The following is a 1,101,376-nucleotide window of genomic DNA, read 5'->3' on the forward strand; positions in this document are numbered from 1 at the left end:
ATTCCATGTGTGTGTGGATGTGTGTGGAGCAGTGGTTCCTACAAACCCTTCATCCTCTGTGGGCTGCCAAAACTGTGGCCACTTACTTTGTTTCTTCAGCTATAGCTGTGCTGAGAAGGCCCTGACAAAGGAGGAATGATGAGGAGGACTCCATGGATATCAGAAGGCTAATTAATTACTTTATTAGACTATATTATTCTATACGTCTAAAACTGAATCTGCCAAGCACTCAACTCTGCACACACGGCATTGAATCTCACAACTGTCACCCAACACACACACACTCTTGGCCCTGATAGGCCAAGGAAACAAAACATCTTCACTTTGGGTAAACAATCCCCATATTGCATTCTACTTTTGCACAAACACAGGTACAGCAAATCATAAGAATTATGTTTTCTTTCTCTGATGTTCAGAGAATGTGAAACCCAGAAATATTCTTGGGAAGAATTGTGCCTTGCTTTTCTCTGTGAAGAGAAATGTGGCTACACTCAGCAACCTTCCCTATCCTCTCAGGGAGTGTGTGAGATGAGGGTCTGGGCTCTGGTGTCTCTGTGCCACCCCTGTGTCACAGACATCTTTTCTGAAAAATCCTTTCCTTAGGATTTTTTCTCCTGAGAAGCTGAGAGGCCTCAGGAACAAAATGTAAACAATGGTTATCTGCTGCTGTGGAATGCAACAGGTGCATCTGTGATTGGTCTCATGTGGTTGTTTCTAATTAATGGCCAATCACAGTCAGCTGGCTCGGACAGAGAGCCCCGAGCCACAAACCTTTGTTATCATTCTTTCCTTTTCTATTCTTAGCTAGCCTTCTGATGAAATCCTTTCTTCTATTCTTTTAGTACAGTTTTAATATAATATATATCATAAAATAATAAATCAAGCCTTCTGAGACATGGAGTCAGATCCTCATCTCTTCCCTCACCCTCAGACCCCTGTGAACACGGTCACACCCCTGTGGCAGAGCTGGGGTGTCCCCACGTGCCCAAGTGAGCACTGTGCAGGGCTCAGGGTGGATCTGCTGGATTATCACGTCACAGCCCTGCAGTGGCTTTGCTGCCTCAGAGTTAAGCCCCTGAGGGACAGAGCCCTTCTTACTCTCTCTGCCTCCCTGGAGGGAGGTTGTGCTTCCAGTGAGAGAAACCTGCCTGGAAACAGGCTGGGCACATTTAGCCTCTGGAAGTGGCTCTGGAAGCAGCTTGGGCTGAGCAAAGCAGGGAACTCCAGCACCTGGAAAGAGATTCTGAGTGGGATTATGCAAAGGGTGTTTAACATTCACAGCAGTGCTGGCTGCAGGGTGAGCTGCTCCTCCTGCAGGGCTGGGAGTTCAGGGAGGGCCACAAAGGCAGCTCCTGGGGAAGGAATAATATCATTCCTTACAGTAATCCCTTCCCCAGTCCAGGGGGCATCCCAGAGGAGGCAAAATAATTCAGGAGAGGGCTGGGACTTGTTGCTGGTTCTGCCTCTGTAGAGAAATCATCTCCTCACTCACCATTTAGATTTTATTTATTTACCAGCTTTTTAAAATGGGAATCTCGTTGATGGTACTTAGGGGCAGAAAGTGGATGGTGGGGTGGGCAGCTCTAGCTCAGGTTGTACAATCACAGACTGGTTTGGGTTGGAAGGTACCTTAAAAACCATCTCATTCCACCCCCTAGCTCCTCCTGCATGGCTGGGAGCTCGGGGAGGGCCACAAAGGCAGCTCCTGGGGAAGGAATAACATCATTCCCTACAGTAATCCTGCTGGCTTTACCTTCTGCATCCAAAGTGGTGAGATCAGGTGCCATCTAGTGTAAACCCTTCCTCTTAATGCACATCTGACTCCATCCACTTCTTTCTGTTATTTCTTCCTTTCCCTGCTTTCATAAGCAAGCTCTGAAACCCTCAGCTGCTGGAACAAAAGCAATTCAGCATTTTCCCAGGAGATTCTGCAGCAAAAACCTCACCAAGTCCTCCTGGCGCTCTCTGCAGTGCTAAAGGGAAGGTAGGAGAGAGATCCTACAGCAGCACCAATTCCACAGCCCAGCAGGGGAAACCAAGCTGGGATGGGATGGGATGGGATGGGATGGGATGGGATGGGATGGGATGGGATGGGATGGGATGGGATGGGATGGGATGGGATGGGATGGTTCAGTCTGTGGCTGGGCGATGGCACAGCTGCTCTGGGCTGTCCCACGTGTCCCTGGACAGCTCTTCTCCCTCTGTGGCATCTACAAAATGGTTGTGGAAATGGTTTGTTGCAGGGAAGAGTGAATGAGCCTGATGTTCCCTCCCCCTGGACAGGGTGCGTTTGTGGCCATTTCCATGTGCCCTGCCCTGGGTTTCAAGGCACGAGAGCAGATTTCACAGCCCTCCCACCCCTGCTGCTCTCTGCGCTGGCTGTTCCTGGGTATTCCCTGGTCAGGGTCCCTGTGGGAGGAGTTCCAGCCCTTCCAACCCCCCCAACCCCACTGGGCACTGAGGGCAGAAGGCTGAAACCCCCCTTGGAGAGCTGCTATAAATCCAGCTGGCACAGATCAGTGCAGGATGTGTCTGTAAATATTAATTCTTTTCACTCCTGCCAGTTGACTCAAGAATCATCGACTCCTCGTGCTGCCAAGGTGTTTTGTGCTCATTGAACTGGAGTGTGCCTGCTCATCCAGGGATGCACGGCCCCAAACTCCCTCCTCGTGCAAACGTGGCTGGAAAACACTCAGTGTAACTCCAGTCTGAGGTGTAAAATCATGGGGAGAATTAGGGCAGCGTGAGCTGATGCCTTGAATGTCCCCACCAGGGGATTCCCCTTTCCCGAGGACCCGGGGAAGGGCTGGGGCTCACTCTGGCTCTGGGAGCTTTGCTCGGAGCAAATCCCCGGGATCTGGAGCTCCAGGGCAAGGCAGCCCTGCCTCGGGGGAGGAGAATGAATATTTCAAAATGTAATCAGAGTCACTGGGGAAATGTGACAGGATTTAAACGATGACATAACACGCTTGTCTTGTCTTTGCTGCCGGTGCTAATGAGCAAGAATTGAGGGCATTAGCGATCTATCCGCGGGCATTAGCGCGTGTGGGGCAGGGATCGCAGCCCTAATTAGTCTCATCCTCGGCTGCCAGCGCAGCCACTTTGCGTGCCCGCTGCTCTGGAGTTACTCAGGCTTTACCACAGCACTGCCCATCACCTACACCTGGTTGTAGCTGGGTTTTATCACCTTTGTCTCCCTAAAAGAAGCCTGAGCGCTTTTTCCTGCCTTCTGGGTGTGATGACATCTCTGAGAGGGTTTTTTGATCTGTTTTCTCTTGGCCATTTGTCACTTAAGGAGAAGTTAAGGCGTCCAGAACAGATTTTTTTTGTGTGTGTGTTTGTTTATTAAAACTAATATTTGTTCTCCCAAAAGCCTCATCTCTGCAAGAAAACCAGAGGGGTTGGGCTGGAAACAAACAAATAAAAACCTTCAGAGGAAAGACCCAGGATTTAAGCTTGTCCTGCCTATTTTTCCTACCTCTCCAAGCTCCAGTTCCTCACGGTGGGATTTTCAGTGGAACCTCACAGAGCCCTATCAGGAGGTCTGGGCTGGCCACAGTGTGATGGGTGCAGGGAGGGAATGGTGCCAGCTTCTTGGGCAGGAGATTGGGCTCTGGCATCTCCCTGATGGTAGGAAATAAATTTTGAAGAATCGAATGGCCAATATGATGGATTAGATGTCTTTGCCCCACTACATTTAATCGATGGCAGCGGGTATTTATGGCATTATATACTCCAAATCTATAATGATTAGTACCTCATTAACTTTTTCTTTTGATTGTCTTCCTGCAGTGTTGTAATAAGGGAGCCCAGAGCTCTGCATCCCTCTCCAGCCTGGCAGGGATGGGTTTGCAGCCTGGAGGAGATGAGAGCAAAGCTTTGGATGAAGAGTGTGACCCTGCAGCCCCATTATCCTCTGAGTGAGTGGAGGAATCTCAGTGTAAATCATCCCCACCAGGAGAGATGCTCATTGTTCCAGGCGTCCAAGATCTCAGTCCTGTGTTCCTGTGGCAATGGTTGAACAGGGAGCAAAACTCCCAGCAGTGGGAGTGGGAATTGAGGATGAGTTTCCTGGTGCTCTGGCAGCATTCTAGGGCTGTCACAGCAGGAGTGAGCTGCTCCCCGGGGATTTTTGGTGCTGCACTTTCCCCTGGGGCACAGATAGATGCACAGGGAAAGGAACAATCTCAGTGAGGAGCTGTAAGGAGCACCCCCTTTCTGCCCTGGAGTATTTCCCCCCAAATCTGTGCAATCAGACCTCGCAGCTGAGTTCTCTTGCTGGCAGGGCTGAGTTGTGCTCCTGATGCAAACCTGCAGGGCTAGTTTGTACCACTGCAGTCACTTCCACCACTGCAGAAATGCTTGGGAAGCTGGCCCATAAATCCTGCCAGACTGACAGGCTTTCACAACCAGACTGATAAATGCATTTGAATTAGGTAAATGTTTTCAAATGAGATAAATACCTTCCAATTAGATTAGCTCTGTGTGAGTTTGTCAATTCCCAGTGTGAGCGAAGCCCCTGATTTTCCCACCTGCTGGGAGGCTGAACTTGTGCAAATGAGCTCTGCAGTGCTCAGGTCCGACGTGAAATTGTTGGATATTAACAGAGCTCCTCAGAAAGGGACTGTACTTCTCCCAGATTCATTTGGTACTCCCCAGCCAGCCCCTGACATAAGAAGGATGTGGAGCTGCTGAAGTGAGTCCAGAGGACTGTGAAGGTGCTCTGGAGATGGAGAGAGCTGGAGTTGCTCAGCCTGGACAAGAGAAGCTCCAGGGAGAGCTCAGAGCCCCTGCCAGGGCCTACAGGGGCTCCAGGAGAGCTGGAGAGGGACTGGGGACAAGGGATGGAGGGACAGGACACAGGGAATGGCTCCCACTGCCAGAGGGCAGGGCTGGATGGGATATTGGGAATTGGGAATTGTTCCCTGTGAGGGTGGGCAGGCCCTGGCACAGGGTGCCCAGAGCAGCTGGGGCTGCCCCTGGATCCCTGGCAGTGCCCAAGGCCAGGCTGGGCAGGGCTGGGAGCACCTGGGACAGTGGGAGGTGTCCCTGCCATGGCAGGGGATTGAACCAAGATGATCTTTAAGGTCAACCCAACCCATTCCATGGTTCTATCAGTAAAGCATCCCAGCCTGAGTGTGAGGTGCTGCACTCCAAGAGCAGCCAAGACCTCCAGCAGGGTGAAGCCCCTGCCTGAAGGGTGGAGATTGGGCTGGGCAGTGATGGACCCAGCAGGAGGAGAATTCAGAGTCGGAAGCATCAATTTGCACCTTGTGACCCCCTGTGCACAAAGTCAACCCCAATTCATGCAGGAAGGCCCCACTGAGGACAAAGAGTCTGTGCTCCCCCTCCATGCTGCAACTTCCCAGCCAGTCCTCTGCCATCAGCTCATCTGTGGGAATGTTGCACTTGTCTGACAATTCCTACAGAGTGAATAAACCCAGTCCTGTGCCGTAAATTATTCACAGCCCCAAGGCTGCCTCCTTCTGCAGGTGCTCCCTATGGCACAGCTCCCTGTGGTGAGGTGAGAGATGAGAATTTAACTCCATGTTTCTCAGAAGGCTGATTTATTATTACATTACATTACATTACATTACATTACATTACATTACATTACATTACATTACATTATATTATATGAAAATTATATACTAAAACTATACTAAAGAAAGAGAAAGGAGACATCAGAAGGCTGGAAAAGAATGAATAATAAAAACCCGTGACTGACCAGAGAGTCCGACACAGCTGGACTGGGATTGGCCATTAATTAAAAACAATTCACATGCTGGGTAAACAATTCTCCAAATCCCATTCCAAAGCAGCAAAACAGGGAGAAGCTGAAGCTTCCCAGCTTCCCAGGAGAAGAAATCCTGGCAAAGGGATTTTTCATAAAATATCACAGTGACAGCTCCCCAGTCCTAAAATGGCCTCAGAATGGTGGAATCCCAGAATGGGTTGGCTTGGAAGGGACCTTAAAGCTCATCCAGCTTTATGGGCAGGGACACCTCCCACCAACCAGGATCACTGAAGCCCCCTGTCCCATCCAAGGACAGGCAGCCCTCAGGAACAGCCTTAACCATCAAACTGAACAGCCCAGGTGCCCAAATCAGAGTGGCACTGACCTGATCCTGTGCCAGTGGCAGCTCTGCCTGTCCCTGACACCCAGGCCCACATCGTGACTTAGCCATGATTTGTGCTGGGCATTAAAAGAAAAAAAAAGAAGCTGATGACGCAAGTGGCTTTTTCTTTCAGGCATTTCAAGCAGGACTGGAGAGTGCATAAGTGCAAGAAATTGCTGGAGAGGGGAGGAGGATTGCAGCTCTTAAATCATCTGCCTCTGCCATGCAGGGTTACACTCAGTGGTGTTGGCACTGTGGAGAGATCACTGCAGGCAAATCAGGGGGGAGCTTCTGCTCCTTGGAAAGGCTTTTTCATCAGAAAATGGAGCAAATGTAGCTTTGTTTGAATGTGAATTGCTTTGACTTAGGGTTTTAGTAAGTGTTACAGCATTCCAATGCCTTGAAATGAAAATATGGCTGGGAATACAGGTGAAAATATTGCTGTCTGTTTGATTTGATTCAGTTTTTAATCCACACTATCTAAATGACTGATAAACTCTAACCCTGTGCTGTCCACCCCATGGAAACATTAGGGTTTGGTGCTAAAATTCTCATCTTTGATGTTCTCTTGCACAATGGAAACAACCAAATTCCCACTCAAATGAAGCTGTTTGGGGCTGGCTTTGCTTAGGTACAGTCTGTGTGGCACTGAGCTTTAGGAGATTTGTAGATATACAGATACAGAAGGATTTAAGGAGTGTCAGAGTTTCCTACCCCCTCTGCCTGCTTGGACCCAGCTGGGATGGGCTGATGAAGCACAGCAACCTCCATTCATTGGAAACACCCCTGTTGTGAGTGGTTTATGCTCATAATGCAGAGCTCAAAAAATCTCACTTGAAATGATGATTTCTCACTGCTCCTGCAGCTCTCCTTCAAATCTAACCTCTGCCTGTTCTATCTGGAGCTGAGATGGAGCCTGAGCCTGCTCCCTGCACTGTGGGGAACTTGTGAGCCTGCACTGTGCTGGATTCATCTTTGCTGCAGGAGGAATGGTGCTGGAAGCCAAAGCACCCAGGAATTCTGCTGGAAAACCCTCTGGATGCTTCTCCCTCTGCACTGGCTCCTTATGGGAGCACTCAGCTGCAGCACTCAGCTGATTCCTGCACATGTCCAAGCTGTGCAAAGCAGCCTGGCCAGGGACAGAGGATTGGGAGCCAATCTGCTAAACAGGGATTTAGCCAAGAGGCAGCCCCGAGTGCCAGCCCTCTCCTAATACTCCCTTAAGCAGCACAGGCAGCTGCTGCTTCCTCGCTGGCCCTCCTCACAGTTCACCTCAGTCCTCCAACTGCAGCAAGGCATTTCCAACCAGAATTAGGTTTTGTTGGCTTCTTGCTACAGTGCCTTTTAATTAGGAGCACAGCTGCTCTGGAAACACGGAGCTCACTTTTCAAAGAGTGCCTCTGGAAAGTGATTACAGCGGATTAAAGCGGAAAGGTTAGGCAATTTATTCAGGTGGCACTTAGCAAACGCATCGGATTATTTGGTGCTGCAAGGATGATTTAAAAACTCACAAGAATAACATCTCTTGGGCTCCTGCTGGCCTTGAGGGACTCTGCTGGCAAGGCAGGTGGTGGAGCTGAAAGCTGGGAATGAGCAGTGCCTGGCTGCTCTGGAGCTCTCCACTGTGCTGAGGTCCCTTTGCTGGTGTCTGTTGGGTCTCTGCAGTTATCAAAGGTTCAGTTCAGCCAGGAGCTGTCCCAGGAATTACTGTGGACTCAGCGTCCATGAGTCTTGCCTCCAGAGGATGTTAATAGGTGATGCTGTCTGTACCTGCCATTGATCCTCTGCCCTGAGCATTTGCTGCGAGCTCCCCCCTGGCAGAGCTCTCTTTCCAAATCATCACAGAATCGCTGAGGCTGGAAAAGACCTCCAAGATCATCAAGTACAACCTTTGACTGATCCCCACCTTGTCACCAGCCCAGAGCACTGAGAGCCACATCCAGGCCTTCCTTGGACACCTCCAGGGATGGGGCTTCACCACCAATGGTTTGTGTTAGGAGGTCCATAAGGATCACCCTGTCCACCACCCTGCCAGAAGCAGGGACACCTTCCACCATCCCAGGTTGATCAAATCGCTCTCCAAGATGATCTTAAACACTTGCAGGGATGGGACAGCCACAGCTTTTCTGGACACCCTGTGCCAGGGCCTGCCCACCTTCAAAGGGAACAATTTCTTCCTAGGCAGTCCTGAAGGAGCACTTTGATGTGGTGAGACTCTGGCCCTTGGAGCCCTGCAGCCCTGCACAGGAATTGCACCCTGATTAATTCAGCAGCATCCCCTGAGCTGAGGAAGGTTGGAGAGGTTTTGCTCAGGTGTGGGAACACTCCTGAGCCCAAGACCTGCATGAATCCTCTGGTTCTCCATTTGGAAATGATTCTGGTTCTGGAAAGCCTCTCTGGCCCAAGGCCATGTGCTGCTCCCTCTCAACTGCCTGGCTGTAGTGTTTACAGCAGTGGAAAGGATAAAGCCCCCAGAAATCCATCGGATTCACTTCAAAGCTCAGGCTCCATGAGAACACCTCAATCCTTTTCTCTCCAAAGGGAAAGCAGTGGGAGCCCCTGTCTGGATGTATGGAAACGATCCAACTTGCCAATGTGTGAACAATCTAAACATAAAACTTCTCTGAGGAGAAACTAAACCAGGGGTCACATCCAAAGGGAAAGCTCAGGGCTGACCTGTGGCAGCAGCAAGTGGATGGACACCCCAAGGATGAGCAGTGTCTTCTGCCAGGGCTGTAGTGACAGCAAGAAAACAGAATTATTCCCAAATAGCTGCTCTGTCACCCTGCTTTTTTAAGATTTTCTAAGCCTTCTGATGTTTACATACTCATAACAAACTTTCTCACACACTTTCTGTAAATAACTTATTGTTTTGCATTCTTTTATGGAGGAGGAGAAATTTGATGGACTCTTGGTTTGTCCAGTGTCATTGGAGAGGTGGCACTGTCACCCTCCAATCCACTGTCTCTTTTGGAAAACTATAAATGTTGGAGTCAGAAAATAAACTTCCCTTTTCTTCACCTTGAAAGCAGCGGTGTGTGCGCTCGTGTTGTTTCATGTCCTATAGTGACAGCTGCTCCGTGTGTTTCTGCTGGGTAGCACTGGATTGGAGTTGTGCTGGTGTAGCCATGATATTTTCTGAAAAATCCTTTCTTTGGGATTTTTCCTCCTGAGAAGCTGAGATACCTCAGGAACAAAATGTAAACTTTGATTATCTGCTGCTGTGGAATGCAACAGGTGGATCTGTGATTGGTCTCATGTGGTTGTTTCTAATTAATGGCCAATCACAGTCAGCTGGCTCAGACTCTCTGAGCCACAAGCCTTTGTTATTCTTTCCTTCTTTTTCTATTCTTAGCTAGCCTTCTGATGAAATCCTTTCTTCTATTCTTTTAGTATAGTTTTAATATAATATATATAATAAAAAAATAAATCAAGCCTTCTGAAACATGGAGTCAGATCCTCATCTCTTCCCTCATCCTCAGACCCCTGTGAACACGGTCACATGCTGGTACTGGGAAAGTGACTTTGTGATGTTCTGGAGTAAAGTTCAAAAGCTCAGGGACCGAGTGGCACCACAGGGCAGCCCCGGCCATGGAGCAGCCCTGGTGGCTCTGCTCTGGGCACTGCCAGGCTCTGCTGCAGAGGGAAGGGATGGATGTGCTGCTCCAGGCTGGAGCAGGGGCAGCTCTCACTGCATCTGTTCGTGTTCACACATTGGGAGTCTTCGTGTAGGATTTAAAAAGGCTGGAGGAGCTCAGCCACTGCACCGGTGGGAGCAGCAGTGCTTTAAATAGAGTCTGAGCGGGACAGCACTACCACCGTGTCTGGGTGCAATTCAAAGACTTGCAGTACCTTGGTTGCCCTTCTCTCACTTTGTTTGGCTGATGTAGGCGTATTTTTGTTTTTACTCGCTTCTCTGTCCTATATTGTCCCTTTTCTTTCCAGTAATGTTGACTGCTCCATCTGTTTATTTATCAGCCCCAGTTTGAACGCGAATTTCAATTAGCAATCTGCTTTGTTTAGTTTTGTTTTAAACAAGGCATTGAGAGCTCCAACAAAGCTTTAATACATAAAGCTACTTGTAATGCAGCTGTTTAAGCTCTTCCATCATATCCATGAACAAAATGAATTCTACTGCTATCAAGATTCATCTGATGAATTAGGTTTAATCCTCCTCTACTGTAGCAGATGGAAGGCACTTCAACAGACAGAAAGATTTCAAATGACTGAGATGGAAAATGGTCTTTGCTCAGGTGTTCCAGAGACATAGAAGAAACTCAAACCTCACATAGTAAGAAATAATTCATCCAGCAACCAGAAAAGCAGTGCCTGGATCTCTGCGCTGATTCTTGATGCTTCTCTTTTGGGTCTGAGGTCACAAGTTACGTGTGTGGAGGCAGAGAGAGTGGCTACCTGTGCAGGGGCATCCCAGGTGGGAATGTGATTCCCTGAACCCCACCTATCCAGGTTTGCAATACTGTGTGCCTGAGGCCCTGCCAGCTTCTTGACTATCAGATCTGGATCACCAGGATCCTTCACAGGAAGGGCTTCTCTGTCCTGGTTGTGTTTGCTAAATGAGGAATTAATTGCTGGGAGTTTGGGGTGGACTCCAAACCCAACATCACAGAGTGGTTTGGGTTGGAAGGGACCTTACAGATCATCTCATCCCACCCCTTACCAGAGGCAGGGACACCTCCCACTGTCCCAGGCTGCCCTGTGCCAGGGCCTGCCCACCCTCACTCAATTTTTAAGAACAATTTCTTTCTAAGATCTAATCTAAATTTCTCCTTTTTAAAAACTGTTACCCCAATCATAGATTCCTTCAACACCCTGTCAGTAGTAAACGTGTCTGAATTCCGTTTAGGTGTGATTAAAACAAAGCCTGTGCTGAGCTGAACGGGTGCATCCCCAGCACCATAACTCAGCAGTTATCGTACCCAGCACTCTGAGGTAACAACGATCCCACACCTGGCACGCCGGGCAATGGAAAAACATCCCCGCGGCTCAGGTAACGGCTCCGTGCGCCGGGCCAGGCTGTTCTCGGCTGTAAACCGATCCCTGCCCGGTGTCCTCTGCCGTGTGTCCTCCACCCCGAGTGCGCTCGCCATGCTGGGATGGAGAGCAGCTGCGGGAGCTCCGGGATGGACGCGATCCATCGGGGGAGGGCTGAGGACGAGTGTCAGGACTTTGTATCCCGCGCAGCTCCCACCTGCGCGGTGCCCGCGGTGCGCTGAGCGCGGGCAGGGCTCGGTGCGCCGATGAGCGCTGATGAGCGGGCGCGCTAATTGCGGGTCCCGCGGGGGCGGGCGCTGGGGCGGGGCGGGGGGGGTCCGGTCCCGCCGCCGGGGCCGCTCTGTATAACCGGTCTCCCGGCAACGGCGGCCGCGTCACTTCCTGGGGAGCCGCGGGCGAGCGCACGGACAGGTGGAGCGGCGGGGCCGGCCGGCACCGGTGCTGCCCGTGGGGCTGCGCTGCTGCCCCGCCCGGCTGCGCTCCTGCCCGCTTTGGGTGCGCTTCTGCCTGCTTTGGGTGCGCTTCTGCCCGGCGCGCCCCGCTCCGGCCGCTCCATCCCCCGGTGCGCGACCGGTGCCGCGGCGATGAGCGCCGAACTGGACGGCGTGTCCGTGCACTCCTCCTCCTCCTCGTCGGGCTCGCTGGGCTCGGCGGCGGGGCCGGCTCCGCGGCCGCTCTCGGCGAACGTGCGGCGGCTGCACCAGGCGCTCACGGCGCTGCTGAGCGAGGCGGAGCGGGAGCGCTTCATCCTCTGCCTCAACGCCTACCACGGCCGCCGCAACGTCTGCGACCTGGTGCGCTCCCTGCGCGCCCTCCTCGACGGGCCCCGCCGCCGGCAGCTGCTGCCGCTGCTGCGCCTCGTCCTGCCGCGCTCCGACCAGCTCCTCTTCGACCAGTACACGGCCGAGGGGCCCTACCTGCCGCTGCCCGGCCGCCCCCCGCCGCCCCCCGCCCCGCCGCCGGTGCTCCCGGGCGAGCTGCGGCAGGTGACGCTGCGCCGGAGCAAAGCCCACGAGGGTCTGGGCTTCAGCATCCGCGGCGGCGCCGAGCACGGCGTGGGCATCTACGTGTCGCTGGTGGAACCCGGCTCTCTGGCCGAGCGGGAGGGGCTGCGAGTCGGCGATCAGCTCCTAGGGGTCAACGGCAAGTCCCTGGACAGGGTGACCCACGCCGAGGCGGTCAAGGTAAGGCGGATCACAGCGGGTCCGGTGGATGTTTTCTCTCCATTCCGCTTTGTCCGGAGCTCCGCTGCGCGCTCCGTCCCGCTCTGCCTCTCCGGTGCCTGTCCGTGTCCCCCCGCTCCTCCCTTCCCTCCCTGGGTCTTACCCCCGTCCATCCGCGTCCCTCCCCAGCTCCATCCCCATCAGTCGGTGGGTCCGGAGCCCCCGGTGCCGCTCCCCGGGACGCGGCGCTCGGAGCCCGCAGCCCTCGGCGGAGCGGAGCCGCTCCGGGTTTGCATCGCTCCGGCGACATCGTGCGGGACCCGCCGTGCTCGGAGCCCGGCCGGAAAGTTTGCGGTGGCGATAGCGGTGCCACCCACGGCAGGGACCGTGCTGCCGGGGTGGCTCCGGGCACGGCAGGCTCGTCCTGCGCTTTTGTCGCGCCTCTGAAACGCAGCGATGCCTGCTCGCGGCTCGCCTGGAGCCTGGGATGCTCGTGGAAGCTGGAAATCTGCGTGAGACGGGTTTTAAGGGACGCACTCCAGCCGCTCTAATGGGTTTCTCCTCGCAAAGATGGGGAAACTGAGGCACGAAGAAGCAGAACAGACCCCCTCAAAGGCTGCATCGTGCCCGAGGCAGGAGCAGATCCCCGATTCCCCTTTGAATGTTCCATGGGGAGAAGGGGAACGGTTACACAACTGAACTGAGGGCTCCCTCTCTCTCCACATGCCCCGGAGACCTGTTGTAGCCCATAACAGCATGGGAGCTATCAATAAAAGCTTTAATGTGGGGGGAGAACTCCATAAACTGTGGGATTTTCGCCTGTAACGTGGGGTTCTGAGGTCTGAGTGTCCCAAACCGTTCCCAGAGCTGAGCTTGTGGTTGTTGGGCTCTGCTCGGAATGTTCCCGAGGCACAAACCTATCGAGCTGGAGAATCGACTTTTAGAGCTGCAATTTGTAGGCAGCGTATGGAGAGCTGGAATCTGGCGTGACAAGGCTGTTCTCCAGCTGTTTGTGCTTTAATTTTTCCATAATAAACTAAAGTGGTTCTGTTGGGAGCCTGTTCCATGTGGAGCCTTCCTCTGACAGTACATTAATCTTGCACAGCTTTGAACACTTCTTCCCTGCCGACCTGTGTGTTCCCTGCCCCGGTTTTAAATCAGTGCCCTGGGCAAGGGCACGACTTCCAGGCTGGAAATGACTCCCTGGTAATCCTGACAGCAGAGGAAAGGTTTGTAGGAATTACTTTCCTCTTGTTCCTAATGATAGGACAACAGCAGGGTAAGCTTCCAGTTGTTAGTCTGCAATTTTGTGGCTTGGAGATTGCAGCCCCCACATATTTTGGTTATGGCATTGGGATGGAGAGGAACCAGGTGTCAGAAATGCTCTACTCCATGACTTCATCTCCAATTCATCCCACTCTGCTGGGTAATTCACATCACTTTCTGTTTGTTCTCTAATGTAATGTAATTGATGCCTTTTAGACATTATTAATTTTGAGTGAAACTAAGTGCTTCCTGCAGAGAAATAATTCCTGGAGGATGTGGCTTGCCAAGTGCTATATTTTGTTAATATGATCCTGATAGGAAAAAGCAGCTTAGAAATTGTCTCCTTGTGAGCTGAACTTCTTTCAACAACAAATTCATCACTTGCCCTGTGCTGGCACCTTCTTGAGCTCCTGGGTTCTTTTCACATCTGGGAAGGGTTTCTAAGACCCACGTCGTGGTGGTGGAAACATTTTGCTTGTGAAGAATGGCAGAGTGATTCACAGTACAGCTCTAATAAATCCTTGGGAGACTCTAAAATGAACCAAGTGTTAATTTGCCCTCAGATGCTGCATTTGGGAGGAGGGAAATGAAGAGATTGCCTTCAGTGATTCTCAAGGGCAGCATTTGAGGGTTTAAGGTACAAATAGCTCAGCCCGATGTTTTGGGTGTCATTCAGAGTGGCAGAGCTGCAGGGACAAGAGGTGGTGATGGGTGGATTCATTTTGTGCTCTGCTTCCCCTTGAAACCTGAGGTCTGGGGCTCAGGTGGGTGCACTGACAGCTCTGCCAAGGCTCTCCTCAGGCAGAGCCAACCTTGCTGTGTCCTGCCCTCCCCACTGGTGGCTCTTGGTCTGCCCTGCAGTGGGGCAGTGTTGGATGGCCAACATCAGCTCCACTGCTCAGAGCTTGGTGGTCATAACCCCAGGACTGGGGATTTGATCTCTTTCTTGGCTGTTCACTTAAGAGTTGGACTCGATGATCCTTGTGATGCCTTCCAACTCAGAATATTCTGTGACAAACCAGAGCTGGCTTGGTCCTGGCATTCGTGCACGCGCTGTAACGGAGACAGAGAAAGCTGAGGAGAGAGACGTGGTTAACACAAGCCCCTGGCTGTGTGGCTGATCTCTCAGACACTCTGAGCTCCAGAGGAGGGGCTGTGCGAGCTCCCCCGGGCAGACCGTGTCTGATCGGAGCTCAGCTCCGTCCCTGCGATGCTCCGGCTCCTCTTTCCCCCTGTCCTGCAGCCAGCAGCTGTCTGGGCAGCGAGCCCTGCTGTCCATCACAGACACGGCTGCTGGGCTGACAGAAGTTGTCAGAGCTCGTTCCTGGGGCCGGTGCGGGGCTCGGGAAGGCTCCGGGCTGAGCGTGACAAACTCCCCGAGCCGCGGACGCTCGGTGCCCGGCTGGGGCTGTGCCAGCTGCTCGGGCAGAGCAGGGAATAAATGCAATGTCTGAATTTGTTTTTGCAGCCTCGGATGAGCGTTCCCACGGCAGCCACTGCATTCCTTTATCAGGTCGTGGTGGCTCTGTTGCCTTTCCGTGCGTGTCTGGCCGTGCAGGAGCAGCCCCAGCTGCTTTTGTCCCTCCTCTCCAGGAGGAGAGGGGCTCTGGCTGTGGGGTAGTGTTGCTGTCTGTTGGGAAGGATGAAAGTTTGACAAGAAAGTCTCACAGATATGTGTGCTTGGCAGAAAGATTTTTGAATGTAGAATCTGAAGAAGGAGTAGAGATGGAAGCAAGTTTTGATATAGAAGAAAAGAATTGCTGAGCCAGTCTTACTGGATAACCAAGGAGGCAAAGGGTGTGTTAGTTAGAAGGGGTTTTTATGGCTTAGAGCAAAGGATAAACCCACCCCAAACAAGAAGATGTTTTTACCAAGCAGAAAGAGAGCACAGGCAAACAAGTCAGCAAAGTTGCAAGTAGAAAAAAGGTCTCAGAATTTTCCACTGCAAGAAAACTGAAAAACAACTTCTAGCTTAAACTGCAATGTACTAACTTTTAGTGATTGGAGAACAGTAACATGAATATGGTAATTACAGTAGTTATGATAGGCTATAGGTAATAGTTAAGGTATAGATTGGTTCTGCTGTATTAAGATGCTCAGCAAAGAAAAGTCTATAATGCATTGTAACCAAAACCAAAGGGTCTCCAGGCCTGCCTGCAGCTGGAGCTGACAGCTGTGGGCACAGCTCTGTCACCCACGACCCTGGGCTGCTGTAACCTCTTGGATGGAATAAACTGCATTTTGGATACAATAAACTGCATTTTCGAGAGCCCCTGGAGTCCCACATCCCTCATTTCAGCTCTTACAGCTGTCGAGGTGGTCACAACACAAAGCAGAGACCACAAGCAGTCTCAGATGGCAACTCTTTATTATTGAACATGGCTGACTTTTTATACACTTTCTAATTGTTTATACTTCTTCTACCCTAACTATTGGCCACAATAAATCAACATAACACCATTGGTGAAAAGTTACAGGGACTTCAGCTAACTTTCTAAAAATACTTCATCCTGTGGTGGTGTTCACAGGGGTACCAGGAAGAGGGAAGAGATGAGGATCTGACTCCATGGTTCAGAAGGCTAATTTATTGTTTTATGATATATATATATTGCATTAAAACTATATTAAAATAATAGAAGAAAGGATTTCATCAGAAGGCTAGCTAAGAATAGAAAAAGAATAACAAAGGTTTGTGACTGACCAAGACAGTCTGAGCCAGCTGACTGTGATTGGCCATTAATGAGAAACAACCACGAGACCAATCACAGATGCAGCTGTTGCATTCCACAGCAGCAGATAATTACTGTTTACATTTTGTTTCAAGAGGCCTCTTGGCTTCTCAGGAGGAAAAATCCTAAGGAAAGGATTTTTCATAAAACATGTCTGTGACATCGTCCAGCTGCAAAGTTCTCTTCTTATCTTTCTTCAGTTCCTCACTTCTCTTGGACTTCTTGGTTACAGCCTTGGAGAGAGCTCCTTATCAGCTTCTTCTTGCTTCTCAGCTCCTTCTCCCTCCTTTAGCTAACAGGCCTGCTGTTAGCCCCTTCCACAGGGCAGCAGCAATTTCTGTTCACTCCTGGAATTTTCAGGCATCGCTCAGTGATGCACCCAAAGTGAATCATGGCAGATGAGAGCTGCCACAACACCTGGCTAAGTGACCTGTGTGATGTCCCAGCTCAGAACTCCCTGCTGGCCTGTCACCACTGACTGGTGTTTGCAGATGTTTCCAGTGTAAATGAGATAAAAAGTGGCATTCTGCCTTCAACCACAAGATTACCTCAGCATTCCAAATCAATTCCCTTAATGACCAGCTCCTTAACCTTTACGTGAGCACGGGAGTTTTATGCCTTGTCTGCTCTGAGCTCGGCTGTTTCATCCAAATCCAAATTAAATGCCTCCGTTACAATTACAGCTCCATCATTGCAGCATTCATGAGTGCACTTTAGCAAAAGATCACCAGCATTTGAATTATGGGGTAAGTGGAGAAGTTATTGTTGTCTGCCATATTTTTAGAGCTGGCTTGGTTTTTATCAGCCTTGCTATTTAGGACATTATATTATGTCTATAATATATATATTTATTTTACTATTTATGGTGTATATGCTGCTATATTTGAGCACATACTGCTATATTTTAGCAGTAGTGCTGAAAGTTTGTATTGATAAGCTGTCATACTTTATCCAGAGGACTTAAAATCAAGGTGTTTGTGGCTTTAGATCATCAAAATTTAACCTAGGGAAGTGTTTCCCCAATGCTCCGGGGTTGGCACTAAATTCACACTCCTTTCTCCCCCACCCTTTACCTTTCTTGCTTTGCTGTAGGTTTTTATGTCCTTTGAATAAAAAGATATTTAGGGAGGGAGGGGACAAGATAAAGTGAAAAGTGGAAAAAATCCTGTTTTAGAATTTGGCTTAATGAGCTACACTAGCCCCAAAGAGCTGCACTGGTCCCACCATTGGCCCAGCTATTCCTGGCAGATCTGGATCAGCTTGAGCAAAATCCCTAAAATTTCACTAATTTGGATGTGCTGGGCTGGGGGAGTTTGGCAAAGCCATCACAGATTTACACCAACACTAAAGAACCGAAGTCACTGGGCTGGAAATGAGTTTATTCTGGAGGAACTGGAATAGTTCAATTGCCCTGGCTTGGGTTTTCCACCTGTGGAGAGAGGCTGGAGGGGCTGGGGAAGGCTTGGGATGAGGCTGACAAGGCACAGGGGTCTGGGATGTGGCACTGCCAGCCTGTCCTGTGTTCCTGTGACAGCCCTGCCTGGGGAGGGAGGGAGGGGGAACATCCAGGGGCTCTCCTCCTCCCTGACCTGTGAGGGAAGGGGATTGCATCAGGGGGTACCACCCCACACCCCAGCCTGAGATACAGGGGGATCTCATCCCCAGCCACCACCACCCCTGCTCCAGCAGAGCTTTTCACTCCCCCCACACCTTCCATCTCCTGCTCTGATGGAAGAGCCAAGTGGGCATTTAAAAATAATTAAAAGGAGATTGAAATTCCTTTTATGTCGCATTACTGTGGGTTTTCCTGCTGGCAAACAAGGTGATCTCTTCAGAGATTGTAATATTTCACAAAAAGGGACCCGGTGTGACTGCTGAAAGACCTCTGAGAAATGACAGCAGAGAGGTGCAGCCCTGAGCCTCAAACATATTTAGAGCCATTTTTCTTTCCAGCCAGCTTCCAATAAAGCAAATTTCACGTCACTGTTTCTTGTGATGCCAAATTAATTGATCACCATGATCTGACACTGCTTATTTAATCATCCCAGCACTGGGGGCTCAGAGCAGTGACTGCAGCTTGGTTTGGCTGGGTTTTGACCCTTCCAAGTGCTTGGAGCTGTGGCTGATCCCTTCCAGAGTGCTTGGGGGGGGTGGGGTGATTGTCCTGATTCTGTGAAGGTTTCTCTGTTCTGCTGTAGCAGCCCTGTTCTTTTGATGCGCTGAGAGGTTCAGGTCTATTGCATTGATCCCTGATTCTGTGAAGGTTTCATCCTTGTTCCTTTGATTCTGTGAAGGTTTCAGCCCTGTTCTTTTGATCCTGATTCTGTGAAGATTTCAGCCCTGTTCTTTTGATCCTTGATCCCTGATTCTGTGAAGGTTTCAGCCCTGTTCCTTTGATTCCGTGAAGATTTCAGCCCAGTTCTTTAACTGCTGCATGCTTATCGAGGCTCTGTGTTTTTAGAAGGCACTAAAGAAAGAGGCTTGAAACTTCTCCCTTTCCCCAGGGATCTGGAGGAGCTGGAGCCTGGAAAAGGAGGATGTGACTAGCATCCACCCCAATAGTTGGAGTGGTAATCCTTTCCTGCATCTGCTTAGAAACAAAACCCCCAAAACTGCACCAAAAAAAAGCACTCACAGCTTAAAAGGCATGTGCTGTGTGATGCCAGGGGCTCCTGCTGTGCCCTTCTGTCCTGCAAACACTTTCCAGTCAGCTCCTGTGCTCAGCTGGACTCAGAGGGAGAGAGTGGGAAGTGTAAAGGCACCAGGATCTCCCTCTGGGGTAAAGGAGGAGGGAAAATGGTCACTCTGGAGCTTGGAGGTATCTGCATTTAAAATGACTTTTAAAGCTCCTTGAGGGGGAGGGCTGATGGCAGTGGCAGAGCATGGCTGTGGGAGGGCTGCTCTGGTTCCAGGGCAGATCTGGAGCCGTGGTTTGAGCCCTGGAGCTGCTCCCCTATCACTGGGAGCTCCAGATGAATTCCTGGTGTGACTTGGGCTGGGGTGAAGCTGCACACCCAGCCAGGGGCTGTGGAAATGTGGGTTTGGCTGCTCCACCTGCCTTAGGAGTTGGTTGTATTTGCTGCTGTGCCACTGGTTTCCCTCCGTGGGCAAGTTCCTTAATCATCTGTTTCTCTTCATTTCACCAGCAAATCACAATCAGCCCTAATGAAATCAAACGACTTTATACTGATGCAAAAGATTGGAATGAGGGCCTTAATCTCTCCTCTCCTCATAATGCAGGGATGATAGTTCTTGGCACCAGCACTGGCTTGTTCATCAGGGTTAGCATTGTCAGGGCATCCTGGAGTTCTTGCAGCATCTATGTTATTTAGTGGGCTCTTTGTAAATAAACAGTTTTGGCTCAGCAGAGAAATTGATAAGATAACCTGGAGGATAAAAGCTTATTTCCTTCTGGTGGCCTCTGGAAGAAAACAAAAGCGTCAGAACTGGTGAATTAAAATATCCTTTACCCAGCTCCCCTGTCCTCAGGGATGAGGATGGATTTTCTTGACACTTTCCTCAATGCCACGGAGAATTATTCAGCTCTGAATGCCCTCACTTAGAGTGACAAAGCACCTGCTGTGTGATTTACTTGGGTTCTTTGGACTGGATGCTCTGAGTTCTCCCTGCCACGAGCACCAGGTGCTGGGTGAGTACAGGTGAAGCAGAGCCCTGGAGGAGCTCTGCTCCTGCCAGGTGCCCCAGGGATTGCCTCGGAGCCCCTGGGGCTGGGAGAGGCTGGAGGGGGCTCTGCTCTGTGCAGGCTCTGCCTGGATGCCCTCGGTGCTTCATCCAGTGTTGGGAAGATGAAATGGGAAAGCCTTATCAATATGATTGTCTGGCAAAAGATTTTGAGAATATAGAAACTATAAGTGAGATGGAAATGAAGGCAAGCTTTGAGATCCCTCAGTTACTGAACAACTGGAAAACAATGGTGTGGCCAGCTGAAGGCAATCCCCTTTTGATGGAACAACACCCTCTGCTTGCAGACAGGCCCAAGGGTCAGAGCAGACCCTGCCAGCTTGGCAGAAGGGCCCAAAGAGGAGTTTTTAGGGTTTAAAATGTAACACAGTATGGTAATGTAATGATTCTTATAGGCTGTATGGAAATGCTATAGGATTTGTATCTTGTACTAGATTGGTTAGTGAGAATCAGAATATTCAGCACAGAAGAAGATTTATTGTATTGTAATGGGAACTTTGCTCTCTTACCTCTCTTACTCCCTTACCCCTTCTACTCCCTTATGCTTTCACTCTCTTACCCTTTTACTCTCTCACCCTTCTCATCCTCTCTCCCCCTCTCTTCTCTCAGCCTGCTCTGAGCTGTGCCTGACAGCTCCCAGCAGGGCCCTGCACCCAGGCCCTTTGCAATAAACCCCAAGTTCCAGCCCTGGCTGCAGAGATCTCCCATCTCCATCCGTCCCCACCGTCCTACCCCCGATGCTCCTACAGTGCAGCAACTTTCTCACTTCCCCACGATGATTCTTCCAAAGTTTTCCTACCCAGGAATTAACCCTGTTTAGACACTATGGCCTTGTCTGATGGCAGTGTCATTTTTAGCCAATATTGTGCTTCACATCACTCCTTCCAGCATTGCTTGGAGTGGAGCAGAGAGAGAAGACCCGAGGAAGCAGGAGGCAGTGCTTCAATCTGTATTTCCCTTATGCCTCCCCCCTGCCCTGAAAGCACCTAAATAGCTTTGGTTTTGCTTTCTTTCCACAATTATGTGGGATTTTCTGCTGTTTTTAGAACTGTCCTGGGCTTGCCTGAGGGCTGCACTGGGCAGGGACGGCTTGGAGGGGTGGGAGGTTGCAGAGTGGGGATGGGGAGCTTGGGGAGAAGATGCTGGAGCTTAGATTTCACTTGACCTTTGCCGTGAAAGGGACATGGGCTTCCCGATGCCTTGGGGCTAAATGTGTGCAATCACCATAATTATACATCGATTTGCATTGATTTGCATAAGTGCCTCTACTTGAAAGCCCAACTGCTGTCCTTTGCCTTGGGAGAGGGGGAGAGGTTGGACTGTGCCTCCTGAAACTCCTGTTTGTCCTCCTGCAGGGAAGCTGTGTCCACCCCAGGGTCACCCCCCCCTGCATCCCTGTGTCACCCCTGTGTTCCCTGGACCCTGGCACCGTTGCTGTCCCTCCATCTGTGCTTCCCTCAGCCTCCTCCTGTGTCCTGCTGTCCCCTCCTGCCTCTGGGTCACCTCTCCTCGTTGCCCTTCTCCCTGTTCCTCCCAGCTCAGAGCATCCCAGGCTCCCTGTTCCTCTGCTCACATCCAGCTCCCTGTGCTTTGTCAGGCAATATGGGGCTGGGATAGACTTAAAATCATGGAATCCCAGACTGGTTTGGGTTGGAGGGACCTTAAAGCTCATCCAGATCCATGGGCAGGGACACCTTGCACTGTCCCAGGCTGTTCCAAGCTCTGTTCAACCTGGCCTTGGACATTCCAGGGATCCAGGGGCAGCCACAGCTGCTCTGGGCTGCTTGTTCCAAAATCTCTCTCTGCACTCTGGAGCAGGGGACAGTCTCTCCTTGCTTCACCTGGCAAATCTGGCCTTAACCAGATGTGCAGTGGGATCTGCAATAGCCTTTTATCCATCCTTCCTGCAGCTGATCCCTGGAGCAAACATTTTGGGAGCCAAAAATCCTGTGCCTGCTGTCCTGTCTCGGCAGAGGAGCCTTTCAGCTGATGTGGCTCAATCCCTCTCCTGTAAAAGCTCCTGCTCCCCACCCCAGCAGCCCCAGGGAGCTTCTTCATTCCCCCTGGCAGCAGCATTGTTTTGTTCAGTCCATCTGATCCCACAAGCTTAAAAACCCCCCTGAGTCCAGCAGGAACACCCTGGCATGGAGCAGGAAATAGCGGCCGGACAAACTTCTGCCATCGCTCCTGCACGGAGCCGCAACGCGCTGTAAAAGCTCCCCCTGCCTCCCTCCTGTGGAACTGATGCCTTGTGAAAGCTGCCCTAGAACACAGACTGGACAGAGCTAAAGAATAAAGCAGGCATTTATTCAAAGGATCTCTTCAATGGATCCACCTTGGGCAGCACAAGAGCCCAGCCAGGGCTGCACCCAAGATGAACCAAAATGGTCCCAAAATGCACGAGCGGGCACGGGGTCTGTCACTGGGATCAGTTCTGCTCCATTTGCATCTTGCAGTTCATTGTCCCATTCCAGCTTTAGCCCAGGCAGTCCCACCCTGCTTGTTTTTCTCTCTCCAGCCCACGGTGTTTGTGCTCTTGGGGCTGAGATTTGGGTCATTTGTCCTTGGTGCCCAGCTGGAGCAGGAATTGTTTTGTCTCCCTGCTCTGTGCACAGAGCTCACCATCCCCCAGTATGAAGCTCAGACCCACCCACTAAAGCAGCACAGAATGTGAAAAATAGAAAAGCCAAACCTGAGGCATCAGTATCTCAGCATTTCTTTTCCTTTGCAGCTTTATTTCTAAACCTGTGCTTTACTTCTTGGGGTCATGCTGCCAAATTCCTGATGCTCTACTGGCTGATAACCTCTGCACTGACCTCTGGAGCTTGACAGCAGAGCTATGCCCATTATCCCTTGCCCATTATTCCATATCCATTATTCCATGCCCGTTATCCCAGCGCCAAACCAGCTCCTGTGGCATTCACATTCTCTGATAAAATCCCTTCACCCAGGGTTTTTCTCCTGGGAAGCTGAGAAGCCTCAGAGAAAAGGAAAACAATTCTTCTCTCATTTGCTTCTCCTGTGTTGTGCTCATGTGGAATGTGTTTGGAGATTGTTTACCCACAGGTGATTGTTCCATTGGATTCTGCTGTGGAGTTGTTTTCACTCTTTGGCCAATCAGGGCCAAGCTGTGTCAGGGCTCTGGAAAGAGTCAGGAGTTTTCATTGTTATCTTTTTAGCCTTCTGTAAGTATCCTTTCTGTATTCTTTAGTATCGTATAGTATTCTTTAATATAATATAGTATCATAAAGTAATAAATTAGCCTTGTGAGAACATGGAGTCAGATTCATCATTCCGGCCTTTATCAGGACATTCCCAGCAAATACAATAAGCTCCAGCAAGGCTGTTCCTGCTGGAGCAAAAGCAGCTGGAGGCTGTGCTGAGGAGGAAGATGGTTCATGGTTAATGCTCCCAGTATCCAACTGGGATCTTCCCACTCCAGGCTGCTCCTTTACTGGGGAAGGTGAAGGGAGGGGGCTCTCCCTGCCCCAGGCAGCTTGGGGCAGGCTGCCAGGAGCAGCCTGGTGATTCATTGCTGTTCCTTTCTGGCAGCTGTGCTCCTTCTGGGGAGATTTTTGGAGGTGTTTTTACCTCTCAGGGCTGTTGGGAAGTGGGGAATTAGAGGGGGGGAATGGTGAAGATGGGAGAGGAAAGCCCTCAGTGATGTGAGACCTGCAGGGTCTGGAGTCATCTCTATAAAACCTCTTGATATAAAACCTATAAAACCACCTGAAGGGTGGCAGCTGCCCCTCTGGATCCTAGGGAAGAACATGATGTACTGGGAGCTCTTTGGGTTTTATGGGGTTTTTGAAGGTAATTGTGGCACACATGAGATGTGTGCTTCCTATTTTGGTCAGTTTAAACGATCTCCTTCCCTCTCAGAGGGCTTGATAATTAAATGGAGTGTTGTTAGGGGATCAGTGGCCTCATGGAATCAATCTGCCCCTCTCTCTGGCACTTGCTGCTTCTGCTGACATTTCTGGGCAGTTGGTGACTGTTTCTCTGCTGAAGGTTTTGGCACTAATTCCCAGATTCACATCAATGATTTCTGTAAGCTGGGCTGCTGGCAGGTGAGCTTGCACACTGTGCTGCCAGCCCTAAACCTCCCACCCTGTGGTCCTCAAACACATCAGAGATGGGGCAAAGCCAAATCTTATCTGAGGCTGCAAATCCCTGCAGTGAGAGGAGATGGAGATGCAGCCTGCACTGCCTGATTCTGCACAGGGCATTGAGGAGGGTGAATTTCTTATTTTTATTATTTCTTATTTCTTACCACCTTCTGGGTGAGGTTCAGTGTCCCAGAAAAATTCACAGGGTGAGTTCTGCTGTGGCTTTGGGGGTATCTCTGCACTCAGTGCACCAGGACAATTTGTGTGTCTGGGAGGAAAAAGTTTTCCCTTGTAGAATTCCCACCCAGAGTCTGTCCCTTGTGATGTCCCCTTGTGCTGGGCACTGCTGGGGCCACCTCAAAGGAAGAACTGGAGCAATTCCAGGGAAGAGAATGGAGCTGAGGAAGGGGCTGGAGCCCCAGGAGAGGCTGAGGGAGCTGGGAAGGGGCTCAGCCTGGAGCAAAGGAGGCTCAGGGGGCCCTTGTGGCTCTGCACAGCTCCTGACAGGAGGGGACAGCCGGGGGGGTCGGGCTGCGCTCCAGGGAACAGGGACAGGAGGAGAGGGAACGGCCTCAGGCGAGGCTCAGGGTGGGCATCAGCAGGAATTTCCCCATGGAAAGGGTGATTAAACATTGGCAGGGGCTGCCCAGGGAGCCTTGGAGTGCCCATCCCTGGAGGTGTTTAGGGAAGGACTGGACATGGCACAGGGATCCCCTTCCCTCCCTTCCCCAGAGAATCCATCCTGGCAGGGGGGAGAAGGAGCACAGGAAACCTCGGGGTTTGCACCACACAGGAGAGACTGGGCACGAGGGCAGGGACTGGGCACAGGAGGAGGGACTGGGCACAGAAGAGACTGGGAACAGGAGAAAGGACTGGGCACAGGAGGAGCACCAGGCACAGGAGAAGGGACCAGGCACAGGCTGGTTCCACCCTGGGCACCCTGGAGTGTCACAGCTGCCCCAGGGACAGGGCAGGGGTGGCTGCTGGAGCCTGGCAGAGCCATTTAGCCTGAGCCAAATGTCACCCCCCTGGCAGGGCAGGCACAGCAGCAGAGCTGCTCTCTGGAGGCACAGGGAAATTAGCAGGGATGAGAGGCCAGAGATTTACACGGGGATTTTAATGTCCCCCTGCAGATGCCTTGACAGGGCCACCAGGAGCAGGGATGTGGGCTCAGGGAGATGTTTTATGCATGAAGGTGACAGCAGAGAGCCCGAGGGGAGGGGAGCAGCTGCACAGAGCCAGGGCTCCATCCAGGAGGGGGCATGGGAGTGAACAGAGCTGGGAGAGCCAGCAGGACCCTGCTGGTGACAGTGTCTGCCAGAAAGGCAGTGCTGCAGCAGGCTGGGGACACTCTGCAGAATCCTTTGTACATTTACTGAGGTCCTCCCCTCCGGGGACCTCAGGAAGTGTGTAAAGGGATCCCTTGCCCTGGTAGCTCTGGGGTTGGTGAGAAGGGTCCCTGCCACCCCCAGCTCACTGATTTGTGTGGAGTTCAGCCCACCCTGGGCCTGGCTTTGGCTCAGGAAGCTGCTCTGTGCCCTGAAGCCTGGCACAGCCATGGTGCCCATGGGAGAGGGGTCCCTGGAGTGGGCAGAGGGCTCAGAACCTCCTCCACCATCCCAGAGAGAGCTGGGCAGGAGGGAGCATGGGGAGCAGCCCAGCTGGGCTCTGAGTGCCCAGGGAGGGAGGCGATCCCTGCAGGGATGTGTTTGAGGGCCTGGGGAGCTGCAGGGGCTGCAGCTGGGGAGCAGCCAGGAGGGTGACTGCTCTGTGGGTCCCTACTGGTTTTGCAGTCCTTGTGGCAGCCCCCGGGCACATGGTGACCTTGGGAGCATGTGACAGGTCTGCAGCCAGGTTTGCTGTGTGGGATGGAGATGCTGAGCTGGGCTCTGAGCTGGATTCTCTGTGCTCTGGCAGGGAGGAGCAGCAGTGCTGCCAGCTCAGGGCTGGGATGCAGCCAGCCCACTATTCCTGAGCATTTACCCTTTCCTGAGGAGCTGCTGCTTTTAGTCCTTCCCAGGCACAAGCTTTGCTCAGCAGCTTCTCTGCTCAGTGGGGACAGCAGACCTTGCAGGGCAGCTCCTCAAAATGATGTATACATGGGAAAAAACCCCAAACACCTCCTTTCTGAGAGCAGATCTGCAGTGCTGCTGTCCCTGAGGCCTCTGGAGGGATGAGCACTTACAGCTGTCCCCAGGGAGAACTCCTCTGTGTTAATTGAAGTTTCTGTGTCAGCTTCTCACAGTGGAGGGGCAGAGGAGCTAATCACCTCCTCCGGCCCCCAAGGTCATCTCTGTGCGTGCTGGTTTCAGTGTGAGGATGTATTGAGTAATTACTCCTCTCATTAATTGACTGCTTGTGCTGGGGCAGGCAGCTGGTAACTCAGTGGCTGAATTTCTGGGGGTGCTGTGCATGTTCCCTGCAGGCACCAGGAGCTTTCCCAGGCTGGAGCTGTGGGGGCAGAGCTGGGGCTGAGCTGAGCCTTTTCCCACGCTGCTTTTGCCTGCTGCCAGCACAGTCACTGAGAGCTGAGATCCACGTTCCGCCTGGAGGGGAGAGGGCTCCAGGGAGACCTTGGGGCACATTCCAGTGCCTAAAGGGGCTCCTGCATTAGGGGAAGGTGAAGTGAGGGGGCTGGAGAGGACTTGGACCAAGGGTGAGTGCTGCTGTGCTCCAGCACTGCCCCCTGTCCTGCTCTGACTCCTCTCCAGAGCTGCTCAGTCCCGGGTTCAGCCCATCCTGGCCATGGCTCTGCCCACCTGCCCTCCCCACTCTGCTCCACTCTGCTCTTTCCTGGCTGATGGGAAAGCCTTTCTCTGTGTTTTCTCAGCAGCAGATTTGCCTTCACTCTGCTGCAGTCAGGAGAGAACAGAAAAATCCCAGCTTTTTATGCAGGAGAAACATCCTGGCGAAAGGGATTTTTCAGAAAATATCACGGTGACACACTAAGCCCTCATCCTTGGCCTGACACAGCGGGACTGGGATTGGTCATTAATTAAAAACAATTCGCATGAAACCAATCAAAGATGCACCTGTTGGTAAGCAACCTTCTTTCCAAGACCATATTCCAAGCAATCAGATAATTATTGTTTACATTTCTTTTCTGAGGCTTCTCAAGAGAACCATCCTGGGAAAGGGATTTTTCGGAAAATATCATGGTGACACATTAACCCCTTGTCCTTGGCTTGACACGGCCTGGAGAAGGGGTTAATAACACAGCTGGACTGGAATTGGTCATTAAGTAAAAACAATTCACATGAAACCATAGATGCACCTGTTGGTAAGCAACCTCCAGACCACAATCCAAGCAATGAAATAATTATTGTTTGCATTTCTTTTCTGAGGCTTCTCAGGAGAAATAATCCTGGGGAAGAGATTTTTTTAGAAGATATCACGGTGACATATTAACCCCTTGTCCTTGGTTTGACACAGCTGGACTGGGATTGGTCATTAAGTAAAAACAATTCACATTGGTCATTCATTAAAAACAATTCACATGGAACTAATCAAAGATGCCCCTTTTGGTAAGCAACCTCCAGACCACATTCCAAGCAATCAAATAATTATTCTTTACATTTCTTTTCTGAGGCTTCTCAGGAGAAACACCCTGGGGAAGGGATTTTTCAGAAAGTATCCTGGTGACACACTAACCCCTTGTCCTTGGCTTGCCTTGCAGGTGCTGAAGGGCTGCAAGAAGCTGAACCTGTCTGTGCACTCGGTGGGGCGCATCCCCGGGGGTTATGTCACCAACCACATCTACACCTGGGTGGACCCGCAGGGCCGCAGCGTGTCCCCCCCCTCGGGGCTGCCCCACCACCAGAACAGCTCCCTGCGCAGGGACAGCGAGAAGAGGAGCCACCTGCAGCTCCTGCAGGAGGGGGATGAGAAGAAGGTGAGCAAAGGGGGGTCAGACACAGCCCTGGGGGGCTCTTCCCATGCAGGTGCCAGCCCTCTTTGTCCCCCTGTATTGTAAAGCAAAGGGACTCCAGTGAAGGGGTCTCAGGATATTTTTGGGATGCTGTGACCCGGAGATTGTTCAAAGTCTCTTTTCCCAGCCCAGCACTTGAAGAAGGAATCAGGGCTCTTCATTTCTCGGTCTCAAGGTTGTTTATTGTTCCTTATCTATAAAATATTTTCTCCTGCCCAGCTGAGGTCCATCCAGCAGGACAGTTCCAGGCACTCTGCCTGCCCCAGGGCAGTGTTATGTCTTTATACTAAAAACTACGTGTACAATATTTACAGTAACTTCCCAACACCTATCACCTATGTTAGACAGTGAGCTTCTACTCTAAACCAATCCAAAAGTGCCACCATCACAGCAGAAGATGGAGGCCAAGAAGAAGAAGGAGAAAGGCTGGACATGCCCAGATCGCTCCATCTTGCCTCCTGAACCCCCATACCAAAAACCCCAAAATCTACTTTTCCACCCCGTGATAACTTCACTATCATTCTACCTAAACTGTTGTGGCTTGCTGATCTTCATCTAAGGTTGGTAATTTGCTCCACGGGTCATAATCAAACCCACAGGTGTTCTGGGCTCTGTGCCAGGGTCCCTGAGCCCCCTGGCAGGGGTCTTGGCTGTCCTGGACAGCCAGAGGGATGTGCTGGGTTCCCACAAAGTGGAGAGAGAATGATGCATCTGACTCCATGGATATCATAAGGCTAATTAATTACTTTATTATACTGTACTATGTACATTGTAGCTAAACTGAATCTGCCCTGAACTCACCACTGCTCACCCTGCACTCATCATCTCTGATTCTCCCCTGACTGTCCCGTGACAGTCCCACACACACACCTGGCCCTGACAGGCCAAGGGAACAAAACATCCTCACTCTGGGTAAACAATTTCCATATTGCATTCTGCTTTGGCACAACACAGGCACAGCAAGCGAGATAAGAGTTGTGTTTTCCTTCTTCTCTGCTTGTCTCACAGCTTCTCTCTGTTCAGAGGCCATGTGAATACCACACCCCTGGGATTGTCACCTGTGTCATTCTCCACTGGGCTGGCTCTCCTGTATCACAGAATCACAGAATCACAGAATAATGAGGTTGGAAGAGACCTCTAAGATCATCAAATCCAACCTGTGCCCTAACACCTCAACCAGACCATAGCACCAAGTGCCATGTCCAGTCTTTTTTTAAACACATCCAGAGATGGTGATTCTGCCACCTCCCTGGGAAGAGCATTCCAGTACTTTATTATAATTTTGGTGAAAACCTTTTCCTAATATCCAACCTATCCCTTCACTGATGTAGCTGGAGACTGTGTCCTCTTGGACAGCCTGGTTTTCTCCCTTGGGTGCAGCTTTGCCCCCAGGAGCCCTGGAGGATGGGATGGGGTGGCTTTGTTCCTGTTTGGCACAGGGAGAAGCTGGGCTGGAGGGGAGGCATTGCCCGGTCTGGGCTGGCAGAGAAGGTCCTGCCAGGAGCAGCCACCAAAGCACGAGGGGGTTTTAAGGTTTGGGTTTTTCCCAACAGGTTGTTTGGCTGGACATTGAGGGACTGACATCCGTGTCCAGCCTGGAGACAGGAAAGCTCTGGGGAGAGCTCAGAGCCCCTTGCAGGGCCTGCAGGGGCTCCAGGAGAGCTGCAGAGGGACTGGGGACAAGGGATGGAGGGACAGGACACAGGGAATGGCTCCCACTGCCAGAGGGCAGGGCTGGATGGGATATTGGGAATTAGGGAATTGTTCCCTGGCAGGGTGGGCAGGCCCTGGCACAGGGTGCCCAGAGCAGCTGGGGCTGCCCCTGGATCCCTGGCAGTGCCCAAGGCCAGGCTGGACAGGGCTGGGAGCACCTGGGACAGTGGGAGGTGTCCCTGCCCATCACAGAGAGTGGCACTGGATGGGCTTTAAGGTCTCTTCTTATCTGTATCACCTGTGCATGTGGAGGGCTGGAGCTCAGAGTGCATTCCTGCCCTTCCTCCTTCAGTTCAGATCTTTCCTCAGGTGTTCCTGTGAGGCTTTCCTGGCTCTCCTGGCAGTTCTGTCGTAGTGAAAAACAAAATACCCCTCCCCAATTCTTCTCTTCTACAAACACTCTGAAATAAACCAGATTATTTTTCTTTTCTTTTTGGGGAGAGGCAGCCTGAGTGAAAACCCTGGTGAGGGGAAAAGGAGCAGGGAAGGGAATTGTGACAGTGTTCACAGGGGTCTGAGGATGAGGGAGGAGACGAGGATCTGACTCCATGTTTCAGAAGGCTTGATTTATTATTTTATGATATATATTCTATTAAAACTATACTAGAAGAATAGAAGAAAGGATTTCATCAGAAGGCTGGCTAAGAATAGAAAAAGAAAGAATGATAACAAAGGTTTGTGGCTCGGACAGAGAGTCCAAGCCAGCTGACTGTGATTGGCATTTAATTAGAAACAACCACATGAGACCAATCACAGATGCACCTGTTGCATTCCACAGCAGCAGATAATCATTGTTTACATTTTGTTCCTGAGGCCTCTCAGCTTCTCAGGAGGAAAAATCCTAAGGAAAGGATTTTTCATAAAAGATGTCTGTGACAGGGAATGGCTTCTGTAGTGACACCAGGGCAGCGTGGCCAGTGCTGGGCCTCTGACAGAAGGAAACCATCAGCACATCGAATTTCCAGCCCTGCTCCCTGGCTGGGAGCTGCCCTCCTTTAGCAGCCCTTGGTGTAAGGGAAGCCAGCACAGGCTGTTGGAGCTGCAATATTTGATCTCAGGGATTTGATGTCTCCTCTCCCTCACTCTTCCCAGGGCCAGCCAGGCCTGCAGAGGTGTCACTGCAGAGGCACAGTGCTCAGATGCCCACAGAGGGAGGGACAGAGGGACAGGGACCCTCATCCTATCCTATACAAGCAGGACGTGCTGTTTCCACCACATGGAATATGTTTCCAATAATGTTCCCTCATTTCCCCCCATGGAATATCAGAGTACTGCCCTAGGAGTCAGCACTGCCTTTCCAGAGACACAGAATTGCTTGGAGCCTTGGCTATTTCCATCCTTTTATCCTGATATCACTCTGTCTGTGCCCAAAATGTCCTCAAGTCCTGCAAGGGGCTGTGAGCTTCCCATCTCAGCCAGAGGGAGAGAAAAATCTAATACAGGGCGAGGCAGTTTGCTGATGGAATATTCATGTGGGCCACAAGGGAGAGGGGCCTATTATTTTTATTGTAAGGAGAGGAGGAAAGCAGGCTCTGCTGGCTCTGTCCCCACCCCTGGCACCCAGTGTCTGACCTTGGCAGAGCAGCAGCAGCTCTGGGCAGCTGTGGGGAGTTGTTCCTGTGCACATCCCTCCTTCAGTCCTCACTGGGTGTGGTGTGAAAGGCTCAGACACCTGGAGCTGAGTGTTCCCTGTCTGTGGTGGTACCAATTGTGGGTACTGTCCTTGGACAGTCTCTCTCCATCTTTCCTGTCAGGCCCTGCAAGGCCACACTGAGGTCCCCCCAAAGCTTCTCCTGTCCAGGTGAACAATCCCAGCTGTGCCAGCCTCTCCTCCCAGCAGAGCTGCTCCATCCCCTGATCCCCCTGGTGCCTCCTCTGGATCTCTGCAGCAGATATCATCACACTCTGAGCCCAGGACAGGGGGCTGGAGTCCCTCTGTTAACCTGGGACCAATCCATGACAGCTGCAGGAAATCTTTGCAGCTCTCACTGATGGAGAAGTCCTGGAATCTCTGCTGGTCAGAGTGACCCCAAGATGTGTTGGAAAGTCTCTTTTTCCCAGCCCAGCAGCCGAAGAAGGAGTCAGGATTCTTCAGCTGTGGTTTTCAAGGTTGTTTATTTTCTCTTATCTAATACATTCTTTCTCTTGCCTGCTGAGGTCTGTCCAGCAGGTCAGTCAGAGGCACACTGCCCACTCTCGGGCTGGTGTCAACATTTTATACTAAAAACCATGTGTACGTTATTTACAATTACTTTCCAATACCTATCACCTATGTTAGACAGTCTGTTCCTACTCTAAACCAACCCAAAAGTGTCACCATCACCCAGAAGATGGAGGCCAAGAAGAAGGAGAAAGAAGGACAGGGTACACCCAAATTCCTCCATCTTGGGACCCCGAGCCCCCATTCTAAAACCCCAAAATTCTATTTTTCACCCTGTGACACACTAAATATTATTCTACTTAAACTTTTGTGGCTTGTAATTCCTCATATAAGGTTGGTAATTTTTTCCATGGGTTAAAATCAAAGGCACAGGGGTCTTGGGCTCTGTGCCAGGGTCTCTGAGCCCCCTGGCAGGGGCTGGAGCACTCCAGGACAGCCAGAGGGATGTCTTGGGTTCCAACAGAGGAATGTTCAGCCTTCTCCTGGCCCCACTCCCTGGTGACACTCCAGCAGGGACATTGGTCACTGCTTTAAGTGCACAAGGCTTGGCACGGACTTTGCAGCATCTCCACTCCTGATTTCCCGTCTGTAAGAGCAGAAAAAAAAAGAAAATTACTGGCTGCAAGCACTCTGGAATGCTCGAGGCTGCCCAGGCACCTCCTGTCCAGAGGTGCTGGTGCTAGTGCTGGCAGCAATTCCCCCCGAGGCCAGGCCCTGGCTGTGCTGGGCAGGGGTTATTGGTGTGGCATTTTTGGTGTCACACACAGGCTGCAGGGCTTGGATGAGCTGAGCTGCTGTGGCCTGAAGTACTGAGCACCCTGGAGGGGTGGAAATGTGTCCCAGAGCAGGGGAACAGCCTGCCTCCAGTTTTCTCCATTTTTATTTCTATCTGTAGATTTATGGGTAGCAACAGATAAAGAATTAACTGCTGAAAGTGGGGTTATTCTGTTCACAAAAATGCAAATAAGTGCAACACATCCCTGGTTAACTCAGCCCAGTCAGCCAGAACTGACAGGCACTGTTTGATTTGTGGGTGGTTTTACATTCTGAGGGGAGAATTAGTTGGTTATTTTGTTTTATCCCACTCTCTCCTGTTTCCAGTCGTTCTGAATGTCCTGGAATGAATGTGGCAAAGCTTTCACACAGGCTTTGGGGAAGCAGAGCAGCCCCAGCCCTGCAGCAGAGGCTGGAGTGGTGTAACCCCACAGGCAAATCCAGTGCCAGAGCTCAGCACAGCTGGAACATCTCTGGAGTCAGAGGGACATTCCCAGCCTTGCCAGGGTTCAGTTCAGCGCTGCTGGAGGCATCTGGAATTCTTCTGTGGCATTCACATTCTCTGAAAAATCCCTTCACCCAGGGTTTTTCTCCTGGGAAGCTGAGAGAGCCTCAGAGAAAAGGAAAACAATTCTCATCTCATTTGCTTCTCCTGTGTTGTGCTCATGTGGAATGTGTTTGGAGATTGTTTACCCACAGGTGATTGTTCCATTGGATTCTGCTGGGAGTTGTTTTCACTCTTTGGCCAATCAGGGCCAAGCTGTGTCAGGACTCTGGAAAGAGTCAGGAGCTTTCATTATTATCTTTTTAGCCTTCTGTAAGTAACCTTTCTGTATTCTTTAGTATAGTATAGTATTCTTTAATATTATATAGTATAATAAAGTAAAAATTAGCCTTGTGAGAACATGGATTCAGATGCATCATTCTCTCCCCTTGTCAGTGGCCTGAAGAATATTTATATATTCTTTTTATAATTTATACATTGTTATTTATATATTTATAGAATATTCTCTCCCCTTCCAGTGTCTGAAGAATATTTCCAACATTCTTCGGGCACTGGAAAATCCCCTTCTGGCTGCCTCCCTCCAGCCCATCTGCATGCCTGGAGGGAGGGTTTGTCACTGAGGCTGAGGGTTGGTTATCCTGGGGCTGAAGGATTTGTTATGCAAAGGCCTGAAATGGAAAGCAGCACTGTGAGGAGTGTGATGGAACTGAGCCATGCAGGGATCTGTGGAATGAACTCTGTGATGGTGGAACTGAGCCCTGCAGAGATCTGTGGGATCACCCTGGTGGGATGAGGAGTGTGATGGTGACTGAGCCATCCAGGGATTTGTGGGATCATGAGGAGTCTGATGGTGACTGAGCCATGCAAGGATCTGTGGGCTCACCCTGGTGGGATGAGGAATGTGATGGTGTAACTGAGCCATGCAGGGGTCTGTGGGATCATGAGGAGTGTGATGGTGTAACTGAGCCATGCAGGGGTCTGTGGAATCATGAGGAGTGTGAAGGTGACTGAGCCATGCAGGGATCTGTATGATGGTGTGACTGAGCCATGCAGGGATCTGTGTGCTCACCCTGGTGGGCTGAGCTGTGGCACAGGGTGGTTGGGCTCTGCCTCCCTTTGGGCATGGTGCTCCAGCCCCCAGCATTCCCAGCCTGGGGCTTTGGCCATGTTTTCCTGTGGGCACTGGGGTTCCTCCATTCCAGCTGTGGAAGAATCCCTACCAAAGGGATTTGGGGATTGGGATTTGGCAGCTGGCTTGGCTCTCCCCATCCCCTTCCAGGCTGCCCTGAGCTGGGGTCAGGGGCTGTCCTGGGGGAGCAGAGGGGGTGCTGAGATCTGGGCCAGGTTTTTATGTAGACCTGACCTAGCACTGCAGAAGGGAGCTGAGGATGAGGGGAATGTTGGGCTGAAGGAGCTGCTGGCAGCTCCTGTGGTTGCCAAGATGTTAAAGATCCTTGTTTTCCATGGCTGTGCTGTGTGGGGCAGGTGCTGGATTTCCCAAATTTCGCATTTTCCTGTTGTAATTGGTGAATTCATGTCTCATCAGAGCCCTGTGCCCGCAGGGGGAGTCACCAGTGGTCAGGAAGTGTGAAAGGAAGGGTTTGCAATCGTGCAGAGCTCTGGGAAATGCTGCTGGAGCCAGGCCAGACAGAGCAGAGCAGCAGGTGACAGCCCCCAGCCCACCCCAGGATGTCACAGCCTGCTGGAAAGCTGGGACCTGCTTCCCATGCTCACCTTCTGCTCCAGAGCACTTGGATTTGTATTGTCTGCCCAGGCTTGGAGTCCTCTGGATTTGTCACAGCAGCAGCAAGAGCCATTTGTGCTGTGAATTGTCATTGATGGACTCGTGGGATTGACAGCTTATTTCATTAAAAGCACTTTGGAAGCCCTCAGACAGTGAAAACTCAGAGGTGCTGCTGAGCTGGGAGGAAGATGAAGTGCGCAGAGCACTCTGGCAGTGCTGGGAGTTCTCTGAGAAGCACCATTCCATCAGCTCAATTGGTGCCTTAATGTGCTTATTGCCAGGGGAGCTGCTTATTCCTGCAAGCTTTTGGTGCAGCAGAAGAAAGAAAACATAATAAAGGGAGTGTGAACATCTCCTCAGCTCCAGGCACTTCTGGAGCCAAAAGTAGCAGTAATTATTATTTAAAAAAAAATAAAATATCAGTGCTAATATTGCGTGGCTTGAATGTTTGAGACACTGCTGGTGCCTACTTGAGCATGAAGGATAAGAGATGCAGGAGAGGGAAGGAAGGATTTCTCTCTATTAGTCTGTAATGACATTTGCAGTGGGAATGATGCAGCTCCCCACGTCTCTCACTGTTTGCTTGCTCTGACCTTGCTGGGCTTTGGTTTTGTTTACAGCTTGAGGGATATCCAGGCTGGTGGGGGGCTGGTTGAGTTCCCTGTGGGACTGGAATATGGGATGGGAGCCACTGGTGCAGAGAGTGTCCTGGGGATTAAAGGCAGGGAATGGTTTGGGTTGGAAAGGATCTTTAAATCCCATCTAATCCATCCCCCTGCAGTGAGAAGGGGCATCTTCAGCTCCATCAAGTTGTCCTGAGCCACATCCAGCCTGCCCTTCCATGTTTCCAGGAGTCACCCTTCTGCCTCAGGCATTCTGTAGCCCTGTCCCAGCAGATTTACCCAAAAATGTCCTTTGTGTCACACCCCAGCCCAGCCTGAGGGCAGCAATTCCACCTCTTGGTTATTTCAGACACTTGTGATGCCTTGTGCAGGCTGCCCTAGAGCAGAGGCTGGACAGAGCTAAAGAATGCAGCAGGGATTTATTAAAAAGATCTCCTCCATGGATGCACCTTGGGCAGCACAAGAGCCCAGCCAGGGCTGCACCAAAGATGAACCAAAATGGTCACAAAATGCACGAGCGGGCACGGGGTCTGTCACTGGGATCAGTTCTGCTCCATTTGCATCTTGCAGTTCATTGTCCCATTCCAGCTTTAGCCCATGCAGTCCCACCCTGCTTGTTTTTCTCTCTCCAGCCCACGGTGTTTGTGCTCTTGGGCTGAGATTTGGATCATTTGTCCTTGGTGCCCAGCTGGAGCAGGAATTGTTTTGTGTCGCTAATCTGTGCACAGAGCTCACCATCCCCCAGTATGAAGCTCAGACCCACCCACTAAAGCAGCACAGAATGTGAAAAATAGAAAAGCTAAACCTGAGGCATCGCTTTAAGCAGAAGGAGCACCCAGAAGTGGTGTTGGTGTTTGCCAAGCCCTACCCTGTGGGGAGGCAGCACTGGGCTCAGCAGGAGCTGGGATGGGCACAGGACCTGGTCTGGTCACTGCCCCTGTGCTCTGGGTCAGCCCCAGCCCTGAGAGCTGCTCCCTGTTCCCAGTGCTGGACATTGGGTAGCAGCCCAAGTCCTGGTGTGGCCTTAGGGTGTTGTCATTATAGAGCGAGAGTTCCATTGTCATTACATTGGAAAGATTCCATACTGCCAGAGTTTTGTATCTCCTTGATGTTTCTGGTAGGCAGCTCCTCTAGCACTGACTCTTCCTCATCCTCACAGCACCCAATTGACTCCAGTTCCCTCAACCAACCAATCCACTCTTTTATAACACTCTTCTTATTGGCTACAGCTGCGGCGTGTAAACATCAGGCCTGCTGCTAATCCTTAATAATTGGCTCAGCTGCAACTCTTTAGGGGGTTAGATCACTTTCTATACTACCTTTAGTTACTTATGTTCTATCCCCCTACATTAGGGAGCTGCCCTGGGCAGGGGGTGACATTGGCACAGCTCTGGTGGCCCTGGCACCCCCGGGACTCAGGGATCACTCTGAGCACTGTCACAGCTCAAGGCTGTGAGGCAGCCCTGCCTCCCCACACTCGCTGTGTGCAGGATGTCTAGACACAAACTGTGGGGTTTCCTTGGGAAGCAGGAGGAGGATGAGCCCTGCCAGCCTCCCCGGGAGTTTTTTGTGTTGTGTGGCAGCAGCAATGGCCTGGAAATAGCTGCCAGCATGGCTGGAACCTCCTCAGCCACCCAGCTGTGTGCTGAGCCCTATTGGGGCAGGCTAATTCCTGCCTGAAAGGCCTTTTTCTAATAGCAAATTGGAATCTGTCAACAGGTAATTCCATAAAGCCAGACAGCAGCAATCCTGCACAGGAATCAGCTCAGAGCAAGTGCTTCACTGATGATGGCATTTTTATTTTTTTCCCCTTCATTTCCTGCTACAGGAGATGGCAGATGTTTCAGCCTTGAAACAGAAATTAAAAATGTGACCTTGGACTTCCTGATGGTTCTGTGTGATGCACGCAGGAGGTGCCTGGGGCTGGGGATGGCACAGGGAAGGACGTGGGCACTGGGCACTGATCTGCTGTGGAATGCCTGGCATGGTAGGGGGGTGACCTTACCTGGGTGTTACTGTGCCCCCAGGACCTAACGGGGCTCCAGGAGAGCTGGAGAGGGACTGGGGACAAGGACTGACTTGGAATGACAGGACACAGGGAATGGCTTGAAGCTGAAGGATGAGAGAATTAAATGGGATATTGGGGAGAAATCTTTCTCTGTGAGGGTGGGCAGGCCCTGGCACAGGTGCCCAGAGCAGCTGTGGCTGCCCCTGGATCCCTGGCAGTGCCCAAGGCCAGGCTGGGCAGGGCTGGGAGCAGCCTGGGACAGAGGGAGGTGTCCCTGCCATGGCTGGGGTGGGATGGGATGGGATGGGATTTAAGGTCCTTTCCAACCCAAACCATTCTGTTATCTGGGATGTCCTCAGTTTCCCCCGCAGAACAGCTGCCTGTGTTTGCAGCCTGGTTTAGGATGGTGTCAGGACAGCCTGGATTTAGCTCAGGGTGATCCCAGCTCTCCCTGAGGGAGCTTCAACCAGGGGGGAGAGTGGAAGCATGAAGTGGAAATGGCACCAAGGTGCCCTCTCTGGGCCAAGCCTTGGCACTGGAGTGTTAATGACAAGGGTGCCAGCCTGAGGGGAAGAGCCCAAGCAGAGGGGCTTGGCGCAGGGAATGCTGTGTTGAGGCTCCCAGAGGGACCCTGGATCATCACTGGGAACCACTGAGAACATCAGCCTGGTCTCAGGTTCAGCTCCCTCCTTGGGCACCGCTGGGCTTGTGCTTCAATGTCACCCCAGAGCTGTGTGTGGGCTGTGGGGCCAGGCTGGCAGGAGGGTGACAATGGGACAGCCAGCATGGCAGGGCCACCCCTCCTGCCACCACCCCAGCTGTGCCATCACTGCAGACCCTTGAGTGCAAATTGTCCCCTGTGGTCCCTGAGCCCTTGGCATGGGGTGGCCCAGCCTTTGCTTCATCCTGGCAATCTGCCCATCCCTGCATTGCTCCTTTGATCCCCTAGGATTTCAGCTTCTATATTTTCCCTACATTTGTAACCCTGCAGTTCTTTAGTGTGTAACTCCAAACTCCACACTCAGTGTGAACTGCTGCTTTCCCATTTGGGGCAGACACAACAATTCCTCTCCAGGCCTGGCAATCAAGGACACCTCACTGCCTCAGGCCCCAGAGATGGGAACAAAAATGAGTTTGGGGGGAGCAAACTTGGGGTACATGATTTCATTACCTGAAGCTGTAATTGGCAGATTAACCCCCAATAATGGCCCAAACTTATAAAAGTGAAAACCTGTGACCCATCATCCATTTTGGGTGTAGCCCCTGGGGGGCTTAAATGCCCTAAATGTTCCTGAAGGCTTTTCAATAAATAGAAATGCTTTTTATTGCCTTAATTTTGTCTGGCCTCTGGTTTTAGGTAGCCCAAAAGGCCTCACCTTCCCTCCCCAGGCTGAGCCCAGCACTCTCTTCCTTCCCCAGCCATTCCCAAAATCTGCAGTGAGTCTCTGAGCTGGCTGCCCCCTGCTCTCTCCCACGCTGCTCCTGGCAGCTCCTGCTGCAGCTATTAGCTGATTAAGAGATGCAATTAAGCCCTGAGCTGCCCAACTTTCTGGGCTGCCAGCAGGTTTGCGCACACAGCTTGGGTTTGTTGTTTTTTGTGGCTCCAGGATTTCTGTTTGTGGCTCCAGGATTTCTGTATCCATGCCTTTCCTGCCTCTGGAAGTGCAGGTTTGCACACACAGCTTGGATTTGCTGGTTTTTGGGGCTCCAGGATTTCTATATCCATGCCTTCCTTGCCTCTGGAAGTGCACGTTTGCACACACAGCTTGAGTTTGGTGGTTTTTGTGGCTCCAGGATTTCTGGTTTTGGCTCCAGGATTTCTGTTTGCTTGCTTTTCCTGCCTCTGGAAGCACAGGTTTGCACACACAGCTCGGATTTGCTGGTTTTTTGTGGCTCCAGGATTTCTGTATCCGTGCCTTTCCTGCCTCTGGAAGCACAGGTTTGCTCAGTACAGGGCAAACCATCCTCTGACACCCCTTGGAGGTATTTATTTGGATTGGTGAGATCCCCTCTCAGTCCTCTCTTCTCCCACAGGTTCCTCATCAGAAAGTCCCTCTCACCTGATGCCTTCAGGTTTTAACCTTTATATTTTTCAAACCCTGTGCTGCATTAGTGTATAACTCTATAAACTCCATATAAAGTGTTAATTAATTGTCTCCACATTTTGGCCAGGCCAAACAGAGCAGCTCACGTGGCAGCACCTGAGGAGCAGAGGGACAGGGGGTATCTCGTACTCCATCTGATGCTCTCCCCAGCTGGGGGGAGCAGCTTCTCAGCTTACCAGGATAGTGTTAAAGGGAAATGGAAATGTCTGCCTGCAGAGCTGCCCTCCTGGAGCCACCCCCAGCGCACAGAAATGTCATTCAGGGACTTACAGAGGGAATTTTGGCATTCCCAGTCTATCCTGGTGTGCTCTGTGATTCCAGGCACCTCGCTGCATTTCTCCTATTTGTATTTTTTTCCCAAACTGGGGGATTTTTTGAGAGGCACAGCCACGGTGGGGTGAAAAACTTAGAGCAGGGAAATCCTAAATTTCCCTGTAACAGCACTTCAGAAAAGTTGAATCTTTTCCTAATTTTCAAAAACACTCAGCCAACTATTCTGTGGTTCAGAGCAAGGTTTGCCTGTGATGAGAAAACCAAAGTGCCCTTGGATGTGACAGGCAGCTGCTCCTTTGTGTGGGTCCAATGCCCAGCTCGTCTCTCCAGCCTGAAGGTCTCTGTAATTCCTTTATAATCCTTCCATGCTAAAATTGTTTCCAGCACTTTCTGCCCTTTAAAGCAGCAAAAGGAAACCTAGGGAACATCAGGTTTTTCAGAGAAGGATGCTGGTACAGATAGTTGATGTTTTACAATTCTTGTTCCAGCTTTGCATCCATTTCTCTAAATCCAGAATTTGGAGCCTTAGGTGGATTTGTGTCCTGCTGCTGATTTCTGTTTCTGTCACCAAGACAGAAAATGGGTTTTCAATACCAGCCACTCTAAGGCTGGCCTGAATTCCCTCTGTGATGCTGTGTCCTCTAGAAAGATGGATTAATTACTGACTTGAGGCTGGGAATTATTTTTCCATCCAGGTAAATGTTCAAGATTTTGGTTTGACTGCAGTAAAAGGGTTTAAATATAAAAGCCCTTCACAAACAGCTTGTTTCTGGCTGTTTCTATCAGTGTGAAACACATTTTGGCTTTTCTCATTTGTTTTTATTCCTGCTGTCTGCTTTTACCCAGAAGTGACTCAAAACTTGGGAGCAAAGCAAAAAAAAAAAAATAACCCTGGAGTTATTCATTTTAAAAGTGTCATGCAGAGAGTGAACAAAGGCCAATTTAAATGGACAGTCCTCGAGAGGGCTGAGCACAGGATTGCTGTGCTCTCCAAATTCCCACCTGAACACCCAGATATTGTCAGGCCCCGTGAGGAGGAGAGGGTGGATGAAGGCAGGGGGAAGCTGGGTTTGCAATTAGCATTTGGTGGGGAGAACATCTGCCCAGGTGCTGCTGGCAGGTTGTGGGGAGTATGAAATGCCTTCTGCAGGATGTGCTGGATCTATGGAAGGGTCGTCCTGACGTTGTTAATTGAAGATAATCAGGCACGTGATTATCCCAGTGGGGTTTGTCCTGTGGGGAGTGCCTGGAATGGCCCTGCACAGTCAGCTCTGCCCAGGGCAGAGGGCTGGAGCTGGGCTCAAGCCAGGCTGGGTGGAGGGGGATTGTGGCATTCACATTCTCTGGAAAAATCCCTTTGCTCAGGATTCTTCTCCTGGGAAGCTGAGAAGCCTCAGAGAAAGGAAAACAATTCTTCTCTCATTTGCTTCTCCTGTGTTGTGCTCATGTGGAATGTGTTTGGAGATTGTTTACCCACAGGTGATTGTTCCATTGGATTCTGCTGGGAGTTGTTTTCACTCTTTGGCCAATCAGGGCCAAGCTGTGTCAGGGCTCTGGAAAGAGTCAGGAGTTTTCATTGTTATCTTTTTAGCATTCTGTAAGTATCCTTTCTGTATTCTTTAGTATAGTATAGTATTCTTTAATATAATATAGTATAATAAAGTAATAAATGAGCCTTGTGAGAACATGGAGTCAGATTCACCGTTCCTGCCTTTGTTGGGACATTCCCTGCAAATCCAATAGGGGATCATGGCTCTGTTTGCTCAGGCAGCAACACCAGAGGGGCAATTCACAGCCAGTGCTGCCTGGCACCACCCCACTGCTGCTCCTGGGGTTTTGGGGGCTGTTCTCAGGTCTCTGCCCCAGGGGTACACCTGTGTCATGATCCAGCAGGGCAAGTGAGTTCTGATGGTTCCTTTCCAAATCCCAAAAGTGCACAAGACAAACAGCAGGGACTGTCAGTTTTATCACAACAAATGCACCTTTATTGAGGGCGAACAGCAAATGCGATAGAGGGATCAGAAAAGGAAATAAAGGATAGAAAGAAAAAGAGGGGAAGTGGAATATAGCTACCAATGAGCCAGAATCCTCATGGTCCAGCCACACAGATTCACCATCGTCTGTGGGGGTTCACCAAAGCCCTCTCAACTGTTCCAGTTTATATAGTCCCAGTCCAAAGGAGGGGCATCTGGCCAAATGGTGGAGAAGATTCCTGGGCCATTGTGTTGAGACCCTCGGTCTGGGGGGCAGGTGTGAGTGTGCAAGGACAAACCACCGTTTATCAGAGCCTGTTCAAAGCAGTGTTCTGTGAAGGCACAGCGAGCACACCTGCAAACGATCACATCACATCCAGAAAACGTCCAGCTCAGCCAGGCCAGAGCTCCTGTTGGGGTCTTCAGGGTCCTTGTGATGATTGTGATGCAAATGAAGGAAACTACAGAAAACCTGTAAGAGGAGAGAGTGGAAAACTCCTGTGGACCAGCTGATTTGCTGGCCTTTAATAAATACTTTTATTGTCTTTATCTGCTCTAGCCTCTGTTCTAGGTAGCCACTCCAAGACATCACACCTCCCTGGGTTGGGGGGGGAAGAGTTTTCCATTAAAGATCCTGGCTGAAAATCCACCCACACGTGCTTCCCCTGATGTAGCTGAACCTCTCAGCCCCCAGAGCTTTTCCTCCTGGCTCCCACTGCCTCCTCTGCCCCCCAGGAGCTGCTGTCCAGCCCAGCTCTGTGGCTGTGTCCCACCTCTGCTTTGGACACCACATCAATGTCTCTCCCTGTTCCCCTGCAGGTGAACCTGGTCCTGAACGAAGGGAAATCCCTGGGCCTCATGATCCGAGGAGGGGCAGAATATTCCCTGGGCATCTACATCACAGGTGTGGACAAGGGCTCCGAGGCAGAGAGCACTGGCTTGAAGGTGAGAGTGATCCCAGAGAGGGTGGCAGGTGACCAGGAACGTGCCCAGGTGGGGTTGGGATGTCTCCAGAGAGGGAGACTCCACCTCATCCCCTGGGCAGCTGTTCCAGAGCTCTGCCACCTTCAGGGAAGGAATTTCTTCCTCATGTTGATGTGGAACTTGTTGTGTTGTAGTTTATTGCTCCTCATCCTGTCACTGAAAAGGGGAGGGACTCCCTGGAGCTTCTGTGGGTGACATCAGCATTTTTGTCCCCTGTGCCAGGGTCAGGATCCATCCCCTAAACCCCAGAAGCCTGAAAGTTTAAATACAGCATGAGAAAGAAGAAGCTGCATTGTTTTCCTTGGTGTTTTTCCTGCTCCCTGGGTTTGCTGCTCAGGGAAATCTCTGCTTCTATTCCTTTTGCATCCCCCTGGCAGTGAGGAGATGTCACAGGGACAGTCCCAACAGCAGAACTCCTGGCTGGATCCCTCCTGCCTGCTTGGAATGCCAGCAAATAGCCACACTCAGCACCCAGGGCAGTGCCAGTTCCCTGCCCTGTCCCCCCAGGTCCTGCCACTGTTGTTTGCACACCTGAGCCTCTGCTGGTTGATTCTGGAGATCCCTCCCTTGCTGCTGTGCTCTCCAGGCAGTGATTTGTGTGTCCAGCAGGCTCGGGCTGTGCTGGATGCCAGCCTTGGTGTGATTTCAGATGCTCACAGCTGCTTCCCCTCCTGATTTGTGTATGCTACAGGCTGTAAATTCAGTGCTGCCTGGAGGTTTGGAGGTAAAAAAAGGCCTTTTATGTCCTGCTGTTAGACATGGTGGGGTGAATATTGCTGCTCCAGGTGGTGGTGGAAGGGATGTGATGCCACAAGGAAGCAAGAACTGGTGGATAAATGTGGTATTCACAGATAAATGTGATTTCCAGGTAATTTGTTGCTCTCTGAAATGGAAATATTGTGGGATTGCTCAATATGAGCTCAACACAGCCTGGCTGGGTGGATGGGAAGGTTCCTGCTGGCTTCCCAGGAGTGGATCCTTCTGAGGGCTTTGCTGCTTTCACTGAGTTTGTTGCCAGAATTGAGCTGATTCTGAGGTGCTGTTTAGATGAGAGACAAGGCAGAAATCCTTCCCTGGGAGGGTGGGCAGGCCCTGGATCCCTGGCAGTGCCCAAGGCCAGGCTGGACAGGGCTGGGAGCAGCCTGGGACAGTGGGAGGTCTCCTGGTGAGGCTGGATGGGATTTAAGCTCCCTTTTAACCCAAACCAATCTGTAATGTTGTCAGACATTTCATTTTTACCTCTTTGTATCTATGGCACCAAATCAAAATTTCAGACTCTTTAAATAATAACAAAAATAAATAATTAATGTTTTACACTTCCCTTAAATTTTGATGGAAGGATAATCAAAAGCTACTGAAAGCCAGGCAAAGCCAAGGAAGTTTCTCTGAGGCCCAGAAACTTTTTCCAGCTCTAGAAACAAGGACCAAGACCCTGAGATGAGGGTCCCAGAGGAGCTGGTGCTGGTTCAGATGCTGCTGTCCTGCTCCCTCAGCAGGCAGAACTGCAGCCAAAACTCAGGCAATAACTCAATATTCATAGGCTTGCCCTTGGCCTTCTTGATGTTTATTCATTCATGAAACTTCTGGCAACGTGTTCTTGGGGCATGGTTGAAAATCTGCTGCCTACAAGGAAGTTCTGAGAGTGAAGAGGTGGGGGTTGGAGGAGGAGGGGGGTGAGTCAGCCTCGTTTGCTTTCAGCTCCTGTCCTCCCTGCCTCCTTCCTGCTGTCCCCAGTGGTGCTGGCACGAGCTGAGCTCCTGATGCTGTTCCTGGCCCTGCTGGCCCTCATTTCTTCCTTGCTCATTTTTCCTGGTGCTGTGTTTTGTCAGGATTGGGGTTCTTTTTTGTCCTTAAGCCATTTTTGTTTGCTCTCCTTGACCTTTAAATCAGAAATAGCAGATTCCAGGGAGCTTGCTCTGAGCAAACAACTCAATATTGAGTTCCCAGAACGAGGGCTGGGGTGAAAATCATGATCCATATTTATCCAGATATGAGAGGAGAGGGAAAGGGAGACTGTAAATAGGAAGAGCTGAATGATTTTACCTCAGCACTGGCTGTCATAAAACAAAGAGTAATTTAGGCTGAAGATCTCCAAGTTCATTGTGTCCAACCATTTCTCCAGCACTGCAAGGCCAGCACTGCCCCATGTCCCCAGGTGCCACATCCACATGGCTTTTAAATCCTTCAAGGGATGGGGACTTTGGAGTCCTTTCAACCCTTTTGGTGAAGTTTTTTTCTTAAATATCCACCCTGAGCCTGCCCTGGCCCAGCCTGAGCCGTTCCCTCTGCTCCTGTCCCTGTTCCCTGGAGCACAGCCCGACCCCCCCGGCTGTGCCCTCCTGGCAGGAGCTGTGCAGAGCCACAAGGGCCCCTGAGCCTCCTCTGCTCCAGGCTGAGCCCCTTCCCAGCTCCCTCAGCCTCCCCTGGGGCTCCAGACCCTTCCCCAGCTCCATTCCCTTCCCTGGACACATTTGGTGTCATCTGCAAACTCATCCCAAAGCCACCCCTTGAAAGCTGCAGTGAGCTTTGAGGTCTGGACACAGACAAATGTCCTGGAAAAAGACAAGATGGAATAAAAACCTTGTGGCTCCTTCGGAGTTTGGGAATGAGCTGCAAAGGGACAAAGTCACTCAGGAGGTTGTGGTTGTGGTACCCAAGATGTCACATTTCTCCTGGTCCTTCCAGTGGTGTCACCTTGATGGGGACAGAAATTTCCTCTCCTGGGAGGCCACCAAAAACCTCCCCCCACCAGTGCCACAACTATTGGAAAAGCAAGCAACCCCCCCTGGCAGGGAGAAATGATGCATCTGACTCCGTGGATATCAGAAGGCTAATTAATTACTTTATTATACTATATTATTCTATACTATATCACGCTACATCTAAACTGAAACTGCACAAGCACTCAACTCCACCAAATCTTGGACTGTCTGCTGACAGTCCTGACACACACACATGGATGCAATTGGTCACCTCAGGTAAACAATCTCCAGAACACATTCCACGTGAGCACAACAAGAGGAGCAGCAATTGAGATAAAAATTGTTTTTTCTTTCTCTGAGATTCCTCGCTATGATTCCCAGAAAATATCCTTGGGAGGTTGTGCCTTGCTTTTCTTTGTGAAGAGAAATGCGGCCACAGACAAGCACTGCCACCCCAGAGAGCCCCTTCCCTCCCTGGGCTCTCATCTCCTCTCTTTGGGCTGCAGTGTTTGGGGAAAGGACCCCCAGCCATGGCACCCTCATTCCCTGTCCTATGTTGGATTTGCTGGGAATGTCCTGACAAAGGCAGGAATGATGAATCTGACTCCATGTTCTCACAAGGCTAATTTATTACTTTATTATACTATGTCATATTAAAGAATAATAAACTATACTAAAGAATACAGAAAGGATTCATACAGAATGCTAAAAAGGTAATAATGAAAACTCCTGACTCTCTCCAGAGTCCTGACACAGCTTGGCCATGATTGACCAAAGAGTGAAAACAACTCCCAGCAGAATCCAATGGAACAATCACCTGTGGGTAAACAATCTCCAAACACATTCCACATGAGCACAACACAGGAGAAGCAAATGAGAGAAGAATTGTTTTCCTTTTCTCTGAGGCGTCTCAGCTTCCCAGGAGAAGAATCCTGAGCAAAGGGATTTTTTCAGAGAATGTGAATGCCACAGGTCTGTCCTTCCCACATGGGTCATCTGGATCATCTGCCTGGACCCCCTTCCCTCCTGGAGAAGCTGAGCACTCCCTTATTTACTGGGAGCCTTCATTTGGTCAATTCCAAATTGATCCATACATTTTCCTGCCCTTATCTTTAATTTTTTAAGGGCTTTTGGTAATTATTTGTGCTGGAGAGAGGCTCCTTCTACTTTAGTGCTATCTCCAGTGTCATTAACCTCTCTGCTGGCACTTCAGTGGCATTAACAGGACTGGTGCCAGTGCCAACCCATTTGGCATCATCCCCTTGGCCCTGTTCTTCCCAGCTCAGTTTGGTATCTTTTAACCTTAACTCACATTTAAAATCTCTTGCCTATTTTTCTGTATGTGTGATTGAATTTCTCCCAGAGCAAATTCTGATTAAAGAGAAATTTTCAGAGCAAATTCTGATTACTTTTAAGAGAATTTTTCAGAGCAAACTCTGATTATTTTAAAGATAATTTTTCCAAGCAAATTCTGATTATTGCTGCTGCTCAGAACCCTTGTCTGAAGCCCATCACGTTTCTCTTGACTGCACCTCCCCTTGCCCACTGTCTCCAGAAGGAGAAGGAGCCAGGGCTGTCATCAAGGTGTAATTTCCAAACTCTCTTTTTCTCATGGTCTGTCACCTTTTGCGTGTCGTGTTCAGCCCCTGCATTTCAGGCTACAATTTTCCCTGGGAAATGAGAGTAATCCACATTTTCAGAGGTGTTCAAGCATTCAGCACATCCTGGGTATCCACCCACCATTAGCTGAGCACAACTGAAAAGTAGTTCCTGAAATATCCAGGGCAATAATTTTCCTGTGTTTTATTGTAACTTTTTGTGTGTGTGTGTGGGTGTGTGTCTTATTATTATTTCCTTTATTCCGTGCCAGTTTGGAGCTGTGAATACAGCAAATAATTTCTCAGGGTCAGCTTTTGTTTTATTGCATCTCTGCAGATTTTTTGTTACTTTCCCATTTGTCCTTGACTTTAGGGGGAAATATAATTATCTATGTTAATTAGCAAAAAATCCAGGTTCCCTCTGGTCTTCCTGATGCTACAAGAGCGTGCCAGGCTCCTCTTGGTTCACTCTTTAAAGGAGAAATTAAAGATTATTAAACCCGTGTAACTGTCCTGAACCAAAAAATCATGAAAATTTAATCCCTGCTATGGAAAACCATTAAAGATTCATAATTGCAATAAAACTGCCTAATCAAATTTGGATTTTTATTGTTTTGGTGTTGCAGTGAACTCTGTGCTGCTTGTTTGAGCGGCAAAATCCACTCCAGGGAATTTTCTCATGGATCAGAAAGGGCTGGGAGATGATATCTGTGCACCTGAGTGGGGGTTTCTCTTGGCATTTCAGACCCTGGCATAATTCCCCTCCCCTGTTCCATTGGTATCTGTTGGAACCCTGGTTACTGAGAATTTCAGACTTTCTCTGCTGACAGACTGATCCCCAAGAGAACACTGCATTGACCTGAGGCCGTGGAGAAGCTTCCAAAATGGAATGACAGAACTGGGATTGTGGGTGTGGAGTTTGAACAGAAGTTTGTGATATCACAGGGTAGAAAAATCAGAGTTTAAGGGTTTAGAATACAGTAATATATATAAAGCAAGATGGAGGTTTTAGAGAAGGGCGGGTCCTTCTTCTTCTTCTTTTTCACCTTCTTCTCCTTCTCCTTCACCTTCTTCTCCATGGATTTGGGTGGGTTTGTGTAATTTGATAAAAAATCCACATTGCAGGCCATAGGTGGTTGGTTATTGAGTTAAAAGTAAAAATAATTTAGGTGTCACTTCTTAATTGGACAGTTTATCCTTAAAAGGCCTTGTAGAGAGAGATACATGGCTCCATTTTTTAGTTTGTTGAAGTGCTGTGGAACTCATGGTTTGTGAGACTGTAATATAGGTAAGAGCTAATAAACATCTGAGTCCAAACAAGAAATACCATCTTGTGATTTAATCCTGGCCCTGGCAGAAAAGAAGCAAAGAATCCACAGGTAGCCAGCAATTTTCCGACAGTGGATTTAAATCTGACAGAGCTCAAAGGGAACCTGAGATATTTGTGGAGCCCCGTGGTTGGGGTCATTTGTGTCATTTGCCTTCCCCTGGGATCCCTTCCTTCACACTGGTGGGATGTTTTAGGTCACTTCCAACACAAACCATTGAACTTCATGGTGAAGAATGAGGCAAATCCACTCAGGGTCCCTGGATGGAGCTGAACGTGGAGCTGAGCTCTGCTGCATCTGGACTCAATGATCCTAAAGGCCTTTTCCAAATGACTCCATGAGGTTCCTGCTGCAGGTCCTTTTTCCCCTCAGCACCACTCTGAGCATCCTCCCAGCCTCCCTCAGCCTCCTCTGTCCTTTGAGCAGAGGGAAGGGCAAACAGGAGCCCTTCTCTGGCTTCTCATTATTGCCAGCCTTATTTTGTATAGCTCCATCCAGCCTCCCACATGATCTCCTCTCTAAATTTAACAGGCCTAATCTCTTCCATCTGTCCTTTCACAGGCACCTTCATCTGCCACTGATCATTTGTTTCACTTCTCTGCAACTTTTCTCTCCCTGTGTCTCCTTGCTGGCCAGGCAAGGAGAAAATCCCTGCTGTGTTTTGGTAGAGCTGAGCTGAGGCCTGTGGTTAAGCAAAGATAGGAAAGGCCAGTTTCCAAAAATGTGGTTTATCAGGAATAGGGTGAATTGTGATATGGGAGTGAGGAGGAGCAGCCCTGGGAGCACAGAGGAAGAGGACCTGGGATGAAGGGTGAAACACCAGATGGGTGCTGTGTCAAACAAGGCCAGGCTGTCAGGGCAGCTCCTGGTTCCAGCAAAGGCCTTGCCCACAGAATGAAATCTCTTAGGGGAGGAAACAGCAGAGGAGAGATGGAATGCAGCTGTGCCAGATGCTGCAGTTTGCAGGGTGCTGGAGGCTGTGGTGAGACCCTCCCTGCTGCATGCAGAGATCTGAGGGCTGGAGCCTCCACAGATGGTTCCTGGCATCCCAGAGCAGCAGCAGGGACTGGGCTGGAGGCCTTGATATTCTTTGGGGTTGGTCTGGCTGGTGGAGGAGACTGGGCAGAAGATCAGTCTGAGCTGGGATCCTCAACAGGCCCCTCCAGCCTCACTGGCTGCCAGCTTGAGGGATGATCGTGGTGTTTTCAGGGTCCCCCGGATGAAGGGAGGAAATGATGAATCTGACTCCATGTTCTTAGAAGGCTAATTTATTATTTTATGTTCTATATTATATTAAAGAATACTGTACTAAAACTATACTAAAGAATAGAGGAAGGATACAGACAGAAGGGTTAACAAGATAATAATGAAAAACTCGTTAGTCCTTCCAGAGTCCTGACACAGCTTGGACCTGATTGGCCAAAGAGTGAAAACAACTCCCAGCAGAATCCAATGGAACAATCACCTGTGGGTAAACAATCTCCAAACACATTCCACATGAGCACAACACAGGAGAAGCAAATGAGATAAGAATTGTTTTCCTTTTCTCTGAGGCTTCTCAGCTTCCCAGGAGAAGAACCCTGGGTGAAGGGATTTTTTCAGAGAATGTGAACTCCTTCCAGAGTCCTGACACAGCTGGACCATGATTGGTCATTAAGTCAAAACAATTCACATGTTGGATAAACAATCTCCAACCACATTCCAAAGCAGCAAAACACAGGAGAAGCAACTGAGATAATATTGTTTTCCTTTTTCTCTGAGGCATCTCAACTTCTTTTCAGGAGAGAAATTCTGGGCAAAGAGGATTTTTCAGAAAATATGACAGTGACAATGATCTCCATCCAGCAGCATTGTCCCTGGTCCCTCCAGCTGCTGCACCCCACTTTGGAGCTGGCTTAGACTGGGTAGCACCTCCCTGCTGGGACAGGAAAGTGTTATTCCCAACAGGAGAGCTCTAAGAACACACCAGGCTCAGTCCATCCTCGTTCCACAGGTGGGAGACCAGATCTTGGAGGTGAACGGCCGGAGCTTCCTAAGCATCCCCCACGACGAGGCCGTGAAGCTGCTCAAGTCCTCGCGGCACCTGATGATGACGGTGAAGGACATCGGGCGCCTGCCCCACGCCCGCACCACCGTGGATGAGACCCGCTGGATCAGCAGCTCCCAGCTCGGGGAGACCCTGCTCAGCTCTGCAGGGTAAGGGCCTGGGGGGCTGACTGGGATTGTCTGCTAAGGAGGGCAGGAACCTCCTCTGAAATGGAAAATGTAAACCTTCTTCCTCCAAATTATTATAATTTTGAAATTAAGATGCTCTCAGGCAAAGATATGGGAATAGGAATAACAGCTCTTTACTAGAAAAGCTAAAAAATACAAATATAATAGCACAAACAACAACACAAAAAATAACTGCTAGAGTGAGAACAAACCCTGCCCCCCTGTGTGTCAGGGGGTGGCACAGCCCCATCCCATGGGGGCTCAGCCCTCCTGCAGTGCCAGCTGTGCTGCTGCTGGAGCAGGGATCCTGCACATGGGGGGAGTTTTCCTCTGCAGCTCCAGGGCTGCTGCAGATGGGCCTGGGCTCCCTCTGGCAATGCAGGGCAGCAGAAAGCTGCTCCTCTGGCAATGCAGGGGCAAAGGCTGCTGTGCTGCTCCAGGCTCAGATTGGATCCAGGTAGGAATGCTTGGCTCCTCCCCTGGGCGCAGCATCTCCCCATGGGATGCTGGAATTGGATCAGCCCTGCAGGGACACTCAGTGGCCATGGACAGCAGAGATCTCCTGGAGGGAGGATTGGCTGTGGGAGAGATAAAGAAAACTGCCCCATGGACAGCAGAGAACTGCCCCAGCTCTGACAGATAGGAATTGAATATATACCCCCATTTCCAACCTGAGATAGGGGCTTTTATGGGGAGGTCTCTCAGCTCAGAGCCCCTGGGAGGATGGGGACCCCCAGCCTGTCCATGGAGCTCCCCAGAATGGGGTCTGCTCCTGTATCAGGGAACCATCTCTGGCTTGTAGGGTGCAGCAGGTGTGGACAAGGTTGTGCTGTCCAATGTCACTGTTGAGTCAGGAACAGGAATGAAGGTGACACAACTCCGTGCATTTTCAGAAGACATAAAAGCTCCTTTATTACGAAACTTCACAGTTATATAAGCAACATCATTCACCCAGAACCTGACTGGTTCTAATAACACCTGTCACCCAATTGGTTAATTAGGAGCAGCACCATCTTTCCATAAACATCACGTAGAACACGTTCCACATGTTCACAAACACCAGCTGCAGAGACTTAACATAAGAATTGTTTTAATTCTTTTCTCTGAGCTTCTCACAGCTTTTCCCAGAACAATGCCTGGGATAGTTGTCTGTTTCACTCTCTGACCAACTTGTCACATCCACAGTCCCTTCCCCTTGTCCCCTGCCAGAAGCTTGTGGCTCTCCAGAGAGGAAAGCAGGTGCCAGGTGCTGTGCCAGGTGCCAGGTGCCAGGCACTCAGGGCTAACTGATCTTCTCCCTCCTCGCAGGGCAGTGGGTGACCATGCCATGGACGTGGCAGCCAGGGTAAGACATTCCTGATCCTTGTGAAATTATCACTGCTATTGTGGTTTATTTCCATGGGAGGGAGGGCCCGTGCTCCTGGTTACAGCAGGGAAGCTGGTTTGGGATTTTAATGGGCTTTTCTCCTCCCCATGCTGTGTTCTATAGTGACACAGTGGTGTCCCCTCTCCTGTGCCACTTCTAAGCACATCTGGTGCCCTCCAGCCTTCTTGGGCAAGGGGCAATGATCACCCATGGACAAGGACCGTGGGGACCTCTCCACCCTGCAGAGGTGACCATGACTGGCCTCATGTGGCTGTCTGTGAGCCCTGGGAGCTGCAGGGGTGTGTCCCAGCCCGAGGCAGAGCTGAGCCAGCCCTCCCCAGCTCACCAGGCACCGGGACTCACCCTGTGCTGTGCCTGCAGCTCTGTGCCAGCATCTCCTCAACACCTCCTTGCAAAGCACATTGCTTTTAAATGGAAATTAAGCAGGGAGGTTTCACAGGTGGCTCTCACTGATAACAGCTTTGTACTCTTTGCTGGCAAAACATGTTCCCCAGCCTCAAGTCCTCTCTGTCTCTGGGATAGTCAGGGTCTTGTCTGTTTCCATATCCCTGTGCCAGCTCTGCCTCCCCTCAGAAATCCCTCTCAAAGGGAAAAAGTCTTTCATCTGCAGCCAGGCTTGTCTCTCCCTGGGGTTCCTTTGGTTGCCAGTGGCTCTTTCTTCACTAGGGGTCTGCTTCAAGCTGGCAGTGGGGGAAAATGTGCCTTTTCCATAGGATGGGGAGCTGGCCTGTCTCCTGTGGCCCCAGTTCCCCCAGTTCTGGCAGGGAGGAACAGGAACACAGCCTGGGATTAAATCACTGCCTGCTGGGGGACAGGATCTGCACTCGCTGAAAAGGGATGGGAAACTCAACTGGTGCTGCGTGGACTCAGAGAATCAGAGTGTCACAGAATATCCTGAGCTGGAGGGACTGAAGGGATCCCCCAGCCCAGCCCCTGTCCCTGCCCAGCCCCCCACAACCCCACCCTGTCCATCCCTGGCAGCGCTGTCCAAAGGCTCCTGGAGCTCTGGCAGCCTCGGGGCCGTGCCCATTCCCTGGGCAGCCTGGGCAGTGCCAGCACCCTCTGGGGGAAGAACCTTGCCCTGAGCTCAGCCTGAGCTGCCCTGGCCCAGCCCCAGCCGTGCCCTGCTCCTGTCCCTGTCCCAGAGAGCAAAGCTCAGCTCCTCTGATCTTGGCTCTGGACTTACCCAAACAAGGGGTGACACTGAAAAGCTGATGGGGGGGACTTGAGGGTACCTTCCTCCTGTCATCCCCAAAATCCTCCTTGCAGTCTGACTCCCAGCTGCCCCGCAGGCAGTGCTGGCAGGGAGGGCTGGTGGCAGAGCCCAGGGCAGGGGCCCTCCATGGCCCAGCTGGCTCAGCAGAGCTCTGCCCTCCTTCCCACTGCCCCAAGGCTGTCCCCTGTGCCCTGCAGCCCGTGTTCTACCGGGGGCTGGCCGGCTCGCAGGTGACCCTGAGCACCATGGTGAACCAGAGCCGGGTGATGCTGGAGGAGCAGGCCCGGCACCTGCTCAACGAACAGGAGAGGGCCACCATGGGCTACTACCTGGACGAGTACAAGGAGGGCAACATCTCCGTGGATGCTCTGGTCATGGCCCTCTTCGAGCTGCTCAACACACACGCCAAGGTGAGGCCCTCCCCAGGGCAGGGACAGCTGCTGGGGGCTGCTGGGCTGAGCAGAGTCACTGCCACAATGCTGTGGGCATTGTCACCGTGTGGGCCCCGTGCCTCCAAGGTGATCTGCTCAGGAAAAGGGGGAGGAAATGGGAGAGAAATCCACATTATCGTGTGTGACCGTGTTCACAGGGGTCTCAGGATAAGGGAAGAGACGAGGATCTGACTCCATGTCTCAGAAGGCTGATTTATTATTTTATGATATATATTACATTAAAACTGTACTAAAAGAATAGAAGAAAGGATTTCATCAGAAGGCTAGCTAAGAACAGGAAAAGAAGGAATGATAACAAAGGTTTGTGCTCAGACAGAGTCCGAGCCAGCTGACTGTGATTGGCCATTAATTAGAAACAACCACATGAGACCAATCACAGATGCACCTGTTGCATTCCACAGCAGCAGATAATCAATGTTTACATTTTGTTCCTGAGGCCTCTCAGTTTCTCAGGAGGAAACATCCTAAGGAAAGGATTTTCCATAAAAGATGTCTGTGACAATCATGGAACCAGCACAGAATTCCACCCTGGTCTGGGTTGGAAGGGACCATAACAATCACCTTGTTCCACTCCTGCCATGAGCAGGGACACCTTCCACTACCTCAGGGTGCTCCAAGCCCTGGCCTTGGGCACTGCCAGGGATCCAGGGGCAGCCAGAGCTGCTCTGGGCACCCTGTGGGGATGCAGGCTGGTATTCAGTGGCAGAGGAGCTTCTGGTATCGTTTATGACCAAACCTCCTCCATCACCTGCCATTGGCACTGCTGACCGTGGTGGGAGGGAGGCCTCCAGCTCCCCAGGAATGTGACTGTGCTCCCACCTGGCTGTGGCTCTGTGTGCCTGGCCAGTTCTCTCTGCTCTCTGAGGTGAGGGGGGTGATCTCCCCACAAGACCTGGACCGCTTTGACAACCTGGTGCTCAAGAGGGAGATCGAGTCCATGAAGGCCCGGCAGCCTGCGGGGCCCAGCCCCGACTCCTACTCCACGATGTCCTACAGCGACACCGTCTCGTCCTCCAGCAGCCACTTCACTGCCACCACCGTCAGCTCGGCCCGGGTAGGTCCCTCCTGCCCCATCCCTTCCTCCCAGCACCTCCTCCTGGCAGTGCTACAGCAAGCTGCTTTCCCTGGGCTGTGTGGTACCTGAAACAAGAATGTGTCTGGTGGCTGTACTGTCCGAATACCATGCGTTTAGGAGATAATGTTTGGGTTTTTCATGGAAATGCATAGCATGTACTTTGTATTATCCTACATTTCATGGACTGTCTGATGGGGCAGAGAGTGCTGCAAAGCCATTTCACCCCACAGGGAGCCCTGTCCAGCTGCCCCCATGGTTTCCCCAAGGTTGTTATTTTTCTGTGCACTCTGGGTGATGCCATGAGGTGCTGGGTGTCTCTGTGCCCCTGACACTGAAGTGCTGCTGTGCCCTGCTCGAGGGCTGCATGCCCCTTTGATGCCTTGGGAAGGCTGGCCTAGAACAGAGACTGGACAGAGCTAAAGAATAAAGCAGGGATTTATTCAAAGGATCTCCTCCATGGATCCACCTTGGGCAGCACAAGAGCCCAGCCAGGGCTGCACCCAAGATGAACCAAAATGGTCCCAAAATGCACGGCCGGGCATGGGGTCTGTCACTTGGATCAGTTCTGCTCCATTTGCATCTTGCAGTTCATTGTCCCATTCCAGCTTTAGCCCAGGCAGTCCCACCCTGCTTGTTTTTCTCTCTCCAGCCCACGGTGTTTGTGCTCTTGGGGCTGAGATTTGGATCATTTGTCCTTGGTGCCCAGCTGGAGCAGGAATTGTTTTGTCTCCCTGCTCTGTGCACAGAGCTCACCATCCCCTCATATGGAGCTCAGACCCACCCACTAAAGCAGCACAGAATGTGAAAAATAGAAAAGCTAAACCTGAGGCATCACTTGCATCCCAGTGAGGGACAGAGCCTGCCTTGCTCCCAGAAATCCACTGGAGCTGCCGTCCCCACAGAAATCCCAACCCTGCCTGCTGCTGTTCACCAGCTCCTAAATCACCCCCTAAGGATGCTGGCTGCCTGCTCCCCATCCCAGTGGCAGCCCCAGTGGCCAGGCAGCTGCATCCCATTGCCACCCACTCTCAGCTCTCAGCAGCAGCAGCAGCACTCCCACGTCTCTGCCAGGCCCCTGTCGCACGCACCGTCTAATTAAGTTACTGTAATCACCTCAGACTGTGCAGGCACACAGCCCCCAAATTAATTTCCTCGCCATAAAATGCCTTTCATCATAAATGCATTAGTAACCTTGGAAATTAAACCCTTCATGGAGAGAAGGGGGAACAATGGGCTCTGTGCTCAGCAAGGAAAGCAGCCCACGGTGGTGGGATGGGGCTGGGGAGGGTCCACCCAGCACAGCCCATGGGGGAGAGGGGAGGGGGCTTTCCTGGGGCTCTGCCTGCCTGTGAGAGACCTCAGAGAGTGTCAGAGCATCAGAGCTGTGCTTTTGTCCTGTAAATCCACAAGTGCCCACAGGAAAGCCACCTGCTCACGTCAGGAGGGATTTCAGTGAGATCCTTTCTGGATCTGCATAAACAAAGTGGGTTTTGCTCTGTTCTCTAAGGAGCTGCTGGGAAAGTTTTTCTGAGGGCTGGCACAGGTCTGCCAGGGTTGTGTGCTGAGTGTAACACCCTGCTCTCATGCTGTGCCATGCCTGGGGCTGTGCCACGTGCTCCAGGTGTGCCTGGTGCCCCACAACACGTGCCAGACGTGCCTGCCTGGGCCAGTGTGTGACCAGTGGCTCAGCCCCACCTGGCACACGAGCCCAGAGCTCGGGGAGGGACACCAGGGTGCTGCTGTGGCACAGAGAAGGGAGTGGGCACCACTGCTTTAAGAGCTTCCTGCCAGAGCACGTGTCCCCTGTGCCCTGCAGGGCCTCCCTGGCCGTGTGGCACCTGTCCCCAGGGGTGGGAGAGCACACCCTGCTCCAGGGAATGCAGATGATCCATCCAGGGGGGTGGGAATGCTGCCACTGGACACGGCTGTGCCCACTTGCTGCAACAGCTGCCAAAGAGCTTGTGGTGGATGGGTGCTTGGATAGCAGGAGAGATGTGGGCAGGGCTCCCAAAGTGATCCCTCAGGCCCCTGCTGCTGTTCCCTCCCCAGAACCCTGGCAGGAGGGGCTCCCTCCAGCCCCCCCTGGCTGCAGCTGGGGCTGGGTTCTGGCTGTGGGTTCTGGGTGTGGGTTCTGGGGCTGGGTTCTGGCTGTGGGTTCTGGGATGGGTTATGGGGCTGGGTTCTGGGCTGGGTTCTGCCTGTGGGTTCTGGGCTGGGTTCTGGGGTGGGTTCTGGGTGTGGGTTCTGGGCTGGGTTCTGGGCTGGGTTCTGGGGTGGGTTCTGGGTGTGGGTTCTGGGCTGGGTTCTGGGGTGGGTTCTGGGCTGGGTTATGGGCTGGGTTCTGGGATGGGTTATGGGCTGAGTTCTGGGGATGGGTTCTGGGGTGGGTTCAGGGCTGGGTTTGGGGACAGGGGCAGCACTGTGCCAAGGTTTGCTCAGCTCTCTCCTTTGTTCTGCACCCTCCCTGATGGCACATTTTCCCTTCTGTGCTTGTTTTCCTCTGCTCTCCCCGGGCACACCCCAGGAGCGGCTCCTGTGGCTCATAGACCTGATGGAGGTAGGGCTGCAGTGCCTGGGGCAGGGGGTGTGGGCAGGGAGGGATGGGCTGCCCTGGGGTGTGGCAGCTCCTGCAGGGCCACCTCGTGTCACCCAGCCCTGCTGCTCCTCTGCAGCTGGGGGTTTTGGTTTTCCTCTCCACCACCTCCTAGCAAAGCTGCTGCCAGCCAGAGGTGCCTTCTCCTCCCAGGGCTGGAGGGGGGTGGTGGTTCCAGAGGTGCTGCCTTGCTCCAGCTGGTTCCAGAGGTGAGCCAGCTCCAGCTCCCTGGGATGTCTCACATGGAGCATTCCCACGTGCTGGGAATGCTCCTCTCAGAGGATGAGGATAAGGACAGAGTAAAACCACATGTGGAGGTCATTTTGCATGCTTAGAGCCCCTGAAATCTGCAGCAGAGGCTTGTGGCTCCTCCATCCCCGTGGCTGCATTCCAGAGTGGGAGATGGAAAGGAAGCTGAGTTTATCCCCAAGCTTTTGTTTTGGGGCAGTTGTTCAAAGCTGCCACCCTGCAGGACCCAGGCTGAGGAGCTCAGCAAAGCTCTCGTTAGCAGTAACTGGAAATTAGGGGACAGATTTGGAGCTGAGAGGTTAATTAAAGGTCAGGCTGTGTTCCCCGGGGAGGTGGCAGTTTCTCCACTCTTTAATCTGCAAGTGAAAAGTCTCTGCCTATCTGAAAGATGCTCTGCAGCTCCATCACTCCTGCTGGGCACTCTTTTTAGGATAAGAAGGACAAACATTTCCCAGCTGCTCTGAGGAGAGGCTGGAAGGGCCTCACCTGGCCCCAGTTACCCTGAGGAACTGGAAAACAGAAGAGGAGCAGGAGGGAGCAACCGTCTCAACACTCATTTTTCAGGGCAGTGGCTTCCATGAGTCTTTCAAGGGAAATCCAGGGAGGCAGAGCCTCAAAATAGCCAATTCCTGAAAGCAAATGTGCTTAAAAGTCATCATGGTTTATGGCCCAGAGCAATCACTGTTTAATTGCTTTTACCCCCTGAAGGAGTGAGGAAAAGCAAATCTCCTGCAGGCAGAGGTGCAGCATCAGTGTCCCTGGCTGGGGGGACAGGGCTGGCAGTGGCACTGGGGGGCACAGGGACAGTGCTGTGCCCACCCAGCATCTGGGACAGGGTGGTCCTTGCTGCGAGCCCAGAGCTGGGACAGGGCCTGTGATGGGCACAGGGCTGGGGGAGACGGCCCTGGCAGGTTTTAGGGGGCATCATCAGATTATTCCCATTTTAGTAGTGACACAGCTGGGACAGTTTGGCTGCTGCCAGTCAAATTCCCCAGAGCAGCTGTGGCTGCCCTGGATCCCTGGCAGTGCCCAAGGCTGTGACAGTGTTCACAGGGGTCCGAGGATGAGGGAAGAGACGAGGATCTGACTCCATGGTTCAGAAGGCTGATTTATTATTTTATGATATACATTATATTAAAACTATACTAAGAGAATAGAAGAAAGGATTTCATCAGAAGGCTAGCTAAGAATAGAAAAAGAATGGAATGAATAACAAAAGCTTGTGGCTCGGACTCTGTCTGAGCCAGCTGACTGTGACTGGCCATTAATTAGCAACAACCACATGAGACCAATCACAGATGCACCTGTTGCATTCCACAGCAGCAGATAATCATTGTTTGCATTTTGTTCCTGAGGCCTCTCAGCTTCTCAGGAGGAAAAATCCTAAGGAAAGGATATTTCATAAAAGATGTCTGTGACACAAGGCCAGGCTGGCCAGGGCTTGGAGCAGCCTGGGACAGTGGAAGGTGTCCCTCCATGGCGGGGGTGGCACTGGATGGGCTTTAAAGTCCTTTCCAACCCAAATCCTTCTGTGATTCTCTTTTAAAAGCCCCCTGCCCTTATGTTGGAGTAATGGAGGATGGAACCAGCCCGTGGCACAGGAAGGTTTCCCAAGCCAGGCCTTTACCTGTCACTCCCTGAACAAGCTGTTTCTTTGTGTTCTCATTCTCCAGGGCTCCTTCAGAAGCCACAGGGATAAAAGCACTTTACATCAATGTTTTTGCTGCTCCTCTAATGGTCTTAATTGCCTCCCGTGTCTATTTTGGGACTCGAGCATCTCCCAGGCACAGCAGCAGCCTCCAGCAGCTGGGGGGGGATGCAGAAGCACCAGAGTTTCAGCTAATCAGCTGTTTACCCTGCAATAAATAGCAGGCACTTAAAGTGTGCCCTGCCAGCCTGACAGGAGCTGAGCTCAGCCTCCCTGAGAAGCAGATACTGAGGGAGAGGAGGCTGAGGCTGGGTTTGCCACCAGGAGAGCTGGGGATGGTCCCCCCTGGCAGAGGATTCCCTCTGCACCCGCAGCTCCGCTGTGTCCCCACTCTGCCACCCCTGACTTGGCCAGCTTTGCTCTGCTCCACAGCCTCTCCCTGGAGCCATCCCTACTGAGAGATTCCCCCAGGAAATCCCTTCTGGATTCCTGGAGCTGTGATCTCCTCAAAACTGTGGTGGGGCATTTCCTGGTGACATTTTTGGGCTCATCAAGCAGTGGCAGCAGCTTCTCTTTGCATCTGAGACCCACTGCTGTGACCGTGTTCACAGGGGTCTCAGGATGAGGGAAGAGATGAGGATCTGACTCCATGTTTCAGAAGGCTTGATTTATTATTTTATGATATATATTACATTAAAACTATACTAAAAGAATAGAAGAAAGGATTTCATCAGAAGGCTAGCTAAGAATAGAAAAAGAAAGAATGATAACAAAGGCTTGTGACTCGGACTCTCTCTCTGAGCCAGCTGACTGTGATTGGCCATTAATTAGAAACAACCACATGAGACCAATCACAGATGCACCTGTTGCATTCCACAGCAGCAGGTAATCAATGTTTACATGTTGTTCCTGAGGCCTCTCAGCTTCTCAGGAGGAAAAATCCTAAGGAAAGGATTTTCTATAAAAGATGTCTGTGACACACTGCTCTGGGTTGCAGGGGAGGAGAGTTTTAAATTTCTATTGTCCTTCCTCTGGGGATAAAAAAAAAAAAAAAACAGATATTGAACTGCAGCCATCAGGGTTGGTCCCTTCCCTCCTTCCAAATTCAGCAGGAGCAGCTGATTTGGGCCTAGAGGAGCTCACCCCAAGGTGTCAGGTCCACAGCATGCCCTGAGCACATCCCTTAGCTTGGGACAGCCTGTGTCCCAAAAAAGGCACCCCCAAAGAGGCACAAAACCCCTGGGTAAGGCTGGCCCTGCATGGGGAGGGGTTTGGAGCATCCCTCTGCCCATGCCCTGGCACTGTGCTGGTTCTCCTGCTGCTGTGCCATGGCTCTCTGTTCTTCTGTGCCCTCCCAGAACACGTCAGAGCTGGAGGGAGCTGGGGACTGCCACCAGAGCAGCATCAACACCCTGCCAGATGTGTCCCTGGTAAGGCTGCACGCAGCTGGGGGGAGCAGGAGGCAAACTGGGGGTGCTGGGTTGGGCCCCAGGGCAGCAGCTGGGCCAGGGGAGTCACTGAGCACAGCTCCTCAGGTGGGTCAGGACAAGGATTCTGCCTGGCTGGATAGGAGCAGCCTTGTGCAACCAAAGAAAAGCTTGGGGGGAGTGTTCTGTGTTGGATTAGGCCCTTTTCTGACCCAGACATGGGGCAACTGAAAATAAAGTAAAATATATATATTTTATATATATATATATATATATATATACACACACACACACACATATATATGTATATATATACACATATATGTACATATATATACATATATATACTATATATATAATATTTTATTTGTATAAATCTTATTTATAAATCAAAATTTTATTTTTATTTCTATAAATATATGTAATTTTTGAATTTTATTCTTTATATTTATATATATCAATATTATATATGCTTTAGATATGATTTTTATATATTTATATACATTTTTATGGTTTGTTCTGATATAAAATATTATATTTTACATTAATAAAATATACAAATATTTTATTTAAGTATATATTAATAAAATATAAAAGTTTTAAAACTTTTATTGCATTTTCAGTCTCATGAGAAGGGTGAGACAATACAGATGTTATAATTCACGCCATCACAATCAGAAGCCAGCTATTTCCTAATTAGAATATGTTATAAGCGTTTCTTGGCCTATCAGATGTTCTGTAGCTGTGCTCATTTGTGAGTTGTATTTTCATTGTCAGAGGGTCAGGAAGGTGTTTGTGTGACACTGTAGGCTCAGGAAGGTGTTTGTGTAACACTGTTAGGTCAGGAAGGTGTTTGTGTGGCACTGTTAGGTCAGGAAGGTGTTTGTGTGACACTGTAGGCTCAGGAAGGTGTTTGTGTGACACTGTAGGGTCAGGAAGGTGTTTGTGTGACACTGTTAGGTCAGGAAGGTGTTTGTGTGACACTGTCAGAGGCTCAGGAAGGTGTTTGTGTGACACTGTAGGCTCAGGAAGGTGTTTGTGTGACACTATCAGGTCAGGAAGGTGTTTGTGTGACACTGTAGGCTCAGGAAGGTGTTTGTGTAGCACTGTAGGCTCAGGAAGGTGTTTGTGTGACACTGTCAGGCTCAGGAAGGTGTTTGTGTGCGAGCCAGAAAAAACACTGTAGGGTCAGGAAGGTGTTTGTGTGACACTGTAGGGTCAGGAAGGTGTTTGTGTAGCACTGTAGGCTCAGGAAGGTGTTTGTGTAGCACTGTAGGCTCAGGAAGGTGTTTGTGTAACACTGTCAGGTCAGGAAGGTGTTTGTGTGACACTGTAGGCTCAGGAAGGTGTTTGTGTAGCGCCATCAGCTCAGGAAGGTGTTTGTGTAACACTGTAGGGTCAGGAAGGTGTTTGTGTGACACTGTAGGCTCAGGAAGGTGTTTGTGTAGCGCCATCAGCTCAGGACAGTGTTTCTATAACAACCGTCTCTTCAGCCATGGTCAGTGTGAGGAAACGAACCCGCACTGAGCCTGGGCATGGTGTCCAACAATCTGCGCTTGCTTTGGCAGGATGATCTCTCCTCCTTCCCCGAGGAACCACCCAACTTCAAGCCTCCTCCTCCTCCTCCTCCCTCAGCCCCGCAGGCCCTGGAGCCCTGCCCAGCCCAGCCCCGTCTCCAGGGCAAGGACAAGCCCAAGCGCCCCTCCTCCGAGTCCTCCCAGTCCGGCCTTTTCTTCGTGGCCCCCCGGAACCCCTCTCCCCCTCCCAACCCCCCCGAGAAGGACACGCTCAGCGTCACCTCCACGGCCTCCACGGCCACCGAGGATTCCTCCCCCAGCGCCATCTACGCCACCATCTCCCCCGTGTCCCCTCGCAGCCAGCCCAAGGACAGCCCGCTCTCCCTGCTCAGCCAGCGCCCCATCGGGCCCTTCCCCAGGGTGCAGTCCCCCAGCAGGATGAAGAGCCCATCCCCAGAGGGGCCTCAGAGCCCCCCGGCCCCGTCCCCTCCTCCTCCACCCCCTCACCCTGCGCCCCCTCCCCCGGACAAGGGCAGCCCCCCGGCCGTGGGCAACCAGCATTTCATCATGGTGGAGGTGCACCAGCCCAACAGCGAGCCCGACGTCAACGAAGTGAGGCCCCTGCCCCAGGCCAGAGGTGGGTGGCACCACAGCAGCTGGGGAAGCTGTCCCTGGGGTGCTGGGAGGGAGAGAAATGGGGCAGTATTGGAATATTTACTGTGACCGTGTTCACAGGGGTCCCAGGATGAGGGAAGAGACAAGGATCTGACTCCATGGTTCAGAAGGCTGATTTATCATTTTATGATGTATATTACATTAAAACTATACTAAAAGAATAGAAGAAAGGATTTCATCAGAAGGCTAGCTAAGAATAGAAAAAGAAAGAATGATAACAAAGGCTTGTGTGCTGGACTCTCTGTCTGAGCCAGCTGGGTTTGATTGGCCATTAATTAGAAACAACCACATGAGACCAATCACAGATGCACCTGTTGCATTCCACAGCAGCAGATAATCATTGTTTACATTTTGTTCCTGAGGCCTCTCAGCTTCTCAGGAGGAAAAATCCTAAGGAAAGGATTTTTCATAAAAGATGTCTGTGACAAGTTACCAATATAGCAGGATGGGACATGTCTGAGCTTGTCTGGGCCTTGGTGCTGAACCAAATGGGGGCAACTGTGGTGTTTCACCCCACAGACACTTTGGGCTGGCTGGTGTGTGGTGTTTCACCCCACAGACACTTTTGGCTGGCTGGGTGTGTGGTGTTTCACCCCACAGACACTTTTGGCTGCTAGGGTGTGTGGTGTTTCACCCCACAGACACTTTGGGCTCGGTGTGTGGTGTTTCACCCCACAGACACTTTGGGCTGGCTGGGTGTGTGGTGTTTCACCCCACAGACACTTTGGCTGGCTGGGTGTGTGGTGTTTCACCCCACAACACTTTGGGCTGGCTGGGTGTGTGGTGTTTCACCCCAAACTTTGGGCTGGCTGGGTGTGTGGTGTTCCCACATGCTGGCTGGGTGCTGCAGTTGGCCCCATGGGGACAAGTCCAGGCCTGCAGGAGCTCTGGTGGTGCTGGGATGGAGCTTCCCCATAACAGGGGCTGCTCCTCAGGTTTCTTGTGGAGAAGCTTTAAGGCGATGGTGAAGGAAAGGAGTTGGTTCTGATGGAGGGTTTGGATCCAGAGCTTTATTCTGGCCCACAGGCCTCTGAATGGAGCACCAGCTCCAACAGAACTCCCTGAGCCCGTGGCTGCTGCTCCTTTGAACCCCGGGGAGAAGGGGCAGGAAAGGGGCAGGGAGCCACCAAGCAGGGACAGGAGAGGAGGGACAAAGGGACAAAGGACACCTGGATGGCCCAATGCCCCCCAGGGGTAGAGGGCATCCTTTGAATCTGCCAATCACTCGATGCCTTCTGAAATGCCAGGACTGACAGACAGTGCTGGGAGGGGAAAGGAGAGGTGACTGACACACCTGGCAGGGAATTATCAGGGGAGGGACCCGAGGTTCTGGGGTAAAACCTGAAATCACACTGCAACAGGACAGGACACATCTCAAGGCTTCAGGTCTTGTGATGGATCTCCTGATCCAAAGGTTGGAACGTCTCTCCTATGGAGAGTGAGGGTGCTGGGGGTGCTCACCTGGAGAAGGCTCCAGGGAGAGCTCAGAGCCCCTGCCAGGGCCTGAAGGGGCTCCAGGAGAGCTGGAGAGGGACTGGGGACAAGGGATGGAGGGACAGGACACAGGGAATGGCTCCCACTGCCAGAGGGCAGGGCTGGATGGGATATTGGGAATTAGGCATTGTTCCCTGTCAGGGTGGGCAGGCCCTGGCACAGGGTGCCCAGAGCAGCTGGGGCTGCCCCTGGATCCCTGGCAGTGCCCAAGGCCAGGCTGGGCCGGGCTCAGACTAGTGGAAGGTGTCCCCGCCCATGGCAGGGGTGGGATGGGATGATCCCTTCCAACCCAGACCATTCTGTGACTCAGGGACCAGAAGTAATTCTGGTCTTTTCTCATTAACTGTGCATTTTGAGGGGGAAAAAAAATCTAATTGTGGCCACATTCAGCTCGGGAATCACATTTATCCCAGGAAAAAGAAGTGGAGATGAGGGAGCAGTGTGCAGGGCCCCATGGGTCACTCGGAGATGGAGAGGGAGGAGGGGTCCCAGCGGGTCCCAGGAGCTCTCAGAGATAGAAAAGTGGGATTTAGAGGGAGTCTCTGGGACATGGAGAGGGAAGAGGGGCCCCAGGGGAATCCCAGGATCCCATCTCCTCTCGGAGATGGAGAGAAAAGTGGAATTAAGAGGGAGTGTTTTGGAAATTGAGAGGGAAGGGGGATCCAGAGGGGCTCTCGGACATGGAGAGGGACAGGGGGATCCAGGAGATCTCTGGGCGAAGGAGAGGGAAGGGGGACCCAGGAGTGTCGGACGTGGAGAGGGAAGGGGACCCAGGGGTTCTCAGGGATGGAAAGGGAAGGGGGACTCAGGGGTTCTCAGGGATGGAAAGGGAAGGGGGACTCAGGGGTTCTCAGGGATGGAAAGGGAAGGGGGACCCAGGAGGTTCTCAGGGATGGAAAGGGAAGGGGACCCAGGGCAATCCCGGGGGTCCCGGAGCGTTCCCGGCCCACCCGCGCTGCGGCGGCGACACGAGTGGCAATGTCGCCCTCGTGTGGCAGCTCGCCGTCACTGCAGCCGGCCCTTGCCCGCGAGGTGATGCGGGTGCATTCAATGCAGCGCCGCGGGTGCATTCAATGCGGCGCCGCCGCTGCTCCTGACATTTCCAGTCTCCATCTGCACTTGGTCTTCATCCTCAAAGGGCAGAAAGCTCCTACATGGCAGCATCTTTTCACTTAGCTTGGTCCCTGTCTCCTCCCAGCCCCTGTTGTGGAGCATGGGCTGCATAAACTGGCCTCCGGCAGGGTCTCTGAATTCATCACTCTCTCCTTCCATCCCAGTTTGGGATCTGGGTTGGATTCCAGACCAGAGTTTGAGGTCTCTTGTCTCTGGATGTTGCCTGTGTGCAGCTCTGCTCTTCTGACAGGAGGGTGCAGTGGAGTTGGGGTCAGTCTCTTCTCCCAGGAAACAGGGAGAGGACAAGAGGAGATGGCCTCAAGCTGTGCCAGGGGAGCTTCACGTTGGATATTGGGAAAATCCCTTCACTGAAAGAGTAGTCAGGCATTGGGGAGAGGCTGCCCAGAGCAGTGGTGGAGATCCTACCCCGAAAGAATCTAAAAGCCGTGTAGATGTGGCACTTGGGGACATGGTTTTGAAGTGGCCTCGGCAGTGCTGCTCTTGTGGGTGGACTCAATGATCTGAGAGTTCTTTTCTCTCGGATTGCTGTTGATAATTGCTGCCCCGAGCTGTGCAGGGTGTCTCTGTTTTGGCCTGCGCAGCTGAAGAACGAGTCTGGACTCTTCACTTTTCTGTCTTGAGGTTGTTTATTAATTCTTATCTATGAAATTTTCTTTCTGCCCAACCGAGGTCTGTTCAGCAGGGCAGCCACAGGCACTCTGACCGCCCCTGAGGTGGTGTTGTCTTTTTATACTGCAAACTACGTAGAACAGATTTACACTTAATTCCCAATACCTATCACCTATGTTAGACAGTGCACTTCTACTCTAAACCAATCCCAAAGTGCCAGCATCACTGCAGAAAATGGAGAACAAGAAGAAGAAGAAAGGCTGGACACGCCCAAGTTCCTCCATCTTGTCCCCATTACCCCCATACCAAAAATCCTAAAATCTACATTTTCACCCTGTGATCATTTTGTTATTACACTATTCAAACTTCTGTGACTTTCATGTCCTCATACCAAGCTGGTGACTTGCTCCAGGGGTCAAAATCAAATCCCCAGGTGTTCTGGGCTGTGTGCCAGGGTCTCTGAGCCCCCCGGCGGGGTCCTCAGCAACTCTGGACACCCAGAGGGATGCACTGAGTTCCGACACTTTTCTCACCTAAGCAATTCCATGGTTCTGCAGAGCTGTGCTTGGGGACCTTGCTCTGCAGCCCTGCTGTGAATCCCAGGGAGCTGCCCAGCCCTGGGATTGAGAGCTGACCTCTCCCCGCGGCCATGGGCGCCCGGCCCTGGCGCTAACGCTGCATCTCTCCCCAGCCTCCACGCTCTCCCAGCTGTCGGACAGCGGGCAGACCCTCAGCGAGGACAGCGGGGTGGACATCGGGGAGGTGGAGACGAGCGGCAAGGACAGGAGCCGGCAGCCAGGCCCCGGGAAGAGCCGCAGCCCCAAGGAGGCCACCAGGAGCGAGGGGGCGGCAGAAGGGGCCTCCAAGCCGGTGAGGGGGGGCCTGGGGTGCTGCTCTGTGTGGGAGGGGGTACCACTGCTTTGGCCAGCCCGTTCCACTCCCTCTGCCCACAGGCAGCAGCCATTCTCTGTGCTTAGCTGGGCTATTTCTCCTCTCTGCGGCAGGCAGTCAGTTCTCTGGGGAGCTGAGCTGTGGGGGAAGGGGTCAGGAGTGGCTGAGAGGGGCACTGTAGGGCTGATTCACTCCTGGGTAAATCCCATCCCTCCCAGCTCCAGCCAGCAGCTACCTGGTGCATGGGTGAATTCCTGGCTCTAAATGGACATCTACAAGCTGCATGAAGGAAGTCACCTGTCACCCAAAGGGAAGGTGGCAGCGGGTGTCAGACATAACTCAGAGGGTTTCTGGTGGTGGTGAGGCTGAGAGACACAAGCAGGCAAGAAGAGAGCTGCTCTGCTCCTTCCCAAACCCCTCCAGACCTGCCCAGAGTTGGGATTTTAGATCAGGAGTCAGAAAGCAACTGCAGGGCTGTGTCTGTCCCTCTGTGGTGGCAGCCAGAGTGTCCCTGCCTGCTGTGGGGCCCTGGCTGAGGGAGCACGGCTGGCACACAGTGTCCAGGCCCCCTTGGCAGTGCTGCCATCTGTCCCCACAGCCAGGGCTCCTGGAGCCCACGTCGTGTCTGATCCGGGTGTCCAAGAGCGCTCCCACCTTGGGCATCGCCATCGAGGGCGGCGCCAACACGCGGCAGCCACTGCCCCGCATCGTCACCATCCAGGTAGGGCAGCTGGGAGGGGACAGCTCCGTGCACATCCCAGCCCATCCCAGATCCCATCCCAGATCCCATCCTATCCCAGCCCATCCCAGATCTCATCCCATCCCATCCCAGGAAAAAGAAGTGGAGGTGAGGGAGCAGTGTGCAGGGCCCCAAGGGGCCCTCAGAGATGGAGAGGGAGGAGGAGTCCCAAGGGGTCCCAGGATCGCTTGGAGATGGAGAGAAAAGTAGGATTAAGAGGGGGTCCATCCCATCCCATCCCAGCCCTCTCCTCCATGGGCAGGCTGGGGAAAGCCCTGGAGCTGTGGCCAGGGGGATTTTGGGGATTTGGCCAGCCCTGCAGCTCCCCAGGCACCATTCTGCCGTGCTGAGGATGGTGTCTGTGTCCCATGGATGATCCCATCCCAGAACACACCTCCTGGGAGCCAGCTGTGTGCTCCAGACATCTCCGAGGGGATCAGGGCAGCCCTGAAAGCTTGGCTGCTGTCTCCAGATGTCTGGAAACTGCCAGACGGGGGATTGAGGAGGGGGACTGGTGGATGGGAGCCAGGGGACTGAGCCCTCTGGAGCTGTCTCCCTGTTTGCTGTTTACTTGGGGCAAAATTCAAGTTATTTACAGCAAAAAAAAAGCAGAGCCGACTCTGCCTTGGTTATTCTTGGCCATTCCAGCTGGTGTCACGCTCCAGGAGCAAGCAGGGGGGAAGGCAAATCCATCCCCTCTCTCCAAAAAGTGAAATATTTCACATCCATCACGTCAGATATGAAATACCTCCCAGTTTTGGCCATCCCAGCTGGCGTCACACTCCAGGAGCAAGCAGGGGGGAAGGCAAATCCATCCCCTCTCTCCAAAAATGAAATATTTCACATCCATCACATCAGCTATGAAATACCTCCCAATTTTTTCCCCCTGCTTGATGCAGGGAGTGGTGGGAGCGTGATCTGACCCCTCTCTGTCCTGCAGCGGGGGGGCTCGGCACACAACTGCGGGAAGCTGAAGGTGGGACACGTCATCCTGGAGGTGAACGGCACGGGGCTGCGGGGCAAGGAGCACCGCGAGGCCGCCCGCATCATCGCCGAGGCCTTCAAGCTGAAGGAGAAGGACTACATTGATTTCTTGGTCACAGAGTTCAACGTGGCCCTTTAGGGGCAGGGTTTGGGCAGCGCTGCCTCGCCCACGGGGAGCGCTGGCATGGGGATGGAGGATGGCAGCGAGGTGGGACAGCGGCGTCCCACGGCCCCGCACGCGCACGCACCCCCGGCTTGTCCCCAAATGTCCCCGCGCCCGCTGCAGGCTCGCTGCCTGCCTAGGGCAGGCTGAGAACGGGCACATCCCTTCATGTTTCCATCCCTGTCCTCTCTGGGGTAGGGAATGTCCTCTCACCCTCGGCCAGGCTGGGAGCGGGGCAGGAGGGCGGCACGGTCTGGGTGTCCCCGCTGTCATTTGAGTGCCACACACAGAGCAAGGTGGGCCCGTGGCTCAGGCTGCAGGGAGTTTTGGGGGGTTGCTGCTCCTTTGGGTGGTCCCCAAGGTGCCCCAGGTGGGTGGTGCCAGCCACGGGTGGGGATGCAGAGAGAGCAACCGGAGGCCTTGTAAATTGCTGGCAATGTCGTTGTATTTATATATACAGAGCTTGTGCTTTTAATTTTTCAATAAATCTATCAGGGTAGAAAAAAGGCTGCGCTTGGGGGGTGCTTCGGGGCTGGGATGAGGGGATAGGAAGGGGAAGGGGTGGTAGGATATTTTCCTTAATATCCTGGGAGCTTCCCAGGGCTGGCAGGGTGGGTGGGAGTGCAGTGGTGGTGGTGGTGAGGGGATGCTCAATGTCAGCCCCATCCCATCCTATCCTTGACCCATCCAGTCCTTATTCCCATCCTATCCCATGCCCAGTCCTATCTCCGTTTCATTCCATTCCACCTCATTCTTTCCCATTGCAATCGCTCCTCATTCCTACCCCATCCCTTCCCCTGTTCTCATCTCAATCCCTACCAAGTATCTCTGGGATCAGCCATCCCATGATGCCATCCCACCCCATGGATCCCTTCCCTTCCCTTCCCTTCCCTTCCCTTCCCTTCCCTTCCCTTCCCTTCCCTTCCCTTCCCTTCCCTTCCCTTCCCTTCCCTTCCCTTCCCTTCCCTTCCCTTCCCTTCCCTTCCCTTCCCTTCCCTTCCCTTCCCTTCCCATCCCATCCCATCCCATCCCATCCCATCCCATCCCATCCCATGGATCCCATCCCAATCCCAATTCCGGGAATGGGCAGCGCCCCGCCAGGGGGTGCCCGCGCTGCATAAATTATGCCAATGAGATTCCCTCAACCGCGGCTCTGATTGGCCGCCAACGGCGGGATATGCAAATAAAAGATAGGCGGGGTTTATGCTGACGACCTCCCGCTCCGCGCGCGGATTGGCGGAGGGCGATGGGTATGCTAATACGGGAAGGCCACGCCCCCTGGCGCCGCGGGCCGCGCTTTTGTCCGGCGGGGCCGGGCCGGGCTGGATCGGGACCGGGACTGGGAGCCGGACCGGGATCGGGATCAGAACCGGGATCGGAACCGGAGCCGCCCAGCGCCGGCCGAGGAGGCGCCGGCCGGGCCCTCCCTACAGGTGGGCAGCGCGGGGTGAGGGCGCCGCTCCAGCGGTGCCCGCGGGCCAGATGTGCCCCAGCTGTGCCCGAGGGGGCCGGGAATGGCTGGGCTGCTCCCTGCAGCCCCTTCTGCAGCTGGAAGGGAGGAGAGGGCCCCCGGAGCTCCGCCGGAGCCACAGCTGGAGCCACAGCTGGAGGCGCAGCCCGCGGGCCCCATCCCGGGGCCGCATCCAGAGCTCCCGGCTTTGCTGAGCCCGGCTTTGCTGAGCCCGGCTCGGGCAGGGCTGGCTCGCAGCCGGGAGCTGCCGGGGTCCCTGGCCGGAGCGGGGGCACCCCCAGCCCCGGCGGGGTCCCTGCGGCCGAGGCCATGGGACACGGCGGGAGGATGCGGGACTCACCGGGAGGATGCGGGACGCGCCGCTCCTGACCGAGGCGTGTCCTCCCCACGCCATCGCAGCCTCCGTGGCCCCGAGGAAACTTGTCAGAACTTTTCTTCTGACGGTGCCTCCTCCCCGCCGGGGCCGGAGGATTCCGGCAGAGTTTCGTCAGGGGCTGCGGAGGCGGCTCGGAGGCTCGGCCGGGGCTCTCGGAGGCTGCGGGGCCGGGAGCTGCCGCCGGCTCCTCCGGGGAAGTCTCCGGGGCAGCGTTCAGCTTCAGTTCCGTGTTTTATTTAAAGGGCAGCCGTGTTCATGGCAGTGTCGCGGGTGTCCCGTGCTCGGCCGCAGCCGCTCGGTGCCTTCCGGGCAGGGCTGAAATCGCTTCTTAAAGTTCAAGGGCAGGCGGGGAGCGCGGCAGGGCAGGCACTGGGCTGGGAGAGATGCGGATGAAAAAGCTCCAGGGAGAGCTCAGAGCTGCTCCCAGTGCCTAAAGGGGCTCCAGGAGAGCTGGAGAGGGACTTTGGACAAGGGATGGAGGGACAGGACACAGGGAATGGCTTCAAACTGACAAAGAGCAGAGTTGGATGGCACATAGGGGATAAATTCTTTGCTGAGGCCGTGGCACAGGGAAGCTGGGGCTGGGTCAGCCCAGCACAATCTCGCCGGCCGTGTCCCCTCTGCCTCTCTGCCCTGTGCTAAGAAGGGATCTCCGTGGCAGCGGCTGTGGCGGGGACAGCGGCAGCGCTCTCCAGACGGGGATTAAGGCTGTCTGTCCTTCAGGGCATTACGGCTGTCTGTCCTTCAGACCGGGAATTACGGCCATCCGCCCCCGGCCCTGCGGGGGTTCACCCGGCGTGTCCCTAGCCAGGACAGGAGGGTCCGTGTGTCAGGGAGAAGGAAGGAAAGAAAGAGGAGTTCTCTGTCTTGTCGGGCTTTGCTTCAGTGCAAGTGATGGAAAAATGACATTTCCATGGTGTTTTGGTGCCTCTCCAGGGGGGCTGGGGGGGACATCGCCCCTCCAGCCGCTGGAATTGGGGTGACACGTGGGCTTTGCAGTGATGGTGACAGGCGTGTGCTTTCAGAGGACCAGGGAGGTTTGTCAGGCTCTTCCTCGCTGTGATGGTCCCTCCCTTGTTCTAGTAGGAAATAATGCAAACTGAGAACGCAGCGTTTCCGCTTCTCTGCCCTCTTTCATGGCTATTAAAACGGGGCTCTGTGGGCTTTAAAAAAGGGTTTATACACCAGGAATTTCTCCCTCCTGGAGTGCAGACATCCCTTGCCAAGTTTCAGCCCGAGGCCGTTCTGGCCTCCTTCAAACCTCTCTAAAAGAGATGCAAAACATCCATCCCTTGTCTGGGACGAGGGTTAAGCCCCCCCTGCATCCCAGACGGGCACAGATTTGCAGGAGGGGCTTTAACCCATGCCAGGCAAAGGATTTTTGGGACACAGGGCAGGAGGGTAATTCCACATCACTCAGAAAATGTGGGGATGGAGCTGTGGGGTTTAGAGCCCCTCCATCCCCCCTGCTCTGCCCGGGGCTGACAGGGCAGTGAAGGCAGAGTGACAGCAGCCCTGTCCCCCCCTCCCTGTCACCGAGCGAGCCCTGGGGCGGAGGATGCTCCTGTCTCCTCTGCTGTCAGCACTGATAAACCCAGGAGCCACGATGGCTCCGTGCTGGCCTGGATGGCTGCGGCTTCCCTGCCCACAGGGATGAGCTGGGCGGGCTCAGCCTCGCACCTCGGGCTTTGCCCGGGGCAGGGAGTGGGACTGGGATGGGATCAGAGCAGGGAGTGAGACAGGGATGGGATGGGATGGGATGGGATGGGATGGGATGGGATGGGATGGGATGGGATGGGATGGGATGGGATGGGATGGGATGGGATGGGATGGGATGGGATGGGATGGGATGGGGGCAGAGAGTAGGACAGGGATGGGATGGGATGGGATCAGGGCAGGGAGTGGGACAGGGATGGGATGGGATGGGATGGTATGGGATGGGATGGGATGGGATGGGATGGGATGGGATGGGATGGGATGGGATGGGATGGGATGGGATGGGGGCAGAGAGTAGGACAGGGATGGGATGGGATCAGGGCAGGGAGTGGGACAGGGATGGGATCGGGGATGGGATCAGGGCAGGGATGGGATTGCTGCTGGCAGAAAGGATCAGGAGGGACAGACAGAGACCTGGCAGCACCCAGCACTGCTGGCAGCATCCCCCCCTCAGCTGAGCCCCTCTGCCCTGAGCCACAATTTGGGAAAGCCCTGGCTGGGATTTGTAAGGCAGGAGAAGGGTAGAGGGGCTGGAGCAGAGCAGAGTTCAGGGTTTTCTAGCTGAGGCTTTTAAATTTCTTTTTAGCTTTTTTTCCCAGTTGCCTGTGGCAAAAATCCTGGCTTTCAAAGAGGAAAATTAAAATATATGGATATATTTCTACACACACATTTGGGATTGTTTCTGTTTGATTTGTGGCTGCTGAGCACGAAGCCACATCATTTTTCAAGCTTTTCTGTGCTCCCATAACAGGGAGAAAATCACTTAGAGAGGGGAAAAGAATCCGAGATTTTTTGCTCTTGCCACCATGACCATCAGCAGAGGGATTTTCTGGGAAAGCAATAACTGTGGCTAGGTTTGGACTGCAGCTGCTGTGGGCTGTGCATGGGGGAAGCACTGCTCAGAAATGGGGTTAGCCATGGCCTCATTCAAGAGATGCAAAATCCCCATCCCTTGCCTGGGATGGGGTTAAAGAAACACCAGAAGTGGGTTGGGAATGTTTTAACTCCCTTTATCCCAAGAGAACAGGACCCCCTGGTGATGAGGGTTTTTTTGAGTTTGGTCTTATGAGCTCTTTAGAGAATTTATTACACTTGAGATAGCTTAGTTACTTCCAATAGTATAAAATTAGTAGGATGGTTTTTGAGGTAGTGTTGGAAACAGAAAAAGTTTTAATAAAAGGCAAAATAATAAAGCTCTTATGGAGAAAAACTGAGTTAGGGGTACGAGGTTTTTGGTTTTGTTAAGACACTCCACAAAAGCAATTATTTCCTTTGTTCTTTTTTTAGTGAATTACTTAGTTGGGACTTTTTGGCCTTTGTCTAACTGGGCAGCCCCAGCTTTGAAGTGAAGTCCTAAAGGTTTTGTGAGGTGTCTTTTTACCCACTTAAGGAGAGAATTTTTGGGGCTTTTTGCCTTTTTAAGGAGACAAAGAATAATTTGGTCACTCTGTCAACAGAAAACACAATCCTACACCCAGGCTCCTTTCACCCAGCACTCTCCTGTGGGAATCCTGAGTGTGGTTTTTGGGGCTCCTCATGGCTCTGGGATCCTGCAGGGCTCCAGGTGGGATGGGAGGCACTCACTGGGGATCTCTGGGTTGTGTGTAAGGACTGGGGGCTGGAAACATCCCAGCCCAGGGAGGAGCTAAAGCCAAAATCCCTCTTTGGTTTCAGTAGCTCAGAGTCTGAAGAATCCCATCTCCCCTGGTGGCAGGAGAAGCCGTAGAGCATCTCCAGGTGTGGGGAATGGAGTTATCCACTCAGTGTGGGGGGGAAAGCCTCATGCAAACCCCCCAGGAGGTTTGCAGTACCCTAAGGGATGCTTTGGGGTTCTTGAAATGCCCCAAGGATGCTGGCAGGGCTGGGAGCAAGGCTGGTACAAGGATGATGCCCTTGATGCCAAGTTGGGCTGGAAAATAACCTCAAACTTCACAAACACCCAAGGAATTTGCAGAACTGAGGCTTGCGAGGGGGTCAGAGGACTTTTCCCAGAGCATGTGAGTGCTGTGGGTAGGTTTACTCCTCATCACCCCCATCCCCCAGCCAGCAGCACCCCAAAATCACCACAGCACCCTCTGGCTAAGAGCAGCCACCCCAGGGATCGTGCTGTGGTTTCATTAGCTTGTCAAGCTGTCCTCTGCGTGCCACTAATTACACATTAACGAGCTGGCTTAATTGGCTGCCTGTGAATGTGCCAAGACAGGCCACAGTGGCTGGGTGCAGCCACAGCATCCCTGGGAGTGTGAGCAGCATCGCAGGATGGACCCTCCCTTTGGAAATCTGGGGGAATTTCCAAGGATGGCTGAATTTTGGGGCTTTAAAGCTCAATTTTAGATCTCCTGGAAAATCCTCATGCTGATGTTTTATGGACCAACTGAGGATGGTCCCAGGGATCTCCCTCCCCTCTCTTCCTACAGCATTTTGCTCTGAACTGGATTTAAAAAATAAAGGTTTTGATAGAAAATGCTGCGGGAGGAGGGTTCAGCCCCCACTGCGCAGGGCCGGATGGGGTTAAAACTTCTGTGGCCACCTGCAAACTTGCAGGAAACATCATTTCCTCCTTCTGCAAGAGCTGGGCTGCCCCACAGGCACAGGAAGATTTCGGGGGGCTCGGTTTTCATGGGGTCACAGTGATGGGGATGTCCTGAGGCTGCTGGTACAGGGTGAGGGTCCCCTGCACGGGGCTGGAGGTGCCTGGTTTGGCTCCCCCAGGCCAAAATTTGGGCTTATGGGGCTCCAATCCAGCAGAGGGCTTGGAAACCCCGTGGCCTTTCTTGCCACACTCCACATTTGGGGTTTTGGCATCCGGCTGCTGGCGGAAACCCCATATGGGGGTGAGGGGGGAGCTCATGCTTTGGGATCATCAGTGCAATTTGTGTCAGGTCTCTGCTGTGACCCCACATCCAGAGGGGCTCTTTGGGGTGCTCCTGCCTCCCCAGCACTGCTGGTGGTCCCCAGGGTGTGGCTGCCCAGCTGGGGTGACATCCACAGGGTGCCAGCATGTCCTGGGTGTTCCCAGGGTGGGGGACAAACCTTTTGGGGCGGCCCTGAGGGGCTCCTTCCCCACGAGGACCTCACTGCTGGCAGAGATGTGGCAGCTCCAGCTTCAGGGTGGGATGCAGGTCGGTCTGATCCGAGGGTGTCCCCCCCGTCATCGGGGGTTGTTCTTGTCCCCGGGATTTGGGGGACAGGGAAGACACCTCAAACAGAGCCCACCATGTCCCGCTGAGCATCCCTCGCTCTCCCCCGGCCCCCCACCCAGGACGCGGCGGCGATGCTGTGACCTACATTCGCGACAAGGAGGTCCCCAGCCCGCCGCCGCCGCCGCCGCCGGGCCATGAAGCGACACAAGTGAGGGGCCATGGCCAGCCCGGCACCATGGCTGCGCTGGACACAAACAGAGCTGACGCGCTGGCACGGCGAGCAGGAGGAGGAGGAGGAGGAGGAGGAGGAGGAAGAAGACGACTTTGAAAGGCGGATGGACGAGGATGGGGTCATCGGCCTGGGGGAGGGTGCCAGGAGCCCCCCGTGGGGTGAGTCCTGCCCACAAGGGGTGGTCCCAAATGTCGCCGGAGCTGCTGGAGCGGGGGGCCGGGGACACCGGCCGGGCGTGGGTGCCACAGCCCCGCGGTGCCGCTGTTTTGCAGGTGGCAGTGAGGAGCTGGAGGAGGGGTCCCCGGCACAGGAGGGGCGATGGCACCCGCGGCAGGAGCCGGCCGAGGAGGATGAGGAGCGGGGCAGCTCCAGGGGGGACGAGGGGCCCTGGGGGGCAGAGAGCGATGGGGACCCCGAGCTGTCCTCTGGGGGCTGCTGGGGCTCGGGCTCCAGCGGCAGCCCCGAGGCCATGAGGGCCGGCCGGGCTCTGTGCCAGCCCCGGGGCTGCAGCACGGACGGGGGGGACACCTCAGGGCTCTCGGACACCAGTCCTGGCCCCGGCACCCCGTCCCGCCAGCTCCGGGGCTGGGGCACGGCCAGGGACACCATCGGGGGGCACAGGCAGGAGTGGAGCCCGAGACGGAGCCTCCCCCTGCAGCTCTCCCCCGATGGCCCCAGCCCCGAGCGTGTCCCCGAGCCCCAGAGAGCTGGCACAGGGATGGCACCTGCTGGCTCGGCACCCAGCGGGCAGCCCCAGGGCGCCGGCAATGCCGCGGCACCCCAAGGGCACGGCAGATCCCGAGTGCCCAAGAAAGCAGCGCCCGCCGTGGTGCCCCCCAAGGCCGCCCGGCAGTCGCGGTCCCTGAGCCCCCGGCGGCGAACGGGTGCCAAGGGGACAAAGGATCCCTCGGGAACGGGCACCGAGGGCACGCAGTACGGCCGAGGGCGCCTCAACCACCCCCTGCCCGACCTGTCCAAGGTGGAGGCGCGGGTGAAGTTCGACCAGAGCTACCGCCCGCCCCGGGGCCGGGTGCTGCCCGCCCGCCCCCGCGGCCCCATCGGCTTCAAATCCCCGGCCGAGATCGTCCGGGAGGTGCTGCTGAGCAGCGGGGAGGGGGCGTCCCCGCAGCCCCCCAGCACGGCCGGGCTGCCGCAGGAGTTCAGGTCCCCCAGACAAGCCACGGCGCTGGTGCAGCAGCTCCAGGTAACGCCCGGCTCCCCCCGTTCAGCCGTACTGGGAGGGTCTGCAGGGTGGGGGGACATGGGGGTGTCACTGCCTCTGGGACCCCATGGGGGTGTGGTGCTGGTCACGCCTTCCCCGTCCTGCATGGAGCTGGCGAGGTGGGAAGGAGCAGGGCTGTGGGCAGTGCTCAGGCTGGGCACAGGATGCTCGTGTCCCCCCGGTCATCCCCACAGAGCTTGTGACCCTCAGGATATTTGTCCGCCTGGGAGGGGAGGGGCTCTCCCGACGCGGAGAAAAGGGGTCACATCTGCTCAGAGGGGTCGGGTGTTTTGGAGAGGGGGTTCCTGCATCCCACCCATGGGACTCCCCCTCCCTGCTGTCACCGCACAGGGCTGCCTCCCCTCCTTTAGTGCCCACCCCTCGGGCATCCCCCGTGCTGGGTGCTGTCCCCCACTGGTGTCCCCTCCCCACAGGACGACTACCACAAGCTGCTGACCAAGTACGCCGAGGCTGAGAACACCATCGACCAGCTGCGCCTGGGCGCCAGGGTGGGTGGGGGCTCCGGATGCCTGGGGGGCTTCCCCTCTCTGCTCCCCCCTCCCTGAAGTTATGAGTTGTGCTTTCCTCCCCCGGCCCCTTCCTCTTCCTCCTGCCGGGGAGCTGCGGTTGAGCGGTCCCAACCCGGGGAGGGGGGTTGAGGCCGCGGCAGAGCCCACGACAGCCCGGGGAGCACCGTGCCCCCCTCGCCTGGCAGGATCCCCTCCGTGCCAGAGCGGTGGCTCAGCCAGATTGTCCCCGGAATGGCGGGGCACGTCTCTGAGATGGCAGGAAGCGCATCCCCGTGTCACCTCTGCCACCGCGTGGGTGGGGAAACTGAGGCAGGGCTGTGCCAACTGCCCCCCGCACGCGTGTCCCCACCTTCACCGCACCCACTGCTGTGCCCATGAGGTGCTTCGGGGTGCCCCGGGGCACGGTGGGTGGGTCGGGGTGCAAGCTGGCTGCCCAAACCCGCTCTCCCTGCCCAGGTGAGCCTGTTCTCCGACCCGCCACAGCCCAGCCGCAGCCTCGCCGTGGGCACCGTGGCCAGCGGGAGCCGAGTGATGACCCTGAGCATCCCGCAGGCACGGACAGCGGCTCTGGGCATGGCCACAGCCCCGGCCACAGCCCCGGCCTCGCCAGCTGCAGGTGTGTTTATCCACATCCCACAGCCCCACAGCTCACAGGTGTGTCCATCCACATCCCACAGCTCACAGGTGTGCTGATCCCAGCCCCACACCTCACAGGTGTGTTGATCCATATCCCACAGCCCCACAGCTCACAGGTGTGCTGATCCACAGCCCCACACCTCACAGGTGTGTTCATCCGTATCCCATATCCCACAGCCCCACACCTCGCAGGTGTGTAGATCCATGTCCCACAGCCCCACACCTCACAGGTGTGCTGATCCACAGCCCCACACCTCACAGATGTGTTCATCCACATCCCACAGCCCCACACCTCGCAGTTGTGTTGATCTATATCCCACATCCCACATCCCACACCTCACAGGTGTGTTGATCCGTGTCCCCTGCCCCACTCACCGCCCTCACACTCCGGTTCTGGGGGGACTGTCCCCCACAGCCCCTTCCCCACGCAGGTGTCACCGCTGCTGCAGTGTCACTTGTCCTTGTGTTTTCTCGCAGCTGCAGCCCCGGGACTGTCACAGCGGGGGGGTTCACCCCAGCCTCGATCCCCTCCCCTCCCCGGGGGGGCTGCCCCAGCTGCCCCGGGCCGTGCTGCTGCCCCGGCCCGCGGCTCACCCGGGCCCTGGCGGGGCAGAGCCGCCGGCTGCAGGCACAGGTAAGGACCGGGGGGCTGCTGAGGGGCTGGGCGTGGAGAGGTGTGGGAGCGGGGTGCTGGGGGGGCTGCATGGAGAAGGGCTTTTGGGGAGTGCTGGTGGGGGTGCAGGGCAGCAGAAAGGGGATTTGGGGGCAGTTCTGGGGGGGCTATGGGGATAGGCTGGGGAGGCGCTGCAGGGCGCAGCTGCGGAGGGGGTCTGGATCAGAGGGGTTGGGGGAGATGGTGTGGGCAGAGGGAGTGTTGTGGGGTGCTGGGAAGGAAGGAAGGCTGGGGATAGGGCTGCAATGGGGGATTGCACTGGAGCAGTCCCTGGGGATGCTTAATATGGGGGGGTCTAGGGAGTGCGGGGGGGGGCACAGCAGGGCTGGGCTCAGCCCGTCCCACCCCGGCCAGGTGGAATCCTTCGAAAGCTGGGTGCGTGCAGGGACCCCCACAGCCTCGGAACAGCTCCAGGTGCGTCAGCCCCTTCCCCGACCCCAGCCTGGGGGCATGGGACGTGCCCGGGGCCCGTTGGACAGGCTCGCACCCCACACCCTTGTGCCGCAGAGGATGAGGATGCTGAAGGACGCGCAGGATGCGCTGGAGCGGGAATACCTGCGGGGCCGGCAGCAACTCCCGGCGGCTGCGGGGGGGTTTGATCCTGATCGGTACGGGCTCCATCCCACTGCCACCCCCTCCCCAGAGCCCCCGGAGAGTCCCCGGGGGTCGCTGTTCTTCCCACACTGATGGCTGGTGTCTTGCAGGGCAGTGGAAGGGGAGATTTACCGCCTGGGGCTGCGCCTGGAGGGGCTGAAGGAGCGGCTGGAGCCGGGGGGCAGGCGGCAGTCCCTCCCTCAGCCCCCCCCGCAGCCCCCCCCGCAGCCCCGCTGCCCCCCAGCCCCGTCCCCACCGCCGGCCGCCCTCTCCCCACGCCCCGAGGTGAGCTGGGGGTGCAAAGGTTCCCCACCCCTCTGCATTTCTGGGGGGTTGCCCCTCTCACCCCTTTGTGCTGTGCCCACAGAGCCCTGCGCTGGTGGAGGATCCTCGGGGGACAGCAGGGGACAGCGAGGGGGTGGCAGAGGGGCTGTCCTGGCCCCTCTGGCACAAGCAGCGCCAAGTGGAGGAGGATTTTGGGGACCTGCTGGAGCAGTGAGTGCCCTCACAGCGGGGCAGGGGGGCACTGGCACAGGACATGTCCCCAAAGCCACCCGCTCCTGCCCATGGGTCCCCCCAGGTACAAGCACTTCAAGTCCTTGCCGGAGTCTCTGAGCCTGGAGCGGCTGAGCCTGGCAGGGAGCCAGTCCCAGGAGGAGGTGGATGCACCCACGGCAGGGGACAGTGGCCCCAGCAAGGTCCCCTGCAGGACACGGTCACTCGAGGAGGAGCCCAACCTCGAGCCCTTGCCCTTGTAAGTGCTGTGGGAGGCGGGAGTGAGCAGGAGGTTTGACATCAGGTTTTATTTACCTCGGGGTTAACAGCCTCCATGGCAGAGCTGGACTGGACATTTCCCCATGTCTGGGGTTGCTCTGCCCCATCATTCCCGCTCCATCCCCTCCCCACAGGCACTTCCCTCAGAGAAGAGCTGCGACGCTTTCCCCCAGAGGACCCCCAAACCTGGAGGAGACACGGGGCCACCCCTCCCCTGCCCCTGCTGAGGAGTCACCAGCCTCTGCCAAGCCTTCCCTGGGAGTCCCTGGGCCACCACGGGTGTCCCTGTCCCTCACTGGGACAGGCAGCGGTGCCACCCAACCCAGGCCCCGCAAGGTGAGTCCCTGGGGCTGTGGATCCCTGCCTGAGAGCCCCCCCAGAGCCCCCCGGGCTGCTGGGCACCGACCCTGCTGTCCCTCTGCAGGAGCAGCGCATCGTGTCCCCAGAGACCGACAGCGGCTTCGTGGGCTCGGAGGCCAGCAGGGTGTCACCCCCCGTGCACACCCCCGAGCACCATCCCCCCGGCCCCGGGTACGGCCCTGCCCGCGGGAATTCGGCTCTGCCTGTGGGATTTGGGGGGTTGGAGGAGCAGGGAGAGGCCACCGAGGGTGTGGGGAGCAGGGTTGGAGATGTGCAGATGATGTTTCAGTTCCTTCCAAGCCAAGCTGCTATCCTGCAATTCAATGATTCTATCAGCTTTGCTGAGAATCATCTTTTGGAATCAGTTTCCTGATACCTGAGCTAGCAACACTTTCTTCATCTCACACTGCAGTAAGTGTACTCCTTCTCGCAGTGTGTTGCCATGATGATGCTCTTGGGATATAGAAAGAAGACAGTTAAAAAAGAGTAGCTCTTTTAAAAAAGACAAGCTCCAGTGGCCAGGGGGGGCCCTAGGGCTGCCCATATAACCTGTCCCTTTCCCCAGGGCTCCGGGCTCGCTGGGACCTTCTGTCCCCATCCCCAGCAGCCTCCATACCCCACGGGAGAGAGAGACAACCCTGCTTCCCTCCGAGACAGCACTGATGGGCATCTACCCCTTGGGGGGCACAGGGGGGCCCCGGCTGCCCCCCAGCAGCCCCTCTCAGAGCAGCTCCCCCCCTCGCTGGGCTGAGGGCAGCGAGGTGGGACCCGACCCCGACGCTGATGATGGCAGTGAGTACACGGGACTCGGTGAGGGTGAGAGATCTGGGGAGCCCTGGCTCTGTGGCTCTGGTTTTTGGGGTTCCCAGATCTCCTTGTGGTGCTGGTGAGGGAGCTGTGTCCCAGTCTCTGCTCGCTGATCCCACTCACTGTGCTCCCCTTCCTCCCCAGCTCACACGGACTCGGAGGTGGGAGCCAGGAGCTGTGCCAGCACCAGTGGTCACCCCCCAGCCGTGGCCAGGAGCCCAACCAGCCCCCTGCCCTCCCCCGAAACGCCATCCCCCACCCTCCTGTCCCCCGACCTGCCGTCCCTCGACCCGGCTCACTGTGACCTGCTGGGCTCCCGTCTGCACCGCGAGTGAGTGGCTGTGTCCCCAGTGCCCCAAACCAGGCCAGACCCCCTGGGTGACACAGGGACCCCCCAAAGGCACCCACTGGGCACTGGACGCCAGCCCAGGATTGGTTTTGGGGAGGGTCCCAGTTCTGGGTGCCAGTGATGGGGTGGGGGGTCCGGGAGGGGGGTGCTGATGCTCCCCCAGGGCCACCACACTGCTGGGGTCCCTGCTGGCTGCACCCGCCTCACTGGGACATGTGTCGTGGGGCAGCCGGGCCATCCGGGCGCTGCAGGACGAGGTGTGGCGGCTGCAGCGGAGGCTGGAGGCGAGCCTGTGCCACTCCCGCAGCTATCCCGGGGGAAAAGCCGCTCCCCGTGTCACCCCGGCCAGGGGGCAGCCAGTGGCCAGCGCACCATCGGCCCCGCAGGACGCGGCACCCTCGGGGTAGGTGGCAGGGGGGACCCGGGGGGTGTGGGGGCAGCGTGGGGCCACCCCAAACCTCAGCCTGAGGAGGGGGTGACAGCATTTCTGTCCCCTGTGCAGGGAGCCGAGCCCCCCGGTGCGGGGCAGGGCGGCCCCCGGGGTCACACCCGTGCGGAGGGGGAGGTCGGCATCGCTGCCACGGGACAAGCCCGAGCTGGACCTCGGTAAGTGGGATGGGGACAGAGGGGACACGCTCCTCACTGCACACCACTTGCCCTCCCCAGGATGTTGTGGGGCTGCAGGACCGTGGGGTCCTGGCGGTCCCACGGAGCCCGCTGTTCTCAGCCCAGGGTGGGTCCTGCAGGTCTGGAGCTGGGTCCCAGCGGATGCCACCCCCCTTCCCTGTCGTCCACCGCAGCCTCCGAGTCAGAGCCCGGGCCCCGGGCACCCCCTGCCCTGCGGAAGCACCTTGGGAAGCCCCCGGGGGCGGTGACATTCCGGGGACAGCACGCAGGTGGGTGCTGGTGGTGGGGCTGGAGGTGGCCGCCCCACCCTGGGGACCCTGGCCAGGCTCATGTTGGGGTTTGGCAGGGACACGGTACCAGGCGGGGACACCACGTGCCACCCCGGCACCCCGAGAAGAGCCGGGCACCTCGGGGTGTCCCCAATGTCACAGGGGCAGGATGGCATCAGGTGAGTGGTGCCCAGCCCCTTCCAGCCTTCCCTGCCACCCCTAACAGCTGCCAATGACCTTAATTAATTAACTGGAGAGGCTTAGGGAGGGGACAGACAAACCCATTCCTCATGGCCTGAGGCTCTCCCCACTGTCCCTTGGCCAGACCCCACTGTCCCCCAGGGGGATGCCCTGACCTCGTGGGGGTCCTGCACGGGGCAAGCCCCCCTTGGCATCTGTGCCTGTGTGGGCAGAAATACCTGGGACTCCCTGGGATTGCTGGGATTCCCTGGGCTTCCAGGTGTCACTGGCAGCAGTGTCACCTGTCCCCAGCCCTGTCCCAGGTGCCAGTGCTGACCCCACCTTTGCAGACCCCCCTTTCCCTGCAGGGAAATCCTCCCCCTAATCTCATCAGCACCCCCAAACTACTCAGCTCTTCCCAACCGTCCCTGGCTGGCAGTGCAGGGGACATTGCTGATGTCCTCTCTCCACAGCTGCATCTGGGGGAGGTGACACCCCCCGGCAGCCCCAGCACAGCACCCCCAGGAGAATGTCCTGCCCCACCTGCCGGGCGCCCACGGGCAGCAGGGACACAGCCACACACGGTGGGTGACAAGGGTGACACGTGCCTGGCACAGCTCCTCACCCTGTGGGCTCTGGTGGGACAAGGAACAACCTCAGCCCCCTGACAATGCCAGGGGACTGTGCCCACCCAGTGTGGCACAGGGGAGCATGGCACTGGGGCTGCCACTCCATGCTCACCCTTGGGGACACCAAACCCCCATGGGGACATCTAACCCCCTTCCTCCCTCAGCAGAGCGTGTCCCTGGTGGCTCCTGTCCCCCAGGTCCCCACGCTGGAGCTGAGAAGCCGGAGCAACCTGGAATTTGGTACTTGGCAGCCCCCCCTGCTGCCACCGTCTGCCTGGCACCCGTCCCCCTCGTGCCTTATGTGCCCTCCATGCTGTAAGGATGCCCTGGGGCTGGCAGGGGGCTCAGGGGGGTCAGCATTCCCTAGGGGTGGAGGGAGAACCCAGGAGGGGCTGTCCCCAGCCCAGGGATCCACTCTGGGGTGACACTGCCACCAGCTCCTCTGGGGACAAGCTGTGTTCAGAGGGTGGTGCTGTGGGGTGGGCATGGAGGAAATGGGGAAGAGGGATGGAAACAAGGTGGGGTGGTGGCACAGACCCCATCACTGAGCCCGTGTCCCTTCTTGTTCCCAGCTACTGCTCCCCAGCAGTTCCTACCTCAGCCCCAGCCCTGGCCGGGGTCCCCCTCGCTGTCCCTGCGGGTCCCCGGCGGGCAGAGCGTCCCCCGCGGCCCCAGGGCCACCAGCGCTGCCTGAGCCTGGAGCTGGAGGAGCTGGAGGAGCTGAACTGGTGCCTGGGCCGGGCTGTGGAGGCTGCCCAGAGCGCCAGGCTGAGCTCCAGCCGCATCAGCCGGGCCCTGGCCGCCGAGCTGGGCCGGCCGCGGGGCCTGCGCGGCTCCTGCCTCTTCTGAGGGCCCTGCTGGCACCTGCAGGGCCTCTGTGACACCAGGAGAGGGGGATGGACCCCTCAGCATCCCTCACTGTGTGCTCCCTGCCAAACATGGGGGCAGCAGGGATGGAGGTGCCTCCAGAGTCTCTGTGCTACCAAGAGAGGCGGATGGGCCCCTCAGCGTCCCTCACTGTGTGCTCCCTGTCAAACATGGGGGCGGAGGTGCCTCCAGGCCCTCCATGCCACCAGGAGAGGAGGATGGACCCCTCAGCGTCCCTCGCTGCATGCTCCATACCAAACCTGGGGCCAGCAGGGCTGGAGGCACCTTCAGGCCCTCCATGCCACCAGGAGAGGAGGATGGGCCCCTCAGTGTCCCTGCACTGTGTGCTCCCTGTCAAACATGGGGGCAGAGGTGCCTTCAGGCCCTCCATGCCACCAGGAGAGGAGGATGGGCCCCTCGTTGTCCCTCACTGTGTGCTCCCTGCCAAACCTGGGGCAGCAGGATCAGAGGGACTTCAGGGGGTCCTGCCCTGGCTCCCACCCCCTTCCCACCCTCCCTGCAGTCCCTGCATGGCCTGTCCGTCTGTCTGTCCGTCTCCAGGACCCCCAGGCTGCAGGAGGGGGGTGAAGGCATGGGCAGAAGTCTCCAGCATTGCACAGCCCCATCCCCTGGGAGCAGCGGGGTGTCCCCCCAGGGCCGTGGCCACCCCACCCTGAGCACTTCTGGGGGTGCTCTGACCTCGTGTGGGTCGAGCCCCCTTGGCAGCTGTGTTTACCTCTGTGCCTGTGTGGGCAGAATTCCCTGGCATTCCCTGGCATTCCCTATTCCACCCCTTTCCAGGCCTCCTCAAGGGGCTCTGCCCTCTGCCCTTGGACTTGAACCCAGCAGGATCCTCCCTGGGGAAATTTATTTTTATTTTGTTGGTTTTTATGTGAATTTTTTAGCTAGTAAGCAGCTAAATCGCTCTTTGGAGTGTTGATTGATGATCTATAATGTGTGTGTGTGATATATGTGTATCTATAAATGGATATATCTAGATAGGCATATCGATATTTAGTTTTATGTCTATATCTAGAGCGACAGATATAAATAGATCTGTGTATGTCCAGATCTGTATCTGGTTCTATAGATATATCTTTCTACAGATACATATATATATAAATATTCTGGTTTGCATTTCCAGCACAACCCTTAGGGCATTTGTGGGGTTTTTTCCCTGGATGTGGCCACCCACAACATCATCCAGACAGAAAATAAAATGAAGGATTTGAGGTTTTCCCCCTGAGCTCCTCAGGGAAGCTGGGCTGGTGGAGGAGAAGTCACCTGAGACCAAAGTAGATGTGGGGCTGTGGAGCCCCTGGTCCCCCCAGCTGGGTTTCTAAGGAGTTAATTCCTGTTTTTTAGGGAAAAGGATGTGGTTGGGGCAGCTTTTCCAGGGATGGGTCCAGCCAAACCCTCTGCTCCACCCCCAGCACCTCAGCCTGTGTTTATCTGTAGGACCTACCTGAAGTGCCAGTGTCAAATGTATTTATTTTTCTTTTATTTGTTGTACAAATACCCACATTTGGAGGGGGGGGGATCAGTGAGGGACTCGGGTCTGGAGCCTTCCAAGCTCCCCCTGAGCCTGATCCTGACATGAGCCCAGAGGGGTTGGGAATGGGGCTGTCCCTTCCTCCTTTTTTGGGCCAAGAGGGCTGGGTTTGGGGGATTTAAAAGAGGTTTGGGGGATTTGAAAGAGGTTTGGGGAATTTAAAAGAGGTTTTATGTGTCTCTGGTTGCCTCTGCTCATGCTCCTGCCCCAAGCTGGAAGCTGTGACTCCCCCAGCCCAGGCAGGGCGTGATAGAAACATGTGGAAAGTGTGGTTGATTATTCCAAACGTAGTAACCAGGACCAAATGTTGTATTTTTTCCTTTATCCCCTATTTTTTAACGCCCAGCAGAGCCACTGGGGTGGTATTTTGTACGAAGAAATTGCCTATTTTTGAAGGAAATAAATGCAGTTGGATGACTCGTGTGCTGATTTTCCTTCCCAAAGCCACTCCTAGGGGGAGGTTTGGCATCACCACACAGCCCTCCCTTGGGGTTGGAGGGAATATTTTCCCATGCCTTTTCCCTGTTTTCCTGGCCCTGAGGGAGCAGCAGAGCACAGCCCCAGTTGCACTAGGGATGGAGATCGCTTTTATTTAGTCACTCGAGTGCTTTAGTACAGAAGAACAGATATACAGAGATGATACATGTTTGTGCTTCAACACTTTCAAACATTTAGATTCCAGTAATTTCAAGGTAAACAAGTTCCAAGACAGACTAGATTATTTTTTTTTTAAGTTTTCCTTTTTGATAAATTATTTTTTATATAAATAACTGTAACAGAAAAAATAATAATAATAATAATAATGTCCAACATACAAGATCCTGAAGCATTTGCATTGCTAAACCAAAGAGGAACAGAAACGGGCTGGGAGACCAAAGGGGAACCAACAAATATCAGTGCAATGATACAGCCTTTGCCCTAAAAATATATATTTAACTTTATGGGCAAGGAGCAGACGGGAAGGGAAGGGAAAGGAGGGGGCTAACCACCAACGAGGCAAGAAAGAGCAATTTTAGGGTAGGAAAAGGGGGCTCACAGCCTTCAGGGGGAAGAGAACAAAACCATAGACCCCAAAATATTGCAGTGCATCTAAAGGCAAGGGACAGGGGGGCAATCCAGGGGCGTCAAATAAAAACCCAACTAAAATCAGAGGTTTGGGGAAATCACTATACACCAAGCTCGTAAGAACGTCACAAGACACAGTCATTAATATACACAGAGTCCAGAGGGTTTGGGGGGGGGCCTTGGGGGTTTGGGGGGCCCCAGAGGGTTTTTGGGGAGGGCCCAGAGGGGTTTTGGGGGTCTCAAGGTGACGGCACGCTCAGAAACGCTTCACCACGGGACGACACGAGTGGAGCTGGGCATTGGCACCGAGCTCCCGTGGGGATGGATGGATGGATGGATGGAGAGAGGTATCCATGGAGAGATAGCAGAGATGTATACATATATATATAAAATATCTTTTTATTTTTTATATATATGTATTTTTGAGGGAATTCCCAGAGAGGGAGGTGGGGCTGCAGCAGGGCTGTGCAAGCAGACAGGCCCCAGCTCCCAGTTTTGACCGGTTTGGTCCCGTTTCACATGGGAATTACCACCACGGTGTGAAGCGTCCTGGCTGCACTCCCACACCACCCCCATCCCAAAGTCCCACCCAGATGTTGGCGTGCACATCTGGCAGGAGCACACACCGCCCCAAAAGCCATGGGACAGATGGTGGTGCCAGCCTGGCGCCCGCCTGAGCAGCGGCTGGAGCGGTGTGGGGTGTCCATCCATCTGTCCTCCTCATCCACACAAGACCCCAATGAGGAGCATTCCCCCCCCAAAAAAAGTGTTTTTCTGTCATTTTCCCCACCATATTCACTAGCAATGGGCAGATGGTTACTCAGCAATGAGCTCCTGGGCGCTTCCCACAGCTGCAGCTACAAATATATAGATTTTTTTTTTTCCTTTTTCTCTTAAACACAATGCATCCATTTTCTTTATATATATATATATATTATTATTTTTTTGGCTGTTATCCCCTCCCTGTGGATAAAATGAGATGGGGGAGGCGCTGGGAGGGGAGAGGGGGGATCAACACAAGAATAAGAGAGAAGCTGGGGCCCACTGGGTGCAGGGTGGCACCCGGGGCCGGGCGCCCGGCGGGGACGTGGGTCGGCATCGAGTGGTGACAGCGTTTCCTTTTAACTGCTGCTCTCTTCCTCTGTTTTATTGAGTTTCTTCAGCGTGTCCAGCAGTTTCTGTGGGGTGAGGATGTGCGTGGACCCTGTGGGAGCAGAGGAGAAGGGGTGCAAGGGGATCAGTGATGGCTTTGGGAGCCCAGCCCGTCCCCGCTGTCCCGGGTCCCCCTTACCTGGCGGCGCCGGCCCTGCGCCGCTGGAAATGCTTGCGAGGAAATGCAATCTATGGGGAGGGGGTGTGGGCTCTGAGGGCATGGAGAACGGGAAAAGGACCAAGAGGAGGAATGGAGGCGAGGGATGGAGCTGGTGGGATGAGGCAGGGGCTGGGAGGAGCCGGTGCAGGGGGGTTGTGGCACTGGGGTCACTGCAGGAGGCACTGCTGGGTGCAGGGGTGGAGTGCAGGGAACAGCCGGCGTGAAGGGACCTTCCCCAGGCCCCCCAAGCTGCACGGAGCATCCTGGGGACACAGAGGTGGCCAGGAAGGGTGGGACAGGACAAGGAAAACAAGGAAAATCTCCCGTGCTCAGGGGTCCCCCAGCACGGTGCCAGTGGGGGTCCCACCGTGCTGCCCACGCTGGCTCAGCCCCACAGTCACCCTGGCACCGCAGGGACCAGCACACAGGGCATGCTGGGGTGGCACTCACTGGTGAAACCAGCAGGAGCTGAACCCCAGGGCAGGGTTTGGGGGTCTGCAATGCCACGAGGCTCCTGCCTATCCAAGAGCAAACCTGAGCTGAGTGGGACTCCAGCCCCAGGGCACCCCAGAGCTGGGGGGTCCCAGCAGTGCCCAGCCCAGGGGGATGGACCAGGACGAGTGCTGGGGTCTCCACTGCTGCCCCTCTCCCCCAGCCCCGCTCCAGCCACTCCCAGGGCAGAATCTGGGAGCTCTGTCCCCCCCTCCGTGGGGCAGGCAGGACCCTGACCCCTCCAGCCCTGGTGAGGAGGAGCTCATGGCATGAAGGAGCTGGCCAGGGGTCATGGCTGAGGGGTGATGGATGCTTTTCCACCTGGTCGGAGGAACCGCAAGCATTTTCTAATCAGTGAACCCAACAGACCCCAAACCAACAATTAAAAAAAAAAGAGGAATGGAAAAATCAAAGAAAACCCTTCGGGGAGGAAGAGTTTCTTTTTCATTAGTAAGCTGCCTTTACTTGGTTTCTTTGGCTCACTCCATTGCTGGAGCCTGATCCTCAAATGATACCCTAGTGGAGTCCCTGAAGTCGGGGTGCCTCAGGTCCATGAGAAATTTGGTGGGAGTGAGAATGTGAGTAGAACCTGCAGGAGAACAGAGCGGGGCTGACGGCTGCGCCGAGGCTCCCCCACCACCACCACCAGCTGCCTCTGGGGGGAGGAAGAGGAAGGAAGCAGGCGGAGCCCGGAGCTTGGAGGCGCATGCAGGGGATGGACCCTGGAGAGAGGCGGGATGAGATGGTGACAGGCAGGATGGAGCTGGGATGGGCGTCCGGTGACAGGGACACAGCTGGGGCAGCAGGAGGGGATGGAGACTGGGATGCTGTCCCCAAGCAGCAGAAGAGATGCTGGGGATAGGCTCCACCAGGCATCACATCAGACGGTAAAGGACACCTGCCTGTGCCCTACAGGGGGTGTATCCAAGCTGTGCTTCCCTGAGGAATTTTAGGCACCTAAGAGCTCCTTGCTGGTAGAGCATCCACTGTGTCCTGTGTGCCTGACCCACAGCTCCCCTGGGAGCAGAGATGGGAGCTGGCCCTGACCACATCCTGCTGCATGACCCTAAAAAACCTGGCTCCTGTTTGCACCTCTCTTCATTTTGCACTTTTCTTCCTGTAATGACCCCAAAACCGAGGAGCAATCCGAGCTGCCGAACCTCCTCCCCCTCTCCCCCAGCCCTGCTCAGACAACACCAGCCAGGAGATGGAAGCAAAAATGAGGATGTTTGGAGTGACACAACCCAGATGGGGAAGGAGGGGACACACAGGGGGTGACAAGAGATGTCCGGAGAAAACCCTTCCGCAGAGTTGCAGCTCCCGCAGGCTCTGGAGCCGGGGATTTGCGGGATGGAGTGGGATGAGCAGCCAGCAGGAGGGGCCAGCCCCGGGCCAGCACTCACCTATTAGCACCTCCCACTTGCCGCTGGCTTGTGTCACCTCGTAGGCGCAGCGCATCTCGTTCATGCTCACCCCGCCCAGGATGAAGATGATGAGGCGGGGCCCGCTCCGGTACTCGCCGGGGGCCTTGTTCTTGTGCCAGTGGCCGTAGCGGGCACTGAGGAGAGGAAGAGGAGGGTGAAGGACGGGCACCACGTCTCAGTTAAATCACACGGACATTGCTGTCACAGCAGGGCAGGTCCAGTGATCCAGCCAAGAGCGCTGCTCGTTGTTACAGGGAGGGAAACTGAGGCACGAGATGGCTGGAGGGAAGCTGAGGCACATTGTGTCCAAAGGGAAAATGAGGAATGGGATTCCTACAGGGAAACTGAGGCATGGGATTCCTACAAAGGAACAGAAGCACAGGATGTCTGGAGGGAAATTGAGGCACAGGATGGCTGGAGGGAAACTGAGGCATGGGATTCCTACAGGGAAACTGAGGCATGTTGTGTCTGAAGGGAAAACAAGGAATGGGATTCCTAAAGAGAAACTAAGGAATGGGATTCCCATAAAGGAACAGAAGCACGGGATATCTGGAGGGAAACTGAGGCATGTTGTGTTCAAAGGGAAAATGAAGAATGGGATTCCTACAGGGAAACTGAGGCACGGGATGGCTGGAGGGAAACTGAGGCATGTTGTGTCCGAAGGGAAAATAAGGAATGGGATTCCTAAAGGGAAACTGAGGCACAGGATTCCTACAAAGGAACAGAAGCACAGGATGCCTCAAGGGAAAGTGAGGCACAGGATGCCATGGGGGAAATGGAGGCATGGGAGGCATGAAGGGAAGGTGAGGCATAGGGTGCCTAAAGGGAAACTGAGGCATGGGATTCCTAAAGGGAAACTGAGGCACGGGATGTCTGGAGGGAAACTGAGGAATGGGATGCCTGAAGGGAAGTGAAGGCACAGGATTCCCAAAGGGAAACAATGACAGGATATCTGTAGGGAAACTGGAGCACAGAATGCCTAAAGAAAAATGGAGATACAGGGTGCCTGAAGGGAAACTGAGGCACAGGGTGCCTGAAGGGAACCGAGACAAGGGATTCCTAAAGGGATACAGAGGCACAGGCTGTCTGGAGGGACACAGACCCGGGGTGCCTCCAAGGAATGCAGACATGAAGTGCCTGAGGGGAAATGAGGCACGATGCCCTCTGAGCAGCTCCCAGAGCTGCTGCTGGCTGCAGCCCCAGGGGCTGAGTGGGATGGATGCTGACAGTGACCAGGTGGGCACAGACAATGACCCAGGTGGGCACGGACAGGGCAGAGGGGCACCCACCTGACGGCAGTGGTGCTGAAGGAGGCGGAGGAGCGGGTGGAGATGTACGGGTAGTGCTTGGTGTCCAGCTTGTCATCGATGGCATCCTGGGGACAGACAGACACAGGCCTGGGGTCAGCGAGGAGCCAGGCACAGCCCCAGGCCCCACAGCCCCTCTGCAGGCTGTGCCCAGGATTTCCTTCTTGAGAAGCTCAGGAGCAGGTGCTGAGCTGGAGGTTCCAGCCCTGGGATCCCCCTCCAGCATGAGGCACCCACTGCCAGTGCCAGTGTCACCCAGGGTCAGTGTCCCCCAGGGTCACTGTCACCCAGGGTCAGTGTCACCTGGGACACCTTGCTGAGGTGCTGCTGTCCGAGGCAGGCCCCTCTGTCCTGGGGGTGAGGTTGAGGGGTGTCCTGGGTTTGAAGCCACCCTGTGGGGGGGTTGTGACAAAGGAAAACATGAGCTCTGTGCTTTTGGGACCTGAGGGAACTGTGGCTCTGCTGGTCTGAGCCAAGGCTATCCCAGTGCAGAGCTCCTGGGACAGCTCCTGAGGACAGACACAGCTGTACAGAGCCATGCCTGTCCCCTGGCTCTGCTGGGACATGGGCAAGGCTTTGACAAAGCCACCCAACCTTGGTGGCCACGGTGGCACACACACAACCAGCCAAGTTGTTACTGCATTTGTAATCCAGGGATGCTGGGCAAGCCTGGTTTGGGCCATGGAGACTGAGGGGAGACCTCAGTGCAGTCTGAAACTTCCTCAGGAGGGAAAGGGAAGGGGCAGGCACTGATCTCTGCTCTGGGACAGGGACAGGAGCCAGGGCACGGCTGGGGCTGGGCCAGGGCAGCTCAGGCTGAGCTCAGGGCAAGGTTCTTCCCCCAGAGGGTGCTGGCACTGCCCAGGCTGCCCAGGGAATGGGCACGGCCCCGAGGCTGCCAGAGCTCCAGGAGCCTTTGGCCAGCGCTGCCAGGGATGGACAGGGTGGGGTTGTGGGGGGGCTGGGCAGGGACAGGGGCTGGGCTGGGGGATCCCTTCAGTCCCTCCAGCTCAGGATATTCTGTGACACTCTGATTCTCTGAGTCCACGCAGCATCAGTTGAGTTTCCCATCCCTTTTCAGCAAGTGCAGATCCTGTCCCCCCAGCAGGCAGTGATTTAATCCCAGGCTGTGTTCCTGTTCCTCCCTGCCAGAACTGGGGCACCAGGGTGGGGTTGTTGGGGTGTCTGTGCAAGGCCAGGGGCTGGATTTGACATTCCTTGGTATCCCTTCCAACTGATCACATTCTGTGATTCTGTGCCCCATACCTGAAGCCAGGAAAGCCTCCCAAAATATCCCAACTGTGCTGCAGCCCCAGGCAGGAGCAGCCTGGAGGACACGCGTCCAGAGAGGTGGCAGGGTCTGGGCTGGGAGCACCCAGCTCTGTGCTGGTCCTTCCTGGGTGGCTCTGTGACCCCCTGCCCTGCCCCCAGGCCTGTCCTGGCTGCTGGCTCACCTCCATGATGTCCTTGATCACCGGGGTCCACCGGGACAGCTGGTAGGTCTGCTCGCTGATGCGCTCCTTGCGCTCCGGCTTGCTCCGGCGGCGCAGCGTGGACTGGGCACAGAGCACAGGGACACCCTGAGCCACAGCAGCACCAGGGACAGCCCCAGGGGCACCCCCAGGGGACAGAGCACAGGGGCAGGGCCAGGGGAGGAGCACACTCACATCTGTGATGATGGGCACCCCGAGGTGGGCCATGTTGGTGATGATCTCGCTGTCCTCTGCCGGGATCTGAGCGTGCTGGATCAGCTTGTTCAGGTTCTCCTCGGTGATTCCTGGCAATGCAACAGCGGGTGTTCTCTCAGGGATGTCTCACTGAGGGGACACAGCCCCTCTGCTGCCACTTTAGGACACTCAGCCTGGTCAGGGAGGCAGAGCTGGGGTGTCCTGGCCAAACGTGGATGTGCCTGCCCACACGTCCTCACCGTTCTTCAGGAAGATGTAGAGCAAGATGATGCGGATCTTGTCATAGGTGCTGACATTGCCATCCAGCAGGATGGGGACAATGGCCCTCATGGGGTCCTTGATCTTCTCACCTTCAGCATCGGTGCCCATGGCCAGGTCCTGCAGGGAACACGTGCTCAGCACCACTCCATGCTGGGAGGGTGGAGCTGCACCCTCCATGTTCCATGGCAATGTGGGGAGGTGTTTGGTACCTGCTCAACTCGGCACAGCTTGTCCACAGTGCCCTGGTAGTGCTTCATGCAGTCCTCAGCCAGGTGCAGGTGGGTGGAGTACTGGGGACACAAGAGTGGTCACCCCTGCATGGCTGGCAGCAGCTCAGGGTCCCTGTGCCAGCAGCCATGGCCAGGGGACAGCTGCCACCTCCTGCTCCCTCAGCCACTGAACACACAATGTCCCCTCCCTTTACCTTGCTGAGCTCCTTCTGGTACTGTGGCATCTTCTTCAGCATCTGGGACAGGTCCCTCATGGTGGTCTGTGAGGGAAGGGGACATGGTCACTCACCCTCAGGGACCTGGGGGCCACCAGCAAGGAGGACATGACCTTGCCAAGGACTTCTGTCGCCATGTGAGCCCCCTGTGGGGATTTGGTGACACATGATGTGCCACTGCCAGGTCTCCTCCTCTGAAGCTGAGAGGCAGGAGGGGTGTGCAGCTCTGCAAACTGGGCTGTGGTGGGGAGAAACCCCCTGAGGGTCTCCTCCTGGGAGCCTCGTGTGCCTGGCTGGGGCTCAGATGGTCCTTTCAGCTCCTGGCCACCAGGGTCCCCTCACTGCCACCAACTCAGGGAATGGGGACAGAGCAGCTGCTGAGGGAGGTGCACAGACCCTGTGCTGGGGGAAACTGATCCCTAGGTGCAGAGCTCTCCCACAGCACCCCATTTCCCAAACTGATCCCTGGGTGCAGAGCTCCCCCACAGCACCCCATTTCCCAATAAACTGATCCCTGGGTGCAGAGCTCTCCCACAGCACCCCATTTCCCAAACTGATCTCTGGGTGCAGAGCTCCCCCATAGCACCCCATTTCCCAAACTGATCCCTGGGTGCAGAGCCCCCCACAGCACCCCATTTCCCAAACTGATTCTGGGTGCAAGCCCCATAGCACCCCATTTCCCAAAAACTGATCCCTGAGAGCTCCAAGCACCCCATTTCCCAAACTGATCCCTGGGTGCAGAGCTCCCCAACAGCACCCCATTTCCCAAACTGATCCCGGTGCAGAGCTCTCCCATAGCACCCCATTTCCCAGCCCCAGCTGTAGGGCTGGCACCCCACAGCCATCTCCCCCCACCAGGAACCTGACCACCCTTCTTCCTTGGCACAAGGGTCCCCAGGAGACCCCACCACGTGCCAGCCCGTGGCTGAGCCCCTCCCCAGCTGGGTGGCTGCATCAGGTCACCTTGTCACCCGTGTTCATCCTCTTGCTGGAAGAAAACTCCTTCAGGGACCGGGTCACCTCCCTGGAGAGAGGAGGAGGGCAGAGCTGTGAGTGGGGAGGGGACCCTCACAGAGGGGTGGGTGGCAATGCCAGGCCAGTGTCCCAGCCAGGCAGCAAACCAGCCCCAGGGCCACTCACTGGGACACCTCGGCGATGTGTTTGTGGCGCAGGGTGACCCACAGGTCGTCATCCTCGTCCAGGAGAACCTCCTTGATCCGGGCCTCACCAATGCCACTGGTCTCGTACCTGGGGTGAGGGGAGGGGTGTCACAGAGGGGACAGGGCTGAGGGCACACACAGCCCCCTCACTGCTGGGTTTGGGGAGCTGGGGGGACACGAGGGCTCTTCTTGGCTGTGCCAGCAGCAAAGTGATTTCAACTGGGATTGACCTCTTCCCCTCTTGGACCCCTTCAACTCCTAAATGTTGGGAATGGGCTGAGGGCTGAAGGGCGGGAAAGCTCTTTTAGGCCCTGTCCTGCCCACCAGGGCTGCCAGAGTGCAACACTGGTGTCCCCAATGGAGGACTCGTGGAGGATGGCAATGGATGGAGAGACCCAACAGGATGGAGGAACCCAATGGATGGAAGACCCAATGGATGGGGAACCCAATGGATGGGGAACCCAATGGATGGGGGACCCAATGGATGGGGAACCACTGGGGAACCAGATGGGGAACCCAATGGATGGGGAACCCAATGGATGGAGAATCCAATGGATGGAGAATCCAATGGATGGGGAACCCAATGGATGGGGAATCCAATGGATGGAGGACCCAGTGGATGGAGGACCCAATGGATGAGGAACCCAATGGATGAGGACCCAATGGATGAGGAACCCAATGGATGAGGAACCCAATGGATGGAGGACCCAATGGATGGAGGACCCAATGGATGGAGGACCCAGTGGATGCAGGACTCAAGGGATGGAGAATCCAATGGATGCAGGACCCAACAGATGGAGAACCCAGTGGATGGAGAATCCAATGGATGCAGGACTCAAGGGATGGAGAACCCAGTGGATGGAGAATCCAATGGATGCAGGACCCAACAGATGGAGAACCCAATGGATGGAGGACCCAGTGGATGCAGGGATGCTGAGCTCCCAGCTGCTGCTCTGGGACTGCCCTCAGGGGCGTCACAGGAGGCTGGGGTGCCCTGCACTCACTTGTAGACGTCGTTCTCGATGGGCAGCAGGTCGTAGCTCATGGCCTGGAAGGTGAGCTCGTGCAGCACCGGGGACGCGGGGTCAAAGCCACGGTCCAGGATGAGCAGCTGGGAGCGAGCCTTGTCTGGACCCTGCGGGCACAGCAGAGCCGTCAGCACCACCCTGGGGGCTCCCTCAGCCCCACAGCTGCTCTGGGGTGCTCTGGGGTCCCCCCAGGGCAGAGTTTTGAGCAGGACTGCAGGAGGGAAGCATCACCCCAGCACCCTCCCCACTGCCAGCAGTGCTCACCTCACCCATGGTGGGGTCATCAGCCTTGTAGGCATCCAGCTTGTCCTGGATGAGCTGTGCCAGCATGGCATTGTCCTTGTAATCCCTGGGGAGGCAGGGGACAGGTCAGCCCCACAGGGCACGGCACAGGGAGGAGATGTTGGCTGCCCTGTGCAACATCCTTGGCTCATGGAAGAGCAGGACCCGAGCAGGTTTTGTTGTGCACTCCCACCTCTCCTCTACAGCTCTCCTCTGCCTTGGTGCCACTTAGATTTCAGGGTGCCAACCCCCCAGCTCCCCAGAAGTCTGAGCCTGTTTACACTGAGAATGGCTGTCTGTCTGTCTGTGCCACCACACGCTCTGACCAGCACTGGGCACAGCAGCCCCATCCCTGCCCCTGGATGCCCACACTGATCCCATCCCTGCCCCTGGATGCCCACACTGATCCCATCCATCCCTGCCCCCCCTCCCTCCATCCCTGCCCTGTATGCCCAAACTGAATCTCTCCACTCCTGCACATGAGCCCACCCTGGCCCCATCCATGCCCCTGGATGCCCACACTGATCCCATCCCTGCCCCTGGATGCCCACACTGATCCCATCCCTGCCCCTGGATGCCCACCCTGCCTCCATCCCTGCCCCTGGATGCCCAAACTGATCTCATCCACATCCCTGGATGCCCACACTGGCCCCATCCATGCCCCTGGATGCCCACACTGATCCCATCCATGCCCCTGGATGCCCACACTGATCCCATCCCTGCCCCTGGGTGCCCGCCCTGGCCCCATCCTGCCCCTGGGTGCCCACGCTGGCCTCACCCGCGGTACCGCACGGCTGGGTACTCCTTCAGGGTGGCACAGAGCGTGGCAATCTGCTCTGCCAGGCGCTCCAGGATCGGGTTCTTCATCTGGGCCTTGTGTGGGCTGTAAAAGCTCTGGAAGGAGTCAGCTGAATCCAGAGAATAAACCTGGGGGTGCAGAGGCAGGGAGGTCAGAGGGGAGGGATGTCTGCAGGAGAGCTGCCCTACCCCAGCTGGGTTTGGAAACCGGATTCATGCCCAGATGGACCCAACTGAGTCTGGGACCAGGCAGCTGGAGCTCAGAGATGCTCAGGGCATGCCTCAGAATTTCCAGCTCCAGCTCCATGGGAGGATCCCTATCCATGTGTCCCTCCCAGCTGAGCAGAGGAGACAGAAGACCCCTCCCAGGCAAGGAAACAGAGACCTGAGGCCAAGCAGAAACACACTGTTCCCCAGCTGTGCCCCCAGTAACAACCACGTGAAGATGCCAAGGGGTCACTCCCTAGGAATGCTGAGCATTGAAGGGTTAATGGCACCCAGCAGGTCTGGCACCGTCTGGCCCCTGGTCCCTTTGTCCCCAGCAGGGGCAGATGGCCCAGGGCCAGCTCTCTGGTGCCCTTGGCTGGTGGCAGAGCTGGCCAGCACAGCTGTGGGCACGGGGCCAAGGCACAGCACCCGCTAAATCCCTCTGGGATCAGCCTGGGAAGGCATCTGAGGAGACAGGGAGGGAGCAAGGAGCCAGCTGGGGTGTAGGGCGGTTACACAAACCCTGTGGGCTGCAGAGGGACCTGGAGCACCCCCTGGCTGTCCCCCAGCCTGCCCCAGGCTCACCTGGGACTCGGAGGGGAGGAAGGCAATGTTGATCTCAGTCAGGGTTTTGATGACCTTGGCGGCGCGGGATTTCACCAGCTCGTTGAACAGGGCGTCAGGACAGGCTGGGAGGGGAGGAGGAGGAGGAGGGTGGTGCTCAGCATCTCTCCATGCCTCATCCCTCACCCCTCCCCACCCCTCTGGGTACTCACAGTCAGTGAAGAAGACGTGGGCAGCTCTGTACTTGGAGGTGGGGGGATCCTTGAAGTCGTTGATGAGGGAGTGGATGGACTGGAAGAGAGAGGGAGCAGCTGGGCTGGGCAGGATGGCACTGTGAGCCTCCCTCCTGCTCAGGGCAAGCTCTGCACCTCCATGCCATCACCCTGCTGGCACCACTGTGTCAGAACTCAGTGCATCCCTCTGGGTGTCCAGAGCTGCCGAGGACCCCGCCGGGGGGCTCAGAGACCCTGGCACACAGCCCAGAGCACCTGGGGGTTTGATTTTGACCCCTGGAGCAAGTCACCAGCTTTGTATGAGGATGTGAAAGTCACACAGGTTTGAATAGTGTAATAACAAAATGATCACAGGGTGAAAATGTAGATTTTAGGATTTTTGGTATGGGGGTTATGGGGACAAGATGGAGGAATCTGGGCATGTCCAGCCTTTCTTCTTCTTCTTGCTCTCCATTTTCTGCAGTGATGTTGGCACTTTGGGACTGGTTTAGAGTAGAAGTGCACTGTCTAACATAGGTGATAGGTATTGGGAATTAAGTGTAAATATGTTATATGTAGTTTGTAGTATAAAAAGACAACACCGCCTCAGGGGCGGTCAGAGTGCCTGTGGCTGCCCTGCTGAGCAGATCTCAGCTGGGCAGAAAGAAAATTTTATAGATAAGAATTAATAAACAACCTCAAGACAGAAAAGTGAAGAGTCCAGACTCGTTCTTCAGCCGTGCGGGCTGAAGCAGAGACACCCTGCACATCTCAGGGCAGCAATTATCAACAGCAACCCGAGACCACCAGAGCCAGGATGCTCCCCATGGGCACAGCTGCCCATGCCAGGCCTCACCCTGTCCCTGTGCCCTCGTGCACTCACCTTCTCAGAGGGGGTGATGAGATACACGGCCTCCAGGCTGGGCAGCGGCTCCCGGCGCTTGTTGATGTCTTCCACAACTTGGGGGGAGAACAGGGGTCAGGGATCAGGGCAGGGGGCTGTGGGCAGGGCTGCTGGACACCCCGTGGTGGCTGGATAGCCCACAGCCACTGGATTCCCCATGGCAGCCCCTCCACAGCCAAAACACCCCCAGGCACTCGTCCCTGCCCACCCACCCCAGCCCTGCTGGAGCTCTGGGTGTGGGCAGCTGGCCACATCCCAGGGGATCCGTCTGTGCTCCTGTTCCCTTGGTTTATCCTCACATCCCCCTTCACCTGAGCTCTGCTGTCCCAGACAAAACCCCACTAATCCCAAACACCTCCCAGGACCCAGCCTGGCATTTCCTTCTCCTTCCCAGGTGTTGCAGGGAGCCATTTCATTATCAGGCTGCTAAAAACCAACACCTGGTCCCCTCCTCGAACTGAAGGGCTGCCAGGATACAAGGTGTTCTGGCTGCTCCAGCCCCAGCAGGCAAGGAGGCACCTGTGGAACTGCAGCCCGGCACCAGGAGCCATCCCTGGGCCATGGAGGTGGAGTGGCTCCATCCCAAGTGGGATAGGGCTGGGTGGGGGCTGTGCCAACCTCCCTGTGCCAGCCTGGAGATGCCTTTGTGGGTGTCCTGGTGCACAGGGAGATCTGGCCTTTCCCACAGGGAATGTGGAGGCAGGGAGGGGCAACTCACTGGTGATGCCCTCTGTCATGATGTCGGTCATCTTGCAGCAGGACGAGAGCATGCGCATGCTCAGCTGGTCCACCACCAGCACCTGGGGACAGGAGAGCAGCCTGTGAACACCCTGTGAGCACCCCATGAGCACCCTGTGAGCACCCTGTGAGCTGGGGGCACGGCAGGACCTTCCCCACCCTCCCTGCTTCCTCCCTGGGTTCAGCGCTCACCTTCCATTCCCCCTTCTTCTTCACTTTCCGGATCACATCGTGCATAATCTCTGCAAGAAAGGGGATGGGGCAATGGTGAGACCCCAGTGTCCCTCCTACAGCACCCCAGGGGCTGCACTGGGGGCACCAAATCCCCATCTCTGTGCAGGGTCACCCTGTGCCACTCACACTGTGCCTTAACTGGGGATGGAGGAGGGGATGGGGGTGGTTTTGGGGTGCCCAGGGAGGGGTGGTCACCCCCCAGCCCTGTTTTCTCTCGTGCTTGGCACTCACAGACAGACCCCAGGCTGGCTGGGGGGGTCCCTCTGGGGAGCCTGGGGCTGCCCCACGACGTTCAGCCCTAATCCAAAGTGCTGGGAAAACAACAGCAGCTTAAGAGCTCCTTTTAGAAACAAGAATCAAGCGGCCTGAGCCTGTTCCTTGTAATCCCTCACAATCCCATTTCACCTCCCGTGGCTGCTGGGCTTATGCAACCAGGCAGGACAGCAGCACCCCAGGAGCACCCACCCCAAACTCCCCTGCTCCTGCCCCAGGCCCGCCCCCTGGGACAGTTCAGGGACATGGGCAGGTGGCAGTGGGACAACCTTTGGGGCTGGGTGGCAGGAAGGGGGGTTCAAGCCTTGCCCTGCTGCCCAAATATCTGGTTTGGGGGAGAGAGGAGCCCCCCAAACCCTGCAGGTTCCCTCTGACCCTGGTGAGTGAACCTCTGTCCCTCACAGAGCTGAGCCTGAGGAAAGGAGTCAGTGCCAATCCTCACACAGCATTTCCCCTGGATTTCATCCCTGCAGGGTTTGCTCTGAGCCCCTGGTGCCAGGGACAGGGATGGAAATGCCCAATAAAGAGCCAGTTAAGGAACATCTCTGAACTAGAAACCAGAGGTGTGAGGGTGTCACCCTGCCAGCCTCAGCCCTGGGAGCCTTCCCTGTGGGTCACCCCAAGGGTGCTGCTTCCCTGGGTAAAGCCCAGCAGGGTCCAGAGCTGGCACTGGTGCCCACAGGGATAACACAGGAGCCTCTGAGTGCTGCTGTCTGTCTGTCCTGCTGCAAAACCTGGAGCAAACAGCCATTCCTGCCACTGCACATCCATACCAATTCCTACAGCCATTCCTGCCACTGCACATCCATCACCTTTCCTGCCCAAAGGTGCCCTTAATAAATAAATAACTAAATCTGCCTGCAGGGAGCCCCCAGAGGACACTGGCCTTGGCCTTGGTCACATCCTTTGGCCTCCCCACGGGGAGAGGGGACACAGGACAGCTCCAAGCTGGGAAGAGGGGATGGAGGGTACCTGGGTACCTGAACTGGGCAGGCAAAGCTGCTGCCTGTGTCCACGTGTGCTGCCCACCTGCACCCACCAACTGCAGCAGGAATGGTCCTGTGTGGGCAGGAGCTGGCAGTGAGGGCTGCCCGTGCACCCCAGTGCTGCTCCCTGCACCCTGACAGCAGGGCCCAGCTGGCGAGGAGCTGTGCCAGCACATCCCTGCTCCTCCTGCCATTGCTCACTTGGCTCCTGCCCCAGAGTGAGGATCCAGCAACAACAGCACTGTCTGCAGGGCGGCACTGAGGCTCCATCATCATCCCATCCCATCAGCCATGCCATCCTATCCCACAGGCTCCACCATCTCCATCCTCATCCCAGCCCATCAGCTCAATCCTCATCCCATCCCATCAGCTCCATCATCGCCCCATCCCACAGGCTCCATCATTATCCCATCCCATGCCATCCCATCCCACAGGCTCCACCATCTCCATCCTCATCCCATCCCATCCCACAGGCTCCATCTTCATCCCATTCCATCAGCTCCATTGTCACCCCATCCCACAGGCTCAATTATCATCCCATCCCATCAGTTCCATCATCCCATCCCATCCCATCCCACAGGCTCAATTATCATCCCATCCCATCAGTTCCATCATCCCATCCCACGGCCTCCATCCTCATCCCATCCCATCCCATCCCATCCCAGAGGCTCAACCATCCTTCCATCCCATCCTACAGGCTCCATCTTCATCCCATCCCGCAGGCTCCATCATCATCCTATCTGATCAGCTCCATCATGCCATCAGCTCCATCATTCCATCCCAACCCATCAGCTCCATCCTCATCCCATCCCACAGGCTCCACCTTCATGCCATCCCACCCCACAGCTCCACCCCAGTAAAGCCCAGGGGCCCTGCTGGAGCACCATGGAAGGGGTCAGCAGAAAGCAGCAGCCAGGAAGAATTCCTGCCCCTCCCTGCAATGACAATCCAGCTGGGGAAGGAAGGACAGGGAAGGAAGGACAGAAGGAGGCTGGGAGGAGCATCCTGTGGCCCAGGGGATGGTGTTCCCATGAGGGAAGAGGGCCCAAGGGCAGGAGATCCCAAAAAAGGCTCCCAAAGTGCTGCCTCAGCCTCCCCAGCGTGTCCTGGCTGCAGGGACATTGCGGCTCTGTGGGAACACCCTGTCCCTCCTGCACAGGGATGGGCTGGATGGATGGAGGATGTTTGAGGGGGGAGCACCTGCCTGGCTGCAGGAAGTGCTGTCACATCCCCAGCCTGACCCTGGAACCAGGATGGGCCTCAGAGCAGGAGCTGGGCACCTCAAAGGGTAATTTCTCTGAGCTTGGTAGGTTTAGGGTGTCAGTCCATAAATCCCTGGTCCCTGGGCACACTCATTCCCTACACTGATGTCCTCTCCTGCCCTGACCGTGGGTCAGATCTGACTCCAAATTTTGGCTCTCCCACAAAATTTTGGCTTTTCTGAGCTGCCCAGAGCCCAGGCAGGGGCAGGAAGGATCCACAGAGCATCCTCCAAAGAGCTCCAGGGTCCTGCCAAAGGGCACAAAGTCCATCAAAAGCTGGAGGCTGGTGTCACATTTAGGGAGACGTGGCCATGAACTTCCCCTCCTGGTGTCCCTGCAGCAGCCCCTAAACCCCAGCTCAGGGAAGAGTGCTCTGCACTCCCAGGGGAAATGGGAGGTCCTGAGGCCCCAAGGTCCTCAAGCCATGCTCAGTCCCCTCCCAGAAGTGCTGCTCTCTCATTCCACATCAGCAGGCCAGATGTTGCTGTCCATGTCCTCAAACATCTGGCCAGACAGAGATTTTAGGATCTAACATCATTTGGTGATGCTGACAGCCAAGTTTTTCATCTTGGAGATAAAACCAGGTTTTCAGGGGGGAAAAAAAATCCATATGAGCAGCTCACTCAGTGCCTCCAACACTTGGCTTACCTAGACCTAACACAATACATCTGTTTCCTTCAGGCTGAAAGAATTCTAATGACAATTTCTCCCAAGAACAGGGAATACAGACAGCTCTGGATCCTCCTCCAGCACCAGAGGACCAGCTCCATCACCCCATCAGCTCCATCCCAGTAAAGCACAGGGGGCAGCACATCTCTGCTGTGAATGGAGAACCCTTGGAGCAGTATGGCCCTAAAAGAGCCACCAGGCAGGTGACATGCTGGACACCCAGGCTTGTTCTCAGGGTGACACATGGCATGGCCGTGCCCCCTGCAGCATTCCCAAGCAGGTGACACGCTGGCCTAGTAGGACTTGAGCCCATCCATCCCTCCAAGAGGCTCATCCCACATTATTATACCCTGGCCTTCCCCCAGCCCTGCCCTGGGCATGGAAACAGAGCCAGCCTCACGTGTCCCACTGGGGCTGGGCAAGGAGGGAGCATCCTGCCATGTCAACAAAGCTGTGTCCCCAAGAGATGGACCTGTGTTGGGGTTCCCCAAGAAATAGACCCATTTTGGGGTTCCCCAAGAGATGGATCCATTTTGGGGTTCCCCAAGAGATGGACTAATTTTGGGATGCCCCAAGAGATGGATCTATTTGGGATTCCCCAAGAGAAAAACCCTTTTTATGATGCCCCAAGAGATGGACTCATTTTGGGATGCCCCAAGAAATGGACTCATTTTATGATGCCTCAAAAGATGGATCCATTTTGGGGTTCCTCAGAAGATGAACCCTTTTTATAATGCCCCAAGAGATTAACCCATGTTGGGGTTCCCCAAGAGATGGACCCATTTTATGATGCCCCAAGAGATGGACCTATTTGGGGTTCCCCAAGAGAAAAACCCTTTTTATGATGCCCCAACAGATGGACCCATTTTGGAGTTCCCCAAAAGATGGATCCATGTTGGGATTCCCCAAGACATCGACCATTTTTATGAGGCCCCAAGAGATGGACCCATTTTATGATGCCCCAAAAGATGGATCCATTTTGGGGTTCCCCAGAAGATGAACTCTTTTTATGATGCCCCAAGAGATGGACTCATTTTGGGATGCCCCAAGGGATGAACCCATTTTATGATACCCCACGGGCTGAACCCATTTGGGGTTCCCCAAGAGATGGATCCCTTTTGGGGTTCCCCAAGCCCATTTCCTGCTTCAGAACAGGCCTGGAAGCTGATGAGCAGCCCTGACCTCCCCTGGTGGGTGTGCTAAAGCCTAAGGCTCCCCTAAAGCCTTGTCCTGGCTGGGACAGCAGGCTGGGGACGCAGCAGCAGGGCCACCCCAGTGCCGGCAGCCATGGCCAAGCCCTTCCCTCCTGGGAATTCCTGCTGCTCACAAATGCTCCTTCACTGCCACACCCAGGACCTCGTGGTGGCCTGCAGTGGCACAGGAGGATGGAGCTGCTTTATGGATGGGCAGGGATTGAGCTTTTCCCTCTGCTGTGTCTCAGGATCTGTCAGGACCCAGGATATTCCTCTGGCTGTCCTGAGTGACTTGAGACCCTGGCAGGGGGCTCAGGGACCTTGGCATGGAGTCAAAAACACCCGTGCCTTTGGTTTTAACCCATGGAAACAATTACCAACCTTGTGTGAAGAGTTACAAGCCACAAAAGTTTGAGTAGAATGATAGTGAATTTATCACAGGGTGAAAAAGTAAAATTTTAGAGTTTTAGAATGGAAGTTCAAGAAGCAAGATGGAAGAATCTGGGTGTGTCCTGTCCTTCTCCTTCTTGTCCTCCAACTTCTGCTAAGATGGTGACACTTTTTGATTGGTTTAGAGTAAAGACAAGCTAACACCAGTGATAAGTATTAGAAAATTATTGTAAATAAAATACATGTAGTTCATAATATAAAAAGCTAACACCACCCCAAGGGTTGTCACTGTGCCACAACCTGAGCTGTTGGATCTCAGCAGGTCAGAGAAAGAATGGAATAGATAAGAAAAAATAAACAACCTTAAAAAGCAAACCAAACAAATCTCAACTTCTTCAGCTGCAAAACTAAAATAAAACAACTTTCTAATACCTCCAAAGTCATCTCAACCACAGGAACCTGAGAGGGATCCCAAATCCCAGGGCAGCTCTGGAGAGCTGGATCACGGAAACCCATGAATCCATGGGTGAGGTTTGCTGGAGTGCCACTTCTCCTAAAAAGCTGTCAGGCTGCATCTCCAGACAGACACGTTTGGCTTTGGGTTGGCCTGGCAACTGCATTTGTGCTGCTTCATTAACTCATTGCTCAAGCCAGTGTGAACATTGCACTGATCCAAGCACGGAGCAGAGCACGTCCCCAGCTCCACACAGCCCCAGCTGGGGCTCTGCAGGTGCCACCCCAAATAAAACAGGCAGCAGGGAGCTCAGGGTGGCAGGAATGGCCCTGCACAGCCACCAGCACATGGGAATCACTGAGAGGAGACAAAGGCCAGCTGATGTGCCTCAGCACAGCTAAGAACCACCCAGGGATGACCTGAGTCTGGCCACTGCTGTGCCCAAAACCCAAACAAGCCTCAACCACTTCCCCTTCAGCAGCCCAAGTCCTGAACACCTGTTTTTCTCACTGGATTATGCCTGGAAGCCCTCACCCTTCCTGGAGGACACATTTCTCACCCAGGAACCCAGGGATTAGTCCCAGCCATGTGTTTAACTCCTCCTTTTCCTGTTTGCACTGCTCTCATGACGCGTGCCCACGTTTATCCCTGCTGGGCAAAGCCCTGGGAGAGCTGCACAGCCTAGGGAGGAGGAGGAGGATGGAGACCTGGAGCTCTTGAAATCTGCAGAAGTTGAGTAACACAGCCAGAAGTGAAAAAGGGAAATGAAATGCATGATCACACCCAAGAGCCCTCTGAGTGCCCTGCAGAAACAGAGGAAAATCCATGAGGTTTCCACTGCAGGATCAGGCACAGGGGGATGGTTGGGGTGTCCTGCAGGGCAGAAGCTGAACTGTGCTGATCCTTGTGGGTCCCTTCCAGCTCAGGAGACTCTGTGGGAACTCCAGACAATTTCCTTGGGCCTGCACAAGGATCTGGGAGCCGAGCAGTTTCCCAGTTTGGGTACAATCAACAACCCACAGCCCTTCAGGTCCCTGCTGAAGGCACCACCCTTCACCACCACGCGTCCTCTTGCTCCAGATGTTTCCATCCCCAGCAGATGTTGTCCCTGGCTGTGGTGCTTCAGTGCCCAGAGGTGTCACAGTGGCCCTGAGGGGAGGTGACCCCCACATTCCTCCGTGTGGCCACGACTTTCTGAGCTCGTTCTTCTCTCTGCCTTGAGCCAAAACGGAGGAAAACGCCAACAAATTGTGGTTCTTTGGTGGGAATCCAGGCTGGGCTGGTCTCCTGTCCCTCAGGGACAGCAGGACAGGCTGGAGGGCAGCTGGCACGTGGCTGAGTGGTCCTTGCTGCTCCCTGATCCATCTGATGGGCTCCACAAAAGCCCCTCCAGCACAGGTGCCCACAGGTGCGTGCACATCCCCAGTGTTCTCTGCCATCCTGGGCGATGTGGGAGCCCACACATTCCAGCACCTTCAGCCCTGCTCTATTTTTGCAGCCTCCAGAGCCAAGCTCCTTCCCCGCACTGTGAGTTGGAGGGAGCAGCATCTGCTCCTCAGCGTGAGACCAGGAGCCTTGTGATGGCGATGATTCTCCTCTGCAAAGTGTTGATTCTGTGGGAAGAAGGAAGGAATCTCTCCTGGGCCGCTTTCTCCAAGAGGTGCAGAGGAATCAGAGAGAGACCTCACTTCTTCTTCTTTCTAAAAGGAAGGAGTCGAAATCCTCTCCATTGGTGGCTTTTTTAACCTTCCCGCACATGGTGGGTGGATGCAGTCCTGCCAAACTCAGGTTTGTCACTCTTGGTCACCTTCCATGGGCACATATGGGCAGGAGTTTCTCAGCTCCTGGTGCAGACTGGGGACTGAAATTGTTCTGCAATGCTTGAGATGGTGAACGCTGAATTTTACAACGATTTTTTTCAAGCTTTTCCAACTTCGAGCCAACACCAGAGGTGAGACAGAGCCTGGTGACAGAGCCACAGCCCCAGCTTTGCCCATTCCTGTACCCACACACCAGGCTGGCACCACGGGGACTCCTGGAATGTGGGAATTGGGAGGATGGGCTGCTCAGGGAGCCACTGGATTCAGGGTCTGCTCCCACCCGTGGTGGGGACAGGCTGCAGAGACCTCCTGCCCCTCACCCACCCTCTGAGGTCACAGCTGCGCCCTGTGCAGGCAAGAGGATGCCATGGGCACCCCTCCAATGGTCCCTGTGCCCTTCGCTGCCTCCTCTTCCTCTGTGCCTGGCACAGCCCTTGCCAGGCCTGGCATGGGCAGCACACCAGCCATGTCCTGTGGGCACTGAGACAGGCTCAGAACATCCTCCACGAGCAGTATCTGACCCTCCTGGATCCCCTGGGACTGAGAAGGATAGATTACAAGATTCCTGGTCCGACGAGAGCCTAGACAGGCTCAGAACATCCTCCACGAGCAGCATCTGACCCTCCTGGATCCCCTGGGCACTGAGACAGGCTCAGAACATCCTCCACGAGCAGCATCTGACCCTCCAGGGCTCCCTGTGCCCAGCAGGGGCTGGTGGAGCCCTAAGGTGCCCCACACAGCCAGGCTGGGTCAGGCCCCCAGGCTGTGGCCCAGGCTGGCAGCAGCCCCAGCCCTGCCCTTGCAGGTGCAGCACAACCCCAGCCCGAGTCCCTGAGTCACCCCCAGGCAGGGCTGGACCCCGGAGAGGCCCAGCTGGGGACACGCAGTGACACTGGGCAGTGTCAAGGCAGGATGTGCCCGTGGGCATGGCCCTGGCAGGAGGCACAGGGCACAGGTCAGCTCTGGGGGAGGCTGGGCAGGTGAGGCTGCCCCGTGGGAGGATCACCTGGTGCCCTGGGGGAAAGGTGTTTTCTTGCTGCCTCTGCAAAGTGCTTCCTTATCCCAGGGCTCCTCCTGCCCCTGACAGCACCGGGAGCCAAGGGAGCCTCTGGGGAGGCTGAAGGGCTGCAGGGGTTTGGATCCACCATGGAATCACATCCAGCTGCGTGTCCTGGTGTCCTGTGCCAGCCCAGAGCGGTGGCAGGCACTGCACAGGTGTCACCCCTGCAGCAGGGCCCGTCTCTCCTGGCTGCTGACACTCCACTGAAGTAAAACCAGCCTCCTCCTCCTCCTCCTCCTCCTCACTGCAGGCTGCTGCAGGAGAGCCACCACTGGGCTGGGCAGGGGTAGGTGGCCCTGAGAAGATCCAAGGGGCACGAGAGGATGGGAGGGATGTCCCTGCAGTGGGGGGGTCAGGTGAAAATTTGGGGATGATGTCTGAGCAGCTGGGGGTCAGGTGAAGATTTGGGGATGATGTCCCTGCAATGGGAGGGTCAGGTGAAAATTTGGGGATGATGTCCCTGCAGTGGCAGGGTCAGGTGATGATTTGGGGAGGTCTGAGCAGTTGAGGGTCCAATGCAGTTTTAGGGCTGGGTGTCCTCAGAGCTGCCACTCTCAGGTGAGATTTTTCCCAACCAGCACCAGGGCAGAGGGGCCAGCCCTCCCTGGGAGGGGACAGCGACACAGCAGGACCTAGTCCTCAGGCATCACCTCTGGGGACAAACACACTGAGCTCCAAGCCTGTGCAGACAACAGCCAGCGCAGGAGGATGCAGTCACCACGGCTGGATACCTCGGGCAGGTGCAGGGACACCCCCAGCACACACCCACAGCTCTGGCGGTGACATTCTGCATCTGCCCTCCTCCTCCTGCAGCCCTGGGCCACCTCTCCCCCTGCCCGCCGCCTCCAACCTCATCAGAGGCCTCCAAACCCCGTCCTGTTATGGCACCAGCTGGTCAGAGGAATAATCCGGGTCTGGAGGGAAGCCAGGGCAGAATGCAGCTCGGGAGGGGGGGCTGGCGGAGCGAGCCATGGCAACGCGGCAGCATCCTCCCCATCCATCCATCCATCCATCCATCCATCCATCCATCCATCCATCCATCCATCCATCCATCCATCCATCCATCCATCCATCCATCCATCCATCCATCCCTCCATCCCTCCATCCCTCCTCCCCATCCCTTCCTGCTGGAAAAGGAGCCCACAGGAGATGTCCTGCCTCGGGGTCAGCCCCAGGTTTGGCTCTCCTGTTCCTCAGGAGCAAACATCTCCTGCAGGAAATCCTCCGGGGGGTGCCCGGCTGGCGCAGCCCAGGAAACCTCGTGCCAGTGCCCAGGGACAGCGAGCTGGAGACCCGGCTCCAACTCTGCGGGAGCATCTCCAGCATCCAGCCCCCCAAGGCAGGCTGATGCACCGAGCCCAGGAGCTGCCCATGGGGGGCTGAGGAGCACCCAGACCCCCGCGGGGACCCCGGGGTGCCCCCCCGGTGCCACCCTCGCTGCTCTGCAGCATTTCTGATGCACAAGCGCGGCTCCCCCCTCGCAGCCACCCACGCGTCCCCGCCAGCCCGGCCCCGCCGCCGCTGCCCGGCTCCACATTAGCGTCGCCAGCCCGGAATGATGGTTTGCAGGGAAAAGAACGGAGCGGTTTGTCACTAAACCCTGAAGGGGAGGATTAAGTCAGATTTCCCTGATGCTGCCGGGAACCTCTGTGTGTGTGTGTGTGTGGCTGCGCTGTCTCCCAGCGCTGAGACAATGAATGGAAATAGGGGACACGCAGTGGCGCTGGTCTCTGTCCCCTCTCGGGCCCTGCCAGGGCTCTGATCCCCCTTCCCCGGGCTGGGGACAGCCCTGTCCCCTCTTGGGGGACCATTCTCCCCAGATACAGCCCAGCAAACCCCCCCTCCCCAGCGCTGCTCCTGCAGCACAGCCACACCGGGACACTGCCCTGCCTCTCCCGTCCATTTTGGGCTCGCAGCCCCCATCCCCGCGGGCAGGTGACACCGGCAGGTGACACCGGCAGGGGGGCAGGGCCACGCACCCACGGGGATCCCCCCCCGTGTCCCCCCCTGGCCATCGCCACCCACCCGATCACACCACCGGCCCGGCCGCGCCATCTGCAGCGCCCGCGGGAGGGCGGGGGGACGGCCACGGGCACGGCTGGCACGCCAAAACCCCCCAAAACCAGCGAAAAAACCCCAAAAACACCGAAAAACCCCAAAAAACACCCAGATCCGGCCGCGGCCGGCCACGGTGCCACGGAAATAAACCCTGCGAGAGGCGGGGGAGGAGGAGGAGGAGGAGGAGGAAGGCTCATGGCTGCGGGGGGAAGTTCCCACCGGTTCCTGCCCTTTCATTTTCTTCTTTTTTTTTTTTCCCTCTATAATGCGGAGATTTTTCGCCTTAATTTCGCCCCGGGGAAAGGAAGCGCCCCTCCTTCCTGGTCCAGCCTCGGGTGTTTTTGGAGAACAACCTCCCCCCCCCCCACTTCGTTTCCCCCCGGGAAAATATCGCCTTGCACAGCCGGGAAGGAGGAAGCGGAGCCGGGGACGATGGGGCCGTGCCCCCCCCGCGGCTCCCGGCGACATTCCGGCCGGGAAGGGAGCGGGACCCCCGCGGCAAGGGATGCCCGGGGAGGGGGGACACACACAGGGGCGCCCCCGGGTTAGGGGAGCAAAGGCACACCCGGGGAAATAATAATAATAATGATAGGAATGATGATAATAATAATAATAATAATGGAATGAAGGCCAGCGTTTGAGCGGGATTTGCTGCAGACAAAGCGGGAGGGCCCGGCCTGGCACCGCGCTGGGGGAGGGTTTGGGGGGGTCTGCACCTCTCTGTGCCCTCCCTAGGCCCTTTGGGGGACTGGGGAGCGATGGGGGATAAACCGAGTGGGGCATAAAACCATGGGGGGTTCGAGCGTCTCCGGCTTCCTTGTCCCCCCCCCGCTTCTCCACCGCCGCCCCGTCACCAATCCCCCCCCCTCGCCCAGCACTGCAGAAAAACCTCAAACACCCGCAAAAATTCAACAAACACAGCCCGGAAGGTGACAGCACCCCCGGCCCCCCCAGCCCACGACGCCCGCGTGTCCCCACGGGGGTGTCCCGTGTGTCCCCCCCAATCCCCGAGGGTCCGTATTGCGCATCCGCAGCATCCCCCCCACCCCACCCCGGCCGGGGCAGCCCCCCCGCCCCCGCCGCTTCCCCGCGCTGCCCCCCAGCCCCGAACCCCGCGGGGGGGGCGCGGATCTTACTCTCTCCCACCACAGCCTTGAGTCCGATGGGGGCCATGTCTCGGTGCCGGGGCGGTTCGGGGGGCACCCAGGGGCGCGCGCGGCCGGGCGAGGCTGCGGGTGGCGGCGCGGGGATGCGGAGGGCGGAGGGAGGAGGAGGAGGAGGAGGATGGTGGTGGGGGGGTCGGGGGGGCGCGGGGGGGGGCGGTGCGGCGCGCTCAGCTGACCGGGGCGGGGCTTGGGGGCTTGCGTCATCGGCCACGCCCCGGCCACGCCCTGCCGGGGCCACGCCCCGCGCCGCAGCGCAGCGCCCGCCGGCAGCGCCCCCTGGCAGGCGGGAGCGGGTACTGCAGCGGTGGCACCCGCGCGCGGACTGGGGGACACGGACGGACACGGGGACATACATGGACAGAGGCATACAAATGGACACGGCGATACGGACGGAGAGGGGGACAGGAAGGGACAGGGGACACGAATGGACAGGGGGACACGAACGGACAAGGGGACACGAATGGACAGGGGGACACACATGGACAGGGGGACAGACACAGACAGGGGGACACGGACGGACAGGGGGACACAAGCGGACGGGGGACATGAACGGACACGGGGATGAGAACGGACAGGGGGACACACACGGACAGAGGGACACGAACAGACAGCAGGACACACGGACAGGGGCACACACACGAACAGGGGGACACAAACGGACATAGGGATAAGAATGGACGGGGGACATGAACGGACGGGGGAACACACACGGACAGGGGACACGAATGGACACAGGGACACACATGGACAGAGGGACACGAACGGATACGGGGATGAGAACGGAAAAGGGGACACGAACGGACAGGGGGACACAGACGGACAGGGGGACACGGGCGGACCCTCCACAACCAGAGTCACCCACGGACACACACACAGAACCCCTTGTAACAGGAATCACCCACGGACACACACCTGGCACACCCCCACAACCAGAATTAACACAGACACACCCCCAGCATCCCCCCCAGGCACCCACCCGGTGTCCCCCCGCCCCCAGCACCCCCCTGCACCCCGCACTCCCCCCTTTCTGCACCCCAGGGCTCAGCGGTGCCACCAAAGCTGTGCCAAAGCCAAGCATTGCCCCCTCCCCACGGTGGGGCTGGAGGCAACGGGCCCCTCCCGCCCCCGCGGCTGCACTGGGGAGGGGTCCCTGGGCTCAGTCAGGTTTATTTCCCAGTAAAATCTCATCACACACAGAGGGGATCAGTCACCCCTCCAGGCCGGGCACGGCAGGGCTGTAAATCCGGGGGCAAAGGCTGTGTGTTCATCCTGCACCCAGCACAGCAGGATGAGCTTTCCCCCCGGGCTGGCTGCCAGGCTCTGTGTCTGACTGCCAGGCTGTGCCCAGGGGGTTTGGGTGCTTCTGTGCTTCCCCTCCTGAGTGTGAAGGGTGAAAATGGGAGAGGAGGAGGGGAATGGCTCGGTGCTAGCACAGGGCTGGAGCAAGGGCAGCGATGCAGAGCAGGCTGTGCCCGCAGGTGTGTGCTCACATTTACATGTCTGAGTGTGGCCACAGAGAGGTGCACCCTGCCGCCTACTGCCTGGGGACACGGGACAGCAAAGGAGCACCCGCAGGGACAGCAGAGTTGTTGGGGAAGATGAAACAGGAAAGCCTTATAAATATGATTGCCTGGCAAAAGATTTTGAGAATATAGAAACTATAAGTGAGATTGAAATGAAAGCAGCTTTGAGATACCTCAGTTACTGAACAACTGGAAAACAATGGTGTGGCTGGCTGAAGGTGATCCCCTTTTGATGGAACAACACCCTCTGCTTGCAGACAGGCCCAAGGGTCAGAGCAGACCCTGCCAGCTTGGCAGAAGGGCCCAAAGAGGAGTTTTTAGGGTTTAAAATGTAACACAGGATGGTAATGTAATGATTCTTATAGGCTGTATGTAAATGCTATAGGATTTGTATCTTGTACTAGATTGGTTAGTGAGAATCAGAATATTCAACACAGAAGATGATTTATTGTATTGTAACGGGAACCTCGCTCTCTTACCCCTTTTACTCTCTCACCCTCTCATCCTCTCTCCCCCTCTCTTCTCTCAGCCTGCTCTGAGCTGTGCCTGGCAGCTCCCAGCAGGGCCCTGCACCCAGGCCCTTTGCAATAAACCCCAAGTTCCATAACCTGGCTGCAGAGATCTCTCATCTCCATCCATCCGCACCATCCTACCCCCTGACACCCCTGACACAGAGTGACAATGGCCTGGCTCCATCCAGCCCCAGCAGCCCCAGGTCAGGCAGCCCCCAGCCCCAATCCTTCGCTCCAAAACCTGCTATCCTCCCTTATGCTTCCTTAAAAATAATCCCAAGCTGAGTCTGTCAGAGCCTGCACTCGGTGCCAAGGCAGGCTATAAATACCAGAGGCTATTTAAGAGTGAGGTATTTATACTGCTGCTGCATCTCCCTGCCAGGCTGCCCAGGGAGGCTGCAGTGCTGGGCTGCAGGAAAAGCCCCAGGGAGCTGCAGGAGAGCTGGACCCACCCAGAGGGGTCCCCAAAGTCCCCAGGGTGTGTCCCCTTGCCCTTGGGTGTTGTGGTGTTATGAGGGTCCCCAGGACGAGGTGAGAGATGAGAATCTGACTCCAAGTTCTCAGAAGGCTGATATATTATATATTATATAATAATACTATAATAATAGTAAAATGCATCATATTATATTATATTATATTATATTATATTATATTATATTATATTATATTATATTATATTATATTATATTATATTATATTATATTATATTATATTATATTATATTATATTATATTATATTATATTATATATATTATATTCTAAATATAAAAATATACTATATCTAAAATATGCTATTCTATTGTATACTAAAACTATACTAAAGTATAGTTTATATACTTTAGTATATAAACTATATATAGTATATAAACATAGTTTATATACAGAAAGGATACAGACAGAAGGCTGGAAAAGAGTGAATAATAAAAACTCGTAACTGATCAGAATCCCAACACAGCTGGACTGGGATTGGCCGTTAATTAAAAACAATTCACATGGAACCAATCAAAGATGCACCAGTTGGGAAGCAACCTCCAGAACACATTCCAAGCAATCAGATAATTATTGTTTACATTTCTTTTCTGAGGCTTCTCAGCTTCTCAGGAGAAAAATCCTGGCAGAGGGATTTGTCAGAAAATATCACGGTGACCCTTGGGGACAGTCAGCTCCCTGGTAGCTCGGTGGTTCTCTTGCATCCATCACACCTGGTAGAAAACATAAATAAGGAAAGAGTGTGTGGGAAGTCTAGGACATCTGAATAACTGACTAATGTGATTAAGCAGAAGCTCTTTGTTGTTTATATTACACATGCTTTTATAGATTTTACAAACTACTAATTATACACTTCTTGATTGGTGGTGTTGTCTTGCTCTCTTGTTTTCTGTTTCTGTTTCTTAGTATCTGTGGTTGGTTATATTTTAGGTGTTTCACAATCTTTTGTTATTTAGTTCTTGTGATCTTGGTATTTGGCTCCTCAGCTTCTTTATTCTTATTTTAGTACAGTTGATGTTTTAGTAACTTTGGTGAATGTTAGGCTGCTTTGAGAAAATTCTCATAAGAACAGTTGCAAGCAGCGTGGCTGGCGAGTTGTTCAGGTACATTTCTATAAGAGTGGCATTTGTCTCACTGGAAAAACTGGGAACCAAGCTGGGAATCAAGCTACCCCACCCCACAGCTGCCTGGGGAAGGTGTCAGCCTGGGCATGGAGGCTTTGGGGGGACAAAGCCAGGAGGGCAGGGATGGGAACATCCTCCCCATGGTGGTGGGGAATGATGGTTTGGAGACCCTTCCTGCCAACACAGCTCCAGCATGGGCAGGCCCCATCCTGGCACCCAGGACCTGCTGGAGTGCAAAATGCCCCAGAACTCCCTCCAAGCAGGGACTGTGGGCTGGTTTGGGACCCCCAGAAACCTTTCCCTGCTTGGGGGGATGCAGGTGAGGAGCCAGGGCTGGACACCCCCAGAACAGCTGGGAAGGGAAGGGAAGGGAAGGGAAGGGAAGGGAAGGGAAGGGAAGGGAAGGGAAGGGAAGGGAAGGGAAGGGAAGGGAAGGGAAGGGAAGGGAAGGGAAGGGAAGGGAAGGGAAGGGAAGGGAAGGGAAGGGAAGGGAAGGGAAGGGAAGGGAAGGGAAGGGAAGGGAAGGGAAGGGAAGGGGCTTTTCCTCAGCCCCCTTTCCACACAGGGCTGTGAAGGAGCATCAGAGTGGATGGGGAGAGGTGGTGGCTGCTCCCCTCACTCCATCCTGTGCTGGTTTGGTCCAAATCATGGAAATTGGGATGGCCAGGTCTGGCAGCTGGGCCCTGCACTAGAGGCTGTTGGTGTGGGATGGAATTCTGGGAAGTAACAGGGAGCTGGGAGGCCAGAGAAGAGGCTGGCCTTGGGGTCAGAGCTGGCTCAGGGTGGTTTTCCTGACAGACAAGGGTAAGGATGTTTGTGGTACCAAGGGGAAGTTGATGTGAGAGATGCCTCCCCCAGCAGCCTTGGGGCCACATCCTGATCCTTCCTTCCTGGTCCTCTCCAAAGGAGTCTAGGCCAGGAGGCCTCACTCTGGGCTTTTTCACCCCCAAAAATTCAATTGAAACCTGTTAAGATACTGGGCATGTGCTTAACTGGCAGAAATGGGGGTGTCCCACAATCTTCTGAGTCCTGGGGCTGAAAGTGGAAACACTTCAGATCAGCTCCTGCTGATCTGCTGACCATCCTCCCTAGGGGCTCCCCTGGAATATTTGGGATTTTAGGACACTGTGGGAGGGTGTGAGAGTATCCAGCATCCACTGGGGAGTGCATCCTGGGTCTGGGGATGTGGGATGGGGAGGCACTTCCACCCCCTGAGTGCAGGCAGAGGCAATGCTGGCTGTTAAATGCCTGGTCCTGGAGCTGGGAATGTGTCCCAGGGGAAGGGGCTTGTGGGGACAGTGAGGGCACAGCGTTGTGACATTCACATTTTCTCTGAAAAAATCCCTTCACAAAGGGCTTTTCTCCTGGGAAGCTGAGGAGCCTCAGAGAAAAGGAAAACAATTCTTCTCTCATTTGCTTCTCCTGTGTTGTGCTCATGTGGAATGTGTTTGGAGATTGTTTACCCACAGGTGATTGTTCCATTGGATTCTGCTGGGAGTTGTTTTCACTCTTTGGCCAATCAGGGCCAAGCTGTGTCAGGACTCTGGAAAGAGTCAGGAGTTTTCATTGTTATCTTTTTAGCATTCTGTAAGAATCCTTTCTGTATTTTTTAGTACAGTTAGTATAGTATTCTTTAATATAATACAGTAAAGTAATATAAAGTAAAAAAATTATAAATATAATATAAATAAATATATTATAATATATAATATATAATAATAATATATAATATAATATAATATAATATAATATAATATAATATAATATAATAATTATAATATAATATAATATAATATAATATAATATAATATAATATAATATAATATTATATAATAATATATTTATAAATTATTATAAATATAATTTATGAATATGTTTATAATATAATAAATAAATTTTAGATATAATATATAAATATATTTATGAATATATTAACTTTATAAAGTAATGAATTAGCCTTCTGAGAACATGGAGTCAGATGCATCATTCCTGCCTTTGTCAAGGCACTCCCAGCAAATACAATACAGTGTCCCCCTTTGGCTGTGTCCCCATGAGCTGCCTGGGGTGCAGCTGCTCAGGATTAATCATCCCAGGACCTGGTGTTTGTGCTGGGGCAGTGAGGGCTGGGCTGACCCTGCTGAGGTGCAGGCAGGGCCCAGCCTGGTGCTCTGGGTTTTCCCCATTTCCAGCTGTTCAGCGTTGCTCAAACACGGGATTTTTTCCTTTCCCTGGTGCAAATGGCAGAGCTGTGACCCAGCACCAGCCCCTGCACCTGCCCAGGGTTTGGGAGTGGGGCAGAAAACCACTATTCCCAATATCCCACAGCAAGGAGCAGAGCCAGGGCCACACCCATGCTGTGCCAGTGCCCATGCCCATTCCCTGTGCTCATCCCAGTGCCCAGGCTGTCCTGCCTGTGCCTGTCCCATGTCCCATGCCATACCAGTGTATGTCCCATACCCCATGCCCATGCCATGCCAGTGCCTGTCCCGTGCCCCATGTTCCATATCCTGTGTCCCATGCCATGCCAGTGCCTGTCCCATTCCCGTGTCCCATGTCAGTGCCTGTCCCGTGTCCCATGTCCCATGCCCATGCCAGTTCCTGTCCCATATCCCATGTCCTCTGTCAGTGCCTGTCCCATGTCCCGTGTCCCATATCCCGTGTCCCATGTCCCATGTCCCATGTCCATGCCATGTCAGTGCCTGTCCCGTGTCCCATGCCATGCCGGTGCCCGTCCCCGTGCCCGTTCCCTGTGCTCAGCCCGGTGCCCACGCCGGTGCCCGCACCCCGTGCCCTGTGCCACGCCGGTGCCAATGTCGCCAGTCTGTCGCACCCTCGGCAGGCTGCACCGAGCCGGTCCCGGCTCCCTGCCAACGCCTGGCTGGCGGCCACCAGTTATCCCAGTGCCGACCAGCAGAGGGGAATGCTGGTCCGCAGGAGCCTCCCTCCTCCTCCTCCTCCTTCCTCCTTCCTCCTCTTCCTCCTCTTCCTCCTTCCCTCGTCCCCCGGCCCCGCCGGCCGCTCCCTGCCCTGGGGCGCTGGGTGCTCACCCACCGGGGGCGAGGTGCGGTGACATCCCCGCCCTGTGCTGCCTGTCACAGCCCCCTGGCACCCATCTGGGGCTTTGGGGATCCCCAGGTGTCCCTCAGTCAGTGCCACCCCTCTGCTCAGAGCTCCGTACCCGGGATGGAGCTGACGGATCCCGCTCAGAGCTCCGTGTTCAGGCTGGAACTGGGGTTTGGAGCTCACAGATCCCGCTCAGAGCTCCGTGTTCAGGCTGGAACTGGGGTTTGGAGCTCACAGATCCCGCTCAGAGCTCCGTGTTCAGGCTGGAACTGGGGTTTGGAGCTCACAGATCCCGCTCAGAGCTCCGTGCCCGGGCTGGAGCTGATGAATCCCGCTCAGAGCTGTCGGATGCAGCCCTGATTCAGCAGAAGCCGCTGGAGGCAGGCCTGATTCAGCAGTGTTAATGACGCTGTTATCGGAGCGCTGGAGTCAGCAGCGGGACGGAGGGCGCAGCAGCCCGCGGGCACGGCATCACCTCGCGGGGCTGGGCACGGCTGCCCTCGCCTTTATCAGCATTGCAAAGTTTTATTGCCGCAATCACGCTGCTGGTAATTGCACCGAGAGCAGTTCTGGGGAAGGCGAGCAGGAGGGCACCTCCGCCCCCTTCTGTGCCGCTGCTTCTCCCTCCTGCCCAGCTGGGCTGGCTCGGACCCCAGGGCACAGCGGGTCCCTCAACAAGGACTCCTCCGGGGCCTCAGAGGTGAGCCCAGGTGGGTTTCCACCCCCACCCTGTGGATGGGACCTGAGCCCAGCTCTGAGGGGCGCCCCGACCTCCCCTCGGCTGCAGCTCCTGCCCTCAACCCCCGCCCCCCTCCACGGAGATCGGGTTTCCCGGTGATCTGGTGAGGTGGAAACAGATCCCTGTGCCAGGGTCACTGCGAGTGAAAGGAAAACTCCACTGATTGCTCCTGGTGTGGGTGAGAGGGGAATAAACATTTACCGGGCTGGAGATTTATCCTGCAGCGCTCAGCGGCTGCAGGAATCCAGCAGGATTCTGGAGGAGGGGAGAGGTTGGGAACAGCCTGTTCTGGGCTCTCTGCAGGTGCCTCCAGCACCTCTGCTGCCCAGAGCTCGGGTTCTACACCGTGCCCATGGAAAATCCAACGGGAACAAGGTGGGATGATCCCCCCACAGGCACCGAATCCAGAGGGACCAGCTGAGGGGCAGGAGGGCAGGGAGCTGAGCACACAGCCCCTGCCGGGCTTGGTTTGATTGCTGTGAGCAAAAAAATACCCCACATCATCAACTTTAAAAAAAAATGCTTTGTCACAGCCATGGATTGTGGCATCAGAATCATCCAGAAGTCCTGGGAGGGGGAAGGACAGGTATGGAACACTTTGCTCATCATGAGGGACTAATGCACTGAAGGCTTTAATAATGTGGGAGCTACCTCGGCTCGCTGCTGCCATCTCCACCATCCCAGGAGCTGCCTGAAATCACGGGAATGTTTATTCTGCTCGGCTGTATTCACAGGGAAATCCTTCATTTCCAAGCTGGGCTAGATAATTCATCATCTCCAGGCAGATAAGCATTATTTCCATCTCTTCAGTGAGATGTAATTAGCTGGCATGATTACACTTTATCAGCCTGCAATTCTGTACAACTCCAACGCTGCACAGCCTCTGGTGGGAGGGACGTCTGTGCCAGGTCCCTCAGAGCCCCAGCACGTGGGACAGGCCCAGGACAGGGTGTGACAAAGCCATTTGGGCATCACTAGTGCTGCTGGCACTGCTGGTTTTTTCTCCTGGATCCAGGGGCTTTACCTGGAGCCTTTGCAGGGCATGTGGGGAAGCAGAGCAGGGAGCTGAGCCTGCAAAGGGGGATGGATTTAAAGATATCCTTGGGAAGGATGGAGCCAGGAGGGGAGACAGGAGGGCAGTGGGGGGCTGTGTCTGCACCCCTTGTGCTCAGCAGGATGGGCTCAGTGCCTGAGCAGGGCCAGGCTGGACTCCCAGAAACTGCAGCTGGAGAGGAAGGACAAACCATCCCCATCCTCATCCTCCTCGGGCATCCATCAGGGTGGCAGGGATGGAGGTGACCCTGACCAGGACCATGTTGGGGACAATCCCCTCTGCACATAACTATGGGGGAATAAACCAAAATGTGCCAGAGAGGAAGGACAAACCATCCCCATCCCCATCGCCATCCTCATCATCCTCAGACACCCATCAGGGTGGCAGGGATGGAGGAAACCCTGACCAGGAACACACTGGGGACAATGCCCTCTGCATGTGACCATGTGGGAATAAACAAAAATGTTCTGGAGAGGAAGGACAAACCATTCCCATCCCATCCCCATCCTCATCCTCCTGGGCCAGCCACTGGGGCAGTGGGGATGAAGGAAACCCTGACCAGCAGCACATTGGGGACAATCCCCTCTGCACATAACCCTGTAGGAATAAACCAAAATGTGCCATAGAGGAAGGATAAACTATTCCCATCCCTATTTCCATCCTCATCATCCTCAGACACCCATCAGGTCAGGAAATCCTGACCAGGAGCACATTGGGGACAATGCCCTCTGCACATAACCCTGTAGGAATAAACCAGAAAGTGCTCACCTGCTGAGATTTGAGCTCCCAAATGTCTCCAGCCCCAATAAAAACCTTCCAACAACTTCCTTACTTTCCTGGCCCAAGCTTTGGCAGCTGAGCCTCTCTGGCTCCGGTGCCAAAATCTCCCTGCTGTGTCACCACGTGGCACTGTCTGGTGGTGCCAGGACATGGTGCCCATCCTCAGGTGGTTTTTGGAGCCCCAAAAGCAGCCTGTGTCTCCAGGCTCTGCTGACAGGCTATTTTTGTGTTTGCAAAATCAACAATATCAATGCTGTCTATTTTTTACCTCTTCATTCAGGTTTTATTTATTTATTTAAGAAACACACCAGTGGGCAAAAGAGGCAGTGATGACTCAAGTGCTCCTGTGCTTGTGTGGATTAATTTTTCAAAAATAAGGCTTTTTAACCACTTACTTGGTTTATTTAGCAGGATTCTGTGTGCACTGCCTAAATCATATTCCATACATTGCTTTTTTGGAAGGGATGAAGCTTGGTTTCTAATAATGAAGTTATTTACATGGATAGATATTCCCATTTCTTTTCAATTTGAAGTGGGTGGATGCATTTTCATCGCCTGTTAAATACCATCACCCCACTAAGACAGAATTTCAAATTAAGTCACAGCCAGACTCCTCGGGGATCAGCACTGGGGAAAGTGTTTAAAAGCCTCCAGTGGAACAATTTTCTATTGGAAATGAGATTTTGCTGCAGATAAATTTCCCACGAGAATCCCTTGATACCAGCAGCATTCTGGCCTGGCAAACAAACTGCAAACAAGCCCCGTGCTAAGGGTAAAACCTTCTTATGGGGCATCTCAGGGGGGGAAAAGGGATATAAAAGGGTATAAAAAAAGGAAATATTCCAGCTTTGGAGTTATTTCCCCATTGAAATGAGTCGGAGGGGTGAGAACAGTCAGGATGGAAAAGGTTGGTGCACTGTGGGCATCCCTCTGGGGGGAGAGAGAGTTGGGACCAATGCGGGTGGCATCTTTGTGCCACTCGATGTGCTGATGTTTTTTGCCCACGCGGGGAGTGCTCGGCTTGGGCAGAGCTTGGCACGGGCGCACCGTGCCCACAAGGAGGATTTTGGCTGCAGGGTGGCATTCCCCTGGCACGGCGAGGGCTCGCTGGTGTCCCCAGGGGTGGTGGCAGCGCTGCAGGGCAGGGCTGGCGGTGGCAGCGGGCGGGGAGCGAGGGCCGTGCCCATCCTGCCGCCCCCGGCCCAGCCCCGCGGCCAAGGGCAGCTATTTCAGGAGGATAAACAGGATGCCTCGCTCCCAGCCCGGCCACTTCCAACCCTCCCTCCCTCCCACTGCTGCCGGGTAAACAAGGCCAGCCCAGGAAAAGCCTCCTGGAGCCGTTTCCACGCTGGCGGTCCCACACCGAGCCAAGCTGGGCCGAGCTTCCAGAGCTCTGGGAGCATCCAGGGACCCCGAGCGATGCCAAGGCGCGCATCCACCTCGGCAGCGGCTCCCCGGAGCCGCCCCGCAGCTGGGAACAGCCTGAACTTTCTGGGCACGCCAGCAACGTCCTCCTCCTTCCTCCTCCTCCTCTTCCTCCCTCGGTCACACCCCGAGCTGCTGGCGGTGCCCGGGCTCTGGCAATGAGGGCGGCGGGGCCTTTCCTCCCCTCCGCACGGATCGTGCCCGGGCAGCGCCGCGGGATCCTGCGCGCCGTTTCCGCCTGTTGCGCTTGGGGACGGAGCCGCAGCAGCAGCGAGAGGAAGGAGGAGCTTTTCCAGCGCTTCCTCCGGCTCCTTCCTCCCCGGCTGGGGCCGAGGAGGCTTCGCACGATGGCTGGAAAACGCAGACACACAAATTCCCTGTTTCAGTGTCCCGCTCTGAGCGTGCCGCCGGCTCCCCCGGTGATGCCAGCCCCATCCCGGGGCGGGTTCTAAACCACCCCGAGCGCTCCCATCCCCTTCTCCCCCGGGCCGGGGAGGCCGAGGGGCCCCTGCCTGTGCCGCCCCTCTCCAGCTTGGCACCAAGGTCAGGCTCTTGGCCGCGGTGTGGGCGCAGGTAGGACGGAGCCCGGCTGTGGCAATGCCAGCACGCAGCCGGTTCTGCCGGTGGCACTGCGGGGGACACCGGGCACTGCCCCCTCCTCCATCCTGCCCACCCCCCGGGTAATTAGCCGCGCTAATTACCGGCGGGGGGACCCTCGCAGCCTCTCCCCGGGGCCGGGGGCGGTGCGGGAGGAGTGGCCGGGGGGGCCGTGGGGCGCCGTGCTGCCGGGCCGCCCCGAGCTCTGCCTTCTTCCTCCTCCTCCTCCTCCTCCTCCTCCCTCTTCCCTCCTCCTCCAGCCGCTCCTCCCGCCGCCCGGCCCGGCCCGGCTCCGCTCGCCATGGGCGATGTGGTCTCCACGCACCTGGACGAGGGTCGCCGCCAGCACATCGCGGGTGAGCCCCCGGCGCGCCCCGCTCATCCCGGGGGGATCCCCGGCATCTCCCCACCCCTCCTTCAATCCCTTTGGGAACCCCGCCGCTCAGTCTTTCTCGGGACCCCCCACTCTGTTCTTCGCCTCTCTCTCGCTCTTTAAAGTTTTTAATTTTTAGTTTCCCCGCGGTTTTGCCTCGGCACAGCTCGGGGGGTACCCGAGGTGCCTCCCCAATGAAAGGCTGCGTTGTGTGGGGGTGTTTGTGTTGGCGGCGGGGCTCGGGGACCCCTCGGGCTGCGGGGAGGGGAGAGGGGAGCTGGGCTCGGGGGGATGCTGGGAGCGCAGGGACACCGCTGTCATACGGGCACTAATATATATAATATATAATATATAAAATATAATATAATATATAATAATAATTGTATAATATTATATATAATATATATAATTATATAGATATTTATGCAAAAATAATGCTGGCGCTAGCTGGCACATGAGCCTCATCCCCCTTCACAGTGCTGGGAGATCCTTAGGAAAGGGATCTTAGGAAGCCCCCGCAGATGTTCTGGGGCGGAGGGAAGGGCTGCCTGCACCCCAGGCTGGCTCCAGGCAGGGCACAGCAGTGCCCCCGCCCGCTCCGTGCGACGGGCAGGGTGACAATGCGGTCATTGAGAGCCGGGTGTCCGCCGGCTCAGGATGTCTGTCTGTCTGTCTGTCCGGAGCTGCCCGGGAGCCGCGGGATGACGGCTCTGCACAGCATGGATCGTGTGAAGCCGTGCCTGGGGGGCTCAGCGCTGCTAGCCGGGGTCTCTGGTGACACTCCTGACCCCTCTAAGTGGGGTCAGCTCCTGTCGCCCTGCTGGGCTGCCCCCAGCCCCTTTGCGTCACTCGTGATGCTGGCGCTGGGCTCCCCGGGGCTTCTGAGCGGGCAGGACGTGAGCTCCGAGCCCTTTCATGTCCCAGCTTTGGTTTCAGCTCCCCAGGCTGGCAGAAAACCCCCTGGGCTCCAGTGGCTGAAGCCACCCCCGCAGCAGCGGGGCCGCACCTGAGCGGTGTCACAGCCGAGGGTGGCTTCGAGCTGGACCTTGTGCATCTGGGGACCGCCCATGTTTTGGAGGTGGCTCCGCCGTATCGCTCCTCTGTCGCGGCCATAAAGCCACCACGGGAGTGGCTCTGAAGTCCTTTTGTCCCCAAGGGCTCTGGGGGAAGAGCTGCCGTGGGGCTGGCACAGGCACGGCTGTCTCGCCGCGCAGCCCATCCGCCCTGCCAGGCCCCGTCCTGGCAGGAATGCTTACGTGGTATGCGGCTCAGCAGGACGCCAGCAGGTTTCTGAGCTTTGAAGGAGAGCTTGGAACTCGCTCTGGGGTTTTCATCTTGCATTAGTTAAAGCTCCAGCCCGGCAGAGCACCGGCTCGGGGCTGCCTGTGGCATGTTTGGATCCAAAGCACATCCTGAATTTCTCTGGAGCTTGCTGAGATTGTCTGCGCACAGATAGCTCCCCGTGCAAGCCCCTGTGATCCTAATCCTGAAGAATAACAAGGAGAAGGCTGGCTGGGTTTCCTGTGCAGGAATCTGTCCCTGCTGGGGCAGGGATTGGGTGTTTGCAAGGCCAGGCTGGATGGCTGCACCCTGGAAAGGGCTGAGCTGCTACCCCAGCGTGGGATTTAACCCATGCTTGGGGTCTGTAGAGGGCTTTTAATGAGAAAAAAAGATTTCATGAGAGAAAAAAAAGATTCCTGTGCAATAGGATTATGGAGACTGGGCTGGGACATGTCCTGTGCCATGCTGGGGTGAACAGGGGGGGCACACACCTGTACTGGGACACCTCCCTGGGAGACACTGGGACAAACTGGGTTCCTGGAGCACCTCTCTGCTCCTGCCAGGGCTCCTGGCTGGCTGAGGAGCCCCCGGAGCTGGGAGGGGCTGGAGCCCAACAGGCAAGGCACGACTTGCTGTCAGGCATGCAAAGCAACGTGGCGGGGAAAGCTCCGGGTTTTCCTGCCTAGCTCGGCCTGTTCTCCACTGCTGCTGCCCCAGGAGGGATCCTGCCCTTCTCCAAGCAGCTTTTCCCAGTTGTCCTCCCAAATTTGGGGGATTTGGATTTGCTGCCCGGGCCCCCATGAGCCGTGGTTGCTGGAGGGACAGGAGCTCTTTGGGCTTGGCAGTGTTTCCTGAGGTTGCCGCTCCTTAGAGCAGCAGAGCTGCTGGGGAGAGCCTGGCCCGGACCTGTGGCCCTCCTGGGAAGGGGGTAAAGGCAGGAGGGAGGTGGGAGAGGCCCTGCCATGCCCACAGTGCCCAGGCTGTGCAGGTGCCATGCCCTGTCCCAGCCCATTTGATGGTGGCTGAGTGAGGCTCATGTCCCCCAGAAGTCACCAGCCACACAGGTGTCACTTGGGTGGCTCAGGAGCGGGGTCCTTCTTCCCAGCTGGGGCTGGAGGGCTCCAGGCAGTCACAGAGGCAGGTCCCTGCCAGCTGTGGGGTGTCAGGGCAGCCAGGTGTGATGCACAGGTGTGATCCTGCATTCCCTTCTCCAAGGTCTCTCTGACCGGTGCTTCCTCCTGCTCCCCTGCTTTGGACATCTTCCTGCCTGAGTCAGCCAGTTTGTTTGTCAACACCCTTCAGCTGCTCTCCTCCTCCTCCTCTTCCTCCCAGATGTGGGCTGGGAGTTGTCTCCAAGCTGCTCTGTGGGCTGGAGCAGGACCGGTTCACCCTCCTTGTGCAAGGATGCCCAGCGTGGGCACCATCACCAGGGTGGCAGGACTGGGGTGCCCTGGGAAGCCAGGATGTGACTGGGTGGAGTTCTGCACAGTGTCTCTCACGCCCAGGGCTCTCAGCATGGGACAGGATGAGCTCTTCCCTCATGCTGGGATCCTGATGCTTCCCTGGAGCATCCCATGGACCCCTTCTCCTGGGGGCTGAGCTGAAGCGTGGCTGGCAGGAGCTCTGCGTGGAGCTGCTACTCCTGAGCCCAGGGGTGCCAGCACCCAGGGATGCAGCAGGAGCTGCTGGGTGGGTGGCAAAGCCCAGGGTTCAGCAGGAACCCCTGGGTGCCATCCTGGGTGAGTGGCAGAGCCTAGGGATGCACCAGGAGATGCTGAGTGAGTGCCAGCACCCAGGGATGCAGCAGGAGCCCCTGGGTGCCATCCTGGGTGGGAGGCAGAGCCCAGGGATGCAGCAGGAGCCGCTGGATGTCTCCATGCCAGAGGGATGTGGGGGTGGGTGGCAGCACAGGGGGGCCCCTGGGAGCTCACACCTTGCTCTGGCATCTCCGGGGAGTCACCAGCCCGTTAATTACGGAGTGAAGCAGCTGCTAATTTCGGGCTAGGAACTTCCACAGGCAGCAGCCCACGCGGAGGTGGCAGAGGTGACACCGAGCCTCATCCCTGGGGCGGGACCTGCAGCCTCCCTGCCCCAGGGAGCCTTGTGGGGCATCGGTGTGTGCATAATATCCCTGATCCAGCAGGGATGGGACACTGGGATGGGATCTGGGATGGGATGGATGGGATGGGATGGGATGGGATCCATGGGATGGGATGGGATGGGATGGGATGGGATGGGATGGGATGGGATGGGATGGGATGGGATGGGATGGGATGGGATGAGCTGGGATGGGATGGGATGGGATGGGATGGGATGGGATGGGATGGGATGGGATGGGATGGGATGGGATCTGGGATGGGATGGGATGGGATGGGATGGGATGGGATGGGATGGGATGGGATGGGATGGGATGAGCTGGGCTGCAGGGCCGCCTCCAGAGGTGCCTGGCAAACGCCAGAAGGCACCAGGCTGTGGCGTGCCCCGGGGGTGGAGGCTGCTGGCAGCGGGAGGAGGTTCGCTGTGGCTTCCCTGAGCGTGACACTCATTTCCCAGCCTCTGCCCCAGCTCAGCTCCAGCCGGCTCGGGAGGTGGAGGCTGCCGGGCTCTGGGGTTGGTCTGGAGGCTGCAGCCCTCGCCCTGCCCCGGGGGCAGCCGTGCAGGGAGGCTCCGAGGGCGCTGCAGCCGTGCAGTGGTTTCTCCCAACGAAACGTGCGTCTTTCATCGCCAAATAAATAACTCCCCTGGCATGTCAGGGCTCCGTGCCAGCGGCGAGGGCTGGTTCTGGCAAGCCGGGGCTTTACCTGCAGCCGTCGTGTCGGGGCACGGGGCTCGCTCGCAGCCAGCGTGTCGGGGCAGGGGACACGGCTCTGGTGGCCTCCCCGGGTGGCTGGGAGCCCTCCCGGCCGTGCCCCTGCCTCCCCTCGGGGGGGGCTTCCCCTGCCTCCCCCCGGTTTAGCCAGAGGGCTGGGCTGGGCTGAGCTGGGGCACGCAGGGAGGGGATCCCTGCTCTGCCTGGGAGCAGCAGGGCTGGCACGGCACGGACAGAGCCAGGGGGGCAGCTCAGAGCTGTCCTTGGGCCAGCCCGGGGAGAGAAAACACCCCCAGGCAAGGAGACCTCCATAGCAGAGTCAGACACCCCGAAAACCATGGCAGGGATGTTGGATTATGCCCTTTTCTGCCCCAGTTTAAGCCCTTTTCTGCCCCAGTTTAAGCCCTTTTCCTGACCCAGATTATGCCCTTTTCTGCCCCAGATTATGTCCTTTTCTGCCCCAGATTAAACCCTTCTCTGACCCAGATTAAGCCCTTTCCTGACCCACATGATGCCCTTTTCTTACCCAGATTATGCCCTTTTCTACCTCAGATTATGTCCTTTTCTGACCCAGATTAAGCCCTTTTCTGACCCAGAGATGGGGCAGCTGAGAGCTGTTTTAAAAGCTTTTATTCCATTTTCAGTCCCATGTGAAGGGTGAGACAATACAGATGTTATAATTCACGCCATCACAATCAGAAGCCAACTATTTCCTAATTACAATACATTATAAGTGTTTCTTGGCCTATCAGCTTTAGCCACAGCTGTAAATGCCTTAAAGATCTACAAATTCTCCACAAATTCATTTCCCACCCAGGGACACAGCCAGGAGCTGGGATTTCCCAAGCCTGTGCCTCCCCTCCTGCCCAGATCACTGCAGAGGCTGGCTCAGAGCTCAGAGGGGCTCGGTGCCCCTTGGCACAGCCCCTGCCAGCCCCAGCCCACCCTCCTGGCACTGCCAGGCTGCTGTGCCCCCCAGTTTCCCTGCAGGAAGCAGGGCTGGAGGGATGCAGGGACGCTCATCCACGGGCACTTTGTGGGGCAGGGTGTCTCACAGGAGCTGCTCTGCCCCTGCAGGACCCAGCTCTGCTCCCACCACCCACTTTGGGGGGGATGTCACCTCCTCCTGGGGTCCCCAAGCAGGGGCTGTGCCCCTCCCTGTCACTCTCGCACCGAGATTGAGGCAGGATTGTAGGAAAGGCAAAGAAGGCTTTATTGAAGGGAACCACACGGTTTTATAGAGTGATAGGATAGATTCTATTCTATTGGCTAACTAACAGAAACATCTTCCTCACACACTGTCTTTGAGAGGAGCAGAAAGACGAAGTAGAGAAACGCTACCTGCAAATTGTTTATGCTTAACAAGTTGTCACATCTTCCTAACTCTTTAAAATCTCTCACAAGCTGCTGTGAGAAATGCTTGCTGTTTCTCTCTCTCTGTCCCGTGGCTTCTACACCTCCCCAGCCCCTGGCTGGCCTCGGAGCCTTGTCCCCTGCCTGGCCGTGCCTGCAGTGGCTCCGTGGAGAGCCCGGTGCTGGGGCCAGCAGGGGAGGAAGGGGCAGAGCAGAGCAGTCCCTGCTTCCTCCCAGTCTCCTGGACCGGCAGGGGAGGAAGGAATAAAACTCCACCTTTTCCCCCTTTTCAAAGGGAAAGAGCAGCGACATTTGACACAGGTCCCAGCTCTGGTAGAGCACAGTGCCCTTCTCCCTGCCTCCCTGCCCTTTGCCATGCCCTCCTGCCCTTCTGTGTCCCCTTCTGCCCTTCCCTGGCAGGGATTTCTCTGGGGAATTCCTCTTGGGAGCTCGCACCCCAAATGGGACATTCAGGATGGATGGGACACTGCCCTGCAGGTGACAGAGGCCTGGGGCAGGATCTCACCCATCTGCTGTGCTGGTGGCTCCTGGGGACACTTGTCCTGGCTTCCCTTCTCCTCCTGCCAGCTCTGCTCAGCCCCTTTAGAGGTTTTTCTGCCCAAAGCTGGGGTGGGCCAGCTCCCAGACCCCAAAATTGTGGTGGCTCAGCATCCTGTGGGATGGGTATGGAGGAGCTGGGCACAGGACCCTCCCCAGCAGCAGGGAGGGAGCTCCAGGACAGCTCCAGGACAGGTTCAGGTCTGTTTGCTTCAATCCCTTGTGGTTGGGTTGTTTTTTTAGATGTACATAAAAATCTTTGTTCAGTCTCCTCCCCTGGGGCTGGATTGGGTTTCCCGCTGGCACTGTCCAGCTGGGCACAGGGACAGTGTGCCAGGTCCAGCTCCTCTCCTGGGGCTGGGCACGGGGGGACACAAGGGACACAGCTCCTGGGACATCCCTGAGCAAGGACCGCCCGCCCCAGCTGGAGGGGATGGCCAAGTTTGCAGTGTCCCCTTTGCCGTGGGGACCTCAGCTCCCTGTCCCCAGCTGGCAGGGGCTGGCAGGAGGGTGTGGATGCCGGGGCACACCTGGCTCGGCTGGGCTGGGCTGGGCTCGGCTCGGCGGGATTGCGCCATCCCGAGGGACGGATGCAATGCAGCCCAGCCGGTGCTGGGGGATGAGCCGGGCCTTATCTGGGGTGGTGCTGGGTCCCACCCTGCTGTGGGGACAGCCAGAGGGGTGGCAGCTCCTCTCCACCCTGCCCGGGTGCTGGTGGCACCCAGGGGGACAAGGGACACGTGTGGTGATGTGGCTGCAGCCAGGATGAGGGCAGGGCTGCTGCTCTAGCTCAGGGTTTGGTGTTCATCTTGAGCCAAGCCAGGGATGCTCCATCCTCCCACAGCCACCTGCCTGTCCATGGGACACATCCTGGGAGTGCTGTCACCTCTGCTGGTGCCACTCTGGGCTGGCACACCTGAGGGCACCTGTGCCCCACGGCTTTGGAGCACTGCCCCAAAGGCTGCTCCAAGGGCAAAGGGGGCTGCCAGGCTGCGTGGGGACAGGGATCTCCTCCTGGGAACAGGGATCTCCTCCTGCCCCATCCCTTGGATGTGCTTGGGCTGGGAGGCTCAGGGCAGGCCCTCAGTGCAGCCCCGAGAGGCGCTGGGAGCCACACTGCCGTTTGCTATTTATTTGTTATTTATTTCTTATTTCTTATTTCTAATTTCTTATTTCTTATTTCTTATCCACGGGTATATTCCTCTCACACACATTTGAGTACATTTGAGTACTCATGTCATGGAAATAATTGTTTCTGTGGCTTTTATTTCTTAGACATATGCTCAGGTAAATTTTTCCATAGTAGGCGCCTCCTATTAAAATCTACACTTAGGGATTGGATAATTTGATTTTTTTATTACATATAAATGTTTTTATTATTTTACCATTTTAGGAAACTTTTCCCTAATGAGCATCAGTCTCACACTTGAGGAAAAAAAGATGTGTAACTCTAAGCTTTACAATGCTGGCTTCAGGCTTTTAAAGCAGAATACTTTAAGTCCCTTGTGATAGCCCTTTGCTTTTTTCTCCTCTTTTTCTTTAAACCAAGGCAGCCACACGCTGCCTTGTTCCCAGAAGCAGCGGGACACCGGCATCCATGGCACGGGAAAACTCCTGGCCTCTAACCCTGGGTGTGCCCCGAGCCCCGGGAAGGGTTTAGGGACCGGGGCTGAGCCCGGCTCAGGGTTTGGGGACTGGGGAGCAGGAGCAGCGGTGCCCAAAGGAGCAGCAGAAGGTGTGCAAGGCTTGCCCCAGAGAGGTTTTGTCAGTGTTTTTCAGCTGTTTGGAGGTTGGGGAGTTGCTGCGGAATGTGCTGCTTCATTTCCAGCGCCGTGCTTGGCTCGAGAGCCGCGCAGGGCCAGGCAGGGGAGCGCGGTGTGTCCCGGCAGGTGGGGTGGGCTGGGAGGGCAGTGGTGCTGTGCAGGCAGGGAGGGGTGCTGGGGATGGGCTGGGTGTGGGAGTGATGGGGGTAGGACAGTGGGGATGGACAGAGACGAGAGATCTCTGCAGCCAGGTCTGGAACTTGGGGTTTATTGCAAAGGGCCTGGGTGCAGGGCCCTGCTGGGAGCTGCCAGCCACAGCTCAGAGCAGGCTGAGAGAAGAGAGGGGGAGAGAGGATGAGAGGGTGAGAGAGTAAAAGGGCAAGAGAGTAAAAGGCAAGAGAGCGAAGTTCCCATTACAATACAATAAATCTTCTTCTGTGTTGGATATTCTGATTCTCACTAACCAATCTAGTACAAGATACAAATCCTATAGCATTTCCATACAGCCTGTAAGAATCACTACATTACCATCCTGTGTTACATTTTAAACCCTAAAATCTCCTCTTTAGGCCCCTTCTGCCAAGCTGGCAGGGTCTGCTCTGACCCTTGGGCCTGTCTGCAAGCAGAGGGTGTTGTTCCATCAAAAGGGGATCACCTTCAGCTGGCCATGCCATTGTTTTCCAGTTGTTCAGTAACTGAGGGATCTCAAAGCTGCTTTCATTTCAATCTCACTTATAGTTTCCATATTCTCAAAATCTTTTGCCAGGCAATCATATTTATAAGGCTCTCCTGTTTCATCTTCCCCAACACCTGGGCACTGCAGGGTGGGCACAGAGCCCTCTGGGGGTGCCAGCTGGCCGGGGGACACCGCAGGGATGGGGTGGCAGAGCTGTGTCCCCGGCGGGTGCCCCAGCCCTGCGCTGGCACCGCGGGCGCTTCTGACTCATCCGGGGGCAGAGCCCGGCACGGCTCGGGCACGGCCAGAGAGGCTCAACCGGTTCAGGCCCGGCCCCAGCTGGTTTCTCCAGCGAGGCTCCGCTGCCTCATCCCTTCCTGCTGCTCAGCCCACCCTTCCCAGCGCGGCTGAGTCACAGGGCAGCCCCAGCTGCTGCCCGGGGAGGCACCGTGTGCTCCCTTCCCACCCCCACCGCCCTGCTGAGCTGCTCTGGGGCAATGTTCTCAATTCTGAAAAGATTCCCGATGGATTTTGGGGTGCTGCTGCAGCCTGGCAGTGCCCCTGTCCTGCCACATCCCTGGTGCTGAGCAGTGCCTGGCATCAGAGCAGCCTCTGCTCCCCACTTGTGCCAGCCAAGCTCAGTGCCAGTCCTGACAGCAGCACAGAGCAGGAACACCCGGGCTGGGTTTGGGTGGGTTTGGGGTGTGTTTGGGTGGGATTGGCTGAGTTTGGGGTGGGTTTGAGTGGGTTTGGGTGAAGGGTGTATTTGCATCCGAGGAGGTCAGAGGGGAAACTTTCCCAGTTTTTGCTCTCCCTGCTTTGCTTTCCTTATTTCAGCCTCTCCTGATGTGTATGAGAGGGGGAAATACAGAGAGCTGCTGGGTCAGCCCCTGGTTTGGCCATGCTCAGGAACAAAACCTCCAAAACCTCCCCCAGCCCCTGTCCCAGTGCCCCCGGGTGAGGAACTGGTGCCCAACTTCCCCCAGTGCTGGCACCTCCTCGGGATGCTCAGCCGGGCTGAGTCAGGCCCCTGTGAGGGAGTTTGTGCTTCTGGGTGGAAATGAGCTCACATCCAAATTCCCGAAACCCTAAACTGCCGGCTGGGGCTTAACCCTTTGGGTGCCCCGCTGGCTCTGCGGGATCCCTGTGCCCCATCCACAGTGGCACTGTCCCTTGTGCTGCTGCTGGAGCCACCTCCTGCTGTCAGTGTTTGCCATATCCCTGCTGGGATGAGCCAGGACAGCCTCTGGCCATGGGTGCTCCTGTCTGGGTGCTGTTTGTGGGGTGCTCTGGGCACCTCATCCATGTCATCCTGTGCCCCCCATCCTCACCGTGCAGTGCCCTCAGGGGGATGCCCCCCCACCCTGTCTGCATAATGCCAGGATTTGGGACAGGAGGATGGCCAAGGACAGTGGGAACAGCCAGGGTGTGCTGGAGCTGGCAGCAGAGAGAGCCCCACTGAGAGGGGTGACCTGGGGACACGCAGTGGCATCAGCCTCCCTGCAGGGCCTTTGTTTCCCTTGCTGGAAGAGCCACCCAGGCCATTGCTGGCCCTGTCAGTGCCACCGTGGTGCCTGGCCCTGTCAGTGCCACTGCTCTGGAGCCTGTGCTCCCCCCCCAGCAGCCTGCCCCCGCTCACTAATCATTTACGGGCTAAATTAGTAATTAACTCCTCCCCCAGCAGCCTGGGCAAACTGGCCAGGCCAGCACACACTGCCCACGGGTCACCACCACATCACAGGTCACTCCCAGCATGGCACAGAGGGACTGTCCCCAGGGCAGGGAGCCCCAGCACAGGGACAGGAGGCTGTGAGCTCCCCCTGCCCTCAGGCACATCCCTGTCCCCCCCTGGCAGGGGCACAGGGGACACTGAGTGTGGCCAGGGGAGCTGGCCTGAGCCTGGCTGTCCCGCAGGGCTGGGGCCCTGCCCTCCGTGCCCAGGGGTTCTGCTTCAGTGAGCTGCTTTGGCCTTTTTGTTTCTCTTCATTTTTTCTGGACCAAGAGGAAAATTCCCTGCCTGGGGTGAGGCATCCCTGTGGCATCCATCCACAGGGGTTTGGGCACCCTGCTCCAGCCCCTGCTGTCACTCCACTCCTGGGACAGTGGCAGGGCTTGGGATGGGACGAGCTTTGAGCTCCTTTCCAACCTGAACCAATCTGTTATTCCATGATTTTTCATCATCCCAGGGGCCTTTTGCAAGGGCTGGGCTTCCAAAGGCACCTCAGCCCCTGCACAGGTGGGAAGGGCAGGGGACACCTGAGGGATGTGAGTGCTGGCCCATTCCAAGCATATCAGCAGCAACAGTAATTGAAATGTAAAATTCTCTTGGTGTCTCTGGTGGTTGGGCCATGGCACACAGAGAGCTTAGGCTGAGTTGCTCAGTTTAATACAGCAGTGGGAGTAACTCAGTGATTCTAGATGGACTTGACAGGAAAAAAATGGGAATTCAGTTCCAAGCAGCAGCAGGTGGGAATCTTAAGGCAGTGGATTGTTTTACTGCACCATTGGCACAATGGGATGTGGCCTTGGAGGAGGATGCAGAAGTTCCCCTGGGCTTGGCAGCTGCTGCTGCAGCCCCTCTGGGTGGGGGCTGTGTGAGCACACGGGGCTGGCTGGGTGTGGTGGAGAAGAGAAGGGCCTGGGAGGTCTCCACAGCACAAGGGAGACCAGAGAGGGATTTTCATCAGGAATTGTAGGGAGAGGACAAGGGGCAATGGCTGCAAACTGAAAGAAGGGAAATTAGGTGTTATATAGGGCAGAAATCCTTCCCTGTGAGGGGTGGGCAGCCCTGGCACAGGGTGCCCAGAGCAGCTGGGGCTGCCCCTGGATCCCTGGCAGTGCCCAAGGCCAGGCTGGGCAGGGCTGGGCGCACCTGGGACAGTGGGAGGTGTGGCAGGGGATGGCAGGGCTGGCACTGGATGAGCTGTAAGGTCCTTCCAACCCAAACCATCCCCTAATTCCCTGCTGCTGGGTGTGCCTGTGCTGCTGCTGCCCCTCAGCCCCAGAGCTCTGCTCCCACTGCCTTTGGGAGCAGCTGCCCAGCCCTGGGACACACGTGGGCTGAGCCACGTCCCTGTCCCCATCAGGCTCTGTCCTACCACGGACACACAAGCATCCCCTGATACCCCTGTGGGTCCTGGGTGTGCTGAGCTGAGCAAGAATGAGGAGGAGGAGGAAGGACAAGGAAAATTTGGAGCAAACCTGTGCATGACTGACCTCCCCCTGGCTGGATCTGCTGACTGGGCTGCCCAGGCCTGGGCTGTTTCCAGCAGCACTCCCATTTTCACATGATCTCAAGGGCAATGAGGAAAACGAGCTCTGGACACACTCTGGTGCTGGGAGGGCTCGGTGTGAGCCTGGGGCTGTGGGGTGAATTCCTGGAGCTCTGCTCTCCCCACCCTGCTGACACAGCCTGCAGGCAGCAAAGGCAGCAGCAGGAGGGATCAGAGCAAGGTCAGGGCTGGGCTGCAGGAGATCAGGCCTCGGGGTCACACCTGCAGCTCCTGGGTGGCTTTTCCCCAGAGCACAGAGCTGGGGCTGGCTCTGGGGAATGGGAGGTCAGGGTCAGAGCTGGCTGCTGCCTCGGGATGTGTCTGTGCTGGAGAGAGACCAGAGGAGGCCATGGAGCTGCTCTGGAGCCAGCCTGGGAGAGCTGGGGGTGCTCACCTAGAGAGGAGAAGCTCCAGGGAGAGCTCAGAGTCCCTGCCAGGGCCTGCAAGGGGCTCCAGGAGAGCTGGAGAGGGACTGGGGACAAGGGATGGAGGGACAGGACACAGGGAATGGCTCCCACTGCCAGAGGGCAGGGCTGGATGGGATATTGGGAATCAGGAATTGTTCCCTGGCAGGGTGGGCAGGCCCTGGCACAGGGTGCCCAGAGCAGCTGGGGCTGCCCCTGGATCCCTGGCAGTGCCCAAGGCCAGGCTGGGCAGGGCTGGGAGCAGCCTGGGACAGTGGGAGGTGTCCCTGCCATGGCAGGGGTGAAGGGGATGAATCTCCAAGGTCCCTTCCAGCCCAGAGCAGTCTGTGATTCTGTATGTGGGGCTGATTATGGGGCTGGAGATGCTTCCAAGGGCAGGACACAGCCAGTGCAGGCTGCTGGACCAGCCTGGACAGTTTGCCTTTGGAATCCTGAAGGCAGAATCCACCTCCTGCCCTGGCTCAGAGGGAGCAGGAGCCAGCCAGGGCTGCCCTGGCCGTGACCTCTGAGCACGCCAGGGCTGTGCCTGCCCTTGGGGCACCCAGTGCTCCAGGGCTGTGCCCTGCCTGTCACCCTGCCCTGGGAGACAGCTCTGCTGGCACCACTGCTCAGGGGCTGGGCAGAAGAGGAGCCTCCTGTCCTGTTTTCAGCCCCAGGAGCCTCGGGCTGACCTGGGACAATGACACACCTGTGCTGCCCTGCTCTGTGCCCTGCTGTGCCCACAGCACAGCCTGCCTGGGTGATGCCAGCGCGGTGTGGGAGCCCTGGGGAGCTGGCAGGGAGGGCTGGAGTGTGGCTGGGAGCTGCTGTGGCCTGGCTGAGCCCTGTCCTTGCTGCCAGCATCCCACCCAGCCCTGGACCCAGCCCGGTTTGGGGTTTGGGTGCCCAGAGCCCTCTGTGTGTCCTCTGGAGCTGCTGTGGCCTGGCTGAACCCTGTCCTCGCTGTGTCCTTGCCATCCCACCCTGCACCCAGCCTGCTCTGGGGTTTGGGTGCCCTCTGGGTGCCCTCTGGGCTGTGCAGCCCCTTCATGTCCCCCCTGCTGGAGCCACCACGTGTGCCTGAGTCACAGAGAGGCAGGAGGGGAGCTGGGGGCTGGGGACAGAGCAGCTCTGTCACCAGAGGTGCTGACACAGGGATCCTGCCCAGCCAGGCGTTGGTGCTGCTGCTCTTGGAACCCCACAGCGGCTTTCCCCCTGCCAGGAGCCAGCCCAGGGACGTGCCAGGGCCTGTGCCAGCCCAGCCGCCCCTCTGGGTGTGCCAGGGACGGGCTGGTGCCAGGGGGAGGGTGTGGGGCTGGTCCCAAAGCAAACAGGGGCATTGGGAAAGTGCTGGGGTGGGTGGGTGGCTGGGGACACCCTGCCCTGGCAGCTCCCTGTGGGTGCTGCTGTTTGCCAAAGGCTTCGTGGGTGTCTGAGCCCACACCCGGGGTGGTGTTGGCTGCAGGGGTCCCTTCCCTCCTTTGCCATGCCAGGTGACAGTCTAGGGGGCTGTCCCTGTCCCCAGCCCCCTGCAGCTCCTGGCTGGATGTGCAGCCAAAGCTGCTCGTGGAGGGACAGCCACTCGTGGGTGGCTTTGGTCACAGAGCTGGAGCACAGAATGCTCTGTACAGCCCTCAGTGCTCCCTTGTGCTGGCGAGGAATGCTCTGCACAGCCCCCAGCTCTTCGGGGAGGCTTTGCTCAGCCTGATGGAGGAGCCAGGGGGCGGCTGAGGCACTTCCTGAGGGTGACACATCAGCCCTGCCAGATGTGAGGGGTCAGGACACCCTCTGGCACGGGCAGCGTGGGCACCTACCCTCTGCTCAGGCACATCCCTCACTCTTATGTCACCCCCAGAGGTCCCTGTCCCTCTGGCTCCCCTGGGCTTGCCCCCAGGGCAACCAGGCAGGGAGCACCAGTGGCCCCCAGCATCCCCCCAGCACCCTGAGCATCCTGCTGAGCCCGGGCAGATTTAGTCACCTCGGATGTTTGACTGCAAGTCTTGTTCCAACCTCTGCAAATAATTGACTTTTGCTTTTCCATGTGCTTAAACCCTCCTTAATTGGCCCTGCTGTTAATCAGGGAAGAATGAGTGACTAAGCTGTCTCGCCTGCCCGGGGACCAGGGGCTCCTTTTTTCCCATGGACTGAAGGGAAATGAAACCTCAGAATGTCCTTTTCAATCTCAGCTCTCTGCATGGCTGCCCAGAGCCCTGGCCAGAATCACACAGCCTGGGAGACAGGAATTGCAACAGAGGTGCTGTGTGGAGGCCAGGGGGAGAGGCCAAAACCCAGGCTGAGGAATTCTGTGCTGGGATGAGCTGCGGTGTCTCATCCTTTGCTGTGATTTTGTTCAGTTTTGGGGGGTTTTGCCCTGCTCTGTGGTTTGCTCCTGTGGCTGGCAGTGCTGGCATCTCCTCAGGGATGGGTTTATCCCTCCCTGGGCAGCATTTTCCTCTGGAGCTGCTCATCCCGTGGGGATTTGCAGCACCCTGCAGCAAAGCTGCTCCTTGTGCTCCCTTGGCTGCCAGCACAGCTCCGGGCTGGCTCCTGCTGCAGATTTTGGCTCCTGCTGCAGATTTTGGCTCCTGTTACAGATTTTGGCTCCTGTTGGAGGTTTTGGCTGCTGCCAGACTGTGCCAAGCCGGCGTGGGGGCTGTTTTGTCTGGGTCTGTGCCCCCAGCATCGTGCTGGCTCCAGCACTGGGATGCAGAGCCAGGATCCATCCTCCCCGCGCCCATCGCCAGCGCTCCGGCCAAGCCTGAGCTGTCAGAAATTGTTGGAGGAGACTCAAATTCTTCATTTTTCACAGGCTCTGGGGCAAAGTTGACTGGGGAGTTCAAAGTCGAGGCTCTGTGTGCCAAAAGCAGCTCAGGGGGGAGTTGTTTCTGCAGCCTTGGGATGCTTCAGGATGGGGTTTTGGTGTGGGACCCCCGTGTGGGGTTGGGGCAGGGGTGGGGAGGTGCTGGGAGGGTCAGGGTGCCCAAGGGGCTCCTCTGGCCACGTTGGGGCTGGAAAAGCCCCATCCCTGCTGTTTGGGGTGGGTTTGCAGTGTGCCCCCATCCCCTGCATCCAGGGTCTGCATCCAGGGGCTGCCTGTGGGATGGAGGGGATCTCCTCCAGTGTGGGGTGCAGGGGGATACCTGGCAGCTCAGGCTCTCCCAGCACCTTGGACTCATCCCAGGTTGGAGTTTGGGCTGCTGGTGGGGGTCCCTGCCTCATGTGGGTGAGTGTGGGGGGGTCCAGGCTGTCCTTTCCCCTCAGCCCAACCCCAATCCCTGCTGCAGCCCAGGCTGGCAGCCCTCTGTAGGATGTCCCTTGTGGGGGCACAGCGGGGTCTGGGGGTGTCAGTGATGCTTGGGCTGGGGAATGGGGGGCTCACCCCAATCCCAGCCAGCTGAGGTGGCCGGAGCAGGGCCAGGAGCTGCACAAGGCACAGGAAGCCCCGGCAGGGCCGGAATCAGCTCAATGTCAGGAATTTCCTGCTGGGGAGAGGAATCCATGAAATTAATGTGAAAGGCCAAAAAAAGAGATCATCCTGACCCTGAATCAGGCCCTGGGCTGCTCAGGGAGGGCAGGAGGCAGCAGGTTCTGCCGTGGTCCCTGCACCAAAGGCTGTTGCAGCGTTGTGGGTAAACCAGGACTCTTGAATAATTAAATAATACGATTAAATGGAGGTTGTTTATTGTTTATATTACATGCACTTTTATAGATTTTATAAATCTACACTTCTTGATTGGTGTGTTCATTTTGTTCTTTTGTTTTCTGCCTTCATTTTTTAGTGTTTGTGATTGGTTACTGTGTAGGTGTTCTACAGTCTTCTGTTATTTAGTTCTTGTGATTTTGGTATGCAGCCTCTCAGCTCCTTCATTCTTATTTTAGTACAGCTCGTGTTTTAGTAACTTTGGTGAATTTTAGGTGAATTTTAGGTTGCTTTGAGAAGACTTTGGTGAATTTTAGGTTGCTTTGAGAAAATTCTAAGAGCAGTTACAGACAGTAAGGCTGGTGCACACTGAGACTTAAGCTGTTTAGATATATTTTTATATTCCAACAGGCAGGAGGGTGACTGGGGAGGGGTCTGGGTGGGCTCTGAGGGGCTCAGACCCCAAACCCAGCCCGTGCCTGACGTGGCTGTGCTGTCCCATTGCAGATGTGAAAAGTGCATATTACATGGCTCTACGCAGATATTTACTCTATGTATTATGTTGTATTGATCAGTAGTGCTGTATTAACAGTTTAATAGTATGGGAAATGTAATTTTGTAGTTCAAATGGAACTTCTTTAGTTAAAATACAAACTATGTATGTGGGATATTTCTTTAAAGAAAGGAATGAGGTACTCCCACTGAGATAGTAGGCACAGGACACCTAAATCTTTCAGAGAAAGAGAATTTATTGCTCCATTATCAAAGAAATGAACTTCTTCCCACCTTGCTCAGCCCTGAAGAGCCGTCAGGATTCAGCGGAAGAAGTTGACACTGACCAGACAGAATCCTTTGTTTGAATGGAATTTATGCATCATGTATGAGGTGTATGAATATGCAACAGGTTATTGCTTTTAAGGGTTAATCCTCTGTTAACGTTTGTCCTTTTTCAGGCTTATTTTGCCCAGAAAGAGGCACCTGGACTGCCCATAACTCTTTGTTTTTATTGTCTCCTATTGTCCTAATCTCAATTTTTATTACTCTAAATTATTACTCTAATTATTACTCTACTCAAACTTTTATTACTCTAATTATATTACTATTTTTATAACCATTCCATTACTATTAAACTTTTAAAATTTTAAATTTTTTTTTGTCGTTTTTCCCCCCAGAGAGGACGGAGAAGGTGCTGGGCGAGTTCTGCCGCTGCTACAAGGAGCAGTTTGGGGTCGCTCTCTTCAACAGCGTCCGCTATGAGATTGAGGGCGCCGGGGGCCCGCAGGCCCAGCTGCTGCACCGCAAGGTGAGGGCTCGTCCGGCTCCCTGTCCCTGTCCCTGCCCAGCTCCCTGTCCTTACACAGCAGGATGAGGGCTCCATCCCACCTCCCTGTCCTTCCCATAGCAGGGTAAGGGCTCCCTGTGCTTCCCACAGCAAGATGAGGGCTCATCCCAGCTCCCTGTCCCTGTCCCTCCTCAGCTCCCTGTGCTTCCCATTGCAAGGTGAGGGCTCATCCAGCTCCCTGTCCTTCCCACCACAAGGTGAGGGCTCCAGGCCTCCATCTCGAGCTCCCTGTCCTTCCCACAGCAGGGTGAGGGCTCATCCCAGCTCCCTGTCCCTGTCCCTCCCCAGCTCCCTGTCCTTCCCACCACAAGGTAAGGCCTCCATCTCCATCCCAGCTCCCTGTGCTTCCCACAGCAAGGCAAGGCCTCCATCCCCAGCTCCCTGTGCTTCCCCCAGCAAAGTAAGGATTCCCTCCCCAGCTTCTGTCCTTCCCATAGCAGGGTAAGGGCTCCCTGTCCTTCCCACCACGAGGTGAGACCTCCATCTCCATCCCAGCTCCCTGTCCTTCCCATAGCAGGGTAAGGGCTCATCCCAGCTCCCTGTCCCTGTCCCTCCCCATCTCCCTGTGCTTCTCACAGCAGGGTAAGGGCTCCAGGCCTCCATCCCCAGCTCCCTGTCCTTCCACTGCGAGGCAAGGGCTCATCCCAGCTCCCTGTGCTTCCCACAGCAGGGCAAGGCCTTCATCCCCAGCTCCCTGTGCTTCCCACAGCAAAGTAAGAGCTCATCTCAGCTCCCTGTCCTTCCACTGCAAGGCAAGGCCTCCATCCCCAGTTTCCTGTCCTTACACAGCAGGGTGAGGGCTCCATCCCACCTAATTGTCCTTCCCACAGTAGGGTAAGGGCTCCATGTGCTTCCCACAGTAGGGTAAGGGCTCCATGTGCTTCCCACAGCAAGGTGAGGGCTCATCCCCAGCTCCCTGTCCTTCCCACCACAAGGTAAGGCCTCCATCTCCATCCCAGCTCCCTGTCCTTCCCACAGCAAGGCAAGGCCTCCATCCCAGCTCCCTGTCCTTCCCTCCCCAGCTCCCTGTCCTTCCCACAGCCCTGGTAACTGCTTTTGGAGCCACTTCAGGGGGGCTCATTCCCCTTGGCGAGTCACTGCTGGGGGCTGGCGCCTCCTTTCTGTCCCTCTCCCTGCCGGTGGCCCTGGGGCTCGGGTTCTCCTTGCTCCTGGGTGCAATGTGCCCTGTGCTGCTGGCCCAGCCCATCCTGGGGCCTTGTGTACTCCAGGGCTCCCTGGGCTGGGTTTGTCCCACCCCAGGGAAGAGCACACAGCCGGGTCAGCTGTGTGCATGTCTGTGCCCCATGCCAGGGCTGCAGGAGCTCAGGGACCCCTCAGTGCCCCCCTGAGCAGATGTGCCAGGCACTGTCCTCCTGCTCCTGGGTGTGAGTGCTGCTCCCACCTGGGCACATCCCTAGGGAGGAGCAGGAACCCCCTGGCAGGTGACCCCAGAGGTGGCTCTGAGTCTGATCTGCAGCAGGCACCTGAAAGACCAACAAGATAAAACAGCAATGAGAATATGGAATAAACACATCTGCCTCTGGCCTCTCCAACAATCCAGAGCTCCTGAAAAATCCTCCCTGACACCCTGTGCCCCTGGTGCTGTGACAGGGATTTGGGCACCCCAGGGGCTCCCCAGCCCCTCCCTGCCCAGCCCCACAGCCTGGCACACACCTGCCTGTCCCAAATATTTCCTGGGGCTGGGAGGAGCCCTCTGGGTTCCTCTCTGGGGTGGGGAGGGTGTGTGAGGAGGGGACAGCTGTGCTGGGGCTCCCAGGGTGCTGGTGGCTCCCCAGGGTCCCCAGAGCTGTGTCAGGGCTCAGCCTGGGTTTTATTCCATCAGCAGCTGATCTGCCACGTGTCTCCTGCCTGGCTAAAGGGATGGGATTGGTGCTGAGGCTCTGTGGGATCCCTCCTTCCCCTCTTCCCCAAGGCAGATCACCTCAGGTGGGGCTGCTCACAAGCTGACATGGCTTGGGGAGCTCCCTGGGGTGATTTTCTTGGGGTCCTGCCTGGCCAGGTTGGTGGAGCTGCTGTCCTTGAAAGCAGGAAGAGCTGTGATTGCACATGGCCACAGGCTGCTGCTTTTGTCTGGGGCTTAAAGGGGCGGCTCTGCTCAGGAATCTGTGCAATGCCTCCCTGAGCTCAGCCTCCAGCCCTGGGTGCTCACAGAGGCCATGTCCCTGACCTACCCATGGAGGTGACACCTTGCCCAGGCGCCAGGACACGTCCCATCTCCTCAGGGACCTGCCAGGGCCTGGGTGTGTTAGAAAAAACAAAGGAGTGGAGGTTCCTGGTGTCCTCAGCGCCCTTGGGTTCCTCAGATGCCTTCAGCCCCCCCGGGAGGTGCCTCCATCCCCAGGTTGGTTGCTTCATCCAAAAGCTCCAGCAAGCAGCCCAGGAATGTCTGAGGGACAGCAGTGGGGTCAGGAGGTCAGGGACACTGCAAGTCTTGGAAAAACCCCATGTAGAAATAGGAATTCCTTCTGCTCAGTGTCCTGTCTGCTGCCCAGCCCTTCCCAGGGTCCTGGCAGTGCCACTGGGATGTCCCATGTGCTGCCCAGCCCTTCCAAGATCCTGGCAGTGCCACTGGGATGTCCCATGTGCTGCCCAGCCCCTTCCCAGGGTCCTGGCAGTGCCACTGGGATGTCCCATGTGCTGCCCAGCCCGTCCCAGGGTCCTGGCAGTGCCACTGGGATGTCCCATGTGCTGCCCAGCCCCTTCCAGGGTCCTGGCAGTGCCACTGGGATGTCCTGTGCTGCCCAGCCCCTCCCAGGGTCCTGGCAGTGCCACTGGGATGTCCCATGTGCTGCCCAGCCTGTCCCAGGGTCTTGGCAGTGCCACTGGGATGTCCCATGTGCTGCCCATGCCCTTCCAAAGTCCTGGCAGTGCCACTGGGATATCCCATGTGCTGCCCAGCCCTTCCAAGATCCTGGCAGTGCCACTGGGATGTCCCATGTGCTGCCCAGCCCCTCTCAGGGTCCTGGCAGTGCCACTGGGATGTCCCATGTGCTGCCCAGCCCTTCCAAGATCCTGGCAGTGCCACTGGGATGTCCCCTGTGCTGCCCAGCCCTTCCCAGGGTCCTGGCAGTGCCTGCTGGGGCAGGGTGGGATCCAAGCCCTGGCTGGTCCCTGCTGGAGGCCACCATGGTGGAGGCTGGGTGGCCACGGCAGAAGAGGCGGCTGCCACACGCTCCAGCCCTCACGAGAGCTCTCAGCTCTTGTTTATGTTCCTGGGACCATAAAAATTCCTGGGACAAATTGTTGGCTCTCTCAGGCAGGCTGTGTTTGGGATGGTGCAAACACTGCTGGCCAAAAGGTGCTGCAGAGCTGGGGAGGGGCTGCACAGCCTGGGGGGCACGGGATGTCCTTGGCCTGGTCCTGGCATGGAATCCTGGCATGGAGTCATGGAATGGTTGGGTTAAAAGGGACCTTAAAGCCATCCAGTGCCACCCCTGCCATGGCAGGGACACCTCCCACTGTCCCAGGTGCTCCCAGCCCTGCCCAGCCTGGCCTTGGGCACTGCCAGGGATCCAGGGGCAGCCACAGCTGCTCTGGGCACCTGTGCCAGGGCCTGCCCACCCTGCCAGTGGGTCACCCTTCCCAAAATCCACTCAAAATCTCTCCTAGTTTAAAAAAAGCTATCACTGGTCCCAGTGAAGTCCAGAACATCTGAGCATCATCTGTGGGGTGACTTTGTGCTTTTCCTCTGCCCTGTCCCATCAGAAGACCCTGCTGGGCAGGGTTTGGTTCCTGCCACCTGCAGATGCCCCTGGCAGGACCTGCTGGCAGCAGTGGCACACATCCTCCCCCTGCCCCACGGCAGGGCAATTCCAGCTGGGGCTGGGAAGAGCTGCTGGAGAGCTCTGCTCCAACCTTCCACTCAGCATGGGGAGCTGGAGGGCTCAGCTGAGCTTGGTGTGTCCCTGGGGGACATGCCAGGGGCAGAGGTGTCACCACAGGTGTCACCATGTGCTGGATGAGCCACCCTCAGAGCTTTTCTAGGGCTGTGCCCCTCAAAGCATCTCCCAAATGCACCAATTCAGGCACCAAAATTTGTGCTGCCATGGGAGGTGATGCAGTGGAGACCCTCAGCACAGCCCTGGAGAGGAAACACCCACCCAGACCACCATGGATGGACCTCACTGTCCTCCCCAGAGCACAGCTGTCCCCTCCCTGATCCCTTGTTGTCTCAGTTTGCAAAGCCAGGTGTCTGCTAAGGAAGGCAGGAGCCTCCCTTGAAATGGAAAATGTAAACCCTGTCCCTCTAAATTATTATAAATTTGAGATTAAGGCGCTCTCAGGCAAAGGTATGGGAGCAGGAATAACAGTTCTTTATTAAGGAAGAAAATGAAAGTAAAATAAACAATGCAGTAAATCAAAACAACACAGCCAGAGTCAGAGCAGTCCCTGCCCCCCTGTGTGTCAGGGGGTGGCACAGCCCCATCCCATGGGGGCACAGCCCTCCTGCAGTGCCAGCTGTGCTGCTGCTGGAGCAGGGATCCTGCACAAGGGGGGAGTTTTCCTTTGAAAATCCAGTGGAAAAGGCAGCTGTTCCTCTGGGAATCCAGTGGAAAGGCTGTGTATGGTGTCCCAGTCTCAGATTGGATCCAGGTAGGAATGCTTGGCTCCTCCCCTGGGCGCAGCATCTCCCCATGGGGTGCTGGAATTGGATCAGCCCTGCAGGGACACTCAGTGGCCATGGACAGCAGAGATCTCCTGGAGGGAGGGATTGGCTGTGGGAGAGATAAAGAAAAAACTGCCCCATGGACAGCAGAGAACTGCCCCAGCTCTGACAGATGGTGACAGAACACACATTGCTTGGCAGTCTAGGACACCTGTGCTGTCCCCTCCCTGCAGGTTCCTCTGGAGGACCATGTCATCTACTCAGGCAACATCTTCCAGTACATCGAGGAGAACAAGAAGTGGAGGAACCGCTTCTGTGTGGTGCCCCACAACTACGGGCTGGTCCTCTACGAGAACAAACTGGTGAGGACAGCCCCCCTTTCACCCACCTCCAGCAGGGTCCACCCCAGGGTCCACCCCAGGGGACACCCCATCCATGACCATTTCTCCTGCTCAGGCCTATGAGCGGGAGCAGCCGCCCCGGGTGTTGGTCAACAGCGCTGGCTACAAGGTCCTCACCTCCGTGGAGCAGTACCTGGAGCTGGTCAACAACAGCCTGCCTGGTGAGGGGCCTCGTGGGGACCTTTGGGTGGGTTTGGGGGTGTGATCCCTGAGGGACTTCAGAAAAGGGTGATTGTAGGGTGTTGTATCCTTGGGAACCTTCAGAGAAGGGTGATTTTGGGATGGAGGGAGGGAGGGGGGAGGGAAGGAGGGAGGGAGGGAGGGAGGAAGGAAGGAAGGAAGGAAGGAAGGAAGGAAGGAAGGAAGGAAGGAAGGAAGGAAGGAAGGAAGGAAGGAAGGAAGGAAGGAAGGAAAAGAAAGAAAAAGAAAGAAAGAAAGAAAAGAAAGAAAGAAAGAAAAGAAAGAAAGAAAGAAAGAAAAGAAAGAAAGAAAGAAAGAAAGAAAAAGAAAGAAAAGAAAGAAAGAAAGAAAGAAAGAAAGAAAGAAAAAGAAAAGAAAGAAGAAAGAAAGAAAAAAAAAGAAAGAAAGAAAGAAAGAAAGAAAGAAAAGAAAGAAAGAAAGAAAGAAGAAAGAAAGAAAGAAAGAAAGAAAGAAAGAAAGAAAAGAAAGAAAGAAAGAAAGAAAGAAAGAAAGAAAGAAAGAAAAGAAAGAAAGAAAGAAAGAGAAAGAAAGAAAGAAAGAAAGGAGAAAGAAAGAAAGAAAGAAAGAAAGAAAGAAAGAAAGAAAAAAGAAAGAAAGAAAGAAAGAAAGAAAGAAAGAAAGAAAGAAAGAAAAGAAAGAAAGAAAGAAAGAAAGAAAGAAAGAAAGAAAGAAAGAAAGAAAGAAAGAAAGAAAGAAAGAAAGAAAGAAAGAAAGAAAGAAAGAAAGAAAGAAAGAAAGAAAGAAAAGAAAGAAAGGAAGGAAAGAAAAGAAAGAAAGAAAGAAAAGAACAGGAAGGAGAATAGGAAGGAAAATATGTCCAAGACTCTGTGACAACCATATGATGTTTAATTACTTTTAATTTTACCTTTCAATTTTCATTCTGATCTCCTTTTCAAAAAAATGAGGCTCTTTTTGCATTTTTTTAGAACAACTGCCAGCAAAGCCCTGGGAAGGAGCTGCAGTGTCTGTGTGTCCCTGCTGGACACCCCCAGCCCTGCAGCTTCCCCATCCCTGTCCATCCCCCTCTCCCCCTGACACCACCCCCGCTTTTCCGCAGGTGTGACACCGAAATCTGGGCACTCTCCCATCCTGAAGTGCCCCACGGATTTCCCCCTGGTGCTGTGGCACCCCTATGCCCGGCACTACTATTTCTGTGTGATGACGGGCAAGGAGCAGGAGAAGTGGCGGGCGGTGTTCCAGGACTGCGTGAGGCACTGCAACAACGGTGGGTGACACCTGGGGACACTGCGGCCACCTCCTGCTCCACAGGCAGCTGAGGCCAGCCTGGGGCTCTGGGGACAGGGGGTGGTTTGCAGCTCATGAGGAGTTGGGCGGGAGTTGTTGAGGAACTTTGGGGAAGGGAAGTGTAGCCACATTTCTCTTCACAGAGAAGAGCAAGGCACGATTCTCGCCAAGAACATTTCTGGGTTTCACATTCTCTGAACCCCACATTCTCTGGGTTTCCTTCCTCAGAGAAAGGAAAAACCCAGAAATATTCTTGGGGAGAATTGTGCCTTGCTTTTCTCTGTGAAATGTGGCTACAGGGAAGGATCCAGGGAGGTCCTTCCAGTGCCTGGAGGGGCTCCCGGAGAGCTGGAGAGGGATTTTGGACAAGGGGTGGAGGGAGAGGACCCAGGGAATGGCTCCCAGTGCCAGAGGGCAGAGATGGGTGGGATATTGGGAATTAGGAATTGTTCCCTGGCAGGGTGGTGTTCCCTGGCACAGAGAAGCTGTGGCCCCCCTGGATCCCTGGCAGTGCCCAAGGCCAGGCTGGAAGCACCCTGGGATAGTGGGACATGTCCCTGCTCACAGCAGGGGGTGGATCAGGATGATTTTAAGGTTCCTTTTAACCCAAACCAGTCTGGGATTCCATGATTGAGCATCTCATCAATGCCAGCATCACCCCCAGCTCCCTGGAGCATCCCTGTGCCCAGCTCCATCCTCTGCCCATGAGGAAGTATTTCCAGGAGCCAGCACAAAGCCTGGCTCCAGAGCTGCCCTGCTGCCTATTTCCCACCCTGAGGGAGAAAATATTTGTTAATTAAAGTCACCAAACCCCAAAATCTTCCCAAGAGCTGCCAGAGCTCTGGGCAGGAGTGCAGGGCTGAGGGTGCAGGGCTCTGGGCAGGGGTGCAGGGCTGGGTGGAGGCAGGACCTGCCTCCCACATCAGTGATACTCTGGCAGGAAAACACGATTTTCCTGCTTGGCTGTGGCCTGGGCATTCCTGGGCTAAGCCCCAAGTCCTGGCCATGCTTGGGATGGTGAGAAATTTCCTGAGGAAGGCGGTGCCAGAGCTGAAACCTGCTCCAAATCAGGTGTTCTTGTGGGCATTTTAGACTCTGCCCAATTTCTAAATGCTTCTTTCATTCCTGGGAACTCTGGGCAGCCTCAATTTTACCTCAGTTTTGCCAGAGCTGCTGTAATAGGGTGGGATCTGGAGCCTGGGTTTCACTGAGAGTTTCCATCCCTCCACATTGGATTAAATCTCCTGAAAATCTGCTCTTTTCCTTTTTATTTTGTGCTGGGGGTCTCTGGGCTCGTTGGGCTGAATGTGCCCCCTCCTTTGTGTGGGGCTGGGTGCTGTGACCCCTCATCCCCCTGAGGATCATTTCTGGGTGAGCTCAGCACCCCAGAACCCCCCGTGCTGGCTGGAGCAGCAGCTGTGAGCAAAACCAGCTCTGGATAAAAGAGGAATTGATCTCCTGCTAACAAACCCCCAGTTTTCATCTCTAATTCCCCTCCCACCTGCTGGGTGCTGCTGAGGCACACAGGGGAGGTGTGAGCCCCTCCACCACCCCCTCTGCCAGCCAGAAAATCCTCTCCTCCCTCTCTTCCTCCTCAGCATGTGATGGAGAAGCCTTCCCAAGTGGGCAGTGGCCAAGGAGGGCTCGGTGCCGCATTCCTCCAGCCCAGATTTGTCTGTGACATTGTTCTTCCTGCCCCTCTCTGCTCCTGGGAGCTCCAGGATCCTGTTTCATATTCCATGAAGGCTCTTTTGTTGTTGGAGGGCACTTTAGGTTGTTGGGTTTTTTTTCCCCCCCCCTAAATTAGAGGCTCTGTTTCTGCCTCTGGTTCTGATTGCTGTGGGAATTTTCAGCTCCCTGTCTCAGACTGTGTTTGTGTAACAGCAGCTCCTCTGTAAGGACTGGGGATGTGCAGCTCTGTTCCTCACACAGATGAGGTCAGCCTGGTGTCCCTGCAGCCCCTGGCTGCTCCAAAACTGTCCCTTGGCACTCTGGTGGGCTGGGCAGTGCCCACCCCAAGGGCTCCTGCCCCTTGTTCCAGGAGGGTTTGAGTTTAAAGTCACCTTAAATCCCACCCAGTGCCACCCCTGCCATGGCAGGGACACCTCCCACTGTCCCAGGTGCTCCCAGCCCTGTCCAGCCTGGCCTTGGGCACTGCCAGGGATGGAGCAGCCACTGGACATTGAGGTTTTTGCCTGAAGACCAAAGCACAAAGTAAAATGCCACATTAAATTGCTGAAATCAGGCAATCTTGGGTCCCTTTTATTTATTATCCGTAGAGGTATTTTTTGAAAAAGCTTTAGAACACAGAGCTTTTCCTGGGCACTGCCAGGGATCCAGGGGCAGCCACAGCTGCTCTGGGCACCCTGTGCCAGGGCCTGCCCACCCTCACAGGGAACAATTCCCAATTCCCAATATCCCACCCAGCCCTGCCCTCTGGGAGTGGGAGCCATTCCCTGTGTCCTGTCCCTCCAGGTTCTTAACCTCACATTAATGAAGGAAATTTATTAAATTTGCCCTGGGAAGTGGCACAGGGGCTTCTTGCACCAGCCCTGCCTGGACAGGGCACAGGGCTGGGGACAGACCCAGGGATGTCCCCCGGCTCAGCCTGGAGGGAGTGACCTTGGGAAGGCTCTTGGGAGGCAAATCCTGCCCCAGGCCTGGCAGGGACAGGAGGATTGTCCCACCTGGGAGGGGTTCTGAGCTCCATGGATGGAGCAGCTCCAACCCCTGGAAGCTCAGCCCAGCTCTGACTCCCACCAAAGGCTGAGAAAAGAGCAGATTTTACTTTCTCAGTGCTTTTCCCCCCTGATTATTAAGCTGCCCCTTAGCAAAAGCTGCTTAGGCTTGGAGTTAATTGTAATCACCTTAGAAAAGTCTGTATGCACTGGGAGAGATCTGCTCACTGCCCTGGGCTGTCCCTCCTGGACACCTGGCCCTGTCCTCAGCCCTGCCAGGTGCTGTGGAAGGTGTCAGCAGTGTCCCCAGCCCTGCCAGGTGCTGTGGGCAGGTCAGCAGTGCAAGGATGATCCCCTGGAGCCTCCCAGCAGGCTCAGATCCCATCCTGATCCCCTCCTTGGGGCATGGGTAGAGAAGCTGGGCTGGAGGGTTCTCTCCCAGGGCTGTTTCCCTGTCTGGCAGGGACCTGCAGAGCCCTGACAGGCTGGGACAAGGCAGGGGACATGTGGCACAGCTCCTGGGCTGTCCTGCCTGCCCGCTGTCCCCATCTCCTCGCTGTGGAGGTTCCCAGCCCTGCCCCTCCTGCTGCCTGGGGGTGACACCCGAGCCCCCCTCGTGCTGCAGTGACTCACCCGGGGACAGCCTGGCCCTGACTCACTCCTGAGGCCTCTTGGCCACTTTCCTCTTCCTTCCAAGCCTCGCTGCTCCCCACAGGGCCTCTCTTCCTCCAGCTCCCCCAGCTGGGGGCTCACTGGGTGCTGTGTGAGGTTGGGGGTCACTGAACACCCCATCCTGGTGAGCCCCTGCTCCTGCTGTGCCTTCAGAGTTCACTGAGCCCCAGGTCCCTGTGCACCATTTGGGGGTCACTGAGCCCCCATTTCCCCATGCACCATTTTGGCCCAGGTCCCTGTGGACAATTTGGGGGTCACTGAGCCCCCATTTCCCCATGCACCATTTTGGAGTCACTGAGCCCCCAGGTCCCTGTGGACAATTTGGGGGTCACTGAGCCCCCATTTCCCCATGCACCATTTTGGAGTCACTGAGCCCCCAGGTCCCTGTGGACAATTTGGGGGTCACTGAGCCCCCATTTCCCCATGCACCATTTTGGGGTCACTGAGCCTCCAGGTCCCTGTGCACCATTTGGGGTCACTGAGCCCCCATTTCCCCGTGCAACATTTGGGGTCACTGAGCCCCTATTTCCCCATGCACCATTTGGGGTCACTGAGCCCCCATTTCCCCGTGCAACATTTGGGGTCACTGAGCCCCTATTTCCCCATGCACCATTTGGGGTCACTGAGCCCCCATTTCCCCGTGCACCATTTTGGGGTCACTGAGCCCCTATTTCCCCATGCACCATTTGGGGTCACTGAGCCCCCAGGTCCCTGTGCACCATTTGGGGTCACTGAGCCCCCATTTCCCCATGCACCATTTTGGGGTCACTGAGCCCCCAGGTCCCTGTGCACCATTTGGGGTCACTGAGCCCCCATTTCCCCGTGCACCATTTGGGGGTCACTGAGCCCCCATCCTACCCAGCCTCCCTGCCCTCGGGGTGCCTCTGGAGGGGATCACTCTGGAAGTCTCAGGAGCCCCCCAACCCCTGCTGCCCCCCACCCTGTCAGGGGCAGTGCCTTGGGACAGCATCCCCCAATCCCGGTGACAGCCCAGGGGTCTTGCCCGGGTCCCAGCGTGTGGGGGAAGCACACCGAGGTGGGCTGGGGGTGCTGGGCTGCCCCTCACTCCCAGTTCCAGGCTGCTGAGCCGTGTCTCCCCCCGCAGGGATCTCGGAGGACTCCAGGGTGGAGGCTCCCGCCTTCACGGACGCCATCCGCATGTACCGGCAGTCCAAGGAGCAGTACGGCACCTGGGACATGCTCTGCGGCAACGAGACCCAGGTGGGCACCGCACCCCCAAACCGGGCTCAGAGGGCTGGGGGGGGCTCAGCAGGCTCCCCAAAAACCTCCTGCCTCCACAGGTCCTGAGCAACCTGGTGATGGAGGAGCTGCTCCCCGAGCTGAGGAGCACCATCGGCCCCCGGCTGAAGGGCAAAGCCCCGGAGCGCCAGCGGACCTGGATCCAGGTGTGGGGCTGGGACTGCCGGGGGGGATCCCCAGCGTCCCTGCCCTCCCCCTGCCCGCACACCCGGCTTGGGGAGCCTCCCTTCCCCCTGGGCTCCGTGCCCACCTCCCTTCCCCCTGGGTTCGGTGCCCACCTCCCTCCCTTCCCCCTGGGCCCTCCGGCTTCTCTGCCCCCTTCTCCCGGCCCCTTCCAAAGAATCCGGCCTTTCTCCAGAGTGGATTTTTCAAGCTCCTTCAGTGCCCCTGCCCAGCCCTGCCCAGCCCCGCCTGGGGCCAGCCGAGCAAACAGGAGGAAGCCCAGCCCCGGAGCGAAGCCTGTCCCGGCTAAATTTAGCGAGCCATTTTTAGAGCAGCGCGGGCTAAATCCAGCCCAAACCCTTGCGAAAGACTGAGGGCTCTTCAGAGCTGCCTGTTAAAACCTTAAACCCCGATAATTACCACCAGGCTCGTAATGGGCCACTTGAGCGGCCTGAAAACACACAAACGCTGCTTTTCCAAGAGCTGCTGTGGCTGGGAAGGAGGGAGGAGGGGAGGGCTCTGCATCCTGCCAGCCCCAAAATCGCAGCCTTTGGCTCAAAGTGAGCGTGAGGCTTCAGCGAGCGGCTCCATCCTGCTCAGGAGGTCGGCTCTGGGAGCCCAGGGAGGGGGAACAGGGCAGGGAACAGATTTCAGGGTGGGCTGGGGCTCTCCTGCTTGGACCACCACTGTCCCTGGACCACCAATATCCCCAGACCTGCAGCATTTCCAGACCTGTAGCATCCCCAGACCTGCAGCATCCTCAGATCACCAGTATCCCCAAACCTGCAGCATCCCCAGCCCTGCAGCATCCCCAGACCTGCAGCATTTCCACACCTGCAGCATTCCTGGACATGCAGCATCCCCAGCCCTGCAGCATCCCCAGACCTGCAGCATTTCCACACCTGCAGCATTCCTGGACATGCAGCATCCCCAGCCCTGCAGCATTTCCACACCTGCAGCATCCCCAGACCTGCAGCATTCCTGGACATGCAGCATCCCCAGCCCTGCAGCATCCCCAGCCCTGCCTGGGGCAGGTTGCCTGATGGAGGCAGCACTCACCTCTCTGCCCCTCCAGCACCACTTGGAAGCAGTTTCTGCGCTGCAGGAGCTCCATCTCACCCCACTGGGGGGTCCCTGGTGTGGAAACCCCTGGCAGGCTGTGGGGAAGGTCCTGTCAGCGCTCTGGGGATGGCTCAGCTGGAGCTGCAGGCACTGTTTGGGATGCAGCTGAAGGGTTTCTGACCCCTACCTGTGCCCCCAGGTGTCAGATGCTGTCTATAGGATGGTCTATGAGCTGGCCAAGGCGCAGTATGATGCAGCTGTGGCCAGGTGTGAGCAGGAGCGGCCGCAGCTGGAGAGCACCATCCGCACGGACATGGACCAGATCATCACCTCCAAGGAGCACCTGGCCAGCAAGATCCGAGGTACAGGGATGCCCTGGCAGGTGTGGGTGTGCCCATGGCTCCTGGGGGGGCTGTTCCTGGGGTGCAGCACAGCCCCTGGCACCCTTAGGGGATGCATGTCCCCAGGCATTGTCCCAGGGGGTTGGGGACAAGGTGGGCAGTCACCCCTATAGTGAAACAAGGTGACCCCCGAGGCAGGGAATGATTGGCATCTGACTCTATTGATGCAGAATGGTGAACACTTGCTTTATTAAAGCTATATTATAGTATAACTATATTAAAGAGAGATATTATATTGCATTACATTATATTGTATAACATTGTATTGTATAATTATATTATATTATATTATATTATATTATATTATATTATATTATATTATATTATATTATATTATATTATATTATATTATATTATATTAATCATACTTACTACTAACTGAAAGACTCATGACTGTCTGCAGACTGACAGTCCACACAGCTTGGACTTGATATGCTAATTAACATAATCTCCACCAGAATCTAATTACCTAATTCCTTCAGGTAAACAATCTTCCCACCACATTCTGCATGTGCAAAACACTAGGAGCAGCAAGCAGAGATGAAAATTGTTTTCTCTCTGTGCTTCTCCACGAAAAAACCTGAGAGAGAGAATTCTATCTCTGTTCAGAGAATGTGAATGCCACAACCCCCTGGCATGGTAGTGGGGCACGAGTGGGTTCAGGACAGAGCAGGAGCACCCTGCAGGAGTTCCTTGTGTTGTTGTGAAAGGGGGAGACACCTCCTGGAGGGCTTTGGGAGCAGGGGCAGCTCCTCCTCGTTGCTGGGGTGGGTTTGGGATGTGATGTGAAGGGCTGGGAGGACAGAGGAGCCTCACCATCCTCATCCCTGCTCTTTCCCAGCCTTCGTCCTGCCCAAGGCAGAGGTCTGTGTCCGTAACCACGTCCAGCCCTACATCTCCTCCATCCTGGAGGCCCTGATGACCCCCACGAGCCAGGGCTTTGCTGAGGCACGGGAGGTGTTCTTCAAGGAGGTCACTGACATGAACATGAACGTCGTCAACGAGGGCGGCCTGGAGAAGCTGGTGGAGGTGAGACCTGGGGGTGCTCCTTGCCACCTTAGGGGTGACAGGGCCAGTCCTGCTTCCACCCCCGGTGTGGACAGCACTGGGAGAGCCCAGGCTGAGGAGTGTCCACCCATGTGGGGTGGAATGTCCCTGCCCTGAGTACATGGAGAGGCTGAGCTTGGCTTTGTCCCCAGTACATGGAGAAGCTCTCCCACCTGGCCTTCCACCCCATGAAGATGCAGTCGTGCTATGAGAAGATGGACCAGCTGAAACTGGAGGGTCTGCAGCAGCGATTCGATGTCTCCAGCACTTCTGTCTTCAAGCAGAGGGCCCAGATCCACATGAGACAGGTGGGATGGGGACCAGGGCCCTCCCCCATCCCCCTGGGCTGGGAACAGAGGTTTGGGGAGCCCAGGGTGGTCCAGGTTGGGATGTCTGTGCTGTGTCTTTGGTGTGGAACCCATTGCGGGCTTGAGCATCCTGGCACAGCTGCCCCTTTGCCACGGAGCCCACTGGCACCAGCAAGGCCAGTGAGCCAGTTCTGGGGTTGATCCAGCCTAAACTGGCATGGGGTGCAACACCAGCTCTGAGCAACCTCCTCTCCCAACACCCTTGATCCTGGGGTGAGGGCTGCGGATGCCACGCTGGGAGCTCAGGGATTTGTGCAGAGTGAAGGCACTTTGCCTGTTGGGTACTGGAGAGGAATTCTTCCCTGGCACAGGGCGCCCAGAGCAGCTGTGGCTGCCCCTGGATCCCTGGCAGTGCCCAAGGCCAGGTTGGACAGGGCTTGGAGCAGCCTGGGGCAGTGGGAGGTGTCCCTGCCATGGCAGGGGTGGCACTGGATGAATTTAGGGTCCCTTCCACCCCAAACCAGTGTGGGGCTCTGTGCTGTGTCTCATCTTGGTGTGGCATTGCCACAAGAGCCCCCTGCCCACCCTTTGGGTGCCCCCCATGCTGACTACGTGTCTCTGGCCACAGCAAATGGACGATGCTGTGTTCACCTTCGAGACCCTGCTGCACCAGGAGCTGGGCAAGCTGCAGGGCAAGGACGAGCTGTGCAAGTCCATCCAGCGCATCCTCGAGAGGGTGCTCAAGGTGAGCTGAAAGAGGAGCTTTTTTGAGCTGTCTCATAAGCTTTTGGAGGTCCATTTCACACCCGAGATAGCTCAGCTACCTTTGGAAGCATAAAATTAGCAGGATGGCTTCTGTTGCAGTGTTGGAAACAAAAAGGTTTAAATAAAAGGCAAAATAACAAACTCTTAATAAAGAAAAACCAATCTAGGTGCAAGAGGCTCTTGCTCTTGGTAAAACACCTCACAAAAGCCATTAGTTTCTTTGTTCTCTTCTTTTTCTAGTAAATTGCTCAGGTGGGACTTTTTGCCTCCTGTCCATTAGCTATCCTTAAGTTTGAGGTGAAGTCCCCCAGGCCTATGAGAAGCTTTTTAACCTAATCGAGGAGAGAAACTTCTGGGCTTCTTTCCTTTTTAAGGGGACAAAGGATGGTTTTGTCACTGGTCAACAAGGGGCACACTCCTGCAGTGAGCCAGGGGGTCAGGCCTTTGGTGGCCTTTGGTGGCCTTTGGTGGCCTTGTTCCAGGGCCAGGGAAGAGGCTAGCAGTGATGTTATCCATTTCAAGTCTTTTAGAGGTTTCATGGGTTTTGCTGGGGGCAGGCAAGTGGGAAATCACCTGCAGGAGCCAGGTCCCCTCTGAGCACATCTGTAAAAGCCCCTCAGGGTTCAGACTGGCCCCAAACCCTCCTGCAGCCAGCAGTGGAAGAGCTGGCTCCTACCCAGGCTCAGAAACACTGGGAAACAGCTGGAGAGAGGGATGTGAGGCCAGAGGGGTCTGTGTGAATGGGCTGGGGGGGCAAATCCCAGGGGTTTGTGCCTGTGGGCAGGGGGCTGCCAGCCCACAGCCCTGGGTGACCTGGGGCACCCTCTCACCCTGCAGAAATTCGACTATGACAGCAGCACCGTGAGGAAGAAGTTCTTCAGGGAGGCCCTGCTGCAGATCACCATCCCCTTCCTGCTGAAAAAGCTGGCACCCACCTGCAAGGGGGTAAGAGGGGAAAGTTTGGGGTGTGGGGAAGGGCTGTCCACCCCCTTGGAGAGGCTGGAGCATCCATTCCCCCCAACCTGCTGGGCTGAGCTGCCTCTCCCCTGGCAGGAATTAGCCAAGTTTCAGGAGCTGATCTTCGAGGACTTTGCCAGCTTCATCCTGGTGGAGAACACCTACGAGGAGGTGGTGCTGCAGTCAGTGATGAAAGACATCATGCAAGGTAGGGTCCTGTGGCACCTGGAGAGGAGGGGGTGATCCTCTGCAGAGTGCTGGGGGCTCTGTGAGGAGGGGGTGACCCTCTGCAGGATTTTGGGGGCTGTACAGGATTTTGGGGCTCCCCTGTGGCAGGGGCTGGATAAAGAGGAGTGTTGCCATGCAGAACCAGCTGGGGGCTGTATGAGGAGGGGTGACTCCGTGCTGGAGGCTGTGTAAGGAGGGGGTGACCACATGTGGGGTGCTGGGGGCTGTATGGAGAAGGGGTGACCCTCTGCAGGGTGCTGGGGGGTCTCTGAGGAAGGGTGATTCCATTCAGGGGATCAGCTCGGGGCTGTACAAGATGGAGTGACCCCATACAGGGTGCTGGGGACTCCATAAGGAGGGGTGACCCCATACAGGGTGTTGGGGAGTCTATAAGGAGCAGGTACCCCATACAGGGTGCTGGGGACTCTGTAAGGACGACTGACCCCGTACAGGGTGCTGGGGGCTGCCCCAGAAGCAGCTTTCCCACCTGGCTGCCCCCCTGGCAGGGCTGAGCAGTGGGTGGGATGCTGCCCCCCTGCCCAGCTCCAGCCACCTCTCCCGCCACCCCGGGGAGGACTGGCCAAGGTGCCCCAGCCCGGCAGTGCCCGCAGCCCCCCTGAGCTGTCCCTCCCTGTCCCCAGCTGTGAAGGAGGCGGCCGTGCAGCGGAAGCACAACCTGTACAGGGACAGCATGGTGATGCACAACAGCGATCCCAACCTGCACCTGCTGGGAGAGGGCCTGCCCATCGACTGGAGCGAGGAGTACAGCGGGCAGCCCGAGGAGCCGGCGGCCGAGCGGCGCCGCAGGGCCAAGCAGGTGGTGTCGGTCATCCAGGACGACGAGGGGGCCCTGCCCTATGGGGCCGAGGCCCTGCTGCAGCCCGGCTCCCCCGAGGCACGGCAGGCAGAGCAGGCACAGCCCGGGGTGCCCCCGAGCCCCCCGGATGCGGTGCAGGAGATCCGGGATGCGCTGGCGCAGGAGAGCCTGGGGGATGGTGCCAGGCTGGAGGAGCGGCTGATGAACGGCACCGAGGGCAGCGGGGCCAGCGAGGAGGGCGTGCTGCTGGCAGGGGCTGCCCCAGGGGCTGCCACACAACAGGGCCCAGCCCGTGATGGGGACGGGGTGTGCTGTGCCACAGCGGCATCACCAGCACCTGGAGCTGAGGTGTCATCAGGAGCAGGGAGAGAACGTGCCACACCAGCATCCTCACCTGTCCCTGGAGCTGAGGTCCCATCAGGAACAGGGAGAGAACGTGCCACACCAGCATCCTCTCCTGTCCCTGGGGCTGAGGTCCCATCAGGAGCTGGGACACGCCGGGCTGCACCAGCACCACCTGTCCCTGGAGCTGAGGTGTCATCAGGGGGGCAGTGTGCCACACCAGCACTGTCACCTGTCCCGGGAGCTGAGGTCCCATCAGGGACTGGGAAACAGCGTCCTGCACCAGCATCACCTGTGCCCAGAGCTGATGTCCCAGCAGAGGCTGAGGTGCCCCATGCCACACCAAGATCATCCGTGCCAGCTTCCCCCATGTCTGCAGCTGATGTCCTATCAGGGGCTGAAGTGCCACATGTCACACCAAGATCATCCATGCCAGCATCTCCTGTGCCCAGAGCTGATGTCCTATCAGGGGCTGAAGTGCCACATGTCACACCAAGGTCATCCATGCCAGCATCCCCTGTGCCCAGAGCTGACCCATCAGTGCCACTTGGCACAGCAGCCCCAGCCAGTCCCCGAGCCGATGTCCCAGCAGAGGCCGAGGTGCCCCGTGTCCCAGCAGCACCACCCGGAGGGCAGAGCCCATCAGCAGCGTGTCACCAGCGCGGTGACAAGGAGCCAGGCCAGCACGGGGGCACCACAGAGAGCGGTGAGGGGGTGCAGACTGAGTTCTAGCCCCAGCCCCTGCCATGGACTGGCCCCGGTGACACTGGGGCTGGGGGAGGGGGACAGGACCCCCGGGATGGAGAGCAGCACTGTGGGAGAGGGAGGGGATGGGGACACCCAGACCTTACTGCCTAAGGGGGTCCCACTGCCACAGCCCCACTGGGTCCGACTGGGGTGGCCCCAGCCTGGCATGGGGCATCCCCTGCGCTCTGCTCTGTCCTTCTTCTGCCTTATCTTCTTTCCTACTGAGGAGATGCTTTACTGAAGAGCTTTATCTGCCCCCCACACCAGTGCCTGGGGCTGCTGGGGGGGGCTGGCACTAGCCCTGCTGAGGGTGGGTGTGTGGGACACTCCTGACTGTCCCCAGGTTGTCCCTGCCCCAATCTGGGGTCTTTCCTGGGAGCCTGCCCACTGCCATCCCCACCTGGCCAGCTCCAGAAGTGCCAGTGGGAGCAGGAACTGCAGGGGATGATGGCAAACAGGGACATGACAGGGACAGCAATGCTGAGGGGCTTGAGCCACTGCTGAGGGGGAGAGCACTGGGACAGCCATGGGCTGCTGGTACCCAGGCTGGGCTCACAGCACCCAGCACCCACCCCCAGCCACCCTCACCCCTAGGAACTATTTCAGGAGCTATTTTAAGTTCAGAGTTCAGTGTCTGGGGGAAAGTGGCACCCAGGCCGCGTCCCAGCTGTGCCTGGCAGGACTGGGGTAATTCCAGGCTCAGCTTGCTGTGCAGTGGAGAGATCCCAGCCCTTGCCCTCCAGATCTCCTCAGCACCTCCCATGGATGGTTTCTCCAGCTTTGCAGGTTTTGGCATTTGCTGTGCTGGCTGAGCAAAGAGCAGGGGTTTGCTGAATTCCCCCCTATGTGTGATGGGGACAGGAGTGCTGCAGCCCCCACACAGTGATGCCAAAGCCCTGGAGGTGCTGGGGGTCTGCAGGAGCCCTGGGTGGGACACCTGGAGCAGGGACCAGCACCCTGACACCCACCTGTGCCTAGGTGCCAGCATTGCTGCCTCAGAAGGGGGGTGCCCAGTCTAACCCACTCAGGGGGGCCCCCAAAGTGCCTTGGGAGACCCCCCCTCAAAGTGCCTTTCTCTGTGAACTTCAAACCTGTCTCTTCCAGGATATTTTATTAAGAAAAGTTATACAAATGTTTAAAGATATGCTTATAATAATTAATAAAATGGAAAAGCTTTATTTAAAGCCAGAGGAGACTCTCCTTATTCCTGAAACACCTCCCTGGGCAGGGCTGGGGATCCCCAGTCCCACTGTGAGACCCAGGGGTGTCACATCCTGAGCCCACCCAGCAGTGACACAAACCAGGAGTGGAGCTGAGATGATTTTATTCAAAGGGGTGTCCTGAGGAAGCAGCAAGAGGCACCTGGAGCAGCATTTCCCCCCTGGCACAGCCCCACCAGGGGCTCAGGGGCTGCTCCAGCCCCATCCCTGAAGCACAGGAGCGGGCTGGGGGTGGCAGGACCCCCCAGTGTCCCCAAAGGCACTGTGTGAACAGGGTGCAGGGCAGCTCTGGGCAGGAGGGTCCCTGTCCCCAGCAAGTCACCAGGTCATTCCTGTTCCAGCCAGGATGAACCTCCTCAAAAAGCAGGGAGGGGAGGAAATGCCAGCACCCCCCCCATGCTGTCACCACCCGGACAAAGGTCCCTGAGAGCCGGGGGACAGCCACCAGCCAAGGCCAGTGCTGGCCATGGGGCTCCCTGTCCCCAGAGCAGGGCCCCAGCAAGTCCTTGGGGTCTGTGTCCCACAGAGCACGGGGACAGAGACAGAAGTGACAGCAGCTATTCCAGACAAAGGAGCAGGAGATGGGACACGTGTGCCACCCGCTCTAGCCCCGGCCCAGCAGCGGGTACACCATGAAGTAGCCCAGGGTGGAGCCTGCAATGGCCGCCAGGAAGATCCAGGCGTTGTAGGACATGACTGCCAGCATCATCATATAGCCCAGCACCACCTGCAGCACGTGGAACAGAGTCTGGCCCACGTGGAACCAGAACCACCTGGGGAAGGAGAGGGGAAGTGCCATCAATGAGGGGCTGGGACAGCTGGAATCTCATCCCACCAGGAGCCTGGAGAAGCCAGAGGGGGTTTGGGCAGCAGGGAGGGGTTGGGGGCTACAAACAGCAGCTCAGGGGGAAATCCTGCTCCAAAATCAACGAGGCTGGCAGTAAGAGCAGCCTCAGGAATGATCTGGGATTAAATACAAGAGGAAAAACCCAGGGCTTGGCTCCAAAGGAAGGAACTGCCAGGGCCAGGCTTGTGGGGACCGAGTTGCTGCTTGTGCCCATCCCTAAATGAGTAGGACCCTCCTGCACCCTGCACATCGGCTCCTGGAGGGGAACATGAGCCTCTAGCCACCACCCTGGACACCTCCTTGAGGATCTGGAGGGGCTGGGCTGCCCTTGAAACCCCCACCCCAGGTTGTACACATCCCCCTCTTCTCTGGGAGTTCCTCCTCATAGCCCTTCTCCCCTCTGTGCTGGCCATGGCCCCCCAGCTCCATCCCCGAGCCCCCGGGTGGGTGCCAGGGGTCCCTGGGGTACCTGCCCTGCGCGGGGTCGCTGTGTTCCCCCTCCTGGGGCTCGGTCAGGGCCTCGTGGCTGAGGCTGCGGGGCAGGGCCAGCAGCGCCCGCCGCAGCAGCACGGCCTTGCCCATCTTCACAGCCTCATAGAGCACAGAGAGCAGCAGGATCACCAGCACCGAGAGCACCATCCCTGCAGGAGAGACACCCCAACACTGCCAGGCACGGGGAGAGCCTCTGCAGGTGACAGGGACACAGCAGGGCCTGGCATGGGGGGGTTTGGGAATATCCACGGGGGGATGTGGGGGGCTCCTGGCACTGGGCTGGGCAGCAGGGTTGTTAAATGTCAGGAAATTGTGTGTTTAGCTTTATAACTCACAGAATTAGGTTGGAAAAGCTGTTTGAGATCATTGAGTCCAACCTGTGACCTTGTCACCCAGACCACGGCACTGAGTGTCCCATCCAGTCCCTCCTTAAATACCTCCAGGGTCAGTGACTCCTCCCTGGGCAGCCCCTTCCAATGAAGAATTTTTTTCCTAGATTCTTAATTTAGGAGAATGAAGAATAAACTAAGCCTAAACTTCTCCTGGCTCAGCTTAAGGCTGTGCCCTCTTGTCCTAGAGAGCTGCTGTGAAACAAACACACAGCTTTGCATGGACTCCACAACAAACATGGGAGTTAAAATATGATGTTGGGAGAATAAACAAAATCAGAAAGAGTGTGAATGTGGGAAGCTGAGCCATTCCTGAGTGATCTGGGGGATGGCAGGCTGAGGGGGGCCTCACACAGCTCCCTGCCTGCTGCTCTTGGCTTGGGAGGATCAACCCCTGCACAGCTCAGCAGGGAGGGGATGGAGGGATGGACAGGGATTGAGGGACAGGGATAGAGGAGGGATGGATGGATGGATGGATGGATGGATGGATGGATGGAGGGATGGAGGGATGGAGGGATGGAGGGATGGAGGGATGGAGGGATGGAGGGATGGAGGGATAGGGATGGATGGAAGGATGAAGGAACAGGGATGGAAAGATGTATGGAGGGATGGACAGGGATGGATGGATGGATGGATGGATGCATGGATGGATGCATGGATGGATGCATGGATGGATGCATGGATGGAACAGGGATGGAGGGATGGAGGGATAGGGATGGAGAGATGGACAGGGACTGAGGGACAGGGATGGAGGGAGGGAGGGAGGGAGGGAGGGATGGATGGATGGATGGATGGATGGATGGATGGATGGATGGACGGATGGACGGATGGACGGGGTTGGACAGGGATGGACGGAGGGAGGGATGGATTGCTGGATAGGGACGGATGGATGGATGGATGATGGATAGGGTTGGACAGGGATGGATTGATGGATAGGGACGGATGGATGGAAGGATGAAGGAACAGGGATGGAAGGATGGATGGATGATGGATGGATGGGGTTGGACAGGGATGGACAGAGGGAGGGATGGATTGATGGATAGGGATGGATGGATGGAAGGATGAAGGAACAGGGATGGAAGGATGGATGGAGGGATGTCCCAGGGCTGGCAGCCTACCTGTGGGGCTGTGGACATTCCAGAAGTCGAAGAGCAGCACTACTGTGTCCGAGAAGTAGAAGGTCATCTGGAAAAGAGGCCAGGGAAGAGCAGTGCAGGAGCCCCTCGGGGTGATGGGTGCCCACCCTGCCAGCAGGCCCTGCACCCCCACCCTGGCATGCTCATCTGGGGATTCACCAAATGGTGCAAGTTTCTCCCCAGTTCTGAAACGGGAAGAGGAACTTGCACAGACAATCACAGTCACGCTGACTGGGCTGAACTCTCCCCGTGAGCTCCAGCAGGACAATTTCCACCCCCAGCAGCAGCTCCTGTGCGTGTCTGGGCTGTGACAAAAAGCCAGTTTACCCCTGTGACAAGGAGAAATGAATCCAGGACTTCATCCACGTGGATTTGAGGAGGGAAGGTCCCTGGGGACAGGTGGAGGCTGAGGGGAAGCTGGTGGGCAGAGCCTCTGCTCCCCTCTGCTTCTCTCCCAGGGCAGAGAAACCTCCTGCACTGCCAGGACACCCAAAACCTCAACCACCAAGGCACCCAGAGCCACAAGTGTGACCACCCAGCAATGGGGACCAGGTCCAGGGTGCCTCCCTGGCAGAGGGGCATCAATCCCAACACTGCCAGGACCTGCAAAGGCAGCACCCCTCCTCCTTCACCCTGCTGAAACAGGAGGAGCAGGAATTGCTCTTGTGTAACATCAGCTGCAGAGCTCAAACAGTTGCCACATCTTGCTCAAAAGGTGGAATTTTGCTGGGTTTTTCGTGCTCCCTTTGGTGAACCTCCCTAGGAGGTGTTTGTGGAGCTCATAGCTGCTCCTCCCCTGCACAGATCCGTGCTTGGCTGCTCTTTTCTGCCTTTTCCAACACCAGCAGAGGTGACTGACAGGAGCAGGACCAGCCTCAGCCAGAAATACCATCCAACAGCCCGTGGGTGTTCAGGCCACAGCCCGGCTCCAATTACAGCCCTCGGCCCTCCTTACCCACAGCACATTAATACATGTAATTGGCTCACCCTTTTAAGCCTCCTTTGGTCACAGATTAATGATAATTAGCCTTTAAATGAAGCTATTTCTCCTTCACAGGCTTCACCCACAGGTGGTGGAAGGAGCAGGTGAGTGTTTTAGGGATGGGGGATAGAAGTGATGGGCAGAATCAGAGTCATTAACTTTGGAAAAGTCACCTAATATGAAATCCAAACATTACCCCAACATGCCAAGACCTCCACTAAACCCTGTCCCCAAGTGCCACCTTTCTGTGTTTTTTGAACAATTCCAGGCATGGCGATTCCACCCTTTCCCTGGGCAGCCTGTTCCAGAGATCCAGAAGATCCATTTGCTGCCCCAGCCTGGGGTGGAGCCACATGTTTTTGGGGTGCCAAGCATGGGTGTGACACCAAAATAACGCTCCTTGGGCCAACAGCGATGCCACAGAGAGATTTCTTGGTGGGTGAAGGTCAAGAGGCCAAAATCCTAAAAATCCCTGCATTCTTCCCAACAGGGAAGAGCCACCACCACCAGGGAGATGTCCCAGGGTGTTGAGGGATGTTGTTCAGAGGGAGGGGATCCTGTCCTCCCCCACCTGCCCTGCAGCAGGGATTGGACTGAGCAGGCTCCCAGGCGAGGCTGCACCCAGCTCCTCCCCCGCAGGAATTCACACCGGCAACAAAAACTTGTTGGGAAATCTCCTGTGCTCGAGGTGCATTTCGGGCTGGATCTGCTGCACTTTTGGGGTTATTCTAGCAAAACCAGTGGTGCCTGCACAGAGCAGTGCCAGGCTGCATCCCAGCCTGCTGCTCCAGCCTAACTGGGATGTCTGATCCCACACTTTGGGATAAAGCTGCAGCACCCTGATCCAATCTGGACAGTCCCAGCTGCAGCCCCACACTGGGGACACATTGGCCATGGGAGTGTCCCCAAACTGGGATCCTCCTTGGGACTGTGTCACCCTCCAGGCATTGCTGCTTCAGGGGGCTGGGACCCTTAAACATCAAACAGAACCATGGAGTGGTTTGGGTTGGAAGGGATCCTAAAGCTCATTTTGTCCCAGCTCCTGCCATGGGCAGGGACACCTTCCACCATCCCAGGCTGCTCCAAGCCCTGTCCAACCTGACCCTGGACACTTCCAGGGAGATTTAAGGAGTTACAGGGGGATTCACGGGGTTCCAGAGGGGAATTCATGGGGTGCCAGAGATATTTAAGGGGCTGCAGAGTGTATTGTCAGGGCTCCAGAGGGGATTTAAGGGGATCCAGTGCAATTCATGTGGTCCCAGGTGGGGAGTCATGGGCTTCCAGGAATATTTAAAGGGTTCCAGGGAGGGAATCAAGGGACTCCAGGGTGGAATCACGGGGTTCCAGGTGGATTTAAGGGGCTCCAGGGTGGAATCACGAGGTTCCAGGCAGATTTAAAGGGTTCCAGGCTGGAATCACAGGGTTACAGGGGGGATTCACGGGGTTGCAGGCGGATTTAAGGGGTTCCGGGATGGATTCACGGGGTTCCAGGGTGGAATAGGGGAATCCAGGGTGGAATCAGGGGGGATTCACGGGGTTCCAGGGGGATTTCCGAGGTTCCAGGGTGGAATCATGGAGTTACAGAGGGGATTTAAGGAGATCCAAGGGGGAATCACGGGGTTCCAGGGTGGAATAACGGGGTTCCGGGGGGATTTCCGAGGTTCCAGGGTGGAATCATGGGGTTACAGAGGGGATTCACGGGGTTCCAGGGTGGAATAACAGGGTTCCAGGGGGATTTAAGGGGTTCCAAGGGAGATTCACGGGGTTCCGGGTTGGAATCGCGGGGTTCCGGGGGGATTTCCGGGGTTCCAGGAAGGTCTCCCGGTCCCGGCAGTGCCGTGCCCGTCCCGTCCCGGGGCTCACCTGCATGGTGGCGGCGGCAGCGGGCGCGGGGCCCGGCCCGTTCCCCCCGGGGCCGCGGCGCTGTCACACCGATGTCGCGGCGCTGTCACACCGATATCACGGCCTGTCACGGGGATGTGGCGGCCGTGTCGCTGTGCCGTATCTAGCGCGGGGCTCCTCGGGAGCTGTAGTGCGGGGCGGGCCCAGGCCCGTCCCCTCCTCCCCGCGGCCCTGCCGGGCTCCGCGCCCTGGGTACGGCCCGGCCCAGCCCCGGCGGCTCCGCGGCTTCGCTTTCCCTTCGCTCCCGGCTGCATCCCGGCCCCGGGGCTGAGCTAAAGACCCCAAGGGGTTTTCTGCTGGTCCCCCCCGCACCCTGAAAGTGCTGAGAGATTTTTGGGTGTGCTCACCTGGAGAGGAGAAGGCTCCAGGGAGAGCTCAGAGCCCCTAAAGGGGCTCCAGGAGAGCTGGAGAGGGACTGGGGACAAGGGATGGAGAGACAGGACACAGGGAATGGCTCCCACTGCCAGAGGGCAGGGATGGATGGGATATTGGGAATTAGGACTTGTTCCCTGTTAGGGTAGGCAGGCCCTGGCACAGGGTGCCCAGAGCAGCTGGGGCTGCCCCTGGATCCCTGGCAGTGCCCAAGGCCAGGCTGGGCAGGGCTGGGAGCACCTGGGACAGTGGGAGGTGTCCCTGCCATTAGATGGTCTCTAAGTTCTATTCCAACCCAAACCATTTAGGATTCTGTGATTTTATTTTCTCTACAGACAGGCAGGACAAAGGGGAACTTTCCTCCCAGCTGTGAGTAGAAGCACACAGTTTGCTCCATGCTGGGACACTCCATCCATCCCCATTACACCTGGGAACAGAGAGTGCTGAGCTGGCCCTGCCTCAGTTTCCCCAGGTGCCAGCAGGTGCACATTCCCACAAAGGCACCCAGTGCTGCAGTGCCTGGCTCTACACCACTAAAATTCCTCTCAGTGAAGTGGAGACTCAAAACTGAGGCAGGATTTGGGGGGGATTAACATTTTCACGCTTTTGCCTCACTTGGTGCCGGGCTGGGAGGGAGGTGCTGGACCAGCAGCACACTGGGCTCTCCCAGACTCACCAGGGCCACTTCCCATCCCAGTCCTGGGCCATCAATGTTCTAACCATTTGTGCACTTGACCCTGGCAAAAAAGCTCCTTTCCTTCCCCTTTTCCCAAGCTGACACTAGTTTTGTTCCTTGGTTTTTTTGTTTTTCCTTTACAGACAGTTCCCAGCGATTATAATTACACAAACCTCCCCCAAGCAGTCATTAAATCAGCACCTTCTCATATATAATATATACATATATAATATATATATAATTTATAGAGAAATGACTTCTGTAAACAATATTCCTCTACTCCAGAAGGAAATAGAGTCCGGGGCATAACACAGCTCCAAACACAGCAGCTCTGTGGAGCAGCTGGGAGCCCTGTGCCACCTCCAGCCCCACTTGTCCCCACTGGGATGGCTCTTGGGTGGGGACAGAACCGGCTGGCCGGTTTGGGTGGCACCACTTTCAGCTGAAGCAAACTGGTCCGACTGTGAAACCAAACTGGTGCGAGGCGTCGCCGTTGTGGAACACAGCCAGGTCCCGCAGGGGCAGCAGCCACAGCTCCTCCGTGCTGAACTGGAAGATGGTGTCGGCGATGGAGGACTCGTTGTCCAGCTGAAATGACCACCAAGGACAGCTGAGTGCCACCAAACCCCTCAGCTGAGGGCCTGGAGCTCTCTTGGCTCCATCCCCAGCCCCTCTGGCTTTTCCAGGCTGGTTCCTCCCCCTTGCCACATCCCCAGAGCAGGGCCAAAGGAATGGATGTTCTCCATCCCCATCCCACCCTGTGCAGCCTCATCCCCCCTGTCCATCCCAAACTGCTGGCCTTCAAACACTCTCCAAAGGGCTCTCCAAATGTCAGGAGCCTTTTGCAGGTGTGATATATGTTATAAAATAACTCATGCTAAAGGAAATTAAAACCACAGCATTTTGTGTACAAAGCCAATGTGGGGCAACAAGCAGAAATAGGCAAAGTGATAAAAATGAAGATTCAGGTGTCATCAGATGACTGTCTCCAGGGATGGATATTTGAAAGGGTTTTTTCTGTCTGACAAGACCCCAGCAGAAGGCATTTGAAAGGCATCATCAGAGGTTTATCCCATAAAGTTTTCACCTGACAGGATTCCAGCAATTATCCACTGATTCTGAGAAAGGTGGCAGCAAGAAAGAAAAACGACAATAATATGCTAAAATATACTAAAGAAGAGCCCCTTCCAGAGCCCAAAAACTGTATAAAACTGACCCCTTAGAAATGACATTTGGAGAACCACGGGGACTTTGGTGTGATAGAGGCCAAATCCTGAGTCTCCCTGACTCAGAGTCGAAATTGCTTGTGGCTTCTTCCAAATTTTTTTCTTTGATAATTTAATAAATTATTTAATTTAATAAATATTAAATATATATAAATAAAATATATAAAAGTATAAAATTTATATTACATATAAATATATATTATATATAGTATATAGTACATATAATATATATATCTATTACATATACAAATATATATCATAGATATATTATATAAATATATATTTTTATAAATATGTATTATATATTATATTATACATATTATATTATATATATAAAATAATATATTTTATATATTATATAAATATATAATATCTATTACATATATATGAAATATATAATATATAATATATAATATATAATATAACATATATATGTAATATATGTAATATATAACATTATAGATTATATAAATATATAATATATATTACATATATATGTAATATATAATATTACATATATTATAGAAATGTATATTATATAAATTATATATATTTATATAAAAATAATATTATTTCTATATAAAATATATAAATCATTAAAAACTAAATTTAAATTTAAAATTAAATTAAAAATTAAATTTAAATATAAATTAAGAATAATTAAAAATAAAATTAAAAATAATCTAAAACAAATATTAATTATTTATTAGATAATTATTTATTTTTAATAAATTATAATAATTATTATTAAATATTATTATTTAATTAAAATAAATAATGATAAAATATTTATTGATTATAATAATTTATCATTAATATAATCATATTTATAATAAGAATAATTATATTTAATATTTTAATAATATTATTGTATTATAAATGATAATTTATTATTTTAAACAAACAATTATAATTAATAACTATTATTATTTATTATTAGTTATGATTTATGAATTGATTTATATTAATAAACCATTCCTTAATGATGAAATTGGAGTGTCCATTTCTAACGCAGGCGCAAGGGCTGCGCGGGCCAGGCTCACCAGGCAGCCGTGCAGGCTGGCGGTGTAGCTGTGCTCCCGGGAGTCGGCCAGGAAGCGGATTTCCTTGCGGGGCTGGGGCCGGCGGCGCTGCGGGGCCGCTCTGCACGAGTACGAGACCTTCTGGGCGGCGCGGTGGCTGTGCAGGCGCAGGAAGCGGAGCTGCACCGGGCTGGCCCCCGCGTATTCCAGCTGCAGGGAAATCCGGTGGGAAAAATGCTTATTTTAGCATTGGCTTGTCGCAGATATTAAAATGAATATTGTATGTGCTATGTTAGATAGTTATGCTGAATTAGTTTTCTTAAGTAGTGTGTTAAATATAGTTTTGGGTTATAACATAATGTTAAAATAGAAACTATGCTATGTAAGATACTTTTTTTTTAAGAAAGGACTTGCACCGAGATAGCAGCCACGAGACACCTAAATCTTTCAGAGAAAGGGAATTTATTGCTCCATTATCAGAAGAAACAAACTTCTTCCTGCCTTGCTCAGCCATGAAGAGCCGTCAGGATTCAGAGGAAGAAGTTGACACTGACCAGACACAATTCTGTGTTTGAATGGAATTTATCCATCATGTATGAGGTGTATGAATATGCAACAGGCTATTGCTTCTAAGGGTTAATCCTCTGTTAACGTGGGTCCCTTTTCAGGCTTATGCTGCCCAGAAAAGGTACCCGGACTGTCCGTAACTCTTTGTTTTCATTCTCCCATATTGTCCTAATCCAATTTGTCCAAATTATTATTACTCTAATTATATTACTATTTTATAACCATTATATTATTAAACTATTAACATTTTAAAAACTAGTAAACTTTTAACATTTTAAAAACAAGTGATTGGCGTTTTTCACATCCGGCATGTGGGGGCTGCTTCAGGTGGGCTGTGCTCCCCCAAGGCTAAACCCTGGCAGGGTCCAGCTGCCTGTTCAGCGCTGGAGTTCCTCACAGAAGGAATGTCACATCCCTCTGTGCACAGCCAGGGGACCCTGGTGCTGTCCTGTAGCCATGATATTTTCTGAAAAATCCCTTTGCCAGGATTTTTCTCCTGAGAAGCTGAGAGGCCTCAGGAACAAAAGGTAAACAATGGTTATCTGCTGCTGTGGAATGCAACAGGTGCATCTGTGATTGGTGTCATGCGGTTGCTTCTAATTAATGGCCAATGACAGTCCAGCTGTCTCGGACTCTCTGGTCAGTCACAAGATTTTATTATCATTCCATTCTTTTCCTTTCCTTTCAAGCCTTCTGATTTAATCCTTTCTTCTATTCTTTTAGTGTAGTTATAATATATCATTTTCTTTTAATATAATATATATAACATAAAATAATAAATCAGCCTTCTGAAACATGGAGTCAAAAGTCTCATCTCTTCCCTCATCCTGGGAACCCTGCAAATTCCCACACTGTCCCAGCACTGCAGGGACGCTTGGAGACGCCTGCCCCAGCTCTGTGTCCCCGTGGCTGTTCCAGCCGGGCACTCACCAGGAAGCCCCCAGGCAAGGTGCTGAACCACTCGAAGGTGTTCTCAGAGCTGTAGGTGCTCAGCCAAGCCTTGATGGGGACCTGCGGGGAGCAGGGACAATTGTCACGCTGTCCCAGCAGGGGATAGTGGCGCTGACAGGACAAGGAGCCAGCACAGAGCTTCTGTGTGTCCCTGCAGCCTGGCACACATTGTGACCAGGATCCTCACTCCCTGCCAGGGCAGTGGGCACCACAGCGAGGGATTGGTCACCACAGCGAGGGAATGGTCACCACAGCCAGGGAATGGTCACCACAGTGAGGGATTGGTCACCACAGCGAGGGAATGGTCACCACAGCGAGGGATTGGTCACCACAGCGAGGGAATGGTCACCACAGCGAGGGAATGGTCACCACAGCGAGGGATTGGTCACCACAGCGAGGGATTGGTCACCACAGCGAGGGATTGGTCACCACAGCGAGGGATTGGTCACTACAGCGAGGGATTGGTCACTACAGCGAGGGAATGGTCACTACAGCGAGGGATTGGTCACTACAGCGAGGGAATGGTCACTACAGCGAGGGAATGGTCACTACAGCGAGGGAATGGTCACCACAGTGAGGGATTGGTCACCACAGTGAGGGATTGGTCACCACAGCCAGGGAATGGTCACCACAGTGAGGGATTGGTCACCACAGCCAGGGAATGGTCACCACAGTGAGGGATTGGTCACTACAGCGAGGGAATGGTCACCACAGCAAGGGAATGGCCACCACAGCGAGGGACTGTTCACTACAGCAAGGGATTGGTCACCACAGCGAGGGACTGGGCATTACAGCAAGGGACTGTCACCACAGCAAGGGATTGGCCACCACAGCGAGGGACTGGGCACCCTGTCCCTCTCCAGCCCCACCAGCCCTTGTCCCCAGCCATGCTGAGGGGTCCCTCGGGGCTGCAGCTGCCCCATAAAAGCCACCCCCGTACCTGGTTGTGCACGGGAGCAATGCAGGTCTCCCCCCCAGCTGTGAAGTTGCAGAAGGCCCTCAGTGCATCCTGGGGGCTGCCCTGGTTGGGGTCGATGTAGTATTGCCCTGGAGGGAGGAAAGGACAGCCCTGGCACCCAGGTTTGGCACAGGGAGGGTGCCCCACAGTGCCATCCCACCCCAGCTGGTGGCCTGGCTGCCAGCCCCTTTCTCCAGCAATGCCCACAAAGCCCATCTGACCTCATTCCCCAAAATCCTTATTCCCTCTTTATTTCAAAGAGCTGCCTGTCCCTTCCCAGGCTCTGGACACCAGGCCAGGCCCAGGGGGTCCCCCATGCCCCTGGTACCATCGGGCAGGCCAGGGTGAGCCAGCAGCAGCTCCTTGCAGGTGGTGGCTGGGTTGGTTTTGGTGCCATTGGGATGGTCCACAAGGGCTTGGAGCTCCTGGCTCAGGGCGTCCAGCAGAGCCCAGACCAGGGTGTAATTCAAGTGGTTGGAGGAATAAATGAGGTGCTGGAAAAAAAAGGAGGGGATATCACCAAACTGACCACAGATCCCCCCACCAGGAGCATCATCAGGGATGGCACATGCAGGGGACAAGGACAAGCAGCGGGGGAGAGGGAGTAGCTGGATCTTCTCGGTCCTGGTGCACAGGGGGCCTCAGAAGGAGCAGGACATGGGACTGCATCCCTGGCAGCCCCTTCCTGTCACAGACATATTTTCTGAAAAATCTTTTCATTAAGGTCTTTTCTCCTGAGAAGCTGAGAAGCCTCAAAGGAAAAAAAAACAACAATAATTATGTGTTGCTGTGGAATGCAACAGGTGCATCTTTGATTTGTTTTATGTGGTGGTTTTTAATTAATAACTAATTACAGTCTAGCTGTCTCAGACTCTCTGATCAGTCACAAGATTTTATTCTTATTTTGTTCTTTTTCTTTGCTAGCTTTCTGATGAATTTTTTTTTCTATTTTTAGTGTAGTTTTAATATAGTATTTTCTTTTAATATAATATATATCATAAAATAATAAATCAACCTTCTAAAACATAAAGTCAAGATTCTCATCTCTTCCCTCATCCTAAGACCCCTGTGAACACCACCACACTTTCCCTCCTGGGCAAGGGTCACTCACCTGCACCTCCTCCTGGGACAGCATCACTGCAGGCCCGCTGGGACCAGGGGGGCCAGCCAGACCCTGGGGGACAATGACAGTGCTGGTGGCACTGGCTGCTGCCCACGAGCCCCTCAGCAGCTCCTCCACCAGTGCCAGCAGCTGCACATCCCCATGGAGCGACAGCATGGCATGGCAGGGCTTCGCTGCCATGTTTAGGGGAGTGAGGGACCCAGATTTTGGGCTGAGGGGAGTTTGTGGCTCTGCTTACCGGCATTCCTGGTGTGCCCCTGGGGCCTGGCAGGCCTGGGAAGCCTCTCAGCCCCTGCCAGAGGAGGAGGTGCAGAAGGGAAGGAAAGCAATGGGGGAGATGCTGCTGTGCTGAGCTGCACCCCCACCCTGCAGCCCTGGAGTGGGAAGGAGGGGAGGGATCCCATGGCAAGGCTGATCCCACTGATCCCCCTCCAGCTGCTCCCCACCACTTACTTTGGGTCCAGACAAGCCCTGGAAGGAAAAGGACAGGACCAGGATAAGAGGGAGGCAGGTGGGATCAAAGCTGCATCCCTGTGGGGTGAGGAGTGAACCCCAAACCTGCAGGAGGGGGAAGGACTCACCGGTGTCCCGGGAATTCCAGGGTGTCCCTGTGGGCCAGGGGGGCCACTGTCACCCTGCAAGGACAACAGAGAGCTCAGGGCACTGCACAGGACATCCCCCAGCCCCACATCCTTCTACAACCCAGCCCCTTCCCCACGTGGATTTTATATGGAAAAACAAGAAATTCACCCCAAATACTCATTTCAGTCCCTAACATTCCTCTCCACCCTGTCCTTACCTGCCTTCCCTTGGGTCCTGGCCTCCCAGGGACACCATGGGGTCCTGGCTTGCCCTGGAAATGTGGCAGGATGTCACACAGGGTGACAAGGGGCCAGGGGGAAGGAAAAGAGCAAAACCTGTCACACACCTTGAAGCCATCATCCCCTTGCTGGCCCAGGTCACCCTTGCTGCCCTTCTCGCCCTAGGAGAGAGTCAGGGAGAGCTGTGGTGGCAAAGGGAAGGACAGAACCCCAGGACACCAGTGTGGGTGGGGAAATTCCCACTCATGGTTGGCTGCAAAACTTCTGGAGCAAAAACCCCCAAACACCAAAGAATTGTTCCAGAGAATTCACTGCACCCACACTGGGGACAGAGGCAGCAGCAGGGATGAAAGGATCGTCCCAGACTAAAACATCTCTCAGGAAAACCTTGGAAATTGCTAGGAAGCACTTGGAGAGAATAAAGAAGATTCTTGTTGTGCTGAAACCAGAAGCAGGGGAGAAATCCCAGCACAGCCTCCCCTCTGCCTGCTCTCTGGAGCTGCTCACTGAGGTGACAATAAATTTAAAGTCTTAATTATTCCCAAAGTTTCATTTTCCTGAAGGCTCTGAGCAGCTTCCCATCGCCAGGGAGTGGGATGGGATGGGATTAGTGGGATGGGATCCATGGGATGGGATGGGATGGGATGGGATGGGATGGGATGGGATGGGATCCATGGGATAGGATGGGATGGGATCCATGGGATAGGATGGGATGGGATGAAATGGGATGGGATCAATGGGATGGGATGGGATGGGATCCATGGGATAGGATCCATGGGATAGGATGGGATGGGATCCATGGGATGGGATCAGTGAGATGGGATGGGATGGCACCCATGGGATGGGATAGGATGGCATCCATGGGATGGGATTGGGATGGGTCAATGGTTTTCCATGGGAGGGATGGGAGGGAGGGATGGATGGGGGGGTTGGTTAATTGGGATCCATCAGGATGGGATCGTGAGAGGGTGGGTCAGCGATGGGATAAGCATCAATGGTGGGAGGCGGTTTACCAAAGGCTCGGAAAGGAAGGAGGGAGGTTTACTCTTTTTTAAGGTGGGAAAGAAGACACACTGCTGCTTGCAACTCCAGGAGGATGGAAAAGCTGCAAAAGGCCTGGATTTGGGAGAAAATCTAAAAGTTCCATCTCCCAGCACTCAAGAACATGGTGGCCAACCCCAGAGAAAGATGGTGGAGCCATCAGGCCTCAAAAAGAGGGGAATAAAGGATGGCATTCAGCAAATTAAATGCCACCCTGTGCCCAGTGTCCCTGCTGTGCCTGGCACGTGTCCCCTACCTTGTGTCCTTTTGGTCCAGGGTCTCCTTTGATGCCCTTCAGCCCTGGGATGCCCTAAGAGAGAAACATGGAACTGCCTCACCCTGGGCTGAGCTGCTCCTGTCAGCCCCTGGCAAGGAGGGCCCTCCCCACACCGGAGGATCCTGAGGATTTCAGGCAGTTTTAGAAACTTTGAGGCATTTTCTCATTGTTTCTTTGATTTTTGCCTTCAGGAGGATCCTTCAGCAAAGCCCATTAAAAATGCACTGGAGGTGCCTTGGCTGGCTGAGAATTTCCAGCTTGGGTTATTTTTTTTTTTTGTGAAGTTGCAAAGCCCCAAAGTTGGGCTTTTTTTATTTTAAGCAGAGAAAAAAGCAATTTCTAGTAATTAAATGAGTATTTGGGTCCTTTTTGCTGGCTGCAGTTTGTCTCTCCATGCCAGCTCTCTGGGAAGGTGGGCACAGTCCCACCAGTGCTCAGCACTGCCTGGCATCAGACACATACCTAAAAGAAGGATTTGGCTTCCAGAACCACATTTTAGGGATGAAGTGCTTTGTCTGACTACCCAAACCCTCCTGGGATGTTCATTTGGGAGGAGAAGACAGAAGGAGGTGGATGAACCATTTTAAAAACTTCCCTCATCTCATTTTAAACAGGTCTCTGCTTCGGGTCCCTGCTGGGTCACACAGTGGGGTCAAACAGGGAGCAGCCAGCCCCCATAAACCCCACACTGATACTCACATAGAGTCCCTGGGGGCCCTGGGGTCCTGGAAGTCCTTTGTCACCTGGGTAGCCCTGAAATGCAAAGGGAGAAGCCCTGGCTGTGCCCAGGGTGATGCTCCAGGGCAGGGAGAGCAGCCCATGGGGGCTGTGGGTGTGGGAGGTGCCCCTGTTGGGCTGGGAGGCTCTGGGGGGGCAGAGCCCTCAGTTATCCTTGTTTATTCATTTCTAACCCGGGGCTCAGGCAGGTGGGAGCACCCCCAAACTGCCAGGGGGCCAAGGCAGCCTGACAAAGCCACCTACCTTGTGTCCCCAGGGACCCCGTGGGGGCTGCTGGCCCATCTTGCCTCGCTTGCCCTGGGGACCACAGGTGAAAAACTCATAGGTAGTTCCAAACTGATCCAGCCACCCCTCATCCCTCCAGGATCCCCTCTCCAGGGATTCTGAGCCCCCAGAAAACTGGGACCACCCTGCAGAGCCTACACAGGCTCCAAGGAGCAGCTCGTGCCACCCTGGTGGGGACAGCAGTGCCAGTTACCCGTCTGCCAGCTTCTCCTGGGACACCTTTGTCCCCTTCCTGTCCTGCATCGCCCTGGAGGAAGAGGAGAGGGGGGATGTGGGTCTCCAAGAGCTCAGCCACATCCCAGGAGTGGGCAGGAGGACATGGGGACAGAGCCCAGCAGGCACTGGGGGATTCTGGAGATGGGCACCAAGAGCTGGGGAGGCCCCTGTGCCCCCAAGCCAGGCTGGAGGCAGGATCTGCCAGCCCCTCACCCAAAAACCAGCCCAGGAGCATCCTGGGCTTGCCAGGTGGGGATAAACAGATCCTCCTGGGCAATTCCCACTGTTTTCTCTCCATGGTCCCCCCAGCTCAGTCCTGCCCACGCCATGCCCACTGGGCAGACCCCTCAGGTGCCATCCCCAGGGAAGGATTTTGGGGGTACCTTATCTCCTTTGCGGCCCTTCCGTCCTTTAGGACCAGCTTGTCCAGGAGCCCCCTAAAACCCCAAAGGAGAAGGAAAACCTGCTGTGAGGATGCTGTGCCAGGGATGCCCCTCCTGGCTTCCCTCCCTGCCTTGCCCCAGTGTGCTCAGGGAGGGTTCAGCAGGAGCAGGAGTTGGTGCCTGCATTGGACTTCTGCACATCCAGGAGATGCCAGCATCCCCCAGCCTCTTTCAGGGAGAACCACCACTCCCACCATTTGTCCATTCCACTGGCTCCATCCCACTCCTCACCATTTGTCCTGGCTTTCCCGGTTCTCCTGGCTCCCCTTTTGCACCCACCAGGCCCTAAGAAGGAAAACAGAATTCAAGGCAAATCCAAACCTTTGGGTTATTCAGATATTTGGGTTATTCTGTGAGGGACACAGATGTGGGAGGCTGGAAAAGCTGGGGCAGGGAATGGGGCAGAGAGGAGCCTGCTCACCTCAGTGCCACTCAGCCCGGTGGCTCCAGCTTCACCCGGTGGCCCGAGAGTCCCCTGAGTTCATTTGGGGACAAAACATGAGGCTGGCAGCAGGGGAAGGCACAGCTGGGGCTGTTGTCCCCAGGGAGAGCTGTGCCAAGGATGTCCCCCATGGAGCAGAGGTGTTACCTGCCGGCCTGGCTGGCCCTTGGTGCCCACCACTCCTCTGGCTCCTTCATGCCCGGTGTAGCCCTGGAGCCCAGGGGCACCTGCCAGGCCCTGAGCCCCCCGTGAGCCCTGCAGAGCACAGAGAGGGGGACACTGCTCACCCCTGTCCTCAGCAGGGCCTGAGCAGCTGCCTCTCGAGGGATTTTAGCTGCACTGAGCTTTGCAAATCCACCTGCAGTTTATTCCACAGCAAATCCACCTGCAGTTTATTCTACAGCAAATCCACCTGCAGTTTATTCCACAGCACATCCCCCTGCAGTTTATTCCACAGCAAATCTGCCCCAGTTTATTCCACAGCAAATCCACCTGGAATTTATTCCACAGCACATCCCCCTGCGGTTTATTCCACAGCAAACATGCCCAGAGTTTATTCCACACCATATCCCCCCGCAGTTTATCCCACTGCAAATCTCTCTGCAGTTTATTTCACAGCAAATCTGCCCAGAGTTTATTCCACAGCAAATCCACCTGGAATTCATTCCACAGCAAACCCCCTGGAATTTATTCCACAGCAAATCCCTCTGCAGTTTATTCCACAGCAGATCTCCCTCGAGTTTATTCCACAGCAAATCTGCCCCGAAGTTTATTCCACAGCAAATCCCCCTAAGGTTTATTTCACAGCAAATCCACCCAGAGTTTATTCCAGAGCCTGACCTCTCCCAGCAAATCACCCAAGCTAAGGGCTTGGAGCAACCTGTGGAAGGTGTCCCTGCCCATGGCAGGGGATGGAATCCAAAGAGCTTTGAGATCCCTTCCAAGCCAGTTCTGGGATTCTGGGATTCCATAAGGACATATCTAGCCTGGGCAGAGCAGCACTGCAAGGTGGGAAAACTGGGTGCAGGTGGGATTTATCCTGCAGCTGAGCTCAGGGCATCCACAATACATCTGGGGCTCTCTGCCATGCCCAGAATGCCCATCCTGGGGCACTGGGCAGCTCCTGGAGCCACAGGGACACCTGTGGATCTGCTCCAAGGAAATGCAGAGCCCTGGAGCTGCCTCAGGCACATTGCAGCAGCCCAGTGTTACCTGTGCAACAGCCCTGGCACTTTGGCATGGCTTTTAACAGCTCTATTAAAATTCCTTTCTTAACAGCTCTATTAAAATTCCTTTCTGGAGCTTTTGCTGTGGGAAATCCAAGGAAGCAGTGACTCAGTCCCAGAGCTGGGAGCCATGGCCAGGCTGGCAGAGCTCACTTTGCAGCCACCCCCAGGGTGAGACACATCCCAAAATGCCACCAAACCTCTTTCCCAAGGGAATTTCTGGGGGCAGAGCTGGTACTCACCACTGGGCCGGGCTTGCCACCATCTCCCTTCACTCCATCATCTCCAGCCTGTCCCTGTGGGGGCATGGGGGTTCAGAAAAAGCCCCTCAGCACCGTGTCTTTCACCTCTGAGGGGACTTTGAGCATCCTGTCCCACATCCCACGCTCAGCTGGCCAAGCCAGCCCTGGGAACCATGTGGGAGTGAACAGGATTCAGCAGCAGGAACAGGTTTTCCATGAGGCACCACTGGGTGCTGGAAAGGGTCTGATTTTGGGGGTTTAGGTACCGGGAGTTTGGGGGTTTTAGGGTTCTGGGAATAGTGCTGAGTATGAGGTGTTAAACCCCCTCTTCATTTCTGAGCCCCCTGACCTGGCCAGTGAAGGGGCAATAAATCCTTTGGGTTGTACTGGAAATGGAGAAGCCTTTGGCAATTCCCAGCTCTGTAACATTCCAGGCATCAGTACCTCAAATCCTGCAGCCCCAGCAGGTCCATCCACACCTCGTGGCCCTGGATCTCCCTGGGGAAGGAGGGGAAACAGCTCTGTCCATGGAAAACCCTTCCCTGCCTTGCTGGCTCTGGATCTCAGGGTGTCCCATGGCAGGTCCCCCTGTCACCAGCCTGCCCAGGACATCCAGTGCCAGCACATTCCCACTGGGAGAGCTTGGGAAGAGGCCAGAAAAGGGAGTTTCACCCGGAGATGAAGGGTTGGAGCCATCATCTCTCTGTACCTTCTCTCCCTCGGGACCGTCGAGCCCAGGAGGACCTCGGAGTCCTGTCCCGCCCTGTTCAGGGCACAAGCAGAGGAACACGGGTCACCCAGCCCTGCCAGTCACAGACATGTCCCCTCACCAGGTCTGGGACAGAGATGGGCCCTGCCAGTGCTCCCAGTTACACACATGTCCCCTGGCAGGCTTGTGACAGAGATGGGCCCTGCCAGTGCTCCCAGTCACACAAATGTCCCCTCACCAGGTCTGGGACAGAAATGGAGCTCTGTCAGTGCTCCCAGTCACACAAATATCCCCTGCCCAGTGCTCCCAGTCACAGACATGTCCCCTCACCAGGTCTGGGACAGAGGCAGGCCCCTGCCAGTGCTCCTGGTCACACAAATGTCCCCTCACCAGACCCATGACAGAGAAGGCCCCTGTCCAGTGGCTCCAGTCACACAGATGTCACCTGGCAGGTCTGGGACAGAAATGGGGCCCTGCCCAGTGCTCCCAGTCACACAAATGTCCCCTGTCAGGCCTGAGACAGAGATGGGCCTTGCCAATGCTCCCAGTCACACAAATCTCCTCTCACCAGACCCATGACAAAGATGGGCCCCTCCCAGTGCTCCCAGTCACACAAATGTCTCCTCACCAGGTTAGTGACAGAGATGGCCCCTCCCAGTGCTCCCAGTCACACAAATGTCCCCTCACCAGGTTAGTGACAGAGATGGCCCCTCCCAGTGCTCCCAGTCACATAAATGTCCCCTCCCAGTGCTCCCAGTCACACATATGTCCCCTCACCAGGACTGGGACAGGTTGGAAGGGGAGGGGGGACACGATCTGACTTACAAACCATCCTCTGGCTCCAGCAGGTCCTGCAGCTCCGGGGACCCCGCCCTGGCCCTGGCACACAGAGGCAGACATGTTCCCAGCCTGGCAGGGCTGGAGTTTGTCTGGAGGCAGCATTGCCCCAAAATGCCCCACAAACCCAAACCTTCCTTTTGTGCCAGCAACACCCAGTTTTTGTGTCATGCCTGTGAGACATTAATCTCCCTGATTATGGAGATTTGACAGTTCCTAGGGTTTTCTGCAGCTCCCAGAGCCCAGGGTTTCCACTGGAGGGTGAGGGAGCCCAGCCCCAGCTGTACTTGCCAGCAAACCTTCTCGGCCTTTCTCTCCCTTCTGCCCTTTGCCTCCAGTTTCACCTGTGGCAGCTCCTGGACCAGGAATTCCAGGAGGGCCCCTGGGGCCAGCGTTGCCCTGCTCAGGGATGGAGAAAGTGTCACCACACAGAGGGAAAAGGAACAGCAGTAAATGAGCTTCTGCATGGAGGTGAGCTGTGTCACCCTCTGGCCAGCTGCCACAGAGGGCAGGTCACCCTGGGCTGCTCCTCAGCCATGGGGACACCCCTGTCCTGCTCTGTCCCCACCATGGAGCTGCAGAGGTTTGTCACAGGCATCTTTTATGAAATATCCTTTCCTTAGGATTTTTCTCCTGAGAAGCTGAGAGGCCTCAGGAGCAAAATGTAAACAATGATTATCTGCTGCTGTGGAATGCAACAGGTGGATCTGTGATTGGCACATGTTGATTGTTTCTGATTAATGGCCAATCACAGTCAGCTGGCTCAGACAGAGAGGCCAAGCCACAAGCCTTTGTTATCATTCTTTCTTTTTCTATTCTTAACTAGCCTTCTGATGAAATCCTTTCTTCTATTCTTTTAGTATAGTTTTAATATAATATAGATCATAAAATAATAACTTCTGAATATAATCATAACATAAAATAAAACTTCTGAAACATGGAGTCAGATCCTCATCTCTTCCCTCATCCTAAGAGCCCTGTGAACACGGTCACAGAGGTTGAGCAGGCCAAGGGTGTTCCCGAGGTACTGCAAAGAGGGACAGGGTTAGAGACACCCCTCACCTTCCATCCCCGCAGTCCTGGCTCGCCCGGGTCCCCAGTGTCACCAGTGTCACCCTGCCCGGGGGGAAATGCTCACATCAAACACAGCAGCTGCTCCCCAGCCCCATCCCAGGGCAGGTTAAAAGCTGGGCTTTGATTTCCATGGGCTTTTCCACCCTCCCCTGGCTGGGATTTTGATGCTGGATAAGGCATAGCCTCACCTCCTGTGCTGGGAGATCACCCCAGCTGTGACCCTGCTACCCCAAAAGTGAGGAGGGACAAAGCTGAGCACACCTTGCCCAGCATGGGGACCCCAAAACATAAACCCCCAGTTCCATGGGAGCATCCCAGGCTCTGTGGGGCAAAGCCATGGCATGGGCAGGGTCCAGAGGCAGCACCATTCCCATTCCCTGTGGGGACAGCCCCACACGTACCTCCTTGCCTTGCTTCCCGGGCCGTCCTGGTGGCCCCTCTGTCCCCTTGTCCCCCGGCTCCCCAGGGCTCCCTCTGATGCCTGGAGCTCCACGGGTTCCTGCCTCTCCCTGGACAGGATGAAGATGACCAGGATGATTCCTGGCTGTCTTTTCCAGCTGAGCCTGGCTCTGACCACCATCATTTCCCAATACTGGAATGTCACAAACATATTTTCTGAAAAATCCTCTTGCCAGGATCTTTTCTCCTGAAAAGCTGGGAAGCTTCAGCTTCTCCATGTTTTGCTGCTTTGGAATGTGATTTGGAGAATTGTTTACCCAGCATGTGAAATTTGTTTTTACTTGATGACCAATGACAGCCACCTGTGTCGAGGCTGCGAGCAGTCACAAGATTTTATTATGATTCCATTCCCTTCCTTGCTGGCCTTCTGATGTCTCCTTTCTCTTTCTTTAGTATAGTTTTAGTATAGCATATATAATAGAATATAGAATATAGAATATAATATAAAAATATGATAGATGAGATAAAATATGATCGATGAGATATGAGAATATAATATAATATAATATAATATAATATAATATAATATAATATAATATAATATAATATAATATAATATAATATAATATAATATATATTATAATATAATATATAATATATGTAATATATAATATATTATAATCTCATATCTCACTGATCATATTTTATATATCATCTATAATATTTTTATATTATATATTATGTAATATAAAAATATGATATCAGCCTTCTGAAACATGGAGTCAAGATTCTCATCTCTTCCCTCGTCATGGGACCCACAAACACCACCACACTGGGAAAAACCCAGTTTTCTTATGGAACCTCCCCTGCCATGCCCAGCAACGTCAATCCCCAGGCATGAGGATGCTGGGGAGGGGTTTTCAAACACCTGCCATGGATTCAGGTGCCTGTGTGACCCTGCAGGAGTGGGGTGAGCCCAGCAGCACCCCCAGCAGCACCCCCAGCACCCACCTGCTCACCCTTGGGCCCCAGCTGACCCTCTGCTCCTGGCGGTCCTGGTGGTCCCTGTGGAGGAGAGAAAAGCCCAGCCCTAGCACAGCTCACAGCTTTAACCTTCTGGCTTTTTTGAGGATCAGCAGCCTGTTGGAGCAGGGAACTGGGGAGGGGGAGGCTGGAGCAGCCCCACTGGGGTGGGCACACAGGTGCCAGCTGCTGTACCTGCTCCCCATCCAGCCCGCGGACTCCTGCTGCCCCGGGATGTCCCACCTCGCCCTGCAGAGGACACAAAGGCAGGACAAGCAGCCGTGGTGGTTCTGTCTCTGCAGCTCCCCCGAGATGCACATCCCCATCCCACAGCGATGGGGCCAAGCTGGGAGCAGTGCTGCCCCCCGCCAGCCCCGGGGAGGTCAGTGGGGTGAGCCCGAGGCTCTGGGCAGCTCCTAGGGAAACCAAATCCTCTCCTTTATGCTCACCTTGTCTCCTCTCATCCCTGCAGGTCCTTCACGTCCATTTGGACCTTCCTGGCCCTGAGAACAAACAGCCCACATCAGCAGAGGGGCTTGGCCCGAGCTCAGGAGCCTTTGCAGCTCCCGAGGGGGGTCTGGGATGTCCTGACACACCACATGTGGCCATGGGAAGGGAATCCATGCTCCAGCTCCTCATGCCCCTTGCAACACTTCCCTTTTCCTTCCCTTCCTGCAGGTGCTTCAGGAGGCTCCCCAGAGGTGCAGCTGCAGGAAAACCCCCAATCCCTGTCCTGCTGAGAGGCTCAGGGAGGGCTCCCAGCAGCACTCACCGGGTGGCCAGGTGGGCCAGCAGCCCCAGCTGCTCCAGGAGCGCCCCTTTCTCCTCCTGCACCAGCCTTCCCGGGCATGCCATCCAGGCCTCTTGTGCCAGGAACACCCTGCAAGGCCAGAAAGCCCCTTAGGCCCCCCAAAACACAGCTCTGGGAGGCCTAAGCCAGGGAAAGCCCCATGGCTGATGCAGTTGGGTCACCTCAGGGTCCAAAGGTGCCACCTGCCCCATCCCTGCAGGTGCAGGACACTGCTGTCCCCACACCCCACTTGTCACCAGCCACACACACAGGGTTTGGGGTGTTCCCTGCCCCACAACCACCCCAGGGATGAAAATATCCTGGAGTGGGCAACGATGTCTGTTGAGTTGTATTTTTTTTTTTTCTCTAGGGTCAGGGTTAAATGTGTGAGACAATATTTCTTGTTTGGACTCAGATGTTTATTAGTTCTTATCTATATTATAGTCTCACAAACTGTGTCTTCTACAGTACTTCACTCAAACAAATTAAAAATGGAACTGTATTTCTCTTTCTACAAGGTATTTAAGGGTAAACTGTCTAATTAAGAAATGACATTTAATTTATTTTTACTTTTAACCCAATAACCAACCACCTGTGGCCTGCAATGCAGACTTTATCTAATTACACAATACTACTTAAACTATGAAGAAATGTGAAGAAGCAGGCACAGCCTCTGCCCTAAAACCTCCATCATGCTATATATATATATATCACTATATCCTAAAAATTTAATAAGTTTTCCACCCTGTGATATTACACCCTTCTATTCAAACTCCAGACCCACAATCCCAGTTCTGCCATTCTATTTTGGAAGCTTCTCCATAGCCTCAGGCCAAATGCAGTGTTCTCCTGGGGGTCAGTGCCTGGCAGCACAGACAGTCTGAAATTCTCAGCAACCAGGGTTCCAACAGATTCCCACCCTGTGGGACATCCCCCCAGCCCAGCAAGGTTCACTCTGCACTTACAGGCAGCCCTGGGAGCCCTCGAGGACCTGGGTCACCTGTTCTGCCCTGGGAAAAGAAGGATGTTCAGCAGTGTCCAGTCAGTCAGTCCATGGAACTGGGACCAGGGGGAGGCTTTGCTCAGATTGTTTTGGAATTGTAGCATTCACATTCTCTGAAAAAATTCCTTCACCCAGGATTTTTCTCCTGGGAAGCTGAGAAGCCTCAGAGAAAAGCAAAACAATTCTTATCTCATTTGCTTCTCCTGTGTTGTGCTTATGTGGAATGTGTTTGGAGATTTTTTATCCACAGGTGATTGTTCCATTGGATTCTGCTGTGAGTTGTTTTCACTCTTTGGCCAATCAGGGCCAAGCTGTGTCAGGACTCTGGACAGAGTCAGGAGTTTTCATTATTATCTTTTTAGCCTTCTGTAAGTATCCTTTCTGTAATCTTTGGTATAGTTTAGTATAGTATTATAGTATACTAATATATTTATATTAGTATACTATAATACTTACATTTATATATATATATATATCTTTAATATATTATAGTATTATAAAGTAATAAATGAGCCTTCTGAGAACATGGAGTCAGATTCATCATTCCTCCCTGCCACAGGGGTTCCTGCAAATCCAATATGGGACCATCTGAGCGGTGTCTGTGCTGCATCAGGACAGAGCCCAGGCAGCAGGGAGTGGGAGCAGGGTCCTGCCTGCCCCCATCAAGGGCTGTGGGATGGATCCATGCTGCAGGCAGCACAGGGGGTGTGCTGCAGGTCACACACCCATGCAGAGGGATTGCAGCAGCCAGGAATGCAGGGAGCAAGGAGAGCCCTACCTGGGAGCCTGGAGCACCACGAGGACCAGGAGGACCTGGCAGGGCCTGGGGGACAAGAGCACCATGGGTGACACAGCCCTGGCTGAGCACCCTGCCAATTTAACTGCAAGACTGGCAAAAGTTCTCTATTGTAGCAGCCAAAGTAGCTGCCAATAAAGTCCGGGGTAAGGAAGCAAAAAGGGCCTTTGCATGATATCCACAGATGTTTAATTCAGCTGCATGGTGAGATGGTCAGGGTCCAAAGCCAGCACTCAGGAGGGAGCCCAGGGTTTTGTGTCCCCAGAGGCAGGGGCTGAACAGTGGCATGGGGGCATTGCAATGATGAGGGCCAGAGGGGGAATAGGGAAGAAGTGGCTGAGGGACATAGGAGCAAGGGGAAGGAGCCAATGGGGTCAAACAGCTTTTGAGGGAAGCTTCTTGTGTCTCCCTAACCCAGGGAATGCCTCTCAGGGTCTGCACACCCTGAGATGGTCAGGGTCCAAAGCCAGCACTCAGGGGGGAGCCCGGGGTTTTGTGTCCCCAGAGGGAGGGGCTGATCAGTGCAATAGGGCAGTACAAAGATGAGGGCCAGCGGGAGAATAGGGAGGGAGGGGCTCAGGGACAAAGGAACAAGGGGAAGGAGCCAATGGGGTCAAACAGCTTTTGAGGGAAGCTTTTTGTGTCTCCCTAACCCAGGGAATGCCTCTCAGGGTCTCCACACCCTATGGCAAAGTTTTCCCATTTTCCCCATTCCCAGCCCAGACCAGAGAACTTGTCTGGTGCTTTCCAGGGGCTGGAGCTGCCCAGAACAGCAGCAAGCAGTGCTTACCTTTGGACCAGCTTTTCCTGGAAATCCTGGTGGACCTTGAGCTCCCCTTTCTCCCTGTTAGGAGGCAAGAAAGATTTCCTTTCCTCTGTACTTTTTAATGCAAAAAAATATATTTTTTTAAATTTAAAAAGCTCAACAAAACAAATGAAAAGCAGCTCTTAGAACAATCCAGAGGTGTTTGGGCAGAGGAGGTGCTGGAGTGCCAATGGTTCACCTGCTGTGGGAGGCAGATCCAGCTGTTCTCCTCCCACCATGGCTGCTGGAGACTGTGGACACCTCCAGACCCATCCACTGGCTTCAAAACTCATCCCCAACAATGCTTCCAATGCTCCCAGTGCTGGAGGGGGTGTCCCATCCCTACCTTGTCTCCCCTGCGTCCCAACCTCCCACGGTCTCCAGCAGGTCCTGGGTAGCCCTGGGAAGAGCTTGGGGTTAGGAGGCACCTGGGGCTGCCTGGCATTGCTGTGTTTTTGGGAGAAGGTGGCTGAGGGAAAGGCAGGAGCCCTGGGAGGGTGGGGAGTGCCCAGCTGGAGGCTGCTGCAGCCTCCTCCCAGTCCAGCCCCTGCCATGTGCCCTCCATCACTTACATAGGTGCCCACAGGTCCTTGTGGCCCCTCCAAGCCCGGCTTCCCAGGCAGCCCCTGGCAGGCAAAACAAGGGAATCAGCAAACCCCCACTCGTGGGATGCAGTCAGGCCCGCTCCCTTCCTCAGTGATCCCACAGGATCCCCTGGGCTGAGTCCATGGGATCCCCCCAGAGCAGCTCAGAGCCTCTGGGGGCTGTGCAGCGCCATCACTGCCCCAACCAGCCCCCCAAACCCCAGCTCTCACCTTTGGGCCCAAGCAGCCCGGGTCTCCATCAGGTCCAGGCTTTCCTGGAGAGCCCTTTGGGGTTATTGGGGAGGAGGTGTCAGTCAGAGGCTGAGAGGAGCTGAGCCCCCACTGCTGCCCCTGAACTCGTGGGGCCAACAGGGTCACAGGAGGCAAACTGGGCCATTGTGCCTGGTCCTGGTGGCTCCTGCAGGCCAGCACCATGGCTGGCAGGGCTGCCACCAGGGCAGGTGACAATCCTTGCTCTCAACATCACCGCCAAGCCCAGCTGAGTGCAAGCTCTCAAGGAGGAGCTGCTCCAGCTGCAGGAGCTGTTCCAGGTCTCCATCCCAGGTCACTGAGCTGGAAGGGACTGAAGGGATCCCCCAGCCCAGCCCCTGTCCCTGCCCAGGCCCCCCACAACCCCACCCTGTCCATCCCTGGCAGCGCTGTCCAAAGGCTCCTGGAGCTCTGGCAGCCTCGGGGCCGTGCCCATTCCCTGGGCAGCCTGGGCAGTGCCAGCACCCTCCCCCTGAACCTGTGCCACCCTCTGCCACTGAGATCTCCTCCCTGCACCCAGAGCCAGCTCCTGCTCAGCCATGGACGGTTTCCCTGAGCTGCCATTCCCCATGGACACCCTGCCAGGCTCAGGAAGGCAGCACAGTTCCTGGAGCAGGCCGATTCCTTGGGGGAATGATGCTGCTCTTCCCTACCCCCAGTTATTTCCACCACTGAGACTTTTTAATGTCTTTTATCAACCAGCTAAGATCAGGTTCTCCAGATGCCCTGATTCCCAAGTCTCTCATTCCCCACCAGCAGCACCAGCCCCACTGACATCCCACCTAGAAAAACACACAGTTCATGCAGAGGAACATTTCTTTTTTCCTTACTATGGATCCAGAAGTTCCAGCGTGCCCACGGCCCCCTGGCAAACCAGCAAATCCCTGGAGGAAAGGAGCAGAGGAACCATGGAGGGAGATAAATATATGATATCCTGCAGAAGGGAAAACCTGCTGCCAGCCCAAGTCTTGCTGCTGGATATGTTCAGGCTAGCAGTGCCAGGGGTGGGAAATCCCCCTGTCCTGCTCCCAATCCTTCCCCCCTCAGCAGGATTCCAGAGGAGCACCCCCCAGCTGCCCATGGACATGCTTTGGAAGCACATTCCCAAAGGGATAAAGCTCAGCAGAGGGATGGAAGGGCAGAAATCAGCTCTACTCACCAGGGGTCCCCTCCTGCCTGGGCTGCCCACGATCCCTGGGGGGCCCTGCAGGAGAAGGATGAGGATGAGGATGGAGAAGTAGAACAGCATCTCCCAGTCCCCATCATGGCAAAGTCCATGGTATCAGGTGTTGTCCCACATGGTCATGGATGGAAGGTTGGGAGGTGTCCCCATTGATGATATCAGGTCTTGTCCCACAGAGTCACAAGGATGGAGGTTGGGAATTGACCCCATTGATGGTATCAAGGTCTTACGCCCACATGGCCACGGGATGGGAAGTTGGGAAGTGACCCCACTGATGGCATCAAGGTCTTATCCCACATGGCCACGGGCTGGGAAGTTGGGAAGTGACCCCATTGATGGTATCAAGGTCTTATCCCACATGGCCACGGGATGGGAAGTTGGGAAGTGACCCCACTGATGGCATCAAGGTCTTGTCCCACATGGTCACAGGGATGGGAAGTTGGGAATTGACCCCACTGATGGTATCAGGTCTTGTCCCACACAGTCACAAGGATGGAGGTTGGGAATTGACCCCACCGATGGTATCAAGGTCTTGTCCCACATGGCCATGGGATGGGAGGTTGGGAAGTGCTCCCACTGATGGCATCAAGGTCTTCTCCCATTCAGTCACAGGGATGGGAGGTTGAGAAGTGTCCCCATTGAAGGTATCAGGTCTTGTCTCACATGGCCATGGGATGGGAGGTTGGGCAGTGACCCCAGTGATGGTATCAGTTCTTGTCCCACATGACCACAAGGATGGGAGGGTGGGAAGTGTCCCCAGTGATGGTGCCAGGTCTTGTCCCACACAGTCACAGGGATGGGAGGTTGGGGGGTGTCCCCATGGGCTCAGCCGCCCCTGCCCACCCCTGCCAGCCCCCTGTCCCCAGGCAAGTACAGATGTAGGATGGGAACCTGTGTACCAGGCTTTCCTTCTGCGCCCTCCGCTCCCGGCGCGCCCCGCGAGCCCTGCAGGGAGAGTTTGCCTCAGGGTGGCCCCACAAGGGCTCCTGCAGCCCCAGAGCCTCCCCTCAGGGTGACAGTGGGGGACATCAGCTGTGGATTCCTCAGTGCACAGCTCATCCCACAGTTCCAGCAGCTCCTCCCTGCTCCATCCCACCATGGGATGGGAAATAACATCCATGTGGGAGGGGAGCTGTTCCCACCAGCAACACCTCAGCTGGGTTTTCCCTCCTCCTGCCCCAGCTATTTATTCCTGGCTCCTTCACCAGCCTCAGCTCCGAATAACAGAGCTTCCTTATAAAGTTCTTTCCTGGAATTTTCTGTGCTCAGCGTTCTGGAGGAAGTCGGGGTGTTGAGCAGGTGGTTTGTCAAAATGCAGCGTGCCACAGCCTGAGCTGTTCACCCCCAACTTTTCCTGCTCAAATTCCTGACCCTCTGGTCTGGCCCCATCCCAGGATGCTGCTCCCATGTCCCAGAGGTCCCCGTGGCAGCACAGGGATGTGGGATATCCTCTACTTACAGGTGGTCCAGGCACTCCAACCAGCCCACGCTGCCCCACACGGCCCTGCAAAACACCAGGAATCACCAAACCATCCCTCTGCCAGCAGCAAGGCTGCACATTTGGGGGAAAATCTTGTGCCTGAAGGAAGTGCTCTGCCCCAGCACATCCCAAACCAAACAAGGGATGTTTCAATCCAGGCTTGTTTCAATCCCCCACAGCCAAAGCTGCTCCAAGATCCAAATTCCAGCACCCCATCAATTACCCGGGCTCCCCGTGGTCCTGGGGTCCCCTTGGGGCCATCAGGTCCTTGGCATCCCTAAAATCCACACAAAGGAAAACACAGACATTGCAAATTTACAGGGGCAGGGCAGGGGAGGGGGCCAAGAGGCTGGAGCCCCCCCAGGATGGCGCCCCTGGGAGCCTGGCAGGGTGGGCACATCCCTGTTTGCCCTGCAAGGCAGTGGGCAGCCCCTGGGAAAGCAGCAAATCCTGGCACTGACCTTGGGGCCCTCGCTGCTGTTTAGCCCTGCAGGGCCAATCTGACCTTCTTCCCCCTGCCAGGAGAGAGGGGAGGAATCATCCAGGGAAAACACAGCCCCAGGTCCCGGGGGAGTCACCAGCCTGCTGCTGGTGTAGGGAAAAACACTGCCAGTGTGAGCAGAGGTGACATCAATAATGGCACCAGCTGAGCTCTGGTGGGAATGGGGACTTCCCCCATGCCCCAGGGCTAAAAACCAGGCAGAAAGAAAAATCTCAGCAGTTTGGTTGAAGATATCTTTGTTTCCTGGTGGACAAATTAAAGGCAATTCCAAGGAGTGCTGTGCCAAGGCTGCTCCCTGCTCCAGCCCAGCAGCACTGCCTGGGAGGGGGGACAAGGCAGGGGAGGATTCCTGCTCCATCCCCAGCTCCTGGAGAGGTGGGAGGAGCTGTTACTCATCCTGGAGAGCCAAAGAGCAGATCCAGGAAGGTATCCCAAAAGCTCTGGGAGTGGGAGGGCAGCCCCTGCAGACTGGAAAGGTGGCTCGGGAAGTAATCCTCATTTTCCTGAGAAGCTGGGAATCTCTAGGGATCAGCAGCCAGCCTCAAACACGGGGCTGGAGGTGGATTCAGCTCCCTCAGAGCACACACTGCAGGAAGAACATCCCCAAAGCCCTTCAGGCTGCCAGCAGAGGCTCCAGGAGCCTGGCAGGAGTCAGAAAGGGGCACAAAACGAGCAATCCATGAACATTCTTCTCCCAAAAGCTGCAAAGGAGCTGACCCAGAGCGGGGACTCTGGGATCCTGCAGAGCTGCTGGGGAGGGCTGGCAATCCTGTGCCTGAGGCTGCTCTGGCATCAGTGAACCCAGCAGAGAATTTTGGGGTGAAGAGGTGTGGAGCAGGCAGGGCACAGCTCCGTTTGCAGCCCCAAGGTTGGGGCTCTGTGCCAAGCTCCCCAGTGCTGTTAAAGGGATCCCTTAGGAGAGATCCCATAAATCAGCACTGCCTGCCCCCCTCAGGGCTGTCCCCACACTGTGACACAGGTCACACCTGTGCTCCCCCCTATGACACTCCATTCCAGCAGTGGCACTCACGTCTGGTCCCCGTGGCCCTGCAGCCCCTCGGGGGCCAGGGAAGCCCTGCAAGCCCCCCTGGCCCCGGGCTCCTGGAGGGCCTTTTGCTCCTTGTGCTCCTCGTGGGCCCTTGGAGGAACAAAACACAGAATGTCACAAAGCAGGGACAGCAATGTCACACAATCAGGGCTGCCTGATCCACAGGCAGGAATTCCCTGGAGAACCCATCACTGGCATGGGGAGCACCCCAAACCTCCCCCCACAGCATCCTTGGGCCACCAGAATGGGGAAATTCATTGTTGAAACAGCCAAAGTGAGATGGAGCAGAGAAGGATGGATCAGGTGGTGGGATCAGCACAGAATGAGCTGCCTGGCTGTCACAGACCCCAAAACCCAGCAGGGCCCTGTCACAGACATATTTTCTGAAAAATCCTCTTGTTAGGATCCTTTTCTCCTGAGAAGCTGAGAGGTCTCAGGAACAAAATGTAAACAACGATTGTCTGCTGCTGTGGAATGCAACAGGTGCATCTCTGATTGGTCTCATGTGGTTGTTTCTAATTAATGGCCAATCACAGCCCAGCTGGCTTGGACTCTCTGGTCAGTCACAAGATTTTATCATTCCATTCCTTTCCTTTCAAGCCTTCTGATGAAATCTTCTATTCTTTTAGTATAGTTTTAATATAATATATATATAATAAAATAATAAGTCAGCCTTCTAAAACATAGAGTCAAAATTCTCGTCTCTTCTCTTGTCCTGAAACCCCTGTGAACAACACCACAGGTGACACTTCTGGATTGGTTTGGAGTAGAAACAGACTGTCTAACATAGGTGATAGGTATTGGAAAATTATTGTAAATAAAGTACAGGTAGTTCTTAGTATAAAAAGATAACACTGCCCTGCGGGTGGTCAGTGTGCCATGGACCAACATTTTCTATTCCTTTCAAGCCTTCTGATGAAATCCTTGCTTCTATTCTTTGAGTAGAGTTTTAGTATATCATTTTCTTTTAATATAATATATATCATAAAATAACAAATCAGCCTTCTGAAACATGGAGTCAAGATTCTCATCTCTTCCCTTGTCGGGGTTGCCTGCAAATTCAGCAGGGCCCAGGGTCCTTGGGCAGCCACAGCCACGCACAGCTGGGTAAAGCACATCCGAGCAACAGAGGGAGCAGCTCCAGGAGCTGTGCCCATTCCCTGGGCAGCCTGGGCAGTGCCAGCACCCTCTGGGGGAAGAACCTTGCCCTGAGCTCAGCCTGAGCTGCCCTGGCCCAGCCCCAGCCGTGCCCTGGCTCCTGTCCCTGTCCCAGAGTGCAGAGGGGTCTCATTCCAGCACCCAGCCCCTCCATGTCCCCTCCCCAGGGTGAGCAGGGACCTCCAGGTGGCATTTGGAGGCACCACAGCCTTGGGAATCAGTACCTTGCCTCCTTTGGCTCCCAAATCTCCCTTGGCTCCACTGGGACCTCGGCAGCCCTGCAAGAGCAGCAGCAATGGGGTTACAGTGAGAAACCCCTGGTGCAAGCTGTGCCTGATCCTGGCTCCAAATAAAGGGAATTGTGCCCTGCTCCAGTCAGGGCTTTCCTCTGGATGGACCCCTCTGAGCTGGGAGCAGGGACCTGCTGGATCTGCCTCCAGGGCTTTTGGGTTCAATCCCCACCAAACGAAGCCCAGCAGCCCATGCCAGTGCCAGGGCCAGCTCCCAGCACCTCTGGCACCACCCACACAATGCCAAGTGTTTTATCCTCACTGCTGTGTCCCTTAACTCAGGCCAAAGCATTCCCACTTCCCTGAGCTCCCAAAGGCTCAGGGCACTCCCAAGGCTGAAAATTCCAGCAAAAGGAGCCCAAGCTCAGCTCTGCCTCCCCAAACAGCTCCAGCTGGCACCTACTCATACACCAAATCCAGGCACACATAAAGAGCACAGAGCCGCAGCTTTGGGCTGCTCTGCCACAGCTCTCCTGCCTCCAAATCCCATGGATGCCATCACTCACCTGCTCTCCTTGGGTGCCTTTTGCACCTGGCAGGCCAAGAAAACCCTTCAGAGAGAGACAGAGAATGCAAGTTAAAAAAAAAAAACACAAAGGGAAGTATTGCATGTACTGCTGGAGGTGACAATCCACCCAGAGCACAGGGATGGCATGCGGCTGGGAAATGGGGGCACCACTTTGGCACTGCAGGGCTGCTGCTGAGATGCCCCAGTGGGATTTGTTCCCCAAAAAGGGACCAGAAGAGCCACAAACCCTCCCAAGGCTGCCCCTAAGCTGAGGGTGAGGTCCTTGTTCGACCCCCACACCCCACCCCTCATCCCATTCCAAGCTCTTAGCTCCCAGTTCTCAGCTCTGTGGGTTGGGGTCCCAGGACACAGACAGGGACACCTGGGCCAGGCAGGAGGAAGGTCAGGCTGTCCCAAGCCTCTAGAGCACCCAAACCCTTTGGGAAAAGGCTGCCCCAGGTAAGGGATCAGCAGGGCTGGGACATCTCTGCTGATAAATCCGCAGGGAAAGAATAAAAACAGAGGTGCCTGAAAGCAGGAGGGGCAGAGGAGCTTTGGGGATGAGGACAGTGGCATCTCCAGCAGCCCTGTGGGAAGCTGGGGAACCAGGGCATTCCCTGCAGGATTCTGTGGGGCTGCAGGGGAGGATGAGTGTGGCCACAGCTCTTCTCACAAAGAGCAGCAGGCACAACTTCCCAGGGATTTTTCCTTGGGTGAAGGCAGTGAGAAGCACAGAGAGAAGAAGAGAAAGCAATTCTTATCTCTATTCACTGCTCCTGTTTTTGCACATGTGGAAAGTGTTATGGAGATTGTTAACTGAAAATGATTTGGTTAATTGGACACCAATGAAAGTTGTTTTGAGTGATTGGCCAATCACTCAAAGCTGTGTCCTGGCTGTCTCAGACAGCCACAGGTTTTCTGTAGTAAAGTTTTGAATACAGGAATAGAATAGAATAGAATAGAATAGAATAGAATAGAATAGAATAGAATAGAATAGAATAGAATAGAATAGAATAGAATAGAATAGAATAGAATTCGGCCTTCTGAATCGTGGAGTCAGAGCACATGATTCCCTGGCTGGGGGATCTCCTGTTTCTGCTACAGATGAGAGCACCCCACATCCAGGCACCCCCTTCCCATCACTTACCCCAGGGCCTTGCTGTCCCAGCTGTCCCCTCACCCCAGGGGCACCAGCTGTACCCTGCAAGAGGAATCCTGGAATCACAGACTGTCCTGAGCTGGGAGAGACCCAGCAGGATCCCCCAGCCCAGCCTCTGTCCCTGCCCAAACCCCCAGCAACCCCACCCTGTCCATCCCTGGCAGCGCTGTCCAAAGGCTCCTGGAGCTCTGGCAGCCTCGGGGCCGTGCCCATTCCCTGGGCAGCCTGGGCAGTGCCAGCACCCTCTGGGGGAAGAACCTTGCCCTGAGCTCAGCCTGAGCTGCCCTGGCCCAGCCCCAGCCATGCCCTGGCTCCTGTCCCTGTCCCAGAGGGAAGAGGGCTCTCATCAGAGCACCCAGCCCCTCCATGTCCCCTCCCCAGGGTGACCAGGTGGCATTTGGGAGCTCAGCTGGAAGTGCTGCCCCTTCTCCCCTCCAAAAACATGGACAGGGACCCCCTCAACCCCACATGTCAGGTTCTTCCAGGGAAATCCCTCCCACCTGGGCTTCATCCCCATCAAGGTCCCAAAAAATGCTCTTACTGTGTCTCCTTTGGGACCAGAGGATCCCTCCAGCCCTGCTGGACCCTGGGAAAAGCAAAGGCAGGAGGATGTTGGGAGAACAGGGATGTGGCTCCCTGTCCTGCTCTGGGGATGAGACCCCAGCCCGCAGGAAGGTGCCTCACACCTCAGGGACAATGTCCTCACCCAGGGGACACAGCCCTTCCCACCCACCCACTCCCGGGGGCCACAAGGACCCCCAAGGTCAAGGATTTCCCATCCACTGCCCAAATACATGGGGGACAAACCCCAGCAGCTCCTGGAAGAGAACTGGCGGGATGCAGCCAGCCAGGACAGCCCCACTCACCTGAGAGCCCCTGGGGCCGGGGGGGCCACGCCTGCCCTGCAAGCCCTGGGGTCCCTGCACAGGGGGGACAGGGAGCTGCCATTAGGATCAAACCCTCTCCTGGGAATTCCCAGCCTCTGAGGAGCTCCAGAGTTCCCACTTATGGCACACGAAGGGCTACAGAAAGGATTCCTCCCCTGAGCCAGCCCCTGCAGCTTTTGGGGTGGCTTGGGATCACATCCCAGCTGGAGGAGACCACTCCAGGCTGGGTGAGCCTGGAACACCCCACCCCAGGACACCCCATCCCTTGACACCCCACCCTGGGACACCCCATCCTGGGACACACCCCATCCCTTGACACCCATCCCTGGACACCCCATCCCATCCCGGGACATGTATCCCAGGACACCCGCCCTGGGACAGCCCATCCCTGGGACACCACATCCCAGGACACTCCACCCCATCCCACCCTGGGACAGCCCATCCTGGGACACTCACCCTGGGACACCCCATCCCAGGATGCCCATCCTGGAACACCCACCCCTGGACACCCATCCCAGGACATCCACCAGGGACACCCCATCCTGGGATACCACACCCTGGGACACCCCATCCCTGGACACTTCCTCCTGGGACACCCCATGCCAAGACATCCCCCCCGGGACACCCCACCCTGGGACACTCCACGCCATCCCACCCCGAGACACCCATCCCAGGACACCCACCATGGGACACCCCATCCTGGGATATCCCATCCCATCCCATCCCATCCCATTTCATCCTATCCCATGGAACCCATCCCATCCCATGGATCCCATCCCATCTCATGGATCCCATCCCATCTCATCCCATCCCATGCCATCCCATGCCAGGGATCCCCTACCTTGGGGCCGCGGGGCCCAGCCATCCCAGGAGGGCCCAATTCCCCCTGTGGAGAGAGCAGAGCAGGGCAGGGCAGGGGTGGGGTGAGAGCAGCGACCCCAAAACCCCAAACAACAAAGGGTGGGCAGTGGGGCTCACCCACCTGAGAGCCATTGATGCCTCTGCACCCCACGGGTCCCGGCTGGCCGGGCTCTCCCTGCAAGGCAAGACCTGCTCAGCCCCTCAGGGGAGGTGGGACAGGGGCTCCTGAGCATCCTGGGGATGCTGTGGGGGGGTTACTGGTGAGCTTTAACACCACAGCTCCTTTTGGAATCCTCCCCCCACTAGCAGGGATGGTTTTAACCAAATGCAGCATTTTTAGGTGTAAATTAGAAAAAGGGAGGAACAGAGTGTCACTCTGGGCAGCAGCAGCTCCACTGCCTGAAATTCCATCTGTATCAAACCCTGAGACTCACCATGGGACCAGCAGGGCCTGGGGCACCCACTGAGCCACCTTCTCCCTGCAGCAGGAGAGAAAAAAATGCCATTTTTCACTTTGATTCTCTCCTTCAGCCCAAATCCCCCTTTTTCTTCACATCATTTTCACATTCCTTCACATCAGCTGCTTGATGCCCCCTCGGACATTTGCTGACCAACCCCAGCTCCCTTTCCTGCTGGAGAATCCATCCATTCACCACCAAACCACTTCAGTTTTCCTTTCAAATCCTTTTCCAGCCCTTTCCTGGCCAGGATGTCCCCCAGTTATGTGGGAGCCCTGAGCTGTCCATCTGCTGAGAGCAGCCTGGGATTCATCTCATCTGGAGGTGGCCACCTAAAATAAATCGCAGTGTGCTCTGGAAGAGCTCATTTCTCTTCATTTCTCCTCGTTCCCAGCCAGAACAGGGATGGGAAATGCTAGAGGCAATGCCCAACGTGCCTGGATGCAAATCCCTGCTCAGAGCCCTCTTCCCAGAGGAATCCTCAGCTCCTGCAGCCCTTTGGGTGGCCCAGAGAAGGGAAATGCACTCACCTCTGGCCCTGCAGGGCCCTGCAAGCCCATGGCACCCTTCAGCCCCGCCAGCCCCTGGGAGAGAAGCCAGGAATGAGGTGGCAGCACCCTGAGGTGACACTGCCTTTGTCACCTCCCTCGCAGCAGGGGCAGGGACACCACAGAGACCACCAGGGCTTTGTGAAAGGCAGGAGAGCGTGGGGACATCACATAGAGGGACAGGAGCCAGCAAAGGGCATGGAGGGAAGGGTGTGGACACCTCCAGCTCCCCAGGTGACTCACCTGGAGCCCTGCAGGACCTGGCAGCCCATTCTCTCCCTTCACCCCCTGGAAAAGCCAAGAGCAGCCTGAGTGATGGAGGAGAGCAGGACCTGGGGCAGGGAAGGAGAGAGCCCTGCCCACCCTGGCAGGGCTGTGAGGGGCAGGGACAGCCACCCTCACCTTCACTCCCTTCTCTCCTTTGTCCCCAGCTGGTCCAGGGTCCCCCAAGAAACCCTGAAATGGAACAGGGATGAAATGGGAACAAGGATGAGCCTCACCTGGAGCCATACCACGAGGCTGCTGTGCCTCAAAGGGCACAGTTAGGGTGGGACAGGAGGATAGGGACCCTCAAGGTTGTGCTACATGGGGCAAAGCCTGGCTGCTGGTGCCCAGCATGGTGTCACCTCCCTGCAGCTCCTGGTGTCACCCACTGCAGTGACACAGGGCTGGCACAGGGCTCTGCACAGGCAGGAGGGCACAAAGTGTGGCCCAGAACAGGGGTCTGATAGCCCACGTGGGACTGCTGCTGCAAAAAGAAGAAATTAGGTCTTAAACCTGCCAGGATGATCAGACCTTGGATGAGCCCAAAAGGAGCTTTAAAAATGCTGGCCTGAAGAAGACTAAGTGATGGGAAAAATAAAAAAAATTAAAGGGTGACAAACCACCAGCATTCTCTGTTTTATGGACATTTTCCATCCTGGCTGCCAAAGCCCTGGATGAGCCTGGGGAGGAGCAGTGCTGGTCCCAGGGGAACCAGTATGGAAGGAGTTGGGTTTGGCACTGCTGGGGCTGGCACCTCATGGTGCCCATGGCTGTGCAAGCCAGAGCCAACTCACCTCTTCTCCCTTGTCCCCTGCCAGCCCACGGTCACCCTGGAAGCCCTGGAGGCCCTGGGAAGAGGGAGGAAGGAGCAGGGCAGGCACTGAGGGGCTGCCACCCGTGCCCACCCTGCTCCCCACCCTGTAAGTGTGGCATTCACATTCTCTGATAAAATCCCTTCACCCAGGGTTTTTCTCCTGGGAAGCTGAGAAGCCTCAGAGAAAAGGAAAACAATTCTTATCTCATTTGCTTCTCCTGTGTTGTGCTCATGTGGAATGTGTTTGGAGATTGTTTACCCACAGGTGATTGTTCCATTGGATTCTGCTGGGAGTTGTTTTCACTCTTTGGCCAATCAGGGCCAAGCTGTGTCAGGACTCTGGAGAGAGTCACAAGTTTTCATTATTATCTTTTTAGCCTACAGTATCTTTTCTGTATTCTTTAGTATAGTATAGCATTCTTTAATATAATATAGTATGATAAAGTAATAAATTTGCCTTGTGAGAACATGGAGTCAGATTCATCATTCCTTCAGCCTTCTGTAAGTATCATTTCTGTATTCTTTAGTATAATTTTGTTTTGTATTCTTTAATATAATATAGTATCATAAGTAATAAATTAGCCTTCTGAGCACATGGAGTCAGATTCATCATTCCTGCCTTCATCAGGGCATCCCTGCAAGTACAACAGGTGAGAGCCCCAGACTTTGCAGCACCCTGCAGTCCCTGGCCTCTAAATCCCCTGAGCAAGCTGCCAAGCCCAGGGGCACTGCCTGTGTTCCCCAGGGGTCTGAACAAGGGCAGGGACCAAGGAACCAGAATCCTGGATTGGACACTCTCCAGGCATTCTGGAATTAACTCTCATTTCCTGATCACCCTCCCAATTTTGAGCCCTCAAGGCCTCAGAGCACGCTGGTCTAGTGGAAGGTGTCCCTGCCCATGGTATGAGGTGCAATGAGATGATTTTTAATGTCCCTTCTCACCCAAGCCATTCCAGGATGTGCAGTTATTTCCCATGAGGAGCTCCAGGTGCAGCAGCCCAGCCCTGCTGCTCAGACCCACCACACCCAGGAGCTGCAGCTCTGGATATCCCAGCCCTTAATGCCCATGTGGGATGCCCCACAACCCTTTTACTCCTGTCAAACCTAAACCTCGAGGCACTAATCCAGGCCTGCCTGGTTTGGGGGCTGAGGAGAAATATCCTAAAGGAGGCAAGAGAAGGAAGAGCAGCTTTAGGAACTCCCTGTCTCCTTTGAATCCTTTCTTCCCGAGGTGGGACGGTGGGGTAACTCTAAGAAGGGGTTAAGTCTTCAATCTTTGGCTTACAAGAGCAATGTTTTTATAAACTATTAGAGTTTGAGTAGTTTATTCTCTAGGGCGGCCGCAAGGGGGAATCAAACTAGGATGATTGTGAAGCAGAGCCTGGGGTTTGAAGCTCCAGCTCCCCCTGATCCTGAGCCTCCCCTGGCCCTGCCTGCCCACGGCTCACCTGCTCCCCTGGCAGCCCCCAGGGCCCAGGTTTGCCATCCAAGCCAGGGAAACCATCAGAGCCAGGGTATCCCACACGTCCTGGCAAGCCCTGCAGCCCGGGTTCCCCCTGGGGAGAGAAATCCAAGCATGGAAAATGAAAATACCCACATTATGAAAGCAATAAAGGAAACTCTGAGCTCTGCCTGCCTCTGGAGCTCAGGCAGAGCTCTGTGCATCCAGGGGCAGGTGGATCTTTCCAGGTTCTCCACCAAATCCCTGGGATAGCTGGAACCAGGGGTTGTACAGCAGGAGGCAACACGGAGGGCAGGGAGGAAGAAATGCAGTGAGAGAAGGTGGAGTGAAAGCTCCTGTATCAGCTCCTGCCTCAAAGCCATTCCTGCTCCTGTGCCACGGGCAGGGCTCAGAGCAGATCCCCTCAAGGATCCACCACCAGCTAAAGCTTCCCCTTGGCTCCTGAACCATTCCTGGTCCTGTCCTATGTGCAGGGATCCCACAGGGAGCTGAGCTGGGATAGCCCAGGGGAGATGAACCCTCATGGAGGGGCACAGGCAGAGCTCACCCATCCCATGCAGAGCTGGGGGTGGTTCTAGAGGGTGACAAAAGGGCTTTGGGATGGTGTAGGAGCGTTGGGGGGTAGGACGGTGGGGATAGATGGAAATGAGAGATCTCTGAGCCAGGTCAGGAACTTGGGGTTTATTGCAAAGGGCCTGGGTGCAGGGCCCTGCTGGGAGCTGCCAGCCACAGCTCAGAGCAGGCCTGAGAAAAGAGAGGGGGAGAGAGGATGAGAGGGTGAGAGAGTAAGAGGGGTAAGAGAGCGAGGTTCCCATTACAATACCATAAATCTTCTTCTGTGCTGAATATTCTGATTCTCACTAACCAATCTAGTACAAGATACAAATCCTATAGCATTTACATACAGCCTATAAGAATCATTACATTACCACACTGTGTTACATTTTAAACCCTACAAACTCCTCTTTGGGCCCCTTCTGCCAAGCTGTAGGGTCTGCTCTGACCCTTGGGCCTGTCTGCAAGCAGAGGGTGTTGTTCCATCAAAAGGGGATCACCTTCAGTCTGGCCACACCATTGTTTTCCAGTTGTTCAGTAACTGAGGGATCTCAAAGCTGCTTTCATTTCAATCTCACTTATAGTTTCCATATTCTCAAAATCTTTAGCCAGGCAATCATATTTATAAGGCTTTCCTGTTTCATCTTCCCCAACAGGATGGCATCACCTGGAGGTGTGCAGCGCCCAGAGGGGCAGTGCTGAGCTGTGTCTGAGCCATCCCTGGGGCTGCAGCACAAGAGGAGCAGCAGGAGAATGACTCTGAGCAGAGCCATCCCTGCCTGGCACAGCAGGGAGGGGACCAGGACATGGATCCATCACTCCAAACCAGGCACAGCATCCCCAAACTGTCCCCAAGCCCATCACCACCCTCCCTCACCCTGATCCAAGCGGGGCAGGGGTGCAGAGGGTGCCAGGGCAGCCCTGAGGGCACCCTGGGCCTGTCCCAGGTGTCCCCAGAGCCCTCACTCACCGGGTACCCCCGCTGGCCTTTGTCCCCCGGCTCTCCCGGTGCTCCGCAGGGTCCCTGTGCACAAACAGGGACTGGGTCCCCCAGGTGTCCCCCCAGCCTGCCCCGAGCCCTGAGGGGGCTGGCAGGACAGGCAGCAACGCCCAGAGGGGACCTTGGGAAGGGCAGAGTGGGAGAATTCACATCCCTGGCACCCCCACCATGCCCAGGGCAGGTTTGGAGTCAGCAGCAGATCCATTTCTCCACTGCTTTGGCTCCTGATGGGATTTCAGGACAGGGAATTTGGCCCTTTTCTTCTGCCTTACGGCCAGATGTGGGGAGAAGCATCACCCAGCAATGCCAAGACAGTGGGCACGGGGCTGAGACCCCCACACAAATCCCACCCCAGCCCTCCCCTGCCTTGTTTTTGTGCCTCTGGGAGGGACCCACGTGGTCCCTTCCCCAAAAACAAGGGCTGGAACCTGATGCCCCAGGAAAAGCAGCCAGCCCTGCTCAGCTGGCAGAGCTGAGGGCTGCCAGGACAGCCCTGGGAGTTGGATATCAAACATCCTGGGTTTCAGGGGGAAGCAGACATGAAATCCATTAGGCTGCTTTGAAACCCAACCCCAAAGCCCCTAATTACAGCCTGAGTGCTTGGGGACACCCACCCTGAAAGTGTCCCCAGGGCAGCCAGGGTGGCAGCAAGGCCACCAAAGGGACAGCAGGGCTTTTGTACTTACAGGTGCTCCTGTTTTCCCAGGATGTCCTGGGGGCCCAGGAGCTCCAGGTTTTCTCTGGATTTAAAAAACAAAAAACAAACATTGGTAAAACCCATCAAGTGGTTGGAGCAAGGAGAACTCAGCTGCCAACGAGGAAAAATCCAAACTCAAAGTGAGCAAAGCAGCACTCACCGGCCAGCCCGCGTGCAGGAGTTGGTAAAATGATGATTGCTGGAAGAAAAATGAGGGAGAAAAAGCAAAATGTTAAAAAAAAAATCCCAAATCCCTTTTTGTTTGCTTTAAGGATGTTCTCCTTGTCTTGGGAAGATGCAGCAATGAACCACTCCTTTAATTAATTAATTCATTTCAGATCCTGTGCATGCAAGGCATGGGAGGAAGGACAAGCTGAGGATAACTGTAGGAACTACTTCAGTAGAAAATTTGGCAGAGAGCTCAATTCTCCTGGGTGTGGTGAAATTCAGCTCCTCCATGGGTGCCCTGCAGCCCTGGGACACCAGAAATGTTTGGGATATGGAAAGGTCAGAAGCGTGGTGGTGGTGGTGAGCACAGGGAGTGCCAGGTTTTAAATGAAATCAGCTGGTTTGACCCTGCAGGCTACTCCAGGTGGGGAAGCTCCTCCAGCCTCTGGAAAAGCCAGAGGAGCAGATGCCAAGGAGGTTTTCTCCTCTTGCTGCTCCCAGCAGCCAAATCCTGGATGAACTTCCAATTTTTCCAAAGACCAGATGAGGGGAAACACCCACCTGCAAAGGCCCAGAGTGGATTAATCCCATCCCAACCAGGTAATCCCATCCCATTTCCAAAGCAGCAAAAAGACCCTGAGACCACCTGGTGCAGCCTCCTCTCTGCACACTTCCAAGCCAGGTTTTCCCAAATTTTGGGAGGTGTCCAGGAAATAAAATGTCCATCTCCAGCTACCAGCAGCACAGGGAGGCAAACCCCATCTTTCCTCCTCCTCCTCCTCCTCCTCCTTCCCATGGTGACCCCAGACCTGCAGTCCAGGCAGCTCCTCCAAATCCTGGCTCACATCAATGGCTAAAAAACCCCTTTGCTTATCCATCATCCCAATCCCAGGCTGCTGGAGGGGCAGCATTCCTCTGTTCTCCCCAATTTCAACCTCGAGGGCACTGGGAAACCCCTCCTGTCCCCTGCCCCAGGATCTGTCCCCCACTAGCAGTGGGGAGAGAGGGGAAAACCCAAGGAATTTATGAAGGGAAATAAACACAGGGCTTTGAACAGCTGGGAATATTCCTAGCAGTGAGCAGCACCCTGGGGGCAGGTGATGGGGGGCATCCCTGCTCCTTCCAGGCTGATCCCAAATTGATTTCCCTGGGTGAAGGGGTGCAGCCCCTGGCAGCACCGTGTTCCTCCTGTCCTGCCAAGTTCTCATTTCCCTCAAAATCCACTCCTAAAACCTCTCTGGAGGAGGCTGGAGCACGGCCAACGCTTTTGCCTTGTCTCAGGAATCAGTGAACTCAGGACAGGATATTATTTCATCCAGCCTTTGACAAAGAGGGGAGACAAAATCCCACGTGAGACTCGGATTTCAGAGCAGCAGATGCCAGGGAAGGGCAGAGCAGTAAATGGGCTCTGCAATTCCAGCAGGGACTGTCAGAGCTCTGCTGCTGCTGCTGCTGCTGCAGCTCTGCGAGGGGGAAACAGCACAAGGGGAGGGGAGGGAGGGGGAAACAGCCATGGGGAGCTGTGCTCCTGGAGAGCTCCAGCCTGGGAGCAGGGCAGGGGAGCCCTTCAGGGCACAGGGACCCTTCAGGGCACAGGGACCCTTCAGCAGCCCTGGGGGGAGCAGCTCAGGCCTGGCAGAGCAGCTTTGGCTGCCCACCCTGTGCCACCTTCTGCAGTCACCCCACGGCCATCCTCACCCTGTGCCACTCTCTGCAGCCACCCCATGGTGACTGCATGTCACCCTGTGCCACCCCCGCCATGGCAGATGCCAACCCTGCAGCAGCAGCACATCCCTAACAATTCCCTCTTTTTCTCAAGGATCAGTTTTTCCTTTCCCCCTGAGGTTCCCAGGCAGCACTGCCCAGCCTGAGCTCCTGTTTTTGAAGGACACAAGCAAAGCAGTCTGCTGCAGCAGATTGAGCTCTCCAACAACTGTGGGAGCCCCAGCTCTCCTTCCCAGGGCTCTGGGACTTCCCCACTGCTGGAGCCATCTCCACAACAAGCCAGCAGCAGTTCCTGTCCTCCAGAGACAACTTCTTGGCAAAGCCCACATCTGTCAGCACACGGGGAACACAAACACAGCACAGGGGCTGGGACCACGGCGGCCTTGAGCTGCTTTTCCTTCATTCCTGTTCACAAACAAAGGGAAGGGAGAGGCTGGGAGCAGCACAGCAGCCACAGCAGCTCTGGGACAGCCACCACACCCCCAGCCCATCCTCCTGCAGTGTCCCTGAGCCTGAGGGGCGCCTCCCCTGCCCTGCTTTTCCATGGGCTGAGCCAACACAAACCCCAGCATACCCCAAATCCCCCAAACTGCAGGGATCTGCTCTATGGGGGAAACACCACCCCAAACCACAGGGATCTGCTTCTTGGGAACAGAACTGCCCCAAACCACAGGGATCTGCTGCTTGGGAACAGAACTGCCCCAAACCACAGGGATCTGCTTCTTGGGAACAGAACTGCCCCAAACCACAGGGATCTGCTGCTTGGAACAGCATGACCCCAGACCACAGGGATCTTCTCCATGCTCCCCAAACCACAGGGATCTGGTCCAGGGGGCCAAACCACAGGGATCTGCTCCTTGGGAACAGCAATGCCTCAAACCCCAGGGATCTGCTCCTTGGGGCAGCACCCCAAACCAAAGGGATCTGCTCCTTGCTCCCCAAACCACAGGGACTGGATCTTTGGGAGCAGCAGCACCCCAACCACAGGGATCTGCTCCTTGGAACAACACCACCCCAAACCACAGAGCTGTGGGGGCTGCCAGCCCCATCCCCAGAGCAGCCAGTTCCAGCCCAGCCTTATCTCAGCTGAGATTAGCAAATCCCAGCCCAGGGCTCTGCGTTTTCCTGCTGCCGCCGGCGGCACCGCCGGGGTCACAGGGCCACAGACACAATGGGGAACAGACACAATGGGGCACAGACACAATGGGGCACAGACACAATGGGGAACAGATATAATGGGGCACAGACACAATGGGGCACAGACACAATGGGGCACAGACACAATGGGGCACAGACACAATGGGCACAGACACAATGGGCACAGACACAATGGCCTGGGTGGCTTTGGGGTGGCCCAGGGCCCCCCCAGCAGACACTGCCCTTCCCTGAGATGGGCACAGGGCCAGCACTGTGGGGACAGGGCCAGCACAGAGCCCAGGGGACAGGGGACAGCACAGAGCCCAGGGAGAGGGGACAGCACAGATGTCCTGGTGAGTCACAGGGGACAGAAGGACAGGGTACACGCTGATCCCATCCCACCCACAGAGCCACCCCCAGTGAGCTGCACCTCCCTCCTCTGCATGGCGCCTCTGCCTCCACCTCCCACCCAACACTGAGGAATCTCAGTTACAGCAAATACTTCCTGCCATCCCATCCCAGATCCCATCCCCATCCCAGATCCCATCCCATCCTATCCCATCCCAGATCCCATCAGATCCCATCCCCATCCCAGATCCCATCCCATGGATCCTATCCCATGGATCCCATCCCATCCCATCCTATCCCATTGATCCCATCCCATCCTATCCCAGATCCCATCCCAGATCCCATCCCAGATCCCATCCCATCCCATCACAGGTTCCATCCCATCGCAGGTTCCATCCCATCCCAGATCCCACCCCAGGGATGCAGGGAGCTGCAGGGGAGCTGTGAGTGCAGCACTGCCCACCATGGCTGTAACTCACCATGAAGGACTGCCAGTCCTCCCTGGAGTTCCTCCAGAGGACGATGCTGGGGACACCGGGGGTGCCAGCAGGGCCAGGGTCACCTGGAGGGCCCGTCCTGCCCATGGCCCCCGGGTACCCCTGCAGGGACAGGAGACAAGGGCAGCTCCTTAAAACCAGCAGGGATTTGGGCCCCAGCACAGCTGGACACTGAGCCAGGGGCTGGGCAGGGAGGGCAGGGCAGCCTGGGGCTGCAGGACAAATGTCCCTGCAGGGACTCCATGGGTATGAACTGCGCTGGGCTGTGGGACACAGCAGTGCCCCCCTCCAGGTGACCTGAGCTGAAGCTGCTCCATCTCCCACTGAGAGCTCAAAGGGAAGAGAGCAGCTGGTGCAGGCAGCTCAGTCACGGAATCAGAAAATATCCTGAGCTGGAAGGGACCCCAAAGATCATCAAATCCATCCCTGTCCCTGCCCAGACCCCCCAGCAACCCCACCCTGTCCATCCCTGGCAGCGCTGTCCAAAGGCTCCTGGAGCTCTGGCAGCCTCGGGGCCGTGCCCATTCCCTGGGCAGCCTGGGCAGTGCCAGCACCCTCTGGGGGAAGAACCTTGCCCTGAGCTCAGCCTGAGCTGCCCTGGCCCAGCCCCAGCCGTGCCCTGGCTCCTGTCCCTGTCCCAGAGCAGAGATGGGAGCTGTCCCTCGGGAGGAGCTGCAGCCCCGGGGAGCTCTGCCCTCACTCTGCTGCAGCTGAACAACCCCAGAGCCCTCAGCTGCTCCTCACAGCCCCTCCAGACCCTTCCCTTCTTCCTCTGAACCCTCTCTAACAACTCAATGTCATTTTTTATATTGCGGTGCCCAAAACTGCCCCACAACTCAAGCCTGGCTTAATCCTGAGCCTGGGCTTAAAGTACCAACTAAACCAAGCTCCTTCCTCTTCCAAACCCACAGACAGGGCCACCACCCTGCAGCTTCAGGAACTCTCACTGCCCTCTGGATGAAAAACCCCCAAACCAACCCCCCCCAAAAAAACCAAAAACCACACAACAAAAAGCCAACCCAAACCACCAGTGGTGTTTGCCCCAGACCCTCCACCCCACACCCTCCGCTCTTTTTGTGGGTGCTCACTTTGTCTCCTTTGGGTCCCACCAGTCCCCGTTGGCCAGGACAGCCCTGAAAGGCAAAGGAGCAGAGCTGTGATCCCAAAGGGAGATCCCACAGTGACTGAGCTGTGACCCCAAAGGGAAATCCCACAGTGACTGACCCCAAAGGAAATCCCACAGTGACTGAGCTGTGACCCCAAAGGAAGATCCCACAGTGACTGAGCAACTAGGCCCACAGCCCCAGGGAAGCAGGGACTGAAATGGCTGATTCAGAGCAAACCAGCAGCTTCCAGTCCCCAAGAAATACCCCAAAAACCAGTGTGGGGTGGGAAGAGCCCCCTGGCACCAGCAGCTGAACTGTGCCACCCTGAGTAACCACAGAAACACCCCAGAGCAGGCAGAGGAGCAGGAGAACATCTCCTGACACCATGGGGAGGACAGGCAATGTGTTAGGGAAAAAAAAAACCCTAAAGTTGAATCATCTCCACACCCCAGTAGGTGTTTGGACAAGGACAGAAATATCTGCTGCTTTTAACGGGTGGGAGATGTGATCTGGGTAAAAATGGCACATTTTGGTCAAGGGCCGACCCACCTCAGGGCAGAACCAGGCAGGTGGGAGATCCTGGCCTTTTGGGGTGACAGCAATTTCTGCTGCAGCTCTGACAGCTTCAGTTCCAGACACCAGCTCTGTTCTGAGCCTGAAGGTCACCAGGTCTGAGCCCACAGAGCTCCAGGGCTCAGTTCCTCTCCCTGGGCCCCCCAGGAGCAGCAACAGGACAAGGGAAGGCTGCCAGGCTGGGGACACATCTTATGGCTCTCAGTGCCACCACTGAGCTCCAGTCCTACACAGAATTCCAGCCTGGTTTGGGCTGGAGGGGACCTTAAAGCTCATCCAGTGCCACCCCTGCCATGGCAGGGACACCTCCCACTGTCCCAGGCTGCTCCAAAACTGTCCCTTGGCCACTCTGGTGTCACCTGGAACTGGGCAGTGCCCACCCCAAGGGCTCCTGCCCCTTGTTCTAGGATGGTTTGGGTCAAAAGGGACCTTAAATCCCATCCAGTGCCACCCCTGCCATGGCAGGGACACCTCCCACTGTCCCAGGCTGCTCCCAGCCCTGTCCAGCCTGGCCTTGGGCACTGCCAGGGATCCAGGGGCAGCCCCAGCTGCTCTGGGCACCCTGTGCCAGGGCCTGCCCACCCTCAAAGAAAATATTATTTCCTAATATCCCACCTAAACCTGCTCTTTTCCCATGCTGTTTTTCCAAGCTGTTTTTCCTGCTCTTTCCCCACTCCCCTTCTCCTGTCCCTCCATGCCCTCAAGAGCCTTTCCCATCTTTCCTGTCAGCTCCCCAGCTCCCAAAGCTGGGCTGGAGCTCTGGCACCTTTCCTTAGGGTTTTTCCTCCTGAGAAGCTGAGAGGCCTCAGGAACAAAATATAAACAATGATTATCTGCTGCTGTGGAATGCAACAGGTGCATCTGTGATTGGTCTCATGTGGTTGTTTCTAATTAATGGCCAATCACAGTCAGCTGGCTCGGACAGAGAGTCCAAGCCACAAGCTTTTGTTATAATTCTTTCCTATTCTATTCTTAGCTAGCCTGTGACCGTGTTCACAGGGGTCCCAGGATGAGGGAAGAGACGAGGATCTGACTCCATGTTTCAGAAGGCTTGATTTATTATTTTATGATATATATTACATTAAAACTATACTAAAAGAATAGAAGAAAGGATTTAATTAGAAGGCTAGCTAAGAATAGAATAGCAAAGAATTATAACAAAAGCTTGTGGCTTGGACTCTCTGTCCGAGCCAGCTGACTGTGATTGGCCATTAATTAGAAACAACCACATGAGACCAATCACAGATGCACCTGTTGCATTCCACAGCAGCAGATAATCATTGTTTATATTTTGTTCCTGAGGCCTCTCAGCTTCTCAGGAGGAAAAACCCTAAGGAAAGGATTTTTCATAAAACATGTCTGTGACACTAGCCTTCTGATGAAATCCTTTCTTCTATTCTTTTAGTATCATTTTAACGTAATTTATATCATAAAATAATAAATCAAGCCTTCTGAAACATGGAGTCAGATCCTCATCCTCAGACCCCTGTGAACACGGTCACAGCTCCCCTGGCTGGGTCCCTCCTGCAGGCTGACAGCAGGGCTGTCACACCTCGTGACGTTTCCTCTGCTCTTGGGATATTTTTTCAGCCTCCAGCATCTGTTCCTTTTGCCATTTTCTTCTATTTTTGCAGGCAAGAGAGATGGCTTGAGGGGGAAGTTAGCAGGCCTAAATTTAAACCAAGCCTGGCTCAGGGATGACGGGTTTAGTGCCAGGTCCCTCAAGCAGAGCCATGGAATGGGCCCTGCAGGGCCCCCCAGCCCCAGGCAGAGCCCACAGCTTCCACTGGGATGGAAGGAAAGGGGAAGAGAAGGTGCCCAGGGTCACTTGGATGGGGAAATAAAATAAAATTTTCTAAAGAAATTGTTGAGAAAATAAAGCCAAATGAGGGGAATAATTTTGACAGGATAAACAAACATGGAAAAATATTTAAAACCATTTTTCAGCTACTTCTCAATGAAGAGAAGACTCCTCTAAAGCTTTTTCTATTTCAAGTTTACCTTTTTTTTTTTACAATTTTCCTTTTTTCCATCCTCAATGAAGATGTGACTCCTCTAAACATTTCTCTAGTCTAAATTTACCTTTTTTTTTTTTTTCTAGATTTCCCTTTTTTCATCCTCTACAACAACTGAATGACTTGCAAAACAGTCAGAACTTATTACAAGATAAATTCAGTGCTCTGCTTTGATCCTGGCATCAATTTGGGGGTGGAGAAGCCCAAACCAACGCAGCCAGCTGGGTCCATGGGTGGGTGCAGGGGTTTGTGTGGGGACTGGAGGAGATGGCTTGGTACCCTCTGATCCCCTCAGCCTAATTCTGGGCTGGACTAGTGTGAAATAAAACCCCACAGTGAGATTAAATGATTTCAGACCACCTCTAGAGTAAGGAGGACAAGGCAATCACCTTCTCTCCAGTGAAGTTTTTCCAGGAATATTAAAAACCTTTTCAAAAGGTTAATGCACAGCCCCACTGTGCCTGCATGGGGAGGGTTCCCCATCCTGGAGAAGGTTTCCCCACCCTGGAGAAGGTTTCCCACTCTGGAGAATGTTTTCCACCCTGGGGAAGTTTCTCCATCCCAGGGAAGGTTGCCCATCCTGGAGAAGTTTCTCCCCACTGTGGAGAATGTTTCCCACCCTGGAGAAGGTTTCCCATCCTGAGGCAGGTTTCCCACCCTAGGGAAGTTTTCCCACTCTGGAGGAGTTTCTCCATCCTGGAGAAGTTTCATCATCCTGGAGAACATTTCCCCATCCTCGGGAACATTTCCCACCCTGGAGAAGGTTCCCCATCCTGGGGAAGTTTCTCCATCCTGGGGAATATTTCCCAATCCCGGGGAACATTTCCCCACCCTGGAGAAGATTCTCCACCCTGGAGAATGTTTTCCACCCTGGAGAAGGTTCCCCATCCCAAGGAAGGTTTCCCACTCTGGAGAAGTTTCCCACCCTGGAGATGATTTCCCATCCTGGGGAATGTTTCCCACTCTGGAGAAGTTTCTCCAACCTGGAGAAGTTTCCCCACCCTGGAGAAGTCTCCCATCCTAAGGAAGTTTCCCTACCCTGTGGAAGGTTTCCCACCTTGGGGAAGTTTCTCCATCCTGGGGAACATTTCTCATCCCGCAGAAGGTTCCCCACCCTGGAGAAGGTTCCCCACCCTGGAGAAGGTTCCCCACCCTGGAGAAGGTTCCTCATTCTGAAGGTTCCCCACCCTGGGGAACGTTTCCCATGCTGGAAAAAGTTCCTATCCTGTGGAAAGTTCCCCATCCTGGAGAAGGTTTCTCACCCTGTGGAAGGTTCCCCATCCAGGAGAAGGTTTCCCATCCTGGAGAATTCTCCCCACTGTGGAGAATGTTTCCCACCCTGGAGAAGGTTTCCCATCCTGAGGCAGGTTTCCCCCCTAGAAGTTTTCCCACTCTGGAGGGTTTCTCCATCCTGGAGAAGTTTCATCATCCTGGAGAACATTTCCCCATCCTCGGGAACATTTCCCACCTAAAGGTTCCTATCCTGGGGAGTTTCTCCATCCTGGGGAATATTTCCCAATCCCGATCCCCACCCTGGAGAAGATTCTCCACCCTGGAGAATTTTTCCACCCTGATCCCATCCCAAGGAAGGTTCCCACTCTGGAGAAGTCTATCCTGGAGAAGTTTCCCACCCTGGAGATGATTTCCATCTGGGGATGTTTCCCTGGAGATATAATGGAGAAGTTTCCCCACCCTGGAGAAGTCTCCCATCCTAAGGAAGTTTCCCTCCCTCTGTTTTCATGGGGGCCTTGACACGAATTCATGGGTTCCCCACCCTATTCCCCTGAGAGGTTCCTCATTTGGGTACTGGACTTTCCCTTGTTTTTGGTCTCCTCAGGAAAGGTTCCCCCCTGGAGAGTTCCTTGCATTATGGGGGTCCCTTTTCACCCTGCCCTGGAGAAGGTTTCTCACCCTGTGGAAGTTTCCCCATCCTGGGGAAGGTTTCCCATCCTGGAGAATGTTTTCCACCCTGGAGAAGGTTTCCCATCCCACAGAAGGTTCCCCATCCTATAGAAGTTTCCCCACCCTGGAGAAGCCTTCCCTGTGCAGTGTCCCCACCCCAGCAGCCCTTCCCCACCACTCCCCTCCCTCTCCCTGCACTCACCGGCAGCCCCGGTGGTCCTGGCAGCCCTGGTGGCCCTGGCTTCACCACACAGCCCCGCTGTGCCACCCCCAATCCAGGATGTCCTGCTCCAGGAGGAGGTTCTGGGCCACCCAGCCCTGCCCCTGCCCTGAGGGGACCTTTGGGGACGTTTCCTTTGGGAGCAGCCCCCCGATGAGCAGGGGGGGACTCCTTGGGGAAGGGTTTGCCGGGCAGGAGCTGCCGTGCCCGCAGCCCCCGACAGCTTCTCCGTGGTGATGTTCTCCTCCTGGGGCTCTGAGCCATGCTCCTTCTTGGCTGCTCGAGGGGGCTTGATGGAGGCTCCTGGGTGGAGGAAGCACCGTCAGAATCCCAGGAACTGTGATGGAGAAAAGGAGGAAAATCGTGGGCTCACCTGAGGTTCTCCTGAGCGCTGGCCTGCTGGGGCCAGTGATTTTATTGTAGGTGGAGTTCAGCAGCTCAAAGCCTTCATCCTCGATGGAAAGGCTGCCCTCCTCCTCCTCCTCATCCTCAGTTGGTGGCATCTCGTGAGCAGACAGGGAAGCCAGGGCACTCCCATCAGGCTGGAGGTTGAGGATCCCTTTGGTGTCCTCCCATGGCCAAGGTGGCCCCAGGGCCAACTCTGAACTGGTGAGTCTGGAGTCCTGAAAAAGGAGAAGGGAAAAAATGAAGTTTGAAGGGTTCACTTACTTTTTCACTCTTTACTGCCCAGGGAGGTGGTGGAGCCACCATGGAATGACTGGATGTGGCACTGAGTGCTCTGCTCTGGGTAACATGGTGGGGATCGGTCACAGGCTGGACTCGATGGCCTTGGAGGTCATTGCCAACCTTAATGATTCCATAATTCCTCATTTCCCACATGCAGAAATGCTGCTGGGGGAGCAGTGCAGGGCACAGCTTGCGAGCACCAGGCAGGAGCCCTCAAATTCTGGGACGGTTCATTGAGCAGGACACTGCACCCACCTGCAAACCAAAACTCACCTTCCACCAGGGACACCTAGGCACCCTGTGCCAGGGCCTGCACACCTCCCAGTTTTTGGCATCAATTCTCCTCCCACCGAGCCACCTCTGTGCCATGCACAGATCTGATATCTGGGTTATCAAAGTCATCCTTTCCAGGTTGGTTTTTTTGCTTTCCTGTTGCACAAATGCTCATGGTGCTCACAACAGGCACCAGAGCTTTAGGATTTTATCATCAATCTGAGAAATAATAAATTAGGATTGGAAAATCATTTCCCCTGGCCTGTCAGTATTTTCCTAAAAAAGGAAGGGCTGGTACTGAAGGAAGCCTGGGGGTCTGGGCATGGCCAGGCACTGCCACCACTTCCCACAACAGGAGATGGGCCATGCATGCCTGGAGAAAACTGGGAAGAGTGGGAAACAGAGAGAATAAACACCACTGATGAAGAGCTGCCCTCGAAGGCTGTCCCACCATGGGAGACAGCTCTGTTATCCTTTCTTAGGTTGTTTTTATAGAATCCCAGAATGGTTTGGGTTGGAAGAAACCTTAAAGCCCATCCAGTGCCACCCCTGCCATGGCAGGGACACCTCCCACTGTCCCAGGTGCTCCCAGCCCTGCCCAGCCTGGCCTTGGGCACTGCCAGGGATCCAGGGGCAGCCCCAGCTGCTCTGGGCACCCTGTGCCAGGGCCTGCCCACCCTGCCAGGGAACAATTCCCAATTCCCAATATCCCATCCAGCCCTGCCCTCTGGCAGTGGGAGCCATTCCCTGTGTCCTGTCCCTCCATCCCTTGTCCCCAGTCCCTGTCCAGCTCTCCTGGAGCCCCTTCAGGCTCTGCAATGGCTCTGAGCTGTCCCCAGAGCCCACAGCCCAATGACAGAAATCCAATCTGGAGAGCAATCACTGAAGAGTTACAGCAGATGTATAAAGTGACAGCAGGGATCAATGTGTCCCCTCAGCCTCTGGATTCTGCTGTTCCTGCACACCCCAAGGTTCCTGGTGCTCTCCTGGGGGAGTGGCGCCAGCAGGTCAGAGGAGCTCAGAGCCCCCACCACACAAATTCCCACTGGAGCAGCTGCAAACCTCTGAGGGCTGGGAGGGGGAGACAGCACAAGGCCAGGAGGAGACTCCTGGATGCTTGCACCAATTTAATTCAAGGCAGCGACTTGCACAGGGCTCTCTCTGACCTCTGCTGTCACGTTGAATGGTCCCTGCAGGTCTCAAGGGCTCTGTCAGCCCAGCAACCTCCAGCAGAGCCCAGGCACTGCCCTTGGAGAGGGGAAAACTGCAACGCTGGGAGAAATATCCACACTCAACACCCGAACACTGACTGTGGAAAAGGAATGAAACTTCGGAGTTCCTGCATTTCAAAATCCCACCAGCACCACTCAAAGCATCTCAGGCTGGGCTGGTGGGTGTGCAGGTCCTGGAGCTGCTCTCCTGGAGGAGCTGCAGCATTTCCAGCAGCCCCCATGGCCATCAGCTCTGCCTGGAGCCTGCTCTGTGCTCCCACCAGGCTCCACGGGGACATGGCACCGGGAGTTGGTGGCACCAGCCCTGCCTGGAGCTGCTCCATGCTCCCACCAGGCTCCATGGGGACATGGCACTGGGAGTTGGTGGCACCAGCCCTGCCTGGAGCCTGATCCACGGTCCCCTTTGCCTCCATGGGGACATGGGCAGTGTGTGGCACCTGGAGCTGGTGGCACCAGCCCTGCCTGGTGTCTCCTGGTGCAGGAGCTGCTCGAGGAAGCAGCTGAGAGGAGTCACTAGAGGGAGATGCAGCCCCACGCTTGCCTTGCAGGGCTGAAGAGCCCTTCCCATCCTTCTCCCCACATTCCATGGGCTGAGCCCTCACCCGGCTCCCATTCTGGGCAAGAGGTTTTACAGTGAGAGCCAGAGAGAAGTTTGATCGGAGGATCCACATTCACCCCTGGAAGAATTTCCTACCAAGGTCGTTGACACAGAAACCAAGAAAGAAAGAAGGAGAAATAAGAGAAACCTGTTCCAATGAGCACTTTGTTTGTTTCTGTGACCAATGAGTGAAGTGTAAACGGATGAGTTTGTAAGAATGTATAAAAAGCATGCAGGCTAGAATAAAAACAGTTTGAAGCCTTCTGAAAATGGAGTGTGTTGCTTTGTGTCGTCTCCATCTCAACCATGACACCATTCTGCTCCGCGCCATTGCCCTGGGAGCAGCAAGCAGGAAAAACAACAATTTCTCAGCCAGAAGGGATGATCCTTCAGGTGAGAAGCCAATGGGCCAAGCCCCATTTGGGGTGACCCCAGGAGGCAGAGGAGCTCCAAAGGCAGCAGGAGCTGCTGAAGCTTTGACTGCTGCCATCACACTGGAGATTTCCAAGCTCTTCCCATCCTAAATGCAGGAGAAAAGGGAAATTTTCACTTTTAAATGTTCAGCTTTTAGGTTTGAAGAGATTCTTTTGTAAACACCTGAAGTGGGGAGCTGAAAAAAAAATTCGAAATAAAGAATTTTTCTTTCAGAAATTATACCATGAAGCAGCACAGTTTTGATGTTACATTTTTGTGCTTTGGGGAGTTTCTGATTAAAAGCAGGTCTTGAAACACATCTTTAATGATAAAAAAAATAAAAATCAATGTATTTCAGCTTCCCAACTTGATCTGTATTTCTCCCTCCAACCAATTTTTCTCGTTTTGATCCAAAGTGGTAATTTCCTTAAAACACATCTTGCAATCCCCAGGACTGGAAAGTTTCAACTACAGCAACTTGGTGCCTCATTTTGTACACCTTGAAGTGGCAAATGAATGGAAGACAGCAGCACCTCTCTGCTCCACAGGGCTGGCAGATCAACCCCAGGGGCAACAACAGCCAGAAATCAAAAACCCAGCTCCTCAAAGGACAGCTACCTGTGGATAATAGCTGGCACATGGTGTCAGGGAATGGTTTGGGCTGGAAAAGACCTCAAATCCCATCTCACTCCACCCCTGGCAAGGGCAGGGACACTGTCAGGAGCCAGGACATCCCTCTGGCTGTCTGAGCAGCCAAGACCCCTGCCAGATGTCTCAGAGACCCTGGCACAGAGCCCAAAACACCTGTGGGTTTGATTATGACCCGTGGAGCAAATTACCAACCTTAGATGAAGATCTGCAAGCCACAACAGTTTAAGTAGAATGACAGTGAATTTATCACGGGGTGGAAAAGTAGATTTTGGGGTTTTTAGAATTGGGGTTCAGGGGGGCAAGATGGATGGAACTGGGCGTGTCCAGCCTTTCTCCTTGTTCTTCTTGGCCTCCATCTTCTGCTGTGCTGGTGGCACTTCTGGATTGGTTTAGAGTAGAAGCTCACTGTCTAACATGGGTGATAGGTATTGGAAAGTAATTGTAAATATTGTACATGCAGTTTTTAGTATAAAGACATAACACCACCCTGGGGGCGGTCAGTGTGCCTGTGTCTGTCCTGCTGAGCAGACCTTGGCTGGACAGGAGAAAGAATTTTATAGATAAGAAAGAATAAACAACCTTGAGACCGAGAAATGAAGAGCTCTGACTCCTTCTTCAAGCACTGGGCTGGGAAAAGAGTGTCGCAGACATTTCTTTTGTGAAAATCCTTTCTTAGGATTTTTCCTGCTGAAGCTGAGAGGTTTCAGCAATGAGATGTAAACAATGGTTATCTGCTGCTGTGGAATGCAACAAGTCCGTCTGGATTGGCCCATCTTGGATGTTTATATTTAATGGCCAATCAAGAACCGAGCTATCTCGGACAGAGTCTGAGAGAGCTGCTTTTGTTATCATTCTTTTCCTTTCTATTCTTAGCTTAACCTTCTGAGGAAACCTTTCCTTCTTTTCTTTTTAGTATAGTTATAATGTAGTATATATATCATAAAATAATAAGTCAAGCCTTCTGAACATGGAGTCAACGTTCTCGTCTCTTCCCTAACTCAAGAACCCTTGTGACCACTGTCACAAAAGAGACTTTCTAACTTTTCTTGGGGTCACTCTGACCAGCTAGAGATGCCAACAGGACACCTTCCATGGGCCAGGCTGCTCACATTTCCATGCAACTCAACCAGCAGGAGAGGAAAAGCGTGGTGAGAATTCCCAAATCTAATTAACCACGAGCTGAGAGGAGCTGCAGGAGCTGAAGTGCTCAGGTTCCCAAGAGGTGAGGCTGGTGCAGAGCAGCCCCACAGGATGTGCCAGCCTGGGAAGCCCAGTGGGAAGCCACATCCAGGCCTGGCAGCTGGCACTGGGAGCCCAGAATTCCCACGCAGTAAAGAAAAAAGGGGTTTTAATTCAACTTCAACACTTGACATGGGAAAGGTCCACTCTGGAAACTCCCATCTGGCAAGGCTCAGGGGAAAAGGGGCTCTAAGGAAAAATTACTGAGGCACAAGGCTGGATTATGTTGGTTTGTGTAAACACAACTAAAAGCCAAAATCAATAGAATCCATCCTTGCTCCTCCAAAGTGGCCAAATTTAGAGGGGAACCAGCTGAGAGGGACAAATTGGGAACAGCTCTGAAGCTGTCCAAAAGCGTGAGAGTCGAGTGAGGCATGTGGGGCTGAACTCCCAGAAATTCCAGCTGGGAGGTGGGGAAGGAGCCCAGATTGAAAGCAGCCATTAAGGATGACAAAACAGAAGGGAAAAAAGAAGGAATTGGCACGTGGCAAGCAAGGCAGGGTCTGTGATTCCCAGAAAATTGGATTAAAGCAGGAAAATAAAGGCAGGAGGAAGTGTCTGCCCCAGCCACACATTGGGTCCCCATTGTCACCTGCCACGTGGCACTGACACAACCACAGCAACCGCCTGGGAAGAGCTGGAGAACCCCAGCTCTGTCCACGCTTAGAAAATCCAGATGACATAACCAAATGGCAAGGAAATACTTCCCATTCCAGAGGTTTCTCAATCCCAGCCCCAGAAATTCACCCCAAAAGCATGAAAACCTCAGGCTCTCCCCAGGATGAGCACTGAATTCTCAGTTTGGCTCAGAGAGCTGGGGAAGCTCCAGGGGACTGGCTGGGAAAAGGCTTTGTGTTGTGCCAATATGGAATTTAAAAAAAGAAAGGCATAAAAAAGGCAAATGGGAAGCTTTGAGTAATTACAGACCTCTTCCCTCAAGCTGAGCCCAAGCAAAATAACAGAACAACTGATATGGGGCTCATTAATAAAGAAACCACAGATATGCAATTAATGCTATGGTTTTGGAAAGGGTTTCTAACTTGCTATCTTGCCTGAGGAGCCTAGCAGTGTTTTATTGACAAAGATAACGATGCTCCTGCACCTCTGGAGGGCTTTGCAGCTGGAGCCACGCTCCAAAACCTCCTCAGTGGCAAAGGGGTTAAAGCCCGGCTTGGAGCATCCCTGCTTCCAGTAGCCCAGACAACCAGAATAACATTCTGCCCTAATTTTCAGCTGGGTCAGGCTGGGTAAAACAGGGTTCAAAGCTCAGGGTCTTCTCCCAGGAAACAGATTTTTTTAATAGAAGCCTCTTCCATTCAACAGCCAAAGGTACAAGGTGATTCACTCAAGCTCAAGATCAGAGACAGACAATTTTAAACTATTTTTTCCAGCACTTTCTAGCATCAAGCCCCTAGAAGAGGCTACATCATAGAAAAATAAGTCAAAAAATCAAGGTTGGACTGATTTAAAGGAGGGATAAGTGCCAGGAAATGCCATGGGCTGTGGTGGAAGGGGATCCCAGGTCTGTACCTGAGGAGCTGCAGCAGCCACAGCAGGGCTCTGGAGGGGATAAACCCCTCCTGGATAAAACCCTCAGTGCTGGGCAGGGGCTGCAGCCCTGGGCATGGCCCCCTCCTCCTGCAGCTGCTCCAGGCCAGAGGGGCAGGAGCCTTTTATTCCATGGAAACAGGAGCAGCTCAGCACAGGGATCCCCCAGCCCACAGGGGCTGAAATGATTGCTCAGCAGCTTCCCATATCACACCTGGGTGCTGGATTTGGGAAAGGAATACACTAAAATAACAAATAATAAATAAAATAATAATAAAACCAATAAATAATAAAATAATTAGTTAAAATTTTTAGATTATTTTAATAAAATAAATAACCTAAATTATTTCTAGTCCCAGCTCCTAAAGGGGCTACAAGAAGTTTGGAGGGGGGCACATTTTACAAGAGTATGGAGTGATAGGACAAGGAAGAAACTGGAAGAGGTTTAGATGGAATATTGGGAATAAATTCTTGCCTGTGAAGGTGGAGAGAGGCTGGGATGAAATTCCCAGACAAGCTGTGGCTGGCCTAGATCCCAGCAAATGTCCCAGGCCTAGCTGGATGGGCTTGGAGCAGCCTGGGACAGTGGAAGGTGTCCCATGGGAACAGGATGGTTTTTATTTATGGATCCTTGAGAACCCTCAGCAATGCCCCACTTCCCAGGGGGATGTTTGGGACTCCCTGATGTCCTACGCTGTTGGGGAAGATGAAACAGGAAAGCCTTATCAATATGATTGTCTGGCTAAAGATTTTGAGAATATGGAAACTATAAGTGAGATTGAAATGAAAGCAGCTTTGAGATACCTCAGTTACTGAACAACTGGAAAACAATGGTATGGCCAGCTGAAGGCAATCCCCTTTTGATGGAACAACACCCTCTGCTTGCAGACAGGCCCAAGGGTCAGAGCAGACCCTGCTGGCTTGGCAGAAGGGGCCCAAAGAGGAGTTTTTAGGGTTTAAAATGTAACACAGGATGGTAATGTAGTGATTCTTATAGGCTGTATGTAAATGCTATAGGATTTGTATCTTGTACTAGATTGGTTAGTGAGAATTAGAATATTCAGCATTATTAGAATATTCAGAAGAAGATTTATTGTATTGTAACGGGAACCTTGATCTCTTACGCTTTTGCTCTCTTACCCTCTTACTCCCTTACCCTCTCATCCTCTCTCCCCCTCTCTTCTCTCAGCCTGCTCTGAGCTGTGCCTGGCAGCTCCCAGCAGGGCCCTGCACCCAGGCCCTTTGCAATAAACCCCAAGTTCCAGACCTGGCTGCAGAGATCTCTCATCTCCATCCCCACCGTCCTACCCCCCAACGCCCCTACATAGCAGGACACGAGACACTGGTGGGAAGAACAACACCCTGGGAATGTTCTGGAAAAGCTGATGAGCAACCAAGGCCTTGCTGCCACACTTCTGGCACGTGACAAGCCCTAAAAGTCAGCAAGGGCACAAAAGCTGCCCTCAGCTCATAAAATTACTGCCCCCAGCAGTAATTCCCACTAGAGGCTCCTCACAGCACCTCTCTTCCCAAAACAACATTTATTTTTATGTTTGAACAGGACAAACTCAGCAAAAGTTTGGAATTGAGCAGAGGGCTTGGGTTGGGTGGAACAGCACTTGGGTTTGGGATTAAAAACCTCTCGGGTTCAGCTCAATGGGGTCCTGCCATTGCATTTATCCCACAGTGGCTTTGTGGGACAATCAATTATCCAGAGATCTCATCCTACTGGAGAAACTGCATGATGAGTGTGGCCCAGCTCTCCTCACAGAGAGCAGCACAACTTCTCCCAGGATTTTTCCTGGGGAAGGCAGTGAGAAGTACAGAGAGAAGAAGAGAAAACAATTCTTATCTCTATTTGCTGCTCCTGTTGTTTGGCACGTGTGGAAAATGTTGTGGAGATTGTTTACCCAAAGTGATTTGTTTGCTGGACTCCAGTGAAGGTTGTTTGGATTCCTTGGCCAATTGGGTCAAAGCTGTGTCCTCAGTCATGAGTTTTTCTTTTAATGTTTTTTTTTCTTTTTTCATGTTTTTTTCTTTTCTTTTTCTTTAATATTTTTTAGTATAGTATCTTTTTAGTACATAATTTAGTATAGTATTAGTGTAATATAAAATAGCTTAATAAAGCAATTGTTGAACCTTCTGAATCACGGAGTCAGAGCACATTATTCCTCACATTGGGGTCACCCAGCATCATATCTGGGCATATCTGAGCATATCTGAGCTCTGCAGGGGCTGAGATATCAGAGCTATCAGGAACAACACCTCAAGATAAGGCCTGAGAGCAGGGAGACAGAGCTGGGCTCCAGCTGCCAGTCACATCCCCACAGGGATATTTGATGTTATCCCATCTTATCCAAGGAACCAGCAGCCCCAGAATCCAGGGAAACTGAAGGTGGAGGAAGGACAGTTCCCCCATGAGGGCTTGTCTGTGTTAGTGAGGACAGGCCAAGCCTAAGCCTTTTGTGATGGGTTTTAAAGCCCAGCACCAGGAGTATGTGCAAGTCCTGACTCCCACAGGCTCCAGGCTGCTCTGACTGGACAGGAAAGATGGAATTTTAGGACTGAGTGATCCTAAAGGAGTGATTCCCATACCAGCTGCACTCACTGGCAAACCCAAGCACGAGAGAACAGAAGTGCCACAACCCAACCAAGTGTTTCCACAGAGCTTTCACAGCATTTTCAAATCAAGCAGGTATTTCCCAACTAGTCTGCACTGCCCAAGAATTAAACCTGTGAAGTTTTGTCTCTGTGGGATTTCAGCTTTGACTGTTTGGTGAATGGCTTTAGGATCCCAGGTGAAGCTGCCTTGGAAAAGCCATTCAGTTCAGGAACCCTCCTGCTCACGTTTAGGACAGGCAGCCTAAGAGAAAACAAAATGCAGCAGAAGTGGCTCAACACCATCCATGTCCTAAAGATTGCTCAGAAATGGCAATTTATTCCTAAAACAAAACAAAACAAAACAAAACAAAAAACAAACCTGCCAAAAGGATTGGGCTGCAATTCAGGTATCACTGCCAGTGACAAACTCATCTATTGCCTCCCCCCATTACATCTTCCTCTGCCATCACCCTGAGCCTCCAGAATTATTTAGCTCTAATTAACAATTGAGGAATCCACCAATGTACTAATTTACTTCTAAATGAACAAAGGAACTAGAAAGCAGAGCTGTGGCCTGTGCCTGCAGCAGAGCTAGGGCTGCTCCTCATTACTCCCAGACTCCTTTTTTATTCCTAATAAATCTCAACGCCAAAGATTTCAAGGCGTCTCTGCTCCTTATTAAGTGCTTGAAAAATAAACTTGTCCCAAATCCAGAATATTGTTCGTTTTCCCCTGCAGACCCATGAATTTCACCACCTTCCTTGTTATGGCAACGTCTTGCCAGGGTCTGGAAGAACCCACAGGTGGGAATTACATCCCAAAGAGGATCCAGCAGGATGGCAGAGCCTTTCCATAAGTGGAGATGACCTTGATTAGTGCCCAGGAAAAGTGATTTTGCCACTTCATTACAAACCTACAGCACATCCCCCATAGCTGCTGAGCCCAGAGCAGAGGGATGGACCTGGCGGCCAAAGGCCACTTGGCCACTTCCAGTTTGGAATTATCCAGGTGGAGCCAGGCAGGGGAAGCCAGCTGAGAGAAGAGAGACTGTCCCCAAAGAGTTAACAGGCACCAGGAGGGTGAGGGGAATGAAGAACTCCAACTGTTCACACACACACAAATCTCAATCTGCATTTGGGTTTTCCCCTCAGGATGTGTTTGCGTGAACTCGAACAACAAAGCTTGGCTAAAAACCCCAAATAAAGCAGGAACATAAGGCCAGCCTCAGTCAGAGCACTCCCTCATGTCCCCAGCACATGCACAAGAGCTGGGGACACGCTCCAGGCTCCAGCTGGGGGACAGCAGCTCCAGCAAGGAGCTCAGCACCAGGAGCTGCAGTGGGACTGGGGGGCAGCCACCCCTCTCCCAGCCCCAGATCCCAGGAAGCCACACCAAGGAGGGCCCCCAAAGCACAACCACCCCTCCCAGAGAGAGCTCCAGCCCTTCCCAGCTCCCCAGTGACAGCAGGGAGGTGCTGGGGGTGCCTCCCCAGGCAGGCAGCACATCCCACTGTGGGCAGGAGCAGTGGGCATCCTGCTTTATCCCAAATCCTGCTGACCTCACCTCCTTCCCTGCAGGATAATCCAACCTGGCTCAGCTCCCAGGCAGATCCACAAATCCCCTGGGCAGGCATTGGCCTGATCCGCCTCATTCCCTGCCCCACCACCACCCCTCAGGCTCTGTGCAAACGCTCAGGAAGGTGAGCTGAGCACTCACCATGATCTCCACCAGCTCTGGGACATGGCAAGGAACCTTCAAACCATTAAAGAGAGAGCTTGCAGTAAAGAAAATAACACCAACAGCCAGGAAAATCATGATGAGTGGCATTGTCTGGGTATTTTGGCTTTGCCTTGTTGCTTATTAGAGACAGCCTGGGGGTGACAGCACGGGGACACAGGAAGGGCAGGGCAGGAGCCATACCTGAGTAGATGAATCCTGGATTTCATTGGTTTCCTTTGGCACCTGGAGAGTTGGAGAGAGAGAAGAGGGAAAATATCAGTGCCCAAGGACCAGCACTGCCTTCAGCACGTGTTTATTGCTGGCTCCAGGACGGAGGAACTGCCTCTGCTGGCGCAGAAAACATCCAGGGAATGCTCAGTGGGAGCCAATCCTTCCCTGCATCAGCAGGGAATGGCTTCTGATCAAACCCCTCAAGAGTTTGGGTGGGGTTTTTTTGCAGTTTCTGTTGATTTGGAAGCTCCTCGGTCCTGAGGAGGGCCTGTCACTGTTACATTTTTTGAAAAATCTTTTTGCCTGGGATTTTTTTCCTGAGAAGCTGAGAAGCTTTAGAGAAAGATGAAAACAATAATTATTTGATTTGCTTTTCTTGTGTTTTGCTGTTTTGGAATGTGTTTAAACATTGTTTACCAACAGGTGATTGTTTCATTAGTTTCTGGTGTGAATTGTTTTGATTCAATGGCCAATCAGGGCCAAGCTGTGTCAGGACTCTGGAGAGAGTCAGGAGTTTTCATTATTATCTTTTTAGCATTCTGTAAGTATCCTTTCTGTATTCTTTAGTATAGTATAGTATTCTTTAATATAATATAGTAACATAAAATAATAAATTAGCCTTCTGAGAACATGGAGTCAGATTCATCATTCCTTCCAACAATGGGGGGCCCAGAAAACACAACAAGGGCCAGCAAGGGATGGGAACTGGGGGGTCCCACCTGCAGGCAATTTATTGATGCTTAAAGTGAAATTTTCTGCTCCTCTCTGGGATAAGACCCCAGAGCCATTTATGGAAGAGTTCCAGAGCTCAGGACAATTAGAGGTTTCATTTTGGGATGACCAGGGGCTGCACTGGCCACTCCTCTGTCCCCCAGAGCAGGAGGTGACCAGCTCTGTGTCACACTCCGCCAGCTCCACACTCCTCAATCCCTCATCAGCAGGGCTTGCCCACAAACCCTCCTCTTCAAATCACCAACACAACCCAACACAGCCGCTGCAGGGCTGTCCCAGGTGCCAGCACTCCCTGTTCCCTGCCTGGACGTGCTGGCTCCAGCATCCCAAAGGAATCCCTGGGCAGCAGCCAGGCAGGGCAGTGCCCTATGTTCCCTCCCTTGGCACTGCCCTGTCCCAGCAGCTGTCCCAGCTCCTCCCCAGCCCACAGACACGGGTTACACATCACGGGCAGGCTCGTGCCAGGCACTGACATCCAGCACTCGCCTCTCTCCAGCTTTTTCCAGGCTCCTATGAAGCACTTCCATATGAAGGCAGCTGGCCTAAGATGTGAGGAATTTCCCTGGGCCAGCTCCAGCTCCTGAGGAAAGCCTGGGTGCTTCATGTTTTGGGGGATTTATGATGTGATCTGGGATTTTTGACACAGATACGGTTGTTGAAAATTTGTTGAACGCCACAACGAAAGCAAAGTCCCCCAAATTTCCATTTTCCAGCAATGCTGGCAGGACAGAGGGACAGCTTCAGGAAGGATGATGTAGCTAAGGGTGCAATGCTGCTGGGAGTGGGCAGGAATTCCAGAGTGCTGTCCAATTCCCAAGGACAGCTTTACCTCCTCTCAGAAGCACAGCTCCAGCTGCAGCATTACTCAAAGCCACCCACAGGAGCACATCCAGTCACAGCCAGGCTTTCCCTGCATCCCAAACTCTCCCTTTAACTCACTCTCCTTGGCACCAAGCCCATCTGTGACTTGAAGGGATGGAAAAGAACCACCCCACCTCCTCCTATTCCACCCCAAATTGGAGATCCCAACAGTTCCAGACAACACCCTGGGTTGGGCCTTTCCTTGGGATCGTGTGACACCGAGGAAAAGCTTGGCCCAGCAGTCCCTAAATGTGTCAGCTGTCCCCAGGCACACCTGTGGCCAGGCTGCTGGGAGCTCCCATGGGATCCTGTGGAGGCTGAAGGAGCCTGGGCAGGTCGAGTTGTAGCTGTGGCACTGCTCAGCAGCTGCTGCAGGGTCCCCCATCACGAAGGTGAGCTGTTGGAGAGCGCCCTGGAAGAGACAGAAACCAGAGTTTATGCTCCTGCTTCTTCCAGAGGAGAGGGAAAGGTCTGGAAGGGCCTGCAGGGGAGGTCATCTCCAGCTTCTCATAGCCAGGGATTTCTTTCTGGGATGGTTTGGGCAATGAATGTTCCCTCTGCAGCTTCAGGAGTTACATGCAAAATGTCCCAGGCTGCTCCAGCCTGGCCTTGGGCACTGCCAGGGATCCAGGGGCAGCCCCAGCTGCTCTGGGCACCCTGTGCCAGGGCCTGCCCACCCTCACAGGGAACAATTCCCAATTCCCAATATCCCATCCAGCCCGACCCTTTGGAAGTTTGAAGCCATTGGACACACTTCCCCAGCCAGATCTTTCCAAGCTGAGTGCACAGAGACTTCTCCACATGGTCCAAGTCATGGCCAGCACCAGAGGACGAGTGGAAATCAAGCCCAGAGGTGACCTGACTGCTGCCCCTTGTGCTGCCCTGACCCAAACCCAAGCCCTCTGCACAACTCCAAGCCTTTGCTAAGTTCATCCTGCCCAAGCATGGAAATAAATGTTGTTTTGGGAAGAGAAGGCGATGGAAATGGACTCCATCAGAGGGAACTTGCACCTCATTCACGCAGGTAGAGCAGACCCTGCCCAGCTCTCACCTTAAAGGGGATCTCGAAGGACTCGAATGAGGCCTCCAATGATGACCAGCCCCTCAGTGTTCACTCCCATCCCAAAATGGTTGGACCAGCTGACTCTGTCCACCAGCCGACAGTCCACGTGCAGCTCCAGCCTCTCCAGGGAGATGCTGAGAGCCACCCGGTGCCAGTGCCCATCGCCCAGGAAGGACACTGGGAACCTGAGGGGGAGGGAGGAGACACAACAACTTCACCCCACACCTGATCCAGGAGCAGGCTTTACCCCTCAGCAGCTCCCAGGGCCCCTCAGGTGTCCATCCTCAGTGCAGACACAAGGAACAATCCAAGAATTGTTACAACACCCATCACTTGTTTCCCAAGGATTTGGGGATGTCTATAGCCACTTGAGGCATCTGAGAAATGAGTGGGGTTTGGGTTTTGATTTATCCCCAGGGATCTAAACCTTTTTGTTCTTTGCTTTGTCTCCCAGAGCTGCATCATTTTGGCAGAGTGGAGTTTGGCAGTGACAACCCTGCACCAGGTCTGAGGGACATCACCTTCCTTCAGCTGAGGTGAGCTCAGCAGTGCCCAAAGCCCACCAGAGAGGGAAAGCCTGACCCTGGGCCTTGGGAGGAGAAAAGGAAGCAAGGAAAAGAGAAGGAAGGAAAGGAAGGAAAGGAAGGGAAGGAAGGAAGGGAAGGGAAGGAAAGGAATGGAAGGAAGGAAAGGGAAGGAAGGAAAGGGAAGGGAGGAAGGAAGGAAGGAAGGAAGGAAGGAAGGAAGGAAGGAAGGAAGGAAGGAAGGAAGGAAGGAAGGAAGGAAGGAAGGAAGGAAGGAAGGAAGGAAGGAAGGAAGGAAGGAAGGAAGGAAGGAAGGAAGGAAGGAAGGAAGGAAGGAAGGAAGGAAGGAAGGAAGGAAGGAAGGAAGGAAGGAAGGAAGGAAGGAAGGAAGGAAGGAAGGAAGGAAGGAAGGAAGGAAGGAAGGAAGGAAGGAAGGAAGGAAGGAAGGAAGGAAGGAAGGAAGGAAGGAAAACAGCCCCTTGGGCTGGGACTTACTCGTAGTGTCTTCTCCTCGTGGTGACAAAGACCAGGGCGTAGGGGTTAACCCTGATCTGGAAGAGCACGCGGCTGCGGTGGCTGAGGATGGTCACCAGGCTGGTGTCCTCCTTCAGGGAGTACCTGAGCTTCAGCAGCACGCTCAGCTCGTCTGCAAACCTGGTGGGAAGAGGGGACACGTGCCACTGTGCAGCTGCTGCTGCTGTGTCACCATCAACTGAGCCCTTAGGATAAAACAATTCGAGTCACGGCACAGATGAACAAGTGAGAAGGAAAAATAAAGGGAGAAAAGAGCCAGCAATTGTTCCAGTTGAGAGGTTCAAAGAGAAGCAGCCAGGCCTAAATTAGCACTGCCCAGACAACCTCAGCACGGGGTGATGGGGCCATGCCAAGGTGTCCTTCCTGCACCCAGCCAAGAACATCAAAGAACCCCAGAATAATTTGGGTTGTAGGAAACCTTCAAGCTCATCTCATCCCACCCCATGCCATGGCAGGGACACCTTCCACTACCCAGGCTGCTCCAAACTCCATCCAACTTGGCCTGGGGCACTTCTGGGGACAGGACAAACTGTTCCATAATGTAAGAAATGAAGGAAGCCCTGAGCTCAGAACAGAGAATGGCTGAGTTATCTCCATGTCATCATGGAATCAAGCTCATCCCATCCCCTGCCATGGCAGGGACACCTCCCACTGCCTAGGCTGCTCCAAACCCCATCCAACCTGGCCTTGGGGACTTCTGGGGACAGGACAAACTGTTCCAAAATGTAGGACATGAAGGAAGCTCTGAGCTCAGAGCAGAGAATGGCTGAGTTATCTCCATGTCACCATGGAATGGGCTCTCCAAGGAATTCCTCAAACCAACAGCCACACCTTAGATGATTTTTGAGCTGCTCCAAGCCCTATTCAACCTGGCCTGGGGCGCTTCTGGGGACAGGACAAACTGCTCCAAAATGTAAGAAATGAAGGAAGCCCTGAGCTCAGAGCACAGAGGGGCTGAGTTATCTCCATGTCATCATGGAATCAAGCTCATCTTATCCCACCCCCTGCCAGACACAGGGACACCTTCCATGGTCCCAGGCTGCTCCAAACCCTGTTCAACCTGGCCTTGGGCACTTCTGGGGATAGCACAAACTGTTCCAAAATGTTCCAAATGTTCCAAATGTTCCAAAATGTAAGAAATGAAGGAAGCTCTGAGCTCAGAGCACAGAATGGCTGAGTTATCTCCATGTCACCATTTAATGGGCTCTCCAAGGAGCTCCAGGAGAGTTTTCCCCCAAGGAACTCCAACAGCCACACCTTAGATGGTTTTTGAGCCCCAGCACCCCATTCCCACCCCCTGGAGGGAGGTTACCTGTCCCCAAAGGCCTCCCTGGTGGGCATGTTGAGGGTTGCATACTGCCCAATCTCCAGGATCCTGCACTTGCCGTGGTCGTAGCCAAAGGAAACATTGCTGAGGTCCTGGGCATGGAGAGTGATTTTGTCCAGCAGGTTCACCTCATCTGCATTGGGGAGAAGAGAGAGATGCTCAGTAGGCTCAAAAATCAGAAACCTCCACTACAGGGCTCTGCTCTGTTTATTCTCCAGCGAGAGAACAACAGACAAACTGGACAACAGACAAAACCCACAGGAAGAAGAGTGTTAACTTGGGAAAATTAAAATTCAGTGCACAAATTCAGCAGACTCAGACCACAAAAACCATTCAGACAACGTCACAAACAGCCAGGTGAGATTTTTGAATCACAATGTGAGTTTGGAGGCCACTGTCTCAAAGGTAGGAAGGGCCATTCCTTCCCCAGCTGTGGTGGTGCCTTCCCAGCCACAGAGTTGGGATGCTCAGGACTGTAAAGGACACAAATGCCCCAAACCACAAGGCCTGGAGCAGCTGGGTACAGGAATCCTGCTCATCCTTTCCCAAACTTCCCTGTGGATGCTTAAATAAAGGATTGGACTGAGGAGTGGGAGGAAGTCTCTGTGTCCCTCAGCATGTCCTGACCAGAGGGTGGGGACACCCCTCTCTGCCCAAAGTGGGGTTCAGCCCTGTCACAGGGTCAGGAATTTCCCAGGAAGGAAAGGACCCACTCTCAGAATGTGCTGTGAACTTTGGAGATAGTTTGAACAGGGGAGAGCCCCTGCCCTGGCCTGTTTGGCATCACCATGAGAAGCTTGTCACTCCCCTGGTGAACAGACTTTCTCTTCCCAAGTTCACCTTTAACTACAGAATCTTTGAGCTACAGGAATACCTGAGGAAAAATGTGTTTTAAATATCAAAGTTTTTTGTTTCTCTCCATTAGCAAAAAGGCTTGTAGACCTCAGATATCTAAAACCAGATCCCTCCAGTGTGGCAACAACCCTGCCACCAGCAAGGAGTGAGTGTAAGAGTCTGAATGAGGGATGTGGGACTCCAGGGGCTCTCCAAAATGCAGTTTATTGTATCCAAAATGCAGTTTATTGCATCCAAGGTGTCACAGCAGCCCAGGGTCGTGGGTGACAGAGCTGTGCCCACAGCTGTCAGCTCCAGCTGCAGGCAGGCCTGGAGACCCTTTGGTTTTGGTTACAATGCATTCTAGACTTTTCTTTGCTGAGCATCTTAATACAGCAGAACCAATCTATACCTAAACTATTATCTACAGCCTATCATAACTACTGTAATTACCATATTCATGTTACTTTTCTCCAATCACTAGAAGTTAGTACATTACGGTTTAAGCTAGAAGTTGTTTTTCAGTTTTCTTGCAGTGGAAAATTCTGAGACCTTTTTTCTACTTGCAACTTTGCTGACTTGTTTGCCTGTGCTCTCTTTCTGCTTGGTAAAAACATCTTCTTGTTTGGGGTGGGTTTATCCTTTGCTCTACATCATAAAAACCCCTTCTAACTAACACACCCTTTGCCTCCTTGGTTATCCAGTGAGACTGGCTCAGCAATTCTTTTCTTCTATATCAAAACTTGCTTCCATCTCTATTCCTTCTTCAGGCTCTACATTCAAAAATCTTTCTGCTAAGCATACATATCTGAGAGACTTTCTTGTCAAACTTTCATCCCTCCCAACAGATGGGGACAAGGGGCAGGCTCCGATCAACAGCCCTGGTCCAGCCCTGCAGGATCCCTCCAGACCCCACAGTCCCTTTCCTGGGAGGGTCTGGACAATCCCACTCAATGATTTGTCAGTGGGAATTGTGCATGAGCATCTGCCATGGCTTGGGAAGCATCCAGCCCCTTCACTCCCTGGAATTCCCGCTGTGGATGAGGTGTGAGATTGATTTGAGGGCAGACAAACGGCCCCGGGCACGCTGCGACCTGCCAGGAGATATCCACAGCCAGAGAGGCAAAATAACAAATCAATCAAGCAGAAAACAGCTTTGATCTGCTTCAGACACTCGTGTGTCACTCCTGACACCACTTCCTTGGACGATTCTGCATGGGAAAGAGCTCTGTGATGGGAAAGAGGGGAAGGAATGGAGGAGATGGGGCTGTTTGTGGGCAGTTGTGACTTCAGCTGGGATTTCCCCAGCTCCCCACATGGGCACAGCATCCACTGGATTCCAGGCAACTTCTAAAGCCCTGCAAAATGAAGGTGCAGCAGCTTTTGGCAGCAGGAACACCAAAAAACTGGGACCAAGCCAGAGGGTGCAGGGTTGAGCCCCTGGGAGCCCTGACCAGCCAAACCCCCAGAGGCAGAGCCAGCAGAGTTCATCAGCACAGCACGGGAATTAACCCAAGAGCAAAGAGCTCACAGAGGGGGAAACACCAGGAATGTTTGTCCCTCTCAGCCCCAAGCATTTTTGGGAGTGATTCCCTCACTGCTGGCATCATTGGATGTGCCAGGACCTGCACAATTCCATCTCCAGGGTCCTGGAGATCACAGGCACTGAGAGCTCACTGGGTCCTGCCAGGGATGTGATCCCCACATCTGCTGCAGCTGGAACTGATGCCTTGTGCAGGCTGGCCTAGAACAGAGGCTAGACAGAGCTAAAGAATAAAGCAGCTGCTGCCAGGAGCTGCTGTGGGGAGCTGGGGCAGCCCAGGACAGGCACAGATTCCAAGGGGGAGCAGCCCAGGCAGTGCCAGCCCCTGGGGAGATGCTCCACAGGCAGTCAGGGATCAGGTGCAGATCCCTCCTGGAGCACAGTCAGTGGGAAAGGGAAGCACAGGCAGAAGCTGGTGTGGAAACCGGCTGCAGTCAGGTGTGGAGTCCATCCAAGGGCAGAGATGGGACAGAGAGCAAAAGGACAAGGAGAGAAATTCCATCCAGGGAAGGTACATAGCCCATCCAGGAGACAAAGACCCCCACCAGAGCTCAGGCCAGGGCTGAGGGCACAGGGCTGAGCCTAAATGGGGCTGCTGGGATGAGCTGGGGGTCCCAGGTGAGGCTGCTTGGGGTCATTAAGGCCCATTGGTGCTCTCAGGAATCAGATGGGTTTCAATAGTGACTCTCCACCATCCCATCCCATCCCAAGGTGTTCCCTGAGGGGCACCCCCAGCTGCAGACACAGAAAAGTGACCACCCATATTCTCCTTTGGCTCGTTTCAATGTGTGAAACTTCCACCGAGCTTTACTTTCTCCCCAAAAGAGGGAAAATTGTACTAAACAGCCAAAAATTGGGGCCTTGGAGAGCTCCTAGCAGGGTCTGTCAGGCTGAGTCATTTCCCCTGGATGTGGCACTGGCTGGAACCTGAAATAACAGGGCTGGCCAAGCCCTGGGGACAGCCCTGGCTGGGGAATGGAGCCCATGACCTAATGGGCCTTTCCCTCCTCTAACTCCTGAGTGCCTGATGGAAATGGAAATGGAAATGTCCTGCCAGGGCTCTGCTTAGGATCACTCCAAACTCTGCATCAGCAAGGCTGGGACATCACAGCTCCAGATTTAACCAGGAAGGTTCTCTGCATTAGGTGATGGAAAACCAGGGCTCCATGCTGGGCCTGACGCCAGTGCCACCAGCAGCAGGCATCCAAACCAGCACAGCCCTCCTGCTCCACCTCCCCTGACATCCCATGGCCATGGGGAGATGTTGGAGGCTGTGCAGGAATGTGCCACCTGTTGATGGAATGACAAAACTATCCTTTTTCTCCTCAAAAAGGAAAAGAGCCCAGAAGTTTCTCTCCTCAATTGGGTAAAAAGACACCTCACAGGACCTGGGGGACTTCACCTCAAACTTAAGGATAGCTAATTGGAAAGGAGCCGAAAAGTCCCCCATGAACAATTTACTAGAAAAAGAAGAGAACAAAGAAACCAATGGGTTTTGTGAGGTGCTTTACCAGGAGCAAGAACCTCTTGCACCTGGCTCGGTTTTTCTCTGTAAAGAGTTTTGTTCTTTTGCCTTTTATTAAAATATTTTTGTTTCCAACACTACCACAGAAGCCATCCTGCTGATTTTATGCCTTCTACGGTAGCTGAGATATCCTGGGTGTGAAATAGATCTCCAAGAGCTTATGAGACCTGCCTTGAGGAGAGCCCTATTTCAAGGCTGTGCCTGACTTTCTCTGGGAAAAAAATGGCAACTTCCCACTTGTTTGGAACTCCCAGGTGGCTCTGCAGGTTGGCTGGACGAGCTCAAGGACACCTTGACTGTCACTGTTGAGTCATGAATGACACAGACTCCCAAGGCATTCAGAAGGCTAATTAGCACAAGACCCCCTTTATTTCATCCTCTCCTCTTTTATAGCTTAGTTTGCTACAGGTGGACCTGACTGGTCATTTAATCAATACATTTCACCTGATTGGCTAATTAACAAGACACCCCATTTGTAAACACTCATGAGAATAGCAGGAAAACAGCTGTTAGAAAAACACCACCTGCAGGTTGTTTTTAATAATTGGCTAGCATTGTTTATCTCCAGCTCCCTGAAGCTTCCCAGGCTGGTTCTGGCAAAAGAGAATCACAGAATTACCAGGTTGGAAGAGACCTTCAAGATCATCAAGTCCAACCCAGACCCAACACCTCAACTCAACCCTGGCACCCAGTGCCACATCCAGGCTTTGTTAAACACACCCAGGGATGGGGACTCCACCACCTCCCTGGGCAGCCATTCCAGAACTTTATCACTCTTTCTATGAAAAACTTTTTCCTAATATTCAACGTAAATTTCCCCTGATACAGCTTATCTAGCTTTCCTCTCTCTCTGACCAGAGAGCTGCCACCACACTTGACATGAACTTTTTTGAAGGTATTTCTTCCTGCTTCTTCTTCCATCCCAGAACTTCTTGTGACAGTGCCCATGGCAGCCAGCATTGCCTGTGGCATTCGCATTCCCTGAAAAAATCCCTTCACCCAGGATTCTTCGCCTGGGAAGCTGAGATGCCTCAGAGAAAAGGAAAACAATTCTTGTCTCATTTGCTTCTCCTGTGTTGTGCTCACGTGGAATGTGTTTGGAGATTGTTTACCCACAGGTGATTGTTCCATTGCATTCTGCTGGGAGTTGTTTTCACTCTTTGGCCAATCAGGGCCGAAGTTGTGTCAGGACTCTGGAAAGAGTCACGAGTTTTCATTATTATCTTTTTAGCATTCTGTAAGTATCCTTTCTGTAATCTTTGGTATAGTTTAGTCTTCTTTAATATAATATAATAATATATTATAAATATATTATATTTGTTATAATACATTATTATAAAGTATTATATTCTTTAATATAATATAGTTATATTCTTTAATATAATATGGTATCATAAAGTAATAAATCAGCCTTCTGAGCACATGGAGTCAGATTCATCATTCCTGCCTTTGTTGCGACATTTCCAACAAATCCAGTAACTGCCAGTGCCACATCCACTCCCTGCTGCTCCCATTTCCCTCCCCATCCAAGCATCCCTTTCCGAGGGTACTCCAGAAGGCACCTGAGGTGAGCTTTGAGCTGCAGCACTCACAGCTCCCAGGGCTGGTTATGCAACAGGATTTGAACCTCCTCCTCCTCCTCCCTGCTCCGGAGAGCAGGGATAATTTGGGTCTGACCCCGTGGCTGCGAGTCCAGAGGGGCCAGAGCCAAGGCAGGAAGAAAAGGAACAAGGGCATTTCCCACGGAGGACACCAGAGCCATTATGGAAGAGTGAATGCAGGCACCCACCCACGGAGAGGACAGCGAATTCCAGGGGAGAGAAACCTTCTGGGAAGAAAGAGCTCGGCTGCACGCATTGTCTGGGCAGGAAAAGGGGACCACAGGTTCTCCTGGAGCTCATTACCCACAGCTGCAGCTGTGCTGCCCCTCCTTTGTGCCTGCCCAGCATGGGGGCTCTGCGGGGAGGGGATGGGGCTTCTGGGGACAAAGGCTGGGCAGGAGGAAGGGCTGCTGCAAGGAGGGATGACCCCCAGTAAGGATAAGATGGGAAAAGAAGGGCAAGTGGCAGGAAAGGAAGGGAGCTTTGGGAGCAGGGGAGAGTTTCAGAGCTGCTGAAAGCACAGGGTGGGCACAGGAGTGTGGGAGCGTCGAGGGTAGGACAGTGGGGATGGATGGAGACGAGAGAGATCTCTGCAGCCAGGTCGTGGAACTTGGGGTTTATTGCAAAGGGCCTGGGTGCAGAGCCCTGCTGGGAGCTGCCAGCCACAGCTCAGAGCAGGCCTGAGAGAAGAGAGGGGGAGAGAGGATGAGAGGGTAAGGGAGTAAGAGATCGAGGTTCTCGTTACAATACCATAAATCTTCTTCTGTGTTGAATATTCTGATTCTCACTAACCAATCTAGTACAAGATACAAACCCTATAGCATTTCCATACAGCCTATAAGAATCATTACATCACCATCCTGTGTTACATTTTAAACCCTAAAAACTCCTCTTTGGGCCCCTTCTGCCAAGCTGTAGGGTCTGCTCTGACCCTTGGGCCTGTCTGCAAGCAGAGGGTGTTGTTCCATCAAAAGTGGATCACCTTCAGCCAGCCACACCATTGTTTTCCAGTTGTTCAGTAACTGAGGTATCTCAAAGCTGCTTTCATTTCAATCTCACTTATAGTTTCTATATTCTCAAAATCTTTTGCCAGGCAATCATATTTATAAGGCTTTCCTGTTTCATCTTCCCCAACACAGGAGTGTGGAAGGGGCAGCTCAGCCTTCAGCTTCATCCTGCTCAGGGCAAATCCCAGCTCTCCAAGCCATGAGCCAGCATGGAAATCTCATCCCATTAACTGAGGGGAGAGGTCTGGGAGGTTGTCTGCTGCCCTTGTGGGGCCATGGGGAGGGTTTGGGACATGGAGCAAATCGATATCCTGGAAGCTGAGCAAGGAGACCCCTCTGAAGGAGGGAAGGGCTGGGGGGGCCCCACAAGGACCAGCTGCTCTGCAGGGTTTGGTGGCCTCGCTTGATTTGGGGCTTTTTAATAGGAAACCAAAAAAAAAGAACCCATTTTCAACCTTTCCAAGATGTGCTGAGGGATCACAGAATCATGACATAGTTGGGTTGGAAGGGACTTTTAAAGGTCACCTCATCCAACCCCTCAGAGCTCCTCACACATCTCCTTCCTGACAACCCCGAGAGTTAACCCCACCCAGAGCTCCTGGTCCCTGGGGAGGTGCTCTGGTGTCACCCCAGCCTTGCCCAGCCCTCACCCACTCCTGGCCACACTCACACCTTGGTGCATCTTCCATCCCCTGTTCCCATTTCCCCTCCAGATCCTCCTTCCCCTGCCCTGTGCATTCACCTCCTGCCCCTCCTGGAGCACTGACAGCTCCTGGGCTGAGCTCAAACCCTCACTTATCTCAAGCCAAACACCATGGAAATGATGTTTTATCCACATTCAGGACTTAAAAGCTTTAGCTGGAGGGGCATTTTTACATGGTTTTCATTTAAATCCTCACACAACTGCTCCTCAACCTGTTCAAGTTGGCCTCAGAGCAATTAAATTAATTACTGAATTACAGGGAGTCAGCATTGGAATTGGTGCCCAATGCCTATTCCAGCAGATTCTGTGGGATTCCTGTAAAAAAAATAAAAACATCCCAATAAAATCTGTGTGACACTGAGTGGGGACAAGTGCCATAAACATTGGCCCTTGCTGTAGCTCATAAATAAATTTCTCTTTATTGCTCCATTGTCAAAGTAATTAACAGCAAATTCTCCAGTCTCTCCCACTCCAGGGACTTGTTTCCAGCACCAGCTTTCCAAGAGCCTCCCTCTCTGTGGTTTTATAAAACACAACCCCATGTTTTATAGGCTTGGAAGACAAACAGAAATAAACACCAGAGCCATGCAGGGATGATCCCAAAAAGCTGCTCTGGGTGGGTTGGACACCCCAGGCTGGCAAGAACACCCAGCCAGGGATTGTAGCCCTGATTTGCAGCATCCTCTCATTCTGATCACTGAATCCCACAATCATTTAGGTTGGAAAAGACTTCCAAGACATCACTGAGTCTGAGCTGTGCCCAATCCCCACCTTGTCCCCAGCCCAGAGCACTCAGGGATGGGCACTCCAAACCTCCATGGGCAGCCCCTGCTGATGTTTAGCAATGTTTTCCATGGGGAAATCCCTGCTGATGTCCAACCTGAGCCTCCCCTGGTCCAGCCTGAGGCTGTTCCCTCTCCTCCTGGGGAACACGTGGATGTTGGGGTGCAAACACCCCAAAAACTCCCAGGATTTGAAACATTCCAAGGTCAGGGTTGTTGGGGAAGATGAAACAGGAGAGCCTTATAAATATGATTGCCTGGCTAAAGATTTTGAGAATATAGAAACTATAAGTGAGATTGAAATGAAAGCAAGCTTTGAGATCCCTCAGTTACTGAACAACTGGAAAACAATGGCATGGCCAGCTGAAGGTGATCCCCTTTTGATGGAACAACACCCTCTGCTTGCAGACAGGTCCAAGGGTCAGAGCAGACCCTACAGCTTGGCAGAAGGGGCCCAAAGAGGAGTTTTTAGGGTTTAAAATGTAACACAGTGTGGTAATGTAATGATTCCTATAGGCTGTATGTAAATGCTATAGGATTTGTATCTTGTACTAGATTGGTTAGTGAGAATCAGAATATTCAACACAGAAGATGATTTATTGTATTGTAACGGGAACCTCGATCTCTTACCCCTCTTACTCTCTCACCCTCTCATCCTCTCTCCCCCTCTCTTCTCTCAGCCTGCTCTGAGCTGTGCCTGGCAGCTCCCAGCAGGGCCCTGCACCCAGGCCCTTTGCAATAAACCCCAAGTTCCAGACCTGGCTCAGAGATCTCTCATCTCCATCCATCCAGACCGTCCTAACCCCAGCACTCCTACAAGGACCACCAGGAGGTGCTTCCAGCCCCCAGCCTGGCTCTGACAGGAGGAGAGGAGAGGAGAGGAGAGGAGAGGAGAGGAGAGGAGAGGAGAGGAGAGGAGAGGAGAGGAGAGGAGAGGAGAGGAGAGGAGAGGAGAGGAGAGGAGAGGAGAGGAGAGGAGAGGAGGAGAGGAGAGGAGAGGAGAGGAGAGGAGAGGAGAGGAGAGGAGAGGAGAGGAGAGGAGAGGAGAGGAGAGGAGAGGAGAGGAGAGGAGAGGAGAGAGGAGAGGAGAGGAGAGGAGAGGAGCAGGAACAGAGTGTCACTATAGGGCTTGAAATAACACAACGTGGATTTGCAGCTCTCTCAAGGGTAAGAAAAGATTTTTAAATTTCTGACTCTAACATTTATAGATTTCCAAAAGAGACAGTGGATTGGAGGGTGACAGTGCCACCTCTCCAATGACACTGGACAAACCAACAGTCCATCAAATTTTTCCTCCTCCATAAAGGAATGCAAAACAGTAAGTTATTTACAGAAAGTGTATAAAAAAGTTCGTTACAAAAATGTAAATATCAGAAGGCTTAAAAAAACTTTAAAAAGCAGACTGACAACAGAGTGAATCTTTCCTCCTGGTTCCTCCCAGCTCCCCTCAGGCCAAGGACTTGCTGATCCAAAGGCAGAATTTGCATTGTCAGGAAGTGGAGCTCAAAGCCCTCCTGTCCTGGGAAGCTCTGGAGGATATTCCTGCAAGGAATCCCTGGGCACACAGAGCTTCCTTTGAACTTTCTGATGTTTTGTGGAGCCTCAAACTCCTCCTGAGGCAGGCTGGGGTGTGTTTGTACAGCCTGAGCCGTGAGCTGAGGCCAGGCACACGGGAGGAACAGCGATGCTGAGCCAAGGTGTGCCTGTGCTCAGGTGACAGATGGCTCCTGGCACAGGTGCCACCTCCCTGGCTGCCCTCCAGCACTGATTCATACCTGCCTGGCACATCTCCAGGGGTGTCAGGTTTATCTGCAGTCCCTCAGCCTCCTCTGATGTGCCCTGCCAAAGGAACCCACTCAGCACCAGAAGAAAGAGCAGAGCAGGAGGGTTTGGGGTGCAGCCCGTCTGCATTTGCTGAAATGAGAGGAATTCCCAGGATGGGCTCCCTGGATGTATTTATTTGGGCTTTCTCAGGCTGTAATCTCTCCCAGACATGTGTCTGCAGCAGCAGATAACACCAAGGCCGGCATTTCCCTGCTCACTCAGGGCACTTTTAACACTGCTGAAATAACCCAGACTGAGCCTGTGCCAGGCCTTAAAACAACTTCTCTGAGACAATGGAGAAACACTCATGGAGATCAGCTTGGAATGGAGAAGAGCGGGACCAGGCTATCCCAAAAGTCATTTCCCATCAATTTGTAGCTTCATTCCAGAACCCTGACACTGCATTTCCTGCTGGAAGAAATCTTTCTGCCTCACTCACCTCTACCTTTTGTAGTTTCTGGTGTTGCTTTTGCTGATCCTGATGGTTTTTGGTGAACAAAGGGGAGTTGGGGGTTAAATAAAACCCTTCCAACTACTTCCCTTCCCACAGCTGATGGGCAGAGGGGCTACAGCTCCTTGTCCTGATCCTCAGCACACAGCTGAGGCTGTACAAACACACCCCAGCCTGCCTTAGGAGGAGTTTAAGACTCCACAAAACATCAGAAAGCTCAAGAGGAGGAGAATGGAAGCTCTGGGTGCCCAGAGATTCCTTGTAGGAATATCCTCCAGAGCTTCCCAGGACAGGAGGGACTTGAGCTCCAGTTCTTGCTGAGGGCTGTGAACACAAACTTTGCCTTTGGATCAGTATTCTTTAATATAATATATATATACATAATATTATTTAATATAGTAGTATATATTATATTAATCAATATATATAATATATAATATATTATATATATTATATATATAATATATTGTTTAATATATTTCTTATATTAGAGAAAATATAGAATATAGAATAAAGAATATTAAAATATTCTTTAATATAATATATAACACAATAAAGTAATAAATTAACCTTCTGATAAAATAGAGTCAAATACATCATCTCTCTGCCCAGGGGAGGAGCCAAGCATTCCTACCTGGATCCAATCTGAGCCTGGAGCAGCACAGCAGCCTTTGCCCACTGCATTGCCAGAGGAGCAGCTTTCTGCTGCCCTGCATTGCCAGAGGGAGCCCAGGCCCATCTGCAGCAGCCCTGGAGCTGCAGAGGAAAACTCCCCCCTTGTGCAGGATCCCTGCTCCAGCAGCAGCACAGCTGGCACTGCAGGAGGGCTGAGCCCCCATGGGATGGGGCTGTGCCACCCCCTGACACACAGGGGGACAGGGACTGCTCTGTCAGTGTTGTTTTGTTGTTGTTGTTTATACTATTGCATTTCTAATTTTTTTTTAGTTTCCCTAGTAAAGAACTGTTATTCCTACTCCCATATGTTTACCTGAGAGCGCCTTAATCTCAAAATTATAATAATTCGGAGGAAGGGGATTTACATTTTCCATTTCAGGGGAGGCTCCTGCCTTCCTTAGCAGACACCTGTCTGTTCAAACCAGCACACCAGCGCAGCCTGGGGCAGAGCAATGAATAAAAGAAACCAAGACAGAGGCAGAGCAGCAGAGCAGGGCAGCAGCACCAGCCCCGGCCTTCCCCTCCTGCTCCCCTTCAACACAGCTCCCAAGAATAAAAAAATAAATTAAAAATGAGTGTTTCCCAGCCTAACAAGCTGCCATTTCACAGCCAAGCAGAGCTCAGATTTTCACCCCAGGCAAAACATGTGCACATTTGTGATTCACTGCACGCCGGCGGCTGCCAGGTTTCTGTACAAACGATCGAATTGTTGCAGTTTCAACCTTGACTCAACTCCCAAACGCTCCTCCAAGCTCCTCTGACAGAGCTCATCACCTCCCACCTCTCCCCCACCACTGGTATTTTTACACCCAAATTATCTCTGGGTGCCTGGGAGCCTTCAGATCCCCTGAGGAGCTGCTGCTTCCCCGGGTGTGGGAGTCACGGAGAGCCCCAGCCGAAAGATTTCCTCTTGTAAACTCCTTTCACCAGCTCAGGTTGAGCCCACAGTGCTGGAACCAGAGCTCAGGAGCCTGTGGGCAAATAAACAAACATCAAGCAGGGTTTTATTCATGTGCAGAGAAGCTGCCAAACCCCAAAATTGCAGCTGGAGGCACCACTTTGCCAAGCCCCAGGAGGGGCTGAACCCTCTTGAGCTCCTTGGGCCACATCCTGGGCTGGGGAGGCTCCAGAGCTGGAAATTTGGGTGAGGATGAGCATGGATGGGGCTGGAGACGCTTCCAGCAACTTCTGGCATGGATGAGATCCCACAGAGTGTCAGAACCCAGTGCATCCCTCTGGGTGTCCAGAGTTACCAAGGACCCCGCCGGGGGGCTTGGAGACCCTGGCACACAGCCCAGAACACCTGGGGATTTGATTTGGACCCTTGAAGCAAGTCACCAGCTTTATATGAGGACCTGAAAGTCACACAGGTTTGAATAGTGTAATAACAAAATGATCACAGGGTGAAAATGTAGATTTTAGGATTTTTGGTATGGGGGAAATGGGGGCAAGATGGAGGAACTTGGGCATGTCCAGCCTTTCTTCTTCTTCTTGTTCTCCATTTTCTGCAGTGATGTTGGCACTTTGGGATTGGTTTAGAGTAGAAGTGCACTGTCTAACACAGGTGATAGGTATTGGGAATTAAGTGTAAATATGTTATATGTAGTTTGCAGTATAAAAGGACAACACCACCTCAGGGGTGGTCAGAGTGTCTGTGGCTGCCCTGCTGAGCAGATCTCCACTGGGCAGAAAGAAAATTTTATAGATAAGAATTAATAAACAACCTCAAGACCGAAAAGTGAAGAGTCCAGACTCGTTCTTCAGCTGCACGGGCCAAAGCAGAGACATCCTGCACATCTCAGGGCAGCAACTATCAACAGCAACCCGAGAACAGAGGACACGCTCAGCAGGAGGGCGTGCACCTTCATGCAAAATCCCCTTGCTGGATGTGGGCTCCTCCATCCCTTTCTCCTCTCCAGGGTTCAAAATCCTCATGTTGCCCCTGAAAAACTTCCTATCCAAGGCCTGGCTCGTGCCCATTCCTGTATTTTCTGCTTCAAAGGCTGCCTCAGAGCATCCCACCAGCAGTAATGATTTCCCAGCTCAAACCAATCTTCCTTTCTCTCTATCTCTTCACTAACCTAAAGAATTTCCCGGAGGGTTTGTTTATGCAGTAGAACCCATTGGAAAATCTACTTTTCTTCCCCCCAAAACTTCAGTTTTTGAGGATTAATCATCACATGTGAAGCTGAGAAGAGCCCAGGTCAGACACACTCCCCCATCCCACTGCCTCTGCAGGGATTTGGGTGGATTTGGGGAGAGCCCCAGACAAGCCTTGTTTGAACAGCAGAGATATCTCTGCCTTGCAAAAAAAAAAATATATATATAAAATATGCTCTTCATTCCTCCCTCTGCCTTTGAGCAAGGGAAAACATTTGTTAGTGATTCATCACTTCCCTGAGCAGCCCAGACTGAGGAAAGGATGGATTTGGGATGTGGGGGAGCTCTCAGGGTTAAAGGGAATTGCTGGAGAGAAATCATGTGTCAAACAGAAAACTTTCCCTGTATTAGAGTAAAAAAAAAAAGAAAATGAGTCAGTTTGAGTCAGCCCAGAAATGAAAGGTTTCACCTCTATGGATGAGCTCCCTCTTTCTTGTTTTCTTTTATTCATTGCAAGTTCACTTTAATTAACTGAAACTGTTTGAAAGTGAAAATTCAGTGTTATATTTAACCCCTGGAGATGACAGGACATTTCGTCCCTCCCCCAGTAAACCACTTCTGGGGTTTTTAATTCTTTTTTTCTTTCTTTTCACAGACCCCAGGAAACCCAACAGTTCTAACAGGCTAGAGTTTCACTCCCACTTCCTGATTGGAAAATTGGTACCTGATCAGCCCCAGTTTCACCAGCCCTGCTTCAGCTTCCACCAAATCCACTGAGCTCCAGACTCCTGAGCCCACCCTCCCTCAATTCCCTGTTCCTTTAGCTGGAAGGAACCAGCCTGAGGAACATCCCCAAACAGAGGGTTCCTCTATATTCTTCTATGCTCTCTAATTCCTCTATATTCTTCTGTATTCTCTAATTCTTCTAAATTCTTCTATTTTCTCTAATTTCCCTATAATTTTCTATTTTCTCTAATTCTCCTATAGTCTTCTATTCCACATCTTCTGTTCCAGTGCCTCAGAATTCTCTGGATTCTCTCATCTCTGACAATGCAGCCAATATTTTGCTGCACCTCCATTCCACCTCATTTTCAAGCCGCCTCCAGAACAAAAAGCTTTGGAGCACTGAAGAGGACCCCTGGAATTCCCACCTTTATGGACACACATGGGTTGGGAAACACCAGGACATCACCTATAACCCACCCTGGAATGCTTAAAAAGAAGAAAACCTACATCCATGAATTCTGAGTGGAAAAGTAGGATTTCCTAAATGAAAACAATATTTCACATTGTCCCCCCACAGTGCCAGGAATTATTTTTTAAGCTGTATTTTGTATTCAGTATCACAATGAGAGAAATCCTCCTTCTGCTGGAAGGTTTCAAGGTTTCTCTTTCCAAGACATTAAAACATTCCCAGCTGGTGAAAAGCAATCCTGGGCACCTGGCTTTGGCTCTCAGTGCCAGGAAGGGAGAGAGCCATGCCATGGGGAGGTCAGGGGGGTTTTCCATGGATCCTGGGTGTCCCAAAGGCTCTGTGAGCTGCCCAGCCTTGGGTGGGCATCCCTGGGCATCCCTGGCAGCGCTGTCCAAAGGCTCCTGGAGCTCTGGCAGCCTCGGGGCCGTGCCCATTCCCTGGGCAGCCTGGGCAGTGCCAGCACCCTCTGGGGGAAGAACCTTGCCCTGAGCTCAGCCTGAGCTGCCCTGGCCCAGCCCCAGCTGTGCCCTGGCTCCTGTCCCTGTCCCAGAGCAGAGATGGGAGCTGCCCCTCGGGAGGAGCTGCAGCCCCGGGGAGCTCTGCCCTCACTCTGCTCCAGCTGAACAACCCCAGAGCCCTCAGCTGCTCCTCACAGCCCCTCCAGACCCTTCCCTTCTTCCTCTGAACCCTCTCTAACAACTCAATATCATTTTTTATGTTGTGGAGTGTCAGAACTCAGTGCATCCCTCCGGGTGTCCAGAGCTGCCGAGGACCCCGCCGGAGGGCTCAGAGACCCTGGCACACAGCCCAGAACACCTGGGGATTTGATTTTGACCCTTGGAGCAAGTTACCAGCTTTGTATGAGGACCTGAAAGTCACACAGGTTTGAATAGTGTAATAACAAAATGATCACAGGGTGAAAATGTAGATTTTAGGATTTTTGGTATGGGGGTTATGGGGACAAGATGGAAGAACTTGGGCGTGTCCAGCCTTTCTTCTTGTTCTCCATTTTCTGCTGTGGTGTTGGCACTTTGGGATTGGTTTAGAGTAGAAGTGCACTGTCTAACATATGTGATAGGTATTGGGAATTAAGTGTAAATATGTTATATGTAGTTTGTAGTATAAAAGGACAACACCGCCTCAGGGGCGGTCAGAGTGCCTGTGGCTGCCCTGCTGAGCAGATCTCGGCTGGGCAGAAAGAAAATTTTATAGATAAGAATTAATAAACAACCTCAAGACCGAAAAGTGAAGAGTCCAGACTCGTTCTTCAGCCGTCACGGGCCAAAACAGAGACATCCTGCACATCTCAGGGCAGCAATTATCAACAGCAACCCGAGAGTGGTGCTCAAAACTGCCCCAGCTGTTGCCTGGCTCCTGTCCCTGCTCAGGAGGGAAAAGCTGCTGGATCAGGGCTGGGCAGGCTGGAACCATCAGCTCTGGCACAGCCTGGAGGAGCTGCAGGGGAGGTGACACCTCCAGGGCCCCCCAGCATCCCTGTGGGACCAGCAAATGGGACATGCCCCAGGGAGAGCTGGTGTCAATGTGCAGGATCCACAGCTTGGAAAGGCACTCCCTAGTCTCTGTCAGAACCCAGGATATTCCTCTGGCTGCCTTGGAGGACTCGAGACCCTGGCAGGGGGCTCAGAGACCTTGGCACAGAGTCAAAAACACCTGTGCCTTCGATTTTAGCCCATGGAAACAATTACCAGCTTTGTGTGAGGAGTTACAAGCCACAAAAGTTTGAGTAGAATGACAGTGAATTTATCACAGGGTGAAAAAGTAGAATTTTGGGATTTTAGAATGGGGGTTCAGGGAGCAAGATGGAGGGAATCTGGGCCTGTCCTGTCCTTCTCCTTCTTGTCCTCCATCTTCTGCTGTGATGGTGACACTTCTGGATTGGTTTAGAGACAGGCTGTCTAACATAGGTGATATGTATTGGAAAATTATTGTAAATAAAGCACAGGTAGATCTTAGTATAAAAAGCTAACACCACCCCAAGGGCAGTGACTGTGCCACAACCCGACCTGCTGGACAGATCTCAGCAGTCAGAGAAAGAATGGAATAGATAAGGAAAATAAACAATCATGAAAAGCAGAACCGAGGAATCTCTACTTTTTCTTCAGTCATGGAGCTGGGAAAAAGGACTCTTTAATACCTCAGGGGCCATTTCAGCAACACAAAACACGAGACCTAACCTTGGGCTCCACCATTCTCCCCACCACGTGCCAGGGAAGCCCAGCTGTCTCCAGGACAGGTGTGAGGGGCAGGCACAAACACCACAGCAGGTGACAACAGTGAATTCCCAGTGAGTGTGGCCCCATGGAAGGAGAGGGTGGAAGAACTGAGATCCCAGTGGATGTAAATCTCCAAAATCCCTCTGCACATAAATCTCCAAAATCCCTCTGCACATCTCACCTGGGAGCTCTCGGATGTGGACAAGCCCCTGCTGCTGCTCCTCAGAGAAGGTCAGAGCTTCTCTCCTTCTCCTTTTTGAGAAAAACATCCCTAAAATATCCCAAAAACATCCCTAAAAAATGAACCACTCTGCAAAGTAGAGTGCTGCAGACACCACGGGATGGCTGCTCCTGCTCCACACCTGCATTTCCTGAGGGCACCAAGCCTCACTTTCCTGTCCAGCTGCAGCAATTCCTGCAGCATTTATCCAGCCAGCAGCGAGCAGGGCTCCTCCAAAGCCACCGGGCTGCCTTTGTTTTGCAGTCATCAGATTAAATGTCCTGGAGATTGCTGCAGCAGCTCTCCTGCTGGGCTTGGAGCAGCGTTCTAGCCTTCCCAGCACACTCCAGTGCTCCGGGAGCAGCAGGACATGTGAAGGAATTGCTTTGCTGCTTTTTTCCTCGTTTGGAAGTGAAGCAAAGAAAAGTAATGTGAAAAGTGGAGTTGGCGTGAACTGCTGTGCCATTCCCATCAAACCTGCAGTAAAAGAAAGACTCCAAGGGATCAGCTCAGCCCTAAATCTTGAATTGTTTTAATTCACTGACAGAACAAGGTTAAATCACACACCTGCAAAAGCCGTGGGGCTGTTCCCTCTCTGCCACAGCCAGGACACTGCAGCAGGATGTGGGCAGGCTCAAACACCTCTTCTCCATAAAATATTTGATTCCTGCATTTCAAGAGCCTGCCCAGCCCTCCTGAGTCCCACCATGCCCCAGCTCTGCCAAGGCCACCACTGAGCCATGTCCCCAAGTGCCACCTCCAGGGATGGGCACTCCAAAGCTCCCTGGGCAGCCCCTGCCAGTGTTTAATCACACTTTCCATGGGGAAATTCCTGCTGATGCCCACCCTGAGCCTCTCCTGAGGCCGTTCCCTCTGCTCCTGTCCCTGTTCCCTGGGAGCAGAGCAGGGATGGCAGGGATGTGATCAGGATGTCTCTGGCTCATCTGGAGGTTGCTCTGAGCCTCTGTGGCTCAGCTGAGCCAGATCTGCTGGGTTAGGGAATCAGCCAGGTGAGGGAAAACACACTCTGGTTGTGTGGCTGCCGTGAATGAAACAGCAGCCATTTTAGGATCAGGATCATTTAGGTTGGACAAGGTTTCCACAATCATCAAGTCCAACCTGTGCCCAATGCCCACCTTGTCCCCAGCCCAGAGCACTCAGTGCCACCTCCAGCCCTTCCTGGGACACCTCCAGGGATGGGCACTCCAAACCTCCCTGGGCAGCCCCTGCCAATGTTTAATCACCCTTTCCATGGGGAAATTCCTGCTGATGCCCACCCTGAGCCTCTCCTGAGGCCGCTCCCTCTGCTCCTGTCCCTGTTCCCTGGAGCACAGCCCGACCCCCCCGGCTGTCCCCTCCTGTCAGGAGCTGTGCAGAGCCACAAGGGCCCCCTGAGCCTCCTTTGCTCCAGGCTGAGCCCCTTCCCAGCTCCCCCAGCCTCTCCTGGGGCTCCAGCTCCGTTCCCTTCCTTGGGAAGCAGCAATTCCCAGCAGTGGGGCACTCCTGGCTGCCTCCAGCCCCCTTGGAGCAGGAGAAGGGGTGAGGACAGTCCCACACCAGCCAGGCCTGGCTGCTTTATCAGCCCATTCATCTCAGCTACGTCCAGCCCTATTCTGTTTCCAATCAGCATCCCCGACCCGCTCAGGCCTGTGGGAATTCCAGTAAAAGCCTGGACGGAGTAGAAAAATGAAACAAAAACACATTCGGGGAGATTAAATGGGGAAAGGCAACTAACTGCGTGCAGTGGAAAAGAGCAGGGTTCGTGCTCTCACATCTGCTGGGTGCAGAGCTGGGGGGCTGAGCCTGGGGAAGGGGCTCCCCACAGCCAGGATTGGGAATTGGGGACAGGAATTGTTCCCCAGCTCAGGGAATTGTGTGGGCTCCCCACAGCCAGGTTTGGGTGCATGAATTGTTCTCCTGCCCAGAAAGCTCTATATAAGCTCCTCACAGCCAGGTTTGGGAATTAGGGGCGGGCTCCCTTGCTAAGAGAGCTCTGTGTGTGCCCCACAGCCAGGAATTGTTCTCCAGCTCAAAGAGCTCCATGTGGGTTCCCCACAGCCAGATTTGGGAATTGGGGGCAGGAATTGTCCCCCAGCTCAGGGAACACAGTGTGTGCCCCACAGCCAGGTTTGGGAATTGTCCCCCAGCTTAAGGAGCTCTGTGTGGGCTCCCCACAGCCAGGTTTGGGAATTGGGTGCAGGAATTACTCCCGTGCTCAGGGAACACTGTGTAAGATCCCCACAGCCAGGTTTGGGTGCAGAAAAAATGGTTCTCCAGCTCAGGGAGCTCTGTGTGGGCTCCCCACAGCCAGGTTTGGAAATTGTTCTCCTCAGGGAGCTCTGTGTGTGCCCCACAGCCAGGTTTGGGTGCAGGAATTGTTCCTCTGCTCAGGGAGTTCCATGTGGGCTCCTCACAGCCACGTTTGGGAATTGTTCTCCTGCTCAGGGAGCTCTGTGTGGGCCCCACATCCAGGTTTGGGAATTGTTCTTCTCAAGGAGTTCCATGTGGGCTCCAAGGTTTGGGAATTGGGGGCAGGAATTGTTCCCCTGCTCATGCAGCTCCGCCTAAGCTCCCCACAGCCAGGTTTGGGAATTGGGTGCAGGAATTGTTCTCCTGCTCAAGGAGCTCTGTGTGTGCCACAAAGCCAGGTTTGGGAATTGTTCCTCTGCTCAGGGAGCTCCATGTGGGCTCCCCACAGCCAGGTTTGGGTGCAGAAGTTTTTCTCCTGCTCAAGGAGCTCTGAGTAAGCTCCCCATAGCCAAATTTGGGAACTGGGGGCAGGAATTGTTCCCCCGCTCAGGGAGCTCCGTGTGGGCTCCCCACAGCCAGATTTGGGAATTGTTCTCCTCAGGGAGATCTGTGTGAGTTCCCCACAGCCAGGTTTGGGTGCAGGAATTGTTCCCCAGCTTAGGGAGCTCTCTGTGAGTTCCTCACAGCCAGGTTTGGGAATTGTTCCCCTGCTCAAGGAGCTCTGTGTGAGCTCTCCACAGCCAGGGTTGAGTGCAGGAATTATTCCCCAGCTCAGGGAGCTCCGTGTGTGCCCCACAGCCAGGCTTGGAAATCGTTCTCCTCAGGGAGCTCTGTGTGTGCCCCTCGGGTGCTGCCCTGCCCAGGCTCCTCCACAGCAGCTCTGTCCCCACTCCTGAGGCACAGCCACAGCTGGGAGGGAGCCCAGGGCCTTTAAAGGGTGCCAAGTGGGGAGCAGATGATAATTGGGATGGGGAACAGCTCCTTGGGAATCAGCAGGGCACAGGAAAGGCACAGGAGTGAGGGGAGCAGCCCCACGTGTCCCAGTGCCTCCAGAGAGCAGGGCTGGAAGGATAAATAAACCAAAAATCGCCAGCAGAGCAGGCAGAGCAGCAAGGGAGGTGATTGTGCCCCTCTCAGAGACCCCATCTAGTACGGGGGGTCCCCTATGGGGTACCCAGCACAGGGAGGAGCTGGAGCTGCTGGAGAGATCCAGAGGAGCCATGGAGCTGCTGTGGAGCCAGCCTGGGAGAGCTGGGGGTGCTCACCCAGAGAGGAGAAGCCCCAGGGAGAGCTCAGAGCCCCTGGCAGGGCCTGAAGGGGCTCCAGGAGAGCTGGAGAGGGACTGGGGACAAGGGATGGAGGGACAGCACACAGGGAATGGCTCCCACTGCCAGAGGGCAGGGATGGATGGGAGATTGGGAATTGGGAATTGTTCCCTGGCAGGGTGGGCAGGCCCTGGCACAGGGTGCCCAGAGCAGCTGGGGCTGCCCCTGGATCCCTGGCAGTGCCCAAGGCCAGGCTGGATGGGATTTGGAGCAGCCTGGGACAGTGGGAGGTGTCCCTGCCATGGCAGGGGTGGGATGGGATGAGCTTTAAGTTCCCTTCCCACCCAAACCATTCCAGGATTCCATGAAAAAACCTTCCTTGGGTCAACATTGATCCAATCCCTACCAAGCTGCAGCAGAGCCATGTTCACAACCTGCTTCTGCAAGGGGGAAAATAAACACAGCAAATTAAAACCAACAGCACAGGAGTTGTTTTAATTAGCATCAGGAGGTCATTCCAGGGTGAATTCCCAGCCAGGCCCTCTCCCTGTCCTGCTGCTCACACCTTCCTGGGGAGGAGAAACCACAAGTGCTGGGGAGGAGATTTAATTTAGGATTTTCTCCAACATGGGCAGGATCCTCTGGGCTGGAAACCCAAGCCCAGTTCAGGGTAAGAACCAGGGAGCTCTCAGAGTGGCCTTGGAGCTGCTCTGGGAGCACTCCCCACTTGCTGATGCTCATGAAGACTGAATGTTCCAGCTGCTGGACTCATTAACAGCCCTGAACCTCTTGTTAATTAAACCTCCTGAGCCTCACAGCCATGGAGAAAAGCATGGGAAATCTGACTGCTCATGATTCAAGCACAAAAACTGGACATAAAAAGTTCAGAGGCAATTTTTATTTTTTATTCTTTCAAAACTTTTTGTTTTTTTTTTTCTGGGGGGAGTTAGGGGCTTTCGGGTTTTTTGGGAGGGGAGTTGTTTTAGGGGTTATTTGAGTTTTTTGGTTTTTTTTGTTGGGTTTTTTGTTTCAATGTTTTTGGTTGGTTTTTTGTGGGTTTTTGTTTGTTTTTTTTTTTTTGTGGGGGGGTTTTTTGCTTTTTTGTTGTTTTGGTTTGGTTTTGTTTGGGTTTTTGTGTTTTTTTTGGGGGTTTTTTGTTTTTTGTTTTTTTTGTTTTGGTTTGGTTTAGTTTTTTGTTATTGTTGTTCTTTTGATTGGTTGATTGGTTGGTTGGTTGGTTGATTTGGGGGGATTTTTTAGGTTTTTTTAAGCCAGGAGCTTATGATCCCATCTGGAAAACCATCCAGCCCCTCTCCATGCTCAGCAGGATGCCAATGTCCACCCACCACACCCCAGCCTTGATTAAAGCTCCCATCTCCTCATTAATTCTAAGACCACCCTGTGGCTGTGCCTGTCCCACTCCTGCCCAGCCCCAGCCCCCCTCCCTGCCTGCAGCAGCACCTCAGGGATGGCCCCACCGATGCCAGGTGGGGAATTCACCTCTGCAGTGCCCACCCTGGAGAGAAACTCCTCGCCTTCCTCCACAGAGACACCCCCAGAGGGGCTCTGGGCAAGGAACAGCCTCAGGGAGACCCTTCCCAGCTCCCAGGAGCTGCTGAGGTTGTGATCCAACCTCCCCCTGCCCAAAGCCCCCCTGCCCACTGTGCCACCCCTGCCCCTGGCCATGCCAAACATTGTGGCATTCACATTCTCTGGAAAAATCCCTTCACCCAGGGTTTTTCTCCTGGGAAGCTGAGAGGCCTCAGAGAAAAGGAAAACAATTCTTCTCTCATTTGCTTCTCCTGTGTTGTGCTCAGGTGGAATGTGTTTGGAGATTGTTTATCCACAGGTGATTGTTCCATTGGATTCTGCTGGGAGTTGTTTTCACTCTTTGGCCAATCAGGGCCAAGCTGTGTCAGGACTCTGGAGAGAGTCAGGAGTTTTCATTATTATCTTTTTAGCCTTCTGTAAGTATCCTTTCTGTATTCTTCAGTTTAGTATAGTATAGCTTTTTATATATTTATATATTTATAAATATATATTATATACTATATATTATATAATATATATTTATATATTTTATTTTTATATATATATATTATATATAATATATTTATACATATATATTTATATATTTTATATATATAGTCTAGCTTTATTATATATTAGTATAGTATAGCTTTTTTATATATATCTTTAACATAGTATAGTATCATAAAGTAATAAATTAGCCTCCTGAGAACATGGAGTCACATTCATCATTCCTGCCTTTGTCAGGGCACCCCACAAATAAAACAAAACATCTCAGGGACCTCTTGGCTGGCTGGATGGAGGAATCCTCCCTGACACCCAGGGTCACCCATGGAAAAGGAGGAAAAGGTTGTTTTCCCCTTCCTGCATGGTCAGGAGAAGACAAAGCCATGAGGCATGGGGTGTCCTCCTGTTGGTCTGCAGCCCAGCCCAGGGAACATCCCAGCTGCTGCAGGCATCAGGGAGAGATTCACCAGAACCAGAGGGGTTTCCTCTTCAAAATATCCCCTAAAATGCATTCCTGGAAGCCAGGAGTGCACAGCAGCCAAGAGGGGATCAGGCTGGAGCCATCCAGTATCACTCCTCACCCTGTGACACTCAAACTTCCAGCACAGCCCCCAAACCCTTCTGCTGGAGGAACCTTTCCCTGAACAACTGAGAGGAGCAGGGGTGCTGGGGCCACCTCTGTCCTTGGGGGGGTCCCTTTGAGGGCTGTCCCCACAGGGCTGGAGAGGGAGCACATCCCAAAAGGGGCCTGGGAGGGTCTGGGCAGCACGTGCCTGCCAGATGCTCCCTGTTGAGCAGGAGGGGAGGGAGGGGAGCTCGGGGTCACCAGCGATGCCTGCCCGGGTTCCTGGAGCAGGGGCCGTGCAGGGGGGAGGCAGCCAGGAGGAAATACCAGCCCGGGGGAGGAAAAACCATCCCGGGTGGATTCCCGGTCACGTTTGCACATGTCTGGCTCAGGAGAGGCAGGAAGCTGCACGGGATGGGGGTCCCTGGGCTGAAGGGAGGAGGCAGAGCAGCCCCACACGCTGGGACAGCCTGGGATGCTCCTTCCTGCATCCCTGTCATGCCCTGGGGAGCTGCTTTGGGCTCAGCCTCCTTCCCTTCTCTGTCAGGGTGAAATGCTGCACTGGGAGCTGCAATTCCCACAGATTGGACAAATCTGGAGCTGTCTCCGTGCCCTGGGAGCTCCTGGAGTGTGTCAGCCCGGCCTGCTTTGCCCATTTTGGTATCAGTTGGCTCCTTGCCCTTGACAGGAGGAAGCTGCAGCCTCTGATGTAACCCCAGCCCCTGCTCCCCAAGGCTTGAGACCAAGCTAAACAAAACCAGACTCTGCAAATCCAGGGAACAAGAGCCCAGACACAAAGGAACAGTATTGTATTTGTTGGGAACGTCCTGAGGAAGGCAGGAATGGTGAATCTGACTCCATGCTCTCACAAGGCTAATTTATTTCTTTATAATACTACATTATATTAAAGAATGCTACAATATACTAACTAAAGAATACAGAAAGGATATTTACTCAATACTACAAAGATAATAATGAAAACTCTTTCCAGAGTCCTGACACAGCTTGGCCCTGATTGGCCAAAGAGTGAAAACAACTCCCAGCAGAATCCAATGGAACAATCACCTGTGGGTAAACAATCTCCAAACACATTCCACATGAGCACAACACAGGAGAAGCAAATGAGAGAAGAATTGTTTTCCTTTTCTCTGAGGCTTCTCAGCTTCCCAGGAGAAGAACCCTGAGCAAAGGGATTTTTCCAGAAAATGTAAATGTGCCAAGGGACCCATCAGGATCCCCCTGCCCAGCCCCCCACAACCCCACCCTGTCCATCCCTGGCAGCGCTGTCCAAAGGCTCCTGGAGCTCTGGCAGCCTCGGGGCCGTGCCCATTCCCTGGGCAGCCTGGGCAGTGCCAGCACCCTCTGGGGAACTTTTTTCACCCAAACTCCACATGCAGAGTGTGAACCCTCTGGTTTTCTCTCTTTTTCCTTTTCTTTGCGGCTCACTTTAACTCTACACTCCTCAAAATGTCACCAGCAGGCCAAGGGGGACCATGTGGCATGATGGCACCATGTCCTGTCTCATGACAGGAATCCCACCCCATCTTTCATTTGTCATCCACAAAACTGAAACATCCAATTGAAACATCCAAAACCATCCAAAAGCTCCAGGAATGCAAAAAAAAGAAGGAAAAGGAAAAGGAAAAGGAAAAGGAAAAGAAAAAGAAAAGAAAAAGAAAAAAAAAAAGAAAAAGAAAAAAGAAAAAGAAAAAGAAAAAGAAAAAAAAAAAAAAAAAAAAAAAAAAAAAAAAAAAAAAAAAGAAAAAAAAAAAAAAAAAAAAAAAAAAAAAAGAAAAAAAAAAGAAAAAGAAAAAGAAAAAAAAAAAAAAAAAAAAAGAAAAGAAAAAGAAAAAAAGAAAAAGAAAAAGAGTGCAGGAGTTGATTAAAAATCTGCTCACACAAAAATCGCTGCCAGAACCTGAGATCTGACTTCAAAACTCCTCTGCATCTCTTAACGACCTTTTAATAGCTCTCATTACAGAACATCTCCCTCAGCCCTGCCAGAACAGAGCCCAGCATTTGCACAGGCAAAGCCCAGCTGCTTCATTGATCCATTCCAGCACTTCAAACAAGTATTAATAACTCAGCTCTGCCAAATGAAAGGTTCCACTCCTGGCTGCTGTGCCTGCCTGAGATGGCAGCTCGTTTAACCTGCCTCTTTCATCAAGCATTTCCCACTCCCTGCGGGAGCTGCCGTGGAAAATGTGGCTTTGAAATGAAGGTTCAGCAGCAGGGAAGCAGAGAAAGTAATAAATAACATGTATCTCTTGCACTGTGAGCAGAAATTACCTGTGTCATGTACTCCTAATCTTCAGTATAAACACATTTCATTGTTTGGAGAGGAAATCAGAGAATGATGGAATGGTTTGGGTGGGAAGTTAAATCCCATCTCATCCCACCCCTGCCATGGCAGGGACACCTCCCACTGTCCCAGGTGCTCCCAGCCCTGTCCAGCCTGGCCTTGGGCACTGCCAGGGATCCAGGGGCAGCCACAGCTGCTCTGGGCACCCTGTGCCAGGGCCTGCCCACCCTGCCAGGGAACAATTCCTTCCCATGTTCCTCTATACTGCCGTGTTCCTCTGTCCCTCTGTCCTGCCATGTCCCTCCATCCCACTGTGTCCTTCTGTCCTGCTATGTCTCTCTGTCCTGCTGCGTCCCTCCATCTCTTCATGTCCCTCTGTCCTGACGTGTCCCTCTGTCTTACTGTGTCCCTCTGCCCTACCATGTCCCTCTGTCCTGCCATGTCTCTCTGTCCTGCCTTGTCCCTCCATCCCTCCATGTCCCTCTGTCCTGTTGTGTCTGTCTTGTTGTCCCCTCCATGTCCTTCTGTCCCTCCATGTCCTTCTGTCCCTCCACGTCCCTCTGTCCTACCATGTCCCTCTGTTCTGTCATGTCTCTCTGTCCCTCCACGTCCCTCCCTCCTGCTGTGTCCCTCCATGTCCCTCGGTCCTGCCGTGTCCCTCTGTCCCTCCATGTCCCTCTGTCCTGCCGGTCCCTCCATCCTTCCATGTCCCTCTGTCCCTCCATGTCCCTCTGTCCTGCCATGTCCCTCCATCCCTCCATGTCCCTCTGTCCCTCCATGTCCCCTCCGGCACGCGCCGTGTCCCCGTGTCCCCATCAGCCCCGGGATCAGGGCTCCGTGTCCTGAGCTGCCCCCTCACCCCGCGGGGCTGACACTGCCGGCAGCGCCGGCAATTAGCGCTGCACTAATTGCCCTCATTGAGGCACAGGAACGCCCTGTCAGGGTTGAGGTGCGCTAAACAGAAGCTGATTTTTGTCATTTTGTTGCTCTCTCGAGTTCCTGCAGTGGCAAAGGCACGGGAGGAGGATGCTTAAGTGCTGGGGAGGTTTTTTTCCTTTAATTGATGAGCCCAAGAGAGCAAAGCTTTCCAGCCGAGCGTGAAAGCAGCCTGAGCACAATGCAGGAGCAGCGGGACACGGAATCGCTCTGCCCCAGCCAGGAAGCGTTTCCCGGTGCCAGTGTCCCCAGGTGCCCCCGAGCCGTGCATCCCACAGGGCCGGGGTTGCTCACAGAGAACCCTGGGCTATGGCAAGGAAGGGGAATTGTGGGAATCCATAAAATCAGATGGTTTTGGGAAAGCTGCAAAAGGCAGCCTCAGAGACAGCAGAGCTGTGATTGGAGCTAAGCAGCAGCAATGAGATAGGTCAGCAGAAAAATTATATGAGAATTAGAAAGTAAGGACAAATAGAACAATGGTCTGTGCATTAATGCTTGTCTAGAATAACTCCCTAAGCTACAGAAAAGTTTGTCCAGTGAGATATTAGGAAGTTCTAAGGTTAATAATGGAGCTCTGTGCATTGTGTTCTAAGGCTTACAAGCAGGTATTGTATTTGAAATAAGCAAGCATTGTTTTAACCAAAGGTATGGGTGCTTATGGTGCTTGGATAGAACTACTGTCAATGTGCTTTTGCTTTGTGTGATTGGTCAAAAAACTTATAAAGTGAGTTGTAACATTAAGTTCCTTGTCTGTTGCCTGTGATGTGAGCTGCTGGCATCTTCCCATTGTCATAACCATGTAATGAGACTGATGCTGGAAAATAAAACAGCTCAAGGCACCTTCCACAGCAGTCCTGTCCCATTTGTGATTTGTACAGAGACCCCAGGCAGTGATGGGGACACAGCCAGCCTTGGCAGCTGGGTGTCACATTCACATTCTCTGAAAAATCCCTTCACCCAGGATTTTTCTCCTGGGAAGCTGAGAAGCCTTAGAGAAAAGGAAAACAATTCTTATCTCATTTGCTTCTCCTGTGTTGTGCTCATGTGGAATGTGTTTGGAGATTGTTTACCCACAGGTGATTGTTCCATTGGATTCTGCTGGGAGTTGTTTTCACTCTTTGGCCAATCAGGGCTAAGCTGTGTCAGGGCTCTGGAGTCAGGAGTTTTCATTGTTATCTTTTTAGCATTCTGTAAGTATCCTTTCTGTATTCTTTAGTATAGTTAGTATAGTATTCTTTAATATAATCTAGTATCATAAAGTAATAAATTAACCTTCTGAGAACATGGAGTCAGACTCATCATTCATTCCTTCATGAGGGCACCCCACAAATACAATAGCTGGGTTTCTCTAAAAACAGGGAGCAAAGCACCAAGAACCCCACTAACCCTGTAATGGGGTGGTGGGTTGGGTGAGCAACCTTTTTTTAGGGGAAGGAAATGTGGTTTCTGTGCTCAAATCTGTGCTCCTATGTTCTGCCAGGACCAACAGGCACAGGCAGAGCCCCTGTGTCCATCAGCCTGCAAAGAGCTGCAGCACGAGCACAGCCCCTGACACATCCCAGAGCTTCCCAGGGAGGAGGGAGCCACATGGATCCCTTCCAACTCAGCAGGTTCTGTGATTCTGTGACTGAATCTATGACTCTCTGACTGATTCTGTGATTCCATGATTGATTCTGTCACTCTGTAATTGATTCTGTGATTCTATGACTGATTTGGTGATTCTGTGGTTCTGTGATTGGTTCTGTGATTCCATTATTGATTCTGTGACTCTGTGGTTGATTCTGTGATTGATTCCATGATTGATTCTATGATTCTCTGATCAATTCTGTGGTTGATTCTGTGATTGATTCTGTGACTGATCCTGTGATTCTGTGACTGATCCTGTGATTCTGTGATTGACTCTGTGGTTGATTCTGTGATTCTGTGATTGATTCTCTGACTCTGATAGATTTTGTGATTGATTCTGTGGTTCTGTGATTGATTCTGTGGTTCTGTGATTGATTCTGTGACTCTGATAGATTTTGTGATTGATTTTGTGGTTCTCTGGTTCTGTGATTGATTCTGTGGTTCTGTGATTGATTCTGTAGTTCTGTGATTCCCCCCTCACTCCCCGCAGAGGTAAGCCCTGACCCTGCACCCAGCAGGGCCACGAGGACCCATCCCAGCACCCAGGATCCATTGATATCCCCCAGCTTTCCCTCCCAGCCAAGCCCCAGACACCCAAACCCCCTGAGGAGCACCAGACCCCACAACCTGCAGTGTCCAGGGAACGGCCCCTCCTCAGAGCTGATCTCTAAAACCATTCCCAGCTCCTGCCAGGGCACCACAGCCAGAATTCCTGGCCCACACAGGCAGTGCCAGCCCCGGGCTGGCTGTGAGAGCCATGTCATGTGTAAACAAACACAGAAATTCATCTATAGCACATCCTGACTGCACACAAAGAGCCCCAGCTGCCTCAGCCAGGGAGGCACCGACGTTACGTCAGCCCACGGCCAGGACCTCAACCAGGAGCAGATGGCTGCTCCTCCTGCAAGGAATTAGGAGCTTTTTGGGAGCCTGCCCAGAGGAAGGAGGTGTGGGCAGCCACTCTGAGCTGCTTCTCACACCAAACTCCGTGTCTGCCCCTGGGATCTTCCACCTAAGCCTGGCTCAGTTTGGGTTTGACACGGGGAGCTGGAGGGTTTGGACAAGGTTTAGGAGTGACACTGAGCCCAGACTGGATCCATCTTCCCATGGGAATGATGTTTGTATGCTCCAGCTCAGCTCCCGGGAGCTGGTCTGATCCCAAGGCTGCAGGATGGTCCATTCCACTACTCTGGAAAATCTTCCCCTAAGGAACAGCACTTGAATCCCTTCCCCAGAGCCCCAGAGCTTATATGGGATGATATGGAATGATTCCCACCTACTCAGGTGCAGAAAATAGAGGTGAAAGCAGCTCTGGCATCTTCCTGTGCTCTGTGCTGGCACAAGGGACACAGCTGTGAGTGCCAGAGCCAGCTCAGAGCTGGGACTGGATCTGGAGGGAAAGAGGCTTTGGGAAATGAGGCTTGTGGAGAAGTTTTGGGTTTTTAATTTGGTCTAATCCGGAGGGATCTCACAGGAATGCAGCCAAACACCAGCTCTGCACTCCAGCTTCCAGGAACACCAAAGTATCTTGAAGACAGGGATCCTGGGAACAGCTGGGAAGCTTGGGCTGGTAGTTTTCAAATAATCCAGCACAAGACAGACTTAAAACAGAGAGAGACTTTTCAATCCCAGCTTCAGGGAGAGCTCAGAGCCCCTGCCAGGGCCTGAAGGGGCTCCAGGAGAGCTGGACAGGGACTGGGGACAAGGGATGGAGGGACAGGACACAGGGAATGGCTCCCACTGCCAGAGGGCAGGGATGGATGGGAGATTGGGAATTAGGAATTGTTCCCTGGCAGGGTGGGCAGGCCCTGGCACAGGGTGCCCAGAGCAGCTGGGGCTGCCCCTGGATCCCTGGCAGTGCCCAAGGCCAGGCTGGGCAGGGCTGGGAGCACCTGGGACAGTGGGAGGTGTCCCTGCCATGGCAGGGGTGGCACTGGATGGGATTTAAGCTCCTTCCAACCCAATCCAAGGAGCTCCAAAGTTAAACAGAGCCAAAAGCACCATCCCAGCAGCTGGGTCTGGCAGCCCAGGATGGATGTGCACCCACCCTCAGTGTCCCTGCACCCCAAACCCCATCCCCAGGGCTTTGCCATAAGGGTTGTGTCTCCTGTCCCCTTGGGAAGGAGGCAGTGACAGCTGGGACAGCATCCCCCATGTGCCACATCCCGAATGCAGGGCAGGCCCTGGCTCAGCACCTTCTGCTCCAGAGAGGGAAAATCACCCTTTGGGGGTTCCTACATGAGTGCTTTGGATAGCTGGCCACCAATGGCACTGCCACCTGAAACAACAACTGCTCACTTCCAAAAATGCTTGGAAAAACCCACAGTCACCTCCCAAACTCTTCCCACACTACGAGATCCCCATTTTACCCTCAAACTAAAACGAATAAATTATATTCTAGCATTACTTATAAATTATATTATAGCATTATAGAATAAATTATATTATATATTGTATTTCTGTTTGCAACAGGGATTTCAGACTTAACTTCAGGATGACTAGTAGAGCAGTAGCTGTTCTTGTTCCCTGTGCCCAAGGGGCCATTTCCAGGCTGGAATTCCCAAAGCAGCCAAGCCAGAGGCACCTGGGTGTACCAAGGTCAAGGGGGGTACAACCACACAGCCCCAAGAGATCAAGAGAAGGTATTTGAGGGAAGGAGGAATTCACCTCCTCCCTATTCCCAGATAAAAGGATTTTAGGGAAAAGGCTCTTTCATCCAGCAGAAAATGTTGGAAAATGATGCTCAGTAAACGCAGAGCTCGCAGAAGGAAATCCTTCAAATGGATCTGAAGCACAAACCCAGGCAGGTTTTTTCCTCCTCCCTCTGGAGCACAAAGAAGAACCCACAAAGGAGCTCAGGGATAAAAGCTGGGTTGTAAAAATATCCTGGTGGGCTCTGTCTGGGCTTCCCAGCACTCCTGAGAGCCCCCAGGGTTTGGTTTTTCATGCCCTGCCCTCAGGGGAAGGCTCCCAGCTGCTCTCTGTGCTGGGGGCACAGGCAGTGACCCCTGTGTTCATTCCACTTTAAATGCACAATTTAGGGTCTTGTCAAGGGGAAAAAAATTGGTAATTCCATATAATTGCCTAATTAAGGACGTCCTGACACTCCATAGAATGGAGGGTCAAATGGAAACGACACAAAGAGTACAAATCTGGCATTTCTGGAGTTTCAAGAAGTTGGACTTGGAACTAGTTAAGATTATCAGCATCACAAACATTATTTAATATAATAAATAAATAAATAAAATATATAAAACACATGCAACTGTACATAGCACTGATACAACACAACTTATGTATAAATTTCCATATTTTCATCCGGTTCAATGTTTCATTTCCCAAGTCCATGTGCACATTCCCAAAAGACCCCAGATTTGAGCACCTTGCCCAGTGCTGGATCTGACACTTTGGAATCTCAGGCCTCCAGCAGGATAATTTCCTGCAAACCTACTTTCCCCAAAACCTCAAGCAAGAAATGCCATCTGCAGGAGCCCAGCCCTGCATTTTTCGGATGCATCCCTTAATTAAGCAGATTTTAATTGGACGACTCCAACTTTAATTAATGGCAAATTGTTTGTGCGCTTTCCTCTTTGGATCTCATTCCCAGATGGGATTTTCTGGGTTGATTTGGGGGAGTTTTGTGCATTGCAGAGTGGGGTTGCAATTATCATTTATGGCATTTCCTGAGGGAAAAGTGGCTCCCAGGAGCTCGGGGGCTGCTGGGCTCCCACTGAACCAAGGAGCTCCTCACATTCCCCTCCTTGTGAACCAGAGCAGCCAGCAATGGTGGGGGGAGCCCAGCAAACCTTGGAGAGCCCCAGGCTGTGAGGACAGGGGGAGCAGACGGGGCTGATCCCACCCCACACATCCCAAATGCAAAAATCCCTGCCAGGGCCAGCCCCATCCCAACCCACAGCACTGCAGGGAAATTGCTGGGAATTTCAAGAAAAAGAATCAGAGGAGGCCATGGAGCTGCTCTGGAGCCAGCCTGGGAGAGCTGGGGGTGCTCACCTGGAGAGGAGAAGCTCCAGGGAGAGCTCAGAGCCCCTGCCAGGGCCTGAAGGGGCTCCAGGAGAGCTGGAGAGGGACTGGGGACAAGGGATGGAGGGACAGCACACAGGGAATGGCTCCCACTGCCAGAGGGCAGGGATGGATGGGAGATTGGGAATTGGGAATTGTTCCCTGGCAGGGTGGGCAGGCCCTGGCACAGGGTGCCCAGAGCAGCTGTGGCTGCCCCTGCATCCCTGGCAGTGCCCAAGGCCAGGCTGGGCAGGGCTGGGAGCACCTGGGACAGTGGGAGGTGTCCCTGCCATGGCAGGGGAAGGATCAAGCTGAGCTTTAAGGTCCCTTCCACCCCAAACCAGTTTAGGATTCCATGATTCCATGGTGTGAGACATCCAAGAAGGCACACACGAATCCCAGCAATCCCCCTGCTCTGTCCCGCGGGGAGAGGGACCCCTCCAGGCACCCCTGTGACACAGGGACCCCCAAAAAGCTCCGTCCTTGCCCATCCCCAGTGCCACCAGCAGCTCACGGGGGACGCCTCTCACCGTGGGCAGAACCGTTTTGCTCCATAACATTTTTGGCTGCCCCGTGGCCGGGAGGAGCACCTGGGGAGTCTCTTTCACCCGCACCGCCAGGAGCCGCAGCCGCATCCCCGCATCCCCGGGGGCGTCCCAGCCGAGCCCCTCTCCCCATCCCCGCACCCCCGGGGGTCCAGGCCGAGCCCCCCTCCCTTTCCCCGGATCCCCGGGGGGGTCCCGGCCGAGCCCCTCTCCCCATCCCCGCTCCCCCCTCGGCCGTGCCGGGCTCCCAGCGCATCCCACGGGCACCGCCCGCATCCCCCCCGGGATGTCCCCGCCAGCCCCGCTGAGCCCCCCGCACCCCCCCCGGGACCCCCGGCCGCCGGTCCTACCTGAGTGCAGCCCGGAGCCCGGCTCGGGGGCCGCCGGGCACAGGGAGAGGGCGCAGAGCAGCGCCAGCCCCAGCGCCCCGCCGCGCATCGCGCCCGCCGCATCCCGGCCCCGCCGCATCCCGGCCCGGCCCCGCCGCCGGGACAGGCACGGGACAGGCACGGCCCCGGCCCCCGGCCCCCCGGGCCGGCCCCCGCCCTGCCCCCACCGCCCAGGGGCCCACATCGCCCCCTCCCCAAAATCAGCCGCGCCGGGGATGAGGGGTGTGTGTGGGGGGGGGGGCTTCTCCTCCCCCCCGCCCCGTGCGGGGGCTGCGGGTGACAGACGGACAGACAGACACAGCCCAGACACGCACACGCGGGGTCTGCAGGGGTTGCTGACACCCCCTCCTGTGCTGGTTTGCCCTCCGCAGGTAAAGGAGCCATCCCACATCTTCCCTGCCCCAAAAACTCACTGCGAGTGTTCCTCGGGGTGCTTCACCCCTCAGCCGTGCCCGGCTCCCCCTGGGGGCACCGGCCCTGCTCCTGCAGGGGGGAGCCCAGAGCAGCTCCTGCCCGCGCATTTTGGGGTGAGCGAGGCTCCCCAGCTCTCCAGTGAGAGCTGGACTGGGCATAGCCCCTCTGTCCTCAGGGTCTGGGCCAGCCCAGCCCCTCACTGGGGCCGTGGGGGGTAAATCTGAGCCAGGCCAGGTCCTCCCCAGCCACGCCACTCTCCTAAGGGGAGGTGTTTGCAGCTCACCCCAAAAGGGAGCACCCCAGTCCCACTGCAGACCCCCATAGCAGACCCCACGTGCTGAGCTCTCCAGTGTCCCACTGTGCCCCACGTGTGACAGAGCCCTGGGTGCTCACAGATCCTCTGGGGGGTTTTGGCTCAGGCCCGTGGGAGAGGCAGGCTCATTCCCAATCCACGATAACATTTTCCCTGCAGCAATCATGCAGAGACACAAAAGACTTGGGAACCTTCAGCAAGAGACAGGCAGCCAAACTCCAGCTGGACATCCCTGCCGGGGAGCAGGAGATGCTCAGGAGTGACACCCAGCTGTCATTTTGTCATTTTGCTGGTGAGTGCCACACCGTGGCATTGGGAAAGAGATTCAGGAATCCCCACCTGAAATCCTGCTCGGGATATGAGCCAAGCTCAGTGCAAAATGTGCTGTGCCACCTCTCTGTGCCCCTTCCCAGGGGCTTCCCCTGCCACACTGGCTTGGCTTGCTGAGGAAATGAAGATCAGACACACTCCAGGAGCCTTTGCTTTGCCATGGAGAGGATTTTATTTGTTAAGAACACGTGACACGGGTTTGCCTTTCCTTCCACAATCTCACTCATTGATTCCCTTGGGTGTGACCATCTGTCCCAGCAGCACATGTCCCGTCCCTTGGCACCCCACCCCTGCTGGGGGACCCGTGGGACTCTGCCCTCTGCTCCTTGCATGTCCCACCAGGTCTGGTTTTGGTGGATCACCTGCACAACCAGGTCTGGTTTCCATGGATCACCTGCAGAACCAGGTCTGGTTTCTGTGGATCACCTGCAGAACCAGGTCTGGTTTCCATGGATCACCTGCAGAACCAGGTCTGGTTTAGGTGGATCACCTGCAGAACCAGGTCTGGTTTCTGTGGATCACCTGCAGAACCAGGTCTGGGTTTGGTGGATCACCTGCACAACCAGGTCTGGTTTAGGTGGATCACCTGCACAACCAGGTCTGGCTTCTGTGGATCACCTGCAGAACCAGGTCTGGGTTTGGTAGATCACCTGCAGAACCAGATCTTTCCAACACTCTCCAACCCACGAGGAGGAAAATCCCCTTGTCAAATTCCCAGGATTCCTGTGCCACAGTCCTGTCTCTCAGCTCAGCATCCTCTTTTTAACCACCCTCTCATCTGCTGTGACACAACCACATCCACGCCCTCCGCAGCCCTCGGAGAGAAAATTCAAGTTTCCACCCCTCTGGGTGTGCCAGCCTTTTGTGCAGGAGTAGCTGGACAAGGATGACACCCCCTCCTCCTCCTCCTCCTCCCCTCCCTCTGTGTGTGCTGGGCAGAAAAAAAGGCTGCCAGAACCCGAGAAATAATAAAAGCAGACACAGACAAAGCCAGGGCTGGGATATTCTGTTTCAGATCAATGACAGAAAGTGGAGGTGAGGCTAAAAATGAATAAACTCCAGTTATTGATACTGTTATGCTTTGAATTAACAGCTCTGCTCCACCAGCTTGTTCCTGCCTCCCTCCTTGGGTGGAGGGGCTCCATTCTGTATTTCCATCCCTTCTCTCAGGGTTTGGTTTGCTCAGATCTCCGTTCTCCTGCTGACTCACCCACCCCAAACTTCTCCCCCAAATATCTGCACAACCTTCTCAGAACCTCAGTGCCTCAGTTGCTGCCATCCCTCAGTCCCCAAACCTTCCAGCATTTCTCTTACTGCTCTCCCCTTTAAATTCTCCCCGAGTGAATTCCCTCCTAGGGGATGCCAAATTCCCAGTGACCCCTCCCCTCACTGGGATCCTACTAAAAAACTGTGGATATAAAAAAAATCCTGCACACCCCAGTGACTCCAAGCATGAAGGAAGACACAGAACAACCTTAACCTTGTCCTCACTTGCTGGGTGACCCTGGGCAATTTAGTCCCTTTCAAGGGTCTCAAGTGACTTTTTTTTTAAATCACTTAAAAATGCAAAATTTGCCTCTTCTGCAAAATATTTTGGAATGTGCTGAGTGACAGTGTTGAGTGGAGGTTTGTTATCACCATCAGGCACTTTCTGAAAACGGTGTTTTCACATCCTGGAAAATATCAGGAGATCTGCTTAGGCTTGATAAAGAGGGATGAATACACTGAGATGAGTAATCTGTCACCTTGGAGGGGATGTAGGAGTCTGTGGGTGCTGTCTGAAATGTGGCTGGAATGAGGAATCAGCAGATGATCCCAGCTTTTCACGCTCCAGGAAATAAAAAAGCCAAATTCCCTGAGCTCTTTGAACTCAGGTGTGCCTGAATTTTCTGCATCCCAAGACAAATATTCCAGGGAATGACTCTCAAGGCTTTTGAATCGGAGTTTTTTTATTTTTTTCTGTTTCCCTAGAAAGTAGAAAAAGTCTGAAAATGCTACCCCCTAATGGCACAACCGGGTGTGGGGTGCTGGCCTCAGAAAAGCTGATCCAGGTTTTATCCACAGGGAATGAAGGGAATGGAAATTGTCTGATTGTGTGGTCTCTGCTAGAAAGATGTGCCCCTGGGGGGGCAAACACCCTGACAGCAAAATGCTCCACCAGGAATGGGATGAGAAACAAAAATAAAGCCGTTTTTGGGATTCAGCTGAACTCAAACCCAGAGGTTCCAGCTCCAGCATCTCGGGTGTGGGAGATGCTTTGAGTGTGGGATCAGGGATGCTGCCTGTTCCAGCTCCCTCAGCCCAGGGCTCAGGCAGGACCTGGAGAAGCTCATGGGTTCATTGCTGCCTTGGACCCAAAGAGCACAAGTGGAATAAGGAGAAAGGAGAAAAAAAAAAACTTTAAAAGGGCAGAGAGTCACCAAAAGGCTTTTAGGATTTTAAAACTCATATGGGGCTGTAAAGTGGGTTTGGAGGTCTCTGTGATCCAGGTGTGAAGGGGAAAGGTTGTTCAGCTGGTCCCCCAGGCAGATTCCAGCTCCCCAGGTGGTTGTGGTAAGCAAATCCTGCAGGGTACCCTTGGTGGTCAGGGTAGACACTGATCTACACTGATTCCCAAATCCTCCACTTCAAACCTTCCCTTGGAGCCTGCTCAGAAATCTCCATTTCATGTTTATTTGGGATATTTCAGAAAATAAAAATCCTACTCTTCAGTGTCATCCAGCCAAGAACCCCAAAACCTGCACAGACCAGGCTGCAAGCCAAGGAAAGTTCTCCTGCCCCAAACCTTGCTAACCATGAACTGTGTGACCTCAAGCCAAACATCTCCTTCCCAAGCTCCAGCCTGACCTGGAGATCAGGGGCTTGAGGACCTTTTCCTTTCATTCCACACCAAATCTCAGGTGAGACCTTGGGTGGTCTCATCACAGAAAACTCGCAACAAGAGAGAAGAATCAAGACCTTGTGCTCTAAAAAGTGCTCTACAGCATCCAAGAATTTCTGGAGAGTCCTTGGTGTTGTGTGACACCAGAAGACACTGAGAAGAAGGAACACAGTGGATTTCTGTCCCTGGAAAGGCATGAGGGGGATTCTCCAGTTATCCAGAGAAATGAGACGTTCTTTCCTTCTGTCCCAACAGCCCTTGGGTTTTTCTACTCAGTGCAAGCCTTGGAAGCACCAACTCCCAATTAATTCCACAAGGATGATTTCTCCAGGTGTTACAGCAGGGCCTGGGCACGTGACAGACTCTTGACACCAATCCAACCCCTCAGGCTGCTGATTTCTGAGGGAGCCCCAGGAACTCCTGCAGGGAGTGGGGCCAGGGTTCAGTCAGGGTTGGAGCCAAAGGAAGCCACACACCCAGCACATGGAATAGTCTGGGTTGGGTTTAGGGTTAGACCCTTGAAAGGTCCATGAGTCCAACCCTACTGGGATGAGCAGGGGCACCTTCAGCTTGTCCAGAGCCACATCCAACCTGACCTGGAATGTTTCCAGGGATGGGGCATCCACAGCTTCTCTGGGCAACCTGTGCCAGCATGTTACAGAACTCTGTTAAAAACCTGGCAGGAATCAATCGCTGCTGGGGGATTTTAACCCTCAACTTTACAGTTCTGCTGCCTGTTGGACTCCTGGAACTGCCATCTCCATGCTGGATCCACACAACAAATTTCCAAACGGCTCCCTACTCAAACGGAGCATCTGTGAAGCCTCTATGGACAAAAAAACCCCACAGATGTGGCCAATTCCTTGCAAAATGCCAGTTTGGGATGCAGTTTCTCCCGGGCTGTCACTCCTGGAGGTGGGCAGGCCCTCGGAGCCGGCCCTCGGCGCCTCCCGCTCAGCAGGCACACCGCACACACCGTCTGGGAATTGCTCAAGTTGGTTTTTTTTTTGCTAAGTTTTTATTTTAATTCAAGGACTTTGCTTCATACAAAATGGAATTGTAGAAACAACTGCAGAATTCAAAGTTTGGCTGATAAATATTACTCAGGCAGCAAACTAGGCAATCACAGAACCTTTTTTTTTTTTCTCAATTTTTTTCTCCCTTATTTTTTTTTGGGTAAAGTTCCACTTGTGTTGCATGGTTGGAACTTTGATCGTTTTTCACACTGTTTTTTAAATATAAAGTTTTGCAACAAACCCCCAAATTTATATCAAATATAATTAAAAATTAACAACTGATGAATACATTGTATCAAAAAAGTACGAAGATAAACATTTTCCATGCACATACTTTTTATAGATATGTATATATGTATATATATTACATGCAAACATTACTTATTCAAAGTACAGCCACTACGAGACTGGTTCTGGATGCAGAAAACTGATCGGTGCAATTCAAGTTTGGCAACTCACTATGAGGATTCTTGGAAAGATGGAGAGACAGCAGAGAGGCTGTAAAAAAATGTCAGGAAAGGGTTATGGATAATTGTGGTCAGGCTTGTCTGTCACTGTCATCGACCCCTACGAGGCGGGTGGAGGATTTGGACAACTTGAGATTCTTCTTTGTGTTCTGCCTATGAATTGGGGTGACCCAAAGCTGTGTTAGTGCAGGGCTGTGGGGTTGGGGATGGAAAATGGGAGAGGAAAAGGGGGAAAAGACAGAATTATTCCGTACAGAAAGACATCTCTGTTGCTTTCCAGTGTGGGTACAGTGTTTGCATGCACGGGCAGAGAGATGGTGTAGTCCCTTCCCCTCGACTTCCTGCAGTAAAATAGGAACGTTCCCTTGGAAAATTTCAAATAAGGTGTTTGTGCCTTCATTTCAGGAAAATGTATAAAACATTTGGTCACAATCGTGCTGAAGCCTGAAACAGGAAAATCCAGCAGCTAAAGCTACAGATGGATGAAGGTCTTGGAGTGGTGGTGGGGTGGGTGTGTGTCCGGACGTGTCATCTGGTTGCATAGCCCTCCGTTTGGGAATGCCAGGAATGCCAGCCGTGACCTCTGGCTACCACACTGCCTTTATTCCGAGTGCACACGAGTACAGAGACAGAGATACAGACAGGAGTTATCCTTTAGCAGAATCCAGGGATGAGATCGGCCAGAGATTGCTACTGAACAGAACAAAATTAAAACAAAACACCGGAGGGAACAAAACCGGGTTGAGTTTCCTCAAGAGAAGAGCTACAGGAGATGTGAAGAACCACCCTAGAGCAGACTGCTCCTGCCTGAGGCTGACAGACTTTGCTGAGAGCATGAGAGACCTCCTGAGCGTTCTGGTGGCATCTGATCCCCTCCAAGCAACCCAGGGACAGAACAGATCGCCAGGGCCAGTGGGATTTCCACCCACCCTGCGCAACCGCTGCACCTGGAGAAGTTCCACAGGTCTGGGGCTTGGTAGATCCTCTGAAAAAATTCACCTCTCCAACCCTATCCTCTTTCCTAGCGGCGTCTTTAGGGATGTGCCCAGCACCTCCCACCCTTCCTCCTTTCACCTTTTAACCTCTCCATGTCCTCTGGCTGCCCTGTGCCCCAAACCAGCCCTACAAGGGCTCAGCAGAGCCCTGGGCAGGAGGTCCTGGCTGGGCTTTGCCCCCAGCCTCCCTCCCCGCCAGCACAGCGTGTTTGCCCTTTTCCCAGGCTCACAGTGCAGGAATCCACACGGGCACAAAAGAAAGAAACCAGCCAACACAAGAGTCATTGCAAGAACGCAGAAATCTCATCCCTGAGAATCAGAGTTAGAGGTTTGGATTATTATTATTATTATTATCATCACTTTTTTTTTAACCTTCTCCTATCAGGCAATAAAAACAACTCACTCCAACTGCCCTCCACACCAATGATGCACGGCCAGAGCTCTCTCAGCTGGCCTGTGGGAGATGCTGCTTCTCCTGCAGGAACACCCCTGCAGATGCTGCCCTTTCCCACCTGCAATTTCCTCCACTGGGCAATGAGACAAGGCCAGCTTTGTTTGCTGCAATCACTCCCCTCTCACCCATAAAAGTATATCTATATATATATATTTATATTTCTATATTCTAACCAAAAATAAAATAGAATAAAAGGCCAACCAAACCCAAAGCACGTTTGCCTTCCCCGCTGGAAGCTCCCAGCCTGGGGCACAGTGACCCCAGGGCCCCTCCAGGCTCCGGCTGCTCGGCCCCACACCCTCTGCCCTCCCCACGCTCGCCCAAGCTCTGATGCCTCGAAGCAAGAGGTTGCATCGTCACTGTGAAAGATTTCAAAGGTTAGGCACTTAGTAGTGAACAACTGGAGCATTCGGTAGAAACGGTGGGACCTGGAATGACAACTGGACTAATTCTCTACAGAAAGAGGAAATTTTTTTTCTTTTTTTTTTCTTTTTTTTTTTTTACTGTACAATTTACAAAAATGCACACAATGAAAAGTTAAAGTTCTATCTAATAGCTTGATATAAAACCAATAACATTTCTTCTTCTCAACCCTACGCTTTTTTTTTCCTCTTTTTGTTTGGGTTGTTCTTTTTTTTTTTGTGGACTTTTTTTTTTAAGTTGTTTTTTGCTAAATCAAGCTTATATTGTAAACAAGACAAAACAGTGAGGGTGTGTTGCAGTCAACAGGAGAGAGGGATGGATTGAAAAGTCTCAGCAGCAAGGAAACAGTCCTTACAAAGGAGCTCTCTTGTGGCTTTACCGTGTGTCAGTGTGAAGGACCCGATGTGGTAAGTGACATTGGAGACCCCCAGGGCAGTGGTGTCACAGCAGGGTCAGCTTGGGGTGGCACCAGCTCTGCCCTAAAGGATTGCAGTGGCTGAACATCAAGTCCCAAAGGACTGTCCTTTGTTCTGGGCTGTGTTTCTCCTCTCCCAGTTTCTTGGGTGCATCTCTTCCTTCTCAGCGCTCAACGAGACAAAATGGGGGGGGCAAGCATTGTTTGCGCGAGTCCTTTTGCGACCCCCGGCTCCCACCCTGGCAGGGGGGAATTATGATGGTGAATTAATTAAGAAATAGCTCAACAAAACTGCGCCAATCATGAGAAGGACCCACAGTTCTGCTTTTCCACCGTGGAAGGTGAGGATCGCTCTTCTCCCGGCTCCTCGCCTCCGTGGCCGGGTTGGCGCCTGGTGCGTGTCTCGGGACTAGACAAGGCAGTGGGGAGGGGGCAGTGAGGGATGTGCTCCTCCCGCTGCCTTCCCCAGAAGGAGGGAGCCTTCTTCCTCCATCTGTCTAGTGCAAAAAAAAAAACCAAATCAAAAAGGAAAAAACTAAAGAACTACAGAGGAGAGAGAGGCTGCAGGGGCATCTCCAGCCCTGGGCACTGAGCAGTCCTCATCAGGGCTGCCCTGCCGGCCGCCTCTGGCCCCGGGCCCCCACGGGAGCTCCCAGCCCTCCAGATGATAAAACTCATCCTTATTAAGCACGCACACCTCGCAGGGTTCCGCTGAGCCACTAGCACCAGTCATCCTCATCGGCTTCGTGGTAGTAACTGCGTCCTCTGGCGCCGGGGCCTGTGTTGAGCCCCAGCGTGTAGTGGTACCCGTTGGGCACGCGGCGGATTTGGTGCGACTGCGAGGTCAGGGAGGAGACGTAGGAAGTCCTTGAGGAGCGGCCCGAGTTGGTGGCCACGGCCTCCTCGAAGGTGAGCGTGTCCTCGGGCGCGGCGCGCTGCGGGCTGTCGGCGGCATCGTCGCGGTGGCCCAGGTAGGGGTCGGAGCCGATGCGGGCCACGGCGGGCGGGGGCGGCTGCTGCTCTCCCCGCAGCAGCGCGTTGTGCTCGGACAGCCCGCGGCTCAGGCGGCCCGGGGAGAACGTGGGGGTTTGGAAAGTGGTGAAGTGCACGGGCGAGGAGTTAGCGGTCTTGTAAGTGATGCTGGGGCGTGGGGTCAGTGGAGTCTGTGGGAGCTGCCTCCGACCCCGGCAGGGGGTACTAGCACCAGATGTCGACAGCAAGGGGCTCCCATTAACTGAACCACTGCCCTACATCAAAATTGGAACAGAGCAAATCAAAAAATAAAAAAAGGGAAACACCGGACAAACACAAAGGCAGGCAGGTATCAAACAGAAGGAGAAGCAACAGAAGGCGGAGACGAGTCACAAGAGGAAAGAAAAGCAAAAAAAGAGAGAGTTTAGACAAGCACAGTCGGGGCGGGAGGTTCTCGAGAGATAATTCAACATGAGATGTGAAGAGCTGGAGAGTTCAAGTCTGGGAGCAGTAGGAACAGAGAGGGGCAGAGCATCGGTAGGACGCAAACTGGCACACAGCTCCAACAGAGGGGACACTGCCCAGGGGAGGCACCCACAGCATACAGGGCTCAACATGCGCCTTACCTGGCCTGGGAGCAGCTCAAAAACCTGAGTTATTGGGGGTTTTTATGAATTATTGTTGGTTTTTTTACAGTTTTGCTTTGGGGTGGGTTTGTGCAGAACTTCACCCTACAGTTGTGCATGCTGGGTTTGTGGGAGATGACCCTGCCCACAGGAGGGGGTTGGAAAGAGATGAGCTTTAAGGTCCCCTCCAAATCAAACCATTTTAGGACTCCATTCATCTATTTCTGCTGCCAAAACTGGATTATGGGTTGTTATTATTATTATGGATTCTGCATGGAAGGAGGATCTGGGTGACTGTTTTTTGCAGGTTGGGAATGAAATGCCTTTGGATTAAATAGCCAATTTCTGAAAAAATAAACAACCAAAAGCTTTTTGGACAGGCTTTAACAAGTCCCTTTAACAGAAATGCATTCACATTCCCCTCTTTAATATTACACATTTGATTTTGGAGGGGTAGAAGGGTCTGGCAGCTTCCTGGGTTACTAATAATGCCTTGTGAGAGCGAACTAAGCTGCAGTAATTCACACAAATGCCACAAGTGAGAGGAAAGGGGCTGTATTCCCATTTCTGTTTACATTCTCCCAAGGCAGGACATGAGGGCATTGAAAAATCCCTCAAGCCTTTCCCAACCTAACATTTTGAGACCAGACCTTTAATTTTTAAAGAGCACTTTTTCCTTCCTATCAACTCATCAGGCTGTCAGTCACTGCTTGTTCTGCCCTGCCTGGCTCTCCCATTGACCAGGAACATTCCAGCACCCTGGGGAAGCTGCCCAGCTTCTCCCAAGGACCTGAGCACCTCACAAGTACAAAAGGAGAACTAAATTTTAGCCTGGAGAAAAGTAAGCTCAGGGAGGACCCTTTTGGTTTCTCCAGCTCCCTGACAGAAGCATGGAGCCAGGTGGGGGTCAGGCTCTGCTCCCACGTAAGAGGAAACAAACAGCCTCAAGTTGTGCCAGGGGAGGTTCAGGTTGGACATCAGCAGGAATTTCTTCCTGGACAGGCATTGGAAGGGGCTGCCCAGGGAGGTCTGGAGTCCCCATCCCTGGAGATGTCCAAGGAAGACCTGGACATGGCACTGTGGGCTGGTGACAAGGTGGGATTGGGTACAGCTTGGACTTGGAGAGTTTTTCCAACCATGGTGTGAGGCCCCAAGCAGGACCTCAATGGCTTTATCTGCAACTGCCTGACCCTCCTTGTCCTTTCCACCTCCTCTAATTTAAACAAAACATGGAAAAGGTGCACAAACCCCTGGCAGAGCTCAGGGCTGTTTCCCCACCCTGCCTCTCCTCACCTGTCTGTGTGGGCCGTGCTCTGGGCCCCCGTTGGGTGAGGTGGGCCTGCTCTGGTCAGCAGATTTGGGCTGGGCACGGTCCCGGCTGCCGTAGCGGTCGCAGGAGTAGAAGCGCTGCTTTTCGGAGGAGGAGGAGGAGTGCTGCTTCCTCTCCTGGGAGCGGCCACGCTCCTGCTTCTTGTCCTTGGAAGAAGACTCTCCAGACTGGGCTACTGAAAGGAGAACGTTGGGTAGGGGGTCACCAGCGTGTTGAGATATAAATTTTAAGGAATTTAGGGATTTTAGAGGAGCTAAGATTTTAGTCAGAGATAAGCTTTTTTGGAGTTAATTAAAATAAATGGGTAGGCCTTGATGAAGTTAAGAGTTAGCAGTTAACCAATAACTGATTGCTTGTCAACACAATGTTTGGTTAGCTGGGTCTATAATGAAAAATATAGAAACTGATAAATAGCATTTAGGAACATGAGACAATTGTAGGCTTCCTCTGTTCTGAAACCAATTGAAAACAGGGAGTAGGAGTTCTACCAAGGGTTCGTTTGTCATATTTGCATTTAAAAGGTAGAAAGGTCAGATCGAGAAAGACTTCATTTACTTCCTCATTTTGGGACCACTCCCCATGGAAGGGACCACCGACCCATTTCAAGGAACAAACTACTCATGCTTAATGGCTTTTGAACTAATTACCACACGAAGTGGGGAATGAGATGTAGCAGAGTTATGAATATATTGGTATTTGTATTTTGGGTATTCAATGCCTGAATAGATAAAAGGACTCTGTGATCACCTGTAAATTGCAGTGTGTATTTGGGAGCTATCCCACAATAAACACACACTTTCTAACTTTAACCTGTTAGAGAGTTTCTGTCCATCACAGTTGGATATTGGTACTAGATCAATATCTGTATTTTTTTAATAAATCAGTATGTGGGGTGGGGAGGTCCTTCCATGCAATCAGGACCCCAAATCCCACCTGAAAGGAGGGGGACAAGGGACGTACATCTCCTCCCTGACCTCCCAGGGACAAATCCTCGTTGGCAAAGTGTCACTATAAGACACGAAAAAACACAAGCGCACAAACTGCTGCTCTCAAAGTGAAGAAAAGGGAAGTTCATTTTCTGACTCAAACAGTTATAGATTTCCAAAGGAGACAGTGGATTGGAGGGTGACAGTGCCACCTCTCCAATGACACTGGACAAACCAACAGTCCATCAAATTTCTCCTCTTCCATAAAAGAATGCAAAACAATAAGTTATTTACATAAAGTGTGTGAGAAAGTGTAAGAGCCTGAATGAGGGATGCGGAACTCCAGGCAGCTCTCCAAAATGCAGTTTATTCCATCCAAGGCGTCACAGCAGCCCAGGGTGGTGGGTGACAGAGCTGTGCCCACAGCTGTCAGCTCCAGCTGCAGGCAGCCTGGAGACCCTTTGGTTTTGGTTACAATGCATTACAGACTTTTCTTTGCTGAGCATCTTAATACAGCAGAACCAATCTATACCTAAACTATTACCTATAGCCTATCATAACTACTATAGTTACCATATTCATGTTACTGTTCTCCAATCACTAAAAGTTAGTACATTACAGTTTAAGCTAGAAGTTGTTTTTCAGTTTTCTTGCAGTGGAAAATTCTGAGACCTTTTCTCTACTTGCAACTTTGCTGACTTGTTTGCCTGTGCTCTCTTTCTGCTTGGTAAAAACATCTTCTTGTTTGGGGTGGGTTTATCCTTTGCTCTAAGCCACAAAAACCCCTTCTAACTAACACACCCTTTGCCTCCTTGGTTAGCCAGTAAGACTGGCTCAGCAATTCTTTTCTTCTATATCTTGCTTCCATCTCTATTCCTTCATCAGACTCTACATTTAAAAATCTTTCTGCTAAGCATCCATATCTGTGAGACTTTCTTGTCAAACTTTCATCCTTCCCAACAAGAAAGTTTGTGTTGCAGATTGCAATGCAAGATGTTTTCCATTACCATCTGTATGGCAGATTATCTTTTGTCAAGTGGGCAGTTTGCCTTATCTCTCTCTTTGAGTGACCACAATCACTCCTCCCTCGGGAGGGGACATTGCTGATAACATCTATTGAATGTCACTGCATGACTGATAAGAACTGTAACATCCCATTGGGAGATGCTCCGCCCAGAGGGAGGAGCCAAGCATTGCTACCCAGATATAATCCAGAGGTTTTGAGACACCAGGACGGCTTTCTCCATGAGATTCCCCAGAAGAACAGCAGCTGCCTCTTCTTCCACTGGATCTTCAGAGGAAGAATACATCCTTCTCTACAGATCCCCCCTTGCTCCAACAGAACCACCCCTGACACTGCAGGAGGACTGCAGCCACAATTTTCAATGGGACTGCCACCAACAGCCTGACCAACAGGGTGTCAGGTTGGGTTCTGACTCTGTCAGTGTTGCATTGTTTATTTTATCCTTTTATTTTTTTCTTCCCTTATTAAAGAACTGTTATTTCCTGCTCCCATATTTTTGCCTGAGAGCCGCTTAATTTAAAATTTATAGCAATTCGGAGGGGTGGGGAGGGTTTACATTCTCCATTTCAGGGGAGGCTCCTGCCTTCCTTAGCAGACACCTGTCTTTCCAAACCAAGACAGTTTGCTACAAGAATGTAAACATCAGAAGGCTTAGAAAATCTTAAAAAATTTTTAAGCAAAGCACTCACCAGCTTGTCCATCAGCCATGTGATGGGCGGCCCTATCCAAGGACTTCTGCTTCTTCTCTTTGCGCCGGTGGCAGCGGTGGTGGTGGTGGTGGTGGCCCTGCTCCGGAGGCATGCGCTCCAGGGAGTACTCGTAGAGGTGCATGGCGTGAGGGCGCTGCGGGGCCAGCGTGGAGACCGAGGCGCTTCATGGGGCTCGTGTCCGGGATGGGCTGCGGGGAACACGGAGGGACACGGAGCGGGGTGAGGGAAGGAGCCGTGCCCCGCTCGGCTGCCTGCTTCCCAGCATGGAGGGGGTTAAACAGCCAGAGAAAGGGGCAAGGAGGGCAAGGAGAGAAATGGTTAATTGGAGACAAACGGATGATTTTTGGGATGTGGATTGAATGTGAAATTTGGGGAGGGAATGGGAGCTCCGAGTGCCAATCCATGGGGATCACACACAGGCAGCACTTCACAGCACACCCAGCGGGGAGCTCAGCAGGGACACGGGGCAGAGCAGCAGCCAAGCACCTCACAGGGGGAATTCTCCAACACCAGGGGCACCCACAGCTGCTCCAGGGCCTGCATCCCAAAGCAGCTCCAAAGAGGAAAGCAGGTAGCATTGCTGAGCACCACACGGAGGGGGAGAAAAATCAGGAATCAGGGGAGGTACAGGCCAAGCCACCAGGAAATTCCTTCTATCTCCCTGCAGTGAACACAACTCCCATCAAACATTTAAACCTCTCTTGTCCCACCATCACTCCCTGAAGCCCTTTGCCTGGGGCAAGGATAGTATGTACATCCTGCAATCCCATCAGGACATCTCCAGAAAGGAATACCTGGGTTTGCTATTGCTGTTTTTAAAACATTTGTGTCCAACCATCTGGGCACTGAGAGCTGTAACAGCACTGCTGGACCCCTTCCCTGTGCCAGGGACAGCTCCAGACCCTGCTCCCTTCCCTTTAGGTACAAAACCTTACAAAGGTTCTGCAGAGCCTCAGACAAGTGTCCTGCAGGACAGCTCCTCTCACAGCCTCTGCCCTGGGATAAAGCTCAGAAAACAGGGACAATTCCCACATTTCCTTCTCTGCTGGCCTCTGGCTGGCTCTGTGTGGAGACAACAGCTCATCCATCCTCTGGATGCTTCCCTGGGTCTGTCACTGCACCCCAGCCGTGTGCCCGAGGAGAGATCTCAGAACACAGTGCTCCAGCTTGACAGTGAAATTCAGGATGTTCCCCAGTCCCTCAGCCTTACACTTGTTTGAATTCCCAATCCAATAAGTGCCTCCAACACCAGTTCTAAGGGAACATTTACTCTGCTCACTGTAACCTTTCCTAAGAGCTCTGCATTATTTTTCCTGTCTGCTCTCTTTTGTTTGCTTATTCTGAAATCCAGATCTCTGCTTCCCTTGTGATATTTACCCAAGGCAAAGCCAATTGTTTCATAGCTCTGCTCATTATTTTGAGTGGGAAAACCACTCTCCCTCCCCTTGAGGGCAGATTATCCTGGGTGTAAAGGCACCATCTGGGCAGCCACCCACATTTTGGTGCTTCCCACTGAAGGGCAGCTGGGATCCTGGTGCTGGAAGGTTTTTATCAGAGGCACAAGGCTGGGATGAGGGAGCCCAGCACAGCCTGTGGTGTGGCCCTGGAAGCACCAATTCCATCAGCAGGACCATGTTAATGTCACCTCTTGTGGCCCTCATTTGTGTGGACAAGAAATTATACTCAGTAGCTTCCTATCTGTCCTTGTTTAGTGCTGAGCCTGCAGCTGGAGGAAGGCAGGGGGGCTGTAAACTGGACAGTCTGATGGGCAAAAATATGGGAAGTGAAATATTTCCTATTAAAAAACACATCCAGATTTTCAAAATCCATACAGGGGCTGCCATAAAGAAAGCAACAGAAAAAACCCAAACAAACAAACAAAACAAAAAAAAAAAAAAAAAAAAAAAACCTCCAAACAAACAAACAAAAACTAAACAAACAAAAAAAAAACCCACCAAAAATAAAAAAAAAAAAAAAACCCACCACCACCACCAAAAAACCCTACATAGATTGACAAGAAATGAACACTTCTTTTTGGGCTTTGGTCCTGCTTCCACACTTATTCCAGGGACAGAATTCCCAGTGACACGAATCAGTGGCAAAGCAATCAATCCTTTTTCCATAAACTCTGGCAAGGCTCTTGTTAAGGGAGGCACAGGCTCCCAAAAAGCCTCGGGAGACTGCATGCACCCCTGCAGAGAGCTCCTAATTGCTTCTTCATTACCAACCCCAGTGTTTTCACTGCCTAAATTCCTGAGCAACGAGGCATGAAAATAAACAAAGCAAACAAATAAAAGCAACCCACCCAGCCAAGCCCTGCTAGCAGAGCGAGCAGCGTGCAACCAGACAGAGGGAAAAGTGTGGGGGAGAGAGAGAGCGGCTGTGCCTGAGCGACTCCAGATGAGAGGGGAGAAAAGTCAAGGGTTAAAGGAAGGTTAATTAACTCTTAAGGTGAATTTAATAGGATACAATTTAGTGCAAACTACATACTGCCAGGTAACTCCCAGGTGACCGTGCTTTGCTCCTCTGCAAACAATTCGGACAAGGTGAGGGACATTATTGGAAGCAGCCCCACAGTACAGCCAGTGTCAGACATCAGATGTGCGGCAGACACCATGACGACCAGGGAGGGAGGTGATGAGGGCAGGACAGCAAAGAGGGAGGGTGGAAACACAGGAGGAGGGGTTTTGTTAAATAAGTGGAACATAAAAAGAGAGAAGCGAACAGAAAGGGAGGCATCCAGGAACAGAAAGCGTTGCAAAAGAACTCAAAAGTTTGGGGAGGGGCAGAGCAGAATGTGAGAGGGAGGGTGGGGGGCATGGAGGGGGAGACACACACAGAAAGGACATCAGTTATTCACCCAAGCTACAACCACTGAACATTGTATTATAAATGAGGTTAGATCTGAGATTCTGGGCCTGATTCACACCCAGGTGTGGCACGAGGGGCAGTGACACGCTGGGGACACAAGCCATGCTTCTGTCAGGGACACTCCTGCGATATCTGACTGACATGGAGAGGAGCTTCCCAAGGGAAGGCTCTGCCAGCTGCACTGCCAAGGAAGGAGGAGGCTGCCTGTGGTCTAGGATAAAGGACAGTTTCTGGGAAGGGGAAAAGCTTTGCTTCGTGGGCTGTTGCTTTTATTAAGCACGGTGAGGAGTGATAATTCCGACAATCCCAGGGCTCACAAAACGGCCAGGAGCCAGGTTGGAAATCCTCTGGCTGGCAAGGAGCACCTCCAGCATGTTGGCACAATTCCATCTGTTGGAACTATTGCTGTGTGTCCACAACACAGGGTTTTACTTGGGGGTGCAGCAGATCCTTCACATTCTGCTCCCTACAGAGAGCCACAGAAACAGCCCAAGGTGTGGGAATCCACAAAATCAGATGGTTTTGGGAAAGCTGCAAAAGGCAGCCTCAGAGACAGCAGAATTGTGATTAGAGCTAAGCAGTAGCCATGAGATTGGTCAGCAGAAAAATTATTGAAAAAGTAGAAAAGCAAGAATAAACAGAACAATGGTCTGTGTATTAATGCTTGCCTAGAATAACTCCCTAAGCTACAGAAAAGTCTATCTAGCAAGATATTAGGAAGGTTGAAGCTTAATAATGGAGCTCTGTGCATTGTGTTTTAAGGCTTACAAGCAGGTATTGTATTTGAAATAAGCATTGTTTAACCAAAGGTACATGTGCTTATAGTGATTGGATAGAACTACTGTCAATGTGCTTTTGCTTTGTGTGATTTGTCAAAAAACTTTTAAAGTGAGTTGTAACATTAAGTTCTTTTTCTGCTGCCTGGGATGTGAGCTACTGACATCTTCCCATGGTCATAACCATGTAATGAGACTGATGCTGGAAAATAAAACAGCTCAAGACACGTTCCTAGCAGTCCTGTCCCGTTTGTGATTTGTACAGAGACCCCAGGCTGGTGATACAAGGCCAGGCTGCTCCCTCCTGGCTGTGTGAATCAGGCCCTGGGGATGAGGCAGGACACGAGTGGTGAGATGTTGTGACACAGGAGACAGGATGGTGGCTGGGCAGCACTGGGGACAAACAGCAGCAAATGTGTGAAATGGCCAAAAACGACCTGTGACATCATACACGCTAAGCAGTGCCCACAAGCTGCTGTGAAAGTCAGCTCCATGAGGAGATTTCTTTGAAAAAGTCAGCTAAATAAATCAACAAGGGAAATCCTCAACACCAAATTACTGGCCAAGGTCACAGTACAGGAAAAGACAGGGAACACTCAGTGTCCCAGTGCAGCTCCCTGGTAGTCCCTGTGCCTGCTGCATCCACCTGTGTGTGCCACAGCACATTGCAGCTTTTTGGAAGGATAGGGCACAGGAACACAGCTTGGCTGGTTGGATAAACAACACACAACTAAAGGGACACGTGCCCTCCAGGAACACAGCCTGCAAATGGCCTTGTCCCTAAATAGTGACCCAGACACTCTTGGGTGGCCCAGCCAGCAGGATCATCCTGGGCTGCTTTGTGCTGCTAGCAAGGAGGAGTAAACTGGGGACAGTGCTGTGACTGCACAGGATAGCTGCCACATCCTGCAGGGGACACTGGCCACACCCTGCAGGGGACACCCCAGCCACACACTGCAGGGAACACCCCAGCCACACCCTGCAGGGGACACCCCAGCCACACCCTGCAAGGAATCAAGGCCCAATCCCTGCAGGGAATCCCCAGCCACACCCTGCAGGGAATCCTGGCCACACCCTGCAGGGAATCCTGGCCACACCCTTCAGGGAACCCCCCTGCCATCCTAGGACAAGACCTGAATTCCTCTCTCCACATCTTTTCATGCCAATATTCCCAAGCCAGCTCCAGCCTATGACAAGCAGAGAGAAGATGTTGATATCTTGGCCTGCTCCCAGTCTCCCACCATCACATCCCCACCTCTCACCTGGGTTTCAGCAGCCAGGCGTGGCATGGAGGCTGCACGGCCCTGGCTCTCCAGGCCTGGCTGGGGCTCTCCATTGGCAACTGTGGGGCTGATCTCCTTCATTTCTACCACCTGATCAAAACATGGAATGGGTTCAGTAGCAAGAACAGCAGCATCAGATCTGAAACCACCATCAGGTTCCTGAAGTTTGATTTGACCGGGAAGAGATGCTGGTGTGGCAAAGAGAGCAACTGAAGAGCTGTGGAGTGTTGTAGTAAGGTAGAAAAGTTATAAAGAAAAGCCATATAAAATCAGGCTGCTCTGGCTGGCCTGTAATTTCTTCTAAGTCAAGCCAGCACTGTGCAAGTTCCCATGTGAAAGCAATCCTGGTGTGAGCAGTTCATTAGCATGACAATCTGTTCCTGGGTTAAAACTGTTTTCATACAGTTTTATAACAGTTTTTATACAGTTTTATAAGAGTTTTTATACAGTTTTGTAACAGTTTTTACCTGTTAGATAGAGAAATGAAAACTAACTGTACAAAGAACTTTTCCTGCACGTACACACCAAGGGTTGGAGTGACCAATCCATGCAGAAGAACAACTTGTTACTGACCAATAAAGTGATTAACAAGAAAGCTCCTGACCAATGGGAGCCACACATGAGGTCTGTAAAACTGTATAAAAAGGAGTTCTGTGAATAAAGAAGGGGCTTTTTGCACCATGAATAAAACTGAGTCCCATGTGATTTATTCCCATAGTGGGGTGCCCAGGTTACTCTGTCCTCAGCCAGGACATCCCACAAGCAGTGGGATGAACTCTTCCACCAGCCAGGAACCCCAGCTGTGACCTTGGAAACCCCTTAGGTCATTCTAACCAGAAACCCCTCACCTGAGCTGGGACAATGGGATTGGGAAATGGGAAGAGAGAGCCTGAGGTAACCTATGGCAGCAGGACAGAATTCCAGGAAAATCATGTCCAGATTGGCAGTGGGACCTGCCAGGTTTGGGGTTCCTCCACAATGCTCAAGCAAACAAGAGACACAACAATGCTTGCCTCAAGGGACAGATCTGCTAAATTCAGGTCCCTCTGCCTTCACCTGGATTTTCTAAACACTTTCTAACACTTCTGAAAATCCACCAGGGCTCTAAAATCTCCTGCACCTCGCCCTATCTTCATCTGCGTTTTCTAAATATTTTCTAAAATTTCTTAAATTCTACCACAGTTCTAAAATTTCCTGCATCTCATCCCATCTTCACCTAAACATTTTCTTAAATTTCTGGAGTTCTACCACACCTCTAAAATCTCCTGCATCTCACCCCATCTTGACCGGCTTTTTCTAACCATTTTCTAAAATTTCTTAAATTCTACCACACCTCCTAAATCTCCTGCGTCTCACCCTATCTTCACCTGCTTTTTCTAAATATTTTCTTAACTTTCTCAAGTTCTCCCACAGCTCTAAAACCTGCACCTCCCCCTTCCCCCTTCATTTGCTCACCCTCTCAATGGGGATCTCCTCGGAGTGGCCTCGCTCAAAAGCTGGGCTCCTGGTTTCATAAAACACGTCCTGGGTGCGCTGGGTCCCCCAAGAACTGGACTCTTTGATGCCTCCCTCTGGGGGTGGCCTGTCCAAAGAAAAAGAAGGAAAAAGATTCATTCAAAGAGATTTTGACAAACCAAATTCGAGCACCCTTTGAGGTTTCACATGTGCAAATCAGTTGCAGGATGGGCACAGTGGCTGGTGAAGCTCTAAGGTGCTCTGGGTTTTTCTCCTGTAGAGCCTGAAGATCCCATGAGAATGAGGAAATCAAACCAACTATGATTTTTTTTTCAATAATTAAGGAAAACAACTTCTGCCATTTAAATCCTGCTGGACAATGAAGAATTTGGGAGTTCAGGCTGATTTTTTGTGCAGGACCAGCTGGGCACTGGTCAAACACCTCAACCATGCTGAAGTCCCTTCAGCTGTTGAGTCTGGTGTTGGTTTCCCCATCAGGATTATCTGGGATGTTTAAACCTCAGCTGTCTGTCACTAAAAATCCACAGTGCTCATGATTCAGAGGAAAATCACCTGCAGAGCAGGAAATGGAGAAATGATTAGAGATCACTGTCATCAGTGTTTGGAAAGCTCTCCATGAAGGGATCATTTTCCCAAAGAGACAAATTGTGCTGTGGCAACTTGTTGTTGCCCAGTGCAACAAGCTCAAGGGCTGAATTTATTCCCAAGGATCTTTGGCCTCCCAAAACCTCACTGCTGGGGTTTGTTTGGTTGTTTTGCAACAGTCCCAAATTCCTGTGAGCAAACTCACCCTGGGCAGCTCCCAGTGAGGATTCATGAAGGAAACACCAAGATCTCAACACCACCAGCACTGGGATAACCACAGTGGGAGCAGAGCCACCATGGGAATTGTCCCAGCCATGGTGAGAAGGGGCTGTTGGTTTGGTGTCACCAGAGCCACCAATGGTAGATGGGGTGACCCTGAGGTGTGGTGGCTCTGGAGGGGGATCAGGGATGACACAAAGGTGTGGTGGCTCTGGAGGGGGATCAGGGATGACCCTGAGGTGTGGTGGCTCTGGAGGGGCTCAGGGGTGACCCTGAGGTGGGGTGGCTCAGGGGTGACCCCGAGGGTGGCTCTGGGGGGCTCAGGGATACTCACAGGGCTCCCCATTGTTGAGGGAGGCCGAGCTCTTCTGGCGCAGGAAGGCCTTGGCGTTGCTGAAGGCCGCGGGCTGCGTCTGCTCCAGGGTGGCCTTCAAGGGGTGGAACAGGGACACTGGCCCGGGCTGCCAAGCACAAGGGAGGGGTGTCAGAGCTCGGATGGGCTGCAGGGCTTTTCTACTCTGTGAAAAGTCCACTTTGCTGCCCTGGGACAGCAGAAAGGCCACACCAGTCTGGGCACAGCGGGGAGAGGCTCTGAGGGACACCTGGTACAAGTCAAGCCCTGCTGCAATCCCCCCTCCCTCCAAATGCTCTTCCAACTCCTGCTGCAATCCCCCTTCCTTCTGAATGTTCTCCCCAAGCCCTGCTGCAATCCCCTTTCCCCCTCAATGCTCTCCCCAATCCTGCTGCAATCCCTTTCCCTTCAAATGCTTGCCCAAGGCCTGCTGCAATCCCCCCTCCCTCCAAATGTTCTCCCAAACCCTGCTGCAATCCCCCTTCCTTCTGAATATTCTCCCAACTCCTGCTGCAATTCCCTTTCCCTCTGAACGTTCTCCCAAACCCTGCTGCAATCCCCCTTCCTTCTGAATATTCTCCCAACTCCTGCTGCAATTCCCTTTCCCTCTGAACGTTCTCCCAAGCCCTGCTGCAATCCCCCTTCCTTCTGAATATTCTCCCAACTCCTGCTGCAATTCCCTTTCCCTCTGAACGTTCTCCCAAGCCCTGCTGCAATCCCTCTTCCCTCTGAACGTTCTCCCAAGCCCTGCTGCAATCCCCCTTCCCTCTGAATGCTCTCCCCAGTCCTGCTGCAATCCTGTTTCCCCCTAAATGCTCTCAAGCCCTGCTGCAATCCCCTTTCCCTCCAAATGTTCTCCCCAGTCCTTTTGCAACCCCCTTTCCCTCTGAATGCTCTCCCCATCACCAGAGCACAGCAGGGAATTCCCAAATGGATGTGGATGTGGCCAGAGGAGCAGCACAATTCCAGTGGCTCTGGATGGATGTGCTGGAGCCATCCAGGTGTGGGACAGATCTCCACCCTGTGCTGGAGATCAGCTGGGTGCTCATCCTAAAAACAACAGCTGTTTGTTCTACTGGAAGTGATTGGGCTTTCAACGCCAGTTGTGTGAAAATATTTTCTAGAATTTGTAAAATTTAGAGCCAAAACGACTTGGAATAATTCCTATTTTCAAAAATAACTTAAACCTTCTATAGTCAAACTACCAGCAGCTTTCAATAGTTCTCTGGCCTACCAAGGAAATCTTTTGGTGTGCCCTAGGCCACTTTTAAACACGCTTTAGACTTTCAAAGATCAGTTGTTCCTTTTTTTGAGAAGATCTTTCTTTACTGCAAAAGGCAACTGTAACAATTATTTTTTAAAAGTATTTTTTTAGAGAGACTTTTAGGAGAGATTTCCATTTTTGAGCCAGCATTTTGAAACCCTGCCTGGAAGAGTAGCCAGACTTTCTGGATGAATCCTGCTAGTGATTCTTGTTAAAGCTGCCCAAGAGGGAGGATGGAAAAACCCCTTTTTGTACCTGGCACAGGCCCCCAGGGGGCTGGACTTGCTCCCTGCTGTTCTTATTCTGCTTGTAGAAGTCAAATATCATCAGGGCTGCATAGACCTTCCCCACAGTCATTTCGTCAGCTGCCAGATCATGGGCAAAACATAGCAGAGCCATTCCAAGGATGAAGAGAAGACAGGAATAAGAAAAAAAATCAGCAAATGGTGAAAAACGGGGAGAGGAAGGAAGCAACATGAAAATTTTGAGAAAAATAAAATTGTATTAATAAAATAAATAAGAAATTTCTTATTAATAAGAAATTATTTTATTTGATGAATAAGTTAAATAATAATTATTATTATTTATTTTATGAATAAATAAAATTTTATTTTATGAGAATAATGAGGGAAAACAGACACAGAAAAGTAGGGAAAAGAAAAAAAAAAACACAAAGAAAAGGTTACAACAGATTCTTCAACCCTTTGCCTGTTGCTGCCTTGCCTTGGTTTGGAGCTCTCTGTGGCAAACACAGGGATTGTGTACGAAAAACCAGGCAGGAAAACTCAGTGGCATTGTCAGCACTGCTGAGAGAATTCCTAAATTCATCCCAGACTCCCAGCCAGCCTTTATCCACACAGCAACCTCACCCCTGATTCTCTGAATTACAGTGAGTGGGGTATAATGGGCTGATATACATTTAAGGAATATTTCCTTTTTCAGATGGTTTTTTCACCCTCAGAGCCATGGGACAGCCCTTCCCTGCCCAGCACTGATGCACTCACCATGGAAAAGAATGGGAGTAGCAGAGATAGAGGAATCAAGAGAGGAGGGGAGGGAAAGACTTCAGCAGTCACTACCCACTGATCTGCACCTCCTCAGCTCCCTCATTTTTCTTAATTAACAATGCCTTTATTATTCCACACTGCTTCTCATTAATCAGGAATCCAGAGCTAATCAAGAGAACAGAAAACTCCTCATTTTCTCAGCACTTTTGCCCAGGGCATCACCAAGTAACACAAATGCTTTTAAACCCCCAAACACCTCACATCTGATTCCCTAAGTCCTCAGCAAGCTTTAACTTTTCTTCTCCTTGTTTTCTGGAGCTCAAATGGCAGAAATTGCTCTCCCACCCTGCAAGGCACAGGCTGGAGGCTGCCAGAGCTGGGGAGGAGGTCTGGAAGAGGCCACACAGGGCATTGGTCTCTTGTGGGCACTGTTTGGGATTTGGGGTTTTCTGTGCACTGGAAATCTCCTGCAGCACAGTGGGAGCTGAGCTCAGCTCCCCCAGTCCCTGTGTGACACAGCCAGGGCAGCACAGAGGCTGCCAAGGAGCTCAGCTGCCCTTGGTGTCCCTGCTGCATCCTCCAGGTGACCCAGATGGGGCTTGGGACAGAGCAGGCAAGGAGGGAAGAACCTGTTCTGGGGTTGGATAGAGCAGAAGAGGAGGGGAAAACCTAACCTGAGGTTGGATAGAGCTGACAAGGAGAGAGAAACCTAATCTGGGGTTGGATAGAGCAGATGAGGAGGGAAGAACCTGTTCTGGGGTTGGACAGAGAAAATGAGGAGGGAGAAAATTAATCCGGGGTTGGATAGAGCAGATGGGGAGGGAAAAACCTGATTTGGGGTTGGATAGAGCAGACAAGGAGGGAAAAATCTAAACTGGGGTTGGATAGAGCAGGCAAGGAGGGAAAAATCTAAACTGGGGTTGGATAGAGCAGGCAAGGAGGGAGAAACCTAATCTAGGGTTGGATAGAATAAATGAGGAGGGAAAAACCTGTTCTAGGATTGGATAGAGCAGATGAGGAGGGAAAAACCACATCTGGGTTGGATAGAGCAGATGAGGAGGAAAAAACCTGATCTGGGGTTGGATAAGCAGATGGGGAGGGAAAAACCTAATGGGGTTGGATAGAGCAGATGGGGAGGGAAAAACCTAATCTGGGGTTGGATAGAGCAGATGGGGAGGGAAAAACCTAATCTGGGGTTGGATAGAGCAGATGAGGAGGGAAGAACCTATTCTGGGGTTGGACAGAGAAAATGAGGAGGGAGAAAATTAATCCAGGGTTGGATAGAGCAGATGGGGTGGGAAAAACCTGATTTGGGGTTGGATAGAGCAGACAAGGAGGGAAAAATCTAAACTGGGGTTGGATAGAGTGGGCAAGGAGGGAGAAACCTAATGTAGGGTTGGATAGAATAAATGAGGAGGGGAAAATATAATCTGGGGTTGGATAGAGCAAATGAGAAGGGAAAAAATCTAACTTGGGTTTGGACAGAGAAAACGAGGAGGGAGAAACCTAATCTAGGGTTGGATAGAGCAGATGAGGAGGGAAAAACCCAGTCTGGGGTTCTTGGGTGTCTGATGGACCCAATGCTTGAAGCACTTACGTTTGTGAGGAGGCACCAGCAAATCCAGAGTCTTCTGGGACAGGTTGGGCCAGACCAGCGAGATCTCCTTCCTCAGCTCAGCATCACACTGGTGCTGCTTCACACCTCCTGCAGCCAGGGAGGGAGAGGAGAGCACTGAAGCCCTGCCCTGGAGCACATCCCACTGTTTGCACCCCCCTTCCCATTCCTTGGGAAGGGTGAGCCAGCACAGCCCTTCCCTGCCCAGGGAATCTGTGAATTCTCCATGACAGAAGCGCAGGAACCCAGCAGGACCAGCCTTGCCTCGCCCTGGGCACCCTGAGTGTGAAAAATGCACGTATTTTATGATTGGCTTTTTGCAAATATTAAAATGAATGTTATATGTGTTGTGTTAGAAAGTTATGCTGTATTAATTCTCTTAAGTACTGTGTTAAATATTGGTTTAGGTTATAAAAAATGTTAAAATAGAAACGATGCTATGTAGGATACTTTGTTTAAAGAAAGGACTCGCACTGAGATAGCAGCCACAGGACACCTCAGTCTTTCAGAGAGAGAGAATTTATTGCTCAATTATGAGAAGAAACAAACTTCTTCCTGCCTCGAAGGCACTGTTAGGATTCAGAGGAAGAAGTTGACACTGACCAGACAGAATCCTGTGTTTGAATGGAATTTATGCATCATGTATGAGGTGTATGGATATGCAACAGGCTATTGCTTTTAAGGGTTAATCCTTTGTGAATGTGGGTCCTTTTTTGGGCTCGTGCTGCCCAGAAAGAGGTACCTGGACTGTCCGTAACTCTTTATTGTCTCATATTGTCCTAATTCAATTTGTCCAAATTATTATTACTCTAATTGTATTACTATTTTTCTAACCATTTTATTACTATTAAACTTTTAAAATTTTAAAAACAAGTGATTGGTGTTTTTCACACTGAGCAGTGACCTGGGACTTAAATTTGAGCTCAGACTTATTCCATAGAACTGCAGGTGCCTCTTCCTTTGGGGCGTGCCCGAGGAGGCAGCAGCACCTCCCAGGTGGGATGGAAAGGACTCAGACATGAAATCACTGTGACCGTGTTCACAGGGGTCCCAGGATGAGGGAAGAGATGAGGATCTGACTCCATGTTTCAGAAGGCTGATTTATTATTTTATTGTATATATTATATTAAAACTATAGTAAAAGAATAGAAGAAAAGGTTTCATTAGAAGGCTGGCTAAGAATAGAAAAGAATGGAATGATCACAAAAGCTTGTGGCTCGGACTCTCTGTCTGAGCCAGCTGACTGTGATTGGCCATTAATTAGAAACAACCACATGAGACCAATCACAGATGCACCTGTTGCATTCCACAGCAGCAGATAACCATTGTTTACATTTTGTTCCTGAGGCCTCTCAGCTTCTCAGGAGAAAAAATCCTAAGGAAAGGATTTTTCAGAAAATATCATGGCTACAAATCACAAAATCGTATAACCACAGACTGGTTTGGGTTGGAAAAGACCTTAAAGATCCTCTAACCCACCACTCTGCCATGGCCAGGCTCACCCTCCACTGAGCAGTGTCCTGATGGATACAAACCCTCTGCCACCAGCTCTTCCCAAAACCCCTGGCAATGACACAAATTCAGAGTAGAGCAGAGCCAAACCCACAGCTCTGCTCCAAGGGCCAAAGCCAGGCCTAACTGCACACGTGGAAAGTGATTAAAGGCTGGGTGAGCCCCGGGCCAGCTCCCAGCTGAATTCCCCACACAGCAGGTAATTAAAGAGTTCGTCTGAATGACAGAGATTATTTTTCCAAGAGCAGAGTAAGGGAGGAGGCTCTGGGTACTCTGTTACACCACGGTTTGAACTCCCACACGGGAACTCATTAGGGAGTTTATTAAGGGCCGGTTAAGCCCACTACAGACTCAATTAAATGTAGCACATGAAACCTATTCAAAGGGAGCTCATAACAACAAAACAGGTCAGAACCTCACACCCCGGAGCAGAGCTAAACCAGAGAAACAATCCAAGGGATCAGCTGAGTTCTCCTCTCTGGCTCCCTTCCAGTTTTCAATAGGGTAGGGGAGCTTTTCCAGTTGAAAAAGGCTGACAGGTAACCAGAAACTGAAAATTAAACAAACTCTCAGCATCCTTATCTAGGAGTTATTCCTGAAATAAGGTGCTGGCTCTTAAAGTCACAGGAAATCCTAAAAAGCATCTGTAGAAATGAGTGTCTGATCCTTGTCTTGATCCCACTCCTTTGGGGAGCCCCAGGCACCTCAAAATTTTGTCCTCTTCCAGCAATGCCTCCCCAAAGCATCACAGGAGGGAGACTAACTCAGATGTTTGCGCTGGCCTAACACTGCTTAGGAAAGCACAGCAGCCTAAGCCTGCCTTGCCCCTTTTCCCAGGAGCCTGGTTCCCTCCTGTTAACTTTTAAATTAGGTGTGAGAGTGCTTAGGCCAGGCATGGCTCGACTGTGACCCCAGGCAGGCTGATGAGATGGGGTAACGACCCAGAGAAAAGGCCGGTGCATTTTGTTACACTGCCAGGTTTAATTGGGAGCCCAGTAAACGCCTGATTAACCACTTCAATAATTCCATTTTACCTCAAGGTGGAATGTCCTGCAGGGCACTTGCAGTTCCTGCCTTGCTGCCAGCATGGAAGGGCTGGAATAATTCAGAGCTGGTGTGGAAACTCATTTCTGATTCAGAGCAAGGAGGACACGTCCTGGGCTTCCCCTCAGAGGGTTCTCAGCTGGGATGGGCAAAGATTCCCACATTTCACTGCCAACCCAAAGGCACAGGGATGCTCAGGACCCCCTGGCCTCTCCCCAAGCTCCCCTTCGTGGCCACATTTCTCTTCACAGAGAAAAGCAAGGCACAACTTCCCAAAGATATTTTCTGGGATTCACATTCTCTGAACCTCAGAGAAAGGAAAAACAATTCTTATCTCATTTACTGCTCCTGTATTTTGGAACAAGTGGAATGCATTGAGGAAGATTGATTACCTGAAGGAATTTGCTTGATTAGATTCTGGTGTGTTTTGATTCATTGACCAATTGAATCCACGTGTGTGTGTGTGTCGGGACTGTGAGCTGACAGTCACAAAATTCTGGGCAGTTGAGTACTTGTGCAGATTCAGTTTGGATGTAGTGTAATACAAAATAATTTAAAGTAATTAATATATATAATTATATATAAATATATAATATAAAGTAATTAATTAGCCTTCTGATATCAATGGAGTCCTCTCATTTTCTCCCCAGATGTTGGGGCTGCCTTGATTTACTACACCTCTGTCCTCAGCTGTTGGCATGGGAAGATAGGATTCCCACCTGGGGCAGAATTTCCATGGTTTTGGGAGGACACCAAGCCCACAGTTTTCACTGAATACTCTGAACAGGATGGGAACCACAAGGATTAAGTCAAACTCTTCAGTGAATGGCCCATCCAGGGATAAATCTGTGCCCTTGGTGCTTCTGGCACCTTGCTGTGGCCAACCAAGCCCATCTTGTGGTCAGGAGCTGGGCTGTGAGCCACTGTGCTCTCAGAAAACCCCAGTTTTCTCCTGGTTTTCTGGAGCTCAGATGACAAAAAAAGCTCTCCCATCCTACAAGGCACAGGCTGGATGCTGACAAAGCTGGGGGAAAGCTCTGCAAGAGGCCAGGCAGGACACTGGTCTCTTATTGGTGCTGGTTTGGGATTTTTTTCCATGCACTGGAAAGCTGCAGCATAATGAAATCCACACCTAGAGGAGCTTCAGCTTCCCTCATCCCTGTGTGCCATGGCCACAGAGCATTCCAAGGAGCTGAGCTGCCCTTGGTGGCTTTGCTGCATCCTCCAGGTGCCCCAGCCACCCCATCCCTGCCACCTGAGGCCAGTTTGATCTCCAGGTGACCCAGCCACCCTGTCCCTGTCACCTGAGGCCAGTTTGATCTCCAGGTGACCCAGCCACCCCATCCCTGCCACCTGAGGCCAGTTTGATCTCCAGGTGACCCAGCCACCCTGTCCCTGTCACCTGAGGCCAGTTTGATCTCCAGGTGACCCAGCCACCCCATCCCTGTCACCTGAGGCCAGTTTGATCTCCAGGTGACCCAGCCACCCCATCCCTGTCACCTGAGGCCAGTTTGATCTCCAGGTGACCCAGCCACCCCATCCCTGTCACCTGAGGCCAGTTTGATCTCCAGGTGACCCAGCCATCCTGTCCCTCTCACCTGAGGCCAGTTTGATCTCCAGGGCCGTGCGGATCAGGGCCATCAGCGTGGAGGTGAAGTGCACAGTTAAATCCTCAGGGGAGATGGGCATGTTCATCCTCACCAGGCGCTGGGGACAGACAGGACTGGCTGTGAGGAAGGCCAGGAATCCTCCCCCCACCCTCACCTGCCCCTCTCTGAACCCCCAAAATACCCAAAGTACAAACAGGAAGGAACTTTTGGTGTGCTGAGCTGAAATTCTTCTGCACATGGATGGCAGCTCCTATCCAGGAGTGGGTTTGGGGTAGAACCTCAGTGGTTTAATGGGTGATTTGCCAGCACTGCACTGCAATCCTACAGAGCTCTCCCAAAAAGAAGCCAGGTGGGGAGGCTCTCATCCCATTTCCTGACTGTCTCCAGTGGTGTCTGCATCATCCAGATGTTAGAACCCTGGTTGCTGAGAATTTCAGACTGTCTGTGCTGCCAGGCACTGACCCTGAGGAGAACACTGCATTTAACCTGAGGCCGTGGAGAAGCTTCCAAAATGGAATGACAGAACTGGGATTGTGGGTGTGGAGTTTCAATAATTATGAATTCATATTGAATTATGAATAATTATAAATAGATAATAATGGAGTTTGAGAAGCGTGTAATATCACATGGCAGAAAACTTATTAAAGTTTTAGGATTTAGTAATGTATATATATATGCAAGATAGAGGTTTTAGGGCAGAGGCTGGCCCTTCTTCTTCATAGGATTAAGTGGCATTGTGTAATTGGATAAAAAAGTCCAAGAAGTCCCTGGGTGTTGATCTGCCTGAGCACAGCCTCAAAAACAAGTGGCAGCTTGGCCTGGGCCCTTTGCTGGGGAGAGAATTTCATCCCCACCTGAAAGCGGCTTGGGCTGGTATTTACACCCCTCTGTCTGCCCAGAAACCTCCTCTTTGCCTAACAACAACCCCTAAAGGCTGGTGGAGGTGCCAGCTGCACTCCCCCCGTGGCTCTGGGCACAAGCCTGGCACTGTTTGCAGAGATGCAGATTTTGCTGCAGCCTCTTTGCTGCCCTGGGCAAAATCTGCAGCAGAAACTCCGCAGCTGATGAGCATGAATTTTCCTGCTGGGGGAGGGAACATGGTGCAGGTGAGAGCAGGGAGCTGCTGGAGCCTCAGGGAACCCTGATTGCTGCTCCTGTGTTTTCCCAAACCAACTCTTGCTGGGAAATGAAGACTTGGCCAGGTTTTCCATCTTTGGGATAACCTTCCTGCTTTGCCAATCTTCCAACTTGCACTTCCAACTTCTACTTTCAACTTCCACCTTCCATCTGGGATGGACTGAGCTGCCCTAGAATCCCAGACTGGTTTGAGTTGGAAAAGACCTTAAAGATCATCTCATCCCACCCCCTGCCATGGGCAGGGACCTTTCCCTAGCCCAGGCTGCTCCAAGCTCTGTCCAGCCTGGCCCTGGACACTTCCATGCCCTCAGGGAGGACAGACCCCAACCCTGGCACCTTCTGGAGACAATTCCCCGCCAGGGGGACACTTGTTGGTGTTGGCATGAGCAGACAAAGGGCACAAAGTGCTGGTCCAGTGTAAAATGTGCTCAGAGGAGCTGAAATCTCCTTGTTCACCTATTTTCACATTTTCAGCTCTCACTGCATCCTGCAGGGACCAGAGACCACTGTAACAACGTCCCTGTCACCTGAAGTCTGGGACAAACCCTTGTGCTCTCCCTCACAGCATGCCCAGAGGTTATTCTGTGTCTGCCCAGCCCCAGAGACAGGGAAATCAAAGTTCAGCCTCTCAGTCAGTGACAAGTGCTGGCAACACCACGGGGTTGTTCCTGTTCACTCAGGTCAAATGAAACAGGATTTAATTCCAATTCTGCCCTCAGCACACAAAAAGTTATAAAAACGCATCAATGAGAGCCCACAGTTAGCAATCACAGAGTCCCAGAATCCCACTGGAGTGGGAGAGAGGGAAGGGACGCAGACAGAAAGATGCATGCAAGTGAAGAACAGGCAAATGAGGAGCAATTCCCCACAGGAGAGCTCTATCCTCACAGAAATCACCCCCAAAAACCACTTGGGCACATCTCAGGTGTCCCAGCTGACTTCCCAGGTGAATTCCCAAAGGATACAGAGGCACCACACAGGCCACCCACAGCTGCACTGAGCTCTGCTCTCCTCCTCAATTGGAGCCAGGGACAGAGGATTTAGGGGAAGATTTCCAAGGGGATTCCCACTTTTGGAAGTCTAGCTGAGCAAAATCCACATTTCTCTGCAAACAGGCACCTGGAAGAGGCTCCCCCTACCCCACCTCCTTGCCCTCCTCCCTGCATTTCCCTCTGCACTGCCGTTTTCTCCATCCCAGTATCCAAACTGGTCAAACTGGTCACTTAGGCACCTCCAGGCCATTGGAATTCCCAATGTGAGAACCCAGCAGGGAGCAGGAAGGGGAGGTTGGGGTGCTCAGGAGAGGGAAGCTGGGATGGGATGAGTCCCTGTGTCCCCTCAGGTGCCAAACTGGGATTCACCTCCCTTTGGACAGCACTTGAGGAGTTCCTGCCCTGCCAAGGGGAGCTGCAGGTTGCACCTTCCACCTGCCCATTTCTTGGCCAAAAAAACCACCATAAAATAAGAGAAAAATGTCTCAGAACCTGCAGCAGCCAAAGCCAACAGGCCTCAGCTAAAGCCACACAAGATCCTCCCAAAACCAGGGAAAATTCCTGTCTTGGAAACCCCTGGCTTGAGAAAATCTGTTCTTTAAATGAGTATCTGGCATGTCTGAGGGTGGAGCAGCTGGAAGAAAAGAATTTATTCATCTTGGATCCAAAATAGCTTTGTCATCACGGCTGGGGTGGTGAGGGAGGCTTGGGTGGGACATTGCTCACCCCACACCCCAAATCAATGTCCCAAATCCCCGTGGGCACCCAGGGAAGCCAGGAATCAGCCAGACACAGGCACAGCCAGGAGGGATTTGATCCTTGAACATTGTCTGGTGTGTTTTCCCAATGCCAGAAATGCAGCCAAAAGGCTGAAATTGCAAACAAAAGTCATACTAATTTTTTTTCCTTTCAATATTACAAAATAACCTTATACATAAAAATATCTCCTGGTGCAGAGCATCAAATTTCAAGGCTTTCCAGGCTTACTTTCTAATTTTATCTGTATTTAATTCCTCTCCATTTCTAGAAGATCCATTTAAAAGGAATCCAATTGAAATTGGTAACATTTTTCAAACTCAAAATATTCTGCTTGACCCAAAATTTCTCCTTGAAAAATTCAATCCAGAACTTTTGCTTTTCATCCTGCACCAGGCTAATAGAGAAAACCTCAAGTTTTCTCAAAGATTTAGGGACAAGAACATAGGTAAAAAAAATAAATTTAAAAAATTGTTTAGAGTGTACTCAATTAAAACAAAAATTAACTTTCCCTCCATTTTTTCTGTTTCTTCTGCCTGAAGTTGTGCTTCAAGGCTGTGTCAGAGCTGTAGCTCATGGTTTGAAACAGGATGAAAAAATTTGAGAGGGAAAGGGAATGAAGGGAAAAAAAAGGCAACGAGGGAAAAATGGAAAAAGGGGGGAAAGGGAGGGGGGGAAAAGGGAAGGGGGAAGAAAGGAAAAGGGGGGGAAAGAAAAAAGGAAAAGGGGGAAAGAAAAAAGGAAAAGGGAGAACAAAAAAAAAAGTAAAAAACAACGAACCAAAAAAATCCTAACATCGACAAAAATAACTGAACCAAAACAAAGAGAAAAAAATCCCAACTCTAATTTGGATAATTTCCCATATTTCTGGAGCCCAGAAGGAAATTTTAGGAGCCTGCTGCTCCTTCCCTGCACTGATAAAGAACGTGCGTCACTTGGGAATCACCAGCCACAACCCAGGGGCTGGATCAGTGTTTGAACTCGATGATCCTGGAGAACTTCTCCATCCTAAATGGTTCTATAATTCCATCAAATTTAGTCTTTTCTACCCCATCAGATGAAAAGGGGGAAGAAAACCTCTTTGATATCACTCTGCTCTCTTAGGATTTGCTCACTGTCCCTGCCCATGGCAGAGGGCAGAACTCGGATGAGCTTTGAGAGATCCCTTCCAACCCAAACCATGCCGGGATTCTCTGATTTCTGGGATGATCCAAGGGGCGCTCGGGTGAATTAATGATGGGAAACAGGGAAAAAAAAAAAAGGTGGAAATGCTTCCCAGGAGCCCTGACCTGCCAGGAAAGGAATCCGCAGCCCCCGAGGGAGGAGGCGCAGCCGGCAGCAGGTGGAGTCCCCGCTCCGCTTGGGGATCCCTCCCGCAGCCCCCGCGGTTAATCAGGCGGATTTGGAGCTCGTTAAAGCTTCTGCACGACAGGGCCCCAGAGGCAGCAGCACCGCCGATGTCTCCGGAGTCTCGTAATTAACGCTGTGCTGATTACGAGGGGCTGATTAGAGGCGGGGTCGGGAGGCAGCGCTCGGTGCGCGGGGTCCGGGCGCGGTCAGGAGGCGGCCCCGGCGCTGTTTAATTGGTAATTAACAAAGGCAGCGCTAACGGGGAACCAAATCTCTGTGACAGGAATAAATTCACTGTCAGGTTTGCTCAGGAATTGCTGGTACAATGGCCCAAAAGGCAGGGAAAGGGTTGGAGGAATAGGGGGGAAATTCATCCCGGGATCAAAGGTGTATTGCTGGATTCCAGCCTGACCCAGAAAAGTTACTACACCCTAAATCCTCTTCCCGGGCACATTTCCGAAGAGGAGCACACAGTATCTGGAAATCTCCTGGCACCCCAAAAGATTTGAATTATTAAGAGTACCCCATCAGCCTCTGGGACAGGAACTGCTCTGGGAATGATCCCCAGACAGGAATAAATTCGGGACAGTGGAGCGCTGCTGTGGGAAATGAGGTCGGGTTTGGTGAGTAAATTATTTGCTATGAATAATTCACTCTGACCTAGTTGGAATGATTCTATCTGGTTTAATTCTGCTGGCATTGGAGAGGCTCTCCACGGCTTTCATCCCTCTCGGATCATCCCAGAAATCACAAATCCCGGCATGGTTTGGGTTGGAAGGCACCTCAAAGCTCATCCAGCTCCACCCTCTGCCGTGGGCAAATGCAGTGAACAAATCCTAAGAGAGCAGAGTGAAGGCAAAGAGCTTTTCTTCCCCCTTTTCACCTGATGGGACAGGAAAAGACTAAAATTGATGGCATCACAGAACCATTTAGGATGGAGAAGACCTCCAAGACCATTGAGTCCAAACACTGATCCAGCACTGCAAGGCCACCTCTGACCTATGTCCCCAAGTGCCACATCCACATCTGTATGATTTTAAATCCCTCCAGCAGTGGTGATTCCACCACTGCCCTGGGCAGCCTCTTCCAGGGCTTGGAAGCTCTTTGTGTGACAAAATTCCTCCTGATGTCCAATCTAAACCTCTTCTAGCATAGCTTGAGGCCGTTCCCTCTGCTCCTGTCCCTGTTCCCTGGAGCACAGCCTGATTCCCCGGCTGTCCCCTCCTGTCAGGAGCTGTGCAGAGCCACAAGGGCCCCCTGAGCCTCCTCTGCTCCAGGCTCAGCCCCTTCCCAGCTCCCTCAGCCTCCCCTGGGGCTCCAGCCCCTCAATGCCCTTCTCTCTGTGGGTGACCCAGAAGTGAGCACAGGAATTTGGGTTTTTCCAGCCTCCTCCCCCAGCCCAGTGCAGGATAGAGCTCCCTGGTGCACCTCGGGCAAGCAGCAAAGCCACACGGAACTGCAGGGCTGGTCAGGCTGACCAAGGAGAACAGTTGAGAAAAGGGAACCAGAAAACAGCAGAAAGGAAGGACAGCAGCCAAGGAGGCTGCGAAGAAGGGAAAATCCAAACAAAAACCAGTGTGGACGTGCTGAGAAGGCAACAAAGACGTGGGGAAAACACACAAAACCTCTGACAAGGACTGGGGAAAAGTAGACATGGAAAGAAAAAGGGGGATGTGTGGGGCAAAAGAGCTTTTGCTGGACAGAACAGTCAGGGGTTTTAAAAACCAGAGGGAGAGGATGAAAACAGGGCAGAGACAAAGCCCTGGCTGCTGTTGGCACTGACTGAGCTACGCCTGCAGGAGCAGGGTGATGTCCTCTGCAGGCTCTGGGGAGGGATCAGTGCCCAGGGGGATTTCAGTGCCCTCCTGAGTCTCTCATCCACTTGGGAGTGGCTGTCACATGAGTGACACCACGGGGGACACCTGGCAGGAGCAGGGCAGGGGGTGCCACATCCCACCACAGTCATGGGGAAAGCGGCCAGCACCAACCCATGGATGTGCTCATGGAGAAGTGCAGGAGGGATGGAGTAAAACCAGTCCTAACCCATGGAGGGTTAATTTTATCAGCAACAACTGGGTGAGAGATCAGCCCAAAGTGCAGTTTTAATCCACGGGGAAAATCCTTGTCTTACATCTGTATTTTGTAGTTCAGGGCTCTTTGATAAGGGGGAAATGAATGTGATCATCTCCAAACTCAGAGAAATCCCATGTTCACCCAGACTGGAGCTGTTTGAACCCATCTCTGCCTGTGCTTGTGACACAGACACAATCCAGAGGATTCTTCTGAGATGGGGAAAAATTAACGATGTCTTTAAAAAATCAGGAGTCTGGGTTATAAAAAGAAGCCATTCCTGTGTGCCCAGGTTCTGTGGGTTTGTTCTGTAGGGACAGATAAATTAAAGGAGATATCAGAAAATTCTCAGGCTGAAGAAATGCCTCTGGGCACAAAGTCTGCTATGAAAACCAGCCCAAAATCTTATTTAAAATGCCAGTTTTAACACGTGATCTCTTTATCCCGTTTTGTTTTCTTCCTTTTTGAATTCTACAAGATTTAGGACAAAAAGAAAGAGTTTTATCCTTCTGGTACAGCCCCAGAGCAGATCTGGTTGCCCACCTGCAAACATCTCCTTTCAGCAGGACACAGCTCTCCTAAACCAACAGAAGCTCACAGGTGGCAAATCCTTGGATTTCTGTGGATAATTGGTGTCTAAAATAGCTGAGACCTGGAATTTTGCTCTGGAATCAAGCTCAGTTATGGTGGCCAGAAAGAAATCAAATACAGCAAAGCTACCTCACTGGAGAGATTTAAGGTTATGTTTCATTTTCATTTTATTTTAAATCCTGGAAGGATCTTGTAGGAAGATTTATCTGAATTTCTTCGTGCCTGAATAAATCAGCCTCAGGTTTGGGTCTGGCTTGAGCCTCTTCCCAAAAATCTTGGGTTTATTTGGTCTCAGTGAAAAAATGCCTCAGTACAGGAGGGGCTGTTGTGCTGTGGATCCTTTGGATTGAGGTTTGGGGTTTGAGGGTGGCTGGAATGACACCAGCAGCCAAAAAATCCTGCTGGGTTTGATGGATCCTCAACCACACCAGGGATAAATGGCCCTGAGCAACCTCTCCCTCTAAACTGTGAGGTTCAGTGGTGAAACTTCCCAGGAATCACCCTGGAAATGGAAATCTCCAAGCACCCTGAGAGTTTTTGGGAGGCTAGCCTGGTCTTAACTGGGTCTGCTGCATTTCCATCTGAATTTCCAGCCAGGCAGCAGCCTTTGGGATAGAATTCATTCTGGTGGCTCAATTAAAAAGTTTTGCCAAATCAGCAATAAGCTGGAGTGATTTCTCCATCTCCCTGTCCTAAATGTTTTCTGTTAAAGTCATTTCTTCCACGAGGGTGTTTAAGGAGCCCTTCTGGTGTTGTCTCTGTTTAATTGCTTGCTCACTCCTACAGTACTGCCTACTCTAATTACTCCAATCTAATTAAGAGGAGGAAAAACCAACATTCTACTGGAGGATTAGTGAGACAAAGAGCCCCAGGAAGAAAAATGGGGATCTAATGGGGGGTAATTTGCTCATTAGCATGGTCCCTCCCCAAATTAACCTAAATAGGAGGACAATGAGAGAAAAGAGAGAGAAACACTGATAGATAGAGAGCAGAGACATATTTAGAAGGACAAACTGATGTGCCAGAGTTTCAAAGACCAGAAAAAAGTTACCCCAAAAAAATTATATATATAAATATATAAAAATTAAAAAGAAAAAATCAGAAGATCCAAAATCTTGCTTGGAAAGCAGAGAAAGCACCAGAGAAGTCCAGAAGAACAACACCAATGCCACAGAAACCCCACTTGAGCCACGGCACAGAAAGCTGGTGGTTGGGCAGGAGTTCCTGGGAGGGTTTTCTACCTTATAGGCAACACGAGCTGGGCATTTCTTCCCAAGGCCTAGAGGTGGGGACATGTGTCTCAGCATCTCATACATGTCTGTGTAACTGATGCGCCCGCTGGCACCACAGGGATGGAGGCAAAAGCACCAGGACACAGAAATCCCATCAGATTGAGGCAGGGGAAAAACGGGGAAGGGGTGGGGGAAAAGGCAACACAGTGGAGCAAATGAAAAGGGGGAGAGAGAAAAGGGAAAGCAGACAAGAAAACAGAGATCTGGTTAATCAGATTTCTCCGGGAAACAAAACCAAACTCAAGAGGTGGGGCAGGAGAAAGGAGGCTCCGCTTCCGTTGCTGTTTCGGCGCCCAACGTCTCCTCCTCCTGCAGGGGTGGCCCTGGGAATGATTGATGTCCCCTGGGGAATGACTGATGTCCCCTGGGGAATGCTTGATGCCCCTGGGGGAGAAGGGGTGGCAGGGCTGGGTTTGGCTGGCTGTTGGCGGGGTGGGGGATGAAGGTTCCCCCATCACCCCCCAAAGCAGCCAGGTCGCCATGCCAGGGAGAGCTGGGGGCAGAGTTATGGGACAGGGCTGGGGGAACACAGCCCAGCTTTCCTGCCAGGAAGCAGCACTTTGGGTTTGGGTGATGGGACAAGGGAGAAGTCAAACATGGGGGTTTTGCTGAGGGATGCACTGGGACTGCTCCCACTCCCAGCTGAGGCTGGGATTCTGCAAATTCCTTTTGCTCCAGCAAAAGCAGAGCCCAGCCCTGGCAGGAGGTGGGAGGAGAACCTGCTCCTCCCTCACTTTTGCTGGGGCTTGTTTTTCACCAAGCCAACCTCAACTGGGAATTGCAGAGGTTTGGGAAAAGTCCCTCAGAGCAGCCCATTGCTGAGGGCATCTCCCTTCAGCACTCGATGGATAAATCCTGGCCTGAAAAACAAGGGGTGCAAAACAGCAAGAAATTCCTGCTTCACCTTTTTGTGCCTGTTGGAACTGGGAGCAGAACTGTGCCAATCTCCTTTTGTTTTCCCAATGAGCTGCCTGCTTGTACAATGTGCAAATCTCTGCTGCCTGGCATCTGAGGAAACCCAGGGATGTTATTAATTAATAAGTCCAACCCCTGGAAAAGCAGGATAATGTTCTCATCTCTATACCAACAAAGAAAACCTAAGCACCCATTTAAACCCCCCTTTCTGAGCAGGAACCTTCCCAGCAGCCCAGTGCCCTGACACAGATCTCAGTTCCTATGTAAAGCTTTGATGGAGGAGGAGGAGAACTCACCCAGCCCAAAACATCTGTTCCTGCCCCTGGTAACTGCTGCAGATAAAATCCCATCCAGCTCTCCCAGCCCAGAGCTGATTTGGAGGCTTCTGAGAGACACAAAATGGGAACTGGAGCCAATGTCCTCCCCTGGTTCCTTCCTGCTCCTGGGCTGGGGCATGGGGGTCTCCTCTTCCTCTGCAGAACTTCTGAGCTCTTAATCCTCACTCAGGTGTGGGAAACACCTGGGCTGGAGTGGAGAAGAAAAGGAAGCTCTGGGCTGGCTGCTTCCAGCCTTCTCCTTCATCCTCTGTTTTCCAAGAAATTCCCTGCCTGGAACTGGGTCCCCATTGGTGCCCATCCCATGCTGATTTCTCAGCAAGATCTGTCCCAAATCCTCCACCTGGGCTCCCAAGCACAGGGAACTCTCCCTGTGCCATGAGCAGGAGCTTTCCCTGGGTGTCCACCACAGCTTAGAGACATCATTTGACCCCCAGGCCATCTCTGGCTGTGGCACCATGGAAAACTCATCCCTCATCCCTCATCTCTGCCCAGATCCAAGGGTTTTCCAGCTCAGGAAGTTGATCACTCAACAATGCTCCAAAGCCAGACCAAACTTGCTGCTCCCTGGAAACCTTGGGATGCCATTTCTCTCTGGAATATACTGAAGTGCTGGGATAATTTTCCCCAGGACTTCCCAGCTGGAGCTGGCAGGATGGAAGCTGGAGGGTTGCCTGTCCCATAAAACTGCCTGTCCCCAGCCAGCTGGGGTGTGGGAGGAGACAGGGAAGGGATGCATGGAGGAGAAAGGAGGCAGTCAGTCAATCATTCCTTTTTTCAGGCAGGGGATTGGTTACGTTACACTTTCTGTTCTCTACTGGTTGCATTGGCACTCAGGGGGAAGGAAGAAGGGATAAAAAGAAACAGAACCAGGACTAGAGATGCTGGAGGGATCTCTGAAATTCCAAACCTTGTAGGCCACCCTATGAGGGCACTTCTTTCCTAAGCCCAGGGGTGGAGCAATTACACGTAACAAATTGTACATATCCTTATAATGAATGCGGCAACTGGAAAGGAAACACCAGAGGTTATGACAGCAAAATCCAACAGGAATCAGCTTTTCCACAGGCAAACGGGGAAAAATCAGCTTTTCCACAGGGAAATAGGAAAAAAACCCCAGCTTTTCCACAGGGAAACAGGGAAGAATCAGCTTTTCCACAGGCGAACAGGACAAGTTGGAAGGGCAAAACATGCTGAAAAGAAAGATTGGTCTGGAAAGGAAGGAGACACTTTAAAACACAGAGAGAACTTCCAACTGCTCACCCAACCTTTTATCCTTGGATTTTCCTCTGGGAAACCTTCAGTGCTGTGTGGAAGGCTTCCCAAACATTTGGTTTCCTTTCCCACTCATGTTTTAATTCCCTGTCCTGTGCATCAGCCTCCAGACTCTGCTGCCCAACACCCCGAGCCTGCAGGCCACAAAGAGCCTCTTTAACTGATTATTCCTGGGATTTTATTATAGCTCTTCAATGGATTATTGCCGGGATTCAAATTAGCTCCTTTAAAATTTTGGGAACCTTTCCCTGCCACTGTGACCTCCTACATAACCCCAGCAGGGCCATTCCAGGGCAATGAGGAATTTGCTGGGAGAGCAGAAAGTGTCACCTCCAGAGCCTGTTGGGCACTGGCACTGGGAAAATCCCACTTTCAATACCAGGAGGGGAAATCAGACACCTCCTGGAAGCTTTATGGTCACTCTCATTAACTCCCAACAATAATTTCAGCTAATTAAACAGCAGGATTATATTTCTCAATCTTTTTTGTGTAACTCATAGGTGAGACGAGCTGAACTTCAAAATTACCTCTGAAGAAAACCTGAATGCTTTGGTGCCTAAGGTTAGAGATGGAGGTGTGTTCTATTCCTATCTGTCAGAGCTGGGGCAGTTCTCTGCTGTCCATGGGGCAGTTTTTTCTTTATCTCTCCCACAGCCAACCCTCCCTCCAGGAGATCTCTGCTGTCCATGGCCACTGAGTGTCCCTGCAGGGCTGATCCAATTCCAGCATCCCATGGGGAGATGCTGCGCCCAGGGGAGGAGCCAAGCATTCCTACCTGGATCCAATCTGAGCCTGGAGCAGCACAGCAGCCTTTGCCCACTGCATTGCCAGAGGAGCAGCTTTCTGCTGCCCTGCATTGCCAGAGGGAGCCCAGGCCCATCTGCAGCAGCCCTGGAGCTGCAGAGGAAAACTCCCCCCTTGTGCAGGATCCCTGCTCCAGCAGCAGCACAGCTGGCACTGCAGGAGGGCTGAGCCCCCATGGGATGGGGCTGTGCCACCCCCTGACACACAGGGGGGCAGGGACTGCTCTGACTCTGGCTGTGTTTGTTTTGTTTGTTTGTTTTTTTGTTTGCACTATTACATTTGTATATTTTAATTTTCCTAGTAAAGAACTGTTATTCCCGCTCCCATATCTTTACCTGAGAGCCTTTTAATTTCAAATTTATAATAATTCAGAGGGACGGTGTTTACATTTTCCATTTCAGGGGGGGCTCCTGCCCTCCTTAGCAGACCCCTGGCTTTTCAAACCAAGACATTTGGCCTCCCTGTATTTATGTTGGTGCATTCTGTAAAGAAGGCTGGAATGTTTTGGGAGAAGTCCTTCAGTGTTGCTGCTTTTTGGGATGTGAAGAATTAAGGTCTATTCAAAGCCTTCCCCAATCAAGTCCAAACTATGAATCTGAGAGGAAATGGAACCGTGCAAGTCTTGGCTCCAGGCCTAATCGTGGGTCTAAAGAGGTTTGGGTTTAACTGAGGCACCAAGTTTACACTTTCCTTACAATTTTAGAAGGATTCTGGAAAATCAGGGTGTGGAAAACACGGCTGAACACTTCCCTGAGCTCTCCAAGAGTCTGTGGAAGGCTGGAAAACCAACAGATGCTTTGCCTTGGGAGATCATGGCACACAATCAGGACAAACAGGGATCCTTTCCCAGGTTCAGAGAATTCCAGAATGGTTTGGGGTGGAAGGACTTTAAATCCATCTCATCCCATCCCTGCCATAGCAGAGACACCTTCCACCATCCCAGGGTGCTCCAAGCCCCTCCAGTCTGGCCTTGGGCACTGCCAGGGATGGAGCAGCCACAGCCTTGTGTTTAAATCTGATTTTCCTCAGCATCCTGTTATCCCAGAGAGCCCAGAGCTCTCCTGGGAGCACCTGCAGCTCCTCCTGAGTGCTCTGGGACAGCTGATGGCAATGGGATGGCCAGAGCAACATCACCACTATCTCCACGGGGTGGGCACTGGGAGAGGAATAAAACAGATAAAGACTTCACTTTCTATGTATTGAACAAATAAAAGCTCCTAGAAATCCAGTTATGTTTTCTTTCCCTGTTCATCCTTAAATCCTGTTTTCCCTACTTTCTTAATTAACTCCCACCAAACCACTCTGGGCTCCCTATTTCTCTCAGCTCCTCTTTATTTTTTGTGAGCTCAAGGCTTTTTGTCACCCCTAAATCCAGCAGTTTTCCCCAGTAACAGTTTCCCAGTTACTCACCTCTAGGGAAGGTGGCACAGCTGGAATAACAGCTCCTAACTGCCTTTTTTAACTTTAATTTCAATGTTTTTTCCTAGAAAAGTTTCCAGGGAGTTGGATTTTGTAACAAAACCAAAGGTGGTATCAGAAATAGGGGTAAAATACACATTAAGTTGTGTTTCAAATATCTATATAATAAAAATATAACAATTGTGGAGCATCTTCCATTGGGATCTCAAGCTAAGGAAAGTGGACAAACACTGTAATTCCATTTTCCTTGGCATAATCAAGGAAGAGACCTTGGGAGAAGTGATCAGCTAGTGACCCCATTCAGCTTAAATCATGGAATAATCCAATCATAAAATCAGTTGGGTTGGAAAAGACCTCTAAGATCAGAAAGGTCTTAAATCAAAATTATTGAAAGCTCAGTTCTGGCTTAAAGTGTGAAAGGATTTCAGATCTGTGGAGATTTTAGTCCCACTTCTGAAAATGTGATTTCAGTGGAACTATTCACACTCAATAACTTCTCACTAGAGTGGAAAGGGAACAGGGTTAGAGAAAAAAGAAACAACAACGACAAAAAAACAGAATTAGCATCTTAGTATGTGACATTTTCTGCATTAGCAGCTCTGAGAATGGAAAGTTTGGCCCCTGAGTGACTCAGAGTTAATAGAGCGAGAAATCTTCCTGTAAACTCAGTGCTGGTGCCTCTTCTGGGTGGAAAGTTCCTGAATATAAACATTAAAAATCCACATTGATCCCATTTTCCCCCTTGCAGGTGTGTTCCTCCTCCCACAGATGTAGAGCCAAGGCTGTTTTGCTAAGGAACAACCCTGACTTTTCAGCCTCATTGAGATTTTTCTAGTGGGAAGAGACAGGATTGGATTGGAAAAAAAAGGAAAAAGAAAAGCTATTTGTGCCTGCTAAATCCCCACAAAGGAATTGCTGTGTCACAGACCTAGTGGGGATGAAAATCTGCCTGGAGATTACAAGCTGGTAGTAAGTGTGGAGTAAATATTCAGGTTGGTAGTAGGGGTGGCTTGGAGCAGTTCAAATCCCCCACAGTTCAGAGAAATGCAGGTTTTTGGAACAAGTTTCCATTTAAAGTTAGGCTAAATCATTTGAAGTGAGATTTGAAAGCAGTTTAATTGCATCCTAGCAGGGAGTTTGAGATGTTGATTATCCAAACACTCCCTGCCTCTGTCTCTGCTGAAGGGAAACAAAAAAGAGAGGAAAGATTGGAAGAGCTGGAGGCATCACAAATCCAGAGGAGATTCATGGCACAGGAACTCACAGGGAGGAAAAAAGGGATCCAAAATTAGCAGAGCTTTAAATTAACAAAGAGTCTCTCAACAGGCAAATTCCCAAATAGAATATCAAGGGATTATTGGGACCTGGGACAGAGCATCCAGAAATGAGAACAACCCCATCACCAGGGCTGTGGTGCAGCAATACAGAAAAGCAATTTATTACATCAGTCCTGCTCTAGAAGTGGTCATTGGGCAGGGCCGTTCCCTCAATTAAAAAAAAAATCCTTAATTTGGGGTCTGTGCTGCTGCTCCACTGCCTAAGCCCAGTGTGCAGGTCCCCTCTGTCTTGGAAAAAAGTAAAATTTAAAAATAAACATTGTCCACTGTGAGAAAACCATCCCCTCCCTTAACCCACTCATAAATCAGGAATATTTTATCAGAGAATTAAATAAAAGAATTAAAACACTTCCAAACTTTGGCCCATTTCATTTTATCCTCATCATTTTGCACATCTTATAACCTCAACTGCAACTCCAGAGCTAAATAGTACTGAAAAGGCCAAAATTCCCACGTAGAGTTTGATGTCACTACAAGGAGGCTTCCAGGAGGAAAATGTTGTGTTTAATGAGGAAAGGCTGTTTGAAAAAATCCCATTTTTTCGGGAAACCACCCTAAGGCAGAGGAGCATCACATCATTCCCTCTGGGAGTGGGTGGGAGGATGGAGCAGAGCCTGCAGGACCTGACTCAAACGCAGCCTGAGGTGTCTGCACAGCATTTGGGAAACCACCAAGGTGGATCTCAATTAAAACAACGCTGCGCAAATCAGGTGTGAACCTCTCCCACTCCCTCAAGTGCTGCCAACAGCCAGAGATTTGCGGATTTGCATCTCCGGATGGGATGCAGGAACCAAAAGCTCCTTTGGGAAGTGCTAAATCGCTTTTCTCCAGGGCCATTTAGGCGGGCTCAGCGGAACCGAGGCTTTCATCTGTTCATTTTTGGCTGAGCTTTGCTTCCAGGGCTTGGCTGTGGGGGAAGGAAACGCCCTTGCAGTGACACCAGGTCTGTTCCTCTCCAGCGCTCAGGGAATTGCAGCATTTAACAGCGGTGGTACCCAAATCCTGGAGCTGTTAAACGGGCTCTGAGTCTGCTCAGGTGCAGCATTACAGCTGCAGTGTCCCTCTGTCCCTATCCTGGTGTCCTCCTGTCCCTACCACGGTGTACCCCTGTCCCACCCCGCTGTCCCCCTGTCCCCGCACGTACCAGGCTGCCGGGTCGTACTCTGCCCACACCCGCACGAACTCGTCCAGGTGGTGCGGGCCGAGGATGGAGGAGTCCCGTGTCAGGTACTCGAAATTGTCCATGATCACTGCCACGAACAGGTTCAGCATCTGCGGGGACCCGGCCGGGAGGGGAGGGAGAGGGAGGGGGAGAAGGGAAGGGAAAGGAGAAGGGAAAGGAGAAAGGAGAAAGGAGAAAAAGGAAAAGGAAAAGGAAGGAAAAGGGAGAGGGTGGCAGAGAAGGGAAGGGAAAGGAGAAGGGGGAAAACAGGAAAATGGAAAGAAGGGAAACAGGAGCAGAGAAGGGAAGGGAGAAAGGAGAAGGGAAAGGAGAAGGGGGAAGAGAGGAAAAGGGAAAGGAAAAAGGAAAGGAAAGGAGAAGAGGGAGGGGAACAGAGAAGGAAAGGGAGAAAGGATAAGGAAAAGGATAAAGGGGGAAAGGGGAAAAGAGAAAGGAGAAGGGAAAGGAGAAGGGAAAGGAGAAGGGAAAGGAGAAGGGGAAGGAGAAGGGGAAGAGAGGAAAAGGGAAAGAAGGGAGAGGGGAGCAGAGAAGGGAAGGGAGAAAGGAGAAGGGAAGGGAGAAAAAGGGAAAGGAGAAAGGAAGGGAAAGAAGGGAAAGGAGAAGGGGAAGAGAGGAAAAGGGAAAGGAGAAGAGAGAGGGGAACAGAGAAGGAAAGGGAGAAAGGAGAAGAGAGAAGGGAGAAAGAAGGGAAAGGAGACGAGGGAAGGGAGAAAAGGGGAAAGGAGGAGGAAAATGGGAAGGGAAGAAGGGAAGGGAAGGAAAATGGAAAGGGAAGAATGGGAGGTAAAGAGGATGGGAAATGGGAATGAGAAGACAATTTTAAAAATTAAAACCTGGAAGGGAAGCATGCATGATTCCCATAACTGGATGTTTCTACAAGGAGCAGCCTCACCCCAGGGAGAAACTCTTGGGAAAGAGCCCTGGATCCCTGGGAATGCCACTGCTGCCTCCTCCTCTCCTGCCCATTTTTCCACGTCCCCATCACTGGTGCTGCCTCCAGCATGATCCAGCCCAGATCTCATCTCAGCAGATCCTGGGTTCTGTGAAATGAATGTGCTGCTCCCAGGAAGGGCTGCTGAACTCAGACATTGTCCCACTGCCCTTCTCCAAAGGGATGGTATAAATCAAGACAAACCCCATTAATGCTTAATTCCAAATGTTAGACCCCCTGTGAGAAGATAAACCCTTCCCCTTTAATGACTAAATGATCTCTTGGGGGATTTTATCAGCAGGATGATAAATGGGGTTTAGCAAAGCTGGCTTGGTGGTGTCTAAATTATAATTAGGGATGAGGAGGGGGCACAGGGGTGGGGAGGGGAGGGTTTGGGGGATCCACAGCAGCACCCCCACTTTGGGGGCTCAGGACTGACTTACCAGGAAGGAGCAGAGGAAAATGAACGACACAAAGTAGAAATAGGCAAAATCACTGCCACATTCCTTTTTGGTGAGGCCAGAGAGGGGGTCACAGGCTCTGTTGCTCAAGCAGGACAACATGATCTCATGCCAGGCTTCCCCTGTAGCGCTCCTGCAACACCAGAGCAGAGGCTGAGTTTATCCACCCCTCCCCATGACAGCCAATTAACCAAATGAATGAGTTGGAAGGTTGTGCCCAGGAGCAGAGACTGTATTTACACTGAGAGTTGGAACTACTCATGAAAAAGAAAGGAGAAAGAACATTTCCCTCTGTTACAGGGGGGTAAAAGAAACTAGACAGGCTCAGGTAGGCTAAAAGCTTTATTGCTTCTGTGGGGAATAAAACCAAATTGATTTAAACAAATCTGGGTAAACAGAGCTTAGATTGTTGCCTTTTGAACCTAGTGCTGGCTCTAAAGCCAGTGCAGAGGATGGGAAATGAAACCAGGCTTTTCCACTGGAATCTCTTATTTCCTTTATCAGGCAGATAAATTCCTGCATGGGCTGGCTGGAATTGGGTCTCTTTTTCATCACAGTCTCCTGGGTGTTCTTCACCGGTTCCCCCCTCCCTCTCTAACTTCTACTGTTGAGAGAAAAGAGCCAAGAGGAAAAACTCTGGAGTCCCATGAGTTTGTCCTCAAAATAAAGCAGTTCCTGTGAAGTGCACTCTGGTTTGGAAGTCAGGGATTCTCCACATGCACTTACTCTGAATTCCTGCTTCGCTCAATTTTTTGCTTCCCAAAATTCCTTTTTTCCCCTCAACATTGAGGGAAAAAAAGGAATTTTGCCTTTTATTCCCACAGCGATCACACAAACTTTGGGAAAACTCAGTGCTCCATCTAACCTGGAATAATTTTCAGGCTACTCTGAATTACACAGATTTCCCTCCTGGTGCCTGGGTGCTAAAGGCCCATCCCTTTGTGGGGAATTGTGCAGAAACCAACTCCCATCCCAATCCTGCTGCCTCTGCTCCTCACTCCCACTGCTGTGGGGCTGGTGAGGGACCATGGGGCTGAATAATGTCCCAGTTTTATTAAAATTCACAGTTCTGAGCCCAATGATTATTCTCAGCTAGAGAGGACTAATTCCATTTCTGTCTGGCTTCACAGAAACTCCCAGGCAAGGATCCTGTACCAAGCACCACAGAATCCTTGGAGCTGAGCCTTGGCAGGGCTGGAAGGGGCTGCTGGTCACTTGGGGGTCTCCACAGCTGGATCAGGAACATCTCCCCCAAACTGCCCCGAGCTGGAGCAGGGCTTGTTTTGCCAGGTCTTAAAATGAAAATCTGTTCTTTAACTGATTGGTTTTCAACTTGAAAATGCTTCATTTCCAGGCAGGATGAACCCAGAGGGAAACACCTGAATTCTGAAGCAGAGGTGGGGTTGGTGTAGGAGCTGGTGACTTCTGGTTATGCAGAAATTGCCAATGAAAGCAATTCTCACTTAAAAAAGAAAAATTAACCAAGTTTCAGGAGAGGAAACCCATCAATCAGTTACACCAGTGGGGTTCTGATCTATATTCAGCTTCTGCCTGAGTTGCCTTGGGGGATCACAGCTCTGGGTGACACTTTGTGGAGGGGCTGAATCCAATCTGTTGAGGAGGAAGAAGCAGGAATGGATAATTTACACAAACCCCTATTTTAAAGGATGCCCAAGTCTGAGCAGCTCAACTGGCACCTGCACAAAGATGTTTTTGCTGTTCCCACACAAACCAGAGGGTGTTTTATCCTCTCCTCACCTGAACAGGAGCATCAGAGCTTGGAGGAAGGTGCGGAAGTTGTTGTGCCGATTAATGGAGGTCTCATCATCTAAGGCAATATTCCCAAATACCTGCCAGGAGAACAGAAGGGATTCAGCCAGGCACATCAAGTGGAGCTGGAAAATAAGGCAGGGAAAGAATCTGTCCTCGTTTAAAGGCTCTCAGAAGCTGGAATAATTTCTGTGCTGAAAAGGGAAATAAAAATGTGTTGTGGAGATCAAACACAAGATTAATGTGCTTTGTATTCACAAAAGTCCTTTCCAGCAGTTCAGCTCCATCCCAGGCCAAGGAAAGTGTATTATTTCTTCTCAGAAGGTGCAGTGCCTGGGCTGCTCCCTCCTCTCAGCCTCTTGATGTGTCCATAGCCAGGGGAAGGGTCTTTTCCTGTGGGATTCACAGATGTCCAGTGCTGAAATGTGATCCAGGCTCATGCCCACAGCTGGCTTGTCCAGCTCACTGGAGACACTTCAACACAAAAGCTGACAATTAAAGTAGAAAAACAGGCCTTTTTTTCATTTCTAATTTACCTGACACCAGACAGGAAGAGATTTTGCCTCATCCCAAATCAGAGCTGCTCCTGCTGTGAATGCAACAACCATCTGCACCCTGAACAAACCCAGGCTGCTTATGGCCAGAATGAAAGAATGAAATATTTTACCTGCATGCCAATAATGGCATAGATGAAGAAGAGCATTGCAATGAGGAGACACACATAAGGCAAGGCCTGTGGGAAAGGAAAAAGTGGGATTAATGACAGCAAATGCAAACACTGAATTTCCTGGCAGGACTGAGTTTTGTAGCATTTGTCCTTGTCTTGGTTGGAAATGGGGCTGTGTAATCTGTTCCTGTCAGAGCTCGGGCAGTTCTCTGCTGTCCATGGGGCAGTTTTTTCTTTATCTCTCCCACAGCCAATCCTCCCTCCAGGAGATCTCTGCTGTCCACGGCCACTGAGTGTCCCTGCAGGGCTGATCCAATTCCAGCATCCCATGGGGAGATGCTGCGCCCAGGGGAGGAGCCAAGCATTCCTACCTGGATCCAATCTGAGCCTGGAGCAGCACAGCAGCCTTTGCCCACTGCATTGCCAGAGGAGCAGCTTTCTGCTGCCCTGCATTGCCAGAGGGAGCCCAGGCCCATCTGCAGCAGCCCTGGAGCTGCAGAGGAAAACTCCCCCCTTGTGCAGGATCCCTGCTCCAGCAGAAGCACAGTTTCTTTTTTGTTTGCACTATTGCATTTGCATTTTAATTTTCCTAGTAAAGAACTGTCATTCCTATTCCCATATCTTTGCCTGAGAGCCCCTTAATTTCAAACTCATAACAATTTGAAGGGAAGGGGTTTACATTTTCCATTTCAAGGGAGGCTCCAACCCTCCTTAGCAGACACCTGTCTGTTCAAACCAAGACAGTCTTTCAGGCGTAGGGACTGGGAAGAGGATATGAAGAATTCTGGCAGTCCTCAGGAGACAAACCCCTGGAGCCAGGTGTTCATGGATCACACAACAGGCAGAGCTTTCCAAGGGCTCTCTCTGTATCCTTGGATGCAGCAAGCAGGGAAAACACAATCCAAGGCTCAGCAGTGAACACTGGAGCTACCAGCAGGCACTGGCACTTTGTGTGCATAATTGTATGAACATTAATTGTTAATGACCTTGCTGGAAATTCAGTCTGAGCAAAAAAAAAAAAATCTCCATCCCAGAAATGTATTTCTGCTCTGAAACAGGCCCAGTTTGGAATCCCAGGAGGACAAAAAGATTCTGAGTTTTAGCAAGAAATCAGTGAAGGCTGCAATGTAATTATGTCACCCAGGCTGAGAGTGACAGCTATTTTCCACTTGGGCTAAATGAATGGGTAATTAATGCCTCTTAATTAGTAATAGCTCGAAAATTGAGAAGTCTTGCCCTCAGGCCAGCTCCTGTGGTGCCTGGGGCAGGAGTTCTGCAGGCCAAGGGAGCAGGAATTGTAAAATCATGAAATATCCTTAGTTGGAAAAGACACCCAAGGATCATCAAATCCATCCCTGTCCCTGCCCAGCCCCCCCACAACCCCACCCTGTCCATCCCTGGCAGCGCTGTCCAAAGGCTCCTGGAGCTCTGGCAGCCTCGGGGCCGTGCCCATTCCCTGGGCAGCCTGGGCAGTGCCAGCACCCTCTGGGGGAAGAACCTTGCCCTGAGCTCAGCCTGAGCTGCCCTGGCCCAGCCCCAGCCGTGCCCTGGCTCCTGTCCCTGTCCCAGAGCAGAGATGGGAGCTGCCCCTCGGGAGGAGCTGCAGCCCCGGGGAGCTCTGCCCTCACTCTGCTCCAGCTGAACAACCCCAGAGCCCTCAGCTGCTCCTCACAGCCCCTCCAGACCCTTCCCCATCCCCATGCCCCTCCTTTGGACACTCTCTCACAGCTTTTTCTTACAGAGGTGCCCAAAACACCCCAGCACAGGAGGTGAGGCCCAGCCCAGAGCAGATCGGTACAATCCCATCCCTGGCCTGGCCACCATCGCTGGGCCTGAGGCACCCCTGGGACAAAACCTGGAGGAAACCTAGGGCAAAAAGACGGATGAATACCTCTGCTGGACACCTCTGCATGAGGGACATGGCCTGAGAGCTCTGAGCTGTGGGGACAGACAGACAGACAGACAGCTCCTCATGAAGCACAGGAATGTCCTGGCTCTGCGTCAGGGCCAAACTCTGCACACAGGATTTGGCAAGGGCTAGGATTGTGCTGGAAAAGGCTGAGCTCCTTCTCCCAAAATCCATCCACTCTCTCCTGACTGGGAACACCTCACACCTGCAGACCCCACAGGGGGGCTGGGGCTCTGTACCCACAGCTCCCAGCCCATGATTCCTGGTGTGTCAGAGCCCAGGATCACTGACACAAATCCCGGCTGCACATTCTGTGTTCTCCTTCCTGCTCTGCAGAAACTGAGCAAGCCCCAGGGCTCTTTACCAGAGTTAAAGCATCAAACAATGAAAAATGGTGGGCAAACCAGCTGAGAGCTGTAAAAATAACCAGCTTTGGGGCATGTGGGCTTTTCTTTAGATCTACAAAACAGCTAATTCAATGTGCTGAGGATTGGTGGGAGGAAGAGCAGAGGTAAAGGAAACCAGGCAAAGCAACTGCCTCAACTTCACAACAAAACCTCAACAAAATCTAATTATTTTAATCCTCCAGTCATCAAAGAGCCAAAGCCTGTGGCTCTACAGCTTCACAACTTGTGTTACCAAATCTCCAGAGGTTGGGTTTCACCTGTGCCAGATCCCACCACACCCAAATCCTGGGGCAGGTAATTCAACCTTACACTCACTGCAGGTGAAGAACAAGGCACTCATCAGTCAGGCCACTGCTTCTTTATGCAAATTCCTGAGCATCCAGACTTTGCCAGAGGGATTTTGGGGTCATCTCAAGGGTAACCTGAGCGTTGAGCACTTGCTGGAGTCTGCATGAGCAAACAGCCCTTCATCCTCCACAATGCAGCCGTCAGGGGATGGTCAGTGCTAACCTGTTCTCTTTTCTGTACAAAATGAATATTCCTGGGGCTGGGCAGTGCTCACCAGCTCATTTTTAGCAGAATTAATATTCCTAGGAGCGGTCAGTGTGAGCCAGTTCACTTTTAGCAGAATTAATATCCCATGTTATGTGAACCAGCTGAATTAAAATTAATATTCTTGGTGCTAACCAGTTTGATTTTCTGCAGAATTAATATTCCTGGGGCTGAGCAGTGCTCACCAATCCTCTTTTCTGCAGAATTCCTGAATTCTGAATTCCTGTAATCGCTCTGTAGAGGTGCAGAGAGGCGATTCCAAGACCAGGGTAGCTGTTGGATCCTCACTGGAAGATGCTCCACGTGCACCAAGCACGACCCTCTCCCCAGAACCTCTTCCCACATTGCCAAGGCTCACCTTGAAGGACTGCACGAATGTCCAGAGCAGGATGCGGATGGTGTAGCCCTGGCGGAGGAGCTTGATGAGCCTGGCTGCCCGGAAGAGCCGCAGGAAGCTGAGGTTGATGAAGTTGTCCTGTGGAAAGTAAAGGTTTTGTGTCCTTCAGAAACGACCGCGATCCGAAACCACAGCCCGCAAAAAAGAAATTAAAATTACCAGCTTCACGATCTAAGCAGCAAATCGGCCACCAGAAAACCTTCCAAAAGAAACATTCGTCAGTGCAGATCACTCCACATGCAGCAAGAATGAGAAAACCCCTCTCCACAAGAGCCCTCCCCTCTGCTACTGGCTCAATGAGAGAAAAGGAAAAGGCCCTGTCACGCTGTCCTTGGAGGGCTGATTTGCTTAGAGCAAGGCAGATTTTCCCCCCCTCAAGACTCGGGGAGAGGGGGATGGTGCCAGATTTTCATTTTGAAAAGGAATGAGGTTGGTTGAAAGTCTTGGTCAGCTCATTTTCGACAGGGAATTGAACTTAAGCCAAGACACTGGCAAGGGACAAAGAAAGGCACTGTCCAGTGAAGATTCAAACATCCTTGGAAGAATGAGGATGTTTTCCAACCTGGAGGTTTCCAGTGTTTGTACAGTGTGGAACTGGACAAGTTTGCCAAGGAGAAACGGCACCAGAAGATTGTTTGGAAGATGGATCAAGGGCAGCGAGTCAATTGGGGAGGTGGAGCTTTCACCAGCAGGAAGATGCCTTAGGAACCTGCTGGTTTTCCAAATTCTTGTTAAATGTGTCTGCACAAGTGGATCAAAGAACTGCTGGAGGCAGGTTCTGATTTTCATTTGTTTTCTAGGATTTTCCCCACCCCTCACCCCATTTTGTTTTTCTTTCCTTTGGGGAAAAGAGGATTCTTGCCCCAACGAGCTAATCTAGAGAGGGTTCTTTCCAAAACAAAACATGCAAAAGCCAGATCCCTCTTGCCCTCCTATTTTAAGGAGATGAAAAAATATTCCCTGTTTCCATAATTCACTTTTTTGTGGATCTCTGATCACAGCCACTTATTTGACTGAGTGAGCTAAAGAGAGAAAATATCCCACTTTAAACTATTGAGCAGTGAAGCAGCAAATATAATCATAAGGAGCTCTGCTTGGTAAAGATGAGCAAAAATTTCCCTTGGATTATTGTTTTACCAGAAGTCACTTTGAACTGACCCACATTTCTTGCTCATTTGGCTACAGAGCTCATGCTGAAATTGGGGGGCTTGTTGGATCTATGGATTCTTTCAATGCCAGCTCAGTTTTGGGGCCATTAGCATTGCATTCCACCAATCCCATCAAAGAGTTCCAGAACTCAAGTCTCAGGCATGCACTCGGTTTCTCTCAGGTTAAAAACACAAGCAGCTCAGAGTTAGGCACAGACCGAAAATCAGACTCGATCTTCAAATAAAGAGAAAAGAGAAAAGCACAGGAATGTTCAATGAAGGAGCAGACAACACTGAGCTCATTCAAGCCAGCAACAGAAGCCATCTCTGGCAGGCAAAGCACGAGCGAGGATTCCCCTGGGTTGGGCAGTAGAACAGGCACTGAAAATGTCCAGTTTGTCTCAGCATCAGCTGCAGTTTTGTCTTCACAGCGCTTACCTTCCCTTCACAACAGTCCAGCTGCACTCACCTGAGCAGGCAGGGCCAGGGAAGGGCTCTGGGGCAGAGCTGGGGCCCAGCTGGGTAATGGGGACCATCACTAATGGGATTCTTCTTCCCACTGTGAGCCAGGCCCAGGGCAGGGCAGAGGTTTAACCATGAGCCCTTTTAATCAGGAACATCTCCCCAGCAGTGGGAACTGGATCAGCCCTCACGTGTAATGCTGGCAGCACTTGGGCCTGAAAGTCTGATTTTAACTTCAGAGCAATGCTCGAGCCAGATCTTTGCTGTGCACAATCCTTAGGCTCCAAGGAGGAGCAGGGGCACAGGATCCATCTCTGCGGGATCCTGTGGGATCTCCCTCCTCCCACATAACTGCGGCCCAGCAGCAGGAGCATTGTCCTGCTCAGGCTTTGCTAAAACCTCATCAGCACAGCTGCCAGGATGTTTAACACCTCTTTGGGCTGGGCTCCCTGCAAGCTGAGCTACCCCAGTGCTACCATGGAAAAGGGATAGAAATGGGAAAAGGGTTCAATCTGGGATTCAGATGGACAAACAGTCCACAGATTTATTTTTCCCCCCACATTCCCTATTTAACTCTGGCATTGCCACTTCCTAAAGAGCAGTGAAAGCCTCAGCTCCATGTGGAGCCACTCCCAACCCAGGAAAATCCCCTTCCCACCACCCTGGGATGTTGGAAGGGCCGTTCTCAGCACTGCCCGGAGAGAGAGGCCATTTCCCCACACTGCTGGGGGCTGCAGGGGCTCCACGTGTGTGTGTGGCACCCTCAGCACCCCACAGACCAAACCCATCCTCCCACACCTCAACTCTCCAGGCAGCAATTGGGATGGCATGCAGCCAAAGGGGAAACTCCACATTGCTGTATTTCTCAGGTAAAACAGTTTTTGGCATCAATTCTCCTCCCACCGAGCCACCTCTGTGCCATGCACAGATCTGATATCTGGGTTATCAAAGTCATCCTTTCCAGGTTGGTTTTTTTTGCTTTCCTGTTGCACAGATGCTCATGGTGCTCACAACAGGCACCAGAGCTTTAGGATTTTATCATCAATCTGAGAAATAATAAATTAGGATTGGAAAATCATTTCCCCCTGGCCTGTCAGTATTTTCCTGAAAAAGGAAGGGCTGGTACTGAAGGGAGCCTGGGGGTCTGGGCATGGCCAGGCACTGCCACCACTTCCAACAACAGGAGATGGGCCATGCATGCCTGGAGAAAACTGGGAAGAGTGGGAAACAGGGAGAATAAACACCACTGATGAAGAGCTGCCCTCGAAGGCTGTCCCACTATGAGACACTGCCCTGTTATCCTTTCTTAGGTTGCTTTCATAGAATCCCAGAATGTTTTGAGTTGGAAGAGACTTAAAGCCCATCCAGTGCCACCCCTGCCATGGCAGGGACACCTCCCACTGTCCCAGGTGCTCCCAGCCCTGTCCAGCCTGGCCTTGGGCTCTGCCAGGGATCCAGGGGCAGCCCCAGCTGCTCCGGGCACCCTGTGCCAGGGCCTGCCCACCCTGCCAGGGAACAATTCCCAATTCCCAATATCCCATCCATCCCTGCCCTCTGGCAGTGGGAGCCATTCCCTGTGTGCTGTCCCTCCATCCCTTGTCCCCAGTCCCTCTCCAGCTCTCCTGGAGCCCCTTCAGGCCCTGGCAGGGGCTCTGAGCTCTCCCTGGAGCTTCTCCTCTCCAGGTGAGCACCCCCAGCTCTCCCAGCCTGGCTCCAGAGCCCCCTCCAGCCCTTGGAGCAGCTCCATGACCTCCTCTGAACTCCAGGATCTCCATGTCCTGCTTCTTCTGGGGGCTCCAGAGTTTTCCATGCTGAAAATCAGGAAAGCCACAAAGAGCAGGGCACAGGCATGGCCTGGATCTATGTCCCAGTGCCTTCAGCAGCAGAGTGGCTTCCTGCCCAGCACAGGAGCTGCTCCCTCTGTCCAGAGGGACACAGAAGGAGCTGCAGGAAGAGGCATCTGACCAAGCCAAGAATGGGATCACTCAGGAAGCTTTAGGACTTCTCTTCATCTGGCATCAACAAGAATTACCTTATTAATAAATTAGTTAAGGAATTACTGATGAGGAAATAGCTGAGTTCCCATTTAAATGTCCATGGTATTGAAGTATTCCTGAATCTTGCACAGGGTCATGGCTTCGTCTGGAGCTTGGGGAAGCCACTGCTGATTTTAAGAGGCTGAAGATTTTTGCCACCCTTGTCTGTGTCTAGAGGACTCTGCCTTTGGAGGGACTTCCTATCAGTGCTTCCATCCTGAGTCAGGAATGCTGGGAAAATTATTTTGTGTGTGATGCCTCATTCCCTACTTGACAGAACATCCTGAGCTGGGAGGGACCCACAGGGATCCCCCAGCCCAGCCCCTGTCCCTGCCCAGACCCCCCAGCAACCCCACCCTGTCCATCCCTGGCAGCGCTGTCCAAAGGCTCCTGGAGCTCTGGCAGCCTCGGGGCCGTGCCCATTCCCTGGGCAGCCTGGGCAGTGCCAGCACCCTCTGGGGGAAGAACCTTGCCCTGAGCTCAGCCTGAGCTGCCCTGGCCCGGCCCCAGCCGTGCCCTGGCTCCTGTCCCTGTCCCAGAGCAGAGATGGGAGCTCTGCCTTCAGCTCCTCCTCTCCAGGATTCCTCTCAGCTTTGCTGCTCCTGCTGTGTCACTGCAGCAGCTCCAGAGGTGCTCTAAAGTCCTCACCTGGATGCCAGGTGGTTGAAGGAGCCTGGACCTGTCTCTATGGAATAACCCCAATCCTAACAAAGTGCAGAATGAGCTTTTCAATCTTTGACCAGTAACAGGGACAGCAGCCAAAATTTAGCAAACTGATTTTTCCCCAATATGTTTTTATGTTCACAGCTAATGCCAGAGCCCTTTTCTGTGCTGCCTGGGCCAAGTGTGCAGCAAACAAAGTCTCCAAATTTATCCTGAGTGCTCCCACACATCTGGAAGGGATCCAGCACCATGGAGGATTCCCTTCCTGGCTTGCACTGGGCAAGCTTTGAACTTACACATTGTCTTTTTCTCTGCTGCATGCCAGCAGAAGATTCCCCCCAGGACTCTCCATGAACATGCATGGAGCTTCTGTGCAGCCTGGAAATAAAAATTCACCCTGATTTCTTTCTTAACAGCAACTGTGCAACAGGAAACGTGGATGTTCACAGATCCAAGAGCTGGTGTCAGGTGGCTGAGCAAGGATTTTTGAGAAGATTTTGGTCTCATAGCCAAAATTATTAAGAATGGAAATATATATATATTTCTGATTGCATTTTTCTTTATGGATTCTCTTTTGTTCAATTGGTGATTTTCAAAGATAAACTTCAATATTTCTGAAGGTATTTTTGGAGTAAATTTGCATTTTGGCACTGAATTCCCAGTGGGATCTGGTTCCTGGTACTTTTCAGCTCTGGTCATAACATGATTTATTCATTTTACTTGGGGTTTTGGGTTTGCATCCAGTGACTGTGTCCACCGTGGTGGCAACATGGGTTCTTCTTTGGGTTGATGTCACAGAGAATTTTCAAATTTAAGATCCTTCTTTCCCATCAGTTTTGATTTGAGGGAAGCAAGTCTGCCATCACCCCAATATTTTGCCTTACAATACATAGGTTAAAACCCCTGTAAGGCTGTCAGGTGCTTCCTTCAGCAGAAACCTCCATCCTCTCATCCAAAAAGAAGCCAAACCCACTTACAGAGAGCTGAATTTGGTACCACCACCTCCAAACCCCAGCGTTTCCAGGTGCAGAACATCCTTCCCTGGCCATCTCCTCTCAATTCCCATGGAAATAAAGCAAGTGGCAGTGTCCCCTTTGGCACAGGGGTGGCACAGGGAGCAGGGACGGGCTATTGGCAACTGCTCAGGTCACCAGTGAGCCCAGGGAGGGAGGTGCAGGGCAGAAGCCGCTTTGGGGCACGCCGCAGTGAGGCTTTTCCACCAGTGCAATCAGAACTCTCATAAAAAAAAAACAAACCAAAACCAAACCAAAAACGTATCAAATCAAAGAAAAACGAGAGAAAATCAAAGCAGAGAATTTAAAGAATTGTTTAAATTCAATGAAACCAACCGTGTCCTATATGTGATGTTGTCATGGATGGATATTTGCAAGATTATTTACAAAGTTTTATATTTTTTTTTGTGCAGCAGGTGCACAACATACAGACGGAGACATGGTTTTCGCATTGTATGTTGATTGGATGGCGTGATTCAGCAGGTAGATAAGGAAAATAAGGAACAAAAACAGGAAACAAAAGAGAAAATGAGTAATCAGGACAAGCAAAAAGGAAACTCTGAAAAATTTCACTGGAAAAAAACCATTGGGCTATCGGGGGAGGTGTTATTTTTATGGGAACTCCAGAAATAAAAAATGCTTCGAACCAAAAGAGATTCGGAGATCCTTGAGGTAACACAGACAGTGCAGTTGTTATTTGCATTTCAGTTTGTAATGCAAATTTGGAGACAATTCACAAACACTTCTCAGGATGGCTTTTTATATTTCCAGGCATAGAAATAGATGTCAGTTTGCTAAACACCCACTCAGCCTCCCAAGGCCGACTGTGTCCACAAGGACACCTTTTCCTTAATCCCACCTCTCTTCCCTCAATTACTGAGGGTAAAAAAACTGACATTCATGCTTTTGCCTGAGGAAATAAAAAAATAGATATTCCACTACAATCACAAAGTAAATTACACGTGACATGACCAGGGAAATTAAAACAAAGCAATTAATCCACACATTTCTTTTCCTTTTGTCTTTACTTCTCAGAGGGTTAAAGGTACCAAACAAGGCTGGTGGAAGCCAAGTCTCTCATTTGAGGCCACCCAGGATTATTTACCTTTGGAGAATACTTCTAGCTGGAAAATATGGAGGAAAACGGTGCTGTGGCAACAATTTGTGAGCCTGAGCTCAGTGTCCCACCTAGGAAACATCTCCACAGGGACCTGGAGGGTGGTGGGACAAGGGCAGCTGCAGGCTGGCAGTCAGGGTCACCTTGGGGCTGTCACCTGGACTTCCCAGCTGAGGAAACTCCGTGGGAATGGCTCTCAGGAGGGCTGGAGGGACTGAAGGGGCTGCCCCAAGCTCTGCCCAGCTGAGGAGGGCAGGCTGGAGCTGAGGAAGGCACATGGAGAAAGGGCCATTCCCTGCTGGGGACACAGCTGTGGGACTGGTGATCCAAGAGCTCTTCTCCTCTCTGCTCTTTCCCTGCTCCAGGAGAGTGCCCTGAGGTGAGGAAGGTGAGGTGGGGCTGGTTCAGCAGCAGCTGAGTGGATGCTCACCCCCAGCCTTTAATTCCTGCTCTGCCCTACCTGGAATTGCAAAGCATTGGGCAGAGGCCACGCCAGGGCCATGCTCTGTGAGTGAGGCCCCTCCTGCTCCTCATCTCCATCCCTGCACGTTCACATCTCTGCATTGGCTCTTTCAGCCCTTTTTTCCTGCATTTTTCTAAACCTGGTTCTATTTTGGAACTATTGGTTCAAAATTGGATCAAACTGGTTCTATTGGTTCATTTTTCTACATTGGTTCTTGTGGCAGCAGCTCCCTGGCCACAGAGAGCAGACACAACTTTCCCAGGCATCAACCTGGGGAAGGCTGTGAGAAGATCAGAGAAAAGAATGAGAAACAATTCTTATCTTAACCTGCTGCACCTGTTCTTGTGCACATGTGGAATGTGTTATGGGGATTTGTGTTAACCACCAAAGGGTGGTTTCTTAATTAGCCACTGGTGATGGTGTTTGGATTGGAGGAGCAATTGGGTCCACCTGTGTCCTGACTGTCTGTAAGGGTGATGGGTTTCTTAATTATTATAAAAAAGTGATTGATCAGCCTTCTGAGAATCATGGAGTCAATACTAATTATCACCCAGCTGGGGGCCTGCAGCGACATGTTCTCAATGCCAGCAGTATTTAAATCAGGTGAAACTGCAGTTTAATAAATTTTCCCAAAGCTGGCCACATGGGGCAGGAACAGAGGGCTGCATCCTCCTGCTGCTTTTCCATCCTCAGGACTGGAAGGGGAGAATCATAAAATCTTGGAATGGTTTGGGTCAGAAGGGACCTTTAAGCCCATTTTCCTTCCCCCCTGCCATGGGCAAGGACTTCCCACTGTCCCAGGTTGCTCCAAGCCCTGTCCAATCTGGCTTTGAGGGCAGGAAGGTTTTAGTGGCAGTGGAGGGCCTGGTACAAGACCACATCCACCACATTGCACTGGCTGAAGTGGAATGAATTCCACGAGGGGCATCCTTCCAGCTGCCATTACCAATCCTGTTATCAGTCCTGTTATCAATCCCATTATCAGGCCACCACTGCCAACACCCCGTGCCAGAACAAAGCAGGGGTGTTCAGGCCTGGCCATCAGTGTCCCCTGCACACAAACTGAGCTGCTCAGGGCACTGTGCAGATCCCTCTGATCCCTGTCCATTGTCCCTGGGGGAGGCTGGCATGGATGTGTGTGGCTTAGGGAAGCGTGTGCTGGTGGCTGTCCCCTGGGGATGGAGGGCTGCTGGAGTGAGATCAGGCAGGAGCTGCATCAAAGAAGTGTTGAAAACCAAGTTTAGAAAGGAAAGTGGCAGGGGATGATGACCCATGGGCAATCTCTGTCTGAAGGGAAAAGCAGAGAGGGAGATCTGGTGGCTACACAGAAATCAGGGAATTGTTCAAGTTGGAAAAGATCTCTGAGATTGAGTCCAACCATTCCCTCAGCTCTGCCAAGGCCACCATTAAATGCTGTCCCCAAGTGCCACATCCACACAGCTTTCAAATCCCTCCAGGGATGGGGATTCCAGTGCCTGACCACCCCTTCCATGAAGCAATTATTCCTAATATCCACCCTCAACTTCCTCTGGAGCAACCTGAGACTGTTTCCCCTTGCCTTGCTGCTTCTTACTTGGGAGAAGAGATCAACCCTCCTGGGTGCTCCAGAAGGGAGAGGATTTAGAGAGAGCAGAGACACAAAGGACTGAGAGCTCAGGGCTGGAGTGGTCCTGGGGACATGTGCCTTTTATATGAGAGATGTTTGTGATCAGCTCCATGTTGGACACTGCCAGGGGAATCTGGTGACCTCCTTCAGAAAATCCTCTCTTAGTATTGAATATATCCAGTTGCTCATAAACCAAAAAAACTCTTCTTTCCCACCTGGGAGGAGAAGGGAAAGGCACATGGGTCCCTGGGAGCTTAGCCTTATTGGAGTTTTGGGGGTAACTCCCATGACTCTGCAAAGGTTTTGATGCTGAAATGTCTCAGAGCCCAGCCTGATCCAGTTCCCTGGCTGGGCCAGCCTGTGGGAGCTGGAGGGAGAGACAATGTCCCATTAACTGAGCAGGGAAGGGCAGCCCTGTGGCTGCTCCTTGCCTGTGAAATAGCTCCAAAAATGAGGATTTAGCAGCATGTGGGCCTGGTGTTGAGCAGCAGAAACCTTCCTGAAGGAGAAGACACCAGTCTGGGAGCAACCAGAGGCTCCCTTACCCCGTGTGAGCTGTCAGTGCTGCTTCCTCCCAGGAAAAGTGGCCAAAGTGGGGCTGGAAAAGCTTCAGTCTGTTTGTGGCTGACTTGCAAATGTTTTCACAAATCTTCAAACCATGGCAAAGGTTTGGGTGTCCTTGGCAAGAAAACACATCCCATGGCAGAGGGAGTGGGGACAAGCACCCTGAGCCTTCCCACAGCACTCAGAGAGGGTGAGCTGAGTAACTTCAGCCTGGCTGCACTGAAAACAAAATCCAAAGCCTACAACACAGGATTCACCAGCAGATAAATGAACACCATTTGTATGGGGAGGAAAACCTGGGGGTTTGTGCATTATTTTGTACCAAGGAGATTAAATAAAAATGCATTTTGTTAGAAACAGTCACATGGTCTTCACCACCACCTGTAAAGGAACATGGGGAGCACAGTTCTGAGCACACACAAAACAGATCTACAGGCAAACCCCTGGGACTGAAGAAAAAAGTTATGGTCAAGTTCAAATTCATCACACTCTGATACATCATCAGCTACAACATGCACTGGGACAGGAGAGGAGCAAATTATATCAGGTAATATCAGACTGTCAGGGATTGAGACAGACATTGGCTGCCCTTAAGGAAAAATCCTTCAGAATTTAATGATGAGTCTGGCCACTTTGTGAGATGTACAAGGCTTGTTAGCAGGGAGACAGCAGCCCTTGTAGGGCTGGCCAGAAATCCTATGTGAAAGCTGTTTGTTTATTCATAGCCCCACAGAGCTTTTGTGACAGGAACATTCCTCCAGTCCAGACTCTTCACCTCTTCCTTTCCCTGTGTCCCTGTCACTACCCTTCACCCTCACCCTGCCCTGTGACCCACACTGGGCAGGAACCCCAAGGGCCAGACACGTGCCCTGCAAAAAACCTCCCACATTAACACAGCAGAATCCCATTGGTCTTTTCCCTCTCTAAATTCAGCAGGATTTTTCCATGAACAGGCAGAAAAGGCCTGGGGATGGAGTAGTTTGCTGCAGGAGAGAGGGAGCTGCTTCCTGGCAGAGTCACGAGCACTGTGCTTCTCATCAGAGCCTTCCCTCTTTGGGGCAGACAGCTGTGCTCAGCTCCATGGAAAAGCAGAGCTCATGGAACAGGGTCAGCCAAGGCCATCATGACTCCCAGAGGCAGCTCCAGGGAATAAGGCTGGTAAGGGAGAAGGTTCAGTGTCTTGACAGGGCACAGCTTTGTTTATAAATGAAATAAATTGAGCAAACTGTACTTACCGCAATCTCTGTTACTAAAATATCAGTAATACTTCCCAACACTGTTACAAAATCAAAGACATTCCAGGCATCTCGGAAATAATTCTGCCAAATGAGAACACAAGGGGAATAGAGGGATCCAGGGGTTATTTTTTTATTGCCAGCACAGGTCAGGCAGTTTTTTGTTTGTTTGTTTTTAAACGTGCATCACAAAATGTGAGCATTTCAAGAGGGAAAAGAGGTACCTACCAGCACACCAAAGGCAATGATCTTCAGCACACATTCCATGGAAAACATGGATGTAAACACAATATTCAGGCATTTCAGCATTTCTTCGTATGCTTCTGGAGCATCATAGAACTAAAGCAGGATGGAAGAAGGGCTGTTACTGGAAGATCACTGACAGAGTAAAACCTTGCCCAGCTGATTCCTGCTCATTTTAGTCAGGATTCTGTGCTCACTTTGAGCAGGATTTGGGGTTACAACACAATTATTCCTGTCTCTCTTGCTCCATCCTGTACTGAGGGGGCAGCAGGAATATCCCCAGCAGTGGAGACTGCTGCTGAGGGACATCCCCCTGTAAGCACACACGGACCAGGAGGGAGGAAGGGCATTTTCCAACCCAGAGGATAAATGCAGAACTGTTTCTTCCATTAAGAATATATGGAGACCCCTTGACTGTAAAGATAGTCTAAGACAGGCAAGGGATAGGAGGGGACATCATCCACCTGTGTCTCTTCCCCCACTCTGGATCACATCCCAGGAGCCTGATGCTGTTCCAAAATTGAGTAATTTCACAGAATGATAGAATGGCTTGGGTTGGAAGGAACCTTACACATCATCCAGACCACCCCTGCCATGGCAGGGACACCTTCCACTGTCCCAGGTGCTCCCAGCCCTGTGCCACCTGGCCTTGGGCACTGCCAGGGATCCAGGGGCAGCCCCAGCTGCTCTGGGCACCTGTGCCAGGGCCTGCCCACCCTGCCAGGGAACAATTCCTGCCCAATATCCCATCTAACCCTACTCTGTTTCAGTTTGAATTTCCATGGCCTGACTGGACTTTGAGCAGCGCCAAGACCCTGCTCTGCAGGAGAAAGCTCAGGCTGGGCTGGAGATCAGGACCTGCAGATCCCAGTTCCCATCCCATGGTCACACACCAAAGGGGCTGAGCCCAACCACCCCTCTGCAGGGAACCCCATGGTGGGATCTCATCCCAGCGAATCCACCTCCCTCAGGGGCCAAAGGAATCCCATCAGGCACATGGGGAGTGGTGGCTGCTCTGCTGAGACCCCCAGCTCTCAGGGTGAGAGTCTCTCCAGCCAACAGCCCAAAATTCCATGATTCAGGGAGATCCCACTCACCTTCATCATGAGGACGATGGTGTTGAGAGCAATCATGACCATGATAAAGTACTCAAAGGGAGGGGACACCACGAATTTCCACATCTTGTACTGGAAAGATTGCTTGTTCTGAGGCATGTAGCGGGTCAGGGGCTTGGCACTTATGGCAAAGTCTATGCAGGCCCTCTACAAAACAAAAAGGGGATGAAAAGGTGCCACAGAAAGGGCTGGAAGTCTTTATCCATCAGGATGTGGTTGGGAGAGTGAGCAGAGCATTTACACCAAGTGAGTACTGGCTGTTCCTGTAAAATGCAGCACAGGACCCCCAAATCCTGATCCATTTTCCTGGAATATTTACCCTATAACATTCCTATACCCCTTGCAGTCCTACCTCATTCCATTAGAGCCCAGCTCCTCCTAGGTCCTGATCCCTTCACACTTCTAAAAACATTTCCAATTCCTCCTGATGGGTGATTATAGGAACCAGAGGATTGGTAAAGATGTTATTTGTGGTTTTTAAAAAGTATTGTGGAACTCGGGTGTGTCCTCACACACAGCAAGACCCAAACAGCTCGGAATGTTTCATAAAATGAGAACTGAATTTACCAATAAATCATCCACCAAAAGCACTTGGGGGAACTCTCAGAGATCCCCTTCACTGGCTATTTCTGTTCACTTTATTATGAATATAAAACTGTGATAAAAATTGCTTTCTATAAGAGGTTTTGATTCTGGAGCATTTTCTCAACTTGAATTTACATAAGAATTTCAAGTCTGAGATCACTTTCTGCTCAGTTGGAAAATAACATGGGTAAAGCTCTCTAAATATTCTGCTTTATTTTGGACTTTTTGTTCATTTAGACAAACAAGGAACTAATTAAAAATCACTTCAAAATTCATCTCTTTTCATCAAAAATCAGGTTCCAGTTTCAAAATATATGAAAAGAGATGGTTCTTCCCAAAAGAGGTCATTGAGGCTGTGGGACCCTGGAGGAAGGATGCTGCAGATGCTAAAAATCTGCATGGATTGAGAAGGAAACTGGATACACCCATGGCAGGAAGATACACAGATGCCAGTAACTAAAGAAAAACCAGCTCAGGAAGTCCCTGAGTGGAAAACAATGGTATTTTTGTGGGCTTTAAAGAAAAGCCTCACAGCTTCTTCTGCCCTGGTCTTACACTCTTCTCAAGGCATCTCCTTTTGGCTGCTGCTAGCAGGAAAAATCCCAGCCAGGCACAAAACCAGGCTGGAGAGAGGAGTTTTCACAGCAGTTGAACCTCAATTTGGTTTCTGAGGTCTGCCCTCAAGGTTTGCCTCCTTCAACCCCTCCACACTCGAGCAAACATAAAATCATGGAATGGTTTGGGCTGGAAAGGACCTTAAAGCCCATCCAGTGCCACCCCTGCCATGGCAGGGACACCTTCCACCATCCCAGGCTGCTCCAAGCCCTGTCCAGCCTGGCCTTGGGCACTGCCAGGGATGGGGCAGCTTCTGCCAGGGCCTCCCCATCCTCACTGTGGTGTGGTCCAGGGGGATGTGTGACAGTGGTTCCCAACAGGAAGCACCTGAGGGCTCTCCCGGGGTTTGTTTTATGCAGAAGCTGAAACAGCCACTCATTTCTTTGGTCTCTACACCACACCCTCCAATAAGCACTGCTCTCCAGTCCCCCCAGCACAGGGGGAACAGGGAGTGGACTTCCACCAGTACCCAGGGGCTCTGAGCCCCTGGAACACCAATTCTGGAGTTACAAGAGGTGGGTACCTCGTTTTTCTCGAGGCTGCACTCTGACATCACTTTATCTCCTTGCTCCTGGAAGGTGATGATGATTAACGCCACAAAGATGTTGACAAAGAAAAAAGGGAAGACAACAAAATACACCACGTAAAAGATGGACATTTCCATCCTGTAGCCAGGGCTGGGCCCCTGTTCCTCGTAGGTGGCATCCACTGAGTGCTTCAGCACACTGCAAGCAAATGCAAAGAGAGAGGAAAGGTCAACACAATCCCTGGAAAGCACCAAGGACCCCCTGAGAATCACTCCCTGGCCTTCACTCACGTGCAGGGTTTTCCACATATGCTCAGGAAAAGCTTGCTCCCATCCATGAGGCTGGGAAGAAGTTTTCCTTGAGGATATTTTTAAGGAAACCCTTTGTTCTCACCATTCTGCAGAATGGTGGAGATTTGCTGTGCCCAGATCCACTGATCCCCCCTGACCTCCCGAAGGGGAGAGGATCCAGCTGGATCTGGCTTTTCTTCTCTGGTCAACAGGGATGGAGTAAGAGTGGGAAAAGGGAGGTGTTGATGACATCCAAGTAGGGGAACACAGTGAGGGACTGGAAAAGGGAGGCTGATGCTGTTTCAGTCTTTATTTTATGAAAGAGTGGAATGTGGAGGCAGAGAAGCCCTGGCCACACACTGCACTCCACGTGTGCCAAAATAAAGTCATGTGCTGAACAGGAAATGTCAGTTGGGGCCTGTCATGCCCAGCAGACTTTCAGCAGAGCTCACAACATTTTTTCCCCTTAGTTTTCTACCATTTCCATTATCATTTTCACCCCTGAGAAAGGTGTGTGAGTCCAAAAGCCTGAAGCAAGAACTGAAAACTTTCTGAGCATCCCTGTGCAAGCTCAGGAGAGCACCAAGGAAAATGCAGAGCTCTGCCTGCTGGTTCACCGAATAATCACACAAAACTTAGCTGATAAAAGACTTTTCTCATTTCTCAGGTCACCTGCTGTCCCTCAGAGCTCTGGGGACCTGCTTTACCTGCACCATCAGCCCCTGCCAGGGCCATGTACTCACGTTGGCCACCCTTCCCCTGTGGACACGGTGAAGAGCGTGAGCAGAGCCCAGAGCACGTTGTCGTAGTGGAACTCGTATTTTTTCCATTCCCTGGGCTGTGCCTCCACCTCATTTTTTTCATAATCGAGGTACTGACCCCTAGAAAAAAAGAGATTTGGAGCCAATGAGAGAATTAAAGCAGATCAGGCATTCCTTAGCACTCAGGAGTGTTGGAAAGCCCCAGCAGCACAGTCTGGACCGTGCTGTGGGTTAAAGACAAAGGGACTCCCTTAAAGTCCATGACAGAAGTAAAAGCCAATTTTTGAGCCAGTTCTAGCTATGGGAACTGGACCTGAGGCCTGAAAATGAAAGAGATTTTAATCAGGGCATTCATTCATTCATTAGGCAAAGCCAGCCATTAACACCATGCCTGCCCCTCAACTGTCTGACCCCACAGGAAACTTCTGCTTGATGGGGAAACATCTCTGCCTCCTACTCCAGGGTTGGATCTAATTCCTAAATGTATCCCACTTTGAGGGGTCTGGCATGTGGAGAACCCTCTCCAACCTACCCTAGTCTGTAATTTCACATTCCGTTCAGTAATTTATCTGCATTTTTCCAAGGAAGAACTGCACTGACAGCCCCTAGAACCCCAGCAGGGATGAGCCCTGCAGGTGCCAGGCAGCAGGAGAGGGATGGGCAGAGCAGGACAGTGCTGAGGAGGTGCTTTGGGTGCCAAGAAAAAAGCTAATGAGATGCACAACATACCTTGTCAGCCTGCTGGGAAGAACAAAGCATGACAGGGCTTTTAAGATATTCACATCCTGTCCCTGTCCTCGCTAATTAGTAGCTCTTTAACGTCCCACGCTTCTGATTATTTATTCAGTGTGTTTTTCTAATTCATAAGAGCTCTAAGAATGGAGGCAACAGGTAGAAAGAGGAGTCACACTATCACAATCCCTTCTCAAACATCACACTCAGCTTTCCCAGGAAAGAAGCTGCCTCCCCTGTATGCTGAAGATCAGAGCCAGGAATGACAGAGCTGCTAAAGAAAAAGAAGGGAAAATTCACCTCCAGGGTACCTGTGCTGAATTATTGCTCTTATTTACAAAGGACTCTTCCCACTGAGCAAATCCCTGCCTTTGGGCCAGCCTGGGGAGCTGGAGGAAGCTGCTCCCAGCCATTCCCTGCTCCCAGCTGTACCTGCAGTCCTTCTCCAGCTCCTTGGACTCGTCCGTGCAGTAGAAGAAGCGGCCCTTGAAGAGCTGCACGGCAATGACGGCGAAGATGAACATGAAGAGCATGTAAACAATGAGGATGTTGAGGACGTTCTTCAGAGAGTTCACCACGCAGTCAAAGACAGCCTGAGGGGTGCAGGGGGACAAGGTCAAGGGGTGGGAAGAAAGGAAAAGTTCATCCAAAATCTTGGCACCACCATTTAATCACACTCAAGGAATCACAGAAGGGTTTGGGCTGGAAGGGACCTTGAAGATCATATCATTCCCACCTCCCACTGTCCCAGGCTGCTCCAAGCCCATCCAACCTGGTCTTGGGCACTGCCAGGGATCCAGGGGCAGCCACAGCTGCTCTGGGCACCCTGTGCCAGGGCCTCACCTCCCTCCCAGGGAACAATTCCTTCCCAATATCCCACCTAAATCTCTCTTATTTGGGACTCATTAACCATCCCACCACCCATGGATGCTTCAATGGATTTTTGCTTCCCAAACACTTCCCAAAGCTGTGAGAAATAACTCCAGCTTCCTTCGTCTCCTGCTTTATCCACAACTTTGGCTGTGCCACTGAATCTTCTGATACTGCTCATAACATTTATAAAGACAATCACAGCTTGTCAAGACAATATTAGTCCTGAGCAAACATTTCGTTATAAAATGAAAATTGCACTGGTTTTGATTTAATTCCAGTGGTTGGATAAAAAAATGTTGGAATAATTAGGAAAAAATACCAGAAACAAAACAACCAAATGCTTTGAATAAATATTTTTATAAAGAGCTGTCTGTCAAAATGAGGTGTGACTAATGTAGTCAGCATGTGCACTCCCAAATTCCCTGCAAAGAACTCTTCAAATCCATTTCCTACGTGGGTATGAGGCCCTGATTCATTACAAGTAATTTGCAGTTTCATTTTTTTGCAGTTTCATTTTAGTCAGAAGTTTGTCATAATATCAGAAATTGAGCAGTCCCTGCCCGAGCACAGGGTTTGTACAATCCTGCTTCTGTTCCTCTGAATGGAAGTGAATCATTCACAGAATTACTCCTGATGCAACTGTCTTAGGTTGCAAATGTGAGACCTGGAGGTCTCAATTCTATTGTTATTTTCTGCTAATGGGTCAGCCCTTAAAACCAGGTGGGGCACTTTTCTTTATCTCTTCCAGGACCCATTCTCCCTCCAGGAGGGAGGGAAGGAATCTGTTGTTAATGGGCCATTAAATGTCCCTGCATGGCTGATAAAATTCCAGCATCCCATTGGGAGATGCTCTGCCCAGAGGGAGGAGCCAAGCATTCCTACCTGGATATAATCTGAGGACTGGAACAGCACAGCAGCCTTTGCCCACTGCATTGCCAGAGGAGCAGCTTTCTGCTGCCCTGCATTGCCAGAGGGAGCCCAGGCCCATCTGCAGCAGCCCTGGAGCTGCAGAGGAAAACTCCCCCCTTGTGCAGGATCCCTGCTCCAGCAGAACCACAGCTGCTGCCACCACTGAATGGGACTGTGCCACCACCCTGACACACAGCGTGTCACGGCCTGTTCTGGCAGTGGTTTGTTTTGTTGTTGTTTTGAATTACTGCATTTTTATTTTAATTTTCCTACTAAATAACTGTTTATCTTACTCCCGTATTTTTACCTGAGAGCCCCTTAATTTCAAAATTATAACAATTAGGGGGAGGGGGTTTACATTTTCCATTTCAAGAGAGGCTCCTGCTTTCTTCAGCAGACACCTGTCTTTTGAAACCAGGAAAGCCAACCTAGGAATCCTGATGGAAATCCCTCTGATCAACCCAGAAATCCTGATGGAAATCTCTCTGATCTGCCCAGAAGTCCTGATGGAAATCTGTCAGACCAGCCCAGAAATCCTAATGGAAATCCCTCTGATCAGCCCCGAAATCCTGATGGAAATCCCTCTGATGAACCCCGAAATCTTGATGGAAATCCCTCTGATGAACCCCGAAATCCTGATGGAAATCCCTCTGATCAGCCCCGAAATCCTAATGGAAATCCCTCCTATGAACCCAGAAATCCTGATGGAAATATCTGATCAGCCCCGAAATCCTGATGGAAATCCCTCTGATCATCCCAGAAATCTGATGGAAATCTCTGATCAGCCCTGAAATCCTGATGGAAATCCCTCTGATCATCCCAGAAATCCTGATGGAAATCTCTGATCAGCCCTGAAATCCTGATGGAAATCCCTCTGATCAACCCAGAAATCCTGATGGAAATTCCTCTGATTGGCTGTGAAATCCTAATGGAAATCCCTCTGATCAACCCAGAAATCCTGATGGAAATCTCTGATCAGCCCTGAAATCCTGATGGAAATCCCTCTGATCAACCCAGAAATCCTGATGGAAATCCCTCTGATCAACCCAGAAATCCTAATGGAAATCCCTCAGATCAACCCAGAAATCCTGATGGAAATCTCTCTGATTGGCTGTGAAATCCTAATGGAAATCCCTCTGATCAGCCCAGAAATCCTACATGAAATTTCTACATGGTTCAACATTAATGTTCCTTTTTAGATAAATTTAGCGAGCATAAAATTAAAATTATTTAAGCATGAATAGTGGGCTCAGACAAAAGCAAATCTACAGAACAGCTGACCCTTATTTTGATGTGAAAACAGAAATTGTCAAACACATTTTCCCCCTTCCAAATAATTCATTGCTTTTTCCTCAGCTCTCACAGAAAACAGCCCACAAAAGGTATTGAAGAGTCCCTAAACCTCAGAAATTATTGAGTTTTGTTAACTCCTTCCATTCTCTCTTTGCAGGGCCTGGCTGTACCTCAAATTGTTGGTGCTGGATGAGTAATCCCAGGCAATTAAATTTATTTTGTTTTTTAGATCAGTGCCCTAGGGATAAACCCCTGAACTATGTATTCTTTAATAGAAAGATGAATAAATTAAAGCTTCTCCTATAGCAATGACAAATCTCTTTGCACAGCCTGTGGAAAATCTTGCAATATTCATGTTAAATTCTCTAGGGAAAGCCAAACCCTTCCAAACCCATTTTCTCCTTTATCACGTCGAAGACCATCCCGCTTATGAACTGTAATTTAATTTATTTGCTTTTTTTTTTTTCTATTTGTAGAGGTTTTATTTTCATGTGGATTCACAAGAATCTCCAACATTATCCAGGATGTTTGCAAAAGCACCCAAGTGCTTGACATTTGCCCAACATCTGCCCAGCTCTTTGTGCTCATCTGGCAAAAAGATTCATTGCAATGAAATAAAAGCAACAGAAACAACTTGGATTAAGTGGGGTCCACCAGCTTCCACTCAGACCAGCCAGAAACCTCCAGAGAAGGAAAAATAGGGAAGAATTTGGGTTATTTTCTAACCTTTAGTTTTGGCAGCCGTTTTATGGTCTTCAGAGGCCTGAGCACACGCAGGACTCGCAGGGACTTGATGGTGTTGATGTCCTTGCCTTTGGTTCCTCTGCAAGGGAGAAAAAGGCACAAGAACAACAGAGGGAATTGTTTGCTCCCCAGGCCACTCACTGGGATATTTGTGGGTATCCAGGGTGGCTTTGGTGGTGGAACTGGTTGGGTTTGGGGATGTTTTGACAGGTTTTGTGTCCATCCTCACCAGCGCTGCAGGCAGGACGACCCAACCTCACCTGGGATGTCTCCAGCAGCACAGAGGAGAAGGCTGGGGCAGGACAGGGTCCTGGCAGGGCTCAGCCACACGTGCTGGCCAGGCTTTGTCACCTCCCAGCCACTCACCAGGACCTGGGGCCCCTCCTGCCCCACACCTGGACAATGCTCCCAGCCAGGGCAGCAGCACCAGGACAGGAGGCTCAGCTCCTCCATCCCATTCCCAGCAGGAAAAGGGACAAAGCCACATGAGGCTCTTCCCTCCCAGCTGGATGAGGCAGGGGCTGTTTCTGGGTGAGGCCAGGGATGTTTCTGGATGAGGCCGGGGTGTTTCTCCATGCACTTCTCTGGCAAGAACATTGTGCCAAGAGGGTTTGGGAGCCTTCCTGATGAGGGACAGAGCTCTCCTGGGGGTCAGAGCCTGTTCCCTCATCCCTGAGTCTCCCGTGGAGGACATGCCACCAATCCCATGCAGGAACATGTAATATGGCAATATATTACATGCCTGGAACAGTGCTGGGGCAGCTCCCCACTCAGGCATGCAGGTGCTGTCAGTCACTTTTGGGGTTTTAGTTTTGTTAAAACCGAGTGCAAGGTCGAGAACGTTCCTCTTGTTAATATCAAGAGGGGTTTTAGGGCAAGGACAGAGCTCCTTTCCTCGTGCATTTCCAAAATAAAGAAACACAAGGAGACAACAGGAACATCTTCTTCCAACCCCATGGCAAAACAACAACATTCCCTTTGTTTCATATGGAGTGGAAAATGCGATGGAAATCTGGAACAGTTTTATTCATGGCTAGAGATTTGGGTCTGGGACTGTGTTGAGGGAACACAGGTGGGAATGAAGAACATGTGGGACAGATGCTGACACACCTATTCTGGACATTCCTCTTCTCCAAGAGGGAAATAATGGAAGTACGAGAGGCACGAGAGACCCACAGAGGTTTGGGAAGGACTGCAAAGCTTCCCCCTCCTTGGCCCACATCCTGTGCTGAGGGAGGAGCACCAAGAGTGGAGGAAACCACCCAGTTTTGGGGCTCGCTGAGCCTGCTCAGCCCTGGAAAGGGAATTTTTGGAAATCCATCCACTTCCAAAGGATGAAGAACTCACTGCTAACCCCATATTACTCAATAGTAAGGCTGGACCAGAACCTCCAACCCAAACCCACAACCCTGCCTCAGCTCCAGTCCCTTTGCCCCCTTCCCAGGCATTGCAGGTGTCTGGAAATGCAGTAAGAGGGACACACGGGAATTTTTGGAGGGCTGTGGGTTGTATCCCACCATGTATAACTTGAGGAGAAATTTCCTTTCCACAAGATGTGGTAGAAGGGGAAGAGAGGGGGAACAGCAGGAACAGGTCCCTATCTTCTCCCTCTCTCATCCTGCAGGGCTCTTTTAGGGCCATTTTAATCCATCCCAGCTGGACCTTGAGCATTGACATGACTCTAAACCCAGGCATTGGATTTACTCCCAGAGCTACAGGACTGCTTAAAAGCCACAAAATAACTATTAAATATTTTTTAAAAGAATATTTGATTCTCATTAGAGATCTTTGATCTACTCTACGTGAAACAGGCACTGCCAGCAGAGTTTTTTCTGCCTTTCTCGTCAGGTTTTAGCAGAGCTGAAGGTCTGGCCTAAGCTTGGCTTTGCAGATTTGCTTTCAGCTCAGTGTCCCTGCCATGGTCACCTCCATGAGCCACCAGCTGACCTGCAGCTCCCTGGTGTGACTCTCAGCAGTGCCCTGGCTGCAGAAGAGTTTGTTCAGCCTCTCCAGGAGGATGGGAATGGCAGCAGGGAAGCAAAAGGGGAAATGGGGTCATGGCCAAGGAGATGCCCCAGCAGATCCCACCTGTCCCCAGATCCCACCCCATCCCCTGGGCTGTCCCCTCTGCCAGGCCAGGCCAATCCTGCCCTGCTCCTGGGGACAGCCAGGGGAGGTGGGAGCTGAGGAGGGCAGGGCTGAGGGAGGAGTGAAGGGGAGACCCTTTGGGGCCATGTGGCACCTTGGGGCAGCAGGAAGGGAAGGGGTGGGACATGGGGACAGTGAGCCCAGAGCTCTGCTCCATCCCCACCAGGCACAGCCATGCTTCTGCTGTGCCCATCAGCACCTCCAGCCTTCCTAGAGAGAAGAGAAACCCTCTGCTTTCCTAGAGAGAAGAATCAAGTGCCAAATTTCCTGGACCCCATCAAAGGCTTTTCTGGGCATCCTTCTCCTCGCTGTGGAGGATCCCCCAGGAGCTCCTGGAATGTGGGGACAGAGGACACAGCTCTGCACTGACAGCAAAGCTGCCGCTTGCACAGGGTTAAATACAATGTTTGGAACCTCCTTCTCCACAAATCAGCCCTGCAAAAAGCTCCCTGAGCTCTGTTTTCATGGCAGAGACTTTCCCCAGTGTCAGAGCCTGGATCCCAGCTGGGTCACACTGCCCACACTGCAAAGCTCAGCTCTGCTCTCCTGGGCTCACTCAGAACCCCAGAACATTCCCAGGTGGTGCTTTCTCCTGACTCCAGGAGACCCCAATTACCACACTGCTATTGTGCCAATTAACAACTGCACTAACGAGGCCTCGTGCAAATGAGAACAGAGACATTTCCCTGCTCTGCTCTCCCAGAGCAGGCTCCACGCCTGAAGGAAGAATTTCTGTGGGTTTAATATTTCCAGGAAGGTTAAAGAGACGTGGGGCAGAGCAAATCCTGGCTCCTGCTTTTCCCTGGAATGGGAGAGGCACGGATGAGTGAGCTCAGAGGTGGAGGGCAGACAGCTCCAGTCACACAGAATTCCTTCTGCCTCAGCAGAGGACACTAAGAAGGGCTGACTGATTTTTTCCATTCAGGCACTTAAGCAAATAAAGAGCGTGAGCCAATTAAATCTTAATGGGATTTATGCTCTGAGCCATATAGAGAATCCTGAGGAAAAAAAAAATTCCCATTTCTTGTCACAGTAAGGTCCCTGCTATAGGAAAAGCTTTTCCTGGTGCTCTGACCCAGAGTGACACAAATTGTATTTTAATTAAAAGGATCATCTGCAACTCTTCTGTCAACTAAAACCCTCAGGGTTGGGTTTGGGTGTTTTTAAAACCCTCTCTGCCAATATTGGGGTTTTTTCCCTGCTTTCATACAAAGCCAGATGTCCCAAAAAATAAAAGGTCCAGATGGAGCTGGGACTCAGTCAAAAGGTGTATCCAAGCACACATCTGACCTGAATATTCCTCACAACAAAAATAAATTGTCATGGAAGGACGAGGTTTTAATTGACTGCAGAATAACAACTGCAACATTCAGGAGAGCTGAATCTTGAATAAGAGTTAAGAGAAGCATAGGATAAAGGCAGACAGCAAAAAATAAAAAGAAGAAAAAAAAGAGAATACCACCAAAAAAATTGCATTAGATCAATTTTGGGTGCATTAGGCCAGTGCTGTTTTGTTGTTGTTTTCTGTGTCAGTTTGCTGCATGTTTATTTAAAACATTAAGAATTTTTTAAAAGAGCTTTGCAGCGCCTTTTCTCCCTTTAATAAATAAAAGAGCCTTTAAAAATTCAGTGGTCCTTTCAAATGGAAGCTGCTTGTTCCTGTTGCTGCTGCCAGCAGCTCTGATTTCAGGTGACATGGACCCCTCAGAGTCAGGGCATCAAAAATTCAGGGTGAGGTGGAGCCTCTGCCTTCTGTGATTGCCTGGAATCCTCCTGGCAGAGTGAATTCTTCCCTGGAAGAGTAAAGGAGGTCACCCCACCCTGCCCAAGCACAAAGGCACCCTCATTCTGCCCTAAATCCTCTGCTTTCCTAGAGAGAGGAGAGAACCAAGTGCCAAATTTCCTGGACCCCATCGAAGGCTTTTCTTGGCATCCTTCTCCTCACTGTGGAGGATCCTCCTGGAGCTCCTGGAATGTGGGGGCAGAGGACACAGCTCTGCACTGACAGCAAAGGTGCCGCTTGCACAGGGTTAAATACAATGTTTGGAACCTCCTTCTTCACATATCAGCCTTGCAAAAAGCTTCCTGAGCTCTGTTTTCATGGCAGAGACTTTCCCCAATATCAGAGCCTGGATCTCAGCTGGGTCACACTGCACTAAATGAGACCTGGAGCTTCCAGCTTGACTGTTTGGAGGTGAAATCCTCTAAAAGAGACTCAAAATTCTTCTTTAAACCTGGTTATTAAGATTTTCATGAATTGTACCTCACCCCTCAGTGCCCACTGAGTCAGCCCCTCAAATCTTGTTGGTACAGATATATCTCCATGTGGGTTTTTTTGACTCCCTGGCTTGGATTTCTAGTCTGTTCCTATCTCTGCTGAAGGAAAATCAGGATGGATGAGTTAAAATAATACATTTCACTGGATAATGAGCAGTAAAGGGACAGAGGGGTCGATGGGATGGGTGGAACATGGCTGGGTTGTCTCCACAGTGGCAAAGTGTGTGGACACAGGTTGGACAGGCAAAACAGAGCAGCAAGAGACAGGAAGAACATATTACCCCATGAAACTCCTAGAGAGAGATTCCAGCGAGGAGAAGACAAAGAAAGAGCAGAGTCAATGACAAACAGAAACATCAGAGAGATCCCCCAGCCCCTGGCCCACTCCCACCAAGCCCACAGGATAAACCAGTGGGGAAGGGAGGGCTCAGCAAAGAAATCCCACATTTGTCACATTCACATTCTCTGAAAAATCCCTTTGCCCAGGATTTTTCTCCTGGGAAGCTGAGAAGCCTCAGAGAAAAGGAAAACAATTCTTATCTCATTTGCTTCTCCTGTGTTGTGCTCATGTGGAATGTGTTTGGAGATTGTTTACCCACAGGTGATTGTTCCATTGGATTCTGCTGGGAGTTGTTTTCACTCTTTGGCCAATCAGGGCCAAGCTGAGTCATGAGTTTTCATTATTATCTTTTTAGCATTCAGTAAGAATCCTTTCTGTATTCTTTAGTATAGTTCAGTATAGTATTCTTTAATATAATCTAGTATCATAAAATCATAAAATACTAAATTAGCCTTCTGAGAACATGGAGTCAGATTCATCATTCCTCCCTGTCCCTGCAAATACAATACACATTCCCTGCTGGATCAGCCCTTCCACTGGGAAAAACACCTCCACATCTCTTCTCTCCCACTTTGGGAGGGATAACCTCAATTATTTGTTTTTTTCCAAGAGCATCCCAAAATTCTGGGCGTTTCTGTTCCAATTTTTTCCAGGCCAAATCTTTGCTGCTCTCCCTCAGCTGTTCCTCCCAAGTACATTCTGCACCTGGGGCTGAGAGATTTTGGTGACAAGCTTCCATGGGTTTTTTGTTTGCTTCCATTTCCCTAAGGACTCAAACATGTCTGGGTGTTTGTGGCATGTTTATCTCCAGAAAAAGAAAGGGATTTCTCTTTGAAATGCTTTGCTGAATGGAAGACATTAGTTTATTATTATCAGCATCATATTATTGTTCCCAGCATCACTCCGGGGGTGTTGTTTGAAATTTATTTTTTATTTTTCTAACCACAGAGCTGCTTCTAAAGAGCTGCAGGCAGAAAGAAAACCCACAGCTGCTTTGAGAGCGGGATTTTATCAATCTTGTACCAGTGGCTGATACCATCTCAAATGCTTAAATTAACACAGGCTGCTGCAATATTGCAGATGGGAGCGTTCCAGGGAGCTCTGTTATTCCCAGGTTTTTAGGGATGGATTAATTCAGCAAGAAGTTGGTTCACATCACTTTCAGTGGACAGCCAGGAGGTCAAAAAGATGAATTAAATCCCACCTTGCATGTGGCAGTTGTGGGTTCTTGCAAACAAAGTGGTGACAGCCACATTAAATACCATTTTTAGTGACACTGAGGAGGGTGACAGGGCTGTAGGATTTGCTGGAAAAACCCAACTGATCGAACAACAAAGAGACTCCAGGAGCTCCTTTTTGGGATTATCGACATTCAGCTGGCTCTGTGTGTCCATCTGGTTTAACCAGACCAGGAGCTGGGCCCAAGCCCTGGCTCTCCACCCTGTCAGGACTCAGAACTGGAACAGACAGAAGTCCTTTCCTAGGAATGAGTGATTTTCCAGCTTTTGGGCTCCAGCAGGGAGGCTGCAGGCATTCCCTGGATTGGATGCTGCCTACTGGAACAGGGATGAGGAGCAGGGCTTACAGAAAGCAGAAAAATCACAGAAGAAATTCAAATTTTCCTGACTCTCACAAATAAGCTTGTCTGACTTTAATCTGGGAGACAGTAACTAGGCAGGGTTTATGCAGTCCCTGGCTGTAAAACCCTGCTCAAGACTCACTCACAGTGGAAAATAAAAGCAGCTTGGGGCACCTATTATAAAGCACAGGCAGGGGATGTAGAAGTAATTTATTTAGAGGCTGATGAGGTGCTGTTAGATATTCATGGCCCAACATCAGCAACAGAAGAAAACCTGAGCATGAAAAGCCTCGGAAAGATTAAAAATTATTCATTTTAATGCATAACTCGAGCAAGGAAAATCTCCCTCAAAAGAAGATGGTGTTCAAAGAGAAGATGTTTTAAAGGCAGAGCCTGAGATTTGTTCTCACAGCACAGGGAGCTGCTCTGAAGGGCTCCCAAAATGCCCCTTCTCCCATCAGTCTTGGAAGTTTGAATTCCTGATGCAAAAGGGAAAATTCTCATGGACCCCCAGAGTCTGGATTGTGTTGTTTTTTGTGATTATTTTACTTCTCTACCTCTCTTCAACTCAGAGGAGCTTTGTTAAATTCTAATGCTGCTACATGGCTTTTTTAAGTTAAATTTTTGATTAACTCAGGCTGGCTTAAGTCAGTCTAGTTCTGAAAGATGTTCCACAGATATATTTCATGTGCAGGGAAATAAAACCCCACACATGTCTAGTCAAGCTTAAAAAGCAGCTTGGGTTTGGCTATTAAATTTTAGGTGAGCAGGACATTCACCAAGAGAATTTTGCTTAGGACAGAGCAGTCAGCTCCTCCAAAAATCAGATTTTTAATGAGGGACAAAATGTTTAAAGGGAGGAGAGCAGCATCCCTTTGAAAACAGTATGTTGGATATTATTTTCTCCAAGACCTGACTAATTTGGTGAAGGATCAGGCACAGCCCAGCTTTCAATATCCCCAAAAATCACACCTAAAATATCAATCCTGTCCATCCACTTTTTGGCCAATTTAACTTAGAGGGTTTGTTTGTATTTACTTGTATTTGTATATTTATTTGTATTTGCACTGAAGAAAAGCAGATCTAAACCACAAATCTCACAGCCTGGATGCGACAGCAATTTTGACAGCTCAGAAAACAAAAAACTGCTGAGGAATATTTTACCAGAAAGGCAACATTTTGTGCAATTTTTTTTTTTTTTTTGCAGAGCTGAGAGAGGAGCAGGGATTTGGCTCTGCTTTAAAAATTTCTGCCAGTCTAAAGCAGCCCAGGCACGCTCCGCGGCTCCCTGACAAAGGTGGATGCTTTTCTCATTAGCTGCTAATTCTCTTTAGCAAGCGAAACAATTTCCTCTCCTCTAATCATCGTGTGAGTGCGGGGCTGCTGAACATTCCCCTAATTGCTCGGGGCTAATTTAGCAGAAGATTAAAGTGGTCAAGTCCCGCTGCCTGCTTCCAGGTCTCTCCCATTGTTTCTCAGCACAGGATTTGCAAACAACAATCCGAGTGGAAAATTTCTTCCCATTCTCCAGCTCGGCTCCTGAAGGATGGAAGGAGCTGCATTGCTCTTCCTCTGGTTGTTTCCAAGGAAAAAGGCTCGGATGAGAAGTTAATCTTCATTTTTAAGGAGTTATTTCTCTGTGTTTGTTGCTCAAAATCCTCCATGACATGAAAGAAGAACGTAGGGTGTTATTTAAATACAGAGCGGGGTTTGAGGGAGGGAGCACTAAGGGTGAAACTCAGTGGAAGTACAGAGAGAGGAGAGAAAAGGAGAGAAATAGCAAAGGTTTGTGAGCCAGAATAAATATCCACAACCCTGGAAATAAGGGTTTGCCAAGAGTTCACAGAGTTATCAGCTGATTTCTTAAACTGTTTTCTCAAAATAATTCAAGATTCTCACAATCACTGACTGGAGACACTGGACTGCCACAAAGTGTTACAGTGAGTTCCTGAAAAGAACTGGCCAAAGAGTCACAAAAATCTTGGCTTCTGTGTTTGAATGAGCAGTGAATGGACTCAGCCTGAAGCTGGGAGGATTTTTTCCAGATTCCGCAATACAAATTTAGCTGGGTTTATTCTTTTCTTCCCACCCCTTGGAAAAAGGGCAGGAACTGAACATTTCACTGAGAAATGGAGCCACAAACATCACACAGCCACTGTCCCTGTGCCAGCCTCCTGCCCCCTCTGTCACTTATTCTCTGAATTTGGGAATTTGGAGGAAAATGAACTTACGAGAAGGCAAAAGCCACCAGGGCCCCACTGACCACAATGAAGTCCAGGATGTTCCACAGGTCACGGAAGTAGGAGCCAGGGTGGAGCAGCAGCCCCAAGTCAATCATCTGCACAGAAAACCCAGCAAAGGAAGAGTTTTAATAAAACATGGCCCAAATCTACCTTGCCAAAGGGCAGGAGAAGGTTCTGGATCGAAGCACCCTTCACAAATTGCTGAGATACTCAGCCAAGCTGCTCCTCTCTAACGGGCAGGAAAACTCTCCCAAAAATGAAGCTCAAATCAACAAATCACAACCAAAAGCTGTAGAAATGAGAGCTCTCACTGCTCCCTAGGATTTTTTCCACACACATGCATTAATCCTGGTTTTATTCTGCATCTCTTTTGCATCTTGCTCTGACAGGAAAACCCAACTGCTGCCTTACCCCAGCACTGAACCCTGATTTTATGGAATTGTGCTCTCTGGGAAGTTACTGCCCACAGTCCTGGCAAAACCTGTCACCCTACTGAGTAGAAAGAGAAATTCTCAGCTTTTTAAAATATGACAAACCAAGAATCAGTTGTTATTAATATTCCTTCCAAAGGGAAGAATTAGGAGTGTCTCAGCAAGGTCTGTCAGTTCCTGGTTCTTCCCAGTGCTTATCCTCTTACACAGCCACAGCTCCTAAAGATATCCTGATTTTCCTCCATAAAATATGAGATTGAAGCCAGGAGAGCTGCTGCATCTGATTGTGAGAGTTGTTCCCAACTCCATCCTCCCCACCTCTGTCCTGCTCCAGCTTCTCACAAATAAATCTGAAAGAGGAGGTGAATCTTCCTGCTTGGCAAAGTTCTTACCTTGATCACCATCTCAAAGGTGAAGACTCCTGTAAATATATAATCCAGGTATTTCAGAGCCTAAGTGGGAAAGGGAAATGTGTGTTAGGGAAGGCCACACACCGAAATAACCTGCACATGAGCAAGGAGCAAAATACCTCATCCAGCAATGGTCTGTCTGCTGGACAAAAATCATCTGGTGGGAGGGTTGCAGATAATTTAGGCACAAACCTGAATAATCTGATTTAAAGCAGCATTTTCCCAGTCCTTGTCACACTGCACTCAAGGCTGGCTGCAGTGCACCTGCATTTCTGGCAGGTTTACCAAGGCACAAGGGGTATTTCCAAATGAAACGTTTGAACATCCTTTCCTAAGGATGTCCAAGGTCCTTGGGATCCAGCCTTTCCCAGTGTGGAATGGGGTGCCAGCTTTGCCACATCAGCCACACAACCCCTGATTACCAAGCTCTCAAGCTCAGATGTGGCTGAAGCAGCAGAAAGGGACAGGAATTTGAGCATTTTGACAGTGGAAGATAACTGGAGTGTGTTCCCAAAGGCAGCTCTAATTCTGCATGGCCAGCACCTGCAGAGATGGGAACAACTGTGAGCTGGGAGGAGAAAAGCACCTGGATTCTGGGCATTCTGTGAGGAGAAAAGCACCTAAATTCTGTGAATTTTGGAGAGGAGAAAAAGCACCCGGATTCTGGGCATTTTTGGAGGAGGAAAGCACCTGAATTTTGGGCATTTCGGGAGGAGAAAAGCACCTGAATTCTGGGAGGAGAAAAGCACCTGCATTCTGGGCATTTTGGGAGGAGAAAAGCACCTGAATTCTGGGCATTTTGGGAGGAGAAAAGCACCTGAATTCGGTGAATTTTGGGAGGAGAAAAGCACCTGGATTCTGGGCATTTTGGGAGGAGGGATGCGCCTGAATTCTGGGAGGAGAAAATCACCTGAATTCCGGGAATTTTGGGAGGAGAAAAGTAGCTGAATTTTGGGAGTAGAAAAGCACCTGAATTCTGGGAATTTTGGGAGAAGAAAAGTACCTGAATTCTGGGAATTTTGGAAGGAGAAAAGCACCTGGATTCTGGGCATTTTGGGAGGAGAAAAGCACCTGGATTCTGTGAATTTTGAGCGGCACTCACATCATTCCTGGGAGACTCAGCCTGGACAGGGTCCTCTGCAGCCAGGGCGATGCTGCTGAGGGCGATGACGATCAGGATCACCATCTCGAAGTAGCGCAGGTTGACGATGTAGTGGAACAGGCGGCGGATCCTGCGGGGACAGGAGCACACCAGGGGTCACAGAGAGGGGGACAATGCCACAAACCCAGCAGGGGCAGCACCGCTGGGATTGCAGCTGTGATAATGGGGAGAGGAATAGTGGATTTGTCTTTACAAACAAGCTGCGGGTTGTCGCAGACATCTTTTTGTGAAAAATCCTTTCCTTGGGATTTTTCCTCCTGAGAAGCTGAGAGGCCTCAGGAACAAAATGTAAACAATGATTATCTGCTGCTGTGGAATGCAACAGGTGCGTCTGTGATTGGTCTCATGTGGTTGTTTCTAATTAATGGCCAATCACAGTCAGCTGGCTCGGACAGAGAGTCCGAGACAGCTGCCTTTGTTATCATTCCTTCCTGTCCTATTCTTAGCTAGCCTTCTGATGAAACCTTTTCTTCTATTCTTTTAGTATAGTTTTAATATCATATATATCATAAAATAATAAATCAGCCTTCTGAAACATGGAGTCAGATCTCCATCTCTTCCCTCAGCCTGGGACCCCTGTGAGCACCATCACAGTGGGTCTGCTGGTAGATAAAACCAGCACGGGGAGATAAAAGAAACAATAGGAAGGATTCCACTGATTGATGAATGGAAAAAGATATTTGCTTTTACAAATAAACTTTAGGTTTGCTGATAAATGAAATTAGATGTTGAGAGATGAAAGAAACAATGGGGAAGAAAAACCCCTAAATTCCATAAGAATTAAAAATTAAAAGGGAGGGTTGTACATTAGAGGGGAATCTTTGGAATCAGGTGTTTCAGTCTGAACTTCTCAAGTACCTCAGCCAATGGGGAAAGAGAGAAGGGAAATGTGGCTGGGCAATTGGGATAAAAAGGAGGCTGGGTCCTCCAAAAATTAGAGAGATCTCAGGGGAATGCCCCATGGCCTCTCCCTTTATTGGAATAAAGTAAAAGGACTCCTCTGTCTCCTTTTTGGACATAAACCTCTGGTGTTTGTGGATTAATTTTCCTAACAATGGTTAGGAAATTAAAAAACAAGGTTGAAATTCCAGTCTGCAGCAGATCTGTGGTGAGAGATAAAAGAGGGAGTTCAACATCTTTGCACTGATCTCTGCTCCCTCTGCAAGGCAGCAACATCCATTCATCTCCTTATCTCTTTATCTCCCTATCTAGTTATTTCTCTATCTATTTATCTCTCTACCCATCTGTCAAAAAAGCACTGAGACCTTTCAAGCATCCACACTCAATTCTGCAAATTATGTTTATGGCACTCCCCCGTCCTTCTCCCTCTGAACTGCCAGGTTAACGCCCTGTGAGCTCAAAACAAGGTTTGAAATCCTTTTAGTGTCAACTAATCCCTTTAAAATGTTGAGACTCTCAGCTGAATCTGCCTTTGTGGCTCTGAGTGTTCCTCCCACCAATCTCTCTCTGCCTGCACTTTCCTCCAACTCTCACTTTACAGCACAAATACTTTACAGGAATAGATTTGATTACTTCCACCTAATCTTTTTATTCACAAATTGTGTCCAAGGAAAATGGTAAATGCTCCCATTTCTAAGCAATCCAAAAGTCTTCACAAATTGCAGCTAATAATTCCTTCTGACCACAATTCCCAAATCCTTAATTGCACACAGAGCTCTGCATTTGCACCATATTTGTCAGCTGAATAAAGGACTTAGCCTGAGAATCAAATTATAGATTTAACTTGCCAACAACTTTGTTATCTGAGAATGTATTTCAGCTCCTCTATCCCATTTTCTCTAAGCAAATATCTGAGCAGTGAGAATTAAAGTCTATTTCTCACATCTACTTACATACTCCTTTTCTTTGGCTTGCTAATGGATTCAGAGTGGAAAAGAGGTCCAAATACCAGGGAAGCAAATGTGATAGAAAATAACCTGGAGAAAAGTGCTTTTGTGGACCCCTTAACTGTGGTTTTCAATCTGCCAAGAGAAGATGATCATCTCCGTGCCCTGAGAAGCCACAGAAGTGAAAGGCAACATTTCCAATACCACTTGTAGCCATAATTCCTGCATCAAACTCAATTCATCAAAGCAATAACAAGCCCCTATTTTTAGCCCCTCACTGTTCATAACCAGCAGTGAGATGTGGGAGCATTTGTGAACTGCCAGTGGGGCTTGAGAAATCACTTCACAGCCCTGTGTGCTCTAAGAGGGTGGTGCCACTTGGGGAAAAAAGGAATTTATTTCTGCTTCCCTGAGCTGTTTTCCCCTCTGGCAGCACCTGGGTCATGGATCCCAGCAGGGCTTGGAAGGGAGATGGCAGCACTGGAGTGAGGAAAAGCTTCTGACCCCAGAAAGGGCTCTCAGCTCTGTTCTCAGCAGCCAGAACCCCTGGGGGGATGCAGCTGGCTCTGCACCTTGCCCAGAGGACAAACAAGCTGCTGACATTCCTGGAGTTTGGGCTTTGTCTTGGTATTCCCCCTTAGCTTGCTTGTAACACATTTTTTTCTGCCAGTGAACTTTGGTTTTCCAATGGTCTTTCAGCACAGTTTTTTTTTTTTTTTTTTCCTCTGGGTGGAAGTGAAAGCTGGAGGAAGCTGAAACAACAAAGCAACTGAAAGAACCCCCAGATCCTGGACTCTGAGGCTCAGAAGGTCCTAACTGGGATGAGGGCAGAGAAAAGAAGCACCCATAGGATGTAAGGAAATGTTGCTGCTTCTCTGCCTGCCCAGCCCAGCCCTCAGCTCAGAGCCCTGGGCTCAGCACCTCTCACTCCCCACCCAGCCCTGCTGCCTTGGCACATCTTTCCCAGCTCATTTTCGGTGGTCACTTCACAGCAAAAAGACCAAATATAAGGGAAATACCATTTCCTTATCCATCCATACAGGCCAAACTCCATAATCCTAATTTGGCTTCCCAGATGATGGTCCCAGGGCTGCCAGAGCTCCAGGAGCATTTGGACAATGTGGGATGGCCAGGATGGGATTGCTGGGGTGTTTGTGCAGGGCCAGGAGCCAGATCAATGACCCTGGTGGGTCCCTCCCAGCTCAGTCAGGAGATTCTGGGATGCTGTTCAGCCTGCCAGGGTCTGGGGGTACCACAGGTGCTTTTTGGATGTCAAATCTGAAAACTCGGAGCTTGTTTTGTTCCAGGACTGCACAGGATGCACAGCCCTCAAAAGCAGGAGGAGAACTCATCCTTCTCTTCAATCCAGCTGCCAAAGAAGGACCTAAGCTCCCCTTTGGTATCTGGGCAGAGAGAAATTCCAAGTACAAGTTTACCTGAGCCAGAGAGAAGCCTCTGCTCCAAGGGGATCTCCAGAAGTTCCAAACACCCTCCCTTAAAATGCTTATACTGACTCACAGCCCTTCATGCCACAATAATTCCAACCCCACAGCCCTGCAGAGGAACAGATTCAGAATTCCCAGGCTTGGAGTCCAAAGCTCCCCAGGAGGCAGCACTGCCTGAGGGGAAGAAATGCCCCAACCCCAGCAGATCCCACTCCCAGCCCTGGCAAATAAAAAACATCCAGGTTTTCCCAGAACTTCAAAGTTTGCAGTGATGCAAAATCACTTCATGGAAAGAGCAGGAATTCCAGCTGAGGAACCTGCAGGAATTTGCTGGTATCTAAATAGTCCTCAACCTGTTATTCCTGATGAAATCTTTTCCCAACAGTAAGGGAATATTCCTCAACCTGTTGTTCCTGATAAAATTTTTCCCAGCAGTACCTGTGCTCCCACTTTTTGGGATCTAAATCAGCAGGGTCTGCCCAAAGCATTTTCTTTTCCCTGTCTTGATCATTTATCCGCCCAGGAAAACTAACAGAACAGCATCTGACCCACAGAAATAAGCTTTTATTTAATGTCCCAATGTGTTTTCAGAGATGAAAATCCCACTCATGTTACTGCTTTGAAGCACCTGGAGCCCATGATTGGTGTTAAAGGAACTTACGGGTTTGTGGGGCTGAGGATGAACATGGAGCTGTAAGGCAGGATTGGTTTAGGCCCATTTTTGGTCAGGTCATCGACGTCTTTCTTCTCCTCTGTTTTGCTTTCAAACTCCACGTTGTTCACTGGAAATGGGAATTGAATGAGAACACAAAGGAGGGGGTTAAAAATGGATCAGCAGCCTTCCTGCTGCCTGGAACAGCTGGAAATGGCAGCAGTGCAGCTGGGAGAGCAAAAAGCCTTGGGAAGTGCTGATTAAATGGGATGAACAATCATCGCATCGTTATCACTCCCTGCTCCTCCACTGCTGCTGAGCCACCGAGCAGAACAGCCAGGAAATGAAACCATGAGCTGATTTAGCCCAGAGCTGCCAAACTGGGGCTGGAAAACCTATCCCAAGGAGCACAAATTCTCACGGAGAGGAATCAGCTCGGGATCCTTGAAAGAAAATCAAAAGGAAGTCTGACCAGCCTCGTAATTCGGTGTTTTCCTGTGGAGCAGGAGCACAACTGGCTTTGGAACACAAAAAAGGGCAGACTCATGGATGAGGTTTAATAATCTGGGGGCTGGGACTGCTGAACTTCCCAAAAATAGGAAAAGAGACATGGAAAGGACTTCTTGGACCCCCCAGAGCTGTGCTTGCATCGTGCACCTCGGTTTGGTCAGAGTTCCCCACGTGCAAAGGCGAGCAGCTCCATCCTGCAGGAGGTTTTGGGATCTCCATCTCTGAGATTGCTCCCAACCTCCCTCCCACTGGCTGGAAATTCTACAGTTCTCATCCTGACTTCACTTGCAGGGGGTTTATGGGATAGTTTACTGAAGATAATTTCCCATCTATGAGCTGGGTAACTCATAGTAATTTCATGCTGCAAATTCTCTTAGACACATATAGAGGCTCTTCCATTAATTCCCAGGACCTAAAGTCCAACAATCCCACCCTTTGGAATGCATTCAGTGCAGGGCTGTTATTAGTTTTTATTTTACTTTGCAAGAAAATGACATTTCTTTGTGTTTGAGTGACATGTTCAATAAACTCCTTATTGGATCTCCAGTCAGATCCAGAGGAAATGGCCAAGAAAGGGAGAGGCTGATAAATTGCGATTGACAGGAACTCAGCATTGCAATATAGGAAAATTACCATTGAAGAGGGGGTGAAAAAAGGAGAAGAAAGAAGGAAAAATAATAAAAAAAAAAAAAGATAAATCTTGTGGCTGACAATAGAGTGAAAAAGCACAGAGACCCTGCCAGATCTTGGCTGTGTTTCTTGGAAAGCAGAGTCCTGACAGCCAGAATTTTAATGTGGACCTCTTGGATTTCCCTCTGGGATTCTCCTGAGCTCTCCAGACTTCTCCAGGCTGTTCCCACCCTGCCAGGGATCAGCACCAAGGTGGTGGGAACAGGCTGGTGCTGGCTGGGCACGAGGATCTTGGGACCATCTGTAAATCTGTGCAGACAGACCCAAGGCAGAGAGCTCTGGAGAAGGACAGGGAGGGTGGATCTGCTCCATGTGTGATGCAGAGGATTGTAAAATGCTCTGGAATGTCACAGGATCCACAGCAGGGTCACACATGGATGTTGCTCTCCCTGCTCTCTCACCTCTCCCTTACACACACGGTGTGGCCTGGGTGAGCCACCTCCAGGGAATCTCAGGTGTTTTCCAGAGCCACCAGGAACCCTTGCTGAGTTCCTGAGTCCGTGTGGCAATTACAGCTCCTCTATCACCAAGTTCCCTGGCTGCCTCTCTCAAGGATGGCAGTGCCCAGGAGAGCCCCTCTCACTCCTTGGAGATTTGGATTTCCTGGCACTTCCAGAGCAGGGAAAGCAGGGGACAGAGGCACTCACTTGGAATGACAGTGGTTTCCCCTGGAGGGGCAGTGATGGTGACAGGGATGTTCACAGTGGTGGTTTTGTCCAGGGGGGGCTGAATCATCCTGGTCACGTTCTTCTGGTTGTCGGCATCCTCCGGCTGCTCGGGCACCTTCTGCAGGTAAGTGCTGGGCAGGGTGTGCACAGGGACACTGCCAGGGCCACTGCCACTGCCACTGGCCTCCATCTCACACTGGTTCTCCCTAGGAAAAAGCAGGATTTGTTCAATATGGCCCAGGAAAGGTTCAGAGAACACATCCCTGATGCTGCACCTCGTGCTGGGCTTGTTTCCTCCATGGAAATCCTTTGCAGGACTGTGGTGTTCACATTCCCTGAACAGACAGAGACATAATTCTCTGTCCCAGGATTTTTCCTGGGGAAGGCAGTGAGAACCTCTAAGAAAAAAAAACTATTCTTATCTCTAATTGCTGCTCCTGTTGTTTGGCACATGTGGAATGTGTTATGGAGATTGTTTACCCAAAGTGACTTGTTAACTGGACACCAGTGAAGGTTGTTTTGATTCCTTGGCCAATTGGGTCAAAGTTGTGTCCTGGCTCTCTCAGACAGTCACAGGTTTTTCTTTAGTATCTTTGTAGTATCCTTTTAGTATAGTATAGTATAGTATAGTATAGTATAGTATAGTATAGTATAGTATAGTATAGTATAGTATAGTATAGTATCTCTGTTGTATAGTATAGTGTAGTATCTATGTTCAGCCTTCTGAATCATGGAGTCAGAGCACATTATTCCCTGTCTGGGGGCTCCCTGCATCGATACAGGACAACCTTTGACAGCAAAATTTGGGATCTTTTTCCCCAAGACCTCCCAGGCCAAACCCCAACCCCAACATCAGGAGGGGACTGAGGCACTGGACATCCCTGGGGTCACTTTAATGATGCTCCCAGGCCAGGACCATGTAGCAGTGCCACGAGCCACTCCCCAGAGCAGCTGCTGGATGAATCCTCACACACTGCTCCCTAACGCTCTCCCCAGGCCTTATTTAAATGTGCTGATTCTGTTTTCCAGTTTTTGGAACGGTTTTGGAACCGTTCTGGAACGTGGCAATCAGCAGCTAAATGGCTCCTGCTCTCCTCTGCAGCAGCAGCAGCTCTGCTCCAGTGAGGAGGAAAGTGAGCCCATGCACATGAGCATGCTGAATAGCAGGCAGTGTGTTTGGAAATTCAGCTGAAAGGAAGATAATTTAGACAGGAAAATTATTATCTCAGTGCCACTCACAGCTCTCCACGGTGACATGAACTCTATTCTAAAGAATCCCAGTGCAATTTCTTTTCCATCAGACTAATAAAGCTGAAAAGGCAATCTATCCTTCTTTATTAACTACTCCAAATGCTTCACCAGGGCTGCTTTTCTCACTTGACTTATATAAGAATTAAAGCAAATGGGGGCCATCGTTGCTCTTAATGGAAGAGGCCATGTGCTGGAACAACTGGTGGTGCAGCTGAAGGTTCCCCATTAAAAATGAAAATCAAAGGGCTGTAAGCAAGGCTGGCTGAAATTTAAATAGATGTCCCTCAGGAGCTTTCTTCAGAAGGAAGGAAATTTCCCTTCAGAAGCTGGGAATTCTTTGTTCCACTTGGTGTCCTACAGGGTCTGCTGGTGTTTACAGCAAGGATATTTCCTGCCTTAAACCTGAGCTGTTTTATGAACCAAAATCATCTTTGGGAGCCTCTGTCACTGCTGACTGAGGCAAAACAGAACTGCAGTGTTGGGGAAGATGAAACAGGAAAGCCTTATAAATATGATTGTCTGGCAAAAGATTTTGAGAATATAGAAACTATAAGTGAGATTGAAATGAAAGCAAGCTTTGAGATACCTCAGTTACTGAACAACTGGAAAACAATGGCATGGCCAGCTGAAGGTGATCCCCTTTTGATGGAACAACACCCTCTGCTTGCAGACAGGCCCAAGGGTCAGAGCAGTCTCTACTGGCTTGGCAGAAGGGGCCCAAAGAGGAGTTTTTAGGGTTTAAAATGTAACACAGGATGGTAATGTAATGATTCTTATAGGCTGTATGTAAATGCTATAGGATTTGTGTCTTGTACTAGATTGGTTAGTGAGAATCAGAATATTCAACACAGAAGAAGATTTATTGTATTGTAATGGGAACTTCGCTCTCTTACCCTTTTTACTCTCTTACCCCATTTTACTCTCTTACCCTTTTACACTCTTACCCTCTCATCCTCTCTCCCCCTCTCTTCTCTCAGCCTGCTCTGAGCTGTGGCTGGCAGCTCCCAGCAGGGCCCTGCACCCAGGCCCTTTGCAATAAACCCCAAGTTCCACAACCTGGCTGCAGAGATCTCTCATCTCCATCCATCCCCACCGTCCTACCCCCAACGCTCCCACACTGCAGATGTGGGCACAGGGACAGCAGGGACTGCCATGGGGAGGGCCATAAGGGATTTTCTGGAACACATCTGGGGCTTTGTGACCCCTGAACCAACCCAGGCAAGGTCTGGCAGTGCTCACTCACTTGGGCTGGTGATTCCGGTGCTCCTTCTCGGCAGCCTCCCCCTCCTTCTCCCCGCTGTCCTTCTCCACGGACTCGTAGGTGGACAGGGCCCTGTTCCTGAGCCGGTGCCGCCGGTGGGGCTCCTCTCCGCTGTCCCCCTTGGCCCCGGGCTCTCCATCCCTGTTCCCGGAGCGGGACCCTCCGCGGTGCCGGGAGCGCCGCTCGCCGCGGGCACCATTGGCGGTGCCGTTGCCCTCCTTGCCAGGCCGGTCGGAGGAGTGCCGGTGGCTGCGGTGCCTCCGGTGTTCCTTCTCGGCTCCTTCCTCCACCGAGCCCCGCCGGTGGTGCCTCTTGCCCCCTTCCTGCCCCCTGGTACGGTCGCTTTTCCCTTCCTTGCTGCCCCCTTCCACCTCCTTGCTGCGGCTCCGGTGCTGCCGGTGCCGCTCCTCCTTGGTGCCAGCCCCGGCCTCGCCACTCTCCTCCTTGGTGACATCTCCCTTCTCCTGCTCTCCCAGCTTCTCCTTCTCCCGATGCCGGTGGTGCTTCCTTGGCGCTTCTGCCCCATCAGCGGAGGTGGGTTTGGGGTGCTCCACCACCTCCTGGACATCCACGGGGCTCAGCTTGGTGAGGTTGTTCCTGCCTTCGCCACGGGGCTCCACGACCAGCGGCCGGTCCAGGTGGGTTTTCATGTCGGGACGGATGTGCAGGGTGGTGGCGTAGCGGACGCGCTCCTCGGGGTCCAGCTCGTTGTACAGCGCCTCACAGCTGGCTCGGAAGTTGTGCATCCGGATCTGGCTCGTCCTCTGCTCCCAAACCGACTTGGATTTGGAGGAATTCTGCTGCTTGCTAAGGGCGGGAGAAAGGTGAGAAGTCAGCACCTGACTTCGCGCCAATTCCCTAAATGCCAACCAAACAAAAGGGAATTTTTAGCTGAGATGGGGAATTAGAGGGTCAAACCAAAGGAGTAACAGGGATGGAGAGAAAACATAAGCAGGGAAAGCCAGCAGGATCATCCGTGTTAGTTTGCCCACACACTATGAGATCAGCCCTCTGGAAAGGAGTTATTCTGCGTTTCGGAAATGTGGAAGCCTCGGGAATAGTCTGAAGGATTAAAACGTCAGCACACAAAAATCACACACCCCAGCCAGAGCTTTGGAACAGCCCGCCAAGCTTCCCAAAATTAGCAGCACTTTTCTCCCCGCCTGGAAATATCTGGATGAGGAAATTAGTGGTGAGCAAGAGAAGTTAGATCAGCAGGAGGAGGAGGGAAAATCAAACCTGTCCCTGAGGATCCACCAGCCCCTTTCCCTTCCAGCCAGCCCCAGGGCTTGTTTTCCAGCTGTGCTGCCCTGCTGGCTCATGGAGAGGTTTGAAAATGCTCTAAATCCACAGCATCCTCCCAGGTGAGCATGGACCAGCCAGCCCACACATCACTGGAGAATGGAAAAGTACAAGTAGGAAAGGAAAACTGTCCTGTGCACTAGGAAAAGAGCCCAGAGAGTGGGAGAGTCACACACAGATCCATGAAAGATCCTGAGCTGGGTAGGATCCATCAGGATCATTGATTCCAGCCCCTGTCCCTGCCCAGCCCCCCCACAACCCCACCCTGTCCATCCCTGGCAGCGCTGGCCAAAGGCTCCTGGAGCTCTGGCAGCCTCAGGGCCGTGCCCATTCCCTGGGCAGCCTGGGCAGTGCCAGCACCCTCTGGGGGAAGAACCTTGCCCTGAGCTCAGCCTGAGCTGCCCTGGCCCGGCCCCAGCCGTGCCCTGGCTCCTGTCCCTGTCCCAGAGCAGAGATGGGAGCTGTCCCTCGGGAGGAGCTGCAGCCCCGGGGAGCTCTGCCCTCACTCTGCTGCAGCTGAACAACCCCAGAGCCCTCAGCTGCTCCTCACAGCCCCTCCAGACCCTTCCCCATCTCAGTATCCCAAGATGAAGATGAGATGGGACCACCTGGAGACACCTGCTCATCTCTGCCACCTCTTGTGACCAGGACACCTCCTCTGGCACGGCCTGAATGCTTGGATTTTTCAGCACAGCATTTGGGTTCTCACCATCACATTCAAAGTGACCACAAACCCAACCAGGGTTTGAAGTTTGTGAAGGGACAACTTTTTCTTTTTCTCCTAAAAACCTCAAGCCAAACTCTGCTTTTCACTGGCTGCCAGGGTGAATTCTGGATTTGACCTCATGGAGGCTCAGCACCCATTTTTTCCTTAATGAAACTTTTTCTAGCAAAACCAGGAAAGGAATTTTCCTCCTCCCAGCCTGCTCTGACAGCTACGTTCCCATTGAGCTGTGCAGCTGGAGGGAGCAGAGCCCACATGGGAGGCAAACACAACTTCCTTACGCATTTTTGGGCTCCCCTGGCAGTGGAAAAAAGCAGCTTTTGCGTGTTCTGGTGCTGACTGGGACTGTCTGGCTCTGTCACCGTGCACAGACCCCAGGGAGGTGACGTCCAGCCACGCTCATGTGGCACAGTGGGAGCTGTCAGAAGGGTTTTGTGTCTCTGGGCTCTGCTGGGGAATCGTTTCTTTACTGAGGTTGCTGCTGCCTGGTGCTGCTAAAGAGGAAAAAATTCACTAAAAGCCCTCATGAGAGCAGCCAGGCAGATGTGAAAAACCTCATTTAGTCCCAAAATCAGAGCTGATCACCAAAATTAAACATCTACGCCCTGTTGCCAAGTTCTGGACTCATTTTCCAGCAGCTGAGTCCCCCATTTGCACCACGGCAGGAAAACAAGCGATAAAAATCACAGTTCTAAATGTAAATAATACCAGAAGGTCCTGGAGACATGTCTTAGAGCCCTGCTCACCCCAAATCCCACACTCAAGGGGGGTACAGGCTCTTCCTGAGGCAGAGCCCCCTCCAAGCTGGCACAAGGATGAACAGCCCCAGTGGGCACTCACTACTTTCTTTAGTTCAAAACTATGAAAAATTAAAATAATCTCACTCATCTGTAGCTTTCCTTGGTTTGAGAAGGAATGAGGAGCGTGCAGAGCCTCTGATTGCCCAGCCCTGCTGCCCTGTTGAAGGATTTCCCATGGGAAGCCACAGGAAAAGCTCTGCACAGCTCTCACAGGGATGGAGCTGCCTGTGCTGGGCATCCCGGGGTTTTACCTCTGCTAAACCCAACTGGGCTACAAAGCAAGGCTCAGGGAAAGCTCAGGGATTTTCTGTGCCTGGCTGAGCTCCCTGAATGCTGCCACAAACACCTCTGTTCTTAGGGAATATTCCTCACTCCATAGTCAAAGTCCTGGGGTGGGGACCAGCTTCTGTCCTGTGCTTTGGGCAGCACTGAGGTGATAATCAGCCTTAATGATTCGTTAGAAAAGTGACTTTGTGCTGAAACTTCCAGTTTACCTAAAACCCAAGAGCAGAGGGAGGAGCACAAGCACCCCCTGCTCCATTCTGTGCTCCACTGCCATGGGACAGGAACCAGCTGGGCTGGGACACGAATCCTCACTGTCCCTGCAGTGACTCCCAGAGCAAAACAGTGAGAAAATCATCAGGCAGCTCCGATGGACATGGACACAGCCTGCGCTTGCTGCCTGTGCTGAGCCCATCCCAGCTGTTGGAAATGCAAGATGTGTTTGGGTGTGTGTTCCATTCCCATCTGTCAGAGCTGGGGCAGTTCTCTGCTGTCCATGGGGCAGTTTTTTCTTTATCTCTCCCACAGCCAATCCTCCCTCCAGGAGATCTCTGCTGTCCATGGCCACTGAGTGTCCCTGCAGGGCTGATCCAAATCCAGCATCCCATGGGGAGATGCTGCGCCCAGGGGAGAAGCCAAGCATTCCTACCTGGATCCAACCTGAGCCTGGAGCAGCACAGCAGCCTTTGCCCACTGCATTGCCAGAGGAGCAGCTTTCTGCTGCCCTGCATTGCCAGAGGGAGCCCAGGCCCATCTGCAGCAGCCCTGGAGCTGCAGAGGAAAACTCCCCCCTTGTGCAGGATCCCTGCTCCAGCAGCAGCACAGCTGGCACTGCAGGAGGGCTGAGCCCCCATGGGATGGGGCTGTGCCACCCCCTGACACACAGGGGGGCAGGGACTGCTCTGACTCTGGCAGGGGTTTGTTTTCTTTTTTTTATTGCACTATTGCATTTGTATTTTTAGTTTTTCCTAGTAAAGAACTGTAACTGTCTTCCTTTATCTTTGCCTGAGAGCCTCTTAATTTCAAAATCACAATAATTCAGAGGGCAGGGGTTTACATTTTCCATTTCAAGGGAGGCTCCTGCCTTCCTTAGCAGACACCTGGCTTTTCAAACCAACACACCAGCCAAGAAGGAAAGAAAATCCTCTCAATCAGGCTGGAAGTGAGGAGGAGGAAGGTCGGGATTCAGAGCTGATCCTCAGCCCAGCTCTGACATGAGCTGTGCCACTGCAGGAGGGGTTTTGCACATGTGTTTCAGTTCTACCAAGGACATAAATCAGCTTTTAAATGATCTCTGAGCTGTTCCCACTGCTCATCACTCAGGGCTAAGTGAGAGGTGCTGCCAGGGAACTGCACTCCTGAGAACCTGCAGGAAGCAGGCAGTGCACACATCAACCCAGCTCAGATCCCTGGGTAAATCAGGCACTGACATTCCAGGCTGGAATTTCCCAGCACCTGGAAATGAGCTGCATCCTTAACGCTGACACAAGTCATGGGGGTGAGTGCCAAACCCTCCAGCACAAAGCCACCCACTGGCTCTGGGTACCAACAGCTCCAGAGGCAATGCCTGCACAGCCATTCCTCTTTCCACAGGGAAAACACTCCAAAAATATTTTTTAAATGGCAAATCAGGATATTTACAAAGTTTGGTAAAAACCCAATCAGGAAAGCGCAGTGCCTGTGAGCTCAATTCCATCTCCAGAGTGTCACGGACATATTTTATGAAAAATCCTTTTGCTAGGATCTTTTCTCCTGAGAAGCTGAAAGGCCTCAGAAACGAAATGTAAACGATTATCTGCTGCTGTGAAATGCAACAGGTGGATCTATGATTGGTCTCACGTGGTTGTTTCTAATTAATGGCCAATCACAGTCAGCTGTCTCAGACTCTTTGGTCAGTCACAAGATTTTATCATCATTCCTTTCCATTCCTTGCTAGCCTTCTGATGAAATCCTTTCTTCTATTCTTTTAGTATAGTTTTAATGTATCATTTTCTTTTAATATGATATATATCATAAAATAATAAATCAGCCTTCTGAAACATGGAGTCAAGATTCTCATCTCTTCCCTCGTCCTGGGACCTCTGCGAACACCACCACACCAGAGCAGTGAGGAGCATCTCAAATCCTGTCATCAAAACCCTGTCATCCCAAATCCTGTCATCCCAAAAACACCACCCAGGAGCCAGAGCCAGGGCACAAGGGCTGCTGTGGGAATGGGGGCAAAGCACCTGAGCACATGGACCCAGTGGGGACAGTGCTGGGAATTGCAGAGACAGAGCAGCAGCAGGAAGTGGCAGCTGCTTGTCCAGCTGGATTTATCCAGTCCCGGCTGTCTCTGGGTCCCCACAGCCACTGAGCTCAGGATCTGTGGCAGCTCCTCCTCTCCTGGTGCTCCCTGGGCACGGGGACAGCCTGGGAGCTGATTTATGGCACCCCTTAAAGCAAAGCAGGGCTTCAGCCCAGCTGCCTGCCCAGGAGGAGATGCAGCAACAGGAGGGGTTTAGAGGAGATGGAAAAACATCAACAGGGCAAAAATGAATTCCTCTGCTTCCCCCCTCCTTTGGGGCAGTGAATTCTGCACAAATCGGGGCAGGCACAGCCCAGCTACAGCACGAGCAGGGCAGGGCTTGTCTACACTGATCAAAAAGAGGATTTGTGACAACAAATATTTACTTCAGAAAAAAAATCCACAAAAACCCATAAAATTCCACAAAAAAACATAAACCCAACTGCTTATCTGAACCCTGCTCACTGCTGGCTGCTTAAAACGCTCCTGAAGCCATTAAGGAAACTGTAAATCACTTCTGACTTGCCAACATCCCACAAACACTGCTGGTAATTCACTGCTTTACTCCCCATCACTATTTTCAGGAATACTTGGAACTCTTTGAAGGCTCTGCTCCATCCCCAGACCCTCCAGGCTGGAAATGTTGTAGATAACACTGCTGGTACCAGCTCCACTGGTTTTCCTTGGGTTAAAACACCACCAAACAACTCCTGCCTGTGGCTGTAAAGAAAACCCTGCAATTCCTGGAGAATCAAATGAAATTCATATTAATGAATCAATGATTAATATTGGTATAAATAAAACCTGCAAGCACTGTGTGGTTTGTTTAAGAAAGGGAAGTGTATTTTTAGTCAGATTCTAATCTTAGGGTGCTCCTTAATGATTCAAGATTTTGTTCCCATAACCTTTGAAATCACTGCTGCACTTCATGGAAATCCTTAACATTCTGCTGCAGTAAATAATGAATGAAAGCAGCCTATGGAAAGATAATAATTCAATGTTAAAAATAACCACACATTACACACTGGCTGTGAAATTCTGTGTTTCAGATAAAAGGGAATTTGTTGTTAAAATACAACAAAACCTTTCTACTCAAATCCTATTTTCTGTTCATGAACTCAGGGTTCATAAACTCCACATTTCCATTTTCCACTTGGAAAACACGATGGGATGTTTCACTTTGGGGTTGGTGTGCACAAAGCCCAATGTTTTATCTCTCTGGAGGTTTTTGGGGAAACGCTCCTTAATACTCACTGAGAAAAAAAAGCACATTCAGCTCATCCATCTCTGCACCTTTCTGCCTGTCAAAACTCCCAGGAAATACATTGGAAGAAATGATCCAAAAGGTGATTAAATCTAATTTATTCCCCTAATTTTCCCTGTGAGCCATCAGACCTGGGCACAGACAAGTCACACCTACTTTGGGCAGTCACAATAGCTCAGTCTTGGTCACAGCAGTTAAATTCCAGGGTCTCTGTTCTGGTGGGGATTTTACAACAAACCCCAATGAAAAATGCCTCAAAATGTGGCCAGATCCTCCTTCCAAAAGGATTTTGGTACCTGCACTTTGCTTTCACCCTTTTAAAAAAGGCAACTCTGCCTCTGGAAGTTTGGAAAAGAAGACAAAAATCTGTATTTTTTTTAAAAGGCTAGTTGGGAAAACATTGATTGGGAGCAGTTTGGGGTAACTTCTGCTGGGGGAAATTGGAATTTTGGGTTGAAGGCAGCTCCCAGCACCTCTCTTTCTCCACTCTGTCAGGATGGGAGGCATCCTAAGTACAGCTGAGCCCTCTCTGCACCTTTCTGCCTGTTAAAACTCCCAGCAGCCAGGAAATACATTGGAAGAAATGATCCAAAAGATGATTAAATCTCATTTATTCCCCTAATTTTCCCTGTGAGCCATCAGACCTGGGCACAGACAGGTCACACCTACTTCGGGCAGTCACAACAGCCCAGTCTTGGTCACAGAAGTTAAACTCACATAAAGCATCAACATATTTTAAATCCCAACTTGTCCAAGATCCACCAGTGCACAAGGAGCCCCCAAACACCCAGGGGAATATCAGGGAGGAAAAGCTGCTGGAAAAGCTCCTTGGCTTTACAGTACCTTGGTGCCTGCTGTGGGGCCAGGACAAACCCCCAGGCTGGGACTGCACTTACTTGAGTCTCCAAAAGCATTAAAGAAGAAAGACAAGGTCACACAGTTAAAGGATAATCCAAAGGACACTCGTGGGGGTGGGACAGGAGCTGATGAGGAGTTTTTGGGGTTAGTCAGCAGCAGTAATGACGTTTTTACCAACCTGTTGGTGTCAAAGCACACCCTGACCCACAGCACAGCCAGCAGGATTGGATTGGGAGGAAGCACATGGAGTGAGAGAGAGTTTTCCACTGTGTTTGCTCAACTCCAGCTCCAGAGGAGTTGCCAAGAGCCTCATTAGGACAAAATCTGTCGCTTTAAGCTCCACCTCGAGAAGGTCAGAGAGCAAAGACATAACCAGCTTTTCAAGAGTTTTCCAATTTAGTCTCACTTGGACCCCGTTTCCAGAATTCTATTGAAGTCCTCCTCCAGTTTTCCCTCCAAGAGAGCTCTCCTGGTTCTCCCACAGAACCCAGAGTGCAAACACTGGTGGAACATCAAAGCCAACAGCCCAGCACAGAATAAACACAGAACAGAAAGAAGTACAAGTGAGAACAAGACAAACCATCAAACGAGGGGAGAAAGGAGAAGAGAGGAGAATAGTTCAGGAGAAATGATGGAAAGGAATTAAGGGAGAAAAATGGAGGAAGGAAGAGGGGGAAAAGTCACAGTCAATGTATGGAACACAAGAGTTGCTCACAAATCACAAGCATCAAATGACAATGACACCTTCCAGTCCTTTCCCTGGATGTTGGTCTGGAGGCTTTCCACAATGATGGGAATGATTTTTTGGGGAAAAAGAACACAGGGAGAGTGAAGGCACCAGGAGAAGGGGAAGGTTGACAGAGCTCTAAATGAGAAATCCACGTAGTGAATATCGTAACAGAGAGCAACTCACGGTGAATTTACGCTGGAGACTGACGAGCTGCGAGATACAGTACCTCGAGTTTGCTTTACAAAACTGCACATGCAAAAAAACAAAACAAACAAAGAAAACAAAATGTGAGAAAAGAAAAAGCCAAAAAACCAAAAAAAAAAAAAAAAAACCAAAAGAAAAAAATCAAACCAAACCAAACGGGCAGAGAAACCATAAAAGACATCGGGAGGAGACTCGTACAGGCCGCGTCCTGTCGGGTGCAGACGGGGAGGAGACCAGGCAAGCTCCAGGGCTGTAGAAACCATGGACACACCACCCTCTGGAGAATGAGGACACAACCAAAGAGTCCAAAAGGGAGCCAAAAGGAAGAGGTGACCAAGAGGCACACGATGAGCATGGAGCTCCGTAGCTCCCTGGTACTCACGCCGCCAACATCCTGCAGGAGCCTCCTCTGCCACCCTGGGGAGACCTGGCGGCAGCCACGGGGAGATTGTGCTGCAAATCCTCCTTTCCAAGAGGATTCCATTTGCTAATTCCTGCTCCTGGCACCAGGAGGAAGCTTTAGCACGGAGCAAGGGCTGGAGAGAAGACTCCAGGCTCCAAAATCCTCCAGAGCTCCAGCAGCTGGTGCCACACAACTTCTCCTCAGTCCCTGCCTCACATGGGCTCTTTGGAGGCATCTGCCTCTCTCCTCAGACAGGGATTGGGATGGGCCTGGCTCAGACTGCCCAAAATTGGTCACTGGGCCTAAAAACCTCAGCTCTGCTGCAGCTCCAGTGGGCAGGGGCCCAGGGGTGAAAGGAGCTTCCTGCAGCTCAAGGAATTTTGTAGATTCTCCTCCATCTCCTCCACACAATTTCTGTGGGAGTTTCTAGATATGGAAATCACTGATACTGAACCACACAGAAAATACAGGGAATCCACAGAAAACCAGGATTCTAAATATCCTGATTGATCCTGGCTTGAGGCATTAGCTTTTTCCTAGCTCTAATGATCATTTTTATCAATCTACAGCATTCCAAAAACCCTCCTCAAGACTGAAAATAAAATCCCTTCACCTCCTGATTTGGCTTTTCAGTTGCAGAATTTTTCTTCCTGCTCTCACAAGGGTTTAAATCTGTTAACAATCAATTCTAGCCAACCAGAAGGCCCAGTTAAAATCTAATATTCTCTGGGTATCGCAGAAGTAGAGGTTTAAATATACATTTATTAAAATTAATGGATTGTTCTAAACAGAAATGTTGGCTCAGATACTGCATATAACACAAAATCCAGAGGTTCAGAAACCTGGAGTGAATATAAGAAAAATTATGGAAGGCATCATAAAAGTTTTGCTTGAAGCAAATAATCTGCTGAGCAGCCAGGTGAAGTATTTTCCCTAAACCCCAGGATTTCTGTATTTGTCTGGTGCCAAATCAAATGAAACAGGAGCAGAAACAGAGTGGGGGTGGCATGTCCTGCATGCTGGCCAAGGAAATTATAATTTCCAGTTGTTCAAGCTGGGGACCTTTTTACTCTTTGGCAACAAAATCCTGCAGAGAACAAGACCCTGAGTGCAGGGCATAACCAAGGAATTCCTTTGGGAAAACTTGGGATGGAGGAGAGCTGTCCTGATTCACCTGGGAGCCAGCACCATGCGGTCAGTACGTGTGGAGATTTTGGGTTTAATTGTTGAAAATTGTGGAAAGCAGTGATGAACATCCCTCAGTGGGAGCTGGGATGAGCCTCTGTGTGTCTCCCTGCCTTGTTTGGTGCTGGGCAGGATGAAGGTCACGCTCTGTCCTTGTCACCATGCAGGGAATGTGACACAAATCCTGCAGCGCTCCAGGCTCACTGCTCTGCTCCCGTGGCTGGATCTGCCTTTTTCAAACCATAAATCTGCCTGGAACTGCCGTGTGTGAAACCACAGAGCCAGCCCAGCCTCCTTTTCCAGGGCACAATGACAGCAGGAGTTGATTTTCACCAGATGCTACTTACCAGGAAGGAGGGACAGAGCCCAGAGTGGCTGTGGGTGACACCAACGGTGAGGACAGAGAGGAAAACCCACGGGAGGAATCAGAACCTCACACACTGACACACTCCAGGGGAGGAGCAGAGGGAAGGAATCACAACCAGCAAGAGGAAAAGAACACCTCTTCTAATCTACACCCCCCAGTAGAGCACAGGGCACGGGCTGGGTGTTCAGGCAGCTTCTTGCTGGGTCCTGTTGGGTGCCCACAGCCCAACAGAGATGTGGAAACCAGCCACGGTACTCCCGAGACAGAAGGAAAACATGGAACCTCCGAGATGGAAAACCTGGAGAAACAGAGCAGTTCCCCCCTCCCTGCATCCCCAGTCCTGTACAAAAGGGCCAGAATGGTCAGGGTGAAGTGACTGAGGTGCCACCTCTGGTAGCTTTTCTGCCTTGCTCAAACGGACAGGCACTGTCCCCCTGTGGGACTGCAGTTACAGCACCAGTTCTGTGAACAAGCCCAGTGGGACCAGCAGAAACCAGTCCTGGAGACAGCAGGAGGTGCTTGGAGGCTGGGGAGTTATCTGGGAAGCACAGATAACTCTGGAACAGCAGTGGGCAGTGTGACAAACTGAGCTTAGGTCTGGTACTCACGCCCAGGAGCTGTCTCTGCCACTGCCCACCACGTTTCATCCACCACCCAGGTTCTCCTCCCACCCAAAACACACACCTGTGATTAAATGATTCCCTTGGACCTGGCTACAACTCTAATCCATTACCTCACGGAATTAATAAAACTCCAAACCTCATAAATCACAGAGTGCAAGAAGTTCCTCCAAGTGCTGCTGACCACCTGGCAGGCTCCTACAAATTTAGGGGTGCTGAAAAATTGCTATTTTAAGGCTTTTCCCAGGCAAAGGTGAGGGGAGGGCACTGGGGAATGCTGTGGGTGGCAGGTGAGCCCCAGGTGTGCCCTGCCTGGGGCAGGATGAGCTCGTGGCAGCCCCTTTTGTACAGACCATTGGTGCAGCTCTGGCTGGGACACAGGAGGCAGAAGAGGAACCCAAAGATGAGGAGTTCAGGCATCAGGCCAGGCAAAAGCAGGAAAAAACCTCAAAGTTTGCTTTGGGGTCTCTGTGTGACCCACAAAAGGCTCTTCCTTCCACTGGCAGTGGTACCAAAAAGTGCTTTGGACATCCAGTGCCTTGGAATTGTCCCCTTGTCCCTGGTCTGGCTGCCAAGGAAGCTGCACCAATGGTTTGCCCTAAGGACCACTGGCTCTGTGAAGTCCCTCAGGTGCAGAGGCTGAGCAGGGCAAACGACACAGAGGGGCTGAACAAACCCAGAACTCACCTCCAGAAACAACAAAGCAAGGAAAATGCTAAACGGAAAACAAACAAACAAAAAATAATCACAAAAAAAGAAGAGTGAAACAATGGGCTCGAATCAAACAACATCTCCTGTGTTCAGCCAAACGTTGCAAACAGTGACAGAACCAACACCACCCTTGTTTTTCATCCTAAATAAATCCTTCGGGCTAGAGTTCACCAGGTGAAAAAGGAACTGTGGTCAGAAAAAGCTGCTCTCTGGTGGAGCAGAGAAATGCTGGGGGCTGCATGAAGCAGCAGCTCCACACCAGCCTCACTTTTTATCCAGAGAAACCACAAAATAAATCCTTCAGGGTAGAGTTCACCAGGTGAAAAAGGAACTGTGGTCAGAAAAATCTGCTTGGGTCCCTTTGGTGGAGCAGAGAAATGCTGCGGGGTGGATGAAGCAGCAATTCCACACCAGCCTCACTTTTCATCCTAAATAAATCCTTCAGACTAGAGTTCACCAAATGAAAAAGGAACTGTGGCCAGACAAATCTGCTCAGGTCCCTTTGGTGGAGCAGAGAAATGTTGGGGGCTGGATGAAGCAGCAATTCCACACCAGCCTCACTTTTCATCCAGGGAAACCACAAAATCCTGCAGGACAAAGTTCACCGGGTGAAAAAGGAACTGTGGTCAGACAAATTTGCTCAGGTGATTCCCTTTAGTGGAGGAGGACTGTCACTGTCATATTTTCTGGAAAAATCTCTTTGCCCAGGATTTTGCTCATGGGAAGCTGAGAAGCCTCAGAGAAAAAAGAAAACAATATTATCTGATTTGCTTCTCCTCTGTTTTGCTGCTTTGGAATGTGCTTGGAGATTGTTTACCAACTGGTCATTGTTTGATTAGTTTCATGTAAATTGTTTTTGCTTAATGACCAATCATGGTCCAGCTGTGTCAGGACCCTGGAAGCAGTCACAAGTTTGTCATTAGTATCTTTTAACCTTCTGTCAGTATCCTTTCTCTATTCTTTAGTATAGTTTAGTACAGTATTCTTTAATATAATGCAGTATCAAAAAATAATAAATTAGCCTTCTAAGAACATGGAGTCAGATTGATCTTTCCTTGCCTTCGTCGGGGTGCCCTGAATACAAGAGAGGACATTTCTGGGAGCTCCAAAGCAATGCAGGATGTTGTGAGGCAGATGATGAATGATGCTTTCTCAGCACCGCAATGATGAGCCTGTTATTAAAGGAGATCCCTGGTGTCCATCAATCACAAAGCAATTCCCAGCTCCCACAGCATCCAGCTCCAGGTGGGAAGGTGAAGGTGCCTCTTCAGAGCCTGGAGAACACTGGATAACAACCAGTTCCTGATGCTTAGGAAATGATGTTCAGTAAATAGAGCTCAGAGCAGAGGAGGGGGACAAGGGGACAATTCCAAGGCACTGGATGTGCAAATTTGATGGAGCTTGATTCGGAGGGGAGGCTGGGGCAGGTGATGAAATTATTCCCTTGGATCTGGCTGCAATTGTAATCCATTACCTCATGGAATTAAAAAAAACCCCAAACCCTGTAAATCACAGAGTGCTAAAAATTCCTCTTCAGGCACAGCTGACCCTGTAGTGGCAGGGGAAAAATGCCAGAGGTGGAGGATCCAACCCCGTGGGAAGGGCTGGAAGGAGCTTTAGGGGAGCCACAGTCAGTGCTGGGAGCAGGACTGGCAAAGGCTGGGAGGAAAACAGCACCTGAGCCCTGAGACAGCACAGCCAACGTGAGTCCTGAGCAGGCTCAGCCCAGGGACAGCTTTGTCACCTCTGTGGGGACACTGGGAATGTGAACATCGTGATCAAGAAAATCCAAGTCATGGTGTTCTCTGCCACCACCTGCTTGGACTGATGCAGGCAGGGAAAATATCGATATTTTCAGAACATCCATCCATGCCATCGATGCCTGCTGTTACAGAAAACCATTTTCACAGGTTGGGAAAATAATGTTAAACTAGAAAACTAAAAAAAATATTCCTTAAAGTACAAATAGAAATTGATTGGGTAGAGCCACCTTTGCAGGAGCTCAATCCCAGCTTTCCCAGGCCTTACTCACTGAATCCTACAGGGCTTGGATTCTCAATTCTTTGTACCTGAGTTTTGGGCTCTGGTGATATTTCCATTTCCCAAAAATGCCATTTTTAAGAACACCCAGCACTTTTGGCATGTCCAGCTCTGGATCTGACCTGCCAGGACTTGCCATGGTCACATCTGCTCTACCCTCAGAGCACCGTGGGGAATAAGAGCAGGAGAAATGAAGAGTTGGGGTGGATTTGGGTGCCAAAAGGTCCCTAAATCAGCCCTCCTGTGCTGGAGAGGGGTATCCAAGGGATGGTGGCTGCAAACCATCCCCTGTCCAAGATTTAGGAGCTGCAAAGCACCCCCTGTCCAAGATTTAAGGAATGCAAACCATCCCCTATACAATATTTAGGGGCTGCAAAGCACCCCCTGCAAGATTTAGGGGCTGCAAACCACTCCCTGCAATATTTAGGGGCTGCAAAGCACCCCCTGCAAGATTTAGGGGCTGCCAAGCCCCTCTGGAGCTCCCTGAGGATGGACACTCCACCCCTGTATGGGTTCTTCACTTGAGAGCTGGAATTGACCTTTGTGGCTCTCTCCCAACTCAGAATATTCTGGGATTTATGTATAAAATTGCTTTGAGATGGATTTATTAAATCTCATGGGTCACAAGCCACAAATACATCCAACTCCCTCTTCCCATCTCCCAAAAAATGACTCCTCCCTTGCCTGCTCCTCCAGGGCCTCAACCCCTGGACCTAAATTCTGCATTTTGTCCCCAAAGCAAAGCTCTGTGAGTGGCCGTGGAGCAGGGTCAGGAGATGTCACAGGGTGTCACAGGGTCAGGAGATGTGCAGACCATCCCTTCCACTGTGCTTGTGTGAATTTTCACACACTTGGGGCAGGGCAGATTCAATTTGAGGCAAAATAAGCAAAAGTCCACAATTTTGTCCTCACTTTGAACTGTTGTCACAAAAATATCCTCGTGCTTTTGAAAACCTGGTGAAAAATCATGGGAAAAGGTGATTTTTAACAATTTCAACCTTAGGTCCATGGAAGTGAGTTGTGTTTTTTCTCCTAATTTCTAAGAAATCTTCCCATGCAAAACACAGAAGCAAATAAGCACCATCATCATCTTGCATTTTCAAATACCAGAACCAAGAAAATCATCAAAGAGCAGGAGCAATTATCCTCATTTGACTTCTTTTCAAGGCTGGCCAGAAAATAATTGTAAGGAAAAAATGGTATTTAAAACTATCAAACAGCCAGAGCATAAATAGGAACTGATTACAGCAGTAATGACAAAATCAAATGGTAAGAAGAATAAAATAGGCAAATTAATAATATTCTTTTCCTTCACATGTAATAAACTGGCTCCACTTGGCCTTTTGTCTTTGCTAAAGTGGATTAAAGTCCCAGTAAAAAGAGATTTCCACCAAAGGAATCCGGCTGCAGTTCAGGTTTTTTACAATAAATTGAGCAGGAAATTTCTTTTTCTTTTATGCTTGAGCTTCTCCAGCCCTTGGAGGTCTCCCCTGTAAAAGGGGTCTGGAAAACATCAGCAGCTCCCACTAAAATGCAAGACCAAACTTTTTGGTGTTGATGCTGAAATTCCAGAAGAGCTCAAGGAACCTTTTCAGCAAATCCTCGTGAGGAATCCCAGAACAGAGTCATGGAATGGTTTGGCTTGGAAGGACCTTAAATCCCATCCCAACCTCTGCAGGGACACCCTCCACCACCCCAGGCTGCTCCAAGTCCATCCAACACTTGGATATTTCCAGAGATGTCTCAAACACAGGAACCTGGATTAATATTTCCACCTACACCTCATTTTTGCACCTCCAGGATCCAGGAAAAGTTGGGCCCAAGGCAAAGCTCTCCAAGGGTTTTGGTATCACAGAGCCTGTGCTTGTCCTCATCCAGGCATCTGGGAATCCCAAATGGATGTTCCTGCCTCCAAACCAGAGCATTTTATTCCGCCCAGCTCTTTCAAACAGCAAGGAAAGGGAATTCAAGCCCATTTTTCAGCTATTTAAGAGGATGCCTTTGCTCTTCAGTTCTCAAGATTATTAAATAAAATATTGATTTCTCTGCACACACAGAAATAACTCATTAAAAATCATTAAACTCATATCCTCATTAAAAATCCAAAGTGGGATGTTAACACTTCACCTGGTGAAATCTACCTTAAAAAAAAAAAAATCCTCCTAAACTGCAATTATTCAGAGATGAGGCCTTACAAAGAGCACCAAACTGAAAGAAATCCTTCCTTAAACTCCTAATTAAGTGCTCAGCACTGAAGTATTTGGCCAGAGGTGGTGCAGGAGGGCTCCCAGACCAGAGGATGCTCCAGCTGGACAGACAGACAGACAGTGACTCCGCAGAAGGGAAATGCTCCCCCAAGGAATCAAAGGTGCTTACGCAGCTATGGAGATGTTGGCTGCTGACATGGGGCTCACTTCAGCCACCTCCTTGGCCTTCTGCAGGGCCAGCTTCTGGTTGGTGGCTTCCTCCATCTCCTCCTCGTCCTGGGGCACGAAAACAAGAGAAAACAGGGAATAAATCATGGAATAACAACAAGCAGCGCTCCCCTGGGGCATGGTGCTACCACTGGTGGGTGGCAAGGACACAGGAATTTCCATTTAGGGCTGCAAGGACACAGGCATTTCAATCTAGGGCTGCAAGGACACAGGAATTTTAGTTTAGGGCTGCAAGGACAAAGGAATTTCAATCTAGGGCTGCAAAGACAGGAATTTTAGTTTAGGGCTGCAAAGACACAGAAATTTCAACTCAGGGCTGCAAGGACACAGAAATTTCAATTTAGGGCTGCAAAGACACAGAAATTTCAACTCAGGGCTGCAAGAACACAGGAATTTCAATTTAGGGCTGCAAGGACACAGGAATTTTAATTTAGGGCTGCAAAGACACAGGAATTTCAATTTAGGGCTGCAAGGACACAGGAATTTCAATTTAGGGCTGCAAAGACACAGGAATTTCAATTTAGGGCTGCAAGGACACAGGAATTTTAATTTAGGGCTGCAAAGACACAGGAATTTCAATTTAGGGCTGCAAAGACACAGGAATTTCAATTTAGGGCTGCAAGGACACAGGAATTTCAATTTAGGGCTGCAAGGACACAGGAATTTCAACTTAGGGCAGATTTTCTTGCAAGGAGCCCCAGGTTTGGTGCAGGCAAGGTTTGGTCAAGAGGGTTTTTTACCCTCATCCTTGACTCTGCTGGGTCTCCTCTCAGCACACAGCACTGGGGAAGGAGACTCTGAGGGAGCAGGGATGGGACAGTTCCAGGTGGAATTCCCCATTTATCCCAGAGCTGTGTGTGGAACAACCCTCTAAAACCAATGTCCCGCTGGAACACCTGCACAGGCTCCTAAATCCTCCCTGGCAAGGGGAATTTTCTGAAACAATAACAAAAAATGATGGATTTGGGATGGTCCTGCTCCCATCAGTTATTCACACCCACCACAGATCCCTGAGGACTCAGAAAACAAAAAAAAGAAAACATATTAAATGTAGTCTGTAGAGCAAAGCAGGGTTCTGCTCCTGCTTCCTGCATATCCCTGGATCACGAGGATTTTTAACCTCTGAAGATTGTACCTGGGATTTCTCTCTTCCTACCCAACATGAAAAGCATCACTAAAACTCAAAATTAAGGATCTTAGTTTAAAAAAAAAAAGTAATTTCAAAAATTCAAAATTTAAGAATCTTAAACATTGAGGCAACAGCAAAACCCAAGGAAACAACCTGGTTCCCCTTCAGTGGGCACCGAGGGCAACTTGGCTGGAATTTTCTAACCAAAATAAAGTCAAAGCATGGCAGGATCAGCACAGAGCTCTGGTAGCAACACCAGCATCTCACAAATCCAGGGAAAAGCACACTGAGAGCAGTCCCAGGCTCTTGGGTCAAAATTCATGGAATGCACAGGTCTGCCTCTGCTCTCCCAGGCTGCTGCTGCTGCAAGGAGTCAGGATTAAAATAATGAGAGCAGACAGATCTCCAGCTTTGGAAAAGGAAATTATAGAGATTTATCCACCCTGAATTCCATCTGCATAAACAGCTCCTCGCTCTGCCTTTGGTGCTATTTGCTTCCACTGAACTCATTTGGAAACTGTTTTATTTTTCGCCTTCAGAAGGGAAAAAAATGTGGAAAATTGATTTTAAAAATCGTTACCATATAAATTTCTTCTTTTCTTTTTCCTTTTTTTTCCCTTTGCAAATATTTGCAAGTCTATAACCAGGCCTGAATAAAAGACCTGCTGAGCAATTATACAAAGTCAGTATTTCTCAGCTGCCAGATTCCAGCATTTTATGGATTTTTCTCCGTAATTTCCAGTATTTTATTTTTATTTTATGCCAAATTCCAATTTATCAAAGCTTTGGGAGCTCATTGCAAACCAAGGGTGTTTGGTTTAACCCTGGCCCCCAGCTCAGAACCTGTCCTTTCACCCTGCTGGGGTGGGAAAGCAGCAAAGCACCCATGGATTGGGATAAATTCAGAGTATTGGAGGAAGAAAAAGAGAAAGGAATGAATTCCACATTTCCCACCCCGGGTTTTGCCATCCCCAGCACAGCAGAGCTCCCTGCATGGAGCAGGACTGGGACAGACAGATGTTGTCACTCTGTCTGGAATGTCCCTGGGCTCAGCTGTCCCCAGGTCCCTGTGCCCCCCAATCTCCCCCCTGGACTCTGTGGGGTCGCTGCTCAGCAAGAACAAAACATCCCAGAGTGGTTCCAACACAAATTCTCTTTCCCACACAAATCCCACAGCAGCTCCTGGTTTATTTTTTTAATTTAAAAAAAATTAACTGTGCCCATCCCAATGCAGCAGAAATATCCTCAGGACACAAGTTTTAAAAGGAATAAAACCCCAATTAAAAAAATCTTTCCGGTTTTCCTTTCATTCTCCAGGTAAATTCAAATTATTTCTTCCTTTGAGGGATCTCCAGCAGCCTTAAAAAGCAAAGGCTGATGATTTTTCTTTGCCCCTAAAGCACCAGGTGCAGGTTTTAAAATCTCTTTTAAATTTGTGGTTTCTGCTCCATTCTCTCGGGTGCCTCTGTAATTCTGCTGGATTTCCATCCTGGAGGAGCAGCAAACACAGCTGTTCCTCCCTCACAACGAGCTCAGCCCTCAGCAGATGTTTGCTTTGTAATATCTCTGTGGCTCCTTCCATGCAGATATTGCAAATGACTCCAAAAGTTCATTAATTTTTTACCTGATATTTAAAATTCCAGCTCAAACTGTCACCCCCATTTCAGAGATAAAGCTCTTGCCCATAAGCACATCCTTGGTTCATGTCCCTTTCTGTTTCCTAGAGTTCTAAATCTTCATTTAAATCAATTTCTCACGGGGTAAAACCCCGTTTTTGGTGCTCCCCATCATGATGTACATCATTAACACTGAATTTTCTTGAATACATTCAGCCAGTTAAAGCCTTTTCTATAGGAAAGAGGGAGATTTATGGATGCTCAACTCTGGGTTTGGCCACTCCCTTCAGTCCAGAATTTCTGGGCATTCCTCAAGAATTTTATACAAATTTATATCCAATTCCCACATCCCTCATACATGTTTTTATCCTGCTTTTTCAGGAATCACTGGCAGTGGCAGAGATGAGAAAACACTTCCTGCTTGAAGATATTTAGGAAAATAAAGCCTCAGTTGTAGTGAGGATGAAGCAGGAGTTGCTGGATGTCACCAGAGACATTCTGCATGACCAGCAGAGAGACTTGAAAAGCAAAATTTGGGGGCAATTGTAAAATCTGCTCTGAGTAAGTGAACAGGAAGAAAAAACTGTCAATATATTGAAAAAAACCTAAAGGTGAGGGAACCCAAAGGGATTGAGGAGAGTTCTCAGGAATCACTAAAAATTGGGTGGCAGAGTTTGAATCAGTGCAAGAGCAGAACAGCAAGAGCAGGAGAGCGAGCTGGGAGCAGATTTTTTTATAGATTGAAAGCAAAGGTGGTGATTCTTTGTTTTTTCCCCCCAAAAATGAGTCATGCCTAAGCACTGGTGAGTTCTGTAACAGCCACAGGGTGATCAAGCTGCAGTTAAATATAGTCCCAGCCCTGAGAGCTCCTCTTACAGGTCACAGAGCCCAGAAATGGCCCAAATGCCACATAAAAAAAAATCCAAATTAGCATCCAGAAGTGGGGGAACTTGAGATGTTCCAATCCTGAGGCAGCAAAGTTTTCTGCCTTCCCTAAACAGAGGCAATTTCAATTGCTCCTGGTTCTCCCACATTAAATTCAGCACTGATCTCAATTAATTTCACAGAATAAATGTCAGGAGAGTCTCCTGGGACCAACTGACTCCTGAGTAACTTCCCTGTATCTCTGGGCCATTTTTGGGGCTTGCATGCTCATATTTACTCAGCAGGAAATCCCTCATTCTCCAGGTATGTGTCTAATTGAATTTTAGCTTTTTTCTCTTCTTTTGAAAGCCCCAGTGATTTGGGGGGTCATAAATAAAATTAAACTAAAAAAAAAATTCCCAAGAGAGTTTTTGGAGAAGTTTTATGATTTGGCAATGCTGTTGAATCCATCAATATTTAATTAGACTTTATAAACATCCCCAAAGTCAGGTTTCCAACCATCCCTGTCAGCTGCTGAAATATTCACAAGAAAGCACTTAAAGGATTAAGAAAGAAGGAGGATGAGCTTCATTATCCAAGAATTGTGCTGGGCCTCATCTCCCCTCTTAGCACATAGAAGGGATGCCCATAAATCTGGGAGGATCTTTGCCTCCAGGCTGGAGATTTCTGTGAGCACAGAAACAGCTGAGCTGCTGAAAGATGAAAAAAATTCCCATTATAAAAAAAAAATAAATAAAAGGAAAAACTCCCAAAACAACAGAGAGCCATTAAAGACAGCCATGAGCAGCATTTTAAGGGAGGAGGGATGCAGAACACAGTATTGGAACAAAAAAAACAATAACAAAAATAACAAAAATTTATTTATATTAAAAATTACTTATAATATAATTATTTATAATAACAAAATATTTATAATACATTTATTTATAATAATAAATTTATTTATAATAATAAATTTATTTATAAAATACTTATAATAATAAATTTATACTAATGAAAATATTTATAATAAAAATATTTATTATAGTAATAAGATATTTATTAAAATTATTTATAATAAAATATTTGTAATAAAAACATTTATAATAATTAAAAAATTTTTCACCCAGGAGCCACCAAGCTGTTTGGAGGGTTTGTTGGGAGAAAGCTCCAGAAAAGCTGGAGCCAGTCCTGCAGGAAAAGGGGAGATGAGAGAGCAGCTCAGCCACAGCAGGGATGTGGTTTTTGATGGGAACCTTTGGCTGGTTTGGTCTGCAGCAGCTGGGAGAGGGTGGGAACCGTGGGGAAATCTCCGTGTCCCTGAAGTGTGGAGCTGCACTGGGGACCCAAAGAGCCAAAAATGTTGGGAAGGCTCGAGTGCAGCAGTGCCAGATGCACCCCCAGAGCTCAGCACCAACCCTGAGCAGCACATCTCCGTGGCTTTGAACAATTCCATGGGATGGTTTGGGGTGGAAGGACCTCAAAGCCCACCCAGGACACCTCCCACTGTCCCAGGCTGCTCCAGCTCATCCAGCCTGGCCTTGGGATCCAGGGCATGAACTGCTGCACCTTTCCCTAAAAATAAAAACCACCTGTGCCTGCTGCTGCCTCAGCACGTGGGCAGAGAGCTCTGCCACTGGCAGGAGGAAAGAAATTAAAGTTTTAAAACACAACCACCCCAATGGGGACACTGCTGCCTGTGCCCCCAGCAGGTCACTGTGACTGATGGCAGCAGCACAGGAATGGGTGAGAAAAACTAAAAATGTGCAAAAATCCCTTTAATTCTACTCATTAATCCACCAGAGTGCACCAAGAAATCAAAACTGTGCAATAGCCCAAACACCAAGGGCAACAGTCACAATCCTCCTGCACAACCCTGGGCTGAGCTGTTCTCAGTGTAAACATTCGCCAACAGAAATCTGTGTCTACATCCAGAAAAGCCACACCAGTGTCACTGCCATCCCCTGCCAGGACCTGGCTTTGTGCCTCTGACTTCTCTTACACCTGGGGAGAGGCAGGAATATCCCAACATCTCCCCTGGGTGCTCACAACAGCCTCTGCAAATTGTTTTGCCTGGAGCTGCTTGGAAAATTTTAATTCTTTCATGCATCACCAACCTTGGTGAGGTAAGGAACACAAAGTGTGAGACCAAACTAAACACAAAATATTCCCTGCAAGCTGAAATAAAGAAACCTGCAGGGGAATGAACCTCTCTGCAGTGCAAAGTGGTCACCAGAGGGGCAGCAGGTGATGCCTCAGGTTTAGCTTTTCTATTTTTCACATTCTGTGCTGCTTAAAAAAAAAAATAAAATTCCTTAAAAAAAAATAAAAATATTAGCAGTGAAAAAAAAAAAAAAAGGTGCGTCTCCGGGCTTCATATGAGGGGGGCATGGTGATGCCTCGGTTTTTTTTTTTTTTTTGTGCTTTTTATGAGGTTGAGCTCTGTGCACAGAGCAGGGAGACAAAACAATTCCTGCTCCAGCTGGGCACCAAGGACAAATGATCCAAATCTCAGCCCAGGAGCACAAACACCGTGGGCTGGAGAGAGAAAAACAAGCAGGGTGGGACTGCCTGGGCTAAAGCTGGAATGGGACAATGAACTGCAAGATGCAAACGGAGCAGAACTGATAAAAATGTGAGATCTCATGACCAAGCTCTCTTTTGCTGGGTGCTGCCAGGGTGTGGCCTTGAAAGCCCTTCAGTCAATCTCTTTATTTCCCTTAACACCATCTAGTCTCTGTCCCAGCTCCTTCAGGCACCCCAGGGTTTCAGGGGACAGCTCAGGGTGTCCCCCTTGCTTTGGAATTTATAATAAAATGTAATGTTCCACCTACCTTGGTCAGCTCCTGGGCATTGGCCAGGTTGTCCACAGCGATGGCCAAGAAGACGTTCAGGAGAGTATCTGAGGGAGCAGCTGAGGAAAAGCTCTTCACACAGCACAGGAGCAATCATTCCCTCCCTGCTGCCCCTATTCCCCCCTTTTGTGTTTCATGGATTGATCTTTGGAAGCTTTGCCACCATTCCCAGCTCACCCACCCTGCCCAGAGCTGGCCCAGCAGGGCTGGACACACATTTGTGTCCCCAGGACCTGTCTGCAGAGGGGACAGGACCTGAGGGGTGCCACCCCATTAGAGGGACAGGGTGGGACCTCCTGCTGCCCCCAGAGGCACCACAACCCCTGGTTTTCCACCCCTCCAGCCCAAAAATGCAGATTTCACACACAGATTTCAGCCTCATTTCCCCCTCACTCAGACTTCAGCCTCATTTTCCCCTCACACAGATTTCAGCCTCATTTCCCCCTCTTGTTTTAAAGGACAACCACTGGAGCTGCAGGAAATGGGTCACTTTAAGCCAACGTTTACATTTTTATACACACAGAGCTGTATAAAGTCGTGGGGAGCGTGGAAAAATGGATCTCAGGTCATTGCTGCTGGGAGGAAACCATCCTGGCTTACCTCACCTGGAGTCAGGGTGGCAATGGGGCACCCAGCCATGCTGAGCCCCACACAGAGCTCAGCTGCCCCAGAGCAGCACCCCCAGCCCCATTCATGAGCTCTGCTGATAAAACAGCCCCTAAGCCCAGCCCAGAGCCCAGCTAAGCCAGGGCAGTGCCCACGCCAGGCCAGGCCTCTCAGCAGAGCTCTGCATCGCATCCCTGAGACAGAACACTGGCCTGGAATTCTTTATTCCTCTTTTACTTTCATTTTTCCACTTAATGATTTCAGCTTTTGCTGAGTTTATTGTTGTTATTCCAACCTTGTGGCTGCAAAACAGCCCCAGAGCAGCCATAAATCAGCTGCCCTAGCACAGGGAAGGAGGGCAAGCAGAGCAAAACAAGCACAAGCACTCTCCCAAGGAGAAAATGTGTTTGGCTCTTGCACATCACCTGGGGACAGGAGAGTCACTCACTGCAGAGCTCTGTTTGCTCCTCCAGGTAGGAATGTGCAGGGGAATGGTTCATAAACCCACTGAAAGGGCTGCAGGAGAATTAGGAAATTAATGCAGGTGTTTGCAGGAGGCTCCAGGAGAGCTGGGGAGGGACTGGGGACAAGGGATGGAGGGACAGGTCACAGGGAATGGCTCCCACGGCCAAGGGGGGTAAAGTTTTATGGGATTTTGGGAAGGAATTCCAACAGGCTAGAAACACTTCCAAGCCTCCTATCAGGGAATAAACGTCTCAGCAGGACAACTGCCTCCCTCCCCCTGCCTCCCACACCCTCTGGAAGTGGCTCATGTAACACAGGCAACCCCTGGAAATTGAATTAATTTCTTTTTATCAGATCAGCCTGGCCTGATCCATTTCCAAGCAGACCCAGTCTGGCAGACTTGGGTGTTTCTGCCCCAAAAAAGGTCCCTCAGTCCTCTCTGCAGTGCTGGGGGATTCCCAAATTTCTCCCAAACTGCAGGCTCTGCCTCAGGCTGTGTAACTTGGAATCATCTCCTGCCTGGCACCCGAGGGCCAGGTAAGGGCAGCATCCTCCAGGCAGCTCCTGCTTTTTTTTCAGGCTCTTCTTGGAGTTTTTTTCCCTTTTTTTTTATTGTCTCAACAGATGCCTCCATTTATCAATTAAGTGGATAACAGTGAACCCAGGCATGGTGTAATTTCCTGGAAAATGGGCCAAATCCTGTTGTTACTGTAATCATAAAACTTTCATTAAACCATTTCTGGTTCCACACAGACTCTCTGGAAATGGAAACGTAACATGAGACACTTCCCACTTAGAAAAACAAACTTTTCCTTGCCATGATTCATTGAAAAAGCAAATTCCTCCCCGTCTCTCTGTGCTCACAGAGCCTCACCTGCAGCAAACTCATCCCACCCTGCAGGACTCAGGGAGGATCAAGGATCCCACCTAGCACATCCCTCTTCATTCCTCAATGCCCCAGTGATGTCCCAAGGAGCTCAAGGAGCCACTAGCACGGGGCTGTGGGCAAAGGGCATGGCAGAGGCACTGGAGATGTCGGGAGGAACTCAGGAAGAACAGCCCTGGATCCCCTCAGCAGCAGAAGGGAAAACAAGAGAGCTGCACCTGATGAGATTTAGGGAGAAGGTGGGTGAGGTTCCCACTCTCCAAATCCCAAATCCATGGCAGGGGCAGCAGATCCCCTCCTCTTGAATGTGCCCTGCTCTTTGCCTGGCACTGGAAGCCAAAGGAGCAGGGAGAGGTCCCCTCTGAATTAAAGGTGAGAAGGGAATTCATGCCCCGCTGGGGCTCAGCAGCTCGGAGGTGAAACGTCCCTCCCTCAGCTGTGCTGTCAAGCCTGGTTACAGCTTAATCTCATTTCCAAATGCCATGCCCAGAGGATTTAGAGCTCTCCCTCCCTCCCTGCTCTTCTCTGACCCAATTTTGCAGAGCCTGGTGTTTCTGGAAGGGCTGTGCTGGCTGCTGTGAAGATATTCTGAGCATCGCTGCCACGGCTCCTCCAGGAATGGGATAAATCCTTGGGGACACTCGTGTGACAGGCACAGCTCCCACTGCCTGCTCTGCTCTTCCCTGTCCCTGCTCCTCATCCTGAAGGACAGAATTCCAGCCAAGCCAAAGGGCTGGAGCCCTGCTGTGCCACCCATGGGCACCAATGTCATCGATGGCACCTTCTGTCTCCTCCACCCCAGCTGCAGCAGCCCATTTCTGCAGGAATTCTGTCTTTAGCCCCAGCATTTCTCCCAATTCACCCCTCCTCTTCTCCTGCATCTCCAGCCCAAACAAGACTCCCAGGAAAAGAGGAATGCTGGGACTGTAACCAGGGAGAAGGTCAGGAAATCCTCGTGGGAGCTCCTGGGTGGAGCAGCAGCACTGCGAGCTCTCATCCCACTTTTGGGGTGTTCTCATCCCACTTTGGGGGTTCTTATCCCACTCTGGGACTTTCTCATCCCACTTTGGGGGGTTCCCATCCCACTCTAGGACTTTCTCATCCCACTTTTGGGTGTTCCCATAGCACTTTGGGGCGTTCTCATCTCACTTGGGATGTTCTCATCCCACTCTGCAGAGCAAACAAAGCAGCCAGGGCTGCCTCAGCTCAGCCACAATTCCTGGGTTTCCTGTTTTAGGGATGCTCCCACTGGATCCACACAGCTTGTGGCTGCAGCCACAGAATCACAGAATCAATCACAGGATTACAGGATCAATCACAGAATCACAGAATTGCAGGATCAATCACAGAATCAATCACAGAATTACAGGATCAATCACAGAATCAATCATAGAATCACAGAATCAGTCATGGAATCACAGAATCAATCACAGAATCAGTCACAGAATCAGAGAATCACAGGGTTACAGGATCAGTTGGTAGTTATATTCCCCTTCCCCTCTTTTTCCTTCTATCCTTTATTTCCTTTTCTGATCCCTCTACTGCATTTGCTGTTGGCCCTTGTAGGAATCCATAAAGTTAGAGGGTTTCAGGTTTGTGGGAAAACAGACAGGCCTCAGTTATGACAGAATTATTAATATTGTTGATGCATCTTGTTAGCTGCACAAAGACGTGAGGAATAGAACAATAGACTTGTGTCTAGCGTTTCGGAATAGTTTTCTAAGTTGCAAAAAGTTTCTAGAAGCAAAGTTGCATTTCATTAATAAAGCTTTATGTATTGTATTCTTATAAATAAACAAGCAAGCATTGTTTTAACTCAAGCTACGTGTGTTTATGTTGATTAGTTAAAGTGTCTGTCAGTATGTGTAATTGGCTAAGACGAGTATTTAGTAGATTGTAACAGCAAATTTCTTTAGCTTGCTGGCTGGAGTGTGAGCTGCTCACATCCTGCATGTAAAAAATCATGTATGAGGCTGATGCTGAGGAATAAACGGCTCTAGATGCATTCCAAAGCAGTCCTGTCCCGTTTGTGTCTGTATATAGCTAGCCAGCACAGCCCTCAGTAAAGGTGCATTTGTTGTGATTAAACTGACAGGCCCTGCTGTTTGTCTTTTGCACTTTTGGGATCTGAAAGGAACCATCACAAGTCACTTGCCCTAGCAGATGGTGACAGTGGGCAGCACTGTGGCACGAGGATGGAAGGATACAGTTACCAAACAGGGTGAGCACGATGAAGTAGATGGAGGAGAACATTCCGGAATGGACGCCGCCCTGTGACTCTATCCCATGGTACATCACAGCGTTCCAGTCCTCGCCCGTCAGGATCTGCACAGAGCAGGAGGGACACAGAGGGTCACTCACAGGAAAGATCACTCACAGGAAAGGGTCACTCACAGGAAGGGTCACTCACAGGAAAAGTCACTCACAGGAAGGGTCACTCACAGGAAAGGTCACTCACAGGAAGGGTCACTCACAGGAAAAGGTCACTCACAGGAAAAGGTCACTCACAGGAAGGGTCACCTCATCCCTCTCCACAGCTCCTGAAAGGTGGCACCCACAGGCAGGGAGCTCTGACACTGACCCACAGCCACACATTGGCACTGGTGAGGCCAAACCCTGAGGGCTGTGTCCAGCTCTGGCCCCTCAGCTTGGGAAGGACATTGAGGACCTGGAGCACTTCCAGAGGGGACAACGAGGCTGGAGAGGGGCTGGGAACACAAACCCTGAGAGGAACCCCTGAGGGAGCTGGGGGTGCTCAGCCTGGAGAAAAGGAGACTCAGGGCTGCCCCCATCACTCTGCACAGCTCCTGAAAGGTGCCTGTGCTCAGCTGGGGCTGGGCTCTTTCTGCAGCAGCACTGACACAACCAGAGCACACAGCCTCAAGCTGCACCAAGGGAAATTCAGGCTGGATATCAGGAAAAAGATTTTTACAGGAAGAGTGATAAAGTTCTGGAATGGCTGCCCAGGGAGGTGGTGGAGTCCCCATCCCTGGGTGTGTTTAACAAAGCCTGGATGTGGCACTGGGTGCCAGGGTTTAGCAAGCTGTTGGAGCTGGGTTGGACTCGATGATCTTGAAGGTCTCTTCCAGCCCAGTGATTCTGTGAATTCTGTGAAAAGCAGCTCTGGGGGAGCCAGGCAGAGCAAAGCCACCAGGGAATGTCCCTGGGAAATGAGGAGCATGTGGGGGACACCAGATGGGGGAGGGAAGGAGGAAGGGAGGGATTGTCCCACTCTGCTCTGGGCTGGAGCAGCCTCACCCCCAGTGCTGGGGAGTTTGGGGTGTCTCAATACCAGAAAAAGATGTAAAGCTGTGAGAGAGTATCCAAAGGAGGGACACAGGGATGGGGAAGGGTCTGGAGGGGCTGTGAGGAGCAGCTGAGGGCTCTGGGGTTGTTCAGCTGCAGCAGAGTGAGGGCAGAGCTCCCCGGGGCTGCAGCTCCTCCCGAGGGGCAGCTCCCATCTCTGCTCTGGGACAGGGACAGGAGCCAGGGCACGGCTGGGGCTGGGCCAGGGCAGCTCAGGCTGAGCTCAGGGCAAGGTTCTTCCCCCAGAGGGTGCTGGCACTGCCCAGGCTGCCCAGGGAATGGGCACGGCCCCGAGGCTGCCAGAGCTCCAGGAGCCTTTGGACAGCGCTGCCAGGGATGGACAGGGTGGGGTTGCTGGGGGGGCTGGGCAGGGACAGGGGTGGATTTGATGATCTTTGGGGTCCCTTCCAGCTCAGGATATTTTCTGATTCCGTGACTGAGCTGCCTGCACCAGCTGCTCTCTTCCCTTTGAGATCTCAGTGGGAGATGGAGCAGCTTCAGCTCAGGTCACCTGGAGGGGGGCACTGCTGTGTCCCACAGCCCAGCGCAGTTCATACCCATGGAGTCCCTGCAGGGACATTTGTCCTGCAGCCCTGCAGCCCCAGGCTGCCCTCCATGCCCAGCCTGTGCTGGGGCCCAAATCCCCGCTGGTTTTAAGGAGCTGCCCTTGTCTCCTGCCCACTGCCCACCTCGACCAGGGGCTCTCACACAAGCAGAGAAAACAAAATCCACATTCTGACACTTCCTTCTCCCCCTCTCCCTCTCTGAGCCATGCAGGGACCCCAGGTTTCACCAGTTCCGTGCAGGGCACTGCCCACAGCCCCAGGAAAGGCCTGAGCTCCCAGAGCAGTGCCCTGAATGGGAGCTGTGCCAGTGCCAGCCTCTCTTGTGCCCTTCCTGCAGGCAGGGTAGGGTTTGCTCAGCTCCCCCAGCCCTCACTCATTGTCCCCAGCTCTGTCACCTCCTGCCACCCCTCCTGTGCCCCTCGGGGCTGGCAGAGCCTTCCTGCAGCTGGAATGTGCCTGGGCATCACTCTGGGTCTGCACACCACGAGTTCCTCTTCAGCTTCCCCAGGTTTGACCCAGAGGGCCACAAAGCCCCAAAAAATCCCTAAAGAGAAGCAACAACCTCTGTGTATGAGCAAGGACAGAGCAGGGGACAGCCTGAAGGGGACTCTGATCCTGCTCATCCTTGGGCAGGGACAAGCACAGAGCTGCACCTCTGATTACTGACCCAGGGCTAATTAACAATACAGGAATAATAGGAAAACTAATCAGTGTGCAAGACTCCAACCAGCCTTGCCATGCTAAATACTCATTTTGCACCAGTCTGAATTGTCTGGTGTTCATTTCTTCACCAAAATCTGGAATTCTGGGCACATCAGCACATCCTCTGCCTGCCCAGGCAGAGCTAAACAATGACCACTTTTAGTGCATTAAACATCAGGATGTGAAAATCCAATTCCTAAACAGGAAGTTGTCTTTGGGTTTAGTAGGTGAAAGAGAAAAAAAACTGCAGGTTTTTTTTTTTACAAAAGCAAGGGAAAAAGTGTCAAAGTTTAAATAGGACTTGCAAAAGGTAAATACTTCATAACACAGGATACAAACAAGTAAAAAAAAATTTAAAACTATTGAAAAAGGAACAAATTATTTAAATGTGTCCAATTTTGATAACTGCTGGGTAAATAATTCAAAACAGAGTTTCTAGGTAACTGATTACAAAAGAAAACTAATTGAAATTTTTCCTAAACTTAAAGCTGCTTGGGGGGGGTCAATTATTCTTACAGCTAACTTAAAAAAATTGGCTCTGAACAGTCTAAAAGCAATAAACTTAAAAGGACTTAATCTTTCATAGTATCCAGGAGTTAAATGTATAAAACAAATAAATTCATTTCATAATAAACAGTTCCTAATTTTCTTTTAATTTTGACTTGAATTTATAATTTAAAACCAAAACATGTAGTATTAAACTGACTACAAATAACTGGCTCCTGGTTACTATTCTTTTAACGACTTAACTTTTCTATTTGTTAATACAACTAGAAAACACCCAAAACCAAGACACAAAAAACAAAACAAAACAAAATAAAAAAGACAAAAAAACCCAAAATAAAACTCAAAAAAACCACCAAACCCCACCAAAAAAAACCCAAACAAAAACACAACAACAACAAAAAAAAAAGAAGATAAAAAGTGCTAAGCCATAAGTATGCATGGAGTTCCATGTGCACACAGGATGCTTGGAATGACTGGAAATTCCAGCCTGCAAACTCCATCCTGGCTGTCAGCTGCTGAGAGAGAGGAAATTTCTGGCTGCAGGGATGGTGCTGATGACAGCACCAGGCAAGAGTGAGTCTAGACACAAGGACACCCAGTGCAGACACCAATTCCTCTCCCAAATGCACAATTCAGCCTCAAATAATTCCAAAATCAGGATTCAGACCCAACAGTACTGGAGCTACTCTGGATTTGCACCACAGAATATGAAACAGAGCTTTGGGCTTTCAAATCTGCCACTCAATTATGCAGAGTATTGTCCACAAATGTGCATTCACAGAATTTCTATGAATTCACAGCTGCTCCTGCTTTCTGGGAATAGCCATAAAGTGATTTCTGATGACACAAATATTCATGGAAAGGGCAACCACTGGGAACCTTTCTATTTCCAAGCAGAAGACCAGGATTTGCAGGTATGACAAAGTCCAGCAAGGTCTGGGTTCAAAATCCAACTTTTGGATTATTTAGGAGTGGAACAAAAAGTCCAAGGAAAATAAAAGAGATGTTTTATGGGGCTTTTGCAGAGAGATAAATAATGTGAACTGAGCAGCCTGCCTGGAGAAGCTGAGGGTGCGCCCTGAGGCCCTGGAAGGAGGAGCTGGTGTCCTTCCCACCATCACCCATCAGCTGCAGGAATTACTTAAGTGATTAGGGAGCAGCCTGAAGGATCCAGGATCTGCTGGCTCTGTCCTCAAGCAGTTAATAGAATTCCTTCTGCTCTCTCAAGTCTCTTTAGGGATGCTGCAAGGAATTTTTGCTGAGGAAAGGGAAGGACAGCACTGCAGAGGGAGAGGCACAGGCAATGAGGGACCAAGGGCACAGGTACCTAACACAGAGTTCTGCTTTCCAGAGGCTCTGTGCTCAGGGATGATGTTTGTGTGTGTATCTTGATTGTTTTGTTATTCCTCGGGCTCCAAACTGACCTCAGGTGCCCCAAATGACCATTTGGAGTGCAGCTCACTGTTTAATACTGAGGGGCCAGCAGGTGATGGAATACAGCAGCTGTCAAGAGCTGCTGTGAAATGGTAATGGAATAATGAGCAGGTTAAGGGTGGGACAGGGACAGGAACAGGATTGTGCTGCTTCCAGGGGCTGCAGTTAAAGGGAGGTGCCTGAGGGAAGGATGAACACCATCAGCTCCAGGTCATACCCCACAGGCAGGGAGCTCTGACACTGACCCACAGCCACACATTGGCACTGGTGAGGCCAAACCCTGAGTGCTGTGTCCAGCTCTGGCCCCTCAGCTTGGGAAGGACATTGAGGACCTGGAGCACTTCCAGGGGGGCAATGAGGCTGGAGGGGCTGGGAACACAAACCCTGTGAGGAACCCCTGAGGGAGCTGGGCGTGCTCAGCCTGGAGAAAAGGAGACTCAGGGCTGCCCCCATCACTCTGCACAGCTCCTGAAAGGTGCCTGTGCTCAGCTGGGGCTGGGCTCTTTCTGCAGCAGCACTGACACAGCCAGAGCACACAGCCTCAAACTGCACCAAGGGAAATTCAGGGTGGATATCAGGAAGAAGTTTTTCACAGAAAGAGTGATAAAGTTCTGGAATGGCTGCCCAGGCAGGTGGTGGAGTCCCCATCCCTGGGTGTGTTTAACAAAGCCTGGATGTGGCACTGGGTGCCAGGGTTGAGTTGAGGGGTTGGGGCTGGGTTGGACTCGATCACCTTGAAGGTCTCTTCCAACCCAACCCAGTGATTCTGTGATTCTGTGTGTCAGGGGCAGGCAGAGCTCTGTCCCCATCCTGCCACTGCCACCCCTCATTTCCAGCTGCTCTCCTCTGCCTCAGCAGCCTGTGAGGATTTCCAGAGGAAATCAGGGAGCAGGGCACAGGGACCTAACACAGAACTCTGCTTTCCAGAGGCTTTGTGCTCATGGATGATATTGTGTGTGTATTTTATGTGATTATTCACAGCTGGGCATTCAGCTCACAGGGACTTCCTCAGGAGCTGGAACTGAAGGTTGATGCTCCTCTGAGGGAATTTAGGCTGAGCTCAGCCAGCTGCCAGGTGGATAAAACCCATCCTGGGTGTCCAGTGACAGGACCATGACCCAGCCATGGCTGCTGGGATAAAAATGGGCTAAAGCAGAAGGCAGAAGGGCTTGTTTGAGAAGCTTCTTACACAGAGGATCTCCAAAGGTACAGGGGTAGGCAGGGTGTATCTAACTTTATCTATTCAGCACACTGAATGCTGTCTCTGACTGATACTGCTCTGCTCAGCCTGGCTGAAGTTATAAAAGAAAAGTTTGGAAAGGGATCCCAACCCCAGAGTGAAGAAAACTGAGCTGGAGTTTGCAGTTCAGGGAAGGAGTGGGAGGAAGGAGAGCAGGGGGTATCAAAGAGCCTCTGGGAGACCACAGTGAATCCAGGGCTGATGGCTTTTGCTGGGTTCAGCTCCTACCCCTGACATTCCAGGCAAGTATCTTAAACCCACATGCTTTCCTTCCCCCCACACTGCAGGACTAACAGGAAATATTCCAGCTGAGGATTCCACAGGCAGCCCCAGTCCCAAAGCAAAGCAAAACCAACATTCCCATGGCTCATATCCGGAGCTGCTCCCTGGCAATACCTGTCTCTGAGCCCTTCCTTTGATGAGCAGGGAAGTCTTATGCAAATCTTATGCAAATCTTATTCCCCCATGATGGGCAATATCCTGTGAGGTGAGCACTGAACCTGCCTCACATCTGGGCAGTGGCTCCTGCAGAGCTCTCAGGACATGCTTCCCTTGAGATTCTTTTTCTGTCTTAATCCAGAAATTATCATCACCCCCCTTCCCTTCCTTTTTATCTCCTTTTGGGGTTGTGACAGTGAGATACATGAGCCAGGCCTTGCTGAGATCTGGGGAATTCTGGCTCAGGGGGAGCCCACGCTGTGCATGACAAGGCTGGAAATGAAATCTGTGAGGGTCACCTGCAGCTGGAGCAGCCCCAACTCTCCTGAGTTGGGAAACACCTGAAAACATTCATTTTTAATGATTTTAAATTATTTTAAACCATTTTTAATATTTTGTTTTTTTAAAAGACAGGTAGAAAACAGCTGCAAAATTCAGCTTTCAATCCAAGCATTGCATCTGCCAGAGCTGCAACTGTGGGCAGGGGCTGGAGAACACAAAGGGCACGTCCAGATGTGGCACAGCCTGGGCACACACAGATTTTAATTCAGCACAGAAATATCTGTTTTTTCAGCATTTTCCCCCCTAGCAATAAATCTTTTGTTCTAGTTTTCCTTAATACCACAGCACTGATTTTTAATTTGATTTTTAGTGATGCATGTATTGGTCAGCAAAGTAAAACACGTGAGAAGGAAGGACTTCCCCTTTCCTAAATTCCACAGGTTTTTGGGGGCTTGTTTGCCCTCCCTAAGCAGGAAGAAAGCACCCAGGAATTTCAATTCTTGCACTGCCCCAGGACAAGGAATGGCTTTACCTGGAAGACTGTGAGGATGGCAGCAGGGAAGGTATCGAAATTCGTGGTTGGAGTTTCATCTTGGAAATTGAACCTGGAGAGAAGGGAGAAATAAAAACCAGAGTGGGGAGGGACAGGGACCTCCAGGCAGCCTGGAACACCCTTTAATACCCCATAAACCAAGTCAGGGAGCAACATTTGTTCCACCTGGCTGGAACACCCCAGGCAAGCTCAGTGGGGAACATCTCAGAAGGTGCTTAACAGAACCATCAGCAAAAACTCAATTTCATTCCCAGAGAAAATTCCAATGCTCTGAAATTCATTTTCATCCCCAATTAAAATGAACAATCAAAATCTCCAATGATTTTGCAGAATGAGCCATTCCAAGAAGTTTTCATTCCTCAAGTGTAAAAGCCCAAATTGAAACGACTCTCTTAGCAGATAATTTCTTCTTACCATTTTAAAGAGAAAATAGGTATGGACTGGGAAAATAAAAGACCAAACAAAACCATTTCATTATTTCAGTTCAGAAGTGAGGCTGGAGTTAAATGGTAACACTGTGATGGTTCTTACTGCAAAATTCACCATTGCTGGCATTTCTAATGAGAATAATCAGATCCAACCAAACTGTGTTTTCCAGCAGGAAAATATTCCAGATTGCTATTATGTTTTATATTTGGATATTATATTTTATAGTGGATAAATACAATGGCACTCTGGTTACCAGGGAAGAAACAGTACAGAAAGTTCTGCCCCCAGTCCTGTTTCAGCTCTGGGTGTCCTTGGCACCATGGGATGATGGGGGAGCTTTAAACTGGAGACATTCTTCCTTAGGAAGGAATCCAGCTCCATGGAAAACACCAGAACAGGAATTATTCCCCTAACCCGAGCCCTGAAATCAGGGATGTGAACCCTTGCAGGCAAAGATTCCTCAGACTCACTGTTAGAACCCTAGTAACTAAAAACTTTTAATTTTCTGTGCTAACTGACACTAACCTCCAGGAGAACGCTACATTTGACCTAAAGCCATAGAAAAAACTTCCAAAATTAAATAATAAAACTAAGATTATGAGTGTGTAGTTTAAATAAAAGTGGGTAATATCACAAAGTAAAAAACTTAGAGTTTAAAGTTTTAGAATATATATATAATATAAACCAAATTTATATATATATTATATAAAACAAAATAAAAGTTTTAAGACAGAAGCTAGTCCTCCTTCTTTACCCTCTTCATAAGTTTAAGTAGCATTGTGTCATTAAATAAAAAATCCCCATTACAAAGCACAAATAGTTAGTTATTGAGTTAAAAATAAAAATAATTTAAGCATCATTTTTTAATTAGACAGTTTATCCTTAAAAGACCTTGTAAAAAAAGAGATACAACTCCATTTTGTAGTATGTTTAACAAAAGTACTGTAGAACTCACAACTTACAGAAGTATAACCTAAATAAAAAGCAATAAACATCTATATACAAACAAAAAATACAGTCTCACAATTTAGTCCTGAATTTAAGGAAAAAAAAAGAAAAAAAAAATCAACAACTTACTGCCCTCCGAAGAGCTGCATCCCCAGCAGAGCAAAGACCACGATGAACAGGAACAGCAGGAAAAGCAAACTGATGATGGACTTCATGGAGTTCAGCAAGGAGACCACCAGATTCCTCAGGGAATTCCAGTACCTGCGTTGGATCAGAGCAGCCAGGGGAGAACATGAGTGGGGAAGAGCCTTTGGGGAGAAATTTATTCATAGGAATTTATTTCCCATGTGTCTCAGGTGTACCTGAGTGTGCACTCTATCCCCATCATGACACAAACTTGGATGTCTCTGAAAAATCCATCACTGCTGAAGTGTCCTGCAACACACACTGTGCCCTGAGCTTCCAGAAAATACAGAGGGAAAGGGAAATTGACAATGGTTGATAATTCCTCTATCTCCCATCTGAAGAAGGAACTGAAACTTCTCTCCCACCATTGGAATCCCTCATTGTCTCAGGTGCAGCTGGGTGTGTGTTCTACCCCCATCTGTCAGAGCTGGGGCAGTTCTCTGCTGTCCATGGGGCAGTTTTTTCTTTATCTCTCCCAAAGCCAACCCTCCCTCCAGGAGATCTCTGCTGTCCATGGCCACTGAGTGTCCCTGCAGGGCTGATCCAATTCCAGCATCCCATGGGGAGATGCTGCGCCCAGGGGAGGAGCCAAGCATTCCTACCTGGATCCAATCTGAGCCTGGAGCAGCACAGCAGCCTTTGCCCACTGCATTGCCAGAGGAGCAGCTTTCTGCTGCCCTGCATTGCCAGAGGGAGCCCAGGCCCATCTGCAGCAGCCCCGGAGCTGCAGAGGAAAACTCCCCCCTTGTGCAGGATCCCTGCTCCAGCAGCAGCACAGCTGGCACTGCAGGAGGGCTGAGCCCCCATGGGATGGGGCTGTGCCACCCCCTGACACACAGGGGGGCAGGGACTGCTCTGACTCTGGCAGTGGTTTGTTTTCTTTTTTGTATTACTACATTTGTATTTTAAATTTTCCTAGTAAAGAACTGTTATTCCTACTCCCATAACTTTGCCTGAGAGCCCCTTAATTTCAAATTTATAATTATTCAGAGGGAGTGGATTTACATTTTCCTTCCCAAGGGAGGCTCCTGCCTTCCTTAGCAGACACCTGGCTTTTCACTCAGGCACTGGGATAAGGCAGGATTCCCCCTGGGAGCTGCAGGGCCCTGGCTCTGGTCACACAATGAACTCAATTCTGTCTTGTGGCATGAAAAATCCACTTCATTAAGGCAGGGGAACTTCAGCATCAGTGGCTTGAGAGTGTCACTTGCTGTCCTGAGAAGGGGCAGAGCCCTCAGCTTGATTTGTGAAGTTAAATCTCTTCTCCCAAGGAATGAGCAATAACAAGAGGGAATGGTCTCAAATGGTCCCAGACAGGTTTAGGTATTGGGTATTTGGGTACTGGGAAAAATTTCTTCATGAAAATGTTTTTCAAGCCCTGGCCAGGCTGCCCAGAGAGTGGTGGGGTCATTATCCCTGCAGATGTGGCACTTGGGGACATGGGTGAGTGGTGGCCTTGGAAAGACTGGTTGGACACGATGGCCTTGAAGGCTTTTTCCAACCTAAATAATTCTATGATTCATCCCTTTATCATGCTGACTGCAATCAGTGGTCAGAACCCACACAAAAATTAAACTGTAACTTGCAAAAACATCCAAAATATTTACAAAGTACTGCACCCAATCAGCAAGAGCAGATCTCAGCGGCTCTGGGTAAAATGAACTGCTGAAAATTGCTCTGAATTTGCTGTAAATCCAGAAGTTTCCCACACATAAATCAATGCAAAGGTAAAGCACAGTGACATTTTTGGTGCAGGTGCCCACCTTTCTTGCTGAACATTTACAGAACTTAAAAGTTTCCACCCTGTTTTTCCCAGAGGACAACAAATGACCCAGTACCACACACAAACCTGAGTAATAATAATTAGCAATAAACAATGAGCAGGTACAAATCAGCCCCAGAGAGCTACAAAACTCATTCCTGCTTACTTCAAATGACTGTTTTGCTCAGATTTTCTTTATCCATTTAAGGTGGTTGGGGTATTTTTGGAGGGAGGGGCTGTCCCTCCTCCTGTTACTTCAAGCTACGAAGAATTCAAGGAGTGATGGAAACAAGGGAGCACTGAAGAGTAATGGTGTAAAAAATAAGGTGGAAAACAACAGCAGGAGCACCTAAATTTGTCATCAATTTCCACAGCAATCCTGCAGAAACGGCTCTGCATGGGTTTGGAGATGGCACAGGAGCTGTTTGCTGAAGCCAGCACACATTAACTCAAGGCAGGAGCACAAAAACAACAGAAAAGCTGTGGAAACCTGAGTGAAAATTCCACCTCAGAGTCTCCAGGCTGAAAAACTCCAACATTCCCAGCCCAGGCAGCAGGAACACATTTCAGATTTGTGTCAGCACAGCAGCTCAGCCCCAGGATTAGCACCCAGCAATCCCCAGGGAAGCTGCTTTTCCACAGCCTGGATACTTAAGGAATTGTCATCAGATCAGTGGGAAGTTGATAGGACTCAGAAAGAAAATAAAAGTTGGGGGTTTTTACCACAAAATACAAGTGATAACACAATATTCTTTTTTAAACAAGCCTAAAGATAAAGCAAAGAAAGACATTCTAAGTTTATGGGACTCAGAAAGGAAAAAAAAACCTCACAAAATAAAAGTGATAAACTGAGATTTTTGTTTTAAACAAGCTTAAAAATAAAGCAAAAAAGGACATTCTCCTGTCAGCCCACTGTCATTCCCACTTAAGGAACTGTCATTGGATCAGTGGGAAGTTGATAGGATTTAAAAAGAAAATAAAACTTGGGATTTTTACCAATTGTGATTTTTATAAAAATATTAAAAAACTTGGGATTTTTATAAAATACAAGTGATAACACAATATTTGTGTTTTAAAGAAGCCTAAAGGTAAAGCAAAGAAAGACATTCTACTGTCAGCCCACTGAGGAACCAAGGGCAGACAAACTTGGATGAGAGGCTGAGGAGAGAAAGGGCTCTTAGAATCCCTTGTGGGTGTAAATCCAGGCTCAGGAATTCCCAAAATTTCCAACTGCCCAGCCAAGGAAAGGGGAATTCTGCATCTGCAGATTCAGTCTGCTCCTGTCCCCAGTGCAGACCTTGGAGGTTGGGGCAGGCAGGGATTTTGTGCCAGCTGCTCCAGGGGGTTGGGGCATTGGTTTGTTTGGATAATTTTTAACTTTTTAGCGATTTAATTATTATTTTATTGTTGATAAATGTGGAAAGCACTCCTCCTGGCCCTGGGGCTGGGCACAGGGATCTCCTGGGGTGCTCAGAGCCCGCTGTGGGTGCCGAGGGAGCTGCACTTACTTGGTCACTTTGAAGATCCTCAGCAGCCGCAGGGCGCGCAGGACGCTGATGCCAAAGGAGGTGCCCGGCTTCACTGCAGCCCAAATCACCTCAAAGATGCTGCCCACGATCACCTGCAGGGAGAGACCACCTCAGAGAGGGCATCTCGGGTTTTTGTGGTTGGGATGACCCCTGAGGTGTTAGAAAGTCTCTTTTTCCCAGCCCCGTGACCAAAGAAGTTGAGATTCATCAGTTTTGCTTCTCAAGGTTGTTTATTTTTCCTTATCTATTACATTTGACCTGCTGAGATCTGTCCAGCATGTTGGGTTGTGGCACAGTCCCTGCCCTTGGCGTGGTGTTGGCTTTTTATACCAAGAACTACCTGTTTTTACAATAATTTTCCAATACCTATAACCTGTGTTAGACAGTCTGTCTCTAAACCAATCCAGAAGTGCCACCATCACAGCAGAAGATGGAGGACAAGAACAAGAAGAAGAAGGACAGGACATGTCCAGATTCGTCCATCTTGCCTCTTGAGCCCCCATTCTAAATCCCCAAAATTCTACTTTTTCACCCTGTGATAAATTCACAATCATTCTACTCAAACTCTTGTGGCTTGTAACTCTTCACACAAAGTTGGTAATTGTTTCCATGGGCTAAAATCGAAGGCACGGGTGTTTTTGATTCCTTGCCAAGATCTCTGAGCCCCTTGCCAGGGTCTCGAATCACCCAGGGCAGCCAGAGGAATGTCCTGGGTTCCAACAAGGGCACAGCTGCTGCTGAGCTCCCTGGGTGCTCAGGAACCAGAGTTCAGGAGGTTCAGGAGAACCCTAAATTAGCCAGGAGAACTGGAAAACCTCACCCCAGCTTTCTCCATAGCCAGGAGGAGAACACTCTGTGATTATACACAGAGAGGAGCTTGTTGCTTTCTTCTCTTGCAATCAAATTACTTTAAAATACCTTTTTTTTTTTTTTTTGAAGGACGCTGTAATTTTTAATTACTTTTTTTTAATGCTGGCTCAACTGCAAATGCCAACAGTCGATGGGACTCAGAAAGAAAATAAAACTTGGGGTTTTTACCACAAAATACAAGTGATAACCTGAGATTTTTGCTTTAAACAAGCTTAGAACCAAAACAAACAAGGACATTCTCCTGTCAGCCCACTGTCATTCCTTTTCCCACCCCACACAACCTGCAGAGGTGCAGGAGGGCACTGCCCCATCTTCCCCTTCCCATCAGAAAGACTGAAATTCCTCATCTGCAGCAGAACAGCAGCTCTGGGTAACATCTACCAGAAACTTCTGGCAGCTGAGAGTCTTTAGGAGAGCAATTAAAGCAATAATTATTATGAGATCCTGCAAAGCCTCTGGCACAGACATCCCATCATCTGCCTGGCCCTCAGCCTGGGGGTGCTGAAAAAATTTTCCCAAATCAAGGTGGGCTTTTCAAATTTTGTTTTTCTGGTTGGTTTAAAGATGGCAGAGAATTCACCTCAAGCAAGGGGAAAATCTTCACAGAAATCCTTCGTTAGGAAAAGGACAAACAGTGATGGGTTCAGCACAGCTGGGAAGGACAATTAAACCCACACAGGTTTCTGCAGAGTTAATAGGATCAAACAGGCATTTCCCTGCCAATTGCTGGTGTAATTCACATTAACCCAACATTTCTGAGCTGCCACTGCCCGTGGGCCCTAGCTGGGCAGAGCAAACCATAAACACCAGTTCAGAACTGGTTCTCAGCAGAGCCCAGCTGGTTTGTGCTGTGGGAGGGAAGATTAATGGGGGCAGCAGCACTGGGAACCCCTTTGTTACAAAAAGTTCTGGAGAACCCTAAATTAGCCAGGAGAACTGGAAAACCTCACCCCAGCTTTCTCCATAGCCAGGAGAACGCTCTGTGATTTACACACTGAGAGGAGCTTGTTGCTTTCTTCTCTAGCAATCAAACTACCTTAAAACATCTTTTTTTTGAAGGACATTAAATTTTAATTAGAATTTTTAATGCTGGCTCAACTGCAAATGCCAACAGTTCCTTCGCCCACCCTTTCATGACAAAAACTTGGATGTCTCTGAAAAATCCATCACTGCTGAAGTGTCCTGCAACACACACTGTGCTCTGAGCTTCCAGAAAATACAGAGGGAAAGGGAATCCCACGACAGTTGATAATTCCAGTGTCTGCCATCTGAAGAAGAAGGAACTAAAACTTCTCTCCCACCATTGGGATCCCTCATTGTCTCAGGTGCAGCTGGGTGTGTGTTCTATCCCCATCTGCCAGAGCTGGGGCAGTTCTCTGCTGTCCATGGGACAGTTTTTTCTTTATCTCTCCCACAGCCAATGCTCCCTCCAGGAGATCTCTGCTGTCCATGGCCACTGAGTGTCCCTGCAGGGCTGATCCAATTCCAGCATGCCATGGGGAGATGCTGCGCCCAGGGGAGGAGCCAAGCATTCCTACCTGGATCCAATCTGAGCCTGGAGCAGCACAGCAGCCTTTGCCCACTGCATTGCCAGAGGAGCAGCTTTCTGCTGCCCTGCATTGCCAGAGGGAGCCCAGGCCCATCTGCAGCAGCCCTGGAGCTGCAGAGGAAAACTCCCCCCTTGTGCAGGATCCCTGCTCCAGCAGCAGCACAGCTGGCACTGCAGGAGGGCTGAGCCCCCATGGGATGGGGCTGTGCCACCCCCTGACACACAGGGGGGCAGGTCCTGCTCTCACTCTGGCAGTGGTTTGGGTTTTGTTTTGTACTATTGCATTTGTATTTTAATTTTCCTAGTAAAGAACTGTTATTCCTATTCCCATATCTTTGCCTGAGAGCTTCTTAGTTTCAAAATCATAATAATTTGGAATAAAATGTAAATAATTACATTTTTCATTTTCCATTTTACAGGAGGCTCCTGCATTCCTCACCAGACACCTGTCTTTCCAAACCCAGGCACTCATGAATCAGAAAAACCTTTCCTCAGCCCCTGTACATGGCACTGATAATTAATTTTCCTCAGCAGCCCCTCCTGGGAGCCTGGTTCCCACTGGACTGCTGCTCCCCAGGCAGATGTTGCTCTGGTTTGTTTTGTCACCCTTGGAGCTCACACGGTTCCATCTTGGTGGTTTGTCAGACAAAACTGGGTACAGAGCTCTGTGATGTTCCAGTGCTGAACTCGTTCTGGGGGCTGGAAGGTGGGTGAGGAAGGGAAAAACACAGACAGAAGGAGGATCCCTATGGATTCTCTGAAGGAGGAAGAATTAGCAACAGATCAACAGCTTTTCCTCTTGGGAAACCCTCGGCGGAGCTCCCTGCCAGGGCTGCACAGCCCACAAAGCTCAGACACCTCCTAAGTGCAGCTTTTGCCTTGTGCAAGCTCCTAAATCACCTGTCCCTGAGAAGCTCTCATTGTGGAAGGAGCATCCTGCATTTAGGGATCCAAGGAAATTGGCAGCCAGCCTGGGGGGCAGCTCAGAGCCAACCCAGTGCAGAACCTTGACCCTTGTGTTGCCCATGGCGGATCCATTGAGGCTTTTAATAAATCCCTGCTTTATTCTTTAGCTCTGTCTAGTCTCTGTTCTAGGGCAACCTTCACAAGGCATCAGTGACACCCCTAAAGGACAATTTATGGACAGTCTGGGTCTGGGCACTGTCCCTTGGGCTGTGCAGGACAGCCTGTCATATCTTCTGGAAAAATCCCTTGCCCAGGATTCTTCTCCTGGGAAGCGGAGAAGCCTCAGAGAAAAAGGAAAACAATTCTTATCTCATTTGCTTCTCCTGTGTTTTGCTGCTTTGGAATGTGGTTGGAGATTGTTTATCCAACATGTGAATTGTTTTTACTTTATGACCAATCACAGTCCAGCTGTGTCAGGACTCTGGAAGGAGTCACAAGTTTTCATTAGTATCTTGTTAAGCCTCCTGTCTGTATCCTTTCTCTATTCTTTAGTATAGTTTTAGTAGAGCATTCTCTAATATAATATAGAACATAAAATAATAAATTAGCCTTCTAAGAACATGGAGTCAGATTCATCATTTCCTCCCAATGACAGGGGACCCTGAAAATACCACAGATCATCTCAACCCTCTGAGCCACCATGATAGTATAGGGATAAAATGTTTCTAAAATGATGGGATATTCAGGGGCAGTTGGAAAGAAAGGTCGGGCCTGGTATGCCCTGGGAAAATGTTAGGCTTACTGGATCATGCAAAACAGCACCTGTATAATCATTGAATGGCTATGATAAATGATCTGATTGTTAAATGGGATGATTGTCTGGTGATTGGATATAATTATTGTTTAATCGTAACAAGAATCATGAGGAACAATGTTTGGGTGGTTTGATGGAAATTACAAAATCCATGCTTGGATGAAATCAATGTGTAGGCCTGGAATTGTCCCAAGCACCCAGCTGCAGCACCCAGCCAGCCCAAAGTGTCTGTGGGGTGAAACACCACACACCAGCCAGCCAAAAGTGTCTGTGGGGTGAAACACCACACACCCAGCCAGCCCAAAGTGTCTGTGGGGTGAAACACCACACACCAGCCAGCCCAAAGTGTCTGTGGGGTGAAACACCACACACCCATAGAGCCAAAAGTGTCTGTGGGGTGAAACACCACACACCCATAGAGCCAAAAGTGTCTGTGGGGTGAAACACCACACACCAGCCAGCCCAAAGTGTCTGTGGGGTGAAACACCACTGTTGCCGCTATTTGGTTCAGCACCAAGGACCAGACAAGCCAAGGCATGTCCTGGCCAGCTCTATTGGTAATACCAATACTGAGCCCCTCTCCCTGTGCCCGTGGCTGGATCTAAAGCTCCGTATCTGGGTTGTTACAACAGCCCGAGTCCTGCTCAGCCCACTGCAGATAAGAGAGGGAAGATCTCCTCTGAGCACAGATTACAGCTAATAGCTTTTAATGAATAAATTAACATCCACACGCCGCCAGGCTCTCTGTTAGGTGGAGCCAAACCCAGCCCTGCTATTCACACCAGAGCTGCACTGAAAGAATTTGAATTACTGCCCTGCTGTCACCTCATCAGGTGTTTATCCTGCTGCTCCTGGTGATACCTGCAAAGCTCTGCCCGTGTGACTCCGGGTGAAGGCTGCTCAGTGGGTGACACGAGCAGGAAGATGCGTGGGGTTTTTTTTTGTTTTTTTTTGTCTTTCAATCAGCTCATTGCAATGGCAGGGACAGAATCTGCAATCAGAGCACTCCGGGGGGGTGATGCTGCCAAGAGCCCGGGGCTGGAGGAAATGAAATCCCCCGGCTGTCAGTTCCCTTCCAAAAGGAGGATAACGAGGGAAGCTGAATGCATTTCACTGCTAATTTATACAGGGACTGCTCCCCCCAGGAGCACTTCCCGTGGATTTCCATACTCACCCTCAAACGCCCAGCACCTGAATGGCAGGAGAGACACCTGCTCGTCACAGGGAGGGCTTTCAAGGACATGGAGTGGCAGGGTTGGGTGGGATATTGGGAAAGAATTCTTCCCTGTGAGGGTGGGGAGGGGTTGGAATGGAATTCCCAGAGCAGCTGGGGCTGCCCCTGGATCCCTGGCAGTGCCCAAGGCCAGGCTGGACAGGGCTGGGAGCAGCCTGGGACAGTGGGAGGTGTCCTGCCATGGCAGGGAGTTGGAATTAGATGATTTTCAGGCCCCTCCCACCCCAAACCATTCCATGATTTATCCACCCTGTGTCACAGACATATTTTATGAAAAATCCTTTCATTAGGATCTTTTCTCCTGAGAAGCTGAGAAGCCTCAGAAACAAAATGTAAACAATGATTATCTGCTGCTGTGGAATGCAACAGGTGGATCCGTGATTGGTCTCATGTGGTTGTTTTTAATTAATGGCAAATCACAGTCAGCTGGCTCGGACTCTCTGGTCAGTCACAAGATTTTATTATCATTCCATTCCTTTCCTTTCAAGCTTTATGATTAAATCCTTTCTTCTATTTTTTAGTATAGTTTTAATGTATCATTTTCTTTTAATATAATATATATCATAAAATAATAAATCAAGCCTTCTGAAACATGGAGTCAAGATTCTCATCTCTTCCCTCATCCTGGGACCCCTGTGAACACCACCACAACCCTGCTGGGCATTACTCACCCCAAAGTCAAAGCAGTTGAATGAAGAGTGGAAGTAATTCCTTGGCCCCAGCCCATACATCTTCAGAGACATCTCAGTGAGGAACAGCCCCAGGAAAACAAACTCTGCGAAATCTGGGAATGGGAGAAGAGATTAAATTAATCCATGAGCCCTTGGTGGGCAGAGCTCTTCATGCAGGGAATTTTTGTTCCTTTTTTCACAGCACCAAGAGCCTGCTGGCAGAAGGAAATCCCTGAGCAATGACAAACAGGAGCCAGGCACAGTTTGGCACAATTTTCTCTGTGTGTCCATGAGCTGTGTGAAAGCAATGCTCACCTGTACCCTTGGGTGAGAAAAGGAGCATTAAATCATACCCTCACTGTCTCTGTAAAGGAATTTCAAAGGAAAGCCCTGGATCTAATATTTTTAAAGGTCAAATTTAATTGCAGAGATGTTTTGGGACTTCTGTACTTGCAAGAGATGGAAACTTTTGGGTGTGGGGTGTAAGTTTCTGTACCATCCTCTGATGATAAAAATACCTTTCTACCCAACAGAAGTGCTGACTCTGAGGGCTCACATTCAGAGGTGTTGTGTCTCCTGTTACCACATTTATTTTTATTATGCCTTTATAGCCCTGTAATTATGGAAGAGCCCCTTCTGTTTCCTTTTCCTTCACATATCACAGGCTGGGAAGCTTTTGATAGGAAAATTTATCACCTATGATGAAACAAAGGGCAGAAGGAACAGAGCTGGAGGCTTCAATTTCCACATCAAGTTTTGAGAACTTGAAGCTACAGCAAACACTGCCTTTGGCATTTTAAGTTTGGATCTGGAGGCCAATAAGCAACAGCAAGAGTGAAATGTTAAAAACAAAAAATAAAAAACCAAAAAAAGGCAAAAACCACCTACACTACCAAGAAAAACCAAACAGCAGAAGGCAAAGCTCTCTCTCTGGAGAAAATATGAGAAAAAGAATCAAACCTCAAAAGGTGGGGGATTAATCACCTTGTTTAGTGCAGCACAGGAGGTTCTCAGAGGCTGCAACAGAACAGATGCTACAAGAAAGTTGCCTGTAATTTCAATTCTATGATTCCAGGAATGATAAAAAGGAGATGGTGCCAAACTTTATGCAGAGGTACACAGAGACAGAAGAGGGGCAACAGATACAAGGAAAATTTCAGCAGGATGAGCCTGGATTCCAGGTGCTTTGCACTCTGGGACAGCTCCCATCTCTGCTCTGGGACAGGGAAAGGAGCCAGGGAAAGGCTGGAGCTGGGCCAGGGCAGCTCAGGCTGGAGAATGAGAGGACACAGCCTCAAGTTGCATCAAAGGAAATTCAGGTTGGAGACTGGGAAAAAGTTTTTTATGGAAAGAGTGATAAAGTTCTGGAATGGCTGCCCAGGGAGGTGGTGGAGTCCCCATCCCTGGGTGTGTTTAACAAAGCCTGGATGCGGCACTGGGTGCCAGGGTTTAGTGAGGGGTTGGGGCTGGGTTGGACTTGAAGATCTTGAAGGTCTCTCCCAGCCCAGTAATTCTGTGATTCTGTGAGCTCAGAGCAAGGTTCTTCCCCCAGAGGGTGCTGGCACTGCCCAGGCTGCCCAGGGAATGGGCACGGCCCCGAGGCTGCCAGAGCTCCAGGAGCCTTTGGACAGCGCTGCCAGGGATGGACAGGGTGGGGTTGTGGGGGGCTGGGCAGGGACAGGGATGGATTTGATGATCCTGGTGGGTCCCTCCAGCTCAGGAGATTCCATGATTCCACCATCCTCTGACCTCCTGCAATCTGCAGCTTCAGCTGAGTGTGGGGAAAAATTCCCATTCTGCCTTGGATTTCCATTCCCAGCCTTGCACATCCATAGGAGTGAGCAGAGCTGGCCCAGGCCCATCCTGGGTGTCTTTGGAAATGACTTGAAAAATGCAGCTTCAATTACTCAAAATAAAAAAGGGGTTTTAAATTTTAAATTTTAAATGAAAGCCAGTCATGGAACACCATGGGCATAAAGTTCCCTGAAATCCAGGAAGCAATAACGAGATGAGAGGAGCTTTATTAACACCTTAGTGAGGAGCCTGCAAGGACACCTGTGCCAACATTTGCAAAAGGGGAGGAAATTTCAGGAGTATTAATTATCCCACATGACCTGCTCTCCTTGAAAACAGCAGCAAGATCATCAAAGGACACTCCAAGGGCAACGTGTTCCCATCTGAGGAATGAGATGACAAAATCTGAGTCCTACAGCCTTTTTCCCAGGAAGAGGCAGATCCTCCCTCTGGATCTCAGGGCACAGGAGCAGCACAGCTCCCTCTGACCTTGAGCTTGGAGCTTTTGAGGAGAAGCCTCTTCACACCTGACCAAGCTGCAATTTTTCTCTCCTTTCTCACAGGAGGTGCAAGGACTCAGTGAGGAAACTCCAGCACCAAGGATCCCACAGTAAGGAGATATCCAAAATTGTGCTGGGAATCCATCTGACCTACCATCTCTCTGGTGAGGCCCCACCTGCAGAGCTGCCTCCAGTTCTGGGACCAGCAGGAGGACCTGGAGCTGATGGAATGAGTCATGAATTCCCAGAATTACTGGGTTGGAAGAGACCTTCAAGATCACAGAGTCCAACCCAGCCCCAACCCCTCAACTCAACCCTGGCACCCAGTGCCACATCCAGGCTTTGTTAAACACACCCAGGGATGGGGACTCCACCACCTCCCTGGGCAGCCATTCCAGAACTTTATCACTCTTTCTGTGAAAAACTTCTTCCTGATATCCAACCTGAATTTCCCTTGGTGCAGTTTGAGGCTGTGTGCTCTGGCTGTGTCAGTGCTGCTGGAGAAAGAGCCCAGCCCCAGGTGAGCACAGGCACCTTTCAGGAGCTGTGCAGAGTGATGGGGGCAGCCCTGAGTCCAGAGCAAACCTGGAGCTGCTCCAGGGCTCTGGAGCATCTCTTGGAGAGCTGGGGGTGCTCACCTGGACAGGAGAAGCTCCAGGGAGAGCTCAGAGCCCCTTGCAGGGCCTGAAGGGGCTCCAGGAGAGCTGGAGAGGGACTCTGGTGTCACACTCAGCTGGTGGTGCTGACTGGCATGACTTCCAGGTCCCTATCCCAAGGGTTGATATCCAGCCAATGCTGTGAAACCTTGTAAAATCAGCTGATAAAATCACAGGGAGGGGTTGTGGATCCTCCAGGAAGCAGTGCACAGCCTCCACATGTGTCATGTCTCTGGCAGGGAGATTCTCATCCCCTCATCCCCTCATCTCTGCCCCAGCCCCACCTGTGTGAGTCACAGCTCAGGTGCCCCCCAGATTCTTCTACAGAACGACAAAAATCCTCGGCAGTGTTTTTTAACTGCAAATTTGCACCAACAGACCTCAGGACACTTTGCCAAGACAATTCCCATCATCCCAAAGGAGCACAAAAGGAGGAAGGACCAAGGATTAATGTTCAGTCACTGCTCCAGCAGAGGCTGAACACACCCTGGGTTATCACAAGTGCAAAGCGTCACCATCAGGCTGACACATCCTGCAAATCCACAATATCACCCAAAAAAAAAAGCTAGAAAGTGGCAAAAGAGAATCAAGAAATGTTTGATTATATATTTAAATATATATATATAAAAAGACAGGAAATATTTAAAACTCAGAGCATCTAAAAACCAACTTCCTTCTGCTGCTCTTGCAGGAGCCACCCTTGGCCTTTCCCAGCTGATGAATTCCAGGGCAGAGCCCAGACCTGGCAGCGAGAGCTGTGTCCCAGCAGGTACCAGATGCTACAAATCAGAGCCCAGGGAGGCTGGGATGCAGGGAAGTGGAATTCAGACCCTGAACTCCTCAGGCAGAAGGAATTGGCTCCATGGAGAGGCTGCTGCATCAAACACACAATTTCATCTGAGAAGGCCCTGCCTAAATAATTGAAAATGCAATTTTGTTGTTTGGGCCTCCTGGTATTCAAACCTCACCTCATTTCATTTGCCTTACTCAAAAGCATTTTGTGATGTGATTTAAGGAGGAAAGGTTTGATACAAACATTCTTATTTCATTTCCAAGCTGTGCTGTTGGCAAAGGCCATGCAAGCATCCCTTCACCCCACACCTTTGAATTAGGTTCCTGATTAGAGTTACTAGCTCCTTTTTGTCAATCATTTACAGATTAATTCAATTTCTGCCCCATCTCCAAGTCCAGTGGCATCAGAAGCAGGTGCTGAGCCTGATACTTCCCTCTCCTCACTCTCCTCTCACATTAAAAGAACCTTAGCAGGGCAAAACTTCACCCTTTTTGCCCAAGCAGATGTGAAATGCTCAGCAGACAGACATAAACATGCTCCAGAAAGCCTTTTCCTTGCAAATGCTGCACATCCAGAGGGAGCTGGGTCTCAGCTTCAAAGGCAGCAACAGCACCAAAAAAAGGCCAAATTTGCCCCAAACATAAGGTTCAGCAGTGGGCACGGAACAGGCCATAATGGCTCAAATGCTGTGTTCAAACATTTATCAAAAAGAGGCATTGTGGATTTGGGGCTCAGACCTACACAGATAAAGGAGCCAGGAAGGATCCCTGCAGGATGTGCTGGAGAAAGAAGAGAGCTTTGGGAAGGGCAGCCCCTGAGTGAAACTTGAGTGACCCAGTGATGAGACCTCCCCCCCAGAGTCCCAAAAACCCATCCCACAATCCCAAAAACCCAACCTACAGTCACTAAAACCATCCTACAGTCCCTACACCCATCCCACAGTCCCAAAACCTCATCCCACAATCCCAAAACCTCATCCCACAATCCCAAAAACCCATCCCACAATCCCAAAAACCCATCCCACAGTGCCAAAAACCCATCCCACAGTCCCAAAAACCCATCCCACAATCCCAAAAACCCATCCCACAGTCCCTAAAATCCATCCTACAGTCCCGAAAACCCATCCCATAGACCCAGAGAGCTCTGGTCCCAACCTCACCCCACAGCTTTAGGCAGAGGAAGAGGAGCCCACCCCCAGCCCCATCCCTGGGGCCTCCTGCCCTGCAGCAATGCCTGCAGCTGCTCCCACAGGAGGGGGTTTGGGAATGTAGGATGGGTTTTTGGCACTGTGGGATGGGTTTTTGGCACTGTGGGATGGGTTTTACATACTTGGGATGGGTTTTATTTTTTGTTGGCACTGTGGATTTTGGCACTGTGGGATGGGTTTCAGGCTGTGGGATGGGTTTTGCACTGTGGGATGAGTTTTTGGCACTGTGGGATGGGTTTCAGGGACTGTGGGATGGAGTTTGGCACTGTGGGATGGTTTTGGCACTGTGGGATGGGTTTTCGGACTGTGGGATGGGTTTTTGGCACTGTGGGATGGGTTTCAGGGACTGTGGGATGGGTTTTTGGCACTGTGGGATGGGTTTCAGGGACTGTAGGTTGGGTTTTAGGCACTGTGGGATAGAGTTTGGCACTGTGGGATGGGTTTCAGGGACTGTGGGATGGAGTTTTGGCACTGTGGGATGAGTTTTTGGCACTGTGGGATGGAGTTTTGGCACTGTGGGATGAGTTTCTGGCACTGTGGGATGGGTTTTAGGCACTGTGGGATGGCGTTTTGGCACTGTGGGATGGGTTTTAGGCACTCTGGGATGGAGTTTTGGCACTGTGGGATGGGTTTTAGGCACTGTGGGATGGAGTTTTGGCACTGTGGGATGGGTTTTAGGCACTGTGGGATGGGTTTTAGGCACTGTGGGATGGGTTTTTGGCACTGTGGGATGGAGTTTTGGCACTGTGGGATGGATTTTTGGCACTGTGGGATGGAGGTTTCAGCACTGGGTCACTGCAATTTCACTCAGGGGCTGCCCTTCCCAAAGGCACAGCCCTGGTCACTCCTGGTGTCCCCAGCATGGATTTTGAGGGGCCCTCAGTTGAAAATTCATCTTTGCTGCTACCAGACCTCATTGCTGCCATTGCAGAGCTGGTTTCTGACAGAAATCTCCTCTTTCTCAGAATACTGGCAGTGGTGGAAAGGAGCGTGAAGAGATGATAATAAAATCATTAAATAGATGCATGAAATATATTCTTTTATAGGCAACTGCAGCTTATTTAACCAAAGTTCTGTGCTTCAGTGAGCAGTGTCCATCTGCAGCATGAGAGAAATCCTATTTGGCCCTGGAGTCCTTTCCACACAGAGAAGGAGAATCTCTGATTGAATTTGAGGATAATTACAGGGGCATGAAGTATGGCCTGTTATTAATCATATCACAAGAATTCAAAGAATTCCTCATCAGTGCTTTCAATAAGGCTAAAGAAATCCCAAGCCTCTCTCCAAAGCTCCTGCAGTCCTTTTTCCAAAGCAGTTGTAGAGACATGGAGCATCAAGCAGAGAAAGCTAATCAGAACAATTCAAAACAGAAAAGTTAAAAGAAAAGACCAAGGGAAGAATAAATCAATGCAGAGCCGTAGGCTTTTACCAACTGTTCTTTAAGTAAAATTAATTTGTAATGTAATTAAACTTCTCCCCAGAGGGACAGGTATAATTGAATTAGAGGTGCCTGGGTAGAGTTGCAGGGTTTAGCAGCTCCTTTTCCGTGCTCCTCTCCTGCTGCTGCAGTTCACAAAAAGCCTCCTCAGACCATTCCTGAGCACCTTCCCTGAAACAGCATCTTTGGAATTTTTGATTTCTCTCTTGCTCTGCATCCCACCAGCCAGGCCCTGCTCCTCTGCAGCGATGTTCCCTCATCATGGATTAACTTTTAAGCAATTTTTGAACTCTGTCACTCTCACAGTTAAAGGATTTTGCCAATATTTCCAGGAGCTATTTCAAATCCCCTCATTCTGCCTCTACCTAATGGATTTGTGCGCAAATCTTGGGCAGAATGGGGCTTTCCAGGAGCATTCCTGGGGGGCTCAGACCCAGCTGATAAATGCTGCAGAATTATCCAGGCAGGAGTGAGGGGACACATCCAGTCTGGCTGTCACCATGATATTTTCTGAAAAATCCCTTCACCAGGATTTTTCTCCTGAGAAGCCTCAGAAAAGAAACGTAAACAATAATTATCTGATTGCTTGGAAGGTGGTCTGGAGGTTGCTTCCCAACAGGTGCATCTTTGATTGGTTCCATGTGAATTGTTTTTAATTAATGGCCAATCCCAGTCCAGCTGTGTCAGACTCTCAGGTCAGTCACGGGTTTTTATTATTCATTCTTGTCTGGCCTTCTGATGTCTCCTTTGCCTTTCTTTAGTATAGTTTTAGAAGATGATATGATATGATATGATATGATATGATATGATATGATATGATATGATATGATATGATATGATATGATATGATATGATATGATATGATATGATATGATATGATATGATATAATATAATATAATATAATATAATATAATATAATATAATATAATATAATATAATATAATATAATATAATATAATATAATATAATATAATATATCAGCCTTCTGAGAACTTGGAGTCAAAACCTCATCTCTCACCTCATCCTGGGGACCCTCACAACACCACAACAGTCTGACCATCACTGTGACACCAAAACAACCAGCAAAGTCCTTAAGGCACCAAATATTCCCTGCACTCACTATTCAATTAGGGATTTGTAGAAATCTGAGCCTATGGAAACTCAGCCATCCCCCAGGAAAGGGGTGGGAAGGTTTAGGTCATCCCCAGTGCACAGCCAGGTGTGAATGCCATCCCACAGCTCCTCAGCCTGGAATTCAGGAGGGTTTGGAGGTATGGGAGACTTGGAATTTAAGAGGTTGAACTTGTAGAGCTTTTCAGGACAGTTCTGCAAAGTTCTTGGTTCAAAAATCACACTAAAGTGGGTTTCTGCCTGGAGCAGAGACAAAAATGAGCCCACAGAGCCTCTGCTTCTTCTCATGGAGAAAACCATCTTAAAAATTAAAACAAACAAATAAAACCCCCCAAAATTGGCTGCTGTACTTCAGAATTTCCATGATGACCATTCATGGAGAGATTTAGGTGGGGTATTGGGCAGGAATTGTTCCCTGTGAGGGTGGGCAGGCCCTGGCACAGGGTGCCCAGAGCAGCTGGGGCTGCCCCTGGATCCCTGGCAGTGCCCAAGGCCAGGCTGGGCAGGGCTGGGAGCACCTGGGACAGTGGGAGGTGTCCCTGCCATGGCATGGGGTGGGATGGGATGGGATTTAAGGTCCCTTGTAACCCAAACCAAGCTGGGATCTCTGGTTTTTATTCTCATTGTCACAGTGACCAACCTTGTACCACCCTGTCTAAAAACCCAGTGTGAGCATCCACAAAACCTTTCCCTGCTTTTGGATAATCTGGTTTTTTCTGTGACCCACACTGGGCTGCCCCTTCCCAATGCCAGGGGAGTTTCCAGCAGGGTTTAATATCCCAGAAATACTCAGAGCTCCTGGATGAAGGAGCTGAAACCTCCTCCTCTTGTGAGGAGAGCACCTCTCTTGTGAGGACAAGGCTGAGACAGCTGGGGTTGCTCAGCCTCCGAAAGAGATAATTGAGAGCAATCTCATCAAAACACCTGCAGGGAGGGCTCAGAGCTCTCCAGGCTCTGCTCCAGCAATGGGACAACAGGAGAGGCAGGAACTGATCCCACAAGTTCCACCTGAACATCAGGAAGAACTTCTTCCCTGTGAGGTGAACAAGCAGCTCAGGAGGCTGTGGAGTCTCCTCCCTGGGATATTCCAGAGACGATGCTGTGCCCTGTGCCCTGGGATGGCCCTGCTGGAGCAGGGAGCTCCAGGTGACCCTCTCAGGTCCCTTCCCTGCCCCATTCTGGGATTTCTTTCAGGGATGGTTTGTGGAGGCCCTGCCCAGGTGTTCCCCCAGTGACAAAGGGCCCTCAGGGCTCCCATCAAAGGGCAGTGGGATGTGCAAAGGTTGGGAGGATGCTGAGAATTTCATCCCCAATTTCTGGTGGTTTTCTGCCTCTTCCATTAAATGTCAGGCAGGGGGATCCCCACTCCCAGCTCACTGGGACTCTTCACCAAGAAATCCAAATTGCTGCCCACGTGCTCCTGACACTAATTGACATTACTGGGTGTTCTGGACAAATGCAGAGTTCCTCAAACATGGATCCATCCCTAATTCCAACCTATTCCCTATTTTTGTCTTCAGCTGGGATAGACTGGAAGCCTAATTTGTGGCCTCTGTCTCAGGTAAATTTCCCAGCTGGAGGTGAATAATTCCCAGAGACAGAACCAGCCCTTCCAGCCCTCACTGCAACATTGAGGAGTTTCTGGCTCGTGGATTTCTTTGTGTTCCCTTGGAACTGCATAAGGTGCTCCCAAAACTGAGTTTTGTAAATCTGCGACCTTTTTTTGAGTTTAAAGACTCCAAGTGCGGGGTTTGTTTCCTAAACATTTAGTCCTAATTCCAGAGGAAATCCTAATCCTCAAACTTTTAATTACTCTGCCAATCTAGCTTATTATTTCCTCTGGTAAATTGAGGTAATGAATAAGCAAGAGTGACTTCTCTGTATGGTCTGTCTCTCTTTTCAGTTGAAATCTTGCCAAAAAAAAGACTTGAAAGAAATTTCTGTCCTTATTATACATCTCTCATTAGAGCTCCATTACCAGGTGGCATTAAATATTTCAACAAATCTTAATAAGGAGCTTTTGATGTCAGAGCAGTCAGTATTCCTGACCTCTTAGGTCTGGTAAAAAAAAAACTTCAAAAGTTTGCCTTCCTTGTAATAAGGTAAGACCTGAGGATCTGAGGCAAGAAATATTTAAGTATCTCATTTAGAGAGAAATCAAGGCAAATTAGGTAGATAAGGATCTTTAAAGATCTAAGACAACATTGTTAGGCTGTTGGAAATATTTAAGGTTTTTTTCCAGTCTTATGTTCGGGTTTTTCAGAAGTTTTATTTAAATTTTCATCTGGTCAAGTGCTGAATAACAGATTTGCTCCTGGCCATTTTATAGGGTCATGAATGGCTTTGTCTTCCAGGAACAAACCTCATCCCATCCCTTGAGAGGGAAAAAATTGCATTATCAGCATGAGGAATTTCTAGGAGTTTTCCAGCTCTAGGAGTCCCAGCCTCCAAACTTCATTAAAATAAACAAAAAAAGCTCCATCCCTCACCTTCCATATTTTTTTAAACCAAGCTTTGTCAGCAAGTCTGTGACCTCAGGGAGACACCATTTCTCACTCATCAGAGCAATTTAAAAACCCAAAACTCATACTTCAAAAGCACTTCTAGACTCTCTGAGCTAAACCAGGTGACCACAGGAACCAGCTAAAATAAAATCTTTGCACAGATACGGGATAATCTTCCCTCTGGGAGTATTTCCGTCACTTAATGTCACAGGAGGGCACGGTGACACCCGTCCCATGTCATCACACCCCATCAGGGAGGGCATGGAACCAAAAAAGAGCTGTGAAGTTGGAACCTTTTAAAGGAATCACAGCACGTTTGGGGGCTTAGTGCCTGATTCCATAAGCACTGGCAGGATTTTTATCTCCCAGCCCATTCCAGCTGCTGGTACCTCGGGAATGGCAGAGCTGGCAGAGCTCTGAGTGTGTCCCCAACAGGAATCACCCACGGGTGCAGATCAGCTGCAAAGTGACACAAATTTAAATTCTCTCGACACAGGCTAGCCAGAGAATCCTGCTTTTCCCAGGCATCATTCCCCTTCCTTTTGTGCATCCTGCTCCAGGATAATTCCTCCTCCTGCCTTGTTCCAGAGCAATTCCTCCTGTCCTGTTCCAGGACAATTCCTCCTCCTTCCCCATTCCAGGACAATTCCTCCTGCCCCATTCCAGAGCAATTCCTCCTGTCCTGTTCCAGGACAATTCCTCCTCCTGCCCCATTCCAGGACCATTCCTCCTGCCCTGTTCCAGGCTTTACACCTGATTGAATCTCAACTTGACAATAACCTTTAGGATAACATTCCTCTCTCAAACTAACACCCTGGTGGATTTTTTTATGAATTATGTGATTGAATAATTTGAAATATGATTTGAAAGAGAATTGAGATTGTTCAGTCAGGAGAAGGGAAGCTTTGAGATGACCTAGATGTGGCCTTCCAGGACCTGAAGAGGCTGACAGAAAAGGTAAAGAGACGCAACTTATAAGGGCCTGGGGTGCTAGGACAAGGGGAATGGTTTCCCACTGCCAGAGGTCAGAGTTAGATGGGATATTGGTAAGGAACTCTTCCCTGTGAGGATAGGGATTGGGATGGAATTCCCAGAGAAGCTGTGGCTGCCCCTGGATCCATGGAAGAGTCCAAGGCCAGGTTGGACAGCATCTAGTGGAAGGTATCCCTGCACAGGGGATAGAATAGGCTGAGCTTTAAGCTCCCTTCCCACCCAAACCATTCAGTGATTCCATGAGTGGTGAGTGAGAAGAACCAAGCCTTGAGGGATAATGAGAGCTGGGACGTGACCGTGGCACTGCGGGATCAGAAACACCAGAGCTGCTGAGGGAACAGGAGTGGCCAGTACTCACAGAATTCACAGAATTCACAGAATGACCAGGTTGGAAGAGACCTTCAAGATCATCGAGTCCAACACAGCCCCTGTGACCCTGATTTTCTAAGATTTTCTAAGATGTTTACATTCTTGTAACAAACTTTCTCACACACTTTCAGTAAATAGCTTATTGGTTTGCATTCTTTTATGGAGGAGGAGAAATTTGATGGACTGTTGGTTTGTCCAGTGTCATTGGAGAGGTGGCACTTTCACCCTCCAATCCACTGTCACTTTTGGAAAACTATAAATGTTGGAGTCAGAAAATAAACTTCCCTTTTTTCACCTTGAGAACAGCGGTGTGTGCACTTGTGTTGTTTTGTGTCCTATAGTGACAAGCCCCAACCCCTCCACTCAACCCTGGCACCCAGTGCCACATCCAGGCTTTGTTAAACACACCCAGGGATGGGGACTCCACCACCTCCCTGGGCAGCCATTCCAGAACTTTATCACTCTTCCTGTAAAAAACTTCTTCCTGATATCCAACCTGAATTTCCCTTGGTGCAGCTGGAGGCTGTGTGCTCTGGTTGTGTCAGTGCTGCTGCAGAAAGAGCCCAGCCCCAGCTGAGCACAGGCACCTTTCAGGAGCTGTGCAGAGTGATGGGGGCAGCCCTGAGTCTCCTTTTCTCCAGGCTGAGCACCCCCAGCTCCCTCAGGGGTTCCTCTCAGGGTTTGTGTTCCCAGCCCCTCTCCAGCCTCGCTGCCCGCTCTGGACACACTGCAGTGCCCCAAAGCCCTTCCTTGTTGGTAGAATGCTGTAGAACTCACCACTTGTAGTATAGATAAGAAATAGTAAACACCTAAGTGTCACAGACATATTTCATGAAAAATCCTTTTGTTAGCTTCTGAGAAGCTGAGAAGCCTCAGAAATGAAATGTAAACATTGATTATCTGCTGCTGTGGAATGCAACAGGTGCATCTGTGATTGGTCTCATGTGCTTGTTTCTAATTAATGGCCAATCACAGTCCAGCTGTCTCAGACTCTCTGGTCAGTCACAAGATTTTAGTATCATTCCATTCCTTTCCTTTCCTTGCTAGCCTTCTGATGAAATCCTGTCTTCTATTCTTTAGCATAGTTTTAATATATCATTTTCTTTTAATATAATATATATCATAAAATAATAAATCAGCCTTCTCAAACATGGAGTCAAGATTCTCATATTTTCTCTCGTCCTGGGACCCCTCCAAACACCACCACACCTAAGCCTGAACAGGAAATATTGTCTCGAGGGTTTCAATCCCTCTTGAGAGAAGTAGAAAAAAGGAGTCAAAACCCAGCAGTGAGGGCAGCTGTAGAGAGTGATAAGGTCACCCCTGAGTCTCCTTTTCTCCAGGCTGAGCACCCCCAGCTCCCTGCAGTACTCACAGAGAGCAGTGGTCAGCTTCTCGGGCTGGTCATAGTGCACCATGGCCACACAGAGGGTGTTGAGGGCCACCACGCAGAGCACGACCCAGTAGAAGCTCTGAGCCTTCACCATGCGGCGGATGAAGAAGCGGAACATCTTCTCCTTCCTCCTGAAGTAGGACGAGCTCTCGTTCTTCCCACTCTTCAAACTGGCACGGGCAAAGGGAGACCCTGGGACAGAGAGAAGAGTCACCACAGCCCATCCCAGCAGGGAAAAGGCTGCAGGGGGTTTCTGGGCACACAGAGCTTCTCCAAGCACCACCAGAACAGCTCAGCAGGAAGCTGGGGATGTTGAGAATGGGCTGAGCAAGGGCATCTCGCTTGTAATGGGGGATGAAGGCTGGGCTTTTAAAACTTCATGGCTCAATGCCTGGCTCCACCATCTAAACTGGGCTTCCAAACCTTTCCAGCAATCCTGATTGTCCCAGTTAATCATCACTTTTTCCTGGTTGACAGGGACAGAGCAGCAGGCACAGTGTATTTCTGCCCACGGTGTGGAGCACATCCTCGTGGAGCTGGGTAGGTGCAATAGGAAAGCTGGTCCCTGTTTTTCCTGCTCCAAGGACCAGTTACCAGGGAATTGAGTGAATTCTCCTTAATTTACTCTCCAGCCTCAGCTATTTCTTTAGCAGAGGGCTTAACCTGCTTCTGTGTATCAGATTTTGGGCTCAGCCATTCATTTGTCTCAATTCTGCCTCTATCAGCTCCATTTCCACTCTGGCCTGAAACCCTGGCAAAGAGTCAAGGGTTTCAACAATAGGGAGCTGATGGAAGAAATGATTCCTGATGCCAGCTCTCCCCCTGGGGTAGAGGCACTGCTCAGATGAAAAGCCAATCTCCAGCTGATGCTGAGGCAGGAGAAATCAGGAATAAGGGAAGAAACACATGGACCCCTTGGGGCTCCTCTGCAGCAGCCAGGGAAGCTGCTGCAAGCAGGGGAAATGGTGATGGTGCCAGGCTGGCCACTGCCTGTGCCAGTGGTTTGGGACAAGATATCATTGCTGCCCTTCCCCACCCTGGGATGGAGATCCCAGCAGGATGAGCAGGACATGTCCTCGTCCTGTCCTGGAGCCCTCCTGGGCTCAGTGACATGAACAGAGAGTTCTGGCTTCAGCAGCCAAATCTTGGAGTGCGATCACCTCCATGTCAGCACTTGGAATGGGTGGGAATCTCACCCAGCCCCATCCTGCCACATCAACCACAGCAGCCAGAGAAAGGATGAGGCATCCAGATGTGACAGCAGCAGGTCCTCCAAGCCTCACAGCCCCACACAAGTGTGATGTTCCCCCGTGGAAAGTGAGCTCTCTGCTCCATTTCACATTTCTGGCCATCCACCAGCACTCCAAAAGCAGAGCTGGCCTTGGCCAGGCTTTGAACAAACTCCATGCTGAAAAAAATCAGTGTGTTCTTCTGTTGGTTTGAAATCCTGCCTTTGGCAGTTTGGAAGAGAAGAAATCACAGTGCTCCTCCTCTGCTCCGCTTTAAGACAACAAGAAGAGCCAAAGTTTGGGATTTAGGCTGCTTCATATCACAGCACTCCTTAGCAGGTACAGAGCTCTCGGATAGCCAAGCCCCTCTGTACTGCCAGACTGGCAAAGGAACAGTGCTGCCCTCTCATTCCTGTCTGCTGATCTTCCAGAAATGCAAAGCAATGATATTTAAACTGCTCCAACATGGAAAACATCCCATCTCCAGGCTTTGGTGTCTGGGAATCAAAGCAGTGCCCCGTGCCTGGTACAGCACAGAGGGTGTGAAGCCAGTGGGAGTAGAAAGAAAAGAATAAAAGCTAAGAACAACTGCAGAGAACAGCCTGGGAAGTGTTTACCACTACACAGCTTTATCCTGCAGCTATTATAAAGCTCATCAAGGGGCTTGTGCTTGAATTAAAGTGCAACATTTTCAGCCAATGGCCAGAGAGAGACCTGGCAAAGTCTCCCCCTCCCTGAGCTGCATCTTCACATGGCACTCAGGGATTATTTGTTAGTTCTTCCACACTCCTTCTGCTCCCATCTGAACACATTACAGAAAACCATCCAAAAACCCCTTTTCTCCAAAACAGATCCTTTATGCATAATTGCCCACGTGATCTGATTGTTTATGCTCTGCATTCCAGCCTCTTCACAAGCCTGCAGAAGTAGCTGTTTAATCCATTCCTTCTTTTCTGCCTCGTTCCATGAATCAAAATCAAAGCCACTTTTCCCAAGTGGGTGAAGCTCTCACAGAAGGTGGAAAGCACTGCTGTTATTTTCCCTGCCATATGCTCCAGAGACAGTTCCCAGCTCTGCCTCGGATTATTCCCGAGCCCAGATGCTCCATCATCCATTGCCACCTGAAATCCTGAACTGCAAGATCTGTTGGTGTGGCACTGGCTGCCCAGAGCCTGGAGGGACTTGGATTTGGAGGCAAAGATCTCATAATTATTGCAACTGTGAGCAAATATTCAAAAATGACCATTCCTTGTTTTCCATGCAGGGATCCGAGAAAAAACAACAACAAACCAAACCAAAAATGCACACAGGCTGCTGCATTTTTGCCCTTTTTCAGCACCAAACCTCTCCTGGAAGTGGCAGCAGTTTCACCACAAACCCTGCAGCCCAGGGGACTGTGGCAGCTCAGTGCTGGTGTCAAGAACATGCCAAGCCACGCTCATTTTCTGCAACCAACTCTTCCTTAAAAGGGGGGAAAAATAAATTCCAGCAGCAGCTGTGATCCTTGGAAACATCAACGCCAACTTTCCAAAGGGCAATTGAGGCACTCATGCTGTGCAACAGCCACGGACACGGATTCTCAAATGTGCTGTTTGTGCTGCTCCTCCTGTGCACCCAGGATTTGCTGCTTCGTGGGGACTGGGCTGCCAAGACATTTCTTTGGAAGATAATGAGAACATCTGCTGCTTCAGCAGCAAAACAGCCTCCAACAACAGGCACAGGATGAGACAGAGCGCCCGACTGCAGAGCGGCAGGAGAGGCTCTCCCACAGCTCTGAGGGGTTTGGCTCCAGCAGCTCCCTGAGGTGGGTGCTGGGTGCCCAGAGCCTCCCCTGGCAGCCCAGAGCTGCCTCTGCCTCCCCACCTGGGCAGATCTCAGCAGGGAATCAGCTCTGGGAGCTGCAGAATGGGCAGCACTTCCTTAGCCTGAGGATGCCAGATTCACCCCAGCAACACCCCACGGTGCAGGATGCCCTGCTCTGCACTGCATCTCCAGATCTGGCTTTAAAATCGCTTCAAGAACTTCCTCTAAGACAAGAATGAGAGAATTGAGGCCACTGCCCAGCACCTCCCAGTGACCACTCCCACAGCAAAGGCTGTGACACCTCAGCTGGGCATTAGTGGACCACAGGACTGTGGCCACTTCTCCCTCCAGCAGTGTTGTTTGGCAGATTTGGGGTTCATTAGCATGGATGAGCACGTTCCAAGCAGAATCCCGGGATGGCCAGCCCAGCAGGGACTGTCCCAAGGCTTTGCAGGGCTCTCCCAAGGGTGCAGCATGCAAGAGCTGAGGCAGGCAGCGCAGGGAGAGGGTGAAGCCACAGAGCTTTTTGCTTTGGGAAGTCGAGTGCTGCTGCTGCAGCAGTGGAAATTCATTCTCCTTCAGGAAACTGCAGCTTCTGGAGCAAAGGAGCCTCTCCAGAGGAGGAAACATGGCATGGACAGGTTCAGGTGGAGATCGAAACCTCGGCGGATGCGAAGCCAGTACTCACCAACGGAGCAAATGTCTGTGAAATGGTCCTCACCTTCTTCTGCATGAATCAGGTCATTTTTGCTCTTCTTTATTGCGGCTCTTTTCAACACTGCATGCAAATTAAAGAGAAAATGCCCCGTGAGGATGCAGAGTGGATTCTCTCTCCCCCTCCCTTCACTCTCCAGGGCCAGCATTTCCTTCCCAATGCCGGCTCAAAGCTCTCCCACCAGGGTACCCTGGAGCAAACAGGACAACCCACAACCTTGCAGGGCCTCTGCACGCCTCAGTGCCAGGGTGCTTCACTCCTTTGCCCTTCCAGCTCTTGAAGGTTTGCCAGGCACAGCTCTGCACGTTCCACTTCATGCAGCAGATGCAGGAGGGTGGGGGGGTCACTGCAGCTGCACTTTCAGCACAGCACAAAGGCTGGGCAGGGACACTGGAGCTTCCTGAGCCCCATGGGGCTGGGAGATGAGTGCTGCCACCCCTGGAACCACCAGTGCTGTTTGCAGCAGGCACTGTGAGGGAGTCAGAGTTTACAGAGCTCGGTTTACCACCCAGCCATGCCTCAAGGAGCAGAAATGCTGCGTGGAAAAAGCGGCCACACATCAGTGAGCAGCCTCTCAGCAGCACCCGGTGTGCAATCCCTGCCCTCTGGGGATGTCAGAATTCTTTGAAAACACTTTTTTTTTCCCCTCCAAAAGCAGCTTTTAGTGGGGAGGGCAAACATCACTACATTTACTCCAACAGGGAATGAGAGCTCTGCACTGTCCACCCAGAGCACGGGGGGTGAGGCAGGAGCACTGAGGACGCTGCTCCCAGGACCACCTACCTGCAGAACCTTGAGAAGTGGCAGAAAAAAAAAATCACGTTGGTACAGTTTGGTGACAGCTTCGAGACAGACAGTAACTAAAGCAGCACTTTCTATCAGCAGTAAGACACCCCACGGTGTGGTGATACAGACTGGTCCGTGGGCACACACAGCAAAGCCACTCACGCTGCAGAGACTGCCCCGGGGAGGCTCCTCCACAACATCCCCTCACCCTAATTATCTACAAATTCCTTTCCCACACTGCACGGATTGCCCTGCCCTGACAGAGACGTGGATGCGCTTCCTGCTCCTAAGGGCTGTGCTTGAGTCACTTCAGGGGAACACCCAGAGCAGAGGGGAGGATGCTCTGAACCTGTGGTCTGGATCCATTGTTTGTGCTCCTTGCTGTCCCACCCAGCTCTCCTGAATCCTCAGTCCCAGCAATGCCAGCTCAGGGGTCCCTCAGGCTGGGTCTGTCCCAGTTCATTCCAGCATGTCCAGGGCCATCCTCAGCACTGGAGCACAACCAGCACTGGGATTAAAGATTTCCAACACTCCCTGGCATGAACTGAGCAGCTTTTTATCTTCTGCCCCAGAAAACTCCTCGGTGTGTTTGGCAGTGAGGTTGTGCCATCTCTCCAGGCACGTCCCGGTGTTTTGGGGACTCGGAATTTACCACCACATTCTGTGGGCTACTCCACACCAGTTGCTCCAAGGCTGGGAACATTCTCGGGCTCCTTTCACTTTAGGATAAGAGGAACCTGAGTATCTCTGGGTCTTTACTCCGTGCCTTGCACCCACCTCGAGTTTCTCACAGCACTCAGCCTCTCACACCGCTCCTCAGACACAAACTCCAGTGAAGCCTGGCTGTGCCCAGGTGCCGGCCAGGCTTCCCCAGCTCACACACACCCCCAGCACACACAGCAGGACTGGCACGCACACCTCAGCCCTGACCTGCTCCAGCCCCAGATCCTCCCCAGCGCAGGTCACCGGCCCGGCCGAGGCTGCAGCAGCACCTGCAGCGCTGCACGGCTGGGAGCCAGGCCAAAAAACCACCTGGGCATGTCACCGGTGACCTGGGCACGGGGCTGCGGGGGGAAAGCTGCCCCTGGGTGCCACCTAAGCCCCTGGTGATTTGCAATCCACTCACTGTTGTAGCTGCTGCCGCTGCCAGTCTCTGCCGGCGCCGTGCCTTGAGGAATCGGCCCTTCCGAGGCGGCCCTCCCTGACAGTGAATGGGAGGAGAAAAAAAAAGAGGGGGGGGAGGGAGGGGAGGGGAAAGGAGGAGACATGGGAGGACGAAAGATGGTCAGAAAAGGGAGAGGGAAGAGTCTTTAACTGAGCTTTGAGTGGCTGGCGCATCCTAAGAGCTGTCGGGGCTGGAGGCCCAGGGGGAGCATCCCCGTGGCCTCGCTGCTCGGCTCCTCCGGCCGTCCTGCCACGCCGGGCTCGCACGTCGGAAGGAAGGATCACCACACCCTGTTATGTCTTACTGCTTACAGCTAACAGGGGGCTCAGTCCCTTGGTCAAATCCGTCCGGAGCCCTGCCTTTCTCTCAGGTCAGCGCATTCGCTCTTCTCCATCCTCCTGGCAGCCTCTACCCCCTGCACACACAGCCAGCCACCCTCGGCAGGGCGTGGGCACCGACCCCGAGGGCACATCCCCATCCCGGGCCGGTGTGGGGTGTCCCATGACCGCTCCTCAGCCACCTGCAGCCTGCAGAAGGGGCTCTGTGGCCGGATTTGTGCCGGGTGCATGCGGGAGGATCCTCCTGCTCGGGAGGAAGGCGTGGCAGTGACAGCAGTGGAACCTCTCCCGTGGCGCAGGAGGAAAATGCCCAGCAAAGGCACCTACCGTCCAGAGGGGACTTCTCTTCGGCGTTCTTGTCCTCCTCGGCCAGCATCACCTCCTCTGGAAAAGGAAAAGCGGCCAGGGTCAGCCTCAGGTTCCTCAGAGTCCTGGTGGGGCAGCAGGAGCCTATCCTGGTGCCACCCAGCCCATCCCGGTGCCACCAGCCCATCCCTGACAGAGTCTGCAGAGCGATTAATGCCTCAGGGCTGTGTTTCTCACAGGATTCACAAAATTACCAGGTTGGAAGAGACCTTCAAGATCTTCAAGTCCAACCCAGCCCCAACCCCTCAACTCAACCCTGGCACCCAGTGCCACATCCAGGCTTTGTTAAACACACCCAGGGATGGGGACTCCACCACCTCCCTGGGCAGCCATTCCAGAACTTTATCACTCTTCCTGTAAAAAACTTCTTCCTGATATCCAACCTGAATTTCCCTTGGTGCAGCTTGAGGCTGTGTGCTCTGGCTGTGTCAGTGCTGCTGGAGAAAGAGCCCAGCCCCAGCTGAGCACAGGCACCTTTCAGGAGCTGTGCAGAGTGATGAGGGCAGCCCTGAGTCTCCTTTTCTCCAGGCTGAGCACCCCCAGCTCCCTCAGGGGTTCCTCTCAGGGTTTGTGTTCCCAGCCCCTCTCCAGCCTCGTTGCCCCCTCTGGATGCTCTGATCTCAATGTCCTTCCCAGCCTGAGGGGCCAGAGCTGGGCACAGCACTCCATGTGTGCCCTCACAGTCCCAAGCACAGGGGCACAATGACTCCCTGCTCCTGCTGGCCACACCATTCCTGACCCAGGCCAGGAGCCATTCTCAGCCCATGTCTCTCTCACACAGAGGGAGGATTCCAAACCAAGCACTTCCTCCGTGGGATCACTCCTCAGAACTTCCCACTCCAGGTTCTTCACCAGCTCTCATCCCCAAGGCACCTCTGGAGACCGAGGACCTTCCTCCAGACCAGGCAAGTCCTGCAAACCCCAGGAAGGTCCCTCATGCCCATCCACGCTGGAGACAGTTTGGGGAAGATGCTCCACACCCACCACTGCTCTTTATCTCCGAAAATCAGCATTCAGCCATGGGGAGCAGAGTGGTGGCTCAGGGTGAGAGCAGCAGGGCCACACGGCAGGAGAGTCACTGTCACCACAGAACCCTCACATCAAATCTTTGTCCAAGTAAAATCCACAGCACATTTTCCATGGGGGAGCTCTGTCTGACACAGTGATTGCAACACCTCCCTTCCATTCCTCTGCAACTCATCTCCAAAATACAACCTTGCACTGTCCTAAATTAAAAATTAAAAAAAAAAAAAACCAGAAAACACTAAAAACCAACCTCCCAAAATGGAATAATTTTTATCTGTGTGTAAGACAACCCAGTTTCCTGAGGTTTCCCAGAACACTGCCACCCCCCTGGCCAGTTCTCAGTTCTGTGCCAATACTTGAGACTGCACTCAGAACCCCAGATTTTTGGGTTTGCTGCTGGAAACTGATGTGGGGATCTGCTAAAGGACAACCCAAAGCAAACAAAACATTGAGTTGGCAGCTGGTAAATTCCACACTTCCTTCTATTCTCATAAATGGCAAATTCATATACCTGTAATTCCATCAATATGAGCTCTTGCTAACTCTTACTAAAACATCTGACACCATGTTCCAACCAAATTTTGCTTTAAAGTCCATTTAAGCCAGTCTAGATGGAAGAGCAATTTCAGAAAAACAAATACAAACAAACCAGAGGCCAAACATCAAAGTGTGTAGCTGAGAGCTGTCTAGAAGGATACCAGAGGGATCAGCCTTATATAAGCCTATATAAGCCACACAAGCCTTATATAATCTCTTTATTAATCATCTGGGAGAGAGAGGGAATGATACTTTCATAAGACAGCAAATTGAGAAGGCTGAAAAATAATACCAAGGGCTGAGGAAAGCTGGAAAATTAAGCAGAGGGGAAGGAAATACAGAAGTGCAAAGTAATGCACCAGAGATGTGAAAGAAAGGAGAGCTGAGAGGGGTAAAAATGTCAGGTGAGCTCAAAGCTGCACTTTAAAAGGTGTAAAGTCCTTCCAAAAACCCACAAGTTGTGCCTGCAATCCCTACCTCCAATTCAGGTGGTTTTCAAGTCTTCTTAAGACAGGTCAGAAGAGTGAAATGGGCTTTTTTAGGCAGTTCAAGAGACCTCTCTGACCAGCCAGCACCTCAGACCAAAAGGTTCTTCTGAAGTCCTCCCCAGGGAAAGCTGTGCTGATGTTTGGGGGCTAAAATATGGGAGGACTGAAATGGCAATTCCCAGTCTGACTGCCCTGAAACATGAGGAAGGGATGGGAGATCCTTCCCAAAGGCTGCTGCTATACTGGATTCCTATCTACAAATTACTCTTACAAGACAATTCTGCAAACCTTTGCCCCAAGTTCAGGGTCCTGAACTGGTGCTCAAGCAAATCTCCATCCGTAAACACAGCTGGGCTCAGTTTTGCTGTTCCTTTAAAATTCCCTTTTTCACCTCTGAAATTCCCTCAAGCCTCGCTCTCCTCCTGCAGCGTTCCCAGGTTCTCTCCCTTGATCATTATTCCTGTCTGCCTCGTGTCCTCTGGGAATCCAAAGGACCACAGCTACCCCAGGAGGTTTTTAAGGCTAAAAAGAGAGCTCAGCAGGTCACTGAGCACTGCCAGGAGGGGTTTTTCACCAGCCAGCATCCTGAACAGAGGCTCAGGAGCTGCTCTGCCTTTAGTCATCCCTAACAGAGCCTGGAAGGAGACAATTGGGCACCTGAAAAACCCCCAAAAATGGTGTCCCTGCATGAGGAGAAATGTTCAGCAGAGAGATGGGACCAGAGCAGCAATTCTGAGCCTCCAAACAAAGGCTCAGGGGCTTTGCCAGGGTGTCATAGGCAGGGGTGTCTCGGCAGCAAGAGGAAGTTTTGGTCATTAAGTGCTGGGTGTGACTGGGGTGGAAATAAAGGCAAAGCAGCCTGGTCTGGAGCACCAGGAGTACCTGCTTAAGGCTGTGAAGGGTGCTTCTTGAAGGGAAATAAAAGCAGGATGCAATCCTTGCTCTCTCCTTTTTTTCCCCAAATCATGAATAATGACTGGCGTATAGCAAGAAAAGTGGTGCCCCTTCTCCTCCTCTTTGGTGTGGGGAAAGAGGATATTTGGGGCTCAAATGAGCAGCAGATGACTGGAAATAACAAAGACTAAATGAATTTCATTTCTGGCTGGGTAAATAGAAAAAGTTGATAAAAATGCAGCCCTCAGAAGTGGCTGTCACACCCTCCCAGGGTCTCTGCTTGGTCTCTGTGGGAATCACCCTGCCTTGGCATCTCACAGGTGTGGTATTTTCGGGGTCCCCTGTTGTGGGGAGGAAATGATGAATCTGATTCCATGTTCTTAGAATGCTAATTTATTATTATATTATATTATATTATATTATATTATATTATATTATATTATATTATATTATATTATATTATATTATATTATATTATATTATATTATATTATATTATGCTATACTAAAGAATAAAGAAAGGCTACTTAGAGAAGGCTTAACAAGATACTAATGAAAAACTTGTGACTCTCCAGAGCCTCAACACAGCTGGACCATGATTGATCATTAAGCCAAAACAATTCACATGTTGGATAAACAATCTCCAACCACATTCTAAAGGAGGAAAACACAGGAGAAGCAAATGAGATAATACTGTTTTCATTTTTCTCCGAGGCTTCTCAGCTTCCCAGGAGAAAATTCTGGGCAAGGGGATTTTTCCAGAAAATATGACAGTGACACACACAGGGTTCTTTGCTGGAGGTCTCTGTTCCCATCTCTCCCAGGGGCTCAGGGCTCTGTTCTTCTAAAGAAAGCTGAAACCTGAAGTTCAGAAAGCTCTGCCATGCCAAGGGATAGCCTTGAAATTACAGAGGGCTGGCAGAGAGAGGTGAAACCATTCCCAAAACCTGGCACTCCAGCAGAACAGAAGCACTCCAGTTTGGTGGGAAAAAGGTGGATTTGGAAAGAATTAAAATGCAAAAGATGTGAAATTTGATTAGCCCTGAACAGGAAGATTTTAGAGTCTCTGAGCAAAGTGTTTTCCTAATGATTCATGTCCTTGTAAGATAAGAGAAACATCTTCAAAAGAATATTTGTGGGCTTATAAACTCTTTACTCTATGTGGAGAACTTGTAGTTCCCTGTTCTTCAAAAACCCCAGCCTTGGAGTTCCTGCAGTTCTGAGGAGTTCAGTGGAGAAAACAGCAGGGGCAAAATCATTTGCATGCATTGCATCACTTGGCACTTTTTAATTCCTCTGGAAAGGACAACTGCCTTCAGAGTGAAGGAGGGGAGGTTTAGGTGGGATATTGGGAATTAGGAATTGTTCCCTGTGAGGGTGGGCAGGCCCTGGCACAGGGTGCCCAGAGCAGCTGGGGCTGCCCCTGGATCCCTGGCAGTGCCCAAGGCCAGGCTGGACATTGGGGCTTCCACCCCAAACCAGTCTGGGATGCTGTGAAAATCCAAATTACTGACATTAATGAGAAACATTAAAGACATTTCAGAGTGGTCAATGAGCAATAACAACAATGTTAAATTAAAATTATTGTTGCCTGAGGGGTGGTAGGGCACAGGTAAAGGAGTGATTTTAGTCACTCACACTTTCCTTGGTCCTAAAACAACACTTGAGGCAAAAACCTGAGCACTACAAAGGACAAGGGCACCTCCTGTCCAGCTCCAGCAGCTACACAGAGTATGTAAAAAACTACAGAGCAAAAGCCATCTAAAGATTAAAACATCATTTTGTGAAGCACTGGAATGCAGCTTTCCATGCTTCCTGCCTTGCATCAAAAATAAACGAGGGCGAAAAAAATCGAACAAACCAAATGCTCAGGGAGGTTATTAGAAATATTGGAAACCTGATGAGGCTTCCAGGGGAAGAGAGAGGATTGGGCTGATTGGTTCTGGGTGCTTTAGAGCAGGAAAAAATAAGATGAAACAAGGTAGAGGGAGATTAGAAAAAGAAAAGTAATTAAAAGAACTCCTGAATTCTTCCTCTTGCTGCACAAAGGCAATGGATTGCAAGTGAGGGCAGGACACAGCTCTGTGGGGTTGTTTGGTTTTTAAAATCCAGCTGGGTGTTAACACTTGGCACTCTTTGCTCCAAAAGTCAATGAGGTCAAGGCTGGCAGAAGGATTTAAAACCAATTTGATATTCCCAGGAATAATGACCAAATCCTCCAGAGTTCCATTAGAGCAGAATCCCAGGAGCTTTCGCTCTTCCCTTTGTGCAAACAGCTCCTGCCTGGGGCTGCTGCAGGATTTCTGCCCCCTTCTGCCTGTCCTCCCTGGCTGGATCTCCCCGCTCAGAATCCTGGAGAAGGAATTCCAGATGATTTCAGAGCTGAAATCCCCAAACCAGACCTGGGAAATCCCCGTGGACGGCACAGTCCCAATTTTCAGTGCCTCAGTCCTGAAGCCTAGATTCTCTGCTCTGCTTTGCCTTCACGCTGCATTTTCATTCCAAGATTTTATTAACACTGCTAAGCTGATTTTAATTACTGTTATTATTCAGCTGTACTAGGAGGCTCTTTTATATTCCTATTGTATTCTCAACAATGCCTTTCCAGAGTATTTTTAACATTCCCTGATTCAGCTCTTTTGCATGCACCTCCCTGTTCCACAAAGCCTTCTGGCTCGTGTGTTATTGGGCTGAAAAATGTGCATTTTCCAGCAGTTTCACTTGACATTGGTGTGGCATTTATTCAGCCCTAGCAACATAGAAATGGAAGAGCCAGGAATTCCCACAGGGATGGGAACTGGAGCAGAGGTTGACTGTACATTTTATAATTTCTCCATCCCAAGTTTCTCACAAGTTCAGCTGGTGATGGGCAGAGCAGGCCCCAGAGTGACAAAAAGCCACCCTCAACCCTGCAGGGGAATTCTCAGCTCTGTTTTAGTGAAGGAGATCAGGACTAAGAGACCAAAAATCACCAAGAGCCTTAAAAGAAAGACAGGATGAGAAAGGGAGAAGCCCAGAGAACCCTGCTCCAGCCACTGGGCAAGGCAGGAATTAATCTGAGTTAGAGACTGCACAGAAGCTGTAAACTAATGAGAAGACAAATTCTCAATGGAAAGGAAAGGGAATTCTTTATTTTCTGATTCCTCCAGAAGCACAGAATGAAGGGTGGCTGCCTGAGTTGCTGCTGAACAGTCACAGTGAATAAAAGTCTGACAACACAAGTGGCCCTCAATTGTCACCCAGTGCAGTGCTACAAGAAATAATGGGTTTAAAGCACCACATAAACTGCTGATATTTCTATTTTACATTTCAGCTGTAAAGAGCAAAGATTAAACTCATCTGTCTAAAATGGCACCCAGGAACCCATTTGAGAAACCAGCACTTCTTTTCCTCCCCATCATTGTTTTAAAAGGCCTTTTCAATTGGCTCAGATGTTGAAAAGCAAGCAAGGAGGAAATTAGCCCCCATTTTCTTGGTGCTGCATGAAAGAATTGACTGTGGTTATGTCAATATATAAATATCAGCTCCTCCATAAAGCAGGAAGGTTATTGGTAATCATTGCAGTCTGATAAAAATGCTATTTTCTGTTAAATTAATGTGTCTGGGTCCTGGTTAAAGTTGCTCACGCCTTGCAATAAAGAGCAATGTTCAGTTCCAGTGGTTGTAAATCAATGTTAATATGGGCTGGGGGGAGTTTCATGCAAGTGATCTTTGCAGCTCATAAAATGCCACTTGGGTGGGTTTTACCAGCACAGAAAGAAAGGCTGATAAACCAGCTGGGGCAGGGAGTAAATAAAACAGAAATTACTCATGGTAGGGAACAGTTCCTCCCTGTGCAGGCTTTGGGCACTTGATCACTGTGGATGCAACAGCCTGATCAAAAAGTGAGAAAAGTGAGAAAGCAAAGCTCATTTTCTCACTTTCTGACCAAGCTGTTGCGTCCACAGATCACTTTTTATATCATCCTGTATTAGGACAATTGCTTTGATCTCAGCAATAAAGCTGGCTCAGCTCCTTTAGTTTTGCTCAAACCAAACCAAGATATTTTTGCAATAACTTTGGTGCGAACGCTCAGAAAAAATTCCAACAAAAACAATGAGTGCTGGCCGGGACCTTCCCATGCTTGGCCACAGCAAGGACTCATTCTGGAGCCCATCACTGTCGCCAGCCGGGGTCTCTGCACAAGTCACAAACGGGACGGGGCTGCTGTGGAAGGTGCCTTGAGCTGTTTTATTTTCCACCATCAGTCTCATTACATGGTTATGACAATGGGAAGATGCCAGCAGCTCACATCCCAGGCAGCAGACCAAGAATTTAATGTTACAACTCACTTTAAATTTTTTGACCAATCACACAAAGCAAAAGCACATTGACAGTAGTTCTATCCAATCACTATAAGCACACATACCTTTGGTTAAAACAATGCTTCCTTATTTTGGATACAATACCTGCTTGTGAGCCTTAAAACACAATGCACAGAGCTCCATTATTAAGCTTCAACCTTCCTAATATCTTTCTAGATAAACTTTTCTGTAGCTTAGAGAGTTATTCTAGACAAGCATTAAAACACAGATCATTGTTCTATTTGTCTTTGCTTTTCTACAGTTTAAATAATTTTTCTGCTGACCAATCTCATGGCTACTGCTTAGCTCTAATCACAGTTCTGCTGTCTCTGGGGCTTGCCTTTTGCAGCTTTCCCAAAACCCTCTAATTTTGTGGATTCCCACACATCACCAGAGCTCCCTTGCCCCAAAACACATCCAGGCAAGCCCAGGATATGCCTGCCTTACCTGCTTTGAAGATCCACTCCAGGTAGCCGTTGAGCTCGCGCTCGATCTGCTGCTGCCTGCGGAGCTTCAGGAACGCCCGGCGGTTCTCCACCCGCTCCCGCTCCTTGGCAAATTCACTGCGGGCACACAAGAGAGGGAAAACCCATCACAGGCAGCCAGGGCAGGCACACAGCCCTCCCCCAGCCTTCCAGAGGAGTTCAGGGAGCCTGTGAAGTCCAGGATGGGAGTGGGGAGTGGAAAGCACTCATTGTTGTCCTGATGCCTTGTGTAGGCTGACCTAGAACAGAGACTGGACAGACCTAAAGAACAAAGTAGGGATTTGAGTTTAAATTTGGGATTTTTGGGTATTAAAAGCTTCAGTGGATCCACCTTGGGCAGCACAAGAGCCCAGCCAGGGCTGCACCCAAGATGAACCAAAATGGTCCCAAAATGCACAACTGGGCACAGGGTCTGTCACTGGGATCAGTTCTGCTCCATTTGCACCTTGCAGTTCATTGTCCCATTCCAGCTTTAGCCCAGGCAGTCCCACCCTGCTTGTTTTTCTCTCTCCAGCCCACGGTGTTTGTGCTCCTGGGCTGAGATTTGGGTCATTTGTCCTTGGTGCCCAGCTGGAGCAGGAATTGTTTTGTCTCCCTGCTCTGTGCACAGAGCTCACCATCCCCTCATATGAAGCCCAGACCCACACATTAAAGCAGCACAGAATGTGAAAAATAGAAAAGCTAAAATCTGAGGCATCAGTCCAACAAATTATTCCTCAGCCACCTCTCTCATCTTGAAAAAGACCTGAAAAATTACATGTGCCACACACTACAGCCAGTCATGAAACACAAATTAGCATCCTCAATGCTAAAAACCATCCTCCAGCTCTCTCCACAGCACAATCTCCTCTAGAAGCCAAGATTGTCACAGACATCAGGACTTTTTTAAAGGGATCTGTTCTTCCTTGTCAGTCTTTCTTCAAGCTTTCCCTGGCTTTTGGTGATTTTGACAAGCCCAGGTCAAATGAGAACTGAGTGGGGATGAGTTGAGGTGAAATAGCCCAGATGTCCTGGGCTGAGAGTAAAAATTGTCCTGCTGTTTGCTAAAATCCCATGGAAAGCAAGAGTCTGGATATCATCACTGGATCAGGGCAGGCAGAAAGGAAAGGTCACCCAACCATCACAGAAATCACGTCCAAGTACATCCTGCTGGTCTAGCTTGAAATGAGGGTGAGAAAAAAGTGCAGCCACCAGCCTGACCCACACTGGGGCCTTTCCCAAGGTAATTCCTGACACATCTGGAATATTCTGATTTTCTGGACAAATGAAGGTGTCCAGCTGCCATTTCTGGAGCTCTGACCAGCTCCTGCAATCCCTGTTTAAGCACTCACTGGAGTGTCTCCCATAAGAGCTTTGTGTGGATAAATATGGGATCATGAGGCTTCAGTCCCCCAGCACATCTTAACTCTTCTGTGTCCTTCATACCCTCAGTTAACTATTAATTAATCAGCTAACTAATGATTTTTACTAAAATCCCACCCATATATGCTCATCAAAAGCCAACAAGGAACAGGAGCTGGGAGAAGGGTGGAAGAATAGGGGGAAAAATTGGTAAAAGGAGCTCCAAGTGCTAGGGGCAGCTTTGCATTCCTAATCTGCAGCTGCTCCTTCAAAGGTGCCACTTGTGCTTCGTTTGGCAGGGATGTGACCCACAGGGAAGGGACTGAGGGAGGACCCAGCACTGATGGGAGGGCTGAGCTGGAATCTTCATTTTGAGCACATCCCAGGCTCCTGACTCTCCTCTCCTATCACCACCTGCCAGGACACCCCCTGGCCCCATCCTTGGAGTCCCAATACAGCTCTGAGCCTGTTGCAGTGTGATTTCAGGGTTTACCCCAGAACCTCGGGTCCCTCCCCTGATAATTCCCTTCCAGGTGTGTCAGTCACCTCTCCTTTCCCCTCCCAGCACTGTCTGTCAATCCTGGCATTCCAGAAGGCATCGAGTGATTGGCAGATTCAAAGGATGCCCTCTCCCCCTGGGGTGCATTGGGCCATCCAGGTGTCCTTTGTCCCTTTGTCCCTCCCCTCCTGTCCCTGCTTGGTGGCTCCCTGCCCCTTCCCTGCCCCTCTCCCCGGGGTTCAAAGGAGCAGCAGCCACGGGCTCAGGGAGTTCTGTTGGAGCTGGTGCTGCATTCAGAGGCCTGTGGGCCAGAATAAAGCTCTGGATCCAAACCCTCCATCAGAACTGACTCCTTTCCTTCACCATCGCCTTAAAGCTTCTCTAACAGAGGGAAACCTGAGAAGCAGCCCCTGTTATGGGGGGAAGCTCCATCCCAGCACCACCAGAGCTCCTGCAGGCCTGGACTTGTCCCCATGGGCCAACTGCAGCACCCAGCCAGCCCAAAGTGTCTGTGGGGTGAAACACCACACACCCAGCCAGCCCAAAGTGTCTGTGGGGTGAAACACCACACACCCAGCCAGCCAAAAGTGTCTGTGGGGTGAAACACCACACACCAGCCAGCCAAAGTGTCTGTGGGGTGAAACACCACACACCCAGCCAGCCAAAAGTGTCTGTGGGGTGAAACACCACACACCAGCCAGCCAAAAGTGTCTGTGGGGTGAAACACCACACACCCAGCCAGCCAAAAGTGTCTGTGGAGTGAAACACCACACACCCAGCCAGCCAAAAGTGTCTGTGGGGTGAAACACCACACACCCAGCCAGCCAAAAGTGTCTGTGGAGTGAAACACCACAGTTGCTACTGTTTGGTTCAGCACCAAGGGCCAGACGAGCTCAGGCATGTCCTGTCCTGCTATATTGGTAATTATTCCAATATGAGCCAGCAGCTCCTCCCTGGCACTCAGCATATCCCCAGGGTGATCCCAGATCCTGCAGTGTCAGCTGTGTCACCCTTCCTCCCTTCTCATGCTCTCATTCCTGCTTCATCCCCTGCTGCCCGGGGCCACGGACCTGCCTCAGTCTGGATTTGTGTCTGGAGCAGGAGGAATGAGATCAGCACGAGGTGACAACGAGCATTTCATTTTCCAGGGATGGTGTTGGGCTCTGGCGTCAGCACAGCTTCCCAAAGGAGGAAACAGCAGCAGTGGGAAGTTTCCTGGAGGACCCCCATGGGCAGGAAGGACAGCAGATGAGCAATGGCACTGCTCCCTCACCCCTCAGGAGCAGCAAAGGGAGAGCTCTCCTTGCAGAGCTTTTCATCTTCTGCCAGGTCCTGTCTGGCCTGAGGACAGTAAAAGTTACCCAGGACTTGTCCCTTTTATCACAACTTTATATTGCAGAGTCACAAAACAGAAAGGACCCACAAGGATCAGAGTCCAAAAGCTCAAGTGGAAAGTTTGTACTTTAAAAGTGGAAGAAAATGAGGGAGAAACTGCTGGAAGTTGCAAACCTTCAGCAGCTTCTGTACAGCCCAACACAGATCTCCCAAGGCACCAGTGAGGGACATTGTGAGGTTAAAGCCCCCTGTACCCTCCTGCTCCCTGGAACTGGCAGTTTTGGCCACCAAAGAATCCCAGAATGGTTTGGGTTGGAAGGGACCTCAAATCCCATCCAGTCCCTGCCATGGCAGTGACACCTCCCACTGTCCCAGGCTGCTCCCAGCCCTGCCCAGCCTGGCCTTGGGCACTGCCAGGGATCCAGGGGCAGCCACAGCTGCTCTGGGCACCCTGTGCCAGGGCCTGCCCACCCTGCCAGGGAACAATTCCTGATTCCCAATATCCCATCCAGCCCTGCCCTCTGGCACTGGGAGCCATTCCCTGGGTCCTGGCACTCCAGACCTCTGTAAATTGTCTCTCCATGTTTCTTGCCAGCCCCTCCAGGCCCTGCAAGGCCACACTGAGGTCCCCCCAAGCTTCTCCTGTCCAGGTGAACAATCCCAGCTGTGCCAGCCTCTCCTCCCAGCAGAGCTGCTCCATCCTCTGATCCCCCTGGAGCCTCCTCTGGATCTCTGCAGCAGCTCCAGCTCCTCCCTGTGCTGGGCCAGGGCTGGGGCAGCTCTGCAGGTGGGGTCTCACCTGAGCCCAGGGCACAGGGGCACAATCCCCCTGCCCTGCTGCCCACGCTGGCTCAGCCCAGGGCTCAGGGCTGGGGCAGCTCCAGCTCTCACCCCCAGCACCCCCAGCTCCCTCTCCAGGGCTGCTCCAGCTGCTCGGCCCAGCCTGGGTTGGTCCTGGGGCTTCTCCTGACCCAGGGGCAGCTCCAGCACTGCTGGAACCTCCTGAGGTTCCTGTGGGTCACTGCCTTGTCCAGGCTTTGCTGTAGAATTAGGGAATGTCACTTCCAGGAGAAGGCAATTCCTTGGGTCCCTGCCCATGAAATTCCTCCTGAATGCTCCAGAGCTGCTGCACAATCAGGTTCAAGACTGGAGGGTCTTGATTTAGGATCTTCCTGGTGAAAGAAGCTCCACTTGTTCTTTCTCATTTCAGGATATGGCAGAGAGGTTTGGTGAAGCTGGGACTTGTTAAAAAGAGGGTTTTCTACATGAAATGAAATAATAATGATCTGTGTCTCTTCCACTATGTCCATCACCATTGAGGAACTGAAATATTCCCCATTTGCTGCAACTAGAAAACTCCCAGAATTTCCCTTTGAGAGCTCTTCAACAGATTTCAGAACACATCCAAAGAAAGGAGGGGAATGATATCAAAATGCTGTATTTCATCTAAAAATATTTCAACTGAAGTTTCCCTGCCAGCTCCAAATGAAAATACAGAGAGCCCCATGGGAAGGGTTGGGAGCAGTAAATAGGTTTCCTCTTTTATTCAGCATAATTCCCATTTATGCCATTGACTTGCAAAAATCTCCCAAATCACCAGAAAGGAAAAACCTGAGCAGGAATTTGCTGCTTCCTGCCCAGTTTTACCTCCAGGATTTTTTTTTTCAGAGCTGGTTTTCCACCCTTTGGCCAGTTCTGGAATATGTAATGATGTTTTTTGTGAGGGTGGAGAGGTCTTGGCACAGAGCAGCTGTGGCTGCCCTGGATCCCTGGCAGTGCCAAGGCCAGGATGGGTTGGGAGCAGCCTGGGATGGTGGAAGGTGCCCCTGCCCACCTTGTAGCTGATTGCAGAGACAGCAGGACCAAGCAGGATTCCAAGGCAGTGCATCCATCATGGAAGCCACATCCAGTCAGGCTCCTCGTGTCACATTTTTCTCCTGGAGAGTGGCTGGTGCTTAACGTCACCAGGAAATGGATGGCTGCTGCTTTCCACCTTGGTGGGTGGAGGAGGGAAATCAATCTCGCTGTGAAATATGCACTGAGACAGCCACTCCAGGGCAATTCCAGAGCCCCCCCAGCCACACAAGAGACAGAGGCAGCTCCTCAATAACCGCCAGGGTCAGTAAACTTAATAAACTAATGAAATTCTTGTAACTGCTTCATCCACGTTGGCCTTAAATTAAAAATCCTGTCACACCAAAGAGGGATAAAAATCAACAACCCACAATCTTCATCCCCTGAGTGTGTGATTAACTTTGCTGTGTGACAGCAGAGAGCTGGGATGGAGCATCCTAAATTCTCCTTCTGCTTTGGCTTGCATGGCACACGCCCAGGGCAGTGGCAGGGCAAGACTGATGGCATCCTCAAACCTCTGCAATTCGGGTTTGCTGCTCAGAAATCAGCCAGAAACTCTTCCCACAGGCGGGGAAGAGGCTGAGAGAGATGAGACAGCACCGCTGTCATCCCTGTGCTAATAGTGCTGGTGATTAGCGACTCGTAATTACAGCACAGGTAATTAGCTCCTCATTGAGAAGGATCCCACGTTCAGATCTCAGGAAATCTCAGACTCTACACAGCAGAGCAGCCGCCATCCCCGGAGCTGAAGTGCTGCTGAGAAAGCAGCAGATCTTGGAAAGACTCTGCCAGTCACTCCTGGAAAGCAGCTGAGAAGAACTTTTGGAATGTCAAGTCTTCAAATTAACATTAAAAAAAAAATCCAATGAGTTTTAGGACTGGCTTGGTCTCCAGCCCGAGTACATCCAAGGAATGCATAAAGTTGGGTGTGGGTGGCAAATGACACCTCAGGAGACACGGGGACAGCCAGCCCTGGCTGGAGAAACAAGGATTGATAAAGCATTGAATGGCAGTGACACCTTAGGGGCCATGGGGACAGCCAGTCCTGCCTGGATGTGGGAAATCCAGGACTCCTGGACAACTGACCACTAAATCCAGGACTCCTGAACTTCTGACCAAAAGCAGAAGCCATTTATTGTTTACATTACACACATTTTTATAGATTCTACAAACTACTAAGTACACACTTCTTCATTGGTGCCTTTGTCTTGCTCATTCATTTTCTGCCTCCATTTCTCAGAGTATGTGATTGGTTACAGTCCAGGTGTTTCACAGCCCTCTGTTATCCAGTTCTTGCTGTCTTGGTAGACAGTTTTTCAGCCTCTTCTTTCTTAATTTAGCACAATTTATGTTCCAGCAGCCTTGATGAATTCCTGAGGCTTTGATAACAAACAGAAGCAGGCTGGCTGGTGCCCACTATGGCCCGACCCTTGCAAATACATTGCAACACCTGGAGAAACAAGGATTGATAAAGCAATGGATGGCAGGTGGCACCTCAGGAGCCATGGGGACAGCCAGGTCTGCCTGGAGGAACAAGGATTCCATAAAGCAATGGTTTGCAGGTGGCGCCTCAGGAGCTGTCACCTTGATATTTTCTGAAAAATCCCTTTGCCAAGATTTTTCTCCTGAGAAGCTGAGAAACCTCAGAAAAGAAATGTAAAGAATAATTATCTGATTGCTTGGAATGTGGTCTGGAGGTTGCTTCCCAACAGGTGCATCTTTGATTGGTCTTATGTGGATTGTTTTTACTTAATGACCAATCCCAGTTCAGCTGTGTCAGACTCTGGTCAGTCACAGGTTTTAATTATCATTCTTGTCTGGCCTTCTGATTACTCCTTTCTCTTTCTTTAATATAGTTTTAGTATATAATTTTCATATAATGTAATATAATGTGATATGATATATAATATAATAATCAGCCTTCTGAGAACTGGGAGTCAATTCTCATCTCTCACCTCATCCTGGGGACTCTCACAACACCACAACCATTGGTGACCACAAGGAGCCATGGGGAAGCCTGGAATAACAAGGATTGATAAAGCAATGGATGACAGTGACACCTCAGGAGACACAGGGACAGCCAGTCCAGCCTGGTGGAATGCAGCCCTGGGCATCAGATCAGGGACAAGGCACCCCAAAGGCACCAACCTTTGGAGTTTCTCACTGAAACTCCAGAAGGAGAGGAAGAAAGGCAACCACAGCAGAGGCTGAAGTAGCCGCAGCAGCAGCAGGAGGCAAGGGACAAGGGGAAGGGATGGGGGAGAGGAAGGAGAGATTTATTCCCTGGGGCACACAAAGCTGGGAGGATGTTGGTGAGATAGAAATACACTGTTAGAAGTTAGAAACTTGGCTTGGGGAAGAAAAATCTGAATAGAAAAGCAGTGCAATTTCCAGCTGCCTGGGCATGACCCAGAGCTGGGAAGATGCAAACCCAAGAGGACAAATCTTAGCTGGCACTTTGCACCCACAAGGGCTGCAAAGAGAATGACAGGAGAGCAGTAAAAACATGGATTTCTTCCCCATAACATCAGTTCTTTACCACAGCAAGGATCAGGAAAAGTTCAGGATGAGCTGACTTTGATTATTCTCATCCACAGACAAAATCCTCAGAAATCTGCAGGCAAAACTAAAAATAATTTGATGCCTCTGACTTACTGCTCTGAAAACATGACTAGAGATGAATGTGGTGTATTGTTAAATCACTGGTTTCAAACAGTCCTAAAAATCAGGACCAGGTCACCATTGAATATAGGCAAAGCATCTTGATTGGAAAGGCCCCATGGGACAAGAAGGAAAAGCATGGACATGCACCTCATTTGGGCAGGGAAAAACCTGAGGGAGGTGAAAGGAAACCCATCCATAGGGCACAGGGAGAGCACACCGAAAACTGCTGGAATGAGAGGAAACCAAACAATGGATTCACCTGAAAAGCGAGAATTTTTTTAGAATTCCTTTGTGCTGGTGACAGTTGGCACATCTGAGATAAGTTTTACTGCAGTTTGCTGAAAAGTCAGAGTTCATTAAAGAAGGAAAGCCCAGAGGCCTGAGCTGACAAAGCTCTGTGGCTCCCCACCCACCCCAAGAAACAGATTTTTGTTTCTATTTCACCTGGAGCTGCAGCCAGCCAGGATCCCACTGGGAAAGGTCCAGCCTGAGCCCAAAGAGCTGCCTAACCCATCCCAATGTCCAGTGCTGAGGAATAAGCACTGGATCTATCAATCCTGCACAGGGAGAGCTGCTCCTGCTCCCTCCTCATTGCTCTAAAGAGGGGAAATCTCAGCTCTCCTCCAGCAGCTGATAAGGGATGGGAGTATCTGGAGAGAATGATCTCTGAGCACACAGTCAGGCTTCAGAGTCTCTTTAATCACTGCAACAAGAGCTTCAAAGGCAGGCCAGAGATGGGAAATATTCTGTATTTCTGGGGAGAGAAGGGAACAGCACAGAGGTGAAGCCTTCAATCCATCTTCCTCCCTCCTTTCCTTTGTCTGTCCATTCAGCTTGTGCCAATTTGATTTTGATTCCCCCAAATCTGATTTGAAAACTGCAAGTGCCACAGCTGGGCAAACCTGGCTGGAAGGAGGCACTGACAAAAGGAGAAAAAGGAGTTCAAAAGCCCCATTTATCTCCTCGCCTCAGCCTGCTGCAATTGCAGGATGAACCTCCGGTTCTGTTCAAGTTTCCACTCCCAGGACAAAGCAGAGGCCCCATGAAATTCAAATTTAGGTCTCTTCTATATCATTTTTGTATTCCAGGCTTTGATTTCCATTGTGGCTCAAGAGAAGGGCAAATAAAGGAAGTGCAGCTCTCCTGGACTAACCAAAATCACAGAAGGAGCAAAGGACCCACATTCAGTAGGATCAGTCACTGCTCTCTGTCCCTCCAGCAAGAAACCAGGAAAGAAAAATTTCTCCCTCATTTCATGTTTGCAATGATGGCTTTGTTAAAAAGGGTGATGAGCAAAGAAAAAGGGAAAAAAGAATTCTGCTTTTTTCTTCTCTTTCCCCTCCCTTTTAAGCACAGCCTTGGAACAGACTAAAAGCAAGGAGGAAGCCAGAATCTCATCTCTTTCCATGATGCAGCTCTTCTGCTGCAAATAATTAACACCAGGCAAAGTCAGATCACAGCAGGTACCAATGCTCTGGAACAAATGAAGGATTGTCTCTGTAATGAGGGGAAGGAGGACACAAGAACACTTTGCCATTGTGACAAATTAATCAGCACCACTCTCCTCCAGCCTCTGCACGTCTTGCAGGCAGAGGTTTTATGATCTCAGTCTGGCAAAAGTCCTCAGGATGGGAAAACTTGTCATGAAATTCAGCAGAGCAAGCAGCTGGGGTCAGGGAGGTGGGGATGGGGTTCCCAAGGAGCTGCTCCAACACCACAAAAACCTCAGAGGCCCCGGGACACCAGAGACACAGAGATCCCCCAGGGAGCCTGGAGCACAGCACGCGGAGGGTGTATTGTGGGATCAAGCACCCAGGCTCCAGACTGCTCAGAAAAGGGTGAGAAGAAGAATTAAACCCCTTTTTCCCTGTCCCTTTTTCCCTGCCCATTGTCCCCTTGAGGTGCCACCCCTGCCAGGCTCTCACTTGCACAGAGCTGCTGCACCAATTCCAAACATCTCCCCAGGGTCCCTGTGATCCCCTAGGATTTCAGCTTTTATATTTTCCATTTATTGTAACCCTGCAGTTCTTTAGTGTGTAACTCCAAACTCCACACTCAGTGTGAGCTGCTGCTTTCCCATTTTGGGCAGACACAACAATTCCTCTCCAGGCCTGGCAATCATGGACACCTCACTGCCTCAGGCCCCAGAGATGGGAACAAAAGTGAGTTTGGGGGGAGCAAACTTGGGGTGAATGACTTCATTAGCTGAAGCTGTAATTGGCAGATTAACCCCCAATATGCAAATGGACCAAAATTATAAAAGTGTGAAACCCATGACCCATCATCCATTTTGGGTGTAGGCCCTGGAGGGGTTTGTCTGCCCTAAATCTACCTGAAGGCCCTTCAATAAATATAACTGCTTTTTATTCCCTTTATTTTGTCTGGCCTCTGGTTTAAGTAGCCTGAAAAAGGCATTACCTGCCTGTGACGGTGGTCACAAGGGTTTTTGGGATGAAGGAAGAGACGTAGATCTGACTCCATGATCAGAAGGCTTGATTTATTATTTTATGATATATACATCTATTTAAACTATACTAAAAAGAAAAGGAAAGGAGAGTTTCCAGAACCTGCTAGCTACCTAATCTAAGAACAGAAAAGTAAAGTATGATAATAAACCTTGCTCTCTCGGACACAGTCCGAGAGAGCTCTCAGTTCTGGATTGGCCATTATTTCTAAACATCCAATCTGGGCCAATCCAGACAGACCTGTTGCATTCCCCAGCAGCAGATAATCTATTGTTTATGTCTTGTTGCTGAACTTCTCAGTTTCAGCAGGAAAAATCCTGAGAGAGGATTTTTCATAAAAGAAATGTCTGTGACACCTGCCCCAGGTGATCCCACAAAACAGAGGTGTGGCACACCCAGGACTGAGCAGTTCTGGGGACAGCACAGCCCCAGCCTCACGGAGTGGCTCCAGTTCGGCTCTCACAGCCAGATGAGTAAACCCTGGCAGCAACCATCACTCTGCACTGCCTGGGCTGGAAATACCTCAGGCTTCACCATAAATATTTGAGGACATGACAAGCAGCATTTTTCACACTCCAGAGGCACAGACTCCCAGGATCCCAATGCATCACTCTGGGAGCGTGGCCTCTCTGGCCAGAATTCCGGCTGTCTCGCCACCCTCAGTGCTCCCCCAGCCTGGGTCCGTGCCAAAAAGCACTTAGCCTTGAAATAAGTTCAATCATCTTCCTCCCAGCATCCCAGGATAACGTTTATCCTCTTTGCATTGTGTAATCCAAAGCATCAAAACAGCTCAGCAATGTATTGTGTGGCATCATGCAGCTCATTAGCAGGCAAAATTAATACCCGAGCTGTAGGAAACCCCATAATCCCAGCAGGCTGTGGGAAATGCTGGGAGCTGGGAGGGGAACAGCAGCAAGAGGAGAAAAACAGCATTGAAGGGGCTGCTGAGGGAGGGAACACTGGGAAAACAAAGTGGGAATGGGATGGGACGGTATGGGATGGGAAAGGGTTGGTATGGGGTTGGGGATGGAGTTGGGGATTGAGTTGGGGATTGAGTTGGGGATGGGATGGGGATGAGGTTGGAGTTAGGTTGGGGTTGAGGATGGGGTTGGTGTTGGGGTATGTCAGGGCAGTGGATCCTTGGCCAGGCAACAATTGACATAGTTTTAATGTATTTCAGAATGCTATTAATAATCTTTTTTAAGAAACCCATACTTTTATACCCTTGTTTTTACAGGAGGACTTTAATTGGTCCTTTACTTAAAACACCACCACCACTGGCTAATTAAGAAACCAACCTTTAGTGAACAAATCTCCATAACACATTCCACATGTGCACAACAACAGGTGCAGCAGGTTAAGATAAGAATTGTTTCTCTTTCTTTTTTCTGATCTTCTCACAGCCTTTCCCAGAAAGGTCTGGGAAAGTTGTGCTGCTCTCTGTGGCCAGAGAGCTGCTGCCACAGGGGTTGGGATGGGGATGGGATGGGGAAGGAGTTGGGGTTGAGGTGCCCAGCCGTTGGGGGCACAGGGCAATAAACCAGAATTAAATCAGAAAAATATTCATTGTGGGATAGCACTTCTCAACTGCATGTGGGGGTTTTTCCCTGCTGGCTGCAAACCATGGGCAGAGCTCAATAAAAAATTCATGGGGATCATCCCAGGGCGTTTTGTGGCCAGAAGGGAAGCTGTGACATCCCAAGCAGCAAATGAGCCTGTGTTTGAGGGATGCAGGAGGGCAGCTGAGGTCAGCACCTCCTGCCATGGTTTGCAGTCAGAACAATCTCGTGGTGCCACCAGAGGCAACCAATCTTTTTTGTTTGTTTGTTTGTTTTTGGTTTTGTTTTTTGTTGTATTCCCCTGTATTGCTACCTAGATCACAAACAAAGACTTTACAAATTATTTAATAAAGTTAACCTTCCACTGCAGTCAGCACAGAAAGATGTTCCAAGGGAAATACATTATGGACACAAATTCCTAAATATTTTCACCATTGCAGTTGTTCCACTCTTAGAAAATGCCACCTCAATTTTTGGAAAGTAAGGTACCCCAGCTTTTGAAACAGGGATAGCATCACCCAAGGGCCTGGAGGGATGGGCCAGCAAAACTTGAAGCAGGTGTCAAATCTTCTAATTTCACCTAGTTTTCAATTATTTACTTTTATAATTTATATTTTCTCCTTTCTTGTGTGTGTGTCTGTGACTGGGGAGACACCCCAGCACAATTCCCAGCACATGGATGGGCAGAACACAGCCATGCTCTGAATTCCAGAATTCCACAGGTCACAAGAAGAAGGAAATGAGCTCCTGGATGTTATTGGTATCAAAACGGAGAGGAATTTCTCCTGCTCCTGCTCTCCTGGCCCTGTGCAGTCCTGAGCTCCCAAATCAGCTGTGACACTCAGCAAAAGCTCTGCAGAAGGAAATAATCTGTATTTTTCTGCTCTATTGGGTTCTGCAGGGCTGCTGAGTTTTCTTGCTTCACAGAAGAATCAAGCACCAGGGAAGGAAAATAGAAAGGGGAGGGGGGTTACAAAGTAAGGAGCAGGGAGGAAAATCCCCCATGAGGGACACAAAACCACTGCTCCAGAGGATGCTGAGTCCTGCTGGAGAGCCCCAGATATTCCATAAAATCCAACCAAACTTCCTGGATTTCAGGAGCTGCTTCGATCACAGTTCCCTTGACCACTGCACCACTCCAGGAAATCTCAATCCCCCTGGAAAACAACACAGAATTCCCTGTATTTCCTGCATTCCTGTGATACAAATTCTGTATTTTCCAGTGCAATGCAGCCTGGCAAGGAGGAGCTGATCCCAGTTGCCCCAGTCAGAGCCCCACCTTTGGCACTGGGGTGAGCAGGTCCAGCCCAGCATCCACCAGGAATCAGCTGGGGCCCAACACTTGGGCTCATTTCTGTATTCTGTCTTTTCCAAACTTCCACAATTCCCATCACTTCCCTGCCTTTGCTGCTGCTACAGAATCATGGAATCCTTCAGGTTGGAAAAGGTCTCTAAAATCAGCAAATCCAACCATCAGCCATGGCCCCAAGTGCCATCTCCACATATTTTTTGAACATTTCCAGGAATGCTGACACCCTGGGTAGCCCATTCCAATGTTCCCCAAGCCTTTCCATGAAAAAAACTGTTCTTACATCCAACCCAAGCCTCCCCTGGCACAACTTGAGGCCATTTCCTCTGATCCTGTCCCGTGATTCCACGGGAAGAAGAATCAGCAGAGAGGGAAGGTTGTTTGCTCTTTATTTCAACACAGGTTTCATCTCTTGTTGCATTTTGGGAGCAGGTGATTCTGGGCATCCCAGTGGGGTCAGTTTTCCAAGATTTCCTCAAACAGGCAGACCCAGGAGCCAAACCCATTCATAACTGGTATCTGTTCAGTGTTGATATGGATTCCCAAATTCCAGAAAAGCAGAAAATTCCATCAAGATTTATGGCAAAACTCTGCACAATTTAGAAGGAAGCTCAATAATTTGTTGTCATTTTTTATTTAGGCAAGGTTGGACAGGGCTTGGAGCAGGAGCAGGAGCTGATGCTGTCCCTGGGAAATGATGGCTTCGTGTCCTTGACTGAAGCTCTATCCTATGGAAGTCAACTTCTCCATGGCTTTCTCCATGCAGAAACCCAGGCAAACAATAACTCCAAATTAAATTTCTTTTTTTTTCCCCTTTTTTTTCCATGGTGCTGTCTGGCCTTTTGGCTGCAGAGCACATTGACAACAGTCTCTGCTTTCTGAGGGGCTTTCCTTTTTTTTCATGTCATCTATCACTCCTCCATTTGGATATAGCATCATGGGATGGTCTGGGTTGAAAACGACTTTAAAGCTCATCCCATCCCACCCCTGCCATGGCAGGGACACCTTCACTGTCCCAGGCTGCTCCCAGCCCTGTCCAGCCTGGCCTTGGGCACTGCCAAGGGGCAGCCACAGCTGCTCTGGGCCTCCCCACCCTCACTGGGAAGGATTTTTATACATTTTATACCTTTTTCCTTCCCTGCTCAGCAGCTCCAAGCCCACCAGGAGCCCTGTGCTCCACACCTGTGCTGTGATGTTTATTTCCTCAGCCTCTCCCCAGGAATTATTCCAGGCAAGGACGTCAAACCACTCTGTGAAACAGAAATTAAAGGCTCCCTTCTGTGAGGAAGATTTTCTGTTCCTCACCACTAACAAAGGGAATCCTGCACAGAGCTGTGTTTTTATGAGGAGATACACATTTATATAATATTCATATTTTGCCCCAAGCAACAAGAGGCTTTCAGGAGAGTCAGACAGAGGTCTCCAGCTCCTGCTCACCAAACCCCTTTGATTCCAGCACAAAGGAACAGCAGCCTGCAGGATTTTGAGTTGGTTTAAATCCCACTGTGGAACGAGGGAGATGAGGCACCTAATGAACCACACTCAGCCCTGCTGGGGTAATCCCTGAAAATCAGCCATCAGACAAAGCCTCTGATACACCAGGATGGCCTGTAAATGGATTTGATAAATTATAAATGGCTTTGGTCAGTTATGGATCAGTTACAAATGGATTTGACCAGTTATTGATCAGTTTATAAATGGATTTGATCAGTTATCAATCAGTTATAAATGGATTTGATCAGTTATTGATCATGGTTATTATTCCTGCACTGAAGGGTGTGACACAGCCTCACCCACAGCCCTCTCCCCTCCTCAAACACCACTGCACTGCTGCCCACAGCCTGTGCTTTGAGCAGGAAAATAATAACTAAATAATACAAATCAGCATTGATATGTTCTTTGGAAAACACTTTCCTTTCTCCAGCCACTCAAAAAAAGAAGAAGAAAGGTGCAGCACTGAAGGGCTTTTACCACACAGCAGCAACAACTCATTTTTTCTTCCCTTGCTGCCAAGAGGCAGGAAAAAAATCCAGATTTTAATACATTTCTATGATCTCCATTGCCTGCATGATCTAAGGAGAAACTCAGTGCAGAATGAGGTGCCAAAGTCTGAGAGCTTTATAGTCCTGGGTGTGTTAATTCCAGGTCGCATCTACCCAGATGCTGGGAATGTTCCAGCTTCAGAGTTGGCACCTTGATTCCTGCAAAGGTCCAAACCCAAACCTCAGCTGCAACAAACACCAAATCCCTGGTGAACTCCTGGGGTTTGAACATCAAGGGATCATCAGCATGTCCCCAAAATCCAGATATTGGCTCAAGCAGGCAGAGATCAAACAAACAAAACAAGTCAACAAAAAAAATCAAACACAAGAAAACAAAAAAAAAACACCAAAAAAATCCCAAACCTGAGATCTTTTAATTGCCTTGAGTTTGAGCTTCCCCTTTCCCCAGGCTGCATCAGTAGCATTATCCACATTTCCATGTCCAACTCCAGCATTTTATTGGCACCTGATGGCAGTTCAAGGCAGCACAGAAGTGTTGGCTGCACTGCCCCAAATCAGTCTAATTCCCCACAAAAGTTTATTTCACTCCTGGGTCTGGATTCAGAATCATCGCAGCTCAGGGTTTTTCACCAGCCTGTCCCCCCACCCTAGGGCTGTACAGAAATATCCCCCTGCAAGGAGAGGACAGGGTGGGATATGTGGGAAGGGGACACAGCAGGATGTGTCACCCATCTCCCTCAGTAATATTCCCCTAAAATCAACACATCTTCCCTTTTAATACCCAGGTGGGGACAGAAATTCAGAGTGCCTTACCCTGATAGGACGCCCAGCACCAAGTTGAGCATGAAGAAAGAGCCAATGATGATGAGAGGGATGAAGTAAAGCCAGTTCCAGGTGTTTCCTGCAGCGTCGTTTGTCTGGAAACAAAAGGGGAAAAGGGAGAGACAAACACAAGAGTTATTTCACCTTGGAGAGAAAAAACCACCCAGAACCTGCAGGGCAGAGGAGATTCCCCTTGGAATTCCACAGGAGTGCCCACCACTGATGTCCTGGTCAGTCCTGCTGTGTTCAGCAGCTAAAATTCCAGCCAATGAACTGATTGTCCCAACATCCACACCATGGGTTTTCCTCAGCTCTAGTGGGGAGATCCCTCTGCTATCTCTGTCAATGACCTGATGAGGGGATGGAGTTCACAGGTGACACCAGGCTGGGTGGGACATGCATGTGCTGGAGGGCAGCAGTCCTGCAGAGGGTCACACCATGGGTTGAGGGTCAGCAAGGGTCCTGTCCTTGGGTCACAGCTCCAGGCTGGGGCTGGAAAGCTGGGAAAGGCCCTGGGGTGCTGTAACAGTGGCTGGACATGAGCACAGGTGTGCCCTGGTAGGCAAGAGGCCAATGGCACCTGGGCTGTCCCACCATGGTGTGTCCAGCAGGACCAGAGCAGTGACCACCCCTGTGCTGGGGCACCTCAAATCCTGTCTCCAGTCCTGGGCTCCTCAAGGAGGACCTTGAGGGGCTGGAGGGTGTCCAGGGAAGGGGCTGGAGCCCCAGGAGAGGCTGAGGGAGCTGGGAAGGGGCTCAGCCTGGAGCAAAGGAGGCTCAGGGGGGCCCTTGTGTCTCTGCACAGCCCCTGACAGGAGGGGACAGCCAGGGGGGTTGGGCTGTGCTCCAGGAACAGGGACAGGAGGAGGGGAGATGGCTCAGGTTGGGCCAGGGGAGGTTTAGATTGGACATTAGGGAAAATTCCTTCATGGAAATGCTGCCCAGCCCTGGCACAGCTACCCAGGGCAGTGGTGGAGTCCCATTCCTGAAGGGATTTAAAAGCCGTGTAGGGGACATGCATCAGTGCTGGGGGAATGATGACCCTAAAGGCCTTTTCCAACCTAAACAATTCCTCAGTCCAGGCTGACCATGCTGCAGGACCAAACCCCATTTTTAGGTGGCCTAACCCTGTGCAGGCTCCCTGCTGCAGCCTCCTCCCTCCCCAGCTCAGCTCTAACTCCCAGCATCTCATTTCCACCTGAACAGAGCCACTCCAGCAGGGAACCACAGCCTTCCCTAAAGCCAGGCTGCAGGTCAGCCCAGAATCTGCTCACACCCAGACAAGGAGTCTGCAAGAAACCCAGGATCTCTGGAATGCTGGAATTCCACATCCGCTCACTCAGCACCTCGGGCTGCTGCCAGCCAAACCCACCCTGAGCAGGCAGCAGTGGCAGATGAGGCAGAGGAGGGGAGGGTGGTGCAGTTTATGACAAAGTTTCTGCATTCATCAGCCACGAGAGAGTTCTCTGGGGAAGTGCTGAACAGGAAAATGCCACATGGCCATTGACAGAATCCCAGTGCTGAGGAAAATGCAAATTCCTCTCTTGTGCGGGAAGAATGCAGCAATCTGAGGATCTGATGTTGGGTGGATAGAAAAGGAGAAGGGGAGCAAAAAAGAAAGTAAAGACCTGAAACACATTCTTCTCACCCTTCTCCCTCCTCCTGCAGAGGGTAAAGAAAAAAACTGGAACCCTGAGGTCACCTCCCTGCCCAAAGGCAGAGCCTACAGAGAAGAGCTCAAACACCACCTGGCAAAAACAGCATTAATTCTGATATTGGTGCTTTAACTCATTATCTTTCTGATGCTTTCTGATCACTCTTCCCAGTCATATTCCCAAGAGTAATTTCACTTGCAGGATTCACAGAAGGAAATGCTTTACATGTGCTTTACCTCAGCCATGCATGTACCTGGTGCCACCTGAAAAGTCTCTGTGTAAGAAGTCACCCGATGAACAGGCAAAACCTACATCACAGCATTTCTGACAGGTGATAACACTGATTGCACTGATACGAGGAAATTCTTGCATTCTCCTTGTCCTTCTGCAGAGGGTAAAGAAAACCAGGAACCCTGAGCTCAGCTCCCTCCCCAAAAAACTGCCCTCAAACACCAACTGGCAAAAACTGTGCTCATTCTAACTGATATTGGTGCCTTTAACTTATTATCTGTGCTGCTTTTGGCCAGTGTTCCCAAGCATATTTCCAAGAATAACTTTGCTTGCAGGACTCAGAAAAGGAAGCACCTTAAATGTGTTTTACCTCAGCTGTGCATGTACCTGGTGCCACCTCAAAAGTCTCTGTACGAGAAGTCACCCAATGAACAGCAACGCCCAAACTGTCAGGGTATTTCTCACAGGTGATAACATTTATAATGTTTATAATATTTATATATTGATGCAGGTAGCCCCCAGCCAGGGAATAATGTGCTCTGAATCCATGATTCAGAAGGCTGAACAATTATTTATTAAGTTAGATTATATTACACTACATACTATACCTACTCTATACTATACTACTAAACTGTACTATACTAAAGAAAAACCCCTGACCCTTTCCACACAGTCACAACACAGCTTTGACCCAATTGGCCAATCAGTCCAAACAACCATCAGCAGAGCCCAATTAACAAACTCTCATCACTAAACAATCTCCATAACACATTCCACATGTGCCAAACAACAGGCGCAGCAAATAGAGATAAGAATTGTTTTCTCTCTCTGAGCTTTCTCACTGCCCTGCTCAGGAAAAATCCTGGGAGAGAGAATTATGTCTCTCTCTGTTCAAAGAGTATGTGAATACCACAATTTGTATATAACATTTATAGCTCTGACACAAGTAAATGCCCCCGAGGTTTGTTAATAGGGTGCATGTCTGCACAAATCCTTCCTCCAGGATCAAACACGAGACCAGCATCTCCCCAGATAGCAAACACCTCTCAGGAATGGCTGTGTCAGTTGATCAATGACTCAGAGGAGATGAATGGGCACTCAGCAACCTCACCACAACTTCCCCCGTGCTCAAGGTGAGGGACAAATGGATCTGAGGAGAAACAGCCCAGAGCAGAAATGCAGGGATGGCTCTGAGCTGCCCAATTAGGGTTTTGAAGGCTTTTGGAATAGCTGATATCCCACCCCAATTCTTCATTGCCTGGTTTGGCTTTCCATTCTTCTCTCTCTTTGCTTTCAGCTCTCTCCTTGCCCTGTTCTGCCCTGCACATCTGCAGATGGGCTCAGAGGGAACAGGGAAACTCATCCTCAGTGCTTCCTTCCCAACATGAGGGAAAAAGGAGCCAGTGATGATGAGAGGGATGAAGTAAAGCCAATTCCAGGTGTTGCCTGTGGCATCATTTGTCTGGAAACAGAGAAAAAAGGAGGAGTGGGGAAGTGTCTGGGGCAATTTTATATTTAGGGTTTTATATTTAGGGGCTGTTCTTCAGCTCTCATCTGGTCAATCAAACATCTCTGGTTGCAGCAAGCAGATCCCATCCAGGGAGGGCTCGAGGGTCCCTTCCAGCTCAGGGCATTCCATGGTTCTGTGAGGCTGGGAATGCTGTCAGCAGCCAAGGGGAGGAGGGAACAGATGGGAGAAGGGAAAAGCACAGAAACATGCAAAGGGAGTGCAGCGGGTTCACTGCTGCCAAATGATCGTTTATCATTTATTTCTCCATTTGAAGCCCAAACTTGGCAGCAGATCCACACTTCCATGCCATGATCAAAGCCCTTAAAAATGAAATGTGTTGAAATACAACCAATTACCCACCCTTCCCTGAGCATCTGCTGGGTTACCCCCTGCTCAGGGCAGGGTAGGGCCTGGCTCTGTTTGCTCTGCCTTGCTCATGAGGATCCAGGACAAACTCCCCTTTGGACACGGTGACAAACACCAGGCCAAAGTGGTGACAAAGTGCTCCTGAGAAGGCAGAGCCTCTTTGGATGTGCAACACCTTTCCCAGTGCTCCCAAGTGTGATAGACGAGTAATGTCATGGTTGACTCTCACAATTAAGAGGCAAATATCCTGTATATATGTTAAAAGAAGTTTTATAGATTTAGTGTTATGTTTTATCACAATTAAAAGGCAAATATCGTGTATATATGTTAGGAAGTATTATAGATTTATATTTATGTTGTTTATCACAATTAAAAGGCAAATATCATGTATATATGTTAAGAGAAGTATTATAGATTTATTACTATTGTTTTATAGATTTATAGTTATGTTTTATCACAATTAAAAGGCAAATATCATGTATATATGTTAGGAGAAGTTTTATAGACTTTATAGGTTTTGTTTTATAGATTTGTAGTTATGTTTTATCACAATTAAAAGGCAAATATCATGTATATATGTTAGGAGAAGTATTATAGATTTATAGTTATGTTTTACCCCCCTTGTGTTGTTATCAGGGGTTGCCTGGGTTTGGGACATTTGGGGGGGGTGTTGGCTCATTACTATGGCAACAGCTGACCTCCAAAAAAGATACCAGGAAGTGATTTCCACCACTGAACAGTCAAGAAGGAGTCAATGGACAGAACTTTGGGAGGGTCTAAAGAGTTAAAAGGTGAAACCTCCATTGTGTGGGTGAGCACATGGTGGGAAAAATCCTCTGCTCCTGGTGCTGTAATATTGTCTCTATTCAGTCTTCTGTTGCATTTTTGATAAGGTTTTAATAAACCTTTTAAATGTTCTGGAAGTGACTCTCATTTCTCACACAAGCAAGCTGGAGCCCAAGCACAGGGTACAGCCCTGGCTCTGCCACAGGGAGAGGCTTTAACCACTCAAAACCTGTTTGCTGCCAGGAAAACCAAACTCCTTCCCCAGGAAAAGCCCCCAGAGTCTCACAGACAGCTCTGTCTGCCCTGAGCTCTTCATCCACAGAGCCACTGAGCTCCAGGCTCGCTCATTAAGCAGGAGGAGCCAAGAGATCAATTTTTATGTTCCAGCTACAACATTTCACTGCTGTAACGTCTGGCAGTCTGTCAGTGCCACTTGTGCCCATGGAGATGTAACAGGAGGGCAAGAGAAAATGAAATAATCAACACAACGTGGAGAATTACAGCCAGAAATTCAGGAGGGGCTCACAGGGGGCTCTCACACTGCTCCTGAGCCTTCTGGTTAAAAACAGCCATGGGGCTCTTCACAAGCACCCCTGAGCAGTGCCCACACCCAGCCCCAGGTGTGCCCTGGGCATAGAAAGATCCACATTCCCTAAATGTGACAGCACAAGGCTCCCACAGCTGCACAGAGGGAAACTGAGGCAGCTCAGGGGCACTTTCAGGGCCACAGTGATCTCACCTCAAACATCTACAGCCCACACAAACTCTGCACCCCTGGAGTGCTCTCCCTAAAATTCTGAGCTCTGCTCAGCCCCCAGCTGCTCCCACCCCTGGCACTTGGAGCAGGGCACACCCAGCAGGCTGAAATACCCAAATACCCCTGATGCCCTGTGCAGGCTGCCCTAGAGCAGAGGCTGGAAGCTAAAGAATAAAACAGGGATTTATTAAAAGCCTCCATGGATCCACCTTGGGCAGCACAAGACCCAGCCAGGGCTGCACCCAAGATGAACCAAAATGGTCCCAAAATGCACAACCAGGCACGAGGTCTCTCCCTTGGATCAGTTCTGCTCCATTTGCATCTTGCAGTTCATTGTCCCATTCCAGCTTTAGCCCATGCAGTCCCATCCTGCTTGTTTTTCTCTCCCCAACCCACAGTGTTTGTGCTCTTGGGCTGAGATTTGGATTATTTGTCCTTGGTGCCCAGCTGGAGCAGGAATTGTTTTGTCTCCCTGCTCTGTGCACAGAGCTCACCATTCCCTAATGTGAAGCTCAGACCCACACACTAAAGTAGCACAGAATGTGAAAAATAGAAAAGCTAAACCTGAGGCATCACCCAATTCCTAAATCCCCAAAGCATCTCTCCAGCCTGATCCAGGTGACTCTGCTCCATTGGCCACCCTGGAGCTGCTGTCCCTGTTGGGTGTCACAGGACAGCCTTTCTCTGTTCTCTCCCTATTGATGCCTTTTTGGGATATCTAAAACCAGAGGCCAGACAAAATTAAGGCAATAAAAAGCAGGAATATTTATTAAAGAGCCTTCAGGTACATTTAGGGCAGGCAAAGCCCCCCAGGGGCTACACCCAAAATGGATGATGGGTCACAGGTTTTCACTTTTATAAGTTTGGTCCATTTGCGTATTGGGGGTTAATCTGCCAATTACAGCTTCAGCTAATGAAGTCATTGACCCCAGGTTTGCTCCCCCCAAACTCACTTTTGTTTCCATCTCTGGGGCCTGAGGCAGTGAGGTGTCCTTGATTGCCAGGCCTGGAGAGGAATTGTTGCGTCTGCCCAAAGTGGGAAAGCAGCAGCTCACACTGAGTGTGGAGTTTGGAGTTACACACTAAAGAACTACAGGGTTATAAATATATAAAAGCTCAAATCCTAAGGGATCACTGTACAGGCTCTGAGCACCCAGGGGCTCTGTCCTTTCTCCCTGCACAGTGCTGGTGTCCCCAGGCAGTGACAGCACAGCCACCCCTCAGGGTGCAGGGATCTGGGGGGAATTTTGGCAGCTGTAGCAGACTCAGAAGCCAAAAGCTGCTGTCCTGAAGGGGATTAAAGCCCTGAGCTGCAGAACAGGGCATTCCCCAGCACAGCACACAGCACTTCCCAGCACCAGGCCTTTGTGAGGTGTCCAAGAGCAGAGCAGGGCCGGGGTTAATCCTCACTCTGTGCCTCAGGCACACAGAGCTGCTCAGGCCCCGCTCCCCCTGTTAACACTGTGTCTGGTTATTAATTCATTCCAAATACCCTTTGAAACAATCAGCTTGAAAGCAGCCAACTGCTGCTTGCACGGTGCTGCGGAGCCCAGAAATGCCCTTTTATCACCTCTCATCTCCTGTCCTGCAGCCCTGGCCATTGCCCTCCTTCCCAGGGCTGCTCCAAGGGACATTTCCTCATCCCTGGAAGTGCCCAAAGCCAGCTTGGATGGGGCTTGGAGCAACCTGGGCTAGTGGGAGGTGTCCCTGCCCATGGTGGAGGTGGAATGAGGTGAGCTTTTCCAGCCCAAGCCAATCTGGGATTCTTATTCTTGTTGCTTCTCTCTGCTCCAGCCCCATCCCATCACCAGGAAATGCCAAAAAGCTTGGTCTGCTCCAGCATCCTTCTCCCAGCCCATCCCCATCCCCTCCCTGCCTCCCCAGGGTCTCTGCCTGCTTTTGGCTCTTGTTCCCCATCCCCAGGGAGCCTCGGGGCTCACCAGATCAGCCCCAGCTCCCACTGCTGGCTCCATCAAAGGGAGCAGGAGCTGCTTTGGGAGGGGAAGGAACATCACATAAAATAACCTTTAATGTGAAAGACAAACAATTAAGAGGCTGCCATGAAAATGTTTCCCGAGTGGGGTCAATAACGGGATTTAATTGGACAGGTATAGCCAAACACCACAGACCATTTGCTTTTACCACGTTTCTAATCAAAATACAGAATAGAGCACACCTAAATTTACTCACTGAATCTAATCAATGGCACAGCCTGACTTATCCAGGGCAATTAAAGGCTAATATTCCCTTAGTTAAGTGTTTTTGCATTGAGAACTCTCAGCTGTCTTGGAGAGATGAACTCTCCTCACCCTCTGTCTGATTTTTCACAACTCTCTTCCTCACCATTTCTGGTAATTAGCAAAGCTATTTACGGGTGATTTATTTCTATCTGCTCCTATTCTTACATTTAAATGAACACAGAAATTACTAAGAATAAAACCAAAACTATTTCAAGCATGTACAAGAGCACCTGGAACCTGCCTTACGATGAAAACAGAAGGAGAAAAAAGCCTTTTTTTTTAAAGGCTTTCATCTTTTAAATCTTCTGCAGCCTTTCTGACTCAGAAACACCACCTAGCCCTGCACTGAGGAGGTCTCTGCTGCAATCCCCACCCTGCCAGGAGGTGAAATGGGGTCACAGCCAGGTGAAAGATGAGCTGCTCCCACATTCTCCAGCAGAGCAGTGAGAGAAATCCCAATTCTCGAGTGCTGACCCGTGGATGCTGAAAACTGGTCAGAGACAAAAGTCAGATAAACTTTCCCAGGCATTGCTCTGTGAAGTTTTGTGAAAGTCCAGAGAAGGAATTAAAACAATTCCTGATCTTGGCAGCTGGTGTTGTTTTCTCCTAAGATGTTTACAAGAGGGTGTTGTGCCTAATTAGCCAATGGTGTGAGGGATATTTATCAAGGACCAGTCAGGTCCACCTGTATCATAACTGTCTAGAAAAAGTGTGTGGTTTTTAATAAAATTGCATTTAGCCTTCTGAGACCTTGGAGCCTCTGTGTCACTTTATTCATCCATCCTCAATACAACAGCGACACGACCCCACATGCTGCTCCATACAGAGCACCAGGATCTGCAGAAAGCCTTTCCCCATCCCATTGAAATGCCATTTGGGCTCGAATCCAGCCCAGTTTCTCTGGATTCTGACTCTCAGATGTTCCAGCCCATTTTTGGGAGCATCTGGTGCTCAGCTCTGCAGGGGCTCAGCAGCCGGGGCTGCTGCCTGCTGACCCTCCAGAGCCAAATTCAGCTGGCACAGGAACATCCCCATGGACACCCCGGGGCTGTGCCACCCATGGGAGGGACATGGCAGAGCCTGGGCTGCTCTGTGGGAAGGATAAAACTGGAATGGGCTTGTCTCAGGTGTAGCTGGGTGTGTGTTCTGTCCCCATCTGTCAGAGGCAGTTATCTGCTGTCCATGGGGCAGTTTTTTCTTTATCTCTCCCACAGCCAATCCTCCCTCCAGGAGATCTCTGCTGTCCATGGCCACTGAGTGTCCCTGCAGGGCTGATCCAATTCCAGCATCCCATGGGGAGATGCTGCGCCCAGGGGAGGAGCCAAGCATTCCTACCTGGATCCAATCTGAGCCTGGAGCAGCACAGCAGCCTTTGCCCACTGCATTGCCAGAGGAGCAGCTTTCTGCTGCCCTGCATTGCCAGAGGGAGCCCAGGCCCATCTGCAGCAGCCCTGGAGCTGCAGAGGAAAACTCCCCCCTTGTGCAGGATCCCTGCTCCAGCAGCAGCACAGCTGGCACTGCAGGAGGGCTGAGCCCCCATGGGATGGGGCTGTGCCACCCCTGACACACAGGGGACAGGGACATGGTCTGACTCTGGCAGTGGTTTGTTTTATACTATTACATTTGTATTTTTCATTTTCCTATTAAAGAACTGTTATTCCCATTCCCATATCTTTACCTGAGAGCCTCTTCATTTCAAAATTATAACAGTTCAGAGGGAGGAGGTTTACAGTTTCCATTTCAGGGGAGGCTCCTGCCTTCCTTAGCAGACACCTGGCTTTTCAAACCCAGACAGGCTTTAATGAAATTAGTGGCTGGTCCAAATGCTGCTCTGAGTACAGCAAGATGGGGTTGGGTTGAGGTTCAGAGCTTCCCCCACCTGGGCTCAGTGGGATCAGGTGGGTCAGAGCAGTGCCACTGTTCAGAGAGGCAAGGAATTAAAGTGGAAGAGCCCCCAGCAAGCTGCAGTGGACTGAGAGCCAAACAGCACTTCTTAGGATTTTAACCTGTTTATGTCTTCTGTGAGGAAAACCCCTCAGCTGGAGGTTTCCATGGCTGGAAGCAGGGTGGACAGGATTTTAGGAGCCTCTAAACTTCATGTGAGGTCCAGACAACAATTTGAGACTGGAGACACAGCCTTGAGCTGCACCAGGGGAAGATTAGGCTTGGAATTAGGAAAAAATTCTTCACTGAATGAGGGATTGAGCCCTGGAATGGAGTCGCTGTCCCTGGAGGTGTTTAAAAAACACTGGATGTGACACTCAGGGCCATGGATTCGTTGTCAAGGGGGTGTTAGGTCATAGGTTGAGATCATCCAGTCCAAGGGTGTTTTCCAACCCAGTTCTGGGGTTCTGTGATCTGATCTCCTCTGAGAGTACATCCTAACTGTGTCTTTGTGGGGGGTTGGATACCAAGTAAGATCCCATGGCAGTGGAAGTGTTTCCTGGGAGCCTTTTGGGATCTGATCTCCTTAGAGCACATCGTAAGTGTGTATTTGTGGGGATTTGGACACCAGGAAACATCCCATAGCAGAGGAAGTGTTTCCTGGGAGCCCTTTGGGATGGGTCAGCAGTTGCAGGAAAAGCCCTCAGAGAGTCCCCAGTGGCCTCTGCCCTCCCCTCACACCACAGCCCTGACAAAGCCTGAGCTCTGTGAGGAGACCCCAAACTCCTGCACATTTACACTCAGATCCACGCTCCGGAGAGGATCCTCTCTCTTTGAGGTCTTTGAGCTACTCCACCCCTCCTTTTCACCTTCACACACACCTAGATCACCTCCCCCTTCAGAATTCTCATTTCCCACCTTTTATTTCCTCTGACAGGACCCAGAAAGTGCCAAAGAAGAGTGAAGGGAGATATAATTCCCTCAAATACACCAATCCAGAGCTGGGCTTTCCTCTGAAAGCATCCAAATGCATAAAATCAAGACAAATACGAGAAGACTTTGGGTAAAATCCTCATAGCTGGCAGCATTTTAATTTTGCACAATAGCAGTAGATGTAGGAACACATTTTAACTGTAGTTGTTGCAAGCAATATTAATGTTAATTCAGCCAAGTTTAAATAGAAGCAAATCCTCCCCTTTGTTTCTCCCCTTCTGCAGAGCTGGGGAGGCTGAAAAAGCAAAACCACTGCTTTTTTATGCCTTGATCCAAAGGCTTATGGCACCAATATATCAATACATAAATATGCTAACAGGGTTTCTTGATAAAAAATTCATTCTTTCCCCGGCTAGCTTGAACTCACTCAGCTGCTTTATTCATGAGCCTGCCTGGCACTGGGAAAGCTCTGCCACTGTCAAAAATAACAGGCTGGCCAAGGGACTCTACCTCTTTTTAATGTTTTTATTTTGATTTCATAGCCTCTCCTCCCTTTCTTTTATTTTTAAACAGCTGTGGGTTTGAATTATGGATGGAAACTCGGTGCAGACTGCTCCTGGTGGGGACAGGTGAGGCACGTTCAGGGTGAGGAAGGGCAGGTCTCTGCCTGGGGTTCTCCAGAGGAAGTTTTACCCCAGCAAACACCTGGCCAGCCCCTCTCTGAGCCCCACGGGGCACTTATCTGGAATATAAGGAGAGTTTAAGGGCAGGTTAGATGAGGCTTGGAGCAGCCTGGTCTGGTGGAAGCTGTCCCTGTCCTCAGCAGGGAGGATGGAACCAGATGATCTCTAAGGTCCCTTCCAACCCAAACCATTCTGTGATTCTCTGAGGATGCATTTCACACATTCTACCACAAATCTAAAAGCCACAGAGCTCATGAGACCAAGCAATTCCAGCATTTCACAAAATGGGACTCAAGCTGAGGTGCTGCAGGGGCAGCAGGATCAGCCAGCAAAACTCCAAATATTCTGATTCCCACCAGGAATGCCTCAGCCCCCCATCTGCAGGGTTCCCTGAGCACACAGGGCTGGCATTTCCTGGAAAGGGGCACAAGGAGAGCACAGGAGCTCTTGGGTGCTGCAGTTGGAGGGAGCACCTTGAAAAACAAATTCTGCTGCTGAGCTTGGAGTTCTTATCAAGCACAAACCATTCATTGAGAGAACTCCTGCGTGAGTCAAGCTGCACTTGGAGGAAATTCAGCACTCTCTGGACATGGTGTTCTTATCTGCAAAGGCTTCAGGTGTCTGAAGAGCCAAAGCTGTCCCCAAATGTGCTCTGAAAGCCATGAGAAGGGAGAGATATCCCTGGGTATGAATATATAAACACAGACACAGATTTAGAGCCCTGCTCCCTCTGGCTGCTCAGGGACACAGGAGATTTTCTGTGTCTGCATCCAAACCCACACAGAGATTTGCTGGTCTAGTGAGTAAATGCAGAATAGACTTTCCCTGCCACTCAGCAGTCCCTCGGCCCTGCAGCCCCTTGGTCAGCAGAGACACAGAGCAATTCCCAGAGCAATCCAATACTCCAGCATTTGCTGGCTTTGAGCAGAGGACACTGTGGGGCAAGACCCAAAATCATTGCGAATAACAACAGCCCTAAGGATAATGCACAGGCCTCTTCATCATCCTCATGCAGATCCAGACTCTTCCTGATTTTCCCTCTAAACATCACCAGCAAATATTCCCAAGAAGTTTCCAGTAGCAGAAAATTGGTTGAATGAATTAAAGCCTAGATTCCATGGTATAAAATCATAACTAAGGGCTGTTGCACACCTGCATTCTCCAGGAGAGGACTGGCAATGAGCAGAGTATCGATTTATTTTGGTTAGGCCACCTTCTCATTCTTATCTTCTAATGAGACACCTCCAGCAGTTCAGCTTTTCCTTAATTATGAGCAAAAAATATCCTTGTAAATAAATCTAGAGCTCAGGAGCTGGAGCTGAGAGCTCAGTCCTACAGAACTGAGAGCACAGCAAAGCCCGCAGGCCCAAGAGCCCTTTGTCAATTCAATTCCTACTCAGAACAAGATTCCAAAGGTCTTTTATCCCTCTCATTTCCCTGCTTCAGACAAAACAGAACAAAAAATCAGTTGGGCATTATCCTCCCAGCTCCATCTAAAGACATTTCATAAAGTTTTCTGAAGACATTTTAAATAAAAAGGACTCTCTGCTCTAGGAAAGAAAAGGGTTTTTCCTAACCAAAAGCCTTGCCAAGTTGTTCCAAATTTGAATGAGAACTGCCTGTGAAATTCCAAATTGAAGTGTGAAAATATTTACTACAGTGTACATTCATTAAGCCTACAAAAAATGATGAGCCCAGCTCAAAGCTGCTCCTCCCTGGATTCCAGGAGGAGGAAACAACATGGGAGCAGGGATGAGCAGTGAAGGTTTTGCCACAGACCAGTTAAACAAACCAACCCCAGAAGGGACAGGGACACCCAGGGTTTTTTTGGGATGAGCTGCTTCCCACAGCTCCTGGGTGATTTTCCTCCCCTGCAAGGGCTGGATTTTAGAATCATAGATTATTTTGGGTTGGAAGGGACCTTAAAACCCATCTCATCCCTCTCCCTGCCATGGGCAGAGACACCTTCCACCATCCCAGGCTGCTCCAAACCCCATCCAACCAGGACTTGGACACTCCCAGGGATGGGGCAGCCACCGCCTCTCAGGCAATCTGTTGTTTTTCCTCCAAAAGATAAAGTTCCTGGCACAACAGAGCTTTTAAAAGGAAATTTTAAACACATTTCTTTATTACAGCAACATTTTTATTATTTCTTGTGTTTTCACACACCATCCCTGGCAGTGTCCAAGGTCAGGTTGTGGATGGGGCTTGGAGCCACCTGGGATGGTGGAAGGTGTCCCTGCTCATGGCAGGGAGTCTTAGGTTCAAAGATGTGTTTGGGGCCATCTGTCAGAGCTGGGGCAGTTCTCTGCTGTCCATGGGGCAGTTTTTTCTTTATCTCTGCCACAGCCAACCCTCCCTCCAGGAGATCTCTGCTGTCCATGGCCACTGAGTGTCCCTGCAGGGCTGATCCAATTCCAGCATCCCATGGGGAGATGCTGCGCCCAGGGGAGGAGCCAAGCATTCCTACCTGGATCCAATCTGAGCCTGGAGCAGCACAGCAGCCTTTGCCCACTGCATTGCCAGAGGAGCAGCTTTCTGCTGCCCTGCATTGCCAGAGGGAGCCCAGGCCCATCTGCAGCAGCCCTGGAGCTGCAGAGGAAAACTCCCCCCTTGTGCAGGATCCCTGCTCCAGCAGCAGCACAGCTGGCACTGCAGGAGGGCTGAGCCCCCATGGGATGGGGCTGTGCCACCCCCTGACACACAGGGGGGCAGGGACTGCTCTGACTCTGGTAGTGTTGTTTTGTACTTTTACATTTGTATTTTTAATTTTCCTAGTAAAGAACTGTTACTCCTATTCCCATATCTTTGCCTAAGAGCCCCTTAATTTTAAATTTAAAACAATTCAGAGGGAGGGGGTTTACATTTTCCATTTCATGGGAGGCTCCTGCCTTCCTTAGCAGACACCTGTCTGTTCAAACCAAGACAATACAAAATCAAGTGGAACCTCCACTTGGGGTTTTCTCAGACCCATTCTGTCACTGTGTCACTGCAGCCCCTGATGCAGCAGGGATGGCAGAGCACTGGCACCACCTGAAAGCACCCAGCTGCCTTTTTCATCCTGGGCAGGAAAGCAATTGCCAGGCACGTTCAGGGCTGTTTGTACCCTCACTGCTTTCATGCTGTTGAGCTGCAAGTGGATTTCTTCAGCTGGAGCTTTTTTTCTTGGCAAGCCCCCACGGTTATGCTGCTGTTTAGAGAGGTTTCACTGCTTTTCAGAGAGCAAATGCTGCCTTGAAGAGACTCTTGAAGTTTGTCTGATATATGTCACTCTCCTGCTGTATATCTGAAATGTCTCCTATTAAACCTGGAGGTGGCCACCCCACTGTCATTTGGAATAAATCTTCCCTGAGACATTAAATAAACCCCAGAAGATTCAGGAAGGTGCTTCAGCTCCTGCTCAGCCTCACACATTTGCTCAGGGGCTGTTCTGAGCAGGGTAGTTTGCTGGAGCAGGGCTGAAATGGCTCAATCCTCTCAGGCTTTTATCACTGCCTGGGGTCTCTGTACAAATCACAAAGAGGACAGGACTGCTGGGAACGTGCCTTGAGCTGTTGTATTTTCCACCATCAGTCTCATTGCACGGTTATGACAATGGGAAGATGCCAGCAGCTCACATCCCAGGCAGCAGACCAAGAACTTAATGTTACAACTCACTTTATAAGTTTTTTGACCAATCACACAAAGCAAAAGCACATTGACAGTAGTTCTATCCAACCACTATAAGCACACGTACCTTTGGTTAAAACAATGCTTATTTCAAATACAATACCTGCTTGTGAGCCTTAAAACACAATGCACAGAGCTCCATTATTAAGCTTCAACCTTCCTAATATCTCACTGGATAAACTTTTCTGCAGCTTAGGGAGTTATTCTAGACAAGCATTAATACACAGACTATTGTTCTATTTGTCCTTGCTTTTTCTACATTTTACATAATTTTTCTGCTGACCTATCTCATGGCTACTGCTTAGCTCTAATCACAGTTCTGCTGTCTCTGAGGCTGCCTTTTGCACTTTCCCAAAACCCTCTGATTTTATGGATTCCCAAAGCTTGGAGGGAATGCCCACATGAGCACGGGGTCAGCCAGGCTGTGTTCCCAGATGGATGGAGACCCAGGCATGGGCACAAATGTGCACCACTCTTGGCATTTAAATATCCCAAAGTCATTTCAGCCTTAGGCTTGCTCCACATTTCCTATTCCAGCATCTTTGGGTTTCTGCAAACCTTTCAGAGGAAGCAGGCAAAGTCTGCATCCCTCAGAAGAGCTGGGAATTCAAACAGGGCCTGCAGCCCCCCAGAACCCAGGAGGAAAGCAGCAATAATGGGCAGAACTGGGGCTGGTGTAGGGTTCTCGTGCTGACAGCTCACACAGGATCCATCAGCGGTGCAGATTCCTCCTTTCACCACGTGCTTTCCCCTCACAGAAGCTTGTGCTGCTTGTTCAGTGCTCCACGAGGGATTTTTCCTACAAATCCGTGGATGCTCACACCAATTTATTGCACTCCTGGACTGCTACACCCCACCAGGTCTCATTAGTAGCAAGTTTGCTACTCCAAAGCCTGGAGTGAGGCTTCTCCCTGGGAAAAAGGGAGTTGAGAAATCCACTCCATCTGCTGCTCAGGGGAGTTTGGAGCAGAGCTCCAGGGAGGGGTTTAAGGCACAGAGAAATTTGGATATTTTTACAATATGGGTGGTAGGTGAGTCTGTTTACACAAGAATTTCTGAAATTTGAAATGCTGAGATGTCTGTCACACACCAGTGATCAGCTAAGTGAATGGAGGGTGACCTAAAAGACTGATTTTTCTACATAACAATAAATCTGATACTCAAAATAACCACAGGTTGTAACAACTTAATGGAAGGGAGGAAGCTTGAAACCAGCAGGAAACATGGATGAAATGCACATCTCAACTGACAAAATGTCTGTGTGCCAATAGCAGGGGTGTAAGGGGGTCCTGGGGGACACACAGGCCACGTGTGGGTTCTTGTGTCATTCACATTCTCTGAAAAAATTCCTTCTCCCAGGGTTTTTCTCCTGGGAAGCTGAGAGGCCTCAGAGAAAAGGAAAACAATTCTTCTCTCATTTGCTTCTCCTGTGTTGTGCTCATGTGGAATGTGTTTGGAGATTGTTTACCCACAGGTGATTGTTCCATTGGATTCTGCTGGGAGTTGTTTTCACTCTTTGGCCAATCAGGGCCAAGCTGTGTCAGGACTCTGGAAAGAGTCAGGAGTTTTCATTATTATGTTTTTAGCCTTCTGTAAGTATCCTTTCTGTATTCTTTAGTATAGTTTAGTATTCTTTAATATAGTATCATAAAGTAATAAATTAGCCTTGTGAGAACATGGAGTCAGATTCATCATTCCTGCCTTCACCAGGGCACCCTGCAATACAACAGGCTCTCTCTGTTGGGATGGTTCCACACATCCAGAACTCCCATTGTGGTTTTGTGCTCAAGTCAATAGTTGGGCTGAGCTGGTTTGGGGTTTTTGTGCGAGGGTTTGGTCACCCCTACGTGTGACCCTGCCTTCCAGTACCCCTTCTACAAACCCCCATGCACAGGAGAGATTTTTCCTCCCTCCCCATCAACCCTTCCCTCACAAACCAGCCCTGCACTCAGAGCTGCTGCCAGGCTCTTGGCTCCTGCTTCAAACTCTGCCATCACTGCCCTACTTTCCTGCAGATGATTGGTGATACTGAGCCACAAAATCAACAAAATCAACATTAACCCCACAGCTCCAGGCAGGGAATTATCATTTATGTGCTCACTGAAGGTGGCTGGCTCTTATTAGCAAATTCAAATCACCCTAACTCGATAGCGAGTGTAATTGAGCACTAACAGCATTAGGAGATTTTTCTGTTCTTTATGAAGCTGCAGGGAGAAAGAGGGAGCACAATTACCTCGTGGCACAGCTCAGGAGCTCAGCTCCCGTCTCCATCACAGCTGCACGACACCAGCATGTGACACGTGCCCTGCTGGCTTTGTCCCCAGCAGGGCCCTGGGCATCTCCAGGAGCAAATGCACAGTGACAAGAGAGGTTCAGCACCAGTGAGCATCAAATCCCAAGGGTAACATCTCCCCAGGTCAGGGCTGGAGGGGATTTTACACCAAATCTGTGGCCCAGCTGTGAGGCAGATGCTGTGTGCTCTGGAAAGCTGAGAGATCAGAACAGGCTCTGCTGCAGACAAAGCCATGGTGACATTTCTTCACACACCTGTGGGCATTGCATGTTGCAGCATTCATTTTTCATCTGTTGGCTCCTCCCTTCCCACATGTGTTCTGTTTTAGGATTGCCCTAGAGGGTGCTGGCACTGCCCAGGCTCCCCAGGGAATGGGCACAGCCCTGAGGCTGCCAGAGCATTTGGAAAACACTCCCAGAGATCCCAGGAAGGGATTGTTGGGGTGTCCTGGGCAGTCCTGGTCATCCTTTCAGCTGTGATTCCCAGATCTCCACATTTCAAAGACCCAGCTGAATCCTGAGCTGTGTGCCAGGGGGAGCAGAGCTCCTTTTTTGTTCTCAGCTTGCTCTGGTGCAGCTCTCAATGCCAAGCCTTGCCCAGCCCCTGCTCTGCTTTCCAGTGCTGGTCCCTTCCAGCCCTGGATTCTGACACCCCACATTCACCTGGAGCAAAACTTGATCCTTGGACACAACAGCAACAATAAAGGAGCCATGTCAGAAATGTGCTGTGGGGTTCAGAGTGGCAAAGCAAAGCCTCTCCTTGTGCTTATTCTCCCTGTCCATGAAAGGAAAACCCTTCAGCAGCTTTTCCTTTGGCTGCCTGCTCACACTTCTGCTGGTTAAACAGCTTTGCTTGTCAATATTTATTCACAAGGAGAGCTGATCATGCACAGCGTGCTCATAGGAGCCTGAACCCACCCTGAACCTCCTCACACCCTGCTGCCAGGACACACAGACACCATGGTTGTCACTCCCAGGACACACAGACACACTGCTGCCAGCCCCAGGACACACAGACACCACTGCTGCCAGCCCCAGGACACACAGACACCATTGCAAACACAACATTTCTTCTCTCTCCTCTCAACATTCAGCAATTGTGGGTCTGGGATTCAGTGGGTTGGCTTCAGGTCACTTCTAACAGAGAGCAGAACAACTGCTCATCATTTGTATGAGAGAGAAGAGCAATCCCAGTGCCACCAGTGACACAGGGACACCAGTGACAGAGAGGAACCCCAGTGCCACCAGCGACACAGAGCAATTCCAGTGACACCAGGGACACAGAGCAGTCCCACCAGTGACACTGAGCAGCCCCAGTGCCACCTGCAGAATCCCACAGGCTCTGCTGGAGCAGTCACTGTGCCACCAAATCAGCTGTGACAGTCCCCACGAGCAAAGCCAAGTGCAACCCCCCCGCCCCCAAGAAGCCACACTCTGAGCAAAGGGCCAGCAAAAGGACACTTAAGTCACCTGTGAGCCTTATCTGGCAGGGTTTCAGAGGTGCTTAAAGTGTGGAGGTTCTTGAGCCCTGAGGAATCTCAGCCAAAGAGGAGCCTTCATCCAAGTCTGAGATGAGGGGATGTGCTCTGTGTTATTTATTTCCCTTCTGATTTCTGTAGCACAGCCAAGTTGCACCCTCACACCCCATCCAGGGGGTTTGCTCAGGAAATCACCTCATGGTCCAGGTAACCAGTGCTGGTCACATCCAAACTCCTCCTGAGGAACATCACCTTGGATCCCCCAGCTCACACTTGGGAGTGATGGAGACCAAGAGTCACAGGTTTGATCTTCACAAATAAACCTTTCACTGGCACAGGGTGCCCAGAGCAGCTGTGGCTGCCCCTGCATCCCTGGCAGTGCCCCTGGGCAGGGCTTGGAGCAGCCTGGGACAGTGGGAGATGTCCCTGCCCATGGTGGATGTGGCATGAGATGAGTTTTAAGGTCCCTTCCAACCCAACCATTCCATGATTCTATAAACACCCCAAAAAGACACATGTGAGCTCTTCAAACTGGGACAGCAGAGTCTCTTGTGCCCCTACAGCCCAAACACCATCCCAGCAACAAAACCATCTCTGGGTTTTCCTTTCATTTTTGTATCTTCTTAGGAATAAAGAAATTCAAAGATGTTGAGTTTGTGGGGTCCCCAGAACGAGGGGAAGAGATGAGTCTGACTCCATGTTCTCAGAAGGCTGATTATTATATTATATTATATTATATTATATTATATTATATTATATTATATTATATTATATTATATTATATTATATTATATTATATTATATTATATTATATTATATTATATTATATTTATTATGCTATACTAAAGAATACAGAAAGGATACAGACAGAAGGCTTAACAAGAATGATAATGAAAACCTGGTGACTGACTCCTCAGAGTCTGACACAGCTGGCTGTGATTGGTCATTAAATAAAAACAATTCACATGGAACCAGTCAAACATTCACCTGTTGGTAAACAATGTCCAAGCTGCATTCCAAAGCAGAAAACACAGGAGCAGCAATCAGATAATTATTGTTTTCATTCCTCTCTGAGGCTTCTCAGCTTCCCAGGAGAAAATCCTGGGCAAAGAGGATTTTTCAGAAAATATCATGGTGACACCCCACCAACAAAGCCATCTCTGGGCTGGGCTGCAAATGGAACAACAATTACATCCCAGCCTTTCATTTCTGTATCTTAGGAATAAAGAAATTCAAAGACACAAAAAGGAATGAAAAATACCAAGTGAATCATAAGCTATTTTAATGCAGGGAGGGTAAAGTTCCAGTTGGGATCCAATTTAAAGTAGATTTATATCTTGTTTGAACTGTTCATTCCTACTCACAAGCATATTAGGTTAGGCCCAGTCCACAGTCTTGGAAGACCCACTGGACACTAATATTTGTCAGTAGGAAATGGAAGAAACATGAAAATCTCTTGCCATTAAGATCAAACGAGAGCGAGGGTGCACTTTGACATTTCTCCTCTCCTGCAAGGAGCCCCTGCTTTGCAAAGCAAATTCCACTGTGGAGCTTTGAACTCCTGGAAAGATGAAAGGTGAAAGCCCAGCTCACTGAACGTCAGCACTGAGCTGTCTGACAGCTCCAGATGGAGCACGTTTGACCCACGATTTTCTGGGTCCACAAACACAATTCTCAATCCTTTGGAAGTTCCTGGTGCTCATCAAAGGCACCTCACAGAGGGAACAGAGCACAGCAAACCGTGCTGGCTCTGAAGGACAGCAAGGAGCCCCAACCCCTTCCCAATCCCTGAGGATCCCAGGAAGCTCTGAGCTCCAAACTCACTGCCAGCCCCACAGCAGCTCCCTCAGGCAGGCTCCCAGCTGGCTCCTCTCTGTGAGGAATGCTTAGGTTCAGCCTAGCAAAAGAATTATTTTGATTGAGGAACTCATGGGCAGGCCCTGAAGTTTTCAGGCTTTTCTCACTTTGCAGAACAAGGGGAGCTCCCCATGGCAACCCGTGGAGGGTTTGATGATGGACAGTGAGGCTCTTGTGTAGCCACATTTCTCTTCACAGAGAAAAGCAAGGCACTATTCTTCTCAAGAATATTTCTGGGATTCACATTCTCTGAACCTCAGAGAAAGAAAACACAATTCTTGTCATTTGCTGTGCCTGTGTTTGTGCCAAAGCAGAATGCAATATGGAGATTGTTTACCCAGAGTGATGGTGTTTTGTTTCCTTGGCCTGTCAGGGCCAACTGTGTGTGTGTGTGGGGGGAACTGTTGGGTGACAGTCACAAGATTCTGTGCAGTGTGAGCAGAGTTGAGTGCTTGGCAGATTCAGTTTTAGATGTATAGGATAATATATTATAATAAAGTCATTAATTAGCCTTCTGATATCCATGGAGTCAGATGCATCATTCTCTCGCCTCATTGGGGCCATCAGAGCATTGCAATATTCTTGCATGGGCAAAACTGGGAATTACTGCTCAGAAAAGGAAAGCAGAGTTGTACTATTTCCTCTTGAAAAGGTTTTCCACCTCCACAGAGCCCATATTAGCAATAGATGAATCACTGTCATTCACAAACACCAAGCACGTAAACAAGAGGATCTAAACTGATCCAAAAATTATCTTAATTTGAAAACTAGATCTGGAGGAAAAACAGGGCTCAGGAGGACTCAGATCCCGGGGCAGCACAGCTTCTCTTGCTGGGCAGTGCCATTGTTTCCTCCCACCCCAGCACAGTGATTTCTTCACCCAGACTCTGCCCATGGAGTCCAACACTGGAAATATTCTCCCTCAGCAGCGCCAACTTCCCCCAGCTGCAGCAGCCCCTGGGTACTGTCAGAGCCCTGCTCAAAGCATGATAACAAATGCAGCACATCCAGACACTTCATGGGGATAATGAATAAATTAATGGATAAATTCACATAATGTGGGGGGTGTGTATTCTATTTTGGGGATGTGTATATGTCAGAGCTGGGGCAGTTCTCTGCTGTCCATTGGGCAATTTTCTTTATCTCTCCCACAGCCAATCTCCCTCCAGGAGATCTCTGCTGTCCATGGCCACTGAGTGTCCCTGCAGGGCTGATCCAATTCCAGCATCCCATGGGGAGATGCTGTGCCCAGGGGAGGAGCCAAGCATTCCTACCTGGATCCAATCTGAGCCTGGAGCAGCACAGCAGCCTTTGCCCACTGCATTGCCAGAGGAGCAGCTTTCTGCTGCCCTGCATTGCCAGAGGGAGCCCAGGCCCATCTGCAGCAGCCCCGGAGCTGCAGAGGAAAACTCCCCCCTTGTGCAGGATCCCTGCTCCAGCAGCAGCACAGCTGGCACTGCAGGAGGGCTGAGCCCCCATGGGATGGGGCTGTGCCACCCCCTGACACACAGGGGGGCAGGGCATGGTCTGACTCTGGCAGTGGTTTGTTTTGTACTATTGCATTTGTATTTTTAGTTTTCCTATTAAAGAACTGTTATTCCTGCTCCCATATCCTTACCTGAGAGCCCCTTAATTTAAAATTTAAAACAATTCAGAGGGAGGGGGTTTGCATTTTCCATTTCAGGGGAGGCTCCTGCCTTCCTTAGCACACATCTGTCTTTTCCAACCCAGCCAGCCTCAGCAGCAACCTGTGGTGTCCTGTGTCACCCCAAGGCCAGTGGGATGCTCCAGGTGAACACCACAAGCTCAAAGGGCCACCCAGAAGCAGAGAGCCCAGAGCAGAGACTGCCCCAGCACCAGCACCAGCACACCAGATGCAGAACAGCTGCACCAACCCAATTATTGCTGCATCTACACTGCAGAGAGAGACCCAGCTCCTGCCACCAGCCCAGCCTGGCACTGGGCTGGGCCCAGCTGCACAAAGTCAAGTCTAGGGCATGTGCCCCCTGAGCAGCATTGTCCCCCACAGTGAGCTGCTGCTGGAGCAGATTCTTCCCTAATTTCGTGGTCCAGAAAATGCTCTGCCCATGCTTGAGGGGTCTCTGACCTGTCTGCACTGGGTTGGTCTGAAAGCCTGGCCACAGCACTGGGCTCCCATCCTGAGGAAAACAGTTGGGTTGCTCTATTTTAATACATTCCCAGATGATGCTGAAGCTTGGAGTTAGCAGGAGGTGCTCCACTTGCTGGAAAAAAAATGTTCTTCCCCATCACCAGCTTTCCTAAACCACTTGTTGCTCCTTGGACACTTTGAGCACAAACAAGCCACAGCTGAGACAAACCTGCAGCTCTCAGAGGAGCTTGGTTGGAGTCATTGTTCCAATGCTTTTGTGCTGCTGAGGCAGGAAGTTCTTTTCCCCAGCTTATTATTGAAGTGTTTCACCCTACTGATGATTCAGCCTCTTTGCTTCTAGCATAAATCACCTCCCAGATAAAGCCTTGCTAGAAAGCTTTCATGAGCCCCAATTAAAAGGAAGAGCCTCTGGAAGTATAAATAGTGGATCAGCATGGTAAAAACGGGCTGGGATTTGTGAACTTGCTTTCTTCTTGCTCTCCTAATTCCTCAATTTATCACAGGACAAGGAGTGAATATTTACAAGGTAGGTTTCCAATTGCAAGGCTGTGCTGAAACCTTTGATGCTGTGACTTTCTTAATCTGTAGGAAAGCTGGGTCTGGACCACCTCTAAAGTCACCTCAATCCTTTGGGAATGACTGAATAATCCCTCACAACAAACCCCTCACTTTGACAGACCTGAGCCAAGCCATCAAACCCCAGTCCCTCTCTCCTGAACACCCGTGACACCAAACTCCTGAGTTTGCCTGGTGCCATCACAGCCCAACTTTCTCAGCCTCCAATTTGCTTTCAGGACAGAGCAAACCCTCCCAGATTTCAATGAGTGCTGAACTGGTGAAGCACATCCCACCCAGTGACTGCTCCCTGATGTCACATTCACATTCTCTGGAAAAATCCCTTCTCCCAGGGTTTTTCTCCTGGGAAGCTGAGAAGCCTCAGAGAAAAGCAAAACAATTCTTCTCTCATTTGCTTCTCCTGTGTTGTGCTCATGTGGAATGTGTTTGGAGATTGTTTACCCACAGGTGATTGTTCCATTGGATTCTGCTGGGAGTTGTTTTCACTCTTTGGCCAATCAGGGCCAAGCTGTGTCAGGACTCTGGAAAGAGTCATGAGTTTTCATTGTTATCTTTTTAACATTCAGTATCCTTTCTGAATTCTTTGGTATAGTTAGTATAGTATTCTTTAATATCATATAGCATAATAAAATAATAAATTAGCCTTGTGAGAACATGGAGTCAGATGCATCATTCCTTCCTGCCACAAGGGTCCCTGCAAATACAACACCTGACATCCCAGTAAAGCCCTGGCTGCCCTGAGCACCCCCAGTGCAGCAGGAGGAGAGGAGTGAGAACAGAGCCCTGCTGAGGCAGGACAATCAATCCAGACGTTTTGCAGCAGGAAATGAATGGGCCATTAAGGCAGAAGTTGTAACCTCAGCCTTCCCCTAATGGGTCTCAGTCCCAGACTGCCTGGCAGCACAGGGATTTCAGTCCCAGCAGGGCTGGCTGCTCCAGCAACACCAAGGGAGGGGTTTGTACAAGCAGGGGTACAAATCTACCCCAACCTGAGCCAGCCTGTGCTGGTGGCACTCATGGGAAGGGCTGAAGGAAGAGCTCAGCTAAGCCTGAGGTTTAGCAGGGTTTATAGAATCACAGATTTGGGTTGAAGGGACCTTAAAGCTCATCCCATCCCACCCCTGCCATGGGCAGGGACACCTCCCACTGTCCCAGGTGCTCCCAGCCCTGTCCAGCCTGGCCTTGGGCACTGCCAGGGATCCAGGGGCAGCCCCAGCTGCTCTGGGCACCCTGTGCCAGGGCCTGCCCACCCTGCCAGGGAACAATTCCTGCCCAATATCCCACCTAACCCCATTCTCTGTCAGACTGAAGCCATTCCCTGTGTCCTGTCCCTCCATCCCTTGTCCCCAGTCCCTCTCCAGCTCTCCTGGAGCCCCTTCAGGCCCTGGCAGGAGCTCTGAGGTCTCTCCACAACCGCTTCTGGGTCTTCTTCTGTGTCCATAGGGGAGGTGCTCTATTCCCAACTTCCTGGCCTCCTCTGGACTTGCTCCCACAGTCCCATGTCCTCATTATGTTTGGGGCCCCAGAACTGTGTGTTTTTCCCTGCTTTCATGAGTTAGCAGGAGAAAAAGCTCCTTTATTCTTACTAATGCTTAATCACAGTTTACATAGACCACATCTTGCCTCCCATGGTCCCACAGCCTTTTGCAAATCTTAATTAAGGAAAAGATTAAAAGCAGGTGCACAGCTCAGCTCTGATGAGTACCCTGCAGCAGGGGAATGCTGCTCTCCTTGAGGACACTGGAGCCTGGGGCTGACAGGAAAACTTTTAAAATTTTGCCAACAAAAACCATTTTCCTCAGGAGTGGAGAGCTGGGTTGGTGAATCAGAGTTCCCTGAACAAGGAATAACCTCTGACACTCCTCCTTTGTCAAGGGGTTCACTTACTCTGCCAGCTCTGGATTCAAGGGGAAATATCTTCCAGATTCTTCCCAGTCTGGGTCCAGTAGGGTTCAAGCTGCATCCCTGGGCAGTTTCTGCACTGCCTGGAGCAGGATGGATGGATTCCACCGACAGGAGTGGCCAGGATGAGGGAGGTGATTCCCCCCTCTACTCTGCCCTTGTGGGACCCCGCTTAGGGTTCTGTGTCCAGGTCTGGGGTCCTCAACATCAGGAGGAGCTGGAGCTGCTGGAGCCAGTCCAGAACCACAGAGCTGCTCCAGGGCTGGAGCCCCTCTGCTCTGGAACCAGGCTGGGAGAGCTGGGGATGCTCACCCAGGGAGGAGAAGCTCCAGGGAGAGCTCAGAGCCCCTGGCAGGGCCTGAAGGAACTTATGAAAAGGAGGGAGAGGGACTTTTTATATGGGCAGAGTGACGCGACAAGGGGCAGTGATTTCAAAGTGAGAGAGAACAGAGTTAGATGGGATTTTGGGAATAGGGAATCGTTCCCTGTGAGGGCAGTGAGGCCCTGGCACAGGGTGCCCAGAGCAGCTGTGGCTGCCCCTGGATCCCTGGCAGTGCCCAAGGCCAGGCTGGACAGGGCTGGGAGCAGCCTGGGACAGTGGGAGGTGTCCCTGCCATGGCAGGGGTGGGATGGGATTATCCCTTCCCACCCAGACCATTCCATAATTCTATGGCTTCACTGCTGCTGCCTGTGCACAGCCTGACAATGCATCCACAAACGCCCCATGGAGGATTTCCAGTCCCTGCTGCAGCATAATCTGGGCTTTTGTCTCCTGTTTTCAATTTGATGGACTTGGAGTAGGCACAGAAGACACCAAACCAAGAAACAAGAGGCCAGAAAGCAGCACATGAGTGGAGCTGTGAAAAGGCTGAGGGCTGCACAGAGAGGATCTTCCCCGCCCACAGCTTCTCTGTTTCCAAGCTGCAATAGCACAGCCAGGTCCTCAGCAAGCAGAGCAGCACACGGAGGGGCTGGCAGCCCTTGGGGACAAGGGACAGGCGGCAGGGGTGGCTCCTGGCATCACTGATTTCTGAGTGTCCCATGGCACAGCACAAAGCACTCAGCCTCCCCTCACTGAGGACATCCAGAGCCCCTCAGATCTGCCAGATCCAAGCACCAAACCCTGAGCTGAGGTCTCAGACCAACAAGTCCAACTCTGCAGCAGGACTGTCACAGTCCAAGCACCTGCTCCCAATTCATGGGTATCCAGAATGAAACTACAACAGCTTCAATCAGCCCCCAAAATCAATACCCCCATAGTAAGCTCAGGGTTTTGCATGTGGTACGAGAGGCAGGTTGGGAGAAGATGATCTCATGCACCACATATTGATTAATCAATTCCAGCCAGGATGCTAATGGGCTTTTCTTAAAACGCTTGGCACCAGGAGGAAGGAGCAGAAATGCTGAATGAGAAAGGGAGAAACTGGTGGTGTGGTGAACCTTTAGGGTGAGGGGAGAAATCTTTTAGAGATGGCTTTAAGTGGTCAGAGACTGAGAATAAATGGAGGAACTGAGCAAGGAAGGGAGAAGGGAATAAATCACATTTATTGGCTCCAAACACAGCAGAATTGTACCTGGCAATTCACTGTGGCTGAGGATAATCCTTTCCTGTTGCAACAAAAACCCTCCCAGGAAGGACTGAAGGGGCTAGCAGGGCTCTGGAGTCACAGATGAAGAAAACTGAGCACAGCATCATCCCTGCAGCCAGAGAAATGGGCTGAGGGCATCAGTAATGCCTGACTTAGGGATTTTTCCATATAAACTACACCCTCAAATGAGAGCCTTGCACTGCCTGGAAGCCAGCAGAGGCTGGGGGAAATCATCCTGCTCTTTGTAAAACTGGGGAGAGCAAAACAGAACAGCCAAGAGGCTGTGCCAGTGGTGGTCCTGCCTTGCAGGAGGCAGGAATTCAGCCTGGTGCATCTTCTCTGCAGCCCACAGAGTCATGCCAGGGCTGAAGGTGAGTGATAGGGCTTTGTAAAACTGGACTGGACTAAGCAAAACCAGTCCTGGAGCTCGGTGTAACAAGTTTGATCACCCAGTCAGGAGAGAAAACCTCCAGGTACAAAATATGAAGGGGTTTCTGCTTTTGCCATACAGTTTTGTACAATTTGGAATTTCTTTGGGGCATTGAGAGAACCTGCTCCTACTCACCCAGCAGAGCACAGGAGCACCTTGGGGTGACACCAGCTCCTGCACTGCCACCACTCAGGTTTCAGTTTTCTGACTGAAACCATCCTGAGAAATTTCTGACTGAAACCATCCTGAAGAGTTCTGGATTGGAGCCATCCTGAGAATGTCCTGACTGAAACCATCCTGAAGACTTCCTGTCTGGTGCTGCTGCATCCTCCTTCTCCTATTCATCCCATAGCTGAGCAACTCTGCACCCTCAAAGCACCACAGACTCAACCAGAAACAGACCCTCAGGAAAAAAGGAAAGATCCTCCTCAAAAGCAGGGGTTCAGGAGGTGAAAACCACACAAATAAGACACTTTTTTCTTCCCAGAACCATCTCTTCCCAGCCAACCCCCCCCAGCCCCAGCAGGGCACTCACATTGTAGAGGATGTCGGTCCAGCCCTCCATGGTGATGCACTGGAAGACGGTGAGCACGGCGAAGAGGATGTTGTCAAAGTTGGTGATGCCATAGTTGGGGCCCTGCCAGTACTCCCTGCACGTGGTCCCGCTCTCACACTGCCTGGCAGGAGGCTCCTCTCCACAGGGAAAATCCCCCACCTCCTCACCTGCAGAGAGGGAAGAGAAGTTACTGATTGGAGCTACCCTGAGGAGTTCCTGCTTGTTGGAACCGTCCTGAAAAGTTCCTGCTTGGAATCATCCTGAAAAGTTCCTCCTTGGAACCATCCTGAGATGTTCCTGTTTAGAACCATCCTGAGAAGTTCCTGACTGAAACCATCCTGAAGAGTTCCAGATTGGAACCATCCTGAAAAGTTCCTGCTTGTTGGAACCATCCTGAAAAGTTCCTACTTGGAACTATCCTAAAAAGTTCCTGCTTGAAACCATCCTGAGGAGTTCCTGCTTGTTGGAACCATCCTGAGAAGTTCCTGCTTGTTGGAACCATCCTGAGAAGTTCCTGTTTAGATCCATCCTGAAAAGTTCCTGATTGGAACCATCCTGAGAAGTTCCTGCTTGTTGGAACCACCCTGAGAAGTTCCTGTTTAGAACCATACTGAAAAGTTCTTACTTGCTGGAACCATCCTGAGAAGTTCCTATTTGGAACCATCCTAAAAAGTTCCTGCTTGGAACCATCCTGAGAAGTTCCTGCTTGTTGGAACCATCCTGAGAAGTTCCTGTCTGGTGCTGCTGCATCCTCCTGGCACCACTGCAAGGATTAAATTCACATTTTGGGTTTCTTTGTGCCACTATGGACATGGAAAAGTTGTTGTGCCCCTGTAATCATTTCCACACTGCTGGGCTGTGGGAGGTGGGTCAGTGGGAGTGGAGCAGAGCCATCCCTGAAGTGCCCAAAATTTGTATTTTGCCATCTCACATGGTGGAATTGTTTAGGTTGGAAAAGACCTCTAAGATCACCAAGTGCAAGCATCAACCCAGCACCACTAGCCAGTGTCCCCAAGTGCCACATCCACATGTTTTTGGGCACCTCCAGGGATGGGGACTCCACCCTGGGCAGCCCCTTCCAATGTCTGACCATCCCTCCAGTGAGGAAATTCCCCCTAATCTCCAGTCTAAACCTCTCCTGGAGGCAACTTGAGGCCATTTCCTCTTGTTCTGCCACTTGTTACCTGGCAGAAGAGGCTTCCAAACTGCAAATAATTTCTGGCTTGTGACAGCCCAGTACATCTGAGAGGCCTGGAAATGGTGTAAGAGCAGCATGAAAAAAAACAACAAAAAACCACACAAACCCCCCCCAAAAAAAACCCACACAAAACTCCCCCCAAAACCCCAAAATAAACCAACACCACGAAAAATAAAACCAACAGTGTGGTAAAAGCGGGGCTTTGGGAACAGCGCACACTTCAAACACCCTCAAAGTGCTAAATATTTGCCCTATAGCATTAAAGCAAAAGGGCACCCTTCTGCACTAGTGCCAGTTTGGGGGTGTGGAGTGCCCCAGAATTGCCCTGGTACAGATGTTCGAGCACAGCTGCATGAGGAGCCCCTGGTGTCACCCCAAGGCAGCACTGGAGGACTCCAGCTCCTCCAGAAGCTCCACATTTCTGCTCCAAACAGAGGGAAAGGATCCAAGTGGGAAGGTGCTTCTCTGCTGAGCCTCACTGCAGACACAGAGGAGGCCAAGGTGGACAAATCTGTCAGGAAGGAGCACCAGGAACGGCCAGGACCATCCCAGCACCTTCCAGGCTCAGCTGGGAAGTGCTGCAGGCTGGAAAACTCCAGTGCTGGGTTTTCAGAGTAAGGAAATGTCACTATCATATTTTCTAGAAAAATTCCTTTGCCCAGGATTCTTCTCCCGGGAAGCTGAGAAGCCTCAGAGAAAAGGAAAACAATTCTTCTCTCATTTGCTTCTCCTGTGTTGTGCTCATGTGGAATGTGTTTGGAGATTGTTTACCCACAGGTGATTGTTCCATTGGATTCTGCTGGGAGTTGTTTTCACTCTTTGGCCAATCAGGGCCAAGCTGTGCCAGGACTCTGGAGAGAGTCAGGAGTTTTCATTGTTATCTTTTTAGCTTTCTGTGAGTATCCTTTCTGTATTCTTTAGTATAGTTTAGTATAGAATTCTTTATTATAATATAATATAATATAATATAATATAATATCATAAAATAATAAATTAGCCTTCTGAGAACATGGTGTCAGATTCATCATTCCTTCCTTTGTCTGGGAACCCCACAAATACAATAAGCAAATATCCCAAGCGATGTCCCTGTTTAGAGAGCTGGGATTGGGGGAGGCATTAAAGGGTTTTTAGAGGGACACATTATGGTAATGGAGCAGCAAACGGCACAAAATCCAGTTCACCAGGGGGAAAAGAAGGAGCAGCACTAACAAAAATTAGGAATAATCATTCCACAGAGCAAAGCCTGCAGGAGGAAAGCAAAATTGTCACAGTGGAGCAGAAGTGTGTGTAGATATATAAATATATATGTGACACTTTCCTGTTGACTCAACACCTCAGTGCAGGGCAAACCTCCAGCTCCCAGATGGGTCACCACAGGCTCTCACAAGGGCTTGGTGAGAGGAGAAAATGCCAAATCTGGCTCCTGCTGACCGTTTGTGAGTGTGCATTAAAAGAGGATCCAGTTTCATCTTCGTTTGGCCTTTTGCTGCCAGGGAATTCTCTGAAAATGCACTGCACATCTACCACAAAGGGCTGGGTGGGGGATTTTTTCCTTTTTAAAACTGTGACCAGAACTGGCCCTTACTCCTCACGGCTGGAGAAAACAAAAAAGGGGGAAATTCAAGGAAAAATGGGAAATAAATATGGTGCCCTTCTCTCCTGGAACAGCTTTGGGGCATTTGGGCTGGATCAGGTGCTTAAAAATAATCCTGTGTCAGCAGAGCAGGACAGCAAGGAGGGTGCAGGGAGAGGGAAACAAGACTGGAGCAAAACAGCCACTGAGTTTTCCCCATTTTTCCTTACAATAATGCCATGTTTCCAGCTCAGAACAGTCAGGCTGAAGGGGAAAGGCCTTGGATAACCCTTTGGCCATATTTTGGTGCCCAGCACCACTTTGTGCTGCAGTTCATCACTGACCTCCCCAGGCTATTGGCTCAGCAGAGCAGCGCTCAGTGTTGACACCTCTGCTTGGTCCCCTCATGGTGCACAGTTGGTCCCTCTGGGTCCCGATTCCAGAAAAAATCCCAGGGGTTTGCTCACTTTGGGGATTTGGAACAGAAAGAAGCAGAAGCAGCTTTCCCTCCTCCCATTTTCCACCCCCTACCAGAGGCATCTCTTTAATGAGTTCACATTTCCACCCTCAGGCTGGTTTGGAGCCCGTGGTCTCTGCCCAGGCTCCTTAATGCACCTCTGTGAGATGAGGAGCACTTAGGTTTGCAAAAGCTTTGTGGGTTGTTCTGCTGCTCTGCTCCCAGGGGATGCAGTGCCAGGAAACCTCACCGCCCTCTCCTTTCCAGAAACACCATTTCCTGCCTGGCAGCTGGAAGGGATGCTCAGAACTCACCCAAAGCCAGCTCAGCTCCCCCAGAGCCCCTTCCCCTGCCGGCTGAGGGGCTTTAGTATAGTTTAGTATAGTATTCTTTAACATAATATAGTATTATAAGGTAATAAATTAACCTTCTAATAACATGGTGTCAGATTCATCATTCTTTCCTTTGTCTGGGAACCCCACAAATACAATAAGCAAATATCCCAAGCGATGTCCCTGTTTAGAGAGCTGGGATTGGGGGAGCATTAAAAGGGTTTTTAAAGGGCCACGTTGTTGTTGCCACAGTGCAAGAGGTTTTACAGAGAGAAGTTTGAGCAGAGGATCCACATTTAACCCTGAAAGAATTTTCTACCAAGGTCATTGACACAGAAACCAAGAAAGAAAGAAGGAGAAATAAGAGAAACATGCAACTGCCTGTTCCAATGAGCACTTTGTTTGTCTTTCCTGACCAATGAGCAAAGTGTAAACTGATGTGTTTGTAAGAATGTACAAAAAGCATGCAGGCTAGAATAAAAACAGTTTGAAGCCTTCTGAAAACGGAGTGTGTTGCTTTATATTGTGATCATCTCAACTACAACAAACCACAGCTCACAAGGAGCCAGGAGCTGCTGAAATGCAGCTCAGGCAGCAGAGCTCCAGCCATGCTCCCAGTTCCAGCTGGAATGCACCCAGCCAGCAAGAGGAGCTTGCACATGACATTAGCCACGATAAAAACCTGTCCTGGGTCCCCACACCTGGCCCAGACTCTCTTGGTCAGTGCTGATGGCAGAGATGAGTGTGCAGGGAGCACACATGGCTCTGGGGGGGATGTTGGCCTTTTGCACTGCTCTGGGGAGGGCAGAAAATCCTCCCTCATGAAAATCCTCCCTCATGAAAATCCTCCCTCATCAGGTGTCAGCCGTGAGGGAGAGCCTCGGGCTCTGCCTGCAGCTGCCTCCTGCTCACAAGGGATGCACAAACATCCTCTGCCTTGTTTGCAGTCTAACAGACCCGAAAATGCTCCTGGCAAGCCCCAACCTGCTCAGGATTCACCCTCCCCTCCACCTCAGCATGGATTCTGCTGCTCCCCCCACACCCATCCTGTCACTGCTGTCCCTGTCCCCACTGTCACAGCCCCTCACAGGGGTCACATTACCCACAAAGGGACTTCTCCCTCCAGCAAATCCAGCCCAAAACCTCCTTTCCTGCAGGAATTGCCAGAATTTTCTCACAAGTCACATCTCCTTCACAACCTGCTTTATGTTATTCCAGCATTCCACAGGAACATGAGCAAGAATTCCCTTTGCAAATCTCTGTGTACACTGAGTGTATTAAAGTGCTCCCATCAGAAAGCACCGTGAGGGATGCCCAGAGATTTGGCAGGGTTCTTTTATTACCATTGGATTGCAAGGAAATAAATCAATATTAAGACCTCTTAGTGATAATGACTGAAAATACAAGGCTGTGTTTTAAAGCAAGTCGATTGCACCTTAAAATGCAATGGTTTGGAGATAAGAATAACATTTTAATGTGTGTTATCAGGTAATAAACACATATTAACACTGCTATAAAGGAATGAGGTGGAACACGATGATCTTTAAGGTTCCTCCCAGCCCAAAGCATTCCATGATTCCCTGATTTGACACAGCTGTTCCCAGCCAAGAATCTCTGGGATCGTCCTTCTCCACCTCCATCTTCTGGGCTCTGTCACTCACTCCCAGGCAGACACACCATTTACTCTTCAGTGCCCAGTTTCCCTTCTCTGAAGGTCACTTTTATCCTTTCTCCATCAAAGGACTCCTTGCCTCCCATCTATAGCCCTTTTATTTTTTGGTTGCTCCCAGACTTTTCAGTCTTTTACTATTCCACACCAGAGTTTCCCCAGAAAGCTCCCCAGGAAACTCAATGTGCATGAAGCAAAACCCAAGGAAAATTAGACAGACACCATTAATTAATAAGAAACAACAGGGATTTTGTTCTGTGCTTTGCTATGAGAAAATTCTTTTGGGATAGGAGGCCCTAAGGACTTTCATGTCACTCTTGGGCAGACTGGGAGCAGCACTGTGGCATCAGAGAGAGGAAAATCTTTCCCAGCCCGTGTAGGGTAAGCACAAAATTCTGTGTAATTCTCAGAATATGTGGGTAAGGAGGGGGAGAATGCAGGGAATGAGGCAAAAGGAAAAGCAGCACAGAAGCAGGAGGGGTAGGTCCAAAGGGCAGAGCTCACCTGTCTCGTTGGAAAAGCAGGTTTTGTGGAACTTGCCCATGTAAAACTCCAGCCCGATGATGGCAAACATCACGATGGCGAAGAAGAGGAGCAGCCCAATCTGCAGCAAGGGCACCATGGCCTTCATGATGGACTTGAGGACAACCTGCAGGCCTGTGGGGACACAAAAACACCTCAGGGAGGGGAGGAAAATGGGGCCTTGGGAGTGGAGAGAAGGTGGGAGACAGGGGCTGTCCAACTGAGCATTGGCAATACCAAGCAATGCTGCTCTTCCCAGGGTGCTATGAAACAATTTCCTGCCATGAGAGCAGGAGAGACAGCTGGGGGTTCTCCTTTTGTGGTGTCTTTTCTTCAAGTGACAGATCCAGTGGCTTGTTAAGCTTCAGAGGCACTCACAGGGTTTTTCCTGAAGCTGAGCCCAGTCCTTGGGGCAACTGTGGTGCAGCTTTGAACTCTACCTTAGGGCCAAGCAAGCCAGTCTGGTGTAGAGCAGGGGGACAAAAATTTAGTCCCACTTCTCCACATGCTGGACATGTCAGCTTTGGACAGCTGGAAGTGTCCAGACATGGAAGTTTCCAGACAAGCTGGAAGTGTCAGCTTTATCCCACCAAATTCACACCGTGGCTGGACTCAGTGGTAATTAAGAAATTGGTGCTGAATTGTTATTACTGTTATTGTCTGACTGCACTGAAATGAAAGTGAGACCACAGCAGGAGATTAAACCTCAGCTAATACAATTATTTAGCTGCACCAGGGTCCCCTGCAGATATTTGCCAAAATAAATTCCAATTTGTGTCTATAGACACGAGGCTGAAACATTTCCCTGGAAGGAGGATTATGGTGGTGCTGGGAGAGATCAGGCAGGGTCTGGACTGCAGTGGAAACCTGTGCTGAGGAGCTCAGAGTGAGGGCAAAGAGAGAATGCCCAGCACCTGATCTTGTCACTGAGTTTGGAAGTGGAGGAGGGACGTAAAGCCCCATGAGAGGATGTGATCCCTGTGCCAGGGACTGGGGGCTGCTCAGGAGCTTCTCTCCCCCTGCAAGGGACACTGCTGTCCCTGTCACACCCTGCTCTGCAGAAACACCCAAGGCTGCCCATCCACAGCTTTGTCACCAGCCCTGGCACTCGTTTCAGTTAAAGGCAGGGAGATAAGGAGAGCAGGCTGGAGATGGAGGTGGCTGATAACGTCCTGCTAAAACTAAAACTATACTAAAGAATACAGAAAGGATACAGACAGAAGGCTTAACAAGAATGATAATGAAAAACTCGTGACTGATTGCTCAGAGTCCAACACAGCTGGCTGTGATTGGTCATTCTTTAAAACAATTCACATGGACCAAATCAAACATTCACCTATTGGCAAACAATGTCCAAGCCACATTCCAAAGCAGCAAACAAACACAGGAGCAGCAATCAGATAATTATTGTTTTCATTCACACAAAAACCTGCACACAAAACCCTGCAGCTGCCCTGGTGGCCTGTCCTGAGGGCTGGGGGGTGAAGGATCATCCTTGTCCTGCCACCTTGTACAGCACCAGTGAGATGGAGATGGGCACAGACATTTAAAAAAGCAGCAAAGTCTTTTTGACAGGAAGAACACCGAGGGAATAAAAGGGAAGAATATTCTGTGTTTGTGGGTGGTTGCACATCAAGGTTATGCATTTATTACAGAAAAAAAAAACCCTATAAAATATTCAGCTTTCACCACATCACTAAAAACCTGAGAGCAATTGTTGTGGGGAGGTGTTGTGCTGGTCCAGGACACATCCCCAGGTGGAACACGTGTCCCACAGCAGGACAGGGACAGCTCTGAGGGGCCACCTCACTTCTGTGACAACCTCAGGCTGTCATTGCCACACCTTGCACAGGCAAAAGGTCCAGGGAAAAACATGCAGCACCATCTTCTTGTTGGAGACCTGCTAACAAATGCCACCTTTCCAAGGATCTGTCCTGGCTGGGAATTCAGATTGAAGCCCTGCCCATGAATGGAACATGATTTCAGGAATTGTTGGTGCTGTCTTGCCCCCAGGTGAATCCAGAGAACACCAGAGCATCCCACAGTGCCGCAGCTCCTTCCCGCAGCTCCTGCTGGAGGGTACAAACCTCTCTATTCCACGTCCAGGAATGAAAGAGCTCCTAGGAGTGATCCCTGCTGGGGGCAGAGCAGCTGTGACTGTGACAGAAAAAGGCAGAAAGCCACGATGTGGGCACTGGGATGGTTTCAGGCCATGATGCAGCTCCTCACTCAGCATTCAGACCCCTCAGGTACACACACAAAATGCATAAATCAGTAGGCAAGGCCAGATCCCACCTGCTCTTTCCCTTAATTTTCTCCCTGTCACTGTCATATTTTCTGGAAAAATCCCTTTGCCAGGATTTCTTCTCCTGGGAAGCTGAGAAGCCTCAGAGAAAAAGGAAAACAATTTTACCTCATTTGCTTCTCCTGTGTTTTGCTGCTTTGGAATGTGGTTGGAGATTGTTTATCCAACATATTAATTGTTTTGATTTAATGACCAATCACTGTCCAGCTGTGTCAGGGCTCTGGAGAGTCACAGGTTTTTAATTAGTATCTTGTTTAGCCTTCTGTCTGTATCCTTTCTCTATTCTTTAGTATAGTTTAGTGTAGCATTCTTTTATATAATATAGTAACATAAAATAATAAATTAGCCTTCTAAGAACATGGAGTCAGATTCTCAATTCCTCCTCCATCCAGAGGACCCTGAAAATACCACAAATGGTGACCCCATCTCCGCTTTACTAAAAGGGTCAAATGCCCAGCACAGGATGCTCAGCTGATCAAAACCATCAGGAGATCCAAGCTGAAAAGCCTGAAAGCTGCAAAATTCAGCTCTCAGGTCTGCTCTCCCCAGAGAATTCCTTCACCCCCAAAGACAAAAGGGTCCTTGGACAAATCCCAATCCTCACCTGCAGATTTGGGAGCTGAAATCAGCACAAAATGGGACGAGAAACAACCAGACCCTGCTGAGGGCAGGAGCAACCAACCCCAAAGAGGCAAGGGGAGAAAATATTGCTGAGAAAAGCAATAACACCCCAAACCTACAGAGCCCTTGGGCTGGGACACAACGTGGGCACAACACTCACTTGGGATTCCTGACACGAGTTTCAGGGGCCGCAGCACCCGCACAGCTCGCAGGGTCCGCAGGTCAAAATCAGTCCCAGCAGTGGCCAGAATCCTGCAGGGAAACAGGAAAAACAATCCAGATTAAATGCAAATTCCTCTTTCCAAAGCATGGCTAAGTTTGGTGTAAAATCAGAAAATATTGGAGCTGCTTTAAACGAAATTTCAGATTAAATGCAAATTCCTCTTTCCAAAGCATGGCTGAGTGTGGTGTAGAAGTAGCAAATATTGGAGCTGCTTTAAAAAAAATAAAAGATCCTGATTAAACACAACTTCCTCTTTCCAAAGCATGGCTAAGTTTGGTGTAAAACCAGCAAATATTGGAGCTGCTTTAAAAACAAATCCAGATTAAATGCAAGTTCCTCTTTCCAAAGCATGGCTAAGTGTGGTGTTGTGAGATTCACATCCTCTGAACCTGAGAGAAGCAATTGAGATAAGAATTGGTTTGATCATTCTTTTCTCTGCTTCTCTCAGGTTCAGAGAATATGAATCCCACATGGTGTAAAACCAGCAAATATTGGAGCTGCTTTAAAAAAAAATCCATATTAAATGCAAATTCCTGTTTCCAATGCATGGCTAAGTGTGGTGTAAAACCAGCAGGTTTTGGAGCTGCTTTAAAAAACAAATCCAGATTAAATGCAAATTCCTGTTTCCAAAGCATGGCTAAGTGTGGTGTTGTGAGATTCACATCCTCTGAACCTGAGAGAAGCAAAGAAAAGAATGATCAAAACAATTCTTATCTCAATTGCTTCTCTCACTGCTTCTCTCAGGTTCAGAGAATGTGAATCCCACATGGTGTAAAACCAGCAAATATTGGAGCTGCTTAAAAAAAATAAATCCAGATTAAATGCAAATTCCTCTTTCCAAAGTATGGCTAAGTGTGGTGTACAACCAGCAGGTTTTGGAGCTGCTTTAAACAAAAAAAAATCCAGATTAAATGCAAGTTCCTCTTTCCAAAGCATGGCTGAGTGTGGTGTTGGAAGATTCACATTCTCTGAACCTGAGAGAAGCAGAGAGAGCAGCAATTGAGATAAGAATTGTTTTGATCATTCTTTTCTCTGCTCTCTCAGGTTCAGAGAATATGAATCCCACATGGTGTAAAACCAGCAAATATTGGAGCTGCTTTAAACAAAAAAAAAAAAAAAAATCCAGATTAAATGCAAATTCCTCTTTCCAAAGCATGGCTAATTGTGGTGGCAAATATTGGAGCTGCTTTAAACTCTGTGATCACATTGTGGATTGTGTTCAGTGAAAGGAAGTAATTCCCACAAACTCCAGGGCTGCTGTAGGAAAATCTCCAATTATGAGGCCACTGGACATCATCAGGCACTAAAGAGCTGCACCCTGTGCCCCAGGAAAGCACAAAAAGGAGACAGAGAGAGGGAGCTGAATCCCTCAGTTATGCTGGAAATCACCTTCCAGAACTTCCCATAATAAATCCACAAATCCTTCAATTTGATGTCTGGTGTTTCCCAACACCTGAGGCAGTTTCTGCTCAGAGTTTTTTCTCTGTGTGCAAAATAATTTTTGCTCAGAGGAGAACACTCAGAGAGCAGGGTGTGGGTCTGACACACCGTGAAATCCAGCCCCAAAGCAGAAGGGGTCTTAAAAATGTGATGCTCTGCACAGAAAATGAAATGGATCCCCTGGTTTAGGGCACAGCAAGCGGAGGAATATTGTCCCAGTGGGCACAAGTGACAGTGATGAGAAATCACAAAGCCAGCTCTGCCCCACAGCACGGCCACCTTCACCAATTCCTGCAGCACTTCTGGGATGCTCCAGCAAAAACAAACTCCTTTATTTGGGCCTGTGCTCATCTAAAGGTGGGGTTTCATGATCCTGGGGGGCTTTTCCAGCCTAAACAACTCTGATTGTAACCCAAGCCAAGCCCAAACCCTCCCACCAGCCTCCATCCTCTGCACCACTCCCAGTGACCATGAGAATCTGGCCTTTTTTCCTCACTTTCCTGATAACAGGAGCCCTCTTCCCTCACTTTCCTGATAACAGGAGCCCTTTTCTCCCCATTTTCTTGACATCAGGAGCTCTTTTTTCCCATTTTCTTGCTATCAGGAGCCCTTTTTCCTCAGTTTCTTGACACCAGGAGCCCTTTCTGCTCAGTTTCTCCCTAACAAGAGCCCTTTTTGCCCATTTTTTTTTTGATAACAACAGCCTTTTCCCCTCCATTTCTTAAAAACAGGAGTCCTTTTCCCTCTGTTTCTTGACACCAAGAGCCCTTTTTGCTAAGCTTTTTTATAACAGGAGTCCTTTTTCCTCAATTTCCTGATAACAGGAGCCCTTTTTTCCTCAGTTTCTTGGAACCACGAGCCCTTTCTGCTTAGTTTCTCACTAACAAGAGCCCTTTTGGCTCAATTTTTTGATAACAACAGCGTTTTCCCTTCCGTTTCTTAAAAACAGGAGCCCAGAGCCCTTTTCCCTCAGTTTCTTGACACCACAAGCCCTTTTTGCTCAGTGTTTTTATAACACGAGCCCTTTCTCCTGAGTTTCCTGATAACAGGAGCCCTTTTCCCTCAGTGTCCTGATAACAGGAGTGCCTTTTTCCCCATTTTCTTGACACCAGGAGCTCTTTTTTCCCATTTTCTTGCTAACAAGAGCCCCTTTTCCTCAGTTTCTTGACAAAAGGAGCCCTTTGAGATTAGTTTCTTGCTAACAAGACCCCTTTTTCCTCAGTTTCTTAATAACAAGAGCCCTCTTTACTCAATTTCCTAATAACAGGAGTCCTTTTTCCTGAGTTTCTTGCTAACAGGAGCCCTTTTCCTCAGTTTCTTGACACCAGGAGCCCTTTCTGCTTAGTTTCTTGCTAGCAAGAGCCCTTTTGACTCAGCTTTTTGATATCAGGAGCCCTTTTTCCCTCACTTTCCCAATAACAGGAGTCCCTTTTTCCTGAGTTTCTTGCTAACAGGACCCCTTTTCCTCAGTTTCCTGATAACAGGAGCCATTTTCCTCAGTTTTTTTGATAACAGGAGCCGTTTTTCCTGAGTTTCTTGCTAACAGGAGCCCTTTTTCTGCAGTTTGTTGACAGCAGGCTGCAGAGCATTCAGCAGTGCTCAGCCACCATAAACCAGCCCAAGGAAAAGCAGAGTTTTCTGAAGCAGCTGCACAATTGCACTCAGAGCTGAGCAGGATGTGGCCGTGGCAGTGCAGGGAGCACTCCCAGAATAAATCCCTGCCCTTACCTCAGTGACTGCCCGAGCCTGGCGCAGGGAAGAGCAGGCTCAGCATTGCTGGGCGGAAAGGGCCAGACTCCAGCAGCAGGAGGTGCTGGAGATCAGGAAAAAAACCTGCTGGGATCTTGGATGGCAGGAGGCAGAAGCCAGCCAGGACCTGAGGAGCTGAGTATTTATTCTATAGGACACCTGTTCCCACATTTTCACGACCTTAAAATTCCCATGACATCAGCTCCATGGATGCAGTTGGAGCACGAGCAACAGGAGACGATTTAAACCAAGAACCAGCACATGCAGAGCTTTTAATCCAATCTTCTGCACCCAGGCCACTGATTTCATCCTCTGCTCCCTTCCTCCATCCTCACAGCTTAATTGCTCACTTATGGACCTGTGCAGTGTGGGAATAACCCAGGGTGGAGATAATCCTGAACATCCACCCTGGAGGATGCTCCCAACAGCACAGTCAGTGTGATCTGAGCCAGGATGGATAGATTCTGGGAATAAAAAATGTATAGGATGTATGGTTTCTGGGAATAAGAAATGTATAGGATGTATGGATTCTGGGAATAAGAAATGTATATACATAAGAAATGTATAGGATGTAGAGTTTCTGGGAATAAAAGATGTATAAGATGGATAGTTTCTAGGAGCCCCCAACACGGGAATAATGTGCTCTGACTCCATGATTTAGAAGGCTGAACAATTGCTTTATTAACCTATATTATATTACACTAATACTATAGTATAACTATACTAAAGAGATACTAAAGAAAACCTGTGACTGTCTCAGACAGTCATGACACAGCTTTGACCCAATTGGCCAAGGAATCAAAGCAACCTTCACTGGCATCCAATTAACAAATCACTTTGGGTAAACAATCTCCACAACACATTCCACATGTGCCAAACAAGAGGAGCAGCAAATAGAGATAAGAATTGTTTTCTCTTCTTCTCAGAGGTTCTCACTGCCTTCCCCAGTAAAAATCCTGGGAGAGAGAATTGTATTTGCAGGAAATGCCCGGACAAAGGCCGGAATGATGAGTCTGACTCCATGTTCTCAGAAGGCTAATTTATTACTTTATGATATTATATTATATTATATTAAAAAAGAATATACTATACTACACTAAAGAATACAGAAAGGATTCTTACAGAATGCTAAAAAGATAATAATAAAAACTCCTGACTCTCTCCAGAGTCCCGACACAGCTTGGCCCTGATTGGCCAAAGAGTGAAAACAACTCCCAGCAGAATCCAATGGAACAATCACCTGTGGGTAAACAATCTCCAAACACATTCCACATGAGCAGGAGAATGAGGCAGAGGCTGGGCAAGCCCAGGCTGGGCATCCAGCACTGAGCTGCATCCTGCAGCCCCCTGGCATCCCTTGCCCATCCCCAGCCAGGCTGTGCCAGCACTGGAACCAGGGCACAGGGGGCCCTGAGGCTTTTAAGAAGCCTTGTGGTGTCAGCATCCCTGCCAGGAGCCCTCAGGATGCCGGGAAGGACCCGGGGGCAGCAGCTGGAGCACAACAAAGCAGCTCATGGGGGGGAACTGTGCCAGGGTGGGGATGGTGCCTCTGCCCCTACAGAACCACAGCTCATTTACAGCATTCCTAAAGTGCCTGGGAACACATCTCAGTGAGGGGGAGACCTTAATTAACATCATCTGGGGCATTTGCCAAAGTGCTACCTTTGTTTTACTTTTTCCCTCTGAAAGCTCATAAGAGCCACTGCGAGTTAGGTCAGGAGGAGTGGGAAATCATCCTTACAAAGAAGAGGAATGGAGAGATCAAAGGAGCCAGCTGACAAGCACATCCCAAACTCCTGCTGGAACATCCCTGGCTGCACAGCCAACAGCTGAGAACAAAGCAGAGGTGGTGGGGAACCCAGTGCCAGAAGGGGAAATCGGTTGGGAAAAGCAAAAACAAGAAGGAAAAATCAGATTTTAGGTGATAAATGGCTTGATCTGCTGCCATTTCTGTGGCTCAGTGGGTTTCACAGAAGCACAGAGACTGGATATGTTTGGGATGTTGCCTTGGATTGCAGTTCCAAGGGTTTAAGTGAAAAAAAATCAATTCCTCTGTGGAAGTTGTCTTTTTTGTGATGGCCAAACACCAAACCTTTCTTATTCTTGTGCTGCTGAGGAGAACCTGGGCACCTACCCTGCCATCCCTGGGGGCTCAGGACAGCGGCACTCACTGCCCAATTTCACCATCACTTGGTTAAATGCTGCTTTTCTCTCTCTCTCCTCCAGTAAGGAGCCCTGACTGACAGCTCTTCCCAGAGACAGCCCAGCTGTGGGATAAATGCTTGATAACTTTTTTTCCAGTAACGCCTGGAATAAATTATGAAAGCAGCTTGTTCCTCTGTGTATAAAAGAAAGCAAAGAGTGAAGGGAAAGTTCCTTCCCTGAATGTTCTGATACCATAAATAATTAGCAATCCCTTCCTGTAAGGGGCTGGGAGCTCAGGATTGATTTGTTCTGGTTCAGCAAGACCCTGGCTGCCATGAATATCCTCAGTGAAGCCCTGAGCAAGGAAAATACCTTGGAATTCCTTCAGGTTTAGCCCCAGTGCTCCAAATCCTGAGGATTGGAGTGGGGAAAAGCAAATCCTGTTCCTCAGGATCATCCCCACCTTGTCTGAGAGCCATGAATGCCTCCCATGGGATCTCACCACTGGATAATACTGGTGCCACTGCTGAGGAGGAATCACTGCAATAACTTGGGGGTATTTTAATGTAACCTTGCTAATTTTTATAAATTCTACTCCTGGAAAGAACCCCAAAACCTCAGAGAGAGAAAAAACTCCAGTAGATCATACCCATTCCCTAAACCTGGCTTTGATCTTCCCCATTCCCTAAACCTGACTTGGAGCACCCCCATTCCCTAAACCTCACTGAGCACCAATGGTTAACAAGCCCCAGTGACCCCTGGGAATGGGATCCAGTGGGAAACCCAAAATAACTAACTTCATGCTGATTGGCTGAGTGGTTTAAGGTGTTTCCCCATCTGTGGGTCACCTGCAGGCTGATTGTCACCTCTGTCCTTCCCAATGTCTCCTCTGCTGCCCGCAGGCTGGAGAAGGAATTGGGAACAGAAACATTGCACCATTCTGGCCCTGAATTCCAGCAGACAGGCAGCACCTGGAGGTGCCACAACCTCTGGCCCTTTGTGCCACCAGGGCACCCCAGCCCCGTTTCCCTGAAGGTTCCCAGTGGATCACAAAGGTTTGGAGAGGATGAAGTCCACAGCCAAGGGAGAAACCTCCCAGCTGCACCCACTGAGGGCTGCAGGAGGTGCAGGGAGGGTCCTGGGGGCTCTGTCTGCTCAGACCCCCTCAGCTGCTCATGCCTCAGGGTTTAGCTTTTCTGTTTTTCACATTCCGTGCTGCTTTAGTGGGTGGGTCTGGGCTTCATATCAGGGCATGGTGAGCTCTGTGCACAGAGCAGGGAGACAAAACAATTCCTGCTCCAGCTGGGCACCAAGGACAAATGATCCAAATCTCAGCCCAGGAGCACAAACACCGTGGGCTGCAGAGAGAAAAACAAGCAGGGTGGGACTGCATGGGCTAAGGCTGGAATGGGACAATGAACTGCAAGATGCAAATGGAGCAGAACTGATCCCAGTGACAGACCCCGTGCCTGGTTGTGCATTTTGGGGCCATTTTGGTTCATCTTGGGTGCAGCCCTGGCTGGGCTCTTGTGCTGCCCAAGGTGGATCCATGGAGGCTTTTAATAAATCCCTGCTTTATTCTTTAGCTCTGTCCAGCCTCTGCTCTAGGGCAGCCTGCACAAGGCATCGGTGCAGGGCACAGCAGCACCAGCCGTTGTCACCCTTGCGCCACCCTCACGCAGCCTGGGGACACTGCTCGGTGTCACTGCGGGATGTGGCCTGGCAGATTGCCCCAGCCAGGACCTGAGGGCAGCACGGGCACCCAGCCAAGGTGTGCCTGTAGCCATGCCCAGGGATGTGGCTGTCACTCTGCCCAGCTGGCTGGTGCCAGGCCTGCGGTGGCAGCGCTGGCAGTGCCACAGCTCCGAGCGGGGACACGCGGTGTCAGAGCGGTTGGAAAGGTGCCCTTTTCCACTGAGTTCGATTTCACAGCTGTGAGCTTCATCTTGACTACCAAAGGCACGGAGGGGAGCCCAGGCCTGGGCTGATAAGTCAATGGGAGGTGCTAATTGCGGCATTTAATTTATGGCAGTGCCAGGTTCAGCTGGTGGCTCTGTCACTCAGTGCTGGTGACTCCCCTCCAGCTGTCCTGTCCCTGCCACACAAAGGGCCTGGCTTGGCAGGGCTCTGCCTCTGCTGTAGATCACCAGCACCAGCCCTCAGCATCCCAGCAGAGCCTGCATATTGCATCTGATCCTGCTCCTGACCTCCACATGGACAGCACAAGGGACAGACCCCACCCTTTCCTCCCAGCAGAGCACCTCAGGCTGGTCCCCTGTCCTGGATTGCCAAGCAAATTGTATTCTATTGCCATCTGTATGGCAGCTGTCTCCTATTCAGTGGGCAGTTTTCCTTCTCTCTTCCAAAACCAATCCTCCCTCAGGGGAGACATCTGCTGATAACAGCTATTGAATGTCACTGCATGACTGATAAGAACTATAGCATCCCATTGGGAGAGGCTCTGCCCTGAAGGAGGAGCCAAGCATTGCTACCTGGATAGAATCTTGTGATTTTGGAGCACCAGCACAGCTTCTCCACTGGATTTCCCAGAGGAACAGCAGCTGCCTCTTCCCCTGGATCTTCAGAGGAAGAGACTGCACCTTTCTCCAGAATCTCTGCTCCAACAGAACCACACCTGACACAGCAGGAGGGCTGCAGCCACAATTCCAATGGGACTGCTGCCAGCACCCTGATCCACAGGTTGTCAGGTTGGGTTCTGACTCTGTCAGTGTTGTTCTAGTGTACTGCATTGTTTATTTTATCTTTTTTTTCCCTAATAAAATCTCCCATATTTTCTGCTCCCATATTATTGCCTGAGAGACCATTAATTTAAAATTTATAGCAATTTGGAGGGAGAGGGTTTACATTTTCCATTTCAGGTGAAGCTCCTGCCTTCCTTAGCACACACCTGTCTTTTTAAACTGAGACATCCCCACACTCAGATAAACGTGTTTGCTCCCAAATGGATTCTATCCATCAAGGGATAAACCTCTCCTTAGCTCTAACATGAAGGGAACAGAGGGCAAAGTAAAGTACACCCAATATTTGGCAGCAAAGGGCTTCAGAGGCACAAACAGCCCAACCAGAGGAGGAAATTCAGAGGAGATCCCATCAATCCATAAAATACCTCCAAGGGGTGTCAGAGGATGGTGCCAGATTCTGTTCAGTGACAGAACGAGAAGCAATGGCCATAAACTAAACCACAACATGTTCCACATCAAAATGAGGAAGGAATTCTTTCCCTGGGGGTGGCAGAGCCGTGGAACAGCTGCCCAGGGATGAGGTGGAGTCTCCCTCTCTGGAGACATCCCAACCCCACCTGGGCATGTTCTTATGTCACCTGCTCCAGGTGACCCTGCCTTGGCTTGGCCTGGATGATCCCCAGAGGTCCCTTCCAACCCCAGCTGTTCTGGGATTCTGTGATTCCCTGGTCTCACCCCAAACAGGTGCATTTCTGAGCCAGCATTACATTCACCACCAGCCTCCTGCAGTGCCCAGATGTGAACACAAACTCCCTCCTCCTCTGCATGGTAGAAATGCTCCCAAGTCGTGGGAGGACACAGAGCAAAACAGGAACAAAATCCTCTCCCCAGAGCGCCTGAAACTCACTTTTGGCAGTGTAATTCCTGAGCCAGGCTCCAGGGAGAAGCTGGGGAGGGAGAGTGTCTGGAGCCAGCCCCTCCTCTGCTACAGCCACCCACAGCAGCCAGGCAGGGATGGCCACTCAAATCCACCAAAGGAGGATTTTCAGGGCTTGGGTTGTGCCCAGGATGAAGGAAGATGTTCTGATGCTGAGGCAGCTGCTCGAAGAAGTCCTTGTTGCTGCTAAGCAGGAGAGACAGGGACATGCAGCACTGCAGAGTGGCAAAGGAGGCTCGTTTGCAATCAGCACTGACAGCTGGCAGGAAAATGCACACGGCCAAAACCATCCCAGGGAGCTCACGCTGGGAAAACAGAGTGCAGAGGAGTTAAAAGCACCCTGCACTTCACTGGGAGTCAGAAAGTAGGTCACACCTTGAGCCTCACCCACTACCAGCACAGAGGAGAGGTGCTGCTGGCTGTCCTTGGGAATGGCCATCCCAGAATGTCACTGCAGAGGTCCTGAGGGCAGGAGCTGGGAGCAGAAAGCATTTCCTGGAGAGTTCTGGTGCCACCCAGCCCACGGTCAAGACATGAAGGGTTTTGTCTCAGTAGCAGACAAGATTCTTCAAGGGGAATTTCAGGATCAGCAAAACGTTTCAAGTATTTTTACTTTAGGGGATGTAAATGAGAGAGCAACAGAACAACATTTGGGGACTGTTTCATTTGTCAAGTTCTAAAATGAAGCATTCCCAGCTTTAAATACATTTTCCTTTTTAGTGGAAGCAATTCTTGTCAAGCCTGCAAATAGTTTTGCCTTGATTTAATGCTGCCATTTTCCCAAAAAATACAAACTCCTGAGCCCTGTGTGAGTGAAAAACGTCACCCAAACCAAACCCTGCCCTTCAGAGCTGTGCCAGGAATGCTGGAGGAGCAGAGCTCTGCTCTCCACAAGCTGCAAGCACAAAGCAAAGGGCACAGGCCAGCTGGTGGGTGGATGGGGGATGGATTTTCCTGCCAGGTGGGCTAACAGGGCAGCACAGACTGCAGGAGGAGAGAGCTCTGAGTCACCAGAACACATCCCAACCCTCCTTCCTCCAGGAGCACGGAGGAGAAGCTCCTTGCCAGGCTGCCCTGGGAGCTGTGACGAGGGCTGTGTTATTTGGAGGCACAGCCACCTCACCCTCTGCACCTGGCCAGCCCCCAGGAGGAGCTGCCTCTGAGCTGGGCAGGAAATTCAGCACTATCACATCCCATCAGAGCTGGAAAAGCAAAACAAAACAGGTGGGAAGAGGAGCTCAGCCTTCCCCTTGGTGCCAGGAGAGGGAGGGGAGCAGCAGCCAGAGAGGGGAAGGAAAACCACGGGCCAGTGCTGAGCACATCAGCCAGAGAAGGGAAGGAAAACACCTGGCAGTGCTGGGCACATCAGCCAGGAGGGAAAGGAAAACCATGGGCCAGTGCTGGGCACATCAGCCAGGAGGGGAAGGAAATCTGGCACTGCTGGGCACATCAGCCAGGAGGGGAAGGGACACCTTGTGGTCTGTGACTCTTTTCTGGGCCCTTGCACCATCACAGCAAGCTGCCCTGGCCAGGTAATAATTAGCTTAGACTCCATATATTTCACAGAAGGCTGATTAATAATCTTTATTAAGGAGCCCATTGCTCTTTTATGGACAGTTATGATACAGGTGGACTTGACTGGTCCTCCAATCCAAACACCATCACCAGTGGCCAATTAAGAAACCACCCCTTGGTAAACAAATCTCCATAACACATTCCACATGTGCACAACAACAGGTGCAGTAGGTTAAGACAAGAATTGTTTCTCATTCTTTTCTCTGATCCTTTCACAGCCTTCCCCAGAAAGGCCTGGGAAAGTTGTGTTTCTCTCTGTGGCCAGAGAGCTGTTGTCACACTGCACTGAGGGGTTTTCTCCACCAGCCACAGCTGAAGCAAGCCCTGGACTCTGAAGAGCTGGGGAATGTCCCAGTGCAGCCCCTCCACCCTAAATCCTGCTGGGGTGGGCAGATAATGAGAAAAGATCAACACTCGTGCAGAGTGAGAGCCCAAAACATCCATAAAATAAATGGGAAAGCAGAGGGGGGCCAGGGAAGTGATTCCTGCTGCCACATTTGCGCTGTTTGCTGCTCTCTCCCCAGCCTCAGGGCACAGCCAAAATGGATCATCAGCATCCATCAGCAAGATGGATCATCAGGGCACACCTGTGCCCTTCACCAGTGAGAGCCCCAAACCCACCAGGACTCAGCCAAGGTGGAGAACTTCAGCAGGATGTCAAACATTCCTGGCCTTGCTTTCCTGCATTATCACAAATATCAGCAATCCAGGGGTCCCTGGTGCCATCAGCACCCCAGCACCTCTGCTCCTGCCTGCACTCGGGGTTCTCTCCCTGCACGGGCCTGTGGGGACACATGGGACACCCTGGAGATGTGTGACATCCAAGGGGTGATGTGGGACAAACAAGGAATGACATGGGACATCCAGGGAGAGACACGGGACACCCAGGAGGGACATGGGACGCCCTGGAGATGTGTGACATCCAGGAAGGAACAGACAAGGAATGAGATGGAACACCCAGGGAGGGACATAGGACATCCAGGAAGGGACATGAAACACCCAAGGTGGGACATGTGACACTCAGGAGGGACATGGGACATCCAGGGAGCGATATGGGATACCCAAGGTGGGACGTGAGACCCTCAGAAGATGTGGGACATCCAAGGAGGGATGTGGGACATCCAGGGTGGGACACCAGAAGATGTGGGATACCCAAGAAATGCTGTAGGACACCCAAGGAGTGACACGGGACACCCAGGAAATGTGGGACATCCAAGGAGGGATGTGGAACACCCAAGAAGGGACATGGGACACCCAGGGAGTGATGTGGGACAGACAAGTGACATGGGATACCCAGGAGATGTGGGATACCCAAGGAATGCTGTAGGACACCCAAGGAGTGACATGGGACATCCAGAGAGGGACATGTGACATCCAGGGAGGGATGTGGAACACCCAGGGAGGGATGTGGGACACCCAGGAGATGTGTGACATCCAAGAAGAGATGTAGGACATCCAAGAAGCGATGTGGGACATCCAAGCAATGACATGGGACACCCAGGGAGGGACATGGGACACCCTGGGAGAACATGGGACACCCTGGGAGGACATGGGACATCCAAGGATGACTTCAACCATGCATAGAAACCAACACCAGGCTCAGAGGGGCCGGGGCAGGACCAGGATTTGTTGCTGTCCCCCCTGTGGATGTTGAATGGCTCCAATTGTTCCTCAGGGGCTCTGAGGAACCACCCTGAGGGCATCACCAACACCTCCCTCCAGCTGCCCCCTGGGCCTTCCCAGGACAGCTGGGGGCAAGGGAGGGGAGCTGGAGTGGGGTTCCACTGCACCCATTCCTGGCAGGGTCGCCAAAGGAAACTCCTCTAACAGAGCAGTTCCTGGAGAAAGCAAAGGCTGGGATGGCACCAGGCACCTCTCCACGTTTTCCCCGGGGAGGGAGCTGCTTCTGAGCCAAGGACCCTTTGTCTCCATGGGGAGAGGTCTCTGGGGAGCCTTTCCCAATGAGTGCCCGAGCAGGCACAGGTTTGACATTCCTCTAACACCAGATTTGATATTCCTCCAACACCTCCCATCCCAGCCTGCTGCCCCAGAGATCCCAAATCCCAGCGTTTCTCCACCTGCCCCTCGCTCAGCCATCCCGGGGTGCCAGCACTCACACAGGCCGGCAGCCCTAAAACAACAAGGCTGGACTAAAACTCAGGAAATCCTTAAAAAAAAAAACATTTAAATTGTCTCTTTGCCTTGTGCCTCTTGCCTCTCCTCAGCTTTTGGAGGCAGCTGGGGTCAGGTTTTCAAGCTTTCTCCACAAGCCACAAAAATACAGATTTTCAAGTAAAATCAGAAATTCTCCTCTTGCCACAAGGATTAAAATAAGGCCTCAGATCTCCTAATCTGACTTGCACTGTAATATTTCTTTTTTTAATACACACCTTATTGCCCCTCAAGGGATATAATTATTCCTCTTTCCCTGTTTTGTTGTTTTATTTTTGGCCAGAACTCTCACACCAAACATGCAGTGTTGTTCTAAGGAAAACACAGTTTGCCAAGACATCTAAAATATTGTGTATTCCCTCCATCTGCTTCTCCTAAATAAACCCAGGGCCTTATCTAATATAATGAGTAGCTGTTGGCAATAATTTCATAGCCATCTGTACCGTGCTTTAAACCTGTTGCAAGCTGAGCTGTGGACAGGGAAAAGTCAGAATTTATTCCTTCAGCATCAAAACCAGAAATTGTAACTCCCCCCCTTCTGTTTTTTAGGATAATTTAGCCATGACAGCTCCCATGCTGGGTGCTTGGGGAGCAGTATTTCATGAATGTGGGAAATAAATCCTTTTTTCCCCCTGTTTTTTTGTAGATCAAAGTCAAGTTCTGCAGCTGAGAAGGTCAGGGCAGTTCCAGGTGGGTGCTGCCTCCAGGAGCTGGGTCTGCCACCACCACATGAGATCCTTCACACCCCAGAGGCCCTGCTGGGGATCACCGGCCCAGAAAATTTCATTATTTAATTTTCAAAAAGTCTTTTCTGGCTGCACTCAGCTGCAAGAACCACAGCCTGCAAGGTTGGAAGGGACCTTAAATCCCATCCAGTGCCACCCCTGCCATGGCAGGGACACCTCTCACTGTCCCAGGTGCTCCCAGCCCTGTCCAGCCCGGCCTTGGGCACTGCCAGGGATCCAGGGGCAGCCATTGTATTTGTGAGGAATGCCCCAACAAAGGCATCTGACTCCACAATCCCAGAAGGCTATTATATTATATTATATTATATTATATTATATTATATTATATTATATTATATTATATTATATTATATTATATTATATTATATTATATTATATTATATTATATTATATTATATTATATTATATTATATTATATTATATTATATTATATTATATTACACTATGTATGTTACAGAATGGTATACTATACTAAACTAAAGAATACAGAAAGGATACTTACAGAAGGCTAAAAACATAATAATGAAAACTCGTGACTCTTTTCATAGTCCCGACACAGCTTGGCCCTGATTGGCCAAAGAGCGAAAACAACTCCCAGCAGAATCCAATGGAACAATCACCTGTGGGTAAACAATCTCCAAACACATTCCACATGAGCACAACACAGGAGAAGCAAATGAGAGAAGAATTGTTTTCCTTTTCTCTGAGGCTTCTCAGCTTCCCAGGAGAAAAACCCTGGGAGAAGGGATTTTTTCAGAGAATGTGAATGCCACAGGCAGCCACAGGTACTCTGTGGCTGGGGAGTTCATAGGATCATAAAATCCCAGAATATCCTGAGCTGCAAGGAGGGCACAAGGATCAGCCTGTCCAACTCCTGCTCCTGCACCACCCCACCACGGTCCAGATGGGTGATGAGGTGAATTCTCTCCCCATCCCCACTCAGACGGATCCTGCACCAATTCAACAGCTCAAACAAATTTTATTTTGCTATTTTCAACCCTTGTTCTCACCCGTTTGGAGTGGAGTGAAGCTCCCACAGCCCAACAGAGCCACCACACCACTCCCCACTGGCAAAGCTGGGGAAAAGGGATCCAGCTGTGCTTACAGGCCCAGGCTGCCAGATGTGCAGCAAGAGGAGGGCGTTGGGGTGGATTTATAACCTTTGGGATGTGACAAAGCATCTGTAGGGCAGCAGTAATGCTCCACTACTTTGCACAGGATTCCAAAGCCAGAAAAGGCTTTGGATAAAGAGAATGGGAGGAGAAACCCAGGAAACCAAGGAAACCTAAAGAACTTGATGCACCCAGGTGAACATGGGCCAGAACCCAGATATTCAGAGCTCCCAGCACAGCTTCTTTGTGCCCTAAGGCCACCTGCAATGACCCCAAGGGTCACCTCAGCACCAGCCCAGCACACACCCATGGTCACCCTCTCCCTGGGCGTTGGTTTGCCTCTCCTGCTTTCCTCCTTTTCCAGTCCATTTTTCTCCACCTTCCCCATCCCTTCTCCCCCAGCACAGCAGCATCATCCCCTTCCCAAAGCCAGCAGGGGCTCACAGACCCTCCCTGTGCAGCAACCACAGAATGACAAACTGGCTCAAGCTGGAAGGGACCACTGGAGGTCATCAAACAAAATCTGAAAGAGGGGAAATTTAGAGAGACATAAGAAGGAATTGTTCCCTGGCAGGGTGGGCAGGCCCTGGCACAGGGTGCCCAGAGCAGCTGTGGCTGCCCCTGGATCCCTGGCAGTGCCCAAGGCCAGGCTGGGCAGGGCTGGGAGCACCTGGGACAGTGGGAGGTGTCCCTGCCATGGCAGGGGTGGCACTGGATGAGTTTTAAGGTCCTTTGCAACCTGTAACGTTCCATAATCCAGTCCCACCTCCTGCCCAGCAGGGTCCCTGGAGCTGTCACCCAGCACTGTGTCCGGATGGGGTTTGGATACCTCCAGGGAAGGGGCTCCAAACCTCCCTGAGCTCCTGTTCCAGGGAATGAAAGGGACAATGCAATGGGCAGGTGGCACTTCAGGGGCCAGAGCGATGCCACTGCCACAGGGAAGTGACATTTTATAGCAGGAGAGGGGAATGTGTTCAATTAATTGGCTGTTCAGATAACAGAGGCTCCTGCTCTCCACTGGGCTGTTACCAAGTCTGGAATTGCTGCAGATAAAAGTCTGGCAGCATTTTCATCACAAATTCCACATTTCTGGGCTGTACATCCCAGCCCTTAAAAAAATCCATGCTGTGGGCAGAAATCTGCCATCCCAGCTCCCAGAGCAGCAGCAAATGTTTGTGTTTTCCAAATCTCCAGAGCAGTCCCATGGGGCAGAGATGGAAGCTGCAGTTTTCCAAGGTTTCAAAGCCCAGGCAGGGAGGTTTTTCCAAGTGCTGCAGCCTCCTGAAACACAGGAACACAGCAGGGATAACCCCGGGTGTGGGGCTGCTGCTGATGTGCTGCTGCTGATGTGCTGCAGCCACTCCTCCTCTCATCACAAATTCCAACCTGAATTTATGGAGCAGGAGAGAGAGATCCATGGGGGATTTCTCAGGCAGCTGCAGGAGAGGAGCAGCCCGTGGCCCACAGAGCTTTGTGACGAGGAGAACATCGCACTGAGGGCTTTGGGATGCCGGCCAACAGCATCAGATGCTCGCTGTTGATGCAGCCCATTGCTGTGAAATGGTCCAGAAAACCCCCCCAGCTCTTCTGCAGCCGAGTTAAGTGTTGTGTTCAGAGTCAAAGCAGCTCAAGCTTAGTTCTACAGCCAACAGAGGAGAGCACAGGCAGGGAAAAGAAGCCCAGAGTAGTGCTGGCAGTCCCTGGGGTCCTAAACGTGCAGGCTGGGTTCAGCAAGGAGGGCTGTAAGAACTGATGAGTTTAATTGTCTGTGAGACAAGTCACTGCTCCACTCCACACTGCTGTGTCCTCTCTCAAATACACTGTATTTTCCACTCTAAAATTAAAATACTATTAAAACACACTGCATTTTCCACTCTAAAATTAAAATACTATTCAAATACACTGCATTTTCACTCTAAAATTAAAACACTATTAAAACACACTGCATTTTCTACTCTAAAATTAAAAGACACTGCACTTTCCACTCTAAAATTCAAATACTATTAAAATACACTGCATTTTCCACTCTAAAATTAAAATATCATTAAAATACACTGCATTTTCCACTCTAAAATTAAAATACACTGCATTTTCCACTCTAAAATTCAAATACTATTCAAATACACTGCATTTTCCACTCTAAAATTAAAACACACTGCACTTTCCACTCTAAAATTAAAATACTATTCAAATACACTGCATTTTGCAGTCTAAAATTAAAATGCTACTCAAATACAGTGTGTTTTCTACTCTAAATCACACTGGTTTTGCTTAAACTGGGATTTTTTTGTGAGGAAACACTTCGTGTTTGACTGGGTTTAAATCTTAGTTTAATTGTCTGTGAGACATGTCACTGTTCCATTCCACACTGCTGTTTTCTCTCTAAAATACACTGCATTTTCACTCTAAAATTAAAATACTATTCAAATACACTGCATTTTCAGCTCTAAAATTAAATTACTATTCAAATACAGTGCGCTTTCCACTCTAAAACACACTGGTTTTGCTTAAACTGGGATTTTTAGGGAGGAGACGCTTCGTGTTTGACTGGGTTTAAATCTCAGTTTAATTGTCTGTGAGACAAGTCACTGTTCCACTCCACACTGCTGTTTTCTCTCTCAAATACACTGCATTTTCACTCTAAAATTAAAACACTATTAAAACACACTGCATTTTCTACTCTAAAATTAAAATACACTGCATTTTCCATTCTAAAGCACACTGGTCTTGCTTTAACTGGGATTTTTAGGGGGCAGATCCTTCGTGTTTGACTGGGTTTAAATCCCAGTTTAATTGTCTGTGAGATAAGTCGCTGTTCCACTCTGTGCTGCTGTTTCCTCTCTCAAATGCACCGCATTTTCCACTCTAGAATTAAAACACACTGCACTTTCCACTCTAAAATTAAAATACTATTCAAATACACTGCATTTTCCACTCTAAAATTAAAACACACTGCACTTTCCACTCTAAAATTAAAATACTATTCAAATACACTGCATTTACCACTCTAAAATACTATTCAAGTACACTGCATTCTCCACTCTAAAACACACTGGTTTTGCTTAAACTGGGATTTTTAGCAAGGAGACGCTTGGTGTTTGACTGGGTTTAAATCTCAGGTGCGTGGCAGTGCCCAGCTCCAGCCTGTGCCCCACCAGTCCCTCTCCACAAACCCAGCTGATTCTGCCCTCCGAGCACAAATCTGCCCCAGAGGGGCATCCCTGGGGCCGCAGGGAAGGAGCCGGGAGCGCTTTTCCAGCCGCATTTTCCAGGCATTACGATAATTGGGCTTTGTATGAGCAGCACACCGTCTAGACAGCCGGGAAGGTGCGGGAGGATCAGCGTGCTTCCCAGAGTAAGCGATTCTGACATTTGCAGAGTCATCGCCTTCCCTCCGCCCGTAGCCCTGGAAACAGCGGCGGGAGGATGGAGCAGCTCCAGGTGTGCCCTGCGCCTGCCAGGGACACTGCGGGCACCCGGCTCTGTCCCCCCTGTCCATCGGGGGAAACTGATCTGGGAAATTCTTCATCTGGGGAATTCTTGGGAATGCTGTGTGGGGAAATCCCTGTCGGAACCCAGGATATTCCTCTGGCTGCCCTGGAGGACTTGAGACCCTGGCAAGGGGGCTCAGAGACCTCGGCATGGAGTCAAAAACACCCGTGCCTTTGGTTTTAACCCATGGAAACAATTACCAACTTTGTGTGAAGAGTTACAAGCCACAAGGGTTTGAATAGAATGATAGTGAATTTATCACCAGGTGGAAATGTAGAATTTTGGGGTTTTTAGAATGGGGGTTCAAGAGGCAAGATGGAGGAATCTGGGTGTGTCCTGTCCTTCTTCTCCTTCTTCTCATCCTCCATCTTCCGCTGTGATGGTGACTGTCACAGACACATATTATGAAAAATCTTTTCGTTAGGATCTTTTCTCTTGAGAAGCTGAGAAGCCTCAAGAACAAAATGTAAACAATAATTATCTGCTGCTGTGGAATGCAACAGGTGCATCTGTGATTGGTCTCATGTGGTTGTTTCTAATTAATGGCCAGTCACAGTCCAGTTGTCTCAGACTCTCTGGTCAGTCACAAGATTTTATTATCATTCCATTCCTTTCCTTTCAAGCCTTCTGATGAAATCTTATTTTAGTATAGTTTTAATGTAATCTATGTATCATAAAATAATAAATCAGCCTTCTAAAACATAGAGTCAAAATTCTCGCCTCTTCTCTCGTCCTGAAACCCCTGTGAGCACCACCACAGGTGGCACTTCTGGATTGGTTTGGAGTAGAAACAGACTGTCTAACATAGGTGATAGGTATTGGAAAATTATTGTAAACAAAGTACAGGTAGTTCTTACTATAAAAAGCTAACACTGCCCTGAGGGTGGTCAGTGTGCCACGGACCAACCTGCTGGACAGATCTCAGCAGGTCAGAGGAGGAATGCAACAGATAAGAAAAAATAAACAACCTTGAGAAGCAGCACTGATGCATCCTGACTTCTTCTTCAGTCTCGGGGCTGGGAAAAAGAGACTTTGTAACACCTCGGGGTCATCTCAACACCAGGGACCCCGTCAATGCCTGGGACAGAGGAGGGGTTGGAGAGGGGTTTCTGTGAGCACAGGGGGCTCCCTGAACTGCTGCCTTGCAGAGCAGAATAAAGATATCAGTGCAGGTGGAAGGAACATCAGATTGCACAACTGGTAATTCCTGCATCCAGCTGCAGGGCAGGGGGCTGGGATGAGGAGCGAGAGCTGGGGAGACACCAGCACCTAAAAACAGTCAAGTCCCACAAAAATTCCACTCCTTCCTTCCAGCTGGTTTGGGGGCCTCCACAACTCGTTCTGCTTTGTGCCTGTCTGATTGTTTTGCCCAGATTCCCTGGAGCAGCTCAGAGCTCAGGCCAGGTGCCTCTGCAGCATCCAGTGCCAGCATGGGGACACTGCCATCGTGTCCAGGCTCTGAGGGGAACAGCATCAAGCAGGGACTGAACACTGCAGCCTCCATTCCAGCATGAGGAGCTGCCCTGGCAACATGCAAAAGGAAACACTGAATTCCAGAAGGGTTTGGGTTGGAAGGACTCCCACCCACCTGAGATTTAAACCCAGTCAAACACGAAGCGCTTCCTCCCTAAAAATCCCAGTTTAAGCAAGACCAGTGTGTTTTAGAGTGCAAAATGCAGTGTATTTTAATAGCATTTTAATTTTAGAGTGGAAAATGCAGCTCATTCCATGGGCAGGGACACCTCCCACTGTCCCAGGCTGCTCCCAGCCCTGCCCAGCCTGGCCTTGGGCACTGCCAGGGATCCAGGGGCAGCCCCAGCTGCTCTGGGCACCCTGTGCCAGGGCCTGCCCACCCTGCCAGGGAACAATTCCCAATTCCTAATATCCCACCTAAATTTCCTCTCTTTCATAGATTGTTGTGGGTTGGAAAGGACCTTAAAGCTCATCTCATTCCAACTCCTTCCCAAGGGCAGGAGCACCTTCCAGGTCACTCAGGTAAGTGACATCTCTGTGGCAATAATTCCAGCAAACCAAGAAGTGTTGCTTGTTCTTAGAAGCAGCGCTCAAAAAAAGCTGGAAAAAGCCTTTTTTTCCCTCCACCAAAAATGTTTGTTTTCAGGGAAACATCAATTTCAGTTTTCCAGTGGGAAATAACAAAACACTTTGGTTTCGCTTTAAGTTCAAATATGACTCTAGATTTTATTTTTATTTGGTTGCTTTTAACTGCAGCAATATTGTAAAGCAGGCTGAAAGCAGCATTTCCACTTAAAATCAGGCTGAAATCTCCCAGGGGGAATCTCTACTTTCTAAACCAAAAATTTTTGGAATGAGGATTATTCCTCCACTATTTCTCAGTAAGGAAAAACGTAGATTGCTGAGTGACCATCCTGCAAACTTGGAGGGAAAAACTGTCACCCTCAGCTGTCTCATCACTCCTTCTCATTGGGGTGGGGTTTGAGGTCTGAGAGTTTGGGATGGAGACAGTTTGGTGCTTCCAGCTCACCTTCAGAGCCACAAGGAGAGGTGGGGACAGCAGGACCCTCCTGAGGAGTCCCCAGCCAGCAGTGCCACTCCCTTTCTCCTGGCTCAGGGAATCCCACTCACCTTTCAGCTCTGACAGCTCCATGACTGATGGCACTGTGATATTTACTGCTTGTCACAGCAGCCTCCAGCACATCACACTCTTGGCAGGAGAGGGAACTCCTTCAGCTCCTTGCAGCTCATGCAAAAGTGATGGATTTATGGTGGCCCTTCCCTTGTCACATCCCCCCGGAGCCTGGCAGGGGAGGGAAGGAAATGGGAGAGGATAAGGGAGAGGAGAGGAGAGGAAAGGAGAGGAGAGGAAAGGAAAGGAAAGGAAAGGAAAGGAAAGGAGAGGAAAGGAGAGGAAAGGAGAGGAGAGGAGAGGAGAGGAGAGGAGAGGAGAGGAGAGGAGGAAAGGAGAGGAAAGGAAAGGAAAGGAGAGGAGAGGGAGAGGAGAGGAGAGGAAAGGAGAAGAGGAAAGGAGAGGAAAAGGGGAGAAAAGGGAAAAAGGAGAAGAGAGGAAAGGAGAAAAGGGAAAAGGAGAAAGAGAGGAAAGGGAGGGAAGGGAAAAGGGAAAAGGGAAAAGGGAAAAGGGAAAAGGGAAAAGGGAAAGGAAGGAAGCCTCAGCCAGATACAAACACTGAGAAAGACAAGAGGCTCCAGGGGGATTGGATGAAAGGAAGGTGGGGAATGAATCAATGGGATCAAGACACATCCTTCTCCTGGAGCACAGGTCCTGGGGGTGTGCAGGATGCAGAGCTCCAGCAAAGGAGGAAGGTCAGGCTGTGGGAGGGGGAGGAAGGGAAGGAGCAGAGAGGAGGGAGGTTGGAAGGTGCCAAGCACCATCAATGCCACGGCCTTGCCAAGAGCTGGAGGGACAAAGCTGACACCTGGGGTTTGCAGGTGACAAAAGTTACTGGCTGGGACAGAGCCAGGATTTGGATATTATCTCAGAGATGGCCTTTCTTCAGGGAAAACAAAACAAAAAGAGCATTTTAGCCTGGAAGTTCCCCAAACACGCTCAGATGGAGTGAGCAGGTTTTGGGGGACACATCCCCCCCTTTCCTTTAACCCAGCTGCAGTTTCCTGGCAGTGGGACACCCAGTCAGAGTGTCCCATCACTGCTGTCCCACCCTGCCCATGGCACCCCATCCCCTCTTTCACAAGGGATGCTGAATCCTGGAGTATCCTGGACTTGCTGTCCCAACTCTCAGCACCTCCCCTGAGCCAGCAACTGATCCTCCCATGCCCTTCTTCCAGCTAAAATCCCACAGATGGACCTGCCAGCATGGATGTCTCCCCATCCCCAGCACCTCCTGGATTCTGAGCACAAGCTCTGCCAAAGACAAAGCTGAGGAACCCAAACTGAGGAGAAAACTGAAGGCACCAAGCTCATTAAAGTAATGAGTGCCCTGGGGCAGGATTTGTAACTGCTTTGCACAGAAAGGAGAGGCTGAATCTGCACACGCAGCTACATCAAACCCCTGTAGCCACAGCTGAGTGCAGGAGTTAAACCTGCAGCTTTTCCCTGTCCCAGTTGCAGGAGGGATGACTTTGTTCCCTTTCATTTTCCTCTCTCTCCTCTTGTCTCCCTTGTTACACGAATGAGGCAGCAGAATTTTAACGGCTTTAATGTTCTGCAAAAGCTCAGAGCAAACAGGACTGCTCTGACCTTTGCAGTGCTCTGTAATTCCAGCAGCTGTCCAAACCCCTTCCCTCCCCAGGGAAGGGGGACAGCCAGGAGAAGCACCTTGTTGCTCAGAGGAAATCAGCCATGGGATTTTCCTGGTGGGAGAAGAACGAGGAGATGCCTCCCACGCCATCAGCGTTTGCAGGGATCAGCCAAGAGGGAATACTGGGAATAACCAAGGGCTGGATGCAGGAGGCTCTCAGCAGTCCCTGCCCTGGTGGGACCAGGGTGGGGAAAACGAGGGCACAGCACCCCAGGGAGCTCCCAGGGATGGAGTTTTGTGCTTCCAAGGGGATGAAAGCAATGGGAAACACTTCAGTGCTGCTGAAGGGGAGAGGGCTGTCAGCCCTTCCCACAGCACAGAGAACAGATTCCCTTTGGGAAATGGAGATGCACTGAAGTCCTGAACAGAGCCACCAAGCCCAGCCAAGACCCAATCCCAACCCCAGCTTTCCCCTGAAGCTCTGCCTTCTGTTTTCCTCCTCCTTTGCTGCCCCATTCCCATCGGATGGCACCACTACAAAACCCATCCTGCTCACAGGCTGCTGCACCTCCCTCCCAGCTGCTTAAAATCACAAAGGGCTTCTCCCCCTGCTCCTTCCTCTTGTTCAATCCTCCTCCTTCCCTTTAACCTGAAATCCCCTCCAAGCAAACAGAGAAAACAGCCCTGGCTGCCACAGGCGAGCAATAACCCAGGAAATTTTAATCCCTGCCTGTGATTGTACAGAGGAACACAGAGTGAGATAAAAGGCTCACCAGCCCTGGCATTATTGTATTAGAAAGGTAATTATTTCTTCTGCCACCTGACTTTGGGCTGTCTTCATATAACGAAGTTTGCAGCTCATGTTTGCAGCCCCAGGAGCACCAGAGCCTCGCTAGAAACACGAGAGAGAATCGTCTGCTCTGGGGGCAGAGCCAGCAGAGCCAGGCTGGGAGGGGGAGGAAGGAAGGGGAGAGGAAATGTGAGCTCCTGGCAGCTGCTGGTGCTGTGTGCCACCCCAGGGCCAGGCTCAGGACCCAGCCCAAAGCCCAGCAGCACACACACAAATTCACATCTGTGTCAAGGCACCTGCCCCGTGGGTCCTGATCTTTTGGGCTCTTCCCAAACCATCAGGAGAGCTCAGGGGGTGTTAAAATAAAAAAGTCGTGTTGCCTTTTGATGCTGCTGAATAATGCAGGAAAAAGAGAGTGCCCAGCCCACCAGAGAAGCCTGGAATGGTTTGGATGGAAGGGAATTAAATCCCATCCAGTGCCACCCCTGCCATGGCAGGGACACCTCCCACTGTCCCAGGTGCTCCCAGCCCTGCCCAGCCTGGCCTTGGGCACTGCCAGGGATCCAGGGGCAGCCACAGCTGCTCTGGGCACCCTGTGCCAGGGCTGCCCACCCTCACAGGGAACAATTCCTAATTCCCAATCTCCCATCCAGCCCTGCCCTCTGGCAGTGGGAGCCATTCCCTGTGTGCTGTCCCTCCATCCCTTGTCCCCAGTCCCTCTGCAGCTCTCCTGGAGCCCCTTGAGGCCCTAGCAGGGGCTCTGAGCTCTCCCCGGAGCCCCTTTTCCCCACCTCAACGACAGATTGTCTTCCACCACAATATCCAGCCCCTCCACAGGGCTCAAGGTCAGCAGCTGCTCCTCCCTGGCTCAGCCTGAGCTCTCCTGCAGCCCAGACCATTGACCCATGCGTGGCTTTCATCTCCTCCCTGCACTGGGAAGATGAAGTCGAATTCCGCCTCCCAAATTCCAGTCACCTCCTGCCACCCTTGCCAGTCAATAAATCCCTCCCAGCCTCGCCCTGTGCTGTGCAGCTCTGGGATCAGGCCTGAGCTGTCCTGGCCATGGCCCCCCTCATCTGTCCCACACTGCTCTGAAACACCAGCAGCCTTTCACCTGCTTTTACTTATTTATTCCAACAGGAAAGACAAGAGGAAAACACCCCCCTGTGTCAGCAATTAGGAGCATGAAATATCTGGCAGGAACAGCTTTATAGCCAGAGCTGTGTCCTGCCTTCCCCTGTGTCCCTGGCAGGCAGAAACCCCTGAGGATGAGCCTTGGGGTCAGCCAGGGAGGCAGGGCTGGCTCCAGGGACAGCAACACAGCAGGGACCAGCAGCAATTCTGTCCCATGAGATCTTTTGGATGCCCCAAAGCTTTTCACCCCTCCAAGCTGCTGTTCCAATCCTCAGACCCACAGGCCCCATGGCAGCAGAACCAGCTCTCAATTACTCACAGACCCACTGCCCTCAAACTCTGGCACCAAAAATGCACCAAAAATTCCCCCCCAAAAATCCATCCAAACCCCCTCTGACTCCTGTGCACCATCCCTACACACCATCCCAGCACAGTGATGAACAGGAATTCTGTCCCATGGGATCTTTTGGCTGCCCCAAAACTTTTCACCCCTCCAAGCCGCTGTTGGCAGTAGCACAGACCCACAGGCCCCATGGCAGCAGAACCGGCTCTCAATTACTCACAATCCCCTCAGATCCTGCACCAGGCACCACATTCCTCTCCAAAAAAATGCTCATGGCCACAAAAACCCAACCAAACTCCTTCTCACACCTGCACAGTGACCAGCAGGAAGTCTGTCCCATGAGATCTTTTGGCTGCCCCAAAGCTTTTCACCCCTCCAAGCTGCTGTTCCAATCCTCAGACCTACAGGCCCCATGGCAGCAGAACCAGCTCTAAATTCCAATTCCTGCTGCCCACAGACTCTGGCACAAGGCACCACATTCCCACCCAAAAAAATGCTCATGGCCACAAAAAATCCATCCAAATCTGCACACCATCCCTGCACAGTGACCAGCAGCAATTCTGTCCCAAGGGATCTCTCTTGGCTGCCCCAAAGCTTTTTCACCCCTCCAAGCTGTTGTTCCAATCCTCAGACCCACAGGCCCCATGGCAGCAGAACCAGCTCTAAATTACTCACAGACCCACTGCCCTCAAACTCTGGCACCAAAAATGCACCAAAAATTCCCCCCCAAAAATCCATCCAAACCCCCTCTGACTCCTGCACACTATCCCTGCACAGTGACCAGCAGCAGTTCTGTCCCAAGGGATCTCTTGGCTGGCCCAAAGCCTCTCACCCTCCAAGCTGCTGTTTGAACCCTCAGACCCACAGGCCCTGGCACAGGAAGGAGCTGGAGCTGCTGGAGAGAGCCCAGAGGAGCCCCTTGAGACGGTCTCAGGGCTGGAGCCCCTCTGCTCTGGAGCCAGGCTGGAAGAAGAGATGGAGAAGGGAGAAGAGAGGAAGAGAAGAGAAGAAGAGAGGAGAGGAGAGGAGAGGAGAGGAGAGGAGAGGAGAGGAGAGGAGAGGAGAGGAGAGGAGAGGAGAGGAGAGGAGAGGAGAGGAGAGGAGAGGAGGAGAGGAGAGGAGAGGAGAGGAGAGGAGAGGAGAGGAGAGGAGAGGAGAGGAGAGGAGAGGAGAGGAGAGGAGAGGAGAGGAGAGGAGAGGAGAGGAGAGGAGAGAGAGGAGAGGAGAGGAGAGGAGAGGAGAGGAGAGGAGAGGAGGAGGAGAGGAGAGGAGAGGAGAGGAGAGGAGAGGAGAGGAGAGGAGAGGAGAGGAGAGGAGAGGAGAGGAGAGGAGAGGAGAGGAGAGGAGAGGAGAGGAGAGGAGAGGAGAGGAGAGGAGAGGAGAGGAGAGGAGAGGAGAGGAGAGGAGAGAGAGAGGAGAGGAGAGGAGGAGAGGAGAGGAGAGGAGAGGAGAGGAGAGAGGAGAGGAGAGGAGAGGAGAGAGAGGAGAGGAGAGAGAGAGGAGAGGAGAGGAGAGGAGAGGAGAGGAGAGGAGAGGAGAGGAGAGGAGAGGAGAGGAGAGGAGAGGAGAGGAGAGGAGAGGAGAGGAGAGGAGAGGAGAGGAGAGGAGAGGAGAGGAGAGGAGAGGAGAGGAGAGGAGAGGAGAGGAGAGGAGAGGAGAGGAGAGGAGAGGAGAGGAGAGGAGAGGAGAGGAGAGGAGAGGAGAGGAGAGGAGAGGAGAGGAGAAGAGAAGAGAAGAGAAGAGAAGAGAAGAGAAGAGAAGAGAAGAGAAGAGAAGAGAAGAGAAGAGAAGAGAAGAGAAGAGAAGAGAAGAGAAGAGAAGAGAAGAGAAGAGAAGAGAAGAGAAGAGAAGAGAAGAGAAGAGAAGAGAAGAGAAGGACTCCAGGGAGAGCTCAGAGCCCCTGCCAGGGCCTAAAGGGGCTCCAAGAGAGCTGGAGAGGGACTGGGGACACAGGGAATGGCTCCCACTGCCAGAGGGCAGGGATGGATGGGATATTGGCAATTAGGAATTGTTCCCTGGCAGGGTGGGCAGGCCCTGGCACAGGGTGCCCAGAGCAGCTGGGGCTGCCCCTGGATCCCTGGCAGTGCCCAAGGCCAGGCTGGGCAGGGCTGGGAGCAGCCTGGGACAGTGGGAGGTGTCCCTGCCATGGCTGGGGTGGAACAAGGTGAGTTTTAAGCTCCTTCCAACCCAAACCAGTTGATCAATACAAAACCTGCCCAGTGCAGTAAGTGCAGCATCTTTGGAGATCTGCAGCATTTCTGTGCTGAGTGGATTTCAATTAAAGCCATCACAAAGAGACAGGGCCTCTCTTCCCATGGAAATCACAGCAGCAGGTCAGAAGGAGCAGGAAAATTATTTTTAAACTCTCTGCCTCAGATGGTGGAGAGCCCCATCCTCTTCCACTGAGGGGAAAAACAAATTAATTGATACAGGTCAAACCAGAGCAAGACTCTCAATTATTCCCCAGTAATTATCTCCATTAAAATTTAAACACACATAAAACCAACTCAGTAAGGTTTAGCCTCGAGATTTGCAACACAGGAAACTCATCTTCTGGAGAAAGGAATTTAAGAGTCAGCTCCCAATAACATCCAGATGTCCAGACAGGTCTTATTTATATAAAAAACCATTCAGGGCACTCATAAAAATGAGCTGCCAGCACACACACATGCAAATTCCCAGCTTGTGTGTGAACTTGAGGAAACTAAAATCTCTTTATAATATTTTACAGCATCTTTCCTCCACACACAGAATATCCCTTACAAAAGCACAAGATTCCCATTCAACACCCTGGGAGGATGAGAAATCTGATTTTTATTCTCATTCTAAACACTGGGAATGGAAGAAAGCTGAGCAAACTCCTTTTGGAAAATACTTTCTCAAAGGAAAATGCATGTGGAGTGAAACCAAAAGCACTGGTTAATTTGAGCTGAATGCAGTAAATGGCCTCAGCCAGGAAAAGCGAGGAGCTGAAGGAGTAATCAAACATTTCCTTTCAGTGTTTGCTCAATCAGGTGGTTCAAAATGGTGCTTTAACTTGGCTAATTCTCCATGAGTCAGCACAAATGAGCTTTTAAATTTATATATAAAGGCAAAAAAATGGAACAACAGCTGATTTTTGATTTTTATCAAAAAGTAACGAGAGAAGTACCCGGGTGCACCGAGCATGCTGAGCTGATTTTCCTCAGGTTGTTCAGCAGAAGTGGAAAATATCAGGCCAAACTCTAAAAACCAGGATCAGAGGGATACCTGGAGTGCTCAGCCCAGCCCTGGAGCCTCCCTTGGATGGAAATCCTGGACTGGGGGCCTCCTTCAGGCCCAGGCTGCAACCCCTCCCTGCATCCCCTGTGCCCTGCACCAGGGCTGCCAGCACTGCTCCCATCCCTCCCAAAGCCAGGGCTGCCCCGTGTCCCTCCTGGGGCTTCTGCTCCTCTTTGTCCCACCCCCGCCATGGCAGGGACACCTCCCACTGTCCCAGGCTGCTCCAGCCCTGTCCAGCCTGGCCTGGGACACTGCCAGGGGTCAGGGGCAGCCACAGCTGCTCTGGGCGCCTGTGCCAGGGAACAATTCCTGCCCAAGGAGAGGAGCTGCTCCCCCAGGCTGCAACCCATCCCTGCAGTTCCAGGCTGCCAGCACTGCTCCCATCCCTCCCAAAGCCAGGGCTGCCCCACGTCCCTCCTGCTGCTTCTGCTCTTCCCAGGGAAGCCCTGGGAAGCTCTGGAACAGCTCTGAGAAGTGCAGAGGCGGTTCCAGGAGCTCCCAGGCAGCGCTCACCTCTCTCTTTTCACTGGTTCTCCACAGAGCTGGTTCCTCTCAGTTTTCAGCTCATCAGGAACTTGGTTTGGTGGGAAAATGTGAGTTCAGAGCAAGACTGCAGCTGATGGGGTGATATTGTAAATCAAAGGTGACTCCAACAAAGGGGAGAGAGAATGATCCATCTGACTCCATCATCAGAAGGCTAATTAATCATTTTATTGTACTATACTATGTACATTGTATCTAAACTGAATCTGCCCTGCATTCCCTCCTGCTCACAACTGCTCACCCTGCACTCATCATCTCTGATTCTCCCCTGACTGTCCCGTGACAGTCCCACACACACACCTGGCCCTGACAGGCCAAGGGAACAAAACATCCTCACTCTGGGTAAACAATTTCCATATTGCATTCTGCTTCAGCACAGCACAGGCACAGCAAGCGAGATAAGAGTTGTGTTTTCCTTCTTCTCTGCATGTCTCAGAACTTCTCTCTGTTCAGAGGCCATGTGAATACCACAGGGTGATGCTTTGGAACACCTTTCCTTGCACCAGAACCACAGAATTTCTAGGTTGGAAGAGACCTTTAAGATCATAGAGTCCAACCCATCTTCTAACACCTCAACTACATCATGGCACCGAGTGCCAGATCCAGTCTTTTTTTAAACACATCAAGGGATGGTGACTCCACCACCTCCCTGGGTAGATGATTTCAGTATTTGATCACTCTTTCTGTGAAAAACTTCCTCCTTAATTCTAGCCTGTATCTCCCTTGGCGCAGCTTGAGACTGTGTCCCCTTGTCCTGTCTGTTGTTGCCCGGAGAAAGAGACCGACCCCAGCTCAGCACAGCCACCCTTCAGGAAGTTGAAGAGAGTGATAAGGTCACCTCTGAGTCTCCTTTTCTCCAGGCTGAACAACCCCAGCTCCCTCAGTCGTTCTTCAAACAGCTTGTCTTCCAAGCCCCTCACCAGCCTTTCCCAGAGGAATGCCCCCCTAAGAACCCCCCTGTGTTTGCTGAGCCCAGCTCTGATATTTTGGGTTGGGATGAGAGGGGCTAAATCCAGAGGAGGGCAGAGCACTGATGCCCTCCCTGTTTTCCCAGGATCTCCAGCCTGGCGCTGTGGCACAGGAGGGCACAGCTCCCACCCTGGGAGCACAGCTGGGCTCACTGCTGCCAAAATGGGCTCCTTGTGCTGGGCCAGGGGAGCAGGGAGAAGGGCTCTGCTCCTGAATGGGCTTCAGGGAGTGCAGAGGGAAAGGAATGAGAGGGAGGTGTCTTCACACACAAACTGGGCCTGCTGGTAGATAAATGCAGATACTGAGAGGTGAAAGAAGCGATGGAAGGAACCAGAAATTCCAGAGGAATCCCACTGATTGACACAGACTGTTGCTCACCCAAGGAAACAGGGTGAGGAAAAAAACCCTGTGCTAAATCCCTGGATATGGAGAAAAAAAGAAGAGAGACACAAGTAAAAAGAAAAGTGGGGTACATATTAAAAAGGAGGTCTGTAGTAGGTGATTTGGGAAGTCTGAACTTCTCAAGTACCTCAGGCAGTGGGGAAAGAGAGAGGGAAATGTGGCTGGGAAATGAGGATAAAAAGGAGGCTGCATCCTCTAACAATTTCAGAGACCCCATAGGAAATGCCCCATGGCCTCTTCCTTTATTTAAATAAAGTTACAGGGCTTCTCTGCCTCCTTTTTGGACATAAATCTCCGATGTTTGTGGATGAATTTTCCTGACAAGATGAAACTGTGGAGGAGAGGGAGAGGGAGAGGGAGAGGGAGAGGGAGAGGGAGAGGGAGAGGGAGAGGGAGAGGGAGAGGGAGAGGGAGAGGGAGAGGGAGAGGGAGAGGGAGAGGAGCTGCTCCCCCAAAAAGGGATTCAAAGCTCCTAGCAGCTGATGAGCAGATCCTCTTTAAAAATGCAGCACTGCCCTAAAATCCAGCAGAGCTCAGCTCTGAAGTTTGCTCTCCTGACTCCAAAAGCTCTGAGCACGAGCTGCAGGAAGCTCCTGGGGAAGTTGTGCCCCATCCCCTGGAGCTGTTCCCTCTGACATAAATCCCCTCCAGCCATCAGGGGGTTATCAAAGCAGTTACAGCCTCAGCCCTGCAGCAGGACACCCCCCCTCCTGGCTGGTTAAACACCAAACCAGGGCAGGAAGAGGCTTCAAACAGGACAAGATGTTCTCATCTTGTTCCTGCAAGAAAAATCCCTCAGCTCTCCGATCTGGCCGCCCAAACCAGGAATGAATCTCCCAGACTAGGGAAAGGTTCTTCTGCTCCATCATCAATTTTTGCACTGGGTCAGTGTCTGTAAAACAATTTGAGGGGTTCCCATGTCCCTGTAAGTAATTCCCAGCATTCCCAGTCAGCCCTGGTGTGACTGCACATGGCATTTGGGTGAAGGATGCCCTGCAGCCCCTGCTCATCCTGCAGCTCCCAGACCCAAAACCAGGATTAAGTTTTCCCACTTGGTTCAGTTGTGGAGTTCAGTAGTCCCCAGGGACAGGGCAATGAAACACCTCCATTGTGGCCCACTGACAATGGGAAAAGTGATCCCAAAAATCACACTAAAATCCTCCAGCAGCCTCTGCTGCAGCTACCAACTGGAACCAGCACTAAGATTTACTACAACATTAAAAAAAAAATGCAATGGCTGCTCCAAAAGCAGGAGAAGTTAAAAGAAGGTGGCACAAAACCCACCAGGAGCAGGAGGAAAACCAGAAGGGAACCAGCTGGTTCTTGGTTTGACTCCACTGGGATAATTGGGTAACCCTGAAGACAGTCAGAAGGTGCTGGAGCACACGAGTGGAACACTCCAACACTTCCCAGCTGCAAACTGGTGCCTGAACACCTGCACTGGGATCCCTGTTATCCCAGGGGAATGATGTTAGCTCAGCTGTGATTGTGTGGGTTGGAAGATATGTGTGTATTCAATTAACATCTGTCAGAGCTGGGGCAGTTCTCTGCTGTCCATGGGGCAGTTTTTTCTTTCTCTCTCCCACAGCCAATCCTCCCTCCAGGAGATCTCTGCTGTCCATGGCCACTGAGTGTCCCTGCAGGGCTGATCCAATTCCAGCATCCCATGGGGAGATGCTGCGCCCAGGGGAGGAGCCAAGCATTCCTACCTGGATCCAATCTGAGCCTGGAGCAGCACAGCAGCCTTTGCCCACTGCATTGCCAGAGGAGCAGCTTTCTGCTGCCCTGCATTGCCAGAGGGAGCCCAGGCCCATCTGCAGCAGCCCTGGAGCTGCAGAGGAAAACTCCCCCCTTGTGCAGGATCCCTGCTCCAGCAGCAGCACAGCTGGCACTGCAGGAGGGCTGAGCCCCCATGGGATGGGGCTGTGCCACCCCCTGACACACAGGGGGCAGGGACTGGTCTGACTCTGGCAGTGGTTTGTTTTCTTTATTTGCACTATTGCACTTGTATTTTAGTTTCCCGAGTAAAGAACTGTTATTCCTACTCCCTTATCTTTGCCTGAGAGCCCTTAACTTCCAAATTATAATAATTCAGAGGGATGTGGTTTACATTTTCCATTTCAGGGGAGGCTCCTGCCTTCCTTAGCACACACCTGGCTTCCCAAACCCAGACAATGTGCCCCCCTAGGGGATGGATCTCCACACTGGGGTGCTGCTTTGGGACTGCAGGGTCCTGGGAAAGGCCCTGCCTCTGACTGTGCTGCCCTTGGCACTCCAGTTCCCCTGGTGCATCCACAATTCCCCATGGAGTGTTTTACCCCCCTCAGTGCTTGCACAGGAGTTCAGGCCTCTGATAATGCCACGGTTAAACCATCAAACTCCCATGGTTTTCATGTTGTGGAACAATTCCTGAGTTCCTGGTGGCAATGGGTGGGAGCAGCAGGGCTGCTGGGAGAGGGAATGTTTCCTGTGAGGCCCTCTGGGAAAACAGAGCAGCTTGCAGGAATTCATTTGCCTTTTGGTGATTGCTTGAAGGTAAAGGAAAAAATATTTTAAAAATTAAAAATCCTGTGTGTTTTCTTGCAGTTATATCATTTGTTCTACCCCTCCCAAAGCACTGATTAAACAGCCCCCACTGCTCAGCTCCAGCCTTGGAAATTCCTGCTCTTGGCTCGGAGGTTGCCAGGATTGGGTTTTGTATTTCAGGCAAAACAGGATAGAAAGAAGTATTTCATCCTTAATCAAAACAGGATTATTAAGGATCAAATAAGAATCCCTCAAAGCTCATCCCCTTTCCAGATCACTTTACATCCCATCACCACTTCAGCACTCCAGGGAGGCAGAGAACATTGGGGAGTTATTCCATTGAATCCCTAAGGTTGAAGAAACCCTCTAAGACCAAGTTCTGCTGCTACAGCACTGCCAAGGCCACCACCGCCCATGTCCCCAGGTGCCACATCCACACATTTGTTAAATCCCTCCAGGGATGGGGACTCCACCACTGCCCTGGGCAGCTGTGCCAGGGCTGGATGAGATTTCCCTTTCCCTGGTACCAACCCAAAGCTGCCCTGGTGCAGACTGAGAACATTTCCTCTCACTCTGTCACCTGGGAGAAGAGCCTGATCCCCACCTGGCTCAGGGATTTCCAGAGACATCCAAACATTGCTGGATGCACAGGGGACTTTGTTCCCTGGGGAAGGAGCTGGGATTGGGATGGCTTCAAGGGGAGGGGACAGCCTGCCTGGCCCTGCCACCGGTGGGGCTCCAGCTCATCCAGGACATTCCCCAGGGAGGACAGAGGCAGGGAGGCAGTGCTGTCTGTAAGAGCCTAAATGAGGGATGTGGGACTCCAGGGGCTCTCCAAAATGCAGTTTATTGTATCCAAAATGCAGTTTATTGTATCCAAGGTGTTCCGGCAGTCCAGGGTGGTGGGTGACAGAGCTGTGCCCACAGCTGTCAGCTCCAGCTGCAGGCAGCCTGGAGACCCTTTGGTTTTGGTTACAATGCATTATAGACTTTTCTTTGCTGAGCATCTTCATACAGCAGAACCAATCTATACCTAAACTATTACCTATAGCCTGTCATAACTACTATAGTTACCATATTCATGTTACTTTTCTCCAATCACTAAAAGTTTGTACATTACAGTTTAAGCTAGAAGTTGTTTTTCAGTTTTCTTGCAGTGGAAAATTCTGAGACCTTTTTTCTACTTGCAACTTTGCTGACTTGTTTGCCTGTGCTCTCTTTCTGCTTGGTAAAAACATCTTCTTGTTTGAGGTGGGTTTATCCTTTGCTCTAAGCCATAAAACCCCTTCTAACTAACACACCCTTTGCCTTCTTGGTTATCCAGTGAGACTGGCTCAGCAATTCTTTTCTTCTATATCAAAACTTGCTTCCATCTCTATTCCTTCATCAGACTCTACATTTAAAAATCTTTCTGCCAGGCATCCATATCTGTGAGACCTTCTTGCCAAACTTTCATCCTTCCTAACAGCTGTCACCCCTGGCTCTGCAGCTCCTGCTGGGATGTCCCAGCCTGGCTCCCAGCAGGGCACAGGCAGAGCTGGGCTCCAGCTGGCTGTAACTGGGCCAGGGTGTGCACACAGCCAGGCCAGCAGCAAAAACCCTTCTGCTGTCAGGATCTCTAGCTTGTCAGTGACCCTGAAAAAAGTTCAAAAGTCTCTTTTCCCAGCCCAGTGCTTGAAGAAGGAGTCAGAACTCTTCATTTCTCAGTCTCAAGGTTGTTTATTGTTCTTTATCTATAAAATATTTTCTCCTGCCCTGCCAAGGTCCATCCAGCAGGACAGTTCCAGGCACTCTGCCTGCCCCAGGGCAGTGTTATGTCTTTATACTAAAACTGCATATACAATGTTTACAATTACTTCCCAATACCTGTCACCTGTGTTAGACAGTGAGCTTCTACTCTAAACCAATCCAAAAGTGCCAACAGCACAGCAGAAGATGGAGGCCAAGAAGAAGAAGGAGAAAGGCTGGACACGCCCAGATCCCTCCATCTTGCCCCCTGAACCCCCATTCCAGAAACCCCAAAATCTACTTTTCCACTCCATGATAACTTCACTAATATTCTACCTAAACTGTTGTGGCTTGCAGATCTTCATCTAAGGTTGGTAATTTGCTCCATGGGTCATAATCAAACCCACAGGTGTTCTGGGCTCTGTGCCAGGGTCTCTGAGCCCCCTGGCAGGGGTTCTGGCCATCCTGGACAGCCAGAGGGATGTGCTGGGTTCCCACATCCTGCAATTCAGGATCAAGGACAGGAAGGGAATTCAGCAGGCACAGGAGCTCCCATGGACCCAGCCACTGCTTCCATGTGCAGGGACCCAAACCTGGCTCCCACCTGGATCCTCTGCTCCTGAGCCCAGCTGCAGCTCCTCAGAGCATCCCTGGGCACAGCGAGGATGGAGGGAGCTCTGCTGCTCCCCACAGACCTCCTGCTCCCCTTTCCTCATGTTCCCATCACCTCAGCAGGCAGCACATGGAATCCAGGGATGCTTTGGGCTGGAGGAGATCTTAGAACTCATCCCATCCTGTGGTGTTTGTGAGGGTCCCCAGGACGAGGTGAGAGATGAGAATCTGACTCCAAGTTCTCAGAAGGTGGATATATTATATTATATTATATTATATTATATTATATTATATTATATTATATTATATTATATTATATTATATTATATTATATTATATTATATTATATTATATTATATTATATTATATTATATTATATTATATCATATCATATCATATCATATTATGTTATGTTATGTTATGTTATATTATATCATATTAAAACTATACTATAGAAAGAGAAGGATACAGACAGAAATATTAACAAGAATGAATAATAACTCGTGACTGACTCAGTCTGACACAGCTGATGGTGATTGGTCATTAAATTAAAACAATTCACATGGAACCAATTCACCTGTTGGTAAACAATGTCCAAGCCACATTCCAAAGCAGCAAACACAGGAGCAGCAATCAGATAATTATTGTTTTCATTCCTCTCTGAGGCTTCTCAGCTTCCCAGGAGAAAATCCTGGGCAAAGCGGATTTTTCAGAAAATATCCTGGTGACACCATCCCACCCCAGCCATGGCAGGGACACCTCCCACTGTCCCAAATTGCTCCAGCCTGACCTTGGGCACTGCCAGGGATCCAGGGGCAGCCCCAGCTGCTCTGGGCACCCTGTGAGGTGCCAGGGAACAATTCCCAATTCCCAATATCCCATCCAGCCCTGCCCTCTGGCAGTGGGAGCCATTCCCTGTGTCCTGTCCCTCCATGCCTTGTCCCCAGTCCCTCTCCAGCTCTCCTGGAGCCCCTTCAGGCCCTGGGAAAACATCACCATGAACCACCACAGGACATCCATTCCCAAGGTTGCTCAGAGCACAAGAAAATAAAAGTATTGATTGGAAGTGGCTGCAAATTTTCTGGAAGAACGGTTTTCTGACAGAAAATGACAATTTGATCATATCAAAACCTCCTGCTGGAAGGGGTCAACCTTAGCAAAAGCTCATTTAGGAAAACAGTCACAATCTGTCTGATTGGGTTGAACACACTTGTTCTTGTTTTGAAAACATGTTTATTTTCATTTTGTCAAGATTCATGCCAGAAATAAACTCTAAAAACAAAATTAAAATATTTTTATCCCCACCTAAACAAGCCCTTCTCCTTGGAAAATTCTGACTTCAGCTTTCCAAAGAGGGATTTTGACACTGCAAAATATTTTTGGTGTGGTGGAAACTCCGGGTTCTGCCCTGACTTTGAACCTGTGTGAGTATTTTTTGCCCAAGAAGGTTAATAGGGTGAATAAATTGTATAAAATGTTTGCAATAATTGTTTTAATTTTTATACTGACATCAGTTGTAATCACACCTCTTAATGAGAATGGGGGAGGCTGAGGGAATCTTTGGTGTGCTTTTGTGGAAATAATATTTTGTTTGGTAGTTTTTTGGGTTTTTTGCATTTTGGGGTGGGGTTTTTTTGAAGTTATTGGCTACAAATCAAAGTCCTGCTCCAGGAAAAAATGCCTCCATTGCAGCAGACCCAGCTGGGATGCAGAGTGTGACCTGTCCCCATGGATGGGTGGCAGTGACATCCCTGATTTTTCCAGCCTGGAACCCCCCATGGGAGCACTGGGGGCTCGTTCTGCCTGATCTTGCCAAAACAGAGCAAAAACCTGCAGTGTGGATAACAACCAAAATTAGGCCAAAAAACGTGAGCACCAGATCCACAGGAGTGTTTATGTTCTAACTCCTCCTGATTTCAAAGTATCCAGGAGCCAAACCTTTCATGGATGCAGGCTGCAGAAATTATTCCTCTGTTCTTCTCCCTGGTTTTCTCCTCTCCCCTGTCATCACACACTTGATTTCATTCACCAGCGCCTCTGCCTTGTTCCCTCTGGTACTCCAAAGGCATTTGATTTCATTTCCATTTTTTCAGACATTAAAAGGATTTCTTTTGAATTCTGGTGCCTTCAGCACGTGAAATGAGCCTCAGCTGCACTGAACAAACCCCAGCCTGATCTCGTTACACGCCTGTTCTTCAGAGGCAATGAGGAGAAAGGGGGAAGCAGCTGCCTCTCCAATCCCCCCTGCATTAACCACACTCCGAGTTCAAAGCTGAATGCAGAGGAGCCAGCTCCAGGTGCAACTCCTGCTGCTCCTGCTGCTCCCCAGGATTCTGAGCTGGACACCAGTGCTGGAGCCTGCACTGGATTTTTAACAGTGTGGCATGACTGATACAAAATCATGGAATCACAGATTATCCTGAGCAGGGAGGGACCCCAGGGGTCACCCAGTGCCACCCCTGGCCTTGCACAGACCCCCAACAATCCCACCCTGGTGTCCCAGTTCTGGCAGGGAGGAACAGGAACACAGCCTGGGGTTAAATCACTGCCTGCTGGGGGACAGGATCTGCACTTGCTGAAAAGGGATGGGAAACTCAACTGGTGCTGCGTGGACTCAGAGAATCAGAGTGTCACAGAATATCCTGAGCTGGAGGGACTGAAGGGATCCCCCAGCCCAGCCCCTGTCCCTGCCCAGCCCCCCCACAACCCCACCCTGTCCATCCCTGGCAGCGCTGTCCAAAGGCTCCTGGAGCTCTGGCAGCCTCGGGGCCGTGCCCATTCCCTGGGCAGCCTGGGCAGTGCCAGCACCCTCTGGGGGAAGAACCTTGCCCTGAGCTCAGCCTGAGCTGCCCTGGCCCAGCCCCAGCCGTGCCCTGGCTCCTGTCCCTGTCCCAGAGCAGAGATGGGAGCTGCCCCTCGGGAGGAGCTGCAGCCCCGGGGAGCTCTGCCCTCACTCTGCTCCAGCTGAACAACCCCAGAGCCCTCAGCTGCTCCTCACAGCCCCTACAGACCCTTCACTCTTTTCCTAACTCTCTCAGCTCTAGATTTTTCTTCTAAAGGTGGAGCCAGGGGCATCCAGAGCAGAGGGAACTCTGTGCACCCACACCTCCAGCAGGTGAAGCAGAGCCACCACCTCACCTCCTCAGAACAGACCTCCATTCCTGCAGATCTCTCTGGGACAAGGAAATTCCTGTCCTGGTTGGAGGCACCTTCCCACCTCAGGGTTGTGGTTCCTAATGCAGCTCAGCTCAAGTGACGCTGAGACAGAACTAAGCCAAGCTGCTCCACTTAACGCCTGCAGTGAGCCAGGAGCCTGCTTTAGATCTGGGCTTGGGTGACCTGATTTTACCTTCTCCTATTCCCTGGAGGGTGGGCAGGCCCTGGCACAGGGTGCCCAGAGCAGCTGTGGCTGCCCCTGCATCCCTGGCAGTGCCCAAGGCCAGGCTGGACAAGGCTGGGAGCAGCCTGGGACAGTGGGAGGTGTCCCTGCCATGGCAGGGGTGGGATGGGAAGAGCTTTAAGGTCCTTTTCAACACAAACCATCCTATGTCTCCCCCTTACAGAGGGTGAGCATTTTCCCATGATTTTCTATAACATCACCTCCTGGAGGGAACAGGATCTGCAGCACTTTGCACAGCACAGCCCCCTGCACCCAGGGCAGCCTCAGCATCCCAGCCCTCCTTGCACAATAAACACATCCTGAGCATGGCCTGGAACTGGGCCAGGGCAGCTCAGGCTGAGCTCAGGGCAAGGTTCTTCCCCCAGAGGGTGCTGGCACTGCCCAGGCTGCCCAGGGAATGGGCACGGCCCCGAGGCTGCCAGAGCTCCAGGAGCCTTTGGCCAGCGCTGCCAGGGATGGACAGGGTGGGGTTGTGGGGGGGCTGGGCAGGGACAGGGGCTGGGCTGGGGGATCCCTTCAGTCCCTCCAGCTCAGGATATTCTGTGACACTCTGATTCTCTGAGTCCATGCAGCACCAGTTGAGTTTCCCATCCCTTTTCAGCAAGTGCAGATCCTGTCCCCCAGCAGGCAGTGATTTAACCCCAGGCTGTGTTCCTGTTCCTCCCTGCCAGAACTGGGGCCAGGGATGCCCGGGGTGGGATTGTTGGGGGTCTGTGCAGGGCCACGGGTGGCACTGGGTGATCCTGGTGGGTCCTTGCCAGCTCAGGACATTCTGTGATTCTGTGCCCCAAACACCACAAGCAGTTCATGCTCTGGGCAGTGGCACTGCCCCACCTGGATGCCACAGAGCCCTCCTGGCTTTGTTCCCCATTGCTGAGCAGGAATTCCACAGCGAGGGGAGCAGGGTGTGAGGAGGACCCGGCTTAGCAGGGCTCCAGGGGAGCAGACAGCTCCTGTGTAATCCACACAACAATCCAGGCAGCTTTTCCCGTGGGGATTGCTCAGCACTGGCGTCTCCCCTGTGTGTGCAGTCACACACAGAAACTGCACAGCCCCTCTGGCCCTCTCTTACCCCAGCAGCTTTACAGGTTCTGTGGGATTTAGGGCCTATTTTAGCCTTTATCCTAAAGTGGAAAAGCACCCGACCAAAAGAAAACAACCTACAAAACTATTAGGCTGAGAACTACCAGCAGTGATTAACAGAGAAAAACAACAAAGGAGCTCCCAAAACACACGAGCTGGGAACAATCTGGGGGAGCTCTTTGAAAGGAAAGCTTTTCATCAGGCTCAGCATGGCACTGAGCCATCCCTCTGATCCATCCTTCCCCTCTCTGCCACACCAAACACCCAGTGCAAGGTTTGAGGGCTCAACCACCAACTTTCATCATTAGAAATAAACCAGGATCACCTACTGCTCAAACAGGCTGGGGGAGAGCAGCAGATGCTGCCCAGGCCTGGGGGCAGCCCCCTGTGCCCCCAGTACGAGGTTGGGGTTTCACCAGCAGCTCCCCCAGCACTTGGCATCCCTGCCAATGGATCAGATCAGCTCCTCTCCCCCAGCCAGGCAGACCTGGAGACATGAATTGCCTTGTCCAGGGTTGTGTAAAAAGCCACTGGAACCCTGAGATAAACAGCCCGCTTGTTCCCTTCCATGTGTTTCCCAGCGGATCACAGTGCCACAGGTCCCCCAGGAGGGATTTGGGACAGGAGCTCTGCTCTGCAGAACACTTAAACCTGTGCTCAGAGCTGAGCTTGGGCTCAAGGGTTTAACAGGGAGGTTCTCAAGGTCTTGTCCATGAGCCACAGCTTCCAGAATGAGCAGGTATTCCAGATTGCAATGCAAGATGTATCCATTCCCATCTGTATGGCAGATTATCTCTTGTCAAGTGGGCAGTTTGCCTTATCTTTCTCTCTGAGTGACCACAACCACTCCTCCCTCAGGAGAGCACATCTGCTGATAACATCTATTGAATGTCACTGCATGACTGATAAGAACTGTAACATCCCATTGGGAGATGCTCCGCCCAGAGGGAGGAGCCAAGCATTGCTACCCAGATATAATCCAGACGTTTTGAGACACCAGCATGGCTTTCTCCATGGGATTCCCCAGAGGAACAGCAGCTGCCTCTTCTTCCACTGGATCTTCAGAGGAAGAATACATCCTTCTCTACAGATCCCCCTTGCTCCAACAGAACCACCCCTGATACTGCAGGAGGGCTGCAGCCACATTTTCAATGGGACTGCCACCAACACCCTGACCCACAGGGTGTCAGGTTGGGTTCTGACTCTGTTAGTGTTGTTCTAGTGTACTGCATTGTTTATTTTATCCTTTTTTTTTCTTTTCCCTATTAAAGAACTGTTATTTCCTGCTCCCATATTTTTGCCTGAGAGCCCCTTAATTTAAAATTTATAGCAATTCAGAGGGGTGGGGAGGGTTTACATTCTCCATTTCATGGGAGGCTCCTGCCTTCCTTAGCAGACACCTGTCTTTCCAAACCAAGACAGAAGGAGATGGAGGCCAGTGCTGGCAGGAAGCGCTGGGGAGCCTGGGAGCTCTCACACTCCTGCTCCTGCTCGTTCCAATGCCCCTGCTTGTACAAGGCAGTGTGCCAGGGTGGTAGAAATGCTGCAACCCTCTTCAAAGTGTCTCCTTCAGGAGCTGCTCAGAGCGAGGCCACCAGAGCAGCCACTGCCAGTCCATGCACACACACACACACCATGGATAGCTCAGCAGAGGAGGGACAGGAGGGGTCTTTGCATGATGTATTCCAACAAGGTTTATTCCAAAGCACACCAAAGGGATCAGGGACAATGACAAAACCATGTGGTGTGCACAGGCTTAAGTGTGGGCTCAGTGACCAATGACCTAAGGGCACAGGGTGGGCAAAGGGCAGCAATGAGGGACAAATAATTGGGGTGGGCAGTGTCAGAACCCAGGATATTCCTCAGGCTGCCCTGGAGGACTCGAGACCCTGGCAGAGGGCTCAGAGACCTTGGCACAAAGTCAAAAACACCTGTGCCTTTGGTTTTAACCCATGGAAACAATTACCAGTTGTTTCCAATTGTTAACAATTACCAATTTGTGTGAAGAGTTACAAGCCACAAGGATGATAGAATGATAGTGAATTTATCACAGGGTGGAAAAGTAGAATTTTGGGGATTTAGAATGGGGGTTCAAGAGGCAAGATGGAGGAATCTGGGTGTGTTCTATCCTTCCTCCTGCTTCTTCTTGTCCTCCATCTTCTGCTGTGATGGTGACACATCTGGATTGGTTTAGATTAGAGACAGACTGTCTAACATAGGTGATAGGTACTGGAAAATTATTGTAAATAAAGTACAGGTAGTTCTCAGTATAAAAAGCCAACACCACCCCAAGGCAGTCAGTGTGCCACAACTCAACCTGCTGGACAGACCTCAGCAGGTCAGACAGACAATGTATTAGGTAAGAGCAAATAAACAACCTTGAGAACGAGAGCCAAGGAATTCTGTCTTCTTCTTCAGTCTCGGGGCTGGGGAAAAGAGACTTTCCAACACCTCTGGGTCATCTCAACACCAGAGACCTTGTTAGGCAGTGTCAACAAACCTGTCACTGTGATATTTTATGAAAAATCCCTTCACTAGGATTTCTTCTGTTGGGAAGCTGGGAAGCTTCAGCTTCTCCCTGTTTTGCTGCTTTGGAATGTGATTTTGAGAATTGTTTACCCAGCATGTGAATTGTTTTAATTTAATGACCAATCCCAGTCCAACTGTGTCAGACTCTCTGGTCAGTCACAGGTTTTTATTATTCATTCTTGTCTAGCCTTCAGTCTGTATCCTTTCTCTAAAGTTTAGTACAGTTTTAGTATATCATTTTCCTTTAATATAATACCAAAAAATAATAAATCAGCCTTCTGAGAACATGGCGTCAAATTCTCATCTCTCACCTCGTTCTGAATTCTTCATTATGGATGAATCTCTTCATCTGAGCTGAGAGAAGAATGTATTTATATGTATATGCTGAAAGCAGAGAAATACAGCTAAATATTTTAGTTATGGGCATTTGCAGCATTTATCCTTTTTGAAAGGAAGTTTGCATGTGGGGCCACAGAAAGTTCTGTTCCCTTTTACTGCATCACTTAAGGCCAATTAATTTGCCAATATTTTTCTTCTTAGAAGAAATATTTTGTCATACTTTTAGCAACTTTTTTGTGAAGGAGAGATTATACTTTGACCAGAAAAAAGGCAATAAACACATGAATGGACATTGAATTTAGACCTCACAACACCACAAAAGCCATGTTTCCTTGGAACCTTTGCATCCCCAATGGGCTGCAGCTGTCTCCACATGGGAAGTGGCCCAAAAGGGAGGCACAGGTTCCTGTTACTGAGGAGCCTAAAGACAGCACCAGGCTTCCCCCAGCTCCACCAGCACCGCCTCAACTGGGGAATGATTCATCTCCATCTCCCGAGGATTTTTCTGGTAACTGCTGCAGATCCACCTTGGGATGACAGAGCAAAACTAGCAGCAAACCAATCTTGTCGCTTCTATTTTTTCTCCCCCCACTGAAAAAGCCATAATTTCAGGATTGAGGTATCAGAATCACAGCTAAGGACGAGCTGGCTCCTTACGCAGAGATTTTTTTTTTAATTTTTTTGAAAATCTGTTTTCAGCTGACAACGTTAAAGCTGCCACCCATAAATTTATTGGGGGAATTTATGAGCCAGAGAGGAAAGCCACCAAAAAAGGAGGAAGCAGAATCCATTCCAAATCTGGGGACAAGGAACATGTTTCAGTGGGATTGAAAGGTGTTAAAGTCAGTAAGCCAGAGAGAAAGCAGCACAAAATAAATACAGATACCCTCTAATCCCTAAATACTCTGTCTGGAGGACACGGAGAACTGTGCTGCAAACTCAAAGCAATAACTCCTAAAGGGCAGCCAGACCTGCTTCCCAGACTGATAAGGAATAAGGATGAAAGCAAGGGAGCAGCAGGACAAGTTAAACAAACACAACCACGTGGCATGGTGTTTATAAAGGGGAAAAACAAGAATGGTTTTTTATTTCCAGTTGGTCCAAGTGAGGGAGGCTGCTCTGACAGAGCCTGGGGATTGCTGGATCCACCTCCACGCTCCAGCGTCCAACATCCCCGCACCTGGAGAGGTTCCCTGCCCTAAAAATGCCCACACCAGCATTTGTGGTGCTTTTCTGTGCCCACCCCCAGGGCAGGAATGGTGAGCACATGAAACACCTCATGGCACACGTGAGGGAAAGGCCAGGGGCTGTCACCACCTCTGCCTAAACCTGTCCCCAACAGGGGCAGCCCCCTGCAGGGGTGACAAGGGACACGCTCAGCCCTGTCCTCCCACAGCCACCTGAGGGACAAACCAAGCCTTGGCAGGGCCACAGATCCAAGACAAAGAGAAAAGAGATGAATAATGGGATCCCAGACTGGTTTGGGGTGGAAGGGACCTTAAAGCTCATCTCATTCACCCCTGCCATGGGCAGGGACACCTTCCACTGTCCCAGGCTGCACAGAACCCCATCAGCCCAGGCTTGAGCACTTCCAAGGATGGGAAGGAACAAAATTGTTTTTAAGTTCAAGAGGCACATTTGCAGTTCATCAGATTTTATATGTGTGTGTGCATATATATGTGTATAAATTATATATATATATATATATATATATATAACAGACACACCATTTTTTACATTTTTTTTATTCAGCTCCTGGGCAAACCAGGCAGTTTATTATTTTTATTTCTCTCCCCAGCACACACAGGAAGCTCAGCAAGAACCGAGCTGCACACAGGCAGCATGCAAAGGCATCCCCCTCCCTTAAATCCTTTAAAAAATCCCTAAAGGGAATAATTTACTAAAGAAAACAGAGATCTGAGGTCACAGCATGGTTGTCAGAAAGGCAGGGGAGGTTCTGCTGGGGAAGTGCAGACAGGAGCTGAGCCCCCAGCTCAGCTTTATCAGGGCCAGCAGGGCAGCCTGGCTGGGATAATCCAAACCATCTCCAGGACCATGAGAACACAGCGCTGATGGGAAGAGCTGGCAGGAGGCAGAGCCAGGGCCAAGGGAGAAATAAGAACCAGAACACCTGGCTGCAGAAATGGTCTGAAACATCCCCAAATAATTAGCTCCTCAGCATTATCCCTTTCAGCAGGAATGACTGGAAATGAATTGGTATTTAACCAGAGACTCAGAGGCTTTAACACTGCAATATTTTCAAGCTGGGAAGAGGGAATGGGGGAGTTGCTCTAAATTTCTGCCAAGTTCTCAGGGGCTGGGTTAACAGAGCAGTAAAAATGAAATAAATTAAAAAATAAGAAAGGTTGAACTTGGAACATGCAACCAAGAGAATTTATGGGAACTTATTTAAGGCTCAGCTCAGTTTGGGTTCCAGCAATGGGCAGTGCAGGGGGGCTGTGACACACACCCCACGGGGTCCCAGCAGGGCTGGAGATGGGACAGGGGGCAGTGCCAAGCAAAGGCTGTGCCAAACAAAGGCTGTGCCAGGCTCGCTCAGCACTTGGGGTGTCGGGATCTTTAGCTGCTCAGAGTGACCCTGAAATGTGTCAGAAAGTCTCTTTTCCCAGCCCAGGACTCAAAGAAGGAGTCAGAACTCTTCAGTTCTCGGTCTCAAGGTTGTTTATTGTTCCTTATCTATAAAATATTTTCTCCTGCCCTGCCGAGGTCCATCCAGCAGGACAGTCCAGGCACTCTGCCTGCCCCCAGGGCAGTGTTATGTCTTTATACTAAAAACTACATGTACAATGTTTACAATTACTTCCCAATACCTATCAACTATGTTAGACAGTGAGCTTCTACTTAAACCAATCCAAAAGTGCCACCATCACAGCAGAAGATGGAGGCCAAGAAGAAGAAGAAGGAGAAAGGCTGGACATGCCCAGATCGCTCCATCTTACCCCCTGAATCCCCATTCCAGAAACCCCAAAATCTACTTTTTCACCTTGTGATAAATTCAATATCATTCTACTTAATTTGTCATGGCTTGCAGATCTTCATATAAAGTTGGTAACTTGCTCCACGGGTCATAATCGAAACCACAGGGGCATTTTGGGCTCTGTGCCAGGGTCTCTGAGCCCCCTGGCAGGGTTTTGGCTGCTCAGGACAGCCAGAGGGATGTCCTGGGTCCTGCCATTGGGGGGCAGAGATACCAAACCCCAGAGCCAGAGGGACTGTGACAGTGAGGGACAGCACAGACAAGCAGAGCACAGCCCTCCCCACAGGGCTGCTCCCGTGGGGTTTGCACCTGGCAGCTCAGATTCATTTTGGAAACGCTTCCAGCAGTTCTCCAGCCCAGCCAGGCCTTCAGCCACTCGCCCTTCACGGTGTCTGCCTTTATCAGAAGGAAACCTCCCACAGCTACTCTGCAAAACTGTTCTTTCAGTGAGCCCCAGACTCTCCTCTTTTCTAGGAAACAACCTGTGGAAGTGTCCTCCAATATCCACCATCAAACAAACACTCCAATATCCATCCCACAGCATCCTGAACTTCCCCTGGACAGAGCTGATGGCACAGGAGCACCCCACCTGCTGCTGCCCTCAAAACCCCAAATAAGGGAAGACCAGGGGGCAATTAATAGGGAGGAATTCTTTTCTTTGGCAGCTCTGGCTCCATCAGGCAGGAAAGTTGAGGATGCTCTCGGGGGAGGGAGGATTCTTGTCTCAAGGCAAACTGGCCTACTCACTCTATTTATAGAGGAGAGGCAGCATTTGAGCCCTGCTGCAGCTCAGCAGAGCCCACTGAGATGCTCTGCTCGTTATGCAAGTGGTCCAGGGTGGTATTTGCTGGGTCTCCAGGACAAAGGAGGAATTGAGAATCTGACTCCATGTTCTTAGAAGGCTAGTTTCTTATTTTATGTACTTATATTATATTAAAGAATGCTATACTAAAACTATACTAAAGAATAGAGAAAGGATACAGACAGAAGGTTACAAAGAATGATAATGAAAACTTGTGACTGTTTTCAGAGTCCTGACACAGCTGGACAGTGATTGGTCATTAAGTCAAAATAATTCACATGAAACCAATCAACCAACCACCTGTTGGATAGACAATCTCTAACCACATTCCAAAGCAGCAAAACACAGGAGAAGCAATCAGATAATTGTTATTTTTATTTTTCTCTGAGGCTTCTCAGTTTCCCAGGAGAAGAAATCCTGAGCAAAGGGATTTTTTTAAAAAATATGACAGTGACACTCCAGAGCCAGGTTTGTCCCCTGGCCCAGCCCCACAAGGAGCTGCAGGCGCCACAAGATGTCCCATGCAGGGCAGGGGTCCCCAGCCAGCACATCCATGGGGACAACAGTGGGGGAACTCAAGCACAGGACATCCCTCTGCTCACTGACACAAACTGGGCCTGGGAAAGCAAAATAGAGTATCCAGCCTTCCCTGAACCCCTCAGTGCTGAAGGTTGCATGCAAGATGTTTTCCATTACCATCTGTATGGCAGATTATCTTTGTCAAGTGGGTAGTTTGCCTTATCTCTCTCTTTGAGTGACCACATTCACACCTCCCTCGGGAGGGGACATTGCTGATAACATCTATTGAATGTCACTGCATGGCTGATAAGAACTCTAACATCCCATTGTGAGATGCTCCGCCCAGAGCGAGGAGCCAAGCATTGCTGCCCAGATATACTCTGAGATTCTGGAACACCAGCACAGGTTTTCTCCATGGGATTCCCCAGAAGAACAGCAGCTGCCTCTTCCTCCACTGGATCTTCAGAGGAAGACTACATCCTTCTCTACAGATCCCCCTTGCTCCAACAGAACCACACCTGATACCACAGGAGGGCTGCAGCCACATTTCCAATGGGACTGCCACCAACACCCTGACCCACAGCGTGTCAGGTTGGGTTCTGACTCTGTCAGTGTTGTTCCAGTGGACTGTATTGTTTATTTTATTCTTTTTTTTTCTTCCCTATTAAAGAACTGTTATTTCCTGCTCCTATATTTTTGCCTGAGAGCCCCTTAATTTAAAATTATAGCAATTCGGAAGGGTGGGGAGGGTTTACATTCTCCATTTCAGGGGAGGCTCCTGCCTTCCTTAGCAGACTAATGTCTTTTCCAAACCAAGACACTGAGCTGGGAAGGAGGTGGAATGCAAGGAGAAAAAGGAGGAAGTGGGGTTGTTTGGAGGCTCCTGTGTTGATGGGAATGGCAACACCTTCTCCTCTCTGGTGTCAGTGCCAGGCCTGGGGACACTCCAGTGTCCTCTCATCCATGGTGGGGGGAGCAGGGCAGGGGCTGCTGCTGCAAGCAGGACTTTGGCCCCCAAGCTGCTGTCCCTCAAGGTGTTGTCCCTGCTTTTAGGACAAAAACAGCCACTTTAAGACCAAAAGAGCCTCTTTGGCCACCTCCAGTGTCCACAGGAGGCAGATGTCAGGTGGTGACCATGATGCAGCCAAATTAATGAATATCCCCTTTCTTCTCCTTATCTTCCCCAAGCAAATGTAGCCTCCTAAAGAATGCTTTGCCTGCCTCCCATCTCAGCTGGTAATAACAAAGGAGCCATCAATGGGAATTCAATCCTCATCTTTTAGGATAAGGACACGGGATATTTCAGGAATTCAGAGTTCTCTTCACAGCAAGAGTAAGAAAGGCACATTGAACAGCAAAATCTTATACATCTCATGCTCTTGGGAGCCCTCAAAACTGAAAATCTGTGGTTTTATAACCAAACCCCAAATCTAATACAGCCCTAAACAATGAGCCCTTCCTCACATCCCTCAGTCCAACTCTTGGAGCTTCCCACAGGGATGGGATCAAACTGCAGGGCTGTGAGGGTGAGCAGCAGAATGGGAATGGATTTTCCTTCCCACAGCATCTGCCACCTTGCCCAGCACAAGGGATTCAAGTAAAGCCACCAAAGAAAAATACTTAAATCTCCACAGATAAATTCCCAGTGAGATCTGACCCTACAGAGTCAGGGACACTTAACTATGGAGCAGAACCTGCTAAACACAATGGGCTTTGCTGGTTTTAGGGATAATTCACCAAGACCTGGGATTTTCTGGGCACCTCCATCACCCCAGCAGCCTGCCTTGTTACTTATTCATCATCCTCAATATTAAGCTTTGAGAAACTGCTTAAAACTCCAAATTCAGCTGCCACAGGAGGTCATCCTGTGACAATCACAACGTTTGAGCCAGAGGGGACAATCAAGGCTCATCACTCAGGGATTCTTCAGCACAGAGCAGGGTTTGGAGTTTCACCCAGGAAGGATCCAGTCTTTTCGAGCACAGCTCACACACCTGCAGGGACACTGGGAATTGACCTCCCAGACACGGCCCTGGCTGAATTTCCCCTACAGCACCCTGGAGCATGCAGTGGGATGGGATGGTGAGAGGGCAGCTCTGCCTGCTGGGGCTGAGCACCGCTTCCCTTGGCAGTGCAAGGATCCAACAAATAATCCTGGGCACAGAGGGGCTGCCCCAGGTTGAACTGGAACCAGCAATGAACACTGTTCCTCTTAAATTCCTCACCTACCAGTGGTTACTGGGGCAGGGAGAGCAGCTCCTGGTCCTGCTGGAGGCCAAGGAGTGGTGGAGCCACCTCAGGCTGGGATTTGGGGCTGCCCAGATGAAACAGTGGTCTGGGTTTGCCAGACTGCCTCAGCCCCAGTGTACATCCTCAGAGTAAACCTGTAGTAAACCAGCCCCACACTGTACATCTGTATAGGAAACCTGTAGTAAACCAGTCCCAGTGTACATCCTCTGAGTGAACCAGCCCCAGTGGTATATCCCCAGAGGAAACCTGTAGTAAACCAGCCCCACACTGCACATCTTCTGGGTAAACCTGTAGTAAACCAGCCCCAATGCACATCCTTATAGGAAACCTGTAGTAAACCAGCCCCAATGCACATCCTTATAGGAAACCTGTAGTAAACCAGCCCCAGTGCAAATCCTTATAGGAAACCTGTAGTAAACCAGCCCCAGTGGGATATCCCCAGAGAAAACCTGTACTAAACCAGCCCCACACTGCACATCCATATAGGAAACATTTAGTAAACCAGCCCCACACTGCACATTCTTATAGGAAACCTGTAGTAAACCAGCCCCAATGCACATCTTCTGAGTAAGTCTGTAGTAAATGAGCCCCAGTGGTACATCCTTATAGGAAACCTATAGTAAACCAGCCCCAATGCACACCCATATAGGAAACCTGTAGTAAACCAGCCCCAGTGGTACATCCTCAGAGTAAACCTGCACTCAGGGTGAGGAGTGCAATGGGTTCTAAGAGAACCCTGGGAATTGTCCATATACAAAGTGGGATCCCACTGCAGGGGCCTGGCTGGAACCTGGGTGGTTTTGCCCCAGCCTTGGGGTGGGAGAGTCAAAGAAGACAAAACCAAAGCACAGCTCTGGTGTGGGAAGAGCACAGATGGCTGAGACTGACACTTCAGGGAGGAACACGGGATCTTAGCAAGTTCTTGCAACATTGCTTTTAACAAAAACTGGGTGAGAGCAAAACATTTCTGGAGACAAAGGCTCCTAATGACAATGACAGAGCCAGGAAAGCCTTGATGTACCAGGCAGAGGCTGAAAAGAAAATGAGGATCCTGTAAACACATCCAGGGTCCCAGGTCAGATTTGAATATTTGACAGTTCACTGCCTCAGGTTCCATCATGGCAATGGCATCAGTCCTGAAATGGGGGTTACACCAAGTGACAACCTGGAATTATGGGGAGAAAGGAAAGGGAAGGAAAGGGAAAGGAAAGGAAAGGGAAACTGAGAACATTTCAGCGATTTAGACCCAGGGGCTCCCAGCTCAGGCTCCTGGAGGCTTTCACACAGTGGCTGCCTGATTTCCCCACAGGCACAAACTGAGATTAGCAACAGCAGCCTCCCAACTTCCAGGCATTCATGCACAGCTGAGCTCATTTCTTCAGCTGCTCCATAAGGGAAGTTAAAAGCGCTTGGCACTGTTCAATTACCCCTAGCACACATTTTCCATGTGTCTGCAGTGTCCTAAGGGCTGCTTGTAGGGGACAGAGCTGTCCTTGTCTCTGTCTGTGTCTCCCTGGTGGCAGGAGGGTCACAGTGCCAGTGTCTGTCCTCGCTCCTCCTTCCTACACAAGGACAGCAGCTTTTGATGGGAAAAATTAATAGAACAGTGCTGAATATCAAGGGTAATGCCCAGCCTAAGATATTGGCAGTGCAGCTGCCACCTCAGCAATGCCCTGAGTTGCTCCAAGAAGAAATATTGAGATTGCCACAGCCCCAGAGTCATCCTGCTGTGGATTAAAAACACGTGGAAGGCAAGGAAACCACTTTTGCCACTTCCATCAGGGGAGGCTGGGCACAGGACAGCTGGAAGAGCCAGGAAAGACTTCCTGCATCCATCCATGCATCCGTCCCTCCACCCATCATCCATCCATCCATCCATCCATCCATCCATCCATCCATCCATCCATCCATCCATCCATCCATCCATCCATCCATCCATCCATCCATCCATCCATCCCTTAGCCCCTTCTCCCCAGGCTTGCTCAGGTGTTTCACATCCCACCTGGAGAGGCAGAGCTGGCCCCAACACAGGGGCAGCACAGCCTGGGCAAAGCTCTGCTGAGAGCATGTGGTTATCTCATGGTTAACTGATGGTTAACTCGTGGTGAACTCATTGTAATTTCATGGTTAACTCATGGTTATCTTGTGGTTAACTCATGGTTATCTCGTGGTTTTCTTGTGGTTAACTCATGGTTATCTTGTGTTTAACTCATGGTTTATCTTCTGGTTATCTCATGGTTATCTGGTGGTTAACTCGTGTTTAACTCATGGTTATCTCATGGTTAACTCAGGTTAGCTCATGGTTATCTCATGTTTAACTCATGGTTAACTCAGGTTATCTCATGGTTATCTCATGTTTAACTCATGGTTATCTCATGGTTGACTCACAGATGTCTTGTGATTATCTCGTGGCTAACTCATGGTTATCCTGTGGTTAACTCATGGTTATTTCATGGTTGCAGGGGGAGCACACTGCCAAGGAGCAAGAGAAAAAGCAAAAGAAACCATTTCTCTTTTGTTGTCCTAAAGATCTCCTGCTCTGGGTGAGGTCACAACAGTTCCCCCAATCTCTGAAGCTTTGATTCCTGTTGGATGTTAAAGAGGGACTCCTTCAGAGACCCCCCAAGCCCAGCTTTACTAGGCCAGCCTGGTGGTTTCTGTACAGTCCTGGTGTGTCCTTGGCAGCCCATTCCTGGGGGCTCTGGGGGAACATCTGCCAAGAAACCCGTGCCAATAATTTGGGTGTTTCTTACAGTCCCTCCTGCCTGGGATCTGCCACATGAACCAGCTCCTGGCCAAGACAGCTCCGTTTGGGATTCCTCCCTCCTCATTTAGGGGCTTTGATCCCTTCCTGCCTGCTCCCAGGGACTTTATTCACCATCATTTGCTAAATGGAGCCCATGAGGTCCCCATGATACACAAAAACGCCTCTGAACCTCAGGGCTCCCCCAGCCAGGAGCTCAGGAAAGCTTCAGCTCCAACAGTGAAACTTTCCTTGGTCTCCATGTGCCTTTTAATGTCACCCAATAGAGGAATAAAGATCCTTTAGTGCTTTTTCTGCCATGAATTGCACATGCACAGAGGGTACCACCCTCACCCAGCAGAGCCAGGAGCACTCTGTGTTCCCCAAAGGCTGCAGGACAACATCTGAGGTTACCAAGCAGCATCTCCTGGGAACACAGGTCAGCCCCAGGGCCTGTTCCCTTCCAGAAAACACAATTATTCACCTGATGGGCAATTTGCTGCCATCTGGACACTGAGAGCTTGACCTGTGCTGTGCCAGACGTCCCCATGAGCTCAATGCTTGGCACCAGCAGGGCGCTGCCACTGCCTGGCCCTGCTGGAGACGGATCAAAGGAGCCTCAGAGCTCTCAGATGGATCTGCCTAGCCTGCCCAGCAAGCATTCCAACATGAATCCCTCCTGTGCCTCATGGGTGCTGGGCAGATCCATGTGGGAGAGTGGCTGAAAATCCACTCCTCTCTCTCCAGAGCTGGGAGCAGCTCCTGACCCCCATGGAAAGCCAGTTTATTCTGCCAAATGTCCCTTTGCAATCCTGCAGGCTGAGCAGAGCCCACAGCTCTCAGCGCTGAGCAGCTCCCTGGGAGAGTCAGGCCTTGGCACTCGTGCAGGGATTTCAGCAGCAGAGAACACCTCAAGGTTGTTCCAGCAAAGGCTGCTCCAGCATCAGGTGTGAGTCACGGGACAGCGGGGAAAGGAGAGGCTTGGGAGGCACCGCTGTCAACAAATCCTCTCCTGCTTGAGCTCCACCTGTAGGATCCCAGCCAGGATTTGTTGGGGTCTCTAGCTGCTCAGAGTGACCCCGAAAAAAGTTCAAAAGTCTCTTTTCCTAGTCTGGCACTTAAAGAAGGAGTCAGAACTCTTCAGTTCTCGGTCTCAATATTGTTTATTGTTCCTTATCTATAAAAATTTTTCTCCTGCCCTGCCAAGGTCCGTCCAGCAGGACAGTTCCAGGCACTCTCTGCCTGCCCCCAGGGCAGTGTTATGTCTTTATACCAAAAACTACATGTACAATACTTACAATTACTTTCCAATACCTATCACCTGTGTTACACAGTGAGCTTCTACTCTAAACCAATCCAGAAGTGCCACCATCACAGCAGAAGATGGAGGCCAAGAAGAAGGAGAAAGGCTGGACGCGCCCAGATCCCTCCATATTGCCTCCTCAACCCCCATTCTAAAAACCACAAAATCTACTTTTCCACCCCATGATAACTTCACTATCATTCTACTTAAACTGTTGTGGTTTGCTGATCTTCATATAAAGTTGGTAATTGTTTTCTCCACGGGTCATAATCAAACCCACAGGTGTTCTGGGCTCCGTGCCAGGGCTTCTGAGCCCCCTGGCAGGGGTCCTGGCCATCCTGGACAGCCAGAGGGATGTTCTGGGTTCCCACAAGGATTCACTGCAAAGAACGGGCCCTGAATCCCAATTCCCTGTCCAGGCCTAGCACCCAAAGGTGGAAGCTCTGCTCTAACACAGGAGCACAAAACACGCTGCAGGTTTGGTTTTATTGAGAAGCAGAGCCCCAGGAACCTCTCTCCCTTCCAGCAGCTGACCAGTGACCACAGAGCCCCACAAAGCAGCTCTGACATGAAATGCAGCAGCACAAAAGTTATGGGGATTTAATTCTCCTGCTTTTGGACTCCAAGGGGGAGCTGAGGACTTGGCAAAGGAGGGGAATGAGTGTGTGCACGCAGGCTGGGATGACTGAGCCTGTATCCATGTGGATGAGGAGTACGTCTGAGCAAGTGGGCTGGAGACGTGAGCGCCACGACAGCAGCGCGTCCCCAGCAGCTCCTGCTCAGCCCTCGTCCCAAATCCTGCCTCATTTCCACCTCATGAATTGCAAAGGACCCACAATCACACTCGAGCAGGCAATTAAAAAAAAATAAAAAAAGAGAGGAAAAAGAAGAAATCAGACATGAGAAGGGAGGACCAGGGAACAGGAAGCCAAACACAGAACTATTTCCAGGAGGAATAACAGCCATATGGAAAAAGTTACCAAGATGATGAATTCTGCCTTCAATATGTTCAAGAAAGAAACCGCATCAGACCCAGTCTGGGGGTGGCCAGATCCTTCAAGAGGGGAGGAAAAAAAAAAGCTGCCACCCCAGCTTGAACTTGAACATTTGGTGTTTCATTTGCATCTTGGAATGAGGCAACAGTTATCAGTCAAACTTTGCATTCTTTGCTTGGATTTCTGCCTTGCCAGGTCACATTTGTGGCTCTCACATAACCAGGGATCCCCCCGCTGCAATATGCTGCTTCTGGCTCGGCCCTGCAGCCCAGTTCCAGAGCAGCAGACATGGAAATTTACCATCAAACAACTATTAAAGTTTTACCTCAGGCTGTAAAAGCTGGAGTTGGTGTGCCCTGCATAAGGAGTGGAAACCCGCCCTGGGCTCACATGCTGTGTGGCACCGTGCCATCCTCACATCCCAGAATCCAGGCTGGAGATGTGCAGGGATGGGAAATAGTCCCAGCCCTACAAATCTGCAGCTCTCTGGAGGCTCCTTGGCTGCACTGCAAACTGCAACAGCCACCCGAAGGAGCCAAGGCTGTTTCCAAGGATTCACTCTGCTGGGTTTGTGATCCCATCTCACCCAGGTCTCTCCCTCTATTTTCACATCCAGTTTTATTTCTTCACTTGAAGGGCTGGGGGAAAGAGAAGCACAAAGGGCCACAGAGGGTTTGCACAAGGACACCTCAGGCAGAGCAGCCCAGCAGCTGCCCTTGTGCAAGTTCCCAAATTTCTCCCTCCTCAATTCACAGAGGTGGCCCCTGAGGCAATTCCACTATGTGGAGACACCTCTCTGATTCCTAATCTTCCAATGCAGGTACACCACTCAAGAACTTAAAGATAATTGGGATGAATACAGGCTTTTCTCCAATTAATGGCAATTTCTTTTTCTACTTTACATCCCAACATCATCTTGTGTCTTTCTTTCTGTGCAAATCACCACCCACTTGCCTCCAAGGGTGGACAGCCTTTGCCAATACAAGTATCCAGCAGAGAATTAAAGCTAGAAAGTATTAACCATCACTGGGTTTTTTCCATCACCATCAAGCTCTAAACACTCTTTATTCAAGCTACAAGTGGGCTGCTGTACATCTCCTGCAGATGTCTGTGTTTGAGGGGAGAAAACACAGCAGCACTGAAATCCTCTCGTGGCTCATTAAAAGCAAGGAACTGCAGTTGGGTCTTTGCTGCCAAAGGAGCTGTGGCATTGCCTGAGAGGGGCTGGTTTGTACCTTTAGTTTTACAGCCCCCTCTGAACCCCACCCCAAGCACAGCCACACCTCTCTTGCTCATCCCTTTTGTCCCCAAAACCAGATAATGATGGCAGAGATTGCTGCTCTTCCCCATTGCTCACTACACCACACAACACAGTGACATCAAGCTTATTTTCCCTAATTCCTACCAAAACCAAAGTCCAGTGAGACATTTTCCAGCACAGAATAATCCCCAGACCGTGAGCCCCATGGATGACATGCAAGGCAATTTTTTTGCCCGAGATGCAGAAGTGACTCTGCAGGATTAAGGAGCCCAAAGAGATTTTGCCACCAGCAAGGTTAAACAATTGCTTCTTCCTTCCTCCTCTCCAAAGTGGCTGATTAATTCGGGAGCAAGGTAAACAATAAACAGTGATTATGTGCATGGGGGTGATGATTCAGCCAAAGCAGCAGAGCAGCATTTGAGTAACAGGCTCCAAGCATGGGCTTTATTCTCCCAGTGACGATTCCCCCGTGAGCAATGGAACAAGATGTCTCAAACAGCCATCAGGCAACAGTATGGCCCCAGTGTCCAGAGCTCCCCACACCAGTAACCCAAAGGGCTGTAAACCAAAGTTAAAAAAAAATAATTTCAAAAGGAAACCAGCCCATAGGGTATCACACATGCCAGCAGCAGTTTTTCCCATCCAGGCAGCAGTGAACACAAACCAGCTGGGACATTTCAACTGGCGTGGCAGTGCCTAGGAGAACGTGCTGTGTCAAAAGAGATCTTCTGGAAAAGTGAAAATGTAGCAGGACACCTGCAAAACATCTCCTTTCTGCCTGCATAACCAAGCCCTGAAAAATTTAAATTGGTACTGGAAGAAAAATGTGCTGGGGGAAGTTCTGTGAAGCCATAAAACCCTGAGCCACTGAGGGGATGAAAGAAATCATGAAGGCAAGCATTTGTGCTTCTGCTTTATGCCTCATATTTTTGTTTTGCCTCATCACAAGGCTGATTGGATCCTGTCTGTTCCTTGGATAAAGAGAAGATGGAAATGCTTTCTGTTGCATCAACAAAAAGCAGCATGAAAGAACTGCACGGGCAGCGAGCCAGCTCCGAGCAGTGCTGGGGCAGAGCTGCTCTGCAGCACTGCTCCAACTGCCTGGAGCCAGGGGATTTCACCTCCCTGCACCCCTGCTGGGTGAGCTGTACCTGCAGCAGCTCACTTTGCAAGCCCAACATATCTTCCATTACCTGGATGGGGAAAGAGGGAACAGCCCCTCTCCCTTTGTCCCTTTGAGGGTGGGCAGCTGGGAGTTGTACCAGGACATCACCAAAATCCCAGTAAATTCATCCCCACCTCTGTGGCTCGTTCCCTGTCCCAGCTCATCCAGCAGCACAGCCCCACCCTGGCTGTCTGAACTCACCTGCCAGGGTGGTGGCACCAGCAGCAAGCAAGAGGTTAACACATCCAAGGAATATATCCACTCCACTTAAGCAGAGCAGAGCAGCAAGGGGGCCCCGTGGTGTTGACAACTCTAACAGCAAATTAAGAAGCTGAAATAAAATGCACCATCAAGCAAGCAGTTGGAGCGAGGCCAAAAATCAGAAATAGATGTAAAGAAAACTAGATCGAGAAATCAGCTCCAAGCAGGCTCATTGAGCTCAATTACTAGAAATTAGAAAAGGAAATGGAAAAATTGATATTGGAAGGGCAGAATGGGGTCTGTGGCATCAGTGATGGCTGCTGTGTTTATTGTCTCCCTCCTAATCATGTTTGCCAGCGTGGGATTGGCGATACCAGCTCGGAGTGCCATCGATAGGGGAGGACAGCCTGACACTTCCAGGCAGCAATTCACAGCTTATGTTTGCAACAGCAAACCTGAAGTGAAATTCAGTGGCTGGGCTGTGTCCCTGTGATCCTGGTGACATTGCCATGTGCTCACAGCTCAGCACAGCCTCCTCACTATTGTATTTGCAGGGATGCCCCAAGAAAGGCAGGAATGATGCATCTGACTCCATGTTCTCACAAGGCTAATTTATTACTTTATGATACTATATTATATTAAAGAATACTATACTATACTAAAGAATACAGAAAGGATACTTACAGAATGCTAAAAAGATAATAATGAAAACTCCTGACTCTTTCCAGAGCCCTGACACAGCTTGGCCCTGATTGGCCAAAGAGTGAAAACAACTCCCAGCAGAATCCAATGGACCAATCACCTGTGGGTAAACAATCTCCAATCACATTCCACATGAGCACGACACAGGAGAAGCAAATGAGATAAGAATTGTTTTCCTTTTCTCTGAGGCCTCTCAGCTTCCCAGGAGAAAAACCCTTTGTGAAGGGATTTTTTTCAGAGAATGTGAATGTCACACCCACCAGGCTGCAGCCAGCCTGAGGAGGACAAAGGGGATTTCAGGAGCTCCCATCAAGTTTCTTCTTGTACATTTGAAGCTGGTGCAATCCTGGTTTGAAACTCTGCTGTGCAGCCAAGAGCACCGATAGAGAGGAAACACTTATTTTAAAAGGAAGGAATACCAAAAAAACTCATGGGCAGCATGGAATAAAAAAATACTCTGAGTTCAAGAGACTCATAAACATCATCAAGTCCATCTCTTATGAGAATGGCCCAGAAAAAAACAGCAGAAAACAGCAGGAAGTTTCAGCCCTCATGGTTACAGGAGCTGGCAGTGCTGCAGCAGTGAGCAGAGAGAAGCAGAGCCCACCCTGAAGAGGTTTGGGGTCATTATCCAGAGTCCTCAGACCCCCAGAACAGCTCAGAGCAGCAATCCCTCCCTCCCCACAACTCTCCTTTCTCAGCCCCTCTCCTGAGCCTGCCCAGCCCCTCCCTCTGCCTTTGCACCTGGGAAAATCAGCCAAACCCTGCTCAGTTTTTTGTGACACACAAACCTGTCACTCCAGGTGTCCCAGAGACAGAGAGGTTGTGTTCCCAGCACTGCCACATGTCCCACCCTTCCCCCTGTCCCCTCCTTGCCAAACACCTCACAGGAAGGTCTCTGGTTTATCCCTGGGGGGCTACAAGGGATGCAAACCCCAAGTTCATGGTGGACATTCCAAACTGCACCTCCTGTCTGGGGAGCCAGGATCTCAGAAAGGCTGAAAGCAGCTGCCTTGACCTGGTAACTGCCATAAGTTCAGGTAAAACCACTTGGTTTTGCTCAAGTTCCCCTAAATTTGGGAGGATTGGTCCTCAAATCTTTTGCCCAAAAAACCTTTTTCAGGGCCTTGGTTTGTAACTGCTCAATCAGAGTTTCCCTTCAGCCCTCCTGCCTCAGCTCCACCTCCTCTCCTTGCATCCATTCCCATCCTTATCCCTTGTGCTCAGGGGCTTTTGGTACAGAAATTCATCCCTGCAGGACAAAGGGCTCCTCCTGGAATGGAGCAGGACCACAGAGTGTCCCTGGAAGGGGAGCAGCTCAGACTTGTCCCCAGGTGTGAGCAATCCCATATTGCAGAGCCTGACAGGGCTCAAACCCAGGTATCCCCCATGGCCTGGCACGGGGGCAGCCCCAGAGCCCCCCTGAGCAGGAATCCAGCCTTGCTGTCCCTTTGCCTCCCTGAAGTTCCACTCAGCTTTCCCCTTGATGCCTCAGGTTCAGCTTTTCTATTTTTCACATTCTGTGCTGCTTTAGTGTGTGGGTCTGAGCTTCATATCAGGGGATGGTGAGCTCTGTGCACAAAGCAGGGAGACAAAACAATTCCTGCTCCAGCTGGGCACCAAGGACAAATGATCCAAATCTCAGCCCAGGAGCACAAACACCGTGGGCTGGAGAGAGAAAAACAAGCAGGGTGGGACTGCAGGGGCTAAAGCTGGAATGGGACAATGAACTGCAAGATGCAAATGGAGCAGAACTGATCACAGTGACAGACCCCGTGCCCGGCCGTGCATTTTGGGACCATTTTGGTTCATCTTGGGTGCAGCCCTGGCTGGGCTCTTGTGCTGCCCAAGGTGGATCCATGGAGGCTTTTAATAAATCCCTGCTTTATTCTTTAGCTCTGTCCAGCCTCTGTTCTAGGTCAACCTGCACAAGGCATCACTCTGGTAGGGATGGAAATGGTTTGGGATCTGGAGGAAGCATTCTCTCTCTAGTTCACTGCTTAAATTGACTTAATTTCTTCAAAATGTTTTCTGTTATTAGATTTCAGAAGAGGAAAAAAACTCCTATGAAGTTACACAAGCAAAAGTAAAAAGACTTATCCCTGGATTTGCTGATTTAAAAGGCTTGTGGGTACAAGCAATGAGTTTATTCCTTCAAAGAATTCTGTCCACTGGGGTCAGCTGCATCACTCAAATTTTAAAGTTACCTGGGATGAATCCGGGTTTTTCTCCAATTAATGGCAATTCCTTTTTCTCCTTCGCATCCCAGCTTCACTCCAAAGTGCACTCGTGTGCTCAGCAGGTGTCTAAAACCCAACAAAATAACTCCATCCTTCAAGGATACCTCATCCCACCCTCAGTGAATCTGATGGGATTGACATTCCCTATCCTTGAGGAAGGACAAGGCCAAAAATGCCACAATGCCACGTGGCAGTGGCCGTGCTGGGCAGCCCCACACGCAGCACACGCTGCCCAGCCCGGCCAGCACGTGCCCAGCCCACGAGCTGCTGGTGCCAGGCCAGCCCAGCGCAGCAGGGATGCTCAACCACCATCTGATGGCTGCCTGGGCCTTGTGGGAAGCCAGTGGGATTGATCCAGGCCCTGGCAGGCAGGTATCCGTGTGTCTCAGAGCTGCTGCCTGCCAGGGCCGGCCTGGGAGGGTGCCAGGCACAAGCAGGACGGGGTCCTCTGAGGTCTGCTGGCAGCTCGCGGCACCTGCCCCGTGCTCAGACACGGTGCTCCAAGTCTGGCACCTCAGAAAAAGCTTCTTCTGCCCTTTGGGGGCTGCAGATTTATCCCTTTTCCATGCTCCAGCTCCAAGGGGAGCAGCACAGAGCCCCAAAGTTGTCCCAGTTCTCTTCCCTCGCTTGGCTCGGGGCGGTGCTGGAGGGGCTCTCAAGCAGTGAGATTTCCCTTTTCCTTAAGCAAAGGGAAGTTGCTTTTTTTTCCCAGGAAGGCCTAGAAAAGCATGGAAAAGCAACCAAGAGGGTGGCGTAGGCCTGAGGCTCCCGGGAAGGCATCAGGGTTCATCAGGAACAGCAGAGAAGCTGTCAGGGAGGAGGGGGCGAGGAAGGACTGCAGCGAGCAGGGCTGGGGGCTGGAGATGCTGGGGAAGCTGCTGAAGGGGTGGAGTGATGGGAGGGGGAAAAAAAACAGGCAAAAAGGGATTCTGGGTGTTAAATCTGAGACTTTGGTAAAGCAGCCCTGATTTGCAAAAAGGAAAATGTGGCCAATAAACAGAAAAAATCCTGGTCTGCCCATCTGAGAGCAGCAGAGGAATGGCAAGCACGGAGCAGAGGTGGGGGCCAAAATCCAAATCAGCTCAGCCTGGGTGAGGAGCACAGTCCCATGAGGCACCCAGACAAGCCAGGGCAGTGGGATTTGTCCATGCCCAGCTGAAATCCTCAGCAGCTCCCTGCAGAGCTGCTCCCTGAGGGAGGGATGGGAGCCCTGCTCCTGCAGAGCTCAGGATACGGCACCGCTCCCGAGTGGGCGGCGCAGCCTCATCCTTCATGAATGAAAATTATAAAAAAAATTTAAAAAAAAAAGGCAATACAAGAAAGAATCACACCACCCACCAGCAGGTACTCTATAAATACCATGGCAGGGGGTGTCTGCAGAGGAACTGGAGGCACTGACTTCATGGTGTGCTCAGAGCCACAGATGCAGCTTCATTACCATGTAGAGCTCTTGGCTGAAACCTCAGAGCTGTGATGAGCTGCTCTGAGCTTGGCCTGGATCTTCTGCCCCATAAAGAGCAGGAAACCTATGAACAAGCCCAATTCCTTCCCCTGGAAAACAGGAAAACTGTTGTGTTTATACCACAGTGGTACCTGCAGGCAGCTCAGTCCTGAGAATTTAGCTATAAACTCTGCTTGGAAGATCCTGGATGAAAACACAACACTCAAAGTCCTTCCTCAAATATTCGAGGTCTAAGTTGGGCTGAAGAAAGTTGGTGCTGACCTTCACTTCAGTATAAACGTGCTGAGCTCTGCAACAGCCAGAGCAGGGCAGAATGAAAATATTTGGCAAGCTCCAGCTGAGCTCACCTGCCTGATGTGCTCACTAGGCAGAGAGAAAGGAGGAATCCCAGCAGAACCCTTCACAGGGATCCGTTTAGGGGACAAAGTCATTGCTCTGGGGCTGAAGCAGTGCTGGTCAGGGCCCAAAGCTAGGCTGAGCTGCCCATAAATCACAAAACCACCTCATTTCTTCATCAACACACCCCATATAACAGTGACCAGACCCCAATCCTTTAATTCCTGCGAGACCCCCTAAAAATCTCCTGTAATGCAGATTGCAGTAGCATTCATTTAGGAAGACAAAAAGATATAAAATCACATAATAGCACAGAGACCTGTGTGCTGAGAAAAGTGTTTGAGTTTACTGTTGCAGAGAAAGAACATTGTTACCTGGAGAATGAGCCTAGAGGAAGAGCTGGAATGATGGAAGGGAACACTGGATGGATCACAGAAGGCAAAACAGGCTCAGGCACAGGCAGAAGCTGCTTGTGAGGGGCCCTGGAGTCACTTGTACCCAAACCCTCTGCAAATGAGAGGACCTGCAGGGCTCTGCTGTGCTGCTGACTGTCTCAGCTCTGCCTGCAGCATTAAAGCCAAGGGAGCAGGGAAACCAGGTGCAGGATTCGAGGTGTTCCTCACATTGAGCCTCTGGGTGCCCCAAAAGAAGATCTTTGCTCCTCTGGCACAGGAGATGAAACAACCTCAAGTTGTTACCAAGCAGAACAAGCTCACAGCACAAGAGGCTGAGGAGGGACCACAGAGAACCAGGACTAGCTGAGCCCAAACTGTCACCTGCAGCCAGCAGAGAGTTTTTGTCCCCATCTGGCTCACTGGGAAGAGCTGGCTCTGGGATCCCCATGGATGTTGTCCCCTCAGCAGACAGGGCTGTCCCTTGGCATCACACAACTCACAGCAAGTTCAGGTGCTGAAATGCAAGGCTTCAGCAAGTCCTTGGGCTGATTTTAGGGAAACAATTCCCCAGCTCTAAAGCTACCTGGAGAACCTCTCCTCTGCATTATCCTCAAGATTTAATTCAGTGGGAAGATGTTCACAGATTTCAGCTGGCTGTTAAGAGCTAACAGGGGGGAACTAGGGGTTTAACCCTCTGTGAGCACAACACACCTCAGCAGCACAACACAGCTGTCCTGGGTTGGAAGATATGTGTGTGTTCTATTGCCATCTGTCAGAGCTGGGGCAGTTCTCTGCTGTCCATGGGGCAGTTTTTTCTTTATCTCTCCCACAGCCAATCCTCCCTCCAGATCTCTGCTGTCCATGGCCACTGAGTGTCCCTGCAGGGCTGATCCAATTCCAGCATCCCATGGGGAGATGCTGCGCCCAGGGGAGGAGCCAAGCATTCCTACCTGGATCCAATCTGAGCCTGGAGCAGCACAGCAGCCTTTGCCCACTGCATTGCCAGAGGAGCAGCTTTCTGCTGCCCTGCATTGCCAGAGGGAGCCCAGGCCCATCTGCAGCAGCCCTGGAGCTGCAGAGGAAAACTCCCCCCTTGTGCAGGATCCCTGCTCCAGCAGCAGCACAGCTGGCACTGCAGGAGGGCTGAGCCCCCATGGGATGGGGCTGTGCCACCCCCTGACACACAGGGGGGCAGGGACTGCTCTCACTCTGGCAGTGGTTTGTTCTCTTTATTTGTGCTATTTCATATGTATTTTTAATTTTTCTATTAAAGAACTGTTATTCCTGCTCCCATATCTTTGCCTGAGAGCCCCTTAATTTCCAAATTACAATAATTCAGAGGGAGGGGGTTTGCATTTTCCATTTCCGTCCTCAGCGGATGTGGTAGGAAAGGGAAATCAAGAACCTTGCCACGGCAACAGCAGTGCCAAGGGCCAAAGCCCTTCCCTGGTTCCCTTCCCTGTGGAAGTGTAGAACCAAACACTCAGCTCCTCCAAAAACTGTCTTCCAAGAGAGAGTTGAGCAGGAAAAACTCATTTAAAAAGAGATGTACTCAAAATTTCTCAAGATTAAGTTTATGTGCCTGAACTCTCACTGGAGCTGTATGAGTGGAGATCTTTATTCTGTTCTCTCACCTCTTTTAGCAAAAATGAGATTTCAGGCAGAACCTCTGCCTGCAGATCTAATAAAGATAATGATATTTTGGTGCTCATGGAGGGTGGGTTTTGTACAGTTACTCCTTGGATTATTTCCCACACCAGCTCTCCACACGTCTCATGTCCTGGGACAGGGCACAGTTGATATTTTAACCCAGCACTGGCTGATTCAGAAAGGGACAAATGAACCAGGGAGCAAAACAAGAACTCAGTAATTGCTCTGTAATTCACCTCCCCCATGGACCAGGCCCAAAAAGGAATAAACACAACTGGCCAGTTATCAACAACAACCTTCTGATGATGTCAGACCCACAGCAAAGCATCTCAGCCTCACTCTTCCAACAAAAGTCATTGTCTAAAGAGCAACAAGGTGGGGAATGAGGCTTCTCATGGAGACCAAAACAAACCAACTTCCCTTGTAGTCACAGTCTGGCCCAGCTTGAACTGTCTTTCTAGATCCTCTAGAAAAGGAAAGGAAGGGAAAAAAATTGCTTAGCAAGATGATTAAATAAAATGTTAGCTATTCCAGCTACCCACTGGCTCTGCCTTTGACGTCAGAGCTGAATGCATTAACTAAATTTGTCGCTCAACAGCTAAAAATATCTAAGGCATTAAAAAAAAATAGGGCAGTGCTGGGAGAACTGGAGGTCCTCAAGAGGCACAAAACCCCTCCAGGTGGGGTTGACTGTGCTCTTGGGATGTTGTGGAAGAGCTGTGGCTGGTGAACATCCAAAGGAAGGAATGGGATGCTGCTGCCTGTCTGCTCTTGGAGCTGTTGGATTGCCAAGGGTGCCCAAGGTGTTTGAAGACTTCTCCTCTTCCTCAGCTGCCCAACAGATGACCAGTGGAGCTAGGATGCTGGAATGAATGATCAGTACTTTCACGGGTCACTAGAGGAAAGAAAATTCCCTTTAAATGATAGAACAGAACCATGTGTTGAGTTTAGGAGGAGGTTTTGTTCTTTTCCAGCCCTTTTTCATCTCTGAGGGAGCTCTGCCTGCTCTCCAAGGGTGCTGTGGACACACCAGGTGCCATTTCCAAAAGAGAGCAGCCAAAGCACAGCAAACACTGGGGTAAAGCCTAAAGCAGCCCTTTGCTTTTGTTCCTTGGCAGGGGCAGCTCCCTGAGAATCAAACACCCTTCACCACAGCTTGCTCTCAGCCAGGCTGCTCCTCACATCCTGAATTCCTGAAGGGGTTGTGGCAGGGTGGCAAATACCTGAGCAAGGAAACCAGCTGCACAGGCTGGGCTGTCCTGAACTGCTCCAGTAGTGTGGAAGAGGTTTTACAGCAATTTCTGGGAGCCAGAGAGAAGTTTGATCAGAGGATCCACGTTCACTCCTGGAAGAATTTTCTACCCAGGTTGTTGACACAGAAACCAAGAAAGAAGGAGAAATAAGAGAAACCTGCAACTGCTCCAATGAGCACTTTGTCTTTCCTGACCAATGAGTAAAGTGTAAACGGATGAGTTTTGTAAGAATGTATAAAAAGCATGCATGCTTGTGACGGTTGTCACAAGGGTTCTTGGGTGAAGGAAGAGACGTAGATCTGACTTCATAATCAGAAGGCTTGATTTATTATTTTATGATATATACATCTATTATAACTATACTAAAAGAAAAGAAAGGAAAGGTTTCTAGAAGCTGCTACTTAAGAATAGAAAGTAAAGAATGAAAACAAAGGAGCTCTCTCTGACTTTGTCTGAGAGAATTCAGTCTTAGATTAGCTACTAACTAAAAACATCTGAGCTAATCTAGATAGACTTGTTGCATTCTACAGCAGCAGATAACCTATTGTTTACATCTTGTTGCTGAACTTCTCAGCTTCAGCAGCAAAAATCTTGAGAGAAGATTTTTCATAAAAGAAATGTCTGCGACACATGCTACAATAAAAACAGTTTGGAGCCTGCTGAGCATGGAGTGCTGCTTTGGATTGTGACCATCTCAACTATGACATAGTAGGACAAAGGAAAAGGGTCAGAGAACTTTGGCTACAGGACAGAACTAAGAGGAAATAACTCTTGTTTAAACTCATGGAAAGCAAATTTTACTGTTCATGTTTGTGCAGGGCCTGATCCATGGATCCAAGGCAAGCATGCATTGAACCCCAGGAATAAATCTGGCTTAAGTGTGTCATTAATGTTTCACTGGTAAGGACAGAGTCACGCTGGTGCTTTGGACTTGGAGCACAGGAATTACAATAAAGAGATGCTTGAGTTACCTGAAATCCCTTCCTGCTGCTGCTCCTGTGGCACTGAAGAGGAAGCTTTGCTTCACTAGTATTTTACAACAGGTTTACTTCTTAGTCTGCCAGAATTTGCATGGGAAAAGCAGTGGCAGGAAACAAAAATCAGAGGATTTTGTGCCTACACTTGGAGGGATCATTGTAATTTTGTTGCTGGATTCTAAAAGAACTCACAGAGAGTGATCCTGCAAATTCCCATAGCCAAAATCCTGGCCCTACACATCAGACACGAGTCAGTGAAGGAGCAGAAACAGCATTACAAACGATTAAGTGGCATTAATTGTTGTGAGGGTGGGCAGGCCCTGGCACAGGGTGCCCAGAGCAGCTGTGGCTGCCCCTGGATCCCTGGCAGTGCCCAAGGCCAGGCTGGAGCAGTCTGGGATGGTGGAAGGTGTCCCTGCCCATGGCAGGGGTGGGACTGGGTACATTTTAAGCTCTATTTCTATCCCAACTGCTCTGTGATTCCATCAGGCTGCAGTAGCAGAGCCCAAACACAGCTGGGGTGAAATGCCAGCAGGGACAGTATGGACAGCAAATCGATTTCCACAAAAACACAGGGGACTCAAGGTTGCAGAAACCACCCAGCACAGAAAGCTTTAATGGAAGAACAGATGGGTAAAAGATATTTCTATTACCAGCTGGAATCCTTAATTTTGCTCCAGCCCACAAAGTGCTGACTGCCCTCACCTGAGCCCTGCTAGAGCTGTGTCACCTCCCCTCCTCCTGACTCTGCTCCCTCCCCATTGTGGGACATTAACATATGTCCAATCTGCTGAAGGTTAGGGAAGGAATTTCTCCCCAAGAAAGGTTAATAAACAAAGAAGTCCTGCAGTAACAATACAGCCATTGTGTGAAAATTTAATTGGATCAGCAATGCATCAAATGTGCCAACACAGGGACAAACTTGCAAAGGAGTTGTTTAATCTCAGCCCTAGGTCAGAGTCTAAATGAGTGCCTTGCAACAGAGACTGCTTCTAATTGCACTGAGAAGCTACAATATGCTGGAAATAAAAGCTGTGGGTAGCTGGCTCTTGTTTTTAAAAAAAAAAATTTAGAGATTCTAACAACTCAGACAAATATCAGCTGTAATATTCTTTAAAACAATGCATTTGGGCAAAGAAAGGCTTTTTTAAAAATCAAAAATATTATTTATTCAAGACCAGCCTGTTTGTAATCAGATTGGATTGGTGAGTACAGGACTCACTCACCCAAGTGTCCACCATCTTCCCATGAAACAGGGAGTGCACACTGAACACAAATTCCAACATAAAAAATTTTATACTTTGAAACAGCTGTGAAATTGATGGCATTGATTTTTCTTGGAAATTTCACCGCAAACCAACACACTCCAGGAGAGACGTGAGCCCCAGCCAGTGAAGATCCAATGTTTAACTGGAGAGTAAAACTTCCATCCTCAACTCTCCCTTCATGTGAGCAGCCCCTGGGAACTCAATTTACAACAACCCAACCTCCCTTTGAAGCAGAATGGAGCCTCCTCATCAAAGCAGCTCATTTCAACCAAGGGGAACAAATTGCTAAAAAAGGGTTTCTTTGTTGTAATTGGGAGAAAATTAAAACTAAAAAAGAGCTGACACTGACAGCCTGATGAGTACCATGCTCTGTAGGTGCTATATAAAATATTCTATATATACACACTACTTAATAGATAGTATAAGATGAGTGTTCAGGTAGTAGGTACAATAGATACTATAATATGAGTATTTAGGTAGTAGGTATTATGATATAATCTACTGTTGGCACTCCCAAGGCTGCCAGAGCTGCAGGAGTGTTGTGACAGCACTCTCAGGGATGCACAGGGTGGGATTGCTGGGCTGGGAGTGGGACTGGATGATCCCTGTGGGTCCCTGCCCACTCTGAGCATCCTGTGATTCTGTACTACACAGGATTTACTACAGGGACCAAAATTGTACAGGTATCTCATCCAGAGGATGGCTTCTTAAGCAACCACAGGAACAAAGCAGCAGGAAAATATTCATTTTTCCCATACATATGGAGGATTACACGATTCACAGTGACTAGGAGGGGAGTGTTTCTCTGGCTTGCTGGTTCTCTGGTTTCCTCCATCTCTGGGCAGGAAATCCATTTTGATGCAGGATGAGCAAAAAGGCAGCTCCCCCTGGGAGAAGCCATTCGAAGTTACAAATAGCAGGGCAGTGACATGGCCCATGCAGCCCCTCCTGGGAGGGCTGGGAGCAGGAGCAGGGAGGGGCAGGAGGAGGGAGCTGAACGGGAACAGCTCCCTGGAGCCTTGGGCACATCTGGAATCATCAGCACTGATACTCCAGGGCCAAAAACGTGGGCTGGGCACAACCTCTGGGGGGACACAGCTGTCTTTACAGCACAGCTGGAATGTGTTCTTGATCCCAAAGCACCATAAAACACCAACAGGAACACAGTCCCTAAACTGACACCCCAAGAACCATCCCACAGCCTCAGAGCCTCTGGCTGTCCATCCTCAGATCCTGTAGCATCACCAGTTTGTCTCTCTCCTGCCCCATCCAGAACCCCAGTTTGTTTTCCATGTGCTGGATGGATTTCAGCAATGCACACAGGAATCAAGATGCAGGTTTGCTGAAGCTGCAGAAGTTTGGGTTTTGGAAGCCTGAGGGTGCCCCTGCTTTGGGGCAGGGCTGGGAGCAGACAGACAGATCCCACTGTCCCTGGTGCTCTGTCCCAAAGGGGATGACACCACTGTCCCACAGTGTCCCTCTGCTGTGTGGCTCTGTCATTTAAAGAGCCTTGGGGCTGGGCTCATTCCTGAGCTCTGGTTCAGAGCAAGCCCCACTGGGCATGGAAAGGTCCCACCCTGCACAGCCCACACCAGGCAGCTGCCACTGGCCTGTCCCCACAGAGAGTCCTGGGCTGGAAGGACCCACCAGGGTCACAGTGTCCAACCCCTGGCCCCGCACAGACACCCCAAGGGTCACACCACAAATTGGAGGTGACCCAGAGTGTTGCAGCATCTCACCCGATAACCCCATTCCTGGCCAAACGCTTCCCCCAGGGTTTGCCCAGCACACTCCTCTAAGGAACAGACCCTTAAAGACATTCAGGGCACAAACTCCTCAAGTACAATTGCCTGGTAAGCAACGTGGTGCAACCACAGTCCCCATGGGAAAGAAAAGCCAGAGCAGGAGCAGGGCTTGGGTGCAGAAGGGAAAGTGAGGAGGGAAATGCCTGGTGCTGGCTGGGATTTTAAGTCAGGGAGGACCAGAGCAGAGGAGGATTCTCTCCCACATAGGTGCTGTGTGCCCAAACACTGCTGAGGATCACCAGCCCCTCTCTGCACCACCCATCCTCCTGCTGCAGCACATCCCCTCTGTGGAACCCAGGAAATTCCTCTGGCTGCCCTGGAGGACTGGAGACCCTGTCAGAGGGCTCAGAGACCTTGGCACAGAGCCCAGGACCCCTGTGCCTTTGATTTAGCCCTTGGAAAAAACAATTACCAACCTTTATATGAAGGATTACAAGCCACGACAGTTTAAGTAGAATGACAGTGAGTTTATCATGGGGTGAAAAAGTAGATTTTGGGGTTTTTAGAATGGGGGTTCAGGGGGCAGGATGGAGGAATCTGGGCATGTCCAGCCTTTCTCCTTCTTGGCCTCCATCTTCTCCTGTGATGGTGGCACTTTTGGATTGGTTTAGAGTAGAAGCTCACTGTCTAACATAGGTGATAGGTATTGGGAAGTAATTGTAAATATTGTAAATGTAGTTTTTGGTATAAAGACATAACACCGCCCTGGGGGCAGGCAGAGTGCCTGGAACTGTCCTGCTGGATGGACGTCCCCTGGACAGGAGAAAATATTTTATAGATAAGGAACAATAAACAACCTTGAGACCAAGAAATGAAGAGCTCTGACTCCTTCTTCGACTGCTGGGCTGGGAAAAAAGACTTTCCAATTTATCTCGGGGTCACTGTGAGCAGCAGAGATTCTGAGGCCCCTCCATCCTCAGGGGGAGGAGAGAGTTCCAGGGGACAAACCCCAAAACTCACACCAGAGCCTGATCCTGCCCATGTACAACAGGGTTGTCACCACTCCCCTGCTCCCAGCCCTGAGAGCACTCATCCTCCCCCTTCCATCTTCCAGCCTGAATTATTCATGGGTGGCAGCAGTGGTGCAGAAGTACAGCCAGGGAGGAACTCAGAGACACTTTGGGGAGCTGTCACCCCGTTCCCAGCTGCAGATCCCCCAGGGCCGGGCTCCAGCCACTGTAATGAGCTCTGGAAGCACCTCAGCACTCTGTCCCCAGCCCCAGGGGCAGGAAAACCAGCACAAGAGCAGCTCTAATGGTGCAGCACACAGGCAGGGATCCAAAACTCCTGCTGAATATGGAGGAGAGGAGATATATGCTCGCACATAAAACATAAATGCTCTCACCCATCAATATTGATGTTTCCCTGTTCCCATAGAACCAGACCAGGGATAATTACATGCAATTTTTATGCTGCCTCTAACATACTTCAGTCTCTGCACATCAAAGCCTGGGTAGGTAATGCTACAAGTGCCAGGAGTGCCCTGGATCAAAATGGAGCTGGTGGAGAGAAGCAATGGGTGGTGGGGTGGGGAAGGCGGCAGCCTCTGCACGCTGACTGCTGCCTGTGGTGACAAAGGGAATAATAACAGAGGTGATCACAGTCTAGGCCCAATTATCCCATGTCCAAGGCCAGTGTTGGAGCCTGGAAGGGCAGGGGGAGCTGGCTGGGAGCCTGGTGGGGTATCAAAGCCATGAGATATCAAAGGCATGCACAGAAACACCTTCAGCAAACTCTGGGTGCCAGGGAGCAGGAGCAGAATTCCTGGCCTGGCACAGAGCAGGGAGCAGCTAGAGGCAGATCCTTCCCAGCCTCCCATCCCCAGCTCGGAGCGAGGGCTGCTGCAGTGCCTCGGGGGAGCCCTGAAAGCTTTTACAGAGCTGGCACATCTCCACCCCACCTCCATCCTGGAGACAGGCTCACCCCCAGCCTCAGACCATAAGTGCCTCTAAACCAGAGGCTGGGAAGCTTTCCCACAGCTTTGGGAGGCAGATGCAGGCTCTCCTTGCAGATGCAGCTGATAAACAAGGCCTTGCTTTCCTTAGGCCACGCGAGCACCTTCACTAGGGCTGGATAAAAGCAAGGATCACACAAAACCCAGCCACACCTCAGCTTTCCAGGGAGCACCAGGGATGGAAACAAACACAACTTGGACCCCAGGCCCATCTCTGATGCCGGCAGAGGGCTATTTACAAATCACAAATGGGACGGGACTGCTGTGGAACTGCCTTGAGCTGTTTTAATTTTCAGCATCAGTCTCATTACATGGTTATGACAATGGGAAGATGCCATCAGCTCACACCCCAGGCAGCAGACCAAGAATTTAATGTTACAACTTATAAAGGAAGTTTTTTGACCAATCACACAAAGCAAAAGCACATTGACAGTAGTTCTATCCAATCACTATAAGCACATGTACCTTTGGTTAGACCAATTCTTATTTCAAATACAATACCTACTTGTAAGCCTTAAAACACAATGCACAGAGCTCCATTATTAAGCTTCAACCTTCCTAATATCTTGCTAGATAAACTTTTCTGTAGCTTAGGGAGTTATTCTAGACAAGCATTAATACACAGACCATTGTTCTATTTGCCCTTGCTTTTCTACTGTTTAAATAATTTTTCTGCTGACCTATCTCATGGCTGCTGCTTAGCTCTAATCACAGTTCTACTGCCTCTAGAGCCTGCCTTTTGCACTTTCCCAAAACCCTCTAATTTTGTGGATTCCCACAATATCTTTCTCTCAAGACAAAGCAAATTGCCGAGCAGCAGCACCCAGATGTCCCCACCCTGTGGGTGGGAGCAGCGCATGGAGTTGTAGCGCAAGCGTGTGATTGAACCTTCACCTGGGGCTGGATAAAAGCGAGGATCACACAAAACCCAGCCACAACTCAGCTTCCCAGGGAGCACCAGGGATGGAATCAAACACAGCTTGGACCCCAGGCCCATCTCTTTCTCCCAAGACAAAGCAAATTGCCAGGCAGCAGCACCCAGATATCCCCACCCCAGCACGGAGTTGTAGCGCGAGCGCACGATTGAACGTTTTCCCTTGAATGACAGTTTAATGAAAGACATCTCAGCGCTTGGAAAATCAGCATAAATGATCAGTTGCTAATCTTGTATCTCCCAGTAACTCTGGGAAGGCAAAAATAGAGCAGGCAGAATAAACTGGGGGCTGCGAGCGGGGGTGGGGAGGGAAGTGGGGGTATGTTTTGCTCCTCTTTCTGAGAGCTCACACAGCAATTGCCACTGATTAAAAAAAACCCACTTTTCTTACAAAAGGCACGATTTGCTGAGCACCACTGTTGAACAATAGTAGGGGGCTGTCTCCAGGCTCAGCAGAGGGAGCTGGATCAGTCACTTTTCATGCAGTCTTTAACCTCCTACACCCAGCACGTCCCTGCCATTACTCGGGGGTGCTTTATCCCAACCTGAGGAGCCACAGGTTGGGAACTCCCTGGCCCAGAAACTTTGCAGGATGGGAACACACAGGAACAGCAAAAGAGGAGTGGGTGATGCAGATTTTCTGCCTCTAAATAAGCACAAAGCCACACGGTCCCAGTTGAAGACAAACACTAAGAGGATCACTCCATATTCACTGGACAGGTTTTTGTGTGCACGGAATCACAGAACAGTTTGGGTTGGAAGGGACATTAAAACTCCTCTCCTTCCACCCCCTTTCATGGGCAGGGACACCTTCCATTCTCCCAGGTTGCTCTGGTCATTAAAACTCCAGGCTAAAGCCCAGGGGGAACCAATTCCCCTCCTGTCCCCCAGGCCCTGCTCTGATCCAGGCTGGCATTCTCCACTTCCCAAGGCCAACAAAGCATCTTCTGCTTTGCCTTCAACTTTTCCATCTCTTCTGTTCTCCTCCAAGTCTAACCCTGGCCCTGTCACCATGGTACCTGAGTTCCCAGTGGCGAATTATTAATCTTTACAACATAAGGAGGGACAATTTTGACATCAATATATGACTTGTAATAGCTGCTGTCTGTATGATAGCACCATTTTAGTACTTCTTCTCATTTCTGTGCTTTTTTATGAGGCTATTTTCTTTATTAGTGCATTTTTATAGCTTGTGCAACACCTTAAGTGCCTCCAAGAAGGTACTTTATAAATAAAATTTTAATAAGATTAAGGATTTAACTCCAAGAAAAAAAAAAACACTTGGCCAAGTTTTATGAATCACATGGTCCCTGCTCCATACCCTTCTTGTTTGTGCATGTCCTCATATAGCCCACAGGTTTTTAGTTTTGCTGCCATACTTCTGGCAAAACAGTTGGAATCTCAGCACATCTCCATATTTCACATGGAGAGCTAACAGGACTTTTGGAGAGGTTATATTTCTTATTTTCTGTGCATTTCAGAGCTGAGTTCCAAAACTGTAACAGTTTCTATCACTTTGTTCAAGGCTTTTTAAAATTTTAATGGCAACAGAGCCACCAATTACCTGCAGCCAACAGGATAGAGCCCAGCAGGCCAGAGGGGTTACATAAACCTGCTCTTGTGGCAATTTGATTTTCACTTGCACCGCACAAACAGGAAAATTAGAGCTGGCTCACTAAATTATCATTAAAGATGCAGCTACAGAGCAAGGCAAGAAGGGCTTGATGTGGGGTTGAGTCTCTCAAAGACACACTCCTAAATTATGAGTAAAACTCTGGCTCTCCAAGGAAATAAAGCTCTTGTTTGGTTTAACTCAGGAGGGAAGGTCTTTAAAAGTCTCAAACTCAGCAGAAAGACCTGGCTGCCTTCCTAGATTCTGGAGCACATGGATTTCACAGCCCACCTTTAAGGATAACAGCAGAGCCTTTTCTCCCTCTTTCCAAAGAAGCCTAAGCAGCTTTCCCTGTCAATCCAGCAATCCCACCTGTGGGAAAACAAGAGCCACTCTCAAAGGGGTGCTACAGCATCACTTGAGTTAAAAACCGGGCACTTCCCACAGCACACCCTGGGACACCACAGCAGCCCCACAAACTCCCCATGGCCCACACCCTGCCTCACCTCACCCAAACAGACTTTTCAATGCAAAGGACATATAAAAAACCCCAAAAACCTCCATTCTTAATAGACACAAGAGTGAAAGACTTCAAGCAGACACCTGCTGGTCCGTGCTTTTCTCAGAGAGGAGAATCCAGGAGCAAACACACCTTCAGCCTCAGAGGTGATGCCAGGTCTCAGCCTTTGTGCCCAGCTCAGCCAACATCAGGTCTGTCTTTGGAATCAGGGCAGAAGCTGCTCCTCCTCGGCCTTTTTCAACCTTCCCCTCCCTCCCCTGGTGTTGTCATTTTATTACAAAAGTTCCATACCTTCTTGGTGAGTTCTCACAGGCATCTCCTCACAGCACAACCAACAAACTGCAACTCCCTCCTCACCCAGCTACCCCACACTTTTGTAGCACTCATCGTTATTGGACACAGCTGTGGCCTATTAAGGGCAGGCCTGTTCCTAATCTTTGGGGATTAGTACAGCTGCAACTCCTCAGGTGTGAGATTACCTTCTGCACTATCTTTATTTTCTTACATTCTATTCCCCCACACCCTGGTCCCAGGATTCCAGGGGAGTTTGAGCCACCTGGAGAAGATCAGCTCCAGGCCATTCCTCACCTGATAGCTGAGCCAAAGGTGTCTCAAGGCTTTCAAACACAACCCCTCCTGCTGAACTCAGTGTCTCTCACTTCTCCATCAGCGCTCCCCACACTCTCAGACATTTTCTTAACAAGTGGAATCTTTCACCAGGATCCCTGAGGAAACGGGCAGGTGCTGCATTGACAAAATAAATTCTGCCCTGATTCGGAGTCTGCTTGTTGAGCTGAAGGAAGGGCTGTCAAAGCACCACAGGGGAAAGATTTGAGGACAAAGACATGCCTTGGGTCTCACAGGTGGCCAGGCAGGACGTGTGACCAGGAAGCAGCATCCCATGAGTGGTGGCACCCTGGGAATGGCTCAGCTCCTGGGTGGAGGCAGCACTTTCCTTCTCCATAGACACTCTGAGCTCCTCCTTTCCTTCTCCACACACACTTTGTACCACCTGCTGCCAAGTCCTCCTTCAGCTCTGAATCCAAAAGCCTCCCAGAGCCTAAAGTTCCTTTATTTCTCCAAATCCACCTTCCAAGCCCCCTGAAACGAGCCTTCAGTGTATCAGCAGCAAAGACCTTTGGTGTCACAGACATCTTTTATGAAAAATCCTTTCCTTAGGGTTTTTCCTCCTGAGAAGCTGAGAGGCCTCAGGAACAAAATGTAAACATTGATTATCTGCTGCTGTGGAATGCAACAGGTGGATCTGTGATTGGTCTCATGTGGTTGTTTCTAATTAATGGCCAATCACAGTCAGCTGGCTCGGACTCTGTCTGAGCTACAAGCCTTTGTTATCATTCTTCTTTTTCTATTCTTAGCTAGCCTTCTGAGGAAATCCTTTCTTCTATTCTTTTAGTATAGTTTTAATGTAATATATATCATAAAATAATAAATCAATCCTTCTGAAACGTGGAGTCAGATCCTTGTCTCTTCCCTAACCTGGGACCCCTGTGAACACGGTCACACTTTGGCACACAGAGTCCATTTCCACTGATGGCCCATAACTGCTTGTCAGAAATACCCTCATCAGCCCACTTTGTATTAATCAGAGCTATTCACAAAAGAAAAACAATTTCTCCCTGCTCCCTTCAGGTAATTATATTTTGCCCTGCAGCATGAGATTTTATTATGTTTAGTCCCATTTTATTTCCAGCCTGAAGAGAGACCACAAAGTCTCAGATAGGAGCAATAAAGGGAGATGATGCTCAAGCCCAGTCTTTTGCAAGTCAGCATCTGACCTGAGTTAAAATCATTCAAGCACAATAGTGGGGGGGAAAAAAGTCCTTGAGATTTGTATCTATTTGAAGAGGGCAGGAATGCTGGCTGAATCATGAACTCTGGGGAATACAAATGCCTCCCGAAGGAGAGAGGCCTTCATTGTCAATGTGCTTTAAAAAGAAAAGAATGTTTCATGTGGGTGTGTGCTGTTGTTTTTTTTTCCTTTCCACTGTAGAGCAAGTGTCCCATCTTATTTCTCAAATGGTCTTTGCTTTGTTGAAGCCTCATCTATTAATAATCCTTCACTGGAAGGGGAAAGGAAAAAGCAAGCTTCTGTCAGACATACAAGCTGTTAGTCTGGGGTGGACAAAAATAAACCAAAGCTGCACAATTAGCTGCAGCACAGGTCACTTGTCTGGAGTTCTTACTGGCTATAACCATAACCCTGCTGAACTTTCCTCTGGGAATGTGGAGTTGGGCAGTGCTCGGGGTCCAGGAGTGTCCTGGAGACCTGCAGTAAAGTGAGGAGGTTTCCTGAACTGGCCAACAGCCCCCGCTACATCAATATCCTCAGCTTGGCTCCAAGACAGTGTTTTGGTCTTGAAAACATAGAGGAACAAGATCAATGGAATCACTGAATGGTTTGGGGTGGGAGAGACCTGAAAGCCCATTCAGTGCCACCCCTGCCATGGCAGGGACACCTCCCACTGTCCCAAATTGCTTCAAACCCCAATGTCCAGCCTGGCCTTGGGCACTGCCAGGGATCCAGGGGCAGCCCCAGCTGCTCTGGGCACCCTGTGCCAGGGCCTGCCCATCCTCACCCTCCCCATTCTCCTTATGGAAGCCAGACATTCAGGGAGCTGCCCTGGCTTCAGGAGCTTCCTCAAGATGTGCTGTGCTTTCTCCTTAATATTCATTCCAAGATGGCTCTGAGGGGTGGTTTTCCCTCAATTCCTTCTCCAGCCTGAGGCCTGGAGGACCAGGGACCTTTCAATCCCAAATGTTGGGGCTGAGTGTGCCCTGGGAACCCTGCAGTCCCAAATGCTGGGGCTGTGTGTGCCCTGGGGACCCTGCAGTCCCAAATGCTGGTGCTCTGCAGTGCCTGGTGGAGCTGGCAGTGCAGAAGTGCCAACAGCTCCTGAGCCTCCCCACCCCGGTGATTCTTGTGCTCCCAGCTCAGTCTGTGTCACTGTCACCTCGCTGGCACCAGGTCCCCAAGGAGCTGAGGGTTGATCACAGGTGGCTGAGCCCTTGCTTTGCAGATGATGCTCCACCCTCAGAGTGTGGGATGTGGGCAGCAGCTCCAGGAGGGCTCTGGGATGAGCTTAAATTTGCAACTTCCCAAGTGAAACCCTGCCTTGTTTTCACAGGTCTGCTCCAACTCGCGGCCCTTTGCAAGGGAATGGAATGTGCTGGAAGCGTCAGCCCGGAGCTGTGGCAGTGCTGGGGATGTTCAAATGCCACTGCTGAGCTCAGCCGTGCCTGGGAGAGGTGTGAAGTGAGGCAGGGAGGCAGCCAAGGACCTGCGTCACCGTGCGGGAGCCTGCCGGAGCCACCCGCTGCCTGCGCAGGCACAGGGGCTGTGGGAGCCTCAGAGGAGCCTCTTCCTCACACACAGCACCCTCCTCTTCCTCACAGACAGCGCCCTCCTCTTCCTCACACACAGCACCCTCCTCTTCCTCACACACAGCACCCTCCTCTTCCTCAGACAGGCAGCACCCTCCTCTTCCTCACACACAGCACCCTCCTCTTCCTCACAGACAGCGCCCTCCTCTTCCTCACACACAGCACCCTCCTCTTCCTCAGACAGGCAGCACCCTCCTCTTCCTCACAGACAGCGCCCTCCTCTTCCTCACAGACAGCACCCTCCTCTTCCTCACAGACAGCGCCCTCCTCTTCCTCAGACAGGCAGCACCTACCTCTTCCTCACACACACAGCACCTTCCTCTTCCTCACACACAGCACCCTCCTCTTCCTCACACAGCACCCTCCTCTTCCTCACACAGACAGCGCCCTCCTCTTCCTCACACACAGCACCCTCCTCTTCCTCACACACAGCACCCTCCTCTTCCTCACACAGACAGCGCCCTCCTCTTCCTCAGACAGGCAGCACCCTCCTCTTCCTCACACACAGCACCCTCCTCTTCCTCACAGACAGCGCCCTCCTCTTCCTCACACACAGCACCCTCCTCTTCCTCAGACAGGCAGCACCCTCCTCTTCCTCACAGACAGCGCCCTCCTCTTCCTCACAGACAGCACCCTCCTCTTCCTCACAGACAGCGCCCTCCTCTTCCCTCAGACAGGCAGCACCTACCTCTTCCTCACACACACACAGCACCTTCCTCTTCCTCACACACAGCACCCTCCTCTTCCTCACACAGCACCCTCCTCTTCCTCACACAGACAGCGCCCTCCTCTTCCTCACACACAGCACCCTCCTCTTCCTCACACACAGCACCCTCCTCTTCCTCACACAGACAGCGCCCTCCTCTTCCTCACAGACAGCGCCCTCCTCTTCCTCACACACAGCACTCTCCTCTTCCTCACATGGGCAGCACCCTCAGGGTCCCAGAGCCTGCCCGGGATGGGAACCCAGCCCTGGAGCACAGGGGGAAGAGGTGACAGTGACACAGACTGAGATGGGAGCCTGAGAATCACCAGGGGCTGTTGGCACTGCCAGCTCCACCAGGCACTGCAGGGCCCCAGCATTTGGGACTGCAGGGTCCCTGATGCCCAGGGCACACACAGCCCCAGCATTTGGGGTTGTAGGGTCCCCAAGACACAGCCTCAGCATTTGGGACTGCCTGCCCCCTTTCTCCTGCTCACAACAGCAGCATCACTCTTTGTAATGAGTTCTGCTGCAATATTCCCAGTCTTTCTCTTCCCCCCACGTCCCCCAGCTGCAGAAAAATATGCTAAATCATTAAGATAATTCATTTTTCAGGTCCTTTCAAAGGCCACAGCCTGGTTTGCTGGGTTGGGGGGGTTCCCATTTTCTCCCCAGGTTTATTTCTTTTCCCTCTGCAGCAAATACACCAGCACGACTCAGGTGGGAGAACCTCAGCAAACACATCTTGGAGTGTGGCAGGATCAAAGCTCTGCACACAGCAAAAGGAAGAGACCCCTCCTGTCACAGCAAAGGGCAGGTTTGGAACCTTGTTTTCTTTGGAAAAGAAACATCTCTGTTTCCAAATAACACCCCAGCCAAAGCAGAGCTGCTGCACAAACCAGCAGTGGGACTGAGCCTTGCTCTCTGGGGCCTGAGTGATGGACAGGATCCTCAGGGATGTCCCTGGCAGCTCCTGGGGAGGGATGAGCTGTAGCCATGTGAGCCAACAGAGGGGAAGGTGTCCAGTGCCAGGAGCAGCAAGACGTGACTCCACATCCCCCATGCACATGAGGAGCCATCCATCACCTGCATCCCCTTCCCTCAGCAGCACCCAGAGCCTTCAGGCCTTGGAGGAAGGAGGAGAACTCAGCTGGGGCTGCTTCCAGAGACCCCCGAGGTGTAGTGGGGATGGGAACTGCAGCAGCTCCTTCGTGGAGGGAAAGGCTGTGAATTACTCACCTGGAGTGCACACAGCTCCAGCCTGCACACCCCCAGCACAGCCCCTTTCCCACTGCTTCCAGCACCTTCTCTCACACGTTTTCCCTCCCACACCAGGCACTGCATCCCAGCCAAGCCCGAGCTGGCTGTCCCTGAGCTTTCTGCACCAGGGAGCCTGGAGGAGGAGCAGGAGAATTCACATTTCCATGTGCACCCCAGCCTTCCAGCCTCAGGGCAGCAAACAGCCCCAACCAACAATCCAAACATTATTTTATCAGCTAATCCCACCCATTGCCAAATCTAGCATGAAAAACCTTCCACCCAGGACCCTTCCAGCTCAGTGGCACCAAGGCTGACTTGTTGCCAGGCCCCAGAGCCCAGGGATTGCAGTGTATCAGCACAGGCTGTTTTATCTGCAGGGAAATAAACCCAGACCTGCTGAGCACAGCTGAGTGCAACATCACCATAGAAACCAGGCAGGGAACTGGGGGAAGCGGCTCTCCCAGTTCCTTCCAACGTGACAGCGAGCAGAGCCCAGCCCCTCTGGGCCAGGTGGGAGAGGGGCGCTCCCAGAGCAGCTCTGTCCCGCTGGGGACATCCCCCACTGCCCCTGGGCTGTGTTTGTAGCCTCAGGCTGGTTTCCTCCCCAGCCCTCTCTGGAAGCATCCCCGGGATGCTGCCGTGGTGCTGCCCGGCCCTGCACAGCCCCAGCAGGCACCCACAGGCTCTGAGTTGTGGTGTTGGGAGGGTCCTCAGGATGAGGTGAGAGATGAGAGTCGACTCCAAGTTCTCAGAAGGCTAATTTGTTATTTTATGATATTATATTAAAAGAAAATGCTATACTAAAACTATACTATAAAGAAAGAGAAAGGAGGCATCAGAATATTGTAAATCAAAGGCGACTCCGATGTTGGTGAGGGAGAGAGAATGATGTATCTGACTCCATCATCAGAAGGCTAATTAATCACTTTATTAATCACTTTATTATACTATACTATATACATTTTCTCTAAACTCACTCTGCACACACCTGCTCACACTGCACTGAATCTCCCAACACACACACAGTTGGTCCTGATAAGCTAAGGAAACAAAACATCCTCACTTTGGATAAACAATCTCCATATTACATTCTACTTTGGCACAACACAGGCACAGCAAGTGATAAGAATTGTGTCTTCACTTTCTCTGAGGTTCAGAGAATGTGAATCTCAGAAATCCTTGGAAAGAATTGTGCCTTGCTTTTCTCTGTGGAGAGAAATGTGGCAACACCAGAAGGCCAGACAGGAATGATAATAAAAACCCATGACTGACCAGAGAGTCTGACACAGCTGGACTGGGATTGGTCATTAATTAAAAACAATTCACATGGAAGCAATCAGAGATGCACCTGTTGGTAAGCAACCTCCAGACCACATTCCAAACAATCAGATAATTATTGTTTACTTTTCTTTTCTGAGGCTTCTCAGCTTCTCAGGAGAGAAATCCTGGTTAAAGGATTTTTCAGAAAATATCATGGTGACAGCACTAAACACCTTTTCCTTCTCATTCCTTCAGAGGAGGAAGAGAATAACCAGTCTGGGATAAGACCACAGAGCCCCTGTGGATGAGACCTTGCACCTCCAGCACAAATTGAAACCCATCCCCACTCTGGAGTCAATTTTGTGTGTGACAAGGCATTTTCTGGAGAGTGAGATGTCTGAGGAAATCCATCCTCAGCTGTGGTCTTCCCAGATTCCTTGGGGTAAAGGCAGGAAATCCCAGGGAGTGTCCCATTCACCTCCTCCCCTCCCTTCCAGGCCTGCAGGTGCCATGGAACACAGCCAGGGCAACATCAGTGACGCTGGGCTGAGGAGACATCACAGGCACAGCTCTGTCGCAGACCTCCTTTTCACTAAAAATCCTTTTTTAGGATTTTTTCTTTCCTGAGGAGCTGAAGCCTCAGAGACAAGATGTAAACAGTGATTGTTTGCTGCTGTGGAATGTAACAAGAAGATCCGTGATTGGTCTCGTGTAGATGTTTTGATTTATTGACCAGTCACGGCAGAGCTGGCTCTCTCTCTCAGTCTGAGCCAGCTGCTTTTGTTATCATTCTTTCTTTTCTATTCTTAGCTTAACTAGCTTCTAGAAACTTTTCTTTCTATTTCTTTTTAGTATAGTTATAATGTAATATATATATATAATAAAATAATAAATCAAGCCTTCTGAACATAGAGTCAACGTTCTCATCTCTTCCCTCTATCAAGAACCCCTGTGACCACTGTCACACAGCTCCTCAGCCCTGATGGGACCGTGAGACAGAGATCCTGCGTTGTGCCTCTGCCATGGAACCCTGGAACCATGGAATGTTCTGGGATAGAAGGGACCTTAAAGTCACCTCATTCCACCCCCTGCCATGGGAAGGGACCTTCCCACCATCCCAGGCTGCTCCCAGCCCTGCCCAGCCTGGCCTTGGGCACTGCCAGGGATCCAGGGGCAGCCCCAGCTGCTCTGGGCACCCTGTGCCAGGGCCTGCCCACCCTCACAGGGAACAATTCCCAATTCCCAATATCCCATCCAGCCCTGCCCTCTGGCAGTGGGAGCCATTCCCTGTGTCCTGTCCCTCCATCCCTTGTTGGCTCTCTCCACCTTTCCTGTTGGCTCCTTCAGGCCCTGGAAGGCCACAGTTGGGTCTCCATGAAGTTTCTCTTCTCCAGGCCGAAGAACCCCAGTTCTCCCAGCCTTTCCTCACAGGAAGGGTGCTCCACTCTCCCATCGCCCTCAGGACTCAGGAGAAGTCCTCGGCTCCTCTTTGTGAGTACAAACATTCCCCTTCCTCCCATGTGGAGTTACTTTCTCATTCCTTTTTTCAAGAATTATCTGCAATTTCTCCTTGTGCTTCACAAGAAAGAAAAGGAGCTGCTGATCCACTGGCCCATTGTCTCTTATTTTTTACATCTCTCATGTTCCCTTCTAGGCATCTTTTACATTAACTGACCCTCAATTTTTCATTAACATTGCTCCAGTGCTGCTGGTTCTCATCCTGACAACTTCCATTGCTCTTCCATGAACTCCATTAGATCCAGGGATCAGTGAGTAGCTCAGGAAAGGATCTTTTGTTGATATATTGACTTTTTTTTATCCCAATGTAATGTAATTTTCACTTATTTTATTACTATTTTCACTATTGCCAGGCATTGAGGAGATTTCCGACTTGCTCTCCACAGCTTCTCCTGGATCTCTCACCCTTTCCCCACAGTTACCACTCCCTTAGGGTGCATTTATCATCCAGAAACTTGAATTATCCCCTCCATGGCATGAGCTGTCTTTCCATGGCTGTCAGCACTGATTCCTCCTGTTCCCATCCTGTCTGCTTGGTCCCCACCTCCCGAAATTCTTGGCTAAGCTCATTCATTCCATGGGATTTTGACCCTTGCATCTTCACAGCCATTTTTCCAGGCCATTAACACATTGTCCATCAGTGCTAATCAATGTTTCCTGCCAGAGGAGATGCAACAATTACAGCCTTACATGAAAGCTTTGTTTCTTCTGAATCCCATTCCCAAAATCTAGATGTGAGGTCATTGTGCTGGAGAAAGGAGTTAGATTGTCTGGCAAACCAGAGATTAATAACTGTCCCACAGGTTGAAATTGAGCCTCTAATTGGTTTCAGATCCAATTCCTGTTTGTATAGGACTGAGTAAAATTCAGGCCTGGATCATCTGAGGGCTCTTTACAAATGGGTATAAATAGGTTCATAAAATGAAATGTTAGGTAATAATTTCTTAAAATATTGTGGATGTGATGATGGAAGGTGAGATTACCCAGGGCAGAGCCCTGCTTCTGCTCAAGAACTATAACAAGAAATTCACTTCAATTCAAAGCCCTTTTCAGATGCTTTGAATTTAGGAACACTGGAAGAAAGGACTCAAAGGCAGGGGGGTGTGCAGGGGGATTGTGTGTGCCCAGAGCAGCTGTGGCTGCCCCTGGATCCCTGGCAGTGCCCAAGGCCAGGCTGGACAGGGCTGGGAGCAGCCTGGGACAGTGGGAGGTGTCCCTGCCATGGCAGGAGGGGTGGAACAAATCCAACCCAAAGCATCTATGATTCTCTGTATAAAAAAATACTTCACCATCTTAACAGCTCTAGAAATTGCTCCTCTTTGGAATAACCAATGTGAAACGGAAGAAACTCTTGGTTGTGGATGGGGAATGCAACTGTTTAAACCCTGGGGGAGAAAAAACCAAAAAAAACCATGGGAAAAATCTCCAATTTCTAACAATATTCAATTCACTGAATTCACAGAGTCACCAGGTTGGAAGAGAGCTTCAAGATCATCGAGTCCAACCCAGCCCCAACCCCTCAACTCAACCCTGGCACCCAGTGCCACATCCAGGCTTTGTTAAACACACCCAGGGATGGGGACTCCACCACCTCCCTGGGCAGCCATTCCAGAACTTTATCACTCTTTCTGTAAAAAACTTTTTCCTGATATCCAACCTGAATTTCCCTTGGTGCAGTTTGAGGCTGTGTGCTCTGGCTGTGTCAGTGCTGCTGGAGAAAGAGCCCAGCCCCAGGTGAGCACAGGCACCTTTCAGGAGCTGTGCAGAGTGATGGGGGCAGCCCTGAGTCTCCTTTTCTCCAGGCTGAGCACCCCCAGCTCCCTCAGGGGTTCCTCTCAGGGTTTGTGTTCCCAGCCCCTGTCCAGCCTCATTGCCCCCCCCTGGACGTCGTCAAGCACCTCAATGTCCTTCCCAACCTGTATTTTAGGTTTCTCCTCCTAAATCAGATTAAACCTGTCCTGGTCTGTCCTGGGTGAAATTTGTGGGACAAACACCTGGAAAGAAGAGACCCTGAGAAATGAGAGGATGAACATATCAAACCTTTCAGCTCAAAACAACAACAAAATCTGTAAATACTGACTGAGCACACATTGAGGGCAGAGGAAATCCCAGGTAGAGACATGTTGGAAAAGGAAGGACAGCCCAGCTGCTCCTCTCCTGCCTCAGGGCTTCCAGGACTGGCCTACAACTGCTCCAGGGCCACCTTGGGCAGATTGTTCTGTAGAGATATAGGGAAGGATGAAAGTTTGACAAGAAAGTCTCACAGCTGTGTGTGCTTGGCAGAAAGATCTCTGAATGTAGAACCTGAGAGCAGAATAGAGATGGCAGCAAATTTTTATATAGAAGAACAATAGATGTGTAAATTGAGGATTGCTGAGCCAGTCTTACAGGACAGCTAAAAAAGCAAAGGTTAAGTCGGTTGGAAAGAGATTTTATGACTCAGAGCAAAGGATAAGCTGACCACAAACAAAAGGATGTGTTTACCAAGCAGAAGGATACCACAGGCAAATAAGACGTTGATATGGCAGGGAGAAAAAAGGTCTAAGAATTTTCCACTGCAAGAAAACTGAAAAACAACTTTAAGCTTAAACTGTACCATAGTAACTCATGTGGTTGGATATTATTGATTTTATAAAATGGTGATGATAGTAGTTATGATAGGCTATAGGTAATAGTATAGATTGGTTGTCATGTATTAAGATGCTCAGCAAAGAAAAATATTCAATGCAATGTAACCAAAATTAAAGTGTCTTTAGGCTTCTCTATAGATACAGCTGAGAGCTGTGTGTGTGGCTCTGTCAGTCACGACCCAAGACTGCTGTAAAATCTTCTATACAATAAACAGCATTTTGTATACAATAAACAGCATTTTGTATACAATAAACAGCATTTTGAAGAGCCACCTAGAGTCCTGCATCTCTTGTCTCCGGCTCTTACTTAGAGGAGTTACAAAGAGTCTCTAAGGGAATCCTGCACAGCTCAGAGCCCAAAAAACACCAGAGCAAAGGAGAGGGGAATATGGTGCTCAGGGCAGTGATTGGCAGCTGCCACGCTCACTCCGGCCAGGAATTTGTTTGGAAAACTCTGCTCATTCTTCACTCAGATCCTTTTCCCCCTCAGGGAGAGGCAGAGGGGACCTGTGAATCCTTGGTTTGGCAGAGGGGGTGGTTATTGAAGGGGTTTTTTTGCCTCCAGTTTTGTTCCTCCCCTTCCTCACCAAAGCCCCATTTTATGAGCCACAGCTTCTGAAAGAGCATTAAAGCTTCAGAGCATTTGTGAAGGACAAAATGAAGAGAAGGCAACTTCCTTACAACTACACTGAAATCCAAGGAAAACTGGGGGAACTTCCATGCCCCTCCAGATCATCACAGAGGCTGAGAAAGTTGAAGAAAAATCAAAATGGAATTAAATCTTCAAGTGCCTCTCCAGCAATTCATCTATCCCAGGAGGGACAGGGAGGCCTGAGGATAGAAACCATCCTTTTTCTAAACATCTTAAACTTGAGATATCATCAGTGTAGAGCCAGGGGTTTTTCACACATTTTCCTGAGGAACAAGAGAAAATAAAAGGTCTCTGTGAGGCAAGAGCCACCTGGGCTTCTATGCCCGGGGAATTTTGCTTAGAGATGCATCTTCCTGCCTCTTGTCTGCCTTGGGTTCACCATCCCCCTTGGCTGCAGCCCTTTGTGATTTCCTGTGTTTGAAGCTGCTCAAGCTTGTCTTTGTTGCACAAAACCTGCCTGCAAAGCTCTGTGTTTCCAGGAAAATGCTGGCAGGAGGTCCATAACCTTCCAGCATCCCTTTCTTGTTCCCTTCTAAGGCCTGAACTCTTTCCGTGGCCCCTTCAGATGTTTTCAGCTGAATTTAACAGCCAGGACCTGCCACCAGCAATGCCCAAATGCTGCACTGAGGAATTGGGTTTATTCCAGGTATTTCTGCTGGAATTACAGGCCACAGACACAACAAAGCTTTGCATAAAACAATATCCTTCCTATCAATATCCTTCCCAAAAAAAAGTTTCGAAACAGCCCAGATAAGCAGAATAAAACCTTCTTCTTTTTTACATCATGCTTTTCTTTTCCCCAGAATCCATTTCAGGGCTTGGTGCAAGGGAGACAAATCATCTCAGTTACAAATAATCTCAATTTCCTGTTTCTCTGTTTACTTTGCTGTGTTTCCCTGTCGGGTCTAAGGTCTTCCCAAGGCAGATCCCTTCTAATCCAAGAGGAATGAGTTTCAGAGGAGACTGGCAAAGGAAAATCCCAATTTCTGACATTTTCCTGAGGGGGAAACCATATCTCTGAGTGCAGAAACAACAGGAAAAAAATAATCATTGCCACCTGCAGCTGGAGAAGGGAACTTTTCATTTGAATGATGCAAAAAACCTTTTTAGTTGGATGATTCAAATGGACTGGAAAAAATAATTTTATAGAATCACAGAATGGTTTGGGTTGGGAGGGACCTTAAAACCCATTTTATTTCAACCCCATGTGCAGGGACATCAGTGAAAGCCCATTTGCAGACATTGTGCATCCGAGAAAAGCCACCTCAGGCCAACCAAATATTTCATTTGACCTGAAGGTAACAGATTTATGGTGTCTGAGTCACTTAATTAATTTTTATTTACAGTTTAGATCAGTGCTATTTCCAAGCATAAAGTCAAAAGAAGCCTTTCAAGTACATAAAAGCAATATATTTCAAAATGAAACACTTTCAATTTTCTTCCTTCTCCATTTTTGGCTTGAAACATCCATATTTCGCTAAATGGATTAAGAGATTCAAAAAGAAATCTCACGTTTTCTTCATGGTGTTACTTTTTCCTTGTGTATGCTCTTAATGGGCTCTTTGGCCTTCAGGAGAGCCCTTTGCTCAGCAGAAAGGGCTGGAACTAGTTGCAAACAGCTCCTAATGAGCACATCAGAGTTTAGAAAATGAGGATGAAGGAGACCTGGGGTGGCCCAGCCCCTGGAGAAGGTCACAGCCCAGCTGAGAAAGCTTTGCTGCCTCTGCCTGGCAAGAGCCAACAGCCTTAGAGCAACCTCATGTCAAAATCCCAAACCTGTGAAACACCATCACCTGCAAATCCAGCTGGTTTCAAGTTAAATTTTCATTAAGTTGGCAAAGACAATATTATCTTTCCCCAGATGAGCCCTGTCTTTGGAAGATGCCTGATCTGAGGAAGCTCAGCCTTGCCTGGCACCACAGGACTCAACTGCCCACAACCAGAGCTCCTGTCACTTCTCACTTGGGACATCTCCAGCCACCAGGCCCAGCTGAATAATCTGACATCAAAGACAATCCCAAGATCCACTGTCCAGCCCCTCTGGATGATCCAGATTCCACAGCATTGAGGAAATCACCTGGGCCAAACCATTTTGAGCCCTTCAGAGCAGCTGGGATTGTTTACCTGGAGAGGAGAAGCTTTGGGGTGACCTCAGTGTGGCCTTGCAGAGCCTGAAGGGAGCCCAGAAGATGGAGAGGAACTGTTTCCAAAATCCTGGAGTGACAGGACAAGAGGGAATGACTCCACACTGACAGAGAGTGGATTAAAATGGGATATTGGGGAGAAGTTTTTTATTATAAGGGGGATAAAACACTGGCACAGGGTGCCCAGAGCAGCTGTGGCTGCCCCTGGATCCCTGGCAGTGCCCAAGGCCAGGCTGGGCAGGGCTGGGAGCAGCCTGGGACAGTGGGAGGTGTCACTGCCATGGCAGGGGTAGAACCAGATGGTTTTAAGGCTTCTTCCGACCCATGATCCCTTGATTACTTGGGCAGGAGCTGTGAACAGAAAGGTGCTCTCTGCTCTCCAGAGCAAGAAGGTTTCCAAGACACAACTTCACCCTGAACTCATGACGCAATAAATTTCCATTTTTACAGATGGGGAAATGGAGGAAATTTGGCCTGGGGTCAGCTGTGATAATGGAGGAGTTCTTGCCTGCAGCACCTCATTCATCCCATTTCATCAGGCACTTAATCATCATCTAATCCAAGGATCCTCATTCATCCTGGTCCTCAGAGCCCTGCGGGGAGTCTTTCAGTGTCACCCGAGATATTTCAAGCTGGGGGCTGGCAAGGACAGCTCTGAGGATGACATCAATTTTCTGCATCCTGTTCCTTGACCCTTTCCTTTGAAGGGCTCCCTTGCTCCAGCAGAAAAAGCAGAAGGGTGTTAAATGGCCCTTATGAAGATGAAATAAACCAACAGCAGCACATTTATTTATTTAGATGGCCAGGGACATCTTGCTTGTGAGAGAAAGAGTTAAACCTTTTTGAAATCTTCTGTTCAAAGAACTAAGGCAGATTTGCAGCCTCCAGAGACTCATGAGGAGACAGACACCCGAGAGATTATATTTAAATTTTAAATAGCTCTGCTTGATTGGGTCAGGGCCCATTTAATGACACAGACTGATGGTCCTTCAGGTTGGGGTGGATTTTTCTTGAGGATTCTGGCACCAAGTAGTCATTACAACATGAGGTAATGATGGAGAAGATTCATTAGCCCACAAACAGGTTCAGGTCACCCCACAGAACTTGTCCATCCCTCTGCATCCTCAGATGCCCTGGTGGGATAAAGGGAACTTGTCTGTGTGACTTTCTCCTCATGATCTTTCTGTATCAAACCATAAGAAGGTGTAAAAAGCCCCATCACAGAGCTCAGATTTGTAAAGAACAGGTTGACTAGCACTGTAAAAATTAACAAATTGAAAATCTAATGGTGAGAACCACAAAAGGAGGAACAGGGAAAAGTCTGATTGTTAGACAGAGTGAGCATCCTAGAAACTGGGGAGATACTCATGTTTGTTAGGCTACTTTTAGACACCAGAGTTAGATCCTCATCTATGGCCGGGAGAGCAATTTCAGAGTTCAGCAAGATCAAGCACAAAGCACTGGTGAAGTGGGAGAAAAGGCTTTTCTGGAAGAGAGCAGACTGAAAAATCCCCGATGCTCAGCGCCTCCAGTTGTTTCTCCCATGAAACTCGTGGGGTCAGATTTTCCATCCTTGTGCCCAGGGCACTGAGAAAAAGAACCTGGCAGGCAGAGTTCCATTAACCCAGAGCTGGAGTTCTTCCTCTCCCTCCAGCAGCAAAATTCCTGTCCTGAGAGGTTCCTGAAGCACCCACTCCCAGCCGTAACGACAAGGTAGAACATTTGCAAAAAAAGATGACCACAACAATCTGGTTTTTACTCCAGGAGGGTCAAGAATGAGCTGATTTTGCCAGGCTGAGCCTTAAAAAGCAACAGGGCTTTTGCTAATCACTCTGGTGTCCAGGGCAAAGTCATCCAGAGATGTGCTCCTGCCACTCCCAGCCTCCAACAGTTCTACAAAACCAATTAAAAGACTAAAAACTTATCAGGGACCCAGAGTCCTTGTATATTTTTGGTTCAGACCAGCTTGAAAGGGACAGTTTAAAGGACTTTGGGGCATGAGGGACTAAAAAGCCTCATCCAGAGGTACAAAGGATTCCTTTACGGGACAGTAATTACTTGGCAGGAAAGGACATTAATTTGAAGTTAGTAGGGTTCAAGATATTCCATTATTCATCGTGCACCCCATCTGCAATGAAATCATTTCAAAGTGATGGATTCAAATTTAGGCAAGTGATGCTGGAATGGGACAGAGGATAGACTTGCTATGTTTTATGGGCATAAAGAGATCCATAAATTTTGAATGTTAAAAAGTCATTACAAAGAGAAAAAATATTTTAGCTGTCAATCTGGCTGTCTTTATTGCTGAGGGAGTAATTCTATGGGATACAGAAGCTCTGAGCTGGGAAATCTGTCCTGCAACATGGCCAAAGAACCTTTGGATCTGATCTGAGACCCACTGAAATCAGCAATAAGAGGGTTCAGGATCTGCCACCCCACAGCAAACTGCTAAAATATAAACCCTAAACCTCTGCCCTTCCCACTGGCAAAAGGAAAAGCTCTTTCCCAAATGTGGGGAACCTGAAAAAGCAGCTGAGCAGGGGTTTGGCCTGATTATCATCCCAGAGACTGCAGGATAGAGGGATGTGTCAGAAAACTTCCCTTGCACACCAGGACATTATTGAGATGGGAAGGAGGAGGAGCCCTGGGAGCTCCCTCACCTTCCCATCACACTCTCCATGCAGAATTTGACACACCAAAATCCTTGGAGCTGTGGGTGCCAGAACCCACCCAGAGCCTGCAGGAGCTGCAGCTCCACACCACTGCAGGGCCCAAACCACTCCAACAGCCCCAGAGGGGAGGGATAAAGAGAAGGAAGAATAAACCCCCTGTGTAGATTTGTGCCAGAATTTAATTCCCCTGTCAGTCCCACAAGTCAGCCCAAATCAGGTGGGATTTGCATCTCCCCCTTGGAGCAATCCAAGTACTACCCCAAAACAACTGCAGATTGCAGGATCACATGGCTGAGAATGTGCTGCCTCTCCAAAAAAGAGTCTCAAAAGTAGCATTAGACTTGCTATTAAACAATGTAGAGAACATGATCCTACCTCAGCAAGAATAGAAAAAGAGGAGCTATTTCCTCCTAATGATCTCGTTCCAAGAAAACTTGGAATATATGCTTAACGTTGCAGACAGCTTTTCCTATGCCTGCTAAGCACTTCTGCTTGAAACAAATATAAACCTCATTTCATTTTATATATACCAACAAAATGCAAATTACAAGAGCAAGAGTCTGGAGTCTTCATCCTTTAGCTCATCTGTATCCCAGGCTCCCTACTTGCAAACGATGAATGTCTGCTCATGGATTTTCTATTTTTTTTAACCAAATATCTTCTGCCACATTGTGTTTCTCTCCTGCAATATAAATAATGTTCACTTAACAGTGAATGCATTAGAGAACTATGTTTCCATTGAGTTGTCATTTCCAGAAATATTCTTCTTTTGGGTAGAAATTTTCCATTCTCAGTCTCAGCTGAAGAACAGTTTTTCACCCCACTTATTTCTATTTTTTCAGTATATCTTGCTCTTATTTTTAATTTTAAAGTAACAGCAATATCTCCCAGTAAGAAATGCACTGCAAACACAGATCTTTCCCCAGCCTGTCACTTGAGATTTATCTGGGGGCTGTTTAAACCCAGCTGAGTTTCTGAGAGCAGGTCAGTAGTTAGGGTGAATTTTCACTGGAACCAGTACAAGGTATCAGGAATGGCACAGGGAAGAGGAGGGAAAGAGGAAGAGCCCTCAAAACTCCCAAGATTTCCATATTGTGGCAGCTGGGAAAACCAAAACTGGAATAACTCCTGAGCAAGTTATAACCCCATTGTTGAGTGGGGGAAGAGGTGGAGACGGGGACAAAGCCTTCCCTTCTTTATTGACTTTCATCCTTTTCAACTATTTAGACAATTCTCAGTTTGGACAACTGAAATAAAACCAGAGAGGGAAGAGGTTTCATTCAAAGTTCTCATGATCCCTTTTTTACTTTTTCCCTCCACAACTCAAACAACTCAACATGAAAACCAACTGCTTTTGGTCAGCTCAAATAAACACAAGAAATCCTGCCCAACACACAAAGCCTGGCTCAGTTTATGGTTGTTTTTTGCCTTGCTGCTCCTGGAAGGAGTTCAGGATCTAGGCCAGCAGCTCCATCCACTCCCCAGGCCTAAAAATAGACAGCGTTTGTTCCTTGCCCCTTTTGCTTCACAAGATCTAAGATGTTAAATATTCAAAAAAGCCACATATAGAAACCTGATTCATCTCAATTATTCTTGGACATTTTCCTCCTAAAGCACAGATATACCAAGGGAAGAAATAATGCCACAAAGTTTGTTCCTCCCCAGCACAGCTCCACCAGCAGCAACTTCAGAAACCACTTTGGACATGGCAAAGAGGGCTCAGTGATGGGAGGGGTGAGGAAGGTTTCACATTCAGTACAAGTTGCATAAACTGCACAGCTTTAAGCTAAAATGTCCACTAGGATGTTCTTTGCCACCATCACCTGCAGGATTTTTATTTTCTGTGTGCATCATGAGACAAGAAACACATGAAGTTACCAACAAGCTTAAAGCCACACACTCCCACCTCTTTGTATTGTTTAGAGCTTTCTACCTTCAGGTGGAGTTTTCTTGGTGCTGTCTGAGCCCTAAATTAAGGAAAATCATAAGAAAACTCTGTTTTGATTTCATGAGAAGCCCTAGAAATCTTTCCATTTGGATTGGTGCCCTAAAACTTGTCAGGGAATGAGCCCATGCAGGAGAAACGAGCCCATTGCTGTTCCTCAAAACAGGTTTTGAGGGTATTAAGTGAAAATTAATGGCTACTTTTGTCTTTGATATTCCTATACCTCCCTGTGCACCGTAAAATGGGAAACATCAAAGTCTGTCTCACAGGGGTGTTGTGAAATTGAGTTAACGCTGGTGTGAAGCTCTCAGGCTGTGGCAATGAGGTCCATAAAAAAGAGGCCTGGAAGGAAATGAAGATTCCCATGTTCAGCCCACGGTTTGAATAAGCCTGTAAATAAGAATTAGGGCTGCACACTGAACAATAAAGATGGAAAATGAGATTAGAACAATCCCTTCTGCCACCTCAAACAAAGCTGGAACCCAGTGGAGAATGTGGAGGTGACCAAAGGAAGCCACACAGGTTAATTCCAACCTTGCCCCACTGCCAACAAACTGCTGAGCAGAAAATGGGTTTGCACCTGGAAAAAACACTCTGGGGATGGAGCAGGTGCCTGGTGGGGTGTCCCTGCTCCAGGATTATCCCCACTGAGCATTTTGGTGCTCTCAGTAAGGTCATCTCCTCCCATCCATGCTCAGGATGAGACAGACCTGGAGCCTTCCTCCTCATGTGCTGTACCCTACAGGAGCTGAGCCCTGAGAGCAAACAGAGCTGGGACAGAACCCATCAGGTGTGTGCTGCATGCACAGGTGGTGAAAGCTCAGGGACAGCTGTGTGTGGAGGGGCAGGTTAATGTTTGACAGCGTGAGGAGACCACGAGCACCCCGGGAGCACAGGATGAACCAGACCCATCCCACCTGAGCTGACCTCAGCTGCTCCCTGTGCTCCATCACCAGCCTCTCACCCACCCCACAATGAGCACAACCAAGGGCTTTCCATCAGGGATGGGCAGGGCAGAGCAGCCCAGGTCCTCAGCAGGTGGAAGCCCATAAAAATCCCCCTGAGTCAGCACTCGGGTGTTGTGTCCTGTTTTGGGTTCCTCACTGCAAGAAGGACCTTGAGGATGAGCAGGCCCAGGGTAGGGTCTGGAGCCCCAGGAGAGGCTGAGGGAGCTGGAAAGGAGCTCAGCCTGGAGAAAAGGAGGGGGAGACCTTGTGGCTCTGCACAGCTCCTAACAGGAGGGGACAGCCAGGGGGTCGGGCTCTGCTCCCAGGAACAGGGACAGGAGGAGAGGGAACGGCCTCAGGTTGGACATCAGGAGGAATTTCTTCTCATAAACAATGATTAAACATTGGACAGAGCTGTCCAGGGAGGTGGTGGGGTCCCCATCCCTGGAGGTGTCCAAGGAACACCTGGAGGTGGCACTCACTGGGTGACAAGCAGGTGGAGATCAGTCACAGGTTGGATTCTATGATCTCGCAGGTGTTTTCCAACCTAAATAATTCTGTGATAGAGCAAAAAATCTCCAGTGACCACAACCTTGGGATGCAACCCTAAAATTAACATAGGTAAATTCAATTTCAGTTTCTGCAGGCTGGGCCATCCCTCCACATGGGTAAACACAGAGCAATCAGGAAGAGCTATTAAGAGAGAGAACATTTAATCTAAAAAGTGCATTTTTAAGGATGCTCTGAATCTCAGCTGGCTCTATCTGCCCAGAGACTGAGCAGCACAGCAGCAGGAGAGAAACTTTTTGCTGGATAGTTTTTATTGAATTCCCCCACACACATTCCCCCTGGATTTTGGTCAACCACAACACTTCAGTAACTCAAGCCAAGTTTGCCAAAACCTTTCCTTGAAGAAAAGCAGCATGGAGAACGTTTTGTGTGCCAACATTGTTAAATCAAAACCTTTAGAGTCTGGTCTTTTCTACTTAAAAGGATGTCACAGTTTAATTTCCCAAATAAAATTGAAGTTAAAAAATTAAAATTGAGAACATTAAAAGCTCGAAATCATCATAATCCAGATTAGACAAAAACATTACTCCTCATTTTCCCCAATTTTCTTGCCTTTTAAAACTGCTTTTCCTATGAAACTCAGTTCTTTCAGTGCTTCTGCATGGCATGAAACAATTCCCTTGATTTTTCACGGAAGCTGAAATCAGGATTATTTGCACAGAGGAAGCAGTTGCACCACATGCATTTCCATACCTCTCAGACAGCTAAATTTAACGAGTTAATTACGTGAGGAGGAGAGGGGAAGTGGAAGAAAGGCTGCACCTGGCAGCAGCCAACCATCTCTGCTTCCTCCAGGAGCAGCTCTGGAGCCTTAAAGGGAGGAGCCTCCTCATCCTCTCATTCACCTGCTCCACGCTGGAACAGGCTGGCAGATCTCAGCCTGAACATTTTGTCCCCATCTTAAAGCCACGTTTGTAAAACTACAATAAATAAAAAAAAAAAAGAGAAAGCTGAGAGGTTTAATTACTTTTATCCCTGTCTGAGAGGCGCTTTCAAGTATAGCCAGGGTTCCTGGAATTGCAGTCCCAGTGCCAGGGAGAAAATGAACAGCAAGAGACAGGCTAAAAAAATCCCCAGCTCCCGGATATTTGCCTGAAACACAGCTTGTTTCCAAGAACAAGGCACTGCAAAGTCTGGCTGGGGCTGGTCTCCAGCAACACCCTTCCCATCACTCTGCTCCAAGGTTACTCCAAGCCTGAGCTCAGGGATTTACAGATCCTCCCCACACGCACAGCTGGGGCTGGGTGAGGTGGGAAGTGGAAAGAGCTGGGTTTGTGTGGTGTTTGTGAGGGTCCCCAGGATGAGAGATGAGAATTTGAGTCCATGTTCTCAGAAGGTTGATTTATTATTTTTTTATATTATATTAAAAATGCTGTACTAAAACTATACTGTAGGAGCATCGAGGGGTAGGACGGTGGGGATGGACGGAGACGAGAGATCTCTGCAGCCAGGTCTGGAACTTGGAGTTTATTGCAAAGGGCCTGGGTGCAGGGCCCTGCTGGGAGCTGCCAGGCCCCAAAGAGAAGTAAAGAGAGTGGTACAGAGGATGAGAGAGAGAGAGAGAGGATGAGAGGGTAAGAGAGCATGGTTCCCATTACAATACAATAAATCTTCTTCTTGTTGAATATTCTAATTCTCACTAACCAATCTAGTACAAGATACAAATCCTATAGCATTTACATACAGCCTATAAGAATCATTACATTACCACACTGTGTTACATTTTAAACCCTACAAACTCCACTTTGGGCCCTTCTGCCAAGCCAGCAGGGTCTGCTCTGATCCTTGGGCCTGTCTGCAAGCAGAGGGTGTTGTTCCATCAAAAGGGGATCACCTTCAGCCAGCCACACCATTGTTTTCCAGTTGTTCAGTAACTGAGGGATCTCAAAGCTTGCTTTCATTTCAATCTCACTTATAGTTTCTATATTCTCAAAATCTTTAGCCAGGCAATCATATTTATAAGGCTTTCCTGTTTGATCTTCCCCAACACTACACTAAAGAAAAAGAAAGGATACATCAGAAGGCTTAACAAAAATGAATAATAAAAACCCTTGACTGCCTCAGAGAGTCCAACACATCTGGCTGTGATTGGCCATTAAGTAAAAACAATTCACATGGTGGATAAACAATCTCCAAATCACATTCCAAAGCAGCAAAACAGGGAGAAGCTGAGGCTTCCCAGGAGAAGAAATCTTGGCAAAGGGATTTTTCAGAAAATATCACAGCAACAGGTTTGGTTCTGCTGGGTTTAATGAGAGCTCAGAGGGACAGGCTCTGCATTGGGCGCAGATTGCACAAAGGAGCTGGTTCCCTAATGGATGAGCTCTGGGAAAGGCACAGCTCTGCAGCCTCCAACTCCAAACACACCCAAGCATCCCAAGAGTCATTTCCGTGGAGTCACCTTGGCAGGGTCTGCAGCTCCAGCTGTGTGCCCAGCCCCGGCTGCTCGGCAGGGCGGGCAGCCCCAGGAGCTGCAGTGCCAGCTGAGATGCCAGCCCTGGGGGGCTCAGGGTGATCAGACACCGAGTGGAGCCCTTGCCTGGGGTGCAGCTCTGCTGGAGGGTACCAGCTCAGCACTTTTGTACCTGCCACCTGCGTCAGTGCCATGGCTCTGGCAGAGGGGATTCCTCAGCTGCTGCTCGAGTCCTTCAGCCACGGCATCCAGGGGAACCAGGGGGATGCTCACCCCACTTCTACTTTAAATCTTCTAAAGATGTTGTTTGTTTTGGTTTTACTTGGACCCCTTGTTTGTAAAGAGGAAAACAAACCTAGGTATGAGCTCACTAGTCTGCGGATGATGAGTATTGTGGGAAATCCAGGATTCCTGGACAACTGACCAATATGGTCAAGCAGAAGCCATTTATTGTTTACCTTACACACATATTTATAGATTCTACAAACTACTAAGTACAGACTTCTTGACTGGTGCCTTTGTCTTGTTCACTCATTTTCTGCCTGCATTTCTCAGAGTATGTGATTGGTTACAGTCCAGGTGTTTCACAGCCCTCTGTTATCCAGGTCTTACTGTCTTGGTAGACAGTTTTTCAGCCTCTTCTTTCTTAATTCAGCACAATTTATGTTCCAGCAGCCTTGATGAATTCCTGAGGCTTTGATAACAAACTTAGAAGCAGGCTGGCTGGTGCCCACTATGGCCTTGCAAATACATTGCAACGGATGAGCTCTTGTAAATCCCAAATTTCTCATGGACAAGAGGCAGCACCCAACACTTGTGGCTTTCCCTGCACCTCACAGACACCCATGCACTGCCTGGCACATGGATGCAAACACCACAGGGCTCTGCCTCACAGCTCAGTCCCTCAGGCCACTCACCTGCAGCTGAGCAGCCCACACAGCACCTGGATTCCACAGATCCCTTTATACAAGCATTCCTACAAAAAAAACATGATCCAAGATGCTCAAAAGACGATGGAAAGTACACAACAGACAACACCAAGGCCTTGTCTCTGTCCGTCTCTTGAGCTTTCTTCACCCAGAGTCACTGTGGGCACCACAGGCTCCTTTCCACCTGAATCCCTCATCCCAATCCACAAGGGTTCAGCAGGAGCTTCCCCAGCATATTCACTGCAACCCCAGCTCCAGTCAGGCCTCCTACACCAGCAGCAGGACCAAAGCTGTGCCACCACTGCCCAACACCAGCTGTGAGCAGTGGGGCACTCATTAAATCCCACCCCATGGAAGGGGCAGTGGACAGTGGCCTCTCACTGGACAGGGACTTCTCAGTCCCACCTGGATTCACCTTTCCATGCACCTCTCCTGCAAGGACAGGCAGCTTCTCTCTGTCACCAACTTCTTTCCATGGATAAGGATCCTCTTTCACAGCCCACGTTATAATCAGTTTAACAACCCAGCAGCCACAGACAGAAAGTCCTTTCTCTCCATCCTCTCATATCTCCAGGCCCTCTGTCACATGATAAGCTCGTGGACACTCTGCAGTGTCAGCAGCACAGTCCCTGACACCTCTAAGGTGTCAGATCAGGCTCTGCAGTTGGATGAACAAGGCCTGGAGGGTCTCCTGGTGCTGCCAGGTGGTTTTAACTGAGCAGTCCAACACCATCTCCACCAGGGTGAGGGAATTACTCCCTCCTAACCCCCCTGGCAGTGGCTTTACACCACAGTTCAGAACACTGAGCCCTCGTCCCTGAACAAGCTCAGCTCCTGCAGAACTGACAACATCCAAGAGCAGGTTTGGTCCACACAGAAACCTGGGGAGATCAAGAGGAATAAATGGCTGCAGCACCAAGGACCCTGTTTTGCAAAGTCACTTTCCTTGATCCCATCCATATTTCAGCACAGCTCCAACTGAGCCCCATTAATGTAATTGATTCTTAATGGCATTCTCCAAGAAACCATGTGAAGATTTTAACAGGCTATTAGATGGAAATTAAACCTCACCCAAACCTTCCTCCTGTGGAACAAAGGTTTCCAAAGATGCAGGGGGGCTATTCCATTCCTGCTAATGGATAAGAAGGTTGTTTTGAGGAAAAGGAACACTAATTCTGCATTTTCCAGCCCTCACAGAGGGACACCAGAGGTTTGTTGTTACAAGGAAAGGGTTTCTCATCATTTCCACACAAGCCAGATCAGAGGGCAGCCCTAGAGGGATCAGAAGCAGAAGTGGTGTTTGATGAGCTGGAGGGCTGCCAGGTTTCAAAAAGGAAAAATAAATACAAATTTTGTTTGCTTTTGTCCCCTGGGCACCCTCGTGCCAAGCAGGCCTCAGCTCATTGCTCAGATGTGGCTTTGAAACCCAAAGAGCTGAACCTGGCCCAGGTCACAGCTGTGGCTTCAGCACTGCTGGAACCCTGGGGAGGCTCCTGCTGCAGGAAACCTTTGCAGCCCCGTCCTTCTGTGGAAAGAAGCCCCAGGAAAACACTCCCAGATTCTCCCTGGCATTCATGAACCACACCTTTTGAAAATCAACCCATGATTCCAGCATTTCAAAGCCAGGACACCATCCTGAGCAGTGGCTTTGCCACAGAGGACATTCCCCTCTCTCCATCCAAGGTGGAGCCCTTCGTTTTCACACAGGTTGGTGACAACACTCGTGGACATTTTGACTCAGAGCACACCACCTCCCCCAGAGGTCCAACCCTGCCTGGGGCTGAGCTCTGCCAGACACCCACAGCTGCAGCTCTGTGTGTGCCACGCCGTGGATTTAACACATTCCCCGTGGAACACGAGCGCTGAGCTCCCTGCAAGAGTCTCCCACTCACTGTGACTGAGCAGCTAGAAGAGTTCTAGCTGATGATTTCTACAAGATGATGCCGTTACCATCTCTTTTACTTCTGATTCAAGTTCCCCACACTTCATTTCAACATTTTTAAAGGCTTATTTTTACTTCTTTTGAGACATTTGAAACTCACTACTTTTCAGTGCTGACAGGCAGCCTCCTTCCCAGTACGTTACAGAGTCAGGAACTAGCACTGCCTTCATTTTTAAAGAGGGGGGAATGTGGAAACAAAGGGAAAAGAAACAGCCTAAAGTCCCTCATTAGCCAAACACATGAGCAGAAGAGAAAAACAGAACCCTCAAAATCCCACCCACTGCCCAGTGTGCTCCAGAAGAGAACCAGAGCTGCATTATCCTGGATCTGCCTCAGACAGCATTAACTGCTCCCATACTCTCCTGTTCTTTCATGTTCCAAATTAAAACAAGAAATTGGATCATGCCAAGCTTCCTTTTTACCCTTTGTGAAAGGCAGGAGTTGCCATCATTTTGTATCTGTTATAACTGGCTTTAAAGTTGTAACCAGAGAGTGAAAAAAATTAAGTGCTTTTTAAAAATAGACTTGGGGTGATTCTGTCTATACAACTAGTAACCAAGTCAAACATTTCTAAATCCTCCTGTATTCTACCTATCCAATTTTATTACTTTATTGATTTTTACAGAGCAAGAAATTTAAAGAAGCTCAGGATTCATCCAGGAGGTAATTTGGGCCACAGAACTTCAGGAATCTGGAATGCTTCTGCCCAGGAAGTGGCTAAATAAGGCTGAGATTTGGCATCAGAAGACAAGAAAGGTAAAATTTTTCATTTCAGCACATTTCTCAGAGCAGAGATAAGCTGCAGAGATCTGTGATGAGGTTATTCATGTTATCAGCTAAATGGTTTTGAACAGATGCAGCATCACTTACTTGGAGCACATGGATATGAACTTCTGAAAATAATAGGATTAAAAAGAAATGTGAGGAGTTTTCTGGAGTTCAGTCTTCATCCTGCAGCCAGGATCCAGCAGTCCATGTCTTTATCAAGCCGAGTCCTCACCTCATCTTTTCTCCAGGCCTGTTTCTAATCACCCTCAGGAAAGGTCTTACCCACCTCCCAGCAGCCAAGAGTGCAGATCCCTTCCCAGTGTGGAAATAACTCCCTGCAACCTCCCACAGCCTTTGGCTGCCACCCCTCTCCCAGCGCTGGAGGCCAGAAAAGCAGCAGAGATTTGTCTTTGGCACTGGGAGGGAGGTTTGCTAATGCTCCTCCCCAGCAGGAGAGCTTTCATGCCTGACTGGTGGCAGCTGGACGAGCTCTCAGCTCTGACTGAAGCCTCATTGAGGACAGGGCCACCCCCTGATCAGATAATTTCACCTGCCAGAATCTTCTCCTGTGTTCCAGATCCTGCGAAGTCAGGAGGCCACGGCTGAGATGCTCCCAAAGCAAGGTCAAGGGGATGTTCCACCATGGGAAGGGAGCAGCGAGACCCCTGCAGCACCAGGTCTGAGCCTGCCAGGCCTCCCTCCTCACCAAAACCAAACCCCCTTTATCACAGTGATATCCACATTACCAGAAACCACCTGGGATTCATTTTAAATGAGTGCCAATTTTCAACCCCAGATCTTTTCCCACAGCTGAGGCTCACGGGGTTGGAGGGCACACTCAGCTCTGGAGCATTGAAGTTTCTCTCTGAGCTGCAGCAGGAAGACGTTTGATCTTTAAATCAGACATGAAGGGATGAAACAGCAGCACTCCTATTGATACTGTGTCATGTCTAAACTGACAAATTCGTATTCCCAGGTCAGGCTGGAACAGGCTGGATCCTGGTCCCGAGCCGTGGCTCCACAGGATTCAGAAGAAATTGCAAGATAAAGGAAAGGACAATTATGAAACAGCCTGTTCACATTTCCACCTAACTTATTCCAGGGAGCACCAGGGAAAGGCCTAATCATCCCCCTTCAAAAAAACCATTTCCCTTCTGGTGGATCTGAAGATGATCTCAAGGCTACTTTGGTCTCAAGACCCAAACCAGCAAATTCTTGTGATGATTTCCATGAGTTAATTACATTTCCATTAGTGAAGATGTTCTAAAACTTCATTTTTGTCACTGATGTTTTTTGAGTCCTACCAAAATAGATAGGGAAACATGATTTTCTCTCTGCTTTTCTTTATCTATCTCACCCTTATGAGACTTTGCTCTTAATTTTAACACTCAGCCTTTTCACTTCTCCTTAAAGGGACATTTCTTCAACACTTTAATCATTTTCACAGCCTTCATCCTAAGCTCCAATGCCCAAACTTTATTTAAGGACGCTGGTTCAGGGTGTTTGAGAAGGGGGAAACTGAGCCAAAAGGCTGAAAGACTGAATTGCCTTCCTTTTTTAGTTCTTTTTAATTGGAAAATAAGCTGAGAGCCCCAATTCAAGTTCTATTAAGTCCTTTTTGAACCAGAATCAAGCTACATCCAACCAAGTATTTCTGATTATCAGAGTTCTTCAGCACAGGAACATTTCATAGCTGAAAAAGTCTCAGTCTTCTCCAAGCAGCTCATTTTTGTCCTTCACTTCTATACTTCTACATCATCCCATGGACCATGAACGTGCTCCTAAAGCCTCAGTCTGACTCTGGGACCTTCCAGTTGTGCAGAGCCCTACAGGGAATTCGTGTAATGAGGCAAAGGAGGAGAGTCAGCTTTAACCCCTCTTCAGAGACTTCCCTAAGGAACAGCCCTCTGCTCACAGATTCCTGGCTGAGAGCAGCCCTCCCCTCTTTGGGGAGCCCCAGGAACAATTTCTATTCCCAGAAAAGCCCAGCACTGCTCCAATCTCTACTCCTGATCCTTTCTTTGCTTAAATCTCATCCAGCCCAGCCTGAACTGACTTGAACTGAGCCAAGAGCTAAACCCATTATTGTCTAAAATTGGGTTTAACTCCGGAGTGACCTGAACTTCTTGCTCCAGAGGGAGGCTTTTAAAATGCTGCAGCTGATCACGAGAATCACCTACACAAACACACCCAGCCCTGCAGCCAGCTCGGAAACCAAGACAACTCCAGCACTGACAGAATAAGAATATCCACCAGAAGAGCCTGACCTGTTTCCTGAATGCTCCACCCTGACATCACTGAGCACTGAATTTTGTTTCATTTATCAATCCAAAACCCATGACAGGTGACTTTTCTGGCCACCAAAATATGGGGAGATGGAGGAGGGAGGATACACAAGTGTGTCAGACATGGATTCAGTGGATGCTGACCATGCCAGGAGGGAAAGGTTTCTCCTGTGTATTGTTTAGGTGGCCTTTGTGAGGATCAGGGAACTTTTCAAAGCCTCTAAGCTCACCCCACAGGTTTGGTGTGTGCCACAGGAGGCAGGGCTTTCTCAGCCTGGGCTGCTGGGCATGCCCACAGTCAGGAGCTCATCCAGAGGAGTCATCCTGCAGCCTGACCTCACTCATGGGGGATCCCTTCCTCTGTCCCAACCCCACCTGACCCTTCAGCACAGAGAAGATGCAAGAGAGCTGAAGTTAAGCAAAAAAATCTTGTGGAATTGTGTGGAAAAGCATCTCCAGGTGCTGATCCTGGACTTGGCTTGACCTGGAATTCACACATCCTCTGGCTCCAGCTTTCAGCGTGGAAGCCTGGCCCTGGCCAGAGCATCCTACACACCTCTTGGGTCCTTCAGCAAGAAAAGAATGGAAAATCAGTTTTCCAAATCCAAGTTTTCTTGATGTTTTCAGGGAGCCCCAAGGAAGAGAATGGTCTGAGAGCCCCCAAAGCCTTTGGGGTGAGATGTGGATCCAAGGACACGTGTGCAGACTCACTGTTGGCACTCAGGCTTAGATCACAACTAAAACCAGGCTGATTTACCGAATCCTCACCCTTTTCCACAGTCGCAGGCAGGTTCTTCTCCCCTGAGATGAGCAGGCACTTTGCCATCCAAAGCTGTTCCCTTGGAACTGGGACACAGCAGCAGAAGCACCATTTGAGAAGCAGGAGTCTGAGGCAACCTGCACCCTCCTCCTCATCTAATTATGGGACAGCACTCAACACCACACACAGCACTTGGGTATTTTGGGCTTGGCGATTTTTTTTGCTTCTTTGTTTTTAAACTAGGAAGCATCAAAAATAAGAAATTAAAGCCCTTTGGAGCTGCAGTTTGATTCGCTGGTTTGGAGTTGAATTCCCAGTATCCACACCCAGTTCCAAGAGCAGCTACCAATGTTTTCCATCTCTAGGTGCCCACAGGACATGGTTGCCAGGGCAGGATCACACTTTAGGAGCAGATCCCAAGGTCCAGAGTCCTCTTCCCACCTGCAGGCTCCACAATTGCCTGTGCAGCTGCTTCCCTCACAAGAGACAATATTTCCCTGCCACCCACCTGCCTTTGAGAGCCATAAAAAGCTAAAAATACTGTCTGGACTCTGGACCAATGATCCTGCATGCCTTTGATAAAGCCCTGGCTGCCATGAGGAGCAACCCTTGCTTTCATTTGGGATGATCACTTCCACTTGACAGCTGCCCAGCTTCAGAGAGAGGTAAACACCCATAAATATTGTCTGGCAGCCCCTCTTTGTGAGCACAAAGCTTCCAGGAAGCACAAACAGGCACAAAATGTGGAAATGAATACAAGATGGAAACTTGGATGGTTTTGTTTCCTCTCTCTGTAATAGAAAGGGGGTTTGTGCCTCAACTTCCAGGCTCCTTGTGCTGTTCCATCATTATCACTTCTCATCCCAGGTATTCGATACCTCGCAGTCCCTTTTAATAAAGTAAGAGAGCAGCACATCAATCTCATTATCTGTTTGCCCTTGAGAGGTTCTCTGACCTGAAACGTTTGGTTTGTCACCACCAGAGCAGAGCCAGAGCAGGATAATTTCTGCCAGGGAAGGGCTGTCCCCACCTGCAGGTCCTCTGAGGGGCTGGGACCATCTGCAGCCTTCCTCTCAGCACAGCCCAGAGTCCTCCTCTGCCCAGGAAAGTCTCTTGATTTAGCAGCCAGCCACACAATTACTCACCCACCTGCTTCTCTCAACCTGCCTCCAGCCACCCCCACCAAAATCAATGCAGAAAAGCCACTACAAGCAACAAAAAAAGACACGAGCCCTAATTAACACAGCAAGAGGCTCAGCACGGCCTGGGCCCCCCTTTGCTCAGAGAAACAAGCCCGGAGAGAAAACAAGCTCCAGTCCCAAGGAAGCTGCTGCCCACTGGGCAAAAAAGGAAATGGGGACATTTGCCAGATGGGTTTAGAGCCCTCAAACCCTTCTTCCCTGCCCAGTCTTCTCTGAAGGGAATGGCTTCTGCAGCTCCTCAGGAGTCCAGACAGCCAAGGGGCAGAGGATAGAACAATTTCTGTTCAACCTGAGACCTCACACACCCTCCTCCCTCCCAGTTACAAATTCTCTCTGCTTCAAAAATGAAAATTTGGTGTCTTGGCTTCCTCCCTTTCTGCCCTCACCTACCAGCCAGAGCACCAGCTAACACCTGACAGGTAAATCCCTGTGTCTTGTCCACCTTTATCTGATTCAATTTCAGAAGGGGGCCTTTGCTCTTCTGAGCCAGCAAGTGTCCATCCATCACTGGAGCATAAAAGAAATTGAACACAAGGATCAGCTGCATTAAATCCATAAAATTTTTCTCCTTTCATGACTCATGCACGGTGCTGACAGCACTCGCCCCGAGTCCATCACCACCCCAAGCAAACAGCTCCTTTTCCTTGTGACAGCCAACCAGGACTGAGCTTGTTCCTCCTCAAAGTGTCCCTTTTCCCAACTCCTGTTGTTGCTCTGCTTTGCTTTCTAGCACAAAAATTTCCACACTGGGAGAGCAGAGGGCAATCTGCACTTCCCTGCTCCAACCCCTTCCTTCCCTACATCTCCAGTCCCCGAGCTGATAAACAAAGCACTGAGCAACCACCTAGAGGGGTGCTGCAGGGCAGCCAAGGGGGCTGATTTCATTTGAATTTTATTTCTCTAATTAGTTCTGTGGTTATTTGCAGGTGGAATACAGAATCAAAGGATCACAGAAAGGTTTGAGTTGGGAGGGACCTTGAAGCTCATCCAGTGCCACCCCTGCCGTGGCAGGGACACCTCCCACTGTCCCAGGCTGCTCCATCCCCATCCAGCCTGGCCTTGGGCACTGCCAGGGATCCAGGGGCAGCCACAGCTGCTCTGGGCAGCCTCTGACAAGGCCTGCTCACCATCACAGGGAAGGATTTTTTCTCTTAACATCTCATCTAAACCTCCCTTCTGTTTGAAGCCATTTCGTCTCGTCACCCTTGTACACAAAATACATCAGAGCCAGTCCCAGAGCTCAGATATCCTCATTTAAGGGCTTCTGAAGTACAGGAACATGCACATGGAGAGAAAGAAATGCTGGAGCCAAAGCCTCTATGAGTATTTGACAGCTTTAAGAATCCCAGCCCTCCCCAAGACATTTCCTTCTCCAACACTTCCCTGGTCACATCTCCCCCCACACCCTGTCTGGGAGGTACATCCACCTGAAAGGAGCAGATCCAAGGTCCAAACCTGCTGCACAGCCCAGGCTGGGTGGTTCCTGTGCCTCCCACTCTGTCACTCATCCCTGCACCCAAGGCTGCTGCTCCTCAAACACAGCACCAGGAATAGCAGCTCCCACTGCCCACATAGCAGGATGATCCTGGTAACCAGCAACGCTCACATCGAGCATGAGCAGGCCTTTATGCTGTTACTAAATGAGTTGCCTTCCAAATTATTAGCAGCATCAGGAGCAAGGAGCACATTTCTCAGACAATCAAGATAATTCTGGCTTTTGTAATTTGTTCCAGACAGGCTGAGACATCCGTACCCGCGCAGAGACTTTGTGCACATTGTTTGGCAGCTCCGGGGCTGGCACACTCTGTCTCTGCCAGTCCCACCCAGAGATGCAGGCAGCTGATCCAACTGGCTCAAGAAGCCACCAGGACTCTTCGAGAGTGTTTAATCCAGGCTGATTGGAAGCCAAAAGAAATTAATTCTGCTCATAAAGGGCAGAGCACGATCCTGTCAAGCGCTCCATTATTTCATAGCAGCCTTTAGCCACTCTTGGTGTTGGTCAAACACCATGTGGCTATGGTCACTCCATGAGGATGTGGCAGAACTGGGGAAGGACCAGAGCAGCAGCAAAAGCCTGTGGTGCACAGAAAAGCCCTTAGGTCAAGGGAGGTTGGGCAGCATAAATCTCTGACTGGGGAAAAGCTGGCATTTCATAAAACCATAGGCATGCAGAAAAAGGAATTCTTCTTCAAGCCTTACTAGAAGGCACCAAGGGGAATCTCAGGTAGCTGGTGGTGAAAAAGGGACAAGCAGCTCTTTTCTTGGGGTATGGAGTTAAACCCTACAGCCCACTATCCATGATATGGGAAACCAGAAGTACAAACAAGCTCCAAAACACAACTGAGGGCAGACCGCTTGGACATCACAGTTTAAAAGCCCTTTTTTCCCCCTGAAAAACCCCTAGACATCTGAATTTTGGGAATCAAAGATCAATATCATTCTGTCCATGCCATTCTTCCCCTCAGCACACAGCCCTTGACACCAGGTCCACACAAACCCAGCAATTCTTCAGGCTTTGCATCCAAAACCCAGGAGAAAATCTCCCATGAACTCCAAGAGGAAAAGATCTGAGCCCTCCAGGGCCTGAATCAGAGCTCGTGGCTCCAGCTGAGGAATTTGGGGACAGGACAAATTTGTTCCCAAAACAACTGTGAATTTCTAAAATTTTCAACCCAAAACAAGTAGCAGCAACAGAATTAAAAAATCCCTTTGCCTCCAGCTTGGAAAAAGTGCATTAAGATCATCCAGTCCCAGGCCAATTGAGAAACTGCATTTTTGTGTGATTTAGAGCTGCTAATGGGTGATGTCACCACTGGAGCCAGTGCAATCCCACAGAAACGTGGAAATAAAATGAGCAGGAGCTATAAAACGTGTTTTTCTCCCCAACAGCAACAGGCCCATCCCAGCAGGAGCAGCTTTCATTGAGACTCATCTACAACTGGTGGAGATCACAAGAAATCACTAAATAAATCACAGAGGTAACAATATCTTTCAAGGAGAGCAACCTGTTCTTTTCCCAGGCCTTTGTTAACAGCAGATCCACAGGTTTCCTTGGAAGCAAATGAGAAATAGGCACCACAGCATTGCTGGGAAAAGAAAGCGAGGGAGTGTTTTCTGGAACAACAAACCAAAGCCATTTTGGGCCACTATCTGTTAGACTCGAGTTTAGCTCAATAAGATATTGATCCTGGCTGCATGGAACACAGCCCTGATGTATTTCCTGATTAACAAGTTCTGCTGTCTGCTTTTGACAAACAAAATCTCTCTCATTGCAGGTAGATAAAAAATATATTTATCAATAATTCCAGGGTGCAGACATTGAGTAACCAAAAAAAAAAACCTAAAAAATGGTTGGAAAAAACAGGTGGGAAGGATTGCTGCATGATCACTGGAATATTTACACAAGGCTAAGTTCAATCAATGCAGAGCCTTCCCCCACAGCCTCCTCCAAAGCACACCCAGACTCTGGCTGGCCTTTTTCCTATGGAAACAGAGAGAATGAGAGCAGAGCTGCTCTTTGCTTTTCTGGTGCTTAGCTAAAAGCTGAAAATGAGATCAGGTTTTCTGGCATTCACCGTTTACCTTAATAAAAACAAGCACTCAGAGGATTAGCAGGTACACAACTCTGTGTGGGGTATCATGGAATATTTTCATGATCTTTCATGTTTACACAGAAAAAAAAAAGTAAAGGAAGAGGACTCAAAATCTCTCCATAATATTGAAGATCAATGTAAAACTGAGCTTGGGAGCAGAGCACTGCCTGGGAAACATGAAGTAACATTTTCAAGTAGAAATCTTGCACATATGGCAAAGGAAAGCTTTTGATAGAGTAGCAAAATGATATTTCAAAAACTGATGTCCTACCTATCTATATTCATAAGAACACATTAAGTACTGGCTTAGCACTGTCCTTTTTTATTATTCCCTAATAAATTACAGCTTGGTCATTCTTTGAAACACACAGATCCAAGTCTGCCTTCCACAGAAATGAGAATGAAGGTCCCACTTGTGTCACCACCTCACAGCCACCCCTGGAGGTTCTGTCAGCAGGAAATTTCTCACTCATCAAGCTGACTTTGAAGTCTTGATGCAGAAACAAGGAGGATTTTGTCTCAAATAAACAGCCCTGCACAGGTTTCCCCTCTCACCTGCGCTCGTGCAGGCAGTGGGCACATGAAATGGTTCTGGCCACTGAAGGAAACCCAAGGAAGAGGAACTCCAGATTTCCAGCACAGCCCCATGGCAACACAGGAGTGAGCTGAGAACTTAATCATGATCTGGGCAGTGCAGAGCAAAACACACCAGGCTACAGAGAAAACACTAATTCAACTCCCTGTGTGAAGCTGCAGTGCTTTCAGTGCTCCCTCCACCTGGACTAGAAATATTCAGGAAAGCATCAAACCAAGCATGAGTAACTCTGTTATTTTCAGTACCTTCCCCCTAATGCCAAAAATCAGGCACGAGCTCAAGTGCCTTGTTAAATGCAGCCCTCGAATTACAAGGATTAGAGGTCTGGATTTCCTCAGTGGAGATGACTCTTGGGCTTGAAGCTGATGAGTTGAGCCTTTGCCACCCCTGCACTGCTGCCTGGTGGGAAGCCCTTGTACGAGACAATTTCAGCAGGGCCCAGTTGGTGTCACCATTGGAAACAGCAGCGGTGACGTTAACAGGATGGCACTTCAAAGGAACCCGCGGGGCTGCAGATGGCACCGGGGGTCCTTGTTCCAGCTGTCTCATCAAGCTGATATCCCACAATTATTTTCCAGGATCAAACAGTGCTGCAAGAAGCAGCTCCCACAGCACCAGGGAGACGCCGCTCGTTGCGGGGGGATCCCGTGGCCGCTTGGGCTGCGACGCTCGGAATGTGTCAGTTGTAAAATAAAACCAACAAACTCTGGAGTCTTGTGTTTATGGAGGAAAAAAATAATAATAATAAAAGGTATTCAAGCCATGCCTAAACAATATGGCTGGGATTCAGAAAAGCTTTTCTGTGGAGCCTGGACTTTAGGTAGAGAATCGCTGGAGTCAGCTGAATTCTAGCATATAGTGGAATGCTTTGCTGTAGGATAAATTCAGCCAATGCCAAAGTTCTTTCCAGAATCAGGGCCTTGATTTTATATTTTTTTTAACACAAACAATGATGTGGAGCTAACTAGGAATCAGAACAGAGCGTCAGTGAGAATAATTGCAGCATCTGTGCTAATTCTCTTTTCATCCTGGTACCCCCTGCTTCTAAGTATGGAAATCTGATTCTCCTTGTGCCTCCACTGAAGTTTCTATTGATTAAATACCCAGCCCCAGCAGCAGGAGAATCAAGCCCTGAATATTTATTCTCTTCCTCTTAATACATCAAGAATTCCCTTTGGCCTCTCAAGTGCTGTATCACAGGGTGCCATGAATGCAAATGGAATTACAGTGATCATGTAGCTAATGAATATATTTGTATATGTATGCAAGCACTTCCCTACTCCACACCACCACCAGGAGCAGGGAATATCCACACACACGGGCAGGCAAGGTGTGGGAAAGGATGGATATGGGAAGCATATCAATAGCAGGAGCCAGGCTGCAGTTTCTGGGGAGAAATGAACTGAAATCCTTCCAAGGATTTCAGATGAAGGCTGCAAGCTCAGGACCTCACGCAGACCTTTGGATCGTTTCCTCTGAAGCTTTAAAGCCCAATTTGTAGACTAGAAGTGTTCATGTTTATGTTTTCATTATCCACCAGCATCACCCTCTATTTATATAAATAGACAGAAACTGCTGCAATGCATAATGTAAAATATTGTCAGCATTTCCAAGGGAGAGATCAGTGATATCATCTCAAAGCAGGGTACAAAATGCACACGTAACCTTTTCACCTCCATCCTTAATAAGACATTTTGAATTCTTTTCAAACACCTTCGAATTCTTTTGAGAAAAGTTATTTTATAAGGGAATAAATTCATTCCTGCAGAAACTTGGCTGATTTCAGAGTTGTAACAGCTTAAAACCAGGATGCATTTAATTTGTTAGCACTCTCCATGTTGACTTCTAAAGTCATCCTGTAACGTCCGAAAATAAATTGATTTAAATCAGGTTCAAGTACCAGTGGCAATTAGAACCTGCAAAGTCACAGAAATGTCAGGAGGTCTCTGGATCAGATACACACTGGAATATCTACAAAGAAATATCCTCAAAACCACTTTTGAGTTGGTTCAAATGCTTGGCAAGTGACTCATTCTGCACAAGAGCCATTCCTTGGATTTACTACAGCCAGAAATGCAGGATTTTAGTGCTACTCCACTCCAGTAAATCCCAGCCCAACCCAGAGCAAACAAACACCACAAATAAGGGTGAGAGCCCCGTTAGGCTCAGGGGGAGAGGAGGTCACCTACCCTGTGAGGACCACGACAAAATCCATCACGTTCCAGCCATTGCGCAGGTAAGAGCCTTTGTGAAAAACAAAGCCCAGAGCGATGATTTTGATACCAGCTTCAAAACAAAATATTCCAATAAAGTACGGCTCAGTGTCATCCTGGAAAAGAAGGGAAATGAAAGGAGTCAAGGAGATATCCATGTTCCTGCTGTGATAAGCAGTCCCCTAAACAGCTACAGGCAGCAACTTCACACCTTTTCCATTCTTTGAACAGAGCTGAAATTAAAGGTTTAAGTTTGTTGGGAGTAAGATCACAGAGGAATTTCATTATTGTTTCTCTGAAATGAATTTTCTTTACAAATTGGCAATCCTATTGGCCTTCATCCTGATGGTTTCACGCCACACTTTCCACCTTTACAGAATGTTCTGGAGGGAATTTTGATGTGGAGACTTTGCTCTAAGGGTATATTGAAATCAGAGATGACAGGTTTCTGGAGTTATTGGCGTGGAAAATGTTCCACAACTCATCCAGGAGCCTGAAACAAGAGGATGTCTTGGGGAGCAACAGTCAGCCACAGCAAGCCTGACTGCACTGACAGGAAATTATTTATTTATCATTTATTCCATCAGTTCTTTCTTTGCTGCTTCTCCTCCATTTTATCAATTTTCACAGCTGCAGCCTCATTTGTTTTCCTTTCACTGGGGATGTGGTTCAGGGAGAAATCCCCAACCCCTCCCATGAACAGCAGGAGCAGCAAGATTTGTGTCTGGGGTCCATAGTGCAGACTAACACTTCCCTTGGGACTGCAGATTCGTGTCCTTGCTCACTACACTGAAAATCAAGCTCGGTCTCTACAGTTTTACTAAACCTTTCATTCCATCTCTGCACCAGATCTCTCAGGATTAGGCTTTATTGACTGGAGTTTCAACACAAATTCAGTGCCAAATGGAAGCATTCACATTTAGAAGGAAGATTTGGGCAAGAAACAAGAACAAAGCAAGATGTAAAAGCAATGGGCATCAGTTTCAAGAACTTGTTTACCAGCTTTGGCACCAGTAACCAATTTCCAAATGTGCCTTAGATCCTGGTTTGCATTTGAATTCAGTGGAAGTAAAGCAGCCCTACCCAAATAAGAAGAAAGAGAGATTAGAAATCTCTTTTCCAGTGGCTTTGGCATTTCTGGCCACCAGAACCGAAGAGCTGAGGTGTAGTTGTTTCTATTTTGCAATTCTCCCAATGACAATAGGGGATTGTTTGTTCTCTGATGGAAAAAGAGCAGGAATGTTGAGGCTTGTGGTCCCAGAACCAGGGAAGAAGCAGGTTTGACAAAGGCACAGCAACTCCTGCTCAGCTCTGGCACAGACCCACACTTCAGGACAGCACTTGCTCCAGAAATTGAGATTTTTCACCCCTAAAAGTTGGGCCTGTTCAGCCTTGAGAGGTGATCCTGAGAGGGGGCCTCAGCCCTGGGTGTCCCTCTGTGTGTCTGGGTGTCCCTGTCTGTCTGTCCCAGGCTGTCCCTGTCTGTCCCTGGGTGTCCCTGGGGTCCCAGTCTGTCCCTGTCCATCCCTGTCCATCCCTGTCTGTCTGTCCCTGTGTCTGTCCCTGTGTGCAGAGGGCAGAGCAGGCCCAGCCTCTGCTCCAGGCCCAGCAATGGCCCCAGAGCCACAGGCAGGGCCTGAGCCCAGCAATTCCCCTGCCCAGGAGGCAGAACTGCTGCCCTGGGCAGTGCCAGCCCTGAGCAGAGCCCATGGAGGCTCTGGGGTCTCCCTGACTGGGAACATTCCAGAACCATCAGCCCTGCACCCTGGGGTGGCCCTGCTGGAGCAGGGAGGTGGCACCATGACCCCACTGTGGTCCCCTCCAGCCTGACCCACCCTGGGGTCTGTAATGTGGCAGCACAGCCCTCCCAGGGAGGCTTGGCTGGACATGACCCAGCTCAGCAAGTCCAGCAGAGAGCTCCAGTCTCTGAGGATGCCTCCAAGCTGCTGGAAAACACAACCCTGGAGAGGTTTTCCATCAGCTGCTGTTTGAGTTCTGTTCCCCATGTCCCTACACACCTCAGTGGGAACAGCTCTTGCACCATTCCACCTTTCACCCCCTGTTACCTCTGTTCCCCTGCACCTTTCACAGCCCCAGCAGCTCCACCTGCCCTGTCCCTGTGGTGGGGTGACAGTCACCTGCAGAGACACCCACAGGTGCTGCCTGGCCAGGCACCAAAACAGAGCAGGGGCCTGTTAAGGGGCACTGGGCCTCTGGCTGAAATGGAGAGCAGAAAATGAAAACCCAGCCCCAAACTGGCTTCCCCTCCAGCCAAGGAGGGCTTTGCACAAGCAGCAGCACCTCCAAGCCCTCTGTCCCTCCCTGATGCTGCTCAGAGGACACAGGAGCCGCCCCTGCCCGACCTCCAGCTGCCCATCTCAGAGCTGTTTACCCACAGAGAATCAGGAACAAAGGCCACCAGACCTTTTATGACCTTCAACAGAAATCCTACAAATACACATCTTCTTCCAGCAGCTGCTCCACAGTGAGAGCTGGAGGCATCCCAGCACAGAAAAGAGGGAACAAGGGAGAAGGGGTCAGAAAGGGGTCAGAAATCATCCTGATTCCAGGAGAAGTTCCTAACAACTCCTCATGGCCACAGGAGCCCTCGGACAGCCCAATCCACCTGTTCCTCAGGTAATGTCTGCACACAAAGGCCTCCCAGCCCATCCCAAATCCCCATCCCACAACTACTCGTGTGCCTCTAAAAATAGCTCTTCTAAGACACACAGAAAAAGCTACCTTTACCCACATCCACTCCTCCACGTTACTCCCTCACTTCCTTGAAGCCTGGTATCTACTTCAGGCTCTGCTCAATCTAGGTCAGGTGCCTGGTGATTACAGCTCCCAGAGCCAGGGAGCTCCAGGTACTCCAGGGTTTGATGGGATGTGCTCTTCCCAAAGCTAGGGCTGCACAGAGCTCTTAGGAAGTGGGTCAGGAGTCTTTGTCAGCTTCTAGGGAAGCAGGAAGGCTCGCAGATGGATTTGGGTATTTATTACAAAGAAAAACTCTCATCTGTAGGGTTGGCAGGGAGTAGCTGGGGAAATAAGAGGCAAAAGAAAGAAGGTCTTTTCTAAAGCCTGCCTAAATTTATACTGATTCAGCCCAAGAATCAGGGCAGTGACAACAAGATGAAAAATAAAATTTATGCCCCACTGGGGAGAGGTCCTGCAGCTGACAAAACAAAAGGATTTGTCTGACTGTGTGTGATGGAAGGAGGGAAGGACGTGGCTGAGTGCCCTGTGCAGCACTGAAATGGCCTTGCCTCAGCTCAGGGTCCCTGCTGGGACACCCTAAAGCCCCTTCAGACCAAAGGCTGTGGCCCTGCTCGGGTTCCAGAGGGGCAGAGCAGGTGATGATGAGAATCCCTGTGCGTACTTGGAAGGAGGGCAGAGAATCTGGGCAGCAGCCAGAGCTGTGCCAGCAAGTTGTTTGCTGTGGACACAGCAGAGCTTGAGGCTGGGCCAAACACACATTTAATCAATATGTTTCTGATCAGAAACAACTTCTGAGTCTGGAAAGTCATTACCATTCCTACTTCACGTCCTAGTGTCTTTCCTTGGCCTTCAGATGTGACAGCCTGGAGAGGTTTGGGTGTGAAAGGCTTTGTTCATGCAAAGGTTAATATGAGCAGCTCACACATTACTGCTCTAAGTGCCTGTGGATGGGAGAAAGCATTCAATCCATTAGTAAATTGCCAGAGCTGTCACAGAGTTGAAAATGTTGGAAAAGTGATGTTCTGTCCTCACATCCAAAACACCCAGGGGAGCCAAACACCCCGAGCCTGCAGCGAATATCCCACAGCCCCTCTGGTGTGGAACAGGTTTTACAGCAACTTCTGAGAGCCAGAGAGAAGTTTGATAAGAGGATCCACATTTACCCCTGAAATAATTTTCTACCAAGGTCGTTGACACAAAAACCAAGAAAGAAAGCAGGAGAAATAAGAGAAACCTGCAACTGCCTGTTCCAATGAGCACTATGTTTGTCTTTCCTGACCAGTGAGTGAAGTGTAAACTGATGAGTTTGTATAAAAAGCATGCAGGCTAGAATAAAAGCAGTTTGAAGCCTTCTGAAAATGGAGTGTGTTGCTTTGCCTTGTCTCCATCTCAACTATGACACTGGTGCCTTCCAACAGGGCCTGCCCCAGGGCAGGGCAGGGCAGGGCAGAAAAGAGATTTCCTGTCCTGCAAGTTCTGGAATCATCTCTGTCCTTCTGGGAGAGGTCTCCTGGAGCTCCTCATGGGAAACTGAGCAATCAGGAAGGAGACAGGGAGGGAAGGAGGTCTTGGTGTGGACAGCCCAGAGCCTCGAGAGCAAGGTACCCACGAGGCCATTGGGGACTGGGATGGGAAGTTCTCATTCCCACATTTGGAGCTCTCACCACCAGCAAGGCTCTGGGCTGCTCACAACAGCTCCCTCAGCATCTCTAGAGCTGCATCACCCCAGTGTGTACAAACAATGCAAGATTCTTTGGGGCAGAGGGAGGCTGACTGGGTGGAGATGGATAGGGGCAAAGCTGCTCCACTGGACAATTCCTGGTGGAGATGGACAGGGGCAAAGCTGCTCCACTGGACAATTCCTGGTGGAGATGGACGGGGCAGAGCTGCTCCACTGGACAATTCCTGGTGGGAGGGAAACATTCCCAGCATCCAGAGCATGTGAGACTTCCAGCTCAGAGCAGGAAAGAGCCTCAGGGTAGGTCAGTCTGCTGCTGGTAGGAGAATGAGTTTGTTCCTCGTTTGATGATGGAGGACCTGAGCCAGTCCCCCAGTTCACCACTAAATGCTCTGATCACCAGGCTGGGGCTTTCTCAGAGCCCTGATTTTGACCAGAATTTCCAGCCCAGAGCCAAATAATGCTTTTCTGTGCATTCAAAGAGTTCTCCTAAGCCAGACACTCCAAATCTTGGAGTACTGCATGTACTGTACATGTGCTCAGTTAACCTGTCTGACAATAACAGGAGCACAGAAAACAGCCTGGTGAGATTGCACTGCAGGATCATATCCTGGGTCTTGGGGAGATAAATAGAGGAAAATTTTGATTAAAAAACAAACATAATTAAAATGTTTGAATTGTCTCCTCCCGTTTTTCCTCAGCTTTAACAGACAGGCAATCTTTTTTTTTCTTTGTTTCTGTGGAACAAATTATCTGGGCAGTTTTCCTTCAACAACTCTGACAATATCTCCCAGTCACAAAAGGCTTGTGATGTGTTCCTCATACCCTTAATATCTGATTAACTCTTCACTGATGATCTCCAATTTGGAGATTCTAATGAATCCAGGAGAAAAAAAAAGCCATATCCATTAACCATTGCCCAAAAAAAGACCAATTCCATTCCTGCTAAAGACATCAATAAAGTACCTGCTGTTCTGCATGGACTTAGAATTTGCCTGAATGGACCTGAAAATGGGAAATGTATGGGAATGTTTCCCTACTGTGGTTTAACACAGATTTGTAACATTTTTGATGAAACAACTTCCAGTTTATAGAAGTAACAGGAGAATTCTAAAGAGGATGCAGTTTGAAAACTAGAAGACAGTTTTTCTTGCTCACAATGCTTATTCTTTCCAGCTTATGTTGAAAATAAAAAGTATTCCATGACTTGTAAAGATTCTCAGTGCTACTCTATAAAAAACCACTTTGTACTTCAGAGTTCCAAATGTGCTGTAGTTAAAATGGCTTCAGGATATCTGGACCATACATAACAGTGCTTGGGACAAAAATGAGGGGTTAATTCTTCCTTCCTCTCTGAGGCAGAGCCAACAGGGCAGAGATTGTGCATTTAACTCGCTCAGCTCTCTCACACTGCTTGGTGGCAATGCCAGGGCCCCCCTTTGGAATGATTTAGGCACGATCTGAAGGTGTGTGTGCTGTAAAATGGAATTAATACACTGGGAAAAGGACAAAAAATGCCTCTAGGATGCCCTTATAAATCGAGGGATGCAGAGAAACATAAAACCAACATGAACCAAAGGATTGCCAAGCCAGAACGTCCCTGAAACTGCTTTTCCTTATGTTTATATCCATGGAAGGCACTTCCCCAGCTCAGTCCTGGCTCTGAACCTGTGCTTTGCTCACACCCCCAGGCTGGCCTTGCCAACCAACCCCAAAGCACACAAAGACAAGTTTAATGGCAGAAAGATCTACATACAATCATTGATTTATTTTATCTTCATGTCTTCTTAATTAAAAATAATTCCAACAGAGAGAGAAAGCAAGCCCCGTGCAGGAGGGCAGCCAGCAGGAGTGGATCCATTTCCAAACCAGCACCAAACTCTGACCCTGACTCTCCAGATTCCTCACTAACACACTTTTTCCTGCTTCTGGAGAGTGAGATTCTGAGAGTTGCCCACTGGCATGGGCCATCCTTGGGAACTGCAGCAAGCACTATTCAGAGGCTCTCGTTTCTGGCAGCAAGCCTAATGTTATCTTTGTTTGCATAATATAGCATCTACATGGAAAACACATATGGATCCCTATTTCCCCATCCTTTGAACATGCAGGATGAATGCATTTAGGCATGCAAGACGTTCCAGATCATTAAAAGTAGAGGAGAGTAAAAGGAGAAAAATCAAACCAAGAATTACAGTTTTCCTACAGTGATGATAAATGGGAGAATTATTTTGAAGCTATTCTTCCATTTTCTTTTGAAATAAGGTAATTGGACTCATTACCATAAAGCCTGCGGGTAAATTATTTTTCTCTGTAAGCTGGTTGCATTTTTTTTTTGGAAAGGAAGTGTAATCATCTGAACACAAAGTTTTCTTTGAAGGATCTGTGCTGTGGCAGGAAGAGACACACAAATCCTAAAAGGTTACTCTGTTCTACCACTCCCTGGGAAAATTAAAATTTTAACTTAACTTAAAAGAAGTTCATTTGATTCCAAAGATAATTCTAAGCATTCCTCAGCTCCTTCCTGTCCTGGTTTAGAGGCAACCTAAGTTTGAAGCCCTTCTGATCATAAGACAAGGTCCAGCTCTCTCCGTGGCTGGGCAGGGCTGGCTGGAGTGATGAAGCATTCTTGTGCAGATGGGATTGGGAGGGGACAGTTATCCTTGCTGTGACAGATTTGTTCTGATTGTCAGATCAGTGCCTGTCTGTTTACGTGTGGATCTTTAAAACACATCCAAACACAACAGCCAGTGGCTGACTGCTTTTTGTATTAGACTAGGGAAATAAAAAAAGAAAATGAATGAATGCGACTCACCAATCTCTCTGACATCGGTGTCTTGTCTCCATCCGGCAAATGTTGTTCCAGAGCCAGCACAATACAATTGGCTATGATTGTAGCTAAAATCATGTATTCAAATGGAGTGGGGACCAGAAGTTAAAGAAGACACTGGACAACACGAGAAGAACCCCATCCAAATCCTGTTTCTACCCACAGAGTTGCATTAATTGAGCATTCTAAGGTTTCTCATATTTTTTTAAGACATTTGTCTCCTTGACTTCCTCAGTTCTTTCTGGGGTGTGTTTGGAAGACAAGTAGGAAATTGGCACTTCTCTTCTGTAAGAGAGTTAGAGACTCACACAAGCTGAGCTGCTCAAGGAATCTGGGAGCAAGAAAGCAAAAGGTCCAAAGGAAATAAAAAACTATTAATACATATTGATTTTCAATGAGATTGATAAGCTAAATTGCCTCCAAATAGATTATACAACTAAACACCATCTGCTGAATTTTTCTTCAGAAACATTTAACTTCAGCACATGGTGCAAATAAGGGATGGGCACAAAAAGTTCAATTTAGAGTACCTATCCAGCTCTAAAACATGAATTACAGCTCGATTGCAATGCCTGCTCTCACTGAGAATAAAACCATCAGCACCCTTTGGGGATGTAGGAGGGAAGTGGGGAGAGAAAAGAATCCAAATCCAGCCCCAGGTCCCCCCTTGATTTTGTCACCATCTCCCACCCTGAGTTGTGCTGAGCCCCAGCTCTCCCAGGGTGGAGCCGTGCCAGGGGCAGCAGCGGGGCCGAGGGCAGGAGATGGCTCTGCTCAGCACCACAGGGAGATGGACCCAGAGCATGGAGAGATGGACCCAGAGCATGGAGAGATGGAACCAGCACCACGGGGAGATGGAACCAGAGCATGGAGAGATGGAACCAGCACCATGGGGAGATGGACCCAGAGCATGGAGAGATGGAACCAGAGCATGGAGAGATGGAACCAGAGCATGGAGAGATGGAACCAGCACCACGAGGAGATGGAATGCACCACGGGGAGATGGACCCAGCACTATGGGGAGATGGAACCAGAGCATGGAGAGATGGACCCAGAGCATGGAGAGAGAGATGGAACCAGCACTGTGGGGAGATGGACCCAGAGCATGGAGAGATGGAGCCGTCACCACAGAGAAAATGGAACCAGCACCATGGAGAGCTGGACTCAGCACCATGGGGAGATGGACCGAGGACCACAGAGAGATGGGATCAGCACCATGGAGAGATGGACCCAACACAGTGGGGAGATGGAACCAGCACCGCGGAGAGCTCAGCTCAACACCGTGGGGAGCTCCTCTGAGCGCAGCAGAGAGCTCGGCTCAGCACCAGGGACAGCGCCGAGCCGCACCGCAGACACAACACCCTGGAGGGCTCCGCTCAGCGCCCGAAGAGCTCGATTTGGCAGCGTGGAGAGATTGGTTCGGCATCGCGGGGAGCTCAGCTCAGCACCGTGGTCAGCTCAGCTCTGCACTGTGGTCAGCCTGGCTTCAGAACCGTGGTCAGCACAGCTCAACACCGTGATAAGCTCATCCTAGCACCATGGTCAGCTCAGCTCAGCTCAGCGCTGTGGCCAGCCTGGCTTCAGAACCATGGTCAGCGTAGCTCGACGCCACGGTCAGCTCAGCTTAGCACCATGGTCAGCCCGGCTTCAGCGCCGTGCTCAGCTCAGCTCAACGCCTTGATAAGCTCATCCCAGCGCTGTGCTCAGCTCAGCTCAGTACCACCATCACCTCAGCTCAAGCACTATGGTCAGCCCGGATACAGCACCGTGGTCAGCTCGGCTCAGCACCACGGTCACCTGGTTTCAGCACCGTGCCCAGTCTGGTTTCAGCACCGTGGCCAGCCTGGTTTCAGCCTGGTTTCAGCACTGTGCCCAGCCTGGTTTCAGCACCGTGGCCAGCTCAATCCAACCCCGCGGACAGCGCCCGGCCCCGCCCGCCCGCCGGCCCCGCCGCTCGGGCGCGGGGAAGCGCCGGTGGCTCCGCCGGTCCCGCCGGCCCCGCAGCAATGGGGGTCCCCTCCCCACATCCCCCGGAAAATGCAGCCGAATCGCCCAAGAGGCAGGGGAGTGAAAGCCTGAGCCTACCCTCGCAGTCAGGGCGATGCTCTGCCTGCCGCCGGGGGTTTGGGGCTTGTTTATCCAGACTTAAATGCAGGGCAGGAGAAATGGATGAGGAAATGCAGCAATCGCTGGGATTGTATAATATGGACAGAAAGATCAATACGTGTTTGTGTGTGTTCGGAGAGAAGGGAAGTGCATTGACTCCACTGGTGTATTTTTCCTGTTAGCCTCTCAGGAAGTGAAAACTGGGGAAGTCTAAGCAGGAGCTGGCCTGTGTGGCAACTGAAAGTGTTGCTAGGAGGCTGGGAGGAGGCCGTGCTGCTGTTAGCTGAGGATTAATAGGGGTGTGATATGAAATGAAAAGAAAACAACCGGCTCCCCTGAGACCCCCAGTGTAAAGCACTCCTGTACACACACACAAAATCCGCTCCCTGGGAGCCTCAGCCTGCTCCCCTCTGCTCCCGGCTTACAACCATCATTCCGAGCAAAGCCCCCTTCTCACTGCAGCTCACTTGGCCTGGGAGCTGGGTCTCAGACAGAAAGCATCTGCCCCTTTCACAATACAGCAGATGATCCCTCTCCCCACTTACTGCCTCCTTCTGCCACAAGGCTTTGCTAATTTTAATTTTTTTTTTTTTCGTGCAGCCTAAGCTTAGGCTATGCACCTAATCGAAGTGCCATGATTCATGTTGATTCAAATGGATTCCGGAGGGGATGTGCTAAAACCGAGCTGCAATGATTGCATTCCTGGGCTTTACCTGGGCTCTCAACATCCCCTACTATCAATGCAGCTTCACTGCTAAGGTGTCACCATTTTTATCCCACATTCCTTCTTCTATTCACAGGAAGACAGAAGAGTTGAAAGGCTCCAAGATGGAAATAAAAATCAGGATTCACGGGCACGAATCTCACAGAACCTGACTTGAATTGTCGGAAATGTCAATCCATGCACCTGTACCTCTCACCCCTAAAGACACCCTGACACGGCTTACACACACTCCTGGCATCAAGCACACCAAAAGGACCCTCGGTGCTCCCACAGAAGCAATTCCCTGATTCCCTGATTATTCCCAGATTCCCACTGCCACGGCCGTGCATCATGTCGGGCACAGGGCTCCCGGCACACACACCCACGGCACAGCCCAATCCCACCGTCTGCAGCAGCAGCAGACACTCGCCCTGCGCTGCCTGGAGGGGTCTCTGCCCCTCAGCCTCCCTCTCCCCCTCCCCACCTTCCCCCCATGCCCACACAGCCTCCCTGAAAGGATATGGCCACTCTGTTATTCGCTTGGCGTATTTCCGTATAACATTATCTTCACTGAAGATGAAGAGGGATCTGTTGACTGTGAAGCAGTTCTGTTTGACAGGGATGGGATTGTAGAGAGCCATAGTCCTGGCTCTCTGAGCCATCGACTGTTTATACATCCTTTGGCCGGCTTGGGGGCCACCTTGCCGGCTGCTCCCTCTTCCAGCCCCGGCCGGCCCTCCACCTCCATAGCGGGTTGGCAGATCATCCCCAAACCGAGCCATCCTCGCAGTGCACGGAGCCGGGCGCTACAATCCAAACTGGCAGCCGAGGCGAGAGGAAGACGCATCACAGCGCGCAGCACTTCTCCCTCCGGGGGCTTCAGTTGCGGGATCGGGATCGATCGCGGCAAAAATAGATCGATATATAATAAAACAAAAAATATCCCTTTTCCTTCCTCCACCCCCTGCGCTTCCCCGCCGCTGTGGCTGCCCGGGGGTAGGAGGAAGGCTCCGGGGCTCCGCTCACCTCCCCGCACAGGTGGCGTCTCTCCGGCCCGACCTCATGGCCGGGGCGGCGCGGGGTGGCCGCGGTCCCTTCGGCCACGGGGCGCTGGGCTGGGAAGGGGCTGCACTGCTGCCGTGCCCGCCGCGGGAGCGCTCCGCCGTGCCCAGCCCAGCCCGGCACGGCTCCGGCACGGCCCGGCCCCGCCGCATGTGATGCCCGGAGCCAATCGGCCGCCGCGGCTCCGCCCGCTCCAGTCACCGGCACCGGAGGGCGGGCGGGGAGAGAGGAGGGAGGATGGAACCGGCCCGGCCCGGCCGCCGCCGCCCACCCCGGTAAATACGGCGGAGCCGCGGCCACTCCCCGGGGAAGGAGGGCTCGATCCCCCCCCTCCCGCCCCTGCGCAGCGCTCCGCGGGCGCGCAGAGCCCCGGCCGGGGGTGCTGCCGCTCCGATGGGTGGGGGGCACCGGCGAGGCAGCCCCCGCGCCTGCGCGCCGCCGCCCAGATGTGCGCTGCCCAGATGTGCGCTGCCCAGATGTGCGCTGCCCAGCTGCTGCCCCCACGGGTGCCCCGAGGCGCGGCGCGGGCAGCGCAGCTCCCGAGCTCCCGTCACCCCATATTCCTCCTGCCACGGGCGGGGAAGTCACAGTAAAAATGGGGTTCGGGGCTCGGGGGGTGCCCAGCTGGCAGCCCCCGGGGGCTCGGGGCGGGCACGGGCGGGTGCGGGGCGGGGGATGCGGTGCCCGCAGCGCTCACGGCGCCGGGCACGGGCGGGGATGTGCGGCACGGGCTGGCTGCGAGCAGAGCTGCGCCCTTGTGCACAACTTACTTTGTTTCTCCTTGGTTTGAATGACTCCTGCGGAGCGCTGGATACCTTTAATCCCGTATTTATGGATGAAATCCTTTAATCCTGTTTATTCCAACACCCTCTGTTGCTCCCCTCCAGCACAAGTCAGAGAGATAACTCCTCCTTGTTCCTGGAGCGCCGCACGGCAACAGACACTGCAGTACCTGGCGAGGAAATGCTTTTGCATTTTAGGCTAAATTTGGGGTAGAAACTATTAACTTTGAGAAGAGACCCCTCGGAGAAGTCAGGGCTGTCAACGGGGGGACATTTTCACTTCCTCCCCAGCAAGGAAAGCCTGGACTCTGCCGCTAATGTGTTTTTTGCCTTAGTCATCCAAGCTCGGTGCAAAACCAGCCCACCGACCAGGCAAGCCTGGAGCAATAACATCTGCTGGCTTCAGGAGCCAGTCAGAGGGCTGGCAGCAGCCACAAGTGACACAAATAAGGTCTGGCAAGACGCAAAGGGTGACTCTCCGGAAGGAACTGGCTCCTTGCGCCGGGGCTCGGTGTCTGAAGGGCTCTCGCACACTGCAGCACAGGCAGGAGACGCTCCCGGAGGCGGCACCGGCAGCCGAGGGGAGCCAGGAGCGGCTCTGAGGCACGGAAAGCAGCGAGGGAAGGAGGTGAATCACATCCTGCTGCCTCCAGGGTCGCACGCAGCAGGAACCGGCAGCCCCCGACACCGACAGGGGTCTGCGAGCCCTGCGGAGCAGGGCAGAGAGAGCAGCTCCGGTCTGGAGGTTGCCTTCCCCTGCACTTGCTGGCAATGCAATAAAAGACCTTTTCCCCTCCCCAGGTTTGGATAATTTGCAGATGAGGCTGAGTGCTGGAGTCTTTGGGAAAAACTTTGCCCGGAGACAGATGCTGGAGTGGCTCAGCATCCCTGTTCCACTCAGACAGACCCTGGGCAGAGATTCGAACAAGAGTTTCCTCCGAGGATCTCCACCCCTGAGCACTGCTGAGCTGATCCACACAAATGGGAAAGTTCCCCTATTTTGTGGATGGAGAAGGAGGGTGCAGGGAGCTCTTCTTTCTTTAAAATTTTCCCTAAAAATCACTTTTATCCTCACTGCATTGTATCCTATGATGGATTTTTCTTTCATCTGAAAGTCAAGGTTCCCCCAGCTGACTTATTTACTCGTTTCATTTTTATTAAACTAACTAACTTACTTAGTGGTTTAATATTTCACTTTTGTGCTTCTGGCCACTACATCTCCTATATCCTTTTTCAGTGGAAAAGCCTGACTTTTTCTCAGTGACTCCTAGAAGATGAAATGCCATTTTCAATAACCCCTCACCTCTCCAGATGGAAATCAGTACATGGAGAAAAAAAAATACATTGGTTTCCAAAATCTTCATCCTCCTGTGCTTACAGAATCAGGGGGATGGATGACACAACGGCTCTGAAAAGAAAAAAAAAAAAAAAAAAGAAAATAAAAATAAAAGCTGTCTTTTGCATCAGGTCTTATTGAGAATCAGGGAAAATCCTGACCTCCACATCCCCTTCTCTCCTCCTACAGCCACCAAACCACTCTGCCTCTCCCAGAACAAGCTCCCCACCACAGCACTGCAGTGAAATCAGCAGCCAGGGCAGTGGGGGTGTTCGTGACAGTGAGAAAATGATGTGAGCATGTCGTGAGGATGCTCTGTTAAACCACTTTGCCCTTTCCTCAATCTGCATGCTCAGGGCTTTTTTCCTGGATTGTTTTTTTTCACACCCTAAGGAAGATCACACAGACCTTAAGCATTGAAAGCCCTAAAGAAGAGAAGGAGATTGCAATTGCAAGGATTATTTGGCTTTGAGAGGGGAAGCGCCAGGATTTAGTTGGGCTTTTTAAGATTTGGAGAAAAGCAGGGGAGTTAAGAGAAAGCAAAAAATTCGGAGCACTGAAACAGGTCAGACATCCATAATCTCCCATTACGGGAGGACAAAGAGCATTCCATGGAAAATTCTAAAAGTGGACTCGGTCATGAGTGACTCCTCCTCACGAGCCCTGAAGACAGAGGTGAGTAAATCACTCTGCTCTCCAGCACAGCTTAACAAGGAGCCTTCCTCCTCCCTGAGCAGCTTTGCCAGGCAACCAAGCGCTCCCCTGGACTTCCACTTCCAGCCCAAGCCTGAGGCAGGTGACTGAGATTAATGGAGCAGCACTTCCATCTGCCAAGGCACAGTCAGGGCAGAGAAAAAGGCCCAGAGTGGCAGCAGGGCTCCTGCCAGGTGCCTGGGACACTGGGGCCATGGAGAGCAGCCCTGGTCTGTTTGTTTGCCCCATCAGGGCAGCTCCCAGGAGCTGCTGGGACCGTCTGGATCCATCTCTGCCTCCATCTCTGGAGGGGTTTCTGGGGAAATCACAAAGTGGATTTTCAGCTTGCTGTGCTCCAGTTGCTTCCAGCATGAGGCTAAAATTTAGGGACACAGCCCAAACATCCCCCTTTGAGCAGGACAGAGGGGGGACATTTGCAAAAACATCAGCAGGAAAGAAGATTTCTTCCTTCAAGAGAGGAAAGGATTCCCACCACACCCTGACTTCCCTGGATCCTGCCCTACACCCGGAGTATCTTGGAGGGAAGGTCAAAGCTCCCCAGCACAGCTTTTGTCCAGGTGAGCTCAGGGAATTACAGATAGGCTGGTTTTACTCAGAATTTACAAGGCTGAGGAACAGAGGAGACTTTTCAATCCCATCTTGAGGCTCTGGATCCAGGGCATTGCCAAGCAGAGCAGCTCCCAGGAGCACATTTCCTTTAAAAATAAACAAACAACACAGACTGCACATCTCCTTCCAGCCCACGGGAAGGTTCAGAGCTTCAGGCCAAGAAAAGCAGCTTCCCAAGGTGCTCCTGGCCAGGGATTCCTGCTCTCCTCACTCCCATTTTGCACCAGCTGTGCTGGAGGAGAATCCTGCTGCCATGCAGGCAGAGGAAATTGTTAAAGCTGGCACTCAGGTCTGCCAGAGGACGTAGAATGGCTTTTCCATGAGGAAGATGCTCTGATACCTTTTCTCCAGAATAAGAGAGTGAACAAAGGGAAAAGAGGCCTTTTGAAGACACAGTTCCTCCTAGACAAGTCCTGATCATGCCATTGTTTAGTGTCCCAAACCCCCAGGGCCAATTTGTGGCATTCACATTCTCTGAAAAAATCCCTTTGCCCAGGGATTTTGTCCTGGGAAGCTGAGAGGCCTCAGAGAAAAGGAAAACAATTCTTCTCTCATTTGCTTCTCCTGTGTTGTGCTCATGTGGAATGTGTTTGGAGATTGTTTACCCACAGGTGATTGTTCCATTGCATTCTGCTGTGAGTTGTTTTCACTCTTTGGCCAATCAGGGCCAAGCTGTGTCAGGACTCTGGAGAGAGTCAGGAGTTTTCATTATTATCTTTTTAGCATTCTGTAAGTATCCTTTCTGTATAGTACAGTGTTTTTTAATGTAATATAGTATCATAAAATAATAAATTAGCCTTGTGAGAACATGGAGTCAGGTTCATCAATCCTCCCTTTATTGGGGCACCCCACAAATTCAACACCAATTACCCCCAGCTGCTGCAAAAATGTGGAGCATGAGAGACCCTGAGCTCATTGCTTGGGGTGCTGGCACAGCAATCCCACCTCAGCATGAGGGGCTGCACAGGCTCCCCAGGCTGGAACCATCCCCATCCCGCAGCTCCACACAGCTCTGCCAGCCCACCACAGAGCAAGGGCAGCGTTTAAAGGATCAGCTGAAATGCATTTGAGGGAAGGGAGGTAGCCCAGAGTAGGGCAGGGAGAGAAAGCAGGAGCTGGCAGTCCCTGCTCAGCACCTTCCCCACCCTGTGAGCCCCAGGGGAGCAGGAGCTGCTCCTCTTGAGCTGAATTCTTTCGTAGGTGGATCACGACTCCAAGCCCAGCTGCTGGCAGTGGCAGGAGCCAGCGGAGTTCAGTCCCAGGTAGCTCATAAATGAGGTTTTCAGCTCAGAAAATACTTATGCAAGCAGGACCAATGTCTGAACAGCACCACGCAGGAAAATTCACAGGAAATAAGCAGGAAATCACAGGACAGAGGGACACAAAGCTGCCCATGGGTTGAAGAGGGACAAGACACCTCAGTGGTGCTCAGAGCTCCCTTCTGAGCTCCAGCACCAGCAGAACAGGGTTTGCTCTGTGTGGAAACAATGTGTTTGCTCACAGACAGCGCCTGTGGCAGGGAACTGTGAGAAGATGAGAGATAAAAGGGACTTAAAAGTATAACAGCCTTCATATTTTTATTTTTCCACAGCATTTCTAAGATCATTTCTACCCCATTGGTCTCCAAGACCGGCCAGCAGGGAAAGACAATTTCACACCCTCTCTTCCATTATTTGGACCTCAATCAAACTGAGGGCTTCACCAGGAGAGGGAGATTTGGGGAGTCTTTGCCTGTCTCTCCGTACATATCTGTCTGTGGTAAATGATTAGACATCTAATCCTCCTTAAGATTCAGGTCTCTCCTCTCCTTAGGCTCTTCTGAACGTTTGCCTGGATGCTTCTCAGCATCTCGATGTCAAAACAGCTTTTCAAATCCGACTTTATCTGAGCTTGAGTCGTGCACAGGCTCAGCTCTGCATGAGCTTCACTCTGGGAATCCAAGGGGCAGAAGCATCCTAAGAACTGACAGAGCACCAGGTCCAGTTCTGTGGCATTCACATTCCCTGAAGATGACTCCTTCACCCAGGGTTTTCTCCTGGAAGCTGAAAGGCAGCGAGAGAGGCCTCAAAGAAAAGGAAAACAATTCTTATCTCATTTGCTTCTCCTGTGTGCTGCTCATGTGGAATGTGTTTGGAGATTGTTTACCCACAGGTGATTGTTCCATTGGATTCTGCTGTGAGTTGTTTTCACTCTTTGGTCAATCAGGGCCAAGCTGTGTCAGGACTCTGGAAAGAGTCAGAGTTTTCATTATTATCTTTTTAACATCCGGTAAATATTCTTTCTGTATTCTTTAGTTTAGTATTCTTTAATATAATATAGTATCATAAAATAATAAATTCGCCTTGTGAGAACATGGAGTCAGATGCATCATTCTTCCCTGCCACGGGGCTCACCATGGATTTACAATACAGATCTGGAGCCAGATGGGCAAAAAAGCCAGAGAAATTTGGGAATTTCACCAGTCACTTGTTAATGCAAGCTGAAGACAAAATCCAAGCCCCTCTGTGTTTGTCCCCCACAGGAGTTTGCTGGACATTACTCAAAGCTCCCAGTGCATGAGGTGTCAAATCCCACTGCAGCAGGAGTCACACCCTGCCTGGGTTATTTTCAGCGTTGTCATTGATTAAAGACTGAGAGATTTTCGTCCTCTCAGTGATGGGCAAGAGAAATTTTCAGGCATAGAAGAGAAATGAACAGCCAGGGAAACGGCTCCATGCTCACAGCTGCCACGTTTTGGGATGAAATGCCCAAAGACCAAGTGCAGGAGAGCCCAGATTCCCAAAGTTGTCAGAAAGTTTGAAGGACCTAGGGACTGAAGACCACACAAGGAGAGCCCCATGTTTCAAAACCTTCTCCTACCTCAGCTGGAGGACAGCTGTTGCTGTGGAATTGAGGGAGAAAATAGAGCCCTGCAGCTGCCATGCAGGTTTCTGCATCCAACAGCTGCAAAAATTTGGCCAAAATGTGTTTGCAGCATCAGTTATCAGGCTCTGGCTTATGCCACACAGCTGAGCAAGGGCGTGGAGGGGAACAGAGAACATCTATGGTGTTTTCTTGTACTAGAAAAAGAGCCTTTGCACTGGAGCAGCTGAAACCAGCTGGATGGGCAAGCCCAGCTCAGAAGGCATCACCATGGAGCAGGAACAACCTGGAGCAGTGACAGCACTGATTTCTGCAGCTGCAGTCACTGGGAGTTCACCTTCATCCTTTGGAAATCCTGGTGCAGCTCGAGCCAGGAACCCACCTCACACAGCACCCCCTCTGCAGGAAAACACCACAGGGAAATGTTCCCAGGACTAGCTTTGAAACCATCCCAAATATTCCCATTTTCAAGTTGGTTTGGACCTTTTTAACCAGGAAAGGGAATGGGGTTTAGTGCCACCTGGTCAGATGGCAGAAAACAAGATCAGTTTCCCATATGGGGTCCTCAGTTCATTATGGCACAACCAAAATGGATCATGTATGCAAAAATGTGGGCAAGATGCCTTCAAAATTGGGTATTTAATGAACTTTTCCTGGATGAGGTTGCAGATACCTTCAGTCACATGTGACATACACAGAAGCAAAGCCAGGGCAGTGGTAACTTCTGCCCTTTTTGCAGGAGCAGGAGTTGTTGTGGCCGGTGTGTTGCTGTTTGTGCTCTTACAGAGCTGAGGTTTGCTGAAACCAGGGCCAGGGCACCTGGGCATCCCCAAAGCTTTGTGATGAGCATTTTAAGACCCCTGGGCACACAGCCACACCTCCAGCCTTTAAATCACCATTTCCCCCATCTCAAAACTGGCACCAAGAATCCTTTGCTCGTGCTTTCCCCGTTCCAGCTGCTCCATGATCCTGCGATGTTCTCTCCTCCTCTGCAGAGTGCTCTGCTCAGCGAGGCTTCAAACCCTCCCGGGACCTCCAGTCCACCTAAGACACCAATTCAAGGTCTGATGAAGTGCTCAATGAGCTGCAGTTAATGGGGGAATGCTGTCACTTTGTCTGGGACTGGCTCAGGAGCCATGCAGCACGCACAGATAATAGGAATCTTTTTTTAAAAAAAGCAATGCCCACTGCACAGCCTTCTAAATCTGAAAGGTTAATGCACACGGAAAGGGAGAAACACAATAAAAAGCTCTGCAGCTACAGATTAACCCTCACTTCCTAGAATCTGTTATTGTTATAAAGACACTGAGAGGCAGGGATTGGAGCTGGCTGCCCTACTTCCACCGCCTTGCACTGGGAGTTGGGGTTTGGGTTTGCTTTTACGCCTTTCAGTCTCTCCCCCACTTGTTTTTTCCAAACCTGCAGTGAAATGCAAACGACAACGACTTTGAGGAGCAGCCTGAAATCTGAATAACATTGACAGGCAGGGAATCCCTTGGGGCAGGTTCGCGCTTTAGAAAGCGGCTCCCCTTACCCCAAACCAGGCAGAGGGAGGCGGAGGGAGCCCAAGGCTGCTCCGGTGGAAGCCCCACATCCATCAGGCTCCGTTTGGCTCGGGTGCTCCTTGTTTGTTCAGCTAATGGTGAAAGTTATGTCCACACTCCCGTCTAAATTAAGTATTCAGCTATTTTACAGACACAGTAAGTCGGTCAGCCTTAGCCTCAGTAATTAGGGCTTACTGTTTAATTAATCTCTTGTGGTCACACAGAGTCTCTATCGCTCTCTCTGCTGGCTCACACGGCACCGGGAGGAGAGGCTGAGGAGCAGGAGGAGTTCATCCCTTAAGCTGATCCCCGCTGCACAGGCGGGAAGGAGACGGGGAAGGGGAGCTGCTGTCTCTCGCTGATGGCAGAAGATCGGGATCAGAGGCTGTGAAACCGCTCAGGGTGCCCGGGAGCCGTGTCACAGCCGGCCGGGCACAGGGCACAGGTCACAGCGCACAGGGCACAGGGCACAGGCACAGCTCACAGGGCACAGGGCACAGGGCACAGGGCACAGCGCACAGGGCACAGGACACAGGGCACAGCGCACAGGGCACAGCGCACAGGGCACAGGGCACAGCGCACAGCGCACACACAGCGCACAGCGCACAGGGCACAGGGCACAGGGCACAGGGCACAGGGCACAGGGCACAGCGCACAGGCCGCACAGGGCACAGGACACAGCGCACAGCGCACAGGGCACAGGGCACAGGGCACAGGGCACAGGGCACAGGGCACAGGGCACAGGGCACAGGGCACAGCGCACAGCGCACAGGGCACAGGGCACAGGACACAGCGCACAGGGCACAGCGCACAGGGCACAGGGCACAGGGCACAGGGCACAGGGCACAGCGCACAGGGGCACAGCGCACAGGGCACAGGGCACAGGGCACAGGACACAGCGCACAGCGCACAGGGCACAGGGCACAGGGCACAGGGCACAGGGCACAGGGCACAGCGCAGGGCACAGGGCACAGGGCACAGCGCACAGGGCACAGGGCACAGGGCACAGGGCACAGTGCACAGCGCACAGGGCACAGCGCACAGGGCACAGGGCACAGCTCACAGGGCACAGGGCACGGGGCACAGGGCACAGGGCACAGCTCACAGGGCACAGTGCACAGCGACAGGCGCACAGGGCACAGGGCACAGCGCACAGGGCACAGGGCACAGCGCACAGGGCACAGGGCACAGCGCACAGGGCGCCACAGGGCACAGGACACAGGGCACAGCGCACAGGGCACAGGGCACAGCTCACAGGGCACAGGACACAGGGCACAGCGCACAGGGCACAGCGCACAGGGCACAGGGCACAGGGCACAGCGCACAGGGCACAGGGCACAGGGCACAGCTCACAGCGCACAGAGCACAGGGCACAGCGCACAGGGCACAGGACACAGCGCACAGCGCACAGGGCACAGGGCACAGGGCACAGCTCACAGGGCACAGCGCACAGGGCACAGGGCACAGGGCACAGGGCACAGCGCACAGGGCACAGGGCACAGCTCACAGGGCACAGCGCACAGGACACAGCGCACAGGGCACAGGGCACAGGGCACAGGGCACAGCGCACAGGGCACAGGGCACAGGGCACAGGGCACAGCGCACAGGGCACAGGGCACAGCTCACAGCGCCACAGGGCACAGGGCACAGGGCACAGCGCACAGGGCACAGGGCACAGCTCACAGGGCACAGCGCACAGGGCACAGGCACAGCGCACAGGGCACAGGGCGGGCACAGGGCCCGCCCCGGGCACCGGAAGACCTGCCCCGCCTTGGCTGAACTCGGGGAGCTGCTCTTCCCCCTGCCTGCAGCCCCGCAGCCTGCCAGGCTCTGTCTGCCAGCTGCAGCCCCAGGGACACCTGAGGAGTGCCAGCCCTGGCAGTGCCATGGAACCAGCGCCAGCTGCAGCCCGAGGCTCAGGCGGGAGCCACGATTTCACTCGATACCAACGGGAGCGTGTGGAGGAGTCAGAGCTCCTCAGGAAATAGAATCGCAGAAATTTTAGGTTGGAAAATGCCTCTAAAGTCACCGAGTCCACCCAGGACTGCCAAGGCCACCATGTCCCCAAGTGCCACATCCACAGGATTTTAAATCCCTGCGGGGATTGTGCCTTCACTACCTCCCTGGGCAGCCTATTCCAGACCTTGACACCCTTCCAGAGAAGCAATTTTCCCTCATATCCAACCTGAACTTCCCCTGGAGCAACTTGAGACCATTTCCTACTGTCTTACCAAGGTACCGGGGGGAAGCAGAGCACAACCAAACGCAGACATGGGAAAGCCCCAAAATCAGCTCCCAGGATGCCGGAACTGGGGGGGAAATTGTCAATGGACCAAGATCACCGCAGTGAAGTGCTAAATGAACAATGTGAGGAATTTATACGAGTTAGAGAGCCAGCAAGGAAGGGCTAAGAGGGTACTAATTAGTGTCCATCCCAAATACACAAGCAAGTGATCACCCGCATTTTAAGGGGCTTTTCCCTTTCAGGATGCCAAGGAAAAGATTCTGGGAGCCCAAGAGGTCCCGTGGAGGGCCGGGAGCCCACGCTGCCCTGAGCTGGTGGCCGAGGGAGAGAAACCCAGCGAGGCTCCGGACTCCTCGGGCTGCGCGGAGCTGCCGGGAGAGGACGGGGAAATACCTCGGAGGAAAATCATCATGCCCAACCTCCGAGATGGGCACCCCTGGGACAGGGACCGCCCTGAGAGCCAGCCCTGGCCAGGGGGGAGCGCTGCCCATCCCGGCCCAAGCTCAAGGAGCGCCTGCATCCCGCAGCATCCTCCCCGCAGCCCTGGGAGCGGCGGGAGCCGCTGGCTCTGGAGCCGCTCTGGAGCCGCATCCTCGGGAGTTTTCTGGGGCTCCAGCGCCCTCTGCTCCGGCACGGGCAGAACTGAAACTCCGCTCACCCCACTCGGGGCGGTGGGGCAGGGGCAGGGGGTGCCACCCTGCCACATCCCCGGCCGGGGGTGGCTTCCCTCGGTGCCACCCTGAATGTCACCCGCGGCTCTGCCCGCGCTCACCCGGGCACACAGCAGGGCAGCCTCGACGAGGAGGCAGCTTTCTGTCTCAGACTTTGAAAGTGCAATTACTTGCAAGGGAAATCGCCACTGGAGGTGTCCCCCCAGGCGGGGGACAGCGGCTCTTGGGGGCACCGGGGGCATCCGCGCTGCCAGCGCGGCTCTGGCTCCATCGGGAGCGGGACACGGCCCGGGAGTGGCGCTGGAGCGAGGAGCTGCCAGCTCTGCCGCCCTGGGCACGGCCACACGCGGCCCCTCCGGGTGTCCATAGCGGGATTTGCTGCCTTTCTGCCCATTCCCCCCGGCCCCGGGTCAGGCAGGAGCAGGAGCAGGGGCAGGGGCAGGAGCAGGAGTAGGAGCAGGAGCAGGAGCAGGAGCAGGAGCAGGAGCAGGGCACCCACTGCTCACCCTGAGCTCCTCCTCCAGGAGGGAAATTTCTGGTGGAAACTTCGTGCCTTCAAGTCTTGAGAGAACCCCAAATTTAGGCAGCAGCTGGGCAGGGAGGGCATGTGAACATCCCCACCCAAATCTGTACACCAAGTTTCCAGCAAAAATTTTTCCTCCATTGTTAAACCCCCTCCTCTGTTGATGCCTGGACCCCCCAAACCTTCCCCAGCCCAGGAGAATCCATCACAGGGACACTCAGGGATGAGGCATTTCCCTTCCTCCACCATGCGCCCTGCCAGGAGCTCCTGATGCTCTGAAGCAGAGGCACCATCACCTCCTCTGACCCAGAAAACCTGAGAACAACCTCAAGCAGAGAGCAAATAAATTAAGATTCAATAAATTAGCACTATAAGAACAGTTCAGAATGCACAGCCATGCCCTGCTGGGTGGTAAAGTTGCACCTTTCTTCATATTTCCCTCAGTTTTCCCCAGATAATCTTTTTTTTAGGCACTTATCTCTTCCCTTATACAAAGTACATGCTCAGACTTGGCTCCCAAAGCTCAAACAATAACAAAATTAAAGAAAAAAACTGAAATGTTGCTATTTACACACACACATACATAAAATATATAATATTATATATATTAATATATAAAAATAAATATTATTTATATTATATTATATTATATTATATTATATTATATTATATTATATTATATTATATTATATTATATTATATTATATTATATTATATTATATATAATAATATATAATATATATTATAATATTATTATAATATATAATAATTATATATTATATATAATTATATATAATATATACTATTATATATTATTATAATATATATTATAATAACATATATAATATATAATAATATAAATAATATATATTATTATATATTATATATGTTTGTATATTATATATAATATATAATATAAATATATACTTATCTATATAATATCTATTTTTATATATTACAAATATTATATATTATACGTCTATAGTATCTTTACTATATATTATACAACTATAGTATATATATTACATATATACATTATATATATGTAAATGTGTATTTATGTGTTCATTACCTGGATTCTGCCAGGCCAGGCCAGGTTTCCCCTCAGAGCTGACAGAGGGCTGGCAGCACTCCCCATGGCAGGGCTGTTTGGAGGAGGGACAGCCCCAAATCCCCCTGAACATCTTCCATCAACCCCTGCTGGGTGCCAAGCAGGCCCTGGGGACACTGGGGCACCAGCAGAGCCTCAGGCAGGGCCACCACAGGTGGCACTGGGGGCCAGCAGGTGAGCAGAGCCTGCTGCCACCCCCAGCACGGGGACACGGGGAGGTGGCACCTCAGGAGCTGCTGATTTATGGTGCACTCGGGGCTCTCCGAAGGCATTATTTATCTGCATTACTGAGAGGGCTTAATTATTCCTCCTCGCATCAGAGGAGACACCGAGAGCTTCTGTTGCTGAGAAAATCATTTTAATCAGCAAGCAGAGCACACGCCACCATCAAACATTTATTTCTTCAGATGGATGAAGAGTTGGTGTTTCCAGCCTCGCTGGGTACAGCTGCCTGTGCCCCAGCTGCACAGGCTGGCCCCAAAAGGAGGGAAAAACTGCCCAAAAGCAGCAGAGCTGAGCAAGATTTTTGCAGGGAGTGCGGCAGGAGAGGTCCAGCAATGCCAGAAAATGGGAAATTAGAGGAAGAAACCACAGCTGACAATTTCACAGCACAAGAACTGGGGTTAAAAACAATAAATAAAGTGAAGGAAAGCAGATTTAGGACCAGGAGAGCCATTTTCTTGTCTCAGCTTTGGCAGCAAGTGGAGCCCAGTGGTCAGAGAGGGGCCTTGAAGGGATCTGGGAGCCTTTCACTAATATTCACCCTGAAACGCTTCACCCTGAAGCATTTCCATCTTTAAAATCTGAGGCAAAGCTTTAGGAAGTGTTTGCAGCCCTGGGGGATTCCCACAAGCACCTCAGCAAGAGGCACCCAAGTCCTGGAGCTGCAAGGTTTCTTACATCTGACTGCAGGTTTTGCAAGACAAAAATGAATGTAATCCAGAAAACCTGTGGGATTCCAAAGGGAGGTCACATGCATTTTTAAAAGTTCAATTCAAGTCCATGCTTGCATTATTATTTTCATTGCAAAGCAAATTCCATTCGATTATTTCTCCTGTGCCATCTCTTGGTTTTCTGCAATTGCAGAAATTCTCCACGGTCGTAAAATAACAAAAAACTCTATTATGGTCTGAATAAAAAAAAATTTCCAAACCCCACATATTGAAAAACAAGGTGACCCCAACATCTGGGAAATGATTGCCTCTGATTGTATTGATTTAGAATATTGAACACTTGTTTTATTAAAACAATACTATATTACATTATAACTATATTAAAGAGAGATATTATATTATATTATATTATATTATATTATATTATATTATATTATATTATATTATATTATATTATATTATATTATATTATATTATATTATATTATATTATATTATATTATATTATATTAATTATATTTACTACTAACTGAAAAACTTGTGACTGTAGACTGAAAACCTACACCGTTTGGACTTGATAGGTTAATTAACATAAGTAATTTCTACTAGAATTTAATAACTAAATTTTTTTAGGTAAATAATTTTTTTAACACATTTTACATGTGTAAAACACTAGGAGCAGCAAGCAGAGATAAAAATTGTTTTCTCTCTGTGCTTCTCTAGGAAAAAACTTAAGAGAGAGAATTGATCTCTGTTCAGAGAATGTGAATGCTGCACCCACAGCCTCTGCCTCTCTCCTTGGCAGTTTCCCCATCTCAATCTGCTGGACTTGGACTTTTCCTGGAGGAAGAAACCTGGAAAATGCAGGGAGAGCTGGTGCTGCTGGCCCAGCTGGGCAGGAGCCCATCCAGCACGGGCACTTTCTCTCTGCCTTTCATGCCCAGTCTGATGTTTTCTTGAAGATCCAAGAAACCTCTGTGATCCTCAGATCAAATATTCCTCCAGTGAGCTTTGGTTGCAGGCAGGGCTGCTCCTCTCCCCAGGTTGGAATTTTGCCTGTCCCTCCTGTCGAGGGATGGTGTTTGCTGTTCCTTGGAGAAATCCAGATGTACAGCCAGGATCTGCAGCCCTGGCATCTCTGGCAGTTAAACACACTAATTACAGCTCCCAGTTCTTCAGGGGAGGGACAGCTTCCCTGCCAGGGGATTTCAGAAGGCACTCGACATCCTCTCCTGGAATGGGAGCATTAGAGGGATGGAATGGAAATGAGAATTGCTCAGCTCCCAGCACTGCCACCACCCCGTGGGCCATTTATCCAGAGAGGAATGAAGGCCAAAACCACCAGGAGCAGGGGTCAGTCAATCACCAGAAGGGTTTGGTGGGAGCAGAGTGAGTTCTTTACAACTTAGAGCAGCAAGGACAGAGTTCAGAGCCACGGCAGCTCCTGCAGGAGCAATCTCCTGCTCAGATCTGGGGAGCTGAGCACAGCTGCTGGCACCTCCTGCACGGGCAGCAAGGTCGTGGCACTGTCCTCAACCACCCCTGACAAGTCCCCGTTGGTTTTGGGGGCTGAGCTGAGAGGGGACAAAGGGGAAGGGACCATCCTGGTGCTCCCAAAGCTGCCAGGATCACTCCCTGCTCCCAAAGAGCCCCTCAGGCAGGGTTTGGGGGGCACAGCCCAGGTGAGCCCAATGAGCACAGCACAAGCAGGGCAGGAAAAGGGAGCACAGCATGGAACAGGCAGCCAGAGCCACACAGGCTGATTGTGCTGGCCAGGGAGCAGCTCACCTTGCAGGAAAGGCGGCTCCCAAAAGCAGGCAGAGCCGGGAGCAGCGTGAATTGAATCCCAGCAGCAGCAAAGGGCTCCAAGTGGGGCAGTCACCAATGAAACCAATCCCATACAAACCAGCAAACACCCCTGAGACTGATCTACCCTGCATGGGAAGAGGAAATCTGAAAGGAATTGACCATTTTGCCCACACTGAGGTGTCACCCCCCTGCTGGCATGGGGGACAGCCCTGTGGGATATTTGTGAACAGTTCTGCTCTTCCATTTACTGCCAGCTCCAGCAGCCTCCCCTGCAAACAGCCGGTCCAGCCCATGCTCACACTGCCTGTGGTCCTCATCCCTCCAGTTCTGAACATTTCCAAGTGCCTTGTTCATTTTATAGGTGACCAGAACAGCAATAACAACAGCAACACATCAGTGTTGTAATCAGAAATTGGTTGCTTGCTGTAGTCCTGAGGCATTCAGTAACACCCAATATCTGAGCAGCCCAGTCACTGCTTAGAATATTTCTCTTTAGTGGGTCTGTACTGTTCCTATTTCAGAAGTTTATGAGAGGATTAGTTCTTGGGAACAGCTGCATTTCTCACTTCACTGAGAAATAAACACATCAGGCTGGCTCTGCAAGAGGCACGAAAGCAAAAGAGCTCAGTCCTTCCCAGGGGTTGCTCCCTCTCATCCCACCTTGGCTGTACAAGGCCCTGCTCAGGAAGTGATTGGGGTTTGGGACTGATCCCAAATATCATGGGATCATGGAATGACAAAATGGGATGGAAGGGACCTAAAAATTCATCCCACACCACCCCTGCAATGGCAGGGACACCTCCCACTGTCCCAGGCTGCTCCAGCCTTGCCCAGCCTGGCCTTGGGCACTGCCAGGGATCCAGGGGCAGCCACAGCTGCTCTGGGCACCCTGTGCCAGGGCCTGCCCACCCTCCCAGAAGGATTTTTCCTCATATCCAGCTGAATTTACTCTCTCTCAGTTTGAAGCCATTGGGCTGCATCTTTGTTTCTTCCCTTGTTGCCTTCTCCTCTTGTTATTTCCAGAAGGAACAGCCAGAAATAACCTCTGCCAAGCCCCTTGTGCTGTCAGGGACCTGCAGGACACAGCCCATGCGAGGCTGCAATCCAGCAAGTGTTTGGCACCTCTGATCTGGGGAGTGGGGGGGATTTTTCCTGGGCTGTGAATAAAAACAGCTTCTTAATTAAGCCCTGGATATTGATTTCATTTTCATCCTATTAACTGCCTTGCCCTACATGGGTTTGCAACACTCTGTAGGATTCCCCTTGCCCCACTCTGTGTAGACACAAATTGCCGAGATAAAAAAGCTTCATTAGTCCCATCTACTCTTCAAGCACCCATTTCTTTATGGTTTTTTTTTTTTGCTTTCAAGTGCTCATAAAAGAGGCTCCTTGACAGCTTCCAGACCTGCATCTCTCCAGCAGAGCGAAGATTCATGAACCAACATCAAGAGCTCAGCTACTTTGCAAAGAGAAGGAGGGGAAAAAGCCTCTGCAGAACCCCTAAAGAAACCAAATTCTGGGTTCCCCCATATGTGGGGAGCTGGAGGTCCCAAAACAGCAAAACCCCCCAGCTAATGGCACTCTTGATGATCTTTTCTTGCTGTTAAACAGCAGCAACAAAGACAAAATTATTTGTTTTTAAGCCCTGAGCCCCAGCAGAGCCTGAGCAGCTCCAGGCTGGGTCGCCCTGGGTGGGAGCTGCCTTTGCTGCTCAGAGAAAATCCAAGATTTTTGTGTTTCTCCCCAGAGACCCAGAGAGGGGAGAAGCCTCAGGAGGGAGAGGGGAGAGAAAAATAGCAAATTAGAGAATAAAAACACAGAAGAATGGCAAAGAGGAGAAGATGATAAATCAAGCAGAAAAACAGTGTTTTCCATGATCCTGAAAACCAGAGGGCACCAAAAGATTTGGGATTTTACCTTCAGAGGTTTTTGAATCAGTGACCATAAACCTCATGAACTTACACAGACACAGGGGCTGTGACCCAAAGATTTCATAATGAAAATTAAGATTTTTCAACCAGGAAGAAAACAACCAGACAGAAGATGTTTTCACACAAGAGGCATGAGGAGTTACTAAAACATTTGGGGGAGAGGAAAAAAACCAAACCCACAACAACTTTTGAGTCTTTATTGTCACTTTTTTGGGCTGTCACAGGAGGGGACTGAAGGAATGAGAATGGTTTAGAAGCTCAGGGAAGATGTTCCCTGCAGGAACAGGGAGGGATTTGTGGGGCTGCTCTGTGCAGGGCCAGGAGCTGGACTTTGGTGATCCCTGTGGGGCCCTTCCAGCTCAGGACATTCTGTGATTCTGGCAGAGATTTGGGGAGGGTGAAACCCACACAGGCTGGTCAGAGCTGCAAAGCATTTCCCAAACCTCCACGTGCTTGAGCTTCCTTTGATTTTGAGCTGAAATCTCAGGAATTTTTAGCTCTCAGTGATGAGTAAATATTCCTGTGATCCAAATCGGGGCATGGCCCTGAGAAGCAGCTGGAGAAAGCAAAGAGCCTGGCACTTGGTCTCAATACCAGGGGCAGCTACTTAGAAAGTCAAAGAAAAATAATCAAGAACCTGAAGGGTGAAATTAAGTTTCTCCACCACAAATGTCTGGCTTTGAAGCACAGGGCTGATCTCCAGCCTTCTGGTAAAGCTTCACTTTGGGATCTGGGTTGTTTTTCCACAGCAGAGCTGAGCTGGATCATTTGCCCCATTCCAGGCTCTGCTTTGATGTTTACACTGATTTAGGAATTAGCCTGGAAATCATTTTATGTGCCAAGAGAAGTGGCTGCAGGAGAGGTACCCGAGCTCTGCTTCACAGTCCAGACTCTTCCTTCTCTGTTCTGTTTCAAGAAGTAAAGCTCAATCACATCAAACCAGGCTCTCGTCAGGTCCAGCCCAGCCCTCAGCATCCCAGACATTCCCTGGAGCTGTGGGAGGATCTCAGCCCTGCAGATCCCTACACCAGGCAACACTTACTCCAACTGAATTAGCCAGAAAGGTCTGGAATGGTTAATTGGAATTATTTAGCCATAATGTTTTGCCCTTCTCCTCCTCCTCTGCCTGGTGTGGCGTTCTCCAAATTGAATTCCTTTAACAGAATCCAATATGCAGCAAAACTGTTGGTCCAGAGAAATGTTTTAGTTGGGGTGTGGCAGGGGGGGCTCTCAGGGACCCCTTTGTGTCCCCCTGCTCTGCCCAGCACCAGCAGGAGCCAGGAATGGCAGGGGGAGATTCCTTCAGTGCTGTGGGGTGAGATGGGATCAGCCAGGGAACCCAGCTGGGGGAGGATCAGCACAGGAGCTCCTGGGCAGCTGCAGTGTCAGAGCATCGGGGGGTGACAGAGATGAGAGATCTCTGCAGCCAGGGCTGGAACTTGGGGTTTATTGCAAAGGGCCTGGGTGCAGGGCCCTGCTGGGAGCTGCCAGCCACAGCTCAGAGCAGGCTGAGAGAAGAGAGGGGGAGAGAGGATGAGAGAGGATGAGAGGGTGAGAGAGTAAGAGATCAAGGTTCCCGTTACAATACAATAAATCTTCTTCTGAGTTGAATATTCTGATTCTCACTAACCAATCTAGTACAAGATACAAATCCTACAGCATTTACATACAGCCCATAAGAATCATTACATTACCATACTGTGCTACATTTTAAACCCTAAAAACTCCTCTTTGGGCCCCTTCTGCCAAGCTGGCAGGGTCTGCTCTGACCCTTGGGCCTGTCTGCAAGCAGAGGGTGTTGTTCCATCAAAAGGGGATTACCTTCAGCCAGCCACACCATTGTTTTCCAGTTGTTCAGTAACTGAGGTATCTCAAAGCTGCTTTCATTTCAATGTCTCTTATAGTTTCTATATTCTCAAAATCTTTTGCCAGACAATCATATTTATAAGGCTTTCCTGTTTCATCTTCCCCAACACTGCACCTCCCTTCCCACTGCACATCCAGGAACACCTGATCTGGCAGAACCACAGAATACCCTCAGCTGGGAGGGACCCACCAGGATGTAGCCACATTTCTCTTCACAGAGAAAAGCAAGGCTTGCCAAGAATATTTCTGAGACTCACATTCTCTGAAATATTCTTGGGAAGTCGTGCCTTGCTTTTCTCTATGAAGAGAAATGTGGCTACACCAGGATCATCAAATCCACCCCTGTCCCTGCCCAGCCCCCCCACAACCCCACCCTGTCCATCCCTGGCAGCGCTGTCCAAAGGCTCCTGGAGCTCTGGCAGCCTCGGGGCCGTGCCCATTCCCTGGGCAGCCTGGGCAGTGCCAGCACCCTCTGGGGGAAGAACCTTGCCCTGAGCTCCAGCCCGAGCCTCCCAAAGCTTAACCAACCCACACAGCCCTTGTGTGGCTTTTTTTGTGCCCATAATTTGTGTAGAATTATGGAAGCCTTGCAAATAACTGGGAAAAGCTGATTTTGCTTAGGCCAGTAGACCTTGAGCTCCAGACACCACCCAAACCACGGCAGATTTTCCCCTCAGGGGATGTTTCCACTCAAAGGACAAACACAGAGACAGCAAACAGCCCCTTCCTGCAACAGCACAGGGTTGGCAAAGAGCAGAGGTGCAATGCCAGCCACAGGGGCTGTCACCTGCCAGGGCTGTGGACACAACAACCCTCATTGTGAGGCGCTCCAGATTATTAAAGGCAAAGCTTTGCACAGAGAAACGCTGAAAACATCAGGCCCCAAGGCAGAGGATGCTGTTTGAGGAGATGGCTCAGCTCTGATGGCACTTCAGGGAGCCCTGTGGTGCAGGAGGGCCCAGCACAGCGGCTGGGAGGGCATTGAGCATCCCAGGTACACCCAGGTACACCCAGGTCTATCCCAGGTCCATCCCAGGTACACCCCGGTCCATCCCAGGTCCATCCCAAGTACACCCAGGTCCACCCAGGTACACCCAGGTCCATCCTAGGTACACCCAGGTACACCCAGGTCCATCCCAGGTCCATCCCAGGTACACCCAGGTACACCCAGATCTATCCCAGGTCTATCCCAGGTACACCCAGGTCCATCCCAGGTCTATCCCAGGTACACCCAGGTCTATCCCAGGTACACCCGGGTCTATCCCAGGTACACCCAGGTCTATCCCAGGTACACCCAGGTCTATCCCAGGTACACCCGGGTCTATCCCAGGTACACCCAGGTCTATCCCAGGTACACCCAGGTCTATCCCAGGTACACCCAGGTACACCCAGGTACACCCAGGTCCATCCCAGGGGCAGGGCAGGACAGAGCAGGGCAGGGCACACCCGTGTCTCCCTGTGAGCAATTGAACACCAATTGAGTCCAGGCCGACCATTTACACCCAAATGAAGGGCGGGGAGAGCTCAGGCACAGGCTGCATCAGCGCCAAGCTGCCTGAATTCGCTTTTGCCTCCCACTGAAATCCATCATCCTGGCCTTTCCCCCCGGCCCCTGGGCACACTCTGGGTGCCGGCGCTGAGCATCAAATCCCTGCGGGTTTCTGAGCCCTCCTGCTCCCCACAGAGCTCCAGGGGTTTGCACTGTCAGGAAAATGAATCCACAAACACCAGAGGTTTATGTCCAAAAAGGAGACAGAGGAGTCCTTTTACTTTGTTCCAATAAAGGCAGAGGCCATGGGGCATTCCCCTGGGGTCTCTCACATTTTTGGAGGATGCAGCCTCCTTTTTATCCCAATTTCCCAGACACATTTCCCTTCTCTCTTTCCCCATTGGCTGAGGGACTTGAGAGGTTCAGACTTCCCAAAACACCTGATCCCAAAGATTTCCCTCTAATGTATAACCCTCCCTTTTAATTTTTAATTCTTATGGAATTTAGGGGTTTTTCTTCCCCATTGTTTCTTTCATCTTTCAATGTCCAATTTCATTTATCAGCAAACCTAAAGTTTATTTGTAAAAGCAAATATCTTTTTCCATTCATCAATCAGCGGAATCCTTCCCATTGTTTCTTTTATCTCCCAGTGCTGGTTTTGTCTCCCAGCAGCCCCACAGCTGGTTTGGAAAGACAAATCCCCCATTCCTCTCAACCCCAGGGCAGAAAAGCAGCTCCCTGCAGCAGGAGGGAAGTTCAGGCATCAGGAGAACAAAATGCCACAGAAATTCCCCAACTTCTTCCAGCTCAAGCCTGTGTCAAAGGGATTTTCATGATCTAGATGAGAATATTCTCCCCATTCCCCTTTTATTCATTTATAAAGTCACTTTGCTAATGGTGCAGGCCGTGTTTGCTGCTCACAAACTCCCAAGCAATTTATTCCAGCTATTTTCCCCCAACAGCTGCACAACCAGAGAGAAATTCTCTTCCCAGCAGAGGTAGGAGAAAAGGATATTTGTCTTATTATGTCTGGGTAAAGCTTATCTGCTTATTTGCTGCTCAGAATTGTATTTACAGAGCACAACAAAGGCAAAGCCAAGTGCACTAATTGCTGCTGCTCAGGTAGAATATTTTCTGCTCACCCTGAGCCCTGCATCAGTGGGGTTTTATACTTTATCTAGCACCAGTGAGCTCCACAGAGGGGTTTTATTATTCACCCATCACTGCTGTTTCATTGCCTCTGTATCTTCTGAAAGGAGGGAGAAAAACCTCAATGATTTCTTGCTTTTCAAACCAGGATTGCTGAGGGGTTTTTTTTCCTGAGCTTATTGCACGTTGCAGACAAATAAATCACCATTTAAATCAGCCTCATTCCGAGCACACAGATGGAGGCTCCTCCAGAGGGGAAGCTCTCCATATCCAGGTGCTTTCCATCCTCCTCTCAGTGGGCTCCACATTCCCAGGCTCCCAAGGGATGAGCGCAGAGCAAAAAGCAAACCCGCAGAAGGGAAAAAATCCAGCCCCAAAATGGTTTTGTTTGCTATCTGATCAACACCAAAAATCCTCATTTTACCTCTGCTCCAGCTTATTTGGTTACAGAGCATCTCCCAAAGCCTTTGTGCACACGGCAGAGCCCAGGTCAGGCCCAGCCCCCAGCACTGGGGGGTTATGGCCTGGAAGGGGGGCTGGAAATGGGGTAAATTGTCACTGTAGGACACAAAATAACACAAATGGACATGCTGCTCTTTCAAGGTAAAAAGAGACTTTTTAATTTCTGACTCTAACATTTATAGATTTCCAGAAGTGACAGTGGATTGGAGGGTGACAGTGCCACCTCTCCAATGACACTGGACAAACTAACAGTCCATCAAATTTCTCCTCCTCCATAAAAGAATGCAAACCAATAAGTTATTTACAGAAAGTGTGTGAGAAAGTTCGTTACAAGAATGTAAACATCAGAAGGCTTAGAAAATCTTAAAAAATCAAGGTGACAGTAAATTGGCCTGAAAAGAGGATCAGGGGGTGACACTTCCCCTATGCCCCCTTCCCTTGGGGAAGGAAAAACATCCCAAATGCAGAATGCAACCTTTGCCATGCCCACAGCTCCCTGGACCTTAACTCATCCCAAAGGCTCTGCTGGGCTCTCAGGAATTCTGTGGCTTTTGCCAACCCCCGTGGGAGGCCCAGGGAGGATCCACGTGTGCAGCACTGTCTGTTCCTGCAGTCACAGACCTGCAGCAGCAAATGGCAAATGGCTCCCTGCTCAACACCAGCCCTTCCTAACGTCATCTCCTGTCATCCTTGGCAGAGTGCAGAGCTCCAGGGGCTTAAACAAAGCCTGGCCTTGCCAAGGGCCTGCTCCCAGGGTCAGTTGGGACACTTTGTAGTGGGGAATTTAACCCCAGCTCAACGCCAGGCTCGGGTGGCTTCACTGGTGTAAGAGCCTGAATGAGAGATCTGGGACTCCAGGGGCTCTTCAAAATGCAGGTCATTGTATCCAAAATGCAGTTCATTGTATCCAAAATGCAGTTTATTGTATCCAAAATGCAGTTTATTGTATCCAAGGTGTCACAGCAGCCCAGGGTGGTGGGTGACAGAGCTGTGCCCACAGCTGTCAGCTCCAGCTGCAGGCAGCCTGGAGACCCTTTGGCTTTGGTTACAATGCATTATAGACTTTTCTTTGCTGAGCATCTTAATACAGCAGAACCAAACTATACCTTAACTATTACCTATAGCCTATCATAACTACTGTAATTATCATATTCATGTTACTGTTCTCCAATCACTAGAAGTCAGTACGTTACAGTTTAAGCTAGAAGTTGTTTTTCAGTTTTCTTGCAGTGGAAAATTCTGAGACCTTTTCTCTACTTGCAACTTTGCTGATTGTTTGCCTGTGCTCTCTTTCTGCTTGGTAAAAACATCTTCTTGTTTGGGGTGGGTTTATCCTTTGCTCTAAGCCACAAAAACCCCTTCTAACTAACACACCCTTTGCCTCCTTGGTTAGCCAGTGAGACTGGCTCAGCAATTCTTTTCTTCTATATCAAAACTCGCTTCCATCTCTATTCCTTTATCAGACTCAACATTTAAAAATCTTTCTGCCAAGCACACATATCTGTGAGACCTTCTTGTCAAACTTTCATCCTTCCCAACACACTGGCAACCCCCAGGGCAGGTCTGGGACCTTGAGCCCCCAGGAGCAAGGAGGGAGAGGAGCAGCTCCACAAACCCCACCTTTGCTGGGGCTGAGCAGGGTGCTGGGGACTCTCCTCATGCCTGAACTTCCTTCCTTCCACTCCCCCACCCATCCCAGAGGGCTGGAGGGCACTTTTGGATTAAAAACCTCCTGGGCATGGGGGCATTTCCGTGCTGTGGGGGCTGCTGGGTCCTGTCACAGACATGTTTTATGAAAAATCCTTTCCTGAGGATTTTTCCTCCTGAGAAGCTGAGAGGCCTCAGGAACAAAATGTAAACAATGGTTATCTGCTGCTGTGGAATGCCACAGGTGCATCTGTGATTGGTCTCGTGTGGTTGTTTCTAATTAATGGCCAATCACAGTCCAGCTGGCTCGGACTGTCTGGTCAGTCACAAGCCTTTGTTATCATTCCATTCCTTTCTATTCCTTGCATGCCTTCTGATGAAATCCTTTCTTCTATTCTTTTAGTAGAGTTTTAATGTATCGTTCTCTTTTAATATAATATATATAATAAAATAATAAATCAGCCTTCTGAAACATGGAGTCACATTCTCATCTCTTCCCTCATCCTGGGACCCCTGTGAACACCACAGGGTCCCTGTGATGCTCAGAGGTGACGCAGGTGTCCCTCCCTGGCCGGGTGCTGTCCCCCCTGTGGCACACAGGGACCGCCAGCAAGACCTCGTGTGTGTCACCAGTGCCACCAGCAAAGAGGGAGCCCCAGCAGATCCTGAACCCAGTCCCGAGGGGCTGAGCCCTCTGTAATGACTCTCACACTGCTTAAACAGAGATTAAAAGGAGAAAGGAGCAAAAACTCAAGTGTGGGGCTGAGCTTGTCCAACCTCCCCTTCCCAGGTGAAGCACACTTTTCCCACAGGCAGCACCCAGCAATATTTGATTTTTCTGGGCATTGAGGCCATTTCTGGGCTGAGGAAGGGACAGGGAGGCTGAGCCTGACCTCCCCTGGCACCAGCTCCTGTCCCCTCATCACTGCCATCCCTCCTGCAGCCTTAAACGTGAACCCCAGGCTGGTTCTCTCTCTCACAGCCAGGACATGGAGGCCTTGCCCTTCCTGCAGTGGCAGCAGCAGAGGCTTTTCATCCTGCTTGGAGCAGCAGAAAGGAAATTAAAAGGGTGATAAGGGAGCTCCTTCAGCAGACAAGGGAATATTCTGTGCCAGCAGGGAGATAAAGTAATATTTCTTCCAGTTCTGGCAAAGGCTCAGAAATGAGACGTGGGGTGAAATTCCACATTTAGAGGGATTTTATAACTCTTACCTGGGCTGCAGGATAACCATCAGCCTCGCTCACATTTCCTCCTCAGAGGAGGTCACAGCAGCACAAAGAGAGGGAAGGAGTCTATAAAGAGAAGCCAGATCAGCTCCAGTATCCAGGGTAATTGTGTGGTTTGCTCACCCAGGACAGCCCAGGTGCTGCCTTTGGGTGCTTTTCCAACACCCCCTGTGCAGCATGAGCCAGGACAGCTCCTCAGCTCGGTGTGCAGAGGGTTTGCAGTGCCCTGTGACCCCCAGAGCTGGGTCTGAGCCCTCCCTGTCCCCTCCCTGGGAGCCCTGGAGCAGGAGAGCCTCGGGAGCAGGGACAGCCCCGTGTGCTGCTCCCCTGGCCTGACCCCAGCAGGGCCCCCCAAACCATCAGCTGCCTCTCCTGCAGTGAGGGACCCCATCCCCCAGTGCCCCCCTAGCTGTGAGCGAGGGCAGAGCCCCAAAAAGGGCCCTCACACCCCATCCTGCAGCTCAGAGCAGACCCACGGGGGCTCCACATGGGCCTGAGGGTCCCTGACCTTCACTGGGGGCTTGGAGGGAGAAGGAAAGGAGCAGGGGAAGGAAGGGGAGAAGGAGAAGGAAAGGAGCAGGGGAAGGAAGGGGAGAAGGGATGTCCCATGAGGAAAAGGAGCAGGGACATCCCATGGGGAAGGAAAGGAGCAGGAATGTTTCATGGGGAAGGAAGGGGAGCAGGGATGTCCCATGGAGAAGGAAAGGAGCAGGGATGTCCTATGGGGAAGGAAAGGGAGCAGGGATGTGATTTGGAGAAGGAAGAGGAACAGGGATGCTCCATGCATGGAAAGAGAGCAGAGATGTCCCACAGAGAAGGGAGCAGGGATGTTTCATGGAGAAGGAAAGGAGCAGAGGAAGGAAGGGGAAAAGGGATGTCTCATGAGGAAAAGGAGCAGGGACATCCCACGGGGAAGGAAAGGAGCAGGGATGTCCCATGGAGAAGGAAAGGAGAAGGGATGTCCAATGGAGAAGGAAGAGGAGCAGGGATGTTTCATGGAGAAGGAAGGAGAGAAGGGATGTTTCATGGAGAAGAAAGGAGCAGGGATGTTTCATGGAGAAGGAAGGAGCAGGGATGCTCCATGCATGGAAGGAGAGTGGCTTCTCCTCCAGCCCTCTGGAATGAGGGCTTTGCCCTGGAACCCTCCCTGCAGCCACAGGGAGGAGTGGGAAATGCTGTGGGATTCCTCCACACCTCACCCAGATCCAGCATCCAACCATGGTGCCACTCCCTGGGACAGCCCCAGGACCATGGGGACGCCCCAGAGATGCCAAAATCCCTGGGAAAAAGCCAAGGAGGGATGGAAGGATCTTTGCATCTTCAGCAGAGCCCAGGGGAGGAGGCTCCAAAGGAAAAGCAAAGTCTGGAGCCAGGAGCAAAGGGAGCCCTGCTGCCCCAGAGCTGCAGCAGGTGCTGCCAATGAGTTAAAAGGGAAAAAATCTCCTTCAAGCAAAAGTAAAACTGGGGCTGCAGCCAGGCTGAGCACGGAGCAGTCAGGGCAAAATATTCACATCAAATTAATTTTGCTTCAGGGTAAAAAAATCTACATTAAAATTGGTGCATCCTTCAAATGAGGTGTCCCAACAAGCCACGGCCACCAGTGATGGGGTCAGCAGAGTGGCTGAGGTGGCTTTGCCCACATTTCCTGGCTCCTGACCCCTCAAATCCACAGCAGATTTTTGGGAGGGGCCTTTTGGCCTCCCCTGTCCCTGAGCTGGCATTGCAAAAATGCCTGTTAAAATAAACACCCCCTTGCCAGCTCCTCCTTAATGCTGGAAAAGTGCTGGGATACAAACTGTGCTTATTTAATTTGCAATTATTTGCACAGAAAAGCAAAGGAATCCCCCAGAAGTGCTGGGGGTCACTGGGGCTGTGTGTGACTTCTACCAGGGCCCCTCTCCTGCGACCCCAAAACCTTCCCCCGCTCCCACCTCAGGGAAACGCTGATTTTGGGGAAATCAGGCCCAGAAATCAGATTTCCCTGGGGTTTTTCCACTTGTCCCCTTCAATTAAAGCGCATTCTTTTAATGACAATGTTTAATTACGCAATATTGAGCTGTGTTATTGTAATTAACCCGTGGTTAAACGGGCTGGAGCTGCGAGGGGCCGGGGGTGCCTTTGGGGGCCCTCGGGTGCCTTTGGGGACCCTCATGTCCCCACAGCTCTGGGGGGGGGAATCTTCCACAATTCCAGCAGCAAAATCCATCATTTCTCACCCAACAAACCCAACCCAACCCAACCCAACCCACAGACACCACCACTGATTCACCACCTGCCCAGTTTGGAGGGGGACAAGGTCCCTCCGCGTCCCCCAATCCCAGCTGGCACCGGGCCCGGCCTTTGGGAATATTTTAACCCTTTAGGAATATTTAAAACCCTTCAGGAATATCTTAGCTCTTTAGGAATATTTTAACCCTTCAGGAATATTTGAAAACCTTCAGGAATATTTTAAAAACTTCAGGAATATTTTAACCCTTTAGGAATATTTTAACCCTTTAGGAATATTTAAAACCCTTCAGGAATATCTTAGCTCTTTAGGAATATTTTAACCCTTCAGGAATATTTAAAAACCTTCAGAATATTTTAAAAACTTTAGAAATATTTTAACCCTTTAGGAATATTTAAAAACCTTCAGAATATTTTAAAAACTTTAGAAATATTTTAACCCTTTAGGAATATTTGAAACTCTTTAGGAATATTTTAAAAACTTTAGAAATATTTTAACCCTTTAGGAATATCTTAATCCTTCAGGAATATTTCAAACCCTTCAGGAATATCTTGACTCTCTAGGAATATTTTAGCCCTTCAGGAATATTTAAAAACCTTTAGGAATATTTTAAAACCTTTAGGAATATTTTAACCCTTCAGAATATTTTAAAAACTTTAGAAATATTTTAACCCTTTAGGAATATCTAAAACCCTTCAGGAATATCTTAACTCTCTAGGAATATTTAAAATCCTTTAGGAATATTTTAACTCTTTAGGAATATTTTAACCCTTTAGGAATATCTTAATCCTTTAGAAATATTTTAACCCTTTAGGAATATTTAAACCCCTTAGGAATACTTAAAACCCTCTAGGAATATTTTAATCCTTCAGGAATATTCAAAACCCTTCAGAAATATCTTAACCCTTTAGGAATATTTTAAAACCTTTAGGAATATTTTAACCCTTTAGGAATATCTTAACCCTTTAGGAATATTTAAAACCCTTCAGGAATATTTTAGTCTTTTAGGAATATTTTAACCCTTTAGGAATATTTTAACCCTTCAGGTTTAAAAACTCTTAGTAATATTTAAAAACCTTTAGGAATATTTAAAATCCTTTAGGAATATTTTAACCCTTTAGGAATATCTTAACCCTTAGGAATATTTAAAACCCTTTAGGAATATTTTCACCCTTTAGGAATGTTTTTATGGGATTTTGGCTGGCAGTGCCTCAGAGCTGGTCTCTACCTGGTGCCAGGGAGGGCTCTGCTCAGCCACAGCACCCCCAAACCCAGCCCTGGCAGAGCCAACCCCCCCAGAGCTCCATGCTGGGAACATCCCCAGAGATTCTCCCCCTCACCTCCTTCCTTGGTATAAATAAAATCCTACTGGTTTTATTTTATTTATTTTATTTTATTTTATTTTATTTTATTTTATTTTATTTTATTTTTTATTTTATTTTATTTTATTTTATTTTATTTTATGATATTTTTATTTTATTTATTTTATTTTATTTTATTTTATTATTTTATTTTATTTCCCCCCTAGCATGGAGGTGGGGAGACATCCCAGGATCCCCAAATCTCAGTGCTGCCCATCTAGGACTGGAATTCAAGCTCCCAAACTTTTAATGACAAAACTTAAAAACCGACCCCAAACCCTCAGAATAAACAGCAAACAGTCACTCAGGCTTTTCTCTGCAGGAATGGGGTTTTTTTTTGTTGTTGCTTTCTTCATTTTCAAGCCCACCAAGGAGCAGCTCAGCCCCACTGTGGGCCATCCCTCCCCTAAAGCACACAAAAAAAAGCCAAACTCTTTTTAAAGCACTTTTTTTTCCTTTTTTTTATTGATTTCATTGAAAACAGAACAAGAAAATGATCAGAGCCAAAAGGCTGCCCCTTTAAAACTGTCAAAAACATTAACAGAAAAAAATAATAATAATAAACATGATGGCATTATGAATGTTCTAGAAGAGATGAACAAAAAAAAAAAAACTTGTTACTGCACTAATTACAGTATTTAAAGATATATGCAAAAAAAAAAAAGATAATGACCTGCCCAGCCACCACACAAAAGGTGATGGCAAATTTATTCACACTACAATACTAACAATTTAAAAAAAGTTTTGTTTTTTTCCTGCATTTTTATACTAAAATCACTTTGTTCTTTTTATACAATTGATAAGTTTATATTCACGTGGTGAGCAAAAATCACACCAGAATCAGCACCGTTTTGTTTTGTGGTTTCTTTTTGTTGTCATTTTGGTTTTTTTGGTTTTTTTGTGGGTTTTGTTGTTTTTTGTGGGTTTTTTTTTAAGCTTTTTTTTTCCTTTTTTTTTCTTCCATGTTTGTCCCCGATGTTTCAATAATGGTAAAAAATAAATCAGTTTATTGAAACCTCATAGCGTGTGGCTTAAAAATCAATCCAAGGTGCCCAGCGTGGAGCAAAGGGATGGGAACAGACGAGCTGGTGGCAGCTGGGATCTTCTCACCCTGACACGTCTGTGCACCCCAGCCAGTCCAGGTCCTCTATAATATATATATCATTCACTTTATCTTTTAAAAAAGGGGAGGGAAAACTGGTTTTCTTTAGGAATTAGTGTCTTGTAAAATCCTCTTCAGCCTTCTCTCTCTAAAACCACTGGTGGGATGGGGTGAGGGGAATTCCTTCACGGAGGAACCCAACACTGAGACAGGAGCAGGGCGTGGAGCAGAGCTGGTCTGAACGGAGAAAATCCAGCAGGGAGAGAGCCAGGGGTCACAGGGAAAGATTCTGGGATTCTTCTCATCAGATGAGAAAAAAGCCGTGGGGTTTGGAGAGAATTGAGGGTATTTTGTAGGGCCCCACCACAACGTCCTGCGAGATGGGGGAGGAATTATTCATTCACATATTAAAAAAAAAAACAAACAAAAAAAAAACAACCAACCAACCAACCAAAAAACCAACCAAACCAACAAAAAAGCAACCAGCACAACCTGCCCCGGGGCTGTGCCAAGCAAACCCAGAGCCGGCTCCCTGCCAAAACCAAGTCCCATCAAGTATCCAGAGTTTGCTGTGGCTGAGCTGGAGGTGAGGGGCGGGAGGGCTCCAGGACACAGCGACATTCCGAGGACGGGCGGCGCCCCTGCCTCTGACAGCACTCGGTTCACAGGGGAGGCCAGGACAGCTCGGGTGGCAAAAAAAAATGCAACAGCCACCCCTGCACACAGAGCCGTGAAACCCAGCAGCTTTCCAGGAGCAGGGAGGGGAGAACAACATCACGGAGGTGGGATTTGCTTTCACTCCTTCCTCAAGTAACAGTCGGTGGCACAGCCCTAAGTGTCACAACCCCTCGGCTTTCCTTGAGCAGGGTTTATTCTTTTTTTTTTTTTTTTTTTTTTTTTTTTTTTTTTTTTTTAATTTTCCGTGTCGTTTTGTGTCTTTTTTTTTTCTCTCTCTCTTCTTTCTCTTGAAATGGAAATGGCGACAGGATGTGAGTGTCAGGGGGTGGGAGGGGTCGGTGTCAGAAGGGGCCGGCGGCGCTGGCGGCGGAGCTGGTGTCGGGCAGCCCGTTCTCCTGCGTGTCCTGGGCAGAGGTGCTCGCCTGCCGCTGCGCCAGCGCCGAGCTCGAGTGTTTGCACTTGGGTGAACCGCACTGACAGCTGAAGAATTTGCCTTTGATGTCCCAGAACCGGTCCCCGTAGTCGAAGCTGCAAGAGAGAGAGAGAGAGAGACAGGAGGGGTCAGTGAGCTAAAGAGAACCTGGGGTGGTTTGGGTTGGAGCAGCCTCAAAGATCATCCTGCTCCATGGGCAGGGACAGCTTCCATTAGAGCTGCATCCAGCCTGGCCTCGGACAGCTCCAGGGGCAGCCACAGCTTCTCTGGGCACCCTGTGCCAGGGCCTCTCTGCCCTCATTGTGGAAGACTTCTGTAGCAGCGTGTGGCTACAGTGACCAGGGAGGCCACAACCCGACAGACTTCTTCCTTTATGTAATACAATCCAGCCCTGCCCTCTGGCAGTGGGAGCCATTCCCTGTGTGCTGTCCCTCCATCCCTTGTCCCCAGTCCCTCTCCAGCTCTCCTGGAGCCCCTTCAGCCCCTGAAAGGGCTCTGAGCTCTCCCTGGAGCTTCTCCTCTCCAGGTGAGCACCCCCAGCTGTGCCAGGCTGGCTCCAGCCCTTGGAGCATCTCTGGAGCCTCCTCTGGATCTCAGCAGCAGCTCCAGCTCCTCCCTGTGCTGGGGCAGCTCTGCAGGTGGGGTGTCACCTGGGCACAGGGGCACAATCCCCCCTGCCCTGCTGCCCACGCTGGGCTCAGGGCTATGAGCGGACACGGCCAGGTCGATCCTGGAGCTTTGCAAACTTCAGGGGGATCCCAAACCCCTGGAGCACAGGGATGGAGTGAGGCAGCTGGGGAGCAGCAGAGCTCGGTGTCCCAGCAGGGGCAGGGGGGGCACGTACCCGATCTCCTCTCCAGCCTCTATGTGCCGGGTGCTGAAGAAGGCGATGCGGGGGAAGCGCAGGTCCTGGTGGGACATGAACACCCGCACGGGGATGAGGTTGGGCTCGCACAGGTGGTTGATGAAGCGGCTGATGTTGCCATAGAAACGGGCGTCGATGCAGTAAACCTCTCCATCCTGGGGAGAAACGGGGCAGGGCTCGTCAGGGCACGCTGGGCAGGGGTTTATTGGCTTAAATAAACGAGCAGGCTCGGCATTAATGCTGCACAGAGCTCCAGGAGCAGCCAGGCAGGGCACTCGTGTGGGTTTGAATGGACTGGAAACACACACACAGTCTTTTATATGCAATTTATACTCAACAGTACCCTGAAACCAGAGTTTACTGCACAGCACTCTGACCCCATACACCCCAAGAGCTGGTTTTTAACACCCTGGCACACCAGTTCTCCCAGTCCAAGCACCAGTTTGGCACAATGGGATTGATGTTCAGTGCAGACACCTTACGGGTAGCAGCCCCTGGACAGGGGAACAGGCATCTGCTCTGTTCTCTAATTGAACATGACAGCTTGGAAACACAAAGCCAGAGCCTTGAGAAAACACAGGGTTGTGCAGATAAGAGTGAAAGTGAGAACACAAAAATTCCCTTTCCAGAGAGCCCAGAGAGCTGTAATATTTTGTTTTCCTTGAAAATAAAAGAACCCCCCTCAGGGCTTTTTATTCCAGCAGAGAATGACTGTGCAAAGCAGAGGCTTTAATTACAGAAGCTAATTTCAGTTGCAAAGAGGCCAAAAGCAAAAGGATCCATTAGTGGTGCTCCAAGTCCCTTTTGGACAAGCACCTCGGATCGTTAATGGATGAGCTGTGCCACGTCACACTGGGGGTGCAGGAGCCCAGGAAAACATCCCCAGAACTGGGGGAGGCATCACCCCAGCAGGCCTGGAGCACACCCAGTGCCACCAGCTCTGATTTCATCAATCAGAGATTTCACTCCCTCAGCTTCATCCACAGAAATGCCATGGTGGGGCAGGATGACACATCCACATCCACAGCAGGAGCTGGGACACTCCAGGATCACCTCACACGGGGCTGTGAGCAACAGCTCAAGGGACAGGGACAACAGAAAACAAAACCCAGACAAGAGAAATGACAGCGCAGGTAACAGAAATGACAATAAGAGAAATGACAGCGCAGGTAACAGAAATGACAATCCAGATAAGAGAAATGACAGCGCAGGTAACAGAAATGACAATCCAGATAACAGCAATGACAGCCCAAGCGCTCTCACCACAGCACAAATCCGTTCCAGCCCTTTGATTCACACCAGGACCTCGAGGCCCCCCAGGGCTGGGATTCACACCCTTGCAATGCCCCATCACTCTGGAGGACACAAAACCTGCTGCCTCTGCCCTGCCCTTCTCTGCCCAGCCCGATGGGCAGCTTTAGCCACCCCCCAATGATTTGGTGCCTGCTTTTCTCCAGATGTTCCACCTTGGTGTCCCTTCCTGCATTCCTGAAGGATTCCCAGGAGCCAGCACAGAGGTTCTCCCTCAGGGGTAAGCAAGGGGCAGGGCAGGGCCTGCTGGGCTCTTAAACCAGGCTAAAGTCCTTTTCAACTTCTTAATTACAGTCTGACTCCCTGTGTGCACACCAGACTCATTATTTATTTTTTCTCAGCTTCTGAAATGTGTGTTGCTTTAAAGAAATGAGGAAAAAAAGTAAAGCAAAGCTTCTTTGTCACAAGCTGATGACAGAAACAAGGCACAGTGTGTTTTACAGCCTTCCTTGGAAGCCACCCCACCCCTGTGAGTCCCCAGCTCACCTTTTCTCACTTCTCATTTCCCAGGGGGAGTCTGAAGTCATGGCCTTGCTTATAACTTTAAGATTGTACTTTGCAAATCAACATTTCTGCCCTGAGAGCCCTCACAGAGCAGTGCAGGGGAACAAACAGCAGCACAAGCCCCTGCCAGGGTGCCTGATGGATCCTTTCTGAGTGAACAGGGTTTGTGCTTGTTTTTTTTTCATCTTTCAGCTCATCATCACTTCATGAAGAACTCACAGAGCTGCCAATCACACAGGTGCCAGGCTGGGAGTACCAAAACCTGGACAATTGAGCTCAGGAGGCTCCAAGGGGTTTGACAGAAGAGCATCTTGCTCAAAAGTGGTGTGGGCAGCACACATTGGTTCTGCTGCCCTTTTAACCAGCCCTAACCCTCACCTCAACCACCCTTCCCCTAAAGCACAGCAATTTTGCTCTCTGCAGGATTTCACTGCACATCAAGATGGAGACAATGATTCTCTGGGCTCTTTTGAGGAGTCAGCACCTGGGGTTTGTGTGGTGGGACCCTGCAGACACAGTACCTTGTTGTCCAGGTCGAAGAGGTAGGAGTCCTCCTCACGGACATCGGCCTCGGAGTCAGAGATCAGCTCCCCAACGTACCTGTGGGCACAGGGACAGGCAGGAATGAGAGCACAGGCTCAAACCCCTCCTTTTGGGAGAGAGAAACACCCCAAACAGCAGCCCAGCCACAGATGGGCAAGCACAGCACAGTGCTGGCCAGCTCCAAGTCACCCAACTCTGTTAACTTCCAGCAGGGAAAATCTGGCTCCAAACTCCACCTCTGCAGAGCAACACTTAAATAACATTAAAAATTCCATTCATTATATTAAAACCACTTTAATATAAAAATAAATATATTTTTTCCTGAGGACTAAGTTTCCTTTTGCAAATCTCTCTGTTGGCCAAGATCCACACATGAATCCTGAAGTCTCCTGAAGTTCCTGGTCAGACTCAGGCTGTCCCACAACCTCTGCAGTGCTCGTGCTGCTCACACCCCAAAACAAAACATTTCTGTCTGCCCCTCATGTATTTGCCAGGATATTTTGAGCAATTACAGGCTACACAACTTCAAAAGTTTTGGTTTAAAAATCTAACCTAACTTGGCAGGACCCCTGGATCCCTCCTCAATCCCTCCTGAACCAGAATAAATGTGAGCTGTGGTCCCAGCTACAGCCACCCTGCTGCAAAACCAGGTGACAGGCAGGTCCTCCAAGGAGATTGAAGCAGGACCTGGGCTTGCTGAGAAGGACCACACAGTCAGAGAGGTCTGGGTTTGATGCAAACCCCCTTGTTGCAGGAGTCCCCACAGCACTGGTGTTCCCACCTCTGTGTCCCCATGTCCATTTTAAACAGCTTTGGACTGTCAAGGTTCAACATTTCCTGCCCTGAGCTGCTTCAGTCAAAGTAAGAGACACAGAGAGGAGGGACTGAGGGAGGGTGTGAGGAAGAGGCAGCAGCACAGCAGCTTTTCAAGTGTCCAAGGTCAGAGTTTGGAGCAATCTGGGGTAGTGGAAGTGTCCCTGCCCATGACAGAAATGGCATTGAGGTCCCTCCCAACCACCCCAGTCTGTGTTTCTGTGATTTTGGTGTGTGTTTCCAGCCTGCAATGAAACAAGGATTATTTCAAGCAAAGGATTCATCACATGAATAAATATTCTTTGCAGCATCAACAGAACTTCCATGGCCATGCTCTCACAGCATTCCTGCAGGCCTCAGGCACATTCCAAGTGTTAAACAAGTGCCTCCAATCCCCCAGGGCTCAAGGCAGCATTCAACTCCCAGGCTGGGGAGGAGGAGAGCCAGGAAACATGAACCTGGAGAGGATCCCTGAGCTCTGTGACCAGGGATTTCTGGCTGTAGTTCCCAACTGGGAGCCTCCTGTTTGCCCTCACTGCTCCACTACTGGCACTCACCCACTCCTCGGAGGCCTGAAGCATAAAAAGCTGGCCAGAGAGGGAGAGAAATTGCTGTGGAAAGGCCCAGCAGGCAGCAGCAGCTGAGAACAGCTGAATAATTCTGCTCAGAGAGGCCCTGTGCCCAGGGACAGCCAGTGCAGGTTTATAATTCCATGAAATAAAACACCACAACCAAATTAAAGATGGTTGGTTTAATGCTCCTTTAAAGCCCATTCCTGTAACTCATTTCCTTTCCAGGGCTGTTCAAAGATATTAACAGGTCCCTGATTTTCCAGGCCCTAAGTTAGGGAAGGATGTGCCAGGGGTGCATGTTCCTCCCAAAAACCCCAAAAACCAGCAGGAGCCCCTTCATTTAAGAACTCATGTGGCCAAGGCAGAGTCTTTCTCCCCAGCGGATGTTCAGCACACTGATGGCAAATATCTCCATCCCAGAGCTTCCCAGGGCCTCTCATCACTGCTCTAACAGCCTGGGCTCGAGTGAGCTTGGAACAGGTGATCTTGGGGGTCTTTTCCAACATCAATGATTCTGTGATCAGAGGGGTCTCCATGCAAAAACCAAGAGCAATGAGCAGTCCCTAGCACAGGCTCCAGGGTTTTCCACAGGATGTGGGAGACAGGAGGCCTGGCTGGAGCTTCTCTGCCTGGAGGTGTGGCTGAAACACCTGGCTTGATGCAGCTGGAACCTTCCTAAAGCACCACTGGAACAGAAAGCAAATATTCAAACCCCATAAATGGATGCAAAAGGAACAGACCAGATCCTCTGGTTTCTGCATCCCACTAACTCCCAGCCTCTCCAACAAAAGGCAGCAGCAGCTGTGCTGTTTCCAGAAGGAGCAGCTCCACCACCTACCAACCAAGCATGAACAGAACAGATCCAACCCAACCCACAGCAGCAGCAGCAGCACAGGGTGAGCAACAACAGCTTCTGAACAGCAGCAGATTCCAAGGCCAGGGAGAAAGCTGCCCATGAGCAGAGCCCTGAGGGGCTGCAGAGCCTGCAGGCTCCATGGAGCCCTGTGGGACAGGAGGGTGACACTGCCACACCTCCCCTTGATCCCTTGGTGCCTTGTGCAGGCTGCCCTAGAACACAGACTGGACAGAGCTAAAGAATAAAGCAGGGATTTATTCAAAGCCTCCATGGATCCACCTTGGGCAGCACAAGAGCCCAGCCAGGGCTGCACCCAAGATGAACCAAAATGGCCCCAAAATGCACGGCCGGGCACAGGGTCTGTCACTGGGATCAGTTCTGCTCCATTTGCATCTTGCAGTTCATTGTCCCATTCCAGCTTTAGCCCCTGCAGTCCCACCCTGCTTGTTTTTCTCTCTCCAGCCCACGGGGTTTGTGCTCCTGGGCTGAGATTTGGGTCATTTGTCCTTGGTGCCCAGCTGGAGCAGGAATTGTTTTGTCTCCCTGCTCTGTGCACAGAGCTCACCATCCCCTGATATGAAGCCCAGACCCACACACTAAAGCAGCACAGAATGTGAAACATAGAAAAGTTAAACCTGAGGCATCACCCTCACCAAGCTGCTGCTCCCAGGGCTGTGCAGAAGGGACAGGAGGCAGTCACAGAATCATCAAGGTTGGGAGAGTCCAGTCATGGACCCACCACCAGCACCATCAGCCCAGACCACATCCCCAGCTGCCACACCCAGATGCCTTTTGAACACTTCCAGAGGTGCTGACTCCAACACCTCCCTGGGCGACTCATTCCAATGCCTGACCACTCCTTCAGCAAAAAGCCATTTCCATAGCTCTGATCTGAAGCTCCCCTGGTGCAACTTGAGGCCATTTTTCCTTTCACTGATTCCCTGGGATCAGAGCCTGACCCCCACCCTGGCTGTCCCCTCCTGGCAGGAGCTGTGCAGAGCCACAAGGGCCCCCTGAGCCTCCTTTGCTCCAGGCTGAGCCCCTTCCCCACTCCCTCAGCCTCTCCTGGTGCCTGTGAAGAGTTCCAGGATAAAGGTCACACCAATAAAGGTCACACCAATAAAGGTCACACCAATAAAGGTCACACCAGTACAGTGATCCTTCCAAAGCTGAGCAATAACCACTGGACAGAGCAACTGCCCACCCAGGGCTCTAATGCAGATGTTTAACACAAAATGCTCTTCCAGAGGAGCTGCTCCTGGGATCTGCTGTGTCCTGGCAGCCCTGAGCACTGCCAGCACTGGGGCTGCTTTGCAGAGAGGAGGAAAAGCAGGAACCAGGTCTATGGGATGCTCATAGAGAATCACAGGAAGGACTCATGGAGCCAAGGGCTTGGATTTGGTGAGTGAGAAAATGAGTGTGTGCCACAGGAGGAATGTGCATGGGCACGACATTAATTAGCTCAGCTGTTCAGTAAGCAGCTCATTTAGCTAATGAAGATAGTACCCAGCAGTGGAACAGTGCCAGCAGCTCCTGGCAAGGCTGGGGGCAGTCAGGCTGTGGGATCTGCACCCCATCAGCCCCAGTGCTCTGCAATGTGTGTGTTCATCACCCCCCTTCCCTGGGCTGTCCCCTCGCTCCTGCTCCTCCTGTGTGCTGCCATTCCAGCAGGGTTTGCTGAAGTCTCTGCCTTTTGTCCTTGCAGCAGTTTCCTCACAGGCTCTGGCCTGTTCTGGGCACTGCACCACGACCCTGGGACTTTTGGTATTTATGGACAGCCCTGCACAAGGACAGGCCTGAGACACCCCACAAACAGCAGCTTTTGGCTTTATCTCTAAAAAAATATCTTAGCAGCTGGTAGCTCCTGACACAGAAGAAATACTTGGCCAATTCACTGCAGAATTATCTTTTCCTTTATTTTTTCTTTTAAATACTGCAATAATCTTCCTCAATCCCTCACCTAATTCCATAACACATCAATAACTACTTCTAAAAACAACCAGCAACTATTTCCACAATGGACATGAGCCTTATTTAGAAGATCCTCAGTCACTGTAGCATTGCAATGAAGAAAACACTTTCTAAACTATAAACTATAAAGTGGTGTATGTACTTTATTAATAAAGTACATATACCACTTGAAAGCCTCAAGCTGTGGGGTCTGATGACAGGTTTTCCACTTGACATAAATCTGAACATTTCTGTGCCTAAGTACTTTATTGAGTCAGGGCCAAAACATGCGCTTAACCCCAAGTGCTTCCTTGTTTTGCTGAATCAGACTAAAGCCAGAGCTGTGACACTGGAAAACCTCTGGAGAAGTCAGGATTGAAGCAGAGAAAATTGTTCCCCACTGCCCTGGCCTGCAGTGCCCCATATCTGTGGCAAACACAGGAGGTGAGCACATCTTGCCGCACAACCCAAATGTGTTTTTCCCCCATAATTTGTGTTTCAAAGGGGGAAGAGCTGAGCACAGAACCCAGCAAGACACAGGGAAGTAGAGAAAGCTCCACACTATGAGAAGAAGGACAGACAGAGCAGGGAATGGAGTCAGGAAACCTCTGGCTGAGGGCAGGCAGCTGGGCTCAATGCCAGCTTGATCTGCATGAAAACCTCTCCCTGAAGGGGAGCAAACCATGTGTGCCCTGGGGAACTGCTGGGCTGATGGAAGCTGCACAACTCACTCCTGGATTTGGGAACTGCTGGGGTTTTTGGGATGGTGAAAGCTGCACAACTCACACAGCGCTGCATTTGGGAAGCGCTGCATTGCTTGACTGGTGAAAGCTGCACAACTTACTCCTGGATTTGGGAGTGGATGATGGAAGCTGCACAAGTCACTCAGTGCTGGATTGGGCAGTGCTGGGGTTTTGGGGCTAGTGAAAGCTGCACAACTCACTCAGTGTTGGTTTTAGGAAGTGCTGGGGTTTTGGGATGGTGAAAGCTGCACAACTTACTCCTGGATTTGGGAATGGATGATGGAAGCTGCACAAGTCACTCAGTGCTGGGTTGGGCAGTGCTGGGGTTTTGGGGATGCTGAAAGTTGCACAACTTACTCCTGGATTTGGGAATGGATGGGATTTGCTAGGCTGCATAACTCAGTGCTGGATTTGGGAACAGCTGGGGCTGCTGGGCTGGTGAAAGCTGCACAACTCACTCAGTGCTGGATTTGGGAAGCGCTGGGGTTTTGGGATGGTGAAAGCTGCACAGCTTACTCCTAGATTTGGGAATGGATGGGATTTGCTGGGTTGATGGAAGCTGCACAACTCACTCAGTGGTGGATTTGGGCAGGGCTGGGGGTTTGGGGATGGTGAAAGCTGCACAACTCACTCGCACACGAAGGTTCCCAGAGGAATGTCCTGCATCGTCCGCACTCCCCAGCCCATCTTTTGTGTCCGGTAAAGCTGCAACCGAGTCCTGGAAAAGAGGAAAGGAGGAAATGAAGCCACACTGACGGCAGCACTCCATGGAAAGGATGAATTTTCATGGAGAGATGAGCAAAAAGCCAGCACCTTCCATCAGCACACACTCCCAGAGGATTTTAATATTCACCCTCCCGTTCTCACCCTGCAGGGAAGCTCCACTCCCACAGCTCCCAGCTGTGGGCAGATGCTGGCATGGAAACAGCCCAGGGACAAGGGACTGGTGCCAGTCAGCCCCCTCTGCCTGCCCAGGTGCACACCAAGGGGCTGGGGAAGAGGGGACAGGGCTGGATGCTCCGTGTGATGATGATTTACAGAGGATATCAGAACCCCACCAGCAGCATTTCCTTCCCCTCCATGCAGCCCTGGGGGATGCAGGGAAGGTGGAAGCGGATTTACAGCAGTGGGGTGGTGCTGAGGGGGAAGGCAGGGATCTCCCAGGGACTAAAGAACACCTTGAGCTAAGTGCTCTGACCCCTCTGCCCTCTGCCAAAGCCAGGGCATTCAGCAATTCCATCACATCCAGCTGCCTGGCTGAAAGACAAGAAAGAAAAGCTGCAACTTGAGACTTCTTGGTGTAATAGCTGCTCTGTGGAATTTTACTGATGGGGTTTATAGGCAGAGAAACAATCCTGTAAGTCATTTTGCCTCCTGCTCAGCCAGAACCTGAGTTAAGTGCAGGATGAACAGTCTCCAGGGCTAGGAAAAGCTTGCTCTATCCCTGAGGGAACTAAAACCCACTCTCAGTAATGCTGTTATCGGAATTAAGTGAAATCTGATGCTCACCTTAACTTCCCCCTGTTGCTTTTCCCAGTACTTCTCTTCCCCCCATCCACTCCCTCCTGCACTGTCAGCTCAAACCAGGGGATGTGAACTTCAGCCTGTCTGCCCACAGCTGCCCCAGGACAAACCATGACCTCAGGGGAGTGATTGCTCTCACAGAAGCAGGGCCTAACATTGGCTTTGGGGCTTGGGGAAGCTCCCCCAGCTTTTGGCTTGTCCATCAGAGCAGAGCAGAGCAGAGCCAGATCTGGGCACTGATGGCAGCAGGGCCGTGGCTCTGAGCTGAGCCTGCCAGCTGAGCTGGGCCAGGCTGCCAGCTGGATACGTGTGCTCTGCCAGGCAGAGCTAATTTGGAGCCAATCTGATAAAGGAAGCACTGAAAACAGAGCAGCAGCACCCCTGGGTCAGCTGCAGCCCCAAGGCCGGAGCCTTCCCCACTGCCTCTCCAGGGACTGTGAGCTCTGCCCAGCACCTGACCCTCCTTCCCAGCAGAGCTGCTCTCCCTGGCTTGTGCTGGGTTCCCAACCCTTCCCATCTTTCAGAAAAAACACTTCAGCAAGGCAAAAAAAATGCAAAAGCAACAGCTCTAGCTGTACAGCTCCTGAAGAAACACCCACGGAGGCACCGGAGCTTGGCAGGGAAAACCAGAGAGAGGTAAAGTTCTGAGGAAACACATCGAGTTCCTTCCTTGCTTATTTTTAACAGTGCAAAATGTCATTGAAACTACAAAGCTTGCAAAAAGAGTGTTCTCAGCACTACAAAGAAATTCTAAAAAGTTGGGGTTTTTTTGCAGTGGGATGCCTTTGAACTTAGTGCAGTGGCAAACTCCTCCATAGCAGAGGTCCACACCAAAACCTTGACATTTTTAGCCAGGCACCAAAATCCCAGCAGTCTAACCTGGAGCAGAGAGGCCAGCAGGCATTCAGGTATCCAATTCATGGGGAATCATGCCAAGAACTTGTAAATTTTAAGCAGCCAAGTCTGGGCATGCTGGCCTGTATTTCTAATCTAGACTGCTGGCTTACAAGATCTTCTGAATTCAGACTCTGCAGCTCTGTTGCTGTCATGTCCTTCTCAGCTCTCCTGCTGAGACACCACACTTGGGCTGTGCATGCAAACCCACAAGCCATTTCTGTGTTTTATGGTCAGCTGATGAAAGAACACTGCAGTTCCCACCTGATGGTGCCAAGAGCAGGGTGCAAACATTAACTGAGATGTTAATTGAGCTCATCAACCCACTGCTGCTCCACTCCCACTGGCGGCACGCAGGATTCCACTTCCATCCCACCAGCCCCAGCTTCCCTGCTGGGTTTTGTGGGATTATGGGTGAGCTGAGAGCCACAAGGCTGATGGGTTTGGGGCTGGTCCTGCCCAGAGCAGCTGTGTTTGCCCCTCCTGCCCACCTGAGGCCGTTCTGCACCACCCGGTTCCTGCAGGTTCTCCAGCACGAGCACGCGTGGTTGCACTCGAAGATCAGGGGGGGCTCAGCCATGTTGAACTCAGGCAGGAGTCGGCCATCCTGAAGGAGAGAACCATCCCAGACTGGGTTATTTGTCCCCAAAACCACAGGCAGAGATTCCCCCCAGGGTAAAAACAGGCCAGAGAACCCCGTGGTGAAGCTGCACCCCAACCTCCCCAAAGCCAGCGTCAGAGCTCAGGTTCTGCAGTGGTTTTGCTCTACCCTGACAGCAGCACAGTCACCACTGTCACCCACAGCTGACAAACAGTCAGAGAATTTAGATTTTTGCTGCCTGCTATCACCCTACACAGCATTAAAAAAAAACCCTCCCAGTGCTGTGCAGAAAACTGGTGTGCATCATCATCATTATTGCCATTTGCTGTGCTGGAGGGGAGAAATGGATGCTTAGTCTGCCTCTGGAATAAAGCCTGAACTTGCAGAGTCCAAGGCCAGTACACCCAAGTTCTGTGAATCACACTACATTCCCAAATAACACTCTCAAAAAAACCTACAATTCAATTATTTACCAACATTCAGGATTAAGGAAGTGATGGATGTAATTTATCATATTTAACAAATTTGGCTTTTAAGGCTTGAGAGGTGTAATCACCTATTAATGTGTAAATAAAATGGCTACAAAGCCAAGAAAGATGCCAACACTCCCCCTGGGAGAAACCTGCAGAGATTCACAGAACTTCTGATCTTTGTAGCACCTGCCCAAAGATGAATCTCAAAACCTCCCTGGAGGGTTGAAGCGTTTACCCAAAACAAACCTGACTTCTGGCAATGTGGCAGTGAAAACACCTTTACTCTGCCTTCATCCAGAAGAATCACAATAAATAAAAGCAGACTTTAAAAAATTCTCTTTCTACTCCCCTCCCTTTGTTTACATCTTAGAGTACTTTCCACGTTGCTCTGAACTGGAAGGTGATTTCACACTTGGATTGTTAAATGCTCCCTATCACATGGGTGTAATGAATGGCTCAGTTGGCACGAGAGGAACACAATAAATAACACAAGGAAAGCTGCCCTGAGCAGGCAGTTTGGATTATCACATGTCTCAGAGCTGAGACTGTAACTTGAGGCATTTTAAGTCAAGAAGAAAGGAGTTGGAATTACAGAAGCAGAAATGGTTTGGGGTGGAAGGGGCCTCAAAGCCCAACTCATCCCAACCCCTTCCACGGGCATGGACATCTCCCACTAGACCAGGGTTGCTCCAAGCCCTGTCCAACCTGGCTTTGAGTTGTGCAAGGAACTGAATTAAGCACAATTCATCTCCCAGGCCCTGGTGTGAGCCAGGAGGGGCTGTGTGTCCTCACCTTGTCGTACCAGCAGCGCATGCTGAGCTGGCCACACATGCAGTTACTGGAGGAGCAGTCGTCTATACAGACACAATACTGCAAGAGAAGCAAAGGGTTAATTCCACACCACTCACACCACTGAGGCTGCAACTGGTGGCTGGGTCAGGAAACCACATCTCCTCCTCTTGCTGCAGCTCCTCACCAGAGGGATCACCAGCTTCACCAGGGGCAGTTCCACTCCACTGTTTATTTCTGTGTGCAATGAGCACCAAAGGACTCTGCCTTGCAAAGAAGGATCTCATTCTGAGCCAGCCTCGCTGCCCAGGAGAGGATGTTCCCCTGTTGTAACCCTCCCCATGCCCTGTGAGCTGTTCTCCACACCTGAGGACAAGGAAAGCTCCAAGGAGGGACCAGAGCTGGGAGATGATGCAGCTGTGCTGTCTCAGTCCTCCCCTGCTGCTTCCCCAGCAGCCCCAAGCCAGCACAGCCCTGCCACCAGGCTGCTGCACAACAGGGACTGGCCCTGGGAAGGTCACTTCAGCCACCTCAGAGCTGTGCCCAGCGAGGTCTCACCCTCACCTGAACCTCCCCATCTCTGCTTTCCCACCCAGCCCTTCCAAGGCTGCAGCACCACAGCCAAGACCTCAGCCTGGCTGCTGCAGTCCCTGGGAAGGCAGCATGGGGAAGGTCTCCCAACAAATCCCTGACTCTGCAGCCTCAGAAGAGAGGACAAGGATAAATGGGAGCCACATCAGCCAGCACCAGATGGTCAATGCTACAGCTGAACACAGAGCTCAGCTTAAACCTCAAAACTGAAGAAAATCAAAATCCCATCTCCTACAACAAAATCCTATCTCCTAAAGCTCCAATGCTACAGCTGAACACAGAGCTCAGCTTAAACCTCAAAACCGAAGAAAATCAAAATCCCATCTCCTACAACAAGAGCTGCAGGTGAGGCACTCAGCCTTAGCTGGAATTTGATGGCAATATCAGGACAACATTCCCATGTGGAATGCCAAATCTGTTCTGAGGAGCACTGCAGAGCCCAGAACAGGAACAAAGCAGGATCCCTCACCTGTAAATGAGTGATGTTCCTGTCAATGTCCATCGGGGAGGTGACACAGTTCTGTGACACGTATTTGTAGTTGCTGGGGCAGGGCTCACTGTCCACGGAATTGACACAGGGGATGGGGATCCGCTCGTAGCCCCGGGCAATGTCTCTGTCATGGAGAAAGAACTGTCACAGAGGAAAGTCCCCCAGACAAGGGCCCATTCAAATGCCATCCTGGGGCAGAATCACTGGCCACTCAAAGCCATTCAGACTAGAGCAGAGCTCATGTTTTCCCACCCTGCCTTACAGATGGTTCTTTGTGCTTGTATTTCCATTTGGAGGATGAATTTGCAAACCACTCACTGAATCAGCATGGGCTTAGTTCTTGCTAAGCTCACACTGACCTTCACACCAGCTTAAGAAGGCACACAATTCTTTCTTAAACCAGGCCCCGGCCTTCCCTGTGCAAGGGCTCAATTTCATGACCCACAAGCAAAGCCAGCCCTATTCTCACCTGCTCACCACCTTCTCTATCTGGGCAGGCTTCTCAGAAGATGATTCTTTGAGAGTCTTGTTCATCTGTAGGGCCACCCAGACCTGAGAGTTAAGGCTGGAGCACTGGAGCGGGGTCTCACCCTCCTTGTTCTTTAAAGTGACATCCGAGCCACGGGAAAGAAAGAGACTGCAAAACAGCAAGGAAGGATAAGGATTCCCCAGGAGAAACTAGGCAAGGGAAAACAAGCTGAATCACATCCTCCAGCCAGCCCTTAAGGGACTGTAGTAGTGAATAATCACCTGAGTTTTCTTTATTAAGCATGGTTCAGTGAATCCTTCTGACAGAAGCTCTGGGCACCCATGAGAGCTCTGGGCAAACCATGCCTTGCTTCAGGTACCTTGCTGGTACCAGCCTAACTTCAGACAGGCTTGAAACTCTCTCTGGCAGGGAAAGATATGGGGTGGGAAGAGTAGGCTGGAAATGGAAGAGCTCCACAGGAAACTGGTGGTGGACTTGGCCCTTGTTTATACTCACCAGCTTTTGGTGAGAACATGATGGCTTTATTCAGAGCAGGGATGAAGCAAAGGAACAAAGGTAACAGGGCACCTTTTTACCATGCTAGTGGTGGGGAAAAAAAGCTTTAATCAAGGAAGCCTGACACCTTCCTGCTGGGAAGCCCAGGCTGAGCACAGCCCCTCAGACTCCAAAACACGCCACGTTATCTGAGCAGCTCTGGCAGCAGCTGGTAGCTCATACACCCCATCCCAGGAGAAAAACAAGCCCTCCATCACAATCCTGGGCTGTGTGTAAAGACCAAAGGCATCACAGAGGCTCTCCTGAGGCTGGCAGGCAGCAGCAGGGGGGCAGGGAGGGATGAGCAGGGCACTTACACCACACACTGGTGGCAGTTCAGGGGCAGGGAGGGATGAGCAGGGCACTTACACCACACACTCAGAGCAGTTCATTCAGGGGGCAGGGAGGGATGAGCAGAACACTTACACCACACACTCAGAGGGGTTCATTCAGGGGCAGGGAGGGATGAGCAGGGCACTTACACCACACACTCGTGGCAGTTCAGGGGGCAGGGAGGGATGAGCAGGGCACTTACACCACACACTCAGAGGGGTTCATTCAGGGGCAGGGAGGGATGGGCAGTGCACTTACACCACACACTCGTGGCAGCAGCAGGGGGCAGGGAGGGATGGGCAGTGCACTCACACCACACACTCATGGCAGTTCAGGGGGCAGGGAGGGATGAGCAGGGCACTTACACCACACACTCGTAGCGGTTCTCTCGCGCCGCGATGTGCAGGGGCGAGTCCCCGTGGATGTTCACGGCGTGCAGGTCACACTTTGCTGCCAGCAGGATCTCAGCTATGTCAACACAGCCAGAAAAAGCAGCCCAGTGCAAACAAATGTTTTCCTCCTGGAGGGAAAGAGAACAGAGAGGAGGTTGTTTAAAACTCCGTGGCTTTGGGGGTTCCTTCCTCAGCTCTGCACCTGCAGCGTTCAGCGTGTGGCTGCCATCCCCACCCTGCTCTGGCTGAATGGGGATGCCAGGGTGGACAGGGAAACCTCAGAGCAGCCAAACAGGGAGCTCTCACTCCATCCACCTCTGCGCACCAAGGATGGGGAGGCTGCACACAAGGCAATCCATCACCTTCCCTACACATACACAGACAGCTCGTCAGTCTCCGAGCCACAAACCAATCTAGATCAATCCAGGAAAGAGGTGACAGACATGAACAAACATGCTGGAAAAGGCTGGATGCTGAGTTTCCCCAGCTAGGAAAGCTACTGTGCCTCCTAGGGTTGCAAAATTAAGGAGAAAAAGAGCACAGCACGAAATTGAGGAGAAAAAGAGCACATAGGGTACGTGAAGGTGCCAAAAAGAGAACCAGGAGCCATGGGGTAAGCAATCAATCTGACTCCAGGCATCTCTTAAATACTGTATGTACTCATCTCTCACTAGCAGCACTGGAAATAGCTGAACACTCATCTTTCTGATGGAGATATTTTAAGGGATGATCCTGTTTTCTGTTACACTGCAATTTGCAGCACACGTCGATCCCTTCCCCATGACAGGCTCTAAAGACATTGATGACAACAGTGAAATGATAGTAATGATCACCCAGCTATTCCCCTTTTTTCCTTCTTTTTAAAGCAAAAACAAAGCTGCTGCTGGAGTGTTTGAGCTGTTACTATGTAACTTAAGGTCCTGCCTTAAATAGGGAGCTATTGCCACACATCAGGGAGAGGGAGACACTTTCCTATCCAGCTCCTGCTTCCCTTTACAGTGTCATCTAGAAAAAGCCATACAACCTACAGAAAACATCCATCCTGTGGGCTGCAGCTCAGACAGGTAACAGACCCCTGGACTGGTGCTCTGCCTTGCACTGCTCCTGCCTGAAAAGCAGCACCATCACAAGCAAAGCCTTTCTCCCAAAGCAGGAGATTTCCCAGCATGAGGGACATTTGTCCTGAGCCACATCCAGCAGGACACCCCAGCTGCAGGTCCAGGATAGATGTGACACACACACAGCTGTTAAGAGCACGGTTTTCTTTCAAGTAAATTGTAGACTGAGTTGATTTGATGTTCATCATTAATGTGTGATTTTGAAGCTGTGGTAGATCAAAGAGTCTGTTTTGTTCAGAGTCAGCAAACAGATGTAACAGCCCAAAAAGCTCCCTCTCACCTTGACTTTTGTTTTTAGGAACAGGATTGGATCCAGACCTGCCTGGGAACTGGGAACCATCGAAGTGTGCTGTGTTTGGCTGGGATAGGGTTAATGCTTCTCCCAGTGGCTGGTGCTGAACACAGGGCTGGGGACACAGAGATGTCACCTGCTGAGCAGGGCTGACACAGAGCCTGCTCTGTCCTGTGCTGCCTCACTGGGGAGGAGACCAGGGGACATGGAAAGCTGGGAGGACACAGCAGGACAGTTGACCCTGACCAAAGGGACATTCCAGACCATCTGACATCAGTTCAGGATATAAAGTGGGGAAAGAAGGAGGAAAGGGGATGTTTGGAGCAATGGTTTTTGTCTTCCCAGGTCACTGTTCCATGGGTGGGGCTCTCCTGCAGGTGCTGAACACCTGTCCAACCATGGAAGCAGGGAATGAATTCCCTGCTCTGTTCTGCTTGTGTGCATGCCTTTGGCTTTCCTTGTTAAACTGTATCTCACTAAACTGTCCCTATTAAACTGCCCACGAGTCTTTTTCTACCTTCTACCCTTCTGATTCTCTCCCCACTGGTGGGGGAGTGAGCAAGGGGCTGTGAGGGGCTTGGTGCCTGCCTGGGGTTAAGCCACACAATCACAGAAACACAGAGGGGTTTGCTTTGGTTTGCTTTGCTTTGGAAGAGACCTCAAAGCTCATCCACTGCCACCCCCTGACATGGACAGGGACACCTCCCACTATTCCCAGGTGGCTCCAATCCTTGTCCAACCTGGTCCTGGACACTTCCAGGAACAGGGTGAGACACCACACTTCAACATCCTTAGAGAGTCCAAGAAAAGAATGAGAAACATAGTATAAGGAAAACAGTGCTGATACAATGACTCTCCTGAAGAAGGCTGGGAAAAAGCAGACAGTATCTCTGACAGTATCTCTTTGTATCTTCTCTATTTCCCTGGAAATCCCTGGGAAAGCAGCTGGCACAGCCCCACAGGCGGAGCTGGGGGTCCCACAGAGCTGCCAGGGACTCAAGCACTGAGTGCATCTCACTGGAGCAGGATTTAGAGAGGTGAAGGGCAGCTCCAGCTCTGGACACATCAGAGCTTTGTGCCAGGGATGCCCAGGCATGGCCAGGCTTTGACAGCTGCTGGCAGAGTGCCCAGCCCACCCAGAAACACAAAGAGGAGCTGGTTCCCCTCAGAAGGCACACAGGGTGCCCCAAACCACACCCAGAGTCCCTGGCCTGGGACAAACTTGCAGATGGTAAGTCTGGGCTGAAGGGGATCTGCCTGGTGCAGTGTCCAGAGGGATGGGAACCAGCAAGGCTCAGAGCTGAGGATTCCACACAGCATCCTGACAGAGCAGCTGCAGGGACAGCACATCCCACCAGCTGCCAAACTTCTGCCCAGAACGCAGGAAAACTCTCACCAGACACTTCTCACTCACACTGAGTGGGACTGAGCCCAAAATCTGTCCCCAGGGGTGTGTCTGGGGTTTAAGCAGAGGCTGCAGTTTCTGCAGGAGGTGCCAGGGGAGCCTTACATTGTCACGGATGTTGATGTCCGAGCCCTTGGCCAGCAGCAGCTTCACCAGCTCGATGTGTTTGTACTCCGTGGCCCAGATCATCGGTGTCCAGCCACCATCGTCCTGGGAGGAGACAGCAGGGTGACACACAGCTCTCCCACAGCCTCCTGCTGGCCCCACACAGCCCTGCCCTCCCCCTGCACTGCTGCAGCTCCCGCAGGTGAGCGTGGCACTGCTGGAGTTTGTTCCAGCTCAGCAGGCTGGCACTGCACCTCAGCTTGGCCAAAAGGCACAAGGAGCACCCAGAGTGTTCAAAAGATCTTACAGAAACTCCCTGAGAAGCCTGGAGGACCTGTCCTTGCCCCAGGTTAATTACCTCTGTCCCTACCCCACCTAATTACCTCTGTCTCACCCCACAGCAATGGATAAACCCCAAGGGCAATGGACAAACCCCACAGTGACCAGTGCCAGGCTCAGCCCATCCCACACCATTGTCCATGATCCCCTCACTAGGAAAAGCTCAGGAACACCTTGGAGCAGCAGGATCCACAGCAAATTGAAGGAGAAACTGCAAATCAAGGGGAGCTCCCTGAGGTCAGTGAGGGATCACCCTCCCTGGCAGACTGGAGAGGCACACAATTGTCACCCTGTGGTGACCTGGAGGTGTCCCCCAGCAGCAGGACTGTACCTGAGTGAGCACTCAGGTGCTGAGGGAGTCCCTGAGCTGGGCAAAGCAGCTCCTGCCCCGGGGAAGCCTCACCTGGCAGTTGACATCCATGTTCCCATTGGAGAGCAGGTACTGCACCACGTCATAGTGCCCCTTCTTGGCTGCCAGGTGCAGACACGTGGAGCCCTCAGCATCCTGCACACAAGCACAGAACACACCCTCAGCCATGCTCAGGACAGCAGAGGAGTTCCCCGATGGAAAAAGGAATTCCAGAAGTCTCCACCCCACTGCCAGGAGAGCAGAGAGAAGAAACCAGAGCCCTAAGCAGAGCTGGGGAGCTTTACAGCAAAGAGGTGCCACCCTGCAGAGAAGGAAAGGGCTTTGCAAGGCCTGGGGAAGGCACCAGCCCCAAACCCTGGCAGTGATGCCCCCGTTTTCCAAGAGCTCCTTTCCCACTCTTCTCCATGTGCTGGAGAGCCAAAGGGAAGCAAAAATCCCTCACATAGTGCAAATTTGCACTTTACATCAGAAAAATCGCTGTCTCAAGTTGAAATGCTCCATTTCTCCAGGTTTTTTAGTGGGTTTTGTAAGCCCAAGGTCTTATCCCAGCACCTGGCAGCAGGTCCAGAGCTGTGGTGTCTCTCTCCAGTGAGACCAGGTCCCCAGCCTGCCCACAGCCCTCTGCACAGACTGGAGATAAAAAACAACCCCGAAGGTTGAAAGGGAAGATGCCTTTGGGAGCTGGGAATGCAAGGCCTGGAGGAGATGGACAGGCTGTGAGTCATGATGGAGATGCTCCCACCTCCCACCAAAGATCTCTCTGGCAGCAGCCTGACTTTTATCAGGCATTTATATCCCAAGAGCTTAGCACAGAGCAAGGCCCAGAGAGCAGGAAATCAGGAGGAGGAAATGAAAGACTGAAAAAAACCAAATGACTCCTTCCAGCTAAATCCCTGGGAGCAACGCTGGAGGTGAGAGCTTTGGGATGGAGCTGATGTGATGCAGGCTGAGGGAACAACTCTCTGAGCAAGGAGGGGACATCTCAGGTCAGGGATTGCACCAGGAGGGCTCCTTGGGACACAGAAAGAGTTTCTACACCCCCACATGTGCCTGCTCCAGCTGAATAATTCCACAGCTTTCCCCTTGGATGGGCGAGAACCACGTGCAGCTCCCCAGCCCTGGGAGAGCAGGCAGATTTTATTGTAGAGTTTCTTCAGGTTTTGAGTGGGGCTTTTCCATGCTGGAAACAGGACCAACAGCTTCACCCTGGGGGCTGGGGAGCCCCCACCCAGCTCCCTGCAGTCCCACCTGCCCCAGGCAGGGGCTGGAGCTGCTTCCAAACCAATGCTGCTGCTTTCAAACAGAGCCTGAGCTAATTAAGAAACTAATTAACATCATCAACTAGCCTAGACCTCAGATGTGATCTGAGACTTCTAATTTGCTTTTGCAAGCTCAGAATTTATCTCCTTCCGTTGACCTTCAGAAACACAAACTCCCCATTTTTCTCTTCCACAGGAATGAACCAGGTGAGAGATGTCTGGGCTGCTTCAGGGTACTTGGGACAGTGGCCAGCACAAACCCACAGGTGCCTGTCCTGTCCTTTCCCCCTCCCAAGGATCCATTTAGGGCCTGGATTGGGCAGCACCTGATACCTTGTGCCAACACTGCCTTCCCAAACCCAGCCAAGAGCAGCAGGTTGTGACAATAAGTTTGCATGGGGAGGGTTCCTGTGCTCCAAACAGCATCTGATTTATGGGACTAATAATTGGTCTGTGTATTTTCCAAGATTGCAAAGCATCCAGAGCATGCTAAAGGCAAAGAGACAGCTGCATTATATTGTTTTGGTTTAAATTAAGGGGTAGAGTTTAAAGATGGGGTTCAATTTTGCCACTGCAGCATGAGTGCAAGAATCCACACATGAGTTCTTTGGAAAGGAAAGCTTCCTCTGTCATTTTTCCTGGCTTGGCAAGCACCTAATTACCAGCCTATTTTAAAGCATCACCCCAAAACTCTCATTATTAGAGCCTACAGAGAAGGGAACTCTGAAATCCAACTCCACTGCAGTGGATTTGTGACACTAAAACCTATGAAATCAAACCCCCCTGACATTTGGTGCCACAAATTAAAGGGACAAGTGGCAACACTTGCCCCAAACATCTCATGGCCAGCAGAAAAATGAGATTATGACACCCCCAGCCTCCACTCCAAGTCAAACCAGTCCATTTCTCCTCAGCCTGGGCACTTCCACCCAAAACTTCAAGGAAGAAATGTTGGACAGAGGCTTCCTCAGGAGAAAAAGGCAAGGAACAAACTGCTACCTTGGGATCTACTAGTGCTCCAGCCTTGATCAGGTATTTCACAGTTTCCAGGTGGTTGTTTTCTGCTGCTTCCATCAGGGGGGTCCTCTGGTCCTCAGAGCAGGTGTCAATGTTAGCACCAGCCTGTTGGGAGGCAGGGCAAGGACGAGCACAGTTAGCAGGGGAAGGATGTGGGAGTAGAGATTTAATAACAAGATTTTCTCCTGAAATGTAGCCATATTAAGCAAGGGGAAAAAAAGGAATAAAAAAGAAGAAATAGAATGAGGAAAGAAGGCAGTGCAAGTCCACCTGCTCTGGAAACAGCACACACTGCCTGCCCCCTCTCCTGCCTTCCCAGCCACGAAGGAGCTGTAAGGAAGCCAACAGCTGGTTATTAAATAATTCCTGTTATTACCAGATTTTGTACTCCTACTTTCTAGATATTGTTTCTGTAACAATTTGGAAAAGTCAGCCTCCTCCTCCTTCCAGCAGCTTTGTTTTCCCTGGTCTATGACTTAGCCTCCAACAACCAGCTCTTCTCAATGTCACAAGCAGCAGGAACAACTTGCTGATGGCAACAGAGGCAGGAGCTGTAAAAAATATCCTGGGGAGTGGCTAAATATTCCTGTGGAAGTCAATGGCACTTCCACAGAGGTCTCTGAGCATCTGTTCAGCTCAGCCCAGAGTGCCTCCAACAACACCTCACTCCTTCCAAACCACGGCTCTGTCAGGTTATCCTGCCTGCTTTACCCCTTGGGCTGGGCTCAGGAACCACCCAAAACTCAAACCCAAAAGGTCTCAGACACACCACACAGCTCTTGGCAGGTGTGTCTGTGTGAGGCTCAGACCTGTTCACAGCAGCTGACTCAGGCTCACCGGGCACAGGGAGCTGTTTTCAGGTGCCTCCCACTGAATTCCTTTGTTTTGACTCTTTTCCTCAGCCAGAGCTATTTAAACCAGGGCAGAGGAGAAGCATTTCAAGTGGAACAAGCTGGGGCCATTCCCAGCCAAACACTGGGCTGCTGCAGAGGCCAGACCTCAGGGAGAGACAAGATGAAGCACTTTGGATACAAACCAACTCTACTGATAATTAAATTGTTTGTGATATCTCACAAGTTTTCCTCATTCTACTGTCTTCACATGCATAATTTCAGTCAGAGCAGCCAGGGAGGTCCAGTGCTGCCTTCAAACAGTACCTGAAAGCCTCCAATTCCAGGTGCTGAAGTGCACCAGCCCAGCAGGATCATTTCCAAGAGCTCTTTAAGGTTTCCCAATCCCAGAGGGTAAACAAAACACACTTCCAGTCACTCCAGACCAGGTACACCAGTCCAAAAAGAAAATCTATAACTTTTTAAATCCTTCTTTTTCTTCTTCACATTGTTTTGGAGCAGGCTCAACAACATCCCTACAGCTTTGACCATCTTCCCTCAGTTAGAATCCAAATCTCAGCCAACAAACCAAACTTGCATCTTCCCTTCACTCCTTTCCACATGTGAGACATTTATGCTGCAGAGGAAAATCCAGCTGGAGCTCCTCAGGTTTTGACAGAAGGGAAGGCAGGGCCTGGCAGCTCCCAGGCCCTCATCACCCACAGCAACCTTTCTTGGAGATCAAAACCAAGAGCTTGGAGATCTCCTGCAGCGTGGCAGCACATCTGGCAGTGCACCAGGCTGTGCTGGCACATCTGGCAGTGCACCAGGTTGTGCTGGCACATCTGGCAGCTCAGTCAGGCTGTGCTGGCACATCTGGCAGTGCCCAGCTCTGGCTGTGCTTAGGCACAGATCCCCAGCTGCCCCCTGCACCGTATCTTCCCCTGCTCCTTGCCTGGAGAACAGGACAATTCCAGCTGTGCCTTTCCATTACTCTGCCCCACTCCTCCCGCACAGCAAACCCTGGGATTGAGGAGGTTTTTTACAGGAGGGATTTTCCCCTGCTGATTTCCATGTGGGGCAGACCAAGCCCACAGAAATGGTTTGTGCAGAGGGCTGGAAGTGCAGACAGACCTGAATGAGCATGTGGCAGATGTCCACGTGGCCAGACTCGGCAGCAGCATGGAGAGGGGTTCTCTTACTCTGATGCTCCATTTTAAAATTAGGGTCAATCCCATCCACTGCAAAACAGAGCAGAGACACTTTCAAGCACAGTTCAGTGTAGCAGGGGAATCATGTCTCAGCTGAAGGCTGTTAAAGGATGGATTCCCAGCCCATCCTCAGCCCTGCTCACGTCTCACTGCACATCTCACCAGAAAGCTCTCAGGGCAGTCCCCTGCACATTCAATATGCAACAGCCCTCAAACCCAGAGCTTAGAAACACCATGGAATTCAATACCTTTTTAAGGCATTGCTATCTCTCCAAAGGCCTCATCTCAAAACCAACAAACACCACGTAAGGATAAAAAAAAGAAAAAACACTGCTTGGTTTAAAGCAACGCAGAAATTGGGAACAGCAAAGAGTTGGTACCACCTGGGCTCTGTCTCACCATTATTAACTGGGACTAATATTAGTGATCCTTTTTGCACCCCTGCAAATACAGAGCTGCAACATGGATGGAATTTGTCCACACAGGCTCAGGATCTGGCCAGAGATTCTCACAGCTGTGCAGAGACTGACAGATGATGCTGACAGCCAGACAAAGATGTCTGGGCATGATAACATGTTGTGTATGATGAGGCTGCAGTTAAACATCAATGAATAACATTTCTGTGCTATTGAAAACAGGAACAATGGAGCAAACACTTGCTAGACAAAAAAAAAAAGGAACTGATAAAGGGCAAGAACAGAAAGCATCCAAAAATGTACAGCAAAGTACTGGAGTGGAAAGGAAGCATCCTTGTGAAACATTGTGTCCCTCAGAGGGGGAAATTCCTGGGGAATATTGGATGCTAAAAACAAGTTCAGCAGCTCAAAGGCATCTGGTGATAGGCACCTCTGTACCCCAAAACAAAGCCCATGGATTGAAGGCTCTTCCTTTTTGCTTTCTTGCTGATGGGTCTTGGTTTAAACTGACTCCATCCATTCCCTCTCTACTGGATGCAAATATGTATCCCAGGCATGGAGAGGGGGTGGGAAAAACCACATGGAGGCCATTGTGGGGACACAACCAGCTGGTCTGGATAAACCATGCTCAAAGCAGACACCAGTGGGGATCAGTGCCCATTTCCCAGACAGATGAAGCCTTCCCAATGACACATCACCCACAGGAGTCTCTGCTCCCCGGGGCACTGGGGAGATGACGTGGTGCCCTGCTGGGAAGTGGCTGCTGGCACTGCCTGGCAGGAGCTGGGAGTGCTGCCAGCCAGGCCCTGGCCTGGGCAGGAGGCACCTACCCAACATCAGCAGCACCTTCTGCAGCTCCCCTTGCCTGGCAGAGAAGTAGAGCTGCTTCGGGTGGAACCGCAGCTTCTTGGGCCTGCAGGAGAGGGAGAGAGGAGGAGTTAGTGCCCAGGGAAGGACAGGAATGTCACCCCTCACTCACTGCCAGCCCTCACTGCCACCCCTGGGCCTGACCAAGTTCTGGGCTCGTCCCCCAGCGTGGGCAGTAGGGCAGGGGGGGCTCTGCCCCTCTGCCCCCCTGCTCAGGTGAGACCCCAACAGCAGAGCTGCCTCCAAATCTGGGATCCCCAACACAAGGAGGACCTGGAGCTCTGGAGTGAATCCAGAGGAGGTCCCTGAGATGCTCCAAGGGCTGGAGCCTCTCTGCTCTGGAGCCAGGCTGGGAGAGCTGGGGGTGCTCACCCAGAGGAAAGAAGGCTCCAGGGAGAGCTCAGAGCCCCTTGCAGAGCCTGAAGGGGCTCCAGGAGAGCTGCAGAGGGACTGGGGACAAGGGATGGAGGGACAGGACACAGGGAATGGCTTCACACTGAAAGAGAGGAAATTTAGGATTAAATATATTAAATAAATCCTACCCTGTGAGGGTGGGCAGGCCCTGGCACAGGGTGCCCAGAGCAGCTGGGGCTGCCCCTGGATCCCTGGCAGTGCCCAAGGCCAGGCTGGGCAGGGCTGGGAGCACCTGGGACAGTGAGAGGTGTCCCTGCCATGGCAGGGGTGGGGCAGAATAAACTTTAAGGTCAATTCCAACCCAAACCTTTCTATGATTCTCTGATACAGAAAAACAAGTCTCCAGAAGGAAGCTTTAAAACTTCCAGCTCCAGCCCCAGGCAGTCCTGTTCCAGTGAGGGCTGGATCTGTTCAGGGCTGCTCAGCAACAGATTTTGGGTCTCACTACTGTGAACAGGAGCTCCCAGAAGTTACAGCTGCAGCTGAAGAGCCAGTGAAGAACTAAATCCTCCAGAGAAATCAATAAGACATTTAGAGCTGTTACAGTTCTCCCAAATCTGTTGGGGATGACTAATGAGTGAAGTGAACAAAAAAAGCTCTGAGCTGGAACAAAATCCAGAAAAGCTAAATCTCCTTTTCTCTAGGCTAAGCAACTTTGCTGGGAACTGGAGTGACCCAATGGTCTTTTTCTTACTTTTCAGAGTCCAGGGCAATCAGGGCACTTTCCAGAGTTTCTTTCACTGGTCCCTGGGTCAAGCTAGTAGTAGGCTTTGGAAAAACTGAAGACCCAGGGATGTCAAACCCTTCAGCAGCCGAACTTTCTGGCTTGTCTTCCTCTGACAACCTCGTCCCAGTGCCACTGAAGAGGAAAAATGAGAGACAGCCAAAGCACAGCCATTAAAAATACACAACAATGTTTCTCTTATGCCAAAAAAGAAAAGCAAATGCATTTTAAATACAGATAAGTGTAACTGAAATTGAAACCCAAACCAATAAATTTTACAGCTTTTTCAGTAAGGACTTGCCCCAGAAAGGAATTGCACTGCTCTCTGACTACATCTTGATGTACTCTGTGCTACAGGAGACCCAGGCACATGGGACAAGTCTTAAAGCCACCTAAACATGGCCAGATGGGATGGGAAGTCAGAGCAGAGTTCAACACAGGGCTGGTTTGATTTGTATTTTCCTCCTCTCGTGGGTGCAAGTCAGGAGCTGCAGATTGGAATGGCTGTCACTGACCAAACCTGACAACATCAACTAATTCCACTATTATTCCATTCCTAACAGTAACAGGAAGGAATGGTTTAACTCCTGAACCCTCCAACCTCCAGAGCCTCTGCCTCAGCTCTGGGGCAGCTCAGATTCCTGCAGCTGAGGCAGCCTCCAGCTCATCAGGAGGAGCCCAACCACTCCAACCAAAGCCTGGCCTGGCAGGAGCTTTGAGATCCCCCCATGCCCCAGCGCTCACCTCCCCGTGGTGGTGTCGGCCCTGCCCTCCACAGCTGCAGGTTTCTGCTGCTCGTAGCTCAGGGACACTGTGGAGGTGGTGTCAGCCTTGGCTATTGTCACCTCCTTGGCCTTGGAGGCCTCCTCCCCGCAGTGAGGGCAGTAGCTGGTGTCGTTCACCTGCGAGGCACAGCTCTTGTGGAAGCGGTGGGAGATGCTGCTCTCGGGCTGACACTCCATGAAAGTGCCCTTAAAAAACCACAAAGAAGGAAATTCAGCCCCTGCTGGGCCTGTGCCTCGCCCCTTCACATGCTCCATGCCACTCCTCACCACCTCTCTCGGCCCTGCTGCGTCCAGTACAGTAAAGCAAGCACTGCCACTTCTTTAGAAGAGAACAAAACCAAGGTAAAGGGGGAAAAACTCACTTGGTTAAGGACTGCAAAGCAAGATTTTGAATTGTGTTTGGGAAACAGAACAAAGAAGTCCCAATTTCCAGCTCTTCCCTCTAACGCTTGAAGTTCTCGCTTGTGTCTCTAGAAGTGCCAGTGCCCTGTAAGGACGCCCCCAAAACTGCAAAAGAAACCTTCAGACCTGTGCTGAGCCAGCATTAAAACTACCTGAAACACAGCTGTACACAAACCATGCAAGAACCTGCATCAATCTGTCATTGACCCCACTGTAACCCAAATGATGTCACTCTTCTGCCTGGACCAGCCTAATTAACCCAAACAAGCTCACTGCCCATGCAACAAACTGGGCAATTCCTGTTAAAATTATCTTCCCTTTCTAACAAAGTCCCTGCAACTGCTGTGCAGGAGCCAGAGCTCCCTCCTTGTGCTGTCAGTGCTGCCTGAAGCCCTGCTGTGCTCTGGCTTGGTGATGGTGGCACAGACAAACACTCCAGGTTCACCTCTGTGCACCAGCACACAGCACTGAGAGATGGAAGAGAGTGCAAGGAAAGGCCAGCCAAACCCCCTCTTCTCCTGAATCCAGTCCTCCCAAGCAATCTAATTAACTCTATTTCAGCTTTGCAAATGCCTTGAAGGGTTTTGAGGGTTTTATCTTTTAAATGATCTTTGACTCAGCAAGAAAACCCAGGATGGCTCCACTTACTACAATAATGCTTGAGACAACTGCAGCATCTTTCCTTGAGTCATCTTGAAGAATACCAGCATCACACAATTAAGCCTCATCATCACTCCATGAGCCTCAGTTGGTGCCTTTCAGCTTTATCCACAGGGAAAGCAGAACATGGCCACCAAAGGACTGCAGCAAGTCCCTTAAAAGCCTCGGTGGCACAGGTGGAAGAAGCAGCAGGAGATCACAGAGTGGTTTGAGCTGGAAGGAACCTTGAATCTCATCTGGTTCCACCCCCTGCCATGGGCAGGGACACCTCCCACTGTCCCAGGCTGCTCCCAGCCCTGTCCAGCCTGGCCTTGGGCACTGCCAGGGATCCAGGGGCAGCCCCAGCTGCTCTGGGCACCCTGTGCCAGGGCCTGCCCACCCTCACAGGGGAGAATTCCTTCCTAGTATTTAATCTTCCTAATATCTAACCTAATTGAGATCTCCAACACTGCCTTGGTCCAGTGCCATCACTCAGGTTCCCCATCCTGAGGGAACACAGAGGTGGGAGCACAGCTTCATTTGCAAACCAAGCTAAGACTTTTTTTGGATGTGACTGATCTGTACACGAAGAAAAACAACAAACCCTTGTTCCAAAGAAATTCCAAAGGCAAGACTTCCAGCATGTGAAATCCCTTTGGTAACACCCCTTGGGGGTCCTCCAGGAAGATCAAGGTGATGATTTCAGCTGCCCTCACACACATTCCTATTGAAAACACCTCCTGACGTGCTGTGGAACGAGGTGGGGCTGATGCCAGGAAGTCAGGACACCCCTTTAGGGACCATCTCCACCTTCAGCTTCCAGCTGTTGCAACAGGTACCCCCTTCCCTAGATTGAGAGCACGAACTTACTGCAGTGCAAAAGTATCCACAGCCAGGGCAACACTGGTGTTTCACCATCCTCCCTCTATGGTCCTCACACAGCACCAAAAGCTGGACTTTGTTAGACGGGCGCATCAGTTCATACTTAACCACACTGTTTGTGCATCGGCCCAGCTGGAACAGGAGAAATTAAAGGCAATGAAATTACTGCAGACCACACCACTCCCTGTGCTTGTGCAGAGGAAGACTTTGCACACTGCCTCAAGGAGCCCTGGCTTTTTCACAGGAATTCAGCTGTGTGCCAGAGAGCATTAGCAGTGCAGCAGGAAGCTGTGAAAGCTGCTCTCAGGAAGGAATGCATCATTTACTAACTAACATGCATGTGCACCCCGAGTCATTTGTTCCTTGCAACAACAACAACAACAACAAAATGATAACTGGAAATAGGCAACAGCCAAGCAGCAGAAGGGGCAGTCCCAGGGGCCTGACTCACACAACACACACTCTCCTCTTGCCAGGAAGAGCGGGTGTCAGTGACCAAGAGAAGGAGACCATACACACTAAATCTTGTTACTGCTCAAAACTCCCAGGCACAGGAAGATAGAGGGGAAAATAATTGCTCCTCATTGCCAGCGAAGTTATCGTCTATACTGGTTCCAGCACTGGCCCCTGCCCAGACCACAGGGATGAAGAGCCAGGCTTTCATGAGAGCTCAGCTAAAGTCATGTTTGGAACGGGTTTTCCAAAGGATTTCACCAATCTACAGCTCTGGGCTTAAAAATCAGAGGATCACAGAACCGTGGAATGGTTTGGGTTGGAGGAGACCTTAAAGCCCATCCAGTGCCACCCCTGCCATGGCAGGGACACCTCCCACTGTCCCAGGTGCTCCCAGCCCTGTCCAACCTGGCCTTGGGCACTGCCAGGGATCCAGGGGCAGCCCCAGCTGCTCTGGGCACCCTGTGCCAGGGCCTCAGCATCCTCACAATTCCTTCCCAGTCTTCACCTGCCCTCCTTCAGCTTGAAGCCATCCCCCTTTTCCTATCCCTCCACGCTTTCTCCTGCCCCACCTTGTCTGTTACTGGCAGCAGGTTCCAGAACGGGGTTCCCCGTCCCCAGCCAGTGTTCCTTGCTCTGCTGCACCAAGAGGGAGCAGCACCTCCTACAGCCACCACTGTCCCAGCATGACAGGACACTCTTTGTGTCTGTTTCAAGCTCCTCTTGATAATAATCTTGCTTTCCCCAAATACCTGGCAAAGGAGATTTATAAACTAGGAATAGCAGGTGAAATGCTGTTCCAAGGAAGGGTTCCTTGGAGGGAAGGTGGAGAATTTATTCAGCTCATGACAGAGTCAGTCAGGAACTCAGTGCCACAGACTGTCCCTCTGCTCCAGCCAAGGATTTGCTGCTTTTTCTCAACAAAACTAAACTTTCTAATTTTTTAAAATTTCACTCCTGCAGACACACACTCTTTTCCCTGTGGGAAAAGAGAATGGATTTTAACCTAGGCTCATCATTCATCCCAGCATCTCCAGTTCAGCTTTCCTAAATTCCAGCTGCAAAGACTTCTGTGGCTGGGACACCTTGGCCAGACTGATCCCTGTCCCACCCCGAGCCCAGGGGCTGCAGGGTGGCACAAGGGGACCGTGGATCCTTCCCTGAGGAGGAATTTTACTGAGCTGAGGAAATTCCACTGACAGGTGGAAAGCTGCACTACCCATGTGAGGAAGACCCTGAGCTGTTATGCCACACTTTATTATTTGTTAGAAACTCTAGAACAAGTTCAACATGATTAATTGCTATTTTCCAACCATTAGAGAGTGCAGCAGGGTGCTCATAACTATTTATAACACTCTCCAAGGACATGACAGTCTGGAGAAGCCACTATTCACACATATAATATTCCTTTAACATCTCTGAGTCACTTATCCCATTATCAAAAAGAATCTAACATAAAGCATGGCCTTTGCTATTCCTCCCTGTGATTTATCCAGGGACAGGACAACTCACCATAGCCAGGAGCAGCAATTCTTTCACACACCTTGTGTTTGTTTAGAAACCCTGGGGTCCCCCCTCTCTCTGATGAGTCTCCCAGGACATTTTCTCTTTAATGAATCAATTTTGTCATTCTTTGGAAATTCCTCTCTCTGCAGGTACCAGCACATACTAACAGAAGCAGAGCTGGTCTACAAACATGATTATCCCTTTGTCCCTCCATCCACCCTTCTCCTGGGATCCTAGAGGAGAACTAGGGATATTCTCACTCCTTGTGCTACCACTGGTGAGTGTGAGCGTGCTGCAGTGAGGCTGAAGCTGAAAAGAAACCCAGTAAAAGGAGAATCCATCAAGAGCATTCCTGTCCTGCAGTGCTCCCTTTCCAGATTGTGGAATGGAGTCACTTCTGCCACTTCCTTCCACACTTCTGGAACCAGCAGAGCCCAAGCAGCCTGGCTGTGACCCAAAGGCACCGAGTGCAATCCCTGTCAGAGCTGGGGCTGCACAGCTGCCAGGACATGGAAGCTTTGGGACAGAAAGAGAGGAGGACAGAGAAAGGCTGGGGCAGCAGAGGCCATGCCAAGCTCCTGAACTCAACACCTGCCCACAGAAAGGTTTGCAGCAGTTCCTTCACAGTCAAGGGAAAGCAGCTCCAATCCTTGAGTGGATTTTCTCCCTCTGCTGCAGGTCCCTGTGTCTGAGCCCATTTGGCCTGAGGTGTGAATGTTACATCAACCACATCCAGCCTCACAGGCCAGGACAAGCCTGAGAGAGGCACCCAGAGCCTCTCCCAGTGCAGCCACAGAGCTGCTCCCTCCCCAGTGGCCTCACCCAGTGCTGGGACAGGCACAGAGTGCTGGGGCCCTCAGCTGAGGGGGGGACACGGGCCCTGCCACTCCTCACCAGTGGGTCCCAGGCTAGCAGGCCCAGAGCCCCTGAGTGACCCCCACGTGCTCCTGGCCCAGCCTGTCACTCTTTCTGGCCTTGTCCTCAGCAGGAAAGGCTGTGGGGAGCTAAAGGACAGGCTCCTACCTCGTTGTCCACGCTCTCTGTGGCCATGCACTGGTTGTTGGCTAAGGTGGTGATCTCTCTGCTTTTAGGGGTTTCCATTCGACAGCTACACAGGGGCACCTCCTGCAGACCATCCACTTCCATGGCTTCAGGGCCATTGGAGAGACCTGGGGCACAGAAAACCAATGAATGAGCTCCAGTTCTCTGCCAGGAGAAAGGATTCAGTCCATCAACAGCAGCCATGCCCTGTGACATCTTCCCATTCCATGTCCTGAAATGCTCTCCAGGCTTTAGCAGCACCCTGTAAAAGATCCCTTCACACCAGCTGGAGTTTGCAAAAGCCTCCTGCACTTTTCCAAGTCCAGCCACACTCAGCTGACTGTGCTGAAATCGAGAGTGATAAGTTAAGATCAGTTTATTCTGAGAAAACCTCAAAAAGGCCAAGCAATGAGGTGCAGGTTTTTATCAGCCTCTCTCCCCTCCCCACAGCTCTGGGCTCTGGCACCAGGAAATTTGCAGGAAACCACCCAGAGCTGGAAATTTGAATAGGCAGTGGAGTGATAAATAGAGATGATCAGGAAAGCACAAACACCTATTTGCAAAGGCTTATTACACAGATGGGAAAACAAAATTCCTGGGACTGTTTGGTGTCAGCCAACCACAAATTATTTATTTTGGAAAGAGAACAAACCAGGGAAAAGAAAGCAGCAAGATGCTCCAATGTTCTTGCCTTTCCCTCATCTCCTCTCAGATGCTGAACATTTACAAACCTGTGGAAAAGTGGATGAGGGCTTTTGAGGGGGGTCACTGTGGGAATATTCCTGTTCCTCTGGATTGAAATCAATCACTGAGCCACGCAGGATTGTCAAACTGGCCTAGTGACAAGGGGGCTGATTGCAGTCCCACCCTCCTCTTCCAGGCCTGCAGTAAACCATCTCTGCAATGTTTGCAGCACAGAACCCTTTGGCCTTGGGGCTGGTTCACCCTGAAGCTTTCATCCCAAGCTTTCATCCCAAGCTTTCCCTGCCCACTGCTTTGGGATTGACTCACACTGAGAAGGAAGCTTGCTGCTATTTTTCAAGCTTTTGAATGGAGAATGGAGAGCTCTCTTGCTGTGAGGTTTTGCAGATTTAACTTCATCCCTGGGGGGGATTCCTCCTCAGCTGCCCTGGCAGTGGCAGCCCTGCCCCAGAGCACCCTGCCCGTGCCTCTGACCCTGCCAGCTGAGCACGAGCTCCTTTCATCCCATCAGGAATTCCTTGAGCCAACAAGTTAAGTTGCAAGCCCAAGCCTAGCAAAGGGATATTTCAAGACATTCAAGGCCAGGGAAAGTCCTTGCTGTTTTCATGTAAAATCCTGTCAAGATCTTAAAGGTTTAAGAGTTTTCTCTGGGAGCACAAATCACAAAGCTCCTTCCTCGCCTTCTGAGCTGTCACTTCCCTAATCTGTTTGACATCCAGAGGCTGTGGTGAAAGCATCCCTCATCCCTCCTGACCCTCCCTTGGTGGGGAAGGCTCCCACCCTCTCTTTGAAGTGCCTCTATCAAAGGAGCCAGACAAGCTTTGAGGGAGCAGTGGGGACAGAAAGGCAGATCCAGACAGGGGATGCCAGATCTGAGGAGAGTTCAGCACTGGGAGCAGCAGCTGGGGCTCAGCACCCAGGGCCCAGCACCAACCCCTTCCCTTCCCTTCCCTTCCCTTCCCTTCCCTTCCCTTCCCTTCCCTTCCCTTCCCTTCCCTTCCCTTCCCTTCCCTTTCCCTTCCCAGGGCTGAACGAGCCACTCCTGAGGGAACCCAGTGGCAGCAATTCTGGGGGGATGCTGAATCAGCATATTCCAGGGAATGGAGGGAGCTGCTGAGTGGGACAGGAGGGCTGGGGCAGTACCTTGGACCATTGGTGAGAGTATTCCTGAGCTAACGTGCCTCACTGGAACTGGGATCCCATCTACAGCCTCATTCCATCCCAGCACCCTTCCTATCCTCACCCACACCCCCAGCCTCACCCCCATTCCAAATCCATCCCTACTTCTATCCCAGCCCCATCCCTATCCTCCTGCTCATCCCCAGCCCAGCCCCATTCCCATCTCCTCCTCATTCTCATCCCAGCTGCATTCCTACCTCAGCCCCATCCCTGCCCTCATCCTCACCCCCAACACAGCCCCATATCTATCCTCATCCTCATCCCCAACTCAGCTCCATATCCATCCTCATCCCTACCCTAATCCTCATCCCCAACCCAGCCCCACATCCATCCTCGTCCCTATCCTCATCCCCATCCCTATCCCAACACTCATCCCCGCTCCAGCCCTATCCTCCCCCTCATCTCGATCCCTAATGCCCAATCCCTAATCCCCATCCCACCCCGATCCCTAATTCCCACCCTGATCCCTAATTCCCATCCCGATCTCCAACCCCCATCCTATGCTGATCCCTAACTCCCACTCCTTTCCATCCCGATCCCTAATGCCCCATCCCTAACCTCCACCCCATCCCGATCCCTAATGCCCAATCCCTAACCTCCATCCCCATCCCGATCCCTAATGCTCCATCCCTAACCTCCACCCCATCCCGATCCCTAATGCTCCATCCCTAACCTCCACCCCATCCCGATCCCTAATGCTCCATCCCTAACCTCCATCCCCACCCCGAGCCCACCCCGCTCCCGCCCCACGCCGGTTGCTCTGCGCGCTCTGTGGCCGCCAGGGGGCAGCCGGGGCCCCGCACGGCGCCACCCAAGGAACAAAGGGACCCCAAACCCGACCCCAAATCCAACCCCGACGCCAAACCTGACCCCAAATCCAAAACCGACCCCAAATCCAACCCCGACCCCAAGCCTGACTCCAAACACAGTTCCAACTCCAAACCTGGTCCCACATTCAAATCCAAACCCAAACCCAGCCCCAATCCCAATCCTAAACCCAACCTCGACCCCAGTCCAATCCCACCTCCAACCCATCCCCAACCCCAAGCCCAGCCCAGCCCAGCCCCAGCACTCACCTCCCGCTGGCGAGGAGAGGATCCCCTTCACCCGGAGGTCCAGGGAATCCAGGGACACCTCCATGTACTCCATGCTGTTCTCCTGGCTGGGGCCCTCCCTGCTGCCCAGCGAGGCTTTATAGGCTTCAGCACCTGGATGGGAACAGGGCATTCCCACAGACCCCACAGGAACAGCCACCCCATGGCTGGGAGGCTGTGCCCAAGCCCAGGTTGTGCAGGGTCCCTGTGGGAGCCATGAGGGCAGAGCACAGGGAATGTGCCACCAACATCTGGGCATGGCTGGGCACTGCTCTGCTCACACTGAGTGCCACCTCACCCAGGCAGGGAACAAGCAAAGGGGATAAATGAGATGGGTTCAGCCTCTGCAGGGCACAAGGAAGGGATGACCCACGGCTGGAGCACCCTCCTGCCCCCAGCCTGGTACACACTGGCCAGGCACAGCCAACTGCACCTCAGGAGGAGGATGAGACAGGTGACATCCAGCTGAGTGGGAGGGGAAACACAAAAAAAGCAAGTTCTGCCTCCAAGTGAGCAGAGCTCTGCTGGGAAGGGATTGTGGGAGAGGGAACTGAGTGTCTCTGCACTCCCTTGGCTTCACTTTCTCTCCTGCTTTGCTTCTGCCAGTCCAGCTTGGCCAAGAGGGTTTGGGTACCCTTCCAGACCAGCTCCCACCTTGACTGAAGGGGCAGAAAACCAGCCTGCATGTGAAATGCACAATTAGGCATTTGCTGTGACAGGGATCAAGGGCCCCTATGGCCTCCTGGGAGGAAGAGGAGGGAGCCAGGTGAGTGACAGAGCCCAGGCACAGAGCAGGGGCTGAAAAATGGTCAATTCACTCACAAGTACCAAAAAGCTGCTGATACAAAAATGACCTTTTTGCCCTGAACTAGCAAACCCAGAAGAATAAAATAAACCCTTTGGTGGCAGTGGATGTACGACACCTCAGAATGAGGCTGAAGGCACAGCTGCACTTCCACTTTATCTCTCCCATGTTGTTACCTTTCCCAAGGAAGAATCATCACATCCTGCCTCTCCTCACCTCTCACCTCTCAACAGAGCTCACTGAAACCTTTCTGGTGCTCAGTGACTCAGGACAAACAAGAGGGACCTTGAACAACACCCACGCTTGGGATGGGCCCCAGGCAGCTCCTTCCAAACATTGTGGTTCTTCCACAAGGAGCAGAGCCAAGCTGCACATTCCATTCAGCTGCACAAGCACCACACAAAAGCAATGCAGCACCACTCCAGGGTGGTTCTTTCTTTCCTTCTGCATCTAAACATCCTCCCTGGAGCTCATGGGACAGGAGTCCACGTGGACACATGACACAATCCCAGACTGCTTTGGGTGGGAAGGGACCTTAAAGCCCATTCCATTCCAAACTCTGCCATGGCAGGGACACCTTCCACTGTCCCAATGTCCAGCCTGGCCTTGGGCACTGCCAGGGATCCAGGGACAGCCACAGCTGCTCTGGGCACCCTGTGCAAGGGCCTCAGCACCCTCCCAGGGAACAATTTCTCCTGTATAGATAACATCAATTTTCTGTCTTTCAGTCTGAAGCCATTCCCCCTTGTCCTCTCACTATCTCCCCATATAAAATTCCCCTTCCTCCTTTTTGTAAGCCCCACGAGGCCTTTTTTTGGATACTCCAAAGTAAAGGGATTGGTGAACAAAATAAAATTCCTCCAGCATTCCAAGGACAAAGCCACAAGTTCTGCTGTGACAGTGACACCAGCAGCTCCTGACAGTGAGGGACAACTCCACAGCCTGGTTCATCACACAGCCCAGCCTTGGGAAGGAAGGGTGAGCCCAGGCCTCAGGTCCTTCCCCCAGCACCTGAAAGGCTCCCTGGGATGGAATTTAGGAACAAACCCCCATTCATTACCTAGCACACCTCCTTGTTTCTTTTTATTCCTCCGCCTCCTCTTGCGGGTGGGTTTCAGCCATGGACTGTCTGTCTTCCCTTTCCTCTTCAGCAGCTTCTTCTTGACACTGGACTCGGAGCTCTGGGGAAGCAGAGAGGCCACGTGCACGTCAGGCATGGTGGCACCAGGGTCCCTTTGTGGAACAGCCCTCACCCAGCTCGAGCAGGGCTCTGAAACCAAGGGCTGCTAAGGTGCCTTTATAGCACTGAAAAGGAAACCCAGGCACACGTGGGGGTGGATTTCCTGTCAGTTCAGCAGGCCAGGCTGCACTTTCTCTTCCATGGAGGCCCTGACACCACGCTCACGAGCAGCACTGCAGGTGGGCAGGCACGTGCACACTTCCAGCTTCTCCCAAAAAATAATTGTAGAATCACAGAATATCCTGAGCAGTACGGGAGCCACAAAGAGCACCAAGTCCAGCTCCTGGTCCTGCACAAACACCTCACCCTGTCCCTCACAGGGTTGTCCCAACGCTTCTTGAGCTCTGGCAGTTGGGTTTTCAAACTCAAATGTTCATGTTTCTCCACAAAAAAACACACTTTGCACTTGAAGGGCCACCTGGCAGCGCTGGAGTGGACCCAGGGGAAATGAGCTCCACAGCAGCAGAGCAGCCCCCTCCCTGAGCCAGGCACAGCACAGACCAGTCATGCAGCAAATACTCAGCCACACGCATGAATCTCAACAGACTTTGGGTTTTGGTTTCAAAAAATTCAGTTGTCTGGGGTGGGGTTTCAAAGTCAACATCAGAACAGGAATCAGGCACCCCAACCCTGCCAGGGTTTAATGCATCAATTACAAAATTCATGTTCAGACTGAAACTGTCAGCTCCTGATGCTTATCCAGCTGCCAGCAAAGCCTTGGAAAGCCTCCTGGTACCACTACCAGCAGCTGGATCAGGCTCTGCCTCCACAGGCAGCTGTGCCAGGCCCTGCTGTCCCAGTGAGGGAACACATGGAGCTGAGCCCTGGCTCTCCAGGGTGTCTGTGCTGCCCCAAAATCCCTGAGTGTGGGCCCAGCACGTGGCTTTACCCCAACTGCATCACTCTGCTCGTGGGAGAGAGGTTTGTGTGAGAGCCAGTCCTGCCTGGGAGCTGAGTGACTCAGCAGAGCTCCAACCTCTGCCCAGGATGTGGAGATCCCACCTGGGAGTGTGGATGTGAATCCCAGCCCAAGCCTTGGACAACAGACTGGCCTGAGCCATCCAAACCAGAGCCAGGCTGCCCAGCCAGCCCCTGCTCCTCCTGGGCTGCTGCAGTGTAAGAATATGGGGAACAAGACCCTGAAGAGCTTCAGGGATTCACCTGATGTGTTTTGTGAGCATGATTCCACCTTCAGCTCAACACATCAAGGATTTCTTCAACTCTTTCTGAAGAGTTGGGTGTCTGAAATCCTGGCTCCTCAGCCTGAGAGGCTGTGGAAGGACAGTTTTCAAGGAAAGGGGAAGGAGGCAGGCAGAGACATTCAACGAACAACCTAAATTTAAAAATCACCAGGTTCTCTTCACCAACCGTCTAAAAATAAAAAGTAGAAATCCCCAGCAGCTGCTGAAAGTCCTGACCTGGTGCTGTACGACCAAGGTCCCAGGGAGAGTGTCTGTCTGTCTGTCTGTCTGTCTGTCTGAGTGCTGTTTGTCTCCCTGCTAAGAGCTGCTCACCAGAACAGTGAATTTAGGCTGTGGGCTGGGCCAGTGGATCTGGGAACAACCCCGCCCCAGCAGAAACTGGGTTGGTGAGAGCTGTGCTGGCTCCTACCAGGTGCTAACAGTGCATCTGAGGAACTCAGGCACCCTTAAACACCTCTGCTAACATTCAAATGATTAAAAGCAGTCAACACCTCGTTGAAAACAACAAAAGCCCATTAGTTAGCATCAGAATGTAATTAATTGTGCCACGGATCAGGGTTAAGCACCTTGTGGAAAACAATACTCTGTGTGTGGGTGGTTTCAGAGAATGAGTTTTGTCAAGGAGACTTGAAACTACACCGCTTTGGCTTTGCTCTCTCTCTCTCTTTCTGGCAGCAGTGCAAAGGGGAAAAATTATTATCAACAGGCCACGGGCTGAAAAACACATTTAGCAGCCCAGCTTACCAAGTCAGACTCGTCTCCATCCTCCTCCTCCTCCCCTGATTCTACAGACTCTTGCTCTTCCTCAGACTCGCCATCATCGATCTGCAGCCACCATTTGCCCAGGAACAGAATGGGTCAGTCAGGTCGGGTCTCCCAAACAGAGCATCCCCCACACCCCTGGTGATCCCAGCAGAGCATCCCCCACCATCCTGCTGTGCCCACACATATCAGAGCAACCCCAGCCCCAGCCTGCACATGCACTGAGCCCAGTGAGCTCCAACCACATCATGGAACATCCATGGAGACGGTAGAGGGAGCAAAAAAAAAAAAATTCCACTCCAGAATAAAGTTTTCCAACTAAATTTCAACTTCTTCCATAATCCCAAACCAGCCTCATGCCTGTACTGTGTATCAAAATTTGGGGGGAAAAAAACAATTAGATTGTTTTAGTGCTTTGCCAAGTAAGATTGGGAAGATGTCTCCTATTGGTTCAGGGAATCCCAGAACTACACATGGTGGGGGTTCTACAGAGTGGATCCCAGAACTGTGTAGGGCTGGAACTGGGGGGGAGGTGGGGAGACCCTCAGGTGCAATGGGAAGCAGGGAATGCTCACAAAGGGCCTCTCTACCATTGCTGTCATCTTGCAGGTGAAAAAACCCTAGAAATGGCTTCAAACCATGCCCCTCCTGTCCCTGCTAGCCCATGCTGCTCCTCAGCCCCACTCAGGGCACAGGAATCACCTTCCTGGCGTTGTCCGCGTCGGACGCGCTGTCCTTGGAGGTCCTGTTGTCATCCCCAGGGAACATGGCTGCCTGATCTGCTCCATGATCATCTTCCTCTTCCAACTCATCCGAGTCCTCCTCCTCAGAGTCCACATCTATGCTTTCCCCGTTCACGTGGGGGCTGCCATCCCCCAGCTCCTTGTCACTCTGGAGGTCACCCAAGCACACGAGACACAAAGACAACATCAATTCCTGGGACAGAGCAGCTGCATCCATCCCAGATTCTCCTCTGTGCTTGGAGCTCTAAAGCTGGCTCTGTGTCCCTCCAGAGCTCCTGCCATTGTCACCTCACCCTGTTGGACCTGGCGACCATGAGGAGTCATTGCAGACTCATGGTTAGGGGAGGAGAACCCCATTCCAGCATGGAGGGATGCAGGAAGGTTTCTAGGGAATGGAAAGGGAAGTTACATCACACTGGGATTTTCATATCACTCCTTGAAATCCCAGCACTGTTCTCCTTGAATTCTAAGCCCAAAATTTCAGGGTATAGCAAAAGCAGGATTTCATCAGGAGTGAGTCCATGGCTAAACTTTTATAAATAACCAAGTGCTTTTCTGTACAGCCTCAGGCAGCAACACGAGACCTTGAGGACCAAAACAAAAAGGGGCATGCTTGAAATCTCTCCAGTTGCCCAGGATTCACAGGATGGAAGGGGAACATTCATTGGAAAAGGTTTGTTTAGCAGCTGGCACCTGAACAGCCCCTCTGGAAAAGTCATTCCCAAAGCAGCAAGGCTGCTCTGGGCAGGAAGCTGCTGCCAGAGGGAAGAGGAGACTCAGAAGGGAAGAAGTTGATCCCAACAAGCCAGGACACCCCTGCACCTCCACATGGGTTTGGTGTCCAAAAAAAGGGACATGTAAGTGACAACAAACACGTGCAGTGGGCTCAGTGCTGCCCTTACCTTGGCACCCACAGAGGAATGAGTTATGCTCTTGAACATCTCTATCATTGTTCTCTGTTTTAACACTTTGGTCTTTTTCTTGGGAACCAGGCTATAGGTTCCCATTCTCCGTTTTTTCTTCCGAGATACTGCAGCAGCTGCAAGAGAGGAGCAGAAGGAACCCAAAGTTTGCTCAGGAATGAAAAGAAGGGACAGAGAGCAGGGGCTGCACTGGAGAGGGACTTTGGACAAAGGCCTGGAGGGACAGCACACAGGGAATGGCTCCCACTGCCAGAGGGCAGGGATGGATGGGAGATTGGGAATGAGGAATTGTTCCCTGTGAGGGTGGGCAGGCCCTGGCACAGGGTGCCCAGAGCAGCTGTGGCTGCCCCTGGATCCCTGGCAGTGCCCAAGGCCAGAAATAAATTTAAAATCTTCAACAGGCTTCAAAACAACTGCTAAATGTGAGTTTTTCATGTTAATTCTGCTAAAAGTTTTTTTAAATCAAATTAAGTCTCGTGCAGTAACAATTTATTTAGAGGCATATGCAGCAATGGTAAAAAAACAAGAATTCCCAGAAAGGGGCAAAAAGATCTCTCATGTGTATAAAAATATTACATCTAAGGATTGTAATAAAAAGGATCAGCACAAATTTTTAAGTCAGTTTTCTCACCACCTTTCCTGGTTCTCAGCTACATAAAACAGTCACATCTTTGCTATTCTCATTAAACAGGTTTCACCCACAGCTTGAGAGAAGCACTGAGAGCAGAATGCCATGCAAAGGAAACTCCAGGATGCAGTTTGAGCTCCCTGTGCTCACATGTTGTGGGCCACTGGCTGGACAGGGCTGGGAGTACCTGGGACAGTGGGAGGTGTCCCTGCCATGGCAGGGATGGCACTGGAGGGGCTTTAAGGTCCCTTCCAGCCCAAACCTTCTGTGATTCCATGAAATCACACCTGAGGGCACGACCTGGGAAAACCTCCCAGTCCAACAGATTTATTTACAAGTCAAGCAGAAGATGACACACGGATGTGCAGACACACAGACATCTTCCTGCCAGGGCTGCAGAGCTGCCCAAACTCTGAGTGCCCTCTGCACACTCCTTCTGGCCCCTCCATCAGCACACACAGCACCAAATCCTTAAATTATCCTGCGTTTGGCAGTGCTGATGGTGTTGTAGGAGGCTGAATGGAATCCAATTGCTCAAATTGAGACTGCAAGGCCAACAATACCGACTGACAATGGAAGCAATCTGACAGTAACTGAAGAACACACAGGGAGAAGGCACCTTACATAAAGAGCTGTTTGCCATTTAACCTCATTTCACACCTACTATGGAAGTCTGTTTGATTCCTTTCACTCCTTTGATTGGGTCTTAATTTGTTAAGTCTCCTCTTGGCCTTCTAATCAAACCAGACATCGCAGCTCCCTGCCTGCTGCTGACTTAGGTGAGTGCACAGCACAAGGATGCTTGGTGCAGGCTCTTTTAGGAACTGCCAGCTTCAGCACCACTGTTATTGTTTGCACTTGCACAGCCTGTTCCTTGGAAGCATTTTTTCATCTTCCATGGTAATGGAATTTCACCAGAATTTATGAAGAGACCGCTAAAAAATTCTGTGAACCCAATTAATTTTATTTATAAGGCTGTAATTCTTGGTAAGCAGCTGTGGAGATATTCAAAGCCCTACAGAACTGATAGAAACCTCTTCAGAACATCCCAGAGGAAAAGGGATCAAAGTGTCTCCTCTAAGAAAAGCTTTTAGTAGAAAAAAGGGAAGGGAACCCTGGAGGAGACTGAGTGGCAAAAAGGCTTTTAACCTCCTCATCTCCCTCTCAGCCCCACAGACAGGTCTGGGAGGTGGGAGCAGCTCAGGATTCCAACATTCCAGCCCTTCCCTTTTACCTGTCTGTGACTTGGTGGTGGCCACATAGCTCTGGTTCTGAGGTAGTGACTGGTGAAGGCCCGGGAGAGAGGGCAACGCCAACGGCTTCACAAAGTCCAGCATGTTCTCAAACTCCTTCTCCTTGGATTCCTTCTGATCTCTGCTGTCTCTCCCATCTTTGGGGTCTTTACTTGCATGCTGGAAAACAAAAGGCAGTTAAATTGAGTTTTTGCATTGAAGAAGTAATTTTAAAAAATTAGGAAATTAATTGAATTCCTTTCTCTCGAGCAAAATCTCTTTTATCTGAAGGCAGGAGCACATTCCCAGCAGGAGCACACAGATCAGGGGGCTTTGCCCAAGCACTGCCAGCCTGGCTGAGCTGTGCAGGTGACAGGTAATGACAGAGGTAGTGACAAGGAGCAGGCTCTGCTTACACAGCTCTGGGTGCCTCTGGAGAAGAGGAACCAACTCAACCACAGCACTTATTCCCTGTGACACCAAACATGCTCAGCAACACTCCTGCAGAGCTGTTCTAGAGCAGCAGGCAGCAAAGGAAAGGGATTTTCCTTTTGGACAGCACCTGGCACCACTGAGACTCAGCAAAGGTTCCCCCTTAGCCCAGCACACAGCAACCACAGCCAAAGCAGTGTTTGTGACACTGAGGTGCATCCACAGAGGGCTGTCCAAGCTTCCCTTAACCCCCTATTCCCACTCCAGCTGCTGCTATTCCAGGCCCCAGGCAGGCTCCAGGCTCCTGCTGCAAACCAAGGGGATTTTATAGTTGTTCCTGCAGCTCCTCCCAGGCACCACAGCCACTCACACCCGCTCTGGTTTGAGCCTGTACCCAACACAAGTCAAATCCTGCACTTCTGGTTATGAAAGAAGGGTTCCTACAGCTCCACAGAGAATCATTTAGGTTGGACAAGACCTTTAAGGTCACCAAGTCCAACCATTAACCCAGCAGGGCCAAGTCCACCACTCAGCCACGTCCCTGAGTGCCATTTCTCAGCTTTTGATGTTACTTCAATGTTTTCCTCCTCTAATTTAGGAAACAATCCCCTTCCTGTGTGTCTAAATCCATTTTATGTACCCTAAAAGCCTCAGACAGAGAGGTCCAGACTGTGTTTGTGTTTCCTTTTTCCATCTGTGTTTATTCTTTAAACAGCCATGGCTTGGTTTGATGGTGCTTTAATTCCTGTGCCTTTTGGTCAAGTGTGCCAAAGGGAAGCCAAGGTCAGGGCAAGGCCCCTCAGTGCAGTTCACTGGAACATTTTCCTGTCCCAGCCCAGCAAGGAGGTACCTGGTGAGACAAGGAAACACATGGAGGAACATGAAACAAAGTCCCTGCTGGTCCTTCTCTGCCACAGGGTCAGCAGACATTGGGGTGGAAGCTGCCTCTGCTGGGCCATTTTACACTGGATTTGCCCTCTGGTTTATCCCACTGCATCCAGTTGGGCAGCAGGCAGGTCTGGCAGAGCTGCTCCAGCAAAACAAGAGAAAAAGCAGCAGAACATAAGGAAAGACTGAGAGAATTGGGATTGCTCAGCCTGGAAAAGAGAAGGCTCTGAGGAGACCCCATTGTGGCCTTCCAGTAGCTGCAGGAGCTACAAGAAAGAGAGAAACTCTTCAGAAGGGCACAGAGTGCCAGGACAAGGGGAAGGGCTTCACACTGAAAAAGAGCAGGGATGGATGGGATATTGGGAATTGGGAATTGTTCCCTGGGAGGGTGGGCAGAGCAGCTGGGGCTGCCCCTGGATCCCTGGCAGTGCCCAAGGCCAGGCTGGGCAGGGCTGGGAGCACCTGGGACAGTGGGAGGTATCCCTGCCATGGCAGGGGTGGCACTGGATGGGATTTAAGGTCCTTTCCAACCCAAATATTCCATGACTGTAAGGTTTCAGTGCTGCCCCACTTGCAGAGAACTCTTCTTTACAGGACTTGTGAAGCAAGAGCTGAAAAACCCAAGCAGAGAGAGGAATGCAGGCAGAAGCAAGGCTGGAATAAAAAGAGGAAGCAATAAAAGCACTCAGGTTCAGCCAGGCAGCCCCAGCCACTGCTCTCCAGCAATGTGACCTTGGGAACAAACAGGGAAGAGGCTGATTCCCCTAATTAGGCTGTGCCACGTGTGTGGTGCTGGCAGAGGCAGGCCCAGCAAAGCCCTAATGATAATCAGAAATGACCCACAGCAAAAGGCCATCAAAGTGCCAATGATTCCTGCATCAAGCCCATAACTTATGGCTCAATTGCCACAGCTTTTCTAAAAGGGCAGCAAGTCTTGGATTAAGGATTTCAAAGATGACAAATCCACCCCAGCCTTTGATACGTTGTTCCAATGCTTAATTGCTCTCACTGTCAAATAATTAAATGCATTATGTTTTTGCAACTAAATTAAAAAGCCCTGTCTCATCAGAACCTCTCACTCCCAGGAGACACTTATGGAGTATGACCAACTTCTTTTTTTTCTTTTTAAACTTTCTCTTCAATGATTTTAATAGAATGAGCAAATTAAGTGGCCATAGGATCATTTTCTGGATCACTCCTGAGTCTGCTCCCAGTTGTTCTACCCCTTAAAAAATGCACGTCAGGAGTGCAGGGCACAGGATGCCAAGAATAGTCTCAACAATACTATTTATACCTCTTAAAAGTCCTGAGTTTATAGATCTAAAGGTTAACAGTAACTCTTGGCTACACAATTATTCTGAGACTTCCCAAGTCCCCTGATATATCCAATGCTTTCCATTTCTAACTTAAAATTAGAAAAATGAGCTTGGGACAGGCAGATCTGACACAAGTGTGAACAAGGGCTGCATTTTGTGTCCTTTACAGTGCAGGTTTTTGCAACTGGTCTCTAACAAAAGGTGCTGTTACTCCCAATCACCAGGAATTCACACTCAGGCCATGCCAGGCTGCTTGGAAGAATACAATCCAACTTTTAAATTTAAAAGTATTATGTTATTAGCTTGGGGTTTTTTCTCTGCCTCTGTAATTACAACATAGAAATAAATTTAAAATCTTCAACAGGCTGCATAACAAGTGCTAAATGCAACTTTTTCATGGCAATTCTGCTAGAAAGTTTTTTTTTAACTCAAATTAAGTCTCATGGAAGAGAGATACTTGAAGATACTTAAAGATTTACTTGGAGGCACATGCAGCAATGGTAAAAAAACCAAGAATTCCCAGAAAGGAGTGAAGAGGTTTCTTGTGTTTATAAAAACAATATTATATCTAAGGATTGTAATAAAAAGGATCAGCACAAATTTTTAAGTCAGATTTCTCACCACCCTTCCTGGTTCTCAGCTACATAAACCAGTCACACCTTTACTATTCTCATTAAACAGGTTTCATCCACAGTTTGAGCAGAATGCCATGCAAAGGAAACTCCAGGATGCAGTTTGAGCTCCCTATGCTCACATGTTGTGGGCCACTGGAGGCCAAGAAAGGACCATAAATGAGACAGAAAAAGAAACTGCAACACCAACATCTTCACTTCTTGCAGTTTCTCATGTGGTATCAGCTCATTCTATGCAAAGGACTGGGAAGTCACAACTTTGTGTAGGGAATAGTGAAGAAGGTGGGCAGATATTCCAACATTTCCAGCAATGGTTGTGCCTGGAAACAGCAAAAATGGGACCACGGCTATGTCTAACTCCACTGTGAGAAATACAGCCAAGACAATGGGCTAGACTGGGGCAAGAACAGGATATTTGATGTGTTCAAAAAAATGCTGTCTACATTTTAATGGGATCAACCACATCTCTATGATTGGCACAGAAGTCCCTGACAGCAGCAGGGGGAAGTTATTAAAATGGCAAAAGACAGAATACCCTCAGTTGTTTTGGGTTTTTCCCTGAAAGCAAAACTACAGAACAAATCATCCTCAGTAATGGACCCTCGTGTTGGCTCCATAAACTCCACATGACATTTTTCCCACTGCCCAGCATTTAAAGGGTCTTTCCATCACTAAAACCAGCAAGCTGGGAGAAAAACCAGAGTGTTGGTGGAAGGACACAGGCACAGGTCCTGCCTGGGAGCAGGACAGCTCTAAGCACTGCAGAAAGGCTCTTGATGCCTGAAACCACCTCAGGCTGAGATTATGGGCTCCCTTAGCTCTGTGTTCTGCAGAACTCTCATTTCCAGCACACAAACCAGAGCCAACAGGGCAGGAGGAGTGAGCTGGGCAGCACTGCCACAGGGCAGCTGCCAGGGAGCAGCTCTGCCTCCCCATCCATCAGGAACAGGGTCAGGAGATTTGTACCAAGGCACTGCCTTTGAAGAGCACAAAGCAGCAGCTCCCAGGGAGATCTGCCTCTAACAACTCGTGAGTGGTGGTTAAGCAAGAAATATCAGTCTGCTATAAAAAATTGATCACAAGCAGATGATAGTGCCTGTAGGAGCTGTAGTGGTGCTGCTCTGCCTTTGCTGCTGCAGGATTGTGGTTTTCACTGCTGAATTTCAGCAGCCTGATCAAGCCTCACCTTGGAGCAACAAGCCGGCAAGGCTTTGCTCTTAGTCTAGATCAGATTAATGATCTGCTGATTAATAAGAGCCCATTAGAGGGGGGATTCCATGGTGACTCGATTACAACTGCACTTATCTGAGTGCAGTCACATTCCTACATAAAAACATGATTTAGGCAGCCAGGTAGACTGAGCTGAAGGGAAGATGTGGCCCCAAACCTGCACTGAATGTGTTTCTAAACAGAGCACTCAGGGGTGTGGATCTCATCCCTGTCCCCTCCTGCACCAAACTGCCCCAAGGCAAGGGAGTGTCACACATCAGCCAAAACGAAACAGGGGAATCCAGGGCAGATGTGCCACCAGGGCTCCTGACCCTACCAAACCCCTCTGCTGGGCCAGGGCCGTTATTTCTGTGGGCTGTGGTCAGAGCTGGGGCAGCACCTCCAGCACCAGCAGCAGCAGTTGAATATCAGGTTCAAGTGCTGCACAACAGCCTTCACTCTCACTTCCCTCTGCAGCAGCCCCTCTGTTTAAGGAGCCCAATGGCAGCTCTGTCACTCCTGAAGGAGGTTTCCCATCAGGGAAGATGGGAAAGGGTCTGGAGGGGCTGTGAGGAGCAGCTGAGGGCTCTGGGGTTGTTCAGCTGGAGCAGAGTGAGGGCAGAGCTCCCCGGGGCTGCAGCTCCTCCCGAGGGACAGCTCCCATCTCTGCTCTGGGACAGGGACAGGAGCCAGGGCACGGCTGGGGCCGGGCCAGGGCAGCTCAGGCTGAGCTCAGGGCAAGGTTCTTCCCCCAGAGGGTGCTGGCACTGCCCAGGCTGCCCAGGGAATGGGCACGGCCCCGAGGCTGCCAGAGCTCCAGGAGCCTTTGGACAGCGCTGCCAGGGATGGACAGGGTGGGGTTGCTGGGGGGGCTGGGCAGGGACAGGGGCTGGGCTGGGGGATCCCTGTGGGTCCCTCCCAGCTCAGGATATTCTGTGATTCCATGATATTTATCTCTGCCCAAGCTCACACACACAGACTTCAGTCTTTCAGTCCAGTGGAGCACACCTGGACACCCCTCTGGAGAGGGTCCTGGATGGACCTTCTGAGTCCTCCCCAAGGACACAATATCCCCACTATCACCACCCCCACTAGGCCCTGCCCTTTTGCTTTATGTTTCCTGCACATGGCAGGGTCAGAGCTGCTGAGCAATCCCAGACCCCTGCGATCCCCTGGCTGCCACCTGCCTGCCCCAAGAGATGGCCACAGGGTGTTCTCCAGGCCAGAGGCTCCTGCAGAGCAGCCCCAGCCCAGGCCAGCACAGCAGCACCACAAAGGAGGAAGTTTAAAAGCTCTGGGACCAGGTATTTAATGGCAATGCTACTTAAGGGAATAGTTTGATGAATATTGGTAGAAAGACCTACATAAGCAAAGCATCTCCAGCTCCATGCTCTTCCTCCCTGCCCACATTGTCTCCCCCAGTTAAACTGGCACCTGGCATTTTGGGGACACACTGTGAATCTGGTCAAAACACTCATTTAAAGGATTTTTGCACTATTTCCTGACCCAGTCCTCTGCATAGCATAAAAAACTATCACCAGAGACACAAACCCCAAACTCCAGCCTTGTGGTCACCAAGGAAAGGAAACACAACTTGGGGTTCCCAATTCATCCATCTGCTCCTCCTGTCTCCAAGGTAACTTGGGATGCTCTCACTACCTTTCTCATCCTTTACCCCTTATGTTTTACTGAAGTTCAGCTCAGCAGCTGGTTCCCAAGCAGGAGGAGCCTTCTCCAAGCACAGCACACACACACAGACACACACTGGCCTTTCAGTCTGCTGCCTGGCCCTGCAAGCTTTTGGGTTCTTAACAGGGCTGTAAAATGGATTAGCAGTGAAAGATTCTTCCAAAAGGGCAGTCCTTGTGTTACTGCTCTGTTCAGAAGGGGAGCAGAAATGATGCCCTCTGCTCAAAAACCACCTTAACATGCCACAACATCAATTAAAATTGTCACCTGTTTCAGATTCAGCTTCGATCCCAATTCAGGAAGCAACTCCTAAACAGAGAAAAAGCTGGTTAAATTGGTGAGAAAATTCTCTTCTTCCTTTCAGAGACCAATTCACATGTGCAGGAAAAGCTTACCAAGGTCCCCTGACACCTATTGGATTACACAAAACAATTTCTTGGCCCCAGTGGGTTTCTGCAGGAGCCAAGGGGAACAAATGTTCACACTTTGCAGGCAGCAAAACACCTTCCTCCCCTCCTCCTCCCAGGCAGAACAGTTCTGCAAGAACAGTTTCACCAAAACAACAATGCCCTAAAAAATACTAACCAAGCAAACTACTGTGGTCTGTAATATCAGTTCCTGGGTGAATTCCACAATTTATTTCCTGATACAGCACCTGATTTCATGGAGGTTTTGAAGGGGAGAAGGTGTGAAGGTTGGTACAGGAAAAGCTCCTGAGCTGAGGAGCCTCCTCTAAGCAGCTCAACAAAGAAATAATTGGGACAGAAAAATGACAGCTTAGCAAGGACTCTGCTGCTCCAAAGAAAATAGCATGTAAATTCCAGAGACAATGGAGGAAAATGAGGTAGTAATTATCAGGAAGGCTGAACACACAGATGTTTTATTGTCTTGCAGAACTGAGATCAGATCTTGGGTTCCCATTCAGCTGCAGGGGCTTGAGCAGAGAACATGGGAACAGCCTCTTCTCACCACCCTTTCTGGGAATGTTGCTTCTCTCCCTATTTTAAGCCCAATGCCCAGAGGAGCTGAGGACAGGCTATGCACTTTCTAGAGCAGCCCAACAAGTGCAGGCTTTGGTTTTTTGAAGCTGCTTTTGTTGTGTGAGCAAAAAAGGACCAGCAGCCCCATCCCAGTGAGCTGTCCCAGCACCCCCAGAGCTCCCCAACACCCCATGCCACATCCCAGAAACAAACCTCGAAGCCCAAGGGATTGAATGTAAATATTCTTCTGATGTATCATAAAATATGAATGAGGGAAACACTCCCTCCCAACCCAGCAGTCACCTTTAGGAGGGAATTGCCTCTCTCAATTGCTCAGCCCCACAGGATCTCTCTCTGCTAAATTCCATCAGGGTCTGGGGGTTTGACTGGCCTAATTCCAGTGCACAACCGGGGGCTGGAGGCTGCAAAGCCTTCCCTGGGTAGGAGACACTCAGATGGGAGCTGGATGGCAGCTGGGCTTCCCTGTGCAAGCCAGGAAACACAGGCAGGGTGAGAGCAGAGAATTCAACCACAGCCAGGGCAAGGCAGAGAGAAATGAGGGCTCAGGGGGGCTGGCTGGGAACCCTGGCAGGCAGCTGTGGCTTCTGCCCCTCTCCTGAGCCTGGTGCCCACAGGTTTGTGATCCTGCTGTGCCCTTTGGACTCCCAGCTGCTCCCAGAGGCACAGGTGGTGCCACAGCCACGGGACCTTTCCCCATCTGGGGCTGGCAAGGTGCCACTCTCCCTTTTCCCTTTTTTCTCTCTCTTTCCCTTCTCCAGACCACAGGGACTCCCAGCTTTGAGCCTTTCACACCTCACACTGCTGTGCTGAGCTGAGGGGACATCTGAGAGCCCCTGTGGATCTGCAGGATCACAGCACCAATGCACTGCACAGACCTTGACAAGGCTGCAGCAGGTTCCATGCACTCCTGGGAATGATCCCATGGCTCACCCTTCCCTTGACTCCCCTGGCTCACCCTTCCCTGACCTAAAGGCCAGTCTCTCTCCACCCTCAGACACAGCACAGGATGAGGAGGATCCAGCTCACTGTAGTCATATTAAGCATGACAGGGGTGAAAACCAGCTGCTTATAGTGCAGATCTGCCTGTTGCAGGATCTGTTCCCTACCTCTGGCAAAGAACCAAAACAATAACCAAACTTGTCAATAACCATGACAAAGAGAGGTCCATTTCTGTCCTCCCCACTATGACATGAATGCACCAAATGACATTTCCTTATGCCTCCAAAAAACAAAAGCAGGGCTCTGCTTTATTAAGTGATGGTAAATCCACCCCTAAGGATTCTGGAGAGAACATTTCCCAATGGCATGGAGAGAGAACATCATCTGTTGTAGCCCCATAATGATTCCTACAGCAAAGCAATCAAGCTGCCTCACAGATCAGCTCCTTGACAGCTTCTGAGCTTGGGAGGAGCCTCAAGTTTTCATGCTAAGCTTAATTTCCTTTGGGTTGACCTCAGAAAAAATCTCATTTGTTTCACAAGCAGCTCTGGATGTCAGCAGAGGCTGATGAGCAATAGAGCCATGAGAGAAAGGCCATTTAGTGTCTCACACAGATCTGTTGGAGGAGGCAATTGATCAATCATATATTTAGAAATGCATTGGGGACAGGAGCTGGTGGTGGCCGTGTGACCAACTACTTTAACATTTGTCTGGAGGAAGAGAAAAAAATAAAATAAAAATAACTAACTAACTAACTAACTAACTAACTATAGATATAGATATAAAAATATCTATATAAAAATATAGATAAAATATCAATATAAATATAGATTTATATATCTATATAAAATACATAAAAATTGTATCTATTCATATAAATTTAAAAGTATATATTTTATATATATTATATAAAATCGCATGTATTAATATATTATATTTTTATTTCATAAAATATTATATAAAATATGTAAATTAAAATATTATATGAATAAGAAATATCTATATAGATATATATTTTTATATAGATATATAAAAATATAGATAAAATATCTTTACAAAAATAAAAATAAATTAAAAAAAAAAAAAAAAATAAAAATAAAAATAAAAATAAAAATAAAAATAAAAATAAAAATAAAAAATAAAAATTAAAATAAAATAAAAATAAAAATAAAAATAAAAAAAAAATAAAATAAAAATAAAATAAAAATAAAATTAAAAATAAAAATAAAAATAAAAATAAAAATAAAAATAAAAATAAAAATAAAAATAAAAATAAAAATAAAAATAAAAATAAAAATAAAAATAAAACAAACCCAAAAATAATAAAACCACCAATCCACTCAGCAGGCAAGCTCTGAACACCACGTGCTGCCATGCAGCCAGGTATCCCCCAGACCCCCAGAGAAAGCCAAGAGCAAGCCCAGCAGCAGCAGCAGCAGCAGCAGCTCTGTGCTGGGCAGGTACATTACCAGGCTGGGGGTGGGTTTAGGCATTGTCTTCCGTGCTCTGTGCACCTTGACTTCAGCATTAGCAGCAGGGCCTTTTTTAGCATCCATGTCCTTGCTGCCCTCCCCGAGCTTGCTTGGCATCGTGGCTTGGAGCTGGGCAAAGGACCCCACAGTCCTGCCTTTGCCTGCTCCTCCAGGCAGGGTTTTTGCAGCATGGCCAGTGAGAGAAGCAAAGCTGGTAGTCCTTAGAGGCTGCTCCTGTGCCATCTGCTTGGTTAGGATATATCCATTGCTCCCTGTGACAGAAGTCTGTGTGAAGTCATTTGCTTTCAGATGGTTTTGCTTCCCAGGCTCGCTGTCCGAAATGCCATTTTCTGCTATCCTATTTAATTTAGTAGAAGAGTCCTGCTGGCTCACTTTCGTGTTGTCCTGAGTGTTTTTCGCTGGGTTTGGGTGGCCCCCACCCTCGCTGTGCTCACAGGAACCGTTGGTTTCACCATCTACTGCCATTTTTGGTTCCCCCACTTGCTTTTCTGTAGCGCTTTCATCTGCAGCCATGGCATTAAACCCTGGAGGGAGAGGGAGGAAGAGAGGAGAGAAGGGTCACAAGTGGTGTTGAAACTCCCAAGCTGTACTCCAAGCACAGCTACTCACAGTGGAAGAGCCACCCTGTCCTCCAGCGCCCTGCCTGATGTAAATCACAGAATCCCAGAATATTTAGGGTTGGGAAAGACCTCCAAGACCGTCCAACCATGGATCAACCACCACCACATCAACTAAAGCACAGTTTTAGTTGTCAGGCTGTTCTTTCACCCACCTGCCCAGCCCTCCTGGCTCCTCACACGGTGACATTTGGGGTGGGTGGCCCAGGTGACAGCAGTGCACTTAGTCCCACTTGCCTCAGCTGCAGATGTGGCCATTTATTCCCAACAATGGATTTTTCAAGGTAAATATTATCTCTGGCTTTTCCAATAACTGCATTTATTGCACCATATGTCAACACCTCACCTGGCAAACAAAACTCTGCCCCATCTTGCATCCGGATCTCTGGCAAAGCCCTTCCCAAAGCCAGTCTGACATGGAAAAACCTTGCTGGGCTGTCCCAGGGAGCTTTTATGGCTCTTACACAGCCCAGCAGCCAAATGTGCACATCAGGGCTCTGCTGCTACAGGAACATCCCAAGGAATAACTCCCTGGCTATCCCAGCTCTCCTGGGAATGTTCTTCAGTGGGAACTGGCTCTTTCAGCACAACAAAGCACAACAGGACCAGGATTCATGGTGGTATTTCAGAGGGAACAGCAGGAGTAAACACAGGAGTGAAGCGTGGTAAATGCATTTTTAGACTAAAATCATTCTATGATTCAAATGCAGCAAGGTTTTTGCAGCCTGACAAAGCTCAAGCACAGCAATGCCCACATAAAACAAACATTTCAAACATTTCCCTGCTCCTCCATCAATGACTTTGTCCCACCAAATATTTCAAATCCAAGCTGAAAAATCCAACTATGAATGTCATGTACTTGCAGAAAAAGTTTCTGACATGAAAACCCAGCAAATCCCCAGGCAACCAGGAGTGATAACAATTCACTGGCACACTCAGAGCAATGATTACATCAACCTGCTGTTAGGGATTCCTTGGCTTGTTTTCCTTCCAGAGAGCAGACAGTTATGAAAAGCAACATGAGAAGTACAGGGAGAGCTCTGTCAGAGCAGGGGGGATTGGTTCAAACCAGCTCCCATCAAAGCAATTTTCACCTACAGCATCCAAAGGGTCTGGAGTCACGCTGGAGGAACAGCCAGACCACTGGGTACCAGCACCTCGTTTCACACTGCCCTCAGAGCACAAACAGGCAAGGAGAAGAACATTCTGAACACCATTCTGAACAACATTCTGAATCCCAGAATCAAGGCTGGAAAAAAAACCCCCAAGACCATCGAGTTCAACCTGTGCCTGATCCCCACCCCGTTACCGAGCTCAGAGCCCTGAGTGCCACCTCCAGGTGTTCCTTGGACACCTCCAGAGATGGGAACTCCAAACCTCCCTGAGCAGCCCCTGCCAATGAAGAAATTCCAACCTGAGCCTCCCCCTGAGGCCGTTCCCTCTGCTCCTGTCCCTGTTCCCTGGAGCACAGCCCGACACCCCCGACTGTCCCCTCCTGTCAGGAGCTGTGCAGAACCACAAGGGCCCCTGAGCCTCCTTTGCTCCAGGCTGAGCCCCTTCCCAGCTCCCTCAGCTGCCTCACAAAAGTCTCTTCTGAGCTGGCAAGAACCTGGTGCCAGGCTAACTCATGAAGGACCACCAGGACCCTGGGATGACAAGTCCAGTGTGCCTGGAGCAGCTCCAAGCACAGGCAGCTCCCTGCAAAGGCCAGCAGGGAGGAGATCCAGCACCACTCAGCTCACCAGAACAGCTCTTCCCAAAATCCACCCAAATTCTCCTTCCATTTTCATTGGGAAAATAAAAATATCACACTTTTTCTACCCTTTTTTAATGCATTTGTTTAGTCCATCTTAATCATGCAATCACAGAATGTCCTGAGCAGGAAGGGACCACCAGGATCATCAATCCAGGTCCTGTCCCTGCACAGACATCCCAACAATCCCACCCTGGGCATCCCTGGCAGCTCCTGGAGCTCTGGCAGCCTCGGGGCCGTGCCCATTCCCTGGGCAGCCTGGGCAGTGCCAGCACCCTCTGGGGGAAGAAACTTTCCCTGATATTTGATATCTCCTTCCCACTGTCTTGACCTGAAAGATTTAGGTACAACTCCTGCCCAAACAGCACTGGCAGCTCTAGATTCCGAAAGTGATGCATTCCAGTATCTCAAACAACCTCATTATTCCCTAAACTTCCTGGCTTTTGGTGCCCATCTGAGATTTAAAGACATTTCCAGCAAACTGAAAGCCTTCTTAGGCCTGGTCAGTACATGTGAAGCATCCAGTCCAACCCCTGGCTGGACACATGGTCAGTGCTGGACTCACACCAGGCTCTGCCCAGGGGTGTCTCAAAGGCCTCCTGGAGCACCTGACCCCTCCAGCCTCAGACTGCCCATTAATTAAGAGGGGGACAGCCCCTCTGATGTTCCTGATTTCCAGCTGAAAGCCACAGATGTTGGGCACAAAGCATCTTTGCAGATGTATCTCAAAGTCTCCCCAAAGCCTGAGTGGTCTCTCTGCCCTGGGGATGAGCTCTGGCCATTTTTCCTGCTGAGACACTGCACTAAGGGATCCATCCCCCTCATTCCAGGCAACCCAGCCCGGGATTGCCTCCCACGTGGGCTCTGCTGGCTCACAGCCTCCAGAGAGAGCCCCAGAACACCCAAAAATTGCTCCCCAGGGCTCTCTGGAGCACACAGAGACACAAACCTCACCTGCAGGAGCAGTGACTGAGGGCTCCCCAAGCAGGATCCAAAGTTATCACCTCCACCTGCTCCCTCTCACACCACCCAGACCTCCCTGAGCACAGAAAGAGGCACAAGGGTTTGTTTTTAATAGCAAAAACTCTAGGAGAAGATAAAGTGCTCCTTTTTGCACTGTTTTATTTAACTACTTGAAAAGCTGTGGGCAGAGGGAGCCACAACTATGTCTTTATTCCTTCAATTCTTGTTTCTCTTTCTGCATTCAGGGTCTTTAAAAGGCCATTTAAGCAATTATTGCAGCAAAGTCAGTGCCAGGAAAAAAAAATGCAAAGCAACAAAAAATAAGCTCTCTAACCTCAGCTGGAGGTTTCTAGAGCTCAGCTTTAGGCACCTGGCTGAATGAAGCCTCCAAGATTTGTTGATTTAAACACTGTGCTCTCCCACCAGAGCAGTCAAATAACTTCAGTGGCTGCCTATGAGATAAACTGAACAAGCAGAGGGCAAGAATTGCTCTACCTGCCATGAAAGCAACCAAAACAATGTGAATTAGAGCACTGCCCTGGGGAAAAAGTCACTGCATTACTCCAGAAAGCATCACAGGCTTTATGAAAAATCCATGAGGCTGAAATTAAAATCACACACACACACACACACACACACACACACACACACACACACACACACACACACTTATTTCCCTTATTGTGAAATGCAATCTGATTGACTGTGGAAGTGGCACCAGCCTTCCAAACCTGCGTGAGCAGAGGTTTGAAGCAACAGAGATATGGAACTTCACATCAGAGACTGAGAGAAACCACAATTCCCTCCAGCCAGCCTGAGACACTGCAAGCAGGATCCTCCCTTTCTTTGGGGTAAAACCCCTCCATTCTCCCATTCCCTCTTCTGGCAGCAGCAAACCAAAGCCATGAGCAGTTGGGAATGGCATTGTTCCCTCCACACTGAGCTCTGGGCTCCCGCAAGCAGCACCAGCCCATCATCCCCAACCCAATCTGAAAACACAAACCCAAACTGAAGAGCTGCCCTCGGAGGATCAGTTTATATCAAGAGCTGCCTCACAATTTGTCTTGGTTTTCCCAACCAGGACACCTGATCTGGTGACAGGAAAACAGGAATTGCCATCCCAGGTTCACCAAGGGCACCTGCACAGCACTGCTGAACAGGCACAACTCAACAGATTTCACACCTTTGCTGAACTCTGCCACAGACAGGGATGGGAACACAAACCAGAGGCAGCAGGAGCCTCCCAGTGACAATACTGAATCAAGCAGCCCACAGGAGCTCTTCCACAGCTCCAGACACCTGAACAAACACTTCTTCCTGACACGACCCTTTCATCCCCCCTTTTTCATTCCCAAAAAAAAGCTTCACTGAAAACCTGCTAAAATCCTCATTTCAAATGCACCTCGTGGCAGTGAGTTCTCCCCTTGAAAATGCTGTTCAGCAGCTTTTCTGCTCCTGTGCTGCAAGTGCAAGGGAATTATAAACCCAAAGTTATTATTTCTCTAAAACTTGGTGACTTTACAGCATTCATCCCTTCTAAGTAGGCCAAAACAAGGTTTTTTCCACATTCAGTTTTCTCTCCAACTCTCTCACTGATTTTAATCTACAACCATCCTTTCTTTAATTAAAAAGAAATAAAAGGTAGGAAGTTCTACCATGCATCCATAAAGTGTAACCTTATTAATTAGAAGCATTCCAGTTTTTTCAAAGCTTTTTTGGGCATCCCTTATGCCAGATGCAGCAGGAAAAGCTTCTCCCATGGACCCCAGCACTGCCTGAATGCCCATCTGAGCTTGGATTCATTTAAAACCCAGGTCATTTAAAACCCAAGAGATTTACTGGTGATTTTGAAGTTGATACCAAGTAAATACATATTATTTAGGGGCTGGGTACATTTTAGTAACACAAGGAATTTAAGACTCAGGAAGTTGGGCTATTCCACTATCCCTGTGACTCCACGTGGCAAAGAACACCCAATAATAAATTTAAATCCCTGCTCTGATTCAACAACTCCCTGAGAGCACTGCAGAGCTCCCTGCCCTCCCCAGGCTCAGGCAGAAGGGTCAGGCTCAAGTTTTCATGTCAGAACATCACAGTTGTTCAAAATGGAATTAAAATCCCCCCAAAGAAAAAAAACTCTGAGATGAAAATAGGGGAAAACAGACTCTGATGAAAGAAGGAGAAAATCTAAGGCAGGGTGACACCACCTCATCTAATTTCAGGTGTCTAAAAGGCATCTCAGACCCTGGGGGCCCCTAAGCCACTGCTGCAACCTACAGAGAGAACCCACAAAAAAGCAACACACAACCCACAAAAGCAGCACAGGCTGACTTTAAAAAAGTGATCTTAGGACAAACTCACCCCAGCCTGGACCATGTCTGACCTGCCTGCTACCATGTCTAAGCGAAATGAGCTGGATTAATTCAGAATTAGAATGATAACTTTAAAAAAAAACCAAAATTAGGCAAAATTAAAGCCACCTCTGCTCTCCCAGCCCAGACATTGGTTCCTCTTTGCCTGCTGGGTTTTCCAGCCCTTTCAGCAGAGCCAGACCTGGCTCCAGTCCTGCCCTGGAGCTCGCCAGAGCTGGGTCCAGCCTGCCAAAACTTATCTGTGGGCAGAGGCTGTCTAACAGATGTGTTACTGGCCCCAGCAGCCATGCTGGGCTCAGCCTGGGGGGACACAATCACCTCTGTGGGGACCCACAGGAACTCCCCTTGTGAGGGAGGCCAGCTATCAACTCAAAACTCAGTGTTACCCGGACAGTGCTCTGAAAAAAATAAAGGCTTAAATGTATTTTTAAAGTTTGGAGTTCACTGCTCTGTGAAACAAAATAAGAAAAAGATGCAAATGAGCCTTTGTACTCCAGGCCAAAGTGCAGCCACCAGGTCTGAGGGAAAGAGAGTGAGAAAGAAAAGAAATAGAAATAAAAATATATTCTGCAGCAAATGCACGACTATCTTATCTGGAACTTTTACACATTTTTCTGAGCATCTTGGTGCTGAGAAATCTCTGCCTGTGGGATTTTCCGTGCATTTCCAGAGCCCTCAGCACAGCCAAGAGGCTTCAGCTGCTGCAAGAGAAACGTTTAATCAAAGACAGGGCTTAAATGAACTTAGCTTAGATGAACTAAGCAAAGACAGAGCTTAAAGGAAAAGCTCAGGATTTGGAAGTGGAGACCAAGAAGTGCATACAGCTGTATGTATACACACTCACATCTCACAGATGTTCTACCTTAACCATCCTTAAAACACCACAGATCCCACAGCCTTTGATTCAATACCCAACTGTCCTGCTGGATAAAAGTGAGAAAAGCACCTGCTTTTAATCTTTGTGTTACAGCAGTTCCCTCCCCTCTTCCTCCTCTAACTCCAACAAAAAGGAAAAAAGGAAAACTGCCAAGCAGAGAAGAGCCCAAGCATGAAGATGGTGGGGCTGAAACCACACAGATGAGGGAGAGGGGGCAGCTGGAGACCCTGAATCCCTTGGGAAGGGAAGCACCCTCTCCATCAATGGAGGCTGGAAGCAACCTGAGCAACCTGGCCCAGTGGTGGCATCTCTGCCCATGGCACTGGGTTGGAACTGGATCATCTTTAAGGTCCCTTCCAACCCAAACCAGTCTGGGATTCTGGGACTGAAGCCAAAAAGCAGAGCATTTTGAAGCCAAGAAATGCAGACAAATGTGTTTCCAGGTAACAGTTCCTCTCTGGGGTGAGTTATTGATGGTCTCTTCTTGCCCCCCAAGCCCTTGTGAAGATGGATTGGTGTCCAGGTATTTCCAGACTCAGATGTCACTCCTCCCTGGAGCGCTGTGACCCTGCACACCAAGATGCAAAACAGGAAAAGTAAACCAGAACACAGGAGGAATCAACTTCTGCTGGGAGTGCTCAGCACTGAGGTTCCACAGGTTGGGTTGCTGGGATTGGCCAGTGGGCTGGGGATGCTGCTGGGGACCCAGAATCACAGGGGCTGGAAGGGATCTCTGGAGATCATCCAGTCCAAGCCCCTGCCAAGGCAGGGTCACGGGGAACAGGTGACACAGGAACATGTCCAGGTGGGTTTGGAATGTCTCCAGAGAGAGAGACTCCACACCCTCCCAGGCACCTGATCCAGAGCTCTTTTTCCTTTCCTCATGTTGGGGTGGAACTTGTGTTTTAGTTTATGGGCACTGCTCCCTGTCCTGTCACTGGCACCACCGAACAGAGTCTGGCACCATCCTCTGACACCCCCTGGGGATGTTTATGTGCACTCATCAGATCCCCTCTGAAACCACCCTGCTCCAGACTGACCAGACCCAGCTCCTGCAGTCTCTCCTCAGATGAGAGATGCTCCAGACCCCTCATCACCTTTGGACCTCCCCAGTAGCTCCTTGTCCTTCTTGAATGTGCAGACCAGAACTGAACCCCAAACTGCAGATGATGGGCAGAGTAGAAGGGAAGGATCAACCCCCCTGACCTGCTGGCCACACCAAAATGCCCTCCAGCCTTCCCTTGGCCCCCAGGGCACAGCATGAACATTAACAGTTAAACTGGCTCAACAGTTTAACGACTCAGAGCAGGTTAACAGCCTCATGGAACTCCTTCATCCCTCTGCCATGGTTTGGTGTCACAGCCCAGCTCCTGCCCCAGGCACATCCTTCCTGCAGCAAGGCTCCCAAGCCCAGGGAGTGCTTGGTGCACAGCTGGGTGAACATGTAAAATCCTGAAGCATCACTTTGCTCTGCCTGGCCTCCTGCTGGCAGCCTCAGCAGGGATCCCAGTGCCAAGTACCTGAGGAGAGCAGATTAGTCCTTCCCTCCTTTCAAGCTGCCATCCCTGCACCTGGGAATGCAAAGGCTGCAGCTGCTCAGTGGAAAGCAGCACTTCCTGTGCTCACAGCAGCTTCCTACCTGCAATAAGAGAAGAAAAAGGAAAAAAAAGGCCCCTCCAGGAGTTGAAACTCCTGACAGTCTCTCAAAGCAGGCTGAAGTTTATCTGAGAGCAGTGACAGTGCAGGTCTCACCCAGCACTAGGCTCCAGCACTGTGCCTCTTGTACAGCAGCTGCCTTGGGTGAAGGCTCAGAAACACTGGAGCAAATGGAGAATTTCCTTCCCAACACCCATTCCTGCTCCTTTGTGCTGCTGCTTTACTGGAACTTTCCACCCCTGGGCTTGAGGAACCAGAAAAGGAGTGGTTTGCCTTGAAAGGTCAAGGGAGACGCAGAGCTGGGAGTGAAGCACACGAGGAGAGCTGAATTCACTTGCAATCCTTGCAAAGAAACCACTTTTTAATAGTTTCTCTCTGAGTCAGACTAAAGACAATATGGCCTAATAAAAGCTTTTTTCCACTCATCTCCCATCTCCCTGCCCCCTTCCCCACCCTGTCAAAGGGAAGTATGGACCTAAGCTTACACCCACATGTGAAACTGAACTGGAACATTTCCCATGGACCACAAAACAGCCTCATCCACAGCTTTTTTCTATCTGTGTTGAGCAATTTTACACAGACAGGGACACTGAGCCTAGTGAACAACTTCCACAGGCTGGGACTCACCCCAAGAACTGGAAATGAAAGTGCTGGAACGTGCAAAGAGCTTGTTCCTGCAAATATATGTTCCATTTAAAGCTCAATTATTTCTCTTTATCAGGATAAAGGCAGAAGAGGACAGCCCAGGTGGGAACCACAGGGCATTTCTGCAACACCTCCCTGCTGAGGAACAGAGAACAGAACACCACAATTGCCCACACAAGGGCCTCCCACCCACCAACAACCCACCCCCAGCTGCTGAGATGTCCCAAATGAATGCTGAAGACCACCAGGAAAGGTCCACTGCCTCAAAGCAGCACATCAGTGAGGGCCAGGATGGATGGGAGCACCTTGGAGCACCCTGGTCTATGGAAGGTGTCCCTGCCCATGGCATGGGGTGGAATGAGATGAGCTTTGAGGTCTCTTCCAGCCCAGACCAGTCTGTGATTCTGTGATTATCAACTGGGGCAGCTCAGCTACTGCCCCACCAGAGCAGAAGCCTTCCCTGCAAGAGATCTCCATGGAGATCTCCCCCAGGGTGATGTTCTCCACTGCAGCTGACAGGCCTTGCTTGGGGTCAGAGCCCTGAATATCAGCCAAGGCCTCAAGCTACCTGAATTTCCTCTCTGGTCCTGGACCCAGGCAAGGCTGAAGTTTGTGCAGAGGTGGAACTGGTGCAAGGCCATTCAGAGGCAGCAGTGGAGCTATGGGATGTGCTAACACAATTGCAACAGGGGCCTGACCTGCCCTCAGCATCAGCACCTTTCTGAGGCAGGAGGGAGTGAAAAGAGGGGGAAACAGAGCAATCCACCGTAAGCTTTTAGCCCAACCAGCACCTTTAGCCAGCCTTTGGATCTGCAGCTTCAAGTTTTGGAAGTTTAGATGCCAGGTTAATATTGTAGGGCTACCTGCCAAGGGGTTTTCCCAAAGGGAACACGATCCAGAGCAGCTTCAGTCACACACTGCAGCCATGGCTCCCGCCACACCCACCCTCAGCAGCCCAATCCAAGCCAGTCTGTGCCACTGACAAACATATTCAGCAGCATCATCCTCCTCACTGAAGGGAAATGACTGTTCAAGAGAACCTGAAGAGAGGAAGCTGAGACTTCAGGGTGCTTTTCCAGTCCACACATCCCAGCTGAATCCCCGAGGCAGGAACCTGGGCTCACAGGAACTGTTCCATGCCATCCTGCAAGCCTGCTGGAATGATTTCATGTTCACGCAACAGTCAAAAATGTGCATTCTGTGCCAGCACTAAACACTGCTATTAACAGGCTTTTGGGCTGTGAACCAAGGTTCTGGTGGTGATGATCCTCCCAGGATCCCAGCTGGGGAGCCAGGGGCAGCAGGGACAATGTCCCAGCACAGCAGCACACACACCACGGTCTGTGACACTCCTGGTGTGCCTGGGGAGGCAAGGACACCTGCTGAACATTCCACAAGAACTCACATTTAGAAGCCTCCTCTCCCTGGGAATAGAGATTGGAGTGGTTGGAATTTCAGCCCCTTGTGAAGCCTCCAGACTGTCCCTGCACAGGGAGGGATCTCAGCTTCCTTCTGACACAGCATTTGCTCCAAGTCAAAGTCAGCCAAGAGGCACAGAAATGTTTCTTCCCACCCTCCTTTTGGATTTTTTACCTCCACAGATTCTTGACACCTTAACATCAACCAAGAGCTACACAAAAAACCTCTTTAATCCTGAGCTAAGAAAGGCAAGGGATCAAAGTGAGTTTCCCCCAAAGCAGCATAACCTCCCATTAGCACCTCGTGACACCTCAGACTTTGTCTCTGCTCTGCCCCTGTGCCACCACTGTGCCACCACCCCTGTGCAGGATTCCTGTGCTCCCAGTTAATATCCAAGCACCTGACACAGAATTCAGTATTTCTGCCTGTTCTGAGCTTTACTTTCTAACTAGAGCAACTTGACAAAACATTATGCTGGACAGAAAAGAAAGAAAAAGCAATGCTGTACTCACACACAACTGAATTAAGTCCAAAATTTTGCTTCTAGATAAGAGTAGGGATTTGGATGGGGCCAGTTCAGTGCTTTCATAATGCTCTATTATGGAAAGGAGAACAAAAATACACCAAATCCCTGAAGAGCTATGAGAAGTAACTAGCCGAGGAATAATAAAAAAATGGAAAGAAAGGAGGGAGTTGGGGGAAAGATAAAGGGTGGTGGGGTTTTTTTCCCTAATCCCACTGACACATATTTATTAAGCCCTTAGACTTGTGTGCATGTAACTCACAGACAACCCTGCAGGAAAAGACTTGGTCAATTGAACCTGTGCTGCATCCTGCACAGCAAAAGCTGCAGAACCCCCACAGGAGCCACGAGGTGTGGGGTGTCTGACCCCTCCAGCCACCCTGCAGCCACTGGAGGTGCTCTGCAGCAACAGAGAAATCCAGAGCAAAACAGAAAGTCAACATTCCTAGAGGGAGGAAAAGGTCATGGTGGGGAGGGATCAGAGTTCAGCTCAAACCAGTCACACACAGGAAGTTCAAAGTAACTCCTGTGAGCTTCACACCAATGCAGAAATGAAAATTAGATCTCCTTCTTCAGGGGAGCTGTGAGGGATGGACAGAAAAGCAAATTTGCATCTCCAGTGGAAGAGCCTTGCTGAGAACAAACACAGGAGAGGGGAGCCTGTGTTTGTGGGAGCACACCTGAGCTGCTGGGGGCACTGAGCACCTCTCCAAGCCCCCAGTTCTGTCCCCATCAATGCCCACCTCTCCAGCCAGCTCTGACCCTCAGCCAGGGCAGGTGCTCACCTTCCTCTTTGTTGTTGGTGATGTCTTTCAGCAGCTCAGTCTTCATGCAGCCGTCTTTCCTTGGCTCTCCCTTACTCAGCACTGCTCGCTATGGTGGGGGAGAAGAAAAAACAGAAATATCAGGGTTGAGCTCAGTGCTCAGACACACGGTGCATTCAAAAGAAGAGACAATCATGGACACATCCTGTTTACAGCACAGCCAAACCTCCCTCTGCAAAATAAAGGCTGCCAGGAAGCTGCCACCAAGGCACAGGTCACAGATAAAACACGGCAAGGCTGGCCCAGGCTGACAGCCCGAGGGGCACAGGGGCTCCAGGCTGTGCCCAGGGCTGGCACCTCCCAGCTCAGGGTTGGATGCAGCCAGACAGATTTTCCCAGTGCAACGTGCCTGGGAACCCAGCTGGGTCTGTCTGTGTGAAAGGCATCTCGAGGAGGTGACTCTGACTCCCCCAAAACTTTTTAGCCTTTGGGTGGGGGAGGCAGATCTATCAGACTTCTCACTATGACCTCATTTATCAACAGTTCCAGCCCATGTGCTTTTGGTGGCTTGGTTGGGTTTTTTTGCAGCTCATTCAAATGAACATCCAAAATTGCAAACCATCACTCAGCTACAGCTACCTCCTCATTCATAACATCCATGTTTATTAAAGTTAATGAGCTCTATTTTTAATTCTATAGAAAGCAATTTTTCTTTTTCCCCCTCTTTAAAAGAAAAACAAAATTACGTAAAAAAAGGGAACACCTGCCCATCTCCTCTGCCTTTCACACGCCTGGCACCACGTTGTTAGCTCAGGTTTGCAGCCCTCATATCTTCTCATTCTCTATTTTGAAATAGCAAGACCGAATCAAAAAAACAAACCCAAAAAAACCAAAACCAACAACCTATTATCAAAATAAACCAGAAGGAAAATGGTATTTTTTAAAAAATGAACTAGAAGGGGTCTTTGCCACAGCTGTGTTTCAGGAGAGGGCTGGGAGTGCCCTGCAGAGCTGGAGGTCGGAGCCGGGTTCAGCGCGCGCTGCCGGCGCCACGGCACAAGAATAAGCCCAGGTCAAGCCAACTGTTGTAGGCCAGCACGGGGAGCAGATGGTGCCTGCAGCCATGCAAATCACAGGGTTTAAAGCTCACTGGGTGATAAAGAAAGAAAAACAACCTGCCCACCTCCCTTAGAGCAAGTGAGGGGGATGAGACACGCAAGGAGCCCGGTGTGGCAGCTCCCAGCCTTCCCAGCAGCTCTCCCATGGCTGTGTGGGACTGTCCAGAGCTGCCAGGGGAGATTGGCTCTGGTGCTGCTGTCACCAGCTACCCTACCAGGGGAACTCAGAGCAATGCCCTGTGCTGGCAGGTGCTGCAGAGCAGCCCCCAGCCCCATGCAGGGCTCACCCTGCAGGATCACCCTGTCCTGCACCCAAATCCACCATGGCAGAGACACACACCACAGGAAGAAGGGAGACAGATTCCTGGGAAAGCCTCCACCACCTGCCAGGCCCAGAGCTAAGGGCAATTCCAGGATGACTCCTGCAGCACAGGGCAGAGGCTGTGGGTGGCTGCCTGTCCCTGCCTGTCCCCAACCTGCCCCGAGCACAATCAGACACAAACCCAGACACATCCCAGTGCTCTCAGCACCAGGAACTTGTGCTCCAAGCACAGCACCTTCAGATCTCCAGTCACACACCAAAAAGCTGCTGTGAGCACTGGAAAGCTCAGTCAGCCCAGCCTGACACAGAACCTACCTTCAGCAGACACTGGCCAACAGCTTCCATTGAGAAATGACCATAAAACACAGCCCAAGCTCTGAACATAGAGCAGCTGTTTTATTTATTCATTTGCTGAGCCAGTAATTCATATCCTTGCTGCAAACATGAGCTTGTAAACCCTACCTTTCCTCTAGTCAGACGTCTTGTAAACTGGGAACAACCTCGGATTTCTCATGGATTATCCTGCTGCAAGACCTGAGCAAAGAGAGCTCAGAGTGCTCGAGGGCACCCCTGGCTCCCACCACAGCCAGGGGCACCCAGGCCCTGGCCACAGGCACCAGCAGCAAATAAAGAGCCTCAGTCAGTCTAACAGGGACCAGTTTGTTTTCTCAACCTTTGTTGCAACAAGGAGAGGTCTTGATATTCCTGCTCCTCCACTGACTCATACAAGAAGCCCCAGGATTTCCAGGAGCCATTCTTTGCCATCTGAACATGATTTTTTCTGCGTTTCCTAAGCAGCAACCTCATTCCACACATTGCCCACGCTCTCCCTTCCTCAGAGGCGCTGTTGCTGCTCGCCCATGAGGAAAAGCCACTGCAGGAACTCTGGAGTCAATGAGACCTTGACCACCCTCCCTGCTCGCTGCAGTCACCAGCAGCTCAGAGCTGCCTGCCCAGCTCTCAAAGCAGAATTCCCAACTCCAAGAGAGAAACCATCACTTTTGTCCTTACAGAGTACAAAAGCTGGGTGCCAAGGCAAGGCTGGCTGAGGTGGCATCTCCCAGGCTCTCCTTCCTACCTCAGAGACAGCAGAGGCGACAACGTTACAACCTCCCAACAAAAACTCAGCATCAAGGTAGAAAATAAAAGAATCATTAAAAATAAAAATAAAACAAAAAGCCAACTGTGAATTTTGAAGCATTTGGATCAGAAGGAAGCTACAGGAAATCCCTGCAAAGCGCTGGAAGCCTCGTCCCCCCAGGCCAGCGCTCTCCCGTCCTTGTTCCATCAGCACCCAGCACCAAGGGGCACCCATGGGGCACCCATGGGGCACCCAGCACCATTCATCCCACCCAGCTCCACCCAGCCAACTTAGCACCAACTTCACCGCAAGTGTCAATACCTCCAGCTTTTTGTGTGTGTGTGTGTGTGTGTGTGTGTGTGTGTGTGTGTGTTTTTTTGCCCTCCCCTCCCTTAAATCCAGAGCAAACTTCCCTTTCTGCTCACCCTCCCCATGCCCCATCCGTCCGCTCCCGATTGGCAGGGAAATCCTATACCCACCCTCCCCGCCGAGAAATGTCTGCTCTTGCAGCAGTCCCAACAAAGCCAACTGCCAAGCACACGCTGCTTCACAATAAAAGTCTCACTCGCTCCATTTATTTTTTTCCTCCTTTCCCCCTTTCCCGCAGCCGTCTGCCTCCATTCCCTCGCCCACCCCAGACTGATTATTAACCATCCGTGGCTGGAGAACCTCCGTAAAGAGCACACACAACCAGCCACGAAGCGTTCCTGCCCCCCCCCCAACCCCTTAATTTTTAGGTTTCAAAGGGTAGAAAAAATTAGTGCATCTGAAGAAAGACTGATTGGGTCTTTGAAAGGGCTTTAAGAGCCATGAGGAGCCAAGCAGAGGAGCTACTGCTGGTTTAGTTTTTTCCTCTCTGCCTCTGTTTATAACAAAACAAGCTTCCTCTCCTCCATGAGGTCTTTGGAGGGGATGGAAGACAGGTCAGACCGGCCAAGGAAAGGCTCTGCAGCATTTCCAAACAGATGATGACTACAAACTACAGTGGTGCCTTTAAAACAAACAAACAAAAAAAAAACCAACCAAAGACCCAAAAAGCAAAAAAAAATAAAAAAAGCCCATCAAAAAAAAAAAAAAAGGGTAAAGAAAGAAGAGAAAAAGAACAAAGCTGGGAAACACAGAATGAGCTTTCTCAGCCTCCTCTCCTTGGTATTTTCATCAGCCATCCGGGTGCCCTTCGCAAAGGTCCAAACAGGTTTTATAGGCACAGACAACACATGCACAGCAAAACTCCAACGTATTGCAGCTTACCGAGCCCAAGGGAGCAGAGTTACATCATGAGCCCAGCTCTCTGCTCTCCCGGCAGCCCGGGAAGGAGCGCAGGCTGAGGTGCCAAGATGTCTACCTTCACCAGGGTCTTTTTTTTTTTTTTTTTTATGTCTTAAAAATCAACGGTCTGGGAACCCGAGGCTCGCAGCAGCGTTGCTGTGAGCAGAGCTGTGCACACACAGCAGGTCCATCTGGAAGAGGGCTGGGAGCAGGAGACCCCTCAAAGTGCCCGTTCCCATCTGGGGCAGCGCATGCACCGACACCTCTGCGGGATGGACAGCACTGATCCTGCCTGGATCCAGCCTCCAGCTGGTCACCAACCCCTCGAGGGGACACCAGACCCCAGCCAGGACACAGCCCCAGGGAAAGATCCCACCAGCCAGGAAAATGAGGGCTGCAGCAATGCTGGAGCAAGGCAGAGGCAAATCTCTCAACAAATGATGCAACCCCAGCAGCAGCAGATTCTTATTCAGACATTTTTTCCCTCCTTCTCCTAAAAAAAATATAAATTGAAATAACACAACCCAAACCAGCCTGTTCATAATAATCTTTGCCTTGAAGATAAGACAAACATTTTGTAGTTAATTATATAGGAATGATTAAGAGAATGTTTGTAGAAAGAGAGTGTTTCTTTGTAGGCACGGGGAGGCTGCTCATTTCAGATCTCAGCACTGTGCTTGGGCAAGGCCTGGGCTCCAGGCTCGTGGGGACGCCGACCACGGGCCTGTCATTAGAAACAACAGAAGCATTTGATCTGCAGAAGGAAGGAAACACAACCACCAGCATACCTGGCCTACAAAGCAGTCACCAGTCTCAAAGCTCCTTCTTTTCAGACTAAGGCCACTTCCTTATAAGCCTCATACAATCATGTGAACACGGAATTTTATCTGCAGCTCACAACAAGCACTGCCCTCAGCCTGAAGTTTGCTCCCAAATCAAATTCTTTGCAATTCTTTTGTCTCCCGAAATCCTTTCATCCAGACTATTCTCCATAGAAAAGAAACATTTCCTACTCAACCCCCATGTCCTCTCTCCTATTCCAGCACACACTCCCTGAGAAGGGGGGAAGCACAGAAAGAGGTGCAAGTCCCTGCATGCAAGAGCTGGGAACACGGAGACACGTGCATGAAACACAACAGGACTGAAAGTGACTTCTCCCAAGACAAGGCATTCCACGACGGCGTGCAGGCTTCAGGCAAGGGGGGGTCTGCAGAGCCCGTGCCCTCTTGGAAAGGGGAGATCGATTTACACTTCCTCACTGCTTCCAGGCCCATCTAGCTGCATCCCAGTAGAGTTAAAGCCAGTGCAACTTGTGTGTGCAGGCAAATGTAAATCCAGAGCAGACAAAGGCGTCCCCTCCTTCCACAGGCTGAGGGTAGCAAGGAGTCCAGCTGCTGCCTGCCTTCTCCTAGCCCCCGGGAGGGGAGGAGGGGGAAGAAAACCCTAAAATGGAGACCAAGATTCATCACTATCTCTAACAAAAGCAAACCAACCATTTCAGAAACACCCAGTCCCCAAGAACTGGCTGAGCCAGGACAAAACCAGAGCACCAAGAGGAGCCTGGAGCAAGCAGATTCCAGCAGTCCAGGGCAGGGGAGCTGGAGGCAGCTCACCCCCATCAATGGGGCTCAGGTGCCTCTTCAGCCTCCACGCTCCTCTGCCTCCCACCCCAAAGCGCCGCAGCCAGTGGAGCAGGTCCCTGTCCCCCTGCCCATGCCCATGGTGCCCAGCCAAAGGGCACATGGGGCAGCAGAGGAGGGAAAGCCCCTCGTGGGTTCCCCTGGGACCATGAGGGCCTGGCTGAGCTGCCCACAGCACCTCCACCTGGGTCACCTCCGGCCATGGAGCGGCCAAGCAGCGAGACAGCGGTGCCTGTGAGCCAGGAAAGCGGATGGGGAGAAGGGGGGGAAAAAAAAGACAAAATAATAATGAAAATAATCATAATCATAAAACTTGCACCCTCGGGCCTGTCCCTCTAATAACTACAGCAAAACCTCACCAAGGCCTTACTCTGCTGGAGGGCGAGAAAGCGACACAGCGCTGCCCAGCACCCGAAGTCCTGGAGGTGGGAGATCCTCACACCCTCTCCTCCATGGCCTACGGGCTTCGTCCCCGGCGTGGGGCCTGGTTTTTCTGCTCTGTCATTAAGAGTGGAGCCTGGTCTTTTCCTTCAATCCCAAGAATTGCACGGAATTAGATCATCTTTCTGGCTCGCCTCCCCCTACAGGCAGCTCCCGAGCATGCTCAGCGCGGCCGCGCTGCCATTTCATAACCGCATTGTTTACGGACACACGGACCTGCCATCTTTTGACGGGGACACAGGGCCCGTGTCCCTGCCCAGAGCCCCGGCCCCCGCCACAAACACCCCCCTGGGGGCAGGCAAACGGCAAAAGCATGGCAAAGTAGAAGCCTGGGGGGTGATGGTGATGGGTTTGTTGTTTTTTCTGATGGTTTTGGTCCTTTTTTCTCCTTTTTTGCTCCTTGATTTAGGTGAAAATCCACGTGCTTTGGAGGGAGAGGTTAACCCCTGTGGGGGCTGTGGGGAGGAGGAACTCGCAGGGCTGGATGCAAAATGCCAGCCATGATTTTTATCTTCTTCGAATCACAACTGTGCTTCGATGACACCTAAAAATATAATCCCCAGCCCAGTCTGCCATCCTCTGCCGAGCCTTCCTCTGTGAGAGAAGGGCTTGGAAACACGGTATTTCCCTTAAATAAACAAGTTGGCTTAGTCCCAGCACATACAGTTTTCTCCTTTAAATGCAAACCAGAGTATTTTTGCAGGCACACAGGAAAACGAGGAGAGGAGGAGGGGAAATGTTCTTCATTTAACACCAAGAACTCCATGAAAAGCCTTGCAAGGTTGCTCAGAGCTCCGCTCTGTTCCAGCCCTCTCCCTGTCTGTGCTGATCATACTTCACAGGTGAAAGCAGCTCTGACTTATGACAGACAGAAAATGCCAGAAGAGCTGGAGGTTTCCTCATCCTTGGAACAAGGACAAGTTGTGAAAAGCTTCCTTTGCAAGAGGCACTGTGCTGCTCAGGCACAGTATGGCAGTGTTGCAGGGAGGACACTTGCACATCAGACCTTCTTAACCCCCACTGCCTCTTCCCCCTCCTGATGGGGACTGAAGGAAAAACATAAATAAACCACCTGGTTTGGAGGATGCAAGTTGTTGTGTTGGAGTCCAGGATATTTTTTAAAAGCTTGCTCAACATTTTCTCCTCTTCTATATTTTCTTTTTTCTAATGGAGGCTTTCCAATGAGCTTGTACAGTTTGAGAGCTTCGCTCCTGCTGCTTTCCTGACTACTGTAAACCCTGGCAGGCTGCCCTCCTCCTCTGCCCCCCTCCAGGACCAACAGCACCCTACAGCAAAGCCAGACACATATCCTCCACCCAAGAGACCAAGGAGCTCACAGGGGCACAGGAGGGACAAATCCCACAGGAAACATGAGGGGCCATAAGGGTCTGCAAAGAGGGGTTGGTGTCAAAACTCTGAATTCGGAGGGGTCAGAAAAAATAACTGGCTGAAAATGGGAGCTGAGGATTATAAACTCAGGGATTTGTTTCCAAATCACTGACATTCCATGTCACTGCAGGAACATATGGTCCTCCAAGGCTGGCAAGCAGGGAGCACACGCCATCAGTGCCCCGAGCCTTGGGCTGACCCCAACACACGGTCACTCCCCTGCTGCGGCCATTCCTCGACCACTCTCAGCTCCAGGAGCGGGAAGGCAAGAAGGGAAAACTTCAGGGAAAAGCAGCAAAAGGAAAACAAAGAGGAGCAGCAGGAACCAAGCCAGCCCTCCCCCAAACCAGCTGGCCAGGAGAGCTCCTTAAAACTCCTTGTTTACCTGAATACAACAACTCACTGCCATTGCAGGAGATGTACACAATCCTCTTTCCTTAGGAGGTGGCATCACATGGGAGAGCTCCCAGGAGCCAGGCCATGGAGCTGCCTCTGCCCCCTGCCCAGGAGAGGCTGAGCTGCAGGAATATGCCCCATGTGTGCCACAGAGCCTACTTCTACCCAAACATGTTCTGGGACGAGGGCAAGAGCTCATGCTGGCACCGCACAGTCAGGTAAATACATGAAACGGAACAAAACCAAGACCCAAAGGCCCCTCTTTGGGCTCTTAACCCTTGCTGAGAAGCAGTGCCAAGCCCAGACCTCGGCAGCTCTCTTCCCTCCAAAGTAGGTCAGGCTTTTCTGTGTCTCTGCAGATGCTTCCCAAGGGCCGCAGCCGGCAGGGACAGAGCGTTTTGGCCAGTGCCACATCGGTGTCACCACCACACAGGAGCACACCTCCCACACCTCAGAGGGTTTTTGGTTGTCTCCTCAGCCTTCATCAAGCCCAAAGCCCATTTTCTCCCTGGGTGGAGCTGCTCAGGCAGCAGGTCAAGGCCTCAGCTCTTCACTGTTAAAGAGAAATCTCTGCTCCCTCCTCGTGACTTCTGATGCCTTTTCTTCTGAATGATGAACAATGAGCACATTTATAGTCCAGTGGAGACATGATAGATATTTAGATTGGGTATCACAGATTGTCCTGTGTAAGCTCTCTAATCTTTTAAATGCCATCTTCACATCTGGCTCCTTGATTGAAAATTCAATATTGTGTCTGCAGTGCAGCTTTGAGGGTCTCCCCAGAGCACAGCAAGCTCAGGCCAGTGTTCTGCAGGGGTGTCTGTGCCTTCCATGGCCCTGGGACCTTCTGTGTCCATCCCAAGTCTCACGGAGGTCTGTGGCAGCCAACAGAGTCCTTGCATGTAACACGAATCACAGAGAAAAAAATAAATTCCCAAGGGCAGAACCAGGGGGCTGAGTTTTAAAATATGTTGCAGGCATGGACCTCCTGCCACGAAATCAACCAGGGATGTTTCCTTTTACTCAGATGTTTCCTTGGATGGCTACTATGAAAAAAAAAAAAAAGAAGCAGAAGAGAGAGGGGAGGAAGTCGCCCCAAAATAAAAAGGATTGCTTCTTCCTGGTGAAATACTGCTGGCTCTGGCCTCCACCCAAGTGAGCCATAGGCAGAGGCTGTCAAAAGAGACCCAGTGAGGAGGTGCCATGTGGCCACAGGCCCTCTCCTCCCCTTCAGAAGTTCAGTCTTCAAGCAGCTCAGGCACCCCAGGCTTTGTGCCTTTTTCTTCTAAGAGCTACAAGCAGCGAAGGCTCCTTGGAGAATTTTCCAGAAACTTCACACTTAAAAAGCACAAACAAATCCTAAAAACCCCTCCCAAAAAAAACCCCCAAAACCAAACCAACCCCAAGCGAGCCTCCCCACCCCAGGAGCCAAAGGAAAGGCACGAGGGAGGGAACAAAGCCCGAGGTTTGCTGGCGGTGCCCGAGGCCCCTGGGAGCCCATGGAGCAGCCATCCCAGCAGGATGGGCACCCTGGCAGGATGGAGCAGGCACCTCAGCAGGGTGGGCACCCCAGCAGGATGGAGCAGCCATCCCAGTAGGATGGGCACCCTGGCAGGCTGGGCACCCCGGCAGGATGGGCACCCCGGCAGGATGGGCACCCCCGCAGGATGGGTGATGCCAGCCCATCTGCACAGGCCAGCCATGTGCAGGAATATCCAAAGAAATGAACAAACAACCCCGGCCATGCTTCCCCGGCCTCTCTTCTCCTCTCCTGTCCTCTCCAAGGCCTCTCCTTCCCCAGCCTGCCCTGCCAGGGCCTCGCCAGGCACGGGAGGTGGACGGACCCTGCGGTACCTGCGGGCAGCTGTTGTCTTCTTCTGGTGAAGACTCCAAGAGTTGCATATTCCAGATCCTCATGAGCAGTGATTCAGTTTCTGCTCATGTGATAAAGCTCCCTCTACAGAGTGAGCATGCCCAGAAGAGCCCATTTCACTGCTCCCTCCACTGCAGCCATTTCACAGAGAACCTGCCGGCTCCAGGGCGTCCATTGGAGCGCGATTATCCCGGGCATCCCGGGGACGCACCGGTAATGCAGATCATCTGTCAACTTTCTGACAGGGCGCCAGGCCTCAAAACTGATCACTCGCCTGAAAAAAAGAGAAAGCTTTTTAAACCAGAGTGCTGTCTCGTGGCCTTCAAGAGTAGCACTTGCCCGTGGGAAAAGGAGAGGCAGGAGGGACAGGGAGGGATGTGAGTGGCTTGGGGATGTCCTCTGGCTGGTTTTGTTGTGATTAACAAAGTGCCCGACCTCTGAGAGCTGGGATGAAGGCACATGGGTTAAACTGATGCAGTGAGCAGTGTCCAAGACAGTGACTTCGAGATCCGAACTGCTGATCTGCAGGGGAGATCATTTTCACTTTGGAGATTAATAACCTGACCTGGTACAACTGACTTTGAAAGGGCATCATAAACACAGTCATGTAAAAGCAGGGGGGCAATGGAATGAAGGGACATCCTAATGGATCCATCCTCATCCTCACCCTAATGAAGGGATATTCACTACGAGGAGTAGGAGCTCTAAGCTCTGCCTATGTCAAACCCTACAATACTGCTGGCCCCAGCCAGCAAGATAACAGAAGAAATTTTAGCTTCAAAATAAAAGTAGTTTGTCTCTGTTCCACTTCACAATTAAGCATAAACTCTTGGCAACCTTCATATCTGCTCAGGCTCCCAGTAAAACTGCCAGAGCAGCTCGCAGGAACATCTGTAAGCAGAGCTCGGCTGGAAGGGATTCAAGGAAGACTGGCATTTATGGGAGGCAGGAGCAGGAGGCTGCTGGAGCCGGTGTCAGGCTGGAGAACCTCCCCCCGAGCACGCACGGGGAGGGCGGCCAACAACCTCGGGAAGAGGCCAGAAGGAAGAGGAAACTCCGACATGGCCCCGTGGCACCACCCGTGTGCTCCTGGCCAAAGGAAAAACAGCTTTGCAGAGGAGGAGAGCTCCAGAGAGAGTCCTCCTTAAGAGAGAGTTCTCTTTAAGAGTAGAAACTACAGTGAAGATGAGTGGAGTGAAATGTGTGACAGGGAGCTGGGGAGGGCAGGGAGCAGCCTGCACTGTAGGGAGGAACAAGCCATCCAAATCCATGGGGAGCTCTGGAGGAGCCGGGGGATGATGCCAGTCCAGGCCTCAGCACAGCACAGCAGCCATGGCTCTGCCAGGCTGGGAACATCCACAAGCCACATTTCCTCCAGTCCCAGCAGCTCTTTCACCACCGTGGCCAGGCACGTTTGCAGAGCTGCAATAATTAAAGCAGCAAAGAGCTGCTACGGATCTCCCTTGGCTATGAGGACGTTGTTTTCCTCTCCACACTCTGGAGAAGTTTCACTACTAAACAGTTAAAACACACAAGGCTAAACTGAGATGATTGAAATTCATAGGCAAGGAGTATTTGAGGTGACAGTATAAAGAAAGGATCGCTCTTTCACCCACCGGATTTTCATTTGATGTGAATCTTAAGTTCTAATATACACAAAATGAGATTTTCCTGGCCTTTCTCTCAGTCACTGAGAGGTGTAGAAGTAACTCATTTAAAGACAAATTCAAAAATCCCCAAACAAAAGCAACAAACCCCAGCTATATAGACAGAAGTTGCATTATCCACCGCATCAAAAGATTACTGTACTTCAAACCAAAGATGGCTTTAAAACAGTTGATGTGCTGCCCTTCCTTGCAGCATGAAATTACCAAGCTTTCATTAAAAGCCCAAAAATAGAAACGAAGATATTAACAAAGGCAGTGTCAATGATCCACCACAGTCAACATTCCCTTTCTGAGATAAAATAAGGCGGCACAGCCTCAGCCTCCTCACTGCATCTCCACACCAGACATGTTTTCACTGCTGAGGTTAAATATACACTGAGAGCAGATGCTACCAGAGACGCTTTTCACATCTCATGGCCATCCTTGAAAGCACTAAACACTGTTTAGAAACAAAAAGGAGAAAGCAGAGCTCATCAGGGCACTGCAGATGCTTCAACAACCAACTTGAGTAAAGCATCGATCGATCCTAGCAGCATCTCTGCCACGGGGGATGCCTGGGTGTCACTCAGTGAAACCTGACATTTCTGCCATCCAAAAGGAGCAGGAAGCTTCCAGGGCACAGCCACTGGCAGTGGGAGAGGTGTCTCCTGCCTGGGACCCCCCCTTGGCAGGGGTTTGCACACCAGCAGTCACAGTCCTCTTGCAGGCTGGCTGTGGAAGAGGTTTTGCTGATGATGGAGAAGGAGAACAGGCCCCAGCCCCGAGAAGCTGTGCCCTTTATTTAACCCAAGTATCCTCCAACAGCCTTCCCACCACAGCCAACATCCCCCTTTCCAAACATTCCTGCCAGGGCCCACAGATTACAGGGTATTTTCACTCCACGGCTCTCCTTCCTTCACAAACACCTTCCTTCACAAAGGACACCAGGTTCCTCAGGGCTCTTGCTTAATGACACCATTAAGTCCAGCATTTTCACAGCTCCCTTGCAGGGGAAGCCCAAGTGGGAGGCAAAGAGAGGTTTTTCTTTTTATAGGAAGAACAATATTTAGCTCTGCAAAATACAGAGGGTTTTCCTTATTTCCTTTCTTCCATCAGGATCCTCTTCTTGCAGACCCTCCAGCTGATCAAATCTGTTGCTCCCTTTCAGCCCCCTCAGAAGCAATCCCAAAAGCTGAAGGGTCTTTAGGTATGAGATGGGCATTTCTGCTGGGATCCTGATTGTTTCTGCACTGCTATAAACCATTCTGCAGCTCCACCACAAGCTATTCAAACACTCCTTCTGCTCTTCAACTCTTATATACAACATTTCTCAATCAGAATGTCCCACGAGACACTGGGTATCCACCCCCAGCACCCTCCAATGTCCACCTCCAGGCTCAGGTAACAGCTTTGAAAGAACAGGCAGTCATCAATGCATCTTTTGGAAACAGAGCTTTCCCCATCTTTCAAAACCTGGTTTATGTCCCTAAAGCTTTCAAGCCATCTCCCTTCCTCCCCCCTTTTCCCCAGCAGAGTTGAAAACTGTTTTTACTTAACAGGAAACAATAAATGTTCCCTGGGATGCTGCATTGAGTAAATCATACATGCTAAAAAGGAAAAAAAAAAAGGAAAAGAAAAAAGATCCTCTTGGACAGCAATTGAGATGTGAGCTCTCTGGGAGATGGTGCTGTTTTGATAAGAATATGCGTTGAGTATTTCATTTACAGGGCAATCCTAGAACTTTATTTAGCAGCATATTGGCCAGACAGCTGTAATTTAGAACATACTGTATTCCTAACAGCTCCCAATTATAAATTCCTTCAGCTTTAACTTACAGTAACCACAGCTCCTTCTATTTTGGAGCTCTAAATCCACCATTTCTCCCCTTCATTCAGCTATGGCATGTCAAGAGCTCCTACAGTACAAACACAGTCTTGCTAGAGAAGGGTCCTAAATCCAGCATTCTCTACCCCCAGCACAGCGAGCAGGCTTCCAGCACACTCACTGCTCCACAGAGCAATGTTTTATTGGTTTATTTGGGGACAGTGGCCCCATTTGTCAGTGCAAAGCCATCCTGCAGTGCCCTGCCAGCAGCAGGCTGGGAAAATGGCTGTGCACATTCCATCCTCCTCCTGCTGCAATAAGAGCTGGAGATCCTGCCAGCAAGCCTCACGTGTTCAGCGTGGCCCTGTTCTTTGACCTCACACCTATTTTTTTTAAGGATTAAGGCACTGAGATGAAAATAAGCAAGCTCTTCACTGGAGGAGAATCAGTGCTCCACGAAGCCTTTGTGTCTCTCCCCAGATCATGAGCTCCTGTGGAACAGCGCCTGTTGACGGCTCTCCCAGCCATCCTGCTGACTTTATCAAATTTCTGCAAGGAACAGAAGGAGCAGATGAACTCTGTAAAAACAAAGCTCCTGCCTCCATGCAAATATCCCTGGTTAAGAGGAGCGGAGAAACAGAGCGAGCATGATGTGTGTACGGAATTGGCTCCACAGACGCTGCTTCTCAGCAGCTGCCATAAGGTGGCAGTGGGTCTTTAAGGCTACCTTACACCTTCCCACAGCACAATAGGAACGAGCACACCAGTGGGTTTCCAGCAGCTGAAACTGATTAAGTCAAATTTCCTCATCAAGGGAACCAGGCCCTACATGAAAACTTGGGGCTGAGATCACCTCCACTGCCGGAGTCACACAAGGAGGAAAAGCCACGGGGGTGAATTCTGCAAAGCCATCGAGGCAGCCCCCATCTGAGCCAAGGAAAATCAACCCCTTTTCCCTCTCGCTGTACAATCACAATGCTGTTTGTTTTACAGAAACGCTTCTCTTTGTGCATTCATCCAGCCATAAACAAGCCAGTGACCATTAAAGAGTAGGAGAAGTTCTGCCTGGCCAGCAAGCTGGGCTCCAGCAGGATTTTATGCAGGGAACATAAAAGCCAGCCCAGTAAGCAAGCTGGTCACCAGCTCAGCACTGGGCTGATGTAGCAAAACAGGCCCAGAAAGCACCGAGGAAGAGTTGGGTTCACAAGAAAGATGGAACCAGGCAATAAACAGGCAAATTAGGTAATGAAGTGACTCATCATGCAGAATGCCCATCACCTGGGACACAGCAATAAAATCAAATCTATGCCAGCCACCCCCTGAACCGTGCTGTGAAAAGTGGCCAGAGGTGCCCTGAAGGAAGAGCTGATCTACCTTACAGTACAGAGCTGCCATCACAGAGGTTTCTGCTCAGAAAGTCGAACACAATAACCCTGTGCCACCCAAGGATTCCCAGTGCTGACAGAGCAAACCCCTCACCTTACCTGTACCTACAGCCGGGCCGGAACACGGCTGGGTCCCCCCATGTGTGAGGGGACAGGTCAGAGAGAGCTGATGTCCCCCTGCTCCACACCAACCCAGAGCTCCTCTACACCTCTCTAACACAAACATCCAGAGCCAATGTAAATGTTTTATTGGCACCTCACCACGCAGCGTGCTTGTACAACAACTGGAGTCAATCGGCTCATGCAGCACATACCTGCTGGTGCTTACACATTCCTTGTAAAAAGCTGGCAACTACGGGTGAAATCCAAGAGCCCAAGCGAGCACAACTCACACTGCCTTCCCCCAAACCCACTCACCAACACATTAAACCCCTGCAAGAAGCACAGAAAAATCTCTCAGCCGAAGGAATAAACGTGTATATTCCCTCCTCTCCATGCCACTTTGGAGGACCTAATGTGGCAAGGTTTGTTTGCCATCACTGGAATGCAAAATAAGTCTGAAAGAGAGGAGTTGGAGTTTAACATTCTTCCACCCTCCCACAGTCCCAGAGGGATCTGGAGCAGGTCTGAGCCCTGCGAGGCTCCCCATTAATAACAATTAGCGCCCGAGCCCACGATGAGATGAGACGCAATCACGTGCCTGCCAATATGAAGGCTCAGCCCTGGCTGCAGCCCCTGCCTGCTATCACCTCATGTCACCACCCTGACATTGCACAGGTCCCTTCTCCACGCCGGCCAGCAAAGGTCAGGATTGCAAACCCCTCCCCGCGGATCCGCAGGAAGCGTTTGAAGCCATCTCGTGTCAGTGGTTTAACTGCGCTGCTTTTGAATCAATTCCAACAGTTTGCACTCCAGCCGCTCTCCAGGCTGCCCCAGCCCAGGGGCACGGCAAGGAACCCATGGATTTGCCCTACCTCCATCCTGGCTGCGGATCCCTCCTGGTCCTGACTCCAGGCCTATCCCTCCTCCAGCCACAAATCCATCTCACTCCATGGGTGCAGCCTCCACCCCGGAGCATGCTCAGTACGGGCTGATCTTCAGCCATTTCAGAGCTTTAATGAAATGTAAGCATAAGGAAGTGTCATTAGCAAAAAAAAAAAAAAAAAAAAAAAAAAGGTGCAGGATTCATCCTGATCCAGCCAACCTTCCTCTTCCCATCCTCTTGTCAAGGAGGCAAAGCTCTGGCTGCGAGGATCGCAGGCATTTTTAGGCAGCAAGCATCTCGTTTTAGAACAAAAGCAAGGAAAATCCTGTCTCAGGCAAGCCTTGTGCAAAAGGAGCATTTCCCAGTGACATTCAAACCAGCCAATTTGTCACTCTGGGCCTTCCACAAATTACAATATTTTCATGAAATACCATTAATATTATTTTTTCCCTCAACAGGCTTCAAGCAAGGCTTTTAGCTGGCAATGCAAATAGTGCTTCCGAGCCATCTTAAAGCTAAACCTACCCCAGTCTACCCTGAACTCCTTGAAGGTTATTTTAACTCCATTTGCAAGGAAGTTAAACAGCAGGATGAAAGAGAAGGAAAGAGACAGCAGTGTAACACATTTCATGCTACGCTCTCCTAAGGACCTGGATTTTAAGAGAGGTTTGTTTTTCACTTATCAGCCCTGAAATTCCTCTATCATTGCCTTGTCCCCTCAATGCAGAAAGGTTTGTTTCAATGAAGAATTAATAGAGGATTTTTTTTAAATCCTTCCTAGGTTTACAAACAACAAAATATGAAAGACACACATTGTTGGAGCACACTTGGGGAATAAAGCCCTGCATGCTCTGAATGATATGCACATGGAGCTTGATTATTCCTTAAAAACTTGTATTTCCCCACATATTCTTTGCATATCCCCTACAGATCCCTCCCAGCTCACTGAACTACCCCAGAAAGCAAAGACAGTTGGTAAAAGTAAAGCTTTGCCAGGGCAAAAATTGTTCATTCAATCCCAACAAAGCTGGAACATATATATCCTGTTCCTCTTGTTGGGCCCAGGCCAAAACCAACTCTGGATGCTGAAATCCGTGAATTGTGTGTGCTCTGCCGAGCAATGTTCGCTTCCGTGGAACACAAGCACTGTCTGCTCCAGAGCTGGAGCTGGAGGAAAATTCAAAAATAAAACCAGTGACTTTATCAACACAGCATTTCAGGAAACACCAGGGTGGCAGCTGAACACCAAACCAGCTTTTTTCCCGAACAGAACTTCCAAGGGAATCGCAGCAATGCCACAGCCGTTCTGTACAACGCCACAAGCCAAGATTTCCATCAGGCCCCAGCACATCTGTGCCAGATGCACTACACAAACAACTCATGATGTTGTTCCCTCATCCTTTCTCTGATAAATTCAGCCCAGTCCTCAACACCAAGCCACAGCTTTTTAGCAAATTCTTTGGGCCCTCGGGAGCGCCAGGCAGCCTGGCACGCCAAGCGCTGGCGAGCTGCTTTTTACTAAAATATTTTTAGAGCAAAAACATTTGGTAAAGTGACCCAGGATACACCACACTACTTCAGTGTGCTGAGCTCTGCTCAGACCTCTCCTCCTGCTGAAGGATGTCACCAAAGGCCATTTGGCCCCAGGCTGTCCCCTCCATAGGGTCCAGATCAATTCCCTCCACGCCACACTGGGCAATCCCAGACACCGCCCAGTGCCTTCATTAAGCACAGATTGATAAACCCTGCCAACAAATTCTATTCCCATCCTCTGCCTTGCCTGGAAATTGGAGGTAGTTTAAAAATAATTTTCAGACCATAAAATCCCGAGGCATGTCTGCTGAATCGAGCGGTGTTTGCATCTCGCACAGCTCAAGCATGTCAAATTTGTTTCCTTGGAAACAAAGACCAATTTGCAAGCATTGCTTTCTTCCCTTTTTTTTTATTTTATGTAACGAAGACATCCATACCTGCAGCTCTTGCTGCTACAAAGGAATTAAAGCAGATTCACCTACTAACAGGGTTCATAAGAGAATTATTAATGTATTTCACTAATGAACCATTGGTTTGCTGCACTAAGGGAAAACCAGAGCACGTTACTATTTAAAAATCCCATTTCCCCTCAATGGATGCACACTCGAGGCATAACATTGATATTGTTTCCTTGGGGACAGGTAGAGAAAAACAGCAAAACCCAGAGTGATTTCCTTACCCTGGGCTAGGGATGGTGGGCCCAGTGGAGGAGCAGGAAATCCTGTCCTGCTCCTGCCACACCACTCCAAAGCACACACAGCCCAAACACACCTGCCTCCAGCACAGGCTGAAGAGTCAACAGAAGCTTCACAAAAAACAAAAGTGATAACATCTTGTAGATATGTTTTGGCAGTTTTAAGCCCAACTTTTCCCCAAAACACGCAGTAGGGAAGCTGGGAAGCCAGACCTTCTGTGCAGCCATAACTCTTCTCCCAGACTGACTCCCACCTCCCAGGGAAGGCAGTAAATCCTAAAGCAACAACACACAACCTCTCTGTGAGGGCATGAAACAGGAGGGAGGGCAAAAGTGTCACAGCTGGGTTATCCACAGGCTCATTTACAAAGGGAGTCAGAGCCCCCAGCCTCCAGAGCCTCTGTCAGGAGCTCACCACCCTCACAAATCCATCAGACATGGCAAAAAACCGACACATGAGAACAGCAAATAAAATGATGGCTCCTCAAACACGCCCTCCCCGAGGCCTGCTCAGCACAGAGGTCATTCCCAGCACCCAGCTGAGGCTGGGTTACAATCTCTATCTGAGAAGGTCACCTTCACATCCAAGGGAACAGAGCTCCAAACTTCTCCTGCTCCTGTTAGGATCACTGCATAGAGAAAGCCACGGGAGCTGCACAAACAAGAGGTGACAGGAGCAAGAAACCCCTCCTTCCTCCACACAAGGGACAAAGCTTCACCATTCCCTGTCCCTGGAGATTTCCAGAGTTGTTACTGGAGCCAATGGCCAGCACTAAATCTGATATAACTGTGGATGCTTCACACTTCAGGCCTTGGACTCCAACATTCCAGGTATTCCAAAGGGGCACCAAGCTTAGCAAGGCCACTTTCCTGACAGAGCAGCCTTGCTCTGCTCTTCAACAAGCCCACAGTAGCACCAATCACCTGGAGGGCAATCTGTAAACAAAAAGCACCAATAAAAACCCTAAACCCTGCAAATGTCCAGCAGAGCTCCCACAGGGTCTCACCCTGGAGCTTGAAAAATTAATTTTTTTTTTCAGTACATTCACTTGGAGAATTCTCAGCACCACCAGCTTAAGGTTCCAATCTTGCTGCTGTCAAGGAATCCTGGAAACAAATCCCCCAGACTGCCAACAATGTGCACCCTTCCCCAAGTTCTGTAATTGCTAAATTTGATTCCAGCAATGCCACAGTCTGAAGGAGTTTTGGAGACTGTTGAATGAATTCTGGGGGAAGACCATGAAAAACCATCTAGTTCTTCCTGATGAAAAGCAGAGCAAATACTGAAAAAACATCTAAACATCACCAGGTAAAAAAGAACCTGATAGATACATGGTGATTTGCTTTGAGATACTGTAACAATAATTAGGACTTTAAAAAGCAATTTATAATAAAAGATGGAAATAGTAGGCAAATGTATCCACTCTTGCAGATGGGAAAATCAAGGTTTGGAGAATTAACTGCCAAAAATTTCTGGAGCAGCCCTCCACAAATGAATGGAGCAGAGGAACAGGGTACAGGAGAACTCGATGTGAAGTCATGCTCAGCTGCTGATTTACTGAGTCACCTCAACTGAACAAGCTGGGCCAGCAAGGAATGTGTTTGGACAGCCCATAAGAGCTGAGTCAAATTTAAATTCCAGTGAAGTCTGAGCACCTCAAGCTCCCTTCAATAAAACCCTCCATTATTTAAAAGCAACCAGAAAACCCCAAACCACATAATGGACGTAACAAACACATCAGTATTTTCTCCCTGTCTCTGATTTTCCCTTAACCAACATGTTTTTGGAGGGGAGGGGAAATATTTATGCAGAACAGTGACCATGCAATCACTGAGGAGCTCTTTATGCCCATTGCCAAGTTTGAAAGTGGGTGGATGCCATGTGGGTGAATCTGTGACACCAGGACACAGGCCAGACTCATAAAACGAGTCAGACACGTTGGAATCAACCAACAGGAGCAATAAATTCTGAGAAGTTCCTTAGAAATGTTCTGTCAGATAACTGGGCTGCAAGTCAAAGCCCCTGGGGCAAGGGCATGAGCTCTGCTATGGGGTTTTAATGCAGATGCATGAAACACCTGGCAAAGGCTTGGGTGAAAAGATGGGATCACACAAAAGGAAATGTGGAAACAGAGGGAGATGACACCACTTCCTATCAAATTTAACTATTGCAGGTGTGGGAGGGACAATGAGCTGATGGATGCTGAGAGCCCCAGGTGTGTCTGGAGACCTCTGAACTCAGGTTTGAATTTGGGGTGACATTCATGGGATTTATTTTAATATCCAAAGCATTAAACCATCCTATTTGCTTGGGCTCCCAGAGCCATAACACTACAGCCTTGCTGTATTCTGGAGAACAGAGACAAGGACAGCCTGTGGAGCTCCAGGCTAAGACTGACAAGCTCATTGTGATGCTTCCCCACAGGAAAGCTCTGTAGAATAAAAAAATAATTTTAAATCAAGAGTCACATGCGGATTTTGGGTGGCCAGCTCAGGTTAAGTTTTTTCAAATCTGTTTTAGAATCACAGAATATCCTGAGTTGAAGGGACCCACCAGGACCATCAATCCCACTCCTGGCCCATTCCCTGGGCAGCCTGGGCAGTGCCAGCACCCTCTGGGGGAAGAACCTTGCCCTGAGCTCAGCCTGAACCACTCCTGACACAGCTCCACACCATTGTTCTAGAAGAACATCTCCTCCCCATGTACAGACATTACAGCAAGAGGCAAATGCTCAGTACTCTTTAAAATTAGGCAGTGGTTTCACAACAAAAATTAAACCACTATTTCAAAACTAACTTCCCTTCAATTCTCCCCCCTTGCCACCCCCCTCTATAAAACCCATTCATTTGCCTCACAAGGAGGCACAGAGCTTCACTTTGTTAACATTTTAAACTGAAGGACTCAAAATACAGTGAAACACTAGGAAGAAAAAAACCAAATAAACCACAAAATGCTGCAATAACAAGCAGCCCTCAGAGCTGTGAACCAAAGATTGGGAAAGATGAACTTTGCAGAACGTCCGCCCAGCATCCCCTCTCCTCCTCTGCCCACTCTTGGCCACAGGAACCAAAATCTGTTTGGGAAGCAAAGCAAGGGAAGGTAGCATTCCACCAGGGAGAAGTTCTGCCCACTGAGAAAAAGACCATTTGCACTATTTTTGTTATACAAGAAACAGAAAAGGGCTGTACAGGGCCCAGACTCTCCCTCCCAATGCTGATCTACTGAATTCAAATATACATCAAAAGTATGATGGACCTTTGGAAGTTTCTCTTCCACTCTCATACAGCCTCATCCCAAAGGAAAAACAAGCAGAAGTCATTGGTTCTGGTTCAGTGATAATACATAAAATAAAATAAAATAAAATAAAATAAAATAAAATAAAATAAAATAAAATAAAATAAAATAAAATAAAATAAAATAAAATAAAATAAAATAGTGCCTCCCTAAAGGTGTGTTCAGCTCTCAGCACAGACCCCATGGGAGCTGTGCTCTGGACTGGGAGAGCACTGGGAGCCACAGGCATGGACAGGGCTTGCTCAGGCCCCTCCAGAAGAATCCCACCCATGGGAAAGCTTCCTAACAGAAGTGCCCTCATTTAGGCTCAGTGATACAGTGATTCAAAGCAAAAACCCCCTGAGGAACTCAAATCCTTCATGATCCTTTCCCTCCACAGGCACCCTGCCCCTTTCTCCCACCCACAAGGCACTGGCAGCCCCAGGGGGACAGAGAGGGACCCTCCAGCCAGCCCTGGGACAGCTGTCCTGTCCCCTCCTGTCCCCTCCCTCCTGGGTCAGGTCTGCCAGCAGATAAACACAAATGCTTCTGACCCTTGAGCACAGTATTCCCATCCTAGCAGAATTGCTCCATGGCATTTTTCCATTTTTCCTTTAAGGAAGGAGGAGGGAAAGCCCCACTCAGGTCATGATAACGACATCAGCCAGGTGGATATAAAGGGAACATCAGATCCTGCCACCACCACTGCACTATCTCTGATATTCCCCTTTCCTGACCTGTGGAAAACCTGGAAGGCTGGATATATACAGGTCAATATTCTGTGACCTGCCTGGAGCACCAATATTTTTTTTCCTAAGTCCTTTTCAGAAGGAACAGAGTTAAGGATCAACTCTAAAGCAGCCCAGAGTGCCTGTCATTTCAAACTGCATCTCCCCACACAGAAAAAAGCACTGCAGAAGGTCCTGTAAAGCCCTGAATATCCCTCTATGAATCTAAACATGCCCCATTCCCCAGGGGAACGAATGGATATCATAAATCAAAGTTGGGAGGCTGCATCCACTGCAATGCACAAGCAAAAAAACCACAAGTACACACAGATCTTCCTGCAACAGCATCATCTGTACACACCAGCCTAAATAACTGCCAGGTGTTTATACAGCAGGATTAACTCAGCAGGGAGGGAAGAACCCACTCCAGTGATTCAAGGGATTCCTATCCATTTGTTTTTCCCAGGTTCTTACACCTCATTTCAATCCCAGCAATGCTGCTTTGCACTCAGCAGTTGACTTCACCTTCAGTCAGCCTGCTTGGGAAGAAGGAAGGTTGTTGCCATCATTTTGTTTTAAAGAGCTACTTCCCTGAGGATCCAGCTGTGCTGATTTGCACAGCTGCATTGCAACAAGATCTTTCCACAATTAAGGTCAACTCAGCCTGTATCTCATTGAAAAATTCATCAAATATTTTGTCATGTGTTTTTCTAGAGGTGAAAGCCAAATTCTGCAGGAAGAACCAAACTCCACCGAGCTTGGGCCTTCCAGACTTACCATGACACAAAATCTACCCAAGCACAACTCATTTCTTTCTTGCCACATAATTGAGAATTAAATGGAGGCTCTGTCTTCACTGCAAAAGCCACATCTGTGCTGAAAGGGCTTACCTGAAGATGGGTTACAGGAAGGCTGAAATGATATTACTTTGATTTGCTAGGAAGGATCAAATTGGAAATTAACTTAAATTGGCTCTCAAGGTGAAAGCATCCTTTGTTTTGTCTGCACTGGGCTGCAGTGCTGGAATAGCCACCTGAACACAACACTTCTGGCACTGGGCACAGTGCAAGACTGTGACAAAACCATAAAACAAGTGTGGGACACCAACTTACACAGGTTCTTCATCCAGGCAGTTGTGCTCCATTTCCTCTCCTTCAACCATTCAGGGTTTGTGGGACACCTCCAAACCCAGGTTCCTCAGCCTGCTAGAGCCCTGTCCTCCCCAGCCTCTCTGAGATGCTCCCCATGGAGAAAGGAAGGGTCAGTCCTTCCCACCCATCCATCCAGGGCTCAGGGGATCCCTTGGATCACTTTTTAGTCCTGGGCCTTGAGGACAATTAAAGGAGATCTCCTGCAGCCACTGCAGACACAACCAGCAGCAGTTGCCTCCCAGCCCTTTGCTATCCCCACCTGTTTCCCACCTTCCCTCCTCCATCCCCAAGTGCCTCCCTTGAACAGATTTTGGGGAAGTTTTTCCTGTTTGCAGGATTCCTGCTCATTGCACTGATGCCCAGTCCCTCAGAGTTCAAAGTCTCCTCTTATGTTTCAAAACTCCCTTCCCACATTTTTAACTCCTGTATTTTCTCGCACTTCTGTTTCTAATTTATTCTCTCCATCCCACTTCTTTCTCTCTGATTCTTTCATACTCTCCTGTTGGGGCAGGTTTAAAAACGAGGACCCTGCTGCTGCTTACCTCAAGGTACAGGCAGCAACAAGGCTTAAATGCCTTAATTTTAAACTTAAATTTTTTCTACAAGCTTGGCCTAACGTGTCCTGCCCAGCTAATGATGCTTCTCTATCAAGCACATATTGCATCCTGTCAGAAAATGCAGTTTTGAAGCAGTTGCCTCTATCCCACATGGAGAATGAACTGTTAAGCCTTAAGTATTAGTGCAGCAGAACCAGGAACCCAACTTAAAGATGAAGAGAAAGATCCCTTTGCAGCAAACAATAAAAATAAAGCTGGTGGGTAAAACAGGGAGTGGCACTGACACCTCCACTTGCTCCCCACAGCCCAGTGAGTGCCCCAGCTGTCCCCCTTTAAAAAACCCAGGTTTTGCTGCTTCATCAAACCCCCAAAGTTCATAGAATCATTAAGGTCAAAAAACTCCTCCAAGACCATCAAGTCCCAACATTCCCCCAGCCCTGTCAAGGCCACCACTAACCCACATCCCCAAGTTTTTGGGGACAAATGTTTTTGAACACTTCCATGGCAGCCTGTTCCAATGCTTGGCAGCTCTGAAGAAACATTTCCATGAGGAAATTCCAGCTGATGTCCACCCTGAGCCCAGCCTGAGGCCATTCCCTCTGCTCCTGTCCCTGTTCCCTGGAGCACAGCCCGACCCCCCTGGCTGTCCCCTCCTGGCAGGAGCTGTGCAGAGACACAAGGGCCCCCTGAGCCTCCTTTGCTCCAGGCTGAGCCTCTTCCCAGCTCCCTCAGCCTCTCCTGGGGCTCCAGCCCCTTCTCAGCTCCATTCCCTGCCCTGCTCCATCCCTCAGTGTTGGTGGGACCCTCCAGTGGTGCATTCCACAAATCCCAGCCAAAACTGGGATTGCTGCTGGTTGCCTCCCCACTCTGGAGCTCTGCCTGCCCTCCCCAGCGCTCCCATTTGCTTTTGCAGGAGACATTTTCAGCAATGACCCCATTCCACTGTGCCTCCTACTTTCTCTTGCTTTCTTCCATCATGAATCATTAACCATCCCAATTTATCATCAGATAGTTTTTTATATATATAGCTTGACTTTTTTATATACATATATATATAACTTTACATATGCTTGAAATTATAATAAAGAAAATTGCACTGAACTTCAAGGTTTGGAGGGTTTTTAAAAAAAAACAAAGCTGCCAAACTATCCCACAGAACTTTATACTAAAAAGGGAAAGTCAAACCTGGTTGAATTTTGAGCCTACCAACCTCCTACCCTTTTGATGTCTGACAACAAAGAGGTGTGAATGCTATCAAATCACACACAGGTACAGGCAGAACCATCCTGCTCTGGGCTCCTGTTGAAGCAGCACAAGCTGCCATGCAATTCAAAAAGCCCCAAAACCAGAGACTTTAGAAAACCTGCCCATACAGCCCAGTCCTCTCATTTTTAACTTTAAATGAGGGTCACAAAGCACCAGTGTAGAATTGCTTTGGCAATGTGTCAGATTTCCAATCAAACAGCTCCTCCTGCCCCATTAGAAACCCTCCCACAGGGATATTTTCTAGATCCCGTGTATTATGAACGTGTCCCAGGGCACAGGCAGAGTTTCATGGCTCTCCGTGCCACCCACTCCCACGTTCCCAACTGCAAATTCCTTCCTTGGCAGGGCTGCATTAAAGCAGGGAGAAGAACCTGCCTTACCATGGGGCAATTAACAACCTGGGGGGAAAATCAATAGGAAACAGATAGAAAAAAAAAAATTTAAATGTTATATATATATATATATATATATATATATATATATATATAATTTTTAAAATGTTATACATATATATTATTATTTATAATAATAATATATATTATAATTATATATATTATTATAAATAATAATATATCATATATATAAATATAATTATATATATTTAAATTTAATTTTATATATGATTAAATTAAAAAAATTAAAATTTTTAAATTAAAATATAATTAAATTTTTAAAAAATAATAAATAAAATAAATAGGAAATAAATCTTCAGCAAGCCAAAGTGTCCTCGCAATCCATGGCCTTCCCTGCTGGGAAAGAGCCCTCCTGCCACAGCACTTTAAGAGCACAAAGGCTCCATCCTGCCAGAGCCACCAGCACAGGGATAAAATAACCAGGAGCCAGGTAAGTTCAGAGGTGTTTTGTCCTAGGAAATCCTCAGGAAATCCCAACAGAGCAAAGCATCAGCAGGAAAAACCTCTCAGGGCAAGTGTGGGGTGACAAACCCTGTGTCAGGCTGGGTTTTACATTCCCAACAAGGATTTTGGAGGCCTGCAGGGGTGGATCCATAATCTCACAGCCTGGAAGGGGGTGAGGAGGATGCTCAGAGGGAGCAGCACAAACCCATCCCCATGCCATGGTGGGATGGAGGAGCCAGGATGCTCACAGGCCTGGCAGGGGCAAGGAAGCAGCTTGAGAAGAGCAGGGACAGTTTTTAAGCACTCTTGATCATTCCTTGGAATAAAATATATTAAAAAAAAAAATTGTTCATCGAGCGATTAAAATGTGCAAACATTTTGCTTGGTGTTCCGACTGCCACATTTAATATTTCAAACAACATCCAGGCCAATATTGTTGCTTAATTTAACATAACTGGATCCTGAATGCATTTCTAACAGATTAAACCACAGAAATATCCACATGTTTTAATGAGGATTTGGCACTACTCGGAGCCAAACACATTTTAGCAATATTTTTGGACTACAAATTCTTTCATAAGAAAAGAAAGCCCATTGGTAATGGAGCTGCATTCCCTACATTTCAAGCCTCTTTGGATTTATGTAAATTGAAAAACTGAAATATTTAGTGCCATTATAATTCAAGCAACATCTGGACAATTTTCTTTGCCTCGTAAAAGATTTCAGTCAGCTTTGCAGAGGCTCAGGCCATGTTGCTCAGCAGAATGGCTCCTTTTACATTTGCATGCTTCACTTCCATTCTGCAGTTTCTATGCCAACAAGCATTTGTAACTCTTTAAACAGCACATTTGGAACTGGGGGGAGATGGAAGATTGGAAATGTGATAAAGATTTGTTTGTTTTGGGGGGTTTTGTTGATGGTGTTTCCCTAAACCTAAATCATCATTTTTTTTCCCCTTATTTGAGCCCTAGAAACCTCAAAAAGGCCCAATAATCATCACTGCAGCCATGGCAACTCTTTCACCTGCTTCAAAATGCAGCAGTGACTTGGTAAGAGGGGTTTGTTCAGTCAATTTGATGTAGAAAATGTATATATAAATATATATATACACAAAAATATATATTATAATAGATATAAAATGTGTATATATAAATATATAAAAGAAAGACTCAATAGCAAACACCACAAATTTAGGTGTCCATCTCCTGCTGTAGAATCCAGGCCCTGTGGGAGTTGCCAAATCCCAAGGAAAAGTAAACAGAGAGAAGCAGCTATGACTGAACTGTAACTCAAAATCCAGGAGTTTGATTTTTAACCAGATTTTTGGAAGTAACTCCTCCCCTTCCTCTCCACCCCCAGTCCCAGACCTCCCAGATGGCTCAAATTTCATATTTAAAGCTCATGCTCAGCGCTGTGACATTACAGGTGCAAGGAGACAAAGGAAACCACAGCCATGAAGAGGCACAATACAGCATTCAGAGCAAACAACAGTGATGATCTTGCAAAACTTGGAGAAAAAAACTGTATTTTTTAATACAGATTCAGCCTAGATTGTGCATTCCTCTCCTCCTGAAGTTCCCCACAGAGCCAGGATGGAGCTGCCACCCTGGGACACCAGCAAAGGTGCCCAAAAACCCAGTCAGAGTGGGCCATGGCACGGACAGGGGGGAGAAGCTGTTCCCACCCAAAGGCAGGACTGGGAGGGGTTTCCTGAGGGAGCTGCACGAGCAGGGAGCACCCACCAACACCTGGTCCTCAGCATTTTAATTATTTAGTGACAGGACAAGGGGGAATTGCCTCAAAACCAGGGCAGGCCCTGGCACAGGGTGCCCAGAGCAGATGGGGCTGCCCCTGGATCCCTGGCAGTGCCCAAGGCCAGGTGGCACAGGGCTGGGAGCAGCCTGGGACAGTGGGAGGTGTCCCTGCCATGGCACTTTAAGGTCCCTTCCAAGCCAAACCAGTCAGGGATTCTGTGATTTTCTTGTCCATGAGCTGCAGAGGATGGAAAGCAGAACCCACAGTGATCCTGCCAGTGCTGAACATTCATTTCCAGGCTCCTGGGATGGGATTTATCAGCCCCTTCACTCCTCCTCCTGTGCAGATGTGACACTGCCCTGATGTGCTGGGAGGGGACAGGATGATGGAAATGCTGTGCAATAATCAACAGGACCAAGAGAAAATCACAGAATCATTAAGGCTGGGAAACACCTCCAAGATCATCAGGTCCAACCACTCCCACGTTCACCATCAATCTGCGTCCCCAAGTGCCACATCCATGTGGGTTCTGAACACTTACAGGGATGGAGACTCCACCACTGCCCTGGCAGCCCCTTCCAGTGCCCAAATATGATCAACTTCTCTTCCTTCAGCTAGACAGGACACACAGAAAGGCAGCCTGGGTGCCCTTGGCCAATACAAAATGTTTAACATGAACCAGCTCCTCGTGCCCTGCACAGCCACAGACAGTGCAGCACGTCAGACAACTCATTTCAGCACCAGTCCAGGACTTATTTTTGCAAGAAGGGACCAGGATGAGATCCAGAAAAGGCAAAAACCCACTCAGGGAGAAGCAGAAGACAAAAGGACATGATTATCAGTATCGTGGTGGGACTAGAAAAAAGTTATTAATTTTCAAAAGCTGTTTTGTCTCCTGGGAGGGGTAACAGCCCCCAGGTCCCAACCACAGCTCCTGCTGCACAGAGCCATCCAAGAGCAGGAGCAAAGGCTGCTCTGTGAAACTCCTGCCATTGGAAAGAAGCCTACAGGCCACTGCCTGCAGCACAAGGAGGGGCCCCTGCAAGAACAAAGCCATGAGTGCTCACTGCTCCAGGCCTGGCCCTGCTCTAGGAAGGGGCAGCTCCTCCTCTGGCTCAGCTCTCGCCTCTGGTGCTTCCTGCCATGATTTCCCAACCTTTAACATTTCAAAAGTCCTTCTGGCAGCCACAGCAGCGAGCATGGAACTATTTTCCAGGAGTGCATGGAGCTCATTTCCAGGAGTGCATGGAGCTCATTTCACAGAGTGCATGGAGCTATTTTACAGCAGTACATGGAGCTATTTCACAGCAGTGCATGGAGCTATTTTACAGCAGTACATGGAGCTATTTTACAGCAGTACATGGAGCTCATTTCCAGGAGTGCATGGAGCTATTTTACAGCAGTACATGGAGCTCTTTCACAGCAATGCATGGAGCTATTTCACAGCAGTACATGGAGCTATTTTACAGCAGTACATGGAGCTATTTCACAGAGTGCATGGAGCTATTTCACAGCAATGCATGGAGCTATTAACTGTATTAAAAATTAATTATTAATTATTATACTGTATTAAAAAATACAGTTTTTTCTCCATTTCCCAGCAGTGCATGGAGCTATTTCACAGCAGTGCATGGAGCTATTTCACAGCAGTGCATGGAGCTATTAACTGTATTAAAAATTAATTATTAATTATTATACTGTACTAAAAAATACAGTTTTTTCTCCATTTCCCAGCAGTGCATGGAGCTATTTCACAGCAGTGCGTGACTGATCCATCCAGGCTCCCCTCCCCACATCGTGCACAGGGAGCTGCCACTGCCCACGGATCAGGGCCCTGAGTGCTGTAAATTGGAGCATTTTCACCTCCCTCAATGAACTGTATGGGTGTGTACTAGCTGGAAATACAGCTCCATCTGGGATTGAAGAGACTGAGCCTAAAATACTGAAATCAACAGCAGCTTTTGACAGACAGGAGCTGGCCACAGGGGTGTTTCTGTCTGGGATGACGCCTTCCACATCATGCACGAGCCAAAGGCACCAACAGCAAGAAAAAGCAATCCCTATCAGCTACAGAATTAACAAATCTGGGCAGGTTTCTGCTGCAGCCCACTCCTACCCCTTCCCAAGATGTCTGAACAGGGAGAGGAGAGAGATCTCACCTATTAAGAGGAGGGAGAGTGATTTGAAATCAATGTTTGGCAAAATCAAAGTCTGCGGGGACTCATGTTAATGAATTCCCCTGCTGGGTTTAGGATGTTTAAAGGAAAACAGAAGATTGCTGCATGCAGGGCAGAGCAGGTGAGACCTGGGGAGGTTGTTCACACACCTGGTTTTCTATTCCCGAAGCTCCCCCTAAGCAGGAGAGGCTCAGGGATGCTCAGGTGATGAGCCACAGTGCTGGGTGATGTTGAGATGCCCCTGCTGTTCTCCTGCTTGGGATGGCAGCTCAAAACTGGCTGGAAATGCAGCAGATGATCTCATGTGCTCCTCAGCTAATGTCAATGCCCAGGGACCACGGGTCCTTCCTGCCCAGCCTTCCCCCAAGGGTCCCTTATGAGATTAGGCAGCGGCCAAGCACGACAATTCACCATTAGCTGCACTAAGTGCTACAGGGAGATCATGAAAACCAATTAACTCCTGCCCTTCTCCCTCCTGTGATGGATTACACTCTGCTCCTTCAGAGCAGTTTCACATGAGGGGAGAGGGAAACATAGGAGAGACAGGAGGAATTTATTCCCAGGTGGTTTCTTGTGTGGACACACAAGAACTGGAACTGCCTTGTGCCTCAGCCAGGCTGCCAGGTGAGCAAGGAGCCCAGGTGTGGTGGTGCCAGCAGCTCCTCCTGGATCCACAGGGGATGAGCTCCACCTCCCCTGTCCCTGGAAGCCCCACCTGATGTGTCTGTGGGGACATGAGTGACTGGGCAACAAGCCCTGGTCACCGCACCAGGCTCTGGGGTTGCCACATGGGGTTTTCTCCTCACCCACCCTCAGGGTAAACCCCACTGGAAGCACAACCATCCCAGCTCCAGGTTTTTACCTATCTGCCAAAGGTTGCTGGGATAACACAGGAAAGCAAGGAGGAGATCCAGCACTGCCCTGATGCTGACCTGGAGCTGGAGCTCTGTCAGTGCTCCCACACCACCTTCCCCAGAGCAGCCCTGGGATGAAAAATAAATGTGCTGGGTGATAAAACACAGAGCTCCCTTCCCCACCCAACAGACTCATTTAGCTCTGAGATTCATCACTGAATATTGCATCACTTTGGAGCCTTTTAAGGAAATATTCCAGCATTTTCCCACATCAATCAGGTAACTTTTTTTTTTTTTAGCCAGACAGAATTAAAAATAACCAAGATCCAGGTAGGTGTCAGTGAAAAGCTCCAGCAGGGAAAATCCTGTCCCATCACACCTGGAAGGAAGGAAGTCCTTGCCCATCTCCAGGCACTGTCCCTGCAGACAAAGACCACCAAGCCCAATGACAACTCTCCCCATTAATGCTGGATAGTTTTAGGGTCTCAGCTACAGGCAGGCCATCTCTCTAGCAAAATCCTACCTAAGACTTGCACTATCTACCACAGCAGGCTTGACCCCGTTTTCATATGCAGAAGCAAAAAAAAGAGAATAAAAACCTTCCTAATCCTACAGAACCCAGAGCAAATAACACTCTGGGACTGTGTGATACCACCCTATTAAATACAAACATGTTCCTACAGTAGCTCAATGATTTTAAGCATTCACCATCTTTTCATTTCAGTTTTAAGCACTTTGCCTGGCAACTGTCTGAAGGGCAAACCATTATGGAAATAGGAAGACAATTAATTTTCCTTTATTCTGGAAGAGAGGATTATTGGAATAAATAAAATAATCAGCTTAAACAAGAGCATAATTCACAACTTCTGAAAAACAGAGGACAGGCTTCTTTCATTTTCCTTTCCAGAGAAATGATTTCCTGGAATGGAGGTTGCAAGGGAAGTGCAGAATTTTTGGAGTTAACCTTGGACTGCTGACTCACAAATCACTGCCTCCATGCCTTCAGCAGGAGGAAGGCTGGCATTTCACTCTTAGAGCCACTTTATATATTTATTTAATATAGCAAATCAGAACAGCCCCCCAAAAATATACAGAGGCCACTTCCCAATCTCATTTGGACCAGAGGTAAATCTGAAGCAGCCACTATTGGACACAGGCCTTTGGTAGCGCCACAGTTAATGTGGTTAAAAGGGGATCTGACACCCTGTAACATACATATATATGTATGAATTAGACAGATGTATGAATTATTTATATATATATATAAAATATATGTCAACTACATATATGAATTAAGTTAAAGATATTTCACTCCCAAACCCCAGAGGGAGAAGGGAACAATTGGAAGAGAAGAGTTTTCAAGTTCATATTAGCAAGAGGTGAAATTATTTACTGAGAAAAACTTGGAGTGTATCTTGGTAAGAACTGTAGAGTTCTTTCTGCAGGACTCCTCTAATAAGCAGAAGGAGTTATAAAAATAGGATGGAAACTGTGGTTCAAAGTTGCTACAGCCTCAAAAAGAAACAGAGATAATAGATGGAGGCACAGATTCCCAGGAACACTAAGGACTGCAGAAATACTGAGAAATCAAATTGATGATCTGGAAAATAACACAAGATTAAGAATGATCAGGTTAGTGGGGGCTCCTGAAGGAGCAGAAGCAGGAGAAGGCACTTCCAGCTTGCAATGGATTATGAGCAGGTGGGGGATGAATAATCCCCACAGTGCAGGGGTGTGGGTGAGCCATGTCCCCACACAGGACAGTTCTCCAGTGCTCCACATCCCCAAGGGAAGCATCTCCTGCACCCAGGAGCCCATCCAGGAGTGTTTGTGGCAGCTCGCAGATCTGACCTTGGTTCCAGGATCCAGCACTGCCTCCCTCCAGCAGGAATGGCTCAAACTCTTCCTGTCCTTCCTCCAGTCACAAACTCCTGGTGCCCTGGCACAGCCACATCCCAGCAGCTGAAGGAAGAGCTCCTGCACATCCCAGCAGCTTGTGCTTCCCACAGGGAACAGCCATTTCCCATTTCCTCTGCTCCTCCAGCTGCAGAGCACTGTGGCACCAAGTAGGTCACAGACCAGACAGCTCCCAAAGAATCACCTGCAGTTTGTTTCCTCTCCCTTCTTCTGCCTTCTTGAGTTTCTAGGAGCCACCAAATCACTTCACCACCACCTTCAAACCCCATCCATCCATCCATCCATCCATCCATCCATCCATCCATCCATCCATCCATCCATCCATCCATCCATCCATCCATCCATCCCAGACCTTTCCCTACAGCCCTGCCTCCTGCCTTTCTGCTCTCTCCCAGCTGTTCCACTCCACCTCTCCCCTGCAGGTCCTTAAAGCAGGATTTTCCTTCCATCTTCCCCTTCCCACAACCATATTTTTCCCAGCATGAGGTACCCCTTGCACTGCTTCTCTCACTCTCAGATCCCTGGCTGTCCTCTGTGCTGGTCGATGCATTAAACCCCATCCACCATGGGAATGGAGTTCTTCTATAATTCCATATCTGGGTTAAAAATCACAGCTCCTTCCCCTGTGGCTGTAACTTCACTCACTAATCCTCAGGGAAAAGGGGGTAAGGAGTCCCCTTTGCCAGCTGGTGCTTTCAGGCTTCCTCAGGTCCTCTCTCCATGCAGGGCTCCATCAGCTCCAAGGAGCACAGGATGGCCCAAAACCTTTCCCTGCTTCACTCAGGAGCCTTTGGGCAGGGACAGAACTGCCAAAGGACACAAAACAAGGATGCAGCAGCAAGGACAGAGCCCAGGGTGTTAAGGAAGCCAAAATTCAGCCATAAATTGGACTTCAAAATGGCCAGGAAGGCAGGAGAGCAGGAGGTAAAACTCCTCTGAAGGTGGAGAAATGCTGTGCGTGACAGCAAACCCTCCCACACAGCATCACCACAGAGAGGATTCACCACAGCAAATAATTACAGGGCTCCTGCCATAATATCTGCTCTTAAAGGCACTGCCAGTTGAGTCCAGGCTGGCTGAAGCAGTCAGAAGGAAGAGAAGCAAAGCCACCACCAGGCTTTGAAGTGGTCACCATTAGATCATTAAAGACTGGGACCTGCATGCTGTGTGTATCCAGCAGTTACCTGCTCCTCCCTGGGATTGCCAAGGCTGCAGGAGGCTTTTTCAGATACACCTGTAGGATTCAGTTCCATCTTGTTCTTTCTGGTTTGAATACAGTCCTGGCCTGATATGATACCAAAAAGGTGAGCAAGTCCCAAATTCAGGTTTCTGTTCCTCCATTGAACAAAGCTGTGTTGGTGGAGAAAGAGACAAAACTGGCCACACAGGCAGAATTTTCCACACAAATCTAAAGACAGGAATGTGCAAATTCAAGCAATGACTCCTCCTGCAAAGTCCAAGCCACCCCTCTCAAAGAAAGCATCCAGGAGTCCCTGCCCTGCATGCTCTGCAAATCCAACACCCTGCAAGAACCCTGCTCCACGGGATGCAGGATCTCCCTCAGCTCAGCCACACCAGAGTGCTCAGGGTCTGCAAGGGGAGGGAGGTGCCCCCTCCATGGGAATCCCCAGCAGGGACCTGCAGAACCCCTCTGGCAGAGCACAAGAACAAACCCACAAACTGAAATTAGATTTGGTTGTAGCTACTTTTTCCTTCCCAACTGATCAGTTCCAGGGCTTGCTGCAAAGGAGCTGAATGTCTCCCTGGAAGAGAGGAGCCCTGCACAGCAGGGAAGCAGCTCTGGGTGAGAATGTCCCAAAAGCTGCTCTGATCCAGAGGCACCAAGTCCCCAGGCCAGCAAAGGCTTGGTAAAGCTGAAGAACAGTGCCCTGTGCTGGGGACTCTCCTTGGCCATTGAAAATAGCTCATTTCCCCCATTTCACCCTAAAACAAGAAGAGGGGGAGAGCTTTATCCTCTGGCTTGAAGCCAAAACCCATGGGACTAAGGCAAGTGTGACTTTTGTCCCTTTGCTGAGCCTTTCCCCCATCCTGGGACCGGAAACAGGAGGAAAAGGTTTAAAGCTGGTCCAAACCATTTCAGGGATGAAGCTGATTACTCTTCCCAGTGAGGGTGAAATAAAGAATGAGGTGATGGATCTGGGCTCCCTAAAGTCACCCTGTGGAAAAGGGAAGGACAGCAATGACCTGCACTGGGGACAGCCAGGGCCCAGCACCTCATTCCAGACCAAGGACCAGTCCTGGTGGCACAGGACCTTGGGCCCTGTGCTGGTGAAGCAGCCCCCACCTACACACCTCAGCCTGAAGATGAATTTTTGTTACATTCTGATCACAGATTTTTACAGTTTCCTTTAACTTTCTTGCTTTCAACTTGGCTTCTCCAAAGAACTATTTCCCAGTTCTTCCACCAAATGTGCTTTTAAATAGAATTTGATCATTTTTCTCTGACCTAAAACCTCTTGTCACGGTGACAGATACATCGCTGGCATCAGTTAAAAATGTGAAAGAGAAAATCCTCATCCAGCACTGAGAAACAAGCAGCACCACTGAATCCTGACACAACCATGGTCCTCCACAACATGAGTCTTTGTTCTCACAATCATCTCCAAAACAATATTCTGACAACATCCTTCCCTATATAGATTTATATTTCTATATCTCTATCATTTCCCTCATGCCCATCAAAATGAAGTTATAATTAACCCATCATCAATAGAAATTACAATGATTTTGAAACAGCAAGAAACAATCTATTTGCATTTGGTAGCTAATTATTCCCCCTACGCACACAGCCACCAATGTTCCCTAAAACCATCCACAGAACAGACAGTCTGTGCTAGCCAGAGCTTCTGGAAAGGAGGGGAAAAGGAGGGACTAAGCAAAAAAACCTCAACGTTGGGGTGGCAAAATTTTCTTCAAATCCGCAGCATCTCGAGCTCAGCCAAGCCTGTAATAGGACTGCCCTTGTGAACTCATCCAGCAGTGTTAGAATCCACCTGGGCATCACATGGAAGCTGACAGCAACCTCAGGCCGAACCTAGTGGGAGCCACTGACATTTGCTAAATTATTGAATTATTATTCCCTTCTTCACACCACTCCAAGGAAACACGAAGCCATTTTCCAATAAAAGCCGTTGGACATAAATTTCACACCAGGAGTGCTCCCAGAGCCAGGCAATCCCTGGAACTGCAGTTGCACCCGGGATTATCCTCTCCTCAAGGAGGAAGGGTGTGCCCTCCTTGCAGCCACACGAGTCCTGGGGGATGCCCAGGGGTGACCTCCAGCCCCTCCAGCTCCCACTCATCCCAGTCAGGTACAGAACGGAACAATGCCCTGCCCCACCCCCGCCCCCACGGCAGGCAGGTTTTGCTGACACATCACCTCCATTTCCTCACCATCCCCAAGGATTACAGCGATGTTTGTAAGAGGTAAAGACACCAGCCGTGGTCAGGGAGCGCTGACTCGAGCAGCTCCAGCAGCCTGACAAAAATCAAGCCAGCCTGGCATTTCTGCTTCATGTCCTGGGAGCCCCAGGTTGGCCCTTCATGGCTTGTGCTGCATTCAGAGGAAGCTGACAAAAGCTCCAGGGATGGTAAATCACATCCTCCTTCACCCACGCTCCTGGAGGCAAGTAGAGAAAACACTCTTCGCTCATTAGGAACCACCCGAGGTTTCCCTTCCTCTGGGATGCCCCCACAAAGCAGAGATTGGGGAGGAAGGGGCTCAGTTCCACCTTGACACAATCCCTGTGCCTGCAACACTTACCTGGCTGCCAAGGCATCCCTCCTCAACACGCCGAGAGTCATCAGCCTTCAAAGCAAAGCCAAAATAGCTCAAGGATTGTTTTCCTTCCCCCATCTGACACGGGATTGCAGCTCCTCATGCATGGGGAGGAGGGGGAGCAAAATAATAGTAATAATCAAAAGCAAAAGACTGGTCTTCTGTAGGCAAAGCTAATCCTGTCACACATTTTCTTCCCAACAGAAGCATGATAGATCGAGTCCCACTGGGTTCTGCTCACAACTAAACAGGACGAGGTGTTTGCAGCTCCCTTCTGCCAACACAGCTCAACGAGCAGCAAGGCCTCACCTCCTCTAATCATTTCACTCAACACGAAGCCACCCTGGTGCTCTACCCCAGCTCTAGAAAGCCAGCCCGAGCCTCAGGATGGCCTTGCACGGAAATAGGATTACTTTGGCCTGGAGGAAAAAAAGAAACCACAACATGAAGGTCACCCATAAAATCATTACACAGCTCCCTCTTCCCCGGCTCATAGAGAAAAAACCTTTCTCAAACCCTCAACCTGAAAGGAGAAACACAAAAAGATATGTACATTAATGCCATATACCTCCGTCAATTTTTTTCCTCGTGTCTTTAGAGCAGTTGTTTACTGCAGCCAACTGCAGAGAAATTACAGTAGCTTAACTCTCCAACTCCCTCTAAAGGATTAATCTTCCAGTGAGCATGCTCACGCGGGAGCTTTTTCAGCACTTGCATCCATTTCATGAGTGAGGGCTGCTGCACACATGAGGAAATGCCATTTCAGGGCTCCAGGCAGAGCAAGCAGCCCCCAAACCAAGGGCTAAAGCCCTTCCCAGGGCTCCACAAAGGAGCTCTGCCCAAGCCTCCAGCTCCAAGGAGGTTGAAAGATTTCAGGTCCATGGCCCCTTTCAGGAAGGAGGGGGGCGGTGGTTTCCCTGCGACACTGAAATGTCTGACCTTGGCTTTTCTCTCCAGCCTGGTGGACAGTTCATCCACTGAATCTGGAGTCAAAAATAGCTTCTTCTCACTGGCACATTTTTCCTTTTGCATCACTTGTTGGCTCATCTTTGCTTTTCAGAAAAAATCAGGAAGAATTTGGGGTGCAGGGAGGGGGAGGGGAAACATTCAAATAAAAAGGAACAGCTTTAAAAATCTAGTTCTCAACTCTGCATCACAGTTGGTAACAGATCCTGAGACACATTTAACTCCACAGATTAAGGACCCATGCAAATGAGGATTTGCTGGTGGACAACAAATCCAGTATCTAAACAAGGCTGTTCAAGTAATCTTGTCCATTCTCTCCTAGACCACTGCAGATTAAACTGCTCTATTTGAGATATTTCTCCCTCACCTCAAAGGATGACCCTCAATTCAAAGCTTTCCTGGTGAAAATAAAGCTCCAACATTAAGGACAAATACACTGCAGAAATAGTTTCTTCCATTTTCATCTTCTCATTTTCCAGGGTTCTGCCCTTCCCCTTCCCATTTATCTATTTTATGTCCTGTTGCTTAATTGCTCTTTGTAGCTGAAAGAGATCCAAGCCTCCCCCTCCCCCCAAAGGATCTTATTTCAAGTTTTAAACCCAGCTTGAGTCTAGGACATGCAGAAACCAGACTGCAACCTCAGAGCCCAGGGAAAATCACAACCTCTGAGCCCAAGGAGAAAAAACCCAGAGGGGGCTGCAGCCCAAAGTCTGAGCTCACCTCCCAGACCCAGCTCCAGTCTTCACCCCAGCCATTATAACCACCTAAACATGTACTGATTTTTTGATAAGTCTTGAGTGTCTTTGATGCCATGAAGCCCCTTTAACATTTTAAGCCCTACAAGTGAATCCACAAAAAGGCAGGATGCCAGGAGAGTGTTAAAGAAGGGCTATGGCTGCGTTTGACAATGCTCGCTCACCATAGCGACCGTCCCCGCAAGAAATGATAAAACCTATGGTGACACTGGATATTTTGCTCTGTTGCCACCTAAATAGAATCACCCCCAGAAAGGGAATCTCTGTTACCATGCATTAAAATAGAGGCTTTGTTTTATTTATAAAGCATCCAAACTGGTTGGTTTGGATGTGTCAGAGCACAGGCTGCTCAGCCACCCCTCCCTGCTCCATCCTTCAGGGACTTAATGACTGATGGCTGCACTTCATCCTCCCCTCGCCTCCCACAGATCTCAGGTGCTGCTGAGCCTGCCCCAGCTCCTCCAGCGAAGGTCTGGAGCCAGGTGGGATCTGACCCCGAAAACCCCAGCAAAGAAAACCCCAGACTTTGGAGAAGGCAGAGGTGAAAAAGCCTCGATGGAGGAAGATCATGTCCCACTCTTCCTCCTCCACAGCAGGATTACACCCACATGTGAAGGTGGGATAGCAGCTATGGAGTTATCCTGACCTGTCATTCCTCATTTGGAAACCAGTCATACTCCCTGAGAGTTTAGACTTTGAAGATTGACTACTATTGATTCTTCTGCAAGCAAACAGCCCAAGCTGGCAATCAGTCAATAATAAGCAATTACTCGACAGCCTCTTATCTGCAGATGCCAGCCCAGACAGCTCGATTTGTGGAGGCAGCAGGTCAATAAATCAAAGCTGTTCTCAAATTTTAAAATATCATCATTTAAAAACCCACCCAGCCTTCAAACTGGCTGGAAGAGCAGCCAGGTCAGGGGGATTCCTGCAGAACAGTGTGGTGGCTATCACTAATTTACAGCTCAGGAGATAGAAGGTGATGTGCTGAAATCCAGCCCCTGACACTCCTCACCTCTCAGGAGTAGCATGAGTGGCAGCTGGATGAAGATGATGAGAGAGAGGAGGAAGCAAAACCCTTCTCCTTCGAACAATGACTTGTAGGGAAAAAGCAGCCTTCCCAAAACACTCCCCAATCCCTGGGACACACTTTGCTGCTCACCAGGAGCCTCAAACCCCAACAAAAATGTGTTTAACACCCCCAGACAGCAAATTAATGGCACCTCTCTTATCCCCCTGCTGTGACCTCTGTGCCCTGGGTGTACAATTAATCATTTCATCCCAGGAAATGCACTTCCTTGCTTTTTCATGGCCTAAACATGAGACAAGCACAGGAGCCAAAGGCTCCTCATGAGCATTTCAGTGTGACCCAGAGGCAACACTTTCAACCCAGCAGCGCCAGCAGTGCAACAAAGAAAACCAGCTGAAAACTCAGGGAGGCATTTCATGCTCTCAGTGCAGACTCTCTTTACAGGCTCATCTATATGAAAAGAGATAAAAATTGCCCATTTAATTTGCAGAAGACTGAGCATGCAGCTGGAATGCCAGCCCAGTGCAATGACAATATCTATCTATCTATCTATCTATCTATCTATCTATCTACCTATCTATCTATCTATCTATCTATCTATTTATCTACCTATCTATCTATCACTGCAAGGGCAAACAACCTTCTATCTAGTTCTGGAGACGCTAGAAACTTCCCTGTTTGTCCATGGGTTCTTGCACTAGTCATGGCAACAGCCCAAAAGTACCAAAAGAACAGCAACACTTCAATAATCCTGCTGGTGCTGCTGAGGAGGGTGGTGGCCTGCAGGATGCTCTGTCCTCCACATCAGGAGCTCACCAGGGGCACAGGAGGATGTAACCAAGACACCCAAAAGCTGCCCAAGCACTGTAAATCCAAGCCCCTTGGAGCCTGTGAGGCTTTCAGTGCTACAGAAATGTCCCAGATTTGGGGCAGCTCCACCACCACACCACAGTGACCCCACCTAGGCTGGCTGCCAGGGGCCCAAAAAGTGCAAAGTGCCCAAGAGAGGAAAAGGAATGACTTGGGAATATCCTACCATTGGTCCCAGGCAGGGGAGTGTTTGTATAATGATGACCAAATCTTCCAGACTGAGTATCTGCAACCATACCAGCTTGAAAAAACAAGATTTTGAGCCTAAAATCTAAATAAAAAGGGATGACCCACTGGAAACAAGATCAATCCCATAGCTGGTACTCACTCTTCACACTGCACTTGCCACAAAATTCAGGTATCTCAGGATACATTCTAAATATCCACAGTCTTCAACACTTTTCAGTGGTCTGGGGGGGAAGGTTGGGTGAAAGGCATAAGATAATGGATTATTCCAACTGTATTTGGCAGCTGGGACAGACTTCTTGAGGACCTACTGAGGTTTTCACTTCCTCCACACAGGGTGCACTCAGGTCCTTGCAGCAGTGGCTGGGCCAGCAGGAAGCTGTGGGAAGCTGTGCCCAAAATCTCAAAAAGATTTCTTCTCTTCTTACCCACAGAGCACCTACAGGTGGCTTTTACATTGCCAGCCTTGTCTGCAGCACTGTGGCAAAGCATGGGAGAGCACTCAGGAGGAAAAAAAAGGTGTTAAATGCATCTTCCTGTATCACTGTCACCATATATAGAGAAGCTACAAAATGCCAGAGCAGCTGACAGGATCCCACAAACCGCAGTGCAGAGCACCAGAGGCTCCTGAGTTTTGCAGGAAAGGTTTTCACACAATACCTGCAGTTTTCTGATATAAATATGGACCCTTTTCCTTCCCCCTGCAGAAGTGCAGATGACCAGCAGATCAGTGGATCCATGCTGTAAGGACAGTCCAGTGGCAGCCCAGCTCTGGGGAGGAGCCTGCAAAGCTGCTGGAGTTGCTGGGCATGGAAAACATTCTTTATTTGGCCAGGAAGGAGCTGCCTGCCATGGGCCTGGCTCCCACAGCCCCACTCCAACCAGTGCTGACCTACCCCACACAAGGAAAATAATACAGCAACTTTACAAACCACAGCTGTGGCAGCAACACAAAACTATTTCTCACCTTTTATGACAAAAGCAATGCCAGTTGCAAGACAATAAGACATCACAACCTGCCATTCATCCTCCCATCTCAAGGCACAGCCATTCCATACAAAAGCTGGAGATCACCTGTCGTGCTCTGCTTCCTTCTTTCAAATGCAGCATTGTGTTAGCACCAGGATCCCGCTGCTTTGGGGCTGCAAGTGTTGCTAGAGCAACAAAAATGCTGGAAAGTAGAGCAGAGAACAAAAGGACTCCACAGCCCCACGGAGGATGTGATCAAGGAGACAGTAACAATGGAAAATGGGACCAGGAGACCTCCCTCAGAGCAGGGAACTGCCATCTCCCATCCTCTGCTGGGCAGAATGATAATTTAGCAAGTAGATCATCCCAGTAAGGAATTCCAGCAGCTCAGCCCCATGTCTGCTTCTCATCAGGAGCCCCATGACTGACCAGAGCCCTGCTCCCCTCCATGATCCATCCTTTCATGCCCAGAATAAGGCTGCCATTCCCAGCTGACTTTGTAGGAATTAGGGTCATATTTTTCTGTAAAGTCAGAGTAAATTCCTGCTTTCATGTCCAGCAGGTCATCCTTGCAGCAGGAGATGTGGTCAGAATTCCCCTCACTGGACAAAGCCAGGTTAGGTGACATTCCAGCAGCTCACTGAGACCAGGGGATCCCACTGCACCTTGCAGGGCTTAGCAGAGGGGCCCTTGCTGTAAGGAACATGGATGTTTTAGGAAATAATCCTCAAAGCAGACTGATTCAGGGATCCCCTTTGTCCCTTCTGGCATGTTCAGCACAGGGACACTGCCCCCAAGATGTGGGGAGAGTGTCCTGGCTGGAACTGTCCCCCCTGGAGCTGGGCAGGGACAGACAGCAAACACCAGGCTGCTGTGTGATGGGAACCCACTGCTAAAATCCATCCTTGGAGGGCTGTGTGTGCTGTCTGCAGGCCAATCCTAACCCTGGAGAACTTTGCAAGAGCTCAGAAGATCCTCCCCACACACCTTGCACCACACTGGTCACAAGGACCTGGCTAACTCTGATGTGTAGCTCATGATAAAAAACACAGTTTAAAGGCAACCTTTGTTATGTAACACTGTCCCTCTGTGCCTGCTCTTCCTGTCACCTGGCTTTAACCCTGGCTCTGCAACAGCTTCCAGAAGGCTCTGAGAGGAAAGGGAGCCTTGCAGGAGTCACATTTGCTACATGGGATTACAAACCACTCACACAAACTAAGCAGCAGCAGGAGAAGTCCTGGAGGTGTCTGGCTTGACGTGTAAAAGCAAAAAAGAAATTTTTTCAAAGCTTAAGCAAATCCTTCATCAGTGAAGCTGATGAAGACACAAAAGTCCTCAGGGTGGATTATGAAAATGAGCAAAGGCAGGACCAGCTCCAGGGAAGTGAGGCTCAAAGCCTGGCTCAGAGCTGGCCTCAGCTCCTTGTGACCACCTGCACAGGTTACAGACCAAGCAGCAAAGAGGATGAACAGTATTTATTCCCCACTTTGGATTAACATTCAGAGGTGGAGAAGTCCCATGAACTGTGAGGATCCCAGCAGCAGAGCCTGCCTGCTCCTGGGAGCACAGGGCCAAGGTTGCTCAGGGAGACTCCACACCTGAGGAAACCTGAAGGGTTTGCTGCAACCTGACCCAAGGCCCTGCTACCCATGGCTGTGACCTTCCAAACCAGCCCAGTGCCAATGCTCAGGTGCCTCCTCATGCTCACAGTTCTGAGGAATCTCTGTCCCCTCCGAGCTCCGCTCAGCAATGCACCTTGCCCATGGCACACAGAGCAGGGCACTGGGATGTGCTCCAGCCTCAGCTCAACTGGCACCTCCAGCCCAGCTTCCCAATTCCAAAATTGCTTCTTCCCCATTTGACCTGCTACAACAAAAACCACAGAAAAATACAAAAATTCAAACAGACAGAATGACAAATGCTGGAACTGTATAAAAAGTAAAAAAAGAAGTAAATTAATCCAAGGACCTGAAGACTGGTCCAACCACAATTTTGGCATCTTTTTAGCCATTTCTGATAAAGGCACCTCTATACATGACAGTTCTGTTAAGACAGGTCAAAGTTAGACCAACAGAAATGCTCTCCTGCCTGAATGTGCTGACACCAACATGGCTGTGGCCCAAAACTTCCACAAAGAGCTTCAACCTGAGTATCATCATTATACAAACACAATTCATTAACAGTCATTGCTTTCAGCATGCAAAGGAGCTGCCATGATCATCCTGACAATTATTTCTACAAATCCAATGGATAAAACCTGTAACTGAGGGAAAAACACGTCACATCTGCTTCTTCCTGCTCTGCTGAGGAGGGCTGGGAGGAGCCCAGGAGTCCATCCAAAATGATCTTTATGCCATGGAAGCAGCTCACTTCACTCAGGAAGGCTAATTTTGCCAGCAGAAACTGCAGCCATGTTCAAGCCATCCAAGACGCCCACACAGCATTCCTGGATGGAGGCAAGGCTCCCACCTGCCCACACAGCCAGGGCCTGGACCTGCAGCCTGCTCCAGGGTCTGTGCCCCTGTGTCACCACAAACAGCTCTCCCTGCAGGGCTGAATGCTCTGGAACAGTACTACTGGCATAATTAGTAATTAGTGCTCTGATGCATTAATGTTTGCAAGTCCCAAACCCCCCAGTCTGGCCTTGTTGGGTAACTCCAGAGCAGAGCCCTCAGCAGCACTGCCCTGCTCCTCTTCCTCCTGCTTTGGGTCTGCCCTGGACCATGGGCTATTCCCCCATGGAACTGTGTTCATCTAAACAACCCATGCCACAGGGAGATCCTCCATCACACCCCTGGGGGCTGTCAGGACAAGGAAAGGGGTTTTAATCTGATTTTGGGCACCATATCCCTGGAGAGGCTGCTGCAGTCACATCAGCAGCTCAGAGGATGCACTAGCAAAGATAGAGATGTTAACTGCTCCTCGCAGAAGCTGCCCAGCCCAGCAGGCAGGGAGGTGATACAGCCTCCTGTGGGGAGGGACAGATGTGCCCAGTGCCACAGCACAGCTGGGGAGCTCAGGGGAGGGGACACAGCACCCAGATAATGGCAGTGGCTACAGGGGATTAACTCTGAAAGTCAGCTTGGGAAAACTCACTGCTCAACTCACGTGGAGATTAACAATCATTTTGATTCAAGAATTCCCACAGAAAGAAATGGGCCTGATGAGCCACTGTGGTCCTTCCAGCCTGATTGATCCAGTGATTCTGTGGTTGCCCACTTTCCTGGGAATTCCCCTGCAGAGGTGGCCTGTGTCTCTCAGTCCCCAGGCAGCAAGGGAAGAACAATCTGTTGGGACACCCAGGAGCAGGGAATGTCTGGCAGAGGCAGGAAACCTTCTCTTTCCTCCTCCTTTCCTCCCTGGGTGATGTGACACACAGGGATATTTCCAGTTAGCACAACCCTCCATTGGCCAAACCTTCACACAGTTCTGATAATGCAGTGAGAAAACAATCCTGGCTGATTTTCCTTCCATGCAATTTAACTTCTAGTGCTGAATATAACACACTCCTTCCCACTCCTGTGCCCAGAGCCAAACAAAGCTGATCTGCTGGAGAGGGAGGTTTAAGTAGGATTTAAGATCTGCCTTGAACTCCTGGTGGCAGCCCACGATGGAGTGGATCCTACCCAGGCTGAGAAACCACATCAGTTTGTCACATGTGGAATAAAAGAAGGCATTGAGAATTTGTGCCAAAACATTCAGGGCTTTTTCTCATTCAGAAAAAAAAAATTAAAAAGTAAAACAGCTGAACTAACCAAGAGAGCAGAGTTTTCCCCAGGGTTTCTGCAAGGCCAGATGCAGGCTGGGGCTGGGAGGATCCTGCACTGGGACACAGCAGGGCAGGGGATGCTGCTGGGGGGATCCAGCCCTTGGGATCCCCTCCCTGCTCTCCTGCCCTCCCCTGCCCTCTGAAACCAGGCCTGAACCTCCAGCTGCAGCTGCTGTGCTCTCGCAAGACCACGTAAAAACCCAAACACAACAGAACAGAAAGGAAAGGTCACTGAGGTGACTCTTTCAATTTTGCTGTAGAAAAGTCCTTGACAGGTTGTCAAGGTGGATTTGTTTATTAAAAGTGTCTTTTTCCTAGCAAGGAGCACAGAATGTCTGTACAATAGATGTCATAATTGCCCAGGTTTGTTAATAATTGCATCAGTTGGAACAGGATGCATTAGCCTAATTTAAGAACAAAATAAGAACATATGAAAGATCACAGGTCCCATTTTCAAGGTGAATCCAAGGCTGCTATCACAAGTCCAGAGATGGGAGCTGGACCTTCAGAGTCCCACTGGCTTTGATCACAAATAGTTCATACTTTACAAAGTGCTTCTGGAAGTTTTCTATTCCCTTCATCAGGCCTGGCCATGATGTCAAGGAATAAAGCCAAAAACCAGAGCATATAAAATAGTGACTGTTATGTAACTCACCATCTCTTACCTAATGAAGATAATCTCTACATTTAAAAATTAACATTCAGCACTTCTTCAACAATTCCAGTTAAAGGCTTTCAACACCAAGTCAGGCCTTTGAACTCTGAGGGAAAATTACCTCTGTTTTACAGCTGGGAAAAGCACCACAGGCAGCAAAACCTCAACCAGCCTTGCCTGGACACTTCTTGAACTTCTTTTGTTTAAGCTGCTGCCTGCCCCATTGCCTGGGTACACTGCAGGGAGGCTGCTCTCACTGCAGCTGATGGCAAATCCCTCCCTGACTTCTGTAGGTTTGGATCAGGTCCCAAAACTCTTTTTAATATAATACTCCAGTTTGGGTAATCTTCTGTCTTATGGAGGGTCAATGCTGCAAACTCTGCTAGCACTTAAGTCCTATTGTCTGTCTGCACTAATTCTGCACAGACAGCATTTCCTCAGCCCTCTGCTCCAACAGCAGCACACTCACCAGCCCCAGACGTGAAGCCAGGCAGCTGCTAAGGGAGAAAAAAGAAAGCCAAACCCATAGATTTACCTTTCCTTAACACTCAACCACACAGTCCAAGCCTCATTTCACTCATGGGACCATGCTGCAGGAACCCTGGGACACAAACTCTGAGTTTACAAAGCACCCTCCACACTTAGAGGGCAATAAAAATTAGCTTAATTAATAATACATCGGCAAGGAAATGTTAACAAGCACCCAGCAGGGGGGCAGGGAGTGCTGTCTAATCTCCTTGTGAGGACTGCTTGCTTTGGCAGGGATCAGCGACTGCATCAGCATCACCATGGGGCAGGGAGGGCACTGAGTCACCGGGACACGCCAGGAAACATTCACATCTCTCTTCAGAGCAGACACTGTTGCATCAGGAGTTACTCTTGGCAGCCCCACACCAACTTCCACTTGAGGAGTTTTGGTCATTTAAAGAAGAGTTTTGGCTATCCTGGGCATGCAGAATATAAACACACACAGACATGGGGCCTCCTCCTCCTCCTGCAACTCTTTGGCCACGTCTGCAAATTCTGCAGCTCTGCCCACGCTGGCCTGGAGCTGCTGGGTCACGAGCGAGGGGAACCAGCCCAAACCTCCCTGTTCTTGGGGAATATCCAAGCTATGTCCTTAGGGTTTGCCCACCCTAAAGAGGCACAGGGTGCTGGGGCTCATCCCAAGGCAGACAATGGAAATCCCCCTTCCCAGCTGGTTCTCCTCCCTGTCACAGGAGGCAGCTTGGGCACCCTACAAGTGCCAGCCCGGGGCTCCCAGCCCCAAAGCAGCCCTGGGGCTCATCCCCTGCAGGGCTGTGTGGGGAGGAGGTTCCCTGCAGCCAATGGAGCAGCTCTGCCTTCCATGGGAAGCGTGGCTGGGAACAAAGGCCCAGTGAAGAAAGGCAAACAGGCTGGTGAAACTGGCCAAGGCCCAGACCTGACAGATAAGCCTCATTCCTCATCACCTCCTGCCCTTCTCCTCCTCTTGCACAGCCCTGGGGTCACACCGGGTCAGTACCTGAGCCACTGGGGATGGGGATGGGGATGGGGACAATCCGTGTGTCCCATGTCACTGACACAGCCTCAAACCCCAATTCCAGTCCACACACGAGCCACAGTCCCAGCAGCAACAGCCACACAACGTGCACGTCCTCCCTGCACAAAGCACCAGCATCTGCAGGAGGAGGGAGAATTTGGGGCTGCTGTCAGCCAGGGGCAGGAGATAAATGATGTCTATAAAGCAGCCTCTGTGAGGGCAGTCTGGAAGGCTGAGAAAACATCAGACCAGTAAGGTTTTAATAAAAGCCATAAATGATTAATACCAACGTGCTCTTATCAAAGGCAAACTCCTAGAAACACACGAACATAACCAGATCACCAGCACAAAGGGCACATTCTACAGGGAAGGAAACAACAAAACTCACAATAAAAACCCAGAAGAAGTGCAAGATAGGCATGGAGCTCACTGTGTGTGGCAGAAATCTTTTAAAAATCTTGAAAAAAAACCCATGAGAAATACAACTTGCAGCTCCTAGAAACCAGAGTGGAAATAAAAGACAGAATATGATCCCCCCTCGCTGGCCTTTCCCAACGCTGCACGCCGGCAGCTCCTGGCGCTGTGAATTCCCAAATCCAAAGCAGACAGAGCTGCAGTTTGTCTGTCTGCTCACTGGTGGCACCTCCCTGCTGCAGGGGGATGTCATTAAAGGACAGGCAGGACCTTCACCTCACCTCTCCACACATGCTCCCGGAGCTACAGGAGCTGGCACTACAGCAAGAAGAAATATTCCAGCTCATCCAGGGCCATCTTTAAAGGAACAGTCCTTGTTTGTCCTCAGAGTGTGGCAAAAAGGATTAAATATTCCAGATGTCACCTCCAGGCCCGACAGGACACCTTACAAACAGTCACCTTTGCATATTAAGAAGGCATTAAAGCACCAATCTGAATCCAGCCCAGCAAAACTAAAGAACACCCTTCCTAATCCAAAGAACAAAAGGATTTCAAATGTATGGGATTCACAGACCCTTAACACTTAAAACACAGAGCCGACAAAAGCCATTACAAACAAGTTTGCAATTAAAAGCATCTCATGTCTTGGTTACCAGTTCAGCCCTGGTGCTTTCTGCAGAGCCTTCTGGGTGTTGATTTAAGCCATCAAATATTAATAATATTCCTCAATTAATAAAATATTCAGACTCATGTTTTAGATTCTCATAATCTGGAGGTTTATGTGGCAGGATCCTACATGGAACCCAACAAACCAGCTCCCAGCCCATTGTTAATGCTTTCATCTCCCAAATACAAATACTCTCTACTTTACACCACCAAACCCACACTTGACAGGCTGTAAATTTGCTGCCAACCTCAGTGGACGTATGAAATGCACCAAAAAAAAGAAGATAATTTCCCAGGTCCCAAAAATGCAAGTGACTTCAACACCCATCTCCTATTTAGTGCAGGTCCCAGTGACCTCCAGGCTGGAGGTGCTGCCCCAAATCAGATCCCAAACGCTCCTCACAAGGCAGGAGGAGCCAAGAGGAGCCTCCAGCACCCTCCATGTGCCTCAAGCAAAACTCACACACAGGGGATGAACTTCAGTCAAAGCAGCCTAAAAACGTGCCGTGGGTGACACCCCAGGAGCTGAGACAATCAATTGAGGACAAATTAAACTACAGGGAAGACAAAATAAAATATACAGAGGGTTTTTCCACCCAGCTGCTCCCACCTGGGCTGAGCTAACCCGGCATCAAACCTGGAGTCAGTCTGGCAACTGGGCAAGGCTTTGGAATCACAGATTTGGGATATTTGCATTCACTGGATGCTGAGGAACACGACGTTTCAGTACCTCCCTCCCAATTCTGCAACAGGCATACTTTCAATTCCCAAATCAGCAGCTGGATGAAGCATGTAATTTTGAAACCCATTAATCCTTTCTAAGTCTTCTACCATGTGCATGTTTAATTTCCCACTTCTTGAAACAATATTATGATTTTTGAGAGAAGCAGAGCTTCTGAATGCTCTGGGTCAGCAGTATGAAACATCCCCAATTCCCAGTGAAGTTGGATAAAGCATTGGGGTAATTTGCCTTCTGGCTTTGAGCCTGTGGGAGAAATTACCTATTAAAACTTCCTCTGAAACTGCAAGGATTGGAAATGTGCAACTGGAGAGGAAGAAGGTAGCTCAGATTCTCAAGAAAACAGGAGCTGATGCTTAAAAATGAAAAGAAGGAGGGAAATATGTATTTCATTGCTCTCAGGGCTGCACTCAAATGCACCTGCAGGTCATGGCCAAGAGCCTGGGGAGATCAGGGCTCCCTTTTGCAAGACAACATGCTCAAATCCTTCTGTTCACATCTGCACTTGAGCTCCAAATTAATTTAAAGCCTGAAGCAGCACTCTGAACAACTTTTAGCATAATCAAGGCCCCAGCACAGCCTGTGGCAGCTCAGACACCTGGACTGCCATTCCCTCTGCACAGAGGTGCCCTCATGCCCTGCTCCCTTCTCTGGGAATGGCTCAGCCCATCAGGATCCTCCTGGCTGCCCCCAGAAGCCATAAACACCTCATTCCTCTAATTTCCACCAGCAAGGGCAGCAGGGGCAGGCAGTGCTGCTGCAGCATCGCAGGGCTCCTGGACTGGCTCTGCCCCCAGCACAGGGAATGGATCTGTGCCATCTTTGGGCACCTCTGATCCCCACCCAGCTCAGCTCCCCAGTCCTGCTGCTGCTGTGAATGCTGCACTGAGCTCACAGCACCTTCTGGAGCAGGTTCTGGCCCAGCTGACCCCAGGATATACAATCACTGTCATTATTTTTATCCCTGTTTGCAGAAGTTCACATTTCCCTGGAACGCTCAGTCACTTACCTGGCTTTATTTTGGGTTTATCCATGTCAGCCTGGTTATCTTGCTCCATATTTACTTCCTCCCCAGCTGCACCACCTGCAAATTTCCTCCCTGTCCATGTGCTGGCTCTGCAGGATGATCAGCCTTATGCAAACAGAAGTGGACCTGAATTTTCTGCTCTGCCACTCAGCATCTCCCTGTCCTGAACTGACACTGCCTCGGAGAGCTCTCCTGCCAGAAGGAGACACTGAAAAGGATGGATTAATATGGAATAGCCCATCCCCACCCCCAAGCCAGCCCCTGGTACACCCAGACAGCTCAGGTGGGCTCACCTGGCTCAGGATTTGCCTGTGCCATCAGTCAGGCAGCAGCTCTGAACCATCCCAAATAGAAATCCAGGCTGAGACAGGAGCAAATGGCAAAAAAAAATAAAAAATGGTGGGGATTGTGCTGGGCATTAAGGAAACAGGAATCCTCTTGAAGCAACATTTCCTACTTGAAAAGAGGATGTGCTTGATGCTTTCTATGCTACAAAGTTTTACTTAAAAGCAGGAAAGCTTTGAAAAGCTTTTCTATTTTAGACACAGCAATGCCACACCGAGATTTCTTCCAAGCATGGTTTATTCTGAGTTTAGGAACTGCCCAGAGCTAGGAGGGCCACACCAAACCCTTCATTCCCTGTAGGATTCACTTCACCACTTCAAGCAGACTCCAGCCATCAGCAATGGGCTGTCCCTGCCACACAGCCCCACATCAAGGCAGCACAGACTCACAGGACTGCTCCCTGCTCCTCCTGATCCACACACAGCTGGCTGAGCTCTGGTGATCTTTGGCTGCCACAACAGCCAGGAAGAGGGAACTCTCCAAAATGTGTCTCAAAGCACCCAAACAGACTCCTTGAATCCCTCACAAAACACAATCCCCTCTCACCTCCTCCTTCTCTGGGGTGCAGCAGCCCAAACCAGCACTTGGCCAGGGAAAAGCAAGAGGGGAAGTGTGGGAAATGGATTTATAGCAAATTTCAGCATTTCTTAAGGTTTGCCTACTATGTGAGCCCTCTGTCAGGTTTTGAGAATCTTCCATGAATCCATTTCCCCGAGGGAAGAGCACTTCTGGGGTGGAGAGGGGAAGGGACAGAGCCCAGGCAAGCAGGTAAAGAGCAAGGCTCAGACTGGCACTCCAGATCAGCCCCTGACCACCCCAGTACCAGCTGCCCTGGTGCACACTGGAAATGGGACACCCAGGGCCCAGCACCAGCCCAGGGACGCCCGTGCCCTCCTCACTCAGCTGCTCCCAGGGCAGGGATCCAGCTCCAGAGACTCCAACGGGCTCCCCCATGGAGGAGCTGCTTCTTCTCCTCATTGCTGTTGGGCTTTCTGCTGGTAATTGCATCTCTCCCTCTTCTGCTGACACAGCAGTGGGAGAGCAATTCCTTTGTATTCATGGACAGAGAACTATGTGGGCAAAACTCCTCAAATGGAGACCAAGGCTCTGCTTTGAAAAGCAAAAAATAAGCCACCTTGGTCTGGGATCACCTCTAAACTAATAAAGCTGCATCCACAGCAAGGACTTTTATTACAATTTCAGCAAGAAGAAATGAAAAATCATTCTCTCCAGCCAGCACAATTATATTGGAAGAGTTTATTTAAAGTATAACCCAGGCCTTTGATTCTGCCTTGACTGACAAAATGTTCTTCAGATGCTCTCTTCAGTCACATTGGCTCAGTCACATCAGCTTAGCACAGCTGAAGGGCACTTCTAAGGCTTTCTTAAAGCTTCACAAGTCCTATTTGCTCATTCTGCTATTATTTAAAGTTTCTCTAGATGGAAGAAAAGGATGAGTTCCCCACGGGCCTTTGCCAGCCCACAACATGTGAGAATTCATGGAAAAAATAAAAGTTAGCACCTATCTGACATGGGATAAGACTTCACCAGGGTCAGGGCTGTGTGTAATTATAATCTTGTTAACAAAGTAACCTCCCTACTTCAGAAAAGTTCTAAAACCTCCTTAGGAGTATCAGAGAGGAAAAAAAAAAAAAAAAAAAAAAAACAACAAAACAAAAAGAAAAAACAAAAACCAAACTTCTTTTTCTGTCCAAAGACACAGTTAAAATGCATTAACCTGGTGCCCCAGGAGAAATGTAACACAAGTGAACACAGGTGTGCTCTGTGTGTTCAGTGTGGTGTGAACACACCTCAGGGATCCCGGGGAAGCAGCTGCCCTGCAGGACACAGCTCTGAGGAGTGCTGGGGTTTAAAACACACCAGGTCTTCCTGAGATGAGTGACTGAAATGGGATGTGAATTAAAAACCACAGAGGCCTCTCCTGGCTGGCAGGAGGGAATGAGGGAGGGCAGGCTTGGAAGCAGAGCTGGATGGTGCGACACCTGGCAGACAGAGAGTGGGAATCTGCAGCTCTCCCCTCCCTGCTCCAGGGATCCCTCCTGCACTCAGCACCTGCTGCAGGAGCCTCTCTCCAGGCTGAGATGTGGAAATGCTGGCCCTTGATGCCGTGGCCAGGTGACTGAGCTGGCAGGGGGCTCAGGGAGCTCCCAGCGCCGGCTGCAGGGCATGAGGTGAGATCAAAGCCAGGGAGAAGTCTCAGCATCACCCTGACCTGAGAATTGCTCAGCCCAGCCTGGGGAGCTGCTGGGTGCTGAGCCCATCCCAGAATCCCAGATCCAGCCTGGGGAGCTGCTGGGTGCTGAGCCCATCCCAGAATCCCAGATCCAGCCTGGGGAGCTGCTGGGTGCTGAGCCCATCCGAGAATCCCAAATCCAGCCTGGGGAGCTGCTGGGTGCTGAGCCCATCCCAGAATCCCAAATCCAGCCTGGGGAGCTGCTGGGCCCAGATCCAGCCTGGGGCTGCGGTGTGAGCCATCCCAGTCCCAAATCCAGCCTGGGCTGCTGGGTGTAGCCCATCCCAGATCCCAAATCACTGGGAGCTGCTGGAAGAGTCCAGCTGGAGCCGCTGTGCGCCAAGCCCAGGGGGACGCTGGGTGCTGAGCCATCCCAATCCAGCGTTGCTGACCAGCCTGGGGAGCTGCTGGGTGCTGAGCCCATCCCAGAATCCCAAATCCAGCCTGGGGAGCTGCTGGGTGCTGAGCCCATCCCAGATCCCCAGCCAGGAATTCTGCCTGCTCTGCCAGCTCGTCGCTTTAGAGATCAAAGCTGCACCTCCAGAAGAGAGATTTTACAGATCCGAACAGACAGAAGGAAAAAAAAAAGATGAAAAATGCAGTGTGACTTCTAAGGGAACCACTTCACTCAAAGCCACACACACACCTCGCTTCCTGCACCAGCCTCCCCAGGTCACCACGAGCCCCAGGAAAAACAGCACGGCCTGAACTTCAAACTTGCACCAAACAAGTATTTTGGGAAGAACACAAACACAAGGGCAGCTCTCCAGCAAACTGATGCAAACTGGAGGAGCAGCATCAAATCTGATGAACGTGCACCTCATACATGCTGGCTGAGGGAGCTTCAATTCCTCAAATCTCAATTCCTTAAAGTTTAAACTTTAGTGCAGTAGGTCTGAAGCACGTAACAACCCCAAACTGGACTGGATATAAGACTAAAGAAATCCAACAGCAAAATCAGATTTTTCTGCAGCCTCGTGGTTACTGCACCTAAGGACTGCAGCACAGCCATTCCCCAAAACAGAGATCACCTGGGACAGGTAACAGAAGAGAACAACAACTGAAGTTCACAGGACTTAGCAAGAACTTGGTGTTCAAAGAGATCCTCCCTCAGCCATCAGCACTAAGATCTGGCTAGAAGCTGTTCTAGACAGGGAGTTTTTGTCTGGAGTTCAGTGCCTGCCAGCAGAGTTGGCTGGGCACTCACTGCAGACACACAGACATCACCTTCCCAACCTGCCCACTCCCTCCCAGCTCTTTGCTGGGAGCAAGGATCTCCTCCCAAAAACACACCTCTCTTAACCAAGTGAAACAACTCCATCTTGCACTTGGCAGAACACTGTGGATGTGGGATGGTTTTCCTTGCTCTCCCACACCAGCACTGGGGAAGCAAAGAGCTTCTCCTCCCGTCCCCACATTCCAGCCTGACTTACACCAACTTCCTCCCCTCTGGCCTCAGAGGGGTATAAGCAAGATGTGGCCTCAGACAGAACTGAGTTCATGGGGGAGGGGAGGAATTAAACTCCAAATGAGTCACTGTTCCCTCCCCATAATCCACAGCAACATCTGGGGATGCTGTGCCTGACTGAGAGCAGTGGTTCTTAATGCTCTGCTCACAGGGCAGGCCCAGCCAGGGCCCCTGGAGATGCTTCCCAAAATAAAACCTGTGTGTCTGCAGGGTTAGGACTGACCTGTGCAGTAGGAGTTGATGAGCTATGAGCCAGCTCCTGCCCCACTTACAGCCCTGCCACTCTCCTGCTGGACCATGGAGTGACAGAGGCACTCAAGGGCTGATTCCTCTGTCACAGGGAAAAATCAACACTCATCCTCTGCAAAAACATCAGGGAAAGGCAGCAGGATCAGGCCAATTGGGATGGAACCGAAAACATGAAGGAAGTGTTGGACATTCTTCCAACAATGATGGGAATCCTGCCTGAGGAATAAATCCAAGCTGGCTGCAGCAATTCCCAAGCACTGCTGGTGTCACCTGCGTGGCCATGCCACAAACCTCACCCCACACAGGGCAGAGCACAGCCCTGCCAACGAGGCACTGCAGAGAGAGAGCTGGGAAAGGCAGAGCCAGCCTGGCACACCTGGGGGGCCCAGACAGTGACCACACCTGGCTGTGGGCACAAGCTGCAGCGGGTCTGCACACGAGTGGGCACCTGGATCACAGTCTGTGTACGCTGCACACCTGTATGACAGCCTGTACATCTGTGTACACCTGTACTATAGCCTATGTACAACTGTACGCCTGTATTACTGTGTACAGTGCACATCTGTATTATACTCTCTGTGCAAATGCACACTTGTGTTATAACCTGTGCACAATGCACACCTGTATGACAGCCTCTGTACAGCTGTACACCTGTATTACAGTCCATACACAACTGTACATCTGTATGACAGTCTGTACAGTGCACACCTGTACAAGTCTCTGTACAACAGTACACCTGTATTACAGTCCATACATGAATGCACACCTGTACGACAGTCTGACAATGATGCACACCTGTATGACAGCCTCTGTACAACTGTACACCTGTATGACAGTCTGAGAATGATTCACACCTGGATCACAGTCTGTGTACAGTGCACACCTGTATTATAGTCTGTGTACAAATGTACACCAGTGTTATAACCTGTGCACAATGCACACCTGTATGACAGTCTGTGTATGATGCACACCTGAATGACAGTCTCTGTACAGCTGCACACCTGTATTACAATCCATACACCAGCACACACCTGTATTACAGTCTGTGTACAATGCACACCTGTGTGACAGCCTCTGTACAACACTGCACACCTGCGTCACAGCCCGTGTCCGATGCACACCTGTGTCATTACCTGGTGGCTCTCTCAGTGCACGAAGGCTCAGCAGCCAGCCCAGCCCAGCTGCTCTGCAGCGTTCACCTGAGGGCACAGACTGTGACAAGTTTATGCTCTGTGCACAGCCGGGGCTGGCACACTGAGCGGTGCTGCAGCCCCGTGTGCCCTCACATGCCGGGCACGGTCACAGCCCCGGCTGCCGCCACCCACGGCAGTGCCCGCTCTCGGGGATGCGGGGCCGCGTCCCCCCGAGCCCGGCGGGTGACGGGGGCTCTGCGGGCACCCCGGGATCCCTGCAATGCTGCGGCTGCCCCGGGATCCCTGCAGAGTCCCGGGCCAGGCTGGACGGGCTTGGAGCAGCCGGGGGTAGCGGGAGGTGTCCCTGCCATGGCAGGGGTGCCACTGGATCCTTGGGCTCCTTCCAACCCGAACCGTTCCATGGCTGATTGTGCATGCCCGGCGCGGCTCCGGGGAGGCACGGCAGGGCTGTTCTGTCCCCGTGTCACCGCGGCGGCAGCGCCGGCAGCACCAGCTCTCGGCCGGGCTCCCCCGGGACGCGCAGCCCCGGCGCCCTCAGGGGCTCCTCCCGCCCGCGGCCCCGGACCCTGCATGGCTCCCGCCCGCCGTCGCCCCGGACCCTGCATGCCTCATAGCACCGGCCCGCCCGCCGCCGCCGCCGCCGCCGCGCCCGGCCGGGCCCCGGACTCTGGATGGAGCCGCGCCAGCGCCGCCCCGCCGCATGGGGCGGCCCCGGAACATGGATGGCGGCCCCGCCGCTCCCCCCTCCCGCCTCCGCCACACGCACTCGCTCCCATTGGGGGGAGCCCCGGAATCTGTATGGCACATACCACTGACTCACCGTGGAGGGGTGTAACTTATACAGAGTCCCGGGCCCCCCTACACACAATGGCAGCAGCTCCCACATTCTTCCCCTCAGAGGAGTTGGACTGAACCATGGGGCGGCGGGGGCACGGCCCCCCTCCCGGCCTCCGACAGAACCCGCCTGGCCCTGGGCGATACCACTCCACGCTCCCCCATCTTCCTTCCCCCCGCCCGGGTAGATGGACGCCGCCGCTCTCACTCACCTCGGCATCCACTGTGGCCATGGCCGGAGCCCCGGAGCGCAGCCCCGCCCCCCCGGCGGCTCCTCGCGCCTTGGCTCCGCCCCTTGCCCCTCATTCTTCTCAATGGAGACTCTCGGCCGCGCACGGCGCATGCGCGCGGCAGCATGGCGGCCCCCAGGGGCCCCGCTGTCCGTACGGTGTCATGGCGGCGCCCGTCGGGAGGTGCCGTACGGGCGGAGCGGGGATGGCGCTGCGGTGACACGGGGACAGCGCTGGGCTGGGACGGACCCCGCGCTCCCCGCACCGCTCCCACAAACCTCGGCTCCTCACTGATCCTGCCCAGACCCCCGAGTCCCCCGCACACGCCCAGACTGCGGGGAAGAGCGGCCGCGTTCCCGGCTGAGTGCATCGTGAGCGCCCCAAACTTGCAGCAGCACAGCTTGCCCAAAAACCTACATAAAATAAAATCCCTGCAAAAACCCCAGAAAGCGTCAAAAAGTCCCACTGTCATTCCTGCCAAAAGGATGAAAATCACCTCCTTTTTTAGCTTCTGCCACCTTTTGGGTCATTTCAGCCCAGTTTGTGCGAGGTTTTTGGTGTCTGTGTCACCTACAGACAGGGATGGGGTAGAGGGAGCAGCTCGCCCTGGCTCTGCCCCACAGAGGGGTCCCTTCAGCCTCCTCCCTCCCTTTCCCACACCTCAAGCACCTACAACAGCTCCAGCCCTCCCAAACCCCTCAGGGCCCCTCCCAATGCCCAGGCCCTAAACCCATGATTGTAAAACAATTATCCCTTTTACAGCTCTCCAGTAAAGCAGAAAATAGCACAAGGGGGGAGATAAACACCTGCAAGGGTTCCTTGGCCCCACAGCTGCATCAGAAGCCTGAGGAAGTGACACCTGCCCCAGGGAGACACAAGGATGGGCAGGTACTGCTGCACCAGCCTCCTGGACAGGGCAACCCGTGTTTCCTGGGGGAAACAGGAGCCTCTGAGTGCTCTGAAGTCAATTTACAGATTTATTATCCACTCTCTGGAGGGACAGACCCCATCCCTTGGTCCTCAGGCCGCTCTCCTGCAGCCCCAGCTGACACCTCACTCCTCTGAGCAGACAAATGGACATTTCTGTTCCAGCTCCTCCCGAGGGGCAGCTCCCATCTCTGCTCTGGGACAGGGACAGGAGCCAGGGCACGGCTGGGGCTGGGCCAGGGCAGCTCAGGCTGAGCTCAGGGCAAGGTTCTTCCCCCAGAGGGTGCTGGCACTGCCCAGGCTGCCCAGGGAATGGGCACGGCCCCGAGGCTGCCAGAGCTCCAGGAGCCTTTGGCCAGCGCTGCCAGGGATGGACAGGGTGGGGTTGTGGGGGGGCTGGGCAGGGACAGGGGCTGGGCTGGGGGATCCCTGTGGGTCCCTTCTCCCTGCGCTCCACAGGGAATCTCTCGCCCTGCAGCTCCGCGGGGAGCCCTGGCCGGGTGCGGGGCACAGCCGGGGTTATCCCGCTCCCATCCCACAGCCGCAGCCCCCGGGCACTCCTGGCACAGCCATGCCAGCCTCGGGGCTGTCGCTGTCGCCATGCACGGACTGCCCCGGGGGTTGCGCTGCCCCCGCTGCCCTCACACCGCGGTGCCCCGGGCTGGGACAGCGGAGCTCCACCGGAGCGTGCCCAGCGGGGCCCTCCCGAGCTGTGCGTCCCTCCGGCCACCCCGGGCTGTGTGTCCTGGTCTCCTGGTCACCCTGAGTGTCCCTCCGGGCTGTATGTCCCTCCTTGTCACCCTGAGTGTCCCTCCCTGTCACCCCGGGCTGTGTGTCCCTCCCTGTCACCCTGAATGTCCCTCAGGTCACTCCGGGCCGGACCCCGCAGCCCCCGCGGGTGCCGGGGAGCGGAGGCACTCGGGGGTGCGTGAGGGACCCCGAGAGGCTCCCAGGGCCGCTCAGAGCCTCGGGCGAGCCCCAGGACACCGCGAGCAGCCCCGGGGCCGCCGCGGGCGCTGCCGGCCCGGCGGGGGAAGGAGGCGGCGGCCCCGGAGCGCGGCCCGGCAGCGGCGGCAGCGCCCGCCCGGCAGCGCCGCGGTCAAAATAAGAGTCCCCGGGCCCGGGGACCCGCCCCCCGCCCGCTGCATCCCCTCCGAGCAGCCTCTCCCTCGGTTTGGCAGCAGCAGCTCATTAATTAATTAATTAATTAACTAACTAACTAACCAACCCCCCGGAGAACCCCTGCGCCCCGGCAGGGCGGTGGCAGCGTCCCCGCGGAGCCCCCGGCGCGGCCCCTGCGGTGCCTCCGCTCGGTGCGGACACGGAGGGGCCCCGGGGGTCCCAGCGCTCCCGGGGGATGGGATGGGCTGAGGAGGAGGAGGAGGGTGATGGCGGGGCGGGTGTCCTGCCTCTGGGATCCCCCCGGCATGGGGAGACTGCTCCCCGCGCAAAGAGACGCCTCTGGAAAGCTCTGCTCCGGCCGGGGCCGGGGACAGCCTGGACATCGCCCCATCCTGTACTGGGGGTGCCAACATCGCCCACCTAGCACTGGGGGTGCCCAGCATCACCCATCCCGCACTGGGGTTGCCAAAATCGCCCACCTCGCACTGGGGGTGCCCAGCATTGCCCCATTCTGTACTGGGGGTGCCCAGCATCGCCCCATCCTGTATTGGGGATGCCAACATTGCCCCATCTCGCACTGGGGATGCCAACATCGCCCCATTCTGTACTGGGGGTGCCAACATCGCCTCACCCTATATTGGGGTGCTCAGCATCGCCCACCCCGCACTGGGGATGTCCAGCATCGCCCCATCCTGTCCTGGGAGTGCCCAGCATTGCCCACGCCATACCGGGGATGCCCCATGTAAGTTGTTGGGAAACGCCTGCCTTCATCCCCGCTCCTACAAGCCAGAGCCGGCCCGCCGGGGTGGCACCGGGACCGGGATGAGGCCGGACCGCATCAGGACGGGCTCGGGGGGCTCCTCTCCAGCGCTTGCTGCAGCTCTGTCTTCCCCAGATGGACACAGGGACGCAGCGGCCACTGGGACAAACCTCCCCAAGCCATCAGGGAGGGGAGAGGCTCCCAAAAGGAGCCGAAATAACCAGGAACACACAGAGTTTTTGCAGCCCATCACCACCAGCCTCAAACCCATCCTGAGAGAAGGGTAGCGGGGCGAGGCCGGGCTGTGCTGTGCCAGCGCTCCCTGCTTTCCTGGAGCAGCTGCTGGGAGCCGGGGCAGGGCTGGGACAGGGCCGGGCAGCCGGAGCAGCCTCGCCGAGCTCCAGCCGGGCGGACATCGCCCTCTCCCGCCCGAGCCGGGCGAGCGGAGCCGCAGCTGCACATCCTGGGATTCCGGGCAGCAGGAAGAGCTCAGCCCCGGCGCGGCGCTTCCTCCGGCCCCAGCCGCGTCCCTCCAGCGGCACCTGCCCGAGGAGCTGTGGCGGGGGGGATTTGAGGGTGGAGATCAGAGAAAGATTCTTCCCCCAGAGGGTGCTGGCACTGCCCAGGCTGCCCAGGGAATGGGCACGGCCCCGAGGCTGCCAGAGCTCCAGGAGCCTTTGGACAGCGCTGCCAGGGATGGACAGGGTGGGGCTGCTGGGGGGCTGGGCAGGGCAGGGATGGGTGATCTTTGTGGGTCCGTTCCAGCTCAGGTTATTCCATGATTCTGTGATTCACCATGGAGTGAGCAGCAGCTCCTTCAGCTCAGCAGGACCTTCCCACCCCAGCCATTCCCCTGCCGAGCTGCAGGAGCCGTGGCTTTGCTTTAACCTCAGCTCTAAACCAGGCTCCAAGCTCCAGCTCCAGTGGGGATCCTCCACTGACAGCCCTGAACCACTTCTCACCATCGGGTCTCAGCGTCCAGACAGCTGAGGTATCATTTATGATCATCACATACCCAGAGCAAAACACCCTTGGTCTTAAAAAAGATCATCTTTATTTACATTTTTCCAGTTCTTTACATTTGGGGGGTTAAAACCCAGGACAAAAATACTCCCCAGAAGCCGTGGTAAACATGGAAAACTGCAAGTTTACATTTCAAAACCCAGTTATAAATTGCACAGAAGTCTTAGGTTGTACAGAGCCATCACAAATTGTTGTATAAAACCCCAAAATCTGTAAAGAAAACCACAGGAATAAAGAATTACAGCCACGAGTAGTGGTACAAGAAAGGGCACAAGTTTTGTGGGTTTTACCCTGCCAGTCTCTCTTGGGGAGGAGGGATGGGACATTCCTGTTGCAGATAGTTGCAAATATTTTAGAATATAGAATAAAACCCAAATGGAGCCTAGAACACCCTGTATCTCCTGTCTTGTGCTGGCTCAACAGCAAAATGTCCTAGCAGAAAATATTTATTTTTACAAAACTCCTGGAAGTTCAGTGGAAAGCTAAAAAAGAATCATTGTCAAAAAGAAAGAAGAGCCTTTGCATCCCCCAACTCCCCTTTCCCCATCTCCTGCAGGCAGTGGGACAGCAGATGCCAAAGCAGAGTTTAGTTTAGGACACAAACAACACTGACAAAGCCAAAGGTATGGAGGTGGAACACGTGGAGAGCAGGAAAAGAACAAAACCATGAAGGACATAAAAGTAGCAAGGAAAAAAAAAGAGCTGATTATATTTTTGGTGTTTTCAATTGGACACTGAGTTTGGAAACAATTAACTCACAAGCTTCTCTCGTGCCCCACTGCTCCCCCTCCCCATTTCAAACAAACTCAAAAACAATTGCTATAAAAAACTGAGCCAGGAATTAGAATGAATCCCTACATGCTGAAGTTTTTCCCCCAGAGTTGTGATCAGAAAAATGGGCTTTTTTCCTCTTTATTTCAGTGTTCAGCAAGAGGAGGGAAGGATGATCAAGGGCCTAAAGGAGCTCCCCAAGAGGTGGAAGCTGAAGAGGCTGTGGACAGAGAACAGAGGGGCTGATCCTCTCTGGAGAGGGCGAGTCCAAACTCAGCCCCAAATCCAAACCAAACACGGGGTTTGCCCCGCATCCAAAGCCCTCTCCAAGGACCTGCTGACAGTGCCACCCCTGCAGGGGGGTTCAAGGAGAGCTGGACCAACCCCTCCACCCTGCATTTCAAAGGGCTCCACAAAACATGAGCCAGGCTCTTTGGGTCAGGCTTCACTTCCCTGCACAGCCAAGGCAGGGCAGGAGGGGTGCAAAGCACTGATTGTCACTTGTAATGTCAATTCTCCTGCACAACGAGGCTGCTCAGGGACAGCCCTGGCTGATGGCTGCTGCACCCCGACTCACAGGGGCCCCTGCACAGCAGCTGGGCTGGGGAGCAGCCCTGGCCTCCAAAAGGATGGAGACCACCCTGAGGTGTAGCTCCAGCCCATTCCTGCTCCCTCCACAGCAGCTGCTGGTGATGGACACTCCTCACCAGACAAGAGTGTCCCCATTTGCTCCCTGCTTTGCAAAGTGTACAGCAGGAGGTCCCAAAGACCAGTTTGTAGCAAATATAATTTGGGAGAGCAAGCTGAGGTGCACAGGAGCACTGCAGAGACAGGGCACAGCACGGGCTGGGCGGGGGCTCCCTCCTCCACAGCCTCCACCATGGATGGGCCATTCCCAAACAAAGGTGGAACAAGGACATTCCCAAAACAAAGGTGGAACAAGGAGGACAGCTGCTGGCTGGGAGTCTGGCCAAAAACAGCCCAGTGGCTCTGGCCACAGCAACCAAACAGAAATCCCATTTTCCAGCCAAGGAACATGGGCTGAATGTGTCAGCAGCAGCTCAGCCCCAGGGATGGGAAGGAGCTGGGAAACCAGTCCTGTTCCCAGCCTTCTCTGCCTCTCCCAGAGCCCAGCTGGGTCAGGAGCCTGCAGCCCAACCCAGCAGGTCCAGAATCATTGACAGCTCACAGGAATTTTTCCAGGGGTGTGGAAGGGATTTGGGTTCCAGGGTTTGCACAGCCAACAGCAAGGAAGGCCATGGGAGCTGCAGACTGAGCCAGGCAAGACAGGTTCAGCCAAGTGGGAGGAAGAGGAAGAGCACTGGGAAGAGCTGTACCTGCCTTTGGCCCATTGTGATGAAGAATGCTGCTCATGGCAGGCTGGACCACCCAACAAAGGAGAGTCTGAACCATGGAGCTGGGCAGAAGCATAAGCTGAGAAGAGAATGAAGAAGGATCTTTGTGTCTGAGACACAGATCACACCCCAGGCTACCTGCAGTGACAACACTGAGGCAGTGCCTGCATGCTTCAGCCATGGGATGACCAAAGTGGGCTGTGGGGAGGAGCCTTCTTCCACTTTCAACAAGTTTATTCCAAATGGCTCTTTAGGAGCTGGGGCTGGTGGTCTCCAGCCCTTCCAGCCACACCTTGGCTATGCCACCTCCATCCTCCTAAAGGCAGAGTCTGCTCTCCCCCTCCTCCCCTGCCAGCAGTGAGCACTGCCCAGGACTCCTGGGCCACTTGGACAAATCCTGGCTTCAGGACACAGGGCCTGGGAAGCAGCAGGGCAGTGGCTGCTCTCTCCAGAGCCAAGCCCACGTGGTGCCAAATTCCCTCCAGCCATGGGGAATTTTGAGCCTGGCACTGTGGACAGGCCACACCGTGTTTGTTTTCCCCAAGCTGCCTTGGCAGAGTTCACCACCCTTCCTGGTGACAGCAAAAAAACTTCATTTTGTAAGAAATCAGCAAGGTGCATTCCTGATTTGGCATGAACAGGCACATGGATCAGCATCAGAAATGGATGAAAAAGCACAGCATTTCTCATAGAATAATTTATTAAATACAGCATTAAAATTTGTATTTCTGAATTCAATCATTAAAAACAACTTCATCTCATATATATATATATATTTATATATATTCAGGGACAATGACAATCACTCTATCATCATTGGTGCATCTTGTGCCAGCACTGCTCAGAACGGCACCTTTGCTACACTACCCTTAAAGCAGTTCAATGCTTAAAAAAAAATAAAATAAAAAAGCATTTGCAAAGAAAGAGTGCAAAGCAGGGCCTGTCCCAGCTGCCTGAAGGGTGTGCAGAGGTGGCTGAGCAAGGAGGCAGCAGCTGGAAATGCTCCTAAAGGTCTGTCAGGTATTGCCTGCCCAGCCTGGGGCTGTGTGGGGACCAGCTCTGAGGTGCCAAAGGTCTGGGGGCCACAACTCCAGCCTGGCTGGGCACCTGTGGCTCTGAGGGATGAGGCTTGTGGTTTCCTCAGCTTGGGCAGTCAGTGCTAAACAAGCTAAACAAGGTGTGTGGGGGGAAAAAGCACAAAAGAAAAACTTTTTGCAAGAAAACCCAGCTCGTTCCCCTGACTGCCAGGTGCAGCAGAGGCTGCAGCTCCCCACGGGTTGTGTTCATTGTCACATTCTGCTCAGGCCCAGGGGACACACAGCAAACCAGTGCCACCACAGGCCCCTGGCCCGGGCAGGGACAGCCACTCCCAGGGACAGCCCCAAGCAGAGGGACCCAGAGGGAAGGGATCCCAAGGGCAGGGCCCCTGGGCACACTCAGAGGTAGCATCAGACAGACTTTTGTGATTGATGGTCACTTAACTGCAGCCTGGGAGGAGAGGGCACCCTGCAGGGACATGGAGTGTGGTCCCCCTGCTCCAGAGTGACCAGTGCTGCTGTCCTGTGTGCCAGGGCCCAGCACTGAGCAAGGGTGGGCCCTGTGGGGAAAAGGGCACCCCATCCCACACCAGGATCTTCCCCAGAGATCACCAGGGCTTATCAGCAAGTGTCCCCACGAGCCCCCCTGTGCCCATGGCCACTCACACTGCCATCACTTCCCCCACAGCTCAGGTACAGCGAGGGCTTGTGCTTTTGGCTTTTGTAAAGTCCCTGACCTTCCGAACCTGCTTACTCCAAGAAACCTCCTGCTACCCTTAGGACCTCTGAGGACAAAGGAGGAAGGGCTGTCAAAACCATTTGTGGAGAGCACACAGCCCCTAAAAGAGGAGAGCAAGTCCACACAGCCCAGCCTTCCCTTAGAGTGGGGCTGTGCCAAGTCAGGAGCGTTTCAGATAAGGCATCGCAGGTGCTTTGATAGAAAAGCAGTTAGTGTTGACTACAGTACTGGGACAGGCTGCTCCCAGGGCACAGGGCCACATCCAGCTCTCCAGCACTGGCTGCAGCAGCAGGAGACTGTTCAGTTTCCCTGACCTCTCCTACAGGCTGCTCTGGCTGCCCTTTTTGGTTTTTTTACCCCCTCCCTAGAAAGAGACTTCAAAAGCCCAGGCTGGGATGTGGCAGCTCCCCCCCAAAGCAGCCAGAGAGACAAGAAGACGCCTTGTGCTGTACCAGACTGTGCCACAGGCGGGTGCCCCGTGGTGCCAGGGTAGGCAGTGCCAGCGGGGTCGGAGCAGGGGAGGGCTAATTGCCGTTGCTGATGCTGGAGTTGGCACTGCTGCAGCTCTGCTCGTAGGATGGAGGTGCCTCTGTGGGGGAAAGGAAGAATGAGAGAGGTTATGGTGGGTTTGGGAGGTTCCCTTCACCCCAGTCAGTGTAACCCAGTGCAGAGTGCAGCAACCCACCAACACACACTCCCTGCCAGGACCCACAGCCTGCCCAGCTGAGGCACAGGGGCTTTGTAGGATTTGAGCCAGCCAACCCATCCCTGCCCTGATGCCCAGGGAGGTTAAAATCACCACCTCACAGTCCTATTCTGTTCCTCCCTTTCTTTCCCAAGCATCCTCCTGTCTTCCAGCACCTCCAGATCACTCGTGCTCCGTGTGCCCAAACCCAGGGCTGAAGTAACACATGGAGTGTTCTGTTACTCCAGTGCAAAGAGAGGGGCTGGTTTGGGTACAACTGTGCTAACACACCCTGCTGGCCCTGCTACCCCAGCATGGCTGCAAGAACCCAGCACAGCCTGCTGGCCCTGTCACACCTGCACAGCCCCAGGAACCCAGCACTCACTGCTGGCCCTGCCACCCCAGCATGGCTGCAAGAACCCAGCACACCCTGCTGGCCCTGTCACACCTGCACAGCCCCAGGAACCCAGCACACCCTGCTGGCCCTGTCACACGCGCACAGGCCCAGGAACCCAGCACTCACTGCTGGCCCTGCTACCCCAGCATGGCTGCAAGAACCCAGCACACCCTGCTGGCCCTGTCACACCTGCACAGCCCCAGGAACCCAGCACACCCTGCTGGCCCTGTCACACCTGCACAGCCCCAGGAACCCAGCACTCACTGCTGGCCCTGCTACCCCAGCATGGCTGCAAGAACCCAGCACACCCTGCTGGCCCTGTCACACCTGCACAGCCCCAGGAACCCAGCACACCCTGCTGGCCCTGTCACACCTGCACAGCCCCAGGAACCCAGCACACCCTGCTGGCCCTGTCACACCTGCACAGCCCCAGGAACCCAGCACTCACTGCTGGCCCTGCTACCCCAGCATGGCGCAGAACCCAGCACACCCTGCTGGCCCTGTCACACCTGCACAGCCCCAGGAACCCAGCACACCCTGCTGGCCCTGCCACCCCTGCACAGCCCCAGGAACCCAGCACACCCTGCTGGCCCTGCCACCCAGCATGGCTGCAAGAACCCAGCACACCCTGCTGGCCCTGTCACACCTGCACAGCTCCAGAACCCAGCACACCCTGCTGGCCCTGCCACGCCTGCACAGCTCCAGAACCCAGCACACCCTGCTGGCCCTGTCACACCTGCACAGCCCCAGGAACCCAGCACACCCTGCTGGCCCTGTCACACCTGCACAGCCCCAGGAACCCAGCACACCCTGCTGGCCCTGTCACACCTGCACAGCCCCAGGAACCCAGCACACCCTGCTGGCCCTGTCACACCTGCACAGCCCCAGGAACCCAGCACACCCTGCTGGCCCTGCCACCCCAGCATGGCTGCAAGAACCCAGCACACCCTGCTGGCCCTGTCACACCTGCACAGCTCCAGAACCCAGCACACCCTGCTGGCCCTGCCACCCCTGCACAGCTCCAGAACCCAGCACACCCTGCTGGCCCTGTCACACCTGCACAGCCCCAGGAACCCAGCACACCCTGCTGGCCCTGCCACCCCTGCACAGCCCCAGGAACCCAGCACACCCTGCTGGCCCTGCCACCCCTGCACAGCCCCAGGAACCCAGCACTCACTGCTGGCCCTGTCACACCTGCACAGCCCCAGGAACCCAGCACACCCTGCTGGCCCTGCCACCCTGCACAGCCCCAGGAACCCAGCACACCCTGCTGGCCCTGCCACCCCAGCATGGCTGCAGGACTCCAGCACGCTGGGATTTCCCCAAGCTGCTCCACCCTGGACATTTTCTCAGCTCCCACCCCCACAGCTTCAGACCAGCTGCAGGCCCACTCCAAGTCAGACAGAAGATTTCAGTGACATCATTTTCCTGGCTATGCTCCCACCAGCCTCACCACAAGCCAAGAAGTTTTTCTGTCAGTGGGAGGCTGAAAGCTCTTTTAAGAACAGGGAGATCCTCTCACAACAAGCCCAGGGCAGGCCTGGGCGTGGATGTGGGAAGGACAGCTGGCTTTTACAGCTGGAAGAGGGGACTCCTCTAGAGGCTAAAGCAGGCAGAGAGATGTCACAATCCCTCTGACAACAGCCTGCAGCAGGCTGACTGAATCCCCAGATTCCCAGCAGTTCACAGCTAGCAGAGACTGAGGTAGGAGCTGTTTCCCCCCAGCTGCAGATCCCAGGAGTGCTGCTCACCATAGGGGTATCCCCACGTGCTGTACTCTGGGGGCAGGATGAGTGAGCTGGCTGTGGGGACAGGCACCACGTTCCCCTCAGCATAGTAGGGGACAGTGGCCCCCGTGGACAGGCAGAGTGTGGGGTGGTTTGGGGAGCCCGTCTGCTCCGAGTCCGCCCGAATCTCCTGGAAGCTCAGTCCTGGGGCGTAGCTGAAGGGCTGCTGCTGGGAATGGCTTTTGGTGGGGATGGAGACATTGTCCATTGGGTGATAGCCACTGGCAGCCTCCTCTTCCTCTGGGGGGGCACTGGGGACCACCACAGATGGGATGTGCTGGATGGAGCGGGAGGGGCTCAGCGGGACCCTGTTCACAGCAATGTTTCCAATGTAGATGGGGAGAGTGACAGAAACCTCTGGAGACTTGAGGGAAACCTGGAAGAGAAGGGAAAACAGTGGCATCCTCATGATACATGGCAGTGGAAAGGTTCACCTGATGTCTGGAGCCCCCAGAACACACTGCTCAGCCTGGGAGGGGGCACAGAGCCACGGCCCAGCCCAGGGATACTCCAAATAAACTCACCTGGATGTAGTAGTCGATGTGAATGAGGCTGCAGCCCTGCAGAATGGACTGGGGCAGTGCTGGAACCAGGATCTGCTCCTTCCATTCTGCGTGTTTCCAGGCTTTCACCCCTGAGCCTTCCACCTCGGCGATGGTCCTCAGGTCGTAGATCCAGCGCTTGGATTTGTAGGCCACTTTCTGCACAGACAGGAGGAAACACAGCTGGCTCAGAGGCTGCAGGTGGTCTTCTGTCTCCCACAAATGTAAGCCAGGACACAACCCCACCCAACTGCTTTGTCAAATAGGCACAAGCACAGACCTAAGGGGCATATTCCAGAGCAGGAATACCCTTGTGTGACAGTCTGAGCAGGGAAAAGCAAGACAAGTTCTAGGTCCTCTTTCCCCAGGAAGGTAGAGAGGACCAGAGGTGGAGATTTGGCTGCCCCAAAGTTTCACAGAGGCCTCCATGAGGTGGAGAAGCAGCAGCACAGGGCAGAGGATGGCCCCACTGGGCACCCACCTGGAGCAGACTGGCCACCACAGCGCCGGTGTCGCGGCCGGACTTGTTCTCAATGTCCGTGCGGAGCTGGATGGCCTGGCCCACGATGTAGCCCTTCAGATCAGATGTGGCTGTCAGGATGATGTTGCCACTTTTCACAAGCTTGTAGTTGAACTTCTTGGTGATGGACATGGTGTTGGGCTGCTGCAGGACGGCAGAGAAGGAGGTGTTGGGTCAAGAGAGTCAGAGAGCCTCTGGGAAAACACTCAAGAGATTCAAAACAAGCAAGCAGAAATATTTGCTTCTAAGAGGATGCAAAGAACCAGGAACATGGCAATGCCAGAGACAACAGGTCTCTCTTCTCCAGCCCCACAGTTCTACTGTCCTATTAGTTGCTTTCCCCTCCAAAGCAAGTTCCCCAAACCCAAGTGTCTCCAAGCACCTGAAGCTGTTGGCCAACGTGTCTCTCTGCATGCTGAAAATTCAGATAAACCTTTCAAAGCAACACACACAAGGGACAGAAATCACCTGGAGTAGGTACTGACAGCAAGGCAGGAGAGATGAGGAGTCCTTGTCCTGCTCTTGCATTGTCACAGCACGCAGCCAGAGCTGTCCAGCCACTGAGTGACTCCTCAGACAGCAGGACAAGCACAAGTGCTGAAGTGCTGGCATTTCCAGCCATGCCCCAGTTCTTACCTCGATGTCAGGGATGTCGTTCAGGTTGAGAGGGCAGAGAACGTAGAAGATCTTGTTGCATTTGTAGTCCTTGGAGAAGCGAGGTGTGTCTATCACAGCTTTCACCTGATGCAGGACCTTGCCAAAAGGGCCTTCAAATGATGTAGGAGCAGAAGCTGGAGTTGAGAGAGAAAGAAGAGGTCATAAGGCTGAGCCAGGCCAGTTTCTGAACTGGAAGTATATGCAAAATCCAAGGCTTACAGGGAAGGGCCTTCAGCCACTTTTCTGCATCTTACCTGGCAGCAGGAACTGGAAGGGAAAGTTGTGCTCTCCAGCTGTCAGGACCCCTGTGGAAACAAGAGTGAAGTGTACATGGGACAGGACCTTGGAATGTGTGATTAGTGAGAGAGAAGCCACCACCCAGGGAATCACCTGCTCTGCTGCCTACAGCCACTGGACAGCTCCAGATCCCATGGGCAGTGCTTGAGCCAACAGCAGCACCTGCTGCTACCCACCCCTCCTTGGGACAGGAGAGGTTCTGTAGGAAGATATCCTGTAAATAAGGTCATTTAGGGCAGGCTCTAAGGGATCCCAATGCCACAGCAAGTGGTTATCCTAGGCTATTGACACAGGACACAGAGCAGGGCTGCTGTGGGTTTATTTTTCTTCAAGTCTTTCCTCTGTCAGGCAGTCAGGGGGAATGTAGGAAATCACAGGCACTGTCTGAGAATGGTAGGGAGTTCTGGTGGGCATCAATCCACTCCACCCTCAGCCACATGCAAAGCCCTTCACAGACTGCACAGGGTTCAGGAGCTGGAACCACCCACCCTTGGACCCCAGAAGGGACCTGCAATACCTCAGCCTGGCTGCTGAGACAACAGGAGCTCAGAAAAATATTGCCACAACATTAAAACCTTGGCACTCATTTCCTTCAACCACTGCTCTGCAACAGCCTCGAGGGCCCAGGGCAGAGCCAAGATCCAGTGCATGGCTAAAACAACAGATTCCAACTCCCCAACTCCATCCAGATTCCCTCCAGGGCAGTGTGACAGCTGAACTGAACCCACAGTGTGATCCAGCAGCTCCTAAAGTTGCCTTCAGTAAGAAAACCACCGAGGTTTATCCATATTTGTTAAATCCATGTACACATGATTGTTTTTAGAGTGGCAGAGCTGAGAGGGAGACCTGGATGCCCAGGAAATCGAGCTGTGTTTGTTCTGCTTTGTAGAATCATTGCTGGAGGTACCAAAGCCCAGCTCTGGCTGGTGCTTTTGTTGTTGTAAGACAGAGGGAGGCAGCTTGCCCGTTAGCAACGCTGGCTGCACAGAGCTGACAGAAATCGAGTCCTGTCGTCAGGGGATTAAGTGGATTACATGGAAGGGGGAGGTGGGGAGGAGAAGAGTAAATCCCCCCCTGACACAGCAGCACTTGGTGCATCATTCATGCTATGAAAAGCCAGATCTCTGCCTCTCTGCACACTCAGCCACCCCATGGGGACGAGGCACAGTGAGTGTATCCCCACAGTGCAGGGACAGAGGGATGAACAATCCAACACACACACATCATGGGTCCCTGCAAAGGGAGAACACCTCCCTGCAAAGGGACAACAGCAGAGATGGCTATTTGTACTCTTTGGCCTCACAGAGACGAGCAGGATTTGCCCATTGCCATCACCTCCCTGCAGATTGCCCTGCTGTCCCCCAAACAAACCCGAGCTATGTAGGCTAAAATGCAGCACCCGGCGCTGTCACCAGGTGGAGGCACCAAGCCAAGCTGTGCCCTCGCTGCCAGGACCAGTGCTCAGAGCTGGACAGGCCCCGAGGCAGCTGTGGGACAGCCTCTCCTGCTCCCTCCTGGGCAGCACGGCTCAGTAAAGGTGCCAGCTGAGGTGCAGCAGGTGCCTTGGCTGCTTGGGTCCGGGATAAAGCCTGGTTAATGTGAATGAGTCAATGAACCCAGCCCTTGTTTGCTGCCCTGAGGGTTTCTGTCTTTTAACAGGCACCATTCAGCATTGATCTTACACCCATTATCCCTATTTCAGAAAGCAAATGGGTAACTGGAATACATGGACTGTCCTGTGCAGTTTCTGCATTGCAGTACAGGGACTCTGCACCTGAAAAGGAGTGGGAGCAAGGGTTGTTCCTGCCCCGCACAAGGGAGGGAGGTGGGAGCTCCAGAGGACAGTGGTCACTGAGAGAATTCCACTGAGAATTTCCACCAGAATTCCCAGCTGTGTGACATGCAGAGCCCCACATGAAGGTGCAGGCAGTAATTCTGAGTCTGCTACTAGGAGCATGAAAGTTCACAGCCTTTCCAGGACCCTTAGGATGAGCCCACAGACTCCACCAAGTAGAAGTCCCTATTCTACAAGGAATAGGGACTGCCTATAACAGGCAGCACCATCCAAGAAGTAATTTCTGTCCAAGTCCTGCCCAGCTCAGGTGCACCAACAGAAAGCTGGGCTGGAAGTGAACCTGTGAGCACTTTCACAGTTTCTAACTCCCACAGCATCACTGAGCAAGGCCATGAACTCTCCCAGGAACTCGTGTGGGCAGCATCACTTGCAGGGGATGTGGTTTGTGTGGTTCACTGGCACTGAGGCAGTTTCTGCACAGGTAGCCCAAGGTCTGAGCAGGTCCCCAGGTGGGAACTGCCCACAGGTCAGCCTAGACCAGCCTGATGGTCCTGTCCAAGCCCAAGTGCCCTGCTGGCTGTGACCCCCTGAACACCCTGCAAATCCCTCCTGCAGCTCCAAGCTGCTCACGAGGGCTGGAAAAGGCCCTTCCTGCTCTTTGCAGCCAGACAGGAGTTCCCAGACCAGCCAGCCCAGACTGTGGCTGTTCCTGCCACAGTTCACACAGACCAAGGGCATCACAGCAGCGCCTGGCTCATGGCCACAGAGCCCTGACCCAGTCCTGAGCTGAGCAGGGAAGCACAGTGAGCCTGGTCTCCACTCCATGGAGCAGGGAGATGCTGCAGGTGCCAAGAACAACTCTTGTTTTCAGATCTGCTCCTTCCAGCCCACTCTCTCCTTCCCCCAAGAGGGAGAAGCATCTTTAGGCACCCTCAGTATCCTGGAGGGGACATTCCAAGGCACCCACTGGTGCAGAAAGGAGTTCAGTGCCAGGGCTATTTCACAGACAAGGGTTAACAAAATTAAGATGAAGAAAAGCCAGTGGTCCTGACTGAGATAGGAGACTCCTGTGAAAGCACAAGCAAGATCCAGAGTGCCTGGCAGAGTGAAAGGTAGCAGAGCCCACAGGTGAGCTCAGGTCCTGCCTGCCTCCCCCTGCACCAGGAGGAAAGGCAGATATTCAGCAGCAATCTGGGCTCCTTCTTGCTTCTCCTGGCAGAGGCTCCTCCAGCACAGGCACAGCAAAGGCTCCATTTGCAACTTGGAATCACAAAACCATTTCTGTCTTCTGCCTGGTGGAAAGTTGGTAAATCCCAAACCAAGCACCCTTACAATGGGAAGGGAGGTGGCAACTGCTTCTAAACTCTCCAGCTGGCAACTTTGCTCCAAAAGGCTGAGCTTCCATTTCCAAATGCTGACTAATCTTGTTATAATAGGGGAAATCTGCAATTTCCCTTGTCCCAGCTTCCCTGTGAGCATGGGCAGGGCACAGACTGACCTTGAGCCAACACCCAGGTACTTCTGCCATGTAAAACAGGGGCAAACTCAGCTCCCTGCAAGGGACACCTGCAGTGTCAGTCCAGCACAGTGACACAGGGCAATGTGCGTCTCACCAGACCTTGAACAGATCCCCAGATCACAGCAGGGGAGATGCAGCATCAGGCAGAGTGCCCAGAGCCATCCCACAGCTGCATCCACTGTCCAATTCCAGCATCCCAGCAGTGAGGGGAACACACAGCCCATGGGAGCCACTCATCACCCCTGTCCCTCCAGCCCAGGGAGCTTCAACAGTCCAGGACACTTAATGTGCTAATTCCATCTGCAAGTGGACTTTGCCACAGAGCCTGTTGTTGGCAGCAGGCAGAGGTGAGCTGGTTTCCAACCATGGTGGGGGTCATGGCCATCCCCACACCTGGGAAGAGCTGCCCTTTCCATGCTCCTCCAGCACCAGAGGCTTTGCCAAAGCACTCCCCAGCCTGGGCAGGGCACAGCAGGGCAGCAGAGGCTCAGCACTGCCCCAGGGGGCACTGAGACCCCTCAAACAGGGGCAGCTCACAGACCCTGTGAGGGGACAGGGCTGTGCCAGCCGCTGCAGCCACGCCAAGCCAGCACCTCCCCATTCCCAGAAGCCAGAACAAAGGCCACAGTGTCCTCAGATGCAAAAAAGCTTTTCCTGAAGTTTATGTGCAGCTAAAAATACCTTGAGAAAGTCATTAGGCAGCAGAGGCAGCAGGCTTGGCAGGGTTCTGCTGTGGGGCCATACCTGCAGCAGCCTGTCCCCCTGATAGGAGTCAAGCCAGCAGGGATTGGCCACCCCCACACAGCCTTGGGAAACTTCCTCCCAGAGCATTCCTGCAGGGAAAGAAGCTGCTGCCCCTGACAGCCTGGAGAAAAACTCCAGTGCAGATAGCAGGAGCAGTAACAACACACTCATAGTGCAGAAGAAGCTTGGAGATGTCCCTGACTCCAGCAGAGAAAGGTCTGGGTCTCTCCTTCATGGCTCAGCTGCTCCACATTGGGGCTGGGGTTGTTCACTTGTACCACTGGATGTGGAGGAGTCCTGGAACATTTCATTTACAGAACAGAAATGCCTTGATCCAGAGGGCTGGTGCCAAGTCTTCTGGATCCCCTGGAGACACTGGGTTGGCACCCAGAGAGACCCTGCCAGGCTGAAGGGACTGGGCCTGGGGGAGCCTTGGGAAGTTTGACAAGGCCAAGTGCAAGGTCCTGCCCCTGGGTCACCTCTCCCCTTTCTAGAACCTGCTCAGTCCCTTGTCCTGTGATCCCCAGTGGCTTCATCAACAAACATTGTCCAGAGGAGCCATGGAGCTGCTCCAGGACTGGAGCCAGGCAGGGAGAGCTGGGGTGCTCACCTGGAGAGGAGAAGCTCCAGTGAGAGCTCAGAGCCCCTTGCAGGGCCTGAAGGGGCTCCAGGAGAGCTGGAGAGGGACTGGGGACAAGGGATGGAGGGACAGCACACAGGGAATGGCTCCCACTGCCAGAGGGCAGGGCTGGATGGGAACTTGGGAATTGGGAATTGTTCCCTGTGAGGGTGGGCAGGCCCTGGCACAGGGTGCCCAGAGCAGCTGGGGCTGCCCCTGGATCCCTGGCAGTGCCCAAGGCCAGGCTGGGCAGGGCTGGGAGCACCTGGGACAGTGGGAGGTGTCCCTGCCCACAGCATGGAGTGGAATAAGGTGATCTTTAAGGTCCCTTCCCACCCAAAGGTTCCCCTGCACAGCACAGTGCTGCAGCACTGCATGGCAAAGCTGCCACCATCCCACCCAGGGGGGCTGAAATGACCCCATGTCTGTATTTACACTGTGAGACAAATGATCCAAGTCCAGTTCACTCCTCCAGAGCTGCTGAAAGTGTCTGGGCTCTGCTCTGAGCAGTGACCCCTCCCTGGCTGGTGCTGCCAGGCCCCTGCCCAGGCAGAGGTGGCAGCCAGAGAAATCCCCAGCCCTCCAAAGCCATCATCCCTCCAGAACAAGGGGAAGCTCCCTGCCCACACCCTGCCCTGCCTGCAGCTGGCCAAGGGCTGGGAAATGTCCTCCAGCAGCCTCTGCCTGGCACAAGAGCAGGGCTGGGGCTCAGGAGGAGCCAGCCCCACAGGAACAAGGACACAGCCCTACCTGCTGTGTCCCACCCACCTTCCCAGGGCTGTCTGGCAGCTTTCTGTGCAAACAGCCCGGTCTGACAGCACTGGTGGGGCCAGCTCTGCTGGGCTGCACGTTCCAGCCAGTGCCACTGAGGGGACACTTGCCAAATCCTCCTCCCAGCCTGGCTGCCCCAGCCCCAGGGTCCCTGTCTGGAAGTCACAGGTGGTCACAGCCATCTCTGCACAAGGGTCACAGCCACCATGACAAAACAGGAGCTCCAGGCTAGCAGAAGGGAGTTGGGAGGTGCCTCGGTCACACAAGAGACTCAGGTGAGCTCATTCCCCTCCTGTGAAGGCTCACACTGAGGGGGGCTGGGACAGCCAGCCCAGATGTGACACACAGCAGGCTGCAGGCCAGGAACCACACATGTGGCACAGCACACACCTGTGCCTCACCAGGCTTCACCCACAGCTACACACAGCAGAAGAGGTGAATAATCCTGTTTGTCACCCCCTCCAGCCCCCAAAGAGAAGGATGATATCAGCTCTGTAGCCACCACTAGGAGCCTGGAAATGTCCCCACACCCCAGGCACAGGAGACAGGAGTGGCTGAAGTGGGGCTCCTGCCCCAAGCCCTGTCCCTCCCCACCTGTCCCTGCCAGGCTCTGCTTCCTCCTGGATGCTGGAATGGGAACAGGCTGCACCTTTGGAGCACACAGATTTTTTGGTTCCTCTAGCAGAGGAACAGCAGGCCAGACCATATGGCAGTTTTTCCCTGGCTATTTAACAAGTGATGCATTGACTGTGTTGGCCAATTCAAGGAGTACAGAAAGGTACCTGGTGCCTGCTGGCCCCTGTGCCATCACTTGTAGCAATATGGCTCTTTCCTCCTGCTGCCTAAAGTCAGCCCTGGGGAAAGCAAGCTCCTCCAAAGGTGCTGAGTTAGACTGATTCTGGTGTTGCTGCTGCACAGCTTGAGTACTCTCCTCTCCAGGCTCTCCAGGCAGAGAGCAGGAAAGCAGAAGGTTTGTGTTTTCCACTTTGGAGTGGAGAAATGAGCAGCCCTAGCTCTGCACTGTGCCACAGGAGCCCAAGTCCCCAGCTACAGGCAGAGATGTCAGTCAGGCAGAGATGCCAGTCTCACTGCAGTCCCAGCAGCCAGCACCCTGCTCACCCTGTCCTGCCCTCTCTCCTCATCCACTTTTGCAGCCAGAACACTGAATATTACATATAAGCAAGGGGCCAGAGCTCTTTAGCTCTCAGGAGGCTCTATCAGCATTAATTCTGTGCCAGGGCACTTGAGGTGACGCTGAGCCACTGCAGCTTTAGCACAGGACTCAACTCAGCCTCTGGTGAATGCAGTTAATACAGGGGATTACAAACTGCAACAAAGGAGGGGAAATGCACACATTTGCTCGTGCCATCAGCAGGCACAGGTGCCACAGAGGGAACAGCCAAGAGCCAGAGGAGCGACCTGCCAGCAAGCACAGGCAAAGCTGCCAGGAAAGCCTCGGTGTGCAGCTCCAAGGAGAGCTCTCCTGCTGTATGGCAGTGATGGAGCACAGCCCCAGCAGGCTCCACGCTCCCTTTCAAGGCAGCAACTCTCTTACTCCAGCTCTGCAAACACACAAACACACAGCAGGAACAACCTCCCATGCGTAATGGGGCTGAGATCAACCTTTCTGTAACACAGGAGGCGCAGCAAAGCACTCAGCACTGAGGTGAGGGCTCCACTGCTCACAGACCTCTGTGTCAGCAGCTTCCAGAGACATTCTCAGTGAATTAGCAGGATCTGGCAGTGTGGCAATGCTGCAAAAGCCCCAGAGGATTAACTGGTCTACTGAGGCAAGAAATTGGGAAGTGCTGAGGAAGCGGCTGTGACCCAAGGCAACTGCAGAGCCCTCAGTGTGGCTTTCCTGGGCTGAACCTGCAGCTGCTGCTCCTGAGCCCAGCAGCACAGTGTGGCCAGGAGCTGGCACCAGAACATCCTTAGTGGCTCACCACTGCCCATGGACACCCTGCTGCTCTCACCTGGGCAGGGGCTGTCCAGGAGCATCGCCTGCTGCTCTGAGACCTCCTGCTCACACAGAACAAGCTGTACAAGTCTCACAATTCTGTTTAGTCAGGTCACCAAGATTTTAAAATTCAGTTGGGAGCCAGGATAGTTACCCTGTGCCAGCTGCTGGCCATGAAGGTGTTGTGCCAGGCCGGCAGAGAACCACCCCAGGGAAGAGGTGATGCACAGCTGCCCCTTTTTAGCTCTGTGCAAGAAATCTGCCAGCAGAGGAAGCATGTGGAGCTGCCAGGAAATCCCTGCAGTGCCTTCAAGCTAACTAACAAGCTGCCAAAAGAAAGGTCAGCTGGAAATTACAGCCAGCTCCCTGCATGAGTTCAACTCAGGTACAAGGAGGGAATGAAAAAAAAACAAAACTCTGCCTTTGCATGCACAACCCTTCCACAGGGCAAGAGCTGTGTGTGCAGCTGGAGATGCAGGGAAGGAACAGCCCCATGGGGGTACAGGCACGTGATGGACCTGCTCCTCTCTGGCTGAACAAGGGCAGAGCCACAGCAGGGAGGGGGAGAGGAGCAGGAGGCTCTGCAGAGTGAATCACTCCATTATATTGGAGCAAGAGAAGCAGCTCTGTGTCCCAGAGCTGGGTACAAGTGGTGCCATTCTGTGCTCGCTGCCACTTGATCCCCTGCGCTGCTGACACCTACAGAAACCCTGCAGCCCCCACCCCTCTTGCCTTTCTGTGCAAAAGGAAAAATCAACACCAGTGAGCAACCAAAGTCCAAGTGAGAAAAGTAAATACCCTCTTAGCCTCCCCTCCAGGAGGCAAGTAACAACCCCCCCTGGGAGCCCTGGGTGGCTGAGTGACCTCTGTGGCACAGCAGCAAACAGAGCAGCGAGAGGCTCTGCAGCAGCTGGCACACTCCACACTTCCCAGCAGCTTTGATGTAAAGAGCCTGAGTTCATTAAACCGTTGGCCTGTGTGTGATTGCCAAGGCTACAGCACAATCCCCTGCTCCTCACGGCTGCCTGCTGCCTGCAGCTCCTGCCCAGCCCCACCAGAGGCTTTCCCAGGGCACAGAGGATGCCCTGCTTGGGTGGGGACAAGCCCTGAGGGGAGCAGGGTCCTCTGCAGCAGCACTTGTCACCAACCTGCTCCAGTGGCACAGCCGGGTCCTGCACACCCTGTTCCAAGGTGGGGAGAGAAAGGAAAGTGCCTTAAATAAGTGCCAAAGTGGGCATCTGGGTTATTTAAGGGCCTGCCTCCTTTTTCATGCAATGAAAAAAACCCCAAAGCAGTGTGTAATACAAGCAGCAGCTGATGCCAGAGGACGAGCTGCCCCCTCACTTACTTCAATGCAAAGCTGTGTGGGAGGAGAAGTGTGGAGTCACTCTTGGAGGCTTACAGAGCAATCTGAGCCTCGACAGTTTTGCAAACCTCCTCTCCCCTTCCCCCCACGTGTCCTCAAAGAGCACAGATCGGTGTTTTTGAAAGTTACTGCTCGGGATGTGGGAAGGGATAGAGCAAGGCAGGCTGTTTGTCAGGCTGAGCCTGCTCCCTGCACCACCTCCTGTGTGCCAGCACAGCAGTGGCACCACTGGAGCTGAGCCACTCACCAGGGATGGGCAAGACAGAGCCCCATTCTCTGTGTGGCCTTGGGGACACCTGGGATCCTTCCTCAATCCAGGCCAATGCCATCAGACTGGATGAGCCCCTTTCAAGAGAGCTGGGGATGGTGTCAGAGGACAGCCTGAAACCACCCTCTGCCCCAGGGCACAGCCTGGCTGCCAGTTTCCCCCCAGCAGGGACATGCTGCTCCTCCTTACCTTTCTCTAAAATTCACTTGTTCAAAGACAAGGAGTAACAGCATTTCTGTAGTGGGGGCAAGGCAGGAACAGAAGAGTCCTCTGAGGCAGAAGCAAATTCCTCCCTTCCTCAACTCATTTTGAGCAGTGACATCCCCTGTGTGGATAAGGCCTCTGGGGGCATGGCAGGAAGGCAGCTCCTCCACCTGACCCCAGGGCCTCCAGCAGTCCCACCCTCCCTTCTGCTGTTTGCTTTGTGGTGGGAGAAGGTGGGCACAGCCACCCCTTACCTGGAGTAACAGGCACGGATTCACCCTGGGGGTTTTGCATGCTTTTTATTCCCCTGCAGGACCACACCAGATGCCACCAGTAACCTTTGCTTGTGGTGCTCTGTCACGGGTGGCTGCTGGTGCTGGCCAGAGCAGCAGCTGTGTGCTGGCAGTGGGAGCCAGCAGCTCCTTCAGGAGCCCTTGCTTGGAAATGCTTCCAACTCCCCAGACTCACCCTGGGCTCCTGCCATCACCATCAGTGACCTCCCCACCCCACAGCCCAAGAGCCAGCAGGCCAGCCTGCCTCAGTTTCCCCTCCCATCTGGGTGAGCCCTGCAGGGAGGCACCCAGGGAACACCCACATGGGACACTCCATCTGTCTGGAGCTCCTTCATGCTTTTTTCAGGAGAGGCCAGGGCAGCTGAGAGCTATTCCTGGAAAGCCTAAAAATGCCACGGCTGAGTCAGCACCGAGGCTCTGCCTGCACCAGGCCATGGAGGGCTCCCCCAGCACAGCCCTGCAGGACTGAGCTGTGCCAGGACACTGCTGCCAGCAGCCCCTCGGAGGCAGACAGACAGACAGACAGACAGACAGGGAGACACAGAGGTAGGGACATGGAGGGGCAGCCCAGACACGCATCAATGTCACGGGGAGGGCTGTGACAGCAGACAGCTCTCCCTGTCCCTGTGCTGCAGGCTGGAGCAGAGCCAGCCCCCAGGGCTTTTGTTCCACATCCCTGCAAGCCAGCACAGCAAATGCAAGGGTCAGCTTCAAAGCCATCTCTGCTGGAGGACTCGGGTCTAAAGGCACCATTGACACTGTCTCATCTCCATCCCACTGCTCCCCTTCCACCCTCCCAGGGGCCCAGCTGTCCTGTCTGGATGCAGACATGGGACAAACCTGCAAGTCCAGGGCAATAATTCCTGAGCATGAAGGGCAAATCCTCCGTGGCTGCAATCCCCCCCACAGGGACTGCCCACCCTCTCCCCCTCTGCTTCCCTGCAGCTGGGAATCAGGCTGAGAGCTCCCAGCAGCTGGGGGACACAACTTTTTGGACACAAAAAGCAGAAGAGCAGAGGTCAGTGACTGTGAGTACCCAGCACACTGCTCCAGACCAGCTGCTGATACCTGGGCTGGGCTTTCCTCATAATCTCACTGCAGCTCTGTAAGGCAGGACAGGAACAACACCACAGCACACCTCAGCTTCCAATCCCACAACTCCACAGGGACAGATTTTCCCTTCAATTCCCTACACCTAAGGTAAATCATGCACTGCTGTTTCTTGCCTCACCTGCCTGCAGGTGTGGCAGCTCTGGAGACATCAGCTGGTCCCTTCAGTCCCACTCAAGCCCAGGCTCGTGGCTCTGTGAGCAGCTCCAGTGCAGAGCCAGCAGCCCAGCCCTGCTGCCAGCCCCAGGCACCTGCTGAAGGCTGGCAGAGCCTGTGATACCAGTGGGTGACAGGCAGCAGCACTGCCCTGGGAGGTGTACAGGAGTCTGGGTCCCAGAAAACCAACAGCCAAAAGATCAGGGTTTCCCACAAACACTTCAAGAATGGGAATACCAAATTTTGGCCACATTTGGATGTCAGGCCTTCAAAGGGCACACTTCAGCCCTTGGCTTTTCTTTGCATCCTTCCCAATTCACTCTAGTCCTAGTTATCAAGGGGATGGCTTCCAAGGGCAACCTCACAAGAACTGACAGCCAAAGCAGCTATCAAAGTTTTCCAGAGACTGCAAGCCCCACAAACAGCACACCCACCTCTTCCCACTCCACCTTCCTGCCTGGTTTTTGTCACTGTCCAGCTTGCCCAGCACACAGATCTGACCACAAGATCACAGCTCTCCCTCAAATCATTAAATATTAGAAGCAAAAGTTGGAAGGAGCATTTTTCAGTGCACTTGCAGGTTTAAACCTCTCCACAAGTCCACACTCACAGCCTATAACTCCCAACTCATCTAAGCCCAATGGTCTGCAGCACCTTACAGACCCCTGTGACTGTGCCCCCACCCTGGCACCCACAGCTGGGCTCTCTGTGCTCAGCACATCCAGAATCAGGCAGGAATGGTTCCCATTGCCCTCCCAGGCAGTTTATCTCTGACTGCAGCCCCCAGGCTGTGAGCCAAGAGCCAGCCAGCCAACTGTCTCCCCTGGCAGGGACCTGAGAGCAAGCAGCCCTCTCACCAGTTGCTGCAAGAATGAGCTCAGTCTCTCCTCGATGCTTAAAGCTCTGCTGGAAAATTGCTGAGCTAGCAGAAACTGCCATTTCAGTTTTACCCATTTCCTGTTACTTGACAAAACAGTATCAGAGGGCTGAGCTCCTGCTACCCTGGGCTTTTGCCATGTTCCTGTTACAGCCACTGCCTTCAGCAGGTGAATACTGGCACATCTTGATTTCAACAGGAGCCAGGGCACAGCATGAATTATTTGTGGTAAGGCTGACCTATTTATCAGCAGAAAGACAGCATTCATTCAGGCCCAGATCCCCCAGAGGCTCTGGTGTCACTTTACCCACAGGACAATACAAGCCCATCACTATCTCTGTCCATCTCACTGGGAGCAGGGGTAACTGCCCTAGGCTGATCCTGCCACGCTCCCAGAGCTTCACCTGGAGCACAAGTGACACATCCACACCCCCTTTCACAGCAAACCACTGGCTTCTGCTCACCAGCTTTGATCAGTGTTTTGTGAGCATCAAAAACACACGTGGGAAGCAGAGCAGGGTGAATGTCACAGACATCTTTTATGAAAAATCCTTTTTTTAGGATTTTTCCTCCTGAGAAGCTTCAAGAACAAAATGTAAACATTGATTATCTACTGCTGTGGAATGCAACAGGTAGATCTTTGATTGGCCCATGTTGGTTGTTTTAATTAATGGCCAATCACAGTCCAGCTGGCTTGGGCAGAGAGTCCGAAGCACAAGCCTTTGTTATCATTCCTTCCTATTCTATTCTTAGCTGGCCTTCTGATGAAATCCTTTCTTCTATTCTTTTAGTATAGTTTTAATGTAATATATATAATAAAATAATAAATCAAGCCATCTGAAGCATGGAGTCAGATCCTCATCTCTTCCCTCAACCTGAGACCCCTGTGAACACCATCACAGGTGAACCCACAGAGCCTTGAGACAGGGAGCAGAGTCCCTGTGACAGCTCTGCTTCAGGCAGATCAGGCCAGAGGATGCCAGCAGTGTTTGCAGGGTGGCTGCCAAGTTCTGCTCAGGATCCTTCCCTGCACAGCTCCTGCTAAGCTCTTGTAGTGTCTAATCCTGGCTCCCATGCTCTGTGCACAGGCCAAGGGGTTTTTCACATCGAGGGGATGCTGAAGTCTTGGTGAAATGTTTCTGTAAAGCTTCTGTGAACACAGATCTGCACCAGGCCTTTGTGGACCATACCTTTGTCTGCCAGGGACAGCGTGCTGTTGAAGTACTGCTCCTCCACAGTCCAGGCTGTGTCATTGATCTTGTTGGACACTCCACAGGATCCAATGCAGCTCACCTTGATGGCTATGGAGAGACAGGACACACATCAGCACTGGGAGAAAGCAAAAGCTCAGGTTCAGTCCTGCCTCAGGTACTGCACTGTGCAGGAGCAGTGCTCATGTAAACACACACAGAGTGGGAAAATGGAGCAGAGGAATCAGGTCACACTTTCATTCCAAAAGTAGGTTTTCCAGCACTCCCAGCACAACTGAGCACTCCCTGCTACCCCAGTGCTATTCCTAGGTACTATCACCTTTGAAACCCTCAAGCTGGTGTCCTTGCACTGAGGAAGCCCTTACCAGCAGTGACTGCAGCTCCCTGACAGGCAAACCTCTCTCCCAAAGAAGCAGTGTTCCCTCCCAAAACATGCACCAGCCTTGGCACTCTGGCTGAGAGCAGAAGCCTTAGGTGTCACTGTCCAGACAGGGATGAGCAGTCAAGGACTCTGCTGCTCCCACCCCACGAGGAGCCAGGCATCCCACCGAGTGTCTCACCATCCCTGGGAGGAGAGACATGTTTGGCACAAGCCCATTCACCAGCTGAACAAGGAGTTCAAACAGCCTTGTCTGAAGCAGCAGCAGAGAGCTGGACTCCCCAGTGCAGCCTGGACAAGCTCTGCTGCTTGAATTCACAGCCCTGTCACCCTCAGAGGACATTCCCAGCCCCTGCTCATGGGCTCAGTCTCAGCTTTAATGTCTTGCAGGAAAAGCACTTTGCCATTAACACTTGTCCTGCATCAGGATCTCCAAAATGTCCATCCACACATCACTTCCCAGCCAGACAGCAGTTCTAAGGGAGTGGCTTCCTCCTCTGTTAGAGACACAGCGCTCAGCAAAGCCACACAGCAAGGTCTGGAAGCATCAGAGGTGCCATCTGACCCTCCCAAAAGCAAGGACAGTAATTTGACCTATGTTTGTGCCTTGCCTGGAGAAAGTCACCCCAAGAGCTCAGCCTGCAGCCTGGCTTTCGGAGGAGCTCCCCACAGACATCTTCAGTTAGTCTTGGCCAATACTCAGCAGGTTGAAATTAGATTCTGATGTCGACACTGGACCACAGAGACAGACAAACGTGACAGACTGGCCTTGCTGCACAGCAAGAGATGATCTGCACTGCTACCCCCACACAGGGAGGACACAGGCAGACCTATCATGGCACAAACAGAGCCTTCAGGGCTGTCCCAGCCTGAACATCTCCCACCTGAATCCCATCAGGTTTTGCAGGAGCTTAATTGGAGCCCACAGAACTCCCTTACCCCAGTGGCCAGGTGAATAGTTCTGCTGGCAGAAAGGTGACAGGATCCACCAGACAGATTCTTTCCCTGTTTGACCCATCTGCTCCCCTGTATTCCAGCTGCATCCACAGACAGCATCTCCCTGGGAAGCAGGTGGCCAGTTTGCTGTGGCTTAGGAGCTCTCCCCTCCCCAAGTGTCCTCAGCCCTGTTGATATCAACACCTCCCCCCACGCTACCCAAACACCAAGGGCTGCATTTATTGCTGCTTGCAAGCACCTCAAACAGCTCTCCAGAGCACCTGCCTGGCCAAAGTGACTGACTGGATACAGGATGGGAAGAACCCCAAATCCAGCCCTCTCTGCAGGGGCAGAGCTCTTACCCCAGTCACAGCCAGGGGGGTCATGCAGACAGGTGGAATGAGCTCCTCAGGGCTCAAAGTCTGTAATCCCACAAGGAAGAACAGCCTCCCCCTCAGATCTCCTGCCATACCCCCACAGCTGATCATGACCGTGAGATGAAGAGTCCCTTGCAGTCCAAGTGTTGTTCTACACTCAAGGACAAAGGATAAGCAGCTCCAGATGCCAACTCTCATTACCCAAACATCAATAACAGCAGCGAGGCTGACACATCACTGCCTCATGTCTGTGATGTTCTTCAGCATTTGCAAGGCAGGCAAAGATCAGGATAGCATGGCCTGGGATGGGAACTCCCCCACCACAGCACAGAGCACACCTGAGCTGATACAGGTGCCCTCCCGAGGTGAACATCACAATGAACCCTCCCCACACCCCCAGGTGACATCCAATCCTCTCTTTTGACAGGTGGCAGAGCCAAAGCCACAGAGGGGCCTCAGCATCAGGAGCAGGAAAGGTTTCAGCAGGGTGGTATCTACACATGGTGCCAAGCTCGGACACACTGCCACATTTCTGGGCTCACAACAAGCCTGTCCCACTCTGAATTAGCCTACAGAACACAGATGGATCCAGTCAGATCAAGCTCAGACTCACCCACTCCATTCCCTCATTTTCACACAGGAGATGTGAGCAAGAAAAGCCCAACCAAAAGCTGGAGAACATTCCCATCCTTCAGGAGCCACAGCCCCTGAGCAGGCTCCCCCTCAGCCTCCCTGCACAGCAGGAGTTTATAGATCACCACCATCTGTTCAATGCCCAGATAAGGGGCCCACAGGCTCTGACTGCAGCCCGATGCTGCACTGTGGTGAGGAGGCTCTCCTGTTCCAGGGAGGCAGGTGGGTGGGGATGCTCAGGAACACAGGCTGTGGCACAGCAGACAGGCTCAGCAGGCAGAGGCAGTGGGTTTGCAGTCTGACACCCAGAGCCAGCCCTGGCTGGGGCCCTGCTGCCATGGTCAAGCACTAGGGCTAAAGTCAGACCGTGTCCAAAAATCCCTCTCCAGCTTGCTGAGGAGTTTTCCAGCACAGGAGCTGTCAGCTCCAAGGCTTCCTAATTAACCACTGACATCCCAAACTGCATGGTCACAGCCAGCCTGTGCCTAGAGAGGAGGGGCAGTTCCTGAAGGGATTGCTCTGGGGCTCTGAGGGGTTCCAGTCCTTCAGCCCCACCAAGCCCTCTCCAGCCACATTCCCTGACCATCACTCACCCTGGGGTTGCCATTCCAGCCCCAAGCAACAGAAAGCAGCATTTCAGGCTGAAAAGTTTGAAGGAATTTCACTCTCCCCTTCCCTCTGTGCTCCCCAAAGTCCCCAGTGTCCCCTCACCAGGCACACCAAGTCAAGTGGGACAAGCCTTGGAGCAGTGCAGGGGGCAGAGATTTGTTACAGAGCACCTTCTCCAACCTGCTCCAGACACATGAGCACCCCACACCTCATTGGGGAAAAATGGGGTGGACAATAGCTCTGAGCTACTGCCCCACAGCTGACAGTGTGGCTGGACACAGGGATTGCATAACCCACCTCATCCCCCAGGCTCCTGGAGGAGCCAGCAGATCCCCAGGCCCCTGCAGGGTGGGTGATGTTGTCCAGGACAGCCAGAGAGCCCCCCAGTTTCACGCCCAGAGCAGGAAAGTCTGGCAGCTACAGGGCCAGGTTATCTGGGAGGTTTCAGAGGTGCCTGGTTCAACAGATCAAACCATTCATCTCACTCCTAACCAGGTTTTGGAACAGTGGACCATAAAATCAGCCTCTCCATGAGCATCCCATGGGCAGAGGGAGATACTGCGGACTTGCCTGGCTCGCTCTTGTACAGGCTCCTGCCCACAAGCAGGAGGAGGGACATGGATGTGTGACAAGCACAGCTCATGCACACGGCTCTGGGGGCAGCTGGAACCCAAAAATGGCATTATCAGGATGGACCTGGCAAAACCAGCACCATCACAGCTGCTGCAATGGAGCCACCTGAGCACAGAGCTTGTCAGGCTGCCTGTCAGGAAGCAAAATGCACAGTCTGAGCCTTTCCAAGGAAATCTGGGAACTGCCAAGCTGCAGACAGAGGAAATAAGAATAGTTTCTGCATCAGAATAGGCCAGTTCCAGTTATTAGAGACCCATTAAAAATGCCTCTGGAATCCAGGGCTACCAGTGGCCCCAGTCACCTCCCTCCTGCTCCCTGTTTACCCAGGCTGATTTGAATAAATACAGGAAAAAAACAAAGTCCAAAAACTGTAAAGGGAGGGGAAGGGGGAGGCAAAGAGAAGAAAAGAATGATGAAGCCATGCAGAAGGCAAGAGCCCTTCACCCCAGAGTCCCTGAGGGACTCAGGGAAGCGGGCAGCTCCGCATCCAGCCAGACACATCTTTAGCAACACGCTGCAGCACGCGCCAAGTGCTGGAAATAAAAGGAGACAGCTCAGCCATATCCATCTCTGCACAAAGTAAAAATAGAGATGCCAGGAGCTGGGCACGTCTGCCTCCTTCCAAGGTGATTTAAGGAGAGCAGCCATAGATTTCAAACTGCTTTTTCTCCTGACCCAGTGAGTTGCCCTCCTCGGGGGAGCTGGTGTGGCACCTCAGGCATGAGGAAAGGACAGCACACACATCCCCTCCTCTGCCAGGGGCAGGTTGTGTGTGCACATCCCTCCTTCCAAAATCCAGCCATGTGCTGAGCAAGCAGACACTCAATGGTCACCCTGCACTCAGCCCCAGTCCCAAGTGAACTTTCAAGTCCCACCTGTGTCACACACCTGCTACAACAGGTATGGGCAGAGGGGGAGGGAAGAGGCTGTTGCATCTTGGTCAGCTTGGATTTTCTAGGCTGGGCAGGGGAAGCAGCAAAACCAGTTCATAGAATCATTGAATATCCTGAGCTGGAGGGACCCACAGGGATCCCCCAGCCCAGCCCCTGTCCCTGCCCAGACCCTCCACCATCCCCACCCTGTCCATCCCTGGCAGCGCTGTCCAAAGGCTCCTGGAGCTCTGGCAGCCTCGGGGCCGTGCCCATTCCCTGGGCAGCCTGGGCAGTGCCAGCACCCTCTGGGGGAAGAACCTTGCCCTGAGCTCAGCCTGAGCTGCCCTGGCCCCTGACACAACCTGACACAGCTGGAGGTGGCTGTTGCAGTTGGCAGCAGCTCAAGCAGGACAAACAGACCCTCCTGTCATTCCCTTTCCTCCGCAAGGACGGATGAAGAGCTGGCACCTGAGCTCTGAAATGGCACTGGAATGTCCTTACAAACAGCCTGGGGTTTTGCCAGCTGAAGCTTACCCGGGTCACCACGTGGCCTCAGCCATGTCTGCTGCACCCAGAGGCTCCAGCTCTCCCTGCTGCAGGGAAGGAGGAGCCCAGCCCTGCACACGTGGGATGAGATGGATGGCAGAGCCACTGTGCCTGCAGTGACCCCACACAGCACAAGGGACCAGGGCATGCTTTAGTGACAGAATCAGAGGGCACCCAGGGACTCAGATACCCTCTGGAAAACTCCTGCATGCCTGGATCCAGCTAACAAGGGAGCAGAGGAGGAGAAAGTGCTGTGGCAGTTGTGGGAGTCAAGTGAGTGTGCACCAGAGAAATCTTCATTTCATGGAAACCAGGCAGAGGAAGGCAGAGCCCCCTTCCCTCATCCCTCTCCATCAGAGCCATGGCAGACACTGATCACCACATTTTAACCGATTCTCCCAAGCTGCCAGGGACTCTCCAAAGCTGCAGGGACTCAGAGCATCCATGAGCTGGGAATGAGCCATTTTCCATCCCAGAGACCAGGAGCAGCCTTGGGAGAAGGGGGTGAAGGATCCCCCTGAGCCCCAACCCCTCCCCAAAGCATGGCAGTAGGGACCTGGTTTTGGCAGAAGGATGGGCTGTCACAGGAGGGGCAGCAGGAGGTCACCTCAACACAACACCACAGCTCCACCTTCGAGTGACACCTCTGGGTTCAGCAAAGACCACAAATTTGGATTCACCCTGAGATCCTCCAACCTGCATCTGTGTGAAAATGAGGGGTCTGAGGTTCCCACCCTGGGAGCAAAGCAGGACCAGATAGCACTGGAAAAATGGAAAGCCTGGGAGAGAGCAAGACCCATAGGCAGAGGAAGTTACTCTCAGTTTGTAATCTGTACTATCAGGCTGGGTAATTCCTAGAAAAGTTCCATGAGAAGTGGACACCAAGAGAGCAGGATGAGGTTTTTCTACTGATGGCCTTTACACAGAAACACACCCATACAGCTGCAGAAAGGACTGAGCAGGAAGGCTGGAAACTCACGAGACACACAAGTCCCTCGTGCATGAATATATAGAGACACTACTAATTAAACCAACAGCTCCTAATTAAATCTCAGCTGTCCCCATCCTTCTGGGTCCATCCTGTCAGTTCTTGAGACACAAATAGTCTTGAGCATTTCACAAGCCAGTGAGGCAAGAGCAGAGCTCACAACGAGTGCTGGAGGCAGCAATGGGTTTGGCACAAGGTTAAGGATTGTCTGGGGAGGTTTTTATCTTCTTCCTTCACAAGAACCCAGCACAGGGGCAGGAAAGAGGTCTGGCCTCCAACGTGGAAGGAGAGGAGTTGTCTAGAAGAGTAGTCTGTGCTTTCCATCTCGAATCAAATTCAAGCCTGTAGGCAGACCCTGGGAGGTGACTTGTCTGGAGCTGGCACATAGGGAGCAGCATCTCCCACAGCACCAGCAGCTCCTGGAGCACTTGGCTGCTGCTCCCTGTGCCCCAGGGGTTCATCCCACCTCCCACAGCCCTCACAAGCTCACAGCCAGTGCAGCTCTCTGCTCGGAGGCTCAGACAGGCTCCCAGTGAAATTCTGAGTGGTTGCTGTGTCTGACCCCTCTCTGTCCCTGTGCTAATGCTCCTGCCACACACGAGCCCAGCTGCAGCCCCTCTGCAGAGGCACAAACTTTAGCACCATTTAGCCCCCAGAAGCAAGAGCAACCTCTGCTGTTCAGCCATTCCTTCCCCAGGCTGGCACTTGCCCTCTGCACCCACAAGGGGCTGGACCAGCCAAACCCCTCACAGCAATGCAAGGGACAGTCCCTCCCTCCCCAACCTTTCAGTGTGCTGATTTCCAGGGCACCAGAGCCAGCCCTACAAATCCAAGCTCAGTAAATGTAATCCCAAGAGCCAGCAGTGCCTGTTGCCCTGGCAGTGGCCACAGGGCTGTATGTGTCCACTGCCAGGCTGAGGCAGGAGGACCCACCTGGGTGTCCCACCCAACCTGCAGGAAGCCCAGACCCTCCAAAGAACCCCACACTGTAGGAAGGCTGAAGCAGCTCCTCAAGACAGCCTGGAAAAACCCCACCTGTAGCAGCCCCAGGGGAGTGACAGCTCTGCCACAGGGGCAAAGTGACCCACAGTCATTATCTCAGCTATGCATGAATTATTTCAGCCCAGCCTGAGGAGGGGCAGCAGTATGGACACACAAGGATGGCCTCATTCCAGCAGCGCAGAAACCTCCAAAGGGAGGCTGGGCAGGTGTGTACCTGCAGAAAAGCAGGAGAACAAATCTTCTAAGGCCTTTCCCAGGCAGGTCAATCCTTCCCCCCACTGCAAGCATTTTCTTCCATCAGGCTGAGAGCAGCAGGAAAACCTACATTTCCAGCTCCTCCCCAAAACCTAGGGCCAACATAAATCCTAAGACAAAAAAGCCAACCCTTGGGCTCCTGTTTAGAACTCCTGCTCAAACCAAAGGCTTTTCTCCCTTGTGGAGCAGACAGGTTTATTTATAGCATCACAGTGTTTTATCAGCAGGCTGGCTGCCCTCAGAGGAAGGGGGTCATCTCAAACATCTGGAATTAAATCCTCAGCTGAGCACACTTAACAAGCCTGGCTCTGCACACATCGGGCTGCAGGGGGAAAACTCACCAGTGAACAAGGCCACACAGGCTGTGGCAGGGGGATGAACACGTGCCACAAAGTCTGTGCCTTGGATGGGCCAGAGGCAGCTCCTTAGCAACAGGCATGAAACACCACAGCACCTGCACTCAGGGCCTGACTAAGGGGCTTCACCCCATGCAGCCCCTCAGCCCAGCCCCACCATGCTGCTGCTGCTACGACCTCCTCACTGCTCCCCAAGCATGCTCCAGAAGGGGATGCTGGGGCAATCCTTTCTCCAATACTGCCTCTTGCAAAACCAGGACAAGTTTGAGACTTTTCTTAAGCTCCAGAATGATGTGGGCCCCAGTGCTGAGGCACACAGACTGGGAAGAGGAGGGGAGAAGTGGGCTTGTTCTGCTCAAGAGCCCACAGTGGCAGAGGTGGTTGTACCATAACAGCCAGGCAGAGTCTGGACATGTCCTGGCAGTGCCTCAGACCAGTTTTGGGAGCCCAGACTTTCATCCCATCCCAAACAGGTGGCACAGTCCAGCAGAGCTGCTCCACACAGTGCCACGCCCAGGGCAGAGGTCAGCGATGTCATTCCTTGGGTATTCCTGCAAGGAGAGCAACTGTGCCCCACCCCAGCATGCTGAGGGACCATCCTCTTCCTCCCAGGCCAGGCTGGCAGACACAGGCACCCTGACATGCTGGGAACAGCCAGATCAAGCAGCAGTGAGAAGCTACTTGGCACAGAGAGGCAGATCTCACATCTCCCCAGGAATATCTCCATGCCAGCCACCCACCTGAGCCACGCTGCCAGCGCTCACAGCCTCCTCCTCTCCCAGCATCCATCCCTACAAGTATTGGAGGGGAAAAGCAGGGAGGTTGCAGAGGAGCAGAAGGCTGGAGGAGAGATGGAGGCAACGTTTCATGTGGAGCTTCAACTGCTCCAGGGTGTGAAGCCAACTTTTATCTCAAAAGGTTTCTTTCCTTTCTGCTACTCTGGACAGAAATTCAGAGTGGGAAACTGTGACCTGTTTGCAGTGCCTGCCTTCCCCCTAGAACTGCATTTGAAGCTCACTTCTGTTCAGGTCATCCATGAGGAAGCAGCTTCTGTTGCTCTCAGGGATGGACTGGGATGGGACCAAGCTCCAGGCAGCCAGCACAGGAACATCTCATACTTAGGATCTCAAGCAGGGCCCACAAAAGTTTTACTCATGATGCCCTGCACAAGACAGATTTATTTTAATAATTTTAATGTAGATTTAATTTACTCCACCTTTCTCAGGGGACCTAGGTAATAAGCTGGATTTTGTGAGCCCTGAATTTAAGTAAGCTATCCTCTTCAAAGTGAAATAAGGCTCTACATACATAAGCAGTCAGAGCATCTTAATCTTCAGCACTTGGCCCCTAGAGCAGCCCCGTGGGAAGGGAATGCAAGTCCCAGATGCCCCACATGCAGCCAGACAAGTGGAACAGAATCAGCAGCTCACCCTGGCTCACAGGAATGCTGATGGATGCCAGGACCTGCCAGCACTCAGCACTTCAGCCAGACAGGGACCACAGCCACCCTTCCTCAGACTGAGCAGTGCTAAAACAGAAGTGAGGAATGTCATTTTTTTATAGCTTGCCCAAAGTGAAATAGGTTTCCACCCAGCACTTAACACTACTTTAGGCCAGGGGAGTTAAGATATTCTGGTACAATTGACTTGGCTGTCTAAAAAAGGAAGAACTGAGCAAGAAACTCCACCACAACCTACCACAGAGCACTGCAGATCCCAGGGGGATGTGCTGGATGCTGGTGTAAGAAAACGCCCCTTTAAACTCATTAACAAACTCGATTGTTCTTTGCCAGCAAGTGCAAAGCCTGGCACCTTTTCCCACCTCGCTGGCAGAACAACTGTGATTCCCGTGGAAAAGGAGCAGCCAGGGAGGCTGAGCTCTCTGATGTGCTGGGAACACACCTCTGTCCTGGGAACCACCTCTGCCTGTGACCCCCACGGCCCTGCCCCACTCTCCCCACAGCCTGAGCAGGTCTGACAGCTCTTTGCCCAGACAGCCCCTCTGCCCCCGCCGCAGGAGCATCTCCCTCCACGCTGGCTGCAGAAGCCACTGCAGAAGATAAACAGCCGACTGATCAGGTTTCCCTACTCACCACAAAGAGGTTGATTAAACAGCCGACTGATCAGGTTTCCCTACTCACCACAAAGAGGTTGATTCACAAGAGCCTACTCCCTTTTCAGACTCTTTCTAAATAAATGCTTCAAAGACTTCTGGAAATTCATGCTTAACAGGCTTACTGTAATACCAGAGCAGCAGGGCTCCTGTGGGCCAGGCTCTGCAGTGGGACTGAGTCACGCTCATTTTCTTCTGAGACTCTCAGATACCCTTTTCTAAGAGGTAAGGCTACAAATCCTGTGGGCTGATGCTCATTTTGGGAGACCCTCACTGCCACCCACGACACAGCCAGACACAGCTCTCTTGGCCTCAGCAACAGACAGCCCTGCAGATGTAAGGTTCAGGAGAGATGACACTTCTCCATCCCCTCCTGGGGCTCAAGGGATGCTCCTGGGCACAGATTCCCCATCACCCACTCTCCAGATGAGGAGCACATGCAAAGTCAGCCCAGCATCTGGTGGGGCAGGAGGTCTGTCACAGGCTGGACACCCCTGGGGCTGCGAGGACTCAGCACAGGGCACATTGTCACAACCCAGTGTCCTGAGCAAGCCCCTGCCTCCATGGCACAAGAAGGACTAAAGCAGCACACTCAGGACTGCTCAGCCATCCTGGGAACAGGAGTTTTGGTGGGAGGGGTTGGAGCCCACTTACAGGGACAGGAGGCAGAAGCAAGGAGTCAGGCAACCACGTGGAACCACATCAGGGTCCATCCTCCTGCTGCTCCAGGCACTGAACTCACAACTCAGCACACAGAACTGCTGAGACACCTCCAAATGATTTAGAGCTGCTGCAGCTCCCAAGCACGAGCCAGGAGCCAGCTCCCCTCCTCCTAGAAGGGGAGGTTTCAAGGGCTTTTTCTTGAAGAGCTTTATTTACAAGCAGTAAAGCAAGCCTGCATTTAGTGCCTCCTCATCCTGGCCAGGTACCAGCACAGGCAGGTTCTTGTTGGGGAGGCAGGAAGGCACAGCCTGGGATGAGAGATCCCAGCCTCACCTGCTCCCTGCTGAAGATCCCAGCCCAGGATGAGAGATCCCAGCCTCATCTGCTCCCAGCTGAAGATCCCAGCATGGGATGAGAGATCCCAGCCCAGGATGAGAGATCCCAGCCCCGCCTGCTCCCTGCTGAAGATTCCCCACTGAGCTCTCCTGCACGGCCTTTGCATGTCTCAGTTGTCAAGAAATCTCCCAACCCCAGCATCTTCAGAGAAAACAGCCAGAATCCACTTCACTAAGCATAAGAGCTGCTCCTGTGATTTTCTTTGATGCCATTCAACACAAGCAGCTGGATTCTCTATTTATAGCAAGATCATCGGTTTGGAAAGACGACTTATGTTCTTGTTATCACCAGAGCACCAGATACATAACAAATCCTTGCTGTGCTGTTAGTGCTACAGGTTGGTAGGACAGTCCTCATGGTCAGGCTGGGCTCCTCAGAGATCCAAGCGGACAGAAAAGGAACATCTGGGACCTGAGCTGAACCTCTTGCCCTGACAATAATCCCCATCGAGGAGGCTCCAATTTCTACCCATACACTGAGCATTCCTCTCTAGAGTTGTTACCTTCCAAGCCAGTTTTATCCCACTCTTATTGCAGGGAATATTTGGGATTCAGGAGGGTGTTTTTGGGAGGGATGAACAGTGAATTGCTGCAGCATTGTTACCTCTGGTCTGAGCTGCCTGAGCCAGAACAACTGTCAGAGAGCAGAGCGCTGTCAGCAAGAACAAAGGAGTGGAAGTCATAAGCATTAGTGCTCCAGAAATGATTCATGATTCTTGGAAACAGATTTTGCTACAGATATCTGACAAACTCCAGTTTTTAACAAAGGTTAAGGTGCTTAGAGATCAGGGTGTTTTTAAACCAGGTCTCTAAATAATTCCAGGTTGGCACTAGCTTGTCACCCTCATCTTGTCAAGGGAGTCAAAAGCAGCTCAAGACTCACCTTAGGACACCCCATACCCTCTCCACTACCATCATGCAGCATCTCAAGATCCCAATACACCTGTGAGAATTTATTCAAGCCACGCAACTCAAACCCATGGCACTGGCCACCCCTCTGCACAGAGCAATACCCAGCCACAGGTACCCACACTGGGGTGAAAGGCCGCTGCCCACAAACTTAGGGACAGCAAAACACCTCACTCCCAGCTGACTTGTGCACCTCATCACTCACTTTTTATTTGCCAGAGAGAGAGTGAGGAATGGGGATTTGCTGTTTAAAAGCCATCACAAGCAGACAGAAGCCTGAACACCTTTGTGGTATGGATCCATTTCACCTCTGTTTTGGATCCTGAGCACAGCCCAGGGACTCTGAGCACATGCAGGCACAACTGTGCACAAGGCAAAAATATGCTGACTGGCAACAGTCTGGTCCTTTGCTCATTTTCTCCTCTCCTAAGCACTTTGCATTTCTGCACGAGAGATTTGAAGAGTGACAGATTTTAAGAGCAGCACAAAGAGGCAATTAACTTCCACAGCAATTCCTGTTGCCAGACTCCAGAGGTCACAGCAGTAGCCTAAAGGCTGTACATTGGATATCTCAGCAATCAGCCCTCAAGAAAAGAGGCACCAAACCAAAGCCCAGCCCCTGGCATGTTTGCCAGGCCATTTCAGGAGGAGCTGCCCTGAGCAGGAGAAGGAAAAGACCTTCCCCAATGCCTGGCAGAGCACCTTTCTCTCTGCTCTGGCACAGGTCAGGTCTGCAGCAGCCCTGCAGCACAACCCAGCCACCCCATACGCTTCATCTCTTGGAAGGGCCTGAGCATCCCCTCTCTGGATAGCAGAGGATGATCCACATGTCCATCCTCTTCTTACTGGCCATGAGAGCCTCTAGCAAGTCTTCACCAAGCCAAGTGACAGCTCTGTGTCTTCTACACACCTACTTCTTCCCTGGGGATGACTTACAGCACAAAGTATTCCACAACAAGCTCCGAGTGGAGCACGCCCATCCATGCACCTCCGTGGCTGCTCCTCCTCTCCCAACACAGCCAGGGATAGGGAGCTGCCTTGGGATGAGAGGGATGGAAACCCACAGGCTTCTTCCTCCCAGCCAGGGAGCCTCCCTGCCGCCTACCTGACTCCAGCCCAGAAAGACAAGCTGCATCTCTGACAGCTCTGCGCCGCTCCAGGGAAGGGATAAGCACTCACACCCCGTTTGTCACACTTGGAAGCAAATCAGACAGACAGAACTCCACTCCACTTGTCCTCCCATTTTGTTAAACAAGGGATGGGAGGCCGTGGCACGTCTCCTCGCCAAGGAAAGCAGCGAGCAGTTTTTCAGCTGAGCACGAGCGGTGCGCGGGCGGGGGGAGCGGCTCACTGCAGCGACAGAGACACAAACCCATCTCATGATTAGTTATTGACTCCAGAGGAGCTGGAGCTCTAGCAGCAAGCCAGCCAGGAGAGCAAAAATCCCTCTTTTGTTCCCCAGCCTCAGACAGAGTTGGCCACACAGCTCCCTGCTGTCTCGCTTCACACAGTGAGAAAAGAAAGTTAATCCAGCTCCCCTCCAGCAGGAGCCATCCAGCCTGAGGGAGTGATGCTGCAGAGCCATCCCTGAGCATTCCTGAGCCTGGCCTCATCCTGGCACCCACCACTGCTGGTGGATACCAGACAGCTCAAGGACCTCATGGGACATTGCCAGGATCACCAGGGACAGCGCCCTCCAAACTCCCAGGTCTAGCTCAGCTCTGCAGGCAGCACACTCCCTCCCCACAGTGCCCCCAAAGCAGGGAGCAGCCATGGGGTCCCTGCTGCCCCCATGGTGAGTAGGTGACCCAGGGATCCCTGCTGCCAGCACAGGCATTTCCAATCCTCCTTTGCAGACAAACTTCTGACTCAGGAGAGAGCCAGACCACTATGCAGGGACTGAATCCACTTTTTCCCCAGCACTTTCCCAAGCCACAGCCTTCCTGCAGGAACAACGTTTTCCACTGTACCAGAGGTCAAGTGGTAGGAGAATCGTGGCCAACAAAGTCCTTTGGTGTCATCCCTTCCCCTCAGGAAGGGCACAGGTTACACACACGTCAGAACCACCAAACCCAAATTTCTCCCTGCTGCCCTTCTAGGGAACAGAAGTTACCTTTTAGTTTGCACACCTGATCCAGGATTTCAGAGCCCTGCTCTTCATCCCCCTTCCCCACCAGCTTTCTCTGTTCTCCATACGAGAAGTGAGAATATTTACTACATTTAAGATCAGAGAAGAAAATTATGATTCATAGGCTCTCCACTCTGTGGAAATGGGAATTATGTATCTGTATTTCTAGAGCATGAACAAACATGAGTTCTTGTGCCTATAGCTTTGTAGTTCAAGGAGGTGATTTTAAAGTCAACTCATCCCTGCATAAACCTGGCCAGCCAAATAACAGAATGGAGAATAGCAAAGTGCTGAAATCTGTTCCGGAAAGCACTTGCTGTTTCTTTGCTCTTGGTGACCTGGCAGAGAGGGCTGTTATTTTAACATTACGCTTACTGAAGCCTTGCTGAACGGCAGGCGGGACCAAAATAATTCACATGGCCCCTGGAAGCCACAGAGTTGAGAGGAAAGTGCTCCAGCATCTCCAGGCAGCACAAGCCTTTGTTCCCACATGCTCCTGCCGGCAACCAGAACTGCCTGCCCTGCTCCAAATGAACTGGCTTCCCTCCTCCTTCCCCACAAATTAACTCCATCTCCAGCTGTCCCTGTGCAAGCTTCCTGTAAGATTAATTATTCTTTGTACACACATGTTTGATGATTTACCCAGCAAACCAGGCACAATGATCAGGAATTCTCCATTTCCATCAGCGCTCTCCCCTGAGGCTCTGAAGTTTTCTGGGCAGGTCCTTCACCCTGGCACAGGCACAGGAAGAAGTGTGACTCCTCAGAAGGTCCACGTGGGTCACCAGGACCAGTCAGTGTTTGTGATGCTGCTGCAAGGTCAGCTGAAGAAGATGTGCTCCTGAAGAGCCCTCACTGCCAGTCAGCAGGGCTGGCACTGATGCCAGTCTAAGTGGGAACATGAATGATCCCAAAAGGTGTGTCCCCAGCTATGCTGTCCCATGACCCAAGTTTTCTCCTGTGTTTAGCAAGGCACAACGAGCTGTGTTTGTTTGCACTGTCACCTTTCAGAAGGTGTAATTTTCAAGAGCCAGAAGTTACCGTGTGAGGAGTCACCTAGAGGCTGGTTCCGGCTGTGATCTCACACCACAGCACCGAGAAGTCACCGCGCCGGGCTCGCCTGGCTCAGGAAATGGAAAGCAGCAAGTTGTGGGGCTGTGGGCCAGACCTGCCAGGGGTGAGGAGTAAACTCCTGGAAGCAGTTTATTAGCCTGGAAAGTCACAGTTGGCCACAGAAGGTGTGTGGGGGGATATATACAATGTAAGATGAGTTGATGCCACCCAGCTCTCCCCACAGCCCAGCAGGAAGCCAGAGCATGTCACGCTGGCTGATCCCTCCTGTGCTGAGCCCACAGAGCTCAACAGGGCTCACAAGTCCCTTTAAGATCTCTTTCAGCAGGTAGTCACCTGCTGTAACACCAAAAAGGAAGTTTCAGCAGCTACATGAGCCTCTTCCTCTGAGGGTGAGACATTTCCTTCATCCAGAAAGGAGAGGGTGCCCAAGAGATCAAGTGTGGAGGGTTTAAGCACCAGAGACTGTGAGATACACAGCAGGAGGGAGAACACACAACAAAGAGTCACCTTGTGCTTGGCAGAAGTTGGTTTCACATCCAAATGTGACCTAACTGGGTGAGTTCTGACACCAGTAATGGAAAGTTTCTACCCTGGCTCATGAAGCCACTGTACAGGAAACAGCCTAGAAGAGCTGCTCAGTGACCTAAGCACAATAGAAGCATCAACCACATGGAGCCCACCTCAGATTTTGGCTGGATGCTCCTGACAGCTTTTCTAGAACTCAGCTGCCCCAGCTCTTTCCAAAATCCCTGCACTAGCCCCAAACACCAGATCCCACAGCAAAACCCCTCCTGAGTTCAGGACCTGCACTTAACAGCAGACCCCGATGCTTCTCAGAATCAAAGCAATAAGGAAGCAGAAAGAATGTCTAGAACAAAGAGACACCTTTCTCCTTCCCTACAACACCACCAGGAAGCAGAGGAGAGCTGGTGTAGAGCAGAACCTGGCAGGTCCTCCCCAAATGGGAGTTGTAGAGGCAGCAGCAAGTTGCTTTGGCCAGCTGGCAGCACAAGGGGCCAGCACACCAAACCCTCCAAAGCCAAACTCCTGTCCCTCCCAAGGAGCACCTTCAGGAATGGGTGGAAGGCAATGGGATGGGCTGAGGAGGGAAGTCAGCCAGACTTCATTATGAACATCTTTGCTGGAAGTACATCTGGGAGTACTCTCCACTGAGATAAACGCTGGATCTGCAACTGTTTTGCTCTGACAGGAGTTAAACAGGCTACAAGTTTACACTTGTCCTAGATACTTTTTTTTTCCACAAGAAGCTTCCAAAAGCTATTGCAGACAACTGGGAGAGGTGCTCTCAAAAGCAAGGCACAGGCAAGCATAGGCATCATCATCCAGGCTGACAGCTCTTGAACAGAGACTTCGCATTTTACATTACTTGGTCTTTTTTTCCCCCTCCAATAATTTGTTACAAAGGAAGAAGCATGCACACACAAGAAGCAAGCAAGACCTCAGGGAAAACAGCAAATTGGTTCACATTTCCACAGCACTGAGCACAAAGCTGACTTGCAAATGCGAATGACTTCTCTCAGGCGGGGGAGGAAGCTCCCAGTTTGGATGATCCGAGCCCAGCCGCTCATTTCCCTGCAGTCCAGCCCCATCCCTGTGCCCTGACGGACTGCACCAGCCACGAGCATGGCCCGAGCCCTGCGCGGAGCAACAACAACCTGCTAGCCCAACACCTCCTGCTCCAGACCGCTGCTGCCCAGCGGGCACTCACAGCACCTCGTACACACCGCGGACATCTCCCACACCAGCAGAGCCACAACTCAAGCGCCCGAGTTCATTGGAGATGTTACAACACGGCTGCTCGCTGCGGACGGTGCCTGCGAGCCTGGGTGGGTACCGCTCCTGCCAGGACACAGCAGCGCCCATCTCCTCCCTCCTGCCCCGGCAGGGACGGCATCGGCCACCGGGACACGGCATCGCCCACCTCCTCCCATCGCCCTGCCCTAACACATTCGGGCTCCGTCCGACCCAGGGGCACCAGGCTCGGGGTTCGGGCGATGCCGGCAGCTCTGGGAAGCCGCAGGACTCCGGCAAAGCAGAACGAGACGGGCGAGCCCCTCCACCGCCTCCCGCTGCCACCCTGGGCACCCGCCAGCTCCGGAGGCTGCTGAGGCACAGCCCCGAGCTGGGCTGTTTTGGGAAGGGGGTTGGAAGGATGTTTCCTTATTTATGGGATAGGAGTTAAAAGTAAGAGGAGGAAGCGGAGGAGGAAATAATCCAGCAGGTTGCTCCCATCGGCCCCTCCCGGCCGCCGCATGGCAGCGGGGGCAGCAGCGATGGGGCAGCCCCATAGACGCCGGTCCCCAGAGCCGGGGAAGGGAGCCCGGCCGCTCCCCGGCACCATCCCCGGGGCGCCCGGCGGGCCAGGGCAGCTCGGGAACCCCTCCCCGGGATATCCGCCCTGCCGTGTGGCCCCGCGGGCGGCGGGCACGGCAGGGCACGGCAGGCCGCGGGCTCACCTCGGTACTGCAGCGAGCCCGAGAGCCGCACGGTGACGGTGCCGGCCAGCGGCTCGCCGGGGCTGTAGACGACGCGGCTGTCGCCCAGGCGGATCTCGAAGAGCTGCACCTTCCCCATGGCCGCGCCGGCCCGGCCGCTCTCCTCCGCTCCGCTCGTACCTGCGGCCCGCGCTGTGCCTGCCCCGGCGGGCGGGACCGCCCCGCGCCCGCCCCGCCCGCTCTGAGGGAGCGGGGCGGGCCCGAGGCAGCGGCGGCGGCCGGGCCGGGCCGGGGGCTGCGGGTGGGTCCCTGAGTGCCGAGGGAAGGGACAATTGTGCGGCCAGGCTGAGGGAAAGGAGCAGGCTGTGGGGCTGGGCTGTGAGGGAAGGGGTAGCTGGTGGATCCCTCACTGCTATGGGGTCAGGCGATGAAGTAAGGGGTAGCTGATGGATCCCTCACTGCTATAGGGTCAGGATATGAAGTAAGGGAAAGCTGGTGTATCCCTGATTACTATAAGAGAAGGAGCTGTGGAGGAAAGGGCAGCTTCAGGGCTTGGGCTGGGAGGGAAGGGATTGCTTGTGGGATCAGGCTGGGAGGGAAGGAGCAGATTGTGGGGCTGAGCTGTGAGGGAAAGAGAAGCTGGCAGATCCCTGACTGCTTTGAGGGAAGGAGCAGGTTGTAAGGGAAGGAATCACTTATGGAGTCGGGCTGTGAGGGAAGGAGCAGGTTGTAGGGTCAGGCTGTGAGGGAAAGGAGCGGTTGTGGGGTCGGGCTCTGAGGGAAGGAGCTGACTTGCCCAGCATGGGGCCATCTTGCCTCCCGGTGATCCTTGCTCCCTCTAATCTCATTTCCTCCCTGTAATTCTCCAGGCCCAGCTGTCACCTCTCCCCGCTCCTGTTTTTATAACCCCAGTCACTTTAAGTGTCCAGTAAGAGGCAAATACAAGGGACCTGACAGCCACCTGGGACTGAGGAGTCAGTGATGACCGCACGCTCTCTGTGGATCAGTGGGTGAAGGTCAGGGTGTCCCAGGAAGCCAGCAATGACCAGCACACTTCACACATTTGCCATGTTCCTCCCTCATCTCTGCCTGATTGAATAAAAACCATCTGTAAAACCCACACCAAAGGCAGCGCCGGGAAAAGGCACCTCCCGGCCGCTGGCGAGCAGGCTGTGTACACAGGCAGAATGAATAAGTGTAAAAGGAGCTGTTTATCTGCAGAGCACACCCAGCCCGGACCTGGCTGGACAGACAGACATCCTCCCACGGCCCTGCAGTGACACCAGCCTGGGTATGAGGGGCTGTGGGACCCTTCGTGCTCCTTTATGGTGGCTGTGGCAGCCTGAAACCCCTCACAGGGCACCAAAGGAGTTCGTGTGCCCCGGGCACACAGGGCTCCTGCTGGGAAGCCTTTCCAGGCCCTCCCTCCTCCCGTGCTTAAGAGCTACCTTTCGTTTCCAGGCTGCTGCGTGTAGTCACAGGCTACAGACACACAGCAGCCTTGTGCCAAGGCTTTCAGCAGCTCATCTCCTCCCGCAGGGTGTACCCTGGGATCCGTCCGTGCACCGCTCTCCTTGTGCTGCCCTCAGCTTCTGTTTTCCCAGGCTAAGCACGCCAATTTGCTCCAGCCTTTTTATTTTGTAAGACGAGCCTGCAGCCTCTTTCATCAGTCTCCGCAGCCCCTATTTAGCTCTGCCAGCAAAACCAAACAAATTAGGAGAAGGGAGGGGGGGTGAAAACACCCCTGAGCTACAGCAGATTTTACTGAACCCTCTTCCCCCATGGAAAGTGGCCAAAGGCTCATGATTTGAGGCACAATCGGGGCCACCCCATCTCTGAGGCAGCACTGGCACCCTCGCTCCAGAGGGACACCACACATGTGACAACCCTTCACCAAACCCGAGCCATTCATGCCATGCCACAGCTTCTCCTGACACAGAGATTTATGCGCCTTGTTTGCAGAGAAGTTAATTTTAAGCACAGCAAAGTTGCTCGCCCAAGGTCACGACATGAGTAAAAAGGATTCCTGCACCAGGAGCTGAACAAAAGCAGCCAGGCACAGCTACAGTACTGCAAGGGCTTGTGCTGAGATACACAGGGTCCCTTGTCATGTCACGGCCAGCAGTGATCCCACGGCACCGATCCATCCCCTGGATCACAGCTACACTAGGTAAAGCAGTCTATAAAATGCAACTGCACAGATATAATTGAAGCATGGAGAAGAGAAGGCTTCAGGGAGACCCCACTACAGCCTTCTAATACCTTAAGGAGGCTTTAAAAATGGAAAGAGATGGACTTTTTAAACGGGTAGATAGTGACGAGACAAGAGGTAGTGGTTTTAAAACTGACAGAGAGAAGGGTTAGATTGGATGTTAGGAAGAAAAATCTTTATTTAGAGAGAGGTGAGGCCCTGGCACAGAGAAGCTGTGGCTGCCCCTGGCTGAATCCCTGGAAGTGTCCAAGGGCAGGCTGGACAGAGCTTGGAGCATTTTAGGAGATAGTGGAAGGTGTCCCTGCCCATGGCAGGGGGCACAATGAGATGATCTTTAAGTTCCCAAACCAGTCTGTGATTCTATAATTCAATGTATTCAATGCCTGCAGTGCCAGGGCACCCATCATTCCCCTGGTGATGCCACATTCAGGAGGATTTTACTCATTGCAGTCAAAATGTGTATTTACATTCCTGCCTCCCTGCTCACTCCAGAGTCACTACTCTTATCTACTTGTGTGAGGAGTCATTGGAGTTAAAACTCAGAGCGGTTAAAAAAAAAAAAAAGAAAGCTAAGGATGTTTGGTAAACTGTCACAGTTTGCTTTCTGATATTTTTGACTATTGTTTTGGTTTAAAAAAAATGTTTTGAAGAGTTTTGTTGTTGTGATGGGAAATCTCACTTCCTCTGCATTCTGTGTGCTCTCCTTCCTCCTTTTCCCCTATTTAAAAGGGAAATTTAAAAAGAGAGAAGAAAAATGTCAAGACAAGCTTTAGAATAAAATTTTCCTTTCAGATGTCACCACATTCCCCTAACTTCAAGGAACATGAAATTTTCTGACAAAGAGCATAGTAGTTATTAAAAGGAAAAAATTATCAATAAACCCCCCTTCAGGAGCACCTGAGCCGTGCTTTGCCAGCAGCACAGACGAGCTTCAAGCACAGGAGCTGGGAGAGCAGCTGTGAGTGGTGTCACATGTGGGAGAAATGTGCCCACGGAGGGCTCAGCTGTGCCTGCAAGTGCGAGACACACAAGCCTCCATCATTAAGTCAGAGACATTGGCTTGTGACTTGAATTTGTTCCCCTCGTCTTTCCAGGAGTTTCCCGCTGTGCCTGCTGACACGGAGGAGGCACAGCCCCACCTGACCGTGCCTCAGTTTCCCCTGCGCTGGCGCTGCTCAGGGAATGAGCAGCGGAAATGCCAGGGCATAGCTGGGCCGTGACTGATGCTGTGTTAACCACAGGAGCGCGGCGGGGCGAGGCAGCAGCGCGGTACCCGGGGCAGTTCGTGTCTCAGGGTCATCTCCACCTGCCCGAGGCTCCGGTGGCTGCAGAGGAGAGGGGCGAGCCCGGCAGGTGCTGCCCGGCACCTCGGGGATACCCAGAGCCTTTCCTGCTCTCGTTACAAGACCAGTCTATCTCTCCGCCCTCAAATTCTCTTGCTTTTGCCTTTCCAGCCTCTCCCTCGGCTCCTACTGGGTTTGGCGAGGGCGTGACTTGCGGAGCCCACCACACCCCATTAGGGCAGGCACCGGAGCGGCTGTGATGGAGGGGGAAGTAAAGCAGCTGAGCTTTGTGGAAATTCATAGAAATTGTCTTTTAGGTTTCTTATTTCTTTCCCTTGAACTAAAATACACAGATGGGAACTGCCATGGAGGGCTCCCTGTGCTACCTACGCCACTGACAGCCATTCTGTATTCCTGTCTACATAAAATCCATTAACCTAATATATTTATATTACACTTAGGTTTATTGCCTTTCTAAATAATTTCCCTGCTTCACTCATTGCCTCACCGCTTCTCAGCTGACTTGCTGGAGGGTAAACGACGTCATCTGATACCAACAGCAACAACAATTACTCATTTGTCTCAGGCTGACACCTTCCAGCAGTTCAGGCAGAGGTGGTACCGTTCAGCCACACCTCCCTGCGCACCGCCTCTCTCCTCTCAGGAGGCCACAGCCAAAGTCCCCCGTCCCCCTTCTGTGGGTTCATCTGCAAGGCAACTCCCAGGCAGCTTCCCCAAGGGTGGAGTTGGATGTTCCACCAGTGGCGTACAAATCTCTGCGCTCAACGTGTGATAGAATTATAGACTGGTTCGGGTTAGAAGGGCCCTTAAAGACCATCTCATTCCTCTCCCCATTCCACATTTTCCTCCAGACCAGGATGTTCCAAGCCCTGTTCAACCTGGCCTTGGACACTTCCAGGGATGGGACAGCCACAGCTTCTCTGGTCAACTCTGGCACAATGTCCTGGGACCCTGCAGCAGCTCCCCACTGCTGCTGGAACTCCACCAGCCTATTGGTCTCATCCAGCCTCCCAGACACAAGGGCCACCACCCATCACAGCCCAGCCCCTGGGAGGATGAGAGGAGAGCAGGAAGCAACCAGAAACCACCCACAGCACAGAGCCAGGAGGCATCCCTGCTCAGGGGCTCTGCAGGGAGGCCAGGTGGCTGCTTTGGGCTCCATCCCACAGACGCTTCACCAACCTGTGCCCTGAGATGGTGCCCCAGGCCTCACCCAAAGAGTAAGAGACTGACACTTGAGTGACTCTAACAGCATAACAAATAACATTGGCTTACCCTCACAGTGAGAGCCTGATGATGGAGTAACCTGGCTGAGACACCACCAGAGGGACTGCCCTTCACCAGGTGAGAGAAACTGTGCCATGCCATCCCCCAGCAGTTGGTTTCTACTGCTCATCCCCTTTGTGCCAGCATGCATACCTGCTCTCCAGGCCAACTTTGGCAGCTTCATCCCTTGCTTCTTTTTCTGCTGCTCTCTGATGTTAAAGAGTCCTTTGGTGCCACATCCTTTCTCCTTGTGACAGTGTTTACACACTGGAACAAACACGCCTCTCAATGTCTGTGGTAAACAGAGCAATTTGAGCTCTTCAAGCCTCTCTCTGTAGAGCATTTTCTCCAGCCCCCATGTTATTTGCTGGCTTGTGTCTGTGCAAGCCCACAGAGTGGCATTTGTGTGTCGACTGAAACGTGTGTGCAGGAGCAGCCTCCCCCACACAGACACGTGCACAGACAAGAGTCGATGCAGTAGAGCTCGTGTATGTCCCTGCACACAGAGACACACACAGGCCCTTCAGCTCACATCACTGGGGCCAGATGAGCACCCCTGGCTAACACACAGGGTGCTCCTGACCTGGTCTTCTCCCCCATCCATTAACCCTCATCCCTGGGATTCTGAAAGCAGCTCCTCCTAATCTTCCCCTCCAAACCATGCAGAAAGATGAGGGCAGGGAGAGCGAGCCCCCAGCTGAGGCACCCATCCCTGAGGTCCCGAGGCCCAGCTGACACCCATCCCCTTCACGTGGGTGCTGTGGCTTTGATCACTTCATGCCCAGCCAGCACCTGGCAAGCCTCACCAGCAAATCCTTAGAGAGAGACAAGGTATTAATTACTATTATTATAATTCTAATTGCAGTGCCTGGATTTCAGCTCTCCTTTGCTGGAAGAGTTCCCATTGCTCAGCATGAGCCTGGGGAGAAGGATTGGGTGGTGGGATGCTTGTCCTCCCTTCCCTGGGGGGTTCAGCATCTGCAGGGATGGCAGATTGTTTGCACAACTAACAGGGTGTGGGAATATGAGGATTCACTCGACCTCAGCTATCCCAGTGGGACCTTGCCTGAGAAAAAACTGAAACCACAGGCTGAACTCTCATACTCCAGCACCACTCAGGATTTTGAATTTCTCCCTCACTGCAAAATGACATTTCATAAACTCATGGAATATCCTGAATTGGAAGGAATCTACAAGGACTATCAAAGTCCAACCCCTGGCCCTGCACAGGACCACACCAAGAATGACACCAAGTTTATGAGGGCCAAGGAAAGCAGCAGTTGCTTTTCCACACGTAGGAGCAGGCTGAGGTCAAAGGATCATGGGGTTTCCTCCAGGGAAACACTGTGCTGTGGGAGCAGGGCAATCCCATCCCGAGCTGTCTGCAATCCCAAGAGATGTCCTGGGCAGGCAGAAGGTCCAGCAGCATGAGATCACTGACACCACCTGAGGTGCAAGACATTTGGATGCTGTATTTGACCTGGCTCTCATGCCTTCCTCCCCTTCACTGCCCAGTTTTTCTACTTCCCTTTTCTCCTGTAACAATATCTCAGCCTGGCTGCCCAGGGCAGTGATCCACTACAGCCCCAGCCAACAGCTCTTCCCACACTCCTGATGTTTGATCCCTTCCCTCCCAGCGGGGAAGTCACCTCTCCACCACAGACTCATAATCAGGGAAGGGACATCTCAATAGCCACTCCCAGGCAAGGTCCACAATCACACTTCCTGCAGCACTTTCACCTAAATCCACTAAATTCTTCCCAAAAATGGCTGAGGAACACTCCCACATTGTTGGCTGTAGGGAAGAAACCTGTGATAAAGAGCCAATGATGACAGTGGTGACATGAGACCACCACTGCTGCCAGCCAGAGGATTGGATCTCTGTGTGGCTCAGCAGCCCTCTGCTAGGATTAATTCACTCAAGCAGCCCGGCTGTCCCAATTCTAGGTGATAAAAAGCTTTGGCACGGCCCCTAACCCACATGCCAGAGACAAAAGTCACCAAGCAATCCCTCAGAAGTCCCTCAACTCTCCACACAACCCAGGAGGAGGTGTCTGGGGACGGGAGATGGTGCACCAATTGACACAGCTGAGATGTGGGGTCCCCACAAACAACCCTCCTCCTCTCCCACACCTGTTGCCTGTGACAGCTCATAGACAATCCCACTCCTTCTCTCAGCTCACATCTCCTCACCCCACTGCTGAGAAAAACACTTCATTTTCCTGCTCCTCCCCAGTTACTCCATGTGTCCAGAGCAAAATACAGCAATCCCCAGCACACAGAAACGTCCCAGCAGCTGTTCCTGCAGGAATACAGAGTGCAGCCCTCTTGGCACATCCTGGAGCAGGATATCTGAGCCAAACCATGGCTTGGTGCAGGAGCAGATGCACCCAGAGGAGCAAGGCTCAGAATTGTTGTTGTCTTATTGCAAGGGTTCCATACTGTTGTCTCCTTATCACAAAAGTTTCACACCTTCTTGGTGTTTCTCCTGGGCTGCTCCTCAGAGCACTGACTCTTTCTTCTTCACAAAGCAGCCAACTAACTCCAGTTCCCTTCTCAACACCCCCCCACTCTTTTTACAGCACTCTTTTTCTCACTGGTTACAGCTGTGGCCTGTTAAAGTCAGGCCTGCTCCTAATCTTTGATGATTGGTCCAGCTGCAACTCCTTAGAGGTAACATTACTTTCTACACTATCTTTATTTTCTTGTATTCTATCCCCCTACACAGGATGACATTAATCCCCCTCCACCTGCTGATGTGAGTGGCTCCAGTGGTGTGATCAGCCCAACCAACACCTGGTGATACAGCCAGGGGTCTCCTTCCAAACAAAACCACCCTTTTGTGGCATTAGGCTACATGCAGAGCCCTCCCCATCACCCAGAGCCTGGGCAGGGCCAGGATGGCACCCCAGCAGTGCTGACACAAGGGCCAGAAAACCACCCCGAGCCAGGCATGCAGGGGAAGGAGTTAATGCCTCAGCCCAAGCTGCTGCTGAAGCAGCTCTGCCCGAGGGCACTGTCAGCCACAGCACGTTTCTCTTTGTGCAGTAACGCTTTCCAAAGGAGTTTGCTGTCTGGCTGCATCAGGGAGGAACGCTGGGGGAAAAAGCTGGGAGAGCAGAGGTGTTCCCCCCACCATGCCCTGCTGCTCCTACCCCTGCTCATTGGGGCTGCCCGGGGATTGTCCCTCACCAGATATTTCCCCTTCCCAAGCCATTATTTGGGTTTCCATGAGCTAATAGCCAGACTCAAAGGTCACCGCCCCGGGCCAGCCGGAGCCGTCACGCGGCAGGTGAGTCACACCTGGCAAACCCGCCCTGGCCAGGGCAGGAGGCGGCACTGAAACATCTCCAGTGCCAGGACAGGAGCGATGCCTCCCCTTTCCACAGCCTGGCACAGTGCTGCTTGCATGAGGTGAGTCCCTGCCCGTGCCAGAACCCCCAGCCTGTGCCACAGCCAGCTGAGCTGGTGGCAGGTAAAGCAGCTGGGCTCTACAATGTGCTCTCACCCAGTGAGCAGGCAGCAATGACACCTGTGCAGCCACTTGCTCTGTGGCCCTCATACTGGGCCAATTGCCAAAAATCTGTCACAGAGATCTTTTATGAAAAATCCTTTCCTTAGGATTTATCCTCCTGAGAATCTGAGAGGCCTCAGGAACAAAATGTGAACAATGGTTATCTGCTGCTGTGGAATGCAACAGGTGCATCTGTGATTGGCCCATGATGGTTGTTTTTAATTAATGGCCAATCACAGTCAGCTGGCTCAGACTTCCTGCCCGAGACACAAACCTTTGTTATCATTCCTTCCTTTCTATTCTTAGCTAGCCTTCTGATGAAATCCTTTCTTCTATTCTTTTATTATAGCTTTAATATAATATATATCATAAAATAATAAATCAAGCCTTCTGAAACATGGAGTCAGATCCTCATCTCTTCCTTCATCCTAAGACCCCTGTGAACACGGTCACAAAAATCAAACTCACTATCCCCAGAGGATGGAGCAGCACTGACAGGTTCTATCAGCAGCCCCTGGGACACTGCTCCTGCCAGCAAGCCCCAGCTCTCTGCACAGAGGAAAACTGCTCATCCCGCCTCCACAGGTCCATTGGGGCTGCAGGGTGGTGACAATTGAAGTACAGGTGATTTTGGCGTGGCCCAGAGCTGGCTCTGGGGAGGCAGCCAGCACCTGTCACCATGGGCACAGTGATGGAAAGAGCTACCAGAGCATCCTCAGCACTCTGCCAGCTTCCACTCCTCCCACACGGGTGGGAGCAGAGCAGAATGAACTTCTACACGTCCCTGTCCACTCCCCCAACTCTGCCTCTCTGGGGAAACCTGCCAAGGCACCACCACCCAGTTTTCCCATTGGAAAGTGGGAGTTGAAGTCACTGTGCTGCCCCAGGGACCTGTCCTGACACAAAAGGAGCACATCAGGGGCAACAGTGAGAGACTCCAGCACCCAGGGGAGGTACGAGGGTGCAGCCTGGCAGAGAAACACCCAGTGGGTGCAGCCAGGAGGGCAGAGCCTTGCAGACCACATGCAGACCTCTGAGAGGTTCATCCATCAAACTGAAAGCCAAGAGCAGGTCAGCTTGTTCCAACAGCACAAGTCAGAAGGCAAAGGAGGACAGAGCAGCAGAGAGGGATGTACATGACCCAAACAGCTTCTCCCTTCCCCAAAATTTGTGGCAGTGAGAAAACACATGCTGAGCACTAAAAGGCTGGTTAATAAGCCTTGGGACCTTGGTCTGAGGACGAGGAGGGGAAAGAATTTGGTATGCCTGAATGAATACAGCCAGGATCACTGTTAACAGCATGCTTCAGCTCCCTGAGAACACGTGGGTGAGGTGAAAACATCCCAGGCACAGCGTGGGTCCATCTCCATGGAGCTCACTCCAGGACAAGACAATTACCCCAGCTACATCTCCCCAGGCTGATTTTATCCCTCAGGGTTGGAGTTTCCTTATAGATCAGCTGCTGCCAAATCTGTCAGATTTTTACTTTCCCTGAACTAGAGCATCACCGTTCTATTTCCCCACCCTCCCTTTATGCTGGGAGCTGAAGATAGTTTAGAGTTAAACCAGTTCTTTTACTAGCAGCTGTTTCCCAACAGCACCCACCACCTTTGCATACTCCTGCCCTGGGCAAATATCACAATCCCAGCCCTCTTACAGCTATTTTTACAGAGTCCTTCTAAAACCTGCCTTGCATTGACATTGCAGCCCCTGAAAACACCTGTCCTGATGGGAGTCAAGGCCAACAAATGCATTCAATTTCTGTTATTACAGTTAACCAGGCTAGAGCAGCACCAGGAGAAATAGCTTCATCTATAAATACCAGGAGAAAGCTTCATTTGGGTTTGGACCATCTCTCCACTAGACACCTGCCTGGCTGCAGCTACAGCCCAGCTGGTGTGGAGCCTCTCCCTCCTTCTCTTGGGCAGCTCTGCTGGTATAATTTCACTGCTGGCCTCCCTTGCTGCAACCCAAGCACCTGCAGAAGCTGCACAGAGCTTAAAGGAAAAAGAGAAAGGCATTATGGCAATTCTATCTCATCATCCTCTCACATTCCATCGCTGGCATTGCTCCTCAGCAGCTGCAGGAAGTAAGGACTGAGGAAGAAACTTAATTCCCCACACCCAACACTTGATTTTCTCCTGTAGGCCTTTGTACAACCCCCTCTCCCACCCATCAGGGCACAGCATGGGCAGGGGCTCCCAGAGGTCCAGGAAACCAGAAGGGACCCCCTCAGCTCCAGGGCAGAGCTCACCAGCAAAGGCCTGTTCCTCTGTTCCCAAGGAACCCATCCAGGAGGGGAGGACTGTTCATCCAGGAGCCCAGATCATCAGGAAAGTGCCCTACAACAAGGCAGGTCTGAAATGAAGCCAGAAGGATGAGGCCAGGTCAGGGTGAGGCTTGGTGAGGGCAGCCAGAAGGATGAGAGCCAGCCTGGGGATCTTCTGGCAGCTCTGCAGTCCGTGGGTGAAGGTCTGGGGGGCCAACACAGGAGACACACACTCCCCAGTTCAGCTGGAGCAGGGACTGATGGCTCTGGCAGAGCTCGAATGAACATCTCAGGGCCCATGAGCTGGGATCTGGGTGGGACTGGGAGCCAGGTGAGGCCGGGATCCAGGTGAGGTTTGATCCAGGTGGGGCTGGGATCCAGGTGAGGCTGCTCACAGCATCAATGCCTGCTGGTCATGACACCCCGTGCAGCTCTCAGCCTGCACTGGTGGGTGCTTGTGCTGGCTTTCCTAGCCCTGTTCCCCCAGCAGCAGGACTGAGGGCTCAGGAGGGTGCTGGGGTGAGCAGAAGGAGCTGCTGCAGGTCATTAAGGGCTGTAGGAGCAACGCGGGGTAGGACAGTGGGGATAGATGGAAATGAGAGATCTCTGAGCCAGGGCTTGGAACTTGGGGTTTATTGCAAAGGGCCTGGGTGCAGGGCCCTGCTGGGAGCTGCCAGCCACAGCTCACAGCTTCAAGAGAACAGAGGGGTAGAGAAGATGAGAGAGTAAGAGCTAAGAGGGTAAGAGCGCGAGGTTCCCATTACAATACAATAAATGTTCTTCTGTGTTGAATATTCTGATTCTCACTAACCAATCTAGTACAAGATACAAATCCTACAGCATTTACATACAGCCTGTAAGAATCACTACGTTACCATCCTGTGTTACATTTTAAACCCTAAAAACTCCTCTTTGGGCCCCTTCTGCCAAGCTGGCAGGGTCTGCTCTGACCCTTGGGCCTGTCTGCAAGCAGAGGGTGTTGTTCCATCAAAAGGGGATCACCTTCAGCCAGCCACACCATTGTTTTCCAGTTGTTCAGTAACTGAGGTATCTCAAAGCTGCTTTCATTTCAATCTCACTTATAGTTTCTATATTCTCAAAATCTTTTGCCAGGCAATCATATTTATAAGGCTTTCCTGGTTCATCTTCCCCAGCAAAGGGCTCCTTTGATGAGGCTGCTCTAGCAACACCTGGGGCAGCTCTGTTCTTTGCAGAACTTTCTCAAACCAATGACCAAGTTCTGCTGTGACATCATGGGGACTCTGCCCATCCCAGTGTGACTGAGACAAGCAGGGACAGGGCCTGGTCTGCTCTGCACTGTCACAGCCTCTGCTGCCTTCCCTCCCAGGAGCAGGAGGACAGGTCTGGTGGCTCCTCTTACACCCAGGTACAAGCCCCAACTTAACCCAGGCTGCTCACCCTGAGGCCATTTGTGCCACACAAACATCCCCCAGACAGTGAGTGGTGCCCCAGGGCACTGCAGTGCTCAGGATTGCTCAGCTTTGCACTATCTAGATTTATTCTTTTTGCAGCAGCAGCAGCAGCAGCAGCAGCCAGGCCCTGCCATGGTAACGGGCTTTCCTGGAAGGTCTGATTGCTGCATCTTCCCAGCAGTGAGGAAGCAGCAGGTCCCAGGCAGCCTGACCCCTTCCCCAGAGCCCCTGGGACCGAGGATGTGGAGAGGGATTCAGCCCAAGCAACGCCAGAAAAGCCAGTGTGCATTGCCAGGTCACTGCTGCATCTCAGCAAGACACTGCTGTCACACAGGGTGTCCCCAAGGACTCCCCAGACAGCCCACCTGGAGCTCAAGCTGGGCTCAAAAACTCTTTAATCCCACATTTTTGGGGATAAAACCAAGCTGAGAGCAGCTGGCTGCAAACCCAGCACCAGCCTGGGGGCCAGGCTCGGGCCAGGAGAGCCACACGGGTCTAGAGGGGTCTGGGGCCAAGGAGCCCCCAGCCAAAGCTCCCCCTGGCTCTCTCTCCATGGTGTTTCTCCCCCTCCACTCACATTTCAACAGCAACAAATTGCTGGTAATGAGCCGTGTCTCTCTGTGAGCTGAGAGCCTTGGAGATCAAAGATGCTCTTACACAAAACCAAAATATCATCAGTGGCCTTTAAAGGCCAGACGAAGCTTCTGAGGGGAAAAAAAATTCAATTTTCTGTAGATCTAATTTGAAACCATTTTAATGCTCATTAAGATAGAGGGACCCAAGCAGATTGTGTGGGCTGGAAGACAGGGAGAGAAAAAAAGGAGTTATTATTGACATTTTAGTTTAGGTCTTTATTCTATCCAGAGCTCCCTGCTTCTCGGCAGCAGCTTTGAGTAATGCTATTGTTAGCACTGGAACTCTAATTCCAATGTCCTTTTTATAACTGGCTTGGAAAAAAAAAAATAAATCCTGAAGGCTTTCACTAAATTCAAAGTAATGGAATTTATAGTGGTAAAAAGAGACTTGAAAAGGGAGAAATGTACAAACCCCTGTGCTGTTACTCCTATCATGGGGTGGCCACGGTGCTCACCCAGCCTGGGCAGCCTCTCTGCAGCACCTTCTGGGGTGTTTGGTGAAGGAAGGGACCCCAGGGATGCCTGGATGAGGATATGAGGATGTGTCCCAGCTTGGTCACCCACTGGAGCCACATCTCAGAGTCTCTTATCCACCTGCAGGGTCACAGCCCTGGGGACAACCCTTCCTGAGGGGTGAGGGGTCCCTCAGCAGCACCCAGCGCGGTTCCTGCAGCCCAGGGCTGGCATGGAGAATGGAAACAGCCCCAGGAGGAATTTATTTGCCACTGTGTGGAAATAGAAGATTTGTTTCTATTTTCCCCATGAGTCAGGGTAGTCCTGGGGGCAGGTGGGCATGGTCAGAGCCTAAACCAAAGGAGCTTGATGTTTTGGTTTGCTGTGGTGCTTTTCCCCCTAAAAGTACTGCTGACAATTCTGGTTGATGCAGGCAAAGGTTCTGTTGCAATCTCCTCCCATCTGACTAACTTGAATTTTGCTTTACAGCAGCAAGAAATTACTTGGAGTGCATTAAGCAGATTAATCTCCCTTCCCCTCCTCCCCATTGTATTTCTGTAAGGTGTAAGAAAGCCAAATCAAATCTGGGATCAGGTTGTCTTTTAGTCATAGTCACTGCTCTTGGCATTGTGGCAGCTGCTGGATTTCCGGCTATCAAATATCTTTATTAGAGTAAAAAGATGTGAGGCAGAGATCCATGTTTTATACAGCACCTTCTACAGCCTGAGAGGAAGGTGGAGCCATGCAGGGGTCGGGCTCCTCTGCCAGATAACAAGGACGACAGGAGACAGCGTCAAGTCGCGACAGGGGAGATTTAGGTTGGATATTGGGGAAAATTCCCTCACCAAAAGGATTGTCCAGCCATGCTCAGGACAGCGGTGGCGTCACCGTCCCTGGAGGGTTTTAAAGCCGTGTGGATGTGGGGACATGGGACATGGGACATGGGACATGGGACATGGGACATGGGTCAGGGGTGAGGGACGCTGGAACTCGGAGATCCGGGCGGATTTTCCCAGCACAAACCGGGCGCTGCTCCCTGCCATCCCTGTCCGCGTCTGCAGAGGGCACCAGCCCCTCAAATGTCCCTGTCACCCCCGGGCCGGGCGGGGACACCGCCGGGACAGCCGCGATGCTGTGGGCAATGCTCCGGGTGACACCGACCCAGCCACCCAGGGATCCTGTGGGCAATGCTCTGGTGACACTGACCCAGCCACCCAGGGATGATCCTGTGGAATTGTCCGGGTGACAACGACCCATCCATCCAGGGATGTTCCTGGGGAATACTCCGGGTGACACTGCCGGGACAATTACGATGCTCTGGGGAATATACTCTGGTGACAAGGACCCAGCCACCCAGGGATGATCCTGGGGAATTCTCCAGGTGACACTGCCGGGACAGTCGAGTTGCTCCGGGGAATGCTCTGGTGACACCGATCTAGCCACCTTGGGATGTTCCTGGGGAATGCTCCGGGTGACAATGACCTATCCACCTCGGGATGCTGCTTCAGGAGAGCCCTGGTTAGCAGTGACCCATGCACCCAGGACAGCCCTTCAGTGGAGCCCTGGTTCGCAGTGACCCAGCCTCAGCAGCCCCGTTCCAGGCTGGATCCCAGCTGGGATCCCAGCTCTGCTCCCACCATTGCAGTTCAGCATAGAGCACCAGGTGATGCTGGCGGTGTCTCCTCCCAGCATTGTCCAACCCTTGGATGGGGATGGGGACGCTTTAACCTCTGCCACAGCCTCAAGTCTCAGCCCCATGGCTGGCTCCATCCCCAGCACCTCACTGAACCCAAAAATCCACCTCCAACGGTGGCAAACGTAGCAAAACTATTGGAAAAATTCTTGTGGGAATGTGTTGTTGTCCTTGTTTCCCCAGTGCTATGGGCCCTGTGGGTGGGAATCACTTCTGCTTTAGGAAAAAAAACCAAAACCCTGACATGTGTTTTCTGGCCCAGTCTGACCTCAAAAAAGCACCAGTGAGAAGATCTGTGTTTTGGCAGAGGATAGCAGGAATGCCTCCAAGCACACAGTGGCTCCTGGCATGTGGGGACAGGACTGATCCCAGCTCAGAGAAAAGCCCCAGAAGTGGCTTTGGGAGAGCTCCTGGCTAGCCCTGGAGCCTCACCAGCCCACCCTGGAGAGGATGGTGCTTGCTTGCAGGGGAAGCCCAGGGTGAGAGCCAGAGACACAAAAGTTTGGCTGTCCCACAGTGCTGTGTCCAGCCACAGACGTTCCCATGCTGGGAATGTGAACTCACATGATTCCCAAATTTGACAGTGTCTGTACAGCAGCATGATGAAAGCTAAAGTACTTCAGCCACTGGTACAGCCAGGGAAGCAAACAGGAGTCTCCCCACCCCAGATTTATCTCTTTATTGATTTTCCAACTGCATCCATCAGTCATTGTCCCAGTGCTCAAATTACCTATTAGAGATACCATAGAAATGAGAGGAAAACAAGACGGGCTTGTGGTTTTGATGAAAAACGCTAAACATCCCAAACAACAACTTCTGGAAGGAAAATCATTCCTTTTTAGGGTGGGGACTGGGTTGCATTTATTCTTGAACAGCTCAGAGGCACTGAGGGCTGCTGGCTGCTTGTGATCTGGGGCTTGACCATCTCCCATGGCCCTTATTCCCTGTGCCACTGGCAGCACTGTGCCCTGCAGGAGGGACTCAGGGGCCTCCCTCCAGCCCTGCTTGTCACCTGTGTCAGATTCAAGGATAAACATAAATCCAGTTTCAAAATCCACATGACTGCACTGGATGTCTTCTGTCCATGCTGCTGCTTCCTCTCACCTACAGCGAGTCCCTGCTGGTGACTGCAGCTGGGTCACAGCCTGCAGGTGGCCTGACCTGTCTGAGATGTTCCTAGGATTCAGGGGATGGCCCCTGTGCTTGTATCCATCACCCCACAGCTGCATTGCAGAGGGACCCAAGGGTCTGGGACTGGAGGTGCTGTTAACATCACATCTACATGGAAATGCCCTTCCTGGGGGTTTTACTACATGAATTTCATAGGGTGTGGCTGAATGGCTTCAAACTGAAGGCGAGGAGGTTTAGATTACATATTAGGAAGAAATCGTTCCCTGGCAGGGTGGGCAGGCCCTGGCACAGGGTGCCCAGAGCAGCTCGGGCTGCCCCTGGATCCCTGGCAGTGCCCAAGGCCAGGCTGGACAGGGCTGGGAGCAGCCTGGGACAGTGGGAGGTGTCCCTGCCATGGCAGGGAGCGGAACTGGATGGGATTTTAGGTCCCTTCCAATCCAAACCCTTCTGTGATTCTATCAATAAACCTACGGCCTCCACCTTGTGAAGAGACTCCAACCCAAGCAGCTGCACCATGACCCTGTGGCTCACCAAGGCAGCAGGGGGGAAGTCCCCAGGGTCCCCTGCTGCAGGCAGAGGTGTCCCCAGAGGGGAGGGCTGTGCTGGCTGTGCTGACTCAGCAGCACACACCCTGTGTAAATGCCCACCAGCTGCTGCTCTGGCCGCTGTTTGCTCAGCCCGCACTGCTCTATTTGCCTTTGGGATCACGATGGAAGGAGATGGCCTTTGGTCCACAAAATGAGGCAAGGCAGCTCCAGGCACCTGCCTCAAGGATCCTCCAGCATCTCTGCTCCTCCTGCTCCTGTCCAGGAGCTCAGTAGCTGCAACCCACCAGCACCACCCAAATGAAAACCTCCACAAAGCTCTAGGAGCTACAGGAAAATGCACTCACCACAGCATAACCCAGCTGCCATGCAGCCAGGAAAATTATTTATTATCATTTCCTTGCAACAGAGATATGGGGAAAAAAAAAACCACCCACCCTCCACAGGTGCAAACAGCAGCAGCTGCAGCATCCACGTTGGAATCTATGTACATCACAGTGTAAAGTCCAACAGGGAAAAAAAAATTCAATCCAAGTGTTTTTTTTAAAAAAACCTCATGACCTAAAACCAGGAACCAGAACAAACAAAGTAGTTGAGAAAATAGGTTGGGCCCCTCCCTCTTGCTATAAAATACATATTTCTAAGGCGAAGTTTCACAAGACCAGAAGCGAGGTTCCTAAGAAGAGTCTGAGCTTGCAGCTGAAGACACCGCACAGGCACAAATCCCACGTGAGAAGCTACTGCAGGCACGAGAACCTCCACCCACCCCGGTGCCTCAGTGCTCAGCATAGTCCTTGGTCTCCACCCCGGTCTCGTTGAGCACCGTCGTCCTCATGATGGCCTCGGTGACCGCGTAGGGGTCGCAGTTGGCCGCCGGCCGCCGGTCCTCAAAGTAGCCGTAGCCGTCCTGGCCGACCTGGCGCGGGATGCGGATGCTGGCGCCTCGGTTGGCCACGCCAGCAGAGAACTCGAAGATGTTGGAGGTCTCGTGGTGGCCGGTGAGGCGCCGGGAGTTGTCCCTGCCGCCCCGCGGGTCGTACTCACGCAGATGTGGTAATCGTGCCGCTTGCTCAGCTTCTCGATGGCGGCTTCGATGTGCCTGTGGGAGAGCACAGGGGGTTCAGCAGGTGCATTCGGGGGGTGTCACCCCCTCCTCTCCTGTGCAGGGATGAGGACAGCCCAGGGGATCCCTCATGTAATCAGCTGCTCTTAAAATAACGAGCTGGGATAATCCCAACCCTGCCTGATGCAGCCACACAGGTAGGGAGATGCTTCCATATGGCCCAGGACACCCCCAAGCTCCCAGGTGTCGCAGACATCTTTTATGAAAAATCCTTTCCTTAGGATTTTTCCTCCTGAGAAGCTGAGAGGCCTCAGGAACAAAATGTAAACATTGATTATCTGCTGCTGTGGAATGCAACAGGTGCATCTGTGATTGGTCTCACGTGGTTGTTTCTAATTAATGGCCAATCACAGTCAGCTGGCTCAGACTCTGAGTCCGAGCCACAAGCCTTTTGTTATCATTCTTTCTTTTTCTATTCTTAGCTAGCCTTCTGATGAAATCCTTTCTTCTATTCTTTTAGTACAGTTTTAATATAATATATATCATAAAATAATCAATCAGCCTTCTGAAACATGGAGTCAGATCCTCGTCTCTTCCCTCACCCTCAGACCCCTGCGAACACGGTCACACCCAGGTACATCCCAGGGACTCACTTGAGTCCTGAGACTCCCCTTGAGACCCCCCAGGACTCACTTGAGACCCCCCTCTCTGCGCATCTCCTCGGTGCTGTAGTTGGTGTGACACCCAGCACCGTTCCAGTTGCCCGTCATCGGTTTGGGGTCCAGAGTGGCCACAACCCCAAAGTCCTCGCAGACACGGTGCAGGATGAACCGAGCCATCCACAGGTGATCCCCCATCTCAATGCCTTCACAGGGGCCCACCTGGAATTCCCACTGGAAGGGGAAGCAGATGCACAGGTAAGGATGGGCAGGTGGGTGCCTCCCCAGCCACCACATCCCTGCCACCCCCAGCCTGGACTGTTACCCAAACAATCAGCAACAAGGATGGGGAGCATTGAGGCAAGCAACAGGACAACTTTGGCATGCAAAAAAATGGGAAGAAACTGCTCATCACTATGTAGAGCAAATCAGAAGGGCTTTTAATCAAAACAGAGATAAATAAACACCACATCTGACTGAGGCTGGAGCTGTGTGAGCAGGACCCCAGCCCACACTGCAAACAGGGCAGAGGATTAACCAGGAGCCTGTTAGTCCTTCCCAGGGCTGCTCCCTGCCTGGCTGGAGCCAGGGTTGCACCACCCACGGTTACTAAGCACAGGGTGACGTCTTTGTGGCTGCTGGCATGGGAGAGCCTGAGCCCAGGATGTGGAAGGCAGCCAAGAAGGACCCTGAAGAATCTGGGGCAAACAGTGGGGTGGGTAAAAGTCCTGCCTCGGCTCCACTGCTGATAAGCCCCCGCTTATCAGTGCCACATCAGCAGCAAGACAGTCAGTGGCTGCAGGTCCCAGTCAGTCTGGCCACCTGCCTAATGCAATCAGGGGCTCCCTGCTGCTCACTCCCAGATAAACCCAAATCCTCCCAACTGCTCCCCAAGGCCATGTCCCAGCCCAGCTTCCCGGTTCCAGAACAGGGCTCAGACCCCATCACTCCACATGGTGCTCCTGCAGCCCATCCCAGCTCCCATCCCCCCATCCCTGCTCCCACGGGGAGCTCCCAGCTCTGCTCTGGCAGCCAGAGCTCAGGCTGAGCTGTGCCAGGAGCTTGGGGTGAGTTAGGAGAAAACCAAATGCACATTTCCATTCCAGCAGTGCAACTGCTCCCACCTAAGCAAAACCGATGTGAGGAGTGAATGGATTCGGAGTTCCAGAGGAGTTGGGAGGTGCTGGGTTATTCCAGCCTCAATATCTGATCCATCCCTGGGAATGGGCTGCCTGGGGCCATCCACACCTACCTGGGAGGGCATCACCTCGGCATTGGTGCCACAAATCTTCACCCCCGCATAGAGACAAGCCTTGTAGTGGGACTCCACGATATCACGCCCGTACACCTTATCTGCTCCAACCCCGCAGTAATAGGGGCCTGGAAAGAACAAGGAGTCACCACCCCAGGAAAACTTCAGGGAGCCACAACAGCTTTGTAACATAACCCCACTCTCCCAGGTACCCGCTGCCATGGGCAGAGGATTTATGGGAATTAAAATGATATTTCTCTCCACAGGACATCAAGCCACCGACCCCAGTTCCAGGAGTAGCAGCGTGAGCAGTTCATCTGTGCAACCTCAGCCTTATCTGGGCAGTTCAGTAATACTTGTAACACATCAGCCGGGAGGTGGCCTCGAGATAAGCAAAGTTTGGTCTGCCCCGGGGCACCTCCTTCGCCCTCTGAGCACATCAAGCTTCCGAGATTGTTCTGACAACAGCTGGCATTGTTCACAGCTAGAAAATCCAATTCGCTGGGGTTTGAGATCTTCCTCATTCAGGCAGGTAAGGCAAAGATCTTCTCCCCGCCTGGGGGAAGGGAGATGGTGCAAGCAGCCGCTCCACACAAAAATCAGCTTGGGAAACCTCTGGCTCTGTCCCAGGAGGCAGCTGAGGAGCCGGCTCGCTGCTGCAGGAGGGCACAACGCGCCATGCCAAGCCCTTTCCTCAACAGCCAAGGGGAGGAGGTTTTTCCAACCCAGTTCTCCAGCCCTTGCCAAACAAGTCGTGCAGCTGAGCTGTTTGTGCAAGCAGGGTCCGGCGGGAGCGGCTCACGTGAGCCGCGGGGCACCAGGTGCTCTCGGCAAACAGCCCCTACCTGGGGTCATCCCTGACGGCAGAGCTGCACCAGGGCTGGGCATGGGCTCACTGCCACCTCCCAGCACCCCACAGGCAGCAGGCTGGGAGCTGAGGGGGGATTTTGGGCTGGATTTTTGGCTCTTACCCTGCGGGCCGGGGAAGCCGTTGTCGGGCCAGCCGTAGGGGTGGCCGTTGATGCCCAGCAGAGTGTACTCCTGCTCCATCCCGAACCAGGGGTGGCTGTCCTTCACCAGGTCCATGACTTTCTTGCACGTGTGTCTCAGGTTGGTCTCTGGGGGCAGAGAGGTCCAGGTTAGAGCCGTGCTGTGAGCCAGCACTCACCACATTCTGCTCCATCCCACCCTGAGACCGAGGCTGCACCACCGCCGAGTGCTTCCCACAGAAGCCTTAAGGAAATCATGAGTGAATCCCCTTCCTGCTCATCAAATTCCTCCTCACAGTTACTCCATCACAGTAGCATCAGGCCACAGGTCAGAAGGGTTTAATTACCCTTGTTCCCCAAACCACTGCTGATGGTCCATCCTCCTCCTCTTACTCACTGAGGAGCATTACCCCAACCCCATCCTACAGGCATTCAGCAGACCTGGGAACAGGGGCTTCCATCACTCCTTCACCCCCATCCTCTTTCTACCAGCCTCATCCTAATTATCCTTATCTTTCTGCAGCTCCATGGTTTTGGTTAGCATCCAGACTGGCTGGCCCTGCCTCGGCCTTTCGCGGTGCTCAAGGCAACGGGGGCTTTGCCAGGAAAACACAGATAGCAGAGAACTGTCCAGACATGAACGAGCCAGGCAAGGAGAATGAGAGCTTGGACCAAGACATCAGCGAAAAAGGCTGAAAAACTGCTGTGACAGGGATTGGCAGGCTCCAGGCTGCACATTCTGCCCTAACTTGCAATAAAAACCCAGAGCAGCTACAATGAAGCATGGGGCTGGAGGGAAGCAGTGGCAGAGGGGGAGCAAAGCTAAGACAATTTCTTCTCCTGAGCCCACAGAGCCCTAAGGTCCATGGAAACCCACCCCGGGGAGGGCTGGAGGGTGCAGCCCTCTCACCATCAGGGCCCTGGGCTGAGCTCTCTGTGCCCCGGGAGCCCCAGGATCAGGGGCTCTCTTTACAAACTCCTCCAGTGGAGGAGCTGCCGGGCAGGCATCTCAACCAAGGCACTTCCCCCACCCTGTCTGGAGGAGGAATCAGCCCCATCTTTCACCATCCCTGCCCGCCGCTCTCCCGGCAGAGCTGCATCGCCCGCAGATGCCCTCTCCCTCCCCCGCGCACCCAGCGGGGCTCAGCCCTGCTTGAGCGGCAAATATCCGGTTGTTTGCCGGCAAATAACCCCTCCGGGAGCCCCTCGGCGCGTCCCTGCAAACAGGCTGCTTTTCCTGTGTCTGGGGCTTTATCACAGGGACAAGACGGAGCGCAGGCTCCTGCGAGCGCAGCCGCGGCGATAAGAGCGAGAGCCGCGCGTTCTGGGGCTGTTTGCTAAAGGTCACTCCGAGCGAGCACACGCCGTCTCAGCATCTTCTCCTTCCTTTTCTGCAGCCTCCCACCAGCGAGAAGAGCCACCACAACCCCGGCACGTCAGAACCCTGCACTTGCAGCTCCCGCTCCCCCCGGGGCTGGGCGAGCTCGGGCTCACGGGTCGGGAGACGCCTTTGGTGAACTCCACGTCTCGCTGCTCTTCTCCTCGCCCCGTGCCACTAAAACAGGTTCCTGCAAACAACCACCGCCACCAGCGCTTGGATTTCGGAGCCTCGGGCCAAGTGCTCGGCGCTCAGCTGCGCCCCAGGGCCGGCGGTCCCGAGCAGGAGCCCCTGGGGAGGTGACACCCTAAATAATAACGGGGTGACCCTCGGGAGCTGGGGGCGCTCACCTGCGGGTTTCCTGTTGTACTTCAGCACTTCGCAGAGCACCAGCTTGTTGGGGTCCAGGCAAAAAGGGTCCCTGAACATGCAGACAGGCACCAGGAACATGTCACTGTTGGAGCCCTCTGCCTGTGCCGTGCTGGAGCCATCGAAATTCCACTCGGGAACATCTGCGGGGCAGGAGGGGGACGGAGGTGGGAGTGAGGTTGGGAAAAGGCCCGCATAGAGATTGTGCCAAGTGCTGGTGGCTCAGAGCCAGGATGGAGCACCCAAGGGGTGCCGAGTTCCATGGGATGTCAGCCACAAAGGTTTCCTTGCACGTCCCCGGAGTCCCTCGGTGCTCCCTGAGCATCAGCGTGCTCTCCCCACCCCAGCACCATCAGGCACGGGCAGGATCAGCCCCTGCCACTCCACCTCCCTCTGCCAAACCCCATCCAAATGCCGACACGTCTCCATGCTTGTTTGCCTGGAGGAAAGGGGCGAGGAGCTCATCCACCTCTTCCCACCCAGCACTAATAGCAGAGATTAGCGGATTAAGCAAACCGCAGGACGCAGGTTGGATATTTACCCTGCTGCTTGGTACAACCCCACCAGACAGCTGCAACAGCTATCACTGGTGCCACACAACCAGGGAGAGCCCGTCCCGGCTCCCACCGCCCGAAGCACCCCAGAACTTTTCCCAGGCAATGCTCAGGGCCCTCCTCCACACCACCCATCAGCCGAGGGACAAGCAGCCGCGTTACCTTCGACGCTCTTGGGCTCCTTATCGAGGGTCCTGCTCTTGCAGCGCACACCCTCGCCGCTGCCGTCGATCCAGACGTAGGTGACCTGAACCCTCCCATCCTGGGGCAGCCTCATGTACTGCTCCCGCACCAGCTTGTTCAGCCTGGAGCTGTGCGACACCGACATGGCGACGGCCCTGCGGGGGCGCACAGGTGAGTGCCACATCTCCCCCGGCCCATCGTCCCCAGGGGTGTGTTACAAACCAACCTCCCAGCCCACAACGAGCCACCCCGGCTCCCCCCCCTGCCTCCCCCGGCGGGACTCGAACCCGTCACCCCGCGCTCACCGGCCCCAGCGCTGCCCACGCCCGCTCCGCCCGCGCTTTAAAGGCACCCGCGGTCCGGGGGCGGCGCGGAGGCGGCTCCGCCCCCCACCTCCGGGACACCCACTGAGGACGTTTAGTATCGTTTTCTTTTCTTATTAAAATATACTTATTAAAAACGACAGCTATCTGACGGCTAAAGCGTCGCTTTATTTGTTTAAAGTTGTGAGTTACTGGCCAAATAACTTATTGTTTATTTAAAGAAACAGGTGTTACTCATTGAAAATGTTATTCACCACCTCCGGTCCCCTCTCTTCGTGTGTCATCCGCTTTGGCCCCTTGTTTGTGTAGGGTTGCCCTCGTACACGCGTGCAGGTGTTTTTCTCCCAGCGCTGCTAAATTGCTGCCGGGGGGGAGCTGGGGAGGCTGCTGGGTTGTGCTACCCCAGCACCCCAAAACCTGGCTGGAGCCATGTGGATGTGTGATGGAATGGATCTGGGTGCCTGGGTGGTCCTGGGGACATCAGTGGCAACGAGATCCCTGGGACAGGGGCAGCCCAATCCATGGGGACAGGGGCAGCCCAATCCATGGGGACATGGACAGCCAGATTCCCGGGACAGGGACAGCCCAATCCATGGTGACAGGGGCAGCCAGATTCCCCCTACCACTACCTCTCTCCCCCATCCTGCCCTGGCCACCCCAGGAACGACCCCTTCCCCCTTCCCACCCGGCTTCAGCCCCCCCGTGGCTGCAGGGCTGGGTTTGCCCCCAAGGCTTTCCTTGGAAAAGAAGGGAGGAAAGGCTGAGAGCTGTAGGAGGAGCTGCTGGGAAAACACCGCAATCTCCTACTTCAGCCCTTCCCATCTATAAACCGCCGAGTTAAAGCACAATTTTTAAGCACCAAAGAGTAGTAGAGTCTCTTTAAACCCCCAAACTATCCACTCTCAGCACAGGCTCTGCCGTGATTTACAGTCAGCTAAAAATCCTCAGCCAACAGGTGTGAATTTGAGTCGATTATTTCAATATAGCAGCAATTTCCAGCTATTGAGCCGAACGCAGATCCAATTAGGTGAATTAAACGCGTCGCTGCCTTCCCGGTTTTCCATAGATCCTGCGTGAGAGGCTCCCACGTGTCGGGGCAGACAGACCCCAAACGTGCCAGGGCACAACCAGCACGGGCACAGCCGGCAGGGGCACAGCCGGCAGGGGCACAGCCGGCAGGGGCACAGCCAGCACGGGCACAGCCGGCACGGGCACAGCTGGCAGGGGCACAGCCAACATGGGCAGAGCCAGCACGGGCACAGCCAGCACGGGCACAGCCGGCAGGGGCACAGCCAACATGGGCACAGCCAGCACGGGCACAGCCGGCAGGGGCACAGCCGGCAGGGGCACAGCCAGCGTGGTCACAGCCCGTGCCGGCGCCTCCGGGGGTTATCTCAAATCCTCCCGGATTTTTTTCTAGGACGAGGGCAAGATTCCAAACAACCCCCCCAAGCAAACCCAGCAGGGTGAGCGCGCCTCGACTCCCCAGCCTCGGGTTTCAAGCAGTTTTCCGATGTTACAAAAGGAGAACAGGCTTTAAGGCATGATTGGGCTCTAAAGCAGTTGGGTTTTGCTAATTCCCCCGGTTCTTAAGACAGCCTCATGTTTGTGTCTGCCTGACTCACCGCCAGGAATGTTTTTTCTGCAAAACACCAGGGCAGCTAAAAAAAACCTGCTTCACGGCTGATTGCCCCCCACAGGACATCTCCTCCCCGGGCACTGACCCAAGACATCAGCTCTGTTTTTCTTCTGAAGGTGTTTTGGTCCCGCAGGCAGATAAAGAATCGGGAAGAAACCTGAAAGCACTTGGGATTGCACAAGAACCAGGAAATGAGATTGGCAGCGGCAGAAGCAAAACTTAATGAGCAATTGGGGTGACCGGGCGGTGACATCAGTGGCAGCGGGCGGGCCAGACGTCACCCACCCCGCAGCCCGTGGGTGCTGCCCGAGCAGAGCGCCTGGGAAGGAGCTTGGCACACGGGCATGTGCCCAAGGTCCCGGAGCCACGCAGGTCTCCCCCGTGTCCTTGTCGCCGCCCCGGTGACATTCAGGGTCTCCTGCAACTGCAGCTGAGGTGCAGCTCGAAAGCAGCCGCCTCCCTCTGCGGGGTAATTTAGGGACACATCCACGAATGTGGCTGCAGAGCTCAGCATTTCCTCATTCTTGTTTGGAAACCGTCCCAGGGCGGGAGGAAATGCACCCCTGGCTGTGCAGCCCTTTCCCGGAGGCGTTGCAACACCGAGCAGCACCGAGCCCCGGCGCCGTGCCGGGGAGGCGCCAGCGGCTCCGCCGGGTCCTCGGCTCCTGTCCCATCTCCATCATCTCCATCATCTCCATCATCTCCATCATCTCCACCTTCATCTCCATCCCGCTTGGGGAGCTGGAGCCCACGGGACCAGCCTCAGGGCTGGAGAAGCAGCGGCTGGTGCTGAGCAGAAAGCTCAGGGATGGATCTGCATCCCTTGGGAAGGATGGCCAGCCCCACCAAGGAGAGGGGAGCTGCATCCTCCAGGGCCAGCAGGGGCGTGCTCAGTGTGATAGGAGGGTTCTGCCGAGCCCCTGCACCTTCCTGACTCAGCTGGATGGGGGAGAGGCTCATTTTATCCCTCTGCCTTCCCTCCTGGATGTGCCCACCTGTGCAGAAACACCCCGGAGCTTGAGGGGGCTCAAACCCAGGGAGAAATGGAACAAAATCCAGGCTGAGTTAACCCAGTAACCTGGATTGGGAAGCTCCTCTGTGAGCAGCTGGAATCACTGAGCACCAAAACACCCAAAAGGGGAAGACAGAACAAACACCAATAATCCCTCACCTGGTCAGAGCCCCCCTGTCCCAGGAGGGCAAACAGGGTGGGTTTGTGGTGTTTGGGGACAGCAGGGACAGCAGCAGCCTGTGGGGGCACAGGAGTGGAATCACAGAATTCCTAAGGGTGGAAAAGGCCACTGAGCCCAGCTGTTACCCAGCACTGCCAAGGCCACCACTACACCAGGTCCCCAAGTGCCACCCCTGCCCAAACACCACCCCCGAGGCAGCTCCCCAAATACACACAATTATTTCGCACCAAAAAGGATTTTGGTAATCAGGAAAAAGCATTTCTGCCATGTAAGGTTGGGCACCTGCTTGGTCAGTTTTTCCTGGGATCAAGCCTCACCTCCCCAAGTCTAACTCCAGCCATTTCCACAGCAACAACCCTGTTACACCAACTACAGCAGCACCATTCACACCTGGCTCTGAGGCTCTGCAGTAACATTTCCCCCAAACAAGCCCCGGCTCTGCAATCAGCGGGCTCCTGCCTGCTCCCCTCCTCGCCAGGTACAGTAAATATTAACCACCAGCAGCTCCAGAACCAGCCACTGGCCCAAGGTCGGAGCCAGGGCAGCAAAGGGAGCAAGGGTGTCCTTGGAGAAGTAAAAGGCCACAGATTAAACCTCCTGAGGACTTTGTGAAGCCCGTTCAGAGCTGCAGCAGAGGGGTTTCCCCACATGGAGCACAGCAGGGAGAGAAGCTGATTCTGCTGCTGCTCCAGCCCGGACCAACCACCACCTCTGGTGCCAGCTGGGATGTCACCCCGTGCCCACAGGGATGCAGCAGGGCTGCTCCCCTTCCCAGTGTGTTTTTTTGGATCAGTCTGGACACCCAGCCTAGGGAGACCTGGCCAAGCCCGAAATTCTTCTTCCAGTTTTCCTCTCTCTGACTTCGAGAGACACTTACGCTGTATTTATCAAACTGAAAAGAACCTTTCCTCTGGGGTGCATAATCCTTTCTGCTCCTTGCCTTATTAAACTAGATTTATCCCTAACTTTCCCTTCTGTATAGCATTTTGCAGACCTACTACATGTAGGTTTTAAACCAAATTTGCAAAGATACTGCTTTCCAATTTTCTGCAGAAAGCACTCCTAATGCTTTAAGGAAGTCACTTCCTACATTTCCTTCTTGTACAGCTTTATCAGCCTGAGCATTTTCCAGCCTTGCCAAAATGCACCAGAGATATTTCTTGCTTTGATAGGATAGTAATAAATCATTAAGAAATTTCTCAGATTGAAAATCTTCAGTAACACAATATGTTTTACCACAAACGGGTTAAACATGGACTAATTTACTTCCTGGGGTGATTTTTTCACCTTCCCCTGGTGCTGCAGCAGAGGGCTGGACCCAGAGGGCTTGGCCTTGGCTATAAGATCCCTCCATACACTTGCCTTGAAGATCCCTGGGCACAAAGCAGGGATTTTGGGATGGAGAGTTCAGGTTTTACTCTAAATCACCCTCCAGGATTCAGGACGCTGCTCAGAGCTGAGGGAATCCCTCCCTGGTTGTTAAACCCCCACGGCACCTCCCAGAGCCCTGGAGCTCCCGGGGAGAGCATTCCCCCTCCCCAGGGTCGGTGTGACCAACCCGGGCTGGTTTTTGTCCTGCCAAACAGTTCCGAGGGGAGATTAGAGGGAAGGCAAAGAGCAGCATCGGCAGGAGGAGCCCGGCACAAACACCATAAAGGGATTAGAGGGGCTGGGGGGGAATTGCGCTGCCTGCACTGTGCTGGGAGAGAGGGGGTCAGAGCCACTCTGAGGGGTCCAGCAGAGACCACCCTGTGCCAGGGAGGCTGTGCTGGCATCCCCCTGTCCCCAATACACAGCCACTTTCACACTTCCCTGCAAAACTGCTGAACTGACGGTTTTCCTTCACAGTTAAACACATTTAGGCAACAGCAAATCTCCGCAGAGTTGCACCCAACTTGCTTTGCCTTCATTCAAATAGTGCTGCCATACCTTCTTCTGTGCACACACATATAAATACACATATATGTGACATTTAAATACATATATATGGCATATAAATGCATAGATATGGCATATAAATACATATATATGTATGGCATATAAATACATATATATGTATGGCATATAATTACATATATATGAATATAAGTACATACATATATATGACATAAATACATATATACATGACATAGAAATACATATGTGGCATATAAGTACACATAGATATGGCATATAAATACATATACATATGACAAATACATATACATGACATATAAATACATATATATGATGTATAAATACATATATATTATATTTAAATACACATATATATGACAAATACATATATCTATGACATATAAATACATATATGGCATATAAATACACATATACATGACACAAATACATATATATGACATTTAAATCCATATATATGGCATATAAATACATGTACATATGACAAATACATATATAAATATACATATGACATATACATAAAAATATGTATGACAAATACATAAATACATATATATATGTATAAATACATATATATATGACATTTAAATCCATATATATGATGTATAAATACATATTTATGGCATATAAATACACATATATATGACCTATAAATACATATATATATGCACATACACATCATTATTTCTGTTATACTTGAATATGCCTGGGAAAGCCACAGTCCCAACCCAGGCAGCACCCAGCACCAACTCTGTAAAGCTGAAACCCTCCCACCCAGGCAGGATTAGGAGCCCTGCTCCCTGCAGCAATTCCCCTGCAGCCTCACAGGTCTGTGTGAGCTCCAGAGCAGGCCAGGCTCCCTCCAGCACAGAGCTGCATTAGGGCTGTTTGCAGAAAGCTCTAATAAACCATTTTCACAGAATCTCAGAACCAGTGAGGTTGGGAAAGACTCTGAGCCTCCTTTTCTCCAGCCTGAACATTTTGGGGGTTATTTTCAGCTTCAGGGGTGTGTGTACATTTGTAAGGGTGAGGCTTTTCTGCTTCAAGGCAGCAGAAAGGGCTCAGCAGAGCTGCCCTGAGCAGAATAAACCTCAAACAGCTTCCCCCTGACAGGCTTCCCTCTGAATTTACTCTGTAATCCTGTGACAGTCACTTCAGGCTGCAGGAAAAGAAACTGGGGGGAAAGGAGGGGGCACGTGGCACATGCCTGACCCCAGGAAACCAAGGTGCCAGGGAACAACCTCCAGCCAAAGAGCTGATTGCCAGGGCAGGAAAGGCAGCACAGGAACACAAATCCCACTGGGGAGGTGAGCAGCTGGGCTGAGTTTCACCCAAACCCCCCCTGGGATCACCCAGAGCCAGGCAGGACAAGCAGGGCACAAAGCAGGGCACAAAGCAGGGCACAAAGCAGGGCACAAAGCTCCCAGGGGAGCAGGCAGAGGGGCCAGGGCACCCCAGGGCAGCCAAAGGGACCCATTTCCCTGGGATCCCTGCAGAGGAGGCCCCAGCTGGCTCTGACTCACAGCGGGAACTCCCTTCTCATCTCTTCAGAGACAGAAACCATGAGCTGGAGCTCCCCACACTGGAGCAGGAGCCCTGTCCCACCCAGCTCTGGGCTCCAGGGAGAGGACAAGTGACAGAAGGAGAGGAAAGCTGCTCCAGGGAAGATTCAGTTTGGATATTAATAAAAAAAATTAATTTAAAATTTTGTCAAGCACTGGCACAGGCTGCCCCAGGAGCTGATGGAGTCACCTATCCCTGGAAGTGCCCAAAGAAATGAAATCTGCTCTTGAGGCTTAGTGGTGAGCAGTGGTGGTGCTGGGCTCACAGTTGGACTTGATGATCCTAAAGGTCTTTTCCAGCCTGAATGATTCTGTAATTCTGTGATTGCTGCCCTGTGACATCCTTCCCCAGGCTCCAGCCAGAATCCTGGGGTACAAACTTTAACCTGCAGCATTTATTTCAGCAAAACTGAATATCAAAAATCTCAGTGCACCAAAGCTCCCACAGCAGCAGAGGGCTCAGAGCAGAGTCTATAAACAAGCAGTGAGCCACCAAAAAGATCAACTCCTTTTAAAGTAAATACAATTATCAGCACCAGCACCCGGGCAGGCACAGCCTCCTTGCCCAGCTGGTTTCCCAGCCTGTATCCTGTTTGGCAACCCCATTTTGCAGCCTTACACAAATGCAAAGCTTTTTCACTTCCCTCCCTGCCCACACTGAGCCTGGCTGCTGCCAGCAGAGCCTCCAAGCCAGCCCCACTGTGTTTGTCCCCAGTCATGAGGGGATTTTTGTGAAGAAAACAGGAGGAGGCTCCTCGCTGGTGGCTTTTGTTTTCTCAGTGCTTACCCAAATCCTGTGCTTTCCTCAGCAATGTCATCTCCTTGCAATCACATGATTTCAGGAGCTGGGACTTTTAAAGGGTCAAAAAGTGAATTAAGCACTTTTAAGGCAACTTTAGAGCTTGCAGGGTTTGGCCTTTGCTACACAGAACAAGCCTGTCCTGAAGAGGGGCCGTGTCTGAGGCCTCTGGTGCAGCTGGGTGGGTATTTGGGGGGCAAAATGTTTGTTTTCTAGGGAAAACCACCTTACTGCCGGCTTACTGCAGGCTCTTCCCAAAGGGAAGGTAAATTCTGTCAGGTTCCTGCAGAGCAAAGCAGCCAGATGTGCTCCAGCACTCAGGGCTTGAACCTCCAGGGCTGTAACTCAATCCAGATCCTATAGGTAGAACCAGAAGCTCCCCTTGGTGGGGCTTTAATGTGAATTTAAACCAAACCAGAGCCCCAGAAAATCCCTTGCTCTGGGTGAAAACGCTCTCTCTCTGAGCACTTCATTTTGGTCTTGTTTAATTCTTTTTGTGAGTAGATTTGTCCAAAAGGAATTCCTTTTGCTCTCCAGCAGGGCATCCCCATCCATGCTGGCTCCCATCCCTTTCCCAGCTGAGGTTAAGCTGACCCAGGTTTGTTTTGCTGCCACAGCCACTGCAGAGTTATCACCCCCTGGATGCTCACCCTGAGCTCCCAACACAATTCCCTCTGGAAAACACCGAGCCCCAAGTGCAGCTTCTGCCCCTGTCCAAATCCTGGGGTGCCCTCCCAGCACTGACTGGGGTGAGCTGCTGCTGCAGCCTCCCATCCTCATCCTCACCTCATCCTCAGCCTCACCTGCCCCGCCTTTGCTGCCCAGCAAGAGCAGGGACATCACTGACCCTGTGGGTTTTCCCTGGCTCAGCAGCCAAAGCCAGCACATCCAGCTGGTGACGTGGGGCTGATGAGCCCTGAGGGGCAGAGCTGTGACCGCGTTCACAGGGGTCTGAGGGTGAGAGAAGAGACGAGGATCTGACTCCATGTTTCAGAAGGATTGGTTTATTATTTTATGATACATATTACATTAAAACTATACCAAAAGAAGAGAAGAAAGGATTTCGTCAGAAGGCTAGCTAAGAATGGAAAAAGAAGGAATGAATAACAAAGGTTTGTGGCTTGGACTCTCTGTCCGAGCCATCTGGGCTGTGATTGGCCATTAATTAGAAACAACCACATGAGACCAATCACAGATGCACCTGTTGCATTCCACAGCAGCAGATAACCATTGTTTACATTTTGTTCCTGAGGCCTCTCAGCTTCTCAGGAGGAAAAATCCTGAGGAAAGGATTTTCCATAAAAGATGTCTGCAACACACAGCCATGCACAGGAACCCCTCTGCACCCCCAAATCTGAGCCTCCAGCCTGGCCAACACCCCAGCAAGGCTGGAGACACCCCAACACCCCCAGAGCTGGTCCCTGGGAGCCTCTGTGCAGCTGGAGGAGCAGCCCAGCCAATGCCCCCATCCTCTGTCCCCATCCCCTTTACTGTTTTACTCCCTAGGATGGAGCACAGCACCTCCAGCTCCCCCCTCTTCAGCTGCCCAAATTCTGGCAGAGAAATCCCCCTGCAAGGAGCAGCTTTGTCTCTGCTCCCCTCTCACCTGCATCTCCACAGCTGCTGGCTCCTGCACTGCTCCTCACACCTTAAATCAGCCCCTCTCCCACCTCCCCACCCTGCAAAGTCACTAATTACCCCTCGGTAATGAGCACTAAGAGCTCTGGGATGTCCCTGATGGGCTCAGTCTCCTTACAGGTGTCATTTCCACTGTGCCCAGTGTGTGGGAAATGGATTTGTAGGAAATGGATTTGTAGGAAATTCTCAAAACGTGACAGAAGGCTCACACAGGGTGACAAAGGGGCTGACATGATTGACTTGAAGGCATTTACAGCATGGTGTGGCTAAAACTGATAGGTCAGGAAACATTTATAGGAATTGTAATTAAGAAACAGCTTCTGATTGTGATGGTGTGAATTATAACATCTGTATTGTCTCACCCTTCACATGGGACTGAAAATGGAATAAAAGCTTTTAAAACACCTCTCAGCTGCCCCATGTCTGGGTCAGAGCAGAGTGTGATCCACCACCCAAGGTGCTGCTGAAGGCTCTGCTGCCCTCTTGGCTCAAGTGACCACAGGACAGGTCAGGAAAAGTCACAAAGGGAAGTCACAAAGGAGTCACATTTATGTTCTGTGGGACCAGGAGTCTGTTCCAGCTCTGGGCAAACCCTGGGGTGCTTCCCTGTCACAGACAACTTAATGAACAATCCTTTCCTTAGGGTTTTTCCTCCTGAGAAGCTGAGAGGCCTCAGGAACAAAATATAAACAATGATTATCTGCTGCTGTGGAATGCAACAGGTGCATCTGTGATTGGTCTCATGTGGTTGTTTCTAATTAATGGCCAATCACAGCCCAGCTGGCTCAGACAGAGAGTCCAAGCCACAAACCTTTGTTATAATTCTTTCTTTTTCTATTCTTAGCTAGCCTTCTGATTAAATCCTTTCTTCTATTCTTTTAGTATAGTTTTAATGTAATATATATCATAAAATAATAAATCAAGCCTTCTGAACCATGGAGTCAGATCCTCATCTCTTCCCTCATCCTGGGACCCCTGTGAACACGGTCACACTTCCCTGCCCCCCTGAGGAGCCCCACCCCTGTTCCTGTCACAGTGGCCTGTCCAGGGACACAGGTGTCACTGTCACCAGGGCCAGCCCAGGGCACAGGTGTCACTGTCACCAGCCCATGGGCACAGATGTCACTGTCACCTCCGGGCGTGTGGGATCTCCCTGCTGGTCCCCAGCCAGTGGCACTGTGGGGACAGCCCTGCCCTGACACAGCCCCAGCTGGCAGAGCTGTGTCCCTCTTGGCCTGGGGACAGCTCTGGTGGCTCCAGCACCCCTGGCCCCGATCCTGCCCGTGGCAGGGGGAGGAGAAGGACACAGCTCCTCATTTAATCAGTAAAGACATGCTCAGGCTGTCCTGGCTGCAGTGACCAGGCTGGGTGGTGGCAGTGAGGGGACAGAGGGTCCCTGTGCAGGGAACAGCCTCATGTGCAGCCTCATGTGCAGCCTCATGTGCAGCCCCAGGCCCTCCTCATCCTCCCAGGGCCAGGCAGGAGGAAGAGGAGGCTGCCCCAGGGGATGGGTGAGGAGCCAGGGCAGTGAGTGAGGCCAACATCCCCCACACCTCAGAGAGGTGTCATGGGCTCCTTGGGGCCCCAAAACACCACAAACCCAGCCTGGGGGGAGGGGACAGCCCTGGGGACCCCACCCAGAGCCAGGGAGGTTCCTGGGCCCCCCACACCCACCCTGGGGTTTGTGCCCAGCCCGCAGAAACTGCCTGGGCAGTGCCCCGCTCCCAGCAAAATGAGGGAGAGCAGGCAGGGCAGCCCCTGGGAGAGGCCAGGAACAGGGGCCAGAACCCAGGGAATGTGCTGTGCCACCCATGGCAGGAATGGCATCCCTCCATCAGCCCCAGGGACACTGCCCAGGGTGTCCTGATGGGGAGACCCCTCCACCACCTGGCACACAGAGGCTTCCCGGCTCTCCCAGCCCTGTGAGGCCAGGGCACAGCCTGGACAGACCTCCTTGGTCCCTACCCTGCCCCACTCTTTTTTCACATCCTTCAGAGACGACAATTTTCCGGATGTTTCCTGAGAAAGGTAGTGAGAAACTTCAGAGAAGAAAAAAATTTTTATGTTGTTTTCAGGGTTACAGAGATTGTTTTAAGTGATTCGTTATTCTGTGAAGTTGTTGTTTCTTTAGTTAATTAAGTCAAAGTTGTGTTTTAGTGGTCTTAGATAGTCACAAGTTTATCTTTAGTATCTTTAGTATAGTATAGTTTAGTATAGCATAGTATAGTTACAGTATAGTATAGTTATAGTATAGTATCTCTTTAGTATGGTTTTAATATAGTATTAGTGTAATATACTATAGTTTTATTAAAACAACTGTTCAACTTTCTAAATCACAGAGCCAGAGCACATGACTCCCTGCATTGGGGGCCCCTGCAACAATACTGTGAGAGACAACTGCTCACTTTGAAAATTTAAAAAGGTTTATTAAACCTCAACAAAAACATAACAAAGGCCAACACAAGGAAAAAGCTGCAGCACTGGGAGCTGCCCCTCATGGATACCATGAGGCTGGTTCATCTTCAAGGTGGATGCTCAGTTTTTTATACCCCTGGGGTTGCACCACCCAGCCCTGGCCCTTCCCAAAGTCTGTCACTCAGCTCTTCTGTGCCATTTATCAGTGCAGACTGCTCTGTAACTGCATTGGAGCTCAGGTGTGTCCATGCCTCACCCCCTGAGCACCCCCAAGCTTTTCCATTCCCACCTGCCCCATGCAAGGGACACATTGCAGCTTCTTTGTACCTGTCCCAGACAGCCCAGGCTGTGTGATGGCAACAATACAGGGGGAAAGGGAACTGTGGGGAGAACAGAGGACATCTAAACTACAGTAACATAACTGTACATCACTAAATATTCACACAGCAGTTATCTTTTAATTGTGAGAGCTAATCATCTCATTATCCATCTATAACAATACCATTCCTCACCCCTGGTGGCACCACCTGCCTCACCTGGGAGAGGATGTAGAAGAATAACAGGGCAGAGCCAGGGAGCAGTGCCTGTGCTGGGCCTGGGGAGCTCAGCAGCCCCCTGGAGCTGCTGCTGGGACAGTGCCAGTCCCCAGGGACACTGCTGGCTGAGCCCCCTGGGCACCATGTCCCTATCACTCCCTTTAGGTTTTGGGATTTTTAGTATGTAAAAATATAAAAATATATATTTTTAGTATGTAAAAATATAAAAGTATATATTTTTACTATGTAAAAATATAAAAATATCTATTTTTAGTATGTAAAAGTGAATGGAAGCAAGATGGAGAGCACAGGATGTCATCTTGGGCTGCTTCTTCTTCTTTCTACTTCATGGGTTTGGGTGGCATTTTGTAATTGGGTGGAAAAGTCCACATTGCAGGTTTTGGGGATCAGTTATTAAGTTAAAAGGGGAAATAATCTAGGTGTCAGTTCTTAATTGGATAGTTTAGTTTTAAAAGACTTTGTAACAAGAGATTGTTGGCCATTTTTGTGGTGCTTTTCCAGCGCGCTGAGCCTGGTGTGGACAGCGTGCAAAACTCCAGATGAGATACAATAAACAAGAACCTGAAGACTCAAAAGATCCAGTGGGTCTCTCTTTCCTGACACAAAACCACTCCAGGAGGGTCTCCCCCAACAGGGGAGCCCCTGGGAGGGCTTAGTCAAAGTCTTGGAAGTCGGGAAATTGGCAACAGGGGCAGCAGGTACCCCATCACTCCCCTCTGCAGAAGGGCAAAACAACCCCGAGTTTGGCCCAGTGCTCCCAGCAAGGCTCCAGCTGCACCCCGGGGCTGCCAGGGCTGCTCTTCCCCCCTCCAGGGCACCTCCCAGCTCAGCTGGGGTCACCTCTGTGTCAGGGTCCAGCAATGGGATGGGATCAGCACCCCCAGCCCCGGGCAGAGGAGAAACCCCAGCGCAGCTGCCCCTGCTCAGGATGGGGATGAGCTTCAGCAGAGGGCACAGGGAGAGCCAGGGAATGTGCATGAGGAAAAGTCTGCAGCTGTAATTCCCTGCTGGAACCCTGAGCTCTGGCTCTAGGATCTGCTCCTAATTCCCCACCAGCAGTGAGAATCTGGATTAACCAAGGAATGGGCTGGTCATGCTCCTTACAAGCACAAATCCATCTCAGAAAGGCAAAAGGAAATCACCTTAAAATACTGCAAGGTCAAAACCATTTTCCTCTAAGTGAATAGGGACCATATTCCCAAAAGCTCCTTTAAATCAAACATGTCTGGAATGGAAGGATTTTCCTGGAGTTACAGCTCCAGCTGAGGAGAAACAGCAGGGTTTGGAGGGTGCCTGGGGTAGGATTTGGGGGGAAACTGAGGCACAAGGATGGGCCCTTGCCAGTCAGCTGGCGGAGGTGCAGGAGGAGATAAGGAGAGAGAAAGTTCTGGAATGGCTGCCCAGGGAGGTGGTGGAGTCCCCATCTCTGGGTGTGTTTAACAAAGCCTGGATGTGGCACTGGGTGCCAGGGTTGAATTGAGGGGTTGGGGCTGGGTTGGACTCGATGATCTTTAAGGTTTGTTCCAACCCAGTGATTCTGTGAGAAAGCAGGAGCTTCTTTGACATCCCCTGGGTTCCAATCTCACTGATTTTCTGGGCTTGGAAAGGCTGGTGGTACCCCCTTGGGGCAGGGAGGTGCTGGGCCAAATGAACACTGTGACCTTCTGGGGGTAAACTGAAGTGCAAAGCAGCCATTGATCACCCCATTTCCAGCAGAAATGGACTTGGGATGGTTTTTGCTGGTTTTAGGGGGACTGACCCCAGCAGGGGCCACAAGCCAGCTCAGCATTGAGCTGAACACCGCCCAGTGGGGCAGATTTCTATGAATATGGAAGGTTTTAACTGAAACTCATGCCTGGGGCATCCAAAGACACCTTTTCATAGAAATCCATCTGTAAATATTGATCCTGCTCCCAGTTCCATCAGTGAGCTGCCCTGGAGGTGCTGGCAGACTCCAGGGGCCTCTTGCCAGGACAGGAGCTTTAAGAACTGCTTTTGTTTGTGCTCAGAGCAGGAAAAGCCACCAAGGTCCTGGTTGGCAGGTCACAGGGGATGTGGCATTTCAGTTTCCAGCCTCTGCTCCCTGCAGGTCACCCGTGATGATTGACTGACCTGCAGATTTTTCCATGTCAATTTTCCACCTGGTTTGGGTGCAAAATGAACCTGAAAATGCAGCTCATCCCCTCCAACACTGCAGAGCTGATTTGGTGATTTGGAGCCCTGACTTGTGGGGTCTGAGCTCTTGGGGCTGGAGGAGCAGGGAGTGAGGGGATTGAAAACTGGGGAGTGGTTGGGTGGTGATGGTGGCACAAAGTTTAGTTGGCAGTGGTTGATTCTGTATGCCAGGGGTCAATCCTGGGAATCCTGGCTGCAGTCCTGATTAACATTTAGTGATCTTGGTGAGGGGGCAGAATGGCCTTTTGGCAATTTTTGCTGTTGGCACCAAAGTGGGAGGGATTTGCAATGTGCCAGAGGGACCTGGACAGGCTGGGAGGGGGAGGCAGGAATGTTAGAAAGCTCAACAGTGAGGAATTAAAAAATTCTGCTTCAGAGAGGGACCAGGGAAAGGCAGGAAAGAGCCTGGGGGTCCTGGAGGCCACTGCCCTGAACATGAGCCACCAACAAAGGTGATGATGGCGCCCTGAGCTGGCAGGGGCTGCCTGGGGGCTGAGGGAGGGGATTTTCCATCCTTGGAGATGCTCAAAAGCCACCTGGATGTGACAATCCTCTCTGGCTGACCCTGCCTGAGCAGGAGTTTGCACTGGGTGGCCTCACGAGGTCCCTCCCACCTCCACAGCTCTGGGGAGCAGGAATAAATCTTTCCCAAGAGCCCTCCAGGCAGGGCAGCATAATAAATAAATAAATAAATAAATAAATAAATAAATAAATAAATAAATAAATAAATCAATAAATAAATCTTTCCCAAGAGCCCCCAGGCAGGGCAGCATAATAAATAAATAAATAAATAAATAATCTTTCCCAAGAGCCTCCAGGCAGGGCAGCATAACAAAACAAAAAAATAAAAAAATAAAAAATAAACAAAATAAACAAAATAAAAACAACAAAAAATTTTAAAAAATACCAAAAAAAATTAAAATTTTAAAAAAAATTTAAAAATTAAAAAAATTTAAAATTAAAAAAAATAATTTTTTAAAAAATTAAATAAAATGAAATAAAAAATAAAATACAAAAATTTAAAAACTAAAAAAAATAAAATGAAAAAACAAAATTAAATAAATAAAAAAATAATAAAAATATAAAAAATAAAATAAAATTTAAAAAAAAAAAAATTTTTTAAAAATAATAAAATAAATCCTTCCTAAGAGCCCCCAGGCAGAGCAGCAGCCCATGTGTGCAGCCAGCCTGGTGTTATACATACATTTAATAATATATACACTATGCCTTTTTCTGACCTAGAGATGGGGCAACTGAGAGGCATTTCTAAGTCACTATTTCTTATCTCAACGTTGACATATAAATACACACTACATAAACCTCCTGTCAAACTTTTAAAATGTTCTACAGATTCATTTCCCAGAGCCTGGGCTGGGTTTTGGGAGGGCACATCCATCCCTGGTTGAGTTTTTGGCAGGGCACATCCATCCCTGGGTGAGTTTTGGGAGGGCACATCCATCCCTGGGATGAGTTTTGGGAGGGCACATCCATCCCTGGGTGAGTTTTGGCAGGGCACATCCATCCCTGGTTGGGAGGGCACATCCATCCTGAGTTTTGACACATCCATTTGGCCTCGGTGGTGCACATCTCTCTCTGTTGACCGTGAGCTTGTGGTTTTGGAGGCACATCCATCCCTGGTTTTTTCAGGGTTTGGCACATCCTCCTGGGTGGTTTTTAGGCACATCCTCCCTGGTGATCATCCTGGGGTGAGTTTAGCCATCCTCCTGGGTGAGTTTTGGGAGGGCACATCCATCCCTGGGGTGGTTTGGGAGGGCACATCCATCCCTGGGTTTCCATCATCCCTTGTTTCATTTATTTTTGCCATTTTATCCCCTGGGGTGTTTGGAGGGCCATCCTCCCTGGGTGTTTTGGGAGGGCACATCCATCCCTGTTCGCTTTTGGGAGGCCTCCTCCCAGTTCAGCAACACGGTTATTAGCTCCTCTGCAAGTCACCACCTAAAAATGTGGGTAAATGGCCACGGTTCCTGCTGGGCAGGAGTGTCTGGCAGCCCGGGCTGCCCACGCACACCAGGCTGGCACCACTGGCATCCCACAGCCTGGCTGGGACCGGCCCTGAGCATCCCCAGCCCCAGGGCAGCAGCCCAGAGCCTCCTCCCGCAGTGACCGCCCGGCTCTGACATCATGAAAAGCCTCCCAGTGCTCATTATCGGTGCTAATATGCAAATGGCTGGTGTTCCTGGGCAGGAGGGGTTGTGGGAAAGCCAGGGAATGTGCAGGAGGAAGTGTTTGCAGCTGTAATTCCCTGCTGGAACCCTGAGCTCTGGCTCTAGGATCTGCTCCTAATTCCCCACCACACTGAGAATTTGGATTAACCAAGGAATGGGCTGGTCATGCTCCTTACAAGCACAAATCATCTCAGAAAGGCATAAGGAAATCACCTTACAAGCTCAAAACCATTTCCCTCTAAGGAATAGGGACCATATTCCCAAAAACTCCTTTAAATCAAACATGTCTGGAATGGAAGGATTTTCCTGGAGTTACTGCTCCAGCTGAGGAGAAGCAACAGGGTTTGGAGGGTGCTTGGGGTAGGATTTGGGGTTTAAATGGGCTAGCCCTGCTTGCAGGAGTGCAGATTTGTTTTAATGCCTTGTTCTTTGCCATGCCTGGGAACAATTCTGGGTTTCAGAGCTGTCCCAAGGGAATCCCCAAAGAACAGTTGGTTAAGAATCAAAAGGTGACTGCTGGCCTGCAGAAGGGTTTGGTACCAAAATCATTGGAGTTGTGCTCCCTGGTGGAATAAAAAGGGATTATCCTGGTTCAGTTCCTCCCCATCTCTTGCTCAGCTGAATGTTGAAATTTGAGGCTTCATTTGTTTGCTGCCACTTTGGCAAATGTGGGCACAGGGACAGAAGCTTTCCCCACAGATATGTACAAATGTCTTATTTATTCATCAATCACTAATCCAAAAGCATTTCCTCACCTCAGAAAGAGCCCAGACCCAAGGTGCAGCTTGCTGGGGACAGGATTTCTCCAACAGGAGTGTTCTGAAGCAGGGAACAGCACCTCTGAGCCTGCCAGGGGCATCAGAGACACCAATTCAATTCAGCTTCACAGCAACCCCAGTGAGGCAGGCAGGTGGGGTTAATCAAGGAATTAATTAGTACAGAGAAGCCAAGTTAGAAAACAAGTCTGCTCTCAGTCACTTCTGCCCTGCCCTCCATAGCAGGCTCCAGAATAAATCAGGTTATTTGTGGGGTTACATCAGAGCAGACCCCAAACCCAAAACAGGGCACTGGGAACAAAAACCTTGATGAAAATCCCAACAATTGCCCAGCTCCTCTTGGGAGAGGAGGAATTGCTTCCCCCATCCCCTCACAGCAGCATCACAGAATCCCAGAGCAAAGCCAGGGCTCTGTGCCCAGCTCTGCTGATGCAAAAAGCAAATCCCAGCTGCTCTGTTCACTGCAGGTTCTCCATTGAGAGAGGCAAGGTGGGAAGGGGAAGGTTAATTCAGACAGATTTGAGGGGTGGAGAAGCGAAATGTGGATCCTGTGTCATGCTCATGGGTTGAGTTTACAGCAAATCCTAAAATCAACCTCAATTTCCAAGCTGTTGCCTTGCCTGGGGAGCATTTCCTCTCTCTATCTCCTGCTGTAGCCCTCATTTCATGCCCTTCTCTCCCAGTTTGGGTCAGTGCAGCCTCAGCTGCTCTGGGTGGCCCAGGGACAGCCAGGGATCAGAGTCTGGGGGATTCTCCCTTGTGTGGGGTGCTGGGGTCACACCTGCACAGACCCTGATCCTGGGGGAAGAGAAAAGACACAAAATATTCACGGGCAGGAGGTCCATGGGAATTCTTGCTGGACCTTCCCATGATTTATGACTTTAATTGCAAATTCTCCCCCTGCTCACCCCTTGCACCCAACAAGGTCTGGGTCTTCAGCAGTGTAGAATATGGGAGATCCAGCCTCCAGAACAGGCAGGAGAGGTGTCTGGTGAGAGCTCCCCTACAGCCCAGGGAGTCCCTGCCCGCAGGAACAACCCTCAGTGGCACTGGAGGAACAGAGAAACCCCAAAGTGCTGCAGGGCTGCTGCCAGGAGCTCTGGCACAGGGCATGAGGAGGAACCTCAGGGTCTGGATCTCCAATCAGGTGCCCCATGAGGTCTCCCAGGAGTGTCTGGGATTGCTCCTGGGCCTTTCACACAGCCCAGCAGGTGTGAAATGGGACAGCAGAACTGCTCAGAGCTGCCATCAGCAAACACAGAGATCAGGGGAGCAATGCCAGGGCGAGCACCCTGCTCATGGTGAAGGCAATGACTCAGTGCCAGAGGGGCCAGGACATGGCCCAGGACAGCAGGAGGTCACAGCAGGCAGGAGAAAGCACCAGGAATGCATTCAGCATCTTTCCAAAGAGCCCTGATCCCAGGATCTGCGGCCAAGCTGGTCACTCTGCATTCTGCCTGCAGCTGCAGGGGCCAAACCTTGAATTTTGCTTTTCACGTGCAAATACACAGCAGCTGGGAGTCACTGGCAAACCTGCTGTGCTCAGCTTGGCATGACAGAATGTTCTGAGCTGGAGGGACCCACAGGATCATCAAATCCACCCCTGTCCCTGCCCAGCCCCCCCACAACCCCACCCTGTCCATCCCTGGCAGCGCTGCCCAAAGGCTCCTGGAGCTCTGGCAGCCTCGGGGCCGTGCCCATTCCCTGGGCAGCCTGGGCAGTGCCAGCACCCTCTGGGGGAAGAACCTTGCCCTGAGCTCAGCCTGAGCTGCCCTGGTCCAGAGCAGAGATGGGAGCTGCCCCTCCTCTTCCTCTCATGAGGAAATCCCAGCTGTGCTGAGTCTCCCCTCAGTGCTCTCAAGTGCCCTCAGCTGTTCCTCACAGAGTTCCCCTCAATGCCCTTCACCACCTCTTTTTCAACATCTTTCTGGCACCATCATCCACAAAGCTGCAGAATCCCAGCCCACAGCAGAGAGCTGGCAACAAACGGGTCCTTGCTTTTCTACCCGAAACTGTGACAGCAACCAGCTCAGGGTGACAAAAATCCCCAGATAAAGCCCCATGTGCTTTGTTCCCCCCACAGCCATAGCCTGGTTCCAATGCCTACTCTGCAGAAAGCAATCTTTAATAGATGCAACAATTTCTTAATGCAAGAGGCAGAGGATCTGTACTCTGAGTGAGGGGAAGGATTTTGAGTAGTAAGATGAAAACACCAAGGAATTACTACAGAATTTGAAACGGGTTTAACTTAACACGGAAAAGCAGGAAAAAAAGTTACTTTTTGTTTAACTTGGAGGGGAATCCCCAAATCATTAGCCACAAACTTGCCTGGAGAGCAGCAGTAGAAATGCCCCTGGATCCCTGGCAGTGCCCAAGGCCAGGCTGGACAGGGCTGGGAGCACCTGGGACAGTGGGAGGTGTCCCTGCCCATGGAACAGAAGCTTTAAGGTCCCTTCCAACCCAAACCAGTCAGGAATTCTGTGATTTTATAATCAGAGCTGGTCTGAATGTGAAGGGGAGGCATCAGGACCCACATCCAGCCCTCCAGATCTGAGCAGGACAGAGATTTCCCCACCCTTTATGTAAAAACCCCTTCCCCTGCTGCAGCCCTTACAAACCCCAGCAGCGTTGGGGTGACACCATGGAAAGCTTTGCCTTTAGAAATGGTTCCTGCTAAGGCAGAACGTGGATAAAGCACACACAGAGCCCCGGGGGACACTTACCTGTGCTCCAGGAGGGCCAGGCTGAGGCAGAGCAGCTCCTCCGAGTGCCCAGGCAGGAAGGGATGGGCAGGAGGAGGGGATGGCAGAGTTCAGCAGTGAAACCGCAGGCAGCAAAAGCAGCAGCTGGGTTTGCTCAAAACGCCCCAAAAGCAGGAGCCTCTGGGCCTGGAGACACCATGAGCTGGGGATGGAGGTGAAGGGGCTGTTTGGCTCTGCTGAGAGCAGGGTCCAGCCACAGAGGAAACACCTCAGAGGAGGGCAGAGCTCAGCAGGGCTGGGGTGACATCAGGGGTGACATCACTTCCCAAACTGCAGAATTGCTGTCATCTTATCACAGGGGTTCCATGCTATTGTCTCCTTATCACAAAAGTTCCAAACCTGCTTGGTATTTCTCATGGGCTGCTCCTCAGAGCTCTGACTCTTTCTTCTTCACAAAGCAGCCAACTGACTCCAATTCCTTTCTCACCACGACCCCACTCTTTTATAGCACTCTTCTTCTCATTGCTTACAGCTGTGGCCTGTAATCAGTTTTGGGGCATGTGTACCCAATTTTGGGTATTTTGGGGCATGTGTCTTCTTTTGGACCAAATATCCCAAAGTCAGGCCTGCTCCTAATCTTAGCTAATTGTCCCCCCTGCAACTCCTTAGGGTTAAGTTTACTTTCTACACTATTTTATTTTCTTATATTCCATCCCCCTACCCAGAAGCACCCCCAGGTGCTCTCAGGGCTGCCAGGTGCTGCAGACACCAACAAATGTGAGCAGCTGTGCCCTCCAGGGCAGAATTTGACACCCACAGGGGTTTGCCTGGCTTGACCTCAGCTGCAGCACTGAAACCCAGCAGCTGTGGGTGCAGTTTGCCCAGGAGGAGCTGCAGTGGTGGCACCATGAGCTGTGGGTGCAGGGCTGTGTCTCCAGGTGTCACCAAATGCTCCAAACAAGCACCATGCGGTGGGTCAGAAAATGGGAATTTCTGAAAATGCCTTCCCAGGCCAAAGGAAATGCCGAGAGGGCTTTGCTGAGATGTTCAGAGGATGATCTCCAGCGTCTGGACTCCAGCAGATCCAAGCCCAACCTGTGAAACTGCTCCACCTTCACTGAGCCCAGCTCTGCTCTGCAAGGCAGGACATGTCCCCAGCTGAGGGTGAGAGCCCAGAGAGTGAAATCCCAGTGCTCCATGCTGATGGACTCTGATGGAAACAGTCCCTGCAGGAAGGGTAATCCATGGATGGCCCAAATTTGATGATTTAAAGCCTCCCTGAGCAGCTCCAGGGCGAGCAGGACTTTCACTGACTCACTGTGAAAGGGCTGCAAACTGAAATTCAAGCTAAAAAGGAAGTTTCTGACAAAAGTGTGGTTTGGGGTGCAGCCCACAGAGTGTATTTTGAGCAGAGCCAACGGCCCCACAGCCTCGTGCCTCAGCTGAAGCCACAGGAGGAGACTTCCCCCTGCTCCCCTCAGGGCAAGCTGCACACTGCGACCTGCACGTCCATGAAGTGCTGCTTCTTGGGGGTTTGGGGTATTTTGGGGCATGTGTCTTCTTTTGGAGCAAATATCAAGCTCAGTGTAGTTTTCTGTGCTGGTTTGGGGTCAGAGGCACTGCTGGTTACAGCAGTGAGGGGCAGTTTGGGAATTCCTGTCCAGAGGCATTCCTTGTGTGTTGTGACACCACAGCACAGCCTCTCCTTGCAGAGGAGGCTCCTGCAGGGGGAAATGTGTGTCCAGGGGTGCAGAGCCAGAGCCCAGGCCCTCAGGGGGCTGAGGGGACAGACAGGGACCTGGTGGCCAGCCCTGGCTGTGTCCCCTCACCCTGCACCATTGGTCAGCCCAGGTGCCAAGGGGAGGGTGAGTCCTTACAGGGTCTGCAGCAGCTTTGGGTCTCACCCGGGCTGGGTTTCACTGCCCAGGGCTCTGGGGTCCACACCACTGCAGACTGGGGGTCCTGAGCTCTCCACCATCACCTGCTCCTACCCCAGGGTACGTTCCTTGGCCAGGACTTTCTCCAGCAGAGCTGCAGAGTGAGCTGAATATTAAAAATCCCAAAACAAACCCATAACCACCCAAAACCGGGCTCTGGTTGGCAGTCCTGGGTTCCTCTGCATAAAGGATGAGAACATTTGTGCTGTAAATGCAGCTTTTATCCATACACCCCAGATTCCAGCCAACACCTCCCCTGGGTCCCAGCTGGGAAAGGCAAAACCAGAGAGACACAAGGGCTGAGTGGGAACAGAGACAGCCTGAGTCCTGTGTATGCAAAAGAGTTTATTGGCAGTAAACAATCTTATATTTACAGGGATACATCCAGCATGTGATCATCAGGGCAAGGCAGTCCTGGCCCTTCACCCTTCCTAAAGGTCCATCTCTCTGTCCCTGCCCAGTCTGTCTGTCCTGCTGAGGCTGGGAGCCCAGCGTGGTGCCAGCCCTGCCCCACTGCAGGAATCCATTCAAACCCTTTTTCCACAGCCAGAGCTCCCAAACTCACCCAGGCTCTGGCAGAAGAGCGGGGAGAACACCCCCCAGACACACTCAGCTCCAGGGAAGCAAACTCCCCCAGCACACAGGACATTTCCTGATCATTGTCCCTCCTGACATCTCCATCTGCTGCTGTCACTTGTACCTGCATGGGTTAGGACAGGGAACAGTCCCAGTGTCCCAGGGCTGAGGCACAATTTCAGTTTTTATGCTGAATTTCACATTTTTTAATACAATTTCACAGAGTTTATGCTTTGAAATGTGCAGAAACTGTTCACAGCTATTTCTGCCTTCTTTTTCAAAACCATCTCAACACAAGGCATGAACTTCTAAGTTTCTAGGTAGAAACTTAATCTCCTGCAGGTGAAAGCAGAGATTTACATCCGAGTCACTGATCCAGCCTGTCTGGGAGAGAGGATTGGGAACTCCCAGCCCTGGGTGACTGAACAAACACAGCATCAGCCACCAGGAACCATTTGCAAACAACTGAGCAGCAGACAAATGTGCAAATGTATCTGGTGGCTACTTCTGGGTAATGAATGCATAATCCATTCCTATTCCCCTTCCTATCTGCTTCTGGATAATGTGTCTGGGAGCCTGAGTCAGGCTCACAAATGGCTGGCAACGAGGCAAACAGGCTGTGTTTGAGCCAAACATTATGTTCTGCAAATAAGGAGCAGTTTTGCCATGGGCAGCTGCTGTTGGAGCCCAGTGTCAGAATCTCAGAATCCTTCCACGCTCCACGATTCCAGCTCTATGGGCTGCTGACTTTTGCCTCTAAAATCTGAAGAGGCAAAGTCTAAAGAGCATGATTGTATTCCTTCCCCACCTATCTGCTCATTAGAAAGTGGCTCTTACATTTATTTGCCTCAGCTGCTGGGAAGGCTCCAAAAATGCTAATTACAAGGCCATTGCAGTAAATTGCATTTGATGACATAACTCTGAGTCACTGGTTCAGGACATTTTCCCTCCTCTTCCCTGGAGCAACTCATTTAGCAAAGGTGAGGAAAAGCAGAGAATAACTGGCAGGCTCTTAGTGCATGAGACTAACAGGGAGCATTCCCAAAGGGCTGTGACTCCTGGGTGTCCCAGGGGAGGCAGCTCCTCCTGGGAGTGGTGACAACCTGGACACTGAAGGTTTTCCAGCCACTTTGGGAAATGCTGCTGAGTGGCCACACAGTCCTGGAATGAGAGAAGAGGAGCCTGAAACCTTCAACTGGGAGCCTTCCCAGGGCTGCTCATGCAGGAGCAAATCCCATTTTCCCCCTGGGAAATCTGCTCTCCATCCACTCAGCCCTTGTGGAAGAAGAAAGAAAAGTCACTTGGTGGCAATGGGTGGCAGAATCCTTGTCCCAGCTCGGGCCATCCCCTGCTCCTGGTGGTTCTTCCACGGGCAGCGATGATTCCCTGAGGATGGGGCTCCTTCCCTTCAGCAATCCCTGCAGGATGGATGGATGCTCTCCGTGTGGAGGTGCTGCAGCCCCTGGGGGGGCTGTCTGAGGCTCAGCAGCCTCCCCACGGCCCCGGGTCCCGCTCAGGCTTTGCGGATGATCCTGCCCGGCTTCCTCCAGTCGCGGCAGCGCTCCCGGCGCGCAGAGTGCACTAGGGGCCGCGAGAAGCTGCACGGGGCTGTCCTGGGGCTGCTGCTGCTGCTGCTGCTCGGGAACACAGCAACAACACATGGTTACTGCTCAGGAACACAGCAAGAACACACAGTTACTGCTCAGGAGCACAGCAAGAACACACGGTTATTGCCTAGGGCACCGCTGCACCCAGTGTGGCTCCTAAAGGACAGGTGTTTTGAGAATATAGAAACTATAAGTGAGATTGAAATGAAAGCAAGCTTTGAGATCCCTCAGTTACTGAACAACTGGAAAACAATGGCATGGCCAGCTGAAGGTGATCCCCTTTTGATGGAACAACACCCTCTGCTTGCAGACAGGCCCAAGGGTCAGAGCAGACCCTACAGCTTGGCAGAAGGGGCCCAAAGAGGAGTTTTTAGGGTTTAAAATGTAACACAGTGTGGTAATGTAATGATTCTTACAGGCTGTATGTAAATGCTATAGGATTTGTATCTTGTACTAGATTGGTTAGTGAGAATCAGAATATTCAACACAGAAGAAGATTTATTGTATTGTAATGGGAACCTCGCTCTCTTACCCTTTTACTCTCTTACCCTCTCATCCTCTCTCCCCCTCTCTTCTCTCAGCCTGCTCTGAGCTGTGGCTGGCAGCTCCCAGCAGGGCCCTGCACCCAGGCCCTTTGCAATAAACCCCAAGTTCCAGCCCTGGCTGCAGGGCTCTCGTCTCCATCCCCACCGTCCTACCCCCCGATGCTCCTAAAGGACAGGGAATTCTGGTTCAGCACTGCTGCTGCCAAGGGATGCAGAGCTGGATCCTGCCCTGTGCTCAGTGGGGCAGAGTCGGGGCTGAGGCTGTCCCAGGGCTGTGCCCCGGCTGGCTGAGGGGAATCTGCCCTGCCCCAGCTGCTGGAGGGCTTGGAAAGAGCCACTGAGCTACAGGTGCAGCTCAGAACCCCCTAAACAGAACCCCATAAACCCACAAAACTGAACCCCATAAACCACCTAAACAGAATCCCACAAACTCCCTAAACAGAACCCGAAAAACCCCACAAAACAGAACCCCAAAACCCCCTTAAATAGAACTTCATAAACCCCACAATATGAACCCCATAAACCCCCTAAACGGAACCGCATGAATCTCACTAAACAGAACCTCAAAAACTCCCTAAACAGAACCCCATAACCCCCACAAAACAAACCCCATAAACCCCACAAAACAGAACCCCAGTGAAATTAGACATTGAGAGATGAAAGAAACAATGGGGAAGAAAAACCCCTAAGTTCCATAAGAATTAAAAATTAAAAGGGAGGGTTATACATTAGAGGGAAATCTTTGGGATCAGGTGTTTTGGGAAGTCTGAACCTCTCAAGTATCTCAGCCAATGGGGAAAGAGAGAAGGGAAATGTGGCTGGGAAATTGGGATAAAAAGGAGGCTGGGTCCTCCAAAAATGTGAGAGACCCCAGGGGAATGCCCCATGGCCTCTCCCTTTATTGGAATAAAGTAAAAGGACTCCTCTGTCTCCTTTTTGGACATGAACCTCTGGTGTTAGTGGATAATTTTCTTAGCACGAGTGACCCTGTGGGTGGCAGTGAAATTGTCCCCATGGTCCCTCGCAGTCCGGGGTTCGGGGCTGTGAATGGAGCGGGGCGGGAGCCGCCAGCCACGCCGGGAGCGGAGGCAGCCGAGCTGTGGAAAAGCTGTGAATGTGAGAAAAAGCTGCCTCACAACAGAGCCTGTTACTATTCGACAGCCATAGAACGAGGGAGAGCCCTGAAATCTGCCTGGGCTGAGGCTACAGTCGAGAGAGAGCACCCTCCTGTCCTAATTCCTAATTAGCTCGCTGTTTATAACGGAATTTCCTAATTGGTTTGGATATTAATTACCTTTGCCAGGGGCAGGAGATGGAGGCTGAGCTCCCCAGCGCTGGCCCAGCTCCAGGCTGTGCTGGGAAGCAGAGCCTTCACACCCAGCGCATCCAGGGAGCTCTGCCTTGCTCTCACCTCTGGGTTCAGCTCTTACAGGAGGGTTTGGGGTGGCTGCCTTGGCAGTGTCTGCAAATCCTTCCTAAAATCCTGTAACCCTCGAGTCCCAGAGCACACATCTCCCTGGCTGGAGATGGCACCAGCCCTGCTGAGGCCTCACCGCTGTGGGAACCTTTAAAATCAGAGGGTTTTAGGAAAGTTGTAAAAGGTAGGCTTTAGAAATAGTAGAACTGTAATTAAAGTTAAGCAGTAGCTATAAGATTTGTTAAAATTATGTGAGAAAGTAGAAAGTAAGGACAAATAAAATAATGGGTTTTGTATTAACACTTGAGTTAACATTGAATTCTTTGTCTGCTGCCGGGGATGTGAGCTGCTGGCATCTTCCCATTGTCGTGCCCATGTAATGAGACTGATGCTGGAAAATAAAACAGCTCAAGATGCCTTCCCCAGCAGTCCCATCCTGTTGGTGATTTGTTCACAGACCCCCCAACAATGATACACTGCCACTGCCACAGGGCTGGCCTGGCCTGGGTGTCCCAGTCCCTGATCTCTCTCTGGAGCAGGTGCTGTGCTGCTCCTGGCCTGGTGCAAGGCATGAGGAAGCTTTTCCCCACTGCTGAGCCATGGCTTGGACTCCATGGACAGGCTGGAGATGTGGCAGCTGTCTCTGAGTGCCCTCTGAGCCCAGCATCAACTGAAGGATGAACATCTGGTTCCAGCTGTGCTCTCTGGGCACTGGGAACCTCATGGGCTCATCAGTCAAGAGCACCTCACATTATTTCAGCAGGGTGTGTGAGCCCAGGCTACACCAGAACCAGCGAGGACAGCCTGACACGGGACAATCCTAATTCCTCTGAAAGGATCCCAATTCCTCCTGTGACTCTGCAGCTCTCTGGGTCACAGAGCTTCACCTGCTTGTGCTGCAACCTGGGAATTATCCAGGTGATCCACACAGGCCTGGTGGCTCTGCTTTCCAAGCTGGGGGCAGGGCTGTGGCAGCAGGGTGGGCTGCACACCCAGCTGGGATGGAGAGGGCTGGGATGGCTCCAGGATGGCTCCAGGATGTGGAGCCCTGCACAGATCATCCACCTTGGTCCCACACCCCAAAACAAGGCTGGGTGAGGTGGCAGCTCTTGGGGATTTTTGGTTTTGACAGGGTACCTAATTCTCTTTAAAAACCCCGGTCCTGGCACATTATTCTGGCTGCTGGATCCAGGTTGTTTGGTGGCTCTGAGTAACCCAAATAACCCCGTTAGGTTTTCTCTCTGGCATCAGGGTGTCCCTGAGCTCAGTGCAAGTTGTGTCCCAGTTCCTCCCTGCACTCTGCCTTGGAGACAGCGAGGAAATCTGCCTCTGACCTCGATCAGAACCCAGCCAGCCCCGTCCCTTTCAAGCTATTTCTGTGCTGTCTCCACCCATGGCAGTGCTTCCAGGGCTGATCATTTCACTTGCACAAGGTGCAGCTGAGCTCTGCTGGTCTGGAGATCCAGCCAGGGGTGGTGTTCCTGAGCTGTGGATGAGGGGCTGGGAGCTGCTGATTTCCAGCCAGCCACGGGTGCATCCTCTCAGCACTGCTTTCTCTGGGGTTTCATGGATGGAACCACCTCTGGGGGTGTTTGTGCAGCACAGGCACAGCAGGGCTGGAATTGGGGCTGGGAATGATGCACACCACAGGATTAGGATCAGGACTGAGCTGAGCTCTGTGCACTCGAGCTGCAGCAGCCAGACCTGGAGCAAACTGGGTCACAGGCTCATTTTTAGGTCCAAAGCTCTGAGGGGTTGGTGTGCCACGGCCTGAGATCTGGCAGGAGGTGGATTTGGGGTGGGATTCCCTAATCCCAGGGCTGATGGAAGATAAGGGATATCTGATGTCCAGATTTTCTTCCTGATAAGACCCCAACCAAGCTGACTACAACCCCAAACACTGTTACATGTAAATAATGTTTGCAAGGAGCAGACCTGAATTTTAAAAATATGCAGCATTTTTCATTAATTTCCCTTATTTCTCCAGCTCATTTTTGTTGTTGTTGGGCAGAAAACAAGGGATTGGTGTAGTGGGCACAGCCCAGGGAGTGGGAGGAGACAGAGAGATAGTGACAAGCACGGTAGTGGTTTAACATGAAATACTCCGATTGCAATCCCTGGAGCTTTGTGCCTCATTGATGAATATCATGCATGAAGCGTAGCTCCTTGTGCTACCCACATTTTTTCTCTTCCAGATCTGGTGATTTGGAACCTGAGTCACAGCAAATATGCTGAGTTACAGCACATTTCCACTGGGAAAAAAATCCTCAAAAAAACCCCAGGCAAACGACAGGCGTGTTTATCTGCAAGTGTGTCAAATGCACGGGATGCTCAGACAATGCAGGCTCAGAGGATTAACAAACCTTAATCCCCCCCAGTGCATAATGCCCAGCAGATGAGACAGACACAGACAGACACAGACACATCCATCAGGACCGGTGGATGCACACAAAAACAATCTCCCCATGCCAACATCCCCTTTGGGAACAGCACGGGCTCACCTGGAGGACCACACGGGACCCGCCTGCTTCTTGGGCTTGGCCATCTGCTTCTGGTACTCCATCCAGCCGCTCACCAGCTCGTGCAGGATCATCACGTAGAGGAGGAAAATGAGAATCCTGGGATCCATCCGCGGCACCTCGGGGTCTGCTTCATCGGGCACGGGTGGCATCGGCTCGGGGGCAGCCGCCGCTGCTGCGGGCAGCGCTCCGGGAGCCGCGGGGATGCGAGGCAGGCTGCGGGAGCGGGCTGGGCTCTGTGCGGAGCGAGGAAATCCCCGGGGATCAGAGGCCGGTGCCTGGGCTGGGTCACATCCAGCCCCCGGAGCCCCCCTGGCTGCCCGCTGGGTCCGCAGCGCTCCGAGGGAGGAGGAGCAGCAGCAGCAGGAGAGCAGGGGCAGGAGCAGGAGCAGGAGATGGAGCAGGAGATGGAGCAGAGCAGGAGAAGGAGCAGGAGAAGGAGCAGGAGAGGAGAAGGAGCAGGAGATGGAGCAGGAGATGGAGCAGAGCAGGAGAGGAGCAGGAGAAGGAGCAGGAGAGGAGAAGGAGCAGGAGATGGAGCAGGAGCAGAGCAGGAACAGCAGCAGGAGAAGGAGCAGAGCAGAGAAGGAGGATCAGGAGCAGCAGCAGCAGCTGGAGCAGAGCAGGAGAGGAGCAGGAGAAGGAGCAGGAGAAGGAGCAGGAAAAGGAGCAGGAACAGCAGCAGGAGGATCAGGAGCAGCAGCAGGAGCAGAGCAGGAGCAGCCGCCCCTCTGGGGCTGCAGGGGAGCCGGGGCTGCCGTGCCCAGCAGCAGCAGCAGGAGCAGGAGAAGGAGCAGGAGCAGGAGCAGGAGCAGGAGAAGGAGCAGGAGCAGGAGAAGGAGCAGGGGCAGGAGAAGGAGCAGGGGCAGGAGAAGGAGCAGGGGCAGGAGAAGGAGCAGGGGCAGGAGCAGGAGCACTGCCTGCTGCCAGGAATAAATCAAACCCCAGGCAGTGCCTGGGGACCCTCCAAGCTGGCTCTTCCCAGTGCCTCAGGATTTGGGGCTGCACCGAGTCAATGTTGTTTAGGAGTGTCACTGAGTATTTTGCAAATCAGAATTTTTTCTCCTGCTGTTCTCTCACTCTCTTTTTTACTGTTTTCCTTGCTGTTATCCCTTACCTGAACGTTCAGCTGCTGTTTTCCCAGTGTGATGCTCTGACAGGCTCCTGATGTGCAGGAGAGCTGTGGCCACAGCATCCAGGCTCCCCAAAGCACAGCTCCTCTCCCAGCCCCTCAACCTCCTTCCCTCAGAGTGGAGGATCCAGCCGAGATCTGGTTGTGTCACCAGATCAGAGAATCTCAGGCTGGTGTGGATTGGAAGAAACCTTAAAACTCATCTCATCCCACCCCAGCCATGGCAGGGACACCTCCCACTGTCCCAGGCTGCTCCAGCCTGGCCTTGGGCACTGCCAGGGATCCAGGGGCAGCCACAGCTGCTCTGGGCACCCTGTGCCAGGATCTGAACACCCTGAGATGCCCTCAGCCTCTCCCTTTTTTCCTCCATGGACACAATGCAATACTTGTGCCTGGAATTTCTAGCAGGATAAAAGCACAAAGTGTCTTGCTATGACACTTGTATGAACCAAAAAAAAAAAAAAAAAGAAGCCTCCCCAGGAATTGTTTTTAAAATCATCTTAGTCAAAATTCACCTTCTTCCAGTGCAATATGTCCATAAGTGAAACAATAAGCCCTCAATAAGTATTCATGGTTATCCAGAACCAGACCTGTGACTGTGTTCACAGGGGTCCCAGGTTGAGGGAAGAGACGAAGGATCTGACTCCATGGTTCAGAAGGCTGATTTATTATTTTATGATATATATTACATTAAAACTATACTAAAGGAATAGAAGAAAGGATTTCATCAGAAGGCTAGCTAAGAATAGAATAGGAAGGAATGATAGCAAAGGTTTGTGTCTCGGCTCTCTGTCCGAGCCAGCTGACTGTGATTGGCCATTAATTAGAAACAACCACATGAGACCAATCACAGATGCACCTGATGCATTCCACAGCAGCAGATAACCATTGTTTACATTTTGTTCCTGAGGCCTCTCAGCTTCTCAGGAGGAAAAATCCTAAGGAAAGGATTTTCCATAAAAGATGTCTGCAACACCCTCCCACCATAAACTCACCATGGGGAAGCTGCTGCCCACCCAGCCCAGCCCAGCCCAGCCCAGCCCAGCCCCTCACCCTCCTGAGGCCAGAGAAACTTTTACCCTTGGGTGTGTAAGCACAGACAAGTGTGCAGCAGCCAGGGCTCTGATAATTTTCTAATGAGTACCAATTTAACACACATTAGGGAATGCTAATTCCATGCTAGATCTGCACATGAAATCAACCCCAGGGTCCCCAGACAAACCTGCAGGTGCTGTGGGACTTTTCCTCAGGCAGCTCATGAGGAGCCCAGAAGTGCTGAGTAACTCTAAACTGGGAGGAGAGGAGCTCAGGGAGGGAATGAGCAAGTGAATGAAAGCAGCCAGGACTGGAGGTGTTCTAGCAGCTCTGAAAATGGGAATATTTGAGGTTCTCCATGGAGGGATAGTGGAGCTGTTCCCATGGCAACAGAGAGAGTTGCCAGGCTGTGGGTGATGGGTTCCAATGTACAGCAGAGTCAGACAGGGAGAGGTGGGGGGACACCAAGGACAGCACTGATATTTTATACACGTGCCATTTTTGATGAGTAAACCCAACGTGACTCCTTTGTTCCAGGGGAGAGAAGCTTCTCCCACAGGGAGAGACATTACCAGGGCAGGAGCAGCAGAATAACTCCTAACAACTCACTCAGATCTCTAAGAGATGCTCCAACAGCTGAACAAAAATAATACTTAATACTACATAAGGTAGAAAAGCCAACAATTCGTGAGCTGAGAGCGCAGCAGCTGATTCCCAAACTGTGACTAGCCATGAGCTGCACACCATGACCTGCACATCCATGATGTGCTGCTTCTTGGGGTTTTGGGGTATTTTGGGGCATGTGTCTTCTTTTGGAGCAAATATCCCAGCTCAGGGCAGTGGCTGTGCTGGTTTGGGCTCATTTTACTCTGAAATATGAGTAAAAAAATTAGATTTTAGAGAGATTAAAGCCCAGTTTGGCAGGGCAGGGTGCTGCTGAGGGACCCCTGTGGTGGCCACGGGGTACAGGGGGCACAGGACCCCCCTCACAGCAGTGGGGACCCCTGGCATGCTGGTGTTTCCTCTCTGCCCTCAGCCTGAAGGTAAATTTAGATGGGATATTGGGAATTAGGAATTGTTCCCTGTGAGGGGTGAGGCCCTGGCACAGGTGCCCAGAGCAGCTGGGGCTGCCCCTGGATCCCTGGCAGTGCCCAAGGCCAGGCTGGGCAGGGCTGGGAGCACCTGGGACAGTGGGAGGTGTCCCTGCCATGGCAGGGGTGGAATGGGATGGGATTTAAGGTCCCTTTTAACCCAGACCAGGCTGGGATTCTGGGATTCCACAAGTTCAGCCCAAGGGCAGAGCCTCGGTGTTCTCCTGAAGTCTGGTGGGAGCAGAACCTGTGAGGATCCCTCATGTGTCCAAGCAGAGAGCCCAGCAGGTCTCTGCAGGGCTGGCAGCCATGAACAGCCGGGCTCTTGCCCTGTTTGATAACCATCAGTTCCCAGAGATAAGGCAATAAAATGTGTATTTAGCATTATCACACAACCCAGGCACCAAACAGGGCTCACGTGCAGAGCCTGGAGCTGCTCCCCAGCCCTGCAAAGGGCTCTGATGGAGAGGCAGCACTCCTCCCCTGCCCCTGCTGCTCTCACACAGCCCCTCAGCAAGGGCACCTCGGGACACGAGAAAACTTCCCAGCCTGAGGTGAGAGGGAAGCAGGACCTGGGCTGGTGTCAGAGTGAAACAGGAGCCAGGTCTCATAAGCTTTTGGAGGTCTATTTTACACTTAAGATAGTTTAGCTACTTTAGAAGGCATAAAATCAGCAGGATGGCTTCTGTTGCAGCATTGGAAATAAAAATGTTTTAATAAAAGGCAAAATAACAAACTCTTTACAGAGAAAAACTGATTTAGGTGCAAGAGGCCCTCCTGTCTTTGATAAAACACCTCACAAAAGCCATTGGTTTCTTTGTTCTCTTCCATTTCTAGTAAATTGCCCAGGTGGGACTTTTCGGCTCCTGTCCATTAGCTATCCTTGAGTTTGAGGTAAAATCTTCCAGGTCCTATGAGATGCTTTTTCACCTAATCAAGGAGAGAAACTTCTGGGCTTCTTTCCTTTTCAAGGGGACACAGGACGGATTTGTCACTCCCTCAAGAGGGGGCACATTCCTACATCAGAGGGCCTGGAACTGAGGCAGGGAATGAAACCAAACCTGGGGGGACAGAGCATTCTGCCCCAGCTCTGGGGGACACGAAGCCAAGCAGAGGAGCTGGAAGCAGGCACAGAAGGGATGGAGCTGAGCCCTGAGCAATGACAGCACCTCATTCCTAAGCAGCAGCAAGGGCAGGTTGGAAATTCCTTTGTAAAACCAGGCTGGACATGAGGCCAAGCTGCTTTGTCCAAGGCTCAGTCCAGCTGGTTGGACTGGAATTAAAGCCCAGAATAATTCACCAGCCCTTCACCCCTTGCAAGCCCAGCCTGCTGTAGCATTCCCACTGTTTGGGCAGGGCATTGCTGGAGCAAAGCTCCTGGCTGTGTCCCTCTGCTCCCCAGGGCCCATTCCCCTCAGTCTGGGTGTCAATCCGAGCCTCCTTACTGCTCACGAGATTTTAACAACCAGAGGTGGAGGTGCCAGTTAATATTTATATTCACTGCAGCCCCAAGGGCACCTGCAGCACCAACAGTCACATTCCTTCAGGCCCCTGGGAAGCATCCAGCATCCCATTCTTCCTCCTGGAATGTGGTGTGGCTGAGTGACAAAGGGAAAACCCTCCTTCCTGAGGCTCACCATTGCCCCAGACCTCTCACAGCCCCCAAGGTGCATCACAAAAAGGCAGCAACAACTGTTTTGTTACAGTAAATCAGGATTGACCTAAACCTTGCTGCAATTCTTGGCTTTTTAGAAGGAATTCCTGAGTTTCACTGCAAGGACAATGATCTGCGTTTCCCTTTTGGGGCCCAAAGGCTGCAGGATGCCTCCAGCTACCAGGGCAGACAAGATTTGGAAACACCAAACCTCCCACACAGAGGTCAAACTGAAACATCAGGACAAGGAGCTCTTGCAAGAGGAAACCAAGATTCCTGTGGCATCCAAAAGGTCCAGTGACCCGCCCAGGCAGAGCCAGGCCACAAACACCTGCAAGTGCAAGTGCCTCTGCTTAGACACGCACTGGCCAAGGTGCATTGGAGGCCCTGGTGTCCCCTGGTGTCCCCAAACCCCCCAGCAGGGCCCTGTTGGTTGCAGGGTTCTTCCCTGCACCTCCACAGCCAAAGCCCATGGATGTTGTCCTGCTGGGTGTAGGTGAGATGGAAAACTGATTCCCTTCCCTGCCCTTTGGCTGCCCTCCAAGGAACCTGTAAAAATCCCTCTGGAATTCTCTGATTATTCAGTGGACACTGAGCGGAGACCTTGGTGCTGGTTTGGAGAAGGTGGCTGGGAACAAACCTGTGACCCACTGGAGCAGATGTTTTGTTGTTGCTGGCGCCCAGGCTTGCTTTCACAAGTCCCTGGTGACACCTTGACCAAGGTGTGAGCTCAGGGCAATAAAGCACTGCAGCCACAGCCCTGTCTCTGCTCTCTCAGCACACCAGGGCTCCCTTCCTGCCATGAACAGAGAGGACACAAAATCCCAGAGCAGCTCCCAGCCTGCAGAGCAGAGAGGAAAGTGGAGTTAAAAAGAACAAGGGGCTTTGCAGAATGTGTCAGCTCCTTCCACAGGCTCACATGAGTCAATAATTAACAGAAGAAAGAACAGATGCTATGAGACACATTTCTTCTGAGGGTATTTATTTGCTTCTACCTACAAGTGTGCCTGAAAAAGTGGTAATATGAAACTGCATTCCTGATCACTGGGGTGCTTTGGATCAGATTGGTAATGATTCATCACCAGGGTTTTGTACACATTTTTCACCACTTCTTTGTTCTGTTAACCCTCATCAGGCAACTCAGCTTCGGCACAGCAAATTGATGCTGGCCTGAGGGGAAAAAATTAACATTAAAACTACAATAACAATTGTCTCCTGAGTCCTGGACCGGTTTTTGTGACAATAGCACAAGAACCAGCACAGTTTATTCTGGCTCAGGCTGGAGGGCTGGTTACAGGAATTACAAATATCACAGGAATATTTGAGGGTGGGCAGGCCCTGGCACAGGGTGCCCAGAGCAGCTGGGGCTGCCCCTGGATCCCTGGCAGTGCCCAAGGCCAGGCTGGACAGGGCTGGGAGCAGCCTGGGACAGTGGGAGGTGTCCCTGCCATGGCAGGGGTGGGATGGGATGGGATTTAAGGTCCCTTCCAACCCAAACCCTGCTGATTCTTTCTCCTTTTCTTGCCACAGAATGACATTCACAGGAGCTGCTGAAGGACAGACCCCGATTCTCACTCCTGGGCTGCTCTCTCCAGCACAGCAGATGTGAGGCTGTGAGATGTGAGGATCTCCCAGGGATGGTTTTCCCCTTCCCTGGGCCCAGGCCCTGCTGATGAGGAGAAGCAGAGCTCAGACTCACCCCAAGGCAGCTCTGGCAGCCCAGCTGAGACACCTTTGCCCCTTGTGCAACTGTTTTGCTAGGAAAGGAAGCAGGTTTCACTGCCTGCAGTTGTTCAGCCTCGTCCTTCTCCTCAAACTCCCCTGGCAGGTCCAGCAGGCTGAAATCCACCCACTCAGATGGTTCAGCTGCTTTGGTGAATTCTCCTTCCAGCTGCACTGACCTTGTTATCTTTGCTGTGGGCTCCCTGTGCTGCTGGACTCTCCCCAGTTTGCTGATGGTCATTTCTGCACCACAGAGGGCAAGAACAGGGAAGGACTTGGGAAAGAGCAGGGAATGCAGAGGATGCCCATGAACTGGAGCAACCATGTGGCACCAACCCTGTCTGGTGTGTCCTCAGCACTGAGTGGCCTGGGGTGGAGCTCTCAATTCAGGTTTTACACCCACCTGAAGCTCTGAGATGCTGATTTGCCCCTTGTTTTTAATGCTGAGCCTGGCCCTGGTGGAAGGGGAGTACTGGCAAGGACACCCAGAGCATGCCTGGGGTTCAGAGCCATGGGGAAGGAGCTGAGTCCTGGTTAACAAAACAGCCTGGAGGGGAAATTAAGGTGAGAAAGGCAAGTGGAGAGAGCAGAGAGGTCACAGAAGGATCTGCAGAGCTGCAAGGACAGCAAGTGCAGAAATTCTTCATCCTCCTGTAAAGCTGCTCCATCAAGACTCCCATCCAAGGACACATCTGGAGGAACAGTGGCATTTGTGTGCCAGGACAGGCTTCTCCTGCTGTACAAAAGGGAACAGAGAGTTCTGACATCTGTGTGTCACCCATCAAAACTGGAAGAAAGGCTGGAGAGCCCTGTGTGCTCTGCCTCTGCCTCCAGAGAGACTCAGAGCACCCAGGCCCAGGTGTGGCACAGCCCTGCCCCACAGAGCCCTGCTGCTGGGCACCTGCAAACACCTACTGAGACTGCCCCAGCCTGAGGAGAGCTCAAATAGCATTTAGAGCACATAGAAACACCTTTAATGCACCTGCAGGCAAAATCAGGGGTGTTCTCTACCCTCAAATGGCTGAATTATACTGAAAAAGTAATTGAATAGCTAAGAAAAAATTACCTCTCTCCCAGCTGAAACCAGGACAGGAGTTAAGAAGATTTTTCATGTCACTTCATTTTCTGGGCTAGATGCAACTGTTCCAAAGTTGAAGACAGTCATTCATCCCAAGGAGCTGGATAAGGGGAACTTCTCCTCTTTTACAGGGGAAGTCACAAACCAAATTCCCCACCGTGCACAACTCACCAGAATTAACCTGAAGGAGACTGCAAAGCCTGAATCTCACAGCAACTCTGCCAGAAAAGTCCCTTGGAGAGAGATCACTCAGTTTTCTGCTGTGCAGCACCTGCTCCAGCCTTTATCAGCCACTCCTTTCAATGTCCATCTTCCCTCCAGCCACCTGCACCATTCCCATTCATTGTCCCCAAGCATTTCCCAGCGGGTGCAGTGCCCACAGCACCAGGACAGGATGTTCTGCCCAGGAGCAGATGCTCTGGAGCATCCAGGAGTGTGAGGACACCTGACAATGGCTTCAGTTGTTCACCTCTTGTTATCCTGTAAATCACAGCCCAGCTGAGCCTGAAGAGCCTCACTGAGTTCCTCTGATCCCTCGGGAAAGCCCACAGACCTGAATTGTTTGTAAAAATTCTCTCTGCAGTCAGGCTGAGTGCGTTTGGAGAGAATTCAGGGTTAGTTCGTGCCACAGGGATCCCAGCCGTGCTGTAAAGACAAACTGTCCCCTCTAAGTGTGAGCAGGGAGCGATTCCAGCTCCTCGTGTGCCGGGCCGGGAGGATCTCAGGGCAGACAAGGCTGCACCACCCTCTAGTGCACACCCACAGCAGTGCCTGTGCTGAAAGGCTGGGAAATATTCCCGAATCCAGCCCGGCTGAGCCTCCCCCGGGCTGGGCCAGCACCAGCCTGCAACAGCAGCTGGGAGCAAGGGAGAGATCTCTGAGAGGGAACCCCAGGGCAGAACCAAGGGCTGTCCTGGCCTTGGCACAGGGAAAAGCCACTGCCCTGCACCCCAGCACTGTGCAAATCCAGCACCCTGCACCCCAGATCCCTGGAATCCCAAATCCCTGGCAGCCCAGATCCCTGGGACCCCAGACCCCACACCCTCAGATCCCTGGAATCCCAGACCCTGCACATCCAGGACCCTGCACCCATGGGATCCCTGTAACCTGCATCCCTGGCACCCCAGCACCCTGCACCCCACACTCCTGGATCCCTGGCAGCTCAGTTCCCTGGAATCCCAGATCCTGCACCCCATATCCCTGTATCCCCAGAATTTCAGACTTTGCACATCCAGCACCCCACACCCCTGCATCCCTGGCACCCCAGACCCTGCACCCCACACTCCAGGATCCCTGGCAGCCAAGACCCTGGAATCCCAGACCCTGTACCCCATATCCCTGAATCCCTGGAATCCCAGACCCTGCACATCAAGCACCTTGCACCTCATACCCTGCATCCTTGGAATTCCAGACTCTGCACATCCAGCACCCTGCACCCCACACTCCTGGACCCCTGGGACCCCAGACCCTGCACATCCAGCACCCTGCACCCCATACCCCACACTCCTGGATCCCCAGCAGCCCAGATCCCTGGAATCCCAGGTCCTGCACCCCACACCCCTGTACCCCTGGAATCCCAGACCCCACACCCCTGTACCCCTGCAATCCCAGCCCCTGCAGCCCAGTGCAGCCAGCTCAGCTCCTGCCATGCAGGGTTTACCTGCACAACAGGGGTCTCTGTAATTCCTGGCCCAGGAGTGAAACCTTTATCTCAAAACATGGAAGATTTTCACGACCAAAACGTGCAAGCAGGAGGAGATGTTCACTACTAAAATTGTTTTCTGGAAATTGTGTCTCCTTGAGCAGCAGCAGGCCAGGAGAGCAGAGACTGGCAGCCACTCCCTCTCTGCTGCCCAGGTCTCCCCTCCTCAGCCAAACTTGCCACCAGCACTGGGAATGGCCAGTTCATATTCTGGGCTTCAGTTTCTTCATGGATGTAAAAAACTGGGAAAAATCACCATTGTGTGTGACAGTTCTGCAGGTACAGGCCTTTGTACCAAGCAGTAAAAAAATAATCATCCTGGATGACAAATTCCTGATGCAGGAGAGCACCACATCAGCCTTGGGATATGGGGAACCTCAAGTGACCAAGAGAATCCCCAAAACAATCCTAAAATAACCTCAAAGTCTGAGCAGAGCATGGGCCTGAGCAGGTTCATGACCACGGTGGGATGTTATTTGGTCTCAGTTACCAGGGCAGTTTAAACAGTTTGAAACCAAAACCCTGCAGGAAATTGTTACACCCAGGTGCTGTTTCCAACAAATCCAATATCAGAACTGCTGAGAGGCTCCCAAAGGCAGCCCTGACCCCAGGAGCTGCAGTGGAGACAAGAGAACACAGGAAATGTGGGGTACAGGACAGTGCCCCTGTGTCAAACACAAACACCTCCCACCTTTCCTGTTCCCCCACAGGGTATCTCCTTCCTGCACCAAAGGAGAAATAAAGCACCAAGGTGGTGAAGGGAGGGTGTCACTGCCCTCACACAGCATTTCTGAGCTCAGGAGGAAGAAAACCACACAGAGGGGGAGGGAGCAGCACTGGGGAGGGAGTTCCACCCCTTCCACTTAACTACCGTGTTTGTTTGGGTGTTTTGGACACAGCTTCAGGAAACAGAGGAGTCTCCTGAGCATGACTTGGCACTCAGAGAGCTCAAGTCACAGGAAACAAGAGCTGATGGGGGAAAGAATAAAGGAGGTTTAGGTTGGGTATGAGGACAAGGTTCTTTCCTCAGAGGGTGGTTGGGCACTGAACAGGTCCCTGCACACTCCAGCTGAGGCAGAAGCGAACAGAAACAGTGACACAAGTGAGCCATGAAGGACAGGCCTGCCAGCCTGGAGGAGAGAAGCTCTGGGTGACCCAACTGCAACCTTCCAGGGCCTGGAGGGAGCCTTCAAGGAAGGTGGAGAGACTCTGTACAAGGGCCTGGAGTCCAGGACACAGGGAATGGCTTCCCACTGTCAGATTGCAGGGTTAGATAGGATACTGGGGAGGAATTGTTCCCTGTGAGGGTGGGCAGGCCCTGGCACAGGTGCCCAGAGCAGCTGGGGCTGCCCCTGGATCCCTGGCAGTGCCCAAGGCCAGGCTGGGCAGGGCTGGGAGCACCTGGGACAGTGGAAGGTGTCCCTGCCATTGCAGGGGTGGCACTGGATGATCTGAAAGGCCTCTTCCAACCCAGGAAATTTCTATGATTCCATTTTTTCACAAACTGAATCTCACTGCACCTGCACTCAAGCCCTACTATCACTGAGGAACGTTCCAGTCTTGCTCTTTGTAACTGGCTCCAGGACTCACTTCAAGCTACTCCTTTGGAGAAAAGTTGAGAGGAAAGGGGAGAGCTTCTCTCTTTGTGGAAGCCCATCTGAGAAGAGGCTGTTGACTGCTGCCTGGGCTGGGGGCAGCACTGGACACCTCTGATAGTGCAGCACAAGAGCTGGAACCTCAAACAGGAACTGGTTTCAGTGGAGCTCATCTCCTCTGAGTCTTCCTCCTCTTGAGCATCTTGTCCAGAGACCCCAAGGGGCAGACCAAGGCCAAAGGAAGCCATGATCAGCCTCAAGAGCCCACACCACCTGCTCAGCCACACCAGGGCTCCACACTCACTGAGCAGAGGTTAAAAACACAGGATGCTAGGCTTAAAAATATGAATTTTCTTTTTTTCTTTTAAAAATGTACAGTCAGATTTCAAGTGGATCTACAAGAAGACACTCAGCTATCTTTAAGAAAAGTAAACCTTGCAATGCACTGCATACAGTTTTCTAACTAGCCAGAGCCAGTGAGTTGGGTGAACTGCAGCAAATCCTGAAGGAGCTTCAGTGGCTTTGTTTTTGTCTCCACCACGTGGGCAGAGACACTCAGAAGGCAGCAGAGGCTCAGCTCCTCTCCCCTCAGGCCTGCCCTGCAGCCCAGCTCAGCGTGAGGCTGGGGTGGGCACGGTGGGCAGGGGCAGCTCCATGGAAGGAGTCTCAGTCACTTCAGCTGGGCTGGGCTTGCGCAGCTCCAGTTTCTCACTGAGCTGGTTGTAAAGCTCCTTCACAGCTTCTCCACTCTGCAGGAAAGAATCAGGGACAGGGGAACAGCACAGTCACACTCCATTCTAGACAGAGCACCAAGTGTGCTTCACCCTGTGTGTCTAACACAAACCAACAGAGGAGGAGGAAGCCACAAGGTAATTAATTAGGCCACTGCTTGGTGGCCTTGGAAAGCAGAGCTTGTGTTCCATTAAACAGTGTCTGGCAAGGCAGCTGCTTTCACTTGCAATCAGTATTCCCCTTCTCCTGCTTCCCTTCCTACCTGCTTGGTGGGCTCCAAAGCTTTCTGGAGAGACTCCAGTTTGGCTGGGGCCACTTTGTGATGCAGATGCAGCAGCAGCCTGAGCACATGTCTGTGCACGTTCTCCTTCCTGCAAGAGCCAATTGAAAGCACAGTAACCAAGACAAACAAACATCTTGAGAACAAGGAAGCCAGAGCAACAGAATAATTCCCCCCACCACAGACTTTGTTATAATTATCCAAAACCCCTGAGAATTGGAGCTTCTGGAAGGGGCTAACTTAGTGTAAGCACTAACACTGCCTTAGACCTTCAAGGATTCAAGGCACTGTTCAACAGGAGTGGATTACCTGCACAACCATGAGGAGGGAGGGGGAGATTTTAAGCACAGAGTGTGTGGAGGAAGCAGCAGAAGCAGCAGCAGATGCTGCTATGCTCCAGCAGGAATTTCAGCCATTTTTAGGGAAGCTTTCTGGAGGCTGAACTTGTCTGCAGGCCACCAGCTAAACCAGAGTGACTGACCAGAGGTAACAACAGATTTCTGTGTGCTGCTGATATTGCAAAGAGCTGAAGTTAACTCTACACAGCCAGAGCTACTGCAAAGCCTGAAGGATATTATCCTTTGCAACTCCACCTTAGGGATAATGAACAGCAGTTTAGCTAATAATTCACAGTCAAGACATATCCATTTGGCTGATAAAAACTTCATCCCAAAACATACACCTTTCCTTAAAGGAAAACAGCATCAGCCTGATATTTCCACTGCTAGTGAAGAATTTGCTGAATTACTAAACTCTTGTTCAAAGCAGTAAAACTCTGTCAGGTATTCTGTAAACTCCCTCTCTCCAGTGAGAAAAATCTGCTTTACCTGGAGCAGGCAGTGAGGAAGAAGCCATCAAAGAGACTGGTGCAGAACTCCTCGAGTGCAAACTCATCACTGAGCAGGGTGAGGTTACCAGTGAGCAGGTGCAGGAAAATGTCACTGAAGGCCAAGTCACTGAATGTCTCAACTACAAAACATGGAAAGGAAAGAGACACAGACTGACAGGGATGTGCCAACACCTGTCCACACAGCTCCTGTTCCTGCTGAAAACCCTGCAGTGAGGTTTCATCATGGAATGTTGGGGTGGGAAAGGACCTCAAAACTCATCCAGTGCCAACCCCTGGCATCATCAGGGACACCTTCCACTGTCCCAGGCTGCTCCCAGCCCTGCCCAGCCTGGCCTTGGGCACTGCCAGGGATCCAGGGGCAGCCACAGCTGCTCTGGGCACCCTGTGCCAGGGCCTGCCCACCCTGCCAGGGAACAATTCCTCCCCAATATCTAATGTAAGCCTACTTCCTTTCAGTCATTTTTCTCTCATTTCCTTTGCTAACAGGCAGCCCAGGCAGGTGGCTTTGATCCTTCCGACATAAAAGATTAGGAGCAGATTGCTCCAGAGCTCTCCTGCAACTCATCCTAGAGGAGTCAGTGAACAAGACAATACTGGTGAAAAAATTTAGGCTCAGTCCTATTTTGTTACCAGCTTTTCCACCACACAAAGCCAAGTCCCAGCAACTTCTGGGCACCTGCAATCACTTTGGGCAGCAGCAGAATTGGGGCACCTGCTCTGTTATCCTTCAGATTCATTCCAAATGGTTCTCAACTGATCTCATTGTTAATGGAGGCCTTGATGTAAGGAACCACTGCCCTCAGCACCGTCCCCAAACTCTCACATCAGCAGAAAATTGCAGAACCCAAACACTCCTGCAAGGACTCACAACTAAGTCACCAGAAGAGCCAAAGGCAGAAGAACATCATGTTCCTGGTCTGACATCTCTGTCACTCCAGGTTTAGTGGCCTCCTGGGTGTCCAATATAAGGCAAACAGAAGATGAGACAAAAACTTACCTAGTGCTGGCAGGAGCCTCAGAAAAGCATTCTTGTTCCTCTGTTTGGTGATGTGAAGGATGTAATACAGCCCAATCTCACAAGCTATTCTGTTCTCCTGCAAGAACCTGTTATGACACAAGCAAAATTTATTAATCAATAAACATATCATTTTTTTTTAATTTTTAAGAGTTTTAAAGTACTTTTGGGATGGTTATCAAGCAGGCACAGCAGTGGCTAATCTCAAACCCACTGAAGAGCAGCTATTCAGTGAGTGAGCAGACGGATCATCCCTGTGTTCACTACCACACTCCAGAAAAACTGAACATTCTGCAAACAGCTGCATTTAACTGTCAACAGTTATAATGTATTCCTGACAAAAGTGCTGTTCAAAATGGCCTTTAGAAGAAGTCCTAATACTCAAAAATTATACAAAATCCAATAATGTTTTAGTCTCCCAAAAGTCAAACATAACACTGTGATAGAGGAGAGCACAACTACCAGGACTCAGTATCCCAGATTCTGGCACACAGACAAGAATTGTGCTAGAAATCAGTGGAAGATCTGAACACAGCAGAGCACACAGAGGTTTTAATTATCTTTCTGATGTCCCTGGAGTGACAGGTGATCAACAGAGAGAGTGAGGGTGCCAAAAATGGCAACTTTATGATTTCAAATAGTGCTCTTCAACATGGGCACTCATCCAGCTGCACCCAAATATCACCCTTAACTCAGCATTCACTGCCTGGGAAGCTGAACAGAAACACCAAATAGTCTCATATTCAATGAGAGAATGGTCCATTATAGGAAATACTACTTTATGTAGATAAATTTTATTTGAGGGAGCACAAGGGAAACCTGTTTTGTTAAAGTTCAAACTCGATTAATTAGCACTGAATCTCATCCCAGGAAGCCCTGTCTTTCGCACAGGCAGTTTTCCCCTGCCAGGTCCGGCTGGCTCCCTGCTGCTTTGGAGCCAGACCCTGCAGTGGGTGGGGCCAGGCACGTACTTGGTGAAAGCCTCGGGAATGGCGCTGGGGTAGGGGATTGGTCCCTTCTCCTCCGAGGGCAGCTTCTGATCCACTGTGAAGGTGTGGTCATCCACCACAAAGGACATCAGCAGGGGCAGGAACCTGGTGATCAGCTCGGCTTCCTTGGAGGGAGGGAAGGACAAAGGGAAAAGAACAAAGCCATCATCAGTCACTTCATGCCACCTGATGGTCCTGAAGGGCCGTGACAAAAGCAAGGCAGTGTGAGGAGCCTCATCCTACAGTGAGGAAAACCAGCTTACAGACATCCAGTTCCAGTCAAAATTCCTGAATAATTCACTTCCACACAGTTCCATGGTAATTAGGAAAACTCTGCTTCATCTCACTATAGGAACACTCCTGCTCAAACCCTTTCTTTGGACAATTGTGTTGCATTTCTTCTGAGAGGCCCTTCCCAGCCCTGCTGCAGGCATGGGATGTGTTCAGGATGACATCAAACTGCTGATGTCAACAATCAGTGACTCCCAGCATGGCCCAGAGGCTTATTTGTGGTAACACAAGCACAAATAAATCAGATTTTAAAGACTGATTCAGAGACTCCCTTTGGAAAGAAACTGAACATTTTCCCTTATAGGTTCATGAGAGAGCACAAATAACAGCACTACCTTCAGAATTACTGGTCACTCTCACTGCTACAGTCCCAGTGTTATGCACACCCTCCCTGGGTGAATGTAAACATCCTATCAGCCAGGAGTGAATGCATTTTAGAGACTTCAAATGTGTCCCTAGGTGTTTATAAAACATTTACTGCTTTATAGTTCAGAACAGAAACAGCAAATTCCTCCTGAGGAACAGCCCTGCTGTGCAACACCAGAGTTGGCCCTCCTGCCCTCAGCTGAGCTACACCAGGGATTCCTGTAACACTGGGAAAGGATTTCCAAAGCATGGAAAGATTACAGCTCAATGTGGCACTACATTAAACTGCTGTACCAGAGAGCTGGGAGGGAAAAAAAGAACATTTTTTCTTGTCAATGAAAAGTTTCTGAACTGCTACCAGAGTTTGAGACCAGTCCTGGAAATCCTGCTTTCCTCATGCAAAATGTGTTCTACAAACCCATCAGTTGTGTGCAAGACTCCAGGAAAAATGAGAGAGCAATGAGCAACCAGTGGAGCATTTAACAGAGGTACAGGCTGATTTTACAACAGTAAGGACCAGGCACCCATGGAAATAAAAAGGTGGGTAATGGAAGCTCTCAGCATGTCCAGAACAGCTGCTCTGTGACCACTGTTTTTTCCCAAGAAAGCTTTGATGAGACCTTTGGAGAACAAATGTTTAATCAGGAATGCAATAATAAATAAGTCTAAATTTGATTAATTGTGTTAAATTCTTAACATCAAAAGGGCTCACCATTTTTGGTTCCTTGAAGACTTGGCTGTCAATCATGTCCCAGGCCCCCTGTCCCAAAGACAGCATCCTAAGGAGCAGCAGCAGATCCGGGCTTTCCTCCAATTTTAAGGGGAGAAGAAAAACAGCTATTTTAATCTTCACATGAGATATTTATTTGGAAGAAGTGGTTTATATTCAAAGCTGTTCTGGATTAGCAGCTTTGTCCAAGACTGCTAAAGGCATTCAGTTCAAGTTAATTGAAAACTGATCCTCAAATGGGCATCAAATAACTGCCACACCTCAGTGTTTGGGGAGGCTTTGTAAATTTATAATGCACCAGGAAGTTTGCAGCCATCTGAGCACGTTTTTAAAATGTGTCCAGCCCAATTAGTGCATTAGAATATAATGTGTGAGAGTACAAACCAAGTCATCTCAGCAGAAGAAAGGAGAAGAAAGGGTGTGTAAGAACAGATTGTTTGTGTCCTGAAACCCAAACGACTTTCAGTCTTAAACTGTCACAAGGAAGTTGCTCCATGCAAGAACATTTAACAACTCGGGGATAAAACAGAAAGTGGCTCCCATTGTTCAGACACCTGTCAGGGTGCCCTTTTTTAACCCTTCAGCACCTCCTGCAGACTCCACTTGCAGGAACTGTGTTTTATCTCAGCCACCAGACCAGAGCTGTGCAAACAAACCCATGGCATACACCGTGGCAGGAGGAAGGTGCTGCTGTCAGACAAACTGATGGAGGGACAAAGCAGGGAGGCACAGATTCTACACATCATTCTGTATTTGCACAGCTGCCAGGAGAATGAGCCATGCAAAGAATTCATGGTCAGTTTGGAGAGTTCCAAAATGCCCACCATGTCCAAAGAGCTCCCGCAGAGCTCTGCAGCAGGTGCTGCAAATGGACAGGAGTCATGTTTCCCTTGTTCCAACTGCCACATTTGGGAACTTAATGAGCCTTGGATGGTGCCAGTCCTTCCCTGATGGCTGTCAGTCAGCCTAGAGCACAGTCCAGGTCAGCTACACAAGCTGCAATGCTTACCCTGGGTAAGGTGTCCTGCCCAACCAGGTCTTGCAGGTGCCTTATGGTGCTCAAGGCCAAGGTGTTAATGGCAAAGGGATCACACAGGATCATTGATAAGTCCCTGAGAAGAAGTAAAAACCAAACACTTATCATACATACCCAACAACCCCATGGTACAGATCCAAACCCAGCTGTGTGCACCTGATGAACCTTGTCCTGCCTTGTAAAGAACTAACACTCATGGTGGTTTTGATGTGAAAGAGCACAAATAACCATTGTGAAAGTCTTCTGCAGTGAGATCAAGCACAAAATCCCCCACAGCCAGCTGAAGGTCTGTGGGGAGGCAGCCCACAGGAAGTGGGGCTCTGGTGGCCCCAGCTCTTTGAGCTGGCAGGTTTTAACCATCTCCAGAGTGCTGAGGACAGAAAGGTCTCAGAGGCTTTTGAAAAACAACAAGTAAAAGTGAATTCTTAAATAGTTTAAAATACCAATGGACAAAATCTGAAAGTACCAGCTAAATAAAATACTGTGAGGGCAACCTTCCAGACATGTAAGTGTACCAGATCACAGCAGGGCTGTCATTTGAAGCTAATGAAGTACTTCAACTGACAAACATCACCAGCCCACCTTCTCTGGGTTTAAAGCCAGACAAGTCATTCCTAAGTTATTCTGACTCCTTAAGAAAGGCTCCTGAATTTTGTTATGAGGCCACAGGGGAGACTCAAGGGTGGCAAGTGAAGCAGGGCAAGCTTTGCCACCAGGCTGTGCTTGGCTGTGACTCTGTGACTGCACAGAGGTGCTGCTGGAGGTTTGCTGGTTTTAGAGAAGAATTAACACCTGTCAGATGTTGTGAGTGCCAGGAAGCCAATTTCAGTTTCCCAATGAACAGCCCAAGGGCCTTACCCCAACACTTGTTCTTGTCCTTTCTTCACCCCATCCAGGAATCCTTGCAATTCCCGAGCTCTCTTGTTGTCCACGAACTTCTCCCGAATGCAGGCGTCGAGGCACCAGGTGAACTGCCAGCAAATGGAGGGAGCTTTATGAACTCATTAAACCAGCAATAAAACACATGATGTCAGAGAAAACAGACTCAGAAAGACCTCAAAATATCTGCAGTTGAGATGCTTCATTAATGCACCTAGGCATAGCACCACACTGGTGACAAACACAGAGGTCAGAAAGGCCAACACCCCAAAAGCAGGTTAGGAATGCCCAGGGAAGTTAACCTGGGGTCACTTTCTCACTTCCAGGGAAAGCATTTCCTGACAATGAAGGAGCAGGCATTTATTAAAATCCACCACTGCCCTGCACACCTGTGGATTTACACAAGTAGGAGACTGAGAAAGAAGCAGCATCATTTAGAAATAAAAATGTGGTTTAGTTTGGCCATTGCAATAGCACTCCCACTCCCTAAATAAAGGAATATTGACAGTGGAGGTGTTCCTGCTTTAGAGCTGTATTACTGAACTATTTCTTAAGCAGAATACATGTAAAACTTAACTACTTCAGAGAAAAGGCCTTGTTCCAGGTCAGAGTGATCCTACCATGAACAAGGGGTCAGTAACAAGATCCTCCTGTGACATTACCCCATCTGTCACTTCCCAATATTTGAATAGTTTCATGTTTTCATTCATGTTTCATGTTTTCATTCAATATTCAAAGTATTTTCTGTGTTTACTGACAGATGGAGCAAATCCACAACTGGGAGGGAAGCCTGGATTAAGAATCTGGGGCCAGCTGATGTTTTTTATTATTTCTGCAGCATCCACATAGAAGAGAGGTCAGATTAGACATTGCTTGTAACACTACCAAAGCACCCTAAATTTGAATGATGCATGGGTTATGAAATGAAAGCAAACTGCTGGTTAACCAAGATGAAGTTTTCACCTGAAGGTCCGAGGAATATAAGATGATATTTAGGTTCAAGGTCTGAGCTCTCTTTACAGAAAGGACTAATTTTTTCCAGCAAATTCTCCACAAATACCCCCATCTGCCCCACGTGACTGGTACCTTGTGGCAGGGATCAACAGTGCAGATCTCGCTGATCTCCAGGTCATGCAGGGACATGAGGAGCTCAGCCCTGAGCGTGCAGTAGTGGACGTTCCTGGTGCGCAGGAAGAGTGTCCTGAGGAACTGCAGCACCATGTCATAGAGCTTCACGTTCTTCCCGATCATCTGCGTCAGCTTCTGCACCACCTGAGCTCAGGGGGAAACGTGGGCTCAGCACCAAGAGGTGCTCTCATTCTACACACACACACAAATGTAAATTAATTATCTTATGTGATTTACCAAGACTGAAGCATCTGCAGGGACATAAGGTCCTGAAGAGGAACTGTTTACCCCAAGATTTCCAAGAGCATTTGTTCAAGAGAGGTTCACCAAATCTTAACAGCCATAACATTTTTTTGTCTCAACCACTACTTTATTCTACCCTTCTGATTCTCCCCCCACCCCTTTGGGGAGTGACCAAGTGGATGTGTGGTGCTGAGTGTCCTGCTCTGCAGTGCAAACCTGGAGTAAATTGCACCAGAGCACTTACACCAAATGATTCTGAAAGCAAAACAAGCCTAAAGCAACCCCTCATGTAACAGGTGTGCTGCCCTCTCTGAAATTAAAGGTTTATACTGCCTTAATATAATTCAACTTTTCTGGATGCCAATTAAATACAACTTTCTACATCCTTTAAAGAAAAAAAGGCAATTTCAATTAAGCTATGTCCACTAAAAAAGGTCCCAAGAAAGCAAATTTAACATATCAGAATACTCAAACTGATATGAAAAGAGATGTTCAGCCTTAAGAACAGCTGAAGTGAATTAAAACCACACTGACCAACAGAGAAAAAAATCTGCCCTTTCTTTTTTTGAAGTGCATAAACAGCTTAGAACATTCATCATTTATTACACAACAACTAAAATAATTCCTGCTGTTGTCACCAAGATGTGTAGCAGAAAATGGCCTGATGTTTGTTGCAAAGAGTTTGTTCAGCTAAATAACTTCAGCAGTGAAGGTGGGCAGAAGAAAACAGCCCAGGTTATGTGATGGTTGGCTGAAAGCTGATAAATTTCCCTCACCAGCGCATTGTGAGGGTTTCCTTGTCCTTACCTCTCCTTGACGTCTTGTTTTGGGAGATGGACTGAAGAAATTTTGCAAGAAGGAAATATCATTGCTGAAGAGAATGTTCTCCTTCTCCAGGATGTATTGCTTCAGCAGGGGTGACACCTCATCCCCAAAGAGAGCCTGGTTGTCCTGCCAGATCTGTCTCTTCACCTCCACAGCACAGGCCTTGTACAGGTCCTTATCAGCCATCACCAGCTTCAGCTTCTTCTCAGGGACCTGCAATCCCCAGAGCAGTTACACAGTGAGCAGCACCTCACCTGCCTGTCCATGTAACCATCCAAATCATGGAATCACAGACCCTCCTGAGCTGGGAGGGACCCACCAGGATCCCCCAGCCCAGCCCCTGTCCCTGCCCAGCCCCCCCACAACCCCACCCTGTCCATCCCTGGCAGCGCTGTCCAAAGGCTCCTGGAGCTCTGGCAGCCTCGGGGCCGTGCCCATTCCCTGGGGAGCCTGGGCAGTGCCAGCACCCTCTGGGGGAAGAACCTTGCCCTGAGCTCAGCCTGAGCTGCCCTGGCCCAGCCCCAGCCGTGCCCTGGCTCCTGTCCCTGTCCCAGAGCAGAGATGGGAGCTGCCCCTCGGGAGGAGCTGCAGCCCCAGGGAGCTCTGCCCTCACTCTGCTCCAGCTGAACAACCCCAGAGCCCTCAGCTGCTCCCCACAGCCCCTCCAGACCCTTCCCCATCCTTTTAACATTTTCCAACAGCTTTAGATGTTTTTTTTATCTTGTGCCCAAACAGCCCCAGGACTCAAGGTGAGGCTGCCCCAGTGCAGAGCAGAGCAGGACAATCCTCTCCATGCCCTGATCCCCACCTCAGGCAGTCTGGGCATTCACCCACCTGGTGTAGCAGTAGAGCAGCCCCAAGAGACTTCAACAACCAAATCACAAACCATTAATTCTTTCAAGGAAGAAAAAAGATCTACTTTAAATCTCCAGTGCTGAGATTTGAGGTGATATTTCCAAATTCAGTAATTTACTGAGTTCCAGCAGCGTTTTGAGTCCATTACCTTGAGTGCAACATGACGCTTTTAGTAAGGACACTCCTAGAGATTTTTGTTTCACAGATCTGATTCCCTCTCCTGCCTACTTTTAATTGCACTCTTCAAGTCTTACCTTCCCCTTGTCAGAGATTTGTAAAACAGCTGTGGAAAAATTCACCTATCAGCAAACTTGGCTTTTTAGGAAGCTGCATGGATTGAAGGAAACAGGGAACATAGTCTTGTCTGACTATGAAAAAGTGAAATGCTTTTTGAATTAGTCCACTGAGCTGTTAGCAGACACAAGAATGTGTTGGATCCTCAGTCAGTCCCTGACACTGAACAACACACTTGCAGAAGGTGCAGAGGGAGCAGAGCCCACCTGCCAGAGGCACACCAGAGATGTCACACCAGAGATGTCACACCAGTGACACACCATGTCACACCACGTCACACCAGACCAAGCAGTGCAGTGCTCCCACCTTGGGCAAGTGCTTCATGACACACATGACCACGGGCTGTATCGAGGGCATCTTGACCAGGGAAAAGCTCTTCTCTAGGAGATCTTCCAGCTTCTTGTATCTGAAATCATGGAAAAACACCAGACTAGGTACCATGCAGCAGTAAAGGAACAAAGTGGCCACCTCAAAGGCACTGGAGCTCAGTCCCTGAGGAACCTTTAGAGAAGTCACCCATGCACTGCATTCTCACACAGAACTCCCAGCTCACTCCAAGGAACCAAGGACACTGCTGACAAACCTCTCCTCGACCTTCCCCTCCAAAGCGATGGCAGAGACTCTCTCCAGCAGCTTCTCCCGCAGCTCATCGAACACGGACTGGTGGAACTCGAGCCGGGGGGTGCCGTGCAGGTCCAGGAAGGGCAGGGCATACTGCAGCGAGGGCAGCAGCACCCCGTTCTCCGTCTGCACACAACCACAGGGAACTGGCAGCGGCACTCGGGATAACAAATAAAGCCAGGAAAAGCCCAGACAGCACTGGGGGCCGTGCCGTGCTCCCTGTCCCCGCTCGGCCCGGCCCCACACGGCCCCTAACGCACCTGGAACTGCTCGATGGCCTTCAGCGGCTCCGTGCAGTTCGTGAGGGTCTCCTTGAGATCCTCGCCGTTGGCCACTCCCAGCTCCTGCAGCCCCGCGTACATGTCGGCCTGGCCGGGCCCGCGGGGCCGCTCCCGGCTCGGATCCCGGCTCAGATCCCGCTCCCGATCCCGGCTCCGATCCCGCTCCCAGTCCCGGCCCCGATCCCGCCTCAGCTCCCGCCCCGGCTCCGCGCGGTCCGCCCCAGGCCGCCCCCGCCGCGCGCGGGCCCCGCGCCGCAGCACCAAGGTTCCGCCGCACCAAGGTTCCGCGGGCGCTGCCCCGGCTGTCCCCGGGCTCCCCCCGGGCTGCTCGCGGCCACCGCGGCCCGAGGAGCTCGGTGTGGCTGGCTGAGCGCCGGGCAGGGCGGACGGGGCTCAGGGAGCCTTTGGACAGCGCTGTCAGGCACATGGAATCACAGAGTGATGGATTGGTTTGGCTTGGAAGGGACCACAGAGGGTCATCCGGGCCCACCTTCCTTTCCAAGCAGGGCCATCCCAGAATACACGGCACAGGGTCGTGTCCAGTGGTTCTGAGATATCTCCAGCGAGGGACACTCCACACCCTCTCTGGGCTGCCTTTTCAGTGCTTGGTCACCCACATAGGAAAGAAATTCTTCCCCGTGTTTGGGTGGAAGTCCCTGTGTGTCAGTGCTGCCTCTTGTCCAGTGCCGGGCACCAGCAGAGTCTGGTCCATGCTCTGACACCGCCCTTTAGTCACTCATACACATCAATGAGCTCCCCCCTCTGGGCTGTCTCTTCTCCAGGCTGAACAGGCCCAGCTCCCTCAGCCTTTCCTTGCTAGAGAAATATTCCACAGCCTTGACCAACTTAGCAGCTCTCCACAGGACCTGCTCCAGGAGCTCCCACACGGTGGGACTCGTGGGGTGCCCTGTGCAGGGCCAGGGGTTGGACTCGATCCTTGTGGGTCACTTCCAGCTCAGGAGATTCTGTGATTCCATGTTCCTATGCAGCAAAACTCAGGGTTCCTGGGGGTGTCTGAGGCTTCCCTCCTGGCTGATCATGGGCAGACAGCAATGAAAAGAGGAAATGTCACCAAAAACAGAGAAGTGGCCTTTTTCCATTCCTGGTTTGATTTTCAGATCCGTGACCAGTCTGTGGACATGAGCAATCAGCCAATTGCCCCAGTGTGAGCAGCCACGGAGTTTTGTTCACAATTTCCATTTGCAGGGATGAGACTTTGTGGCACTGTCAGGAGAAAGCAGGCGTGTGTTTCATGAAGCCTGAGCCTTGGTTATTTTCCATAGGGAGGCTGTCAGGAAGTGGGGCTCAAGCCCTCAGAAATAAAGTCAATCCAGTGACAAGCAATTTCCCCACCTTCTAATTTGGAAGCTCACGCTGCCAGACGTGGAATACCAAAGGGATGAGTTTTGGCTGCTTTCTGCTCATTACCCAGCTGAGTTAAGCCCACATTTGTGTTTACCTCAGCCCCGCTGCCTGGGGCAGTTTCGAGGTTGCAGTGGTGCCGTTGCACAGCTCGCCCTGGGCCGGGCACGGAGCCCTCCTGTTATTTCTGGGCAGCAGGGATGGAAGGGAAAGCAGAGCAGCCTGACACATCACAGCCAGGCCCACGCTCCCTGCGGTCCCTGTGGCTTGGGGCTGGGCTGAACTCAGAGCCTGGCCCCGGCCACGCCTTTCTGCTCTTTTTAAAGGTTTAGAAGCAGCCGGTTTGCTGCTGCACGGCTTCCTCTGTAGGGAGAGGAGAGCGCTCTTCATGTCTTGGCGAGAGCTGCTGCCCCCCTGGCTGGTGATCGTAGCGGGGCTGACGGGCATCGTGCTGCTCTGTGTCTCCACCAAAGATGTGCCCGTGGCCCCACTCAGGACCAAGGTAAGGGCTCTCCAGGGGGAGACAGGCAGCTAAGCTGGGCTGTTTTATTGCTTTTGACATTGTTTTATTATTGAGCTGCTTACAAATTGAGGAGGGAACTGGGACAAGACTGTCAGGACAGGTTGGCATCTTTCAACATGCTGTAGGTTCTCAAACCAGAAACAAGCTCTCCACTTTGCTTGGTCAGGGAATGCAGGTTGGATGTGGTCCATGGATCAGTGGAGATGCTCAGGGCAGGCTGAGGGGAGGCAGCCCATGGCAGGAGCTGCCCCAGAGCAACAAAGAACCAGTGGTGTCAGTGCAGGGAAGTGCTAGGTCCCTCTCAAAAGTCAGTAGGAATGTGCCCCTGAACTGCTGCTTCTGTCCTAAAAACAAATTGGCTTTCATGCCTTCCTCTCTTTGGTCCCATCTTGATTTCAATCAAAGAGCCAGTGTGCTCCTCACAGCTGGGTCAGGTCTGGGGGGGTTAATGCCCACCTGCTCTGTCTCTTGATGCTCCTGTTGCTGAGGTGAGCTCAGTGACACACCATGGTTTCACCTCAGAAGGAGGCTATCCTGTGTGTTTAGAGATAGCACCCCTCTTCCATGTTCCTCTCAGAAACAAAACTGGATTAAAACCCCCCTTATTGCTCCTTGTTCTGTCCTTTCCTGGTGTTGAACTGGACATAAATGTGGTGATCCCTCCCCTTCTCCCTTGCGCTCCCAGCAGCAGCCTCTAATTTTCTGAAGGAGGAAAAAAAAATCCATATTTCTCCACCAATGCCATTCCTTTCTTCCTCTTCTGCAGCAGCCAACATGTCCCTGCTAGAAACCCGAGCTGTCACTGGTGTGGGAGGGTGCCAGCAGGCTCGGGCAGGCAGCTCCAGCTCCTTCCCCTTCCGCATTGCTGCTCCAGCCCAGCCCCTGGCCTGAGTGCCTGGACTGGTGCAGCTGGGAGCTCCAGGAGGGCAGCAGGCAGCCAGCCTCACTGAGAGCCTGCAGCCAGCTCAGTCTGGTGCTGAAACCCTTCTGGTGGCATTAACATCAACCTCTGAGGAGGTTTCTCCTCCCACTCAGTCCCAGCTCTATTTGTGTGTGAGATCCTGCTTCGACCACGCACTGCCATGCAGCTCATGGGTTTCCTTCCTATCTGTGTAGGAGATATCCCAACCTGGGGTCATATAGTAGGAGCAGAGGAGCCCCAGGCTGGCTCTGGGGCTATTTTGGGTGTGAGGACATCCAGAGGTGTGCTGCAGGGTAGTCCAGTGGCCTCCACTTGCTCATCCTCATATACTGAGAGCAGCAAGGCTGGGTCAGCAGCAAACAGACAAACACTGGGGACAAAGAGACAGAGAGCCCTTGGCTTGGGTAATAGCAGAGCTGCCAGGGGACAAGGGGCTGAGCTGCTCATGTCTCCTGCTGCTGCTCTTCCTGCCAAGACGTCATCTCTGTCTCTGAGGGCTGCTGTGCTGTACAGTGTCTGCTGGTTGCTGCAGCTCCCACAGCTCTGCACACATCAGGGCAAACCTAGCCTGTGTCGCACCATCACTGCAGTGGGACATCAAAGAGACACAGGGCTCCTCAGAACAAGTGAGCTGCAGCCCTCCAATCCCTGCACAAAAGCCTGAGCAAACCAATCAGCAGCAGTTTGAGTCCCAGAATCCGTGGAGAACTCGTACAGTGCCATCTCCCACTGCTTTAGGACCTGTTTTTCCTGAGCTCCAGGTGGCTCAGCTCTCAGGGGAGGCCCTCTGCCTGGTTTCAGGAGCAGCTCCAGCACATGCCACTGTAGGGCTGATGTATTTCTGGGCGTTTCTCCACTCCTGCTGTTCCTCATATATATTCAGAAATGCAGGTGGTTCCCTGCAAATCCTCATCATCTTCTGGCTTCGCCTGCTCTTTGAATGTAACAAGCAAACTCAAACACTGCAGTGCAGGCCCAGGTCACCCAGAATATTTATATATGCTGGGTAACCCTACTATATCAATCAGCATGCATTCAGTAGTGTTTTTCAGTAGAATGTTCTGGGGTTTTTCCAGTATGGCATTGTTCTGGATGCTGGCCCATCCCGCACCATCCTCTTCATCTACCAGTGGACAACCACCAAGGCAAACAAGACCGGGGTGATCAGAGGATGCAGTTCCTGTCCTGTGCAAGGTAAGGTGCCCATTTCCTGCTCAATGGTCTGTGAGACTGCCATGGGATGGATGGAAAACCAGAGACCTGTGCATGAACCAGTGCCATAAATTCCTTGGCTCCTGCACCCAGCTGTGCACGAAAATGGTGAAGCACAAGTTGCTTCTTTTCAGCATGGCTCTTCTCCACCGGGCAGATTTAGCCACACACAGCTGGACATCAGGCACTTGGCAGTAGCAGGGTCAGGATTTGGGGGCTGCTGCAGGCAGGGAAGCATGCAGAGAGGATGTGGCTTGTCCTGATGTCCACATGGATCAGTGGTAGAGCCAAGGTTGCTGGAGCTTTTCACCCAGGAGAGGCAGTGAACAGCAATGGAGACAAATCTGACTGCAGGATGACTCCTGGTGTCTTCTGCCTCCTCCTGACTGTGCCCTGGGCAGTGAGTGGGGTAGCTCCAGGACAACAGAGCTGAAAATACTCCAGTCCCCCATATGGCATTTGACAGCACAAGCGTGAGTTCAGCTTGCCTTCAGGTGTCCCATTTCAGAGAATTTGGGGGTTTTCCTCACAAATTTGAATCAGTTTGGCCCTGCCAATGCCAGCTGAGAGGATTTCATGCATTAATGCATGGGGTTTTCCTTCCCTATCTCCTAATCTTGCTTTGATGTTAAAGCCTGGTTGTAGTGGGATGCTGGGAAGGACTGAGCCCTCAGCAGCAGTGTGCTGTGGGAGGGCAGCTGCACAGCAAGCAGGGAACGGGATTTGTGCCCTTGCAGGCTGTAAACAGCACAAATTACACACACAAGATGCAAGAAGGGCTCCCTGAAACCTTGTTCATGTCCCTCATTCCGGGGCTGGGTTCAGCAGCAGCTCTGTGAGGCAGTTTGCTGCCAGCAGCAGCACAAGAGGCCCAGGCAGGGCTGGAGCCCAGGTGTGAGTGGCCCTGACAGCATGGCAACACAGCCACAGAGAGCAAAGCACCTGCTGAGGGAATCAGGAGGGTGGGGAAGGGACACTCTTCTTCAAAACCAGCATTTAAGACCCCACAGAGTTGCTGGAAAAATGAGTCAAGGCTGGCACACAGCTTCCCTCTGCAGAGCACTGTAGGGCAGGGGTGTCTTGCTTGCCAGCAGGGGCTCGGTGGCTGGAGGACAGAGGTGACACATCAGCCTCTGTGTCCTTTGCTTATTTCTATAGCAACTAAAGCCACACTTCTTCCTCTGTGGGCTGAGACAGCCTCAGATGTTGCAGCAGTCATGTGGCTGGTATAAATGTCTCAGCTGCAGAGCTAGGGTAGCCTTAGTGTAATTTGGGATTTCTATGCACATTTTGGTCCCAGTTCCATATTTTAGCAGGATGGATACCTGGAAGACCTCCTTCATTCTACCTGTGACAGGTTCTATCTTAACCATGTCCTAGGATAGCAATCTCTGGGGTAACAGCTCTCACAGTTGTCCCATAACTTCCCTTAAAATTCTGTTCTGTTCCATGGTCCTCAGGTCCAGGAGTCTCCAGCTACTCAGGTTCTCCTCAGAAAGCTGGGAAGAGCTTGGAGCCATGTTTGAACTGGGCCCAGAACGAGATCCCAGCAGAGCAGCACAGCCAAACCCCCCTGTACCTGGGAGCCACTGCCAGCATGAGGCAGCTGAAGTGAGTGAATGTTGCAAACCCACACCCAGAGACCAGCACACATCACGGGATCATCCTGTAACAGCCATCTCACCCTGGCTGCTCTGCAGGCTGAGCCATCCCTAATGTGCTAGCCAGGTAAACCTTCCTCAGGCCCTGAGGAGAGGAGCATGGCATGGCTGTGTCTCCGTGTGTTGCCCCAGGCAGCCATGAAGATGACAGTCCTGCGACAGCTGCCAGGCTGGCAGTGTCTCCTTCACAATTACACTTTCACAATTAGTGCTTGGGAAAACACCCATCAGTCTGGAAGCTCAAGTGGTTTCAGTTTGTGTGACAGCCCACGTGGGCTTGCAGGAGTGTTTCTCGTCAGCACATTGGAAATGGTGGTGGGAAGGTTCCTCTTATCACACACACTCTTGTGGACCGTCTTCTCAGTCACATTACTGGGACCTTTATCTCCTTTTAGACACTGGGGAAAAGTAAGGTCTGGAGGGGACCAGGCCAGTGGGATAGGGCCAGAGGATTTCCTCAGTGACAGAGGGTACTGAGGTCCTAAATTCTTAAATGTTGGCACAATTGCTCAAACCAGCCCTCTGCTGTTCTTGCTCCCAGTGCCATGTGAGGGGAGGGGGAAGCAGCAGCAGGAGTGGGTTTGTCACTGTGTTTTTGGGCTACTACCCAAAGCAGGGAGCACAGCAGAAGCCCTGCAGTGTGCCCTCACTGCAGGCAGCTCCTGGCAGGATCCTGTAACATCAAATGTGCCTTCTTTTTCTTTTGTGTTTAGCCTCACCCATCCTGTCCTCTCTGACAGCCTCCTTGCAGCTCTGACTGGCACCCTGAAGTCATCCCCCTTCAACTTTCAAGAAGCACAAATCCTGTCCAGCCCAGAGGAAGAAGCATTCAATTGGGTTGCTGCTAACTACGTCCTGGAAAACTTCTTCAAGGTAAAGGATGATTCTCCCTGGGGCACACAGAGCTGGGCTGAGCAGCTCCTCTTAAGAGACAGCCACAGAGACAAGTGGTGGGATGGGTAAACCCCTGTACTTAAAACAATGCTTCAGCACAACTTCCACTGCCTTTCAAAGGAGGCAGCTTAGGTCCAGCACCAGCTGGTTGAGGTGAGGAGGTGAGGCCCTGGCACAGGGTGCTCAGAGCAGCTGTGGCTGCCCCATCCCCCACCCCTGAAAGTGTCCAAGGCCAGGTTGGACGGGGCTTGGAGCAGCCTGGGACAGTGGGAGGTGTCCCTGTCCATGGCAGGGTGTTGGAATGAGGTGAGCTTTAATATTCCTCCCAACCCCAACTATTCTGTGGTTCCATGGTCGTTACTAGGCTGAAGAACCAAATCTCTGCTCTGGCCTTCCATGAACACATCCATGCATAGGATACATCCTTCCATGAACTATCCATGATAGTTGCCCTGTCAGACAGGGAGCTTCCTGGCCAGCACATCCAGGATGTTCACATAGATGACCTCACACAGCCTGGCCATGGGGCATCCCCAAGAGCTCCACTGCAGCTGTAGCTCAGTGCCTCTGTCAAACAGGAGCTGCTGCTGTTTGTGCTGTGGGATTCCCACTGGCCCATGGGGAGTCTTGTGGATGGTAAAGAAGCAGATTCTGTTGCTGCCAAAGCAAAAGCCTCTCTCAGTGAGACACCAGGAAGGCCTGCTCTGTATTTAGAAGGGACTTGCTAAACAAAATCATTTCAGTTTTCTTGTTTCACCCATCACTTCTCAAGCCAAAGAGTCTCAAAAAGAACTCAGAGGGTGAGAGAAAGGTGGGTTAGATGGAGTTATTCCTCATGAGGGATGTGAAAAGCAGCTCTGGTAACCAGCAGCAAGCACTCACTGGTTAGGGAATTGTCAGACCTGTTGACAGCCTCCTCCAGCCAGGCACAGTGTTTACCCCATGTAAACCCTTCTGCCTGTGCTGCAAACTTCAGCATTGCCAAAGTCAGTTCTGCAGGACTGCAGGAGATGATGCCACAGGGTTTCTCTGACAGAAGGATCACTTTAGCATCAAGGCAACACTTGAAACCTGTATCTGCCCTCTTGGAAACATCCCTGCCACTCCCCACCACCCTCTCCACTGTCCCCTTCTCCTGCCTGCTGGGACCACTGCCAGTACAGCCAGCCAGCCTGGGCAGCCCAGTTTGTCCCCACAGCTGTGGGAGGGCTCTGTGCAGGTGGCAGTGCCTGCACACTGGCTCCTCTGTTCCCTCCAAAGCCACTGCTTCAGCATCCTTATGTCCTGTGGGCCAAAAAGAGTTGGGCTGTGGGCACCATCAAGCTGCTTTCCCTCCATGTGCACTAATGGTGGCACTTGGCTGTGACTGAGATGCAGAAGTCTCAAGGATTGACCTCTCTTGTTCTTTTTGGGTCAGTATGACTGGCAAGGACAGTTGGTGCCCTCCAGGAATGGCATGGCAGGAGTCCTGGCCGTGAGAAGAACCTCAGCACAGCTCACTGCCGAGCTGGAAGAGGAGCAGCAGGCTCCAGAGGAGGGAGTGAGGCTGCAGCTCTATGGGCAGACACGGAGGGTGCACACCCAGCAGTGCCCCTGCCACGGCACCGAGCAGCTCCGCAGCAGCCTGCTGTCTGTGCTCCTGCAGGTGAGTGTGAGTGTGAGTGTGTCTGCTGTCTGTGCTCCTGCAGGTGAGTGTGAGTGTGAGTGTCTGCTGTCTGTGCTGTGCTCCTGCAGGTGAGAGGTGTGAGTGTTATTGTGTTTGTGCTTGCAGTGATGTGTGTCTGCTGTCTGTGCTCTGTGCTCCTGCAGGTGAGTGTGAGTGTGAGTGTCTGCTGTCTGTGCTCCTGCAGGTGAGTGTGAGTGTGTCTGCTGTCTGTGCTCCTGCAGGTGAGTGAGTGTGAGTGTGTCTGCTGTCTGTGCTCCTGCAGGTGAGGGTGAGTGTGTGTGTGCTCTCTGTGCTCCTCCAGGTGAGTGTGAGTGTGAGTGTGCTGTGCTCCTCCAGGTGAGGGTGAGTGTGAGTGTGTGCTCTCTGTGCTCATCCAGGTGAGTGTCAGTGTGAGTGTCTGCTCTCTCTGCTCCTCCAAGTGAGCGTGAGTGTCAGCTCAGAGGCTCAACCACGTGACGTCAAAGTGAGTGCAGCTCGCGCGCCTCCAAGGTGATGTGAGTGTCATCAGCCCACCCCCACAAAGGCAGGGGGGGAGATTTGGGCAAAGTGTTGATCACTTTAAAGTCAATCCCTCTTTAGTAGAGGCTGTTTGCATATATTAGAAAAACCCAGTGCATTTGTAAAGCAGATGCACAGGCCCCAGTTCAAGGGTTTCCTACTTACAGGTTCTATTTGGCTCCCACTTAACACACAAGCAAAAAATTGCTCTTCAGAGGTGTCAACATCACCTTCAGGGTGAGGAGAGGCAAGGCTTGCCTTGGCTCCTAGGAACTGATCCTCCATCCTAGAATGGGAGCACCCAGGGACCAACTGGGACCTTCCATTTGGGGTATTTCCTTTGCTGACTTTAACCCTGAAGCATCTTTAAAAGAGCAATATTTCATTTTGAAAACATGCCACTGTTTTGGTTCTTCCAAACTTTATTTCACTTGGGAATGGGGGGAAGGAAAAGAGTGGTATAGGATAATACAAACTCAAGAATCCTCATCAAAACTGTGTTTTTCAGGAATTAACTGCTCCTTGCCCATTCACTTTCCTCCCTATAAACACCACTTGCTCTTATTTAAGACCTGAATGTCACACATTGGACACCAACTTCACCACAGTTAGAGTGCTAAATTGCTAGAGATAAGAACCGCTGATTCTTGTGGGTCTGAACCATCTGGAAGGCAGATCAGAACAGCCTCCTTCTTGCAACTAGAAAGAGCACAGGATGCATGAAATTGTATTTGTGCTCTAAGGGAGGGTGGTAGGGCTGGGACTCATCACCTCTCAGCAGGTCCAGTCACTGGCCCTGAGCTCAGCTGGGACCTGCCTGGGCCTCATGGTTGACTCAAGATTTGCCATAAGATTTGGCAAAGCTTTCACAGCCTCCCTGCTTGATCTCAGCACTGTGGTGCTTGGGGAAAGCTGTTCTTAACCATGTTACATTCTGTCTTCCTGTGTGAAGCCTTGGGATGCCAATGTCCTCTCTTGCTCCTCTTTGTTTTATTCTGCCTCCAGGATCAGAGAAGTGCTAAAACTGTGTCCAATCCCTGCTGGCCCCTCACCTACTCCCAGGAGGTGCAGTGGCAATCAGTGCATACTGGGCCTTGTGCTGCCACTGATGACACACGGGACATCCCTGGCCCCAAGGAGGTCTTCAACATCACGGGCTCCAGCAACCCCAGAGCCTGCATGAACCTCATGCAAAGCCTGCTCAACTCTTCCTCCTCCTCCTCCTGCAGCTTCTTCAAGCCCTCCGTCAGCAGTGGTCTCAAGCCCCCTCAGACCAAGCTTCTGGTGAGTTCTCATTTTCACTGGGGTAAGTAACTGGTATGAGGAACCCATGAAATGGGACCAGTTTGACAATTAATCAATATAGTGGGAACATCCAGACCATGACACTCCTGCCCTCTCCCCCTCATTGCCACACAGCTGTTCAAACATGGACCACTGGCTTCCCACAGGGACTGGGGGAGAGCTTTTTCCATCTATGTCTCCTCAATGTCTGCAGCTGAGACCAACTCTAGGGCTCCATGGAGCCAGCAGGGATGGGACAGTCAGGAGCTGAGTGCTGAGCAGGAGCCAGCAGGGATGGGACAGTCAGGAGCTGAGTGCTGAGCAGCTCTTCTCACACCAGGTCTGTGGTAAAGCTGGAGATCCTCTGCCCCTCTCTTACAAACTTCTGGTCATGCTGCACCACAAGCACCTTTCTGCCTGAGAACCTGGGTTTAGTGGCCAAAGTCATTGGATTGTTAAGCCAGGAGTAGCTCAAGATCCTAGGACAAGCTGAGGGCATTTCCAGGGAGGGTAACTGGAAATTTCCCCAGCTCCCTGCTCCTGAGTCTCCCATGGACATGGTGCTGAGGAGCATTGGGATCATCTCCTAGTTCTCAGCACTGGTGAGGTTACACCATGAATATTGTGCTCAGTTTTGGGCAAGAAGGACACTGAGGGGCTGTAGAATGTCCAGGGAAGGGAACAGAGCTGGGGAAGGGGCTGGAGCCCCAGGAGAGGCTGGGGGAGCTGGAAATTGGCTCAGCCTGGAGAAAAGGAGGCTCAGAGGGGACCTTGTGGCTCTGCACAACTCCTGACAGGAGGGGACAGCCAGGGGGGTCGGCTCTGCTCCCAGGGAACAGGGACAGGAGCAGAGGGAATGGCCTCAGGCTGTGCTAGAAGAAGTTTAGACTGGATATTAGGGAAAATTCCTTCACCAAGAGGGTTGTCGAGCCCTGGCATGGGCTGCCCAGGGCAGCACCATCCTTGGAAGGATTTAAAGGCTGTGTAGGATGTGGCACTTGGGGACATTGTTTAGTGGTGGGCTTGGCAGTGCTGGGTTAATGGTTAAACTTGATTTCAGACATCTTCTGCAACCAATATGATTTTTTGATTCTATGACCAGTCTACTTATCCAGGCAGGACCAGGAAGGCTGCTGGGTGCTGCTGCTGCTGGGAACAGAGCTGTTTCCATCTCCAGACAGCAACAGCTCTGCTCATGTCCCTTGAGCCCTTCCAAGGCACTGGAACCAACCCTGCACACCAAGAGCACCCTGGCAATGCTCAGCCACTGCCCCTCACTTCCCCAGGGGCACTTTCTGGTGTGCAGGGCAAGGACACAAGGCACAGTCCCACCTGATGATTATTTCTGCTGCTCTTGTAGGTGGTTTCTGAGGCCATGGACTTCCTGAGAGGAACTGCACCTTCTCCTGACTTGGGTCAGGCTGTCCAGAGGCTGTGTGGGATGTCTGTCAAAGAGGTAACTGTGGAGTAACTTGGGGTGTGGGGAGGGGGGGAAGCAAGGAACAGTTTGCTGCAAAAGCCCTCAGGGCTCAGACTGACAGAACTGTAACTTACTGGCTCCCTGCAGGGAAAAATTTGGATTTATCTGGATTTTGTGGGTTTGGGTTTTTTTGTGGGGCTTTTCTTTGGGTTTTTGTTTTTTTTGTTTTTTTTACTTTGAGGAAACAGGCTCCACTTATTTTCCTTCCTCTCAAATCCCAGCTGCTGCTGGTAACACCTGGACCTAATTAAATGAAAAGCCACAAATGCTTTTTACAGTCTTTTAAGGAGTAAACAAGAAGGTTGTCTACTCACTCCTGCACATCACCTTGGTCTTTCTGTTATCCTTCTGTCCTTAAGTGCAAGGGACACATCCACTCAGACTCCAGGGTTGCTCCCATTTCACCTGGGCCCATGGAGCCCAAGCCAGAGGGAGTTTGTCACTTCTTTCCCCGAGTTGGTGGTTATGAGGTCACCCTCATTTGCATTTACACTGATGGAGCATCCATAGTGACATTCAAATGGGACAATTTCTCCAGGGTTTGTTAATGAGCCATAAGCAGTCCCCTAAAGCATTCTCTTCTGGAAGGAGGAGAAAGATCCCAATGTTCCAGTTGGGAGAAAGGCTGCAGCATCAGCTCAACCTAATTAGAGAGCAGGGAATCAATCCTACCAAGCAATTCACCAGCAAGGCAACCTGGCTGTCAGTCCTGCTGCTCTTGGATCTGGCTTAGTCAGATGGGAACAAAGTAACAGATGACATGGATTTCTACCCCACAGCCGACTGAGTGCCGGAAATCTGGTTTCAGTCTGCACAGGACACAAACCCCTCCTACAGTCCCAGTCACTTTCAGAACAGGAAAGGAGAGGATGTAGCAGGCCTGAAATTCAGCTGTTGAGTATTTACTTCTTTTCTTTTTCTCCCCCATCTTCTTTTTTTTTTTGTTCTGGAAATGGCACCAGCTGATTAGGGAGTCCCAAGCAAGCCTGGATACACTTGTTGATTACTGCACTGTGTCTGCCTTCATCTTCCATCTCAGCACAAGAGGATACACACTTGACTTTGACCAGCCTGCCTGGACTGCATTCCAGAAGGTCAGTCCCTGCAGCACAGTGCTCCCAGTGACCAGGAGGGCTGGTTCCAGCACAGCCAACCTGCTCCCACACTGACAGGCCCTAACCAGCTGGGCTTCTCCAGCAGGACAGTTTTGTAAAATGGATTCACAGTTGTGACAAACAAGAAAACCAGTGTCAAAGAGCCAGAGGTTAGACTTCTCCTCTCTGAAAAACACATGGGTCAAAAATCTTCTCTGGATCAGCACAATCTTTAGAAATCTGTGTTGACAGGGAAGGAAGTACAGCTTGATCTCCACTTAATGCTAAAGACAAGCTGCTGGTAACATTTCCTGAGCCAAAAGGTGCTTCCCTACCTTTCCGCAATCACCTTCATACTCGTGAAGGTTGGTAAATACCTTTTCATCATAGAATCCTAGACTGGTTTTGGACTGGAAGGAAATGTAAAGCTTTTCTCATTCCACCCCTGCCATGGGCAGGGACACCTTCCACTGTCCCATGTTGCTCCAAGCCCCATCCAGCCTGGCCTTGGGCACTGCCAGGGATGCAGGGGTAGCCACAGCTTCTCTGTGCCAAGGCCCTACCACCCTCCCAGAGAAGAATTTCTTCCTAATGTCTAATAATCTAACCTAATCTCTAATAAAGGTCTGAAATTGCTCCAGGATCTGGAGGCCCTAAGGACAGGGAGATTTGATTCCCTTCACAAAAGAAAAGAAAGCCTGTTCCCAGACCTCTTCACAACTGACAATCACAGCCATGGTCCCACTGAGCAGGGCCAAGTAATGACCATCAGAAAAGGCAAGGTAATGAGGTAGGTTCAGGACACCCAGGGAGCCTGGAAAGACAGAGACAAGCAACCTAAACCATCGGTGTGAGGTTCAGCCAGGGCCAGAGAGACAACTATCTACAATGCAGACTTGAGATCCACCAGAACAACCCATCAGTAAGCAGAGAACAGCACTCCCCTACAGCACAGCTCAGGAGAGAGGGGGCTGCCCAGGCCAGAGCTTACATGGAGCGCCCATGCCCGTGGGCAGAGGTGTGGGTGGAAATGCCATTAAGGCCTGTTGGTGTTCTCAGGGCACTCAGAGTGGGAGAGCTCCTCACTGCAAGCCAAATCCTTGGATCAGTCTCAGATAATGCATACAAAGCCTTGAGCCCATGCACAGAAACACAACTGGGGTCCAGGCCGTCTCCTTCTTTTCTGACCTCTCCTTTTTATTTCAACAGATGGGTGACAGATCATCTGGCTGGACTCTGGGGTACCTGCTGAGCCTGACCAGCAGCATCCCCCAGGACAGCCCAAGCTTCCTCAAGGGCATCGAGCCGGGGGTCTGGTCCTTGCTCCTGATCCTCTTCGTGGTGCTGCTCATGGGCTCCTTCCTGCGCATCTCGTACCGAGTGATGGCCAAGGAGAGCAGCTCCAGCCACAGGAACAGCAGCGTTTTCGATGACTGATGGCTTTCTGTGACTCAAGACTTGTCAGAGCACAGTTAACAGGGTCCAGACAGAAATCACACTGGAGGATGCAAGTGATTTTCCTGCAGGGCTCCCAGCAACTTGCTGGTACTTGCACTGCTGTACGTTGAGACAATGGAGCCTGCTCCACAGGAAGTCTGTGATTCCTGGTGGATGGTAAGCTATTCATTCTCCAAACAAGAACAGCCTGCATGGCTCTTCCTTGGGCTACAGCTGGGATTACTCATGTCAGACATGAAATGATGCCTCTGAGCAGGCAGGCCCTGAGCTGCTGTGAAGCTAATACTGTATAATCCTGTCAAATCAGAAGAGGTGGTGTCTGAAAAATGTGCTCTGTCCTCTTCTGTGGCCTCTTGAGAGATGATACCTGCAGTATTGCCATTAGTAAAGACTGGAGGGGCATTAAAACACTGTCAGAATATAAGAGCCAACTGCTTCCCTGTTCTAGGGAAAATGCAGGTGTTTTCTGCCTGATCTGTCTGTGCTTTCATGTCAGTGATGATGGCCACATGCCCCTTCCAATGAACGCTCCTTGCTGACCAGGAATCCTTCAAAACCAATCCTTCTTAGTCTTGGCCTCTACAAAATGTGCAGAGGATCAAAGGAGAAAGAGAAACAAAGGGCACAGACGCACAGCTGAGTTTTTGTCTCTCAGCTGAGTCACGGCCACACAGGGTTAAAATTGCCAATTTAAACTCTTTAGCAAGGACTCAAATGAACACATTTAATTTCACATTTGCTAAAGCTGGGCTCACACTGGGCTGAGGTTCACCTGTTTGCTCATTTGCACTGACCTGCTTCTCTTGCTGACTCTGGAAGTGTCTCAGCTGACACTGCCCTTTAGACCAGAGCAGACTCAGGAACAGAAGCTTTCTTAATTGTCACTTTCATATTTCACCATGACCAGAGTTACTTTATGATCTAATAATCAGGATTCCCCTGAATGACCTGGCAGTCATTCCAGCTCCTCTGGTCTGTTCTGCACACCTGAAAGATGAGGTGCTGTGCAAATTCTGAGTTACTGTGAAGAAAAGGGATCGATTCACAAGCACTGTCCTTTGACTAAGGCATTTAGAGCTCTCTTCTCAACTGCTTCAGAGACTTAAAACACACAGACTGTTAAGAGCCTCAGGGACAAGTGTCTCTAAGCCTTTTCAGACCACTTTAAACAGAAATGTAAATGCTCACAGATGCAGTGGTGAGCCTTGCAGGATTTTTAAAGCTACCATGGCACCTAAATCCTTTCAAATCTGATTATTCGTCCCTTGTGCTCCCAACTGATAATATAGGACACACACACCCCATAATATTGGGGTATTCATGCATTTTCAGGCCAATTAATGAAGGTTTGGAACCTGCCAGTCAAGTTTAGAGGGCTGTGGAAACAGACTTAAGCTTCATATTCATTTCTTTGAGTTGCACGTTAGATATTTTTAATTGTATCATGTCATTAAAGATGTTTTAATAGACTGTGTTATTCTTGGCAAGAGATCAAAGCAGGGGGGTTATTGTGAACACAGAGTGTTTCAGGGAGCAGGATGGGGGTGCTGCTGCTGCCTCTACTTGAGAGCTGTTTTGCTGTGTCCTTTTGGGGTACACAATGAGAACCCCTGAAGGCACTTTCTTTCCAGTGAAAGAAAAAGATTTCAGATAACCTGACTGCTGGGATTTAGTTGATGAGAGACATGCCTACACCTTTTGATGTGTTCTTTGCTCAAACCATCTGAAGAAGGTAGGAGGCATGCAGGCAAGATGGCATAGAAAAAATAAAGAGGTTATCATGGAGTCAGCAATGTCAGGGAAATTCCTGAGACTTCATTCATCCTGCACCTGGAAATGCAAAATGGAAACAGAGCTCTGGCTCGGTGACCTGACAGCATAGGGGTGAGTTCTGGGATTCCTGGCTCAGATTTGGAACCTGCTGAGGAAGAATCCCACCACTGTCAGAAATGGAAAGAAGGCAGTGAGATGCCAGGAACTCCTGGACTCCAGGTGCTCTGGCCTGTCAGTCACTGCACCTTCTTGAACTGGAATAGATCACAGGGTCCAAGAGAAAAGGATGTCAGCCAGACCTTCCCCAAGCTCTTGTTTAGAAGCTTTGGGACTTCCACACAGATAATAAGTGAGTAATTAGGCAATGAGCTCAGAGTGGCCTCCTGACACTTCACTTTTGCCTTCCACATGCCACTGAATTAAATCCCTGCCCCTTGAGCAACCCTGACAATGAACACTGCTCTGCCATGAAGAAAACCACCACCACTTCTTTTTCTGACAGATAAAAACATTTATACATGTTTTTACTAGATGATAAGATAGATTGGGATTTTTAAACTGGTGTTCTGGTAATAAAAAAAGGCATAAAATAACAAAATGGGGACCCATGAGAAGAAAGGAGACTAATACTGGTAACATATTCCTTCCTCCCAGCTCTCTGTAGAGCAGCTTGTTCATGTCAGCCCCATAATAAGTTTGCAGAATAAATCTCCAGATTGCCTGGACAGCCGAAATCTACTTAAAAGGATATTCTAGATGAACTCACTCACTTTGAAACAAAGATGCTTGCAGGCCTTTAGGTACAATTCAACTGTGGAAATTATAAATAATGAGGATTTTCTAACTGTCTGTAAATTCTTTATGTTTATATACAGGGCCCTCGCTTCTCACTCAGGCTGAACCATGGCAGAGATCTTCTGACAGATAATAAAGTCTGCTCATGTGCAACTGCAGTTCTGCTGCTGTCAGCAGATACCAGTAAGAAAGAAATAAAAGTATTAGATAAAAAAAATTGACACCAGAAAGGACTTTCTCTATTTTGGCTTCAGACACACAACAGGGTGACTGATCTGCTCCTGGCTATTAGGGCTGTCATTTAGGCATCCAAAAGCACCATGGATTCTCAACCAGTACATCCCATCTGAGTTGTCCCAATGAATTCCCATGAATATTGAGGGAAATACTTTGTTGCCTGCACTTCCCCTCTGCAGTACCCACAGGGCCTGAGTTGTTTCTTTCTTCCCATTCTGACATACTCAGGCTCCCTGTGGTAGGAGAGACCCAAGCCTTGGAATCCAGAATCTCCTGTGGAGAAAACCCAGCAGAAGATGAGAGGAATGCCTTTCATGGATGGCTGCATTTAGTATATTTTCGTGTTGTTCTTCTACCCTGCCTCTGATCCTGTATCTGAGTGTCTTTCCAGAGAAGCAAGCAGCCATATGATGTTTATATCCTACCTCCTGGACTGTCACTCCTACTTCAAGAGCTAATTCTGAACACACTGAAGAAAAACAGGCCTGAAGGAATACTGGGATCAGAAAACAAATTTTGCAATTTTTGCAAATTTTGCCACAGCTTTCTTAATATAAAGTCCTCTCACAATGCCATCAAACTCAGGTAAGTCCCAGTGGTTTGGAGTTTTCTAAGTGCAGACATCAGTGTACATGGAGGTGCCCAGGTTCCCCCCATGTGCGATGCTCACAGCCCTCCTGCAGTGGGATGCTGTCAGATCTCTGTTCAGGTCACACAAACACAGAACAGGAACTGCTGCAGCAGTAGTGTGCAATGCCAGGGATCAGGCACGAGAGGGAGGCTGGCAGAGCACCCCTTAAAGCCTGAGGAAATCTCTGACACAGCCAGCAGCTTCTCCCACCACCAATGACATCACTTAGCAAGGAGGCTTCTCCAGGAACACCTCGAGGATGCAGGGAAAAGACACTGCAGTATGGGAACTCTCTGTGTGGAGTGTGAAAGCCACTCTGACCAGGGATTTAAGAAGCCATGGCACTGGAAAAAGTCCCCTATGCAGGGAGACAGGCACTAGCACGGAATATGGATGAAGGCTGTTTTGTAAACAAGAGAGAGAAAGAATAATCTCTACCAGGAAGAGAAATGCCGTGAGAATGAAGAGGAGGTTTGAGAGAGACAGAGGAATGACAAAATCAACTTTTGTGTGAAGGAAAGCTTATTTTTGTTCACAGCAGAGGTATCACCATATGTGCACCTCATGACCAAATTAGTCACCACTTTCTTGGTGGAAAGTCTCAGGAGAAACAGATCCTCCACGTGGAAGAAAGGCAACAGCTATCAGGCTTATCACTGGACAAGGAACAGCAGCAGAGCTGTGGAACCTTCATGGGAACAATGCTCAAAGTCCACAGGTTTCAAACATGAAAGAGATGTAAATGGCCAATTAATGCCAAACATTACACAAAGTAAAAACTGGTTTAGCATTACCTTGTCTCACAGTATCACAGAAAATGTGAAACAGTCCTCGAGTGAAAGCTCTGAAGGGACAGACTCACGGCCCTGTGAATGGAGTTACTCAGTGGGAATCATCAAACCAAATGGAAGGAGCTCTTCTTCTACTCCAATTGTAGTTAAACCACAGGACTCACCAGGATAGGAGGCTGTTTATGCCAAAAGTTTACATAGCTGCAAAAGGTGATTAGATAAACTCATAATAACCCATTGGGGCTATTGAACAAAAAGTTACTTGCTTGTGGCTAAAGAATTGCCCCAACCACCTGCCACATCCATATCTGTTTGCCCTGTTCCTCTTTGGTAACTGCTGCAGAGCATTAGAGACAAGACACTGGCCTAGGTGGGTCTGTGGCTTGATCCCGTTCAGTTATTCTGATTTCCCTTAGGCACAAATCCCACAACTGCACCTCTCACTCACTGGTCTCTGGAAGCAGCCTCTCACCTCCATAACTTCAATAGCACAGCAGCAGTAATTTCTGGAAAACAAGACTGTTTATCCTTAGAAGTAACAACCAGAACAAGAGAACACCTGCACATACCCACGTCTCACTTCAGTGTTACCATGAACCTGGAACAACCCCAACACCAAAAACCCTCTGGTTCTGGAGGCAGCTCCCACCCACACTCATCCTCCAGAGTGCCTCCCTTAACTCAGGGCTTCAGGTTTTTACCTACAGGAACAGGATTAGTTCTGTGATTCCTGTCTGGGCTGCTGCCAGCCCCAGGTAGAGGCTCAGTTCAGATCCTGTTTCAGACACAGGCTGCAATCTCACTGGTTAAGCACCAAGAGAGGAATGACAGTGGCTGTGTGCCTGCCTGCTGAGGGGAGGGATCAGCTCTGTACACACACACACAACACTTGTTCAGTAAAAGGGGAAGGTAATATGCAAAAGTGAAAAGAAAGTCCCTCCCCACTCTGTCCAAACCAGTTGTGTTTACAGTAAAATCTGTTTCCAAGCAAAAGGCAATACAGGTAGTTACAAAACCAAAACAATTGCAATAAAAAGTTTTTAAAAACTCTAGTATCTAATTCAGCAAAACAGAAATGCGATTTCCAACTTGTTTTAACTTCCCTGTGTGTCTCTCTGTGGGTTATACCAAGAGTTTTTAGCCATGGAATACTGCCCTGATGTTTTCTAGGACCCCTCTTACCACATTAATTTATGCAGCACTTACAGATGGGATCTGCCCCTAAACGAGGTGAGACCTCCCTGCTTGTCACTTGCAGCAGAGTTTGAGATCTTTCAAAGTAATCAAATACCAGCTGAGACAGATGTCTGCAATGGAAACACAACGTGGGAGCCACAAACATCCCACCTCAGTGCTGTTCCTTTCTCTGCCCTCCCAGCTTGCAAGCTGCAGCCTCTCCACTAAACCAAGGCACACTAGAAATGCACTTCAGCATTTGGCTCAGGCAGGACCATGGAATGTGCAGCTTTTTGTCCCAGAGTTTGCCTCACACTCAGTATTCCATGCAGAGGCTCACCCTGAGAGGAATGCTCCATGTGAGCCAGGGTTCTGGCACAGACCTGCCATGGCACTTGCCAGCTCACCCCTTGGCACACACTAATTAATGCTGGCCTGCCACAGCCTTAGAAACACCAGGGCTGACATGGTCAGCAGCTCCAGCAGCTCTCCATGGAGATTCCTCACTGTGCTCCTTCTCAGAGAAAAGTACTGGCATTTTACTTCAATTTAAAAATTGAAAAATATTTAAGATAGAATTGTCCTTTTCCATGGATGTGCAGGTAGCTAAGAACAGAAATATTCACTGACTGGGCTAAAATTGGCAAAAATTAACGTTGCACAAATAATTTGAAATGCCTCCTCCTTAGACATTCAGGTGGCTGAATCTCATGGTGAAACTTCTAGAAGCTCAGAGAGCAAAGCTGAGCTGTTCCATAGGGTCCTACCCCTGCCCCACTGGGTTCTGCAGACAGGTATGGGAGCCTTAACCAAGCAGAGCATTTCCACTCTCACACTCCCTCTGGGAATGCTGGGGGTGGCAACAATTGCTCACTGCACACATTACAGAGCAGCTTCCCAAACATGAAAGGCAGTGCAGGCTGGAGTAGAGGCTGTGGGAAGCACAAAGGCTCGGGATTGCTCACACAGTGAGGACATGGATGGCACTAATGCACAGGCCTTTGCTTTCTGGCCCTGGCTGAAAAACCCCCAATTCTGTGCCTGTGTTAAATACAGCAGCACTTGTAGCAGACAACCTCCCCCAAGCCCTGCAGAGGCTCCCCCACTCCATCTCAGAGCAGGTTTTCCAGGGTTTCCCGAGCACACGTGCCTCTGAATGTTGTGCTGAGCACACTTGAAGAGAATCGATGCTGAATGTGCCTCCCCAGACAGCACCACACAGGCAGCACACTCCACATTCCCTGGTTTTAATCAGAAAGAAGCCTGGATTCTTTTTGTACATTACTCTGGAGATGGCATCACATCCTGCAGGAAAAGCTGTCTTGACTGATTAGCACAGCCTTGTGTGAAACCTTGAGCAAGTCTTATCCAGATTCATCCTGGCTGCCTTTAGTACCTAAATGATGCTGCAGTTTTTGGAATTGGTCACCTCAGACACCATCACAGAGAACAGAAAGGTGATGTCAGAGGACTGCTCCGAATGAGCCGAACCATCCCTTTCCACTGATTCCAGTGTGAACACTATTTAATCAATGCCTGTAATTAGCAGGATAAATCTGGACCCTAATGGCTCTGCATTACTCAGCTATCTGAGGCAAAGGGAGCTGCATGAACCTCCTGCATTCCGGCTGTGGATGTGAGGGATGAGCTGTGTGTGTCTCACAGACACCTCAGCAGACACAGGCCTGTCCCAGGACCCTCTCAGTCACTCCTGATGCCCTGGGGCTGCTCCAAGTGTTCCTGGACTCCTTCCAGCACCTCTGCAGGAATATGTTGTTTATATGCCAGATATATCGACCATCATAATCTTTGTATTAATCCGACTACCAGAGGCCATTCAGCCTCCAGCCAAAGCCTTCACAGGGCTTCTATATCCTGCCACCTCCTCCTCACCTGACCCAGGCACAGGATTGGATTATTGTTATCCAGGCACAGATTCCAGGATGTGTACGAGCTGTTTGTGTGTCACACAGAGCTGGCCTGTGTCAGCAGAATTGAGGTCGTGGCTGCATTTGCCTCAGCCCACCCCACGGCAAGGCAGCTCCCTGCCTTGGGAGCTCCATTAGGAGGCTCTTTCAAGTTTTTGGTCCAGTATGAAACAAGAAGAGATGCTGGGACTTGTAGACCGAGCTGGCATCACAATGAATACATACAACCATAAAAAGATTCTGCTGAAACAATAATCAAATATGCTTAATAAAACTGTGACCAATGGATGCACTGTCTGGGCAAGAATGTGCTCACAAAGCTGGGAGGTAGAATAAAGGACAAGGAAAGGCAAGGCTGCTATTTCTCCAACACGGGCTGTCTGGCTGCCTCATGACACAGCTGCAGCACCCACACACAGCCCAGGATGGAGGTGCCCATGTGGGGAAGCCTTCATAAGTAAGGAATGTCTACCTCAAATCCCCTTGCAGGCAGGAGGCCCTCACTGGGGCCTTCCCCTCACCTCACTGGGGCCTCTACAGAGCTGCCATTGTAAGGTGCAGAGCAGCCCTAAGCCCTCACAGCCCCTCACAGCAGCCAGACTCCCCAAACCTCCACACTCCCCTCACAGCTGCCAGGATACCCCTCTGCCCTCAGCTCTCTCACTGCTCCCCATGCCCCCAAACCCCTCAAGCCCTCACAATTCCCTCACAGCCCTTACAGCGCCCCCCAAGCCCTCACAGATCCTCAAGCCCCCACAGTCTTCTCACAGCTGCGAGACCCCCTTGAGCCTTTAGGGTCCCCCGAGCCCTCACAGGAGCCAGGCTCCCTCAGAGCCCCTCTCAGCCTCACCCTGCCCTCACACCGCCCGCCCCAGCCCCTTCCCGCCACCCGCGCGCGCTGTCGCCATGACAACGGCCGCGCGCGGCCCCGCCACCCTCGGGCCGGGGCCGCGCGCCAGAAAGTGCTGGAATGCCGCTGCAGCCCGCGCGTGCGCACGCGGGGTCTTTCCCCCACCCGCCGCGGCGCTGCAGCGGCGGCTGAAGCGGGACGGGGCGACGGGCGGGGAAGGAAGGAGGGAGACCTGGCTGGAGGAACGGGGGCGAGGGGTGAGGGGCAAGCCCTAAGGACCCTCTGGGAACCCGCCCTGTCCCGCAGTGAGGAGGAGCCGCGCCTCCGCTGCGCAAAGCGCGCACTCGGGTCCGTGAATGGGCGGCTGCGGCGGCCACCGCCCATAGCCCGCTGCGGAGTCACTGCGACGGTTACCAGGGCACTTCGTTCTCCGCCAATCAAACGGCGTTAGCTCATCCCCCACTGCCGGCAGCCAATCGGCTTCGACATCAATCATTCAATTGAGCCAATCAGAAACGCCGTGAGCGAGCTGAGGCGGGCACTCGCGGCTCCCGGTTGCCTAACTGTAAAGCCAACAGACAGGGGGGCGGGGCGAATAGGAGCCGTCGGTTTGAGTGACAGCAGCGCAGCCAATTAGATTCTCTCATTTGTAGAGCCTCGCTATAAGCATCCAATCGTTGCTGCGAGTGGCCGCCTGGGCGGGGAGAAGAAGGCTGCGCGCGCATTCCGCTGCTATATAAGGGCTGGCGGTTGCTTCACGCAGCCAGAGTCGGTTGGGGAAAATCTGGGGTTGTAGTGAGCGCTCGGAGCTGCCGCCATCATGAGAGAGATTGTGCACCTGCAGGCCGGGCAATGCGGAAACCAGATCGGAGCCAAGGTCCGGGCGGGGAAAGAGGGCGCGGGGGCGGGAGGGGAGCGTGCCCGGTCCGGCGCGGCCGCCGCTGACGCGCTTCTCTTCGGCAGTTCTGGGAGGTGATCAGCGACGAACATGGTATCGACCCCACCGGTACCTACCACGGGGACAGCGACCTGCAGCTGGAGCGCATCAATGTCTACTACAATGAGGCCACAGGTAGGGCCCGGACCCGCCCCGCCGTGCTCCCCCCCGGCCCCCCCGGCGCGGTAGTCATGGCTCTCCCTGTGTTGCAGGCGGCAAGTACGTGCCCCGCGCCGTGCTGGTGGACCTGGAGCCCGGCACCATGGACTCGGTGCGCTCCGGGCCTTTCGGGCAGATATTCAGGCCAGACAACTTCGTGTTCGGTGAGTGCGCGGGGGCGGGAGGAACCGCGGGGTGGGGCGGGCAGGGCACTGCGGGGCTGCCCCGCCGCACATGCTCCGAGGGACCGGCCCGGACGGGGCTAATCCTGGCGTGAAATACCGGGATTGCGGTTGGGAGCCGCTCCGAGGTGGCACCAGAGGTCGTTGCTTTTCGGTTTTTCGTTACCACCTCCGTGCGTGCCACCGGGAGAAATGGGGTGGCTGCTGTATCATTGATAATTAATGTTTGCCTGTGTCTGTCGAGCCACTGCAGAGGTGCCTGTGCGAAACCACAGCCCTGCGCTCGATAAGATGAAAGCTTTCATGGAGCCTGATGCTCTTAGGCTTTGCTTGCAAGCAATAAGCAGGAAGCAGTGACCGTAATCTAATACGAAAATGGCTCTTTTCCAGGTCAGAGCGGAGCAGGAAACAACTGGGCAAAGGGCCATTATACGGAAGGTGCTGAATTAGTTGATTCGGTGTTAGATGTTGTAAGAAAGGAGGCAGAAAGCTGTGATTGTCTCCAGGGCTTTCAGCTTACTCACTCACTGGGTGGTGGCACAGGCTCTGGCATGGGTACCCTTCTCATCAGCAAAATCCGTGAGGAGTACCCAGACCGAATTATGAATACTTTCAGTGTGGTGCCCTCCCCTAAAGTGTCAGATACTGTAGTAGAGCCCTACAACGCCACGCTCTCGGTGCACCAGCTGGTGGAGAACACGGACGAGACGTACTGTATCGATAACGAGGCGCTGTACGACATTTGCTTCAGAACACTGAAGTTAACGACCCCCACCTACGGTGATCTGAACCACCTCGTGTCAGCCACCATGAGCGGTGTCACCACCTGCCTGCGGTTCCCGGGCCAGCTCAACGCTGACCTGCGGAAGCTGGCAGTGAACATGGTTCCCTTCCCACGTCTGCACTTTTTCATGCCCGGTTTTGCCCCGCTCACCAGCCGTGGGAGCCAGCAGTACCGGGCTCTAACCGTGCCAGAGCTCACCCAGCAGATGTTCGATGCCAAGAACATGATGGCAGCGTGTGACCCTCGTCACGGCCGCTATCTGACGGTGGCCGCTGTCTTTAGGGGCCGCATGTCCATGAAAGAGGTGGATGAGCAGATGCTAAACGTTCAGAACAAAAATAGCAGCTATTTTGTTGAATGGATCCCTAATAACGTTAAGACAGCAGTCTGTGACATTCCACCTCGCGGCCTCAAAATGTCTGCCACCTTCATTGGCAACAGCACGGCCATCCAGGAGCTGTTCAAACGCATTTCTGAGCAGTTCACTGCGATGTTCCGCAGAAAGGCTTTCCTGCACTGGTACACGGGTGAGGGCATGGACGAGATGGAGTTCACAGAGGCTGAGAGCAACATGAACGACCTGGTGTCTGAGTACCAGCAGTACCAGGATGCCACAGCTGAGGAGGAGGGAGAGTTCGAGGAGGAGGCTGAGGAGGAGGCAGAGTAAAGCTATGCAGTTGAACACCTGTAAATTTTGTTTAAAGTTGTATGAACTCTCTCATTCAAAAGTTCTGTTTGTGTTGTGTTATTATTGCTGTTTCCGAGTCACTCCCAATGCTGTACAGGCACCATTAAAGCAGTTTTCACAGTGCAAGTCCCCGTCTCCTCTGTTCCCACCGGTACGATTCCCGCGTGCCGTCCCCATAGGTGAGCCCACAGATGTCCTGCAGATCTGGAACACAAAAACAATAAAACATGGGGCTTAGCACTAGCACTGTCACCCTGTCCATGGTAACCCCCCTTCTGTCCCTGCCCTCAGCCAGGTGCCTCTGCTGTGTCACTGCCACGGTGGCAGTCTGGTGTGGGGACTGAAGACATTCCCTGGTGTTCTCTTACACTCAGGTACTGCTGGAGGGGGGCACATTTAACAGGGAGGGTGGAATTAACTCTGGGCTGTGTCTAAATTTAGGTGCCTGCCTGTGGCCTGGTGCAGCCGGGCCTGGCAGGAGCTGAGCAGGGCTCACAGGAGCTTTGAGCTGCCTGGGCACAAAATGGTGCCACAGAGCTGTGCCCAGCTCTGGGTGTTCCTGCAGCAGCTGAGCTGCTCCCCTGCAGCCCCAGCAGGCAGCCCTGGCCTGGCCCAAGGGTGCTGGGTGCACTGTCACAGGTGACACCAAAGCTGTCCCATGCACACAGCTCTTCTGCAGTGATTTCAGAAATCACAGCAGAGGTCTGGATAATCAGGTGTTTGTGCAGCCTCTGCTCTTTGGGTGAGCTGAACACCTGACAAGTGTCTGGCACTGGTTTCTCTCATGAAAACCCTGTATTAACAGCAGGTTTTTACAATGGAACCAATTCATATGATTGGTGCTGCTTCAAGTGACAAAGCTGTCAACCGAAGAGCTGGACAGGAGGGAGCAGGCTCCTTCCCTGCTGAAAAAAATCTGTTCAGTGTTCTAAATTATAACTGCTCCTGTTTAAAGGTTTTCTGCCTTAATTAATTTTCTCCACCCAGAGCCGGACTGGTTGGAGCAGTTAAAACTGTGCTGACTGGTGGCTCCAGAGGCAGGGAAGTGGGAATGTCTGCAGAGCAGGGCCCAGTGTCAGACCTGCACTCAACATTCTGCTCTCTGGGCTCAGCCTCCCCATCAGCCACAGCCCAGCCCTGCCTGGAGAGTTGTTTTCCCACTCTGCTTTCAGTCCTGCCATATTTCATATCTTCTCCCATTTTCCCCCTCTGCACTGCAGCAAGGATGAGCAGTGAGTCCAGTTCTTCCCAGCTGAGCTCCACGATTTCCCACCTACATGACTGAGCTGTGACCAAACACAGGAAAGCATTAGTTGCTGATTTGTTGAGATTTTTTAACCTGGTACATTAATGCTTTCAGGTGCATGGACACACCTTCCCCTTACATACAAAATTCCTCCAGACCTCTCCTTTTAGGCAGCCCAAGATGGGGCTCAGGCAGGGACCTGTCCTGGTGGCAAATACCATTTCCCTGCACTTTCTGTTCTTTCTCAACCCCTCCACACCATCTACCTTTTCCTTTTTATCAGACTTCAAGCTTTTTAGAGCAAACCCCTTTCCTGGCACGTGACAGGTGGGATGTCACTGAGCCTGGGTGGGGAATGGTGGCTGGAAACGTGAAGCCTGGGAGAGGCTGGCAGTGGGAATGCTGGGCTGTCCTGCAGCCAGGGCATGGCAGAGCTCCAGCACCTCAGCACAGAGCAGAAAAAACCCATGTGGAACACCTCAGTGATTGTTCACTGCTGTGCCACTCCAGCCAGTAGCAGCACTACTTAACCCAGTAATTAGCATTAGTGACTTTCATTTTTGCTCAGCTGATGAACTTACGTGGTACAAAGCCCATGTAGTTGGGGATGAGTCCAGCACGGCTGTAAATTTTGGTGTCTGGCCAGTGTGTCAGGGGGAATCTCCTGCCCAACGTGTAAGGTGGATTTCTCTCCAGAAGCTGGAAAACAAAACAAAAAAAAAACCCACAACAACATGGAATGGTTTATTTTAAAACACACTATTTTTACCAAAGTCATGTGCTTTGACTCTGCATTATATAAAATATTTAGCCAACATAAAGCAATTCTCCTTCCAGTCCTGCTTTTTTCTAATTAGGAGCTACATTGCATTGTCTCTTTTTCCACTCCATAAATTTTTCTCCTGGCAGGTGTTGGCAGCAGTCCCTGCCAGCTCGTCCCCCATGCCCACAGCGTGGCCCAGCCGCTGTCCTTGGGATCCTGACCCAGGCTGCAGAGATTTATTCCCTTGGGGATCATCCCCAAGTCCCAAAGCTCCTGCTCTGCTGTCCCTGGAGCTGGTGTTCCTGTGCTGTGGCTGTGTTTGGGCTTGACCCCTTTTGTGTTTCCATCAGTCCCACCAACAGCAATAGCCTGGAATTCCCCGGCCAGGAGGAACAGGAAGGCTTAGGGGGCATTAAGGAAGAGTGCAAATCATCCCCTGCCCTCTGAGGCTGGGCAGCAGGATGGGTGTCACAGCTGGTGTCACAGCTCTGCAGCCACAGAAGCCTAAAGGTGTCCCTGGAGCTGTTTGGGGTGTGGAGCAGGGATGTGGGTCACGGAGCGCAGCACACCGAGCCCTTTGTGCTGGGCTGGAGCCCAGGCTGTGGCTCCTCGGGGGGTTTCTGCCGTGCCTGCTGCAGGCAGTGAGCAGCGATCCGTGGCACATCTGGAACCGAGGACAGCAAAGATTTAGGGCAGCAGATTAGTGGCTTGAAGTCAGAAGCCATCTTAGCTAGAAATGTGGTGTGATTCTCCCTGCAGCGCGTCTGCCGAGCGCCGCAGCCCGGAGCGCTGAATCCCGCACGGACGGACGGACGGACGGACCGTCCCCGGCTGGACCAGGGCACGGCAGGCGTGTCCGAGGCACCGCGGCAGGAAGGGTGGCACACAGCACATTCAGAGATAAATGCCCGGGTTTTGTTCCGTTTGCTCCATTTCAATTCCTAACCACGGCAGCAGGGAAGGAGACGGGAAATGCAGCTCATGCAAAGCTCGGCGCTGCCCTGCGCTCCCCGCTCGGCGCTGCCCAGATGATTTCCCTGAGCTGGGGACCCTCAGCCCGGGACGCTTTTCCGACATCAGCCCCATGTGCTCGGGGATGGAGGCGCGGCCGTGGGGCCCGGGGAGCAGCAGGGGCTGGGGGTGTCAGCCTGTGCTTAATGCGCTGATCCGCTGGGCCAGGGAGGCTGCTGCACCCCGGGGGTGACACTGCACCCCAGAGATCCCTCTGCACCCTGGGGGTGACACTGCACCCCGGGGATCCCTCTGCATCCTGGGAATGACACCGCATCCCGGGAATGACACTGCACTCCGGGAATCACAGTGCGCCGAGGATCCCTCTGCATCCCGGGGATCCCTCTGCACCCCACGAATGACACTGCACCCCGGGGATCCCACTGGACTCCGGGAATCACACTGCATCACGGGGATCCCTCTGCCTCTCTGCACCCCGGGGATCCCACTGCACCCCGGGGATCTCTCTGCATCCCAGAGATCCCTCTGCACCCCAGGAATATCTCTGCACCCCAGGAATCTCTGCATCCCGGGAATGACACTGCACCCCATAGATCCCGCTGCACCCCAGAGATCCCACTGCACCCCAGAGATCCCGCTGCACCCCATAGATCCCGCTGCACCCCATAGATCCCGCTGCATCCCAGGGATCCCGCTGCATCCCAGGGATCCCGCTGCATCCCAGGATGTCACGCCGTGCTGGGGGCAGGGAGGGATGTGTAGCTCTGGATGCAAACTCTCAGCTGCTGCCGGAGGGATCTCACTTTCCGTGCCCGAGGATTATGTGTCATTGTATGGGAGCTCTTTCAGCAAGGCAACAGCTTTTCAGGAGGGATATTTCTGCATCCTTCCCAAAAGGAGGAGAAAGAAGGTCGAGATCCCTTTAAGACAAATTGTGTTAGGAAAGGAAAAAGCCTTACAACCCAATAAATTATGTATTACAGGAAGTCACCAGCACTGCCAACCAGACAGAGGAGATGTATTCTATAAAGGAAGTGCAGGTAGTTGCATCCTGTATTTCTGCACCCAGAGCAACATTTTTAACAGCTACTCTTGACCCAGCCCTCACTGTATTTCCTTAATCCTTTTATGAACTCATTTACCATCCTTTAATGTCCCAAGGAAACAAGTTATACAATTTAATTGCTGGTGTTTTTTCCAATGTTAACTAACAGCATTTGATTTTGCTTGTGCTTGCACCCCAGTTCTAATCCTACTCCTGAAAATTCAGCACCAGCGTTATGCACATTCTCATTTCAACAATCTATCATTTACCTGGCGACGGTCAAATTCCTCCATGGCTTTCTTCACACCCAACAGGTAGGTCATGCCAACGTTGTCCAGGGAGCAGGGGATGTAGCCAGTGTACCCTTTGGGTGGAGGCAAAAGAGAACATTTTCTGCTTGAGGACATACAGAGATCATTTCAAGACCAACCACTCTGAGAGTAGAGGAGCCTGGGATGAATATAAAACCTTAAAGTATAAGAAGGAAAAATGAATCTGTTTAAATTGTAAAATTAACTCTTACATGTGAGGTATCTTCTCTGAAGGAGATACCTCTCTTTTGCCTTATGATTCCCAAGGAGAACACATGTTGGTCAGCATGTGGTATGGAAGAACCATTTCAGTTTCTTAGTCCTTTTTTTTTTTTACATCTACAGCTCTTTCATGTTTTCTCCCAATTTAATGCACATTCAGGGGCTAACAATGGCATGTTCAACCTTTTTTCCTCATCTCCTCTGCCCATCCAACAAATTCCCACAAGAGAAACCTTATAAAGTCTGAAACTACACAAAACCTAGTGAGGTAGACCCCAAAAGCAGCCCAAACTGCCCCTTTCCAAAGGAATGCTTTGGAGAGGGAAATTTGTCTTCTGCGCCCTAAAGCCTGGCCCCTGTCTCGTTTTAATTGGAATATTGTGATCCCTGTCGTGCAGAGTGAAGGATCCCACCTGCTGCAGTGGGATCCTTGAGGGGGATCAGCCCATCACCCATCACAGCTCTCCTGCTGCACGGGAATGTTCTCCCAGAGCAGGGGGGAAGACGTGGAACACCCTTTGTGGGACACATTTTACACCTTTATGGTGGGGCCATACCCCTGTGTGTGTGGACTTGGTGATTCAGGAAAACATCTGATTTCTAGGAGATGGCAAACCACCCCAGCAGGGTGGGGCACAGCCCAAGGACCAGCTCTCCTCACCACCTGCAGGGAAATGAGGTGGCTCCTGAATCCCTTCCACTGCCCATGGGCACCGGGTGACAGCATCCCCAGCGTGACAGCATCCACAGGGTGACAGCATCCCAAATGGTGACAGAGCAGCCCAAAAGGTGACAGCATCCCTGTCCTAGGGTGACGTTATGATGCTTGTACCCCCATTTGGGTGTTCTGTTTATGCTGGATATCATGTTCTGTGCCTTCAAGACTGGCTCTGAAGAACGAATGGTTTGTTTTGGTTTTGCTCTCAGCTGCTCCCCCACGGCTGGTGGGACACAGAGACAGGGCAGTACATGGTGCTGCTTTTGCTTTTTGCTTTGCTTTTTGCTTTTTCTCTCGCTCTTGCTTCTGCTTTGCTTCTGCTTGCTCTTGCTTCTGCTCATTTGCTAGTTTAGCTAAACAGTCCAAATTTTCCCTGGACTGTTTCTCCTTTCCCTTTTTTGGAATCACTCAAACCTGCTCCGGGCTGGGACCTGGGAACACCGAGAGTTTGCACCTTGTGGCTGCAGCAGCTGCCCCAGCACAGGAGGGACTGAGAACAGAGCGACCACCCCCAAGAGAGACTTTCTGAATTTGTCATCTTTTTCAGAGTGGTGTCATCTGGTATTGTTCCTTTTGTGTGCTGGAGGTGCTGTGCCTGTTAAATAAACAGGTTCTTTCCACTTCTCTCTGAGGAATCCTTCCCAAACTGGTTGTGCGAAGAAGCTGTGTGGGTTTGCTTTCTGGAGGGGCCCCTTTGGAGGTTTTCTCCCAAATTTGCCCTAAACCAGGACAATCCCAAAGGGTGGCAGCATCCCAAGGGGCGACAGCATCCCCAGGGTGACAGCATCCCAAATAAATGCCCTTGCAGGGAGTGCACCAGGGATATTTTCCATCCCAAACAAGCTGGAGCCACTGGGCAGTGCCACTGAGGTTTCCCCTGGGCAGAAGGGTCCCATCAATTCCCCAGAGAGCTGCAGGTGCCCTGGCTGTGCTTTACCTAAGGTGGCTTTCTGTCGGATGGCATTGGGCACTGGCAGCACTGGCAAGGTGTAATCTGCTGCTGCAACCCCTCCTGGCAGTGCCACACCTCCGCTTTCCAGCTGCTCAAAACAAAAAGAGAAATCAAATCAAACACCAGTAAAACCTGCTTTTGCCCTCAGCTGCACTGCTTAAATCACTGCCAGCACTGGGAATGGCAGCTGCCATTTCCAGTTCTTCCCAGCTTCACTCCAAGAGCCTCCCCAGCCGTTTCTGGGAAAGCCAAATTATGAGATGAGCAAGTAGCAGACCTAGAAAGGGTTTGCAAAGTCCTCATGGAGAACAAGGGGAGCTCTGGGCACTGAGCTCCTGTGCAAATCTGTTTCTGAGGGCAAGGAGCAGGAATGCCCCTTCTTGGGATTTACATCCAAGCCAGCTTTTGACTCCATACGTCAAACCTCTAATCTCTGCCTTCAGAGGATTTGCAGAAATCCCGGGATTTCTGCAGGAACGTGACAGAGGCTGTCACTGGCTCCAGAGAAAATACATATTTTATTAAAAAATAATAAACATAATAACAATTTTTTAAAAACACAAAAAAAAAAACCCAAAAGCCAAAACAAACAAAAAGACCCCCCCCAACCCCCCGTCCAAAAAAAAAACCCCAAACAAAAAAAATCCCTAAACGAACAAAAAGAACAGAATGAAACTTGCTGGTCTGGAGGGATATTTGGCTGTGCTCTGCTCAACAGGCAAACCCCAGTACTGGTGTTCAAAGGAGAGGCAATGATGGTGGGAAATTCAGGTGGGGGCAGCTACAGGGTCAGAAACCCAACCAAAGGTGCTGGGACTGCTCTGGTTTGAGGAGGAGGAGGAAGAGGAGGAGGAGGAGGAGGAAGGCAGCATCAGGGCTCCAAGGACACCCTAAGGAAGCACAAGCCTGGCTGCCCAGCACAGCACAACACAACTTTAGGGACTGGGATTGAAGCCAAACCCACCCAAAGGAGAAATGAAGCCTTTTTGATTGGGAAGTGTAATTAATGATCAAAACCATTTCCTGAAGATGGAGTAGATTTGCTGCTGCTGGAAACATTTCTGTGTCTGATGTTTCTCTACACAAACTCCTAACTTTGTGCCCTTACCATTTGCTGGATTAACCCCTTTTCTGACCCAGACATGGGGCAGCTGAGAGGTGTTTTAAAAGCTTTTATTCCATTTTCAATCTTATGTGAAGGGTGAGACAATACAGATGTTATAACTCACACCATCACAATCAGAAGCTTTAAAGCATTTACAGCATAGTGTAAAAAGCTAATTAAAGCTAATATTATTAAAGCTAATAAGCCAAAAAAACACTCATGAGTGTACTGTAATTAAGAAATAGTTAGCTTCTAATTGTAACAGCATCAATTATAACACCTGTATTAACTCACCCTTCACATGAGACTGAAAATAGTATAAAAGTTTTTAAAGGTCTCTCAGTTACCCTATCTCTGGGTCAGAAAAGGGCCTAATGTGGGTCAGAAAAGGGCTTAATCCAAGAGGCACTCCCAGCCGTGTGAAATTCCCCTCTTATTGGGGAAGATGAAACAGGAAAGCCTTATCAATATGATTGTCTGGCAAAAGATTTTGAGAATATAGAAACTATAAGTGAGATTGAAATGAAAGCAGCTTTGAGATCCCTCAGTTACTGAACAACTGGAAAACAATGGTGTGGCTGGCTGAAGGTGATCCCCTTTTGATGGAACAACACCCTCTGCTTGCAGACAGGCCCAAGGGTCAGAGCAGACCCTGCCAGCTTGGCAGAAGGGCCCAAAGAGGAGTTCTTAGGGTTTAAAATGTAACACAGGATGGTAATGTAATGATTCTTATAGGCTGTATGGAAATGCTGTAGGATTTGTATATTGTACTAGATTGGTTAGTGAGAATCAGAATGTTCAACACAGGAGAAGATTTATTGTATTGTAACAGGAACCTTGCTCTCTTACCCTTTTATGCTCTTACCTTTTTTACTCCCTACTCTCTCACCCTCTCCCCCTCTCTCCCCCCTCTCTTCTCTCAGCCTGCTCTGAGCTGTGGCTGGCAGCTCCCAGCAGGGCCCTGCACCCAGGCCCTTTGCAATAAACCCCAAGTTCCTGACCTGGCTGCAGAGATCTCTCCTCTCCATCCATCCCCACTGTCCTACCCCCGATGCTCCCTCACCCCCCAGCCCCACTCACCATTTTTGTCCCTGCACAGTGGCACTGGCAGCTCCCTGTCCCTTTGCCCAGGAGCTGTGCCAGGGGTGCCATGGCCAGCTCCCTGTGCAGCTGCTCAGCCGCAGGGTGTGGGGCCAGCCCCGGGGGCTGCCAGCCCTGCTGGGCACCGGGCACGGCCAGGGGGCTCTGCCAGCCCTGCTGGGCACCGGGTACGGCCGGGGGGCTCTGCCAGCCCTGCTGGGCACCAGGCATGGCCGGGGGGCTCTGCCCAGCCTGGGCATTCAGCGGGGTCTGCACCGGCTCCTCCAGCACCGTGGGCACGGGCTGCGGCCCCAGGGGGATCTCGGGAGGGCTCGTGATGGTCTGGTAGGTGACATAACCTGAGGGACAGACACTGAGTTAGGGCACTGAGGTAGAGGACGAGGCATTCCCGTTATCCCCATGCCATGGGAAGGAGCCCGGAGGTAGAGCCAGAACAGATCAACTTGGAAGAGACCACAAGGATCCACTCCATGCACATCCCAGAATAGCTACAAACTATGAACTCTATTTAAATTAAATGTAAATAACTAAAACCAAAGGGAAGCTGCAATACATAAAGAATGTACTGCAGGAAACAATGAGATATGGAATTTCTGCTTTGTATAGGCTTCCATATTATTCCTACAATGATTTTGGATGCATCATTATTCCTTATAGCCCTCTTGGTTCTTCAATTTCCAAATCCTGGGAACACCATACTTATGCCTGCTGAGTTCTTTTTTCACAAGTTTTGTTTCCATTTTTTTCCTCTGATCCTCATCAGCCCCATCAATAATCCAGCCTGCACAGAAATCCAGCACAAATCCCAGTTAAATAACACTTATTCCAGCTGTCACCAAAACAGTAAAATATCACCAGCCAAGGTAAAAAGTAGTAAAGAGGGGAAAAACCCGCAATCCTTAACTCCACGTGGCTGTGGCAGCCCACCCCAAACAGAGCCCCCTCCAAGGAATTCTTGCTCTGGCACCATTGCTGCTCATCGAGGAAAGGATCTGCTGTAACACTGGCTGGAAAAAAATTATCTCACATCCAGCAAATGCTGAATATCTCCACTGTGAACCAGGGACAGAGCCCTGTCATTTGAGATTCTGCAGGCACAGCTGAGCTGGGTAACTTTGGTCTGATTTCCCCTTAAAAATCGCCCCTGCCATGGCTGCCCAGCCCTGTGTGACCCCCTGGCTCAGGCACTTTCTCTGTGCCAGCAGTGAATCCCATTTTTCCCCTCCTCTGTAGCTCCAGAGGAGATTCACTCCTCCACCCCACAGCCTTCTTGGAAAGCTGTTACTGTGTCAGCCTGGTCTTTTTAAAACAAACCAAATTCCTTCCATTTTTGTGCTCACAGGCCATTTTTTCCCAGGTCATTAGAGCCTTGCTGTGAGCTCCCCTTGGGAGCACATCTGCATCCAGGGCTGAGCCCAGGGCATGAGGAGCTCCCTTCCAGCAGAGGCTCCATCTGCAGACAGCCCATTCCTCTGCAGTGCTGGATTAGTGCTGGACTCACTCTTAGATGTTTTGTCCAAGCTGAATGATTCCATGATTTCTGCAAATCTGCAGAAATCAGAAAAATCTGCCCTTTTCTGCATGACTATAAATTTCTGGTGGGCATTTAGGTGTGTAATCTGCCCATAATTACATAACAATGTGTATATATTCTGTATACAACTTTGGAAATATATATAATATGCTCTATGCAACTGAATTATTAAGTATCCTGGCTGCCACCAAAATAAAGAAAAATTCTTGATTAAAATGATTTTTCAATCCAATGTGCAAATTTTAAAGCAGGTTTATTTTTTTACTTCATTATTAAGAAGAATGTTGAATCTGCTCTCTATCTCCCACAAACCAAAGGAAAGGGAAACTTAGGTTGTTCTGTACTTGAGAAATCCATGTGAGCTCCTTTTTATCACCCTGGGGTTTGCAAACTGATTGATTCTGAAAGGCTGCACAGTGGAGCACGAAATGAAAAGCCAGGAGAGCACAGTGCTTCTGATTTGAGGAAATATCCACATTGTCAGCTCAGGTTCCTGGGGAGTGGCTGCCTGCACAATTGGCCTGTGCCACAGCCAGTTGCAGCCTGGATGATGGATAATTCAGCACATCCCTGGCTGATTTCATGGAATCACAGAATATCCTGAGCTGGGAGGGACCCACAGGGATCCCCCAGCCCAGCCCCTGTCCCTGCCCAGCCCCCCCACAACCCCACCGTGTCCATCCCTGGCAGCGCTGTCCAAAGGCTCCTGGAGCTCTGGCAGCCTCGGGGCCGTGCCCATTCCCTGGGCAGCCTGGGCAGTGCCAGCACCCTCTGGGGGAAGAACCTTGCCCTGAGCTCAGCCTGAGCTGCCCTGGCCCAGCCCCAGCCGTTCTTTGGTCACCAGAGTGAAGAGATCCCCAACAGCAGAGCCTGATTGCACTTCCAGCAAGAAAACAAATGGGATTCAACTGATAGAAACTATCAAAGTACTTGGTGCCCATCAATGAGACTTTATCAAAGCCAGAGCTCGAGAAAAAATCTTGAGACCAAATTTGCTAAAGGAGCCCCAGGCCCCACACTGCCACGAGCTCTTTGATCACCATCACATCGAGCACCCAGGAGGACACCAGGGGCACCTGGGCAGGGTTTGAGGGATTGCTCAGGCCCAGCTGGGCAGCAGGAGCTGCTGTGACCTTGTCAGCACAGCCAGGGCTGGTTCTTCAGGACCTCCCTGAGGAGCAGCAAACATGAGCATCAGCACTGGCAACGATGAGGGAACCAAAATAATGAGAGAGCAACTCGGTCAACTGGTTAGTTGGGTCTGTCCAAGCTGTGTTTTAGACCAAGGAAATGCAAATCCAGATCTCCAGGAATGAAGCCTGTAAACACCACCTGTGTAGCGCAGGCCTGGATCCTGGAGAGCAGGGCCAGGAGCAGCAGAGAGGCCCCAAGAAGCTGCAGGACACAAATTCCCAGTGAGAAATGAGAGAGCAACACTTGGGTGTGGCCATTCCCAGGGAAATAAAGACCCAGATCCCACAGGGGAACATTATCCCTGTGCTCAGCATGCAGGAAACTCACTGCCACTGTCCAGGGCACCCACACAGCCACGGGATGTGGCAAAAGTGTCCCCAAAGGGTGGCACATCCCCAGGGGCTGACCAGGGCAGCCCTGAGTGCCTGCCTGGGGCTGCTCAGCAGGGACACAGCACTCTGCACAAAGGGCTGGGACTTGGAAGGAAATTCCTGCAAATTCCAGGTGCTGGGAATCCACATGAGCCTGTCTGTGCTTGATGGAGGAGATGGGGCCTGTTAGCAAAGTGGAGAGGGGAAAGAGGGGAAAAAAAGAGGGAAAAGAGGGGGAAAGAAGGGAAAAGAGGGGGGAGAAAAGGGAAAAGGGAAAGGAGGGGGAAAAGAGGGAAAAGAGGGAAAAAGAGGGAAAAAGAGGGATAAGGGAAAGCACAGGAGCCCTTCTGCTGAGCTGAGGAGGAGCAGCAAGAAGCAGAATCAAGGCCAAGCTGTCAGAGCTGGAGCAGAGCAAGCTGTGCACCAGGCAGGTGAGCCAGAAAAAAATCTGATTTAGGAGACCAGATCTTCCCCAGAAAGGTGGATTTTAGCCTGTGGAATTGTGCTGGGTTTGAGTGGGATAGAGGTGATTTTCTTTATAGAAGCTAATACAGGCCATGGTTTGGATTTGTGAGCAGGCAGCTGTAGGGGGTTTAGTTGCCAGCCAGGGTTAAACCACAGCAGGAATTCTGGAAGAATTGGGGAGTGAATTGATGATATGCCATAAAATCACTTATCTCCATTGAACTGAAGATAACCTGGGAACTGAAACTCTCCCCAGCACCAGAATCCCCATCCTCATCAGCTGAGGCCAAGAGCTGCAGCACCTCACTCTGCTGCTCTCCAGCTGTCAGAGCTGTGATTGCCCCAGGGAAAAATCCCATTTCATCCCAGGACAGAGCCCACTGGTGGTAATTAACACAGTGCTCATTAGCAGGGTGCATTTGCTCACCTGGGTGGTCGATGTGGTAATGGTACTGGAGGAGGTTTTCCTTGGAGTCCAGTGGTGCCAGCAGGGAGCGAGGGCTCTTCCTGACGTTGGGATCTGTCAGCAGCTCGTGGGTGGTTCTGCCATAGGTGTCCCCAAAGGTGAAGGTGAACTGAGGAACGTAGCCCCCATAGCTGAGGAGGAGAGCAGAAAGGAGCCATCAGCATGATGGCAGTGGTGGGGTTAATTGTGGAATCCCAGAATGGTTTGGGTTGGAAGAAACCTTAAATCCCATCCAGTGCCACCCCAGCCATGGCAGGGACACCTCCCACTGTCCCAGGTGCTCCCAGCCCTGCCCAGCCTGGCCTTGGGCACTGCCAGGGATCCAGGGGCAGCCCCAGCTGCTCTGGGCACCCTGTGCCAGGGCCTGCCCACCCTGCCAGGGAACAATTCCCAATTCCCAATATCCCATCCAGCCCTGCCCTCTGGCAGTGCAGATCTGCTGCAGAGTGTCTGTACCCTGGGCAGGCCCTGTCCAGAGCCCAGGGAAGGGAGGATGGGATGAGCCCAGGGGGAGCAGCAGAACAGGTGGGGGGAGAACTGAGAGCACAGCTGTGGTCACAGGAGCCAGCAGGGAGTGTCTGTGTTTCACATGCAAGTTCTCCTCTGGCAGCATAAACTGCTCATCAGTTGTCAGGCATGCACAGGCACAGGCCCCTGGTCCATGGAGAAACGTGGGAGCAGCACCTGTGGATGGGAAAACTCCCAGCCCAGCCTGGGCTTTGGCAGCACCAACATCCCCAATCCCCCAGTTCAAATACCATTTCCAGTTCAGTGCCCCAGTTTAAACTCTGCAGTGCCTCTCTGCTCTGACACACTCTGAGCAACTGAGAAAATCCCAGTGTCTCTTGTTCATTGAAACTCAAAAATCAGAATGATTCCTCTCTTGCACCCCCTCTCTCTGCTCACAGCGAGGAGGGGGCCCAGGCTGATGAGCCCACCCAGGCACAGGGGGGCACAGGGACGGTGATCAGTCCCAGAACAAACACAGCTCAGATTTTTGGGATCTCTCCAGTGCCCAAGCCCTGGGCTGGGAACTGTGACTTGTTGTGGCCAAGGGCAGGGCAGGTGCTGGAGCTCTGGGACACATCAGACACTCGAGCTGTTCCAGTCTCACATTTCCCAATGCTGATGCTGTTCCAGCACTGAAGGAAGGTAGAGCAGCCAGTTGCAATGGACAGAAATATTCCATCAATGAGCCCAGCGTGGATCCGGGGCTAGAGCCAGATGATGCATGAGGATCATAAGATGATGAGTAAGTCCTTTCCCTTCCAAACAGTTTAAACAGCAGCCAGCAGAGCTGTGCATTCACTCCTGGCAGGTTTCCCCACTCTGCATGCAGGATTCCTCCTGGTGCCTCATCCCCAGGGGTTCTCAATGAGTTCTTGCAACACGGATGATAAACTGAGCAAGGGCACAAATGACACAGCCCAAATAATTACAGGATGGCTGGAGGGATTTTGATCCTGGACAAAATAATGGCTGGGCTGAGAAAGGGCTCTGTTGCCCTGCAATTAAACAGAGATCACCTGAGCCAGGGGGGATCTGCCAGGGAGGGAGGCACAGGTAAATCCTGGGGCAGGGCTGGCTGTGCCCCGTGCTGGGGCTGATGGAGGATCCCCTTTTGGGGAGCCCTGTTTGGGCTCAGGCTGGTGAGCAATGAAACCCCTGTGGCCCGAGGCTGAGCCCTCTCACCCCCCCTTGCTCAGCCCTATCTGCTCCATCACCACTCCCAGGCTGCCACCCAACCTGCTCTGCCTCCCTGCCAAGCAGAGCCTTGGCCCTGCGCCATCCTCGCTTGTCTCCAAACCCTCCCAGCTCTGCAGGGCCAGGCTGTGCCCAGCATTCATGGACTGACCCCTTCTCTGCCCACCCAGACCCTCCCAAGCCATCCCACTCGCTGGGTTTAGGCCTCCCAGTCCCTGGAGCACTGTGGTGGCTTTTCCAAACCCCTGCTGTGGCTTCCCAGTCCCCTTGGGCACTGTGGTGGCTTTCCAGACTCCTGCTGTGACCATTGCCTGCCCTGATGACAATGATGTGCTCTGGTGCTCTCTCTGCAGTGTTTGTAGCTCCTCTGGCACAGGGGGTGCAGCACCTGGGACACTTGGGGACATGTGCACACAAACCCTGCTCCTGTGACAGCCCAGTGCAGGGCTCTGCTGGGGATGCCCTCCAGGCAGCTCCTCCTCACTCTCAGCACCCAAAGCAGATGCAAAGCAGCATCCTCAGCACCCACGGTGGCTCAGGGGGTGCCCCGAGCCTGCACAGCACCAAGAGAAGCAGCAGCAGGGTTTGCCTCCTCCTCCTCCAGCTCCGGAGAGGAGCAGCCCCAGGTGCTGAGCCCATCCCAGGGCTCGGAGCTGCTCCTGAGGGAGCTGCAGCCAGGCAGGGGTGAGCAAGGGAAGGAGTTGGGGCTTTTGGGGCTGCAATTCCAGCCCCAGCTCCCTCCTTGCTGTTCCCTCGTCTGTCCCCCAGCACAGCTCTGATGGCACACAGGGAATGTCACATCAGATGGCCACAGCAATGCAAAAATGAGTAAAAAAACCCCAGGCTCAGAGTTTATGTAAGTGGGAAGGTGGAGAGATCAGTCATGGAAAATCCTGCCTGTCACTGCAAGGGGAAGGGCTGCTTGGGTCACCACCAGGAGCAGCCTAAGGAAATGTTCTCCACCCTCCCCCTGTGCCTGGGCTCTGCCTCCCCACACCTGCCTGGCATTCCCTGTGCCAGGGCTCACCTTGGCCTGGGCTGATCAGGGGTTTCACCTGCTTTTCCCTTGGGGCCAACCCAGCCCTTCCACCCAGCCCAGGTCTCACCAAGGACCCCACACACAAATTCACAGCAAACCCCAAATTCCTCCCATTCACATCTTACCTTCTCCCCCTGCCTCATAGCCAGGCTTTCTTCCTTCCAAGCCTTTAGAGGAGAGTGCCACAAAGAGCTTTGGGAAGAAATCCAGCTACTTATGGAGGAGATGACAGAAGTTCCCAGTCTCTGACCCAGCAGCAGGACAGGGCTCCAGCCCAGTGACCAGAGGGTGTCACATCTCTACAACCCCTTAGTCAAAGGAGACCTCCAAAAATCCTTGATGCAAATATTAAGACAGTTTGGAAGCCAAGCCCTGCACAGTAGCTCTGCTGACATTTGGCAGCTTAAAAGAAATGGGGAAAAAGGGAGGGAAAGAACCATTTTGGCTTTGCTGTCCATGTGCCATGGCATGGTCTGTAGCTGTACCCCTCTCTGTAAGGTGCTGCTTCCCCTGGAGCTCTGTCTCCTTCAGACTATGGATACATGGAATGTTGAATAGTGCCTTTAAAAAACCCCAAAACATCCTGAGTCATAAACACTCCCTGACCCCAAGCAGAGCCATGTGCATTGGAAATGGATGTTTTGGATGAACTCACCCAGGGATGTGGTAGGGGTTTTCAGGGAAGATGCTCTTTCCCCTGGAGCCTGCCATGATGATGTTACAGCTCGTGCTGGGCAGGGGGAGAGGAGACACAGCTCAGTGCAATCACCAGGGGAGCCTCTGTGATGTCAGCCCCAACAGGTTCCACCTGCAGCACAAACCCCTCAGCTCCTCCAGGACACAGCTCTGTCCTTGCCCACCTGGGCGTTTTGAAGGAGCACAGGAATTTTACAGCGTTTGTCAGGTACCCTGAGGGCCCCCAGCCCGGGACCCTGGGAGTGGCCCCAGCACACACACAGGTCCATATTCACAAACACAGCTCCATGTTCACAAACAAACACAGCTCCTTGTTCACACACACTCACAGCTCCATGTTCACACACAGCTCCATGTTCACACTCACAGCTCCATGTTCACACTCACAGCTCCTGGTCACACACACAGCTCCATGTTCACACTCCCAGCTCCATGGTCACATCCCCCCAGGGCCAGGCTGCCTCTCCCCCCAGGCCAGCAGGGACATCGAGGCAGGGGCTCAGGGCTCCCTGGGCTGCTGTGGAGGCTCAGCCACCCCCCCTCTGCCCGCTCCCCTCTGCCCTGGCTGTCTGGGGACTCCCTGTTGGATCCTGCAGGATGAAGGTTGTTCCCAGTCCCAACACCACATGGCCCTGGTGCCTTGCTGGGTCTCTCCCTGCCCAGCTGGAGGCAGGCCCAGAACAGGAGCTCCTGTTTGCTGAACAGCCCAGGGGTGGTTTGGGATGGATGGGACCACAAAAATCACCTTGTTCCACCCCTGCCATGGCAGGGACACCTCCCACTGTCCCAGGTGCTCCCAGCCCTGCCCAGCCTGGCCTTGGGCACTGCCAGGGATCCAGGGGCAGCCACAGCTGCTCTGGGCACCCTGTGCCAGGGCCTGCCCACCCTCACAGGGAACAATTCCCAATTCCCAATATCCCATCCAGCCCTGCCCTCCTTGATCTTGAGGCCATTCCCCCTTGTCCTGTCCCTCCATGCCCTCACACACCCCGTGTACATTGAGTTGATCAGCTCCCAGATTTTTGGGAAAAAAAACATGGAATATTTTCCATGTGATCATAGGACTGGTCACTGGTGCAGCTTAAACTTCTTGCATATGAGATGTTTGAATTAAAAATTCAGTATTTATGAACATGCTTGGCTTTTAGACATCTCACTGAGCTGAGTGTTCTTCAGCCCTTCAAAAAGTATATAGCAACTTCTGAAGTTGAAAATTATTAACTTCTTTCTCCCTAAATTCCCCTCTCATCTGACTGGAATTGCAATTGGAGCTGCTACTTGACGTAGTTGTTGTGTTTGTCATCCCTGGCATAAGGAGATTATCTAATTATCAAGTACTTACCATGTAAGTTTTAAACCTAATTTTTCCATCAATCTTGAGTATTTTTGTAATTTTCTGTGGTAGTTGTTTGCTGCAGAGGTGTGGTTCTTGCAGGACAGCAGCTTTAAAGGATGGAGAACTTGTGTTGGTTCCCTTCCCCAGGTGTGAGCCCAGAGCTGTCACATGCAGGACCTGCAGGTTTTATTTCTTTGGGGTTGTGAGCAGTGTCAGCCTCAGGAGCAGTTGTGAATTCTGCACAGGAATTCAACCCTGCTGTGATTTCACTGTCACAGATGGAGAAACGATTGAGTTAGAGGTTTCCTTGAGGAGATTAGAACCGTCCAAGCCTTCAGTCTGTTTCGAGAGCCCTTTGTCTCCTCTGCGGCTGAGGTGGAGCCTCAAGGCAGCCCTGCCTGGGGAATGAGGGATCCCAGGGTGGTTTAAACCCCAAACCCTGCCCACAGGAGCTGTTCTGGAGGCAGCAAAGTCCCCAGGCTGTGCTCAGGTGTTCTCCCAGCTGCTGCAGGTGGTTTCTGATGTGCTGCTTCTGTTCCAGAACAACTCCAGCCCCACGTGCCTCAGTACAGGTTTCGCAAGAGGGACAAAGTGATGTTCTACGGGAGGAAGATCATGAGGAAGGTGAGGGCACCTGGTGAAATCCAGTGTAAAGTTGAGAGGTGTAAAGTTTGCAACACTTCACTGGCTGAGCCTGGCCCAGGGCCTTCAGCCTGTAAATCTCACTGGGACATTGTGGATGTTTCAGAACTCCTGCAGTACTGACTGCATTGCTGGTGGAGCAGCAGCAGCTTCTCTTTCTGGCCAGACCTTTCCTCTTTGAAAAATATTTGCAGTCAGTGAAGGCAGGAATAAATCAACGAGTATCTAACACCTGTAGGGAGTTAATGGTTGTTTAAATATCCCAGAATCCCAGACTGGTTTGGGTTGGAAGTGACCTTAAAGATCATTCCAGATTGCTCCAAGCCCCATCCAACCTGGCCCTGGGGACACTTCCACGGATGGGGCATCCACAGATTCTCTGGGCCACCTGTTGAATACTTGAGGGTTGCTCTTACCTTTTAAGGTGCCTAATTTCCCTCAAACTTGTGTCTGAGAAGATCAAAATGCTGCTTTGACTCCTGCCCTTGGTGCCTAAACTGAGAGATCTGGGTATTTTCAGCCTAAAATGTATTTGAGTTTGCCCACATACCCGAGCTCTGGCCAGGGGCAGCCGTGCCCAGCAATGCCAGGGCTGCAGGGTGGGTGGCTCAGCTCAGAGGGACAGGGACAGACCCAAAGGCACAGGGTGCAAGGGAAGGGCCCACCAGGCACAAGGAAAAAGTTCTTCATGGGCACAGAGCAGCACTGGGACAGGGTCAGGGATGGCATTTCCAACACTGGAAATTTTCAAAGCCCAGAGCACCCCAAGGGAACTTTGAAATCAGCTCAGCTTTAAGTGGGCAGGTTGATAAGGGACCTACAAAGGCTCCTCCCAGCCTAAAGCATCAGATTTTAACACTGAGATGAAGAAGCTGTTTATTGAAATGCAGCACCAACCAACAACCCCAAGCCCACTGAGGTCCCACCAGCACAAGGGGATTTGGGCCAGCACCTTTCCAGCATTCCCAGAAACTCCCTTCAAAACTCTCTTCTTTTAATGGTCTGTGGCTGCTCCCTCCAAACCCAGGGGTCACATCCTCCCCAGAGAGCTACTGAACAACCCCACCTCAGTGTCAGCTCTCAGGGCAGACACCTGGGTACAAAAAAAAGAAGTGGAAATTCACTTTTGTCAAGGTTATCATTAGAATTTATTGATATGAGACAAACTTTGTATGTCACCATGTCAATGGAGGAACAGCATGTCCAGATGTCACAGAGCCCATCCCTGCCCTGGGAGCACAGGAGACCACACACACCCAGCTGGGTGGCACTGGGGACATTCCTGGGGCAGGAATGCTCCAGAAATACCTTGGATACCTTGGCTGGGTGGTTTGGCAGTCTGCAGCACCCAGCAGGGAAGGGCAGCTCACCCCAAGCCCCTCCAGTCACAGTGGGGAAAAGAAAACCTAAGAGGGGCTGAGATGCCAGGAATCCCTGCAGGGAGATGAGAGCTCCTGGGCCCTGTGGTTGCTCAGAGGAGCAGCTGGGGTGGGGACACATCCCCAGCAGGACAGCCCAGGCATGGCTGGAGCCTTCCCAAGGGGCAGCACAGCCATGCCATGCTCCAGCCTGGCATCTGCCCATGCAGAAGCAGGGTTTTTCTTTTAGCACAACCATCCCTGTGTTGTAACCACTCAGACATTCCCCTCTCACAGCACAGCCAGCCTGTCATCCATGCTTGTGGCTATGATGAAAATTATCTTTATAATCTTTACTGGAAATATATTTTATGCTGGATTCTACTTAAAAAAAAAAAAAGCCAAGTGCTGAGCTTTTGAGCTTTCATCTTCTCCCAGCATATGAAATATTTGGTTTGGTCCTAAGTATCTTGCTAAATGATTAGAGAGGGAATAGCAGAGTATTCCCCAGGCACCTGGTAAATCCACAATGGATTTATTGTAGAAACACACTAAACTCTCTAACTCGCTCCAAATGGATTTCAGAGCCCTCTAAAACCCTCCAGAGAATGAGCTGTTTGTGACAGGACACACAAAAAGCAACCCCAAGTTCAAGGAGTGACTGAGGAAAAGGACAGGGGACGTGCCAGCCCAGCCCCTGTGACAGGGCAGTGCCAGCCTGGCCATGGCACCACCTGCTGCACACCTGGAGAGGAGCCCCTGGCTCCAGGCACACACAGGTGTGAGCTGTGTGCTCCTCCTGGGCCTCCTGGGAGCTGTGACAAGTGACAGCGAGGGCTCTGCTCTCAGCCATCCGCTCCCAGCCCATCTCAGTTCCCTCTCACATGTAACAGCATTGATCTAGAGATCTCATATTGATGGGTAATTATACAGGATTAATTGCACATCAGTCCATTGTGGCTACAAGTTCATTAGGTTAATAACTCTACATAGTGACAGTAGTACAGTATCAGCTACTTCTCAATACAAACTCCCTACCCTAACCTTAATTTGTCGGTCAGAGGAAGACCTTCTAACACAGTGACCTCCCAATAACCCTTAACATTCATTTTAAAATCATTTTTTCTAGAAAACAAAAAAAAAAAATCCAGTGTGGGGAAAACGCACATATATAACCAAAGCAGTGCTTAACAACCACAGGAAAACAGAACATCATCTTGGACTCTTGTTTCAGCATCTTCTGTGGACCCTGGCAGTGTCACTCCCAAAGGGATCCTCAATGCTCCGTCAGTTCCCAAGTCCATTAAACCATTTCCCAGCTCCAGATGTTTCTGGCCTCTCACCATTGTCTGTAGCAAGAGCACACAGAAACACTTGCTCATGTGCACAAGACTTCCATCAGATTCCATGGAAGAGCTCTGGAAGGGTGCAGCCTTTCCTTCCAGAAGCCTGTTCTAGAGTGGCAGCACTCTCACCTTCTCTTCCAGCCAGGAGAGAGCTCCAAGTCCCTCCAAGTTTTACTCATTCCTTCTGCCCAAAGCTGTATGGGTATCCAATAAAACCCCTCTTACAGTATTCCCAGGAAATGATTCAGAAGAGGAGATGATTTTTCAACCAAATGAGATCCTCTGGTCCTGTGTGTCAGACCATGGCCAAGAGAATGAGCAGCTGCCATGGACGTCCCAACTGCAACAGCCAGGGAGGGTGGCCTGACTGTGAGGGACAGGCAAAGAGACCCAAAGTCACTCTGTGCTCGAGCTTGCCTCTTCCCTGGAGTCAAATGTTTGATTCCATTTGTTCTAGCAGGAACTGGTGGATCATGTCAAAAGTGGGACGATCTTTGATATCCCTGCTCCAGCATTTCAGCATCAGGTCGAACACAGGGTTAGGGCACAGAGGAGTCTGGGACAGATAGATCTGAAAGGAAGAGTCACAGTGCTTCAGTGGGCTTCTCACAAAAGAACTGAACCTTAACTCAAGTAACACCAAAAGACAGTTTCATTCCAGGGTTACAAGACACAGCCACCATGCAGTGTTTGGAATCCCTCCAGCTCCAGGCTGGCAGTGGAGTCTGGGCAGAGCCTCTCAAACAGCACCACGGACACTTTGCCAACTTGTCTGATGAGCTGCTCACAAAACAGGCCTTTGTCCCCCAGAAAACATAAATGCTTCTGAGGCATTTGTCCTCCAAGAGACAGCAAAACACAAACCAAAATCAAATTTACCACAATAAAATCCAAGTACTTGCAACTCACCGTAGACAGCCCATGAGGCTTTCTAAGCATCGTGACAGCTTGTTAGCAGAGACAGAAAAAACACCTTTTAGAGCTTATCTACAGCACAGCTTGGCAGAATCATTTTATTTCTCCCTCTCATTTTTTAGGCTCACTTCTTGCAGGCTCTTGGCTAATCATTAGTATTTGGGAGATGGTGAGTAAACCCCATATCATTTCATTTCCCTTAATTCTCTGCTTAATTCTCTTTATTCCCCTTAATTCTTTGGTGCTAAAGGTGAATTTTGGGGAGAACTGTTCTCCACAGCTTTGGGTACTGAGGAGATGGAGTGTCCTGCACCATCACTGGTATCTGTTGAGGGCAGCAGCAGTAGGGTCAAAATGACACAAAAGCCCTTCAGCAGCTGGAGATGACCAAAGGCTTCTTGGAGATACTACAGGGAGAATCAAATCCCTGGGAAACAACAACTGCTCCCTCCCTCGACAAATCCCTCCTGCTCCCTCATCTTCCAGAGGCAATGCTGGTGGGAGAGTGCTGACAGAGGAAAGGAGCAGCAGGACTGTGTGGGAGAGCCTGGAAAAGCTGAAGACAGAGCAGAGTGAAGTGGTTTAGAACAGGAAATAAACAGGACAGGGCCAAGAGGTTCTTCCAGCGGGACTCCAAGAGAGGAAAACTGGTGCAGTGAGCCCAGAAAAAGGAGGAGAGAGGGAAGACAGGTGAGAAGCTGAGCAGGACACAGGTGAGAAGCTGAGCAGGACACAGGTGAGAAGCTGAACAGGACACAGGTGAGAAGCTGAACAGAACACAGGACAGAGGTGAGAAGCTGAGTAGAACACTGGTGAGAAGCTGAATAGAGCACAGGACACAGGTGAGAAGCTGAGTGGAACACAGGGCACAGGTGAGAAGAAGCAGACACTGCTGCAGCTGAGGTGAGGGCAGCAGGGAGGAACATCCAGCAGGAAGGGGGTGGCTGAGGGAAGGAAGGGAAGGAAGAGAAGAGCTGTTTGTTCTGTTTGTTGCTCACCTGCCTGCCCTGGCTGCGGAAGAACTCGCCCGTGTTCTCGATGACCTGCTCATCAGTCAGGAGGCTGTAGGGCTGCTCCTTGCACAGCACAAACATCTCCCACAGGGTCACCCCAAAGGCCCACACGTCACTGGCTGTGGTGAACTTGCCCTGTGGACAGAATCACAGAATAATGAGGTTGGAAGAGACCTCTTAAGATCATCGAGTCCAACCTGTGCCCTAACACCCAACCAGACTATAGCACCAAGTGCCATGTCCAGTGTTTTTTTAAACACATCCAGAGATGGTGATTCTACCACCTCTCTGGGAAGAGCATTCCAGTACTTTATTTATTTTTTCCTAATATCCAACCCATCCCTTCCCAGATGTAGCTTGAGACTGTGTCCTCTAGTTCTGTCAGAGACCAGCCCCACCTGTCTGCAACCTCCCTTCAGGAAGGTGTGGAGAGCAATAAGGTGTCACCTCTGAGCCTCCTTTTCTCCAGGCTGAGCACGCCCAGCTCCCTCAGTGGTTCCTCTCAGGGTTTGTGTTCCCAGCCCCTGTCCAGCCTCGTTGCCCCCTCTGGATCATCTCAATGTCCTTCCCAGCCTGAGGGGCCAGAGCTGGACACAGCACTCAGGGTTTGGCCTCACCAGCACTGAGCACAGGGGAACAATGACCTTCCTGCTCCTGCTGCCAGAGAGGATCTGCTCAGCCCAGCAAAACCCATTTTATAAAACCCTCCCAGCCTGCAGCCTCTGCAGCCCAACACCTGGAGAGATGCTCCAGACAGAGCCAGCACAGCAGCTGAGCTGCCCCCAGCCACACCATGGGCATGCCAGGGCTGTTTGTAGGGCAGCAGCAGCACCTGGGGGCCCCACAAACCCTAAGAAGGTGCAGCTTTCACTGGGGCAAAGCTCTCTAACAGGGAGCAGGTCCCAGAGAAGGACAGACATCTGTCCCTCCTGAGACAGTCTGTTTGCAGCAGGATAAAATAAACTGAGGGAGGGGGGACAGTCACTGCCACCTCCACCCAGAAGAGCAGAGCTCACAGAAAAGCCTTTGAAAGGGAAGCAAAGCCCCCAGGGTGAAAGCAGAGCCAGAGCAGACTCCAGACTCTTAGAGAAAGGCCCAAGATAATTTTAATTTTTGCACATGTAAGGAGCCAGTGACAATCTTCTTGCTGTCCCTGTTTTCTGTCTTCAAAAAATGTGCCCAAACTGGCTGTGTTTGGAACAATGTGTTTCTGGAGAAGTAAAAAGAGGATTGCTCAGCAAATAACACAAAACACTTGAGGGGCTGGAGGGCCTGTTTGGGCAGAAAACATCCCAGGCCCACTTCAGCCAGGCTTATCTGGCAGCCCCTGCAGTCTGTCGAGGTTTGGAGGATGTTCACACCGGGGAGCATGGGAGTGATTTATGGTTTAGATGCAGCCATAAGCAGGAAAAGAGGGTGGATTTCAGAGAGCTTGGGCCTGGCAGCCAGGTAATTACAATTTTGCTGGGTACTTGGAGAGCATGTTGTAAGAAAGTAACTCACCAACTACTGCAAGGAAAAAAAAAAGTTAAATATCTTTCAGACGATGTGTTTGGGATGTGGAACAATCTCCTGAGGGGAGACAGCAAGACCCTTAAATGTGAAAAAAACCCCACATCCTCAAACCAGACACTTGAAACCCAGGAAGTTTTGTCCCTGCCCCTCTCAGCTTCCCAACTGAGGGGATAAACGGAGCAAGGCAACTTCCTTAAAATTCCAGCAGGAGTGCCAGGCACTCATGCCCAGATGAGGCCTGAGGGATGTGATGCCATCCAGAGAGACCTGGACAAGCTCAAGCAGTGACCCACAGGAACCTCAGGAGGTTCCAGCAGTGCTGGAGCTGCCCCTGGGTCAGGAGGAGCCCCAGGACCAACCCAGGCTGGGTTGAGCAGCTGGAGCAGCCCTGGAGAGGGAGCTGGGGGTGCTGGGGGTGAGAGCTGGAGCTGCCCCAGCCCTGAGCCCTGGGCTGAGCCAGCGTGGGCAGCAGGGCAGGGGGATTGTGCCCCTGTGCCCTGGGCTCAGGTGAGACCCCACCTGCAGAGCTGCCCCAGCCCTGGCCCAGCACAGGGAGGAGCTGGAGCTGCTGCAGAGATCCAGAGGAGGCTCCAGGGGGATCAGAGGATGGAGCAGCTCTGCTGGGAGGAGAGGCTGGCACAGCTGGGATTGTTCACCTGGACAGGAGAAGCTTTGGGGGGACCTCAGTGTGGCCTTGCAGGGCCTGGAGGGGCTGGCAAGAAAGCTGCAGAGGGACGTTTACAAGGTCTGGAGGACAGGACACGGGAATGGCTCCCACTGCCAGAGGGCAGGGCTGGATGGGATATTGGGAATTGGGAATTGTTCCCTGTGAGGGTGGGCAGGCCCTGGCACAGGGTGCCCAGAGCAGCTGGGGCTGCCCCTGGATCCCTGGCAGTGCCCAAGGCCAGGCTGGGCAGGGCTGGGAGCAGCCTGGGACAGTGGGAGGTGTCCCTGCCATGGCTGGGGTGGCACTGGATGGGATTTAAGCTCCTTCCAACCCAAAGCATTCCATGACATTCTGTATTTCCAAGGCCAGGCTCCTTTCCCAGGATCTGAGTTATGCCCAACACAACCCCATGGATTTCTCACCAGGTGCAGCACAGATATTGATATTCCCAGATATTGGTGATTGCCTGGCACAGCTGTGCCAGGGAAGGGAAGGGAAGGGAAGGGAAGGGAAGGGAAGGGAAGGGAAGGGAAGGGAAGGGAAGGGAAGGGAAGGGAAGGGAAGGGAAGGGAAGGGAAGGGAAGGGAAGGGAAGGGAAGGGAAGGGAAGGGAAGGGAAGGGAAGGGAAGGGAAGGGAAGGGGTTTGTGCAGTGCCTACCAGCAGGATGCTCTCCCAGGCCATCCAACGGATGGGCAGCACAGCTCTGCCCTGGATCCTGTAGTAATCCCCACTGTAGAGGTTCCTGCTCATGCCAAAGTCTGCAATCTTGATGGTGTGGTTGTTGCCCACCAGGCAGTTGCGAGTGGCCAGGTCCCTGTGCACAAAGTTCAGGGATGCCAGGTACTTCATCCCCGAGGCAATCTGGGTGGCCATGTACAGCAGGTTGGAGTGGCTGCAGCAAAGGGAAACACAACAGAGAAAAATCACTGGAGTTCCCCCACACTCAGGACTTCATTGTATTTGATGTGTTAGTGACCTGTTGTTTTATTTTCTGCCATAACAGCGGAACCAAACTGTCTCATTCCAGCCAAGATCCTGAGCTGAGTAAGCAGGAACAGACAGGCTCTCCCTGAAATTCAGGCCTTCACAACCTGACATCCTTTAGATTTATTTTTTTCAATATCAAACATTAATTTCAAGATTTTCAAAGAGTTTGTGCATCAAAGCACCAACTTTTAGCAGAGAGACATGAAAAATTGAGCTCAGAATCTCATATCTTAAAAACTGCTTAGCCTGGTATTTCAAACACCACCACTCTTGAATGCTTATATTAACATAAGTGTGTCACTTCACATTAAAGAGAGTTGACTTGGCTTTAAATATGCTAAACATTACTGAAAATAGAAACAGATGCATTTTCCATCTAATTTAATTTTAATTCCTCCACTAGCTAAATGAAGATAGGATTAATAAAGCTGCAGGACACACAGACAGAGTTTGGACCATCAGACTCAGCATTCCTCCCACACTGTTGCTCTGTGCTGCTCAGCCTGTTTCCCACTGCTGATGCTCAATTGCTTCACACAACCAAGAACACATCTGATAAACTGCTCACAGTTTGTATTTTTCCAGTAAAGGTCAGAAAAAGAGGCCTTTGCCACCAGAACACAAAGAAGAAGGAGACTATCACAGAATCATGGAATGGTTTCAGTTGGAAGGGACTTTAAAGATCATTTTGTTCCACCCCCTGCTTTGGGCAGGGACACCTTCCACTATCCCAGGTTACTCCAAGACCTTCCCAGCCTGGCTTTGGACACTCTCAGGATTGGGACAGCCACAGCTTCTCTGGGCACCCAGTGCCAGGGCCTCACCATCCTCTGAGTAAAGACTTTCTACCTAAAATCTAATCTAACCCTGTCCTCTGGCAGTGTAAAACCATTCTCCCTACCCTGTCACTATCTGTCTGTATAAAAAATCCTTCTTCCTACTTTTTATAGGTTCCAGAGCAGTAACCACTCCCCTGTGCCCTGATAACCTGGCTGCTGCCCTGTGGCACAGCAATGGCACAGCCTCCAAGGCCCCAGGTTTTCTCTTCCCCAGCTCTGCTGTGGGTCCCTCCCTGCCTGGGGCTGCTCTCCCCATGCTCCCTGTCCCACCTGAGCCCTGGCAGGGTCCCATCAGCAGCTTCCTCCTAGCTCCTGCCCCTGCCCAGGCAGTTCCCAAAGCTCCACACAGACAGCTCCATGAGCAGAGGGCCAGGCTGGGATGGGGCTGGATGGGGCTGGATGTGACAGACCCCTCAGCAGAGTCACTGTGGTGCCTCAGGGCAGCACCCCAAAGGCAGAGGGGCAGAGCTGCCTTTGTAAGAGCAGCAAAGATGATGGAGAAGAAGCTGGGAAAGGGGCTCAGCCTGGGCAAAGGAGGCTCAGGGGGCCCTTGTGGCTCTGCACAGCTCCTGCCAGGAGGGGACAGCTGGGGGGGTTGAGCTGTGCTCCAGGGAACAGGGACAGGAGCAGAGGGAACAGCTCAGGCTAAGCCAGGGGAGGTTTGTGTTGGATATTGGGGAAAATTTCTTCACCCAAATGTTGTCAGGTCTTAGCACAGGCTGCTCAGGGCAGTGCTGGACTCACCATTCACCATTTAGAAGGACATGGTGGCTGGGAGAACATCAATAATCTCAGAGAATATTTCATGATCTTAGAACATCAATGATCTTTCCAACCTAAATGATTCTGTGAGCAGCCAGCCAGAGACAGCAGGGAGATGCATTTCAAGTACCAGAGAGCCACAAGGAGTGAAGAATGTGTGATCCCTGTGCATGAAAGGGCTGCTCCCACCTCTGATGCACCAAACCCTGGATCTGGAGCTGGGTGGGGTGGCTGCACCTTGTCACATCCCTCAGATGCCCTCAGGCACCAGCAGAACCAAGCTCAGAAAGGGGCAGGGGCACTCCTGTCACTGCCAGGACACAACCCCTTCAGAGCTGCCTGTGTGACACTCGCTGCCTGGCAGGGACAAAAGGAGAGGCTGAAGGATCAGGGGGAGACAATGAAAAACTCAAGGCAGAGCCAAGTAATGGAAAGCAAGGAAGAGCAACGTGGGTGACAGTGCTGAAGTCAAATGAGAAGCAAGGAGAAGATAAAGAAAGAACATTTTGAGGCTTTGGCCAGGAAAAAAAGCCACAAATGTAAAGGTGAATGAGGTTTCAGATGGGCAGAAGGGGCAGGAGACTGGAGAGAGCTGGAATCTATTTCTTCTCAGACATAAACCCTCTCTTCTCCTACAGCTCCTGCATGTCTGCCTGCAGGACACCAGGTTAACACTCCTGACAGGACCACTGACAGGTCCTGGCAGCAAAGCTGGTGTTGTCTGGCCAGGGTAAAACCCAGGCACCTCCTGCCCAGCCCATCAGAGCTGGCTCTGCCTGCCTTGTGCCTGAACCACAAATCCCAGTACTCCTTTGGGGAGGAGCACACCAAGGCTCAGCAATGCTGCAGCTCCTGCTCAGTGCAGGGCTCCTTATCAAGCAGAATATATTAGTCTACATGACTCTCCTCTGGGAAAAGCACTTCTGCAACAGCAGAGATGTTTTTATGGCAGATTTAATCCTTCCACTGAGGAGGGAGACAAGTGCCACTGCTGAACAAAAATGGTTTTCTTTGCCAAATATTCTCCTTCTGTTGGCTGGTGAAATCTTCTCCTTACTGAAGCTCCACACTCAGCTCCTCTCATACAATATTTTTTGGACACCAGAGAACATATGAACCTTCTTAAAAGCCTAAGAAAAATTCTTGATTTTTGTCCGAAAATTCTTGTTGTAATGCAACTGGTTTTCATATCAATGAAATATCCACTAACATAAAGAGATGGTCACCTCAAAAAATACATCTAAGATGGTCTCTGTGACCAGAACAGCTCTGCCAGGGGCACTTCAGGGGAACACAGACTCCAGAGGCCTCAGGGACAACCCCACACCATGGCAAGGGCCAGGCTGCAGGAGGGTCCCTGCTGGGAAGGCACAGCAGATAAAACTGATTCATCCCAACAAGCCAAGCAGCTTCTCTTACGTGACACAGGGGATGTTGTTGGAAATGGCAAACTTGCTGTAGATCTCCCTGTGGGACAGGAACTGGTTGAGGTCCCCGTTCTCCATGTACTCTGTGATCATGCACAGCGGGTCCTCCCGCACGCACACGCCCAGCAGCCGGATGATGTTGGGGTTCTTCAGCCTGGACATGATCTTGATCTCCTTCAGGAAATCATTCCTTGTAAAACAGAAAACACCTGTGAATCACCTTGAAAACACCTGAAGCCGTTCCTTTGCCTGAGGACAGCACAAGGGCTGTGTTCTGAGTTCAGAGTAATTTACGCTCTGCACGCACGAGTGTGAAACTGGTTCTGAGCTCCCTCAGCAAACAGAATTAATGCAGCATTTCAGGCTGACATTGCAGCTCCCCCTACCCCCCACTCCCTGCTGTGTCCTGCTCCTTCCAGGAACACATGGAATACACACCCCAGACCCACAGCAGTCCCCAGGGCTGCCCTGTGCTTGGGGGGTGTTTGCTTTCCTCCCCAGCTGTTGGCACTGCAGGTGCACTCACCTGGCTGTTTTGTTGACATCTGATCTCAGCATTTTCACTGCCACAAGAACAGGCTGGTGAGTGAACTCTGAGGATGAGACTCCCAGGAATTCCAGCAGGCCATCAGCTTCACAGAGGTGCACCTGCAGGGCAGAGGCAGCTCTAAGAGCACACACAGGCAGAAATCCAGAGGAAAACAACGTCACAGCCAGGTCACCGCTGGCAGAATGAACCAGGGAATGATCCAGTGAAGGTGACACAACTGTGATCAGGAATGACCCAAGGGCTGGCCCTAGATCCTGACATAACACAGCCCATGGCCTAGGAGCCCCCAGGGACCAAAGCCAGGTGAGTCCCCACACACTGGGTTTACTGCACTGCTGCAGCAGCCTGGACCAGCCCTGCTCACCCAGCACCCACTGGGGATGTCCAGGAAGGCTCCTGAGCCTGGATGTGTCTGCTCTGCACTAAAGCACCTCACACAACCCCAGAACCATCAAACCATGGCCTGGGTCAAGGCATTGCTCAGACTTCACTGAGGAGCATCCAAGAACTACAGCCAGTTATCCAAAATCCTCAAATTCCAGAGGGCAAAAAAACAAAAAAGGAGAGAAGTGTGTGCATATGTGTCCCTGATATGAGCACCTCACCTGTAGGTATACCCAGAGATAAAGAGATAAATACTCCAATGACTACACACAATTCCAAATTCCTTCCAGTAAATTAATGGTTAGTGATATAAAATTACTGCCAGGGTTGTACAAGAAGGGGTGACAAGACACTTTCTTAAGAAGCTACCAGAATGTGCATCCAAATGGAGAACTGGGTGGGGAAAGCAGACAGACCTGAGGGTGTGGATAGGAAAAAGGACTGGGAAAGAGGAGCAGACTGGATGTGTCAGTCAGAGACCTGCAGCAGTGAGGGAATGTAATGGGAGCATGATGAATTTTGTATGAAGAGAGCAGCAAGAACTGATGTCACAAGCATGGTGAGGGGGAAAATGAGACAGCAGAGAAAATGGGACAAACCTGCAGAACAGGAATGAGGGTACAAAGATGCTGCTGCAGTCCCACAGAGAATGAATCTGCTGTGGGAAAGCACAACCATGAGACCTGGGACAGGTCAGAGCCACAGGACTAAGCACAGGTAATTCCAAGGTGATGTGTCACCAGGGAGGGGTGGTGCTGCTTCCCTGGGAGCAGGGAAAACAAAAGACTGGAAGGAAGGAAAAGAAAAGTGGAGACCTGAAAGAAGCAATGATCCCTGTTTGTAGGAGCACACAGAGCCAGAGCAGCAGAGCAGAGCACATGATGGCCACTGGGGAAAGACCAAGGAGAAGTGACAGGAAAATGTGGTGCAGCACATTTGCAAAAGAGCATGGATACATGGAAAGGAACAGGCTCTGAATCCATCCTCAAGGAAAATGGAGATGGGAGAGCCATGTCCATTGAACACAGAGGAGGAGTTATTACAGTTATTAGAAGGACAGTATGAGAGGGAAGGAGAAACCAGAAACAAACCAATGAGAAAATCCTCTCTGTCCCACTTTTGGAGCACAGAGCAGGATGCAGGCAACAGCAGAAAAGGCTGCACTGACAGCCAGGTGAGGAGGATGAAGATGCCAGCACCTCCCCAGAAAGCAGTGAGCCAGGAAGAAGTGAGGGGACAGGAAAGGGACTGGGGTAGGGAAGGTGGGGTGTCAGAATGGAGGAACCACAAAGATGGGCACATCACAGAGCAGGAGGCAGTCAGAGAAGGGCTGTGCTTGCCAAAATGTAATAGAAAAGCAAAATTTAGGGCTGTGAGTGAACAAAAGCTGGGAAGAGAAAAGACAGCGGAAAAGTGAGAGCAGGAGAGGGAAAGACCTGCTCAGGATGGAGCTACAGATGGTGTGAAAATGAAGCAGAGAGAGAAGAAAAAGCAAGGTGAAAACGTTAACAGCTTGAAAGGAGCTCAAGGAGCCAAGGGAAAGTTTGGCAGATGACACATGTGTGCATCATCCTGCCTGAGGCTGCTGACAAACTGGGGCTTGACAAGCAGCAATGCCCGAAAATATGAGGGTGCCACAGTGCTTGGGAAATGTCTGTCTTTGCTTGGGTCAGTGTGCAGAGCACCCCCAGAACCTACACCTGTGACTGGGAGAGCTGTTCTAGCAGCCAGGATCAGTGTTAGCTGACTGTGGAGAGTTTTCAAACCCACGTGTCTAAAGGTGGGTGGCAGCCATCACATCTGAGATGTCCATGGAAGATGTGAAAGTCTGAATTCCCAACTTTAGGTGGGAATTTACAGAGATATGGATAGCAAACAGAAAAAGTTTGCAAGTTCCTCTATTGACGAAGACCCCAGTGGTACCAAGCAGAGCCTCACAGCTGCTCAGTGGCTTGGCCTGGGGGATATCAGCTTTTCCCAAGGGTGACTGTAATTTTAACTAAAAGGGCAAACACACATTTCAATTTTAACTAAAACACTGGAATGCAGAACCCTCAAGTCCCACTGAGCAACATCTCAGAAGACTCCTCTGTGCCAAGCACCTCCTCCCTGCTGGAGGACAAGCAGCAGAGTGGCTGTATGTAGGGGGATAGAATATAAGAATGATAGTGTAGAAAGTAATGTTACCCCTAAGGAGTTGCAGCTGGGACAATTATCAAAGATTAGGAAAAGGCCTGGCTTTAACAGGCCACAGCTGTAAGCAATGAGAAGAAGAGTGCTATAAAAGAGTGGGGTGGCTGGTTGAGAAGGGAGCTGGAGTCAGTTGGCTGCTTTGTGAAGAAGAAAGAGTCTCTGAGGAACTGCCCACAAGAAACACCAAGAAGGTGTGAAACTTTTGCAATAAGGAGACAACAGTACGGAACCCCTGCAATAAGACGACAACAGGCAAACACACATTTTAATTTTAACTAAACACTGGAATGCAGAACCCTCAGTCCCGCTGAGCAACACCTCTGTGCCAGGCACCTCCTCCCTGCAGGAGAACCAGCAGCAGAGTGGCTGTACCTCTCCAAACTGTCCTTCCCCCAGCTTCTCCTTGAGGCGCAGCTGCTGCCGGGGGAACTCCCCCACAGAGATGTCCTTCTTGGTCAGGGAGTCCACGGTCAGCGCGGGCACTGCGTACATGTTGTTGCCAGTGACCCCCTGCAGGTGCACGATGTCGGTCTCAGCATAGTGGGGCACGTTGTTCTGGAAGCCTTGGTGAGGGGTGGACTTGGTCAGGTCGGGCTCAGCGTAGTCCCCGCTGCACACTGAGGGGAGCAGAGACAGGGCAGTCACACCTCACCCCCTCAGAACCAGTGTGGCCCAGTTCCCACTCCTCCCAACCCCACAGCTCTGGGAATTCGCTGCCTTGTGCTGAGGGGCACCTACATGGGACATGTGGGAAATAAATTTGTAGAGAATTCTCAAAGCCTCACATATATATATATATAGTATGCATAGTATCTCACATAGTATGCATCTGTATGCAAACTTTGAAATAAAAAATACTAATTAAAAATGCCATAAAATAAAACAGATATTACTAAAGGAGAAATAGAACTAGAAACAAGTTTCAGAATATATAATAAAGAAATACAGAAATATATAACAAAGAAATAAAAAGAGAAATATAATAAAGAAATATAATATCGAAAAAGAAAAATATGAAGAAATAAAAATAAAAAAGAAATATATAATTAAGAAATAAAACTAGTTACTTTAAAAAAATAAGATACATTGTACTAAGACCTACCAAGAGTAGTTTTAAATGATTAGCTTTAAAGCATTTACAACATAGTATAGCAAAAGCTAATACACAAAATACGCTTAAAATGTATTGTAATTAGGAAATAGTTACCTTCTAATTATAACATTTATATTGTCTCACCCTTCACATAAAACTAAAAATAAAATAAGAGTTTTTAAAACACACCTCAGTTGTCCCATCTCTAGGTCAAAAAAGGGCTTAATCCAACAGGGACACACTGCTCTATTTTACCCAGAACAACACCTGCGAGCTGCCAGCAAATTCCTGCTCAACACAGCCTGCTCTAGCCAGCCATGGCAGCTACAGGTCCTGCCCAGACAGGGAGGCGAGTCTGAAGTGATTTTCTGTTCCTGATTTATCCTAAGTACAATCAGTTCCCATTACCTGGTGCAGGGATGTTGTTTGCAACATCAAACTTGCTCTGGATTCCCTCCTGCAACAAGAACTGATGGAGGTTTCCATTTCCCATGTCCCCTGGTAGCAAACTGCTCTCCCTCTTACAGCTTATTCACATAAATATGGGGTAATGCTTTAGAATTAACTCCCTGCAGGGTCAGTATTACCCAGAACATTTGTTCTGCTTCAAATTCACACCCTGGCTCAATCCAATCAGTCTCCCTGGGTAGAATAATGCTGGATCTTAGCAACTTGTCAGTGTGAGGAATGCAGCACTGCCCTTCCATTCACTGAGTACTAAACACTGTTGGAAACATTCCCTTCTGTGGGGGTCCAAAAGCTCCCCGGGGGCTGGAAGCCAGGACACCACAGACAATTCCCTGCTCTATTTCCTTCTGGTGTTTCTATAGGAATTTCAAAGAGCCCTGGCTGCAGGAAAAGGTGTTAAAGGTCTTCTCCCAAGAGTGCTGCAGGCAGCATCTCCACAAATGATGTGTGATTGCTCTGACTGCCCAAACCAGCTGCTCAAAGATGACCTGGGTAATAAATAAACAGTCTTCAAATAAAACAATAAAAGGCCAGACCCTCTAGTGGGACTGCTGCTCCAGCTGTCACAGCTCCATGCCAAGAAGTGCCAGTGGTCCACAATACTGCCTGAGCTCCCTGGCTTATTGCATTGCACAGGAGCCAAAGATAGCAACTTGGACACTGACAAGGGGCACATTTTACAATCTGACAGAAATAATAAAAGAAGAAACGTGCAGCTTCCGGACACTGATGATGTTACCTGAATCCTCTGCACTTTGGGAGAGCTCTGGAAGCTTCTGGAGCAGTGTAGCTGGCTGGTGGTATTCCAAATCCAGTGGGAAAGCACGTTCATAGGTGGGGTTTGACTGGTGGATCTGGGTCTGGTTGTTGGCAATGGTGTAGCTGTAGAAGGAGAGGCGAACAGTGGCATCCTCCTCCAGGATTCGACGTGGGGCCTGCAGAGGAGAGGGAAAAACCAAACCAAAACACTGAGGCAATGCTCAGCTGTTAAGTAATGCCTTGGCTGCAACCACAGCAACTTCCAGTAATATCTTGGACAGGGCTGGCATCGTCCCCTGCTGTGACAGCAGCTTTAGCTACTCCATGGAGCTGTGCTTTTCACACAGTTCTGAGCTCATTAGGGTTAATGATTAGTTCTGAGCTTGTGTCTACAAAATAGCCCCACTGTATTACCTTTTCCAACCTTTTTTGAACATATTGCTTCCAAAGAATGATGATTATAATCATCAGGAGCAGCAGAATAATAGCCACAAGGCAGCCCACGAGGATGGAGGTGTTGGAGTCATCTGCCTTCTCCCCTATCCAGGTGCTGGTTACAGAAGATGTGGTTCCTGCAATCACAGAGAAGCAGAATCTGGGGTTAAAGCACCAGAGGTTTTCTGTGCCAGGCAACTCCCTACAGCCTGGTAGAGAAAAGATCTTGGGCAGCTCCCTGAACATTAACACCAGCTGTGTTCACATTTTGCTTTTAGCAGAAATTCTCATTTTGGAGGCTCAAAGAGCTATGAACTGTGCAGAGAACTTCTGCAATCAAAGATTGCTGTGAGCAGAAAAGATTCCTGCAGTGGATCCATCCTAGAGCAGTCAGTGCTCAGAGTTTCACTGGCTCCACAAAAGCCCCCAGCCATGTTCTGGTGCAGCTCTGGCCAGCTGAGGCTCAGGGGACTGTCACATGCTGCCCTGTGCACCAGGCACTGATCATGCCATCCCCAGATCTCCAGAAATGGAGAGAAAGACCATGTTAACTAGGATGTTCCTGTGAAATTCCCCAACACCTGAGCCCTTGGCATGGCCAAGGGGCAGAATCCTTACCCCAGGTGCCCTCAGTAGCGTTGTGCTCTGTTTCCAGGAGCTCCGTGGTGCTTGTGGCTGCCGTGACAAAACTGGGATTCACACTCTCCATGTCTGCGGAAGGAAGGGCAGAGTGTCAGCCCAACAAACCCTCCCTGCTCCTGTCAGCGGCCCCTGCAATCCCAGCCCCAGCAGGAGGGGGCTGCTGTTCAGGCAGCAGAGCAGGAACAGGAGGGGCTGCTGTCTGCAAGGTAAGCAACAAGCAGCACCCAGGGAATTCCTCCCTCAGGAATGTCCTCTCACTACAGCTGATTAAAGACGTTGGAGTAGAAAGCTACAGCCACACCTTCCCTGTCAGTCCTGGTGGTTTTCTCCAAAATTTTTGTCCTTTTCCTCCAGAGCCTTTTAAAGCACCTCAGGCATTGACTTCTGCATCACAATTAAGACTTAAGGAAAAAAAAGTCAGCCTCTGTTTTTTAATAATAATTTTTAAAATAATTTTTTAATCTGCTAAACTTGATCTCATAATCTCTACATTTACTTGAATTATTCCTAACAAAATATTTGGTAAAAAGAAGCAAAAATCAATGTCATAGCCAGCAGGCAGCTGGGGAAGTTGAGGCAGGTACTGATCTCTTCACTCTGGTGACCAGGGACAGCACTCAGAGGAATGGCTGGGGCTGGGCCAGGGCAGCTCAGGCTGAGCTCAGGGCAAGGTTCTTCCCCCAGAGGGTGCTGGCACTGCCCAGGCTGCCCAGGGAATGGGCACGGCCCCGAGGCTGCCAGAGCTCCAGGAGCCTTTGGACAGCGCTGCCAGGGATGGACAGGGTGGGGTTGTTGGGGGGCTGGGCAGGGACAGGGGCTGGGCTGGGGGATCCCTGTGGGTCCCTCCCAGCTCAGGATATTCTGTGATTCCATGAAATCAGCCAGGGATGTGCTGAATTATCCATCATCCAGGCTGCAACTGGCTGTGGCACAGGCCAATTGTGCAGGCAGCCACTCCCCAGGAACCTGAGCTGACAATGTGGATATGTCCTCAAATCAGAAGCACTGTGCTCTCCTGGCTTTTCATTTTGTGCTCCACTGTGCAGCCTTTCAGAATCAGTTTGCAAACCTCAGGGTGATAAAAAGGAGCTCACACGGATTTCTCAAGTACAGAACAACTTAAGTTTCCCTTTCCTTTGGTTTGTGGGAGGCAGGGCCTGGACTGGATGATCCTGGTGGGTCCCTTCCAGTTCAGGATACTCTGTGATTCTGTCACAGACATATTTTCTAAAAAATCCTTTCACTAGGATCTTTTCTCCTGAGAATCTGGGAAGCTTCAGCTTCTCCATGTTTTGCTACTTTAGAATGTGATTTAGAGAATTGTTTACCCAGCATGTGAATTGTTTTTACTTGATGACCAATGACAGCCAGCTGTGTTGAGGCTGTGAGCAGTCACAAGATTTTATTATTCCTTCCTTTCTAGCTTTCTGATGTCTACTTTCTCTTTCTTTAGCATAGTTTTAATATATCATTTTCCTTTAATACAATATATATCATAAAATAATAAATCAGCCTTCTGAAACATGGAGTCAAGATTCTCATCTCTTCCCTTGCTGAAGTTACCTGCAAATTCCACATGATTTTATGACCTGTTTCAAAAAAAAACAACTGCTCTACAGTCCAAGTTTTGGTTGCCCTGGTCGTGCTTCTGCTCACATGCACCAACACTGGCTTGGAAAGCACCCACTGCACCTTTCAGCCCCTTCAGTGCCTGTACAACTGTGGGAACCCAGGAAATTCCTCTGGCTGCCCTGGAGGACTGGAGACCCTGTCAGAGGGCTCAGAGACCTTGGCACAGAGCCCAGGACCCCTGTGCCTTTGATTTAGCCCTCGGAAAAAACAATTACCAACCTTTATATGAAGGATTACAAGCCACGACAGTTTAGGTAGAATGACAGTGAGTCTATCACGGGGTGAAAAAGTAGATTTTGGGGTTTTTAGAATGGGGGTTCAGGGGGCAAGATGGAGGAATCTGGGCATGTCCAGCCTTTCTCCTTCTTGGCCTCCATCTTCTGCTGTGATGGTGGCACTTTTGGATTGGTTTAGAGTAGAAGCTCACTGTCTAACATAGGTGATAGGTATTGGGAAGTTACTTGTAAATATTGTACATGTAGTTTTTAGTATAAAGACATAACACCGCCCTGGGGGCAGGCAGAGTGCCTGGAACTGTCCTGCTGGGTGGACCTCAGCTGGACAGAAGAAAATATTTTATAGATAAGGAACAATAAACAACCTTGAGACTGAGAAATTAAGAGTTTTGACTCCTTCTTCAAGTGCCGGGCTGGGAAAAAGAGACTTTTTAACTTTACTTGGGCAGATGCTTTAGTAGGGGTAAGCATCAAGATTCAGGGCCAGGCATAGTGGGGTATCTAATCCCAGTTTGGGCCCTGGCTTTCGTGGAGCTCAATTAATCATTGTTTTTAGATCTTCTTTGATGGGGAGGCCTTATTGGCATCTAGGGCTTGTGACAGCTCAGTTGCTTTTTAATCTTCTCTACTTGGATAACATGTGACCACTCTTTACACTGTTATAAGGTTAATTTGGGTCCCCTGTATGACCGTGGTGGCTGGCACAGGATTTACCAACCCTAGATCTGCTATGGCTAAGTCAAGTTTCCACTCATTGCTTAATATTAACTACTACTGAGTACCCTCCGAGGGTCACTGTGAGCAGCTGGAGACCCCGAGATACACCTTCCTCCTGCCCCCTGTGCAGCCCCTCTCCCATCAACCCCACACATCCTGCACTGCCACAGCAGCTCCTCTGCTCCCTGTGCTCCTGCAGGGCTGCCTGGCTGTGGGAGCCCTCACCTGACTGGAAGGAAATCTCGCTCATCATCATCCAGGTGTCAGCGAAGTAGAAGCGGCACAGGATGGCCTTGCCCACGCGCTGCTGCAGGGGCACGGTGACAAACCTGGCACTGGGGTTTTTGTCATCCAGCACCGTGGCCACCCCCACGGGCTCGGGCTCCCAGTCTGCGATCAGCCTGGGCTTGAACAGACACTCCACCCTCTGGAAGATCTTCACCCCCTTGGAGAACATGTTGTTGCAGTGCACCTGGGAAGAGGAGAAGGGATCCATCAGAGAGGAGATTTACTGGCACCTAAATCAAGCCCCAAGGGTGTTCCACTTAGGAAAACTTTCCATTCCCAGTATCTCCCTGTATGAATGCAGAATGAGTGACTTCCAGTGTGCAATGAGCACTCTGGGGAAAAAGCTGCTCTGAAACAGCTCTGAATTTTACCTGCAAAAGCTACATTAATGGTCAGATCCTGGCAGGCTCTTCAAAAGGCCCATATAAAAATCAATCCAGCAAATCTTTGATTGATTAATCAATGGTCAACTTTAGATTAGTACGATTAATCAATTTTGGGTACCCCTTAATCAAGGGTTACCCAAGGTTGATTAATCATACTAATCTAAAGCCTTGCAGACCAATTCTCTTTGAACATTTAACCTAAGAAGGGAAATGTTCTTAGTGTTAAAATGTAGGTATTATTCAAATTGCTTGACATAAGTTGCTGGAATTGTTAGGCCACAAGCTGAACTTTATCTGAACTACATGGCTCTGTTCTGCAAATCAAAGATGGATTGGAATGAGCCCTGGAGCTAATAATCTGGTCCTTAATAATAGTCAAGATGGATTGTAGTGAAACTTGTATGTAACAATCTGATCATTAATAATAGTTAGAATAACAAAGCTGCAGCTTAAATATTACTCAAAGATCAATAGCTGGGGTGGACAGCCCCACAGATCCTGGTCTGTGAACTGGAACAACCATGTTATAAAAATGAACTACTGAACCCATCAAATCCCCACAGAAACCAGTCTGAGAGGCCAGTGTGGAAACAATGGCACAGCAGCCATTTGGTAATGAAACAGAGAAGAGTAGGGAGAATCCAGACCCTGACACTGCTCTTGGATTCTTCTGTCCCTCCTGGCATGAGGGGTCCCAGGAATTTTTGTCCTTGATCCCTCTTTTGAGGGACCAGCTCGAGCTATGACATATCACAATTGATCTCTGCCATTAGATGAGAATTGTGTCCCAAATTTCTTTGCATTTAGAAACTTTTATCAGCTGCAGCCTAAGTTAATTCCTTCCAAAAGCCACAAACCAGGACAAACCCAAGCAGGTGTTCCCCTGACACACCCCTGCTCTGATTGCACACCTTGAAGACAACTAAGGGTCTGAATTTTAGGGAAACCATCACCTAAGCCTGCATCCATCACATTCTCCTGCTGGCTCAGCATCAGGTTGAATTCTGTTATGCTCAGAACCTGTTATGCCCAGAATCTGCAGTTCTGTTAAGATCAGGACCACAATATCTCAGCACTGTGGCCACTGACCAGCAACCAGAAGAAATAAGGTGATTCAAATCCTTCAGTATCCCTCAGCCTGCTCCATTCCCACAGCCAGAGTGGCCCAACCCTTCCCAGAGACCTCAGGAATGGTTTCCAAGTGACTGTGGAGTATTTGCCACAGTGACAGCAGCAGTTCCCAAATCCCCTACAGCCCTGAACCCCATTAATTGTTTGGCCTCTGCGAGGTCCTGCAGTGAAGCACTAATGAGGACAACAGGCCTGATGAGCAGCAAAAAGACAAAAGGAGGGTATTTGCAGATAATAAGGACCAGATGAAGCTTAGACAACATTATTCAATAAGGAAAAACAGTCATTCATAAGCAGGCAGGAAAGCCTGATGCCTGGAATATACAATTTGTGCCATATTTGGACAGGAGTTGGATCTGTTTCCATCCTGGACTGATACAGAGACATTTTCTATTGCAAACATCTCCTACTAAAGTCCAATTTTACAGCCTGCAAGCCTATGCAATGCAGTTGCAATGTTACTAACATTTATTTTTAATAGTTTCTTGGACACTGGGAAAGCCCAGAGGACTGGAATAAAACTATCAGATAAGAAGATGCAAAAATTATCCACAGACCACTTGGCCTGTACAAAAGAAATGCAAAGCTGAAGGAGGCAACATTCAATAAATAATGAAAATTAATTTATGCTAATCAGAACAGCTTTTTAATTAGATGCTAGATGAAGTAGCTGTTCTTATGATCTTATGTGTTTGGTTTATCAAGATGGTTGTGTTTATGAGACAGATTTTTGGAAAGCATCTGTCCCCAATTAGCATAGTGTGGGCTTGTGTATTATATTAATTTGATTAAACATTATCAACTTGTAAGTCTTACAAATCTTAAGGCACAAATTCTTCTGTTTTTCTAAGAGGAATGCATTCCTAAATCAAAATTATTTGCTGCTTTTTTCAATGACCTGAGGGAGACAGCAGAATCACCAGCAATAAAATTAAATAGGAGGGAGGCAGTTGCCTAAAATAATCTCAAGGACTGACTCATGTCAGGGTAGTGAACTCAGGGACAAAATTTAAGTGATGCTTTCCACACTGGACTTTTATCCTGGACACTAATAACTTGGAACTGATTTTTAGCATGATCCCAAAGCCTTAATGACCACTGGCTCCCTCTCTCTTGGCTTGGAGGATTAATATCATCACAAGATTCACAAACAAAGAGGAATCATCCAAAATCAGGAAATTGGTACCATTCTTTTATGCAATTTGATGGAAAGCCTGCATCCAGATCCAGATTCTGTACCAAAGAGTAATCAGCAAAGAAAGAAAGGATTGGGTGACTGCTCTGAAAATGACCCTTGGTCTCACCAGGAAGGCACTGAGAAATCTGCCAACTTAGTTTACTGAAGCAAAGATTAAAAGAGTGGTTTAATCATGGTTTAGAAGCAGAAGGTTCCTGAGAAGGCAGGGCTCTTTTTTTGCCAGCAAAAGTAGGCAAACAGCCAAGGGTTGCAAGTTAAAAATAGACAAAATAAAACCAGAGTAAGTAACCACCAAAACAATTTACTTAAGGATGTGGTGGGTTCTCCTTCATTTGAAATCTCTACAAGAAAAGCCACCAATCCTTTTTAAAAGATCCTGCTGTTTACTACAGATTCAAAGTTCAACTCGTGCTTTTCCTGTGTGTTTAAATAAATTCCCACAGCACAAGCACAGCCTGAGGCATCCAGAGAAATGTTTGGCCAAAATGGAAGCACAGCCACGTTCCTTTACCTCGAGGGTCAGTAAATCCTACATCCTAAATCCATCTCAGCTGCCTAAAAACTGCTTCAGGTGTCTGCTTTTTATTCCTTCAAGCCAAATACTGGGAGGAGAGCCTAAGCTCTGAAGAAGCAAGTGCTCAGCTGCTTCACCTGTCTACAGTGGAAAATTTGGGATATGTCCTGCTCAGATTCTGGATTCAGGAGGATACAGGAAGAGTTCTCAAGGCCAGGCTGGATGGGGCTTGGAGCAACCTGGTCTAGTGGAAGGTGTCCCTGCCTGTAGAAGACGGTAGAGCTTCAAAGTCCTCTTCTGCTTTGGGAAGAGTTCTCAAGGCCAGGTTGGATGGGGCTTGGAGCAACCTGGTCTAGGGAAAGGTGTCCCTGCCTGTGGAAGAGGGTGGAGCTTCAGGGTCCCTTCCAACCCATTCAGTGCTCCAAAGGGGCAACCTGGGAGCCCCCAGCCCCACAGGCTGTCCCCTGGAGAGGGAGCAGGCTGAGTTACCTTCATGGAGGTGAAGTTCCTTGGGCGGTCAAACTGGAACTCCATTTGCACGGCGCCCGTGCTGAAGCTCTCGTTCCTCCAGCCCACGTAGTCATAGCCCGGCCACACGCGGTACTGGTGGCTCTGGGTGAAGTCATCCAGCCCCAGCACTCCATCTGTGAGCTGGCCCAGCCCTCCATACAGGTGCCTGGCCAGGGAGAACCAACAGTCAGCCAGAGCTCCAGTGGGAAACCACATGCATCTTTCAACTGGTTCCACTGGAATGTCCAAAACTTCCATTTTCCTGCTCTTGACCCATCCTGGGCAAGAACTCGCTCACTGCTCTCATGCAGCACCACCTGGATGTTGTTTGGGCTGGGATTTTAGCATCATTCCCAGCTTGGGGAAAGGCAGAAGTTTTTGAACTGCTGTGAAGGACCAACAGCAAAGCTGAGCTACAGGCAGAGCCTCTGGAGAACAAAAACAGACACTGGAAAATGACACTGTGTGTTCTGCCAACAGAGCTGGAGCTGCAGCATCTCACCATGCATGGCAGGAACACTGCTCCATCCTCTGCTGGGGGAACCTGTGGGGAACATCCTGCAGGCAGGCACAGAAAGGCAGGAAAGTGGGAAGTGAGACCGTGGGCAGCTCATGAGCCTCAGCCAGGCCTAACCAGGATCATTTCTGGCATTGTTCCTAAGAGAAGAGTGTTACTGGCTCTTTCCAAGGCTGACTGGACTCTTTACCAGGACCCTGCCTCACTCCACTCCTGTGTGAGGGTGCAGAGCCCCTCAAAGAGTTTCCCAGCACTGTTCCAGAGTAGAAGATGCCAGACTGGCACAATTCTGACCCCTCTGCAAGTCCTTGGCTCTGCAAGTCCACCCCAGGTGAGCCCTCCTGTCACTAGAGCACAGGTACAGGTGCCTTTGAACTCCAAGCCAGGATTAACAGCTGGAAGAGGCAGATTCCTACCAGTCAGGCACATGAACTAGAGGTTAAGTAGTTTCAAAGAGTCCTGGCTTAGCAGCTTGGGTTTTGTGCCTACATCTGCTGCTCCCTGACAGTCCCAGGGACCAGCTGTCCACCAGACCCAGGTTCCTAAGTCGGTGCTGGACATGCAACACCTATTCTGTACATAAAAACCTTTTTTTAAAAACATCCAAGCTCTACTGTGCCAGCCCAGCTTGAAACCATCAGATATTTATATATCAAGACATTGTTACCCAGCATTTTCCAACATCCTACAAGCATGAAGAAGTGTTTGGGTGTTGCCGTAAGTTGGACAATCATACAGAAAGGCTTCATAAAATCAGACCTGCTCTCCTTGTCAGGCTAGCCCTTTGTAAGTCCCTGTGTGAGAGCAGTTCATTAGCATAACAATCTATTCCTGGGTGAAAAACAACCTACACCTGTATAAACTGTTTTTACACTGTTAGATAGAAAAAAATAAAACTATCTCTCACAAAGAACTTTTCCTGCACATATACACCAAGGGGTTTGAGTGACCAATCAATACAGAATAACAACATGTTACTAACCAATAAAGTAATTGGCAAGAAAGCTGCTAACCAATAGGAGTGACACACGAGGTCTGCAAAACTGTATAAAAAGGAGTTATGTGAGTAAAGAATGGACTTTTTCCACCATGAAAAACTGGAGTCCTGTGGGATTTGTTCCAATATTTGGGATACAAGGTACCAGTGACAGGGTGAGTAGGAAAGAATTTGTCCAGTGACAGAGAGAGAACAGGACAGCTTCTCCCACCTGCGTTCCTGGTAGCCATCGTAGGTCGAGTCATTCAGATAAACGATGGGGAAGCCAGGAGCTGCTATTGTCCCTCCTTCAGGGATGCTGTAGGATGCCAAACCATCTGAAAAAGAAGGCCATGCATCTCAGAAATACAGCAGCAGCATCACCTGTGTCCATGTGACATTTCTATATGTGACACAGACCAACAGCAGCAGTGCCAGGGATCCCCTCTGCACACCTCGGGGGGCAGGGGAGCCCCAGGCAGGGCTGCTGTGCAGTGCCAGGATGGGGAAGTATTGTAAATCAAAGGCAATTCTGACAAAGGGGAGAGAACGATGAGGAGGACTCTATCAGAAGGCTAATTAATTACTTTATTATACTATATTATACACATTTCATCTAAACTGAATCTGCCCTGCACTCACTCTGCACACACCTGCTCACACTGCACCGAATCTCCCGACACACACACACACACACCTGACCCTGATAGGCCAAGGAAATAAAACACCATCACTTTGGATAGACAATTTCCATATTTCATTCTACTTTGGCACAACACAGGCACAGCGAGCGATAAGAATTGTGTTTTCCCTTTCTCCGAGGTTCAGAGAACGTGAATCTCAGAAATCCTCGGGAAGAACTGTGCCTTGCTTTTCTCTGTGGAGAGAAAGGTGGCAGCAGGGAGGGGCTCACCGTGCCAGACGCAGCCGTAGAGCTCCACCCTCATGCACACGGTCATGGGCGCCTTGGTGACGGGGATGAGGCGCACGAAGCGCGCGATGATGGGCGGCCGCAGGTCCTTCAGCACCACGTCGTAGGTGTCCGTGTTCCCTTCGATCACCTGCAGGACACAGAGCCTGAGCTGACACCTCTCTGCTGGAACCCAGGACATCCTTCTGGCCGCCCTATCAGGGGGCTCAGAGACCTTGGCACCAAAGACACCTATGTCTTTGATTTTAACCCATGGAGAAAATCACCAACTTTATGTGAAGATTTACAAGCCACGAGAGTTTAAGTAGAATGATAGTTTGTTGCGGTATGATGTCATGGTTTGCCTCAGATACCCCGGGATCCTCTCTGAAGATTTCTTCCCCAGGTGTGTCAATCACCTCTCCTTCCCACACCCTGAGCCCTCCCAGCACTGTCTGTCAATCCTGGCATTCCAGAAGGGCACTGAGTGATTGGCAGATTCAAAGGATGCCCTCTGCCCCTGGGGGGCATTGGGCCATCCAAGTGTCCTCTGTCCCTTGAGACTTCCCCCCTTGGTTGGTTGTCCCCCGTGTTCCTTCCCTGCCCCTCTCCCCGGGGTTAAAAGGAACAGCAACTACACGGTTCACAGAGTTCTGTTGGAGCTGGTGCTGCATTCAGAGGCCTGTGGGCCAGAATAAAGCTCTGGATCCAAACCCTCCATCAGAACCGACTCCTTTCCTTCACCATCGCCTTAAAGCTTCTCCACAGAGGGAAACCTGAGCTCCTGCATGCCTGGACTTGTCCCCAGGTGCCCAGCAGCAGCCCCCAATCTGAGCCTGGAGCAGCACAGCAGCCTTTGCCCACTGCATTGCCAGAGGAGCAGCTTTCTGCTGCCCTGCATTGCCAGAGGGAGCCCAGGCCCATCTGCAGCAGCCCTGGAGCTGCAGAGGAAAACTCCCCCCTTGTGCAGGATCCCTGCTCCAGCAGCAGCACAGCTGGCACTGCAGGAGGGCTGAGCCCCCATGGGATGGGGCTGTGCCACCCCTGACACACAGGGGGGCAGGGACTGCTCTGACTCTGGCAGTGGGGGTTTTCTGCTGTTTTGTATTACTGCACTGTATTTTAATTTTCCTAGTGAAGAACTGTTATTCCTACTCCCGTATCTTTGCCTGAGAGCTCCTTAATCTCAAAATTATAACAATTCCAAGGGAGGGGGTTTACATTTTCCATTTCAGGGGAGGCTCCTACCTTCCTTAGCACACACCTGTCTGTTCAAACCAGACAATTACCAGGATGAGGAGGCTGTGCCCTGCAGCCCAGGCTCACTCACCCTCCCTCCCTGGCGGTTCCTCCAGGAGATCCAGCGCTCCCCGTTCCGGCTGTAGTCGATGCGGTACGCGCGCGCAAACTCCTTGCCCGTGGCACGGGCGTGCCGGCCCTGGGTGCCCACCAGGGTGATGAAGAACAGCTTGTGCAGGTCAATCTGCAGGAACTGCACATCTTCAGGCTCCAGCAAACCAGCTGGGCACCAGGCTCCATCCCCCTCTTCCCTCTGTAACCTGAGAGGAAAATCACACACGTTAAAAGGAGTCAGACTTCCCACGCAGAACTTTGAGGACTGGGAGGAGGCAACAAAACCAGCAGTGGCTACCAAATACCTCTGCCCTTTGGGATGATGGTCAGCTGAGACTCAAATCCTACAGGTTTGCCCTATACAGAACAGCTCCTCAGTCCCAGATACCTTTCATTTACTACTTGGAGTAATTTCTTCCCCAGACATGAATTTCCACATTGATCAGAAACAACCCTGCTGCTCAGTAGGGAACTGCTGGCTGCTCTGTAGTACCTTGCTGCTCAAGTGCATCCTCACTGCTCCTAAACCCCACATGGTAAGGCCTGAACTTCTGCTTGACTACCTCCTGCAGCTCGACAAAGCTCAAAGATGAGCCATCTTAAAAATACATTTTAGCAAGAAAAGATCTGTTTGAAATTATTCTGGGTCATTCCAATGCATATTTCACATTTCCTGCAGTCATCAGAGCTGCTGGTGGTGCAGGATGCTGCTAGGAGAGTGGGGGGAAGGTCTCTGCTCCTAAGCTGAACATTGCGAGAGCTGTAGTTGTGACAAATTTATCTGCACACCAAAAATGTGTGAATTTTTTAGCACAGGGATTTCTTAGCCAACAGCAAGCCCTTGAAGTGCTCTTGGCTTTCAGAGAGCAACCCCATCTCCAGCTGATGGGATCAGTGAGGGCAGCAGGGAAGGTGGTACCCAGGAGGAGACACTGAAGGTCAAGGCTCAGGCCAGAGAAGATTTTAATCCCTGGCTGGTCAGCTGCTTGTGCAGGACTTTCTTACACTGGAATAACAAGTAAAGCTCCAAAAAAGGCAGGAAGGGTGACTGGAGTGACAGGGACAGCTCTGACCTCTAACCACATGAGGTCAGCTTCATGCCTTCACCCTGTGGACATCCAGCAAGGACAGGATGGTAACAGATGGCAAGTGGTGCCCAAAGTGTTTGCAGCACTGGACATAAGCCACACTCAGAGGAAAAATCTCCCAGCTTTCAGACCCACAGGCCTGCTCAAACACTATTCAAAACACAGCACACAGCATCACTGCCCTACCACGGGCTAAGAAAAAAAATATTTGAGCACTAGGAGAATTTTATTATTTTGGAGTGCCTGAATTCATCACAAAAATGTAAGTATCATAATCAACCTGAAATTTCTATCTGACTTGCACCAAAGCTGTAGGAATGTTTGATATCATCACTACAAACCATTCCAAGGAAACTCACATTGACAACTCTTTTATGAAACATCAGTTAACAGCTTTGAGAGAAAGAAAATTACCAAAAAAAATGAAAAGAAAAGCTTATGAAAAAAACTGTAGGCCTCCTTGACAGTGAAGAAAATAACTGAGCTGCTTGCTTAACAATTCCTTAACTCTGCATTTCCAAGGTTTTGGATGCAGAGTGAGCACAGCCCATTTCCTCAATAGGATGCTGTTGAAAAGTTCATCCTTGTAAAGGATTTCCTATGATTTATTTTAAAGCACTCCACAAGAATCCCAGGGGCCCTGTCCCTGGCTGACCTGTAAGTCACAAATCCTTTGGAGATTTATTCAGAGTGACTGAAAGATGGGCTCAGAGGCAAGCCCTGAGCCTGCAGTCCCATCCCCTGCTCACAGCAGGGCAGCTCCAAGGCTGCCCTGTGTTCCTCAAGGCCTGGTACAGCCAAGTCCCCAAACACTGAGACACCACCACCTCTCTGGGTCCTCCTCCCACCACTTCATCCTCATGGAGAAGGATTTTTTCCCCTTAATATTTAACCAGAATTTCCTGTATCACAGCTGTGACCACTGCCATGGCCTCCTGGCCTTTCACTGTGCACTACCCAGACTGAATACAAAAAGCAGCAAACAAGGTTTTAAGGGTGGGGGATTTTCTTCCTCAACCACATCTTGGGTATCTAGGGGACAAAAAGTAAGAATGTGCTCTTTGTTGACAAAGTGACAAAACTATCTTTTGTTTTCTTAAAAAGGAAAAAAGCTCAAAAGTTTTTCTCTTTAATTATTGAAAAGGACACCTCATAGGACTTAAGGGACTTCACTTTAAACTTCAGGAGGTAAAAAGTTTCGCCTGAGCAATTTCGTAGAGATAAAAAAGACAACAATAAAACTAATCACTTTTGTGAAGTGCTTTACTAGGAGCAAAAACCTCTTGCACCTAGCTCAGTTTTTCTCTGTAAAGAGTTTTGTTATTCTGCCTTTTTAATAAAACCTTTCTGTTTCAAACACCACCAGAAAAGCCATACTGCTAATTTGATGCCTTCTAAAGCAGCTGAGCTATCTTAAGTGTGATATAGTTCTCCAAAAGCTTGTAAGACCTGGCTCAAGGAGACCCTTAAATGAAAAAAGGATGAAATTAGAAGTGAGAGGTGAACCCACCGTGCATACTGGGGCCCTGTGGAGTCGTACCACTGGCTGGAAGCAGTGATGTCCTCGTCCCTGATGGTGCCCTCGTGCATCCCCAGGGGGTAACGACAGATGGCTGCAAAGGGCAACACAGGCAAGCAAACAACAAAGGTCAGCACTCATCCCTTTTCAAATCACCAGGCAAGTTTAATTAAAAGGCTATCACATCTAGAGAATAAATATGGTAATGCTAAAATGCAAAAGAATGCAAAAAAAAAAAGTGAATGCAAAAGAATGCAAAAAAAATTTATTAAATACATAATAATTATCACAAATTGAAATTATAAGTAATGCATTAGACTAACAATATCATTCAGCAGAGCCCAGCAAGGCAAAAACTTTACAAAGAAACATTTTAAGAGCATGAAATCCCAGAAATCCCAAAATTATATTATTGTTACTGTTGAATGGGCCCATTTTACAATGGGAAATTATTCATCAATAATGATGTGACATAAAAAGGAAGGATTTGACCAAGATTTTTCTTCCCCTGGAGAACAAACTGGATGCTTGACTTGTGCTCAAATGGGAACAGTTATTACCCTCACCAGTTCAGATACAGGGGAGAAGTTAAACAGCTATTAGAGATGACAAGTCATGGAAACGTCTGCTTTGTCCTGCCACTGCAGGCTGCAGTTCCCATCTGACCCTGAGCCCCTGTCCATCCATCCTGCCTCATCCCAGCCTGCTCCTGCCCCAACTGGAGCCAGCACTTCACCCAGCCTGGGAATGCTCTCAAACCTGGTGCCTCCATGGAGCACAGACACACCTGGCTCAGGCCATGCATCTCCACAGCTCCCCACACCAGAACCCTGCAGATGCAGCTGACAAATCCCAGCTGGCCTCCAGGTTCCCTCTCCTGACAGTTTTTAAACATGTCCTGGAATATCAGAGATGTTTGGGCAAACTCTAAATCTGAATGTATTCACTGCCAGCCACAGGAGCAGCTCTGGCTGCCTCTCCCTCAGGCAGGGCTGCCCTGGGTGTCCTCCTGGGTTCCCAAAATCCCAGATGGGCTGGGTTGGAAGGGACCTTGGAGACGATCTCCTGCCACCCTCGTACCAAACCTGGACACAGCTCAACAGGAGCTGCACTTCAAGGGTCCTCCTGGGTCCCTTCCAACTCAGGAGATTCTGGCATTCCATGAAATCCATTCAGCAGGCTCAGAAGCTACAAGACAAGACAGAGGCATGAAAACCTGAATGCTGTTATCACTACACAGGATAAAGCACCTCAGGTTGAATCACTGACAGATCTGATGTAGAAATGTTTGCAATCAGAGGGTGGGGCTTCAACAGGGTTTGCCTGCAGCTGTTAGGCACTGGATCAGTGAAATGTGTGATGTGCTAAGCATTCCTAAATCACGGGGTAAAGGAGATAGCTGGTGAGGTGACAACATTCACTAATGATACCAGGTTATTTAATATTAAAATATTCAATATTTTAAAAATTCAATATTTAAATAGTAATAAACATTAACTATTTATTTAATAAATTTAATACTTAATATTGTTAAATGTTAAATATTAAAATTAGTATATTTTAATGCTTTTTTTTTTAATCATGGGAATACCTATAAAACAAACTAGAATTAGCATTACAGCACTGCCTGTATCCATGGCCAGATGCCAGGCAGATAAGGAACAGAGCTCTTGCTCCTCCCTTTCATCATCAAAAGGCAGAGAAGGCAACATAGATGATGAAGGAAAGATCTGCACTCGTCTTTACAAAAGGGATTACTGAAATATTACAAAGATAATTTCTATTGAACAACAGATATCCTTGCTGTCTCAGAACACCAGAACCAGGATGAATCAAAAGGTCAGGTAGGAGAGTTCAAAAATAGAATATAAATCCTTAACCTATTAAACACTCCAATGCCAGTTTCCCATGAGTTCAAAAAAACAGCTGAAGAAACTCTCAGCCACCACAAGCAAATAAATACCCAAGCAGTGGCTCTGGAGGCTGCAGGGAGCTGAGGGCATCCCTGGGGTAAAGCTCTGCTGTGTGCCAGCCCAGCCAGAGCCAGAGGGATGGGGCCAGGCCACTGAGCTGGGGGACCCTGGTACCACCCACGGGGTGATAGCAGTTTCCCCTCAGGTGAATTCAGTGTGGTGTCTGTCTCCCTGGAGTCAATCAACCAGACAGCAGTGGAGAGGCCTCTACATGACACGTGGATGGCACCTGGACAAACCAACATTCAGCCTGGGGTTGGTCAGGGGGCCTGAATTCCCTGGAGGGAACTGGTGTCTGCTGGGATCCAGCCAGGAGCCCCAGGCACTGCTCCCACCCTGCACAACCAGGTTATATGGGAGCCAAACCAGCCCAGGCTGTCTTCATCTCACCTGTCCATGCACACCCTGATCTGCTGCTGAGCTGTGGGTGTGCACAGAGATGTTCCAAAAGGGTGAGGTCAGCATCAGAGAGCAGAAAGTGCTTTTTGTGCTGCTGCAGTGGCAGTCCTGTGTGCTCACACCTTATTTAAAGGTCAGACACACACTGGCCAGCAGTGCCAGATGGAGAGCTGCCCGGGGAGGACTCTGGGGGACTGAGTCTTCGTGCAACGCTGCACAAAACCCATTTGGTCACAACCCCAGGGCTGGCAGCAGAAGCCAGAGTGTCCTTGGCATTGAGGAATGCACTCTGAGCGTGGCCACAGCTCTCACCAAAACCAGCAGCATGAGGCTCTCACCAAATGCACCTATTTGGAGCAAAACCATCCCTGGGTTCTGTTCAGGTGGCACCAGGACACTTTACTGGGCACTCAGGAGAGCCTGGGGCTCAGAGAGGTGGCCCAGCTTGTCTGTCGGGGAAGCAAGACAAGAGACTCAGCAGGACCCTGCTGCACAGGTCTGAAATCAGCCCCAAAGCAGCCCCTGTGGGTTATAAGGCAATGAGGACATACTTCAGGCTGCTCCTGGAGCACATCAGGAGGGCAGGATAAGCCATGGAGCCTGTGGCACCAGAGCCAGGAGCACCAGCTGGGCCAAGGTGCTGGAATCTGTCTGGGAAGAGCAGGGCCAGCCCCAGGCAGAGGCACCGGAGCAGCTCGGGGAGCTGAGGAAGCAAAGCTGCCTGAGGATGGCACAGGCAGAGCTGAGAGGTGTGGGGGTTATTTCTGGATGGAAGATTCCTGCAGGAATCACAGAGCTGTGCTCAGAGCCCAGCCACCTCCCTGGAGCTGGTGTGGAAGAGCTGTTCCTGCACCAACCACCATCCAAAGGAGCCTGCACAGGGCTGGCCCTGCTGCCTTCCCTCTCCTCTGTGAGGTTTGGAGCAGATGGCAGCCCCAGTCCCAGGCTGGGTGTGTGTGTGGTGCAGGGAATGCTGTGCAACAGGGAGCACAGGAATGCTGCTGAGCTCCCACACAACCCTCACTTCACTTCTGGCTGCTTGCAGCACAACCTCAAACCTCTGCAAACATCCACAGGCCAGAGCAGGGTCAGAGCCAGCCACAAAGGGCTCCAGACAAACAGAGGCAGCCCCAGCAGAGCCAGCACAGGCCCTCAGGGTAGCACTGCTGCCTCACTGGAAAAGGATTAAACTCATTTGTTTCACGGACTGTCTCCAGCTCAAAACACCTCATCACAGGAATTTTTGCAACACATTGCAGACCATTATCTTACTCATCTCCATCCTGGCTGTCTCCTGCCAAATGCTGTAGGATAAGAGGTCCTGCCCTCCACAGGGACTCAGGCTCATATCCCTATCTCCACCCTATCTTTGTGCCAGGTAAGGTTTACATCTGTCCTTCCACACTTGTCTCTCCAGAATGCCCCTTGCTGGCTGGACAGCTGGGGCTGATGCTTTGCAAACTGGAAATTTGTTTTCCACAGCGAGCACAGAACCTCTGAGCCACTCTGGAGCGAGGTTTGCTCTGCAGAACACACAGCCAAAGTGCTGGAGGGAAATTCAGAGCCCAAGACAGGCCTGGGTGGGCAGAGAAAGGAGGATGGTCCATGTGCCTGGCCTTCTGGGACTGGCAGGAGTGTCCCACCCCAGCACAGCTGCCCAGGAATATCTCAGTCCAGAGGACATTTGGGAACTACATCAGTGATTATCTCTACGTGCAGCCCTCACACTCAATCCCCAGGAGAGGCAAAGAAAGGAGAGAAGGAGCACACAGGAGGTGGGAGAGGAGTCCCCTCCCAGCCTGGCAGCTCCTACCAGGGTTGACTTCGGCGCCAGAGGGCTCAGGCAGGGAGGCCAGCAGCAACATGCAGAAGATCATGGTAGCAACTGGAGGTGCTGCACAGGGTCAGACGAGTCCTTCAAAGGCAGCAGCTGCCATCTACATCTCTGAAAGACAAAGCAAAGAGAGAGGATGAGTCCTCCAGAGACAGGGCTGCTCTGTGTCATTGCCTCGTGATGGGCTGGGCAATCTTCCCTGCCTTCAGGAGTGCCTTTGACCTCAGCCCTGCTCTGCTCATCACCAGATCAGAGGCTTAGAAAGGAACCAATGATCACTTGACTGTCCACACCACCCCTAAAGCTCCCAGTGCAATCCATCTGCCAGGCCCTCAGCTGCCTGGCTCCTGGGTGGATGGATGCACACGTTTAACTGCAATTAAACAAGTCCAGTGCAAAGCAATCTCTCCCTCATCAATACTTCACTTTCCTTACTAAATTAACCAATAGCTACAAATGAACCCAGGCAGTCCAACCAGGCTCCCCAAGCAGGCTTTATCCACCTAAACCTTGGCACCAAGCAGCCAAGCAGGCACCTTGGAGCTTGCCACACAGCTTTAAGATAAAGGTCCAGAGAAGGGTGAAAATAATCTCGCCCTGCACGTCCACACTGCTGCCAAAAGTGCACGTGCACTCACCCAGGTGAGCACACTTCATTTCCTGTTTGGAAATAAGGAAAATAGCAAAGGCCTAAACACTGGCAATTTCATTGGAAAGCCATGATAACACCTAAAGGAACAGGAGGTCAGATCAGCAGTTTTGTGAATTCTTTGTGCCCACATTCACTACAAAGAGCCTTGGGAGGCTCCATACTGGAGGATAATTTCACACAAGGCAGGTTAGGGGCTCTGTCTCATCATGGAATGCCAGGAGAAAAGAAAACAGAACAAATCAATAAATGTAAAGTTGCCAGGGCCCAAAGCTGTTTGCTCAAGAATCCTCGGAGTTTTAGTAACAAGGCAACACTGAATGTTGAGATTTGCTAGTGAAGGAGGAGAGGCTATAAAAGGTTCCACCATTGTGGCAGTGCATGCATGCATGCAGGAGCATCAGATGCCATTAGCTCAGAGATTGGTAACAAAAGGCTCTTTTTCCTCCCAACATAATTAAACTGTACAAGTCACAGCCCTGAGCTGCCGTGGATACCCAAGGAATACAGCTCCTTAAACCCAAAGGTAAAACCTTTGGCTTGGGAAATCCCCCCAGCTGCAGATTGCTGGACACCCAGAAGCTAAATCGGGGTTAGAATCACTGGAGCTTGCCCTGTTTTTATTCTCTTTCCTAAGGACATGCTACTGGCCATTGTCCCTGCTGGATTCCATCAGAAAAGATGGCTCTGAGCCTGAAAAACAACTGAGGGCCTTCTTGGGAAGGGAGCCAAGCACGCAGGCAGGAGGGGGAGCTAATGCTGGGTAGCTGTGCCCAGCCAGGCAACCAAAAATCCCCTTAAAATCACCAGGCCCCTCCTGCCCCTGGCTCCCCACACGAGCACCCTGGCTGGGAAGGGGCTGTGATCCCATGGCAGCCCCTGTGGTGAGCCTGCAAAAGCAAAGCACACGCCCAGAGCTCAGCAGGAGGGTCTGGTGACCACAGAAGAGGTTTTGACCAAGCACTCTGCAGCTGTCTGTGCATGCCAGGCCATCCTTTCCTCCTGGAATGGAAGGAGGTGAATTAAGTATCCTCAGAAGATGTCCAGGAACAATCAGGAGGAGTGGATGGCATCTCCTAGCATTCCATAAAGGAATTCAATGGGGAAGAAGCAAAGCCAATAATTGAGGCAATATCTGATACTTGAAGAAATAAGAGGCTGGGAAGTGTGATTTCCATTTTTCTGGCTCCAAAACAATGGTAGAGCTTTTCTCTTTGCCTCAGAGTTAATCTGAGAGACCTCAGCCCCAGCAGCCTTCCCCAGGAGGACATGCAGTTCTCGTTTGGACCAAACAGAATTTGGTAATGAAAACACTTAGCAGAAAGAATTGCTGCTGAAAACACATTGATTTCTACTATCCCAGGGCAGACTGCAACTCCCACAGAGAAGAGACTTTGTGTACTCAACTGGAAGGAAACTTTGTAGAGAAGTTTTGGGGCAGTTTGAAGATGGCCTGGTGGGTGTTAATTTATGCAGGTGATTTGCTAAGGTGTGCTGGGAGCTCCTAAAGCAGGACCTGCAAAGGGAACTGCAGAGAATTCAGCACTGGGGGAGACAGTCCTGTGGCAGGACCTGAGAAAGGGACATGTCACCAACACCAAGGCTTTAACTTGAGCCACCTTCCTGCAGGAGGTGATGGGAGCTCAGCAGAGACCTGTGGTGGTGCCCTGGCCATGGCCCAGAGCAGCTGCACCACAGGGCTCAAGTCTGGCATAGATCCTTCCTGTGGGTGCCCAAGCTGAACCAGCCACTTGTTGGATTTGGCATAGAGATGGGGCAACTGAGAGGTGTTTTAAAAACTTTTATTCGATTTTAGCCTCATGTGAAGGATGATACAATACAGATGTTATAAGTCACGCTATAACAATCAGAAGTTAATTATTTTGTAATTATAATATATTATAAACAGTTTTAATCACACTATGCTATAAATACCTTAAAACCAATTATCTGAAATTACCCCTACTAGTGAGTCCTACTACAATACATCTTTCATAATTCTATTTCTCCAAAGCATCTAGTCTTATTTACAAAGCTATCCTTTGAAACTTGTTTCTAGTTCAATTTCTCTCTCAACAGTATCTGCCTTATTCTATAGTATTTTAAAGTTAATATTTCTTATCTCAAAGTCTACATACTATGTAAACTTTCTATCAGGTTTTAAGAATTCTCTACAAATTCATTTCCCACAGCCACTGATCAGAGCTTGTTGAGGAGGCTCTGGAAGGAGAAGAGCAGCTTGGAGATGTGTCCCAGGTGACTTCTGAACTGCATTTAAACCCTCCCAACAAGGAGCCCTCAAATGGCCAACAACACCACACACAGACTGCACACCCCCATCCTCCCTCCAGAGCCGGGCAAACTGTGTGAGCTTCGGGCTGGCTCCACCAAAGCACACAGGGATTTCTCTCCAACTTGTCCAGGAATAAGGGGAAAGATGGCTGGAAAGCACTGAAACAGGCACTGTGGTTAGGCTGAGGGCCCAAGCCCCACTGCTGGAACAAGAAAGAAATGAGAGCAGCCCCAGACAGCAGTAAATGTTCAAATGCCTCTGTTTATCACTTGGTCCAAAAGCCCAGCAAAGAAGGATCAAGAGCAGGGCATCATCATCCACCCTCTGCATGAGCACAGCACTCACAGCCCAGCTGGGATGGGCTGCAGGCACTGAGGGGCTCACCTTGACACTTAACATGAGGACTTTCCTTTGATAACAACAGTTGTGCTGTGCCCCCTTGTCCTCTCAAAATGACAACAGCCACCAGTGTCACAGCAACCGAATAAATGCACCACAAGCACCACCATTATCTCATCTGAACAAGCACCACAAGGGAAATGCCCATTTGTTTTATGACACCTTTTGTACTGCCACAGAGCCAGTCACATCATCATCACATTCAGGTGGTTAAATAAGGATGTAAAATATCAGGAGGAAGGAAGGAATGAGGTGTGGGGACAAAGGAAGTCACACAGAAATGCCCAAGCACCATTTCAGCTCCTGCCACCCAACCAGCACTGGAGAAAAGGTACAAACTGGGGAGCACAGACAGGTATAGGTGCCACCTGAGAACCAGGGGCTTCTCAGGACTTGATGGGCACATGGACCTCTGCAGGTCCACAAAAATAGCGTGGTTTGGGGGAACTGCAAGCCAGAATTAGAAGATGCAGCCATAGAGGCCAGTCTGGCCTCCAGGAGAGGAAAGAAAAGCTCCAGAGCTGATCTAGAGCTCACCTGTCAGCAGCTCTGTGCCTACAAAAGCTGGCTTTGAATTGGGCCCTTGCTTAAAGGGTATCCAAGACAAGCAGGATGAATCCTCTACGGATGTGTCTCCATTGCTGACAGAAGAAAAGGCTGGTCTGGACTAGCCCTGTCTCCCCCGGTTTGGTACCATGAATTCTCACCTTTGTGTGTGGCAGAGGTGAACATTTCCAGCAGTGCAGCCCTGCCCAGGCACCTCAACAGCTGGTTCAGACTCTGCTGGGTTTGTTTTCCCCACCACATTTGGCTCCCAGTGCTAGATCACCAAAGTGCCTGTCAGCGAGTCCTGGGGGAGGTGATGGACAGAGGGAGCAAACATTGCCATTTCTCAGCTGCTGCAGTGCTAAGCAGGGTCAGCAAGAGTGGTTTTCCCCCTCCAGAGGGTGAAATATTTTCAGCCCCACTCAGGAGCTCCAGCTGCAGAAATCACTGTTTGAAGAACTACTGGTGTTGGTTGGTGCTGAGTCTCAATCTCATCCAGGAGCAGATTGGATTCCCAAGTTGTACACTTCCCAGAGCTAGGACACACTGGAATTACTACTCCTCTGGAATTAAACCCCTCTGTACAAACTGCTTGGGAATCATCTTACTAAGGACTTTTCCTGTGTAAATGGCTCAATACTTTTCTTTCAGCTCCATTAGTCCTTTGCTGTACTCATGCCTATCTTCCCACCCCGCCCACACATACACACCAAGTGCCAAAACTACAGCACAAGCCTGAAACCAGTAAAAACAGGATTAGCAACATCCTCTGAGAGGCAAGAAAGTGTTAAACTCTGTTCCCAGGCCCGACTGGATCAAGTTGCTAATTGCTAACAGCTGGCTGCAGGAGAATAAAATCCTGTTACAATCATTGGGAGAGTGGAAAAAAATCTACTTGTTGAAAAACTCACCAAGAAATGCAAAAGAGGGCACTTTTCTCCAATAAACCCAGCAGATAGCATGCCTGAAAAGCCAGTCCATGCCTCCACGGAGGAGCAGCTGGCTGTGACCCAGGGCACAGCAAAGGCCCAGCGAGCACAGGAGGGAGCTGTTCTTCAGTGATGTGCATGAGGAAGGTGGGACTTGGAGCTCCTCCAGGCCCTGCTCTCCCTCCAGAGATCCATTACAGAGGTCTGGCATGTTTGCAAGCCTCTCTAGATCCCAACTGAAACAGGCATTTGTTTTAACTGGTTCCTTTGCAGATCATTATCCCGGAGTGAGACCTGAGGGTTTGCTGCAGGAATCCCATTCCAGATGCCCAGAGCCACACCAAGAAACTCCACAAGACACAGAGTATCACACACAGAGCTCTGTGTACAACAGGAGAGGCTATCCTGAATCACAGCATCCTCAGAAGGGGTCCAGGAACAATCAGGAGGAGTGGATGACATCTCCTAGCATTCCTAAAGGAATTCCATGAGGAAGAAGCAAAGCCAATAATTGAGGCAATATCTGATGCCTGAAGAAATAAGAGGCTGGGAAGCGTGATTTCCATTTTTCTGGCTCCAAAACAATGGTAGAGCTTTTCTCTTTGCCTCAGAGTTAATCTGAGAGACCTCAGCCCCAGCAGCCTTCCCCAGGCTGCACATACAGCTCTGGTTTGGACCAAACAGAATTTGGTAATGAAAATGCTTAGCAGAAAGAATTCTGATCACTTTTTAAAATGTTCTGCTTAGTTTACAATTCAAATACTGGCACAAAATTGACAAAAACAGAGCAGGGCTGCTGGCCAGAGAACATGGCCACCCCCTCCAGCAGAGCTGCTGGAGGGTGAAGGATGGACCAAGCCATGCTGCTTGTGCAGGAGCCCCACGAAAATAGGGCAACAAATTTCCCCTCAGGTGAGCTCTGAGTGTGGTGTCTCTCTCCCTGGATTCAATCAGCCAGGCAGCAGTGGAGAGGTCTCTACGTGACACGTGGATGGCACCTGGACAAACCAAGTGCCAACAGTGACACCAAAATTCATTGTGTCAGAGTGACAGGGCAGCTGGGCAGGGCCAGCAAGATCCTGGCATGAAGTGCAAGGCTGCAACAGGAGATTTGGGATTTAGGCACCAACAGAGGTGGTCAGAAAGAAGAAAAATCCATTGCAATCTTTGGAACACGGTGGGGGACATAGAGGTGCCACTATTTCTGCTCAAAGTGATGTCCAGAGCAGCAACAAGGCTGGACAGATAAAAGCAAACAGATTTTAGGTGAAAGGGTTGGGTTAATCAAAATACATGTGAGAAGTAAGTCACAGGAACAGGGAAATTGAGACAGGAATAGGCTCCAGCATCATCTTTGAGGAGGCATTGAGAAACCTGTCACAAGAAACACAAATGTGGGGCCAAAAGGACAACATTCAGGAGTGGCACTTGGGGTGGGACAGGGACACCACAGAGCTGAGTCTGAGGCAGTGGCAGAGGAATAGGAACACCAAGGACTGGGTGTACTCCGTGGTCACCCTCTTGAGGGGTGGGGATAGGCCGGCCCTGAGGCTGAGGAGGGTTTGAGTCTTGTTTTCCATGTTGTAGCCAAACATCTTAATGGGGTCATGAAGAAAGTGACACCTCACTCCTGCTAGATTTTTGGAGAAAAACAGCATTTCAGTCACCCACACCACAGCATTTAGCACTGGGAGCAGCTTCTGCCCATGGACTCAAACATAAGGCAGTGCCTCACCCACAGCCCAGACAGATGCTGGTGTTTCTGCACAAGACCAATTAATCTTTCAGCTTTTTCCCACTGCCTGTCAGCCAGTCCTACAGGAGTGGGGTGTCCTCAGTTTGTGAAACTGCCCAGAGCACTTCTGTCACAAAACCAGACTTGGAGATAAATGAATGTGCATTAAATGTAATTTAATCCATCCAAGTAACAAGGCCAAAATTATAAACCATTACAAAGATAAAGCCAAAGATAAGGAAATGCAAATTCACTGCACCACAAGGTGGGTTTTAGCTCAGCTAAACCAAAACCAAAGCTTGTCCCCCAACCCAGGGTACAGGAACTCTGTGCTCATCTGAACCAAGGAACCTGGAAGCGCTTCCCATGACCCAGCCAGACCTGCCAGGGCCCTGCTCAGGACAGGGCCATTCCCCAGCAGCAGGGGCAGGGGAGCCTCCAGCACACCCTCCAAAATACACATCCCCTCAGCTGCAGAGGCTCCAGTTCCCAGCTCCAGGCTACAGTACTGATGTTTCTGTAGGACAGAAGTGGCAGGGAAACAAGATTGTGCACAAACCAGCAGTTCCAAGCACCTCCCTTGTCCCTGCCCAAGGAGCAGCGTCCCTTACTGTCCCTTTCCAGAGCTTCCTTCCCACCCTGACAGGCCCAAAGAACACTCAGCACACTGGCATTTTCACTGTTCCTAAACACTGGCATCTCTCTCCAGCTTTTTTCTTTTTTTTTTAACAATCCTTAAAATACATCAACTAAAAGTCAGCAATAGTTCTCTCAAGACCTGCAATCTTCCACTGCAAAGTCTCACATAGCAACCATCCCCTGGACATGTTAACCACAGAGATGACAGATGGGGTATTAAGAGCACTCCATCTAAACCACCTTCCTCCCTCCCTGCTCTCAGGGGGCTCCACTATAACCTTTTACTTAACTATGCTCTAACTTGCACTCAGAAGGAGATCAGGTTGCTGAGCTGCGGAATTATTTGGGCTAGAGGAGATCCCCAGGAGAGCATCTAATCCCAGCTCCTACTCCAAGCAGGGTTAGCACCAGTTTCAGAGCAGCCTGCACGGGGCTTTGTCCAGCTGTGCCGTAAAATCCCCCAAGGATGGAAGGTCCCTCCACCTCTCTGGACAACCTCTCCCACTGCTCAGCTGTCTGAAGAAGGAAAACTTTATCCCTCTTTATCCCAAGGCAGAAACTCCTGTTATCTCATTGACAATCACTGTCAATCCTCCTGCTATGCACCTCCTTGTCAATCTGCTCTTGGGTACTCCAGAGCTGCCTCTTGTCCCAGCTGAACCCCCCTGACTCCACCAGCCTGCTCAGGGAACCAAGACTCAGTATTAATTTACTCAATAGTTTCTCCCAAGCTTCTCCTTGGTGAGACAGAGGCTCCCTCCAGTCAGATTTTGCCATGATTCCCATTGGCTTGTTCACAGGGAAACCAGGGAATAGCTGAGTTTGTCCCACACTGATGTCAGAGCACAGCTCCTCACCCTCTGCTTGCAGAGTGCAGGGATCACATTCCCCCACTGGTGACTATTTTTGAGGGGTATCAAGTGGCACTTTCTAAATCAGCTCCTTGAACACAGCACTGACCAGCAACAGGGACACTGAGACTCTGCCCCCCTGGCACAAGGCAGGGCTGGGATAAGGATCAGAGCCCCCCACAATGCCCAGTGGGTGTTTCTCAGCTCAGAGCCCACCAGCAGCGCTGAGGCAAGCAGGAAAGCACGAAGGACATGCCAGGGATCAGTTCCTGCCCAGGGATCCAACACAGTCCTGCTCCCAAAGCAAAGCCTCCTCTGCCTCCTGGGAGCAGCAGCCTCTGGCCCACAGCAGGGCTGCATCCCTCAGGATCCAGGTTTATGATGCCAACGCAGCTACTCTTGGCAACCAGTGCAGGAATCTCATTAAACCCACAATTTGAGGTGGTTTTTTTGGTTTTTTTTGGACATGATCTGCTTTCCATCAGAGCACAGGGATTGCTGAGCATGCTCCTTCTTTAACATGGCAGAGGTTGGTCTGCACTGGTTACCTGCTCCCTTCTCCATCTTAAAACACTGCTACAACATTTATGTTTTCCCAAACTTCTGGAACTCCTCTGGTCTTCCCAGATTTATTACAAATTGGCAGCCAGGACTCAGAAAGCTGCTTTGGCAATTTGTTTTAAACAAACAGGTTCCAGTGTTGCTCAAGTTTCAAAATACTCTGAAATGTTATCTTGGGTTTAACACCCTCCCTGGTTACCAGTGCAATGGGAGGTATTCTGAGAGAACATCATCCAGCTTCTCCACAAAAACAGAAAAGAAATGTTTTACTTCTCTGCATTGTTATCAGCAATCAGTTGGGTTTAACCTTTCCCAACAATATAAGCACCACCGATTAAATTTCTTTTGTTTTACAGATATTAAAATATTTCTCACTGCCCTGTGATATATTTGCTGTGCTTTTTCAGTCATCTTTCCTTATCAACTGCCTACCTTCAAAAACACCAGTAACAGGTCCTTATCTACAACCTTTGTTTTGCAAATTGCTCATAGTTGAGCCTATTTAAAAGCTAAAACATGATTACTGGGGAAGCTCTTTGCAAAACTAGGAAAAGCAAACCCTTGCATAGAGCTGCACATAGTACCTGAGCACTGCTGATTTTTGCAAAGGTGGAAGCCAAATTCTGAGACAGTTCAGTGAAAATCAAACTAGAAACAGGATTTTGGAACATCTACTAATTGACCTGCCCTTCTAGTCTCCCTCACACCACCACAAATGCTGATATTATCAAAAGCTACATTTTATGAGTTTTGCAATTTCTCTTCATATTTGTAAAAACAAAACTCAGAGCACCTGTAGCTGGCAAAAAGCCCCTGCCCTTTGCCTGAGGAGCACTGTGGGCTCTGCTCCAGTGGCACCAAAAAATGTTAATAAAAATGGAGAGCCATGCCCTACAGCCACAGGAAGATACCAGACTTGAAGAAGCTTTTCCAGTATCAGAAAGAAGCATAGCTTACCATCCTTCACTGCATTCCACAGACTGCAATAACTCCAAATACCAAAATGCAGCGAGTGGGAAGTGCTCCAGCCCTCCCACAGCACCCCAGGAGCCAGAGGGGACAATTCTGGCTGTGACCTCAGTGGGTACCATTTCTCCAGAGGCTGAGCACAACCTCCAGCCAAGGCAGCCCTGTCTGGGTACACACAGCTGTTGCATTTGGCTTCAGCAAACTTTGTTTACGACCCAAAGTGGTTTTAAAGTTTAATTTATGAAGTGCCTGGCAGAGATGGGAGCAGTGAGTGGCAACACTCACACATCACCTGAAACACAGCACCAAGCCTGGAGACTCCAGGGAGGATTTCCAGGCAGCTTCAACCATGTCGCACTGGGCTTGCTATTTACTGGTACAGCTCTCCAAGATACAATTTAACTTCCCATGTACAGAGATGAAGGTACCATTAATTAAATATTCCAGCAAAATATCTGCCATGATTAGAGACAGTTCAGAGAAGATCTTTGCTTACCACAGTGTATTTCAAGCAATCAAAGCAAATGTTCTGCTTATAAACAAAGGAAAAGCCAAGAACACAGAAAAAAATCTTGAGCAGCATTTCACAGCTTTGGCAAGGCAGAATGACCAATTCTGATTAAATTTTCTAGAGACAACAAAAACCAGAAGCCCACAGAGATGTAATAAGATTTAGCAATTATGCATAAGGCAGGTGGCAGTCGGAAAATCATGGTTTGTTTGAGGCAAAGGCAAGAGAAACTGGAGAGATGAGAAGGGAAAAAAGAAACATGTAAAACAATGATGCCTAAACCAAAAAAAAGGACCCCATTTACCTCTTTTCCATATTGAAAATGAACTGAAATTAAAAAACAACAAATTAAAACAGAGGAAATGAAATTCCACAGCATACCATGTGCATTGAGCCTCTGGGACATATTGCCACAGAGCAATGTGGGAGTAATTCAATAAAATATTGGAAGTAGATCTCCATAATAAGAACATCTGCAATTCCATTAACAGAGTGAAAGAGAGCACACTGGAGATGAATTTTGCTCCAGCCAGGCATAAGCAAAGCAGTAACTGTTGTGAGCAGCGGTTATCTCCTGCACGGGCAGGTTATTCCACAGCTGGCTGCACTCAGGCTCTGGGGCTTTCCTGGGCCTGTGATAAGATGGGTGCCTGAGTAGGTGGGCTGTGATCCCAGCCAGTTTGGCAAGCTCTGCCTCTGTGGATAGAGATCACATTTCAGTTTTCAGCAGCTTATTGTGCAGCTTCTCAAAAAGAGAAACAACACTACCCACCTTTTTTTTTTAAAGAGATTATCCTTTGTGACACAAAAAAGAGCAGATGAAATTTCAGCCAAACCTATTAAAGAAATACCTGTGGAGCAGTGAGCAACTCTGAACACTCTTGGTAGAAATACAACTGTTTTGGAAAGTTCTCAGCACCTAAAGAAATGGGTTTACTGAGGAAATAAATAAGATTTTATCTGGAGGGGCTGCTACCAGAGAGCCCTATGGCTAACCCTAACAATGAGGATTTTCAGGAGCACCTTCCTGCATATTCATACTCCCGTGTTTCAGGGTAAATGGGAGCCTGAGAAAGCTTAACAGTGACCAGAACTGCAGTAGGTGCCTCAGGAGGGGACAGGGTCTGCCTCTCTGTGGGAGAAGAGGTGAGAACACAGCAATGCTCCCCCACAGAACCCATGTGGGGCAGGAGCTGCTGGGCTCAGGGCACAGGAACACATTCCCTCACTTTCCCACTGCCCACAAGAACTCCCTGCCAGCTCCAGCTTTGCACATCTGTCCCAGCCTCAGCCCTGGCAGCTCTCAGAGCTGGAACACTGCCCACACCCCCCAGAGCCCACTGCTGCACGGGACCCAGCCAGCAGCACCTCTGTGCCCACAGAACAGCCTGCGTGCCCCAGGGGTGCCCAGGAACACATCCCTAAAGGAATGGCCACGATTTGGGAACTCTCCCGGAACCCTATAAAGCACTGCTGCCCAGAACCCAGCCAGCAGCAGCTTTGTGCTCACAGAACAGCCTGTGTGCCCCAGGGGTGCCCAGGCACATCCCTGAGGGAATGGCCACGATTTGGGAACCCCCCCAGAGCCCACTGCTGCCCAGAACCCAGCCAGCAGCACCTCTGTGCCCACAGAACAGCCTGTGTGCCCCAGGGGTGCCCAGGCACATCCCTGAAGGAATGGCCACGATTTGGGAACCCTCCCGGAGCTGTGGGAGGGAAAACGAGCTGCAAAGAGCCACCCTCTCCCTCGCAGGCAGAAAAGCCTTCACCTCCCAGCACAACCCCCCTCCACCACTCCCAGCAAGCCTCCAAAGGCTTTATCCAAGAACAGAAACAGGAGGGGAGAGAACAGAGAGAGCTGACACCAAGCTGAGAGCCAGGTTAAGCTGCAAGGACCCTACCTGCCTCTGCCAGGGCCTGCTGAGCACGGGGAACAACTGCTATGGCTCTTTGGAGCTCTACAGGTTGAGCCAGGCTGTAGTTTCGACATTCCTTGCAACTTTCCACCAGCACACACATGATATGTTCAAACTTGAGTGACTCCTCCCTCCTCCCTCCCTCTGCACACACAGACAGGCCCAGGAGATGGCCCTGCCTCTATCATCCCAGTTCCTATAGCAACTCCTGACCCAGCAGATGGAAACAGAGCTGTTTTCTAGGCAAATCTGCCTTCTTGGATTCCTCTGCTCTTCCCTGCTGTTGGCCCCTCCTTGCTCCAGTGCTCTCCCTGGGGGCTGCTCCGCTGGCACCTGGCCCAGACTTTGCCTGGAGGAAGGCCAAGCTTTGAATTCATTTAGTAAAACCACAACATAAAGCAGCTCTCCTGCTCAGGAAGCAGGGCCCGTGTAGTCCCAGGGGCAGGCCAGGCTGCAGAGCCAGCCTGCACCTTCTGGTCGAGCACAGCTGCCCATGCTGGGCGGGAGGATCCCGGCAGGAACATCACCTCTGCTCATCCTCATCCTCCCCCAGCCTGTGCCATCCACGAGGAAAGGTAAAAAGAGACAGAACTAGTCATTTATTAGCAAGTCTAGCCAACAGAATTATTATAACCCCAGGCACTTCCCAGACATTTGGACTTTGGCTTCCAAAGCCCGTCCTGGAAGAGGGAGAGCCCAGCTGTGACACCAGGGCTCTGTGTGCTCATCACAACTGCTCACCCCATTGCTGTCCTCAGGTCAGGGCCCCAACTCAGTGGAGGTCACCAATGCAGCTGTCTGAGAATAGCACATCACATTCAGTACCCTTTCTCTAAAAATACAGAAAATGAGGGAAAATAAAGAACTCAAGCCAGGCTGTGGCATTTCAGGGGAGATAATTCCCAAGGGTGACAGTGGGAATGTCATGAACAGGTGGCTCTGTGGTGACATGTGGTGACAGGACAAGCAGGACTGCAGCTGGGAACAGGGCCAGCAGGTCTCTGTGAGATCACCCAGACCCAGCACAGGGGCTACAGAACTGCTCCTGGGCTACAGAGCTGCTCTTGGGTTGCACAGCCCTGCACAGCCCTTCCACTCCCAGCCATCCCTGCCCCGGCCACTGGAGAGCCCCGGGGGCACAGCAGGATGGGGACACACTGACATGGCTGAGAAGGGCACTGGGGCTTGAGAAGAATCTCTGAGGGCACTGGGCTACAAGCCCAGCAGGAAGCACAGCAGCAGAGGGAGAGCAGAGAGCAGCAGGAATGTGCTGACCGTGCCTGCTGGGAAATGCAGGTGCCAGCCTGCCTGCTGAGAGGGAGCTGCTCAGCAAGGGAAGGGCTGCAAGGTCTCTCTCACACACCTGGCAGGGGCAGCAGGGCGGGGCTGGGAAGTGATGCCAGTGTTGTACAGGACTCACAGGGACTCCATAGCAAGAGGGTGAAGAGGGGACAGCAGCCATCCAGCCCGTCCTGCAGAACCCCTACATCAGCTTCCAGCAGGAATACCAGCAAAGCCTCAACAGATCAGCAGGTATTTTGGGTATCCCAAAGGAAGCACACATGAAGCACACTGTGCCCACACTAAGTCCCAACTGCAAGATGCAGTCAGGTGCCACCTTGCTCCCATTTTCCTCCCTACCCCATCCCAGCTACACAACCCACCTCTGGTCTGAGAACAGAAAACTCTTTTTTGGTAATTTTTCCATGCATCAGTGAGTTAATCAGCACAGAGGGATGGGGCAGTCCCTAAGGCTCATAGACAGCTGGGACATGAGCAGCAGTAGGGAGGGTGTGGGAAGACATCAGATCCCGTTCTGCCTGCTCCAAAGGGGTGTTACTCATTCTGATAATGCCCTTCCAAGGCACTCTCCTCCCAAAACAAGGATGGCTGCCTTGGTTCACAGTGGTACATGGGAACCAAGCTGGATACAGGCCCCTGGGGCAAACTGGGACCAGACAATTCCCTTTGCAAGACACAGGGCAGATTGTGGCAGCAGGAAATGCTGGACATCCAGAAACAGGGAGTTCAGGAGTGGCATCAATAAAAGCATCAAAGCAGATGCATATCACACAAACAACATCAAGTGGTTAGAAAAAGCTCCCGATTTCCCTGTGGTGCTGGGAAGAGCAATGGCTCAACTCACAAACAGATCTGAGGAGCTCCTTTCCCTGGGGAAGGACATTGCTGTGGAGGCACAAAGCACTGCTGGAAAACTGCTGAGCTTGCAGTCAGACTCACTTGAGCAGTTCAGCACAGAAAAAGGCTCTCTGCTGGATGCCCTCTGAGATGTAACTTGATCCCACAGTACACATCCACTAATCAATCGAGGGATAAAGCAAAGCAGAAAACAGTCTTTTTTTTTACTGGAATGAGCCCAAATATGCACAATAACAGATCCCACTCAGAGCTATTGCAAATTCAAGTGCTTGGGAGAGTTTTGCATCTCACATCACAGAGGGAGCATACTTCTGCAATAGCATCATTGCTTCTCAAATTGGGTATTTGAGAGACTTCCTAATGACCTCATAGCAGCACATGTGACCACTAAGTCATCTTCTCAAAGGACCAGGAATAACATCAACAGACCCTGTTTTGGTTGTGCACAGGACAGCTTTCCTCAGCACAAGCAGCTTCCTGAACAGCGAGGGAGCAGAAAGGAGCAGGACCCAGCTCGGGCCAGAGCTGGCATCACGATTGTTTCTCCAACAGATTCTGTTTGGCCTTGGAAAAGATCCATCCAATTAACAGATGAAGACCCATCAGCACATACTAAATTCCACATACAAATTTAGACACAAAAGCTTGTTTATCCCAATGCAGGCCAAATTCGTTGGGTTTAAGGCATCTATATGATAATGTAAATCCCAGAAGTATTCCAAACACATTCCAAGAGATAAGAGGTGAACTCACAAAACATGAAATAATGACTTGAAAGGGCTTCAATTTTTTTTTTCTCTCAGTACTTAAAAATAACCCGCTATGCTGAGCAGCAAAGCAGTAATTGGGAATTTGTGGGTGATGAACTGGTGAGCTGGCCACATTGGGATGGGGAAGCTGCCTTTTGCTGACCCCAAGCCACCCCCAGTCAGGTGGCACTGGGAGAAATAAATGAGTGCACACCTGTAATTATGTTAACACTGAAGTGAAGGCAACTACACAAAGAGTTCAAGCCAGACTGATGGCCTTGAACACCAGAGGAGATCCCTCCTCTGTTCCCAGCACAAGGCTCCTGCAGAGGAAAAGTGACAAAATCCCACTGTGGAGATGGCAGGAGACCTGCACCAGACAACTTCCCCAGTTACCAAGAGTGACATAGGAACACACATCCAAGCAAGAATAAGGAACATCATCAAACAGCACCCAAGAGCTGCTTCTGCCAGGTCTCTCGTGCAGCAGCAGCACAACAGGTCCACAAAACCTCCTGTCCCTGCCCAGGGGCTCTGCTCCGTGGGCCTTACATGCGCTGCCTCCCACCCAGCCCAGACCTCCACCTGCCTTCTCCCAGGAGGGCTCCAGCAGGAGCTGGTGATCCTGTGAGCACCAACAGCTCCTGTCACACAGGACCAGGACAGCACCCAAGTGGCCTTGGGCTAAACACAGACACAGCTGAGCAACACAGGACAGCCCCACTACGGAGGCTGGACCTGTGCAATGTTAAAGGTTTTTATTCTTTCAGTGAGAGGTGGTGAAAGCCAACTCCCGCCTTCACCTTTCCAGGAACTTTTGATGGAACACAGAAGCCTGCTGTGAAAGTGCTCTGTTTACACCCTGCAACCCTGTCCTGTCTTTACCCAGAGTGAGTGTGTTCACTCCCACTACCCCATGAAACATCTGCTCAGCCCAGCTCTGCTGGGATCTCCCTCCCACTGCAAAGAAACCCACTTCCAGCCATAACCCTGGGAAAAGAGGGAAGTGGGGCAGAGCTTGCCATGATGAGGTGGGCAAGTCTGAGACATGACATCTTCCAAGAAATACTGACAAACCACCTCCACACACCAGGTGCTGACTAGAGTTGCTCTACAGGGTACTAGAAGGCTCAGAGCTGACAAGATAGAGCATGTGGTGACATTACAGACACCTGATGTGGGACACACCCTTCCCAAGGGGTGCAAAACAAGGGCTCCAAGGGGAGTATCTACCTTCCACTACATTCCACCCACTCCGTGCCAAGGGAGATTTCTTGCTCTGAAGGAAGATGATCAGAGTCCTCAAGAGGGCAAGTACCAGAGCAGAACTTCTTTACCTCTCAGCCACTTCCCAAATCACCAGGACAACCTCTGGCCCAGCCATGGCACAGATACCTTGTCATGTCCCCAGCTGATAAAGTTCTGCAGCTGTGCCAAGCTCTCTCTTTCTGGGCACACAGGCAGCTGCCCAGCAAAGCCCTGTCCTGAAGCAGAGGCCTCATGCCACGACAGCTCCCTCTCCCAGGAGCCAGAATGGCTGGGGAGGTGGCAACAGAGGAACAACAACTCTTCCCCAGCTCCAAAAATCTCTCTCAGAACTTTAATTACCAGGAAAGCTCCAAACAGGAGCAGCCTCCCATCTTCCCTGTTTAAACAACAGGTTCCCCATTGTGTGCTGCCGCAAAGGTGAGGGTGAGGAGGGGTAAGCCCAGGTCAGAAGCAGGGCAGTGAGCTCAGCTCAGCCTCAGTTGCTGCAGTGACAAAGGCCCAGAGCACACGTCACCCAGAGCACGGAGCTGCTGGAACGGAGCAGTGCTCAGCACTTGTAAACACTCCCTGGCCATCACCGCTGATGCAACCACAGGAAAGGGGCAGAGAAAACCATTATGTGCAAACAGACATCCCTCCCTATCCCTGGACACCAGGACCAGCCCAAGCAGGACATCTCCAGCCTTTCTCTTGTCTGCCTGTTGAGCCAAAACCCCTCTGGCGTCCTGCTGCAGATGAGGATCACTGCCACATCAAGGAAGGGTTCAACTCCCATAAACCAGAAAAAAAGCTCTGGGGTTTTGACCCCTAATCCCTGGAAGCAGTTGGTATATTCAGCAGGCACATGGCCTCTTCCAAAGCTGGCTTTTCTTCTTGAAGCACCAGTATCTAACATCCTGAGCATTATCCTTCACATGTTCCTGCCCACCACGGCAGCAGGCAGCTCTTGCTGCCCATCATCCCTGTCAGGAGTTTGGAGCAAGGACATGGTGTAACGTGTTCTGACAAGCAGAGCTACATAGGGACTGCTGAGGACAAAGTCCTGCTGTCTGTCTTACAGTAATACTTCCCCACATCTCTTCCTTTCTTCCAGAAGCTTCCCAGATAAATTTGTGTTGTCATACCACATCTCAAAACTACAAGCTGTGGGGATCTGAGGAGACCAGTGTCTGAGTAGTGATTCCACATCCAGCTCAGAGAAAAGCTAATCAGCATCCTTCGCCAGAGGTTTTATTGCAGACACGTGGAAAACAACAGCAGAAAAACCAAAGCAAACCATAAGCACTGGCTGTAAGCTTCATCAAGGAGGAACAGCACAAGGGAAGGGAGATTCAGCACCAGCCACGTGATTTTCCCAGCAAGGGACACCAACCCAGCTGAACCATGGAATGGGCAGAGCTCAGCTTGTGGCAGCAATGCCACTACAGTTCCTCCCCTGCAGCACACAAAGACCTCTGCAAAAACAAGTGGTGCATGGAAAAACTGGTGGTAACAAAAGAGCTGTCAGCCTGTTGCTGACACCCCTGCAGCCCTTTACAGCTGCTGCTCCCCGACCCTCTGGCCACACAACCCCAAATCTGACCTCTGCACTTTGGACCAGAGTGAGCACATGGAGAGCAGCTGACAACAGTGATCCCCACATTTCTGTGATTCCTCTGCAAGGATCCTCATCTTCAAATAACCAGAGCATGCAGAAGCCCATGCTCTCAGCCCTTCTGGCTGCCCTTTCTGCCATAGAAACAAAAGGCAGGAGCAGTTCAGATGTGCAAGATACCAAAGGGCCCCACAGCAGGTGAGAATTTGTAACCCACCCAAGGACACTGCTGCTTGCTCCACAACACCAGATTCATCCTACACAAGGAGTGGTTTGCACTCCAACAGGAACACAACACAAATCTGCAGAGCAGATGGCAGCGCCAACATCAGGACCAGACCACAGGAGCTCTCCTTTTCAGTGCCCATGCAGCATTCATACAATTCCTGTTGCAAAAGGGGATGCATAGCCCAGGGATCCAGAGCTGAGCCTAGCAAAGAGGCCTTGACTAGGGAAGCTTCCACCTCTTCAGCAGCTCTTTCCATCTCAGCCATTTCCCTTCCAAGCAAGGCTTCCTGGCCCGAGCAAGCACGAGGGGTGTTGCAATCCACAGTTCTGTCTGAAGAAATCCAGCCCAGCCCAGCCACAGCAGCAGGCCTGGTCTGGCCTATGTGCCATCCCTGGACACCCACTGTGTCCAGAAGCTTGTGCCCAGTTGGAAGGCAAGCTTGCTCCTCAGATGTAGATAGCTGCTCTGCTCCCTTTAACATGCAGGACCATGAGGGGTAACTCAGATGTGCACACACTCATCTCATGGGAGTTTTTCTGAAATAAATGCAGCACACTCTGGGGAAAATCCTCTCCCTTCCATGGGGAGGGTGAGGAGGGGTGGATAAAAGGCAACTGTGTGCCTTGTGCATGTGTGGCCTCAGTCTGGGCAGCACTGATCCCACACTCAGTCTTGGGGCAAGGGATGCTCAGGGGCACTCATCCTGTGCCTCCTGACAACCAGAATTCCAATGGGAAAACACCCATGAGCTCACTGCAGCAACAGGACACGTCCTACAGGCACTGTTCCACCTGCAATTCCCCATGCAAACACAGGAAAACCACCTGACAGCATCTCTGCCTTTTCCTCAGAAACAGCACGAGGGTCTGCTCATGTTTCCCATGTTAGCACAGAACAGGATTCAGATCCATTACACATTACATGAACCCTACTGGGACATTTCCCACAGCTCACTCAAATGTTTTCAAACCTGCAGGATGAGGTCATTCCAACCTAAATGCATAACCCATTCTCCAAGGTGGTTCACTAGGTATAACTTCCAAGCAAAAGCAAACAAAAGCTGATCTGGTGTGATACCCTGCTCCATCCCCAACATGTTCAAGACTTGGTCAGACAAAACCATGGCTGAGCTGATCACTCACAGGCTGGAGACAGTCCCACTTCAAGCAGGAGGTCAGGCCAGAGCCCTCCAGATATCCTTTCACCCAGTGCTTCCATCATTCTGTGGCAGCAAATGAAAAGAGGCAGAGTAATTGCTGCCAGCAAGGAAGGCTTGCATCGAGTTTCTCTGGAGTAATCCTTCTAGATAATATTAAAAGCTGGGTTAGCAGAGATGTCAGCACTGACACAATGAGGGCTAATTCTGTCCTGGCAGGAGTACTGAGTGCCAGGATCTGAGCCTTGATGTACTGCATGGGTCTCAAACAGGGTCAGCACACTGCGTCACTGCCCTTGCACAAATTAACACCCACCACAAGAGAGGCCTTTTTGGAAATTTAACTTCAGCCATGCATTCAAACATAATAGTCTGCAATAATCCAAGAGCACAGATTAAAAGCCAGACAGCCAACAGCTCTCAAAACATTAGAAGCAACTAGAAAATTCATTTCCCACTATAAGTCTTTACTCTAGGGAGGTCTCAACAGTTCTGCTGCTATTTGGTGTCCTTCCAGTGCTGGGAGAAGGCCAAAAAATGCCGTAGCAGAGACTGAACCACACTAATGGGTGGGTTCAGTCCTTGGGAAGAAGGCAGAGTCTGGAGGGTGATGGGGAAGCAGCTGCTGGCACTGAGATGAAACAGGGTTGCTGGTCAACAGAGGAACTGCCATCAGTGCTGCTCCTTCCAGATGTCCACCCATGGTATCCACACATGACACTGCCAGCAAAGCTCATTTTCTCAGAGTAAAGCCCTGTCCAGGTTGCCTCAAAACATAACAGAAACATAAAACTGCTGCTAGCCAAGTATGCAGACAGAAGGCATCAAACCAATGGAAAGGAGGAGGACACTTTGTGAAGTTACTGGAATAATATCCATCACAATGCAGAGAAATGCAAAAACATACACTCAAAAACAAGAAGTCCACAGGATGAATTCACAGCATTGGGACCTTCACTCAGGGAAAAGTGAGGGAGCTCTGTATGGCAGCTCTGCTGGTCTGATTTGTTCCCCTCAGCAGCACAGGGGCAGCACCTCAGCCAAACAACAACAGGGCATTGGAGGCACATTCCCAGCACCCCCAGCTCATCTCCACTACAAATGCAGAAATGAAAGATAAACATTCCTGGAAGATCACATTACCCAGTATGAAGAGATGACAGCTTGTCAGGAGCAGCAGAAACAGGCTGAGCTCAGTGGAAGGAGTCATCATAGCCTGACATCTTCCTATTGGAGAATACTGATACTCCAGCTATTTCTGCTACAGTATTTAATTATTTAATTTTTTTTTTACCTTTTGACAGGCAGAAACAAACAAGCACAAGTGAAATAATATAACAGTAATCGAGATGGACAACAAAACCTGACACTTGGCTAGTTTAGCTCTCCATGGGAGGGTAACACAAATGATGGACACCACAACCAAATGATAGATGCAACAAAAACATGCCCAGACTCTCATTCTTCAAGGGAAAACAAGAGCTGCAAAGGCAGCGTGCTCTGCAGGCTCCATCTCTGTATTTGCTTGCTCTTGAGCAGCTCTTCGTTACTGACGGGTGGGACGTTTTAACACCTTAAATGCTATTCCCAGAGAAACTGAACTAACTCCTCATTTGCACAGCACAAATTCATCTGGTTGGAAGAAAATACCCCGCCCTATTCCTCTGGCCTCCAAAGTGCAGCTGGCAGCCTCAGGACACAGGACAGTCCTGGGGAAGGAACACAACTGTTTACTGTGTTTGTCTGTCCCTCCTCCCTCCCCCCGGGCACACAGGAGCTGATCATCCCCGTGCCATCTCCTGACAGGAGCTGACTTGTTCCAGGATCATTTCTCACCACAGTTCTGCACTGCAGAGCTCTGCAGACAGATTTGGGCACAGCACCCAAACATCAAGAAAGAAAAGTCACATCAGGTCAGGAGAGCATCATCCACGCTGGGAGCATTTCCAAGCAAACACCCAAAGCTGCTGCATTAGGAGAAGACAGGCCCCAAATCCAAACTTTGGAATGACTCCACCCAGTTTAATTCTTTGGTCATGCATTCTGCAAGCATTAGCTCTGAGTGGGCTGGGGTTCTAACAGCTCCACGCTTGAAGCTTCATGGACAAAACAAGGTTTAGGCAGCACTTTTCAGAGTACAGATCATCACCTCCCACATGTACCCTGCCAGGTCTGGGATGACCATCAGCCAGGCTCCAGGAGGACAGACCTAGCAGGATCCCATCCAGGAGCAGAGTGAAGGGTGAAATGGTTGAGCTGCTACCAAAAATATACAACCTCACTGCCATCCATCAGAGCAACAAATGTTCTACCAGTCCTTTCCATCAAAAGAAAGCACTATTAGCCAGTAAGGGCATGGAACCAAAGCAACCTGTGTTCACAACTATTTTACCTAAAGAATAAAATAATACCACATAAAAAGCAGATATTTAGTGTATGTAGTACTTGCATTAGCACACACTCTCAAGGAAGCCAGATGACGCTTGATAATCTACATACAGGAGTTTTCCACTTTCACGTGCTTGACTTTCTACCTGTGTGAAATGAAATATTGGAAGAAGCTCCTGATAAACTCCCATAGAACAAACATGCTTAGATGACAGGGAAAAAAATACCATGAAGCCTGTGCTGATCTGTAAATTCTACTTTCAATTATTTGTTTCAAAAAGAAAGCTCACAGGAGTGACTGAGAGGAGAAAACAAGCAGAACATGGCTATGGAGTAGTAAGAGGTTTTAACACATCTTGCCTTATGCATTCCTGTCTTCAAGTTGCATAAAACGCTGATAGATTTAAAGTTTGGGATTTGAAGCTTTCCCCTCCCGGTCTGACTCCATTGTTAATTTTTTTTAGAGATTGGGATCAAGTGGCTCTTTGGCTCCTACTTCTGCAGCCAATAAAAACTCCACCCACCCCAAATCCATTTCTGTTAATGCCTTTGTGATTGGCAAGAAGTGATTTTAGGCACAAAGAGGCACTGGCATCAGAAAGGCACCTTCCTACCTTGCCTGTGAGAACAGGTTGTACTTTAAAAAGCTACTGGCAACAAAAGCTCCCTATGCTGGGAACACCACCCAACATCACCTCAGAACAGCTTTGCTTAATTTTCAACACTCTCAAATGATGGCTGTGATTATTTTGGAAGAGTAACCCAGTTGCCATTAAGAGGAATGGAAACCAGCATCCTTTCTGAGAGTGAGAGAAGAGATTGCTGGGATCCTCTGCAGCAGAACATTACCATCAAATCTTCCCTGTTCAGAATGTTCTCATGCATTAACAGAAAAAACACCATCAATTCTACATAAATTCCTTTGCTGAAGCCAGCAGCAAAACGTCTGTGGAATTAAGGCAGATGAGAGCCTTCCCTGACTTGGGCTTATCCCAACCCCACACACACTAAAGAGAGAAACAGAGCTCAGGAAAGATGAAATACTTCCTTGCCATCATCTCCCGTTGCTGTCCAAGCAGCAAGCCCCAGCACTTGGGAGCATCCCTGGGTATTCTGTGTGCTCAGAAAGCTCCTGTTGGAGCACAAAGCCACCCTGAGCTGGCCCTGTCACAGCCTCTGGGGCTCTGTGTGTGCCATGAGGACACCGGGCATGTGACTCGCGTGTTAAAACTTTCTGGCTCACCAGTCGAAGTTCAGATTCTTTCCCTGCAAAACACACTGCATGATCTCATCTGCAAGCAATCAGCCTGAGAAATCAGCTTGTTAAAGGAAGCTTCTAGGAAAGGAGAGAAATCTCTGGAGGATTTGGGGGCCTATATGTTTTTAACCACTTTGTTAAACCCCAGCTGCTCTTCTCCCCATTGGGGTCACACAACCAAGAAACCATTTCTCCTCCCACACAACTCCAGACAGGACAGTTTGCCAACACCTAACTGCAGCATCCTATCTGCATTGTCCACAGCCTGAAAACACTCACATTTTTAAGCAAAACTCATCTCAAGCAGGCACTGAAAGAGTGCAAGGACAAACGGCAGAGCTGCAAGCTGAGCAGCATCCAGAAAAGCAATTCATTAAACATGCAACAGTGATCATCTCAATGTGTAAACCAGAATATCCTCTGAATTTCTGGATGTGTATTTCAGCATTTCCTCACAGTTTTCACAGGAACCCAAGACATGCACCAGAGGACAGGAATAACCAGTACAGTGTGAGCTCTGCAGAGGAGTAAGGAACAAGCAATAAATTCCCTGGAATGCCAGCTTTGTCCTGAGATTGCCCAAAGTGATGTAACAGAATCTTACCAGAGTGTCTGGAGATGCTGCAGGAGCCCTACATGCCCCCTGTGCTACAACATGCCCAGAAGACAACACCTTTTCCTGCCCAGTGAAAGCCCTGAGGAAGCAGCACTGCAGAGTGTAGGACAAAGCACAGCATTAGATTCCCAGCTGCACTCCCAGTTTGGTTCTCCAGGGCCCTGTGGTGAGCAGAACGAGTCCTGTGCTCACACACTCAGTCACATTTGCATCCCCTGAGCTCCCAGAAGCAGGACCACCACTCTCACACTCAGCAGGGAGGGAGGGAAGATCAGAGCAGCATCCTGCCTTCTTCACTTCCTTCCAGGCTGTCACACCCTGCCTCAGCTGCTCCCAGCAGCATCTCCCAGGCAACCCTGTCCCAGCTGCCCCTCGCTGGTCATTCAAGTGCTTTGAAAGACTTTCTTTAAAATTCTTGCATAGAAATCACTGTTTAATGTTCAGCACGAACACAGGAGGCAGGGGGGAAAGCCAGCCTGTGTCTAACAAAGGAGATCTGCAGGACTGAGCCCTTGGCTCTTTGCAGCTGTGGCTTATTCCAAGTGAAGTGATTATTCTCCACTTCCAGCACCTATTTTCAATTCAACTTGCAGAAGTAGCTGCTCTGAAACAAACAGAAGGCAACAAAGATCAGGCAACACATATTTATTAACATGAGAGCAGAGGGAAAAGTTAATCATACTGGGTTCTCCCTCACTTTGCATCCTTACAAAAGCTACTTTATATACATAAAGTAACTTCTGTAAAGAATTTCATTTATATAAGGATTAGGAACATCTAAGCCCATAGTTGTGGAAGCTGCTGCGCAAATCAGGGTGAGTGAAGTAACCATGGACAATGCAGGATCACAGTGATGCTGCAACTTTTTTGGTCAATGGTGGCACCTTCTAGCTCCAAATGATACTGTGAAGCTCCCAGCAAGTTGAAATAACTGCCTTGAAAAAGCTTTATGCTTTCTGTGTCTTTAAGAAATGCATCACTTTGACTGCAAACATTCAGGCTAAACAAAATGTTATGAGGAAAAAAAGTCTCCTTCAAGCCTTTTACTCCCCAGCCAAATTTCTAATTTTACCAAATTAAGAGCAGACACCTCCCTCACCCCAACCCCAAACTGATGTCCGCTACTAAAACCAAGGTACAGGACAACTGCCCCCAAATTCCTAGAAAACCACAGCTCAGAAAATTCAAAGTATAAAGGGAGGGGGGTAATACTGAAGGGCTCAGCTGCTGGGTCCTCTGGTGCAGCTCCTCAACCAAATCATGAAAGAAGAAGAAAAAGGAGACTTTCCAGCTCAAGTTCCAAGTCCTTTTTAAAAATCAGTTTATAACCACTAAAATAAACACAGTAAGAACAACTGTGCAGTAACTGGGAACCTGCAAAAACAGCTGCAGTTTAAGAACAGTTTAGGCAATGTCTGGCAAACACCAGCAGATACAACAGCCCAGGAGGATGGCAGCACACTGGGGCATGAAACAGGGAATTTCACCCACAAGCTCATCAAGGAACTGCACTAAGTTCACCCACACCGGGCAGAAGCAGCTATTCTGTGCTGTTTACTGCTATGGTGAGCATTTGCTCCCTGTTAGAACTGCCTCTCTCCCAAGTTCCAACCTCCTCCTGGCTTCTCCCCCATGCCCCCACCCACCCTGTGCTGCCTCAGCCCAGCCAGGAGTTTCCCAATGCACCTGACACCTGGGTGGGCACACTGCTCTCCTGTCACCCAAAAACCTTGTGCTGGTCACCCCAAAAACCTTCTGTGGGTCCCTCCAGGTCACAGACCCCCATTGCACCCAACCTCCCCAGGGAACAGCCACCTTGAAGGGAAGGAAGGGCAAGAAACCTGGAACAAGCAGAATATCCAAGCCATGGTGTCTTGGAGAAGTCTAAGTCACTTTAGGACATCTCCAGAACAGCAACCACAGCAGATGGTGCAGAAGGACAGCACCAAGCAGCACCCCTGAAGGAAATCCATCCAGAGCCCTACTGCTGTCTCACCTTTGAGCTCCCCAACAGAATGCCCCAGGATTTGGGCATTCTGACTTTCTTTAGAACTGAAGATCCAATTCTCCACTCGGTGTTATCCGAGGAGCCACATGCTCTGAACATCCTCCTTCACTGCAGAGCTGACAGTTTTCAATTACAGCTAGTTGGAGTTGTTCTTGGCTCTCCATCCCTCACCACAGACCTGTGCTCTCTCCATGGCCGGGCTTCTCAGTGTGCACATAAAGCAATTTCAGGAAAGATGCAGCAAATAAAAGCCTTCCTGGACACTGACTGGAATTGGAAAGGCAAAAACTCCTAGGACAGGCAAGGAGACAGCTCTGGGGAAGGAGGAGATGACCTGGGCCATTTCCAGGGGAGGAAAAGCACAGGGAGCCTCAGGTCTCGCTCTTGGAGGTTTTAAAGTTTTTAAGTTAAGTGACACAAGGGGTAAAGCTTCTAATGTACACTAGATATGAGAAAGCAGGTTTTTTGAAATGAGGGTGGGGAGGCCCTGACACAGGGTGCCCAGAGAAGCTGTGGCTGCCCCACCCCTGGAATTGTCCAAGGCCAGGTTGGACAGGGCTTGGAGCAACCTGGGACTGTTGAATATATTCCTACTCACTGCAGGAGGGTTGGACTAGAAGAGCTTCAAAGATCTTTTCCAACTCAAACTCAGTGGTTCTAAGATGCTGCAAATGTCAGACTGCAGCTTGTGACCATCAGAAGGATAGAGATCATTTGCTCACAGCAAAAGAAAGCTCACACCACCTGATACCTGCCCAGGGGACAAGCACACACCTGGATAATAGATTTAAGGCTTCTTAAAATACAATTACTTTCCTAATTATACACCAGAGGCCAGAACCCACAGGCTGAGCAAGCCACGAGCAGCACAGCACTTAATTCACAGAGAGCTCCTCTTGATTTCCACAGCCCACATTACCCAGACATCAGACTGAATGGACATCGGAGCCTTTCTAATTTTATAGTCCACAGAGACAAGGCAGGGACGGCTGATGGAAGAGCAGCAAGGCCTCTCTGCCCACACACACCATTGCTGCTGGCTCCGCAACTGCAGAGCTGCTTCTACATTTTTTTTTTAAGATTTTTTTTTTTAATGGAGTCAGCTGAAGAGAAAATGAAGAGCTCGGCATTTTAAACCAAAGCATTTCAAAATGCTTGTTTATCTTTCAGCCTCAAAAGAAGAGAAATAAAGTGAAACAAAATCTCAGTCATTCCCTCATAAGTTTTTCCTCTCTGCCTCCAACAAAGCAAAGTGCCCTGAGCTCCACTTGATCACTTTTGCTTTTATTTCCCCTTTGGCTTACAACATTTCGATTAGAGAAGCTGACACAAAACAGTCCCAGATTCTCATATTTTATCTTTTCCCCATCTTACGTCTCCATTAAAGAATACTTAGAAGGCAGAGGAGCCAAAGGAACAGCACATCCAACATAAAAAAAACGGATGGGGAAACACGCCAACGAACAAGCAGTGGCACAAACCAACAAAGGCTACAATAAAATTTTTAAACCAAAGTTTTCACACAGAGGTCTGCTTAAGGAAAAGAAAAATGAAAAGCTCTTTTTTTTCACAGGGCGAAAAACCCGAGGCAAACGAGCCATGAGGCAGCACGAGTGCCCAACTCTCAGAGTTGCGAGGAAGAGCCAGATCGCGGGACCCGAGCCGAGCAAACCCGCCCGCACCGCACCGCGGTTCCATCGCACCGCGCACAGCCCCAGCACCGCCGGCGAGGCACGGAACCGGCCCGGCAGGGACCCGAAAGCACCGGCGGAAAGGGCCGAGCGGGCCGGGGGGACCCGCACCCCGCCGGGAACCCCCGGCTGGGGCAGAAAGGCCGAACAAAGCCCCGCACTCGCTTTTCTTCGCGGGGCTCCCGGGCACATCCCCGCCTGAGCCCCGCGCGGTCCCGGGCAGCGCCCCCACAGCTTCGGGGGCTCCGCGGGGACCGAGCCCGGCGCGGCCGCCCACAGCCGGGGCACCCCGGGGAGCCCGGCCCGGCCCCTCCCGGCCCAGCGGAGACACGGCCCCGGCACCCACCGAGCCCCGCAGCGGCTCCGCGGTACCCTCGGCACACCGGGGCCCCGCGGGCTCCAGCGAGCGGCGCCCCGGGGGCGGCCCCGCGCTCCGACCGCGGCGGGACCGCAGCGGCCGCGCCGCCCCCGCTCCGTCCCGCGGGGAGCCGGGCCGGGAGCCGGGCTGGGAGCCGCGCAGGGCGGGGCGGCCCCGGCGCTTACCTGGGGCAGGGCAGGCCGGGCGGCGGCGGTGCGGGCTCGCGGCCCCTTCCGGCGGGCGGGCGGGCGGGCGGGCGGGGGCGGCCGCGGGCGCCGCGCTCTTAAAGCGGCCGCGCCGGGCCGGGGCCGCCGGGAGGCGTCGCTACGGCAACGGGACAGCGGGGCGGGAGCGCGGCGGGGCCGGGCACTCGCCGGTGCCTTGGGCCTTGGAGCCCTTCCGTGTCCCCTGAGCGCCGGGCTGGGCACCTGCGTGTGTCCTTGTGCATCAGAGTCCTTCCATGTGCCCCTGAGTGCCGGGACTGTGAGCTACCAGCACTGCCACACGTGCCCTGTGCCCCAGAGCCCTTCCATGTGCCCTGTGCTCCAGGGCTGTGCAGCCATGTCCCCTGTGCCCCAGAGTCCTTTCAGGTCCCCCGAGCACTGGGGCTGTGCATCCGTGGCCCTTGTGCATCGCAGTCCCTACACGTGCCCTGTGCATCACAGCTGTGCACTCACGCCCCCCTGCACCCTGTGGGATGGCTGTCCCCCCGTGTGCCTCACTGTCCCCTTGTGTGCCTCACTGTCCCCCCGTGTGCCTCACTGTCCCCCTGTGTGCCTCACGGCTCCTCCATGTCCCCCTCCATGTGCCTCCATGTGCCTCACAGCGCCGCTCTGCATCCCCTGTGTCTCAGGCCTGAGCCGTGTCCCCCTGTGCCTCACGGTGCCTCCCTGTGACCCGGGTGATGTGGTTTAGTGGTCAGGGGTTACACTGGTACAGCTGTGTGCACAGTTGGGCTGGATGTTATTGAGGATCTTTTCCAACCTTGATGATTCCATGTCCCTGTGTGCCTCAGGAGCTGTGCCCCATGAGCCTTGGGGCTGAGCCATGCCCCTGTGTGCCCACAGCCCCTCTGTGTCCCCATCTTTGTCAGGGTCCCTCCGTGTCCCCATGTGCCTCGCTGTCACTCTGTGTCCCCACATTTCCCAGGGCCCTGCTGTGTCCCAGGTGCCTCAGGGCTGAACTGTGCCCCTGTGTGCCTCCATGTTCCCAGGTGACTCCCCTGCCCCAGGGCTGCACTGTGTCCCCTGTCCCCCTCCATGGCCCTGACACATTCCCAGATTATCTCCTGTATTTTCAGCCCTGCCATGTCTCCCTATCCCCCCTTATACCTCAGGTCACTGCCATGTCTCTGAGTCCCCCTTGCTGCCCAGTCCCTGCCACCCAGCCCAGGTGACCACCACATCCACAAGGTTCCCATCACCAAAGCCATGGTGGCACTTGGTGTTGTTGGCCAGCACTGGCACGCGCCGGTGGTGGCCCCTGAGGATGCCCAGGGGTTCCATTAGAGCAGCCTCTCATCAAATTATGGGGTTCCATCCTCTTTCTGTGCTGCTGCCAGTGGAGATGGGTCCTTCCCTGCAGCTGTCCAGACACGTGGCCAAAAACAAACCAAAGAGAGCAGAAGCAGAGATAAACTCTCCCAAGCAGGAGAAAGGGAAGGAAGGAAATTCCATTTACCATGGAATAGGTGTGCTCAGAGGTTTCCAGTACACCAGGTGAAAACAGAGCCAAAACATTAGGCCAGCAACCAGCTGGATGGAGCTACACACCTTCTGGGTGTAGAGTAGGTGGACTTTTTGAAGGTACTGTTTGATAGCAAATAACATTAAAGAACATTGTTTTGCTCCTTGGTGTTCAGGTAAGCTTGTGGTCATAACAACCAAACTTTCTGTCTCCCATAAAGAATTTTAACTCTTTTTTTGCTATATAAGTGTACACAAACCAGTTTTCAATATCATGGTTTTGAAGTCCAAGTCAAGTATCTCTTTGTTGCTATGAGGCAAAGAGAGGCACAGACCCTGCAATGTCTTCACTGGGTTGTTCATTGATTTATTGCATTCTTATCATTTCCCCTGGCTGTTGTCTCCTCTCTAAGCCTTATTTACAGCAGCATTTTCAGCCTCCCCTTTCAGACAGCCAGCTGTGCAATGGAGTAGAGCAGCATGTGATATCTAGGTGAGGCAAAGCAATGAAAAACCACTTTAATATGTTCTCCATGATACTCCTGAGACATCACCAGTGCAGCTGGGAGTGAGCCAGGGGGAGAAACACAGCCCTGAAGAGAGCAGCTGTGTTTATAATTCCTGTGGCACATCCCCACAGGCAGCAGCTCTGGTGCCCTTGTGTGGCAGGAGGGGAAGGGAACAGGCTCCTACGTTTGATGGAGAGTCAAGAAGCTGCCTCAGAGCTTCCTCTGCTAATGAGGGTGTGAAAAATCCTCTCACATCTCCCTGGGAAAAACTACTGAGTAGCTCCAGGTCCAGTCTGGATGGGCATGGGGGCAGTCAGAGGTTCCTGTTGTAGGATTAGGGAAATCTGGAGCAAGGTGACCCTTTAGGAGCATCTCTGGGCTGCTGCACAGAATCACACAATCATTCAGGGTGGAAAACCCTCCAAGATCAACCATTAACCCAGCACCACTGTGTTCACCACTAAACTATGTCCCCAAGTGCCACACCTACACATTTTTTGAACAGGGATGGTGACATCAGCTCTGGGCAGCAAGTTTGAATCCCTGACCATCCTTTCAGAGAAGAAAAAATTTTTCCTGATATCCAATCTAAGCAGATATTAGGATCTCCAGTGTAGGAGATCCTAATCTTAGTACTAAATTAAGCCACTCCTGGGTCACAAAGGTGATCACATGTAATGACAATCTCCTAGAATGTCCCTGGCCTGGCTTTGGGGCATTGTTTCCCTCCCCCTCCCCAGGGGTGGTTCCAGGTGGGAATGTCCCAGGGCTGCTCCCAGCACACGTCTGGACGCTGTTTGCTTGGAGGCCAAGGGATTTTAGCAGCAGGGATGTGTGTGGGTCTCTGTGCCCAGGGCTGGGGGGCTCTGGGGCAGCAGCATGGGTGGAGGGGGGGGTCTGAGATGGCCTAAGGAGACTTGGGTATGGACAGAGGTTGGAAGGAGGGGTTGTGTGAGGAAAGAAGTGGCTGTGGCACCGATTGGAAAGGCTCTGGAGCACAGAACAGGGAACTGGGAGCTCTGGAGAAGAAGGAGGGAGACAAGTTTTGAGCCAATGTGGGAGTGGAGGCCAGTGGGGTACAAGGGGCTTCCCCCACAGAGAAGGGACAGGAGCCACAAGCCTTGAGAAGGGCTGGGAATGCCAGCTCAGGACTGGATCCTGGCATGTCCCCTGCCACAGAGCCTGTCTGGATACAGGGCTTTGCCATCCGGGGTGTAGCACAGACATCTCATCCTTCCAGGGCATCCCATGGCTCCCAAAGCCTCCTGGCTTTGGATGTGCACTCAGCTGGAGCTGGGACACGTCTCTGAAGGGCCTTGATGATGCAGAGGCCTGGGAGAAGCTACAGCAGAGCTGGGCTGGGCTGGGCTGGGCTGGGCAGGGCTGGGCTGGGCTGGGCTGAGCAGGCGGCTGGGCTGGGCTGGGCTGGGCTGGGCTGGGCTGGGCTGGGCTGGGCTGGGCAGGGCTGGGCTGAGCCGGGCTGGGCTGGGCGGGCGGGGCGGACTGGGCGGACTGGGCAGGGCTGGGCGGGCTGGGCCGGACTGGGCTGGGCGGCTGGGCGGGCTGGGCTGGGCTGGGCTGGGCCTGGGCGAGCTGGGCTGGGCTGGGCTGGGCTGGGCTGGGCTGGGCTGGGCTGGGCTGGGCTGGGCAGGGCTGGGCTGGGCTGGGCAGAGCTGGGCTGGGCTGGGCAGAGCTGGGCTGGGCTGGGCTGGGCCGGGCTGGGCCGGACTGGGCAGGGCTGGGCAGAGCTGGGCCGGGCTGGGCTGGGCAGAGCTGGGCTGGGCTGGGCTGGGCCGGGCTGGGCCGGACTGGGCAGGGCTGGGCAGAGCTGGGCCGGGCTGGGCTGGGCAGAGCTGGGCTGGGCTGGGCTGGGCCGGGCTGGGCCGGGCTGGGCTGGGCAGACCTGAGCTGGGCTGGGCCGGGCTGGGCTGGTCTCACTGCCAGCACGGAGCTGTGGACAGGAATGTGAGCTCCAGCAGTTCCTTCACTCCTGCCCTCACCTGAGCTGTCCTGGCCCTGCTGCACCCTGCCAAAGACAAATTTTTTGGCAACACAGGGATGTAACAGACAGGAGGAGGGGCTGGCCATGACAGGAACCACGAGACTTCACGCAATAGACTGACTGTAAAGGTCCCTTTTTAAGCTCATCCAAGTTCCCAGGTCTGGAATGGATTTTTGGAGGTTGTGTTCAGCTCTCAGTGTCTGGCAGCTGGTGAAGGCAGCCTGTGCTTTACCTCAGCTCACTATCTCACGATGTTTGAACAATAAAACCTCCCACCTATAGAACTCAGGGATGGGGGATGTTCTGTTTAAGGGATCTGTGTCTATTCTGCTGAGTTATGCCCCAGCACCCTCATTTATTTTGACAGATTCTGGTGTCCTCTGCAGCATCCTCAGCAATGCTTTGTCCCTGCGCCGTGGCCATTCAGATTCGGTGTCTGGAGCCCTGCAGGCCACTGCCTGCCCGTCCTGCTCAGCTCCTGTCTCTGCTGCCCTCTCGTGATGCCTCTGCATGTGCTGGCCTTGGGGGAACACCTTGCCTCCCCCATCAACTCTGAGATGTCAACACCAGCACCATTGTTAAAAGTTCTTCCTATTTCCAACAGCATTTATATATCCTGAATTTTACAAAACTTCACAATCCTTCCTTGTGTTTGTGTGTGCTCCCCTTGTTACACAAGGGAGATCTTCTGAAGGGCTCACCCTGAGTCACCACTTGCAGAAGTTGTGTACCAGGTGCTCCTTAATCCAGACAGTGCCTTGGCTTTTATTTTTTTCTCAGTAGAATTTTTGGGGGTTTGGTTATTTTTGGTTGTGGGTTGTTGGTTTTTTTGGTGTTTTGGGGTTTTGTTTGTTTGTTTGTTTGGGCTTTTTTGTTTGTTTTGTTTTGGGGGGGTTGTTTGTTTGTTTGTTTTGTTTTATGGTTTGGTTTGGTTTTTTGGTTGTTTTTGGTTTTGTTGTTTTGGTTTTTGGGTTTTGGGTTTTTGGGTTTGGTTTGTGGTTTTTAGGCAGTCAGGTCTCTGTGTTCCCCATGGGTGCAGCAGCTCCCTGCTCTCCTCTGCCTTGGTCTGCACTCAGCTTTGCCACCCCTCCTGTGCAATCACTGCCTGTGCCACCAGCTGCCTCCATCCCTGGCTCACACCTGCCTGCTGTGGGGCACTACAAAACCTCTGAGTCCTGGTTTTATCCAGACCTGAGGAAATAACTGCTTGTTCCCAAGAAAACAGCTGCTCTCTGGGACACTGCTCAGGGAGCAGCTGTGTGAGGCTCACCAGCTCTGTCACCATGTGGCATGGAGTCAATTGGAATTAATTCCCAGGCAAGTGGAAGAGATTGGCCAAGGAGGTGGTGAGATTCCATGCTTGGGGATTTTAAAAGCTGGGCTGGACACAGCTCTGAGCAACCTGGCAGAGGTTTGGAGCTGTTCTGCAGAATGGATGGTTGGGCTGGAGAGCTGGAGGGCAAAGCTTGGGCTGCACAGACATAACCTGGTGTTTTGGGGATGGACTTCATGGGGGAAGCCCTGATACATGAGAGACATGAGTCTGGCATGGCTTGGAGAAGGGGTTTCATGGGCCTTTCCCCAGGCAGCCTCTTCCCAGGAGCCTGGGCTGGGAAAATCCCAGGAGGCCTCACCCAGCCTTTGCTCAGGATGCCTAAACTAAGGCAGCTGAATCCCAGCCCCAGGGGCTGTCTGATGACACAGCCCAGCAAGCTCAGGAAGCTGAAATTACCATCCCCTGGAAATCCTGCACTCTGCATTTCCTGCAAGGAGCCCCGAGGAGCAGCTCCTGAGCCAGATTTCTTCACTCCTGGCTCCCTTTCTTTTCCTTCCCAGATTTCTTCACTCCTGAGGCAGCTGCCCCAGCCTGAGCTGCCCTTGCTGTGCAGCCCCCACACATCATCCCTGTCTCCCAAAAACCCACACCTGCACTGCCCTGGGGCTGGGACAATCCCGTGTTTTGTGCACAGAACCACCCAGAACCCCCTGCCCAGCACAGGAATAAATGGTGGAACTGGGTGAGAAGGGACCACTGGTCATTTCTAGTTCAACCACCCCTCGATCAACCCTTTCTCTCAGCATGTCCCAGGGTTTTAGGGATCTCCCAGGGTTCTCCCAAGAAGATATCCCAGTGTTGGTTCATCTGCTGCCCCATCTCCCCATCTAGAGCCATATCATCCATTCCAGGCTGATGGACCTCTCCCAGTGCCTCAGTCCAGGCCATGCCATGGCTCCCACCCCACTGTCCATGCTGCTTGGACAGATTTATTTCCCTAGGATGGCCAGAAAATCTTAATTGTAAAATCTAGATTGTAAAAAACACTGTGAAAATAAGAAATCAGCATTTTATTCTTAGTGTTACCGAGGCAGAGCATTGCTCAGGAGCTTTGAAAATCTTGATTTTAAAATCGAGATTGTAAAACACACTGTGAAAATCAGAACTCAGCAGTTTATTCTTAGTGTTACTGAGGCAGAGCAGCATGGAGGAGCTTTGCTTTCTGTTTGAGAGCTCAGCTTCTCTGTTTTAACTCCTGAGAGCTGACACTAAATTACAACATGAAAATACAGCACTGAGACAGGTCATGCAGCTGTGACAGGCAGGTCAGCACAGCCCAAACCTGGCCATGAGGGTAACTCTAATTCTGCAGCCTTTTGCTGCAGCTGGTGGCAACCACAGTCTCTAATCACAGTCACCACCAAATCAGCAGGAAAAGCTGCCCAGCTCTTGCTGCTGGGCCTTCATCAACACCTCTGGTGGCCACTGACAGCCCGTGGCACCGAGCAGAGTCACAGTGTCCCCGGGGAGGGCTGCAGGAACCCACAGCTGATGTGCAGGAGCCTGAAACTGATGTGCAGGAGCCTCCAGCCGATGTTCAGGAGCCCCCAGCCGATGTGCAGGGCCAGGGCAGCTCAGAGCAGTGCCCAGGAGGAGCCGGCCTTGCAGGCAGCACTCAGATGGCTCCAGGCTTGCTGTGGCACAGCAGCTGTGCCCTGGAGCTGTGGGGGAGATGGTTCCTGCAGGAGCTGGGTGCTGGGATGGTTCCTGCAGGAGCTCAGTGCTCTGAGATGGTTCCTGCAGGAGCTCAGTGCTCTCTGAGATGGTTCCTGCAGGAGCTCAGTGCTCTCTGAGATGGTTCCTGCAGCAGCTGGGTGCTGAGATGGTTCCTGCAGCAGCTGGGTGTTCTCTGAGATGGTTCCTGCAGGAGCTCAGTGCTCTCTGAGATGGTTCCTGCAGCAGCTGGGTGCTCTCTGAGATGGTTCCTGCAGCAGCTGGGTGCTGAGATGGTTCCTGTAGGAGCTGGGTGCTCTCTGAGATGGTTCCTGCAGGAGCTCAGTGCTCTCTGAGATGGTTCCTGCAGCAGCTGGGTGCTCTCTGAGATGGTTCCTGCAGGAGCTGGGTGCTCTCTGGAGCGGTTCTGTGCCAGCCCAGCAGCTCCTGGGGGTGATGCTGCTGCTGCACAGGGCAGTTTCTCAGCAGGGCTCTGCTCCCCAGCCAGTCCCTGCTGCTCAGGAGCCTCAATTAACACCTGGATGAGGATGATGCCAGCACAGAAGAGCAGCCACCGCTTGACTGGGTCTTTCTTCTGACGTGGCAAGTATTTCCTCACGTGGGCTGGGTACAGCACCTTCCTGGCCTTCCTGCGCTTTGTTGAGAGGCCTGAAGGTCTCCTGACAGCCTGGGCAGCAAAGATCAGCCCAGACAGATTTTCTGAATTGTTTTTCAGCAGATCTGTGCTGGAGAAAATGTTTTCTCTGGTGTAAGGCAGCATGTCCTTAGCAGTCTGCAGGTGTAACTCTGAGAGCTGGGAAAAATCTATGGAAATTCCTCAAAGAGTTTTTAAATGCAAAAAGCAGATTGCTGAAATAATATTAAGAAATATTAATAATAACACCAGGGTTTTTATTCACTCTCATTAAAGCAAAAAACGCAGAGCCCCAGAGCTGAACTCTTGGAGTGATTTATGCGTCTTTCTAGGGAGCTCCTCTTTGACTCTCCCCCTGCTCTACCTGTGCTATAAATACTCACTTTGATGAGTGAAGTGCAGATGGGAGGAGCTCAGCGGGCTCGGAAATCGCTCAGGAATGTCTGTACCCCAGCAGCCCCTATCTGCCCAGCATCTGCCCAGGGGCACTCTGCTCACAGCACGGTAAGGGCACGATCCAAGTTTTCTCCTCCCCAGTTCTGCTCTCCTCTATTACCACTGTCTACCACAAGGCTTTGCCTCAGATGTTTCAGTGCTTTTGGGAGAGTGTCCTTCATTGAAATTCATGTATTTGCTGTAAAGAACAGAATCTGAGGGTGGCTGTGCTGTCCCTGCCTTCCCACCCCACCCACCAGCAACCCTGGCCTTGAGCTGGAGGGATGGAGAGGGGAGACTGCAGCTTCTGTTCTGACCCTGTGCAATCTCAGCACTGTGCCCCAGAAAAATGAGCAACCTCAGCACTTGCTCTGGCAAGCTCCAGCTCAGATATGCCCAGAAAAGGAATAAACCCACACTCATGTTCAGATTCTTTGTGCCTTATAATGACTAAACAGAGTCTGAAAGGGCTGAGTGCCCACAAACCTGCTGGAAAGGGCTACAGCTCTCTCAGGTCTTTGTCATGAGTTTGGAAGATTCAGCTGCAAATTCTTGTGTCTTGGTCATTGTGGGCCACCTTGAGAGGAGGGAATGAAAGATTTCTGTAAAAAGACCCTGGGCAATCATCTCTGGATGGCTACTGCAAAATCAAACAACAGAATCATAAAATCCTAGAATGGTTTGGGTCGGAAGGGGCCTTAAAGATCATCTGGTTCCAACTCTGCTGCTGTGGGCAGAGACACCTTCCACCAGATCAGATAAATAGAACTTGATCACTCCCAAGTCTTTTTAGGCAGCCTTTAGCCACCACAAAGCAGCAAAGGGCAAAAATTCCAATTTTAAAACGATCTTTTGACAATTTAACAGCTATTCTTTGACATCTCCTCTTGCCCTTCGGGCTCCCTAACATTTCTTGCTTTTTGCTTCTGGGGAGACCAAAATGATGCTGGCTTTGAGTCACAAGGCACAAACCCTGTGCTCCCAGCACTGTAAATCACCACTCTGTCACCTGCTGTCACAGCAGCACGACTCTCACTCTTCAGGCTTATTCCATGGCAACTCAGGCCAAAATAAAATAACTGGCACTATCACTGCAGTACATGGGATCCCTCTGGAAGGAATGTGCCACCCAGCACACCCGGTGATGGGACATTAATTCCACGTGGCAGCACTGCTGGTGGCTTTTGCCATCAACCCAATCCCCACTCAAACCTGGAGCTGGAGCCTGGGGCTCCCCTCAAGGCATTTGCTGCTGAAAAATCCTTCCTCAGGGCTCTGCCTTGGGCTGCCCAGGTGAGTGCTCAAACCTGAGCCACAGCCAGGGCTCACAGACAGCTCTCCAGTAGGTTATCTCTTGGGTAATCTCTTTGGGTAATCTCTTTGGGTAATCTCTTCCCCCTCTCCTCTACAAGGGAAAGTCCAGAGGGCTGGGAGAAAACAACTGCTGCTTCCAAAATCCCCCACTCATGGCAAGGCAGCTCCTAAGATGTAAAAAATTGGCCCAGGCAGCCTCAGGGGTCGCAGTCTGCTTGCAGTGGGGTGGAATGGCTCATCCCTCAACCCTGGTGACAAACACTGGTCTCAGTGACCATGGCACTGCCCACCCCTGTCTGGACTGGTGAAGCATTGTCAGGCAGCATCCAGGGCACATTAAAAGAGAGTTTAAAAGGAGCTCACAATGAAGGAATAATTCATGTGGATTGCTGCTGCTTTGCCTGTGGTGTCTGAGCCCTCAGACCCACCCTGGGCCCAGCACTGAGTGAGTCAGGCTGGGGATTGGTCACATCCTCCCACCATGGGGTTTCAGGCCAGGAGAAAGTGCCACAGGCACTGCACCAAATGCTCACCTGGGGGTTGGGTGGATGCTAAAGACAGAACCCAAAGATTTGGTCTTACACTCATCTCTCTTTATTTCAACCAGGATCATATCCAAGGAGGAAGACAGATCAAACCAGCTTCTTGCAGCTGTCCCATCCCCATGGCTGTGTCACCCTGGTGCAGTCACCAGGCAGCTCCTGAAGCACCCAGGGGCTGCCTCCAGCTCTGGCACCAGTGGCATCACCTGCTGTTCAGCACGTAGAGGTTTCCAGTGAAGTTCCACCCCCCTCCCCACTTATCCATCTCCCAGCATTGCCCAACTCCCAGCTGGAGGGAGGCAAGTACAGACCCAACCTCAGAGGGAGCCCCAGGAAGAGGGGGTGCCCTGCAGGGACAAATCCTGTTCCTTTTCCACCCCCTGTTACCCACTCTTGCCATGCCAGTGTAACACAGGAATGTATTTATAACTCCCAGCTGAGCTTGTCCAAGCAGGTCACTGCATCCTCCTCAGGTGAGGAGATGAATCAGCCCTGCAGGCAGCAAATCTGCCCACCAGGAGCAAGGAGAAACAAAAACACCTGTTGAGCTGGATGCAAAGCATTGAATTTCATCCACCCTTTCTCACCCAGAGACCTCAGAGCTTTTCACTGAGCACCAAAGACAAAAACGGAGCTGTGGCTGCATTGGGAGCAGCACTCGGAGCTGGGAGTGCTGGGTGTTTGGCAGAAGGAAGCACCAAGGAGTGCCTTTTGCACCTGGAGGTGACAGAGGCCGTGCACAGATGGAGCTCAGGACACCAGGTCACGTCAGGCCAGGGAGTTCTGCAACGCTCAGCATCGTGTTCTGACCTCGAGCCTCCCAGGAATGCAGAGCTGTTTGTCTGTCTGTGCTGCAGGATCTGCAGGGAGGGGCAGAAATGCTCATTCCATCATCCAGAGCATCTGGAGCACACCCAAGGCACTTCTTGGACAGAGCAGCAACAACCTTGAAGCCAAGGACCAGCTTGTCCTGGAAGGAAAAGCTCAGAGGTGACTTTCCACAGCACCCATGGCACCCAGGAGATTCAGGCCCTCAGAGAAGGCAGAGCAAGGCTCAGGGACCTTGATCCTACATGAAATCATCTCAGGAAGAGCTGGGCAGTTGGTCTGATGTGTGAGGAAAAGCACAGGATAAAAACACCAGGTGGTGCCAGCGGAGAGGGCACAAACTCCTGCAGCCCCAGCCTTGGAGAGCCTGGCAGCTGGGCATGGCTGGGTGGGAGTGCAGCACAGGAGTCCCTGGTTTCAGCCTGGAAACCATGATTTCTGGGAATGTTTTTTTCAGGATTTTGAATTTTTTTTAACTTTTTTTTTTTTCTCAGAACAGGAAAGATACCACATGGGTCTGGTTTGAGTGAGAGCATTTGGACAGTGAGGAACATTTGACAGGAGCAAGAGAGGGGCAAAGGTACAGGTGAAAACAGAAGGTTTGGCTGCAATTAATGCTTTACATTCTTTCACATATCTCTTGCTGCCCACAAAAATGTCCACTCACCTCAGGGGAGGTTTTCCAGGTGGTCTTTTCCCAGGCCTGGGTTCCTGGACAGGTTTTTTGCAGGAGGCAGGGATGGGGAAATCCCAGGCAGACTTACTCAGGCTTCCTCAAGTTACCAAAATTAGAGCAGCTGAATTCCAGCCTGAGGGATCGACTGATAAGACATCACAGGAAGCACAAAACTCAAATTAGCATCCACAGAAGGTCCTGGAGGGTTTGTGTCCTGCAGGGAGCTGTGAGGGGCTCTGCTGTGACTTCCAGAGCTGATGTCACACCCCACACTGCCCAGGGAGAGACCACACCAGCTCCACATCTGCAACTGGAGAGCACAAACTGTGCTGGGCAGGGCTGCTCCTTCTACAGGCACCTCCTGGGGGTGGCTCCAAGCCCCTTGAGGCAGCTCTGGATACAGACCCTAAAATAACACCTAATATATACCAACAAACTGAATTGATGAGGGGAAAGTGTCAAGGGGAAGTAAAGGACTTTCCAGATTAGTTTATGACATCATGAATCTGCACGCTCTGGTTTCAGTGCTGGCTGCTTTCCCTCTCACCCATCCCACCTGGAATCCAACCCATCTGAGCGGGGACTCGCTGACCTCACCACCCTGGCAGCTCTCAGATGCAGCTGCCCGAAACTTTGCACCCAATGCAGATGTTTTAGGAGCTGAGCACATCTCTTACAGAGGAATGATGTTAAATTGGTGCAGCCTGCCAGCTGAGCAGCTCAGGGCTGGGCACGGGGGAGTTCCAGCTGGAGGGGAGACACGGAACAGGCAAAGTGGGAGTTCCTGAGACCCCTGAGCAGAGCCCTGTGTCTCTGCCCAAACCACCCTCAGTCCCAGTGATAAAAATAGGTTAAAAACTGTTGTAAAATAGTTGATAGATTGTTAAGCATGTACTGTTAGTTTGGTTATTATATTGTAAAAGGGGTTAAAAGGGTAGTTGTAAGTGTTAGGAAAATTAATCTACAAACACCAGAGGTTTATGTCCAAAAAGGAGACAGAGGAGTCCTTTTACTTTATTCCAATAAAGGGAGAGGCCATGGGGCATTCCCCTGGGGTCTCTCACATTTTTGGAGGATGCAGCCTCCTTTTTATCCCAATTTCCCAGACACATTTCCCTTCTCTCTTTCCCCATTGGCTGAGGGACTTGAGAGGTTCAGACTTCCCAGAACACCTGATCCCAAAGATTCCCCTCTAATGTATAACCCTCCCTTTTCATTTTTAATTCTTGCTGAATTTAGGGTTTTTTCTTCCCCATTGTTTCTTTCATCTCTCAATGTCTAATTTCGTTTATCAGCAAACCTAAAGTTTATTTGTAAAAGCAAAATATCTTTTTCCATTCATCAATTGGTGGAATCCTTCCCATTGTTTCTTTCATCTCCCAGTGCTGGTTTTATCCACCAGCAGACCCACAGCTTGTTTGGAAAGACAAATCCACTATTCCTCTCATAAGAAATATGTACAAAACATACCATAACACACCTCAGTAAAGTGCAGCACCCCCCAGTGAAACGAGCCAGCCTGGACAGAACTGTAATGGCCAATCAAGTGCCTTAAACCTTCATGCAAATGAATGATTCAAACAGAAACCAATCCAAAGGGACAAAAAACAGGATAAAAAGGGGCATCTGACCCACTGAATGTGTCCAGCTCCACCTGGACCATCGGGGCCATCTCTGCTGAGCAGCCCCAGCGCTGGCGCTGCTCCATCCTCGGCGGGAACGCTGCTGCCCAGCCCGGGCCCCCTTGCTTTAGGCCTTTCTTTTATTATAATAAATGCTGAAATCACTTTAATACCAGGAGCCTGCTCTCGTTTTTATCACCAGGGTCAGCAGCAGGAGCTCTGCAGCCTCTCTCCTCAACCCACTTTGGTGCTTGAGAGGAATAGCAGATTTGTCTTTCCAAACAAGCTGTGGGGCTGCTGGTGGACAAAACCAGCATTGGGAGATAAAAGAAACAATGGGAAGGATTCCACTGATTGATGAATGGAAAAAGATATTTGCTTTTACAAATAAACTTTAGGTTTGCTGATAAACGAAATTAGACATTGAGAGATGAAAGAAACAATGGGGAAGAAAAAACCCTAAATTCCGCAAGAATTAAAAATGAAAAGGGAGGGTTATACATTAGAGGGGAAATCTTTGGGATCAGGTGTTCTGGGAAGTCTGAACCTCTCAAGTCCCTCAGCCAATGGGGAAAGAGAGAAGGAAATACGTCTGGGAAATTGGGATAAAAAGGAGGCTGGGTCCTCCAAAAATGTGAGAGACCCCAGGGGAATGCCCCATGGCCTCTCCCTTTATTGGAACAAAGTAAAAGGACTCCTCTGTCTCCTTTTTGGACATAAACCTCTGGTGTTAGTGGGTTAATTTTCCTAACAGTGCTGCACTTCCACAGCTGCAGCAGTTTCCCCAAAGTTTTACATAAACCTCCCTCTCCAGGGCCAGCTCCACACCCTGCCCAGGGAGGGCTGGGAGAACCAAGCGCCGCTGTCTCCTTTCTGCCCCCGTTTTGCATGTTTGAAAGCTTTTATCGTGCTTCACCTGTGTCCTAGGGTGACGTTATGATGCTTGTACCCCCATTGGTGTGTTCTCTTTATGCTGGATATCATGCTCTGTGCCTTCAAGACTGGCTCTGAAGAGCGAATGGTTTGTTTTGGTTTTGCTCTCAGCCGCTCCCCCAGGGCTGGTGGGACACAGAGACAGGGCAGTACATGGTGCTGCTTTTGCTTTTTGTTTTTCTCTTGCTCTTGCTTCTGCTTTGCTCCTGCTTTGCTCTTGCTTTTTGCTCCTGCTCATTAGCTAGTTTAACTAAACAGTCCAAATTTTCCCTGGACTGTTTTTCCTTTCCCTTTTTGGGACTACTCAAACCTGCTCTGGACTGGGACCTGGGAACACCGAGAGTTTGCACCTTGTGGCTGCAGCAGCTGCCCCAGCACAGGAGGGACTGATAACAGAGTGACCATCCCCAAGAGAGATTTTCTGAATTTGTCATCTTTTTCAGAGTGGTGTCACCCAGTATTGTTCATTTTGTGTGTTAAATAAACAGGTTCTTTCCACTTCTCTCCAAGGAATCCTTCCCGAACCAGTTGGGGGAAGAAGCTGTGTGGGTTTGCTTTCTGGAGGGGCCTCCCTTTGGAGATTTTCTCCCAAATTTGCCCTAAACCAGAACAACCTGGAACTTCTCCCTGGGCTCCACAGCCCATCCTGCACTCCAGGTCCCAGCAGGATGCTGAGGGGCCACAGCACCCAGCTCTCCCTCCTGTGAAATACAAAGCTGTGTTCCGTGTCAGGTACAAACAGGCAATGTGTGTATTTGTGATTGCCATATGTGTGGAGACAGACAATGGGACAGTTGCGAAATCTAATAATAACTGAGGAAAGTAAGGCATGGAAGAAGGCCTTTGAACCCATCTTTTCTTTGCAATTAACCTTAGTTGATTTAGGAGCATTGGAATTAAAGCATTAAGGATGTTGCTTTTTGCTTATAGTTAAGCCTTAAAGAGTTCTGCAAGAATAACCTTTTGAAGTATAATTTTAGAATATTGCTTGTATCCTTGAAACTATAGCTTTGCAATATATATAAAGGAAATATGCTTATCTCATGCCTTAATAAAGCAGAGAAAAACAGCTTGAGAAAGGAAGATTAATAGTTTCAACCAAGGGTAGCTGGACATCACTATTATTAGATTTATAGTCTCTGCAATCAAAAGTTGGACCCACATCTGGGGAGCTGGACTCCACCAGATGGGATTCGTCTTTCTTCTGTCAGAAACTGGCCCACCACCACCTGGGGATACTCCTTTTGGGATACATCCTGAGAACTAAATCACAATAGTGTATAGAATTGTGATGTAAAAATTGGGAATAGAAACTGCTGATGAGTAAAAATTGGAATAGAACCTGCTGAGAAAGCTGATGAGTATCCCTATAAAGCTTCAATTATCGATGTGCAGTTGGAGGGAAAACTTCCCCCGCTGTACCCAGCGCTGTATGGCTCATACTTTACCATATTAATTAATAAATTGATTGCTGCTTGAATATTGGCCTAGTCAAGCTTCTTATTTATAAATAACACTTGCTCCCGGCCCAGGATGCTGGGGGGGCACAGCACCCAGCTCTCCCTCCCTCCCTCCTGCCCGAGAGGTGCCCAAATATGGTGCCACACTGCTCCAGCGTGGCCCGGCATTACTTCACCCCTTGCATATGCAACACACCTATTTATACATTTTAATGGGATGTTTGCCGTTCTGGGCCCCGGGGTGTTATCCCTCCTGTGGAGGGCGAGTGCTGCGATGCCCCCAGGCTTGTTTTCCTTCCAGCCCTTCACCCTCCCCACCCTGGAACGTGCATTTGCTCACTCACACCCTCCTCTGCAGCACTTTCTTTCAGACCTTTCCCCCAGTTTATGATTTCCATCCCAGGCCTGTCTCCTGCAGTGTTTGGGTGCCTCTCAGCTCCCCTTCCCCTCCAAATTCCATGTGCAGACAAACCATGTCTGTCTCTGTCTGACTCTGTTCTCCCACCATTTATGGAATATTTCATTTCCCCAGCTCTTTCCAGTTCATCCCAGTAACTATTAACAGCTACTCTCTGAATATCCTGTGAAAGGAAGAAACTAAATTCTATGGTTACAACTGTTTTTGAAAAACCTTGGATGTAATTTCTCCCATCTCTCCAGGATGCTCACAGGTAGTGAATTCACTCCTGCATTTCCCTGTCCCTCCTCCTCCTTTCCAAGGAGAGGGGTGCTTGCCCTCCCTGCACCTTTCCAGGACTCACCCCAGCACTGCAAGGTCTCAGAAGCCACTGCAGACATTCCCTCTGCACCCTGGCAGGAACTGCAGCCTGACCTACCTGGGCTGTCCTTGCTCTTTTCTCCTCTGCTGCAGCCCTGATCTTCCCTGCCACCCCTGGGATCAAAATCCGCCTTCCTGGTGGCACCTCACCTGTTCACTGACAACCACAGGAGTTGGAAAAGCAACAAATCCCTTCCAGGGAGTGGCAGCAGCTTTTCCTTGCCCTTAGCACAGGGACAAGTCCCTGCTGCACATGGAGATGGGATCCCTCTGCACCCCTCTGTCTGCCTCTCTCTGCAAACACGGTTCAGGTGCCCTGGGCCAACACCAGAGATTCTCAGGGATGGGCAGAGGCCTCAGGAGAGAGGACAAGGTCCTGCTGGGTGGGCACACAGCACTGGCAGCAGCCCCAGCAGCACCCAGGGAGCTCAGGGACAGGCAGGCCCAGCAGGGCTGGGGTGATGCTGTGTCATAGAGCTCTGCTCCTGGGCCATCACACCTTCCCAAGGGGAGGGAAATCCTGCAGGACTCAGGCTGGCAGCCAGGCTGGCCCCACCAGCCAGCACCCACCTCTGGAGGCAGCCTCAGACAGGCTTTGATGAAGGGAGGCTGCTGGGGATCAGGTCCTTTTTAGGAATATTTCAATCCAAAGCTCTTTTCCCTGAGGCAGCTGAAGTTATCCAGAGCTCCTGCAGAACGTGCACCCACCCACCTTCCTGTGGCTGGAGCTGGGCCACGTCCATGGAGAGGCACAGGGCACATCCCATCCCTGGGGCAGGAGTGTCCTGGGAACCCCAGCCCCAGCTCCTGCCTGGGGAGAGCAGTTCATAACCAATGTATGAGATAAAACAAACCCTCCCAACTCACACACCGGGGCAATTGGAGCTCCTGTCCTGTCCTGAACCAGCCCTGGAAAAGCTGCAGCCCAGAGTGGGCAGTGGGTCACAGTCTGAGCTCTCAAAACATGAATTATATCCTATCCCCTCCTGCCCCTCTCCTTCATTCCTGCTCTCCTGGGCAGTGACAGCACCCTCCTCACTACAGAGCTGCTTGGAATCACCCAGCACTTTCCCCAGGGCAAACGCAGAAAGGGAACTTGGCCCAAACCCCAGTGTGGCTCTGGATGCAGCTGCAGGGTGCAGAGTACCTGCAGTGTCCCCAGGCAGCAGTGACAGCCATCCCAGTGCTGCTGAACTGGGATCAGACACAGGGTGTGCAGCAGGGAGGGAGCAGCCTGCCCCAGCCACTGCCCCAGCACCACACAGATGTGCCCTGACTCAGGGAGAGCTTTTGCCAGCTGAGGAAGCCTTTAGGGACAACCTAAAGAGCCATTTGAGCTGGGATTTGAGTCCTGTCCTTCTGGCAGGAAAAGTCCTCTCCACAGTCTGGGGCCTCCTGTGCTGTCTGACCATCCCTCATCTGCAGAGCTGAGGGATGAGGTGGTGCCCAGGCAGCTGAGCCCCAGCTCTGTGCACTGGGAGGAATCTGTGAGACACAAAGGCTCCAGCAGGTCTTCAAGGTGCTCAGAGCACCCAGGAAAACTCAGGCTCAGGGAATGGCCAGGAGCCCTGATTTAGAGGGGTGGAAACAAACTCTGAGGTGCTCAGCTCCACTCGGGTCACCCTCCCCTTCTGCAGAGGGTGATGGTTGGGGTGGAGGCACCCAGGGACCTCTGGCACAACCAAACACCCGTGGGTGGCATTTATAAACAAAACCATTGTTGAGACAATCAGAACCAACATCTGCCCCTCTCCCAGCTGGAGGAGGGGAATCCTGGTCCCTGAGTTGTTTCTCACCCAGGATAAAAGCATCCCAAATGTCTTAGCAGTAAGCTCAGTTTACAGCTTAAGTTAAGCTCTCTGAGCTGTGCAAACCGGCTGGTTTTTGAGGACACATGAATTTAGATGGATTGGATGGAGGAGCTGTGCAGCTCCCAGCTTTGGCACTGCTGCACTCTGTGTGGGGTTGGGATTGGATTTACCAGGGGTACATGGCTACAGAAGGGAAATTTTGGAGGAAATCCAAATTTCAGTCAAATAAAAGAAATGTACTTTCAATTCTTTTATTCAGGATAGTTTGGGTTTATTCCTGACAATAGCTCTGGAAGCTGGAGTACGTGACAGAGTCTTTGGAGATCAACAGTGAGAGAGAGGTGAATCAAAACCCCAGTGCAAACATCCAAAGGGTTTCTTGTCTGGGAATTCACAGCAAGTTGGAGAAATCTTGTACAAAACCACAACCTGAGAAAACAATGTCATAAATACCTGCTCAGTTTTGCTCAAAACATGGCTGTGTGCTCTTCCCAAGCTGCTCCCAGGCCACAGCTCACCTGGGGCTCAATGGCAAAGCCTCTTCTTGGCCTCTCAGGACTGGGAACAAGCCCAGGATTCCCACTCCATCAGCCCAAACTGTCTTTTCCAGCGTGTGTTGCTTAATATCCATCCATTGCTGCTTTGGGCTTTCTAGACAATGCCCACAGTGACAAAAAGGCAAAAAGCAGAAGAGCTCTGAGGATGAGGTGTCACCACCAGACCTGAAACAATCCAGAGTTATTTCTGCACCATCTGGCACAGCTGAGCAGTCTTTGAGGCGAGCCCAAACACACCTGCAGGGCAGAAATCTCACTGCAGGTGCCAAAGGTGAGCTCAGGGATGAGCTCAGAAGAGCAACAGCTCAGGAGCAGGTCCAAAAACTGTTCTGAGGATGTGGTCACGTAGGAGGTGGGGAGGGCAGCCTGCACATCTGGGGGGCAGGAGCCACAAACTGCCCCAGGCCAGGGGTCCAGCCCTGCCCCTGCCCTGCACATGCCAGCCAGGACCAAGGAAAGCAAAGAGCTGTGAGCCTGGAGAGAGTGAGACACAGGAGGTGACATGTTCTGCAGGGGCAGTGACCCAGGGATTCTTCCATCCTATTTATAACCTGCAGCTTTTGATGCCACCTCAAAACTCCTTAATGACAAGAATCCCAAATGAGAATGAGGAACAAAGCATCTTGCACTTATTGGGAGGTGGCTGCAGCTTCCTTGCCCTTCCTTTTCCACAGAACATCAGGAAAAAGCGAAGCCTCTGGAGGAGAACAGGGACCAGGTTGTCCAGGCTGCCCCTGGACCAGGGCAGAGCCAGTGCAGGGCTGAGAAAGGACACCTTGAGCTCAGCCTGGTGGGACACACTCCTCATGAGCACAGAACTTTGCAAACCCCGAGAGCAGGGCTTGGTCCCTGCAGTAAATCCCTACAGGAGGTTGACTTTGGCCACAACCTGCTTGCAGCCCATGCTGGAGTACTGCTTGTCCCCTGTAGTGTAGTAACTGAGCTGATTTGCCAAATTTTCAATGTGTTTCTGGTCAGGGTAGAGCCCCTCCCTCCTCATCTGCTCCTGGAAGCAGTTTATGACGTGAGCCTTCTCCAGGAGGACGAAGGGGATGATGTCTGCAGCCTTCCACAGAGGGTGCACCCTGCCCAGCACTGGCTGGATGATGCTCAGCAGCTCTTCAGCTCCACGCTGCTGATGCAGGAGCTCAGTGGATGCATTCTGGATAACGAACTTTGTGATTTCAGCACCTCCCAGGTTGCTGATTAAAATGTAGATGGCATTGAGGAACTCGTTGGTTTGATTGGGTTCAAAGAATCGGCTGAGAGTGTCCAGCAGGACGGGGGACATGAGCTCAACCTCATCCAGAATAAACAGTGGGGTCTTTTCCTCTATTTCAGCTCTGGTAACCATGTCAGCAATCTTCTTGGACAGATCTATTTCACAGGTGAGCGGAGCCACCCCGCTGGGGCAGTGATGCATCACAAAGTACTGCAGCACAAAGTCATTGTCCATGACAGAGCGGAAGTGCTTGGCCAGCACCCAGCCAACGTGGCTCTTCCCAACCCCTGTGGGGCCGTTCAGAGAGATCACCAGAGGCTTGTTGTGGACGTGGGTAGCCAGATAGTCCTTCAGTAATTCCACAATACTTTCCACAGCAACCTTCTGCCCAAACACTTCCCGGTGCATGGTTTTCTCCAAACCATCCAGGTCGTATTTTTGGAGGTTATCATCCAGGTTCTCTATTGCATTAAGAATCTGGAAGAACATAATGGCAATGAGCAAGAGGAGGCAGCGCTTTGCCTTGCTCTTCTCCTCTGCTGGGAGGTATTTTTTTGTTTTATCTGGGTAGAGAACCATCCTGGATTTCCTCCGGCTCTTTTTCCGCCTGCACTTTTTCACCGAGTAATGTTCCACAGACGTGTCAAAGGTGAAGTACTGGGAGCTCTCAAAGCCAGACTGATTAAAGAAGGCCATGGAAGGGCTGTACAGGGAAGTTCTGTTCAGGGACAGCTGCCTCTGCAGCAGCCTGGTGTGGACAAACTCTGCAGACTTTTCCCGAGGCAGCTCCAAATGCAGCCGGCTTTTCTTCAGCCCCTGGTAGCGCCGGCGCAGGCGGACGATGGCCCGCAGGGGGGAGGAAATGGAAGTGATTTTCTTGGAAGCAGCAGGGATCACAGCATCTGGTACTTCCTCTGCGTCACTCTCAGAGCTAGAGGCCTCTTCTTTTGCATCACAGGGCATTTCCCCTTCCCTGTCACTATCCGTGTGGCAATCTCCTCTTGCCCATCGCTGTCGGTGACGGCAATGTCCCCTTCCCTGTCACTGCCACTGCCAGGAATGTCCTCTTCCCTGTCACTGCCACTGCCAGCAATGTCCCCTTCCCTGCTACTGCCAGGAATGTCCCCTTCCCTGTCACTGCCACTGGCACTGCCAGGAATGCCCCCTTCCCTGCCACTGCCACTGCCCTGTGTCTCTCCTTCCATGCTGCCCTCAGTGAAGACAATTCCTGGGTCAGTTGCAGCCTCTTCTTTTGTGCTGCTCTCAGCACAGGGAACCTCTCCTGCATCCTCCTCTGCTCCAGATGTGTCTCCTGTGGGACTGCTCTCCATGCAGGGCATCTCCACCCCCAGATCCCTAAGGAAACTTTTTCCATCCACCTCAGAGCAGGGCAGCTCTTCCTCCATCTCTTCTGGTTCTTACAGCCCATTCACATCATCTTCTTTCTAAAAAGAAAAGGAATGATGTAAAATCAACCGTCCTAATATCAGGAAGTGACCAATAACACTGGAATTAGACAGATATCCCCCTTTCTAATGGACAGAAACCTGCAGCAATCAGCAATGGCAAGGTGGCAAAGACTTTCAGACTTAAGTTGACTTTCTGGAAGATGGGACAGATGTGCAAAACTACAGATGAAATTCACAGGATTCACAGAATGACTGGGCTGGAAGAGACCTTCAAGATCATCAAGTCCAACCCAGCCCCAACCCCTCAACTCAACCCTGGCACCCAGTGCCACATCCAGGCTTTGTTAAACACACCCAGGGATGGGGACTCCACCACCTCCCTGAGCAGCCATTCCAGAACTTTATCACTCTTTCCATGAAAAATATTTTCCTAATATCCAACCTGAATTTCCCTTGGTGCAGCTTGAGGCTGTGTGCTCTGGTTGTGTCAGTGCTGCTGCAGAAAGAGCCCAGCCCCAGGTGAGCACAGGCACCTTTCAGGAGCTGTGCAGAGTGATGGGGGCAGCCCTGGGTCTCCTTTTCTCCAGGCTGAGCACCCCCAGCTCCCTCAGTGGTTCCTCAGTGTCAATTAATGCAAAATGATATTAAAGCACAAACCCAACCCTGCCTCAGATGCAGAAGGGAAGGTCAGAGCTGGCTGGGGCCAAAGGCTCTGCTGTAAGAAGGAGACAGGACAGCAGGACAGACTGACCCATGCTCTGAACCACAGCTGCCCACAGCTTTCCCTATACCTGCTAAATTCAAGGAAGACACAAAGCCCCAGCTCTGTGCCAGCACATGCACCCAGGCACGTACACACCCTGTGGGAGGTCACTGTCCACCCACAGACACCTCTGGGGCTGTGGGAGTGACTTGCTGTGGTTGCCATCGTGGCTGTGGGGGCACCTCCCAGGGAGGATTTTCCTGGCTGTGCTGGTGGATGTGCCTGGCAGGGAGGTGAGATGAGATGAGAGCTGCCCTGATGGGAAGGCTCAGAGGGGCTGCAGGGAGCCAGTGTGGCTGTGAGCCTGCCAGCAGCACCTGGCTGTGGGGAGAGGAGATGGGGAGCCCCAGAGAACCCCAACCCTGCCACCCCCACAGTCCCTCCATGCCCTCTGTGCCCACACACACCCCTGGGCATGCACACAGGGGCTGCCACATGAGACCCTGGAGCTGCACAGGAGAGCTCAGGCACGTGGTCATCCTGAGATAACCACCTGAATAGACAAACTTCAGCTGGCAAACAAGAAGGAGAGGCCAGGGGGATGTGACAAGAGGCACAGACCCAGCAGGGAACCCCTGGGAGATCACAGCTCTGCAGGGTTGGATGGAGCCCCACGTGCTGCCCTGGCCTTGCCTGGCATGAGGCTGGAGGTGGCAGAAGCTGTGCCATGGTGGGAGGACACTTTTCTGACACCTCTGGGCTGCAGCAGTGCTGACACAGGGGACACTTTGCTGCTGTGGTGTGGGAGCATCGGGGGGTAGGACGGTGGGGATGGACAGGAGACGAGAGATCTCTGCAGCCAGGTCATGGAACTTGGGGTTTATTGCAAAGGGCCTGGGTGCAGGGCCCTGCTGGGAGCTGCCAGGCACAGCTCAGAGCTTCAAGAGAACAGAGGGGTAGAGAGGATGAGAGGGTGAGAGAGTAAGGGAGTAAAAAAGGTAAGAGAGTAAAAGGGGTAAGAGAATGAGGTTCCCGTTACAATACCATAAATCTTTTTTTGTGTTGAATATTCTAATTCTCACTAACAAATCTAGTACAATATACAAATCCTACAGCATTTACATACAGCCTATAAGAATCATTACATTACCATCCTGCGTTACATTTTAAACCCTAAAAACTCCTCTTTGGGCCCCTTCTGCCAAGCTAGCAGGGTCTGCTCTGACCCTTGGGCCTGTCTGCAAGCAGAGGGTGTTGTTCCATCAAAAGGGGATTACCTTCAGTCCAGCCACACCATTGTTTTCCAGTTGTTCAGTAATTAAGGGATCTTAAAGCTGCTTTCATTTCAATCTCGCTTATAGTTTCCATATTCTCAAAATCTTTTGCCAGACAATCATATTTATAAGGCTTTCCTGTTTCATCTTCCCCAACACTGTGGCGCTGCCAGCCCCGAGCACAGAGCCAGCACAGCAGCGTGAGGAAATGCCACTTTCATCAGCCATCCTTAAAACATCAACACCGGGTCTTGCCAAAGGCACCACGACTCTGGAGGGAGCAGGGAGGTCGGGAAGTTTTTTATTAACTCCCTGCAGCTCAGCAGGAAGCACCAACCTGCACAAAGTCACGCTCTGGACCAGGTTTTACTTCCCCTGCGCAAAGCGGCTCCGTCACCCCGAGCCCGAGGGCACCCGGGGGCTGTGGGGGAGCCACGGGCCCTGGAAATGCCCCCTCTGCCCCCTTGCTAAACCCCACACCCGTCCTGGCTGCTCTGAAATGCAAAGCTTCACTCCCATCTGCGCACAAGCTGATTTTGGGGCCGTGTGAGGGCAGCCAGTGAGCCCAGGCATCATCGCTGGAGCTTCCACTGCTGGCAGTAATTAACCCCGAGTGCTAATTGCTGACCCAGTTCCTGACCCTGTGCAGGGCTTGGTGTGCAAAGGCAAAACCAGCCAGACAGGATCTGTCAAGGAGGCCCTGAGGCAGCCCCAGGAAGAAGGGCTGGATGCCACCATCACTGCGATGCCATCCAAAGGATGCCACTGAGAGCCCTGGGCTGTCCCCACACCCCCCTGCAGTCACAGCCTTGCCCCTCTCCATCCTGCACCACCTTGCTCACACAGTGCCTGCAGGAACCCAAAGGGACAGCTGGCCCCAAAGCCACTGGGAGCAGCCCCTGCAGCTCACACCAGCCTGGGCTCAAGGGATCAGGGACACCAAGAGCTCAGCCAGGGATGAGAAAACCCTCCAGGCACTGACAAACATCTCCACAAGCACAGGGTGACATTTTTCGGCCCCAAGCCCTTGCAGGTGAAGAGGAGGGGTTGGTTAAATGCCAGGGCAGAGGCTATGGAAATTTACAGGAGAAGTTTTTGAGAACAGAAGGATCACGGAATCATGGAATAGTTATGGCTGGATGGAACCTTCAAAGACCATCTCATTCCAAACACCTCGCACCAGCCCAGGCTGCTCCAAGCGCCATCCAAGCTGGCCTGCAGTGGGGCAGCCACCCTGGGCACCCCTGCCAGGGCCTCACCACCCTCATTCTCAGAAACTTCCTTATCTCTAATCTAAAGCCACTCTCTTCTAGTTTAAGCCATCACCTCTTGTCCTGTCATAACAGGACCTGCTCTAAATTTTCTCTCTCTTTTTCATGGGCTCCCTTCAAGGCCTGGCAGGCTGCTCGTGGCAGGGAAACACAGGACACCCCAAGCACTGCCCATGGACACTGCCAGGTGCTGCTGCAGCTGAAACAGGGAGTGATGTGGCTGCTCACAGCCCAGAGCCTGCTCTCCCACTGCCATGCCCATGCAGAGAGCCCCAAGCCCTGTGGGGAATGGTGAGGACTGAGTGCCCACCAACTGGGAGGTGTTCAAGATCCTCTTCTCAAAAGCCCACCAGCACATCCATCCCACCAGTGTGGGATGCCCAACCCTCCAGATGAGCCTGAGCAAGGCAGGGTGGAAGGACAAAACCCCATCCTGAGCAAGGAATCTGTCCAGTCATGAATATAATAACCCTGTTAATGCCATGACTCAGTCCCTAATACCTGCTGGTATTTACACAGGACTGGAAGTTTCTAAGAGCAGCCCTTGCACACTCAGTGTCGGGTCGGGGCTGGGCAGGAGGCTGTGTCAGCCAGCAATGGTGCACTTTGACAGCTTAATTTAATATTTAGTGAAAACAACAGGAAAGAGAAGGCAGGAATTCAGAGTGCAGCATCCCAGTGCTCGTGTAAACACTGCTGATCTCTGTCCTGAGCCTGAACACCACAGGAAAACTTGCACTTGGAAGCACTCCTGGGAAGCCTCCAGCTTTCCTGCTGTAGCTCTTGCAGTGTTTGCGTTGGTGCACCCTGCTGCTCCACAACAACGTTTCCACAACACAGGAGCCTGTGTGGGCAGCTGGAGGCAACCAGGAGAGGGGAGCACGATGGGGACAGCCCCGGCAAAGCCCTGGGGGCAGGAGAGGCCAGCGGAGAGCCGCGGTCCGGGTTAAAGCACTCCCGGCTGGGCAGGCTGCACCCAAACTCAGCCTCTGTGGATAAGCAAAGGTGCTGGGAAAAGGGAACGGCTGGGAAATTCTAAAGATTGATATCCCCCATCCCCAGCTGGAGCCAAACCCTCCATCCAAAAGGGTGGATGGATGAGAGCGGGGAAGGCGGCACAAAGCAGCCCCTCGCTGTGGGGGCTGCAGATAAAGGGGTCAGCGGCTGGGAGGAGAAACCCGGAATGTCGGCAGAGGCCAGCACGGCCCCGGCATCCCGAACCGCAGCTGCCCGGGGGCCCCGGCTGCGAACAAGCCGAGCAGGGCGGTTTGAGGCACGGCCACCCTCCCGAGCACGGCACAGGGTGACAGCGGTGACAGCGGTGACAGCCAGCAGCTCCCACCCCGGCAGCCTGTGCACCACCAACCCCACCAGCCCAGCCCCAGGTATTGCCAGGCCCCGAAGCCAAGTCCGAAGGGAAGGGCAGCAAGCAGAGGGGAAGAGCCTGGAGCATCCCAAACCATCCCTGGAAAACCGAGGCGGCTTCTGCTGGAAAGCAGCGACTGGGGACGAGCAGAAAGCGATGGCAGGGATGGAGCTGGAAGGAGCCCTGGGGTGCCTCGGTGGCCCCTGAGGGCTGGGGGCAGGACAGGGAGCGATGGCAGCGCAGTTACCCGCGGTGTCCCCTCGCCGCCGGTCACGGGCTCTCCCCTCCGGCCTCGGACGGGCCGGCAGCTCCTGTGTGGCCGCTCTCATCCGTACAGAAACCAGCCCGGAGAGGAAATGGTGAGGAGGAGTGGCCCTGGGCGGCACTTCCTTCTCGCCTGCCATGGGATGGCCGCTGCCGGCCGGTTCCGTGTCCCCCTCCCGGGCAGGCCCTCCCCGTCACGGCGGCACCGTGCGAGCGAGCACGGGCAGCGGGCTGAGCTCACCGCCCGGACAGCCCCGAGCCCGGCACAGCATCCCCACCCCCGGCACTGGCTGTGCTGAGTCACCAGCCCGGAGCCCTCACCCCAAAGGTCACCGCGGTGACGCTGCCAGCAGGGTTAATTGGGGCTGACGCGGTGTTTGGGTGCTCACCCTGGCCGACAGCAGAAACAGGGAGTCAGACTGCGGGGAAGGAGTGAGTGCATGAAAAATAACGAGTCTGGAAAAAGCAGCAAGTCCAGAGTGGCTGGTTGGATCCTGGGCAGGTCCTGGCTCTGCTGCCCCGGCCCTGCTGCAGCTCTTGGCCCCTTGGCTGCTCTGTCCAAGCAGCTCGGGGACATGGGGACAGCCATGGGACCAGGTTCTGCTGTGGGCACAAAAACCCCACGGGGAAAACCACTTCATGCCTCCAGAGCAGGAAGCAGCGGGGTTTTCCTTGCCCAGCAGTGCCAAAGTTCATCACGGGGCTCCTCCTCATCTGCACTCCCCCTTTCCTTCAGCCCTGATGAATGAACACCCTGGCACGTCCCACCTCTCACCTGCACTCGCACAACCTGGCCAAGGCTTTTCCCCCAAATCAAGCCCATTTGGTAAAGCCAGAGAAGCCCTAAGTGAGCTCTTGCTGGTATTTCAAGCTCCTGTTTTTTTGATGGAACCTGTGCCCTGCAAGCCGAATTGCACAGGACCAAAAATAAGGGGGAAAATCCCCCAAATCTGAGGGGTTTTTGTTCACCACAGTGCAGATCCCACCCTGGCTGTGATGCTCCCTATTCCCCCCACTTCAGGGGAAGGGGATTCTCTGAGCAAATCTCCCCAGCCCCGTGCCAGGCAGCTCCATGTGCCTCTGCCATGGCCAGCAGGATTTGCCTAACAAATCCTTGCAAATGTGGGGATTTCTGTGTCAGGAAGGCACAGGGGCCCAGCTGGAGCTGACACTCGGCAGCTGGGAGCTGCCCTTCGGGGTCGGGAAGTTGGGCAGGGCTGACCTGAAGCAGAAATCCTATTAAGATGAGCTTGGCAGGTGGTTTGGGAGCAGCCGTGAAGGAAGATGTTCTGGCTAATTCAGGTTTTTGGGAAGGAAGAGCTTCCCCCAGGCAATGTGGTTGGGAACCATTAAAAAATCCCCAAACATAGAGCCCCCCCAAGCTCTGAAAGATTCGACATTAGAGAAGCAAGGAGCTGCCACTCCCCTCAAGGGCTGCCAGTGAACATCAACAGCCCAACAAAAACTGTTCTGCTCTAACTGGGAAGGAGCTTGAGCCATTTCAGTGCTCCACAAGCTGGTGGGGGTAATGGGGGGAGACAGAAAACCCCCAGAACAGAGCAGGAAACCCAGGGAGGGTGGAAGATGCACAGCCTGCTCTGGAAAAGGGGGTTCCAAACCCCTCCTGAGCTGAAGATAGAGGGTGACAAGACCCTGGTGGCAGTGGGGATGTGGGACCCACCTGCCTGGGACCCCGTGGTGCTGGTGGGGCTGGATGGCACAGGGGGATGAGGATCTGGGGGGGCCACTGCCAGCTGTGGAGTGACCACACAGGAGACAAGGTGATGCAGGGCTGGGGACACTGTCCTGGTGTTGCTGCCAACTCCAAAATCACAGGTTGGGTCTGAAGTGGCCCTCAAAAAATGCTGGGGAGCACCTGGGGAGGGCAGGGGCATCGATGGCACCAGGAACTGTCTGTCCCCTGAGGGGACAAGGAGGACAGGACAATGGAAAACCTGCTTATGTTCCCAGCCCAAACATCCCCTTGAGCTGCTCCTGGCCCTGGTGTGGGGGCTGTGTCCCCCCTCCCCACGGGGCTTTGGGGACCTCCAGCACCCCAAATTAGAGGAGACAAGCTGCTGTGTCCTGTGGGGAGGGGACACACTTGGGGGACATGCAGGCACAGAGGTAATGTGGTTTTTTTTGGGGGGGGGTATTTTTCATGGGGGGCAGTGCCCTGGGGGGGTCCTGCAGGTGAGGGGTGTGTGGGCTGTGTACATGGGGGAGCTGTGCCTTGGGGGGCACAGGGGGCATCAGGGCAGTGCACTGGGGGACCATGTGGGAGCAAATTGGGGCCACCAGCCCTGTCTCCCAGGCCTTGGGGCCCCCAGCCCTGTTCCCCAGGGATTTAGGGCCACTGCCATGTCCCTCAGGACCTTGGGGCCACCTGCGCTGTCCCCTGGAGCCTTGGGGCCACCTGCCCTGTCCCCCAGGACCTTGGGGCCCTCAGCCCTGTCCCCCAGGGATTTGGGGCCACTGCCATGTCCCTCAGGACCTTGGGGCCCCCAGCCCTGTCCCCGGTGTCCCTGCGGGTGCCGAGGCCGGGCCCCCCCGGCCGGGCCCCGCGGGGAGGAAGCGGCTGCGGGGCCCGGATGGGGCCGAGAGGTGCCACAGCCCCTCCTGCGGCCGCGGATGCAAATCCTGCACAAACACAGCCTCTCCCACACGGAGAGAGGCCAGACAATGTCCCAGGGAGAGGGGTACGTGCCCTGAGCTGAGATTTTGGTGCCAGCCTCTGACTGGTACCAGTGCTTTGGGCACCCCTACGTTTGGTACCCACCAGGAGGCATCGCCGGAGCTCGGGTGGCACCAGCTTATGTGACAATTTTAGGATTTTCCTTCAAGGTTTTGCACATTGCCTGTTTAGTCAGAACATTTCTAGGGCTGAGGAGCAGCAGCTGCATCCCAAATCCCCCCTGTGTGCCCTGGGAAATCAGAATTAGGTGAATGAGGCACGCAGGGTCCCTCTGGGGAAGCTGTGAGGTGCTCAGAGCTCGGAATGGGACCAGAGTGAGACCCAGCAGCTCCGGGATGGAGTGTAACACACTTGCAGCACTGGCCTTGCCCACAGAAACTCTGCAAAAAAAGAGGAAAACTGGTAAAAAAGAAAATGAAAGCAGCTGAAGAGGTCACGGGCTTGGAGGCAGCAGGAAAATGGGGGCAGAGATCAGAAATATGGCCCATGGATGTAAAACTTGCAGTGGGCATGGAGCTCTGGAACTAAAATTGAGAGGCTGCAAGTGGAGAAGGGGAAATGGGGCTGGGGTTGGGACACAGGAGGAGCCCCACGGGCCCTGACCTTGGAGCCAGCCCCTTCTGCAGCCCCAGACAGGGAAGAATAAAAGAATATCATTAAATAATCTGATCCAAGGTGGGCAGGATCCCCACAGGGGGGTTCAGCAGCCCCTGGCAGGGGTGGAGAATCCAGCCCTGGAGGGTCATTCCCAGACCCAAAGATTTTTTTTCCAAGCATGGATTTCATAGATTTGCCCTTTTGCAGTGTGATCCCCCAGCACCATGCCCACCTCAGCTCTGCATTGGGCTGGTGGGTGGATTTTTTCCCTCTTACATCATCTACCTTGTGCTGATCTGCCCTGAATTGCTGCTGCTGATCCCTGGGCTCCCCCTGAAACATCACCCCTCCTAAATCCTAAATCCAGTGTAAATTCCCTGGATGCATTCTTGGGGCCATCAAACCAGACCCCTCACTCTTTTAAATCTCATTCTTAGCAAAACTTTCCAGCCTCTGTGAGCAGCTCTAACACATCCTGAATAACCCAAACAGTTTATCCTGGCCTGGGGAATGTCCCCTGCAGGGACGCCGCATCCTGCCTGGGTTATCATCACCCTTCCAAACAGTTTATAAATAGACCAAGGTAAATGAGGGGAGTGCTCTGGCTCAGGATTTTTATCTCATTTCTTGTTTTCAAGCCATTCAAGGAGTGCTGGGTCAGATGATCACTCCTAAAGCTCAAGTTGAATCTGCTGCTTCTTTCTCCTCCAGTCGAGCTCCATCCCTACCTCACTAAAACAGCAAAAAAGAGGTAAAAACTAAGAAAAATGGGTCTGGCATTGACCAAAGGGAAGGCCATGGCCCTGCCATGAGGCACCATCCAGGCCCAGCACCAGGCAGTGGGAGAGGGCAGGGACCAGCACTGCTGCACCTGGGAAGTTGTGGCTCACACTGCTTTGGAAAACAGAAGGGGTACATCTGGGGAAAAAATGGAAAATTTGGGAAATAATGTGGAAAATATGGAGAGCAGTGAGTGCCTGCAGCGCTCCTCCTGTCACCAACAGCGTCCCACCACCAGCATCCCCCAGGGCCATCGATACCACCTCATGTGGTGGCTGGAGAAAATCACTGTAACCCCTTCCCAAGGTCCCCAGCAGGGTCTGTGTCACCCACCAAGGGCTCTGTAAAGCACTCCCAAAGAACTGGAGCCATTCTCAAGCATTCAAGGAAGAAAGAAGTGTCCAAGGCCAGGCTGGATAGGGCTTGGAGCAACCACAGGCTGGTGGAAGGTGTCCCTGCCCATGGAAGGGGGGGAATGAGATGAGCTTAAAGGTCCTTTCCAACCCAGGCCATTCTGGGAGTCTATGGTTCTGTGATTTTATGTGCATTTTTGAGCTATAAATGTGCCTTTCTCTCTTTCTTTTCTTTCTTTCTCGCTTTCTTTCTCTTTCTTTTCTCTTTCTTTCTCTCTTTTCTTTCTTTCTCTCTTTCTTTTTCTCTCTGTTTTCTCTTTCTTTCTTGCTTTCTTTCTCTTTTCTCTCTTTTCTCTTTCTCTCTTTCCTTTTTTTCTCTCCTTCCTTTCTTTCTTTCTTTCTTTCTTTCTTTTCTTTCTTTCTTTCTTTCTTTTCTTTCTTTCTTTCTTTCTTTCTTTCTTTCTTTCTTTCTTTCTTTCTTTCTTTCTTTCTTTCTTTCTTTCTTTCTTTTTCTTTCTTTCTCTTCTCTTCTCTTTCTCTCTCTCTTTCTTTCTTTCTTTCTCTTCTCTTTCTCTCTCTTTCTTTCTTTCTCTTCTCTTTCTCTCTCTCTTTCTTTCTTTCTTTCTTTCTCTTCTCTTTCTCTCTCTTTCTTTCTTTCTTTCTCTTCTCTTTCTCTCTTTCTTTCTTTCTCTTCTCTTTCTCTCTCTTTCTTTCTTTCTCTTCTCTTTCTCTCTTTCTTTCTTTCTTTCTTTCTTTTTTTTCTTTTTCTTCTCTTTCTCTCTCTCTTTCTTTCTTTCTCTCTTTCCTTTCTTTCTCTCTTTTCTCTTTCTTTCTTTCTTTTCTTTCTTTCCTTCCTTCCTTTCCTCTGGAGTGGGAGTGACAGCCCTGGTTCAGGGACAGCCCTGGCCAGCAGACACAGCTCCAGCCTGGAGCAGGGCTGCACAGCAAGTGGCACAGAGAACAGCACAAAGCCCTTTCCTCCCCCTCAGCTTCCTCTGTTCACTCTGAAAAAAATCACATTTCCAGCTTGTTTCAATTAACTTTAAGACTTTTATATTCCATGAAGGCTGAGGCAGTCATTAAACCCAAATTTTTCCTGTTATAACACTTTGAAACAACCACACCACAGCTCAGCTGGTGGCTCTGGCTCTGCCAGGCCGGGACCTCCCATGGGCAGAGAGGTGACTCCAGGTCCCCTCAGTGGTGGCATTGCTCATCCTCTGGCTCAGGAGGGACAAACTCATCACACCCCAGGGGCCCAGCCCTTGGGGCAGCATGAGGGAGCTGGGAAAAGCCAGGATGCCCATCCCCTGCCCTTCCAGGGCACAGCTATGGCTTTGGGAAGGGCAGGGAGTGCCCTCATCTCACCCCAGAGTCTGGGGATGCTGTTGGGATGGGGTACAGGACCCACTCACTGCCCCACAGCCCCTGCACTGGGGGTGAGGAAGCAGCACAGAGCAATAAATCCACCTGCACAACACATAAGTAAATCAATATTTTTGCACCCATGAGCAAAGCAGAGCCAGCCAAGGCCCTGAGTCACCCTGGGCCATGTCCCAGCAGTGGCTCTGGGGTGAGTGGGGACAGCCCTGCTGCCAGCCCTGCTCCCAGTGGCAGCTGCTTTGATCTCCCCACATCAAAAGGAGCCTTGTCCCTGCCCTGTCACAGCCACAGCACACCCAGACACTCCATGGGACACTCTGTGGCGTGGGGCTGGCACACCCTGGGCTGGCAGGCACTGACCCCACTGACCCTCCCTGCCAGCCCTTCCACATTCTTCCATGTGCTCAGTGTTCTTTCATGAAAAAATAGAAAGAAAAAAGTGGAGAGAGCTCAGAGTAGAGAGGAGAGAGAAGGAAAGGGAAAAGTTCTTGGGCACTCAGGCATGGATGTCCATCCTTTCCCTGCTGATGCCATCATGGATTTGCTGCCCTTTGGGGTTTTTTGGCTTTACCTGAAGTAATCTCAGACTGGGGTTTACTCAGTTATCACCACATCCTCTTCAGCACAAGGAACCTTCACAACAGGATGCACCAGGTTCCCAGTGGCACAGCCCTGCCAGCCTGGAGCACAGTGCCCCAGGGGGATCAAGATGTGCTTTATCCACAGAGGAAAACACCAACATGCCCAAGGGGGACAGGACTGCTGCACCCTGCTGCCTGCAGCTGCAGGAGGGATGCCCCAGGGACTCGTGGGCTTGAGACACTGGAAAACAAGGCTCAGTGTGAAACAGGGGGTGATTTCTGTGTTCCACAGGTCTCTCACACCTGGATGGAAGGCCACACCCACAGCTGCTCCTGTGTCTTACCCGTGGCTCTGTAAAGTCTCAATTCCAGCTGCCACAGCACCCACAGGCTGGGACTGAAGATTCAGCAGAGGAGGAGAAAGACTCCTTGGGCCGTGGAAACATCTTTTTAGTAAAAGCCAGACTTTCCCAGCATATTCCTCCTAATGAGCAAAACCCATGTGGAAAACAGGACTGAGAGAGCCTGAACACCCTGGAGAGGGGATGTGATGCAATCCTGAAACCGCCCATAGCTGGGTGGGGGGCACAGTGTTTAACCAGGAGCTCTGGGATTATCCCATCCCATTTCCTTGTGTGCTGCCAACAACTCTGAAGCTCCCCGGGACATTGTCCCTGAGGCCAGCCCCATGGTGCTGGGACACAGAGCTGTGCCAGGGCAAAGCAATCCCACCAGGGCCTGGATAACCCCCTGGATCTCCCCCAGCTTGCCCTGAAGAACTGCTGCATCTCATCCCTCTCAAGCATTCTTCATCCCACAATAAAATTATTCCACACAATTTACCAGTCCCAAACAAGGGCACCCTGGAGTTGTTCCCTCCCTGTCAGAGACAGCACCAAGCCTTGTTTTTGGGCAGGGTCTCACTCATCACATCCTGCTGCAAGGCACTGCTTTAGCCACACACAGAGCCCCAGACAGCAGCTGGAGCCAGCAGCCCCCTCCCAAAACCCCCTGGGGCTGCACATGGAGACCCAAGGAAAGGGGGACAGTGCCTGGCAGACTGGGGAGCTTCCTGCCTGCCCTTCCAGCGTGGGGAGGGGCCAAGAGGAAAGAAAAGAGTTGGCACCACTGGAAAAAAGAGCCTACTGTTATTTATTAACCAGGGAGGTGGGCCCAGGCACTCATGTAGGGGAGGAAGGAATGTGGGGAGCAGACCCAGACATTGTGGGGGTCCAGGCTGCTGCTGAGCTGCCTCCACGTGGAAAGTGACACCCGCCTGGGGAAGGGGGTACAGCAAAGCCCCAGGGCAGAGAACCCCCAGCAGGACACTGAGAGCTGGTGGCACTCTGGAGCAGGGCTCAGGCACAGGCAGGAGTGCCCAGGGGGGCAGGGACACTGCCAGGTCAGTTGCAGTTCTTGGGCAGGCGATAGACCCCCCCTGAGTAGATGAGCTGCTGGTCCCGGACCTTCTTCTGCAGGAATCCCTGCAGCTCCTGGATATCGATCTCAGTGACCACGGGCCCGGTCATCACAAACATCTTGAGCATGCTGTGGATCCTCTCCAGGGACAGGCTCTCCAGGTTGGTCAGCATGGCCTGGATGTACGTCCAGAAGAGCTGCAGAGGGACACAGGCCACAGTGAGTGACTGACACCACAGCACACAGCAAACAGCCCAGAAACAAGGCAGGGATGCAGCTGGCACTAAGTCCTGCTCTCAGCCATGGGGTCTCTAAACAGGGCATATCCAGGAACAGCAGCTAAGTGCAGGGACACGGAGCTAGAGACAGAGGGATCTGACGTGCAGCACACTCATGACCCTCTGTGGATGAACACCAGCATGACAACGCTGTGTTGCACAACACACAGGCACAATGTGACTCACAGGCAGGAAAGGCACTGGAAATGTCCAGGAACCACAACAGAGAGAAGGCAGAGATCCAGCTGTTAGTGCTGGGTCAGTCTTTTGGGCAGTCAGAAGTGCCAAAAAAGTGTTGCTCGGGTGCATCCAAACAAGTTATGACTATTTTCAAATATGAAATCATGTCTCGGACTTTTTCCTTTTTTTAAACTGAAAAAAAAACCAATTTGGAGATTTCCAAAAGGTTCCCTGACTCAGCAGCTGAGCACTTGCCTGGAGGGAAGGCTGTGATCCAGCACCAAGAGATTAACCACGAGATACTCACTTCAAAACCCAAATGTTTTGTGCTGGACTCAGCCACTTGCAGTGGAAAATGTGAATCCACAGTGCAAAGTGAATCCATCATCTTGATCAGATTCCCCAAACCCACAATACAGGATGTTTGCATCACCACAGGGACAGGTACCTGCAGCTCCTCCTCCTTCTGGTCAGCTTGTGAGGCCATGGCAGAGTCCCCCTCCTCGTCACTGTCAATCAGAACAACCTTCTCCACCTGGTCCTTCTGCTCCTCCTCAATGACAGTGAAGGTGCCCTCGGGCTCTTCCCGCAGGACTCCCTGCTGCAGCCACAGCGTCATCTTCCTCTTCAGTGAAGTCACAGGCACCTTGAGCACTTCACTCAGCTCTGTCAGCGTCCAGGTGCCTGCAGAGACCATGGAGATCAGAGAAGAGATGGAGAACAGGACAGTTCCCACAGCCAAGCCTGCCAGGATTTGATGGGAAGCTGGGTAAGGCAGAGAGGCACTGCCAGGAACAAGCAGAGGGGTGCAGAGCTGTGGCCCTGCTGGGTGCTGGAGACCCTGTGGGAGATCCAAACCCATGCACCAGGTCTTGTTCCTCCTGCCAGAGCTCTCAGAGCCTCCAGCTGCCCAAGGAACGTGGCTTTCCCACCCGTGGAAGCACAGACAGGGGTTGCACAGCACTCACTCTTGGTCTGGAAGTGCAGGATGATGGCAGCGTGCACAGGAGACACGGACAGGGAGAGCGTGCGATCAGCCAGCTCCACGTCCAGGCTCACCAGCCCCAGGTGGTACTTCCAGTTCAGGGTCCTCATGGCCTGGGAATAGGGGGAGGCAGCTGCTCACAGCACATCTCCCAGCAGGAGCCACTAAGTGCTGGGTTATTGCAAACCCCACTGTAACAGCATGGACCAACCAGCAGCTGAAGGGAACTGCATAAAGCTTTCATGAGGGGGGTTAAGGTGGCCTCACCTTTAATTTCTCATACTTCTTGGAATATGCTTCCATGGCTTCCTTGACCTGCTCTGGAAGCTCCAGCTTCTCCTCTTTGAGTGGTGGCCAGAACTCACTGGACAGGATAATGGCCACGAGGCTGAAGGGAGGCCTCTCCTCCTCAGGGAGCTTCTCCTCCTCATCCCGAATGTTGGCATTAATGCGCCGTGAGTCGGCCATGTCCTGCAACAGGCACAGAGCTGAGCTGAGCCACGGCCAACCAGCAGTGAGGGAGAGGCTTAAACAAGGTGAACAGCATCCTCTCCAAATGATGATGGGGACACTGGAAAGGACACGATTGTCACCCTGATTTTTTAAGATTTTCTAAGCCTTCTGAAGTTTACATTCTTGTAGCACTTTCTGTAAATAAATTATTGTTTGGCATTCTTTTATGGAAGAAGAGAAATTTGATAGACTGTTGGTTTGTCCAGTGTCATTGGAGAGGTGGCACTTTCACCCTCCAATCCACTGTCACTTTTAGAAAACTATAAATGTTAGTTAGAAATAAACTTTCCCTTTTCTTCACCTTAAGAGCAGCGGTGTGTGTGCTCATGTTGTTTCGTGTCCTATAGTGACACACAATCCTGTGTCTACTTGGAAGTCTGCTACATGCTCAGAAAGATTTGTGGGACATTAGAGGAAGGAAGGAGTTACAACTCAACACTGCCTTCACTGGAGGCCCTCCACACCTGTGTTCTCCAAAAGAATCAAACTCCAGTCCCAACCCCAGAGCTGGACAAGCCCAGCTCCTCAATGCCAGGATACTGAAGGAAGGACAGGACAAACAGCAGCACCAGAGCAGCCATTCCCCAGAGCTTACCAACCCACAGAGCTTAAAAACAGACATGATTTAAATGCACTGCTGCCTGTCACAAATCAGCCCCTCACTGGCATTCTGGAACCCCCACTTTCCTAAAAGACCTTTTTGAGGCCACTCCTCAAGTCCCTCCCCTTCCCCAATGGGCTCAAACACCCAGCACTTAAATTTAAAAAATAAAAGGAATTACTTTTAACATGACTTCACAGTAGTGCATCTGAGCTTCACCAAACCTCAGCTTCAGCAGCTCCACGTTACGGATTTCCCTGGAAAGAGACACAGCAGGTCAGGGACAGGGCCCCTGGATGGACAAACCTGGCTTGGCCTCCACCCCTCACCACACAGCCAAAGAAACAAAGTCCCTGGCACAAGGTGTTTTTCCTAGGAAGCCTTGCAAGGCACAGTGTCTGCCCAGGATGGCTCCTGGTACCCAGGTAAGGAACAGCCACCTCCTCTAGGCCAGCAGCTTTTTGAAGACAGAATCCCAGAATGTTTCAGGCTGGAAGGGACCATTGGAGCTCATCCAGTCCCACCCCCCTGCTCAAACAGGGTCCCCTGGAGCAGTCACTCAGGGTTGTGTCCAGATGGGTTTGGAATATCTCCAGGGAAGGAGACCCCACAGCCTCTCTGGGGTTCCTGTTCCACTACTCGGTCACCTCACAGCAAAGAAGTTCTTCCTCATGTTCAGGTGGAACTTTCTGTGTTTCAGAAACACACATCTTCCACCCCTTCCATCTGGGGGGCCATCACAACATGTGGGATGGAGCTAAGAGCGTGTCAGTGCCTCCAAATTCCTACAAGCTGCTCTACAGCACAAACCAAGGGCAGGACTGAGCATGGAACTCTAGAGGCAAACTCAAAGCTGCAAAGGAAATAGCCAAAGGCACTCCTGGCTCCACAAACAGCCATTGACAGGACTGAGTCTGAAGGCTCTACCCTTCAGACAGCAGGTAAAAGGAAACTCAGGTGATTTGGCCATGGAAGGCCTGGCTCTGGGCGCTGGGGCCTCACCTCTCAGCGCTGTAGTTGAACTGGTGCAGCAGGCGGTCAGCCAGCAGCGTGCGGTACTCGTTGATGAACAGGTCCTTGCTGCCGTAGATGCTCACCAGGAGGCTGATGATGTCTGAGGAGCGACGCTTGGAGCTTGATTTCCCTGGTGGAATCCAGCAGACAACAGGGTGAGATTAACAGGGACCTGCCCCAGCCCAGCCCACCAAATGAGCTGCCCAAGGCTACAGCCCAGCAGGAAAACCAGCCAGCTGCCAGGACTGCTGGGCTGGGCATCTCACCTGGATCTGCATCCACTGGGTCAGGAACCCAGTCCCCTGGCTCTGAGATGTCATCATCACTCTCCTGGCCATTCTCCAGGGTCACTGGGTCAGCTTTGGAGAGCTCATTTGCCAGGTCCCCTGAGCCCTCAGCATCCCCCGTGAGACCGGCCACGATCTGCCGCACCGTGTCCTCCCGAGTCCTGGAGCCAGAGGGAAGGGGAAGAGTGAGTGAGGGAAGGGGAGGGAAAGGGGATGTGCCAGACTGCCCCACACACCTCCTACCTCAGATACTTCCTGATGGGCTCACAGGCAACCTCCAGGATCACCATGGAAGGGTCCAGCTCCCGCAGGGCCTTGATGGCCGAGATATACAGAGTGATGATGTCGGAGGTGTTGACTCCTGCAGGAGAGGAGCAGAGGGAGTCAGAGCCCTGCAGCACAGAATAATGGCTTGGCTGGAAGGGGTTTGGATGGTCCAAGCCCTCTGTTCTAGCTGTGGTGTGGGAGGAGGAGGCTTGCTGCCCTACTGCCCAAGGCAATGGGGCAGATCAGATCCATGTGCATGAGAAACCAGTTTTGAGCATGAACAGAGGCTCAGAGCTGAGTCTTGACAGTGCAAAGCCTTTGTCCACCTGGACCAAAGATAAACTTTGTGCTCCTGACCATAGTGTAAAAGTGAGGCCAAAGGGGGCTGGGATGCCATCAGCTGCTGCTGCCCTGCCCACTGGGACACAAATAATGTGTGAGGGGCACAGTGACTGCCCCTCACTCCTCAAACAGGAAACCAAACCAGCTCCAAGTAGATCCCTACTCGTGCCCAGGCTCCTCACAGGGTCAGGACACAGACAAAGATGTAAAACCCACCAGGGTGCAGAAGTCTCATTTCCAGAGCACTTTTCAGGGAGCTGAGCAGCTGCTGCCTCTGGTTAGTCCTTTCCAGGCAGAACTTGAGGTCCTCCACAGCAGGCTTTGACTCTGGGAAATCTGCAAACCAAGCAGTGATCAGGAGCAGTGCCAGGCTCTGAGGGGAGGCAGGGGGAGGCAGTGTGGCACACCAGAGAGCTCTGTCACCCCCCCAGTCCCAGCCCAAGGGTGAAGCACCTCGGATGATGCTGAAGAGCTCCTCGATGCGCATGCTGGCGTAGATGCGGTAGAAGAACCTCTGGACGTGGCAGCGCCAGCGTTTCAGGGTGCTGCTGGCTTCTGGGGAGGACTGTGCCAAGGGGCCATCCTGCAGGAACACCCTGCTGAGCCACCCAATCACCTTCTCTATCCACTGCACCACGAGAGGGAGAAACAGATGTGAACACAGAGCTGGATGCACAGCCACATCCCAACCCAGCCCAGGCAGCCAGCACTGCACAGCCGGCAGAAAGGGCAACTGGACCAGGAGAGCATCACCCCCAGCTGCTCCTCAAATGTGCCCCAGCCTGGGCTATAGCTGGGGAAAGCCCAGCTGAAAGAATTGGAACTTTAGTTAAAGATACAGGATATGGACTGTGCAGCTCGGTGTGAGAAGATAAGGGGTGACCACAGACTGTGTGCAGGCATTGGGCTCCAAAAAGGACAGGGTTTGCTCCAAAACTTGCAGCCTATTTCATTCTTGCAGAGTTTCATCCTATTCTATACCTGCAGAACTGTCCCATTCATAAGAAAATGAGCAAATTGCCCATTATACCATCCTTGGCCCAAAATTTCTATGGTTTCTGAAATCAGCGAAAAGCAAACAAGATATCCCAAGAAGCCACAGACACCCAACACAACTCAGGCATTTGAAATCCAAATACCAGCTTTGTCACTGAATTATAAAATAAAAACCTGAACAGAGAGCATAAAAAGGTTATTTTTTAGTATTTGAGCTTTAGTGAGAAATATGTAATTGTCAAATTTCAAACATACCCAATTACAATATCCAGATGTTTAAAATAACTGCCTTTTTCCCCCCTCATCAATTAGCACATACATGATACTTCCTGGGATAATATTTGAGTACCAACATGCTACAAGATATTCTACTACTAGATATTAGTAATTGTTTTATACATTCTCACAGCCTGAAACAAAAATGCTAGGTCAAGGTTTGGTTTGCTGATGTTTATCTTTAATTACTCGACTGAGGAAACACTGAAGAAATTCACAAGTTTTGCCAGGACAAAACTGAGTACTACAACACCTGGGAAAAACTGTGGAAAAGCTGATAAAGAATTCCCCTAAAGGACAAGAGGACAGGACTATAACTGATGCAAAGCAACATGATTTTAAGGCATTATTATCAAACCAACCCATTCTTCCCCCAAGTTTATCTTCTCTGAGTGCTCCTGTTACAGCCCGATTGTGACCCAACACTCCAGGCAGCTGCTGCTGTGCTGGCAAAGAGGCTTTGGCCTCAGCACCTGTAATTTTCAGTGAGCTGTTTCTCAGGCTTCTCTATTTAACCTTTAGATTTCCAGGCCTGTGTTTTGTTTTTGTTTTTCCCTTAAAATTATCTCTTCCTAATCCTGACACCCTCCAATATTCTATGGCCAAACAAGAAGTGGAAGCAAGGGCAGCATCTGATGAGCAGAATGCACTTGTGTTTTCTGTGGTGCCCTGAAAATATCCTCAAACAATCTCCAGGTCATCCAAAAGCATTTCACACGAGGTGCAGTGAAAAAGTGTTGCACAACAACCAAAAGGAAGTAAATACAAAAAGATCCCTGATGTTTGCAGCAACAAAACTGGTTGGCATGGCAAAGAGTGAGGGATCCAGGGTGTCTGGCTTGCATGGGAACCTGGCTGCAGGCCTGGTTCTCCAGCACAGGCAAGTGCAAGGTCATGAGCAAGGAGCACTGAGCTCAGGATTGTGCCCTGGAGGAGCCATAACCTGGAGAATTTTATTTTAAAGTCATGGTGGGTAAGCAGCTCAACACAAACTTAGTTGAAATAGCAGCAAAGCAACTGAGCAGCTGCAAAGAATGATTTTAATTCTGTGTGGCCATGGGTGAGATCAATACCACAGTATCCTCTCTCATCCTTGCTTCCAATTTTAGAGGGCAATTGGAAAGAAGACTGAAAACAGCCACAGAAATTCTAATTATGGGCTCACCTACACAGAGGGAGGACCCTCTGCAGGCCAGGTGGCACTTGTTGATCTTGTGGTTTGTAAACTGGAACCACAGAAATTCCCTCATTACAACAGACATCATGAGGTGAAATGTGACAGTGCTTCATGCTCAGGTCAGAGCAAACCTTCCCCTCCAGCATCAGCCAAAATGGGGAGTTTCAGCCACCTCTCCTGCCAGGCATGGTGGAAGTCATAGCCCTGGACCAGGTGTTTTAAGTTGGAATCTGCTTTTAGCCTGAGCTGCTAAAAACCAACAACAGCTGCACCTTTATCACTCCCTACAACTCCCTGAAAGGTGGCTGTGATGAGGTGGGGCTGGGCTCTTTCTCCAGCACTGACAGAACCAGAGCACACAGCCTCAAGCTACACCAAGGGAAATTCAGGTTGGATATCAGGAAGAAGTTTTTTACAGAAAGAGTGATAAAGTTCTGGAATGGCTGCCCAGGGAGGTGGTGGAGTCCCCATCCCTGAGTGTGTTTAACAAAGCCTGGATGTGGCACTGGGTGCCAGGGTTGAATTGAGGGGTTGGGGCTGGGTTGGACTTGATGATCTTTCAGATTGTCACTGTCATATTTTTTGAAACATCCCTTAGCCAGGATTTCTTCTCCTGGGAAACTGAGAAGCCTCAGAGAAAAATGAAAATAAGAATTATCTGATTGCTTCTCCTGTGTTTGCTGCTTTGGAATGTGGTCTGGAGATTGTTTACCAACTGGTCATTGTTTGACTGGTTTCATGTGAATTGTTTTGACTTAATGACCAATCATGGTCCAGCTGTGTTGGGACTCTGGAAGCAGTCACGAGTTTTCATTATCATTCTCGTTTAGCCTTCTGTCTGTATCCTTTCTCTGTTCTTTAGTATAGTTTTAGTATAGCATTCTTTAATATAATATAAGTACATAAAATAATAAATTAGCCTTCTAAGAACATGGAGTCAGATTCTCAATTCCTCCCTCATTCTGGGGACCCCAAAAATACCACAAATAGTGACCTCAGATGTTGGCTGTAGCCTGAGCTGAAGAACAGACCCACATAATAAAGTCTCTTCCAAGCCAGTGATTCTGTGAATTCTGTGATGTCCCACGGAGGACCCTCACTGCCCCCACACCAGCCTCACCTCCTGGAACTCGTTGAGGAAGGAGTGCTCGTACTCCCCGCGGCAGCGCTGCTCCATCCTCTCCTCGATCATCCTGTGCAGGATGGTGGTGACAGCCTCAGCACTCACCCTCTCCAGCAAGTTCAGCCGGTGGCTGTGGGCACAGGGACACGTCAGGAGCGTGGGGGAGCAAAGGCACCAGCAAATCAAGAAAATCTTATACCTGAAGGCACCACCCTCCCTGTACATTCCACTGAGGCAGACCCAGCTCAGACCACATGCTCTGATAGCCCGCACAGATGCACTACATATGTAACACATGGCACTACTGCTACATCTTCCTTACAGACATTATTTAAAGCCACCAAAACTTTTTTCATTTAGAAGAGTTTCATAGAATCAGAGAATGTTTTGTGTTGGAAGAGACCTTAAAGATCATCTAGTCTGAACCCCTGACATGGGCAGGGACGCCTTGCACTGGTTTGCTTCTTTGTGGTCAGAGGCCTCAGAACAAGAGGAGGATGTTCTCATATCCAGAGAGAGGAACTTTCTGTCTAAAGATCTGCTCTTGTTCAACCACCAGCTGAAAGCAGAAAGTCCATGTTGAGCTCTCTACCCACCACCACGACACAGCCTGACCTCACACAGCTCCTCCTGTTCTCAGGGATCAATAAAACCTGCTGCTTCTCCCCATCCATATCCCCCCTTGCTCCAAGTGACAGCCACCACCCTGTGAGATACCTACAGAATGTCATTGAGCTGCTGGAACTGCTCCATGGCTTCAGGGCACCAGCACTGCTCCCTCTTGCCGCTGCAGCCTGCACAGAGCTGGCCCTCTCCTCCGCCCTCCTCTGGGTCACTCTCCTGTTCAGTCTCACTCATGCTGCTCTCACACTCATTCGTTCCGTCCTCTCCTTTCTTCCACTGCCGCATGTATATCCTGAACGTGCGGCTGTAGAACTGCTGGATCATCTCCTGGAAGGATTTGGTCGTGGAGAAGAAGAGGATAGCTTTGAACATGGTGTAGACCTTCTCCTGCAGCGTCTGAGCACCTGTGCCCAGGAGCAGGCCTGCCTTGGTCCACTGCTCCAGGAGCTCCAGGCTGTTCAGGTAGGGCTCCAGGCGGCACTTGAGCAGACTGAAGGCGTCCAGGAGCAGCGCAGCACACTGGGGCTCCTCAGCCGTGTTCTCATACTGGCCAATGCAGTTCCAGAACTCGGGGGCGATATTCGCCTGCAGGTCAGTCTGCAGCACCTCGATGAACCACTCCTCCACGATGGAGTGCAAGTCGTAGCACTGCAGCACGTCCAGGGCTGCCCGGAGCTCGGCATCCTGCAGCGGCCCGGCAGCCTCGGGCCTCGGGGCTGCCTGGAAAGCGGAGGGAACATGAGTTAAGCATTTGATGGAGCGCACAGGGACTCTGCTGTCAAACTGCACTGGGGGGATGCTGCTCCTCCATGGCGATCTGCCGGGGTCTGAGCCCACCGCTGGATGCCCAGCGCTCCCTCCCAGGGCTCACACCCGCACATATCCTTGCTGTCCCTGCAAGCGGCTGCTACAGGACACAGGTGCTGATGGAAATGCTGCGAGCCCCCCTTGGCTGCCCAGCTTCCTCACACAGAGCGGGAGCAGAGCAACAGCACGGCCGGGCAAGCTGCGGCCTTTTGGTCCCGCTCCTGGTTGGGGTGACAGAGACTGGGCCCGCGGCCCTTCCCTGACAGCCCCCAGCGGACACCATGCCCGCACCCCCAAGAGCCCTTCCCGTCCTCCCCGCCCCGGCCGCTCCGGCCGTTCCTGCCTCAGCAGCTCCGGCCGTTCCTTCCCCGGCCCCGGCCGTTCCTCCCCCAGCCCCCACCTATCCTCCCTCAGCCCCGGCCGTTCCTCCGGCAGCTCCGGCCGTTCCTCCCTCAGCCCCGGCTGTTCCCCCCGGCCCCGGCAGCTCCGGCCGCTTCTCCCTCAGCTCCGGCCGCTTCCCCCCAGCCCCGGCAGCTCCCACCCCGCCCCGCGGACCCAGAGCCGGAGAGGCCCGGCCGGGGAGGAGCCGAGGCCGGAGCATCCCAGGGGCGGCGGGTCGGGCCTGCCCCGGGCCCGGCGGAGCGCAGCAGTCCCCGCTCACCAGCCCCAGCGCGGCGGGCGGCACCAGCGCGGTGCTGAGCGTGTGCCAGGCGGCCGAGAGCTCCATTCGGGCCGCAGGAAGGGGCGGAGCGGCGCCGGCCGCAGCGATGAGCGGCACCGGAGCCGCGCTGCGGGGGCACCACGCGGCGCTGCAGGAGGGTGAGCGGGGCCGGGGGGCGAGCGGGGCCGGGCAGGGGCCGGGCAGGGTGTGTGGGCCCGTCTGACGGTGCCGCCCCGCAGGGCTGTCGGAGCTCCGCGCCCGGCGGGACGAGCTGAACGGGCGGATCCAGGCCGAGGAGGCGGAGCGGGGCCGGCTGCAGGCGCGGATCGCGACGCTCTCCCGGCGCTTGTCCGACACCAGCGAGAGCCTGGCGGGGCTCCGCTCCACCCGAGCCCACATCGACCGCACCATCGCCGAGATGGACCTGGCCTCCGGGGAGGTACTGCCAGCGAGGGACATCGCCTTGTGCAGCTTTCCCGTGAGGGGAGGAGAAGAGACGGCACTGATCTCTGACAGGGACAGGGCCCGAGGGAATCACTGAGTCAGAATAACCTGAGGTGGACAAGGATCCCCCAGCCCAGCCCCTGTCCCTGCCCAGCCCCCCCACAACCCCACCCTGGCCATCCCTGGCAGCGCTGTCCAAAGGCTCCTGGAGCTCTGGCAGCCTCGGGGCCGTGCCCATTCCCTGGGCAGCCTGGGCAGTGCCAGCACCCTCTGGGGGAAGAACCTTGCCCTGAGCTCCAGCCTAATGGTGTGTCAGGGGAGGTGGGGATATATATATATATATGTGTGTGTGTGTGTATGTATGAATGTGTCTGTATGTATGTGTCTGTATTTACCTGAAGGTCGGTTGGGAGCACCTGCACCTCGACGAACCACCACTGCTCCCTGGAGCCAAAACAGCTTCCCAGGCCCGGGATGCAGCTCTGGCACACAGACCCCATCATAAGAGGGTTGGGTTGGGGGTTGTTTTGGTGCTGCTTGGGCGTGGGCAAAGTTTATTGTCCAAATACATTAAAAATGGCTTTTGGAACAGACCCCTAAAAATTACCATCTCAGACCCATGGTTTGGGGGAAAGGAGGAAACCAGAGACATGACACTGACCCACAATCCTACTAATTCAGGCAGAAAACAATGGTGCTGATGGAGTTGTTGGCTGCCACTCTTCCAGCCCAATATTTAGTGTAGTTTCTTTCATCTTTAATGGAACAATGTCATTAAAAGAGTCAAATTGTTGGGGCAGTAAAGGGTGGGCAGGAGGCAAACAGCACAAGGGCTGTCACTGTCATTTTGGTTCCTGAGACAGCTCTACCCATTCCCCTGTGTGTGTTACTGCCAGGCAGGGACTGCTTGATCCCCACAGACAGGGCCACAGCTGAAGTCACTTCTGTATTACACACCAACAGCTTTTATTTCTTTAAAAAAGGATCTTCCCAGCCTCTTTTCAGATAAGTGACAATATTCCTTCTCATGGTGACCAGGCAGAGTTTGTGTCAGGAACACCTTTTAGCTGCTGCCTAAATTTTCCTCCCATTTGCATTTTGAATGTGACCAACTACTGTGTCAGCTCCTCTTCCTCTCCCAAAGTCAGTGCTTTCCCCTGGCAATCACTTTTCAGATGAAGCTGGAGATGTTTCCTCGACCTCCTTCAAGACCTGGTGGTTTGAAGTGAAAGGGGAAACCTACATAAAAATTTAAAAGTTTAAAAACTGTTGTAAGGTACACAAACAGCCCCTTTAAAAAGGAAGCTTACCTGAGATCCAAGTCACACCCCCAGCCTTCAGATGAATTCCTGTTTATTGAAATGAACTGACACCCACAGGAGGTAGAAAGAGGTGGTGAGGAGGAGATGCTGGTGTCCTACAGACAGAAAGTAACAGACTTCATTTCCTGGTTTGTCACTCCTTGCCTTCTGCCAGCCCTACAGGATTTCACCTTCCTCCAGCACCTCGTCCTGTGGGGCACTCCCTCAGCTTCTCTCTGATCACTTGGTGATTTCCACAAATTCACAGGAACATAAATAATTTTTGGGACTATAACCATCACATTTGGTTACAATTGTCCACTGTGTTAAAATTTTTAACTGGTGAGGTGGACAGGCAGCAAGGTCTCCTAAATATGTTGGAGCTTAGAGCACAGGAAGCAGGGATGTTAGATTATGTACACAGTGAGCTGAAAATAGGAGAAAATTAATAACAGATCTAGTCTGACATGAGGTCACTGTAGATTTGAGTTAGTCTTGAAGCCAGAAACCCAAAATGTGCAGTTTTAATAGTGGAAGAGTTGAAACTGACCTAAATTTAATTTAATTAAATGTAATACGGACCTAAAATTTAATACTGACCCAATTTAATACTGACCTAAAAAGCTCAGGTACCAAATCTCCCTTAAAAAAACCCAGCCAACCAACCTAAACCCCCAGTCTGCTTCAGGAAGTTCTCTGCCTCATGTTCCAAGGCAGACAAATTGTTTAAGGTCTTTCATATTCAGAATATGAACACAAACCAGAGAAATCCTCCCACAGATATTCCCACACAGACAGGACAATAAATCACCAGGAATTAGAGGCTGAAGGGCTGATAGCCCCTCTTGCTGCAAGGCAGATCAGCTGAATTGGAAGGGAATTCATAAGAGAAACAGTTTATGTAAAAATAAGCTATTTTTATTTCTTTCCCAGATACTGGACAATTCTCAGACATTGCTAGATGTCCTGAAGAAGGAAATGAGGGATCTTGGTAAAATCATTGATCCACAAAACACTTCATTAGGACAACGAATACGTCGACAAAAGCGTTCCTAAACTTCTTCAGCCTGGAATGTCCTGTTGGCCAGAGAGAGCTGCTTTGTGGTCCAAGGATGCCACCCTTAATAAAAGCCCTTGCCTTGCAGAAGTGAATTTACCTTCCAGATGTGCTTTGGTATTAGTCAGAAACCCACTAAAGCAGATCCTCCAATGCTACAGAGCAGGGTAGGCATTTATACAAAAATACCCTTCATTTTGAGCCCAGCCACGCTGTGGCACATCCCAGGAGTGCCCCAGCAGTGATGCTCCTGCCCTCAGGACTGCCCTCAGCCTGCTCTGCCTGGAGGCAGCTGGAGGAGCTGGGCAGGGATTAGAGGGGAAGCTGGGAAGTGCAGAGGAGTGCAGAATCACAGCTCCAAGGTGCAGCAGGATCACCAGGAGATGGAGGAGAGTCAGCAGCACCCCCACAGCCCCAAGCTGTGCTGCCCCCGGGGCTGCAGGCACAGTGTTAACTCACACAGAACCAGAGCAGTGTTTGAGCTGCAGGACAGTGTTGGCTTTAGCATTCCTCATGGATCCATAGGAGAACTAAGCCTGGGCTAGTTCAGACCCCTTGTTCCTAACTTGAGTAGAAAGCAGCTTTGCTTTACCTCCTGCAGTTTTGCAAGAAACAGAGCTGCCTTAAACTCTCCTGGGCATTTCTGCAGGGAGAGATGCTCACTGGGACCTTTTTTGATAGAAAAAGCTGTGCTGAAAACTCACCCCTTAAATCCAGCAGTCTCACATCTTCCCTCATTCTACACCAGTCTCAGCACCTTATTGTGAAGTATTTTATTAATGGGAGAAGCCTCAACACATGGAACTCCATGGTCCTTGTGTCATGTCCCAGGCAGATGCACTGCAGACACATCCTGCTCCTGGCAAGTCACACAGGCAGCAGATCTCAAATTAGCTTGGAATGGACAAGGAGGTGCAAAATGTTTCTTTGTGGCCCCCCAGCCAACATCTAAAACTACTGAGTAGCTCTTTATTTTTTTTTTTCATTATCTTTCCAAAAGTATTTAGGCACCCAGGGCAGAAGGGAACAGCTACAAGTAGGTATGTCCTAACATTTAATCCTGTGTTTTTCAGTAGGACAACCTTCCCTTGCTGCTCCAACAGACATCAAACCAAGTGCAAGGTATGCAGAGCATTTTCAGTTCACAGGGCAGTGTCACTTGAGCAGACATTCACAATCTAGAATAGACAAACCAGTAACCATCAAATTTAATCAAAGATAGCAGCCTGTTCCTTTGGATCACACCCCACTCATTCCATAAAGCCCAAAGAGGCCGGATCTGTTCTCACCACATCTCTTTTAATCCCAAAGTACAAATCACATTAGCAGCACTGCTCCATCTGTTCCAGAGTGCAATTTTGACCCTGAGTTTACAGTAGTAGAAAACTTGAATGGAAGATTCTAGCAGATTCCTTTGCATATTGGCTGCAATAAACAATTATAATAGAACTATAAAAATCCTAGAAAAAACAAAAAATAACCCACATTCCTTGTTCAAGTTCTGCAGAAGAATGGAGTGAAACTTCCCTCCTGTGCTTTGACTAGAAGAGCAGAGCAAGTGTGGCTTGAAGGAAGCAACCAAGAGAGATCAATCAGGTTTGGAACAAAGCAACAAGAGGAGCTGGCAATCTGGAGTACAACCAGCAACTCCCAGAGACTGGATACCAGAGTTGGGAAGGACAGACCAAAGCTATGGCCAATGTTTGGGAATCTTCAAGAGGCTGGAGGCAGTCTGGACATTTCTCTACTAACTGGTGCAAAAATAACATCTAAAGCTAAAGGCATTCATTGCTCTTCCCATCCCTCCCTCAGGGTGTTCAGTGAACTCCACAAGCATGTAACTGGCACATGAATTCCATGATGTTTCAGTGAAACCAGAGCTGGAAACATGCCAAGGACAAACCACGAACCTCCAGTGGTTTTCCAAACTGACACCCAATGTGTCAAATCACAGCCACGCTGTGAACCCACCTAACTGCCCAGTGCCCCACTCCAGAGCCATCCTCCACTGGGGAGAAGGGTTGCAAAAGCTGTCCAGACCCTGCACAGTGCCTGGACTCAGACAAGCACTGAGAAAAATCCGCATCCATCCCGGCATTACAGATGTCCTTCCCACACTTGCCTAACCGGCAGCTGATCTTGAACAAGGAACATGCAAGGCCACAGGCAGAATAAATCATACGCCTAGATGCAGTAATTCGGTCCCAAAATCCAGTGCAAATATTCTCCGGAGATGCCCGAGAGCACGTGGTCCATCCACCCTTGGCAGCAGGGTCCGGGAGAGCCGCGGTTCCCGTGCGGGCAGCGCTGCTGCAGCACCGCGGGGCAGCCTCAGAAATAGAGCGCGGGCTCGCTGCTGAAATCCGACACACCGCCCTTCTCCGCCGGGGTGAGCTGCGGGCAGAGCACAGGACATCGCGGTCAGAGCGGGCCAGAGGAGCCCCCTCAGCCCCGGATGGTGCCTTGGCACCCTGCCTGGGCTAACTGGGTGTGTTTGGTTAGTGCTCCCCTCCAAACGTGCCCCGGAGTGTCAGAACGTCCTGCAATGGTTTGGGTTGGAAGGGGTCTTAAAACCCACCTTGTTCCAACCTCCTGCCAGGGGCAGGGACACCTTCCACTATCCCAGGTCACTCCAAGGCCCGTCCAGCCTGGCCTCGGGACACTTCCAGGGATACAGGGAAGCCACTCTAAGCCAAGGCTTCACCACCATCACAGGGAACAATTTCTTCCCAATATCTAATCTAAATCTCTTTTAGTTTAAAACCGTTCCCCCTTGTCCCATCACCTGCCCATGTAACAAAAAAGAAAAAAAAGAAAAAAAAATCTCTGTTTTTTATAAGCCCTCTTTAGGCAATGGAAGGGGCTCTGAGATCTCCCTGAAACCTCCTCCAGGTGAGCACCCCCAGCTCTCCCAGCCTGGCTCCAGGCCTTGGAGCATCTCCATGGCCTCCACTGGACTTGTTCCAGCAGATCCATGTCTTTCCTGTGCTGAGCAGAGTGTGCCAGCTGCCTCGAGTCTCCTTCACACAGCCAGGGAGGGGCAGTGGGACGGTGTGATGGTCCCTTTGGGAGCAGTGACACAGCTCCCTGGGCAGGAACACAAACACAGGTGTGCAGGGAAAGGCACATCCTGTCCCATCCACTGCCTGGAACAACCCCCACCCCACAGGGGAGCACAAGAGTTGGTTATTTATAGCCTCACCATGACTTGGTTCCCCTGGGAATCAGCTTCCTTTGGGAGGGATCCCTCTGCAGCAGGACCCTCGTACTTCTGCTCCTGCCACTCGCTGAACTTCACGGAGTGCTTTGGGGTGTAGCTGGATAAATCTGCTGGAAGGACAAAGATAAGGTAAATATTCCTCATCACCCCAAAAAGAAGTGGGACAGGATCCCAGCAGGGACAGCCTGGAAGCTGCCCATCTGCAGCTCCCCGTTGACCTCCACTAGCATTTCCACCCATGTGGAATCCCTTAAGGGGCTGTGGGAAATGTGGGCACGGTGCCCACACAGTGCCTCACTCACCTGAGTTAGGTGTACTGGGATGCAAAGTGCTGTTTGGGCGTGGAATATGAAAGGTTCGAGATTTCTCCTCCATTTCAGAAGCGTGTCCTTCCTCCTCCTCATCCTCTTCTGCCAGGGAGCTCTCTGAGGGGTACTCAAACATCGTCTGCAAACTTGTCTCATTGAAAGAGATCTTCATCTGGGCAAGAGCAAAGAAGAATTATCAGGGAGAAGCACAAGAACTGACTGATCCCCACGCTGGCTCTGGCACAAGCCAGGGCTGCCCCCTGGTTTAAAGCAGCCACTGCAGACCCCCAGTCCCTCCCCAAGTGCCTTGGTGGATCTCTTGCCACACTGAGGGAAGCTCCAAAGGCAGAGCCAAATGGATGGGATGGAGACAGGAGGCCCAGGGGACTGGGGCACCTCTGTGCCCTCTGCCAGCACCTCACACTGACACCCAGCAGGAGCTGCCACCATGTCTCCCACAGGACAGACAAGCAGGAAAGCACCCTCATGTTGGAAAGGTGACATTGCTAATTCCTGGCAACTCCTTTGTGTATCCAAGCTCCAAGAAACAGGAATATCCATGATCAGGACTCCAGTCCTAGGAGGACATTCTGGCAAAGAGCTAATTAAGCTACACTAAACAGGGCTTAAAACCAGAAGTGAAAAGAAGGAAGCAGCTAAAGGAGAGATGGTAACAGGTGGTAGCAAACAGGGAAAATACTGGGCAAGGGGGAGGCCTTAAAGGTTCTGGTTTGAAACCAGTTTTATCCAGTATTGTCACTAATGACCTTTCCACCAAAACTGGGAGACTGAGAAATGAAAGTGACGCAAACACACGAGTTCATCAAGGGCTAACTGGAATTTTATGGCCATGAAGAAAACTGGAGAGCAAAACCACTAAAAATGGAATCAAGTTTAAGAGCAACCTTTGCCCTAAGAGAAGTTCACCACCTGTGAATAACTGAGGAAGAAAATTTGGGATTGGCTGCAGGACTGTAATCATCATTAGGATGCTGCTTAAATAAACCAGGAATGAAGGAAGACATTTCTGCTGGAAACAGGGACTGCCCAGCTCTCTCCTTTCTGTGCAAATGTGCTCATCCAAGCTGAAAAGGAAAGCTGAGGGAGGGGTTTGTTCCCCTGCAGCCCTGCCTGTCCCAATCATTGCCTTCCACTGTACTCCAGGGATCTGCTTACAGGTCACCTCAACAGCTGCACAGGAGATTCATTGGCAAAAACTTCACACCAGCAAAAGTGAAGGTGGAGAAAAAGCATAACAGCTCTTTGTAAGTACTCCAGAAAATAACCACCAAGGAGCACAGAACTGCTGATGCCAGCACACATCAGACAAATGAGGATAAGCTTGCCAGGAATAAGTTCATGCCAAAAGTAGGGAAGTATTTAGCCAACACAGATCAAGGTTCAGGAGCAGCTGTCTAAAAGCTTGTTGTGATCCCTTTACTTCTAAATACAATTAAAATTCAGCTAATAGGGTTATGAACAGAATGGAAAGGACATGGCAACTTGTGACAGGTGGCAGGAGCCCAATGGTTCTGGTCTCTCCAGATGCTGTGTATGACAGGCCAGGGGCAAGTGCAGCACATTTATCCCATGGTTCTGTCATACAGAAAATCCCCAGAGGGAAGTGGCACCTGGCCCCAAGCACCAATAGTGCCCAGGTGCACCCATTCCCTGTCACAGCAGTGGAAGGAGCACTGGAGTGGCATTATCAGGGGCTGCCAAAGTCACACCTGGATGTCCCCAAGGGCCAGAGCTGCCAGCAGGTCACAGTGCCACCTGTGCTGCCCATGCACAGGATCCCTGGAGCTCTGAAGGGACCAGAGCAGGACAGGGAGCATTTCACTGCTGCTTTTCAGCAAAGCAGCAAGGGAGCTTTGCTTGAATCTGGGTACCAGAGGGAGGAGCTGCAGCTCCTCCACACTGCCAAGCACAGCTGGAGCTGGAGCTGGAGCTACTCTGCCCCAGGGCAGGATGGACCTGGGACACAGGCTGGCTCCTTCCCCTGCCCCCAGGAGAAGGCAGGATGGAAACTGCATGGAGGGAACCAGCTGCCTTTCCCCATTCCCTGCCCCAGCAACCCCAAATGACACAGAGGGGAGAAGAGTGATTCTATTTCAGAGAAAAGGGACTGGAATGAAATGGTGCTGAAGCTGAGAGCATCCCAGTTGCTGCTCCCTGGATTTCCCATCCCTGCTGCTGACCTAGATGCTCCCTGATCCGAGCCAGGCTGTCACTGCTCACAATGTGGTGTCTGTCCTGTGGGGATGAGCCATGCTGCCAGGCACAAAGGCCAGCAGGGTGGAGGTGCCCAGGGCTCCTGGAAGCCCAGGAGCTACCCCAGAACCAGAAACTGCACGGAGGCCACTTAGCAGTGCTGCCAATGGCACTGAGGGGCAAGAAATACTTGGCTAAACACAGAAAACAAAGCACACAGGAGAGATATGCCCTGGGGTTAAGAATTTAAGCTTGGGAGATGGAACTAAATGTTCTTGGTTTTCTGCTATCCGGAGGAAATCTCTAAGACAAATGACTTTGAGTCCAGTTTGGGCCAAAGGTGCACACAGTGCTGGAGGAGAAAAGAGCCTCAGCAGGGAGCAAAACCAGAGAGTAGAACGGAGCAGAAACAGCCTGGAGACACCCACATCCCACACAGAACCCAGAGACAACACCAAACCCAGCAGCTCCCACTCTCCACAGCCAACTCAAGCAGGAGGCAAGGCTGGAGCCCCTGACACAGAGCAACCAGCCAGCCCTGGCACCCAGAGCACAGCTGGGGCCAACCTGCAAGGCTCACACAGGCAGGGGTGTGTGGCACGGGGGCACCGTGGCACAAGTTCCCCCAGAGCACACCGAGCTGCCCTGTGGCAATGCCAGCCCCTGCTCCCAGAGCCTGCACCAGGCAGAGCCCCAGGGTGCTGCAATAAAGCCCTGGGCACACCCAGGCAGAGCAAACACGAGGCACAGCCAGGCACTGGCACGGATGGACCCTGGGGCACCCAGTCAGCCCTGCCCATGGGGAGAGAGCCCAAACCCTGCTGTGGCAGCACCTGAGCTCCCCTCTCCAAGCACAAAAAGCTTTCAGGGAAGCACAAAGCAGCTCTGCTTGACCCAACAGAACAGAGAGGGTGAAGCATTCAGGCAAAACCAGGGAACACAGGGGCAGAGAAATGCTCTGAGTGGCTACAGAGCACAGCTGAGTGCTGTGTGCAAGGAACACAAGCAGCCTGAGCCCCAGGAACCAGCCAAAAAGGAAAACCAAGAGCCCAGTCATGGCACAGACAACAGGTTTGCACAGCCAGCAGTGCCTTGCCAGACCACAGGGACATTTATGGGAACACAAAAGGCAACAGGGGACGTTTCTTTAGAAGAAAAGCGTGTCCCAGCAGAGCCAAGCTCACTGGAGCCCAGCCAGAGGCTCTGCTCAGCCTGTCTCAGCACTGCTTCCCCTGCCTCTGCCCCAGCAGCAGCTGCCAGCTGTGGCAAGGAAGAATTTTGCACCCTTCAGCTGTGGATGTTTGCAGGGATTTGTCACTCTTTGCTCAGCTGGAGGCTTCACCCACAGCTGTGTCACAAACCAAGGGTCCAACCCAAACCCATATATACATATATATATAAATTTATATATAACTACTCTGCTCAGCAATCAGACACACTGGAAAGAGTAAATCAGGCTTTTCAGGAAATATTGTGCTGTTCAATCAATAGGTTCTTGTTGCCATAGCAAAAATCATTTATTTATTTGCTAGGATTTGAACTAGTAATGAGTAATATCCAGGAAAGAGAAGCCAGGGTAAACACTGCCCAACAAAGCATAAATCTGAGTAGTCATGCAGATCTCATTTAGAAAAGGGAAGTCAACCTTGTGTCAGGCTGTCAGGACTCAGGCTGCACCCAGACCAGCCACCAAAGAGCCCCCAAATACAGAGATTTATTAAAAACAAAAATAACCAATTTATAGAACCCAACCTACAACATGAGCAATGACAGTCAGCAGCCACCTCACCTCCAAAAGGGAGAGGAGAAAGTCTGCAAGGCAGTATCAATGACAGAGCAAAGACCCAACAGCTTCTCATGCACCAGGGACCTCTCTGGAAGTCTCCAGGGGTTATCCTGCATCCTCAGCTCCAGAAGGAATCTCCTTACTGTGGCTTTTCCCTTCTCTACCCATTATTACATTTGCTGCTTGGCTGATGAACCAAAGTAGGGTGTTTACACCTTTTAAACTGAAACCTCTTTGACAATCCAAATCCTCACCTTGTAACAGCCAGAAAAAAGTAACTGATCTAGGCATTAAATGAATAAAATCATCCTATAATTCTATTCCAGCAGGGAGAGTCTGAGTCAGCATTTGCTCCCCATCACACCAGCCCAGAACAGGGGGGCTGAGAAGGACTGAGCCCCTCTCCTCTCCCTGTGAGTGGTTCCCATGTCCCAAACCCAGAGCTCCAGCCAGAATTGCCATCCCTGCTCTGTCCTTGAGGAGGAGGATGGGATGGTGAGTGCTGAAGCACAAGCTGGGCTCCATCCCTGCCCTGTGCCACCCCACAGCACCTCCAGCACATCCCAACCCAGCAAGTGCCTCACCAGTTCTAAAGAGCTGGGCAGCACTGAGGGATCAAGACCTGTTCTCTTCATGTGCTGATTCTCCTGTCATCATCCTCTGGCCTCAATAATTCCCAAGTGACAAATCCAGGGACTGCACTGACTCCCAGGACATGCAGGGGCTGCCGGGTGTGATTTAAAGCAGCTTTTCACACCTGGTCTCCTACAGGATCACAGAATACCCTGAGCTGGGAGGGACTGAAGGGATCCCCCAGCCCAGCCCCTGTCCCTGCCCAGCCCCCCCACAACCCCACCCTGTCCATCCCTGGCAGCGCTGTCCAAAGGCTCCTGGAGCTCTGGCAGCCTCGGGGCCGTGCCCATTCCCTGGGCAGCCTGGGCAGTGCCAGCACCCTCTGGGGGAAGAACCTTGCCCTGAGCTCAGCCTGAGCTGCCCTGGCCCAGCCCCAGCCGTGCCCTGGCTCCTGTCCCTGGTCACCACAGACAAGAGATGTCTGTGTCTCTGTGTCACAAGATCAGTGTCTGTCTCTCCTCTTCCCCCACAAGGAAGTTGCCTCCTCTCAGCAGCACAGGAGGGCTTGGCTGGTGTCTGCAGGAAAGGTGGATGATCCAGCATGAACACAAAGCAGGGGTTGACATCTTTGAGAGATCAAGCACAGACAAAACGAGTGTTCTGAAGAACCTTGTGCTCCTGTGCCACCTCACATCGAGGAACATTTGCTGCTGCACTGGTTGGCTAAAGATTGGGTCAAGGAGGCACAAGACACCACCTGATACCTGAAACTGCAGCCAGCTGGGAGTGTCAGCAAGGCTGTGCACACAGAGCATCCCAGGGAGGGCTGCAGAGAGCTCCTGAGCAGGGCAGCAAAGCTCCTCGAGCTCCAAACCCATGGGGCTGGTGGGTGGAGGCTCAGGACCTGTACAAAGAGGAGGTTCTGACACAGAACAACCTCTAGCTGCCACAGACAGAGAGGGAAGGTCTCTGCACAGACAAAACTGCTTGTGAGACTGGAAACAGGGTAGAGGCAGAGATTTTATAGTGGACAAAGATCCCCAAGGGGTTTAACCTGCTCTTCCCATCTGACCAGTCCCACAGAGCAGCAGATTTAGTAAAAGGAGAAAGAAAAGCAGTTCATAAACTCCAAACATCTGCAGAGACCCTCAGTTTTTTCACAGCAGCCTGTAGTCAATGATCTAGACAGCTCCCATGAAAAGAAACTTTTAGATAAAAGATTTCTGGGGAAATGAGCCAATTTTTTGGAGTTAGCAATGAGCTTGTGTATGTGTCTGTGCTTGTCCTGAAAACACAGTCATGTGTAAGCCCAAATTGTTGAATAACTCCAGGCACAGACTGTGTGGGCAGCCTGAAATAGTACCCTGGGGACTGCAGAATCACCAGCACATCACCAAGGCATTTGCTATCATTCAGAAGATAAGAAGCCTTTGTGCCTCTAAAGCCTTTCCCTGACACAGAATAAAGGGTTTTTCCCTGACAAGTATCCCTAGGAACAGAGGAGCTCAAGGCCTGGTTCCTATATCAGATTAACCCTGTACTGCTATGGCTGAAGCACTCTAAGTATGCCCAGAAAACTGCAGATGGCAGCTCAGAAATGTACTTTTCTGTATAAGAAGAAGAGTTTTGGGGAACTGGAACTGTGACACCACAGAATCATTTGATCATGCTTTTCCAAGAAGTGTTTCCTGAGAGTAACACTGACTTTTGCCCAGCCATTAACTGCACCTCGGTGAGTTACTGAGTAGAGCTAACAGCACTAAAGATTTACAGCAGGAGCACGTCAGGGAAGCCCTGTGTGGCTGGCAAAGGAGACATTTCCTTCAGGATCACATCCCAGCTCCCAAGCCACAAGGCAAAACAAGAAAGTCTCCATTTACAAGGCAACCCACAAAGCCAGCTCTGTGTAATCAATATGCTGAAGCACATGGCAGATAGGAGCAATGCATGGAGATTCGAAATATTAAACTCCTTGTGCAAGACACGGGCAAGTTTCAAATTCCTGATGCGAGGTGACAGAGTAGGGACAGCCCCCAGAGCATGTGGGGCAGGTGGCTTGGTTAACTCTTCCCTTTGCTGTGCAGGACAAGGGGAGATTGCAGTGCCCACACAAGCACAGCTGGAGCCCCAGTGTGCCAGGGCACAGAGCAGCCATTCACCCTGGGAGCCCTTTATTCCTCCTCACATCTGCAGGCAGAAGAGCCAGAGCCATCCACAGCTTAACAAGCGATTCAAAAATTACTTACTTGGCCCCTAAGAACCGGACAAATCTCCCTACTTGAATGAAACAAATCTCATCTGAATGCACAAAGGGAGCAGGATAAGCAAGGTACAATTAGTGTCAAGACTTGATGTTCTTATAAAAACCACACAGAGCTCCCCAACAGCCCAGGATTTCACAGGCAGCTCTGAGCAGCCTATTTGTAGCCACAACGAGGTGCAGTGATGAAGCTGCCACCCATAAACATTTCTGTGCAACACAGACTGCCCAGAGCAGCTCACAAAAATACCTGGGTTTGGTGCTGGAATGGGACCCATGGAGCATCATTCCATGGAAACAGAGAGAGGCTGGGAGCAGAATTACTTCCCACCCTGTCAGGGAGCTCATTCAGGACCAAAGGCTCCCATGATGTGAACAGTATAACCTACATAACAGAGTTCATGTCTCTCTTGCCCTTGCTCTCTCTTTTAACATGCACAAGGAACTTCCTTGAGAGAAGCAAGTGCAGCAGGTTCACCAGGAGCCTCAGGGATGTGCCCTCAGAGCTGCATTTTCAGCAGCTGCAAGCGACACAATTTCCCTACACACACACAAGTGTTTTGTCTGAGATATTTCCTACATTCTAATGCCCACAAAGCAGCAGCTCCATCCTGCCAGGTTCCCAAGATCATCCGAAGGGCACTTCTCGGAAAACATCAGCCTCGAGTTCCTCCAGCCCAGATTTTCCCAGGATGTTTGTGAAGTCACTCCGTGTGATACAGACACTCCATGTGACTCTTCCTACACAAACTGGCAAACAGGGATATCCTCCCAGCCCCACGGACTGCTGCAGTCACTGGAAGAGCCTGGGTTGTAAGTAGGTTTTAAATTCAGGTTTCACTTAGAGGGGTATGAGCACAACCCCTGAGGTGAAGGAGATGCTGCTGCAGCAGCTCTTACCCAGATTTCCTTTCCTGCCACTGCACCCAGAAACTAAATATTTTCATTTTCCCTACTGTTCCCCACACATAACACAGACCAGCAGGACTCCTGCCCCAGCCACCCCAATGTCCTTCCTCTGCTCTTCTCAAAACACCATGACCAAATAATGGAAAAACCAGAGTGGAAAGGAAAACCCAAACCTGAAACAAACTGAAACCTTGAGATGGAGAGAAATTATAAACCATCTCCAATCTGGTCCACAGATTAGGCAAACTGATTAAGAAAACGTTAACTGTAATCCTTGTGATTAGAGTTCAGAGCACAAAGTACTTCAAATCTCCTCCTGAGCTTTGGGGCAGGCTGAGCCCTGGGCATGTCCTAACCAGCTTCAAAGCCAGGCTTGGCTCTGATTTGCGTAAGAGTTTCTATTTTAGCCCTTCTGTCCATTCCTGCAGTGCTGACAGCAGCAGGCAGGACATGGGGGCAAGAGAACCAGGGGAATAGGGACCAGCTCAGACTGTCACTGCAGCATGAGGAGCTTGGGAGTGGTGAGGCCATGCAGAGCCTCAGTCACAGAAAGTTTCCCACTACAGAGATGAGATGAGATAAATCTGACTCAGACTGTGCCAGGGTTTCATACAACAAAGTCTCAGCACTTCAAGGTGCTGGCATGTAGTGGGGAAACAAAAAACCACCCACTGCCCCACTGACAGCCTCGGGGGCAGCTTGTGAAGTGGTTTAAAAGCTGTAACTGCAGCTAATTCTGATTTCCAGGCTTCAGCCATCAACATCACAGAAAAAATAATCAGTGGAATTAGCAAAGGGCAGGAAAATGGCCTTGTCTGGGTGAAAGAGCCTGCTGCCATCTGACAGCTAATGGAGATCATCTCCGCAGGGGAGGGGCCGCACTTCATCATCCAAGACACTTGTTTCCTGAGCATGACTTATCACTGCTGACCTCATCTCCTAAAAATGCAATACATCCATGTCAGATACTGCCGTGGCCCCTCCTTAAAGGTGGCAGATGAATCTGCCCCAGCAGAGCACAGCCAGAGACAGAAAATAGAACAGGAACATGCTGTTCTCCAAGAGCTAAAGAACACAAATCTCTGCCCTGACCCCTCAAAACACAGGGATGACATCATCAAAGGAGTTCTTGCAGAGAGATTTCTTCTTCACTACTAAATTAATTTACTTGTGTTATGGTTAATTTACTTGTGTTATACATTGCAAAAAAAACCCAAAAACTTCAGGCAGCCACCAGTATTTAGACTCCACACTGTGCAGACTTGCTCCAAACAGGTCTGGGCAGCAGCTGGAAATGTTGATCCCTGCCAACATCCCAAACCTACACCTGGTTCTCACAGGAGACCATCTCCAGCAGAACTGAACAGATGGAAAACTACAGAGCAGGAAGTTCAGCAGGTTAGACCAACAAAGCTGCTGCCCATGATCAAAACTGAGGGGTATTTAAACTAATCTTTTAACAGACTTTTAAGTGGGAATTTGGAAGCCACATTCAGGCTTTACGCAGGTCAAAAGATTAGGACATGGACCATGCTAAAGTTTGTGTAAGATGGAACTTTTTGAAGTTCAGCTGAACATCTTTGAAGACAATTTAGAAGCTTTACACTCCAACTGCTTGGATCCCAGCAGCCTTGTTCCCGTAATCCCTGCTCACACCAGGCTGTGACTCGCCTGCCAGCACACGGCAAACTGCCAGCTGTGACAAGCACAAAACATTAAATCCATCAACAACCTGATGTCTGCTGGCTCTCAGGTCCTGTTATTCACAGGACTTTGGCTGGCCTGGCCAGAATTCATTCACCTTCCCTGCAGGATCTCCAGGAGGCACCGGATCCTGGAGAGGAAAACACTCAGGATGCTCTGCAGGAGCGGCACACTGAAGGAGCAGGGCCAGGGCAGAGTCCAGCCTCCAACCAGAGGAGAGCCTGAGCCCAAAGCCAGTGACTGATCATGGGGAGCCCAGCTGGCCCTGCAGTGCTCTGTCCTTGCCCAGCTCTCACCCCACACACCAGCCACATGTTCTGCAGAAACCCAGATTTCTATCTCAACAACAACTTTATTGGACGTTATTCTGGCAGGTAACCAAACCACCACTGACTCTTGTCAGCCCAGATGAGCAAGATTTTATCCTGTGAGATCCCAAAGATCCACATCCTGCAGCAAAGCCTTCCCTTCCTCCTGGCACTGCTGACATGCCTCTATTTCTCTGCAATAACAGAGTACAAAGAGGAGCCCTGAGCAGAGGTCACCAACAGTGGGCTGCATCCTCTGCCCCGCTCCCAGTTTAGAATAAAGGTCAGTAGGTCTCTTTCCACCCCTGCACATGTATCCTGTCCTCTCTGAGAGCTCAGCCAGCTCCTCCAGCAGCTGCCCAGCAGCTCCTGGCACATCCCTTTGGAGCCACAAACACACTTCTCAGACTGATCCCACCCACAGTGCTTTATCTGAACTGCTGGTGGTACTGCCTGGAGAGATCTCAAAACAGCCCCAGAGCAGATGAACAGCCCTGAAGGCACCTGAACCCCTGCAGGAGCAGAGCAGCTCCTGCTCATCCATCCCCCAGGGTGAGCAGGGCTGGGGCTCTGCCCTCCACCTGCAGACCCTGATGTGTCCCATCCCACACAGCCCCACACTGACCTTCACAGCTCCTGTCCCACCACAGCAGCTCCACAACAGAGCTGGGAACAGATTTTGTATTTCCAATACATCATCTTCCTCTGCCTCACCAAGCTCCAGCTCCAACCCCCAAAGTAACAGCTGCTTCACATATCTGAAGGTCTGGAAGGAGCAATCAAGTTGTTTATCCTGAAAGGCCTTGAAGCAGCAGCATCCCCCAGGCCACAGCAAAGTCACAAGTCCCACAGCCACTGCCAGCAGCCAGGAGCAGGGGCTGGAGCTCCCTCTGTGCAGGGCAGGCTGGAGCCCAGCCTGTCCCAGCCACCCTCCCAAAAAGCCACGGAGGATGTGCATCAGGGGACTCAGACCACAGCAGCTCCACTTTGCTGGCACTGCTACCACAGTCAGGCAATCAGTGGCCACATATGGGGATGGAAAAGGGAGGCTGACTTTCTACATTTGAAGAAAAACACCATTTGCATCTCAGAGAACAGAGGGGTGCAACTGGCAGGGCTGACACCCTCCTTCCTAATAAATCATTACCCCTGACTGCAAGACAGCCACTGATCCAGAGCATTTCCAGACTCTGCTGACCTGCTGTTTATCTCTCAGATTCCAGCTGGGCACCAGCAAACAGTTAAACTTTTCCAAGTTCTTGAAGTTTCACTAAACACTACTTTTCTTGAGTATGGAGCATAATTAAAGATCTTTTAAAAGCAAGGTTTGGAAAGGAAGATGCTTGGCACAAGAGGAGCTTGTTCGCCCCAAAAGACACAGGAGCTGCTCACTAAAACCAGCATCAGGTTTTGACACCCCAAAAAAGAAAGAGAATTGGTTTTAACAAACAACTCCAGCTCCTGCTCACAAGAACAGTCTGTTTCTGCCCAATTCAGGCCAAAATCAAGTTTCTGAAAACCCCGACACAGCTACAAAACAGAACTCTTGTTTTTGGCTGGTTGTCTTGGAGACACAGAGTGATCTCTTGGGAAGAAACCAAGGAATGCATCTTAATACGAGCTCCTTCCTTTTCAGGCATCAACACTCAGCCTTATTACCCAGAGTACAGCCACAAACATCCTCTAGGTCAAGAGTAAACAGAAATCTTTCCATTTGTCCCCCATCAGCATCTTCTAGACCCTGGCTACAAAGTCATACTCTGTGCTTGACTGAGCAGGAAGGAACTGAAAGAAAAATGGGTGTTTCTCCCATACCACATTTAACTTCACCCAGAAACTTGCGTCTTGACTACGTTCCTTCAGCTCCATCTTATTTTTCAAAGGATCCCTATTTGCTTGAGCTTCCTGAGTTCTGCAAATATAACATGCAGTTTCTCCTTTGCCTTTTAATCTCTCTCCTCTCAGAAACCAAATGTTTGCACAAGTTCTCCTGCAGGATGACGCCACACACAGTTCTTAGGGCACAGCTGTGTGTGCACCTTGCAGTGTTGGGCACCTCAGCTGCACAGCAGGGCAGCTAATGCTGTTAAGCTGATAAGAACAGGGGCAGAGAAGCTCCATGACCTGCCCAATGTCACACAAATCCACCACTGACACACAAAACAGTAGTTAACCAATATCACATGATATTTTAGGCTGGGAAAGGTCCTCTGGAGGTCTCTAGCCCAAATTCCTCCCTTAAGCAAGACTGACCTGCCAGTTGCTCAAAGCTTTCCCCTGGCAAGTTTCAGACAGCTCCAAGGCTGGACATGCCACGACTTCTCTGGGTTTGACCAACCAAAAAACAATTCAGTCACTGCAGTGGACTTGGGCTCATCTCCCTCCTGCCTTTTTGTGCTGTTAAGGATACCTTCCACTGGGCACCACTTAACTGTTTTTACTTGAGGCTTTGTTCTTTGTGCCTCAACAGCATCCCCTGCTCAGAAAAATCAGCTCCTCAGCTCCATGAGAAGTAAGGGTTACCCAAATATGACCATCCCACAAGATTCTCTCTGTCCTCTGCTCTATCCTAAGAGCACTCACAACTGTAACATGCTGCATTAATATTTTCACCATTTATACCACACACCTGATTTGGTATAAATCAAATTAACACCCCAAATTGAACCTGAACAGAGCCAAAACAGCTGCAATGAGTGCAAGCCAGCAGGTGTTTAGGCAGCAGAACAACTCCAGTCTGACCAAGCACTTCCCTGTAGGAAAACAAGGAAAAACTTCAGGAGCACTGAGCAAGAATCAACACTCCTGCTCATTTGCTTGTTCTGTCTCTCAAGGTGCTCCAGACCTGCTCCCTGCATTAGTCACCATCAAATTACCACAGGCTGCATGTGCTTAGGGAGGAATTTGACAGCGTTAAGCCAGGGAAGCAGCACTCCCTGCCTCCCTTCAAATGAGATGCGTCCTGCTCAAAGGATTGCCTCAAATTATAATGCTCAGTGCCTCAGGCACCCACGTGCATTCAGTCCCTCAGTTATCTATTTGGATTTGGCTAACGGAAATGTCCAACAACAATTCCCACTATGGAAAAACATGTCACATCACAGCCCTAAAAGTCGGGATCTGCCACCTCAGTGTGCTGCTTTCAGAGCCCAACAACTCTCCTCACTCCTCTTGTCATGTCCAGATGCATTTCAGCAAGCTCTACAAAGTTTAATTTTCAATTTAGGGTTCACAAGGATCTATGTTACTCCCCAAGCCGTGAGAAAATCTGGCATTCACTCACTCCAAAGGCATTTGGAGCAATCAGCATCTCCTGGATCTTCAGAGCTATAGCTGCACATTCAGAAGGAGCAGGTGGTATAATCCTATCAATGGGAGTTAAGTCCTTGCTGATCTCTTTCTGACTAATCGAGACCTAATTCTTGAGCCTCTATCAATAGATCACTAATTCGGGGAAGACACCACGGGCAACATGTCCAACCCCTCAGACACAGCGAGCAGAGCAGAGCACAAGGGCAAGCCCATAGCTGCTCCAACCACGCAGCTCCCCCTGATTTCCTAAATTCCTGAAATACTTTACTTTCCATTATCGTATCTCCAAGAAGGGCTGGGGTGGGAGAGGCCCTGCAGCTGTCACAGGGCATATCCCACCCTCAGCTGCTTTGTGGGACAGTCCCCAGTGTCCCCTCCCTGAGGGCAAATTCTGTTTAATACACCAAGTCCCATCTCCCAGCTCTGGTCCTCAGGCTCCCTTTAAAGTTCCAGGAGACAGCAAAAGCAAACAAGACACTGGACTTGCAGCGTTGCAAACTCTCCTAATATTGGATACCATGAGAAACATTAATCTCTGGTTCCTTCATCACCATTCTGAAATGTCCTTTCCATCAGTGTGGTGGAGTTCCACCTTCCCTCTCCTGTTTTCCAGTCCGTTTTACCCCCTGCTTCAACCCCCTCTGCGGGCAGCCTCTGGCTCCCACAAGGGGCAAACACGCTGCCCTGTTCCCAGCAGTGCCTCATGAGCAGCCAGACCCAAAGCAGCCCGGGGACACTTCCAGCCTGGCCGCTGAGCACAGAGCTGCCCGGTTACCTTCTTGCGGCGTGAGCCCGTCTTGCTCATGCAGGACCTCTCCAGGGACAGGTACCCTCCGATCACTTCGATCTCGTTCACCGTGGGGTAGCGCTTTTTATGGGATATCCCCACTTGAGGCCCATCAGCGTTCTCCACGGCTTTGCCTCTTCCTTTGCTCTCCTCCTCCTCCTCCTCTTCCTCCCGCTGCGGCCTTCCGCTGGCATCGGGGACAGCCCGCAGCCCTGGGGCCACGGGCTTCCTTTTGGGCACGACAGTGAAGGTGCTGCCTCCCCTCTGCTGGGGGGCAGAGTGCGGTCTGTAGAGGGGCACAGCGGAAAACTCCATCTCCAGGTCGGGGCCAGCTCCCCCGGGCTGATCCGCCAAGCTCCCCGTCCTCGCAGCCGGGCCAGCCCCACTGTCCGGCTCCACAATGTCATCGATGTAAGTCACAGGTACCAGAGGATCCAGAGGCGCCGCTGGGGAAGTGATGGGCTCTTCCTGCTCGGGGGCGGGAGCCCTCGGGGCCTCCGGGGGTGCCTTCTCCTCCGAGGGCGGTGGCGGTGGCCCTGGCCTGGCAATCTGCGCCGGCGGCCGAGCCGGGCTGCCCTCCCGGCGGGGAACGAACACGAAGGAATTGCGTGAATTCAGGCGCAGCTTGGCCAGAGCCTGTGCCTGCAGGTCGTGGGCTGGGATGGCCGCCAGGTCGGGTTTGGGGGCCGGGAGGATTTCGAAGGAGCCCCCGGCCCGGGGGGCTGAGGCGGAGAGCGGCCGAACGGCGCCGGTGGCACTGGGGGCCGGACTGGCACTGGGCAGGGGCGACACGGCCACCTCGGCCTCCTCCGGCTTTGGCCTCCTGGCGTTGGCTCTGGCATGGGAAGGGCTGGTGGATGGCACTGGTGGCCCCTTGGGCGTTGAGGGGCGGCCGGCGGGGACAGCGCCGGGCTCGGGGACGCGGGCGCTGGGGAGCTGCCCCCGGGGTGTGACCGTGAAGGAGTTGGAGCTGATCTTGTGGAGGAAGCAGTTGGCCTGAGGGGCCGCAGCCTTGGGGGCGGCTGGGGCCGCCTGGGGGGCTGCAGCCCGGGGGGCAGCCGGGGCGGGCTGGGGGGCTGCGGGCTCGGGGGTGAAAGCCCGGGGGGAAGCCGGGGTGGGCTGAGGGGACACGGGCTGTGGGGTGACAACCCGGGGCGGTGGTGCGGGCTGGGGGGACACGGGCTGTGGGGTGACAGGCCGGGGAGGTGCCGTGGGCTGGGGGGTGACAGCCCGGGGGGAAACCGTGGGCGGGGGAGTGACAACCCGTGGAGGGGCCGTGGGCGGGGGGTGACAGCCCGGGGGAAGCCGGCGGCAGGACTGTGGGCTGGGAGGCCACCGGCACCGCGGGAGGGGTGGCAGCCCGGGCAGGAGCCGGGAGCGGCGGAGGGGTGGCCGGGACAGCCGGCGGAGATGCCGGTCCCGCCTTTGGCGCCGGAGCCCGGGGGAAGCCGGGCCCCTTCTGGAGCGGCGCGGGGGCGCGGGGGGAGCCGGGTCCCGCGGGCGGAGCGGGCGGCGCGGCCCGGGCAGCGCCCGGTCCCACCTGCGGCGGAGCCGCGGCCCCGCCGGTCCCGGGCAGCGCGTCCCCAACGCGGCGACGGCGGCCCCGCGGCCGCTGCCCGAACTTCTCCAGGAGGCGGCTGACGGTGCCCGGCTCGGCCGCCTCGGGCGGCTCCGGCGGCTCGGCCGTCTCGTAGATGACGACCTGGTCGGCGCGGATCTCGGCGAGCGCGGCGCCGCGCCGGGCCAGCAGCTCCCGCAGCGGGTCGGCGCCGGCCGGGTCCCGGCGGCGGGCGGGCGGCGCATCCCCCGCGGCGAAGCAGGCGGCGGGGTCGGCGCGGGACTCGATGATGAGGATGTTGTCGGCGCGGATGGTGCGGATGCCGGGCACGGCGCTGTACAGCTCCAGCAGCTGCTGCAGCGGCCGCGCCGCGCCGCCGGGCCCGGGCCGCCCCTGCCGCAGCCGGCGCCGCTCGCTCTCCAGCCGCATGAAGGGGTTCTCGCGGAGCGGGCCCAGGCTCTCCGCCACCACCAGCCGCTCCCCGGCCGGGGGTCGGGCTCGCCGCCCGCCCCGGCCAGCTTGCCCGCTTGCGCTCCAGGATCTCCCGCTGCCAGGCGGGCGCTGCCCGCGGCCCGGCGCCGAGCGGCGGCTCCGCGCTGCTCATGGCGGCGGCGCTGGGGCTCTGCGGGCCGGGCCCCGCCGCACCGGGGCGGCCCCGCGGCACCGCCCCCGGGCCGGGCAGGGCAAGGCCGTCCCCCGCGGGGCCGGGGGCGGGGCCGGAGCTGCGCCGGGGCCGCCCCGCTCCGGGCCGGGGTCAGCGCTCCACCCCCGCTGCCCGGGACAAGGGTCCCGGGGCCGCCGGACAGCGGCGGGGCCTGGTCATGGTGATGTGACCTGAGGTGGTGCCGCATCCCCGGGCTGGGAACCGGCCGGGCCCCGCCGCCCCATCGCCCTCCCCTCCCAGAGGAGACCCCCGGCCCGGGAGCTATGGTGATGGACACAGAATCCCAAAATATACAAAACACCCGTATGTGCCCATTCCCCCATCCCAGACTGGTCCGTCTGCTGCCAGCCGAGGACAGGGTCGATAAATGCCTTTCGGGGTCACCCTTGGGATGTCGGCCGCCGTCCCAGGCAGAGCAGGTGCCTGTGCAGGATCAGGGAACCAGCCCCTGGCTCTGGAGCAGTGTCTGTGCTACCCGGACCGTCAGAGGAGTGTTTTAGGGAGAGCTCTGATGGACACAAGTAGAGTTTTCCATGGCACATCGCAGCAGAGTGGGAGAACACTTTTCCCATTTTGCTCTTTGCCGCCCAGAGAGGTCGTGGAGTCTTCCCTCTCTGGAGACATCCCACACGCACCTGGAAGCGTTCCTGTGTCACCTGCTCCGGGTGACCCTGTCTTGGCAGGGGGCTGGACAGGACGATCTCCAGAGGTCCCGTCCAACCCCAGCTATTCTGTGATTTAGTGTTTCAGTGTTTCAGTGATTCATTGGCAGCCACTTGTTGGACACAAAAGTGCCGCCGCGGCGTTATTTCCAGTCAGCGCCTGTTACCAGCCGCCCGCAGGTGTCTTTGGGAAGTGTGCGCAATCAGGAAACCCTCGCTCGGCAGCGCAGCGCTTCCCACGCCTCCCGAGTCCTCGCCTGGGAGACTCGGGGGACACGGCACGCCGTGACATCAAATTACCTTGGGCAGGACTCGGGGAGGTCCCCGGCCGCGCCCGGCACGGGCGGCTGCCCCCGCTGGGAGCCGAAAGCGCAGCTGTGTTTACGGGAGCAGCTCCGTGTCCTGCTGATAAGGCTCCTACCTTTGCACTCCCGAGCCACAACAGAGCAATCGCACCCTCCTCAAACGACACCTGGCAATGATACCTGTGAAAAACGCCAATCACTTGTTTCTAAAATTTTAAAAGTTTAATAGTAATAAAATGGTTATTAAAAATAGTAATACAATTAGAGTAATAATAATTTGGACAAATTGAATTAGGACAGTATGAGACAATAAATACAAAGAGTTACGGATGTCCGGGTACCTTTTTCTTGGCAGCACGAGCCCGAAAAAGGACTCCCGCTAACAAACGATTAACCCTTAAAAGCAATAGCCTGTTGCATATCCATACACCTCATACATGATGCATAAATTCCATTCAAATACAGGATTCTGTCTGGTCAGAGTCAACTTCTTCCTCTGAATCCTAACAGCGCCTTCGAGGCGGGAAGAAGTTCGTTTCTTCTGATAAGGGAGCTATAAATTCTATTTCTTTGAAAGATTAAGGTGTCCTGTGGCTGCTATCTCGCTGCGAGTCCTTACTTTAAACAAAGTATCCTACATAGCATCGTTTCTATTTTAACATTTTTTATAACCTAAAACAATATTTAACACAGTACTTAAGAGAATTAACACAGCATTACTTTCTAACACAACACATATAATATTCATTTTAATATTTGCGAAAAGCCGATCATAAAATACGTGCATTTTTCACGATACCCCTGGAAACAGCTTTTATTGCCGAGGTTGCCCGTGCCGGGTGCCCGGCTGGGCTGAGCGCCCGCGGGGCTGCGCTGCTGCGGAGCTCTGGGGAGGAGGGAGCTCCGCGCCTTCCACCTGAAATAACTGCGGGGTGATGTGAGGCTCACGCGTGACCTGCCGCACTCCCTGGAGCTCGGCTCCATCACGCACCATCTGCCTCCAGCGGGGCCGCAGCGGGTGCCCGGGGCTGAGGATAAAGAGCGGAGCAAGCGGGTAGGGACATTTCCCCGCCTCTGGTGACTCATGGCTCAGGCACGTCCAGAACCAACAATGTGCCTTTGTGCTCGGAGATCTCAATGGATTTCTCTTTCGTGGTCTTGTCTGGTTGGCTTTTGAGCCTATGTAAAGCCCGTAAATCCTGAAATAATGAATCCCGCACAGTTTTGCTGCACCTGGCGCAAAGAAAACGCCTCCCTTTGTGGACATTGAACCTGACATCTGCTGGTTTCACAGCATGCCCGCCTGCCTTTAGAACAAAACAATAAATCCAACCATTATTCATCCCCTCCCCTGCCAGTCAGGATTTGAGAGCCTTCCATCATTTCTGTCAACTGCTCCAAGCCCCGGCTGAGTCAGTGAAACAGTGTCAAGGGCTGGGCAGTGAGACTTGGCAGGCAAGCAGAGCCCTGGAGCTAATCCCGATGTGTTTACACCCGCGGGAACCCCGGCCCAGTGCCCGGGGCTGGTCCCGGGAATCCCGCTCGTATTTTGGCACAAGAGGGAACGCTCGATTACAAAAGCCAGGTGTGACGGTGACAGGGGCAGCGCTGGGAGGCTGTGATGGCAAAGTGCCACCGCGGGGCATGGACAGAGCCGGGCACGGCTGGTGCGGCTGCGGAGCTGCAAGAGGAGGTGGCAGGGACAGCACAACAGGGGCTGGGTCTGAGGAACAGCCCCAAGTACAGCCAGGGGACGAGGGGACAGGGAGAGAGCAGGGCCCAGCACGACTCTGTGTGATTTCACCTTAAACTCAGCTCCCACTCCAGTTTGTGTCCATCACCCACTGCCTGCAGAGAGCACCAAGGCAGAGGGAAGAAGCAACAAGGAAAAGTCACCCCTTGGGCTTCTCCAGCAAATTTGACTTTGTACCTCCTGGTGCTGATTTAAAACCAGGACACATGGAATGGTTCCAGGATAAAGGATAAAGAATCTAGGTGATCTTTCTGGGCACCAGGCCCTCCAGGCACCTGTGGTGCCACAAGGCTGTGCAGTGGGTGGTAAAGGATTAAAGGTGATTTCTGTCATGTGTCACACAGCTGAGGTGAATATGGCACATCCCACCTCACTGTGGTGGTGGCACATGGAGAATATCCCCAAATGGGGAGGATGGAGAAACAGAGGCTGAGATCCCAGGGCTGAAGAAAAATGGCCCAAATGACAGAGCTGTCCAGCCTGTTTCTCCTTGTGCTGAGGGGCTACAGTTACCACATCTATCAGAGGATGATCATGCAGGTGACTGTCAGCACTGGAGATAAGGGGGAAATTGCAGCTGGGAGCTCAAGCCAGTGGCATTTCACTCAAACAGGCCCATGGGAGGGAAAGTGCTTTATCAGAATTCATTCATTGCCTTCTGCCCTCCTGGGGACGTGCTGTTTGGGAGCCGGTCTGTTTTCCCCAGGGGGATTACCAGGCCTTTAACCTCCCTTGGATTTCTCCAGGGCCCTGTTCCTGTGTCTGGGAGGGTACTCAGGGATTAGTCTTCCTCCCAGGAAGAGGCACAATCCCTAATGCGCTCTAAATTCTTTAGCACCCCATGCTCACTAAGCTGCAGATGCTGCTGGAACCTGGATCACCCTGAGCTATCCCTGTCCTGTCCCAAGGACTGGATTTGTGGCTCTCAGATGGTCCCTTGTTTAATTATCAGGATTTTTTGCTTTCTTCCCCGTTTTAGCTGCACCTGGCCTCTTGTCCCTTGTATGTTCAGCTGCTGCCATGCAGAGGTACCCAGTGCCTGTAGGTCCCTCACCTGCACCACAGGTTCATCACACCTCATTTCCCTTACACAGCATCTGCCAGGTGCCATTTCCTGGGTTTATAAACTCAGCCAGAGAATGACAACAATAACAACAAAAATGAGAAAAAAGCAGCTTTCCCAGAAACGTTTTGTTTTATTAAATGATGTCTTTAGCCCTAGAAACATTTGTGTACTCGAGGCCTGGTTATCCCACACAAAGCAGCAGAGCCCAGAGGAACCTGAGGCAGCAGAGGTGGCAGAGGGCTCCTGAGTCAGGCAGGGCTGGCCCCAGCCCTGGGCAGCAGCAGCAGCCAGAAACCACAGTGGGGTGCTGGGGTCACTGGAACCTCCTCCTCACTTTTCCAAGGAGCCAGCCTGCTGCTCCAGTGCCCACGGAGGCCTGGGAGAGCACAGTCTTTGTTTTCAAAACTCTCCATTTGCCTCAAGACCATTTTGGCCCCAAAGCAGCATGTCCCAGGTTGGGCTCTCCAACCCCAGGGCTCTCTTGGGCCCAGCATTTCCAGCTCCTTATGGCCCTGCTGTGCCTTCAGCTTCCTGCTGGGATGGGAGAGCAAGGAGGGCTCGGAGTGCCCAGGCAGGTCTGTGTGGAGCCAGCAGGAATAGCTGCAGCCAACCCTGCCCTGCACTCGAGCTGGGGTTGGGAAGGAGCAGGACGCTGTCAGCTCCTCTGAACCCCACAGAGAGCAGAGGCAGAATCAGCAGAGTGGTTTATCTTCACAAGGTTTGTCAGCTGATCAATTCCACTGAAGTGGTCTGGGGCTCCCCCCATTATTTTGATAACATTGCTTCTTTTTCTGTGAAAGCTGAAAGAAACTTGCTCAATCACCTCAGAGTTTAGGGGCATTACTGGACATAACGTCTCCTTCTCCACATTCACCAGACCCATTGTCACTGTTTTCTGTTCTCCTTGCTACTCAGGCACAAAGTTTTCTGTTCAGAAAGCTGCTGATGCCCCCTCACTCTGCAGAGGCAAAGGGAGCTGGAAATGAAAACTGGAGCCTGAACTCCAAGAGGAAAAAAATCCCAAAAGGGCGCTGGCTGCCAGCCCTTGAGAGCTAAGGTTGTGTTGTTGATTGGCATCACAACTGAAGTCACCCAGTTCCAGGAATAGTGTTATTAAAGAACAACAGGAAATACACAGCAGAAAAGCTACAGCCCATTCAGCACGTTTGGGTAGGACTCCAGCCTGGTTCCCTGGGATGGGGAGCACCAAACCTGCTGGGTTCCTTCAGCCACCCCCACCTGAACCCCCTGCAAAGTCAGGTCTGAGCACAGGGGCACAGCAGAGAGCAGGATCCCAGCTCAGGGGCCTCCCTTGGCTGTGTTTATCTCTGAGGTTTTTAGGGCATTGCAGAGGTTAAGGGCAAAGATCCCTGTCCTTGAATTCCCAGTTCTGCACCAGCTCCACCTTTACAGCACCTTGTAGGTGGGTCTGTATTGCTGCAATGGGAATTAGCACTAAAAATACAAATTAGAAGCCAATTGTCTCATTACCCCCCCTTTTCACTCAAGCTTTTTGACTCCACCCAATGTGCATCTGAGCTGGTTCTGAGCCAGAGACCAGGGGCTGGTGGCAGTGACCAGCCCAGTGAGCCTCAGCAGCAGCTCAGTCACCCAGTGAGAAACATTCCCCAGGTAGAACCCAACACATCCCTGCAGCCCTGGGAGAAGAGTGGGGAGCAGGGCAGGGGCTGTGCCCGAGGCTGTAGAGAGGGGAAAGAGCACAGCTGGGGCCACCCCAGGACACGGGACCAGCACTGGGGACACGGGACCAGCACTGGGGACACGGGACCAGCATGTGGCTCCATCGGGTGCTTGGGGGTCTCTCTGAGCTCAGCAGTGCAGGTGGAGAGGCTCCTCCTGCTAAAGGTTCACAGGGCACTCGTGCTGCGATTATCATCAGGCCACTGGGATGCTGGGATAAGGAAGTTTGGAATGCCCAGAGAACTGAGTAATTACCCCGATTCTCGGAACACAGGGCAACAACCTGTGATGGGTCTTATCTGTTCTTACCTATGTCACTTTTATGGATACTCTCAAAGCAATACAATACTGTGAAAAAAATATTAGGTTGCATTAGTTCTTTAATATTTACTAAACATTTATGGAAAAAAGCAATGTAGTTTCTCTTCAGATGGATTCTTTACATTTAATGTCCACAATGTTTATTCCTTTCAGTCTTTACATTTCTCACACTGACTGGCAGTAAATTGGGCTGAATTAATTCTGAACCAAAGCTGCTGCTGGTTCCTGGTGCTCTTTGATAGATCATGCACTGCCCCAGCAAGAGGTTATTTTACCATGAACTGTGCCCATGACAGAGCAGGATCACCTGGGAATAACAGTGATCCCAATCAGGGTCAGGGCCCTTAAACCACCCATTTACACCCTCAGCTCCCACAGAGGAGATCATTACCAGGCTGACTTGCCAGTAACAGTTCCCAGTTGACTTTGGCTTGTGTTTCCAGAATGAGAAGTAGAAAACACTTCCATGGAAGATGCAGAAAGCCAGGGGTAGGCTGTAGTCAGTGGGACAAAATACAGGATCACAAAGTCTTTACAGATGATGTGGAAAATGGTATCACCACTCAGTAGCCCCCGGGAGGACACTGGGATCCTCGGGAAGGGCTGTCCCCAGCTCCAGGGACTGGCACAGCAAAACCCAGAGCACAGAGCAACTCAGCCTGACCTGAGCTGAGCTTTACCTGAGCCCACCTGGCAGTGGGGCCTGGTTCCCCGGGAAGGAGGGCAGGGCCCAGCACATCCCTGGAGGAGGGCTCTGCCAGCAGGAGCCAGCTGGAAGGGCCCTGGAAGGGTTTCCTCACTCACACAGTAACATATCTTATGAATAATATCTGAGTGTGACTCAAACCAGCTTGTGAGAGGCTGCATGTTTACATTTAGACCAAGAGAGCAGAGCGAGCCTGGCATTCCACCTCCAGTGGGATTAAGAATGGGGCTGGGATTAAGGGCACACTCCCAGATCCTGCCAGGCTGGCTGTTTATATCCAGCATTTTCCACTCCTTCAGCCAACCCCACTGGTGCTGCTGAGGGTGCAGAGCAGCCTTCTGCCAGCAGAGCTGGCAACAGGAACTGCCAGGCACAGGTCAGCAAGGCAGGAGCAGCAGGAGCTGCTTGTGGGGCGGCTCTGGGCCAGGATCCCGAGCAGTGCTGACCCCACATCCCAGCTCACACTGCCCTGCAGCATCCCCCAGAGCCGGGGCAGAGCCTGGGGGCGAGGACACGGGAGCACATGGACACACATGGAAACAGGAACTCTGTGCTGAGCTCCAGGCAGCAAGCCCAGGCTGAGGAATGAATAAATTCCTGCCTGGAGTTTCCTGCACAGAGGCCAAGCCCCTTCACTGGCTCTGGTGGCTCCAGAGGTAGGAGCAGGAGGGATCCCACAGCAGAGTCCTCACACAGGCAGCATGAGCTGGCTGGGTACCTTTTGCAGTCAGATGTTTTGCTGGAGCTACAAGGATTTTTCTGCTTTTTTTTTTTTTTTAACACAGGAAGGGATTATCTGGGAATTCATGTTTCCCACCCCAGGCCTGGAGGTCAGCTGCAAAGGGAAGCTGGTGGCTGCAGCATGAGCAGAGGTGCAAAAAGCTTTATCTGTTTCTACCTATTTCTATATGCCATGGGTAACTTGAATTTCCTTCCCTTTCCTTCCCAGCCAAAGAAGAGGAAAAGAGAAAAGCCTCTCTGAAAGTGCCACATCAACAGAGCCTGTGATGCCCCAGGCCTCTTCAGCAGAGTGAACATTCCCTGCAGGCACCAGAGAACATCCCCGGGGCACTCCCAGCTCTGAGCCAGGCTGAGGAGCAGGGCTGGGACAGCTGAGGCCCTTCCTGCCCCCTCCTCTCCTGGAGGTGACACTGCCAGCCCAGGCCAGACCACATTTATCACACTGATCAGGTAAATGTGATAACACATTTACCCAGGCATGTGCTGGGGGTCACATCCAACACCACCTCCAGCAAGGGCAGCACAAACCCCACCCGTGGCTGGTGAACAGCCAGGGCTGGCACCCAGCTCAGCCACCTGGGTTTCATCTGCTTCTCTTCAAGTGAACCAGGTGTCCCCACCCTCCTGCCCCTGCTGCAGGCAGCTCCAGGGCCCAGAGGAGCAGCACAGAGGAGCAGCAGGTCCCTGGTGGGACGGGGCAGGGGGGATGGAGCTGCTCTTTGCTCAGCCCAGGCACACAAACTGCCGGAGGCACAGGACAGAACTGGTTTCAGACACACCCCGAGAGCAGGGTGGTGAGAGCTGAAGGAACAGGCAGGAGTGGGATGGCAGATTGTCCCTGTGCCCAGCAGCCACAGCTGCCCCAGGCAGGGCACTGGGGCAGCCCCAGAGCCTCCAGGGGATGCTGCAGGAACACACGGGGCCTTGGAGCTGTCCTGGCTGGGACCATGCTGGGCTCATCCTCTACAGGCTGGTCTCACTGAGGAACTTCCAGGCTCTATTTTTACCTCTAAATTTTAAAATAATTACCATTTTTATTTGCCTCTGCTGACCCCTTCCTTTCCCAGCAGCCACCTGAAAAACTCCACCAGTGGAAAGGGGGAATAAAAGTGTTTTCCTCTGTCACCAGTGGTTAACTCCAAGGATGCTGCTGCACACAGGACATCAAACATCACAACTCTATTCCAGTCACAGCTCTGAGAGAATTTCATCTCTTTAGGCATATGAATGCTACAAAGGAAAAAATATGTTCATGTCATAAACATCACAAGCTATGAGGAATATAGATCTTTGGAGGGAAATGCATTCATCAGTTGTCATATCCCATAAACTGCACCAGGAGAACAGTCCATAGTGTCCATTCCAACACAGAAATCACTGTACAATCTACCTCCTACTTTGCACCCCAAGTACTACAAGTGGTCAGTGAGGATATACAACAATTCTACAGAGAAATCACTCAAGTGGATACATAAATGGGCCCTTTGGGGGTTAAATAAGATTTTCAATAGTTGCACAATGCTACATTCATGCTACCAAGTTCACTGAATTGGGATTTCAGAAAGGAAGAACAGTTTGCCTGTCTCCAGTTAGGAGGTGAAAGGGTCAGAAAGGGAGAGAGTTTTGTGTCAGCATTTTAATCTTCCCACAACCATTTCCTTCTCCAGATAACATGACTTTGTGCTTTCAGTGCACCTCTGGCTCCCACCTCTCACGCAGAGCTGGTGGAAGCTCCAATGTTAAACAGTAATTGGCATAAATTTGGGGTTCTTTTTCTTTTATATCTGGCATTTTCTTCCCAAAGCTACAGACTGGTGCCTGTTCTCCCCTTCACTGTAAGTCTGGCAAACCTGACTGAGTCCAGGGATGAGACGTGGCTACCAAAGCTCCCAGCCTGGGGGAGGCAACAGCCCACACCTGTCTGTGTGGCTTTCAGTGACTTTAAATACCTCTCTCCACCCATTCCTCTCCTTACTGTATGTACATTATTTCTTCAAAAGTTTTGCTATAAAAATGCTCTAAATGTAAAGGGTTCAGCAGTTCTAGCCAGGGGCCTGCTCCCCAAAATCACAACCACAGGTATGGCACAGGGGAAGGAGGACTCTACAGATCAGAACAACAAGTTCTCTTTGTAAGTAGTTAAAAGAAAATTTGTACATCTATTTTCCTTCACTTCACAATCAACAAATTGAGATAGCAGGAAATCAGGAAAATAAGGTAATCCTTCCCTGTTCCTTCCCTTGCTTGTAAAAGAAATAACTTGTGTCACCTCCCAGAATTGCCAGTGACCTACACAGACTCTAAGTACTATTTGTCCTCTGAAAGGACAGCAGAATGTGAAAAAAGCCCCATTCCCAAAACCAAAAAAGCACCCCCTTACCCAACCAAACAAAAATAAATAGATTCCAAAAGGTACCATCAAATATCAAGTACAGACCTGGGCTGTCAGGCTGCTCTGACAGAGCTCAGGGTGTTCTCTGTCCTCCACAGGGAGGGGCTGAGCAGCTCAGACCAAGAAACAGGTCAGGGGAAAAGGGGTGGGTTATGCACAAACACCTGGCAATCAAGTGAACAAAGAGTCAAACTCATGCTCCAAGTCTGTGCTGTGTCCGTCCAGAAGCATTTCTCCCAAATGCCTCAGTGCTCAGCCCCCTCAGAGGGGTCTCCACACAGGAAGAGAGCTCCTCTCCCAACACACAGCAGAACACTGGCATGAACAATTAATTACCATGGCTATTAATTTCTAATTCATTTTTATACCAAAGCGAGCCTGACGGAGGCTTCCCAGCCAGGTCTCGTGTTTCTAACCTAAAGTATTTCAGCAAAACTAAAGTTCCATAGTTTTGCAAGCAGCAAAATAGAAAGTAATGAAGTTGTGGCTAACTGGAGGAGAACTACGCATTGGTGAGAGCATGTACAGTTAGTGCAGCACAGCTACTCTGAAAGGAACCAAACCAATGCAGCAGACATGCAAGGTCTGCTAACTTATGTTAAAACCATGTTTGCTGGTGATTAAATATGTCTACAGAAGATATATTACTGTTCTGAATATATTTTCAAGCAGACCAAAAATACCTCATCTATTGGTTATGGTGTGTTATTTTTAACTAATTAAATACCAGGAGGGATTTTACCCCCTCCCTCACTATAAAAATTGCACTTATTTTCTATTAAACAAAACAAACAAACAAAAAAGAAGATTTCAATTCTATATCCCAGTATATATTCACATGGAAATGGGATCATCTTGCTCTAAGCTTGCAGGAGTAGGTGTAGCAGTCCTTGCTCTCCAGGACTCCCAGCACAGAAAGTCCCACCAGGACAACCCCCTGCTCCCTCTGTGCTCTGGTGACTTCTTCACTGTAGTGCATGGGTTAATTGGGTTTGTGTGGGTTTTTTTTGTAAGAAAACCTGAGCTTCAAAAGTCTTTAAAAGGACCTGGAATCAAATCTGGCCCATTCTGACCCAAAACAGCTCAGTTCTGCCAGGAACTCCATCCTGTCCTCGTTTCACACAGCTCCTCCTGAGGCCCCGGGGCTCGGACTGAGGCCAGCGAGGTGTCACTGTCACCCCTTCCCTCCAGTCTCTCCTGGCCCAGGAGCCTTTTCCTGCTTCCGAGGGCTCCTCCTTCCCTCCCTTTAGCACTGCTGCCTCCTGTAGGGCTGTGAAGGGCTCCCCGTGCCAATAAAAAAGTCTCTCTGCAATAAAGCATGACTTCTTGGACACTGGTGATGAGCTTCCTCTTGCAAAGGCTTCTCCAGCTCATAAAATGTCATCGTAATCCAACAGTTTGGAGTGCTGGCGGGTCTTCCAGAGGCGGTAAAGGCGGAAGTCAAAGTAAGTCTCAATCATTTGCTTACCTAGAAGTGAAACCAGGCAGAGGGGTCACACCCTGAAAGGAGCACGAGGGAGAGGTGAGAGCACACAGCAGCACAAACCCCAGCCCAGCACAGGGATGCATGCATGGCAAGTGCTGACATTGGGCACGTGGAGGGGCCCGTGAGAGCCAAAGATCTTTTCAGATCTCCTCAACCATGAACAGCTCCCTGTAATCCCTTGGCAGGGTTTGTCCCTGGGGGCAGGAACTGAGCACAAAGTCTGTCTCCAGACTTTGACCTCTCTGCTCTGAGGGCTGAGGGGAGCTGGGGGCTGGAGATGATCAGCCACAGCCTGCATGAGGCACAGGGACTTCAGGGGCTGTAAAACAAGAGTTAACTCCTTGTAAAGAAACACTAAAAATAATTAACACTGAAAATTCCAATTTAAAAATACACTTTTTTTTTTTTTTTAATGACCAGGCCATCTCTGTCCTGCTCCTGTCTGTGCTCCCAGCAATGAGCTCACAGCACACACCAGTGCCACCTGTGTCCCCCAGCCCCTCTGACTGAAGGGGATCTCACAAGCAGCCAGGAGGTGCATTTGAAAACACAAGGGCAAACAACCCTGCACTCAGACAGGGCTCAAGGAGGGGATTTTCACTTGTGAGGCCTGATTAAGATTAGTTTTAGATGACTTTGCAAAGGATTACAAGGGTACACTCTTAGTATGTCCCAGACTGATCAAGGGGATAAATTCAGACGTATTCTCCAGCCCAGCCTCCTGAAAGCTGAGCTGCTCTAATGCCTGCACACAGAACCCACTGCCTGGCCTGCTGAGCTGCCCACAAACCCAGGAATTTCCCTGCAAGCTGCTCCTGGACACATCCCAGCCTGTTTGCTCCTGTGCAGGCACCGTGTGCAGCTGAGCTGATCATGCACAGGGAACTGAACAGCCTGGCCTGGAGGGAAGTGTCCCTGCCCATGGATGGGCTGGAACTGGGGGAGACTTAAGGTCCCTTCCAACCCAAACCAGTCTGTGACTGTGATTCTGAGAGCTCTGTGACCTCTGGGACTCTTGTGAACTCTGCACACTTGAGCACCAATGTGCTCAACTCCTGCACATTCCTGAAGGTGAAGGGAGGTAAGAAAAACCCATCAGTGCTGAGACCAGAGCTGTGGGCAGCAGAGAAGTGCTTACAGCTGAATCCTGCATGGTTTTATTGGCCAAGAACTACAGCAAAGATAAAAGAACATGGGCAAATTCAGAATCTGTCACTTGTGAAACTGCTCTGTGAATTACTGACATTGAACAGGAAAAATCCAGTAGCTTCTTGAAATATCTTGAGCTACAGGAAAAAAAAAAAGAGAAAAAAGGGCCAGCAGACTGAGCTGTAGAATGGCTCTGATGGGCCATATCCCAGGTGCTTACTGACATAATTCACTTGGTGCCAGTGGTTTGAGCTCTGGAGAAGAGACCCCAGCACACCTGGCTACAGAAAAGGTTCTGCTCCATGTGCATTTACCCCACAGACTCCTCATGCCCTAATAGTGATGGGTTCTCCTACAGCCAGCCTGGAAAGCTGTCTCCTCCTCTGCATTGCCTGGACCCTGGGAGAGGCCTCAGGCACAACAAACAGGACATTTGAAATGTGACCAGATGCAGGAACTGCAAGGGGAAAGCCAGGGGCAGCAGCTGAGCTACACAAGGTGGTTACAAGCAAAACAAAGACCATGGCAGGACTTAAGGGAGTCAAAACTGCTTTTTCATGAAGATGCCCCCCAAAGGAAGCAGACTGGTTAGCAAGGGGGGTGTGTGTGTCTTTGCACAGGAAATAAATTACCTTGAGCTGATAGTTCAAGTGGAGACTCAAAGGCAACCCTATAAGGATTCATTAAGTTTTTCAGATTCTGAAATAGCTGAAAGGAAAACATACCAGAGTTAAGAGCTGAAAAAAATTATGATCCTGAGCACCCAGAATTGCCCATCTTTGTTCTGGAAAACCTTCCACCCATGTCCTTTAAAACATCTGTCTCACCAGTAAATAAATAAACCAAGTGCTTTGAACAACTCCTCTCCTCAAAGGTTTCATTATTTGTCCTGCACATCACGAATCCTTCCTCCCCTGCCCCACAGTCCAGAGGGTTCTCCCACTCCCAGCTCCCAGACAGGACAGCAGCACATTCCCAGCCAGCACAAGAAGCAGGTTTAGAGCTCCCAGTGTGACTCTGGCCTCCCTGGGCCCAGCAGACATTCCAGGGGTGACCCACAGGCTCCTACCTTCTCCCCATTGGGGTTTCCAAGAACATAGCAGCCCATGATGTGGATGATATTTGGTTCAGGATTGACTTTACTCATCAGCCTGCTCAACCTCTTCCAGAAGCTGGAAAAAACAGAAAACATCATTAAAAAAATAAAAATCTCTCCTCATAGGCATGATTAATGCCAAGGATATGTGTAACAGCACTCAGCCAGGGCCCAAGGTTTGTATCCTGGGCAGGAAACTACTCAGGAAGAGCCATTGGATCCCAGACAAGGAAGAACAGGAGCAGAGCCAGGGCCTGAGGAGCAGGTCCAAGTCATGTGGCAGAGAAGGAAGAGCAGCCCATTGAGCTAAGGGAGCTCCAAGGTGAGGAGAAGGGAGCAAAGTCCCCCAGGAGTGATTCTGGAGTGACAGTTTCACCAAGCATCCCCTCCAGCTTCCTCTCTCCCACTGCTATCACAACTGCCCTTTCTGAACATGAGGCTTATCAGTGCACTGCTTCATTTCCAGGGCATGAAATCAGCAGGAACAGCTGCAGAGATTGTTCTGAGTGAGACAATACAGCCCAGGCAGCTCCATGTCAGCCCGTGCTTGGTGCTGCTCACAGTCACCCCCCCTTGTGCAGTGACTGTGACCAGGCACTTGTGAAACACGACCCCCTCCCCTGGGCAGAGAGCTGCAGCAACTTTGGGGGGCTCTAAAGCCCAGAAACTCCTCCATGGGTGTTCCAACCAGACTGCAGCCTCAGCTTTCCTCAGCACTGCCTCCCAGAACACACAAGCTGGATGGAGACATTCAATTCCAAGCTCTCAAACTTTCAGCTGTGTGTTCTCAGCTTCCTGCAGATCCCTGATTTATCAGCTTGGGAGCAGCTATGCCTGGGATGTGCTCAGAACTGTGGATGTGCACACGTGCTGGAGAATTCCACAGCTACTGCTTGTGCCAGGGCACGAGATGGCTGAGCAGATGTTGATTTTAATACTCAGTTCTCATGCCAACAAAAAGTTGTGTAGGAACAGGTTGGTGTACATCCTCTCCCCCACAGCCAGGCACTGTTAGCCAAGCAAGTCTGAGCCAGCACAAGCGAGTAGGCAGCAAAACAGGCAAAGCTTTACTCTCTGCAAGGAGCAGCAAAATTGCTCAGCACTCCCAGCTGAAGGCTGGCATGTTAGTGAAAAGCCTCCTCAGTAACAGACTGGACTTTGAGCAGGCTTTGCAGAGACAAATTCCATTTTCCCCTGGCCAGAGTCAGCTGTGGGGGAACACCCTGGATTTCTGCCATAGCCACCAGCTTAGCAATGGTATCACAGCACCACAGGCTTGAGGTTCATGTTCTCATTTCTGGTCAGCAAGGCTGCTTTTAGTAGAAGAAGTATCTTTTTATCCCTCCTTTTTTGACAGTCTCTATCCACAGAGACACTAAACAGATACAAGTGTGAATCTCCTGGTGACAAGGCTGCAGCACCCCAGGGATGAGCTCAGCTCTGCCACCTTTGCTGTCACTCTGAATGAGCTGTGAGCGGCTATTCAGTGCCTCCTCATTCCCTGACCAAACCACCCCAGCTCCCTTCACTTCTCCTGCTCCACCATGTGCTGCAAACATCGAGCAAATCCAGCAGAGAAACACCATGCAAGGCCAGAACACAGCACAGCCACTCACAGGATCAGATCTTCCTCCTTCTCCACTTTGGCGAAAGTGGCGACTTTGTTCTTTAACAAGTATAAGTGCCCGGGGCCTCCCTGCAAGAGACAGACAGACAGATGGAACCCCCTTTGCACAGACCCTTAGGAAACAAATCCTGGATGCGTTTCCTGTCCTGCCCAGCCATTCCCAGAAGTGCCACAAGGGAGCAGGGCAGCCCTGCAGCGCAGACACGCCCAGGGCCATCCACACACGGGCAGCGTGCTGGGGGCTGCATTCCAAAGTTTTTGCTGTTCCGTGCCCACATCACTCTAGAAAGGCACAAAAATAGATTTAAAACGCCATTGTGGGTGGCTGCAGAGTAATAGGGAAGACAAGAAAGTCCCTGTCACTTGGGGATGCTGGGGGTGGGCAGAGGAGCAGCTGAGCACAGCAGGACTGCAGGAGGGGCTGGCACTGCAGAGGAGCTGGACTGGGGCAGCAGGAGCCATGAACAGACTGACACAGCACCAGCAACATTAAAAGTCACAATCTCAGGTCAGTGTGCAGCAAAGCTGCTCCTCTGCAGCACTGGGCACATGGAGGGAGTTAAGTCAGGTCACCTTTCCCACTTCTCATGGCACAGCTGCTGGGGAAGTCCACAGCTGACCACCACCAGGAACAGCAAACTTGGGAAGGAAATCCCCAGCAACCCTCAAATCCCAGCCACAGCTCCAGCCTGACCCTTCTCCTGCATCCTCTGGCTTCCAGCTCCCGGCTGAGCCACGTGCCAGTCTGACCCACAACCACTGTCACTGTCACACTGAAGCTGGATGGAAACCATAACTGTGACCCTGCAAGTGTCTGTTCCTGTCTCTGAAACCCTTTCTAGGTCAGTGCTGATGCTGGTTTGTCTGGGGTTCCTTGAGAGAATCAGCCCAGCTCTTGCCTTGGCCTCACTAAATCAGATTTGATTTCCTGCTGTCACAGCAACTTGAGACTGCTCCATGTCTGGGAAATGGGAAGTGAAAGCTGTGCCTTGGCAGCGACTTTAATGGAAGCTGACTTTGGAATATTGGTTCCTCTATGTCACTTTCCCCACAGAAAATGACAAATTTGTAACAAATTGCCCAAGTGCTTAACAACTTTCATATACCTGGCAAAATATCAGCATCTTCCAGATTTTGCAGCCCTTCCGATAAACGTTCAGCTTCTTCTCTATTTCCTCTGCAAAAAAACCACAACCAAACAAAACATGTTGGAAAAGATGAACCATGGACAAAGGTCAAAATTAATCTCATTTCTTTACACTTAGTCCAGAGGGCAGGAAGCTGAGCTGGGGGGTGCTCAGTACAAGCCAAGGATGCTGTGGGAGCAGGAAATGTCAGCAGGTGACAGGGCAGAGAAGGGATGGAACAGCACCAGACACTGCTCTGTGGTGACCACAGCCCTGGAGCAGCCCCAGCCCTCCTGGCCCTCTGTCACTGCTCCCACTCCCCACCACAGGTACAATGAACAGGCAGCTGCTGCCCCGTGCCTCAGTTTCCCTGATGCAAACCACGAGTTTAGCACAGAAATCAGGCCACAGAAGTGAGTGTTTATTACAGCAGCACATCCAAGAGCAACCAACTGACTGTCAGGGGTCAGTGGGGTGACAAAAACAACTCTGTGAGTGACAGCTGAAGCACAGGGCAGCTGAGTGACTTTAATATTGATGGTTACATTTGCAATGGGCAGGAGATAGAAAAGGAGGCAACACTGACATACCCAGGATGTCATCAAAGGTGGCGTGTTCATGGTCCTGGAAACCAAGAGAGAAGACATGTAAAGGTTCCCTGTCACTCCACCAGCTCCCTAATAACCACACAATCCCATTCCAAGGATGCTTTAAGAGCACATTTACACCAACTGATGGCTGCTGGTCACAGCAGCAGTAACCCTCACCCTAAATCACATTTCAGCACAGAAGCTGAACAGTCCATGAAGATCAAATCCACCCAAGGGCTTGCAGCTGAAGCCTGCAGACACATCCAAAGCACACACTGTCCCTCAGATACAGTCAACATCAGCAGGGTCTGTTTGCCTGTGTTTTGCAGCCACTCTCTGGCTTCACCCCTGTCCAAGCTGGCTGACAAACAGCTGCACTCCCCACACAGCTGTCCCTGCCACAGCAGGGTCATCAGGAGCACTGAACAACCCTCCAAGGAGGAGGGACAAGAGCAGCAAGGCTAAACCCCAGCAGCACAGCCAGCTGCACACTGGCAGTGGCCTTGCTGGGCTCCCAGCCCCACCTTCCCTTGCAAATTAAGTGATTAGAAAAAGAAACCCATGACTCCTCACTGCTGTATCAGACACCTGCTCAGGCCAGACTCCCAGGGAAAAGTCAAGAGTTAAAATAATGACTGACTGCAGTCATTGCACTGCACCTGGGGTGATGGGGTTGGTGGCTCACTGCTGAGCTCTGAGTGCTGCTCATCCCAAGGATGAGCATGAGGAGGAGCCCTAAGCCTGGCAATGCCTGCCCTGCCTTCCCTTGGCAATCCTCCCACACAGCTTGGCTGGGCTGCAGAGCCCAGAGCCCTCATGAGCCATTTCCACCCCACCTGACTGTTCCACCTAGACCTGAGCCCCCACAAAGCTACCCCAGACCCCAAAGCTGGGTTCAGCACACCCCCAGCCTCCTCCTGACAGCTTTTCCAAATCACGTCAGCATTTTGGAGTCACCTTAACAGGAACCAGGGAAGTAAGAAAGTGACTGTATGACTCTTGCTCTCATCACAGCAAAAGGGATTTACTTACATAGAGGATGGGGATGATGGAGGGGTCGTCCCTGCGGATAATGGTTGGGACATACTCTGCTTTGGGCACCTTGGAAGAGATGAGCTGCAAAGGGGAAAGAAGGTTCAACAGCATGAGGAGAAGGCAGTAGAGTCTGAAGAGAAGCACAAGGGCCACAAACCAGTGCCCTGTTCAGCTGGTCTCAGGTGTGACCCGAGGCAGCAGCTAACCCAGTCTATCCACAGCCCAGGGGAAGGTTTCCAGCCCAGAGCACCCCCAGGCCTGCTGAGTGCCCTGAGTGTCACATGCGCACACAGCTCTGCCCTCAGGCTGCACTGGGCCCAGAACAGGCTGGAAAGGGGACACTGGGGTGCACAGAGGATGGAGCAGCTTTTGCACCACCATGGATGGCTGTATCCTGTCACCATGATATTTTCTGAAAAATCCCTTCGCCAGGATTTCTTCTCCTGGGGAAGCTGAGAAGCCTCAGAGAAAAATGTAAATAATAATTATCTGATTAATTTCTCCTGTGTTTGGCTGCTTTGAAATGTGGTCTGGACACTGTTTAACAACAGGTGCATGTTTGATTAGTTTCATGTGAATTGTTTTTACTTAATGACCAATCACAGCCAACTGTGTCAGACTCTGAGTCAGTCACGAGTTTTTATTATTCTTTCTTGTTAAGCCTTCTGTCTGTATCCTTCTCTTTCTTTAGTATAGTTTTAGTATATATAATATAATTCCTTAATATAATATAATATCATAAAATAATAAATCAGCCTTCTGAGAACATGGAGTCAGATTCTCATCTCTCACCTAGTCCTGAGGACCCACGGTATCCCACTGAGGATCACTCCTGCAAAACCTTCTTCTGGCTGTAGGGAGTGTTCAGTGTCTGGTGGGACCTGCACAGGGTCCAGCCAAGGCTGGCCCTGCACCAGGCACAGCAGGCACAGGGCTGCAGGTGTCAGACAGTGCCTGACAACTCTGGCTGAAGCCTCAGCTGGCTCCAGCAACACCAGAGCCTGAAATGTTGTGATTCCAGGCTCCTCAGTTCCTCAGCGTGGGAGCAGAGCTGGCAGTGGTGCTCAGGTCTCTATTTTCAGGGTTAACAAGCCTCAGGCTGACTTGGTTCTGTGTTGGTGTCATGTGGCATTCACACTCTCTGAAAAAATTCTTTCACCCAGGGTTTTTCTCCTGGGAAGCTGAGAAGCCTCAGAGAAAAGGAAACAATTCTTCTCTCATTTGCTTCTCCTGTGTTGTGCTCATGTGGAATGTGTTTGGAGATTGTTTACCCACAGGTGATTGTTCCATTGGATTCTGCTGGGAGTTGTTTTCACTCTTTGGCCAATCAGGGCCAAGCTGTGTCGGGACTCTGGAACGAGTCAGGAGTTTTCATTGTTATCTTTTCAGCATTCAGTATCTTTTCTGTATTCTTCAGTATAGTTAGTATAGTATTCTTTAATGTAATATAGTGTAATAAAGTAATAAATTAGCCTTGTGAGAACACGGAGTCAGATGCATCATTCCTGCCTTTGTCAGGGCATTCCCTGCAAATACAATAGTGTCAGTCCTGCTTTGATTTGGACTACAGATCCCTCCTTCTAGTCTTCTTCCAATGCACTACCCCCAGCAACAACAGATGTGAGCCCATGTCGAGTCTTGGTTCATCTCTGTGACCCTCACAGACCCCTGGTGCTGTGCCTATACAACAGACTTCCCATGAACATCCTGAACTTAGCAGCACTGAAAGAACAGGCATAGCATGAGCTGGAAACTCTCACCATTATTTTTGGTGGAATAAAGTCTTCTCCGTCACATGCCATGGCTTCAAGTTCCTTTTCTGCTTCCCAGTTCAAGTCAAAGTCACCATCCAGAGTCCCGCAGGAATCCTGAAGGTCATGGCCTGCCAGAACACAGGGAGCATTACAAGGGCAGAACAGCCTTCCTCACTCCATCCTGCCTTGGCAGCTTCCTCACAAGAGGTGCCACAACACTCGTGCTCTCTTGTCACCCACAGAGTGACAGACAGCAGTCTGAGGCTGGTGTCTTCAAACAGACAAACATGTAACAAATGAAGAGTGCACAGAGAGCTCACATCACGTGTCACAGAACTTCATCACTCTCGCAGTCACCAAGCTTGGTTTTCAAATGCTAAGTCACAACAGTCACCCTGTCACTCCAGAAATGGGGAAGGAGACAGAACACAGACAGACTCTCTACACTTCAGCACTGCCAGGCTGATAAGCAAAAGTCCGAAGACTTCAAAGCTGGTCTCCTTGTAGTAATTACTGCTCTGACTACATCTTTTCAGGGATTATAAAGAAAATCTGACTTGTTGGTCAGACTGATCCTGGCAGAGAAGTCTTAGAGCGTGCGTGAGGACAGCTGCAACAAACACAGTCATATTGCAACAGTAGACTTGAACTTGCTCTCCAAATCGACCTTACCTGTTGGCCTTCAATGCCTCCTGGGGAAAAAAACATCTGGAAGGAATATAATTGACCATTAAAGGTTAAAAACAGAGATGGTTGCTGGACTGAGGAAAGAGAACCGAGGTGCCGCTGTTTGTGCCTTTGGGGATGTCCGAGTGTCGCTGGGCAGTGCCTGGAGCCTGTGTCAACCACGGCTTTCCCATGGCTTTCCCATGGCTTTTCCATCTGCCTCCGGGCAGCTGACGGAGCAGGGAGGAGTCAGACTGCCAAACAACAGGGTCATGTTGTGAGCCTGGCCTTTCATACACCTCCCCTTGCAGCCTGGGTCTTCTACAGCTAGCAGGGCCAGATCTCGTGCTTACCTGGTAGATCAGGTCATTTCATTAGTGAAATTCACTTCAACATGGGCAAACTCATATCCACCAAGCTCCTGCCTACAGGCTTGCAATAAAATCTGTGTAAAACAGCCACTCCCTTTATAAGAATACAGATGCTGGCATTCCTTCCTGTAAATGAACACAACAGCATCTCAGTCCCCTCAAGCAGAACATGGCAGCATTACTGGGGATTCCCAGAGGGATTCCTGGCAGCCCAAATGAAGATCAGATTGCCCCAAGCTATCACCTGTGCAGGAAATCAAAGCTCTATCTCATCAGCTGTGTTCTTGAGCTGTTCCAGGCTAGGAAAGAGCTCAGAAGGGGCTCCTGCATGGGAAGCCATGTTAGCCCCACTATGGTGAAGGAGCCTTGGACTGGTGAGTTTCCAGAGAGGTTGTTTTGGTGCCAAGAGGATAAGGGATGATGGGAACAGAGGGCTGTAAGAGAGCTGTACCACCGGGTACCCTTTGGCAACTGCTCAATAATCTGAGGTTGGATGAGTGGTGCTCTACAAATAAATACAGGTACACACAGATGAACAGGTACATACACCTGGAGCGTTACCTGCTCCGATCTCAGGAAACTAAAAAAGGATCACAGACAGGACAGAGGGCACAGAGGAGTTACTCCAGTGGGACTCCAGTCAACAACTGCTGGAGGGTTTGCCCACAGGAGGAAGCTCAAAGGACTCAGAACTCACTTTCTCGAGAATCATGGAAGGAATCAGCTTTGATGGGAGTCGGGTCACTCCAGGACCTGCTGAAGCTCCTCTCACGCCGTTCGGCAAATGCTAAAGGATAAAACCAGAGCACGACATTAACAGATCCCAAAGCACCTCTGCTGCTGCCAGCAAACAAATCATCCAGCAGATTGCCACCAAAGCCACACATCACAGACTCCCTTGGGCTGCTCCTTCCACTTGCCAAACGTGAGTCCTTTCCACACAGCAGAGACAAGTGCCCACTTGTGCACAGGATGGGACATGGAACACAGAAAAAGGACAACACTTGATGGTCTCTCCTTAAATGCACAAGCTCAAACCTCAGTTTAACCAAGGCCAGTCCAGTGTCCCAGTGTAAGTGCTCAGATTCCAAGGCCTCACAGAAATATGCACTGCAACACCTGCATGCCCAGAAGGCAGCTGTGGTGCTCCATTAAGTTCTCCCTTCATCTTCTACTGGCATCCCAGTCAGAGCTGGACCAAACAGCAGGGAAGGGATGTCTCTGGAAAGCTCATGCTTTCTACATTTTGTTGCAAAAGAGGAAATCCTTCAGCCTTTGCTTGCCTACACTCTTGTGAGCACTACTCATGGCATTTTTTCCTCCCAATGAGCGCTGTATTGTTTGCACTGGCATTTCCCAAGCACAAACCAGGGAGCTTGGCTCAGACGGCTGCACCGCAGGCAAATTCCTGGGAACTGGCAACCACCGTGTCTGACTTGGCAAGCCCATGTGAGAGCCATTATGCCAGGATTAACAGCCACTTATGGGCACTAATACCTATTTCTGGTGGCAGACAGAGTGTGCAGCAGGGAATTGAGTAACAGCAGCACAGGAATTCACTGCAGATCAGCATCACAAGAGCAGCCTGTCCCCTGCTGAAGTGTGGCCAGGGTGGGTGTCTGGGGAGACAAATGATGTCTTCAGTTCTTCAGGTGATCTCCATCCTCAGCTTTCAGATAAACCCAGGCATTTAGCTACTGTGCACAGAAAGAAAGCTTTGAAAACATGACCCAAGAGTTCCTGAGGCAGAGGCACGCCTGAGTCTGACGGAGGTCAGCCCTGTCCACGTCAGGCAGTGCTAACTCAGATGCCGATGAAGACTCTGGAAAGGGCAAAGCTCTTTGCTGATCACTTCCCACAGCACATGAGAAAGGAAAGAATGCAAATTGAACTCAGTAATGCTTTGCTGTGGGCACTCTGTACATGATGCCTGGCCAGGGAGGTTGGGAAGAACAAGATACTTTCTCTTCTGGAGCAATCCTCAGCTCCCAGGAGCAGGTTACATCACTTTCACAGCACTAAGGGAGTTGCCCAACCAAGTTTTGGAGGATTATTGCCTTCACCAGGGAAAGGGAACTGCAATTTTGTAGGCCTAAGAGGTGATTTCTTCCCCAGTGAGGCATAACATTCTGTGATTTGCCCCTTGCTCCAATCTCTTCTCTGATCCTCTTCTTTCTTCCATTCCACCATCATCTCAGTTCCCACCAGGCAACTCTCCCCCAGGGCCAGCTGTGGAGATGACAGTGGGACAGGGCAGGAGGGGACAGCCAGCAGACTGTGTGGCACATGGAGCCACAGCTGGTCACAGCTGCAGAGAGAGGCCAGGCAGCTCTGCTGGACTCCCAGCTCTAGTTCTCCTCACTGGCCTCCACCCCAGTGATCACCAAAATCCACACAGGGACAAGGATGCTGCAGCTTTCCTTCCACGCCTTGCACCAGAGATGTCCCACAGCCACAGCAGAGGGTCCTTGGGAACAGCCCCCAGGCTGCTGCAGGCATCCACGTGTCCTGGACAGTTGCAACCACCTGGCCTTCTTGTTTGTAGAGTAAATTGCACCAACAGGTCAATTCCTCTCTCCAGCCCAAAGCCAGGTCCTTTCAACCCATATCTGCATGTGACAGAATTCCCACAAACCCCACAAAGCCCAGCTCCTCACAGCCACACTTCCAGGTGCTCACTTACTTTGTGCTTTAACCCTTCGGCTCCCCACCATGCGGAGGTGCTTCCGAAAATTCCTGCAAGAAAGGCCAAACACAACCTTTGAGAAAGGAGACAAGAAGCAACACCTGGGCCCAGCAGGACTGTGAAAACAGGGAGGAAGAAAATAAAATGGGGATGATGGTATATTTCCTTCTGGACATTCCAAAGCTGGAGACCAGGTCCCCAGCCTGGAGTGATGTAGTGCTGCAATGGTGATCATTGAGTAGGGCTGTTCTGAGCTCCCTGGGCTGCTGGTACAGCGCAAGTGGGGTCCCAGAGGGCAGCCCCCTGCTCATGGCTGCTTTCCCTTTTCTCTGGTTAAGCTTTACCTGTGCTGTATTTGCTGAGGACACCCACTGCTGCCTGTGCTGGCAGTGTCCCCTCTTTTCCTGGTAAAGAGCAGTAACTGCTCCCCTCTCTCCAGCAGAACGTGGGGTGCCCAGGCTCTGCACACTGGGGGCTGTGCTCATTCCCAAACACAGCTCCTAAAACCCCTCCTGTGCTGTGGGTAACCATGCAGCTCATGCTGCTCTCCAGGCACAGCTGGGGAGGACCAAAGCAGGCTCTCCCTCCTTGCACAGCAGAGTTCAGTGATGCTGCCTGTCCCCACGGGCCTGCTCTCCCGCTGTGCTGCCCTGCCCTGCCCTCACAGGCAGGTCCAGAGGGGCTGCAGAGCACACAGCTCCAGGGGAAAGCCCTGGGGAGCAGCTACACCCCAGAGCCAGGTCTGTGTGAAACAGAATGTCCTGGCTGCTCCTCAGAGGCCACGGGTAAGGGACTCTGTCCAGCCCCTACAAGTGCAAGGGACCAGTTTCTCTCAGTTTCTCATCACTCACGAGGCAGGAACAGGACAGGAACAAACAGGACACCAGAAGAGACAGGGAGAAGCAGCATCAAGAGCAGTGTCACCCCTCCATGAACCCTATTTAGTGACTGTGGCTTCACCCCACAGTGCAGCCCCAGGATGACAGAGAGCCCATGCACTGGGCACCCTGGAGTGGGGGAGCCTTCCTGGACTCCTTGTGGCCCCCAACACACAGGGCAAACACGAGGCAACAGACACCACAGCTGGTGAAAGGGGTAAGTCACAAGTTGTCTGGCTCACACACAGGTTAGTGGGATGAGTAAGGACATGGTACAACCATGCAGATGCTTTAGCAAACTGACTGGAACAAAAGACACTTCCAGCACTGACAAGAAATTGTTCAGAGAAACTCAGATTCATCTGCTCCTGTCCAGGAGATCCACACAAACACAGTCCTCGTGGGAGAGCACTGCTCCCATGTCACCTCCTGCACTTCCCCTCTTTGGCCTGGGAGTCCTTGTTGTCATCAGGCTCCAAATTCAGCAAGAAGCAAAACCAGCAGCTGGGAGCAGCATCGTTCCATGCCAAACTTCTGTCTACACTTGGGCTATTAATGTTCCCCAAAGATTTATTTTGTCTCTACTTGGGTACATGAAGATTCACTGCTGTGGATCAGACAAGTGCCCCTTTAGGCACATCCCTGGCCTGGCTCTTCGTACAAAGCCTTCTGGGGTGCACCATCACTTACAGTGCATTAGATCAAAATCCAAATAAATACAACATTTTAAAGGAACCAGGGCTGTTCTTTACACAAAAAAGTCTCAGATATATGTTATATGGAAATCTTTATGGTCTGTTGTGAGCCTGAGATCATACCAGACACTGAGCACCATTGTTAATTGCCCAAGGCCGCTGTCACATCCTTTGGGCTTTTGGCATTTTGGAGTAAAACCCGTTTTTCTTTTAAATGCTCAGCTGTCCTCTCCACAGAGGAGTTTCTTCAAGACCCTGAGGGAAGAGGGGTAAAGCAGCCTTTGCCACAGAAGAAGGTTGCTCCCAGCTGCCTGGACAGCTAGGCTTCTCCCTTGAGAGACCTAAATACATCTCCTAAACTCTGCTGAGAGCAGCTCCAAGGAGAACCCAGCTGTTCAAGGTTAACCACTGCACTAAACACTCACAGAATGGGACAAAGGCCTTTTGCTCCATCTATTTTCTTCTAGAAAAAACAGTCCTTTGGAAAAGAAGTGCAAATCTGGGACTGTCTCCTAACGTGGCCATGCTGTGAACATCTAGATCCTTCTGAGGGTTTCTTGCAGCTGCCTGGCTCCTCAGGCTCCTCTGTGCCTGCATGTCAGCATGACAGGCCCTGGGAAAGCTGCAACCAGCTCTGCCAGCAGTGGGGCTCCCCAAACCTGCCCAGCTTTGCTGCCTGGCTCCTGCATCTGCCCCCAGGAACTCTGAGGCACTTGATCCCTTGCAAGATCCCTTCACCCATCATGACACAACCAGAACCCCTCAAGTTTCAGTGATGAAATCTCCTTACCACTCCCTTTTCTGAACAGCTCTCCTCCAATGTGCCTCATGGTCTGCACGACCCCATGGCACCTCCAGGGTATCCATCCCAGCCAGAGGGGCTCCAAGACACTGCAGTCCCTCTCCACACCCTGCAGCTCTGCCTGCAGTGGGTCACCACACTCTGCCCAGAAGACTTTTCACTGCCCAAACTCCTGGCAGCACCTCTCTCACTCCCCTCTCTGGCTGCTCCTGCAGTGGGCACAGCTCTGGGCATCCCTCACTCCACAGGCAGCATCCCTGTGGCCACACCACACATCCCAGCCTCCCTGGACACCAGGACAGCACTGAAGGGACTGTGTGAGAACAGCTGAACCCCAAAACACCCACCAAGGGCTGCATAACAAACACCAAACCCACAGCAGGGTTCTCCTCACTCCCTGCAGGACAGGGCTGAGCTCTGCCAGCAATCCCTGCAGCCAGAGCCCCTCCACTGCTGTCACCTCCTCTCTGGGACAGGCAGGCTCAGCCAGGCTCCCTGCCCTGCCAGCCCTGCACTGTGCTCAGCAGGAGCAGGGACATGGCTCGGGTGAGTCCATCCTCCCTCCTGACTACACAGCCCCACCACGGTTCACAACTGCTCCTGCACTCACAAGCCATTTTCCAACCAAGACTTGCCTCTGCCTAACAAATCTGAGAAATCTCTCTTTTTAAAGATACACTGTCTATTTGTTTAGAGTGTCTTTAGTTTGGATTTTTATTTCTCTTTGTTATTGATGAAAAAAACCTCACCATTCTGAAGTTGCTATAAAAAATATTGCCTGGCAATTTCTCAGTTAATAAAATCTGATGTTTTTCTCCCACTTGGTTTTGAACAGTGCTGAAGTGATCATGGTATTTTTAAATCAATTATATAAATACTGTGTTATCCTTTTTAGTAGGCTACCACAACTCTTGGCATATTTAAAAAACCAAACCAGTTATGATTCCTACTGTGAGTAAGGGATGTGCCATAGGAAGGCTGCAGAAAGAAACCAGGCCTTTCTGTAATACCTGGACAAGGAATCAGTCCCCATTCACTTTTATTTCCCTTCTATTATTGAAAAAAAATAAGACTTAAAAATAGACTTCTGGGCACTAGAGATGTCAGTTTTGCCTAGGTCTCAGATTTTTGAGGTGCATTTGTACATGCAGCAAAGGCACATACAGTATTCATCTAACCTCAAACAAATTCCTGCCTGTGGTAAGGGAGTTGGAACTAGATCATAATTTAGGTTTCTTCCAATCCAAACCATTCTGTGATGATATGAAATTCCGAGTTGGAATAGGGAAATTGCATCTTTAATTTTTTAAGCATGTATTTTTCTGCCTGAGGCACAGCTCATGTGGAAGGCTAAAAGCAACTTGACAGCGTTCTTTAAGAAGATGGAGATCAGCTATCCTGAGCATCATTCACCTCCACAGCTCCAGCAGAGCCACTGCCAGCGTCCCCAGGACAGCACAGAGACAGGGACAGTCAACGGCACCAGGGTTCAGCAGTGACCCCAAGGGCCCATGCAACAGCAGGTCACAGCTGTGGGGACGGGCCCTACCTCTGGATAAGAGCTGCAGAATCATTCTCTCGTTTCCGTCTCTTCCTCTCTGCGTAGCCCCTGAACGCCCTGGGAAACCATGGCAAGCCATTAACCAAGTCCAGCTTGGAAGTGGAGAGGACAAGGGACACACAGAGGGAAGCTCTGGGCAGACAACAGAGGCTGAGGTGCCCAGGGGGCTGGGCAGCACCACGTGTGGGTCAGGGCACCCAGACCACAGCTCCTCACTCCCCTGGGCTGCTCCTCAAACGTGGCCCAAAGGAGCACCCACCATCCCTGGGCTGCTCCTCAAACATCAGAACGTGGCCCAAAGGAGCACCCACCATCCCTGCTCTGCAGAAAGGACCTGGGAGCTGCAGCCACACCCTCTCTGCACACCAGCTTTGAGAGGAACAAAGTGTGCCAGCAACTAAGGGCTGCAGTCGGAGGATGAGGATGGTTTGGTGGGATCCATGTAGGCCTACCAGGTGTAGCCACCTAACCTCCTGCCAGCTGACAGACAGCTCCCAGCACAGGGAAAGCATGAGTGAATATGATGGACAGGAGAGGAGAGTTTAGCTAGGACACCAACAGACAAGGAAATAGAAAAAATTAAGATTATACTTACGAGATGCTAGATTCCAGGAGATGCAGAGAAAAAGAGAGAAAAGAGGAATTTATTAGTGCTCAGCCCTAGCCAGCGTTCTGAGGGAATTCCCACAGAAGGAATATATCTTGTTAAGTGGAAGGAAATTGCTTTTTAAATTAAACATTTCTCAGTGGTGAGACTCCTCCTTGACTGAGCTTAATCCTCCCTGGGGCAGGGCTGACATGTGGCTTGGATGCAAAGTGAGCTCCACAGAGACCCAGAGAATGTGCAGATGTACAAGAGCTGAGTGTGGCCTGCCAGGCTGCAGAACCACGAGCTCCTGGAGCAGGGAGAGCTGCTCTCACCATGACAAACACTGCTGCAGCTGGCTCATGCTGCCTGCTCCATGAAGGGAGCGAGCACAGCGGGTTGAAAACACTGGAGCAGGGGCCAGGGGCACCTGGAGTGCCACCCCAGCACTTTGGGGACTTCTGGAGGAGTTTCTGTGTCACTCCTAGAGGCAGCACAGAAGCTCCAGAAGTGTTAACCAAGGAGCCACATCTACCAAGGGACTTGTCAAGGGTTCCCTCAGGGCACCATTCCCCAAACCAAACCCAGGATGGCCTTCAAGCCTTGCAAGCCCAGCCATGGGCCATCATCCTGCAACAAATCTGCCAAAAAAATACAAATTCAGACAGCAAAGGCTGTGTCCAAATGTGCTGATTTTGCTGATGGTTTGTGGGTCAGATCAGAACTGTGAAATACCATTGACTGTTATCAGCCAATATCTTTTAAATGTTTTTTTCTGGGGGATGCAGCTACCCCACTCCTGAATTCCAGATCCAGGCCTCCCTGCATGAATCCTTCTGGGTCTGATCCAGTCTGGGTTATCCCAAGGGAAATAACCAGCCTCTCTTCAGGATTTGGGGAGGGAAAAGCACAAGGGAAAGAAGAAATGTCAGAGAAACAAGAGTACAAAAAGGACACCAGATTAGACAAGAAAACTGAGCTAGAGGGCTGAGGGTGTCCCAGACATTGGAAGAAACACACAGGAAAAAGATGACAAGGCTGAGGAAGGGCCTTGGAAGGCAGAATAGCATCTTGTTTTCCTCTCTGCTTGCCTTGGTTTTCCAGTCAGGTGGGAAATACTTGAAAGCAGGAAGGCAGCACTCCCTGGCAAGCTGACACAACCTGGAGAGGAGGCTTCCCTCTCTCTCCTGAGCCCTTTGAGAGCTGCCTCCTCCCAAACACAGCACCCAGGAACCTGCATGGAGTGTGGAGGGAGAGGCTCCTCCTAACTCACACCCCTTCATACTTTGCAGGGATTTTACTGACACTTTTTCACATGTGCAGAGCTGTAGGGCTTCCTTATCCCAGAGGAAGGCACCTCTGGGGAGGGAGGGATGCAGGGCAAGCCTGGAATACCCTTCCCTTGGGAAGTGTGTGCAGCAGAAGCAGCTGGTGGAGGGTCTCAGACCCACAGGAGCCTTGCTCTGCAGAGGCAGCCAGGTACAGTGTCACAGACAAAATCAGGGAACAGAGAAGAGCAGGGTAGCCCAAGGAGTTAAAGAAGGTAAAACCAAATAAATGAGAGCAGTAGAGAAGAAGAGTAAGTAGGAAAGAAAAGTAACAAGAGACAAGTTTCTCTCGTATCCCTGAACAGTGATGCCAAACACACAACTCCTGCTCCAGGCTCTGAGTTTTGAGCAGGTCCAGACCCCGAGATGCAGAACAAAAGCCACAGCAGTGGTTGCACTTACGCTTGCATAGTTGTGGTAGCAGTGTGAAAACTGAAGAGGTTCTCCTTTGGGAACCAGGTTCGTATGGGGACATCATCTGCAAGAGAGAGAGAGAGCCTGAGCACCCAGCAGGCACAGACACCCTTCAGACAGCCACATTTCCTCCCCAAGCTCCTTCTCTCAGGACTTTCCTTCAGCATCCTGCTGCCCTGGCTGAACAGTTCAAGTCTCATCCTCCTCATATAATTGCACACTGCCTCTGAGTGTTCTGTAAATTCCTGCTAAGCCTGTCTATCAGGCTACTAAGTGAAGAATAAAAGCTCTATCTTAAGCATTGGAGATTAGAATAATCCAGGAATTACAGAACCGACATTTGAACTAGGGAAAAAAAAACAGGGAAAAGAAACATTTTTTATTAAAAGCATTTTCCTGTCTCTGCCTTCTCCCTTATAGCATTGATTTAAACTGCCCCACTCCTCCAGTTCTTTCTGATACAGCACTGTAGAAGATGAAAAGCATTTACCTTCCACTCAGAACAGTAAGCCTGAAATATCCTCTTTTTTTCTGCCACTGAAGTTTCAATAAACCCCCCTCACACCTGCTCCTGGTGACTCGGCCTTCAGGAGTTCCCCTGGTTTGGAAGTCAAAGCACCCATCAGCTCCACAACCTGCAGGTAACTGAGCTGATTTAGTCACCTCTCTTTGTAAACTGCCCTGCCCAAACCAACTGTGGGGTTTTTTTCCCTATTTCCAGGGCATCAGAACACTGCATCACCTTCACTGAATGACCACTAAGACAAAAAGCAAAATAAGTCACCAATGATGTGTGTGGTGACCAGGAGGAGGAACCTGCCCAAGCAGCAGCTCCTGCTGAGAACTCTCAGGCTGGAGTCGGGCAGGCAGGGAATCAGAGGGGCACTGAAATCCACTGCCACAACACCTGTGAGAGCTCAGTGGACTGGATTCCTGGGGCTGGGGGCTATCTGATTTTTCATCTTGCTTCACACCCAATTTGTGACTTCCTTGCCTAATGCCTTGCCCCATGTTGCTGATTGTGTCTTGCCTCAGTCATTCAAGTCTTCAGACCTGATAATATTTAATATTCTGGCATTGTCAAGGTATTTTTTAATTCACTTTCACTGGCTCAAGCCCAGTCAAACTCCACATGCCCACTGCAGGCATAATTACTACAGACCAGCTATCTTACCAAATGTTTTGTAGAGATCATCATATCCTACAGATTATTCCCTGAAAGTACAGAAAGTGGCTGCAATTACAGATGCAAAACATGCTAACTGCAGCTGGGGAGCCTTCCTTTGAAGTGCAGCTTCCAAGAAATCTACAGAAAGCTGTAGCAGACACTCCTTCTCAGCTCACAGTTTACGTCAAGTCTTGTTTAAAGGCACTCCAAGGAAATCTAGACGTTAAATGAAACTGCATTCCAGTATGCTAAAGATTTCTGCTGCAGTCCCAAAGTCTGCTCTCCTCCAAAACACAGAGACAGAAGCAAAGCAGAACAACTCAGACTGTAAATGAGTTGCTTGTTTGAAGCCTCCAACCCACAGAAGTGGCGAAGGAGAAGTTGTACAAATTCCTTTTTAGCCAACAATTCTGTTTGGGACTGCTCATCTCAAAGGACTGACAGTCTCTTCATGTGTTTTACAGCTTTTAAGCCACAGGCTTTGGTTCAAAGCAGAGCTTATGAACAATAGCTAATATCCTTAGGAGGCTTTGCCTGCCCCATCACTGGGAGCTTTCTCTCCTTTTCTCATAGACTGGAGTTCACTTAGGAAAAATACCCCTGCCCTCCACACACCACTCAACGAGGAATAAAGGATTTGGGACCCTTCAGAGGGTAGACCATCAGCAGAGGAGACTGCAGGTGGGGACTGGGCAGCACAGCTCAGCTCCAGAGCTCACTCACCAAATTAAAATTCAGATCATGGGCATGGCTGCTGCTGCCAGGAGCAGGCAGCACATCCTTTCTGGCCAGGCAGAGGAGCTTGTTCTCCTTTCCTTTCACCATCAACTGTGAGGAAGCAGTGGAGGAGCCAGGGGCCTGGTAAGACTGGAGGGACGGAGGGACACCACCACCAGCATCCAGCACCTCCAGCCACTTCCCACTGCACCCAAATCCCAGCACCTCTGTCCACAGTGGATGTGTGTGTATCAGATGCTGGGAGCAGGCAGGAGATGACAGCTTGTGCTCTCCTGGAAAGGTGTCAGGCATCAGAAACTCAGCATCAAACCCCACATTCAGTGATGCCACTGGGGCCTGGCTGCCATAAGGGCTGGTTTGCAGCAGCCACTTGTCATGTGGATGCAAACAGAAGCAGCACTGTCAGGTGAGCCCTGGGGAAATCAGCCTCTCCTGGCTCCACTGCTCTCTGCTCCCTCTCCCCTCCTAGCCAGGCAGGAAGGACATGCCAGGGAATTCCTGCAACCTGTGGCACTTGTGCTGTTCAATTCTGGGGTTATCTGAGCGGCAGCACTTGGATAGAGTGCAAATAAGACCAAGCTGAGGGACCTCTCCTTCCATGGTGCCAGTGCTGGGATGGAAATTTGGCTTGTGGACACAGCCCTGCCAGTGCAGCCACACACATCAGGACCCAGAGGCTTGAGGTGAGCAGCCAGGGGAGCTGCTGAAACATGGAATGCCCATGGGGGCATCCACAGGTCCTGCACTGGCCACTTTGTTCCCATTTAAGTGACTACTCTGACACATTTTCAGACAGACCAATCTCCACGCCACACTGGTGACTGGCCTCAGTGAAAATGGCTGCCTGGCTGAAAACAGACACTGAATTCCAGGGCCCAGCAACAGCATCTCCTTGCAGGAATCACCAGCACAGGTTTTCCAGCAAACACAGCTCCAGCTATGAGGAGCTAAACCCCTCCGTCAATGCTGTGGAGCTTTCCCTTGCTTCTGTATCACGTAATTCCCTCAGTCCCACAGTGCAATTCTGATTTGTCCAGGTGCGCTTGTTTGGGCTGGGATAAAGCTCATTTTCTTCACAGGAGCTCACATGGGGCACATGCAGTGTCTGATGTGAATCCCAAAAAGTCTCAGGGAACAGAGGAACAATGCTTAAAAATCATGCACAGGATTTCAGGGGGCTGCAGTTTTTCATCACATTTCATAATCAGCTATTTTCATTACTATTACTCCGTTTAAGCCATATATTCATGTAGCCACATAATTTCAGAAGTCTAGGCATGAAAATATGGTCCAGGGCCCAAACCTTTGGTGATTTTACCTGTAGTAAACATCACTGCAGTATTTATCAGAAAACTCTGAACCCAGGGAAGCTGGACAGTTTGATGTGCACAGTCCTTATACACAGTTTCTTCTCAAGGAGAAAACCCTGACCTTTCCTGGCCAGACTCTCTGCTCTAAATGCCTTGATGTGTGTTTACAGAAAAAATCAGACAAATTAGGCCAGACTCCTTGCCAGCCACATACAGGCAAAGATGGACTGCACATCAGTTTATAATTCAAAGCACACAGACTGTGACATATATTTGATTAATGGTTCGGTTTTTAAAAACAATATTTTTTAAAATGGAATGGAATAATTACAAGCACTCTTGTAATTGAGAGAACATTAAGCAAGGAAGAAAGGAGGGAAAAAGTCCAACACTATGTTATTTGCTAATATTTGTAGGAAGCCCAAGAGGTGGCACTGCCTGAGTGGCTTCCAGCTCTGCAAACAAGAATTTTGGGAACACACCAAAGTACAGAACACCATAACTTGAGGCTCCCACAGAGCAGCTCAGAAAGATTTCCCCTGCCCAGCAAGAGGCAGAGAGAGGATCCTGCTCTGAACTGCCTCTGGGATGAGCATGGATGCAAGATTTTGACACAGTCCTTCCTCTTTTGCTTTTCCTCCACAGAAAAGGAGCTCACTGAATTGCAGGAAGTCATGAAAACCCACCCAGAGCAGCCTCTGGTGACCAGGAGTTAGGATGAGCTGCCCTCCAACTGAGCTCAGCTTACTGCAAACTCCTCCTTTGACAATCCCTTTCCAAGAATGCTGCCCCATGGTGCCAGAAGGGCCCAGGATCAAAATCCCTGTGCTGGGATGAGATGGGTGTCACCTTTGTGTCACCCAGTGTGGAGGCTGACAGTCTGGTCAGAGGGACTGAGCCAGACAAACTTTCCCAAACATTCCTCTGGGAAATTTTGAGAAAGCTCAGAGAAAGAATTAAACCAATCCTGCAGCTGGTGTTTTGACTGTAAAATGTTTACAAGAAGGGTGCTGTTCCTAATTAACCAACGCTGTGAGGAGTATTAATTAAAACCAATCAAGTCCACCTTTATCATAACTGTCAATGTCCTAGGGTGACGTTATGATGTTTGTGTCCCCCCATTTGGGTGTTCTGTTTATGCTGGATATCATGTTCTGTGCCTTCAAGACTGGCTCTGAAGAGCGAATGGTTTGTTTTGGTTTTGCTCTCAGCTGCTCCCCCATGGCTGGTGGGACACAGAGACAGGGCAGTACATGGTCCTGCTTTTGCTTTTTGCTTTGCTTTTTGCTTCTGCTCTTCCTTCTGCTTTGCTCCTGCTCATTAGCTAGTTTAGTTAAGCAGTCCAAATTTTCCCTGGACTGTTTCTCCTTTCCCTTTTTTGGAATCACTCAAACCTGCTCTGGACTGGGACCTGGGAACACCGAGAGTTTGCACCTTGTGGCTGCAGCAGCTGCCCCAGCACAGGAGGGACTGATAACAGAGCGACCACCCCCAAGAGAGACTTTCTGAATTTGTCATCTTTTTCAGAGTGGTGACAGAGTGGTGTCATCTGGTATTGTTCCTTTTGTGTGCTGGAGGTGCTGTGCCTGTTAAATAAACAGGTTCTTTCCACTTCTCTCCAAGCAATACTTCCCAAACCAGTTGGGGGGAGTGGCTGTGTGGGTTTGCTTTCTGGAAGGGCCTCCCTTTGGAGGTTTTCTCCCAAATTTGCCCTAAACCAAGACAGTCTATTAAAAAAAGTGTAGTTTCTAATAAACTTTGCATTTTACCTTCTGAGACCTTAGAGTCTATAGATCACTTTGTTCACCCATCCTCACTACAACAACAACCCAGCAGTCACTTACCAGACACTCGATCCACACTGTACATCCTCTCCAGCCTTTTCCTGTGCCACCCAGCCTCGCCAGGTGGGTGCTGCTCCAGCTCAATGGACTGCTGGGAAGGGGCAGCCAGCCTGGAGCAGTTGGGGCACTCCTTGGAGCCCTGGCGGCCGCCGGGCCAGGCCTTGCAGTGGCGGACGCCGTGCGAGCCGGCGGCGCCGTGCGCGTGGTGCCCGTGGTGACACTCCTCGTGGGCAGCCCCCTTCATCACCACCAGCTCCATGCTGTCGTTCTCGTGCTCTGACAGCATCGGCCTCTCCCCAGAGATGGTGTAGACTCGTGGCTTGGGGCCCTCACTCGGCAGCTTCTCCGCCTGCTCCTCGGTGAAGCTCCTCTCGAATTTGCCGTCCGAGATGACCGAGAGCCTGCGCTTGTTCTGGGCCACCTGCTGCATCTCAGGGGAGTCCTCCTGCCCGATGTAGGAGTCTGCTAGCAGGTGATCTGAAACAAAAGGCACGTTTTCCTTAAAGCAAAGCCCCACAGACAAGGCAAATTCAACAACTCTTTGCTACTGCTTTGTAGGGAGACAGACACAGGAGGTCCCTGCAGGAACCATTTCAGATGAACGTGTGCCCATCACCACCTTCTAAACCTCCAGGGCAGGCACTGAAATGAGAGATACCTCTCACAGAGAGGCCCAATATTTTAAGCATGTGTGGCCATCCAAAAACTCTAGCAGCAAATGCAGGTCTCAGTGCACAGCCTGAAAATGCTGCCATGCAAAACAGCCCTGGTTTAGCTGCAGCCCTGCTCAGCCACACGAGGGCTACGGAGCTGGTGACAGTCTGCAGGACAAGGACCAGCACCACCTTCTCCAAGTGCCAAACTCTGAGTGTTTGGTGCATTAAGTTCTTTCACAACACTGGCAAAGGAGCAAACCAACAAGGTTTGTTTGGTTTTTTTTCCCCTCCTGATTTTCTGCCAGGTGGTTTGACATGAAAGAGATGCAGCAAGGCTTCAGCTGGCAGCTGCAGCACAGCCCCCCGCTCATGGCACGCCCCGGTCCCACAGATGGCCAGGGCTCAGCCCGTGGGAGCTGTCCTGGAAGAAAACACAGCCGCTCCCTGTGCAGGGTAGGAAGATCCAAAGGAGACAGGCCCATGAGTGCAACTATCTTTGGAGCCCACACACTGGATGAAGTGCCAGGAAATCTCAGCATTTCCATGGCAATTCCATGCATGAACCCAACAGTAGCTCCCACCCACCTGCTAATCCTTTTTCAAGTGGCTGTTAATTACCTCTTACACTTCCCTTCAGATGGGAAGCAGCTCAGGGACTGGCAAAAAGGCTCAGCATGGAAGGCATTATTTATGTGACTGCTACCCAAAAAGTGAAATCATTAGTGTCCAGCACAGACAGAAACACTTAAAACAGAGGCAGAAAGCAAATCCAAGCCTTTACTTCAGTAAATATTTATGGAACATAACTTCTTTGGCTACCGAGTCATGACCTGGAAGAATTCGTCCACAATTTGAAGGCTTGGCTACCTTGCAACTGGACATGAAGTGAAGGAGGAAGAGGACAACGACCTCTGGACAAGAGTGGCGGTGTATGTGTGTAACACAGACCTTTCACTGCTGCCACATTCTGCTGCCCATGAAGTGCTCCTGTGCCCCTCTGAGAGGAGCTTTCCCAAGCTGAGTCCATACAGAGTCAGCTGCTGAATCTGAAATCCATCCTGGAAAATGCTCACATTGCCCAGGGCCTCTCCCCCTGCTCTGTTCGCAACCAGAACTGAGTTAGTACTGGTACTGGGTATCACCCTTGTCTCATTTTTCTGCTTGAGATACAACTTCCTCCAGCACCACTAGGAAATAAATCAGTCTCTGGCCACTCTGCTCAAGAAGTGACTGTCAGGGCTGTTCAGGCTGACACAAGTCAGGTTTCCTTTCATTTGTCTCCTCACAGTCTCTGGATACCGGAGCTGGCCAGGAGGAGACAGTAAGAGTCCTGAAGAGCTGTGCCTTTTGAACCTGCAGCTGATACTCTGTCCAGGCTTCACATGAAGTCAAAAATCCATGTCCAGGTGTAGTGGGGGGTAGTGCCCCTCAGATACAGCCCAGAGAGTGTGAAAGGCTGGCAGGGCTCTACTTTGCCCCATGGTCAGTGTGGACATTTGCACCTGCTCCAGGAGGAGCATGATGGAAAACAAGGGCCATTCCAGTGGAAGAAGGTGTTCCACAGGCTGTCATCCCAAAGCCTGTATCCAGCTGCAGTGTACAGGGTCAGAGAACAGTGTAGAGAGTGCTCACAGGCCCCAGAGCCTCTCAAACCACGTGTCCCGCTTCAAGAGGCAGCAGGTCCCCTGCATCTGCTCTCCAGCAGCTCAGATCCTCCCCAGCTCCAGGATTAACCGTGCTCTAGAGTGGGCATGTCTTGGGAAAACACCACCAAAAACTCCCTGAGCTCTGCCAAGATCTGTGCTCGCTAATAGTGCCAAACAAACCATTTTTAAAATTAAAAACAAAGGCCAGCTCTAAGTACTCTTCTCAACTTGTCAAATTTACTAATCTGTGTGGGCACAGTGACGCTACAGATTTCTTAAGACACCACAAAATCGTGGCTGACAGCTGCCCCTGTTCCTCCTGAAACTGATACTTGTATGGGAGATGCACAGCCTCCTCAGAGGGAACACACAGGAGTGCCACCTTCACTCACACACTGACAGCTCTGGAATTCAGACATCCAGGAATTCCTGAGCCCTGGGATCTGCGGCTAAATGGAAAAATGAAGTCCCCAAAGTACAATATGCCTGAAAATCATGATGAGCACAAGAGCAAAGAGACCAATTCCAATCTCTGTTTTATAAGCAGTGACGTCTGTTCAGCTCCATAAAATTTACACACATTTCAGGGCCCATGACTGGTTTCAAGGAAGAGTAAATTTTTTACTGAAATCCTGGCAAGATTGACCAGATATATATGACATAAACTACCTACCTGATCTAGCATGCAATATGTGAGGATAAATCTTTCTTCCTACCTTACCTGTCCCCTTCTCAAAGTGTTTTCACTTGTATGTATATGTAAGAGTTTTCATGACCTACACTACAAAGGGCTGCCAGCACACCAATGTGCTTTCTTTTTGTAAAACAATTGGATAATTCTTCATTTTCATTCAATTTAGCACCTTCAGTAATTACACACTGGTGAAGCAACTTCACATGCCAAGGGAATATGAAGCTTTATTCAAAAGTAGTTGTTAATAAAGAATTATCTACAGAAAAAAAATGGTGTGGAAGGAAAAGAGATTCAAACATCCATCACAATGAATTATTGGCCTGTAGAACAGAATCCACACCATTTCAGGAGTCTGTGCATTCACATACACGAGTCACACACACCAAGATGTGACCAGTTACCCTTGTCCGTGCTTGCTGTGAACAGGGTTCAGGTGCCAAAACACGGCACTTGCTGCCACAAAGGCATTTGAGGCTAACAGTTTTGCTTCTGCTAGGAAGGAAATCAGGCTGATCCAGAAATCAATGCTGGATTAGAGCTGAGCCACAGGGATGTGGGGTGAGGAGAACCAAGGGACACTCACAGGAGCTCAGCAATGACTGGAGCTGCCTTCTGGAGTCAGTTGCAGCAGGCTGCTGTTAACACCCTCGCCTCGAGCTGCTGCTCCCTTTTTTCATTTTCACATGGCTCTTGCCACCTCTCCCACTCCCAGCTGCTCCCTCCACCTGCCATGGCAGCCCTGGCCAGTGTGACTGGGCAGCCTGGTACAGCTCCCTCCCCTCACCACACTGGAGCTGCCCTGGGAACGACTCTGCTCCCTCACCTCACCTGCTGCCTTCAGCAGCAACACCTGTGTCTCACATTGCTACTTAGGACCAGATAAAGCAGTTTCCTCAGGTTCTCTTTTCACCTTCACTCTTGCTCTACATGGATTTATTGTGCATGAGGAACTGAGCACCAAGACAAAAGGAAGAAGACCAACGCGCCTGATCTGTAGATTGTGTGTCCACTGGTACCAGAAACATCCAGGTGGTATTTCCATCACTTCCCTGCCCACCTGGGCCAAGTCCAGCAGGGCTTGACATCCAGTCCTGAAGGCCAAATCACTTCTCACCCCCCTCATTATGTACTTAAATATACAACCTTTTGTCTTTTTGGTTTCACTTGCTGCTGTCTGACATTTCTTTCTTCACCTCCCACACAGTACTGCCCAACACAGAGCACATGCATGACCAAAGACTGACAGCAGTGACAATCTGTGCTGGGCAACTGGCAGGGTCTTGGGGAAAAAAGAACCCACATTCTCAGTACATGTAGTTCCTGCTAATTAGGCATTTATTAGTATGATATACTTACCATACATCCTTTCTTATTCAGTAACCCTAGCTTGAGCACTCACTCTGACTTATGGAAGTGAGAAAGGGCTTGCACATTTTTCTTTCAGTGCCACCACGTTTCTCCAGAGCAGGGGACATGCTGGGATCAGCCCCCACTGACTGATGCCCATCCACAACTGTGGAGCCAACTCCTATCTGCTGCAGACTGCCTTGTAACCCCCTGGGATGAGAAGTTTATAAATCAAGGCAGCATATAGCCACAAGGCACAGACAGAAGCTCCAAATTTATTCCTGTATTTAGCAGCTAAACTGATGATTAAAGCACCTTAGATTTAAAGCCTCCGCTCCAGCATCAGAGGCAAAGTGGCAAAGGGGAATCCAGATAAACCCTATTAAAAGAACATCTGTCATCTCAGCAAAAAAAAAATTCAGAGAGACAGTTCTTTCTTCCCTGTTTCTCCTCAGCTGGAACTCTCTGGACCTGATATTTATGACAAGTAAGTTCCAACTTTAAATCAAAGAACTGCCACAGTCACTGAAGATGAATAGAAAGTTTTTGGGTGTACGTACAGGGCCTTGCTCAAAGAAGTAAGAAATGAAGTTAATGATGCTTTTACCTTGCACCAGGAGGAATCCAGCTGATTCCCTCAGGGAGGGGAGCACTGGCCAGAGCTGCAAAACCCATAACAACCATTCAAATGGCACAGCTGAGAAGTTTCTCTTGCAATCACAACTCCAAGACCTCCCACATGCCTGTCACTGCCCCTCGGGTGTGCTGGCAGGTCCTGGTCTCCCTCTGCTCCCTCTCAGAGATGTAATGCAGAGCTTCTCCCCATGCCAGCTCTGTTCTCCCAACAACGTGACCCCTGGCACAGGACAGGCAGGCCACCTTGCTGGGCTCAGGGCTGAAATGTGATCAAGAAATAGTCATGGGGAAAAAAGGGGAATTTTGTTCAAGTTATTGAAGCATAAGGCAGGGATATCAAAATGGAAGATACAACAATAAAAAAAATGTCACAGTGGCATTTCAGCCATGCAGTAGGTTCAAAGCCAAATGAGTAGATGGAATCACAGAATAGCTGGGGCTGGAAGGGATCTCTGAAGATCATCCAGTCCAATTCCCTGCCAAGGCAGGGTCACAGGTGACAGGGGAACAGGTGACACAGGAACATGTCCAGGTGGGTTTGGAATGTCTCCACAGAGGGAGACTCCACACCCTCCCCAGGCACCTGATCCAGAGCTCTTTTTCCCTTCCTCATGTTGGGGTGGAACTTGTGTTTTAGTTTATGGGCACTGCTCCCTGTCCTGTCACTGGCACCACCGAACAGAGTCTGGCACCATCCTCTGACACCCCCTGGGGATGTTTATGTGCACTCATCAGATCCCCTCTGAAACCACCCTGCTCCAGACTGACCAGACCCAGCTCCTGCAGTCTCTCCTCAGATGAGAGATGCTCCAGACCCCTCATCACCTTTGGACCTCCCCAGTAGCTCCTTGTGTTTCTTGAGCTGTGCACAAGGACCTGCACAGGGAACAGGCAAAGGAAGGGAGCTGCTCTGGGAAACCAGAAGATCACTTAACTATGACAAAATGGTTCCAATTAGTCTCCCCTGCTCAAATGGGCTTCAAAAACAAACAAACTCAAGATAGCATTGACCTGGCATCTCATAGGTGAGTAACCTTTTAGTCTGGCCTGTAACATTAATGTGAATAGATGAAATTGCTACTGTGAGACACGACCCAAAGGAGCAAGTGGCAGCTCCATCACCGGCCCAGCATCTCCATGGTAACACTGTGACCTACGTCTTTGTTCCCTCTGTAAGCCAACAACATATTCCACAGCAAGTTTCAGGATACACCCACACCATCCTTGCACTGGCTCATGCTAGAAGAGGCCTGAAGCCCTCAGAGATGAGATTTCATATCCCTGCTCTGTCCTGAGCTCAGGCCACCTACAACTCCCTCCAGAGCATGGGCTTTTCCCAAAACGGCCACCACCACCTCATCAGCACAGGGATACACTGAGAGCAGGGCCAGCTGCACTGCTGGGTCTGTCCTGGGGACAGGACAAACATCCTCTAGAGAAAAAGATCAACCTGGTGCTTACTCTGAACCAGGCTGGGCTGGCAGCTCCACAGTGTAAACCCAGGAGATGGAATGTCCCTCTCAGAGCACTGCACAGCCACAGCTTTACCTGCTGGTGGCACAGGAAGCTCACAGGTTACTCAGCCTGAAGCAGTTATGAAGCCTCACCCCATGGCAGTTTCTGGCAGCACCAGGAAGCTCCTCTGTGCCTGGCTGCTCCCTCCACACACACTCACAGCCAAAGGCCAGGCTCCAAACACAAGTGACTGATCCAGTGGTGGCTGCACACCCAGCACAGGCACAAACATGGTCTTGCTCCTGCCACCCCTCCCCACTACCATGTGGCCTGGGGAAGCTTTGCTCCTTACACACTCACACTGATGACTGAAAAACCATGCAAAATCATGCATCATGCCAAAAAGAAAGGAAAGACACAAAGATTACTTTTTTGAGCTTAAAAAGAAGCTTTTCCAGTTTCAGGTAACTGCCCCCTTTGGTTTGTCCTGCAGCAAACCAGCAGCCATGCTGGTTTAGCAGGAGCCATGGAGAATCTGGCTCACAGCTCCTGCCCAAGGCCCATCTCCTCTGCAGCACCAAGGACACTTTATACTGGATCTCTCCCTCTCTCACTTCCAAAGCCTCTCCCACACAGCTTGCCCAGAGCAGCTGGTCACAGCAGGCAGCCCAGCGCTGCATTCTACAGCCCCCCCACTCCAGCAGCAGCAGCTGCCCTCCCAGTAACCCCACTGAGCAAAACAGATTAAAAAAGTACCAAGAAAAACCTCCCACAGCTCCCTCCTGATCCTTGTGTCTGAATCCCAGCTCACATCAGGATGGATCCCTGCTTCCCCAGACAGCAGGGAATTTCTCAAAGGCTCTGCTTGTTGTTCTTCTCAATGTCACTGCCCCATGCCCTGGTACCTTTTCTTCTCACAGTTCCTCCAGAACATGGAGATAAAACCTAATGTGCATTATCTCAGTGTGGGGCCTCTGACACCTAAGCTGGAGAATGTCCAAAATTCCATGAGCTCTGTAAGACTGAGTGATTACTTATTCCATGCTTTATTCTCTGCAGCCTTTTTATACTTCCCTTTAACATTTTAATCCCTTTCTGTATCTTTCTTCTAAGTCTGTCCCAAGGGACACCCACTTCTACACTAAAAGGTACCAGGAAGCTACAACAGTCAGCAAAGACTCTGGCCACAGCCTTGGAGGCAGAATGAATGCTGAAGGAGGCAGAGTGCTCTTCATGGGAACCCTCCCAGACCTCCAGCCTGCATAAATAAACCAGCAATTAACAGAGGCAGGAAGAGAGCAGGAGATGCATCACCAGCCTGGCAACAGCTCCCTCAACACATCCATATCCTGTCACCTGCAGCAGAGTCCAACCCTCTCTTTCTTTCTAATTCCTCAAAATATTTTAAAGATCAGGGGAAAAAAATCTGAGTGATCCCAAAGGGACAACCCCTCCATCCTCTGCATTCATACCCCACCACCAGGAAACTGCCCTGCTCCAAAAGGGAAACAAAGGGAAAAAAACTCTATATGGTCATCATACCTGATAAAACCTATGAGAAAGAGGAGAGGTAAATGCACCTCTGCAGTCACCTGGAAAAAAACTCTTCCAGGATAAGACACAGGAGAGTTGCATAGGAATAGTCACACAACATTTCTGAGCCATGAAGTTCTCCGGCCTCACATGAGGAAGAATCAGAAGCTGTAACCAACAAATGCTCCCCCTCACCTTTCTTCCCCCCAGGTACACCCTGCAACACCTGCAAGCCTCTCTACCTTGTGCAGCTGTGCAACTCCACACCCTGCCCCAGCAAAGCAAGCAGAGCACGCACACTGCACTTTTACTGAAAACAGAAGGAAAACACAGCCTTGCACATAACTCAGCCTTGGACGAGGCAGCTGGCCTGTCCTGCTGATCTACAACCCCTCTGCAGCTCTTCATTACCACTCCCCAATTCTCCAAGACATTCTGCCACACACACACAAGCTCTCCAGAGGAGCCACCACAAATAGAAGTTATGACTGAAGGAGCAGCTCTTTGATCAGCTGTGGAATGTGAAGTTATGAGGGATGCAAAAGCCATATCTTTTCCTCTCCTTGGAGTCAAGGGACTAAAAAGATAAAAAAAGGGAAACTGAAATGGACAATCCTCAGAGAACAAAGTGCAGCAGAAGTGGAGCAAGTTGGGGCAGTGTCTGCACACTTGGCATCTCCCTCCACATCTCCATGGATCTCCTGGGCTGTCAGAGCTTCATCCCCCTGCTGAGGAGCTGAAGCAGCAGATAAAGCAGCAAAGAACTGACATCCCAAAGATTCACACCCGCCTCATTTTCTGCATGAGGACTGCCCTGCACAGGGGGAGAAAAGGGTTCTAACTCTTGGGTCCAGAAAAGGAGGATCCTGCCCTTCCCTCCTCCAGTTATGCCATCATTGTCCCATTGATGGCTCTACCACCTTCCTGCTCCTCTAAACCCACACCTCTTTTCTCTCACTGCATTCATCAGTGACTTGAAACATTTCTTAAACCATTTTTTTCCAGACTGAACCAAGGCTTGCCTCCTTCCAGTCATATTTAGGCTGGAGCCTTCATCCCAGCTCAGTCTGCTGGCAGTGCAGGCAGCACCTGGGTGCACAGCTGGGGTTATGACAGCAGAAACAGGCCTGTCCCACCAGGTACAACACTCAGGGGAAAGCTCAGAGCTGACAGACACATACAGGCACTGAGGGCTTGATTTGTTGGAGCACTGAGCTTTCAGGACCTAAGGCACCAACACATGAAGGGGGAATCCAACACCACAGCATGCAGGTGGTTCTCCCTGCTCACATTGCCTCTGCCTGCTCTCTGAGGAGCTGGAGCCCATTCAGGTCCCTCTGGATCTGTGCTACACCTTCAGCTTCTGCAGCAGAGCCCTTCCTTTACTTCCCTGCAGTCACTGGGTGGCAGCTCCAGCACCCTGCCCAGCCAAAGGTGAAGCCTCCAGAACCTGCCCAAGTGATCCTGAGATGGAATTTCTGCAGGAAGGAAAGATGTGACTTCCCTGTGATCAGGCTGCTGGGATGAACTAAAAGGAGCCAAATTTTCTACTTGCAGTGTTTTTTATTGGATAGCAACCTTCCTACTGGGGTTATTTATACAGAAGTGTTACAGACTGTGTTAAGTTATACATTGCAGAATTTCAGAAGATGACTTAAAAATGACGATTCCTTTTTTTCCCTCCCCTCTCCCTCAGAATTTAGAGTAATTTCTAGGGAATTTTATTCCTTTCCAAGTGAATATTTAAGGATCCCATAAGTATTGTGGTATTTCCAAATGTGTTTCTCACTGCTTCATTCTTGCCTGTGGCAACTAAATTCTCCTGGATTCAAAAACAATCTCAAGACTGATACACCAAGGGGCAGTAGGTGAAAAGGCTTCCCTGGAGAGCTTATGGATGTCACAGGCAGAGACAGGACTGAAATGCTGCTGTGGGGAGCCTGGCTGTGGCACACGATCCAGGAGTCACATCAGCCCCATTTCCATGCTCTTCTAACCTACAATCAGAGAAACCAGGAGCACCCCAAGGATGAGTTAAACTGCAGCTTTTTAAGGGCACATCAGAAAGGCTCCCACTCCCCGGATCTGACCAGGGCTGCCCAGGCCTCAGGCACCTGAACAGATCTGCAATTTCCTCTTGTCTCTATCAGAGATTCTCTGCCTGGCCCCAACATGACCCCACAGGTACTACAAGGGCACTACAAAATGAGCAGGAGCCAACACTTCTTCCTGTTGGAAACTGGGATGGGGGGGCTGCAAAAAGGACTGGAAGAGACTCCAGGTGACAGAAGCAACTGCAGAAATGGCCACGATGGAAGGAACAAAAAAAGATTTGCACCAAATCCCAGCCCTTCCCTTCCTACCTCCACATGCTCATGCTGTTCTTAGACCAAATATTGTACGTAAAGTGTCCCTGGAGTTCTTCGTGAAAAGAATCCAAGAAAACCTCGGTACATTGTCTTAGAGCCTTTCCATTCACAACATTAGCACAATTCAGCCAAGGACAACCTGAAGGTCATTAGAACAGATCCCAGAGAAAAGGAAAGGACTCAGCTGGCTGCCAAAGACTGTGTGACTGCTCTTAGGGCAAGAGGCATCTCCTGTACAGGCTTAAACACACACGGCTTACCTAAAATGATACCATCACTCTACATTACATTCTATTTAATAACTTTATCCCCTGCACAGCAGCTCAACAGCACTGAACAATTTATTGCTTTTTCACACAGACTTTCTGTGGATTACACAGGATTTTCTGTAGGTTTTGCAATGAATTAACTGCCTGCATAATATTTTCTTTCGTCACAGAGAAGACACAGCCCTGTTAGAAGTCAGGTGAGTTTTTCCTGCGCTCTCCTGCCCATCAAGCAGAACTCATGATAAGCTGATGGGGACAATATCTACATGGAAAATACTGACATATTAGCCAGCACATGTAGTGCCCTCATCTAGGCAAATCTCAGTTTAACCCCTGTTGAAGCAAACCCCTGGAATAAATCCAGATGTCCCTTCTGGCAGCAAGGATTTACACCAGTGAACAGAATATAACTCACCTGCTTTTTATACCCCAGTGAAAGCAAAATCTAGGAGTCACAAACCAGTGCAGAAGCCTTGTGCAGTGCAGTCACTTCCCAGCTGCAACTTCTCCTAAGCTGCAGGGGTGAATTTATGACAGGGCACTTGTCCCCTAACTGAACTCATCCCCACAGCCCACCCAAGCCCTGGGTCACCAAACTGCCTCTTCTCCTTGGGGGCAAATCCTCCTGCCTCTCTGCTGCTGAGATCTCATTGTTCATGACAGATAAATAAATGTACTTTCATTCTAAGGCTGTTAACCATAGGTGCAGGGACACATGGGCATAACCAAGGCACATCAGTTCTCTTACCTGAGCCGTTTCTGCCTTCAGGATGGTTTTGTGAAAGGTATTCTCCAAAAGCCCTCGCCGCTCTGTGTCCCAGCATCAGGAGGCAGCCAAGGAGAGAAAGAGAGAGATTTAAGATGCTTGAAGGCCAAGGAAAGAAGGAACAGTTCAAAACCAACACACTGCTGTGCTCCTGCAGCTGCCATTCCCTCAGCCTCAGGTGACACCCATGGAAATTCACTGCCAGAGCAGAGAGGCTTCCTCATTACACGCCAGGACTCCAGTGGTTCTGGTGGAACATCAGTGCTTCCCTGGCCAAACTGGGAAAGAGAGCTGGACTAGAAGTCCAGGACTAGTTTAGGCTTTAGCTTCTCTGTTATAAAAATGAAAACACAGAATTGAAGGGCACCTGCATGAAATCTGTGATGGACACAGAACTGGCTCACTGTTTCCAGCCCCCCTGAGTTAAGCTCCTCCTGGCAGCCCAGGAAGGAGGCATCTCCACCCCAGAGCCAACCACCACTCCAAACTCCTACAGATCCTGAAAGCTCCCAGCTGGGAGCCATCACAGCTCAGATGTGGATGCTAATGCCCATTTTACCTACCTGAACTCTAAATTCTCAAGCCCCAGCTATATCAGTATTTGGATTACTGGACAAGCTTATTTGAGAGTCACCCACAACCTCCCACAAAAGCAGTTCCTGCTTCTCTGATGGATTCCAGCCCTGTGCATGACTGAGATTTTACTGGAATATATTAAGAATCAAGCAAGCAGGGCAAGCTCAACCCTTATCACACATCCTGGCCTACGTAAGACAGCAAACCTATGAATAAGTATTCCAACCAGGGAAGAGCTTTCTGCTTGCAACTCACACAGGAAAGGAATCCTTGGCCAAAGCACAGAATACAGTAACCTCCAGACTCCAACTGCCAGGGCATTTGTAACGTCCTGGTGCTGTGATCCTGTGATTGCTCTCCTGTATCTAACAGACCTGTGACTCAAGAGAGCCAATACTAGAGCCAGGTTTTCCCCAGCCATCCATTTTCCCCAGGTTTGCAGAACAATCTCTCCAAGGTCTGCAGCTGCGCTGCCACTGGGCAGCCAGGGTGGAGACTGGCAAAGAAGGAGGTGAAACAGCCACCCACCTCCTTGCCAAGCCAAGCCAAGCCAAGCCAAGAAGCCCAGAGCTGAGCACCCTCAGCCCTCAAGCACAGCAGCATCTCCTGGGGAAGGACAAGATTTGCTGCAACAGAGAAGACTCTCCATACCAAGGTATCACATCCACTGTCCTCCTCCTTCAGAGGTGCTCAGCCTTAGAACATCCTCTCCAGCTCAAGCTGCTGCAAAAGGCTCATAATGGCCACTAAACATCTAAGTGGAAAATGGCTTTGACCTCCAAAACCACCTTCTGCTTTGCATATCCCAGCTTGTGTAGGCAGGATCTTCCCCACTGCTTTTATGCACCACCTCCCAGAGGAGAAAAGGTTAACAAGGCTCCAATGCACTTCCCAGAGTGACTCGGGCTGGAAGGAGTGGGAAGTCCATTTGTCTTCCACAGCCAGCAACACAGGATCAATATGAACAATGAAGAAAGAGTAATTTAATCTCTCCGGGACTAAATTTCAGCACAGTCAAATGCAAAATGCTTTGGAGCACCACAGCTGGAGCTGTGCAAGAAGAAAGGTTTAAGCTTCTGTATCTTTTCATACTAACAGACAATGCTAGGTTTCCCCTGGTTTTGGATTCTTACCTGTCCAGCTCCAGGCTGTACCTTTACACACTGGCTTGGGGTGGCAGGTGGCCAAACTGTCCCCCTCGATGCCTGACACCCCCAGAGGTGGTCACAAGAAGGCTCTATCACATGGGGAGCTCTATAACCAGCCCACAATCCCCGCTGTGAAGAGTAAAGGGGTGACCATCGTGGTTCACCCATCCAGGAGGAGAAGCAGCACCTCATGGATGCTCCTGGCACCCTCAACCTTTCTGCCCAGGCAAAGAGCAAGACTTGACCCTGGAGCAACAACAAATGCAAAACTGGGAACTGGAGTGCGGTTGCTTCATGGAAACGGCTGAGTCAAAATTCCTGGGAGCAGGGATATGGCACTTGGGGGCATGGTTTAGTGATGGATGTGGCAGGTTTTGGTTTGCAGTTGGACTCATTGATCTTGGAGGTCTTTTCTAACCACAACAGTTCTATGATTTTAACATTAGGCTACTCAGCTGCAAGCAAATTCCTGAGCTGTTCCTGTACTCCATCTCAGAGCTGGTTAAAGCTCAGCCAAAGCTACAGCTGATCCTGCACACCACCAGCAACAGTATGGCTTTAATAAGATGGCTGGACACGAGATTCTGAGATCTCTTCCACCAAAATTTCTGGGACTCCAAGGCTTCCCATGGAAATGTCTGTCTTTGCAAGGCATCACCAACACCATTCACAAATGGGCATGCACTTAGGCCATTGGGAAAAACTTTGAAGCTTCTCTTTTGCTTCGGGAGTCATTCCATGTATTAAAAATAATAGCAAGCAAGTTCTCAGGTAAATTATCAGTGAGAGAACACGGTGATTTACACAAAAAATGCTGAAATATGAAGATAAATCTCTAACTAGTTCAAAAGCTCCACGAGCTCCAAATTCATCTGTCATTGTCTCCATTCATCTCTTTGCCAATGCCCGAAGCTGCTTTGTCTGTCTGAAAATCTGAACCAATGCTTCACCTTTAACTTGCAAACCACGGGCTCAAAAAAACAGTACAAAGCATTTCCTAAAGACCAAAACTGATAACTAGCTAAGACAGAGCCAGAGAAGCACTGTTGCCCTCCAGCCCACCGTGTTCCATGGTGAAATCTGTCACTCAGTAAGAGCTCAAGGTGGAAGGTGCTGCAGTGTCTCTGACCTCACTCTCGTTTCCCCAGGCAGAGGAAGGAGGAGGGTACAACCCCAGATGCCAGAGCTCCTAGAGAACAGGTCACACCCAGAGCTCTTGTGCAGGTCAGAAGCACAGCTGGGCATTGCTCAAAAGCTTTGCTCCCTGCAGCTCTGTCCTCGCTGTTCCACCCCATGGCTCCCAGACCCTTCAGGCCAACCCAGAGCAAACAAACATGGACAGGTGGGCACAGCTCCCCAGCTCTGGTGAACACAGCACAGCCTGCAGCGGGGGGTTTCCAGCCAATTACACCCAAAACTTCCCACTAATTACTGTGCCTATTATCTCAGTGGTTCCCTTCTGCACTCCTGCTTCCCCAGTGCCATCGGCTCCTCCTTGGCTGTGCCTCAGCAGATCTCCCGCAGATGCGGGCACGTGCCCTATGCCAAGGGGACTCTGACGGCCACTCTTGCTCCTAATGGCCACCTGCCCCTTGCCAAGCCTTTTGTGCTCCTCCCCTGCCCTCACAAGTCACCTCAGCTCACCAGCACTTGCCTGGATTGTTACTGTGCCATTGCTCTGCTCTCCCTGCTACCCATCGGCTTGATCACAGTAAAGCCAGAGCACAATTCAAACAGATGGCAGCTGTTCTATTCATCCTATTCTTTTCTCTCTCTTTTATCTGTTACCACAAGCCACACAATCAGACTTTTCCTCAGCTCAGCTCTGCCTCCACTATCACTGCCAATAGAGTTCAAGCCCCCTCACACCACTGGACAGCACTGGACATACACCCCTTCAACTGGGCTCTGAGCAGAGACACCTTGGGATAATTTAAGAGTAAGAGGTGGAAAAGAAAACTTGTTTCACATAAATGAGATTAATACAAGGTGCCTTACAGCTCCATGGGCTGGTGAGCTATAACCCTGAGTGTATGACACTGCAAAAGCTGCATACCAATGAGCAGGTAGCACTGAGAGGTGATCAGCTGATGACAGGACAAGTTTAGCCCTGACTCATCTGGAGAGAGGTTTTCATTCTAGTGGCAGAGCAGACCTGCATGTCACACAGTCAGCACAGCTTGAATTAACAAAAGGACATCAAGCAGGGACCAGGGCTCTAGCACACTGTGCTGCTAAGTCTAACCAGCACAGACAAGCCTCAGAAAACACCACCATTTCCTCCAGAATTCCATCAGAAAGGCTCCAGGGAGGGAAGGAGGGATGGGGCAGCACAACACAGGCAGCAAAGGCAGCTGCCCTTCTGGGGCATTTTCCAGTACTCACTGTGCCTCAGATGTCAGAGCTGGGCTCGGGTCTGGAAGAGAACTGTGAAGAGGCACAGACAGTCTAGACAGAGATTTGCTCGAAGGAGCAAAGCCGCCAAATAACAAAGATCTCAATTACAATGTAATAAGCACAGAATGGCCTTCATGTCTCTGAAATAATCACATCAACAGGATAAAAGGGGCCTTGATGCACACAAGCAGCTATGAGAAACTGATGCACATAAATTTATCCACCAAACTGACACTTACAGAGTGAAGAAATGCAGATTGAAACACTCAGAGATACAACAAAGACCTCAGATAACTCCATTTAGCAGCAAGCTAAGCAAAACCTGGACTATTCAGGAGTATTACATGGAAAAATAAAGAACACCCACCACCTTCTCATGCTCCTTCAGAAGTAATGCCCAGAGAAGCTGCAGCAGGAATCTGTTGTGACAGCATCTCACAGTGCTGCATCTCGGGCAAACAGGAGAGAAGAGACCTGCATCATCAGGACCTACATCCTCCTACAGCAGCAATCCTGCTCTTGTCACCAAACAGAGAAGGGAACACCTCCAGCACAGCCACAGTTAACAGCTCAGTCATTAAAGACTGCTGACACCTACACTATTTAAGCCTAATAGTAACAATACCCTGACAAAAATTAGTTTTCTAAAATATCTATGTAGAGAAATGGTAGCTGGAAATTTTTAATTTCAAAATTCTCACACTGAATAAAGGGAGATTGGATGTCAGCAATGGATCTTAGAGACTCTACAGTATTGGGGTAATTCATGATCATGAAGTTTGGACAGGAGAAGAGAGGAAGAACAGCAGATATTAAAAGAAAGGCAATCAAAGAGACAGTTCATACCACTCCTCAGATAATTCACAAGCAGAAAAGAAGAATCTAGACTCCATGAAGAACCCCAAGCTAAGCCAAAAATCACTCACGCAGCAAGAAGCCTGGGATAAGGTACATGGTCACTTACCTCTGCATTTCATCAATGAAAAATCCACCCTTTCACTAATGCTGCGTTCAAAGCCACTCTTCATCCCTCTCTAGGCAGGAAGAGAGGGAGTGAGACCAAATTCTTATCCCTCTGTGGGCTATCCTGGACTAGATGCCAAGGTCATGGAATTGGGCAAGACAAACCACACTCTCAACTCAAATATTTCCTGTGCGAACGACTGCAAGAAGAGATGGTTCTGGAATACCCAGCAAAAGCCTCATGTCTGTTTGCTCTCACTCTCCCAAAGAACAGCTGTAGGCCAGCACAATACAAAGCAGAGCTGCAGGAAAACATCTGCTTTATTGCCTCATTTGGGGTGCCAGTGTTTTCCTGCAGGTGTCAAGGGACCAAGGGCAACGAAAGCCCATTTCTGAAGGGCTTTGGTTCATCTGCACCCTTGGAAAAGTTCTGAGGAAGCCAAGGAGCACAGGTCAGACAGGCACAGCCCAGCCCTGGAGAGGCCGTCAGCAGAGGGGCAGCACCAAGGTCACTGCTCAAGGACAACTGCGTCAGCCCTGCCTTCGGCACTGGGGCCCAGGAGCTGCAGGGCAATAAGAGCACACACAGGGAGGGAGCAATCCCTCCTGGCAGGGAGATCTCGCATCCAAGCCCTTCACAGGAGATCACAGCAGCAGCATCAAGCACAGCCCTTCCCAGGCATGCAGGGTGCTGCAACTCCCCCAGGAGAAGACACCAGGGAGACCAAAGTCAGCAGCATCGTGGGGGATCTGCACAGCCTTGGCACAGAGCAATTGTGTCCTTTGTTTGTAAGAAGCTACTTAAAAGACCCAGTACACAACAAGCTGCATGGAGCTTAATTAATGCTCCTGGGACATGAGACTCCCCTGAGTGGCTCTGCAGAGATTGTAATTTAACAATCTAGGGAGCCTGCACCTCCTGCCTGGATCCCATTACTCACACCAGCAAACAAGCCCTGCTCCTTGCTCAGTAAAACAGCCAAGTGCGCACACACGCTCCAGCCACATGTAAGAAATACACACCATGGTCACCTGGACTTACAGCAGAATCCCAGGAGATGATTTTTCTCTCTAAGAGAAGTCATGACAAATATGAACAGGACAGAGCCCAGAAGATGCAGAGAAGCAATCCCAGGATCCACCAGCTGCCTACACCCACAGGGCACATGACCATTGCAGCAGTGCTACCCACACAGGTGACCCAAGTGCCAATCCTTGTGGGGTGGACAGAACAATCTCTCTGTAGCCTTACCCAGTGTCCTTGCTGTAGATAAGGATACATGGAGGAGAACCCAGGGCAGAGCAGAGGATCTGTGTGTGATGCGCTCCAGGAAACCTTTCAGCAGGTGGGTCATTGCCACTGTAGGAATTCTGAGCATGACAGAGCCCACGGGAGCAGGGACTGAGCTGTGCCTGGAGCAGCAGGATGGAGGCGCTTGGGACGCTGTCACCACCAGCACCTTCTCCACACAAAGAGGCTCTGCAGGGAGCCCCTCCGCACATTCACCGACCTCCTCAAATGATTTCTGGATCAGGAAATTCTAGGATGGGCATCAACAGGGAGACACATAAAGGCACCTGTCCTGTGCCGTGGTCTACATGACCAGACAGTCCTCAAGGGCATTATGTCCCCCAGCCCAAACCCACTTATAACTTTTCTGGTCAAATCACCTTACTTCACAGAGCTCCCACAAACCTGTACCTGCAGCTTGTCAGCAGGTATGGAGCAAATCAGAACCTCCGAGGCACCTCCTGGACTCCACACAGTTGACAGAACCTGAGCAGCATCTGCCCACCCTGGTGTAGGCTAACAAGTCATTATGTTCAAAACACATTAGTCGCTCCCAAACACCCACACTACCATTTGAAATCCTACCAATTACTGAGTGTGTTGTTTGTGTGACTGCCTAATCCCACTCCCAGAACCCCACCACAGCACTTATGGCGCCTTACGTGTCATTTCTGTATACGCACCTGGCTGACATCACCACAGAGAATCCCACTTCCAAACCTCGGAATGCCATGAAAGCATTTATGTTTTCATTACTGGTTAGGGACAGGGTACAACAAAATGTGGGGAGAAGTCGCAGGCTCTGCCTGGAGAGCTTTCCCTCGAGATACTCTAGAGTTTGAAGGATGGATTTCTTTACAACTCAAACAGATGGCAATGTACAAGCTTTTAATCTCTTCACTTCAAGCCTTAAGACTTCTCTTTCCTCTGAGCACAGCAGAGATGCAGTAATGTTGAGTTAGAGAGAGAGGTGACTGAGATCTTTCAGCAACACGGATTGAGTTCTACACACGACTCCAGGGTATTCTAACGCAATTTTGTCTAACAACACAAAGGTGTTACATAATGCAGCTGAAAAGTTTAATTTCTCCCCATTTTTCTCCAGCAGCAAAGAGCCAGTCTAGCTGAAGCAAAGCCAGTGACAGATCCACTCCCTGGCACAGCTGTGCCGAAGGAGCAGCTAAAAAGCTGCGCCAATGCCCCCAAATAGTCACCGGATGACTGCTGTGACACTTGCACTGCAGCGTGGGAGAAGGGTCCTTTCACCTGGGAAAGGGCACTAAGGCAAAGCCCATCTTTGACAGCTTTTTAAACCTAAGTACCACTAAGCAGCAAATATTTTCTCGGATCTCCCATGCTTGATACTGAAAAGCACTGGGATCAGGCAGTGAGTGAAATACTACACTGTAGGACAAGCAATATAAAACCAGAACAGGCACAATATAGAACCCAAATCCCTTAACTGGTCTATGTAGTGGCTCGGGACGCTGCCGGGGAGGGCAGACGTGGCGGGTGCAGATTTTCACAGAGCAGTTTTTCCATTCAAAGGAGCGAGACCCCTTGAAGGAGGCTGCTGACTTTGCCCTCGGACACGCGCACGGCATTTCAGCGGAGGAGAAACCACCGGGCACACTGACCGCGCTTCCGAATTCCCGACGATTATAAAGATCCATCCCTGACAAATCCACTTCTGACGCGCTCTTTGCCGACCCAGCAAATAAAGCCCTGCGGGCGCTGTGGCCGGGCCGATGGCGGGGACGCCTCTGGACACAAGTCACCCCTCCAGAGGCTGAGGGTCGGCGGGGCCCAAGGGTGGCACGGCCGCCCGCTGCCACCCGCGAGTGTGCGGCTGCTTTGGGGGCACCGGGGCAGCCAGCGACAGGGACCCGCCGGCAGGTGCCACTCCCAGCCCCGGGACAGCATTGGGGCACAAGCCCCGGGTCGTGCCGGCACCGGTACCTGGGCTCGTCCCGAGGGTCTCGGGGCTCCCTCCAGCCCGGCACGACCCCCGAGGCGGCCGGGGGCGAGCAGGGTGCCGGCACCGCGGGGCCCCCCGAGGCACCGCCCGCCGCGCCCCGGGCACCCACCTCACTTTGGCCGCCACGGACGACATGGCCTCGTTCCTGAGCGTCTTCCTTTTGGACACGGCTGTGCCCATATTCGCGCGGGGGGTCGCGGCCGGGGGAGCGCTCATCGCCGGGCCCCGCGGCTGCCCATGCCGGGGCGCGCCGCCGCCCCTCGCCGCCGCGCCGCCTCAGAGCCCCGCCATGCCGGCCCCCGGCCCGCGGCCCCGGCCCGCGCTGCGCTCCGCCGCGGCCGCTGCCGCCCCATTGACTGCGGCAGGAGGCAGGGAGGGAGGGAGAGAAGGAGGGACGAGCCCGCCCCACCGCCCAGGAAGCGCCGCTATATTTGGCCAGCGGCACCTCCTCCGCCCGCCTGACATCATGGCCGGGGAGGGGGCGCGGGCCCCGCCTCAGGGGCCGCGCGGGGCGGCGGGACCCCCGCATGGGGCGTGTGGGGCTGCGGCGGGAGGAGGGAAAGGCCAAGGGACACCTCAGGGGGCTGCAGCTCCTCCCGAGGGACAGCTCCCATCTCTGCTCTGGGACAGGGACAGGAGCCAGGGCACGGCTGGGGCCGGGCCAGGGCAGCTCAGGCTGAGCTCAGGGCAAGGTTCTTCCCCCAGAGGGTGCTGGCACTGCCCAGGCTGCCCAGGGAATGGGCACGGCCCCGAGGCTGCCAGAGCTCCAGGAGCCTTTGGACAGCGCTGCCAGGGATGGACAGGGTGGGGTTGTGGGGGGTCTGGGCAGGGACAGGGGCTGGGCTGGGCGATCCTGGTGGGTCCATTCCCGCTCGGGATGCTCTGTGAATCCTTGGTTCTGCCTGAGGGGAATATCCAGCCAGCAGCCGTCAGACACGGCTGCAAGGGGAGACCCGGGGGTATCTTCTTCCAGGCTCCTGTCAGGAAGTAGACGTGCAACCTGAAAAAAAATCAGTCATTTTGACGCAAAACTGCAGCCTGCCTTTGACAGATCGGCTGAAAGATTTCACACGTGGTTTATTTTCCACAGCAGGGCAGCTGCATCCCTCTGCTGATGGGGTGGATGCAGTCACGAAGGTCAGACTATCGAGTTTTGGACACGACAGCTCTGTGAGATTGACACAAACACCACTGGCTTTGTCCCCTGAGCAGGTCACTGCTCCCCGCTGTTGTCCCAGAGCAGCAGCACAGCCATTGCCAGAGGGATTGGAGACAGCGGAGCCATGAGGGGGAGATGGGTGCTCAGAAACCCCCTCATGTCCAGAGTCACCTGCCAGAGCAAACACCTGCCTTGAGATCCTCGTGTACCTGAAAACAAACCCAACAGAAGGAGCTGATCAAGCAGTCAGACCAGACTTAGAGGATTTTTAATTCACACAGTCGCAGAACTGCTTGGGTTGGAACAAACCGTCATAGATCACTTACTCCACCCCCTGCCATGGCAGGGACACCTGCCACTGTCCCAGGCTGCTTCCAGCCCTGTCCACTCTGGCCTTGGGCACTGCCAGGGATCCAGGGGCAGCCACAGCTGCTCTGAGCACCCTGTGCCAGGGCCTGCCCACCCTCATCATAAAAAATCTTCCTATCACACAGTCTAAATCTATTCCTTTGCCTCTTATCCTGGCCCTGATAAAAATTCTCCCACCATCTTCCTTATAATCCTTCTTTCAATAGATAAAGGCTGCAAGAAGGTCTCCCCAGAACCTTCTCAATCTGAACATTTCCAGCTCCTCCAGCCTTTCTTCACAACAGAGGGGTTCCAGCCTGCAGATCAATTTCAAGGGTGTAGGTTTTGATCTCTAGGGGGGTTTGGAAAAATGTTTTTCCTTGGGCAAGTATTTTATAAATCTACTTTCAGGATACCTGAGTGACTAGGGCAGCAAATTCTTGCATATTATTCATAATTCATACAGAAAAAGCACTTGGATTGTCCCCCTGACTCTGCAGGCAAGTGCAGGAAACCCAGGAACTCAGAGCCACTCATTCAATAATATTGGACAAGGGGTATAAGTTTTATAGATAATTAAAATTCCTACGGGTTTTGTGAAAAGAGGCAGCTGAAGGAGGGAGTGACAGGCACACCTTGTCCTGTCTGTACCTGAGGAAGGGCTGTAGCATAAGCTCATGTTTCACTGTCCTTCAGAGACCCTGCACGAAGAGACCAAAAGTTGGGGAAAAGCTTCAATCCTCTCTCTCCATAGACTCCAACATAAAATCTGCAAGAAAATATAATAGGATTTGAACAAATTAAGTCTGTTTGGTCTATTGATCTACCCATTGAAAAATAAAGTAATTTCTATAGAGAGAGGAAAAAAGATGAAGAAGGTACCCAATTCCCCAGGTTTCTTTGGACACAAGGAGCAGGATTCAAATACTTCACCAAGCAGAATTTTATCACAATCTGAACAATTGACTATGAATAACAAATTTTCAGAGCTGTATCTTTGCTGAGGCCCAAGCTGTGAGCAGAAAAAGTGACATGTGTCCACAATAAAGACATGGAAATACTTAACAAATTAGGTCAGTTTGTGTTTCCCAGCCCTTTTTCCCCTTTATATAAACTAGCTGGGAGAAATGGTCTTTATTTCTTTATGTAAATATTTTGCCAGTTGAGGCAAATGCTATTCCTTAAATATAAACTCACCCTCCAAACTAACAGGCAGGTCTGCTTTATCCATGACACAATTCCCACCACATCTACCTGGAAGCGCCCCAGAGTTGCTCACAGTGACATTTTTCATGTACAAAACAAGCCCAACCTCAATATATTGGATTTTTCCCCCCAGAATATGACTCCAATTAAATTTCTACTCATGACTTCCCCCACCCTGTTTTTTGTTGTACAGTCATGTCACGAAAGAGTTCCTACAACAGAAAAGGAGAAAAAAATCCATCTGTTTTGAATGAGCAACTGAAAAAAAAATCACTTGTAGAGAACTGGAGCCATGCAAGCAGTTCCAGTCTCCATGAAGCTGTGCCCAGTGGTATCAATTCCCAGAATTAAAAAGCATCCCGATGGATGCCTCCATCTTCATCCCATGGTCAGACTGCTCTTACTTGTGCCTCTTGGAGCTCCCTCAAACTCTCCCTTGCCCATTCCCCAGCAAGGTCTCCCTCTCTGAGGCTGGAGAGCCTCCAGCCCAGAGCAGGGCTCACTCTGAGGACTGCAGGCTTGGCCCAGTGGGTTTTGAACACCTCCAAGGATGGAGATGCAAACCATGCTCTGGTCCCTGTCCCAGGGCTGCACCTCTCTCACAGGGAAAGATTCCCACAGATCCACTGGGAATTCCCTGTGTTGGGCTGTGTGCCCCGGAGAAGTACCCAGCCCCATGACTCCACAGCACCCCAGGAGCCCATCCCTGCAGATTCTCCTCTTGGTTTTGCTTCTTCTCTGCCTTCCTTTAGGGTTTCCTGCCTGCCTCTGGGTTTATCCCAGGCATTTAGGGGTCTGGGTTACCCCAGAAGAGGAGGCAGCCAGGGGGCCCTTTACAGCTGGAGAGATGCCTTTGCTTCGTGCTAGGAAAAAAGTCAGGCGAGGCAGGCAGACACAGTTCCCACAGCTTCTCCATGGCAACAGGGCCTCCAGACATGCACACAGGCAAACGGGCCTCAGAGCCCCCCCACCCGAGCCCCAAACCTCCACGCACGGGGCTCTCGGGGGATCTCACCCCAAAACACCTTCCAAAATAACCATGGCTGGCCACAGGAATGTTCCCTCCTTCCACCAGGGAAGGTGCAATGCCCTGAAGCCCAAGCCAGGCAAAGTCCATCCCAACCAATTATGGGTTTTGTCCAGAGAAATGCATCACCCTTGAAAATCTGGTGTCTCTGCATCCTGGCAAACCAAACAGCACATCTCTGTCCAGTAGAAAACCCAGAACCTCAAACCTATAAGGTCTAGGTCTCAGATCAGATTCTGACACTCAGACTTTAAGGAACCATTCTTTTTATATTTATAAAAGTAATTTTTGTCTAAATGAGCAAAAACTGTGTATCCTGACAATTTAAATGCAAAAAAAGGAGAAATAAGGCAAGCCAAAACCAGTCACAGCAGCAACCTGCAAAAGGGAGAGGGAAACAATAATAAATACTTCTTCAAGCATGTCAAGCTGGAGAGTCAGAAGTTGGCTATGGTGCAAGAGAAGCATTCGTAGGAGATAAGGTCAGAACAGAAAAACAATGAATATTTTGCATCTGTAGTCAGTGAGGAAAAGCTTGGAGATATTCCTGTGCCAAAAGTCATCTTTATATGGACGTGGCATAGGATTTGGCTCATGTTCAAGTGTCAGCAGAAGAAGTTGAATAAATAGCCAAACTAGAGAGTGCAAATGCACCAGGCTGAGATGGTTCACCTAAGTGCCCAGTGAGAGCTCAGAGGTGAAACAGTTTAATTACTTAATTGTAGCATGTCATCACTGTGTGTAACAGCCTCACTGTCTGAGAGCTTCAAGGTGACAAATGCAAAGGGTTTGGGGTTAAGACAGACCCTGAAGTCTGAGGTTCCTTCCTGGGCCAAGTGAAATTGTCACTAAGAATCTCATTAGTGGAGAGTTGGATGCATTTGAAATACTGGGAAGAAAAGAAAGTTGATTTTCCTGGAAAAAAAAGAATGCTTGATAAAGGTATTACAGCTCTTTAGAGGGGTCAATAAGTGTGAGGCGTAGTCTGCTTGGGTTCCCAAAAGATCTGTCACATGAGTTTCTTACAGGAATGCAGCTACCATGGGATTAACAGAAAATACTTGAAATAGATAAATACCTGGTTAAAAGATTCCCAAAGAGCAGCTCTCAATAAGCAAGCTCCTGAATGGAGGGAGGACTAGAAAGGAGCCCCACAGGGACCTAGGCAGGGCTCTCCTCACTTCAGCTTTTTCAGAAATAATCTTGAAAATTAATTGGGGGGAAAAAAAAGGAGTGACAAAGCTTGTAGCTGATGTTAAGGCATTCAGGGTCATAAATACATGAGACACTGAAGAATTATACAAAGACCTCGTGAAAGTGAATAACTAAGCAATAGGTTCAGGACATCCAGAGGAGATAATTACAAAGATAAAGACAGGATGAAAACAATCCCAAGTCCTCCAGCACTGGGCTCTGCACTGATCTTTATCCTCAGAAATAGCCTATTTTTCTTCCAGGTTCAGTTGAATATCATCCTGCCCATCCCGGCTCCATTTGTGCCTCGTGCTGGCTTTGGTGGGACTATAAACCCGGGAGAAGGGAAGAGACTCAGCAATGTGGTAAGCATAAAACCAGGATAAAGGGGGGTGTTTAATGGCCCATATGAGATGACTGCAGTTCCTGTGCTCCAAATTGAGACCAGGACTGTTGGTGGTCCCTGCGGAGAACACAGTCAGTCACCCAGGGAAGGGCAGAGTGCCAGGGTCAGCAGTGCCAAGGGAGGGGTGGGACCCCTCCCCACAGACACTTCCCAGGGCTCACAGCACCACAGCTTAAACCGAGCTGCAGGTGCTTCCCCAGGAACGTGATGTGCTCAGACCACAGAACTGGCACAGACAGGACAGAGCAGAGATGTTTTGTAGCCCCCTGCCTCTGCTCCCATTTCTCTGCACAAAAAAACTGGCCTGAGTGTGTTCCTACTGAAGGGGCAAAGCACAAGACTGAAAAGAGAAGACAAACTGATGTGCCCACTGTCCTTAAACACTCCGCTCCAGTTAAGCTCTTTTGACAAGACACAGCAGCCCTGAGAGCTGGTGATAAACCTACAACACTGAGGCAGCTGGAGAGGCTGCTGGGGTTTATTCACACAGCGCTGGAAAAGAGTTTGAGGAGGGTGGTTATGGCCAAGTGCCTGGGAAGGTCTCCTGGGTGCCAGAAGGTCTCTCAAATATCATCTCTCCACCTTCCTGCTTGGCTGCTTTAGTCCCTCCAAGATGTTGCTGTTAAATTCATCAAGTCTGAACTTCATTCGAATGAGGAGCTGTAAGAAAATAACTTTCCCAACACTGGTATAATTAAAATGAGGCCATATATCACTGAAGCAAAATCAATAGCTAACAAGTTGGAGTTTGTCAAGAATTACGGTTTTCCTTTGAGTGGATTCATTTGCATAGAGCTGTTCTTACATGGCCAAGCATTTGGCATCAGCAAAGCTTGTTCAAAGCCAGCCCTAGAGGTAGTCCCAGTCCCTGGGTGAACAGTTCTGAACCAGCTGGGATGCAGGGCACTCAGACCCCATGCTGGCCAGCTCACCCCCAGCTATTTTTAGTAAAACACCTAATCAGTAATTGCCAGGGCTGGGTACAGCCTTTCAGCCCTGCCTTCCGTACGTGACATGTCCCAGCTGGGAGGGGAACGCGGCCCACTGAGACCCTGAGCACAGGGTGAGCTATGCTCAAACATTAAACCCTCTCTTTCTTCCTCAGCAACTGCATTTTCCCAAGTTCTCTCATTTTGCCAGCATTAAGAAGAGGTCAGATACTGTTTAACATTTTCTGTCTGCTCCTGCACAAGGCAGCAAGGTCCTGGCAGAGCAAGCCAGAGCAGCCCTCCCAAACTGGAGATTTGGAAGGGAGGCTCTGCGCTCAGCTGTGGGAGGAGGATAAGGAAAAGCAGAGATTTTTATCCCAAATTTGGGAAAAAACCTTGAAAAAAGTCTTGGGGGCTTACTTCCCACGCACAGTGGTAGTCTGGGGGGATTTGAGGGCGGGTGCACTGTCCTGGGGTGAGAGCAGCAGCCTGTCTGGCTGGGGCGGGGGCACAGTGCACTGCTGCTGGGCACCAGGGCCTTTCCCAGGCACACACACCCGTGTGTTCCTCAAATCCCAACCCGGAGCTGCTTCCTCACCTCCACTGACCTCGCGGGCTGGCTCAGCAAGGACTCAGGGCATGAGCAGTTCCAAACTCGGTCAGTAGCAGCAGCCTGGCTTTCCACTGGGAGACTCCCAGGGCAGCACTGGCTCTGCCTGGCTCTGCAAGCACAGCCTGAGCAGACTTGGTGTGTTGTTTGGAAAGGTGGAAAAGTGATGAGGCTGTGGGGTTGCCACAGCTTTGCAGGGCAGGAGCCTCAGCAGCTTTATCTGAGCAGGCATTAGAGAGGGGGAGGCAGGCTCCAGCCTGGCACCACTGTGCCACAGCTTCAGGCTCTGCCTCTCCCTGCTCCTGCACTGCAGCACCCGCGCTGGCACGGCACCACCCCAGTGGGAGGCATCACACTACTTAAAGAAAATTATGTTGCTGGCCTTTTCATTATGTTGCCCAGCAAATGTTCCCATGAAATATAGGCCTAATTATCTACCCACATTCAGATTACTCTAAGATGCAATTTCCTTCTACTCTGTGGAGTTTGCTCTCCTTCTGTGGATCTCATGATTGAAATACATTCAATTAGTTTTTACTCTGCTGGCTGAAATCTTGAGCTGCCTTCCTGACAGGACTGCTCCATCTGGGTCTCACTGGCCTGACAACAGCCAGGTGACACCAGGTCACAGGCAAGCCCCAAGGATGTCTCAGCACTCAGCCATGCCAGTTATTTATTAGATTTATAGCTCAAATGGAAGCCTTGTCAGGACTGAGGGCTTGAAACATGAAGTATCAGCATCATAGAATCACTGAGGTTGGAAAAGGCCTCTCAGATCATGAAGTCCAACCATTGCCCCAGCACTGCCAAGGCCACCACCAAACCCAGGTGCCATCTCCCCAGGTGCCACATCTACACAGCTTTTAAATCCTTCCAGGGGTGAGCACACCCCAATCAACCAAAGAAAAGACACAGCCTCAGCATGGGTGATTGCTGTGGTCAATGTCCATACCTTGGGTGGGACCTTTTCAAAAACATGATCCTAAATCCCTGTGAGGGAACTCCCTCTGCCCAGGAGGGGAAGACTCTGAGTGAGACCATGTTTCTGGGTGAGGAGAGCTTACAGGAGAGTGAGCATTTCAAGAGCAGCATAACATTAGATACCTCTTTTTCCCTTAAAATGATCCAGCAAGTGGAGAGAAACAAAAGCAGGAGCATCAGCTGTAGCAGGAAGGAGGATTTGAGCAGGGTGGTAATGTCATTTGGTTCCTATTGGCCACATCAAATTGACATAAACCAATCCCCCAGAATAAAGTACAATAAATAATAAATCCAATTGCAAAGGAAACAAAGGAAACAACAATATGGATGTCCCATATAGGGAAAAGACTCCTTAACTCCTCCACAGAATTTTGGAAGCCCTGGTGTGGAGGCTCTCTGGAGGTCTTTGCCGGAAATCTGGCACAATAACTTCTTTAGGCCACACTGAGGCACTTGCTGGATGTTGATCCCTCCCAGGGTGACCTGTCCCCACTTGACCACCCTCCTGGTGAAGAGAAACTAATTTTCTACCTGCCAGAGACACGTTTTACTCCCAGGGATCCCAGGGACTGCTCAGCAGTGTGGAGGTGCAGGAGTTGGCCCTTATAATGGAAGTTCCTCAAGGTCGGGATTCCAGAAGCGGCTCCAGGAACAGATCAGTGGTAATTGATTGCTCAATGATTCAGTGATTACTCAGTTTTTGCTCCATCCACATCTCAGTATTTCATTGTTTGGCAAAATATCAGCCTGACTTTGTCCTGACATTGGCACCACGCAGCACAAGAAGAGCTGAAGTTTGAAGTGACTGTGTCATATGTAAGATGGAAGAAAAAATGTTATGATTATGGGAAAATTTGTATGATTGTGTCCCTGGAAGCACCTCACTCCCAAAACTCTGCTCCAACCCTACCCTGCAACATGTCCAACCCTTGCTGTATCTAAAAGTGCAGAAATGAAACCCCTGAAATGAAACATCTGCAGGTAGAAGGGCTCAGATCACCTGTAGCAGTGCACAAGGGGACTACAGAAAATGGTATCTGTCTGGGCTTGTGTAAGACCTTTGAGACAGTCCCCCACAATATCCTTCTGTCTTAGCTGGAGAGATGTGGACTGGCTGGACTGCTCAGCGCATGAGGAATTGGTTGGACGGTCACATCCAGAGAGTGGATGTGACCACCAATGGCTCAATGTCCACATGGAGATCAGGGACAAGTGGTGCCCCTCAGGGATCTGTATGGGGCCAGTGCTGCCAGATATCTTCATCAGTGACACAGATGGATTGAGACAACCAAGATGACCAGACTTTGGATGCAGGGTGCTTCCAGCAGGTGACACCAAGCAGTTGTGGGGTCAGCCACCAAGGGGTGTGGGTGACACACCTGAGGGAAGCTGGAAGAGCTTCTGAGGGCACACCCAAGGAGCTGGCAATGCAGCTCCCACTCTCCAGGAGCCCAGGGCATGGCAGGAGCAGCTCCTTCTGTCATGGTGCTTCTGCCTGCCATGAGGCTGAACAAGGGCACGTGGGGACTGATCCCGTCCAGAGCAAGGAGCAGGGAGAGAGCAGGGAGAAACATTTGGGGAGGATGAGTCAGAAAGCTCAGCTGGAGGATGAGGAGGGATGCACACACATTCAGGGCCAGCAGCAGCTCCTGGCCATGGTGAGGGTGTAACAAAATAGGTGCCATCTGCTTCAGCTGGAGCATCACACAAAGGCACAGGCAGCAAAGAGCCTCTAGCTTAGACCCTGTTGGCAAAGAGAACAAATTCCACAATTGCTACAAAATAGCTCAAGGCACAGAAGAGGAGTGGCCACAGCGTGCATTCAGGTTCTGCTGTCCCTGCTTCTGCCCCAGTTTCAAGCCGTCCTGTGGAGAGGAGGAAGAGCAGCCCTGAAAGGTTTGTAGTGATTCAAAGCAGCGCTGAGTGGGATTTGGCAGAGAGCTTGGGATGGGCAGCAGCTCAATCCATCACCCATTCTGCAGGAAAGGACCTGGATGCTGCTGCAAATCTTCAGTGGAACCAGAGTCAGAAATGCTGTGATTGTGCAGAACAGGAGAATGTCATGGCGTGAGAAATAACAGCGACAGAGCCCTGTGTGGGCTGGGCAGGGCCGGGACAACCCCAGCCTGTGAGCTTCAGGGGAGATTTGGAGGGGTCAGATGGTGCAAGAGTGCAAAGGCTGGAAAAGGGACTGATGCAGCCCAGGAAACTGAAGCAACACACTCTGGTTGTGTACAAGACTTTAGGCAGGGCAGGGCAAGGAGCAGCAGGGTTGTACTGTGGTGGGGAAATTTAGGTTCCACCTGAAGAAAAACTGTGTAAGGATTGTGAAGCAGTGGAACAGACTTCCAGGGAGAGTGGTGCAGGTGTGACCAGGTGGAGCAGAGCCTCCCTTGGGCACTGGGTCAGACTGGACGGGCTCAGCTCTCTGCTCCTGCCTGGGACATGCCACAGAGTCACCTAACCCTCCATGGCCTCATAGGGCTTGCTGGGCTCTCCATCACCTATGGAACCAGCAGCTTCACAAACCTCATGGAGATGGTGGCAATTCTGAGAAAAAACTTTCTGCAGTGTGGGAAAGCAGCAGTTCTTTGAGTCGAGCTTGTGACAGGGCAGAAGAGTTGATATTGCAGAGTCAGAAAATGCAAGTTTGGCTGAAAGCCCATCCTGTAAATTGGTAATCCTGAAAACAGCCATTGGAAGAAAAATGACACTAAATATGATGACGAAGAAAGGAATAGATACTGATCAATATGCAGCAACCATATCAAGCTATGGAGCAGAGCCATTGATAGAAGAGGGTAAATGGACAGAGGAAAATCCATGTCTGACAAAGCCACAGCCAGTAAAGAGTTGTTTACTAATAAAATTAGAAACAAAAGAAACATTAATGATGTTATAGATTCATTAGATAGACTTAGAAAAGCATAAAAGGATTTTGGTCAGGAGCAACCTCAGGTGTCTCCAGTCTGACATCCTGCTTGGAGCAGGACTGATGTCCAAGTGACACTGCCTTGCTCAGGGGTTGCCCAGGTGAATTTTGAAGATCTCCAAGCAAGGAGAGGCCCCAGCATTCCTAGATGAGGAGGTTTGCTCGTGACAAGGCCCTCAGTGGGTCCCTTCTGCGGTTGGAAAGGATGGGAATGTCAGACATGAGGGTGATGAAATTGTCTGTGGTCTAATACAACCCAGAGCATGTTGGGTGCCATCTGTGGGGTTTCTGAACAGCAGAGCTGTGTGAGCTGAGCTGCCTCCTCCTGCTGCTGAGGGTGTGGCAGCCTGGGAGCTGCCAGGTTTGGCAGGATGCTCATGGGGTGCTCGGCTGCCCTGGTTAACAGCTGCTCGGGCCAGCACGAGATTCATGCAGATTGAAAAATGGAGAGGACGCAGAGGATTCAATTAATAAAGAATTCAGGGATTAAAAATACACCCCTCAGCATGGCGCAATGGAAAGTGTCTTGTCAAATGAGCCTCAGTTCATCCTTTGAGAAAATTACAAGTTTGTAGATAAAGGTTACCATGTAGCCATTATTTGCTTAGCTTTTGGCAACGTGTTTGAGTTAATATCCTATGACACCCTAATTACAAATTTAGCGCTATACAATCCCAATAAAGCCCACATTAAATGGATGGAGAGCTGCAAATCCAGCTCCAAAACAAGGACTCGTCAGTGAACAGAGATGATTTAGAGGGATTCTGCGGGAGTCAGTCCCAGCCTGACACTAATCAATGTTTTCATCATTGATTGAGAAATGAGCACAAAACACAGCTGATAAATTATACAGCTGCTGGGAGCAGAAGGACTGGCAGTGAATAATTATGACAGAGAAGTTCTACAGAGCAACTGGGATCTTTTCTGTGCACAACCCATTTTCACTTGGCAGTGTTAAAATAGGCCAGCTTTCAAACAGGAATGGAGGAAAGGTTTCATCCAAAAGAGTTGGGAGGAAACATTTCATCCAAAAAAAGGATGGGAGGAAAGGTTTCATCAAAAAAAGATGGGATACAAAAAAATCTCGACATCATCAGGGGAAAGGAACTCAGAGCAGCTGGTTTTGCATCACTCCAGCAACCACAGCGCTGGCCCCAGGTGCAGAGACTGGAGCAGAGGATGGGGAAAGCAGGACAGTCCTGCAGTGCAAGGAATGGTGGGCAGAGGACACCAGAGGTGTCTCCAGGGGACAGCTGAAGTGGCAAAGGAGTCAGGCAAGAGCCCAGAGAGAACATGGACAAAGCCCCTGAGCTGCAAACACCCCATGGAGTGCAAGCCATGGGGACAGGCTCCAGCTCAAACCTACTGACACCTCCACCTTCCAGCAGCACAGGGACCCTTCCATGCACGTCCTGCAGCAGCACTTGTCCTCATCCTCTCAGTGCCCTCCACAAGCCACGACGCTAAAAGAGAAACACTCACTTTCCCAAGAGAAAAAGAATTGCTTTGCTGAGCTCTTGCATCAGGCTGGGGTTCCATTCCTCTCCCCAACATCATTTTCTGCCAGTAATTGTCAACATGGAATGAAGGGAAGCTGAGGGGCAGATGAGGAGGCTGAAATGAGACATCCCAGGCTGGCAGAGGGGTCTGTGCAAGGAGCAGGGGCCCTCCTGCCAGGTACTTGCAATTGAGAGGAATAGCAGATTTGTCTTTCCAAACAAGCTGTGGGGCTGCTGGTAGATAAAACCAGCACTGAAGAAAAGAAACAATGGGAAGGATTCCACTGATTGATGAATGGAAAAATATATTTGCTTTTACAAATAAACTTTAGGTTTGCTGACAAATTAAATTAGACATTGAAAGATAAAAGAAACAATGGGGAAGAAAAACCGCTAGATTCCATGAGAATTAAAAATTAAAAGGGAGGGTTATACCTTAGAGGGAAATCTCTGGTATCAGGTGTTTTGGGAAGTCTGAACCTCTCAAGTACCTCAGCCAATGGGGAAAGAGAGAAGGAAACACGGCTGGGAAATTGGGATAAAAAGGAGGCTGGGTCCTTTAAAAATGTGAGAGACCCAGGGGAATGCCCCATGGCCTCTCCCTTTATTCAAATCAAGTAAAAGGACTCCTCTGTCTCCTTTTTGGACGTAAACCTCTGATGTTTGTGGATTCATTTTCCTAACTCAATGATTTATACTCCATCAGCAGAGAGACATTTTCTCCCGTGGATCCTGCACCTGCAGCCCCAGAGGGGCTTTTCCCTCCAGCTCCTCAGCCAGCCTGGCCCAGCAGCCCCGCTGTCCCCGGTGACCCCAGCCCAGCCCGGCCCGGCCCTGCACAGCCCCGTGCAGGGATGGTCCGGGCAGGGATGGCCCGGGACAGCCCCGGGCAGGGACGGCCCCACCGGTGTTTTTAGCTCTGCCCACGACCCCGCTCGAGTTCACGGCGTGACCTACTTTGGGAGGCAGAGCTCTCACCCCACTGCATCCCCACGTGCTGGGAAGATGCAGCTGGCCCAGGAACAGCACGTGGTGCTTGGCTCCCCAGGGTCTGCACAGAACCCCGGGCAGATTTTGGGGAGGAGGAGGAGGCTCCCCTGGGAGCCAGGGCTGTCTGCAGCAGGGACACGTGAGGGCTCCCAGGTGGGTGCTGCTCTGCAGGGACCCAACAGCCTTTTGGCTGGGCTCTGCATTTCCACATTTCCCTTGCATCAGATAAAATCAGCAGCTCCAGATTGGCAGGGGCACAGCCTGGGTTTGGGTGCCCAAGGGAGTTATCCTCAACAGCTCAGCTTTCCAGTGGGGCCAGCTGGGCCTTATGGAGCCCCCAGATTGACTCTGGTGATCATAAAATCACAGACTGGGTTGAGAGGTACCTTAAAGCATCTCATTGTCCTGGGCAGGGACATCTCCTATTAGACCAGGTTGCCTCAAGCCCCCTCCAGCCCGGCCTTGGACACTTCCAGGGATGTGGAGTGGAGCTGATGGGATGTGTGGTTCATGCCCAGGCTCTGGTGTCCTCCCTGCCCACAGCTCCATCAGGAGCCAGGCTCATTCCCAGTGTCACTGGGCAGCTGATGGATCTGTCCTGACCTTCCCTTGTGGGAAACCTCTTTCCTGACACCTGGAGCTCATGACAAGGTTCCCTGCTTGCAGAAGAGCTCCAGAAAGAGACACACCCACCCCAACAACCTGTCACAGACACATTTTATGAAAAATCCTTTCCTTAGGATTTTTTTTCTCCTGAGAAGCTGCGAGGCCTCAGGAACAAAATGTAAACAATGGTTATCTGCTGCTGTGGAATGCAACAGAATGCATCTGTGATTGGTCTCATAGAGTTGTTTTTAATTAATGGCCAATCACAGTCAGCTGGCTCGGACTCTGTCTGAGACAGAAGCTTTTGTTATCATTCTTTCTTTTTCTGTTCTTAGCTAGCTTCCTGATGAAATCCTTTCTTCTATTCTTTTAGTATAGTTTTACTATAATATATATCACAAAATAATAAATCAGCCTTCTGAACCGTGGAGTCAGATCCTCATCTCTTCCCTCACCCTATGACCCCTGTGAACACGGTCACAACAACCCCTGCAAAGCTCAGCTCTCCCCTCTGCTTTCAGGACCTAAGTCTCTCCAGCCCCAGGAACGTGTCCCAGCAGGAGTCTCGGGGGTGGCTGTGCCTGCCTGGGCTGTGCACTCGTGTCAGCACCCGTGGCTGCAGCCCAGGCACCGACCCACGAGGCTGGCACAGCTCCTCCTTGCCAGCTCTTTCCTGCCTCATTACCCCCAAAATCCCAGGGGTCCATCGCTTTGCCAGCCCAGCTCTAGAAGCTTTTCTGAACTTTGCTGTGTTAAAAGCTTTCTATTTCCAGCAAGGATGCAAGTGAAGGGGGTGGATTTTACAGCCACGAGGTGACAGTGCTGGAGATGAGCCATGGGGCACTAGTTTCAGGGTGAGAAGAGAAGAGAGAGGCAGAGAAGTCACCCACCCACCACTTTCAGCTACTCCAGCACCAAACTGGGGAGAGGAGCAGCAGCAACAACCTGGTCACACACAGGGGGAGCAGACCCACAGCAGTGGGAGAGGGGAAAGCACCGAGACAGGACAGGGGACAATGATGCCAAGGACAACAGAGCTGACACACGTCCTTCCCTGATTCCTCCAACCATGCAAGGGCCAGCACCCCACACAGGCTGGGCAAACTTTCATTCCAAAGGCAGAAACAGCTCTTCTGGCAGTGGCAGTGATCAGCTGAAGCCTTCTCCTGAGAGCCTGTGCCTTGGGGCAGCCATCAGTTGCTGCAAGGAGGGTTTGGTAGCTCAGCCCACGCAGGGCTGGACGCTCATGTGCCAGGTGGGGCAAAACCTTGCACTGGATGTGAACACAGCCACAGGCACAGCCAGTGCCACAGAGCACCTCACTGGGCCTCCCTGGGCCCAGCAGAGCACCCTGGCAGGCAATGCCAAGGGCAAACAGGGCATTTGGGGTCACCTGTGACCCCCAGAGGGACCCAGGCATCAGCAACGTGCTCAAGCACGGGCACAGCTCGGAGCTCACCCAGGTCAGGGCTGCTTGAGCTGCACCAGCCTTACTCAACACATTCTCCTGGCTCTGTGCATCACATCCAATGTGCCTCATCCAAGGAAAAAATGTGTCATTTATGGTACATTTAAAATTGATGCACATTTGGTGTTCTTGCTGATCCCAAACTATCCCCTGCCCGCGTTCCTGCACTGGGAGCTGTGCTCAGCCCCGCCAGGACAGCGGCGCTCGGAGCCTCCCTCCCTCAGCCACTGCCAGGGACAAATCCCCAACAAACAGGATTTCCAGCAGCACTGCCAGCACTTGTAGCTCACCAGTAGTGACTCCTGCCTGGTGCCAGGGGCTCTGTGCCATCCTGGGCTCAGCACAGTTCTGTCTGGAGGGCACAATGGACACAAATGTCACTCCTTAGGGATAAACCCTGGCTTCTCCAGGGCTGGGGGCCCAGCTGCTTCCTGATGGGAAGCTCATTCCT

At 51.2% G+C, this 1,101,376-nt stretch overlaps 19 protein-coding genes across 37 annotated transcripts; 5 read left to right on the plus strand and 14 right to left on the minus strand.

The window, feature by feature from the left end:
- The first annotated feature begins 11,664 nt into the window (after nucleotides 1–11,664).
- On the plus strand, nucleotides 11,665–68,963 carry WHRN (whirlin). Its single transcript, XM_030961428.1, has 13 exons — nucleotides 11,665–12,316; nucleotides 27,778–27,993; nucleotides 42,728–42,853; nucleotides 50,514–50,716; nucleotides 52,043–52,079; nucleotides 53,535–53,747; nucleotides 54,637–54,843; nucleotides 57,389–57,421; nucleotides 60,713–60,784; nucleotides 62,350–62,935; nucleotides 66,902–67,080; nucleotides 67,700–67,822; nucleotides 68,781–68,963. The coding sequence occupies exons 1-13, from the start codon at nucleotides 11,717–11,719 to the stop codon at nucleotides 68,961–68,963; spliced, it is 2,778 nt and encodes a 925-aa protein (XP_030817288.1). The 5' UTR covers nucleotides 11,665–11,716.
- A 1,302-nt stretch (nucleotides 68,964–70,265) lies between these two features.
- AKNA (AT-hook transcription factor) lies at nucleotides 70,266–86,565 on the plus strand. Its single transcript, XM_030961752.1, has 22 exons — nucleotides 70,266–70,420; nucleotides 75,813–76,083; nucleotides 76,198–77,129; nucleotides 77,582–77,656; nucleotides 78,134–78,293; nucleotides 78,791–78,947; nucleotides 79,341–79,434; nucleotides 79,494–79,594; nucleotides 79,691–79,865; nucleotides 79,948–80,075; nucleotides 80,161–80,334; nucleotides 80,489–80,690; nucleotides 80,779–80,885; nucleotides 81,280–81,506; nucleotides 81,666–81,852; nucleotides 82,100–82,273; nucleotides 82,373–82,476; nucleotides 82,617–82,766; nucleotides 82,844–82,945; nucleotides 83,420–83,530; nucleotides 83,740–83,890; nucleotides 84,148–86,565. The coding sequence occupies exons 2-22, from the start codon at nucleotides 75,912–75,914 to the stop codon at nucleotides 84,422–84,424; spliced, it is 3,960 nt and encodes a 1,319-aa protein (XP_030817612.1). The 5' UTR covers nucleotides 70,266–70,420; nucleotides 75,813–75,911; the 3' UTR covers nucleotides 84,425–86,565.
- On the minus strand, nucleotides 86,559–111,566 carry STXBP1 (syntaxin binding protein 1). Its single transcript, XM_030961299.1, has 19 exons — nucleotides 111,417–111,566; nucleotides 100,074–100,123; nucleotides 99,862–99,943; nucleotides 99,123–99,199; nucleotides 98,240–98,318; nucleotides 98,049–98,152; nucleotides 97,237–97,385; nucleotides 96,441–96,525; nucleotides 96,153–96,283; nucleotides 95,129–95,236; nucleotides 94,952–95,012; nucleotides 93,968–94,033; nucleotides 93,753–93,833; nucleotides 93,522–93,660; nucleotides 93,262–93,371; nucleotides 93,049–93,150; nucleotides 91,577–91,662; nucleotides 90,267–90,421; nucleotides 86,559–88,263 (listed from the first exon to the last, which is right to left on the minus strand). The coding sequence occupies exons 1-19, from the start codon at nucleotides 111,451–111,453 to the stop codon at nucleotides 88,181–88,183; spliced, it is 1,785 nt and encodes a 594-aa protein (XP_030817159.1). The 5' UTR covers nucleotides 111,454–111,566; the 3' UTR covers nucleotides 86,559–88,180.
- A 10,904-nt stretch (nucleotides 111,567–122,470) lies between these two features.
- On the plus strand, nucleotides 122,471–159,315 carry NIBAN2 (niban apoptosis regulator 2). Its single transcript, XM_030961705.1, has 15 exons — nucleotides 122,471–122,728; nucleotides 123,013–123,108; nucleotides 140,054–140,184; nucleotides 145,084–145,212; nucleotides 145,307–145,412; nucleotides 146,510–146,677; nucleotides 151,153–151,268; nucleotides 151,349–151,453; nucleotides 152,731–152,893; nucleotides 153,774–153,961; nucleotides 154,132–154,287; nucleotides 154,916–155,032; nucleotides 155,890–155,997; nucleotides 156,106–156,217; nucleotides 156,879–159,315. The coding sequence occupies exons 2-15, from the start codon at nucleotides 123,054–123,056 to the stop codon at nucleotides 158,126–158,128; spliced, it is 2,904 nt and encodes a 967-aa protein (XP_030817565.1). The 5' UTR covers nucleotides 122,471–122,728; nucleotides 123,013–123,053; the 3' UTR covers nucleotides 158,129–159,315.
- A 142-nt stretch (nucleotides 159,316–159,457) lies between these two features.
- SLC31A2 (solute carrier family 31 member 2) lies at nucleotides 159,458–165,131 on the minus strand. The gene is made up of 4 exons (XM_030961523.1): nucleotides 165,073–165,131; nucleotides 162,210–162,276; nucleotides 160,680–160,851; nucleotides 159,458–160,136 (listed from the first exon to the last, which is right to left on the minus strand). Exons 1-4 carry the CDS (start codon nucleotides 165,076–165,078, stop codon nucleotides 159,968–159,970), a joined length of 414 nt encoding a protein of 137 aa, XP_030817383.1. The 5' UTR covers nucleotides 165,079–165,131; the 3' UTR covers nucleotides 159,458–159,967.
- Nucleotides 165,132–166,421: 1,290 nt separating this feature from the next.
- Nucleotides 166,422–259,539, minus strand: LOC115911036 (collagen alpha-1(I) chain-like). The gene is given in 71 exon segments (XM_030961703.1): nucleotides 166,422–166,747; nucleotides 168,429–168,617; nucleotides 169,905–169,985; nucleotides 170,866–170,972; nucleotides 171,212–171,377; nucleotides 171,995–172,057; nucleotides 172,245–172,298; nucleotides 172,460–172,477; nucleotides 172,588–172,641; nucleotides 172,806–172,859; nucleotides 172,935–172,988; nucleotides 174,125–174,178; nucleotides 174,845–174,898; nucleotides 175,127–175,180; nucleotides 175,362–175,415; nucleotides 175,768–175,821; nucleotides 176,059–176,112; nucleotides 176,249–176,302; nucleotides 176,417–176,524; nucleotides 177,738–177,791; nucleotides 178,182–178,235; nucleotides 178,447–178,500; nucleotides 179,272–179,325; nucleotides 179,575–179,682; nucleotides 180,346–180,399; nucleotides 180,759–180,866; nucleotides 181,768–181,821; nucleotides 181,975–182,028; nucleotides 182,229–182,282; nucleotides 182,552–182,659; nucleotides 183,535–183,579; nucleotides 184,351–184,395; nucleotides 185,159–185,212; nucleotides 185,520–185,573; nucleotides 185,746–185,799; nucleotides 185,989–186,042; nucleotides 186,858–186,911; nucleotides 187,187–187,231; nucleotides 188,102–188,155; nucleotides 188,670–188,714; nucleotides 188,914–188,967; nucleotides 189,152–189,205; nucleotides 190,223–190,330; nucleotides 191,623–191,676; nucleotides 192,195–192,239; nucleotides 193,344–193,397; nucleotides 193,897–193,941; nucleotides 194,222–194,275; nucleotides 195,084–195,128; nucleotides 195,225–195,278; nucleotides 195,538–195,582; nucleotides 196,092–196,145; nucleotides 196,353–196,397; nucleotides 196,512–196,565; nucleotides 197,168–197,221; nucleotides 198,636–198,743; nucleotides 200,175–200,228; nucleotides 200,891–200,944; nucleotides 201,062–201,100; nucleotides 204,759–204,878; nucleotides 205,865–205,909; nucleotides 210,575–210,712; nucleotides 210,714–210,895; nucleotides 210,966–211,215; nucleotides 221,756–221,797; nucleotides 223,653–223,790; nucleotides 224,430–224,453; nucleotides 224,455–224,626; nucleotides 225,461–225,619; nucleotides 226,812–226,959; nucleotides 259,417–259,539. Coding segments are annotated over 71 exon segments (5,346 nt in total). The 5' UTR covers nucleotides 259,535–259,539; the 3' UTR covers nucleotides 166,422–166,597.
- Nucleotides 259,540–264,591: 5,052 nt separating this feature from the next.
- LOC115910801 (voltage-dependent N-type calcium channel subunit alpha-1B-like) lies at nucleotides 264,592–593,484 on the minus strand. Its single transcript, XM_030961242.1, is given in 48 exon segments — nucleotides 264,592–268,410; nucleotides 270,055–270,266; nucleotides 272,731–272,908; nucleotides 272,910–272,939; nucleotides 277,661–277,771; nucleotides 279,137–279,263; nucleotides 280,292–280,422; nucleotides 281,833–281,942; nucleotides 284,182–284,289; nucleotides 288,354–288,462; nucleotides 296,503–296,599; nucleotides 303,783–303,910; nucleotides 305,196–305,346; nucleotides 306,972–307,063; nucleotides 307,651–307,716; nucleotides 310,877–310,993; nucleotides 316,574–316,579; nucleotides 321,223–321,306; nucleotides 321,451–321,561; nucleotides 322,563–322,727; nucleotides 324,304–324,505; nucleotides 325,341–325,478; nucleotides 326,523–326,683; nucleotides 329,892–329,988; nucleotides 338,485–338,591; nucleotides 339,320–339,379; nucleotides 340,440–340,569; nucleotides 344,453–344,573; nucleotides 346,291–346,517; nucleotides 348,806–349,630; nucleotides 364,977–365,083; nucleotides 371,479–371,546; nucleotides 375,664–375,781; nucleotides 382,464–382,536; nucleotides 383,991–384,122; nucleotides 387,318–387,430; nucleotides 393,383–393,495; nucleotides 406,144–406,353; nucleotides 409,882–409,971; nucleotides 412,525–412,581; nucleotides 420,298–420,413; nucleotides 436,178–436,281; nucleotides 463,691–463,878; nucleotides 469,445–469,597; nucleotides 472,549–472,640; nucleotides 582,261–582,400; nucleotides 589,493–589,598; nucleotides 592,839–593,484. Coding segments are annotated over 48 exon segments (6,969 nt in total). The 5' UTR covers nucleotides 593,099–593,484; the 3' UTR covers nucleotides 264,592–267,882.
- A 30,327-nt stretch (nucleotides 593,485–623,811) lies between these two features.
- On the minus strand, nucleotides 623,812–743,164 carry EHMT1 (euchromatic histone lysine methyltransferase 1). 13 transcript variants are annotated; one of them, XM_030961170.1, is made up of 29 exons: nucleotides 743,105–743,127; nucleotides 696,600–696,892; nucleotides 687,111–687,198; nucleotides 675,477–676,024; nucleotides 672,335–672,376; nucleotides 665,904–666,081; nucleotides 664,021–664,157; nucleotides 663,078–663,266; nucleotides 662,358–662,438; nucleotides 660,232–660,352; nucleotides 658,349–658,480; nucleotides 655,374–655,519; nucleotides 652,380–652,523; nucleotides 650,428–650,654; nucleotides 649,654–649,818; nucleotides 648,509–648,591; nucleotides 647,186–647,292; nucleotides 645,204–645,326; nucleotides 642,979–643,080; nucleotides 642,237–642,341; nucleotides 639,290–639,444; nucleotides 638,037–638,204; nucleotides 637,547–637,691; nucleotides 636,490–636,567; nucleotides 635,115–635,230; nucleotides 632,837–632,923; nucleotides 627,250–627,328; nucleotides 624,893–625,068; nucleotides 623,957–624,143 (listed from the first exon to the last, which is right to left on the minus strand). In XM_030961170.1, the coding sequence occupies exons 2-29, from the start codon at nucleotides 696,660–696,662 to the stop codon at nucleotides 623,957–623,959; spliced, it is 3,972 nt and encodes a 1,323-aa protein (XP_030817030.1). In that variant the 5' UTR covers nucleotides 696,663–696,892; nucleotides 743,105–743,127. The 13 variants fall into 13 exon arrangements, with proteins under 13 accessions (XP_030817031.1, XP_030817042.1, XP_030817034.1 ...); XM_030961171.1 differs by lacking the exon at nucleotides 743,105–743,127 and having other exon boundaries at nucleotides 623,812–624,143; nucleotides 696,600–696,662; XM_030961182.1 differs by lacking the exon at nucleotides 652,380–652,523 and having other exon boundaries at nucleotides 623,834–624,143; nucleotides 743,105–743,128.
- Nucleotides 743,165–746,962: 3,798 nt separating this feature from the next.
- Nucleotides 746,963–786,144, minus strand: ARRDC1 (arrestin domain containing 1). The gene is made up of 8 exons (XM_030961394.1): nucleotides 785,979–786,144; nucleotides 768,614–768,724; nucleotides 755,699–755,749; nucleotides 755,424–755,578; nucleotides 754,749–754,931; nucleotides 754,250–754,426; nucleotides 753,690–754,101; nucleotides 746,963–751,445 (listed from the first exon to the last, which is right to left on the minus strand). The coding sequence occupies exons 1-8, from the start codon at nucleotides 786,094–786,096 to the stop codon at nucleotides 751,381–751,383; spliced, it is 1,272 nt and encodes a 423-aa protein (XP_030817254.1). The 5' UTR covers nucleotides 786,097–786,144; the 3' UTR covers nucleotides 746,963–751,380.
- A 16,672-nt stretch (nucleotides 786,145–802,816) lies between these two features.
- On the minus strand, nucleotides 802,817–809,052 carry LOC115910878 (glutamine synthetase-like). The gene is given in 7 exon segments (XM_030961397.1): nucleotides 802,817–803,457; nucleotides 803,460–803,511; nucleotides 804,169–804,368; nucleotides 805,387–805,514; nucleotides 806,358–806,504; nucleotides 808,104–808,265; nucleotides 808,839–809,052. Coding segments are annotated over 7 exon segments (1,164 nt in total). The 5' UTR covers nucleotides 809,044–809,052; the 3' UTR covers nucleotides 802,817–803,187.
- Nucleotides 809,053–848,684: 39,632 nt separating this feature from the next.
- Nucleotides 848,685–859,963, minus strand: NELFB (negative elongation factor complex member B). Its single transcript, XM_030961305.1, has 13 exons — nucleotides 859,743–859,963; nucleotides 859,445–859,608; nucleotides 859,168–859,267; nucleotides 857,695–857,925; nucleotides 856,603–856,788; nucleotides 855,496–855,608; nucleotides 854,611–854,713; nucleotides 853,584–853,679; nucleotides 852,197–852,339; nucleotides 851,208–851,314; nucleotides 850,188–850,329; nucleotides 849,343–849,451; nucleotides 848,685–849,097 (listed from the first exon to the last, which is right to left on the minus strand). Exons 1-13 carry the CDS (start codon nucleotides 859,842–859,844, stop codon nucleotides 848,960–848,962), a joined length of 1,734 nt encoding a protein of 577 aa, XP_030817165.1. The 5' UTR covers nucleotides 859,845–859,963; the 3' UTR covers nucleotides 848,685–848,959.
- A 1,550-nt stretch (nucleotides 859,964–861,513) lies between these two features.
- On the plus strand, nucleotides 861,514–873,796 carry LOC115911072 (ectonucleoside triphosphate diphosphohydrolase 2-like). Its single transcript, XM_030961758.1, has 9 exons — nucleotides 861,514–861,627; nucleotides 863,647–863,764; nucleotides 865,243–865,393; nucleotides 866,157–866,316; nucleotides 867,755–867,982; nucleotides 869,507–869,785; nucleotides 871,146–871,241; nucleotides 872,228–872,359; nucleotides 873,569–873,796. The coding sequence occupies exons 1-9, from the start codon at nucleotides 861,514–861,516 to the stop codon at nucleotides 873,794–873,796; spliced, it is 1,506 nt and encodes a 501-aa protein (XP_030817618.1).
- Nucleotides 873,797–882,746: 8,950 nt separating this feature from the next.
- On the plus strand, nucleotides 882,747–884,874 carry TUBB4B (tubulin beta 4B class IVb). Its single transcript, XM_030961759.1, has 4 exons — nucleotides 882,747–882,875; nucleotides 882,962–883,070; nucleotides 883,148–883,258; nucleotides 883,667–884,874. Exons 1-4 carry the CDS (start codon nucleotides 882,819–882,821, stop codon nucleotides 884,725–884,727), a joined length of 1,338 nt encoding a protein of 445 aa, XP_030817619.1. The 5' UTR covers nucleotides 882,747–882,818; the 3' UTR covers nucleotides 884,728–884,874.
- Nucleotides 884,864–900,667, minus strand: FAM166A (family with sequence similarity 166 member A). The gene is made up of 8 exons (XM_030961760.1): nucleotides 900,612–900,667; nucleotides 897,175–897,344; nucleotides 893,355–893,521; nucleotides 893,163–893,288; nucleotides 890,963–891,065; nucleotides 889,044–889,138; nucleotides 886,576–886,693; nucleotides 884,864–884,952 (listed from the first exon to the last, which is right to left on the minus strand). The coding sequence occupies exons 1-8, from the start codon at nucleotides 900,665–900,667 to the stop codon at nucleotides 884,864–884,866; spliced, it is 924 nt and encodes a 307-aa protein (XP_030817620.1).
- A 3,097-nt stretch (nucleotides 900,668–903,764) lies between these two features.
- LOC115910796 (discoidin domain-containing receptor 2-like) lies at nucleotides 903,765–964,887 on the minus strand. 2 transcript variants are annotated; one of them, XM_030961235.1, is made up of 17 exons: nucleotides 949,149–949,298; nucleotides 937,145–937,276; nucleotides 932,951–933,053; nucleotides 930,330–930,558; nucleotides 929,003–929,150; nucleotides 928,322–928,427; nucleotides 926,576–926,762; nucleotides 922,795–923,041; nucleotides 919,961–920,053; nucleotides 919,322–919,479; nucleotides 918,888–919,083; nucleotides 916,960–917,204; nucleotides 913,987–914,108; nucleotides 913,453–913,650; nucleotides 910,103–910,337; nucleotides 907,248–907,397; nucleotides 903,765–905,905 (listed from the first exon to the last, which is right to left on the minus strand). In XM_030961235.1, exons 2-17 carry the CDS (start codon nucleotides 937,206–937,208, stop codon nucleotides 905,765–905,767), a joined length of 2,622 nt encoding a protein of 873 aa, XP_030817095.1. In that variant the 5' UTR covers nucleotides 937,209–937,276; nucleotides 949,149–949,298; the 3' UTR covers nucleotides 903,765–905,764. The 2 variants fall into 2 exon arrangements, with proteins under 2 accessions (XP_030817095.1, XP_030817094.1); XM_030961234.1 differs by lacking the exon at nucleotides 949,149–949,298 and adding an exon at nucleotides 964,825–964,887 and having other exon boundaries at nucleotides 905,765–905,905.
- An 18,246-nt stretch (nucleotides 964,888–983,133) lies between these two features.
- TOR4A (torsin family 4 member A) lies at nucleotides 983,134–991,015 on the minus strand. The gene is made up of 3 exons (XM_030961409.1): nucleotides 990,928–991,015; nucleotides 985,663–986,102; nucleotides 983,134–985,630 (listed from the first exon to the last, which is right to left on the minus strand). The coding sequence occupies exons 2-3, from the start codon at nucleotides 986,061–986,063 to the stop codon at nucleotides 984,298–984,300; spliced, it is 1,734 nt and encodes a 577-aa protein (XP_030817269.1). The 5' UTR covers nucleotides 986,064–986,102; nucleotides 990,928–991,015; the 3' UTR covers nucleotides 983,134–984,297.
- A 7,447-nt stretch (nucleotides 991,016–998,462) lies between these two features.
- Nucleotides 998,463–1,009,437, minus strand: ANAPC2 (anaphase promoting complex subunit 2). Of its 2 annotated transcripts, none has more exons than XM_030961460.1 (13): nucleotides 1,008,884–1,009,437; nucleotides 1,007,513–1,008,135; nucleotides 1,006,789–1,006,921; nucleotides 1,003,673–1,003,802; nucleotides 1,003,436–1,003,555; nucleotides 1,002,854–1,002,971; nucleotides 1,002,590–1,002,771; nucleotides 1,002,312–1,002,453; nucleotides 1,001,491–1,001,566; nucleotides 1,000,463–1,000,666; nucleotides 1,000,179–1,000,308; nucleotides 999,659–999,894; nucleotides 998,463–998,949 (listed from the first exon to the last, which is right to left on the minus strand). In XM_030961460.1, the coding sequence occupies exons 1-13, from the start codon at nucleotides 1,009,340–1,009,342 to the stop codon at nucleotides 998,737–998,739; spliced, it is 2,766 nt and encodes a 921-aa protein (XP_030817320.1). In that variant the 5' UTR covers nucleotides 1,009,343–1,009,437; the 3' UTR covers nucleotides 998,463–998,736. The 2 variants fall into 2 exon arrangements, with proteins under 2 accessions (XP_030817320.1, XP_030817318.1); XM_030961458.1 differs by having other exon boundaries at nucleotides 1,003,673–1,003,847; nucleotides 1,008,884–1,009,435.
- Nucleotides 1,009,438–1,011,431: 1,994 nt separating this feature from the next.
- On the minus strand, nucleotides 1,011,432–1,031,228 carry TPRN (taperin). The gene is made up of 6 exons (XM_030961753.1): nucleotides 1,031,148–1,031,228; nucleotides 1,030,689–1,030,978; nucleotides 1,029,055–1,030,606; nucleotides 1,015,208–1,015,385; nucleotides 1,014,888–1,015,015; nucleotides 1,011,432–1,014,079 (listed from the first exon to the last, which is right to left on the minus strand). Exons 1-6 carry the CDS (start codon nucleotides 1,031,226–1,031,228, stop codon nucleotides 1,014,017–1,014,019), a joined length of 2,292 nt encoding a protein of 763 aa, XP_030817613.1. The 3' UTR covers nucleotides 1,011,432–1,014,016.
- A 5,909-nt stretch (nucleotides 1,031,229–1,037,137) lies between these two features.
- On the minus strand, nucleotides 1,037,138–1,085,928 carry NSMF (NMDA receptor synaptonuclear signaling and neuronal migration factor). 5 transcript variants are annotated; one of them, XM_030961639.1, is made up of 16 exons: nucleotides 1,085,680–1,085,928; nucleotides 1,077,200–1,077,261; nucleotides 1,065,847–1,066,323; nucleotides 1,060,775–1,060,850; nucleotides 1,059,054–1,059,059; nucleotides 1,058,447–1,058,515; nucleotides 1,054,520–1,054,572; nucleotides 1,052,534–1,052,623; nucleotides 1,050,806–1,050,927; nucleotides 1,049,043–1,049,126; nucleotides 1,048,011–1,048,044; nucleotides 1,047,400–1,047,470; nucleotides 1,046,283–1,046,362; nucleotides 1,044,640–1,044,742; nucleotides 1,044,203–1,044,278; nucleotides 1,037,138–1,042,403 (listed from the first exon to the last, which is right to left on the minus strand). In XM_030961639.1, the coding sequence occupies exons 1-16, from the start codon at nucleotides 1,085,784–1,085,786 to the stop codon at nucleotides 1,042,306–1,042,308; spliced, it is 1,608 nt and encodes a 535-aa protein (XP_030817499.1). In that variant the 5' UTR covers nucleotides 1,085,787–1,085,928; the 3' UTR covers nucleotides 1,037,138–1,042,305. The 5 variants fall into 5 exon arrangements, with proteins under 5 accessions (XP_030817499.1, XP_030817500.1, XP_030817501.1 ...); XM_030961640.1 differs by lacking the exon at nucleotides 1,059,054–1,059,059 and having other exon boundaries at nucleotides 1,041,741–1,042,403; XM_030961641.1 differs by lacking the exon at nucleotides 1,058,447–1,058,515 and having other exon boundaries at nucleotides 1,041,741–1,042,403.
- Between the last annotated feature and the right edge of the window lie 15,448 nt (nucleotides 1,085,929–1,101,376).

The sequence above is a fragment of the Camarhynchus parvulus genome, chromosome 17, assembly GCF_901933205.1.
Source record: "Camarhynchus parvulus chromosome 17, STF_HiC, whole genome shotgun sequence".
Taxonomy (NCBI): domain Eukaryota; kingdom Metazoa; phylum Chordata; class Aves; order Passeriformes; family Thraupidae; genus Camarhynchus; species Camarhynchus parvulus.

Excerpts from the sequence above, each read along its gene's own strand:
- ARRDC1 (XM_030961394.1), bottom strand. The coding sequence starts at position 786,096 with ATGGGGAAGGTGCAGCTCTTCGAGATCCGCCTGGGCGACAGCCGCGTC. Across the intron at positions 768,725-785,978 it reads GGGCTCGCTGCAGTACCGAG|CCATCAAGGTGAGCTGCATT; the intron begins GTGAGCCCGCGG and ends GTCTCTCCATAG. Across the intron at positions 751,446-753,689 it reads CACGTGGGGATACCCCTATG|AGGCACCTCCATCCTACGAG; the intron begins GTGAGCAGCACT and ends TTTCCCCCACAG.
- ANAPC2 (XM_030961458.1), bottom strand. The coding sequence starts at position 1,009,342 with ATGTCCCTCGCTGGCAGTACCTCCCCGGAGGCCAGGTCCATCTCGGCG. Across the intron at positions 1,001,567-1,002,311 it reads TTCAACTACAGCGCTGAGAG|GGAAATCCGTAACGTGGAGC; the intron begins GTGAGGCCCCAG and ends GTCTCTTTCCAG. Across the intron at positions 1,000,667-1,001,490 it reads ACTGTGAAGTCATGTTAAAA|GACATGGCCGACTCACGGCG; the intron begins GTAATTCCTTTT and ends TGCCTGTTGCAG.
- EHMT1 (XM_030961171.1), bottom strand. The coding sequence starts at position 696,662 with ATGAGGATCTGGAATATGCAACTCTTGGAGTCTTCACCAGAAGAAGAC. Across the intron at positions 660,353-662,357 it reads ATGGAGACGAGTCTGACTTG|AGCTCCGAGTCCAGTGTCAA; the intron begins GTAAGCTGGGCT and ends CTGCTTCCCCAG. Across the intron at positions 638,205-639,289 it reads AACCGCTACGAGTGTGTGGT|TCTCTTTCTTTCCCGTGGCT; the intron begins GTAAGTGCCCTG and ends GCTGTTTTGCAG.
- NIBAN2 (XM_030961705.1), top strand. The coding sequence starts at position 123,054 with ATGGGCGATGTGGTCTCCACGCACCTGGACGAGGGTCGCCGCCAGCAC. Across the intron at positions 123,109-140,053 it reads TCGCCGCCAGCACATCGCGG|AGAGGACGGAGAAGGTGCTG; the intron begins GTGAGCCCCCGG and ends TTTTCCCCCCAG. Across the intron at positions 146,678-151,152 it reads CGTGAGGCACTGCAACAACG|GGATCTCGGAGGACTCCAGG; the intron begins GTGGGTGACACC and ends CTCCCCCCGCAG.
- TPRN (XM_030961753.1), bottom strand. The coding sequence starts at position 1,031,228 with ATGAGCAGCGCGGAGCCGCCGCTCGGCGCCGGGCCGCGGGCAGCGCCC. Across the intron at positions 1,030,979-1,031,147 it reads AGATCCTGGAGCGCAAGCGG|CAGCTGCTGGAGCTGTACAG; the intron begins GCAAGCTGGCCG and ends CGGCCGCTGCAG. Across the intron at positions 1,015,016-1,015,207 it reads TCCCAGTACACCTAACTCAG|CAGATTTATCCAGCTACACC; the intron begins GTGAGTGAGGCA and ends TTGTCCTTCCAG.
- TUBB4B (XM_030961759.1), top strand. The coding sequence starts at position 882,819 with ATGAGAGAGATTGTGCACCTGCAGGCCGGGCAATGCGGAAACCAGATC. Across the intron at positions 882,876-882,961 it reads GAAACCAGATCGGAGCCAAG|TTCTGGGAGGTGATCAGCGA; the intron begins GTCCGGGCGGGG and ends TCTCTTCGGCAG. Across the intron at positions 883,259-883,666 it reads GCCAGACAACTTCGTGTTCG|GTCAGAGCGGAGCAGGAAAC; the intron begins GTGAGTGCGCGG and ends GCTCTTTTCCAG.
- TOR4A (XM_030961409.1), bottom strand. The coding sequence starts at position 986,063 with ATGGAGGAAGAGCTGCCCTGCTCTGAGGTGGATGGAAAAAGTTTCCTT. Across the intron at positions 985,631-985,662 it reads GCCGTCACCGACAGCGATGG|GGAAGGGGAAATGCCCTGTG; the intron begins GCAAGAGGAGAT and ends GGATAGTGACAG.
- LOC115911072 (XM_030961758.1), top strand. The coding sequence starts at position 861,514 with ATGTCTTGGCGAGAGCTGCTGCCCCCCTGGCTGGTGATCGTAGCGGGG. Across the intron at positions 865,394-866,156 it reads GCCAGCATGAGGCAGCTGAA|CCTCACCCATCCTGTCCTCT; the intron begins GTGAGTGAATGT and ends TTTTGTGTTTAG. Across the intron at positions 867,983-869,506 it reads TGCTGTCTGTGCTCCTGCAG|GATCAGAGAAGTGCTAAAAC; the intron begins GTGAGTGTGAGT and ends TTCTGCCTCCAG.
- FAM166A (XM_030961760.1), bottom strand. The coding sequence starts at position 900,667 with ATGGCAGGCTCCAGGGGAAAGAGCATCTTCCCTGAAAACCCCTACCAC. Across the intron at positions 891,066-893,162 it reads ACTGTGCAGGGACAAAAATG|CTGGAAAGCGGAGGTGTGGC; the intron begins GTGAGTGGGGCT and ends TGTTTTGAGCAG. Across the intron at positions 886,694-889,043 it reads AGGAATTTGACCGTCGCCAG|CTTCTGGAGAGAAATCCACC; the intron begins GTAAATGATAGA and ends TTTGTTTTCCAG.
- LOC115910796 (XM_030961235.1), bottom strand. The coding sequence starts at position 937,208 with ATGATCTTCTGCATGTTGCTGCTGGCCTCCCTGCCTGAGCCCTCTGGC. Across the intron at positions 933,054-937,144 it reads TGGCGCCGAAGTCAACCCTG|CCATCTGTCGTTACCCCCTG; the intron begins GTAGGAGCTGCC and ends TGCCCTTTGCAG. Across the intron at positions 919,084-919,321 it reads TTCAAAAAAGGTTGGAAAAG|GCCCCACGTCGAATCCTGGA; the intron begins GTAATACAGTGG and ends TCTCCTCTGCAG.
- STXBP1 (XM_030961299.1), bottom strand. The coding sequence starts at position 111,453 with ATGGCCCCCATCGGACTCAAGGCTGTGGTGGGAGAGA. Across the intron at positions 98,319-99,122 it reads TCATCACCCCCTCTGAGAAG|TCCATCCACTCCCTCATCAA; the intron begins GTGAGTGCACGA and ends TCTCTCTTCCAG. Across the intron at positions 96,526-97,236 it reads CCAGCCGTGCGGTACCGCGG|GGATTACAAGGACAATGCCA; the intron begins GTGAGGCCAGCG and ends CTGCCTCCCCAG.
- WHRN (XM_030961428.1), top strand. The coding sequence starts at position 11,717 with ATGAGCGCCGAACTGGACGGCGTGTCCGTGCACTCCTCCTCCTCCTCG. Across the intron at positions 67,081-67,699 it reads CAGAAGGGGCCTCCAAGCCG|CCAGGGCTCCTGGAGCCCAC; the intron begins GTGAGGGGGGGC and ends CTGTCCCCACAG. Across the intron at positions 67,823-68,780 it reads CCCGCATCGTCACCATCCAG|CGGGGGGGCTCGGCACACAA; the intron begins GTAGGGCAGCTG and ends TCTGTCCTGCAG.
- NELFB (XM_030961305.1), bottom strand. The coding sequence starts at position 859,844 with ATGTACGCGGGGCTGCAGGAGCTGGGAGTGGCCAACGGCGAGGATCTC. Across the intron at positions 852,340-853,583 it reads TCTTCAAGGAACCAAAAATG|GAAGCCGAGCTGATCACCAG; the intron begins GTGAGCCCTTTT and ends CCTCCCTCCAAG. Across the intron at positions 849,098-849,342 it reads CTTTGGAGCCCACCAAGCAG|AGTGGAGAAGCTGTGAAGGA; the intron begins GTAGGAAGGGAA and ends TCTTTCCTGCAG.
- NSMF (XM_030961639.1), bottom strand. The coding sequence starts at position 1,085,786 with ATGAGCGCTCCCCCGGCCGCGACCCCCCGCGCGAATATGGGCACAGCC. Across the intron at positions 1,048,045-1,049,042 it reads CCATCATCCCCATCCTCTAT|GACCATGAACACGCCACCTT; the intron begins GTAAGTAAATCC and ends CTTGGTTTCCAG. Across the intron at positions 1,046,363-1,047,399 it reads AGATGCTGATATTTTGCCAG|GGAGGCCCCGGGCACTTATA; the intron begins GTATATGAAAGT and ends TGTCTCTTGCAG.
- SLC31A2 (XM_030961523.1), bottom strand. Across the intron at positions 160,852-162,209 it reads GAATGTCCACAGCCCCACAG|GGATGGTGCTCTCGGTGCTG; the intron begins GTAGGCTGCCAG and ends TCTCTCCTGCAG. Across the intron at positions 160,137-160,679 it reads AGCGACCCCGCGCAGGGCAG|GTGGTTCTGGTTCCACGTGG; the intron begins GTACCCCAGGGA and ends CTCCTTCCCCAG.
- AKNA (XM_030961752.1), top strand. The coding sequence starts at position 75,912 with ATGGCCAGCCCGGCACCATGGCTGCGCTGGACACAAACAGAGCTGACG. Across the intron at positions 79,866-79,947 it reads CCCTCTCCCCACGCCCCGAG|AGCCCTGCGCTGGTGGAGGA; the intron begins GTGAGCTGGGGG and ends CTGTGCCCACAG. Across the intron at positions 82,274-82,372 it reads CAGGACGCGGCACCCTCGGG|GGAGCCGAGCCCCCCGGTGC; the intron begins GTAGGTGGCAGG and ends TCCCCTGTGCAG.